This window comes from Mobula birostris, chromosome 27, assembly GCF_030028105.1.
Source record: "Mobula birostris isolate sMobBir1 chromosome 27, sMobBir1.hap1, whole genome shotgun sequence".
Classification (NCBI taxonomy): Eukaryota; Metazoa; Chordata; class Chondrichthyes; order Myliobatiformes; family Myliobatidae; genus Mobula; species Mobula birostris.
Genome location: NC_092396.1, coordinates 45,632,682 through 46,786,114, shown reverse-complemented (window position 1 = coordinate 46,786,114; position 1,153,433 = coordinate 45,632,682). Strand labels below are relative to the sequence as shown.

The 1,153,433-nt window shown below is 43.8% G+C and overlaps 4 protein-coding genes and 1 long non-coding RNA gene across 15 annotated transcripts; all 5 read left to right on the top strand.

Annotated features, from left to right (window-relative positions):
• Window positions 1-36,890: 36,890 nt before the first annotated feature.
• On the top strand, window positions 36,891-150,777 carry LOC140188751 (complement C1q subcomponent subunit A-like). 3 transcript variants are annotated; one of them, XM_072245360.1, is made up of 3 exons: window positions 36,891-36,901; window positions 125,937-126,106; window positions 147,856-150,777. In XM_072245360.1, exons 2-3 carry the CDS (start codon window positions 125,944-125,946, stop codon window positions 148,443-148,445), a joined length of 753 nt encoding a protein of 250 aa, XP_072101461.1. In that variant the 5' UTR covers window positions 36,891-36,901; window positions 125,937-125,943; the 3' UTR covers window positions 148,446-150,777. The 3 variants fall into 3 exon arrangements, with proteins under 3 accessions (XP_072101461.1, XP_072101462.1, XP_072101460.1); XM_072245361.1 differs by lacking the exon at window positions 36,891-36,901 and adding an exon at window positions 44,576-44,586; XM_072245359.1 differs by lacking the exon at window positions 36,891-36,901 and adding an exon at window positions 109,001-109,101 and having other exon boundaries at window positions 125,939-126,106.
• Window positions 150,778-156,144: 5,367 nt separating this feature from the next.
• LOC140188674 (uncharacterized) lies at window positions 156,145-165,674 on the top strand. The gene is made up of 3 exons (XR_011883349.1): window positions 156,145-156,382; window positions 159,983-160,214; window positions 160,700-165,674. It is a non-coding gene; the product is annotated as an uncharacterized lncRNA (long non-coding RNA).
• A 78,233-nt stretch (window positions 165,675-243,907) lies between these two features.
• LOC140188439 (complement C1q subcomponent subunit B-like) lies at window positions 243,908-256,400 on the top strand. 2 transcript variants are annotated; one of them, XM_072244701.1, is made up of 3 exons: window positions 243,908-244,017; window positions 252,231-252,425; window positions 253,095-256,400. In XM_072244701.1, exons 2-3 carry the CDS (start codon window positions 252,242-252,244, stop codon window positions 253,646-253,648), a joined length of 738 nt encoding a protein of 245 aa, XP_072100802.1. In that variant the 5' UTR covers window positions 243,908-244,017; window positions 252,231-252,241; the 3' UTR covers window positions 253,649-256,400. The 2 variants fall into 2 exon arrangements, with proteins under 2 accessions (XP_072100802.1, XP_072100800.1); XM_072244699.1 differs by lacking the exon at window positions 243,908-244,017 and adding an exon at window positions 244,460-244,520.
• A 26,046-nt stretch (window positions 256,401-282,446) lies between these two features.
• On the top strand, window positions 282,447-313,424 carry LOC140188624 (complement C1q subcomponent subunit C-like). Its single transcript, XM_072245060.1, has 3 exons — window positions 282,447-282,574; window positions 305,823-306,001; window positions 312,104-313,424. The coding sequence occupies exons 2-3, from the start codon at window positions 305,833-305,835 to the stop codon at window positions 312,655-312,657; spliced, it is 723 nt and encodes a 240-aa protein (XP_072101161.1). The 5' UTR covers window positions 282,447-282,574; window positions 305,823-305,832; the 3' UTR covers window positions 312,658-313,424.
• Window positions 313,425-661,038: 347,614 nt separating this feature from the next.
• Window positions 661,039-1,151,158, top strand: LOC140188781 (ephrin type-B receptor 2). Of its 8 annotated transcripts, XM_072245409.1 has the most exons (17): window positions 661,460-661,532; window positions 834,227-834,397; window positions 896,780-896,844; window positions 960,671-961,355; window positions 983,702-983,857; window positions 989,072-989,407; window positions 1,017,752-1,017,876; window positions 1,033,921-1,034,083; window positions 1,069,425-1,069,533; window positions 1,092,213-1,092,280; window positions 1,097,646-1,097,768; window positions 1,119,184-1,119,431; window positions 1,123,919-1,124,134; window positions 1,129,154-1,129,303; window positions 1,139,687-1,139,880; window positions 1,141,022-1,141,177; window positions 1,148,877-1,151,158. In XM_072245409.1, exons 3-17 carry the CDS (start codon window positions 896,788-896,790, stop codon window positions 1,148,983-1,148,985), a joined length of 2,895 nt encoding a protein of 964 aa, XP_072101510.1. In that variant the 5' UTR covers window positions 661,460-661,532; window positions 834,227-834,397; window positions 896,780-896,787; the 3' UTR covers window positions 1,148,986-1,151,158. The 8 variants fall into 8 exon arrangements, 5 of the variants coding, with proteins under 5 accessions (XP_072101512.1, XP_072101509.1, XP_072101510.1 ...); XM_072245411.1 differs by lacking the exons at window positions 661,460-661,532; window positions 834,227-834,397 and adding an exon at window positions 661,039-661,081; XM_072245408.1 differs by lacking the exon at window positions 834,227-834,397 and having other exon boundaries at window positions 661,442-661,532.
• Window positions 1,151,159-1,153,433: the final 2,275 nt, after the last annotated feature.

The window sequence follows — 1,153,433 nt, the reverse complement described above, 5'->3', positions numbered from 1 at the left end:
CTTCCTATCCTTCCAATACACCATGTATCCTTGGATGTTCAGCTCCCAGAGACATGCATCCGTTAGCCACGTCTCAGTGATGGCCACAATATCATATCAGAGGGTGGTTGTACATGGCACATATTCTGCCCGGAGGGTGGTAACCAGTGGTGTTTCACACAATCTGTTCTGGGACCCCTGTTCTTTGTGATGTTTACGAATGTCTTGGATGAGGAAGTGGAAGGGTGGGTTTGTAAATTTGCAGATGACACGAAGATTGTTAAAAGAGTCACAGAGTCATTGAGAAATACAACACAGAAACAGGCCCTTTGGCCCATCTAGTCCATGCCAAAAGGATTTAAACTGCCTACTACCATTGGCCTGCACCAGAACCTTAGCCCTCCATATCCCTACTGTCCATGTACCTATCCAAACTTTGCCTAACCTTGAAGTCGAGCTCCCATGCACTAATTGTGCTGACATCTCTGGTGACCCTCTGAGTGAAGAGGTTTCCCCTCATGTGCTCCTTAAACTTCTCACCTTTCACTCTTAACCCATGACCTCTGGTTGTAGTTCCACCAACCTCAGTGGAAAAATGCCTGCTTGCATTTATCCTATCTATACCCCTCATAATTTTGTATACCTCTATCAAATCTCCTCACAGTCTTTTACATACTAAAGAATACAGTCCTAACCTATTCAACCTTTCCTTGTAACTCAGGTCCTCTATACCTGGCAACATCCTTGTAAATTTTCACTGTACTCTTTTAACCTTATTTATAACTTTCCTGTACGTAGGTGACCCAAACTACACACAATGCTTCAAATTAGGCCTCACCATTGTCTTAGACAATTTCAACATAATATTCTATCTCCTGTACTCAGTACTTTGATTTAGGAAGGCTAATGTGCCAAAAACTTTCTTTATGACCCTGTCCACTTGTGATGCCACTTTCAACGAATTGTGGAGCTGTATTTTCAGATCCCTTTGTTCTACCACACTCCTCAGTACCCTACTGTTTAAGACCTACCGTGGTTGGTCTTACTGAAGTTCAACCCCTGGCATTTGTCTGCATTAAATTCCATCTGGCACCATCTGCCATTTTTGGCCCATTTTTCCAGCTGATCATGCAAGCCATGATCGCCGCCTTCACTGTCCACAACACCCCCAATTTTGGTGTCATCCACAAATTTACTGAACTAATTAACCACATTATCATCCAGATCATTGATATAGATGATAAACAGCAATAGACCCCGCACTGATCTCTGTGGCACTCCACTAGTCACAGGCCTCCAGTCAGAGAGGCAACCATCTAATACCACTCTCTGCTTTCTCCCACAAAGCCAATGTCTAATCCAGTTTACTACCTCACCTTGAATGCTCGGCGACTGAAACTTCTTGACCAACCTCCCATGTGAGACCATGTTAAGTGTCTTGCTAAAATCCTTTTAGACATCATTGACTGCCTTACCTTAATCCACTTTCCTGGTAACTTCCTCAAAATACTCAATAAGATTGTTTAGACACAACTTGCTATGCACAAACCCATGCTGACTATCCCTAATCAGTTCATGTCCATCCAAATACTTAGATATCTGGTTCTTTAGAATACATTCCCATAACTTTTTCCACAACTGATGTCAGACGCACTGGCCTATAATTTAGTAGTTTATGTTTAGAGCCTTTCTTAAACAGCAGAACAACATTGGCTATCCGCCAATCCTCTGGTACCTCTTCTGTTGCTAAGGATAATTTAAATATCTCTACAAGAGCCCCAGCAATTTTGCACTTGCCTCCCATAGGGTCTGAGGGAACACCTTGTCAGGCCCTGGGAATTAACCCAAACTGATATGCCTCAGGATAGTAAACACCTCCTCCTCTGTAAATTCTACAGGGTCCATGAAATTGATGCTGCTTTGCCTCACTTCTATAGACTCTGTGTCCAATTTTTGAGTAAATACAGATGCAAAAAAATTATTTAAAATCTTCCCCATCTGTTTTGGTTCCACACATGGATTACCATTCTGATCTTTCAGAGGACCAATTTTGTCCCTTAGAATTCTTTTGCTCTTAACATATCAGTAGAATCCCCTAGGATTCTCCATTACCTTAACCATATAACCATATAACTATTACAGCATAGAAACAGGCCATCTTGGCCCTTCTAGTCCGTGTCGAACTCTTACTCTCACCTGCACTCAGCCCATAACCCTCCATTCCTTTCCTGTCCATATAGCTATCCAATTTAACTTTAAATGACAATATCAAACCTGCCTCTACCACTTCTGCAGGAAGCTCGTTCCACACAGCTACCACTCTCTGAATAAAGAAGTTCCCCCTCATGTTACCCCTAATCTTTTGACCTTTAACTCTCAACTCATGTCCTCTTGTTTGAATCTCCCCTACTCTCAATTGAAAAAGCCTATCCACGTCAACTCTGTCTATCCCCCTCATAATCTTAAATACCTCTACCAAGTCCCCCCTCAACCTTCTACGCTCCAAAGAGTAAAGACCCAACTTGTTCAATGTTTCTCTGTAACTTAGGTGATGAATCCCAGATAACATTCTCGTAAATCTTCTCTGTACTCTCTTTATTTTGTTGACATCTTTCCTATAATTCGGTGACCAGAACTATACACAATACTCTAAATTTGGCCTTACCAATGCCTTGTACAATTTTAATATTAGATCCCAACTCCTGTACTCAATAATGAGGAAATCTGCAGATGCTGGAATTTCAAGCGCACACATAAAAGTTGCTGGTGAATGCAGCAGGCCAGGCAGCATCAATAGAAAGAGGTACAGTCGACGTTTCAGGCCGAGACCCTTTGTCAGGACTAACTGAAAGAAGAGCTAGTAAGAGATTTGAAAGTGGGAGGGGGAGGGATGGAGCCAAGAGCTGGACAGTTGATTGGCAAAAGGGATATGAGAGGATCATGGGACAGGAGGCCTAGGGAGAAAGAAAAGGGGGAGGGGGGGAAAAAGCCCAGAGGATGGGCAAGGGGTATAGTGAGAGGGACAGAGGGAGAAAAAGGAGAGAGAGAAAAAGAATGTGTGTATATAAATAAATAACGGATGGGGTACAAGGGGGAAGTGGGGCATTAGCGGAAGTTTGAGAAGTCAATATTCATGCCATCAGGTTGGAGGCTACCCAGACGGAATATAAGGTGTTGTTCCTCCAACCTGAGTGTGGCTTCATCTTGACAGTAGAGGAGCCCGTGGATAGACATATCAGAATGGGAATGGGACGTGTAATTAAAATGTGTGGCCGCTGGGAGATCCTGCTTTCTCTGGCAGACAGAGCGTAGGTGTTCAGCGAAATGATCTCCCAGTCTGCGTCAGGTCTCGCCAATATATAGAAGTCCACATCGGGAGCACCGGACGCAGTTTGTCACCCCAGCCGACTCACAGGTGAATTGTCGCCTCACCTGGAAGGACTGTCTGGGGCCCTGAATGGTGGTAAGGGATGCTCTGATTTATAAAGGCCAGCATACCAAAAGCTTTCTTCACCATCCTATCCACGTAAGATTTCACCTTCAGGGAACTATGCACTATTACTCCTAAATCCCTCTGTTCTACTGCATTCTTCAATGCCCTACCATTTACCATGTATGTCCTATTTTGATTAGTCCTACCAAAATGTAACGCCTCAGATTTATCAGGATTAAACTTCATCTGCTATCTTTCAGCCCACTCTTCTAACTGGCTAAATCTCTCTGCAAGTTTTGAAAACCTACTTCATTATCCACAACACTCATCAAAGTTGCTGGTGAACGCAGCATCTCTAGGAAGAGGTACAGTTGATGTTTCAGGCTGAGACCCTCCGTCAGGACTAACTTTGTTAAAAAGAATCTTAAGATTCTTTTTACATTCTTTATATTCCTCCAGCATCTCATTTACTCCATGCTGCCTATATTTATTGTAGGTATCTATCTTCTTCCGAACCAAGTTCCCAATATTCCTTGAAAACCATGGCTCTCTCAAACTTTTAACCTTTCCTTTCAATCTAACAGGAACATAAAGATTCTGTACCCTCAAAATTTCACTTTTAAATTACCTCTATTACATCTCTTCCCATAAAACAAATAATCCCACTACACTCCTTCTAAATCCTTTCGTATCCCCTTCAAGTTAGCCTTTCTCCAATCAAAAACCTCAACCCTGGGTCCAGACCTATCCTTCTCCATAATTATATTGAAACTAACAGCATTATGATCACTGGACCAGAAGTGCTCCCCAACACAAACCCCCATCACTTGACCAATCTCATTCCCTAACAGGAGATCCAACACTGCCCCGTCTCTAGTTGATACCTCTATGTATTGCTGCAAAAAACTACCCTGCACACATTTTACAAACTCCAAACCATCCAGCCCTTTTACAGTATGGGCTTCCCAGTCTATGTGTGCCCTTGTCTGCCAGAGCAACTTTATGCCTTCTTTTAGACCTCCTAATTTCCTGCTTGTGTTCTCTTGCATTTCTTATACTCCTTAAGCACTTCATTTGTTCCAACCTTCCTATACCTGTTATGCTGCTCCTTTTTTCTCTGAACCAGGGCTTGTACTCTCAAAATTTCACTTTCGATAGCCTCCCACTTACCAAATACACCTTCAGCAGATAACGGCCTGTCCCAATCCACACTTTCCAGATTCTTTCTGATACCTTCAAAATTGATCTTTCTCCAATTTAGAACCTCAACCCACACACCAATATTGTATATTTACTTTTAAACGTATGGCATTGTGGTCATTAGATGCAAAGTGTTCACCAACACAAGCTTTTGTCATCTGCCCTATCTCATACCCTAATAAGCAGATCCAATATCACACACTCTCTTATTGGGACTTCTACATACTGATTAAAGAACATTTCCTGAACACAGTAGACAAACTCTATCTCACTTAGCCCTCTTACAGTACTGGAACCCCAGTCTAATACGTGGAAAGTCTGTCACGTCAAGAACAATGGAACCCTGGAATATTTGAGCTGCCAGTTCTGCCTCGTCTGCAACTAAGTCTCACTAATGGCTACAACTTCATAATTTCCGGTGTTGATCCATGCCCTGAGCTCATCTGCCTTTCCTATGATGCCTTTTGAATGCAGCTCTGGACATTAGTCATACCTTTTTCTTCCTGACTTTGTCTGAGGTCTTAACAACATGTTTCCACAACCTCTCCACTAAGTGTTCTGGTACTCTTGTTCCATCCCTTTGCAACTGTGGTTTAAGTCCCACCATGTAGCATTAGCAAACCTTCCCACTCAGATATTTGTCCTCTTCTAGTTCAGGTGCAAACTGGATGAACTACAACAATTGTTCATCCCAGTTTGGCAAAAGAATAAATAAAGGAAGGTAGTGCACCCGTGGCTGACAAGGGAAATTAGGGATAGTATCAATTAAAAAGAAGAAGCATACAAATTAACCAGAAAAAGTGGCTCACCTGAGGACTGGGAGAAATTCAGAGTTCAGCAGAGGAGGACAAAGGGCTTAATTAGGAAGGGGAAAAAAGATTATGAGAGAAAACTGGCAGGGAACATAAAAACTGACTATAAAAGCTTTTATAGATATGTGAAAAGAAGAAGATTGGTTAAGACAACTGTAGGTCCCCTACAGACAGAAACAGGTGAATTGATTATGGGGAGCAAGGACATGGCAGACCAATTGAATAACTACTTTGGTTCTGTCTTCACTAAGGAGGACATAAATAATCTTCCGGAAATAGTAGGGGACAGAGGGTCCAGTGAGATGGAGGAACTGAGGGAAATACATGTTAGTAGGGAAGTGGTGTTAGGTAAATTGAAGGGATTAAAGGCAGATAAATCCCCAGGGCCAGATGGTCTGCATCCCAGAGTGCTTAAGGAAGCAGCCCAAGAAATAGTGGATGCATTCGTGATAATTTTTCAAAACTCTTTAGGTTCTGGACTAGTTCCTGAGGTTTGGAGGGTGGCTAATGTAACCCCACTTTTTAAAAAAGGAGGGAGAGAGAAACCGGGGAATTATAGACCGGTTAGCCTGACATCGGTGGTGGGGAAAATCCTAGAGTCAGTTATCAAAGATGTGATAACAGCACATTTGGAAAGCGGTAAAATCATCGGACAAAGTCAGCATGGATTTGTGAAAGGAAATTCATGTCTGACGAATCCCATAGAATTTTTTGAGGATGTAACTAGTAGAGTGGATAGGGGAGAACCAGTGGATGTGGTATATTTGGATTTTCAAAAGGCTTTTGACAAGGTCCCACACCGGAGATTAGTGCGCAAACTTAAAGCACACAGTATTGGGGGTAAGGCATTGATGTGGATAGAGAATTGGTTGGCAGACAGGAAGCAAAGAGTGGGAATAAACGGGACCTTTTCAGAATGGCAGGCAGTGACTAGTGGGGTACCGCAAGGCTCAGTGCTGGGACCCCAGTTGTTTACAGTATATATTAATGACTTAGATGAGGGAATTAAATGCAGCATCTCCAAGTTTGCGGATGACACGAAGCTGGGCAGCAGTGCTAACTGTAAGGAGGATGCTAAGAGGATGCAGGGTGACTTGGATAGGTTTGGTGAGTGGGCAAATTCATGGCAGATGCAATTTAATGTGGATAAATGTGAGGTTATCCACTTTGGTGGCAAAAACAGGAAAACAGATTATTATCTGAATGGTGGCCGATTAGGAAAAGGGAAGGTGCAATGAGACCTGGGTGTCATTAAGTCATTGAAAGTGGACGTGCAGGTACAGCAGACGGTGAAAAATGCGAATGGTATGCTGGCATTCATAGCAAGAGGATTCGAGTACAGGAGCAGGGAGGTACTACTGCAGATATACAAGGCCTTGGTGAGACCACACCTGGAGTATTGTGTGCAGTTTTGGTCCCCTAATCTGATGAAAGACATCTTTGGCATAGAGGGAGTACAAAGAAGGTTCACCAGATTGATTCCTGGGATGGCAAGAGTTTCATATGATGAAAGACTGGATCGACTAGGCTTATACTCATTGGAATTTAGAAGATTGATGGGGGATCTCATTGAAACATATAAAATACTAAAGGGATTGGACAGGCTAGATGCAGGAAGATTGTTCCCGATGTTGGGGAAGTCCAGAACGAGGGGGTCACAGTTTGAGGATAAAGGAGAAGCCTTTTAGGACCGAGATTAGGAAAAACTTCTTCACACAGAGAGTGGTTAATCTGTGGAACTCTCTGCCACAGGAAACAGTTGAGGCCAGTTCATTGGCTATATTTAAGAGGGAGTTAGATATGGCTCTTGTGGCTAAAGGGATCAGGGGTATGGGGGGGAAGGCTGGTACAGGGTTCTGAGTTGGATGATCAGCCATGATCGTACTGAATGGCGGTGCTGGCTCGAAGGGCCGAATGGCCTACTCCTGCACCTATTTTCTATGTTTCTATGTCTCTTCTGTATATTCTCACCTTCCTTGGAAGGGAACCCAATGATCCAAAAATCTTATGCCCTCCCTCCTACACCAACTCCTTAGCCATGTGTTAAGCTGAATAATCTTCCTATTTCTGGTCTCACTAGCATGTGGCATGGGTAGTAGTCCTGAGATCACAACCCTGGAGCTTCTGCCCTCTATCTTAGCATCTAACTCCCTGAACTTCCTTTGTAGAACCTCATCACTCATTCTACCCATGTCATTGGCACTTACATGGACCACTACCTCTGGCTGTCACCATCTCACTTAAGAATGCTGAAGACTTGATCTGAAATGTTCCGGGCCCTGGCACCCTGGAGGCAACGTACCAACGTACCTCTATACATCCCGCAAGAGGAGCTTTCCACTATTGTGCTTGGCATCTCTACTGTCCTAACTGAAGGGGAGAATAAAACCTCTACCTACAGCTTTTTTTGCCTTCTCTATCTGAAGCTTCTCCTTGTTGAAGCCTCGATGAGCTAAAGCCTCAAATTCTCCACTCTGATTCTGTCCACTCCAAAGATATTGTAGGTTACAAAGGGTTACTGACTAGACACAGAGCAGGTCAGAAAATTGGCAGATGGATTTCGATCCAGAAAAGACAGGTGATTCATAAGACCTTAAGATGTGGAAGCAGAATTAGGCCATTTAGCCCATTGAGCCTGCTCTGCCAATTCACCATGGTTGATTCATTTTCTCTCTCAACTCCAATCTCCCCATATCCCTTCATGGCCTGGCTAACCAAGAATCTATCAACCTTTGTGTTATATATACCCAATGACTTGGCCTCCACAGCTGCCTGTGGCAATGAATTCCACAGACTTGCCACTCTCTGGCTAACAAAACTCCTCCTCATATCTGTTCTCAAAGGGCGCCCCTCTATTCTGAGGCTGTGTACTCTCTTCTTAGAATCTCCTACCATAGGAAGCAGCTTCTTCACATACATTCTATCGAGGCCTTTCAACATTAGATAGGCTTTAATTAGCTCACCCCTCATTCTTCTGAATTCCAGTGAGTACAGGCCCATCATACGCTTTTCCTATGATAAGCCTTTCATTCCTGCAATCATTTTTGTGAACCTTCTTTGAACCCTCTCCAATGTCAGCACATCATTTCGTAGATAAGGGGCCCAAAACTGTTCTCAATACTCCAAGTGAGGCCTCACCAATGCTTTATAAAGCCTCAGCATTACATCCTTTTATATTCTAGTCCTCTTGAAATGAATGCTAACATTACATTACCTTCCTCACTGACTCAACCTGCAAATCAGGTGACTTATCGACCTCCAGACCTTTCAGTTTCCAAGATCCTTCTCCGTAGTAATGTCAACTTCACACTCTTTATAAAGAGTAAAAGAGAGGTGAGAGTAAATATCAGACTGCCAGAAAATGGCACTGGAGATATAGTAACAGGGGACAAGGAAATGGCAGTGGAACTGAATGAGTATTTTGCATTAGTCTTCACTGTGGACAGAATTTCCTGAGTACCAAGGGGCAGATATAAGTGCAGGGAGGCGGTGCTTGGGAAATTGAAAGGACAGAAGGTAGATAAATTGCCTGAAGCAATTGGTCTACACCCCAGGGTTCTGAAAGAGGTAGCTGAAGAGAATTTGGAAGCATTAATAATGATCTTTCAAGAATCAATAGATTCTGAAATGGTTCCAGAAAATTGTCACTTCATTCTTCAAGAAAGGAGAGAGGCAGATGAGAAGTAATTATAGGCCAACTAGCCTATCTTCAGTGTTTGGGAAGATGTAGGAGTCAATTGTTAAGGATGTGGTTTCAGATAACTTGGAGGGACATAACAAAGTAGGCCAAAATGAACATGGCTTCCTTAAGGGAAAATCTTGCCCGTCATATCTGTTGGAATTCTTTGAACTAGTTATAAACAGGATAGACAAAGAAGAATCGGTGGATATTGTGTTCTTGGATTTTCAGAAGGTCTTTGACAAATTGCCACACATGAGGCTGCTTAACAAGTTAAGAGCTCTTGGTATTACAGGAAAGATACTAGCATGGATAGAGCATTGCTTGATTGGCAAAAGGCAAAGAGTGGGAGTAAAGAGATCCTGAATTGGTTGCCAGTGACTAGTGGTGTTCCACAGTGGTCTGTGTTGGGACCACTTCTTCTTATGTTGTATGTCAACAATTTGGATGATGAAATTGATGGCTTTATAGCCAGTTAGCAGATAATACGAAGATAGGTGGCGGGGCAGATAGTGTTGAAGCAGAGAGTCTGCAGAAGGACTTAGACAGATTAGGAGAATGGGCAAAGAGGTGGCAGATGGAATACAGTGTTGGAAAATGTATGGTCATGTGCTTTGGTAGAGGGAATAAAAGCATACAGTATTTTGTAAGTGGGAAGAAAGTTCAAAAATCTGAGGTACAAAGAAATTTGAGAGTCCTCATGCAGGATTCCCTAAAGGTTAATTTGCAGGTTGAATCGGTGCTGAAGAAGGCAAATTAAATGTTGGCATTCATTTCAAGAACACTAGAATATAAAAGCAAGGATGTAATATTGAGGCTTTATATAATATTAGTGAGGCCTCACTTGGAGTACTGTGAGCAGTTTTGGGCCCCTTATTATCAAAAGGATGTGCTGACACTGGAAGGATTCAAAGGAGGTTCAAGAAAATTATTCCAGGATTGAATGGTTTGTCATATGACGAGCATATGATGGCTCTGGGGTATCAACTTGAATCCAGAAAAATGAGTGGTAAACTAATTGAAACCTATAGAATGGTGAAAGGCCTTGATAGAGTGGATGTGGAGAGGATGTTTCCTATGGTGGAAGAGTCCATTTCTCGCCACTTAAAGCTTCAAGGAAGATTTAAATCATCAAGGGCAAGTGCAGAAGGTGAGCAGATGTTCAGTAGCGTCTCACTGTGATGACTGGCCTCTCTCTCCCTCTCTCCCCTTGCTGCCAGAGGAAGGTATCTCTGTTTGACAGTCTCTCTCTCTCTCTCTTTCATCCACTGCTTCTGGAAGAAGGTCCCTGTGTTCAAATGGCCTCGGTCTCTCCCTCTCCCTCTCGCTCAATGCTGCCAGAGTCCTGGGTCTAGGGCAAGGTTTACTTCACATGGTTTGTGCTGTAGTTCACAATAAGATGTGTTTCTGGTTTCTGGGCATTCTTTTTTGTTACTATTTTGTGTGATTTTGACTGACTCTGTGGCCTGAAATTAATGAACGACACAGAGCTAGATTGAACTGAACTGAATATGCCTGGACTAGTTTGATAATTTGTGGTTTGGCATTTTATATTCTGTGGGTTTTTGTCCTTTTTTATCATTTGCGTGAATTGTTCCTTTTTTTTTTGTGCGTTGGGAGTTCGATTTTTTTTAACATATTCCAGGCTTTCGTTCTTTGTTTCATGGTTGCCTGTGGAAGACGAATCTCAGGGCTGTATACTGAATATGTACTTTGATAATAAAGGTACGTTGAATACTTGATCAGCCCTGATGAAATGTCTGCTCCTACATCTTATGGCCTTATCATTATCAAGTGGATAAACCTAAATTGGGGATTGCTTCTGGGGTCTGCTATATGTGACTGAGTGAAGGGCAGGACTGGCAGTGTAATGTTCCAGGGTATAGATGCTACAGCCATGATAGAAGTACAGTTAAACTAGGAAGGGGGTTATCTTTTTAATAAGGAGAACATAACAGTGATACGTAGAGATGATGTTTAGTTAGGACCTTTGAGTAGAAGTTAGAAAAGTGAAGAAGAAGAATATATTACAGACCCCCAAATAGTCAGTAGGAACTTGAGGAACAGGTACATAGAGAAATTCCTCATAATTGTAAGAATAAGAAGGTTGTACTAGTGGGAGATTTCTCCAGTGTTAACTAGGCCACCTGGAATGGATAGAATCTGTAGTGAGTCCAGGACTGGAGGTTTCGGAGCAATTTTGGAGCTGCTGTTAGGAACTGAATCAGAATCAGTTTATTATCAGTGACACATGCAGGGAAATTTGTTCCTTTGTAGCAGCAGTACAGTGCAAGACATAAAAAATAACTATAGGTTAAAATAAATAGTTAGATAAATAGATAGATGGAGAGACAGATGAATAAGTAGTGCCACAAGGAATAGTGAAGTAGTGGTTATGGTTCCATGGACTGTTTAGAAAATTAATGGAAGAGAGGGCAAAGCTGTTCCTAAAATGTTGAGTGTGAATCTTCAGTACTTCCTCCCCAATTCTACTATTGAAAAGGGGGCATGTTCTAGATGGTAAGCATTCCTAATGATAGATGCCAACTTTTGGAGGCACTATCTTTTGAAAATTTACTCAATGGTGGGGAGGATTGTGCCGTTGATTGAGCTGACTGAACCTACAATTCTCTTGTGATTATTGTAGCATCCATACCCGGCTGTGATGCAACCAAATTACTCTCCACTGTACGTCCATAGAAATTTTCAAGTCTTTTGGTGACATAGAAGCAGAATTAGGCCTTTTGACTAGGGTTGCCAACTGTCCCATATTAGCCGGGACATCCCATATATTGGGCTAAATTGGTTTATGCCATACGGGACCGCCCTTGTCCCGTATTTCCCCTGCTAAGGTAGAGCGTTCCTATGAAACTGTTTGTAAGCCGAAATGGTGTAAAGCGAAGAAGCAATTACCATTATTTTATATTGGAAAAATTTTTGAGCGTTCCCAGACCCAAAAAATAGCCTACCAAATCATACCAATAACACATAAAACCTAAAATAACACTAACATATAGTAAAAGCAGGAATGATATGATAAATACACAAACTATATAACGTAGAAATAATGTATGTACAGTGTATCAGAATCGGGAAGATTAAGCCAAAACCGATTTGTAGAAAAAAATCAGCACGTCACGTATGCGCACATCACGCATGCGCACACAGGTGCCCGCGCAAGGCTTCATGGTCATGGTAGACTTCCTCGGGGTAAACACAAGTGTCCCGTATTTGACTGCGACTTTTGTCCCTTATTTGGGAGTGAGAAAGTTGGCAACCCTACTTTTGACCTGTTGAGTCTTCTCCATCATTTCACGATGGCTGATCCGTTTCCTCTCATCCACATCTCTTGCCTTCTCCCCATAACTTTTCACACCCTGTCTTCAAGAACCTATCAACCTCCACCTTAAATGCACCCAGTGACCTGGCCTCCACAGCTGCCTTTGGCAATGAATTCATCAGATTCACCATCCTTCGGCTAAAGACACTCCTCCTTATCTCTGTTTGAAATGGATGTCCCTCTATTTTTAGATTATGAGAACACTCAGTCCTCTTTTATTGTCATTTAGAAATGCATACATGCATTAAGAAATGATACAATGTTTCTTCAGAGTGATATCACTGAAAACAGGACAAACCAAAGACTAACACTGACAAAACCACATAATTATAACATATAGTTACAGCAGTGTGCGTGACCAAGTGGTTAAGGCATCGGTCTAGTGATCTGAAGGTTGCTAGTTCGAGCCTCAGCTGAGGCAATGTGTTGTGTCCTTGAGCAAGGCACTTAACCACACATTGCTCTGCAACGACACTGGTGCCAAGCTGTATCGGCCCTAGTGCCCTTCCCTTGGACAACATCGGTGGCATGGAGAGGGGAGACTTGCAGCATGGGCAACTGCTGGTCTTCCATACAACCTTGCTCTGGTCTGCACCCTGGAAACCTTCCAAGGTGCAAATCCATGGTCTCATGAGACTAACGGATGCCTATAAAACAGCAGTGCAAAGCAATACCATAATTTGATGAAGAACAAACCATGGGCACAGTAAAAAAAAGTCTCAAAAGATCCCGAGTAGATTGACTCCCGAGTCCCTGATAGCAGGCAGCAAAAGGGAGAAAATCTCTGCCATAAACCTCCAGGCACCGTCAACTTGCCGATGCCTTGGAAGCAGCCGACCACAGCCAACACTGAGTCCATCCGTCGGAAAACTTCGTGCCTCCGACCAGCCCTCTGATACAGTCTCCCGAGCGCCCTCCTCTGCCGAGCGCCTTTGACCTAGCCCCAGCCGCTGAAACAAGCAAAGCTGAGGATTTCGGGGCCTTCTGCTCTGGAGATTTCGGTTACCACACAGTAGCAGCGGCAGTGAAGCAGGCATTTCAGAAGTTTTCCAGATGTCCCTCCGTACTCTCACGTCTGTCTCCATCAAATCAGAATTGTGCATGGTCCCCTACTTGACAGATAACAGATATTCAACACTGGAGAGGCCGTGTGCGCTGCCGTCGCGTATTTTGAGGCTGTGCCCTCTGGTTATAGACTCCCCCACCTTAAGAAACATCCTGTCCACATCCACTCTATCTAGGCCTTTCAACATTCGATATGTTTCAATGAGATCCCCTCATTCTTCTAAATTCCGGCAAGTACAGACCCACAGTTTTGAAGCACTGCTCAAATAACACTTGTATTCCAGGAATCATTCTCCTGAACCTTCTCTGAGCCCTCTGCAATGTCAGCACATCCTTTCTTAAATAAGGGCCCCAAATCTGCTCACGATACTCCAAGTGAGGCCTCAACAGTGTCTTATAGAGCCTCAAGAGTTAAAAAATACACGTGGACTAAGATGTTAACTGTCCTGTGCTATCACCAGTGGGATCATCAGTTGATCTGCCACCTGTCTTCAGGAGTTTTGGCCCGCTTATGATCAAGACTCCCTCAAGGTGTGGGCCAGCAGTGCTAAAGTTCCACCTCCAACTGGTGAGCTTAAAAACTTGGTATCTGCCTCTATCAGAGTTGTTGGTCACTTCCATCCAACAGATAGTCTACTCTTCAGGTGTCTACGCAACTACTGAAGGGTTTGCAAGATGTGTGTACACTGTCTGACTATCTGCCCCTCTGGACATACTTGGTCCACACCCATGCTGATCCTTTCTCTGCTGCCTCAGCTACAGCCCTGCTGGTTGACTTGATCTCTCTCCTAGTGAAGCCAAGGTCACGCAGCCACTTCTGGAAAGTGAACGCAATAAACCCACGGCAGCCTACTTCGAATGGATAGCATGAGACCTTCCACCCTCTGTCTCTGCACTTTGATCTTAATTCTGCATATTTGGTTAACTTGCACTCATGGGCTTCATCGATGTTGTCTTCCCAGGGGACTGTGAGTTCACCAATAACTGCTTCTCTACTGGTGTCAGACCATACGATTATATCTGGACGCAATGTTGTGAAAGCTATTTGCTCCGGGAAACTGCCTTTCCCGTCCAGGTCGGCCTTGACACACCAATCATTGGCTGAAGAAAGTATGCTTGATCGTGAGCCTGCGCTGTACACCCTTGACTTGGAGCCTTCTTTCACAAATGATATGTGATATTCTGTGCAGCCTGGGGCATGAGATAAGTTGTGCTGCAGTACTCTCTGCTCAACTGCTTCTGTTACAACTTTGAGAACGTTGTTATGTCTCCAAGTGTACATGCCGCTGGAAAGATTGACTCTGCATACACTCAAAATATGTTGAAGTGTTCCCTTTTCGCCACAAGCAGCACACCTGTCTGTCTTATCTTCATACCAGGTGCTGAGGTTGGCAGGTGTTGGGAGCAGATCGTACGCTGCTCTGCATAGAAGAGAAATGTGGAGCGGTTCCATCTGCCACAGAACATTCCAAGATAGATGTCGTCGTTCAACACATTCCCATCAGGTCCAAGCCCCCTGTTTGGCCAGGCCAGCTATTTTAGCTAACCTCTTCTTCTCTTCTACCTCTCGGATTTCTTGTGTTACAAGCTCATGGCGCTCCTTACCTGTAGAAGATGACTACCACTTGTGGGTTTTCATCCAAGTCCCTGGCAGCCTAGCTGGATAGCCCCAGCCATCTCCTTGTGCTTCAATCTAGACTCTGCTTCATCAACTGCTACACGGGCTGACCACTTCCTGCCTGATCTCACGTCCGACTGGGTGTTCTTGATGACAGGGTCTTTTGAGTCTCGAAGCATCAAGAATGTTCTTACCTTGGCTACCTTGACCTCTTCAACAAGGGATTGCACTGGGATAGTAAGCTTTGTCTGGCTACTGTGGAGGCTGGGAAGGCTGCTCGGTACTCCAAGCCACTTCTTCACGTACTTGTTGATCTTCTGTTCCATTGCCTCAACATGGGACATTGCCACTTCATAGACAGTTAGTGGCCACATTATCCGTGGCATCAGTCCATACTGCAAGCACCACAACTTCAATTTACCAGGCAAGCCACACTTGTCAACGGACCCCAGACCTCTGCTGATCTGTTCTCCTGTCTCTTGAACCCTCTTGTCTCTCAGCACCTCTGTGTACCATTGCCCGACACTCTTAACTGGTTGTTCCTGAATGGATGGAATCTCCTCTCCACAAAGGGTGAAATGAAAGTCAACCAGCTTTCCTCTCCTAAGAACAAGGCTCCTTGACTTCTTGGTCTTGAACTTCATCCTTCCCCAATCCATTAGCTCCTCGAGTCTAGATAGTACATTTTCTACTGCCTCCGCGCTGGGACCCAAAAGGGTCAGATCGTCCATGAACACTCGTATTGGTGGTAACTCCCCTCTGCCATCAAGTGTGACACCTGGTCCCACTGATTCTGCAGCCCTCACAATAACCTCCATGGCTAACACAAAAAGGATGGGTGAAATCGCACATCCCATTGGGATTCCAACATCCAAGCTCTGCCACCTAGTTGTAGATTGCTGAGTGGAAAACCTCATCTGGAAATCGTTGTAGTACTGCATAACAAAGTTCCTCACCTTAGCAGGAATCCACAGGAATTCCCTGCTTTTATATTCTAGTCCTCTTGAAAGGAATGCTAACATTCATTGTGGAGAAATTACTTTAGTCAGAGGGTGGTAAACCTGTGGAATTTGTTACTGCGAGCAGCTGTGGAGGCCAAGTCATTAGGTGTATTTAAGGCAGAGATAGATAGGTTCTTGATTAGCCAGGGCATCAAAGGGTATGGGGAGAAGGCAGGGGAGTGGGGACTGGAAGAATTGAAATCAGAATCAGAATCAGGTTTATTATCACCGGCAAGTGACGTGAAATTTGTTAACTTGGCAGCAGCAGTTCAATGCAATACATAATCTAGCAGAGAGAGAAAAAAAATAATAAATGAAATGAAACATAAAAATAAACAAGTAAATCGATTATGTATATTGAATAGATTTCTAAAAATGTGCAGAAACAGAAATACTATATATTAAAAAAGTGAGGTAGTGTCCAAAGTTTCAGTGTCCATTTAGGAATCGGATGGCAGAGAGGAAAAAGCTGTTCCTGAATCACTGAGTGTGTACCTTCAGGCTTCTGTATCTCCTACCTGATGGTAACAGTAAGAAAAGGGGCATGGGCTGAGTGTTAGAAGTCCTTAATAATGGATGCTACCTTTCTGAGACACCGCTCCTTAAAGATGTCCTGGGTGCTTTGTAGGCTAGTACCCAAGATGGAGCTGACTAGATTTACAACCTTCTGCAGCTTCTTTCGGTCCTGTGCAGTAGTCCCTCCAACCCAGACAGTGATGCAGCCTGTTAGAATGCTCTCTACAGTACAACTATAGAAGTTTTTGAGTGTATTTGTTGACATGCCAAATCTCTTCAAACTCTTAATTCAGTATAGCCACTGTCTTGCCTTCTTTATGACTACATCGATATGTTGGGATTAGGTTAGATCCTCAGAGATCTTGACACCAAGGAACTTGAAGCTGCTCACTCTCTCCACTTCTGATCCCTCAATGAGGATTGGTATGTGCTCCTTCGTCTTACCCTTCCTGAAGTCCACAATCAGCTCTTTCGTCTTACTGGAGTTGAGTGCCAGGTTGTTACTGCGGCACCATTCCACTAATTGGCATATCTCACTCCTGTACGCCCTCTTGTCACCCCCTGAGATTCTACCAGCAATGGTTGTATCATCAGCAAATTTGTAGATGGTATTTGAGCTATGCCTAGCCACACAGTCATGTGTATACAGAGAGTAGAGCAGTGGGCTAAGCGCACACCCCTGAGTGTTGATCGTCAGCGAGGAGGGTATGTTATCACCAATCCGCACAGACTGTGGTCTTCAAGTTAGGAAGTCGAGGATCCAATTGCAGAGGGAGGTACAGAGCCCCAGGTTCTGCAACTTCTCAATCAGGATTGTGGAAATAATGGTATTAAATGCTGAGCTATAGTCAATGAACAGCATCCTGACGTAAGTGCTTGTGTTGTCTAGGTGGTCTAAAACCGTTGAGATTACGTCTGCCATTGACCTATTTGGCGATAGGCAAATTGCAATGGGTCCAGATCCTTGCTGAGGCAGGAGTTCAGTCCAGTCATAACCAACCTCTCAAAGTATTTCATCACTGTTGCTGTGAGTGCTACACAGTCATTAAGGCAGCCCACATTATTCTTCTTTGGCACTGGTATAATTGTTGCCTTTTTGAAGCAAGTGAGAACTTCTGCCCGTAGCAGTGAGAGGTTGAAAATGTCCTTGAATACTCCTGCTAGTTAGTTGGCACAGGTTTTCAGAGCCTTACCAGGTACTCCATCGGGACCTTCTGCCTTGCGAGGGTTCACTCTCTTCAAAGACAGTCTAACATCGGCCTCTGAGACAGAGATCACAGGGTCATCAGGTGCAGCAGGGATCTTCACAGCTGTAGTTGTGTTCTCCCTTTCAAAACGACTAGCCCGTGATTGGCGGAACAGACTCGATGGGCTGAATGACCTACTTCTGCTCCTATATCTTGTGGTCTTATGGTCTTATTCTATTCACCTTCTCAGAACCAATTCAACCTGCAAATTAACCTGTAGTGATTCCTGCATTCCTTGTGCATTGAAGTAACTGCAGTTTATCTGTGTATTCTTGTTCCACACTTTACTGTGCCCCTGGCACCCACGATTACTAAACTTATTCAAGTTGGCTAATTGCATGACTTGCTTCTGCTCAGAGTTACATCCCATGCCAATCTACTTTAAAGCCCCCCACACCCCCACGTAACACTAGCATATTTTCCTGCAAGGATATTGGATCCTCTGGTTCAAGTGAATCTTGTACTTCTCTGCCCCAGAAGAGATTGCAATGATCTGAGAATCTGAATCCCACTCTATGCCACCACCCACACCAGCTCCTCAGCCACTCGTCCACTCGTCTATCTTTGTATTTCCGACCACCACGGCACCAGGAGTAATCTGGAGACTGCTGCCCTCAAGGTCTTGTTTCTTCATTTATTACCTCACTCCGAAGGTGCAAAACTGAGGGGCAACTTTTTCATGCAGAGGATGATGTAGGAAAGGAATATGAGTTGCCAGAGAGTCAGGTCGAGGCAGGTACATTAGAAACATTTGCTGGATCAGAGACCTGATTGTTGCTTATAGAGTGTTTTTCTGTGTGGTTTAGCCTTGCTTCCTTATATGTTTGTATAATCACCTACTTTTTGTAGACTTTTAGTAGCTTGTAGTACATGTAGTTCTATAGTCAGTCACAGTTACAGCCAGTCATGGGTATTCCCAGCTGCGGTTATGAACAGATGCAGTTACCCCCAGACAGAGGCTGCTGGGGCCTTATTCCTAAGCAATTTTCATGTAAGTTTCTATGTTATTTGGGAATGTTTCAGGTACCTTATACATTTGTATGTGGAATTAGCTGGGTCATAATATGACAGATTATATTGATGTGGTTTTGCAAGTGAGCCATTCTTTCATTTTGGAAAGCATAATCACATAACAAATAGAAGAGCTAGAAGTGGAAATGGAGGATTCAGGTCATGGATGATGTCAGCCTTTCAATCACACCATGCTGATCCCTTTACCTCAACACCGCTGCGCTAACACTACTAAACCACTTATTCTCTTAATATCAAACTATCCCACTCTACCTGTACCCGGTATACTGTGTGAATGAAAATCCACAATGCATTGGCTAAAGATTCCAATGATTAAGATATTGTTCGCGATGTTGGGGAAGTCTAGAATGAGTGGTCACAGTTTGAGGATAAAGGGGAAACCTTTTAGGACCGAGATTAGGAAAAACTTCTTCACACAGAGAGTGGTGAATCTGTGGAATTCCCTGCCACAGGAAACAGTTGAAGCCAGTTCATTGGCTATATTTAAGAGGGAGTTAGATATGGCCCTTGTGGCTAAAGGGATCGGGGGTATGTACAGGGTTCTGAGTTGGATGATCAGCCATGATCGTACTGAATGGCGGTGCAGGCTCGAAGGGCCGAATGGCGTACTCCTGCACCTATTTGCTATGTTTCTATAAATGTATTGGTGCCTTTGCATAAGGGGGAGGTAAAATTCATAATTTTAAAAAGTCTATTTGATCACTAAGGCAATAAAGTTGAAAGAAAGAAAAGAAAGGTTGGCATTTATTTAAAATTCAGAGGATGGTGAGAACTCAACTGAGAGATGTGTATAAAAGGAGGGAAGACGTTCTAGTTATATGTATTGCACATACAGTACTATGTCAAATCATTACCTGTTCAGAATTAAAATGCATCATATGGATATTTGTAGGGCTGCACTTGTCAAGAAATGGTGTAGTATGTATTGTTTCAATGCAGTTCCATAAGGTGCAAAGGAAACATCTAAATGCAAAGTTGAGATATTTGTGACAGACAGTTTAACACAGAGGGTTTGTTAGGATATCACTGCCATTGTAATGTATATAAGTGCATATTTGACTTTCAAAAAAACATTAGACTTTTGATATTATTTGAGTTTTTTTGGTGGTGGTGTTGGGGAGATTTAGTGGGTTTATTTTCCTGCCTCTGCTCCATACTCCGATTCAGTAGCTGACAGTAATGCACCTTAAGGCAGTAATGTCTGCTAACTGACATTAAACTTTACAAGAAGAAGAAGAAGGTGGCCCACACCAGCTGACAGAAACACCATAAAAATACAAATTTCAATAAGATCACCTCAAGTTCTTCCAAATGAAGAAAGTGAATGTAGGCCAATCAATTACCTTTCTGCGTATAGGGAACCCATGATCCAGAAAGTCAGCAAGACCAACTTTAGTTTTAGTGTAAACTTCTTCCAGAAGTTGAATCAGCAAAGAACTGCAGCTAATATTCCAGAGGTTAAAATAAACATACCAGGGATATTCATAATCATAATTGTTGGAGAAAATAAAATGAGAACATTTTTATGAAAAGGATTTATGAGCATTTCGAAAAACATTGCCTGATTAGGGCCAGTCAACAGGATTACTTGTGAAGCAGGTCATGTTGTATTAACTTGATTGAGATTTTCCAGGAGGGGGCAAAGGTGATTAATGAAGATATCGCAGTAGATGTTTTCTGCATGGATTTTAGTAAGGTATTCAACAAGTTCCCTCATGTAGCCCCATCCAGAATATTAAGATGTATAGAATCATGGTGACTTGGTCATTTGGATTCAGAATTAGCTTGCTCACAGACGAGACAGGGAGTAGTGATCAATGGGTCATATTCTGTCTGGCACTCTGTGACTACTGCAGGGATTTATACTCTAAAGCAGTGGCTGCACAAATTGATAAGGTGGTGAACAAGGCATGCCTGCCTCAATTAGTTATGGCATTGAATTCAAGAGTCAGGAGGTTGCATCTGGAGTATTTTGTTCAATTCTGGTCTTGCCATTATAGGAAGGGTGTGATAGGATCCCAATTCCCCCATTATCTGCCATTCCATCATGGCCGATCCTGTGTTTCACACAATCCCATACAACTCTGTTCTCGCCATATCCTTTGATGCCCTGCCCATTCAGGAAACTGTCAACTTCTAGTTTAAATATACCCACTTTTTTGGCCTCCACCACAGTCTGTGGCAGAGCTTTCCACAGATTCACTGCTCTTTGGCTAAAAAAAGTTACTCCTTACTTCTCTTCTAAAAGGTTACCCCTCAATTTTGAGGCTGTGCCCTCTAGTTCTGGATACTCTCAGCAGAGGAAACATCCTCTCCACATTCACCTTATCTAGTCCTTTCTACGTTTGGTATGTTTCAATGAGATCCCCACGCGTTCTTCTAAATTCCAGAAAGTACAGGCCCAAAGCTGCCAAATGCTCCTCATATGGTAACCCCTTCATTCCAGGAATCATCCTCGTGAACCTCCTCTGGACTTTCTCCAATGACAATACATCCTTTCTGAGATGTGGGGCCCAAAGCTGTTGACAATGCTCCAAGCGAAGCTCCAACAATACTCCAACCTCCAAGTGAAGTCTTATAAAGGCTCAGCATTTCCTCCTTGCTTTTATATTCTATACTTCTTGGAAATAAATGCCAGCATTGCATTTGCCTTTTTTACAACAGACTCAACCTGTAAATTAACCTTCTGGGAGTCTTGCACAAGGACTCCTAAGTCCCTCTGGACCTCTGATGTTGGAATTTTCTCCCCATTTAGATAATAGTCTGCATTGTTATTCATTTTACCAAAATGCATTATCATAGATTTCCCACCACTCTATTCTATCTGTCACATTTTTTTGCCCATTCTTCCAATTTGTCAAAGTACTGCTGCAATAACATTGCTTCCTCGGCACTACCTACCATTCCACCAATCTTTGTATCATCCACAAACTTTGCCACAAAGCCACCAAGGCGGGAGGAGAGATAACACGCCATGCACGCTCAACCCTCCCATGAAAATGATATCGTATCCGTTAAATAGGGGCCGTGGACAATTCTGATTTGATGGAGACAGATGTGAAAGCACAGAGGAACATCTGGAGAAATTTCTGAAACGCCGCTTCGCTGCTGCTGTTACTGCGCAATCGAGAATCTTCCAAGGGAAGGCCCCAAAATCCCTGGCTTTGCCTGCTGTTGGCGACCGAGATTGAGGTAGAATCGTTTGGATAGAATTGGTGCTTGGTACTCGGTGTCAAGAGCTGATCGAAGGCTCGAAGTTTTCGGACGACTCTGAGTCGGACTGTGGTCGGGCATGGAAGGGAGAGTTTTTCTTCCTTCTCCCGTCTGCGTGAGATGTGCGACATTTGAGAGACCTTGAACTTTTTACTGTGCCATGGACTGTTCTTCATCAAGTTATAGTATTGTTGCTCTGTTGCAACTATATGTTATAATTATGTGGTTTTGTTAGTTTTTTCAGTCTTGGTCTGTCCTTTGTTTTGTGATGTCACACCGGAGGAAATATTGTATCATTTCTTAATGCATGCATTACTAAATGACAATAAAAGAGGACTGCGTGTCCTCATAATCTAAATCATTGACAAACAATGTGGAAAGTAGCGGCCCCAATACTGACCCCTGAGGAACATCACTAGTCACTCTTGGCTCCATCCATCACCACTCTTTTTTTTGTAATTTAGTTTTTATTGAAGTCCGTCATCAAACAAAACTTTCCATAAGATGTATTTCAGATCCTGTACATATATATCATATAGTTATATTTGTCACAAATCTCCACATAATATTTATCTGACGTATACACTTATAGAAAGGAGAGGAAAGAAAGAACAATCAAAAGAAGAAAACTTATGTACAAAGTATGGAGTGATTTTTTTTTACAACATATTCATTGACTTGTGAGAATAAAATCAGGTCTATGAGGTGTTATGTAGTTGGTGGATAACTGTTTGTCAGGTTGGAGGCCGGTGACTAGTGGTGTGCCTCAGGGACCTGTACTGGGTCCACTGTTGTTTGTCATATACATTAATGATCTGGATGAAAGGGTGGTAAATTGGATTAGTAAGTATGCAGATGATACTAAGATAGGTGGCGATGTGGATAATGAAGTAGGTTTTCAAAGCTTGCAGAGAGATTTGGGCCAGTTAGAAAAGTGGGCTGAAAGATGGCAGATGCAGTTTAATGCTGATAAGTGTGAGGTGCTACATTTTGGTAGGACTAATCAAAATAGGGCATACATGGTAAATGGTAGGGCATTGAGGAATGCAGTAGAACAGAGGGGTCTAGGAATAATGGTGCATAGTTCCCTGAAGGTGGAATCTCATGTGGATAGGATGGTGAAGAAAGCTTTTGGTATGCTGGCCTTTATAAATCAGAGCATTGAGTATAGGAGTTGGGATGTAATGTTGAATTTGTACAAGGCATTGGTGAGGCCAAATTTGGAGTATTGTGTACAGTTCTGGTCACCAAATTATAGGAAAGATGTCAACAAAATAGAGACAGAGGAGAGGAGATTTACTAGAATGTTACCTGGGTTTCAGCACCTAAGTTACAGAGAAAGGTTGAACAAGTTAGGTCTTTATTCTTTGGAGCGTAGAATGTTGAGGGGGGACTTGATAGAGGTATTTAAAATTATGAGGGGCATAGATAGAGTTGGCATGGATAGGCTTTTTCCATTGAGAGTAGGAGAGATTCGAACAAGAGGACATGAGTTGACAGTTAAGGGGCAAAAGTTTAGGGGTAACACGAGAGGGAACTTCTTTACTTAGAGAGTGGTAGCTGTGTGGAACGAGCTTCCAGTAGAAGTGGTAGAGGCAGGTTTGATTTTGTCACTTAAAAAAATTGGATAGGTATATGGACAGGAAAGGAAGGGAGGGTTATGCGCTGAGTGCAGGTAGATAGGACTAGGCGAGAGTAAGCATTCAGCACGGACTAGAAGGGCTGAGATGGCCTGTTTCCGTGCTATAATTGTTGTATGGTTATATAAACCACTTTTCCCAGTATGCATCACATTGTTCCAACTTATGATTAACAGATGCTGTTATCTTCTCCATTTTGTAAATATCCATTGTAATTTCCATCCATACATTTAAAGTTGGGCTCTCCTGTGATAACCATTTCCCGGTAAGGGTCTTTTTACCAGCCACCAGCAGTATATTCTTTAAATATTTATCTCTTTTCAACCATTCCTGAGGTATATACCCAAAATATATGGTCTTACTTTCTAAGGGTATTTCACATTTAAAGATGTCTTGTAGGGCATTGTGTATCCCACTCCAACAGTCTTTGATAATGGGGCATTCCCAAAAAATATGATAATGGTTTGCATCTTGATTTCCACAATTTCTCCAGCAAACAGGGAGGTTACTATCATAAGGGATTTCTGAGAGGGTGTAATAAAATATTTTATCAAGTTTTTCCAACCAAACTCCCTCCATTTCTGTGAACTGGTACACTTCCATTGATACCTCCATATTATTGTCCATTCTTCCTTAGATATTATTATCCCTACTTCCTTCTCCCATTTTGTTTTAATGTATGAAGTCGAATGTGTTTTCAGACTTGACAAACCCTTATACCCGCTTGAAATTATTCTACTACCGTTCTCTGAATTATATGCTTTTCTAAATAGCTCTGTCAAGCACGTACTTGCCTTGGTTACATTTTTAACCGTCCTATTAACATACTGTCGCATCTGTAAATATCGATAAAAGTCTTGTTTTTCTAGTAAGTGTTTCTCTTTGAGCATTTCAAAACTGGACAGTGTTCCTTCTTTCATTATGTTGCAAGTAGTTGTATTCCTTTAGCTGTCCAGCCCTTAAATCTAGCATCCAGTTTGTTTGGCATAAAATCCGAGTCATATGCACACCATTTAAGAATTGCAATGTCTCTCTCTAGTTTATTCTTTTATAATAGTTCTCCATATTTTAAGAGTCCATTTCACCCATGGGTTATCAATAGTGTTTATGTAACTTTGTAGGTTGTTATCAGCCAAAATTGACTGTATGGGGATGGAAAGTATCCTCTCCTTAATGTTTTTCCTTTGAGTGTCATATGACGGATTGCACCAGCATATCACAGCTCTCAACTGTGCTGCAAAATAGTAATCTCTAAGAGAAGGTAGGCCCCATCCTCCCTTCTCCTTGGCTAATTGCAAAGTTTTGAGATGAACTCTAGGCCTTTTACCTTGCTGTATATATCTTGATAGCATCTTGTTCTACTCATTGAATTGATTTTGGTTAATCTCTATAGGTAGGGTCTGAAAAAGATGTAGTAGTCTGGGCAGTATATTCATTTTAATAGATTCAATCCTTGAACTGAGGCCAAGAAAAGAAATTAGGTTCCATCTTGTTATATCTTCCTTAATTTTTTTAATATATAGGCTGATAATTACATAATTGATAATTTTGCCAAATTTTTGGCATAATGATGCCCAAATATTTGACAGACTCTGTTTGCCATGCCCAAGGATATCTACTTTCAATTTCTCTTGGTGGGCTAGTTATATGAAAGTAGTTGGGTTTTATCTATGTTGATCTTGTATGCTGATAATTGGCCATATCGTTCAAAGGATTGCATCAATTTAGGTAAAGAGTATGTTGGTTGCCCCAGATAGATCAAAATGTCATCTGCGTAACAGCCCAATTTATGTTCTGTCCCTTTAATAGTAATTCCCCTGATATCTTCATTTTGTCTGATGTGTTGAGCTAATGGTTCCAGATACTATACAGTATAATGCAAAGAATAGTGGTAACCATGCACAACCCTGTCTCTTGCCCCTTTCTAGGGTAAAACTATTAGATAAATATCCATTGATTTTAATCCTAGCAGTAAGATTGTCATATAGTGCCTGTATAGTTTTAATAATTGTGTCATGTAGACGAAATCTATGTAAAACTCTGTAAAGAAAATTCCAATTAACTGAATCAAATACCTTTTCAGCGTCCGCGCTTATCACTATTGCTTAAATTTCATTTTTTTATATGATCCATAATGTCCTTCGTATATTGTCTTGTGTTTGGCGTTGTTGTATAAAACCTGTCTGATCATTATGTATCAGTGTGGGTAGAAACTCTTCTAATCGTTTCACCATGATGGAGGTAAATAATCTATAATCCTCATTAAGAGCAGATATTGGTCTAAATGACCCACATTCCATTTTATCCTTGCCTTCTCTCGGTATAGCTGAGATTATCGCCTCCTTCTAGCTGGGTGGCATTTGCGCCTTTCTTAGAGCCCAGTTCAGTGTGGGGAGAAAAACAGGAATTAACTCATTTCTAAATTCCTTATACCGCTCTACCGCATATCCATCTGATCCTGATGACTTGCTTAATTTAAGTCTACTATTTGCAGTTTTTAGTTCAGCTTCAGTTATGTCAGCAGTCATCGTTCTATTTTGTTCTTTGCTTAAAGTGGGTAACTCTAAAGAACTCAGGAAGGTGTCAATCTGGGCTATGCCTCCCTCTGGAGTTTTGGAATATAGAGTTTTGTAAAACATTTCAAAAGCTTTTTGAATTTCACTTAGCTTATTTTTTATCACTTTTGTTCTTGGATCCTTAATTCTATGAATTGTTTTTTCTGCTATCTTTATTTTCAGTTTCCATGCTAGTATTTTCATAGATTTAGATCCACTTTTTCAGAAACATTAAATTTTTTTCTAATTTCTTGTGTAGCCAAACATCAATCCCATTCCTGTTTTTTAAAATTTCCTCTAGTTTATCCTGTGTCAAACTCAATTTGTGTTTTTTTCTAGTTCCTTCAGCTTATTTTCTAATTCCTGTAATGTTTTATTCCTTATTTTTTTTCTTATATGAAGATATTGCTATAATTTTCCCTCTTAAGACAGCCTTCATAGTATCCCATAGAATGGGAGGTGAAGCCTCTCCATTATCATTGAATTCTAAGTAAAGACCAATATCTTTTTTAATTTGTTCCTTAAAATAGGAATCATTGAGTACAATTGAATTTAGTTTCCAAATAGTATTCTTTGGTTGTAGGTCAAAATCAACAGATAAGTATATAGGTGCATGGTCACTTACATCTATTGTCCCAATTCCACAGGTGTTTATTTTGTCTTTATCGTTTCCAAATGTTATGAAATAGTCTATTCTTGTATATACAGAATGGGGGGCAGAATAATGAGTGTAATCCCTTCTGTCGAGGAAAAGATCCCTCCATATATCAATTAGACCAACATCCTCAAAAAGAGTGTTAACTTTCTTATGTAAGGACTTTGTTTCATAAGTTTTTCTATTGGAAGAGTCTAACTTTGGTTGTAATTGTAAATTTAAGTCTCCACCACATATCAAGAGACCTTCTGTTTCCGTTACCATAATATGAGTAATTTTCTGGAAGAAACTAATATCACTTCCTGGAGGTGCATATATATTCAATAAAGTAACTTGATTTCTGTTTATATTCCCCCTTACCAGAATATATCTGCCCTCCTTATCTCCTATTTCAAATAAAAAATGCTGGTGAATGCAGCAGGCCAGGCAGCATCTATAGGAAGAGGTACAGTCGACGTTTCGGGCCGAGACTCCTCGTCAGGACTGACTGAAAGAAGAGATAGTAAGAAATTTGAAAGTGGGAGGGGGAGGGGGAGATCTGAAATGATAGGAGAAGAATGATAGGAGGGGGAGGGATGGAGCTAAGAGCTGGAAAGTTGATGGGCAAAAGGGATACAAGGCTGGAGAAGGGAGAGGATCATGGGACGGGAGGCCTAGGGAGAAAGAAAGGGGGAGGGGGGAAGCTCAGAGGATGGGCAAGGAGTTATAGTGAGAGGGACAGAGGGAGAAAAAAGAGAGGAAAAAAAAGAAAGGGAAAAGAAAAAAGTAATAATAATAAATAAATAAGGAATGGGGTACGAGGAGGAGGTGGGGCATTAGCGGAAGTTAGAGAAGTCAATGTTTATGCCATCAGGTTGGAGGCTACCCAGACGGAATATAGGTGTTGTTCCTCCAGCCTGAGTGTGGCTTCATCTTGACCGTAGAGGAGGCTGTGGATAGACATATTAGAATGGGAATGGGATGTGGAATTAAAATGTGTGGCCACTGGGAGATCCTGCTTTTTCTGGCGGACAGAGCGTAGGTGTTCAGTGAAACGGTCTCCAGCCTGCGTCGGGTCTTGCCAATATATAGAAGGCATCCCATCACCACTCTTTTCACTCTTCCCTTCTCTACCTGCCCTTGACCTTTCCGTACATGGGCTTATTGTTTCCCAGATCTTGCTCCAGCCCTTTGGCTCACCATTTTGTGCATGAAGAAGTTGCCACTAACGTCCATTTTAAACCTTTCACTTCTCACCTTGAACCTGTGTCCACTAGTTTTAGCTCTCCTTTGCTGGAAAAAAAAAGACTGTGTACCCCTTATAATTTTATACACTTCTACAAATTAACCCCTCAATACCTTGTATTCCAAGAATAATGTCCTTGTCTGCTGAACCTCTTCCTATAACTCAGGTCCACAGTCTTGACAGCATCCTTTTAAATATTCTCTTCATTAATCTTTTATATAAAACAGCAACCAAAACTGTACCTATTACTTAAGTGAGGACCCACCATTGTCTTGCACAACTGCATAATGATCAGATCTGCTTTATTTGAAGTTAACTAAGGAAGCAGTGATCCCATTGGAATATATAACATACTTAGGGTGCATTAAATGGTAAATGGTGAGATCATTCACTGGTGTAAGAATATTGAACCTTTGGAGATACAAGATAAAGAGTGAGTTGTATTCCTGAAAAGAGCAATGAATCTTGGGAATTTTCAGTCCCGCAGAGTTTTGGAGGTTAGATTATTGGAAGTATTTAGCAGAAGCTTTATATTTTTGGAAGAATCTGAAACTGAGAAAGACGGGAGAGTGGGGGAGTTGTGATATGTGGTAGATCAGGCATTATTAGGCTGAAGTGCAGGGTTGGATGTCATTCTTGTGTTTTCATTTGTATTCTTGTGTGCACTACATGCATGAATGTTCTGTACATCTGTGTACATTGTTAAACATATATTGTGTATTGTGATTCTCCATCTATTCTGGCAGGTCGCCAGCAATATTTTTGTGTTCAGTTTTAGATGTTCAAACTGTCTGATATTACTTTATACCAAAGCTGCCTTGCTTAAAACTGTTTGAGTAATTTAACAATTAACATGTATCGGAGGGGTTGAATTAATTTCAGGATCTCAATTTCTCTGAATTCTTTCTCTACTTCGAGAGCCTGAACTGGTTTTACTATATGTTGATCACAGGAGCTTCTGAGGGCAGAACATGGAAGTAATCAGTTGATTTCCCAAGTCAACCACTATTATTCTGCTTTCCACATCTTTGTTCCCATTATCTTCACTAATCACGAATCAGTATGGTGGCTTCACTGGGTGCCATACGGTGAATGTAAGAATGTGTTTTTCTCCCCATCTCCTGCTAATCCGTAGTTAACATTGATCAATCACTTTTATTCATTAACAGGATCATGTTACATGTTTAATATTTGGTTAGAGTTTATTAGGGGGTATATTATATCATCATCAACTTCTGGATTTGTCTGGACATTCCATAATGAAAAACACAAGAACTTGCAAGAAATGAGGTATTTAAGAAATCAGGTCAGTACCCAATATTTGCATTGCAGCTGTCATTTGTAAATTTTTTTCTTATTGCAATGAATTTCCAAGGTGCCTTCAACAGAATCTTCAACTCATCTCTGAATTTCTTCTGAATCACTGTATAAATGCATATATTTGTGCAGGAATTCAAATACATGAGCAGATAACCAGTTTCAGTAGCAATATATGCTGGGTTTGAGTTGCCTCTTTGGTAATAAACAGTACTCGACAGTCGAGTGGCTGAATAGCTCACAATAGATGTGAGCCACAGGAGAATAAAACTTCCAGATATGGCAAAGAGCAAAATGATGGACTTCCTTCGGTTCTGTAACTCTGGGTCTCTCTGATCCTTGACAGTGTCACCACGTAGACACCTGCGGGCTCTATTCGCTGTTAAAATACATTTGGCAGTCGGTGAATTGAAAACGATAATTAAAATAAATGGAAGCAATGGAACAGAGAGACTGAATCCAGCTATATACTGACCATGCAGGTAACGTTGTTAACCCCATTCCATATTGTTAATCATCCGCACAGCCTCATAACTGAATATCATAGGGAACCCCTTTAAAAAGGCAGCAAGAGAAGCCATAACAACAACGGTGATTGCATTTCTTCTGGTACAGTACCTACCTCTGAACTCATGAAAACAAATTGCAACAAATCGGTCAAAAGTGATCAAACTGTGAACCACACCGACATATACAAGGTAACATAATTGGTGAATAGAATGGACTTGCAAACAGCAGTATGGGATAGAAATGAATAAGGAAAGTGATAACTGATTGTCATATACACTGTTACACCGAAGAACATCACCTGCAGATCTGCTGATGCCATGGCCACCATGTAAACAGAGATGCATCTGGAAAGTCCACAGTTTCCTCTGAAGAAATCACAATTGTCAACAAATTCGCTGTAAGAAATTAGAGGATGAGACAACTATTGTGCCTAGCATATCGGACATAGAAGGCTAAGTAAGATGGGGAAGTGCTAATATCTGTATTTCCCATGTTTACCTCACTACTCGTGATCTGGGATATTCAGAGAATTGAAACAAAATGGAAACTATGGTGGAACTCAGTGGATCAGGTAGCATCTGTGGATGCAAAATATTTCCTGCTGTTGACAATTGGGGACAATTGATAATAACCGCCACTCAGTGGAATTGCTGGGATCTCTGGTTGCCACCAATTTCTATTCCATTTTCCATTCCCATACCGACATGTCATCCACGGGCTCCCCTACTGCCATGATGAAGGTTGAACGAGCAACACCTCTTATTCCGTCTGGGTTCTCTCCAACATGATGGGATGAAAAGATTTTTCTAACTTTTGGTAACCTTTCCTCTCTGCTCTCCCCCTTGTTTACTGGCATGCTGGTGCACCTCTTACCCCTTCTTTGACACTCCCCCACCCTCATGACCCACCTATTACCTCCCCTGAGTTCCCCACCTACTTCCTTTGATTCCACAGACTACTGTCCTCTCCTATCTGATCCCTTAATCTGCAACCCTTTACCTCTTCCACCTATCACCTGCCAGCTTCTTACATAGAATCATAGAGTGCTGCAGCTTAGAAACAGGCACCTTGGTTTAGCTAATATATGCCGATGGGCATTCTGTAGTGGCAGGTCTCAGCGCACCTGAACATCATTTATTTGATTCAAAGCACATTTATTATCAAGGAAAGTATAAGTTATACCCCTTGAAATTTCTTTGCTTACAGGCAACCACAGAGCAAGAAACTCAAATAACCCAATTAAAAAAAGACCAAAATCCATCGCTCAGAGGAAGAGATAGAAAAGAAAACACAGTGTACAAAAATAGAAGCAAGCCACCAGCATCCCGAACAAGACTGAGTCCCAGATCCGCTCCTGGAGCAGCGAGAATAGGCCCAAGCCAAGCCTTGGTCCCCAGTTTTCACGCCAGCAGGGCAGGAACACATAGCAGCCAGCTCAGTTCACAGCTTCAGGGCCGCGCCGAAAAGAATTAACATTCAAAGGACAGTGAGTGAAAATTTTCACTTCCATATCCAACACTTGGGCTTCCAGTCTCTCTGAGCCGGTGTTTAAATTGTTCAAGAACTGCGTAGTGCCACATTCTAGGACCCAAATCCAGGTGCCCCAATACGCCTGGGCCACCCTACCCAAAGCCATTCTCCATCTCACTAACTCAGCTCAGCACTTGGAACAGTCTAACCTAGCACCCAGGTTAGGTGAAAGAGCATCAAAACCCATCCACAACAACTCCTCTCAAAATTGCTTACTCAATATCACAAACTCCCAGTTCAAGCAGGAACATGAATATATTGCGCCTCGGAATGCCCCAGCACGCCAACTCATCCCCCGAACCAGTCTTGCCTCTGCCTGCCCCCTCACTGTATGCTGAATAGTTCACCATAGTTTGCTTCATGAAACATGTTGTAAGTAATGTTTTTAGTTGATTCTCTTGCCTTTTGATTTACCAGTAAGTTGTCGCACATCTTCAGTAGCAGCATCTTAAACCAGAGTTTATCAGAGTTGTTTTATAATTAAGCTGTCAGTGTTTTTTGATGCTCATTACATGAATATGGTTTCCTTAAGCTTCTCGTTCTTAAATTATCAGTTTTTAATCTTGATCCACATGGGTTTCCTGTGTTTTATATTCTGTTTAAGACTATTCTGGGGCAGCGCTCTAAGCTGAGTTCTGGATTCGGATTTGGTATACACTACTGTTCTATGTGCTCAAGTCCCAAATAAGTGAACTCTTACTTTGATTATTCCCGGTATGATTCTCCAATCTTCATCATTAATTTCTGCTATTGAGACATAAGTTTACTTTGCCTCTGGGTCCGCTCATCTGAAGCTCGTTATGGGTGAACTATTATTCTACCTGGTCCCTTTAACCTGCACCTGGACCGCCGTATCTCTCCCATCCACATACCTATCCACACTTCACTTAAGTGTTGAAAGGGGGAGGGTGAGCAGCCAGACGGTTTAGTACATATGAAGGAAAAGGGGGGAGGTCCTAAAGAGAGAATTTAGAGAGCTAGATAATTGCTGCATGGATTATTCCCTGTGCCATGTGCCAGTAAGGGCAAGAATAGGATGACCTATGACTACGTTCCTGTACATGGCTCTAACTCCATAATCAAGTTCGCAGACGACACCACGGTATTTGGCCTGATCAGAGGGGATGATGAGACGGCCTACAGGGACGAGGTCCAGCACCTGGCCGCGTGGTGTGCCGACAACAACCTGGCTCTTAACACCCAGAAGACCAAGGAGATAATTGTGGACTTCAGGCATGCTAGGAGCCACACTCATGTCCCCATCTACATCAACGGAGCTGTAGTGGAGCGTGTATCAAGCTTCAGATTTCCTTGGTGACCACATTTCCGAGGCTCTCACCTGGTCCCTGAACTCCTTCATCCTGGTCAAAAAGGCGCAACTGTGCCTTTATTTCCTGCAGAGCGTGAAGGAAGCTCACCTCTGTCCCAGGATACTGACAGACTTTTACCGCTGTACCATTGAGAGCATACTCACCAACTGCATCTCAGTGTGGTATTGCAATTGTCCTGTATTGGACCGCAAAGCACTCCAGCATGTGGTGAAAACTGCCCAGCGGATTATCAGCACCCAATTGCCCACCATTGAGAACATCTACAATAAACGTTGCCTGGGCAGGGCAAAAAGCATTATCAAGGATGCATCTCACCCTAACAATGGACTTTTTACTCTCCACCCATCTGGTAGGCGCTACAGGAGCCTCCGCTCCCACACCAGCAGGCACAGGAAGAGCTTCTTCCCTGAGGCTGTGACCCTGCTGAACCTCACATCACAGTGCTAAGCAGTATTGCACCCATATTGTACTGTCTCAGTACTTTTATATTTGTGTGCTGTAGCACTTACTTTTTATTCACAGTTAATTTGTAAATAACACTATTCTTTGCATTTCTGGTCAGATGCTAACTGCATTTCATTGGCTTTGTGTCTGTACTCGGCACAATGACAATAAAGTTGAATCTAATCTAATCTAGAGACTAGACACTGAAATACTACAGCACAGTTCAGGCCCTTTGGCCCTCAATGTTGTGCCAACCCATATATTCCTTAAAAAATATTAAACCCTCACTACCCCGTAACCCTCTATTTTTCTTTCATCCATGTGCTTGTCCAAGAGGCTCTTAAATGCCCCTAATGTTTTAGTCTCCGCCACCATCCCTGGCAAGTCATTCCAGGCACCAACTCTGTGTAAAAAGGCTCTGTGTAAAAAAAAAAAAAAAATTTACCCCTGATGTTTCCCTTAACTTTGTACATATGCCCTCTGGTGTTTGCTATTCGTGCCCTGGGAAACAGGCACTGACTATCCACCCTATCTATGCCTCTCATAATCTTGTAGACCTCTATCAAGTACCCTCTCATCCTTCTATGCTCCAAAGAGAAAAGTCCCAGCTCTGCTAACCTTGCCTCATCAGACTTGCTCTCCAATCCAGGCAACATCCTGGAAATCTCCTCTGCACCCTCTCCATAGCTTCCACATCCATCCTATAATTATGTGACCAGAACGGAACACAATACTCTTAAGTGTGGTCTCACCAGAGATTTGTGGAGTTGCAACATAACCTCTCTGCTGTTGAACTCAATCCTCCTATTAATGAAGCCCAGCATCCCATAGGCCTTCTTAACTATCCTATCAACCTGTGCAGTGACCTTGAGGGACATATGGATTTGAACCCCAAGGTCCCTCTGTTCATCCATACTCTTAAGTAATCGACCATTAACCCTGTACTCAGCCTTCTGGTTTGTCTTTCCAAAATGCATCACCTCACACTTATCTGGATTGAACTCCTTCTGCCATTTTTCTGCCCAACTCTGCATCCTGTCTATATCCTCTTGTAACCTTCGACAACCTACAGCTCCATCCACAACTCCTCCAATCTTCGTGTCATCCGCAGACTTACTCACCCATCCTTCCACCTCTTCATCCAAGTCACTTATAAAAATCATAAAAAGCAGGGATCCCAGGACAGATCCTTGCGGCACTCCACTAGTCACTGACCTCCAGGCAGAATACTTTCCTTCCACTACTACCCTTTGCTTTCTTCCTGTAAGTCAATTTTTTATCCAAACAGCCAAGGTTCCACTGGTCCCATGCCTCATGACTTTCTGGATGAGTCTATCGTGGGGTACCTTGTCAAATGCCTTGTTAAGATCCATGTCGACCACTTAATCTAAATCTAATCTAAAGACTACTCTAAATCTAATTTGGCAGATGAATGAGTAGCTGAGGAACTGGTGCATGGTGTAGGGTTTCAGATTTATGGATCATTGAGATCTCTTCTGGGGGAAGGTATGACCTGTACAAAAGGGATGAGCTAGACCCAAACCTGAAGGGGTCCAATATCCTTGTGGGCAGGTTTGCTAGAGCTTTTCGGATGGATTTAAACTAATTTTGCAAGGAATGGGAACCAGGGTGATAGGGCCGTGGTTAGGAATGTTGGTTTACAAACAGATGTAGTGTGTAGTGAGACTGTCAGAAAGGACAGGTAGATGATACGGCAAGATTGCAGTCAGTGGGATAGGTTTCAGTGTAAAAGGAGACTAAATTGAAAAGGCGAGAAATACAGGACTGACAATGTTATACTTGAATGTATGCAGTATACGAAATAAAGTCAATGATTTTAGATGCAGTTAGAGATTGTCAGGTACGATGAAGTGGGTATCAGGGAGTCAGAGCTGAAGTACAATTGTGGTTAGGTGCTTAATATCCAAGGATACACAATCTATCGAAGGAACAGGCAGGTAGGTAGAGGAGGAAGAGGGCTCTGCTGGTAAAAGGTAAAATCAAATCTTTAGAGAGAGGTGACATAGGATTGGAATAAATAAAATCCTTTTGGGTAGAGTTAAAAACTGCAAGGGTAAGAAGACCCTGATGAGAGTTATCTACAGACCTCCAAACAGTAGCCAGGGTGTGGTCTACAAATTACAGCGAGAGATAGAAAAAGCATGTCAAAATATCAATGTTACATTAATCATGGGGGATTTCAATATGCAGATAGATTGAGAAAATTAAGTTGATGCTGGATGCCAAGTGAGAATTTGTGGAATGCCTCTGAGGTGGCTCTTTGGAGCAGCTTGTGGTTGAGCCCATTAGGGGATCAGCAATTATGGATTGGGTATTGTGTAATGAACCAGATATGATTAGGGAGTTAATGATGACAGAATTCACCCTGCACTTTGAGAGTGAGAAGCTAAAGTCAGATGACTAGCAAGGATGATGGCAGATCTGCAACGGCTGCAGTTTTTGGGAGGAATTTGGAAAGCGCAAGATAGATATATCCCAAAGAAGATGAAGTATTCTAAAGGCAGAATGATGCAACTGTGGCTGACAAGGGAATTCAAAGCCACCATAACAGTTAAAGAGAGGGCACATGGAACAAAAATTAGTTGAAAGATAGGGAATTGAGAATATTTAAAAAACTAATAGAAGACAACTAAAGAAAAGCATGAAGAGGGAAAAGATGAAATACAAAGATAAGCTGGCCAATAATATCAAAAACGATACGAAAAGTTTTTTCAGATATATAAAAAGTAAAAGATAGGCAAGAGTTAGATATTGGACCACTGGAAAATGATGCTAGAGAGATAGTAATGGGAGACAAGGAAATGGCGGATGAATTGAATAAGTATTTTGTATCAGTATTCACTGTGGAAGACACTAGTACACTGGAAGTTAGAGAGTGTCAAGGGGCAGAAGTGAGTGCAGTTACTATTACTAGGGAGGTGGTGCTTGGGAAACTGAAAGGTCTGAAGTTGTCTGGACCTGATGGACTACACCTCAGGGTTGTAAAAGAGGTAGCTAAAGAGATTTTGGAGGCATTTGTAATGATCTTTCAAGAATCATTTGATTCTGTTATCGTTCTGGAGGACTGGAAAATTGCAAATGTTACTCCACTCCTCAATAAGGGAGGGAGACAGAAGAAAGGAAATTATAGGCTAGTAGCTTGATCTCAGTGTTTGGGAAGATGTTGAGTTTATTGTTAAGGATGTGCTTTCAGGGTTCTTGGATGCACATGACAAAATAGTCATGCATGGTTTCCAAAAGGAAAAATCTTACCTGACAATTCTGTTGGAATTCTTTGAAGATATAACAAGCAGGATAGATAAAGGAGAATTGGTGGATGTTGTGTATTTGGATTTTCAGAAGGCCTTTAACACGGTGCCACAGATGAGGCTGATGAACAAAATAAGAGCCCAGGGTATTACAGGGCAGATACTAGCATGGATAAAGCATTGGCTGATTGACAGGAGGAAAAGAGTGGGGATAAAAGGATCCTTTTCTCATTGACTGCCAGTGACTAGTGGTGTCCCAAAGGGGTCTGTGTTGGGACTGCTTCTTCTTATGTTGTATGTCAATGATTTGGATGATGAAATGATGGGCAAGTTTGTGGACGATACAAAGATAGATGGAGAGTCAGATGGTGTTGAGGAAACAGAGAGGCTGCAGAACGACTTAGATTAGGAGACTAGGCGTAAAGGTGTCAGATAGAGAATACTGTCGGGAAATGTATAGCCATACACTTTGGGATAGAGATGAATGAGGAGAAAGTTTAAAAATCTGAGGTGCAAAGGGATTTGAGAGCCCTCATGCAGGATTTGCCAAAGTTTAATTTGCAAGATGCATCGGTGGTGAAGAAGGCAAATGTAATATTAGCATTCATTTCAAGAAGACTAGAAGATAAAAGCAAGAATGTAATGCTGAGGCTATATAAGGCATTGGTGAGGCCTAACTCAGTGTACTGTGAGCAGTTCGGGGCCCTTACTTTTAGAAAGGATGTGCTGTTATTGGAGAGGGTTCAGAGAAGGTTCATGAGACTGATTCTGGAAATGAAAGGGTTCTGGATACGAGCAGTGACTGAACACTCTGGGTCTGTATTCAATGGAGTTTAGAAGAATGAGGAGAATCTCATTGAACCCTATTGAATGTTGAAAGGTCAAGATAGAGTGGATGTGAAGAAGATGTTTCCTTTGGTGGGGGAGTCTAGGGCCAGAGGAACAGCCTCAAAGTAGAGTATGTGCATTTACATCAGAGATGAGGAGGAATTTCTTAAGCCAAAAAGTAGCGTACCTGTGGAATTCTTTGCTACAGGCGGCTCTGGAGGCCAGGTCACTGGATGTATTTAAGGAGGAGATTGATAGGTTCTTAATTAGTCAGGGCATGAAAGGTTATGGGGAGAAAGTATTCGGAATAAGCTGGATGAACTCATGGTGCAATTAGAGATTGAGCAGTAGGACGATGTGGGCATCCCTGAGTCATGGCTGAAAGAAGGTCAAAGTTGGGAGCTGAACATGAAAAGATATACTTTCTATCGAAAGGGCAGATAAGAAGGCATACGTGATGGTGTGGCTCTGTTGGTAAGAGATGAAATTACATCTTTAGAAAGAGGTGACGTAGGGTCAGAGAATGTTGAATCTTTGTGGGTGGAGTTAAGAAATTGCAAGGGCAAAAAAAAAACTCTTATAGGTAACATATATAGGCCTCCAAATAGTAGCCAAGATGTGGGGTTGAGATTGCAAAGGGAGCTGGAAAGGGCAGGTATAAGTGTAATGTCACAATTGCAATGGAGATCTCAATATGCAAGGGGATTGGGAAAGTCAGAAGGCTGTTGAATTGCAAGGGCGGGAATTTGTAGAATGCCTACGAGATGCCTTTTTAGAACATCTTGTGCTTGAGCCTACTCGGGGAAGGGCTGCCTTAGATTGGGTGTTGTATAATAATTAGGGAGCTTAAGGTAAATGAAACCTTCAGAGGCAGTGATCATAAAATGATTAAATTCATACTGCACCTTGAGAGGGGGAAGCATAAATCACATGTACCAGTATTGCAATGGATTAAAGGAATTACAGAGGCATGAGAGAGGAGCTTGCTCAGGTGGATTGGAGGGATGATACTGACGGGGATGATGGCAGAGCAGAGGTGGCTGAAGTTTCTTGAAATAGTTCACAAGGTGCAGGATAGGTATGTCCCACAGAAGTTCACGAATGGCAACTGTGGCTGATAAGGGAAGTTAAGGACTGCATGAGCCAAGGAAAGGGCACTTCAGGTAGCAAAAGTGAGTGGGAAGTTTTTAAAATCCAACAAAAGGCAATGAAAAAAATCATCAGGGAAAAGGTAAAATATGAGGGCAAACTAGCTAATAATATAAAGTAGGATACTAAACGTCTTTTCAGTTATATAAAGAGTGAAAGGGAGGTGAGAGGTGATATTGGACCACTGGAAAATGATGCTGGTGAGGTAGTAACGGGGTCAAAGAAATGGTAGATGAACTAAATAAGTACTTTGCATCAGTCTTCACTGTGGAAGGCAGTAGAAGTGTGCTAGAGGCCATGAGTGTCATGGAGCAGGAGCGAGTGTCATTTCTATTACAAAGAAAAAGGTCTGAAAGTGGATAAGTCACCGGGACTAGATGGATTACATCCCAGAGTTCTGAAAGAGGTTGCTGAAGTGATAGCAGATGCATTCGTTATGATCTTTCAAGAATCACTTGATTCTGGCATGGCTCCGGAGGATTAGAAAATTGCATATGTCACTCCACTCCTTAAGGAGGGAAGAAGGCAAAAGAAAGGAAATTATAAGTCAGTTAGCCTAACCTCAGTGGTTGGGAAAGTGTTGGAGTCTATTATTAAGGATGAGGTTTCAGGGTACTCGGAGACTAATGATAAAATAAGTCAAAATCAGCATAGTTTCTTGCTTGAAAAATCTGTTAGAGTTCTTCAACAAAGTAACAAGCAGGGTGGACCAAGGAGAGGTAGTGGATGTCATTTACTTGCATTTTCAGGAGGCGTTTGATATGGTCCCACACATGAGGCTGCTTAACAAGATAAAATCCCATGGCGTTACAGGAAAGATACTGGCATGGATAGAGGAATAGCTGACAGGCAGGAGGCAGGAAGTGAGAATAATGGAGGCCTTTTCTGTTTGGCTGCCAGTGACTAGTGGTGTTCCTCAGGAGTCAGTATTGGGACCACTACTTTTCACATTGTTTGTCAATGATCTAGATAGTAGAATTGATGGCTTTGTGGCAAAGTTTGCAGTTGATATGAAGAAAGGTGGAGGGGAAGATAATGCTGAGGAAGCAATCCAATTGCAGAAGGAACTAAACTGTAAACTGAAATTGTACAAGGCATTGGTGAGGCCAAATTTGTGTATGGTGTACAGATATAATTTGGTCACCAAATTATAGGAAAGATGTCAACAAAACAGAGAGAGTACAGAGAAGGCTTACTAGAATGTTACCTGAGTTTCAGCACCTAAATTACAGAGAGAGGTTGAACAAGTTGAGACTTTATTCTTTGGAACGTAGAAGGTTGAGGGGGGACTTGACAGAGGTATTTAAAATTATGAGGGGGATAGATAGAGTTGACGTGGATAGGCTTTTTCTATTGAGAGTGGGGGAGATTCAAACAAGAGGACATGAGTTGAGAATTAAAGGGCAAAAGCTTAAGGCTTACATGAGGGGGAACTTCTTTACTCAGAGAGCGGTGGCTGTGTGGAACGAGCTTCCAGCAGAAGTAGTTGAGGCAGGTTCGACGTTGTCATTTAAAGTTAAACTGGACAGCTATATGGACAGGAAAGGAATGAAGGGTTATGGGCTGAGTGCAGGTCGGAGGGACTAGGTGAGAGTAAGAGTTCGCATGGACTAGAAGGGCCCAGATGGCCTGTTTCCGTGTTGTAATTGTTATATGGTTATATGGTTAAACAAATTGGAAGAATGGGCAAAAAAGTGACAGATGGAATACAGTGTTGGGATTTGTCTGATAATTCTTTTTTGTAAAAGGAACAGAAGTGCAGACTATTATCTAAATGGAGAGAAAATTCAAATATCAGAGGTGCAAAGGGACTTAGGAGCCATAGAAACATTGAAAATCTAGAGCACATTACAGGCCCTTTGGCCCACAATTATCTTTATCTATTCATTTGTAAATGCTGTCATGACCTCAACTGCTCAACTTTTCTACTCTACCCACCCACCCACTCCAATCTCATCCCATTCAACTCACATCACACCAATTCCAACCTACATTAAACCCACAGACCAAGGTGCTTCCATTGTAGTCTGATACTCTGCATTGTGGAGGAAGACAGCAGTTCTCAGACTGTGTAAGGTTCCTATCCCAGGGCTCAATCACATCAATGAACACCATGAATTCATAGAGATATAGAGTACTACAGCACAGAAACAGACATTGCCTCACCTAGTCCAAGCTGGCCTGGTCTTCTTCATAATCTCATCTTCCTGCATTCAGATAATAGCCCTCTCTACTCCTCTTATATATGCACCTATCCAAAATTCTCTCAAATTTTACAATTGAACCTGCATTTACCACTTTCACCGGAAGCTCGACCACACTGCACCACAATCTGGGTGAAGTTCCCCCTCAGGTTCCCTTAAGTATTTCATACTTCAGTCTAAACCTATGACCTGTAGTTATAGTTTCACCTGAGGTGTCTGTAAATAAATAAAGTTCTAACCTTTTCAATTTTTCCCTATAATTCTGGTCCCCAAGTCCAGACAACATCCTTGAAAATTTTATGTGAACTATTTCCAGTATATTGATATCTTTCCTGTAGCTAGGTACCATATTGCACACAATACTCCAAATTTGGCTCAAAAACATCTCATACAACTTGAATATAACATCTCATCTCCTCAACACAATGCCAACTTTATGTAGGTCAATGTACAAAATATACTCTTTATGAACCTATCTACTTGTGATGGCTCTTAGAAGAAATTATGGATCTATATTCCCAGGTCCCTTTGTTTTACAACACACTTTACCATTCTGCTTACCAGTCTTATATGGTTTTGTCCTCCCAAAGTGCAACACCTCACACTTGACTGCACTAAATTCCATCTGCCAATTTTTAGCCTATTTTCCCACCTGGCCAGATGAATTTGCAAGCTTTGAGAACCTTCTTTTCTGTCCAGTACACATCCAAACTTGGTGTCATCTCCAAATTTGCTGGTCCAGTTAACTACAGTATCACCAAATAATTAATATGGATTATAAGCAACAATGAATCCAGCACTGATGGTGTGGCACATCACCAGTTGCAGAACTCTAGTCAGAGAGATAACCATCCGTTACCACTTTCTTGCTACCTCCTCAAAAAATTCTGTTGTTAGTTAGACATGCAAAATGCCATGTTATCTATTTATAATCAGATTCAAATACCTATATCAGGTTTCTTAGAATACTTCATCATTTATGTAGGTCTGACATCCAGCTTGCCAGCCGATAGTTTCCCAACTTATTCTTAGAGCCTTTCTTGAACAACGGAACATTAGCTGTCCTTCAGTCACCTGGCACCTCAACCATGGCTAAGGATATCTCCTTCAGATCCCCTGCAATTTCTGCATGCTTCCTAACAAGGTCTGCAAGGAAACCTTGTCAGGCCTTGCAGATTTATCCAACCTAATCAACCTCAAGTCAGTGAGCACCAACTCTTCCGTGATCTAGGTATGCTCTTTTGCCTCAGTTCTGTAGACTGATACAATCTTCCCAATCTCTTTCAGCCCTATGGACAGATGTAGCAACATCATCAGTAAGACCAAAGAACTGATTGTGGACTGCAGAAAGGGTAAGATGAGGGAACACATACCAGTCCTCATAGAGTGATCAGAAGTGGAAAGAGTGAGCAATTTCAAGTTCCTGGATGTCAATATCTCTGAGGATCTATCCTGGACCCAACATAGCGATGCAGCTACAAAGAAGGCATGACAGCAGTTATATTTCATAGAAACATAGAAAACCTGCAGCACAATACACACCCTTTGGCCCACAATACTGTGCCAAACATGTCCTTATGTTAGAACTACCTAGGCTTACCCATAGCCCTCTATTTTTCTAAGCTCCATGTATCCATCTAGGAGTCTCTTAAAAGACCCTATTGTTTCCGCCTCCACCACCATTGCCAGCAGCCCATTCCACGCACTCACCACTCTCTGTGTAAAAAAACTTACCCCTGACATCTCCTGTGTACCTACTTCCAAGCACGTTAAAACTATGCCCTCTCATGCTAGCCATTTCAGCCCTGGGAAAAAAAGCCTCTGACTATCCACACGATCAATGCCTCTCATTATTTGTACACCTCTGTCAGGTCACCTGTCGTTCTCGGTCATTCCAAGGAGAAAAGGTCGAGTTCACTCAACTATTCTCATAAAGCATGCTCCCCAATCCAGACAACATCGTTGTAAATCTCCTCTGCTCATGATGAGGTTGAAGAGATTTGGTACGTCACCAAAAACACTCAAAAATTTGTAGATGTACCATCAGCATTCTAACTGGCTGCAACACCATCTGGTATGTGTGGGGGGGGGGGGGTGCTGGGGGCCGCTATCTCACAGGATTGAAGTAACCTGCAGAAAGTTGTAAACTTAGTCAGCTCTATAATGTGCACTACCCTCCATATTATCCAGGACATCTTCAAGGAGTGATGCCTCAGAAATGCAGCATCTATCATTAAGGACCCCCATCACCCAAGACATGCCTTGTTTTCATTGCTACCATCAGAAAGGAAGTTCATAAGCCTGAAGGTACACACTCAATGATTCAGAAACAGCTCTGCCATCTGAATGGACATTGAACCCATGAACACTATCTCACTACTTTGTTTAAATTTCTATTTTTTGCACTAGTTATTTAACTATTTTATATATATAATTCACAGCTTTTTTCTCATTATATGTTGCATTGTACTTCTGCCGCAAAATTTACAAATATCACGACAAATGTCGGTGATATTAAACAATTCTGATTCTGATGCTGATCTTCAAGAGGACCAGTTTTGTCCCTTGCTATCCTTTTGCTCTTGAAGTCTTAGGATTCTCTTTTACCTTGTCTGCCAGAGCAACCTCCTGTTCTCTTTTGGTCCCCCCCCCCCGGTATTCTTTCTTGTGTCCTCTTGCAATTGTTATACTCCTCATCTGATCCTAACTGCCTGTATATTATATTCCCCTTAATTTTCTTTAGCAGGACCTCAATTTCCTTAAATCTATTAGCTTTACCTTTTATTATAATAAGAAAATACACATTCTGTACTCACAATAATTAACTTCCAAAAGTCTCCCTGAAAACAATCTATGCCAGTCCACACCTGCAAGATCCATCTGATGCCATCAAATTTGACTTTTCTCCAATTTAGAATCTTAACCCATGAATGTGTCCTATCATATAACCATATAACAATTACAGCATGGAAACAGGCCATCTCGGCCCTTCTAGTCCGTGCTGAACTCTTACTCTCACCTAGTCCCACCGACCTGCACTCAGCCCATAACCCTCCATTCCTTTCCTGTCCATATATCTATCCAATTTAACTTTAAACGACATCATTGAACCTGCCTCAACCACTTCTGCTGGAAGCTCGTTCCACACAGCTACCACTCTCTGAGTAAAGAAGTTCCCCCTCATGTTAGCCCTAAACTTTTGCCCTTTAACTTTCAACTCATGTCCTCTTGTTTGAATCTCCCCCACTCTCAATGGAAAAAGCCTATCCACGTCAACTCTATCTATCCCCCTCATAATTTTAAATACCTCTATCAAGTCCCCCCTCAACCTTGTACGTTCCAAAGAATACAGACCCAACTTGTTCAACCTGTCTCTGTAACTTAGGTGATGAAACCCAGGTAACATTCTAGTAAATCGTCTCTGTACTCTCTCTAGTAGGCCACTATTTTCTATGTTGTTACAGATTGCATCATATCAGGTCTCCCCCCAGCCTTCAATGTCACAGTGCATCAGATCTGCATTTCCCATTTCTATCTCTTATCCACAAAGAATTGATCTTACCATACTAAAGTTAGGAAGTCAAGCCTTGACCCTGTCCCATCTCCCCTTGTCCATTCCCTTTACATCTATATCAAGGACACCCTGCATGCCCTCCACCTTTTGGACAACTTCTGATTGTCAATTTTCATGGCCCTCACTGAGAATAATCCAGTCCTTATGCAGCTCAGCTTCCCCATCTCCTCATCAGGAAGGGACTTACTGCAAAAGACATTCCAATCAGTTCTTCTTCTTACCCTGAACAACTTGTCTGCAAATTCAACCTAAATTTCTACAAATTGGAGGTACATCAGCAACTATGCCTGTCTTTTCCCTTGTTTGCTTCCAAACTGACACCCACCTGGCTCATTCTATCCGTCTTCCCTCACCTTCCCTCACCTTCCCTCACCTTCCCTCATCACGCCCCTTCTTCTCATTATATTGGCTGTTTTCCTTCCCCACTCTCAGTCCTGATGTAGTGTTTTGTCCAAAATGGCATTAATTCCTTTACTGCATAACGGCCGTTCAACTTGCTGGTTACGTCCAGAGTTTTTTTTCTCTATATTTGTGCAACTGCAACATCTTTAGTGCTCAATAAGTAATTTGAATTCTAAAAATAAATAAATAAAAACTCGGGGGAACCTTTTTACGCCGGAAACAATTAAAATAAGATTTTCTTGTTGTCAATGAACATGCCGACTCGCTATCTTCTTCATCCGATTAAATCGATCCATGTGGATATTTTGCAAAGAATTACCTCAGGACAATATTTTTCCTTACTTAACCGCAGTCTTCTTTCTGGTGATATAATGTGCACTACACTTCATCCTGAACCGTTCTTCTCTCTCTCCTGATCGGCAAATCTAGTGTCTACTGCCTCATTCCTGCAAGCATTCCACAAGTCTAGTAGTAGTAACAGATTCACGTACCTGGCACACAGAAGAATGCGAGCAGAGGGTAATAAATATCATTTCATTTATCTGTCGAATTGTAGCACGTGCCATTTCTAAAAGATCTGGAAAATTAGGCTGGCTCTATCTGCTCCGTGGAAAGTATTTCTCTTACACTTTAACGTGGTACCTTTATAGAGCAATTCACGGTCCGTTGAGAAAATCCGTTCTCATTGCAATCACTGATCTCGTAAGAGTAGCTTTTCAGCTACGAAGACAAAGGAATCCCCACTTATAAAGATTACTACACGAAATATGGTCCCAGAGGGAATGTTCCCGAGCCCGGGTCTAAATCGCTGGAGATGTTTACCTCATGCAGTTGCATTCTACACGATGAATATAATATTTATAACATGGTTGAACGATGAAAATTGCGCAATAGAAAATGAAAAATGAAACCTCGCTCTTTCTGCAGCTAAATCTGCTTTAATGTGAAGAGGAACAAGCCTACTCAGATGTTACTGCAAAGTGTTATGTTGGCTGTGATTGCCATCCCATTGCCGCAGAATAGTCCCGCTGACCCAACACTAAACAGAACCGCTGATTCCCCACACCCTTTCCCCGTCCTAACACCTGTCGTGGCGGTACATTGCTAACACTGATCATTATAACTCAAGTTTCGTTTGCTCCGTGGTTTGTCTTCACTGTTCAATCTGGTTAACATTGTTATTGACAACAAGAGGAGGAAACCGCAGCTCCATGAGGTAGTCTTCATCGGGGTATCAGAGGCGGAGAGGGTCAGCAATTATAAATTCCTCGGTATTATCATTTCAGAGGATCTACTCTGGGTCCAGCACGTAAGAACCACTTCTAAGAAAGCACGGCAGTGCCTCTATTTTCTTAGAAGTTTGCGAAGATTCGGCATGCCATCTAAAACTTTGACAAACTTATATAGATACACGGTGGACAGTATACTGATATGTTGCATCACGGCCTGGTGTGGAAACACCGATGCCTTTGAAAGGGGAAGCCGACAAAAAGTGGTGGATACTAGCCTAGTCCATAACGGGTAAGCCTTCCCTGCGATTGAGTACATCTACATGGAGTGTTGTTGTAAGAAAGCAGCATCCTCCATCAAGGATCCATCAAGGACCCATCATCAAGGTCAGGCTCTCTTCTAGCTGTTGCCATCAGGAAGGAGGTGCAGGAGCCTCAGGACCCACACCATCAGGATCCAAAAAGGTTATTACTCCTCAACCATTTGGCTGTTGAACCAGAGGGGATAACATCATTCAGTTTCACTCACTACACAACTTATGGACTCACTTTCAAAACTCTTCATCTCTTGATTTCTCTTTTGTAATTTTGCAGTTTGTTGTCTTTTGCTCATTGGTGTTTGTCCACCTTGTGCATGAGGGGACACACGCAACAGGATGGATAAGTACCAAGAAATATAGTACAATCTGCATTGTGTTTCTTTGTATTTACTGTGAATGCCTGCAAGAATATGAATCTCAGTGCTGTATATGGTGACGTATATGCACTTTGATAATAAATTTACTTCGAACTTTGGAAATAGGTGAACTTAATGCGTTTTGGTTATCTGCTGCAATCATTCCTGTTGTCATACCTTAACTATTTTGACCCAAATAAAGATGGACACTTTCACAAATAATTCTGAAATTATGTTACATTAAGTTCACTACGGTTGACTCTCTCAATATGATCACTGGGAATTCATAACTGAAGCATTGCAATTGGGGATTTAGTGTTACACACACCAGTTCTGAACACACTACCCTCCGTTCTCTATGCACCAATCCTAAACATTATCAAACCCGCAGACTGATTGCTAGGTTGCTATTGTAGTCTGGCAGACTGAACTTTCCCTTGCTGAGGCCAGGTAGCAACTTCCAGACACCTCTTACATAAGGCAGTTCCCACTAAGGAACATCTGACCACTGTCTCCCGTACCATTACCAGCCTCAACACTGCAGATTTCCCATCCACTGCCACACACTACAAGGTAATAAGGGGAATAGATAGAGTGGATAGCCAGTGCCTCTTCCCCAGGGCACCACTGCTCAATACAAGGGGACATGGCTTTAAGGTAAGGGGTGGGAAGTTCAAGGGGGATATCAGAGGAAGGTTTTTTACTCAGAGAGTGGTTGGTGCGTGGAATGCACTGCCTGAGTCAGTGGTGGAGGCAGATGCACTAGTGAAGTTTAAGAGACTACTGGACGGGTATATGGAGGAATTTAAGCTGGGGGCTTATATGGGAGGCAGGGTTTGAGGGTCGGCACAACATTGTGGGCTGAAGGGCCTGTATTGTGCTGTACTATTCTATGTTCTATGTTCAATCTCATAGTTCCCTTACTCTGCTCTGCTCATTTCTACCCCTTACCCAAGATCCACAAACCTGACTGTTCAGGTAGGCCCATTGTTTCTGCCTATCCTACTCCACTGAACCAATGCCTGCATACTTTGACTCCATTAGTTTAGTCCCTTCACATGCTCCCAATCTCTTTAACCATGATTTCCTTGCACTGATTGCCTCATTTTCACTATGGATGCCTCTTTACACTTTCATCTCCCATCAATAGGCCTTAAAGCTCTCTGCTTCTTTCTAGAAAATGGACCCAACCAGTTCCTCTCCACCACCATCTGGTGAAACTGGTCCCCTCACTCAACAGTTTCTCTTTAGCTCCTCCCACTTTCTCCAAACCCAGTATTGTCCCAAGCCATGCCTGCTTTTTGTCGCCCACATGTTCCAAGCCTACACGGGTAATACTCCCCAACTCACTCTGCGCTACATTGACAATTACATTGGTGCTACTTCCAGCACTAGGTTGAGCTTGTCAATTTCATCAACTGTGTCAACAGCTTCCACCCCACCCTCAAATTTACTTGATCCATTTCTGAACTTCTGAGATGTCCTTTATCTTTATACATCAGAGTTTCCCCTTCTCTACCACTGGGGCTGGCCTCAGCTTTATCTCCTTCATTTCCCAGATATCCATCCTCACCTATCTTCCCATTGCCATAATATGTAGAGCTCCCCTACGATCCCTACAGTATCCACGTCCAGCATGTCATTCTCTGCAGTAGTTTCAGCCATACGTTTGGTGGTGGATCCTACCAACAAACATATCTTTCTCCCCTCTCACCCTCACTTTCTGCTTTCTACAGGAATTGCACTCTCTATGACTCCCTTGTCCACTCATCCAACCCCACTGATCGTCCTCCTGGCTATCCCTGCAAGTTGGATGTGTGCTATGTTCATCCCTTCACCTTCTTTCTCACCACCACACAGGGTCCCAAACAGTCTTTCCAGCTGAAGGAACACCTTCACCTGCTCGTCTGTCAGGATAATCTACTGTACCCGATCCTCTTGCTGTGACTTCCTCTACATCAATGAAACCTGACATAGATTGGAAGGCTGCTTAGAGCAGCATCACAAAAGGTGGTATACCCCTCTAGCTCGTCACTCATTTCAATTTTACTTCTCATTCTGACATTTCCATGGCGTTTTCTACTGCCACATTATGGACACTGTTAGACTGGAGATGCTGGAAATCCAGAACAATGCTGGGGGATCTCAGCAGGTCAGACAGCATCCATGGAAATGAATAAACAGTTGACATTTTGAGCCGAGACCCTTCTTCAGGGCAACACTGGCTAGATGATAGGGAAAAGTGGGTGCTGTTGAAATGATTTTCTAAGACTGCAGCTCTATCAACAATGGTATGCTCCAAGGTCAGTATTGGGCCCATCATTATTTGTCATTTATATTAAAGATTTGATTAACGTGATTAAACCAGAAAGAGTGCAAAAATGATTTACAAGGAAGTTGCCAGGACATGAGGGACTGAGTTATAGGAAGAGGTTAGAAAGGGTAGCTGTTTGCTCCTTGGAGTGAAGGAGACTGCGAGGTGACCTCTTAGAGCTGTATAAAATCATAAGAAGCATAGATAGGGTAAGTAGTCTATTTCCCCTATGGTTGGGGAATCAAAGAGCCTGATTCTGCATCATGCTGATCTGAGTTTTAGGTTGAATGCTCTCATTCAAATTCTAGGCATCCATTAGTCTCGTGAGACCATGGATTTTCACCTTGGAACCCTCATTCAAATTATTTATATAAATTCCACACAAAAACAGAGAGTGGGAATAAAGGGATTCTATTCTGGTTGGCTGCCGGTTACCAGTGGTGTTCCACAGGGGTCCATGTTGGGGCTGCTCCGTTTTACGTTGTACATCAACGATTTGGATTATGGAATAGATGGCTTTGTGGCTAGGTTTGCTGATGATACAAAGATAGGTGGAGCGACCGGTAGTGCTGAGGAAACAGAGAGTCTGCAGAGAGACTTAGATAGATTGGAAGAATGGGCAAAGAAGTGGCAAATGAAATACAATGTTGTAAAATGTATGGCTATGCACTTTAGCAGAAGAAATAAACGGGCAGACTATTATTTAAATGGGGAGAGAATTCAAAGTTCTGAGATGCAACGGGACTTGGAAGTCCTTGTGCAGGTTAAGTCGGTGGTTGAGTCGGTAGTGAAGAAGGTGAATGCAATGTTGGCATTCATTTCTAGAGGAATAGAGTATAGGAGCAGGGATGTGATGTTGAGGCTCTATAAGGTGCTGGTGAGACCTCACTTGGAGTACTGTGGGCAGTTTTGGGCTCCTTATTTAAGAAAGGATGTGCTGACGTTGGAGAGGGTACAGAGAAGATTTATTAGAATGATTCTGGGAATGAGAGGTTTAACATATGAGGAACGTTTGTCCACTCTTGGACTGTATTCCTTGGAGTTTAGAAGAATGAGGGACCTCATAGAAACATTTTGAATGTTGAAAGGCATGGACAGAGTGGATGTGACAAAGTTGTTTCCCATGATGGGGGAGTCTATTACGAGAGGGCATGACTTAAGGATTGAAGGGCGCCCATTCAGAACAGAGATGTGAAGAAATTTTTTTAGCCAGAGGGTGGTGAATCTATGGAATTTGTTGCCACGGGCGGTGGAGGCCAAGTCATTGGGTGTATTTAAGGCAGAGATTGATAGGTATCTGAGTAGCCAGGGCATCAAAGGTTATGGTGAGAAGGCGGGGGAGTGGGATTCAATGGGAGAATGGATCAGCTCATGATAAAATGGCAGAGCAGACTCAATGGGCCGAATGGCCAACTTCTGCTCCTTTGTCTTATGGTTTTATGGCCTATGATCTAAAATGGCCTATCAGCAATCCCTGTGGTTTTCAGTCTGAAAAATAGCTTTCTATCATCATCCTCTGCTTCCTACATTATTGATCAGGGACAATATTGCACCTGCATTCAGAGGGGACAAAAAGGAAGGCTGATCTACTGAGCATATATATGCAGAACTTGCACTTAAGAAAGGTGCAGTCAGACAGATAGGAATATATTGTAGACCTCCGAACAACCACTGGGACCCTGAGGAACAGATGTGGCGGAAGATCAGGGAAAGGTGTAAAAACAACAGAGTTGTTGTTATGGGTGATTTTAGCTTAACCAGTATAGACTGGGGGTGTTCAGTATAAGAGATCGCAATGGGATAGAAATTGTTAGATGTATTGAAAGTAAACAGATGGACCATCCTGGTCCTTGTATAGGGAAATAAACCTGATTGGGTGACTGACCTTTCAATGGGGAGCATTTAGGAAACAGAGTTCACAATTACTTAAGGCAGCTATGAATAATGATCTTGTGGGGAAAGTAATAAATAAGTGAAGAGCAAATTGCAAGAGAATTTGGCAGGAACTCTGGAGAGTTTATTGTGAAAATTGTTCTGGGGAAGTTCCCATCTGACATGTCAAAGGTGTTTAAGGATCAACTGTAGGTCAATTATGCTCCATTAAAAAGAAAGGATAAGGATAAGGGACATGTGGATAATAAGAGAGGTTGTGAATGTAGTCAAGTAAGAAAAGAAAGTAGATTTAGGACAGTGAAATCAAGCAGAGTCTTTGAAGTTTATAAAGAAGCTAGAAAAATCAAGAAGATTAGAAGAGTCAGGGGGCATGGAAAATCCTAGAAAGCAGGATTAAAGAGGATACGACCGCATTAGACTGTGTATATAGATGCATCAAGAGCATGTGGATTACTAGGTAGAGGGTAGGATTAAAATGAGAATGGAGGGAAAATGTGTGTCGAGGCAGAGGATATAGGTGAGATCCTAAATGAGCACTTTGCATTAGTATTATCTAAGGAAAAGTACATAGATAATAGAGCAACACACATCAAAGTTGCTGGTGAACGCAGCAGGCCAGGCAGCATCTCTAGGAAGAGGTACAGTCGGCGTTTCAGGCCGAGACCCTTCGTCAGGACTAACTGAAGGAAGAGTAAGTAGGAGATTTGAAAGTTGGAGGGGGAGGGGGAGATCCAAAATGATAGGAGAAGACAGGAGGGGGAGGGATGGAGCCAAGAGCCGGACAGGTGATTGGCAAAAGGGATACGAGAGGATCATGGGACAGGAGGTCCGGGAAGAAAGACAAGGCGGTGGGGGGAACCCAGAGGATGGGCAAGGGGTATATTCAGAGGGACAGAGGGAGAAAAAGGAGAGTGAGAGAAAGAATGTGTGTATAAAAATAAATAACAGATGGGGTACGAGGGGGAGGTGGGGCATTAGCGGAAGTTAGAGAAGTCAATGTTCATGCCATCAGGTTGGAGGCTACCCAGACGGAATATAAGGTGTTGTTCCTCCAACCTGAGTGTAGCTTCATCTTTACAGTAGAGGAGGCTGTGGATAGACATGTCAGAATGGGAATGGGATGTGGAATTAAAATGTGTGGCCACTGGGAGATCCTGCTTTCTCTGGCAGACAGAGCGTAGGTGTTCAGCAAAGCGGTCTCCCAGTCTGCGTCGGGTCTCACCAATATATAAAAGACCACATCGGGAGCACCGGACGCAGTATATCACCCCAGCCGACTCACAGGTGAAGTGTCGCCTCACCTGGAAGGACTGTTTGGGGCCCTGAATGGTGGTAAGGGAGGAAGTGTAAGGGCATGTGTAGCACTTGTTCCGTTTACATGGATAAGTGCCAGGAGGGATATCAGTGGGGAGGGATTGGGGGGGACGAATGGACAAGGGAGTCGCGTAGAGAGCGATCCCTGCGGAAAGCAGAGAGAGCGGGGGAGGGAAAGATGTGCTTAGTGGTGGGATCCCGTTGGAGGTGGCGGAAGTTACGGAGAATAATATGTTGGACCCGGAGGCTGGTGGGGTGGTAGGTGAGGACCAGGGGAACCCTATTCCTAGTGGGGTGGCGGGAGGATGGAGTGAGAGCAGATGTACGTGAAATGGGGGAGATGCGTTTAAGAGCAGAGTTGATAGTGGAGGAATAATAGAGCAGTCTGTGTGCTGTATACAAATGTGAGATTAAGGTGCAATTGACTATTTGGATTCAGAATTGGTTTGCTTATTGAAGACAGAGGGTAGTGATCAATGGGACTTATTCTGGCTGGAGGTTTGTGACTACTGGTGTTCCGCAGGGATCCGTACTGAGATGTTTGAAAGTGGCTGCCCAAGTTGATGTGGAGGTAAGGAAATAATATGGCATGCATTAGTCGAGGCATTGTGTCCATGAGTTAGGAAATTTTATTGCAATTTTATAAAAACTGGCTCAGCCACATTAGGTCTATTTCATTTGGTTCTGTTTGCCACATTATATGAAAGATGTGGAGGTTTTGGAAACTTCCTGGATTTGAGGCTATGTGATATAGAAGAAGTTAGTAAAACTAGGGTTGGTTGTATTCTCTGAAGTGCTGAAGTGAAGGGAGATCTGATCAAGTGTTTTAAGAGTGGGAGAGGATAGATAGAGTCTAAAGCTATGTATCTTTTTCCCAGGGCTGAAATATCTAATACTAGAGAGCATGCATTTAAAGGTAGGAGCAGGATAGCTTAAAGGAGGTGTAAAGTACAGTGCAGTACCCAGTCAGGGGTGGTGGTGGAGGAGGGTAGAAGAGGTGCAGAAGAGGCAGGGAATGTGCAGAGAATGGAGGGATATGGGGGATGTGTGACAGTGATTAGTTTGGTCTGATTAGCTTAATTACTTTAGACTAACATTGTGGGCCAAAGGGTCTTTTCCTGTGCTGCTCTATTTTCTGTTATAAATGCTGGTAGAAGCTGTATGCTAGAATCCTTTCCAGTAACTTGCCCATCTCTGAGATGACGCTCCTGGCCTGTATATCCCTGAATTTCTGAAATAATGGAAGAAGATTAGGTAGCCTCTGGTATTCCAGTACTCCGCTTGGTCTGAAGATGTTCCTTAGTTTCCATGATTTTCTTCACAGTAACAATGATGACAAATATTCTTGACAACATCTCCACTTTCCATGAAATAATTCCATGCAAACTCAACATCAAACTCTGTACTCCGGGAGTCAATTCCTTCCTTGACAATTGGATCCTTAACTTCCTGACCAACAGACTGGCTAGTTATTTTTTTCAAGATGGCACCAATCCACGGACTCCATTGAGATCATGGCTCAGAGTTAGTTTTTAGTTCATATGGATGGTTTTGGGGACAAAGAGAGGAATTAGAGGTCAGGTTAGGATTTGGAGGAGATAGAGTTTTGGCCTCCACTCCACACTCCCTGTTTGAAGTCCAACTACATGGACAAGTGACAAAGGACACTCATAGGCCAGACCTCTGCTCCGCATTCAAAGGTCAGTGACGAGGATGGGTGATGAAGGACATCCACAGTCTAGGCCTCCACTCCGCACTCAATGTCCAGCAACCAGGAGTCTGTCTGAGCAGGAGGCAAGAGAAAGCACGGGGGCCAGTCAGTTGGTAGTGCTCAGATTTTGAGTTTGGAGCTCAGGGTCCTGACATTGGCTGGTCTAGTAGTTAAGCCTGGAGATTGAGGCTATAGGCTATGGAGTTGGATGACTCTCCATATGTATGTGGGTGAGTGGGAAGGAGGGAAGGGGGCTTGTTTTGCTATTGTTGTTTTCTTGCTTGTTGTGTTCTGCTTTGTTGTTTCACTGTGCTGCTTTGCCAAGCATTGTGGGCATGATATGTTGGTGCTGGAGTGTATACTGACAGTTGTGGTCTGTCCCAGATAAGAATGGCAGCCATCAATTATGGAAATCACAAGGCAGGAGCAACTGGTTAAGCTCATGGATTTAATAGAGGACAAAAAACTTTTTAAAAAAAGATGGAACAGTGTCAGAAACATACTGTCGTGGAAATTTGACTTTAGTCAGGTGAAAAGAATGCTTGACTCCAGAGTCTTGTTTCTGGACCTTTACTTGGTACCAAGGGGAGAGAGAGAGCTGGTCTCCACCTGCTCCCGAGTCTGCTCTCCTGTTACGAGAACATGTTCTTATACAGTTCAGCATAGTAACAGCAGACTTATAATATAAACAATCATTGTAGAGAAATGTTACCACACTAACAATATGTTAATATGGTAACAATAGAAAAATAGAGGGCTCTAGGTAACCCTAGTAATTTCTAGGTAGGGACGTGTTTGGCACAACTTAGTGGGCCGAAGGGCCTGTATTGTGCTGTAGGTTTTCTATGTTTCTGTATGTTACCATTCACTAAAAAGTTGGAGTGGAAGGAGCAGTTACAAATTAAAGCATCTTGCAGAGCTCAGCACGTTAGTTTCTTGTTTCTGTGGTTGTAGCAGATTAGACTCATACCTTATCTCACAAGAGTTAGCAATGTACTGTTATCAAGTTGTACACAAAGATATTTTCTTTGCAGTCTCCTTGAACCTTGTCACAAAGCTTATTAACCATTTTCTTCCACAAATCCCTCTTCGTTGATCAACGCTCATACTCTTCCCTATTCACATTCATATTCTCTCATTGAGTCTATATCTGGGATGGGGGCCTCATAACCCTCAGGAAAGGGGCACAATTTCAAACATTCCTCCTCCTCATAGCTATCACTACTATCCTCTTTATCCTCCCCTTCCCTAGAGGTTCCAGGCCTTCCAGATAGTCTTCATACATAGATGGGGGCTAGCGTCCGTCATTGGGCCCTGTCCTCTGGAGGATAGTAGGGTACAGGTATAGAGGAATCTCATGGCCAGTACACAAATTACCATGATTACAAGTATTATCCCATAATATACCAGTGTTCCCCACCAATTTCCAAGTGGCCACCATTCTCCCCCAGGTGGGTTATAGTTGTGGAACTGCCTGCCCACCTGTTTTATTTTAGTCACTGATTTCTTTATGTGGTCTGCAAGCTTAGTGATTGCGTGGCTCCTTTCACTCTACTCGGCAGCTGAACAGGTGCTATTCACTCAAGTCTATTGTCCCTCTCCTTTTCATATTGTCGTTTGCACCGAGTGGCATGTATCCAGTTGGGTTTTCCTTCTACCTTTACTGCAGTCCCAGTGACCAACAGAACTTGATTGGGTCCTTTCCACCTAGGAGAGAAAGGATCTTTTATCATAGCTCGAACATACACCTAGTCCCCTGGTTTGAAGGGGTGCACATTTCCTTTGGTCAGGGGAATTTGGGCATCCCTCACTTGACCATGTAGCTTTTCCACCTCCTGACGCAATGCTTGCACATATTTTAGGGTTTTTTTATCGTTCCAGGTCAAAGCTACTCCCTCCGGTGTCATGGGGGGCTTCAGCCCTGTTGTCATTGGCTTACTCATCAATATTTTGTGTGAGATGAGCTCCGTACTCCTATTCTTCTGGTTTCGCAAAGCATACATTACCAGAGCCAAGGCCTCTGGCCATTTAAGTACACTCTGCTGACACACTTTGCCTAGTGCATTTTTTATTTCTCCGTTTACTTTTTCCACTATTCCCAAGGATTGGGGTTGATAGGGGATGTGTAACTTCAACTGAAATCCCAGGGCGTCTTTCAGCCCTTGCACTAATCTATTGGTAAAATGAGCCCCTCTCACTATTAATGCACAATGGAATCCCAAATCTTGGTATGATTTCCTTCATTAGGGCATTCTTCTCTGTCCTAGCATCATCCTCTCATAGACACATAGAAAACCTCCAGCACAATACAGGCCCTTCGGCCCACAGAGCTGTGCCGAACATGTCCTTACCTTAGAAATTGTCTAGGGTTACCCATAGCCCTCTATTTTTCTGAGCTCCATGTACATGTCCTTAAAAGATCCTATTGTATCCATCACCGTCACTGGCAGCCCATTACACGCACTCACCGCTCTCTGCATAAAAAAACTTACTCCTGACATGTCCCCTGTATCCATAAAAAAGTTACCCCTGACATCTCCTCTGTATCCATAAAAAAGTTACCCCTGACATCTCCTCTGTACCTGGCCAGGTATACCTCCTCCACCCACAGAAAGAACATATCTATTGCCACCAATATATACTTGTAGCCTTTCTCTTCTGGCATCTATCTGCAAAGTCTATCTGCAAGTTTTCAAACAGCATTTTTGGCTGAAGCAAATGATCATACTTTGCCGGAGTCTTCCCTTTATTGTTCTGCTGACATATCAAGCATGTCTGTGCTACCCTTTCGATTGTGACAGTTACCCCAGGGGCATACCATTGCTGGCTAATCGCATGCTGCATCCCTCCTTTGCCATGAGAGCCTGGCCATGGGCCAAGCGAGTGGGGGGCAAAAACAAGCTGCGGGACAAACAACACGCCCAGCAGGGTGGCACCATAAGCCCGCTCGTGGGCTGCAAGCAGCTTTTGTCCATGTGCACTTTTCTTGCGGTGTGGCAAGAACGTGGACTTGCCGCAATCTGTCAATTGTGATGGCAACGAGGAGCTCTTCCTCCCCTGTCTCCACCCAGGCTGGGGGGGGGTGCAGTAATATTGGCTGCTGCTGGAGTGCACCACCTGCTTTGCTGTTGTGTCGAAATAATTCCCTTTGGAGACCTCGTCTCCTGCCGAGGTATGTGCCTCACATTTAATTATGACTAAAGCCTGCGGCGACTGGATGGCCTCTAACAAGTTAATAACCAGTTGAATGTTTAATAGGTTTTCCAGAGGAGGTAATGAATCCTCCGTTCTTCCAGAGCTGTCCAAAATCATGGGCTACTCCAAAGGCAGAGCGAGAATCAGTGTAAACTTTTGCAGTCTTGCCCGAGCCCAATATACATGCCGAGTGAGGCTGAAAAGTTCTGCTGCTAGTGCAGACATTCCATTTGGCAGGGCGTAAGCCTCTACAACTTATGGGGAAAAATGCTGGGTGGGGCAGAGTTGAGGAGCCGGGTCACTGCATGGGTTACCAACACAGTGCGAGGGTGATCAAGCACTATGAGGACAGATTTTTCAACGATCACTGCTGGGGCTACCACCACTCATAGGCAGGAGGTCATTCCCTTTACTACAGCACGTAAGGAGGTGGATTAATAGGCCACTGGTTGCTTGCCACCTCCGTATTTTTGGCAAAGCACTCCGGTAGCGAATCCTTGTTTCTCATTAACGTACAGGAGGAAAGGCTTCTCTTAGTCAGATAGGCCCAGGGCTGGCACCTCACCAAGGGCATCTGATCCTGCAGGGTGGCCGTCTGGAGTACAGCATCCATTTCCCTATAATCTGGTATCCACTCTCGACAATACCCAAGCATTCCCAGGAAGGAAAGGATTTCCTTCTTTGTCTTTGGTATTGGGATGTGCTGGACAGCCAACATACAGTCTTTTCCCAGTCCTCTCGTTCCCTTCGTCAGCTCATACCTGAGACACTGCACCGTGTCCTGGCAACATTGCAGTTTTTCTAGGGAAACCCGGTGCCCCCTGTCAGCCAGAAGCTGTATCACCCTAATTGTGTCAGCTAGGCAGCGAGGGCCTGTGTCTGAAGCTATCAGGATATAGTCAGCATATTGGATGAGTGTGGAATGATTGGACAAGGGGCACTTATCCAGGTCATGCTTTACAGCCTCAGCATACGCTGCTGGGCTTTCCGTGTATCCTTGCGGTGAATCGGATCCAAGTATACATAGAAACATAGAAAGCCCACAGCACAATACAGGCCCTTCAGCCCATAATGCTGCACCAAACATGTCCTTACCTTAGAAATTGCCCATTGCCCTCTATTTTACTAAGCTCCATGTACCTATCCAGGAGTCTCTTAAAAGACCCTATTGTATCTACCTCCACCACCGTTTCCAGCAGCCCATTCCACACACTAATCACTCTCTGTATAAAAAAACTTACTCCTGACATCCCCTCTATACCTGATCTTCACAGCCTGGAAGCTTCAGGAAAAGTGCCGGGAGCAACATCAGGACCTGCTTATGGCCTTTGTTGACCTTTCCAAAGCACTCAGCAGTGTGCAAAGAGAGCTCTATGGGATGTCCTCCTCAGGTTTGGCTGTCCCAATAAACTTGGTAACATCCTCCACCAGTTCCACAATGGGATGACTGCTCGGGTGACCATAGGAGGACAAGGGTCCGAGCCCTTCCTTGTACGCACGGGGTGAGGCAGGGGTGTGTGCTGGCACCAGTGCTCTTTAACATCTTCCTCTTGTATGTTACCAAGCTTCTCCACAATGAGATTGAAGACAGCAGCGGTGTGGCAGTGGACGTCAGATTAGATGGCAACCTCTTTGACATCAGGAGGCTCCACACAACCACCAAACTCTGTAGACAGTGGGTCCTGGCGCTGCAGTATGCAGATGACTGTGCTCTTGTGGCCCATACTCCGGAGGATCTTCAGACTGTCCTTGCTGTAGCGGTGAGAGCGTACAGCAGGATGGGGCTGACTGTCAATACCACCAAGACAGAAGTGGTTTGCCAATGGAGTGCCAGTATCCCACCCACTCTACCTGCCTTCACTGTTAGTGATGAAAAGCTGTCAGTCGCGCCACCTTTCAAATATCTGGGGAGCATTCTCTCTGACGATAGCGGCATTGACAATGACATCCACAGCTGCATTAAACAGGCATCAGCTGCCTTTGGGAGACTTCGGCATAGAGTCTTTCAGAATGGGAGCCTTCGTTCCTCCACAAAGGTCGCCATATACCAAGCGGTCTGTGTCACCACCCTCCTTTATAGCTGTGAAGCTTGGGTAACCTACAGCTGTCACATCAAGTCCTTGGAGCGCTTCCACATAAACTGTCTCCAGCGCATCCTGGAAGTTACCTGGTGTGAGCGGGTGCCTCACACTGAAATACTTGTAAAGACCAACTGCAGAAGTATTGAGGCCATGATCACCCAGCATCAGCTGCTGTGGCTGGGGCATGTGATAAGGATGCCCCCATGTCGGCTACCCCGCAGAGTGTTATACGGTACGGCCAGCTACATCATGGTCGACGCTCAGCTAGAGGGCTGAAGAAGCACTATAAGGATCAGATGAAGAATGCTTTAAGGAAGTGCAGGGTCAGACCCGAGGACCTGGAGGATGTTGCTGCTGACCGTACCACTTGACGACAGCTGTGTAGGGACGGGGTTCATGTTCTGGAGATGGAAAGAACAGCTAGAAGACAGCAGAAGAGAGCCAGGAGAAATGCAGCCATGGTTGCCACCACTACCACATACAGGTATACATGTCCCACCTGCAATAGAGCTTGTGGGTCCAGGATAGGACTGTATAGTCATCAAAGATCTCACCGTTAAAGGAGTGGTCATCATCATCGGATTTCGATGGACAACCGAAGAAGAACTTACTTCCTAGCACCTTCAAACTGTGCACTCTCGTGTTAACCATTTCAGTCCTGGGAAAAAGCCTCTGACTATCCACATGATCAATGCCTTTCATCATCTTAAACACCACTATCAGGTCACCTGTCAACTTCCTTCGCTCCAAGGAGAAAAGGCCAAGTTCACTCAACCTATTCTCATAAGGCATGCTCCCCAATCCAGGCAACATCCTTGTAAATCTCTGCACCATTTCTATGGTTTCCACAACCTTCCTATAGTGAAGTGACCAGAACTGAGCACAGTTCTCCAAGTAGGGTCTGACCAGGGTCCTATAAAGCTGTAACATTGCCTCTCGGCTCTTAAAGTCAATCCCATGATTGATGAAGACCAATGCACTGTATGCCTTCTTAACCACAGAGTCAACTTGCATAGCAGCTTTGAGTGTCCTATAGACTCAGACCCTAAGATCCCTCTGATCCTCCACACAGCCAAGAGTCTTACCATTAATACTATATTCTGCCACCATATTCGACCTACCAAAATGAACCACCTTACACTTATCTGGGTTGAACTCCATCTGCCACTTCTCAGCCAGATCATTGCCAGGGGCTCAGCAATCTCCTCCCTCGCTTCCCACAGTAGCCTGGGGTACATTTATCCGATCCCGGTGACTTATCCAACTTGATGCTTTCCAAAAGCTCCAGCACATCCTCTTAGTATCAATAAGCTCAAACTTTTCAGTCCGTTGTAAGTCATCCCTACAATTGCCAAGATCCTTTTCCGTAGTGAATACTGAAGCAAAGTATTCATTAAATGCCTCTGCTATCTCCTCCGGTTCCATACACGCTTTTCCACTGTCACACTTGATTGGTCCTATTCTCTCACGTTCATCCTCTTGCTCTTCACATACTTGTAGAATGCCTTGGGGTTTTCCTTAATCCTGTCCAAGGCCTTCTCATGGTCCCTTCTGGCTCTCCTAATTTAATTCTTAATCTCCTTCCTGCTAGCCTTATAATCTTCAAGATTTCTATTATTACCTAGTTTTTTGAACCTTTCATAGGTGAATGCGAATAGATACTGGCTGTCAGCATGTAGGGGTATAGAGAAAAACGCCGAACATAAGGCGAAGTTGCTGGTGGAGGCATGTATAGAACTGAGGATGATGTTGGTATCGGGGACCAGTGGGGCAATGGGGATAATGATCTTATTTATTGCTCTTAGGTCCTGCATGAATCACCATTTGTCCTTCCTTCCTGGTTTTGGAATTGGAAGGATTGGGGTGTTGCAGGAGCTTTGTGTCTTAACCAGCACCCCCTGTTGTAGGAGGGACTGTATTAAGGGCGCGATGCCTTCCTCTACCAGAGCTGTCAGGGCAGGAGGGATACCTTCTTGAGGCTCACCTGATGTTCTGGTGCCGTGGGCAACATGGTTTTTGTGTTGGGCCTACGGTCCGGCGTTAATGCCGGCAAGAGCTTTTGGATAAAGCAGGAGCCCTGGCTGGGGTGGGCACAGTTGCTGGAATAATGCCTTTAATATCATAGGTGTTACGGTAATCCTTCCCGTCTGCCTGTCAAAGAACTCGATGGTGAGCATAGCCACACCTGGGATTAGAACAGAGATTGTATGGGCCGGGCCGAAATTTGAGATAGACGGTGCTTTGGTTTAGCAGGGGGCCTTACGGTCACTGTGAGGTGGGGGTCCGCAGTTCCCCTGTGTGAGAGCCCCTCTGTTTTCCTTCGGTCTCGCTGTTGGTTGTTTAGTTCTACAGTTACTCCCAGCCCTTCAGGTCCGAAGAAAAGAAGGGGCCTGGTTCTCAAAGTCTCCATGCCTCCAGCATAAGGGGCTTGCCTGCTCATCATAGGTGGGACCTGTGCCCTGCTCGTAAAAGGCGGTGCAGTGAAGCACCTTGCTTTGCCGGCTGGTTTCGAGGAGGGTTTGCAAATACTGTCCTCGCAAGTCAGAGGAATCCCCCGGGGCTGTGTGTAGTTGTTGCACGAGCGGGGAATAAAGGTTGCAATCCAGTTGCCAGCAGTACAATACCGGAGTATCATGACAATCATCTACTCCTCTAGTGAGCTTTAACACCTGCGGGACCCAAATTTGCAGGAGATCCATGTAAATGCCATCAGGTCGACAGCGCAAGGTTGCACCAAGCTTACAGAGAGTCTGTCTGCCTAACAAGGGGAGGGGCTTGTCTTTAGAAATTATAAAGGTATCAGTAACATCCATGTTATCTATTGTTAGCGAGGTAGGGGTTGAAAAAGTTTAAGCCATTGGGACACTGGCTATCCCGATGGTGCTAATCAACTATCCATTAGCTTGCATGTCTGCAGAGGGGGGCCGCACAAGACAGAGTAGCACCGGTATCAATCAGACAAGCCACCTCACTGTCTCCATTTTTTACAATCGTTATGGGCTCTTCTCTCATACTTCTGAATAGTCTGATAGCTGCTGCCTGTACCACCGGTTCTCTGCGGCACCCCTATTGCTGAGGTAATGGCCATTGTTTGCACCCACGTTTGATTTTGCCAGTCAGATTCCATAATTTATATACTTGGGCTTGCTGTGGCCACACGCAGTTCAACAAAGTCTGGATGGCCAAGGGGCCATTCCCCTCTAAGGGTATCCCTGCACTTCCTTCCCACTTCTGCCTAAACCTTGCTATGAAACCTGGAATCAGTTCACCCTTCTTCTGCAAGCACAGTGTCACCTCCCCTATATCACTATGTTTCTGTGCCCACTCGTTATAGCATTTTTCCCTCCATTCTCCAACCAGTGTGTCATTGTCTCATTACTGGGCACTGTGTCATCCTGTCTCCAGTCTCCGCCTTTCCCTGGGGTATCACAAAAGTCTCCTTTAGCGAAGGCCAGGAGGACCCATAGGCACATTTTAATAGCATCTGCGCATTCCCTGGGGAGGGGCGAGTATATAGTACACATCTGGACCAACCAATTGTGGAAGACGTTTGGTTTCTTCAAGGGGTCAGGCACCTCCGTGACCATGGCGCGTACTTCGTTTGGGGTCCAGGGTGTTAAAACAGGGACGTCAACTATCATGATTTTTGGGGCATGAATTTTGGGGTTCAGCCCCTCCTTTTCTTCTTTTTCTCTTTATCCCCGTGTTTGCTGTCAAATCACGCGGCCTCCCACAACACCTGAGGTGCCGCTCACTTCGGTCTCATGTCCAGTAGCCTTTGCGCCTCCAGGAGCCGTCACGGCTGTGTCCTCATAGGGAGGGGGTTGATGCTGTGGCAGGGGGTCTGGCTGTCTCTGCCTCTGGCCTCGCCCATACGTGGTGGCCATCTGTGACCCCCTCTGGGGGAGCGCTTGCGGCTGACCTGGGATACCATCCCAAGGGCCATTGGGAAGCCGGGGGATTATTCTTATGCAGTCCTTTATCTTTCTTAGGGGGCTTAGGGGGCTGGTGTCTCTTGGTTACCTCTTTCCGTTTATTAAAACAGTGAATCATATAATCCCAATTCGGATCCCCATCTCCCATTTCCACAGTCTCTTTCAAATCCCTTATCTTATGCAAGTTAGATGTTCTGCCACAGGGCCAATCTCCTTGCGACCACCCGCATTGAAACATTACCCCGTATCAATCATTCCATTTCATGTACTACTGTATCGGCCGGCGATCCGGGTGGTACTAGGAGGTCCCCAATTAATTTTTGGTGCTCTCTTACCTTCTTGATGTTCTTCTCTGACTTCTTGCTTACTCTCAAGGTCCTTTTATTAGCAGGATCAGCATTACCTGTCATGATCCAGTCAATGAAGTCTGGACTCCGGTTCACAGTCCGGTCCCTGTTCCTTATTCCAGGTTTTCTGGTTTTCCCTTTCCCTGTTGGGTGCTCTAATTGAGGCAGCTGATTCACATTTTGGGCTGGCTACATAAATAGCTCAAACAACAGGAATTCTGCAGATGCTGGAAATTCAAGCAACACACATAATTCCACATCCCATTCCCATTCTGACATGTCTATCCACGGTCTCCTCTACTGTAAAGACGAAGCCACACTCAGGTTGGAGGAACAACACTTTATATTCCGTCTGGGTAGCCTCCAACCTGATGGCATGAACATCGACTTCTCTAACTTCCGCTAATGCCCCACCTCCCCCTCGTACCCCATCTGTTACTTATTTTTATACACACATCTTTCTCTCACTCTCCTTTTTCTCCTTCTGTCTTTCTGAATATACCCCTTGCCCATCCTCTGGGTTCCCCCCCCCCTGTCTTTCTTCCCGGACCTCCTGTCCCATGATCTTCTCGTATCCCTTTTGCCTATCACCTGTCCAGCCCTTGGCTCCATCCCTCCCCCTCCTGTCTTCTCCTATCATTTTGGATCTCCCCCTCCCCCTCCAACTTTCAAATGCCTTACTCACTCTTCCTTCAGGTAGTCCTGACGAAGGGTCTCAGCCTGAAACATCGACTGCACCTCTTCCTAGAGATGCTGCCTGGCCTGCTGCGTTCACCAGCAACTTTTATGTGTGTTACATAAATAGCTCCTTGGTTCAGCTTCAGTTGCTGGATTGTTCCCATCAAAACTCTCTGTCTGAATCCCTTCTCGGCCCCTTCCTCCTGAAGCCTTGCCCTGCAACCAGTGTCTGAAGCCTAGTCTTGCGTCGCCTGCAAGCCTTGCCTTGCATGAAGCCTTGCCTCGCCTGCAACCTTCGCCTGCACCACTGTCAAGTTCAACCGTTGGAGCAAGACTGGAGCCTTGCTGTGTCAGGATAAGAAACTGTCGTTGTTTGGAACTGTCTCTCTGTGTCGACACCTTTGCTAGGTAGGTCTGGCCGTTTGCTGCTACCTAGTGTTGAGAACTGTCTCTGTGTCCACGCCTTCACTAGGTAGGTCCGGCCATTTGCTGCTACCTTGTGTTGGGAACCGTCTCTGTGTCCACGCCTTCACTAGATAGGTCCAGCCATTTGCCGCTACCTTGTGTTGGTAACTGTCTCTCTCTGTTCTGAGTCTCACCCCTATGTCCTGCTCCCTAGGAGGGGTCCTGACTCTGTATAGAGCCCCGGCCCCAAGTCGTGTTCCCAAGGAGGGGTCCCGGCTCTGTGTTCCATGTCTCTGCGATCCTGTCCTCTCTTGACCAAGGTTCTGCGTTCCTGTCTCCCAAGACCAAGGCTCTGTCTTCTGTGTTCCTGTATCCGAAGACCAAGGCTCTGTGTTCCTGTCTCCCTTGACCAAGTCAAGGCTTTGTGTTCTCGTCCTGTTCATGTGTTTCGCCCAGCCCGGTGCTGGGGTTCCCTCGTCCTGTCCAGGAATCAATCATCCAGTCCGGTAGCCATGTCATGTCTTCGTCTAGTTCTGGAGTCCGAGCCAGAATCGAGACCCAGGTTCTGGGTCCTTGTCCAGTCTCTGGCTTGGAGTCTAAGCCCAGGCTCCTAGTTCTCAATTCCCTGTTCTGGTCCTGCTTTCCTAGCCAATGTCTTTGCCCTAGTCTGTTTTCTTGTCCCAGCTCCTAGTCTGCATCCAGTCACATCCCTAACTCTAGTCCTGTCCTGTTCCTAGTACATCAGTGTCTGTGTCTTGCATTTTGGTCCGCCACCAGCGCCCCCCATTATGACATTACCTGATCGACTGCTGCCGTTTCCCATCCTTCTTGCCTTTTTCTCTTCTTCCTGTCAACAGAGCAGTTTAATTCACACTTTCCCCAAACCCCACTTTCCCTTTGAGTGCTTACCAGTTCTCATGGTCCCTTCCCGAGCAGAAGGAGCTGAGTCACTGCGTTCTTTATGTTAACTTCCCATCTTGGCCCTCTTTTTTTCTCAGTTCCTCTGGAACTGAGTCTCTGGCTGGAAATAAGTACTCCCAAAGTTGTCTCTATGCTGGGCGGCCTCGGAACGCCTTACTCCCAGAGTTAGGTCCCTGGAGCTGTGATCTTTCCTGTCAATTCTCTTGCTTCTTACAAATGTACTCAATTGCCAGATTATGAATGTTTGGTTCCATTGCTCCCTGTTACCGTTGGAGCAGCCAGGACTACCCCCAGGCACAAGATTCGCAGCTTTCTTGTGCACGTTAGACTAGCTACCTCAATTGCTTTCCTTTTCTACTGGGGTTTTTCCCAAATGCACCCCACCCTCCACGTTCGTATCCAGTTACGCTGGGATCCTGTCAACTACACTAGATTGTTGTGGAAATTTGACTTTAGTCAGGTGAAAAGAATGCTCGACTCCAGAGTCTTGTTCAGGACCTTTATTTTAGTTGGTACCAAGGAAAAAGAGAGCTGGTCTCCACCAGCTCCCGACTGTTCTCCTGTTACAATACCATCATTTTATACAGCTCAGCATAGTAACAGCAGACTTACTATAACATGTCCAATCATTGTATGGAAATATTAACACACTAACAATATGTGACCGTTCAATAAAAAACTTGGAGTGAAAGGAGCAGTTACAAATTAAACTGTCCTGCAGAGCTCAGCACATTAGTTTCTGTTTCTGTGGTCGCAGCAGATTAGACTCATACCTTATCTCGCAAGAGTTAGCACGTACTGTTCTCTATTTGCACACAAGGGTCTCTGCTTTGTAGTCTCAACTGTCCCTCGTCACATAGCTTATTAAGCCTTTTCCTCCACACATACACAAGGGAGTGCACAGTAAAGCCAGAGAAGTCTTAAGTTAAGGGAAGTTTGTGGTCCCAGAAGGGGTGTGTGGATCAGAACCAAAAGATCAATTGGTATCATGACATCAAATAAGGAAGATGAAGCAGCAAAGGGAGACTTAAAGCGAGACTCACCTACTGCAGGGAGATGCAGAACTGCTGTGTATTCTGTTTTACCAAGACCTGGCTCTCCCCTGCCACCCTCGACTGTGCCATCCAACCGGAGGGATTTTCAATCCATCGGATGGACCGCACGGCATCTTCAGGCAAGACGAGGGGAGGTGTTGTCTGCCTACTGATCAACACTGTGTGGTGCTCGAACACAGTGGCACTGACAAGCTCCTGCAGCCCGGACCTGGAACACCTGTTGGTGAAGTGTCGTCCCTACTATCTGCCACGGGAATTCACCTCAGTCATACTGACAGCAGTCCACATTCCCCCCGCAGGCGGATGTGGAGTGTGCTCTGAACATACTGTATGCCAACATCAGTGAACTTGAGACCAGGTATCCGGAGGCTTTGATCATTACAGCCGGGGACTTTAACCAGGCCAACCTCAGAAAGTTATACCAACATGTCTCCTGCCCCACTAGAGGCCCGAATATACTTGACCACTGCTACTCAGCAATCAAGGATGCCTACCATTCTGTCCCACGACCTCACTTCGGAAATGGGGGAGATCTTAAATAGGTTTTTTGCGTCTGTATTTACTAAGGAAGCTGACATGAAATCTATGGAATTGAGGGAATCAAGTAGTGAGACCATGCAAACTGTACAGATTGAAAAGGAGGAGGTGCTTGCTGTCTTGAGGAAAATTAAAGTGGATAAATCCCAGGGACCTGACAGGGTGTTCCCTGGGACCTTGAAGGAGACTAGTGTTGAAATTGCGGGGGCCCTGGCAGAAATATTTAAAATGTCGCTGTCTACGGGTGAAGTGCCGGAGGATTGGAGAGTGGCTCATGTTGTTCCGTTGTTTAAAAAAGGATCGAAAAGTAATCCGGGAAATTATAGGCCGGTGAGTTTAACGTCAGTAGCAGGTAAGTTATTGGAGGGAGTACTAAGAGACAGAATCTACAAGCATTTGGATAGACGGGCTTATTAGGGAGAGGCAACATGGCTTTGTGCGTGGCAGGTCATGTTTGACCAATCTGTTGGAGTTTTTCGAGGAGGTTACCAGGAAAGTGGATGAAGGGAAGGCAGTGGATATTGTCTACATGGACTTCAGTAAGGCCTTTGACAAGGTCCCGCATGGGAGGTTAGTTAGGAAAATTCAGTCGCTAGGTATACATGGAGAGGTGGTAAATTGGATTAGACATTGGCTCGATGGAAGAAGCCAGAGAGTGGTGGTAGAAAATTGCTTCTCTGAGTGGAGGCCTGTGACTAGTGGTGTGCCACAGGGATCAGTGCTGGGTCCATTGTTATTTGTCATCTATATCAATGATCTGGATGATAATGTGGTAAATTGGATCAGCAAGTTTGCTGATGATACAAAGATTGGAGGTGTAGTAGACAGTGAGGAAGGTTTTCAGAGCCTGCAGAGGGACTTGGACCAGCTGGAAAAATGGGCTGAAAAATGGGAGATGGAGTTTAATACTGACAAGTGTGAGGTATTGCACGTTGGAAGGACAAACCAAGGTAGAACATACAGGGTTAATGGTAAGGCACTGAGGAGTGCAGTGGAACAGAGGGATCTGGGAATACAGATACAAAATTCCCTAAAAGTGGTGTCACAGGTAGATAGGGTCGTAAAGAGAGCTTTTGGTACATTGGCCTTTATTAATTAAAGTATTGAGTATAAGAGCTGGAATGTTATGATGAGGTTGTATAAGGCATTGGTGAGGCCGAATCTGGAGTATTGTGTTCAGTTTTGGTCACCAAATTACAGGAAGGAAATAAATAAGGTTGAAAGAGTGCAGGGAAGGTTTACAAGGATGTTGCCGGGACTTGAGAAACTCCGTTACAGAGAAAGCTTGAATAGGTTAGGACTTCATTCCCTGGAGCATAGAAGAATGAGGGGAGATTTGATAGAGGTATATAAAATTATGATGGGTATAGATAGAGTGAATGCAAGCAGGCTTTTTCCACTGAGGCAAGGGGAGAAAAAAACCAGAGGACATGAGTTAAGGGTGAGGGGGGAAAAGTTTAAAGGGAACATTAGTTGGGGCTTCTTCACACAGAGAGTGGTGGGAGTATGGAATGAGCTGCCAGACGAGGTGGTAAATGCGAGTTCTTTTTTAACATTTAAGAATAAATTGGACAGATACATGGATGGGAGGTGTATGGAGGGATATGGTCCGTGTGCAGGTCAGTGGCACTAGGCAGAAAATGGTTCGGCACAGCCAAGAAGGGCCAAAAGGCCTGCTTCTGTGCTGTAGTTTCTATGGTTTCTATGATTTCTAATCGGACCATCAGGCCATACTCCTCCTCCCGGCTTACAAACAGAAACTGGAGTTGGAGGTCACGGTGTCAAAAGTAGTGTCGTGTTGGGCGGAGGAAACGGATGGGGTCCTCCATGACTGCTTTGAATCGGTGGACTGGTTAGTATTCAAGGACTCGGCAGCTAACTTCAATGAGTATGCCTCAGTTGTCACGGACTTTATTTGGAAATGCACGGAGGACTGTGTGTCTCGCAAGACGATCCGGGTATTCCCTAACCGGAAACCTTGGATGAATTATGAAGTCAAGTCCCTTTTAAAGGCTAGAGCTGCGGCTTTTAGGTCCGGGGATACCAGTCGCTACACGGAATCTAGGCGTGAACTCCGGAAAGCCATTACGGGGGCCAAGAGGCAATATTGAGCCAAGTTGGAAGCCCAGGCTAACCAGAGGGATGCCAGTAGACTATGGCAGGGTCTAAATGAGATCACTGGGCGCAAAGAAAAGGCTGGAAATATCAATAACTGTGGCACTTCTCTTCCTGACAAACTTAACGTATTCTACGCAAGATTCAAACAGAAGAGGAGCGTCCCGCTCCCTCTGGATGAACTGGACCTGGTGGCATCGAGATTTATCGTCACTGAGGAGGACGTTAGAAGGGCCTTCCTGAAGATAAATCCAAGGAAGACGACGGGCCCAGATGGCGTCCGGGGATGGGTTCTCTGGGCCTGTGCAAGTGAGCTAGCTGGAGTGTTTGCTGACATCTTCAGCTGCTCCTTGCTTCAGTCTGAGATCCCCTCGTGTTTTAAGAAGGCAACGACAATCCCAGTGCCGAAGAAGAGCAAGGTGGCATGCCTGAATGAATATTGACCTGTGCCTCTGACATCAATTGCTATGAAATGCTTCGAGCGATTGGTTATGGCACACATCAACCACAGCCTACCGGTCAACCTCGATGCTTTGCAATTCGCCTACTGGAGCAACAGATCAATGGCAGATGCCATCTCTCTTGCCCTTCATTCCTCCTTAGAATACCTGGAGAATAAAGACGCATACATAAGGCTCCTTTTCATTGACTACAGCTCTGCCTTTAATACCATCATTCCAAATAAACTGATTCCTAAGCTCTGGAACCTGGGCCTTAGCACTCAGATCTGCAGCTGGATCTTCAACTTCTTCACAGACAGGACCCAGGCTGTAAAAATAAGGGACAAAGAGGATGCTAAGAGGATGCAGGGTGACTTGGATAGGTTAGGTGAGTGGGCAAATTCATGGCAGATGCAATTTAATGTGGATAAATGTGAAGTTCTTCACTTTGGTGGCAAAAACAGGAAAACAGATTATTATCTGAATGGTGGCCGATTAGGAAAAGGGGAGGTGCAATGAGACCTGAGTGTCATTATACACCAGTCATTGAAAGTGGGCATGCAGGGTCAGCAGGCGCTGAAAAAGGCGAATGGTATGCTGGCATTTATAGCAAGAGGATTCGAGTACAGGAGCAGGGAGGTACTACTGCAGTTGTATAAGGCCTTGGTGAGACTACACCTGGAGTATTGTGTGCAGTTTTGGTCCCCTAATCTGAGGAAAGACATCCTTGCCATAGAGGGAGTACAAAGAAGGTTCATCAGATTGATTCCTGGGATGGCAGGACTTTCATATGATGAAAGACTGGATGAACTAGGCTTATACTCGTTGGAATTTAGAAGATTGAGGGACGATCTGATTGAAACGTATAAGATCCTAAAGGGATTGGACAGGCTAGATGCAGGAAGATTGTTCCCGATGTTGGGGAAGTCCAGAACAAGGGGTCACAGTTTGAGGATAAAGGGGAAGCCTTTTAGGACCGAGATTAGGAAAAACTTCTTCACACAGAGAGTGGTGAATCTGTGAAATTCTCTGTCACAGGAAACAGTTGAGGCCAGTTCATTGGCTATATTTAAGAGGGAGTTAGATATGACTCTTGTGGCTAAAGGGATCGGGGGTATGGAGGGAAGGCTGGTACAGGGTTCTGAGTTGGATGATCAGCCATGATCATACTGAATGGCGGTGCAGGCTCGAAGGGCCGAATGGCCTACTCCTGCACCTATTTTCTATGTTTCTATGTAAGTTCTCCTCTACAATCACTTTGAGCACCGGTACCCCACAAGGCTGTGTACTCACCCCCCTGCTGTACTCACTGTACACCCATGATTGTGTAGCCAAGTTTCCATCAAACTCAATATATAAGTATATAATATATACACAACAATTGTAGGCTGTATCTCGGGTAAAGTACAGAGGGGAAATTAAGAACCTGGTGGCATGGTGCAAAGACAATAACCTATCCCTCAATGTCAGCAAGACAAAAGAATTGGTTGTTGACTTCAGAAGGAGTAGCGGACCGCACGACCCAATTTACATCGGTGGTGTGCAAGTGGAACAGATAAAAAGCTTTAAGTTCCTCGGGGTCAATATCACAAATGACGTGACTTGGTCCAACCGAGCAGCGTCCACTACCAAGAAGGCTCACCAGCACCTTTACTTCCTGAGAAAGCTAAAGAAATTTGGCCTGTCCCCTAAAACCCTCACTAATTTTTATAGATGCAATGTAGAAACATTTTCTTCTCGGGTGCATCACAACCTGGTATGGAAGTAGTCCTGTCCAAGACCGGAAGAAGCTGCAGAAGATCGTGAACATCACTGTGAGGGGATCCAGGAGTGCCCCTATTAACTGTTTGAAGAGAGACAGAGAGAGACATTTATCATTGATGGTTTGTTTGAAAAGAGAGAGAGAGAGACGAAGATTAACGGTTGGACTGTCACTTTAAGGCATTGGAAGTAACTTTGGATTTCTACTGAGTTGGGTTTGGAGAGAGCACCAAGCAGCTCGAAAGTTGCTATGGTGACCGAAGGCAGGTTGTTGATGTTACTTTCAAGGACTTGTTGCCTGCTCGTATGCCTTTACAGACAAAGGAAGGAGGGACTCTTTGAATGACAGGTGATGCTCAGCCTGGTGAGATAAATAGGAGGTCAGATGATACAGACCTCAGACACATGATCTGGACACTGAATGAGCATTGTTGTGCCCACAGAGAAAGTGGGTTTTGAAGGATCGATCAGGCGGATCGATCCAAATTGCTATCCCAGTAAAGGAGAAGGGGTTGAATGGTGGGGAGTTGTCTATATGTCCACCCTTGCCGGGGTGATAGCTCCACCACAGGAAAACCGGTCCCCCTGGTTAAGTCACAGTTGGTGACTTGTGAAGGATTTCGGAGGACGACGAGAAGATCGATGGCAACAGCTCACCTGAAGACTCAACTAACACTCTCTTTCTCTCTCTCTCTCTCTCTCTCTCTCTCTCTCTATATATATATATATATATATATATATATATCGCTATTCAACTACTCAACATAGTAAGACTGTATCTTTTTACCCCTAGACTTAAAGAAGCTTGGTTTTTCATATATCTATTTCCACATTTACTGATTTACTTACTTAAATATATAAAATCATTGCTAACCTGTGTGATTTATCTTCATTTATATTACTGTATTGCATAGTTACTAATAAATATTAGTAGTTTATAGCAATACTGGACTCCAAAGTGGTTTCTTTATCCTTGTCATGGGGATATCACGTGACATCACACAAACCAATCTTCCGTCCTTGGACTCACTTTACACCGCACGCTGTCGGAGCAGTGCTGCCAGGATAATCAAGGACACGACCTACCCAGCCAACACACTTCTAGTCCCTCTTCCCTCCGGGAGAAGGCTCAGGAGCTTGAAGACTCGTATGGCCAGATTTGGGAACAGCTTCTTTCCAACTGTGATAAGATCGCTGAACAGATCCTGACCCGGATCTGGGCCGTACCCTCCAAATATCCGGACCTGTATCTCGGTTTTTTTGCACTACCTTACTTTCCATTTTTATACTTTCTGTTTATGATTTATAATTTAAAATTTTAATATTTACTATCAATTTGTAATCCAGGGAGCGGGAAGCGCAGAATCAAATATTGCTATGATGATTGTACGTTTTAGTATCAATTGTTTGGCAACAATAAAGTATAAAGTATAGGCAACTGCAGGAAACATAAAGTTGTGGTGGTAGGGGATTTTAATTTTCCATATATTGATTGGGTCTCCCATACTGTTAGGGGTCTAGATGGTTTAGAGTTTGTAAAATGTGTTCAGGAAAGTTTTCTAAATCAATATAGAGGGACCAACCAGAGGGGATGCAATATTGGATCTCCTGTTTGGAAACGAGTTAGGACAAGTGACAGAAGTCTGTGTAGGGGAGCACTTTGGTTCCAGTGATCATAACACCATTAGTTTCAACTTGATCATGGACAAGGATAGATCTGGTCCTAGGGTTGAGGTTCTTAACTGGAAGAAGGCCAAATTTGAAGAAATGAGAAAGGATCTGAAAAGCGTGGATTGGGACAGGGTGTTCTCTGGCATGGATGTGATCGGTAGGTGGGAAGCCTTCAAAGCAGAAATTTTGAGAGTGCAGAATTTGTATGTTCCTGTCAGGATTAAAGGCAAGGTGAATAGGAATAAGGAACCTTGGTTCTCAAGGGATATTGCAACTCTGATAAAGAAGAAGAGGGAGTTGTATGACATGTATAGGACGCAGGGAGTAAATAAGGTGCTTGAGGAGTATAAGAAGTGCAAGAAAATACTTAAGAAAGAAATCAGGAGGGCTAAAAGAAGACATGAGGTTGCCTTGGCAGTCAAAGTGAAGGATAATCCAAAGAGCTTTTACAGGTATATTAAGAGCAAAAAGATTGTAAGGGATAAAATTGGTCCTCTTGAAGATCAGAGTGGTCGGCTATGTGCGGAACCAAAGGAAATGGGGGAGATCTTAAATAGGTTTTTTGCGTCTGTGTTTACTAAGGAAACTGGCATGAAGTCTATGGAATTAAGGGAAACAAGTAGTGAGATCACGGAAACTGTACAGATCGAAAAGGAGGAGGTCCTTGCTGTCTTGAGGAAAATTAAAGTGGATAAATCCCCGGGACCTGACAGGGTATTCCCTGGGACCTTGAAGGAGACTAGTGTTGAAATTGCAGGGGCCCTGGCTGAAATATTTAAAATGTCGCTGTCTACAGGTGAGGTGCTGGAGGATTGGAGAGTGGCTCATGTTGTTCCGTTGTTTAAAAAAGGATCGAAAAGTAATCCGGGAAATTATAGGCCGGTAAGTTTAACATCAGTAGTAGGTAAGTTATTGGAAGGAGTACTAAGAGACAGAATCTACAAGCATTTGAATAGACTGGAACTTATTAGGGAGAGTCAACATGGCCTTGTGCGTGGTAGGTCATGTTTGACCAATCTGTTGGAGTTTTTCGAGGAGGTTACCAGGAAAGTGGATGAAGGGAAGGCAGTGGATATTGTCTACATGGATTCAGTAAGGCCTTTGACAAGGTCCCGCATGGGAGGTTGGTTAGGAAAGTTCAGTCGCTAGGTATACATGGAGAGGTAGTAAATTGGATTAGACATTGGCTCAATGGAAGAAGCCAGAGAGTGGTGGTAGAGAATTGCTTCTCTGAGTGGAGGCCTGTGACTAGTGGTGTGCCACAGGGATCAGTGCTGGGTCCATTGTTATTTGTCATCTATATCAATGATCTGGATGATAATGTGGTAAATTGGATCAGCAAGTTTGCTGATGATACAAAGATTGAAGGTGTAGTAGACAGTGAGGAAGGTTTTCAGAGCCTGCAGAGGGACTTGGACCAGCTGGAAAAATGGGCTGAAAAATGGGAGATGGAGTTTAATACTGACAAGTGTGAGGTATTGCACGTTGGAAGGACAAACCAAGGTAGAACATACAGGGTTAATGGTAAGGCACTGAGGAGTGCAGTGGAACAGAGGGATCTGGGAATACAGATACAAAATTCCCTAAAAGTGGCGTCACAGGTAGATAGGGTCATAAAGAGAGCTTTTGGTACATTGGCCTTTATTAATTAAAGTATTGAGTATAAGAGCTGGAATGTTATGATGAGGTTGTATAAGGCATTGGTGAGGCCGAACCTGGAGTATTGTGTTCAGTTTTGGTCACCAAATTACAGGAAGGATATAAATAAAGTTGAAAGAGTGCAGAGAAGGTTTACAAGGATGTTGCTGGGACTTGAGAAACTCAGTTACAGAGAAAGGTTGAATAGGTTGGGACTTTATTCCCTGGAGCGTAGAAGAATGAGGGGAGATTTGATAGAGGTATATAAAATTATGTTGGGTATAGATAGAGTGAATGCAAGCAGGCTTTTTCCACTGAGGCAAGGGGAGAAAAAACCCAGAGGACATGGGTTTAGGGTGAGGGGGGAAAAGTTTAAAGGGAACATTAGTTGGGGCTTCTTCACACAGAGAGTGGTGGGAGTATGGAATGAGCTGCCAGACGAGGTGGTAAATGCGGGTTCTTTTTTAACATTTAAGAATAAATTGGACAGATACATGGATGGGAGGTGTATGGAGGGATATGGTCCGTGTGCAGGTCAGTGGGACTAGGCAGAAAATGGTTCGGCACAGCCAAGAAGGGCCAAAAGGCCTGTTTCTGTGCTGTAGTTTCTATGGTTTCTATAATGTAAAATTGACTTTGACTCAAAAGACCAATCGAGGAAAATTGAGCCTTGGGCAAGAAGTGATGGCTAACAATACCCCCACCCACCTCATTTTTAAGACCAAACATTACCCAACCCTTGGAAATTATAGAGAAAGCAAACCCATTGGTGTACAAGGTACTGACTACTCCAGATAAAAGCAGGTGGTTCCATATCAACCAGCAAAAATAGATAAGGGAAAAACAAGATTGTTGCATGCTTCCATTGGCATGTAACAATTGGTGAGCATGATAGTCCTTATTAAGGTGATTTGAGGATTAGACAGCTACTGCAAGAACATGGGGACAGATCTGATCAAGGGGGTGCTTCTGTTCCCTTGTCCTGAGAATTGGAAAGGAGTTCTGCCAAAGAACCAACAAAAAGGAGAAAGAAATGCACAGTTGCTTGCTTTTCCTAGCCCGCAACAAAGTTGGATAAAAAATAAATGGACAGCTTGAGTGCAAAGAAAATTAGGAATCGGGGGGCGGGGAGGACTTGGACTTAAACTAATATAAGAAAAGAACTCAGAAATAAAAACAAACTATACTTATGCTCTTTATATACAGAAATGATACAGGTTTAACTTTACATGATTGGAATAATGTTTTTTTGTTGTGATAGAATTAACCATGGTCAGATTTGAGCAACACACATCAAAGTTGCTGGTGAACGCAACAGGCCAGGCAGCATCTGTAGGAAGAGGTGCAGTCGACGTTTCAGGCCGAGACCCTTCGTCAGGACTAACTGAAGGAAGAGTGGGTAAGGGATTTGAAAATTGGAGGGGGAGGGGAAGATCCAAAATGATAGGAGAAGACGGGAGGGGGAGGGATGGAGCCAAGAGCTGGACAGGTGACAGGCAAAAGGGATATGAGAGGATCATGGGACAGGAGGTCCGGGAAGAAAGACAAGGCAGATGTACGTGAAATGGGGGAGATGCGTTTAAGAGCAGAGTTGATAGTGGAAGAAGGGAAGCCCCTTTTTTAAAAAAGGAAGACATCTCCCTCGTCCTAGAATGAAAAGCCTCATCCTGAGAGCAGATGCGGCGGAGACGGAGGAATTGCGAGAAGGGGATGGCGTTTTTGCAAGAGACAGGGTCAGAAGAGGAATAGTCCAGATAGCTGTGAGAGTCAAATGTGATAGCTGTGTGGGCATCTCCCCCATTTCACGTACATCTGCTCTCACTCCATCCTCCCGCCACCCCACTAGGAATAGGGTTCCCCTGGTCCTCACCTACCACCCCACCAGCCTCTGGGTCCAACATATTATTCTCCGTAACTTCCGCCACCTCCAACGGGATCCCACCACTAAGCACATCTTTCCCTCCCCCCCCTCTGCATTCCGCAGGGGTCGCTCCCTACGCAACTCCCTTGTCCATTCGTCCCCCCCATCCCTCCCCACTGATCTCCCTCCTGGCACTTATCCGTGTAAGCGGAACAAGTGCTACACATGCCCTTACACTTCCTCCCTTACCACCATTCAGGGCCCCAAACAGTCCTTCCAGGTGAGGCAACACTTCACCTGTGAGTCGACTGGGGTGATATACTGCGTCCAGTGCTCCCGATGTGGCCTTTTATATATTGGCGAGACCCAACGCAGACTGGGAGACCGCTTTGCTGAACATCTACGCTCTGTCCGCCAGAGAAAGCAGGATCTCCCAGTGGCCACACATTTTAATTCCACATCCCATTCCCATTCTGACATGTCCATCCACGGCCTCCTCTACTGTAAAGATGAAGCCACACTCAGGTTGGAGGAACAACACCTTATATTCCGTCTGGGTAGCCTCCAACCTGATGGCATGAACATCGACTTCTCTAACTTCCGCTAATGCCCCACCTCCCCCTCGTACCCCATCTGTTACTTATTTTTATGCACACATTCTTTCTCTCACTCTCCTTTTTCTCCCTCTGTCCCTCTGAATATACCTCTTGCCCATCCTCTGGGTTCCCCCCCCCCTGTCTTTCTTCCCGAACCTCCTGTCCCATGATCCTCTCGTATCCCCTTTTGCCTATCACCTGTCCAGCTCTTGGCTCTATCCCTCCCCCTCCTGTCTTCTCCTATCATTTTGGATCTCCCCCTCCCCCTCCAACTTTCAAATCCCTTACTCACTCTTCCTTCAGTTAGTCCTGACGAAGGGTCTTGGCCTGAAACGTCGACTGCACCTCTTCCTAGAGATGCTGCCTGGCCTGCTGCGTTCACCAGCAACTTTGATGTGTGGTGCTTGAATTTCCAGCATCTGCAGAATTCCTGTTGTTATGGTCAGATTTGATCCTGGTGAGTGCCAGCAGCAATGTCAATACTTGGGGAGAATACTCAGTGATCAAAAATAACGTTTTCAATGGATTCAGTATCTTGGGATAACAAAAGGTAAATAGAGGACTTAATTTTTTATTCTGCTGGGGCGGATGGGTTGATGTGCGCGGACAAAAACCTGGGTTTCTGGGAGAGAACAAGGTACAAGTCTGAATGCAATAAAATTCTATAAATGGCATTACCAATGATCATCAGTTTTATGCCCAGTGCTGAGAGGCCATCAGGTAGTGATTGCCATAGTTAGGATTATGGTTCTATGGAATCACAAATGCGAACATAAGACCATAGGAGCAGAACTAGGCCATATGGCACATTGAGTCTGCTCCAGCATTTCATCCTGGCTGATCCATTTTCCTCTCAGCCCCAATCTTCTGCGTTCTCCCCGTATCCCTTCATGCCCTGATCAATCACGAATCTAACAATTTCTGCCTTAAGTATATATAAAGACTTGGCCCCCATAGGGGCCTGTAGCAAATAATTCCACAGATTCACCATTCTCTGACTAAAGAAACTGCTCCTCATCTCCGTTCAAATAGGACACCCCTCTATTCTGAAGCTGTATCCTCTGGTCTTACATTCTCCCAAAAATAGGAAACATCCTCTCTACATCTGCTCTGTCAAGGCTTTTCACCATTCAATAGGTTTCAATGAGGTTACCCCTCATTATTCTGAATTCTAGAGAATACAGGCCCAGAACCATCAAATGCTCTTCATATATCAAGCTATTCAAACCTGGAATCATTTTCGTGAACCTTCTTTGGACTCACTCCATTCAGCACACCCTTTCTAAGATAAGGGGCCCAAACCTGCTCATAATACTCCAAATGAGGTAGCACCAGTGCCTTATTAAGTTTCAACATTACTTCCTTGCTTTTATATTCTCGTCTTCTTGAAGTGAATGCTAACATTGTATTTGCCTACCTCACCACGGATTCAACCTGCAAATTAACCTTTAGGGAATCCTGCACAAGGACTCCCAAGTCTCTTTGCACCTCAGTTTTTTGTATTTTTTCTCCATTTAGAAAATAGTCAAATCTTTCATTTCTTCTACCAAAGGCATGACCATTCACGTCCCGACTTTTCTTTACCCATTCTCTGAATCTGTCTAAGTCCTTCTGTAGCCTCAAAACTACCTGCCCATCTACCTGTCTCAGGAGCTTGAAGACTCATACGGCCAGATTTGGGAACAGCTTCTTTCCAACTGTGATAAGACTGCTGAACAGGTCCTGTCCCGGATCTGGGCCGTACCCTCCAAATATCCAGACCTGCCTCTCAGTTTTTTTGCACTACCTTACTTTCCATTTTCTATTTTCTATTTATGATTTATAATTTAGATTTTTAATATTTACTATTGATTTGTACTCCAGGGAGTGGGAAGCGCAGAATCAAATATCGCTGTGATGATTGTATGTTCTAGTACTTTATTGTTTGGCGACAATAAAGAATAAAGTATCTTCATACTGTCTCCAAACTTTGCAACAAAGCCATCAATTCCATCATCCAAACTATTGACATATAATGTAAAAAGAATCAGTTCCAACATAGACCCCTGTGGAACACCACTAGTCACCTGCAGCTGGCCAGAAAAGGCTCCCCTTGCCACCTGACAATCGGCCACTGCTTTATCCATGCTACAATCTTTCTTGTAAGACAGCTTGTTAAGCAGCGTCATGTGTGGCACCTTGGCAAAGGCCTTCTGAAAATCCACTTACACAATGTCAACCGATTCTTCTTTGTTACTTCAAAGAATTCCAGCAGATTTGTCAGGCAAGATTTTCTCTTGAGGAAGCCATGCTGACTACAGCCTATTTTATCATATGCCTCCAAGTACCCTAAGACCACATCCTTAATCCAACATTTTCCCAACCTCTGAGGTCAAACTAATTGGTCTATAGTTTCCTCTCTTCTGACTCTCTCCCTTCTTGAAGAGTGGGGTGACATTTGCAATTTTCCAGTCTTCCAGAACAATTCCAGAATCTAGTGATACTTGAAAGATCATTACTAATGCCTCCACAATCTCTTTAACCATCTTTTTCAGAACCCTGGGGTGTAGTCCATCTAGTCCAGGTGACTTAGCTACTTTCAGACCTTTCAGTTTCCCAAGAACCTTCTCTCTAGTTATGGTAACTTCACATACTTAATGCCCTCTGACAGCTGGAACTTCCACCAAGCTGCAACTAGCTTCCACAGTGAAGACTGATGCACCATGAGACACCATGGTAATGTAGCAGTTAGCACAATGCTATTGCACTTTGGGGTGTCAGAGTTCAGTGTTCAATTAAGACACTGTCTGTAAGAAGTTTGTACATCCTTGCTGTGGGCGCTGAGTTTCCCTCAGGTGCTTCGGGTTCCTCCCACGGTCCAAAGACATACCAGCTAGGAGGTTATTGTAAATTGTCCTGTGATTAGGTTAGTGTTAATTAGGTGAGTTGCTGGCTATTGTGTCTGGAATGGCCTGTTTCACGCTGTATTTCTAAATAAAAAAAACTGGATTGAAGCAGAGTCTCCCACAAGAGATATACAGATGGGGCGGTTACTCTAAGTATCTCCGAAAAGTTGCTCTGAATATTATTACTGTACACAGGACACAGTACAGGGAGGAAATAGAGTGAAGAGTGTCTGTAAGTGCCCAGGACCCTTCACGATTTTCAAATTAGCAAAAAATTTACCCCACACCTTTAAGTAGTTCAGACTCCTCCAGAGCCAAATTGAGAGCCGGTGTAATACAGAGGGGGCTGCGCTAGTGTTAGAGTACACAGGGAATCTATCACTTAGGAACCAGGATATCAGCACAGGCAGATAGTTTCTAATCTGAGATAATAGTGCTTGAATGGTGCAGCCCACCACAAAACATTGCTCTTGGGAGATAACTAAGCAGGAGTGAGTTTGAGCTAGTCAAAAATAGAAGGAAGGGAGGACTTATTGGAATTGTGGGAGCAGGGTCTGCATGAAAGGTAGCAGTGGTCAATAACCGGATGTAGCAAAATTGGAGATACAGTACCTCCAGCCGAAAATCTGGGGTATTACTGGAAATAGTTACAGTATCAGGATCAGATACTTTGGGCCCATGTCTCTGTCTGCTGAAACTTCTTTTTCTGCCTCATGTGTCACTGCACCTTAATGGAAGGAGCCGCCACTCAACCTGGTCTGGGGCAATATGTAGTGTGTCATTTAGTGAAGTTTTTAGGGTGTCATATGCTTGTCATAACCTTAGTTTTTGCTCGGAACCTCCTGAGATTGAGTAGCTCCCCATCAATGTGGAATCTGATGTCAATGCCTACGTTGTCATCTCCGAATGCATCAGTTAACATGGTCAGAAACGCCAGACTGAATAGCATTGGTGCCAGGACACAGTCCTGCTTGACCCTGTTTCAGACAGGTAGCAGCTCAGATGTCTCACCATTGTCCTGAACTCCAGCTTGCATGTCATCATAGAATTGCTCAACCATGGTGATGAATTACTTTGGGCATCAGTATTTCACCATGATCTTCCACAGACACTCTCTGCTAACAATTTTGAAGGCCTTAGATCAACACAGCAGGAGAACAGGTCAGTGTTTGTCTTCAAACATTTCTCTCTCAGCTGCCTTGCAGCAAATACCAAGTTGATAGTCCCACACTTTTTCAGGAAGAGCTCTCTGGTAGGAATCTTGGGTCAAGGTAAGGTAGTTGAAAAGAAGCCTGGCAAAGATCTTGCCTGTGATAGAGAGCAAGGATATTCCCTGGCTTCTTGCTGCCAATGAGTTGGGAGAACTGATGGAGCTTTTCTGTTAGTATGGCAGCTGGTACTATGTCTGATCCAGGCACTTTGCCACTAGAAAACTGTATTGCTTTTTGAGTCTCAGCTAAGGTAGGTGGAACATCCGGTGCTTTGTGGCTTTGTCATTTACAGTTGAAGGACGATTCAGAACACTTAAAGTACTCAGCACACCTACAAAGAGTTTTCTCTTTGTCCACGATCAGTGCGTTCTCATGCGCACTAAGGAGAGGGGAAGATCCTGATGATGTTGGGCCAGAAGACCATAATACGTAGGAGCAAAATTCGGCCATTCAGCCCATGGAGTCTGCTCCGCCATTCCATCATGGCTGATCGCTGATCCCAGATCCTACTCAACCCCATACACCTGCCTTCTTGCCATATCCTGTTGCCCTGACCAATTAGGAAATGATCAACTTTCACTTAAATATACCCACAGACTTGGCCTCCACTGCAGTCTGTGGTAGACCATTCCACAGATTCGCTACTTCTGGCTGAAAAAATTCCTCCTCTGTTTTAAAGATCGCCCCTCAATTTTGAGGCTGTGACCTCTAGTTCTGGATACCCCCACCATAGCCTCGCACACTGAGGTATTGTGCAGGGTTATTCCCCATGTCAGGAAAGGCGTTATCCCACAAGAGTAAGAAATCCTCCACAAATCTTTAGGCCTGAATGTGACGATTTAAAATTTACTATGCTGTGGATGTCTATATAGTACAGGTTTCCCCCGCCATCGGAAGATAGAGCGTTCCTATGAAGCGGTTCATAAGTTGGAATGTCGTAAAGCGAAGAAGCAGTTACCATTTATTTATTTATATGGGAAAAATCTGTGAGTGTTCGCAGACCCAAAAAAAACCTACAAAATCATGCCAAATAACACACAAGACCTAAAATAACAGTAACATATAGTAAAAGCAGGAATGATATGATAAATACACAGCCTATATAAAGTAGAAATACTTTTCTACAATCATTGCCGCACTGTCCACCGTAGCAAAAATCTCACGCAAGCGGTCTCGGCAGAAACACTCTCTCCAGTAACCTTTAAGTTATGAAGCTGCCAAATCATACCAAATAACACATAAAAATGCACAGCCTATATAAAGTAGAAATAATGTATATACAGTGTAGTATCACTTACCGGAATCGGGAAGACAGCGCCAAGCACACTGATGATGGTGTGTTAGGCTGAGTCGTCGGAGGTTGGGGTGGTGCAGTGGTCCCCAACCTCCGGGCAGTGAACCGATACCAATCCGCGGAGAATGTAGCAGTCCAGCGGTAGCCGGGATGCACCCAGCACATCTTTAAGAAAAAAGCCGAAATAAACAAGCTAATTACGTGCTGGCCCAGATCAGCGGCTATTGCCGACTGAGCCACCTCTGATCTGGGCCGACATTTACGTGTCGGGTGGCACCTAATTAATTAGCTTGTTTATTTCAACTTTTTTCTTAAAGATGTGTTGGGTGCATCCCAGCTACCGCTGCATTCTCCGTGGCAATGTATCGGTCCGTGGCCCGGGGATTGGGGTGGTGGGACACTAGGGTGTCATCTCATTGTCGTCTGTTTCTATCAGGGCAGGCAGGTCATCTTCTTCTATCTCTGCCTGCCTCGATGTCAAAGGTCAAGGTTTGTTGTCTGCTGTGGCTGATGTGGAAGGCTTGAAAAACGGCAGTATGCTTGACTGCTTAGCCTCGCACATTTTTCTATCATACAGTTTTTGGTAAGCACTCAAACCATCCTGCAAATATGCCCTAAACCTATGTAGTCTTTCAAAATTAAAGTCGTACTTTTCTGCAATCATTACAGCGAAAATCCAGGAACATTCAGTTCCTGGACGACTTCACTTTCGGTCTGTTCACTACTGCATTCAGTTTCGATTGTTATCCTTTCCTCTTCCAATTGCATCAGCTCTTCATCTATCAGTTCTTGGTCATGGGATGCGAAAACCTCTTCAACATCATCTTCGTCAGCTTCTCCAAGCCACACTCACTTTGTCCTTACTTCATTCACCATGATCAAAATGCTTAATTATGTCTAGTTTTACGCTAAGTGTAACACTCTTATGAGCTCTTTTAGGCTTTTCCGATACCTTAGAACTCACCTTGCTAACAGCTGCTCACAGGCATGTGTTTAAACAATGCCACCTAGAATGCAGTTCCGGGGGAGGAGCTTGGCTGCTCGGGGCGCGCGCTGCCTTTTATCCTGCGCTGCTTTATTCACGCGTTGCTTTTTTTCGTGACAGTGAAAACACCTTCTGTTAGTGAAAACAGGTAACTAATGTAGTCTTACGTAACTGCGAGGTTTCGTGAAGTGAACGTTCGAAAAGCAGGGGACACCTGTAGTTGTATTATATAGTACACTGTTGAGATGCATTCTACATTGAATTGCAGTTTATACCTAAGCAGGCAGGAGCCAGAATGATGTATTTTTACATATAGCCCATAATGAATTATTTAAACAAACAACAATGCTTAATCATAGAAACATAGAAACATAGAAAATAGGTGCAGGAGTAGGCCATTCGGCCCTTCGAACCTGCACCACCATTCAGTATGATCATGGCTGATCATCCAATTCATATATATATATATACAAGGTTACTCAAACATAACTTAAATATTAAATACACAACAATAATGTCACTCAACCTCACTCACCCCTACACTGAACTGCTCCTGCAGCCTATGGACTCACTTTCAAGGACTCATCATCTCATATTCTTGATATTTGAGGCCGTCTGTTGATCAGGGTTGACCAATGAAGCTGCATCCCAGCTGCCTACATGATATGCAGGCCATTACGCAAGTCATGGCAGTATGGTATGAAGAACAAGCTGTTGCCTATGTAGTATGCTACCCCTCTCTGCACAGGTGATGAATCTAAGGGAATAGCAGAGACCAACACAGTTTTGCACCAGCCATTTCACAGGAGTTGCCAGTCAGCATTGAATGCAACATAAGACTGCCTTAGGGACTCCAGCTCCAAATTTTTCCTCGGGGTTTACTCCTGAAGTCTTTCCCATGAGTAGGTATAGCCGCAAGGTAATGGAGGTTTAAGATCAGAGCTTTTCTTTTCCTGGATGAGTTGCCAACCATGGCTGACAAGCCCCATCTACCTGAAGCAGTAACTCGCCTTTGCCCCTTCTCCTGTCAATGCAAATAGTTCTTCTGGGTTTAGTAGCTAAGCCATGAATGAAGGCCAGGAGCAGGTCTTAGTTGTCAGAGGCTACTTGAGATGCTTGTCATTGGGAGCCTTTAATAGGTAGCAGGAGCTTATCCCTACTACCACTCTGGCTATAACAACCCTAAGGAACCACTCAATATTTATTACTGATTTATTTATTATTATTTTGTTTTTTTTTCTTTGTATTTGCACAGTTTGTTGAATCTTGGGGTTGTATGTGGCGACAAGTACATGTTTTGATAATAAATTTGCCTTCAACTTTGAACAAAGAGTTCCGAGGAGTAGAACAATGTTCCAGCTTGGATTCAGACCAGAAGGTTGCTTCACTACCTGATGAACTCAATGCCTTTGATGCACTCTTTGAAAGGGAGAATAACATCTTGTCTGGTGAATCCCTGTATTTATGAATGCTGCATTTGCAGGTTCCCTTCTGCTTCAAAAGGGCATCAATCATACCAGTGTCCAAGAAAAGTGAAAAGGAAATTATAGGCCATTTAGTCTGACCTCAGTGGCTGGGAAGATGTTAAGGATATGGTTTCTGAGTACTTGGGGACACATGCTAAAATAGTCTGTAGTTAACATGGCTGCCTCATGGGAAAATCTTGCCTAGAAAATCTGTTGGAATTCTTTGAAGAAATAACAAGCAGAATGGACAAAGGAGAATTGGTGGATGTTGTGTACTTGGGTTTTCAGAAAGCCTTTGATAAGGTACCACACATGAGGCTGTTAACAAGTTAAAAGGCCATTACAGGAAAGATGCTAGCATGGACAAAGCAGTAGCTGATTGGCAAGAGGCAAAGAGTGGGAATAAAGGGAGCCCTTTCTGGTTGGCCCTCGGTGACTAGTGGTGTTCCTAAGGGATCTGTGTTGAGACTGCTTTTTTTTGTCTTACAAGTCAACGATTTGGTTGATAAAATTGATAGCTTTGTTGCAAAGTTTGCAGATGATATGAAGATAGGTGGAGGGGCAGGTAGTTTTGAGGAAGTAGAGAGGCTACAGAAGGACCAAGACAGATTAGGAGAATGGGTAACAAAGTGGCACATGTCCTAGTTCTGCTCCTATATCTTATGGTCTTATAGTTAAGAGCAGCGTGAACTGCTTCAACAGTTATTGTTTGATGGGAGCCACACCTACTGTGATGAAATAATTTGAGAGGTTGTTCACAGCAAGAACTAAACCCTGCCTGAACAAGTTCAAAGTTTAAAGTAAGATTTATTATCAGAGTACATACATGTCACCACATACAACCCTGAGATTCTTTTTCTTTGGGCATACTTAGCAAATCTATAGAACAGTAACTGTAAATATGATCTGTAAACTGTAAACAAACTGTGCAAATGCAGATATAAATAAATAGCAATAAATAACAAGCATGAAATAACTAGATAAAAGAGTCCTCAAATGAGTGTAGTTATCCCCTTTTGTTTAACAGCCTGATGGCTGAGGGGTTGTAACAGTTCTTGAATCTGATGGTGTGAGTCCTGAGGCATCTGTACCTTCTACCTGATGGCAGCAATGAGAAAAGAGCATTGCCTGGGTGGTGAGGATATTTGATCGCAGCAGGCCAGGCAGCATCTCTAGGAAGAGGTGCAGTCGACGTTCAGGCCGAGACCCTTCGTCAGGACTAACTGAAGGAAGAGTGAGTAAGGCATTTGAAAGTTGGAGGGGGAGGGGGAGATCCAAAATGATAGGAGAAGACAGGAGGGGGAGGGATGGAGCCAAGAGCTGGACAGGTGATAGGCAAAAGGAATACGAGAGGATCATGGGACAGGAGGTTCGGGAAGAAAGACAAGGTGGGGGGGACCCAGGGGATGGACAAGGGGTATATTCAGAGGGACAGAGGGAGAAAAAGGAGAGTGAGAGAAAGAATGTGTGTATAAAAATAAGTAACAGATGGGGTACGAGGGGGAGGTGGGGCCTTAGCGGAAGTTAGAGAAGTCGATGTTCATGCCATCAGGTTGGAGGCTACCCAGACGGAATATAAGGTGTTGGTCCTCCAACCTGAGTGTGGCTTCATCTTTACAGTAGAGGAGGCCGTGGATAGACATGTCAGAATGGGAATGGGATGTGGAATTAAAATGTGTGGCCACTGGGAGATCCTGCTTTCTCTGGCGGACAGAGCGTAGGTGCTCAGCAAAGCGGTCTCCCAGTCTGAGTTGGGTCTTGCCAATATATAAAAGGCCACATCGGGAGCACCAGACGCAGTATATCACCCCAGCCGACTCACAGGTGAAGTGTTGCCTCACCTGGAAGGACTGTTTGGGGCCCTGAATGGTGGTAAGGGAGGAAGTGTAAGGGCATGTGTAGCACTTGTTCCGCTTACACGGATAAGTGCCAGGAGGGAGATCAGTGGGGAGGGATGGGGGGGACGAATGGACAAGGGAGTCGCGTAGGGAGCGATCCACAAACCTGCCTGTCCTGGCCGACCGATTGTCTCAGCTTGCTCCTGCCCCACCGAACTCGTTTCTGCATATCTCGACACTGTTTTATCCCCCCTTGTTCAATCCCTTCCTACCTATGTTCGTGACACTTCTCACGCTCTTAAACTTTTGGATGATTTTAAGTTCCCTGGCCCCCACCGCTTTATTTTCACCATGGATGTCCAGTCCCTCTATACTTCCATCCCCCATCAGGAAGGTCTCAAAGCTCTACGCTTCTTTTTGGATTTCAGACCTAATCAGTTCCCCTCTACCACCACTCTGCTCCGCCTAGCGGAATTCGTCCTTACTCTTAATAATTTCTCCTGTGGCTCCTCCCACTTCCTCCAAACTAAAGGTGTAGCTATGGGCACCCGTATGGGTCCTAGCTATGCTTGCCTTTTTGTTGGCTTTGTGGAACAATCTATGTTCCGTACCTATTCTGGTATCTGTCCCCCACTTTTCCTTCGCTACATCGACGACTGCATTGGCGCTGCTTCCTGCACGCATGCAGAGCTCGTTGACTTTATTAACTTTGCCTCCAACTTTCACCCTGCCGTCAAGTTTACCTGGTCCATTTCCGACACCTCCCTCTTCTTTCTAGATCTTTCTGTCTCTATCTCTGGAGACAGCTTATCCACTGATGTCTACTATAAGCCTACTGACTCTCACAGCTATCTGGACTATTCCTCTTCTCACCCTGTCTCTTGCAAAAACGCCACCCCCTTCTTGCAATTCCTCCGTCTCCGCCGCATCTGCTCTGAGGATGAGGCTTTTCATTCTAGGACGAGGGAGGTGTCTTCTTTTTTTAAAGAAAGGGGCTTTCCTTCCTCCACTATCAACTCTGCTCTTAAACGCATCTCCCCCATTTCACGTACATCTACTCTCACTCCATCCTCCCGCCACCCCACTAGGAATAGGATTCCCCTGGTCCTCACCTACCGCCCCACCAGCCTCCGGGTCCAACATATTATTCTCCGTAACTTCCGCCACCTCCAACGGGATCCCACCACTAAGCACATCTTTCCCTCCCCCAATCTCTCTGCTCTCCGCAGGGGTCGCTCCCTACGCGACTCCCTTGTCTATTCGTCCCCCCCAATCCCTCCCCACTGATATCCCTCCTGGCACTTATCCGTGTAAGCGGAACAAGTGCTACACATGCCCTTACACTTCCTCCCTTACCACCATTCAGGGCCCCAAACAGTCCTTCCAGGTGAGGCGACACTTCACCTGTGAGTCAGCTGGGGTGATATACTGCATTCAGTGCTCCCAATATGGCCTTTTATATATTGGTGAGACCCAACGCAGACTGGGAGACCGCTTTGCTGAACACCCACGCTCTGTCCGCCAGAGAAAGCAGGATCTCCCAGTGGCCACACATTTTAATTCTACATCCCATTCCCATTCTGACATGTCTATCCATGGCCTCCTCTACTGTAAAGATGAAGCCACACTCAGGTTGGAGGAACAACACCTTATATTCCGTCTGGGTAGCCTCCAACCTGATGGCATGAACATCGACTTCTCTAACTTCTGCTAATGCCCCATCTCCCCCTCGTACCCCATCTGTTACTTATTTTTATACACACATTCTTTCTCTCACTCTCCTTTTTCTCCCTGTGTCCCTCTGAATATACCCCTTGCCCATCCTTTGGTTCCCCCCCCTTGTCTTTCTTCCCGAACCTCCTGTCCCATGATCCTCTTGTATCCCTTTTGCCTATCACCTGTCCAGCTCTTGGCTCCATCCCTCCCCCTCCTGTCTTCTCCTATCATTTTGGATCTCCCCCTCCCCCAACAACTTTCAAATCCCTTACTCACTCTTCCTTCAGTTAGTCCTGACGACGTGTCTCGGCCTGAAACGTCGACTGCACCTCTTCCTAGAGATGCTGCCTGGCCTGCTGCGTTCACCAGCAACTTTGATGTGTGTTGCTTGAATTTCCAGTATCTGCAGAATTCCTGTTGTTTGAGGATCTTTGATGATGGGTGTTCCTTTTCTATGGCAACATTTCATGTAGATCCACTCGATGGTTGGAAGGGTTTTACCCATTATGCTGTGGGCTGAATTGACTTCCTTTTGTAGGATTTTCCACTCAAAGGCATTACTATTCCCTTACCAGACCGTACTGCAGCCAGACAGCACACCTTCCACCACACATCGATAGAAATTTACCAAGGTTTTTGATGACATGCCAAATCTTCACAGACTCCTGAGGAAGTAAATGCACTGCTGTGCTTTCTTTGCAATTATATTTATATAATGGGATTATATGATGGGAACAAGGATCTGGACATGCTGAAATTTGAGCACAGCCATGACAGATCTACGGCGGATGCAATTTCACTGGCTCTCTATTCTGTTTTGGAGCACCTAGGCAATGGTAAAACATACAAGGGGTGATTGATAACTTCGTGGCCTAAGGTAGAAGAAGTGAATTTTAGAAAACCTATCACATTCATTTTTCAACATAGTCCTCTCCTACATTTACACACTTAGTCCAGCGGTCTTGGAGCATACGGATCTTAGACCTCCAGAAAGTGCCCACAGCAGGGGTGATTGATGAGTTTGTGGTCTAAGGTAGAAGGAGATGAGTAATACAGTTCTCGTTTCATGCACATGCAGTTCATCTCAAGCGATTATGCAGAAAGTTTGAGGTTAATAACACCTCAGGGGTGATTCGTGGCCTAAAGTAGAAGGAGATGAGTTATTAACTTCAAACTTTGTGCATAATCACTCAAAGAGTTGAACTGCATGTGCATGTAACAAGAGCTGTATAACTCATCTCCTTCTGGAGGTCTAAGCTCCGTATGCTCCACAACCGCTGGACTAAGTGTGTAAATGTAGGAGGGGACTATGTTGAAAAATAAATGTGCTAGGTTTTCCAAAATTGACTCCTCCTACCTTAGGCCACGAACTTATCAATCACCCCTTGTATGTTCAGCAGCTGTTTATGGCTTGCAACTCAGCATTCAACACCATCACCCCCTCATTCCTAATCAATAAGCTTCAAAACTGAAGATCCCTCTGCAACTGGACACTCGATTTCTTTATTTGGAGACCAGTAACAGCATCTTCTTGTCACTAATATTAAACATAAGCGTACTTCAAGTATGTGTGCTTAGCCTACTCCCTCTGCACTTACAACCTGTGTGGCTGGGCACAGCTTAAATGCTGTCTATAAATTTACCGATGATGCTACTGTTGTTGGCAGAATTTCACATGGCAACGAGTCGGTGTACAGGAGTGAGGTAGATTAGTTAGTTGTGTGGTCTCATAGCGACAATTCAACATAACAAGACTAAAGAATTGATTGTGAACTTCAGGAAGGGAATCAGAATTTCAATTTAATATTGTTACCTGTACTGAGGTACAGTGGAAAAACTTGCCTTGCATACTGTTCACATCATTATAGAATGTATTGAGGCAGAACAAGATAAAATAACAATACAGGAGAAAGTGCAACAGCTACACAAAAAAACTTACTGCAGTAAACAATAAGGTGCAAGATTATAACGAGGTAGATTGTGAGTTCAAGAGTTTATCTGATCATACTAGGGAACCAGAAAGATGCACACCAGTCCTCATTGAGGGATCAGTGTTGGAAAGAATGAGCAGCTTAAAGACCCTGGGCATCAACATGTCGGAAGATCTATCCCAGGGGTGTCAAACTCATTTTAGGTCACGGGCCGGATTGGGCAAAATGCGACTTCATGCGGGCTGGATCAGTTGTGCACGAGTGTGTGCTTCCACAGCTTTCGTTGCCTTCATTTTTTCAACCTGCTCTCATGTGTCTCAGTCTCTGCTATAACTATGAAGAGTTTCACTTCACGAATTTAGTTTCTTATGACGAAGATTGCCTAGCAAGCGTTATTTTATGATTGGTATTAACTTACAGTCGTAGGCTACAAGAAAGTTGTGATGAGGGGGAGAAAAAACTATGCTACTTTGGCTAAGATTGTTTTGGGAGCCACACCCTTTCCATTAATAAACCACTTGAAATCATAGAACATAGAATAGTATAGCACAGTACAGGCCCTTCGGCCCACAATGTTGTGCCAACCCTTAAACCCTGCCTCCCATATACCCCCCCACCTTAAATTCCTCCATATACCTGTCTAGTGGTCTCTTAAACTTCACTAGAGTATCTGCCTCCACCACTGACTCAGGCAGTGCATTCCACGCACCAACCACTCTCTGAGTAAAAAACCTTCCTCTGATATCCCCCTTGAACTTCCCACCCCTTACAGATTTTCCCTTTAAGATGGCACTGGTGAAGCACAGTGTTTGCTTGCTGGTAGCTGGTGGTTGTGTCTCAGGGTCTGAGGAAGACTGAACATCGTGCAGTCATCTGTGGATACGCATGTGGCTTTGGAAGCTGAAGGCCAAAGCACTCATGCGGTTGCAGGTTGGGCATGGAATGGCGGTTGTTAGAACAGGTGCATACACAGCTTTGTGGCATTGGTCTCGTGCTGCTGCAAGGCGCTGATTTCAGTCATCCTCAAAGTCAGAAGCAGCTTTTCTGGTCAGGGCGCGCCACACAGCCGTTTTGGCTATGGACTCCTCAAGTTGTCGAGGCTGGAGTTCTGCCCATTTGATGTACAATTTCAGTTTGTCTTTGAATCATTTTTTGGGGTGGCCTTGATTGTGACTGTCATGCAGCTGCCTGGGGATTCTTGTTTCACCCATGCGGATTACGTGGCCAGTCCAGCATAGCTGGGCCTGGAGGATCCTTGCCTCAATGCTTGTGCTGTTGGCTCTGTCAAGGACTTCCTGGTTGGTGATTCGGTCCTGCCATCGAATCCTCATGATCAACCGCAGAGAGCGCATGTGAAACTGCTCCAGCTGTTTGATGTGCCTGCGATACAGTGTCCAGGTTTCATAGCCGGACAGGAGAGAGGTGAGGACCACAGCCTTGTACACCTTGAGCTTGGTTAAAAAATGAATGGCCTTGTGCTCCAGAACTTTGACACGGAGTTTCTGAGTGCCTGGCTGGCTTTCTGGATCCATGCTATGATCCCTTTGTCAAGGGATCGGTCACTGGAGATGGTGCTTCCAAGATACTTGAAGCTCTCCACATTTTTCAGGACAGTGCCGTGGATGGTGATGCATGGCTGAGGAGGGTGACTGTTTGGTGCAGGTTGTAGGAGAACTTCTGTCTTACTGAGGCTGATTGTCAGGCCAAACAGCTTTGAGGCTGTGGACAACTTGTCAACAATCGTCTGCAGGTGGTTCCCTTGGTGGGCCATGAGGGCACAGTCATCAGTAAACAGGGCTTCAGTGAAGAACCTCCTCAACGTTTTGGTCTTTGCAGCAAGGCGTCTCAGGTGAAACATCAATCCGTCTGGGCGATAGCTTATGTAAATACCCAGGTCTTGGTCCTTAACAGCATGCTTCAGCATTTGGGTGAAGAAGAGGTTGAAGAGCACTGGTGCGAGAACGCACCCTTGCTTCACGCCATTTGAGATGTTAAAAGTCTCAGATGGGGAACCATCTGAGAACACTTCTCCTGTCATGCCATCGTGGAACAGGCAGATGAGTGTAGTGAATTTCTGCGGGCAGCCAAGCTTTCTAAGGATGATCCACAGTTGCTTGGTAGCAAACAAGACTATAAATTACTGTATTAATCACCCTTTTTATTGGATATAATCATTGCAATCAATAGTATATATCTTCACTTTCAGCGTCGAGTTTTTGAACTGTTTGTATAACCTGGCATTTTTGTGATGTGAAAGGAAGTCTCAAAGATGCAGGATGGTTGTGGTGTGGCATATATTGGTCAAATCGAGGCAGTGGGGCCCAGGCCCAAGAGTGAGGATTGAGCTAATGTTTGGCCATTACTGCAGCACACTTGGAGGTGATTCAATGTGGCTGAACTGAGGTGAGCAGAAGCAAGGCAGACTTGAGGCACTGGGACCCAGACTTGGGCCCCAAGAGCAAGGAAATAACCAAGGTTTGATTGATTTAAGCACGGGTTGATTGAAAAAGTTAGGATCACATACAGGCCAAATCATGGTGGCAGAGCTAGGGCCCGAGTGTGTAGTGAAGCAGCAGTGTCCTGGTCCGAAAGCATGGAATGACCCGAGCTTTGGACAATTTAAGTGCTGGGTGGGCCAGATTGAAAAGGTCAAGGTGAAGGGGATGGAGAAAAGGAATGGGCTGGTTCAGTTCGCTGATTCATGAGGCTTGCTTGTCTCGGTGCTAAAGTGGGCTCCTGAATCAGCTTTATGGCTGTGGATTCACTTTTGTGAACTTCAGTTCTGAATGTTATTTGCTTACCTTTATCGTTTGGATTTTGTCTGCACATTAGAAGTTTGACAGTCTTTTTAAAGTTAATTCTATTGGGTTTCTTTGTTTTGTGGCTGCCTGTAAGGAGACAAATCTCAAGTTCGTACATAGTATTCGTACTTTGATAATAAATAGACTGAACTTTGAACACATGTCAGTGATAATAAACCTGATTCTGTTTCAAAGAACCCTTTAGCTCTCCTCATCCCAAAGATGCCATGATTGGACATCAAGAATGTCTGTAGATTCCTGCTTTTTCCCAATAGAAACTGACAACAGAATTCCAAAGGTCAACAAATCACAATACAAAAATACAGATAATACCCTGTGAAAGAGAACATTCCTCAGATTTTCTCACTGCACCTGTAGGGGGCAGAATAAGACAAGTCAAATCTCCATCTTAAAGCTATTTGCAGAAAATGGAAGTTACTGGTCTCTCTGAGAGTTTAAACACACAGTTGGTGATTTTGCTGTGAGCGTGATTGTGACTAAGGGAACAGTTTATGACCCTGGTATGGACATGTTTATTTGAGCCATAATTCCCAGGTCAAGGCTTGCATCCAAAACAGTGATAATTGAAACACTATCATGCCATACCTATGAAGTGTCACTACAGATATGTACAGGCAGGACCGGATTAGCATAATGCAACCAGCACAGACATGATACTAGAATGAGTTGCTGCTGGATTTGTGGCAGGTTATCTTGCTGTGAATACTCCAGCCTTATCCACTATATAGTTGTATGAGTTTTCTTCACTACTAAATAAGCATTCCAATAAGTTCTCAAAGGGACTTAGCCTCTGAACCCGGGTATAATCTTGAGCTCTGGTACTGTGTGGGACAACTGTGCATTAGTCTGCTTCTCTGCATCAGGAGATATATGTTACAGATGGGGAGTGGCAGACGTTCACCAGGTTGCCTCCTGAAGGCAAGACTGCCATAAGAGAAGAAACTGAACAGTCTACATTTAAAGTTGCTCGATATTTCTCTGAAACATAGAAACATAGAAAACCTACACACAATACAGGCCCTTCGGCCCACAATGCTGTGCCGAACATGTCCCTACCTTAGAACTACCTAGGCTTTACCCATAGCCCTCTATTTTCTAACCTCCATGTCGCCATCCAGGAGTCTCTTAAAAGACCCTATCGTTTCCACCTCCACCACTGCTGCTGGCAGCCCATTCCACTCACTCACCACTCTCAGCATAAAAGAAACTTACCGCTGACATCTCCTCTGCACTTACTTCCAAGCACCTTAAAACTGTGCCCTCTTGTGTTAGCCATTTCAGTCCTGGGGAAAAGCCTCTGACTATCCATATTAAATTCAGAAGAATGAGAAATTATTTCACTGAAATATACAAAACCCTTGTGGTGTTTTGTAGGAAAGGTATAAGGATGATATTTTTAGAATCAGAAGTCAAATTCAACCTCAAGCTTGTTGTATAAATATGAAGAAGATTAATGTTTTACTGTATCCTGATGAAGGGTCTCGGCCTGTGTACTCCTTTCCATAGATGCTGCCTGGCTTACTGAGTTCCTCCAGCATTTTGTGTGTGTTTCTTGAATTTCCAGCATCTGCAGATTTTCTCTTGTTTGTGATAACAGCACTAGTGCAAGACTGAGTGAGAGAAAAATGGAAAAAAATGGAGAGTAGTGTTAAAGTTTGTTTGAGGATCTAACAGCAGTGGGTAAGAAGCTGATTTTGAACCTTGAATTGTAGTTTTTTAGGCTCCTGAACCTTGAGGTATTGTGAACAGGGCATAGACCATAAGACCATTAGACATTAGAATTAGACCATTCAACCCATTTATCCCTCTCAATCACATTCTCCTGCCTCTCCCCATAACCTTTGATACCCTTTCTGAACAAGAACCTATCAACCTCTGCTTTAAATATACCCAATTACTTTGGCCTCTACAGCTGTCTGTGCCCCAGATTCACCACCCACTGGCTAAAGAAATTCCTCCTCATTTCTGTTCTAAAGGAGAATCCTTGTTTTCGGAGTCTGTGCCCTCTGGTCCTAGACTCAACTACTATAGGAAACATCATCTCCATGTCCACTTTATCTAGGTTTTTCAATGTGACCCCCTTTCATTCTTCTAAACTCCAGAGAGTACAAGTCCAGAGCCATCAAATGCTCCCCATGCGTTAACCCTTACATTCCCAGGAACATTCTTATGAACCTTCTCTGGATCCTCTCCAATGCCCGCACATTGTTTCTGGTATAAGGGGCCCAAGACTGCTCATAATACTCCATGCAGTCTGACCAATGCCTTATAAAGCGTCAGTCTTACATCCTTGCTTTTATATTGTTGTCCTCTGGAAGTAAATGCTAACATTACATTTCCATTCCTTTCCAAGAATACAACCTGTGAGTTAACCTTTAGGGAATCTTGCACGACAACTTCCACATCCCTTTGCACCTCTGCTTTCTGAATTTGCTCCTTGCTTAGAAAATAGACTATGTCTTTATTCCTTCTTCCAAAGTCCATGACCGTACACTTCCCTACACCATATTCTATCTGAATCTTCTTTCCTCATTCTTCTAATCTGTGTAAGTCCTTCTGCACACTCCCTACTTCCTCACCACTGCCTCACATCACGCTGGAGGAACTCAGCAGGTCGGGCAGCATCCGTGGAAACGATCAGTCAAAGTTTCGGGCTGGAACCCTTCGTCAGGTGTCCTGAGTTCCTTCAGCGTGTTGTGAGTGTTGCTTTGACCCCAGCATCTGCAGAGTATTTTGTGTTTACGATTCACCACTACCTGTCCCTCCACATATCTGTGTATTGTCCACAAACTTGGCCACAAAGCCATTAATTCTGTCATCTAATGTGATATATATATTTAAAATGCGGCACCTTGTCAAAGGCCTTTTGAAAATTCAAGTAAATGACACCCATGGACTCTCCTTTACTGCCTGTTACTTCCTCAAAAAAATCCAACAGATTTGTCGGTAAATATTTCCCGAAAGGAAGCCGTGCTGACTTAAGCCTATTTTAACATATACCTTTAAGTACCTTGAAACCTCATATTTAGTGGACTGAAACATCTTACCAACCATTGAAGTCAGGTTAACTGGCTAATAAATTCCTGTCTTCTGTTTTCTTAAAGGGCAGAGTGGATTTGAAATTTTCTAGTCCTGGCATGGTGGGTGGTGGTCATGTCATCTTCCTAACACATCATCTCTTGTAGGTGTCCTTAGTGAAGAGGAAAGCTGTCTTCATGGTGGAACCATCTAAGTCTACCACTCTTAGTCTCTTGCATTCCTGTGAATTTGAGTTGTCATATCAGTCTTGGTACAACCAGTGAGAATGGTTTGCACTTTTGAAATTTGTCAGAGTTTTCGATGCCATGCTGAATCTCCTACAACTTCTAAGGATGTGATAAGCCTTCTTCATTCAGTTTCTTCTTCAGGACGCACCCGTGCCCTGCCCCCGGGGTGGACCCGTGCGCTGCCCCCGGGGTGGACCCATGCCCTGCCCCCGGGATGGACCCGTGCCCTACCCCCGGGATGGACCTTCCAATATGCTGACACCCAGGAACCTGAACCTCCTCACTCTTTTTATTGCAACCCCTTAATAAAGATTGGTACCTGTTTGCCTGATTTCCTCTTTCTAAAATTCCAAATCAGTTTTACTAACATAGAGTGGGAGATTGTTGTGACACCACTCAACCAGCTGACCTATCTCACTCAAGTACACTACCTTGTCACCATCTATAATTCTGCCAACAATATTGGTGTCACCGGTAAATATGCTTCACCTCATAGTCATAGGTACAGAGGGTGAAGAGCAGGGACTGCACATGCAACCCTGAGGTGGGTCTGTGTTGATGGTCATTGAGGAGGAGATGAGGTTTCTGGTCCATACCAATTGTGGAAGTTGAGGATCCAATTATGGAATGAGGTGTGGAGGACCAGATACTGGAGTTTGTTAATGTAATTTGAGGCATGATAGTGTTCAACACTGAGCTATAATCAGTAAAACAGCCAGTCAGAGTTCAAAGTTCAAAGTAAATTTATTATCAAAGAATATATGTCACCGTGTACTTGCTTTCTTGTGGGCATACTCAATAAATCCAATAAAAACATTGAAGGACCGCACCCAACAGGATGGACAATTAACCAATGTGCAAAAGACATTGCGCAAAAACCAACTGTGCAAATACAAAAGGAAAAAATAAATAAGCAACAAATATCAAGAATATGAGATAAAGAGTCCTGAAAGTTAGTCATAGGTTGTGGGAACAGTTCAGAGATGGGGCACATGAAGTTGAGTGAAGTATGCCATTGGTTCAAGATCCTGATGGTTGAGGAGTGAAAACTGTTCCTAAGCTTAATGCTGTGAATCCTGGGGCTCCTGTACCTTCTTCCTGGTGGCAGCAGTAAGAAGATAGCAGAGCAAGGAGAAGAGATCTGGGTGGTAGGGGTCACTGATGATGGATGCTGATTTCCTGTGACTATGCTCTATGTATATGTGCTCATTAGTGGGGAGTGATTTACCCGTGATGGACTGGGCCATATCCACTATTTTTCATAGGATCTTTCATTCAAGGGCAGTTGTGTTTCCATACCAGGCTGTATGAACATAGAATAGTACAGCACAGTACAGGCCCAATGTTGTGCCGACCCTTAAAGCCTGCCTCCCATATAACCCCCCACCTTAAATTCCTCCATATACCTGTCTAGTATAGAACATTGAATAGAGTCTGTCATGAGCCTTGTGGCTTATGTCAGTTCTCGTGGCATGAAGCAACTGAGAGTACGAGACTACCCTCCCCCCCCCCCGGATAGGATGCCAGTTTATCATGAGGTTAACCCCCAGCATTTTTGCCAGTACCCATTCTCAGCTGGGTAGACTGGGGCATTGTGTGGTTAAGTCCCGTGCTCAAGGACACACACACTGCCTCGGCCGAGGCTCAAACCCACGACCTTCAGATCGCCAGTCCAACACCCTAACCACTTGGCCATGTGCCGTCAATCAATATACTCTTCACCACTCATCTATAGAAGTTTGTCAAAGTTGTAGATGTCATGCCAGATCTTCGCAAACATCTATGGAAGCAGAGGTACTGCCATACTTTCTTTATAATTGCACTTATGTGCTGGGCCCTAGTTCCTATCCCTCTCCACCTCTGATCCTGCAGTAAGGACTGGCTCATGGACCTCTGGCTTCCTCCTCCTGAAGTCAATAATTCGCTCCTAGGTTTTGCTGACATTGAGTGAGATGTTGTTGTTGTGGCACCACTCAGCTAAATTCTTAATCTCTTCCTATATGCCAATTTATCACCATCTTTGATTCCAGTTATCCAGGTGGTCCAGAGAAGAGTGGAGAGCCAGTGAGATAGGGATTAGATCCATAATTAGCTCAGGGATAGGAATCCAACCCGATGATATAGTTAGTGCCCTGGGTAGGGTGATGTAATAGAAAGACCAAGGAATACAAATGAATGGTTTGATGGAAGAGGGTCTACATGCAGTGAATGTGTACAACATACAAGCATTCATCAATCAGGGCAGTGAGTGTAGTAGTTGGGAACTTATGCGGCAGTTATATACTGTATGATATTAGTGAGACCTCACTTGGAATACTGCAATTAGCTTTGGTTACCCATTTATAAAAATGATGTTACTAAACCAGAGAGAGTACAGTAAAGATTTTAGAACCATAGAACATTACAGTACAGAAACAGGCCTTTTGGCCCTTCTTGGCTGTGCTGAACCATTTTTCTGCCTAGTCCCACTGACCTGCACCTGGACCATACGCCTCTCATCCATGTACCTGTCCAAGTTTTTCTTAACTGTTAAAAGTGAGCCCGCATTTACCACTTCATCTGGCAGCTCATTCCACACTCCCACCACTCTCTGTGTGAAGAAGCCCCCCACAATGTTCCCTTTAAACTTTTCCCCCTTCACCCTTAACCTATGTCCTCTGGTTTTTTTTGTCCCCTAGGCTCAGTGGAAAAAGACTACTTGCATTCACTCTATCCTTACCCATCATAATTTTATATACCTCTATCAAATCTCCCCTCATTCTTCTACGCTCCAGGGAATAAAGTCCTAACCTATTCAACCTTTCTCTGTAACTCAGTTTCTCAAGTCCTGGTAACATCCTTGTAAACCTTCCCTGCACTCTCCCAACCTTATTAATATCCTTCCTGTAATTTGGTGACCAAAACTGTACACAATACTCCAAATTCAGCCTCACCAATGCCTTATACAACCTCACCATAACATTCCAACTCTTATACTCAATACTTTGATTTATAAAGGCCAATGTACCAAAAGCTCTCTTTATGACCCTATCTACCCGTGGCGCCAGTTTTAGGAAATTTTGTATCCGTATTCCCAGCACCCTCTGTTCTACTGTACTCCTCAGTGCCCTACCATTTACCTTGTATGTTCTACCTTGGTTTGTCCTTCCAAAGTGCAATACCTCACACTTGTCTGTATTAAACTCCATCTGCCATTTTTCAGCCCATTTCTCCAGCTGGTCCAAATCCCTCTGCAAGCTTTGAAAACCTTCCTCACTGTCCACTACACCTCCAATCTTTGTATCATCAGCAAATTTGCTGATCCAATTTACCACATTATCATCCAGATCATTGATATAGATGACAAATAACAATAGACCCAGCACTGATCCCTGTGGCACACTACTAGTCACAGGCCTCCACTCAGAGAAGCAATCCTCCACTACCACTCTCTGGCTTCTTTCATTGAGCCAATGTCTAATCCAATTTACAACCTCTCCATGTATACCTAACAACTGAATCTTCCTAACTAACCTCCCATGCGGGACCTTGTCAAAGGCCTTACTGAAGTCCGTGTAGACAACATCCACTGCTTTCCCTTCATTCCACTTTCTTGGTAACCTCCTTGAAAAACTCTAATAGATTGGTTAAACATGACCTACCACACACAAAGCCTTGTTGACTCTCCCTAAGAAGTCCCTGTCTATCCAAATACTTGTAGATCCTATTTCTTAGTACTCCTTCCAATAATTAACCTACTACCAACATCAAACTTACCGGCCTATAATTTCCCAGATTACTTTTAGAGCCTTTTTTAAATAACGGAACAACATGAGCTATCCTCCAATCCTCTGACACCTCACCCGTAGATACCGACATCTTAGATATATCTGCCCCTGCAATTTCGGCAATTTCCCAATCAATATTTTCTACGATGTTGCCTAGACTTGGGGGCATGAGTTACTATGAGGGTTTATGTAGAATATAGGAGATTGGAATATATGAGATTGAGGGATTACCTGGTGTACGTACATAAACTCATGAAGGGTATAGACAGGTGGACAAAGGGTCTCGGACTGAAATGTCGATTGTACCTCTTCCAATAGATGCTGCCTGGCCTGCTGCGTTCCACCAGCATTTTGTGTGTGTTGCTTGGGTTTCAGCATCTACTGATTTCCTCGTGTTTGCGTGGAAAGACACAATGTTTTTTCCTTGGAAGAGGCGCTAAAAACAAGAGAGCATTGGTTTAAGATCAGAGGTAGGAGATACAAAAGGGATATCAGTGGCAGCTTCTTCTCACAACGGATGGTGTCCATTTGACCAGAAAGAATGATTGAGGCAGGCTCATTAGAAAAATTAAAAACCATCTAGATGCATAGTGACCTAAAGAAGAAGAAACTGAGGTGGTGTGGCCACGTAACAAGATTAAGTGGACTCTCAGAGACCATTCTTCAGAGAATGGTACAGGGGAAAAGAAAAAGGGAACATAGAGGAAGAAATGGGCAGACAATATTGCAGAGTGGACCGCAGAGAGCACTGCCACAAGCCAGGCACTCGCCCTCAACCATGAGAGGTTGAGCCAACTGGCACAGTGTCCCCACGACCCAGATGTTGGGGGATCTGTAACCATTGATGCGTATATGGATAGGAGAGCTTTCAAAGGTGCTAGTCCAAATGTGGGCAAATGGGTCCAGCTCACAGGGCAACACAATTGTCAGGAATGAGTTAGGCCAATGGCCCTGTATCCGTGCTATAGGACTCCATAAATCTACTGGTGAAGAGTTAATAGAATCATCATCAACATCATTATGTGCCATTTTGTATGACATGGGCGATCATGGTCTTGGCAAATTTTTCAAAAAGTTATTTGCCATTGCCTTTTTCTGGGCAGTGTCTTTACAAGACAGGTATAGAAACCATATAAAACTACAGCACAGAAACAGGCCTTTTGGCCCTCCTTGGCTGTGCCGAACCATTTTCTGCCTAGTCCCACTGACCTGCACACAGACCTCCCATCCATGTATCTGTCCAATTTATTTTTAAATGTTAAAAAAGAACCCGCATTTACCACCTCGTCTGGCAGCTCATTCCATACTCCCACCACTCTCTGTGTGAAGAATGTTCCCTTTAAACTTTTCCCCCCTCACCCTTAACCCATGTCCTCTGGTTTTTTTTCTCCCGTTGCCTCAGTGGAAAAAGCCTGCTTGCATTCACTCTATCTATACCCATCATAATTTTATATACCTCTATCAAATCTCCCCTCATTCTTCTACGCTCCAGGGAATAAAGTCCTAACCTATTCAACCTTTCTCTGTAACTGAGTTTCTAAAATCCCGGCAACATCCTTGTAAACCTTCTCTGCGCTCTTTCAACCTTATTTATATCCTTCCTGTAATGTGGTGACCAAAATTGAATACAATACTCCAGATTTGGCCTCACCAATGTCTTATACAACTTCATCATAACATTCCAGCTCTTATACTCAATACTTTGATAAATAAAGGCCAATGTACCAAAAGCTCTCTTTACGACCCTATCTACCTGTGACGCCACTTTTAGGGAATTTTGTATCTGTATTCCCAGATTTCTCTGTTCTACTGCACTCCTCAGTGCCTTACCATTAACCCTGTATGTTCTACCTTGGTTTGTCCTTCCAACGTGCAATACCTCACGCTTATCTGTATTAAACTCCATCTGCCATTTTTCAGCCCATTTTTCCAGCTGGTCCAAGTCCCTCTGCAGGCTCTGAAAACCTTCCTCACTGTCTACTACACCTCCAATCTTTGTATCATCAGCAAATTTGCTGATCCAATTTACCACATTATCATCCAGATCATTGATAGAGAGGACAAATAACAATGGACCCAGCACTGATCCCTGTGGCACACCACTAAGTCACAGGCCTCCTCTTGGAGAAGCAATTCTCTACTACCACTCTTTGGCTTCTTCCATTGAGCCAATGTTTAATCCAATTTACCACCTCTCCATGTATACCTAGCGACTGAATTTTCCTAACTAACCACCTATGCGGGACCTTGTCAAAGGCCTTACTGAAGTCCATGTAGACAATATCCACTGCCTTCCCTTCATCCACTTTCCTGGTAACCTCCTCGAAAAACTCCAATAGATTGGTCAAACATGACCTACCATGCACAAAGCCATGTTGACTCTCCCTAATAAGTCCCTGTCTATCCAAATGCTTGTAGATTCTGTCTCTTAGTACTCCCTCCAATAACTTACTTACTACCGACGTTAAACTTACTGGCCTATAATTTCCCGGATTACTTTTCGATCCTTTTTTAAACAACGGAACAACATGAGCCACTCTCCAATCCTCCGGCACTTCACCTGTAGACAGTGACATTTTAAATATTTCTGCCAGGGCCCCTGCAATTTCAACACTAGTCTCCTTCAAGGTCCGAGGGAACACCCTGTCAGGTCCCGGGGATTTATCCACTTTAATTTTCCTCAAGACAGCAAGGACCTCCTCCTTTTCGATCTGTACAGTTTCCATGATCTCACTACTTGTTTCCCTTAATTCCATAGACTTCATGCCAGTTTCCTTAGTAAATACAGACGCAAAAAAACTATTTAAGATCTCCCCCATCTCCTTTGGTTCCACATATAGCTGACCATTCTGATCTTCAAGAGGACCAATTTTATCCCTTACAATCCTTTTGCTCTTAATATACCTGTAAAAGCTCTTTGGATTATCCTTCACTTTGACTGCCAAGGCAACCTCATGTCTTCTTTTAGCCCTCCTGATTTCTTTCTTAAGTATTTTCTTGCACTTCTTATACTCCTCAAGCACCTTATTTACTCCCTGCTTCCTATACATGTCATACAACTCCCTCTCCTTCTTTATCAGAGTTGCAATATCCCTTGAGAACCTAGGTTCCTTATTTCTATTCACTTTGCCTTTAATCCTGACAGGAACATACAAATTCTGCACTCTCAAAATTTCTCCTTTGAAGGCTTCCCACCTACCGATCACATCCTTGCCAGAGAACAACCTATCCCAATCCATGCTTTTTAGATCCTTTCTCATTTCTTCAAATTTGGCCTTCTTCCAGTTAAGAACCTCAACCCTAGGACCAGATCTATCCTTGTCCATTATCAAGTTGAAACTAATGGTGTTATGATCACTGGAACCAAAGTGCTCCCCTACACAGACTTCTGTCACTTGTCCTAACTCATTTCCTAACAGGAGATCCAATATTGCATCCCCTCTAGTTGGTCCCTCTATATATTGATTTGGAAAACTTTCCTGAACACATTTTACAAACTTTAAACCATCTAGACTCCTAACAGTATGGAAGTCCCAATCAATATATGGAAGATTAAAATCCCCTACCACCACAACTTTACATTTCCTGCATTTGCCTGCTATCTCTCTGCAAATTTGCTCTTCCAATTCTCGTTGACTATTGGGTGGTCTGTAATACAATCCCACTAATGTGGCCATACCTTTCCTGTTTCTCAGCTCCACCCATAAGGACTCAGTAGACAATTTCCAGCTATTATCAATACTGTTCAGAGATTGTCTGCCTGGTGTCAGTGGTTGCATAACCAGGATTTGTGATGTGCACGAGCTGCTCATACGGCCATCCACCACCTGCTTCCATGGCTACCCATGACCTTGATCAGGGGCTAAGCAGGTACTGCACCTTGTCCAAGGGTGACCTGCAGGTTAGCAAAGAGAAGGAGTGACTTACACCTCCTTTGGCAGAGACATTGCCACTACTTAACAGAATAATATTTGAAGAAATAATAAATTAAGTGACAGTGCTGAATAACTCTATAACTCTAACACTCTCTTCAGTTTGTAACATCAACCTTTACCTTTTAGCTTCCTCTGTCTGCAGGAATGAAACCTGAAGGACATCACCTGTACTGTGATGTCTACAGCACTTGGAACCCAGGACCTAGTGGAGTAACTTCAGCAAATAAGTTTCCAGTTTTGTTCCTCAGCATTCAGTCCTTCTCCTGCCTCAGCACATCCAGTCGGTGGTGACCATTTAGCCATTGAGTTAGAAGGTAACTCAATCCAACTCCTTAAAGGGAATGTCAGGTAATGTTACATCCACTTTAGAAGCAAATGGTGACTGATGGGAGAAATATAAAGGTGGGGACCAGTCCTGGGTCAGGGAATGACAGTGATGGAGAATGACAAAGTGATCTGAGGACATTTACTAGTCACTCTGCTGTTGATGGGGACATTTTTCCAAATGGTAATCAAGGTTTTGTTGTTTTTTCCTGTTTCCACAATTTGCTTTTTTCTGCACATTGGGTGTTGGACAATCTTCTTTTCATAATGTTCTTTTGGGTTTCTTTGTTTTGTGGCTGCCTGCAAGCAGCCATCTCTCACGGTTGTAAATAGTATACATACTTTGATAATAAATGCACTTTGAAATTTGAACTTTGAGAGAAGTAATGGGTTCCTGGAGATGAGGTAAGTCAGTGAGAGACCTTATGGATTTGTTGAAAGCTGACAATGTTGAGGATAGAGTCATAGAATCATACTGATAAAGGACCCTTGCCCCACTGTATCCATGCATTGCTGTTTAACCATCTGTACTCATCCCATTATCTGTATTAGGGTAATGGAGTCCGGCAGTAGAGAAAGTGCTTGTTGGCCCATTCATCCATGCGTCCAGGGTGCTTTACTGAGCTAGTCCCATTTCCCTGTGTTTGATCCACTTCCATCTCAACTTTTTCTATCCAATGTTTGTGCAAATGTTAAGTTCACAAAAAGGAGGACAGAGCCATTTCACAAAATGGTAACCCCATTCCTTCAACCTCATGGCAAGAACAAAGGCAAGTGGTCTGTCTTGTTTCTGCTGTCCTTGATTTATTCAAATTCACTGATTTGTAGACTGTGGTTCTTTCTAGTCAAGAGCTTTTCCCCTGAGTTTTAGTAATACTAGAACTTGAGTTCGTAGGTTTAGAGAGAAATATTTAAGGAGAACTTGAGGAGGAAATTCTTTGCTCAGTGCATGGTATCAGTGTGTATCAAGTTGCCGGTGAAGTCAGATCAAGTCAAGCTTATTGCCATTTAACTATGTACATGTATATAATGCATTATAACGTATATAACCATATAATTTATATAGAAACGGCCCAACATTTCTCTAAACCGGGGTGTAAAGCACAGCGGTACACATAACACATGATAATTTATGAAGGTAATGATAATCACATATAAATGACAAACTGAAGTGCATTAATATTGAATATTGTAAGGTATGGAACAGCTTAACCAGTGTGGTGGATGCAGGTTCAATTGCCACATTTAAGAGAAGTTTGGATAGGTACATAGATTAGAGGGATATGGAAGACTGTGGTTTGGGTGCATGTAGATGAGACTAGGTAGGAAAACAGGTTGATACAAACTGTTTAGGTTGAAGGGCCTATTTCTGTGCTGTAGTGCTCTATTACTGTATCACTCTGACTCCACATCTACTTCTTCCTTTGCTGGCTTGCTTCATATGCCCACCACCCTTTATGTGAAAAACTTGCTCTTCAGGCCCTCTTCTTCGATCCCTCGTATCGTAAACCTTTGCCCTTTAGTTTCCAACTCTCCAACCTGGGATAAAAGATAGCGATCATTCAAGTGTGCGGGGATCTGTATAGTTGATATAAAGTCATGGAGTTACATAAAAGCGCATAACGGGCCCTTTAACCCAGGGGTCCCCAACCTTTTTTGCACTGCGGACGGGTTTCATATTGATAATGTTCTTGCAGACCGGCCGACCCCGGGGCGGGGGGGGGGGGGGGGTGGCGGGGGTAGGGTTGCCAACGGACAAGAGTAGAGCCAAGTATGTTGTTTACACAGAGAGACTACAATGACCATGAAGCCTTGCACGGGCACTAGTGCGCATGCATGCGTGCGTTACGCATGCGTGTACGTACTGATTTTTCTACAAAATGTTTTTTGGCAATTCTGTTTGGGGGGGCGGGGGGGTGTTAATCACAACCAGAATATAGGTTATAATTGGCTAATACGCTCAATTTCGTTTCTAAAAGGGTTTATCTAATGAATTTAATATTAATTACACAGCGCATATTTTCCTCGCATGAATATAGCGATAAGTCAGGGGCGGACAGGGGAGCTTGAAGTAAGTGTTGAACGAACTTCCAGTAGAAGTGGTAGAGGCAGGTTCGATATTATCATTAAAAGAAAAATTGGATAGGTATATGGACAGGAAAGGAATGGAGGGTTATGGGCTGAGTGCAGGTTGGTGGGACTAGGTGAGAGTAACGTTCGGCACAGACTAGAAGGGCAGAGATGGCCTGTTTCCGTGCTGTAATTGTTATATGGTTATATAAGTAAGTCAATAGCATCATAACATTTTAAGTAATGTTTGGATATTAAACACACAGCACATATTTTCCCCGTATGAACATATAAAATCATTGCAACACACCAATATCGCTGAATCAGTGGGAGCCCTGGGCTTGTTTCACTGCAACAAGACGGTCCTATCAAGGAGTGACTGGAGACAGCGATACTCGAAGGGGGTTCCTTATGTCCAGTCTATTCCGCAATTTAGTTTTCGTTGCATTCATTGCAGAGATATGTTGGAAATGGAAGCAACGTTTTCAGTGCCTTCGTGGCTATCTCAGGATATTTAGCCTTGACTTTGAGATCCAGAATTCCGGCTGAGATGTTATGTCAAACATACTTTTCAGCCCGCCGTCATTTGCAAGCTGGAAGAGTTGATCTCCTTCCCACGCTAACATGGATGACGCGCGGGTAATGACCTGGCATGCGTAATGGCTCAACAGTGGGCGTGACTAGGAATGGGGAAATGTGCAGCTGACTCCTATCGCCAAATCATATCGTTTCCTCGCGGCCCAGTAGCGCATGCTTTGCGGCCCGGTGGTTGAGGACCGCTGCTTTAACCCACCATATCGACACTGAACTTTTTGCCCATCTATGCCAACCTATTTACCCCCATTAAGTTCATATTTTCAGGAAACTTGTAGAAATGGCAGCTTCTGTAATAATTGAGCTGAGAATAGAATTTTTATTTGGAGATGATTCTGAACTTCAGTGACAGCTTGAGATGTGGCTTGGCACAAGAGGTCCACAAAAGATGCCATTTCATTAGCTCTGCACTCAGCCTTGAAACATCTCAACAGCAAAGATACATACTTCAGCATGGATTAGAAGGGCCGAGATCGCCTGTTTCTGTGCTGTAATTGTTATATGGTCATATGGTTACTTCAGTATGCTCTTTATTGACTACAGCTAGGCATTCAGTACTATCATTCCTTCAAAACTAATCAATAAGACCTTGGGCTCAATACCTCCTTGTGTAATTGGATCCTTGATATCCTCACTTACAGACTCCAATCAGCTTGGATTGGCATCAACATCTCCTCCACCATCTCCTTCAGGCTGTGAACTTAGCCCCTTACTCTACTCACTTTACAGTGGTGACTATGGCTAAGCACAGCTCCAATGCCATATTCAAGTTTGCTGTTGACACCACTGTTGTAGATCGAATCAAAGATAGTGATGAATCACCATGTAGGAGGGTGAATGAAGGTCTGGCTGAGTGGTGCCACAGCAGCAAACTCTTACTCAGTGTCAGCAAGACCAAGGAGCTGATTATTGATTTAAGGAGACGGACAATGGAAGATCTACGAATCAGTCCTTATTGGAAGGTCAGAGGTGGAGAGAGTCAGCAACTTTAAATTCCTCAGTGTTTTTTCAGAGGACCTGTCCTGGGCCCAGAATGTGTGCAAATATGAAGAAAGTACAGCAGTGCCTCTACTTCCATAAGAATTTGCAAAGATTCAGCATAACATCTAAAACTCTGACAAACTTCTAGAGATATGTGGTGGAGGGTATATTGACAGGCTGTATTACAGCCTGGTATGGAAACATCAATGCCCTTGAATGGAAAATCCTACAGAAAGCAGTGGATACAGCCCAGTACATCAGGGGTAAATTCCTCCCCACCAATGAGCACATCTACATGCTCCATCGCTGAACTGTTCTGGCAACCTACGGACTCACTTTCAAAGACTCTTCATCTCATGTTTTGAATGCTTATTGCTTATTTATTTGTTATTATTATTAGTTCTTCTTTCTTCTTTCTTTTTGTACTAGCACAGATTGTGTCTTTCGCACATTTCTTCCCTGTTGATACAGTCTAGTTTGGGTATTGGATTTATTGAGTATGCCTGCAAGAAATTGAATATCAGTGACATACATATACTTTGGTAATAAATTTTCTTTGAACTTTGAATTTATTGATTAGATTTCAATGACATTTAAGGAATCAGAATAAGGTACAGGCCTCAAATTATAGGAGAAATATTTAGTTCCAAATCTCACAAAATCAATAACTTAATTTACTTAACCAACCCTACTTGTGGGACGACTTGGCAACCAATGTTCATCAACAACTACTTGGCTCAGCTTTGCCTGCATGTCGATGGGAATTCTGGATCAAGTTGTCCAACAAATGAGTCACCTCCCCTCTCCCTCTCAGCAGCAGCTTGTCATGAGTGCTTCCACTTCTGTTTTCTTTACAGTAAGGACTTCTTCTTAAGGTAAGTTCTGATCTCTCCAAGAACAGTTCATTGGAAAATATATGCAGTTATATTGTAAGAAATGTGCAGATGTGTGAACAGAATCTCTGAGTTTAGACTGTTTTGCTTCATTTCTTGTAAGCTAGAAAGCACCCAAAGAATTTAAGAGAGTAGTGTAACAAGGGATCTAGCTTCAGCAGTCTGTTCAAACTTTGGTCCACTTCTGTAATCTCACTTTTTCAAGTTTCAAGATTCAAGGTTGTTTAATGTCATTCCAGTACACAAGTGTAAACAGACAAAATAATTCTTACTCCGGATCCAATGCAGCACAAAAAAAAAACACAATAAAGATAAAGAACACAATAACAATAAAAAATACAATAATGGTGGTCCTGGCATGAAAGCATCTCTTAATGATGAAATTGTATAATTCAGCATGCCATGAATCACTATTGAAAGTGGAATGAATATAACCTGATAATTTTAATGAAGTATTAATGATTAAGTATTTACAGATAATGTCAATTTTGAACTGGTTTTGAAACTGTTATCTAAAATTCTATGTAAAATGCACTGCCTGAGTCAGTGGTGGAGGCAGATACACTAGTGAAGTTTAAGAGACCACTGGACAGGTATATGGAGGAATTTAAGGTGGGGGTTATATGGGAAGCAGGGTTTAAGGGTCTGCACAACATTGTGGGCCAAAGGGCCTGTACTGTGCTGTACTATTCTATGTTCTATCCATGTTTTGCTTATGTAGCTTATAACTCCTTTTAAACTGTTCGAGTCAATGTAAAGGGATAGTTACAAATCTGATGTGAAATGCCAGTGGTGTGACTAGATATGTGAAAACTCTATGGGATGAAGTGACTCTTGGGCAGGGCTGCATGATGTTCAATCCACTGAAGTCAATAGAGACAGCCGCCCATCAACACTATTTGTTTTCCATTTCTGTTCGGAGTGGAATCACTTGAAACAACCACGATCAATGGTAGAACATCAGAACCAGATGCTGGAAAGGCCGTTCTGCACCTGTTCATACTAGGGACAGAGCTTTTATCTTAGTGTGATCTTCCTGAACTTGTCATACAGAGGGTGACTGGGAACAGACCCAAGTGCAAGACACAGACACTGAAGTACTAGGGACAGGACTAGGATACAGGATAAGGGCAAGGACATGGACACGTAAACCAGGAACCAGGAACAGGACTGCACAAGAGAGCTAGGAGCCTGGGTTTGGACTTCGAGCCAGAGACTGGACAAGGATCCAGTACCTGGGTCTTGCCTCTGGCTCGAACCCCAGAACTAGGCAAGGATGAGGCTTGGCTGGCAGGCAGAATGAGGCTGGAGTCTTCAGGCTTGAGGCTAGAGACTAGAGGCGAGGCTAGGCAGGAGGCTGGAGCCTTCAAGTTTGAGGCTAGAGACTTGAGGCGAGGCTAGGCAGGAGGCAGGAGGCTGGAGTCTTCAGGCTAGAGACTTGAGGCGAGGCAGGAGGCTGGAGTCTTCAGGCTTGAAGCTAGAGACGAGGCGAGGCTTGGCAGGAGGCTTGAGGTTGGAGACTTGAGGTGAGGCTTGGCAGGAGGCAGGAGGCTGGAGTCTTCAGGTTTGAGGCTAGAGACTTGAGGTGAGGCTTGGCAGGAGGCAGGAGGCTGGAGTCTTCAGGCTTGAGGCTAGAGGCTAGAGACGAGGCGAGGCTTGGCAGGAGGCAGGAGTCTTCAGGCTTGAGGCTAGAGGCTAGAGACTTGAGACAAGGCTTGGCAGGAGGCTAGAGACTTGAGGCGAGGCTTGGCAGGAGGCTAGAGACTTCAGGCTAGAGGCTAGAGACTTGAGACGAGGCTTGGCAGGAGGCAGGAGGCTGGAGTCTTCAGGCTTGAGGCTAGAGACGAGGTGAGGCTTGGCAGGAGGCTAGAGGCTGGAGACTTGAGGCGAGGCTTGGCAGGAGGCTGGAGTCTTCAGGTTTGAAGCTAGAGGCTAGAGACTTGAGACAAGGCTTGGCAGGAGGCTAGAGACTTGAGGCAAGGCTTGGCAGGAGGCTAGAGGCTGGAGATGAGGTGAGGCTTGGCAGGAGGCTGGAGTTTTCAGGCTTGAGGATAGAGGCTAGAGACTTGAGGTGAGGCTTGGCAGGAGGCTAGAGTCTTCAGGCTTGAGGCTAGAGGCTAGAGACTTGAGGCGAGGCTTGGCAGGAGGCTGGAGACTTGAGGCAAGGCTTGGCAGGAGGCTAGAGACTTGGGGCGAGGCTCCTCCTGGGCAGGGCACGGATCACCACCAGACAGAGGCAAGGGACAGGAAGGGACAGAACCAACCGCAGATAACGGCAAGATGGCCTGGCTTACCCAACAGAGGCAAGGGTTAGGAAGGGACAGAACTGACTGTAGGTAACGGCAATATGGCCTGGCTTACCCGACGAAGGTAGAGGACAGGAAGGGAGGTAGGTACAGGGTGGCTCCAGGACAAGACTGCAAGACAAGGCAAGGCTTCAGGCAATGCAAGGCAAGACAGAACTTCAGGCGAGGCGAGAGTTACCGGCAAGACAAGGCAGGGCTTCAGGTGAGGAAACAGAAGGCAAAGGAAGGGATACAAGAAGTAAGGACAAGAACAACCCAGCAGCCACGCCCTGGTCTCTGAAGGTATTTATGCAGCCAACCCCAACGAGCATCAGCTGACTCAATTAGAGCTCAACAAGAACAGAAACAGGGTAGACAGGAAAACCTGGAGCAAGGGTCGATGGACTAGACCATGAACCGGAATACGGACTTCACCGACCGGACCATGACGGAGCTACCCCAGATTCCTTCAGTCCCTTAATAACCAAAAATCTGTTGATCTCTTTCACTCTTGTTTTAAAACTTAGAGTCTGTTCCTCCAAAGCGTCCTATCCGTCTGTGCCTTGAATATGAACTGCAAAGGATCTTCAACACACTTTTGGATAGACAGTTCCAAAGATCCATCATCCTGTGAGAGAAGATGTTCTTTCCCATTGCAGTCAGTCAGCCCCATATTTTGAGATGTGATCTTCTGGTTTTGACAGGAAAAATATCACTCCTACATCCACTCTGTCAGGCCCTGTACACATTTTAGCATGATCTCTTCTCCCAGATGCTGTCTAACCTGTTGAGCTTTCTGGTATTTTCTATTTTTATTTCAGATTTCTAATATTTGCTGTTCTTCTTGTATTCCCATTGAAATGGTGTATGTTTCTATGATTTCTATGCCAATTAAAAAAATAGTGCAAATACGTAAGAGGTTCTGAAGATGCTGGAAATCTTGAACTGGAGAAGCAAATCAGGCATCATCAATGGAGGAAAATAAACAGTCCAAGGGTCTTAGCCTGAAATATCTGCTGTTTATTTCCCTTCAAAAGTTTCTGAGTTCCTCCAGCATTTTGCATGTGTTGCCCAAGAACTACAGATATAGAATCTGTACTTGAATTGGCAAAGTTTGGGAAGATATGCACTGAAAGTGGGCAAGTAGATTAGTATAGATGGACATGGTGAGCATGTTCATGGTGGGTCAGAGAATCTGTTTTTGTACTCTACAATTCAATGACTCAATGGCATACTGTACAGAGACATTTAGTATGGATGAGGAAACCTTGGAAAACATGGACAACTTCCCACACATCTGTAGCCATGTGCAGGAATAACAAGAGAACTTTTGTTCCATCATATAACAAAATAACAAACAGTTGGTATATTGTAAATGTTTTTCATCTTAGGCAGTTCATTGGGATCAAAGATAACATTTTTGTGAGCATTGAGTACCAATGAGACCAACACAGGGCCTGCTAAATCTAAGTCCTCTGCTGACGAACAGGATGAACCAGTTTGTGATGTAGGTCCCTGAATTCACAGTTTACACAGGGCTCCCGTGTACTCACAGCGCATGGCTACAAAATGCCAATAATGAAACAACAAATGCTCTTTCTCTGCTTGAGGTGGCTATAGCAATCGCTTGTACTTCCAGTGAATATGTTGTGGACATGGCATTTTGAGCACTTTGCCACTTCTTGAGATATTTGCTTGTAGCAGGTCTTTAGGATATTGAAGAAACCAGCCTCTCTGGTGGTCTCTATACTTCGTGCCACTGATCTTCTCAAAAGGCTGTGCTGGTGCTTTGAGAGTGATAATGAATTTCACCATTAATGTCTGATGTTGTCAAGATGCAGCTTTGGATATGTGGGAAGGGATTCATGATCCCCAGGGTCTCATCATCAATCTGATTGTCTTGGGGCAGTGTGCCATTAAGTCACTGAATTGTACAGCAGAGAAATGGACACACTGACCAACCAGTGAGCATGCCAATATTCTTGCTCATCTACACTAATCTCATTCGCTCATTTCAGGTCTGGATCCTCACACACATTGTTATTCAGATACCCATCTGAACGTGGTGAATCTGATTTCGCCACCTACTCTGGCCTTGTGTTTTGACATCAGCCATTCCCTGTGTATCAAAACTTTCCCCTCAAATCCCTTTAATTCTCCCTCCTCTCACCTTAAATCTATGCCTTCTTGTTTTTGATACTTCCACACAGGGAAATGATTTTGCCCATGTACCCTTCCCATTTGATACTTCCACACAGGGAAATGATTCTGCCCATGTACCCTTCCCATTTGATACTTCCACACAGGGAAATGATTCTGCCCATGTACCCTGTAATGTACTATTACAGCTACAGAAAGGGTGGGTAATGTAGCAGGATCCTCTTTTGAGTCAGTATGGGTGGAAGTCAGGAACAGGAAGGGAGCAGTTACCCTTTTGGGGGTATTCTATAGGCCCCCTGGTAGCAGCAGAGATACCGAGGAGCAGATTGGAAGGCAGATTTTGGAAAGGTGCAAAAATAACAGGGTTGTTATCATGGGTGACTTTAACTTCCCTAATATTGATTGGCACCTGATTAGTTCCAAGGGCTTAGATGGGGCAGAGTTTGTTAAGTGGGTCCAGGACAGATTCCTGTCACAGTATGTGGACAGGCCGGCTAGGGGGAATGCCATACTAGATCTAGTACTAGGTAATGACCCGGGTCAGATCACAGATCTCTCAGGGGTGAGCATCTGGGGGACAGTGACCACCACTCCCTGGCCTTTAACATGATCATGGAAAAGGATAGAGTCAGAGAGGACAGGAAAATTTTTAATTAGGGAAGGGCAAATTATGAGGCTATAAGGCTAGAACTTGAAGGTGTGAATTGGGGTCATGTTTTTGCAAGGAAATGTACTATGGACATGTGGTCGATGTTTAGAGATCTCTTGCAGGATGTTAGGGATAAATTTGTCCCAGTGAGGAAGATAAAGAATGGTAAGGTGAAGGAACCATGGGTGACAAGTGAGGTGGAAAATCTAGTCAGGTAGAAGAAGGCAGCATACATGAGGTTTAGGAAGCAGGGATCAGATGGGTCTATTGAGGAATATAGGGAAGCAAGAAAGGAGCTTAAGAAGGGGCTGAGAAAAGCAAGAAGGGGCCATGAGAAGGCCTTGTCGAGTAAGGTAAACAAAAACCCCAAGGCATTCTTCAATTATGTGAAGAAAAAAAGGATGACAGGAGTGAAGGTAGGACCTATTAGAAATAAAGGTGGGAAGATGTGCCTGGAGGCTGTGGAAGTGAGCGAGGTCCTCAATGAATACTTCTCTTCGGTATTCACAAAAGAGAGGGAACTTGATGATGGTGAGGACAATATGAGTGAGGTTGATGTTCTGGAGCATGTTGATATTAAGGGGGAGGAGGTGTTGGGGTTGTTAAAATACATTAGGACGGATAAGTCCCCGGGGCCTGACAGAATATTCCCCAGGCTGCTCCACTAGGCGAGGGAAGAGATTGCTGAGCCTCTGGCTGGGATCTTTATGTCCTCATTGTCCACGGGAATGGTACCGGAGGATTGGAAGGAGGTGATTGTTGTCCCCTTGTTCAAAAAAGGTAGTAGGGGTAGTCCAGGTAATTATAGACCAGTGAGCCTTACATCTGCGGTGAGAAAGTTGTTGGAAAACCTTCTTAGAGATGGGATCTCTGGGCATTTAGAGAATCATGTTCTGATCAGGGACAGTCAGCATGGCTTTGTGAAGGGCAGATCGTGTCTAACAAGCCTGATAGAGTTCTTTGAGGAGGTGACCAGGCATATAGATGAGGGTAGTGCAGTGGATGTGATCTATATGGATTTTAGTAAGGCATTTGACAAGGTTCCACACAGTAGGCTTATTCAGAAAGTCAGAAGGCATGGAATCCAGGGAAGTTTGGCCAGGTGGATTCAGAATTGGCTTGCCTGCAGAAGGCAGAGGGTCGTGGTGGAGGGAGTACATTCAGATTGGAGGATTGTGACTAGTGGTGTCCCACAAGGATCTGCTCTGGGACCTCTACTTTTTGTGATTTTTATTAACGACCTGGATGTCAGGGTAGAAGGGTGGGTTGGCAAGTTTGCAGACGACACAAAGGTTGGTGGTGTTGTAGATAGAGTAGAGGATTGTCAAAGATTGCAGAGAGATATTGATAGGATGCAGAAGTGGGCTGAGAAGTGGCAGATGGAGTTCGACCCGGAGAAGTGTGAGGTGGTACACTTTGGAAGGACAAACTCCAAGGCAGAGTACAAAGTAAATGGCAGGATACTTGGTAGTGTGGAGGAGCAGAGGGATCTAGGGATACATGCCCACAGATGCCTGAAAGTTGCCTCACAGGTGGATAGGGTAGTTAAGAAAGCTTATGGGGTGTTAGCTTTCATAAGTCGAGGGATAGAGTTTAAGAGTCGCAATGTAATAATGTAGCTCTATAATACTCTGGTTAGGCCACACTTGGAGTACTGTGTCCAGTTCTCGTCGCCTCACTATAGGAAGGATGTGGAAGCATTGGAAAGGGTACAGAGGAGATTTACCAGGATGCTGCCTGGTTTAGAGAGTATGCATTATGATCAGAGATTAAGGGAGCTAGGGCTTTACTCTTTGGAGAGAAGGAGGATAAGAGGAGACATGATAGAGGTGTACAAGATAATAAGAGGAATATATAGAGTGGATAGCCAACGCCTTTCCCCCGGGGCACCACTGCTCAATACAAGAGGACATGACTTTAAGGTAAGGGGTTGGAAGTTCAAGGGGGGTATCAGAGGAAGGTTTTTTACTCAGAGAGTGGTTGGTGTGTGGAATGCACTGCCTGAGTCAGTGGTGGAGGCAGATACACTCGTGAAGTTTAAGAGACTACTAGACAGGTATATGGAGGAATTTAAAGTCGGGGCTTATATGGGAGGCAGGGTTTGAGGGTCAGCACAACATTGTGGGCCGAAGGGCCTGTACTGTGCTGTACTATTCTATTCTATTCTATATAGGGAAATGATTTTGCCCATATACTCTTTCCAATTGATATTTCCACGTAGGGAAATGCTTCTGCCATGTACCCTTTCTGTTTGATACTGTCATGGTCCAGTCCATGAAGTCCGCATTCCTGTTCACGGTCTGGTCCATGGACTCAGGACTCCGGGTCTTCCAGCTGTCCCTCGTTTGATTGAGTTAAGCATAGGCACCTGATTCCCATCTTTGGACTTGGAATATAAGTGGCCTTGGGGTTGCGTGTGAGCTGCTGGTTTGTCTTGTCAGTCCCCTGCGAGCAACCTGCTGATGGAAGGCTGGTGAAGCCATTTGTGATCTCTAGGCCTGGTTGGAAGACCAGGACCACCGCTTCATGGAGCCTTGCTGTTGGTAGTCGGAGCTGTCTTTGCAGTATGTATTCGGCTGTTTCCTGGGCCAGCTGAGTGGCTGCCAGCCACTCCGAGCTAGGTAGGGATCAGGCTGTTTCCATAGCCTGCTGAGGTTGCTGGCCGAACTGAGACTCAGAGCTTCCCCAGAGCAGAGATGGAACTGTCTATTGTTCTTTGATGTTCATCTCTTCTTGTCCTCGCCTCCATGGGGTAAGCCAGGCTATTTTACTGTTGCCCTGCGGGGGGGGGAATCTGTCTTGTCTTCGCTTCTGTGGGGTAAGTCAGGCTGTTCTGCTGTTGCCCTGCGGAGGGTCCTGTCTTGTCTTGTCATGTCCTCGCCTCTGCTGGGTAAGTCCGGCCGTTCTGCCATTACCTGACGGAGGGACTTGTCCCACCTTGGTGTGGAAATGAAGTTGAGTCCCGGCTTGTCTCAGGATATGTCCCGGCTCTATGTCTATGCTCTGTCCTGTCTCATGTTAGTGTCGTGTTAAAGATGAGTCCCGGCTTGTCAGAGGATGAGTCCCGGCTTGTCAGAGGATAAGTCCCTGCACTATGTTGATGTTCGGTTCCCAGTCTGTCTTTGAGCTCCAAGAACCCAAGTCTCGAAGATCCCACAGCCAAGCTCCAAGAACCCAAGCCCTGATGACCCCGCAGCCAAGCTCCAAGACCTGCAGCCTCGAGGACCCCGCAGCCAAGCTCCAAGACCTGCAGCCTCGAGGACCCCGCAGCCAAGCTCCACGACCCGAAGCCTCGAGGACCCCGCAGCCAAGCTCCACGACCCGCAGCCTCGAGGACCCCGCAGCCAAGCTCCAAGACCCGCAGCCTCGAGGACCCCGCAGCCAAGCTCCACGACCCGAAGCCTCGAGGACCCCTCAGCCAAGCTCCACGACCCGCAGCCTCGAGGACCCCGCAGCCAAGCTCCACGACCCGCAGCCTCGAGGACCCCGCAGCCAAGCTCCACGACCCGCAGCCTCGAGGACCCCGCAGCCAAGCTCCACGACCCGCAGCCTCGAGGACCCCGCAGCCAAGCTCCACGACCCGCAGCCTCGAGGACCCCGCAGCCAAGCTCCACGACCCGCAGCCTCGAGGACCCCGCAGCCAAGCTCCACGACCCGCAGCCTCGAGGACCCCGCAGCCAAGCTCCACGACCCGCAGCCTCGAGGACCCCGCAGCCAAGCTCCACGACCCGCAGCCTCGAGGACCCCGCAGCCAAGCTCCACGACCCGCAGCCTCGAGGACCCCGCAGCCAAGCTCCACGACCCGCAGCCTCGAGGACCCCGCAGCCAAGCTCCACGACCCGCAGCCTCGAGGACCCCGCAGCCAAGCTCCACGACCCGCAGCCTCGAGGACCCCGCAGCCAAGCTCCACGACCCGCAGCCTCGAGGACCCCGCAGCCAAGCTCCACGACCCGCAGCCTCGAGGACCCCGCAGCCAAGCTCCACGACCCGCAGCCTCGAGGACCCCGCAGCCAAGCTCCACGACCCGCAGCCTCGAGGACCCCGCAGCCAAGCTCCACGACCCGCAGCCTCGAGGACCCCGCAGCCAAGCTCCACGACCCGCAGCCTCGAGGACCCCGCAGCCAAGCTCCACGACCCGCAGCCTCGAGGACCCCGCAGCCAAGCTCCACGACCCGCAGCCTCGAGGACCCCGCAGCCAAGCTCCACGACCCGCAGCCTCGAGGACCCCGCAGCCAAGCTCCACGACCCGCAGCCTCGAGGACCCCGCAGCCAAGCTCCACGACCCGCAGCCTCGAGGACCCCGCAGCCAAGCTCCACGACCCGCAGCCTCGAGGACCCCGCAGCCAAGCTCCACGACCCGCAGCCTCGAGGACCCCGCAGCCAAGCTCCACGACCCGCAGCCTCGAGGACCCCGCAGCCAAGCTCCACGACCCGCAGCCTCGAGGACCCCGCAGCCAAGCTCCACGACCCGCAGCCTCGAGGACCCCGCAGCCAAGCTCCACGACCCGCAGCCTCGAGGACCCCGCAGCCAAGCTCCACGACCCGCAGCCTCGAGGACCCCGCAGCCAAGCTCCACGACCCGCAGCCTCGAGGACCCCGCAGCCAAGCTCCACGACCCGCAGCCTCGAGGACCCCGCAGCCAAGCTCCACGACCCGCAGCCTCGAGGACCCCGCAGCCAAGCTCCACGACCCGCAGCCTCGAGGACCCCGCAGCCAAGCTCCACGACCCGCAGCCTCGAGGACCCCGCAGCCAAGCTCCACGACCCGCAGCCTCGAGGACCCCGCAGCCAAGCTCCACGACCCGCAGCCTCGAGGACCCCGCAGCCAAGCTCCACGACCCGCAGCCTCGAGGACCCCGCAGCCAAGCTCCACGACCCGCAGCCTCGAGGACCCCGCAGCCAAGCTCCACGACCCGCAGCCTCGAGGACCCCGCAGCCAAGCTCCACGACCCGCAGCCTCGAGGACCCCGCAGCCAAGCTCCACGACCCGCAGCCTCGAGGACCCCGCAGCCAAGCTCCACGACCCGCAGCCTCGAGGACCCCGCAGCCAAGCTCCACGACCCGCAGCCTCGAGGACCCCGCAGCCAAGCTCCACGACCCGCAGCCTCGAGGACCCCGCAGCCAAGCTCCACGACCCGCAGCCTCGAGGACCCCGCAGCCAAGCTCCACGACCCGCAGCCTCGAGGACCCCGCAGCCAAGCTCCACGACCCGCAGCCTCGAGGACCCCGCAGCCAAGCTCCACGACCCGCAGCCTCGAGGACCCCGCAGCCAAGCTCCACGACCCGCAGCCTCGAGGACCCCGCAGCCAAGCTCCACGACCCGCAGCCTCGAGGACCCCGCAGCCAAGCTCCACGACCCGCAGCCTCGAGGACCCCGCAGCCAAGCTCCACGACCCGAAGCCTCGAGGACCCCGCAGCCAAGCTCCACGACCCGAAGCCTCGAGGACCCCGCAGCCAAGCTCCACGACCCGAAGCCTCGAGGACCCCGCAGCCAAGCTCCACGACCCGAAGCCTCGAGGACCCCGCAGCCAAGCTCCACGACCCGAAGCCTCGAGGACCCCGCAGCCAAGCTCCACGACCCGAAGCCTCGAGGACCCCGCAGCCAAGCTCCACGACCCGCAGCCTCGAGGACCCCGCAGCCAAGCTCCACGACCCGAAGCCTCGAGCATCCCGCAGCCAAGCTCCAAGAACCCAAGCCTCGAGCATCCCGCAGCCAAGCTCCAAGACCACAAGCCTCGAGGATCCCGCAGCCAAGCTCCAAGACCACAAGCCTCGAGGATCTCGCAGCCAAGCTCCAAGACCCCAAGCCTCGAGGATCCCAAGCCAAGCTCAAGACCCAACACCCAAGACCCCAGCCTGCAGCCAAGCTCAAGACCTAAGACCCCAGCCTCAAGTCTCAAGAGCAAAGACCCCAGCCTGTCTCCAAGCTCAGGCTTCTAGACCTCAGCCACATCCTGTCCTGAAGCCATGTCATGTCCTTGCCTGGTTCTGGGGGCCGATCCCGAGGCAAGACCCAGGTTCTGGGTCCTTGTCCAGTCTCGGGCTCGGAGTCCAAGCTTTGTCTCCTAGTCCATGGTTCCTAGTCCTGGTCCTGCTTTTCCTAGCCCAAGTCTCTGTTCTTGTCCCTGCTCCTTGCCTGTATCCTGTCACATCCCTAACCCAGTCAAGTCCTGTTCCTTGTACTTTAGTGTCTGTGTCTTGCATTTGAATCCGTTCCCAGCACCCCATTGTGACAGATACTTCCACATGGGGATTGATTCTGCCCACATACCCTTTCCATTTGATATTTCCACATAGGGAAATGATTCTCCCATGTACCCTTTCCATTTGATACATCTATATAGGGAAATAATTCTGCCTATTTACACTTTCCATTTGAGACTTCCACACAGGGAAATGACTCTGCCCATGTACTCTTTCCATTTGAAACTTCCATATAGAGGAAATGATCCTCCTATGTACCCTTCCCATTTGATACTTCCACATGGGGAAATGATTCTGCCCATGTACCCTTTCCATTTGATACTTCCGCACAGGGAAATGACTCTGCCCGTGTTTCCTTTCCGTTTGATACTTTGACACAGGAAAATGATTCTGCCCATGTACCCTTTCCATTTGATACATCCACACAGGGAAATGACTCTGCCCAGGTACCCTTGCAGGTACAATTTGATATACCTCAGATCAGTCTGGTACCTCCTCGTCTCCAGGGCAAAACAAACCATACCTTTTTAAATATTCCCCATCACTAAAGGCCACCAATCCAACCAACATCCTGGTGAGTCTCCTCTACACTCACTCCAGCACAATTACATTTTTAAAAGTTTCCCAATTCTCTAACTTCTCACTACTGTTTGCTCTATTCTTTTGCTTCTAAGTCTCCTTGGTTTTATGTCGGTTTGGACCTCACTTGTTAGCCACAGTTGTGTTGTACTGCCTTAAAATACTTCTTTGGTATGATATATGTCTGGGATGTATGTATATCCTGCACTTTCCAAATGTGGAAAATTACTAGTCACTGGCAGCCAACCAGAAAAGATGCCCTTAATATTCCCACTCTGCCTATCTGCCTGTGCTTTTGATACAATGTGTATCCTTGGATGTTCATCCCCCTTATTTTGTATACTGCATGCATTCAAGTATAACGCCTTTATGCATGTATTCAGCTTTTTTGATTTTGTCTGGCTTTTACATTGCAACTCATACCATTGAATGTAATTTTGCCCTGTCATCAGCCTGGCCTTCCCTTGCTAGCAGTCTCACTACATATTGCATCTGTTTGCAAACCAACTACCCCACCCTTGGCATTATCACTTTGGTTCTTACCCTCTGCTAAATTATTTTTAACCTTCCCAAACAGCTCGAGCAAACCTGCCCACAAGGATAATAGTCTCCTTCAGGTTCAGGTGTATCCCATCCCTTTTGTACAGGTCATACTTTCCGCAGAAGAAATCCCAATGATCCATAAATCTGAAACACTGTTCCCTGCACCCGTTCCTCAGCCACACAGACATCTGCCAAATCATACCATTCTTACCCTCACTGGTGCATAGCACAGGCAGCAATTGGGAGGTTACTACCCTGGAGGTCCTGTTTTTCAGCTTTCTCCCTAGCTAGCTAAAATCTCTCTTCAGGACCTCCTCACCCTTCCTATCTATGTCATTGGTACCAATGTGCACAAGATTTCTGGCTGGTCACCCTTCCCCCTTTAGAACAGTGTGAACCTGATCCAAGTCGTCCCTGACCCTGGCACCTGGGAGGCAACGTTCCATCCAGTTGACTCTATTGCCCTCACATTGTCTCTCTGTTCCTCTGACTACAGAATCTCCTATCATCAGTCAGCCCTCTTCACCTCTGTTCTCTTCTAAGGTACAATGTCATATACAGTGCCAGAGACTTGGTCACAGCGGCTCTCTCCCTCTCAACAATTTCCAAAGTGGTATATTTATTATTGAGGAGAATGACCACAGGGGTACTTTGCACTGGCTGCTGTTACGTACCCCATAACTGGGTTGCCAAACCAGCAGAAATGGATCACTCAGTTGGAGTCTGGATTACTGGAACTAAGAAAGTTTTATTAAAGAAATAAGCAACACAGTACTCTAATAGTAAGGATATAAATGCAACAGGTTAGCACTGAATAAACACACATGTACACAGAACTAGGATAATAGGGTCAATCAGCTCTACCACAGTCTAGGGGTAAAATGTTCAATCACAAGTGACAGAGTTCAGTTTAGTTCAGTTCGCAGCAATCGTTGTTGTGCCGTTGAAGAGAGAGAGTGCGAATGCTGATATTCAAAATCTGATTCAACAGACCTTTGATATTTCTCGCAGTTAGCTTTCGGGCGAGCTCTTTGTAATGTCTTCTGAGGTCACCGACTGTGACCCCTCCGTTTTCAGATACGATCGTTCCTCTGCGGTGAACCTGGCACCCAGGCAAGGGTGGACACACACACCAGGTTCCCGCCGACCGAATCTTTCCACCCTGTGCGTCTATGGTTGGTCCCGTGATCAGCCCTCCAAAACTCCCACCGACTTGTGGGGGCGCACCGCTTCCAGGGTCTCGATACCTTGTGGTGTCGTGAGTGGTGTCTCGTGTGGTGTCTGTTGCCTTAGCGAACCTGTCCCTTTTTATCCCCCTGTTGGGGTATTGCCTGTCCATCACTTCAAACAGTTCAGGTTCAAAGTAAACCAGTCTTGACAATACCCAGACCGGTGTCTCCTTCTGTTAATCTCTCTCGTCTATTCATTAACATTTCCAAATGCTGCTCCATTGTCTTACTTATCTCTCTCCTGAAGACAGGTGGCAGATCAACTGTTGATCCCACTGGTGATAGCACAGGACAGTCAACATCTTAGTCTATGTGTACTTTCGTCACACTGCCCATTTCCTTTCCTTCTCCTAACTGTCACTCAGTTACCTGCCCCCTGCAATTTACCTCCCTGCAGCTCCTATCTATCACTTCCTCATTCTCCCTTATGAGCTGCATTACCTTTCACTTGTCAGGACTAAATTTCATCTGCATCATCTGCTAATGCTTTGCTCAAGTTTCCATTTGATCTACCTCCTGCTGTAGCATTAGACAACCTCCCTCACTATCCACAACACCACCAATTTTCACATCATCTACAAACTTACCGAACATATGTCCTCCATGCACATCACGAACAACAAAGCTCCCAGCACAAGTCCCTATGGTGCACCATTGATCACAGCATCCCAACAAGAAGGAAATATCCTTTCACCACCACCATCTTGTAGAGTGCAAGGCACATCCTTATGTGTACTTCATTACATCCTACATGTACATCCTTACATGTGCTCAGCCTCTGCAAGTGTCACCTAAACACTGTTGGTCAAACGTCCAAGGGTTATTGCAAACTAACAGTGAGATGGAAATTTGCTGAAGATATCTTGAACCCAAGATGAGTTATTTCCCATATTCTCTCCATAAACTATCTTGACATTTAACATTTTCCTAATTCTGTGACTGGTAAGAAAATTAAGGTTTACTATTGGGCAAATGAATATTGCTCATGAGCTGCTGCTACAGAATCAATTATAGCATCATGATTACAAACCCAAGACACTTGAAGGATCATAGTAGAGTATTTACAGCTTCGAACAGATCATAAAAATCTTCAGCTGTTCTTATCAGGTGTTCTTATGCCCTTAAAGCTTAGAACATGACTGTTTGAGTCAATGTGTTAATAAAGGATTATCACTGCTGCTTGGGATGTTCCTTGCCCTTGTCAACCTTGTCACAAGATGCTGACTCTGATGGATGTGCATCAGAATCCAGAGTGTAAACTGGTTTGAGTTAATGGTGCAATAGCCATTCAGGCAGAGAGGGATGGTTGCATTGGCAGAACTGGATGATGACCTTCTTCCAGGGATGGGCACATCTTCTTAAGGTATGTGGAAGATTGCAAATGTCACTCCACTCTTTAAGAGGGGAAGAAGGCAAAAGAAAGGAAATTATAGGCCAGTTAGCCCAAACTCAGTGATTGGGAAAGTGTTGGAGTCCATTATTAAGGATGAGGTTTTGGGATACTGAGCAACTAATGATAAAATAAGTCAAATTCAGCATGGTTTCTGTTAAGGGAAATCTTGCTTGACAAATCTTTTAGAATTCTTCAAGGAAGTAACAAGCAGGGTGGGCAAAGGAGAGGCAGTGGATGTCAATCACTTGGATTTTCAGAAGGCATTTGATAACGTGCCACATATGAGGCTGCTTAACAAGATAAAGTCCTATGGTGTTACGGGAAAGATACTGGCATGGATAGAGGGATGGCTGATAGGCAGGAGGCAGTGAGTGGGAACAAAGGGGGCCTTTTCTGGTTGGCTGCCAGAGACTAGTGGTGTTCCTTATGGGTCACTACTTTTCATATTATTTGTCAATAATTTGGATAATGGAATTGATGGCTTTGTGACAAAGTTTGCGGATGATATGAAGATAGATGGAGGGTTAGGTAGTGCTGAGGAAGCAACACGATTGCAGCAGGACTTAGACAAATTGGAAGAATGGGCAAAAAAATGGCAGACGGGATGCAGTGTTGGGAAATGTATGATAATGCATTTTGTTGAAAAGAATAATAGTGCGGACTATTTTTAAATGTTGAGAAGATTCAAGCATCAGAGGTGCAGAGGAAATTAGGAGTCCTCGTGTAAGACTCCCAGATGGTTAATTTACAGGTTGAGTCTGTGGTAAAGAAGGCAAATACAATGTTGGCATTTATTTCAAGGGAAATAGAATATAAAAACAAGGGTATAATGCTGGGGCTTTATAAGACATTAGTCAGGGCGCACTTGGAGTATTGTCAACAGATTTGGGCCCCATGTCTCAGAAAGGATGTGTTATCATTGGTGAGAGTCCAGAGGAGGTTCATGAGGATAATTCCAGAAATGAAGGGTTAACATATGAAGAGAGTTTGGGAACTTTGGACCTGTACTCACTGGAATTTAGAAGAATGCAGGGGGAAATCTCATTGAAACCTACCAAATGTTGAAAGGACTAGTTAAGGTGGATGTGTTTTCTGTGGTGGGGGTATCCAAAACTAGAGGAGTGAAGCCAGACAGTAGTGAATCTGTGGAATGCTCTGTCACATACTGAGGTGGAAGCCAAGCCCGTGGATATACTTCAGGCAGAAGCTGACAGTTTCCTGGGTCTGAGTGGGTCCGGGATCAGCCATGATGGAATGGTGGAGCAGACTCAATGGGCTGAATGGCTTAATTCTGCTCCTATGTCTTATGTGTGTGTGAAAGGGTGCTATTCTTTTCCATCAGCCCTCCACATCCTTAAACTGGCTGTTTCTCAGATGATCAAATCAGAAATTAAAAGATGACTGTCAAGTTCAGAAACTCACTTCCCATGCGTCCATTGTTCTTTTTGTGATCCACTCGAGTTTAATATTCTGTCTTATGCAATCAAAAATCCTGCTTCCTTTCAAAGGGATACTTGCTTTTGGGCTCAAGTTCTGTCCCCATTTTCTGAATTATACCACAACAGGACAGCTCCAACACTCCATACAATTCCAAGATTTGAAGATATAGACTGCTGTGCCTGAGCTGTTGATTCACTTCAGAAAGGGCAGCAGTTGCTTCAGTGCAATGCATGTTCATATGGAGATGTCAATATGTATGTTCCAAGCAGGTATGTTCATCTGCAGGACTATGAATGCTAACTTTTATGTGATGCCATGTGTTTTCCTGTTCTGTTCAGGCGCAATGGAGTGTGTTGGACTGATGCTGTTCCTGCTGCTGGCACAAGCTGCTGCTGCTGATACAATTGAGTGCCGTGCACCTAAAGGCCAGGATGGTAAACCTGGCAATCCAGGCCCACGTGGCAGAGATGGCAGACGTGGAGATACAGGTGACACAGGCGATCCAGGTAACACGCAGCTTCAGTTACAAAATACACACATCACACAGCAAGGATGGGCTGCAATAGCAATATGCTAACTGTTACCATTAGACCATAAGACATAGGAACACAATTAGGCCATTTGGTCCATTCTGTCTGTTCCACCATTCAATCATGGCTGATCCTTTTTTCTGCTCCTCAGCCCCACTCTTCGCCCTTCTCCCTGTAACCATTGCTGTGTCCAGTCAAGAACCTATCAAGCTCTGCCTTAAATACACCCAAAGATCTAGCCTCAACAACTGCCTGTAGTAATAAATTCCACAAATTCACCACCCTCTGGCTAAAGAAATTTCTCTACATCTCTAGTTTGAAATGGATGCCTCTCTATCCTGAGGCTGTACCCTCTTGTCCTAGACTCCCCCACAATGGGAAACATCCTTTCCACATCTACTCTGTTGGCCTTTCAACATTCGAAAGGTTTCAATGAGATTCCTCCTTATCCTTCTAAATTTTGGCGAGTACAGACCCAGAGCTCTCAAACATTCCTTGTGCGATAACCCCTTTGTTCCCGGAATCATCCTTGTGAAAATCCTCTCCAGTGCCTTTTCTTCGACGAGGAGCCTAAAATTGTTCACAATATTCAAGGTGAGGCCTCACCAGTGCCCATTCTCCTAATCTGTCTAAGTCCTTCTGCAGCCTTCCCTTTTCCTCAACACAACCTGTCCCTCCACCAATCTTTGTACCATCTGCAAACTTGGCAACAAATCCATTCTATCCCATCATCTAAATCATTGATCTACAGCATAAAAAGAAGTCCCAACACTGACCCCTGCGGAACACCACCTAGACACTGGCAGCCAACCAGAAAAGGATCACTTTATTCTCACTTGCTGACTCCTACCAATCAGCCATGCCAGTAACTTTCCTCAAATACCATGGGCTCTCAACTTAGTAAGTAGCCTCATGTGTGGCACCTTGTCAAAGGCCTTCTGGAAGTCCAAGTACATAACATCCACTTCATCCCCTTTATCTATTCTACTTGTAATCTCCTCAAAGAATTCCAACGGGTTTGTCAGGTAAGATTTTCCCTTAAGGAAACCATTGCAACTTTGTCTTACCTTGTCCTGTGTCACCAAGTACTCCATAACCTCATACTTAACAATTAACTCCAACATCTTCCCAACCATTGAGGTCAGGCTAACTGGTCTATAATCTCATTTCTGCTGCCTTCCTCCTTTCTTAAAGACATTTGCAGTTTTCCATTCCTCTGGCACCATGCCAAAGTCCAATGATTTTGAAAAATTATTATGATGCCTCCACAATCTCTACTGCTATCTCTTTCAGAATCCAAGGGTGCAGTTCATATGGTCTGGGTGACTTGTGTACCTTTGATCTTTCAGCTTTTTGAGCATCTTTTCCCTTGTAATTGCAACTGCACCCACTTCTCTTCCCTCATACTCTTCAGCATCTGGTACACTGCTTGTGTCATCAACAGTGAAGACTGATGCAAAATACCCATTTAGTTCATCTGTCATCTCCTTGGCTCCTGTTATTATTTCTCCGGTCTCATTTTCTAGCAGTTCCATATCCACTCTCATCTCTTTTGTTTGTTTTACATACTTGAAAAATCTTTAACTGTCCACTTTTGATATTGTTTGTGAGCTTGCTTTCATATTTCATCTTTTCCTAATGAGTCTTTTAGTTGCTGTCTGTAGGCTTTTTAAAGCTTCTGCTTCCCTTATCTTCCCACTAATTTTTGTCTTGTTGCATACCCTCTCTTTTACTTTTTCCTTAGCTTTGACTTTCCTTGTCAGCCACAGTTGCACTATTTTGCTATTTGAGTATTTGTATTTGGAATACATCCATCTCATTTTTCCCAGAAACTCACACTGTAATTTCCTTTACTCCACTGAAATACTGCTATATCAGACTTTACTTTCTCCCTGTCAAATTTCAAGTTGAACTCATTCATATTGTGATCACTGTCTCCCAAGATTCTTTTACCTTAAGCTTCCTAATCACCTCTGGTTGATTACATAACACCCACTCCGATATAGCTGATCCCCTAGTAGGCTCATGACAAACTGCTCTAAAAAGCCACCTTGTAGGCATTCAACAAACTCACTCTCTTGAAATCCAATACCAACCTGATTTTCCCAATCGACCTGCATGTTGAAATCTCCCATAAATATCATAACATTGCCTTTTGACGTGCCTTTTCTATTTCCTGTTGTAATAGCAGCTACAGCTACTGTATATAACTGTCATCAGGGTCCTTTTACTTTGCAGTTTTTTAACTCAACCCACGAAGTTTCAATATCTTCTGATTTTATGTCACATATTTCGAATGATTTGATGCCATTCTTTACCAGTGGAGCCACGCCACCCCCTCTGACTACCTTCCTATCCCTCTGATACAAAGCGTAACCTTAGACATTCAGCTCCCAACTACAACTATCCTTCAGCCACGATTCAGTGATGGCCACAACATCATACCGGACAATCTATAACAATGCAACAAGATCATCCACCTTATTTACTATACTCTGTGCACTGAGAAAAAAACATATTGAGTACTGTATTTGCTACCCTTTTTGATTCTGCATCCCTAATGCACTGATACTCACCCTGCTGGCTGGAATTTTATCCTGCCCTTCCTGACAGTCTGACTGCACACCATCTTTGCCTTTTTTTTACCATCCGTCCTATCCTGAGTCCCTTCACTCTAGTTCTCACCCCCTTGCCAAATTAGTTTAAACTCTCCCCAACAGCTCCAACAAACCTACCCACAAGAATGTTGGTCCCCCTTGGGTTCAGGTGCAACTTGTCACTTTTGTACAGGTCATACCTCCCCCATAAAAGATCCCAATGATCCAAGAACCTGAAGCTATGCCCCCTGAACCAGCTTCTCATCCACACATTTATCTGCCGAATCATCAAATATAGCTGATTCCCTAGTAGGCTCAACAACAAACTGCTCTAAAAAGCTATCTCTTAGGCATTCAACAAACTTACTCTCCTGAGATCCGTTACCAATCTGATTTTCCCAATCGACCTGCATGTTAAAATCTCACATGACTACCATAACATTGCCCTTTAGATTTGCCTTTTCTATTTCCTGTTGTAATCTGTGGTCCACCTCCCAGCCACTGCTGGGAGGCCTGTATATAACTGCCATCAAAGTCCTTTTACCCTTGCAGTTTCTTAACTCAACCCACAAGGTTTCAACATCTGATCCTATATCACATTTTTCTACCAACTTGATGCCATTCCGTACCAGTAGAGCCACACCACCCCCTCTGCCTACCTTCCTATCCCTCTGATATAATGTGTAACCTTGGACATTCAGCTCCCAACTACAACTATCCTTCAGCCATGATTCAGTGATGGCCACAACTTCATACCTGGTAATACTGCAACAAAATCGTGCACCTTATTTCTTATACTACGTGCATTTAGATACAACACCTTGAGTACCGTATTTGCTGTCCTTTCTGATTCTGCATCGGTAATGATTTGATACTCAGCCTGTTGGCTACAACTAAGTCCTATCATCTGCCTGTCCTTCCTGACAGTCTGACTGCACACTATCTTTACTTTTTTACCATCCATCCTATCCTGAGTCCCTTCACTCCAGTTCCCACCCTGCTGCCAAACCCTCCCCAATAGCTCTAACAAACTTGCCCATGAGAATATTGGTCCCCCTCAGGTTCAGGTACAACCTGTCACTTTTGAACAGGTCATACCTCCCCCATAAAAGATCCCAATGATCCAAGAACCTGATGCTATGCCCCCAGCACCAGGTTCTCAGCCACACATTTATCTGCCAAATCATCTTGTTTCTACCCTTACTGCCGCGTGGCACAGGCAGCAATCCAGAGATTGCTATCCAAGAGAGCCTGCTTCTCAGCTTTTTGCCTAGCTCTCTATATTCTCTTTTCAGGAGCTCTTTGCTTTTTGTTCCTATGTCATGGGTACCGATATGTACCAAGACACCTAGCTGCTCTCCCTCCCTCTCCAAAATGCTGTGGACATGATCTGAGACATCCCTGACCCTGGTAACTGCTATTTGGGTGTTCTGTTCATGTCCACAGTATCTCTTGTCTGTTCCCTGACTACTGAGTCCCTATTACTACCACTCCCCTCTTCTTCTTCTTTTCTTCTGCACCATGAACCCATGCTCAGTCCCCATGTCTCATCTACATCATATTTTGAATGTGGAACTCTGGGCATTGCTGTGCTTACCATAGTAACATCATTCATGTTTTTTTTTCAAAAGTCGATTTCAGAGCTCAGTTAGAAACCGTACAAACCATAGAAACTACAGCACAGAAACAGGCCTTTTGGCCCTTCTTGGCTTTGCCGAACCATTTTCTGCCTAGTCCCGCTGACCTGCACACGGACCATATCCCTCCATACACCTCCCATCCATGTATCTGTCCAATTTATTTTTAAATGTTAAAAAAGAACCCGCATTTACCACCTCGTCTGGCAGCTCATTCCATACTCCCACCACTCTCTGTGTGAAGAAGCTCCCCCTAATGTTCCCTTTAAACTTTTCCTCCCTCACCCTTAACCCATGTCCTCTGGTTTTTTTTTTCTCCCCTTGCCTCAGTGGAAAAAGCCTGCTTGCATTCACTCTATCTATACCCATCATAATTTTATATACCTCTATCAAATCTCCCCTCATTCTTCTACGCTCCAGGGAATAAAGTCCTAACCTATTCAACCTTTCTCTGTAACTGAGTTTCTCAAGTCCCGGCAACATCCTTGTAAACCTTCTCTGCACTCTTTCAACCTTATTTATATCCTTCCTGTAATTTGGTGACCAAAACTGAACACAATACTCCAGATTTGGCCTCATCCATGCCTTATACAACCTCATCATAACCTTCCAGCTCTTATACTCAATACTTTGATTAATAAAGGCCAATGTACCAAAAGCTCTCTTTATGACCCTATCTACCTGTGACGCCACTTTTAGGGAATTTTGTATCTGTATTCCCAGATCCCTCTGTTCCACTGCACTCCTCAGTGCCTTACCATTAACCCTGTATGTTCTACCTTAGTTTGTCCTTCCAACGTGCAATACCTCACACTTGTCAGTATTAAACTCCATCTGCCATTTTTCATCCCATTTTTCCAGCTGGTCCAAGTCCCTCTGCAGGCTCTGAAAAACCTTCCTCACTGTCTACTACACCTCCAATCTTTGTATCATCAGCAAATTTGCTGATCCAATTTACCACATTATCATCCAGATCATTGATATAGATAACAAATAACAATTGACCCAGCACTGATCCCTGTGGCACACCACTAGTCACAGGCCTCCACTCAGAGAAGCAATTCTCTACTACCACTCTTTGGCTTCTTCCATTGAGCCAATGTCTAATCCAATTTACCACCTCTCCATGTATACCTAGCGGCTGAATTTTCCTAACTAACCTCCCATGCGGGACCTTGTCAAAGGCCTTACTGAAGTCCATGTAGACAATATCCACTGCCGTCTCTTCATCCACTTTCCTGGTAACCACCTCGAAAAACTCCAAAAGATTAGTCAAACATGACCTACATGCACAAAGCCATGTTGACTCTCCCTAATAAGTCCCTGTCTATCCAAATGCTTGTAGATTCTGTCTCTTAGTACTCCCTCCAATAACTTACCTACTACCGACGTTAAACTTACTGGCCTATAATTTCCCAGATTACTTTTCGATCCTTTTTTAAACAACAGAACAACATGAGCCACTCTCCAATCCTCCAGCACCTCACCTGTAGACATCTTAAATATTTCTGCCAGGGCCCCTGCAATTTCAACACTAGTCTCCTTCAAGGTCCGAGGGAACACCCTGTCAGGTCCCGGGGATTTATCCACTTTAATTTTCCTCAAGACAGCAAGGACCTCCTCCTTTTCGATCTGTACAGTTTCCTTGATCTCACTACTTGTTTCCCTTAATTCCATAGACTTCATGCCAGTTTCCTTAGTAAATACAGACGCAAAAAACCTATTTAAGATCTCCCCCATTTCCTTTGGTTCCGCACATAGCCGACCACTCTGATCTTCAAGAGGACCAATTTTATCCCTTACAATCCTTTTGCTCTTAATATACCTGTAAAAGCTCTTTGGATTATCCTTCACTTTGACTGCCAAGGCAACCTCATGTCTTCTTTTAGCCCTCCTGATTTCTTTCTTAAGTATTTTCTTGCACTTCTTATACTCCTCAAGCACCTTAATTACTCCCTGCTTCCTATACATGCCATACAACTCCCTCTTCTTCTTTATCAGAGTTGCAATATCCCTTGAGAACCAAGGTTCCTTATTCCTATTAACTTTGCCTTTAATCCTGACAGGAACATACAAATTCTGCACTCTCAAAATTTCTCCTTTGAAGGCTTCCCACCTACCAATCACATCCTTGCCAGAGAACAACCTGTCCCAATCCATGCTTTTTAGATCCTTTCTCATTTCTTCAAATTTGGCCACCTTCCAGTTGAGAACCTCAACCCTAGGACCAGATCTATCCTCGTCCATGATCAAGTTGAAAGTAATGGTGTTATGATCACTGGAACCAAAGTGCTCCCCTACACAGACTTCTGTTACTTGTCCTAACTCGTTTCCAAACAGGAGATCCAATATTGCATCCCCTCTAGTTGGTCCCTATATATATTGACTTAGAAAACTAGACCCCTAACGGTATGGGAGTCCCAATCAATATATGGAAAATTAAAGTCCCCTACCACCACAACTTTGTTTCCTGCAGTTGCCTGCTATCTCTCTGCAGATTTGCTCTTCCAATTCTCGTTGACTATTGGGTGGTCTGTAATACAATCCCACTAATGTGGCAGTACCTTTCCTGTTTCTCAGCTCCACCCATAAGGACTCAGTAGACAAACCCTCTAATCTGTCCTGCCTGAGTACTGCTGTAATATTTTCCCTAACAAGCAATGCTACTCCCCTACCTTTCATTCCTCTGCCTGGATCACATCTGAAACATCGGAACCCTGGAATATTAAGCTGCCGGTCCTGCCCCTCCTGTAGCCAAGTTTCACTAATTGCTATAACGTCATAATTCCACGTGTCAATCCACGCCCTCAACTCATCCGCCTTCCCCGCAATACTCCTAGGATTGAAATATATACACCTCAGAAGATTTTTACCACCACTCACAACCTTTCTGTGAATCAGGAGGCAGAAGTGATGAATGCATTTTGGAGCAGATAACATTTAGATGTATACTTTATACTTTATTCTCGCCAAACAATTGATACTAGAACGTACAATGGCCCATCGCCTTCCTTGGATTTATCTTCAGGAAGGCCCTTCTAACGTCCTCCTCGGTGACGATGAATCTCGATGCCACCAGGTCCAGTTCATCCGGAGGGAGCGGGATGCTCCTATTCTGTTCGAATCTTGCGTAGAATACGTTAAGTTCGTCAGGAAGAGAAGCGCCACAGTTATTGATATTCCCAGCCTTTTCCTTGCACCCAGTAATCTCATTTAGACCCTGCCATAGTCTACTGGCATCCCTCTGGTTAGCCTGGGCTTCCAACTTGGCTCAATATTGCCTCCTGGCACCCTTAATGGCTTTCTGGAGTTCACGCCTGGATTCTGTGTAGCGACTGGTATCCCCGGACCTAAAAGCTGCAGCTCTAGCCTTGTAAGCAAATTCACAGAAGTGAGGACTGTTCAACCTTGGGGCAATGTGATGGATTTCCCAGCTGTTGATTACAAAAAGACAGGGCTGCAAAAGGCTCTTCTTGATTTTACCAAGAAATTGAGTGTTTCATAATGTCACATGCAAATATACACGGAAGCAGATGCAAAATATTACAGAATTTTCTTAAGTACGGAATACATCGAAGTACACAGGTTTTGAGGCATTTGAAGTTTTAGACTTAAGGTGGAGTGCAGCTTTCTTTTTTGTACAAGCCTGAAATTAGAGATACAACTATAATCACAGAACAGATGTTACTTGGCTCATCAAGGCAAATCGAATCACAGAAACGTACAGCATAGAAACAGGCCTTTTCAGTCACATTGCCCATGCTGATTGTGATGCCTGTCCACATTCATTTAATCTGCCCGCACTAGACACTCATCATTTTCTTCTGGGCATACTCAATAAACCCTCCATAGAATAATAACCATAATGGAATTAATGAAAGATCACACCAACGTGGGTGCTGAATCACTGTGTAAAAGACAACAAGCCATACAAATACGAAAAGGAAGAAGTATAACAAAAATATATACGCAATAAAGATCAAGAACGTGAGATAAAGAATCCTTGGAAGTGAGTCCAGAGATTGTGGGAACAGTTCAATATGGAGCAAATGAAGTTGAATGAAGTTATCCCCTTTGGTTCAAGAGCCTAATGGTTGAGAGGTAATAAGTGTTCCTGAACCTAGTGATGTGAGTTCTGAGGTTCCTGTATCTTCTTCCTGATGGCTGCAGTGAGAAGAGAGCATGTCCTGGTGGTGGCAGTCCTTGATAATGAATGATGCTTTCCTGAGACAATGCTTTGTGTTGATGTGCTCAATGGTGGGGAGGGCTTTACCCATAGTGGACTGTGCCACACCCACCACATTTTGTAGCATTTTTCATTCAATGGCATTGGTGTTTCCATACCAAGCTGTGATGCAACCAGACAATATATTCTCCACCATACATCTATAGAAGTTTGCCAAAGTTTTAGATGCAATGCCAAATCTATGCAAACTTCCAAGGATGCAGAGGCACTGCCATGCTTTCTTCATAATTGCACTTGTGTTGGGCCCAGGATAGGTTCTCTGAAATAACAATGAGAAATTTAAAGTTGTTGACCCTCTCCACCTCTGATCCTCTGATAAGGACAGGCACATGGACCTCTGGTTTCCTCCTCCTGATGTCAATAATCATCTCCTTGGTCTTGCTGACATTGAATCAGAAGTAGTTGTTATGGCACCACTCAGCCAGATTTTCAATCTCCCTCATATATGCTGTTTTGTAATGTTACGTACCCCGTAACTGGGTTGCCAAACCAGCAGAAATGGATCATTCAGTTGGAGTCTGGATTACTAGAACTAAGAAAGTTTTATTAAAGGAACAAGCAACACAGTACTCTAATCAAAAGGATAATAAATGCAACAGTTCAGCAATGATAAACACACATGTACACAGAATTAAGATAACAGGATCAATCAAGCTCTATCATTGTCTAGGGGTAAATGACCAGTTTCAAAGTGACACAAAGTCCAGTTCAATTTAGTTCAGTTCGCAGTAATCGTTGCCATGGCGATGGACAGTGTGGGGGAAGGAGAGAGAGCAAAACGAATGAATATTCAACACAGCTTCCACACAGACCTTCGCAGTCAGCTTTCGGGTGAGCCCTTTGTGATGTCATCTGAGGTCACCGACCGTGACCCCTCCGTTTCCAGATACGATCATTTCTCTGCGCTGAATCTGGCACCCAGGCAAGGGTGGACACACACCAGGTTCCCGCTGATCGTGCCTTTCCACCCTGAGCGTCTAAGGCTGATCCCGCGACCAGCCGTCCAAGAGCTTCCCACCGACTTGTGAGAGGCAGACCACTTCCAGGGTCTCGTTACCTCGGGTGTCGTGTGTCGAACCTGTCCCTTTTTATCCCCCTGCTGGGGTATCGCCTGTCCATCACAGTTCAAACAGTTCAGGGTTCAAAGGGGGAGCCGATCTTGACAATACCCAGACTGATGGCTCCTTCATTAACATCTCCAAATGCTGCTTCATTGTGTTCCTTATCTCTCCTTCTCCTGAGGCCAGGTGGCAGACCAACTGCTGATGCCACTGGTGCTAGCCCAGGCCAGCTAACATCCTAATTTATGTGTATTCTCGTCACAGTAACTACCTTTGATTTAACCTATGACAGTTGTATCATCAGCAAACTTGAAAATGGCATTGGAGCTGTGCTTTGCCACACAGTCGTAAGTGTAAAGTGAGTAGAGCAAGGAGCTTAGCACGTAGTCTTGTTGTACACCTATGCTGATGGAGATTATGGAGGAGATGCTGCCAATCTGAACTGGCTGGGGTGTTCAAGCGAGGAAATCGAGAATCCAATTGCAAAAGAAAGCATTGAAGCCAAGGTCTTGAAACTTACTGATAAGTTTTGAAGGAACGTTGGTACAGTATTGAATGCAGAACTGTAGTCACTAAAGAGCATCCTGATGTATACATCTTTGCTGTGCAGATGTTCCAGGGCTGAGTGAAGAGCCAGTGAGATGGTGTCAGCTGTGGACCTGTAGGCAATTAGTAGCAGATCCAAGTCACTTCTCAGGCAGGAGTTGATATGTTTCATTACTAGCCTCACAAAACACTTAATCATTGTGGATGTAAGTGCAACTGGAAGATAAACATTGAGGCAGATTATCATATTCTTCTTAGGCACCAGTATAAATGAAGCCTGTTTGAAACAGGTGAGTACCTCAGACTGCTGAACCAAGATAGTAAAGACGTCTGTGATTACTCTAGCAAGTTGATCAGCACAGGTCTTTAGCACTGGGCACACTATCTAGGCAAGATGCTTTTTGTCGATTCACCCACCTGAGGTTGCTTGCACACCAGTCTCAGAGACTGAAATCACAGGATCATTGGGAGCGGTGGGAGTATGACCATGTTATGATGGTCAAAGCGAGCATAGAATGCATTGAGCTGCTGTCACCTATGTCATTTCATTTATCTTTATAAGAGGTGTCAGTATTCAAGCTCTGCCACAATTGTTGAGCATCGTTCATTGATTTGTTTAGTTCGGATTTGCCTCTTTAACCATGAGTCAGCTTTGTGGAGTTCATATCTGGAAATTTTGTAACTTTCTTGGTCACCAGACTTGAATGCCTCTGATATGACTCTCAGCAGATTGTAGATCTTACAGTTCATATGGGGCTTCTGGTTGGGAAGAGTAAATGATTTTGTGAGGATACACTCACCTACAGCTGTTTTAATAAAGTTTATGGCAAACATGGTGTATTCACAGATGAGTCCTTGAACTTGACGCAGTCCACTGACTTGAAGCAATCCTGAAGCTGTTCCTCTGCCTCCTGTAACCACCTCTTTGTTGTCCTCATCTCTTTAGCCTTTGCCTATATGCAGGTAGAAAGTAGTCAGCCAAGTGATCAGATTTACCGAAATGTGGTCTTGAACAGTGGTCTGCTGCTACAGATTTTATACTGGTGATAATTAGGCAGAGTTTTCTTCAACCAAGCCTGGTGGAAGTTCCCAGTTATAATTTGAAATATGTTGGGATGGACTATTTCTCGTTTGCAGACAACATCATGCAGAATCTCAAGTACTTGATTATAGTCAGCTGCTGGTGGTACGTAAATTGTGGATTATGGAGAACTCCTTAGGTACAAAGAACAGTTGGCATTTTACCGTTATGCTTTGAAGGTCGGGGAACATGAGTTCCATAAAACTGCTGCATCAGAACACCACTGAAAGTTTATTATTAAACACACCTCCACTTTTTACCTCCTCCAATTCAGCAGTTTGGTCCATTCTGTGAATTGAGAAGCCTTGGGTCTGATTGCTGTATCTGATGTGCAAGGAGTTAGCCACATCTCGTTCAAACATAGAACACAACAGTTTCTCATTTCCCTTTCCTTACCATCAGACCCTCAGTTTTGTTCTCCAGCCACTGTACGTTCACTAACAAAATGCTGGGAAGAGGGTGGGAGGGTCACATCCTTCTGCATTTCAGTCTGGTTTGGAGTACTCCCCACTTCCTCACTTCTGCCCATGGTGATGGATGTACATCTGCTTAAAAGTGTGAGTAGTACTGGAGACAAGCAGTTTGGTGTAGCAGCCTATAGTTCCCAGACTCACACCTGCTACCCTTTCTGAACGAGAGGGCAACATTATCAGTCCTCCATGTCATGGTCCCGTCTGGCAATCCCCCACCTTACCATTTGCCTCAAGATTTGGACCTCGATCACCTCATTTAGATTCCAATCATTCCCATGTATCACTAACTACATGCACCTGCTCCCCATCAAACGGCAGGATAAAAACCCTGTGACCACAGCAAGAAGCCGCCAGTTCGTTGGTCGACTCCTGTGAGAGTAAACCTTGTTCCCTATTCCTGAGAACTGTTAGTTCTAAGCTTCACATCGTCTCCTGGATATCGGCTCCCCGCCCGCGGAGGTGCTACGCCTAAGGACTCTGCCTCAGCATCTGTGTCCTGCACTTGGGTTCGTCCCCAGCCACGTCCTTGCATCACTCCCGTCTTATGGTACATCACTCAAGGCTAATGAAAATACAAAAATATCAGTCATAGCCCCAGAAATTTCCTCCATTGGATATTGGGGATTTATTCAGTGCTTCATAATTAGATTTATAATGTGCTCCAATATTTCTAACACACCTTCCTTCCTGATACAGATGTGTACCAGAATATCGATGTACCCCTCCCTTAACGCACCATTCTTCACATTCTGGTGAATCCTAATATTAAGAAGCACTTTGAAAGATAAATGCATGGGTGCTACTTAAAGGGATATAGGCTGAATGCAAGAGATTGGGACTGGATGAGGAGTACCATGGCTGACATGGATTGGGCCAAATGGTATGAATCCACACTGTACTGCTCCCGGACTCCAATGTCTCGTTCAGTTTCAATGGCTCCACACACTCCTTTCTGGTCATTGAGGAGACCTGTTTCTCCCGAACTACCTTCCTGCTTCTGATACACAGTACTTTAAAAAACATTTTAGAACTCTCCTTATTCCTATTTGCCAAGATCATGACACAGATCCTTCTTACTCTCCTAATCTTGTTCTTATCTTTTCTCCTATTGTTACGTACCCCGTAACTGGGTTGCCAAACCAGCAGAAATGGAACGCTCGTTGGAGTCTGGATTACTAGGAACTAATAAAGTTTTATTACAGACATAAGTAAAACAGTACTCTAATCGTAAGGATATCTATATAACAGGTTAGCAATGATAATACACACACATACATAGAAATAGGGTAATAGGAATCAACCAAGCTCTATCGCAGTCTAGGGGTAAAATGATCAGTCTTAAGTGAAGCAGAGTTCAGTTTAGTGCAGTTCACAGTAATAGCTGTTGTTGTACCATTGGGGAGAGAGAGGGAGTTGCAATTTGGTTCAGGCAGACCTTTGATGTCTTCTAATCCCTGCTGTGGTCACCGACTGTGACTCCTCTGTTCCGGATACGATTGTTCTTCCACGGTGAACCCAACACCCAGGCAAGGGTGGACACACACCGCAGGTTCCCACCGATTGTAGCTTTACACCCTGTGAGCCTCTGGTCGGTTCCTGCGAACCAGACCTCCAAACCTCCACCACTTGTGGGGGTACATTGCTCTTTCCTGGGTCTTGTGGTCTCGTGGTTTGTCGCGTGCCTTAGCAAACCTGCTCTTTTTATCCCCCTGCTGGGGTATCCCCTGTCCATTAAACTTCAAACAGTTCAGGTTCAAAGCAACTGGTCTGTCAATATTCTGAATTGTGTTTCTTTTCCGTTAATCCCTCTCTTCTCTCTTATTAGCATTTTGAATGTTTCTCCATTGTCTTTCTTATCTCTCTCATTAGCATCAATCGTCCGATAGCTTTGCTTGGCGTCACACCCCCACCCTTAAAAGGATTTTTACCGGGGTAAAAATTATGGGCATGAATGCACATTATTAGATACACACTAATATACAGGTAGTCATCAGCTATTTGGCTAATACAGAGAATTTTAACTTGTCAACACCTTGACAGACAGTCAGCAATCACATTGTCCGTTCCTCTTATATGTTTTATTTTAATATCAAATTCTTGTAAGACCAGGCTCCAACTTAGCAACCGTTTGTTTTTATCCTTCATAGTGGCCAAAAACACAAATGGATTGTGATCAGTGTAATTTATCAGTGGTTTCCGTGCCCGACAAATATAAACCTCAAAATGTTGTAATGCTAATATGATTGCCAGTAATTCCTTCTCCACAGTGGAATAATATCTCTGATGGCCATTAAACTTCTTAGGAAAATAAGCCACTGGGTGGTCAATCTCCTCTTTGTCTGTCTGTAACAGCACCGCCCCGGCCATTTCGTCGCTAGCATCTATTGCTAGGGAGAAGGGTTTTGAAAAGTCAGACGCACTCAATACAGGGTGGTGACACAGAATCGCCTTCAGACTCTCGAAGGCTTGTTGACAAAGGTCGTCCCACACAAACTTCGCATTCTTCGACAAGAGCTTAGTAAAAGGGAGGGTAATATCCGCAAAGTTTTTGCAAAACTTCCGATAGTACCCCACCATCCCCAAGAACCTTCTCAGGGCTCTCTTGTCCGTTGGGATGGGAACTTCAGAGAGAGCCTGCATAGGTGCCAGCTGCCCCTGTCCTACCACAAATCCCAGATAAGTGACCTTCGTGTGGCCGAATTCACTTTTTGCGAGGTTCACTGTCAGGTTGGCTTCAGACAGCTGTTTAAACAGTTCCTCTACTGCCACAATGTGCTCCTCCCACATGTCACTCCAGACCACTAAATCGTCAATGTACGCTTCTGCATTCTTTAACCCTTTTATCACTGAATTAATCATCCTTTGGAAGGTCCCTGGGGCGTTTTACATGCCAAAAGGTAAGACATTATACTCATATAACCCGGATGGAGTGACAAATGCTGAGATTTCTCTAGCCCGGTCGGTTAAAGGAACGCACCAATACCCTTTTAGCAAATCGATCTTTGTGATGTACTTAGCTCTCCCCACTTTATCGATGCAATCGTCTACCCTTGGGATGGGGTAAGCATCAGTTTTTGTGATGGCGTTCACTTTTCTGTAATTTGTACAGAATCGTATGCTCCCATCGACTTTCGGGACAACCACACAGGGAGACGCCCATTCTGATTTGGATGGCCTAATAATATCTGTGGCTAGCATGTGTTCAATTTCTTTCTCCACTAGCTTGCCCTTTTCCAAGTTCATCCTCTAGGGGTGTTGTTTAATAGGCTGGTCTGAGGTGACAACAACATCATGTACCGTCCCTTTGCATTGCCTCAGGACATCCGGACACACATCGGCGTGCCGGTTAATTAGCTTTATTAGCGGCTCGCTCTGTTTGGGGGTTAAGTGAGAGACCTTATCAGCAAAGTTGGCCAAAACAATAGAGTTCTCCAATCTGGTCAGCACCATATTTATCTTTTCAAGATGGGTCTTCCCCTTATCATTTGGCACCCCAGCCTCATTAATTTTTGTGATAACACGAACTAGATCTGCTTTCTGATCGTGGTAAGCTTTTACCATATTGTGCATATAGTGTACTAATTGTGTTGGCTTACGCCTGTCCGGCGTTTTGATAACATAATTCAAAGAGTCTATCTTTTTAATCACCTTGTACGGACCATGGAATCTCGCCTGGAGCGGGTTGGTTACCACTGGAAACAGAACTAAGACCCGATCGCTCACTTGAAACACTTGTTCGTGGGCACATCTATCATACCACTGTTTCATTTTAGTTTGGGAGTGTCGTAGATTTTCTTTGACAAGGTCACAGATCCTTTTAAGCCTTTCACAAAATTTTAAAACATAGTCAATTACATTGACTTGTACTGCTGGACTGGACCATTGCTCTTTCAGTAAGGTCAGGGGTCCTCTGGGCCAATGACTATGACTCCTGAACCGTGTCCCTTACGGCAAATAGCAGAAGAGGCAAGGCATCATCCCAGTCCCTAGCGTTCTCTTGACAATAAATTTTAATCATGGTCTTTAATGTTGCGTGGAATCTTTCCAATGCCCCTTGGGACTCTAGGTGGTACACGGAGGCCAAAATCTTCTTTGCTCCCATCTCATCCAACATCCGTCAGAATGTGTGAGATGTGAAGACACTCCCCTGATCTGTCTGCATTTCCCTGGGCAACCCCACCGTAGTGAAAAATTTCACAAGTGCCTTTACCACTGCGGGAGATTTGACGCTGGCCAGGGGCACCACCTCCGGAAACCTGGTGGCGGTGCACATCATAGTCATCACATACTCTCGCCCACTCGCAGTTCTGGGCAGGGGACCCACAAAATCCACAATTATTCGGGAAAAAGGTTCCCCAAAAGTGGGTATCGGTCGAAGGGGCGCTTTAGGCAGGACCTGGTTCGGCTTACCTACCACCTGACAGGTGTGACACCGTCTACAATATTCAATAATATCCTTCCTCATGTTCGGGCAGTAAAACTCTTTCATAATTCTATTGACTGTTTTCCTCACTCCAAATTGTCCACGGGGGGTATCTTGTGGGCCAGGTTAAAAATCTCGTCTCTATAAATTTTCGGCACTACCACCTGGTGTACCACCCCCCCCCTCCTCATCTGCGGGCACGGTACTTGGTCTCCACTTCCTCATCAGTACTCCCTCCTTCACACAATAGCCCACTGCTTCCCTTTTTATTTCTGCTTAGGAGAGAGCTGTCTCCATCAAAACCACCAGCTCCTCGTCTCGTTCCTGTGCCTTTATAAATCCCTTCCTCGCTAATGAAAAGTCTACCTCAACTCCCCCACTTCCTTCCACTCCACTATCCTCCTTCTTCTCACTTTCTAACCCCTCCTGGTACAAGGCTGGTAAAAATGTCTCAGCTAAATCTACATTCGCTTTGGCAGCCTTTCTGGACATACTCCAAGTTACTGCGCAAACGGGATAAACCTGTGAGTCCATGGGCAGGTCCTCAGTCCTGGCAGGCTTGCTTGACAGCTTTACTGCTGGGTACACATCTCCGCCTGCAAGGTCATTACCGAGTAAGACCTCCACGTCTTCCATCGGTAATTCGGGCCGGAGACCAAGTCGCTTTCTAGGTGTATCTGGTGCAAAGGTACTGCTTCAGTCTCTTTCCCAATGCCTTTTATCACACTGACCTCCCCAGTCTCGGTCTCTGAACTAAAGTCTAACACCTTCCTTAAGGTCAATGACTGACAAGCCCCAGTGTCTCTCCAGATCCGTACTGGAACTGGGTTTGACCCCTCCGTCACCGACACCAGTCTGCCCGAAATAAATTTCTCGCGCCCTTCCTGAACTGTATCAGACCTCTTCTCCCCTAGCAGTTTGTTTGCCGGCTCAATACAGTCAGTCGGAGTCGTTGTTTTTCCTTTCCCCATCTCCTTCTTTGGGGCAAAACACCTGGGCGCAGTGTGACCAGCTTTCCCACAATTATAGCATACGACCCCAGGAGACTTCCTACCAAACTGCTTCCTGTCTTCCTTATCCTTCTCACTATTCCCCGACTTACTTTCTGGCTTTTCCAGAGGACTTTCTCCGCCCTCTCGACTACCCTTCTGGTAGCTTTTACTCGGGGTGAACATTGCTTTGTGTGTTAACGCGTACTCATCCGCTAACTTAGCAGTTGCGGCTAAGGTTTCTGCCTCTTTCTCATCTAGATAGGGCCTCATACCTTCAGGGACACAACCTTTAAATTGTTCAATCAGTATTAGCTGTAGCAGTCTGTCATAATCCCCATTGACCCCTTTTGAGGCACACCAATGCTCACAATACATCTGCATCTCACGGGCGAACTCTAAATACGTGCGGCCCCACTGCTTCCTCACATTCCGGAACCTTTGCCGGTATGCCTCCGGGACCAACTCATAAATCCTGAGTATAGCCTCTTTCACCACATCATACCTCTGGGCATCTTCTGCAGACAATGCCGAGTAAGCTTGCTGAGCCTTCCCCTTAAGTACGCTCTGAAGCAAAACAGCCCACTTATCCCTCGGCCAGTCCTGACTTGCAGCGACATTTTCAAAATGTAGAAAGTACCGATCAACATCGGCCTCCTCAAATGGGGGAACCAACCTAACCTCCTGGGTCGCCCTGAACCCTCCACCTTGGTTTGGCATTTAGCCCCTCTCTAGCGTCATCCTTAACTTCTCCAGTTCAAACTTCCTTTCCTTCTGCTTCTTACTCTCTTCCCGTTCTAACTGCTTGCCTCTCTCTTCTCGTTCCAACTGCTGTACTCTCTCTTCCCGTTCCAACTGCTGTACTCTCTCTTCCCGTTGTAACTGCTTTATTCGGAACTCATGCTCGAGTCTCAATTTTTCCATCTGCAGCTGCACTGCTTCTCCACCAGGTTTGCTCATAGACAACACCTCCAGCTCCCCTTGGGGAAACACACCTTTAGATACATAACGCTCAACGATAGCTCTATGTATCTCCGCTCTCCTCATTGTTGGCTTCCCCTTAAAAAGATTCAACCATTTGGCAACAGTCACCAATTCTGATTTCCTGGCATCCTCTAATGCCTCCAAGGCTGGCGCCTTTAGAAATTCCTCAATCTCCATTTCTGCTGTTTGCCCTTTCTTTCTTTCGGGAATTTTAACCCAATCAACTTACCCAGTCCCAAATTTGGCGTTCAAAATCCCGGACGAGATCCCCACTTATGTTACGTACCCCGTAACTGGGTTGCCAAACCAGCAGAAATGGAACGCTCGTTGGAGTCTGGATTACTAGGAACTAATAAAGTTTTATTACAGACATAAGTAAAACAGTACTCTAATTGTAAGGATATCTATATAACAGGTTAGCAATGATAATACACACATATACACAGAAATAGGGTAATAGGAATCAACCAAGCTCTATTGCAGTCTAGGGGTAAAATGATCAGTCTTAAGTGAAGCAGAGTTCAGTTCCGTTTAGTGCAGTTCACAGTAATCGCTGTTGCCGTACAGTTGGAGAGAGACAGAGAGAGAGATGCAATTTGGTTCAGGCAGACCTTTGATGTCTTCTAATCCCCGCTGTGGTCACCAACTGTGACCCCTCCATTCTGGATACGATTGTTCTTCCGCGGTGAACCCGGCACCCAGGCAAGGGCGACACACATCCCAGGTTCCCACCGATTGTACCTTTACACCCTGTGAGCCTCTGGTCGGTTCCTGCGAACCGGACCTCCAAACTCCCACCACTTAGAACCATAGAAACTACAGCACAGAACCAGGCCTTTTTGGCCCTTCTTGACTGTGCCGAACCATTTTCTGCCTAGTCCCATTGACTTGTGGGGGTACATTGCTCTTTCCAGGGTCTCGTGGTCTCGTGGTGTGTCACGTGCCTTAGCAAACCATAAGACCATAAGACAAAGGATCAGAAGTCGGCCATTTGGCCCATCGAGTCTGCTTCGCCATTTTATCATGAGCTGATCCATTCTCCCATTTAGTCCCACTCCCCCGCCTCCTCACCATAACCTTTGATGCCCTAGCTACTCAGATACCTATCAATCTCTGCCTTAAATACACCCAATGACTTGGCCTCCACTGCTGCCCATGGCAACAAATTCCATAGATTCACCACCCTCTGACTAAAAAAATTTCTTCGCATTTCTGTTCTGAATGGGCACCCTTCAATCCTTAAGTCATGCCCTCTCATACTAGACTCCCCCATCATGGGAAACAACTTTGCCACATCCACTCTGTCCATGCCTTTCAACATTCAAAATGTTTCTATGAGGTCTCCCCTCATTCTTCTAAACTCCAAGGAATACAGTCCAAGAGCAGACAAATGTTCCTCATGTGTTAACCCTCTCATTCCCAGAATCATTCTAGTGAATCTTCTCTGTACCCTCTCCAACGTCAGCACATCCTTTCTTAAATAAGGAGACCAAAACTGCCCACAGTACTCCAAGTGAGGTCTTACCAGCGCCTTATGGAGCCTCAGCATCACATCCCTGCTCCTATACTCTATTCCTCTAGAAATGAATGCCAACATTGCATTCACCTTCTTCACTACGGACTCAACCTGGAGGTTAACTTTAAGGGTATCCTGTACGAGGACTCCCAGGTCCCATTGCATCTCTGAACTTTGAATTCTTTCCCTATTTAAATAATAGTCTGTCCATTTATTTTTTCTGCCAAAGTGCATAACCATACACTTTCCAACATTGTACTTCATTTGCCACTTCTTTGCCCATTCTTCCAATCTATCCAAGTCTCTCTGTTTCCTCAGCACTACCGGCCCCTCCACCTATCTTCGTATCGTCAGCAAACTTAGCCACAAAGCCATCTATTCCATAATCCAAATCGTTGATGTACAATGTCAAAAGAAGCGGCCCCAACACAGACCCCTGTGGAACACCACTGGTAACCGGCAGCCAACCAGAATAGGATCCCTTTATTCCCACACTGTTTCCTGCCAATCATCCAACGCTCTATCCACGTAAGTAACTTTCCTGTAATTCCATGGGCTCTTATCTTGTTAAGTAGCCTCATGTGTGGCACCTTGTCAAAGGCCTTCTGAAAATCCGAATATACAACATCCACTGCATCTCCCTTGTCTAGCCTACTGGTAATTTCCTCAAAAAATTGTAATAGGTTTGTCAAGCAGGATTTTCCTTTAAGGAATCCATGCTGAGTTCTGCCTATCTTGTCATATGCCTCCAGGTACTCCTTGACAATCGACTCCAACAACTTCCCAACCACCGATGTCAAGCTAACAGGTCTATAATTTCCTTTTTGCTTCCTTGCCCCCTTCTTAAATAGCGGAGTGACATTTGCAATCTTCCAGTCCTGTGGAACCTGCTCTTTTTATCTCCGTGCTGGAGTATCCCCTGTCCATCAAACTTGAAACAGTTCAGGTTCAAAGCAACCAGTCTGTCAATATTCTGAATTGTGTTTCTTTTCCGTTGATCCCTCTCTTCTCTCTTATTAGCATTTTGAATGTTTCTCCATTGTCTTTCTTATCTCTCTCATTAGCATCAATCGTCCGATAGCTTTGCTTGGCGTCACATAGACCTATTCCTCCCGAACTACCTTCCTGCTTCTGATATACAGTACTTTAAAAAACATTTTAGAATTCTCCTTATTCCTATCTCCTATCATGACACAGGTCCTTCTTACTCTCCCATTTTCGTTCTTATCTTTTCTCCTATAAACTGTTTTGCAAATTGCTTGATCACAACTCTCTCTAAAGGGTATATACTTCCTTCTTCTCCCTGAAAAAAGGCTTAAACATTCTATATTAAGCAAGATTCCCTGATATTTCTGTCTTTACCTGTCACCCTTACAGAGGCAGGCTGACCTTGACCTTCGCATCTTTGAAATAGCTCCAACTTGCGAGAAGTTGTTTCCTCTCTAGTTGCGCTTGTGTACTTCATTGATAAGACTGCTTAAGTGACTTTTGAGACAGGAAGCTAAACCAAAGTATTTCACAAACTTTTGGACTAATTTAAAAAAAAATCAACTTAAAACATCTTTGTACTTCGTTTTGGCTGAGTGACATGTTGTAGGCATTTTCCTTAGTGGTTGATTTTATTAGTTTATAAGGCTCTGTGCCTTATCTCATGCTGATCCAGACTTCTCCCAAACCACTCTGAAGGGTGGTGGAGTTGTGGGAGAGGGGACTAGGTGTGGTTTTAAAGGCTGCCAAACATGCTCCACCTGCTGCAGGAATCTAATTCTACTCCTCAAAGCTGAGCACTTTACTGTGCTGTGAATACATAAGTATAAAGGAGCAGTAACTCCAGAGCTCGGTGGCCTTGGCCTCCAGTTCAGTTCCATTAAAACTTGCAAAACGTCTGCAGTTCTAACTGATATGAGTGGTCACAAAGGAAAATGCTTCCGATTGCACTTAGCTGGTGCTCAAGTACATCGTTCATGCTGCTGCCATTCTGATAGATAGAATCAGCATGGAGACAGCCCTCTGTTCCCATAGTAGTGATCAAGTGTTAATCCCAACACACTGTCTTCTATGCCAGCCTTCTATGTCAGGCTATTTCAATGTTTCTTCATCTAAATACTTTCTATGATAAATAGAGACATTTGTAAAACAATGTTGCTCATCTCTCACTCTTCTTTCCCTCAGGAATGGCCAGTCACATTCTTGGTGAACCAAGAAAGATGGGGCCACCAGGAGACCCAGGATTGCCAGGAGCTCATGGCCCCAGAGGATATGCTGGTCGAATGGGACCAAAGGGTGAACCAGGGCCACCTGGGCCAAGTGGGCAGAAAGGACAATCGGGGAGGGGTAGTGGTCTAGTGGGTGTAGACAGACCGGCTTTCTCTGTCATGAGAACCATTGCTGGTCACCCCCATCCGAAACACCGTGTGATTTTCAACAGAAATATCACTAATGAGGGAGGTTGTTTCCAAACTGATTCTGGGACATTCCTTACTTGTAAAGCAGGCTGGTATTTCTTCACATACAATGTAGTTACTGAAGGGAAGCTTTGCATAAACATTATGAAAAATAACAAAAAGGAAGCTGGATTCTGTGACCTCGCTGCAAAAAGCAATACTGAGGCCAGATATCAGATGAATTCTGGTGGGACTGTGCTGCGGCTGAATATAAATGATCAAGTGTGGCTCCAAACAGTACCAGATTTCAACAACATTTTTGGATCAAGTGATATCAACAGTGTTTTTTCTGGCTTCCTTCTCTTTCCAGATGAATAACTGACCACAGGTTCGGAAGACATGAACCTTTCATTTAGATAATCTGCTCACATATTTAACTGCTTCAAATCACCAGATACAAAATGAGCCATCAAGTCTAGACTTTTTCTCTTAATATTATTAGGTTATTTTGACAGGGAAAAAGTGAAGCACTAGTTAACTGAAGCCAATTATTTTTATCGAGTCAGACATGGGCATGTCTCAAAAAATGAATCACAAAAATAGATTTGCATTTCAGTGAGGGGTTCAAGTCCTGCTGAACAGCCCTAAGCCCATCAAACCCAATGAAGGAATACAGAAGTTAAATCAATCTTTCATTTGTTCCCACAGAAAGGAGGAGCATGCTTCCAAGAATTAGGATTTATCTACTCTACATGCTTCATTTCAGATGAATGAAACTGGTCATTTGCTCACCTACTTCTGTGAATCATCCAGTGCTCAAAGTCACTTATTTTATGCAAGTGACAAGAGGAAGCACATTGGAATATCTTGTGGACAAGCAGAGTATAATATGAACATCTCTGTGTGCAGTTGAACAGGCTCAGTGCTTTCTATTCAAAAGTTTTGGCAAAATGTATAACCACTTCTAGATTATTTTGGATAAGAATATTTCAAAACTGCATTGCCCCTCCAAAGATTTCAAAGCTACATTTAATGTCAGAGAAATGTATACAATATACATCCTGAAATGCTATTTCTTCGCAACCATCCACAAAAACAGAGGAGTGCCCCAAAGAATGAATGACAGTTAAATGTTAGAACCCCAAAGTAACCCCAGCTCCCTTTCCTCCCACGCATAAGGGGCAGCAAGCAACAATCCCCCCCCAGCAAAAAAAAAGCATCAGCACCCACCACCAAGCACTCAAGCGTGAACAAACCAACAGCAAAGACAGACTTGCAGTTAGCCTAAAGGCTACACTGTTCACTGGCATTCGACATACCACAGGCTCTCTCTTTCCCTAATAAGGGAAAAAGAGGTGTCTACTTAGATTTTCTCAATTATATTCAAAATTTTCAACACCCAAATACCTTCATGTAAACAAAGGAGATAGTACACTCTTACACTTCCCTCCAGTTATAGAAGTACTCTCCTCAACCCACCACCCCAACTCTTCCAGCTCTCATAGAGCACAGAAGCAGGCCTTTTGGTGCATCATGTTCATGCTAACATGGACTATTCTTCTGCACTAAACCATTTACCTGAATATGGTTCATACCTTTCCCTCTCACCCTCCTCTGCTCCAAGGAAAACAAACCTAGCCTCTCCCATCTCTTCCTAGAAATGAAGTGCTTCATCCTGACAAACGTTCTAGTGAATCACTTTTCATCCTCTCCTTAGAGTGTACGAACAATATTCCTCTGTGGCCTAACAATTGTTTTATAAAGTTGTACTATTCACTGTATATGTCTCACCTTTATTAGTCCTGACTCTTAATTTACAGCTATAAATGACCCAATCACAGCTTCTAGAGCATGACTGGGGTTAATATTTTGCTTTTGAAATAAAAATCGATGAGGATGAAAATGAAATGGCTTTATTCAGACTCAATACACCACATGTAATTAAAAGCAAGCAGCACCTTTGAATACATTCTATTGTCTGGAAATGTAAATGGCAAGGGTTCAAAATGTTTCACTGGTCGATATACTCCCCCAAATGCCAAAGTTCTATATTGAATTTTCAAATCAACTTGTACACGATAATAGGTAGTGCATGTTCAAATAAATACCAGATTCTTACAAGGAACTTCAGTTGGGAAATTTTATTAATCTATTGGCTCAAAATTTCAATTGCCACCTGCAGTGTTGGCATTCTGAGAATCCTGGCTATGAATTGATGACACCGAGGAAAGAGGACTGGGTCGAGACAACAGAGACTTATGGAGAAGAGGAGTTCGGTGGGTAATACCGTTCCGGCTGACCAGAAGTGCACTGAGAGCGGTAAGCATAAAGGAGTTGGGTGCTTACTGTTCTGGCCAACAACGGATGGTGCAATCCGGGGTATATTACGATCAAGGAACGTGTTTGCAGACTGGATATTGAACTTTTTACTGTTGGACTTCGGCCACATTCCACCGTGATACAACACTTGGTGGCATGGGAAGTCGTTCCTTCCTGTGGCCATCGAATGTGCAGCTCCTCCCGTGGAGGGTCAGACACCTTGAGCCAATAGACTGGTCCTGGACTTATTTTCCATCTGGCATAGTTTGCATTTTGTTGTTTGATTGTTGGGGTTTTTGTATTGCTATATTTACGCTCTATTCTTGGTTGGTGCAGCTGTAACGAAACCAAACGTCCCTCGGGATTAATAAAGTATATCTATCTATCTATCTATCAATGAATATGCAGTTCATTCAGGGAGAGTTATACAGCAAGGAAGCATGCCCTTCTGCCCAACACGTCCATGCTGACCTCAGTGTCCATCCAAGTTATCCAAGGTATAGCAAGCAATTAAGAAGGCAAACAGTACGTTGCCATCATTGCATGAAGATTCGAGTTAAAGAATTCAGATATCTTGTTATAAATATATAAGCCATTGGCAAGAGCTCAACTGAAATACTCAGTACTGGTCTTAGTTTTCCTACATAACAAAGAAGGCACTTGACAGAGGGAATGCAATGAAGGCTTGATTCTTGGAATGGAGGAGATCAAATATACATTAGGCTGGGCTTTAAATTCTTTGAGATTAGAAGCGCCTTATGGAACTATCAAAACTTCCGTCATCTCTTAATAGCAATACTATTTCTATTAGTTTAATAACAAATTCAGGATGGAAAATAGCTGAACCATTCAGGACAGAGGTGAAGAGAAATGTCTTCACTCAGAGGGTGGTAAATCTTTGAAATTCTCCATCCCAGAAGACCACAGAAGTTCAGATTCTGAGTATATTCAAGGCAAAGATGGGTAGATTTTTGGACATAAGGAAATCAAAGCTTATAGGATTGTGTTGTACAGAGGATGAAATGTGATCTTATTGAATGTTGAAGTAGGCCTGAGGAAGGGGACAGCCTGCTCCTGAGCTGCAAGATCGCTCATACCACGACAAGTAAAGGAAACCACCAGAGAACATGTTTTTAATGTTGGGCTGGGGTTTGTTTAAAGGTGACATCAGGGGCATTTTATACACAGAAAGTGGAGGATGCCTGGAATGGATTACCAGGGGTAGTAGTGGAACAGAGAAATTTGGTGGAATTTCACAGGCTTAGAGAGAGAACACATGAATATAAAGAGAATGAAGGAATATGGTTGATACAGAGGAGGAAGAACTTTCTCCCCATTTAGATTATAGTCGGCACTATTGTTCCTTTTACCAAAATTCATTATCGTACATGTCCCAACACTGTATTCCATCTGCCACTTTTTTGCCCATTCTTCCAGTTTGTCTAAGTCCTGTAGCAATAGCATTGCACCACTGGCTCCTCCACCTATCTTCGGATCATCCACAAACTTTGCCACAAAGCCACTATCTGAATGACCGGCAGTGGTCACAATACTGACCCTGGAGGAACACCACTAGGCATTGGTAGCCAACCAGAAAAGGCCCCCTTTATTCCCACTCGCTGCCTACAGCCTCTCAGCCATTCCTCTATCCATGCCAGTATATTTCCTGTAACACCATAGGACCTAATCTTGTTAGTAGCCTCATGTGAGGGACCTTATCAACTGCCTTCTGAAAATGAAAGTAAATTACATCCACTGCCTCTCCTTTGTCCACCCTGCTTGTTACTTCCTCGAATAATATTAACAGATTTGTCAGGCAACATTTCCCTTTACAGAAACCATGTTGACTTTGATTTATTTTATCATTAGTCTCCACGTATACTGAAACCTCATTCTTAATTATGGACTCCAACACTTTCCCAACTACTGAAGTTAGACTAACTGGCCTATAATTTCCTCTCATTTGTCTGCCTCCCTTTTTAAAGAGTGGAGTAACATTGGCAATTTTTTTAGTTCTCCAGACTATGCCAGAATCAAGTGATTCTTGAAAGATTAGGACCAATGCATCCATTATCTTAAAAAAGAGGATGTGCTGGAGCTTTTGGAAAGCATCAAGTTGGATAAGTTGCCGGGACCGGATGAGATGTACCCCAGGCTACTGTGGGAGGCGAGGGAGGAGATTGCTGAGCCTCTGGCGATGATCTTTGCATCATCAATGGGGATGGGAGAGGTTCTGGAGGGTTGTGGATGCTGTCCTCTTATTCAAGAAAGTGAATAGAGATAGCCCAGGAAATTATAGACCTGTGAGTCTTACTTCAGTGGTTGGTAAGTTGATGGAGAAGATCCTGAGAGGCAGGTTTATGAACATTTGGAGAGGTATAATATGATTAGGAATAGTTAGCATGGCTTTGTCAAGGGCAGGTCATGCCTTACGAGCCTGATTGAATTTTTTGAGGATGTGACTAAACACATTGATGAAGGAAGAGCAGTATATGTAGTGTATATGGATTTCAGCAAGGCATTTGATAAGGTACCCCATGCAAGGCTTATTGAGAAAGTAAGGAGGCATGGGATCCAAGAGGACATTGCTTTGTGGATCCTGAACTGGCTTTCCCACAGAAGGCAGAGTGGTTGTAGATGGGTCATATTCTGCATGGAGGTCAGTGACCAGTAGTGTGCCTTGGAGATCTGTTCTGGGACCCTTACTCTTCGTGATTTTTGTAAATGACCTGGGTGAGGAAGTGCAGGGATGGGTTAGTAAGCTTACTGATGACACAAAGGTTGGGGGTGTTGTGGATAGTGTAGAGGGCTATCAGAGGTTGCAGCGGGACATTGATAGGATGCAAAACTGGGCTGAGAAGTGGCAGATGGAGTTCAACCCAGATAAGTGTGAGGTGGCAACACACATCAAAGTTGCTGGTGAACGCAGCAGGCCAGGCAGCATCTCTAGGAAGAGGTACAGTCGACGTTTCGGGCCGAGACCCTTCGTCAGGACTAACAGCAACTTTGATGTGTGTTGTTTGAATTTCCAGCATCTGCAGAATTCCTCGTGTTTAAGTGTGAGGTGGTTCATTTTAGTAGGTCAAATATGATGGCAGAATATAGTATTAATGGTAAGACTCTTGGCAGTGTGGAAGATCAAAGGGATCTTGGAGTCCGAGTCCATAGGACGCTCAAAGCGGCTGCGCAGGTTGACTCTGTGGTTAAGAAGGCATACGGTGCATTGGCCTTCATCAATTGTGGAATTGAATTTAGGAGCTGAGAGGTAATGTTGCAGCTATGTAGGACCCTGGTCAGACCCCACTTGGAGTACTGTGCTCAGTTCTGGTCGCCTCTCTATAGGAAGGATGTGGAAACCATAGAAAGGGTGCAGAGGAGATTTACAAGGATGTTGCCTGGATTGGGGAGCATGCTTTATGAGAATAGGTGGAGTGAACTCGGCCTTTTCTCCTTGGAGCAACCTAATAGAGATAATAAGATGATGAGAGGCATTGATCTTGTGGACAGTCAGCGGCTTTTTCCCAGGGCTGAATGGCTGCCACAAGATGACAGGTTTAAGGTGCTTGGGAGTAGGTACAGAGGAGATGTCAAGGGTAAGTTTTTTTACACAGAGAGTGGTGAGTGTGTGGAATGGGCTGCCGGCGACGGTGGTGGAGGCGGATACAATACAGTCTTTTAAGAGACTTTTGGATAGGTACATGGAGCTTATAAAAACAGGGCTATGAGTAACTATAGTAATCTCTAAGGTAGGGACATGTTCGGCACAACTTTGTGGGCCAAAGGGCCTGTATTGTGCTGTAAGTTTTCTATGTTTTTATCTCTTCAGCAACCGGGCTCTGGGATGTCATCCATCTGGACAATCTATCCACCTTAAGACCTTTGAGTTTGCCTGACACTTTTACCTTTGTAATAGCAATGACTCTCACTCCTGCTCCCTGACACTAACATCTGGCATACAGCTAGTGTCTTTCACAGTAAAGACTGAAGCAAAGAACTTGTTAAGTTCATCTGCCATTTCTTTGTTCCCCATTACTACCTCACCAGCATCATTTTCCATTGGTCCAATATCAACTCTGACTTCTCTTTTATTCTTTAAATAACTGAAAAAACTTTTAGTATCCTGCTTTATATTATTGGCCAGTTTGCCCTCATATTTCATCTTTTCCCTTCTTATAGCTGCTTTATTTGTCTTTTGTTGAATTTTATAAGCTTCCCAATCATCCTTACAGTAAATCAGTGGAATGCTCTGCCACAGACTGCGGTGGAGGCCAAGTATGTGCACATATTTAAGGCGGAAGTTGATCGTTTCCTGATTGGTCAGGACATCAAAGGATATGGCGAGAAGGCAGGTGAATGGGGAGGAGTGGGATACGGGGTCAGCCATGATGGAATGGCGGAGCAGATTCGATGAACTGAATGGCCTAATTCTTCCCCTATATCTTATGGTCTTACAGTAAATCCAACTTCCCACTCACCTTTGCTACCTTATACGCCTTTTCCTTGGCTTCTAGGAAGTCCTTAACTTCCCTTGTCAGCCACACTTGCCTAGCCCTGCCATTTGAGAACTTTTTCTCCTGAGGGGCATATCCTGTGCCTTGTGAACTATACCCAGAAATTTTAGCTACCCCTGTCCTGCCGTCATGCCCGCCAATATCCTCCTCTGATCCACCTGGGCCAGCTCCTCTCTCATGCCTCTGTAATTCCCTTTATTCCATTGCAATACTGATATATGTTACTTAATCTTCTCCCTCTCAAATTGCAGTATAAATTCAATCATATTATGATCACTGCCTCCTAAGGGTTCCTTTACATTAAGCTGGCTAATAAAATCTAGGTTATTACATTGTTGATTCCGAAGGGAAAGAGATTCAAAGAGCACTCTTCAACAATACTTCTATAATTCATAGTTATAGGACTGACTGGAAGCAGGCTCTTTGGCCCAGTTCAGACAAGATGCCTACCCCATTTGTCAGTGTTTGGCACATACCCCTCTTCTAAGGTGTTCTACAAATACGTGACGAGCAGGAGGGTGACGAGAGTGGGGGTAGGACTGTTCAGGGATAAAAGAGGAAACAGAAATGCCAAAAGTCTGATTCCATGAATTGGAACATCTTTATAACTGGCATGGACAACAATGGTGAACACACTGACACAAATACCTCCTATGTCAGTTTTTGTGAAGATTCCTGTATTCCTCGCTAAAACAATCGCCAGCTTCAGCAATAATAAAGGTTGCTTCAGTATAGACCTTAGCTGTGTCTGGAGAAGATGGAGGCCTTCCAGAGTCAAGACAAAGAAAAGTTCAAAACATATAATCTGGAGTAAGTTTCCCCTGCCATCCGAAGGTAGAGCGTTCCTGTGAAATGGTTCGTAAGCCGGAATGTCGTAAAGTGAAGAAGCAATTACCATTTATTTATACGGGAAAAATTTGTGAGCGTTCACAGACTCAAAAAATAACCTACCAAATCATGCCAAATAACACATAAAACCTAAAATAACAGTAACATGTAGTAAAAGCAGGAATGATATGATAAATACACAGTCTATATAAAGTAGAAATACTTTTCTACAATCATTGCCTGCACTGTTCTCCGTAGCGAAAATCTCACGCAAGCACTCTCCACAGAAACACTCTCTCCAGTAACCTTTAAGCTATGAAGCTGCCAAATCATACCAAATAACACATAAAAATACACAGCCTATATAAAGTAGAAATAATGTAGTGTAGTAATAATGTGTATTATCGCTTACAGGAATTGGGAAGACAGCGCTAAGTACACTGATGATGGTGTGTTAGGCTGAGTCATCGGAGGTTAGGGTCGTGCAGTGGCCCCCACACTCCAGGCCGCTGACTGATACCGATCCGCGAAGAATGCAGCGGTGGCCGGAACGCACCAAGCACATCTTTAAGAAAAAAGCCGAAATAAACAAGCTAATTAATTAGATGCTGCCCGGCACGTAAATGTCGGCCCAGATCAGAGGCAATGCAATCAGAGGTTCGTTACTGCATTCGGTTTCGATTGTTATCCTTTCCTCTTCCAATTGCATCAGCTCTTCATCTATCAGTTCTTGGTCATGGGATGCCAAAATCTCTTCAACATCATCTTCGTCAACTTCCACAAGCCAAACTCACTTTGTTCTTACTTCATTCACCTCGATCGAAACGCTTAATTATGTCTAGTCTTACGCTAAGTGTAATACCCTTACGAGCTCTTTTAGGCTTTTCCGATACCTTAGAACTCATCTTGCTAATGGCTGCTGACAGGCACATATTTAAGCAATGCTGGCTAGAACACAGTTCCAGGGGAGGAGCTTGGCTGCTTGGGGCGCGCACTGCCTTTTATCATGCACTGATTTTTTTGCATGCTGCCTTTTTTTGTAACATTGAAAACGCCTTCTGTTAGCGAAAACAGGTAACTAATGTAGGTCTTTCGTAACAGCGAGGTGTTGTAAAGTGAACATTCGAAAAGCGCAGGACATCTGTATACAATATGAGTTGCCAGATGTTAATGGTCAGTCAATCTTGAAAACCAACTTTTCTGCAAGTGATTGTTCTTCAGTTGGGAAAGGCCTTTAGTTAGCTTACAACTACAAAAGAAGACATCCATCTTCCCTGATGACCCCTTCCTCCCAATCCAGTTACAGCATATTCGGCTCACAGATCACACTTCAGAGATCCCATCTAGTACCCATTCAGGAAAACCATCACCAATCCCCCAGCTTAATGTAAAGAAACCTTTAGGAGGCAGTGATCATAATATGATTGATTTCATACTGCAGTTTGAGAGGGAGAAGATTAAGTCACATGTAGCAGGCGGTGAAAAAGGCGAATGGTATGCTGGCATTTATAGCAAGAGGATTCGAGTACAGGAGCAGGGAGGTACTACTGCAGTTGTACAAGGCCTTGGTGAGATCACACCTGGAGTATTGTATGCAGTTTTGGTCCCCTAATCTGAGGAAAGACATCCTTGCCATAGAGGGAGCACAAAGAAGGTTCACCAGATTGATTCCTGGGATGGCAGGACTTTCATATGAGGAAAGACTGGATGAACTGGACTTGTACTCGTTGGAATTTAGAAGATTGAGGGGGGATCTGATTGAAACGTATAAAATCATAAAGGGATTGGACAGGCTAGATGCAGGAAGATTGTTCCCGATGTTGGGGAAGTCCAGAACGAGGGGTCACAGTTTGAGGATAAAGGGGAAGCCTTTTAGGACCGAGATTAGGAAAAACTTCTTCACACAGAGAGTGGTGAATCTGTGGAATTCTCTGCCACAGGAAACAGTTGAGGCCAGTTCATTGGCTATATTTAAGAGGGAGTTAGATATGGCCCTTGTGGCTACGGGGATCAGGGGGTATGGCGGGAAGGCTGGGGCGGGGTTCTGAGTTGGATGATCAGCCATGATCATAATAAATGGCGGTGCAGGCTCGAAGGGCTGAATGGCCTACTCCTGCACCTATTTTCTATGTTTCTATGTTTCTATGTTTCTTCCCCACAAAGAAGAACCCTGCACCCACCAGGGAAGATGAGGGTAGGATGATGCCCGCCACGAGAGATTCACTGATGTAACCCTCCATTGCTTCCCTCTCTGGCTGGGACAAGTTATACAGCCGACTGGTGGGCAGAGGAGCTCCGGGGAGAAGGTTGATAGCACAATCGTATGGTCGGTGTGGAGGCGGGGAAATGGCGCATTATTTACCTCAGCATTACATCTTTGTTTTTATATCCTAGTCACTCAAAATGAATGCTGACACTGCATTTGTCTTCCTCATCACAAACTTAACCTGTAAATTAACCTTTAGGGAATCCTGCATAAGACTCCCAAGTTGCTTTGTGCCTTAGATTTTTGAATTTTCTCCCCATTCAGAAATTAGTCTCTAATTTTATTCCTTCTACTAAAATGCATGAACTTACACTTCCCGACACTCCATTCCATCTGCCACTTTGCCCATTTTCTTCATCTGTCAAAGTTCTTCTGCAGCCTCCCTGCTTCCTGAACACTCCCTGCCTTTCCACCTATCTTTGTATCATCCTCAAACCTGGCACAAAGCCGTCATCCAGATCATTGACATACAAAGTATAAAGAAGTGGTCCCAACACCAACTCTTGCAGATCACCACTAGTTACCAGCAGCCAATTGGAAAAGGCTCCCCTTATTCCCACTCTTTGCCTCTCGCCAATCAGCCAATGCTCTATCCATGCTAGTATCTTTCTTGTAATACCATGGGCTCTTATCTTGTTAAGTAGTCTCATGTGCTTGTTATTTCCTCAAAGAATTCCAACAGATTTGTCAGAAAAGATTTTAGCTTGTGGAAACCATGCTGATTTGGCCTATTTTATCATGTACCTCCAAGTACTCTAAAATCTCAGCCTTAACAATTGACTACAACATCTTCCCAATCACAGAGATCAGGCTAACTGACCTATAATTTCCTTTCTTCTGCCTCCCTTCCTTCTAACCACTCAGGGCATCAAAGACATTTGGGGAGAAATTAAGAGAATGGGGATGAGAGCAGACATCCCACCCTTCAAAAACTCATTTCTGGGAGGTAGCACCCCCGGCCCCCGCAACCCCATATCCACCCCCCGTCGACCTCCAAGGGTGTATGTAATACTTTGTTTAGTGATTTTGTCTAATCTGTAAACCAAGTTGGGTATATGTAGCAAATGTGACATTAAAATACGTACTTATATTATCACGTTTATTCTGTTACACCTTTAAGCAAGTCTACAGGGAGTTTGGCCTCATCACTTAGGACATCAATAACGTAGCTCCTTAGCAGCTAGCCAGCTAGTTTAAATCAGGGGTCCCCAACCTTTTTTGCACCGCGGACCAGTTTAATATTAACAATATTCATGTGGACTGGCAGACTGGCCGACCGGGGCGGGGGGGTGGGGTGGGTGGGGTGGGTGTTAAGCGCGACCGGAATATAAGTGACTCAACTATAAGTCACTTGTAAGTGGCTAATATACTCAATTTTGTTTCTAAAGGGGTTTATCTAATGAATTTAATATTAAACACACAGCGCATATTTTCCTCGCATGAATGTAGTGATAAGTCAATTATAACAGTGGTCCCAAACATCCCGGCTGCGAAGAATGCAGCGGTACAGCAGTAGCCAGAATGCACTCAGCACATCTTTAAGAAAAAAGCCGAAATAAAAAAGCTGATTGATTAGATGCTGCCCAGCACATAAATGTCGGCTCAGATCAGAGACGACGCAATCGGCACCTAATCAATTAGCTTGTTTATTTCGGCTTTTTTCTTAAAGGTGTGCTGGGTGCGTCCCGGCCACCGCGGTATTCTTCGCGGCCCGGAGGTTAGGGACCACTGAATTATAAGTCACTTATAAGTCAATAGCATCATAACATTTTAAGCAATGTTTGGATATTAAACACACAATGCATGTTTTCATCATATGAACACATAAAATCATTGCAACACACCAATATCGCTGAATCAGTGGGAGCCCTGGGCTTGTTTCCCTGCAACAACAAGTTCCTATCGAGGGGTGATGGGAGACAGCGATTCTCGAAGGTGGTTCCTTATGTCCAGTCTATTCCACAATTTAGTTTTCGTTGCATTCATTGCAGAAAACTCCGCTTTGCAGAAATATGTTGGAAATGGAAGCAACGTTTTCAGTGCTTTCGTGGCTATCTCAGAATATTCAACCTTGACTTTGATCCAGAATGCCGGCAGAGATGTTATGTCAAACATACTTTTCAGCCCACCATCATTTGCAAGCTCGAGAAGTTGATCTTTTTCCCTCGCTGACATGGATGATTCACCGGGGACATTCACAAATGGGTCATAGACCCTCACAAGGTTTGTGAGGTCTCCCATGTAATACCTTGTTTCCGAGTTTCTTGCTATACTCCTGAGCATGCTTAGCTAAAGATGGTGCCTGAGGGTGACTTCTCCTAGCTCATCAGTGAAACAGTTAAGTTTTTCCTATTCTATTTTTTTTGGCGTGTGCCTGCGAGTCTGTGCGTGCGCGTCTGTGTGTGCGTGCTTGCATTCGTGATGATGCCTTTTTCATGGCTTTTTTTTTACAAGGCGCGGAACAAGAGAGACAGAGACTGTGTGGTGCGCCAATCCTCACATAGACATTATCACAGTATTTTCCCTTTATTTTATGAGGTCGAGTTGCAATCTTGACACTCAGCCCGGCACGAATGGAAAGCGTACTCGGGAACGGACCTGACTGGTTTCAAACCCAGAAACCTCCGCTCCCAGGTCCGGCGCCGATGTCATTGTGCCACCAGCCAGCCCAAGTTCTTCCTATTCTAATGTCTCTATTTTCTTTTCAGGGTGGCTGAGGTCCTATCGAGATCTTTGATCTACAGCAATGCTCAAAAACTGAGTTTCCACACAACGCCATGTTTCCGTTCTTGGAGTTCGTCAATCTGCTGTGTTTCAGTATGTCTGGGTTCAGCCTGAATTCGGGCAACTTTGTGGCCTGCGCGGCCCTGTGGACATGAATTCTCGCTGGTGTCACTTACTGAAGCGTAGCGGGAGGTGGAACATTGAAGGCAAGAGTGGTTATCAGAAGGTTCTGTACTCGGTAATTGATTTGCTGATTTTCGAGTCAAGAAACCCGGACAAAAAAAAGCAACACTTTGGACTGATTATAACATCAAAATGGCGACTGTGTCTCCCTTGTTGCTATGGAAGGAATGATATCTGTCTCTCTCTACTTAGTGAGAGAGAGAGCCTGTGGGATGTCAAAATGTTGGAGTGAACAGTTAGTTTTTGATGGACTGTAGACCATGGTCTCTCTTTGGGGGCTTTGCACCGTGAGTGGTGGGAATGCTGATGCTTTATGTTAGAATAACTGGGGGGAGAGCAGGAGGCTTTGAGGTTACATCTTTTTTCTGTCATTCATTCTTCAGGTTTTTTCTGTTTTGAGGATGTCTTCGGAGAGGAAGAATTTCAGGTTGTAAATGGTATACATTCTCTGATATTAAATGGAACTATTGAGTCCTAGTGCTGCCTCAAGTATCGGGTCTGCCTTGTTTGCTACAACTGATGAGCTCACATATCCTCTTATCAGTAGCACCCAAATTTTTATCTACAAAATCATGTAATGACCTTTTTTACTGACAAAATTCAGAAGTTTAGAAATGCTGTCAGTGTCTCTGCAGGTTAGAAGTCAGTTTCACTCACAGAACTAATTTAGTTAAGATGACGCAATTCAAACCTATTGACTGTAAAACTTTAGAAGCTGTGTTACACCTGAAATCCTCCTCCTATTCCCTTGACATTTTACCTACAGCCTTTTTAAAAAATGTTTTTAATTGTATGGCGCCAGTCATTCTGCAAATAGTCAAGACTTCTCTTCTATCAGGCTGCTCCCCAGAAGCCCTGAAAAATGCAGTTACTGAGCTTCTTTTTAAAAAAAGGACAACTTTGATGCTTCAGTATTTAATAACTATATCAAACTTGTCATGTTCAAGTAAAGGTTGTTTACCAGCAACTTAACAGCTTTTTGGCACTAAGTAACTGGATGTTTTCCAGTCTGGATTTTGACATCATAGCATTGAGACTGCTTAAATGACAACCGCTTGAACCATGATGATAAAATTCCAGTTTTGGTTTTACTGGATCTTAGTGCTGCTTTTGACACAGTTGACTGTGGCATATTACTGGACAGACTGGAAAACTGAGTGAGACTTTACAGTACAAAAATGGTTTAAATCTTATTTACAGGTCAGAGACTATTTTGTTTCAATTGGTAGCTGCATATCTGACCGAACAAAAATGACATCAAGGGTCCATTCTAGGGCCTCTTCTGTTCAAAATGTACATGTTATCTCTAGCTCAAATCTCGATTTGAGCAACAAACTATCTTGCCTTAATTACACTGACACTCAGGTTTATATTGTGACAGGAATACGCATAGATAAGATGTTAGCTGTCCTGTGGGATCAGCAGTTGGTCTGCCACCTGTCTTCAGGAGAGAGAGAGGTAAGGAAAACAATGGAGCAGCATTTGGAGATGTGTAATGAAGGGGAAGGAGAGCTGTCAAGAGCGGCTCCCCCTTTGAACCCTGAACTGTTTGAAGTGATGGACAGGTGATACCCCAGCAGGGGGATAAAAAGGGACAGGTTCGCTAAGGCAGGACACATGACACCCGAGGTAACGAGACCCTGGAAGCGGTGCGCCTCTCACAAGTCGGTGGGAAGTACCGGGCCATAAACGCACAGGGTGGAAAGGCACGATCGGCGGGATCCTGGTGTGTGTCTACCCTTGCTTGGGTGCCAGGTTCAGTGCAGAGAAACGGTCGTATCTGGAAACGGAGGGGTCACGGTCGGTGACCTCAGATGACATCAGAAAGGACTTGCCCGAAAGCTGACTGCGAAGGTCTGTGTGGAAGCTGTGTTGAATATTCATTCGTTTTGCTCTCTCTCCTTCCCCCCCACTGTCCATCGCCACGGCAACGATTACTGCGAACTGAACTAAATTGAACTGAACTTTGTGTCACTTTGAAACTGGTCATTTGCCCCTAGACAACGATAGAGCTCCTGTTATCTTAATTCTGTGTACATGTATGTTTATCATTGCTGAACTGTTGCATTCATTATCCTTTTGATTAGAGTACTGTGTTGCTTGTTTCTTTAATAAAACTTTCTTAGTTCTAGTAATCCAGACTCCACCTGAGTGATCCATTTCTGGTGGTTTGGCAACCCAGTTACGGGGTACGTAACATAAGTGGGGTTCTCGTCCGTGATTTTGAACGCTAAATTTGGGACGGAGTAAATTGATTGGGTCAAAATTCCCGAAAGAAAGAAAAGACAAACAGCAGAAATGGAGACTGAGGAATTTATAAAGGCGTCGACCTTGGAGGCATTAGAGGATGCCAGGAAATTGGAATTAGTAGACTGGGGAGGTAAAGGTCAAAGGTGTTGGGGAAGGGACAGAGTCAGTCCCTTTGCACCAGATACACTTACAAAGCAACCTGGTCTCTGGACTAGTCACGATCGGGGTGAGGTCCGAATTACCGATGAAAGGCGTGGAAGTCTTGCTCAGTAATGACATCGCTGGGGGAATCGTGTTCCCAGTCGTGAGGTTGACAGGTCAGCCTGCCAGCAGTGAGGCCCCGCCCACGGACTCACAGGTTCATCATGGGGCTGCGGTGGTAAATTTAGCTGAAACGTTTCTGCCAACCTTGTACGAGAAGGGGGTAGAAAATGAAAAGAAGGAGTGTAGTGAGACAAGAGGTAGTGAGGTAGCTGAGACAGACTTAACAGTAGCCAGGAAAGAATTTGTGCAGACGCAGGAGCGAGACGAGGGGCTGATGGTTTTGGCACAGACAGCTCTCTCTGACACAGACTTGACAAGGGAACTAGTAGGCTATTGTGTGGAGGAGGAAGTGCTAAGGAAGAAAGGGGAACCCAGTACAGTACCCGCAGATGAGGAATGGGGGGTGGTGCAAAAGAGTTATGGGGATGAGGTTTTTAACCTGGCCCACAAGGTACCCCCCGGTGGACATTTTGCGGTGCTGGAGGAAACAGTTGGTGGAATCATGAAAGAGGTTTACCGGCTGCCCAGGGGGAAGGATGTTATTGATTATGGCCAACGCGAACTGGGACGGTCACAGGCTTTTGATATGCTAACAAACCTAGTTGGGGTTAGCGCGGAAATCAATGAAGCTAGGGGCCCCCTGATAAGAGAAAAAAAAACATTTTGAAAAGATTAGTATGGTATCGATCAGATGGGAGAAGGCTATTGTTTTGGCCAGGTCTGCTGATAAGGTCTCTCCCTTAATCCCCGAACAAAGCGACTCTTTAGGAGAAGTAATTAAACGACTCGCACCCGTGTGTTTGATTGTCCCGAAGCGATGCAAAGAATTGGGACGTTGGGTGGTGTCTGTTGCAATAAGTCAGCCCAGCAACAAGCAACATTCATATAGAATGAGTAATTCAGTGACTAAAGGGCTGACGAACACAGAGGTGTGTATTGGCAATTTAATACAGCTGTCTGAAGCCAGCTTGATAGCGAACCTTGAAAAAAATGAGTTCGGCCACGCGAAGGTCACTTACCTGGGAATTGTGGTGACACAGGGGCAGCTGGCAGCGAAGCAAGCTACAGTGCAGGCTATCGCTGAGCTCCCAACCCCGACGAACAAGAGGGCCCTCAGAAGGCTCTTGGAGATGGTGGGGTACTGTAGGAAGTTTAGCAACAACTCTGCGGTCACTACCCCTCCCCCTCCTACTAAGCCCTTGCGAGAAAAAACTAAGTCGGAATGGGACGATCCTTGTTATTGTGGTCCGGGACAAAACCAAATGAGAGGTTACATTGATCGCAATTCATCAGTGTTTTTGGCCACTATGAAGTTTGCTAAGTTGGAGCCTGGTCTAAGGGATTATTAATAACACATATAAAAGGAACAGAAAATGTGATGGCTGACTGTCTGTCAGGTGTTGACAACTTCAAATTCGCTGTATTAGCCAAATAGCTGATAACGATGTATATTTGTGTGTGTATCAAATAATGTATTCATGTTTGTAATTTTTACCCCCCGGTAAAAATCCTTAAAGGGGGGAAGTGTGACAAGAATACACATAGATTAAGATGTTAACTGTCCTGTGGGATCAGCAGTTGGTCTGCCACCTGTCTTCAGGAGAGAGAGAGAGACAAGGAAAACAATGGAGCAGCATTTGGAGATGTGTAATGAAGGGGAAGGAGAGCTGTCAAGAGCGGCTCCCCCTTTGAACCCTGAACTGTTTGAAGTGATGGACAGGTGATACCCCAGCAGGGGGATAAAAAGGGACAGGTTCGCTAAGGCAGGACACACGACACCCGAGGTAACGAGACCCTGGAAGCGGTGCATCTCTCACAAGTTGGTGGGAAGTACCGGGCCATAAACGCACAGGGTGGAAAGGCACGATCGGCGGGAACCTGGTGTGTGTGTCCACCTTGCCTGGGTGCCAGGTTCAGCGCAGAGAAACGGTCGTATCTGGAAACGGAGGGGTCACGGTCGGTGACCTCAGATGACATCACAAAGGGCTCACCCGAAAGCTGACTGCGAAGGTCTGTGTGGAAGCTGTGTTGAATATTCATTCATTTTGCTCTCTCTCCTTCCCCCCCACTGTCCATCGCCACGGCAACGATTACTGCGAACTGAACTAAATTGAACTGAACTTTGTGTCACTTTGAAACTGGTCATTTACCCCTAGACAACGATAGAGCTTGATTGATCCTGTTATCTGAATTCTGTGTACATGTATGTTTATCATTGCTGAACTGTTGCATTCATTATCCTTTTGATTAGAGTACTGTGTTGCTTGTTTCTTTAATAAAACTTTCTTAGTTCTAGTAATCCAGACTCCAACTGAATGATCCATTTCTGCTGGTTTGGCAACCCAGTTACGGGGTACGTAACAATATAAATGTCATCAAGTGACTATGGTCCCATGCAATCACTAAATAATTGTATTGAACGGATTGGATGAGCCAAAATTTCCTTCAGTTAAACAGAGAAAACTGAACTTGTTTTTGGTGCCAAAAATAAATGATTAAAGTCAATGCTCCCTTGGAATACAAAAAGCACTGGTGGACCCTCAGTGCAAGCAGGTGTCAGGCAGAATTTGCATCTTCTTGCCTCATCCCCGTAGAAGGGAATCATTTGACTTGCATCTGAACTATAAATAAAGTGTGAATGGTTTGAATGAGGAAGAAATATTGTGTGAGGTAGCCACATGTCAATTTGTTTGAGTGTGTATGTGAGTGAGTGTTTTTGCCTTAAGTGTCTTTGAATGTGTAGAGCCTCTAGCAAGGTATATAGGCACTCCTGAATGTAATGTGAGGAATCCTGCAGAGGACAAAAGGAGCCCTTATCGGGAGAGGGCTTGAAGAATAATCCTTCCCTCTGAACAGTCTCTTAACCTCTCTTGCCCTGGCAGTACTCCATCCGCGTTGCACAGAGGGTGGGGGTGGGAACCCCATTTACCTGCTCCTCCAGGACTCCAGCTCGAAGCAAAACCAAAAACATTTCCTTACAATTCATGTGAGATCTCCAGTTCCCTGTCTGCTTACCCACTGCCATACTGCTATGCGCACCTTCCTCTACCAACTCCAAACCCCATAATGGCTGCATTTACGGAACATCTGACTGCTGGTCCCATTAAAGACAGCATTACTCTCTTCAAGTGGGGAACCATTGCCAAAACCAAATGCCCCATCATGACAAGTGTTAGTTCAGAATCCTCTGGCGAGCTATCACTATCGCTGGAAAAGCCCGTAATTAGAGCCCACTGGTGAAGGGTTTTTGTCCCTTCCTCGACTGTGCTCCACTCCACCCAGGGCTTTAAATCTTATGCAAGGGGAGAAGGGTACCTAACTGCTGCTGCCACCTGATTCCATACGGTTGCATTATCCTTGGGGAAAGTGCTCCACTCCACCCAGGGCTTTAAATCCCATGCAAGGGGAGAAGGGTACCTAACTGCTGCTGCCACCTGATTCCACACGGATGAATTATCCTTGGGGTGGGGAGAAGCAAGCAGAGTCCACAGGGCATAATTGATCATGTTTTGGGATGATAGGCCCCCTAAAAGACCATCTCTCTATTAGGTAGACTCACTGCAGAAACCCCCTCATCCCATATCCTCAACAATCATGCAACCACAGACTCTCCAGGCTTTTGCCTGTACCTATTCCTTAATCTCACCAATTGCTCAGCGGGGAATTCCCTGATTCCTGTTATCATGAAGGGGTCCATTGTAACACACTGATTATGAATAAGGACCTTAATCATTTACTCAGTAAAACATTCAACCAACCATCTAAGCCACCCTAAGTTATACAAACCACAAAACTAAACATTCAACAAACAGATACTTAGCTGAGAGTGCAGGTGGGCCCTTCTCCTCCAATGGATCTTCAGCGCTGATCTCGACTTCAGTGTAACGATGAGTGCCCAGAGACAAAGGAACACCCCTGAGGTATCTGAAACCAGATACTATGCTGGTGTCATGGCACACAAGGCAACCTATGAGCAAGAGCTACAGCATCCTTTGAACAGGCCCATTGATGACTGGCAGTGTAGAAGTGGTTTTCAATTGACAAGTAAATTAACCCTTCGCATTACAACTGCTCACACTCATTTTCGTCTCTGCCTGCAGCTAATTTGCAAATCCATCTGCAGTTTCCATTGAAATATTCATTTCAATTAGTCTTTTAAATGTAAGTTCTGCTTCAGTTAGGAGCCTTTCTTTTGAATGCTTTCAGCGGCTCCCTTGCACGTTTTCCATCTGTGCTGGGTTACGAGCTGGTGATCTCTTTGGAAACTCACCCGGCAGAAGGCAACGGCAAACCACTGCTGTAACTTGCCTCGTATGTGGTTCCCCACTACATCAGAGAGGTGTGGAGGGAAACTGTCCAGTAACTGGAGAAACTTCAGATGCGACGTACCTTTCCTTTTGCCTTGTAAGATTACACAAACTAAAAGATCTCTCAGTGGATCATTAATCCTGTTACCAAACTGACAATGCTCAGACAATTTCTTCAATTCAGCCATGTATGCTGAAATTGGCTCCCTTTCCTTTTGATTCTGCTTATGAAACCTGAAGCAATCTGCAACCAGCAATGGCGTCGGTTCTAAGTGTTCCTGCATTACTCTTACAATATCAGCAAAGCTCATATCTATCTGTTTGGTTGGAGCAGTCAAACTTTAAAGCAAACTGTATGCCTTTAAATCCAATGCACATGGCAAAAATGGTAACACACATAAAAAATGCTGGTGAACTCAGCTGTCTCTGTATGTGCTGGGCTGTTTTATTTAATTCAATTTGCCTGGCCTGCTGCATTCACCAGCATTTTTATGTGTGTTGCTTGAAATTCCAGCAGCTGCAGATTTCCTCGTGTTTGCGTGGCAAAAATGGTACTTGTTTCTCAACAGCTATTTCATTTGCTTCAGAATACTGCTCAATCTGTTCAGTATGTAAAATTCAGTTATCTGTTTTGTAATAAAACACATCAATCTTTCTGATGTAACCAGCCATTTTTGTTCTTTATTTTATTTTATTATTACCCAGTACTTGCTCTTTATGATCCTGTGAATTTTTTCCGTTTCTGACTTAAAAAAATAGTCAATCATGTCTTCCCTTCCAAAGAACATGATATGCTGTTTTTTTTTAAACGCAACTGTCTCTGTATGTGCTGGGCTGTTTTATTTTAATTCAACCATTCCTTGCTGCGTTTTTATATTTTGAATGTCTCACTGCACAATAGGTCGGTAGCCGTCTCCGGTTTGTTTTAAAAATTCCTTGCTGCCAATGTTATATTTTCTATCTTAAAAGAAGATGCAGGAGACAGGGAATGTGGGTCTAACCATGCTTACTTTAAGTGAGTCATGCGCATATCACATATGCAATATGTGATGACATATGCAATTCATATCTTTATACATAAAACCTGTAATGAGTTATTGAAATGAACAAGAATCAAGCAATATTTTTACAAGTTACTCAAATATTACTTAAATATGAAATACATAAGTTTCCTATTAAAATCCTGTTTAATATTTTCATATTTATTCCCATGTAAAATACCACTGCCAATCTAGAAGCACTCTGAAAATCACAGCCACATGGTTTTAAAGCAGTCGCCTTCCCTCAGGGTGGTGATGGCATTCATAAAATACCAGCAGGCTCCTTTGATGATAACGATGTTCTTTAATCACTCCTGTGAATTATTACATGACTCCAGGTGATTAAAGATGAACAACTTGAAAAGAACTTACAGATCCCCACAGGCATATCTCAGCTGATATCAAATTCGTATTTTTTTTTGCAATTCTGTTTTTAGCAAAGTTCTGAAGGGTTGGTCACTTGTGAAGCCATTGACATGTTATTTCAAGAATACCTTGCACTGACAGATTTGTATTTGCAATTTGCTTGAGTGGACAGAAATAAACCGATGTTCTGTGGTTGCCTCAGGCAAATGGACCACAAAGGGAATGGAATCTCAAAGCATAAGTCATTTTTTGTTAAATGTGAGCCACTCTTTTATATAATCTTTTAATCAAAGATGTTTCATCTCAAACACTGCAGCATATTCATTGAATTGGAGATAAATAGATTGAATGTGTGGGTGTAGTATGTCAAAGGGTAAGTGAGATATTACCCTCGGTGTGACACCACTCAAAGAGTGCAAATTTAGTATTTTAAGCAATGAAGTGTTTTTAATGAGTAGCCACTGTTGTAATATAGAAGTAGCCTGCTCATGCTGTTTCTATGCCTGATGCGAGAACCTACACACTGGATAGAAGCTTCCTTCACTGTGCTATCAGAACTTGGAACAGTCTTCCAGATGCTGTGGTTGGAAACATCTGCGATGATGGGGTCCAAACCTTCTAGAGTCGAGTGCACAAACACCTATAATCTCTGGGAGGGAAGTCACATGCTTCTTCATAAGCTATCATGAAGGGGACCAGGATGGCAATGCTTGGTTGTTGGTACATAGGGTTAATACCTGACTTCCAAGAGCACTTGTGAGTTATGTTCCGGCTGGACTTAGTCCTTAAACTGCTGGGGAACAGTGCGGAAAGTACAGGGGCTGTTTTCTCCCGGTAGGGATTAGTTTTCAGTTCCAAGTGCTCCTGCCACGTTTTGTCACCCTGCAACCTTATCCTTCAATCTCTTTGAATTATGGAGGACAGCATGTGTATAAATGTCTCTCTCCAGCAGACTTCATCATGATCATCATGACTCCAGGATTTCCACTATTTTTTAATGTTTCTTAATTGTACATAGGATTTTTTTGTGTTCTATCATTGGGCAGCAGTGAACCATCTGATTGGCCTATCAGAGTTCTCTTTGGGAACTAGTTGACTTGATCAGCATTTCTGATCTGTCTATTGTTCATGATTGCAATTAATAAAAAAAAAACAATACAGCAGGTTTATCAAACAGTGAAGTGATAAATTATCAATTAAATCTGTTCTATGGTACTTACTGAGGGACTGAGGCCAACGAGGTCTCTCACCTGAACCACAGCCTTCTGTATTCAGTGCTGACTTTTCTGTTTGTGATTACAGAGATGAGGGGCAGTGGTTCAGTAATGCTGATGAGCTGGTCACCACCAGGTTATATGATTACCTCAGTGCACCTTTTAAGTCCTTCTCAGAACTGCACATAATTCAAAGTAATATCCTACTGGGAAATGAAAATTTATGCAAAATGAGAGTAATACACTGCCACAGATTGGTTGACAAGCAGCAGTAGAGCAGGAGTAAGCAGGAATGATCAATGAGGTACTGCAGGGAATAGTGCTTGGATCCAAGCTATTCACAATATACATCACTGTTAATTAAGAAGATCATTACGGTGGTAATAAGGAAGGATATTCTAGAAGAGTCTTCAAATGAATGCATATACAGCTCAGTTTTAAAAACGTAATTCTGCAGGCCTCCATCCACAAGAGAAACAAGGACAGGTTTGTGGGCAAAACATTGAGAAACATTGAGATTAGTTCCAGGGGTATGGACAGGACAGAGTTTGTTAAGTGTGTCCAGGACGGATTCCTGTCACAGTATGTTGACAGGCCGACTAGGGGGAATGCCATACTAGATCTAACGTTAGGTAACGAACCGGGTCAGGTCACAGATCTCTCAGTGGGTGAGCATCTGGGGGACAGTGACCACCGCTCCCTGGCTTTTAGCATTATCATGGAAAAGGATAGAATCAGAGAGGACAGGAAAATTTTTAATTGGGGAAGGGCAAATTATGAGGCTATAAGGCTAGAACTTGCGGGTGTGAATTAGGATGATGTTTTTGCAGGGAAATATACTATGGACATGTGGTCGATGTTTAGAGATCTCTTGCAGGATGTTAGGGATAAATTTGTCCCGGTGAGGAAGATAGAGAATGGTAGGTTGAAGGAACCATGGGTGACAAGTGAGGTGGAAAATCTAGTCAGGTGGAAGAAGGTAGCATACATGAGGTTTAGGATGCAAGGATCAGATGGGTCTATTAAGGAATACAGGGTAGCAAGAAAGGAGCTTAAGAAGGGGCTGAGAAGAGCAAGAAGGGGGTATAAGAAGGCCTTGGTGAGTAGGATAAAGGAAAACTCCAAGGCATTCTTCAATTATGCGAAGAACAAAAGGATGACAGGAGTGAAGGTAGGACCGATTAGAGATAAAGGTGGGAAGATGTGCCTGGAGGCTATGGAAGTGAGCGAGGTCCACAATGAATACTTCTCTTCGGTATTCACCAATGAGAGGGAACGTGATGATGGTGAGGACAATATGAGTGAGGTTGATGTTTTGGAGCATGTTGATATTAAGGGAGAGAAGGTGTTGGAGTTATTAAAATACATTAGGACGGATAAGTCCCCGGGGCCTGATGGAATATTCCCCAGGCTGCTCCACGAGGCGAGGGAAGAGATTGCTGAGCCTTTGGCTATAATCTTTAAGTGTTCATTGTCTACAGGAATGGTACCGGAGGATTGGAGGAAGGCGAATGTTGTCCCCTTGTTCAAAAAAGGTAGTAGGGATAGTCCGGGTGATTATAGACCAGGGAGCCTTACGTCTGTGGTGGGAAAGCTGTTGGAAAAGATTCTTAGAGGTAGGATCTGTGGGCATTTAGAGAATCATGGTCTGATCAGGGACAGTCAGCATGGCTTTGTGAAGCGTAGATCGTGTCTAACAAGCCTGATAGGGTTCTTTGAGGAGGTGACCAGGCATATAGATGAGGGTATTGCAGTAGATGTGATCTATATGGATTTTAGTAAGGCATTTGACAAGGTTCCACACGGTAAGCTTATTCAGAAAGTCAGAAGGCATGGGATCCAGGAAAGTTTGGCCAGGTGGATTCAGAATTGGCTTGCCTGCAGAAGGCAGAGGGTCGTGGTGGAGGGAGTACATTCAGATTGGAGGGTTGTGACTAGTGGTGTCCCACAAGGATCTGTTCTGGGACCTCTACTTTTCGTGATTTTTATTAACGACCTGGATGTGGGGGTAGAAGGGTGGGTTGGCAAGTTTGCAGACGACACAAAGGTTGGTGGTGCTGTAGGTAGTGTAGAAGATTGTCAAAGATTGCAGAGAGACATTGATAGGTTGCAGAAGTGGGCTGAGAAGTGGAAGATGGAGTTCAACCTGGAGAAGTGTGAGGTGGTACACTTTGGAAGGACAAACTCCAAGGCAGAGTACAAAGTAAATGGCAGGATAGTTGGTAGTGTGGAGGAGCAGAGGGATCTGGGGGTATATGTCCACGGGTCCCTGAAAGTTGCCTCACAGGTAGATGGGGTAGTTAAGAAAGCTTATGGGATCTGTACTGGGTCCAATGTTGTTTGTAATATATATTAATGATCTGGATGATGGCGTGGTAAATTGGATTAGTAAATATGCAGATGATACTAAGATAGGTGGTGTTGTGGATGATGAGGTAGGTTTTCAAAACTTGCAGAGAGATTTAGGCCAGTTAGAAGAGTGGGCTGAAAAATGGCAGATGGAGTTTAATGCTGAAAAATGTGAGGTGCTACATTTTGGTAGAACTAATCAAAATAAGACATACATGGTAAATTGGTAGGGCATTAAAGAATGCTTTAGAACAGAGGGATCTAAGAATAATGGTGCATAGCTCCCTGAAGATGGAATTTCATGTGGATAGGGTGGTGAAGAAAGCTTCTGGTTTTATTAATCAGAGCATTGGGTACAGGAGTTGGGTTGTAATGTTGAATTTGTATAAGGCATTGGTAAGGCCAAATCTGGAGTATTGTGTACAGTTCTGGTCACCAAATCATAGGAAAGATGTCAATAAAATTGAGAGAGTACAGAGGAAGTTTACTAAAATGTTGCCTGGGTTTCATCTCCTAAGTTACAGAGAAAGGTTAAACAAGTTAGGTCTTTATTCTTTGGAGCATAGAAGGTTGAAGGGAGACTTGATAGAGGTGTTTAAAATTATGAGGGGGATTGATAGAGTTGACGTGATTAGACTTTTTCCATTGAGAGTGGGGAAGATTCAAACAAGAAGGCATGGGTTGAGAATTAGAGGACAAAGTTTAGGGGTAACATGAGGGGGAACTTCTTTACTCAGAGAGTGGTAGCTATGTGGAATGAGCTTCCAGCAGAAATGGTTGAGGCAGGTTCTAAGTTGTCATTTAATGTTAAATTGGATAGATATATGGACAGGAAAGGAATGGAGGGTTATGGGCTGAGTGCAAATCGGTGGGAATAGGATAGGGTAAAAATTCGGCACGGACTAGAAGGGCCGAGATGGCCTGTTTCCATGCTGTAATTGTTATATGGTTATATGGTTAGCTTTCATAAGTTGAGGGATAGAGTTTACGAGTCGCGAGGCAATGATGCAGCTCTATAAAACTCTGGTTAGGCCGCATTTGGAGTTCTGTTTCCAGTTCTGGTTGCCTCACTATAGGAAGGATGTGGAAGCATTGCAAAGGGTACAGAGGAGATTTACCAGGATGCTGCCTGGTTTAGAGAGTATGGATTTTGATCAGAGATTAAGGGAGCTAGGGTTTTACTCTTTGGAGAGAAGGAGGATGAGAGGAGACATGATAGAGATATACAAGATATTAAGAGGAATTATGGACAGCCAGCGCCTCTTCCCCAGGGCACCACTGCTCAATACTAGAGGAGATGGCTTTAAGGTAAGGGGTGGGAAGTTCAAGGGGGATATCAGAGGAAGGTTTTTTACTCAGAGAGTGGCTGGTGTGTAGAATACATTGCCTGAGTCAGTGGTGGAGGCAGATACACTAGTGAAATTTAAGAGACTACTAGAGAGGTATATGGAGGAATTTAAGGTGGGGGGTTATATGGGAGGAAAGGTTTGACGGTCAGTACAACAATGTAGGCTGTATTATTCTATGTTCTATAAATGTAGGAGCAGGAAGGCCACATGCATAGCAGATTTAAATTATCCCAATATCCTAAAATATCTCACATATAAAAGGCAAGACAGTAAACAAAGAAAGAGCAGGAGTCGCTGGGGACAAAATTGGTAACTTACTTCTGGATGCAGAGGGTGTCACAATGCGTACTGGCAAAGACACAGGTACGGAGGAATGGCAGATTCTGATGTAGAGATGGAAACATGAGGTTATACGTAGGAATACCAATGGAGTGACACTCCTGCAAGTTAAATCATTCACAACTGTGTTATTTCAGAGTCCAAATTAGAAAGCAGAAAACCTGTGCCAGTCACTATTAACTTGAGAAGATTAAACAGAAAGCATAAGGGCTTAACAACTCTTGTTAAAACAATAATTAATATATACAGGTGCTCCAGAAACTCAGAAGGCCAACGCTGTACATCAAGACGCAAAGGCCCACAGGGCTCATAACAGAGGTCTTAAATGAATACTTCTTACCTGTTTCCAGGGAAAAGGGACAGAGTAACTGGAGAATTTAAGTGGGAGAGGGTGAAGTTTTAGAAAGGAGATGATATTAGATATCTTGGTGGCTGTTGTAGGAAGAAAGGGATGATATTGCTGCTGAGGCCCTTATGAATTTTCAGTGTTTCACTGGCCGCAGATGAGGTGCCAAAAGAACCGAACATGGTGTCTTTAGTCAAGGAGGGCAGCTAGGATAAGTCAGGTCATTACAGGCCAGTCGGTCTAAAGTTAGTGGTAGGGAAGTTATGGGAAAGTGTTCTGTAGGGCCTCTTCAACAAATGCCAGCATGGCAGCACAAGAGGAGGAATCCCAGAGTGTTATTTGAATCCTTTGAAGAGTTGACAAAATGTCTTAATGACAGCAGTTCTGATGGTGGTGAAGAAGGTGTTTGGTGTGCTGGCCTTCATTATTCAGCAGATTGAGCTCGGAGTTGTAAGGTAGTGTTGCAGCTCTATAAAACTCTGGTTAGACCACAGTTGGAATATTGTATTCAGTTCTGATTGTCTCATTATGGGAAGGATATGGAAATGTTCGAGAGGGTGCAGAGCAAATTTACCAGGATGTAGCCTGGATTAGGGAACCTATATTGTGAAGAGAGGATGAGTGGGGTGTGACTTCCCCTTTGGAGTGAAGGAGGATAACAGCTGACTAGAAGTGTATAAGATGAAAAGAGGAACAGATACAGTGGGCAACCAGAACCTATTGCTAGGGTGGCAATTGTTCATACAAGAAGGCATAATGTTATGATGATTAGAGGAAAGTATGGGAGACATCAGACACAGTTTTTTACACAGAATCGTAGGTACATGGAAGGTGCTGCCAGAAGTGGTGGTAAAGGCAGATACATTAGGGACATTTAAGAGACTCTTAGAGTAGTACAGTACCTAATTGAAAGAAAATGGGATCTACATGGGAAGGAGGGGTTAGATTGATCTTGGCATAGTTTAAAAGGCCATTACAATAATGTGGACCAAAGGGCCTATCCTGTGCTGTGTTCTGTTCTATTTTCTATGTACAACTTGCTCCTGCCGCTAGGTTGTATGTTGTCTTCAGTAGCCTTGAATTTCCCAGTGGAGAGCAATGGATCAGATAAGCTTGCTGTCTCAATGATAGGACCAGCCCTTATATTTCAAAGGCCCGAGCCTTGTAACTTTACTGACATTTACCTTCAGCGTATATTTTAAGGCTCTTTGTTGCTTCTTCTGGTGCTGTTACAATGTCCCAAACAATAACACAGGGATTCTTTTACACTGCAGCAATGGTAGGAAATCTCATGAAGACTCTGCAGGGCATAAAGAATTAATTAGGTCAAACTGGAAGCAGATCTGGAAGATTAAGCAATCATTTCAACTTGCCAGGACTACTCTGAGTAGTAGAGCCCTTGTGAAATGTGGTGTAATGGTCTTTAACCATGTAAAGCATCATTCCTTGAGATAAATTACTGCCGGCTTTTGGATCCATATTGGCACAGAAAGTAACCTTTCATGTTAAATTGAAAATTATCTTTCTTCACTACCACAAGAGATAGTAAGTGATAAAGTAGATAAAATAACAAGGTTAATACTGTAACATAGGCAGAAATGTTGTTCTCTTTATAAATGGGTTTGCACTAGTCTGTCCTGGACAAGAAAACTATTCAGATTGCAATTAGGTGTTTATTTGTAATGATTACTATCTATAATCTACACACAATAATCATCATTAGTGTACATACTATGTACACTAATTACCATCAGTCCATCACAGGCAAACCCCTCCTCACCAATGAATACATTTACATGTACTGCCACAAGAAAGCAGCATACATCATTAAAGACCTCTAGCACCCAGGGCATGCTTTCTGCTAACTACTACCATGGGGCAGGAGGTACAGAATCCTTAGTTCCCATACCACCAGATTCAGAAACAGTTACCCTACAATCACCAGGTGTAGATACGTCATTCACCACTACTTTGATCTACAGACTCATTTTGAAAGGACTGTACAACTTTTGTTCTAGATATTGTTTTTATTAACACAGTTTATCTTTTGCACCTCAGTTATTTGTCAATTGTTGTCTGTTTATGTGTTATTTATCACAATATTCTGTTGTATGTTTATTTTTGCTGTAAATACCTGCAGAAAAATAAAACTCAGGGTAGTATATAATAATAAATACATTGAAAATAAATTTACTTTGGACTTCAAATTTTGAAAAGTTGTCATGTACCAGGAGTTGGCTTTTTCTGGAACTAAACAAAACCTTCACAAATGCATAAAATAACAGCAAAGGAAAGGAACACACTCAAAATGCCGGAGTGTTGCTTTGGATTTCCAGCATCTGCAGATTTGCACGTATTTGTGAGCAAAAGAAAGGAGGAGAATGGCCGTTCAATTTACCATGGCTTTCTGAAAACACAAACCATATCTTAGCTCAACTGTCAAGAGGTCCAAGCCAACTTAATTGAAAATCATTTTCAATTGGATTTGTCTAACATAAAATCAGCAGCTGACTTGACAAACAGACCCTGTTTTGTTCTGTTGCTTAATTAAACGTTGAGCAACCCTGGAAACCAAGGATCACATTTGTTGAGGACAATAATTTATAGACTTGCCAAATTTACAGAGCCAAATTCTTGACTGATCTACATCAGTCCCATTGCAACTGACCTTTTGGAAGACTGAGCTTCAGAAAAGTTTGCAGCATTTCCAAAATGGAGAGATGGAAAATGCAAGGGAAGACATGTAAAGTGGAATGGACAGCTGGTCTCCGCATTCATCCCACCTACTGGAACACTGAAATTAAATATGGATCTACATAATCTAGTGTTAAACATAGAAGACAGAACACAGCACAGGAACAGGCCCTACATCCCTTGATTTCTGTGCCAACTATAATGCCAAATTATAGTAAGCCCTCTGCTCACTGCAGATCCACTTAAACACTTTGATCATATCTGCTTCTATCACTACCCTTGGGAGTCCATTGCCAGGTACCCACCATTCTGTTTGAATTTTCCCTCACTCATCTTAAAAGTATGCCCTTTAGTATTTGACATTTTACCCTAGGGTAAAGATTCTGACTGTTTACACCTCTCATAATTTTATAAACAGGCTCTGACCATCTGGAGAAAGTGACACAAGTTTGTCCATCTTCTCCTCATACCTCTAATCCAGGTTGCAGTGTGGCAAACTCATTCTGAACCCTCTCCTCAGTCTCCGCATCCTCAGAGTGTGGAACAAGCTGCCAGTACAAGTGGTGCATGCAAGCTCAATTTCAACATTTAAGAGAAGTTTGGATAGGTACATGGGTGGTAGAGGTATGGAGGTCTATAGTCCAGGTCAATGTGCAGGTTGGTGGAAGTAGGCAGATTAATTGGTTCAGCATGGACTAGATGGGCCAAAGAGCCTGTTTCTTGCTTTACTTTTCTATGACTCTATCCTCTCTGTAATGGGGTGACCAGAACTGTACACAGTACTCCAATTGTGGTCTCATTAAATTTTTGTCTTCTGTACATTTGTATTCAATGTTCTGACCGATGAAGACACAATACCATATGTTTTCCTTATCAACCTATCTATTTCTGCTATCACTTTCAGTGAGCTATGGGCTTGAAGATCCCACTGTACATTGATGTTGTTACAGGTCCTGCAACACACAAAATTGTGGTGATTGCTGGGGACTTTAACCACACCAGCTTAAAGACTGTGTTCCCCAAATTCCAGCAATATATGGATTTCAAAACCAGGGGAGACAACACACTGGACTTGGTTCACACCACAGGCATACAAAGCAGTCTCCCGCCCCCATCTTCGCCACTCTGACCACATATCTGTCATGTTAACATCAGCATATAAACCACTGCTTAAACGTGTGAGAGCAAAGAGAGATAAGGGTCTGGCCAAAAGGAGCAGCCTCAGCACTACAAGACTGTTTTTTGCACACAGACTGGGACATATTCAAAACTGCAGCCTCCTATGATGACCATACAGACATTGAGGAGTATGCGGAAGCAGTAATCAGCTACAGAGCCAAATGCACAGAGGTTGTCACTGTGATGAAAACCTTCACCGCAGGTGGTTATAAAAAGCCATGGATGACAACAGAGGTGCGTTCACTACTGAAGGCCCGTGACACAGTCTACAGATTGGGGGACAGGCGTACACTTTGCTCAGTCAAGCTATTGTCCCCAGATGCTTCAAAACCTCCACAATCATCCCTGTAGCAAAGAAATCAATTGCAGCCTGATTACCGTCCCGTTGCCCTGACCCCCATAGTGATGAAATGTTTTGAACGGCTTGTCAAGCCTCATATCACAGCCAGCCTCCCCTCATCGCTGGATCCTCTACAGTTTGCTTATCGTCCAAATCGCTCTACGGAGGATGCAATATCCACCACACTGCACACAGTTCTCTCTCACTTGGACAACAAAGACACTTATGCCAGAATCCTGTACATTGATTTCAGTTCAGGGTTCAGTACCATCATCCCACAGAGACTAGTGGAGAAACTGTTGCTGCTTGGCCTTAGCACTGCCATGTGTCGCTGGATTCTGGATTTCTTGACAGAGAGACCACAGTCAGTCCGTGTTGGCAGGAACATCTCTGACTCCATCACACTGAACACTGGATCCCCACAAGGCTGTGTGCTTAGCCCATTGCTGTTTACACTGCTAACACATAACTGTGCAGCCAGATTCAAGGAGAACCTGATCATTAAATTTGCAGATGATACCACAGTGGTGGGGCTCGTCAGCAAAAATGATGAAACTATGTACAGGGAGGAGGTCAAACACCTAGAGAGCTGGTGCAGGGATGACAACTTGATGCTTAATGTCACCAAAATCAAGGAGATGATCGTTGATTTCATACGGTCTCAGCATGAGCACACACCCCTCAGCATCAGCGGCTCCACAGTGGAGAGAGTGGAAAACATCAAGTTCCTTGGGGTGCAGATCTCGGACAATCTCACCTGGTCCAGGAACACCACTGGGATTGTGAAACGGGCCCAGCAGAGATTGCACTTTCTGAGGAAGCTTAAACAAGCATCACTCCCCACTAACATCTTAACTACATTCTACAGAGGTGTGGTTGAGAGTGTGCTGACTTTTTGCATCACAACCTGGTACTCCAGCTGCAGTGCTGTCGACAAAAAAACCTTGCAGAAAGTGGTTAGGGGAGCAGAGAAGGTTATTGGGGTCTCCCTACCTTCTGTCCAAGATCTCTTTCAGAGTAGATGCCTCCAGAAGACACGATACATCATTAAAGACCCCTCACACCCTCTCCATGAACTGTTCGTTCTTCTGCCATCAGGCAAACGTTATGGGAGCATCAAAACTAAAACCACAAGGCTACTAAACAGCTTCCTCCCACAAGCAGTCAGACTGCTAAATAGCTGCTCCACCTGACTCTGCTTTGGACACTTCTAACTTGTACTGGACACTTATAACTGATTTTAACTGACATGTGGCTGTTGTGTTTTACTATTTATTGTTATGTTTATTATTTACTGTTGCGTTTGTTATGTTATGATTGCACTGCCTCTGAGAAACGTTGTCTCATTCTGCCCTGCAGAGCTGATGTACGGTTAGAATGACAATAAAGTTTTTTGAATCTTTGGATCTTTGAAAATGCTGGAGGAGCTCAGCAGGTCAGACAGCATCTACAGTTGACGTTTTGGGCCGAGACTCTTCATCAAGACTGGAAAGAAAGAGGAGAAGTCAGAGTAAGAAGGTGGGAAGAGGGGAGGAATTTGTACAAGGTGGCAGTTGATAGGTAAAACCCAGAGCTGAGAAGTTGATTGGTGAAAGAGATAAAGGGTTGGAGAAGAGGGAATCTGATAGGTCAGGGCAGAAAACAATGGAAGAAAGGGAAGGTGGAGGAGCATCAGAGGGAGGTGGTGGGCAGGTAAGAAGATAAAGTGAGCGAGGGAAACAGCAATGGGGAATCATGAAGGAGAGGAGTCGGGGGGCAATTACTAGAAGTTTGAGAAATGGATGTTCATGCAATGAGGTTGGAGGCTACCCAGACAGAATATACTGTAAGGAGTTGCTTCTCCAACTTGAGTCTGTTTGCATCGTGGCAGTACAGAAGTCCATGGACTGACATGTCGGAATAGGAGTGTGAAGTAGAATTGAAATGGGTGGCTATTGGGCGATTCTGCTTTTTCTGGTGGACATAGCATAGTTTATCAGAGAAGAGGTCTTGCAATCTACATGGTGTCTCACAGGAGGCCACATCAAGAGCACCGGATGCAGTAGATGACCCCAACAGACAGACCCGTGAAGTGTCGTCTCAGCTGGATAGACTGTTTGGGGCCCTAAATGGTAGTGAGGGAAGAGGTGTAGGGGCAAGTGTGGCACTTTGTCTGCTTGAAAGAGTAAGTACCAGGAGGGAAATCAGTGGGAAGGGACAAGTGGATTCTTGTAGGGAGCAATCCCTGCAGAAAACAGAAATTGCTGGGGGGGGGGTGGTGGAAGATGTGGTGGTGGTGGGATCTGTTGGAGAGATGGCAGAAGTTACAGAGAATTAGATCAGATCAGATTAGATTAGATTATGAGGAGACTCAGTCCTCGTTTATTGTCATTTAGTAAATAATGCATTAAAAAGTGATACAATGTTCCTCCGGTATGATATCACAGAAACACGAGACAGACCAAGACTAAAAATGACAAAAACCACATAATTATAACATATAGTTACAACAGTGTAAAGTAATACTGTAATTTGATAAAGAACAGACCATGGGCACAGTAAAAAAAAGCCTCAAAGTCCCGATAGCCCCATCATCTCACGCAGACGGTAAAAGGAAGAAAAACTCTCCCTGCCATGAACATCTAGCGCCACAAACTTGCTGATGCAGCACCATTGGAAGCACCCGACCACAGCTGACTCTGAGTCCGTCCGAGAACTTTGAGCCTCCGACCAGCCCTCCGACACTGAGCACCGAGCACCATCCTCTGCCGATCGCTTTGACCCCGGCCCTGGCTGCCAAGCAACAGGCAAAGCCAAGGACTCGAGGCTTTCTCCTCCAGAGATTCTGGAACGCACAGTTGCAGTGGCAGCGAAACAGGCATTTCAAAAGTTTCACTAGATGCTCCTCCGTGCTTCTCACGTCTGTCTCCATCAAATCAGGATTGTGCACGGCATCCTACATAACAAATAACAGATATTCATTCCGGAGTGGCCGCTGTGTGTTGCGTCACGCCGCCATTTTCTACAATTATGTGCAGGACATGAAGGCTAGTGGAGAGATAGATGAGGCCAAGAGGAATCTATCCCTGGTGTGGAGACGGGAGGATAGGATAATGGGAGATGTGCATGAAATGGAAGAAATATGGGTGAGGGCAGCATTGATGGTGGAGGAAGGGATGTTCCTTTTTTTGAAGAAGGAGGACACATCAGTTGTCCTGGAATGAAAAGTTTCATCCTGAGAGCAGATGCAGCGGAGATGGAGGAACTGAGTGAAGGGGGTGGCATTTTTATGTGACAGGGTGGGAAGAGGGTCCAGATGGCTCTAAGAGTCAGTGGGTTTATAAATGGTATTACTTAATAGACCGTCTCCAGAGATAGAGGCAGAGGGATTGAGAAAGAGGGATGCATTGTAAATGGACCAAGGAAATTTGAGGGCAGGGTGGAAGTTGGAATTGACTAAATTGATGAGCTCACCATGGGTGCAGGAAACAGCACCAATGCAATCGTTGATGTAGCATACGAAAAGTTGGGGAGCGATGCCAGTGTAGGCTTGGATCATGAACTGTTCCATGTAGGTGATGAAAAGGCATGCATAGCTGGGACCCATGCAAATGCCCAAGGTTTGAAGGAAGTGGAAGGAATGAAATGAGGAATTATTGAGGGTGAGGACAAGCTCTGCCAGACAAACAAGAATGGTGCTGGAGGGGAAATGGTTGGGTCTGTTGCCTCAGACACCTTCTCCTACTTACCCCTCAAACAGGACCCCACTATGGAGCACCAGGCTAATGTCTCCTACCATCACTGACCTTATCAACTCTGGTGATCTTCCATCCACTGCCACCAACCTTATAGTTTCCTTACCATGCACTTCTTGTTTCTACCTCCTGCCCAAGATCCACAAACCTGACTCTCCAGGTAGGCCCATTGTTGCTGCCTACTCCTGCCCCACTGAACTTGTGTCTGCATAGCAGAACTCTGTTTTATGCCTCCTGGTTCAGTCCTTTCCTACTTACATCCGTGATATTTCACACAACTTTTCAATGACTTATGTTCCCTGTCCCCAATCATCTCATTTTCATTATGGATGTCCAGTCTCTATACACTTCCTTCCCCCATCAGGAGGTCCTTAAAGCTCTCCGCATCTTTCTAGACAACAGACCCAACCAGTTCCCCTTCATCACCACTCTCCTCCATCTTGTGGAACTGGTCCTCACCTTCAATAATTTTTCCTTTGTCTCCTTCCTGAGAAGCAACTTTCAAACCGAATCACTTCACACTTTTTGCAACTGAACTTCATCTACCACTTTTCAGTCCAGCTGCAACATGTCAATGTCTCATTAACCTACAACAACCTTCAATGCTCTCCACAACACCACCAACTGTGGCGCCATCTGCAAACTTACTAACCCATCCTTCCACTTCCTCATCCAAGTAATTTATAAAAATTACAAAGAGTAGGGGCCCCAGAACAGATGGTTGCAGAACACCACTGGTCAGCAACTTCCAGACAGAATATGTTCTATTCACTACCACCCTCTGTCTTCTATGGGCTGGTCAATTCTGAATCCACACAGCCAAGCTTCCATGGATCCCATGCCTGCTGACTTTCTGAATTGTTAGTGAGACACAACTGGCCCTACACAAAGCCATGTTGACTGTCTTGAATTAGGCCATGCTTTTCCAAATGCTCATAAACCCATCCTGAACAATTTTCTCCAATTGCTTCCCGACCACTGACATGAGACTTAACAGTCTGTAGTTTCCATGATTATTCCCATTCCCTCTCTTGAACAACAGAATAAGACCTCCCACATATTCTTGGCAACCAAATATATGATCGACTGAATACCCTACATGAGTACTTCTCTGGCATTTTTATATTCCTTAATACCATATTCGCTGTTAGCTTACTAAACTTTGCATAGGCTTCTTTTTCCTTTTTGACCTCTCGAGACAACCAAGATTCTCTTATCTTGCCATCCTTGTTCTTCCTTCTACTGGGACATACATGTTCTATACTCTATGTAGCTGATCTTTACTCTCCACATGTCAGACGTGGACACCCAAAAACCTCTGTCCTAATGAACTCTCTCTAGTTCCTGCCTAATACTCACATAATTTGCCCTGCTCCAATTAAATACTTTCCCACAAGGTTCATACTTACCTTTATTCATAGCCATCTTAAAACATAAGCAGCTTGGATAGCTTTTCCATCAATACTTCCCCACTGAAAAGGTGATACACCTGCCAGGCTTATTTCCTGACACAAGATATAATCCCTTTGTTCATTGGGCTATCTACATTCTGGTTTAAGAAATCCTTTTGGATGCACCTAACAGATTCTCCTCCATCTAACCTCTTGGACTAAAGAGGACCAAGCCTACATTTTGAAGTTTTTTTAGATTATTTAGATTATGAGGACACTCAGTCTTCATTTACTGTCATTAGAAATGCATGCATTAAAAAATGATAGTGCTCCTCCAGAAAGATGTCACAGAAACACAGGACAAACCAAGACTAAAAACTGACAAAACCACATAATTATAGCATATAGTTACAACAGTGCAAAGCAATACCGTAATTTGATAAAGAGCATGCTAAAAAAACTCTCAAGTCCCGATAGCCCCATCATCTCACGCGTCTGCAGACTTGCCAATGCATTGGAAGCACCTGACTGCAGCCGACTCTGAGTCTGTCCAAAAACTTCAAGCCTCTGACCAGCCCTCCGACACCGAGCACCGAGCGCCATCTCTGCCCAGAGTTTCAACCCTGCCCCGGCTGCCGAGCAACAAGCAAAGCCGAGGACTCGGGGCATTCCCCTCCGGAGATTCTGGATCGCACAGTAGCAGCGGCAGCGAAACAGGCATTTCAGAAGTTTTACCAGATTTTCCTCCATGCTCTCACGTCTGTCTCCATCAAATCAGGATTGTGCACGGCACCCTACTTGACAGATAACAGATATCATTCACCGGAGAGGCCGCTGCAAGCTGTGTCGCGTGTGGGTTGAAGTTACCCACAACGAAAACCCTGATTTTCCTTTATATCTTTTCCTCAGTGTCCCAGTGGCCATTATGGGGTTTGTAGCTGAATACATTAGAATGATTGCACCTTTAAGTTTTTTGAGTTCTACCCACATCAACTCAGAAGATGAGTCCTATGTTACATCCGTTCTGAATGAAACTGTGATATTTTTCTTGATCAGCAATGCAGCTGCCCTCAGCCCAATAAATCAACCTCTTTCACCTCACTCTATTTTTCTAAAACATTGAAACTTTGGAACACTAAGCATCCTGTCCTGTCCCTCTCTTTGCTAATCTCTGTAATGGCCATAGCATCATAGTTCCATTTATTGATAAACATAGGAGATTCTGCACATGCTGGAAATCCAGATCAACACACACGAAATCATGAAATGCTGAAAGAACTCAGAAGGTCAATCAGCATCAATGGAGAGGAATAGCAGTCAACATTTTAGGTGGGGGGAGGGGTAGAAGTACAAGCTGGCAAGTATGAGATGAAACCAGGTGGATGGGTGGGGTGGGGTGATGAAGTGAGAAGCTGAGAGGTGATAAGTGGAAAAGATGAAGGGTTGTAGAAGAATGAACCCTGAGAGGAAAGGATAATGGACCATGGGAGAAAAAGAGGGATGTGATGGGCAGGTGAGGAGAAGAGAAGGGGTAAAAGGGGAGCCAGAATGGCAAATGAAAAAAAGAGGGAAGGGGAGGGGGAGTATATACCAGAACATAGAAATGAGTGGTCATGCCATCAGATTGGAGGCTACTCAGATGGAATATGAAACTCCTTCAACCTGAGGGTGGCCTAAAGGAGGCCATCAATCAAAATGTCAAAATGGGACAAAAGCATGAGAAAATCTGCAGATGCTGGAAATCTACTGAGCTGGAGACAGAGAGACAGACAGATCGAGAAAGGGGAAGGAGGTGTTGGAAATGGACTAAGTAGCATAGAAATAATTGGGGAGCAATATTGGTACTTGCTTTCTACTCTACATCAATGATTGCATTAGTGCTGATGCCTTCATCCATGCTGATCTCATCGACTTCATCACCTTTGCCTCCAACTTCCACCCTGCCCTCAAATTTACTTGGGCCATTTCCAACAACTCCCTTCCCTTTCTCGATCTTTCTGTTTCCATCTTTTCATATCAGAACTCATGAGATGTCTTCCTTCTTCAAAGGAAAGGAGTTCCTTTCCTCCACCATCAACACTGACCTCACCTGCAACTCCTCCATTTTGCACACATTAGCCCTCAGCCCATCCTCCCCCCGCTATACCTGTTCCTCTCCAATACCAGTTCCAGTTCCTCCCCAATAGCCTCCGCATCCAGGAAATAATTAACCGAAACTTCTGCAATCTCCGATGGGATCCTCCACCAAGCACACCTTTCCCTTCCCCACTCTCTGCTTTCCACGGGGATTGTTCCCTATGCAACTCCCTTGTCCACTCGTTTCTGCCTCCTGATCTCTCTCGTGGTGTCTATCCTTGCAAGTGCCACACCTGCCTGTACACCTCCCTCACTGCCACATGTCGGCCCCCAACAGTCTTTCCAGGTGAAGCATCACTTCACCTTAGGGTCTTCTGGGGTTATCTACTGCATTTGGTGCTCCCGTTGTGGCCTCCAGTATATCAGTGAAAGCTGATGTAGTTGGGGAAACAGCTTTGTTGAGCACATACCAGAAAAAACAGGATCTCCCAGTCAACACCCATTTCAATTCTACTTTCCATTCCCATTCTGACATGCCAGTCCATGCTTGTGATGAGGCGACACTCAGGTTGGAAGTGCAACACCTTATATTCTGTCTGGGTAGCCTCCAACTTGATCACATGAACATTGATTTCTCAAACTTCTAGTAGTTGTCCTCCTGACTCTTCTCCTTGTTGTTTCCCTCTCTCACCTTATCTTCCTACCTGCCCATCACCCCCTCTGGTGCTCCTCCCCCATCCCTTTCTCCCATTGATTTCTGTCCTCTCCTATCAGATTCCTCTTTCTTCAGCCCTTTATCTCTTTCACCAATCAACTTCCCAGCTCTTTACTTCACTTCCTCCCCATCTCCTGGTTTCACCTATCGCCTGCTACCTTGTACAACTTCCTCCCCTCCCCCCTCCTTCTTACTCTGACTTCCCTTCTTTCTTTCCAGTGCTGATGAAGGGTCTCGGCCTGAGATGTCGACTGTTTACTCTTTTCCATAGATGCAGTCTAGCCTGCTGAGTTCGTCCAGCATGACAGAATGGAAATAGGAATTAGAATCAAAATGGGTGGCTACCTGGAAATCCCTCGTCAGGTCTCCATCATGAAAATAAGGTAATCGAGACCACAGAACTTATATATGGTAAATGGTAGGGCATTGAAGAATGCTGTAGAACAGAGGGATCTAGGAATAATGGTGCATAGTTCCCTCAAGGTGGAATCTCATGTGGATAGGGTGGTGAAGAAAGCTTTTGGTATGCTGGAGACAGGCAACCTATTGATATATATTCTATTCCTGCACCCTTCTGTTTGAAAAGATTGTTTCAATTCCTTGCTGAAAAGTTTGTCATTATACTCTAATGACTCCAGTCTGGCAAATTTGAGACACTCACTCACTACAAGTCTGTCAACACAGACGCAGACTATGTTGCTTCTTCCACTTCCTTTCTTGCTGCCAGCTCACTGGACTGAATGTCTAAAGTTCTCTTGGCCCAGGCTCTAAGTTTGACTCTGTTTTTATTTTTGTGATGCTATTTCTGAACTCAACATTCATAGAGCTAAGCTTGCTTCCCCTGTTTGTACTCCAACCCAGCTGCTGATCACACAACTTCTCATTCCCTATGTTACCTGATTTCATTAAGGGTTCTGGAGAGATAAGAGACAGCAGATGCTGGAATCTGGAGCAACATATGAATAGCTTGAGGAGCATAGCAAGTCAAGTGGCATCGATGGAGGAAAGAAATCTTCAATGTTTCAGGTCAAAAGATTATCATCCTGATGCAGGATCTTGACCCAAAAAATAGCATCTATTTATCCACCCCAATCCTCACCCCTCCATGCCATTCCCTCCATATTTGACCCACTGAGGCCCTCTAGTGGGTTGTTTTTATATTCATTGCAAGCTTTTCTTACTTAAGCAAAACCGCACAACTACTCTGCTTTTGTGAATAAACCAGTCACAGAACACTACAGCACAGAAACAGGCCCCTCAGATCACCTAGTTCAAGCTGAACCATGAATCTGCCAGGTCCCATTGACGTGCACCTGGACCACTGCACTTCATACTCCTCCCACTCGTGTACCTATTTAAGTTTCTCTTAAATATTGAAATTGGGCCTGCATCCATCTCTTGCCCTGTCAGCTCATTCCACACTCTCACCACCTTCTAAGTGAAGAAGTTCTCTCTCATGTTCCCCATAAACAAATCACCTTTCACCCTTTACCCATGACCTCCAGTTATAGTTTCACCCAACTCCAATGGAAAAAGCCTGCTTGCATTTGCGTTACCTATACCTTTCATAATTTTGTATACCCCTATCAAATCCACTCTCAATCTCTATGTTCCAGGAAATAAAGTCTAAATCTATTTAACCTTTCTCTATAACTCAGGCCCTTAAGTCTGGCAACATCATTGTAAATTTTGTCTACACTTTTTCAACCTTATTTACATCTTTCCCGTAGGCAGATGACAAGAACTGACTACAATACTCCAAATTGGATCTCACCAATCCCTTATGCAATTCCAACTTAACATCCCAACTCCTGTACTCAATTCATTGACTTCTGAAGGCCAATATGTCAAAAGCTTTCTTTACAACCCTATCTACCTGTGACACCACTTTCAGGGAATCATTGATCTTTATTCCCTCTATTCTACCACACTCTTCAGTATCCTACTGCTTATTATGTAAGACTAACCCTGGTTGTTCCTTTCAAAGTGCAACACATTACACTTGTCTGTGTTAAATTCCATCTGCCATTTTTCAGCCTATTTTCCCAATTGGTCCAGATCCTGCTACAAGCTCTGATAGTCTTCCTCACTGTCCACTACATCCCTAATCTTGGAGTTATCTGCAATTTGCTGATCCAGTTTCCCAGCACCGATCCCTGCAGCACACTATGATTCATTGGCCTCCAGTCAGAGAGGCAACCATCTACTACCATTCTTTGGCAAAGCCAATGTCAAACCCAATTTGCAAACTCATTTTGAATGGTAAGCAACAGAACCTTGGTGACCAACCTCCACTGCCTTGTCTTCATCAGCTTTCCTGATTTTGACCTTCTCATTCAAACTGCACCTGATCTCCAAACTAATTTGTATCTCCAAAGTCTTTGAAAGATATTTTGGACCAGTGTGGATTCTTTGAATGCCTCCAGACGCCAATGCATTGTAAAGAATTGTCGAAGTCACTGCAGCAAACTTAAAGTGATGAAAGATTCATTGACACATCGGATCTGATAGGGATGATTTACCAAATTGTTTCAGGATGTGTAAGAACAAATATTTCCTGATTTGCTGAAATGAAGTTCTGAAATTTTCATGACTGCCAAGGAGCATCCAAAGGAAAGGGTCCTGAATATTTCCATTGTTGTGGATTCCAGAATGTAAGATGCTTTGGAAGGCAGAGCAGGGGTGTGTAAGACTGGACAGCATTACCAAATGTAGAAGTTGAGGTGGGAAATAATAGAAAGAGGAATGAATGAAGTAAGCAATAGAATGGTTAAGGTTAATGTTTAGGTGGCGGATAAATACCAACCTGGATTGGCTGCCTTAAGCAGTCATTCCCTGTGTTACAATAGCTGCCTCATTGGCCAAGTGGTTAAGGCATTCGTCTAGTGATCTGAAGGTCACTAGTTCGAGCCTTGGCTGAGGCAGCGTGTTGTATCCTTGAGCAAGGCACTTAACCACACATTGCTCTGTGACGGCACTGGTGCCAAGCTGTATAGGTCCTAACGCCCTTCCCTTGGACAACATCGGTGGCATGGAAAGGGAAGGCTTGCAGCATGGGCAACTGCTGGTCTTCCATACAATTTTGCCCAGGCCTGCGTCCTGGAAACCTTCCAAGGTGCAAATCCATGGTCTCACGAGACTAGTGGATGCATAAACTTAATCAAGATAAGAAAATTGTATGTCTTCTTTAGTTTATGTTGCCACTTTTAGGGAATTATAGACTTGGGGTCCAAGTCCCTCTGTGTATCAACACTTCTACTTTGACAACCATCCTCACTCCAGCAGTTTTCATGTCATCAGCAAACATGCTTACTAGTCCATCTACATTTTCATTTAAATGAGTTACTATACAAACAACAGAGTTTATAGTACTGATCCCAGCAGATCACCATTGGTCACAGACCTCCTTCATCACAACCCCATGTTTTCTGTGGCCAAATCAGTTTTATATCACACATATCAACACACCATGGGTCCCATGTGACCCTATCTTCTGGACAGACTACCATGGGGGACCTTGTTAACTGCTTTGTTAACAATGTTGCAAAAATAAACTATCCTACGCTCATCAATCATCTTGGATTCCAACCAAACACCAGATCCCAACTGTTCGATGTCGCTAACTCTGAGCCTCTGAGGAAGCCACTGCTACAACCTGCAACCTGGTCATCTCCGAGGCTGAGATACGCAGACGTTTCCAACGAGTGGACAGTCGCAAGGCTGCGGGACCATATGACATCCCAAGACAAGCACTCAGGATGTGCGCAGCACAACTGGCAGGTGTGTTTAGACATTTTTAATCTCTCCCTCTCCCAGTGCCCTCCTGCTTCAAATTATCCACCATTGTCCCAGTACCAAAAAAGACCAAGATAACTGGCGTTCTGTCGCACTCACCTCAAAAATAAGCAAATGCTTTGAGAGGCTAGTCAAGGAATACATCTGCAGCTTGCTACCACCCAGACTGGATCCCTTCCATTTCACCTACTGACACAACCAATTGACAAGATGACGCAAAAGCCACAGCTCTACATACTGTCCTTACACATCTGGAGAAGAAGGATTCTTATGTGAGAATGCTGTTCTTGGACTATAGTTCAGCATTCAACACCATAATTCCCTCCAGGCTCGACAGGAAGCTTAGAGACCTTGCCCTTGACCCTGCCTTGTGGATCCTGGACTTCCTAATCGCCAGCAGATGGTAAGAGTGGGCTACCTCATCTCCACCCCTCTGACTCTCAACACAGGAGCCCCTCAGAGCTGTGTACTAAGTCCCCTCCTTTACTCCCTGTATACCCATGACTGTGTTGCCACCCACAGCTCTAATCCGCTAATTAAATTTGCCAACAACACTACATTGATTGGCCTAATCTCAAACAATAATGAGGCCGCTTACAGGGAAGAGGTCATCTCTCTGACACAGCAGCGTCAAGAAAACAACCTCTCTCTCAATGTTGCAAAAACAAAGGAGCTGGTTGTGGATTACAGAAGGAATGGAGACGGGCTAACATCTATTGACATCAATGGATCTGGGGTTGAGAGAGTAAACAGCTTTAAGTTCCTCCACATCCACATCACTGAGAATCTCATGTGATCTGTACACACCAGCTGTGTGGTAAAAAAGGCACAACAGTGCCTCTTTCACCTCAGATGGTTGAGGACGTTTGGTATGGGCCCCCCAAATCCTAAGAACTTTCTACAGGGGGCACAATTGAGAGCATCCTGACTGGCTGCATCACTGCCTGGTATGGGAACTGTACTTCCCTTAATCACAGATTCTGCAGATTCTGGGGTGGACAGCCCAGAGCATCTGTAGTCGTGAACTTCCAATGATTCAGGACATTTACAAGGACAGGTGTGTAAAAAGGGCCCATAGTATCATTGGGGGATCCAAACCATCCCAACCACAATCTATTCCAGCTGCTACCATCCGGGAAACTGTACCGCAGCATAAAAGCCAGTACCGACAGGCTCTAGGATATCTTCTACCACCAAGCCATCAGACTGATTAATTCATGCTAATTTGAGTGTATTTCTATGTTACATTGACTGTTCTATTTACTATAAATTATTCTAAATTACTGTGATTGTACATTTAGACAGAGACGTAATGTAAATATTTTTACTCCTCATATATGTGAAGGATGTAAGAAATAAAGTCAATTCAATTCAATTCATTTCAATTCAACTGCAACCAAACTATGGGGAAGTCCAAATAAAGCAAGTCCTGTCCCTGCACCCACCATATTTTTGTCTGCTGGTCACACACCCTTCCAGCTTTCTCTGAAGAATGAGCAATGAGGATAATGTAGGACACTTCCAAACCAAAATGGGTGGCTTTCCCCCAAATTTAAAAAGAGTTAATTTAACATTTATTCAAATTTTGCAATGTGTTTTCATAAGCAATTAAGTTTCTTCTCAAAGCCTTCTGTGTATTCTGTTGTTGAAATCCACTTAGTCACTAATGCATTTTCTTTTGATTCAGTCCTCAGCTTATGGTTCCTAGTCAATCAATTCCTAATATTTCTTGTGGTAACATTGCTGTGGCAACATGAAATATTCCAAATGGATTCTTATGGATAAGGGCTGTCCTGGTTTGGCAAAGTTAATACAAAAGGATCAGCAAATGAAAAATATACTGCTGTCCTTGATCTTCCCAAACTTGTCACTAATGTGACCAGGCTAATCTAGTTCCAGATTTGTCTACTGTACAATAAATTTGTGTAATCCTATCTCATTCATATGATTCATCTCTTGTTTCATTTATAGGTCCTCAGTTTGATACTGTGATTTTTAAGTGAATCATAAAAACACACCACATGCTCCAGTTTCTCAAAATAAAATTTGAGTTGGCAAGGATAAAGATTCAAAGGTCTGGTCTGTGCTTTTGGGAAGTTGTTGGAATCGATTGATGATAGACATGAAAGAAAAGGAGGTGGAGTGGCATTGCTGGTTAGAGAGGAGATTAATGCAATAGAAAGGAAGGACATTAGCTGGGAGGATGTGGAATCGATATGGGTAGAGCTGCATAATACTAAGGGGCAGAAAACGCTGGTGGGAGTTGTGTACAGGCCACCTAACAGTAGTAGTGAGGTTGGGGATGGTATTAAACAGGAAATTAGAAATGTGTGCAATAAAGGAACAGCAGTTATAATGGGTGACTTCAATCTACATGTAGATTGGGTGAACCAAATTGGTAAGGGTGCTGAGGAAGAGGATTTCTTGGAATGTATGCGGGATGGTTTTTTGAACCAACAAGTTGAGGAACCAACTAGAGAGCAGGCTATTCTAGACTGGGTATTCAGTAATGAGGAAGGATTAATTAGCAATCTTGTCGTGAGAGGCCCCTTGGGTAAGAGTGACCATAATATGGTGGAATTCTTCATTAAGATGGAGAGTGACATAGTTAATTCAGAAACAAAGATTCTGAACTTAAAGAAGGGTAACTTTGAAGGTATGAAACGTGAATTAGCTAAGATAGACTGGCAAATGACACTTAAAGGGTTGACGGTGGATATGCAATGGCAAGCATTTAAAGATCACATGGATGAACTACAACAATTGTTCATCCCAGTTTGGCAAAAGAATAAATCAAGGAGGGTAGTGCACCCGTGGCTGACAAGGGAAATTAGGGATAGTATCAATTCCAAAGAAGAAGCATACAAATTAGCCAGAAAAAGTGGCTCACCTGAGGACTGGGAGAAATTCAGAGTTCAGCAGAGAAGGACAATGGGCTTAATTAGGAAGGGGAAAAAAGATTATGAGAGAAAACTGGCAGGGGACATAAAAACTGACTCTAAAAGCTTTTATAGATATGTGAAAAGAAAAAGATTGGTTAAGACAAATGTAGGTCCCCTACAGACAGAAACAGGTGAATTGATTATGGGGAGCAAGGACATGGCAGACCAATTGAATAATTACTTTGGTTCTGTCTTCACTAAGGAGGACATAAATAATCTTCTGGAAATAGTAGGGGACAGAGGGTCCAGTGAGATGGAAGAACTGAGGGAAATACATGTTAGTAGGGAAGTGGTGTTAGGTAAATTAAAGGGATTAAAGGCAGATAAATCCCCAGGGCCAGATGGTTTGCATCGCAGAGTGCTTAAGGAAGTAGCCCAAGAAATAGCGGATGCATTAGTGATAATTTTTCAAATCTCTTTAGATTCTGGACTAGTTCTTGAGGATTGGAGGGTGGCTAATGTAACCCCACTTTTTAAAAAAAGAGGGAGAGAGAAACCAGGGAATTATAGACTGGTTAGCCTAACATCGGTGGTGGGGAAACTGCTAGAGTCAGTTATCAAAGATGTGATAACAGCACATTTGGAAAGCGGTGAAATCATCGGACAAAGTCGGCATGGATTTGTGAAAGGAAAATCATGTCTGACGAACCTCATAGAATTTTTTGAGGATGTAACTAGTAGAGTGGATAGGGGAGAACCAGTGGATGTGGTATATTTGGATTTTCAAAAGGCTTTTGACAAGGTCCCACACAGGAGATTAGTGTGCAAACTTAAAGCACACGGTATTGGGGGTAAGGTATTGATGTGGATAGAGAATTGGTTGGCAGACAGGAAGCAAAGAGTGGGAATAAATGGGACCTTTTCAGAATGGCAGGCAGTGACTAGTGGGGTACCGCAAGGCTCAGTGCTGGGACCTCAGTTGTTTACAATATATATTAATGACTTGGATGAGGGAATTAAATGCAGCATCTCCAAGTTTGCGGATGACACGAAGCTGGGCGGCAGTGTTAGCTGTGAGGAGGATGCTAAGAGGATGCAGGGTGACTTGGATAGGTTAGGTGAGTGGGCAAATTCATGGCAGATGCAATTTAATGTGGATAAATGTGAGGTTATCCACTTTGGTGGCAAAATCAGGAAAACAGATTATTATCTGAATGGTGGCCGATTAGGAAAAGGGGAGGTGCAATGAGACCTAGGTGTCATTATACACCAGTCATTGAAAGTGGGCATGCAGGTACAGCAGGCGGTGAAAAAGGGGAATGGTATGCTGGCATTTATAGCGAGACGATTCGAGTACAGGAGCAGGGAGGTACTACTGCAGTTGTACAAGGCCTTGGTGAGACCACACCTGGAGTATTGTGTGCAATTTTGGCCCCCAAATCTGAGGAAAGACATCCTTGCCATAGAGGGAGTAAAAAGAAGGTTCACCAGATTGATTCCTAGGATGACAGGACTTTCATATGATGAAAGACTGGATGAACTGGGCTTATACTCATTGGAATTTAGAAGATTGAGGGGGGATCTGATTGAAACGTATAAAATCCTAAAGGGATTGGACAGGCTAGATGCAGGAAGATTGTTCCCGATGTTGGGGAAGTCCAGAACGAGGGGTCACAGTTTGAGGATAAAAGGGAAGCCTTTTAGGACCGAGATTAGGAAAAACTTCTTCACACAGAGAGTGGTGAATCTGTGGAATTCTCTGCCACAGGAAACAGTTGAGGCCAGTTCATTGGCTATATTTAAGAGGGAGTTAGATATGGCCCTTGTGGCTAAAGGGATCAGGGGGTATGGAGGGAAGGCTGGTACAGGGTTCTAAGTTGGATGATCAGCCATGATCATACTGAATGGTGGTGCAGGCTCGAAGGGCCGAATGGCCTACTCCTGCACCTATTTTCTATGTTTCTATGTTTCTATGATTGATAGGGATGAGATTACGGAGTACCTGGAGGCAAATGACAAGATAGGCCAAAGCCAGCATAGTTTCCTGAAAGAAAAATTCTGCCTGACTAACCTACTACAATTTTTTGAGGAAATTACAAGCAGGGTCGACAAAGGAAATGCAGTGGATGTGCTGTACTTGGATTTTCAGAAGGCCTTTGACAAGGTGCCACACATAAGGCTGCATAGCAAGATAAGAACCATGGAATTACATGGAAGTTACAAGCATGAGTGGAGCATTGGTTGATTGGCAGAAAGAAGAGAGTGGGAATAAAGGAATCCTATTCTGGCTGGCTGCCGGTTACCAGTGGAGTTCCACAGGGGTCGGTTTTGAGACTGGTGCTTCTTACGATGTATGTCAATGATTTGGACTATGGGATTAATGGATTTGTGGCTATTTTGCCGATCATACAAAGATAGGTGGAGGAGCGGGCAGTGTTGAGAAAACAGAGAGCCTGCAGGGAGACTTAGATAGTTTAGGGAAAAGGGCAAAGATGTGGCAAATGAAGTACCATGTTGGAAAGTGTATAGTCGTGCACTTTGGTGGAAGAAATAAATGGGCAGACTATTATTTAGTTGGGGAGAGAATTCAAAATGCAGAGATGCAAAGAGACTTGGGAGTCCTTGTGCAGAATACCCTAAAGGTTAATCTCCAGGTTGAGTTGGTGGTGAAGAAGGCAAATGCAATGTTGGCATTCATTTCTAGAGTTATAGAATATAAGAGCAGGGATATGATGTTCAGGCTCTATAAGGCACTTGTGAGACCACACTTGGAGTATTGTGTGCAGTTTCGGGCTCTTTATTTTAGAAAGAATATACTGACATTGGAGAGGGTTCAGAGAAGATTCATCAGAATTGTTCCAGGAATTAAAGGGTTACCATATGAGGAACATCTGGTAGCTCTTGGGCTGTATTCCCTGGAGTTCAGGAGAATGAGGGGAGTATTCATAGAAACATTCTGAATGTTAAAAGGCCTGAACAGATTAGCTATGGCAAAGTTATTTCACATGGTAGGGGAGTCTAGGACAAGAGGGCATGACTTCAGGATTGAAAGACGTCCATTTAAAAAAGGGATGTGGAGAAATTGCTTTAGTCAGAGGGTGGTAAATCTGTGGAATTTGTTGCCACGAGTGGCTGTGCAGGCCAAGTCATTGTGTGTATTTAAGGCAGAATAGATAGGTTCTTGATTAGCCAAGGCATCAAAGGGTATGGGGAGAAGGCAGGGGAGTTGGGATGACTGGAAGAATTGGATCAGCCATGATTGAATGGTGGGGCAGACTTGATGGCCCAAATGGCCTACTTCTGTTCCTATGTCTTATGGTCTTATGCCATCACCAAGGTCTTATGACTAGGAGAGCTATCTGTTTACTGTATACCTGTGCTGCACACTTCACATGCGTTTTGAACTATTTTTTAATATGGTAACTTTTTAATGAGCTGTGTGTGATATGTATATTGTGGGTGCACTATGGTCTGGAGGAATGTTGTTTCATTTGGTTATACAGTTAAAATGTACAGGCAGATGACAATAAACTTGAACTTGAGAAGTATTCATTTAGGATCTCATTCATATGCCCTGGTTCTAACACACATTGGACTCTGAGGGAATCTGTTGTTTATTAGCTATTAATATACTTATAAAAGATTTCATATTCTCCTTAATTCTACAAATATACGGTATGTTAATTAAAAGAGGTTGCATATTTACTAAAGCTTTAAATGACTTATTTCAGAAGATCTACACTATTTCCAAATAAGATAGGTATTGATGAAATCTCCCCACAGCATGAACTGAAAGGGGGAGATGTCAGAATCAGGTCTGTTGTCACTGAAATTTGTGAAGAAATTTGCTGTTGTTTTATGGCACCAGCACAGTACAAGGCATACAAATTATTATAAGATGCTTGTCTGGGGTATGGGAACCAGTGTAAAAGGTCAGAGACTGGGGCAGTTGAAGTACAGCATGTGAAGAGTTTGTGAGGAAGGATAGGGTCAGTGAGATGGGCTGAAGTATGTCTACTGTATTCTATCTGGAGTACCATGGATAAGGGGGATAAAAGTAGAGCATGAGTCAGTACATGGAACTATGATAAGCAGGACTTATCCACATTAAGACCTTTCAGTTTTCCCAGCACTTTTTCCTTTGTAATAGCAATGGCACTCACTCTTGCTCCCTGACACTCACGGACCTCTGGCACACAGTTAGTGTCTTCCACAGAGAAGACAGATGCAAGTACCCATTAAATTCATTTGCCATTTATTCCCCATAAATTCATTTATCCCCCATTATTACCTCACCAGCATTATTTTCCAGTGGTCCAACATCAACTTTGAATCAATATTTACTTTGAAAAATAAACTTTCACCTCCCTTTTACTCTTAATATACTGAAAAAATCTTCTGGTATCCTGCTTTATATTATTGGCTAGTCTGCCCTCATATTTTGCCTTTTCCCTTCTTATAGCTTTTTATTAGTTTCCTTTTGTTGCTTTTTAAAAGCTTCCCAATCATCCAACTTCTCACTCACTTTTGCTACCTTATAATGCCCTTTCCTTGGCTTTTATGCATTCCTTAACTTCTTTTGTCAGCTAAGGTTGCCTACCATTGGAGAATTTCTTCCTCTGTGAGACCTATCTACTCTGCACCTTGTGAATTATTCCCAGAAACTTTAACCATCTCTGCTCTGCCATCATCCCTGCCAGTATCCTCCACCAATCCACCTGGGTAAGCTCCTCTCTCATGCCTCCGTAATTCCTTTTATTCCATTGCAATACTGATACATGTGAGTTATGCTTCTCCCTCTCAAATTGCAGTATGAATTTAATCATATTATGATCACTGCCTCATTAGGTTTCCTTTATGTTAAGCTCCCTAATAAGATCTGGGTTATTACATAGAAACATAGAAAAACTACAGCATAATACTCTGCCAAACATGTACTTACTTTAGAAATTACCTAGGGTTACCCATAGCCCTCTATTTTTCTCAGCTCCATGTACCTATCCAGGAGTCTCTTAAAAGACTCTATCATATCCGCCTCCACCACCTTTGTCGGCTGCCCATTCCACGCACTCACCACCCTCTGCATAAAAAAACTTCCCCACAACATCTCCTCTGTACCTACTTCTAAGTACCTTAAGACTGTGCCCTCTCCTGCTAGCCATTTCAGTCCTGGGAAAAAGCCTCTGACTATCCACACGATCAATACCTCTCATCATCTTATACACTTCTATCAAGTCACCTCTCATCCTCTGTCACTCCAAAGAGAAAAGGCCAAGTTCACTCAACCTATTCTCGTTTTCCAAGTGGGGTCTGACCAGGGCCCTATATAGCTGTAACATTACCTCTCAACTCTTAAACTCAATCCCACCGTTGGTGAAGGCCCATGACCGTTATGCCTTCTTAACCACAAAATAATCTGCAGCTGCTGGGGTCAAAGCAACACTCACAACACGCTGGAGTAACTCAGCAGGTCGGGCAGCATCCGTGGAAAAGATTGGTCGATGTTTCGGGCCGGAACCCTTCGTCATGACCGTAGAGTCAACCTGCGCAGCAGCTTTGAGTGTCCTATGGACTCGGACCCCAAGATTGCTCTGATCCTCCACACTGCCCAGAGTCTTACCATTAATACTATATTCTGCCATCATATTTGACCTACCAGAATGAACCACCTCGCACTTAACTGGGTTGAACTCCATCTGCCACTTCTCAGCTCAGCTTTGTATCCTATCAATGTCCTGCTGTAACCACTGACAGCCCTCCACTCTATCCAAAACACCCTCAACCTTTGCGTCATAACATTACACAACGCCCAATCTAAGATAGCCTTTCCCCGAGTTGGCTCAAGTACAAGCTGCTCTAAAAAAAAGCCATTTCTTGGGCATTTAACAAATTTCCTCTCTTGCGATCCGACACCAACCTGATTTTCCCAATCTCCTTGAATATTGAAGTGCCCATTACAATTGTGCAATTACCCTTCTTACATGCCTTTTCCAGCTTCCTTTGCAATCTCAACCCCACCTCTTGGGTACTATTTGGAGGCCTATATGATTCCCATAATGATTTTTTTTCACCATTGAAATTTCTTAAATCCATCCACAAAGATTCAACACAATCTGACTCGATGTCACCTCTTTCTAAAGATATAATTCCGTCTCTTACCAACAGAGCCACACCACTGCTTATGCCTTCCTGCCTGTCATTTTGATACAAAGTATATCCTTTGATTTTAAACTCTCAAATGTGACCTTTTCTTTCATCCATGACTCAATAATGTCCACAATGTCAATACCGATCAATCCCTAATTGCACCACAAGTTTGTCCACCTTATTCCGAATGCTATCCTATCAATAAATACAGCACCTTCAGTCCTGCATTCTTCACCCTTTTGAATTTTGCCTCTGTGGTACACTTTATAACCCTTTGCTCTGTCTGCATTTGTACCCAATCATTGGCTTGTGCTTCCTTGCATTCATGTTACACCCATAACTTGCTTGTAAACTTGTTGTCGCATCCTCAGCTTTATCATCCTGTTTCCCATCCCTCCGCCATATTAGTTTAAACCACTCCCAACAGCTCTAGTAAATCTGCCCGCAAGGATATTGGTCCCTCTCAGATAGTATGGAATGTTGCTGGAGCTTGCAACAGGGCATTGACTGGGTGCAGAGCTGAACTGAGAAGTGGCAGGCGGAGTTCAACAGAGATAATTGTGAAGTGATGCATTTTGAAATGTTGAATTTGAAGTCAGAATACAGGATTAATGGCAGGATTCTTAGTAGTGTGAAAGAACAGAGGAATCTTGGGGACTATGTCCATAGATCCCTCAAAATTGCCAATCAAATAGGGTTGCTAAGGCATATGGTGTGCAGTCAGGGGACTGGGTTCAAGAGCTGTGAGGTAATGTTACAGTTCTCTAAAGATCTAGTTTGGGATATTGTGCTCAGTTCTGGTCATTTCATCATAGGAAGGATGTAGAAGCATTAGAGAGGATATGGAAGGGATTTACCAGGATATTTCATGGAATAGAGGGCACGTCTGGATTGAGTGAGCTCAGACTTTTCTCTTTGGAACAAAAGAGGATGAGAGGTGATGTAATAGAGGTGTAAAAGATGGTAACAGGCATAGGTAGAGTGAATAGTCAGAGATTTTTATCCCAGGGCAGAAATGGCTAATACCAGGGGACATAATTTCAAGGTGATTGGCGGAATGTTTATAGGGATATCAGAGGTAAGTACTTTACACAGAGAGCAGTAGGTACATGGAAAACCCTGCCAGGGGTAGCAGTAGAAGCAGATACATTAAGGAATTCTTAGATAGGCATGTGGATGATATAACAACAGAGAGTTATGTTGGAAGAAAAGGTTAGTTTGATCTTAGAGTAGGTTAAAAAGTCAATAAAATTGTCTCAGACCCTAATGGGAGATTTGTCATAGTGTCAGGGAAACTATATAATAAATTAATTGTATTTCCTAATGTGGATGACCCAGAATTTTTTGACTATTTCTTTTCATCCCTGCCAGATTTGAGTCTTTATTCTTTAGTGATGGGAGGAGATTTTAATTGTTGTCTAGACCCAGTATTAGATCATTCTTCTCTTAAATCAGCTACACCTAATAAATCAGCTTTATTTATTCAATCCTTTCTAACGAAATGTGATATTGTTGACGTCTAACTTTTTTTTTCACCCAGCAGAAAAGGAGTATTCATTCTTCTCTCATGTCCATCATGCCTATACCAGGATTGATTTTTTTATTGATAGTCAAATGATTCCATTAGTTTGATCCATTGAATATAAAGAAATAGCTGTATCTGACCATTCTCCTGCATTTCTATCTTTAAATCTTCCTGGTTTCACTCACATGAACAGATCCTGGCGTTTTAATTTAACTTTGTTATCTGATTAGGACTTTCTAAAATTTCTGGAGAATCAAATTACTCTTTTTTTTGAAGAAAATGCGTTGGAAGAGACTTGTAGTCTTATCATTTGGGATGCCTTCAAGGCATATATTAGAGGAAAAATTATCTGCTATACTGCATATATTAAGAAAGAAGCTAATAAAGAGAGAACTGATTTGGTTAATCAATTAAAACAAATAGACCAGAAATATGCTTTGGCACCAGACCCTGAACTATACAAAAGCCTACTTGAAATTAAAACTAATTATGATCTTCTTATAATGTATGCAATCGAAAGCCCACTTTTAAAAGATAGAAGCCAATTTTATATACATGGAGAAAAAACTGGTAAACTATTGGCTAAACAATTGAAGACCTTTATAGCTAAATGGCAAATTAAAGAAATTCACAAAACCAATGGTGATATGACAACTGACTATTTTGAAATTAATGACACTTTTAGAGAGTTTTATTCTAAACTGTATAGCTCTGATTTTGTTAAAGATAATACTGCAATGAACAATTTTTTAGATCAATTAAATAATCCTGGACTTTCGGTTGATAATCGAAAGCAGTTGGATCAACCTATTTCTCAGGAGGAAATCATTGAGGCTGTATGTTCATTGCATTCTGGGAAATCTCCAGGACCTGACGGTCTCTGGAGAATTTTATAAGGCTTTTTCTTCTTTGCTTATACCTTATTTATGTTCTACCTTTACTGATTCCTCCAACGTGGGTAGGTTGCCACAGTTTTTTTATGAAGCTTCCATTTCGCTTATTCTTAAAAAGAATAAGAATCCCACTGAATGCTCTTCATATAGACCAATCTCTTTACTCAATGTTGATGCTAAGATCCTATCTCAAGTTTTGGCCCGTAGACTCCAAAATATTATACTTTCTATAATATCTGATGATCAGACAGGATCTATTAAAAATCAATATTCCCATTTTAATATAGTCACGTAGTCCTCTTTTATAGTCATTTAGTAATGCATGCATTAAGAAATGATAGATTATTTCCTCCGGTGTGATATCACAAAACACAGGACAAACCAAGACTAAAAAAACTGAAAAAAACACATAATTATACATGTAGTTACAAACAGTGTAACAATACCATAACTTGATGAAGAAGTCTGTGAGCACAGTAAAGTTCAAAGTTTCTCAAATGTCCCACATCTCACGCAGACAGGAGAAGGAAGAAAAAACTCTCCCTGCCATGCCGACCACAATCCGACTCTGAGTCATCCGAAAACTTCGAGCTCAGATCAGCTCTCCGAGTACTGAGCGCCATCTCTGTCTGAACGATTCGACCTCCTTCTCGGTCGCCAAAAGCAGGCAAGGCCGGGGATTTTGAGGCCTACCCTCTGAAATATTCCCGACCACACAGTAACGACAGCAGCGGACGGGCGTTTCAGAAATTCCTCCAGATGTTCCTCTGTGCTTTCACATCCATTCTCCATCCAATGAGAATTGTCCACGGCCCCTATTTAACAGATACGATATCATTTTTCACCGGAGGGCTGCTTCTTCTCGCCTCCCGACTAATATATGGTGATTGTTAAATGTTATGCATTCTCCATCCAAGGAAATATCGGAATGTGTGATTTCTCTGGATGCGGAGAAGGCTTTTGACCGAGTTGAATGGAATTACCTATTTAAAACCTTAGAAAAATGTAATTTTGGGCCCAATTTTATTCATTGGATTAAATTACTTTACTTATCTCCCTCCTTAGTCTGTATTTACTAAAGAAATTGGCATGGAGTCAATGGAAATAAGGCAAACAAGTAGTGAGGTCATGGAACCTATAGAGATTGAGGAGGAGGAGGAGGAGGTGCTTGCTATCTTAAGGCAAATCAGAGTAGATAACTCCCCAGGACCTGACAGGGTATTCCCTCGGACCTTGAAGGAGACTAGTGTTGAAACTGCAGGGGCCCTGGCAGATATATTTAAAATGTCGGTATCTACGGGTGAGGTGCCGGAGGATTGAAGGATAGCTCATGTTGTTACATTATTTAAAAAGGGCTCTAAAAGTAATCCGGGAAATTAAGTTTGACGTTGCTGGTAGGTAAGTTATTGGAAGGAGTACTGAGAGATAGGATCTACAAGTATTTGGATAGACAGGGACTTATTAGGGAGAGTCAACATGGCTTTGTGCATGGTAGGTCATGTTTAACCAATCTATTAGAGCTTTTCAAGGAGGTTACCAGGAAAGTGGATGAAGGGAAGGCAGTGGATGTTGTCTACATGGACTTCAGTAAGGCCTTTGGCAAGGTCCCGCATGGGAGGTTAGTTAGGAAGATTCAGTCGCTAGGTATACATGGAGAGATAGTAAATTGGATTAGACATTGGCTTAATGGAAGAAGCCAGAGATTGGTAGTGGAGGATTGCTTCTCTGAGTGGAGGCCTGTGACTAGTGGTGTGCCACAGGGATCAGTGCTGGGTCCATTGTTATTTGTCATCTATATCAATGATCTGGATGATAATGTGGTAAATTGAATCAGCAAATTTGCTGATGATACAGAGATTGGAGGTGTAGTGGACAGTGAGGAAGGTTTTCAAAGCTTGCAGAGGGACTTGGACCAGCTGGAAAAATGGGCTGAAAAATGGCAGATGGAATTTAATACAGACAAGTGTGAGGTATTGCACGTTGGAAGGACAAACCAAGGCAGAACATACAGGGTTAATGGTAAGGCACTGAGGAGTGCAGTAGAATAGAGGGTACTGGGAATACGGATACAAAATTCCCTAAAAGTGGCGTCACAGGTAGATTGGGTCATAAAGAGAGCTTTTGGTACATTGGCCTTTATAAATCATGTATTGAGTATAAGAGTTGGAATGTTATGGTGAGGTTGTATAAGGCATTGGTGAAGCTGAATTTGGAGCACTGTGTGCAGTTTTGGTCACCAAATTACAGGAAGGATATTAATAAGGTTGAAAGAGTGCAGAGAAGGTTTACAAGGATGTTGCCAGGACTTGAGAAACTGAGTTACAGAGAAAGGTTAAATAGGTTAGGACTTTATTCCCTGGAGCGTAGAAGAATGAGGGGAAATTTGATGGAGGTATATAAAATTATGATGGGTATAGATAGAGTGAATGCAAGCAGGCTTTTTCCACTGAGGCAAGGGGAGAAAAAAACCAGAGGACATGGGTTAAGGGTGAAGAGAGAAAAGTTTAAAGGGAACATTGTGGGGGGCTTCTTCACCCAGAGAGTGGTGGGAGTGTGGAATGAGCTGCCAGATGAAGTGGTAAATGCAGGCTCACTTTTAACATTTAAGAGAAAGTTGGACAGGTTCATGGATGAGAGGTGTATGGAGGGATATGGTCCAGGTGCAGGTCAGTGGGACTAGGCAGAAAAATGGTTCAGCACAGCCAAGAAGGGCCAAAAGGCCTGTTTCTGTGCTGTAATGTTCTATGGTTCTATGGCAGAAGATTGTGGCCCAAAGGGCTTGTACTGTGTTAAATATTTTATGTTCTATAGTCTACTATATGTTGGCACCCAGGAACTTGAAGCCCTTCACCCATTCCACCACTGATCCCACACAGTGTGTTCACCTGACTTCCCTTTCTTGAAGTCCACAAACAATTCCTTGGTCTTGCTGATGTTGAATGCAGGGTTGTTGTTACAACACCACTCAACCAGCCAATCTGTACACCTCCTTGTCGCCATCCAAGATTCTGCCAGCAACTGGCAAATTTACAGATGATATTTAAGCTGTGTGCAACCACACAGTAATGAGAGTAGAAAAAGTAGTAAAGTGGGCTGTGCACTCATCCTAGAGGTGCGCCTGTGTTCATTGTTAGTGAGAAAGTGATGTTATTACCAATTTGAATGAATGAAATTTAGTTTGGTCAGTACAAACATAACAAAAAGCATCATTTTCAACAATAATTTCATAGGACAAAATTACAACCAAAACATAGATATTCTTTAAAAACAGACCAAAGGGTGTAGGCTGAAGCTACAGCTTATTATGCCTAAGCCCCTTACCTATACAACAACATATTTAGCATCAAACATCACATCAAAACAAAAATTTCATAATCTTTTAACACAAAATCCAATTCCAAGTATCATTTATTTACATTATTCCCATTCATTTTAAATCATGTATTTTATATTAGTTCATTAAATTATTTTTAAATAATTTTTTAAACTTGTTAAGTGTGGTGCATGTTTTTAAATTCTCACTACAACTGTTCCATAGATTCACCCCTCTGACTGAAATACAATGATTTTTCACATTTGTTCTTATCCTTTGTTTCTGAAATGTACATGTTCCTCTCAAATCATGTTGACTTCCTCTCATTTTAAACAACCTTTGGATACTTTGTGGAAGCTGTCCATTTTTTACTTTATACATAATTTGTATTATTTTAAAATCCACAAAATCTCTGAATTTTGAAGTGTTTAATTGAATAAATAGTGGATTGGTAGGCTCATAATAACTTGTCTTATTTACAATACGTATGACTTTCTTTTGGAGTAGAAAAATTGAGTTTGTATTTGCTTTGTATGTATTTCCCCACACCTCTACACAGTAAGTCATGTATGGGACTATAAGTGAACAGTATAATGTATACAAAGATTCCTGATTTAAGAAATCTTGCGCTTTGTACAGTATTGCAATAGATTTTGACATTTTTGCTTTGACATAATTTATATGTGGTTTCCAGCTTAATTTATTATCTATTACCACTCCTAAAAATTTTCAGATACCTTATCAATTTCAATATCATTTCTTCTAAGTTTACTGTGTGAGTTTGGAACACAGTTTCCAAATATTATGAATTTAGTTTTACTTAGATTCAGTGATAATTTGTTAGTATCAAACCATTTCTTTACAATTTTTAGTTCTTTCTCCATTGTATCCAAAAGTTGTTTCAGATGTTCCCCACTACAAAATATAGTTGTATCATCAGCAAATAATATACATTTCAATGTCTGAGAAACCATACATATATCATTTATATACAAAATGAACAGCAATAGACCAAGCACTGAACCTTGTGGAACCCCACAAGTTACCCTCAAAAGTTTTGAATTCAAGTTGTTTATATGTACATACTGTTACCTGTCTTCCAAATATTTACTTCACCAGTCATGTGCCACCCCTCTAGTACCATATCTTTCTAATTTGCACTGACTGTGGTTTGCCAAAGAGGGTGTCAAGGATCTACTGGCAGTGGGAGGTAGAGATGCTCAATTTTTGAAGCTTGCTAATAAGTACTGAGGGGATGATAGTGTTGAAATGGATAAACTGCAGCCCAACGAAGTGTATATATTTTTATACTTATACTTTATTGTCACCAAACAATTGATACTAGAACGTACAATCATCACAGTGATATTTGATTCTGCACTTCCCGCTCCCTGGATTACAAATATTAAATATTAAAAATAGTAAAAATTAGTAAATATTAAAAATTTAAATTGTAAATCATAAATAGAAAATAGGAAAATGGAAAGTAAGGTGGTGCAAAAAAACCGAGAGGCAGGTCTGGATATTTGGAGGGTACGGCCCAGATCCGGGTCAGGATCCGTTCAGCAGTCTTATCACAACTGGAAAGAAGCTGTTCCCAAATCTGGCCGTACGAGTCTTCAAGTTCCTGAGCCTTCTCCCGGAGGGAAGAGGGACGAAAAGTGTGTTGGCTGGGTGGGTTGTGTCCTTGATTATCCTGGCAGCACTGCTCCGACAGTGTGTGGTGTAAAGTGAGTCCAAGGATGGAAGATTGGTTTGTGTGATGTGCTGTGCTGTGTTCATGATCTTCTGCAGCTTCTTCCGGTCTTGGACAGAACAACTTCTATACCAGGTTGTGATGCACCCTAGAAGAATGCTTTCTACGGTGTATCTGTAAAAATTAGTGAGGGTTTTAGGAGACAGGCCAAATTTCTTTAGCTTTCTCAGGAAGTAAAGGCGCTGGTGGGCCTTCTTGGCAGTGAACTCTGCTTCGTTGGACCAAGTCAGGTCATTTGTGATATTGACCCCGAGGAACTTAAAGCTTTTGACCTGTTCTACTTGCGCACCACCAATGTAAATTGGGTTGTGCGGTCCGCTACACCTTCTGAAGTCAACAACCAATTCCTTCATCTTGCTGACGTTGAGGGATAGGTTATTGTCTTTGCACCATGCTACCAGGTTCTTAATTTCCTCTCTGTACTCAAACTCATCATTACCCAAGATACGGCCTACAATCGTTGTGTCATCAGCAAACTTATATATTGAGTTTGATGGAAACTTGGCTACACAATCATGGGTGTACAGTGAGTACAGCAGGGGGCTGAGTACACAGCCTTGTGGGGCACCTGTGCTCAGAGTGATTGTAGAGGAGAGCTTGTCCCCTATTTTTACAGCCTGGGTCCTGTCTGTGAGGAAGTTGAAGATCCAGCTGCAGATCTGAGTGCTAAGGCCCAGGTTCCGGAGCTTAGGAATCAGTTTATTTGGAATGATGGTATTAAAGGCAGAGCTGTAGTCAATGAAAAGGAGCCTTACGTATGCGTCTTTATTCTCCAGATGTTCTAAGGAGGAATGTAGGGTCAGAGAGATAGCATCTGCTGTTGACCTGTTGCTCCGGTAGGCGAATTGCAAAGCATCGAGGTTGACTGGTAGGCTGTGGTTGATGTGTGCCATAACCAATCTCTCAAAGCACTTCATAGCAATTGATGTCAGAGCCACAGGTCGATAGTCATTCAGGCATGCCACCTTGCTCTTCTACGGCACTGGGATTATTGTTGCCTTCTTAAAACACGAGGGGATCTTAGACTGAAGCAAGGAGCAGCTGAAGATGTCAGCAAACACTCCAGCTAGCTCGCTTGCATAGGCCCGGAGAACCCGTCCTGGGACGTCATCTGGGCCCGTTGCCTTCCTTGGATTTATCTTCAGGAAGGCCCTTCTAACGTCCTCCTCAGTGACGATGAATCTCGATGCCACCAGGTCCGGTTCATCCGGAGGGAGCAGGACACTCCTCTTCTGTTCGAATCTTGCGTAGAATACGTTAAGTTCGTCAGGAAGAGAAGCGCCACAGTTATTGATATTCCCAGCCTTTTCTTTGTGCCAAGTGATCTCATTTAGATCCTGCCATAGTCTACTGGCATCCCTCTGGTTAGCCTGGGCTTCCAACTTGGCTCGATATTGCCTCTTGGCACCTTTAATGGCTTCCCGGAGTTCATGCCTGGATTCTGTGTAGCGACTGGTATCCCCGGACCTAAAAGCCGCAGCTCTAGCCTTTAAAAGGGACTTGACCTCATAATTCATCCAAGGTTTCCGGTTAGGGAATACCCGGATCGTCTTGCGAGACACACAGTCCTCCGTGCATTTCCAAATAAAGTCCGTGACAGCTGAGGCATACTCATCGAGGTTAGCTGCCGGGTCCTTGAATACTAACCAGTCCACCAATTCAAATAAGTCACGGAGGACCTCATCCGTTTCCTCCGTCCAACGCGACACTACTTTTGACACCGTGACCTCCCGCTTCAGTTTCTGCCTATAAGCCGGGAGGAGGAGTATGGCCTGATGGTCCGATTTTCCCAAGTGAGGTCGTGGGATGGAATGGTAGGCGTCCTTGATTGCTGTATAGCAGTGGTCAAGTATATTCGGGCCTCTAGTTGTCCAGGGTGAGTGGAAAGCCAATGAGATTGCACCTGCTTTTGTCCTATTGTGATGGTAGGCAAATTGCAGCAGTTCCAGGTATTTGCTTAGGCAGGAGTAGTAAACAGGAAGAGTAGCATCAGGAAGGTAGTACAGGAGACTCCTGTGGTCATCTTCCTCCAAAGTAGATATATTGCTTTGAAGTCTGTTGGAGCAGATGGCTCATCGGGTGAAGGCAGCAGTAGCCAGGATCATGGCACCGTAGGTGGCTCTGCTGCGCATGAGGGCAAGAAAAAGAGTGGTGGAGCTGTTGTGGTAGGGGATTCCATGGTAAGGGGAATAGAGAGGAGCTTCTGTGGCCGGAAACGAGACTCCCATATGGTGTGTTGCCTCCCGGGTGCAGAGGTCAGAGATGTCTCGGAGAGGCTGCAGGGCATTCTGAAAGGGGAGGGTGAGCAGCCAGCTGTCGTGGTGCATGTAGGTACTAACGATATAGGAAGAAAGCAGGATGAGGTCCTACAAGCTGAATTTAGGGAGCAAGGAGATCAATTAAAGAGTAGGACCTCAAAGGTAATCATCTCAGGATTATTACCAGTGCCACGTGCTAGCCAGAGTTGGAATAGCAGGATAGCTAGAATGAGTATGTGGCTTGAGCGGTGGTGCAGGAGGGAGGGTTTCAGATTCTTGGGGCATTGGAACCGCTTCTGGGGGAGATGGGACCAGTACCGTCCGGACGGTCTACATCTGGGTAGGGCTGGGATCAATGTCCTAGGGAGAGTGTTTGCTAGTGCTTTAAACTAATATGGCAGGGGGATGGGAACCCACACAGAAAAGAAGAGGGCAGTGATGCAGAGACCAAACTATAGTTAGTGAAGGAAAAAGTAAGAGTGCATAAAAGTAAAAAGCAAAAATTGCATAGGTCACTAGATTCTAAAAGGACCATGAGTATAAGGGCACTTTATCTAAATGCCCGTAGTATTAGAAACAAGGTTAGTGAACTTGTGACACAAATCAGTACTAAGGCATACGATTTAGTGGCCATTACAGAAACCTGGTTGCAAGGTGGAGATGACTGGGAATTAAATATCCAAGGGTATCAGGTAATACGGAAAGATAGACAGGAAGGCACAGGAGGTGGAGTGGTGCTCTTGATTGGGGATGAGATCAGGGCGATTGTGAGAGACGATATAAGATCTACGGAGCAGAATATTGAGTCCACCTGGTTAGAGATTAAGCTATAGGCTACCTAATAAAAATATTGCAGTGCCAGATGCGATTAACAAAGAAATAACTGAGGCGAGTAAGAATGGAATAGCATTCCATGGGGGATTTTAACTTCCACATAGATTGCGTGAATCCGGTTGGTCAAAGAAGTCTGGTGGAGGACTTCATAGAATGCATCCGTGATGGGTTTCTTGAGCAGCATGTTAGTGAACCTACAGGGAAAATACTATCTTAGATCTAGTCCTGTGCAATGAGACAGGTAAGATTAATGATCTTGTAGTCAGGGATCCTCTTTGAAAGAGTGATCAGAGTGTGATTGGATTTCGCATTCAGATGGAGGATGAAATAGTTAGATCTAAAACTAGTGTATTATGCTTGAATAAGGGAGACTACAATGGGATGAGGGAGGAGTTGGCAAATGTGGATTGACAGAACAGGCTATTTGGTAGGACAGCTGAGGAACAGTGGAATATTTTCAAAGAAATTTTTCACAGTGCTCAACAAAAGTATATTCCAGTCAAAAGTAAGGACAGTAAGTGTGGGGAGAGCCAGTCTTGGATAACTAAGGAAATAAAAGATAGTATCAAATTAAAAGCTTGTGTACAAAGTCGCAAAGTGTAGTGGGAGACTGGAGGATTGGGAAAACTTTAAAAAGCAACAAAGAACAACTAAACAAGAAATAAGGAAAGAGAAGATAGAGTATGAAAGTAATTAGCACAAAATATAAAAACAGATAGCAGAAGTTTTTATAAATATATAAAGCGGAAGAGGGTGGCTAAAGTCAACATAGGACCTTGGAAGATGAAAAGGAGAAATTGATATTGGGTGATAAGAAAATGGCTGAGGCATTGAATGACTATTTTGTGTCGGTCTTCATGGTGGAGGACACGTCTAATATGCCAAAGAAGGATGTTATGGACGAAATGGGAGGTGAAGACCTTGATAAAATCACTGTCACTAAAGAGATAGTGATGAGTAAACTAGAGGGCCTGAAGGTAGTTAAGTTCCCTGGTCCTGATGGGATGCATCCTAGGGTGCTGAAGGAATTGGCGAAGGTTATAGTAGAAAAGTTGGTAATCATTTATCAAAACTCCCTAGCCTCTGGGCAGATTGGAAGACAGCAAATGTCACACCACTTTTTAAAAAAGGATGTAGGCAAAAGACGGGCAACTATAGGCCAGTTAGTTTAACATCTGTAGTCGGGAAAATGCTTGAAGCTGTCATTAAGGAAGAAATAGCGAAACATTTAGAAAGGAGTGGTTCCTTAGACAGACACAACATGGATTCAGAAAGGGCAGGTCCTGTTTGACAATCTTACTGGAGTTCTTTGAGGACATAATGAGTGCAGTGGATAGAGGGGAATGGGTGGATGTCGTATACTTGGATTTCCAGAAGGTGTTCAATAAGGTGCTGCACAAGAGACTTATAAATAAGATACAAATGCATTGAGTCGGAGGAAGTGTATTGGAATGGATAGAGGATTGCTTAATCAAAAGAAGGCAGACAGTTGGTATAAGTGGGTGTTTCTCCGGTTGGCAGTCAGTGGTGAGTGGGGTGCCGCAGCTGTTTACCATTTACATTGATGATTTGGAAGAGGGGACTGAGTGTAGCATAGCAAAATTCAACACTAAACTGAGTGGAAAAGCAAATTGGACAGAGGATGTGGAGACACTGCAGAGGAATATAGATAGGCTAAGTGAGTGGGCCAAGGTCTGGCAGATGGAATACAACATCAGTAAATGCAAGATCATCCAGTTTGGAAGGAATAATAGAAGAGCAGATTAGTCAAGTCAAGTCAAGTCAAGTCGCTTTTTATTGTCATTTCGACCATAAGCTGCTGGTACAGTACACAGTTAAAACGAAACAACGTTCCTCCAGGACCATGGTGCTACATGAAACAACACAAAACTACACTAGACTATGTAGAGACAACACAAGGTTACACTAGACTACGTAAGACAACACAAAAACTACACTAGACTACAGACCTACACAGGACTACATAAAGTGCACAAAACCGTGCAGGGCAGTACAATAAATAATAAACAACACAATAGGCACAGTAGAGGACAAATTACAATATAATAATAAGTGATGTAGATGTCAGTCTAGTCTCTGAGTATTAAGGAGTCTGATGGCTTGGGGAACAAACTGTTGCACAGTCTGGTCATAAGAGCCTGAATACTTCAGTACCTTTTGCCAGATGGCAGAGGGAGATGAGTTTGTATAAGGGGTGCGTGGGGTCCTTCACAATGCTGTTGGCTTTCCGGGTGCAGCGTGTAGTGTAAATGTCTGTAATGGCGGGAAGAGGGACCCCGATGATCTTCTCAGCTGACCTCACTATCCACTGCAGGGTCTTGTGATCTGAGATGGTGCAATTTCCAAACCAGGCAGTGATGCAGCTGCTCAGGATGCTCTCAATACTCTGTAGAATGTGGTTTGGATGGGCGTTGGGAGATGGACTTTTCTCAGCCTTCACAGAAAGTAGAGACGCTGCTGGGCTTTCTTGGCTATTGAACTCGTATTGAGGGACCAGGTGAGATTCTCCGCCAGGTGAACACCAAGAAATTTGGTGCTCTTAAGGATCTCAACGGAGGAGCTGTCAATGTTCAGGAGAGAGTGGTCGCTCCATGCTCTCCTGAAGTCATCAATCATCTCTTTTGTTTTGTTCACAATCAGAGACAGGTTGTTGGCTCTATACCAGTCTGGTAGCTGTTGCACCTCCTCTCTGCATGCTAACTCGTCGTTCTTGCTGATGAGACCCACCACGGTCGTGTCATCGGCGAACTTGATGATTTGATTCGAGCTGTATATTGCTGAACAGTCATGGGTCAGCAGAGTGAATAGCAGTAGACTGAGCACGTAGCCCTGGCTGCTCACGATCCGGACTGACTGAGGTCTTCCAGTCAGGAAGTCTAGGATCCAGTTGCAGAGGGAGGTGTTCAGGCCCAGCAGTTTCAGCTCTCCAATCAGGTGCTGAGGAATGATTGTATTGAATGCTGAACTGAAGTCTATAAACAACATTCAAACTTACGCGTCTTTTTTGCCCAGGTGGCTGAGGGCCAGGTGGAGGGTGATAGGCGATGGCGTCGTCTATTGAGCGGTTGGGACGATATTATTATTTAAATGGTGAAAGATTGCAGCGTGTTGTTGTGAAGAGGGACTTGGGAGTGCTTGTTCCTGAATCCAAAAAGTTGGCTTGCAGGTACAACAAGTTATTAAGAAGGCAGGTAGAATGTTCGCCTTCATTGCTAGAGCAATTGAATTCAAGAGCAGGGAGGTCATGCTGCAACTGGACAGGGTACTGGTGAGGCCGCACCTGGAGTACTGTGTGTAGTTCTGGTCTCCATACTTGAGGAAGGATATATTGGCTTTGGAGGCACTGCAGAGGAGGTTCACCAGGTTGATTCCAGAGATGAAGGGGTTAACCTGTGAGGAGAAATTGAGTCACCTGGGACTGTACTGTCTGGAATTCAGAAGAATGAATGGGGATCTTATAGAAACATACAAAATTTTGAAAGGGATAGATAAGATAGAAGTAGGAAAGTTGTTTCCATTGGTAGGTGAGACTAGGACTAGGGGACATTGCCTCAAGATTCAGGGGAGAAAATTTAGGACAGAGATGAGGAGAAACTGTTTTTCTCGGAGAGTGGTGAATCTGTGGAATTCTCTGCCCGGGGAAGTAGTTGAGGCTTCTTCACTAAATATATTTAAGATACAGTTAGATAGATCTTTACATAGTAGGGGAATTAAGGGTTATGGGGAAAAGGAGGGTAGATGGAGCTGAGTTTACGGACAGATCAGCCATGATCTTATTGAATGGTGGGGCAGCCTCGATGGTCTCAAATGGCGGGGATGGCCTACTCCTGCTCCTATTTCTTATGTTCTTATGTTCTTAATTATAGCTATCACCATCATCACAGTAGTTCTGGATACTGGTCATAACTTTAGCTAATACAGATTGTCATTTCACTCTTCAAGGAGGCAGAAGAAAGGAAATTATAGGCTAGTTAACCTAAGCTCAGTGGTTGGGAAGATGTTGGAGCTGTCTGTTAAGGATTTGGTTTCAGGGTACTTGGAAGCACATGATAAAATAGGCCATAGTCAGCATGGTTTTCCTTAAGGGAAAACCTTGCCTCACTAATCTGTTGGCATTCTTCAAAGAGATAACAAGCAGAGAGACAAAGGAGAATTGCTGGATGTTGTGTACTTGGATCTTCAGAAGGCCTTTGACAGGGTGTCACCCATGAGGCTGCTTAGCAAGGTAAGAGCACATGATATTACAGGAAACATACTAAAGTAACCCTCTCATCTTAGGCTTGTAATGTGTTAGCTATTACTGTGAATTCAACCTAACAGCAACATAACTTGACAATGCATGGCAATAACAATGAAAGAGGTGATTTCCATTAAACAAACACATCTAGGATAAATATGTTTTTGGCTATACACAAACATAAAAGCTTGAGTGTTCCTTCCAAAGGAAAACGAAGGAGTTGCTGTCTGAACATTGACACACCAAAGCAAATTTACCATTTGCCTGGAAACAATAATTCAAGCCACACCAGTATAAATTTAGATCGAAGTTGTATTGACAAAAAAATTTGAACTATAACAAACACAGTAATATCATATAATACAAAACAGAGAAAAGGACTATCATGTATTTCAATAAAAAATCTATATCGTGCACGTGGTTGTTGGAGCTCATTGTTGCATAGTCAATCCAATTTCCTTCACTTTGCTTTCTCACAACATGAAATGGTTTCACGCTGAAGAACTTGTCCTAGGAAACAAATATTCACACAACATCCAAGCAAAAGCGTCAAACTTTCTCCAATGTTGTCTGCTAACTACTTAACTAAAAATTATCTGCACATTCTCCATGAGGTCAATGTCAGTATGAGGTCTTTCCAACATGAGTATCTGTCCTTCCAAATGGGTTCTGTGAATGTTTCACTATGTTCTTCTCCAATGTTCATTGACCGCTTCCATTCTCCTCCGATTCCGTGCTCTTGCTAGAAAATCCCCCTTGTTCTCTTCCCATGCTCTCTCCAGAATGTTCCCAAGACAAATCCTTTTGGCTAATTCAACAAGCCTAACTTAAAAATCAACTGATTTTTTTATTTTAAATATCAAAAATGAAATACTTGATTGTATAATGTAATTAAAGGAACACCTATTGCATTTTGAGAAAATCTGCAGAAAATAAAATACCCACAGCATATTAATAAAATAAAGTACTAATCAAATATTAATAAAATGTCTTCACTAAGGAGGACATAAATAATCTTCCGGAAATAGTAGGGGATAGAGGGTCTAGTGAGCTGGAGGAACTGAGGGAAATACATGTTAGTAGGGAAGTGGTGTTAGGTAAATTGAAGGGCTTAAAGGCAGATAAAGCCCCAGGGCCAGATGGTCTGCATCCCAGAGCGCTTAAGGAAGTAGCCCAAGAAATAGTGGATGCAGTAGTCATAATTTTTCAAAACTCTTTAGATTCTGGATTAGTTCCTGAGGATTGGAGGGTGGCTAATGTAACCCCGCTTTTTAAAAACGGAGGGAGAGAGAAACCGGGGAATTATGGACCAGTAAGCCTGACAACTGTGGTGGGGAAAATGCTAGAGTCAGTTATCAAAGATGTGATAACAGCACATTTGGAAAGCGGTGAAATCATCGGACAAAGTCAGCATGGATTTGTGAAAGGAAAATCATGTCTGATGAACCTCATAGAATTTTCTGAGGATGTAACTAGTAGAGTGAATAGGGGAGAACCAGTGGATGTGGTATATTTGGATTTTCAAAAGGCTTTTGACAAGGTCCCACACAGGAGATTAGTGTGCAAACTTAAAGCACACAGTATTGGGGGTATAGTATTGATGCGGATAGAGAATTGGTTGGCAGACAGGAAGCAAGGAGTGGGAATAAATGGGACCTTTTCAGAATGGCAGGCAGTGACTAGTGGGGTACCGCAAGGCTCAGTGCTGGGACCCCAGTTGTTTACAGTATATATTAATGACTTAGACGAGGGAATTAAATGCAGCATCTCCAAGTTTGCGGATGACACGAAGCTGGGCGGCAATGTTGGCTGTGAGGAGGATGCTAAAAAGATGCAGGGTGACTTGGATAAGTTAGGTGAGTGGGCAAATTCATGGCAGATGTAACTTAATGTGGATAAATGCCAGGTTATCCACTTTGGTGGCAAGAACAGGAAAACAGATTATTATCTGAATGGTGGCCGATTAGGAAAAAGAGAGGTGCAACGAGACCTGGGTGTCATTATACACCAGTCATTGAAAGTGGGCATGCAGGTACAGCAGGTGGTGAAAAAGGCGAATGGTATGCTGGCATTCATAGCAAGAGGATTTGAGTACAGGAGCAGGGAGGTACTACTGCAGTTGCACAAGGCCTTGGTGAGACAACACCTGGATTATTGTGTGCAATTTTGGTCCCCTAATCTGGAGAAAGACATTCTTGCCATAGAGGGTGTACAAAGAAGGTTCACCAGATTGATTCCTGGTATGGCAGGGCTTTCATATGATGAAAGACTGGATCGACTAGGCTTGTACTCTCTGGGATTTAGAAGATTGAGGGGGGGATCTGACTGAAACGTATAAAATTCTAAAGGGATTGGACAGGCTAGATGCAGGAAGATTGTTCCCAATGTTGGGGAAGTTCAGAATGAGGGGTCACAGTTTGAGGATAAAGGGGAAGCCTTTTAGGACCGAGATTAGGAAAAACTTCTTCACACAGAGAGTGGTGAATCTGTGGAATTCTCTGCCACAGGAAACAGTTGAGGCCAGTTCATTGGCGATATTTAAGAGGGAGTTAAATATGGCCCTTGTGGCTAAAGGGATCAGGGGGTATGGAGAGAAGGCAGGTACAGGGTTCTGAGTTGGATGATCAGCCATGATCATACTGAATGGCGGTGCAGGCTCGAAGGGCCGAATGGCCTACTCCTGCACCTATTTTCTATATTTCTATATTTCTAAAGCATGGTCTTAAACCAGGGTATTACACTAGTAGGAATAGAACATTGGCTGATTGGCAGGAGGCAAAGAGTGGGAATAAAGGGAGCCTTCTCTGAATGCCCACTGGTACTAGTGGTGTTCCGCAGTGAACAATGTCAGGACTGTTTCTTTTAATGTTGTAGATCAATGATCTGGATGAAGGAATTGATAGCTTTGTGATCAAGTTTTCAGATGATATAAAAATAGGAGGGTGGGCAGGGAGCTGCAGAAGGATTTAGACAGATTAAGAGAATGAGTGTTGGGAAGTGTACGGTCATCCACTTTGTTAGAAGGAATAAAGTTGACTATTTTCTAAATGGGAAGAAAATTTAAAAATCTGAGGTGCAGACGGACTTGGGAGTTCTCGTGCAGGATTCCCTAGAGAATAATTTGCAGGTGCGTCAGTGGTGAGGAAGGCAATTGCATTGTCAGCATTCAATTTGAGAGGACCAGAATATAAAAGAAAGGATGTAATGCTGAGGCCTTATAATTGAATTGAATTGACTTTATTTCTTACATCCTTCACATATATTAGGAGTAAAAATCTTTACGTTACGTCTCCATCTAAATATGCAATCACAGTAATTTATAATAAATAGAACAGTCAATATAACATAGAAATACATTCAAATCAGCGTGAGTTAATCATTCTGATGGCCTGGTGGAAGAAGCTGTCCCGGAGCCTGTTGGTCCTGGCTTTTATTCTGCAGTACCATTTCCTGGATGGTAGCAGCTGGAATAGATTGTGGTTGGGATGACTCAGATGCCCAATGATCCTTCGGGCCCTTTTCTCACAAGTGTCTTTGTAAATAACCTGAATCGTGAGAAGTTCACAACTACAGATGCACTGGGCTGTCCGCACCAGTCTCTGCAGAATCCTACGATTAGAGGAGGTACAGTTCCCATACTAGGCAGTGATGCAGCCAGTCAGGATGCTCTCAATTGTGCCCCTGTAGAAAATTCTTAGGATCTGGGGGTCCATACCAAACTTCTTCAACCGTCTGAAGTGAAAGAGGCATTGTTGTTCCTTTTTCACTGCACAGCTGGTGTGTACAGACCACGCGAGATCCTCAGTGATGTGGATGCCGAGGAACTTAAAGCTGCTTACCCTCTCAACCTCAGATCCATTGACGTCAATAGTGGTTAGTCCGTCTCCATTCTTCCTGTAATTCACAACCAGCTCCTTTGTTTTTGCGACATTGAGAGAGAGGTTGTTTTCTTGACTCCACTGTGTCAGAGAGATTACTTCTTTCCTGTAGGCCGCCTCGTTATTGTATGAGATTAGGCCAACCAATGTAGTGTCATCTGCAAATTTAATTAGCAGATCGGAGCTGTGGGTGGCGACACAGTCATGAGTGTACAGGGAGTAAAGGAGGCACTGGTGTAGCATCAGATGGAGTATTGGGAGCAGCTTTGGGCCCTATGTAAGAAAGGATGTGCTGACATTGGAGAGGATTCAGAGGAGATTCTAAGAATGATTGCTGGAATGAAAGGCTTATGTTATGATGAGTAAATGACAGCTCTGGGCCTGTACTCACAAGAATTTTAAAGAATGAGGTAGGATCTCATTTGAATATATCAAATGTTGAAAAGCCTAGAAAGAGTGAATGTGGAGAGAATGCTTCCTATGGTGGGATGGTCTAAGACTAGAGGCAAAAGCCTCAGAATGGAGGGACATCTATTTTAACTGGAGGTGAGAAGGAATTTCTTTAGCCTGAGGGTGGTGAATCAATGGAATTCTTTGCCACAGGTGGCTGTGGAAGACAGGTTATTGGGTGTATTTAAGGCAGAGGTTGATAGATTCTTGATTAGTCAGGGTGTGAGAGGTTACAGAGAGAAGGCAGGAGAATGTGGTTGAGAGAAAAATGGATCTGCCGTGATGAAATGGTGGAGAAGAGTCAATGAGCCGAATAGCCTAATTTTGCTCCTGTCTTATGGTCCTTATCTGAATGTCTGAGCAATAGTCATTGAGGCAGCTCACCCTGCTCTTCTTGGACACTGGTATGCTTTATGCCTTTTGAGGCAGATGGGAACCTCTGACTGCAGTAATGAGAGGTTGAAGATGTCCTTAAACACGTCAGCCAGTTGGTTGGCACAAGTTTTCAGCATCTGGCCAGGCACATCTTCATCCTGATTTCTTGTGAAGGTTTATTGTTTTGAAGTATGTTCTGGCATAGGTCTTGGAGACAGAAGTGATAGAGTCACGAGATGCTGTGCGGAATCACACAGGTATAGTGTCATGCTCCATTTCAGAGTTGTGTACATCGGAGAGTGAAGAATTTATGCTGTTCAGTGTTACCTTCTAGGAAGGAATGACATACAAACCCTGCCACAGCATCTGGCTGTGTCTCTAACTTCACATTTTGTCTCTCACAATGGCCTTCCATAGGCCATAACTGTCACTATTACATGTCTGTGAGAGGTGCTTGAGTTTATGGACTAAGACAATTCTGCACCAGTCATTCCCACAGTGAGCAACTGTTGGTGATTTAACTGTCCCAATACACAACAGCACAAGACATAGGAGCAGAATTAGGCTATTCAGCCCATCGAGTCGTTTCTGCTATTCAATCATGGCTGATCCTGGATTTCATACACCTGCGTTATCGCGATATCCTTTGATGCCCTGACCAATCAGGAAACTATCACCTTCTGAATTAAATATACCCACAGAGGCTACATTCCCTTCTTGTACTGTGCATTAACAGTCTGTTCAGTGATAGTTTTTTTGTTTTCATTTCATATTGCACAACTCAGAACAATGTGACAATGTGAGAGCCAGATTTTGCAATTTGGGTCTGTTTACCAGGAGCATAGGTTTAGCACAAGGGATTGGATGAGGTCCCCTGTCATTCCTGGAGCATACTTGGATGAAGTCAGATTAAGTGCTCTCTGTATTAAAGATGAAGTGATCCATCACTTGGGGAAATTTGGACTGGGAACTCAGCATTATCACAGCAGTTCAACAGAAGTTTATCCAATAAATTAATCAGGCACTGTCCAAAGTCAGTCAAATGGGGCCATTATAGCAGGAACTATCAGAGGCAGAAGGTTTCTGCATGGTTACTTTGTCAGGAAATCCTGATTTCCCTTGGAGGCCTTTTCCAATGCAATCAGCTTTTATAATCTTTCAACTAAAACAAATGTCCCCACTATAATTACATAAAGCTGGAGAAACTATTTAACCTCAAATATAAGATTGCATGGAATATTGTTCCTGATAGCACAGGACAGTTAACATTTTAGTCCACGTGTATTCTGTAACTCTTTTGTTCTGGACACCAGTGACTACCAGGAATAGTCTGGTTGGCAAACTGGAATAGTCCGGTGACAGCATGGAGAGACAGCAGACAGCCAGGAAAGACTGGCACCAGGGGTGTCAGGATTGGCAGTCCGGGCACCAGCTCAGAAGAGCACCCACCTCTTGAAGCTTCTATTTCACACAGAGAAACATACCCTCGGGGTCCTCCGAGAGGGAGTGAGAATGATGGACCCAATCAGACGGATACAGTTAATTACAGGGAACGACTACGACCAAGAGCTAGGATAAGAGGCTCTGAGTGTCTAGTGTGTTGGTGTGGGAGAGCGTTTTTCAGCATTAAGGGTTTACGAGTCCACCAAGCAAAGTTGAGGTGCTATTCCATCCCAGCGGCTGAAGATGAGATTACTTCACCAAGCACAGATGATGTGGTCTTTTCAACCACTCATTCACAAGCCACAGTGATTCGCTCTGGAGAGAGTCATCATACTCCAGGTCAGATGAGAGATAACCCAGGTCAGGTTTCAGACCACAGTACCCAGGTAGATCCTTCGCATGATGGCGGTGGTGTGGGGGTAGAGAAGAAGAGGAAGGTCAAGTGGCAGCAATGGCAGATGAGAAGGCTTGGCGTGTGTTTGATGAGGATATCAGTATGATGTTGGAGAACACTCTCAGGGGAACATCAAAGAGAAAGTTGGAAGTGATGGGTGATATAATTTACGATGTTGGAAAGTATAGGTTTGGTTTGGTTGAGTTGAAGAAAGCAAAGCCTACGCAGCAACCAAGCAGGTGCCAGAAGGAGATTAGTAGGTTGAGGAGAGAGCTTAGATCATTGAGACAGAGGTGGAAGGTAACAAGTTAGGGTGACAAGCCAGGTCTTGCTGACCTCTGAGAGCATTTTCAAATAAAGTTAGCATCACTCCGTTGTGCAGAGTCACAACATAAAAAGAGAAAGAAGAGAGAGAAGGCAAGAAAGTTGTTCTTTGAGAACCCTCACGAATTCACAAAGAAACTGTTTGAACAAAGTAAGAGCGGGCAGCTTAACATCTCTCAACAAGAACTTGAGGATCACCTGGCAAGCACTTACTCTAACGAACAGCAGGAGGCTCCTTTGCTTGACATTTCAGGGCTTGTGAAGCCTACCGAGCCAGGAGTGAAGTTCGATTTGTCAGAACCCAAACTGGCAAAGTTGAATGGTTCGTCAGAAAGGCAAGGTCAGGCCAATGCCAGGACCTAATGGAGTGCCGTATAAGGTGTTCAAGAAGTGTGAACAGCTGAGGAAATACTTGAGATTGTTAAAGGTGGTGTGGAGACAAGGTGTTGTTCCTTTGTCGCGGAGTGAGGCTGAAGGAGTATATATCCCGAAGGAAGAGAATTCTCCTACATTGAATCAGTTCCGACCAATTTCACTGCTGAATGTAGAGGGGAAGATTATGTTTGGCATTCTGACAGAAAGAATATCTTCATTTTTGATAGGGAATGGATTAGTAAATACATCTGTGCAGAAGGCAGGAGTACCAGGCTTCCCAGGATGCCTTGAACATTCTAGTATGATATGGCATACGATCCAGGAGTCAAAAAGGTTGAGAAGAAATCTGACTGTAGTTTGGCTTGATTTGGCAAATGTGTACGGTTCTGTTCCCCATGTCCTGATTGAGTTTGCGATGGAATTCCTATGGATTCCTGCTAAGGTGAGGAACTTTGTTATGCAGTACTACAACAATTTCCGGATGAGCTTTTCCACTCAGCAGTCTACAACTAGGTGGCAGAGCTTGGATGTTGGGATCCCAATGGGATGTGCAATTTCACTCATCCTTTTTGTGTTAGCCATGGAGGTCATTGTGAGGGCTGCAGAATCAGTGGGACCAGGTGTCGCACTTGATGGCGGAGAGGAGTTACCACCAATACGAGCGTTCATGGATGATCTTACCCTTTTGGGTCCCAGCACGGAGGCAGTGGAAAATGTACTATCTAGACTCGAGGAGCTAATGGATTGGGGAAGAATGAATTTCAAGACCAAGAAGCAAAGCAGCCTTGTTCTCAGGAGAGGAAAGCTAGTTGACTTTCATTTCACCCTTTGTGGAGAGGAGATTCCATCCATTCAGGACCAACCAGTTAAGAGCCTTGGGCGATGGTACACAGAGGAGCTGAGAGACACCAAGAGGGTTCAAGAGACAGGAGAACAGATCAGCAGAGGTCTGATGTCTGTTGACAAGTGTGGCTTGCCTGGCAAGTTGAAGTTGTGGTGCTTGCAGTACGGACTGATGCCACGGATAATGTGGCTACTAACTGTCTATGAAGTGGCAATGTCCCATGCAGAGCAGCGTACGATCTGCTCCCAACACCTGCCAACCTCAGCACCTGGTATGAAGATAAGACAGACAGGTGTGCTGCTTGTGGCGAGAAGGGAACACTTCAACATATCTTGAGTGCATGCAGAGTCAATCTTTCCAGCGGCATGTACACCTGGAGACATGACAACGTTCTTAAAGTTGTAACAAGCGGTTGAGCAGAGAGTACTGCAGCACAACTTATCTCATGCCCCGTGCTGCACAGAACATTGCATATCATTTGCGAAAGAAGGCTCCAAGTCAAGGGTATACAGCGCAGGCTCACGATCAAGCATACTTTCTTCAGCCAATGATTGGTGTGTCAAGGCTGACCTGGATGGGAAAGGCAGTTTCCCGGAGCAAATAGCTTTCACCACATTGCGTCCAGGTATAGTCGTATGGTCTGACACTAGTAGAGAAGTGGTTATTGGTGAACTCACAGTCCCCTGGGAAGACAACATCGATGAAGCCCATGAGCGCAAGTTAACCAAGTATGCAGAATTAAGATCAGAGTGCAGAGACAGAGGATGGAAGGTCTCGTGCTATCCATTCGAAGTAGGCTGCCGTGGTTTATTGCATTCATTCTCCAGAAGTGGCTGCGTGACCTTGGCTTCACTAGAAGAGAGATCAAGTCAATCAGCAGGGCTGTAGCTGAGGCAGCAGAGAAAGGATCAGCATGGGTGTGGACCAAGTATGTCCAGAGGGGCCGATAGTCAGACAGTGTATACATCTTTTGTAAACCCTTCAGTAGTTGCATAGACACCTGAAGAGCAGACTGTCTGTTGGATGGAAGCACCCAACAACTCTGATGGAGGCAGATGCCAAGTTTTTAAACTCACCAGTGGGAGGTGGTGCTTTAGCACTGCTGGCCCACACCTTGAGGGAGTCTTGATCATAAGTGGGTCGAAACTTCTGAAGACAGGTGGCAGATCAACTGATGATCCCACTGGTGATAGCACAGGATAGTTAACATCTTAGTCCACGTGTATTCTGTAACTAAAAACATAGAAAACCTACAGCACAATACAGGCCCTTCGGTGCACAAAGTTGTGCCGAACATGTCCCTACCTTAGAAATTACTAGACTTCCCCATAGCCCTCTATTTTTCTAAGCTCCATGTACCTATCCAAAAGTCTCTTAAAAGACCTTATCGTATCCGCCTCCACCACCGTTGCTGGCAGCCCATTCCACACACTCACCACTTTAAGTAAAAAAAACTTACTCCTGACATCACCTCTGTACCTTATTCCCAGCATTTTAAACCTGTGTCCTCTTGTGGCAACCATTTCAGCCCTGGGAAAAAGCCTCTGACTATCCACACAATCAATGCCTCTCATCATCTTATACACCTCTATCAGGTCACCTCTCATTCTCCGTCATTCCAAGGAGAAAAGGCCGAATTTCTCAACCTGTTTTCATAAGGCATGCTCCCCAATCCAGGCAACATCCTTGTAAGTCTCCTCTGCACCCTTTCTATGGCTTCCACATCCTTCCTGTAGTGAGGCAACCAGAACTGAGCACAGTACTCCAAGTGGGGTCTGACCAGGGTCCTATATAGCTGCAATATTACCTCTCGGCTCCTAAATTCAATTAGATTAGATTATGAGGACTCGCAGCCCTCTTTTATTGTCATTTAGTAATGCATGCATTAAGAAATGATACGATATTCCTCTGGTGTGATATCACAGAAACACAGGACAGACCAAGACGGAAAAACTAACAAAAACCACATAATTATAACATATAGTTACAACAGTGCAACAATACCACAATTTGATGAAGAACAGGCCATGGTCACAGTAAAAAAAGTTCAAAGTCTCTCGTAAGTCCCATATCTCACGCAGACGGGAGAAGGAAGAAAACTCTCCCTGCCATGCCCGACCACAGTCCGACTCTGAGTCGTCCGAAAACTTCGAGCCTCAGATCAGCCTTCTGACACCGAGTACTGAGTACCACCTCTGCCGAATGCTTCGACCCCAGCCTCAGTCGCGAGCAGCAGGCAAAGCCGAGGATCTGGGGGCCTTCCCTCCGGAGATTCTTGATCGCACAGTAGCAGCGGCAGCGAACCGGGCATTTCAGAAGTTTTCTTCAGATGTTCCTCTGTGCTTCTCATGTCTGTCTCCATCAAATCAGAATTGTGCATGGCATCCTAATTACAAATATGATATCATTTCACTGGAGAGCTGCGCGCGCTGCGTCACGCTGCCATTCTCTCCTCCCGCCTAATTCCACGATTAATGAAGGCCAATATACCATATGCCTTCTTAACCACAGCGTCAACCTGCGTAGCTGCTTTGAGCATCCTCTGGACTTGGATCCCAAGATCCCTCTGACCCTCCACACTGCCAAGAGTCTTAGCATTAATACTATATTCTGCCATCAAATTTTGCCTACCAAAATCAACCACCTCACACTTATCGGGGTTGAACTCCATCTGCCATTTCTCAGCCCAGTTTTGCATCCTATCAATGTCCTGCTGTAACCTCTGAGAGCCCGCCACACTATTCACAACACCCCCAACCTTTCTTGTGGCTGATATTGTGAAGCAACAACTTGGCCTTTATATTCAGTTGACTGAACATTGCATTGGGCCTGACCACCATTTTCTAACAATATTACGACTGTTTTGTCTGTCCTATCTGATACTCCATTCACCTGATTCCCTCTGTGTCCCTAAACCCATCTCTGTGTCCTTGAACCCATCAGTCTAAGTTTTGGAAACACTCAGTGAATGATTAGCCAAAAGTTCTTTGAGGTAGAATCTAAAGAGCATTTTCTCATCTCAGTCTGAAATAAGACTTAGGAGCCAGCTGGCCCATCGAGCCTGCTCCACCATTCAATCATGGCTGACGGGCCCCAAACTGTTCACAATATTCAAGACGAGTCCTCACCAATGCCTTATAAAGCCTCACGTCCTTGCTGTTGTATACTAGAGCTCTTGAAATGAATGCTAACATGGCATTTGCCTTCTTCACTACCAACTCAACCTGCAAGTTGACCTTTAGGGTATTCTGCACAAGGACTCCCAAGTCCCTCTGCGTCTCAGATTCCTGGATTTTCTCTCTATTTAGAAAATAGTCCGCACATTTATTTCTACTACCAAAGTGCATGACCATGCATCTTTCAACGTTGTATTTCATTTACCACTTTCTTGCCCATTCTCCCAATCCGAGTCTTTCAGTATCCTACCCGATTCCTCAACACTACCTGCTCCTCCACCAATCTTCGTATCATCTGCAAACTTGGCAACAAAGCCATCTATTCCATCATCTAAATCATTTATATACAGCATAAAAAGAAATGGTCCCAACACCATCCCCTGCGAACACCACTAGTCACTGTCAGCCAACCACTTTTATACCTCCTACCAAACAGCCAATGCTCTAACCATGTTAGTAACTTTCCTGTTAATACCATGGGCTCTTAACTTGGTAAGCCACCTCACGTGAGGCACCTTGTCAAAGACCTTCTGAAAGTCCAAGTATACAACATCCACTGCATTCCCTTTATCTATCTTACTTGTAATCTCCTCAAAGAATTCCAACAGGTTCGTCAGGCATCATTTTCCTTGACGAAGACGATGCTGACTTTGTAATATCTTGTCCTGTGTCACCAAGTACTCCATCACTTCATCCTTAACAGTTGATTCTAACATCTGAGGTCAGGCTAACTGGTCTATAATTTCCTTCCTGCTGCCTTCCTCTTTTCTTAAAGAGTGGAGTAACATTTGCAATTTTCCAGTCCTACGGCATGATGCCGGAGTCCAATGATTTTTAATGCCACCATAATCTTTTAACGCTACCTCTTTCAGAACCCTAGGGTGCAGTTCCTCTGGTCCAGGTGACTTATAGGTGTTTCAGCTTTTTGAGCACCTTCTTCCTTGTAACAGTAACTGCACCAACTTGTCTTCCTTCACACACTACAACATCAGGCATACTGCTAGAGTTTTCCACAGGGAAGACTGATGCAAAATACTTGTTTAGTTCATCGGCCATCTTCTTGTCCCCCGTTATTATTTCTCCTGCCTCATGTCCTAGTGGTCCTATATCTACTCTCATTTGTCTTTTATTTTTAACATACTTGAAAAAAAACTTATATGATCTACTTTGCTGTCATTTGCTACCTTGGTTTCATATTTCATCTTTCCCTAGTGATTTTTTTAGTTGCTCTCTGTAGGTTTTCGAAAACTTCCCATTTCTCTATCTTCCTACTTATTTTCGCTTTGTTGTATGCACTTTCTTTTGCTTTTACAATAGCTTTGACTTCCCTTGTCAGCCACAGTTGTACTGTTTTACCATTTGAGTATTTCTTCATTTTTGGAATACATGTTCTGCACCTTCCTCATTTTTCTCAGAAACTCACGCCAGTAGCTCTTTCCAAATTACTTTGGCCAACCCTTCTCTCATACCACTGTAATATCCCTTACTCCACTGAAATACTGCTACATCAGACTTCACTTTCTCCCTATCTAATTTCAAGTTGAACTAAATCATTGTGATCACTGGTTCCTAAGGGTTCTTTTACCTTAAGCTCCCTAATCGCCTCTGGTTCATTACATAATACCCAATACATTATAGTTGATCCCCTGGTAAGCTCAATAACAAACTGCGCTGTAAAAATCTATCTCTTAGGCATTCAACAAACTCACTCTCTTGAGATCCATTACCAACTTGATTTTCCCAATTGACCTGCATGTTAAAATCTCCCATGACTGCCATAACATTGCCTTTTTGACTCACCTTTTCTATTTTCTGTTGCAAACTGTCGTCCACCTCCCAGCCACTGTTGGGAGGCCTATACATAACTGCCATCAACGTCTTTTTACCCTTGCAGTTTTTTTACTCAACCCACAAAGATTCAACATCTTCTGATTCTATGTCACATCTTTGACAGCAGATGAGGTAAGAACAGTGAGTGGTGCAGCTAGTGTACTGTAATTTCTGCTGAAGTGGCGATAGAAGTTAGCAAAGCCTAAGAAGCGTTTCAGTGTTGGGACCATTCGATCACCGCCTTGACCTTATGTTGGTCCATCTGAATGGAACTGCCTGAAATTACATACCCCAGGAAGGAGATAGTATTGCGATGAAAGTCACATTTCTCAGCCTTCACAAAGAGCTGGTTCTCCAGAAGGCGCTGGAGAACTCTAAGGATGTGACCTGTGTGTTCAGCAAGAGACATAGAAAAAAATCAACATGTCGTTGCGATACACAAAAACAGATTGGTTCAGCATGTCCCTGAGAACGTCATTTACCAGGGCTTGGAAGATGGCGGGGAAGTTGGTGAGACTGAATGGCATGACCAGATACTCATGATGGCCTGAGGTGGTGTTGAAGGCTGTCTTCCACTTGTCCCCTTCGTGGATGCAGACAAGATGGTAGGCGTTACGGAGATCAAGCTTGGTGAAAACTGAGGTTCCTTGCAGTAGTTCAAATGCTGAGGTCATGAGCAGAAGAGGGTAACAGTTCTTAACAGTGACTTCATTCAGTCCACGGTGTTACGTACCCCGTAACTGGGTTGCCAAACCAGCGGAAATGGACCACTTAGTTGGAGTCTAGATTACTGGAACTAAGGAAGTTTTTATTAAAGAAATAAGTAACACAGTATTCTAATAGTAAGGATATAAATGCAACAGGTTAGCAATGATAAAACACGCATGTACACAGAACTAGGATAATAGGAATCAATCAAGCTCTATCGCAGTCTAGGGGTAAATGATCAGTTTCAAGTGACGCAGAGTTCAGTTCAGCTGAATACAGTTCGTAGAAATCGCTGTTGTGCCGTTGGAGAGAGAGAGAGAGAGAGGGAGAGGGAGAGAGAGAGAGAGAGAGAGAGAGAGAGAGAGAGAGAGAGAGAGAGAGAGAGAGAGAGAGAGAGAGAGAGAGAGAGAGAGAGAGAGAGAGAGAGAGAGAGAGAGAGAGAGAGAGAGAGAGAGCGCGCGAGCGAATGACGATATTCAAATCGGATTCAAGCAGACCTTTGATATTCCTCGCAGTTAGCTTTCGGGCGAGCCCTTTGTAATGTCTTCTGAGGTCACCGACTGTGACCCCTCCATTCCGGATACAATCGTTCTTCTGCGGTGAACCCGGCACCCAGGCAGGGGTGGACACACACACCAGGTTCCCGCCGATCATACCTTTCCACCCTGTGCGTCTATGGTCGGTCCCGCGACCAGACCTCCAAAAACTCCCACTAACTTGTGGAGGGGCACACCGCACTTCCAGGGTCTCGTTACCTCGTGATCTCGTGGTGTCGTGGTGTGTCTTGCCTTAGCGAACTTGTTCCTTTTATCCCCCGCTGGGGTATCGCCTGTCTGTCAAACTTCACACGGTTCAGGTTCAAAGCAACCAGTCTGACAATACTCGGAACTGTGTCTCTTTTCGTTATTCTCTCTCATCTCCCATTAACATTAATGAATGTTTCCCCATTGTCTCTCTTATCCTTCTCATCGGCATCAATCTTCTGATAACTTGGTCTTTTGTCACAATGGTAATCAATGCATGGATGCAAGGAGCCGTCCTTCTTTTCAACAAAGAAAAACCCAGCAGCAGCAGGGGAGGAGGATGGCCGGATGATGCCTGCAGCCACAGACTCTTGAATGTACTTACCCATGGCTTCTGTTTCAGGTACAGACGGGGAATACAGGTCGCCCCTGGGGGGAGATGTGCCAGGTAAGAGGTCAATGGGGTAATCATATGGGCGATGAAGCTGTAGGGAAGTGGCCCGGGACTTGCTGAAAACAGCCTTGAGGTCCATGTATGACACTAAGGATGACACTAAGGACCAGAAATTCCTTGGGGGGGGATCTGCGCTTGGAGACAAGGGGATCTGAGCATGGAGTGACAAAATGGGCTCCAGCCTACAATCTTGCGACTGAGCCAGTCAGTGCAGGTGTTGTGTTTAACTAACCAGGGATGTCCCAGGACAATGGGAGCTTGAGGAGAATCAATAACATAAAGGGTTAACTGTTCATGATGGTTGCTGGATAAACTGAGACTCACTGGGGCCGTGACCAGGGTGATGTTAGCTAGTCTCTGACCGCCCAAGGCGTTGGCCACCACTGGTGATTGGAGAGCAGACATGGGTAATCCCCACTGGGCAGCCAGCCGGAATCGATAAAACACCCCTCCGCACCAGAATCAACCAAGATGGAGACTGCTGGTGGGTGGACGCTCCACTCCAGAGAAGCAGGTACGAGAGTGAGTGGTATCGAGGAGGGCCAGCCAGGGGTCACGCTCACCAGTACTCCTCGTCCTACTGGTGAGCGCTTGGCTTTTACTGGGCAGGTGGAGATTAAGTGGTCTGGTTGGCCACAGTACAGACAGGAGCGGGTGCTGATTCTCCTTTGTCTTTCAGTGGGCATCAGGCGGGTACAGTCAACATGCATAGCTTCGGGCTCTGGAACAGGAATTGTAGATGGGAGCAAATGTCAGGGCAATGTAGACTGATGAGGAGGTTGGAACTCACCGTATGCCCTCAGGGACCCTCTGAAACTCCTCCCTGCGGCACCGTTGAAGGCGAACATCAATATGGATGGCCAAATCCACCAGGGCTTCAAAGGTGGCAGGAAGGTCCTGGGTGACCAGCTCATCTTTGATGTCTTTGGAGAGGCTGATCAGGAAGGTGTCATACTGTGCCTCCGAGTTCCAGCCGCTGGAGGTGGCTAGGGACTGGATCTCTATGGCGTAACCTGCACCCTTGGTGCATGTGCAGCATTTCACGGGTAGCCTCTCTCCCATATTTGGAGCGATCAAACATGTTTCTTATCTCCTCAGAAAATAACTGAAAACTACTGCAGAAAGGGGAGCCTGCCTCCCAGACGGCTGTTTCCCATTCTCTTGCCCGACCGGACAGTTGGGTGATGACATCGGCTACCTTGACTCGATCAGTTGGAATGGTTGTTGGTTGTAATTCAGAAATGAGGGTGCACTGGGAAAGAAAAAAGCAGCAGGTACCAGGATCACCTGAGTACTTTTCTGGAGGAGGCAGACGGGGCTCTTGGACAGGAGGAGTGAGCGAGAATACGGAGGGCGGGGCAGAAGACGCAGTCGCAGAATGTTAATGGGTGCTCTGGGACAGCTGGAGTGACTGAGTCTGAGCCACAAGATCGGCTACATTGGCAGAAAGCGACTCCACTGCCCTGAACACGGAGTCCAGTTGGTTCTGGTGTCTCACCAGCATCACTCCCTGTTGTTCCAGGGCAGTTCTCAGATGACCGGGGTCTGCTGGATCCATTCTGGCCAGATTGTACTGTCAGGGCACTGAAGCAGGGATCCAATCGCAGACCCAGTTGTGCGCACAATGATATTGAGTAACAAATCCCGAGGTGCAAACAAAGTGGGCGTCAAAGTTCAGGCAGAGATCAAAACATCCAGAGTAAACCAAAATTGGGAAACAGGCAGAGTTGATATTCAAATGGACAGAGTACAGATACAAATGCTGGAAAAGCTCAGGAAAATTCACTGGCACAATCTGGCAACAAATAGGTGAAAACACAGGACTGAAATACACTGAGCAATAAACAGAGAGGCAGATGATAGGTGGAGCACAATGAGACACAGGTGGCAGCAATACAGGTAATAATGAGAAACAGATGAGAGACGGAGTACTCAGTAATACAGGGGCTGGAGTAGAGCAGGAGTGGGGACAGGACCACATGGCAATACAAAACCGCAGACTAACAGCTAGGGGGAAAACACGCAAAAAGACAAGAGTTCATCTGGAGGTACTGACACTCAGTCAGTTTGGATTGGCAACATAATCTCCCCCACATTCTCTATTAGCACAGGTGCATGACAAGGTTGTGTGCTTAGCTCCTGGTCTACTCACATAACACTCATGACTGTGTGGCCATGCAAATACAAAGTTCCAATGCTATATTAAAGTTTGCTGATGATACTACTGTCATAGCCCGAATTAATGGTGGTGATGAATCAGCATATAGGAGGGAGATTGAAACCACAGCAACAACCTGTTACTCAATGTCAACAAGACCAATTATTGATTTCAGGAGCAGGAAACCAAAGGTCCATGAATCCTTATTGGAGGATCAGAGGTGGAGAGGGTCAGCAACTTTAAATTGCTTGGTTTTATCATTTCGGAGGACATGTCCTCAGCTCAGCATGTAAGCACGGCAGCAGTTCTTCTTTTTCAGGAGTTTGTTATGTCTCAGCATGACAAACTTCTATAGATGTTTGGTAGATAGTATATTGACTGACTGCATCACAGCCTCATATGGAAACACCAATCCTTGAAAGGAAAATCCTACAGAAAGTAGTGGATATAGCCTTGTCCATCATGGGTATATCCCTCACCACAATTGAGCACATCTATAAGAAGCATTGTCGCAGGAAAGCAGCAGCCATCATCAGTGACCCCCAGCATCCAGGACACGGTCTCTCCTCACTGCCGCCACCAGGAATAACTGGTTCAGGAACAGTTATTACCTTTCAACCACCGGGATCTTGAACCGAAGGGGATGCCTTCACTTGCCCCATCATTGAAATGTACCCACAACCTATAGACTCACTTTCAAGGACTCTATCTCATGTTCACAATATTTATTGTTCACTTATTTATTATTATTATTTCTTTCTTTTTGTATTTGCAGTTTGTCTCTTTTGCACGCTGATTGAACACTCAAGTTGGCGCATGCTTTCATTAAGTCTCTTATGGTTATTATTCAATTATGGGTTTATTGAGTATGCTCACAAGAAAATGAATTTCAGGGTAGTATATGGTGATATATACTTTAATAATAAATTTACTTTGAAGTTAAATACAAACATACCATACACCTTCTTTACCACCTTATCAACATGTGTAAGTTTGTTTTCTTAAGATATACTGGGTTCAGTACAAACTGAAGAAGAATATTATAAAACTTTATCAGGCACTTTTACTGTAGCAAATAATCCCAAGGAGCATTATCAGATAAAGTGTCCTGAAGCACATAAAGGTGGGTATATCAGCGGGGCTTGACCAAGTGTATACTAGGACGTTGTGAGAAGATTGCTGGGGCTTTGGCAGAGATGATTTTATATCTTTATTAACATGAATGAGGTATTGGAAGACTGCATGTTGTGTTTTTACTTAAAAGTCTGCAAGGACAATTTACGGAGTTACAGGTTGGTGAGCCTAACATTAGCAGTGGTTAAGTTTCTGGAGTGCGTTCTAAGAGACAGGATCCAGCTGCACTGGAAAGGCAAGGACTGATGAGGTATAGCCAACATTGCTTTGAACATGGAAAATCATGTCTCATGGATTTGATTGTGTATTCGAACATGAGACAAAGAGGACTGATTAGGGCAGGGTGGTAGACATTGAGCACATAACCCTTATAAGGTACTTTAACAAGTTCCTGCGTAATAGGCTGATTCAGAAGGTTAGATCATATGGGATCTAGAGGATGCTAGCGAACAGGATACAAATTAGCTTGGTAGAAGAAGCCAGAGGTTGATAGTGGAGTGTTGATTTTCCAGATTGCTGTTGATATGGGCAAAATGCAGACAAATGGCCAAATGAAAGTAAGTAGGACCAGATCAGAAAGCCACCTTGGTTTTCATTATGTGCAGGTCTTATCATTGCACTATAGGATAGCTGGGATTAGGGAAGAGAGAGTGCAGAGAAGATTTACAAGGGTGTTGCCAGGACTGAAAAACTTGAGTTATAAGATACTGGAGATGTTGGGATTTTTTTTTGAAGTGAAGGAGGCTGAGAGGTGACATTATAGAAGTTTATTACAACTAGATAGCACGGATAGTCACAGTCTTTTTTCCCATGGTAGGTATGCCTAAAACGAGAGGGCATAGATTTAAGGTGATAGGGTTAAGATTTAAAGATATGAGGGGAAATTTTTTCACGGAGAGGGTAATGTTGGTACGTGGAACAAGGAGCCAGAGGAAGTGGAGGAGGTAGCTGATATTTCAGTCTGTCAAAGAGGTTTGTCATGTACAAAGTTAGAAAATGTTTCGAGCAGGGATTCCCAACCTGGGGTCCATTGAAGACCCCTCTGTTGAAGATAGAAGTCCATGGCATACAAAAGGTTGGGAACCCCTCATTTAAAGGGATCTGGGCCAAATGTAGACACATGGGAGTAACTTAGATGGACACCTTGATTGTCATGGATGAATTAGGATGAGGAGCCTATTTCCGTGCTGCATAAAATCTGTAAACTTATGACTCCGAAATGAGATCAGAATCAGTATTAACATCACTGGGAGATGTTGTGAAATTTGTTGTTATGTAGCAGCAGTATGTTACAATACATAAAAATAAAAGCTATAAGTTATAATGAATTTTATATATATATATTTAAATAAGTAGTGCAGTGAAAAGAGAGAGAAAATAAATAGTGTTCATGGGTTCACTGTCCATTCAGAAATCTGATGGTGGAGGGGAAGAAGGTATTTCTGAAATGCTGAGTGCATGTACTTAGGCTCCTGTATGTCCTCTCTGATGTAGCATCGAGACGAGGGCATGTCCTGGGTGATGGGGCTCCTTAATGATGGATGCCACCTTTTCTAGGTGTACTCAACACTAAGGAGGCTAGTGCTCATGATGGAGCTGGCTGAGTTTACAATGTTCTCCAGCTTTTTCCAATCCTGTGCAGTGGCCAGACAGTGATGAAGCCAGTTGGAATACTCCTCACAGTGCATCTGTAGTGACAAAAAGATGACCCACACAGATTATGGTCTCCTGATGAGAATCTCAAGGCTCCAGTTGCAGAGAGAGGTACAGAAGCCCAGGTTTTGGGGTTTGTTCATTAGAACAGAAGGTATGACTGTGTTAAACACTGAGCTATAATCAATAAACAGTAGTCTGATGTAATTATTACTATTGTCCAGGTGATCCAAGGCCAAGTGGAGAGCCAGTGAAATTGCATCCAATATAGACTTACTGTGGTGATAGGCAAATTGTAATGGTTCCAGGTTCCTGCTTAGGCAGGGTTTATTTTTAGTCATGACCAACCTCTCAAAGCACTTTTCATCACAGTAAATGTGAGTGTCACTGGGCAATAGTTGTTGGGGTGACTCACCTGCTTTTCAAGTGGTAAGATTGTCGCATTTTGAAGCAGGTGAGAACATTTGACTGCAGAATTGAAAATGTTCTTGAATACTCCCAGCAGTTGGTTGACACAGATTTTCAGAGTCCTACCAAGTACACTACCAAGGCTTGACATTTTGATAGCGCTTATCTTCTTGAAAGATGATCTGACATCGGCTTCCAAGACGGAGATCACAGAGTCACCAGAAACTGCAGGGCCTCGACAGGGATAGTTTCATTCTCACTTTAAAACCGTGCATAAGAGTTGTCGAGTTCATCTGGGACTGAAGATTCACAGCCACTCATGATGTTAGGTTTTGCTTTGTAGAAAATAGTGGCCTGCAAACACTGCCAGAGCTGATGTGCATCTAATTCTATCTCTAACAACAATCAGAATTGTTGTTTTGCTTTTAACGTAGCCTTTTGTAGGTCGTACCTGGACCTCTTGTATAATTCTGGATTACTGGGCTTCAATGCCACAGGTCTAACCTGCAGAAGACTACAAATGTCCTGGTACATCCGTGGCTTTTGGTAGATTATTTCCAGTATGTTTTCAAAGGCATACACTTATCCACACTTGTAAGTTATGCAAAAAAAACTAATAAAAAGTATTGAGGTAGTGCTCATTGGTTCAATGTCCTTTTGAGAGTTGGATGGCAGTGGGGAAAGAAGCTGAATGTTTGCCTTCAGGCTTCTGTACCTCATTCCTGATGGTAACAGTGTGAAGAGGGCGTGTCCTGGGTGGTGGGGACCCTAAATGATGGATGCCGTCTTCTAAGGCACTGCTTCTTAAAGATGTCTTGGTTACTACAGAGGTCAGTACCCATGATGGAGCTGACAAATTTTACAAGTTTCTGCAGCTTATTTTGACCTTGTGCAGTAGCCACTCCTTACCAATGGTGATACAGCCAGTCAGAGTGCTTTCCATAGTAGATTTGTAGAAGTTTTCAAGTGATTTTGCTGACAAACCAAATCTCCTCAAACTTCTAATGAAATATAGCCGCTGTCTTGCCTTCTTTATGCATAAATATGTGGCAACACACAAAAAATGCTGGTAGAATGCAGCAGGCCAGGCAGCATCTATAGGAAGAGGTACAGTCGATGTTTCGGGCTGAGACCCTTCGTCAGGATTAACTGAAAGAAGAGATAGTAAGAGATTTGAAAGTGGGAGGGGAAGGGGGAGATCTGAAATGATAGGAGAAGACAGGAGAGGAGGGGTGGATCTAAGAGCTGCAGAAGGGAGAGGATCATGGGATGGGAAGCCTGGGGAGAAAGAGAAGAAGGGAAGGGAGCCCAGAGGGTGGAGAGCAGGCAAGGAGTTATAGTGAGAGGGACAGAGAGAGAAACAAAAAGGGGGGGGAAATAAAAAATATATAAAAATATATTAAATAAATAAATAAGGGATGGGTGTGACGGGCAGGAGGAGCATTAATGGAAGTTAGAGAAGTCAATATTCATGCCATCAGGTTGGAAGCTACCCAGATGGAATATAAGGTATTGTTCCTCCAACCTGAGTGTGGTTTCATCTTGACAGTAGAGACGGCCGTGGATAGACATACCAGAATGGGAATAGGATGTGGAATTAAAATGTGTGGCCACTGGGAGATCTTGCTTTCTCTGGCATAGGTATTCAGCGACACGGTCTCCCAGTCTGCATCGGGTCTCGCCAATATACAGAAGGCCACATCGGGAGCACCGGATGCAGTCTATCACCCCAGCCGACTCACAGGTGAAGTTTCACCTCAACTGGAAGGACTGTCTGGGGCCCTGAATGGTGGTGAGGGAGGAAGTGTAAGGACATGTGTAGCAGTTGTTCCGCTTACAAGGATATGTGCCGGGAGGGGGATCGGTGGGAAGGGATGGGGGGGGACGAATAGACAAGGGAGTCGCGTAGGGAGCAATCCCTGCGGAAAGCCGGGGGGGGCGGGAGATGTGCTTGGTGGTGGGATCATGTTGGAGGTGGCGGAAGTTACGAGAATTATATGTTGGATCTAGAGGCTAGTGGGGTGGTAGGTGAGGACAAGGAGAACCCTATTCCTAGTGGGGTGGCGGGAGGATGGAGTGGGAGCAGATATGTGTGAATTAGTGGAGGTGTGTTTGAGAGCAGAGTTTATGGTGGAGGAAAGGAAGCCTCTTTCTTTAAAAAAGGAAGACATCTCCTTCGTCCTGGAATGAAAAGCCTCATCCTGAGAGCAGATGCGGCGGAGACGGACGAATTGCGAAAAGGGGATGGCATTTTTACAAGAGACATGGTGGGAAAGGGAATAGTCCAGGTAGCTGTGAGAGTCCGTAGGGTTATAGTAGGCATCAGTAGATAAGCTGTCTCCAGAGATAGAGACAGAAAGATCAAGAAAGGGGAGGGAGGTGTCAGAAATGGACCAGGTAAACTTGACCAGGTAAAATGGACCAGGTGACTTCATTAACTTTGCCTCCAACTTTCACCCTGCCCTCAAGTTTACCTGGTCCATTTCCGACAATGCCTTCCTGACATTCCTGATATTGGCCCAAGGTGGAATGTACACCAATACCAGGATGATGGTGGAACTCTCTCTCAGCAGATAAAAAGGGTAACACTTGATAGCTAAATGTTCCAGGTCGGGTGAGCAGTTCAGAGACAGAACCACCATGCTTGTGCACCACAATGAATTAATTATAAAGCATACTCCACCTCCTCTGCCTTTAAAAGACCATGCTGTCTTGTCTTTGTGGATTGACTTACAGTATCTTAACAGATACAGGGGCAGGTGAACAAAATTTGATTCAAGGTGGTAAAACTTTAGGTGCATCTTAAAGAAGGAAAGAAGGATTATGAGGTTTAGGAAGGGAATTCCTGAGTCCAAGGCTTGGATAATGAAGTGATCCATCTCAAAAATATAAAATCACCACAAATAGAGCATAGAGATTGTGAAAAGTTACCTGGCTGGGTGGTGCTTGAAGAATTCCTCCAAATATCAAAGTTGGACACACGCCACTCACACTTAAGTTGAAGTAGCTCCTCACATCTTTTCAGTTTTCTTAAATACTTTAGTTAAGTACCTCCTCCCTCATAAAATCTATTTCCACCTCACTTAAGTTGTGTTCCTGTAGCATGTTTGCCCTTCTCCCCTTCAGATTCATGTATTGCAATGCTCTCTCGAACAGCTGTAAGTGTAGAACTAGGTGACCATACGGTACAGTAGAGACCCTGCAGCCTGCCAGAACTGCAATCTCTGACAAGAAATTTCCTGTTCTAGGTTTCAGCTCATCCAATCAATGATCCCACATGTGAATATCCACTGATTCCCATTTATCACTACCTTTAATGTGCAGCGTCCTGTGCCTCAGAATTAAAATTCTTATGACTTTGTTGTTCCATCCCATGGGTTGTGATTTTCTCTCTCAAAGAACTGCACAATCCCAGCTCTCCCCAACTTCCCTGTTCTTGTGACCCACTCCTCTACCTATTTGTTCTCCCTGCATCTCCCTGCAGCTATTTTTCCATTACCTGGAACTTCCACAATCCTTTCCCTTTCCTTGCACTCTTTATTTCCCTTTAAAATTTGGTTAACTTTTGGTCACTCTTGTTATTCTAACTTGACATCTATATATGCATCCAACTCTTGACAATCTTGTTAACGTTGGAATATAATGTAAAGAAAATTGTTTTCAAAATCTAATTTACTACATGACGATACGTTTTATGCAGCATGTAGGAAATGGAACAAACTTTCTAAACATTTTCCCAGTGAGAGGAGATTATTTTGCCTCCTCTTTGGCCTTATTATATGAATAATTTGTTATTGCTTTTCTGGCCACAAGAGATTTGACCTTCCTCAATTTTATCAAACTGCCAACTCCAAATACTTAGTAAACATTTTGCTCCATATTTTGCTTCTAATAACCTTCAGCTGTTGGTGATTAACATTTTGTCCTGCAAATTGTTCTTAGTACTAAATATGTGTTCTTGATATCATCGAGAAACCCTGTAGGTCCTTCTAGTGCCACAGAGTTACACAACATTGGCTCAGATCCTTCAGCTCTCCTGGTCTGTGTCACCCATGCCTATCTATACTGATCCCACTTGCCTGACATCTGTAGTGGGGACGTTATGTCCTTATTTTGAAATGCTGCTAGCTCTTCCCATCTGTTGCTCTGGCAGCTGCAACTGAGCAAAACAAGCTCTCAATTGAATAAAAACATTTTAAACACACCCTACCACAGTTACACACTGGAGTCTGTCTTCACCAGACACATACATTGCAGTCTCTCCCACCGCAGTTACACACTGGAATCTGTCTTCACCATAGGCATACATTGCTGTTTCTCTGCACCACAGGCACACACTACAGTCTGTCCCCACAACACACACACACTCAGTCTGTCCCCACAACACACACACCCTACAGTCTGTCCCCACACACACACACAACAATCTGTCCCCACAACACACACACACACACACACTACAATCTGTCCCCACAACACACACACACACTAGTCTGTCCGACAACACACATACACTATAGTCTGTCCCCAAACACACACACTACAGTCTGTCCCCACAACACACACATTACACTCTGTCCCCACAACACACACACACTACAGTCTGTCCCCACAACACACACACTACAGTCTGTCCCACAACACACACACTACAGTCTATCTAACACACACTACAGTCTATCCCAACACACACACTGCAGTCTGTCCCCACAAAACACACACTACAGTCTGTCCCCACAACACACACATTACACTCTGTCCCCACAACACACACACTAGTCTGTCCGAGAACACACATACACTACAGTCTGTCCCCACAACACACACACTACAGTCTGTCCCACAACACACACACTACAGTCTATCTCACAACACACACTACAGTCTATCCCAACACACACACTGCAGTCTGTCCCCACAACACACACACTACAGTCTGTCCCCACATCACATGCACTACAGTCTGTCCCCACATCACACGCACTACAGTATGTCCCCACAACACACACACTATAGTCTGTCCCACAACACACACACTACAGTCTGTCCCATAAAACACACACACTACAGTCTGCCCTACAACACACACACACTCAGTCTGTCCTACAACACATACACTACAGTCTGTCCCACAACACACAAACACACACACACACTCAGTCTGTCCCACAACACACACTCAGCCTGCCCCACAACACACACACACTACAGTCTGTCCCACAACACACACACAGTCTGCTCCACAACACACACACACACACTCAGTCTGTCCCCACAACACACACACACCACAGTCTGTCCCCACATCACACACACTACAGTCTGTCCCACAACACACAGACACACACACACTCAGTTTGCCCCACAACACACACACTACAGTCTGTCCCACAACACACACCCAGTCTACCCCACAACACGCACAAACTACAGTCTGTCCCACAACACACACACACACTCAGTCCGCCCCACAACACACACACTACAGTCTTTCCCCACATCACACGCACTACAGTGTGTCCCCACTACACACACACACTACAGTTGATCCCACAACATACACACTACAGTCTGCCCCACTAAACACACAGACTACAGTCTGTTCAACACACACACACACACACACACACTCAGTCTGCCCCACAACACACACTACAGTCTGTCCCCACAACACAATCAGTCAGTCAATCTGTCACACAACACACTCACTCAGTCAGTCTGCCCCACAACACACGCACTACAGTCCGTCCCACAACACACACAGTACAGTCTATCCAACACACACACACACACACACTCAGTCTGCCCCATAACACACACACACTACAGTCTGCCCCACAACACACACACTACAGTCTGCTCCACAACACACACACAGTATAGTCTGTCGCCACAACACACACAGTCAGTCTGCCCCACAACACACACACTCAGTCAGTCTGTCCCCACAACACACACACACCACAGTCTGTCCCCACATCACACGCACTACAGTCTGTCCCACAACACACCGACACACTCAGTCCGCCCCACAACACACACACACTTAGTCTGCCTCACAACACACACACACTACAGTCTGTCCCACAACACACACACACTACAGTCTGCCCCACAACACACACACACTCAGTCTGTCCCACAACACACACTCTACAGTTTGTCCCACAACACACACACACACACACACTCAGTCTGCCCCATAACACACACACACTACAGTCTGCCCCACAACACACACACTACGGTCTGTCCCACAACACACACACTACAGTCTGTCCCACAACACATACACACTGAGTCTGCCCCACAACACACACACAGTGCAGTCTGTCCCCACAACACACAGTCAGTCTGCCCCACAACACACACACTCAGTCAGTCTGTCCCAAAACACACACACAGTACAGTCTGTCCCCACAACACACACAGTCAGTCTGCCCCACAACACACACACTCAGTCTGTCCCACAACACATACACACTGAGTCTGACCCACAACACACACAGTACAGTCTGTCCCCACAGCACACACACACACTACAGTCTGCCCCCCAACACACACACTACAGTCTGTCCCACAACACACACACTACAGTCTGTCCCCACAACACACACAGTCAGTCTGCCCCACAACACACTCACTCAGTCAGTCTGTCCCACAACACACACACTCGGTCAGTCTGTCCCCACAACACACACACAGTACAGTCCGTCCCCACAACACACACAGTCAGTCTGCCCCACAACACACACACACTATAGTCTGTCCCACAACGCACACACTACAGTCTGTCTCCACAACACACACAGTACAGTCTGTCCCCACAACACACACAGTCAGTCTGCCCCACAACACACACACTCAGTCAGTCTGTCCCCACAACACACACACACTACAGTTTGCCCCACAACACACACACTACAGTCTGTCCCACAACACACACACTACAGTCTGTCCCACAACACATACACACTGAGTCTGCCCCACAACACACACACAGTACAGTCCGTCCCCACAACACACACAGTCAGTCTGCCCCACAACACACACACACTACAGTCTGTCCCACAACACACACACTACAGTCTGTCTCCACAACACACACAGTACAGTCTGTCCCCACAACACACACAGTCAGTCTGCCCCACAACACACACACTCTGTCCCACAACACATACACACTGAGTCTGACCCACAACACACACAGTACAGTCTGTCCCCACAGCACACACACACTACAGTCTGCCCCACAACACACACACTACAGTCTGTCCCACAACACACACACTACAGTCTGTCCCCACAACACACACAGTCAGTCTGCCCCACAACACACTCACTCAGTCAGTCTGTCCCACAACACACACACTCGGTCAGTCTGTCCCCACAACACACACACAGTACAGTCCGTCCCCACAACACACACAGTCAGTCTGCCCCACAACACACACACACTACAGTCTGTCCCACAACACACACACTACAGTCTGTCTCCACAACACACACAGTCAGTCTGCCCCACAACACACTCAATCAGTCAGTCTGTCCCACAACACACTCACTACAGTCTGTCCCACAACACATACACACTGAGTCTGCCCCACAACACACACACACACACACACACACACAACAGTCTGTCCCCACAACACACTCAGTCAGTCAGTCTGTCCCAGAACACACACACACTACAATCTGTCCCACAACACACACATACAGAACATAGAAATGTACAGCACTGGACAGGATATTCAGCCCACCATGTTGCTGATATCTTGATGCCAGCTTATACAAAATGTCTTCCTCCTGTGCATAATCCTTAAACCTTCATTCCCTTCACACTTATGTGTCTATCTAAAAGTCCATCTATCTGCCTCTTCCACTACTATCCATCTGTACAAATTTTGATCCTTTTGCCACTTTTGAATTTGCCCCTACCCCCACTAACTGTAAAAGCATATCCTCTGGTGCTTGACATTTCAACCCTGGGGAAATGATTCTGACCTATGTGTCTCATAATTTTAAAAACCTCTATCAGGTCTCCCCTTAGCTGTTGATATCTTGAGCAAATAATCCAAGTTTGTTCAACCTTTCCTTACAGCTGATACCCTCTAATCCAGGCAGATTCCTGGTAAACCTTTTCTGCACCCTCTCCATAGTCTTCAAATCCTTCTTACAATTGGGCATTCAGAACTGCACACAATATTCCCAGTGCAATCTATATAGCTGCAGCAGGACTTCATTACTTTTACATTCAATACCCCTAACAATGAATGTGATATGATTTCATTACCACTTTATACACTTACTGTAACTACTTTCCGTGAACTATGACTTGTGTATATCAATATTAAGGGGACTACCTTCTCCTTTCATTTAACCTCCTTCACATTTGCCTCAATTAAACTCCATCTGCCACTTCTAACTAGAGATTATATCCACTGTCTTTGCATCATTAAGCTCGTTTTCCCCTTCTCAACAAGCTAATCAAGTTTGTACGGCAAGTTTGTAAAGCCATGTCGAAGGTTTGGAATGGCCACGCCTTTCCAAATGTGCATAAACCTTATCCCTAAGTATCCTCTCCAAAGGCTTCTCTACCACTGACATGAGGCCCACAGTCTCCTTATTAACTGGATTATCCTTTTTTCCCTTCTGAGGACATACTGGAATCTATCTCCACCACAGACATGTCCTGGAGTCTATTCCCACCAGTGGCACCAACTGGAGATTGGACATCTGTTGTCACTCTTTCCTGTCCTGTGTAAATTTCAGCAAGGTGCCTGATTCTCCTGAAATATTACTAGGTTCACAGAGAAGCTGCAGCGGGGGCTGAGAATTCACTAATTTTCACTAGTTCAGACCACGTTTTAATTAATCTCAAATACAATATTGTTTTCTCATATCTTTAACAGCAACCTCCAGCATTTTGTGTGTCTGAAAGTGCAATGAAAGTTCCATTCTCAAACCTTTTGTTTTGGATGAGGAAATGAAACTTGGCAGTTGAGTTGGTTGACCATCATCTCTGCCAGATTATTCATGCAAGCAACACAAACCTCCCCTTTCAGTACTGCGAGACTATTTTTGAAAATTTCATTTAGATAATCCATTGGACTCATTTTTTCCCTTAATCTTTCAGCCTTCAGACAACAGTCAAGGTAGGATTTAGCAAAACATTAATTGTTCATTCTAACATCAGATATATGTTTATATTTAAGATATTCAGTACAAAATGCTAGTCAATGAACTGATTATTTGGTGAGAGCTTTGAGTCAGATATTTTTATTGTGAGAGCTGTGTTCATTCAGAGTTTTGTTCAGAAGCCTGCTTAAAGAAATCTTTGGTATTTCGTCGGAAGAATGCGCCCTTAAATTCAATCAGAAATAGATGAAAAATAACCTCATTCGATCATGTAACATTTCAAATGCAAATATTTCTTCTTCAGAAGTAACTTCTCTGACATTTGGAATTATGTTTTTTCTTTTCAGGTAGTTTATCTTTTATCAATGCATATCCTATTGCTGTTATAACGTTGGGCAACAACGGGATGGAAATACTGTGCCTGGTTTACCTCCAGTGCCACTGATGTATTGGGTATATTGCTATGTCCGTGACATGAGTACAAAGAAGCAGTTTGACTCTGAAAGGTTTGAGTGCCCATGTGAGTTATTTGTATGTTCTAGCACTGCCAGTTGTAAGTAGTTGGGAATTAGAATCAATAGAGTTAAAGTCTTGAAATGTATTTTTGAGGGTATTGAGGGTATTAGGCAGGAAAAAGCTGGATTCAACTAGGTGACTCTTTTTAAAGGTGAAGGTACAGCTGGCAAGCGAAAGCACTTAAAAGGGTCATATCAACAGTCCAGTTCCTGTTAGGCTGAAGAGCAAACGTACCAAGTTCAGTGATCCCTGGCTGACACGAGATACCAAGGCTCTGGTCAGGAAAAATAAGGAAGCATACACCGGTGAAATTCCATTGTTCAAAAGGGGTAGCAAGTACAGGCCAAGAAACTATAGGTCAGTGATCCTGACTTCAGTTGTAGGGAAGATACTGAAGAGAATTCTGGTGAACAAGATCTACCATCAATTGGTCTGATCAGGAATAGTCAGTATGGTTATGTGTATGGGCCATGTCTGACGAATCGCTTACAGTTTTTCGAATAGCTAACTAAGGGGATAGCTGAAAATAGGGCAGTGAATGTTGTCTATATGGACTTTTGTAAGGCTTTTAATGAAGTCCCACATGGCAGCCTGACCTCAAAGATTAGGTTGCACAGGATTCAGGGGTTGCTAGCAAGTTGTATTCAGAATTGGCTCAATGATAGGAGGCAGAGGGTAATGGTTGACGGTAGATTCTCTGACAGGAGACCTGTGACTAGGGGTCAATATTGGGACCTCTATACTGTATAATCATTATATATATAATAGATTCTTGATATGAATGTACATAGCACAATTAGCAAGTTTGTTGATGATAATAAGTGAGAGATTCTTGTTGATAGTGAAGGTGGGTGCAATGAATTGCAGCAATCTTGATCAGTTAGGGAGATGGGCTGGAAATTGGCAAATGATTTCATCTTAGATTAGAGTGTGGTGATGCATTTCGGACATACAAACCAGTGTAGGACTTATACAGTGAATGGATGTGTTGTAGAACAGAGGGACCTGGCAATAATGCAAGTAGTCGTGCAAGTGATGAAAAAAGCATTTAGCATACTGGCCTTTATCAGTCAGGGCACTGAGTTTAGGGATAGGGACTTTAATATATGTTGCAATTATACAAGTCATTGGTAAGGTTGAACTTTAAATATTGTGTACGGTTTTGGTCACCCTGTTATGCAAAAGACATGTCAAGCTAGAGGATGCAAAAGAGATTTACAAGGATGCTGCCTGGATGAGAGGGCCTGAGTTATGGGGAGACATTGGCTTTGCTGACTTCAGTTGTAGGGAAGTTATGAAGGGAATTCTTGGAACATAGGAGAATGAATGACATCACAGTAGTTTAGGAAATCATCGGGGGTATAGATAAACTGGATGGTCATAGTGGAGTCCGCAACTAGAGGGTGGACATACAAGTTAAGAGGGGAGAGAGAGATTTAAAAGAAACCTGAGAGGTAACTTCTTTACACAGAGAGTAGTGAGTATCTGTAATGAGCTACCAAAGGGATTAATTGAGGTGGTTATAAATGCAACATTTAAGAGGCATTTAGATAAGTATATAAGTCCAATCCGAATGCACTCCCTCCACCGTGACCCTCTGCTTTATGCAGGCAAGTCAATTTTGAATCCACCTGGTTAAACTTCCCTGGATCCCATGCCTTCTGACTTTCTGAATAAGCCTACCGTGTGGAACCTTGCCAAATGCCTTACTAAAATCCATATAGATCACATCCACTGCACTACTCGCATCTATATGCCTGATCACCTCCTCAAAGAACTCTATCGGGTTTGTTAGACATGATCTGCCCTTCACAAAGCCTCTTCAATCTTGTTTTACACCCATTCGTTTAATGAAATCCTTGAACTGGAAAAAAGAAGTCATCAAATGGTGCTATTTTGAGCCTTCATTCCAACACGTCCCATCTGGCAGAATATAGACAAAGGACTGAAGCAACATGATCCACTCAGATGTCCTCTCCATCTCCTGATACTAGTCTGCTGGAAACAATGGATCTGACTTTAAATTGAACTATCTGAACTATCAGGAAGCTTGAGCAGAAGAGTTTACTTCAACTATCTTGACAGCAGTCTACATCCCACCCCATGTGGATGTGAATTCTGCACTCAATGAACTATCTTCTACCATCAATAGCCTTGACACATAGCTGGTGTCTTCTACCAGGCCAAATTCAAGAGTGTGCTACAAAAACACTATCATCATTTCTCCTATACCACCAGGTCCCCAAACATCACTGACCATGGCTACACAACAATTAAAGATGCCTACTGAGCTAACCCCATCCCACACTTTGGTAAATCAGACTACCAAGCTGTGCTCCTTCCCCTGTGTTCAAACAGAAGCTTAAATGGGAGGACTCAGTACAGAGAGTTGGACAGTGCCGGTCTGAGGAAATTGATGAGCTTCTTTGCAATTCCTTTCCTTCAGTAAACTGGTCCATGTTTAAAGACTCAAGAGCCAATCTAAATAAGTATGTCATCACCATCAAAAGCCCTAGCAGCAAGTGTGTTGAGGACTGTGCACCAAAGAAGACAATTTGGTTATTTCCAAACTAGAAAGGATAAACCAGGAAATACATGCCCTACAGAAGTCCAGGAATGCACCATGTAGATCAGGTAATCTTAACATTTACAAGAAATTGAGATACGACCTCCACAAAGCTATCAAAGATGCCGCGAGACTGTACCAGTCCAAAATCAAGTTCCAGACAAGCCATCAGTTGTGACATACTGTAATGGATTCTTAAATGATGTTGGGCAACATCGTTGACAACGGTGATGTCGGTCAGTGAGCCTAATGCATTCTATGCACATTTTGAACAGAAGGGGAATGGAATATCACCACCAACCTGAACCCACAATCATCATTGCAAACATCAGATTGCTGATCCAGAGAGTGAACCCACAAAAAGCCTCTGGCCTGGAGGCTGTCCCTGACCATGTCCTTGGATCTTATGTCAATCATCTGGCAGGTGTATTTTCAAGCATTAGGCATTTTTAACATCTCCCTTCTTCAATCAGAGATTCCTGCTTGCTTTAAGAAGACCACTATCATCCTGGTATCTAAAAAAAAACAAAGTAATTTGCTTTAATGACTATCACTCCATGGCTCTGACATCGGCCATCCTGTTTTATGAGGCTAATCATGGCACATATCAAGTCTAGCCTCCCAGACAACCTGGGTCTTAACACTGGCATCCAAGCAGAATGATCTTCTGCATTCACCTCAAAGATGCATGCTGGGCTACTCAAGAATATGTGGTGGATATCAGCCTTGCAGAGGCTACTCAGCTTTTATCAGGATTTACTAAAAATCTGGAACAGGGTTGCCTCTAGCCGGGAGATCGTTCTACTGATGCAGGGTGGTGTCTAGGCTCTAGGAGCAGCCTACCACTGCTGTGCCTCATCAGGTATTGGTGTGGCTCAGATATGAACAACCTTGCACTCAACATCAGCAAGACCAAGGAACTGATTGTGGATTTCAGGAAGGGAAAGTCGGGGGAACCCACACCAGTCCTCTTTGAGAGGTCAGTGGTGGGAAGGATGAACAGCTTCAAGTTCTTACACATCAACATTTCGGAAGATCTATTCTGGGCCTTACATTTTGATGTAATCATGAACAAGGCACATTAGCAGCTTGACTTTGTTAGAATTTTATTGAGATTTCATGTCACCAAGGACTCTTGTAAATTTCTAGAGTTGTATAGTGGAGTACATTCTGATTAGTTATATTACTGCTTGTTTGGAGGCTCCAATGCGCAGAATTGCCAGGCTGAAGAGGGTTATAGCTTCAGCATGCTCCGTCGTGGGAATCCTCCCCACCATTAAGGACATCTTTGATGTCCCAGGAGGGTACCCAAAATAAAAGAGTTGGTCAGGGACATCAAGAATTGGGATGGTGCAAATTCTCCTTAGGTATAAGCATCATCAATAGTCTGTCCTGATCCAACTTTGTAGATGCCATGGCCAAGAAAGTGTGTGTATTTCCTCATGAGCCACAGAAATGGGGCAGGTCATATTTAACCCTCACCAATTTTTATTGGTGCAGCATAGAAAGCATCTTGTAAAGGCTTGGTATGATAACTGCTCTGCCAAAGAAACTAAAGTTTTGGATGCAGCCCAACACATCACAGAAGCCATAAGACCATAAGACTGGGGTCGAGCAAAATTAGGACATCTGGCCCATCGATTCTGCTCCGCCATTCATTCATGGCTGATCCTTTTTTTATCTCCTCCTCAACTCCAGTTCCCAGCCTTCTCCCCATAACCTTTGATGCCATGTCCAATCAAGAACCTATCAATCTCTGCCTTAAATACACCCAACGACCCGGCCTCCACAGCTGCATGTGACAACAAATTCCACAAATTTACCACCCTTCGGCAGAAAAAATTTCTCCGCATCTCTGTTCTGAAAGGGTGCCCCTCTAACCTGAGGCTGTGCCCTCTTATCCTAGACTCCCCCACCATGGGAAACATCTTTTCCATATCTACTCTTTTAATATTCAAAAGGTTTCAATGAGATCCCCCCCCCCCCATCCTTCTGAATTCCAGTGAGTACAGACCTAGAGCCATCAAACGTTCCTCATATGATAACCCTTTTGTTCCTGGAATCATCCTTGTGAACCTCCTCTGGACCCTCTCCACAATGCCAGCACATCCTTTCTCAGATGAGGGCCCCAAAACTATTCTCAATACCCAAGCCTCACCAATGTCTTACAAAGCCTCAGCATCGCATCCTTGCTCTTGTATTCTAGACCTCTTGAAATGAATGCTAACATGGCAATTGCTTTCCTCGTCACTGACTCAACCTGCAAGTTACCCTTCAGGGTGTTCTGCACAAGTCCCTTTGCATCTATTTTCTCCCCATTTAGAAAGTAGTCCGTACATTTATTTCTACTACCAAAGTGTATGACCGTGTATTTTCCAACATTGTATTTCATTTGCCACTTTCTAGCCCATTCTCCTAATTTGTCTAAGTCCTTCTGCATCCTACCTGTTTCCTCAACATGACCTGCCCCTCCACCAATCTTCGGATCATCTGCAAACTTGGCAACAAAGCCATCTATTCCATCATCTAAATCATTTATATACAGAATAAAAAGTAGTCCCAACACCAACCCCTGCAGAACATCGCTAGTCACTGGCAGCTAACTAGAAAAGGATCCTTTTATTCCCACTCCCTGCCTCCTGCCAATGAGCCAATGCTCTAACCATGTTAGTAACTTTCCTGTAATACCATGGGTTTTTAACTTGGTAAGCAGCCTCGTGTCGCACCTTGTCAAAGGCCATCTGAAAGTCAAAATATACAACATCCACAGTACCCCCCTCTTATCTATCCTACTTGTAATCTCCTCAAAGGATTTTCCCTGAAGGAAACCATGTTGACTTTGTACCACCTTGTCCTGTGTCATCAAGTCATCACTTCATCCTTAACAATTGACTCTAACATCTTCCCAACAACTGAGGTCAGGCTAACTGATCCATAATTTCCTTTCTGCTGCCTTCCACCTTTCTTAAAAAGTGGAGTAACATTTGCAATTTTCCAGTCCTCTGACACCATGCCAGAGCCCAATGATTTTTGAAAGATCATTTCTAATGCCACCACAATCTCTAACGCTACCTCTTTCAGAACCCTAGGGTGCAGTTCATCTGGTCCGGGTGACTTACATACCTTTAGGTGTTTCAGCTTTTTGAGCACCTTCTCTCTCGTAACAGTAACTGCATCCACCATTGACTTTGTCCACCATAAAGCAGCCTTCCCTCCATAGACTTTGTCCACACTTCTCACTGCCTCAGTGAAGCAACAGACCAGACTCCAACCACCCCAGACACTCTCTTCTCTTTTCTGCCATCAGCCAGAAGATACGCCCATACCACAAAGCTCAAGGATAGCTTTTATCCCACTGCTATAAGGCTCTTAAACAGACCTCCTGTACAGTAGGATAGACTCTTGACCTCACAATCTACCTCACCAACACACACAAAATGCTGGAGGAACTCAGCAGGCCAGGCAGCATCTATGGAAAAGAGAGAACAGTCAACTTTTCGAGCCAAGACTCATAATCAGGACTGGAGAGTCAGAGTAAGAAGGTGGGGGAGGGGACGGGAGGAAGAAGTACAAGGAGGCAGGTGACAAGTGAAACCAGGATAGTGGGAGGAGATGAAGTAAAGAGCTGGGAAGGGTTGGAGAAGGGGGAACCTGATAGGAGAAGATAGGGGCCATGGAAGAAAGAGAAGGGGGAGGAGCATCGGGGGGTGATGGACAGGTAAGAAGGTAAGATAAGATAGGGAAATAGGAACGGTGAATGGTGAAGGAGGGGGTAGTTACTGGAAATTCAAGCAATTGATGTTCATGCCATCAGGTTGGAGGCTACCCAGATGGAATACGTGATCCTCCTCCAGCCTGAGTGTGGCCTCATTGCGACAGTACAGGAGGCAATGGATTGACATGTTGGATTGGGACAATGGATTGACATGTTGGAATGGGAATGGAAAGTAGAATTCAAATGGGTGTCTACCAGGAGATCCTGCTTTTTGAGCAGACAGAGTGGAGGTGCTCAGTGAAGTGGTCTAAGTGCCACACCTGCCCTTACACCTCCTCACTCACTACCATTTAGGGCCCCAAACAGTCCTTCCAACTGAGGCGACACTTCACCTGCAAGACTGTTGGGGTAATCTGGTGATCCCGTTTATTGGAGAGATCAAATTAGATTACTTGGCTCTGCTCCGTCCACCACAAAAATCAGGATCTCCCGGTGGCACCCATTTCAATTCTACTTCCCATTCCCACTCTGACATGTCAGTCCATGGCCTCCTCTACTGCTGTGATGTGGCCGCACTCAGGTTGGAGGAGGAACACCTTATATTCTGTCTGGGTAGTCTCCAACCTGATGGCTTAAACATCGATTTCTCAAATTTCCAATAATTGCCCCCTTTCACCATTTCTGTTTCCCTTGCTCACCTTATCTTCTTACCTGCCCATTAACCCCCTCTGGTTCTCCTCCCCCTTCTCCTTCTTCCATGGCTTCTGTCCTTTCCTATCAGATTCTCCCTTCTCCAATCCTTTACCTCTTTCACCAATAAATTTCCAACTTCTTTACTTCACCTCTACCCCTCTCCCACTTTCACCTATTACCTATCACCTTGTCCTTCTTCCTTCTCGCCCCATACCTTCTTACTCTGACTCCTCCCCTTGCTCTCCAGTCCTGATGAAGGATTCCAGATCGCACTATCAACTGTTCACTCTTTTCCATAGATGCTGCTTGGCCTGCTGAGTTCCTCCAGCATTTTGTGTCTGTGTTGTTTGGATTTCCAGCATCTGCAGATTTTCTCGTGTTTGCAATCTACCTCATTATAGGTTTGCATTTTATTGGCTGCCTACACTGCATTTTCTCTGTAACTGTAATGATTTATTATGTTATTGTTTTACCTCATACTCCCTCAGTGTTCTGATGTGACATAATGGACAGCATGAAGCAGAATTTTTCACTGTACCTTGGTGTACGTGAGAATGAAAAAACAGCCACTAATTACAAAATGCCATTTTCGAACATGTGACCAGAATTGCACCAATGCTGCAATTGCAGTATTGCAGTCTAACCAATGTTTCAATTGCAGTCTTATAACTTGCAAAGTTTCTTATAACTACAACATGACTTTCTGACTATTATATTCAATCCCGTTTTATTTTTTCCAGTGTGGTCCCACATGATAATGTCTCATCAAATACATTATCTGGAGTTCGTTCTCTTGTATGTCCTAATGGTGTCGGCAGCTCAAGACACTTGCCCAGCCTCTAGTAGAATTCATGGGATTCCTGGTCTGCCTGGAATTCCTGGACTTCCTGGAGAAGATGGCTTGGATGGGTTGCCAGGGCAGAAAGGGAATCCAGGTACTTTACTGATGTCCAGTTTTCTTGACATCCTTTAGTCAACATGGTGATAATCTAAAATAAACTGATTGGACTGTCCCATTGGGAACGTGTGGTATCAAATAATTGGCTGAACTCATTCCTGTTAAGATGTCAGAATTAGAATTAGAATCAGGTTTATTATTACAACAATGCTTGTGAAATTTGTTGCTTCTCCAGTCTAAACATGCAAACCAGAGAATGATTTCAGTTTCTCTGAACTAGGCAAGTATAAACTGCCAGACTCAATGAGTTGTACACTCTTCTGAAAGACTCATTGTTTGTTTCTTTATTTATTCCATTAATCTTTACTTTGCTTTGCACTGCAATTTGATGAAGGTGCCTGTTTCCCCTTCTGCAAATGCTGAGAATTTGCAGCTTTTGACCATTCATTCTTTTTCTGCCATTGACACCATTCCCTATCAGCCATTTGCTGGAATATTGGTGAAATGTAAGCTACATGTTGTTACTTTGACCCTACTCCTCTCTTGAAAAATCCCCAGGGTATGGGACCAGGGAATACACAAGAGAGTGAGATTTTCCCTCTGTATTATGGTGTTCAAGTCCACCCTACTGGCTCCACTTTCTGAACATTTCATGCCAAAAGAATGCAAGCAATTAATTTAGTCACTACACTTATGCCTTTGACAGGTCCTCCCGGATCAGTTGGCACGACCAGCAGTAAAGGAGAGAAGGGTGAACAAGGCATTGAAGGCCCTCCTGGCAAAGTCGGACCTGATGGTGAGAGAGGAGAAAAAGGAGAAAAGGGTGCAGCAGGAAAGAAGGGTCAGAAAGGAGATGTGGGAGACATGAGTGCTCAGAAATCGGCCTTTTCCATGGCAAGAAGCATTGATAAGGCACCACGAAAAGGGTACACGATAGTATTTGAAAAGCGGATCAGTAATGAACAAAACAATTACTCTCCCAGGTCAGGAAAATTCACGTGTCGTATCTCAGGCCTGTATTACTTCACGTACCACGCAACTTCAAAAGGATTCCTGTGTGTCAACTTAATGCATAACGGGGAAAAGGTGGTCACTTTTTGTGATCAGGTTCACAACACATTCCAGGTCAGCTCAGGGGGAGTCGTTCTTAAACTGAATACAAATGATCTTGTCTATCTCCAAGCAACATCCTCCAATTCAATGCGAGGACTGCAGGGAGCTGATAGTGTCTTCAGTGGATTCCTCATATTTCCCGATTAAGAAGCCAACTGCTAATCAATCAGAGCAGCCTCATGCAATACATCAGGGAAAATGGCCCTTCTGCACAACTAATCCATACTAAGCACGGTGCACACTGTCCCCCAAACTGATCCCATTTGCCCGTGTTTGGCCCATAGCCCTCTAAACCACTCATATCCATGTACTTATCCAAATATTTCATCATCCATGCTTCAATTCTCTGCATGAAGACATTTCCTCTCAAGTCCCTTTTAAATTTCTCACCTCTCAACTTAAACCTGTGCCCAATAGGTTTTAGTTCCCTTTCCCTGTGAAGAAGACTGTATGCACTTCATGCTTTAATATGCCTCATTAACATCAGCCTACATTCCAAGAAATAAACTCCTACAATGCCCCAGCACTCCCTGTAATTCAGGTGCCCGAGCACTGGCTGTATCCTTGTAAATCTCTCTGCACTCTCTCCAGTTTAATGATATCTTTTCCTATAAAAGGGTGATCAAAACTGTGCATAATACTTTGAGTGTGTTCTCACCAACATCTTGTGAGACTGCAAAATAACACCCCAACACATTTGTGTTCATTGCCCTTACTGATGAAGGCCTGTGTGCCAAACAACATTTTCACTACCTTGTCTCTTTATGATACCATTTTCAGTGAACTTGTCCTTCTAGGTCTCTATGTCCACAACACTCTCCAGTGCCCTACCATTCACCGTGAATGTCCTATCCCTGGTTTGAGTTCTCTAGGATTTGTATGTTCTCCCTGTGACCACATGGGTTTCCTCTGGGTGCTCTGGTCTCCTCCCACAGTCCAAAGATGTACTGGCTGGTAGGTTAATTGGTCATTGTAAATTTTCCCGTGATTAGGCTAGGGTTAAATCTGGGGTTACTGTGCGGCACAGCTTGTAGAGCTGGAAGGATGTATTCCATGCTGTATCTCAATAATTGACCCGACTAGTGGCGTAGTGGCGTCAGTGTCGGACTTCAGGATGAAAGGTCCCGAGTTCGAATCCAGCCGGCTCCCCTGCACGCTTTCCATCCGTGCTGGGTTACGAGCTGGTGACCTCTTTGGAAACTCACCCGGCAGAAGGCAATGGCAAATCACTGCTGTAATTTGCCTTGTATGCGGTTCCCCACTACATCAGAGAGGCGTGGAGGGAAATCGTCCACTAACCGGTGAAACTCCGGATGCAACATACCTTTCCTTTCCATCTCAATAATTAATTAATTAATAGGTGAATAAAAAATGTAACAAATCGCACTTATCTGAATTGAAAGCCATTTGCCAATCCTTGACTCAATTACCCAGCTGATCAAGACACTTTGCAAGTTTTCGTAACCATCGCAACATCACTTAATTTAGTATCATCTGCAAATCTATAAACCAAGCCTTGTGTCACATTCAAATCATTTCTACAAACTATAAACAGCGAAATTCCGAGCACCAATCCCTGTGACACACCACTAGATACAGGCTGAGAAAAAAACCTTCAATTATCACCCTCTGCTTCCAACCAACTAGCCAGTTATAAATCCAGTCCACCTTCTGGATCCCATGTGATCTAACCTTCTGGATGAGGCTGCCATGCATGGCCATGTCAAAGGCCTTGCTAAAGTTCATGTAAATAACATCCACTGCCCCACCTTCATCTATCCTCTTGGTTACCTTGTGATAAGGCTCTCAGATTTATCAGACATGCTTTCCCATGCATAAAGGCATGCTGACTATCCCTCATCAGACCATGCCTGTCCAAATATTGAAAGATCCTATCTCTCCAAATCCCATCCAGTAACTTACCCTTCAGTGATGTCAGACTCACCAGCCTGTAGTTCCCTGGATTGCCTTTTTCTGCCCTTCTTAAATAAAAAAGAAATTGAACCACCCTCCAATGTTCTGGAACTTCACTTGTAACTAAAGATGAAGCAAGTATCTCTGCAAGGGCCTTTGAGCTTCCTTCTCTCGCTTCTCACAAAATCCAAAAATTTATCCATATTTAAGTGCTTTAAAGGTGTGAATACCTCATCCTTGGTAATTCTTATGTGCTCCAAGACAACACCACTCATTTCCCTCATTTGTTCAGCTGCCCTCTTTTTCTCTATAGTAAAGACTGACACAAAACATTCTTTAAAAATCTCACTCCATCTCCTGTCTCTCCATGCTTATCTTCAAGAGGACATTTTCTTCCCCAAACTACCCTTTTACTCTTCGTATACGGTTCCTATAGAACCTCTGTGGAAGGAAGGTTGAAATTGTATTTAGGAAACAAGGATTTGGGATGACAGCAGTAAACAACTAACACCGATATCTGAAATATCCCTGCTTAATATTAATGAGGACATTTAATATACTTAGGAAGAAAAACTTATTGTCTTCATTGAAGTTTTCAGAGATACAGCTTTATTTGAAGGCCTCAAAAATGACATTGTAGCAATTCTTCTTTCTTTGATCACATAAGCTAATGCCAAATTACTTTAAAATTTATTGACCTTGGCGTATTTCTTGTCATTCAAACCTGAAGCTTGCGTATATGTGCCTAATGAAATGCAGTTATATAACACCATTTTAGAAACTCAATGTAATAAATAAATCTGAAAATTGAGCAAAAGTAATTATTTCCAGTATACAAGTTAGAAGCATTGACTTGGCAATCAGCTTTTTAATATCTATCAAGGTAACTAAGCAATTTAGAAAATTTGTTACAATAATCTGGAACTGCAATGTAATCAAGAGCTTCAGTATGTTTATTTTAAAAATTAAATACATGTAAACATTTTATTCTGTGTTAGATTGTACAGAGTGTTCAAACAAAGCACTACATACTGTACATCTGATGGTGGTGTGTTGTTACTGCTAATACCTCAAGTATCACACTAATATCTCACGTGACCAGACACAGGAGAAGTAGGCTTTGTCTTAATCTGTGAATGTGCACTCCATCAGGAACTAGAGAAGGATGAAAACATAAGCCAGAAGAGGATGGGGTAGTTATCAAAGAGCAACAACATTAGAGGGAAAAATTGGAATGAATTTTGTTTCTGCCTGCCTGAAATTTCATGTGACACTTCACAAAGGTAGAAGCAGAAAGATTGGCTCCTATGCCATGCTTCACAGACACCTCTATGGAGCAGGAGTCACTTGTCACTGGACAGTCACATTTATAGCAGACTGAATCATGGGAGTGGAATTTGCTGGTTAGGTTGTGACAAAAATGGGTTGAGACTATGTTCTACGGAAAGTGACTATAGTTTTGAGTTCCAAGATTAATTTTCAGAGGGACAACATTCCTTTCAATTCCACAAAACGTTCACTAAGACTTAGAACATAAAAGAGTACAGCACAGGAACAGGCCATTCAGCCCACAATGTTGTGCCGAACCAGCTAAAAAGCAAATTAAAAACACCCAAACACCTCCTACCTACTCCACGTCCATATCACCACCACCCCCCATCTTCCTCACATTCATGTGCCTATCTAAACATCCCTTGAAAGCCTCTAAACACGAGGAATTCTGCAGATGCTGGAAATTCAAGCAACACACATCAAAGTTGCTGGTGAGCGCAGCAGGCCAGGCAGCATCTCTGTTTGTACGTCGACTGTACCTCTTAAAAGCCTCTAATGTATTTGCCTCTACCACCATACCAGGCAGCGCATTCCAGGCATCCACCACTCTTGAGTAAAAAACTTACCCCACACATCCCCATTAAACCCCTCTCACCTTCAATGCATGCCCTCTGGTAGTAGACATTTCTACCCTGGGAAACAGATGCTCTGTCCACTTTATCAATGCCTTTTATAATCTTGTAAACCTCTATCAGCTCCCCCCTCAGCCTCCAGCACACCAGAGAAAACAATTCAAGTTTATTCAGCCTCTCATGATACCACATACCCTGACAGCATCCTGGTAAATGTCTTCTGCACCCTCTCCAAAGCCTCCACATCTTTCGTACAGTGGGGCAACCAGAACTGCATGTAATACCCCAGATATGGCCGAACCAGAGTTTGATAAAGTTGTAACATAACCCCCTGACCTTTGCACTCAATACCTCAACTAATAAAATCAATCATTCCATAAGCCTTCTTAACCACCTTATCGACCTGTGTAACCACTTTCAAGAAGCTACGAACTTGGATCCCAAGATCTCTCTGCTCAGCAACACTGTTAAGGATCTTGCCTTTAACAGTGTACTGTCTCCTTGCATTTGCCCTACCAAGGTGCAACACCTCACATTTATCTGGGTTAAGCTCCATCTATCATTTCTCAGCCCATATCTGCAACTGATTTATATCGCGATGTACTTTTTGCCAGTTATCTACACCACCCACAATTCCACCAGTCTTGGTATTATATGAGCACAGAAATGGCAAGTAGTGTTTAACCTAGTCAGATATGAATTGTCCACCTTGGAAGAGCAAATACAAAGGGACTTACTTACTTAGTTAAGCTCATCACTCCTACTGCAGCTCACCAGAGTCCTCTGTCCTGGACCAGTCTTTGAAGTTGTCCTCAGGTGCAGCCTGTTCCTTCCCTCCCAGGGATAAGGTTATAGAGTACAGAAACAGGCTCTTAGCCCATCCAGTCCATGCCATACCATTTAAACTGCCTACTCCCATCGACCTGCACTGGGACTGTAGCCTTCCATACCACTACCATCCATGTACCTACCTAAATTTTTCTTAAACGTTGAACTTGAGTTTGTATGCAAACAACATTCAAAAGGGCAAAGAATGCAGAGCTGAAGGTGCAGTGTGTAAGTATGTGTAACATTCAGAATAAGGTGGAAGAACTTGAGCCCCAATTGGCAATTGGTCAGTATAACGTTGTGCGCATCACTGAGTCGTGGCTGAAAGAAGGTCATATTTGCGAGCTTAACATCAAAGGGTGACAAATGTGATACATAAACACAAGAAAATCTACAGATGCTGGAAATCCAAACAACACACACATAAACAGTCGACATTTCAGGCTGAGACCTTTGATCAGGACTGACATGTTGTAGACAATTAGGCCTCACCATCTGTAACATAATGTCCCAGCTCCTATGCTCAATGATAAACATGTTTTTCACACTCTGTGAAGCTGCTTTCAATTAACTATGCACTTGTACTCCTTGGTCTCTCAGTTCCATTTCATTCCCTAATGCCTTAGCAATCATAATACATCAAAATGTACAGCTACACACATCAAAATTGCTGGTGAACGCAGCAGGCCAGGCAGCATCCCTAGGAAGAGCTGAAAGAGCTAGTAAGAGATTTGATAGTGGGAGGGGGAGGGGGAGTGTTTCAGTTAGTCCTGACGAAGGGTCTCGGCCCGAAATGTCGACTGTACCTCTTCCTAGAGATGCTGCCTGGCCTGCTGCGTTCACCAGCAACTTTGATGTGTGTTGCTTGAATTTCCTTGTGTTTGCTTTTATAAGTCCAGCTAGTTTGACTTTCCAGAATAGATCATTTCACACTTATCTCTATTGAAATTCATCTGCACTTCCCTAATTGATTAAGATGCCACCCCAATCTATGATAATCTTCTTCAGTATCAACAGTACCTGCTAAGTTTATGTCACTCGCAGACTTACTGACTAAGCATACCACCGGTCATCATTCCAAGAAACAGTGGAGGATGGAGGTGGCACAAACAGGTGAAAATGTGCAGATGCTGGAAATCCAAAGCAACACATACAAAATGCTGGAAGAACTCAGCAGGCCAGTCAGCATCTATGGAAAAGAGTAAACAGAGACCCTTTATCAGGACATCAGGATGGAGGTGGTTTGAGAAACAGAGCAGGGAAAGAGAATGTGTCACTGTGTGGATGTGACAAGAACAGGGTATTGGAATGACTTTCCTGTGCCAGTCACAGGCAGAATTCAGTGAGAAGCTCAGGAACCTCTAGTGTCTCCTATGATCATCACCCAATGTTAAGCAAAGTGTGGGCCTGTGCTCCTTGTTCCATCTGTGACGAAAGAGGGTTACAAAGAGTACACATAGATTAAGATGTTAACTATCCTGTGCTGGCACCAGTGGGATCAACAGTTGATCTGCCACCTGTCTTCAGAAGAAAGAGAGATAAGGAAGACAATGGAGCAGCATTTGGAAATGTTAATGAAGAGACGGGAGAGTTTAACGGAAGGAGACACGATCTGAGAGCTGTCAAGATCGGCTCCTTTTTGAACCCTGAACTGTTTGAAGTGTGATGGACAGGCGATACCCCAGCAGGGGGATAAAAAGGGACAGGTTCGCTAAGGCGACACACACGACACCACAAGGTAACGAGACCCTGGAAGTGGTGCGCCTCCCACAAGTCGGTGGGTGTTTTGGAGGGCTGGACGCGGGACCAAGCCATAGACGCACAGGGCGGAAAGGTACGATCGGCGGGAACCTGGTGTGTGTCCGCCCTTGCCTGGGCGCCAGGTTCACTGCAGAGGAACGATCATATCTGAAACGGAGGGGTCACAGTCGGTGACCTCAGAAGACATTACAAAGGGCTCGCCCGAAAGCTGACTGCGAAGAATATCGAAGGTCTGTGTGGAAGCCGTTTTGAATATTCATTCGCTTTCACTCTCTCTCTCCTTCCCCCCCCCCCCCCCCCCCGTCCACCGCCACGGCAGTGATTACTGTGAACTGAACTGAACTCAATTGAACTGAACTTTGCGTCACTTTGAAACTGGTCATTTACCCCTAGATGACGATAGAGCTTGATTGATCCTATTATCCTAGTTCTATGTACATGTGTGTTTATTCATTGCTAACCTGTTGCATTTATATCCTTACTATTAGAGTACTGTGTTGCTTATTTCTTTAATAAAACTTTCTTAGTTCCAGTAATCCAGACTCCAACTGAGTGGTCCATTTCTGCTGGTTTGGCAACCCAGTTACGGGGTACGTAACATAAGTGGGGTTCTCGTCCGCGATTTTGAACGCTAAATTTGGGATGGAGTAAATTGATTGGGTTAAAATTCCCGAAAGAAAGAAAAGACAAACAGCAGAAATGGAGGCTGAGGAATTTATAAAGGCGCCGACCTTGGAGGCATTAGAGGATGCCAGGAAAGCGGAATTGGTAGCTGTGGCCAAGTGGTTCAATCTTGTTAAGGGGAAGTCGACAATGAGGAGAGAGGAGATACACAGAGCTATCGTAGAGCACTATGTATCTAAAGGTGTGTTTCCCCAAGGGGAGCTGGAGGTGGTGTCTATTGAAAAACCTGCTGGAGACGCAGTACAGGTGCAGATTGAAAAACTGAGACTCGAGCACGAGTTCCGGGTACGGCAGCTAGAACATGAAGAGAAACAGTTAGAACGACGACAAGAGAGAGAGAGGCAGTTGGAGTGAGAAGGGAAGCAGTTAGAAAGGCAGGAGAAAGAGAAACAGTTAGAAAGGCAGGAGAGAGAGAGGGATAAACAGTTGGAGCGAGAAGAGAGGCAGAGGGAAAGGGAATTTGAGCTGGAGAAGTTAAAGATGATGGCAGCGCAGGGGCCCATGCCGAACCAAGGTGGAGGATTCAGGGCGACCCAGGAGGTTAGGCTGGTTCCCTCATTTGACGATACCGATGTGGATCGGTACTTTCTCCATTTCGAAAAAGTTGCTACAAGTCAAGACTGGCCGAGGGATAAGTGGGCTGTTTTGCTTCAGAGTGTACTTAAAGGAAAAGCCCAACAAGCTTACTCAGCTTTGTCCGCGGAAGATGCCCAGAGGTATGAGGTGGTGAAAGAGGCCATCCTCAGGATTTATGAGTTGGTCCCAGAGGCATACCGGCAGAGGTTCCGGAATGCGAGGAAGCACGTATTTAGAGTTTGCCTGTGAGATGCAGATATATTGTGAGCGTTGGTGCGTCTCGAAGGGGGTAGATGGGGATTATGACAGACTGCTACAGCTGATCCTGATTGAGCAGTTTAAAGGTTGTGTCCCTGAGGGTATGAGACCCTACCTAGGTGAGAAAGAGGCAGCCACGTTAGCCTCAACTGCTAAGTTAGTGAATGAGTATGCGTTGATGCATAGAATGAAGTTTGTCCCGAGTAAAGGCCACCAGAAGGGTAGTCAGGATGGCTGGGAGAGTCTGCCAGAAAAGTTAGAAAGTAAGCCGGGGACTAGTGAGAAGGATAAGGTAGACCGGGAGCAGTCTGGTAGGAAGTCTCCTGGGGTCGTCTGTTATAATTGTGGGAAAGTCGGACACTTTGCGTCCAGGTGCTTGGCCCCAAAGAAGGAGACGGGAAAAGGAAAAACGGCGATTTTGACTGGCTGTATCGAGCTGGTAAATGAACCGCTAGGAAAGGAAAGGTCTGCCAAAGTTCAGGAAGGGTGCGAGAGGTTTATCTCGGCTAGATTGGTGTCGGTGAAGGAGGGGTTAAACCCAGCTCCAGTGCGGATCTGGAGAGACACGGGAGCGTGTCAGTCATTGATATTGAAGAGTGTATTAGAGTTTAGTTCAGAGACCCAGACTGGGGAGGTCAGGGTCAAAGGTATTGGGGAAGGGACAGAGGCAGTCCCTTTGCACCAGATACACCTACAAAGCAACTTGGTCTCTGGACTAGTCATGATCGGGGTGAGGCCCGAATTACCAATGAAAGGCGTGGAAGTCTTACTCGGTAATGACCTCGCTGGGGAAATTGTGTTCTCGGCAGTGAGATTGACAGGTCAGCCTGCCAGCATTGAGGCCCCGCCCATGGACTCACAGGTTCATCAGGTTTGCTAGACACACTCGCTGTGTGTCTAGAGAGGCTGCTGAGATGTTTCTGCCAGCCTTGTACGAGGAGGGGGTAGAAAGTGAAAAGAAGGAACGTAATGAAACAGGAGGAAGTGGGGAAATTAAGGTAGATTTATCATTAGATAAGAAGGACTTTATACAGGCACAGGAGCGAGACGAGGAAACAGCTCTCTGTGAAACAGGATTAGGGAGGGAAACAGTCGGCGGAATCATGAAAGAGGTTTACAGGCTGCACAGGAGGAAGGATGTTATTGATTATTGCAGACACGAACTGAGACGGCCACAGGCTTTTGATATGCTAACAAACCTAGTCGGTGTTAGCGTGTAAATCAATGAAGCTAGGGTCCCCCTGATAAGAAAAAAAACCATTTTGAAAAGATGAGTATGGTATCGACCAGATGGGAGAAGGCTATTGTTTTGGCCAGCTCTGCTGATAAGGTCTCTCCCTTAATCCCTGAACAAAGCGACTCTTTTGGAGAAATAATTAAACGGCTCGCACATGTGTGTTTGATTGTCCCAAGGCGATGCAAAGAACTGGGACGTTGGGTGGTGTTTGTCATGCTAGGTCAGCCTAGTGAGCAACAGCCCTATAGAATGAGTAATTCAGTGACGAAAGGGCTAACGAACACAGAAGTGTATACTGGCGATGTAATACGGCTGTCTGAAGCCAGCTTGATAGTGAACCTTGAAAAAAATGAGTTCGGCCACATGAAGGTCACTTATCTGGGAATTGTGGTAACACAGGGGCAACTGGCAGCGATGCAAGCTAAGGTGCGGGCTATCTCTGACATCCTAACCCCGACAGACAAGAGGGCCCTCAGAAGGCTCTTGGAGATGGTGGGGTACTGTAGGAAGTTTTGCAATAACTTTGCGGGTACTACCCCTCCCCCTCCTACTAAGCCCTTGCGAGAGAAAACTAAGTCGGGATGGGACGACCCTTGTGATTGTGGTCCGGGATGAAACCCAGTGAGAGGTTACACTGATCACAATTCATCAGTGTTTTTGGCCACTATGAAGTTGCTAAGTTGGAGCCTGGTTTAGGGGATTATTAAAAATTACACATATAAAAGGAACGGAAAATGTGATTGCTGACTGTCTGTCAAGGTGTTGACAAGTTAAAATTCTCTGTATTAGCCAAATAGCTGAGGAAGATGTATATTTGTGTGTATCTAATAATGTATTCATGTTTGTAATTTTTACTCCGGTAAAAATCCTTAAAGGTGAGAGGTGTGACGAAAGAGAGTTACAAAGAGTACACATAGATTAAGATGTTAACTGTCCTGTGCTGGCACCAGTGGGATCAACAGTTGATCTGCCACCTGTCTTCAGAAGAAAGAGAGATAAGGAAGACAATGGAGCAGCATTTGGAAATGTTAATGAAGAGATGGGAAAGTTTAACAGAAGGAGACACGGTCTGAGATCTGTCAAGATCAGCTCCTTTTTGAACCCTGAACTGTGTGAAGTGTGATGGACAGGCGATACCCCAGCAGGGAGATAAAAAGGGACAAGTTCGCTAAGGCGACACACACGACACCACAAGGTAACGAGACCCTGGAAGCGGTGCGCCTCCCACAAGTCGGTGGGTGTTTTGGAGGGCTGGTCGCGGGACCAGGCCCTAGACGCACAGGCTGGAAAGGTACGATCGGCGGGAACCTGGTGTGTGTCCGCCCTTGCCTGGATGCCAGGTTCACTGCAGAGGAACGATCGTATCTGAAACGGAGGGGTCACAGTCGGTGACCTCAGAAGACATTATAAAGGGCTCGCCCGAAAGCTGACTGCGAAGAATATCGAAGGTCTGTGTGGAAGCCGTTTTGAATATTCATTTGCTTTCGCTCTCTCTCTCTCCTTCCCCCCCCCGCCCCACCATCCACCGCCACGGCAGTGATTACTGTGAACTGAACTGAACTCAATTGAACTGAACTTTGCGTCACTTTGAAACTGGTCATTTACCCCTAGACGACGATAGAGCTTGATTGATCCTATTATCCTAGTTCTGTGTACATGTGTGTTTATTCATTGCTAAACTGTTGCATTTATATCCTTACTATTAGAGTACTGTGTTGCTTATTTCTTTAATAAAACTTTCTTAGTTCCAGTAATCCAGACTCCAACTGAGTGGTCCATTTCTGCTGGTTTGGCAACCCAGTTACGGAGTACGTAACACATCCTATCTGCTGCATTTGGCTGTTACTTTGACAACTCACTGGTTTCCTAGCCCACCCCATCTCTGCCTTCCTGGGGAGTTCCAACATTGGGCTTTCTGTGAATCAGGCAGTCCACTGGCCCACAACTCTGCGTACACATCCTTGACCACCTTCATATGTGCAGTCAACATATGTGTGTATGTTGATAGTGTTTCTCTGCAGTCTGAGTTTGCAGCAGCACAGGTAATTGTTTGATACATCAAGGTACTGTTTTGGAGTTTACGTTCAAGGCACTTATGTTTTGAGTGCAGACATCAATGAACAAAATGTATCTGTGCCATTGTCTGAGATAGGCTCTAAAAATCACATCCTTAAGTCCCTCTCCAAATCAACATATCAGTACTTTAATGCTTCATTGTCAGAGCAAATGATCTGCTGCTCGATATCTCCAACACTTTGGGGGTGTCCGCTATCGACTGGATCAGATCAGTGCTTGGGCTGGAACCAAGGTGTCACTGACAAAGGCAAATGTCCCACAGCTAAATCACAGTTAGCTTACAGCTGGTCCACAGTTGGCTCTTAGCCAGTCATCAGCTGGTCCACAAATATCTCACAACTGGTCTACAGCTGGCCCATAGCTAGTGTACAGCTGTCCCACAACTAGTGAGAAGCTGGCCCATAACTAAATCGTCCACAGATAATACTTAGGTGGACCACAACTGTGCCATAGCTACTTCACAACTGGCCCACTGCAGGTTCACAGTTGGTCTACACCTTGTCCATGACAGGCAAGCACCTCCCAATCTCCTCCCAGCTAACAGGAGTCATCTGCCACTCATTTCCAACTCTTCACCTGCAGCTCTCATTCACAGTCTTCATTCACTCATCAAACTGGCCAGCTTCAAACAGTTGTTCCAAGCCTTCATTTACCTTGTTGCCTGTGGTTTTAGAATCTGTACTCTCTCATATGTGGCCCCTTGTGGCTTGGTATTTTTGTAGTCTATTATTAAAGTTATTGTTCATCGCTGAATTGTCTCTGCTGTTCTGCTTTTGGGTCTGTTACCTGTCTCGTGAGTATCTTGTGAGCATGATGTAATTGTCTTGTGTTATTGGCATGATGTAATGGTCGTGATAGTGGGATGATGTGATGTCACGTGATGGCATGTTCCAATCGGTATAAAAGGGAAACTGCAATTTGTTGCATGGTTGTTTTGTTGGGGAGTCACAGCTGGTGGTTACGTAATCGAGCAAAGAAAGCGAGAATGAAGAATTTGCCAGCTTCGTACGAACCCAAGAAGTCAACGGCGTTCTGTGTGCCTTGAATGTGACTGACATTTGGTATGGTCCATACGGGTATTGTGGCACACACTTTTGGTTAATGCCTGCATGGTCTTGGGTGTTGTGTGTTGACCACCTCCTGCGAAAGGTCAGTTACTGTGAGAAATTCTATTCTTCGTGATTTCTATGGACAAAGCATTTCTCGGCTGGGATCTGCGTTAGCAGTTTCGTCTTTTCTTCATCGCTGGTTCGGGAGGTCTCTCCTCTCATTTATTTCATAAATCATTTGGACTCTTTGAACTACCACCTTAAGATTGTGTTTGAGTAAGATCTGTTAAGAATTGTCTTTAAGTTCAACTGTTTGATAACTATAGACGCATAACACTGTTAACTTCCGTTTCCGTTAGTCATTTGTTTACTTTTCTATGTTTTTGAGTACAGTTTAATAAATTTCATTGTTAATTTATAGAAACCTGACTCAATTTCAATATCTATTGCTGCTGATTCGTAACAGGTCAAGCCTCCACTACTTCCCCTAACAGGATGGGTAAACCAGCAATTGACCCAGCAGAGTTGGCTTGCATAAAAAGTAAGCTGTCCATCGCCATAAGTACACAATCCGAAAGCAGCAGGAAACCTGCTCTCCATCTCATTACACGAACCAATTGCTAGTCAGCTTCCTTCCTTCGAGCCCTGGTTTCCAGTACCCAAACAATTCAATGGATCACCAACTCGATGCTGCAACATGCACTTCGAGCTCCAGCCATCTCCATCTTATAGTCATAGAAACACAGAAACATAGAAAACCTACAGCACAATACTGGCACTACGGCTCACAAAGCTGTGCCAAACATGTCTTTACCTTAGAACTACCTAGGCTTACCCATAGCCCTCTATTTTTCTAAGCTCCATGTACCTATCCAGATGTCTCTTAAAAGACCTTATCGTTTCCACCTCCACCACCACCGCTGGCAGCCCATTCCATGCACTCACCATTCTCTGCGTAAAAAACTTAACCCTGACATCTCCTCTGTACCTGCTTCCAAGCAACTTAAAACTGTACCCTTTCATGCCAGCCATTTCAGCCCTGGGAAAAAGCCTCTGACTATCCACACGATCAATGTTTCTCATTATCTTATACACCTCTATCAGGTCACCTCTCATCCTCCTTCGTTCCAAGGAGAAATGGCCGAGTTCACTCAACCTATTCTCATAAGGCATGCTCCCCAATGCAGGCAACATCCTTGTAAATCTTCTCTGCACTCTTTCTATGGTTTCCATATCCTTTCTGTAGTGAGGTGAACAGAATCGAGCACAGTATTCCAAGTGTGGTCTGACCAGGGTCCTATATAGCTGCAACATTACCTCTCGGCTCTTAAACTCAATCCCATGGTTGATGAAGGCCAATACAGTGTATGCCTTCTTAACCACAGAGTCAACCTGCGTAGCAGCTTTGAGTGTCCTATGGACTCGGACCCCAAGATCCCTCTGATCCTCCACACTGCCAAGATTCTTACCATTAATGCTATATTCTGCCATCATATTTGACCCACCAAAATGAACCACTTCACACTTATCTGGGTTGAACTCCATCTGCCATTTCTCAGTCCACTTTTGCATCCTATCAATGTCCCACTGTAACCTCTGACAGCCCTCCACACTATCCACAACACCCCCAACCTTTGTCATCAGCAAATTTACTAACCCATCCCTTCAGTTCCTCATCCATGTCATTTATAAAAATCACGAATAGTAGGGGTCCCAGAACAGATTCTTGAGGCACACCACTGCTCACCGACCTCCATGCAGAATATGACCCATCTACAACCACTCTTTGCCTTCTGTGGGCAAGCCAGCTCTGGATCCACAAAGCAATGTCCCCTTGGATCCCATGATTCCTTACTTGCTCAATGAGCCTTGCATGGGGTGCCTTGTCAAATACCATGCTGAAATCCATATACACTACATCTACTGCTCTACCTTCATCAATGTGATTAGTCACATCCACAAAAAATTCAACCAGGCTCGTAAGGCACGACCTGCCTTTGACAAAGCCATGCTGACTATTCCTAATCATATAATACTTCCCAAATGTTCATAAAACCTGCCTCTCAGGATCTCCTCCATCAAATTACCAACCACTGAAATAAGACTCACTGGTCTATCATTTCCTGGGCTATCTCTAATCCCTTTCTTGAACAAGGGAACAATATCTGCAACACTCCAATCCTCCAGAACCTCTCCCATCCTCATCAATGATGCAGAGATTGCCAGATGCTCAGTAATCTCCTCCCTCGCTTCCCACAGTAGCCTCAGGTACATCCTGTCCAGTCCCGGTGACTTTTCCAATTTGATGCTTTCCAAAAGCTCCAGCACATCCTCTTTCTTAATATCCGCATGCTCAAGCTTTTCAGTCTGCTGCAAGTCTTCCTTACAATTGTCAAGATCCTTTTCCATAGTGAATACTGAAGCAAAGTATTCATTAAGTACCTCTGCTATCTCCTCCGGTTCCATACACATTTTTCCACTGTCACACTTGGTTGGTCCTATTCTCTCATGTCTTATCCCCTTGCTCTTCATATACTTGTAGAATGCCTTGGGGTTTTCGTTAATCCTGTCTGCCAAGGCCTTCTCATGACCCCTTCTGGCTCATCTAATTTTTTTCTGAAACTCCTTCCTGCTAGCCTTATAATCTTCCAGATCCCTAGTTTTTTGATTCTTTCGTAAGCTCTTCTTTTCTTCTTGACTAGATGTACAACAGCCTTTGTACACCACAGTTCCTGTACCCTACCATCCTTTCCGTCTCATTGGAACGTACTTATGCAGAACCTCACGCAAATATCTCCTGAACATTTGCCACATTTCTTCCATATGTTTCCCTGAGAACATCTGTTTCCAATTTATCCTTCCAAGTTCCTACCTGAAAGCCTCATATTTCCCCTTACTCCAATTAAATGTTTCCCTAACTTGTCTGTTCCTACCCCTCTCCAACGCTATGGTAAAGGAGATAGAATTGTGATCACTATCTCCAAAATGCTCTCCCACTGACAGACCTGACACCTGACCAGGTTCATTTCTCAATCCAGATCAAGTACAGCCTCTACTTTTGTAGGCCTACCTACATATTGTGTCGAGAAACCTTCCTGAACACACCTAACAAACTCCACCCCATCTAAACCCCTCACTCTAGGGAGATGCCAATCAATATTCAGGAAATTAAAATCTCTCACCACAATATCCCTGTTTTATTACACCTTGGCAGAATCTGTCTCCCTATCTGCTGCTCGATGTCCCTGTTACGATTAGGTGTTCTATAAAAAACACCCAGTAGAGTTATTGACTCCTTCCTATTCCTAACTTCCACCCACAGAGACTCTAGACAACCACTCCATGACTTCCTTCTTTTCTGCAGCTGTGACACTATCCCTGATCAACCGTTCCATGTCCCCACCTCTTTTGCCTCTCTCCCTGTCCTTTCTGAAAGATCTAAAGCCTGGCACTTGAAGTAGCCATTCCTGCCTCTGCACCATCCAGGTCTCTGTAATGGCCACAACGTCATAGCTCCAAGTGCTGACCTACACTCTAAGCTCATCTGCTTTGAATCAAGCAAAGATCGCCTTCAACATTTCTCTCTTGACTGGGTGAACTCTACTGCTAACTGAGACAATACCACTTGCAATAAAGATGATGAATTCACTGCTGAGGTGCACTGTGTTTCAACCTATCTTGGAAATCAAAGGAGGCAGCAGATCGGATACTCTGCCTGCGTCAAGGCTCATATGCTCGCTGCTAGATTATGTCGTAGAATTCTGGACCCCTGCAGCGGAGTGTGGCTAGAATTCAGAAGCACTGCTGGCCCAGTTTGAAAGATGAGCTGTTTACCCAGGAGACGTCCACCGACCTCAAAAGCCTCATTACTCTGGCTCTGAATTGACAAGCATCTTATGGATTGACCTTCCAGATCAGCAGTCAAAACCCCAGTTCAGTCCCCAGATCAACAACAGAAGTCTCATCAACAGTACCTCCAGAACCTATGCAGTTAACACCTGCCCCCCCCCCCCCACTCAAGAGCATGAATGCTGGTAGAGAAACAACTTAGAATACTTAATTTCAGCGAAGCATCAAATGGTCACTGTGTCCGGGAAATGGCAGCACTGAGAAGAGGGGAGGGGTCTTCTACCTAGAAACACCTCTGACCCTTCATTCCAGCACCATTCACCAATTCAATCTCTCTGTCCTCCTCCACACCCACAGGACCGTTGATGGACTCCCCGTGGTGTCTGGGATGGTTAGAGCACACACACAGCCTGCACACATGAGCATTGGAGAGCACCACGGTTCCAGCCAATTCATCTTTATCGAGTCATCCAACACTCCTCTCATCTTGGGTTACCACTGGATTTCCACTCAAGACCCTCACTTTGCTTGTCTGGTTTATTTCTGAGTTGGGGACCATCCTGCCTGCAACTTGGGTTGACTTCACCCCATAAATCCATGGAGACAGAGAAAACCATCAACTGTACCAAACTCCCACAGGAATAGCTCAACTTATCCATAGCCTTCAGTGAAAGGGAGGCCAGCACACTGCTACATCATGGACAACATGACTGTGTTATCAATCTTCTCTTGGGCACCACCCCACCCCAATGCCGTTTTTTTCCCTGTTGCCTCCTGTGAGCCAAGCCATGAAGAAATACATCACTGATGCATTACAGCACAGCTGCATTCCACCACCCCTGTCCCCAGCTGGTGCAGGATTCTTTGTCAAAAACAAAGATGGGGGCCCCTCCCTGCACCGACCACATGGACTCAACAAAATCACCATTAAGAACCATTACTTTCTCTTCTTGATGGATAACACATTCAAAACACTCCAAGGGGTCCAGATCTTCACCAAACTGGATCTGCGGAGCATACACATCCACCAGCGCAATGAGTAGAAGACGTTAATAACACCTATTGGCCACTATGAATACACAGTGTTATTTATTGGACTTTTCAAAAGAGCAACCATTTTCCAGGCCTCTATTAATGAGACCCTCCACTACAAGCTACACAGGTATGTGTTTGAATACCTCGATGACCCCTAAGGCCATGTTTGTCATATCTAATCAGTCCTTCAGCATCTCCTCAAAATTCAAATGAACTGGGATTTCTCTAACTTGCAGTACCAGGCCTCAATCATTTCCTTCCTGGTTTATGTCCTTGTACCCCAGGTTTTAACCATGGCTCCAGAGAAAGCATGTGTCATCATTAACTGGCTCTGAACACGCTCTCTCAAATTGTTACAGCCGTTCTTGAGCTTCACCAACTTCCTGTTTCATCAGGAACTACAGTCAAATTACCACTCCCTTCTCCTCCCTCACCAAATCACCTACCTGGTCTCTGTCACAGATCACGCTTTTGAGGAGCTCAAATGACGCTTCACCATCGCTCCATTCTCCATATTCTGAAGCTCTCTGGACCTTTTGGTTTAGGTGACACATCAGATGTGGACACTGGGGCCATTCTCTCCCATCAAGGACTAGGTGAGAAGTCACACCCTTGTGCCTTCTTCTGCAGGTAGGAGATAATAAGCTACTTGCCATTAAGTGGGCTTGGAGCAACGGAGCCTCTCCCGATCTGGACTGACCACCAGAGCCTCATATCTATACAACAGACCTGCCAACACATCCTACAACAGGCTTGCTGGGCCCTCTTCTCTGAGCAGTTCAACCAGTCCAGCTCCAAGAGCACCAAGTTGGATGCACTGCCACGACAGTTTGATCAAGCTTAAATAGAGACTGATCCTCAGTCAATCATTCCATCCTTCCAAATCCTCGATCCAGTTGTCTGGGATCTTGAGAATTAGATCTTATAGGCCTTACAGCATAAGCCTGCTCTGGACAACACACCTGAAAACCATATGTACGTGCCAGTGACTGTGAGCTCTGAGGCACTCCAGTGATGCCCATTCTGGTGGTCCACCATGATAACAGATGTAAGTCAATTCACTGCAAATGTGCCCAGTCCATTTCCTCCAACCAGCGGCTCTCTGGGCTCCTGCAGCCCCAACTGAGCCCCAATGCCCATGGTTTCACGTTACATCACAGTTTTACACCTTCCCATGAGGCCACGGTGATCATTACAGTAGTGGACTGGTTCTTCGAGGTGGCCCACTTTATTACCTTCACCAAACTTCCATCAGCTGCTGAAATGGTGGACCTGATTCTCCAAAATGTAGTTCGTGTCTACAGTATTCCTCAGGATATGGTGTCAGACCGGGCCTCACAATTCCTCTCCTGCTTCAGATGAGCCCTTTTCTCCCTTCACTGAAGTTCCTTCAATGCTTTGCTACCTCTAACCCTTCCACAAGAATAAACATCTGCTCTAAGCCAAACTATTCCACAATCTACACACCTCCTCTACCTTAAAGTGTGTCAGGGCTCTGGTATGCTACTGTTAAGTACTTGGAAGCGGGCACAGATGACTAACCCAGGTGTCAACTATGCCTACTGCCACCAGGCCAATAGCTGGCAGCATTCAGTAAGATTACTCTGGCCTGGAGACTGTATCTGGCTGCCTATCCAAGACATACTGATTCCCACTAGCTCTAGCCCCGTTTCATTGATCCTTTCAAAATTAGCCATCACATCCATTCAGTCCCTTACTGTCACCGACTGCCAGCATCCCTGAGGATCACATTTACCTCCCATATGTCCTGCCTCAGGACCATTGTTCATGGACCACTCAACGTACTGGAGCCAGAAGGTGGTCCAGTGGACACGGTTCGCTGGATAACAGATTCCTGTTATCATGGATGGGGTGTGAAGTACTTGGTCGATTAGGAAGGTTACAATCCAGAGGAGAGGTCTTGAGTGCCATCCAATTTCATCACTCTTCAAGGGGTTCCACTGGACCTATCTGGATCATCCTGGGCTATTGGGAAGTCGCCATAATTTGTAGGATGTCTAAGGGATGGCTTTTTAGAACAGCTTATTGTTGAGCCCACTAGGGGATCGGCTGTGCTGAATTGGGTGTTGTGCAATTATCCAGAGGTGATGAGAGGGAAAAAATAAAATATATTGTGTCGGTATTTCAGTGGAATAAAGGAAATTACAAAGGCATGAGAGGTGAACTGGCCAAAGTTGACTGGAAAGGAACATTTGCAGGAAAGACAGCAGAGCAGCATTGGATGGAGTTTCTGTGAAAATGAGGGAAGTGCAAGACAGATATATTCCAAATAAGGAGAAATTTTCAAAGGGAAGAAAGACACTACCGTGGCTGACAAGTGAAGTCAAAGCCAAAGTAAAAGCAAAAGAGAGGGCATACAAGGAAGCCAGAAGTAGTGGGAAGATAGAGGATTGGGGAGCTTTTAAGAATTGCAGAAGGAAACTAATTACGTCATTCGGAAAGAAAAGATGAATTATGAGAGGAAGCTGGCGACCAATATCAATGAAGATACTAAAAGCTTTTTTAAGTATATAAGGAGTCCAGGGTAGATATAGGACCAATACTAAATGACGCTGGAAATATTGTAATGAAAGATGCAGGGATGGCAGAGGAACTGAATGCTTTTTTTGCATCAGACTTCACAGTGGAAGACTGTGTTCAAGAGCGTCAAGGAAGTGACGTTTCTACAGTGAAAATTATGACTGAGAAGGTGCTCAGGAAGCTTAATGGTCTGAGGTTGGATAAATTTCCTGGACCTGATGGAACGCACCCTCAAGTTCTGAAGGAAGTAGCTGGAGGGACTGCAGAGGCATTAACAATGATCTTTCAAGAATCAATAGATTCTGGCATTGTACCGGATGACTGGAAAATTGCAAATGTTACTCTGCTTTTTAAGAAGGGTGGGAGGCAGCAGAAAGAAAACTATAGACTTGTTAGCCTGACATCAGTGGTTGGGAAGTTGTTGGAATCGATTGTTAGGGATGAGATTACAGCGTAGCTGGAGGCACATGACAAGATAGGCCAAACCCAGCATGGTTTCCTGAAAGGAAGACCCTGCCTGACTAACCTACTGCAATTCCTTGAGGAAATTACAAGCAGGGTAGACAAAGGAGATGTAGTAGACGTGGTGTACTTGGATTTTCAGAATGCCTTTGACATGGTGCTGCACATGAGGCTGCTTAGCAAGATAAGAGCCCATGGAATTACAGGTAAGTTACTAGCGTGGGTGGAGCATTGGCTGGTTGGCAGAAAACAGAGAGTGAGAATAAAGGGATCCTATACTGGCTGGCTGCCAGTTACCAGTGGAATTCCACAGCGGTCGGTATTGGGACCGCTGCTTTTTATGATGTATGTCAATGATTTGGACTAAGGTATTAAAGTATTTGTGGCTAAATTTTCCAAGGATACAAAGATAGGTGGAGGAGCGGGTAGTCTTGATGAAACAGAGACTCAGATAGTTTAGGGGAATGGACAAAGAAGTGGCAAATGAAATACAATATTGGAAAGTGTATGGTCATGCATTGGTGGAAGAAATAAACAGACAGACTTTTATTTAGATGGGGAGAGAATTCAAAATGAAGAGATTCAAAGAGACTTGGGAGGCCATGTGCAAGATACCATAAAGGTTAACCTGCAAGCTGAGTCGGTTGCGAAGAAGCATTCAATGTTGGCATTCATTTCTTTCTTTTTCAATATTTTTATTGATTTCTTACATAAAAGAATATAGAATACAGTAAGATATATAATATATATCAACTACAATATATTGGAATCACAAATATAGTTTCATAACCCCATATCCATATACATTAAATTTAAACATAATATTGAAAAGATATAGCAACACACATCAAAGTTGCTGGTGAACGCAGCAGGCCAGGCAGCATCTCTAGGAAGAGGTACAGTCCACGTTTCAGGCCGAGATCCTTCGTCAGGACTAACTAAAGGAAGAGTAAGTAAGAGATTTGTTGTTTGCGATTGAAAAGATATACTTTGTTATACAAAAAAATCTAAACCCACTACCAGAAAAAAACAGCTGTTTGGTTAAAAAAGGAAAAATTCTTTATCTTATAATAAAACATATTGTTAGCTAACATCTGTGCTTAAAAGCAAATCAAAGATTTTGAAAATAATTCAAAAAAGGTACCCACAATGTCAAAGAGTTTTGTCTAGGTTCAGAAATTGAACAACAAATCTTCTCTAAATTTAAGCATGACATAACAACCTGTAACCAACGAGTATGAGTAGGCAGAGTGGCATCTTTCCACTTAAGCAACAATGCCCTCCTGGCTATAAGAGACATAAAGGCCAAAATATGCAAATCATGTGACTCCAAAATAATATAATTTCCTCCAACAATACCAAATAAGGCAGTCAAAGGATTAGGTTGAAAATTTACTTTAAAAAGCACCGAAAAAGTTTGGAACACTTCCTTCCAATATTTTTCAAGATTCAGACAAGCCCAAAACATATGAATTAGTGAAGATTCTCCATTGTTACATCTATCACAAAAGGGAGATATGTCCAAATAAAAACGAGAGAGCTTATCTTTAGTCACGTGGGCCCTATGAACCAATTTAAATTGTAGAAGGGAATGACGGGCACATAGCGATGAGGTATTAACCCAGTTAAAAATTTCATTCCAAGTATCCTCAGAAATTGGAATCTGTAACTCTTGATACCAGAGATTTTTAATTTTGTCTAAAGGAATTTCTCATTCCCAACAACGTACCATAAATATGAGATATAGATCCATTATGCAAGGTTTTCAAATTAAAAATTGAATCAAGTAAATTCCTATCTGGACTTTTAGAAAATGTATGTACTTGAGAAAGCAAAAAGTCTCCAATTTGTAAATATCGAAAGAAGTGGGTTTTGGATAGGTTATACTTCGCTGACAATTGTTCAAATGAAGAGAGGCTACCTCCAACAAACAAATCCTGAAAACATTTAATACTCAATCTATTCCACTCTTTAAAAACTATATCAGTCATAGAAGGTTTAAAAAAAAGTTGGAAAAAATGGGATTTGAAAGTGAAAAACTCAATAAACCGAAATATTTTATAAATTGCACCCAATTCCTCAAGGAGTATTTAACTACAAAGTTATCAGTTAAATTACTTAAAGATAAAGGAATTGAGGATCCCAGAACAGAAATGATAGAAAATTTATTAACAGAACTAGCTTCTAAAGAAACCCAGACTGGACAGTCCTCTCAATTAATATAACCAAAACGCAAGATTCTGTATATTGACGGGCCCAGTAATAAAACCTAAAATTGGGTAAAGCTAAACCTCCATTCTGTTTAGCTTTTTGAAGATGAACTTTATTTAATTGAGAAATTTTATTTTTCTATATATACGAAGATATAATAGAATCCAGAGAATCAAAAACGGATTTGGGAATAAAAACAGGTACGGCCTGAAATAAATATAAAAATTTAGGCAAATATATATTTTTAATAGAATTAATTCAGCCAATCAATGATAAAGAGAGGGGTGACCAACTTGATAGTGCCTCCTTAACATAATTCAGAAGTGTAAAAAAATTTTCTTAAAAAGGAATTTATAATTCCTAGTAATTGTTACGCCCAAATAAGTAAATTGATTTCTTACAATTTTAAAAGGAAGGTTAGTATTAACTAATACCAAAATATTCAAAGGAAAAAGTTCACTCTTATGAAAGTTAAGTTTATATCCTGAAAACTGACTAAAGCAGGGAAGTAAAGAAAGTACAGAAGGTAAAGAAGACTCCACATTAGAAAGGTCATCAGCATAAAGCGACACTTTGTGAGTAATACCCCTCCTTAAAACGCCAGTGATATCATTAGATTCCCAGAAAGCAATAGCTAAACGTTCTAAGACCAAATCATAAAGCAAAGGACTCAAAGGACAACCTTGTCTGGGTCCACGTAGAAGTTTAAATGGTTTAGAATTCTGAGAGTTAGCCAGAACCTGAGCGGAGGGAGACAGATAAAGTAATTTAATCCATCGAATAAAATCAGGCCGAAAGATAAATTTTTCTAAAGTTTTAAATAAATACTTCCAATCAACCCGATCAAAGGCTTTCTCAGCATCTAAGGATATCACACATCCTGATATCTCTTTATAAGGAGAATAAATAACATTCAATAAATGACAAATATTAAAGCGGGAGTATCGACTTTTGATAAATCCAGTCTGATCATCAGAAACAATAGATGGCAAAATATTTTCAATCCTACGAGCCAAAAGTTTAGATAAGATTTTAGTATCAACATTAAGTAACGAAATTGGTCTGTAAGGAGAACATTCAGTTGGATCCTTATTCTTTTTAAGAATAAAACAAAATGGAGGCTTCATAAAAAGATTGTGGTAACCTACATCATTTAAAAGAGTCCGAAAGGACTGAGTAGAAGTGAGGTATAAGCAAACAGGAAAAAGCCTTATAAAACTCTCCAGAAGATCCACCAGAACCCGGAGTCTTCCCCAAGTGCAAAGAGTGAACAACATCGGCAATTTCCTCATAAGAAATGGGTTGATCCAGCAATTTTTGATTATCATCAGAAAGTGTAGGAATGCTTAATCAATCTAAGAAATTATTCATTACAGTATTATCTTTAGAAGGATCAAAACTCTATAGTTTAGAATAGAATTCTCTAAAAGTATCATTTATTTCTAAATGATCAGTTGTTTTATTACCATTAGCTTTACAAATTTCTTTAATTTGGCATTTAACTATAAGGGTCTTTAATTGGTTAGCTCCATGAACATAAAACTGACTTTTATCTTTTAAAAGTTGAGTTTCAATTGGATAGGTTAAAAGCAGATGGTGTCTTGTTTTAATTTCAACACATTTTTATATAAAGCAGGATCTGAAGCCAAAGCATACTTTTGGTCTAGCTGTTTCAACTGATTGGCTAATTCAATTCTCTCCTTATTAGCTTTTTTCTTTACACTTGCGGTAAAAGAAATAATTTGTCCTCTAACATAATTTGCCTTAAAAGCATCCCATAAAATAAGACTAGAAGTCTCTCCTAGCGTATTCTCTTCAAAAAAAAGAGTAATTTGTCTCTCCAAAAATTTTTTGAAATCCTTATCAGATAACAGAGTTGGCTTAAAACACCAGAACCTGTTTATTCGGGAGACACCCGGAGGATTTAAAGATAAAAACACAGGAGCATGATCTGAAACAGCAATTTCTTTATATTCACAGGATCAAACTAATGGAATCAATTGGCTATCAACAAAAAAAAAATCAATCCTGGAACACGTATGATGAACATGAGAAAAGAATGAGTACTCTCTACCTGTTGGATACAAAAAGCACAAACATCAACAACATTTCATTAGAAAAGTTTGGATAAAGGGGACTGATCTACTACATGTCAATCTTTTAGAAGAACGATCTGAAACAGGATCTAAACAACAGTTGAAGTCTCCTCCTAACACTAAAGAATATAAACTTAAATCTGATAAAAGCGAAAAAAAAATGATCAAAAAAGCCTGCATCATCTATATTCGGGGTATACAAATTAGTAAAAACCATTAATTTATTATCGAATTACCCTAAGACTATAACAAAACGCCCATTGGTATCAGGTACTATATTATGTTAAACAAAAGAAACTGAATTGTGTATAAGAATCAAAACTCCTCTTGCTTTAGCCTCAAAGGAGGAATGGAAAGATAAACCCTTTCAAAGGCTGAAAAGATGTAAATTATCACATTTATGAACATGTGTTTCTTGTAAACAAAAATTGAGACAGTCAATTTCTTAATATAATTAAATATCTTATTACGTTTCACAGGATGGTTTAATCCTTTCACATTAAAACTGAGTAAATTAAAAATATGGCCCATTTTAAATATTGCTTAAAGGAGATATTTGAATAAAAACTGCTGGACTACATATTAAATCCAAACAATGAGCTTTAAGAAAAAGTAACCAAGCAACAAATGAAGCTAAGAGAACCAAACAGCTGAAAGAAAAATTAAAACCACCCACCCCCCCACCCAAAGAGAGAAAAATCCATCAAAGGGCAGTCGACAGCTAAATCTACCATCCCTCCCAAAATGATCTACTGGCTGAGCTCCAAAAAAAAAAAATTCAAGGCAAAACTGCATTCCAACAAGACACAACAGAAAAACAGAGCAAAATTGAACATATTAAAAAAACTCAAAAATTATAGTATTAAAATATTAGAAAGAAATATGAAAGTTCAAAACGTTAACTTAGAAAGTATTAACTCAAAGAAAACTTGCTAATATTAAATCCTTAATTTTCTAAACAAGAAAAGAGTAAAAAAAAATTAGATAGGAAGGTATACCAAAACTAAAAAAAAACAATTGTTTGAAAAGAAAGTAATGAACAGTTAGACCGCTGAATCTAAAGCAAGGATCCATCAAGCAGACGCAACATAAATTTGTGTAAAGAGTTATTGAACAGTTAAACATCTGAGATTGTTTCGGCACTCAAAAAATCCTGCACCTCTTTGGTCGAGCGAAACCATCTCTGAGAATCATTTTTCAAAATGATTCTAAGATGAGCAGGGTATCAAAGAGAGGGTTTAAAACCTTTATTATACAGCTCAGACACGACCTTTTTTAAACTTGAAGCATTCATTCAACACCTCGGGTGGAAAATCTTCCATAATTCTGAACTTCTGGTCTTCATATTCAATCATACTTCTCCGATGAGCTTCACGAATTAAACGTTCCTTTGTTTGAAAGTCGTGAAGACAAATTATCACTGAGCGGGGTCATCCTCCTAGAGGAGATCTTGGCACAGGCGATCTGTGAGCTTGGTCTATTTTAGGTGGAGATTTTAAAATATTCGGAAATAAATTAGCCAAAAGGTTTGCAAAAAATTCCGAAGGCTGGCTGCCTTCCAATGACTCTTTAAAACCCAGGATACATAGATTATTTCTTCTGTTTCTATTTTCTATAGTCGATAATCTTCTGTCTTAATATTTCATTAACCTTCAACTGTTTATCACAGATCTGTTCCAGGTCGTCAATCTTTACGTCAAACATTGTCAAAATATCTTTGTTCTTTTTTATGTTTATTGTGTTCACTTAAAGTTTTTTTGAATTTCCAATATTCCATCCATCCATTTAAATTCAGTGCTGAGTTGCTGTAACTCCTCCAAACGTTTGTTTTTATTTTGCTGAAGTGTCACCAAAATAGATTCCAAAGTTACCGGAGGGTCCTCTTCTCTTTTTAAAAATGCAAACAGGAATTCTGCAGATGCTGGAAATTTAAGCAACACACATCAAAGTTGCTGGTAAATGCGGCAGGCCAGGCAGCATCTCTAGGAAGAGGTACAGTCGACGTCTCGGCCTGAAACATCGACTGTACCTCTTCCCAGAGATGCTGCCTGGCCTGCTGCGTTCACCAGCAACTTTGATGTGTGTTCCTCTTCTTTTTTAGTAGTTTTAGCACAAATCATTATAAAGCAGTATTACGTTTAAAAGTAAGTTTTCAAAACAAGTTGGAAGCAGTAAATTAAAAAGTGTAGGAGCACCTATAAAAGTGCTGCTACTCCATCAACAGTCGGCATTCATTTCTAGAGGTATAGAATATAAGAGCCGGGATGTGATGTTGAGGCTATATAAGGCACTCGTGAGACCACACTTGGAGTATTGTGTGTAGTTTTGGGCTCCTTATTTTAGAAAGGATATAATGATTTTGGAGAGGGTTCAGAGAAGATTCACAAGAATGATTCCAGGTATGAGGACCGTCTGCAGCTCTTGGGCTGTATTCCATGGAGCTCAGGAGAATGAGGGAGGATCTCACAGAAACATTCCAAATGTTAAAAGGCCTGAACAGATTAGTAATGGCAAAGTTGTTTCCCGTGGTCGGGGATTCTAGGACAAGAGGGCACAACTTCAGGATTGAAGGAGGTCCTTTTAGAACTGAGATGTGGAGAAATTACTTTAGTCAAAGGGTGGTAAATCTGTGGAATTTATTGCCATGAGTGGTTGTGGAGCCAAGTCACTGGGTGAATTTAAGGCAGAGATAGATAGGTTCTTGATTAGCCAGGTGTCACACAGGTGAGAAACTGCTAGAAAATTCAGCAGTCTAATGAACAGGGAGACAATTAAAAGAGAGAGAGGACTCCGACTTTGTTTTGATAACACTTTTAATTGTGACCTTGAGAGAGAGTGAGTACGGCGCCAGCTGAGACACGAGCTGGGAAGTCACCATGGTAACAGCTCAGAGCAGTTGAGCTAACAGACAGTTGGAATTTCGGATGGATTATAAAAGGTGATCCTTTTGTCTGATAAGGCAGAGGAGATGCGATATGGGAGAACTGCGGAAGCTACTCGAGAAACCACTGGTGGAGTCTAAGACCATCGCGAGGGTAGAAGCCACGGACCGATTAATTTCCACCCATGATTAACAGTGCGGGTAAGAGCTTGCCAGTGGGGTTCTGCTGGTGGTGAACCCGTACCGTGGGTCAGTAGACTGTTCCTTAGAAGGGGCTCTATCCATCTGTGTCTGTGTGGGGGTCACACCAAGTGACTCTGAAGACTTCGGAAGCAAGAACAACTAAAGCTGCCAACTTGAACAGCAACTCAATTAACTCTCTCTCTCTCTCCATCAATTATATATATACACACAAACATATATATATATATACACATATATAATAGTTTAGTTTATAACCTGTATCATATTATCTGGTTTAATGATATTAATTCATAGTAATAATAAATATAGTCTTAATTTATAGTAAACCAGACTCCAGGTGTGTTCCATTTTTGCTGGTCCTTTTCAACCTGTCATGGGGTTTCATGACACAGGGCATCAAAGGGTATGGGGTGAAAGCAGGGGAGTGCAGATGACTGGATGAAGTGGATCAGCCCATGATTGAATAGTGGAGCAGACTCGATGGGTCGAATGGCCTATTTCTGCTCCTAAATCTTATAGTCTTATGGTCTTATAAGAGGGGGATTCTTGTCAGGCCTGTACAGGCAGGCACCTCCCAGCTGACGCCTCACCTGCCATTTGTTCCAACTCATCACCTGCAGCCTATTTAAACCCAGCTGTCATCCACATTTCGTCCATCGAACCAGCCAGCCTCAACCAGTTGCTCCTAGTCTTCAGTTACCTTCTGCCTGTAGTGTTTAGTATCTTTTGTCTCACATTTTGTTGGCCCTTGTGGCTTGTATTTTCAGTTTATTTTTAAAGTTATCGTTCATCACTGAATCGTCTCCACTGCTCTGCTTTTGGGTCAAGTCTCCTCTACATTTCCTGACAGTCCACTCCCAGATTACAGGTATTCTAACTCTGGTCTACAAGTGCCGCACAGCTGGTCCAGAATGGCCAGTACTAGAATTTAGGTAGCAGAAAATCACCAGAAATGCTTTGTTCATTACTCAGTTGAGGCCGCAATGTTGGTGGACTGTGATATCCATGAGATCTAAACTTTCAAAAAAAAATTACTTTTCAGCACTCCAACAAACTTTGTAAATACTTTGGTAACATCTGAAGCTGTTAATTAAAATCATAAGCTTCTGTTTTTTCTTAATTATATGTTTTGTTTGCATGTTTCATTTCAGTGTTATCCACAGAAAGCACAGTAAAGTGAAGAGGTTGGCTTAACACCATTGGCTTGAACTCCAAATGTTTTTTTTCATCTGAACATTAGACAATAAATATTTCACAAACAACTTCAGTGCCAGGAATAAAACAAGAAGTGAAAGTTGGCCCTCTTGTTCAGACAGATGATTCACTGTGAGCCATTGTACATTAAACTTCCAGCTTCGCCCCTCCCTCCCTTCCACTCTCTCTCACATCCGCCCTCTCCCCCTCTCTCCTTCACTGCCAGAAAAAAGGTCTGAACTGTGCAAAACCACTGGGCTACATTAAAGTCTGCTGCTTTGCATTTCTCTCTAATCTTTCAAGTGAAAATAAGGTAAGAATTCAAAGCTTTGCATAACATTGCAAAGAATATATCTATTCAAATATTCGTACTTTATTAACTAAATATATTGAAATGGTTCATGATATGACATTTGTAAAATCAACCCTTCAAAACTAATACCTATATGAAAGGTTTGCTTGAGATGTTGGTGTGAAACTTGATGTTAAATATGAGAAAAATGTCACAGAGATTATTGATTATTTAAATGTAGAGGTAACTGAACCACATTCAGCCATTGTTGTTACTCAATTTAGCATTAGAATGCGATGTTACCTTTAGGTGATGTATACTACAAATAGTCTGAGAACAGCTATGAGATATAATCAAGAATCTATCACTATCCACTTCAAATATACCCAAAGAGTTGGTATCCATAACCACCTGTGGCAATGAATTCCACAGATTCATCTCCATCTAGTCAAAGAATTCCATCTTTTCTAAAAGAGGAAATCCCTCTATTTTGAGGCCGTGCCCTGTAGTCCTATACTCGCCTATTATATGAAACATCCTCTTCACAGCTATTCTATCCAGGCCTCTCAATATTCAATAGGTTTCAATGTAATCCTTCCCATTCTTTTAAATTCCAGCAAATATACCTAGAACCATTGTATCATGTATCATTTTTTAATGCATGCATTTCTAATAAATGACAATAAACGAGGACTGAGTGTCCTCATAATCTAAAACAATCAAATGCTCCTCATAAGTTAACTCTTTCATTCCCAGAATCGTTTTCGTGAACATACTCTGTATATTCTCCAATGCCAGTACATATTTTGTCATAAAGGGGGCGTCGTTGAGAGGACCAAAATGCAAGACACAGAAAATGAAGTACAAGGAACAGGGCTAGGCTAGAGTTAGGGACGTGACTGGACGCAGACAAGGAGCTCTGACAGGAACACAAACTTGGGCTAGGACATTGGCTAGGCAAGCAGGACCAGGACAAGGAACTGGGGACTAAGTGCCTGAGCTTGGACTCCGAGCCAGAGACTGGACAAGGACCCAGAACCTGGGTCTTGACTTGGGCTTGGACCCTGGAACTAGGCGAGAACATGACGTGGCTACAGGACTAGACGTGGCTTGGGTTCTTCATGGCTTGGGTACTTCATGGCGAGGACATGACAAGGCTTGGGTTCTTCGAGGCGAGGACATGGCAAGGCTTGGGTTCGGACTCCGAGCCAGAGGCTGGACAAGGACCCAGAACCTGGGTCTTGACTCGGGCTTGGACTCTGGAACTAGGCGAAGACATGATGTGGTTTTGGAAGACAGGACTAGGCGAGGCTACAGGACAGAACAAGAGACTCCTGGGCAAGACGAGGGAACTCCAACATAGGACGAAACACATGGACAGGACGAGGACATGAAGCCTTGACTTGGTACTCGGGAACAGCCGAGCCTTGGACTTTGCGACGACAGGAATCTGGGAACCTTGGACTTGGGATGACAGGAACGCAGAACACAGAGCCTTGGTCTTAGGGAGGACAGGAACACAGAGTCTTGGTCTAGAGCACAGGAACACGGAGCCTTGGTCTAGAGCACAGGAACACAGGGACATGGAACACAGAGCCGGGACCCTCCCCCCCTTAGGAAGAGGACTTTGGGCCAGGACTCGTACACGGAACACAGGGCCAGAAACCCTCCTTGGACACAGGATTTAGGGCTGAGTACGACAAGACGGTTCCTGACGGTAGGTAGCGGTAAATGGCCAGACCTATCTAGCGAAGGCATGGATACAGAGACGATTCCCAAAACTAGGTAGCAGCAAACAGCTGTACCTACCTAGCGTAGGCGTGGACACAGAGACGGTTCCCAACACTAGGTAGCGGCAAACGGCCGGACCTACCTAGCATAGGCGTGGACACAGAGATGGTTCTGAACACTGGGTAGCGGCAAATGGCCAGACCTACCTAGCGAAGGTGTGGACACAGAGACCGTTCCCAACACTGGGTAGCAGCAAATCATCGGACCTACCTAGCGAAGGCGTGGACACAGAGATCATTCCCAACATTAGGTAGCAGCAAACCGCTGGACCTACCTAGCAAAGGCGTGGACACAGAGACGGTTCCCAACACTGGGTAGCGGCAAACGGCCGGACCTACCTAGCGAAGGTGCGGACACAGAGATGGTTCCAACTCAACGATAGACAGTTCCTTATCTTGACACAGCAAGGCTCCAGTCTCCTTCCAGTGGTAGAACTCAACCAGGTTGCAGGGTAAGGCTCCAGACACAGGCTGCAGGGCAAGGCTCCAGACAGAAGGTGAAGGGAAGGGAACAGTCCAACCGCAGGGTAACAGCAAAGACGGCCTCACTTACCCCACAGAAGCAAAGGCAGGACAAACCAGAACCACACTTGAACCTAGGGCCACTTATATTCCCAGCCCCAAGAGGAGCATTAGGTGCTTCACTGAAACAAGGGACAGCTGGAAGACCCAGAGTCCGGAGTCTACGGACCGGACCGTGAACCGGAATGTGGACTTCACGGACCGGACCATGACAATTTTCTTATATAAGGGGTCTAAAACAGCTTACAATTCTCCAAGCAGAGCCTTAAAATTTTCATCATTACACCCTTGCTTTTATATTCTAGTCCCCTCAAAACGACTGCTAACATTGCACTACACTTCCTTGCCACCTGCTCACCTGCAAGTTAGGATATCCTGCATGAGGACTCCCAAGTCCCTTTGCACCAGTGATTTCTGAATTTTCTCCCCTTTTGAAAAATAGTCTGTGCCTTTATTCTTACTACCTAAGTACATGACCATCTAAGTACATCCACTTCTCCGCACTATATTCCCTCAGCCAGTTCTCCAACCTTTCTGGGTCCTTCTGCAGACGCTCTAATTCCTCAACACTATCTGCCGCTCCACCGATACTGTGTCATCTATAAATTTTGCCACGATGCCATCAATTCCAGCATCAAATTCACTGATAATTAATGTGAAAAGAAGCAGTCCCAAAATTGACCCCTGTGGGACACTGTTAGTCACCAGGAGCCAGCCAGAAAGGACCCCTTTTATAATCAAGAGAAAATCTGCAGATGCTGGAAATCCAAGCAATACAGACAAAATGCTGGAGGAACTCAGCAGGCCAGGCAGCATCTACAGAAAAGAGTACAGTTGATGTTGCAGGCCAAGACCCTTCGGCAGGACTCCCCCTTTATTCCCACTCTTGCCAGTCAGTCAATCTTCTATCCATGCTAGTAATACTTTGAGTTCTTATGATTATTAGCCTCATGTGAGGAGCCTTATTAAAGACCTGCTGAAAATCCAAGTAAACATCCACTGAGACTCCTTTGTCTATCCTGCCTCTTATTTCCTCAAAGAATTGCAATGATTTCCCCTTAAGGAAACTTTATCATGTGCCTCCAAGAATCCTGAAATCTCATCCTTAATAGTAGACTCCAACACCTTTACAACAACTAAAGTCAGGCTGACTGGCCTATAATTTCCTTTCTTTTGCTTCCCTCTCTTCTTAAAGAGTGGAATGACATTTGCAATTTTCCAGTTCTCCTGAACCATTCCAGAATGTAATGATTCTTGAAAGATTACTACTAATGCTTCCCCAATCTCTTCAGCTACTTCTTTCAGAACTCTGGGGTGTAGTCCATCTGCACCAGATGACTTATCTACTTCAGACGTTTCAGCTTTCCAAGCACTTTCTCCTTAACAATAGCAACTACACTGTCTTCTACCCCCTGACATTCTTGAATTTCTGACATTTTGCTGATGTCTTTCAAAGTGAACACTGATGCAAAACACTTACTAATTTTTTCCACCACTTGTTTGTTCCCCATAATTATTACTCCAGCGTCATTTTTCATTTAACTGATATCCATTATCACCTCTCTTTTGCTCTTTATATACTGTATCTAAAAATCTGTTGGTATCCTCTTTTATATTATTGGCTATCTTCATGTTTCATTTTTTCCCTCCTTATTGCTTTTTTTAGTTGCGTTCCTTTAATTTCCTACTAAATTTTGCTATATACCTGTCTTTGATTTCCTTTGTCTGCCACATTTGCTTCATTGTCCCTTTAGAATACTACATCTTAAGGGTGGATCTATCCTGTGCCTTGCAAATTGCTCCCAGAAGCTCCAGCCATTGCTGTTTTGCCATCATCCCTGCTAGTGTCGGCTTCCAATTAACTTTGCAAGCTCCCGTCTCATCGCTCAGTAATTCCTTTTGCTTCACTGTAATACGGATACATCCAATTTTAGCTTCTCCCTCTCAAACTGGAAGATGAATTCCATTATATTATAACACTCCTCTCTGAGGTACTGCCATCTTGTTGCGGTGGACAGGCTTGTGTGATCCTGAGAACCTGAAAGCGAAGACATCTAGAGCTGAGCTCCTGGTAGGATCACCCATAGTGGTAAGTTCAAGGAGGAGGATCCAGTCAAAGCGCAGTCCAACCAAGACCTCAATGGTAGATCAGGCAAAAGATGGTGGTAAATTAGAGTCTCTGGAATCTCAGAACTATGAGGACCACCACAACAGCTGCGAAGATGGAGGAAGACTGCAACAGAAGAGGGCCCCCAATCATCTTGGTATCTCTGCCATTGGTTTCTGGCCCTTTCTCTGTCAAGGATCGTGTGGTGGCTGCTTGTGCATCAGTCTCCCCATGTTAAAAGACCCGACACACAGGCTTTTCTCCTGGTTTGGTAATCCAATCAACCAACTTGGACAAAGCCTTGTGGCGATCAGGAAGTGGAGCCAGGAGCAGAATAGTGAAGTCTGGAAGCTTCCAGCCACAAGCCGCTCTTACACAATGATAAGAGTGAAATAGTCATCAGCAATAGCAGCTCTGAAACAGCATCTTTTAAGGTTGAGACCAGGGTCAAACAGAGGCACATCGTTGCCCCAACTCTGTTTGCCAATTTCATTGCAACCATTCTTCACCTCACAGTCCAAGATCTCCCATAAGGAGTCCAGATTCTTGTCCAGGGCAGATGGGGGGGGGGGGCGCTCTTTAACCTTCACAAGTTCAAGGCAAAGAGCAAGGTGTCAACTACTTCCCTACTTCAATTGTGGAGCTCCAATATGCAGATGACAATGCCATCGAAGCTCACTCTGAGGAGGACCTGCAGTGTATAATGGATGCTTTTGTCGGAGCATACAAACTCCTGGGACTTGATCTAAACATCAAGAAAACCCAAGTCCCGCACCAACCTGTTCCAGATCAAGCAGCTAAACCTCCAACTATCCAAGTTAACAACATCCCTCTGGAGAACACTGATCATTTCCCATACCTTGGCAGCCTTCTTTCTTCAAGAGCCAACACTGACCTTGAAATAAATCACAGAACAGGCTGTGTGAGTGGGACTTTTGCCAGGCTGAGAAAGAGGGTTTCTGGAGATTGAGATATCAAGACCAACAATAAGTTTCTGGTCTACAGAGCTATAATCCTCCCCTCCTTGCTATGTGGAGTGGAGTCATAGACAACCTACAGCAGGCACATAAAATCCCTAGAAACTTACCATCAAAGATGCCTCCATAATTTTCTGAGAGTTAGCTGAAGAACAGGCATACTAACTTCAGCATCCCGGAGAAAACTAACATTAACTCCATAGCCACAATCGTGACTCAACACCAATTGTGATGGGTCAGTCACATCATCCGCACGCCTGAGCCCCATCTCCCTAAACAGCTCCTGTTCGCCAAGGATGCAAAGCACACTCCTGGCGGGTAGAAAATGTGGTTCAAGGATAATATCAATACCCACCTAGGAAGTGCCACATCAACATGAATGGATGAGAAAAATTAGCACAGGATAAGAAAAGCTGGAGAGAGACTGTCTATGAGGGGATGGCAAAGCTTAAAGAATACCTTCATAGAAACACAGAAAATCTACAGTACAATACAGGCCCTTCGGCCCACAAAGTTGTGCCGAACATGTCCCTACCTTAGAAGTTACTAGGCTTACCTAAAGCCCTCTATTTTTCTAAGCTCCATGTACCTATCCATGCCTCTAAGAATAAGCGGCTTCAACTTAAGGACAGAGTAGGAAGGCCCAATCAGTTACTTCAATGACCTACACTTGCCAACACTGCAATAGGATTGGTCCCTTCAGTCAGAAGAATCATACTCAACTCCGAGTGATCACTGACGATGATGGTTATTATACTGCCTCTAAAGAATTCCTTTACCTTAAGCTCCCTAATCAAATCTGGTTCATTACACAGCATTCTATCCAAATTGTCCTTTTCCCTAGTGGGCTCAATCACAAGCTGTTTGAAAAGGCCATCTCTTGGGCATTCTACAAATACCTTCTCTTGGAATTCAGCACTAGTCTGATTTTCCCAATCTACCTGCATATTAATGTTACTCACCACCATCAACAGATTTACTTAACCGAACCTTAACCTTTCCCTCAGCCCTTTTTACATATCTTTTCCATCTCCTGTTGTAATTGGTACCCCACATCTTCGCTACTGTTCAGAGTCCTCAGGATCGTTTTGCACTCGTTTCTTAACTCTAAACAAAAGGGTTCTACATCTTCCAATCCGATGTCACCTCTTTTCTAAGGATTTGATTTCTTTTCTCAAACAGAGCCACGCCACCCTCTCTGTCTATCTGCCTGTAGAGTCATAGAATACTATAGCACAGAAAGAGGCCCTTCAGCCCACCTGGTCTATGCTAGACCATTAATCTGCCTAGTCCCATCAACCTATATCTAGACCAAAGCCCTCTATACCCCTTCCATCTATGTACCTATGAAAATTTCTCTGAAATGTTGACGGTAAATTTGCGCTGGCAGCTTGTTCTATGCTCTCACCAATCCCTGAGTGAAGAGATCCCCCTCAAGTTTCACCTAAACATTCAACATTCCACCTTTCATCCTTTACTGATGACCTCTTGTTAAAGTCTCACTCAAGATCAGTGGAAAAAGCATTTACCCTACCTATACCCTCATAACTTTGAATACTTCTATCAAAACTTCCTTTATTCGTCTTAGTTTAAGGGGATAAAGCCCTAAGCTATTCAATTTTTCCTTACAACTCAGGTCCCTAAGTTCTGGCAACATCCTTGTAAATTTTCTCTGTTATCTTTCCTGTAGGTGGGTGACCAGATCTGCATACAATGTTCCAAATTAGGCCTCAGCAACATCTGATACAATTTCAACATAACATCTAACTCCTGTGCTCAATATGTTGATTTATGAAGGCCTGTGTTGCAAAAGGTTTCTACATAAAGAATCAGGGATCAATTTTCCCAGATTAGGGTGAAGGATTGGAGATACATCTTTGCCAAAGGAGATATAAATTGTTCCTTTCCTCCCCTAGCCTGCAGATCATCCTTGGACAAGGTGCAGAACCTGCTTAGCCCCCTGATCAGGGTCCTGAAGCGATGGGAGTGGGTGGCAGATTGTCATATGAGCAGCTGGAGTATATCACAAATCCTAGTTACATGACCACTGACACCAGGCAGGCAATCTCAGAAGAGTATTGCTAAAGGTTTGGGTCATCCATCTTGTCACATTTCCCAGTAGAAGGCAATGGCAAACTAATTTCGAGAAAAATTTGCATAGGACAATCATGCTCATAGAAAGATCATGATCACCTACATCATATGACACAGCACATCACAAGCGAAGGTATTTGTTGAATGCCTATGACACAGCATTTTAGAGCAGCTTGTGCTTGAGCCTACTAGGTGAAAGGCTATCTTAGACTGGCTGTGGTATTATAACCCAGATCCTATTAGGGAGCTTATTGTAAAGAAACACTTAGGAGACAGTGATCATAATATGATTGAATTTATTCTGCAATTTGAGAGGGAGAATCCACATGTATCAGTACTGCAATGTAATAAAGGGAATTACAGAGGCTTGAGAGAGCAGCTTGCCCAGGTGGATTAGAGGAGGATACTGGCAGGGATGATTGCCGAGCAGAGATGGCTTAAGTTCTGGGAACCCACAGAAGAAGTTGTTCTCAAGTGGCAGGGGTAGGCAACCATGACTGACAAGGGGACTTAAGGACTGCATAAAACCAGTCTGTAAGGAAAGGACATACTGGACATAGCAAAGGTGATTGGGAAGTTGGGAAGCTTTCAAAATCCAACAAAAAGCTATAAGAAGGGAAAAGATGAAATATGAGGGCAAACTTGCCAATAAGATAAAGCAGGATACTAAAAAGTTTTTTTTTCAGTTATATAGAGTAAAAGGGAGTAAGAGTTGATATTGACCACTGGAAAATGAAGCTGGTGAGGTAGCAATGGGGGACAAAGAAATGGCAGATGAACTTAATGGGTACTTTGCATGAGTCTTCAGCATGGAAAAGAGTAGCAGTGTGCCAGAGATCCGTGAGTGTCAGGGTGCAGGGTGAGTGCTATTGCAAAGAAAAAAGTGCAAGGCAAACTGAAAGGTCTTAAGGTAGATAAGTCACCTGAATGAGATGGACTACATCCCAGAATCCTGAGAGAATTTGCTGAAAAGATAATGGATGCATTGGTCATGATCTTTCAAGAATCACTTGATTCTGGCATATTCTGGAAGCCTGGAAGATTGCATTCTAAGAAGGGAGGAAGGCAAAACAAAGAAAATTATAGGCCTAACCTCAGTGGTTGGAAAGTTTTGGAGTCTATTATTAAGGATGAGGTTTCGAGATACTTGGAAACTAATAATAAAATAAGTCAGTCAGCATAGTTTCTGTAAAGGGTAATCTTGCCTGACAAATCTGTTGGAGTTCTTTGAAGGAATAACAAGCAAGGTGGACAAAGGAGAAGCAATGGTTGTCATTAACTTGGATTTTCAGAAAGCATTTGATAAGGTGCCACACATGAGGCTGCTAAACAAGACAAAATCCTATGGCGCTTCAGGAAAGATACTGGTATGGATAGAGGAATGGCTAACAGGCAGAAGGCAGCGAGTGGGAATAAAGGGTTGGCTGCCAATGACTAGAGATGTTCCTCAGGCATCAGAATTGGGACCACTACTTTTCACATTGTTTGTCAATGATTTGGATAATGGAATTCATAGCTTTATGGCAAAGTTTGCGGATGACATGAAGATAAGTAGAGGGGTAGGTAATGTTGAGGAAGCAATGTGATTGAAGCATGACTTAGACAAATTGGAAGAATGAGCAAAAAAGTGGCAGATGGAATACAGGGTTGGGAAATGTATACTAAAGCATTTTGGTGAAAGGAACAATAGTGCCGACTATTATCTAAATGGGGAGAAGGCTCAAACATCAGAGGTGTAGAGGGACTTAGGAGTCCTCATGTAAGACTCTCAGAAGGTTAATTTACAGGTTGAGTCTGTGGTAAAGAAGGCAAATGCAATGTTGGCATTTATTTCAAGGAAAATAGAATATAAGGCACTAGTCAGGCCACACTTAGAGTATTATCAGCAGCTTTGGGCCCCACATCTCAGAAAGGATGTGTTGTAGTTGGAATAAAGGAGGTTCACGAGGATAATTCCGGGAATGAAGGGACATATGAGGACTGTTTGGCAGTTTTGGATCTGTACTCACTAGAATTTAGAAAAATGCAGGGTAATCTCATTGAAGCCTACCGAATGTTGAAAGGACTAGATAGGGAGAATGTGGAGAGGATGTTTCCTATGGTGTGGGTATCCAGAACTAGAGGGCACAGCCTCAAAACTGAGGGATGACCCTTTATAACAGAGGTAAGGAGGAATTTTGTGAGCCAGAGAGTAGTGAATCTGTTGAATGGTCTGCCACAGACTGTGGTGGAGGTCGTTGTCTACGGGTATATTTAAGGTGGAAGTTGATAGCTTCCTTATCAGTCAGAGCATCAATGGATGGCGAGCAGGCAGGTGTATGGGGCTGAGTGGGATCTGGGATCAGCCATGATGGTATGGCGGAGTAGACTCGATGGGCTGAATGCCCTATTCTGTTCCTATGTCATATGGTCTTATAACAATTGAAAGATTCCCAGATATCTTGTTCTACAGTACCGCTCAGTGCCCTACCTTGGTTGGTCCTCCCAAAGTGCAACATAGAAACCATAGAAACTACAGCACAGAAGCAGGCCTTTTGGCCCTTCTTGGCTATGCCAAACCCTTTTCTGCCTAGTCCCACTGACCTGCACACGGACCATATCCCTCCATACACCTCCCATCCATGTATCTATCCAATTTATTCTTAAGTGTTAAAAAAGAACCCGTATTTACCACCTCGTCTGGCAGCTCATTCCATACTCTCACCACCCTCTGTGTGAAGAAGCCCCTCCTAATGTTCCCTTTAAACTTTCCCCCCCTCACCCTTAACCCATGTCCTCTGGTTTTTTTTCTCTCCTTGCCTCAGTGGAAAAAGCCTGCTTGCATTCACTCTATCTATACCCATCATAATTTTATATACCTGTATCAAATCTCCCCTCATTCTTCTACGCTCCAGGGAATGAAGTCCTAACCTATTCAACCTTTCTCTGTAACTCAGTTTCTCAAGTCCCAGCAACATCCTTGTAAACCTTCTCTGCACTCTTTCAACCTTATTTATATCCTTCCTGTAATTTGGTGACCAAAACTGAACACAATACTCCAGATTCGGCCTCACCAATGCCTTATACAACCTCATCATAACATTCCAGCTCTTATACTCAATACTTTTATTAATAAAGGCCAATGTACCAAAAGCTCTCCTTACGACCCTATCTACCTGCGACACCACTTTTAGGAAATTTTGTATCTGTATTCCCAGATCCCTCTGTTCCACTGCTCAGTGCCTTACCATTAACCCTGTATGTTCTACCTTGGTTTGTCCTTCCAACGTGCAATACCTCACACTTGTCTGTATTAAACTCCATCTGCCATTTTTCAGCCCATTTTTCCAGCTAGTCCAAGTCCCTCTGCAGGCTCTGAAAACCTTCCTCACTGCCTACTACACCTCCAATCTTTGTATCATCAGCAAATTTGCTGATCCAATTTACCACATTATCATCCAGATCATTGATATAGATGACAAATAACAATGGACCCTGTGGCACACCACTAGTCACAGGCCTCCACTCAGAGGAGCAATTCTCTACTACCACTCTCTGGCTTCTTCCATCGAGCCAATGTCTGATCCAAGTTACCACCTCTCCATGTATACCTAGCGACTGAATTTCCCTAACTAATCTCCCATGCGGGACCTTGTCACCTTCTCTGCATTAAATTCTATCTGTCATTTTTCAGACCATTTTCCATCTGGTCGGGATCCTGCTGCAAGCTTTGATAGTCTTCCTTGCTGACCACTAAACCTCCAATCTTGGCGTCATCGCAAACTTGCTGATGCAGTTTACTTGTCAATCTACTGCACTTTCAATGCAGTATGTATCCTTAGATGTTGCACTCCAACTGATCTTCATTCAGCCATGACTCAGTGATGCCCACAACAAATCTGGCAATCTCTAATTGCGCTAAAAGATCATTACCTTATTCTGTATACTGCATGCATTATAGTTGAATTCATTCAACTATAACAACTTCAGTCCTGTATGTACCACCCTTTTGCCCCCATGTTACCCTTCAACATCTCACTAACTGCAATTTTGTCTGATGATCTTTCAAGAATCACAAGATTCTGGAATGGTTCTGAAAGACTTGAAAATTGTAAATGTAACTCCAGTCTTTAAGAAGAGACAGAAGCAGAAGAAATGAAACTGTAAACTAGTTAGTCTGATCTCGGTGTTTGGGAAAATGTTGGAGTCAATTATTAAGGATGAGGAGACACATAATAAAATAGGCTGTAGTCAGCATGGTTTCCTCAAGTGAAAATCTTGCCTGACAAATCTGTTGGATTTCTTTGAAAAAATAACAAGCAGGATAGACAAAGGAGAACCAGTTAATGTTGCTTTTTTAGATTTTCAGAAGGCCTTTGACAAGGTGCCACACATGATGCTGTTTAACAAGCTATGAGTACATGGTATTACAGGAGAGAATCTAGCATGGTCAAGCAATGGTTGATTGGCAGGTGGCACAAAATAGGAATAAAAGGGAGCCTTTTCTGGTGGGCTACTGCTAACTAGTGGTGTTCCACAGAAGTCTGTTTTGGGGACATATCCACCTTAATTTGCCTCTAAATAGCAAACACCTCCTCCTCTGTAATCCAGATATCGTCCATGACCCCACTAGTTTTTGCATCTGTCCCTTTGTCCTTCTTCCAGGTAAATACAGATATAAAAATTCCATTTAAGATCTTCCCCATCTCTTTCAGCTTTATGCATAGATGACCACATTGATTTTCAAGTGGATCAATTTTGTCACTCTCTATCTTTTTGCTCTAAATATATTTGTAGAATCTGTTGGCATTCTCCTTCATCTGTCTGCCAGTACAATGTAAAGTCTTTATTTTATTCTCTTCTGATTTCCCTCTTAAGTGCTCTCTTGCATTTCTTATGCTCTTCTAACAACTTGATTCTTTTTTCTACCTATACCTGCTATGCAGGATGAACCAACTGGTTTACAAATAAATAATATGTAATATGAATGTAAGGAAGGGCAAGCCAATGATTGAGTTCAACTGCAGAGAGAGCCAAGAGTTAAGTTGTACCACACAGGCAAACTTCATAAGGGCAAAGAATTCAGGACTGAAGCTGCTGTATTTAAATGTGTGTAGCATTCAGAATAAGGTGGACGAACTCATGGCACAATTAGAGATTAGTTGGTATGACGTTGTGGGCGTCACAGAGTCGTGACTGAAAGAATGTCATAGTTGGGAGTTTAACAGCAAAGGACAGACAGGAAGGCATAGGCGATGGTGTAGTTCTGTTGGTAATAAGAGGCGGAATAACATGTTTAGAAAGAAGTAACATAGGTTCAGAGACTGTCGAATCTTTGTGGGTGGAGTTAAGAAACAGCACAGGTTAAAAAAAGCTTTATGGGAATCATATAAATAGCAGACAAGATATGGGGTTGAGGTTGCAAACAGAGTTGGAAAGGGCATGTAATAAGGGTAATGTCACAATTGTAATGGGGGATTTCAGTATGCAGGTGGATTGGGAAAATCAGGTTGCCGTCGGACTGCAAGAGGGGGAATATATTGAATGCCTACAAGATGGCTTTTTATAGCATGAGCCTACTAGGGGAAAGGCTTTCTTAGATTGGGTATTGTGTAATAATCCAGATTTGATCAGTCAGCTTAATGTAAAGGAATCCTTAGGAGGCAATGATCATAATATGATTAAATTCATACTGCAGTTTGAGAGGGAGAAGCATAAGTCACATGCATCAGTATAACAATGGAATAAATGGAATTACAGAGGCATGAGAGAGGAGCTTGCCTAAGTGGATTGGAGGAGGATACTGGTGGGGATGATGGCAGAACAAAGGCGGCTGAAGTTTCTGGGAATAGTTCACAAGGCGCAGGATACAGATGTCCCACAGAAGAAGTTGTTCTCATATGATAAGGCTAGGCAACCGTGGCTGACAAGGGATGTTAAGGACTGCATTAAAACCAAGGAAAGGGCAAATAATATAGCAAAAGTGAGTGGGTAGTTGGATGAAAAAGGCTAAAAGAAGGGAAAAGATGTAATATGAGAGCAAAATCGATGATGATATAAAGCAGGATATGAAAAGTTTTTCCGTTATATAAAGAATAAAAGGGAGGTAGGAGTTGACCTCACCAGGAAAATGATCCTGGTGAGGTAGTAATGGGGGGCAAAGAAATGGCAGATGGAAATAAATAATGCTCCAGTCTTTAACATGGAAATCACTAGCAGTGTGCCAGAGGTCCTAGTGTCAGGGAGCAGGAGTGAGTGCCCATGTCTGAGTGTGGTGTGGTGCACCAGGGCTGTCTGAGTGGGATGAGGTGCACCAGTGCTGTCTGAGTGTGATGTGATGCATCAGTGCTGTCTGAGTGTGATGTGGTGCACCAGTGCTCACTGAGTATAATGTGGTGCACCAGTGCTGTCTGAGTGTGATGTGGTGCACCAGTGCTGTCTGAGTGTGATGTGGTGCACCAGTGCTGTCTGAGTGGGATGTGGTGCACCAGTGCTGTCTGAGTGTGGTGTGGTGCACCAGTGCTGTCTGAGTGTGATGTGGTGCACCAGTGCTCACTGAGTATAATGTGGTGCACCAGTGCTCACTGAGTATAATGTGGTGCACCAGTGCTGTCTGAGTGTGATGTGGTGCACCAGTGCTGCCGGAGTGTGAGCACACAATACCCTGCAGATGCTGGGGTCAAAGCAACACTCAAAACACGCTGGAGGAACTCAGCAGATCGGGCAGCATCGGTGGAAACGATCAGTCAATGTTTCGGGCCGGAACCCTTCATCAGGACTGAAGAGGGAAGGGGCAGAGGCCCTATAAAGAAGGTGGGGGAGGGTGGGAAGGAGAAGACTCGTAGGTTCCAGGTGAAAAACCAGTAAGGGGAAAGATAAAGGGGTGGGGGAGGGGAAGCAGGGAGGGGATAGGCAGGAAAGATGAAGAAGGAATAGGGGAAAACACAATGGGTAGCAGAAAGAGGCGGAACCATGAGGGAGGTGATGGGCAGCTGGGGGGGGGGGGCAGAGTGAAATAGGGATAGGGGAAGGGAGGAGAATTCAATGTTCATACCAAGGGGCTGGAGACTACCTAGATGGTATATGAGGTGATGCTCCTCCAACCTGAGTTTCGCCTCATCATGGCAGTAGAGGAGGCCATGTATGGACATATCCGAATGGGAATGTGAAGCAGAATTAAAGTGGGTGGTAACCGGAAGATCCTGTCTGTTGCGGCGGATGGAGCGGAGGTGCTCGACGAAGCGGTCCCCCAATCTGCGTTGGGTTTCACTGACGTAGAGGCTGCAGTGGGAGCACCGGATGCAATAGATGACCCCAAAAGACTTACAAATGAAATGTTGCCTCACCTGGAAGGACTGTTTGGGGCCCTGAATGGTGGCAAGAGAGGAGGAGTAGGGACAGGTGTAGCACTTACGCTTACAGGGATGTGCCAGGTGGGAGATCCGTGGGGAGGGACGTGTGGACCAGGGAGTCGCCGAAAGCAGAGAGGGGTGGAGAGGGAAAGATGTGCTTAGTGGTGGGGTCCTGTTGAAGGTGGCAGAAGTTGCAGAGGATAATGCGCTGGATCCGGAGGCTGGTGGGGTGGTAGGTGAGGACAAGGGGAACTCTGTCCCTGTTGTGGTGGCGGGAGGATGGGGTGAGGGCCAAAGTGCAGGAAATGGAGGAGATACGGGTGAGGGCATCATTGATTACCGTAGAAGGGAAACCACGAGAGAGGAATGTCTGAGTAGGATGACGTGCACCACTGCTGACTGAGTGGGATGAGGTGCACCAGTGCTGTCTGAGTGTGATGTGGTGCACCAGTGCTGTCTGAGTGTAATGTGGTGCACCAGTGCTGTCTGAGTGGGATGAGGTGCACCAGTGCTGACTGAGTATAATGTGGTGCACCAGTGCTGTCTAAGTGTGATGTGGTGCACCAGTGCTCACTGAGTATAATGTGGTGCACCAGTGCTGTCTGAGTGTGATGTGGTGCACCAGTGCTGCCGGAGTGTGAGCACACAATACCCTGCAGATGCTGGGGTCAAAGCAACACTCAAAACACGCTGGAGGAACTCAGCAGATCGGGCAGCATCGGTGGAAACGATCAGTCAATGTTTCGGGCCGGAACCCTTCATCAGGACTGAAGAGGGAAGGGGCAGAGGCCCTATAAAGAAGGTGGGGGAGGGTGGGAAGGAGAAGACTCGTAGGTTCCAGGTGAAAAACCAGTAAGGGGAAAGATAAAGGGGTGGGGGAGGGGAAGCAGGGAGGGGATAGGCAGGAAAGATGAAGAAGGAATAGGGGAAAACACAATGGGTAGCAGAAAGAGGCGGAACCATGAGGGAGGTGATGGGCAGCTGGGGGGGGGGGGGCAGAGTGAAATAGGGATAGGGGAAGGGAGGAGAATTCAATGTTCATACCAGGGGGCTGGAGACTACCTAGATGGTATATGAGGTGATGCTCCTCCAACCTGAGTTTCGCCTCATCATGGCAGTAGAGGAGGCCATGTATGGACATATCCGAATGGGAATGTGAAGCAGAATTAAAGTGGGTGGTAACCGGAAGATCCTGTCTGTTGTGGCGGATGGAGCGGAGGTGCTCGACGAAGCGGTCCCCCAATCTGCGTTGGGTTTCACTGACGTAGAGGCTGCAGCGGGAGCACCGGATGCAATAGATGACCCCAAAAGACTTACAAATGAAATGTTGCCTCACCTGGAAGTACTGTTTGGGGCCCTGAATGGTGGCAAGAGAGGAGGAGTAGGGACAGGTGTAGCACTTACGCTTACAGGGATAAGTGCCAGGTGGGAGATCCGTGGGGAGGGACGTGTGGACCAGGGAGTTGCCGAAAGCAGAGAGGGGTGGAGAGGGAAAGATGTGCTTAGTGGTGGGGTCCTGTTGAAGGTGGCAGAAGTTGCAGGGGATAATGCGCTGGATCCGGAGGCTGGTGGGGTGGTAGGTGAGGACAAGGGGAACTCTGTCCCTGTTGTGGTGGCGGGAGGATGGGGTGAGGGCCAAAGTGCAGGAAATGGAGGAGATACGGGTGAGGGCATCATTGATTACCGTAGAAGGGAAACCACGAAAGAGGAGTGTCTGAGTAGGATGACGTGCACCACTGCTGACTGAGTGGGATGAGGTGCACCACTGCTGTCTGAGTGTGATGTGGTGCACCAGTGCTGTCTGAGTGTAATGTGGTGCACCAGTGCTGTCTGAGTGGGATGAGGTGCACCAGTGCTGTCTGAGTGGGATGTGGTGCACCAGTGCTGTCTGAGTGTAATGTGGTGCACCAGTGCTGTCTGAGTGGGATGAGGTGCACCAGTGCTGTCTGAGTGTGATGTGGTGCACCAGTGCTGTCTGAGTGTAATGTGGTGCACCAGTGCTGTCTGAGTGGGATGAGGTGCACCAGTGCTGTCTGAGTGGGATGTGGTGCACCAGTGCTGTCTGAGTGTAATGTGGTGCACCAGTGCTGTCTGAGTGGGATGAGGTGCACCAGTGCTGTCTGAGTGTGATGTGGTGCACCAGTGCTGTCTGAGTGTAATGTGGTGCACCAGTGCTGTCTGAGTGGGATGAGGTGCACCAGTGCTGACTGAGTGTGACGGGGTGCACCAGTGTTCTCTAAATGGGATGAGCGGAGATATGCTTGCCTCGTCTATATACTTCCTTCCAGAGAGGAATTTTGTGATTGGCCAGCAGATGGGACCTGGTACGTTACATTTGGAGAGTTTCTCTTGCAGACACTTAGCAATGTGGCATGGAAGGTTGAATTGAAATCAACAAAGAGAATCCTGGCATACAGTATGGAATCTCAAACCAGACCTATGACTCTCCATAACTGTTTTGAAACTATTAGAATTATGATCACAAAATCACAATGGAAATATGACCAATAGATCCAAAGTGATTAAGGAAATGTTTCTGAAACCACTTGGCAATATACATCCCATCCAGCCCTTTCACAGCATGAGAGTCCCAGTCAATATTTAGAAAGTTAAAAGCACCTATCACAACCTTATTTTTCTTGCAACGGTCTGCTATCTACCTTTGATATTCCTTAGTTTCAACCTCAGTTGATGAGTCCTCCAGTCTGTCTTGTCTGAGCATTGCTATGACATTTTTCTTGACAAGTAATGCCAATCCTTCACCTTTAATGCTTCCTCTCTATCATGCCTAACAGAACCCCAAGAGACAGAGCTGCCAGTCCTGCCTCTCCTGCAACCAATTCTCATCAATATTTATAATCACATAATTCCATGTGCTGATCCATGCCCTAAGCTCAACTTCCTTACCTACAATACTCCTTACAGTGAAACAGATACACACAAAACATTAGTCCCTCTATGCTCAACATTTTGGTTCCTGTAAGCTTAACATTTACCGTACCTTCTCCACAACCACGCCACTAGCTGCCCTGGTACTCTTGTTCCCATTCCCCAGCAAGTGTAGTTTAAACCACTGAAGCAGCACTATCAAGGACATCAATCTCCTTCAAACTCAGGTGCAAACCATTCCATTTGCACAGATCCCTGGATGAGAGCACAATGAAGCCTTTCAGAGAAGGGCAGGAGAAAAAGTTGGAGAAATCGGAGTTGATATCATCAGTTGGAGCCGACAGTAGATTTTGTCAATGGCACACTCCGCAGTGTAGCGGGGTGGAGGAAAAGACTACCTCAGGTGATTGAGTGACAATGAAGCCTTTCCTCCTGCACCATCTCCTTAGCCACGTGTATTGCACTATTTCTAACCTCACCATCACATTGCACCCATGTTATAGTCCTTACTGTGAGCTACCAGGGTACTGTCATAGCTGTATGGTACACAGAGTTGCATAGGGGCACTGAACACAGGCTAGTTCCATCGTTCTCTTCACTGCCTGCCCCTCACATTCTCCCCTGTCATCATCTCTCAACAATCTTTCCAGTCACAGTCTCATTGGCTACTTCTTCAAGTGTTATCCTGTTAATTTCCCCCAGAGATCTATCCAGAGTGATACATCTTGGAAATGCCCTTTGGCCCAACATGTCCATGTCAACTGAGCTGCTCCATCCGCCCAATTCTCCCTACCCTTATACTTTCCTAGAAGGCTTTTGAACATGCTCAACTCAACGACTATTTCTGGCAGCTCATTCTCAAATATGCATCATCCTTGAGTGAAGAAACTGCCTCAATGTCCCTTTTAAATCTCGTGCCTCTGATTTTAAACCCGTGCCCCCTAGTTTTTGGCACCCTCTCCCTGGAAAATAAGACTATGTCCTTTCATCCTATGCCCTGCATGAACTTATATACCTCTATCAGATCACCCCTAAATCTCCTACAAGCTGTTTGCTAATCACAACCCACATACCTAGCAGGCTAAGATCCCCTTGTAATTTATTATAGCTTTCTACACTACCTACAATACCACCAACTGTATTTTCGTATCATCTACATACTAACATGCCTTGTACATTCTCATCAAAAGCGTTTCTATCAATTATGAACCCCTGTGGCACACGGCTTAGACTCAGGCCTCCAGTCTGAGAAACACCCTTCAACCATCACCCACTGAGCCAATTATGAATCCAATCCATTTCTCCCCTGGATCCCATGCAATCTATGCTTCTGGATTAGCCTGCTGGGTAGGACCTTGTCAACAGCCTTGCTAAAGTCCATATAGACAACACCAATAACTCTACCCTCATCTACTCCCTTAGTTATCTCCAGAAGATTTTTTTCAGACATGACTTCCCTTACAATGTGGTGCAGATTGTCCTAAATCAGATCGTCTCTCCAAATTTGGTCGATCCTAACTCACAGAATCTGTTCCAGCAATTGAACCACCACTGATGTCAGATTCACTGGCCCGTAGTTTCCCAGCTTGTTTTTGCTACCCTTTTGAAAAAAATGATACTATTTTCCTGCGGTTCTTTCTGCTGATTTCCTTAAAACTGTGTTCTTTGGATTTAAACCGCTCTGGCAAGAAAGTTTACTTTGGCATGACCTTATCATTAAACATCTTTACTTTCCCCCCTCCCATTCTCTGTAGGGATCACTCTCTCTGTGATTCCCTTTTCCATTTTTCCCAAACTCACTCCTGGCAGTCCCTCCCACCTGCAAACAGAATGAGTACCACAACTACCCATTCACCTTCTCCCTCACCACCATTCAGGGCCCCAAACAGCCCTTCCAGGTGAGGCAACACTTCTTCTGCAAGTCTGTCTGGATCATCTTCTGCATCCAGTGCTCCCAGTGTGGCCTCCTCTACATTGGTGAGACCTGACATAGATTGGCTGACTGCTTTGTTGAGCACCTTCAGTCCATCTGCAACTTGCAGAATTTCATGGTGACTAACTATTATAATTCCAATCCCATTCTCATTCTGACATGTCAATGCATGGCTTTCTCTACTAACACAATGAGGTCACTCTCAGGATGGAGGGTCATTACTCATATTTCTATTCCGTCTGTGTAGCTCCCAATCTGACAACATAAACATCGATTTCTTTAACTTCTGCTAGTTTATTCCCCTCTCCCCACCTGCTTCTATTTCTTCCACGGTCCGCTCTCCATCTCCTATCAGACTCCTTCTGCAGATCTTTACCTTTCTCACCTACCACTTCCCAGCTTCTCACTTCATTCCCTCCCCCACCTCCATGCACCTACGTACCTAACCCCCCCCGACTAGTTTCACCAATCACCTTCTAGCCTCCCACTACCTCCTTATTCTAGCATCTTCCCCCTTCCTTTCCAGTCTTGACGAAGGGTCTCAACCCAAAATGTTCCTCTCCACATATGCTGCCTGACCTGATGTTTTAGTGTGTTATTCTGGATTTCCAGCATCTGCAGAATCTCTTGTGCTCTATTTACTCTGCTTACAATTTTATACATCTCAGTAATTAACCCCTTCAACCTCTTTTCCAAGGAAAACACACATTACCATTTTCTACTTCTTGCAATGTCCTCTCAACTCTGCTGACTCAGTCCCAATGTCGAGTTGAGGCCTCCATCGTTCAGGGCTGACAATGGATGTTGCGTCGCAATAGTCTAGATACACAAGGCAGGGCAGCATGACATGGAGAGCAAGCTTCCATCCCCCCATCTCCACACACCTGAGGAACTCAAAGGAATGGCAGGGAATGACAGATACAGTTTGGCATCAGAAGCTTCACAGGAGTTACCAGCCTGCCTTAGGGACTCCAGATTTGGACTTTTCTCTCTGGGTTTACTCCTGAAGCTTTCCCTGTGAGTGGGTATAGCTGCAAGGCAACAGGGGTTTGAGATCAGAGCTTTTCTTCTTCTAGATGAGCTGCCAGCCACAGCTGACTAGTCCCACCTGCCTGAAGCGACTGGTTTTAAGGTGCCAGTGACCCGCCTTTTCCCCTTCTCCTGTCAGTAGAAATGGTTCCACCAGACTTAGTAGCTAAGCCACACATAGAGGCCAGGAGCTCGACTTGGTTGTCAGAGGTAATTTGAGGTGCATGCCATTGTGAACATTTAATAGGTAGTGGGAGCTTGTCCCCTCCACCCCCCTGGCTATAACATCCTTAAGGAACCCAGTGTACACAGCTACAGAAGTAATAACCAAGATGCTCAGGAACTGTGGCGTCTGTTTTTTTGCCCCAAATTCTGTCCATACTTTGTGGAACTGCAAGGGTTCAGATGTCTTGGAGAATCTCTGTACTAAATTGGCATTAGTTATATGAGCCTTGAATTAGACAGTCAGAGGGAAACCAGATGAAGCCGAACACATAGCAAGAAACACTGCAGTCTGGCTGATTCATGAATTGTTCTCCATTTCTTCCTCTTCTTCTTCTGACTTTTAATGGCAGTTAGCAGTTGAACTTAAAGGTGGACTGGTGTGGAATGTAAAGAATTTGGAAATAAAACCCCTACTAGTTCTTTAACAAATGAAAACTACATTACCCCCAAAAGCCCTACATATTGTAAATAATTAAAGACAATATTGTGAATTAAATTAAAGCCACTTCCATAACTTAGTAAAGTTTTCAAATAAAAACTATCAACCCCCGAAGATAGTAGCAAAGCCTGCATTTGATTTCTTTCAACCTTATATGCTTCACACTGTAATAAAATGTGTTCAACTGTTTAACGATGACAAAACCTACACACCCCAGTGATGTTTTACAAAATATACGGAATAATTAAGCATAGTACGCCTTATTCTCAGTTGAGTCAAAATAATTCCTTCCCTTCTTGTTTTACCCTCTTCTCTCATCAACCCAACAGTTTGATGTTCTCTGTAAGTGTGTCTCCCCTTCTGCCCATTATCCCACTCGTCTTGCCATAATCCCCGAATCCCTAACCCCAGCCTTAGCTTCTGATTTGCTAAGTGGAAGGTCTATATCCACAGATGAACTTTTAACAGCCTTTTTGGCCGAACAATCAACCCGCTCATTCCCCTCAACATCTCTATGTGCAAAGACCAATAAGAAGAAGACATATAAACCCATACTTTGAATATGAAATAAAGTTTGAAGAGCTTCCAGCAGTAAATCTGACCTACGGCTAGCATGTCCTGTTTTAAGCCTAGTTAAAACTGAAAAAGAATCTGAACAGATTACAACTGCAAGGACAAATTTCCTCCACCCACTTTAAGCCCAAAGTGAAGGCAATCAGTTCTGCTGTATATACTGATAAACAGCGAGTAAGGTATTCCTTTATTGTTACCTGTAAGTCAGGCACAAAACAACAGGCACACCAACCTTCCCTGGAAAATTATCTTTTGATCCATCAGTAAAAATGGTTAACATATCACAATAATTTTCCTTAACATATTGATGAAACAACAGACTCTCAGGCATATCAGGGCCTTGGACTTCATTAAGTTATGCAACCTAAAATCAACTAAAGTCTTTGGAAAAAACCAAGGCAGGGTTACCAAGAAAACTACAGTGGGAGATGTTGTATAATCCAGCAAACCCATATTCCTAGCGTGATAAGAACTCAGTCACCCAAAACTAAAAACTCTTCTTGTGTTGTTCCCAACAATCTACCAACACACTTTCAACAGGGTGATTATTTTTCTGTCCCCTCAAATTAATCCAGTATGTTAACATCAACTTCAGCCTCCACAACTGTAACAGGAGACTATTGTACTGCACCACAACACAGTCTTACAGCCTGTGCTTGTATCACATCCAATCATTTTAAATTTGAAGATGAAACTGATCCAAAAGCAAAACAGCCATAATCAAGTACAGAACTATTAAATAAATATAAATGGTCAACAAAGATTTTCGTGTAGCACCCCAAGAATACCCACATAGACACCTGAGGATATTTAAAGCTCTTTATACTTAAGAGTTATTTTACTGATATGGTGATTCATTGTCAGCTTATTGTCCAGCCACATACTGAGAAATTTTACCACTGACACTTCTTCAAGAGTTTGATCATTTAATTTTAAATCAAGTGCAGGTCCATTGATCCTCTTTGTAAAACACATAATCTGTTGTAGCTACTGAAAGCTTAAAACTCCATCTATTCTTTAAAGACATGGAGAAGCTTTGTATCTCGAAAACTGTGACATAATTCATTTCTATGGCTCGAGTCTGGACTTTTTTATTGCATGGCTGTATCATATTAGCACATTTATGTGCTTGCTAACTTGTACGTGTTGTGTGTGCTTTTTGTGGTATATGATGGTTGATACTGTGTTTTGCACCTTGGCCCTGAAGTAACACTGTCTCGTTTGGCTATATTCATAGGTAATAATGTATAGTTAAATGACAATTAAACTTGAATTGAATTGATTTTCATGCTATGATTTTTGATAATTGTGCAGTAAGTTCTTTCACCTCTTGAGGTTTCTTGATCTCATCCAACTTTAGACAATACAACATGGAATCCAGCTGTATTACGCTGATGCTGCTGTTGGTACTGCTGGGATTGTTGGTATCTAGTTCAGAAACAAATTCAGGAATTCCTGGGATACCTGGGTCTCATGGAGTACCAGGAATGCCTGGCAGAGATGGCAGAGGTGGTCCAAAAGGAGCAAAAGGAGAACCAGGTAAAATGTGAAATAATGAAAACTCTCTGGGTTGGGTATGTCATTACAGAGAATTCATCCCATGAGTCCCTTCCAATGGTCGGAGTTGATCATTGATGTTGCGTCCCAGCTTATAGAATATGATACACCAGCCAGGGTACTATGACATGGAGAGCAAGCTGTTGTCCATTTAGCAGGCTCCCCACCTCCATGCAGTAGATGAACCAAAACAAACAGCAGAAACCATTACAGTTTGGCATCAGCAACATCAAGAGAGTTGTTGCTCAATGTAGGGACTCTAACTCCAGAATTTTCTTCAGGGTTTACTCCTGAAACCTTCCCTATGAGAGGGTATAACAGCAAAGCAGTGGAGGTTTGAGATTGGAGCATTCCTCCTCTTAAATGAGCTGTCAACCACAGTTGATGAGGTTTTAAGCAACTGGTTTTAAGACACTAGTAAACTGTCTCTGCCACTTCTCCCGTCAATAGAAATGGTTCTGCTGGGCTGCACGTGAGGGCCAGGAGCTGAACTTGGTTGTCAGAGGCTAATTGAGATGCAACCATTGGGAGCATTTAACAGGTAGTGGGAGTTTAACCCAACCACCACACTGCCCCACACCAGCTATAACAACCTTAAGGATCCACATAAAACACAGCAGGAGAGAGATGGAGCTCACATCATATGCTGTAAAATTACAAACACAGGTTTACATCTGTGTCTTTGTTCACGTACATGAAAATTCACCTTACTCTCCAGGACCACCAGTACCATCCTGATGTCAGTATTTACATTCTTCAGTGATGTAGAGAGGGGAAAAGGGAAAACTTCACAAACACCACCACACAGCACATACCCAATATCCCAGAACTCACACAATTCAAAATACATACAACCAACATCCTCACTCAGCACCCCAGACCTACACATCACGCCTTGCACCTCCCACCTCATAACTCACAACTAAAACCCCATACCTCAAATCTCACAGCTCACACCTCTTACCTGACACCACACAACTCACAAATAATACCTCACACTTCACACCTCATAACTCATACCTCACACCTCATAACTCACACCTAAAATCTCATACCTCAAAGCTCATAACTCATATCTAAAACCCCATACCTCAAACCTCACAGCTAATACCTCATACCTCACACCTGACATCCCACAACTCACACTTCACACCTCATAATTCAAATCTCATAACTCAAACCTCACACCTCATAACTCACACCTAAAATCTCATACCTCAAACTTCACACCTCATACCTCACACCTGACACCACACAACTCACACCTCACAGCCAAAACCCCAAACCTCAAACCTCATAACACACACCTCACACCTTACAATCCACAGCCTCAACTTCCACACCCACCCCACACACTGACATTTTCACAAACACACCGCACATTAACCAAACTACACGCACACCCCACACTGACCAATCTATACTCAAATCCCACGCTGACCAAAGCACAGACTGACCAATCCACACCCACACTCCATACTGTCCAAACCACAGCCATACCCCGCACTAACCAAACTAACCCACACCTCACACTGACTATCCCAACACCCACCCCACACTGACCAAACCGCACCCACACCCCACACTGACTATCCCAGCACCCTTACCACACACTGTCCAAACCACAGCCACACCCCACACTGTCCAATCCTACCCACACCCCACACTAACCAAACCAACCCACACCCCACACCGACTATCCCAACACCCACACCACACACTGTCCAATTCCCACCCACACCCCACACTAACCAAACCAACCCACACCCTACACTGACCATACCACAGCCACACCACACACTGTCCAATTCCTACCCACACCACACACTGTCCAATTCCCACCCACACCCCACACTAACCAAACCAACCCACACCCCACACCGACTATCCCAACACCCACACCACACACTGTCCAATTCCCACCCACACCCCACACTAACCAAACCAACCCACACCCTACACTGACCATACCACAGCCACACCACACACTGTCCAATTCCTACCCACACCACACACTGTCCAATTCCCACCCACACCCCACACTAACCAAACCAACCCACACCCCACACCGACTATCCCAACACCCACACCACACACTGTCCAATTCCCACCCACACCCCACACTAACCAAACCAACCCACACCCTACACTGACCATACCACAGCCACACCACACACTGTCCAATTCCTACCCACACCACACACTGTCCAATTCCCACCCACACCCCACACTAACCAAACCAACCCACACCCCACACCGACTATCCCAACACCCACACCACACACTGTCCAATTCCCACCCACACCCCACACTAACCAAACCAACCCACACCTTACACTGACCATACCACAGCCACACCACACACTGTCCAATTCCTACCCACACCCACCCTGACCAAACCAACCCACACCCCACACTGACTACCCAACACCCACATCCCATACTGACCAAACCACAGCCACACCACACACTGACCAAACTATACCCACACACTACACTGACCAATTCCCACCCACACCCCACACTGATCAATCCATACCTACACCCCACACTCACCAATTCACACCAAGACCCACAACCCAAACTGTCCAAACTACACCCCACACTGACCTAACCACACCCACAACCCACACTGTCCAAACCACACCCACACTCCACACTGACCAAATCACATCCACACCCCACTGACCAAACCATGCTCCACATCTCACTGTCGAATCCATACCCACACCCCACACTGACCGATCGACACCCACATCCCATACTGACCAAACCACAGCCATACCACACACTAACCAAACTATACCCACACACTACACTGACCAATCCACAACCACACCCCATACTGATCAATCCATACCTACACCCCACACTCACCAATTCACACCAAGACCCACAACCCAAACTGTCCAAACTACACCCCTCACTGACCTAACCACACCCACAACCCACACTGTCCAAACCACACCCACACCCCACACTGACCAAATCACATCCACACCCCACTGACCAAACCATGCTCCACATCCCACTGTCGAATCCATACCCACACCCCACACTGACCGATCGACACCCACATCCCATACTGACCAAACCACAGCCATACCACACACTAACCAAACTATACCCACACACTACACCGACCAATCCACAACCACACCCCATACTGATCAATCCATACCTACACCCCACACTCACCAATTCACACCAAGAGCCACAACCCAAACTGTCCAACCCACACCTCACACTGATCAAACCACAACCGCACCCCTCACTGACAAATTCACAAACACACCCCGCACTAACTAAACCACACGCACAACCCACACTGACCAATTCGTACACACACCCCACTGACCAAACCACAACCACACCCCACACTGACCAATGCACAGTACACACTCCACACTGTCCATCTCACACCCACACCCCACACTGACCAAACCAAACCCATACCCTTTGCCTACACTTCACACCCATTCTCAACACATCCCACATTCATACCGCTTCCCCTGCACTCCATGACCTACTGTATATACTCCCCACACTAAAATCATCACACTCCACACCCCAACATCACAATCTCCACTTTCTTCCCCATCCTCAATGCTGCACACCCCACTCCCTATACCTCACACATATATTCCATAGCACAAGCACACACACACACATATGTACATGTAATAAAAATCTGAATCTGATTCTGAATTTTAGAGACCTGAAACAGTCTGTTCAGTCCAGGCAACAAAGATGCAGAGATCAGAATTTCCTGGCTTTCTGAAGCTGCAATTATCAACTTACACATGTATTTTTATTAGATTTCCAACATCCCAGTCGTTCTGGAGTAGACAAATGTACCTGGAATATTAATATCAATTTATTTCAATGTCTGGAGTGGACAGTCCCAGATTAATCCGCATATAACTCCTGGTCCTGGTTTTTCTCATGCCAGTCACTCTTGCCACCACTACGTAAATTGAAACAATTCTTTAAAGTTACTGTTCAACTCTCAGGATTTTTTTTTCTCACAGATACTCTATTCAACAGTGCCACAGAGATCAGACCAGATTCCATACCCTCCATTCCTTGGGAATGCCGTCTGGCCTTCAATATTTCTAAAACAGGAACAAGATCTGATTGGACATGCTACAAACGTCCCCAATGCAGCGCAGCCACACTTACTGTCATTCAGCAATGGGCCCTGTTCTGCTGCTGTAGACTCCCTTCCTTTCTCACTATCTTTTTATCTTTTGCTGTTAGCACAGGGTGACCTGAGCTTCATTCCAACCAGGCTTTAAACAAGTCTGGTGTTAAAGCATTGCAGAAGCACCAGATGGGAAGACATTGAACTGTGTGGCCCCCAATTACTCAGGTCAATTTGATTTTAATAAAATATTAGCACCAAAGCATAACTGAACTAATTTGCATGCTTGAAAATTTCCTGCTGGGCAGATCCACAGAGCCATACTGCATGAAAACAGACTCTTCGTCTCATCAGCACCAAACATGATAATAATCCTAGAGGTGGACACTAATCCACAGTCTTTTAAATGGTCACTTAGATACTTCTTCAATGTTGTCAGTGACTGTTTCCACTCCTCTCTTTGGCAACATGTTCCAGGGTTAAACCATTCTCTGGGTGAAAACGAAACCCCTCTGACCCTCTCACAATCTCTTATCCCTGATCCTAAATCAATTCCCTTTTATTTCACCCACCTCTAAGTCCTCTCTTAACCTGCTCTACTGCAAGGAAAACAAACCTAGCCTCTCCAGCCCCCTCTTCATATAACTGAAACACTTCATGCCAGGCAACATCCTTTGCACCCTCACCAGCACTAATCTAGCTTCACTTTAGTGTGGTGATAATACTGCACACAGCTGAGGTCTGACCAAAGTTTCACAAATTTGGAGCAGAGTCTTGCTGCTCTTGTATTCAATGCCTGACAGTGATGATCCCATGTGCCTTATAAACCAAACTACCTGCCTGCGATGAAACCTTCAGTACTCCCTATGGCCTTACCGTTCACGAGGTATGTTGCAGTCTCTTCAGTATACCTCACGTTTATCATGGTGAAAAACTGTCTGCCATCTCTTAGCCCATCTCACCAACACATCACTGTCAAAGTGCTGCCCACCCTCCACAACATTAAGGCTCCCTTACATAGAAGCAACATGCTTGAGATCTGTTTTGTCATTGGTTAAGGATTACTCCTGCCTGTGTGGCTGGGAGTTCCTGTGAGTGAAAAATATTTGACTAGAGCCCTCCCTCAGTTTCCCTCTGCCCAACACCGTTCATGCCATTTCCATCACCTTTTGTCTGTCAAACACTCTTCCCCCTGACTCTTGCCACTAACTCCTCACCTAACTTTTCCACATCAACTGGTTGTTTGAACCTTATCACACAACCATTTGTCCTAATTCCTCCTAGTGACATACCTAAACTCAGGGGGGTAGTCAGGACTTTACCCATTTCCCGACATCCCAGAGCACTCTCACCTCAGATACTGATACATGACTTGTCTCATGTCCTTTGTAAAGGAGATGGTGCAATAAAAGTCTTTGATCCTGTTCTATAGGTCATTTAGGGTCATGTATGTTTTGGAATTACAAAGCAGAAGACTCTTAGAACATAGAACAATAGAGCACAGCACAAGAATAGGCCCTTTGGCGACCATGCTTATGCTGGCCGTGGTGTAAATTTAAACTGTACATGGTCCCTATCCCGCCACAATCCCGTCCATGAGCCTGTCTAAATGGCTCTTAAACATTGCTTCCACCACCACATCCGGTAGCACATTTCAAACACCCACCAATCTCCATGTAAAAAACTTGCAAAAGTATCTCTTTCGAACTTTACTCCTCCCACCTTAAAATGATGGCACTCTAACAGAATCCTCACTGCCTATCAAACATTCATCACAACTTTACAAGTGTTATTCAGTACCTGGGTGAGTCCTTGACCATCAGAAGAAAGGTTTATATTTATGTAATATCTCATTACATGGCAAAATAATCTCAGAACATATCACATAATCGAACTGGACTGCACTTCTCAAAAATAAACTTGATCTATTTTCTGGAAAGGGCTCCCAGGTTCGGTAAATGCTCGTGGTGAATATGGTGAGAAAGGTAACCAAGGAATGCCAGGCCCAATCGGGAAAAGAGGACGGAGAGGACCAGATGGTGACAGCGGAGATCCTGGTACAGTTGGAGAGAAAGGGGAGAAGGGAAGATCAGGAGATCATAAGAGCACATTGAAATCGGCCTTCTCCGCTAAAAGAGGTGGGCATGAATACCCACCTCGAGATTCTCCCATCAGGTTCACTAGAGTCATCTCCAATGACCAAGGCCACTATGATAGCAGCACAGGAGTGTTCACCTGTAACATAACGGGCCATTATTACTTTGTTTTCCATGCTAGTTCAGATAACGACTTGTGCATGATAATGAAGATGAATGGATTGAATAAAGCTGCCTTCTGCAGTCACGGGGAATTTGAACAGGTCAGTTCAGGAGGCATTGTCCTTCATTTGTTAACCAATGACAAGGTCTGGCTTGAAGCAACAGATTACAATGCCTTGGTAGGGAAAGAAAATCATGACAGTGTCTTCAGTGGGTTCCTTCTCTTTCCAGACTAAGAATTCAAAGACTGAAGTGAAATCTTTGACCAAATGCTCTGTTGAAAATTATAATGGGTTGTCTTTGCCACATAAAACAGCTGTCTATTAAAACTGACCTTCCTTCTCTCGTTTGTGCCTTGTCATTTGACGTGCCATCACTGAGTGTATCAGGTGAACTAACTGTGCTTTGGAACCATGTAAATTTCCTGCAAAAGTACAGATTAGTCCTGATTCAATATTTCATTGTTGGACACAGATACGTCACTGGGTGTAGTAGACATACGGGCATTTCTTCCTTACCCTCATTAAATTAGGTATAATTAATCACTAGTTTGACATAACCTGAAAACATTCAGCCACATTCAGCCTCAGCCCATATCCACTTAGGCATCTCTGTCCTTCTTATTGCCAGAGCACAAGCTGCTACAAGTCTACTCTTATTGCTGTGATTTTTTTCAGGCCCCATATTTTCCTGGAATCAAATTACATCTCTCAAAAATATTAATAATCTCCCTTTGTTATCCTCCAGTACTAAAACATTTATTTTTGAAAGATTATATCGTACACCATATAAAATCTTTTGTTATGTAAAATCTTGCTTATTTCAATATTTAAGTTTGAAGGATCAAAGTATGTCTGACAGTCTAGTTCTCACAAAAAGGTGTTATCTCTCTTACTGTAGTTTCAATGCTTAGTACCAAAATCTCTTTCTGTGTATGTAATGTGCAAGAAGGTATTACTAAACTATTGGAACAAATGTTCAATAAAAAAGTTCTTCAACTGAAGATTTTGTTCACTGCCTGATTTTTCTGGTTCCAGTTCACAACCACTTTTGAGATGCCAGGTTCAGTCCATTAGTTAACAATGAAGTGAGTCCATAAGATGAAAACCAGTTACCAGCAAGGACTACTCAGTCTCAAACTACAAACCAGCAATTATATGTGTATATGATTGAGTATCACACTCGACTTTATGGAGAAGTGAAATCATTAGTGTAATCATTCCCTAATGTGCATCATGTTCACCACAGATTATTCAGTAACAGCCTGATAGGGAAAAACATATGAATATTCAGTCAATCGGCAATTATCTCCAAAAGCAATGAAGACACATATCTTACATTGTCAAATATCAGAGATATGGACACAAGAAAATCTTAAGTTTCTGCACTCCCTATTCCAGCTGAAGCAGTGGAGGCCTATATCTTCAAAACCAGAGATACAATGGCATTGATAGAAAGTAAAGAAGGTAGCATTGGCATTGCAATGTTCTGCATGGGGAAGCCTTGACCTGAGTACCATTACGGGAAGCTGGGAGGGAGAGCTGGGTCTGTTGGTTGAGTCAAGTGAAGGAAAATATCCAGACTGCTGCAAGCTTTCATTAAAAATGCTGAAGTGCAGGAGAGAAGGGAATCTTGCAAAAGCACTGGAAGGTGATGAAGGTCATGGACACAGAAATTGAAGTAGAACAATTCAAAAAGCTCTCCCCCAATGTCTGTTCCACCTTTCAGTTCAACTCTTGTCACCTTTCACCCCACATAATGCTTTGCCCAGAAAAGGCTTTGAATATACTCAGTAACTGAGCAAACATAATCCCACAGTAAAAAATTCCTATTACCCTCTATACAAAGAAATCTCCCCCCACCTCAGCCATAAAAGACTGGCCTTTCCACTGAGCATCTGCCCCTGACCTGGTCTCTCCTGCCAGAGCAACAGTTTCTCAGTAACTTGCCTTTGAAGCTCTCCCAAAACCTCCATTGTCTCAGGAAAATCATTCTTTTCTAAATGATGCTTGAGCTTTCTTCTTCAACGTCAGACATATCTGGACCATCCCCAGAGTTACTCAAAACCAGTAGCAGGACCTGCTACCAAATTAATCACATCTCATAACACAAACTAGAATGAGGTTCCTCTTGGTAGGGTGGTCTGAAATACAGAGTCACATATTAGACAGAGTCACAAATTGATACAGCCAAAAACAGAGGGAAGGGGTGGAGGATGTTATTCTGACTGGAGGTCAAAGACCAGTAAGTTTGTTGGTGACATGAAAATTATGGAGCTATAGATAGTGCAGAAGTCTGTTAAAGGATGCAGCCTGATATAGATCAATTGGAAATTTGGGCAGATGGAACTTAATCTGGACAAGTGCACACTTTGGGAGGTCAAATGCACACTTTGGGAGGAAAATCAGCAAACACTACAGCAGCCCTGTGAATGTTCCTTCTCTGACAAGGGCAGGGACATTTTTTTTCCATCAGAAGGTAGCAGTTTAGCTGATTTCTGTTGCTGCCAAGAGATGCTCCCAAGACCTTTCCGTTTTTGAGTAATATACTACTGGTCAGATCTGTGTGTATACACATCAGTTACTCCGAGAACAGGAGGAGGTCAAAGTAATGTAAATGCAGGGCCCTTCATTAGTATAAAAGGGAGGAAGTCACCTCAGGCTAATGTATGTTTGGAGTATTGTGGGCACATCCACTCGCTACACTTGGAAAGATGTGGAGAAGGTGCAGAAGGGGTTCGCGGAGATGTTGTCCGGATTGGATTACATCACTTATAAGGGGAGTTTGAACAAACTTGGACATTCACCTCTGGGTGGTTGAAAGCTGAAGGGAGACGTGATGGGAATTCAGAAAATTATGAGAGGCATAGATTGGGTAGGCAGACTTTTCCCAGAATGGAAAATCATATACAAGAGAAGTCAAATACGAGAACTTTAAGGTGAGAGGGGAAAGATGAAAGGAAACATATGAGGCAAATTATTTTCCACAGAAGGTGGTGGGTGCTTGTGGGGGAGGTGGTGGAAACAGAACTGATAACAATATGTAAGGTATTTAGGCACACACATGAACAGGCTGGGGATGCAGAGAAACAGATGATGTGCAGGCAAATGAGATAAGATATACTGACATCATGGTCAGCAGAGACATAGAAAACATAGAAAATAGCTGCAGGAGTAGGCCATTCGGCTCTTTGGGCCTGCACCGCCATTCAGTATGATCATAGCTGATCATCCAACTCAGAACCCTGTACCAGCCTTCCCTCCATACCCCCCGATCCCTTTAGCCACAAGGGTCATATCTAACTCCCTCTTAAATATAGCCAATGAACTGGCCTCAACTGTTTCCTGTGGCAGAGAATTCCACAGATTCATCACTCCCTGTGTGAAGAAGTTTTTCCTAATCTCGGTTCTAAAAGGCTTCCCCTTTATCCTCAAACTGTGACCCCTCATTCCGGACTTCCCCAACATTGGGAACAATCTTCCTGCATCTAGCCTGTCCAATCCCTTTAGGATTTTATATGTTTCAATAAGATCCCCCCTCAATCTTCTAAATTCCAACGAGTATAAGCCTAGTCGATCCAGTCTTTCATCATATGAAAGTCCTGCCATCCCAGGAATCAATCTGGTGAACCTTCTTTGTACTCCCTCTATGGCAAGGATGTGTTTCCTCAGATTAGGGGACCAAAACGGCACACAATACTCCAGGTGTGGTCTCACCAAGGCCTTGTACAACTGCAGTAGTACCTCCCTGCTCCTGTACTTGAATCCTCTTGCTATGAATGCCAGCATACCATTTGCCTTTTTCACCGCCTGCTGTACCTGCATGCCCACTTTCAATGACTGGTGTATAATGACACCCAGGTCTTGTTGCACCTCCCCTTTTCCTAATTGGCCACCATTCAGATAATAATCTGGTTTCCTGTTTTTGCCACCAAAGTGGATAACCTCACATTTAGAAACATAGAAAACATAGAAAATAGGTGCAGGAGTAGGCTATTCGGCCCTTCGAGCCTGCACTGCCATTTATTATGATCATGGCTGATCATCCAACTCAGAACCCCGCCCCAGCCTTCCCTCCATACCCCCGATCCCCGTAGCCACAAGGGCCATATCTAACTCCCTCTTAAATATAGCCAATGAACTGGCCTCAACTGTTTCCTGTGGCAGAGAATTCCACAGATTCACCACTCTCTGTGTGAAGAAGTTTTTCCTAATCTCAGTCCTAAAAGGCTTCCCCTTTATCCTCAAACTGTGACCCCTCGTTCTGGACTTCCCCAACATCGGGAACAATCTTCCTGCATCTAGCCTGTCCAATCCCTTTAGGATTTTATACGTTTCAATCAGATCCCCGCTCAATCTTCTAAATTCCAACGAGTACAAGCCCAGTTCATCCAGTCTTTCTTTATATGAAAGTCCTGCCATCCCAGGAATCAATTTGGTGAACCTTCTTTGTACTCCCTCTATGGCAAGGATGTCTTTCCTCAGATTAGGGGACCAAAACTGCACACAATATTCCAGGTATCGTCTCACCAAGGCCTTGTACAACTGCAGTAGTACCTCCCTGCTCCTGTACTCGAATCCTCTCGCTATAAATGCCAGCATATCATTCGCCTTTTTCACCGCCTGCTGTACCTGCATGCCCACTTTCAATGACTGGTGTATAATGACACCCAGGTCTCGTTGCACCTCCCCTTTTCCTAATCGGCCACCATTCAGATAATAATCTGTTTTCCTATTTTTGCCACCAAAGTGGATAACTTCACATTTATCCACATTAAATTGCATCTGCCATGAATTTGCCCACTCACCCAACCTATCCAAGTCACTCTGCATCCTCTTAGCTTCCTCCTCACAGCTAACACTGCCACCCAACTTCGTGTCATCTGCAAACTTGGAGATGCTGCATTTAATTCCCTCATCTAAGTCATTAATATATATTGTAAACAACTGGGGTCCCAGCACTGAGCCTTGCGGTACCCCACTAGTCACCGCCTGCCATTCTGAAAAGGTCCCGTTTATTCCCACTCTTTGCTTCCTGTCTGCCAACCAATTCTCTATCCACATCAATACCTTACCCCCAATACCGTGTGCTTTAAGTTTGCACACTAATCTTCTGTGTGGGACCTTGTCAAAAGCCTTTTGAAAATCCAAATATACCACATCCACTGGTTCTCCCCTATCCACTCTACTAGTTACATCCTCAAAAAATTCTGTGAGATTCGTCAGACATGATTTTCCTTTCACAAATCCATGCTGACTTTGTCCGATGATTTCACCACTTTCCAAATGTGCTGTTATCACATCTTTGATAACTGACTCTACCATTTTCTCCACCACCGATGTCAGGCTAACCAGTCTATAATTCCCCGGTTTCTCTCTCTCCTTTTTTAAAAAGTGGGGTTACATTAGCCACCCTCCAGTCCTCAGGAACTAGTCCAGAATCTAAAGAGTTTTGAAAAATTATCACGAATGCATCCACTATTTCTTGGGCTACTTCCTTAAGCACTCTAGGATGCAGACCATCTGGCCCTGGGGATTTATCCACCTTTAATCCCTTCAATTTACCTAACACCACTTCCTTACTAACATGTATTTCCCTCAGTTCCTCCATCTCACTGGACCCTCTGTTCCCTACTATTTCCGGAAGATTAGTGAAGACAGAACCAAAGTAGTTATTCAATTGGTCTGCCATGTCTTTGCTCCCCATAATCAATTCACCTGTTTCTGTCTGTAGGGGACCTACATTTGCCTTTACCAGTCTTTTCTTTTCACATATCTATAAAAGCTTTTACAGTCAGTTTTTATGTTCCCTGCCAGTTTTCTCTCATAATCTTTTTTCCCCTTCCTAATTAAGCCCTTTGTCTTCCTCTGCTGGACTCTGAATTTCTCCCAGTCCTCAGGTGAGCCACTTTTTCTGGCTAATTTGTATGCTTCTTCTTCGGAATTGATACTACCCCTAATTTCCCTTGTCAGCCACGGGTGGACTACCTTCCTTGACTTATTCTTTTGCCAAACTGGGATGAACAATTATTGTAGTTCATTCATGCGATCTTTAAATGCTTGCCATTGCATATCCACCGTCAACCCTTTAAGTGTCATTGGCCAGTCTATCTCAGCTAATTCACGTCTCATACCTTCAAAGTTACCCTTCTTTAAGTTCAGGACCTTTGTTTCTGAATTAACTATGTCACTCTCCATCTTAATAAAGAATTCCACCATATTATGGTCACTCTTACCCAAGAGGCCTCTCACGACAAGATTGCTAATTAACCCTTCCTCATGCTCAATATCCAGTCCAGAATAGCCTGCTCTCTAGTTGCTTCCTCGACATGCTGGTTCAAAAAACCATCCCGCATACATTCCAAGAAATCCTCTTCCTCAGCACCCTTACCAATTTGGTTCACCCAATCTATATGTAGGATGAAGTCACCCATTATAACTGCTGTTCCTTTATTGCACACATTTCTAATTTCCTGTTTAATACCATCCCCAACCTCATTACTACTGTTAGGTGGCCTGTACACAACTCCCACCAGTGTTTTCTGCCCCTTAGTGTTATGCAGCTCTACCCATATCGATTCCACATCCTCCCAGCTAATGTCCTTCCTTTCTATTGCGTTAATCTCCTCTCTAACCAGCAATGCTAGCCCACCTCCTTTTCATTCATGTCTATCCCTCCTGAATATTGAATGTTCAGCTCCCATCCTTGGTCACCCTGGAGCCATGTCTCTGTGATCCCAACTATATCATATACATTAATAACAATCTGCACTTTTAATTCATCCACCTTGTTACGAATGCTCCTTGCATTGACACACAAAGCCTTCAGGCTCGCTTTTACAACATTCTTAGCCCTTATACAATTATGTTGAAAAGTGGCCCTTTTTGATTTTTGCCCTGGATTTGCTGGCCTGCCACTTTTACTTTTCACCTTACTACTTTTTGCTTCTACCCTCATTTTACACCCCTCTGTCTCTCTGCACTTGTTCCCATCCCCCTGTTGTGAACTAACCTCCTCTCTCCTAGTCTTTTTAATTTGATTTGACAAGATGAGTTGAAGGGCCTGTTCCTGTGCTGCATTATTCTATGCTCTGTGTAAAAAGAATTAGAATAAAAAATGTGGATGCTTGTTGCAGCAGTGATTCCAAACAAGAATATTGCATCTTTCCAACTTTTACTAGTACTGATCACTTTGCCTTTATTTCAGAGGTTGTTTAACAAACACAGTTGCAAGTCCATTATTTCTTTAAATAAAAAGAAATTCAGAAATTGAATACTGTGATAAAAGACCGAGTTCTAACTTTAATGGTGTACATTTTGTTTTCCAATGTGATGTGGCAGATCCAGAACAGAGTCCTTTGTTAGCAGGAGGGGTGGGGTGGTGTTGGTAAGCCGGAACTTGCAGACACAGCACCCTGGCCTCACCTTGTTCCTGGGAGTAACTGAGGTGTCCGCACACAGCCCTGATTGGGAATGTATTTCTCAACAGCTGCAAGGTCTCAGGAACATCTCTTGGCAGCAACAGAAATCAGCCAAAGCTCTGTTTATACTGCCAAATATGTCCCAGCCCTCATTAGAGGAGGAACAGCTGAAGTGATTGCTGACTGCAAATTGGTGTATTTAATCTTCAGCAGACATCAAGAAGAATTGGATCACAGTGAGAAAGACCGTAGTAGAGCAACTCTTCCCATTTTTAATTGTAAATATATGCACTTACTTGACATCCCTAAATTTATTGTCTGTTAACTCCCATATCCAGCCCTTTCAAGCTATTCACAATTTCATTGGTATTGTTTTGAAATTGCCTACATCTTGTTATGACTGACATGGAAGCATTGTGGCATTCAGAACAACACTGCCACGGGTTAATAAGGCTACCACTCACATGGATTAACTCTGAACTTCAAAAAGATTTGGCCTTCACTGGAGGAGTTCTGAGAACTGTCAGGAGCAGTCAGCACATCCATCTTCAAATGCAGTCAACCTGGCCATGACTGAGAGAGTGAGCTTGTTATGGCAATCAGGTTCTGGAGTGGCAGACAAGCCGTACACTCAGCTGGCAGCTGAGCTCCATTTATTCCTCTGCTCCTTTCTCATTGTCTCACAGGGTCAAAGGACCTCATCTGTGGCAAAGGATTTTTTTATGTCACTGTTACACAGACCATCTGTTTTCCCTGTTCATTTGCATGAGAGGCACAAGACAACTTGCTTGTATATTGATGGCCAAGTGAGGAAATAGTGACTCACCAGCAGAATTGAACCAATCATCGAGTCTGCAGTCATCTCTGAGCTTGGACAATTCCAGTTAAAGAAACAATTCTGCATATTCAGTGCACAGCCACAAATTCTGTCTTTAAACCATTCAAAGTATCTCTATTCAGCAGAGGCACAGAATAAAGGCTTTTCCCTGGGAGTGGATCTCTGAGTTGTTCCAAAAGGGCATTAGAAGGAATTTCTTTCGCCCTTCAGATGGTGGTGAGTCTGTGGAATTCACTGCTGCAGATGGCAGTGGGGGCCAATTCACTGAGTATAGTTAAAGTGGAGGTTCGTAGGTTCCTGATTAGTCAGGGTGTCAAAAGTTATGGGGAGAAGGCAGGAGAATGGGGTTGAGAGGGATAATAAATCAGCCATAATGAAATAGCAGAGCCGACTCGATGGGCTGACTGGTGTAATTCTGCTCCTAATTCTGTCTATTTAGTAATAGGGATCAGGTTAGACACACAGGCCCTGGAACCTGCTCCATCATTTGCTGACCTAATCCTTGCCCTTGATTCCACTTTACTGCCTCAGTTCCATAACCCTTTATTCCTCTCTAACTGAATACTCATGAGTTCAGCCTTGAATATAACAGAGGAGACAGAATTTCAAGTACACATAGCTCTGACTGTTTCCTCGTCCCAATGGAAATAGTTTTGGCATTAGAAGCTGGCAGGAGGAGAGGAATGTTGGATAAGGAAGGCGTGGGACTGGTGCATGGATAGAGACCTCTAGCCTAACAAATCCATGCTGACCACATTATTCACCTAGTCCCAATTTTTTGTGCATTTCAGCTCATATCCCTCCAGGTATATCCCCTCCATCTACCTTTCCAGGTGCTTCTTATATGATGTTTTGTACCTGACTCTTTATTTGGCAGCTGATTCTATATTCTCACCACCCTCTGAGTGAAAAAGTTGTCCCTTTCAAATCTTTTCAACCTAAATCTATGCACCCTCGATATGGTCTCCCCTACCCTGGGGAAAAATCTGTCACCATTCACCTTATCTGTGCCGAAGACCATAAGACCATAAGATATACAGAAGGAGCAAAATTAGGCCATTTGGCCCATTGATTCTGCTTCACCATTTTATCATGGTTGATCCAGTTTCCCTCTCAGGCCCAATATTCTGCCTTGTCCCTGTATCCCTTTATGCCCTGACTAATCAAGAATTTTGTGTGGGCACGTGGCCAAGTGGTTAAGGCATTGGACTCGCGACCTGAAGGTCGTGAGTTCGAGCCCCAGCCGAGGGAAAGTGTTGTGTCCTTGAGCAAGGCACTTAGTCACACATTGCTCTGCGACGACACTGGTGCCAAGCTGTATGGGTCCTAATGCCCTTCCCATGGACAGCATTGGTGTCGTGGAGAGGGGAGACTTGCAGAATGGGCAACTGCTGGTCTTCCATACAACCTTGCCCAGGCCTGCGCCCTGGAGAGTGAAGACTTTTCATCTCCAGGTGCAGATCCATGGTCTCATAAGACTAACGGATGCCTTTTACTTTAATCAAGAATTTTACAACCTTTGCCTTAAACATATGCGATGATTTGGCCTCACAGCCACCTGTGGCATCATATTCCAGAGATTCACCACTCTCTGGCTAAAGAAATTCCTCTTCATCTCAGTTGTAAAAAGGCATCCTGAGGCTGTGTCCTTTGGTCTTAGACTCTCCCACCATATGAAACATCCTCTCCACATCCACTCTATCGAGGCCTTTCAACATATGACAAGTCTTTCAATCCCAGAATCATTCTCGTGAACCGTTTTGAACCTTCTCCAATGTCAGCATATCCTTCCTTTGATAAGGGGCACAAAACTGCTTACGGTACTTATAAAGCCTCAATATTGCACCCTTGTTTTTATATTCTAGTCCCCTCATCACTGACTCAATCTGCAAATTAACCCTTAAGGAATCCTACATGAGGACTTCCTTAAACAAGCCTCCCATTCTCCTACATTCCAAGGAGTAAAGACCTACCCTGGCCAACCTCTCCCTTCTACACAGGTCCTCTCATCTTGACAACATCCTCATAAATCATTTCTGGACTCTTTCCAGTTTAATCACATCTTTATTATAACGGTGACCTAATCTGTACACAGTACTCTGGGTACCCTCACAAATGAGGTAAACAACTGCAACATGATATCCCAGCTTAATACACTAACTGATGAAGGTGAACATACATGGGTATCTTCTGAAGCCTGAAAGCAAATGGCTTGTGAATCCTGATTGCTCTGTAGAACTTCTGACAGAAGATCCAGAAATCAAGGAGATTGTTACGATTAACATCATGCAGATTGAAGAGGAGGTGGACGCAGTATAATCCATCACTTCTCACCTTGGACCTAGGTTGAGGAGGATTATATTTAAGAACCCGCTCTTAGTCAGAAGTAGAAGAACTTAATATCATTCTTGCTCAGTCTGACTTGAATGAAGAACAACTAGGATATTCTTTGGGGAGACAGATTGTTTCTCAGTGGAGGAGCTCAGAAAGGCTGAAATGGAGATTATTAGTTTTCGTCGAAGAAAGAGATCACCAGATAAATTCTCAAGTTTGCAAAGGGGAGAAAGTGTGAAAAGGAACAGTCATATTTTCAAGCTTAATCCAGTTCTTGAAGATGATGTCTTGAGAGTTGGTGGACAGCTTAGGAGGGCAGCCACGTCTGAAGAGTCTAAACATCCTGTTATACTGACAAAGCATCTTCATTTCTCAGATCTCATTCTGAGGTATGTACATCAGGAAGTGGGACATGATGGTCATAACCACGTTATCCAGGATATTGGATTCACAATACTAGTGCAGCTATAAGGAGAATCCTGTCTAAGTGTGTCGTTTGTCAACAGTTGAATGCAGCTAGCACACGGCTGACCTACTGTACCTCTGGACGGGGTGTTTCCAGATGGACTATTTGAGGTGAAGAGCAGAAGTAGTACAGTGAAGAGATAGGAGGTCATTTTTACTTGTCTAGCTATATGAGCTGATCACATTGAAATGTCGTTTTCTTTAGACTTTTTTTTTGTTAATGCAAGACGAGGACAAGTTTGTGACCTCTACTCTGATAATGCAACAAACTTTGTTGAAGCAGGGCGTGAGCTGAGGGAAGTAGAATCATTCACAGATCAATGGTGTCCTTCAGAAAGAAATCAAGTGGGTTTTTATATCCCTGGCTGGCTCACATCATAGAGGAACATGGGAAAACTTGATCAGGTCTATAAAAAAAGGTCGTCAATTCTATCATGAAAGTGCAGCAACCCTCTTGATGAAGGGTTTCCACACAATTCTTTGCAAAGTATCAAAGTATCAAAGGTTGTCCGATTATTATAGCATCATCTGATCCCAATGATTTGGAGGGGTTAACACCCAACCACCTGTTGCTTCTGAAGACCTCACCATCCTCACCACCAAGAGAGTTACAAAAGGAAGATGTTTATGTTCATCATAGGTGGAAGGAAGTCTAATACATGTCAAACTCGATTTGGAAACGGTGCATTGAGGAGTATTTACCACAAATACAGAAACATTAAAAATAGGTATAAAATACAATTTTCTTCCAAGAGATTTTGTGCTTATAGTTGATGACACAGCACCTCAAAACTTATGGATCGTGGGAAAAGTCATTCCAGATAGAAGAGGATTTATGTGGCAGGTACACATCAAGACCAGGACCTGCTGCCTGGACATGCCTGTAACCAAAATCTGTCTTCTACAGGAGGGAGAGCTTTGAGGTGCTTTAGAAGCTTCATGACTTTGACTTGATTTACTGACTTGACAGAGTGGTAGTAAAAAATTGCTCTGTACCGGGCTAAGTGCAGAATGGCCGAGATGACTGCTGCATGATTTACCTGGAAGAGGAAAGAAGAAAGATGAATGTTAAGATTTCATGTCTTCTAGTAGAATATAGTTGTGATTATTAAGGTGCACCAGTTGAGGGGCTTGGAAGTAGGAGCCTCTATCTATTTTCTGTCTGTCTGCATTGTATTGTGTTGCATGTTTACTATGTTAGTTAGTCACGTGGGTTGGGATGTAGGAGAAGTGAAGAGTTCAGTGAGGTATTCGTGCCTTGTCTTAGTTCAGTTTAGTCAGGGCAGAGCCAGGGTGTGGGCCAGGGGTGATTTTTTTTGTTGTTGACTGCTTAAATACTCTTAAATACATTTAATAATGATTCACTTGTGTTTAAAAACACTAAGACTATTTATTTCATTATCTTGTTAGTTTTAGTTCCATTAGTTTTTATCGTTTCAGGATTGTTTGTTTTGCTAGTTTCTTAATAAAGGATCGAACATACTTTCTTTGACCTTACAACTTCGTTATTGTGGATAGCCCATCATACAGTGTCAAACTCCCCCACCCACCCCGTGTTCAGTCTCTGAGCGGTTTTGGTTTGTTTTCAAGTAGCTGCTACAGCAATGTTAGCAGTCATTTCAAGAGAAGGAAAATATAAAACGAAGGATGTAATGCTGAGGCTCTATTAGGCATTGGTGAGGCTTCATTTGGAGTGTTATGAACAGTTTTGGGCCCCTTATTAATGGAAGAATTTGCTTACATTGCAAAGTATTCAGAGGAAATTCGAGAATGATTCTAGGTATGAAAGGCTTATCATATGAGGAGCCTTTACTTGTTGGAATTTAGAAGAATTCAACATTCTTGAATTTTGAATTCAAGAACTTATTGAAATCCAACAAATGTTGAAAGGCCCAGATAGAGTGGATGTCGAGAAGATGTTTCCTATAGTCAGGAAGACTAGGACCAAAGGGCACAGCCTCGGAATACAAGGACATCCATTTAGAACGGAGATGAGGAGGTATTTCTTTAGCTAGAGGGTAGTGAATCTGTGGAGTTCATTGCCACAGGCAGCTATGGAGGCCATGTTACTGGGTGTATTTAAGGTGGAAACTGAAAAGTTCCTGATTAGTCAGATGTGAAAGGATATGGGGAGAAGGCAGGAAAATGGAATTGAGGAGGAAATGGATCAGCGCTAATGGAGCAGATTCTATGGGCAGAATAGCCTAAGTCTGCTTCTATGTCTTATGGATCTATGGTCTCCCATTTAGCAAACACGTCTTTGCCTGACAAAGGAAGCTGAGGACTGCATAAAAGCCAAGGAAAGGGCATGTAAGGTAGCAAAAGTGAGAGGGAAGTTGGATGACTGGAACCTTTTAAGATCCAACAAAAGGCAACTACAAGGAGGGAAAAGATGATATATGAGAGCAACCTAGCCAAAAAATATAAAGGAGGATACTAAAAGCTTTTTTCTTATATAAAGAGTAAAAGGGAGGTGAGAGTTGATATTGGACTACTGGAAAATGATGCTGGTGAGGTGCTAATGGGGGACAAAGAAATGGCAGATGAACTTAATGGGTACTTTGCATCTGCCTTCACTGTGGAGGACACAAGCAATGTGCCAGAGGTCCATGAGTATCAGGGAGCAGGAGTGAATGCCATTGCTATTACAAAGGAAAAATTGTGAGGCAAACTGAAAGATCTTAAGGCGGACAAGTCACCCGGACTGGATGGACCACATCCCTGAGTCCTGAGAGAGGTTGCTGAAGAGATAACAGACGAATTGATCTTGACCTTTCAATAATCACTTGATTCTGGCATGGTTCCGGGGGACTAGAAGATTGCAATTGTTACTCCACTCTTCAGAAGAGAGGAAGGCAAAAGAAAGGGATTATAGGCCAGTTAGCCTAACCTCAGTGGTTGGGAAAGTGTTGGAGACGATTATTAAGGATGAGGTTTCGAGGTACTTGGAGACCAATGATAAAATAAGTCAAAGTCAGCATGGTTTCTGTAAGGGGAAATCTTGCCTGACAAATCTGTTAAAGTTCTTTGAGGAAGTAACAAGCAGGGTGGGCAAAGGAGATGCAGTGGTTGTCATTTACTTGGATTTTCAGAAGTTGTTTGATAAGGTGCCACACAGGAGGCTGCTGAATAAGATAAAATCTTATGGTGTTACAGGAAAGATACTGGCCTGTATAGAGGAATGGCTGATAGGCAGGAGGCAGCGAGTGGGAATAAAAGGGGCCTCTCCTGGTTGGCTGCCAGTGACTAGTGGTGTTCCTCAGGGGTCAGTATTCAGACAACTGCTTTTCACGTTGTTTGTCAATGATTTGGATAAACTAATTTGTTAATTAATATTGCAACTCCTCACTTTCTATTATTAGGGCAATATGAATAATAGACTTGATCTACCCACTCTCTTTTCAATTTTTTGTGTTTCATGTCTCCTAAATGTGTTTCTTGTAATAGAGCAATAAAGCAATTAAGTTTTTTCAACTGAACCAATACTTTTTGCTTTTAATGGGGTGATCGATTCCATTAATGTTATAACTAATTATGTTCAAAGTGGCCATGATACAATATATCACTTACTACATCATCACCCCCCTCCCACCCGCTTCAATCAAACCCGGTATTTTTATAGTATAATAATGGAAAAACTTGTGATGACCTGCCAATGCTTAGAGAACTATTTACAAAAGAATATAACTCACAAGACACAACAAAACCAAACAAGACTTCCAGAAACCCAGTTGTTCTTTCAAGATTCCTGATAAAACAAATTATTATAACTGCTTTTTCTCTTATCAAGACCAACCCCTGATAATAATTAGGCAGAGAGGAATGACACCTGCTGCTCTCCGGAGAACATGCACACAGTGCGGTCATAGCTACAAACCATGGAGAAAGCATATCCCCCTGGTTGTGTTATGGAAAATTTGCGGACAATACAAAGAAAAGTGGAGGGGTATGTGGTGCTGAGGAAGCAATGTGGTGCAGCAGAACTCAGACAAATTGGAAGAATGGGCAAAAAAGTGGCAGATGGAATACAGTGTTGGGAAATGTATGATAAATTATTTTGATAAAAGGAACAATAGTGTAGACTATTATCCAAATGGAGAGAAGCTTCAAATATCAGAGGTGCACAGGGACTCAGGAGTCCTCTGCAAGACTCCCAGAAGGTTAATTTACAGGTTGAGTCTGTGGTAAAGAAGGCAAATGCAATGTTGGCATTTATTTCAAGGGGAATCGATGTAAGGGGATAATGCTGAGCCTTTATAAGGCACTAGGCAGGCAGCACTTGAGCATTGTCTAACAGTTTTGTGCCCCATATCTCAGAAAGGATGTGTTGTCACTGGAGAGAGTCCAGAGGAGATTCACGAGGATGATTCCAGAAATGAGGGGGTTAACATCCGAGGAGCGTTTGGCAGCTTTAGGGCTGTCACTGGAACTTAGAAGAATATGGGGGATCTCATTGAAACCTACCAAATGTGAAAGTACTAGATAGGATGGATGTGAGGAGGATGCTTCCTCTGGTGGGAGTATCCAGAACTAGAGGGCACAACCTCAAAATTGAGGGTAACCTTTTAGAATCAGGAATTTTTTTTTTAGCTGGAGAGTAGTGAATCTGTGGAAAGCTCTGCCACAGTCTGTGGTGGAGGCCAAGTCCGTGTGTATACTTAAGGCCGAAGTTGATAGTTTCCTGATCAGTTATGGCATCAAAGTATATGGCCAGAAGGTGGGTATATGGGGTTGAGTAAGATCTGGGATCAGCCATGATGGAATGGCAGAGGAGACTTAATGGGCTGAATGGCCTAATTCTGTTCCTATGTCTTATGGTCTTATGATAAAAAGAAATGATAAAAAAAAGATCTGAAATAAACAGTAAGGAGCTGCATACCCTCCGTGAGAGGGAGAAATTGTTAATACTTCAGGTTGAAAACTTTTCAGCAGAACTGGGAAAAGTTGAAATCAGGCATACATATGCTGCCTGACTTGCTGAATTTACAGCTTTTACAGCTTTTAGTTTAGTTTAATTAAAAATTGACTCAGTACCAGAAAGCAAAGGCTGAAGGTTAATTTTAGTGACTGTGGGCTATGTGTCATGTGAACCATGGGGTCAATATAAAGACCCCCGCCCTTCATGCCATATAAAAATTTGGATTTAAAATGTTTGGCAATCAAAATATCTGCTGATGTTGGGAATCTGAAATAAAAAATACAGGGAATGCTGGAAGCTCTCAGCATGTCTGGCTGCATCTGCAGGAGGAGAAGAAAAGCTAACAGTTTTGGTCTGAAGCCCTATATCAGAATTAGGAAACAGGAAATCAGGTTAGTCTTCAGCAACAGAGGTGGGGAGGGATTAAGAAAGGGAATATCCTTGATAGGATGGAGACCAAATGGCTCAATGTGGCAATTAGTATCAGATTATATTGTGTTTTCATTATCTGCTGGTAAGAGTAAAACAAAACCAAGGTAACAGAGAGGTGGCAGACAGAAATGGTTGATTCTCAAACAAGCAGAAGGAAAGAGGGTTAGTATTATTAAAAATGGGAGATTTCCGGTGATGCCATGATTTAGTTTTGACCTGCCTCGCATTCCCTCCCAAGAAATTTGGGGTTTAATAGCTGTTAAGTTACTTTTGACCATCTATGAAAGATATTTTTTCTAAGTAAAGAGTAGAGGAACACGAGTATGGCATCTCGGACTTCAAAACACACTGGAAAACAAGAAATACAAAGAGAAAGCAAAGACAAAAGTTACAGCTAGCGCCAGAACAGGCTGAAGCTAGCAAAGACGACGAGGAGAAAGATATGGCCGTGATACTACGTGAGTTGAAAGAGAAGAGAAAAGAAAATCAAGAACCATTTTCAGACACCAAGGCACCCCTATCTAGACTGGAGAATTCGGTGACAGACCTGAAGAAATGACTGGACCTACTTGAGCAGAAATCTACCGACTCTGAGTCCAGAATTAGTGCTAACGAGGATGCACGTTTCCGGCATGAGAGAGCACTTAAATGCCTGTTGAAGCGAGAAGCCGCTCTTACCACGGCTTGCGATGATCTTCAGAACTGCTTATGAAGAAATGATCTAAGAATTTATCAGATACCTGAGGATAGTGGGAAAGGAAACATGGTGGGGTTTGTCAAACAGTTAATTAAAACGACGCTTCGGCTGCCAGAGGACTCACTGAGAGAGCCCACCGATCCCTGATCACAGAGCTGGCGCCTTTTGCACCACCGAGCTCCGTCGTTGTGCGCTTCTTGGATTATACAGTAAAAGAGGCAGTACTGCATCAAGCATGGGCTCAAAAACAAGTTACGTTTCAAGGCAGAGTCATCTATTTTGATCAGGATGACTCTCCTGAGGTCCAGAAAAGAAGAGCAAAAGTCCACACTGTGATCAAGCAGCTAAAGGAGTAAGTTGTCGCTTCCCAGCGCAGCTGAGAGTAAACTCGGGTGCTGGAGTGAAGACCTTTCCTTCCTTGATTGAAGCTTTACCCACACTGAACAACCTGGGCATCTCCGTGCCAGTGAGTGGGAGGGAGAAGCTGGAGCAGCGACTCATCAGCGAGGTATGGTAGGTGCAGTGGAGGGGGCATGAAGGAGACAGCACTGTGCCGTCGGAGGCAAACATGAGAGCTTTCCTGACATAAGAAGAGGACGATTATATTTTTTTCTTTCAAAGAAGGAGGTATATGAACGATGTCTTCTTTGGACTGATTATTTCTGGTTGTGAGTAATATATAACTGTCTTTGCCAACATGTACAGCTACTTACCAGCGTAACTGAAATATTTTAATATACAATGCAGTTTTGTGGGGAGGGGGGAGAGTGAGTTAAATTTTGTTAAGCAGACAGAAAAGGAAAAGGGATCACCAAGGGAGGGCAACAACTCAACCAGGGGGATATGCTTTCTCCGTGGTTTGTAGCTATGACAGCACTGTGTGCATGTTCTCCGGAGAGCAGCAGGTGTCATTCCTCTCTGCCTAATTATTATCAGGGGTTGGTCTTGATAAGAGAAAAAGCAGTTATAATAATTTGATTTATCAGGAATCTTGAAAGACCAACTGGGTTTCTGGAAGTCTTGTTTGGTTTTGTTGTGTCTTGTGAGATATATTCTTTTGTAAATAGTTCTCTAGGGATTGGCAGGATATCACAAGTTTTTTTAGTTATACTATAAAAATATCGGGTTTGGTTGAAGGTGGGAGGGGGTGGTGATGTAGTAAGTGATACATTGTATCATGGCCACTTTGAATATAATTAGTTATAATATTAATGGAATCAATCACCCCATTAAAAGGAAAAAAGTATTGGTTCAGTTGAAAAAACTTAATTGCTCTATAGCTCTATTACAAGAAACACATTTAGGAGACATGAAACACAAAAAATTAAAAAGAGAGTGGGTAGATCAAGTCAATTATTCATATTGCCCTAATAGTAGAAAGTGAGGAGTTGCAATATTAATTAACAAATCAGTTTATTTTGTGGTAGAAAAAGAGGTTAAAGACAAGCAGGGTAGATATGTGTTAGCTATGGGCTCGATGGGAGGTGAAGAGTTTACTATCACGAGCACCTATGCACCGAATGAAGATAACCCCACCTTTTTTTAAAGAAGTAGCTTTATTACTTGCCAGGGAAGCTAGAGGTACTGTTATAGTTGGAAGAGACTTTAATTGTATTCTTAATAGGAGTTTGGATAAATTATCTGGGAATGGGGAACCCCTGAGCAAGAAGCCTAAAGCAGTAAAAATTATGTTGGATGAGCTTGGGCTAGTTGATGGCTGGAGAGCATTGAATCCAGGTGCCAGGGATTTTAGTCCTATATCAAGAGCCCATGGCTCATATTCAAGAATTGACCTTATTTGCATCCCAAAGAAGAATCTACATCAGGTGAAGGAATGAACCCATTACATTGTCAGATCATGCTCCTGTTAGACTTGTACTGAAAGTAGGTTCTGAGTGGCACTTCAAATATTGGAGGCTCAAAGTTTCCACGTTGATGGACTCCTCTTCCTATAATCAAATAAAACAATGCATTGATGAATATTTTGTGACAAATTACATTGGGGAGGTTTCCCCCTCGATACTGTGGGAAGGTGCAAAAGTTGTGATTAGGGAATAATGTATTGATTTGGCTGTTCAAATGAAAAAATACCGAAACAAAAAATATAATCAGTTGCAAAGTGAAAAAAAAGATTAGAACAAAGGCACAAATTAACACTGAACAAGGATGATTGGAAAAACCTCCAAAAGTTTAGGGATGCCTTGAATGAGTTGCTCACATATAAAGCAGAAGAAGCACTTAGATACACAAATCAGAAGTATTATGAGATGGGGAATCGGACCAGCTGTCTGTTAGCATTTCAGTTGAGAAAGGCACAATCTAACAGAGTTGTATAAAAATTAGACGTCCTTTAACTTTCTCCAAGGTATTGAACCCAAACGATGTAGATCCACCACAAAATGAAGGCAAGCTGGATGAAATTTTCAGAGACATCTGTATAAACAAACTTTTAAAAAGTGAGATTGTTTCACTGGCACAACCAATCTCAGAGCTAGCAATAAAAGGTTATTAAAACATTAAAAAATAATAAATCTCCAGGTATGGATGGATTTCCGGGTGAGTTCTATAAGATATTTACAACAGAACTTACTCCACTTTTATGTAAAGTTTTTAATTATGCTCTGAATGAACATGAGCCGCTGGAGAGCTGGTCAGAGACAATCATATCAGTAATCCACAAGGATGGAGAGGACCCTGTAGCATGTAGTTCGTACAGACCGATCAGCCTGCTTGGTACTGATGTGAAGATCCTTTGCTCTATTTTAGCAAAGCAACTGCAGAAATATATAGGAAAATTGATTAATCCAGATCAAACTGGATTTATTCCAGGCCTCCAGGGAGCAAACACTGTTAGAAGAGCTTTAAATATCCAGTCTTTAGCACAGAAATTCATCCACCCTTCAAAGCTTTTTAGCTTAGATGCGGAGAAGGCATTTGATAGGGTGGATTGGATATACTTAGACTATACCTTAGAAAAAAAGGGTTTTAATGCAACATTTCCCAATTTCTTCAGATTCAAAAGGGGAACCAGACAGGGAAGGCCCCTATCCCCATTTGCCTTCAGCATTGAACCACTGGCTGAGTTAATAAGACAAATTGAACAAATTGAGGATATAACAGATAAAGGAAGTATAACCCATAAGATCGCAAACATGAGGAAATCTGCAGATGTTGGAATTTCAAGCAACACACATAAAAATTGCTGGTGAAAGCAGCAGGTCAGGCAGTATCTCTAGGAAGAGGTATAGTCAACGTTTTGGGCCGAGACCCTTCGTCAGGACTAACTGAAGGAAGAGCTAGTAAGAGATTTGAAAGTGGGAGGGGGAGGGGGAGATCCGAAATGATAGGATAAGACAGGAGGGGGAGGGATGAAGCCAAGAGCTGGACAGGTGATTGGCAAAAGGGATATGAGAGGATCATGGGACAGGAGGCCGAGGGAGAAAGAAAGGGGGGGGAAGAGCCCAGAGGATGGGCAAGGGGTATAGTGAGAGGGACAGAGGGAGAAAAAGGAGAGAGAGAAAAATAATGTGTGTATATAAATAAATAATGGATGGGGAATGAGGGGGAGGTGGGGCATTAGCGGAAGTTTGAGAAGTCAATGTTCATGCCATCAGGTTGGAGGCTACCCAGACGGAATATAAGGTGTTGTTCCTCCAACCTGAGTGTGGCTTCATCTTTACAGTACAGGAGGCCGTGAATAGACATATCAGAATGGGAATGGGACGTGGAATTAAAATGTGTGGCCACTGGAAGATCCTGCTTTCTCTGGCGGACAGAGCATAGGTGTTCAGCTTAACGATCTCCCAGTCTGCGTCGGGTCTTGCCAATATATAGAAGGCCACATCGGGAGCACCGGACGCAGTATATCACCCCAGCCGACTCTCAGGTGAATTGTCACCTCACCTGGAAGGACTGTCTGGGGCCCTGAATGTTGGTGAGGGAAGAAGTGTAAGGGCATGTGTAGCACTTGTTTCGCTTCCAAGAATAAGTGCCAGGAGGGAGATTGGTGGGGAGGGATTGGGGGGGGGGGGATGAATAGACAAGGGAGTCGCGTAGGGAACGATCCCTGCAGAAAGTGGGGGGGGGGGCAGGGAAAAATGTGCTTAGTGGTGGGATCCCGTTGGAGGTGACGGAAGTTACAGCGAATTATATGTTGGACAGATAAGATAGCCATAAGATAGCTTTATTTGCAGATGACATTCTTCTCTTTATAAAGAACCCTCTTTCATCAGTTCCCCCGCTTATGCAATGTTTGAGAAGCTATGGAGTGGTCTCTGGATACAAAGTTAACTAAGCGAGACCTGAAGCTATGATGATTACGGGGACCTGGCGAAGTCAGCTGGATGATAAAGTGACTTTTCGTAGGCCGAAACAGGGCTTTAGATATTTGCGAGTTAGTTTACCTCATAGTTCCTTCCAACTCTTTGCAGCCACTTATTAAGCAAGTGAGGAGAGATCTTGAACATTGGGTGATGCTTCCTTTATCACTGACAAGTAGAGTAGAAGTGATCAGGATGAATATTTTGCCCAGGTTTCTTTTTCTTTTCAGTGCTCTACCCATAATAGTTCCTATATCTACTTTTAAAATATTGGATAGACTCATCAGTAGGTTTATATGGCAGAAAAAGAGGCCCAGGGTGAGACTAAAAGTGTTATACTCAGATAAAAACAGGGAGGTTTAGCTTTACCTCATTTAAAGACCTATTATTAGGCTGCCCAATTAAGAGCAATTGTGTCATGGATCAGAGAAGATATGGATTCAAGATGGGTTCACAGGGAGCAAAATTCAATTGGTGAGTTATCTTTAGCAGCTCTTCCCTTTTTAAATCCAAGCGTGTGGAAGAATGTTCAGCCTCAGAATGAATGGGTTAACTATACATTGGAAGTATGGGATAGAATTAGGAAAAAGTTAAACCTTTCAAGGACTATATCAAGGGCAACCAGAATTGTATTTATTTCATATTTTATTCCAGCAAGACTGGATTCTGGTTTTAACAGGTAGGCGCAAAGAGGCCTGGTTCTTGTGGACAAAATCTTTGATAATGAGGCGCTCAAATCTTTCACCCAACTCCAAACTGAATTTGACCTTGTATCAAATTACTTTTATAGATTCCTCCAAATTAGACATTACCTTACATCACACAAAGAATGGAACAATCTTAAAATACAGCCAAATAACTTGGAAAAATTTTGGATAGAGATCATCATAAAAAACATGTGGATACAATGGATAAGATGTTAGATGTTAAACATAAGTGGGAATTGGAGGTAAATACCATAATAGAAGAAGAAAAGTGGGAGAGGTCTTGGGAGTCATGGCATAGATGCTTGAGTAGTCCCAATTGGAGGGAATTTGCTTGGGAAATAAGGATGAGGTACTTTAAAAACCCGTTAGTAATATCATTATACACAGGAAAAAACAGCAGACTTTGCTGGAGAGGCTGTGGCCTAGTGGGAGATTTTGCACATATATTCTGGGATTGTCCCAAGTTAAGGGAATTTTGGTACAAGGTTACTGGGGAAATAAGAAAGATTTTAGGTATAAGTATACCCTTTGAACCTAGTCATTTAATTTTAGGCTACCTCCCGCAATCTGCATTAGAGAAGAATAAACTACACATGTTAAGAGACCATAAGACAAAGGAGCAGAAGTCGGCTATTCGGCCCATCGAGTCTGCTCCGCCATTAATCATGAGCTGATCCATTCTCCTATTTAGTCCCAATCCCCCGCCTTCTCACCATAACCTTTGATACCTTGGCTACTCAGATACCTATCAATCTCTGCCTTAAATACACCCAATGACTTGGCCTCCACTGCTGCCCGTGGCAACAAATTCCATAGATTCACCACCCTCTGAATAAAAAAATTTCTTCGCATTTCTGTTCTGAATGGGTGCCCTTCAATCCTTAAGTCATGCCCTCTCATACTAGATTCCCCCATCATGGGAAACAACTTTGCCACATCCACTCTGTCCATGCCTTTCAACATTCGAAATGTTTCTATGAGGTCTCCCCTCATTCTTCTAAACTCCAAGGAATACAGTCCAAGAGCGGACAAACGTTCCTCGTATGTTAACCCTTTCATTCCCGGAATCATTCTACTGAATCTTCACTGTACCCTCTCCAACATCAGCACATCCTTTCTTAAATAAGGAGACCAAAATTGCCCACAGTACTCCAAGTGAGGTCTCACCAGCGCCTTATGGAGCCTCAACATCACATCCCTGCTCCTATACTCTATTCCTCTAGAGATGAATGCCAACATTGCATTCACCTTCTTCACTACTGACTCAACCTGGAGGTTAACTTTAAGGGTATCCTGTACGAGGACTCCCAAGTCCCATTGCATCTCAGAACTTTGAATTCTTTCCCCATTTAAATAGTAGTCTGCCCGTCTATTTCTTCTGCCAAAGTGCATAACCATACACTTTCCAACATTGTATTTCATTTGCCACTTTGCCCATTCTTCCAATCTATCTAAGTCTCTCTGCAGACTCTCCATTTCCTCAGCACTAGTGGCCCCTCCACCTATCTTCATATCGTCAGCAAACTTAGCCACAAAACCATCTATTCCATAATCCAAATCGTTGATGTACAAGGTAAAAAGCAGTGGCCCCAACACGGACACCTGTGGAACACCACTGGTAACCGGCAACCAACCAGAATAGGATCCCTTTATTCCCACTCTCTGTTTCCTGCCAATCAGCCAACGCCCTATCCACGTATGTAACTTTCCCGTAATTCCATGGGCTCTTATCTTGTAAAGTAGCCTCATGTGTGGCACCTTGTCAAAGGCCTTCTGAAAATCCAAATATACAACATCCACTGCATCTCCCTTGTCTAGCCTACTGGTAATTTCCTCAAAAAATTGTAATAGGTTTGTCAGGCAGGATTTTTCTTTAAGGAATCCATGCTTATCTTGTCATATGCCTCCAGGTACTCTGTAACCTCATCCTTGACAATCGACTCCAACAACTTCCCAACCACCGATGTTAAGCTAACAGGTCTATAATTTCCTTTTTGCTTCCTTGCCCCCTTCTTAAATAGCGGAGTGACATTTGCAATCTTCCAGTCTTCCGCAACCATGCCAGAATCTATCGACTTTTGAAAGATCATCGCTAATGTCTCCGCAATCTCCACAGCTACTTCCTTCAGAACACGAGGGTGCATTCCATCTGGTCCAGGAGATTTATCTACCTTTAGACTATTCAGCTTCCTGAGTACTTTCTCTGTCGTAATTGTGACTGCGCACACTTCTCTTCCCTGCCACCCTTGAGTGTCCGGTATACTGCTGATGTCTTCCTCAGTGAAGACTGATGCAAAACACTCGTTCACTTCCTCTGCCATCTCCTTATCTCCCATTACAATTTCTCCAGCATCATTTTCTATTGGTCCTATATCTACTCTCACCTGTCTTTTACTCTACATACTTGAAAAAGCTTTTAGTATCCTCTTTGATATTATTTGCTAGCTTCCTTTCATGGTTAATCTTTTGTCTCTTAATGACCTTCTTGGTTTCCTTTTGTAAGGTTTTAAAAACTTCCCAATCCTCTGTCATTCCACTAATCTTTGCTTCCTTGTATGCCCTCTCTTTTGCTTTAACTTTGGCTTTGACTTCTCTTGTCAACCATGGTTGCATCCTTTTTCCACCTGAAAATTTCTTCTTCTTTGGAATATACCTGTCTTGCACCTTCCTTATTTCTCGCATAAACTCCAGCCACTGCTGCTCTGCTGTCTTTCCTGCCAGTGTCCCTTTCCAGTCAACTTTGGTCAGTTCCTCTCTCATGCCACTGTAATTTCCTTTACTCCACTGAAATACCGACACATCAGATTTCGGCTTCTCTTTTTCTAATTTCACAGTGAACTCAATCATGTTATGATCACTGCCTCCTAAGGGTTCCTTCACCTCAATCTCTCTAATCACCTCTGGCTCATTACATAATACCCAATCCAGTACAGCCGATCCCTTAGTGGGCTCAACAACAAGCTGTTCTAAAAAGCCATCTCGCAGACATTCTACAAATTCTCTCTCTTGAGATCCAGTGCTGACCTGATTTTCCCAATCTACTCGCATGGTAAAATCCCCCACAATTATCATAACACTGCCCTTCTGACAAGCCTTTTCTATTTCCAGTTGTAATTTGTAGTCCACATCCCTGCAGCTGTTTGGAGGCCTATAAATAACTGCCATCAGGGTCCTTTTACCCCTGCTATTTCTTAGCTCAACCCATAAGGATTCTGCACCTTCCGATCCTATATCACCTCTTTCTAATGATTTAATATCATTTCTTACCAATAAAGCCACGCCTCCCCCTCTGCCTACCTTCCTATCCTTCCGATACACCTTGTATCCTTGGACGTTCAACTCCCAGAGACATGCATCCTTTAGCCAGGTCTCAGTGATGGCCACAATATCATACCTGCCAATCTGTAGTTGTACAGGATCATCCACTTTATTCCTTATGCTGCGTGCATTTAAATACAACACCTTAAGACCAGTATTTGATACTTTTCGCTTTGATTTCACTGCAACTTGATTGCATTGCAACTCATCCCAATGGCTACAAATTTGCCCCATCACCTGCCTGTCTTTCCTGACATCTTTACTGCTCACTATCTTAGATTTATTTCTGTTTTCCTCTTCCTCCGCTCTGTCATTCCGGTTCCCATCCCCCTGCCAAATTAGTTTAAACCCTCCCTAACAGCTCTATTAAACTTTCCCGCCAGGATATTGGTCCCCTTCGGGTTCAGGGGTAACCTGTCCTTTTTGAACAGGTCATACTTCCCTCAGAAGAGATCCCAATTATCCAAGAATCTGAAGCCCTGCCCCTTAAGAGCCTTGATTCTGATTGCTCATAAAATGATAACTGTCATCTGGCTTAAATCTCACACACCCACTTTGGAACAATGGATACAGAGACTGCATCTAACTCTTTATTTACTTCCCCTAACCTCTAATTCTCCCTCATCCTGATCCCTAACCTGACCCCTAAATACCGGCACTATCCTGAAAACCGTCCCTGCAGACCTAAAAAACACTAGGCCTGAGCCACTGCCTCAATGGATACCATAGTTTGGTGCCATCTACTGGAAATCTGATCACAGACATTCAATCTCCTTCCATTTAAAATGTATGCTGCGCTACTATTGTAGGTTTACACAAATGAAACTGCAAAACATTTTATTGAACTCCAAATCCTGAAAACAAAATGCTTTACATAATTACATCATCACGTCAGACTAGCCTCTTAAAGTGAAACCCCAACTCAGTGTTGGTGGTTATGAATTATGTACATTTCCTGTACTATTATTATTTGTAGTACAGTAACTGGCCTTACACTCATCTCCATTTTATTCCACCTGCCAACTCCTTTCTCATTCAATTTGCCTCCCTGTATCCCCTGAAGCCTCTCTGCACCCTCTTCACAGCTCACCTTGCCATTCAGATGTCTTTTTCAATGGCAGTCTTGGAAAATTACATTTGCAGTAAGGTCATGATAGACAAAATGCTAATTCATCCACAGCTACAGCACCATATTATAGGAAAGGAGAGGTTGCACTGCAGAATGTGCAGAGGAGGTTCATAAGAATGTTATCAAGTTAGGACAATTATAATCATTCAGACACCACAGCCAAGAAAACTCACCAACACCATTTTCTCAGGAGGTTACATAGATTTGGCATGTCCCGTCGACTCTTGCTAATTTTTATTGATGCATCCTATCCGGATCCTATCCTAGGATGACATTTGCTCTGACTGAATTTAATTGTCTTTATTACTTACATCCTTCATATACAAGAGGAGTAAAATTCTTTACATTATGTCTGTGTCTAAATGTACAATGTGCAATTAATAGTAATTCATTATATATAGTATGTACAACAGGACTGTCAATATAACATAGAAATACAATTGTATCAACATGAATTAATCAGTCTGATGCCTGGTGGAAGAAGCTGTCTCGCAGCCTGTTGGTCCTGGTTCTTATGCTGTGGTCGTCGTGGCTATCCCTCGAGGTCGAGGATGATGGTCTTCCTTCTATTGATCTACTTATGGGCTCTCAAGTGGCCTATGAATCCAACCTTGGCTTTGAAAGTTCTTCCACATTCAGGACAGGTAGTTCCAGATGGCAGATTGGGCTTTGGTTGTTGCTGCCTCTCTTTCCATTCTCTTCTCTTTTCTTCTAATTCTGCACATCTGCTGGCTTCGAAAGTTGCTGTTCCCTCTCGGATGATGGCTTGCCAGAGTTTCCTGTCCTTGGTAATGGTTTCCCAATTGTTAATGTTGATGTTACATTTCTTCATGTTGACTATTAAGACGTCTTTGAATCTCTTCTGTTGTCCACCTTTTTTACGTTTGCCTTCTTTAAGCTGGGAGTAGATTTGTTTCGGCAGACATTTTTTCCTTTCATCCAAACAACATGACCGCTCCACCTTAGTTGGTTCTTGATGGTGTAGGCTTCAATGCTTGTTGTTTTTGCTTCATTTAGCACGCTGACGTTGGTTCTTCTATCTTCCCAGCTGATATTTAAGATGTTTCGAAGACAGCGTTGATGGAACTTTTCAAGTGCCTTCAGATGTCGCCGGTATGTTGTCCAGGTTTCTGATGCTTTCAGGAGCGTTGGGATTACCACTGCTTCATACACTAACATTTTGGTGTCTGTTCGGATGTCACGATCATGAAAGACTCTTATTCGGAGACGTCCAAAAGCTGTTCCAGTGCATTTAAGATGATGTTGGATCTTGTTACTAAGGTCGACATTGGAAGAGAGGTGACTTTCAAGATATGGAAAGTGGTCCACGTTTTTCAGGGTTGTTTCACCAAGTTGAATTGATGGTTCTATCCGATTTGTCTCAATTGGTGACAGTTAATAGATGATCTGAGTCTTCTTGGAATTGATGGTAAGTCCAAGTTTCGTGTATGCACAGTTGAAGGCAGTCAGAATCTGTTGTAGGTGGTTTTCTGAGAGAGTTGCAACACTGTTGTCATCTGCGTATTGGAATTCGATGAGGGAACTCGTGGATGTCTTCGTTTTGGATTTGAGATGGGCAAGATTGAAAAGTCTGCCATCTGTTCTGTAGACAATTTCGATTCCTGGGGGTAGGTTGTCCTTGATAATGTGGATGATTGTCGCAATGAAGATAGTGAACAAATTTGGGGCAATCACGCATCCTGCTTTACTCCTGATCTAACTTGAAAAGGCTCACAGTTACTGTTGCTGATCATGACTGTGGCAAGCATGCCATCATGGAGGAGTCTCGGGATTCGAATGTACTTTTCAGGGCATCCATAGGTGGATATTACATCACATAGGAGTTCCCTTGATAATGAGTCAAAGGCTTTGGTGAGGTCGATGAATGCCATGTACAAAGGTTGAAGTTGTTCACGACATTTTTCTTGTTGTTATCGCATTATGAAGATCATGTCGATTGCTCCACATGATGGTCTAAAACTGGCTTGTGTCTCCGGAAGGGTCTTCTCAGCTAAAGGCTTGAGTCGGTTGTTCATGATGTGGGTGAGGATCTTTCCTGCTGTTGCTAACAGGGAAATTCCACGATAGTTTCCACCTTCGGATTGATCGCCTTTCCTTTTGTAGATGGTAACGATTGCTGAGTCTCTAAAGTCTGCTGGTACATTTTCATTTATCCAGATCTTGATGAGAAGTTGATGTAGTTGATAATGAAGCGGGTTACCTCCAATTTTGTAGAGCCTGTTGGTCCTAGTTCTTATGCTGTGGTACCATTTCCCAGATGGTAGCAGCTCGAAAAGTTTATGGTTGGGGTGACTTCGATCCCCAATGATCCTTCAAGCCCTTTTTACACACCTGTCTTTGTAAATGTCCTTAATAGTGGGAAGTTCACATCTATAGATGCACTGCTCTGTCTGCACCACATTCTGCACAGTCCTGCGATTGAGGGAAGTACAGTTCCCATACCAGGCAGTGATGCAGCCAGTCAGGATGCTCTCAGTTGTGCCCCTATAGAAAGTTCTTCGAATTTAGGGCCCACACCAAACTTCTTCAACTGTCTGAGGTGAAACAGGCACTGTTGTGCTTTTTTCACCACACAGCTGGTACGTACAGACCACGTGAGACCCTCGTTGAAGTGTATGCCAAGGAACTGAAAGCTGTTCACCCTCTCAACCCCAGATCCATTGATCTCAATAGGGGTTAGTCTGTCTCCATTCCTCCTGTAGTCCACAACCAGCTCCTTTGTTTTTGTGACTTTGAAGGAGAGGTTGCTTTCTTGACACCACTGTGTCAGGGTGATGACTGCCTCGTAATTATTTGAGATTAGCCAATCAATGTAGTATTGTCAGCAAATTTAATTAGTAGATTGGAGCTGTGGGTGGCGACACAGTCATGGGTACACAGAGGAGGGGGCTTAGGACACAGCCCTGAGGGGCACCTGTGTTGAGGATCAGAGGGGCAGAGGTGAGGGTAGGCTCTTGCCAGCAATCTGACAGGAGGTCCAGGATCCAGCTGCACAAGACAGGGTGAAGACCGAGGTTTCTGAGCTTCTTGTCGAGCCTGGAGGGAATTATGGTGTTGAATGCTGAACTATAGTCCAAGAACAGCATTCTCACATAAGTATCCCTCTTCTTCAGATGTGTAAGGACGGTGTATAGAGCAGTGGTTATTGTTTTTTCTGTCAATTGGTTGTGTCGGTAGGCAAATTGTGGGTGGGGGGGGGGGAAGATCCAGTGTGGGTGGCAACACTGACCAGCCTCTCAACGCATTTGCTTATTATTAAGGTGAGTGTGACAGGATGTAAGTTGTTCAGGCATGTTACCTTGGTCTTTTTAGGTACAGTTCGCAGCGACTGCCCACTCATTGCACACTTCAGCTTCAGAGCTAACTAAGGTGCAGGTCTCTTTGGTGGCTGTCCTCGGGGGCTCAGTATTGGTGACATTGAATCGAGCGTAAAAAAGACTTAGCTCATCTGGGAGCGAGGCAGCAATGTTGGCAGTACCACTGTGCTGAGCTTTGAAGTCTGTGATGGTGTGCAGACCTTGTCGTAAGCTGCGTGTGTTGTTGGTGGAGAGTTGTGTCTGGATCTTGTCCCTGTATTGTCGTTTCGCTGCCTTGATGATTTTGCGCAGATTGTAACAGCATTTCTTGAGTTCCTGTTGGTCACCGGCAACGTAAGCTCTGTGTCGTGCTGTAAATGCTGCTCGCACGGAACTGCTGATCCAGGGTTTCTAGTTTGGGCAGACCCTGACTGATTTTCGGAGGCCAATATCATCGAGGTACTCATGAAGTTCATGACCTCTTCTGTGAACTCAGAGACATCCTCATTGTGAAAGATGTTCCAGTTGACATCATCAAAGCAGTCCTATAGCATGGAGACTGGTCGGACCAACCACGATTTTATTCTGATTGTGAAGAACGGTGCAGTGCTGTGGACACAGTTCAATACATCACAGAAACCAGCCTCCATGAACACTGTCCACACTTCTCCTAATCTCAGTCAAAAAGCCAACGTAATCAAATACCCCACCAACACTAGACATTCTCTCTTTCCCCACTTCTATTGGGCGGAAGATATAAAAGCCTGAAAGCATGAACCACAAGGCTTAAAGGCAGATTCTACTGTGCTGTTATAAGACCCGTAAATAGTTCCCTAGTACAATATGTTGGACTCTTCACTTTACAATCTACCTCATTATGATATTTCACCTCATTGTTTACCTGCACTGCATTTCATCTGCAGCTGTTACACTTTAATCTGTGTTGTTACTGCTTTGCCTTGTTTTACCTCAATGAAATGATCAGATCTATATAAACAATATGCACAACAAGCTTTACACTGTATCTTAGTACTTGTGACAATAATAAACCAAATCAAATTATGCAGGACGTCTGTTTGCACTGGTATTTTTTCTTTTGGAACAGAGGAAACTAAAGAGATATTTACCAAGTGAGTTGTCTAAAATTCTACGAGTCTTTAACAGGATTAACAAAAAGAACTTACTTCTTTTATCAGCAGCAATAATGACCAGGAGAAGAATTACACAGTGGAAAGTTTAGATGAGAAATCTGAAAAAAATACACTTTACTCAGCAAGCAGGAGAGATCTGGAACTTACTGTCTGAGAGGATGATTGAGGAAGAAGCACTGAGCACCTTTAACTGCCTCCAGGAGTGTGATCTAAGACTAAAAAATGAGATCAAACTAAATTCACTGGGCACAATGTAGTGATAAAATCATACAGCACAGAAACAGGTAATTCACCCCAACTCACCCATCCTGAACGGGTTACCTTTCTGACCTAGTTCCATCTGCCTGAATTTGCCCACATTACTCTAAAATTTCCCTATGTTCTTGTCCAAATGTCCTTCAAACATTATAATTGTACCTGCAGTACCTCTGGCAGTTCACTCTACATGAACACACCAACCCTGTCATAGTCCGGTGCATGAAGCCCATGTTCCAGTTCACGGTCCGGTCCATGGTTCCTTGTTTCGGGCTTTCTAGTTTTCCCCAGTTTCTGTTGTGGGCACATGTTTCTCGTTTTGGGGTTGAGACATAAATACCTCTGCTAACCAGGGATTCCCTACTGGACTGTCTTGTTTCCCCCTTGCCTGACTCTCTGCCTGCTCACCCAGCCTGGATTGCTGAAGTGTTACTGCTGGAGCAAGACTGGAGCCTTGTTAGGTTAAGATAAGGAACTGTCTTTTGTTGTGTGGAATTGTCTCTCTGTGTCCACGCCTTTGCTAGGTAGGTCTGGCTGTTTGCTGCCACCTAGTGTTGGAATCTGTCTCTGTGTCCATGCCTTTGCTAGGTGGGTCTGGCTGTTTGCTGCCACCTTGTGTTGAAATCTGTCTCTTCATGTTCAGTGTTCTGTGTATGAGTCCCGGCCCTATGTTCTGTTCCCAAGGAGGGGTCCTGGCTCTGTGTTCTGTGCTCCTGCCTCTTCTAGTCCAAGGCTCTGTGCTTCTGAAGGCCCTTGTCCAGTCCATGCCTAGTCTAGTTCTATCTGAGTCCTGTCTGTGTGCCTTTACCTGTCCTTGTGTCTTGCCCCACCCAGGAGTTCCACACCCAAGCCATTTCCAGTCCTGTAGCCTTGTCTTGTCCTCGCCTAGTTCTGGAGTCCAAGCCTAAGTCAAGTCCCAGGTTCTGGGCCCTTGCCCAGTCTCTGGCTCGGAGTCCATACGCAAGCCTCAAGACCTCGACCCCAGCCTGTCTCCAAGCTCAAGCCTCAAGACCCTGACCCCAGCCTGTCTCCAAGCTCAAGCCTCAAGACCCTGACCCCAGCCTGTCTCCAAGCTCAAGCCTCAAGACCAAGACCCCAGCCTCAAGCCTCAAGACAAGACCCCAAGCCTGTCTCCAAGCTTCAAGACTCCAGTCTCTAGTCCTGCAGTCATGTCATGTCCATGCCTAGTTCTGGGGCCTGAGCCCAAGGCAAGACCCAAGTTCTGGGTCCTTGTCCAGTCTCTGGCTTGGGGTCCAAGCCCTAGTCTGCCTTCTTGTCCCTACTCCTTGTCTGTATCCTGTCACGTCCCTACTCCAGTCAACTCCTGTTCTTTGTACTTCAGTGTCTGTGTCTTGCATTTGGGCCTGTTCCCAGTGCCCCCATTGTGACAAACCCTCTCTGAGGAAAAAGTCTGTCCCTTAGAATTTGCTTTTAGTATTTCCTTTCTCACCACAAAGATATACTCTCCAGAACACTACAGCAGAGCAGAGGCCCTTCAGCCAATGATGTTGTACCAACCCTTTAGCCCACTCCAAGATCAATATATCCCTTTCTTTCACATAGCCCTCCATTTTTCTGTGCTTATCTTAGAAACATAGAAAACATACAGCACAATACAGGCTATACAAGGGTTAGCCATAGTCCTCCATTTTTCTAAGCTCCATGTACCTATCCAGGAGTCTCTTAAAAGACCCTATCGTATCCGCCTCCACCACTGTTTCCAGTGTTTCCATACGTAGAAACAAGTCCACAATATTTTTATCGGGTACCTTGGGTACCTCAGTGTGTCTATTTTAATGCAAGAAACATCGGGAACAAGGGCAATGAATTTAGTAGCCATTACAGAAACTTAGTTGTTACAAGGGCAGACATAGTGTTGGATTTTCTGGGATGTAAATGCTTCAAAAGGGACTAGGTAGGAGGTAAAAGAGGCAGTGAGTGACATTGCTAATCAGAGATAGTATCATAGCTACAGAAAGGGAGGATATCCTGGAGATAGTGTCCTCTAAGTCAGTGTGGGTGAAAATAGGAAACAGGAAGGGAGCAATTACTTGATTGAGAGTATTCTGTAGACCCTCCCAATTGCATCAGAGACAATAAAGAACAGATTGACAGGCAAATTTTGGAAAAGTGAAAAAAATATCAGAGTTGTTGCAATGGGTGATTTCAACTTCCCTAATATTGATTGGAAAATCTTTAGTGCAAAAGCTTTAGATGGGAATGAATTTGTTGGGTGTGTCCAGGAAAGATTCCTGACACAATATGCAGACAGGCCAAGTAGCACAGGGCCATACTGGATCTGGTAAAAGGCAATGAACTTGGTCAGGCATCAGATCTCTTCGTGGGTGCACATTTTAGAGGCAGTGACCACAGCTTCTGGATGTTTACTATGGTTTTGGAGTGGGATAGGAACAGACAGTAAGGGAGAGTAATTGGTGGAGTGTGAATTATAAGTCCCTGCAGCCAGACAGCACATATCCCAGTTACTGAGGGAAGCAAGGGAAGAGATTGCTACACTTTTGGTGGTGATCTTTGCATTCTCACTAGCCACAGGAATAGTGCCAGATGACTGGAAGGTGGCAAATGTTATTCCTTAGTCCAGGAAAGGATTAAAATTCAAAGTATTTTATACAACCTTGAGATACATCTCCTTACAGGCAGCCATGAAACAAAGAGCCCCAGCAGAACCCATTAAAAACAAAAGAAAACTGTCAAACACCCAAGGTGCACAGAAAAAAAACCAAGAAAGCAAATCATGCAAACAATAAAACAAGCACCAACAGCATTCAGGACTGAAGTTCACAATGCCAGGCATCACTGCAGCTGATTCAGAAGTTCACTGGATACAGGGACAGCCTCACTCCAACACAGAGTCAAGCAAACCCCACGGAGCAGTGAGCTGAACCACCCAATCTCTCACCTCTGACCCCAGCACCCTGACCATTTCTATCTGGCCCGGTGCTTAATTCGTCGATACCTGAGGTTGTTCCTCACCCGTGGGCTCAGGTTCTGTCGACTCACTACAGCCAGTACCCAATCTTTCTAGCTCAGCTATTAAATTGATCAAACCTCGGATCTTTCCTTGCCTCACTTCGGCTCCACCACATCGAATTGCCTCCAAGTTCACTCCAGCAACTCCAGCCCAGGCTTGCTGCAACTATCCTTCCCCAGCGAGACCAGTCACACCTCAAATCTGCCAGATTGTACAGGTGATAAAGCTTAACTGCAACAGGGGAGCCACAGGCTACTCCTTGCGGCCATTGTTTACCAGAAAATGTGTGAATAATGAAGGATTTAGTTGCTTTTTTATTTCATTGGCCACCAGAAAGTTGTCACTCAAGCCAGTAAGTCTCACTATCTTAAACAGGATAACCCTGGGAATTATAGATCAGTGAGTCTTACTTCAGAACGGTAGGTGTTATATTTGAATGTGTGCAATATTCGGAATAAGGGAGGCGATCTTGTAGCACAATTACAGATTGACATGTTTGACGTAGGCATCACTGAATCGTGGTTGAAAGAAAATTATAGATGTGAGTTGATAGATTGTATTGAAATGACAGACAGGTAGGCCGATGGGTGGCATGGCCCTGTTGGTAAAAGTTGAAAATCAAACATTAGAAAGAGGTGACATAAGATTGGAAGATGTAGAATCATTGTGGGTAGAGCTAAGTAACTTTGTAAAAAGACCCTGATGGGAGTTGTACACAGACCTCCCAAACAGTAGTAAGGATGTAGTCTACAAATTACAACAGGGGATAGAAAATGCATGTCAAAAGGGCAATGTGATGATAGTCATGGAGGATTTCAATACGCAGGTAGGTTGGGAAAATCAGGTTGGTGCTGGATACCAAAAGGGGAAATTTCTAGAATGCTTTTTTTTCAGTACATTTTGTGGTTGCATCCACTAGGGGGAATCAGCTATTCTGGATTGGGAATGTGTGTGTGTGTGTGTGTGTGTGTGTGTGTGTGTGTGCGCGCGCGCGCACCTTTGCAAACATAGTCAGTTCTTGCAGAAAATCAAAATCAGATCCTTCGAAGGAAACATAAACTTGAACATCCAACCATATTAAATCCACTTTACCATTAAACATTTTGTTCCCACGATGGTTCTTCAATCTTGGGTGGCTCACCATCTTGTTTCTTGGTTTGTTGAATGAAATAATTGATCATCCATGGAAGGTTGATTCACAAAACTCATCCAAAAAAATACCTGACTTGTATACAACAGGATTACAACCCGTAGGTTCTCATACACATTCTATTTTCTATTTCAAAATAGCTCAGCATCATAGTATCATTTCTAAATATTTCTCAGTTACAACACTTCTGAACATATTTCACACACAAATTATACACCAGGGATCCCCAACCCTTTTTGCACTGCGGACCGGTTTAATATTGACAACATTCTTGCGGACCAGCTGACTGGGGGGGGGGGGGGCGGGTAGGATTGCCAACTGACAATGGTAGCAGTCAAATGCGTTGTGTTTACCCAGAGAAAGACTACAATGGCCATGAAGCTTTGCGCGGGCACCAGTGCACATGCATGTACCTGCCGTTTTTTTTTCTGCAAATTGTTTTTGGTGATTCTGTCCGGGGGGGTGGGGAGTTAATCACGACCGGAATATAGGTGATAAATGTTTAATACACTCAATTTCATTTCTAAAAGGGTTTATCTAACGGATTTAATGTTAGATGTTGTTTAAGGCTAATGTTGACCCTCTCTTCAAGAAGGGAGGAAGAGAGAAAACAGGGAATTATAGACCAGTTAGCCTGACGTCGGTGGTGGGAAAGATGCTGGAGTCAATTATAAAAGATGAAATTATGACACACCTGGATAGCAGTAACAGGATTGGTCTGAGTCAGCATGGATTTACGAAGGGGAAATCGTGCTTGACTAATCTTCTGGAATTTTTTGAGGATGGAACTATGAAAGTGGACAAGGGAGAGCCAGTGGATGCAGTGTACCTGGACTTTCAGAAAGCCTTTGATAAAGTCCCACATAGGAGATTAGTGGGCAAAATTAGGGCACATGGCATTGGGGGCAGAGTACTGACATGGATTGAAAATTAGCTGGCTGACAGAAAACAAAGAGTAGCGATTAACGGGTCACTTTCGGAATGGCAGACGGTGACCAGTGGGGTACCGCAGGGTTCAGTGCTGGGACAGCAGCTGTTTACAATATATATTAATGATTTAGATGACAGAATTAAAAGTAACATTAGCAAATTTGCCGATGACACGAAGTTCGGTGGCAGTGTGAAATGTGAGGAGGATGTTATGAGAATGCAGGGTGACTTGGACAGGCTGGGTGAGTGGGCAGATGCAGTTTAATGTGGATAAATGTGAGGTTATCCACTTTGGTGGTAAAAACGGGAAGGCAGATTATTATCTAAATGGAGTCAAGTTAGGAAAAGGGGAAGCTCAACGAGATCTAGGTGTTCTTGTACATCAGTCACTGAAAGCAAGCATGCAAGTACAGAAGGCAGTGAAGAAAGCTAATGGCATGCTGGCCTTCATAACAAGGGGAATTGAGTATAAGAGCAAAGAGGTCCTTCTGCAGCTGTACAGGGCCCCGGTGAGACCACACCTGGAGTACTGTGTGCAGTTTTGGTCTCCAAATTTGAGGAAGGACATTCTTGCAATTGAGGGAGTGCAGCAAGGTTCACAAGTTCACAAGGTTAATTCCCGGGATGGCGGGACTGTCATATGTCGAAAGATTGGAGTGACTGGGCTTGTATACTCTGGAATTTAGAAGGCCGAGAGGGGATCTTATTGAAACATATAAGATTATTAAGGGATTGGACACGCTGGAGGCAGGAAGCATGTTCCCACTGATGGGTGAGTCCAGAACCAGAGGCCACAGTTTAAGAATAAGGGGTAGGCCATTTAGAACGGAGTTGAGGATGAACTTTTTCACCCAGAGAGGGGTGGATATATGGAATGCCCTGCCCCAGAAGGCTGTAGAGGCCAAGTCTCTGGATGCTTTCAAGAAAGAGGTGGATAGAGCTCTTAAAGATAGCGGAATCAAAGGTTATGGGGATAAGGCAGGAACTGGATACTGATTGTGGATGATCAGCCATGATCACAGTGAATGGTGGTGCTGGCTCGAAGGGCCGAATGGCCTACTCCGGCACCTATTGTCTATTTAATATTAAACACACAGAGCATATTTTCCTCGCATGAATATAGCGATAAGTCAATTATCAGGGGAGGACAAGGGAGCTTGAAGTAAGTGTTGAACGAACTTCCAGTAGAAGTGGTAGCGGCAGGTTCGATATTATCATTAAAAGAAAAATTGGATAGGTATATGGACAGGAAAGGAATGGAGGGTTATGGGCTGAGTGCAGGTCGGTGGGACTCCATGAGAGTAGCATTCGGCATGGACTAGAAGGGCAGAGATGGCCTGTTTCCGTGCTGTAATTGTTATATAAGTAAGTCAATAGCATCACAACATTTTAAGTAACGTTTGGATATTAAACACACAGCACATATTTTTCCCATGTGAACATATAAAATCTTTGCAACACACCAATATCACTGAATCAATGGGAGCCCTGGGCTTGTTTCCCTGCAACAAGATGGTCCCATCGAGCGGTGACGGGAGACAGCGATACTCGAAGGAGGTTCCTTATATCCAGTCTATTCCGCAATTTAGTTTTCGTTGCATTCATTGCAGAGATATGTTGGAAATGGAAGCCATGTTTTCAGTGCTTTCGTGGCTATCTCACGATATTTCGTCTTGACTTTGATCCAGAGTGCTGACAGAGATGTTATGTCAAACATACTTTTCAGCCCGCTGTCATTTGCCAGCTTGAAGAGTTGATCTTCTTCCTGCGCTGACATGGATGACGCGCGGGTAATGACCTCTCGTGCGTTCAAGCTCAACAGTGGGCGTGACAGGGAATGAGGAAAGGTGTAGCTGACTCATATCGCCAAATCATATCGTTTTCTTGCGGCCCGGTAGCACATGCTTTGCGGCCTGGTGGTTGGGGACCACTGTTATACACTATAAACAGTAAAAGTTTTAACTCACCAAATCCCTTGGTAGGATTTAACAGAGCTAATCCTGACTACAAGGTAGAGATCTTGGACACTCATCTCTGCCAATATTGTCTCACTGTAGCAGCTGCTTGTTATAGCTGTAGCTTCAATAATTTATTGATATCGTCTCTTCTCCAGGAGTTTTACCCTGAGGTTTTGAAGTAAGTAGGGTAGAGATACTATCTACTAATTCCACTTTTAGCAGGTTATATCTTTAACTTCTAATAGTTTGCTGCATTTCCCTTGCTTGGCTGTGCCTCTGTCAGTCATGCCTAGTCCTTGCCTAGTTTTTTCCCCCCAAGTTCCGTTTTTTTTAAAAATTCGATGAACCTCAGGTTCATCTCTCCACAGGTGGAGCTTTCTAACATTACATCTTTGGATTTAATTAATGTGGATTACACCTGCAATTCTCCAGATGTGGTCTAAGCAGAATTCTATAAAATTACAACATAACCTCTTGACTTTTGAAGTCAGTGCCTTGACTAATAAAAGCAAGCGTTCCATAAGCCTTTTTAACCACCTTGTCGACTGTGTTGCCACTTTCAAGGAACCATGAACTTGGACCCCAAGATCTCTGCTCATCAACACCTAAGGGATTTGCCCTTAACAGTATACTGTCTCCTTGCATTTGCCCTATCAAGGTGCAACATTTATCTGGGTTAAACTCCATCTGCCATTTCTCTACCCATTACTGTAACTGATCCATATCATGCTATATTCTTTGCCAGTCTTCTACACTATCCACAACTCAAACGATCTTGGTATCATTTGCAAACTTATTAACTCACCAATCTACATGGCTTTGTGGCCTCAATTGTGGATGATATGTAGGTGAGGGGCAGATAGTTTTGAGGAAGCACAGAGGCTATAAAGGAGTTAGCAAATTAGGAAAATGGGCAAAGAAGTGGCAGGTGGAATACAATGTCAGGAAATATATGGTCATGCAATTTTGTAGAAGGAATAACAGCACAGTCTATTTTCTAAATGGAGAGAAAATTCAAAAATCAGAGATGCAAAGGGATTTATACATCCTCATGCAAGACTCCCTAAAGGTTAATTACATGTTGAGTTAGTGGTGAGAAAGGCAAATGCAATGTTAGCATTCATTTCTAGAGGACTGGAAAGTAAAAGCAAGGATGTAATGTTGAAGCTCTCTTGCGGCCTCACTTGGAGTGTTGTGAACAGTTTTGGGCTCCATATCAAAGAAAGGATGTGCTGGCATTGGAGGTTTCAAAGGTGGTTCACAAAAATGATTTCAGGATTGAATGGCTTGTCATATGAAGAACGTTTGATGTCTTTGGGCCTGTATTCACTGGAATTCAGAAGAATGAGCGGTAACCTCATTGAAACTTATTGAATGGTGAAAGGTCTTGATAGAATAGATGTGAAGAAGATGCTTCCTATTGTGGTGGGGATGGGGGTGTCTAAGACCAGAGGACATAGCCTCAAGTCCTTTTATAAGGAATTTCTCTCGCCAGTGAGTGGTACATTTATGGAGTTTGTTGCCACGGGTGGCTGTGGAGGCCAAGTCATTGGGACAGTGGGTGCTCATGAGGATCAGAAGTGGAGAGAGTGAGCAGCTTCAAGTTCCTGGGTGTCATGATCTCTGAGGATCTATCCTGGTCCCAACTTATCGATGCAGTTATAAAGGTGGCAAGACAGCGGCTATGCTTCAATAGGAGTTTGAGGAGATTTGCCATGTCAACAAATACACTCAAAAACTTCTATAGTTCTACCGTGGAGAACATTCTGACAGGCTGCATCACTGTCTGGTATGGGGGGGGGGGGGGGGGGGGCTACTGCACAGGACCGAAAGAAGCTGCAGAGGGTTGTAAATCTAGTCAGCTCCATCTTGGGCACTCGCCTACAAAGTACCCAGGATGTCTTTAGGAAGCAGTGTCTCAGAAAGGCAGTGTCCATTATTAAGGACCCCCAGCACCCAGGGCATGCCCTTTTCTCACTGTTACCATCAGGTAGGAGATACAGAAGCCTGAAGGCACACACTCAGCGATTCAGGACCTGCTGCTTCCCCTCTGCCATCCGATTCCTAAATGGACATTGAAGCTTTGGACACTACCTCACTTTTTTTTTTAATATACACTATTTCTGTTTTTTAATCTATTCAATATACATAATTGATGTACATGTTTATTTATTATTATTATTCTTTATTATTATTATTTTTATCTCTCTGCCAGATTACGTATTGCATTGAACTGCTGCTAAGTTAACAAATTTCACGTCACATGCCGGTGATAATAAATCTGATTCTGATTCTGATATTTGCTTGATTCGTCAGGGTATGAAGGGATTCAGGAAGAAGGCAGAAGATTGGGGCTGAGAGGGAAAATGGATCAGCCATGATGAAATGGTGGAGCAGACTCGATGGGCTAAAAGGCCTAATTTTGCTCCTATAAATTATGGTCTTATGGTCTTCAGTGGTGGACAAATTATTGGAGAAGATAATTTCCTCAGAAGGGTACAAAAACGATACAAAGATAGGTGGAGGGGCCAGTAGTGCTGAGGAAACAGAGAGACTTGGATAGATTGGAAAAATGGGCAAAGAAGTGGCAAATGAAATACAATGTTGGAAAATGTATGGTTATGCACTTTGGCAGAAGAAATAAACGGGCCTATTATTATTTAAATGGGGAGAGAATTCAAAGTTCTGAGATGCAACGTGACTTGGGAGTTCTCATGCAGGATACCCTTAAGGGTAACCTCCAGGTTGAGTCAGTGGTGAAGAAGGCGATGCAATCTTGGCATTCATTTCTAGAGGAATAGAGTATAGGAGCAGGGATGTGATGTTGAGGCTCTATATGGTGCTGGTAAGACCTCACTTGGAGTACTGTGAGCAGTTTTGGGCTCCTTATTTAAAAAAGGATGTGCTGATGTTAGAGAGGGTACAGAGAAGATTCACTAGAATGATTCCGGAAATGAGAGGGTTAACATATGAGGAACGTTTGTCCGCTCTTGGACTGTATTCACTGGAGTTTAGAAGAATGAAGGGGGACCTCATAGAAACATTTCGAGTGTTGAAAGGCATGCACAGAGTAGATGTGGCAAAGTTGTTTCCCATGATGGGGGAGTCTAGTACGAGAGGGCATGACTTAAGGTTTGAAGGGCGCCCTTTCAGAACAGAGATACGAAGAAATTTTTTTAGCCAGAGGGTGGTAAATCTATGGAATTTGTTGCCACGGGCGGCAGTGGAGGCCAAGTCATTGGGTGTATTTAAGGCAGAGATTGATAGGTATCAGAGCAGCCAGGGCATCAAAGGTTATGTTGAGAAGGTGGGGGAGTGGGACTAAATGGGCTCATGATAAAATGGTGGAGCAGACTTGATGGGCCGAATGGCTGACTTCTGCTCCTTTCTCTTATGGTCTTAAGGTCTTATGGGTAGGGAAAGGAAGAGAAAGGCAGTAGTGATAGGGGACTCTATAGTTAGGGGGTCAGACAGGCAATTCTGTGGATGCAGGAAAGAAACTCGTATGGTAGTTTGCCTCCCAGGTGCCACGGTCCAGGATGTTTCAGATCACGTCCACAATATCCTGTAGTGGGAGGGAGAAAAGCCAGAGGTCGTGGTACATATTGGTACCAATGACATAAGTAGAAAAAGGGAAGAGGTCCTGAAAACAGGCTGCAGGGAGGTAGGAAGGAAGTTGAGAAGCAGGACCACGAAGGTGATAATCTCAGGATTACTGCCTGTGCCACGTGACAGTGAGTATAGGAATAGAGTGAGGTGGAGCATTGAGCGTGGCTGAGGGATTGGAGCAGGGGGCAGGGATTCAGGTTTCTGGATCATTGGGACCTCTTTGGGGCAGGTGTGACCTGTACAAAAAGGATGGGTTGCACTTGAATCCCAAGGGGACCAATATCCTGGCAGGGAGGTTTGCTAAGGCTACTGGGGAGAGTTTAAACTGGAATTGTTGGGGGGTGGGAACCAAACTGAAGAGACGAGGGAAGAGGTGGTTGGCTCACAAAGAGAGAAAGCTTGGAGACAGCATGCGCGACAGGATAGGCAGGTGACAGAGAAGGGACTCGCTCAGACCAGTGGTTTGAGGTGTGTCTATTTTAACGCAAGGAGTAACATGAACAAAGCAGGTGAGCTTAGAGCGTGGATCAGTACCTGGAGCTATCATGTGGTGGCCATTACAGAGACTTGGATGGCTCAGGGACAGGAATGGTTACTTCAAGTGCCAGGTTTAGATGCTTCAGAAAGGACAGGGAGAGAGGCAAAAGAGGTGGCGGCAGGGCACGGTTGATCAGAGATAGTGTCATGGCTGCAGAAAAGGTGGACGTCATGGAGGGATTGTCTACGGAGTCTCTGTGGGTGGAGGTTAGGAATAGGAAAGGGTCAATAACTTTACTGGGTGTTTTTTATAGGCCACCCAACAGTAACAGGGATACAGGAGCAGATAGGGGATCAGATCCTGGAAAGGTGTAATAATAACAGAGTTGTTGTGATGGGAGATTTTAATTTCCCAAATATTGATTGGCATCTCCCTAGAGCAAGGGGTTTAGACGGGGTGGAGTTTGTAGGTGAGTTCAGGAAGGTTTCTTGACGCAATATGCTGATAAGCCTACTAGAGGAGAGACTGTACTTGATTTGGTATTGGGAAATGAACCTGGTCAGGTGTCAGGTCTCTCAGTGGGAGAGCATTCTGGAGATAGTGATCATAATTCTATCTCCTTTACAATAACATTGAAGAGAGATAGGAACAGACAAGTTAGAAAAGCGTTTAATTGGAGTAAGGGGAAATATGAGGCTATCAGGCAGGAACGTGGAAGCTTAAATTGGGAACAGATGTTCTCAGGGAAAGATACAGAAGAAATGTGGCAAATGTTCAGGGGATATTTGTGTGGAGTTCTGCATAGGTACGTTCCAATGAGACAGGGAAGTTATGGTAGGGTACAGGAACCGTGGTGTACAAAGACTGTAATAAATCTAGTCAAGAAGAAAAGAAAAGCTTACAAAATTCTAGCAAATCTTCTCTGTACTCTCTCTATTTTGTTGACATCTTTCCTATAATTCGGTGACCAGAATTGTACACAATTTGGCCTTACCAATGCCTTGTACAATTTTAACATTGCATCCCAACTCCTATACTCAATGGTCTGATTTATAATGGCCAGCATACCAAAAACTTTCTTCACCACACTATCCACATGAAATTCCACCTTCAGGGAACTATGCACCATTATTCCTGGATCCCTCTGTTCTACAGCATTCTTCAATGGCCTACCATTTACCATGTATGTCCTATTTTAATTAGTCCTACCAATATGTAGCACCTCACACTTATCAGCATTAAACTCTATTTGCCATCTTTCAGCCCACTCTTCTAACCGGCCTAAATCTCTCTGCAAGCTTTGAAAGCCTACTTCATTATCCACAACGCCACCTATCTTAGTATCATCTGCATACTTACTAATCCAATTTACCACCCCCTCATCCAGATCATTAATGTATATGACAAACAACATTGGACCCTGTACAGATCCCTGAGGCACACCGCTAGTCACCGGCCTCCAAACTGACAGCTATCCACCACTGCTCTCTGGCATCTCCCATCCAGCCACTGTTGAACCCATTTTACGAATTCAATATTAATACCTAACGTTTGAATCTTCCTAACTAACCTTCTGTGTGGAACCTTGTCAAAGGCCTTACTGGAGTCCATATAGACAACATCCACTGCTTTACCCTCGTCAACTTTCCTAGTAACCTCTTAAAAAAAATTCAATAAGATTTGTCAAACATGACCTTCCACGCACAAATCCATGTTGACTGTTCCTAATCAGACCCTGTCTATCCAGGTAATTATATATACCATCCCTAAGAATACTTTCCACTAATTTACCCACCACTGACGTCAAACTTACAGGCCGATAATTGCTAGGTTTACTCTTAGAACCCTTTTTAAACAATGGAACAACATGAGCAACATGCCAATCCTCCAGCACCAACCCAGTTTCTAATGACATTTAAAATATTTCTGTCAGAGCACTAACTTCCCTCAAAGTCCTAGCGAAAATGCTGTCAGGACCCAGAGACTTATCCACTTTTATATTCCTTAAAAGCGCCAATACTTCCTCTTCTTTAATTGTCATAGTTTCCATAACTTCCCTACCTTACACAATTCAATATCCTTCTCCTTTGTGGGTACTGAAGAAAAGAAATTGTTCAAAATCTACCCCATCTCTTTTGGTTCCACACATAGCTGTCCATTCTGATTCTCTAAGGGACCAATTTTATCCCTCATTATCCTTTTGCTATTAATATAACTGTAAAACCCTTTGGATTTATTTTCACCTTACTTGCCAAAGCAACCTCGTATCTTCTTTTAACTTTTCTAATTTCTTTCTTAAGACTCTTTTTACATTCTTTATATTCCTCGAGCACCTCATTTACTCCATGCTGCCTATGCTTATTGTAGATATCTCTCTTTTTCCGAACCAAGTTTCCAATATCCCTTGAAAACCATGGCTCTCTCAAACTTTTAACCTTTCCTTTCAACCTAACAGGAAGATAAAGATTCTGTACCCTCAAAATTTCACCTTTAAATGACCTCCATTTCTCTACTACATCCTTCCCATAAAACAATTTGTCCCAATCCACTCCTTCTAAATCCTTTCGCATCTCCTTAAAGTTAGCCTTTCTCCAATCAAAAATCTCAACTCTAGGTTCAGACCTATCCTTCTCCATAATTATATTGAAACTAATGGTATTGTGATCACTGGACCCGAAGTGCTCCCCAACACATACCTCCGTCACCTGACCTATCTCATTCCCTAACAGGAGATCCAACACTGCCCCTTCTCTAGTTAGTACCTCTATGTATTGCTGCAAAAGACTATCCTGCACCCATTTTACAAACTCCAAACTATCCAGCCCTTTTACAGTATGGGCTTCCCACTCTTGGTGTGGAAAATTAAAATCTCCAACAATGACAACCTTGTGCTTACTAGAAATGTCTGCTATCTCCTACAAATTTGCTCCTCCAATTCTTGCTCCCCATTACGTGGTCTATAATACACCCCTATAAGTGTTACTACACTTTTCCCATTCCTCAATTTCACTCAAATAGCCTCCCTTGACGAGCCCTCTAATCTATACTGCCAGAGCACAGCTGTAATATTTTCTCTGACAAGCAATGCAACACCACCCCCTCTTGTCCCTCTGATTCTATCACACCTGAAGCAATGAAATCCAAAACTTAGTTGCCAATCACACCCCTCTTGCAACCATGTTTCACTAATAGCTACAACATCATACTTCCAGGTATCAATGCATGCTCTAAGCTCATCCACCTTTCTTACAATGCTCCTAGCATTAAAATAAATGCATTTAAGAAATTTTCCTCCTCTTACTCTCTGTTTATCACTAATGGTGCAAACAACTTTACTATCTCCTTTTTCTTCCTTCTCCCCTACATCTGTTCCTACACTCTGGTTCCCCTCCCCCCCCTTGTATCTAGTTTAAATCCATTGGAGCCTCTCTAGCAAACCTAACTGCAAGAATATTTGTCTCCCTCTAGTTCAGATGTAAACCATCCCGCCGGAACAGGTCCCACCTTCCCTGGAAACTGCCCAATTATCTATAAATCTGAAGCCCTCCCTCCTGCACCATGTCTTCTGCCACGTGTTGATCTGCTGTATCTCACTATTTCTAAACCCGCCTGCATGTGGCACTGGTAGCAATCCTGAGATTTCTATCCTGGATGTCCTGTCCTTTAACTTGGCGCCTAACTCACTAAACTCACCTTTCAAGACCTCCTCACTCTTCCTACCCACATCATTGGTCCCTACATAGACCACAACATCTGACTGCTCACCCTCCCTCTTGAGAATACTGAGAACTCCATCCAAAATATCGCGGACCTTGGCACCAGGGAGGCAACAGACCATCCATGATTCTCGATCTCTTCTACAGAACCTCTTATCTGTCCCCCTAACTATTGAATCCCCTGTCACTACTGCTCTCCTCTTTTCCCTCCATCCCTTCTGAGCTGAAGGTCCAATCTCGGTGCCACAGACGCCACTGCAACTTGTCCCTGACAGGTTGTCCCCATCAACAGTATCCAAAATGATATACTTATTATTGGTGGGAACGGCCACGGGGGTGCTCGGCTCATTCTGTCTATTCCCCTTCCCTCTCCTGACAGTCACCCAGCTACCTGTCTCCTGGCTCTTGGGGGTGACTATCTCTCTGTAACTCCTGTTTATTTCTACCTCTGCCTCCCGAATGATCCGAAGTTTATCCAGCTCCAGCTCCAGTTCCCTAACTCAGTTTGTCAGGAGCTGCAGCTGGATGCACCTTTCGCAGGTGTAGTCATCAAGTACAATTGTGCTTGCCCTGACTTCCCACATACTGCAAACGGAGCACTCAACTGCCCTAACTGCTGCTTCCATTATCTACACTTAAGGTAATTAAATTAATTAAAGGAACTTACCCGGCCTTACCTCACTTGGAGTGAAGCCTGGCCTCAGCCTCTGCTCGCCGAAGCCTCTCAAGCTAAAGTTTTCCTACTCTGTCTCCCACTACTCCGTCGCCCGCTCCATTAATCTGCTCACATTTCAACTCTCCCGCTGCCTCACGGTCTCTACTCTCTTTCTTGAATAAGGGAACAACATGGATGGAGACTTAAGCATTCTGCCAAATCAGAAAGGTCAGTTACAGCGCAAATCGAGGTGGCTAGGTCCAGGCCCCAGGGTGAAATGATTCAACTGAACCTGATGTTCGATCGATGATTTAAGTGCTGTGCTAAATCAGAAAGGTCAGGTACAGGCTGAATCAAGGCATGAAGTCCATGTCCCAGAGTGTATGGAGGCGATTAAACCTGATGGTTGATCGTCAATTTAGGTGCCAGTCCAAATTTAAATAGTCAAGTGTCAGGGCCCCGAGGCGATGGATGGGCTATTTAGATCGCTGCTCCATGAGGTTTACTCACCTCCACGCTGAGCTATGGGACTCCCATGCAGATTTCAGTTCAGAACACTCTTTGTTTGCGGGTTTATTTTGCTCTGCTCATTAGGTGTTCAAAGGTCTTCCTTTTATATATGGATTTTTTTTATGGGCATGATGTGTTTATTTTTCCTCATTAGGTGGCTGATGGTCTTTTTCTCACACATAGATTGTTTTGGGTTTCTTTGTTTCATGTCTGCTGGTTTAGAGATGGATCTCAAGGTTGTATAATGTATACATACTTTGATAATAAATGTACTTTGAACTTTACCTATTCAACCTAAAGAGAGATTCTGGCAGTTTTGACAGTTGGACTGTGCAATCAAGTCAATCAAGATTTGAATAGCTCAGACTCAGCAGAAAGCAGCTGATTGGGCAATTGAGGTCAGCTGACCAAGCAGTTTGAACAACTCAAACAAATAAATAGAGGGGAAGCTCAAGCGGAGCGGCCTGTGAAGGAGTGGAGCTTTGAGGCTTCGACGAGAAGAGACGGAGGACAAGCTTGCTCGCAGTTAGACTTTACAATGCCTCCTGAGATGGTAATGTACCTCTCATATGAGATGTGGCAGTCTTGGAGGAACTCTCCTCTCCCGCAGAGTCACATCTGCCAGAGTGCATGCGGCTGGGCGGTCTGGAAGACCGTGTAAGGAATCTGGAACAGCAGCTGGATGACCTTCAACTCATAAGGGAGAATGAGGCAGTCATAGATCAGAGCTACAGGGAGGTAGTCACACCTAGGCTGCCAGAAGCTGGTCGTTGGGTGACGGTCAGAGGGGGTAAAGCGAAGGTGAGCAGACAGGTAGTGCAGAACACCCCTGTAGCCATTCCCCTGAATAATAAGTTTACCATCCTGGATACTGTTGGCGGGGATGACCAACCAGGTGTGAGCCACGGTGGCAGGGCCTCCGGCACTGAGTCTGACCCTGTGGTGCGGAAGAGTGGGACGGAGAAGAGGAGAGCTCTCATCATTGGAGACTCTATAGTCAGGGGAGCAGACAGGAGATTTTGTGGATGTGAGAAGGACACCCGCATGGTTTGTTGCCTCCCGGGTGCCAGGGTCCGGGATGTCTCTGACCGGGTGCACGACATCCTGGTATGAGAGGGAAAGCAACCAGAAGTCGTGATACATGTTGGGACCAACGACATAGGCAGGAAGAGGGATGAGGTCCTGAAGTATGAGATTCGGGAACTAGGCAGAAGGCTGAAGAACAGGACCTCAAGGGTGGTGTTCTCAGGATTGCTGCCAGTGCTACGTGACAGTGATGGTAAGAATTGGAGGAGATGGCAGTTGAATGCGTGGCTGAGGAGCTGGTGCAGGGGGCAGGGTTTTAGATTTTTGGATCATTGGGATCTCTTCTGGGGAAGGTGGGACCTGTACAGATTGGATGGGTTGCACCTGAACTCGAGGGGGAGCAACATCCTTGCAGGTAGGTTTGCTAGCATGGTTTGGGAGGGTTTAAACTAATTTGCAAGGGGGATGGGACTCGGGGCAATAGAGCAATGAAAGACGTGCATGGAGTAAAGCCAGATCTAACAAATAGAGAGGCTTTGAGGAAAGAGAAGCAGAATAAAGGGTGTAAAGGTAGGAAGGTAGAAGGGCTAAAGTGCATGTACTTCAATGCAAGAAGCATCAGGAACAAAGGTGATGAACTGAGAGCCTGGATATATACATGAAATTTTGATGTAGGGGCCATTACAGAGACTTGGCTGGCACCAGGGCAGGAATGGATTCTCCATATTCCTGGATTTCAGTGCTTTAAAAGGGATAGAAGGGGGGAGAAGGGGTGGCATTACTGGTCAGGGATACTATTACAGCTACAGAAAGGGTGGGTAATGTAGCAGGATCCTCTTTTGAGTCAGTATGGGTGGAAGTCAGGAACAGGAAGGGAGCAGTTACTCTGTTGGGAGTATTCTATAGGCCCCCTGGTAGCAGCAGAGATACGGAGGAGCAGATTGCGAGGCAAATTTTGGAAAGGTGCAAAAATAATAGGGTTGTTATCATGGGTGACTTTAATTTCCCTAATATTGATTAGTTCCAAGGGTTTGGACAGGCAGAGTTTGTTAAGTGTGTCCAGGATGGATTCCTGTCACAGTATGTTGACAGGCCAACTAGGGGGAATGCCATACTAGATCTAGTAATAGTTAACGAACCGGGTCAGGTCACAGATCTCCCAGTGGGTGAGCATCTGGGGGACAGTGACCACCGCTCCCTGGCCTTTAGCATTATCATGAAAAAGGATAGAATCAGAGAGGACAGGAAAATCTTTAATTGGGGAAGGGCAAATTATGAGGCTCTAAGGCTAGAACTTGCAGGTGTGAATTGGGATGATGTTTTTGCAGGGAGATGTACTATGGACATGTGGTCGATGTTTAGCGATCAGTTGCAGGATGTTAGGGATAAATTTGTCCCAGTGAGGAAGATACAGAATGGTAGGGTGAAGGAACCAAATGAGGTGGAAAATCTAGTCAGGTGGAAGAAGGCAGCATACATGAGGTTTAGGAAGCAAGGATCAGATGGGTCTATTGAGGAATTTAGGGTAGCAAGAAAGGAGCTTAAGAAGGGGCTGAGAAGAGCAAGAAGGGGGCATGAGAAGGCCTTGGCGAGTAGGGTAAAGGAAAACCCCAAGGCATTCTTCAATTATGTGAAGAACAAAAGGATGACAGGAGTGAAGGTAGGACCGATTAGAGATAAAGATGGAAAGATGTGCCTGGAGGTTGTGGAAGTGAGCGAGGTCCTCCTATTCAGTACTCACCAATGAGAGGGAACTTGATGATGGTGAGGACAATATGAGTGAGGTTGATGTTCTGGAGCATGTTGACATTAAGGCAGGGGTTAATTAAGGTTGGAGTTGTTAAAATACATTAGGACAGATAAGTCCCCGGGGCCTGACGGAATATTCCCCAGGCTGCTCCACGAGGCGAGGGAAGAGATTGCTGAGCCTCTGGCTAGGATCTTTATGTCCTCGTTGTACGGGAATGGTAGCGGAGGATTGGAAAGAGGCGAATGTTGTCCCCTTGTTCAAAAAAGGTAGTAGGGATAGTCCGGGTAATTATAGACCAGTGAGCCTCATGTCTGTGGTGGGAAAGCTGCTGGAAAAGATTCTTAGAGATAGGATCTATGGGCATTGAGAGAATCATGGTCTGGTCAGGGACAGTCAGCATGGCTTTGTGAAGGGCAGATTGTGTCTAACAAGCCTGATAGTTATTTGTGGAGGTGAATAGGCATATAGATGAGGGTAGTGCAGTGGATGTGATCTACATGGATTTTAGTAAGGCATTTGACAAGGTTCCACATGGTAGGCTTATTCAGAAAGTCAGAAGGCATGGGATCCAGGGAAGTTTGGCCAAGTGGATTCAGAATTGGCTTGCCTGCAGAAGGCAGAGGGTCGTGGTGGAGGGGGTACATTCAGATTGGAGGATTGTGACTAGCGGTGTCCCACAAGGATCTGTTCTGGGACCTCTACTTTTCGTGATTTTTATTAACGACCTGGATGTGTAGGTAGAAGGATGGGTTGGCAAGTTTGCAGATGACACAAAGGTTGGTGGTATTGTAGATAGTGTAGAGGATTGTCGAAGATTGCAGAGAGACATTGATAGGTTGCAGAAGTGGGCTGAGAAGTGGCAGATGGAGTTCAACCTGAAGAAGTGTGAGGTGGTACACTTTGGAAGGACAAACTCCAAGGCAGAGTACAAAGTAAATGCCAGGATACTTGGTAGTGTGGAGGAGCAGAGGGATCTGGGGGTACATGTCCACAGATCCCTGAAAGTTGCCTCACAGGTAGATAGGGTAGTTAAGAAAGCTTATGGGGTGTTAGCTTTCATAAATTGAGGGATAGAGTTTAAGAGTCGCGAGGTAATGATGCAGCTCTATAAAACTCTGGTTCGGCCACACTTGGATCACTGTGTCCAGTTCTGGTAGCCTCACTATAGGAAGGAATTGGAAGCATTGGAAAGGGTACAGAGGAGATTTACCAGGATGCTGCCTGGTTTAGAGAGTATGGATTATGATCAGAGATTAAGGGAGTTAGGGCTTTACTCTTTGGAGAGAAGGAGGATGAGAGGAATGTACTGCCTGAGTCAGTGGTGGAGGCAGATACACTAGTGAAATTTAAGAGACTACTAGACAGGTATATGGAGGAATTTAAGGTGGGGGGTTATATGGGAGGCAGGGTTTGAGGGTCGGCACAGCAATGTGGGCCAAAGGGCCTGTACTGTGCTGTACTATTCTATGTTTTATGTAACCTATTCATAACTCAGGTTCTCAAGCCCTGGCAACATCCGTGTACCTTTTCTCTGCAATTTTTCAATATTATTTTCCAATAAAATATTTTTGAAATTATCTCGTAGGTAGGTGACTAGCACTGCACACAATATTCCAAAATTGGCCTCACTAAAGATTGATTTATACTTGTGCGTTAAATGTACGCTATAGGTATGACATAGCCGCGAACCCTACGCAGTATCTATGCTGAACCCTACGCCATAGCCTAACACGCACCTCTCCCAAAATGTAACTAGGTGTCACTGCATCACAGACCGCAACAGCTGTGATTGGTCGGCTTGGTAGCATCGCATTTCCTCCTACGCTGCAATAGCTTCCCATTGGACGAATGAAGGGCAGGGAGGGAACTCTGGCTGCATAAAGCTTTACAGACCTCCGAAATTATGGAGGACCCTGTGCTTGACGCCAGTTTGTAGCTAGCTGCTACAGCCTGTTGACTTCCACCTGAAGCTAAAACTCGATGGTGATTGCCAGTCTCTGAGTATACTGTGCGTACACTGATGCGAAATAAATGGTTGGAGACGATGAACCAAATTGTCAAATCTACCTGCCGACATCCGAAAATATTTGAAATGCATTTCCTCGTCCATGTCTTTCAGTGGGCTGACAAGCACAGAAAATTCACCCTCCTTCAGTTTCAGTCGCCATTGTTTGAAGTTTGAGTTTCTTCTTGTTGAGTTTCAACATGAAGAAACTCAATACAGTGGCATAGAAACCCCACCGCCAACCAGCGTTTTGGTGGTGAATTGCAGAGCGACGCAGACACACCAACGCACAAGTATAAATGCTCACAAAGGCGTAGCCCACTTGCGTAGGCTGCGGCGTAAGCTAGTACGCACAAGTATAAATCAGCCTTTCTGTCTGATACAACTTCAACTTGCACTCAATACTTTGATTTATGAAGGTCAAGGTGCCAGAAGCTCTCTTTATGGCACCATCGACCTGTGATGCCACTTTCAATGAATTGTCGATCTGTGTATCCTGATCCCTCTGTTCTACAACTCCCCTGCTCTGAGAATACTGATTTGATCTGTATAAACAATAAGCAAGAACAGTATTCACTGCATCCTGCTATATATGACAATAATAAACCAATACCAAACTGCTGAGCCGTTGTGTGTGTGTTCAGTAAGCTGAGGTACAAAATTCAAATTTTACTATTTGGGAAAATTAGCAACAGAAGAAGAAAACCAACTGTAGCAACACATACAAAATGTTGGAGGAACTCAGCAGGTCAAGCAGCATCTATGGAAATGAATACACAGCCGATGTTTCATGCTGAGATTCTTCATCAGGACTCACTGAGACTGCAGAAGCCGAAACTGGCCTCCCTCCAAAACAAATTTTGGAATTAGACTTTCTAAATGTTTGAGGAATCTTAACAACGGAAAAAGGATAGTTACATTCTCTGGGAAGTAGTTACTTAATGCAAGGTCTTAAATTTTAAAACATTATTTCAATAATCAGAGAGAAATGAAAATAATTTGATGCAAAAGATGGACGAAAACTGGAAGACACTACTACAAAAGTTGTGGAAACAGTAAGATTGAATAGCAAAAGCATGGAAATGCTGGAACTACTCAGCCTGTGTTTCAGGGAGGTAACCTTTCCGCAGAAATAGGAGATGTTAGAAATTAAGTGTGCATGTGCAGTATCCACACCAGAATGGTCTCTGGGCCCTCGGACAGAGGCTCACCTGGCTCCCTCCACCAGTAATCACCTTTGTTTGGTTCAGCTGATCCCCACGTTGAACAAGGTTACCTTTAACTCCACTGATTTTCTCCCAGTCAAATGTGGAACTTGCATGGGGCAAAGCTCTACCTTTCTTTGAGACATATAAAATGGTCATTGTTTTAGTCCAATTCAAACCTCGTTCTTCAGTTATTTTCTCCTACAATGATATACGGACTGATGTTGCTTCCTGTTCACGCATCCATCTCAAAACATTATTTTACTTTTGCTACAAATTTCCACTTGCTCTCCCTTTTACATGTTCCATCTCAAACTCCTCCCTTCCCTTCATGACCTTCTCAGTGGATTAGCTACCACCACCCATTACAAACTTACCATAGTTAATCCTACCTTGCTTACTGTAAAGAGTCCACTCCATTCCCCAGCTCTTCCTGCTACATTGTATCTGTTTGATGATCAAGCAATCCCCATAGTACTTCACAAACAAGAAAATCTGTAGATGCTGGAAATCAGAGTAATATAGGCAGTCCCCGGGTTACGAACGAGTTCCGTCTTTAAGTTGGATTTGTATGTAAGTCAGAACAGGTACATCCGGTATTACTTAGCATCAGTTAGTCAAACGTTTGTCTTAGTATATAGTATATATTTTGCCTTTCTATGCATATAAAACACTTAAGAAACTTATGTATTTCAATAATTAAACCACTGTGTTGCTTAGTAATAACTGTAGCTTTCATCGGGGCAGGGCCTTTCACATGGTCCATTATTCTCACTTTATCCTTTAAAATTGTTCCGATCGTTGACCGACTGTAGCCTAAAGCTTTTCCAATGACCGATGGTGTTTCACCTCTTTCCGATCGCTTTATTATTTCCACTTTATTTTCAATCGTGATCGTTTTCTGTCAATGGAACAGAAACACTGTCGATTCAGCAGCAGCCACAGGCGGCAGGTCCCGAGCTGCCCCGGGTCCTAAAGTCCACCCGCACTGAGACAGGTTAAATGGGACAAGTGGGGGGAGGTGCTGACTGGCAAAGTGGGGAGGGGGTCAGGGTGAATCTTGCTAAGAAAAATTTAAGCCAAACACAAAGTTACACACTCAACACAGTGTTAACGGCAACGTGATCCGACTTAAAATGGCGGACACAGACGAATTTTTAATATAATAGGCTTTATGGCAGGCCGTTCATAAGTACGGGTTGTTTGTAAGTCGGACGTTCGTAACTCGGGGACTGCCTGTACACACAAAATGATAAAGGAACTCAGCAGACCAGGCAGCATCTATGGACAAGAGTAAACAGTTGAGACCCTTCATCAGGACTAACACAAGATGGCAGTGAAGACATGTTCCCAGGAAGGATATATGGCTATGGTAGTGGGACTGGGTCAGCACATGGTTGAAGAATCAGAGCAGCAGAGATCACAGAGTAGGAGCAGTGAAAGACTGTTTCACTGAACTCCCATCGAAGCGAAGATTTGAACTTCTTCAGGGTAACATCCCTGGAAGAGACTGCACAGTGTTGTAGTCGAATCACAAACAAGAGAAAATCTGCACATGCTGGCATGACCAGAGTCCTAGACAAGGATGGTTTGGACCCAAATGCTGGGGTATCTGAAGAAAGAGCTGAGACATGGTATCAAACTTGATCTAAACACGAAACAAACACTAGACGATATCACATGTAGGCTTACAATTAAGCATCGAATCCCAGTTCAGGTGTTCCTCAAATACCCAATTCTTGGTGCTCAAAACATGATTATCAAATAGTGGGACTGTCCTGAATCCTTAAAAGGGCCGCAACAGCTATCCGTACTCCAGGAAGTATGAGCGTCTAAACCCCGGAAGCTAGCGCAGTTGGGGGTGTTTCGTCACAGGACCCACTCAAACAGTATGCAAGTCCAAAAGCCTTTTCAGTGTGAAGACCTGTTTCCCCTTGATAAACCTGGGAGGTAGCAAGGCTAAGGAGCTGGTGCAGACAGGTTTAAGTTAGAACGTGGAAGGTGGGATTGATCTTTAGGGTCTTGGAGAGCTTCAAGGCGTAAGCCTTGGGTAACAGAGGAACTGAAGGAAATTCGCATTAAGCAGAAAATGGTGTTGGGTAAACTGATGGAACTGAAGGCTGATGGTCTGCATCCCAGGGTATTTAAGGAGGTGGCTCTAGAAATCGAGGATGCATTAGTAATCATTTTCCAATGTTCTATAGATTCAGGATCAGTCCCTGCGGACTGCAGGGTAGGTAATATTATCCCACTGTTTAAGAAAGGAGGGAGAGAGAAAACAGGCAATTATAGACCAGTTAGTCTGACATCAGTGGTGGGGAAGATGCTGGAGTCAATTATAAAAGATGAAATAGTGGCATATTTGGATAGCAGTAGCAGGATAGGTCCAAGTCAGCATGAATTTACGAAGGGGAAGTCATAGAAACATAGAAAATAGGTGCAGGAGTAGGCCATTTGGCCCTTCGAGCCTGCACCGCCATTTATTATGATCATGGCTGATCATCCAACTCAGAACCCTGCCCCAGCCTTCCCTCCATACCCCCCGACCCCCGTAGCCACAAGGGCCATATCTAACTCCCTCTTAAATATAGCCAATGAACTGGCCTCAACTGTTTCCTGTGGCAGAGAATTCCACAGATTCACCACTCTCTGTGTGAAGAAGTTTTTCCTAATCTCGGTCCTAAAAGGCTTCCCCTCTATCCTCAAACTGTGGCCCCTCGTTCTGGACTTCCCCAACATCGGGAACAATCTTCCTGCATCTAGCCTGTCCAATCCCTTTAGAATCTTATACGTTTCAATCAGATCCCCCCTCAATCTTCTAAATTCCAACGAGTACAAGCCCAGTTCATCCAGTCTTTCTTCATATGAAAGTCCTGCCATCCCAGGAATCAATCTGGTGAACCTTCTTTGTACTCCCTCTATGGCAAGGATGTCTTTCCTCAGATTAGGGGACCAAAACTGCACACAATACTTCAGGTGTGGTCTCACCAAGGCCTTGTACAACTGCAGTAGTACCTCCCTGCTCCTGTACTCGAATCCTCTTGCTATAAATGCCAGCATACCATTCGCCTTTTTCACCGCCTGCTGTACCTGCATGCCCACTTTCAATGACTGGTGTATAATGACACCCAGGTCTCGTTGCACCTCCCCTTTTCCTAATTGGCCACCATTCAGATAATAATCTGTTTTCCTATTTTTGCCACCAAAGTGGATAACTTCACATTTATCCACATTAAATTGCATCTGCCATGAACTTGCCCACTCACCCAACCTATCCAAGTCACCCTGCATCCTCTTAGCATCCTCCTCACAGCTAACACTGCCACCCAGCTTCGTGTCATCCGCAAACTTGGAGATGCTGCATTTAATTCCCTCATCCAAGTCATTAATATATATTGTAAACAACTGGGGTCCCAGCACTGAGCCTTGCGGTACCCCACTAGTCACCGCCTGCCATTCTGAAAAGATCCCGTTTATTCCCACTCTTTGCTTCCTGTCTGCTAACCAACTCTCCACCCACACCAATACCTTACCCCCAATACCGTGTGCTTTAAGTTTGCACACTAATCTCCTGTGTGGGACCTTGTCAAAAGCCTTCTGAAAATCCAAATATACCACATCCACTGGTTCTTCCCTATCCACTCTACTAGTTACATCCTCAAAAAATTCTATGAGATTCGTCAGACATGATTTTCCTTTCACAAATCCATGCTGACTTTGTCCGATCATTTCACTGCTTTCCAAATGTGCTGTTATCACATCCTTGATAACTGACTCCAGCAGTTTCCCCACCACCGACGTTAGGCTAACCGGTCTATAATTCCCCGGTTTCTCTCTCCCTCCTTTTTTAAAAAGTGGAGTTACATTAGCCACCCTCCAATCCTCAGGAACTAGTCCAGAACCTACGAGTTTTGAAAAATTATCACTAATGCATCCACTATTTCTTGGGCTACTTCCTTAAGCACCCTGGGATGCAGACCATCTGGCCCTGGGGATCTATCTGCCTTCAATCCCTTCAATTTACCTAACACCACTTCCCTACTAACATGTATTTCGCTCAGTTCCTCCATCTCACTGGACCCTCTGTCCCCTACTATTTCTGGAAGATTATTTATGTCCTCCTTAGTGAAGACAGAACCAAAGTAATTATTCAATTGGTCTGCCATGTCCTTGCTCCCCATAATCAATTCACCTGTTTCTGTCTGCAGGGGACCTACATTTGTCTGTACCAGTCTTTTCCTTTTTACATATCTATAAAAGCTTTTACAGTCCGTTTTTATGTTTCCTGCCAGTTTTCTCTCATAATCTTTTTTCCCCTTCCTAATTAAGCCCTTTGTCCTCCTCTGCTGGACTCTGAATTTCTCCCAGTCCTCAGGTGAGCCACTTTCTCTGGCTAATTTGTATGCTTCTTCTTTGGAATTGATACTATCCCTAATTTCTCTTGTCAGCCACGGGTGCACTACCTTCCTTGATTCATTCTTTTGCCAAACTGGGATGAACAATTGTTGTAGTTCATCCATGCGATCTTTAAATGCTTGTCATTGCATATCCACCGTCAATCCTTTAAGTGTCATTTGCCAGTCTATCTTAGCTAATTCACGTCTCATACCTTCAAAGTTACCCCTCTTTAAGTTCAGAACCTTTGTTTCTGAATTAACTATGTCACTCTCCATCTTAATGAAGAATTCCACCATATTATGGTCACTCTTACCCAAGGGGCCGCTCACGACAAGATTGCTAATTAACCCTTCCTCATTGCTCAAAACCCAGTCCAGAATAGCCTGCTCTCTAGTTGGTTCCTTGACATGTTGGTTCAAAAAACCATCCCGCATACATTCCAAGAAATCCTCTTCCTCAGCACCTTTACCAATTTGGTTCACCCAATCTACATGTAGATTGAAGTCACCCATTATAACTGCTGTTCCTTTGTTGCACACATTTCTAATTTCCTGTTTAATACCATCTCCGACCTCACTACTACTGTTAGGTGGCCTGTACACAACTCCCACCAGCGTCTTCTGCCTCTTAGTGTTACGCAGCTGTACCCATATCCATGCTTGACTAATCTTCTGGAATTTTTTGAGGATGTAACTATGAAAATGGACATGGGAAAGCCAGTGGATGTAGTGTACCTGGACTTTCAGAAAGCCTTTGATAAGGTCCCACATAGGAGGTTAGTGGGCAAAATTAGAGCACATGGTGTTGGGAGTAGTGTACTGACATGGATAGAAAATTGTTTGGCAGACAGGAAACAAAGAGTAGGGATTAACGGGTCCTTTTCAGAATGGCAGGCAGTGACTGGTGGGGTACCACAAGGCTCCGTGCTGGGACCGCAGCTAATTACAATATACATTAATGATTTGGATGAAGGGATTAAAAGTAACGTTAGCAAATTTGCAGATGACACAAAGCTGGGTGACAGTGTGAAATGTGAGGAGGATGTTATGAGAATGCAGGGTGACTTGGACAGGCTGGGTGAGTGGGCAGTTGTATGGCAGATGCAGTTTAATGTGGATAAATGTGAGATTATCCACTTTGGTGGCAACAACAGGAAGGCAGATTACTATCTGAATGGTGTCAAGTTAGGAAAAGAGGAAGTACAACGAGATCTGGGTGTCCTTGTTCATCAGTTACTGAAAGTAAGCATACAGGTACAGCAGGCAGTGAAGAAAGCTAATGGCATGTTGGCCTTCATAACAAGGGGAGTTGAGTATAGGAGCAAAGAGGTCCTTCTGCAGTTGTACAAGGCCCTGGTGAGACCCCACCTGGAGTATTGTGTGCAGTTTTGGTCTCCAAATTTGAGGAAGGATATTCTTGCTATGGAGGGAGTACAGCGTAGGTTCACTGGGTTAATTCCAGGGATGGCGGGAATGTCATATGTTGGAAGATTGGAGCGACTGGGCTTGTATACACTGGAATTTAGAAGGATGAAACGAGATCTGACTAAAACATATAAGATTATTAAAGGATTGGACACACTAGAGGCAGGAAACATGTTCCCGATGTTGGGGGAGTCCAGAACCAGAGGCCACAGTTTAAGAATAAGGGGTAGACCATTCAGAACGGAGTTGAGAAAAAACTTTTTCACACAGAGGGTTGTGGTTCTGTGGAATGCTCTGCCTCAGAAGGCAGTGGAGGCCAATTCTCTGGATTCTTTCAAGAAAGAGCTAGATAGAGCTCTTAAAGATAGCAGAGTCAAGGGATATGGGGAGAAGGCAGGAACAGGGTACTGATTGTGGATGATCAGCCAAGATCACAGTGAATGGCGGTGCTGGCTTGAAGGGCTGAATGGCCTACTCCTGCACCTATTGTCTATTGTCTAAGCCACCAGGTTTACTTCCCTCAGGATTTCAAATGATCCAATGAACCTGGGCACCAACTTTCTAAATTCCACTCGGAGAGGCAAATCACGAGTGGACAGCCAGACCTGTTGTCCAGGCTCTAAAGCAGGTCCCTGCCTTCTCTTTCGGTTTGCCTTGGTCTCCGACCTCCCAATAAGAGTAATCTACCTTTGCTTGCAGCGATGGATATGATCTTCAGCTGCCAGAATCCCAACTTCGGCCTCTTGTTCCAGAAAGAGAGATGGAAGATAACTAAACTGGCACTCAAACAATGACATTTGTGCACCAAATGCTGCAAGGTGCTGTGGGCGACCTCCGCCCACATCAAATGGTCACACCACTTCATCCAGTCTTTCCATGGTCAGGCATCCAAATCCTGGTTGTTCCACTCCATCTGACTGTTGGACTGTGGGCGAAACCCAGAGGAAGGGCTTGCAGTTGCCCATTTGCAGAATGCCCTCCAGAAATGTGATGTGGTGGACCTTGGTCGGAAAAATATCCACCAGGAATCTGTGGATCCTGAAGACCTCGTCCAGGACAATCTCAGCTGTCTCCACTGCAGATGGAAGCATGTCCAAGCCAATGAACTTGCAGGCTTTTGACAACTGATCGACAACTACTCTGATGACTGACTTTGCCTTAGATGGTGGGAGACCCATGACAAAGTCCATAGAAATGTGGCCCAAGGTCTTTCCAGAACAAGTAGTAAATGGAGGAGCCCTTGAGGTCAGGGACAGGGTTCCTTATTCTGGGCACACACCTCGCATGTCTGTAGTACTGCTGAACCTCTTTTATCATTCCGGGCCACCACTACCTCCTCTTGATCAACTGGAGGGCCCTGGAAATCCCTGGCTGTGTTGTCATTCTCCAGGAATGTCCCATTCCCATTGGAGGACCTGTGACCAGACGGAACTTGGGACGAACAGCCTACACGGAGGACCTTTCCTGGGAACCTTCCTTCGTGCTCAGGCCTTGTGAACAATTACCTTGATTCCCCAACTAATTGGTACTACCACCTTGGCCTGAAGCAAAATGGTGGTAGGCTGCTCCTCTCATCCCGGTTCACTGATCTGACTTCTGGTTTTTCAACCCCAATCGGTAGGTCAGTTTGAATTCAAAATGGTTTAAGAACAAAGCCCAGCTGGCCTGCCTGGAATTCAACCTCTTGGCCACATGACCTCTTAAATACAAGCCAGGCTCTTGTGTTTAGTTCAAATGAGAAAAGGGTTCTTGGCCCCTTCACACCAGTGATGCCATTCCTCCAAGGCTAACAGCCACCAGAAGCTCCCAATGCCTGTTGCCACAGTTCCTCTCTGTCGGGAATAGCCACCTGGAGAAGATTGCACACAGTGCAGTTTACCACCTGAAGGTGGTCACTGGGACAAGACAGCACCTACTCTGATGTCTGAGGCGTTCACTTCCACAATGAAGGGGAGGTCTGGGTTAGGAAAAACCAAGATGGGAACTGTTGTGAACCGTTGCTTAAGCTCTGCAAAATCAGTCTCTGCTTCAATCGTCCAGACAAAAAGGCCTGTGGTTTTCTTAGTTAACGCCATCAGCAGAGCTGCCACTGAGCTGAAGTTCCTGATGAAATTCCAGTAGGAGTTAGCTATCCCCAGGAATCGTTGGACTTTTTTAATATGGATGGTGGTAGCCAGTCTCTAACTGCCTGGGTCTTGGTAGGCTCCATCTTGAGGTTGCCATTGAAGATGAAACCCAAAAATGAAACAGTCATCATGTGAAACTATGACTTCTTCAACTTGGCTAGAAGCCTCTTTAAAATGTCCCTGATGTGAACAATGTGCTCTTCCATGGACTTTGAGAAGATTAGGATATCATCCAGGATATCATACATTTTTTAATAATCTATTCAATATATGTAATTTATTTATTTATTTATTTATTATTATGTTTTATTTTATTTATTTTTTTCTCTCTCTTTGCTAGATTATGTATTGCATTGAACTGCTGCTGCTAAGTTAACAAATTTCATGTCAGATGCTGGTGATAATAAACCTGATTCTGATTCTGAACCCAAATGCTGGGGTATCTAAAGCAAGCTTCGAGACATGGTATCCAACTGGATTTGAACACAAAACAAATGCTAGACAATATCACGAGCAGGCTTACAGTTCAGCACTGAACCACAGTCCAGGTGGTCCTTAAATACTCAATTCTAAGCACTCAAAACATGATTACCAATTAGTGGGACAGTACTGAATCCTGAAAGGGGCCACATCAGCTATCTGCACTCCAGGGAGTTTCAGCATCTAAATCCTGGAGGGTGGCATGGTTGGGGGCGTCTCATAACAACTGGAAATCAAATTAATACACATAAAATGCTGGGGGAATTCAGTGGGCCAGGAAGCATCTATGGAAAAGAGTAAACAGTTGACATTTCAGGCCAAAAACCTTCATCAGGACCCCTGCAGTACTTGGTGAGTGAAATCCAGCCCAAATGTTGGACATTTTCGGGGTAGGTCTGGTATTGGTATTGTTAGCACCAGCAATACAGTAATTTTGATGGAATTTGTGGAGACAGTGCTGCTCCTGGAACCTCAGTTAATGAGCTGAAGGACACAAGAAGGCCAGGATATCTGGGGACAAACAAGGGAAAATCTGCAGATGCTGGAAATCCAAGCAACGCACATAAAATGCTAGAGGAACTCAGCAGGCCAGGCAGCATCTGTGGAAAAGAGTACAGTTGATGTTTCAGGCCGAGACCCTTCAACAGGTAGACCAGGAGCTGGGGGGGGGAGGGGGGCGCGCGCAAAGGTGAAGTCTTCAACTTGAATAGTCTTAGCTTAACACAGCCCAGTTGCCTGGCTTCAAACTGTGCCAAAGATGGTTGTTATCAATTAATTCTGCCTGACATGTAACTTTGTACATGTGGTACTGTTTAATTTGCTAAATAGCACAAATTATGTTAGAAACATTCATCAGTGATTCACAAATGAGAGCAAAAAGGCAGGTGTGTTCTGCAAACTGTGGTGAGCTGCCTAATTTCATGGCCCATCTTTCTCTAGTAACTGGCAGTCCCCACATTTCCTTCTGAGTTTGGCTGCCTGTCAGTAACATCATGCAACTTCTAACCCTTTATGGTTTCTCCGAAGGAATTTCTCAGAATCTGACATGCTATTCTCAACATCTTTGACCTCCACAGGCACAAGTGAATGTTCGCCTTAGTTCTCCCTGGTATAATCATAATAGCTGGGATTTATGGCACCATGGAATCTTTAAGACCAATGTTCTCTCTAACTTGTGATGACCAGTGTGCAATTTTTTTCCCAGTGACATGTGTGCACTGAATTTTATGTATAGAGGTATTCATTTTAACAGCTAGCAAGACACTGTCAATAAGAACTTTGATCTCCTTTGGATTTGATTGTTTTCATTCGTGCTCATCAGCACTCTCACAAAACATACGTAACTGGTCTGTTGCGGGTAATGAAGGATTTTCTCGCTGGAGCTTTTGCCGTGTCCATATGTGATTTGCTTGCTAAATGATGCTTTAAAAAGTCAAGTTTACAAACACCACCCCACTTCTTCCCACTTGCAAGTTCTCCAGCAACCTTTGCATCACAATATACGCATCTAACACCAGCTTTTGTATTGTACATAATTATTTCTCGTAGCTGCACATTCCTGATTTCATGAGCTCTTGGTATAGTAATTTCTACTGTTTCATTAAGCCATTCCGCTTTAACTCAAGTAGCAGTTCTTTTGCGCTTCAAGCGCTTTGCTTCTTTGGAATTTGACACAGTGAATCAATAATTTCTTCAATGAAAACAGTATAAGTAAGCCAATTATAAAATTGGCTGACAAATCATCACAAACTCACACATTGTCAACACTGTCTGCATCAGAAATCAGAAAAGGAAATGTGATTGTGTACAACTGTGAAATATATTTTACATGCCAACGAGATACAGGGTGACAACCTTTTGGGTGCAGTTTAAATTCCTTTGTGCGCTAGTAGCAAAAGATATGTGTGCGTGAGTCCGCTCCACCATCTCCCTCTTAACCCTATTCTCCTGCCTTCTCAAGTAATCTTTCAAACCCTGACTAATCAAGAAACAATCAACTTCCTCCTTAAATGCACCCAGCGGCCTGGCCTCAACAGCTGCCTCTAGCAATGAATTCCACAGATTCACCACCTTCAGGCTAAAAAAAAACCTCCTCACCTCTGTCCTAAGTGGATGTCCCTCTATTTTAAGGCTTTTGCCCTCTGGTCCTAGACTCTTCCACCAAAGGAAACATCCTCTTCACATCCACTCTACCTAGGCCATTCAACATTTATAAATTTCAATGAAATCCTCCTTCATTTTTCTAAATTACAGCAAGTACAGGTTCGCAGCTTATATGATAACCCTTTCATTCCTGGAATAATTCTCGTGTACCTCTGAACCCTTCACTGTAAGCACATCTTTTCTTAAATAATAGGCTTACGAGAGAACTTGCAAATCACTTTGCAACACGCATTTTTGAATTTTTGAAAATAGTCTCTGTATTTCATCTGCCACCTCATTCCCCATTCTCCTAATTTGTCTGAGTCCTTCTGCAGCCTCCCTGCTTCCTCAACACTATCTGCTCCTCCACCTATCTTAGTATGGTCCACAAACTTGGCCACAAACCAATAAAGTTCATCATCCAAATCACTGACATACAACGTAAAAAGAAGCAGACCCCTATAGAACACCATTAGTTATCAGCAGCCAATTAGAAAAGGATTCCTTTATTCCCACTCTTTGCCTCCTGCTAATCAGCCAAAGCTCTATCCATGCATTACCCTGGGCTCTTAACTTGCTAAGCAGCCTCATATATGGCTGCTTGTCAAAGGCCTTCTGAAAATCCAAGAACACAGCATCCATTGATTTCTGTTTGTTTATCCTGCTTGTTATTTCTTCAAATAATTCCAATAGTTTTATCAGGCAAGATTTTCCCATGCTGACTTAGGCCTATTTTGTCATGTGCCTCCAAGTACCCCGAAACCACAACGTCCAATTCCAACACTTTCCCAACCACTGAGGTCAGACCAATTGGCCTATAATTTCCCTCTTTCTGCCTACCTCCCATCTTGAAGAGCAGAATGACATTTGCAATTTTCCAATCCTCTGGAACTATGCCAGAAACTGTTGGTTCTCTAATGCCTCCACAACCTCGTCAGCTACCTCTTTTGGAACCATGGGGTGTAGTCAATAAGACTATGAGATATAGGAGCAGAATTAGGCCATTTGGCCCAGCGAGTCTGTTCTGACATTTCATCAAGGCTGATCCATTTCCCTTGCAGCCCCAATCTCCTGCCTTCCCCACATTTCCCTTCATGTGCCGACTATCAAAAATCTATCAACCACTGCCTTAAAGATACCCAATGACTTGGGCTTCATAGCTAACTGTGGCAACAAATTCCACAGATTAACTAATCTCTGGCGGAAGAATTTCCTCCTCATCTCCATTTTAAAGGGATGTCCAAATACAATGTTGGCATTTATTTCAAGGGGAATAGAATATAAAAGCAAGGAGATAATGTTGAGGCTTTATAAAACACTGGTCAGGCCATACTTGGGAGTATTGTTGCAACACACATCAAAGTTGCTGGTGAACGCAGCAGGCCAGGCAGCATCCCTAGGAAGAGGTACAGTCGACGTTTCAGGCCAAGACCCTTCGTCGGGACTAACTGAAGGAAGAGTTAGTAAGAGATTTGAAAGTTGGAGGGGGAGGGGGAGATCCAAAATGACAGGAGAAGACAGGAGGGGGAGGGATGGAGCCAAGAGCTGGACAGGTGATAGGCAAAAGGGATACAAGAGGATCATGGGACAGGAGGTCCGGGAAGAAAGACAAAGGGGGGGGGAACCCAGAGGATGGGCAAGGGGTATATTCAGAGGGACAGAGGGAGAAAAAGGAGAGTGAGAGAAAGAATGTGTGTATAAAAATAAATAACAGATGGGGTACGAGGGGGAGGTGGGGCATTAGCGGAAGTTAGAGAAGTCGATGTTCATGCCATCAGGTTGGAGGCTACCCAGACGGAATATAAGGTGTTATTCCTCCAACCTGAGTGTGGCTTCATCTTTACAGTAGAGGAGGCCGTGGATAGACATGTGAAAATGGGAATGGGATGTGGAATTAAAATGTGTGGCCACTGGGAGATCCTGCTTTCTCTGGCGGACAGAGCGTAGGTGTTCAGCAAAGCGGTCTCCCAGTCTGCCTCGGGTCTTGCCAATATATAAAAGGCCACATCAGGAGCACCGGACGCAGTATATCACCCCAGCCGACTCACAGGTGAAGTGTTGCCTCACCTGGAAGGACTGTTTGGGGCCCTAAATGGTGGTAAGGGAGGAAGTGTAAGGGCATGTGTTGCACTTGTTCTGCTTACACGGATAAGTGCCAGGAGGGAGATCAGTGGGGAGGGATGGGGGGACGAATGGACAAGGGAGTTGCGTAGGGAGCGATCCCTGCGGAAAGCAGAGAGAGGGGGGTGGGAAAGATGTGCTTAGTGGTGGGATTCTGTTGGAGATGGCGGAAGTTACGGAGAATAATATGTTGGACCCGGAGGCTGGTGGGGTGGTAGGTGAGGACCAGGGGAACCCTATTCCTAGTGGGATGGTGGGAGGATGGAGTGAGAGCAGATGTATGTGAAATGGGGGAGATGCGTTTAAGAGCAGAGTTGACAGTGGAGGAAGGGAAGCTCCTTTCTTTAAAAAAGGAGGACATCTCCCTCGTCCTAGAATGAAAAGCCTCATCCTGAGAGCAGATGCAGCGGAGACGGAGGAATTGCGAGAAGGGGATGGCCTCATTTTAATTCCACATCCCATTCCCATTCTCACATGCCTATCCACGGCCTCCTCTACTGTAAAGATGAAGCCACAGTCAGGTTGGAGGAACAACACCTTATATTTCATCAGGGTAGCCTCCAACCTGATGGCATGAATATCGACTTCTCTAACTTCCGCTAATGCCCCACCTCCCCCTCATACCCCATCTGTTATTTATTTTTATACACACATTCTTTCTCTCACTCTCCTTTTTCTCCCTCTGTCCCTCTGAATATACCCCTTGCCCATCCTCTGGGATCCCCCCCCCCTTGACTTTCTTCTCGGACCTCCTGTCCCATGATCCTCTCATATCCCTTTTGCCAATCACCTGTCCAGCTCTTGGCTCCATCCCTCCCCCTCCTGTCTTCTCCTATCATTTTGGATCTCCCCCTCCCCCTCCAACTTTCAAATCTCTTACTATCTCTTCCTTCAGTTAGTCTTGACGAAGGGTCTCGGCCTGAAACGTCAACTGTACCTCTTCCTAGAGATGCTGCCTGGCCTGCTGCGTTCACCAGCAACTTTGATCTGTGTTGCTTGAATTTCCAGCATCTGTAGAATTCCTGTTGTTTGGGAGTATTGTCTACAGTTTTGGGCCCCATATATTAGAAAGGATGTGTTGTTATTGGAGAGGCTCCAGAGAAGGTACACGAGGATGATTCTGGGAATGAAAGGGTTAACACACGAGCAGTGTTTGACAGCTTTGGGCCTGTACTCACTGGAATTTAGAAGAATGCGTGGGGATCTCATTGAAACCTACCGAATGTTGAAAGGACTAGATAGGGTGGATGTGGACAGGATGGTGTGGGTATCCAAACCTGGAAGGCACAGCCTCAAGATTGAGGGACGACCTTTTAGAGCAGAAGTAAGGAGGAATTTTTTTTTAGCCAGAGAGTAGTGAAGCTGTGGAACGCTCTGCCACAGACTGTGGTGGAGGCCAAGTCCATGTGTATATTAGAGGCAGAAGTTAATAGTTTCCTGATTGGACAGGGCATCAAAGGACATACTGAGAAAGCAGATGTATGGAGTTGAGTGGGATGGCAGAATAGGCTCAGGCTGAAAGGCGTAATTCAGTTCTATGCCTTATGGTTCCTCTAACATGAGGCTGAGTCCTCTGGTCTTAGACTCCCTCACCATAGGAAACATCCTCTCCACCTCCACTTGACTGAGGCTTTTCAACATTCGATAGGTTTCAATGACCTCACCCGTCATTCTTCCAAATTCCACTGAGTAGAAGCCCAGAGCTATCATTTGATAAGCCTTTCAATCCTGGACTCATTATTGTGCACCTCCTTTGAACTCTCTCCAGTTGCAGCATGTAAGTAGCCCAAAACCACTCACATTACAGGTGTTCTCCACTTTTCGAACGTTTGCTTTACGAAACCTCATTGTTACGAAGGACCTACATTAGTTCCCTGTTTTCGCTAACAGAAGGTGTTTTCACTGTTACAAAAAAAGGCAGCGTGCGAAAAAAGCAGCACGCGCCCCAAGCAGCCAAGCTCCTCCCCCGGATTTGGAACTGCATTCTAACCAGCATTGCTTAAACACGTGCCTGTGAGCATCCGTTTGCAAGATAAGTTCTAAGGTATGGAAAAAGCCTAAAATAGCTCGTAAGGGTGTTACACTTAGCATAAAACTAGACATAATTAAGCGTTTCGATCGTGGTGAACGAAGTAAGGATAAAGTGAGTTTGGCTTGTGGAAGTTGACGAAGATGATGTTGAAGAGGTTTTGGCATCCCATGACCAAGAACTGATAGGTGAAGAGCTGATGCAATTGGAAGAGAAAAGGATAACAATTGAAACTGAATGCAGTAGCGAACGGACTGAACGTGAAGCAAATGCATGAGATTTTCGCTGCAATAGCTTTAACTTTGAAAGGGTACGTTGGTTTAGGGCATATTTGCAAGATGGTTTGAGTGCTTACAAAGAACTGTATGATAGAAAAATGCGCGAGGCTAGCAGTCAAGCAAGCCTTCAGCAGACGATGAACCTCGACCTTTGACATCGAGGCAGGCAGTCATAGGAGAAGATTAGCTGCCTGCCATGATCGACGATTAGATGACACCCCAGTGTCCCACCACCCCAATCCCTGGGCCGCGGTTCGATACATTGCTGCAGAGAATGCAACAGTAGCCGGGAGGCACCCAGCACATCTTTAAGAAAAAAGCCAAAACAAACAAGCTAATTAATTAGGTGCCACCCGGCATGTAAATGTCAGCCCAGATCAGAGGCGATTGCCGATTGCGTCGCCTTTGATCTGGGCCGACATTTACGTGCCGGGCGGCACCTAATTAATTAGCTTGTTTATTTTGGCTTTTTTCTTAAGGATGTGCTAGGTGCGTCCCGGCTACCACTGTACCCCTGCATGCTTCACGTATCGGTCAGCGGCCCGGAGGGTGGGGGCCACTGCACCACCCCAACCTCCGACGAGTCAGCCTAACAAACCATCATCAGAGTGCTCTGTGCTGTCTTCCCAATTCCGGTAAGTGATACTACACTGTACATACATTATTTCTACTTTATATAGGCTGTGCATTTTTATGCGTTATTTGGTATGATTTGGCAGCTTCATAGCTTAAAGGTTACTGGAGAGTGCTTGCGCTGTGTTTTTGCTGAGAGTGCTTGCGTGAGATTTTCGCTACGGAGAACAGTGCAGCAATGATTGTAGAGAAGTATTTCTACTTTATATAGGCTGTGTATTTATCATATCATTCCCGCTTTTACTATATGTTACTGTTATTTTAGGTTTTCTGTGTTATTTGGCATGATTTGGTAGGTTACTTTTGGGTCTGCAAACACCCACAAATTTTTCCCATATAAATAAATGGTAATTGCTTCTTCACTTTATGACCTTCTGGCCTACGAACCATTTCATAGGAACACTCTGCCTTCGGATGGCGGGGGAAACCTGTATTTCAAGTGATGCCTCACCAGTGCTTTATAAAGCCTCAACATTACATTCTCCCTTTTATATTTTAGTCCTCTCGAAATGAAAGTTAATATCGCATTTGCCTTCCTCACCACTGACTCAACAAATAAACATTCATGGAATCCCGCACAAGGACTCCCAAGTCCCTTTGCACCTCAGATTTTGAATTTTCTCTCCATTTTGAAAATAGTCTACCCTTTTATTTTTTTCTACCAATGTGCATGACCATACATTTCCCAGCACTGTATTCCATCTGCCACTTCTTTGCCCACTCTCCTAATCTGTCTAAGTCCTTCTGCACCCTCTCTGCTTCCTCAACACTACCTGGCTCTCCATCGATCTTTGTATTGTCTGCAAACTTGGCCCTGCAGCAATCAATTCCATCATCCAAGTCATTGACATATAATATGAAAAGAAGCGATCCTAACACAGACCCCTGTGCAACACCACTAGCTACTGGCAGCCAATCTGAAAGTCTTCCTTTATCCCCACTCTTTGCCTCCGACCAGTCAGCCACTGCTTTATCCATGCTTGTATCTCTCCAGTAGTACCATGGGCTCTTATCTTGTTAAGCAGCTTCATATTTGTGGTATCTTTTCAAAGGCCTTCTGAAAAGCCATGTACACAACATCCGCTGATTCTCCTTTGTATATCATGCTTGTTCTTCCTTCAAAGAATTGTAACTATTTTTTCAGAATCGATTTTCCCTTAAGGAAACCATGCTGACTACAAACTATTTTATCATGTGCTTCTATGTGGCCAGAAACCACATCCTTAATAATCGACTCCAACATCTTCACAATCATTGAGGTCAGACTAACTGACCTATAATTTCCTTTCTTCTGCCTCTTTCCCTTCTTGAAACACAGGGTGACATTTGGAATTTTCCAGTCTTCCAGAACCATGCCAGATTCTTGAAAGACCTTTACTAATACCTCCACAATCTCTTCAGCCACTTCTTTCAGAACCCTGGAACGCACACCATATGGTCCAGGTCACTTAGCTACTTCAGACCCTCCAGTTTCCCAAGCACCATCTCCCTAGTAATAGTAACTTCATACACTTCTGCTTGCTGACACTCAAATTCCAGGCATATGACTAGTCTCTTCCACAGCGAAGACATGCAAAATACTTATTCAGTTTGTCCGCCATTTCCTTGTTTATTACTATTTTTTCAGCGCCACTTTCCAGCATTCCAACATCTACTCATACCTTCTTCTTCTTGGTATCAGTTTTGATATTATTGCCTAGCGTACCTTCATATTTTGCCCTTTTCTTCTTTATGGTTTTGTAGTTGCCTTCTTTTGGTTTAAAAAATTTCCCAATCCTCTAACCTCCTACAAATTTTTGCTCTATTATAAGCCATCTCTTTGGCATTTATGTTGGCTTTGAAATCCCTTGTCAGCCATGGCTGCATCACCCTGCCTTTAGAATACTTCCTCATCTTTGAGATGTATCTATCCTGCAACTTCTGAATTGCTCCCAGACACTCGAGCCATTGCTGCTCTGCTGTTATCCCTGCTAGTCTCTCCTCCATCAGCTTCTGGCAACACCTCTCTGATGCCACAGTAATTACTTTTCCTCCACTGTAATACTGATATATCTAACTTTATGTTCTCCCTCTCAAATTGCAGGTGAATTCTATCATATTATGATCAGTTTCCTAAATGTTCCTTTACCTTAAGCTCCCTTATCATATCCAGTTCATTGCACAACATCCAATCCAGAATTGCTGATGCCCTGGTGGGTTCAACCACAAGCTGCCCAAAAAAGCCATCTCAGAGGCATTCCATAAGTACCCTTTTCTTGGTATTCAGCATCAACTTGATTTTCCCTAACTATCTACATATTGAAATCTCCCATGATGCTAACATAATATTGCCCTTTTGACTGCTTTTGCTGTCTCCCACTGTAATTTGTAGACCACATCCTGGATACTGCTTGGAGGCTTGTAAATAACTCTCATCTGGGTCTTCTTACCCTTGCACTTTCTTAATCCTATCCATAAGGATTCTACATCTTCTGATCCCATGTCACCTCTTTCTAAAGATTTGATTTCATTTATTTACCAGAAATCCTCTTCTGCTACCTACCTGCCTGGCCATTCAATAGACTGTGTATCCTTGCATTTTAAGCTCCCAACTACAATCGTCTTTCATTCATAACTCCATGATATCCACAACATTATACCTGCCGATCTTGAAATGTGTACAAGATCATCTATGTTATTTGCTATATACTGTGTGCATTCAAATATAATATCTGCAGGTATTTATGATCCTTTTCAACTTTGTCCCCCTCTTACATTACAACCCATCCCACTGACTGCAAATCTGCCCTATCATTTGCCTGTTCTTCTTGACAGTCTCACTATTCATTACCTTTGTTTGTAAACCAACATCCCTATCCTCAGCCCTATCACTCCAGTTCCTATCCCCCTGCCAAATTACTTTAAACCTTCAGCAACAGCCCTAGCAATCCTGCCTGCAAGGACATTAGTCCCTGTGGGGTTCAGGAGTTATGGAGTATGGGAACAGACTGTTCAGGCCAGCTCAAACTTGCCGACTATGTTGCCCAGTGAGCAAGTTCCATCTGCCCACATTTGGTGCAGAACCTCTCTGAACCTCTCCTTTCCATGTACTTATCTAGATGGCTTTTAGATGTTCCTAAATGGTGCTTGCCTCAATCACTATTTGTGGCAGCTTATTCCAAACATGCACCACCCTTTACGTGAGGGAACTGCCCTGATGTCCCTTGGCACCCATCTCTCATGACCATCCACATCCATAGACCCCACAAATTTACTTTTTACCCCTTTACCTAATTTACCCACTTCACTTTGCACAAGTGACTGCAACGTACATTCTTTTCTTAAACATGACAGCCGGGAGGTTGGAGTTCAAGATGGGTTGATGGGGACTGGGGCTGTAAGACACATCAGTCCCCATAAGGATTGGAGGCCTGGACAAAATCTGAAGAAAGAAGTGAACTATCTGTTAAAGAAACACTCTTGCTTATGTCTAGTCTAGCACATAACTACAAGCTGTGATAGGGGAACCATACTTACCGGGTGGCCAGTTTTGTTTACTGTATTCCAAGGATGTAATCATCATTTCACCTCCAATGCGATGGAGAACTTTGGGTGGGGTTAAGCTTGCAGATAATGGACTCTCAAGTGGAACAGTAGAGGGCACCATAAATACAGCTACCAGCTTCCCAGCTGAGGCTGCACTGATCTGTCCATGAACATCTGACAAATGATAACTGTGGCATTCACGAAGCAATTCTCCAACAATCTAACTTATCAAACTAATACACTGTTCATTAAATTTTCATCCACACATAGGGAAATACTGCCACCTTTTACACTAATTGGCACTTGGGTTTAGTAAGGAATTTGATCAGATATTTTGAATAAGAAACAGGTTATACATTTAATACAAGCAGTGTGATAACCCCAATGTTATATGCATGAAAATGTGCTTTAAAAATTGACTATCTGCACAACTACTTTACAAAATCTTGCCTGGTCTGTCGGCTGATGTAGAAACAAGGAATTACCAGTGTTGCTCATCGTCAAGTGCTCTGACTTCAGAACATGACAGCTTTATTCTGAATTTTTTAACATTTTGGATCATGAAGACAGGCATTTTTCATTTAACAACACTTTTCAGATTTTAAATCCTATAGTGAAGCAATAACACGGATAATAGAAATGGATTAAAATTCACAGTCTAGCAGTTTCACTCTAACCACAATGAAGTTATTATCTTACTGATGTATTTATGAGAGTAAACTTCTTTCTTAAATTCCAAAAGTTTTGGGGAAACACAGTTGTTAAAGAAGTTCCAAAAATGGACAAAAGCTTATGAGTCTTTTTGATGTCAAAGTTTTCTGTTATCCCAGTGTTAATATACTAAGATGATAATTAACACTAAGGTAGTAATTGTGTATTTAATATTTCAGTTATATTGTTTAATTAAGCAATCTCGTTTCTTTAAATAATTCACTATGGGTCATGTGTAAAAGTATGTGAATGGCATACGTCATCACGCCACATCATATGTGCGAGTCTCGCTAAAGATAGATGAAATTTACATGAATTTCTCAGGCTCCCCTGTTTTTCTTTCAAATAGCTTTACACTTTGGAGTTACGAAACATAATAGTGGCGATGAGTAAGTTTTAAAAAATGAACCCAAGATGACTACCTACCCGTTGAAGTACAACAAGATGTTCGAGTTAAAAGAAAAACACAGCAAGTGTTTTCAGAAGAGAGTCAGGCAAGTTAAATAAAAAGGCAGAAAATGGACAAATTCAAAGTTTCATAAACAGTGAATACCGGGTGATGATAATCATAAATTTAAAAAGCATAAATGGCTGGCTACACTGAAAAGATAAATGCATTCAATTGCACAAGATATTGTTTACTGGGCGAAATGATCAGTATTTTGAAGCAAATGAAATAGCCAATGAAAAGCAAGTACCAGATTTGCTGTGTACATTGGGTGTAAGGACTATAGTTCGCTTACAAATTTAACTGTTCCAACCAAACCAGCCGAAATTAACTTTGGTAATATCATAAAAATAATGCAGGAACAACTAGAGTGGAAAATGTTGTCAATTTAAAACATGTTATGTTTCATAAGTGGAATCAAAAGGAAGGGAAGTCCATTTCAGTTTACTTGACTGAATTGAAAAAGTTGCCTGCAAATTGTCAGCTCAGTGTGGGCTTAATGATGCACTGAGAGATAGTTTAGTTTATGGAATATTACAAGAAAGCATTCAAAAACGGCTCATAACTGAAGCACATCTCAGAACCATAGAAGTTGCTATATCAATGGAAACAGCAGACAGAGATACAATTGAGTTGAGCTGCAGTCAGGAATGAAAGTGAGTGTGAACAAAATTCCAAAGTCTAAACAGTAACTGGCCTGGCGCTTGTGGCAGAAGCTCGCATACACCAGACCAATGCAAGTTTAAAGGTGAAATTTGCAGAAAACATAACAAGGTAGGACACATGCAACGAGCATGTCAGGCTGACAAAAATAACTAGTCTGCACAGGGAAGAGAAAAAGATAAAAAGTCAAGTTACAGTTTCAAACAGTGCACCAATCTGCATGCTGTTGATGAAAAATATGATAATGGTGAAAGTGACACAGGACTGAGTACCATTGAAATTTATAACGTGAAAACTGACAATAGACAAGTAATATAGCTTACAGCAGAAGTGTTTGGCAAATTAATTAAAACAGAATTGGACACTAGCTCGTCTGTTTCAGTTATTCCACAAAATGAGTTAGAATGGCATTTCAAAGATAGTAAACTAAAGCCTGCAGATATCCAACTATGAAGTTACACTGGAGAAAAGATAACTCCTGTGGGAATGACATTTGTAACAGTGAAATAGAACAACTAACAAGCCACATTGGGCTTGCATGTGGTAAAAACAGGAAGGGCAGCGTTGTGGGGTCGGGATTTGCTGAGACAAGTACAGATTGATTGGAGATCCATCCACTATTTGCATCCCACATCCCCTGCAACAGAGTCAACTGAAATCAAATTAAACATTGAATTGAACTGAATTGACTTTATTTCTTAAATCCTTCTCATACATGAGTAAAAATCTTTACATCACGTCTCCGTCTAAATGTGCAATGTGCAAATTGTAGTCATTTGTAATAAATAGTATGTACAGTAAGATATACAACAGAACAGTCATTATAGCTTAGAAGTACAATTGCGTCAGTGTGAATTAATCAGCGTGATGGTCTGGTGGAAGAAGCTGTCCCGGAGCCTGTTGGTTTTGGCTTTAATGCTGCAGTACCGATTCCCAGATGATAACAGCTGGAACAGTTTGCGGCTGGGGTGATTGGGATCCCTAATGCTCCTTCAGACCCTTTTTATGCACCTTTCACTGTAAATGTCCTGAATAATGGGAAGTTCACATCCAAGGATACATGGGGCTGTCGGCACCACTCTCTTCAGAGTCCTGTGATAGAGAGAAGTACAGTTCCCATACCAGGCAGCCAGTCAGGATGTGCCCCTGTAGAAAATCCTGAGGATTTGGGGACTGATACCAAACTTCTTCAAAGGTCTGAGGTGAAAGAGACTGTTGTGCTTTTTTTCACCACATAGCTGGTATGTACAGATGAAGTGAGGTCCTCGGTGATGTGTATACCAAGGAACCTCCTGTGGTCCAAAACAAGCTCCTTTGTTTTTGTGACATTGAGGGAGAAGTTGTTTCCTTGACACCACAGTGTCAGGGTGATGACTTCTCTGTAGGCTGCCTCGTTATTATTTGAGATTAGGCCAATCAATATAGTATCAACAGCAAATTTAATTAGCAGATTGGAGCTGTGGCTGGTTACACAGTCATGGGGATACAGAGAGTAAATGACGGGGCTTAGGACACGGCACTGGGGGCTCCTGTGTTGAGGGTCAGAGGGGCGGAGATGAGGGAGCCCACGCTTGCCACCTGCTGGCAATCTGACAGGAAGTCCAGGATCCAACTGCACAAGGCAGGGTGAAGGGCGAGACCTCTAAGTTTCTTGTCAAGCCTGGAGGGAATTATGCTGTTGAATGCTGAACTGTAGTCCAAGAACAGCATTCTCACATAAGCATCCCTCTTCTTCTGCTGTGTAAGGACAGTATGTGGAGCTGTGGCTATTGCATCACTTGTGTCAGTAAGCAAATTGTAGGAGGTCCAGTGTGGGTAGTAGCATGCTGCAGTTGTAATCCTTGACCAGCCTCTCAAAGCATTTGCTTATTATTGAGGTGAGTGCGACAGGATGCCAGTCGTTTAGACATGTTATCTTGGTCTTTTTAGGTACAGAGACAATGGCAGATGTTTTGAAACAGGAGGGCACTCTACACTGAGAGAGGGAGAGATTAAAAATGTCTATAAACACACCTGCCAGTTGTGCTGCGCAAATCCTGAGTACCCTAGGATGCCGTCCAGTCCCGCAGCCTTGCGACTGTCCACTCATTGGAAACATCTGCGTACTTCAGCCTCAGAGATGACCAAGGTGCAGGTCGCATCAGAGGTTCTTCTTGGGGGCTCAGTGTTGGAAATATCAAATTGAGCATAAAAAAGATTTAGCTGGTCTGGGAGAGAAGTTGCATTGCATTTAGCTTTAAAGTCTGCGATGGTGGGCATACCTTGCTATAAACTGCATGTGTTGTTGTCTGGATCTTGTCCCTGTATTGTTGTTTTGCTGCCTTGATGAATTTGCGTAGATCATAGCTGCATTTCTTGAGTTCCTGGTGGTTACCGGTGGTGAAAGCTCTGTCTCGCGCAGTGAGTGCAGCGCGCATGGAACTGTTGATCCAGTGTTTCTGGTTTGAATAGACCCTAACCAATTTTTGGGGGACAACGTCCTCGATGCACTTCCAGATGAAGCATGTGATCTCGTCTGTGAACATAGAGACATCCTCATCACGAAAGACATTTTAGTTGACATCATCAAAGCAGTCCTGTAGCATGGACACTGAATAGTTGGACCAACAGCGGACGGTTTTAACTATGGCCGCCTCTGGTTTCAGCTTCTATCTGTACGGGGGCAGAAGCAAGATGGAGGAGTGGTCAGACTTCCCAAGTGGCGGATGGAGGAGCGCTCTGTAAGCATTGTGGAAGGGAGAGTAGCAGTGACCGAGTATGCTATCTCCCCGTGTGCTCACCTGGATGTGTTGGGAAAACTTTTTAGAGACTTGATTAAAGTCTCTGGCAACAATGAAGGCAGCCTCTGGGTGTTCAGTCTCCAGGGTGCTGGTGGACTAGTACAGTTCCTTGTGAATTATGCCAGAATCAGCCTGCAGTGGAATATACACAGCTGTGATAATAACAGCCGTGAACTCCCTAGGCAGCCAGAAAGGTCTTCACACCAGATCCAGGGAACAAAAGGATTTGAGGGCATGCACATCTCAGGGGTTACACCAAGCATTATTGACCATGAGAGTCTCTTCCCAGAGAGGTTTGTAGACCTGTCTGCCTGGAACAGGAAGAACTCAGAGGGCTCGATGGAGGGCCCTGTATCTCCTCCAACAACCAACTCTCCACAAAGCACAAAACATTACAATCCTTTGTTTCTCGCTTATAGGAGATTTTGGCTCTCAGTTCACACAACTTGTTGTCTAGGGACTGAACGTTTGCCAGGAGTATGCTAGGGAGCAGTGGCCATCTCAACCTCACCAGGATGCCAGCCCTCCTCCCTCGCTTCCGAGGTAGTGACTGTGTAATAAATGAGCCTCCCATGGATCGTGTAAGCAGGGGTTCCCAGTGTAGAAAACGCAGCATGTTGTGGGTAAATGCTGTCTTCCCAAGTTCAGAAGGGTCAGTTGATCATATCTGATGTGACTATCAGCTACTTGAACAGAAATGTGAAGGAAATTGCAGAAATTAGCAGTACATTATAACGTTGGTATGGAGCTCGCAACACGGCTGCCGTACACAGCGCCACCTTGGAATGTATGTAAGAAAGGTACTGAATAATGCCACAGCAATGTTCAAGGTTGGCAATAGAAAACTCAAACATATCAAGGGTAAAACAGTGTTAAATTAAAATGCCACATCTAAATTTTACAAAACCCATATGATTCTTTATACAGGTCCATAATCCCTTATCCGAAATCCTTGGGGCCAGTTGCATTTTGGAATTCAGAATTTCTCAGACTTCAGACCCCACCCTCCCCCCGATACGAAAAAACACATATGTTCAAGTCCCTTATTTAACCTGTCTCAGTGTTGTGGACTTTAGGACCTGGCGGCACTTCTGTTCTTTTTCTCATTGTTACCCATAGGGGTAACTCAAATTAAACTCAAAGTCAACAGTGAATATAAAACATCAGCGAATGGCAAATGCAGGTAGACACTACTGATGTCTGGTGGCCTCTGCTAGTGCTGCCACGTCACACCTGAGTGACATCAGCTGTTGACAAAAAAAAACTTCGGTTTTCGGAGCTTTTTGGATTTTAGAATTTTAGATAAAGGAATATGCACCTGTACCATCTGTGATAAAGTAGCCAGTGAACTAGATTGCATGGAGGCTGAACGAATTCTTTCCAAGATTGAGTAGAGCCCACAGGCAATGCCAGTGGTCACAACAGCCATGGAGAATGGGTCTGTCAGGATCTGTGGTGATTTTAAAGTCACCACCAACCCAGTATTTAAAGTAGACCATCACCCTCTGCCCAGGATAGAGGACATCTTTGCAAACCTTTCAAGATGGAAACACTTCAGCAAAGTTGACTTAGCTGAGGTCTATCTACAAATGGAGATGGAAGAAGAGTCCAAAGTGTTTCTCACCATCAACACTCACAAAGTGCTTTAACACTATAATAGGTTTATTTTTGGAGCAGCATCTGCACCTGCTCTTTGCCAGAAAGCCATGGACCAGGTGCTGTAAGGCTGTCCAAGCAGTTAGTGTTACCTGAATGATAATATTTTTACCAGTAAGTCTGACAAGGAACATCTCCAAAATCTCAAGACGGTGTTATAAAGATTTGAAGAGAATGGGCTCACAGCACAATGCTACAAGTGTGAATTCTTTAAACCAAGCATCACTTACATTGACACTTAGGATTACACAAGTGTGTTGAGAAAATTCAAGCAGTGGTAGATGCTTCAAGATAAAAGAATGTGTCACATTTTTAGGATTTGTCAATTACTATAACAGGTTCCTGCCTACTGTGCTCCACCCCTTGAACTCATTATTGCAGATCTGGAAGAAATAGCAATGGACAAAGCAGTGTGAGGTAGCTTTGCACAAAGCAAAGGAAATGGTAACATCAGACACTGTACTCAAACATTATGATGCACATCGTCCAGTGAAGTTTTCCTGTGATGTCTCACCTTATGATATAGGTGCAGTCATGTCACATGTTATGAGTGATGGAACTGCATGCCCCATAGTCTTTGCATCACATTCCCTTACTGTTGCAGAGAAAAGTTATGCACAGATTGACAGAGAGGCCATGGATCTAGTAAAATGTTTCAACCAGTACTTTAATGGGAGAGAGTTTACCCTCATTATTGATCATCAACCACTAGTGTCCATTTTCAACCCACAGAATGGTGCTCCCCTAACAGCAGTAGCATAAATGCAGAGATGGGCTCTGTTTCTTGGAGGACACAAGTACAAAATCAAATTCAAAAGGACAACTAATCATAAAGATGCTGATGGATTATCCAGGTTACCCATGGAGAAGTGTTTTACTTGCAAAATTTACAGAAAAGGACACTCCTCTTGACATATTATCCCTAATGCAAATCAGAAGTCTTCCTTTCACAGCAGAGATAATCCAAAAGAAATCCACACTGTCTCGGGTCTAAATGATGATCCTCTGGGCTCCCCTCCCCCTTTCTTTCTCCCTAGGCCTCCCATCCCATGATCCTCTCCGTTCTCCAGCATCATATCCTTTTTGCCAATCAACCTTCCAGCTCTTAGCTCCATCCATCCCCCTCCTGTCTTCACCTATCATTTTGGATCTCCCCCTCCCCCTCCCACTTTCAAATCTTTTTCTATCTCTTCTTTCAGTTAGTCCTGACGAAAGGTCTCGGCCCGAAATGTCAACTGTACCTCTTCCTATAGATGCTGCCTGGTCTGCTGCATTCCACCAGCATTTTGTGGGCGTTGCTTGAATTTCTAGCATCTGCAGATTTCCTCGTTTTTGCAGAATAATTTTGTTTATCACCTTTCCTATACAAACATTAAGGATGTACCTCTGTAATTTTCACAGTCTCATAGGCCATCTTTCTTTGGAAACTTGGTTATGTGACTTTCCTTCCACTCTTGTGCTATCACTTCTTTATCCCAGATGCTGCAGAGACATCTGCAGAAAGCTTAGGGTCTGCCTTCAGCGCCTCTGGTGGTACGCTGTCTGGGACTTTACCTCTTGATTGCCTGTATGATTTCCCTCTTTGATAGTTTGGCATAGTTGACATCCAAGTCCGATGGTAATTACAGGAGATTCCAAAGGAGGTGGTCTGTTCAGAAGCTCATTGAAGTACTGCATCCAGTGCTAGACCATAAGATATAAGAGCAGAATTAAGCCATTTAGACCATTGAATCTGCTCCACCATTTCACCATGGCTGATCCATTATCCACTCAGCCCCATTTTCTTGTCTCCCCCCCCCACCCCCCCAGGTATCCTGTCATGACCTAACTAAACAACAATCTATCAAACTCTGCCTTAAATATACATAAGGACTTGGGCTCCACAAATGCCTGTGGCAATGAATTCCACAGATTCATCACTCTCTGGCCAAAGAAATTCCTCCTCATCTCTGTTCTAAAAGGATGCCCCTCTGTTCTGAGGTGGTGTACCCTGGTCCTAGACTCTCCAACATCCTCTCTGTGTCCTAGCAAGGCCTTTCACCATGCAATCAGTTTCAATCAGGTCACTCCTCATTCTCTGAATTCCAGTGAATACAGGCCCAGAGCCGTTAAATGCTCTTCAGATGACAAGCTGTTCAATCCTGGAATAATTTTCGTGAACCTTCTTTGAACCCTCTCCAGTTTCAGCACATCCTTTCTAAGGGGCCCAAAACTGCTTATAATACTCCAAGTGAGGCCTCACCAGTGCTTCATAAAGTTTCAACATTACATTCTTGCTTTTATATTCTAGTGCTCTTCAAATGAATGCTGATGTCACATTTACCTTCATCACCATAGACTAGATCTGCAAATTAACTTTTAGGGAATCCTGCACAAGTCCCTTTGTGCCTCAGATGTTTGTATTTTCCCTCCATTTAGAAAATAGTCAACCCTTTCATTTTTTCTACCAAAGTGTATGATTATCAACACTGTATTCCACCTGCTTCTCCTTTACCCATTCTCCTAATCTCCTAAGCAGCCTCTTGTGTGGCACCTGGTCAAAGGACTTCTGAAAATCCAAGCACACAGCATCAACAGACTCTCCTTTGTCTATCCTGCTTGTTATTCCTTCAAAGAATTCCAACAGATTTGTCAGGCAAGATTTTCCCTTGAGGAAACCATGCTTACTATGGCCTATTTTACCATGTGCCTCCATGTACCCTGAGACCTCATTGAACATCTTCCCAGACACTGAGATCAGACTAACTGGCTTATAATTTCCTTTTTTCTGCCTCTCTCTCTTCTTGAAGAGTGGTGTGACATTTGCAATTTTCCAGTTTTTTGGAACCATTCCAGAATCTAGCGATTCTTGGAAGATTACTACTAATGCCTCCACGATCTCTTCAGCCACCTCTTTCAGAATCCTGAGGTGTGCACCATCTGGTCTAGGTGGCTTATTGACCTTCACTCTTTCCAGTGTTCCAAGAATCTTCTGTCTAATAGTGGTAACTTCATACACTTCATCACTCCTGACACCGTACTGCTAGTGTCTTCCAGAGAGAAAACTGATGCAAAACACTTATTCACTTCATCTGTTATTTCCTTGCCTCTAATTACTACTTCTCCAGCATTGCTTTCCATCCGATATCCACGCTCACCTCTCTTTTACACTTTATGTATCTGAAGAACGTTGGAGCTGTTCATCTCCTTTAGTTAGGACGTCTTTATCCTTAACTTGTGTATTGATCTGGTTGAACTTGGCAGCCAGTTTCTTTGTATTATCATATAGTTCTTTCATTTTCCCATTTGCTGAAGCTCATTCTACCTGGAATGCAAGGGTGTTGATGTACTCCCTCCTGTCCCTCTTGGTGTTTCTCCCTACTTCCTTGTGCACTCTGTCATATTCCTTCTGTGCCTTCGCTTTCTCGTTTCTAGTTCTGCTTCTATTGCATTTTTCTTTGTGTCCTCCTCTTAGAAACATAGAAAATAGGTGCAGGAGTAGGCCATTCGGCCCTTCAAGCCCGCACCGCCATTCAGTACGATCATGGCTGATCATCCAACTCAGAACCCTGTACCTGCCTTCTCTCCATACCCCTTGATCCCTTTAGCCACAAGGCCCATATCTAACTCCCTCTTAAATATAACCAATGAACTAGCCTCAACTGTTTCCTGTGGCAGAGAATTCCACAGATTCACCACTTTCTGTGTGAAGAAGTTTTTCCTAATCTCGGTCGTAAAAGACTTCCCCTTTATCCTCAAACTGTGACCCCTCATTCTGGACTTCCCCAACATCGGGATCAATCTTCCTGCATCTAGACTGTCCAATTCCTTTAGGATTTTATACGTTTCAATAAGATCCCCCCTCAATCTTCTAAATTCCAACGAGTATAAGCCTAGCCGATCCAATCTTGGATCATATGAAAGTCCTGCCATCCCAGGAATCAATCTGGTGAACCTTCTTTGTACTCCCTCTATGGCAAGAATGTCTTTCCTCAGATTAGGGGACCAAAACTGCACACAGTACTCTTGTTGATTGCTTTCATTGTTCCTTGTGTAATCAACTCCTTATGCTCAAATATCCCTTTTCCCAGCATTTCCACACAAGTTTCATTGATTGCCTCTTTGAAAGCATTCCATTCAAGGTCCTTAAGTGCCTGGAACCTGTTGGAAAGTATGAGGAAATTGCTGAAATATTTGTTTGTCTTTCAGGAAGCTCATATTGTACTTCAGTTGCCGATTGTGTGGTGCACAGCTTCTTCTTAGCTTCATCTGTACTTTGGTGATCAGAAAATGGAAATACAGTCATAGAGAAGTACAGCACAGAAGAAGCCCTTCAGACCATCCAGTCAAAACAATTTAAACTACCTACTCTCATCCACCTGCACCGTTACCATTGTCTTGTATACCCCTACCATCCAAGTACCAATCTAAACTTCTCCTCAACATTGAAATCGAGCTCACATGCACCACTCGGGCTGACAGCTCAAGAAGAAAAATAAAAATGATATAAAGCTTTGGAATTTAGGATCAAAGGAAGCTCATGAGGGTTATAAAGAAACCAGAAAAGAACTCAATAAGGAAATTAGGAAAGCCAGGCGGGGCCGTGAAAAGTCCTTGGTGAGTAAGATTAAGGTGAGTCCCAAGACATTCTATGCATACATCAAGAACAAGAGGATAACTACGGAGAGGTTAGGGCCACTCAAGGATAAAGAGGTGAACATTTATTTGGATGCGGAGAATGAGAGTGAAGTCATTAATGAGTATTTTACTTCAGTATTTACCCAGGAAAAGGACATGGAGGACCAGGAGATCAGTGCCAAGTGCATGAATATGTTAGGGCATGTAGAGGTCAAAGAGAAGGAACGGTTGGGTCTCCTAATGAGTATTAAGGTGGTTAAGTCCACAGGGCCAGATGGTACTTACCCCAGGGAGGCAAGAGACGAGATTGCTGGGGCCTTGACTGTACTTTTGTGATCTCTCTAGCGTCATGAGGCCCCAGAAGACTGGTTAATGTTGTACCTCAATTTAAGAAGGTAACAAGGGAAAATTCTGGAAACTATAGACCGGTGAGTCTCATATCAATTGTAGGCAAATTTCTGGGGAAAATTCTTAAGGATAGGATATATGAGCATTTGGAAACGCACAGCCTAATTAGGGAAAGCCAGCATGGCTTTGTGCGGACCAGGTCATGGCTTACCAACTTGACTGGAATTTTTTAACAAGGTGATGGGTGACACTGATGAAGGTAGAGCAGTGGATTCTGTGGGGAGATCTGATAGAGGTTAATAAGATTATGAGAGACTTAGATAGAGCACACAGGAAGTATATTCTTCCCAGGTTAGAAATGTCATGAGAGCATGCATGGAAGGTGAGAGGGGTTAATTTCAATGGGGATGTGAGGAGTAAGTTTTTTACTCAGAGTAGTGAATATTTGGGATGTGCTATCTGGTGTGGTGGTAGAGGAAAATACGTTACAGGTTTTTAAAAAGAGGCTCATAAATATGAGGAACATGGAGGGATATGGACATTGTGTTGGTAGGAAAGATTATTTTTTTAAATTTACTTTTTAGCTAGCTCGGTACAACATTATGGAACAAAGGCCTATTCTTGTGCTTTACTGTTCTAGGATCTACATTGTATGTTTTCTGTGGTTTTGGTGTTCTTAGAGGCACATGATAAAATACGCCAAAGTCAGCATGGTTTTCTTCAAGGCAAAGTTTGCCTGACAACCCTATTGGAATTCTTTGAGGAAATAACAAGCAAGGTAGACAAAGGAGAACCAGTGAATGTTGTGTACTTGGATTTTCTGAAGGACTTTGGCAAGGTGCAGCACCAGAAGCTCCAATCCAGACATCAGAAGTTTGGACAGGAGGGGACTTCAATCAGGTCCATGGCTGAGAATAAAAGGCAGAAGCGGGTCGCGGAAGCATAATAGAGATTTGATCAGTGACCGATCGGTATTTGGGATTGATTAGTAAGAGCAAATTAAAGGGAGACGGGCAAGGGCAGCAGCCAGCGATGCAGTGGCCATCATCTGAGTGGACATAGTCAGTGGTGATCTCAAGGCTTTAGCTCTTCAAGGCTTCACTCACAGAAAGCAAAGGAAGGAGAAGCTCAAGTTTTTTTCTTCTCTTCAGGAGGCAGGATAGTGAAACGCTCCTCCTGCGGCATGTGGGAAGGCAGGGAGACCTCCAGTGTCCCTGATGACTACAACTGCAAGATGTGCATCCAGCTGCAGCACTTCTAATGATCCCTGTTAAGGAGTTGGAGCTGGAACTGGATAAACTCTGGATCATTTGGGAGACTGAAGGGTTGATACATAGGACATATAAAGAAGCAGTTACGCCCAAGGTGCAGATTGCAGGAAACTGGGTGACAGTCAGGAAAGGGAAACGGGTTAAGGAGCCAGTGCAGAGTATCCCTGTGGCCTTACCCCCCCCCCCGACAACTTTGGATACTGTCGGGGTGTGACCTAACAGAAGAAAGTCACAGTGGTCAGGTCTCTGGCACTGAGTCAGCCTCTAAGACTCAGAAGGTAGGGAGGAGAAGAAGCACATTGTGGTGATAGGGGATTCATTAGTTAGAGAAACAGACAGAAGGTTCTGTGGGCAGGAATGAGATTCCTGGATGATATGTTGCCTCCTGGATGCCAGGGTCCAGGATATTTCAGATTTGAGTCCTCAGCATTCTTAAGTGGGAGGGTGAACAACCAGAAGTCGTGGTTCATGTAGGTACCAATGACATGAGTAGGACAAGTAATGAGGTTCTGCATCAGAAGTTCAAGGAAAAAGGTGCCAAGTTAAAAGACAATATTTCAAGGGTTGTGATCTTAGGATTGCTACCTGTGCCACATGCAACTGAGGCCAGAACTTGGAAGAATATACAGTTTAACATGCGGCTAAGGAGCTGGTGAAGGAGGAAGAGCATAAGATATTTGGATCATTGGGCTCTCTTCCACGGAAGGTGGGACCTGTACAGAAGGTAGAGTTTGCATCTGAACTGGAAGGGAACTAATATCCCAAGGGGAAGCTTTATTAATGCTGCATGGTGGGGTTTAAACTAAAGTTGCAAGGGGATGGGAACCAGAGCGACAGAACAGTTAGTGCAGAGATTGTGAAGGCAGAGATATTGGTAAGATTTCAGAGAAAGTTAGAAACTTTGAGCATTGTGCAACTAGTGTCCTGAGCTGCCTATATTTAAATGCAAGAAGTATTGTAGGAAAGGCGGATAATAGTACTGAAGATAAGGTAGATGGTTTACAGAGGCAATGTGTAGTGAGGAAAGGCTGTTGACAGAGCAAAATTGCAGTCAACAGGATGTTGCAATGTAAAAGGCCAACAAAATCGAAAAGGGTGACTATAGAACTTGAAGGTGTTGTATCTGAATGCTCACAGTATACAGAATAAGGTAGATGAACTAGTAGTACAGTTACAAATTGGCAGGTATGATATTGTAGGCATCACTGAATCATGGCTGAAAGATTATAGCTGGAAGCTTAATGTCCAAGAATACACTCTGTATCAAAAGGATACGGAGAAAAGCGTTGCCCTTTTGTTAAAAAATGAAATCTAATATTAGAAAAAGGTGACACAGGGTCAGACGGTGTTGAATCTTTGTGGATAAAGCTCAGGAACTGCAAGGGTAAAAAGACCCAATAGGAGCTGTATACAGACTCCCAAACAATAGTAAGGATGTGGCCTACAAATTACACTGAAAGAAGGGGAATGCATGCCAAAAGGTCAATGTTACAATAGTCATGAGGGGCTTCAATATGATTTTCTGGGAAAATCAGATTGGCACGGGGATTACAGGAAGGGGAATTTAAAGAGTACCTATAAGATGGCTTTTTAGAGCAACTTGTGGTTGAGCCCACTAAAGGGTAAGCTATTCTGGATAGGGTGTTGTGTATTGAACCAGACTTGATTAGAGAGCTTAAGGTAAAAGAACTCTTAGAGGAAAGTGATCATATGATCGAATTCACCCTGAAATTTGAGGAGAAGCTAATGTCAGATGCATCGGTATTATAGTGGAGTAAAGGGAATTAGACAGCCTTGAGAGAGGAGTTGGCCCAATATGATTGGAAAAGAAAACTGGTAGAGATGATGGCAGAGCAGCAGTGGCTGGAATTTCTGGAAGCAATCTGGAAGGCAAAGGACATATACATCCCAAAGAGGAAGGGGCATTCTAAAGGAAAGATGACACAGCTGTGGCTAACAAGAGAAGTCAAAGCCAACATAAAAACCAAAGGAAGAGTAAAGATTAGTTGGAAGTTCAAGGTTTAGGAAGCTTTTAAAAACCACCAGAAGGCAACTAAAAAGTCATTAAAAAGCTAAAGATGGAATATGAAAGTAGCTAGCCAACAATATTAAAGAGGATACCAAAAGTTTCTTCAAGTACACAAAGTGTAAAAGAGAGGTGAGAGTGGATATTGGACCATTGGAAAACGATGCTGGAGAAGTAGTAATGAAGGACAATGAAACAGCAGATGAACTGAATAAGTATTTTGCATCAGTCTTCGCTGTGGAAGACACCAGTAGTCTGGTGGAAGTTCCAGGTGTCAGGAGGCATGAAGTATGTGAAATTATTATAACTACAGAGAAGGTTCTTGGGAAACTGAAAGGTCTAAAGATAGATAAGTCACCTGGACCAGATGATATACACCCCAGAGTTCTGAAAGAATTGGCTGAAGAGATGATGGGGGCATTAGTAATGATTTTTCAAGAACCACTAGATTCTGGAATGGTTCCAGAAAACTGGAAAAATGCAAATATCACACCACTCTTCAAGAAGGGAAAGAGGCAGAAGAAAGGAAACTATAGGCCAGTTAGTCTGACCTCAGTGGTTGAGAAGATGTTGGATGAGGTCTCAGGGTGGTTGGAGGCTCATGATAGGTTTCCTCAAGGGAAAATCTTGCCTGACAAATCTGTTGGAATTCTCTGAAGACATAACAAACAGGATAGACAAAGGAGAATTGTTGATGTTGTGTACTTGGATTTTCAGAAGACCTTTGACAAGTTGCCACACATGAGGCTGTTTAACAAGGTATTACAGGAAAGATTCTATAAGTGGCTATTTGCAGGAGACAAAGAGTTGGAATAAAGGGAGCCTTTTTGGAGTGGTTGCCAGTGACTAGTGATGTTCCACAGAGGTCTGTGTTGGGACCAACTCTTTCTACATCATACGTGATTAATATGGATATGAAATTGGTGACTTAGTTTCAAAATTTGCAGATGATATGAGGATATGTGGAGGGGTAGGTAGTTTTCAGGCAGTAAAAATGCGACAGAAGTACTTAGACAGAGTAGGAGAATGGGCAGAGATAAGGGAAATGGAATAGTGTTCAGGAAATATATGGTCATACACTTTGGTAGAAAAAATGAAAGGGTTAACTATTTTCTAAATGGAGATAATACAGAAAACTGAGGTGCAAAGGGACTTGGGAGTCCTTGTGCAGGATTCCCAAAAGGTTAATCTGCAGGTTGGATCTGTGGTGAGGAAAGCAAATGCGATGTTAGCATTATTCAAGGTGACTTGAATATAAACACAAGGATATAATGTTGAAAATTTATAATGCACTGGTGAGGTCTCAATTGGAGTATTGTGAGCAAGTTTGGGCCCCTTATCTTAGAAAGGATGTGCTGAAACTGGAGAGGGTTCAAAGGAGGTTTACGTAAATAATTCCAAGATTAAATGGTTTGTCATATGAAGAGCATTTGATGGCTCTGGGCCTCAATTCACTAGAATTCAGAAGAATGGGTGGGGGCGGGTGACCTCATTGAAACCTATCAAATAGTGAAAAACCTTGATGGAGTGGATGTGGAGAGGACATTTCCTATGGTGGGAGTGTCTAAGACTAGAGGACGCAGCTTCAGAATAGAGGGGAGTCCTTTTAGAACAGAGATGAGGAGGAATTTCTTTGGCCAGGGAGTGGTGAATCTGTGGAATTCTTTGCCACAGACAGTGGTGGAGGCCAAGTCTTTATGAATAATTAAGGTAGAGGTTGCTAGATTCTTGATTGGTCAGGGCATGAAGGGCTATGGGGAGAAGGCAGGAGATTGGAGCTGAGAGGGAAATTGGATCAGCCATGATGAAATGGCAGAGCAGATTTGATGGGCCAAATGGCTTATTCTGCTCCTATATCTTATGGTCTTAACAAGAGAAGAGTCCATGGTATTACTGAAAAGATACTAGCATGGATGGATGACTGGCTGATTGGTAGCAGGCAAAGTGTGTAAATAAAGGGAGCCTTTTCTGATTGGCTGCTGGTGACTAGTGATGTTCTGCAGGGGTTGGGGTAGGGACCGCTTTTTAAGTTATATCTCAATGATTTGGATGTCTGAATTGATGGTGTTTGTGGATTGTATGAAGATAGTGGGGTGGCAGGTGGTGTTGAGGAAGCAGAAGGCTGCAGTAAGACTTGAATAGATTAGAAGAATGTGCAAAGAAGTGGCAGATAGAATTTAATGTCGGCAGTTGGATGGTCACGCACTTTGTTAGAAGGAACAAAAACCTAGACTATTTTCTAAATGGGCAGAAAATTTTTTAAAAATCCAAAGTGCAAAGGTCTCGAGAGTCCTCATGCAGGGTTCTCTGAAGGTTAACTTACAGATTGAGTCAGTGGTGAGGAAGGCAAATGTAATGTCAGCATTCATTTTCTGAGGACTGGAATATAAAAGCTAGGATGTAATGCTGAGGCATTATAAAGCACTGGTGTGGCTTCACATGAATATTGTGAGCAGTTTTGGGTCTCTTGTCTGAGAAAGGATGTGCTGTCATTGGAGAAGGTTCAGAAGAAGTTCTGGCGAATGATTCTGGGAATGAAGGGGTTATCATATGAGAAATGCCTGATGGCTCTATACCTGTACTCATTGGAATTCAGAAGAATGAGGGATAAATTTTATTGAAACCTATCAAATATTGAAAGGCCTTAATAGGCCTTTGTGTAGAGGATGTTTCCTACAGTGGGGGAGTCTAGGATCAAAGGGCACAGTCTTAGAATAGAGGGATGTCCATTTAGAATTGAGTTGAAGAGCAAAGTTGTAAAGGGGGTCTCTGGCTGCTTTGTGTGAGCTGCAGGTGACCATGTGAAGGAACTGAAACTGTTGTATGAAATACTGTACCTGAGATCACAGAGGATGCCAAGAGCGGATAGGAACTTTAGTTATGTGGTCACTCCACAGGAGAGCCAGAGGGAACAGGCAGAGAGTGTAGAGGTCCGCTGTAGCTGTTCCCTTCAACAACAAGTATACCTCTTTGAGGACGAGGGGGATGAATGCTTCTGGGCACAGCATCAATATCTAGATTGGTGGCATGGACAGATACTTGACTGAGGAAAGACAGGACTAGCAACCCTGTGTTCCAGGATAGATACTACAGGGGTGACAGAGATGCAGGGAAGAGAGAGGAAGAGTTACCTTCCTGAACATAACAACAGTCATCAGAGAGCATATCTGTAGACAGTCATCCAGAGAGGCCATATGAGTATAAATTAGAAATAAGAAGGGATAGCTACACAATGGCATTGTATTACATGCCCCCAATCATCAGCAAGAATTTGAGGAGCAGATATGTAGAGAGGTTACAACTAGCTGTAAATATAATTGTATTACTGGAAGATTTATTTTTTTTATTGAGATACAGTGCAGAATGTGCCCTTCCAGCCTCGCCGCCAATTTAATCCTAGTCTATTCACGAGACAATTTACTATGACCAATTAACCTTCCAACATGTACATCTTTGGACCGTAGGAGGAAACCCATAGGGTCACAGGGAGAAGGTACAAACACCTTACAAGCAGTGGCAGGAATTTTAACTATTTTAAATTTTAACTATCCTAGTATTGACTGGGCCAGCCATCATGTAAAATAATAGTATTTTTGGAATGTGCCCAACAAAGCCTCCTCCTGGGGAATAAGGAAGGTCAAGTGGTCAAAATGTTTGTCAGTAAGCAATTTGGGTCCAACTTCTATTAGTTTTAAATAGTTATGGAGAAGGATATAACTGGTGCACAGTTAATGTCCTGAACTGCAGAAGAGAAAATTTTGGAGCCATTAGACAGGATTTTGCAGAGACTGATTGTGTGAGATTGTGTGAAAAGAAAGCAATGTCTATAAGAGGCAGGCCTTTAAAAGTGTGGTGTCAAGAGATCGGGGCCTGTATGTTCCCGTTGGGTTGAAGGGCAAAGCTAACAGGTTTCTGAAACCCTGGATAATGAGAGATACTGAAGCTCTGGTTAAGAAGATCAGGGAGGCATACATCGCTCTCATGCAATTAGCAAATAGTGAATCACTTGATGACAACAGGATTCATTGAGAGATTCATTAAGAGAGAAGCTAGGTAGGGGAAAAGAGGAAATAAGAAGGGTCGAGCAAGCAAGGCGAGGCAAAATTCCAAAGAATTCTGTAGGTACGAAGGGTGATTGATATGTTCATGGCCTATGGTAGAAGGAGTCAATTTTAGAAAATCTAGCACATTTGTTTTTCAACATAGTCCCCTCCTACATTTACACATTTAGTCCAGTGGTCATGGAGCATACGATCCCTTCTTTGTAGAAGTCAGCGTCTTGGACCTCCAGAAGTGGTTCACAGCAGGGGTGATTGATAAGTTCGTGGCCAACGTAGAAGGAGGTGAGTTATTAACTTCAAACTTTCTGCATAATCACTCAAAGAGTTGAACTGCATGTGCATGTAACGAGAGTTGTATTAGGCCACAAACTTATCAATCACCCCTGTTGTGGACCACCTGGAGGTCCAAGACGCCAACTTCTACAAAGAAGGGATCTGTATGCCTTCTACCTTAGGCCACGAACTTATCAATCACCCCTCGAATATTGAGAGTAAAAAGGTGGCTAGGGAGAGAATAAGTTCCCTTAAATATCAACATTGATATCTTAATGGGGAACCAAAGAGAATTTGTGAGATTGTAAGATAGAAATGGTAGAAGCTAAGGAAATGAGTGATGTTGTCTCAGCCACATACAAATTAGCAGAGAGGAAGTATTGGTGGATTAAGGTGAATAAATTCCCAGGACCTATCTGGGTGAATTCTTGGACCTCATGGGAAACCAGAGAAGAAACTGTGGAAACCCTTACACAGGTTTTTGCTGCATCTCTGGCTAGAGGTGAGGTTCTGCAAGATTAGAGAATGGCTGATGTGGCACCTTTCAGGGTAGCAAAAGCAAGCCAAGAAACGACAATCTGGGGAGTTTGACATTAGTGGACAGGTAAATTGCCTGCAGGGTTCTAAGGTACAGATTCTGCCAACACTTGGAGAGACAGGGTCTGATTTGGGAAGTCAGCATGGGAAGATGTGTCTGACAAAACTCCTGGAGATTGTTAAGAAATTAACCAAGAGGATAATTGAAGGTAGGGCAGTAGATGTTGTCTAGGTCTGTCATGGAAGATTAGATCACATAGGATCCAGGGTAAGATAGTAGATTGGATTCATAAACTACTGCAGATGCTGGAAGTTCGAACAACACACACAAAATGCTGGAGGAACTCAGCAAGCCTGGCAGCAACTACAGAAAAGAGTACAGTTGATGTTTCAGGTCAAGACCCTTCATCAGGACTGGAGAAAAAAAGATGAGGAGTCAGAGTAAGAAGGTGGGATGAGGGGAGGAAGAAACACAAGGTGATAAGTGAAACCAGGAGGGGGGAGCAGTGAAGTAAGGAGCTGGGAAGAGATTGGTGAAAGAGATACAGGGCTGGAAAAAGGGAGATCTGACAGGAGAGGGCAGAAGTCCATGGAAGAAAGAAAAGTGGAGGAGCTCTAGTGGGAGGTGATGGGCAGGTAAGCAGATAAGGTGAGAGGGGGAATTTTCTGAGGAAATTACAAGTAAGCTAGACAAGGGAGATGCAGTGGATGTTGTATATTTGAATTTTCAGAAGGCCTTTGACAAGGTGCCACACATGAGGCTGCTAAACAAGATAAGAACCCATAGAATTACGAAGAAAGTTACATACGTGGATAGAGCATTGGCTGATTGGCAGGAAACAGAGAGTGGGAATAAAGGGATCCCATTCTGGTTGGCTGCCGGTTACCAGTGGTGTTCCACAGGGGCCCGTGTTGGGGCCGCTTCTTTTTACGTTGTACATCAATGATTTGGATTACGGAATAGATGGCTTTGTGGCTAAGTTTGCTGATGATTACAAAGATAAGTGGAGGGGCCAGTAGTGCTGCGGAAACATAGAGTCTGCAGAGAGACCTGAATAGATTGGAAGACTGGGCAAAGAAGTGGCAAATGAAATACAATGTTGGAAAGTATATGGTTATGCACTTTCGTAGAATAAATAAATGGGCAGACTATTATTTAAATGGGGAGAGAATTCAAAGTTCTGAGATGCAACGGGACTTGGGAGTCCTCATACAGGATACCCTTTAGGTTAACCTCCAGCTTGAGTCAGTGGTGGAGGCGGCAAATGCAATGTTGGCACTCATTTCTAGAGGAATAGAGTATAGGAGCAGGGATGTGATGTTGAGGCTCTATAAGGTGCTGGTAAGACCTCACTTGGAGTACTGTGTGCAGTTTTGGGCTCCTTATTTAAGAAAAGATGCGCTGAAGTTGGAGAGGGTTCAGAGAAGATTCACTAGAATGATTCTGGGAATGAGAGGGTTAACATATGAGGAACATTTGACCGCTCTTAGACTGTACTCTTTGGAGTTTAGAAGAATGAAGGGGGGACCTCATAGAGACATTTCAAATGTTGAAATGCATGGACAGAGTGGCTGTGGCAAAATTGTTTCCCAAGGTGGGGGAGTCTAGTATGACAGAGCATGATTTAAGGATTGAAGAACAGAGATGTGAAGAAATTTTTTTAGTCAGAGGTTGGTGAATCTATGGAATTTGTTGCCACGGGCAGCAGTGGAGGCCAAGTCATTGGGTGTATTTAAGGCAGAGATTGATAGGTATCTGAGTAGCCAGAGCATCAAAGGTTATGGTGAGAAGGCGGGGGAGTGGGACTAAATGGGAGAATGGATCAGCTCATGATAAAATGGCAGAGCAGACTTGATGGGCCGAATGGTCGACTTCTGCTCCTTTGTCGTTGTCTTATGGAAAAGGGAATGGGGAATAGTAAAGGGGGAGTTCTGAACTGCTGCCAAAAAGCAACAAATTTCACAACAACGATAATATATCTGGTTCTGATCTGGGTTATCTATAACAGCCATATCAATGCACTGGATGAAGAATACTCAAGCTGTCTCTGCAAAAATAGTTCAAATCTACTGGAAGCTTGAGCAAACAAACACCAGTGGTTAATGTCTTCAGCCTGCAGGCCTCATCTGCAGTCACTCAGTTTCATTGGGAAAGCCTCATAGCTCAGCATCAGACTCCAGAAAACTGTGCTGAGCTTTGGAGTGGGAAGATAGTACCAGAGACCAGAGCAAAGGATTGAAGAGCATGATCAAAGCTTCTTTGAGTAATCCTTCACCCTTACTGTCTCCTGGGAATCTCTGGCCCATGACCACACAAAGCAGAGAAGGAATATTTGTCAATATTGTGGTCCAGCTCAAACAGAACATGGACACAGTTAATAAACATCTTCTGTCCACAGTGTCTGTGCTGACCATGATTCCAATTAAAATAAACAAGCCCTGATGAAAGATCTTGGCCCAAAACATTTACTCTTTATTCATCTCCCTAGATGCTGCCCAACCTGCTAAGTTCCTCCAGCATTTTGTGTGTGCTTCCTCTGGCTGCAACATCTGCAGAATCTCACGTGTTTATCTCTTCATTCCCTGTCTGTTCACATGCCTGTGGAAGCAACATTTAAACGACACTACCTGGTATGTTTACTCCACAGCCCCATAGCTGCATGCTGTGTGTAAAGTTCATGCCACACACATCTTCTTTAAAATTTCACCCACTAATATTAAATGCATGTCCTCTAGTACTTGATATGTCTGCCCTGGGAAAAACATTCTGTCTGTCTACCCCACCTATGCCTCGCATAATTTTATACACTTCTATCAAGTCTCCCCTCAGCTTCTGATACTCCAGTGCAAACAATCCAAGTTTCTTCAAACTCTCCTTATAGCTAATACTCTCTAGTCCAGGCAACTTCCCAGTGCTCCTCACCTGCACTCTCTTCAGTGCCTTCATAATCGTTCACATGAAAAGGGAGTGCACCACCTGGCAATCCCAGCTGTCCATTACGCGCCTCCTGCCTTATTTATGGAATCAGCTGCAGTTCCCACAGTGGCCTCGTCAGCAACCACTGAAGTTGCCTTGCTCTATCTCGAAGGACAACTCAAGATGGTGAAGAGAAAATGTAAATATTATCAGAGGAATAAGCTCACTGTAAAATTGGAAATGTCAGATATACATGGTATATCATTGACAGAAGACCAGGACAGGTTTGCAGGGCAGTACTATTACTCAGTACCTTGATTCTGCTCTGCTGAGTTTTCCTGCCTTTCTTTCAGACTTGTGAGATGTTTTGTTTGAACTGAATAAATGAGTTGCTGAATGAATAGCACTGTGAAAAGCCTCTGAACAAATTGTAGCAGATGGATGTCAGTCATTGTCAGTAATCTGATTCCAACCTTCAACTGGATTCTAACATTAACAGGACCTTTTCATCGACTAAACCCCTGCAACTCTGATAGTTATTCACTACACGTTACCCCATTCAGTACACCACATGTCGTATTATTAGTATCACTGTGTCCATGAAACAAACCTCTTTTGAGTTAAAATTTTCCATAATAACTAAATTCATTAAAGGTTAGAAAAACATGTACAATTTGTGTGTGGCAGGAGTACGAGTTAGATTATTTGCAATCTTTTCAGGAACTTTTAAAGTAATTATTGAAATTTAGGAAAAAGGCATTTCTCTGAATTGGCTGGTGTGATTCTTTCTGCAGATATTTTTAATCAGTTTTTCTTACCAGAGGTGACAGGGTGTCGGGAGGATTGATTAACTGTCAAAATCCACAATACATTTCCATTAACTGAATACCACTTTCTATTGAATAGATGCAGAATTCTCAACAAGTTAACAGGGAAAGCACCCAGTCTGCCTGTTTTCATGATGGAGAAGATCTCTATTTGACAAGACAAATAACAGTAAGAAGTATAATTGATATTTCGGTTTTGTGATGAATTGGAAATGAGGACCAATCGATACTTTTTCAGACACACTGCAATGGTATAACATCACCAAACAGGATGAAGTCATTACGATGATTTCCAGAATAGGAGAGCAATTTACTCTGAGATTATCATCAGTCACTTAACATGGGAATGTACTCATTTGTGCTCCTTTACCCATCTTTAAAGACCATCCCTTCCTTACCACTGCATCGATATGATTTCACCTCATCAGAGAAATTCCCTTTTGTTCCACCCTTGCCCTCCCCACCTCCCCTGCTATATAAACTAACTTGTTTTCTCTTTTTCTTTGTTCTAGTGATGGGTCTTCAACCTCAAATAATAATTCTGATTTTTCTCTCCACAGATTCAGCCTGACCTGCTGACTTTCTGTTTCCAACATTTACTGTTTTTAACCACACCTTAATTGCACAGCCCATTTCCAGGCCTTCACATGTAGTTTATCTACTAAGCCCGGCAGAACTGTTTCACTGACAAAAAGGGCAAAGGTGGGTTACTGGTGCCTTAAAACCAATTGCTTTGGGCAGATGGGGCTCGTCAGCTGTGGTTGGTAGCTCATTTTGGTGAAGTAAAACTCTGATCTCAAACCCCCGCTGCCTTGCAGCTGTACCCACTCATTAGAAAGGCTTCGGGAGTAAACCCCAAGAGAAAAATCGGGAGCTGGAGTCCCGAAGGCAGCCCTACATTGAGTTCAATGCTGACTGGCAACTCCTGCGACGCTGCTGGTACCGAACTGTATCATCCTCTGCTGTTTCTTTGGGTTCATCAGTCGCGTGGAGCAGGGGAGCTTGTTATGTGGGCAACAGCTTGGTCTCCATATCATACCGCCCAGACTTGCATATCTAGACAGCTAGGACACAATATCCATGGTCGACCCTGACCGACAGAGGCCTTCATTCACTCAAACGCAGAGCATCATGAAGAAAATTTTATTTTATATTTATTTATTTTTCTTTAGAAATACGGTGTAGAATACGTCCTCCCAGCCCTTCAAGCCGCACTACCCAACAACCACTGACAACCCCGATTTCACTCTAACCGAATCATGGGTCAATTTACAATGACCAATTAAAATCCGCAGTATGCCTTTGGACTGTGGGAGGAAACTACTCATGTATTCCACGGGGAGAACTACAGAGACTTCTTACAGAAGACATCGGGATTGAACTCTGAGTTCTGATGCCCGAGCTGTAAAGCCTTGCACTAACTACAATATTACCATGGCGCCCACAGAATTCACAGAATCACAGCCATGACAGGAATTAAAATGGAGACTTAGAAAAGGCAAAATGCTGGAGCAACAAAAGAGTACCCCTGTGGCTGTCCCCCTGAACAATAAGTACTCTTGTTTGAGTACTGTTGGGGGGGGGGAAACAGCCTACCTGGGGGAAACAACAGTGGCCGTGCCTCTGGCACAGATTTCAGCCCTGTGGCTCAGAAGGATAGGGAAAGGAAGAGGAAGGCAGTAGTGATAGGGGACTCTATAGTTAGGGGGTCAGACAGGCAATTATGTGGATGCAGGAAAGGTTGCGTCTACAGAATCGGAGCAAGAAGGCTGCGAGTGGATTTCTGGAGCGAAAGCATTTTACTACTTGGGGTAAAGGAGAGGCAAGACTGCGCAGGCACGTGACATCAGCCAGTAGAGTGGGAAAAGTTTAAAAAGGCAAGGAATCTTCAGCGGTTTTTGATTCAGAGCAAGAAGGCTGCAAAAGGAACGGCTAAGGATTTCCGGAGCGAAGGCATTTTACTACTTGGGGTAAAAGAGAGGCAAGTCTGTGCAGGCACGTGACATCAGCAGGTGGTAAAAATTTAAAAGAAAACCGCCAGATTCAGCAGGCAGCATTCAGAGCGTGCAGCGGAGTGAAAGGTAGCAGAGTGATAGGGCTTTGCCTCAACGGGCTTAGGCGGTAACGAAGCAAGGTAGGTTTACCTGTGTTAATTGTGGAAAGGAAGTGTGTGAGGTGGTTTTCTGTGCTTGGTGTCAGATGCGGGAGGTCCTGGAGTCTCCCAGCCTCCTAGACGGCCATATCTGCACCCGGTGTGTCACGCGGCAGCTCCTAAGGGACCACATTAGGGAACTGGAGATGCAGCTCGATGACCTTCGTCTGCTCAGGGAGAGTGATGAGGTGATAGAAAGGAGTTATAGGCAGATGGTCACACTGGGGCCACGGGAGACAGACAAGTGGGTAACAGTCAGACTAGGGAAGGGGAAGAGTCAAGTACTAGAGAGTACCCCTGTGGCGGTACCCCTTGTCAATAAGTACTGATGTTTGAGTACTGTTGGTTGGGGGGAACAGTCTACCTGGACAAGCAATCCAAGATATCCTGCAGTGGGAGGGAGAGAAGCCAATGACATAGCTAGGAAAAGGGAAGGGGGATGGGAACCAGTGTACAGAGACAGAGGGGTGTAAAATGAGGGTAGAAGCAAAATATAGTAAGGTGAAAAGTAAAAGTGGCAGGCCAGCAAATCCAGGGCAAAAATCAAAAAGGGCCACTTTTCAACATAATTGTATAAGGGCTAAGAGTATTGTAAAAGCGAGCCTGAAGGCTTTGTGTGTCAATGCAAGGAGCATTCGTAACAAGGTGGATGAATTAAAAGTGCAGATTGTTATTAATGAATATGATACAGTTGGAATCACAGAGACATGGCTCCAGGGTGACCAAGGATGGGAGCTCAACATTCAGGGATATTCAATATTCAGGAGGGATAGACATGAAAGAAAAGGAGGTGGGGTAGCATTGCTGGTTAGAGAGGTGATTAACGTAATAGAAAGGAAGGACATTAGCCGGATGTGGAATCGATATGGGTAGAGCTGCATAACACTAAGGGGCAGAAAACGCTGGTGGGAGTTGTGTACAGGCCACCTAACAGTAGTAGTGAGGTAGGGGATGGTATTAAACAGGAAATTAGAAATGTGTGCAATAAAGGAACAGCAGTTATAATGGGTGATTTCAATCTACATATAGATTGGCTGAACCACATTGGTAAGCGTGCTGAGGAAGAGGATTTCTTGAAATGTATGCGGGATGTTTTTTTGAACCAACATGTCGAGGAACCAACTAGAGAGCAGGCTATTCTAGACTGGGTATTGAGCAATGAGGAAGGGTTAATTAGCAATCTTGTCGTGAGAGGCCCCTTGGGTAAGAGTGACCATAGTATGGTGGAATTCTTCCTTAAGATGGAGAGTGACATAGTTAATTCAGAAACAAAGGTTCTGAACTTAAAGAGGGGTAACTGTGAAGGTATGAGACGTGAATTAGCTAAGATAGACTGGCAAATGATACTTAAAGGGTCGACGGTGGATATGCAATGGCAAACATTTAAAGATCACATGGATGAACTACAACAATTGTTCATCCCAGTTTGGCAAAAGAATAAATTAAGGAAGGTAGTGCACCCGTGGCTGATTAGGGAAATTAGGGATAGTATCAATTCCAAAGAAGAAGCATACAAATTAGCCAGAAAAAGTGGCTCACCTGAGGACTGGGAGAAATTCAGAGTCCAGCAGAGGAGGACAAAGGGCTTAATTAGGAAGGGGGTAAAAGATTATGAGAGAAAACTGGCAGGGAACATAAAAACTGACTGTAAAAGCTTTTACAGATATGTGAAAAGAAAAAGATTGGTTAAGACAAATGTAGGTCCCCTACAGACAGAAACAGGTGAATTGATTATGGGGAGCAAGGACATGGCAGACCAATTGAATAATTACTTTGGTTCTGTCTTCACTAAGGAGGACATAAATAATCTTCCAGAAATAGTAGGGGACAGCGGGTCCAGTGAGATGGAGGAACTGAGGGAAATACATGTTAGTAGGGAAGTAGTGTTAGGTAAATTGAAGGGATTAAAGGCAGATAAATCCCCAGGGCCAGACGGTTTGCATCCCAGAGTGCTTAAGGAAGAAGCCCAAGAAATAGTGGATGCATTCGTGATAATTTTTCAAAGCTCTTTAGATTCTGGACTAGTTCCTGAGGATTGGAGGGTGGCTAATGTAACCCCACTTTTTAAAAAAGGAGGGAGAGAGAAACCAGGGAATTATAGACCGGTTAGCCTGACATCGGTGGTGGGGAAAATGCTGGAGTCAGTTATCAAGGATGTGATAACAGCACATTTGGAAAGCGGTGAAATCATCGGACAAAGTCAGCATGGATTTGTGAAAGGAAAATCATGTCTGACGAATCCCATAGAATTTTTTGAGGATGTAACTAGTAAAGTGGATAGGGGAGAACCAGTGGATGTGGTATATTTGGATTTTCATAAGGCTTTTGACAAGGTTCCACACAGGAGATTAGTGTGCAAACTTAAAGCACAAGGTATTAGGGGTATGGTATTGATGTGGATAGAGAATTGGTTGGCAGACAGGAAGCAAAGAGTGGGAATAAACGGGACCTTTTCAGAATGGCAGGCAGTGACTAGTGGGGTACCACAAGGCTCAGTGCTGGGACTCCAGTTGTTTACAATATATATTAATGACTTAGATGAGGGAATTAAATGCAGCATTTCCAAGTTTGCGGATGACACGAAGCTGGGCGGCAGTGTTAGCTATGAGGAGGATGCTAGGAGGATGCAGAGTGACTTGGATAGGTTAGGTGAGTGGGCAAATTCATGGCAGATGCAATTTAATGTGGATAAATGTGAGGTTATCCACTTTGGTGGCAAAATCAGGAAAACAGATTATTATCTGAATGGTGGCCAATTAGGAAAAGGGGAGGTGCAACGAGACCAGTCATTGAAAGTGGGCATGCAGGTACAGTAGGCCGTGAAAAAGGCGAATGGTATGCTGGCATTTATAGCAAGAGGATTCGAGTACAGGAGCAGGGAGGTACTACTGCAGTTGTACAAGGCCTTGGTGAGACCACACCTGGAGTGTTGTGTGCTGTTTTGGTCCCCTAATCTGAGGAAAGGCATCCTTGCCATAGAGGGAGTACAAAGAAGGTTCACCAGATTGATTCCTGGGATGGCAGGACTTTCATATGATGAAAGACTGGATTGACTAGGCTTATACTCATTGGAATTTAAAAGATTGAGGGGGGGATCTTATTGAAACGTATAAAATCCTAAAGGGATTGGACAGGCTAGATGCAGGAAGATTGTTCCCGAGTGGGGAAGTCCAGAAGGAGGGGTCACAGTTTGAGGATAAAGGGGAAGGACCGAGATTAGGAAAAACTTCTTCACACAGAGAGTGGTGAATCTGTGGAATTCTCTGCCACAGGAAACAGTTGAGGCCAGTTCATTGGTGATATTTAAGAGGGAGTTAGATATGGCCCTTGTGGCTAAAGGGATCAGAGGGTATGGAGGGAAGGCTGGTACAGGGTTCTGAGTTGGATGATCAGCCATGATCATACTGAATGGTGGTGCAGGCTCGAAGGGCCGAATGGCCTACTCCTGCACCTATTTTCTGTGTCTATATCTATGTCTATGTCCTGGAAACAGACTACAAGGAGTTAGGAAGTAGGACCGCAAAGGTAGTAATCTCGGGATTACTGCTTGTGCCACGCGTCAGTGAGTATAGGAATAGAATGAGGTGGAGGATAACTGCGTGGTTGAGGGTTTGGAGCAGGGGGCAGGGATTCAGATTTCAGGATCATTGGGACCTCTTTTGGGGCAGATGCGACCTGTAGAAAAAGTACAGGTTGCACTTGAATCCCAGTGGGATCAATATCCTGGCGGGGAGGTTTGCTAAGGTTACTGGGGAGAGTTTAAATTAGAATTGTGGGGGTGGGAACCAAACTGAATAGACTGGGGAAGGGGCAGTTGGCTCACAAATAGAGAAAGCTTGGAGATAGTGTGTGAGGGAGGATAGGCAGGTGATAGAGAAGGGACGCGCTCAGACCGATGGTTTGAGATGTGTTTATTTTTACTCAAGGAGTATTGTGAACAAAGCGGATGAGCTTAAAATGTGGATCAGTACTTGGAGCTATGATGTGGTGGCCTTTACAGGGACTTGGATGGCTCAGGGACAGGAATGGTTACTTCAGATGACGGGTTTTAAATGTTTCAGAAAGGACAGGGAGGGAGGCAATAGAGGTGGGGGCGTGGCACTGTTGATCAGAGATAATGTCACAGCTGCAGAAAAGGCAGATGTCATGGAGTGAATGTCTACAGAGTCTCTGTGGGTGGAGGTTAGGAACAGGAAGGGGTCAATAACTTTACTGGGTATTTTTTATAGGCCACTCAGTAGTAACAGGGATATCGAGGAGCAGATCGGGAAACAGATCCTGGAAAGGCGTAATAATAACAGAGTGGTCATGAAGGGAGATTTTAATTTCCCGAATATTGATTGGCGTCTCCCTAGAGCAAGGTGGAGATTGTTAGGTGTGTTCAGGAAGGTTTCTTGACAATATGTAGATAAGCCTACAAGAGGAGAGACTGTACTTGATTTGGTATTGGGAAATGAACCTGGTCAGGCGTCAGATCTCTCAATGGGAGAGCATTTTGGAGATAGTGATCATAATTCTATCTCCTTTACAATAGCATTGGAGAGAGATAGGAACAGACAAGTTAGAAAAGCGTTTAATTGGAGTAAGGGGAATTATGACGCTATCGGGCAGGAAATTGTAAGCTTAAATTGGGGACAGATGTTCTTAGGGAAAAGTACAGAAGAACTGTGGCAAAAGTTCAGTGGATATTTGTGTGGAGATCTGCATAGGTACGTTCCAACGAGACAGGGAAGTTATGGTAGGGTAGAGGAACCGTGGTGTGCAAAGGCTGTCATAAATCTAGTCAAGAAGAAAAGCTTACAAAAGGTTCAGAGAGCTAGGTAATGTTAGAGATCTAGAAGATTATAAGGCTAACAGGAACGAGCTTAAAAAGGAAATTAGGAGAGCCAGAATGGGCCATGAGAAGGCCTTGGCAGGCAGGATTAAGGAAAACCCCAAGGCATTCTACAAGTATGTGAAGAGCAAGAGGATAAAATGTGAAAGAATAGGACCTATCAAGTGTGACAGTGGGAAAGTATGTATGGAGCTGGAGGAAATAGCAGAGGTACTTAATAAATACTTTACTTCAGTATTCACTATGGAAAAGGTTCTTGGTGATCGTAGTGATGACTTGCAGCGGACTGAAAAGTTTGAGCACATAGATATTAAGAAAGAGGATGTGCTGGAGCTTTTGGAAAGCATCAAGTTGGATAAGTCGCCAGGACCGGATGAGATGTACCCCGGGCTACTGTGGGAGGCGAGGGAGGAGATTACTGAGCCTCTGGCGATGATCTTTGCTTCATCAATGAGGACGGGACAGGTTCCAGAGGATTGGAAGGTTGCGGATGTCGTTCCCTTATTCAAGAAAGGGAGTAGAGATAGCCCAGGAAATTATAGACCAGTGAGTCTTTCTTCAGTGGTTGCTAAGTTGATGGAGACGATCCTGAAGGTCAGGATTTATGAACATTTGGAGAAGTATAATATGATTAGGAATAGTCAGCATGGCTTTGTGAAGGGCAGGTCGTGCCTTATGAGCCTGATTGAAGTATGTGACTAAACACATTGATGAAGGAAGAGCAGTTGATGTAGTGTATATGGATTTCAGCAAGGCATTTGATAAGGTACTCCATGCAAGGATTATTGAGAAAGTGTGGGGACATGGGATCCAAGGGAACATTGCTTTGTGGATCCAGAACTGGCTTGCCCGCAGAAGGCAAAGAATGGTTGTAGACGGGTCACATTCTGCATGGAGGTCGGTTGCCAGTGGTGTGCCTCAGCGATCTGTTCTGGGACCCTTACTCTTCGTGATTTTCATAAGCGGCCTGGATGAGGAAGTGGAGGGATGGGATAGTAAGTTTGCTGATGACACAAAGATTGGGGGTGTTGTGAATCATGTGGAGGGCTGTCAGTGTTTACAGCGGTACATTGATAGGATGCAAAACTGGGCTGAGAAGTGGCAGATGGAGTTCAACCTAGGTAAGTGTGAAGTGGTTCATTTTGGTAGGTCAAATATGATGGCAGAATATATTATTAATGCTAAGACTCTTGGCAGTGTGGAGGATCAGAGCGGTCTTGGGGTCCAAGTCCATAGGATGCTCAAAGCAGCTGCACAGGTTGACCCTGTGGTTAAGAAGGCATATGGTGCATTGGCCTTCATCAATCATGGAACTGAATTTCTGAGCTGAGAGGTAATGTTGCAGCTATCTAGGACCCTGGTCAGACCCCACTTGGAGTACTGTGCTCAGTTCTGGTCGCTTCACTACAGGAAGGACGTGGAAACCATAGAAATGGTGCTGAGGAGATTTACAAGGATGTTGCCTGCATTGGGGAGCATGCCTTATGAAAACAGGTTGAGTGAACTTGGCCTTTTTTCCTTGGAGCGACGGAGGATGAGAGGTGACCTGATAGTGGCATATAAGATGATGAGAGGCATTGATCATGTGGATAGTCAGAGGCTTTTTCCCAGGGCTGAAATGGCTGCCACAAGAGGGCACAGCTTTAAGGTGCTGGGGATTAGGTACAGAGGAGATGTCAGGGGTCAGTTTTTTCACACAGGAAGTGGTGAGTGCGTGGAATGGGCTGCCGGCAATGGGTGTTGGAGGCCGATACGATAGGGTCTTTTAAGAGTCTTTTGGATAGATACATGGAGCTTAGAAAAATAGAGGGCTATGGGTAAGCCTAGTAATTTTTAAGGTAGGGACATGTTCAGCACAACTTTGTGGGCTGAGGAGCCTGTATTGTGCTGTAGGTTTTCTACGTTTCTACGTTTAAACAACCTGCTGAAAGAACTCAACAGAATCTCAAGAAGAATGGAATTGTCAATGTTTTGGCTCGAAACCAAACATTAGGACAAGATTAAGACATTAAAATGGCATCTCCCCAGTTGGTATGCATTCTCTTTAATCAAAAAATAGGTTTGATTACTTAGCACTCAAATTGTTACCCTGGACCATATGCTGGTGAAAATAGAAACAGAATGGCAGAGATAATAATGTGGGTGAAGGCAATTCTGTGGGATGGCTTTAGATACAGAAAGATCTGTACAGTTAGGGCAGGTTGCACCTGAAATGGAAGGGGACAAATATTATTACAAGATTGTTTGCTTCTGGGGAGGGCTTAACATAATGAGGCATGGGAACCATGAAATCTTGGCATAAAATTGGCTTGCCCACAATAGGCAGGAGATACAGCATATTCCACCTAGGGGCCTTTGTCTCATGGTGTTCCACAGGGAACTGTTCTAGAACCCACTTTAAATCACTTTGTGGTTTTGCTAAATAAATTGGATGAGGAAATGGAAGGGGGAGTTAGTAAGTTTGCAGATGACATGGAGGCTGGTAGTGTTGTGGATAGTGTAGACGGTTGTTGTAGGATACAACGGGTCATAGGCAGAATTGCAGACCTGGGCTGAAAATAGGCAAAGGGAGTTCAATCTGTAAAATTGTGAAGTGATACAATTTGGAAGGTCAAACATGAAGGCAGAGTACAAGGTTAATGGCAGGATTCTCAGCAGTGTGGTGGAACAGAGGAATTTTAAGGTTCAAATTCATAGATATCTCAACCACAAGGTTATGTTGCAGCCCTATAAAAATAGTTAAACCAGACTGAGTATTGTGTTGAGTTCCAGATGCCTCATTATAGAAGCATTAGAAAAGGTGCAGAGGAGCTTTACCAGGATGTTGTCTGGGTTAGAGAACTTGTCTTATGTGGAAAGGTAAATAAAGTAAATATCGTAAGGTGCAGAACTGATTAACTGATTACTTCAACTGCAATGCAGCAGGGAGTTCAGAAGCCCAATGGCCTGAGGGAAAAATATTTCCTATTCTGACCATTTCTGTTTTTATGCATCATAGTCTCCTGCCTGATGGTAGAAAGTCAAAGAGGATGTTGGATGGATGGGTGGGAACCTTGAGAAAACTAAAGGACCTGTGTATGAAGTGCTCCTGATAAATGTCCCGTATGGATGGTGGATATACTCCTATGATCATCTCAGTCATTTGTAGAACAGAAACAGGTCCTTTGGGCCATCTTGTCAATGCCAAACCATTTAAACTGCCAACTCCCATCAACCTGCACCGGGACCATAGCCCTCCAAATGCCTCCCATCCACGTACCTATCCAAACTTCTCTTAAATATTGAAATTGAGCTTGCATGCACTACTTGTGCTGGCAACTTGTTCCACACTCTCACAACTCTCTGAGGGAAGAAGTTTCCCCTCATGTTCCCCTTAAAATTTTCACCTTTCACCCTTAACCCATGACTACTGGCTGTAGTGCCACCCAACCTCACTGCTTGCATTTACCCTCTCTATATTCCTCACAATTTTGTGTACTATCAAAGCTCCTCTCAAACATCTGTGTTCTAAGGAATAAAACCCTAACCTGTTCATTTTTTCCTTATAACTCGGGTCCTCCAGACTCAGCAACATCCTTACGAACATTCTCTGTACTCTTTCAAACATACTTACATATTTCCTGTAGGTGACTAAAACAGCACACAATACTCCATTTTAGACATCACCAATGTCTTATACAACTTCAATATAACATCCCATCTCCTGTACTAATACTTTAATTTATTAAGGCCAATGTGCCAAAAGCTTTCTTTATGACCCTATCCACCTGTGATGTCACTTTCTATGAATTATGGACCTGTATTGCCAGATCCATTTGTACTTCTCAGTGTCCCACTATTCACTGTGTAAGACCTACCCTGGTTGGTCACACTGGGTTCCATAGTGAGGGGAACAGACAGCAGGTTCTGTCAGCCTGATAGAGATACCCACATGGTGTGTTACCTCCCAGGTGCCAGGGTACGGGATGTCTCGGATCAGGTGCAGAGTATTCTGAAGGGTGAGGGTGAACAGCCAGAAGTCTTGGTACATGTTGATACCAATGACAGAGGTAGAAAAAAGGAGGAGATGCTGAAGAGAGAATTCAGAGAGTTAGGTAGGAAGCTGAAAGGCAGGACCTCCAGGGTGGTAATCTCAGGACTGCTGCCTGTGCCACGTGCTAGCGAGTGCAAGAATAGCATGATCAGACGTATTAACTCCACCCCATCGGGAGGGAGGAGAAGATGGCAGCCTGACGCACGAGTGCGCGCAGCTCTCCAGTGGAAATGATATCGTATCTGTTAAATAGGGGCTGTGGGCAATTCTGATTTGATGAAGACAGACCTGAGAAGCAGAGGAACATCTGGAGAAATTTCTGGAATGCCTGACTCACTGCTGTTGTTACTGTACGATCGAGAATCTCCAAAGGGTAGGCCCCAAAATCCCCGGCTTTGCCTGCTGCTGGCGACCGAGGCTGGGGTCGAAGTGTTCGGACAGAGATGGTACTCGGTACTCGGTGTCGGAGGGCTGAACAGAGCTCGAAATTTTCGGACGACTCAGAGTCGGACTGTGGTCGGGCATGGCAGGGAGAGTTTTCTTCCTTCTCCCGTCTGCGTGACATGTGGGACTTTTGAGAAACTTTTTTTTAACTGTGCCATGGACTGTTCTTCATCAAGTTATGGTATTGTTGCACTGTTGTAACTATATGTTATAATTATGTGGTTTTGTTAGTTTTTCAGTCTTGGTCCGTCCTGTGTTTTTGTGATATCACAACGGAGGAATATTGTATCATTTCTTAATGCATGCATTATTAAATGACAATAAAAGAGGATTGCATGTCCTCATAAATCAAATCTAATCTAATCTAATCTAATGTGTGGCTGAGAGACAGGTGTAGGGGGCAGGGATTCAGATTTCTGGATCACTGGGGCCTCTTCTGGGGGAGGTACGACCTGTACAAAAAGGACAGGTTACACCTGAACCCAAAGGGGTCCAATATCCTAGCGGGCACATTTAATCGAGCTGTTAGGGAGGGTTTAAACTAATTTGGCAGGAACTAATTTGGTTTGAACTGGACTGATAGGGCTGAGGAAGGAGCAAACAGAAATAGCGAGCAACAAAGATTATAGAAAAAACAGGCAGGAGATGAGGCTAAATCAAAGCCAGTGGCATGACTTACAGGGCAATAGAAGCATGGCGCAGTTAAAACAGAAAGCAACAAATACTGGACTAAAAGTGTTGTATTTGAATACTCACAGCATAGGGAATAAAATGGATGATCTTTAAATTCGGCTGCAGATTAGCAAATATGATGTTGTGGCCATCTCTGAAACTTGGCTAAAGGATGGCTGCCATTGGGAGTTTAATGTCCAAGGACATCAGAAAGATAGGTTAGTAGGCAGAGGGGGTGGTGTGGCTCTGTGTATAAGAAATAATATTAAATCATTAGAAAGAGATGACATAGTATTGGAAGGTGTAGAGTCTCTATGGGTTAAGAAATGGCAAGGGTAAAAGGACCCTAATGGCAGTTGTATACAGGCCTCCAAACAGCAGCCTGGATGTGGATTACAAATTTCAGAAGACAGAAAAGGCATATCAGAAATGCAATGTCATGAAATAGTTGGGGATTTTAACATGAAAGTGGATTGGGAAAACCATGTCAGTACTGGACCTCAAGAGAGAGAATTTGTTGAATGCCTAATCGATGACTTTTTAGAACAGCTTGTTGTTGAGTTCACTAGGGCACTGACTGTGCTGGATTGGGTGTTGTGTAATGATCCGGAGGTGATAAGAGAGCTTAAGGTTAAGGAACCCTTAGGGAAAGAGATCACAATATGAACAAGTTCACATTGAAATTTGAGAGGGAAAAAATAAAATCTATCGTGTCGGTGTTTCAGTGGAATAAAGGAAATTACAATGGCATGAGAGAGGAACTGGCCAAAGTTGACTGGAAAGGAACATTTGGAGGTAAGGCAGCAGAGCAGCAAAGGCTGGAGTTTCTGCAAAAAATGAGGGAAGTACAAGATAGATATATTCCAAATAAGAAGAAATTTTCAAAGCAAAGAAGGACACTACCATGGCTGACAAGTGAAGTCAGAGCCAAAGTAAAAGCAAAAGAGAGGGCATACAAGGAAGCCAGCACTAGTGGGAAGATAGAGGATTGAGCAGCTTTAAAAAACTTACAGAAGGAAACTAAGAAGGTCATTCGGAAGGAAAAGGTGAATTACGAGAGGAAGCTGGCGACTAATATCAAAGAAGATACTAAAAGCTCTTTTTAAGTATATAAAGGGTAAAAGAGAGTTGAGGATAGATATAGGACCAATACAAAATGATGCTGGAGATATTGTAATGAGATATGCAGAGATGGCACAGAAACTGAATGCCTATTTTGCATCAGTCTTCACAGTGGAAGACGTCTGCAGTATACTGGACATTCAAGAGTGTCGAGGAAGTGAAGAATGTGCAGTGAAAATTACAACTGAGAAGGTGCTTAGAAAGCTTAATGGTCTGAGGGTGGATACATCTCCTGGACCTGATGGAAAGCACCCTCGGGTTCTGAAGGAAGTAGCTGTTAAAATGTTAAAAGGCTTGAACAGATTAGATATGGCGAAGTTATTTCCCATGGTAGGGGATTCTAGGACAAGAGAGCACGATTTCAGGATTGAAGGACTTCCTTTTAGAACTGAGATGTGGAGAAATTACTTAAGTCAGAGGGTGGTAAATCTGTGGAATTTGTTGCCATGAGCAGCTGTGGAGGACAAGTCATTGAGTGTATTTAAGGCAGAGATAGATAGATTCTTGATTAGCCAGGGCATCAAAGGGTGTGGGGTGAAAGCGGGAGAGTGGGGATGACCGGAAGAATTGGATCAGCCCATGATTGAATGGTGGAGTAGACGCAATGGGCCAAATGGCCTACTTCTGTTTCTATATCTTATAGTCTTATGAAGCGTAGCACTTTGCACTTGTCCGCATTAAATTCCACCTGTCATTTTTCCAGCTGGCCCAGATCCCACTGTAAACTTTGATAACCTTCCTCACCTTCCACAACACCCTCAATCTTGGCATCATCTGCCAGTTTGTTGATCCAGTTAACCACATTATCATACAGATCATTGAAATATTCGGGAGGAGAAGATGGCGGCGCGACGCAGCTTGCAGCAGCCACTCCAGTGAATGATATCTGTTATCTGTTAAGTAGGGTGCTGTGCACAATCCTGATTTGATGGAGACAGACATGAGAGCACGGAGGAACATCTGGTGAAACTTCTGAAATGCCTGCTACACTGCTGCTGCTACTGTGTGATCCAGAATCTCCGGAGGGGAAGGCCCCGAGTCCTTGGCTTTGCTTGTTGCTCGGCAGCCTAGGCGGGGTCAAAGCGCTCGGCAGAGATGGTGCTCGGTGTTGGAGAGCTGGTCGGAGGCTCGAAGTTTTCGGACGGACTCAGAGTCGGCTGCAGTCGGGTGCTTCCAATGCATCAGCATGTTTGCGGCGCTTGGAGTTCATGGCAGGGAGAGTTTCTCCCTTCTGCCATCTGCGTGAGATGATGGGGCTATTGGGATTTGAGACCTTTTTTCTACCATGCCCATGGTCTGCTCTTTATCAAATTACGGTACTGCTTTGTTTGCACTGTTGTAACTATATGTTATAATTATGTGGTTTTTGTCAGTTTTAGTCTTGGTTTGTCCTGTGTTTCTGTGATATCTTTCTGGAGGAACATTGTATCATTTTTTAATGCATGCATTTCTAAATGACAGTAAACGAGGACTGAGTGTCCTCATAATCTAATCTAATACTGTAGTAATGAAAGGAGCCATAGACAGACTGGAAGCCAGTGTCTTTTTCCTAGGAGAACAATGTCTAATACTGAAGGAGGAGAGTTTAGAGAAGTCGTCAGAGGTGGGTGTTTTACACAGACAGTAGTAAGTGTCTGGAGTGCATCATCGGGTGTAGTGGTTGAGGCTGATGCATTAAAGGCATTTATGGGACTCTTAGATAGGCACATGGATGAAATTAAAATGGAGAACTTTTGGACTGTGACGAAAGGAAGGGTTAGATTGATTATTAAAAGTTTGGCACAGCATCGTGGACTGCAGCACGTGTACTGTGCTGTTGTGTTCTATGTTCTGTGATCTACTTAATTTGTCAGAGGTAGGATGCAGAACAGGTGGGAAGTTCAAGTCAATACTGAGGGTAATATATGTAAGTCCAGTAGATGGAGACAGAGTGGTACAGCACAGAAACAGGCCATTTGGTCCACCATATCTTTGCTGACCAACATGCTTATCTATTCAAATAGTTTTCAATCATATAAATTTGTATTAAATTTGGGAGATTTAGACAAGGTAGGACGTATACAGTGGATGATGGGGCCTTTGGGAGTGTAATGAAACAGATGAACCTAGGAGTACACGCAAAGTTCACTGAAAGCAAGTCACAGATGGGATAGTGAAGAAATCGTTTGATACGCTGGTCTTCATCAAACAGGGCACTGAGTATAGGAGTTGGGAAGTTATGCTGCTGTTATGTAAGATGTTGAAAAGGCTGCACTTGGAGTATTGTGCACAGTTTTGGTTACCCAGTTAGGAAAGATGTTATCAAACTAGAAAAAGTATAAAAAGGATTTGGTGGGATGTTGCCTGGACTTGGGGGCCTGAGGTAAAGGAGAGATTGTGTAAACTAGGAGTTTGTTCCGTGGAATGAAAGAGATTGAGGGGTGTGGGAGGTTCATAAGTTCATGGGGGGGATAAACAGGATAAAAATACATACTGTACATAGTATTTTTTTCAGGGATGGAGTGCTAAAAGCAAGAAGGCTTAAGTTTAAGATCAGAAGTGAGAAATTTAAAGGGGACATCAGTGAAAGCTTCTTCATGAAGAGGGTGGTGCATATTTGGAATGACCTGGCAGAAAACAGTGGTTGAGAGAGGCACATGGACAGCATTTAAAAGTCAACTACATGAATAGGAGAGTTTTAAAACACTATGGGCCAAATCTGGGCAGATGAAACTTGCTGACTGGGCGATATGGTCAGCATGGGTGACCTGGGCGAGAGCCTGTTTCCATGGTCTGTGACTCCATGACTCCCTGCTGTCATGCTAATCCCAGAGAGAACCAAGCTGAACATTACAGTCACATGTGAAAAGGTAAATGGAGTTAGTAGGGCCTGTAGATCACAGATCATGTTCAGAGCAGGGTATAGGGCCTGAGAATCGATTTTGAAGCAATCCTACAGGGGCGGAGGATGTATAATGTTACTGACAGGCAGCCAGACAGTTGTCAGTAGGAAGTGTGGCGACTGCCATTTACTGGAGAAAGATGGGCCATGAAATTAGGCAGCTCACCACAGTTTGCAGCATCTCAACTGCCTATTTGCTCTCATTTGTGAATCACAGATGAATGTTTCTAACATAATTTGTGCTATTTAGCAAATTAAATAGTACCACATGTACAAGATTACACATCAGGCAGAGTTAATTGGTAACAACTGTGTTCAGCACACGTTGATTTGAAGTCAGGCAATTGAACTATGTTGAGCAAAGAGTATTCACACCTAAGTTTTTACCCTTGGCTCACAGGTTGTGTTCTAGCAAGCCCCAGGTATCCCTGTCCTCCTGTGTTCTTCTGCTCACAAACTGAAGAACCAGGAGCACTGTCTCCTTGGAATCCATCAAAACTATGAGCAGTATTAATACCAGCTACTCGTCCTGCCCAAAATGCCCCAACACTTAGGCCAGATTTCACTTAGCAAGCTTGAATTTCCCACAAGCTTGAAGCGAGACTCCTGTAACAAACACTTCACTATGAACAGTAATGTCCACGAGGGCAAAGAATGTCCTTGAGTGCTCCCTAAAAAAGTGAACATGCTCACTGAACTGTGGGAACTGCTGTTCATAGAGCCATAGAAATACACAGCACAGAAACAGGCACTCAGTTCAATTTCGTCCATGCCGAACTTTAACTCTACCTAGTATTGGCCTGCACTTGGACCAGAGCCCTCAATAGCCATCCCAACCACGTACTTATCCAAACTTCTCTTAAATTTTGAAATGGACCCCACATCTGCTACTCCCACTGGCAGCTCATTCCACACTCTCACCACTACCTGAGTAAAGACATTCCTCCTCATGTTTCCCTTAAACAATTCACCTTTCACCCTTAACTCATGACCTCTAGTTCTAGCCTCACCCAACCTCAATGAAAAAAGCCTGCTTGCATTCACCCAACTGTACCTTCTATAATTATGAATACTATCAAATCTCCCCTCATTCACATATGCTCCAAAGAATAAAGTACTAACGTATTTATCCTTTCCGAATAACTCAGGTCCTTGAGCAATTAAAATAGATGATCAATGTGCCATTGTCTCCATGATGGAAGTATATGCAGGCTTTGACAAACAGTGGAAGTGGAAGCCCACCTCGTGAACTCCACTACCATCCTTCTCTGTAGCAGAGGAGAAGGATCCCACACTAGCCTCGTCAGTCACCTCAGGAAATTATAATCCTGGAGTGGAAGCCCACTATTCTTGACCCTTTCATAGAAGCAGTACTGAGAAGCAGATGCTTCCAGCCTAAATTGTTTCAAGGATCTTCAGTGACAGTCAAGATTTGGGCAAATGAACTGGCAATCAATAGGGCAGTGATAACTGTACCGAGTGAGAGCTTGTGGTTAAAAGATGAACATCTGAACATCACAGTGGTCCACAAAGGACAACACAATATTCAAGAAATAAAACGAGGTCAACAGCTTCCCCACAAACTTCAGGAGATGGCCTCAGACAGTGCTACCTGGACAGGAGGTCAGATGGTGAGACTCCATCCTGCCAATGTTTACACTTCACCTGGAGAAACTATTTTCAACTGAACCTTGTCTGTGCATGTGATTCACATAATAGTCCTCAATTCCTATACCTGTCTCATTCCAGGCTCCAGTGCCAGACTTCAGCAATGCAAAAAGTAGTGGATACAGCCCAGTCCATCATAGATAAAGCCCTCCCCACCATTGAGAACATCTGCATGGAGCAGTGTTGCAGGAAAGCAGCATCCATCATCAAGAACCTCACCATCCAGGCCATAAGGGCCTCTACCTCCTACAAGTACGTTCAGCTATAAGCAGTAATGGAGAATTACTTGCCTCATAACAGCTTACCTATTCCTTGTTCTCAATCACTGCTGTGCCTGCCGCACTCCTCCACCTTGTTACGCTGCTAGTACTGTAACAGCATAAGACATTGGAACAGAATTACGCCATTTCGCCCATTGAGTGTACTCCACCATTCAATCATGGCTGATTTATTTTCCCTTTCAAGCCCATTCTCTTGCGTTCTACCCATAACCTTTGACACTGTTACCAATCAAGAACCTATAAACCTCTACTTTAAAATATATCCATTATTGCCTGTGGCAATGAATTCAAAGGTTCAAATGTTCATTCCACAAATTTCCACCCTTTGGCTAAAAAATATTACACCTCATCTCTGTTCTAAAAATCCTCCACACATCCATACTATCTAGACCTTTCAATATTCAGCAGCTTTCAATGAAATCCCCCTCAGTTATTCACCTAAACCCCTGGGTCTAGGGTTCCAGTGACCAGTCCCAAAGACACCTGGACCAGACAGGAGACATAATACTCTTGCACCCAGAGAGGCTTGCCTGCAAGTTGGTGGTGCTTAATTTTCCAGAATTATGCAGAAACTGACTTGGATCCATAGTTATCAACCTGATAGAGCAGGGGTCGACAACCTTTTTGCCTCTGTGGGCCAGATCGCGTATTAACGAGCAGACAGTGGGTCAGAAAAATGCCATAAAAAACTTGAAATATGGGAATTATCCGTTTAAATACACCTAGTTATGTTTTGCCTCAAATTAATGAATAACGCATGCCAGAAAATTATTCGTGCTTAAGGTTGCCTACCCCTGTGTTAGAGACTGGGTAAAACATAATTCTCCTTCTGACCTCAGTAATCTTTTTGGCATCCGCAAGACTTGCATGGAATTGCAAGTGAAGACTGTATCATGTGGCATAGTAGTGGAGACCGTGGAGATGCTGACTCACAGTGCTTTGGACCCAGAATCAATCCTGACCTTGGGTGCTGTCTGTATGAAATTCACAGTTTCTGTCCTATCTATGGCACACATTATTTTATAAATCTCCTACATTCCAGTGAAAACAAACCTAGCCTCCCCTCCAGACAATACACCGAAGAGATCTTGCAGGTGCTGAAAATCTGGAGCAACACAAAATGCCACAAGTCAGACAGCATCTATGGAGGAAAATAAACAATTGATGAAGGGTCTTGGCCCAAAATGTTGTGTGTAGTTTTCCCTCCATGGATGCTGCTTGAACCACTGTGTTCTTCCAGAATGTTGTATGTCTTGATCCTGGTGAATCTCTTCTGTACTCTCTACCACATACTTCCTATGGTACGGATTCAGAAATATGCACAGTACTTTTGAGTATAAGTGTTGGACTCATATAACAGTTGCAACATAGCGTTCTAACTCTCATACCTGGTGCTTTGGCCTAAGAAGGCAAACATACCAAAGGCCTTTTTCACTACACTTTCCACCTGTGTCGTCATTTGCAAGGAGCTATGGACTTGCAACTCCAAGGTTACTCTGTACATCACCACTCCGAAGACCCCTACCATTTACTCTACATGTCCGACTAGAATTGGACTTCCCAATATGCACTGCCTCACACTAGTCTCGAGGAAAATTCTATCTGCCACCAATCTACCCAGTTTTCTCATTAATCTATGTCCAACTGCATAATAAAGGCAATCTCTTTGCTATCTACAATTTCAACAATTTTTGTGTTATCTGCAAACTTACTCATCAGATCACCTAATTCTCATCCAAAATATATACATACATAGTTGTTTGTTAGAGATATATGCTGTATAGCTAACACATAAAAGTCCCAGCACCGATCCCTTCAGTAAACCACTTGTTAGAATTTCACTCAGTAAAATACTACTGCTCCTACCTTCACCGTTGCAAGTTTTATCCCATTTGCCGATGTACCTTGGACCTCCTGTACATTACTTTTCTAAATCACCCTACCATGCAGAATCTTGTCAACGGCCTGATTAAAATCCAAAGTAAACACATCCAGCATTCTGCCTTCATTTTCTTTGCTTCCTACCAAATATACTCAGATTTGTGAGACTGATCTTCACTGCACAAAACTATGCCGATTCCTCCCGATCAATTCATGCCTTTCCAAGTGAACATATCCTGTCCCTCAGAATCATCTCAAATGTACGTATAACATACATTAGCATAGTACAGGAACCAGCCCTTCAGCTAGCAGATTTTCACAAATAAAAGGAAGCAAGGCATTTTATGTTTCACTGAAACCCCCAAAAAATTAGCTAAAACTCTTTACAAAATAACATCATCACATGTATAAAGCGTGTATGGCCAGATGACCAAGTCGATGTCAGTATTGTCTATTTGCATTCACTATCATCCCTGGAAGTGCATTCCAGGCACCCACCATTTTCCTTGTTAAAAAATCACCCCTAACATCTTTGAACCTAGCTCTTCTCACCTTAAAATATAAGCCTTATAGTATCAGACATCTCAACTCTGGCTCCCAGCTGTTCACTCTATCTATGCCTCTCATAATCTTACAAACCTCTATCAAGTCTCTCCTCATCCACCGCCACTCTAGAGTAAACAACCCTGGTTTGTTTATAGCACATGCCTTTTAATCCAGGCAGCTCCTTGGTAAAACTCTTCTGCACCCTCTCCAAACTTTCTAAATTCTTCTTATAATAGGATGACCACAATTGAATGCAGTCTAACCACAGATTTGAAAAGCTGCAATATACAGTACCTGTAACTTCCAGACTCTTAAACTCAATGCCTGCACTAATAAAGGTAAACATGCAATGCACCTTCTTCATCCCCTGTCGACCTGAGCAGCCACTTTCAACAACTTACTGAATAAGTCATCCTGGGCTACAAGTCTATAGCTCCCCTCCCTGGAAGTAGCCGCACAAGTTGTTCAGAATCCATGGAAAGGAGGTTGGTTTCTGTGATGTGAGCTGTATCCACAACCCTCTACAGTTTCTTGCAGACTCATGCAGTGCAGTTGACATACCAAACCATGATGCACCTGGATAAACAACAGGAATCCTGCAGATGCTGGAAATTCAAGCAACACACATCAAAGTTGCTGGTGAACGCAGCAGGCCAGGCAGCATCTCTAGGAAGAGGTGCAGTTGACGTTTCAGGCCGAGACGGGTCCTGACAAAGGGTCTCGGCCTGAAACGTCGACTGCACCTCTTCCTAGAGATGCTGCCTGGCCTGCTGCATTCACCAGCAACTTCTATGTGTGTTGCATCTGGATAAGATGCTTTCTGTGGTGAAAATATAAAAATTGGGTGAAGGGCAATTTTTTTTTTAGCATGTGGAAGTAGATGTCTGGAAAGTTTTCTTGGTCATAGTGCTCATGTGGCTCCTTTGTATTTGGATTAAGACAGGTTATTAATGATGCTCTTTTCCACAATTTGAACATTCTTGACCTCAGTACTGTTGCTGAAGACAGGACACTCCCATTCCTGAAGTCAATGACCAACTCTTTTGTTTTGCTAATATTGAGGAAAAGGCCATTGTTATAACACCATGTCACTAAACTCAGTAATCCCCTTCTTGTATTTCAATTCATCATTATTTCAGATTTGGCCCAGTATGGTGGTGGTATCTGCAAACACATAGATGAGGTTAGAGCAGAATCTCGCCATACACTCTTGCGTATATAAGAAATAGAGTAGGAGGTTCAAAATGTCACCTTGTGGTACACCTTGTGGTATTCTTGTGTTAAGAATAATCATAGCAGAGGTTTTCTTCTATCATTACTGATTTTGATCTATTCGAAAGTCAAGCATTCAGAAGTGTTGAGTCCCAAGTTAAGGTGTTTAGAGATGAGTTTGCTTGGAATAATGGAATTGAAGATAGAACTGTGGTCAATAAACAATAAACAATAATCTAACATAGGTACCTTTCCTGTTTATATGCTCCAGAGTGTAGGGATAGGACTATAAACTTATCCAGCTATCTTTGCAATGTTACAATCAAACCCACCTCTACCATGGCCTCTGGCAGCTCCCTCCACATACCCACCACCCTCTATTTGAGAAACTTGACTTTCAGTTCCCCATTAAATCTTTCCCTTCTCTCTTTAAACCACTGCCCTTTAGGTTTAGATAACCCTATCCTGGGAAAAGACTGCAGCACTACATCTTATTTATGCCCCTGATGATTTTTATAGACCTCTATAAGGTCACCTCTCAGCTTCCTTCACTCCAGGGACAGCATTTCCAGCTTAGTCCAAACTCTTGTACTCAATTACTCAGTGAAGGCAAGCATGTTATACACCTTTCTCATTACCCTGTCGACCTACGTCACAACTTTCAGGGAACTATGCAACTCAAGAAATCTTCTCCAGTATTTTTCCCATCAATAATGTGTGGCTCATTTGTTCATAGTTTCCTGGTTTGTCTTTGCATTCCTTCTTGAATAAGAACATGAGCCATCCACCAGTCGTCAGGTGTCTCACCAATGACTAAGGAAGAAACCAACATCTCTGCCAGCACCCCAGCAATCTCTTCCCTTTCCTCATACAATGTCCTAGGATAGACTTGGTCAGACCCCACAGACCTATCCACCTTTATGCACCTTAAGACCACCAAACCCTTTTATCTTAAAGTCAAAATGTTTTAGGATTCCAGTGTTCTCTTCCCTGACGTCACTAGCTTGCAGGACCCTCCACGATGAGAAGTATTTGCTTAAATCCCCATCCATTTCTCATTATTCCACACACAGACAACACACTGATCCTTAAAATGAGGAGAACATTTAAAGAGGACCAGAACGGTAAGTTTTGCACACATTTGGTAGATATTCTTGGATCAAGCTGAAAGACAAGGGCATAAGGGAAGTGACATTACCAGGAAGTGGAAGCGCACAAGCCAAAATTTCCCTGTACATGGGTGATGTTGCTGCCTTCTGCTCAGGTCCATTGTCAATTCACAGATTGAACTGCATCTATGACCAGTCTGAGTCGATATCCAGGGCCAGTGTCATCTGTAGGAAGAGTGAAGCCATGCTCTTTGGTAACTGGACTGACTGGTCCAATCTCCCATTCACATTGGGTGGTGGGATGTAGTTTGAAAAGGCTGGAGCCATATAAGAAGGAGAAGGCTAGAACAGACAGGTCTGGTCAAGCACAAAAATAAGTCTTTGGGAGCCGTATTCTCTGTCAATTACTGGGAAGAACTTGGTCATTAGTTGCAAAATACTTTCAGGGATGCTGCACTTGAAGGTGTAGCCTATTCCTTGCTCCTCTGCCTCGATAATCACCTGTCTTTCAGTTTATCTGGGGATCTAAGATGTAACAAGTCTGACAGGTCATGATGCACCAGTCACCTTAGTGTGTGGGCAAAGGTGAACCCAATGATGCCCTCACCTTCATGTGGCTGTATCAGTCAGTAATGTGAACCCAAGATACATGGACATCATTTGTCACTGTGTGCTGAGTTCTTAGGCCTGGCTCCATTTCCATGCAATGTCCCAGTCAGCTGGACTTTGTCACATTACCTGTGTATCATGGAAGATTTCTGTGAAGTAAACGCCTTTGGACCATAAGCCATAGGAGCAGAATTGGACCATAAGCCATAGGAGCAGAATTAGGCCATTCAGCCCATCAAGTCTGCTCTGCCATTCCATCATGGCTGATCCTGTATCCCACTCAATCCCATACACCTGCCTTCTCACCATATCCTTTGATGCCGATCAGGAAACGATCAACTTCCACCTTAAATATACTCACAGACTTGGTCTCCACTGCAGTTTGTGGCAGACCATTCCACAGATTCACTACTCTCTGGCTAAAAAAAATTCCTCCTTACCTCTGTTCTAAAAGGTTGTCCCTCAATTTTGAGTCTGTGTCCTCTAGTTCTCACCAACAAACACAAGACCTTGCTTGGCTGGTAGCGAGAGGACCCCTCCTAGTCACAGCTTTCCTCTATAGATGACACATCACCCCACAAAGCATGCTGCCCTCATAATTGCTGTGGAGGGGAAGAGATGATCACAGATCATGGAGCAGTGCAAGGGGTCCAGGACAAGGTTCATCCCCAACAGCTGCTTAGCAGAGGACTCTGTGATCTACGGGTTGTTTCCACAGACTCACACTGAGACAAACATCAGGTGCTGCTGAAGGTACCAGTGGAGGATGCTTTCAGGGTTGCTGATCTTCCAGCACAGTGAAATGCCTGTAAAGGAATGCAACTGACTGGTACAAGCCAGGCTCCAGGACTGCAAGCTGAGGGATGCACCGAAGTTCCAGCAGCCAACACTTAGGCACTGTGGGGAAGAACCATAGTCTACACATCTACTACCACACAGAGGAGCAAGGGTTGGATGGGGAAGCCCTTTAACAGTAAATAGGGGTATTCCCCTAGGGAGCCAAGTGAGAACAATGGTGCTGTGTTTACTTAGGTTTTTCTTTAAATGTTACACTAATAAATGTATCAACCACAAACTTGAAGTTTTTCTGCATAGTTTCTCCCTTTGGTGTTTTTTTTTACCATGAATAAATTGTATTTTTAAAATTAAACAAAAAAATGGCAGTTTAGATTAATGGAGACAATAAAATTTAGAGAAAAATTAAAACACTAAAATGTGTGCTGGCAAAACCTTTATAAAAGGACTATAAAATCTTGAATATAATTTTATTATAAATAGACATTTTTAATTGAAGAGATGCTTCAAATGCAGCCAGATCAAAATATCTATATGAAACAAAGGCCTGGCCTCTACACGTGTACACCAGCTATCAGCTGGAATCACAAAGCCGAGCAGATGCACCATTGTTTAACCTCACAAATTGGAATTTTATTTGTTTCATGAATGCTGAATTTCATCATTTGATCACTGATGTCATTATCCACCAACATTGTGTCATCTGGAGAGAAGTGAAGTCTGGTCTTTCACCCAACATTAGCCTCAGCGCTGACACAGCCGGTGGCAATGCAATCGCAAGACTACTCATTCGAATAATTATTCATAGTCTCAGCCTTGTGAAGGTAACAAGCTTAATTGGGATGTCAAAATTCAAGGCTTCAGCTCAGAATTAATAGGATATACAGTATGAGCTTAAAGTCAAATTGCTGCATACAGGAAGAATCACTTTAACAATTTAAATTTTAAATACATGTCAATCCTGAACTTGTGTGGGATGGGTGACAATTTTCAGGTAAGATCAGAGACTAGAGTTTTAGCTGAGTGGCTATGGACACTGCTGTTGCCTTTCCTGCCCTCTTCTGACGTCTGCTCCTGAACAAACATGGTGCAGGGCACGTTGCTGCAGACCAGAGCAATATGAAGCCACTACAGATACCACCTTGACAACTGAGACAGTGCAGAGCACTCTGGGCTCTCTCACTTACTCATAAGAGATTTGGCAGATGCTGCAAATCTTGAGCTACCCACACAAAATACTAGAGGAACTCAGCAGTTCAGGCAGCATCCATGGAAAGGAATAAGCAGTTGAAAATTTGGGAAAAGATCATCAGGATGAAACTGGAACAAAAAATGCTGCAGTTCAGATTAAAAGAAGGAATAACATTTAAAGAAGAAAATTAGAACTCTCAAACGTCATACTCTGGTATGAAGTCCAGATAAAGGGCCTTAGCCTGAAAAGTTGACTGCTTTATTTCTCTGCATGATCTGCCGAGTTCCTCTGACATTATGAGTAATGCGCCATCTCCCTCATTGTTATCAAAAACATTCTCAATGGTCTTCCTCCCTCCCTTGTGTCTTTCTCTCTCCTTTTCCTTTTCTCCCTCCTCAGTCACAGGATAAGCTGGTGCAGCCCAGCAGAAAAAGAGAGGTGGTAGATTATGGAGTCTGTGATAAATCACCATCAGATAGATAAAATGCATTCCACATTTAGAAAAGAATGGGGAACAAATGTAGGTCCTGAAAGTGAGTTTCTGGTTTTCTCTGCTGTAGTCATGGTGCCAGCAGACTGGAGAGTTTTGCTGATTTGAGATCAGTAGGTTGAGTAACTGAACTTCCATGGGTCCATTACTTCTGGTGATTAAATTGTTGGATAGCACTTTGAAGGACAATCAATCATAACCAACATGGACTTGTCAAGAGTCGGTCATAACTAATTGGTGTGAATTTTTTGAGGGTGCAACAAGTAGTGTCAGTGAATACAGAGGAGGTGGTGTAATACATTTATTTGACAGATTCACTTGGCAAGTTGAGCAAGAACACAGAATCCAGTGGAAAATTGGATTAAAAATCTGGTTTAAGGTGGAAGGGTGTGGGTAATGTCATTTTGGGTCAGAGAATAGAATGCAAGATCAGAGAGACGTGTTAAAACTATGTAAACCACTTGTCCTGATCCAGCTGAAGGGACTGCAGGAAAAGATTTACAAGGTCACTAGGAGCTAGCCAGTTTTAATGATTACAAAACTTCTGGAACAAAGCGAAGAGGAATATTTTCAGCGGCTCAGACGCGCAAAGTGTGAGTGTCGGTGTCAGAGCCCTTCAGAAGTCGGGAAAGTGAGTTTAAGAGAAGCAGTTTCAGAAAAAGGCCGGTCTTTTTGGGCTGCACAGGCATGGTAAGTGTTAGCATTGGAGGCCTATCAAAGTTTGTACGTTGAATATAAAAAGAGCAGACTCCGGAAAATCTGCTCTTTTTTCAGCAGCTCAGGCACAGGGAGTGAGGATAAAAGGTGCAAATTCGGACCAGGCCTGTCTTTTCGGATGCACAGAAATGGTAAGTGTCGCCGTCAGAGGTGTAAAATCAGCTCCAAATAAAAGAAAGGTGGACTCAAATAGAGAAGCCATTATTGGAGCGAGCCAGTGACAGAGTGGGAAGATTTTGGCTTAACAGGCTTTGGCGTGAACATGCAGAGCACAGTTGAGAACAGGTAAGCTTTTCTGGGTATACAGTAGTCAGGAGAATGCTTCTCCTGTCATATATGGGAATTCAGGACCCCTGATGACTACATCTGCGGGAAGTGCACCCAACTTCAGAGCCTGACTGACGGGGTCAAGGAATTTGAGCAGGAGTTGGATCTACTCAGGATCATTCGGGAAGCCGAAAATAATATAGATGAGACTTATGAAGAGGTGGTCACACCCAGAGTACAGCCTTCAGACAGTAGATGGGTTAGTAAGTAGTAGTAGTAAGGGGATTAAGAAGTTCTCTTGTGGCCATTCTGCTCAGCAACAACTCTCTAGATACTGCTATGGGTGTTGGGGGGGGGGGTGCGATGGGATGACCCCAACAGATCACAGCAGCAGCAGGTAGGCTGGTGGCACTGTGGCTCCACACAGTGAAGTCAGGCAGTGCAATAGTTAGGAGGACCGAAAGGAAATTCTGTGGCAGCAACCCACAACAAAATGGTGTGTTGGCTCCCGTGCTAGGATTCATGACGTATCGGAGCAGCTACAAGATATTCTTAGGGGGGGAGGAACAGCCAGAGGTCATGGTGCATATCGGTACCAATGACATAGGCAGTAAAGGGGAAGAGGTCCACACAGTGAGTATATAGAGTTAAAGAAGAGGCAGAAGAAAAGGACCTCCAAGGCAGTAATGTCCAGATTATTCCCTGTGCCACGGGCTAGTTCAGGTAGAAATGGGGGCAATAGTGCAGATGAATAAGTGGCTGAGGAGGTGGTGCAGGGCACATGGTTTCAAATTCTAAGATCTTTGGAACCTTTTCTGGGGAAGAAGTGACCTGAACTGAAGGGAAACCAATACCCTGGCCAGAAGGTTTGCTGATGCTACTCGGGAGAGTTTAAACTAGCTTTGTAGGGAGCCAGAAATCACAGCCCCGATCAGTAAGGGAAGGATTGAACCAGAAGGGAGAGTATTGAAAGGTAAAATCAAAATTACAGGTATGTTGAGTGGGATAGTTGAAGGGTATATATTTTAATGTTAGGAGTATTATGGATAAAGGCGATGAACTTAGAGCACAGATCAGTACATAGAATCACATTGGAAACCATTACTGAAACTTGGTTGAGAGAGAGGCAGGAATGTGTGATAAATGTACCAGGGCTTTGAAGGTAAAGGAGGGGGTGGAGTTGTACTATTTATCAGAGACAATGTCGTAGCTGCATTTGGGGTCAGGTGGGCGGGTGATCAGACACTGAGTCCATTAGGGTGGAACCCAGGAATAGGAAGGGTGCAATCATTCTGATGGGACTGTACAACAGAACCTACACTCCCCCCCCCACCACCACCCAAGTAGCTACCGGGACAGTGAGGAACAGATATGTACTGTAATCAGATTAAGGAGAAGTGAAAAAATAATAGGGTTATTGTCTTAGGAGATTTCAACTTCCCTAATATAAACTGGGAGCTTCTCAGTGCAAGGGGCTTAGATGGAGCAGAATTTGTTAAGTGCATCCAGGAAGGTTTCTTAAATCAATACGTGGATGGTTTAATGAGAGGAGGGGCCATACTAGACCTGGTGTTGAGTAATGAGGCTGGCCAGGTGATTGACCTTTCAGTGGATGAACAGTTGGGGAATAGAGACCACAACTACTTAACTTTCAGCATAGCTATAGACAAGAATAGGCATGGTCTTTGTGAGAGAGTTTTAAATTGGAGTCGGGTAAATTACGAGGGTATACAACAGGAACTAAAAAGTGTTACTTGGGAAGACCTTTTCCCTGACAAGTCCACATCAGACATATGGAGGGTGTTTAAAGATCAATTGCACAGAGTACAGGAAAGGCAGGTTCCTGTGAGAAGGAAGGACAGGAATAGAAAAACAACAGAACACTGCATATCCAGAGATACAATGAATTTAGTCAAGAAAAATGAAAAGTTATATAAAGCTTCAGAAGTTAGGATGAAACAAAGCACGAGAAGTATAAAGAAGCCAGAAAAGAACTGAAGAAGGGAATTAGGAAAGCCAGGTGGGGCCATGAAAAGTCCTTGGCAAGTAGGATTAAGGTATTCCAGGCATTCTATTGATACATCTAGCAAAAGGACAACTAGGGAGCAGGTAGGACCACTCAAGGATAAAGGAAGGAATATATGCTTGGATGCAGAGAATGTGACTGAGGTACTTAGTGAGTACTTTGCTTCACTATTTACCAAGGAAAAGGATATGGAGGACCAAGAGATCAGTGCTGACTGCATGATTATGTCAGGGCATCTAGAGGTCAAGGAGAAGGAAATGTTGGGCCTCCTAGTGAATATTAAGGTTGATAAGTCCCCAGGGCCTTATTCAAGGAGACAAGAGATGAGATTGCTGGGGCTTTGACAAAAATTTTATGTCCTTTCTAGGCATAGGCGAGGTCCTGAATGACTGGCGAATGCTAATGTTGTACCTCGTTTGGTCTTATGATCTCTATTTAAGAAACAAACAAGGGAAAATCCTAGGAACTATAGACCAGTGAGTCTCACATCAGTCATAGGAAGATTGATGGAGAAGGGATAGGGATAGGACACATGAGCATTTGGAAACCAATGGCCTAATTAGGGACAGCCAGCATGACACCTCATATACCGTCTAGGTAGTCTCCAGCCCCTTGGTATGAACATAGAACTCTCCAGCTTCCAGTAATTCCCTCCCCCTCCCTTCCCCTATCCCTATTTCACTCTGGCCCCTCCCCCAGCTGCCTATCACCTCCCTCATGGTTCCGCCTCCTTCTACTACCCATTGTGTTTTCCCTTATTCCTTCTTCACTTTTCCTGACTATCCCCTCCCCCACCCCTTTATCTTTCCCCTTACTGGTTTTTCACCTGGAACCTACCAGCCTTCTCCTTCCCACCCTCCCCCCACCTTCTTTATAGGGCCTCTGCCCCTTCCCTCTTCAGTCCTGACGAAGGGCTCCGGCCCGAAACGTTGACTGATGCTGCCCGACCTGCTGAGTTCCTCCAGCCTGTTGTGAGTGTTGCTTTGACCCCAGCATCCGCAGATTATTTTGTGTTTATGGCTTTGTGAGTAGCAGGTCGTGTCTCACCAATTTGATTTGCGTTTTTTGACAAGGTGACAAGAGAGATTGATGAGGGTAGGGCAGTAGATGTTGTCTAAATGCATTTAAGTAAGGCGGTTGACAAAGTAGATGGGTGAGTTAGTAAGTTTGCAGATGATGCCAAGTTTACTCGAGTTGTGGGTAGTGTAGAAGACTGGCAAAGAATACAGCACGATATAGATCAGTTGCTGATAGGGGCTGAGAAATGATAGATGGCGCTTAACTCAGGTAAATGTGAGGTGTTGCACCTTGGTAGGGCAAACTCAAGGAGACAGTACGTTATTAAGGGCTTAATCCTCAGTGATGCTGAGCAGAGAGATCTTGTGATCCAAGTTCATAGCTCCTTGAAAGTGGATACACAGGTCAATAAGATGGTTACGGAGGCTTAAGCAATGATTGTTTTCATTAGTTGAGGCATTGAGTTCAAAAGTCAGAAGGTTATCTTGCAACTTCATAAAATTGGTCTGGCCTCATCTGGAGTATTGCATACAGTTCTGTCTGCCGCACTATAGGAAGGATGTTGAGGTTTTGGAGAGGTTGCAGAAGAGGTTTACCAGGATGCTGCCTGGTATAGAGGGCATGTACTATCACAAAAGGCTGGATAGACTTGGGTTGTTTTCTCTGGACCACTGGAGGCTGAGGGGAGATCTGACAGAGATTTATAAAATTATGAGAGACGTAGGTAAAGTGGACACAGAGTATCTGTTTCCCAGGGTTGAAATGTTTAATACCAGAGGGTATGCATTGAAGTTGAGAGGAGGTAGGTTCAAAGGGTATGTAAGAGACAAGTTTTTTTTTCCACTCTGAGAGCAGTGGATGCCTGGAACGCGCTGCCTGGAATGGTGGTAAAAGCAAATACAACAGAGCAGCGTTTCCCAACCTTTTTTATGCCAACTTCATACTTGCCAATGCCCCTCTAAGGCACAATTTACCCTCTCATGCACCCATAGTGCAAAAAACATGTCTACTACAGTATATTCCAAGATGAGAAAAATGATTCTGCTTTAAATTTTTATTTGCCTTTAATCCTAGCTTATGCACTATATATACTTGAGCACTATACAGGTTTCCCCAGCTATCCGAAGGTAGAGCGTTCCTATGAAACAGTTCGTAAGCCGGAATGTCGTAAAGCGAATAAGCAATTACCATTTATTAATATGGGAAAAATTTTTGAGCATTCCCAGATCCAAAAAATAACCTACAAAATCATGCCAAATAACACATAAAACTTAAAATAACAGTAACATATAGTAAAAGCAGGAATATGATAAATACACAGCCTATATAAAGTATAAATACTTTTCTACAAGTTGCAGCACTGTCTAGCGCAGTGAAAATCTCACGGCAGCACTCTCGGCGGAAGCGCTCTCTCCAGTAACCTTTAAGCTATGAAGCTGCCAAATCGTACCAAGTAACACATAAAAATACACAGCCTATATAAAGTAAAAATAATGTACATTGTAGTTTCACTTACCGGAATCGGGAAGACAGAGTTTCCTCCAAACGCCATTTCTCTTCGAGACTGTTAGCCTATCAAGGGCATCTCCAATGTTGGCAATTGCCAATTTTATATTGTATTCTTTCCAGATCTCTCGCAAAGACGCTTCAGAGTTGCCCTCTCTGTCAATGGTACTTACAATAAAACGCATCACATTTTGCGTATAGTAAGCCTTAATTGTGGCTATTAGGCCTTGGTCGCACAGCTGCAGCAACTATGTCGTATTCGGATGTTACCGCCATACTCAGTAATGCCAGGTGGATGAGCAGCACAATTATCGACAATCACGAGACACCTATTATCAAGGTTATTTTCTCTACATATTTTTCAACAAAAGGACTAACGTATCCACTCATGTACTCAGAAAAAAGCACCTGGGTATTCCAACCACTTGGATGTGAATGGAACACAATGGGAAGTGTTTTCTTCTCAACGCCTTTAAGTGCCCTCAGATTTTCTGAATGGTACACTAGTAGAGGCTTAAGGACAGCATCACCAGTGGCGTTAATAATAGGCATTAGGGGAAACCTGTCCTTTGATGCCTTGTGTCCCTTAGCCTGCTTTTCTTCTATCAAAATAAATGTCTTGCTCGGCATTTCTTTCCAATAAATTGCAGTTTCATCATAGTTAAACACCTGCTTATACGAATAACCGCCTTCTGTAATTATTTTCTTCAGTTCTGCTGGGAATTTCGCAATAACTTCAGTATCAGATGAAGCACTCTCTCCAGTAAAGGTTAAACTATGAAGCTGTCCTCGCCTCAGAAACCGATCAAACCACCCACGACTACCTTTAAATTCCACTTTCGCAACACTTTCATCACCATCATCCAGTGCTTTCTATTTCAGCTTATTAAAAAGACTGACTGATTTCTCCTTAAGTATAAGAAAACTTAACGGAACACCACACTTTGTACACCCATCAATCCACTCAAGCAACAGACTTTCCATTTTATCCATTATTGGATGCCGACTAAGAGAGACCACTTTGTTATGAGCAGAACCAACAGTAACATCAGCAGCTTTCAAAATTCTTTCCTTCTGCGTATAAATAGTGCGAATGGAGGACGCAGGCAAGTTCAACGCGTGGACCATGTCCTTACTTCATTCACCACAATTTAAACGCTTGTTACGTACCCCGTAACCGGGTTGCCAAACCAGCAGAAATGGACCACTTCGTTGGAGTCTGGATTACTGGAACTAAGAAAGTTTTATTAAAGAAATAAGTAACACAGTACTCTAATCGTAAGGATATGAATGCAACAGATTAGCAATCTCTTACCTCTCTCATCAGCATCAATCTTCTGATAACTTGGTTTTTTGTCACACGCTTAATTGTGTCTAGTTTTACGCTGTGCAACACCCTTACGAGCTCTTTTAGGCTTTTCCGATACCTTAGAACTCATCTTGCTAACAAATGTACAAAATAAATCGAGATAAAGCATGTGCTTAAGCAATGGTGTCTAGAATGCAGTTCCAGGGGAGGAGCTTGGCTGTTCCGGCACGCACGGCGAACTGCTTTTTTTCCCATTCTGCCTTTTCTCCTAACAGTGAAAATACCTTCTGTTAGCGAAAACAGGTAACTAATGTAGGTCTTTCGTAACAGCGAGGTGTCGTAAAGTGAACGTTCAGAAAATGGGGCCCACCTGTACAGCATCTTTGATATCAATGTGATCCTTGAGCTTGAAGGTTATTATCAAGAATTGAAATATCTGGTTCAAGTTGTGACAGCAAAAGCCTTAAATTCCTACCCATATCAATGTCCAAGCAGTTTATGTTTTTTGTGAGTATGTGGCTCACTGCACTGAAGCCTCTTTCAACAAGGTAGGAGGATGGAAATGCAATGAAGACCAGTTTTGCTCTTCTCCAAAGACCACGAAATTTTGTGTGACAGTGTAGTCACATATCACAGAAGCCAACATTTTTGAAAAGCATTTTTACTTCTTTGTCATTCTGAATGTTGATAATTTCTTCCTGCAAGGTCTCTTCCTGTTCTTCAACCTTGCAAAGAAATGGATTAATTACTCTCTCCAGAATTTCCAGATAATTCAAATCCTTGAATTGATTCTGAAAATCCTTCTTCAGTGACTGCAGGTATAAGCAGTACTCTTGCAAATCATCATCTATGAAAGAGTGCCATACTTCCCATGCAGGAAAACTGTGACAGCATGCTTCTCCCAATGTTTTGCTTATATTCTTCCAATTTGCTGATAAAAGTGGACACTGCACTTTTTGCCTGATTAAGTTGAAATTTTCACTCTGCAGCTTCATAGTTAGAATGTTCATTTTGTCAGCTAGGTATGCTACAACTCCACGTAGAAATTCAATTGTTTCCCAAGCTCTTGTTGAATTTGAGCAAAAATGTAACCAGTGTGAAAAACATTTTAAGCAGCAACATTTTGACAGCCAACATACTTCAGTGTGAAGAAGCAAGCATTCAAACCGATCGTTATCTTGGCATAACTGGTGAAATATTCTGTTATTTAATGGACAGCTCTGATTTTGTTGGTAGCAAATTACAAGAGTCATGCTTGAAAAAAGTCATTGGCTCAGGTTTTTGGCTACAAGATGTTGACGATGAATTCCACAATGGATTACAAACAGATTTGGAATTTCTTTTTACACAAATGCCACTAAATCCAGCATGGTAACTTGTCATATATGGTGCTCCATCATTGCACAAAAAATCACGCTCCATAATCAGATTACTTTTATCCTCGATATACATTTTGAGTTAGCTGTAGATTAATTCTATGTAGATATGTTTTTAAACTTTTTACAAAAGAGAATCTCTTCATAAACCTATCACAAACAAGAGAAAATCCGCAGGTGCTAGAAATTCAAGCAACACGGTCAAAATGCTGGAGGAACTCAGCAGGCCAGGCAGTGTCTCTACAGCTCATTTTTTTTCCCCTCCAGTCCTGCTGAAGGGTTTCAACCCGAAATGACAACTCTACTCTTTTCCATAGATGCTGTCCGGCCTGCTGAGTTCCTCCAGCATTTTGTGTGTAAACTTTTCCATTTCTGATAAACCGAAAATATGTCATTAGCAATGCCTCATTGTCTCACACAGTTAATTCATTCAGGTGTATCCCAAATTCAGTTTTTGTCACTCTGTGCATAGTTGATATTCAATGTCTGCACTCATTTCGTCAATACTATGAGCTACAGAGTTATTACTCAGAGGAATTGATCTTAAAATACTGGTAACCATTTTGAGACTACTGGTGAGCACTTCTGAAACACCTTCAGACTCAGATTACACCATACATATTTAGCCATCATTAACAGGGCTAAATTAAAATAAAAGATTAATACAAACTGGGAATGCCTATTGGATGTTGATGATGGAAACAAGTTGACACTGATGGAACGATGGTAGTGGTACGCAACAGAACAGCTAGGCAAAGATGAAGGCGATCACAGAAGTGAAAATTACATTGGCAAGGATTCAGACTGGAATCTGAATGTTAGACGGGATAGAGCTGGTGTTCAGCAAGCTACCTTTACATGTTTCTAGTTAGCGCGATTGACTAATCATGTGGGGTTTCATAATCCACAAAGATAGTTCTTAACCGCATAGATAAAACCCAGGTCACTTTGAACACCTCAAGAGAAATCCTTAGTCAGCAGGTTCGCTCATTGGTTCTATATCACCCTTTGTTCGTTGTACAACCTGTTTTCTGTAGATCTGAAGAGAAGGTTGAGAGGGTGTACTTGACTTACCAACTGTTAAATTGCATGAACCCGTTCTGTGCCATGAGCTAAGGGGAAATGTTTGGCACCCTGTTGCTAATTTATGCATCCCCAATGATGTCTGTTTGGTTGGTAAAGTCAGATGAGATTGTCGAGTTTCAGGTGTGTTGTGACAAGTGCTCACTACCTGCAGATCGATGGTTCTTCCTGTGTTCCAGTGCATCATTTTTTTTTGGGAAGTGTCTGCTCTACTAACGGTTGGTCAGGTCTCATGCCTCAAATTAGGGTGCCACTCACCGGCCCCTCCTCATGAATCTTGAATGCCCCCTGATGACCTCTATTTCCCTGGAGGGGGGGGCAGTACTGCCCCCATTGGAAATCACTGCATTTGAGGCTTTTAAGAGATATTTGGAAAGGCACATGGATGTTATGAAGATGGACGGATATGGATATGGCATAGGTAGCAGAGATTAGTGTTTGGGGTTTTTTGATTTTATTTTTTAAACTGATTCAGCACAACACTGTGGGTCAAATAGCCTGTTCCAGTACTGTACTCTTTCATATTCTATGTTCTTGTAATATAATAGAGGTATATTAATTACAAAAGGTCGATTGAGAATGGAAAGAACTTGCTTCCCCAAATAAAGCCAACGAGTCATAGTGGGGCATCAAATGAATTAATTGTTGGAAAGAATAGTAGGGAAAGGAGGAAGTCATTTTCGCTCAGTGAAAGGTACTCACTGCCTGAAATAGAGTGGAGGCAGAAGGTTTCACCATATTTGAAAAAGCTTCCTGGCAAGCCTTTGAAGAGACACCACCTGCAGAACAATGACTTAGGTATTTTCATGGCCTTATTAACATGCATTGGTATTCTAGAATGGAGCCTGGCTGCGCCATATTCTCCCGTTAACATCCTCTCACAACATGTGGAAAACAAGACTCATCTAAATCCTATACTACCTCATTCAAGGCGTGTGTGGAGTACAATTCGTAAAGCTTGTAGAATGTCACATTTAAACCAGTTATACTCCTCGCTCTGGAATAACCCTGACATATGCATTGGAAAAAGAATGGTGTACTGGAAAGAATGGAAGATGAAAGGTGTAAATATAGTAGGTAATCTCTTTGAGAATGGGATTTTTATGTCATGTGTGGATTTGCAGAGGAAATATAACTTTGTAAAGGGAATTTTTGGAAGTATTTGCAAATAAGACATTGTGTTAGTAGCATATTCAAGAACGAAGACCCACAAAGTAACCCTTTAACTGAATACTTTACATTACCACAGGAAGTTTATAAAGCATCAGTGTTTTATAAAATGTTCAAGCATTCTGTGGGTGAATCGTGTAACAATCTCAAAGCAGTGTGGCAGAAGGATCTTGGAAGTGATATTGAAGATAATGAGTGGTCAAGTATTTTATCAAATGTGGGTAGACATATTAGAGAAGCGAGAGGGAAATTTATCCAATATAAGTAAGTACACAGATACTATTGGACACCAACTAGACGCTACAAAATGGGGATTGTTGATAATAATTTATGCTGGAAATGTAAAAATGAGGTGGGCACATTTTCACATGATTTGGGAGTGTTCCATGGTTCGTCCATTTTGGTGTAAAGTTCTTGATTTGTTGGGGAGTTGGTCGGGTTCCACACTGCCCTTGTGCCCAGGGCTTTGTCTCCTGGGTGAAAGGACAATGAGACTTAATGTAAACAATTTTAAAGGTGCATCATAGTTGCAAGAATTATATTGCAAGACTGGAAAAAACCCAGATGTCCCACTGTGAAGGAATGGAGAGGAAATGATTAAGATTTCATAATAAACCATAGAAACCATAGAAACTACAGCACAGAAACAGGCCTTTTGGCCCTTCTTGGCTGTGCTGAACCATTTTCTGCCTAGTCCCACTGACCTGCACACGGACCATATCCCTCCATACACCTCCCATCCATGTATCTGTCCAATTTATTCTTAAATGTTACAAAAGAACCCACATTTACCACCTCGTCTGGCAGCTCATTCCATACTCCCACCACTCCCTGTGTGAAGAAGCCCCCCATAATGTTCCCTTTAAACTTTTCCCTCCTCACCCTTAACCCATGTCCTCTGGTTTTTTTCTCCCCTTGCCTCAGTGGAAAAAGCCTGCTTGCATTCACTCTATCTATACCCATTATAATTTTATATACCTCTATCAAATCTACTCTCATTCTTCTACGCTCCAGGGAATAAAGTCCTCACTTATTCAACCTTTCTCTGTAACTGAGTTTCTCAAGTCCCGGCAACATCCTTGTAAACCTTCTCTGCACTCTTTCAACCTTATTTATATCCTTCCTGTAATTTGGTGACCAAAGCTGAACACAATACTCCAGATTCGGCCTCACCAATGCCTTATACAACCTCATCATAACATTCCAGCTCTTATACTCAATACTTCGATTAATAAAGGCCAATGTACCAAAAGCTCTCTTTACGACCCTATCTACCTGTGACGACGCTTTTAGGAAATTTTGTATCTGTATTCCCAGATCCCTCTGTTCCACTGCACTCCTCAGTGCCTTACCATTAACCCTGTATGTTCTACCTTGGTTTGTCCTTCCAACGTGCAATACCTCACACTTGTCAGTATTAAACTTCATCTGCCATTTTTCAGCCCATTTTTCCAGCTAGTCCAAGTCCCTCTGCAGGCTCTGAAAACCTTCCTCACTGTCTACTGCACCTCCAATCTTTGTATCATCAGCAAACTTGCTGATCCAATTTACCACATTATCATCCAGATTATTGATATAGATGACAAATAACAATGGACCCAGCACTGATCCCTGTGGCACACCACTAGTCACAGGCCTCCACTCAGAGAAGCAATTCTCTACCACCACTCTCTGGCTTCTTCCATCGAGCCAATGTCTAATCCAATTTACCACCACTCCATGTATACCTAGCGACTGAATTTTCCTAACTAACCTCCCATGCGGGACCTTGTCAAAGGCCTTACTGAAGTCCATGTAGACAATATCCACTGCCTTCCCTTCATCCACTTTCCTGGTAACCTCCTCGAAAAACCCCAACAGATTGGTCAAACGACCTACCACGCACAAAGCCATGTTGACTCTCCCTAATAAGCCTCTGTCTATCCAAATGCTTGTAGATTCTGTCTCTTAGTACTCCCTCCAATAACTTACCTACTACTGACGTTAAACTCACCGGCCTATAATTTCCCGGATTACTTTTTGATCCTTTTTTAAACAACGGAACAACATGAGCCACTCTCCAATCCTCCGGCACTTCACCCGTAGACAGCGACATTTTAAATATTTCTGCCAGGGCCCCCGCAATTTCAACACTAGTCTCCTTCAAGGTCCGAGGGAACACTCTGTCAGGTCCCGGGGATTTATCCACTTTAATTTTCCTCAAGACAGCAAGCATCTCCTCCTTTTTAATCTGTACACTTTCCATGGTCTCACTACTTGATTCCCTCAATTCCATAGATTTCATGCCAGCTTCCTTAGTAAATACAGATGCAAAAAACCTATTTAAGATCTCCCCCATTTCCTTTGGTTCCACACAAAGCCGACCACTCTGATCTTCAAAAGGACCAATTTTATCCCTTACAATCCTTTTGCTCTTAATATACTTGTAAAAGCTTATATGAACACATGCTGGGAAGAATTAATAGTGAGGGAAAAGTGCACGACCCGTGGGATCAATTTTGATTGTATGTTAATTTAAACTTATATTAGAAATTCTTTCTGTTTCTAAGTTTTACTTGTCTTCCTGTCATGAGATGGCTGTGTAAATATGCTGTACTCTATCTGCTCTGTGACATGCAATGCTGCTTTGTAAAATAAGAATAAATAATAATAAATATTTGAATTACAAAAAAAACATGCATTGGTAACTAGTGACTTGATTGTGTCCTAAAGTTATCTATTCCTCCCATTCTTTTCTACATTTCTATTGAGACAGCCCATTTCCATGAAATACGTGGCCCCCTTGTTCATCATCCCAAAACATACATGTCAGACATCAATTACATGGATCTTCATTTGCCAATTGCACAGATTAATTGTACTTTGTCACGGTTGACTTTCACGTTAACCATTTTTAATTTGATAATCAATGGTGGTGTTGCAGCTAGCACGGCACTAATACAGCTCAGTGTTGAGTTTGGAGTTCAATCTTAGTATTCTCTGTAAAGAGTCTCTCTATGTCCTCTCCAAGGAACATGTTCTGGGTTTTCTTCAGGTCCTCCAGTTTCCTCTCACAGTCCAAAGATAAACTGGGTAGGTTAAATGGCGTTTCTAAATTGTCTTGTGATTAAGTTAGGTTTAAAACAGAGTTATTGGGGGTTGCTGGGTGGTGCAGCTCAAAGGGCGGGAAGGGCCAATTCCACAGTGTATCTCTAAATTAAACAATTTACTACAGGTCATGTACTAGCACATTGAGCTGGAAATTTACTACAGGTCATGTACTAGCACATTGAGCTGGAAATGTCCCTTAACATTCAACCTGAAAATTCGAGGTATGCACCGACATACAAAGTATTTGATCTTGTACCATGGCAGCTATGAATTAATATCAGTCAAGCAGTCATATTTTTCTCAACACCACTAACCTTTAACTCTTCTGTTTTAAGAGGATTATTGTGATCAGCTTAGCAATGGGCATTGAATTAATTCAGAGTTAAAGTGGCTGCTTTCAGAACCAGGGAACTGAACCATGACGGTGGAAGAGTACTCTAGTTCTGATTTATTCAACTCTGGATATCAGTGAATATTTATGGGAGAAGTTCTAGCAGATGATTGTATAGGTGAGTCACATCCATCAGTGTTCAGTAATACAGCTTTTGGAATGGGGGGGTGAGTGAGGTGGGGGAGGTTTCAAAGAAAATTTGCTCACATACATTCACTGAAACTCTCCAATTTTCCATCTGCATCCCTTGTCTGTTTCAATATCTTTCTTTCCTTTCAAACTTTAAGGGCTCCCTGTGGTTCAGTTGGTGCACTCTCATCTTGCGATCAGCTGGGTGTTGGGTTTGAGGCCCACAGCACCAATGAAACCAGAAGCCAAAAGCAGCTGGAATGTGTGGAACAAGGACATGGATTGGTGGCAGCTTCACTGTGCCACGTACTGGTGCTACTTTGAGCTCAGTTGGCTGAGAAGTTTCCAAACAAGAGTCCCTGCCATTTGCTATAGCATTAACCCATAGAGATAATGATTTTTCATGACCAACAATTCCATTTTGTTGCACACTCAGGTGGTCATCTAGATGCTTCATTGAAAGCTGCCATACTGTAGCTGTTGTCATTCCAGAAAGTTACTGAACTCAGTTGCCTGCTTCATCATGTAGATTTAAAAGAACCTCTAGCACTACTTCGACTAAGAACGCAAGAGTTAACCAGTGTTCTGGCCAATGTTGGTCATTGCTGAAGTGGACAGTGTTTATTTAATGCTGTAGCTCTTTGAGGCTTCACCACAAAGAGGCTTGAGTGAGAGAAGGCAAAAAATCTGAAAATGCTAGAGGTAGGTTTTTGTTCTTTTCCCCCGGTTTATTTATTGTTTTCATTCTTTAGTTAGAACAATTAAGGATGGCAGGCAGGATAGTTGAATGCTCTTCTTGTGGAATGTGGAATGCAGTGTCCCTGATGACTTCACCAGCAGCTTCTAACATTCTGCATTATAAGTTGAATGAACTCCACACCATTCAGGAGGCTGAGGAGGTGATAGATATGACATATAGAGAGGTAGTTGCATCAAGCTGCAGGACACAGGAGACTAGGTGACAGTCAAACAGGGGAAAGGGGTTAAACAGTGAGTGCAGAGTATCCCTGTGGCCACCTTCCTCAGAAACAGGATACAGTTTGGTTCGGGGGGGGGGGCGGGAGGGGGGGTTGACCTAACAGAAAAGTCACAGTGGTCGGGTCTTTGGTACCGAGTCTGGCTCTGTGACTCAGACGGGAAGGGAGAAGAAGAGGTGAGCTGTGGTGATAGGGGACTCGTTTGTTATGGGAACAGAAAGGAGTTTCTGTGCACGATACTAAGATTCCGGAGTGTGTTGCCTCCCAGGTGTCAGGGTTCGGGACATATAGGATCAAGTCCTAGTATTCTGAAGTGGGAGGGTGAGCAGTCAGAAGTTGTGGTCTATATAGGTACCAATGACTTAGATGGGAAGAGTGATGAGATTCTGCAAAATGAATTCGGGGATTAAGACTTCCAGGGAAATTGGGTCCTGTACAGAACAGATGGTTTGCACCTGGACCGGGGACTGGGGTGAGGTGTGGATGGGGTAGGGACTAATATCATAGAGGGAAGGTTTGCTAGTGCTGCACCGGGAGGTGGGAATTAAACTAGAGTCGCAGGGGGATGGGAACTAGAGTGGCAAAACAAATAGAGGAGAGGTTGTGAAGACAGATGTTCTTAAAACCTCAAAGAAAGTCTTGATCAAAAGGTTGAGCATAATTCAACTGATGCTCTAAGTTGAGTATATTTCAATGCAAGTAGTATTGTAAGGAAGGCAAATGAGCTCAGGGCATGGATGAACACACGGAATTTTTAAATTATGGAATTATGTAGCTATTCGTGAGACTTGGTTGCAGGAGGGGCAGGACTGACAGCTCAATATTCTGGGTTCCATTGTTTTAGGCATGACAGATCAGGAGCGATTAAAGGGGGAGGGGTGGCATTACTAGTCACGGAAAATGTCACAGAAGTACTCAGTCAAGCCAAACTGGAGAAGTGGTCTAGTGAGGCTTTATGGGTGGAACTGAGAAAGTTATGGCCACAGTAATGGGTCTCTATTATAGACCACCCAATGGTCCATGGGATTGAGAACAAATTTGTAGAGACATTGCAGATTGTTGCAAGAAACAAAAGGTCGTTATAGTAGGTGATTTCAACTTTCCACATATTGACCAGGACTCCCATTTTGTAAAATGACTACATAGGATACAGTTTATCAAACGTGTTCGGGAAAGTTTCCTTAATCAGTACACAGAAGTATCAATGAGAGAGTCGGCAGTATTTGATCTACTATCAGGGGTGGAGACAGGGCAAGCGACAAGTCTAATGATCACAATCCCATTAGTTTCAAAGTAAATATGGAAAACATAGAACATAGAAATCTACAGCATTTTACAGGCCCTTCGGCCCACAATGTTGTGCTGACCGTGTAACCTACTGTAGAAACTGCCTAGGATTTCCCTTTTGCATAGCCCTCTATTTTTCTAAGCTCCATGTACCTATCTAAGAGTCTCTTAAAGGACCCTATTGTATCCACCTCTACCACCATCACCGGCGGTGCATTCCACACACCCACCACTCTGTGTGAAAAACTTACCTCTGACATGCCTCCTGAACCTACTTCCAAGCACTTTAAAGCTATGCCCCCTCATGTTAGCCATTTCAGCCCTGGGAAAAAAGCCTCTGGCTATCCATATGATCAATGCCTCTCATCTTCTTATAAGACACCATCAGGTCACATCTCATCCTCCATTTCTCCAAGGAGAAAAGGCCAAGTTCACTCAACCTATTAGCATAAGGCACGCTCTCCAATCCAGGCAGTATTCTTGTACATCTCCTCTGCACTCTCTCCATTGTAACCACATCCTTCCTGTAATGAGGTGACCAGAACAGAACACAGTACTCCAAGTGGGCTCTAACTAAGGTCTTATATAGCTGTAACATTAACTCACAGCTCTTGAACTCAATCCCACGGTTAATGAAGGCCAACAGACCATACGCCATCTTAACAACACTGTCAACCTCCACAGCAGCTTTGAGTATCCTATGGACACTGACCCCAAGATCACTCTGATCCTCCAAATTGCGAATACTCGTACCATTAATACTATACTGTCTTCAAATTTGATCTACCAAAATGAACCACTTCACACTTATCTGGGTTGAACTCCATCTGCCACTTCTCAGCCCAGTTCTGCAACGTATCGATGTCTCCCTGTAACCTTTGACAAACCTAAGCTCCAATGAAAACAAACCCAGCCGATCAAAAATCTCTTTACAACTGGAGCACCTGGCAGCAGCTTTGCGAAGCTCTCCTGCGTTCTCTTTGCGGCTGCAACACCCTTCCTTATACAATCTACACAGCTGATGTCCGAATTCAATGCCTTTGTTGGCCATGGTGGATTTAAAATATGGAAGAAAATGTCAAACTCAAATGGGTCAAGGACAGTGGAAGTAGACAGATCAATTGTCTGCTTCTGATATGTGCTTGGAGATGGAGGCTGCCATTTTGTGGAATTGTTTTACATTCTCCATTTTGTGAGATGAAGTCGCTTCACTCCCTGTGCTTTAAAGTAGCACAATGTTGCTTCAGGTTATCTGCAGGACTAGAGATAATTTTTTTTCTTTTTTTGGCGTGTACCTGCGAGTTTGTGTGTGCACGTCTGCGTGTCCATGTGTGCGTCCGTGATGATGGATTTTTCATGGCTTTTTTTTAACAAGGCGCAGACCGAGAGAGAGAGACTATGTGGCACGCCACTCCTCAGAAAGACATTTTTGCAGTATTTTCCCTTTGTTTTACGAGGTCAAGTTGCAGTCTCGATCACAGATGGAAAATGTACTCGAGGGTGGACCCGACTAGTTTCGAACAAGGGAACCTCCGCTCCCGGGTCCAGTGCCAATGTCATTGCGTCACCAACCAGCCCGAGATCATTTCCAAATAAGAAGTTAATTGTGAGGCATTTTTGAAATAATATAACATGCAGCTTTGTGAATGTTGGAGTCTGTGCCTGCCTAGAGTGATTCAAGCTGGTTACTGGAGAGAACAAAGGGCCATAAATTACCAATTGTCACTTGCTGGGAAGAGGGAAATAAATGGATGCTGGCTGGGAGCAGAGCTAATAAAGAGGTGTTAAATGTCAGACACATGACCTACAGCCAATGACACTAGAATGCAATATTTAAATTGGTAAGGAACAAATATAAAAGTGGACACTTCGAGCATGCTTATCAGCGATAACTCTCTAAAGAGACCCACCATCGGGAGGAAGAACCCCCAAGCCAGGGACTAGGAGAAGAACGGATCGATCATCTGGCGAATGGAGATGCCATTTCAGTGTTATAAATTGGCTACGTTGGTACAGGGGGAACAGCAGAATTCATGTTCTAAGTTGTTGCCCTGGGGTAAAGATACTTACATTGTTGTTTGTGCAGAGACAATACAGGTTTCCCCTGCCATCCGAAGGTACAGCGTTCCTATGAAACGGTTCATAAGCCGGAATGTTGTAAAGCGAAGAAGCAATTACCATTTATTTATATGGGGAAATTTTGTGAGCGTTCGCAGACCCAAATATAACCTACCAAATCATGCCAAATAACACATAAAACCTAAAATAACAGTAACATATAGTAAAAGCAGAAATGATATGATAAATACACAGCTTATATAAAGTAGAAATACTTTTCCGCAATCATTGCCTGAACTGTTCTCCGTAACAAAAATCTCATGCAAGCGCTGTCGGCAAAAAATGGTGCAAGTGCTCTCCAGTAGCTATGAAGCTGCCAAATCATACCAAATAACACGTAAAAATACACAGCCAATATAAAGCAGAAATAATGTATGTACAGTGTAGTATCACTTACCAGAATTGGGAAAGCGCTGAGCGCACTGATGATGGTGTGTTAGACTTGTTGGAGTTTGGGTGGTACAGTGGCCCCCACCCTCCAGGCCGCCGAGCGATACATTGCCGCGAAGCAGTACAGCGGTAGCCGGGACGCATCCAGCACATCTTTAAGAAAAAAGCCGAAATAAACATGTTAGTTAATTAGGTGCCACCGGGACGTAATTGTCGGCCCAGATCAGTGCCCATTGCCGATTGCGTCGCCTCTGATCTGGGCCGACAATTACGTGTTGGGCGGCACCTAATTAATTAGCATGTTTATTTTGACTTTTTTCTTAAAGATGTGCTGTGTGTCTCCCGGCTACTGCTGCATTCTCCGTGAATCGGTATCTGTCCGCGGCCTGGGTGTTGGGGTGGTGGGACACTGGGGTGTCATCTCTTCATCTGTTTCCATTAGAGCAGGCAGCTCATCTTCTCCTATGACTGCCCGCCTCGATGTCGAAGGTTGAAGTTTGTCGTCTGCTGTGGCTGATGTGGAAGGCTTGCTTGACTGCTGAGCCTCCCACATTTTTAGATCATACAGTTCTTTGTAAGCACTCAAACCATCCTGCAAATATCCCCTAAACCGACGTACCCTTTCAAAATTAAAGTTGTACTTTATCATTACTCATTCGGTTTCGAATGTTATCCTTCCTCTTCCAACTACATCAGCTCTTCATCTATCAGTTCTTGGTCATGGGATGCCAAAACCTCTTCAACATCATCTTCGTCAGCTTCCACAAGCCAAACTCACTTAGTCCTTACTTCGTTCACCACGATCAAAACGCTTAATTATGTATAGTTTTACGCTTAGTGTAACACCCTTACGAGCCCTTTCAGGCTTTTCCGATACCTTAGAACTCATGTTGCAAATGGCTGCTCACAGACACGTGTTTAAGCAACGCCGGCGAGAATGCCGTTCCGAATCTGGGGGAGAGCAGCTGCTTGGGGCGCGCGCTGCCTTTTATCGCGCACTGATTTTTTCGTAACAGTGAAAACACCTTCTGTTAGCGGAAACAGTGTACTAATGTAGGTCTTTCGTAACAGTGAAGTTTCATAAAGCGAACATTCAAAAAGCGGGGGGACACCTGTAAAATGCAAGCTTTGATTAATTATGAATTGCATAGTGAGTTTCCTAACCTCGTTCCTAGTTCCATTGATGAATGGTTAACACCCTGGCCTGTTAACCACAGTTTTGAGACCTATATACATCAGGTAGGGAATGAAAAAAAGAGATGGAAAAAATGGTGAATGGAAAAAGAGAGAAGGGGGAGCGGGTAGAAATAACCAGAGTTGGAGAAATCAATCTTCATGCTGTCAGTTTGGAGACTACCCAGACAGATTGTGAGGTGTTGCTCCTCCAACCTGACAGTGGCCTCACTATGTTGGAGTTGGAATGGGAATCGGAATTAAAATGGCTTGGCAAACGGGAAATCCTGCTCTTTGCAAATGGAGTGACAAAGCATTCCCCGATCTGCTTCGGGTCTTACCGATGCAGAGGAACCCTCACCAGGAGCACCAGATACAGGAGACAACCCCGACAGACGTGTAGGTCAAGTGTTGCCTCGCCTGGAAGGACTGTTTGGTGCAGTGAAATTTGCTGACGGTCGATGTGAATGAGCAGGTGTAGCACTTCTTCAGCTTACAGGGACAAGTGCCAGGAGGAAGATTAGTGGGACAAAATGGATGAACAAGTGCATCATGGGGGGGGGGGGGGGGAGAGAGAGACAGAGAGATCGATCCCTGCAGAAAGCAGAGAGAGGGTGAGAACTAGAGATGTGTTTGGTGGTATGATTGCATCAAAGATGGTGCATGTTATGCAGAATGGTGTGCTAGATGTGATGGCTCATGGGTGGCAAATAGAGACAAGAGGATATGTTGCGAAGAGGCATATGTTGTGTCCCTTTCCAGTCAACTTTGGCCAGTTCCTCTCTCATGCCACTATAATTTCCTTTACTCCACTGAAATACCCACATATCAGATTTCGGCTTCTCTTTTTCAAATTTCAGAGTGAACTCAATCATGTTATGATCACTGCTTCCTAAGGGTTCCTTCACCTCAATCTCTCTAATCACCTCCGGTTCATTACACAATACCCAATTCAGTACAGCTGATCCCTTAGTGGGCTCAACAACAAGCTGTTCTAAAAAGCCATCTCGCAGACACTCTACAAATTCTCTCTCTTGAGATCCAGTGCCGACTTGATTTTCCCAATCCACTCGCATGTTAAAATCTCCCACAATTGTCATAACACTGCCCTTCTGACAAGCCTTTTCTATTTCCTGTTGTAATTTGTAGTCAACATCACTGCAGCTGTTTTGAGGCCTATAAATAACTGCCATCAGGGTCCTTTTACCCCTTCAATTTCTTAGCTCAACCCATAAAGATTCTGCACCTCCTGATCCTATATCACCTCTTTCTAATGATTTAATATCATTTCTTACCAATAAAGCCATACCTCCCCCTCTGCCTACCTTCCTATCCTTCCGATACATCAGGTGTCCTTGAATGTTCAGCTTCCAGAGACATGCATCCTTTATCCACGTCTCAGTGATGGCCACAATATCATACCTGCTAATCTGTAGCTGTACGACAAGATCATCCACCTTATTCCTTATGCTGCGTGCATTTAAGTATAACACCTTAAGACCAGTATTAGGTACTTCTCGCTTTGATTTCACTGCAACTTTATTGCACTGCAACTCATCCCAATGGCTACAAATTTTCCCCATCACCTGCCTGCCTTTCCTGACATCTTTACTGCTCACTATCTGAGATTTATTTCTGTTTTCCCCTTCCTCCACTCTATCATTCCAGTTCCCATCCCTCTGCCAAATTAGTTTAAACCGTCCTTAACAGCTCTATTAAACCTTCCCGCCAGGATATTAGCCCCTTTCGGGTTCAGGTGTAACCTGTCCATTTTGAACAGGTCATATTTCCCCCAGAAGAGATCCCAATTATCCAAGAATCTGAAGCCCTGCCCCCTGCACCAGTCTCTCAGCCACGCATTCATCTGCCTGCTCCTTCTATTCACAGAAAACAGACCTGGCCTCTCCAGTCCCATCTCCGGTCAGGAAGAACAGACCTGGTCTCTCCAGTCCCGTCTCCGGTCAGGAAGAACAGACCTGGTCTCTCCAGTCCCGTCCCCGATAAGCGAGAACAGGCCTGGTCTCTCTAGTTCCGCCTCAGAACTGAAACAGTCAGTTATGATCACAATTCTGGTGAAACAGGTACAGGATGGGGGGGATGATGTAAGGCACAGAATGTGTAAGAGAAGAATAAAGGGACAGCAGATACAGACACTTGGAGGTGATGGAGTGGAAGGTACGGACCTGTCCCCTGATGCAGGGTCTCAGCCCGAGTTTTCAACTATCCATTTGCTACCAAAGATTTTGCTTGATATGTCTAGCAGTTTACATCTAACATCCTGGTGAATTGCCTCCGCACCCTGTCCGACGCTATCACATCAAACTTAGATTGTGATGACCATTCAGGTGATCGAGTCTGCTCTGCTATTCCATCCTGGCTGAATCTGGATCCCACTCAACCCCATACACCTGCCTTCTCACCATGTCCTTCGTTGTCCTGACCAATCAAGAAATGACCAACTTCCACCTTAAATATACCCACAGACTTGGCCTCCACTGCAGTCTGTGGCAAAGCATTCCACAGATTCACTATTCTCTGGCTAAAAAAAATCCTCCTTAGATCTATCTTAAAAGGTCCCCCCAAAATTTTGAGGCTGTACCCTCTAGTTCTGGACATCCTCACCATATGAAACAACCTCTCCACATCCACTCTATCTATTCCTTTCAACATTCAGTAGGTTTCAATGAGATCCCCCACATTCTTCTAAATTCCAGTGAGTACAGGCCCAAAGCTGCCAAATGCTCCTTATATGATGACTCCTTTATTCCCAGAAACATCCTCGTGAACCTCCTCTGGACTCTCCCTAATGACAACACATCCTTTCTGAGATACTGGGCCAAAAACTGTTGACAATACTCCATGTGCGGCCTGACTAGTGTCTTATAAAGCTTCAGCATTATCTCCGTGCTATTACATTACATTTGTCTTCTTTACCACAGATTCAACCTATAAATTAACTTTCTGGGAGTCTTGCACGACGATTCCCAAGTCCCTCTGCAGCTTTGATGTCTGAATCTTCTCCCCATTTAGATAATTCTTCTTAGATATTCCTTTTACCAAAACACATTATCATACATTTCCCGACACTGAATGCCATTTGCCACTTTTTTGCCCATTCTTCCAATTTGGCAAAAGCCACAGCTTACCGTCCTTACATATCTAGAAGGATGCTTATGTGAGAATGTTGTTCTTGGACTACAGTTCAGCATTCAACACCATAATTCCATCCAGACTCGACAAGAAGCTCAGAGACCTCGGCCTTGACCCTGTCTTGTGCAGCTGGATCCTGGACTTCCGGTCAGTTCACCAACAGGTGGTAAGAGTGAGCTCCCTCACCTGCACCCCTCTGACTCTTAACACAGGAGCCCCTCAGGGCTGAGTACTAAGTCCCCTTCCTTACTCCCTGTATACCAACGACTGCGTCGCCACCCACAGCTCTAATCTGTGAATTAAATTTGCAGATGACACTATATTGATTGGCCTAATCTCAAACAATAACAAGGTGGCCTACAGGGAATAAGTCATCTCTCTCACACAGTGGTGTCACAAAAACAAAGGAGCAGGCTGTGGATTACAGGAGGAATGGAGATGGGCTAACCCTTATTGACGTCAATGGATCTGGGGTTGAGAGGGTAAACAGCTTTAAGTTCCTCAGCATCCACATCACTGAGGACCTCACGTGGTCTGTACAAACCAGCTGCGTGGTGAAAAAGGCACATCAGCACCTCTTTCACCTCAGACGGTTGAGGAAGTTTGGTATGGGCCCCCAAGTGCTAAGAACTTTCTACAGGGGCACAATTGAGAGCATCCTGACTGGCTACATCACTGTCTGATATGGGAACTGTACCTCCCTTAATCGCAGGATTCTGCAGAGAGTGATGCGGATAGCCCAGCATATCTGTAGTTGTGAACTTCCCATGATTCAGGACATTTACAAAGGCAGGTGTGAAAAAAGGGGTCAAAGGTTTATTGGGGACCCGAGTCACCCCAACCACGGACTATTCCAGCTGCTACTATCCGGGAAATGGTACTGCAGCATAAAAGTCAGGATGAACAGGCTCCAGGACAGCTTCTTCCAAAAGGCCATCAGAATGATTAATTCACGCTCATTTGAGTGTATTTCTGTGTTACTTTGACTGTTCGATTTATTATAAATTACTATGATTGCACATTGCACATTTAGACAGAGACATAACGTAAAGGTTTTTACTCCTCATATACGTGAAGGATATAAGAAATAAAGTCAATTCAATTTATGCAAGTCCTCCTGCAATCACTTCGCTTCCTCAGCACTACCTACCCCTCCACCTATCTTCATATCATCTGCAAACTTTACCACAAAGCCACCAATTCCATTATCTAAATCATTGACAAACAATGTGATAAGTAATGGTCCTGATACTGACCCCTGAGGAACACCACCAGTCACTGGCAGCCAACCAGAAAAGGCTCCTTTTAATCCCATTCCCTGCCTCCTGGCTGTCAGCCATTCCTCTATCCATGCCAGTACCCTTCCTGTAATGCCATAGGATTTTATCTTGTTAAGCAGCCTTATGTGAGGCACCTTATCAAATGTCTTCTGAAAATCTAAGTAAATGACACCCATTGCCTCTCATTTGTCCACCCTGCTTGTTACATCCTTGAAGAACTCTAATAGATTTGTCAGGCAAGATTCCCCTTTATAGTAACCACGCTGTCTATCATTAGTCTCCAAGTACCTCGAAACTTTATTCTTAAAAATTGATTCCAACACTTTCCCAACCACTGTGATTAGGCTAACTAGCCTATAATTTCTTTTCTTTGGCCTTCCTCCCTTCCTAAAGAGTGAAGTGACATTTGCAATGCCTGCAGTATGTTGTTCCTCTCCCATACCCAGGAATTTGAACTGCCAGTCCTGTCCTTCCTCCAGCATTTTGTATGCTCTGCAAGAACTTAGCAGGTCAGGCAGCATCAATGGAGGGAAATAAACAGTTTATGTTTCAGGTGTTGGCTCGAAACATCAACTGTATTCCATCCATCGATGCTGCCTCATCTGCTGACCTCTAACATCTGCAGAATCTCTTGCAACTCTGCCCTTCTTTCAACCATATGTAATACCTGTGTAGTGCTGGTCTTACCTGTGACCGGCTGCAGCACTCTTTATGAGAAAATCAAATTACATAGGTGCCACTCTAGGTAACAGAATAGAAAATGCACACTTCTGGAAGTAAGTTTTGTTTATATAAAAATATTTACATAAGAACAATTCGAAATCTGAATGTTCTGTTTAGGTTCCAAATCTCAGATATCAAATTCATTTTTAGTTAAAATCAATGAAATTCATTAGAATAACCTTTAGTATTCAAATTTCGCTAAACAATTAGATCTAATGTTATTCCCCATTTAAAAGTTTACAGACTAACCTTTTCATTAATCCCTAGTCAGAAAACTAATTGAATTCCTTTTCTGAAGTATTACAGTTAACTTCAGTTCCAGTTCAAGTCAGTATGTCTACAAATTCAAATATATATATATATATTATCTTAACAAGATTATATATCACACACCTTTCATGACAATTTTCCAACATCACAACTTTTAAACAAAGTAAATCTCATTCAGTAACTTCCAAAGTTTTTGGAAAAATAATCAGTTCTTGCAGAAAATCAAATTCAGATCTTTCGACTGAAAATAAACTTACACATCCAACCATGTTAAATCCTCTACATCATCAAACTTTTCATTCCCACACTGTTTCTTCGATCTTGGGTGGCTCATCATCTTATTTCTTGGTTTGTTGAATGAAATAGTTGGTCATCCATTGAAAGTCGATTCACAAAACTTATACAAAACCTGACCTGTAAACAACAGGATTACAATCCTTAAGTTTTTATACATATTCTATTTCATATTTCAAAATAACTCAATATCACATTATCATTTCCAAGCATTTCTCCATTACATTATTGAACATATTTGAATTGAGTTTATTTCTTACATCCTTCACATACATGAGTAAAAATCTTTACATTACATCTCCATCTAAATGTCCAATCATAGCAATTTATAATAAATAGAACAGTCAACGTAACATAGAAATACACTCAAATCAGCGTGAGTTAATCAGTCTGAAGGCCTGGTGTCCCAGGACCTGTTGGTCCTGGCTTTTATGCTGCGGTACCGTTTCCCGGATGGTAGCAGCTGGAATAGATTGTGACTGGGGTGACTCGGGTTCCCAAAGATCCTTCAAGCCCATTTTTCACACCTGTCTTTGTAAATGTACTAAATCATGGGAAGATCACAAGGACAGATATGCTGGGCTGTTCTCACCACTCTCTGCAGAATCCTGCGATGAAGGGAGGTAAAGGAGGGGGCTTAGTACACAGGCCTGAGGGGCTCCTGTGTTGAGAGTCAGAGGGGTGGAGGTGAGGGAGCCCACTCTTATCAACTAACAGCAAACTGACAGGAAGTCCAGGATCCAGCTGAACAAGGCAAGGTGAAGGCCGAGGTCTCTGAGCTTCCTGTCGAGATTGGATGGAATTAGTTTTGATTGCTGAACTGTAGTCCAAGAACAGCTTTCTCACATAAGCATCCTTCTTCTCCAGATGTGTAAGGACGGTGTGTAGAGCTGTGGCTATTGCGTCATCTGTCGATCGGTAGGCGAATTGTAGGGGGTCCAGTGTTGGTGGTAGTAAGCTGCACATGTAGTCCTTGACCAACCTCTCAAAGCATTTGCTTATTATTGAGGTGAATGCGGCAGGTCGCCAGTTGTTCAGGCATGTTACCTTGGTCCTTTTTTTGGTACAGGGACAATGGTGGATAATTTGAAGCAGGAGGGCACTGGGAGAGGGAGAGATTAAAAATGTCTAAACACACCTGAGTACTCGCCCTGGGATGCCGTCCGGTCCCGCAGCCTTGCGACTGTTTGGAAACATCTGCGTATCTCAGCCCTGAGGCTGAGATGACTAAGTTGCAGGTTGTAGCGGTGGCTTTCCTCGGAGGCTCAGAGTTAGCGACATCGAACCGAGCGTAAAAGCGCTTGAGCTCATCTGGAAGAGGCCGCTATGTTGGCGACACCACCACGTTTGGCTTTGAAGTCTGCGATGGTTTGCAACACTCGCCGCAAGTCACATGTGCTATTCATTGTGAATCTTAACGCAATCTTGGCCCTGTATGGTTTCGCAGCCTTGATAGCTTTGCGCAGATCGTAGCACACACAAATTATACAGTCGGCACATAAAAAGTTTAAACTCACCAAATCCTCTGGTATAATTTAACAGACCTAATTCCCGGTTACACGGCAGAGATCTTGGACACTCGTCTTTGCCGATATTGTCTTTTTATAGCTGCTGCTTGTTATAGTAGAGTCAATCGATTTTTATAGCTATCGTCTTTCCTCTAGGGGATTCACCCTGAGGTTTTCACATAAATAGGGTAGAGATACTTACTAATAATTCCACTTTTAACAGTTTATATCTTTGGTTTCTAATAGTTTACTGCGTTTCTTTCACTTTCCCGCGACTACGTCAGCCATGGCTCGTTCTCGCGCCTTTTTAAACCAAGATCTCTTTTTTTAAAAAATTGGTAAATTTCGTTTTCATCCCTCCACAGCTGAAACGTCTTTGGATTTAATTAACCCGGGTTATACATGTCACTGCAATGAGAACTTTGAAGAATGTGAAAAGAGTGCAAGAGAATTAACTCAAAGGTTTATTAGCCTGGGATAGAGGCAGAAAATTAAAAATAACAGTTACGGTCTTTGAAACAAATTAAGGATCCAAGATTGGCTCAAAGATTCTCGAAGGAAAATGACTGGCTATTTTGCAGACAATTCACAAAAATACTGGAGGAACTCAGCAGGCCATGCAGCATCTCTGGAAAAGAGTAAACAGTCAGGCTGAAACCGCTCATCGGGACGGGAGGAAAAAAGCTCAGAGTGAAAAGGTGGGGGGCAGGGGGAGGAGAAGGAGAAATAGAAGGTAGTTGGTGATAAGTGCAGCGGGAGGGGTGAAATAAAGAGCTGGGATGTTGATTGGTGAAAGAGATAAAGAGGCCATGGTCTGACCTGTTGAAACGGGAATGGGAAGCAGAACTAAAGTGGTGGGCACTGGCAGACAGAATGTCGGTGCTCAGCAAAGCGGCCTCACAATTCACGTCAGAGCTCACCAATAGCCAGGAGGCCACACAGGGACACCCGAACACAGTAGATGATCCCAACAGGCTCACAGGTGAAGTGTTGCCTCACCTGGAAGAACCGTTTGCAGCCCTGAATGATAGTGAGGGAGGAGGTGTAGAAGCAGGTGTGGCACTTGTTCCATTTGCAAGGAAAAGTGCCTGGGGGGGAGGGGGGGAGGGGGGGAGATCAGTGGGGAGGGACGAATGGACAAGGGAGTCCTTGTTGGAGCAAACCCTGCGAAAAGCAAAAAGTGGTGGCGTGGGTGTGGGAAAGATGTGTTTGGTGGTGGGATCCCGTTGGAGGTGGTGGAAGTTACAGAGAATTATGTGCTGGACACGGATGTTAGAAGGGTGGTAGGTGAAGAGAAGAGGAACACTATCCCTGGTAGGGTAGATGGAGGATGGGGGGGAGGGAAGACGTGTACAAAATGGAAGAGATGCGGCAGTAAAGACCACTTCACCAAGCTCCTACCAGAAAAAGTGGGATCTTCCAGTGACACCTATTTTAATACCATGTCACCTGTCAGTCCATTGCCTCCTCTACTGCCATGATGAGGCCACACTCAGGTTGGAGGAGCAACACCTTATATTCCGTCTGCGTAGTCTCCAACCTGATGGCATGAACATTGATTTCTCGAAATCCCAGTAATGCCCTCCCCACCCTTCAGCATTCCCCATTCCCATTTCCATCTCTCACCTTATCTCTATACCTGCCCATCACTGCTCTTGTGCTCCTCCCCCTTCCCTTTCTTCCATGGCCTTCTGTCCATTTCTTCAACCCTTTATCTCTTTCACCAATTGACTTCCCAGATCTTTACTTCACCTCTCTCCCTCTCCTGGTTTTGCCTATCACCTACTACCTATATTTCTTCCTCCCTGCCTCTCACCTTCTTTCTCTGAATTCTCATCTTTTTCCTCCAGTTCTGATGAAGGGTTTCAGTCTGAAACGTCAACTGTTTACTCTTTTCAATAGATGCTGCCTTGGCCTGTTGAGTTCCTCTAGCATTTTGTGTGTGTTGCTTGGATTTCCAGCATCTGCAGATTTTCTCTTCTTTGTGATTGGACGATTTTGTAGAAATGTGTGGAGGCAGGAGAAAAGATGCCTGTGAGTGCAAGAGGGTAAAAGCCAGGGGACAAGTAAAATCCGTGTATGATCATATGGCAGCTCTGTCCAGTGGAGCTGGCACTGGACGTCAGCTGGCACAAGTTCCAGGACCCAGATCCAGAACAAATTGCGGCAGCAGGATGATCTCCAGAGCAGATGGCACATCAGGCTTTGAAGTGTCAGGGCAGCCAGGAATTGCCCAACTTGTGCTGCCTTCTGGCTCTTGGGCAATCACTGCAGTGAGTAATTGTTCCTTTTCTAATGGTGGACATGTCTAATCCTAAACATAAGACACAGGAACTGAATTAGGCCATTTAGCCATTTGATCATGGTTGATCCTTTTTTTTCCCTCCTCCTCAACCCCAGTTCCCAGCCTTCTCCCGTAGCCTTTGCTGCCATGTCCAATCAAGAACCTATCAATCTCTGCCTTAAATACACCCAATAGCATGGCCTCCACAGCTGCACATGGCAACAAATTCCACAAATTCACCACCCTCTGGAGAAAGAAATTTCTCTGCATCTCTGTTTTGAAAGGGCTGTGTCCTCTTCACCTACACTCTCTCACCATGGGAAACATCCTTTCAACATCTACTCTGTCTAGACCTTTCAACATTCGAAAGGTTTCAATGAAACCCCCCCTCATCCTTATGAATTCCAGCGAGTACAAACCCAGAGCCATCCAATGTTGTTTGTATGATAACACTTTCATTCCTGGAATCATCCTTGTGAACCTCCTCTGGACTCTCCAATGCCAGCACATCTTTTCTAAGATGAAGGACCCCAAACTGTTCACAATACTCAAGATGAGGCCTCACCGGTGCCTTATAAAGCCTCACATCATTGTTCTTGTATTCTAGACCACTTGAAATGAATGCTAACATGGCATTTGCCTTCTTCACTACCGACTCAACCTGCAAGTTAACCTTTAGGGTGTTCTGCACTATGACTCCCAAGCCCTTTGCATCTCAGATTTTTGGATTTCCTCCCCACTTAGAAAATAGTCTGCACATTTATTTCTTCTACCAAAGTGCATGAACATGCATTTTCCAACATTGTATTTTATTTTTTTTTAGATTATGAGGACACGCAGTCCTCTTTTATTGTCATTTAGTAATGTATGTATTAAGAAATGATACAATGTTCCTCCAGAATGATATCACATAAACACAAGACAAACCAAGACTGAAAAACTGACCAAAACCACATAATTATAACATATAGTTACAACAGTGCAAAGCAATACCGTAATTTGATAAAAAACAGACCATGGTCATGGTAAAAAAAAGTCTCAAAGTCTCTCAAAAGTCCCATCATCTCACGCAGACAGTAGAAGGAAGAGAAACTCTCCGTGCCATGAACCTCCAGTGCCGCAAACTTGCCGATGCAGCACCCTGGAAGCACTTGACCACAGCCGACTCTTGAGTCCGTCCAAAAACTTCGAGCCTCCAACCAACCCTCCAACACCGAGCACCATCTCTGACGAGCGCTTCGATCCCAGTCCCGGCAATAGGCAAAGCCAAGGATTTGGGACCTTCCCCTCCGGAGATTCTCGATCGCACAGTAGCAGCGGCAGCAAGGCAGGCATTTCGGAAGTTTCTCCAGATGTTCCTCCATGCTTTTCACGTTTGTCTCCATCATATTTGCCACTTTCTTGCCAATTCTCCTAATCTGTCTAAGTCCTCCTGCATCCTACCTGTTTCCTCAACACTACCTGCCTTCCACTAATCTTCGTATCATCTACGAACTTGGCAGTGAAGCCATCTATTCCATCATCTAAATCATTGATATACAGCATAAAAAGAAGTGGTCCCAAGACCACTAGTCACTGGCAGTCAACCAGAAAAGGATCCTTTTATTCCCAATCGCTGCTCCCTACCATCAGCCAATGCTCTAACCATGTTAGTATCTTTCCTGTATTACCATGGGCTCTTATGTAACTTGGTAAGCAGCCTCATGTGTGGTACCTTGTCAAAGGCCTTCTGAAAGTCCAACTATACAACATCCACTACATCCCCTTTATCTATCCTACTTGTAATCTCTTCAAGAATTCCAACAGGTTTGTCAGGCAAGACTCTCCCTTACGGAAGCCATGCTGACTTTGTCCTATCTTGTCGGGTGTCACAAAGTATTCCATCACCTTATCCTTAACAATTGACTCCAACATCTTCCCAACCACTGAGGTCAGGCTAATTGGTCTAAAAATTTCCTTTCTGCTGCCTCCCTCCTTGCTTAAAGAATGGAGTGATATTTGCAGTTTTCCAGTCCTCTAGCAGAGTCCAATGATTTTTTGAAAGATCATTTCTAATGCCACCAAAATTCTAATACTACCTCTTTCAAAACCCTAGACTGCAGTCCATCTGGTCCAGGAGACTTATGTACCTCAAGGTCTTTTAGCTTTTTGAGCACCTTCTCTATTGTAATAGTAACTGCACCCACTTCTCTTCCTTCACACACTACAACATCAGGTATACTGCTAGTGTCTTCCACAGTGAAGACTGATGCAAAATACTCATTTATTTATCAGCCATCACCTTGTCCCCTGTTATTATTTCTCCTGCCTCATCTTCTAACGGTCCTATGTCCACTCTCATTTCTCTTTGATTTTTAACATACTATCCACTTTGATATTATTTGCTAGCTTGCTTTCATATTGCATCTTTTCTCTTCTACAGAGTGACTAAATAAAATCATGTTTTAAAAAAACTTCCCAATCTATCTTCCCACTAATTTTTGCTTTGTTGTATGCCCTTTCTTTTTTTTTTTTGCGTGTGCCTGCTTGCGTGCAAGTCTGTGCATCTGCGTGTGCGTGTGTGCACTTCTGTGCGTGTGCATCTGCATGTCCATGCGTGCATCTGTGATGATGACATTTTCATGGTTTTTACAAGGCGCAGAGCGTAAGAGAGACTGTGTGGCGCACCACTCCTCACACAGACATTTTTGCAGTATTTTCCCTTTATTTTACGAGGTCAAGTTGCGATCTCGACACTCACCCGGCACGGATGGAAAGTGCACTCAGGAGTGGACTCGACTAGTTTCGAGTATGCCCTTTTACAATAGATTTGACTGCCCTTGTCAGCCATGGTTGTATTATGTTACCATTTGAGTATTTCTTCATTTTTGGAATAAACCTATCCTACACTTTCCTCATTTTTCCCAGAAACACACTCCATTGCTGCTCTGCTGACATCCCTGCAAGCAATTCCTTCCAATTTACTTTGGCCAACCCCTCTCTCATACTACTGTAATCTCCTTACTCCACTGAAATACTGCTACATCAGACTTTACTTTCTCCCTATCACATTTCAAATTGAACTCAATCATATTGTGATCACTGGTTCCAAAGGGTTCTTTTACCTTAAGCTCCCTAATCACCTCCAGTTCATTACATAACACCCAATCCAGTGTAGCTGATCCCCTAGTACAGGGGTCCCCAACCTTTTTTGCACTACGGACCGGTTTAATATTGACAATATTTTTGCGAACTGGCCAACCCGGGGGGAGGGGGGGTGCCGGGGTAGGGTTGCCAATGGACAAATGCGTTGTGTTTACCCTATGAAAGGCTACAATGACCGTGAAGCCTTGTGCGGGCACCAGTGCGCATGCGTAACCTATGTACACGAGCGCCTGCCGATTTTTTTCCCTGCAGATTGTTTTTGGCGATTCTGTTCAGTGGGGGGGGGGGTGTTAATCACGACCGGAATATAGGTGATAAGTGGCTAATTCACTCAGTTTCGTTTCTAAAAGAGTTTATCTAACGAATTTAATATCAAACACATGGACTGGAAGGGCAGAGATGGCCTGTTTCCGTGCTGTAGTTGTTATATAAGTCACTTATAAGTCAATAGCATCATAATATTTTAAGTAACATTTGGATATTAAACACACAGCGCATATTTTCCCCATATAAACATATAAAATCATTGCAACACACCAATATCGCTGAATCAGTGGGAGCCCTGGGCTTGTTTTCCTGCAGCCACATGGTCCTATCGAGGGGTGATGGGAGACAGCGATACTTGAAGGGGTTTCCTTATGTCCAGTCTATTCTGCAATTTAGTTTTCGTTGCATTCATTGCAGAAAACTCCACTTCGCAGAAATATGTTGGAAGCAATGTTTTCGGTGCTTTTGTGGCTATCTCAGGATATGTAGGCTTGACTTTGATCCGGAATGCCAGCAGAGATGTTACGTCAAACGTACTTTTCGGCCGCCATCATTTGCAAGCTCGAGGAGTTGATCTCCTTCCCGCGCTGATATGGTTGACGTGCGAGTAACGACCTCGCATGCGTAATGGCTCAACAGTGGCCGTTGCAAGGAATGAGGAAAGGTGCAGCTGACTCATATGGCCAAATCATATCGTTTCCTCATGGCCCGGTAGCGCATGCTTTGCGGCCCGGTAGTTGGGGACCGCTGCCCTAGTAGGCTCAATGACAAACTGCTCTAAAAAGCTATCTCTTAGGCTTTCAACAAACTCACTCTCTTGAGATCCATTACCAACCTGATTTTCCCAGTCGACCTGCATGTTAAAATCTCCCATGACTACCATAACATTGCTCTTTTGACTCGCCTTTCTATTTCCTGTTGTAATCTAATCTAATCTAATCTGTTGTCCAGCTCCCAGCCACTGTTGGAAGGCCTGTATATAAACACCATCAACACCCTTTTATCCTTGCAGTTTCTTAACTCAACCCACAAAGATTCAACATCTTCCAATCCTACGTCACATCTTTCTACTGATTTAATACCATTCTTTACCAGTAGAGCCACACCACCCCCTCTCTCTACCTTCCTACCCCTCTGATACAACGTGTAACCCTGGACATTCAGCTCCCAACTACAGCCATCCTTCAGCCATGATTCAGTGATGGCCATAACATCATACCTGACAATCTGTAACAGTGCAACAAGATCATCCACCTTATTTCTTATACTACGCGCATTTAGATACAACACTTTGAGTACCTTATTTACTGTCCTTCCTGACTCTGCATCCCTAATGATTTGAAACTCAGCCTATTGGCTGCAACTACGTCCCATCACCTGCCTGCCCTTCTTGACAATCTGACTGCACGCTATCTTTACTTTTTTTACCAACCATCCTATCCTGAGTCCCATCACTCCGGTTCCCACCCCCTGCCAAATTAGCTTAAACCCTCCCCAACAGCTCTAACAAACCTGCCCATGAGAATATTGGTCCCTCTCGGGTTCAGGTACAACCCGTCACTTTTGAACAGGTCATATCTCCCCCAGAAGAGATCCCAATGATCCAAGAACCTGAAGCCCAGCTCCCTGCACCAGCTTCTCAGCCACGCATTTATCTGCCATATCATGCTGTTTCTATCCTCACTGGTGTGTGGCACAGGCAGCAATCCAGAAATTACTACCCAGGAGGTCCTGCTTCCCAGTTTCCTACCTAGCTCTCTAAATTCTCTTTTCAGGACCTCATTGCTTTTCCTTCCTATGTCATTGGTACCAATATGTACCAAGACATCTGGCTGCTTCCACTCCCTCTCTGAGACATCCCTGACCCTGGCACCTGGGAGGCAACATACCATCCGGGTATCCCGTTCACATCCACAGAATCTCCTGTTTGTTCCCCTCACTATCAAGTCCCCTATGACTATCACTCCCTTCTTCTCTGTCTTTCCCTTCTGCACCATGGACCCATGCTCAGTACCTGTAACCTGGTCGCCGTGGCATTCTCCCGGGAGGTCATCTCCTACAAAAGTATCTAAAGTGGTATACTTGTTTTTGAGGGGAATGGCCACAGGGGTGCTCTGCTCTAACTGTCTATTTCCATTTCTCCTGACGGTCACCCAGCAACTCGCCTCCTGCAACCTTGGGGTGACTACTTCCCTGTAACTTTGATCAATTATATCCTCATTCTCCCGTACAAGCCAAAGGTCATCCAGTTGCTCCTCCAGATCCCTAACAAGGTCTTCAAGGAGCTGCAACCGGATGCACTTCACGCAGCTGTAGTTCCCCGGGAGACTCTGGGTCTCCCAGTTCTCCAACATCTGAGACGAAGAGCACACCACTGCTGTTTAAATGGTACAGTAAGAAAGGGGGAAAAAAACAAAAAGGAAACTTTAACAGATGCTTTACATAGAGCCAACGCTTCTTCCAAGCTGAAGACTTCTTTGAGCCAAAGCCTGTTGCTTCTACTTTTGCCACTGGCTTACTCCTATACAATGGCCACTCCAGTTATCCCTTCTGAACTTTTGTTTAGTTTGTAGGACTCTGTGGATGCTACTGATATTCCCCATCCGATGACCAAATGCCCTCAAAGCTCGCTTTTTAAATAATCGCCACCGACCTGCGAGAAACACCTCGTCATAGACTTCTGTTGACGCCACTGATAGGCCTCCGTCCTGCTCCGTTAACAAACCTACTTCCCTCTGTAGGGCTGAGGTGACAGCTGCAATGATACCATGGTGGATTTAAAACTCATTTACCTGGGAATGGCAGTCCCCAAGGTCAAGTTGGCACGTTTGAGAGCTTGCAGAACCCATTAGCGAAGAGTAACAACACTGTCTCATTGTTGAGCAGATAAACATGATGACTATCAGGGACAACAAATAGCACTAGCTCATGGTCTGGTCTGTGAACATTCTCTCATTACACCAAGCACTGGCATGTGCACATCTGCACACCAGCGCCAGTCTGATTATTATAAGCAGAGACATCCATTACTAGGTTACAGTAAGCATTAACCCTGGCTCCAAATGGTTACATGGAAGACTGCCAGCTGCTGTAGTTACTCTGACCTCGTCTGGTAACAAACTTCATGACAAATGCTGATGATATTAGACCTGATTCTGACCATTCACTGCATCCATCACCATCTGGTCCCTGTAATACAAATGTCCATCCTGCCTGCTGTTCCATCTGATTATGTGGAAGACTGGCAGCTCCCAAATCTGGTGACACTGAGCACTGGCCTTGCTCCTCTGGTTTAGTCAGCGTAGTGGCAGCTCAGTCGAGTTTCTGATATTAGCTCTGGTCACACCCAGTACAGCCAGCCAATTGTCAATATCTCCATTTGATTCCATTGTGAACTGATACCATTTCCCTCTGCCTATGTCAAGCACTGGTATACTAAAACAGTTAGTACTGACCAGAGCCTTCGACCTGAAGAATTAGTTCTGTTTCCACAGATGCAACCTGGCATGCATATAAGCATTTCTAGCATTTGCAGCTTTGATTTTCACTCAATGTGCTCCCCATGGTTGTGTGATGCTTTCACTTCTCCGTCCAGAATTACTCTCAGTTACAATAAAACAATAAATAGTTCAAAAGAGAAATAGTAATGTTCATGTCATGGCCCATTCAGAAATCTGAAGGCTAAGTGGAAGATCTGTCGATCCTGGAGAGATACCATGGACTGGACACATGTATCTCCAGTCAGTGCTTCCTGTCTGGTGACACTGAGGAAAGAGATCATTTGGTGTGGTTACTCCAGATACAGACCTCTGTTCCTTGGCATCACCCTGGGAGATGAATCTCTGCTTGTCTCATTACACTGGGTCCGGGCTTCTACTCTAGCAATGGAAAAAGGACAGAAACACTCAACAAGTCAAGTGACATTTATGGAGAAAAAAACAGACCACACTGATGACAATTGACTTACACCAACTTAATCCCGTTCTATACTGACCCCTGCTTCATCCATTTACACTGAAGGGGAGAGGTTCATCTGATACCTATTGTCTTTGACTGTCTGAAGTTCAAAGTAAATTTATTATATAGTAGTTGCTAATTATATCATTACTGCTGCCTCCACAATCTCTACTGCTACCTCTTTCAGAACCCTAGTGTGCAGTTCATCTGGTCCAGTGACTTTTGTACCCTTGGGTCTTTCAGCTTTTTGAGCACCTTCTCCCTTGTAATAGTAACTGCTCTCAGGCCCTTCAGCATCCACCACACTGCTAGTGTCTTCCGCAGTGAAGACTGATGCAAAATACTCACTTAGTTCATCTACCATCTCCTTGTCCCCCTTTATTACTTCTCTAGCCTCATTTTCTAGTGGTTGTATATCCACTCATCTGCTTTTACATTCTTGAAAAAGTTTTCACTATCCACTTGGATATTATTTGCTAGCTTGCTTTCATATTTCATCTTTTCCCTCCTAATGATCCTTCCATTTGCTCTCTGTAGGTTTTTAAAAACTTCTCAATCATCTATCTTCTTGCAAATTTTTGCTTTGTTCAATGCCTTTTCTTTTGCTTTTACATTAACTTTGACCTCCCTTGTCAGCCACAGTTGTACTGTTTTCCATTTGAGTATTTCTTCAATTTTGGAATAAACCTATCCTACACCTTCCTTATTTTTCCCAGAAACTCACATCATTGCTGCTCTGCTGTCATCCCTGCCAGCATTTTCTTCCAATCTACTTTGACCAACTCCTCTCTCATACCACTGTAATTTCCTTTACTCCAGTGAAATACTGTTACATCAGACTTTACTTTCTCCCCATCAAATTTCAAGTTGAACTCAATCATATTGTGATCACTACCTCCTAAGGGTTCCTTTACTTTAAGCTCCCTGATCACCTCTAGTCCATTACATAAAACACAATCCAATATAGATGATCCCCTAGTAGACTTGACAACAAACTGCTCTAAAAAGCCAGCTCGAGGAATTCTGCAGATGCTGGAAATTCTTGCAACACACATCAAAGTTGCTGGTGAACGCAGCAAGCCAGGCAGCATCTCTAGGAAGAGGTACAGTCAACGTTTCAGGCCGAAACCCTTCGTCCTGACGAAGGGTCCTGACCCGAACTGTCGACTGTACCTCTTCCTAGAGATGCTGCCTGGCCTGCTGCGTTCACCAGGAACTTTGATGCGTGTTGCTGAAAAGCCATCTTGTAGGCATTCAACAAATTCATTCTCTTCAGATCCATTACCAACCTGATTTTCCCAATCTACCTGCATGTTAAAATATCTCATGACTCTGATAAGATCACCTTTTTTGACTTAATTTTTCTATTTCCCATTGTAATCTGTGGTCCACATCCCAGCCACTGTTGGGAGGCCTGTACATAACTACCATCAGGCTCCTTTTACTCGTCAGTTTCTTGACTCAACCCACAAGGATTCAACATCTTTCAGTCTTACATCACATCTTTCTACTGATTCGATGCCATTCTTTACCAGCAGAGCCATGTCACCCCATCTGCCTACCTTTCTGTCCATCCAATACAACATGTAATCTTGGACATTCAGCTCCCAACTACAACAATCCTTCAACCATGATTCAGCAATGGCCACAACATCATACCCGACAATCTGTAACAGTGCAACAAGATCATCCACCTTATTTCTTATTCTCCCTGCATTGAGATATAACACTTTTTTCCTGACACTACAGAACTTCTGGCATACTGCTGGTGTCTTTCACAGATAAAACTGGCACAAAATACTTAAGTTCATGATAATTTCTTTGCCCCATATTACTATCTCTCCAGCATCATTTTCCAGTGGTCTGATAGCCATTGTGTCCTCTTTTACTCTTTTTATATCTGACCAAGTTTTTGGTATCGTCTTTCTTATTATTGGCTAGTTTACCTTCATATTTCATTTTTTCCCTCCAATTTGCTTTTGTTGTTAGTTGTTGGTTTTTAAAAGCTTCCCAATCCTCTAACTTCCCCCAATATTTGCTATGTGTTATGCCCTCTCCTTTGCTTCATCCTCCCTTTAGAATAATTCTTTGACTTTTGAATGTATCTATCCTGCACTTTCTGAATTGCCCTCAGAGACTCTAGCTATTGTTATTCTCTCATCATCCCTGCTAGTGTCTTCTTCCAACCAACTTTGGTTGGCTGCTCTCTCATAACTCTGAAATTCCCTTTACTCCATTGTAATACTGATACATCTGACCTTAGCTTCTCCCTTTCAAATTGCAGGATGAATTTGATCATATTATAATTGCTGCCTATTTAGGGTTCCTTTCCCTTAAACTCCTTAATCAAACCTAGTTCATTACACAACACCCAATCCAGAATTGCCTTTTCACTAGTGGACTCAAACACAAGTTGTTCTAAAAAGCCATCTCATAGGCATTCTACAAATTCCCTCTCTAGATCAAACACCAACCTGATTTTCCCAATCTAACGGCATATTGAAATCCCCCATGACTTTTGCAACATTGCCCTTTTTACATGTGTTCTCTATATCCCACAGCACACCCTGGCTACTGTTTGGAATATAACTTCTTCAGGTTTTTTTAAACCTTGCAGTTTCTTAACTCTACCCACAAGGATTCTGCATCTTTCAATCCTATGTCATCCCTTTCTAAGGATTTGATTTCTTTTTTGATACCAAAAGAGCGCCCTACCCTACTCTGCCTACTTGCCTAACCTTTTGATACAATATGCATTCTTGAATGTTAAGCTTCCACTTATGATCTTTCAGCCACAATGCCAATCTCTTACTATGCTACAAAATCATCTACCTCATCCCACTGATTTCAATTTTGCCTGGTCATCTGCCTGCACTTCCTCACTGTCTCACTATACTACACCACACTATTACTCCATCGTCAGCCCTATCATTTCATTTCGCCAAATTAGGTTAAATCCTCCTGAAACTGTTCTGGTAAACCTGCTGCAAGGATGTTGGTCCCCCTCAAGCTCAGGTGTGACGCACCCTTTTTATACAGGTCATACCTTCTTCAGAAAACATCCCAATGATCCAGAAATCTGAAATCCTGCCCTCTGCACCAATTCCTCAGTTACACATTCATCTGTCAAATCATCCTTTTCTTATCTTCACTGGTGCATGGCACAAGCAACAATTCAAATATTATTATATTCCAGCTTTCTACTAACTCCACTCTTCAGGACCTCAACCCTTTTCCAAGTTATGTCATTATGTACCCCGACTTCCAGCTGTTCTCCCTCTCCCGTTAGAATCCCTGACCCTGCACCTGGGAGGCAGCATACCATATGGGCATCTACTTAACATCCACAGAATCTCTGCTCCTCCAACTATGAAATCCCCGATCACTATTGCACTCCTCTCTTACTCCCTCCCTTTCCTTCTGAGCCATGAAGCAGGCTCCGTACCAGAGACACAGTCACTGTGGCTTCCCCCAATAGGTCACCATCCCTCCCCAAGCTGTGTACAGAACAGTCACAAGGGTACTCTGTGGAGTGGCAGATCAGAAGGGAGTTTTGATACAAGTGTAAGGGGGTTTCGATTTTTATGTTACTGCGAAGGCTAATTAAAATGGCGTTTTGTTATGTTAATCTGGGGAATGCGGCTTTGTTGTGCTTTAACGCTGAGAAAGTTTGCACTAGCAGCTTATTGTGGTTTAGAGGGTGATAAGAGGGTGCTATTAACCAATTGGGATAGTTGTTATGGTTTTGGTGTATTTGAAGATACTGTATGCAAGGGGTTTTGGGGAGACGGCGGGAGAGCGAGACAGAAGATGGACCAGGTGCTGTGAGTCCGCTAACGGGGTCGGACCCCGAGCGGGACGTTCGGCGAGGAGACGGAGACGGACTCGGACTCGTGTGGAGCGTCTGGTCGACCACCGTTGTTGGTCCCAGGCGGCCGGTCGAGGTGGTCCGAGGGGGTCGCAGGGTGAAGAAGAAGGTCCTTGAGCTCCAATGGTTTTTGTGCACGAAGAGATTGCACTTTGATAAGTGTGGTGCCTTTTATTTTCCTTTTATATTTTATTCTCTCTTAATTATATAGTTCCAGTAATATCTATAAACTGTAAATCATTTAATTGCATCTGGTGTATTGTCTGTTATTTGGGCGGGGGGGGGGTACCTCAAACAGCATCCACACAAACGAATTATCCAGTTTGGCGGGGCCGAGGCTGTTTCCCTAGACGACAGCGAGCCGAGCGACCCTGAGGGTGGCCAGGGGGGCTACACAAGTTTATAATATTACATCTGATATCAATAAAGTAGGCAGCTAATATCTTTCTCCCAGTATTGAAATATCTTGTACTGGAGGGTTTGTATTGAAGCTAATTCTTTTTTCACACCGAGTGAGGACCTAGAATGCACTGCTAGGATGGTGATATTTAAACAGAGGAGTGTTTAAGAGGTTCTTAGATATGAACATTAATGTGCAGAAAATAGTGGAAAAGAGGGATTCAATTAATTTGGTGTCATTAGTTTAATTTGTTTGGCATTCATTGTAGGCTACACAACCTGTCCTGTGCTGTACTGTTCTATGTCCTAGGGATAAGGAGGAAGGGAGTGGGGTATTCTAGTGTTGCTATTACATTAAGCTCATTTACTTCAAGTAAAGGCTTTCACAATGGAAATCCATGAAGTAAATAACTTTAATGTAATTTACTGTCAATTACTGAGAAAATCCAAGTCAGGCTTTCTGTATTGTTAACAGTAGTTCAATTGACAGTTCAATATATTTGGAATGAGGCAGGGAGAGACACCAGTCCTATAAAGAGACATTCGGTACAGAACTTCCCTGGGTTACAACATATTGTCTCCTGTACGCATCAAGGAGCTTCCTTTTCGGCAGCCTGCAATCAGTGCAAGAGGTTGTTTGTTGATGATGCAGCACAAGGTTTAAAAAGATCTCTGGTGCTTTCAGCTGCAATCACCACGGGGCCAATGAAAAGGAGGAAAGTGTAAGTGGAGTGGCCATTAGGTGAGTGGGGTAGTGTTAGAATGGTCACACTTGGGCTCTACAGGCTTGGGCAAACACAGGTGTGGGTTCTAATTCAATTTCTAGTAAGTGATTTTTTTCTGTTACTGCATAGTTAGTGCGTTGAGAATGGATACAAAGGTAGTGGTACATTCTTTGATGGAGATGTAGGAACTCTTGGAGATCTCCAGTGACCCTGATAACTACATCTGCACAAAGTGCACCATGCTGCAGTTCCTTAGAGACTATGTTAAGGAACTGAGCTGCAGCTGGATGATCTTTGGCTCATACGGAAAAATGAGGTGATAAATAGGGATGATTGCCTATTTAGCTCCTAAGTGCAGAAACAGGTACTTGGGAAAGTGGAAATGGAAAAGGCAGCCAGTGCAAAGAACCCCAGTGGCTGTTCCCCTCAATAATAAGTATACCACTTTGGATACTCTTGGGGGTTGGGGGGGGGGGGCGAGAAATGACCTGCTAGGGGTAAGCCACAGCAATGAGGCCTCCGGCACTGAGTCTGTCTCTGTGGCTCAGAAGGGAACGGGGGAGAAGAGGAACACAGTGGTAAGAGAGATTCCATAATTAGAGGAGCAGAAATCGAGCTCTGTGGACATGAAAGAAACACCCAGGTGCCAGGACCAGGGCTTCTAAATGGAGAGGGTGAACAACCAGATGTCATGGTGCCAATGACAAAGGTAGGAAAAGGGATGAGACCCTGAAGACTGGAGTTTGGTAGAAAGCTGAAAGACAGAACCTCAAGGGTTGTAATCTCTGGATTGCTGCCCGTGCCAAGCGGCAGTGAGAGCAAGAATAGGATGATTTTTGCAGATGAATGCATGGCTGAGGACCTAGTACAGGGGGCAAGGTTTCAGATTTCTGGACCATTGGGATGTCTTCTGGGGAAGGTATGACCAATACAAAAAGGTCAGGTTACACCTGAACTCTAAGGGGATCGATATCCTTATGGACAGGTCTGTTAGAGATTTCGTTAAAAGGCTAAAGGTAAATAAGGCACTACACCCCAGGGTTCTGAATGAGGAAGCTGAAAAGATTGGAGGCATTAGTAATAATCTTTCAGGAATCACTAGGTTTTGGAATGGTTCCTAAGAACTGAAAAATGCAAATATCACTCCACTCTTTGAGGAAGGGATACAGAAGAAAGAAAATTGTGGGCCAGTTACCTTAACTTCAGTGGTTAGTAATATGTTGGAGTCTATTATTAAGGTTAAATTTTCAGAGTACTTGGAGGCACATGATAAAATAGGTCGAAGTCAGCAAGGTTTTCTAAAAGGGAAATCTTGCCTGACAAATCTGCTGGAATTCTTTGAGGAAATAACAGGGAGGATAGACAAAGTAAAGTCAGTGAATGTTGTTCACTTGGATTTTCAGCAGGCCCTTGACAAAGTGCCTCACATGAGGCTGCTTAACAAGACAAGACCCCATAGTATTACAGGAAAAATAGAGTATTGGCTAATTTTCAGGAGGAAAAGAATGAATAAAGGGGAGCCTTTTCTGGTTGGCTGCTGGTGACTAGGGGTGCGCTTGGGACTACTTTTTTTCATGTTATGTTAATGATTTGGATGAAGGGATTGATGACTTTGTGGCTAAGTTTGTAGATGATACGAAGATAGGTAGAGGGGCAGGCAGTGTTGAGGAAGCAGGGTATCTGCAGAAGGATTGGGAGAGTGGGCAAAGCAGTGGCAGATGGAATATAGTGTAAGGAATTATGCACTTTAGCAGAAAGAATAAAGGCATGGACTATTGTCTAAATGGGGAGAAAATCAAAACTCAGAGGTGCAAATGGACTTGGAGACCTCATTCAGGATTCCCTGAAGGTTAACTTGAAAGTAGAGTCAGTGGTAAGCCAAGCAAATGTAGTTTTAGCATTCATTTCAACAGGACTAAAATATAAAAGTGTGGGCACGTGGCCAAATGTTTAAGGCATTGGACTAGCGACGTGAAGACTTTCCAGGTGCAGATCCATGGTCTCGCAAGACTAATGGATGCCTTAAAAAAATATAAATACAAAAGCAAAGTTGTAATCATAAGGCACCGGTCAGACCACACTAAGAGCATTGTAGGCAGTATTGTGCCCTTTATTGAAGAAATTATGTTCTGGCATTGGAGAAGGGCCAGAGGAGGTCCAAAAAAAATGATCCCGAGCATGAAAAAGTTAACCTACGAGGAGTATTTGATGGTTCTGGACCAGTACTCACGGGAGTTTAAAAGAATGTGGTGAGGCAGGTGGGGTAATCTCATTTTGTGTGTGTGTGTGTCTGTGTGTGTATATGTGCCCTTAACTCCTGGTGGAGTTGTCGGGGCACCATCATGACAAGCTTTTTTTTTGGTATGCTCATTGTACAGCGTGTCTTGGGCATCTGAAACCTGGCGGAGCCCATCCCGCTCCAGGTTTTTTTTTACGAGGTCAAGTTGGTAGCTCGACACTTAACCCAGGCATGGATGGAGAGCATGCAAGGGAGCCGGCCGGATTCGAACTCCGGACCTCTCGCCCTGAAGTCCAGCACTGATACCACTATGCCACCAGTATTCAATCTCATTGAAACCTATTGAATATTGAAAGGCCTAGATAGAGTGGATATGGAGAGGATGTTTCCTGCGTTAGGGAAGTCTAGGACCAGAAGGCAGAGCCTCAGAATTGAGGGACATCCATTTAGAACAGAGACTAGGAAACTTCTCTTTCAGCAGAGGGTGCTGAATCTGTGGGTTTATTGCCACAGATGGCTGTGGAAACCAAGTCATTCGATATTTTTAAAATGGAATTTAATAGGTTCTTGATTAATGGGCATGTCAAATGTTACAGGACAAAGGCACAAGAATGGGGTTGAGGGATAATAAATCAGCCATGATTTGAATGGTGGAGCAGACTCAATGGGCCAAATGGCACAGATCTGCTCCTATGATTTATGGTCTAATATTATTCAATTCAAAGGTCTGACATACGTACACACATTCATCCCTACGGATAGCGAGAGCTAGTCTCCCCTCTCCCGGCTCTTTTAGTAATTATTCTTTCTTATTCTGTCCTGTGTGCTTTTGATGCCATTCAATGCAAGACTACAGATTTGCAGTTACCCCAAGGTCATAGAGCAATACATGCTCTTTGGTCCAACGAGTCCATGCCAAGTAATTTATGTGTTTTTCCAGCAAGTCAACTTATGGTTGTCTATAAGAATGAAAGCCAGGCATTGCCTATACTGAAGTCCCCTAGTAGCACTGGAGGACTGGAGGACTGGAGTGCTTGGTGGAGGGTGTTCCTAGTTTTAGTGCATTGGAAGCGACTTGAGTTTAAGAATTTCTTGTTCCAGCTTCCAAACACTTCAAAATTCTTGTCAGCTAACACACTGCTGGTAAAGCACAAGGGAGAAAAATGTGATATGCAAACGGTGAATAAAAGGATCCCAGAAGTAAATGAATTAATTTTGGTCAAGCTTCTCAAGTGTCTGCTCTTAAATGGCAACAGGGGATATTTACATCCATTCTGAACAGACAGGCAGCTTCACTTTCAGCATTGCACATTGACGCTGGCACCTCTGATTCTGATTGCTGGACTCCAACTGACTAGGAAAATGTCAGCACAGATAATGTTTTCAGGTCCAAGAATGAAGCTTGAACCTACAACCTTCTGATTCAGCACTACCATGAAGCCAAACAGGCAGCTTGAAAGCTGCAGCAGATGGATCTCGCAAATGATTACAATATACCAAAGGTCTTTAGTACTCAAAATCAGAACACTCTGAGAAACAATAAGCTTTAGAATATGTATGCTGGTAATAGAATGAAAGGGATCATGCATCTCATTGTACAGTATTTCTGACCATTATTTGTGGACACGGGAGTAGCTAGCACTCCTGCACACTTCAAAATCCCTTCTGTAAACTGGATTAATCCTTTTGCGCCAAGAGGATGATAAACAGTCAGATATGTGGAAAGGAAATGTGTCAGGACTGGCTGTGAAGGAGGATGGATTAATTTTAACAAGTCACTAATGCCAGTTTAAAGCAGAGAGAGCTGTAACTGAGAACTCTTCCCCTTGCACTCCTGATGCCATTGTTTCCCCAATTACTTCCAAAACACAATCATTGAAAATGTGACTGATGTTTCTGCAATACTGGTGCTTTCGCTAAGATTACTTTCTAATCTGTCCTCTCAACAAATGGATTCTATTGAGATTGACTATACAATTAATTTTCCCCATTCTACATTAAGGATGAAGAAATTCCTCACTATGGCTTCAATTTCAATTAATTCCATTCAAAGAACACCTAAAGACAAACTTGCTTTGAAAAATCACTGGGACCCTTCCATTTTGAGATCTTTGTTCTAATTAAGGAAATATTTTTGGTGTAGAATATGCAGGCTGTTGTAAAAATGAGGAATTATTTTCAGTCCAGTGCTGACTGATGACAGCAAAGGAAGAAGTTGCCTCAGGCTTTGAACTCAGCAATAAAGCACACATGGCTTTCATCCCAGTTCCATCTGTAAATCTCCATAACTCACCGAGATTGATTATTGTAGAGCAGAATGCAGAAGTCACTGCAATCATTCACAGAAATCTCCAAGTTATAAATAAGTAGTCTTATCATTTCGATTAAAGACTTCTTGCTCAAAGGACTAAAATAACTTGTACCATATATAGATCCCTCATTACACTTCCCTAGCATGGTCCAAGCTGGTGCTCCAGTATATCACAGTTGTTACCCTCTGACACAAGAAAGAAGTTTTTCTTCATTATCTAACAATACTCTTGCCCTGGCCCATACATTTGAATTTAATCTGGCACATCAACAGACCTTGCTGAATAAATCATCAAGAGAATACACCATCTTTTACTTCAATAACTCAAGCTAGGTGAAGCTTATCTGACAATGACTTCTATCAGCTCTGTATCGTCATGTTGATATTTTCTGTTACCCCATTACCAGGTGATGTAGGTACATTTCAGCCCTTCGAGATCATCTGATCAGCAAAAAATAAAGATTGATGCTAAAGTGAATAATTTAATTTCATCACTGAACTTAATGAAAACTGGCTGATGAACAGGAAAAAAGACTGGGAATCTTGTAACATTCAATAACTTTTTAAAGCCTTTCCACCATATGAAAGGCAGGAAAATAATGTATTGGAGTATTCTTCATAACCTTGGATGGGTTTCATTCCAAGAGTGCTCAAGATGCTCAACCACTCTCACGAGCACCTCACGAGTGACACTACCCATCAACAAAAATATCTATCATCCCACTGGAATGTGTAATGTTGGATTTGAAGAAACAGAATTGGCAGTATTGTTTAGAATGAGGAGGACAGTCATAACCTGCAGACAACATTGACGAGCTGGGAAGATACAGAGCAACAACTGATGAAACAATATAACCATACAACAATCACAGCACGGAAACAGGCCATCTCGGCCCTTCTAGTCCATGCCGAACTTTTACTCTCACCTAGTCCCACCGACCTGCACTCAGCCCATAACCCTCCATTCCTTTCCTATCCATATATCTATCCTATTTAACTTTAAATGACAACATTAAATCTGCCTCAACCACTTCTGCTGGAAGCTCGTTCCACACAGCTACCACTGTCTGAGTAAAGAAGTTCCCCCTCATGTTACCCCTAAACTTTTGCCCTTTAACTCTCAACTCATGTCCTCTTGTTTGAATCTCCCCCACTCTCAATGGAAAAAGCCTATCCATGTCAACTCTATCTATCCCCCTCATAATTTTAAATCCCTCTATCAAGTCCCCCTTCAACCTTCTAAGCTCCAAAGAATGAAGACCTAACTTGTTTAACCTGTCTCTGTAACTTAGGAGATGAAACCCAGGGAACATTTTACTAAATCTCCCTTGTACTCTCTGAATTTTATTGACATCTTTCCTATAATTCGGTGACCAGAACTGTACACAATACTCCAAATTTGGCCTTACCAAAGCCTTATACAATTTCAATATTACATCCATAGAACCACAGAACCATAGAAACTACAGCACAGAAACAGGCCTTTTGGCCCTTCTTGGCTGTGCTGAACCATTTTCTGCCTAGTCCCACTGACCTGCACACGGACCATATCCCTCCATACACCTCCCATCCATGTATCTGTCCAATTTATCTTTAAATGTTAAAAAAAACCCGCATTTACCACCTCGTCTGGCAGCTCATTCCATACTCCCACCACTCTCTGCGTGAAGAAGCCCCCCTCTAATGTTCCCTTTAAACTTTTCCCCCCTCACCCTTAACCCATGTCCTCTGGTTTTTCTCTCCTCTTGCCTCAGTGGAAAAAGCCTGCTTGCATTCACTCTATCTATACCCATCATAATTTTATATACCTCTATCAAATCTCCCCTCATTCTTCTACACTCCAGGGAATAAAGTCCTAACCTATTCAACCTTTCTCTGTAACTGAGTTTCTCAAGTCCCGGCAACATCCTTGTAAACCTTCTCTGCACTCTTTCAACCTTATTTATATCCTTCCTGTAATTTGGTGACCAAAACTGAACACAATACTCCAAATTCGGCCTCACCAATGCCTTATACAACCTCATCATAACATTCCAGCTCTTATACTCAATGCTTTGATTAGTAAAGACCAATGTACCAAAAGCTCTCTTTGCAACTTTATCTACCTGTGACACCACTTCTAGGGAATTTTCTATCTGTATTCTCAGATCCCTCTGTTCTACTGCACTCCTCAGTGCCTTACCAGTAACCCTGCACGTTCTACCTTGGTTTGTCCTTCCAACGTGCAATACCTCACACCTGTCTGTATTAAACTCCATCTGCCATTTTTCAGCCCATTTTTCCAGCTCTGAAAACCTTCCTCACTGTCTACTACACCTCCAATCTTTGTATCATCAGCAAATTTGCTGATCCAATTTACCACATTGTCATCCAGATCATTGATATAGATGACAAATAACATTGGATCCAGCACTGATCCCTGTGGCACACCACTAGTCACAGGCCTCCACTCGGAGAAGCAATTCTCTACTACCACTCTTTGACTTCTTCCATTGAACCAATGTCTAATCCAATTTACCACCTCTCCATGTATACCTAGCAACTGAATTTTCCTAACTAACCTCCCATGCGGGACCTTGTCAAAGGCCTTACTAAAGTCCATGTAGACAATATCCACTGCCTTCCCTTCATCCACTTTCCTGGTAACCTTCTCGAAAAACTCCAATAGATTGGTCAAACATGACCTACCACGCACAAAGCCATGTTGACTCTCCCTAATAAGCCCCTGTCTATCCAAATGCTTGTAGATTCTGTCTCTCAGTACTCCCTCCAATTACTTACCTACTACCGACATTAAACTTACTGGCCTATAATTTCCCGGATTACTTTTCGATCCTTTTTTAAACAACGGAACAGCATGAGCCACTCTCCAATCCTCCGGCACCTCACCTGTAGACAGCAACATTTTAAATATTTCTGCCAGGGCCCCTGCAATTTCAACACTAGTCTCCTTCAATGTCCGAGGGAACACCCTGTCAGGTCCCGGGGATTTATCCACTTTAATTTTCCTCAAGACAGCAAGGGCCTCCTCCTTTTCGATCTGTACAGTTTCCATGATCTCACTACTTGTTTCCCTTAATTCCATAGACTTCATGCCAGTTTCCTTAGTAAATACAGGCGCAAAAAAACCTATTTAAGATCTCCCCCATATCCTTTGGTTCCGCACATAGCCGACCCCTCTGGTCTTCAAGAGGACCAATTTTATCCCTTACAATCCTTTTGCTCTTAATATACTTGTAAAAGCTCTTTGGATTATCCTTCACTTTGACTGCCAAGGCAACCTCATGTCTTCTTTAGCCCTCCTGATTTCTTCCTTAAGTATTTTCTTGCACTTCTTATACTCCTCAAGCACCTTATTTACTCCCTGCTTCCTATACATGTCATACAACTCCTTCTTCTTCTTTATCAGAGTTGCAATATCCCTTGAGAACCAAGGTTCCTTATTCCTATTCACTTTGCCTTTAATCCTGACAGGAACATACAAATTTTGCACTCTCAAAATTTCTGCTTTGAAGGCTTCCCACCTACCGATCACATCCTTGCCAGAGAACAACCTATTCCAATCCACGCCTTTTTAGATTCTTTCTCATTTCTTCAAATTTGGCCTTCTTCCAGTTAAGAACCTCAACCCTAGGACCAGATCTATCCTTGTCCATGATCAAGTTGAAACTAATGGTGTTATGATCACTGGAACCAAAGTGCTCCCCTACACAGACTTCCGTCACTTGTCCTAACTCGTTTCCTAACAGGAGATCCAATATTGCATTCCCTCTAGTTGGTCCCTCTATATATTGATTTAGAAAACTTTCCTGAACACATTTTACAAACTCTAAGCCATCTAGACCCCTAACAGTATGGGAGTCCCAATCAATATATGGAAAATTAAAATCCCCTACCACCACAACTTTATGTTTCCTGCAGTTGCCTGCTATCTCTCTGCAGATTTGCTCTTCCAATTCTCATTGACTATTGGGTGGTCTGTAATACAATCCCACTAATGTGGCCATACCTTTCCTGTTTCTCAGCTTCACCCATAAGGACTCAGTAGACAAGCCCTCTAATCTGTCCTGCCTGAGCACTGCTGTAATATTTTCCCTAACAAGCAATGCTACTCCCCCACCTTTCATTCCTCTGCCTCGATCACATCTGAAACATCGGAGCCCTGGAGTAATAAGCTGCCAGTCCTGCCCCTCCTGTAGCCAAGTTTCACTAGTTGCTATAACATCATAATTCCACATGTCAATCCACGCCCTCAACTCATCCACCTTCCCCGCAATACTCCTAGCATTGAAATATATACACCTCAGAAGATTTTTACCACCACTCACAACCTTTCTATTAGCGGATTTGCTTGAACTTTTAACATCATTTATTTTCACCCCAGCCACACTGTCAGCTCTTCCTAACTCTGGTTCCTATCCTCCTGCAAATCTAGTTTAAAACCTCCCCAATAGCACTAACAAACCTCCCTGAAAGGATATTGGTCCCCCTGTAGTTCAAGTGTAACCTGTCTCTCTTGTACAGGTCCCACCTGCCCCAGAAGAGGTCCAAATTATCCTGAAATCTGAAACCCTGCCCCCTACACCAGTTCCTCAGCCACTTGTTCATCCCAACTCCTATACTCAATGCTCTGATTTATAAAGGCCAGCATACCAAAAGCTTTCTTCACCACCCTATCCACATGAGATTCCACCTTCAGGGAACTATACACCATTATTCCTAGACCACTCTGTTCTACTGCATCCTTCAATGCCCTACCATTTACCATGTATGTCCTATTTTGATTAGTCCTACCAAAATGTAGCACCTCACATTTATCAGCATTAAACTCCATCTGCCATCTTTCAGCCTACTCTTCTAAGTGGTCTAAATCTCTCTGCAAGCTTTGAAAACCTGCTTCATTATCCACAACTCCACCTATCTTAGTATCATCTGCATACTTACTAATCCAATTTACAACCCCATCATGCAGATCATTAATATATATGGCAAACAACATTGGACCCAGTACAGATCCCTGAGGCACACCATTAGACACCGTCCTCCCATCTGACACACAGTTATCCACCACTACTCTTTGGCGTCTCCCATCCAGCCACTGCTGAATCCATTTTACTACTTCGATATTAATGCCTAATGATTGAACCTTCCTAACTAACCTTCCATGTGGAACCTTGTCAAAGGCCTTACTGAAGTCCATATAGACAACATCCACTGCTTTACCCTCGTCAACTTTCCTGGTAACCTCATCAAAAAAATTCAATAAGATTTGTCAAGCATGACCTTTCACGCTCAAATCCATGTTGACTGTTCCTAGTCAGACCCTGTCTATCCAGATATACCATTCCTAAGAATACTTTCCATTAATTTACCCACCACTGACGTCAAACTTACAGGCCAATAATTGCTAGGTTTACTCTTAGAACCCTTTTTAAACAATTGAACCACATGAGCAATACGCCAATCCTCGGGCACCATCCCCATTTCTAATGATATTTGAAATATTTCTGTCAGAGCCCCTGCTATTTCCACGCTAACTTCCCTCAAGGTCCTGGGAAATATCCTGTCCGGACCCGGAGACTTATCCACTTTTATATTCCTTAACAGCACCAGTACTTCCTCTTCTTTAATCATCATACTTTCCATAACTACCCTTCTTGTTTCCTTTACCTTACAGAATTTAATATCCTTCTCCTTTGTGAATACTGAAGAAAAGAAATTTTTCAAAATCTCCCCCATCTCTTTTGGTTCCGCACATAGCTGTCCACTCTGATTCTCTGAGGGACCAATTTTATCCTTCACTATCCTTTTGCTATTAATATAACTGTAGAAACCCTTTGGATTTATTTTCACCTTACTTGCCAAAGCAGCCTCATATCTTCTTTTAGCTTTTCTAATTTCTTTCTTAAGATTCTTTTTACGTTCTTCATATTCCTCAGACATCTCATTCACTCCAAGCTGCCTATACTTAATGTAGATCCCTCTCTTTTTATGAACCAAGTTTCCAATATCCCTTGAAAACCATGGCGCTCTCAAACTCTTAACCTTTCCTTTCAACCTAACAGGAACATAAAGATCCTGTACCCTCAAAATTTCACCTTCAAATGACCTCCATTTCTCTGTTACACCCTTCCCATAAAACAAGTTGTCCCAATCCACTCCTTCTAAATCCTTTCACATATCCTCAAAGTTAGCCTTTCCCCAATCAAAAATTTCAACCCTGGGTCCAGTCCTATCCTTCTCCATAATTATATTGAAACTAATGGTATTGTGATCAGTGGACCCAAAGTGCTCCCCAACACATACCTCCGTCACCTGCCATATCTCATTCCCTAACAGGAGATCCAACACTGCCCCTTCTCTTGTTGGTACCTCTAAGTATTGCTGCAAAAAACTATCTTGCACACATTTTACAAACTCCAAACCATCCAGCCCTTTTACAGTATGGGCTTCCCAGTCAATGTGTGGAAAATTAAAATCTCCCACAATCACAACCTTGTGCTTACTACAAATATCTGCTATCTCCTTACAAATTTGCTCCTCCAGGTCTCGCTCCCCATTAGGTGGTCTATAGTACACCCCTATAAGCGTCACTACACCTTTTGCATTCCTCAATTCCACCCAAATAGCCTCCCTAGACGAGTCTACTAATCTATCCTGCCAGATCACTGCTGTTATATTTTCTCAGACAAGCAATGCAACACCTCCCCCTCTTGCCCCTCCGATTCTGTCACACCTGAAGCAATGAAATCCTGGAATATTCAGTTGCCAGTCACACTCCTCCTGCAACCATGTTTCACTAATGGCTACTGTTACGTACCCCGTAACTGGGCTGCCAAACCAGCAGAAATGGATCACTCAGTTGGAGTCTGGATTACTAGAACTAAGAAAGTTTTATTAAAGAAACAAGCAACACTACTCTAATCAAAAGGATAATAAATGCAACAGTTCAGCAATGATAAACATACATGTACACAGAATTAAGATAACAGGATCAATCAAGCTCTATCGTTGTCTAGGGGCAAATGACCAGTTTCAAAGTGACGCAAAGTTCAGTTCAATTTAGTTCAGTTCAGTTCGCAGTAATCGCTGCCGTGGCGATGGACAATGGGGGGAAGGAGAGAGAGAGCAAAACGAATGAATATTCAAGGCTTCCACACAGACCTTCGCAGTCAGCTTTCGGGCGAGTCCTTTGTGGTGTCATCTGAGGTCACCGACCGTGACCCCTCCGTTTCCAGATACGATCATTTCCCTGCGCTGAACCTGGCACCCAGGCAAGGGTGGACACACACCAGGTTCCCGCCGATCGTGCCTTTCCACCCTGTGCGTCTATGGCCCGGTACTTCCCACCGACTTGTGAGAGACGCACCGCTTCCAGGGTCTTGTTACCTCGGGTGTCGTGTGTCTGTTGCCTTAGCGAACCTGTCCCTTTTTATCCCCCTGCTGGGGTATCGCCTGTCCATCACTTCAAACAGTTCGGGGTTCAAAGGGGGAGCCGATCTTGACAGCTCTCCTTCCCCTTCATTAACATCTCCAAATGCTGCTCCATTGTTTTCCTTATCTCTCTCTCTCCTGAAGACAAGTGGCAGACCAACTGTTGATCCCACTGGTGCTGGCACAGGACAGCTACATCTTAATCTGTGTGTATTCTTGTCACACTACATCATCATATTTCCAGGTATCAATCCATGCTCTAAGCTCGTCCACCTTTCTTACAATGCTCCTAGCATTTGCAGAAATTCTCTGATGACTCAGCAATAGTTGGGTATATAAAGGGAGGACAGAAGGATGAATATAGGGCCCTGGTGGAGGACTTTGTCAAATGGTGCAAGCTGAATCATCTGCAGCTCAACATCAGTAAGACAAAGGAGATGGCGATGCACTTTAGGAAGACTAAGTCTGTACTGATCCCTGTTACTGTTGATGGTGAGGAAGTGGATGTGGACCTACAAGTACCTGGCGGTGCAGCTAGACAATAGACGAGTGGAGCACCAACACAGAGGCTGTGTGGAAGAAGGCCCAGAGTTGCCTTTACTTCCTGAGGAGACTGGGATCCTTTGGAGTATGCAGTCCTCTCCTTCACGTTTACCAGTCTGTTGTCGCCAATACAGTCTTCTATGCGGTGGTGTGTTGGGGCAATGGCATGAACATTTGAGATGCCAACAGGCTCAATAAACTTGATTAGAAAGGCTGGCTCTGTTATAGGAGTCAAACTGGACACCTGGAGGCTGCGGTAGAACAAAGTACCCTACAGGACTGATGAAGGGTCTCGGCCCGAAACGTCGACTGTACCTCTTTCTAGAGATGCTGCCTGGCCTGCTGTGTTCACCAGCAACTTTTATGTGTGTCTTTTGTCCTGTAGCTGAGTTGGTATATGAGCTGCGGCTGTGAGTGCCAGGTGATCTTATTCCGGACTGGTCAGCCTCTCAACAGCTCCACCCTCCTTGGTAAGTTCAATTCTTTCACACCTGTTCCTACCTCCCATCATGGCATACAGCACTCCTGGGTTCCTACCGTTTGGTTTTGTATGCCATGATGCACACTAGCATCCCCTTAAGCTCCCTTACGATGTCCTGTTCCATGATTTGGATCAGAGTATTAAGACTTCTATCATAGTTAGAGGAGTTAACCAGAATGTATTTTGGTAGATCACCTTAAACAGGCCCACCAAGATTTGGAGGATTCCTCTACCGTACCTGTGGTGGCACGACATGACCATGAGCGTGTCAATCTGCCTCTGTTCAAGCCAGAGGCACCTGCTGTTCCTCCACCCATGGAACGTGGGACCAGTGCACTTCTCAGCTGTAGACCTTGGAAGAACTTTTGCTAATGATGCCAATGCAAAACTTTGGAGAAACTGCAGAATCTGTACCTATTCTTACTAGCCTGCTAGAGGTGGTGCATGTTCGGAGTATCTACATTCACATTGTTAGTTATCATCTGCTGCCATTGAACTTCTCCAAATAAATTACCGATATTTTGATAACTGCCAGTTCCCTGGGGTTCCCCAATCCTCAGGCTCACAAATGAACACTGATCTCTCAAGCAAGTTGTCAACAAGTAATCAGCATTCAATGGACTATTATGTAGCCCCGTGTCAACGCCTTCACGAAGCAAATGATGGGAGCAAAATTGCAGAGAAATAATTTAATACAGAGAAAAAGCACTAGATAATGTTGGCAGTAGAACTACCACAATTTATATATTTGATATGATGTCAGTCCACTGTACTTCTGATTCTGGAGAATTTCACTTTATTGGTTTACTTGGAAATTTGCACATTATATTTGCCTGTTACATTATATTTGCCTGACTGGAATGTCTGACAATGTGCTGATGTACTGAAGCATTGCCCTCACCCTTATCCTCAGTGCATTAACCCAGGTCAGTCACATTTTAGATCACTGAAGTGGAAAAGCATTTTTAGAGCTGACATTTGTCTAGTTGCTATTCTAGGTACACATCATGAAGAGCACATCACTATAAATGATCTGTGGCCTGAATTTGACCTTAAGATGGAAGAACATTATATTTCCATGAAGTAAAAACAAAGCTAACAAATATTGAACTTATGACATGTAAGTTATAATGGCAAAGTTCAGTGAAATATGCTTCAAGATCTCTAAAACATAATTATTCCAATTAAAAGCAAAGTGAAGCATCAACACTAATTGTAAAACATTTCTTGTGTCCAATAATCTAAAAATTAGTTTTTCATTAATAATAACTTATTAATTTATTTGGTTAATATAAAATGTGTTCAGGGTGATTTTGAAGATCAATTAAGTTGAAGAAGAATTCATTAGCATGCCAGCAGTAAATCCGCACTGCCAGCTGGTTTTGGGGGCTGTCAATTCCAGCCAACACTCAGTGGCATAGAAGCAGAAGTGTATTATTGTGATACAGGGTGCCCATCCCAGCAGGATTAGGGCTGTTGCTCAAAGCACTTGGATGACCTGAAGAAAGAACTTCAATGATCATACATGAGTTGTTAGAGTGAGTGAGTCCAATTTCAAATGCCATGTCCACCCAACCACACTATTTAATCAATTGACCACTGGATACGTTCAGTTAGTTTTCCTCACTCCCAAAGACTTAGAACCTTTTTCAGCCACAACTTACAACCTACAGTATACATGCAGCAGCTATTGTACCACAATGATTTCACTGAGGCATTCACTGATCAACTTCCCTTTTCTTGCAAGATGGAGCTCCTTTTTTCTTGAAAATGTTAATACCATGGAAGACAATTTTAAATCCCCATAGGGAAGATGATGCTTTATCAAGATCTGAACTGTGGCCAGCTGTGGGGCTGAAGTAATTATTGACGAGCATATCTGTACTTCTCTTACACTTAGTGTCTCGTAATCTTTAAATTTCTGACTGTAAAATTTGAGGATGCACACGGCATGCCAACAGGATTTTCAGCCCCAACTGGTCCTTACTGACTAATACGCTCCTTCCAGGGAAGCCCTATTTGCTGGTGTTTGGACCATATCCCTCTGAATCTTTCCTATCCATGTACTTGTCCAAATGTTGATTAAATATTGTTAATGTGTCTGCCTCAACTACTTCGTCAAGCAGGTTAATACCACCCTCTGTATGAAAAGAATGTTCATCATATTTCTCTTGCATACCCTTTAGTTCTTGATTCCCCAATGTTGGCAAAAAGGTTGAGTGCATTAGCCACTCGTGATTTTATACACCTCTATAAGACATGACAGCATTTACATTCTCCATTCCCTTCATTGCAAGCGAACTCCTGTTCGCACTTGTTGTATTGGCCTTCTCAGCCAGTAAAGAATGAGAAAAAAGTTGAAGATAGAGACACCCATGTTTCCCTCTCACATTCAGTTCAACACAGGCATTCCCATTTTGCCAAGATGTTGATCTGGTGATGCCTGTATGAAGCACACATTGAAAGTGCATTTGTGCATCAGTTTTATCTACCATATACAGTATACTATACCAGATATTTCAACGTGGCCAATCCTGCTGTGTCCATAATGTTACATACCTCAAGGATATCTTGTGATTTCCTTGTAAGAATGATGTAATGGTCTTTTGGAGGTCTCCTGATGTAATTTTCCCACTGATGTGAGGTCACGTGATGACCTGTTCACCACGGGTATATAAGGGAAGACCTCAGATGACGCAGTTAGTTTTTAGTTTTTAGTTTTTAGTTTTCCAGCTAGAATGTGCGTCTGTGTCTCCGTTTCTGTTGCGTATTTATTTTATGACGCAGTTTCATTTTTAAAACGGAGTGTTGCGTTCTGTTGCAAGGTACAATAGTGCCGGACTGGCAATTTTTGCTAGATTTGTTAATATACCTTTTTCCAGTAGTATTGGAGAGTGAAGACTTCATCGAAGTACAGGATATGAAGGATTAAGAGAAGTCGAGAATGTTCGGCAGTTCAATAAAGGATCAACTTTACTGAGTCTTCGTTGAAGAAGTAGCGACCTGCATCGAAGATAACTCCTGCCAAAAGAAGCGGTAGTTCGAGCGGGATTTGCTCTCTAGAAATTAAGGCCCATTGTTTTAAGCCGTTTATTTCCTTCATCGTGAATCCTTTGGACAGAACCAACAGGAAAGAAATCCTTCTCCAGAGAAGTCTCTCCCAATTGATTGTATAAATCTGTTGGACTTTCGAATTTACCATTTTAAGAACTGTGTTTGACTTTACTGCTTTAAGAACTGTTTTCACATTTACCGCTTTAAGAATCAGTACCGAGTGACAATTTGTTGAACAGCCGCATAGTGGTTAACTTCCGGTTAAGGTTTTCGTTTGTTTCTTATTGTTTATCCGTGTTTAATAAATGTTTGCTTGTTTTTATATAACCTGATGCGATTGATATGCATTTTTGCAAGTTACGTAACATAATTTGTGGGGGCTTGGCCAGGATTTTGTTCCAAAATTTTGAGTTTAAGTGCTGGTAATTGCCATTCTGATTTGGAAAAGGGAAACACCCGATTATTTTTAGTTTGATTGGTGTGTGAGTGGTATTTGGCAGCAATGAATGTTGATGACTTTATGGACACACCTGACCAGGTGTTTTTAGAGAATGCGAGAAAACCTGTTGTATTGGAGATTGCTAGGAAGTTGGATATTAAGGGAATTACGAAGAATACCATAAAGGCTTTAATTCAAAGAAAAATCGCTGAGTATTATATCAGTTTGAAAACGTTTGATGATGAGGTGTTAGGTAGGTTTCCAATGAGTAATCTGGAAATGCAGTTACATCTTGAACAGATAAAGTTTGAAAGATTTAAAGTGGAAATAGCCAAAAGAGAGGCTAATAAAAAAAAGGGAATTTGATGAAAGGGAGGCAAATAAATTAAGGGAATTTAAAGAAAGAGAGGAAAGTAAACTAAGGGAATTTAACGAAAGAGAAGCTGAAAATCAGAGGAAACTTGAGTTGGAGATAGAGAAATTAAGGATGGGAAATCAGTCTTCTGGTTCTAGGAAACAGTTTATTGTTAGCTGTGGGGTTATTTTGGCTCCGCCATTTAATGAAGCTGAAGTGGACAAATATTTCCAGCATTTCGAAACTGTTGCTCTGAGTTTAGGGTGGCCGAGAGAGCAATGGCCAGCGATGTTACAAGGTGTAACTAAAGGCAAGGCACAACAGGTTTATACAGCTTTAAATGCTGATCAAGCACTGGATTATGATATTGTTAAACAGTATGTATTAAAAGCATATGAGTTGGTTCCAGAAGCGTATACAGAAAGATTCAGAAATTTGAAGAGATCAATGAAAAGAACTTATGTGGAATTTGCCTATGAGAAATCTGTTTGTTTTGGGAGATGGGTTTCCTCTAAAAATGTGAATGGGGAGTATAATAAATTGAAAGAGTTGATTTTACTGGAGGAATTTAAAAGAAGCATTCCTGTTGAAGTGAGAACATATTTAAATGAAAGGGACACTACTACATTGCAGGAGACTGCTAAATTATCTGATGAGTATGCTCTAATTCATAAGAATAAATTTTCTCCAGGTAGAACTTTTAAAAGGAAAAATAGCACAGAGAGTCAAGGTAAACCAAAAATTAAATCTGAAGTTAGTGCGAAAAGTAAGGATGAAGGGAGACATGTGAAGGAAAGACATTTTGGTATTATTTGTAATTATTATAAGAAACCTGGACATGTAGTAGCTAACTGCTTTTGATTGAAAAAGAAAGAGAAAGAAGCCGTCCCAGATGCTTGTGTGTAGCATATTGAAACACCTGTAAATTCACAGGGTTTAGAAAATACTAATGAAGATGTGTCAGAGTCTGACCAAGTTAAGAAGGGATATGAGACTTTTATAACAGAAGGATTTGTATCCTTGAAAGAAGGGTCCAATTCAGTATCAATAAGAATACTTAGAGAGTGTGCTGAAGTTTAGTGATGAGTCTGACATTGATGAGATAAGTTATATAAGAGGAGTTGGGAGTGCCCTTATGCCAGTACATTTACATAGAGTAAATTTAAGGTCAGGATTAGTTTCAGGGGTTGTTAAAGAAGGACTACAATCCAAATTACCTGTGAATGATGTTTCTCTTTTGTTAGGGAATGACTTAGCAGGTGGACAAGTTTTTCCTGAAACACATTTGGCAATAAATCCTAATTCTGAGGAACCACAGAGGGATTCTAACACAGATTCTTCCTGTGTTGTAACAAGAGCTATGGCTAAAAAGATTGATGTACAAGATGACATTGTTACCCATGACTGTTCAATTCAAGATTCGAATTTTGAGGATGTATCAGAAACTTTCTTACCTACATTATTTGATCAGGATTTTAGTAATAAGTCTGACCAGGAAGATTTGTCTTTATCTCAGAAGGAGATGATAGCAGAGCAGGGTAGAGATCCTGAGATAGTTAAATTAAAAGAACAAGCTCTTCCAGATGGTGAAATTGAAAAAGTGCTAGTAGGATATTATTTTGAAAAGGGAGTATTAATGAGAAAGTGGAGATCACCTGCTAGTGAGGAATGGGAAGTTAATCATCAGGTAGTAGTTCCTAAAGTTTATCCAAGTCAGATTTTAACTATGGCTCATAGTATTCCTTTGGATGGTCATTTAGGTGTAAAGAAAACTATGAACAAGGTTTCTAAGTATTTTTATTGGCCCAGTTTAAGAAAAGATGTGGCAACATTTTGTAGAACATATCATACGTGTCAAATTGTGGGTAAACCTAATCAGGTTACTCCAGTGGCCCCACAGCAACCAATTCCAGTATTTGGTGAGCCGTTCTCAAAAGTCATTGTAGACTGTGTAGGTCCTTTGCCAAAGACTAAAACTGGACATCAATATTTGTTAACTATTATGTGCACAGTGTTTAGGTTTCCAGAGGCAGTACCTCTTAGAAATATAACAGCCAAAACTGTGACAAAGGCTCTTATAAAATTCTTTACTTATTTTGGGTTGCCTAAGGAAGTACAATCGGATTAAGGTAGTAATTTTATGTCTGGATTGTTTTAACAGACAGTTTATAAACTGGGAGAAAAACAGATTATTTCATCAGCCTATCATCCAGAATCACAAGGAGTCTTGGAGAGATGTCATTCTACATTAAAAACTATGATTAGGACATATTGTGTGGAAAATGAAAAGGACTGGGATGAAGGTATACATTTACTGCTTTTTGCAGTACGAGAGGCAGTACAGGAATCATTAGGTTTTAGTCCTTTTGAACTTGTGTTTGGACATAGAGTTTGAGGACCTTTGGCTTTGTTGAAGGAACAGTGGATTAATAAAGAGGTACACACTAATTTGCTAGATTATGTTTTAAAATTTAGAGAAAGATTATATAAAGGTTGTAGTTTGGTAAAGGAAAATGTAAAATTAGCTCAAGAGAAGATGAAGACTTGGTATGATAAGGAAGCTAGGATGAGATCATTTAAGCCTGGGGATAAGGTGTTGGTTCTTTTCCCGGTGCAAATGAACCCATTACAAGCTAAATTTCATGGTCCTTATGAGATTAAATCTAAGGTAAATGATGTGGATTACGTGATAAAAACCCCAGATCGAAGAAAGACAACACAGCTGTGTCATATAAATATGATAAAACCGTATTATGAGAGAGAAGCAGCTACTATGACTGTTGTGATCAATAATGGGTCTTATCTTGATAAAACCTTAATGGATGATTCATCTGAAACTCATTTTAAACCCAACATAATTTCAGCCAGGTTACCAAATTCAAAAATTCTAGAAAATATCGGTGAAAAATTAATTCATTTACAGCCAGAGCAGAGAGAGCAGATGAAACAGTTAATTTTTAAATACAGAGATTTATTTCCAGATGTCCCTAGAAGAACCACTGTAGCGACACATGATGCAGATGTTGGAGATGCAAAACCCATAAAACAACATCCGTATCGAATGAACAGGAAAAAATGTGAACTTGCTGAACAAGAAATTAAGTATGTGTTAGAGAATGGAGTTCACTGTATGTTATGGTGCCTAAGCCAGACAATAGTATTAGGTTTTGTACAGATTACAGGAAGGTGAATGCTGTGACAAAAACTGATACATATCCAATCCCTAAGGTAGATGATTGTGTGGATAAAGTTGGGCAAGCCAAATTCCTTACAAAGATTGATTTGTTGAAGGGTTATTGGTGTGTTCCATTGACAGATAGAGGTAGAAAGATATCTGCATTTGTAACCCCATCTGGGTTATATGAATATAATGTTCTTCCATTTGGGATGAAGAATGCACCAAGTACTTTTCAGAGGATGATTAATAGTGTGATTCTGGGATTAAAAGATACAGATGCCTATATTGATGATTTAGTTACAGGAAATAATACGTGGAAAGCACATATTACTGTGGTGGAGAAACTACTTGAGAGACTTTCAAAAGCTAACTTAACTATTAACTTAGCTAAAAGTGCATTTGGTCATGCCACTGTGACTGTTAAGGAAAAGGGTTAAGGAAATCAAACTCCAATTTAGTACCACAGTTTAATGTTACAGGAGTACAATATTTTGATCACTCATATTAAGGGTAAAGATAATGTGATCGCTGATTGTCTATCTAGATGTTAAATGTACAATGAAAATTTTTTTTATTTTTATGGAGTTGTATTTTAACATTTGTAACACTCCTACTGTATATTAGTTTGTAAAGCACTAAAAGATAAGACTGTATATATTGTGTATGTTGTAAATTTTATACCCTGGTATTTTTTTTGTGTAAATTGTTAATTGTTAAAATTTTGTTCTTTAAGAGATCAAAATTTTCTTTTTGGAGGGAAGTGTTACATACCTCAAGGAGTTCTTGTGATTTCCTTGTAAGAATGATGTAATGGACTTTTGGAGGTCACCTGATGTAATTTACCCACTAATGTGAGGTCACGTGAGGACATGTTCACCATGGGTATATAAGGGAAGACCTCAGATGACGCAGTTAGTTTTAGTTTTTAGTTTTCCAGCTAGAATGTGCGTCTGTGTCTCCGTTTCTGTTGCGTATTTATTTTATGACGCAGTTTCATTTTTAAAACGGAGCGTTACGTTCTGTTGCAAGGTACGATAGTGCTGGACTGGCAATTTTTGCTAGATTTGTTAATGTACCTTTTTCCAGTAGTATTGGAGAGTGAAGACTTCATCGAAGTACAGGATATGAAGGATTCAGAGAAGTAGGGAATGTTCGGCAGTTTAATAAAGGATCGACCTTATTGAGTCTTTGTTGAAGAAGTAGCGACCTGCATCGAAGATAACTCCTGCCGAAAGAACAAGGTAGTTCATGCGGGATTTGCTCTCTAGAAATTAAGGTCCATTGTTTTAAGCCGTTTATTTCCTTCATCGTGAATCCTTTGGACAGAACCAACAGGAAAGAAATCCTTCTCCAGAGAAGTCTCTCCCAATTGAATGTATAAATCTGTTGGACTTTCAAATTTACCATTTTAAGAACTGTGTTTGACTTTACCGCTTTAAGAACTGTTTTCACATTTACCGCTTTAAGAATCAGTACCGAGTGACGATTTGTTGAACAGCCGCATAGTGGTTAACTTCCGGTTAAGGTTTTCGTTTGTTTCTTATTGTTTATCTGTGTTTAATAAATGTTTGGTTGTTTTTATATAACCTGACTTGATTAATATTCATTGTTGCCGGTTATGTAACAATAAATTTAATAAAGGTTTCTATTTATTAAACTGAAATTTTTCAAGTATTTATTAAATTTGACTTGAAATATATCATAAAACTTACCCACCAACATCGCCAGGTTGATTGACTTCAGGTTGCCAGGACTGTGATTCTCCATTTTGCAAAGGAGATAATTGATGAACTCTAGAGTCGAATGAAGATAGGAAGGTTGGGGATGGATTCTATCTAATTTCCCTCTGCAGCCCAAGATGAACCTTAACCAGTGGACATGACCAGTCTCTGTTCAATGCTGCTTTTCTGCAGATACGTCCCCATTGTCTGTGTTTTTCATCTGTTACATTTTTAGAAGATTCATTTGTTGCAAGATTCCTGACAGCACAACCCTACTGAAGACAAATGCAAAGCAGTCATTGTGCACCTCAGTGCAGAGTCATCTGATTATTCATTCTCATGGTCCCTCCTTGCCTCACCCATTTCAATTCTCAGTTCTCCCTACCTCTACCTTGTACAGCTTGCTTCTTTGCTGGACATAATACTTACCAAACCCCTGCTTTCCAATTCACTTTAATTTGGATACGTTTACTCATCTAAGAAGCACTGTTTAATTAGTCATGTTCTTGGATGAAACTGAACCATTGCCTCTTCAGAAATCTATTTGTCATTTTCTTCTTTATTCACAACCTGGGAACTGTTGCTGTATTTTTTTTCTATTTCCAAAGTTACTCTAAGAATGATGACTTTGTGGTCACTCTAGGCAAAACTCTTCTTAATGAGATAAGTCCATGGAAATCTCAGCAGAGCAAACATGATAGTGATGGAGAGGGTATCCTCTGGAATAGAGTATTTCAATTATGAGCAGAAACTGGAGTGTTTGGGTCTTATCTCCCTGAGGTAGAGAGGAAACATCATTGAGATATTTAGGCAGGCTGCAGAAACCTTTCCCCATAGCAGAGCAGGATAAAACAAGCACAGAGATGTGGTGTAAGGGGTAAAGAGATGCAAAGAGGATCTGAAAAGGACCTTTATCACTCTAAGAGTGGGGAGTACCTGGAACACACTGCTGAGAGAGAGCAGGGAGGAAGCAGAGCTGCTGACAGCATTTAAGGGCTGTTTGAGCAGGCAAAGTACGAAGTTCAAAAGTTCAAAGTAAAATTTATTATCAGAGTACATACATGTCACCACAGAAAACCCTGAGAGTCATATCATTGCAGACATACTAGGCAAATCTATAGAACTGTAACTGTAAACTGTAAACATCAGGAACTGTTAACTGTTACAAACTGTGCAAATGCAATAAATAACGAGCATGAAATAACAATATAACAGAGTCCTTACATGAGGGTAGCCATCCCCTTTTGTTCAAGAGCCTGATGGCTGTAGTGTGGTAACTGTTCTTGAACCTGGTGGTGTGAGCCCTGAGGCACCTGTACCTTCTACCTGAGGGCATCAGAAAGAAAAGAGCATGGCCTGGGTGCTGAGGATCTTTGATAGTTAATGCTGCTTTTCCACGGCAACATTTCATGTAGATGTGCTCAATGGTTGGGAGGGTTTTACCTGTGATCTACTGGGCCAAATCAACTACCTTTTGTAGGATTTTCCACTCAAAGATATTAGTACTCCCATACCAGGCCATAATGCAGCCAGTCAGCATACTTTCCACCACACCTCTATAGAAGTTTGCCAAAGATATTTTCAAATAATTTTTTTTTGCTCAGCATAACAAAACTTCCAATTTACAGATACATTTACATTTACATTTCTTCCCCTCACAGATATCAGCTATCAGAACACTTCCATCAAAATATAGACATCACCCCAACATCCTATACAAAAGCCCTTATTAGTATAGCAGACATGTTTACATCTACAAAGTACATACTGCAGAAAAGGTTGACATGTTTTATGAAAACTATTTGTTTTTGAGTGTACCATACATGTCAAAAAGTCCAAAGGAATGTATTCCATGATTAATTTACGCCAACCAAGAAGTCCAGGGGCCTTATCGGATATCCAACAAAGTAAAATGTTCTTCCTCGCACAAAAAGTCAGGCTGTTAAAAAGCTTTTTCTGATGTGCATTAATAATACGACTGCTGGGTAAGCCTAAGAGAAAAGACACTGGGTCCAGCTCAAGCTCCATCTTCAGAATCTTTTCATTTCACCCAAAATCTCACTCCAGTATGCCTGAAGCTTGGGACAAGTCCAAAAACAGTGGGTGAAAGTTCCAGTATTTACTTTACTCTTAGAACACATTGAAGAAACTCCCGCCTTAAATTTCGAGAGACGATCTGGAGTCAGATGGGCTCTATGCAGAATTTTGAGTTGCAGTGCTTTAGTTCTATTACAAACTGAAATTTTCTTTGCATTATCACAGCTGTCTTCCCATGTTTCAGCTGTAATTTCTAGTCCCAGTTCTTCCTCCCAGACCTTTCCCAGCTGCTCAGCCTCTCCACAAGAACATTCCCTCAGGATGCTGTAAAAAGTCCGAATGGAGACTTCACCCTTAGAACAAAACATCGTTTTTTCTGTGTCAGAATTATAGAAATCAGTTAACAATGATGTTTTTTTTCTGTATATAATCTCTTATCTGAAAGAAACCAAAAAGATCCTTATTGGGTATGTTAAATTTCTTTCCTATTTGACTGAAAGATATCATCGTTCCTTCATCAAACAAATCTCCTAGATGGAAAATACCCTTAGAAATCCAAAGTTTAAATCCAGAATCCATTATGCCAGGCTGAAAATCTGGACTGCCGGTTATTGGAGTGAAGGGTGATATTTTCGCTGCATTGCCCTCAATTTGTCACACCGTCATCCAAGCCCTAACTGTATTAATTATTAATTGGATTCCGACAATATTCCTTAACTAGTTTCATCTTATTGAGGAAAAGGAAATTAATAAGAGGGCATTTTGCTTGTGAAGCTTCAATATCTAGCCAAATTGAGGAGGAGTTCCTGCAAACCCAGTCAACCACATAAGATAAAAAAGAACTTGATTGATATTTTTTGATGTCTGGAAAATCCAGATCCCCTAGACTACTGGGAAGCTGTAACTTAGACATTTTAATACAGGGTCTTTTTTTTGTTCCAGAGGAAAGAAACAAACCAGCCATTTATTTTTTTAAGAATTTGTTGGGTAAAAATGACTGCAATCATTCGTATTGGGTAAAGCAGACAAGGAAGAATGTCCATTTTGAGCAAGGATATTCGGCCAAGCCAAGAAATGGGAAAAATGCTCCATCGCTCAAGATCCTGTTTGATTTTGTCAAATAACTGTGTAAAGTTAGCTTTGAACAATTGATCAAACATAGGTGTGATAAATATGCCTAAGTAAACAAAAGCTGTCTACGACCATTTAAAGGGGAAAACACCCTGAGTGTCAAGTACCTGCAGCAGATTCCCCAGAGGCATAGCCTCTGATTTAGTAAAGTTCCTTTTATAACCTGAAAAGGTGATAAATGATTTGATGCATTGTATAAGGTAGGTTTGATAAATGTGGTGGGGTCCTGAATTACACCTATGAACTGTGCTTTTGAAAAGAGAGCAAGAGAGTTATTGAACACCGACATCTTGTTTTTAAGAGAGAGAGAGAGAGACGAAGACAGCTTTGGATGATGTTATGGGTTTTCTGCAGCATGTTTACATTTCTACAAGGACACTGCCTGCTTGGAAATTCTTACAGACAGAGAAGGGAGATGCTGTTTGAGAGACAGTTGGTATTCAACACGGGGAGATAAATAGAAGGTCAGATGATAGCCCTGGAGATACATGGTTTTGGACACTGAATGACCTTTGTTGTGCCCACAGAGAAAGTGGGTTTTGGAGGATCGATCAGGCGGATCAATCAGTGGCTCTCACAGTGTGAAAAGGGAGTGACCAGTGGGGAGTTGTTTGTGTGTTCAACCCTCGCCTGGGAAGATAATTCTACCAAAGAAGAACAGTCCCCTTTATTTTGGTTGCAGTCGGTGAATTCTAAAGGATTTCCGAGGACAGCAGGAAGATCGACAATGTCATCTCAGCTGAAGACTTAAATCTCTCCATTCCTCTCTCTCTCTCCATCACTACTCAACTCAATACCATGAACTGAACTGACCTTTACTCATCATCGTAAGACTATCCATTTACCCCTAGACTTGAAGAAGCTTGATTTTCATATATTTCCACACATATATATATATATATATATATATATATATCTATGTATATTCATTGATAACCTGTTTGATTTATCTACATTTATATTACTGTATTGCGTAGGTACTAATAAATACCATTAGTTAATAACAATACTGGAGTCCAAAGTGTTTTCCATTTCTGCTGGCTCGTTAACTCGTCCCGGTTCCCTATCAAAATTTGTCTGCATCCGTGATATGAACAAATTGTGTGGGAGGCTTGTTTGAATTGATTGGGGAAAATCCCTGTTGATTTGGTTGTGTGGAAAAACAACAGAAATGGATGTTGGGAAGTTTCCGGCATTGCCAAACCCTGTGGTTTTGAAGAGAGCTAAAAAGGATGAGTTGCGGACAATTGTTGAGGAATTGGAACTTAAGTCGGTAAAGAAGGATTAGAAATTCAAAAAAAAATAGTTGAATATTATATTTTGACGAAGCAATTTACTGAGGATGTGTTGAAAATGTTCGTGGAAGGTAAACCTAATGAAGCTGAGCTTCAGCTTCAGTTGGAAAAATTAAGAATGGAGCATGAATTGAAATTAAAACAGCTTGAGAGAGAGGCTAGAGAGGCAACAAAATGGAGAGAAGAGGCAGAATGTCAGAGACAGTTTGAGAGGGAGATGTGGCAGCTGAGAGGTTTCGTGTCAGACCCTGATGATTTTTAGAGCTCAGAAGAGCTTGTTTTGTTTGATGAATTTAAAATTTATGTCCCCTATGATGTAAGGGCACACCTAGATGAAGAGGATGCCGCCACCCTGCGGGGGTCTGCTAAGAAAGCAGACGAAGTTGTTTTAACCCACGAGGTTGAGTGATAAGAGTTACCCAGAGAGTAGCTGGGAGGTTCAGGGTGACCTTGAATTTGAAAATGGGACAAGTGATGAAAGCTCAGAAGAGGCAGCTGTCCCGATTGCCTGTATTCAGGTTGTTGAAGTACCTGTGGATTCACAGGGTACTAAACCTTGTGTTGAAACTCAGTCAAGGTCTGAGGTGTCTGACCTGGTTGGAAAGGAATGCAGTTCTTTTGTGTTAGATGATTTTGGTTCAGTGAATAAGGGGTTAACCTTAGTACCAGTGGAAATTGAGAATTCTCAGTCCCTTGTATTAGACAGTGTTCTAAAAGATAGTGATGAGATAAGAATTGGGTGGGGTAAGTGTAAGGAAAATAATGGGAAAAGTGTTGTTCCTGGACTTTTGAATAAAGTACTGGGGAAGTTTGGATTGGTTGCGCAACCTTTGACCCTGCTTGCAGGACAAAAGCCTGCTGAGGAAGTATGCCCCCCTCTGTTGAATTTTGCTTTGACATTTGGAGGTAAACACCTTCAAGGTTATTCACAATGATGTTGTGGAGAAGAAGGAGGATTGTTATGGTTTTGGGGAGATGTCACTGGTGGAAGTTGTTATGGAGATAAGTCGAAATAAAGGTCATAGAAATCAGATAAATAGATTGTTTGGCTTCTTCCACAATGTACACTTGGTTTTTATAAGCCTGGTGATGGTGCTAAGTTTAGTAAACAATGTAGGGAGGTTGACACCTCTCCAAGGTAAGGTTGATTTAACAATTCAACTAATGATCCAAGCTGTTGCTAATGAACCACACAGAAAGACTGATGTTTATTCGACATGCGCAGTTACTCGAAGCAAGTTTAGAAAGTCGGCTGATGCCCATGATAGCAAAACCAGAGGTTTAAATTATGATGATGTGTCACAGACTTCTTTGCCTTCCATGTTACAAAAGGACTTGGAGAGTAAGATGTATGAGAGAGGTTTGTCCTTATCGAGGAAGGAATTTATAGAGATTCTGAAATGGTGGCATTAAAGGAGACAGCTCTCACAGAAGAGGAGGTTCAGAGAGAGTCAGTAGGATATTATCTTAAAGAAAGGGTGTTAATGAAGAAGTGGAGACCAGCCACTGTGCCTGCAAGTGAGGATTGGGCTTATAAGATGCCTTTAGGTGAACATTTGGAGTGAGAAAGACAGTGAACAGGATTATGAAGGAACTTTACTGGCCTAGTTTAAGAAAGGATGTTGTGAATTTTTGTAGGACTTGCCATACCTGCCAGGTTGAGGGGAAACTTAATCAGGATATTCAAGTAACACCACTCACCTGCTTTCGGTGAACCTTATTCTAGGGTCATAGTGGATTGTGCAGGCCCATTGCTAAAGACTGTAGATGGTCATCAGTATCTGTTAACAATGATGTGTGCTGTGTCTAGGTACCCTAAAGCCGTGCCTCTTGGAAACATCAAGGTCAAGACTGTGGTAAAAGCATTCAGTAAGTTTTTCGCACTGATAGGTCTGCTCAAAGAAATTCAATTTGATCAGGGTAGTAACTTTACTATGAGAACATTCCAGAGGATAGTTGGAGAACTGGGAGCTAAGCACATTGTGTCATCTGCATATCACACAGAGTCCAAGGGAGTCTTGGAACCGTTCAAGTCCTCTCTTAAGACCATGATTAAAAGATATTGTGTGGAAAAATGGGGAAAACTGGGATGAAGGGTTCCCCTACTGTTATTTGCTGTTGGAGATACGATTCAAAAATCATTGGAGGGTAGTCTGTTTGAACCTGTGTTCGGTCACAAGCCAAAAAGACCCTACTCAGAGAACTGTGGTCTGATGTGGAAGTATGGGTCAATGTGCAGAAAAGATTTAACAATGTTTGTGACCTTGCAAAGGAAAGTTTGCAGAATGTTCAAATTAAAATAAAACACTTGTTTTATAGGATAGCACTTGTGTTTACTGTTAGGAAAACAAATGGAGTTGTGGTAGCGGAGACTGAGAATGAGATGAAAAATCATTTTAACCTGCTGAATCTAGTATCAACAAGGTTTAAGAATTCCATTGTTTTGAAAAAATATTACTGATAACTCCATCAGTTGGAACCTACACCACAAAGACAATTGAAGGAATTAATTAGCAAGCATAAAGATTTATTCCCTGACATTCTAAGATGGTGTACAGCTGAAGGGCATGACATCATTGTAAATTCAGCCCAGTCCATCAGAGAGCATCCTACAGAATGAATTTAGAGGAAAGTAAAATGGTTGAACAAGAAACTGGAAACAAGAAGGAACAAGGAAAGAGAGTATTGCCTGTATTGATAGAGTAGGAAAGGCTAAGTACCCACAAAAATTGACTTGTTAAAAGGATATTGGGGTGTTCCTTTAACAGAGGGGGATAAAGAGATATCAGCATTTGTGACACCATCTAGACAGTATGAATATAATGTTTTACCCTTCGGGATGAAAAATGCTCCAGGGACATTTCAAAGAATGATCAATTCTGTGATTAGAGGTTTAGAAAACACAGGGGCTTACATTGATGATTTAGTGGTCTGGAATGACACGTGGGAAGAGCATATTGCGACTGTAGAAAAACTGTTTAAAGGGCTGTCCAAGGCCAATCTTACTGTGAACCTTAATACAAATGAGTTTGGTCATGCCGCAGTTATATATCTGGGCTATGTAATAGACCAGGGCCAACTGGCTCCTGTACAGGTCAAGGTTCAAGCTATTGGTGAGGTTCCTGTTCTAACAGGCAAGAAAGTGTTAAGAAGGTTTTTAGGAATGGTTGGGTATTACCGAAAGTTTTGTAAGAACTTTGCAGATATCGCTCTCCCCCTAACAAAGCTCCTAGGGAAAAGTGAAAAATTTATATGGAGTGATTTTTGCCAGGAGGCATTTGAATGCCTGAAAACTATCCTGTGTTATCATCCTGTGTTCAAAGCATCTGATTTTTCCAAGCCATTTTCTATAGCAACAGATGCTAGTGACAAAGCTACTGGGGTAATACTGTTACAGAAGGGAGTGGATGACATTGAACCACCCAATATCCTATTACTCAAAGAAATTTAATGTGCACCAGAAAAATTATTCCACTGTTGATAAGGAATTGCTAGCACTTATTCTGGCTTTACAACATTTTGAAGTCTATGTTTGTCCTGCCCAGACACCACTTGTAGTTTACAAGGATCACAATCCGTTGGTGTTTCTAACTAAGATGAAGGATAAGAATAGATGGTTATTAAATTGGAGTCTGATATTGCAAGAATATGACTTAAAAATCAAACGAGAAAGGTACTGACAATATTACAGCTGATTGTTTATCCAGATGTTAAGTTAGAAATTGTACACGTTTTTGCTCTGTCATCTGATGATCATACATGTATTGTTTCAAACTCTGAAATTTCCAGTTAAACAAAATTTTGCCTCAGTCAAAATTTTTTTTGAAGGAAGGGGGTGTGACAGGGTCCTGAATTACCCCTATGAGCTGTGCTTTTGTAAAAAGAGAGGGAGAGAGCTACTTAGCACTGACATCTTGTTTTGAGAGAGAGAGAGAGAGAGGGAGAGCGACGAAGACAGCTTTGGATGATGTTGTGGATTTCCTGCAGCATGTTTACATTTTTACAAGGACACTGCCTTATTGGAAATTCTTACAGACCGAGAAGGGAGGAGCTGTTTGAGAGACAGTTGGTATTCAGCATGGGGAGATAAAAAGAAGGTCAGATGATAGACCTGGAGTCACATAGTTTATTAGATTATGAGGACATGCAGTCCTCTTTTATTGTCATTTAGTAATGCATGCATTCAGAAATGATACAATATTCCTCCAGTGTGATATCACAGAAATACAGGACAGACCAAGACTGAAAAACTGACAAAAACCACATAATTATAACATATAGTTACATCAGTGCAAGCAATACCATAACTTGATGAAGAACAGGCCATGGACACAGTAAAAAAAAGTTCAAAGTCCCACATCTTACACAGACGAGAGAAGGAAGAAAACTATCCCTGCCATGCCCAACCACAGTCCAACTCTGAGTCGTCCGAAAACTTCGAGCCTCCGACCAGCCCTCCGACACCGAGCACCGAGAACCATCTCTGCCGAGTGCTTTGACCCCAGCCCCGGCTGCCAGCAGCAGGCAAAGCCGAGAATTTTGGGGCCTTCCCTCTGGAGATTCTCGATCGCACAGTAGCAGCGGCAGCAAACCAGGCATTTCAGAAGTTTCTCCAGGTGTTCCTCCGTGCTTCTCACGGCTGTCTCCATCAAATCAGAACTGTGCATGGTATCCTATTTAATAAATGTGATATCATTTCACCGGAGAGCTGCACGGACACTGAGCTTTGTTGTGCCCACAGAAAAAGTGGACTTTGGAGGATCGATCTGAGGCTTTCGCAGTGTGAGAAAGGAGTGACCGGTGGGGAGTTGTTTGTGTGTCTAACCCTTGCCTGGGTTGATAATTCCACCACAGAAGAATGGTCCCCTTTGTTTTGGTCACAGTCGGTGACTTCTAAAGCATTTCGGAGGACAACGGGAAGTTCGACGGTGTCAGCTCACCTGAAGACTCAAATCTCTCCCTCTCTCTCTCTCTCCATCACTACTCAACTCAATACCATGAACTGAACTGAATTTTACTCATCATTGTGAGACTATCCATTTACCTCTCGACTTGAAGATGCTTGATTTTCATGTATTTCCACACATATATATATATATATATATATATATATATATATATATATATTCATTGATAATCTGTTTGACTTATCAGCATTTATGTTACGGTATTGCATAGTTACTAATAAATACCATTAGTTAATAGCAATACTGGACTCCAAAGTGTTTTCCATTTCTGCTGGTTCTTTAACCTGTCACGAGGTACGTGACATAAGAAAATTAGAACATCATCCGCATACAATGTAATTTATGTGACTTTAGTCCTATGTCTGGAGCAGATATTTTGGGATCTCGCCAAATAGCCTCAGCCAATGGCTCGATCACTAGTGTGAAAAGTAGTGGTGATAAAGGGCAGCCCTGCCAGCTGCCCCTCGGAATACTAAAATCATCTGACCTAATACCATTACTGAGAATCGCAGCTGAAGAGTCATTATAAAGAACCTTCACCCACTTAATAAAATTATTGCCCAAACCAAATTGTTCTAAAGTGAAAAAAGATAGCCATTCGACATGATCAAAGTCCTTTTCTGCATCTAAGGAAACCACAAAGCCATCCACTGCCTGTTGCTGACATGCCTGAATCACATTAAGTAAGTAATCTTCTGTTATTTTTAGATGATCTACGACCTTTTACAAAACCCATTTATGATAAAAGGTAACTCAGTTTCTAATCGCAACACTAAGTTTTTAGTTAAGATTTTAAAGTCAACATTTAACAATGAAATAGGCCTGTAGGAGGCATAATCTTCAGGGCTCTTTCTTTTCTTAAGAATTAGGGAGATATTAGCTTCTCTCAATGATGGTGGGAGGAGACCACAATTAAATGCATGATTGAACATGTTTAGCATAGGCACTGATAATAACCCTGTGAACTCTTTATAGAATTCACGATTGAGTCCATCAGGACCAGGGGCCTTCCCACATTGGAGCTGTCTCACAGCTTCCTGTATCTCATGTATAGATAATGGAGCATTGAGGAGGGACTCTTGTTCAGAAGAAATGCCTAGGAGATCTAAATTCCTGAAAAAGGACTCCACCCGCGATTGTCCATCATTACATTGCTCAGATTGATACAATTTAGAATAAAAATTCTTAAATACAACATTAATCATTATAGAATTACTAGTGAGGGCTCCTGTCCCATCCCTAATTGAAGCAATAGTCTGAGAGGCATTCTTCTTTCTAGCTAAATAAGCTAAATACCTACCTGGTTTTTCACCATGTTCAAACGATCATTGTTTAGCAAATGTCAATTTTCTTTTAGCTGTCTGTGTAAGTAAAGAGTTTAGTGTACAGCGTAGGGCTGTGATATTCTGTAACTTGGCTGCAGAAGGCTTATTAATATAACCGTTTTCAGCTGCTGCAAGCCTTGCTTCCACTAGGCGCTGCTGTTCCGCAGCTTGTCACTTCTTACTAGCAGAATAGGAGATAATTAATCTCCTTGCGTAGGCCTTAGTGGTTTCCCAGAGCATTGATGGACTACTAGCTGATTTGGAATGAATAGATAGGAAAGTTTGAAATTCAGAAGGAAAGTAGTCTATAAATTTATTATCTTCTAGAATAAAAGGATTCAGCCTCCAATGTCTAGATCGTGCTGAATTATCTTTGGGCTTAATATTTAAATATACTGCTGCATGGTCAGAAGTAGCAATATTTCCAATTGTGCAGGATACAACTGAATCTAGGAGCGTTTTGGGTGTTAGAAAAAAGTCTATTCTGGTATAACACGTGTGGATTAGAAAAAAATGTGAAGTTTTTGTCTGAGGGATGTGACAACCTCCAGACATCCACAAGTCCTAGATCTCCACATAAGCCCATGACTTGTTTGGATTGTGAGGTGACCGCTAGGCACCCTGTCCATCAATGGGTCTATGAGACAATTAAAATCCTCACCTACAATAATGTTTTGTATTGAAAAGCTTGTAAGTTTGGAAAAGGCATCTATTAGGAATTTGAGAGGATGAGCTGGAGGGCAGTAAACATTGAGAATACCATATTCCTCTCCATATATTGAAGCCTTAACAATCACAAATCTCCCACACTTATCCTTAATGCAGTCTGATAACTTAAAAGGTAGGTTCTTCCAGGGTAAAATGGCCACCCCCTTACTCCTGGTATTAAAAGATGAAAAGTAGACTTGATCAAAGCCACTCTGTTGCAGTTTTAGATGATCTTTATCATTTAAGTGTGTCTACTGCAATAAGGCTCTGTCCACCCTTTCCTTTTTCAGGTTTAATCGGGTTTTCTTTCTCTTGATTGGTGATTGACTCCCCTTAATATTCCAAGTGCACAATTTTAATATATTGCTGGTCATAACCCTTTATAACAATCATGTGACTCCGGAGGAGAAGAAACCCGACTTAAGATCAGCTGAGCAGCAATAAGTGAATAAAAAAAACACACAAAAAAAGCCAAAGTGCCAACAGTGCTGAACAAGAGGACTTACCCCACACTTAAAGGAGATATTTGAACCTTTTGCACCCCATATTCTGTCCCACTGCCAATATGGCATTTAACATAGTCAAAAATGAAAACAGGGCATAATTTATCAATCCACCTATTTGTTACCATCATGTTTAAGCTCCTTCAGGCTGGAGCAACACTGCTAATTTAAACAAATGAACGTTACCCATCCTATAAGATACCTTGCCGTCGAGTAATGAAAAGGTAAAATAAAGCGACCATCGAGCATGTTATCGCCCATAACCAGGGCTACACAATATATACATTCTTTAGCCCAACGTGTCTACAAAAGTTTTAGCTTTGCCAGAAGAATCAAATATCTTGGTGGTCCCGTTGTAGGTGATTTTCAGCGCTGCTGGGTACAGCATAAAGTACTGGATTCCGGATTCCCTCAGCCGCTTCTTTACCTGGTCGAATTCCTTGCGCTTCCAAATAACGGCTGCCGAAAAATCTTGGAAAAACATAAGCCTGGATCCCTTATATATTAAAGCCTGGGCATCAGTCCTGCGGCTCCTCGAAACCTCCACCACTCTTTGCTTATCACCGAAATTATGGAACCGCATGAGGACAGGTTGAGGGCATTGGTCTAGGCCCGGTTTTGGAGCCAGCGTACGATGAGCTCTTTTCATTTTAATGCATCCAGCCTTGGTTTCCAAATCAAGGAAATTAGGCAGCCAGCTCAAAAAACTTCGCTGGCTGGCTGCCTTCTGTACCTTCAGGTAGACCGATAATTCGTATGTTCTTCCTCCTACCTCTGTTCTCAAGATCGTCGATATGGTCAGGTAGGCTTTGAACTTGCTTTTCTAGCACCCGGATGTGGCTTTGGGATTGATCAGCTACAGTCTCTACTGCAGAGACTCGGGCCTCGGCTTCGGTTTGCCAAGGATTTTGATGACATGCTGAACCTCCGCAGACTCCTGAGGATGTAGAGGTGTTGTCGTGCTTCCTTCGCAATTATATTTATATGATGGGTCCAGGACAGATCCTCTGAGATAGTGTCACCCAGGAATTTAAAATTACTGACCCTCTCCACCTCTGATCCTCTGATGGTTACTGGCTCATTCCATCTCCTGAAGTCTACAATCAGTTCCTTGGTCTTATTGACGTTGTGTGAGAGGTTGTTGTTATTACACCATTCAGCCAAGTTTTCAATCTCTGTCCTGGCTGCTGATTCATCACCCCCTTTGATTCAGCCCACAACAGTCGTGTCATCAGCAAACTTGTATGGTGTTAGAGCTGTAATTAGTCACACAGTCAGCAGGGGGCCAAGTACACATCCCTGCAGTGCTCGTCTGTTGATGGAGATTGTGTACAAGTGAAGAAATTCAGGATCCAATCGCACAAAAAGGTATTGAGGCCCAGTTTACTGATTAATTGTGTTTACTGATTAGTTTTGAGGTGATAATGGTGTTAAATACTGAGCTGTGATTGATAAAGAGCATCTTTGCTGTCCAGATGTTCCAAGGTTGCGTGAAGAGTGAACAAGATAGCATCAAGATAGAATATACGATGTTGTTCCTCCAACCTGAATGTGGCCTCATCTCGTCAGTAGAGGAGGCTATGGACCGATATGTTGGAATGAAAATGGGAAGTAGAATTAAACTGGGTGATCACTGGGAGATCCCGCTTTTTCTGGTGGATGGAGCATAGGTGTTCGATGAAGCGGTCCCCAATCTACGTCAGGTCTTACCAACATACAGGAGGCCACACTGGGAGCACTGGATACAGTAGATGATCCCAACTGACTCACAGGTGAAGTATCGACTCACCTGGAACAACTGTTTGGGACCCTAAATTGTAGTGAGAGAGGAGGTGTAGGGGCAGGTGTAGCACTTGTTCTGCTTGTAAGGATAAGTGCCAGGAGGGAGATCAGTGGGGAGGGATCAATGAACAAGGGAGTCCTAAGGAGGGAACCCTGCAGAAAGCAGAAAGTAGGGTGGGGGAGAGAAGGAAAGATGTGCTTGGTGGTGGGATCCCATTCGGGATGGCGTAAGTTATGGAGAATTATGTGCTGGATGCGGAGGCTGGTGGGGTGCTAGGTTAGGCCTAGAGGAACCCTATCCCTGATGGGGTGGTGGGAGGATGAGATGAGGGCAGACGTGCACAAAATAAAAGAAATGTGGCTGAGGGCAGCATTGCAGGTGGAGAAGGGAAGGCCTTTCCTTGAAGAAGGAGGACATCTCCTTAATACTGGAGTGAAAAGGCTCATCCTGAGAGCAGATGTGGCCGAGACAGAGGAATTGAAAGAAGGGTGTGGCATTTTACAAGTACCAGGGTGGGAAGAGGTGTAGAGCAGGTATTTATGAGAATCAGTTGGTCTATAAAATATATCAGTAGGTAAACTGTCTCCAGTGATGGAAACAGAGAGATCGAGAAAGTGAAAGGAGGTGTTGTAAACTGCCCAGGTAAATATAAGGGCAGGGTAGTTGTTAGAGGCAAAGTTGATGAAGTCAACGAGCTCCACTGCATTGGTGCAGGAAGCAGCACCAATGCAGTTGTTTCATAGCATAGGAAAAGATAAAGAGTATCGGCTTGGAACATCGACTGTTCCAAGTGGCCATCTACTGATATCTTTTATAAACCCACTGATTCTCACACCTATCTGGACGTTCCCTCCTTCCACCGTGTTACTTGTAAAAAAGCCATCCCCCTCTCTCAATTCCTTCATCTCCATTGCATCAGCTCTCAGGATGAGGACTTTCATTCCAGAACTAAGGAAATATCCTCCTTCTACAAGGACAGGTGTTTCCCTTCCTCCATCAGCAATGCCGCCCTCGGCCACGTCTCTTCCATTTCATGCATGTCTGCTCTTACCCCATCCTCCTGCCACCCTACCAGGGCTAGGGATCCTCTTGTCCTCCCCTACAACTCCACCTTCCCCCCTCATCCAGCACATAATTCTCTATAACTTACACCATCTCCAACAGGATCCCACCACCAAGCACATCATTCCTTCCCCCCACTTTCTGCTTTTCTTAAGGATCGCTCCCTATGCAACTCCCTTGTCTATTTGTCCCTCCCCACTGATCTTCCTCCCGGCACTTTTCCTTGCAGCCAGAACAAGTGCTACATCTGCCCCTACACTTCCTCCCTCACTACAATTTAGGGTCCCAAACAGTTGTTCCAGGTGAGGTGATACTTCACCTGTGAGTCAGTTGGGGTCATCTAGTGTATTTGGTGCTTCTGGTGGGGCCTTCTGTATATTGACAAGATGCAACATAGATTCAGGGACCGATTTGCTGAGCACCTATTCTCCATCTGCCAGAAAAGAAGGATCTACCAGCAGCCACCCATTTTAATGTTACTTCCCATTCTCATTCTGACATGTCAGTCCATGGTCTCCTCTACTGCCACAATGAGGCCACACTCAGGTTGGAGGAGCAACACCTTGCTCCAACGTCTGCGAAGCCTCCGATCTGATGGCTTGAACATTGATTTCTTGAACTTCTAGTAACCATTCCCCATTTCCCTCTCTCACCTTATCTCCTTACCTGCCCATTACCTCCCTCTGGTTCTCCTCCCCCCTTTTCTTTCTTCTTTGGCCTCTGTCCCCCATTTTTCAGCCCTGTATCTCTTTCAGCAATTAACTTCCCAGCTCTTTATTTCACCCCTTATCCTCTCCCTGTTTCACCTATCACCTATTACCTTGCATTTCTTATTCATCTCCCCCCACCTTCTTACTCTGATTTTTCGTCTTTTTTTCCCAGTTCTGATGAAGGGTCTCGGCCTGAGACGTCGACTGTTTATTCTTTTCCATAGATGCTGACTGGCCTGCTGAGTTCCTCCTACATTTTGTGTGTGTTGCTTGGGTTTCCAGCATCTGCAGATTTTCTCTTGTTTGAGAAAAAAGTAACATCCATGTTCTATGGAACTCTTGCCCTCAAGAGTATCTGGGGTTAGGAGAATCCTAGAGTCATATGGCATGGATGATGGATCAAAGAGATAATTATTGATTTCAGGATGAGGAAACTGGAGGCCCATGAACCAGTTCTCATCAGAGGATCAGAGATGGAGAGAGTCATCAACTTTAAATTCCTCACTCTTATCATTTTAGAGGATCTGTCCTGGGTCCAGCATGTAGCTGTCATTACAAAGAAGGCAAGACAGCACTTCTACTTTTTTAGAAGTTTACGAAGATTCAGCATGTCATTTAAAACTTTGACAAACTACTATTGATGCATATTGGGGAGTATACTGACTGGTTACAACAAGGGCTGCAATGGAACACCAAACAGCCTTGAACAGAAAAGCTACAAAAAGTAGTAAATACAGCCAGTCCATCAGAATCATAATCAGATTTATTATCGTATGTGTCGTAAAATTTGTTAACTTAGCAGCAGCAGTTCAATGCAATACTTAAAATAGAAGAAGACGAAGAAGAAGAAAAAAAATCAATCAATCAATCAATGGAGGGTTATGGGCTGAGTGCAGGTTGGTGGGACTAGGTGAGAATAAGAGTTCGGCATGGACTAGAAGGGACGAGATGGCCTGTTTCTGTGCTGTAATTGTTATATGGTTATATGGTTATCAAATACAGTATACGAATATTGAATAGATTTTAAATCATGCAAAAACAGAAATAATATATATTTAAAAAGTAAGGTAGTGTTCATAGGTTCAATGTCCATTTAGGAATCAGATGGCAGAGGAGAAGAAGTTGTTCCTGAATCACTAAACATGTGCCTTCAAGCTTCTGTACCTCCTACCTGATGATAACAATGAGAAAAGGGCAAGCCCTGGGTGCTGGAGGTCCTGAATAACGGACGCTGCCTTTCTGAGACACCGCTCCTTGAAGATATCCTGGCTACTTTGTAGGCTAGTGCCCAAGATAGAGCTGACTAGATTTACAACCCTCTGCAGTTTCTTTCGGTCTTGTGCAGTAGCCCCCCCATCCCCCCATACTAGATTGTCAGAAAGCCCTCCCTACCATTGAGCACGTCCAGAAGGAGTGCAGTTGGAGGAAAGCAACATCCATCATCAGGGACCCCCATCACCTAGGCCATGCTCTCTTCTTGCTGCTGCCGTCAGGAAGAAGGTACCGAAGGCTTAGGACCCACACCAGGTTCAAGAACAGTTATTTCCCCTCAACCATCAGGCATTGGAACAAGAGGAGATAACCTCACTGAAATTCATGCACCCTAACACTGAACTGAATTTGAACCACTTTCAAACATTTCTTTTTTGAGCTATATTCCTAAACTGTGAATTCAATGCCTAAAACTATAAGACTCAGTTGACTCTTTGAAATACCAGATTAAAACCTATTTATTTAAGTTTGTTTTTAACTTACATCTTTTTGTATTTTATGTTCATGCTTATTTTTATATTTATTTATTTTATTTTCACATTTGCTCTTTATCCCATTGCAAACCACTTTGAACTACTTAGTCTGTATGAAAAGTGTTCTATCGATAGAGTTATTATTATTGTTGTTTTATTTTATTTTTTTCTCAGTTCAAGTTGGTAAAACCTGAGGTACAGGCATAGCCAGGTATGCTTACTTCTGAATTGCTAGGAACTTTTGGACTATTCTAGTGGTGTTTGGTATTGTGGATTTCTGGGATTTATATAAATATTGCTGGGTAGGCCTAATTGTCTAATGCTATTGTGTAGTGACTTTGTGATAATACCAGTTTGTAGACATTACTATTGGGACAATGTTCACCCTGTTCATATTCCATAGTCTTTCAGTTTCCTCTTTTAGTTCAGCATATTTCTGGTGTTTTTCACTTATTGATTTCTGTATGTTATGTGTGTTTGAACTATTAAGTAAGCTATTCTTACTTGTTTATCTTATAATATTACATCCAGAATGTTATTAAGGATTGTGCTATCTATAATAATGGAACAGACATAATATAATTTGTGGGACTCTGACTCTAAAACTGGATCAGGCATGTATTTATAGTAAGGTATGGTGTCTTTTATGAGTTTGTATTTTAAAGCAAGATTTTTGATTATTTTTGTGTTAATCACCTGGCCCTGTATTGCCAAGGAACCCCTCTATTTCTGGGAAGAGGTCTCCAACTCTGAACCAGGTGTTCAACTCTTCCTTGTCAGCATCTAGTCTACTCAGATCATGGGGATGTCTTCATGGAGGGTCATCTCTTCAACTGGTTTGCTTTTTCTTCCGTTGTGCATTTTTATGTCTGTTATTCCTCTTCCTCCTTCTGTTCTAGGTAGTGTTAATCTAAGTGCATAGAAATACATTATGTTTTCTAAAATTTGTCATTTCAATTCTTACTTTTTCTTTGTAAATTTTCCAGATTGGTTTTGAACCAAGATACCATGCTTAAAGAATATGTTAATATGGATATAGCGAAAGTATTTATTGCATTTGTTATATTTTTATTATTGAGCTTTGTTTCACAGATAATTAATGATAATAATAATTATTATTATTATCCCACAACCTATCGACTAATTTTCAAGCACTCTATAACTGATGTTCTTGATATTTATTGCTTATTGATTTATTATTGTTACATTTTCTTTTTGTATTTGCACAATTTGTTGTTTTTTTACACCTCTTTTGTCTGTCTTTGTTGTGTGCAGTTTTTCATTGATTCTATTGTGTTTCTTTGTATTGGCTGTGAATGCCCACAATGAAGTGGATCTCAAGGTGGTATATGGTGACATATATGAACTTTGACAATCAATTTAAGATTTGGACTTTGAACTTTTGCACTTTGGAAGCAGGCCCTTCAGCCCAACTGGTCCATGTTGAGCTATTCCCATCTGCTGAATTTAATCTAAATTGAAAGAATGAAATTCACAGATTTCTGTTGTGTAACCCTTAGGCACGCCCAGCTCGTGTTTGTCTAGGGGAAACAGCCTTCGGCTCCGCCATACTGGGAAATCACGTCTGTGTGGATGCTGTGTAATGTACCCCCAGTTACAAACCCACAATGCAAAATATCAAACAGTACATCATATGCAATTAAATGATTGAACTTTATGAATCTCGATCTGAATATAGGGTTAGTAATGAAAATAAAAAAGGGCCCAATTCAAGTCAAAAGTTCACGTTGGAGCTCACTCAGTCGTCATTCTTCTATCATCGGTCTCCTCCGAGTGTCGCTGACATTTGTACCCTCAAATCCCAGTCCACTTCGTCCAGTGGTCTACCAGCTCTCTCCACACGCGTCTTCCCTCTTCATCTCTCCTCGACAGAAGACCGCGACAAAACATCTTTCCAGATTCAGCAACAATCTCTTATTGGCTAACATGCATCTTGTTATCTCCAGCCATAACCCAAACATTGCTGCTACAGAGAAACCGTTACCTCATCAGTGAACATTACAAAGAAGCCATTACATTAGTAGTGAAGCCTTGCAGTGCGTTACAGTTGTATAACGCTATTGAGGGATATGTAGAAAAGTACATAAGTGGTTCAAAATTGAAATCATTCAACAACAAAGTGAAGAGCTCATGAAGTGTTGTTCCTTGATGGATCTTGAAGATGTGGAAGCAGCACTACATTTGTAAGGAAATGTCTCAGAGATATCTGAATATAGAGGGTGTGCAGCTTACACAATAACAGGAGTCCCAATCTTTTTTATGCAGTGAACTCCTACGACTAACCAAGGAGTCCTTTGCTTCAATAAGAAGAATGAAATGCACAGGAAGAGAAATAACTACGATGAAAAGTACCACAAAATACGTGGGCTTGAGGAATTTCCTGAGCCTGCAAGATACTTCACTGCACCTATCAAGCACTTCAAGCTGCAGAGAGAAATGGATAAGTGAGAATCACTGGTGACATCAGAAACAAGAGAGAAGGGCAGAAGGTTGATTTAAATACATCATGTACTTTAACAAATTCCCTTTATCATTTTGCTCCAGATCAATGTTCATCCCTGTTTCAAACAAGTTAATGCTTAGAATTTTTGCAGTTACAATAAGTATTGGAATCATAATCTCTGTAATCTGTCAAGTAGGGTGCCGTGCACAATCCTGATTTGATGGAGACAGACGTGAGAGAACGGAGGAACATCTTGAGAACCTTCTAAAATGCCTTTTTCGCTGCTGCTGTTGCTGTGTGGTCAGGAATCTCCGGAGGGGAGGCCCCGAATCCTCGGCTTTGCTTGTTGCTCAGTGGCCGGGACAGGGTTGAGGCGCTTGGCAGAGATAGTGCTCAGTGCTCGGTGTTGAAGGGCTGGGTGGAGGCTCGAGGTTTTCGGAAGGACGCAGGGTCAGCTGTGTTCAGGTGCTTCCAATGCATTGACAGTTGTCGGTGCCTGGAGGTTTATGGCAGAGAGAGTTTCTCCCTTCTGCCGCCTGCTATCGGGGACTATCAGGAGTAGATTGGAACTTTGAGACTTTTTTTTTACTGTTCTGGTGGTCTGGTCTTTATCAAATTATGGCATTGTTTTGCGACTGCTGTAACTATATGTTATAATTATGTGGTCTTGTCAGTGTTAGTCTTTGGTTTGTCTTTTTTTGTGATATCATTCTGGAGGAACGTTGCAACATTTCTTAAGGCATGCATGCATTTCTAAATGACAATAAATGAGGACTGAGTGTCCTCATAATCTAATTTTATCTAATGTTACCAGGTACAATAGTTGAGGTATAAGAAAGTAGAGACAGGAATCAGATGAATGATTTGCTTCAGGTACAGAGAATCAGCTTAAATGGATTTCATATTCTTTCATAATCATGGATAACTGTAGTCTTCTTAATTGTTTCTCATGATATTTATCTTTTCCATCTATTGTGTTTGAAGTGAATCCAATTTGTTTTCAATACTGTTACTTGTACCCACACATTACTGCTGTCACTGATCTGGTGGAGGCTGAGAATTAACTCACAGCCCAGGGAGATGCAAAGTCACCAATAGCATTCCTTCAGAATGGCAGCTGTGAAGCAGCACCACTCTAACACTAACCCACTCATTGACACTCTCGGAGCTGAGGTAATTATAGCAGCAATAACGTTTCAGAGGAAATCCTTTTTAATAAAAAGTAGATGGTTCCTTATACATAACGTAATGTATTATCCTTCTTCAAATAAAGGTATAAACCTTATTAGAGACCAAGTTCCAAATTATTGTTTGTTTAATAAAATCAGTCTGAGCTTGATCATTCCTAAAGTGTGTAGTTGCATCAGCACATTGTCTTGTGGTTGCACTGAAATCAGCAGAATGGATTTCAGTATCAAGAGCTCAATGTGCTAATGCTAGATTTCAGCATACTAGTTACTGAGCACTGGAGATATCTCTAGCTGGGATTCACCATACCAGATTTGCTCTAGAACTATTCCAGTCTTCTCTACTCTGCTTAGTCATTGTTCATTTAATACTGAACATTCAGGGAAAAACAGGATAGGGTGACAGTGTAGGGGAATGGTGCTTAGGTCAAGGATCAATCATGATCTTGATGAGTGATGAGGCGGGTTTGATGGGTCAAAAACAGAATGCCTATTTCCAATTTTTTGTTATTCATAAAGCCAAATGTGATAACATCTTCATTTCCAAGTAAACATATATTTCCATTTACCTATGATTATTAATGAACCCCAGAAACAGCACCAGGACAGTAGAACAGAAAAGCATGAACAGGAACATTAGAATAAAAATTTTTTAGAAAATAGACCTGATCGTGCTGACACCAGAACTACAACAATAGGTTTTAGACAAAGATGTACCCATCATGCCTATGCTGACCAGAATGCCCATCTATACCAATGACACCTGCCTTCCGTATATTGCTATATCCCAAAATTGTAATGTTAGGAGGCTTTGCCTGTGAAGAGATAAAAACAAGGTTAACTGATTAAAAAAAGAAAATTTGAAAAAAAAACACTATGTGAGGGTGGGGCGGGCTGGACACAGGACAGACAAGGAGAGAAACACAGCATCAAAACGCAGAAATGCAGTCCTCAACTTCCTAACCGGAAGACCACAGTCTGTGCGGATTGGTGATAACATATCCTCTTCACTGACGATCAACACTGGCGCATCTCAAGAGTGTGTACCTAGCCCACTGCTCCACTCTCTCCATACACATGACTGTGTGGCTTGGCATAGCTCAAATGCCATCTACAAATTTGCTGATGATACAACCATTGTTGGTAGAATCTCAGGTGGTGACGAGAGGGCGCACAGGGATATGCCAACTAGTGGAGTGGTGCCACAGCAACAACCTGGCATTCAACGTCAGTAAGACAAAAGAGCTGATTGTGGACTTCAGGAAGGATAAGACAAAGGAACACATACCCATCATCATAGAGGGATCAGAAGTACAGAGAGTGAGCAGTTTCAAGTTCCTGGGTGTCAAAATCTCTGAGGATCTAACCTGATCCCAACATATTGATAAGTTATAACCATAAGACCATAAGACAAAGGAGCAGAAGTAGGCCATTCAGCCCATCGAGACTGCTTCGCCATTTTATCATGAGCTGATCCATTTTATCCTATTTAGTCCCACTGCCCCGTCTTCTCACCATAACCTTTGATGCTCTGGCTACTCAGATACCTATCAATCTCTGCCTTAAATACACCCAATGACTTGGCCTCCACTGCTGCCCGTGGCAACAAATTCCATAGATTCACCACCCTCTGACTAAAAAAATTTTTTCGCATTTCTGTTCTGAAAGGGCACCCTTCAATCCTGAAGTCATGCCCTCTCATACTAGACTCCCTCATCATGGGAAACAACTTTGCCACATCCACTCTGTCCATGCCTTTTAACATTCGAAATGTTTCTATGAGGTCTCTCCTCATTCTTCTAAACTCCAAGGAATACAGTCCAAGAGCGGACAAACGCTCCTCATATGTTAACCCTCTCATTCCCGGAATCATTCTAGTGAATCTTCTCTGTATCCTCTCCAACGTCAGCACATCCTTTCTTAAATAAGGAGACCAAAACTGCCCACAGTACTCCAAGTGAGGTCTCACCAGCGCCTTATAGAGCCTCAACATCACATCCCTGCTCCTATACTCTATTCCTCTAGAAATGAATGCCAACATTGCATTCGCCTTCTTCACTACCAACTCAACCTGGAGGTTAACTTTAAGGGAATCCTGTACGAGGACTCCCAAGTCCAGTTGCACCTCAGAACTTTGAATTCTTTCCCCATTTAAATAATAGTCTGCCCGTTTATTTTTTCTGCCAAAGTGCATAACCATACACTTTCCAACATTGTACTTCATTTGCCACTTCTCTGCCCATTCTTCCAATCTATCCAAGTCTCTCTGCAGACTCTCCGTTTCCTCGGCACTACCGGCCCCTCCATCTATCTTCGTATCGTCAACAAACTTAGCCACAAAGCCATCTATTCCATAATCCAAATCGTTGATGTACAATATAAAAAGAAGTGGCCCCAACACTAATCCCTGTGGAACACCACTGGTAACCAGCAGCCAAACAGAATAGGATCCCTTTATTCCCACTCTCTGTTTCCTGCCAATCAGCCAATGCTCTATCCACATATGTAACTTTCCCGTAATTCCATGGGCTCTTATCTTGTTAAGCAGCCTCATGTGTGTCACCTTGTCAAAGGCCTTCTGAAAATCCAAATATACAACATCCACTGCATCTCCCTTGTCTAGCCTACTGGTAATTTCCTCAAAAAATTGTAATAGGTTTGTCAGGCAGGATTTTCCTTTAAGGAATCCTTTAAAGAAGGCAAGACAATGGCTATACTTGATTAGGAGTTTGAAGAGATTTGGCATGTCAACAAATACACTCAAAGACTTCTATAGTTGTACTGTGGAGAGCATTCTGACAGGCTGCATCACTGTCTGTATGGAGGGGCTACTGCACAGGACCGAAAGAAGATGCAGAAGGTTGTAAACCTAGTCAGCTCCATCTTGGGCACTCGCCTACAAAGTACCCAGGACATCTTTAGGGAGCAATGTCTCAGAAAGGCAGTGTCCATTATTAAGGATGTCCAACACCCAGGGCATGCCCTTTTCTCACTGTTACCATCAGGTAGGAGGTACAGAAGCCTGAAAACACACACTCAGCGATTCAGGAACAGCTTCTTATCTGAATCTGCCATCCGATTCCAAAATGGACATTGAAGTTTTGAACACTACCTCACTTTTTTTTTAACGTACAGTATTTCTGTTTTTGCACATTTTTAAAAATCTATTCAATACATGTTTTTGACTTACTTGTTTATTTATTATTATGTTTTATTTTATTTTTTTTCTCTCTCTCTCTCTGCTAGATTATGCATCGTATTGAACTGCTGCTGCTAAGTTAACAAATTTCACGGCACATGCCAGGGATAATAAACCTGATTCTGATTCTGATTCGATTAGAAGCTTAAGACATGAACTGTTAAGAGTGGAATCGGTAGTGAGTATCTTTACCCTACTAACTTGAAAACCCCAGGGTGAAACCCTTGGAGGAGAGACAATAGCGATAAAAGATTTATTCAAGCTACAGTGTAAGAGATTTCTTCTTTTATGTTACTACGTAGGCTAATCAAAATGGCTTCTTTGTTATGTTAACTGCTGAGAAAGTCCTTCCGCTAGCAGTTTGTTTGGATTATGTTATTGATAAGAGGATGAACGAACCAATTGGGATAGATGTTATTCTTTCTGTGTGTCTGTAAGTTATTGTGATGCGCAGGATTTTGGGGAGAAGGCGCGAGAGAGAGAGACGATGGACAAGGTGCTGTGAGTCGGCGAATGGGGTTGGACCCCAAGCAGGAGTCCGAGGTCCAGGGTGTTCGGTGAGGAGAGGAGACGGAGACAGACTCGTGTGGAGCGTCTGGTCGACCACCGTGTTGGTCCCAGGTGGCAGTTCAAGCTGGTCCGGGGGGAGACGCAAGGTGAAGAAGAAGGGTCCCGAGCTCTAACTGTTTGTGCACGAAGAGATTGAACTTTGATAGGTGTGATGCCTTTTATTTTCCTTTTATATTTTATCTCTATTAATTATATAGTTCCAGTAATATCTATAAACTGTAATTCATTTAATCGTATCTGGTATATTGTCTGTTATTTGGGCGGGGTGGGGTACATCACACAGCATCCACACAAACTTGATTACCCAGTTTGGCAGGGCCGAGGGCTGTTTCCCTAGATGACAGTGAGCTGAGTGACCCTGAGGCTTACCGGGGGGGGGGCTACATTTGGAAGCTCGTCCGGGATTGGATTCAGTGGTGTGCAGTGTGGTTGCCCTGTTTAGATCTGTAATGTGTGTCTCTGTGGGCTATTTGCTGGTTCTTGCTGCATGCGTATTGGGTGAGGTCTTTGTACGGGTTCAGACTAGCATTGACCAGTTGGAGGTGGGACTCAGGGCTGTCCATACTGTTGGGAGAGAGAAGAAAGGTCTGATTCGGAGGTAGTGTCTGCGAGTAAATGTTCCAGCTCTGGCAGGTTCCACCTGGCATTTGGGATTGTGTCTACCCCAAGAGGGGCGGAGGCGTGCGAGACATGGACAGAGCGGATCTCTCAGTTGTTAGATGAGTGGCAGTGCTCGGTTGAGGGAGAGTGACAGGGATTGGTTGAAAGTTTGAGTAGGCGGTCAGGTGATGTTGTTAGAACTGTCAAGTTCAATTACACCGTAGTGAAAGCTGCCAGTTATTTGGAAGAGGGGGAAAAGTTTTCGGTGTGTATTCTCTGGCTAGGAGGGCGGCTAAATTGGTGCAGTACCAAGGGGATCAGCCCCTCCCTCAGTTGTTCAGTTGATCAGAGAGGGATCGGGAAGCTTAGTGGAGGCCCAGTGGGGGAACGGCTTGGGGTCTCTGGGGAAGCACATTCCCAGCAATGTACCAAGGAACTTCCGAAAGGAGAAGTCCCTATTCCTGAAGGCTTAGAGGGACCACGCCCCAGGGTGTCGTTATGGATAGATGGAGGTGGTGCTAAAGCCATTCTCAACACCGGGGCACAAGTCAAGTTGTTGTACAGTTCGTTTTACAACCAGTGTCTGAAGCATTTAACCTTGACAACCACAAGGGCACCGGAGATTTGGGGTACCAGTGCCAGTAATTATCCAGAAGACGATGATTGGTTAGTGACCCTGGAGTTCATGGGAGCATTGTCTGGGCACCCAGCATGTCGAGTTGCTTCTGAAGATGTGTGTGGCAGCCTTGAGCCGGTACCGAATTTAAATGTGACCCATCTGTGGTATGGACTGCGGGAAGTAGCTGAGGGTGAGACCCTCTTAGTAGATGCTCCTTACTACCACGAGGGAGGACAGTTGACCACTGAAGACACCTCAGTGAGAGAGAGGACGCGGTGACTAGACCCTGGCCCTGTGGAAGATGAAGGCACCGTGTGTGTGGATTATGCGACGTGGTTTAATGTGCTGGATCTGAGGAGTGGATGTTGCCAGATCCTGAGGAGTGCGGCTGATGAGAAGATGGTCGTTATTAGTTCCCTAGGATTCTTCCGATCCGAAACGATGCCAAAGGGCATATCCGGAGCCCCTGCAACCTTCCCACAGGGCATGAGGAAGACCATGGTGGAAGTGAAGGTGTGTGGAGTTTTGGCGTATGTGGATGACCGCCTAGAGCTTGGATTCGCCTGGGGGGACTATGTGGCGAGGCGAGTGGCTGAGCCCAGGCAACAGAAGCGAAGTGTAAAATATAGAGGAGTTTTTGGCTGGAGGAGTTTGGTGGAATGACCCGACATACCAGTTGAACTTCCTGGTGTTGAAACAGATGGTGGTGGACCAGGGGATGGAAACCCAGGCCATCAATCGAAATGAGACACAAGGGAGAGAGGGGATTTGCACTGCTGAACTGAGAGCTCAGAAATGCAGGCCAGAGACTGAGTGCCGCACTTGTGGGACAACCATTGCAGACTTGGAATTCACACTTGTCAACGTCGAGAAGGAGCAACGGAATACCGAGCCGACACTGCGGTCATGTACTGATGAATTAATCCAGCGAGACAAAACAATGACCCACCTTCGAAGGGATCAGCAGAAACTCAAGACATCGATCCAGAAAAGATTGGAAGACTTACAAGTTGAGGAAGATCAAGGAAGCGGTCTGACTAAGGCCGACAGAAAACCGAGAGCCCAGAGAGGGGGGTTTGACTACACTTCCGAAGAGGTGAAGCAATGGAGGACAGATCTCGGAAAAGGGAGGTGGACGCTTGAGAGGAACCTGAAGATGACCATCGACGGTTTAAATGAAGTGGAAAAACTGAAAGTTGACCTGGAAGAATTCATCAGGAAGGAAAAACTGGAGGCTGAACATCCTTTAACTGCTGCTTTTCAGGTCAAGGTGAAAGAAGCTGGTGGGGTAACTGAGTCCTAGATTGAGATGTCCAAGAAGAGTGAGTCAGAACTGCTGAGGCTGTGGCGAGAGTTGAAGGAGTCCCCGAAGAAGCTGACGTCTAAACTGCAGTAGGCTGAAGGGGTAGCCCTGGCTAAATGCTTCAGTTTGGAGAAACCCAAACAGCAGCTACTGATCGAGGGAATGAGGAAGAATACGGATTCGAAGTATGATGTGCTGTACTTGTGGTACATGCTGCCTTTCGCTAACTTCCCTGTGCTTGAGGAAGAAACCTTTGGCACTTCTCCCGCTGAGTCAGGTGTAGTGGGGAGGGCTAGCATTGGGCAGTCTGGGTTACAGCAGGACCAGGAAGGAAATGAAGTGGGGCCCCGGACATGGGACGGGGGACTCCAAGTTGTAGTGGTGGCATGAATGAGAGAAGAGTTGGCAAGCAGACCTGAGGTATCCCTAGTAGTGTCCGAGCCTTTAGGGTTTAGGTGAGGGGGTATGGAGGTCTTGGAGGATTAGGAAGCTCCCAGATAGGCTGAGATCATGGACGGGCAGAAGGTCCACTGTTTGGGGAGCAATGTCACTGTGTGTGTCTGGATGGGTTTTTGTGTCTGCAGGACTGGTTGGTGAGTTATTTAGAAGTCATGAGGACATGACTTTATTTGGTCGGGGGAGAGTGTAAGGGGTTTCTTCTTTTATGTTACTGTGCAGGCTAATTAAAATGGCTTCTTCCCGCTAGCAGTTTGTTTGGATTATGTTATTGATAAGAGGATGAACGAACCAATTCGGATAGATATTATTCTTTCTGTGTGTCTGTAAGTTATTGTGATGCGTGGGTTTTTGGGGAGAAGGCGCGAGAGAGAGAGACGATGGACAAGGTGCTGTGAGTCGGCGAATGGGGTCAGACCCCAAGCAGGAGTCTGAGGTCCAGGGTGTTCGGTGAGGAGAGGAGACGGAGATGGACTCCTGTGGAGTGTCTGGTCGACCGTCGCTGTTGGTCCCAGGTGGCAGGTTGAGGTGGTCCGAGGGGATCGCATGGTGAAGAAGGAGGGTCCCGAGCTCCAACTGTTTGTGCACGAAGTGATTAAATTTTGATAAGTGTGATGCCTTTTATCTTCTTTTTATATTTTATCTCTATTAATTATATAGTTTCAGTAATATCTATAAACTGTAAATCATGTAATCGTATCTGGTGTATTGTCTGTTATTTGGGCGGGGTGGGGTACATCACACAGCATCCATACAAACTTATTACCCAGTTTGGCAGGGCCGAGGGCTGTTTCCCTAGATGACAGCGAGCTGAGTGACCCTGAGGCTTACCGGGGGGCTACACGCAGCGACTATAATGAGACAATATCTGCAGAGACCAGTGTTCAAAATCCCTACTGTGTAGTCGGTAATTAGCTCTGCAAAATCATACCAAGGCACTTAGTCAAGTTTTGTACAAGTTTGTGAGTTGACTTACTGAGGATGATCAACTATTTTATCCAACGAACCAAGAAACACGATGGTGAGCCACCCAAGATGAAAAACCAGCGCAGGAACAAAATATGTCATGACGCAGAGGATTTAATACAGTAGGATGTATAAGTTTATTTTCATTCAAAAATCCAAATTTGATTATCTTCAAGAACTGATTATTTTTGCAAAAACTTTGATAAGTTACTGATTGAGATTTACTTTGTTTAATAGTTGTGATGTTGGGGAATTGTCATTAAAAGAAGTTAAACTGTGTATATATAATTTTTGTATTTGAATTTTAACTTGTAGATATACTGCCTGGAACTGAAACGGATGTTAACTATAAGACTTGAGAATAGGAATTACATTTGGTTTTCTAACTAACAGTAAGTGAAAAGGTCTGTAAACTTTTAAATAGGGAATAACACTAGATCTAATTAGCTAGAGAAATTGGAGTAACAAAGGTTATTCTAATGAATATCAGTGATACTAATTAAAAAGGAGTTTGTTGTGGTTTGATATCTAAGATTTGGAACCTAAACAGAATGTTTAAATTTTGAATTGTTCTTGCTCATGTAATTATTTTGTAAATACTGTTTTTCCTTATAAACAAAACCTTACTTCCAGAAGTGTGTGGTATCTATTCACTGCCTCCTTCTAGCCTCTTCTGATGGCCTTTTAGCAACTAGTGTAATTTGATCTTCTCTAAAGAGTGCGATGACTAGTCACACACATTAAGACAGGTGTTATACCTGCCTTATAAATGTTGTTCTTTCCCACCAGAGCTTCGGATGAAATGACTACTCCTTTAATCATGTGGATATTTTAAAGTTGATTTGAAGTGTCAATGTAACATGGACACCTCAGCTCATCATCACATCTGTGATGATGAAGGCAGCAGCGGTGCAACACCAGCCCTGATCTGTATTGATTATTTCCTGGCTTCAGAGGAGGGGTTGGAAGACTTCTGCCTTCTGTCGGGATAGATTCTGCCTTCCTGCCTTTGTCAGGAATAAACCAGGCAGGAATTAATCTTGAGCATTTCAGCAGAAAAGTAGCACCAACACTTGAGAAATTACTCTTGTCAGTTTCTGAGGTGAAGCTTTACAACATGACATGGTAAATAGAGGGGAAGGAAAAGATACTGATTTTCAGTTACTTTGAACATATCCATCAGCAATCTGCAGAGCACATGAGAAGGTCAAACCAATGTCATGTCATGTCACAACCCAATTAATTCGATATATTAAGTGGAATTTGCAGTTGTTCAAGTCAGAGCAGTCATTTTATTCAAATAATGTCGCAAGGCTTCCAATCTTTCCATCAAGCTCAGACTGACTTCATTAAACAAACTGAAAAACAAATTGGAATGCAGTTTAGATTCAATTTTCCAAACTGCCCCGGATCCACGGTTTTGCATTTTAGAGTCGCTTCCCATGTGGGCCTTTGTCAAAGGCCTTAACAGCTATTAGAAAAAATAATCAGGTGGAAATACGTTGCGAAACTAAGGATTTTGAATTAAGTCGGAGGGGTGGTTGGGGCTGGAATGTTCAGGAAATTCAGCCACTGTCTGTAAGGAGTTTGTACATTCTCGCCATGACTGTGTGGATTTCCTCCAGGTGATCTGGTTTCCTCCCACATTCTGAATTTAGTATAATTAGTCACATGGCTGTAATTGGGCAGTGGGTTGGAAGGGCTGAAAGGGTCTGTATCTCTAAAAATACAAAAATTGCTGGTGAAGGGTCTGCTGTCTCCTAAAAAACTAGTACTTTTGTGAGGTGGGAAAATATTGTGGGACAGAGCAGCATCAGTTGTGATGAAACTAAGCAGGACAAGGGAACCAGGATCCAAACGACGGTGTCAGCAGAGGTGAAGGGAAATTTCTTCACCCAGGGGAAATTATTATTTTCATATCTCTGCCTGAGAGAACTGTGCAGACTCAGTCACTAAATATTCAAGGCAAAGTTCAGTTGACTAAGGGAATCATGGGATAGTGGAGCTCATGAGCTGGGGATAAAAGAGAATCAGGTTTAATATAACCACAGAAAATGCTGGTGAACGCAGCAGGCCAGGCAACATCTAGAGGAAGGGGTACAGTCGACGTTCTGGGCTGAGACCCTTCGTCAGTCCTGACCCACAAGCTCTATTGCAGGTGGAACGTGTATATGTGGTAGTGGTGGCAACCCTGGCTGCATTTCTCCTGGCTCTCTTCTGCTGTCTTCTGGTTGTTCTTTTCATCTCCAGAACATGAATCCCGTCCCTACACAGCTGTCACCAAGTGGTACGGTCAGCAGCAACATCCTCCAGGTCCTCGAGTCTGATCTTGCACTTCCTTAAAGCATTCTTCATCTGATCCTTATAGTGCTTCTTCGGCCCTCCAGCTGAGCATCGACCATGATGTAGCTGGCTGTATAACACTTTGCGGGGTAGCCGACAGGAGGGCATCCTTATCGCGTGCCCCAGCCACCCAACCACCAAACTCTGTAGAGAGTGGGTCCTGGAGCTGCAGTACGCAGACGACTGTGCTCTTGTGGCCCATACTCTGGAGGATCATCAGACTGTCCTTGCTGTAGCGATGAGAGCGTACAGCAGGATGGGGCTGACTGTCAATGCCACCAAGACAGAGGTAGTTTGCCAATGAAGTACCAGTATCCCACCCACTCTACCTGCCTTCACTGTTGGTGATGAAAGGCTGTCAGGAGTGCCACCTTTCAAATATCTGGGGAGCATTCTCTCTGAGGATAGCAGCATTGACGACGACATCCAGAGCCGTATTAAACAGGATTCAACTGCCTTTGGGGGACTTCGGCGTAGAGTCTTTCAGAATGGGAGCCTTCGTCCCTCCACAAAGGTCGCCATATAGCAAGTGATCTGTGTCACCACCCTCCTTTATAGCTGTGAAGCTTGGGTAATCTACAGCCGTCACATCAAGTCCTTGGAGTGCTTTCACATAAACTGCCTCCAGCGCATCCTGGGAATTACCTGGCGTAAGCGGGTGCCTCACACTGAAATACCTATCTATACTTACCCGTTTACAACACCTGGTCTAAGGAGGAGAATTTATTATGAATCTGCACTCATTGTGGTTCCCAATAAGAATGTGGAGGATTCAGTTGCAGAGAGAGGTACAGAAGCCCAGGTTTAGTAGCTTGATGATTAGTGCTGAGGGGATGGTTGATAAACAACAGCCTTATGAATGACTTACAGGTATCTAGATGCTCCAAAGCAGTGTGGAGAGCCCGTGATATTGCATCTACTGTAGACAGATCACTTCAACAGAGGTTCTGAGCTCTTTGTACTTTTGAATACTGTACAGGTGTCCACCGCTTTTCGAACGTTCATTTTACGAAACCTCACTGATACCGAAGATCTACATTAGTACTCTGTTTTCGCTTTCAGGAGGTGTTTTCACTGTTAAGAAAAAAAAGCAGCGCATGCCCCGAGCAGCCGCTCTCCCCCAGACTCGGAACGGCATTGCTTTAACACTTGCCTGTAAGCAGCCATTTGCAAGATGAGTTCTAAGGTATCAGAAAAGCCTAAAAGAGCTCGTAAGGGTATTACGCCTAGAGTAGAACTAGACATAATTAAGCGTTTCGATCATGGTGAACAAAGTAAGGACAAAGTGAGTTTGGCTCCTGGAAGCTGACGAACATGATGTTGAAGAGGTTTTGGCATCCCGTGACCAAGATCTGATAGATGAAGAGCTGATGCAATTCGAAGAAGAAAGGAGAACAATCAAAACCGAATTCATTAGTGAAATGAACGTGAAGCAACTGCGTGAGATTTTCACTGCAATGATAAAGTACGACTTTAATTTTGAAAGGGTACGTAGCTTTAGGGGATATTTGCAAGATTGTTTGAGTCCTTACAAAGAACTGTGTGATAGAAAAATGCGCGAGGCTCAGCAGTCAAGCAAGCCTTCCACATCAGCCACAGCAGATGACGAACCTCGACCTTCGACATCGAGGCGGACAGAGATAGAAGATGACCTGCCTGCCCTTATGGAAACAGACGACGATGAGATGACACCCCAGTGTCCCACCACCCCAATCCCCAGGCCACGGACGGGAGACACACAGCACATCTTTAAGAAAAAAGCCGTAATAAACATGCTAATTAATTACGTGTCGGGTGACACCTAATTAATTAGCATGTTTGTTTCGGCTTTTTTCTTAAAGGTGTGTTGTGTGCCTCCCGGCTACCACTGCACCCCTGCATGCTTCGCGGATCGGTATCGGTTGGTGGCCCAGAGGGTGGGGGCCACTGCACCACCCAACCTGCGACGACTTAGGCTAACACACCACCATCGGTGTGCTCGACGCTGTCCTGATTCCGGTAAGTGATACTACATTGTACATACATTATTTCTACTTTATATAGGCTGTGTATTTTTACGTGTTATTTGGTATGGTTTGACAGCTTCATATCTTAAAGGTTACTGGAGGGAGTGTTTTTGCCAACAGCGCTTGTGTGAGATTTTCTGCCGACGGCGCTTGCGTGAGATTTTCACTACGGAGAACAGTTCAGGCAATGATTGTGGAAAGGTATTTCTACTTTATATAGGCTGTGTATTTATCATATCATTCCTGCTTTTACTATATGTTACTGTTATTTTAGATTTTATGTGTTATTTGGCATGATTTGGTAGGTTATTTTTGGGTCTGTGAACACTCACAAAATTTTCCCATATAAATAACTGGTAATTGCTTCTTCGTTTTATGACATTACGGCTTACGAACCGTTTCATAGGAACGCTCTACCTTCGGATGGCAGGGGAAACCTGTATAATATCATATACCTTAAACAAGAACACTGAGGCTATGAAGCATTATATTTATTGAGACCAGTCTGTATTAAATAATAATGTATTGCTGCTATATGGTTAGCTGTCTGTTAAGGATAGTGCTTCTTGTATAAATTCATATATGCTTCAAGTTGATATGCAAAATTAGAACATAATCAAAATTATGCAAATTTAGTGAACACCCAAAGCAGTATGATTTTTGTTCTAGAAGTTCCTCACTTTCAGTATTCCCACAATCCTTTTAGGTTTGGTTTTGCAATTCTCTCAGTCCAATTGAATCAGAATCAGATTTATTACCACTGATGTATGTCATGATATTTGTTGTTTTATGGCATTAGTACAATGCATTAAAAAAATCTTTAACTTACAAAAAAACTGTTAAGTGCTGCAAAAGAGGAATTGATACAGCAACACTGCAAACATTTTCAATTTTCTTCCTACACATCCCAGGTATTATTTTGAAGATCCACACTTGTGTTACTGTTCAAGCTGTTGCAGTACACTTAGAATACTGGTTTGGTGTTAACAAAGCAAAATGTTGCCCATTCAGAGGCAAGTTCAGGGAAGCTGTGGTTTTTCTCCTGTACGATATCTCAACCAGCCACCCTCATCCCATTGCATCTGCAAACTGGAGGTGGACTGTTTTTGCATCAGGCCAGAAGGCCTCACAGAAACTGCTTGCACTAAAGTTTGTGTGGCACAGTCATAGAAAAGACATCCATGATTGGACTGCAGCCTGTGTGGAGTGTCAACATATAAAGGCTAACCATCATGCCCATGCACCATTGGCACCTTTTCAGGTCCCTGACCGATAGTTTGACTGTATCAATGTAGACCTTGTTGGTCCTCTTCCTCCTTCCTACGGTTTCATGCACCTTCTTACCACAGTAGACCATACCACCAGATGGTCAGAGGTCACCCCTCTTGGATCAGCCATAAACGTGGTTCAGGTGTTCATTAACACCTGGGTTGCTCAGTTTTACACCTCCATCTGATATTTCCTCTGACCACAGTGTCCAATTCATATCAGACCTCTGGGCTGCTATGGCATGGAATCATGGTGTTAAACTACAGCACAACACGACATAGCACCTGCAGTGCAATGGCCCATGAGAACAGTTTCACCACTGCTTTGAGGGCTTCCATGATGGTTGAGCGTTGGTGTGATTGTCTCCTGTGGGTTCTGCTAGGGCTCAGAACAGCTCCAAAAGAGACCTGCAATCATCTGCAGATGAATTGGTATACAGGTAACCAGGTGATTTTATTCCTGGTTGACCTCTCGCCAACAATCTGTCCTCCTTGGTAAATTCAATTCCTTTGCACCTTTCCTCCCTCCCATCATGGCATGCAGCACTCTTGGGTTCCTGTTGAACTACATTCCTCTTTGTTTTTGTCCACCATCATGCACACCAACATCCCCTCTGATCAGGTGCACCACCCCTGACCAGTATACTGTCCCAAGGATTGAAGATGCACTGGCCTCTCTGAGTGGCGTGAAGTGGTTCAGTGTGCTGGATTTGAGGAGTGGATATTACTAGATCCCCAAGAGCAAGGTTGACAAAGAAAAATGGCATTTATATGTCCCCTGGGATTCTCCAGTTCGAAAGCATGCCCCAGAGCATATTGGGAGCCCCTGCAACCTTCCAGCAAGTCATGGAGAAGATGGTGGGGGATATGAACTTGCTTGAGGTATTGGGGTAGGTGGATGACCTCATAGTGTTTTGATCCACCTTGGAAGAATGTGAAGCGAGGCTGTTGAAGGTGCTGGGCTGCTTGAAAGCTGAAGGGTTAAAACTTTCTCTGGACAAGTGCCAGTTCTGCAAGACGCCTGTTAGCTATGTTGGGCACAAAGTCTCAGGGGATGGGGTAGTTACAGATCCAGCTAAGGTAGAGGCGGTGACCACTTGGCGAAGACCCCAGACTCTGAACACTCTGTGCTCATTCTTCTGGTTCTGTGGCTACTATCAGAGGCTCGTGAAGGGCTGTGCGAAAGTGAGTCACCCGTTGAATCAGCTTCTGTGCGGTTACCCTCCCTCGGGGAAGAAAGTGCAGGAGGGAGGAGAGTGTCTTAGCCCGTCGGAGCCCTTTGGACTGAGGTGGGATGCAAAATGTGAGGATGCCTTTCAGTCATTGAAGGAGCTGCTGACCCAGGTGCTGACGCTGGCTTTTGTGGACCCCTGCTTGCCATATGTACTGCATGCAGATGCCAGCTGAGAGGGCTTAGGGAGTATCCTGTATCGGGATCAAGGCACCGGGTTGAGACCCATTGCATCTGTCAGCCAGAGACTGTCGCCCTCCAAGAAAAACTATCCCATGCAAAAGTTGGAATTTCTGGCCTTGAAATGGGCGGTGGTGGATAAGCTGAGTGACTACCTCTACAGGGCCAAGTTTGAGGTGAGGACGGATAACAACCCCCTAACTTATATTCTGACCTTGGCGAAACTGGATGCCACAGGCCATCGGTGGTTGACGGCGTTGTCTGTCTATGATTTCAGCCTGAGGTACCGGCCGGGAAGCAGGAACATTGATGCTGATGCTTTGTCCCGACTGGACAGAGACGAGGAGTGGGAGATCCGATGCATATGGCAGAAGACGCTGCCTACGCGGGCAGCTCCCTTCTCCACTTGCAAGGTGCGGGCACCTGGATCTGGTGTGTATGGATTTCCTGTCACTAGAACCCGATGCCAGCAACACAGCAAATGTCTATGTCATCAGGGACCGCTACACCAGATATGCTCAGGCTTTTTCTACCAACAACCAGAGTGCGTCCACAGTGGCCAAAGTGTTATGGGAGAAGTATTTTATTTATTATGTCCTTCCCAGGTGGATAAGTAGTGATCAGGGACGGGATTTCGAGAGCAGTCTCATCCATAAGTTACTGGGCATGCTTGGCGTCGGGACATCAGCAGGATGATCCCCAGCCTGAGAGGTTTAATGGGACCTTGCTAGTCATGCACTGGACTTTGGAAATCAGCAAGAAGAGCAGGTGGAGTCGACATATTAGACATCTGGTTTACAGTTACAGCTGTACCCAAAATGAAGCTACTGGGTACTCGCCATACTATCTGATGCTTGGATACAAGGCAAGGTTGCCCATTGACCTTTGTTTTGGGACTAATCACCGAAGACTTATCTGAAGTATGTGTCTGGCATGAGAAGAGAGCTGAAAAGGGTTTATGAATTAGCTGGGGTCACAGCTGCCAAGCAGAATCGTGGAAATAAGAGGAGGTATGATCAAGAGGTTAGGTTCTCCCAACTCCTGCCGGGAAACCAAGTCCTTATAAGGAACTTGAGGCTACCTGGGAAGCATAAGTTGGCTGACCGCTGGGCGGCTATGCCCTATGTGATGGAGAGTCAGGTGTCAAACCTACCAGTTTTCCGCGTGAAACCAGAGAAGGGGAATGGGACTGTCAAGATTCTCCATCGGAACCACTTGCTGCCCCTGGGCCAAGAGGTACAGTTAGACCCAAAGCCCGACATTGTGCTTACACCTAGTGAAGGACTCAGCAGAAATGCAGACTGCAGGGCCCACAACAGGAGAGGTTAAGCCAACCTTCTCCTGAGAGGGAACTGATTTGGAGGATAAGGACCTGGAGGTGTGGTATATGTTGCCTTTTGCTAACTCCCCATTGATTGAGGAAGAGACTCCAAGCCCTTCTCCCACTGAGTCAGGTGAAATTGGGGGGGGGGGGGGGGGCTGTCAGTGGACAGCCTGGGTTGTAGCAGAGCCCTGCAAGGGATGAAGCGGGGCTTTCCAGGGAACAGAGGGGTCCGAGTTGCCGATGGGCATGAGTGAGAGGCTGGGGGAAGGCCTCACCAGCTAGACCAGAAGTATCCCCAGTAGTGTCGGAGCATGAAGAGGTAGATGATGGGGTATAGAGATCTCACAGAATCAGGAGACCACCGGATAGGGTGGCCTATGCAGCACCAGGGGAACAGAGTGTAACCCCTAATGTTTGGGGAGCTATGTCACTGCTTTTCACATCTGGGTTGGACTGTGTTTTGCAGGAAGGGTTGGGACCACAGCTGTTTACAATATATATTAATGACGTAGATCAGGGAATTAAAAGTAACATTAGGAAATTTGCCTATGACACAAAGCTGGGTAGCAGTGTGAAATGTGAGAAGGATGTTATGAGAATGCAGAGTGACTTGGACCGGCTGGGTGAGTGGGCAGATGCATGGCAGATGCAGTTTAATGTGGATAAATGTGAGGTTATCCACTTTGGTGGTAAGAACAGGAAGGCAGATTATTATCTAAATTGAGTCAAGTTAGGAAAAGGGGAAGCACAACAAGATCCAGGTGTTGTTGTACATCAGTCACTGAAAGCAAGCATGCAAGTACAGCAGGCAGTGAAGAAAGCTAATGGCATGCTGGCCTTCATAACAAGGGGAATTGAGTACAAGAGCAAAGAGGTCCTTCTGCCGCTGTACAGGGCCCTGGTGAGACCACACCTGGAGTACTGTGTGCAGTTTTGGTCTCCAAATTTGAGGAAAGACATGCTTGCTATTGAGGGAGTGCAGCGTAGGTTCACAAGGTTAATTCCTGGGATGGCGAGACTGTCATATGTTGAATGATTGGAGCGACTGGGCTTGTATACTCTGGAATTTAGAAGGCTGAGAGGGGAACTTATTGAAACGTACAAGATTATTAAGGGATTGGACATGCTGGAGGCAGGAAGCATGTTCCTGCTAATGGGTAAGTCCAGAACCAGAGGCCACAGTTTAAGAATAAGGGGTAGGCCATTTAGAACGGATTTGAGGAAAACTTTTTCACCCAGAGAATGGTGGATATATGGAATGCTCTGCCCCAGAAGGCTGTGGAGGCCAAGTCTCTGGATGCTTTCAAGAAAGAGGTGGATAGAGCTCTTAAAGATAGTGGAATCAAAGGTTATGGGGATAAGGCAGGAACTGGATACAGATTGTGGATGATCAGCCATGATCACAGTGAATGGTGGTGCTGGCTCAAAGGGCCGAATGGCCTACTCCTGCACCTATTGTCTATTGTCTAAGTGATCTCAACGTCATGAGGACATGACTAAATTTGGTTGGGGGAGAGTGTAAGTTTGTCCGAGCCGGAGGATGTCTTCCCCTAGAGTAAGCTGCTAGCCAAACCTGAGGGTTACGTACAGAACAAAGAACAGAGAAAAAAGTGGCCAGCCAACATGTTCAGCCCTTCTTATACCACAGATAAAAAAATTCCATTCAAACTTGTTGATAAGAGCTAATGAATCCAGTAGCTCCTATTCAAATAATGCAATACTTAGAAGCTTCCAGAATGATACAAAGAACTGTAACCACAAGGAAACACATTGAACAATGGCTTATTCGAGGGGTGATTGATAAGTTTGTGGCCTAAGGTAGAAGGAGTCAATTTTAGAAAACCTAGCACATTTATTTTTCAACATAGTCCCCTCCTACATTTACACACTTAGTCCAGTGGTCGTGGAGTATACAGATCCCTTCTTTGTAGAAGTCAGCGTCTTGGACCTCCAGAAGTGGTCCACAGCAGGGGTGGTTGATAAGTTGGTGGCCAAAGGTAGAAGGAGATGAGTTATTAACTTCAAATTAGCTGCTTAATCACTCAAAGAGTTGAACTGCATGTGCATGTAACAAGAGCTGTAAACCAAACAGTTGAATGCATGTAGGTAATTATATGAAATCCAAACACGTAAATAATTGCTAAACTGCAATAATAATATCAGCTATACAGTTCAACATGTGTGAGTTATATACTATGTTGTGCGCTTTGATCTGAAGGTGTTGTTTCATTTAACAGTATACATATATATGGTTGAATGACAATGGAGTGGAACTTGAATTTATCTATCTACTTTGAAATAGCTTTCAGCACAAACACCAAACATGAATTCTTTTTATTACCTCCTTACTTACAGCAGAACTGCTTACAGTTGGAGTTAGTTCACTACTGTTGTGTTTTACTGTTGTTTCTCTGTAGTGAACATCTAATAAGGCTGTATCCATAAGATTGTGTATCTTTCTTCAGTTTTGAAGAACCTTATGGACAATATTATCTCCACAACACAGTTCATCCCTGGAATCATCACCTCTTAAGACCTGGAAGTAACAGTACTAAGTGATCAGTGGATTTCGACAGTCTGTTTCTATGTTGTGTCTCTCTCACGAGAGCTCAAGGGTTGTGGCTGAGCTGCACCTACATTTAACAAAATAATGAACTCTGGTGAGTTCTTGCACTTTCTGGAACCAATCTTTCTCCTCTCTCTGCAAACTCAACTGACACAGCCAAAAGATCATTATTGACTCTATTTTCTGAGAATGCTGAAGAGAGCTGCACTTTGCACATCCATACTCACATCATTCTACAGATGCACAGTAGAGAGCATCCTGACAAGCTGAGTTACTGCTTGGCATGGAAACTGCACTGTGGCAGACAGGAAGGCTCTTCAACTGGTAGTCAAAACTGCTGAATGCATCAACAGCACCAGCCTACATACAATCTTAGCCTGATATGGAAACATCAATGCTCTTGTACAGAAAAGCCTACAAAAGGTAGTGAATACAGTCAGTCTATTATGAGAAAAACCCACCCCGCCTTTGAACAGAGTGATGTCGCAGGAATGCCGTATCCATCATCAGAATCTCCACTCCCCAGGACATGCTTCTGCAATCAAGAAGAAAGTCCAGAAGCCTTAGGATAAACATCACGAGATTCAGGAACAGCCATTAGGTTCTTGAACCAAAGGAGATAACCACTCAAGTTCACTTGCTCCATCATTAAAATGTTCCCACATCCTATAGACTCCCTTTTACGAACTCTTTTCTGTTCTCAATATTTATTATTTATATATTTATTTATTAATTTCTCTTTCATTTGCACCATTTGTTGTTGGCTTCTTTTTTGGCTAATTGGTTGTGTAATGGTTACTTGGAAACAAACCAAAACCTCTGAGAGACTAAACCAGGGCAATCGTCACTGTTTGATGTGTTTCCAAGCGATGAATTTCCAAATTGAAAAAGGTACCTTTGATCCTTTATTGCAAAACTGGCAAAGATAAATGACCTTGTAGCAATAAAAAAACTAATGAAATTGAATTCATGATATAATGAGTTATTAACTTTAAACTTTCTGGATAATCACTCAAAGAGTTCAACTGCATGTGCATGTAAAGAGAGCTGTATAGCTCATCTCCTTCTACATTAGGCCATGAACTTATCAATCACCGCTACTGTGGACACTTTCTGAAGGTCCAAGATCCATATGCTCCATGACCACTGGACTAAGTGTGCAAATGTAGGAGGGGACTATGTTGAAAAATAAATGTGCTAGGTTTTCTAAAGGCCACAAACCTATCAATCACCCCTTGTATTTTGTAATATATAGTAATTGTGTGTCTTTGCTCCGTAATGCTGCCACAAAACAACACACTTCATGTCATATAAGACGATGGTAACAAGCCTGATTCTGATTCTGGTCTGACCTCTGGATCCAAGTTTTAACTACGAGGGCTTTATGATCCCCACTCTCTTCCAGTCTTGTTGTCTGTTACTGAGCTGTCGCTCTACATGGTCACCAGCTCTGGAGACAAAGTGGATACATCCCAAGACCTGATGAGATGCTATAGGAGGCAACGGTGGAAACTGCTGGGGTCTTTAAATCCTCACTTGCTGCAGGTGAAACATCAGAGGACCACAGGAGAGCACTTGAAGGCAGTTGCCAACGGAAAATGAAAGGCATCGGAGATAAACCAGGTAGTTATAGTATGGTGAGGCTAATCTCTGGGAGGGAAGGAGTTGGAAAAATTTCAAGGTTCAGATTAATCAGTAGTTGGAAAGGAATTGGAATTGGAATTACCTCATCATTGGCACATGTACTGATTACCATAATAAATGCATTAAAAATACAATATGGACAGAAAATAGATACAGTGAAAAGCTTGTCTTGCCTACAGATGAATTTATTAAACAATGCATTGGATAAACAAGATAAAAACAATAACACTGCAGATAAAAGTGAAACAGCTACAGAGAAAGTGCAATGAAGGGAAACAATGAAGCGCGAAATCGTATTGAAGTAGATTGTGAGGTCAAGAGTGCATCTTGTTGTACAAGATGCCCATTCAAGAGTCTATAACAGCAGGGTAGAAGCTGCTTTTGGAAATTGGTGGTATGTGCTTTCAGGCTTTTGAATCTTTTGCCCAATTGTAGAGTGGATAACGGAGAAAGTAGTCACTGTGGTTTGGTTAGGGGAATTCTTTCAAATTGATGGGGAAGTGTGATTGATGTAATCTGCATGGAAACAGTATTTGACTACATTGGCCCAGAAGCTTGGAGCCCTTGAGATCAAATGAAAATTGGCTAAGTGGATCCAATGTTGGCCAGGTAACAGGAAGCAGAGGGTAATGGTAGAGGCTGAAGAAGGCAAATGGCATACTGGCATTTATAGACATAATTATTGACCAGCACAGAAAAATAAGTCAGGGAAGATAGTCTCAGAAGAAAATTAAAGTTGGTATTGGTTCCAAAGAAGAGGCACAAAAAACTCAAACAAGAGAAGATCTGCAGATGCTGGAAATCTGAGCAAGACACACAAAATGCTGGAGGAATTCAACAGGCTAGGCATCATCTCAGAAGAGAGTACTGTCAAAGTTTCAGGCCAAAATGTCAATTGTACTATTTTCTTAGATGCTGCCTGGTCTGCTGTGTTCCTCCGGCATTTTCTGTGTGTGGCTCATAAAACTACCAAAATGGTAACGGTCAGGGGACTAGATAGTGTTTAGAATTGAGAAAAAGAGAGCAAACCATATCTGCTGGAGAGGAATGGAGTTTGTCACAACGTTTTGGGGGAGGGGAGACACCAGACTACATTGGGAATGGGGATGAGGGCTGACACAGACCTGCCCCAGGAGGAGGGCAATGAGACAGGGTTTGAGATACAGGTAATAAGGGAGGGAGGAAGGTGAGAAGAATGTTCTAGTGCCAATGGGAACACATGAGGAAAAGACCACATTGGTGATGGGGTGCTTTCTCACACAGTCCTTCTGCACTATGTCACCTGTAATACTGCCAATACGGAACTGCTGGTGTCCTGCCTATAAAACACAGCAATCTCTGGACCTCATGCTGGGAATGCCACCCTCCACCCTCCCCACCGCTCCCCCTGCCACACACGCAGTCCTGTTACTCAGCCACCATCACTGGTTAACAGGCCTGATGCCTGCCCCATAAGATCATAAGACATAGGAATAGAATGAGGCAATTCAGCTCATCGAGGCAGCTCTTCCATTCCATCATGGTTGATTTATTATCAGTCTCAACCCCATTCTACTCCCTTCTCCCTTAATCAAGAACAAATCAACCTCTGCTTTAGATATACCGAATGACTTGGTCTCCAAAGCTACCTGTGCAAATAAATTTTAAAGATTCACCAGCCTCTGGCTAAAGCAGGAGGTTCCCAAACGTTTTTTTATGCCATTAAACAAGGGGACCATGGATCCTGGGTTGGAAAGTCACAGGCTAAAGAAATTCCTCCTTACCTCTCTTCCAAAGGAACACCCTTATAAACTGAGCACGTGCTATCTTGTCGTGGACTCCCTTGTCCATTTCCACTCCATCTAGGTCTTTGAATATTTGATAGGTTTCAATGAGATCTTCCCCCCCCCCACCACCACCACTTTGTTTTAAACTCCAGTGAGTACAAGCCCAGAGTCATCAAACATTCCTCATACATTACAAGAGAAAATCTGCAGATGCTAGAAATCCGAGCAACACACATAAAATGCTGGAGGAACTCAGCAGGCCAGGCAGCATCTATGGAAAAAAGTACGGTCGACGTCTCGAGCTGAAACCCTTCAACAGGACTGGGAAAGAAAAATTGAGGAGTAGATTTAAAAATTGGGGGAGGGTAGAGAGAAACACCAAGTGATCGGTGAAACCTGGAGGGGGAAGCAAAGAGCTGGGAAGTTGATTGGTGAAAGAGACAGAAGCCAAATGGAAGAAAGAAGTAAGGGGGGAGGAGCACAAGAGGGAGACGATGGGCAGACAAGGAGATAAGTTGAGAGAGGGAAAAGGGCATGTGAGATGGAGAGGGGTGCGGGGGGGGGGTGGGACAGCATAACCAGAAGTTTGAGAAATTGATGCTCATGCCATCAGGTTGGAGGCTACCCAAACGGAATATAAGGTGTTGTTCCTCCAACCTAAGAGTGGCCTCATCACAACAGTGAAGGAGGTCATAGATGGACATATCAGAATGGGAATGCGAAGTGGAATTAAAATGGGTGCCCACTGAGTGATCCTGCTTTTCCTGGTGGATGGAGCAGAGGTGCTTGGTGAAGTGGTCTCTCAATCTACATCAGATCTCACCGATATACAGGAGGCCACACTTGGAGCACCGAACGCATTAAATGACCCCAACAGACTCACAGGTGAAGTGTTGCCTCACCTAGAAGGACTGTTTAGGGCCCTGAATGGGAATGAGGGAGGAGGTGTAGCACTTGTTGTGCCTGCAAGGATAAGTGCCAAGAGAGAGATCAGTGGGGGGGACGAATGGACAAGGGAGTCGCGTAGGGAGCGATCCCTACGGAAAGCAGAAAGTGGGGGGTAGGGAAAGATGTGCTTGATGGTGGGATCCCATTGGAGCTGGTGGATGTTTTAGAGAATTATGTGCTGGATGCAGAGGCTGGTGGTGCGGTAGGTGAGGACAAGAGGAACCCTATCCCTGGTAGGCTTGCGGGAGGATGGGGTAAATGCAAACGTATGTGAAATGGAAGAAATTCGGTTGAGGGCAGCATAGATGGTGGAGGAAGGGAAGCCCCTTTCTTTGAAAAAGGAGGACATCTGCTTCATTCTAGAATGAAAAGCCTCATCCTGAGAGCAGATGCAGTGGAGATGAAGGAATTGAGAAAACGGAATGGTGTTTTTACAAGACGCAGGGTGGGATGAGGTATAGTCCAGGTAGCTGTGAGAGTCCATGGGTTTGTAATAGACATTGGTGGATAAGCTGTCCCTGGAGATAGAGACAGAGAGTTCGAGGGAGGGAAGTGTCGGAAATGGACCAGTGAATTTGAGGGCAGGGTGGACTTTGCAGGCGAAGTGGATGAGGTCGACAATTTCAGCACGGGTGCAGGAAGCAGCACAAATGGAGTCGTCGATGTAGCGCAGGAAAAGTGAAGGATTGTCACCAGTGTAGGCTTGGAACATAGACTGTTCCACATAGCTGACAAACAGGCAGGCAAAGCTGGGACACATGTGAGTGCTCATGGCTACCCTTTTTGTTTGTAGGAAATGGGAGGAGTCAACGGAGAAATTGTTGAGAGTGAGGAAAAGTTCCGCTAGGCGAAGGAAAGTGGTGGTGGAGGGGAACTGGTTAGGTCTGGTGTCCAGGAAAAAAACCAGGAGAGCTTTGAGGCCTTCTTGGTGGGGGATGGAGGTGTATATGGACTGGACATCCATAGTAAAAATAAGATGATAGGGGCCAGGGAACTTGAGATCCTTGAAAAGGTCAAGAGTGTGTGAGGTGTCACGGATGTAAGTAGGAAAGGACTGAACCAGGGGGATAAAACAGTTGAGGTATGCAGATATGAGTTCTGTGGGGCAGAAACACACTGAAACAATGGGTCTACCTGGACAAGAAGGTTTCTGGTTCTTGGGTAGGAGGTAGAAATTGAAGGTGCGGGGTGCGGGAACTATGAGGTTGGGAAATCCCCAGAATCAATAATGTTGGTGTGGTGTGGGAGACAATGGCCTGGTGTCCCAATGGTCCTGCTCAAGGGGTAAATAAAAAAAGGTGTCAGAGTTGGTGCTGGGCCTCAGCAAGGTTGAGGTCAGTCCGTCAGACCACTACAGTAACCCCTTTGATGGTGAGGTTAGGATTAGAGCAGAGGAAATCGAGAGCAGAACATTCAGAGGGGTGAGGTTGGAATAAGAGAGAGGTGTGTTAAAGTCTAGATGATTAACGTCCCGTCAGCAGTTAGACCATAAGACCATAAGATATAGAAGCAGAATTAGGCCATCTGGCCCATCGAGTCTGCTCCACCATTCATCATGGAGATCCTTTTTTTCCATCTCCTCCTCAACCCCAGTTCCCGGCCTTCTCCCTGTAACCTTTGATGCCATGTCCAATCAAGAACATATTAATCTCTGCCTTAAATACACCCAATGACCTGGCCTCCACAGCTGCATGTGGCAACAAATTCCACAAATTCACCACCTAAAGAAATTTAGGCTAAAGAAATTTCTCAGCATCTCTGTTTTAAAAAGGCACCCCTCTATCCTGAGGCAGTGCCCTCTTGCCCTAGAATCTCCCCAGAATCTCCCACCATGGGAAACATCCTTTCCTCATCTATGCTATCTAGACCTTTCAACATTTGAAAGATTTCAATAAGATACCCTGTCATCTTTCTGAATTCCAGCGAGTACAGACCCAGAGTCATCAAACGTTCTTTGCATGATAACCCTTTCATTCCTGGAATCATCCTTATGAACCTCCTCTGGACGCTCTCCAATGCCAGCACATCTTTTCTAAGATGATGGGCCCAAAACTATTCAAAAAAAATATTCAAGGCGAGGCCCACCAATACCTTTTAAAGCTTCAGAATCACCTGTTCGCCCTTATATTCTAGACCACTTGAAATGAATGCTAAAATAGCATTTGCCTTCATCACCACTGACTCAACCTGCAAGTTAACCTTTAGGGTGTTCTGCACAACGACTCCCAGGTCCCCCTGCATCTCGGATTCCTGTATTTTCTCCCTGTTTAAAAAATAGTCCGCACATTTATTTCTACTACCAAATGTATGACCATGCCTTTTCGGACATTACATTTTATTTGTCACTTTCTTGCCCATTCTCCTAATCTGTCTAAGTCCTTCTGCACCTTACCTGATTCCTCAACATTCCCTGCCCCTCCACCAATCTTCGTATCATTTGCAGACTTGGCAACAAAGCCAACAGGTTCGCCAGGCAGAATTTTCCCTGAAGGAAACCATGCTGACTTTGTACTATCTTGTCCTGTGTAACCAAGTACCCCATCACCTTTAATATTTTTATTTTTCCTTTCAGGGTTCTTTTGAAGACCCTGACCTGGAGTTACATGCAGGCTCTGCTTCTTTGTGGGAATGGAACCCGTTCTCGGGGTTCCATGACTAGCCACTATTCGACATGCCAAGGGTTTGGCCTGAGAATCTGGATCGTATTTGGAAACCTAAGATCTCGGGGCTCTGGAGATGGGTGGATTGAGTGTCGGAGTCACGGCAGGAGACTCATGTGTCATCGGGGAGGCCGGAAGATCTTTTGCTGTGGGCCCGAAGACCCAAGGTCTTTGCAATCTTCGGACACAGAGCTCGAAAAAAGTGATGAAACAGAATTTTAAGATAATAAACTAGCGGGTTGTTGTTATGTCTCCCACTCTCTGTGTAAGTGGGGACACCTCCCTCTCCCTTGCCAGGGAGAGAGAGAGAACCTGTGGGTTGAAATATGAAATATGAAGTTTTTGGGGTAACTTTGGTCTAGGGCTTTGCTATTGCTTATCTCACGCTTGGGCTCAGTGATAGTACCGATGCACGTTTATTTGTGCCGGTGGGGGGGAGGGGGGAGGGGAAAATGTTGCTCGCTGCTGCTTACGCATGGGAGGGGGGAGCTGGGGGGGACTTTGGGGTTCTCACATTTAACTATCGTTCATTCTTTGTGGCACTTCTCTGTTTTCGTGGATGTTTGAGAAGAAAAAACATTTTAGGATGTATATTGTATATATTTCTCTGACATTGAACTTGACCTTTGAACCTTTGAACCTTTGAACCTCATCCTTAACAAATAACTCCAACATCTTCTCAAACACTAAGGTCAGGCTAACTGGTCTATAATTTCCTTTCCGCTGCCTTCCTCCTTTCTTAAAGAGTGGAGTAACATTTGCAATTTTCCAGTCTTCTGGCACCATGCCAGAGTCCAATGATTTTTGAAAGATCATTTCTAATGCCACCACAATCTCTAATGCTACCTCTTTCAGAGCCCTAGGGTGCAGTCCCTCTGGGTTGGGTGACTTATGTACTTTTAGGTCTTTCAGCTTTTTGAGCGCCTTCTCCCTTGTAACAGTAACTACCCCCACTTCTCTTCCTTCACACACCACAACATCAGGCTTACTGTGAGCGTCTTCCACAGCGAAGACTGATGCAAAATACTCATTTAGTTCATCAGCCATCTCCTTGTCCCCCGTTACTAATTCTCCTGCCTCATTTTCTAGCAGTCCTATATCCACTTCCATTTCTCTTTCACTTTTAACATATTTGAAAAAATTTTTACTGTCCACTTTGATATTATTTGCTAGCTTGCTTTCATATTTCATCTTTTCCCTTCCAATGATTTTTTTAGTTGCTCTCTGTAGGTTTTTAAAAACATCCCAATCCTCTATCTTCCCACTAAATTTTGCTTTGATATATGCCCTTTCTTTTGCTTTTACAACAGTTTTGACTTCCCTTGTTGTACTATTTTGCCATTTGAGTATTTCTTCTTTTTTGGAATACACACGTCTTGCATTTTTCCCAGAAACTCATACCATCGCTGCTCTGCTGACAGCTCCTTCCAATTTACTTTGGCCAACTCCTCTTTCATATCACTTTAATTTCCCTTACTCCACTGAAATATTGCTACATCAGACTTTACTTTCTCCCTAACAAATTTCAAATTGAACACAAAGGGGTTCTTTTACCTTAAGCTCCCTAATCACCTCCGGTTCATTACATAACACCCAATCCAGTATAGCTGATCCCCTAGTAGGCTCATCGACAAACTGCACTGAAAAGCTGTCTCTTGAGATCCATTACCAACCTGATTTTCCCAATCGACCTATATGTTAAAATCTCCCATGACTACCATAACATTGCCTTTTTGTCTCAACCTTTCTGTTTCCTGTTGTAATCTGTGGTCCACCTCCCAGTCACTGTTGGAAGGCCTGTATATAACTGCCATGAATATCCTTTTACCCTTGCAGTTGCTTAACAGAGGGAGAAAAAGGAGAGAGAGAGAGAGAGAAAGAATGTGTATATATAAATAAATAACAGATGGGGTACGAGGGGGAGGTGGGGCATTAGCGGAAGTTAGAGAAGTCAATGTTCATGCCATCAGATTGGAGGCAACCCAGAAGGAATATAAGGTGTTGTTCCTCTAACCTGAGTGTGGCTTCATCTTTACAGTAGAGGAGGCCGTGGATAGACATGTCAGAATGGGAATGGGATGTGGAATTAAAATGTGTGGCCTCCAACCTGATGGCATGAACATTGACTTCTTTAACTTCCGCTATTGCCCACCTCCCTCTCGTACCCCATCCGTTATTTATTTATATACACACATTCTTTCTCTCTCTCTCCTTTTTCTCCCTCTGTCCCTCTGACTATACCCCTTGCCCATCCTCTGGGTCTTTTCCCCCTTCCCCTTTTCCTTCTCCCTGGGCCTCCTGTCCCATGATCCTCTCATATCCCTTTTGCCAATCAACTGTCCAGCTCTTGGCTCCATTCCTGCCCCTCCTGTCTTCTCCTATCATTTTGGATCTCCCTCTCCCCCTCCCGCTTTCAAATCTCTTACTAGCTCTTCCTTCAGTTAGTCCTGACGAAGGGTCTCGGCCCGAAACATCGACTGTACCTCTTCCTATAGATGCTACCTGGCCTGCTGCATTCGCCAGCAACTTTGATGTGTGTTGCTTGAATTTCCAGCATCTGCAGAATTCCTCGTGCTTGGAGACAGAGGCGATGGAAGAAGAGCTCAGCATTGTGGCCGGTATGGAACTCACTGAGGTGTAGACGCAGGGGGACAAAGGTGGGGCCCTTACTCAGGAAAGAGCGTTCTGCCTCAGAGAGAGGAAGGTCAGAGGGGATGGTGAAGACCCAGCATGATTGAGGGCTGGGATCGAAGGAAGGAAGTGGGTTGGTAGTGTCTGAGAGGAAGGAGGGTTTGGGGTGTTCAGGGATGGTGGGGTGAGAGGAAGCTGGAGTCTCCAAGGACCCAAGAGCTGGCGGTGGGACTGGAGAGAGACGGGATTGCGGAGTGCTGGGGGGGGAAGGAGAGATGAGGGTTCCAGTGGCAGCGCATGAAGATCCGGCCTGGAGGTCAAGGCGGCAGTCAGAGTTGGAGGTTGCGCAATCGGCACTTTAGAAGTGTTCAAGGTCGTTGAAACCTGCACTGATTGAGCTAGAGTTCGGGTTTTGAATCTGCTCTGGATTGTTTGAGGTGTTGAGGTCAGCAGCAAGGTTTGCGGTCTGGTAGCCTCCAACCTGATGGCATGAACATCGATTTCTCAAACATCGGGTAATAACCTCCCCCACTTCACCATTTCCCATCCCCTTTTCCCCTTCTCACCTTATCTCCTTGTCAGCCCATCGCCTCCCTCTGGTGCTCCTCCCCCCTTTCACTTTCTTCCATGGTCTTCTGTCTCTTTCACCAATCAACTTCCCAGTTCTTTACTTCACCCCTCCCCATCCAGGTTTCACCTATCACCTGGTGTTTTTCTCTCTCCCTTCCCCCACCTCCTCCGATTTTCCTCTCCAGTCCTGAAACGGCTTGGCCTGAAGCGTAGACTGCACTTTTTTTGATACTGTGCATTTTGTGTTTGTTCCTCATACATTAACCTTTTCATGCTCGTGATCATTCTTTTGAACTTCCTCTGGAGTCTCTCCAATACCAGCACATCCTTTCTTCAATTAGGGGCCTAAAACTGCCTACAATATTCCAAGTGTGGTCTGACCAAAGTCTTATAAAGCATTAGCGTTACATCCTTGCTTTTATATTCTGGTCCTCTCAAAATGAATACTAGCATTGCATTTGTCTTTCTTACCACCAACTCAACTTGCAAGTTCATCATCATAGCCTGTCACAGCAGCCAGCCACTCTAGTGTTGTTTGGTTGATGTTGAGCAGGTCAGTGTCAGCTAAATCTGGTGAGAGTGGGCAGTTGTGCAGAACGTGATCAATGTTCTGCACCCTTTCGCCACACTCACAGGATTCGCTGGTCTTTAAACCCTACTTCACCATATTGTCTTCTGTCCTACAAACTCCCGCTCTCGCTCTGTTGAGAGTGCACCACTTCCGTCTGTCAAGCAGTGCCCCGTCTGGCATTATTTCTGTGGGGTCTTGCTTGGTGGGGTATTGTTTGGTGGGGTTCTGGCTTCTGTTTGTTGCCAGAGGTCAATCCTGTATGTTTGGGGGGATGTTCCGTGCGGTTGTTCCTCCACTGAAGCAAAGCTTTTCCTCGATTTTAGGCGGTTGGAAACTGGCATATAATGATGTCATGGGTGCCGTGGTTCCGAGTTCTGTTTACCTTTTTCAATTTTTGTTGTAGTGTGTCTTCGGATCTCTGGGGAAGCAATGCCTGCAAGTCTGTAAATGATTTTAGTGGGTGTGGGGCGCAGTGTGTCCATGATTATTTGGCAAGCTTCGCTAAGCAATGGGTCTATTTTCTTCGCATGGACTGATCTGCCCCACACAGGTGCACAGTATTCTGCAGGTGCATAGCAGAGTGCTAGGGCAGTAGATCTAAGTGTGTGAGCATTAGCTCCCCATTTCGTGCCTGCTAATTTTTTCAAGAGAGATTTGCGAGAGCCAACTTTCCCTCGGAGTTTTTGGATGTGGGTGGCAAATGAGAGCGTCCTATCCAGTGTCACTCCCAGGTAAATTGGAGTCAGATGGTGTTCAAGCTCCTTCCCACACCAGAAGATCTTGAGTTTCCCAGCTGCTTCTCGATTCTTCAGGTGGAATGCACACACTTCAGCTTTTGATGGATTTGGGTTTAGAGACCATTTTTCATAATACTGCTTCATTGCTTCCAGGACTGCTGCAAGTTGTACTTCAACTTCTTGGAAGGAGTTAGCATGTGTTGCTATGCATAGGTCATCTGCATAGATACACCTGCATGTGTTAAGAAAGGTTGGTTGGTCGTTTGTGTAGACGTTAAATAGTAGAGGTGCCAGGACTGATCCCTGTGGTAGTCCGTTCTTTTGTGAACGATATCTACTCTTAATTCCATTCATTTCTACCTAAAATCTATGATTTTCTAGGATGCTTCTTATTACTTCAACTGTGGTTTCGTTCTTTAACATTTTAGATAATTTCAGTAGAAGGCCTCTGTGATTCACAATGTCGTATGCTGTTTAAGTCAACAAATACTGCCCCTGTAATTTGTTGCATTTCAAAGCCATCTTCAACATTGTATCATTTCTTAATGCATGCATTACTAAATGACAATAAAAGAGGACTGCATGTCTTCATAATCTAATATACTGGGTTAAGTTCAGGACTTGACTGCAGCAAGAGCGGCCTGGCCTGAACCCGGCTTGGTCTGGTGTTAGAAGATCTTCAACTAAGGGGAATATTCTTTTCAGTATGAGTCTCTCCTAAAGTTTATAGAGGGTGCAGAGCAAGGAAATTGGTCTGTAGTTTTTAGGAATGTTGGGGTTAACCTATAGGGAATCCTGCAGTAAGACTCCCAAATCCCTCAGTAGCTCTGAGTTTTGAATTTTCTCCCCACTTAGAAAATAGTCTATACCTTTATTCATTTTACCAAAGTGCAGGACCATACACTTTCCTACATAATATTCCATTTGCCCATTCTCTGAATCTGTCCAAGTCCTTCTGCAGACTCCCTGCTTTCTCAACGCTACCTGCCCCTCCACATATCTTTATATCATCTGCAAACATGGCCACAAAGCCCTCAATTCGGTCAACCAAATCATTGACATATAGTATGAAAAGAAGTCCTCATCTTCTCAGACTCTACTTCCTCTGTTTGTGTCTTCTGTTGACCGTGAAGTGGATGAATCCATCATTGCAGGTCTGTGCATAAACTTCGCACAACCGGTTCAGGTAGCACAGCCATCTGGAACAGACCTACATGGTTTGCTCCATATTTGGGAAGCTCTTGAAAGGGAAATGGATTCTCTCAGATGCTGAAATCTGAAGTGAAGCATAATCTGTTGAAAACAGTCAGTTGTAAAATGGGAAACAGAATTAACAATTTTGGTTGAAACCACTGCCATCTTTTTTTTTGCTTTTCCTGATTGAGATTTGCCCTAAACAACTCAGCCCTATTACCCATTCCTGGTAATGGTTACTCCTCCATAGTGAGGTTGATGCTGACACTTTCTTCAGAACAGCAGCCTTTTTCGCTCACCTCCTTGCTAGTCACTTATTCAGGCCTCTATCGTCTAGCCCAAGGAGACCAACTCCCAGTTTTCACACCTGCATTGGTCCTGACCTATGAGTATGTCCTGAAGTTAAACATATTCCTCCCTACCCCATTGCCTCTGTTAAAGCCATGTGCAGATACTGGCCACAGCTTCTAATTTCATCAGCCTTTGTTTCCTTACTACTAGCTTATAACAAGACAGGCCAGATCCCATTACCTCCATCTGCTGTTGAGAAATGGAGATAAAACTCATTCACATTCTCTCCCATCCACTCTATGGCTGAAACTGCTAAAAGAAACGGATGGCAAGATCAGGACAGAACATTAACTTATAACAGACTCACACTTATAATTAGGCCTATTTTGTAGAGCCATGATCCACTTCATTTTAACAGCGATCACAAACTGTCCAGGCACCACAAAGATCTGGGAATGTGCATGTTTAGTTCTCCATTTTACCCTCACCCTCACCTCTTTTCTGTGGTACCCTACAACAAGCCCATGCAATACTAAGAGATGTTGCAGCTTTCCAGGCTCATCTTTGAATTCAATAACTTCAGATAATGTGCTTTTTTCCCTCTTTAAAATGGGCTATATCTGTTGCATCATCCCTCTGTACAATTGGCATAATTCTCCATTAGTGCAGACTGACCTGTGAGCATGTCACACGCCTGCTATCAGCAACACATCACAAAATATACATCACTCTCAAAATGCCTCTCATTAACCCACTTAACCTGGCCTCACCCTGTCACAGATAGTTCCTTTACCACATCCTCTGGCATCCTTCCCACTGCATTCCCTGTAATTTAAAACCATCTTGTGCCTCATTTTCTCAATTCTGACAAACTCTCCAATTTGAAATATTCACCCTATTTCTCATTTCCCAGTTTCAGCATTTTCTGTTTTGGTAACACGCTTACCCTCTCCTCTTGCATTCTCTTTAATTGTTACCATTTAATTTATTTAATCTCCTGGCATTCTTCCTTCCAAAATTTCAGTTCCTGATTTACTTCACTACTGTTTCTTTTTGTATGAGTTCAGACCAGTTGTTTCCCGGCTTCTCAGGGTGGTAGAGTTTGACTGACTGAGCAGGAGGGGATCTGATCTTTTGTTAACCTTCTTGTGTTTCATAACCAATTAACCGTGGTTTAGTATGAAAAATGCCATAAATTGAAAATAAATAACCAATATTTTGCTGTATCAGAGAGACAACAGAAGTTACATTTTGCATTTTTAAGATGAAGATTGTGCAATTAAGGAGTTAAAAATCCACAGCAGAATGTCATTTTCTGTGACATTGGTATGTACAATAGTTAAATCTTGGCCTAAATGTCAGTTCTGATTAAACATGATTGAATCATCTGTGCCATATGTGACCTACAATTTCCCACTCTACAAACTGTCAAAGGGTCACTGATCTCTTCAGGTGACAACTGCCATGGCAACGGCCTCTGAGTGCTCAACTGCTCCGTTCTGGCCTGTACCTCACTGCAGGCTCATCTTCAGAGAAGCCTCGGCTGTCAGCCTCATTCCATTCTGCTCTGTGCCCCGTTGCCAATAATTCCCCGTTAGGACATCGTGTCAGAATGATGACAGGGAGAATGGAATATTACTGCTGAAAAAAGATGTGTTATCAAGAGGAAATAATGAAATAAGGATTGAACATTTGTGTCCCAGTGATTAGCATTCAGTCCTATTTAACCTCCCAAGTGTGGCTTTACACGCAACTTTGAACAACCATTGAACTACATCATAAATAAGGAGATAGATTTAATAAAAATCAGGGTGTTAATGCAAGGATTTTCTGTATGAACTCAGTGGCTACGAGCAGATCATTTCGATGCCAGACTGGCAAGGTTAACTGTGTGAGCAGAGTGAAAGCCTCGTTTATTTCTTCCCTGTGAATAATGCTTTATATTCAGGAGCTGGGACGAACCCTTAAATACAAAATAAAGAAGGGAAGTGGTTGGGGGTGCTGAAGCTTTAAGGAGGAGAGACGTTATATAAAGCATGAACTGTACAATATTTAAAACAACAGCTGTAGTGTTCAATGTTATCGGTTTATATGTTTGGATTCTACTAACCTCTGTGATAAATCCTCACTTGTCCTGGACTGCAGGAAGAGAAATAAATTCCCAGGGCAGACAGATCTAAGAGAACAAGAGTCTGCTGTGCCTCTAACAGAGATTATTGCACCTTAGTTGGCCACAGGTTGTCCCAGAAAATTGGAGGATAATTAATGGTCCTTTATTTACAAGGGCAGTGCGGACAAGCCAGGTCATTGAGCTTCATGCCAGTGGCAGGGAATTTCCTGGAGAAAATTGTAAGAGGCAGGATTCATGATCACTTGGAAAAGGAGGGATTGATCAGATGTGTACGAGAGGGATAAGTACTGAGACCTTTGGTGTGTGTGGTATACATTAATGTGAATATTGGAGGTGTAATTAATAAGTTTGCGTTGTTGATGTTATTGATAGCTAGGAAGGTTGTCTTAAGGCTAAAACAGGATGTAGATCAGATGGAAAGTTTGGCAGAGCATTGGCAATTGGAATATAACATGACGAATAGGAGTTGATGCAGTAGGACGTATTGGCATGTCAACAAGGGGCCTAGGGGTTCATATACATAGTTCCCTGAAAATGACAACACAGTTAAAGTACGAAGAAAATTTTATTGTTAAACTACATATATGTCACCATATACAACACTGAGATTTATTTTCTTGCATGCAGATACAATAAATCTAATAACCATAACGGAACAAATGAGAAACTGGGCAGACAACTAGTGTGCAAGAAAACAAACTGTGCAAATACAGATAAACAGAATAAATATCGAGAACATGAGATGAAGATTCCTTGAAAGTGAGTCCATAGGTGGTGGGAACAGTTCAGTGATGGGGCAAAGTTGAGTGAAGCTGGTGGTGTGAGTCCTACGGCTCCTGTACCTTCTTCCTGATGGCAGCAACAAGAAGAATGCATGGCCTGGGTGGTGGGGGTCCCTGATGATAGATGCTGCTTTCCTGTAACAACGCCCCATGTAGATGTGCTCGATGTTGGGAGGGCTTTACCCACGATGGACTGGGACATATCCGCTACTTTTTCTGGGATTTTCTGGTCAATGGTATTGGTGTTTCCATACCAGGCTGTGATGCAGCCAGTCAGCATACTGTCCACCACAATTTTGACACATATGTCAAAATTTTTGATGTCATGTCAAGTCTTCACAATCTCTGAAGGAAGCAGAAGTGCTGCCATTCTCTCTTCATAATTGCACTTACATGCTGGGCCCAGGACAGGTCCTCTGAAATTTAATATTGCTGACCCACTTCACCTCTGTTCCTCCAGGGAGCACTGGCTCATGGACCTCTGGTTTCCTCCTCCTGAAGTCAATAATCAGCCCCTTTGTCTTACTGACATTTAGTAAGAGGTTGTTATTATGGCACCAGTCAGCCAAATTTTTAATCTCCATTTATAGTCATCCCACCTACCCCACCCTGCCCACTTGGATGTTTAGCTCTCGACTGTGATCTTTCAGGCACAATTTTGTGATGCCCACAATATCCTGATTGCCAATATTTAGTTGTGCTATCAGCTCATCTACCTTGTTTTGTACACTGCTTACATTCAAATATCACACCTTCAGACCTGTATTCCCAGTCCTCTTCTCAAATTTTTCTCCATGTTGCCTGAAGTTAAGTTATTATCCTTTTCTGAACTTCCTGGTCTTTTTTTTAATTTTGGAGACTTCAGTAACCACTTCGTTTTTATTTTACCCATGGTTTTTCAATCTGTTGAACCCCATCCAGCACACCTCCACCCCCATACTATGTACTTTAAAACCCTATCGACTGCCTTTGTTATGCAATTCACAAGCACCCTGGTTCAATGGAGCCCAGTAGAGGTAGAATCTCATTGGCTTTCCACTTAGCTTTGGAACACCTAAATAAATGCAAAACATAACATGTGCTGCACCTCAATTACAATTCAGCATTCAATGCAACCAACCCCTCAGTATATATCGTCAAGCTTCAAAACCTGGGCACAGGTGTCTCCCTCCTGCTGCAAATGGATCCTCACCTTCCACATCAGGAGACCACATTCATTGTAGATCAGTAATAACAGCTTCTCATCTCCGACAATCAACACAAGTGCAACTTAACAATGTGTGCTTAGCCCAGTGCTCTCTCTCCACTCAGGACTATGTACTGTGTGGTTAAGCATAGATCAAATGCCTTGACATCATTGTTGCTGGTGAAATCTCTCATTGCAATGAGGATGTGTTCTGGAGCAAGATAGATCTTTTGCTTGAGTGGAGTCTCAACAACAGTCTCACACTCAAATGTCAGGAAGACCAGTGTGGGCTTCAGGAACAGGAAATTGGTAGCATACAAACTGGTTCTCAACAAGGGTTCTGGAGTTCAAAGGGTGACCAACTTCAAGTCTCCTAGGTGTCAACATCTTTGGGGATCTATCCTGAGCTTAATACATTGATGCAAGTATAAAGAAGGCTCACCAGTGGCTACTTAATTTGAGGAGATTTGGTATGTCATCAAAGACTAATACTAATTCCCATGGATGTATAAATGCATGGTGGAGAGCATTCTGACTTGTTGCCTCACGGCCTGGTGTGGACGGTCCAATGAACAGGATCATGAGAGGCTGCAGAGGGTCATAAACGGCTAGCTCTGTCATGGGACAAAACTCATCATTTTATACGTCTTCAGAAGGAGTGCCATGGGAAGGTGGCATCTATCACTAAAGACCCTCACCATCTTGGATATGTCCTGTTCTTCTTATCTATAGGGAAGGAGATACAGGAACCTGAAGACCTACATTCAATGATCCAGCAACAACTTCTTCTCCACCACCATCATCATATTTTTCTCTGAACTTATTCTTACTTACTTTATATTCCTGTACCTGACATAATCCTTGTTTACCCTAACTAAAGCCACAATATTCCTCATCAGCCAGCGTTCCAACCTTGCCTTTCACTCCAACAGTCCCTGCATGCTCCTGATCTCACTTTTAAAACCCTCATACTTGTCAGATTCCCCATTACCTGAAAACAACCTTTTCCAATCAACCGACAGGAATTCTGCAGATGCTGGAAATTAAAGCAACACACATAAAAGTTGCTGGTGAACGCAGCAGGCCAGGCAGCATCTCTAGGAAGACGTGCAGTCGATGTTTCAGGCTGAGACCCTTCGTCAGGACTCAATCAACCTTTGTGTGAACCTGTCTAGTGTCATTTGACAGGAATGAGGCGGTAAATTGGATTTGAAATTTGCTTCACGAGAGAAGCCAGAGAATGGTTGTAGCTGGTTGCCTTTCTGACTGGAGGCCTCTGATTGATGGTGTGCTGCTAATCTCCCTTTCTAATGTGTCACAACTTTAGGCAGCCTCCCTTGGGCTGGGTGCATTTACTGCAGATCCGGACACTGCCATGTTCTGTGTCACTCATACTGCTGATGCTCTCTATTGTTACAGCCACAGAACACCTAGCTGCTCCCTTTGTCACAGTTAAATAAAGTTCTATTTTTATTATCATTTAGTTTATTTAATATTTTAGTTTTAAAGTCAGAAAGAGAAAACTCTCCAATGTTCAGCACCAGTGCATTTCAACCTTCTTAAGACAGGATAGCTGAATGCATAGTCGCGGAGGAAAGGTGGGTGCTTGGACCATTGGAATGTCTTCTCGGGTAGTGATGACCGGTACAAGAAGGATGGGTTACACTTCAACGGGAGGGAGACCTGACGGAAAGATTTGATACACTAGAGAGAATTTAAACTAGTCTGGCAGGGGAGGGGACTCAAACGAATAGTGTGGCAGATGGGCAAATTAAAACAGATATATTGTTGAAGTAGAGGGATAGACAGAGGCAAGACAAGGAGTGGGGAAAGTTTGACAGACTAAATTGCATTTATTTTAATGCAGGATACCTGGCAGGTTAGGCAAACAAGTTCAGGACCTGGATTAGTTTATGTATTACATCACTGAAACATGGTTGAGGGAAGAGCAGGACTGGTGACACAACGTTCTGGGGTGCAAACATGATAGAGGGAGAGAGAATGGGGAGCTGTGTTTGTGATGAGAGAGAACATTACAATGGCATTGAGAGAGAATAGCTTCTCGGCTAATCCTTAGTCTTGATATATCAGCCAGTGATGCTACATAGGTGGCAATTAGAAGTTTGAAGAAAATAATAACCTATATATTGAATTATAGGTTCTTCCATTTCCCCCAGTGGTGAGAACTAGAGAAACAAATATCTTGGGTGATCACAGATAGAAGAACAAATAGGGTTGTATTAGTTGAAATCAGATACTTGTCTCATATTCCAAACACAAGAAAACCTGCAGATGCTGAAAATCCAAAGCACACACACAAAATGCTAGAGGAACTCAGCAGGTCAGGCAGCATCTATAGAAAAGAGTAAACAGTCAACGTTTTGGTCCGAGACTCTTCATCAGGACCCTTTTACTCCTTTACAGTTGATGTTTACTCTTTTGCATAGATGCTGCCCGAGTTCCTCCAGCACTTTGCCTGTGTCACTTCACTCACGTTGACATGGACTGCCACAGTGCAAAGGGCTTAGATGGGGCAGAGTATTTTAAATGTGTTCTGGAAAGGTGTTCCATACAGTATGCAGCTGACCCTACAGGAGGCAAGATAACTCCCTACCTCGTGTTGGGAAATGACTGGTGAAGGATGGGGTAACTTTGGGAGGGCAGAGTTATCGAGCACAGTAACAAGCTCTCAGCCCAACTGGTCCATGCTGACCAAAACGGTAATTTAAGTTGGTCCTATTTGCTGTGTTTGACCCATATCATTATCCATGTACCGTACCTGTACCAAGTACCTTGTATATGCTGTTAATGTATCTGCCACATTTCGGGTGTTCTGCACAAGGACTCCCAAGATCCTTTGCATCTCAGATTTTGGATTTCCTCCCCATTTAAAAAATTGTCTGCATATTTATTTCTACTTCCAAGCTGTAAGACCATGCATTTGCCACTTTCTTGCCCATTCTCCTAATCTGTCTAAGTCCTTCTGCAGCCTACCTGTTTCCTCAGCTCTACCTGCTCCTCCACTAATCTTCATATCAGCTGCAAACTTGACAACAAAGCCATCTATTCCATCATCTAAATCATTGATATAAAGCATAAGAAGACCAACCCCTGCGGAACAGGGGTCACTGGCAGCCAACCAGACAAGGATCCTCTTATTCCCACTCTCTGCCTACTACCAATCAGCCAATGCTCTAACCATGCCAGGAACTTTCATGTAATATCATGGGCTCTTAATTTGGTAAGCAGCTTCACTTGTGGCACCTTGTCAAAGGCCTTCTGGAAGTCCAAATATACAACATCCCTTTGCCATCCTACTTGTAATCTCAATTCCAACAGGTTTGCCAGGCAAGATTTTCTCTTAAGGAAACCCTGCCAACTTTCTCCTGTCTTGTCCTGTGTCTCCAAATACTCCATAACCTTATCCTTAACAATTGATTCCAACATCTTCCCAACCACTGAGACCAGGCTAACTGGCATAATTTCATTTCTGCTGCCTTCCTCCTTTCTTAAAGAGTGGAGTGACATTTACAATTTTCAAGTCCTCTGGCACCATGCCAGAGTCTAATGATTTTTGGAAGATCATTACTAATACCTTCATAAATGGACGTTTGGCTCCCTTCTGCCAATGTCTCCACTCCTCCAGGGCTATTTGACCGCCAACAGTACTCTATTCCCTGTATCATCATTCTCTGCAGGAGAGAGCCACCAGAAGATGTATGGAGTTTCTGGTCAGACAGAGGCCATTGAAAGAGAAGAGCCCCAACCCTAGTGTTTGAGGCATCTACTTCAATGATGACTGGCTGTTCTAGGTAATGGAGAACAAGAATGGGAGCTGTTGTGAAGTAACACATCAGTTCCTGGAATGTTACCTCAGTTTCTGAGGTCCAGCAAAATTGGCCAGAGGCTCACTTAGTCAGAGCAAGACAGGGTGCTGCGATGGAACTGAAGTTGCAGATGAACCTCCAGTAAAAATGAGCAAACTCCAGAAACCGTTGGAGCTGTTTGATCATCATGGGCTGTGGCCAATCCCTGACAGCCTGCGTCTTGCCACAATTCATTAGCAGATTCCTCTTAGAGAGAGTAGACCGAGGAAGGAGTCTGTGGAAACTTGGAACTCACTCATCTCCAATTTGACAAATTGGTGTTTCTAAAATAAGCATTAAAGTTCCTGTCAAACATGTTGGATATGTTCAAGAGTCTTGGAGAAGATGAATACATCAGCTAGGTACACAAAGACAAAGTGATTTAGCATCTTTCAGAGAACATAGTTGATAAGAGCTGGAAGACCGCTAGGGCACTGACTAGACTGAACAACATCCCGAGAAATCGATAGTGGCCACTGGAGGTGATATAAGTGGTCTTCCATTCATCACCCTTCCAAATGTGAACCAGGTTGCATGCATTTTGAAGGTCCGGTTTAGTAAAGTTGTTTACCCTTTACAGCCGCTGAAAAACCATGGTCATTATTGGCAAGGGGTGCAGATCCTTCACTGTAATCTTATTTAGGCCTTAATAATTTATACATGGCCAGAGTCCACCATCCTTTTTCAACAAGCAGCAGCTTGCACCAGCAGGGGATATGGAGTGATGGATGAAAACAGATGCCAGAATATCATGGATGTACTACACTTTCTGTAGCTGACATGGAGTAGAGTCATCCCCAGGACAGATAGGTTCCAAGGAGTAATTCAATTGCACTGTCATAGATTCAATGAGGTGGGTGAGTTGTGGCCCTCTTAGTAAAACCCCAAGCAGATCTGCATATTCAGGAGGAACTTGGGATAACAGACTAGAATGGCCGAACGCAGACCAGGAGAGGCAGGAAGCAGGGGAAGTGGGTACACATGCAGACCGACAGGAAGAAGACCACCTGTATCGGGGAACAATTTGTTGGTTATGGAGGGCTAAACAGGGGTGTCCTAAGGGGAACCCAGGAAAATGTATAAACTGTACAGCCGCTGTATTCTGCTCTATCTATAGAGGGGAACAGTGAGGTTGCAGATCCACTCAGGGCCCAGAGGTCTTCTGTCTTGAGCCATGGCCATGACCGCTTGGATGAGATGGCCAGGGAAGCTCTGAGATGTCTTGCTAACTTAAGGTAAATGAAATTAACTGCTGCATCAGAATAAATAAAGCCTCCGAGGACATGTTGCTGTTCTCCCCAGTCCTGAACTTCTGGTATACTGTTAGTGTCTTCCGCAGTGAAGACCGATTGAAAGTACTTATTCAGTTCATCTGCATTTGCTTGTTCCCCATTACTACCTCTCCAGTGTCATTTTCCAGTGGTCCAATATTTGCTCTTGTCTCACTTTTACTCTTTATACATCTGAAAAAAAATGTTTGGGATCTTCTTCGCTACTGTTAGCAAGCTTACCCTCATACTTCATTCCCCACCAGCCCCCCCCCCCCCATGGCTTTTTTGGCTGCCTCTGTTGGTTCTTAAAAGTTTCCAAATCCACTAACTTCCCACTAATTTTTTGTTCTATTATAGGCCCCCTCTTTTGATTTTATGTTGGATTTGACTTCCCTTGTCAGCCATGGTTGTGTCATACTGCCTTTAGAATACTTCTCTCATTTATTCTGTCCCTCCAAATTGCTCCCAGAAACTCCAACTATTGCAGGTCTACCATCATCCCTGCTTATGTTCCCTTCCATTCAACTTTGGCCAGCTCCTCTCTCATGCCTCTGTAATTCCGTTTACTTCACTCTCATACTGTTACATCCAACTTTAACCTTTCCCTTTTAAGTTGCAGATTGAATTATATTATAATATGATCACTGCCTCCTGAGGGTTCCTTTATCTTAAGCGCGCTAATAAAATCTGGTTCATTATATAATACATAAGATAGATAGCTGATTTCTGAGTGGGCTCAACCACAAGCTGCTCCAAAAACCCATCTCATTGGCATTTGATAAATTCTCTCCTGGGATTCAGCATCAACCCGATCTTCTACCATTAACCTGCATATTAAAATCCCACATGACTTTTGTAACATTGTCCTTTTGACATGACTTTTCTCATCTCCTTTTCCGGGCTACTGTTCGAAGGCCTGTTCATAACTTCCATCAGGGTCTTTTTACCCTTGCCCACAAGAATTATACACTTTACAATCCTATGCACCTCTTTCTAAGAATTATTTTCATTTTTTCTACCAACAAAGCCACTTCACTTCCTCTGCCTATCTGCCCATCTTTTCGATACAGGAGTAGCAGCAGGTTTTTGCACATGAAATCACAGATGATATCAGTGAGCATCTGCAGGGTGGTCACAGTTTGCTGAGCACTCACAGTGACTTCCTGGCTGGCCAGCACTGACTGGAGGTACTCATACTCTGCTGGTTCTATGGTGTGGCTCAGTATTACTGTCACAGAGGTGGTTGCCCCGTCAGACTGGGCTGCACTGGCATTGTCACGGCAAAGGTCAGTATCGTTAACCCATCAACTACTACGAGAGAAATAGACCAAGTGAACCCAAATGCAGAGGAGGTCAGAGATGATGATAAAATTGAATGAAGAATCTTTACTTAGTTTGTAGAGAAACCGGAGTAAGACTCAAGAAACACTACACACAGATTAGGTCAACTCAAAACTGAGCAGAGATAAACCAAACAAAGCACAGCTTCACTGATAACTGAAACAAGATAGATTAAAATAATCAACTAATAATCAGGGGAAGGGGAGCATCAGAGCCTGGATGACTCTGGTACGCTCTGCCGATCCGACCAAGCATAACATTCCTATAACCAAAGTTTCTAATCCAACAAACATTGTTAAGAACCTGATGGACTGTTTATTGTCGCCGGCAGATTTTAACCACGCAAACCTTAAGTCAGTGCACCCCACATTCCATCAGAACATGGACTTTGCAATGAGGGGGGAGAACGCGTTGGACCTTGTTTACACAAACATTCCTGACATGTACCGGGTGGAGCCCCACCCCCACCTCGGTTACTCAGACCACATCTCTGTTATGCTAATCTCAGCATACAGACCGCTCGTCAGGCGCTCCAGACCAATTCTGAAGCAGGTGAAAACCTGGCCAGCAGGAGCCATCTCTGCTCTTCAAGACTGCTTTGAGCACACTGACTGGCACATGTTCAGGGAGGGTGCAACCAATGGCAACTCTACCAACTTAGAGGAGTACTTGGCATCAGTGACTAGCTACATCAGCAAGGGCATCGATGATGTCACTGTAGCCAAGACCATCACTACACGTGCAAACCAGAAGCCATGGATGACCGCGGAGGTGTGTGCGCTGCTGAGGACCCGTGACTCCACCTTCACAGCAGGCAACAAGGCAGCCCTAACAACAGCGAAGGTCAAACTGTCCCGGGCCATCAGAGAGGCAAAGCATGCACATGCCCAGCGTATCCACAGCCACTGCCAGGACAGCGCCGACACGTGGCGCATGTGGAAGGCATTCAGGACATCACCAATTACAAGATAACACCACCTGCCTGCGCTGGTGATGCCTCCCTCCCAGATGCGTTGAACAACTTCTACGCTCGTTTTGAGGAGGAAAATGACACGGCGGTGAGAAGACCACCCCTTCTCCAAAAGACCAGGTGCTGTGTCTTACCATGGCCGACGTGAGGAAAACTCTATGCAGGGTCAACCCATGGAAGGCTGCTGGACCAGACAATATTCCTGGCAGAGTGCTTAGAAGATGTGCAGACCAGCTAGCAGAGATTCTCACTGATATCGTCAACATCTCCCTGAGCAGCGCCGTTGTGCCTACATGCTTCAAAGCCACCACCATCATCCCCGTGCCAAAGAAGTCTTCAGTGTCCTGCCTCAACGACACTCACACCCATCATCATGAAGTGTTTCGAGAGGCTTGTCATGAGGCACATCAAGACCCTGTTGCCCCCCCCTCACTGGACCCCCTGCACTTCGTGTACAGTCCCAACAGTTCAACAGACGATGCCATTGTCATCACCCTCCACCTGGCCCTAACCCACCTGGACAAAAAAGACATGTACGTTCGAATGCTGTTCATAGACTTCAGTTCAGCATTGAACACAATCATTCCTCAGAAACTGATTGGAAAGCTGAGCCTATTGGGCCTGAACACCTCCCTCTGCAACCGGATCCTAGACTTCCTGACTGGGAGACCTCAGTCAGTCCAGATTGGAAGCAGCATCTCCAACACCATCACACTGAGCACGGGGGCTCCCCAGGGCTGTGTGCTCAGTCCACTGCTGTTCACTCCGCTGACCCACGACTGCGCTGCAACACACAGCTCGAACCACATCATCAAGTTTGCCGATGACACGACGATGGGTCTCATCAGCAAGAACGATGAGTCAGCATACAGAGAGGAGGTGCAGCGGCTTACGGACTGGTGCAGAGCCAACAACCTGTCTCTGAATGTGAACAAAACAAAAGAGATGGTTGTTGACTTCAGGAGCACACAGAGTGACCACTTTCTGCTGAACATCGACGACTCCTTCGTAGAGATCGTCAAGAGCACCAGATTTCTTGATGTTCACCTGGCGGAGAATGTCACCTGGTCCCGTAACCCCAGCTCCAATGCAAAGAAAGCCCAGCAGCGTCCTTACTTTCTGTGAAAGCTGGGAAAAGTCCATCTCCCACCCCCCATCCTCAACACATTCTACAGAGGTTGTATTGAGAGCATCCTGAGCAACTGCATCACTGCCTGTTTCCGAAATTGCACCATCTCGGATTGCAAGACCCTGTAGCGGATAGTGAGGTCAGCTGAGAAGATCATCGGAGTCTCTCTTCCTGCCATTACAGACATTTACACCACATGCTGCACCGTAAAGCAAACAGCATTGTGAAGGACCCCATGCACCCCTCATACAAACTCTTCTCCCTCCTGCCAACTGGAAAAAGGCACCGAAGCATTCGGGCTCTCACAACTAGACTATGTAACAGTTTCTTCCCCCAAGCCATCAGACTCCTCAATACCCAGAGCCTGGATTGACACCAACTTACTGTCCTCTACCATGCCTATTGTCTTGTTTATTATTTATTGTAATGCCTGCACTGTTTGTGCACTTTATGCAGTTCCGGGTAGGTTTGTAGTCTAGTGTAGTTTTGTGTTGTTTTACGTAGTTCAGTATAGTTTTTGTATTGTTTCATGTAGCACCATGGTCCTGGAAAATGTTGTCTCGTTTTTTTTGTGTACTGTACCAGCAGTTATGGTCGAAATGACAATCAAAAGTGACTTGACTTGACTTGACTTGAAGAAGCTCCTCTGCATCTTCTTCACATCAATCACATCCCTCTTGTAGTGTGGTGACAAGAACTGCTCACCATATTCTAAGGGTGGTTTGTAAAATTCAAAAAAATTTTCTAACTCTTTCTAACCAGTGGTGTGCCTCAGGGATCTGTTCTGGGACCGCTACTCTTCGTGATTTATATAGATGACCTGGATGCGAAAGTGGAGGAACACACATTAAAGTTGCTGGTGAACGCAGCAACTTCTGCTGCGTTCAGCAGCAACTTTGATGTGTGTTGCTTGAATTTCCAGTATCTGCAGAATTCCTCGTGTTTGTGAGGAAGTGGAGGGATGGGTTAGTAAATTTGCAGATGACACAAAGGTTGGGGGTGTTGTGGACAGTGTGCCAGAGTTTACAGCAGGATACTGATAGGATGCAAAACTGGGCTGAGAAGTGGCAGACGGAGTTCAATCCAGATAAGTGTGAGGTGGTTCATTTTGGTAGTCAAATATAATGGCAGAATATAGCATTAATGGAAAGACTCTTGGCAGTGTGGGGGATCAGAGGGATCTTGAGGGTCCAAGTCCATGGGACACTCAGAGCTGCTGCACACGTTGACTCTATGGTTAAGAAGGCATACGGTGCATTGGCCTTCATCAATTGTGGGATTGAGTTTAAGAGCCAAGAGGTAATGTTGCAGCTATATAGGACCCTGGTCAGACCCCACTTGGAGTACTGTGCTCAATTCTGGTCGTCTCACTACAGGAAGGATGTGGAAACCATAGAAAGGGTACAGAGGAGATTTAAAAGGATGTTGCCTGGATTGGGGAGCATGCCTTATGAGAATAGGTTGAGTGAACACAGCCTTTTCTCCTTGGAGCGACAGAGGATGAGAAATGACCTGATAGAGGAGTACAAGATGATGAGAGGCATTGATCATGTGGATAGTCAGAGTCATTTTCCCAGGGCTGAAATGGCTAGCTCGAGAGGGCATAGTTTTAAGGTGCTTGGAAGTAGGTACAGAGGAGTATCAGGGGTTAGTTCTTTTAAGCAGGGAGTGGTGAGTGCGTGGAATGGGCTGCCAGCGATGGTGGTGGAGGTGGAAACAATAGGGTCTTTTAAAAGACTCCTGGATAGGTACATGGAGCATAGGAAAATAGAGGGCTATGGGTAACCCTAGGTAATTTCTCAGTTAAGGACACGTTCGGCACAGCTTTGTGGGCCGAAGGACCTGTATTGTGCTGTAGGTTTTCTATTTTACTATATTTCTTATCATAGAATCAGAGTCATTCCTTGTCCATGCCGACCATGATGCCTTTCTACACTAATCTCATTTGTCTACATTAGGCCCATATTCCCTTTGCTGTCCAAATGTCTTTTAAATGTTGTAATTATACTTGTCTCCACTGCCTCTTCTGGCATCTCATTTCAAATATTCACCACCTTCCATGTGAAAAGCTCAATATTTAGTTCACCTTTAAATTTATCCTCTCACTAATTTGTCTCTAAAATTTTTGACTCTCTTGCTCCTGGAAAAAGATTCTAAATATCTGTCCTATCTATGCCCCTCATCATTATATTTTATGCACCAAAATACTGGACTGAAAGTGTTATATTTGAATGTACACAGCCTAAGAAATAAAATGGACAATCTTGAAATTCAGCTACAGATTAACAAGTATGATGTTATGGCCATCTCTGAAACTTGACTAAAAGATGGCTGCCATTGGGAGTTGAACGACCAAGGATATACGGTGTATCGGAAACACAGGAACGTTTGTCCGCTCTTGGACTGTATTCCTTGGAGTTTAGAAGAATGAGGGGAGACCTTATAGAAACATTTCGAATGTTAAAAGGCATGGACAGAGTGGATGTGGCAAAGTTGTTTCCCATGATGGGGGAGTCTAGTACGAGAGGGCATGACTTCAGGATTGAAGGGCGCCCTTTCAGAACAGAAATGCGAAAAAATTTTTTTAGTCAGAGGGTGCAGAGGGTGGTGAATCTATGGAATTTGTTGCCACGGGCAGCAGTGGAGGCCAAGTCACTGGGTGTCTTTAAGGCAGAGATTGATAGGTATCTGAGTAGCCAGGGCATCAAAGGTTATGGTGAGAAAACGGGGCAGTGGGACTAAATAGGATAAAATGGATCAGCTCATGATAAAATGGCGGAGCAGACTCGATGGGCCGAATGGCCTACTTCTGCTCCTTTGTCTTATGGTCTTATGGTCTTATGGAAAGATAGGTTAGTAGGCAGAGGCGGTGGTGTGGCTGTGGTTCTGTGTATAACAAATCATACTAAATCATTCAAAAGAGATGACATAGGATTAGAAGGTGTCAGATAGGCAATGTCATGATAATCGTTGGGGATTTTAACATGAAAGTGGATTGGGAAAACCAGGTCAGTACTGGACCTCCAGAGAGAGAATTTGGGGAATGGTTAAGGGATGGCTTTTTAGAACAGCTTGTTGTTGAGCCCACTAGGAGATCGGTTGTGCTAGATTGGGTGTTGAGCAATGGTCTAGAGGTGATAAGTCAGCTTAAGGTTAAGGAACCCTTAAGGAACAGTGATCACAATATGATCAAGTTCACATTGAAATTTGAGAGGGAAAAAATAAAATCCAATGTGTCCGTATTTCCGTGGAATAAAGGAAATTACAAGGGCATGAGAGGGGGACTGGCTGAAGTTGACTGGAGTTCCATGGGGGTTGGCGTTGGGACCATTACTTTTTACGATGTATGTCAATAATTTGGACTATGGTATTAATGGATTTGTGGCTAAATTTGCTGATGATACAAGGATAGGTGGAGAAGTGGGTGGTGTTGAGGAAACAGAAAACCTAAAGAGAGACTTATATAGTTTAGGGGAATGGGCAAAGAAGTGGCAAATGAAATACAATGTTGGAAAGTGTATGGTCATGCACTTTGGTGGAAGAAATAAATGGGCAGACTATTATTTAGATGGAGAGAGAATTCAAAATGCAGAGATGCAAAGAAACTTGGGAATTCTTGTGCAAGATACCCTAAAGATTAACTTCCAGGTTGAGTTGGTAGTGAAGAAGGCGAATGCAATGTTGGAATTATTTCTAGAGGTATAGAATATAAGGGCAAGGATGTGATGTTGAGGCTCTATAAGGCACTCATGTGACCACACTTGGAGTATTGTGTTCGGTTTTGGGCTCCTTATTTTAGAAAGGATATACTGACAATGGAGAGGGTTCAGAGAAGATTCACGAGAATAATTCCAGTAACGAAAGGGTTACCATATGAGGAACATCTGACAGCTCTTGGGCTGTATTCCCTGGAGTTCAGGAAAATGAGGGGGGATCTCATAGAAACGTTCGAATGTTAAAAGGCCTAAATAGATTTGGTATGGCAAAGTTATTTCCCATGGTAGGGGATTCTAGGACAAGGGGGCACGACTTCGGGATTGAAGGACATCCTTTTAGAACTGAGATGCAGAGAAATTACTTTAGTCAGAGGGTGGTAAATCTGTGAAATTTGTTGCCATGATCAGCTGTGGAGGACAAGTCATTGAGTGTATTTAAGGCAGAGATAGATAGGTTCTTGATTAGCCAGGGCATGAAATGGTATGGGATGAAAGCAGGGGAGTGGAAGAATTGGATCAGCCCTTGATTGAATGGCAGAGCAGACTCGATGGGCTGAATGGTCTACTTCTGCTCCTATATCTTATGGTCTTATGATGGCAAACAGCGACATGTTTCGCTACTTTCAAGGAGCGAGGGACTTGCACCACTTGGTGGCCTATAATTTACTCTGTACATCCTATCCTTACTTAATTTCCTAAAATCCATCACCTCAAATCTGCTTGCATTAAATTCCATCTGCCAATGCTCTGCTGAATTATCCATCTGATCTATCTCCTACTGTGGTCTTAGGCAATCTTCCCCACGGTCCACAACACCACTAATTCTGTTACCTGCAGGCTAATAGTCATAGCATGAATTGAATGGCCTGTCCAGTGCTGTACTGCTCTATTTTCTATGTTAAAACCTTCTTCATTTACATCCATGTCCTGGTAATATGTTACAAAGAGCAAAGTTACCATCACTGATCTATGTGGTACAACATTAATCACATGATCCCAGGCAGGAAACCATTCTTCCAGCACCACCTTCTGTGTTCTTTCCCCAAGCCAATTTTTGGATCCAATTAGCCAGTTTACTCTGGATCCTTTTTAATTCAACTTTTTGAACCAACCTACCATGTGGGACCTTGTCAATTGCCTTACTTAAATCTATATATAGGCCTGCTCAGACAATCTTCTTTACTAGTTCCTCAAAAAATCCAATCACATCAGCATGACTGTATACTCCCTCTTAGCCATGTTCAGTAACCCTGATCAGTTTCTTCCTTTCAAAAATATAGATAGATCCCAAAGAATTTTCTCCAATTATTTTGTTACCACTGATAAAACTCACTGACTTGCAGTTACCGAGATCACCCTTGCTGCCTTTTTTTAAATAAAGGAAAAACTTTAGCTATCCTCCAGTCTTCTGGTGGCTAACCTGTGGTTAACAACATTGTAAACCTCTTTGTCAGTGCACTATCAATCTCTTCTCTTAATTCTCATGCCATTGCAGAATAGATTTTATCTTGTCCTGAGAGTTTATCCAAGCTTATGTATTCCATAGCAAAAAGATAGGACCTCAAAGATAGTAATCACTGAATTGCTTCCAGTTCCATGTGCTAGTCAGGGCAAGAAGAGGACTGAGCAGATGAATATGTGATTGAGGAAATGATACAGGAGACAGGGTTTCAGCCTCTTCGATCACTCGACTCTCTTCTGAGGAAGGATGACACGTACAAGGGGGATAGACTGCACGCTAACTGGAGTGGAACCAATATCCCGGACTTATGCCACTTGGGAGGGGTCAAACTAATTTGGCACAAAGATAAGAACAAGATCACCAGGTCAGAAAGTGGACAGATTGAGTGGAAGGTAGAAGTCATCACCAGTTAGAACAGGCAGGAGCAAGGTAATAGGCACAATGAGACAGACAGATTTAAGTAAATACTGTATATTTGCATTCTATGACTATTATGGGCTAGTGAGATGAACATAGCGGATGGATCAGTACATGGAACTATGATATATAGAGATAAATAGAGGGGTAGCTCAAGCGGAGTGGCCTGTGGAAAGCGGCCAGTGAAGGAGTGGAGTTTTGAGGCTTTGACTTGAGAGACTTCGACGAGAAGAGGCGGAGGACCAGCTTGATCGCAGTTAGACTTTACAATGCCTCCAGAGACAGTGGTGTGCCTCTCATGTGAGATGTGGCAGTCTTGGGGGAATGCCCCTCTCCCGCAGAGTCACATCTGCCAGAAGTGCATGCGGCTGGGCGGTCTGGAAGACAGTGTAAGGAATCTGGAGCAGCAGCTGGATGACCTTTGACTCATAAGGGAGAATGAGGCAGTCATAGATCAGAGCTACAGGGAGGTAGTCACACCTAGACTGCCGGAAGCAGGTCATTGGGTGACAGTCAGGGGGAAAGTGAAGGTGAGTAGACAGGTAGTGCAGAGCACCCCTGTAGCCATTCCCCTGAATAATAAGTTTACCGTCCTAGATACTGTTGGCAGGGACGACCGACCAGGTGTGAGCCACGGTGGCAGAGCCTCAGGCACTGAGTCTGACTCTGTGCTGCAGAAAGGTGGGACTGAGAAGAGGAGAGCTGTTGTCATTGGGGACTCTACACTATCTACAACACGACCAACCTTTGTGTCGTGTGCAAACTTGGCAACCCAAGTCAGGCTGTTCTGCCGTTGCCCTGAGGGGGTTCTTATCTTGTCTTGTCTTGCCCTTGCCTAAGTGGGGTAAGTCAGGCCGTTTTGCCGTTGCCCTGCGGGGGAATCTGTCTTGTCTTGTCCTCGCCTCTGCTGGGTAAGTCCGGCCGTTCTGCCATTACCTGACGGAGGAACCTGTCCCACCTTGGTGTAGAGATGAAGTTGAGTCCTGGCTTGTCTTAGGATAAGTCCCGGCTCTGTGTCTATGCTCTGTCCTGTCTCATGTTAGTGTCATGTTAAAGATGAGTCCCGGCTTGTTGAAGGATAAGTCCCAGCTCTATGTTGATGTTCGGTTCCCAGTCTGTCTCCGAGCTCTAAAAACCCAAGCCTCAAGGATCCCGCAGCCAAGCTCCCAGAACCCAAGCCTCGACGATCCCGCAGCCAAGCTCCAAGAACCCAAGCCTCGAGGATCCCAAGCCAAGCTCCAAGAACCCAAGCCTCGAGGATCCCACAGCCAAGCTCAAGACCCAAGACCCCAGCTTCAAGCCAAGCTCAGGGCCCAGGACCCCAGCCTCAAGCCAAGCTCAGGGCCCAGGACCCCAGCCTCAAGCCAAGCACAGGGCCCAGGACCCCAGCCTCAAGCCAAGCTCAGGGCCCAGGACCCCAGCCTCAAGCTAAGCACAGGGCCCAGGACCCCAGCCTCAAAACAAGCTCAGGGCCCAGGACCCCAGCCTCAAGGCAAGCTCAGGGGCCAGGACCCCAGCCTCAAGCCAAACTCAGGCCTCTAGACCCCAGCCATGTCCTGTCCTGAAGCCATGTCATGTCCTTGTCTGGTCCTGGTGTCCGAGCCCAAGGCAAGACCCAAGTTCTGGGTCCTTGTCCAGTCTCAGGCTCCGAGTCAAAGCCTTGTCTCCTAGTCCATAGTTTCTAGTCCTGGTCCCGCTTTCCCTAGCTCAAGTCTGCGTTCTTGTACCTGTTCCTGGTCTGAATCCTGTCACATCCCTACTCTAGTCAAGTCCTGATCCTTGTACTTCAGTGTCTGTGTCTCGTATTTGGGTCCGTTCCCAGCACCTCATTGTGACACCAGTGTCATTTTCTATTGATCCTATATCTACCCTCGACTCTCTTTTACCCTTTATAGACTTAAAAAAGCTTTTAGTATCTTTGTTGGTATTAGTCACCAGCTTCCTTTCATAATTCATCTTCTCCTTCCTAATGACCTTCTTAGTTACCTTCTGCAAGTTTCTAAAAGCTTGCCAATTCTCTATCTTCCCACTACTTCTGGCTTCCTTGTATGCCCTCTCTTTTGCTTTTACTTTGGCTCTGACTTCACTTGTCAGCCACAGTAGTGTCCTTCTTCCCTTTGAAAATTTCTTCTTATTTGAAATATATCTGTCTTGCACTTCCCTCCTTTCCACAGAAACTCCAGCCATTGCTACTCTGCTGTCCTTTCTGCAAATGTCCCTTTCCAGTCAACCTTGGCCAGTTCCCCTCTCATGCCATTGTAATTTCCTTTATTCCACGGAAATACTGACACATTGTATTTTTTCCCTCTCAAATTTTAATGTGATCTCGATCATATTGTGATCACTGTTCCCTCAGGGTTCCTAAACCTTAAGTTCTTTTATCACCTCTGGATCATTGCACAACACCCAATCCAGCACAGCCGGTCTCTCTTGAGGTCCAGTTTTTGCAATCCACTTTCATGTTTAAATCCCCAGCGATTATCATGACACTGCCTTTCTGACATGCCTTTTCTGCTGTAATTTGTAATCCACATCCCGGATGCTGTTTGGAGGCCTGTATACAACTGCCATTAGAGTCCTTTTACCCTTGCCATTTGCTAAATCAACCCAAAGACACTCTACACCTTCCAATCCCCTGTCATCTCTTCTTAATGATTTAATATTACTACTTATACACAAAGCCACACCACCTCCTCTGCCTACTAACCTATCTTTCTGATACACCATATATCCTTGGATGTTCAGCTCCCAATGGCAGCCAAGTTTCAGAGGTGGCCATAACGTCATACTTGCCAATCTGTAGCTGAATTTCAAGATCGTCCATTTTACTTCTTATGCTATGTGCATTCAAATACAACACCCTCAGCCCAGTATTTGTTGCTTTCTGTTTTAACTGCACCACACCTCTACTGCCCTGTAACTCATGCCATTGGCTGTGATTAAGCCTCATCTCCTGCCTATCTTTTCTATCATCTCTGTTGCACGCTATCTTTTATTTTTTCGTTGCCTTCTTAAAACACCAGGGGATCTTAGACTGAAGCAAGGAGCAGTTGAAGATGTCAGCAAACACTCCAGCTAGCTCGCTTGCACAGACCCAGAGAATCCCTCCTGGGATGCCATCTGGGCCGTCGCCTTCCTTGGATTTATCTTCAGGAAAGGCCTTTCTAACGTCCTCCTCAGTGACAATGAATTTTGATGCCACCAGGTCTGGTTCATTCGGAGGGAGCCTGGGTCCTGTCTGTGAGGAATTTGAAGATCCAGCTGCAGATCTGAGTGCTAAGGCCCAGGTTCCGGAGCTTAGGAATCAGTTTGTTTGGAATGATGGTATTAAAGGCAGAGATGCCAGGATAATCAAGGACACGACCCACCCAGCCAACACATTTTTCATCCCTCTTCCTTCTGGGAGAAGGCTCAGGAGCTTGAAGACTCATATAGCCAGATTTGGGAACAGCTTCTTTCCAACTGTGATAAGACTGCTGAACAGATCCTGACCCAGATCTGGGCCGTACCCTCCAAATATTCGGACTTGCCTCTCAGTTTTTTTGCACTACCTTACTTTCCATTTTTCTATTTTCTATTTATGATTTATAATTTAAATTTTTATATTTACTAATTTTTACTATTTTTAATATTTAATATTTGTAATCCAGGGAGCAGGAAGGGTAGAATCAAATATCGCTGTGATGATTGTACGTTCTAGTATCAACTGTTGGTGACAATAAAGTATAAAGTATAAAGTATTTCTGTTTCCCCTTTCTCAACTAACCCTATTAATCCGGTTCCCGTCCCCCTGCTGAATTAGATTAATCCTGCCTAACAGCTCTATTAAATGTGCCTGCTAGGATACTGGACCCCTTTGGGTTCAGGTGTAACCCATCCTTTTTGTACAGGTCGTACCTCCCCTAAAAGATGCCCCAATGATTCAGGAATCTGAAGCTCTGCCCTCTACACCAGTCTCTCAGCCACACATTAATACGCCTAATCCTGAGATTGCTACCCTAGAGGTCCTGCTTTTCAGCTTCCTACCTAACTCCCTGCATTCTCTCTTCAGGATCTCCTCCCTTTTTCTACCCATGTCGTTAGTACCAAGGCTGTTCACCCGCTCCTTTCAGAATACTCTGCACCCGATCCGAGACATCCCGTACCCTGGCACCTGGGAGGCAAAACACCATGTGGTTATCTCTATCAGGCTGACAGAACTTCCTGTCTGTTCTCCTCACTATGGAATCCCCTGTGACTACTGCATTCCTCATTTTCCTCTTTCCCTCTGCACCACGGAACCAGGCTCGGTGCCAGAGACCAGATCGCCATGGTCGTTCTCTGTCAGGTCACACCTCCCTCAACTGCATCCAAAATGAGATACTGATTACTGAGGGGGGATGGCCACAGGAGTGCTCTCTACTATCTGAGCTCTTCCCTTTGCTTCCCTGACCGTCACCCACTTATCTAACTCCTGCAGCCTCAGGGTGACTAACTCCCTGTAGCTCCTCCCTGTCTCCTGCTCACTCTCCCTAATAAGCAGCATGTCATCGAACCTAACACGGTCTCTCAGGAGCTGCAGCTTGGTGCACTTCACGCAGATGTGGCGATCTGGGAGACAGGAAGATTCCAGGATTCCCACATCTGACAATCAGAACAAAATATTAACCCCACCAACATGCTCACTATTCTGCAAAAAAATGCAAAGAAACCCCAAAACGAAGTCCACTTACCCTCTTACCTCACTGAAGCCCACTTTTGCCAAAGCCTGTCACTTCTATTCTCGCCACTGGCCTACTCTCAAGAATGGCTACTCCGTTTATCCCTTCTGTATTTTTATTTAGTTTGTCGAGCTCAATTGCCGCCGCTGATGGGCCCCGCACAACGGACTAACGCCCACGAAGCTCTCGTTTTAAATAACTGCCTCTGACCTGTGAGAAGTACTCCTTCGTGGAGCTCAGTTGCCACCACTGATAGGCCCCGCATAATTTTACATGGCATATATGTGAGAGTAATTGACAGTATTAATATGTTCAGGTGTGCAATGGTTCTGCATGAATTTAACTTTCTACAGTTTCACAAGTTAGATCTCATTAAAAACCCTGAAGAAAGCTTCCTTGTTAGGTGATTTTTGAGAAAGTGTTTAACTCGCTGCATAGCTATGTACATACACACTGCAAGGGCAGTATAGTGAAAAGATATTACTTACCTGCCCGCAGACCAGAGGCGAGTCTGATTGCCATAGATGATAACGTCAGCTTCCAACCCGAGTGACATCAATTGCCGAGACCTTGAATTCAGATCAGAAAGTGACATATTGATCGTGTCTTTGCAATGCTTGAGCGAAACCATAATTACCATAGCTGCAGCATAAACTTGCACCAGAGAACCAAAGCAGCAAGAACCAAAAAGAAACAGTGGTCCAGATTTACAAGGACAGACTGTCCACACCAACATATTTTACACATAGCAACACACTCAAAATGCTGGAGGAACTCAGCAGGCCAGGCAGCATCCATGGGAAAAGGTACAGTCGTAGTTTCAGGCCAAAGAGCTCCTTCAACATTTTGTGTGTGTTGCTCGGATTTCCAGCACCTGCAGATTTTCTCTGGTTTGTGATATTTTTCACATAGTCCAGGTATTGACAGTCAAGGCCTACTGCAGCAAAGACCCTTCTGCAGTTCTATCACAGCAAAGGCCACAGTCAAGAGTTGCTACTGATGCCAGTCCCATCTGCCCAGAAATGGGCAGACTGAACGTCGGTCCATCCCAAGCACACATTTGGCAAACAAGACTCCACAATGCTCTCATTCAGGAGCTGTAAGTGCATTAGATTTGCCTTGGTACCTGGCTTGACAAAATCTAATGACAGCACAACTGAAAGTGTTTGACAGTCAGCCTGACAGTTATCTGTGCTGGAAGTCAAGCTTTCGCAATGCTGTGGAAGGACCAAGTCTCAAACCTAGTGAAGAGCCGGAAGTGGCTTGGTGGAGGGTCATTGCAACAGGCAGGAAATGTTAGAACAGTTCACATTAATAGTCCAGCTGTGGGTTTACAAATGCTGTGGCAATCAAAGAATCTCTCTTCATCAGACCTGATAAGGGGATGTTGGTGTGCGATATGGTGGGTGAAAACAAATGAGGCAGAATGTAAGTTAACAGGAACCCAAGAATGCTGAATGCCATGGTGGAATTTGGGACTGAAACACAGAGACACATATAAGTGTATTTCTATGCTGATGGTCTTAAATAATAGCAGTCAGTGTGCTAAAAGCAGTGCAAGACATGTTGGTGCAGTCTAATCTCAGACAGCATAAGATCGCATCCAACAGTGCTGAGGTAATGCAACATTTCCTGTCTGAAGATCTGGCCAGAGATCTACAGAATCTCAGTCTTGGACAGGACCCCCTCTTATGCAGCATCATCTGGGTATTGGATGAGACTACGTTACTGACACCCTTACTTTCCAGGTCGCTGATACCAGAAGACGTTATGCATCATAGAATACTCTTGACAATCAACAGCCTATCTGACCCTCTTGGAGTTGCTGCTTCAGTCAGTATCCGGAGACACCTCATGTTAAGAGAACTGACCTCAGACACTTGTGGACAGGATGACCCCTCCTCTTAAAAGACGTTCTTCCCTTCAGGATCTTAAAGATTTCATACGCAGCAATTCTATTATCTACAGCTCAAAAGAAAGAGGTTAGCTTCTTCTGTGATATGTCTTTGAAAGCTATTGTTGCCGTTGCATACCCGAAGGTCACAGATCATGCTAGATTTAGTGAAGTTGGATTCATCCTGGGCAAGGCAAAGCTTGCTCCCAAACTAGGTTTCATGAAACCAAGGCTTGAAGTTGGTGCTACTGTTTTAGCAATTGAGATGGCAGAGACGATAATGGAAGAGCTGGATGTAGAGCTATGTGATATCAAGTTTGATACTGACTGCAAATTTGTACTCAGTAATATATTTAATGAAATAAAATTTTATGTTTATGTACAGAAAAAAAGTCAATCAATGGAACTATGTTCCTACTGATCTCAACTCGACTGATCTTGCCACAAGAGGGCTCCAAGTGAATCAGCTCACCCTCTCCTCATGGTTACCTGGCCCAGCATTTCTTGCTGATCCCCAAGAAGAACATAGTCAGCTGGAAACTTTTGACTCAGATGACCCTGAGGCAGATGTAAATATACAACTGGCAGTGCACAATTTGTGCATTCCTCAAGCTGCAAGTCCCTTACCAAATCAATTACTCAGCTTTCAAATATTGCTCATTTCTTTACAAGAGTAGTCAGAAACAGCCTTTGTGGTGGTTGGCACGCTGTAAACAACCCCTCAGTGCAGAGCGACTAAATCAGCCAAAGGTTAGACTCCTTCTCACTGTTCAAAGAAAGGATTGTGCAGAGGAAGTACAGTGCATCTCAAAACAGAAATCTCTCCCAAAACAAAGTTCGCTTGGTAAATCCTGTCCTTTCTTGACATTGAGGGGCCACTGCAAGTTAGAAAATTAAGAGGCAAGCACGACTCACTTTCAGAGGCTGTCATTCTGAATAAGCATCGTGTAACCGCTCTGCTCTTCAAACATTACCATGCGCAAATACGGCATCAAGGCCTGTATTTTTGAAGTGAGAACAGTTGATATTGCGCAGTAAGATTGTTTTCAAAACCAGTCTCAGAGACGATCCTTCTTTTACCACAGGCTTAATGAAGTGATCATTTGACTTTCAGTAGTTAAGTCTGACATCCTGTGGATGCCAGGCGGGAAGCATTCTGGCCTCTAGAGGCATAGATCATTTTGTATGAACATCACTTCTTGTACGTAATCTGTTTTTTTTATACTATTTCTAACATGGATTAATTTTGATTCAATTTGAAGTACACGGTGGAAAGACATTTATTTCCATCCTCTCTTTATTTGCCCTTGAAACAGCAATATGCGTGAGTCCTAAGTTCTTGGTAACATTGGTAAACATTTAGTAGTATATTTTTAAAGATGTATTGTGCTTATCATTTATCATTACTAAGATATCATGCACTATGAGTTTACTCTTGTTTATATGGTACCATTATGGAGTTTTGCACACAATTAACACCAATTAAGAGAATAATTGACAGTATTAGTATATTAAGGCACATGACGATTCTGTATTGAAATTAATATGTATTTTTCTTAATTTTCTACAGTTTCACAAATGAAATCTCATTAAAATCCCTGTAGAAAATCTTTGTCCTGAGAGATTTTTGAGAAGTTGTCTAACTTGCTGCAAAGCTGTGTAGAGATGCATTGTGAGGGCAGTAAAATTCACATAGATAAATGATGTTGAAACTTTTCCTCAGTTCCCACCATATGACTGTACCTTCTGGTTGTTGGTACCAGACCTGTACCCACTGAAGGATGGAAGGTGGCATGGTGCCACAGTCAGTCATTGGAGCAGTGGCAGCTCACAGGTCCAGTGACCCAGGTTCAGTCCTGACCCTGACCCTGACCCCAGGTGCTGCAGGTACAGAGCCTGCATGCTCTCCCTGTGACTGTGAGTTTCTCAAAGTATTCCTTTCTTCCCATATCCTAAAGATGTGTGGGTAGCTAGATTAATTGACCAGTGTGTACACAAGAGATGGAATTAGGAGGGAGAAGATTAGGCAGCATCACTGACACAGCGCAACCTGTCCCGAAGAGATTAACACATTCTATGCATGCTTTGAACAGAAGGGAATGGGGGTGTCATAGAAACAGAGAAACAGAGAAAACCTACAGCACAATACAGGCCCTTCGGTCCACAATGCTCTGCCAAACATGTACTTACGTTAGAAATGACCTAGGGTTACTCATAGCCCTCTATTTTTCTAAGCTCCATGTACCTTTCCAGGAGTCTCTTAAAAGACCCTATTGTATCTGCCTCCACCACCGTTGCCAACAGCCCATTCCACGCACTCACCACTCTCTGCGTAAAAAACGTACCTCTGACATCCCTCTGTACCCGCTTCCAAGCACCTTAAAACTATGCCCTCTCATACTACCCATTTCAGCCCCGGAAAAGCCTCTAACTATCCACACAATCAATGCCTCTCATCATCTTATATACCTTTATCAGGTCACCTCTCATCATCTGACGCTCAATGGAGAAAAGGCTGAGTTTACTCAACCTATTCTCTTGAGGTATGGTCCCCAATCCAGGCAACAACCTTGTAAAATTCCTCTGCACCCTGTCTATAGTTTCCACATCTTTCTGTCATGAGATGATTAGAACTGAGCACAGTACTCCAAGCGGGGTCTGACCACGGTTCTATATAGCTGTAACGTTACCTCTCAGCTCTTAAAATCAATCCCACTATTGATGAAGGCCAATGCTCTGTATGTCTTCTGTACCACAGAGTCAACCTGCACAGCTGCTTTGAGTGTCCTATGGACTCAGCCCCCAAGAGCCCTCTGATCCTCCACACTGCCAAGAGTCTTACATTTAATACTATATTCTGCCATCATATTTGACAAACCAAAATGAACCTCCTCACACTTACCTCGGTTGAACTCCATCTGCCACCTCTCTGCCCAGTTTTGCATCCTATCAATGACCTGCTGTAACCTCTGACAGCCCTCCACACTATCCACAACACCGCCAACCTTTGCATCATCAGCAAATTTACTAACCCATCCCTCCACTTCCTCATCCAGGTCATTTATAAAAATCACGAAGAGTAAGGGTCCCAGAACAGATCCCTGAGGCACATCACTGGTCACAGACCTCCATGCAGAATATGACCCATCTACAACCACCCTTTACCTTCTGTGAGCAAGCCAATTCTGGATCCACAAAGCAATGTCCCCTTGGATCCCATGCCTCCTTACTTTCTCAATAAGCCTTGCATAGGGGTATCTTATCAAATGCCTCGCTGAAATCCATGTACACTATATCTATTGCTCTACCCTCATCAATGTGTTTAGTCACATCCTCAAAAAATTCAATCAGGCTCGTAAGGCACGACCTGCCTTTGACAAAGCCATGCTGATTATTCCTTATCATATTACGCCTCTCTAAATGTTCATAAATCCTGCCTCTCAGGATCTTCTCCATCAGCTTGCCAACCACTGGTCTATAATTTCCTGGGCTATCTTTGCTTCCCTTCTTGAATAAGGGAACAACATCTGCAACCCGCCAATCCTCTAGAATTTCTCCCATCCCCATTGATGATGCAAAGATCATCGCCAGAGGCTCAGCAATCTCCTCCCTCACCTCCCATCATAGCCTGGGATACATCTCATCCAGTCCCAGAGACTTATCCAACTTGATGCTTTCCTAAAGCTCCAGCACATCCTCTTTCTTAATGTCTATATGTTCAAGCTTTTCAATCTGCTGTAAGTCATCACTACAATTGCCAAGATCCTTTTCCATAGTTAATACTGAAGCAAAGTATCATTAAATATCTCTGCTATTTCCTTCACTATTTCATACACATTTTTCACTGTCACACGTGATTGGTCCTATTCTCTCATGTCTTATCCTCTTGCTCTTCACATTCTTGTAGAATGCCTTGGGGTTTTCCTTAATTCTGCTCACCAAGGCCTTCTCATGGCCCCTTCTGGCTCTCCTAATTTCATTCTTAAGCTCCTTCCTGCTAGCATTATAATCATCTAGATCTCTATCATCGCCTAGTTTTTTGAAGCGTTTGTAAGCTTTTCTTTTCTTCTTGACTAGATTTTTAACGGCCTTTATAAACCATGGTTCCTGTTCCCTACCATCTTTTCCCTGTACCATTGGAATGTACCTACGCAAATATCCCCTGAACATTTGCCACATTTCTGCTGTATGTTTCCCTGAGAACGTCTGTTCCCAGTTTATGCCTCTATGTTCCTGCCTGCCAGATGGTCTGCATCCTAGAGTGCTTAAGGAAGTAGCCCAAGAAATAGTGGATGCATTAGCGATAATTTTTCAAAACTCGTTAGATTCTGGACTAGTTCCTGAGGATTGGAGGGTGGCTAATGTAACCCCACTTTTTAAAAAAGGAGGGAGAGAGAAACTGGGGAATTATAGACCGGTTAGTCTAACGTCGGTGGTGGGGAAACTGCTAGAGTCAGTTATCAAAGATGTGATAACAGCACATTTGGAAAGTGGTGAAATCATAGGACAAAGTCAGCATGGATTTGTGAAAGGAAAATCATGTCTGACGAACCTCACAGAATTTTTTGAGGATGTAACTAGTAGAGTGGATAGGGGAGAACCAGTAGATGTGGTATATTTGGATTTTCAAAAGGCTTTTGACAAGGTCCCACACAGGAGATTAGTGTGCAAACTTAAAGCACACGGTATTGGGGGTAAGGTATTGATGTGGATGGAGAATTGGTTAGCAGACAGGAAGCAAAGAGTGGGAATAAACGGGACCTTTTCAGAATGGCAGGCGGTGACTAGTGGGGTACCGCAAAGCTCAGTGCTGGGACCCCAGTTGTTTACAATATATATTAATGACTTGGATGAGGGAATTAAATGCAGCATCTCCAAGTTTGCGGATGACACGAAGCTGGGTGGCAGTGTTAGCTGTGAGGAGGATGCTAAGAGAATGCAGAGTGACTTGGATAGGTTGGGTGAGTGGGCAAATTCATGGCAGATGCAATTTAATGTGGATAAGTGTGAAGTTACCCACTTTGGTGGCAAAAATAGGAAAACAGATTATTATCTGAATGGTGGCCGATTAGGAAAAGGGGAGGTGCAACGAGACCTGGGTGTCATTATACACCAGTCATTGAAAGTGGGCATGCAGGTACAGCAGGCGGTGAAAAAGGCAAATGGTATGCTGGCATTTATAGGGAGCGGATTGGAGTACAGGAGCAGGGAGGTACTACTGCAGTTGTACAAGGCCTTGGTGAGACCACACCTGGAGTATTGTGTGCAGTTTTGGTCCCCTAATCTGAGGAAAGACATCCTTGCCATAGAGGGAGTACAAAGAAGGTTCACCAGATTGATTCCTGGGATGGCAGGACTTTCATATGAAGAAAGACTGGATGAACTGGGCTTGTACTTGTTGGAATTTAGAAGATTGAGGGGGGGTCTGATTGAAACGTATAAGATCCTAAAGGGATTAGACAGGCTAGATGCAGGAAGATTGTTCCCGATGTTGGGGAAGTCCAGAACGAGGGGCCACAGTTTGAGGATAGAGGGACCTTTTAGGACCGAGATTAGGAAAAACTTCTTCACACAGAGAGTGGTGAATCTGTGGAATTCTCTGCCACAGGAAACAGTTGAGACCAGTTCATTGGCTCTATTTAAGAGGGAGTTAGATATGACCCTTGTGGCTACGGGGATCAGGGGGTATGGAGGGAAGGCTGGGGCGGGGTTCTGAGTTGGATGATCAGCCATGATCATAATAAATGGCGGTGCAGGCTCGAAGGGCCGAATGGCCTACTCCTGCACCTATTTTCTATGTTTCTATGTTTCTATAACTTCATATTTCCCCTTACTCCAATTAAACACTTCCCGAACTTAGCTGTTCATATCCCTCTCCAATGCTATGGTAAAGAAGATAGAATTGTGATCACTATTTCCAAAATGCTCTCCAACTGAGAGATCTGACACCTGACCAGGTTCATTTCCTAATACCAGCTCAAATATGGCCTCTCCTCTTGTAGGTTTATCTACATATTGTGTCAGGAAACCTTTCTGAAGACACTTAACAAACTCCACCCCATCTAAACCCCTTGCTCTCAGACGATGCCAATCAATATTTGGGAAATTAAATTCTACCACAACAACTCTGTTATTACACCTTTCCAGAATCTGTCTCCCTATCTGCTCCTCGATATCCCTGTTACTATTGGGTGGTCTATAAAAAACACCTAGCAGAGTTATTGACACCTTCCTGTTCCTAACTTCCACCCACAGAGACTCAGTAGACAATCCCTCCATGGTTTCCTTCTTTTCTGCAGCCGTGACACTATCTCTGATCAGCAGTGCCATGCCCCCACTTCTTTTGTCTTCCTCCCTGTCCTTTCTGAAACATCTTAATCCTGGCACTCTAAATAACCACTCCTGCCCCTGAGCCATCCAAGTCTCTGTAATGGCCACAACATTATAGTTCCAAGTACTGATCCACGCTCTAAGCTCATCTGCTTTGTTCATGATGCTTCTTGCATTAAAATAGACACATCTCAAACCATCAGTCTGAGCACATCCCTTGTCTATCACCTGCCTATCCTCCCTTTCGTACTGTCTCCAACCTTTCTCTATTTGTTAGCCAATAGCGCCTTTCTCCATCTCTTCAGTTTGGTTCCCACTCCCCAGCAATCCTTGTTTAAACTCTCCTCAATAGCATTAGCAATCCTCCCCATCAGGATATCGGTCCCCATTGGATTCAAGGGCATCCCATCCCTTTTGTACAGGTCACACCTTCCCCAAAAGAGATCCCAATGATCCAGAAATCTGAATCTCTGCTCCCTGCTCCAATCCCTCAGCTATGCATTTATCTGCCACCTCTCTCTATTCCTATACTTACTGTCACGTGGCACAGGCAGTAATCCCAAGATTACTACCTTTGAGGTCCTGCTTCTCAACTTCCTTCCTAACAACTTGTAGTCTGTTATCAGGACCTCCTCCCTTTTCCTACCTATGTCGTTGGTACCAATATGTACCATGACCTCTGACTGTTCACCTTCCCACTGCAGGATATTGTGGACGTGATCAGAAACATTCTGGACCCTGGCACCTGGGAGGCAAACTACCATCCATGTTTCTTTCCTGTGTCCACAGAATCGTCTGTCTGACCCCCTAACTATAGAGTCTCCTATTACTGCTGCATTCTTCATTTCCCTAACCTTCTGAGCCACAGGGCCAGACTCTGTTGCTTCCCCCAGGTAGGCCGTCCTCGCCAACAGTACTTAAACAGGAGTACTTATTGTTAAGGGGGACAACCACAGGGGTACCCTCTGGTATCTGACTCTTGCCCTCCCTCGTCTGACTGTTACCCACTTATCTGTCTCTTGAGGCCCTGGTGTGACTATTTGCCTATAGCCCCTCTCTATCACCTCCTTACTTTCCCTGCCCAGATAAAGGTCATCAAGCTGCAGCTCCAGTTCCCTATTGCAGTCCCTAAGGAGCTGCAGTTCGATGCATCTGGCGCAGATGTGGCCTTCCGGTAGGCTGGGAGTCTCCCGGACATCCCACATCTGACACCCAGTACAGAACACCGGCCTCACAGACATACTTCCTGTTTCTATCCTTCACAAATAACTTACCCATTATTGCCAAAGCCGTCTTTCTCTGTCTACCTCTACTCTGTCACCCGTACTATGAAGCTGCCTTCTTTTTAAATTCTTCCCACCAGTCTGATTCACTGACATTCCTTGGTCGAACTGCCAAAGAAAAATGATCGCCTTTTATACTCTTCCCACCAGCCTAACTCACTGACGTCCACATGCCTGTGCAGTCGTTCCTTGATCAAACCACCTGCTCTAACAGTCTCCACACTCCTGAATCCTGAGTCACCTTTGAGGATTCAAGATCAGTTTTCCAGAGCAAACATTTTTAACCTCTCCCTGTTTCAGGCTGTGGTTCCCTCCTGCTTTAAGAAGACACCCTTATCATTCTGGTACCCTAGCAAAACAATATAATGTGTTATAATGTGTACTGCCCAGTGGCTCTAACATCTACCATCATGATAAACACAAGAGATCCTGCTGATACTGGAAATTTCCACAACATACACACAATGCTGGAGGAATTCAGCAAGTAGGCAGAATCTATGGAGTCAATGTCTTGGGCTGAGAGCTTTCATCAGGGCTGGAAAGGAAGATGATCTATCATCATGAAGTTCTTTGAGAGGCTAGACATGGCACACTTTCTAGACCAAGTTGACATACTGCAATTTGCCTGCTGCTGAAACATGTCTATGGCAGATACCATCTCCCTGACCTACACTCATCTCTGGAGCATCCGGACAGTAAAGACACCAACATCAGACTGTTATTTATTGAATCAGGTTTAATATTGCTGGCATACAGTATGTTGTGAAATTTGTAGCAGTACAAAATAATAAACATCTTGATTAGTCAGGGTGTCAAAGGTTACCCAGAGAAAGCAGGAGAGTGAGGTGGAGAGGGATAATAAATCACCCATGGTGGAATGGCAAAGCAGACTCAATTGGTTGAATAGCCTAATTCTGCTCCCATGTCTCACGGTCTTATGTTCTTATATACACGTAACCCTTAGGTTCAGCTGGTGGCTTAATCTAGGGGAAGGCAGCCTCCGGCCCGGCCAAACCTAAGTAATCTTGTTCGGGGTGGATGCTGTGTGACATTTTCCCCTGTTACAAATCAGTACCACGAAATAACAAACTGTACACAATATGCAATTAAATGATTGAGCTTTATTTGACTATAGGATTAGTAAAGAAACCAAATAGAAAAGGGGCCCATTTTAAAGAAACAGTCTAATATGTATGTTAGAGCTCATGGTTTTCCCATCTGTTAGTTCTCCGTCGATTTCCCCCAGGCGTCATCGACTCCCGGTGCCGTTCCAAGTCCATTCAGTCCTGCAGTCTACGACTTCCCTGTTCCAGCATCTTCTCTCTCCATCTTCTGCCAAAGCAAAGATCGCAAAACCTTCTCTCAGGTACACAAGAAAGAAAAACATTTCTCCTCATTGGCCAATGGACATTTCAAAGCCCCTGTTATCTCTAGTCATAACCGAAACACTGCACCACAGAGAAACCATTACATCAGCAGGGAAACCTTTCCCAGATTGTTGCATACAAAAACTATAAATTACAATGGTGCCTTTGGTGGATCTGGCTGAGTTTGCAACTTGCTGCAGCTTATTTCAATCCCGTGTAGTGCCCCTGCCACCCCCATACCAGACGGTGATACAATGCTCTCCATGGTATAACAGGCTTCGGCGAGAACAGGATTGGCCAAGCACAGGCAGAGGTTCTAAACAAGTTCCTAGTGAGTTATGTTCTCTTTCTTTGTGTATGTGTACGTAGCTACTGTGCTGAAAATGTGTCCTTTATGGGGGATGTGAGAACTCTGGGAGACATCCAGTTTCCCTGATAACTACATCTGCACGGTGCATCGAGCTGTGGCATGATAGAGACCATGGTAAGGAAATGGAGCTGCAGCTCAGTGACCATCGGCTCATACAAGAGAATGAAGAGGTGATTAAGAGCTACAGGGAAGCAGTAACCCCTAAACTGCAGGAGGCAGACACCTGTATGACGTCAGGACAGGGAATAGACAGCCAGTGCAGAATACCCCTGTGGCCATTCCCTTCAATAATAAGTACACCAAATTGGATATTTTTTTTGGGGGGGGAGGGAAAACGATTTACCAGGGAGAAACTGCAGCGATCAGGTCTCTGGTCCTGAATCTGGCTCTGTGGCTCAGAATGGAATGGGGGAAGAAGATGAGTGCAGTAATAATAGGGGATTCCATAATTAGAGGAGCAGACAGGAGATTCTGTGGATGTGAATAAGAAACGCAGATGGTATTTCGCCTCCCAGGTGCCAGAGTCAGAGATGTTTCGGGTTGGGTACACAGCTCTCTAAGGGAGGGAGAGTGAGTAACCAGAGGCCATGGTACATATTGGTACTAATAACATAGGTAGGAAAAGGGAGAATATAGGGAGTTAGGCAAAAAGCTGAAAAGCAGGAGCTCCAGGGTAGTAATCTCAGGATTGCTGCCTGTACCATACTCCAGTGAGGGTAACAAAAGGGTGATTTGGCAGATGAATATGTGGCTGAGGAACTGGTACAGGGTTTCAGATTTTAGGATCATGGAGATCTCTTCCAGGGTATGTTTTCTTACAAAAAGGACAGGTTACACATGAACCTGAGGGGCAGATCAATATTCTCATAGGTAGGTTTGCTAGAGCTGTTGGGGAAGGTTTAACTAATGTGACAGGAGGATGGGAACCAGAATGATAGGGCTGTGGGTGGGGCGGTTAGTATACAACTAGATGCTGTGTTTAGTGAGACCGTAAGGAATGACAGGCAGATGATAAGGCAAAATTGTGCTCAGTGGGATGAGTTGAAGTGTAATATGGGGGCAAAATCAAAAAGGGTGATGAATACAGGACTGAAGGTGATATATTTGCTTGCATGAAGTCTATGGGATAAGGTAGATGATCATCCACAAACTTGGCCACAAAGCCATCAAATTCTGTCACCAGATCATTGAGATATAATGTGAAGAGAAGCACACCCAAAACTGACCCCTGTGGAACACCACTAGCCGCCAGCAACCTACCACAAATGGTCCCCTTTATTCCTACTTCTTTCCTCCTGTCTGTCAGCCAATTTTCTGTTCATGTTAGTATCTTTCCTGCAAGACTAAAGGGTTTTATCTTGCTTAGTAGCCTCGTGTGTGGCACCTTGTCAAATGCTTTCTGAAAATCCAAGTAAACAGCGTCCACTGACTTTTCTTTGTCTATCTTATCTTTTATTTCCTCAAAGTATTTCAAGGAAACCATGCTGACTTTGGCCTATTCTATCAGGTGCCTCCACTTGAAAATTCATCTTTACTAATGGACTCCAATAGCTTGCCAACCACTGAAATCAGCCTAACTAGATTATAATTTCCTGTATTTAGTCTCATTCCATTCTCAAAATAGTTGCGATTTTCCAGTCCTCTGGATTATTCCAGAATCTAGTAATTCTTTAAGGATCACTGTAATGCTGTACAATCTCTTCAGCGACCTCTTTCAGAACCCTGGGGATTGGTACAGGAGAGATATTTACCTTCAGACCTTTCAGCTTCCCATATTAGCAACTGCACTCAATTCTAACCCTTAACAGTCTCCAATTTCTGGCCTACTGTTGGTGCCTTCCACCCTGAGGACATACAAAGTATTTTTTGCGTTTATCCGCCATTTCTTTAGACCCCATTACTACCTCTCCAGAATCATTTTACAACGGTAAGATATCCACTCTTTTCTCTCTTTTACTCTATTTACAGTATCTGAAAAAACTCTCAGTATCCTCTTCTAAACTATTGGCTATCTTACATCATTTCTCTCTTTATTGCTTTTTGATTGCCTTCAGCTAGTTTTTGAAAGATTCCCAATCCTCTGGCTTCCCACTAATTTTTGTGAAATTGTATGCCCTCTCTTTTGCTTGAATGCGGTTGTTGAGTTCCCTTATCAAAGAAACACAAGGATTCCACGTTTTCTGATCCTTTGCCACTTCTAACCATTCAATTTCATTTTTTTTAACCAACTAAGCCACATTCCCCTCTCTGAGGCACATCCTGAGTGAGGGGTGACCCGCATCACCCAGGACATGTTCTCTTCTCATTGCTGCCTGAAGGCATGTACTGAATGATTCAGGAACAGCTTCTTCCCCTCTGCCATCAGATTTCTGAATGGACATTGAACCCGCAAAAATAACAAATTTCACGACATAGCCCGCTGATATTAAACCTGATTCTCATTCTGTCCACCTGTCTGTCCTTTCAATATAATGTGTAACTTTGGATATTAAGCTCTAAGTCATGACTCAGTGAAGCTCACAATGTCAAAACTGCCAGTTTCGAACTGTGCTACAAGATCATCTACATCAGTGATTCTCAACCGTTTTTTGGCCACGACCCCCTTAGGAGCTCTCCTCAGGTTCCAGGGCCCTCCTTTCAAACAGGGATACAACACGAACAGATGAACATTCCAACATACTGGACAAAACTTTAAAAAAGACTGTATGAAATTAAACATCTATCAGGCCTAATGCGATCCTTGAGATTGGTGCTTTTCTGCAAGGTTCATAATACCGGGCTCCAAATTGGACAGTAACAGTCGGAGGTCACCTCTTGTTGTGATATCAGTTCTGTTCCTGGATTTTGTCAAGGAAACTACCCTGCAGAATCCACTCTCAACCAAATATATTGAGGAAAAAGTAATAAAAAGATCTTTGGGCTTTTTTCCTACAGTGTTATAAATTTATTCGGAAGATCACTCTTGATCCAAAGATCTTTTTGAAACTGAACTGACGACGTGTAGTTATATCACTCTGAAGATCAATCAAACTCTCTTGAATTTCTGCTTCAACTCTGCAGGGTTGTACTTCAAATGGATTCAAAATGCAATCCGAGATACCGAGATTTAACAGGTCATTAAATCTTTCTTGCATATCCTTGTGTATCTGCTTGAGACGTTTCACACAAACGGTAAGGTCATCGTCCTTCAGTGCTTTTGCGATCGCCTTCAGGTTTGGAAATTGAAAAATTCCCGACGTCCCAGATTGTGACAATAGACTCTGAGTTTCTTAAGGAAAGAAACAATGGCTTCCTTACAATCTACAAGGTTACCGTTTTTGCCCTGTAAGGTCTTGTTTAACAAATTAAGTTTCTGAAAGATATCTGCCAGATAAAATATGTCTGCCTTAGCATCAATGAGTCTTTCTCCATGCTCTTTATCAGACATGAAGGAAACTGTGGTGTCGCAGAGTGTAACAAAATGTTGAAGACAGTTTCCCTTGGAAAGCCACCTCACCTCAGTGTGCAGCAGCAGCGTTTGGAAGTCTTCATCATTTTCTTCACACAGCTGCCAGAACAGATGACCCTGAAGCAAGACACGGTGATCTTCGGAGAAGGAAGTATGACGATAATGGATGCGAGAACACTTGATTGAATACGTTGACCCGGTGCAGTCTGATTCACAACTGACTCTGAAGTGAGGCTGTGTGGGAGGAGCTTAAACAATGAATTTACCAGGTGCGCCGAATTCAAACGGTGTGTTGGAAAGATATTATAAATAGGAGGGAAACTATTGACTCCAATGAAGGTTGCTGCTTGGATATTTCATCAGCTCAGTTACCAGGGCCCCCATAAATCCTTGGAGCTCCCCTTCTCACAGTTTTCAGACGGTGGCCCCCTTCAAACATGCCAGGGCCCCCAAGGGGGTCATATGGCCCCCCGTTGAGAATAGCTGATCTACATTATTCTGTATACTCTATGCATTCAAATATAGCACCTTCAGTCCTGTATGCATCACCAGCTTCATTTTTGTCTTCATGTTACTAGAAGTTAAATTATTATCTTGTTCTAATTTTTTTTTCTTTATTCTGGAGACCAACATAACTCTCCTTCTCTTTTCCAAGCTGTGAACTCATGCCATTGCTATTTAAATCATAAAAGCAGATGCCTCCTCTGCTGTGGTTGCATGGGAAGGTACAGTGAGAAAGGGGGTAAAAGAGGGGAATAGGAGTGAAAGGCGGTGGACGAAGTATGTGAGACAAGTAGACCAACAGAAAGGAAATACAGCACCTTCAGCCCATCATGTCCACCTACACTTTTCCCGCTTGCCTGATTAAGAACTGTCTCATTGGGATATACCAGCTAGATATCTGGGGTTTAATGGTATCGGTCATCAGCTAGTTAAAACTTACCTTAGATTAATTACAAAGTTCAGATGGAACAAGATTTCAATATTCGCTTCATTGGCACATTTAAAATTTGCAACTTGTATTACTTTGAACCGAATTAATAATTTGGTGAATGCGAAAATTGCTAAATAATTGAATGTCTCCTTCAACTTCTAGTTTGGAATGCTTGCTGCTTGCCTCCTCTCGCTGAACGTTACTCACAGAGTAAGTGAAACCTTTCCCATTCGGAATGATCTGTGACCTTAAACTTCTCGTTGAGGTTTGTAACGGGTTTACCAAGACTTTACAGTGGCACAGATTACTGATGCCTGGCTACCTTTCAGCTGCAAAGGCAGTCAGAATCTCCGACTGTTTGAAGCTGCTAAAATGGAATTTAGTACAATCAACATTGAATTCACAGGGGGTTCAGAACTCCCAGCAGCTGAGGCATTTACAAAGACTGATCAAATAGTCGTCAAATCCTCTTAGTGCACTGAACTAAATATATTATCCCGGCACCATCTGCTGGCTGAGATCTTTCACCAGAAGAGAATGTACAGCAGCATCCAGTGCATCCCAGAATGAAACGTTTGTTCATTAAATAAAAGGCATTGATAAAATGCCTTTATTTATTTTGGGCAAACCAGTAAATAAATTATATTTCTCTGAAGGTAATAAAATGACATTAATGCTGGGATACGTGGTCGACCCTGACCAAGGAGGGCCTCAAGATTCATTCATTAAAACAGGACATCCCTTTTTGAAGAAATAAGTTGAAGTTTTTCTCCCATGACATGCAGTGTAAATTTCAGAGGCAGGAGATTGATGTCTGTGACTCCGGGGCCTTTTGTCCCTCGACTGGGATGTTCTGATAATGATTGGAAGCAGCATGCTGGACCAGGCCTCTGTGTTTGCTAGCCTGCCACTCAAACAAGGGAAATGTCTGTGTCTTCTCCTACATATCCATCTGTGAGCACAAGCAAGCAAGAGACCAACTCTCATGCTTCAAAAACTTCCAGTGATTCTGGCAGTGCTAATGCTGCTCAGCCAGAATTATCCAGACCCAAGGCCTGAAAACTCTCTCAACAGCCACACAGACAACCGATTGTGCCATTTCTTACATGTTCTTTCATGGGATGCTCGTGCACACTGTACACTTCCTTGTCTCTTCTCTCTTGTCTGGATATGTCATGGCAGTTTGTTTTACAATCCATTAATGAGGGAGGTCCCTCATGCACGTCTCTTTATGCAGGAGGCCTCCCCCTTTATTTTTGGCACTTGGGAAGTACTGTCTAACAGACTTGTCTGTTTATAGACTCCCCAGCTGCCTGTCACTTCTACACTCGGGAGGAGATAGTATACCATGTATATATGGAGTGTGAGAGGTTGCAGCCGCTATTTGAGTATCTGAAAGGGCTGCTGCTTAAGTTCTGTCTGCACTTTAACCCAATGCTTGTGGCTTTCAGTCACCCAGTTCAGAGGATGGGGTTGTACCTGCAAAGACCCTCCCCCACCCAGTCCAGTGAGAGGTGGTCAGTTGGCTGCTGGGCATGCCCAAAGTAACCATTCAGCCATTCATGGGTCCAGGCAGTGGGCAATCCAGGGATCTACCCAAGCCAACTGACTGCCATTTGCAGGACCGCTGGGGCTTGAGTACAATCTGGGTGGAGATGGCCATAATATAAACTAAAACTATGTGGAATACCATTGTATTTGAATAATGTGATGTAAGTCATCACTGAATAAAACTCCTTTGGATAAGGAAAACAAATGCAATTAAAACAGATTCTCTCATCTGTGCACAAAGATCATTTCATCTGCTGCTATATTCCCATGAACGGTTGGAATTCCACCTTGTGCCCAGTTACAGATTCTTAAAGATAGAGAACATAGAACATAGAATAGTACAGCACAGTACAGGCCCTTCCGCCCACAATGTTGCTCCGACCCTTAAACTCTGCCTCCTATATAACCCCCCACCTTAAATTCCTCCATATACCTGTCTAGTAGTCTCTTAAATTTCACTAGGGTATCTGCCTCCACCACTGACTCAGGCAGTGCATTCCATGCACCAACCACTCTGAGTAAAAAACCTTCCTCCAATATCCCCCTTGAACTTCCCACCCCTTACCTTAAAGTCATGTCCTCTAGTATTGTGTCATGGTCCAGTCCGTGAAGTCCGTATTCTGGTTTACAGTCCAGTCCATCGGCCCTTGCTCCAGGTTTTCCTGTCTACCCTGCTTCTGTTCTTGTTGAGCTCTAACTGAGGCAGCCGATGCTCGTTGGGGCTGGCTGCATAAATACCTTCAGAGACCAGGGCGTCGCTGCTGGATGGTTCTTGTCCTTACTCCTTGTATCCCTTCCCCTGCCTTCTGTTTCCTCGCCTGAAGCCTTGCCTTGTCTTGCCGGTAACTCTTGCCTCGCCTGAAGTTCTTGTTTCGCCTTGCATTGCCTGAAGTCTTGCCTTGTCTTGCTGGTAACTCTTACCTCGTCTCACCTGCAGTCTTGTCCTGGAGCCACCCCGTACCTAGCTACCTTCCTGTCCCTTGCCTCCATCAGGTAAGCCAGGCCGTCTTGCCGTTACCTGCAGTTGGTTCTGTCCCTTCCTGTCCCATGCCTCTGTCGGGTGGTGATCCGTGCCCTGCCCAGGAGGAGCCTGCCTAGCTTCAAGCCTGAAGACTCCAGCCTCCTGCCTAACCTCAAGCCTGAAGACTCCAGCCTCCTGCCTCCTGCCAAGCCTCGCCTCAAATCTCTATCCTCTGGCCTCAAGCCTGAAGACTCCAGCCTCCTGCCTCCTGCCAAGCCTCGCCTCAAGTCTCTAGCCTCTAGCCTCAAGCCTGAAGACTCCAGCCTTGTACTGCCTGCCTGCCAAGACTCGTCCTTGCCTAGTTCTGGGGTCCGAGCCAGAGGCAAGACCCAGGTACTGGATCCTTGTCCAGTCTTTGGCTCGGAGTCCAAGCCTGGACTCCTAGCTCTCTTGTCCAGTCCTGTTCCGGTTTCCCGGTTTTCATGTCCACATCCTTGCCCTCAACCTGTATCCTAGTCCTGTCCCTAGTACTTCAGTGTCTGTGTCTTGCACTTGGGTCCGTTCCCAGCCACCGCCTTATGACAGAACAATCCAGCCAACCATGGACCCAGCAACACAGACACTGTCGTTTTCCTCTTGCCACCCGGGGTTCCTTTCTGTTAAATAACCTCCCACCCGCCTGGGTCGTCCATAGTCTCGATACCCTGTTTGGCTGCCAGGAGGCTCCCATGGGGAAGGGGGGGGTGCGGGTACTGTCATGGTCCGGTCCGTGAAGTCCGTATTCCAGTTCACGGTCCAGTCCATCAACCCTTCCTCCAGGTTTTCCTGCCTATCCTGTTTCTGTTCTTGTTGAGCTCTAATTGAGGCAGCTGATGCTCGTTGGGGCTGGCTGCATAAATACCTTCAGAGACCAGGGCGTAGCTGCTGGATGGTTCTTGTCCTTACTCCTTGTATCCCTTCCTCTGCCTTCTGTTTCCTCGCCTGAAGTCTTGCCTTGACTTGCTGGTAACTCTCACCTCACCTGAAGTTCTTGTTTCGCCTTGCATTGCCTGAAGCCTTATCTTGTCTTGCTGGTAACTCTCGCCTCATCTCACCTGCAGTCTTGTCCTGGAGCCACCCCGGACCTAGCTCCCCTCCTGTCCCTTGCCTCCATCGGGTAAGCCAGGCTGTCTTGCCGCTACCTGCAGTTGGTTCTGTCCCTTCCTGTCCCATGCCTCCGTCAGGTGGGGATCTGCGCCCTAGCCAGGAGTACTGCACCCTGCCCAGGAGGAACCTGCCTAGCCTCAAGCCTGAAGACTCCAGCCTCCTGCCTCCTGCCAAGCTTCGCCTCTAGCCTCAAGCCTGAAGACTACAGCCTCCTGCCAAGCCTCGCCTCTGACTTCAAGCCTGAAGACTCCAGCCTCATACTGCCTGCCTGCCAAGTCTCGTCCTTGCCTAGTTCTGGGGTCCGAGCCAGAGGCAAGACCCAGGTACTGGGTCCTTGTCCAGTCTCTGTCTCGGAGCCCAGGCCCAGGCTTCTAGCTCTCTTGTCCAGTCCTGTTCTGGGTTCCCAGTTTTCGTGGCCATGTCCTTGCCCTCACATTGTATCTTAGTCCTGTCCCTAGTACTTCAGTGTCTGTGTCTTGCATTTGGGTCCGTTCCCAGCCACCGCCTTATGATATATTGAGCAGTAGTGCTCTGGGGAAGAGGTCCTGGCTGTCCACTCTACCTATTCCTCTTAATATCTTGTATACCTCTATTACACCTCCTCTCATCCTCTTTCTCTCCAAAGAGTAAAGACCTAGCTTCTTTAATCTCTGATCATAATGCATACTCTCTAAACCAGGCAGCATCCTGGTAAGTCTCCTCTGTACCTTTTCCAATGCTTCCACATCCTTCCTATAGTGAGGCGACCAGAACTGGACACAGTATTCCAAGTGCGGCCTAACCAGTGTCTTATAGAGCTGCATCATTACTGCGCAACCCTTAAACTCTATCCCTCGACTGATGAAGGCTAACACCCCATAAGCTTTCTTAGCTACCCTATCTACCTGTGAGGCAACTTTCAGGGATCTGCAGACATATACCCCCAGATCCCTCTGCTCCTCCGCACTACCAAGTATCTTATGTACTCTGCCTTGGAGTTTGTTCTTCCAAAGTGTACCACCTCACACTTCTCTGGGTTGAACTCCATCTGCCGCTTCTCAGTCCACTTCTGCAGCCTATCAATGTCTCTCTGCAATCTTCAACAATCCTCTACACTATCTACAACACCACCAACCTTTGTGTCATCTGCAAACTTGCCAACCCACCCTTCTACCCCCACATCCAGGTCGTTAATAAAAATCACGACAAGTAGAGGTCCCAGAACCAATCCTTGTGGGACACCACTAGTCACAACCCTCCAATCTGAATGTACTCCCTCCATCATGACCCTTTGCTTTCTGCAGGCAAGCCAATTCTGAATCCACCTGGCCAAACTTCCCTGGATCCCATGCCTTCTGACTTTCTGAATAAGTCTACCATGTGAAACCTTGTCAAGTGTCTTACTAAAATCCATGTAGATCACACCCACTGCACTACCCTCATCTATATGCCTGGTCACCTCCTCAAAGAAATCTATCAGGCTTGTTAGACAGGATCTGCCCTTCACAAAGCCATGCTGACTGTTCCTGACCAGACTATGATTCTCTAAATGCCCAGAAATCCTATCTCTAAGAATCTTTTCCAACAGCTTTCCCACCACAGACAGAAGGCTCACTGGTCTATAATTACCCAGACTATCCATGCTACCTTTTTTGAACAAGGGGACAACATTCGCCTCCCTCCAATCCTCCGGTACCATTCCCGTGGACAACGAGGACAGAGGCTCAGCAATCTCTTCCCTCGCCTCATGGAGCAGCCTCAGGAATATTCCGTCAGGCCCCGGGGACTTATCCATTCTAATGTATTTTAACAACTCCAACACCTCCTCTCCCTTAATATCAACATGCTCCAGAACATTAACCTCACTCATATTGTCCACACCATCATCAAGTTCCCTTGCATTGGTGAATACCGAAGAGAAGTATTCATTGAGGACCTAGCTCACTTCCACAGCCTCCAGGCACATCTTCCCACTTTTATCTCTAATCGGTCCTACCTTCACTCCTGTCATCCTTTTGTTCTTCACATAATTGAAGAATGCCTTGGGGTTTTCCTTTACCCTACTCGCCAAGGCCTTCTCATGCCTCTTCTTGCTCTTCTCAGCCCCCTCTTAAGCTCCTTTCTTGCAACTCTATATTCCTAAATAGACCCATCTTATCCTTGCTTCCTAAACCTCATGTATGCTGCCTTCTTCCACCTGACTAGATTTTCCACCTCACTTGTCACCCATGGTTCCTTCACCATACCATTCTTTATCTTCCTCACCAGGACAAATTTATCCCTAGCATCCTGCAAGAGATCTCTAAACATCGACCACATGTGCATAGTACATTTCCCTGCAAAAACATCATCCCAGTTCACACCCGCACATTCTAGCCTTAGAGCGAAAGTCTGTAGAAATATCTGAGAGTGCAGTAACTGATTCTGCTTCAGGAATCTTCAGTGCAGCAGCACTGTGCTTGCAATGGGATACAACTAACCAAGAGAATGAATGAATTGTGCTCACATCGCTACATGTTAAAGTAATTCATCATAATTAATTAACCAATTTAATTCACTTACTTCCTTGTTATAAAAAGAAAGAAGCACACAGGATGAAATGAATGAAGAGGGGCGATTGGAGCAAAGCTCTGAGCTTGCTATTGGGAGTTTCTTGGAACTGCAGTGATAAAGAAGATGAGTGCAGTGAACAGGAGGTGGAATTGGGTGATAGGAGTTGTATGGAGGAAGGCAAATGCCAGATGTCTGGGAAATGGGAAAATAAGCAGCTGATTGAAGATTGTAGTGCCTTATTGTCCAGTGGTGAAGGCAGTAGACAGGATTTAAATAAAAGGAAGGAAGGAAGAGTTCATGATTTTGTTGAGTTCTGAATGTGGACTTGTTTCTGTTATCAATCCAATTAGACTAACTAAGGATTTGAAAAAAAAATAGGAGATTGTTTAGGCACAAGAACTTTGAGATGGGGTACTCTTAGTATTCTGTACAGGTAGTGTGCAATCTTAAAATGCTTTGAGGTTAAAAGCTGTGGGAGAAAGGAAAGTAACAGCAAGAAATTACATTGAATGACAGCAGGTTTGGGCAGTTATTTCTGGAGTGCCTCTAGATCTAGACTTCTCAAAGTTTTTAATGCCATGGACCCCTACCATTAACTGAGAGATCCAGGTTGGGAAAGACCTGCTCTAGATTGTAAAATGTGTGCAAGATAGTTCTTTGCAGCAATACATAGAGGTACCAACTAGAGAAGGGGCCGTGTTGGATCTGCTGTTAGGGAATGAGATAGGGCAGGTGTCGGAGGTACGTGTTGGGGAGCACTTCGGGACCAGTGATCACCATACCATTAGTTTCAATACAATTACGGAGAAGGATAGGACTGGACCCAGAGTTGAGATTTTTGATTGGAGAAAGGCTAACTTTGAGGAGGTGCGGAAGGATTTAGAGGGAGGGGATTGGGACAATTTGTTTTATGGGAAGGATGTAATAGAGAAATGGAGGTCATTTAAAGGTGAAATTTTGAGGGTACAGGATCTTTATGTTCCTGTTAGGTTGAAAGGAAAGGTTAAAAGTTTGAGAGAGCCATGGTTTTCAAGGGATATTGGAAACTTGGTTTGGAAAAAGAGAGGGATCTACAATAAAGAGCATTGAGTATAGGAGTTGGGATGTAATGTTGAAATTGTATAAGGCATCAGTAAGGCCAAATTTTGAGTATTGTGTACAGTTCTGGTCACCAAATTATAGGAAAGATGTCAATAAAATTGAGAGAGTACAGAGAAGATTTACTAAAATGTTGCCTGGGTTTCATCTCCTAAGTTACAGAGAAAGGTTGAACAAGTTAGGTCTTTATTCTTTGGAGCGTAGAAGGTTGAGGGGGGACTTGATAGAGGTATTTAAAATTATGAGGGGGATAGAGTTGACGTGGATAGGCTTTTTCCATTGAGGGTGGGGAAAATTCAAACAAAAGGACATGAGTTGAGAGTTAAAGGGCAAAAGTTTAGGGGTAACATGAGGGGGAACTTCTTTACTCAGAGTGGTAGCTGTGTGGAATGAGCTTCCAACAGAATTGGTTGAGGCACGTTCGATGTTGTCAGTTAAAGTTAAGTTGGATAGATATATGGACAGGAAAAAAATGGAGGGTTATGGGCTGAGTGCAGGTCGGTGGGACTAGGTGAGAGTAAGAGTTCAGTGCGAACTAGAAGGGCCGAGATGGCCCTGTTTCCATGCTGTAATTGTTATATGGTTATATAGATGTATTCATGGACCAAGTTAAAAGTAAATTAGTCAGGGGAAATGTTGTGACTGCTAAACACTTAAAAGGGTTTTGTAATGGAGTTAGAACAGATAGTTTATTGGTATTAATTAAATCTGATGGACAAAAGTTGCTGGACAGGGTTAATTTAGTCAAATGCTTTGAATCTATGTCTCAGATATTTTCAATGCCAGAAGTTTGGTCATGTAGCAGCTGCATGTAAGGGTGAAAAGCAGTGTGGTTGTTAAGACCACAGATATAGGAGCAGCATTAGGTCATGTGGCCCATCGAGTCTGCTCCAAAATTTCATTATGGCAGATCCATTTCCCTTTCAGTCCCAATCTCCTTCCTTCTCCCTGTAACCCTTCATGCCCTGATTAATTAAGAACTTAGCAAACTCTGCCTTAAATACACCCAATGATTTGTCCTCTACAGCCACCTGTGGTAGCAAATTCCACAGACTCACCACTCTCTGGCTAAAGAATTCACTCCTCATCTCCATTCTAAATGGGCATCCCTCTACTGAGGCTGTGCCCTTTGGTCCTAGGCTCCCCCACCAAACATCCTCTCCACATCTACTCTATCGAGGCCTTTCAACATTCGATAGATTTCAATGAGATTCCCCCACCCCCAACCCTTATTCTTCTGAATTCCGGTGATTACAGACTAAGAGCCATCAATTAGTCCTCATCTGGTAACCATTTCCATAAGACCATAAGACAAAGGAGCAGAAGTCAGCCGTTCGGCCCATCAAGTCTGCTCCGCCATTTCATCGTGAGCTGATCCATTCTCCCATTTAGTCCCACTCGCCCGCCTTCTCACCATAACCTTTGATGCTCTGGCTACTCAGATACCTATCAATCTCTGCCTTAAATACACCCAATGACTTGGCCTCCACTGCTGCCTGTGGCAACAAATTCCATAGATTCACCACCCTCTGACTAAAAAAATTTCTTCACATCTGTTCTGAATGGGTGCCCTTCAATCCTTAAGTCATGCCCTCTCGTACTAGACTCCCTCATCATGGAAAACAACTTTGCCATATCCACTCTGTCCATGCCTCTCAACATTCAAAATGTTTCTATGAGGTCCCCCTCATTCTTCTAAACTCCAAGGAATACAGTCCAAGAGCGGACAAACATTCCTCATATATTAACCCTCTCATTCCTGGAATCATTCTAGTGAATCTTCTCTGAACCCTTTCCAACGTCAGCACATCCTTTCTTAAATAAGGAGCCCAAATCTGCCCACAATACTCCAAGTGAGGTCTTACCAGTGCCTTATAGAGCCTCAACATCACATCCCTGCTCCTATACTTTATTCCTCTAGAAATCAATGCCAACATTGCATTTGTCTTCTTCACCACTGACTCAACCTGGAGGTTAACCTTAAGGGTATCCTGTACAAGGACTCCCAAGTCCCGTTGCACCTCAGAACTTTGAATTTTCTCCCCATTTAAATAATAGTCTGCCCGTTTATTTCTTCTGTCAAAGTGCATAACCGTACACTTTCCAACATTGCATTTCATTTGCCACTTCTTTGCCCATTCTTCCAATCTATCCAAGTCTCTCCGCAGACTCTGTTTCCTCAGCACTACCGGCCCCTCCACCTATCTTTGTATCATCAGCAAACTTAGCCACAAAGCCATCTATTCCATAATCCAAATCGTTGATGTAGAACGTAAACAGAAGCGGCCCCAACACGGACCCCTATGGAACACCACTGGTAACTGACAGCCAATGTCATATGGGTGGTGGCTGGGAACGGAGCCGAGTGCAAGACACAGACACTGAAGTACTAGGGACAGGACTAAGATACAGGGCAACAGCAAGGGTATGGACAGGAAAACCAGGAACCTAGAACAGGACTGAATAAGAGAGCTAGGAGCCCGGGCTTGGACTCCGAGCCAGAGACTGGACAAGGACCCAATACCTGGATGTTGCCTCTGACTCGGACCCCAGAACTAGGCAAGGACGAGGCTTGGCAGGCAGGCAGGATGAGGCTGGAGTCTTCAGGCTAGAAGCTAGAGGCGAGAGACTTGGCTTGGCTTGGCAAGAGGCTCAAGGCTAGAGACTTGGCTTGGCAAGAGGCTAGAGGCTAGAAGCTGGAGACTTGGCTTGGCTTGGCTTGGCAAGAGGCCAGAGGCTAGAGACTTGGCTTGGCAAGAGGCTAGAGGCTAGAGGCTAGAGTCTACAGGCTCGAGGCTAGGCAAGAGACGAGGTGAGGCTTGGCAGGAGGCTGGAGACTTGAGACTTGAGGCGAGGTGAGGCTGGAGGCTAGAGGCTAGAGGCTGGAGGCTGGAGACTTGAAGCGAGGGGAGGCTGGAGACTGGAGACTGGAGATGAGGCGAGGTTGGAGGCTGGAGGCTGGAGACTTGAGGCGAGGTTGGAGGCTGGAGGCTGGAGACTTGAGGCGAGGCTGAAGGCTGGAGGCTGGAGACTTGAGGCGAGGCTGAAGGCTGGAGACTTGAGGCGAGGCTGGAGGCTGGAGGCTGGAGACTTGAGGCGAGGCTGGAGGCTGGAGGCTGGAGACTTGAGGCGAGGCTGGAGGCTGGAGGCTGGAGACTTGAGGCGAGGCTGGAGGCTGGAGGCTGGAGACTTGAGGCGAGGCTGGGGGCTGGAGACTCGAGGCGAGGCTGGGGGCTGGAGACTCGAGGCGAGGCTGGGGGCTGGAGACTCGAGACGAGGCTGGGGGCTGGAGACTCGAGGCGAGGCTGGGGGCTGGAGACTCGAGGCGAGGCTGGGGGCTGGAGACTCGAGGCGAGGCTGGGGGCTGGAGACTGGAGACGAAGCGAGGGGAGGCTGGAGACTGGAGACTGGAGATGAGGCGAGGTTGGAGGCTGGAGGCTGGAGACTTGAGGCGAGGCTGGAGGCTGGAGGCTGGAGACTTGAAGCGAGGGGAGACTGGAGACTGGAGACGAGGTGAGGTTGGAGGCTGGAGGCTGGAGACTTGAGGCGAGGCTGGAGGCTGGAGGCTGGAGACTTGAGGCGAGGTTGGAGGCTGGAGGCTGGAGGCTTGAGGCGAGGCTGGAGGCTGGGGGCTGGAGACTTGAGGCGAGGCTGGGGGCTGGGGGCTGGAGGCTTGAGGCGAGGCTCGAGGCTGGGGGCTGGAGGCTTGAGGAGAGGCTCGAGGCTGGAGGCTGGAGGCTGGAGACGAGGCGAGGCTGGAGGCTGGAGGCTGGAGACTTGAGGCGAGGCTGGAGGCTGGAGGCTGGAGACTTGAGGTGAGGCTGGAGGCTGGAGGCTGGAGACGAGGCGAGGCTGGAGGCTGGAGGCTGGAGACTTGAGGCGAGGCTGGGGGCTGGAGACTCGAGGCGAGGCTGGGGGCTGGAGACTCGAGGCGAGGCTGGGGGCTGGAGACTCGAGGTGAGGCTGGGGGCTGGAGACTCGAGGCGAAGCTGGGGGCTGGAGACTGGAGACTTGAAGCGAGGGGAGGCTGGAGACTGGAGACTGGAGATGAGGCGAGGTTGGAGGCTGGAGGCTGGAGACTTGAGGCGAGGCTGGAGGCTGGAGGCTGGAGACTTGAAGCGAGGGAAGACTGGAGACTGGAGATGAGGTGAGGTTGGAGGCTGGAGGCTGGAGACTTGAGGCGAGGCTGGAGGCTGGAGGCTGGAGACTTGAGGCGAGGCTGGAGGCTGGAGGCTGGAGGCTTGAGGCGAGGCTGGAGGCTGGGGGCTGGAGACTTGAGGCGAGGCTGGGGGCTGGGGGCTGGAGGCTTGAGGCGAGGCTCGAGGCTGGGGGCTGGAGGCTTGAGGCGAGGCTCGAGGCTGGAGGCTGGAGGCTGGAGGCTTGAGGCGAGGCTCGAGGCTGGGGGCTGGGGCTTGAGGCGAGGATCGAGGCTGGGGGCTGGAGGCTTGAGGCGAGGATCGAGGCTGGGGGCTGGAGGCTTGAGGCGAGGCTCGAGGCTGGGGGCTGGAGGCTTGAGGTGAGGATTGAGGCTCGAGGCTGGGGGCTGGAGGCTTGAGTCGAGGCTCGAGGCTGGGGGCTGGAGGCTTGAGTCGAGGCTCGAGGCTGGGGGCTGGAGGCTTGAGGCGAGGATTGAGGCTGGGGGCTGGGGCTTGAGGCGAGGATCGAGGCTGGGGGCTGGAGGCTTGAGGCGAGGATTGAGGCTGGGGGCTGGGGCTTGAGGCGAGGATCGAGGCTGGGGGCTGGAGGCTTGAGGCGAGGCTCGAGGCTGGGGGCTGGAGGCTGGAGGCTTGCGGCGAGGCTCGAGGCTGGGGACTGTAGGCTTGAGGCGAGGCTCGAGGCTGGGGGCTGGAGGCTTGAGTCGAGGCTCGAGGCTGGGGGCTGGAGGCTTGAGGCGAGGATCGAGGCTGGGGGCTGGAGGCTTAAGGCGAGGATTGAGGCTGGGGGCTGGAGGCTGGAGGCTTGAGGCGAGGCTCGAGGCTGGGGGCTGGAGGCTTGAGGCGAGGCTCGAGGCTGGGGCTGGAGGCTTGAGTCGAGGCTCGAGGCTGGGGGCTGGAGGCTTGAGGCGAGGATCGAGGCTGGGGGCTGGAGGCTTGAGGCGAGGATCGAGGCTGGGGGCTGGAGGCTTGAGGCGAGGATCGAGGCTGGGGGCTGGACGCTTGAGGCGAGGATCGAGGCTGGGGGCTGGACGCTTGAGGCGATGCTCGAGGCTGGGGGCTGGAGGCTTGAGGCGATGCTCGAGGCTGGGGGCTGGAGGCTTGAGGCGAGGATCGAGGCTGGGGGCTGGAGGCTTGAGGTGAGGATCGAGGCTGGGGGCTGGAGGCTGGGGGCTGGAGGCTTGAGGCGAGGATCGAGGCTGGGGGCTGGAGGCTTGAGGCGAGGCTCGAGGCTGGGGGCTGGAGGCTTGAGGCGAGGATCGAGGCTGGGGGCTGGAGGCTTGAGGCGATGCTCGAGGCTGGGGGCTGGAGGCTTGAGGCGAGGCTCGAGGCTGGGGGCTGGAGACTTGAGGCGAGGCTCGAGGCTGGGGGCTGGAGGCTTGAGGCGAGGCTCGAGGCTTGAGGCCGGAGACTTGAGGCGAGGTGAGACTGGAGGCTTGAGGCCGGAGACTTGAGGCGAGGTGAGGCTGGAGACTGGAGACTGGAGGTGAGGCGAGGCTGGAGACTGGTGACTTGAGGCGAGGCTTGGCAGGTTCCTCCTGGGCAGGGCGTGGATCACCACCCGACAGAAGCAAGGGACAGGAAGGGACAGAACCAACCCCAGGTAATGGCACGACGGTCTGGCTTACCTGGGCGGAGGCAAGGAACAGGAAAGGAGCTAGGTAAGGGGTGGCTCCAGGACAAGACAGCAAGACAAGGCAAGGCTACTGGCAAAGCAAGGCAAGACGAGAACTTCAGGTGACGCAAGAGTTACTGGCAAGACAAGGCAGGGCTTCAGGCAATTAAACAGAAGGCAGAGGAAGGGATACAAGGAGTAAGGACAAGAATAATCCAGCAACCATGCCCTGGACTCTGGAGGTAATTTATGCAGCCAGCCCCAACTAGCATCAGCTGCCTCAATTAGCTCAACAAGGACTGAAACAGGGTAGATAGGAAAACCTGGAGCAAGTGTTGATGGACCGAACCGTGAACCGGAATACGGACATCACGGACCGGACTATGACAGCCAACCAGAATAGGATCCCTTAATTCCTACTCTCTGTTTCCTGCCAATCAGCCAATGCCCTATCCACGTATATAACTTTCCCGTAATTCCATGGGCTCTTATCTTGTTAAGCAGCCTCATGTGTGGCACCTTGTCAAAGGCCTAAAAATCCAAATATACAACATCCACTACATCTCCCTTGTCTAGCCTACTAGTAATTTCCTGAAAAAATTGCAATAGGTTTGTCAGGCAGGATTTTCCTTTAAGGAATCCATGCTGAGTTCTGCCTATCTTGTCATATGCCTCCAGGTACTCCGTAACCTCATCCTTGACAATCGACTCTAACAATTTCCCAACCACCGATGTCAAGCTAACAGGTCTATAATTTCCTTTTTGGTTCCTTGCCCACTTCTTAAATAGCGGAGTGGTATTTGCAATCTTCCAGTCCTCCGGAACCATGCCAGAATCTATCAACTTTTGAAAGATCATCGCTAATAACACGAGGGTGTATTCCATCTAGTCTGGGAGATTTATCTACCCTTAGACGATTCAGCTTCCTGAGTACTTTCTCTGTCGTAATTGTGACTGTGCACACTTCTCTTCCCTGACACCCTTGAGTGTCCGGTATACTGCTGACGTCTTCCTCAGTGAAGACTGATGCAAAATACTCATTCAGTTCCTCTGCCATCTCCTTATCTCCCATTACAATTTCTCCAGCATCATTTTCTATCGGTCCTATATCTACTCTCACCTGTCTTTTACTCTTTATATACTTGAAAAAGCTTTTAGTATCCTCTTTGATATTATTTGCTAGCTTCCTCTCATGTGAGATGTGGCAGTCTTGGGGGAACACCCTCTCCCACAGAGTCACATCTACCAGAAGTGCACGCGGTTGGGCGAAATGGAAGACCATGTAAGGAATCTGGAGCAGTAAGGGAGAATGAGGCAGTCATAGATGAGAGCTACAAGGAGATAGTCACACCTAGGCTGCCAGTAGCAGGCCATTGGGTGACAGTCAGAGGGGGGAAGCGAAGGTGAGTAGACAGGCAGTGCAGAGCACCCCTGTAGCATTCCCCTGAATAATAAGTTTACCATCCTGGATACTGTTGGCGGGGACGACTGACCAGGTGTGAGCCATGGTGGCAGGTCCTCTGGCATTGAGTGGTGCAGAAGGGTGGGACGCTGGTGCAGAAGGGTGGGATGGAGAAGAGGAGAGCTGTCATCATTGGAGACTGTATAGTCCGGGAGCAAACAGGAGATTTTGTGGACGTGAGAAGGACACCCGCATGGTTTGTTGCCTCCCGGGTGTCAGGGTCCGGGATGTCTCTGACCGGGTGCACGACATCCTGGTATGTGAGGGAAAGCAAACAGAAGTCGTGATACATGTTGGCACCAACGACATAGGCAGGAAGAGGGATGAGGTACTGAGGTGTGAGTTTTGGGAACTAGGCAGAAGGCTCAAGAACAGGACCTCAAGGGTGGCATTCTCAGGATTGCTGCCAGTGCTATGTGACAGCGATGGTAAGAATTGGAGGAGATGGCAGTTGAATGCGTGGCTGAGGAGTTGGTGCAGGGGCAGGGTTTTAGATTATTGAATCGTTGGGATCTCTTCTGGGGAAGGTGGGACCTGTACAGATTGGATGGGTTGCACCTGAACTCAAGGGGGAGCAATATCCTTGCAGGTAGGTTTGCTAGCATGGTTCGGGAGGGTTTAAACTAATTTGCAAGGGGGATGGGACCTGGAGCAATAGAGCAGTGAAAAAAGTGCATGGAGTAAAGCCAGATCTAACATACAGAGAGGCTATGAGGAAAGAGAAGCAGAATAAATCGTGTTAAGGGAGAAGGGCTAAAGTGTGTGTACCTCAGTGAGCCTCTGGCTAGGATCTTTATGTCCTCGTTGTCCATGAGAATGGTACCGGAGGATTGGAGGGAGGCGAATGTTGTCCCCTCGTTCAAAAAAGGTAGTAGGGATAGTCCGGGTAATTGTAGACCAGTGAGCCTTGTGACTGTGGTGGGAAAGCTGTTGAAAAGATTCTTAGAGATAGGATCTATGGCATTTAGAGAATCATGGTCTGATCAGGGACAGTCAGCATGGCTTTGTGAAGGGCAGATCGTGTCTAACAAGCCTGATAGAGTTCTTTGAGGAGGTAACCAGGCATAATAATGAGGGTAGTACAGTGGATGTGATCTATATAGATTTTAGTAAGGCATTTGACAAGGTTCCACATGGTAGGCTTATTCAGAAAGTCAGAAGACATGGGATCCAGGGAAGTTTGGCCAGGTGGATTCAGAATTGGCTTGCCTGCAGAAAGCAAAGGGTCATGGTGGATGGAGTACATTCAGATTGGAGGGTTGTGACTTGTGGTGTCCCACAAGGATCTGTTCTGGGACCTCTACTTTTCGTGATCTTTATTAACAACCTGGATGTTGGGGTAGAAGGGTGGGTTGGCAAGTCTGCAGAGCTGTAGTTAAGAAAGTTTATGCGGTGTTAGCTTTCATCAGTCGAGGGATAGAGTTTAAGAGTTGCGCGGTAATGATACAACTCTATAAAACTCTGGTTAGGCCACACTTGGAGTACTGTGTTCAGTTCTGGTCGCCTCACTACAGGAAGGATGTGGAAACATTGGAAAGGGTACAGAGGAGTTTTACCAGGATGCTAACAACAGGAATTCTGCAGATGCTGGAAATTCAAGCAACACACATCAAAGTTGCTGGTGAACGCAGCAGGCCAAGCAGCATCTGTAGGAAGAGGTGCAGTCGACGTTTCAGGCCGAGACCCTTCGTCAGGACTAACTGAAGGAAGAGTGAGTAAGGGATTTGAAAGTTGGAGGGGGAGGGGGAGATCCAAAATGATAGGAGGAGACAGGAGGGGGAGGGATAGAGCCAAGAGCTGGACAGGTGATAGGCAAAAGGGGATACGAGAGGATCATGGGACAGGAGGTCCGGGAAGAAAGACGGGGGGGGGGGGGACCCAGAGGATGGGCAAGAGGTATATTCAGAGGGACAGAGGGAGAAAAAGGAGAGTGAGAGAAAGAATGTGTGCATAAAAATAAGTAACAAATGGGGTACGAGGGGGAGGTGGGGCCTTAGCGGAAGTTAGAGAAGTCGATGTTCATGCCATCAGGTTGGAGGCTACCCAGACGGACTAAGAGGTGTTGTTCCTCCAACCTGAGTGTGGCTTCATCTTTACAGTAGAGGAGGCCGTGGATAGGCATGTCAGAATGGGAATGGGATGTGGAATTAAAATGTGTGGCCACTGGGAGATTCTGCTTTCTCTGGCGGACAGAGCGTAGGTGTTCAGCAAAGCGGTCTCTCAGTCTGCGTCGGGTCTCGCCAATATATAAAAGGCCACATCGGGAGCACCGGATGCAGTATATCACCCCAGTCGACTCATAGGTGAAGTGTTCCTCCCTTCTTAAAGAGTGGAGTGACATTTGCAATCTTCCAGTTCTCTGGGACCATGCCAGAATCAAGTGATTCTTGAAAGATCATGGCCAATGCATCCGTTATCTCTTCAGCAACCTCTCTCAGGACTCTGAGATGTAGTCCATTGGCTTAAGTGGCTTGTCCACCTTAAGACCTTTGAGTTTGCCAGCACTTTTTCCTATGTAATAGCAGTGGCACTCACTCCTGCTCCCTGACTCTCATGAACCTCTGATACACTGCTAGTGTCTTTCACCGTGAAGACTGATGCAAAGTACCCATTAAGTTCATCTGCCATTTCTTTGACCCCCATTACTACCTCACCAGCATCATTTTCCAGTGGTCCAATATCAATTCTCACCTCCCTTTTACTCTTTATATAATTGAAAAAACTTTTAGTATCCTGCTTTATATTATTGGCTAGTTTGCCCTCGTATTTCATCTTTTCCCTTCTTATAGCTTTTTTGGTTGCCTTTTGTTGGATTTTAAAAGCTTCCCAATCATCCAAATTCTCACTCACTTTTGCTGCCTTATTTGCCCTTTCCTTGGCTTTTATGTAGTCCTTACCTTCCCTTGTCAGCCACGGTTGCCTAGCCCTGCCATTTAAGACCACCTTCTTATGTGGGACGTATCTATCCTGCGCCTTGTGAACTATTCCTAGAAACTTCTACCATCCCTGCTCTGCCATCATCCCTGCCAGTACCCTCCTGCAGTCTGCTTGGGCAAGCTCCTCTCTGTAATTCCATTTATTCCATTGTGATACTGATACATGTGAGTTATGCCTCTCCCTCTCATACTGCAGTATGATTTCAATCATATTATGATCTCTGACTCCTAAGGGTTCCTTTACATTAAGCTCCCTAATAAAATCTGGGTTATTACACAACATCCAATCTAAGAAAGCCTTTCCCTGAATAGGCTTAAGCATCTTTATTACTGTTTGTGGGTCTGTATATAACTCTCACCAGGGTCCTTCTACCCTTGCAGATTCCACAAGGATTGTACACCTTCACCCCTTTGTAAGGATTTGTTTTTCTTTTTACCATTACAGCCACGCCATCCCCTTGCCTACCTGCCTGTCCTTTTGACACAATATGTATCTTTGGATGTTAAGCTCCCAACTTCCCTCAGCCACAACTCAGTGATGCCATTAATATCATACCTATCTCCATCTGTGCACAAGTTCATCTACCTTAGTCCATATACTGTGTGCATTCAAATTTAACACCTCCAGTCCTGTATCCATCATCCTTTTCAATTTTGCTCCTCTTTTATATTACAACTCATCCCACTGATTACAATTTCACCCTATCATCAGCCTGCCCTTGCTAACAGTCTCACTACATATTGTCTATGTAAACCAACTGCATCATCCGACCACTCCAGTTCCCATCTCCCTGCCAAATTAGTTTAAACCCTCCCAACAGCTCTAGCAAACCTGCCTTCTAGGATATTGGTCCTCCTCATTTCAGGTGTAACCTGCCCCTTTTGTACAGGTCATACCGTCCCCAGAAGAGATCCCAATGATCCAGAAATATGAATCCCCTGCCCCCTGCACCAGTTCCTCAGCCATGCATTTATCTGCCAAATACACCCATTCTCACCTTCCCTGGCACGTGACACAGGCAGCAATCCAGAAATTATTACCCTGGTGGTCCTGCTTCTCAGCTTTCTCCCTAACTCCCTATGTTCATTCTTCACCACCTCCTCATCTCTCCTATCTATGTCATTGGTGCCAGTACATCTGGCTACTCAGCTTCTCCCTTTAGAACATCATGGACCCAATCTGAGACACCCCTGACCCTGGCACCAGACATTCGGGTGTCTCTATCTCATCCACAGAATCTTGTCTCTATTTCTCTAACTATGGAATCTCCTTTCAGTACTGCAGTTCTCTTCATCTCTCTGTTCTTCTGAGCCGCAGTACCAGACTCAGTGCAAGAGAGCTGGTCACTGTGGCTCTGCCCTGGCTGGTCATCCCCCTCTACACTATCCAAAAAGTTACACTTACTAATAAGTGAAATGACTACGGGGGTTCTCTGTACTGGCTGCCCATTTCCCTCCCTTCTGCTGAGAGTCAACCACTTACCTGCCTCCTGCACCCTAGGGGTGACTACTTCTTTGTAGCTCCTGTCTATCACTTCCTCAGTCTCCCAAATGAACCAAATGTTATCGAGTTGCAGTTCCAGTTCCAGTCCCTTAACACGTTCTCTGAGGAGTTGCAGCTTGGTACACCTGATATAGATGTGGTTATCAGCAGGCTGTAGGTCTCCCAGAATTCCCACATCTTACACGAAGAACAAATCATAGCCCTTGTAGTCATTCTTCAACTATGCCCCAACAGATGAGGAACTAAGAATAAAGAAGAAGAATTTTACCTGATACTTACCTCACCCAAGTCTGATCTTGCCTACGCCTGCTGGGCCAAAATTAAAACATCCCCACTCTAACACTGGCTCACTCCAACGATGGCCACTCCACTTGCCCTGCCTTATTCTTATTTGCCCTTGCTATTGAATCCTGTTCACTTATTGGCAGAAGTTCAAACTCCCAGTGTGGTGGAAAACATGATTATAACATTTGTGGAGGAGGTGTTAGGCTAAATTGTAGCAACTGTGGCGGAGAACATCGCTCTGCTTATGCAGGGTGTCCCGCCACTGCCTGTAAGGAGTTTATATGTTCTCCCTGTGACGACATGGGTTTCCTTTGGGTGCTCCAGTTTCCTCCCACAGTCCAAAGACGTACCATTTTGTAGGTTAATTGGCCATTGTAAATTGTCTTGTGATTAGACTCAGATTAAATCAGGGGATCGCTGGGTGGCGCTGCTCGAAGGGCCTGAAGAGCCTATTCTGCACTGTGTCTCAGTAAATATAAGAAAGCTGTGGAAGTGCAGTGTGTTTGGGTGAAAGTTGGCATATCATATACAGAGGCTCTGCAGAAAGTACAGAAGACAATGTCAATGGACCTATTCAACTCAGAATGCAGACGGCTTAAAGACAGTGTGCATTATGCATTATTGAATAACAAAAGATTCGTTGATTGTGATAAACTAAAGTTTGTCACTTTCATGGCAGATGTGTAAATTGTACAGCGCAAACTAAAAGTAAGAAAGAAAAAATAAAAGCTGCAACAAAACATGTAGAGATAAAAGTCTTAACTCCAGAAATTACTATCAATGCCTTACAAGGAGGAGGAAATAATGTTCAGACTTCAAAGGAGGGTTGTTAATGGGTTTTCTAATCTTACCATGGAATGCTGGAAGCCTCTCAGCCAGTAGTCAGAAGTTTAAGATGTTTATTGAAGATTTACCAAATAAGCCTGATGTTACTATATATGTTTACAGGAAATCTGTTTGAAATCTTGCCGAAGTTTTAATATACAAGGTTATGTTGATATAAGACGCTATCGGAAGATGGTAATGGAGGAAGACCTTTGTTAAAAGTGGGATAGCGCATAGGGTTTTGGAGATTGTTTATGTTAATTGTGGTTGATATCTGTGAAAAGAATAGTAAAGTACAGATAACATTTTAAAATTAATCTTATAGGGACTAAGTAGACAGTGCAGGCTTTCCCTGTGGCCATTCCCCTCATCAGCAAGTATACCTCTCTGGATACTGCCGGAGTACAGCAGCAGCAGCCAGGCTAGTGGCACTGTGGCCAGCTCTGAAGCTTGACAGGGAAGGGTAAAGTCAGGCAGTGTGACTTTGAGTCATAGGGGACTCAATAGACCAATGAGATTCTGTGGCCACAAAAGAGACAACAGGATAGTGTGGTGGATCCTGGGTGCTAGAGTCCAGATGTATCCGAGAGGTTTCAGGATATTTTCGAGGGAGACAGAGAACAGCCAAAGATCATGGTGCATATTGGCATTAATGACATAGGCAGAAATGGGGAAGAGGTCCTATGCAGTGAGTATAGAGTTAGAAAGAGGCTGAAGAAAAGGACCTTCAAGGTAGTAATTTCCAGATTACTCCCTGTGCCAAGGGCTAGTTCAGGCAGGAATAGGATGATAGCATGGATGAGTCAGTGGCTTTAGAGATGGTGCAGGTGACAGTGCTTCAAGTTCTTTGATAATTGGAACTTTTTCTGGGGAAGGGGTGACCTGTACAAGAGGGGAAACTGCATCCTGGCCGGGAGGTTACTAATGCTACTCAGGAGAGTTTAAACTAGTTTTGCGGAGGCTGGGAACCAAAGCCTCAGGTCAGTAAGGCAAGAATCAGACCAAAAGATCATGGAAGTATTGAAAGGCAAAATCAAAATTACAGGCATGATGTTAGTTTGAAGTGTGTGTATTTAATGCTAGGAGTAGTCTGGATAAAGGCTATGAACTTAAACCATGGTTCAGAACATGGAACTACGATGTTGTGGCAACTTAGTTGAGAGATGGGCAGGAATGGGTGCTTAATGTACCAGGTTTTTGAAGTTTTAATAAAGATGGAGAAAGGTAAAATGGGTCATGGGGTGTGGAGGTGGAGTTGCACTACTAATCAGGGACAATATCATAGCTACACTCACAGGAGACATAATGGAGGGTTCAGACACTGAGTCCATTTGGGTAGAACTCAGGAATAGAATGGTGCAATCCCACTGATGGGATTGTACTACAAACCCTGTCCAAGAGCCACCAGGATATCAAGGAACAGATATGTAAACAGATTAAGGAAATATGTAAATGTGATAGGGTTGTTATCATGGAGGATTTCAACTTTCCTCATATAAACTGGGATCTTCTTCATGCAAGGGATTTAGATGGGGCAGAATTTGTTCAGTGTATGCACAGGGTTTATTAAATTAATATGTAGATAGTCCAACAAGAGGAGGGGCTGTTGAGTAATGAGCCTGACCAAGAGACTGACCTTTCAGCGGGTGAGCAATCAGGAAACAGTGACCACAAATCCTTAACTTTCAGAATAGCTATAGATTAGGACAGGTATGGTCCTTGTGGGAGAGTTTTAAATTAGCGTAGGAGTTTGTGCTGTTTGTGATGTATATAAATAACTTGGATGAAATGTAGATGGGTGAGTTAGTAAGTTTGTGGATAATACCAAGATTGGTGAAGTTGTGGATAGTGTAGAAGACTGGCAAAGAATACAGCATGATATAAATCAGTTGCAGATATAGGCAGAGAAATGCCGGATATAGTTTAACCCAGATAAATATGAGGTGTTGAACTTTGGTAGAGCAAATGCAAGGGTGAGATGCTTAACAATGTCGCTCAGCAAAGAGATCTTGTGGTCCAAGTTCACAGGTACATGGAAGTGTCCATCGGAATGTGTGCCCTTACTCATTGAGGCATTGAGTTCAAAAGTCAAGAGATTATGTTGCAACTTTATAAAACTCTGATTAGGCCTCATCTGGGGTATTACATACAGTTCTGGTCACCCCACTATGGGAAGGATGTTGCGGTTTTGGAGAGAGTGCAGAAGACGTTTACCAGGATGCTGCCTGGTTTAGAGGGCATGTGCTATCATGAGAGGTTGGACAAACTTGGGTTGTTTCCTTTGGAGTGGAGGAGGGTGAGGGGGGATTCTGATAGAGGTTTATAAGATTGAGAGGCATAGATAGACTGGACAGGGAATATCTGTTTTCTAGGGTAGAAATGTCTAACACCAGAGGGCAAGCATTGAAAGTGAGAAGACTTAGGTTCAAAGGGGAAATGAGAGGTAAGTTTTTTACTCAGAGAATAGTGGGCGTCTGGAATACGCTGCCTGGAATGGTGGTAGAGGCAAATACATTAAAGATTTTTAAGAGACGTTTAGATAGGCACATGAATATGAGAAGGATGGAGGGATATGGACATCGTGTATCTGTGAGGAATTAGTTTTTTGGAGCTTGTTTTGATTTAATTTTAGCTGATTCAGCACAACATTGTGGGCTGAACATCCTGTTCCTATGTTGTACTGTTCTGTGTTCTATGTCTTAACCCTTGTGAATGGTTAACAACAAGTGTGGATGGAAATGGCACCTGCTGTATATATGTTGTGAGGATTTTAATGCTTATAGTACTATGTGGGGTCTAAGGCATCTGTTAGTCTTGCGAGACCATGGATCTGCATTTGGAAAGTCTTCACTCTCCAGGGCGCAGGCCCGGGCAAGGTTGTAGGGACGACCAGCAGTTGCCCCATGCTGCAAGTCTCCCCTCTCCATGACACCAATGTTGTCCAAGGGAAGGGCATTAGGACCCATACAGCTTGGCACCAGTGTCATCGCAGAGCAATGCGTGATTAAGTGCCTTGCTCAAGGACGCAACACGTTCCCTCGGCTGGGGCTTGAACTTACAACCTTCAGGTCGTTAGTCCAATGCCTTAACCACTTGGCCACGAGCCCACACACGTGGGGTAGTAGTGACACAAATGTGAATGGGGTGCTGTTGGAGAACCTTCTGGAAGAAAAGTGTGTGGTGTGCTTGAATAATAGTTGGAGTCTAAAGACAATTCTATATTTATGCTCTATTCTTGGTTGGTGCGGCTGTAACAAAACCCAATTTCCCTCGGGATCAATAAAGTATATCTATCTATGGATGTATCTATCTATCTATCTATAAGTCTATTCCACACACAGTTTCAGTTGTAGATCTTACACTGGTATCTGAGGTCTGAGAGTATAGCAGGTGTCTGTAACTGGGAATTGATCATTTCCCCATTATCTGAATAATGGGAATAGTTGTGTAACAGAGGAAAGATTCCCATAACCCCAGATGAAATTTTGAAAAGGCAAATTGGGATGTATTTGATGATTTATGTGATAATAAATTTCCTGATCTATTTTTTGGAGGCTATTGAGTTGAGTAAGAATTCCCTGTACTCTGTACATAACTCAGGGATCAATTCCCAGATTGTTGGGAGCTGTAGACGGATGAATGTAAAAGGACTGTGTAGGAACAGAATGAAGTTTTTAGGAAAGCTCGGCAGTGATACTCCTATTCATCTTTCATACAATAATAAAGAACTCAAACTACAGTTAGACCGTAGTGAGAAGGGCACAGAAAATGTAATGGGGAATGTACTGTGATAGCACTGGGATAGAGGTCCAGGTAAGGGAAGTTTGGAGTTTGATACAAAAAATGGGGGGAGTTAGAAAACTTGATGCATTACCTGTTTTGTACGATGGGGAGAAAGTTACCATTGCTAACTCCAAAAAAAGCAGAATTATTAGCAAAAACATAGTTCGGCCAATTTATGTAAAGAAGAAAGGTCATATAGAGACACAGTTTTGGAAAGCAGTCCTCAGGTTGTCAAGAAAAAAGTATGTTCCAGTTCCTTCTTGGATGTCAAATTTCCTGAAATTAAAAGGGCTGGTCAGACATCACCTGAGAAAGGTTATATTTGTTATAATATGTTCACATGGTTATTGAATACAAAACTTATGTTGGTTTTGATATTGTTTAACACAATATGGGTTGAAGGATGTCCTCCTGCTTCCTGGAAATCAGCAGTTTTTATCCCTTTATTGAAACCTGTTAGGGATCAATCCGATCCTCCCAGTTATAGACCTATTTTACCAACTTCACATGTATGTAAGATAATGGAATGAATGGTGATAGCAAGGCTTCCTTATTTTGTAGAAAGTAATGGAAGATTAGCTGTATACCAACCTTGATTTCAGAAAGGGAGAATGTCCATGGACTCAGTGTTCAGTTTGGAATCTGATATTCACAAGGCTCAAGTGGTAGCAGTTTGCTTTGATGTAGAGAAAGCTTATGAAACATTATGGACAAAAGGGTTACTACTTAAACTGGAAAAGATGGGAATAGATGGTAGAATGTCAACTGGATTCAAGATTTTTTATGTGATAGAAAGATTCAAGTTAGGGTGGGAGCAGCATTCCCTAAGGAGTATGACATAGAGAATGGGAATCCATCAGGGATTGTGTGTAGCCCACTCCTTTTTATTATCATGATTAATGATATTTTATTAAATGTTTGCTCAGACTTTTGCAAATCATTATATGCTGATGATGGTGCAGTGTGAGAGAGAGGCAGGAGTATAAATTATATAGTTAGGAAAATGCAGATAGCTATTAATGAAGTAGAGAAATGGGGATGTCGGGGATAGGTTAGAATTTCTGTTGCAAAAACACAAGTTTTTTGCTTTTCTAAGATAAACATTACACCCACAATTGATCTCAAGTTATATATTAAATCTCTTAATCAGAGTCAGTGGTAAAGTTTCTAGGTATGTGGGTGGACACAAGGCTAACATGGAAGGTGCATGTGATTGAAATTCTAGAGAAATGTTATAAAAAGCCCTTAATGTGCAAATGTGCTTGGTTGGGTGTGATTGGGGAGTGAGAAGGAGATAAATTAAACAAATGTATATTGCTTTAATCAGGTCTGCCTTTGATTATGGATGTTTTGCTTATGGATCAGCCTCACCAGTGGTCTTAAAACCCCTAGATAAAGTATTAAATCATCCCTAATTTTGGCATTCCTGGTAGAAGTGGATGAAGTATCATTATATCTACATAGGTTACAGTTAGCAATAGTTTATTGGGTCATAATTTGGTTATCCAATATTGTCAACATTAGTAAAGTGTCAGGCATACTGCATTTGGTTTTGGGTGGATAGGAAATGAATGGGCTCAGAATCTTGTGTTGTTTAATGTGGATTATTGTCCCCATGCACCCCTTTCTGTCACTCGTCCATGGTTTTCCCCTTTGTCTCTGGCTGACTTGGGCCTTCAGGAAAATAATCAAGATGAAGCATGATTGTTTATCAGTGGCACAGGAAATTCAGCGATATATGCAAGGCAGATACTATGGATTTCTACATATCTACAGAGATGGTTCAAAAGATCCAATGTAAGGTTGCAAAGTGCTTCTGTCTATGTTCCAAGGTTTCAGGTGATTATGAAGAAAAGATTATCAAAGTATCAATATTCATATCTGAAATGGTTGCTATCATTTCAGCCTTGGAATGAGTCAAAGTACGCCCTGATTATGTACTTCTGTGCTCTGATTTGTTCTTGCTCTTAACATCTATTAAAACAGGTACTTCAAATTGTAGGCCAGACATTTCTCCTTGAGATTGGACAGCATTTGCTGAGGCCTGTGTTCCTACCCATGTTGTGGATAAAGGAAATGGGGCAGCAGACATTCTTGCCAAGCAATCACTTAAAATTAAGGATGTAAATGTGGTGACGCCTTTACATAAGAAGGAGATGAAAGCCATAATTAAAAATTCCATTCAATGAGTATGGCAACGAATTTGGGATAAGGAAAAGAAAAGATGGCATTTATTTACAATTCAGAGGATGGTGGGAGAAGGATATAAAAGAAAAGAAGTTATACTTATACATTTCGTATTGCACATACTAGGTTGAATAATTCCCTGATCAGAATTAATAAGCATGATACAGGCATCTGCAGGGAGTGCACTTATCAAGAAGTAGTACAGCATATATTGTTTCAATGCAGTTCCTATGAGGTGCATAGGAAACACCGAATTACTAAATTGAGATAGTTGATACAGACACAGTTGAACACGTAAAGTTTGTTAGGATATCACTGCCCCCGTAACGTACAGTACATAAGTGTGTAACTGACATTCTGAAAAGTATTAGACTCTTTGATATTATCTGAGTTTTTGAGGGGTGGAATTTTGTGGGTATACTTCCTGTCATTTTGCTCCATACCCCAAATCAGTAGGTGGTGGTAATGCACTTTATGCTGGTCTGCCAATCAACGTTAAATTTTACAAGAAGAGGAAGAAGAAGGATGAACTGAATATGCTACAGTCTGAGAGGATCAGAGTATCGTAATAATTGAAGGGTTTTAAATGCATACATAGTCTGCACAAACTGAAAAATGAAGTATCACTGTTTAGATGGTGATTTTGTGGAGTCTGTAAGAGATTGTTTCCAGAGATGACTATGCTGAGGATCCTATGGGGGAACAGGCTGATTTGTAATGAGAAAGGGTCAATTGATATGGAGATAGTGCTGTGTTCGGTTCTGGTTGCCACATTAAAGGCACGATGTGGAGACTTCGGTGAAGGTCTAAAAGAGGTTGTTGTCTGGATTCGAGAGCATGTGCTATAAGGAGAGGTTGGACAAATCTGGAGTGATGGAGGATGACGAGAGAATTGATAGAAATTTATAACATTGGGAGATATAGATAGATAGTCGGTATCTTTTCCTCAGGTTCGAATGTCTAAGGCATGAATTTAAGGCAAAGGGGGATAAGCTCAAAGAAGTTGTATACGGCAAGTTCTTTTTCATACAGAGAGCGATGGGGGCTTGAAACATGTTTCCACGGTAGCTGTAGAGCCAGACACAATTGTGGTTAAGGGGCTCTTAAATAGATACATGAATGTGCAGAGAATGGAGGGACATGGATCATGTGCAGGGAGAAGGGGTTAGTGTCATTAGTCTAGCACAGCATTGTGGACCAAAGGGTCTGTTTCTACACTGTACTGTCCTATGTTGTATGATAATCTGTTAGTTACAAGACGTTGAGAAAATAGTGAACACAACATGATAGAGTTTCATGTTATAGTGATTTACTTCAATGTAAAAGTATTTTTTAAAATTTTATGCAGCAAACTAGAAAGGTACAGAGGTATGAGGAGAATTTTTTTTTATCAATAAATAGGCTTTGGTTAACCTTGATGAAAACAGTACAAACTTTGAAGTAAAAAAGCAAACCTATCCCAAATTAAAGGTGGCCTAGCCATAGCTGTCAAGAGATATGAAGAAATAGTAAATGCTGGGATAGATAAAAAGCTAATGATCAGCATTCCAGAGTCAGATAGGTGAAAGCAGAAATAGCAGAAAAAGCAAACAAATACTTCGTGTCTACCTTGATAGAAGAAGACACAGAAATCTTCCTAGAAATAATGCGGAACAATGAAATTGGCATCAGTCAGTGTTGGGGTGGTGGGACATGGGGGTGTCATCTCATCGTCGATCAGGGCAGGCAGCTCATCTTCTCCTAACTGCCTGCCTCGATGTCGAAGGTCAAGGTTTGTCGTCTGCTGTGGCTGATGTGGAAGGCTTGCTTGACTGTTGAACCTCGCTCATTTTTCTATCATACAGTTCTTTGTAAGCACTCAAACCATCCTGCAAATATCCCCTAACCCGACGTACTCTTTCAAAATTAAAGTCGTACTTTATCATTGCAGCGAAAGTCTCATGCAGTTGCTTCACTCTCTGCATTCGGTTGCATTCGGTTTCAATTGTTATCCTTTCCTCTTCCAATTGCATCAGCCCTTCATCTATCAGTTCTTGGTCATGGGATGCCAAAACCTCTTCAACATCATCTTCGTCAACTTCCACAAGCCAAACTCACTTTGTCCTTGCTTCGTTCACCACGATCGAAACGTTTATTTATGTCTTGTTTTACGCTAAGTGTAACACCCTTACTCTCTCAGGCTTTTCCAACACCTTAGAAATCATCTTGCTAATGGCTGCTCAATGCAACGTGTTTAAACAATGCCGCTCTGAATCCGGGGCAGTCTTTTATCGCGCGCTGATTTTTTATCGCGCACTGTCTTTCTTCGTAACAGTGATAACACCTTCTGAAAGTGAAAACAGGGTACTAATGTAGGTCTTTCGTAACAGTGAGATTTCGTAAAGCGAACTTTCAAAAGCAGAGGACACCTGTATTTTATTTTTCATTAACTTCTGCTTATTATATATGTGAGGTCACTTCTCAGAGCTGGCTGTGGTGTGCAAAGACCCGCCCATCACCTGTATTTCATTACAGACGAGGCACATTTCTCTGCTGGTGATTCTATAACTCTATGTATTGGGAAGGTAAACCTATAAAAAATTAACCAGAGAAAGTGGATCACCTGAGGACTGGGAGAAATTCAGAGTTCAGCAGAGGAGGACAAAGGGCTTAATTAGGAAGGGAAAAAAAGATTATGAGAGAAAACTGGCAGGAAACATAAAAACGGAATGTAAAAGCTTTTATAGATATGTAAAAAGGAAAAGACTGGTAAAGACAAATATAGGTCCCCTGCAGACAGAAACAGGTGAATTGATTATGGGGAGCAAGGACATGGCAGACCAATTGAATAATTACTTTGGTTCTGTCTTCACTAAGGAGGACATAAATAATCTTCCAGAAATAGTAGGGGACAGAGGGTCCAGTGAGATGGAGGAACTGAGCGAAATACATGTTAGTAGGGAAGTGGTGTAAGGTAAATTGAAGGGATTGAAGGCAGATAAATCCCCAGGGCCAGATGGTCTGCATCCCAGGGTGCTTAAGGAAGTAGCCCAAGAAATAGTGGATGCATTAGTGATAATTTTTCAAAACTCGTTAGATTCTGGACTAGTTCCTGAGGATTGGAGGGTGGCTAATGTAACTCCACTTTTTACAAAAGGAGGGAGAGAGAAACCGGGGAATTATAGACCGGTTAGCCTAACGTCGATGGTGGGGAAACTGCTGGAGTCAGTTATCAAGGATGTGATAACAGCACATTTGGAAAGCGGTGAAATGATCGGACAAAGTCAGCATGGATTTGTGAAAGGAAAATCATGTCTGACGAATCTCATAGAATTTTTTGAGGATGTAACTAGTAGAGTGGATAGGGGAGAACCAGTAGATGTGGTATATTTGGATTTTCAGAAGGCTTTTGACAAGGTCCCACACAGGAGATTAGTGTGCACATGGTATTGGGGGTAAGGTATTGGTGTGGGTGGAGAGTTGGTTAGCAGACAGGAAGCAAAGAGTGGGAATAAACGGGACCTTTTCAGAATGGCAGGCGGTGACTAGTGGGGTACTGCAAGGCTCAGTGCTGGGACCCCAGTTGTTTACAATATATATTAATGACTTGGATGAGGGAATTAAATGCAGCATCTCCAAGTTTGCAGATGACACGAAGCTGGGTGGCAGTGTTAGCTGTGAGGAGGATGCTAAGAGGATGCAGGGTGACTTGGATAGGTTGGGTGAGTGGGCAAATTCATGGCAGATGCAATTTAATGTGGATAAATGTGAAGTTATCCACTTTGGTGGCAAAAATAGGAAAACAGATTATTATCTGAATGGTGGCCGATTAGGAAAAGGGGAGGTGCAACGAGACCTGGGTGTCATTATACACCAGTCATTGAAAGTGGGCATGCAGGTACAGCAGGCGGTGAAAAAGGCGAATGGTATGCTGGCATTTATTGCGAGAGGATTCGAGTACAGGAGCAGGGAGGTACTACTGCAGTTGTACAAGGCCTTGGTGAGACCACACCTGAAGTATTGTGTGCAGTTTTGGTCCCCTAATCGAGGAAAGACATCCTTGCCATAGAGGGAGTACAAAGAAGGTTCATCAGATTGATTCCTGGGATGGCAGGACTTTCATATGAAGAAAGACTGGATGAACTGGGCTTGTACTCGTTGGAATTTAGAAGATTGAGGGGGAATCTGATTGAAACGTATAAGATCCTAAAGGGATTGGACAGGCTAGATGCAGGAAGATTGTTCCCGATGTTGGGGAAGTCCAGAACGAGGGGTCACAGTTTGAGGATAAAGGGGAAGCCTTTTAGGACCGAGATTAGGAAAAACTTCTTCACACAGACAGTGGTGAATCTGTGGAATTCTCTGCCACAGGAAACAGTTGAGGCCAGTTCATTGGCTATATTTAAGAGGGAGTTAGATATGGCCCTTGTGGCTATGGGGGTCAGGGGGTATGGAGGGAAGGCTGGGGCTGGGTTCTGAGTTGGATGATCAGCCATGATCATAATAAATGGCAGTGCAGGCTCAAAGGGCCGAATGGCCTACTCCTGCACCTATTTTCTATGTTTCTATGTTTCTATGTTTCTATATAAACTGAGGACTGATTAATGGAGAGGCAGAGAATGAACATTAGGAATAAATAAAGACAAAGTAAGATTGAGATGTTGAAATCAAAGCACAAAACACTGGAAGCATCTGTGGGGTAAAAGGACTAAATCAACATTTTAGGTTAAGACATTGTATTAGTCCTGACTCACAATGCCCCATCCACTGATATGCTAACAACCATTTGCTGAAGCTTTGATGAAAGCATGTTTCTTTCATTGCTAAGGTTTCATTCTTGGCTTTTATCATTGATTGAAGTGCTGGTGTGAGACCTAATTATTTTAGTGAGCACACTTTCAAAGAAAATAGTAACCAATCTAAAGAAAGGGAAACCATAACTCTGAAGGGAGTCCTGGTTCATCGTTACTTTGCTGATCTAACTATTTGGAGTTTTAAGCGTTGTTTTGTTCAAACTAACTTTAAAGTGATCACATCAAAAAAATCACACAGCTCTGAGTATTGTGAACCATTCCTGAAGGCAGAAATATTTCAAGAACAGAAAATTTTGGACACACTACAAGTGAAGTAGCACAAGCAAGAGAAACAATTGGTGTTTCAGGTGCAGGGGCGGGACCATTCATCAGAGATGTACCAAAGGGGAAAATGAGCCACTTCTCAGCTGGAGAGATGGAAGGATGGGGAGACTGAAGGGAATATTTCTGATCAGTTATCAACATATTAAGCATCTTTGTCTGTGTAATGTGTTGCTAATAGCAAGGCTGTGGGACATACCCAACAGGCCAGATATCTGATTAGAATAATAAGAACTGGATCAATGTGATCAGAGTTTCAGTTCTGACAGAGACTGGAAAAGAATGAAGCCCCTAAAGCTGAGTACCTGAAGCATAGAGTCCCACGGGCTACAATGTGCCAGAGCAGTAGAGGAGGTGCTGTTTCTCAGGCTTGTGTTGGAGCTCTTTGTATGGCATAGGAGGCCACTGACAAATAGCTAAGAATGGGAATGGAATGGTGACAGGCAATAGGAAGTTCAAAGCCACTCCTGCTGTGCTTCAGAAAGTGATCAACCAATATGTAACAAGAGAGAATCTGGAAACAAACCAATTTGTGTTTCTTTTCCCCAGAGTAAAGGAGTGCAGGTAGATCTCTGGTAACACCACAAAGTGCTGGAGGAACTCAGCAGTCCAGGCAGCATCCATGGAAAAGAGTCGACGTTCCAGGCTGAGGTCCTTCAGCAAGACTGGAAAGGGAAAGGAGAGGTCAGAGTAAGAAGGTGGGGGGAGGGAAGGAAAGAAGTACAAGCTGGAAGGAGATAGGTGAAACTGGGAGGGGGAGGGGTGATAAAGAGCTGGAAAGTTGATTGGTGAAAGAGATGAAGGGGTGCAGAAAGTGGAATCTGATAAGAGAGGACAGAAGACCACGAAAGAAAGGGAAAGGGGAGGAGAATCTGAGGGAGGTGATGGACAGGTAAGGAGATAAAGTAAGAGAGGGAAACGGGAATGGGAATGGAAAGAAGTGAAGATGGGGGCAATTACTAGAAGTTTGAGAAATCGTTGTTCATGCCATCAGGTTGAGGGTTACCCATATGGAATATAAGGTGTTGCTCCTTCAGCCTGAGAGTGGCCTCATCATGGTAGTAGAGGAAGCCATGGACTGACGTGTTGGAATGGGAATAGGAATAGGGAGAAGAATTGAAATTGGTGGCCACTAGGAGGTCCTGCATTTTCTGGTGGATGGAGTGAAGGTGCTTGGTGAAGCAGTCTGCCAACCTACATCAGGTCTCGCTGATATGCAGGAGCCACCAGGAGCACCAGATATGGTAAGTGACCCCTACAGACTCGCAGGTGAAGAGCTGCCTCACCTGGAAGGACTGTATGGTTCCTTGAATGGTAGTGAAGGAGGAGGTGTAGGGGCACTTGTTCCGCTTGCAAGGATAAGGACCCTGAGGGAGATCAGTGGGGAGTGATGAGTGGACAAGAGAGCTGAGTAGGGATTGGGAGGTGGGGAAGGAAGATGTGATTGGTGGTGGGATCTTGTTGGAGATGGTGGAAGTTATGGAGAATTATGTGCTGGACATGGAGACTGATAGGGTGGTGGGTGAGGACAAGAGGAACCCTATCCCGTGTGGCAGCAGGAGGATGGGGTGAGGGCTGATGTGCATGAAATGGCAGAGATGCAGTTGAGGAAGGTGGAGGAAGGGAAGACCCATTCTTTGAAAAAGGAGGACATCTCTGTAGTTCTGGAATGAAGAGCCTGATCCTGAGAGCAAATGTGGCCGATACAGAGGAACTGAGAGAAGGGGATGGCATTTTCACAAGTGACAGGGTGGGAAGAGGCATAGTCTAAATAGCTGTGAGAGTCAGTAGTTCATGAAAGATATCACTAGATAGAATGTCTGCAGAGATGGAGACAGAGAGATCGAGAAAGGGGCAAGAGTTGTTGGAAATGGACCAAGTAAATTTGAGGACAGGGTGGAACTTGGAGGCAAAGTTGAAGAAGTCGACGAAGTCAGCATGGGTGCAGGAAGCAGCACCAATACAGTCATCAATGTGGCATAGGAAGGGCTGGGGAATGATGCCAGTGTAGGCTTGGAACATGGACTGTTCCACGTAGCTGACGAAAAGGAAGGTATAGCTGGGACCCATGTGAATGCCCATGGCTACACCTTTGATTTGAAGGAAGTGGGAGGAGTCAAAGGAGAAATTATTGAAGGTGAGGACCAGTTCTGCCAGATGGAGGAGAGTGCTGGTGGAGGGGAAATAGTTGAGTCTGTTATCCATAAGAAGTGGAGAGCTTTCATCTCCTTCTGATGGAGCATTGAGGTGTATAGGGACTGGATATCCATAGTCAAAATGAGACAAGCAGGGTCAGGGGGCATAAAGGTCATTGAAACCGGAGGTGCGAGGTAAGGGGTTGGTGGCAGTGGATGGGAGATGCCCAGAGTTGATGAGGTCCATGATGGCCTGATGCTCCTTAGTGGGATTCTGTTCAAAGGGTAAGTAAGAAGGTATGTCTGAAAGATAAACACAAAATACTCTGCAGCTGCTGGGGTCAAAGCAACACTCACAACACGCTGGAGGAACTCAGCAGGTCGGGCAGCATCTGTGGAAATGATCAGTCAACGTTTTGGGCCGGAAACATTCCTTCCTGATGAAGGGTTCTGGCCCAAATCGTTGACTGATCATTTCCACGGATGCTGCCCAACCTGCTGAGTTCCTCCAGCATTTTGTGAGTGTCTGAGAGATGCCACCTGGCCTCAGCAAGGTAGAGATCAGTCCACTGGACTACTAAAGCACTCCTCTTATCTACAGGTTTGATGCTGAGGTTGGGATTACTGGGGAGAGTGTGGAGAGCAACTCATTCAGAGAGAGTGAGGCTAGAATTGGAGAGAGAAATGTTAAAGTCGAGACGGTTGATGGCAGAAGTTCTGGAGAATTATGTGCTGGACACGGAGGCTAGTGGGGTGGTAGGTGAGGACAAGAGGATACCTGTCTCTGGTGTGGTGGTGCGAGAATGGGGTGAGGGCAGATATGAGTGAAGTGGAAGAGAACACTGCTCCACCTGGACCTGTATGGTGCGAAGGGAAGAGGTGAAAGGATGAGAACCATAGGGTGAGAGTGGCAGGTGCAATGGAAGAGTGAGCTAGGGATTCACAAACAGAAATCTTCAGTCCACCTTGTCCATTACACCTTTTGACCCATCGACACTAATCCCATCTGCCCACATCAGGACCATATATCTATGTTATTCCATGTGAGGTGGAAGATGAGGCTAGGAGGAACTCTTTCCTTACTCTGTCCAGGAGAATAGAGGGTGAGAGCAGAAGTTTGGGGAAGAAATGAAATGCAATCTTGGCTCTATCCATCATGTTAGAGGGGGAGCTATGATTACGCAGAAAGAAGACATTCTCAGAGGTAGCTAGGTGAAATATCTCCACAGCGGAGCCAAAGTAAATGAGACATAGGGTCTGGGAAAATGAAATGGAATCCTAACAGGAAACAGCATAAGGAAAAAGGGAAATCAGGATAGCTGTGGGAGTCTGTGGGCTCATAATGGATGTTTGGGGCACTTACCCTTTGAGTTACAGATAGGGGTGTCCAGAAGTGGAAGAAAGAATTGGTGATAGGCAGTGAGATAACCAGAGATGGACATTATGAAGAAGCCAGGTTGAAACTGGCAGCAGAAGTGATAAAGTTCTGCCCAAATGCAAACAGCAGTACCAAAGCTGTCACTGATGTACCAAAGAACAAAATGGGCTAGATACAAATTACTCCACAAAAGGACAAGCATTGCTTGTGCCCTTAGTTATACCTTTGATCTGAAGTAATGAAGGGAGCTGAAGGAGATATTCAATGTTAGAACAAGTCAGCAAGCTATTGGTGGTGGGAAAACTAGCTGAGCTTCTGGTCAGGAAGAGGTAGAGTGTTGTCAGACTCTGTAATGGTGAGGCAGAAAACTGAAGAAACATGGTGAAGAAGTACCTGTTGGGACAGGAGAACTGAAAACTGTTGAATTGATAGTGTCTTGTCCCACCTGGCAAATCATGCCTCATACGCCAGGACATTGTTTAATGAATTCAGCTCAGCATTTAATACAGCCATCCCTCAGAAATCGATGGATAAACTGCCCTTCTTGGGTCTCAACACTTTTCTTTGCAACTTGATCTTGGACTTCTTGACAGTCAGTCCATGTTCACAGCAAAATCTCAAGCTCCATCACACTGAACACAAGTGTCCCCCGAGGCTGTGTGCTCAGCCCACTGCTGTTCACTCTGTTGATGTGTGACTGCACTGTTGGATCCAGTTCAAATCTAGTTCACTGATGACACAACAGTGGTTGGCCTCATCAACAATGATGAGATGGCGTACAGCGAGGAAGTAGTACATTGCGAGCATAACAACTTGAGTCTCAAAGTGGATAAGACCAAAGAGATGATTGTGGATTTTAGGAAATTGCAAGCTGACCACTGCTGGCTGCACGTAAACAGCACCTCCATAGGGAGAGTTAGAAACACCAAGTTTCTGAGAGTGCACATAACAGATGATCCTAACACTACTTCTTAATCAAGAATGTACAGCAGTAGATCCAATTTGTGTGGAGATTACAGCAAGCAAAGTTTCCACCCCCCAGCCCATGCCCCCATTCTAACTAATTTTTACAGGAGCAGCATTGAGGAATGTCCTGACTGACATTGTCTGGTACAGGAACTGCAAGGCATCTGACCACAAGTCCCTTCAAAGGATTTTGAGAACAGCTGAGGGAATCATTCGGGTCTCTCTTCCACCGATCAGAAATATTTATTAGGAGTGCAGTGCACACAAGACCTCCCATCTGTCCAACAATCACTTTGACTCCTTGCACTCAGGCAGGAGATACAGTAGCATTAGGTCAAGGATTTAGGCTGGGAAACAGCTTCTTCCTCTTCCTGAGATTATTGAACTCCCTGTCACCACCAGGTCTCCTCACATATGATATGCTAGCAGCGTTATACTGTTCACTTTTTAACTTGTATTATAAATGCACCTTATTATTTGCTAATTTATTTGTGGTAATATCACTTTGTTGTGCAACTTGGTCCGGAGGAATGTTGTTTCATTTAACACCATGTGGCTGAGTGACCATAAACTTGAACTTGAACTTACATCTGAAATGTCAGCGACTGGACCAGAAGATAAAGGATGGAGTTAAGTTAGGGAGTAATAAGTACAGTGGGGCAAGCGATGAAGAGATGTTAAGCAGTTTGGGGCTTTTTTCAATGTAATATTGGAGAATGAGGTGTGATCACATAGAAGAGTATAAAATTATAAAGGGCATAGATAGGATGAATGTTCATAATCATTTTCCCAGGGCCGAGGAATCAAGAACTAGACAGCATAGGTTTACGGTGAGAGGGGGAGAGATATAATAGGAGCCCGAGGGGCAATTTTTCCTCCCAGAGAGTGCTCATAACATGTAATGAGCTGCCCTGGGAAGTGGGAGAGGCAGGTACAGAATATTAGCAGCACTTAAGGGGTACTTGGATAGGCACATGGATAGAAAAGTTTAGCAGGAAGGGATGGAGATGATGAAAAGCGACTTGCAGCAGTTTGAATCTTTGAGCAGTGCTCAATCAGCATTCAGGATTGATTGACAAAATCATATTAAAGTAAGGGAGGGGCTAGTGAAGTGGCTGTCCTTGGAGGGGCTAGAGATAGAGTGGAGATTTTTAAGGAATTAGCTCTTCGAGGCCAACAAGGAAATGCTTGAGTGGAAGAAGGCAATAAAAATTGTAGGTAGAGTTTTTTTTCATACCACAGTTTATTGTTTTTCCTTCTCTATAGTGGATCAGTTAGGAATAGCAGAGATGCCAGGCAGGATCGTGGAATACTCCTCCTGTGGGATGTGGGAAGGTAGGGAGACCCCCTGTGACCCTGACCACTACAACTGCGAGAAGTGCATCCAGCTGCAGCTTCTAACAAACCACGTTAAGCCGTTGGAGCAGGAACTGGATGAACTCCGGATTATTCGAGAGGCTGAGGGGGGGTGATAGAAAGGACATATAAAGAGGTAGTTATACCCGAGGTGCAGGACACAGGAAACTGGGCGACATTCAGGGAGTGGAAAGGGGTTAAACAACCAGTACAGACTCTCCCTGCATTCACCTCCCTCAACAACAGGTATATTACCTTAGATACTGTTGGGGGGGGGGGGCGGTGACCAGACAGGGAAAGTCACAGTAGTCAGGCCTCTGGCACTGAGTCTGGCTCTGTGACTCAGAAGGGAAGGGTCTGTGATTTCTCCAATTGAGTCCTCAGCATTCTTAAGTGGTAGGGTGAACAGCCAGAGGTTGTGGTCCATGTAGAAGTGGGTTCAGGGAGTTAGATGCTAAGTTAAAGGGCAGGACCTCCAAGGTTATGATCTCAGGATTACTATCCATGCCACATGCTAGTGAGACCAGAAATAGGAAGAATGTACATTTTAACATGTGGCTAAGGAGTTGATGTTGGAGAGAGGGCATCAGATGTTTGGATCATCGGGCTCCTTTCCAGGGAAGGTGAGACCTATACAAAAGAGAAGGTTTGAACCTGAAATGGAGGGGGGCTAAAATCCTAGTGGAACGTCAGCTAGTTCTGCACGCTGGATGTATAAACTAGAGCTGCAGGGGGATGGGAACTTGAGTGCCAGAAGAGTCAGTGGAAAAGTTGTAAAGACAGGTCTTGTTAAGACCTCAAACAAAATCAGCAATTAAATAGTTGAGCATGGTGCAACTAATATTCTGAGCTGTGAATATATCAGTGCAAGAAGTATCATAGGAAAGGCAGATGAGCTTAGGACATTGATCAACACATGGAATTATGATACTGCAGCTATTAGTGAGACGTGGTTGCAAGAGGGGCAGGACTGGCAGCTCAATATTTCGGGCTTCCATTGTCTTAGACGTGACAGAGCAGGAGTGATGGGAGGAGGGAAGGTGTTACTAGTCAGGAAAATTTCATGGCAGTCCTCAGTCAGGATAGATTGGAGAACTCGTCAAGTGAGGCTTTTTGGATGGAGCTGAGTACTAAGAAAGGTATGGTCACGTTAATGGGACTGTATTACAGACCATCCAACAGTCTGAGTGATTTAGAGGAACAAATTTGTGGAGCGTTTGCAGATTGTTGCAAGAAACATAAGTTTGTGATAGTAGGTAATTTTAAATTTCCACATATTGATTGGGTCACCCATACTGTCAAAGGACTAGATGGGAGTGTGTTCAGGAAACTTTTCTTAATCAGTATGTAGATGTCCCGAGTGAGTGTTGGATACTGGATCTGCTATTAGGGAATGAGACAGGGTAGGTGACAGAAGTTTGTGTAGGGGAACAGTTTGCATCTAGTGATCTCAATGCCATTAGTTTTAAAGCAAATATGCAAAGAATAGGTCTGATCCACAGCTTGAGATTCTAAATTGGAGAAAGGCCAGTTTGGATGGTATCAGAAATGATCTGGCAAGTGTGGATTGGGTCAGGCTGTTTTCTGGCCAACGTGTACTTGGTAAATGGGAAGCCTTCAAAAGTGACATTTTGAGAGTACAAAGCTTGCATGTTTCTGTCCTGTTAAGAGGTGAAGATGACAGGTGTATGGAACCTTGCATTTTTTAGATTATGAGAACACTCAGTACTCTTTTATTGTCATTTAGAAATGCATACATGCATTAAGAAATGATACAATGTTTCTCCGGAGTGATATCACAAAAAAACCGGACAGATCAAAGACTAACGCTGACAAAACCACATAATTATAACATACAGTTACAACAGTGCAAAACAATACCATAATTTGATGAAGAACAGATCATAGGCACAGTACAAAAAAGTCTCAAAGTCCCAAGTCGATCGACAGCAGAAAGACAGCAGAATCAACAGAGTAGGAAGCTCAAAAAGGGATCGTACAGTATGGCCAAGTGAAGTAGGAATTGATATGGGAGGTGAGGGGAGTAATGAATTTAAAGTATTATATATGAATGCCAGAGTATAAAGGGATCAATAAAGTATATCTATCTATCTATCTATCTATCTATCTATCTATCTATCTACCTAAAGTGGATGAGCTTGAGGCACAGTTGGAAATTGGTAAGTATGATGTTGTGGGAATAACAGAGACATGGCTTCAAGTGGACAGGGCCTGGGAAATGAATATTCAAGGGTATACATTCTATCGAAAGGACAGACTGATGGGCAGAGGGGGTGGGGTGGCTCTGTTGGTGAGGAATGATATTCAGTCCCTTGCGAGGGGGGGCATAGAATCAGGAGACATAGAGTCAGTATGGATAGAACTAAGAAATTCTAAGGGTAGAAAGACCCTAATGGGAGTTATCTACAGGCCCCCAAACAGTAGTCGGGATGTAGGGTGTAAGTTGAATCAAGAGTTAAGATTGGCATGTCGCAAAGGTAATGCTACAGTTGTTATGGGGGACTTCAACATGCAGGTAGACTGGAGGAATCAGGTTGGTACTGGACCCCAAGGAAGGGAGTTTGTGGAGTCCCTCCGAGATGGATTCTTAGAACAGCTTGTACTGGAGCCTACCAGAGAGAATGCAATTCTAGATTTAGTGTTGTGCAATGAACTGGATTCGATCAAGGACCTCGATGTAAAGGAGCCATTAGGAGGTAGTGACCATAATATGATAAGTTTTAATCTACAATTTGAGAAGGAAAAGGGAAACTCGGAAGTGTCAGTATTACAGTTGAACAAAGGGAACTATGGTGCTATGAGGGAGGAGCTGGCCAAAGTTCAATGGAACAATACCCTAGCAGGGATGACAGTGGAAAAGCAATGGCAAGCGTTTCTGGGAATAATGCGGAAGCTGCAGGATCAGTTCATTCCAAAGAGGAAGAAAGATCCTAAGGGGAGTAAGGGGAGGCCGTGGCTGACAAGGGACAGTATAAAAATAAAAAAGAAGAAGTACAACATAGCAAAGATGAGTGGGAAGCCGGAGGATTGGGAAACTTTTAAGGAGCAACAGAAGGTAACTAAAAAGGCAATACGCGGAGAAAAAATGAGGTACAAAGGTAAACTAGCCAAGAATATAAAGGAGGATAGTAAAAGCTTCTTTAGGTATGTGAAAAGGAAAAAATAGTTAAGAACAAAATTGAAGACAGAAGCCGGTGAATTTATTATGGAGAACAAGGAAATGGCAGACGACTTGAACAGGTACTTTGGATCTGTCTTCGCTAGGGAAGACACAAACAATCTCCCAGATGTAATATTAGCCAAAGGACCTAGAGTAATGGATGAACTGAAGGAAATTTATATTAGGCAGGAAATGGTGTTAGATAGGCTGTTGGGTCTGAAGGCTGATAAGTCCCCGGGACCTGATGGTTTGCGTCCCAGGGTACTTAAGGAGGTGGCTTTAGAAATCGTGGATGCATTGGTAATCATTTTCCAATGTTCTATAGATTCAGGATCAGTTCCTGTGGATTGGAGGGTGACTAATGTTGTCCCTCTCTTCAAGAAGGGAGGAAGAGAGAAAACAGGGAATTATAGACCGGTTAGCCTGACGTCGGTGGTGGGAAAGATGCTGGAGTCAATTATAAAAGATGAAATTATGACACATCTGGATAGCAGTAACAGGATCGGTCCGAGTCAGCATGGATTTACGAAGGGGAAATCGTGCTTGACTAATCTTCTGGAATTTTTTGAGGATGTAACTATGAAAATGGACAAGGGAGAGCCAGTGGACGTAGTGTACCGGGACTTTCAGAAAGCCTTTGATAAAGTCCCACATACAAGATTAGTGGGCAAAAATAGGGCACATGGTATTAGGGGCAGAGTACTGACAGGGATTGAAAATTGGCTGGCTGACAGAAAACAAAGAGTAGTGATTACCGGATCCCTTTCGGAATGGCAGGCGGTGACCAGTGGGGTACCGCAGGGTTCAGTGCTGGGACCGCAGCTGTTTACAATATATATTAATGATTTAGATGAGGGAATTATATGAATGTGTGGCTAAGTACAGCTCCAACACCGTATACAAGTTTCCTGTACAAGGAAACCAGGTATGATTTGTGGAGGGCTATTTCAAGGGCGAAGAGACAATTTCGAACGAGGTTGGAGGTGACATCAGATGCACAGCAACTCTGGCAGGGTCTGCAAGACACTACTTCCTACAAAGCGAAACCCAATAGCATGAATGGCGGCATGCTTCACTACCAGATGAACTCAACATCTTCTATGCACGCTTTGAAAGGAAGAACATAACTACAGCTGTGAAGATCCCTGCTGCACCTGATGACCCTGTGATCTCTGTCTCAGAGGCCAATGTTGGACTGTCTTTAAAGAGAGTGAACCCTCGCAAGGTAGAAGGTCCCGATGGAGTACCTGATAAGGCTCCAAAAACCTGTGCCAACCACCTAGCGGGAATATTCAAGGACATTTTCAACCTCTCACTGCTACGGGTGGAAGTTCCCACTGCTTCAAAATGGCAACAATTATACCAGTGCTTAAGAAGAATAATGTGAGCTGCCTTAATGACTATTGCCCAGTGGCACTCACATCGACAGTGATAAAATGCTATGAGAGGTTGGTTATGACTAGATTGAACTCCTTCCTCAGCAAGGACTTGGACCCATTTCAATGTGCCTATCGCCACAATGGGTCAAAGGCAGATTCAATCTCAATGGTTCTCAATACGGCTTTAGACCACCTAGACAATATAAACACCAATGTCAGGATGCTGTTCATCGACTATAGCTCAGAATTTAATACCATCATTCCCACAATCCTGACTGAGAAGTTGCAGAACCTGGGCCTCTGTACCTCCCTCTGCAATTGGACCTACGACTTCCTAACCAGAAGACTACAATCTGTACGGAGTGGCGATAATATATCCTCTTCGCTGATGATCAACACTGGTGCACCTCAGGTGTGTGCTTAGCCCACTGCTCTACTTTCTATATACGCATGACTGTGTGGCTAGGCATAGCTGAAATACCATCTATAAATTTGCTGTTGATACAAGCATTGTTGATAGAATCTCAGATCGTCACGAGAGGGCATACAGGAGCAATATATGCCAACTAGTGGAATGGTGCTGCAGCAACAACCTGGCACTCAACGTCAGCAAGACGAAAGAGCTGATTGTGGACTTCAGGAAGGGTAAGGCGAAAGAACACATACCAATCCTCATAGAGGGATCAGAAGTGGGGAGAGTGAGCAGCTTCAGGTTCCTGGGTGGCAAGATCTCTGAGGATCTAACCTGGTCCCAGCATATCAATGTAGTTATAAAGAAGGCAAGACAGGGGCTATACTTCATTAGGAGTTTAAAGAGATCTGGCATGTCAACAAATATACTCAAAAACTTCTATAGTTGTACTGTGGAGAACATTCTGACTGGCTGCATCACTGTCTGGTATGGGGGAGGGGCGTGGGGGGAGCTACTGCACAGGACCGAAAGAAGCTGCAGAGGTTTGTAAATCTAGTCAGTTCCGTCTTGGCTACTAGCCTACAAAGTACCCACGATATCTTCAGAGAGCAGTGTCTCAGAAAGGCAGCGTCCATTATTAAGGACCTCCAGCACCCAGGGGATGCCCTTTTCTCACTGTTACCATCAGGTAGGAGGTACAGAAGCCTGAAGGCACACACTCAGCAATTCAGGAACAACTTCTTCCCCTCTGCCATTTGATTCCTAAATGGACATTGAACCCTTGGACACTACCTCACTTTTTTTTAATATATAGTATTTCTGTTTTTGCACTTTTTAAAATCTATTCAATATACATATACTGTAATTGATTTACTTCCATATTTATTATTATTATTTTATCTTATTTACTTTTCTCTTCTATATTATGTATTGCATTGACCTGCTGCTGCTACGTTAATAAATTTCACGTCACGTGCCGGTGATAATAAACCTGATTCTGATTCTGATGACACCACTGTTGTGGGCTGTATCAAATGCAGTGATGAATCAGCATACAGGATGGAGACTGAAAATTTGGCTGAGTTGTGCAATAGCAACAATATTTCACTGAATGTCTGTAAGATCAATGAACTGATTGTAGACGTCAGAAGAGGGAAACCAGAGGTCCATGAGCCAGTAATCATCGGAGGATCAGAGGTGGAGAGGGTCGGTAACTTTGAATTCCTGGGTGACACTATCGCAGAGGACTTGTCCTGAACCCTGCATATAAATATATTTGCCAAGAAAGCATGACAGTGCCTCTACTTCCTCAGGAGTCTGTGGAAATTTGGCATGTTATAAAAACCTAGGCAAACTTCTAGGATGTGTGGTGGAAAGTGTGCTGACTGGCTGCATCCCGACCTGGTATGGGAACACCTTTGAGCATAAAATCCTACAAAAAGTAGTGGATTTGGCCCAGTACATCAGGGGTAAAACACTACCAACCATTGAGCACATCTACATGAAACATTGTTGTAGAAAAGCAGCATCCATCTTCAAGGACCCTCATCAGCCAGGCTGTGTTCTTTGCTTACTGGTGCCACCAGATAGAATGTACAGGTGCCTCAGGATTCGTACCACCACCCCTCAAACGTCAGGCTCTTGAACAAAAGGGGATAACTACAGTCACTTAAGGGCTCTTTTACCTTGTTATTTCATGCTCTTTATTTATTGCTATTTATTTATATCTGCAGTTGCATAGAGTGTTGTCTATTGATCCTGTTTACAGTTACTGTTCTATAGATTTACCAAGTATGCCTGCGGAAAAAGAATCTCAGGGTTGTATGTGGTGACATGTATGTACTCTGATAATAAATTTTACTTTGAACTTTGAAAAGGTTAGGACTTTATTCCTAGGAACGTAAAAGACTAGGAGGAGATTTGATTGAGGTATATAAAATAATGAGGCGTTTAAATGAGTAAATGCAAACAGACTTCTTCCAGTGAGGTTGGGTGGAATGACAACTGGAGGTCATGGGTGAAGAGAGAAAGGTAAAATGTTTAGGAGAAACATGAAGGGAAACGTATTCAGTCAGAGGGTCGTGAGAGTGTGGAATGAGCTGCCAGTGCAAGTAGTGCACGTGAGCTCGATTTTAACATTTAAGGTTAGTTTATATAGGTCCATTAATGGTCGGGTATGTAAGACTATGGTTCAGGTGGGAGTAGGCAGTTTAAATGGCTCAGCATTGACTAGATGGACCAACTGGCCTGTTTCTGTGCTGTACTTTTCTGTGACTCCATATGGGGAAAGTGCAATGGACATGGAAGGGTAAATAGGGAGAACTTGGGAGAGGAAGATAAAGAAGGAGACGAGGGATTTAGGGAAGGAAATTCCTGCAGAGATAGGGAGATGCAGAAAGGTGAGCAGAGGGATGTGAGGAGAAAAGGTGACAGGGAGAAGGAAAGAGATGGTGGGAAGGACATGACAAGAGACAGAAGTGGTGGAGAATCTAGAGAAGTGACGGGGAAGGTGAAGTGGAGAAGAAACATTTAACAACAAGGGGAGTAATTGTCTACTGAGATAGTGTGATTGGAAGTCAGTAACAGGAAGGGAGCAATCACACTGTTAGAGTTTTCTGTAGAACACCCCATCAGCAACAGGAACACTGAGGAACAGATTGGAAAGCATATTTTGGAAGGTGCAAAAATAACACATTTATTATTGTGAAGGGGCCATAAGGAGCATAAGACAATGGAATGAGGCTACTCAGCCCATTATGTTTGCTCTGAAATTTCATCATGGCTGATCTATTTCCCTCTCAACACCATTCTTTTTTCCATAACCTTTCTCACCCTGACTAAGCAAGAGCTTATCAACCTTTGCCTTAAATACACCCAGTAACCTGGTCTCCACAGCTAGCTGTGGCAAAGATTCACTGCCCTCTTGCTAAAGAAATTTCTCCTCTTTGTTCTAAATAGATGTCCCTCTATTCTGAGGCCGTGCTCTCTGGTCCTAGACTCCTCCATCATAGGAAACATCCTCTCCACTTACACTTTATCTCGGCCTTTCAACATTTGATATGTTTCAATGAGATCCTCCCTCATTTTTCTAAATTACAGTGAATCCTGGAATTATTCTTATGAAGCTCCTCTGAACCCTCTCCAATGTTAACACATCCTTTCTTAAATACGGGGCACAAATGTACTCACCAGTGCATTGTAAAGCCTCAGCATTATACACTTGCTCTTATGGTCTAGCCCTCTCAAAATGAATGTGAACATTGCATTTGCCTTCCTGACCACTGACTCAAACTGCAAATTAACCTTAAGGAAATCTTGCACAAGGAATCCCAAGTCCCTTTGCTCTTTGGATTTTTTTTGATTTTCTCCTCATTTACAAATAGTCTATGCTTTTATTCCTTCTACAGAAGTACGTTACCATACGCTGCCACAACTGTGTTCCATCTGCCACCTCTTTGCCCATTCTCCTAATGTCCAAGACCTTCAGTGGCCTTCCTGCTTCCTCAACACTAACTGACCCTCCGCCTATCTTCATGTCATCTGCAAACGTGGCCACAAAGCCAACAATTCTGTCATTCTAATTATTGACATAGAAAGTACAAAGACGGTATCCCAACCTCCACCCCTGCAGAAGAGCACTAGTCACCGGCAGCCAATAACAAAATGCTCCCTTTATTTCCACTCTTTGCCCCCTGCCAAAGGCTTTCTAAAAATTCAAGTACACAACATGCATCGGTTATCCTTTGTCAATACTGCTTGTTATTTTCTCAAAGAATTCTAACAGGTTTATCAGACAAGCTTTATCCTGAAGGAAACCATGATGATTTTGGCCTATATTATCATTTGCCTTCAAGTACCCTGAAACCACATCCTTAGCAATCAATTCCAACATTTGCCCAACCACTGAGGTCAGGTTAATTGGCTTATAATTTTCTTCCTTCTGCTTTCTACCCTCTTCCTTCTGTCTTCTGGAAGAATGGAATGACTCTTGCAATTTTCCAGTCCTCTAGACACATTCAATAATCTAGTGATTCTTGAAGGATCATTAATAATCTCTTCAGCTACCTCTTTCAGAACCCTGGGGTGCAGTCCATCTACTTCAGGTGAATTAGCTACCTTCAAACCCTTCAGTTTTCCAAGCATCTCCTCCCAAGAAATAGAAACTGCACTCACTTCAGCCCCTTGACGCTCTCAAACTTCCAGCTTACTGCTAGTGTGTTCCACAGTGAAGACTGGTCATCTGCCATTTCCTTGTCCTCCATTACTGCCTCTGCAGCAACATTTTCTAATGGTCCAACATGTCCTCTTGCCTCTAATTTACTCTTGTTATATTTGTAAAAACTTCTGGTATTGATTTGGTATTTGATTATTTGCTAGCTTACCTTCATATTTCATCTTTTCCCCCTTATTGTTGTGGTCCAGTCCGTGAAGTCCGCGTTCTGCTTCACGGTCCAGTCCGTAGACTCTGGACTCCGGGTCTTCCGGCTGTCCCTTGTATCAGTTAGGCTTAATCATGGGCACCTGATGCTCATCTTGGGGCTGGGAAGAAAGTGGCCCTGGGTTCGAGTGTGGTGGCTGGTTTGTCTTGTCAGTATCCCGTCTTTGCCTCTGTGGGGTAAGTCTTTGCCATTACCCTGGGGCTAGACTGTTCCCTTCCCTTCCCCTTCCTTCTGGAGCCTTGCCCTGCAACCTGTGTCTGGAGTAGTGGTTACCAATCTTTTTAAGCCCAAGACTCCCTACCTTGACTTTAGTGAAAGGCAAAACAGCTCAGATTGTACTGCCAATTTGAGGCCTTTTATTTGGGCTAATTGTATTTGAATTACACAAAATACTTCTGTCAAACTTTCAAATTAATTCAAACAAGCAAACACTGTAACTAGCATATCTTTCTTTAAAAATATTACAATACTTCACACCTTTAATTCTGTTTCATTATTTAATTTTATTTCAACAGGAAAAATAAATGAATAAAAATTGACTGTTGCACTCAGTGTGATGACTGGGGCTGAATACTTATTGCTAGTTCCCTGAAATTTGGCTCATAACTACAGACAACCAGTCTGAGACAGTCTGTGAGGTGTCTGTCAGTAAGACAGCTCCTGTACTTAGATTTAATAATTTTTCATCTGTGAAAATGCAATTTCATATAGATAAGTTGACCTGAAGTAGGCACTGACTTTTAGTGCTATGAAACCAACGCGCACACCACGCATTGCTGGGGCCCCATTAGTAGTAATTGCTACCAGTTTATGAATGGGGTTGCCATTTTCACGGACATATTTTTTAAACTCATTGTAAATATCCTCACCTCTCGTTCTCTCCTTTAATTGCAAAAGAGTGAGGAAGTCCTCCTTTGTTGTAAAATCCTGTAAAGGCATTCTGACAAATACAACAAGCTGAGCTGTTTGCATTACATCCAGGGATTCATTGAATTGTAGTGAAAAATATCCACGTCCTCTGACAGTGACTCTAACCTCCTTGTCACTGATGCAGGGCCAAGCGGTATATTATGTATTGCGTTTGTGATGTCGCTTTTGCTTTTAAAGTCATTAAAAACTGTCTCTGCGTAATGGCCATTGCTTCCTTGAATAAATTGCCATCTGTAAAAGGCTTCTTGTGTTTAGCCAAAAGGTGACTTACATGAAATGATGCTTCAATAGCAGCCTTATTTTGAGCAGCATGTTTTGTGAAAAACGATTGCCTGGCCTTCAACCCTGATTTCAGCTCCTCAAATTTCCTGGCACGAATTGTGCTCTTTGGGGGGGGTAGGTGTCTTTAAATTTCTGGTGGTTGGTGTTGTGGTGCCGCTCCAGATTCCCTCTTTTAGTCAGTGCTTGTGTTTGGTGGCACAGCATACATACACACTTGTCTTTCACCAAGGTAAATGGAAATTCCTCTTCCCATTCTGGATGGAATTTGTACGTTTTCGCCTTCGTTCGTGGAGCCTCCGCCATGCTATCAGGATATCACGAGCGAGTGCTGTATATTGATGTTTGTGACAGTCTGTACTCTTATCCAGTGGTCCCCAACCTCCGGGCCGCGAGGAATGCAGCAGTACAGTGGTGGCTGGAATGTACCCAGCACATCTTTAAGAAAAAAAGCCGAAATAAACAAGCTAATTAATTAGGTGCTGCCCAGCACATAAATGTCGGCCCAGATCAGAGGCGACGCAATCAGCAGTTATCCTAATGAGTATTACTTATTTTTATAATGCTCACATTACAACAGTACTTGTGTATTTATTTTTGATTTTCTTCGGGATCTACTGGGAAAGTCTCAAAGATCGACCAGTCAATCACGATCGACCAGTCAATCACGATCGACGGGTTGGCAAATCCTTGTCTGGAGCCTTGCCCTGCAACCTTGTCAATTTCTACCACCGGAGTGAGACCGGAGCCTTGCTTTGTCAAGATAAGGAGCTGTCTATCGTTGAGTTGGAACTGTCTCTGTGTCCACGCCTTCGCTAGGTAGGTCCGGCTGTTTGCCGCTACCTAATGTTGGGAACCATCTCTGTGTCAGTGCCTTCGCTAGGTAGGTCTGGCCGTTTGCTGCTACCTAGTGTTGGGAACCGTTTCTGTGTCCACGCCTGTGCTAGGTAGGTCCAGCCATTTGCCACTACCTAGTGTTGGAACTGTCATGTCATGTTTAGCATTCTGTGTAGAACCCGGCCCCAAGTCCTGTTCCCAAGGAGGGGTCCCGGCTTTGTGTTCCATGTCCCTGTGTTCCTGTCTCTCAAGTCCTAGGCGCCGTGTTCCCGTGCTCTAGACCAAGGCTCCTTGTCCCTGTCCTCCCCAAGACCAAGACTTTGTTTTCTGCATTCCTGTCATCCCAAGTCCAAGGTTCCGAGGTTCCTGTCGTCCCAAGTCCAAGGCTCGGCTGTTTCTGAGTACCAAGTCAAGGCTTTGTGTTCTCGTCCTCTCCATGTGCTTCGTCCTGTGCTGGAGTTCCCTTGTCCTGTACTGGAGTTCCCTTGTCTTGCCCAGGAGTCTCTTGTTCTGTCCTGTAGTCTTGCCTAGTCCTGTCTCCCAAGACCACGTCATGTCTTCGCCTAGTTCTGGATTCCAAGCCCGAGTCAAAACCCAGGTTCTGGGTCCTTGTCCAGTCTCTGACTCGGAGTCCGAACCCAAGCCATGTCCAGTCCTGTAGCCACGTCATGTCCTCGCCTAGTTCTGGGGTCTGAGCCCGAGTCAAGACCCAGGTTCTGGGTCCTTGTCCAGTCTCTGGCTCGGAGTCCAAGCCCATGCTCCTAGTTCCCAGTTCCTAGTCCTGGTCCCGCTTGCCTAGCCAATGTCCTAGCCCAAGTCTGTGTTCTTAGTCCTAGTCCTAGCTCCCAGTCTGCATCCAGTCACACCCCTAACTCTAGTCTCTAGTCCTGTCCTGTTCCTAGTACTTCACTGTCTGTGTCTTGCATATGGGTCCTCCTCCCAGCGCCCCCTCTATGACACGTATTGCTTTTTTAATTGCCATCTGTCGATTTTTTAAATTTCCCAATCCTCTAACCTCCCTTTAATTTTTTCTCTATTATATGCTTTCTCTTCTCCTTTTACGTTGGCTTTGACTTCACTTGTCAGCCACAGTTGTGTCATCCTGCTTTTAGAATACTCCATCTTTGGGATGTATCTATCCTGAGCCTTCTGAATTGCTTCCAGTAACAGCAACCATTGCTGCTCTGTAGTCAGCCCTGCTAGTGCCCCCTCTAATCAGTATTAGCCAGCTCTTCTCTCACATATCCACTGTAATACTGATACATCTGCCTCCCAAACTTCAGGGTGAATTCTATCATATTACAATCACTGCCTGTCAAGGGCTCCTTTACCCTAATCAAATCTGGTTCATTTCACAACACCCAAACCAGAATAACTGATCCCTTTGACATCAACCACAAGGTGCTCCAAAAACCTATCTAGTAGGCATTCTACAAACTCTGCCTGGAGAGTGGTGACCATTGGTGTTCTGCAAAGATCTTTCTGGAAACTCCATCTCTTTGTGATTTTTATAAATGACTTGGTTGAAGAAGTGGAAGGGTAGGTTAGTAAGTTTGCACATGACAGAAAGGTTGGTGGAGGTGTGGATGATATGAAGGGTTGCAATGGGACATTGACAGGACGCAGTACTAGGTTGAAAAGTTCCATATGTGATTTATTTTGTAAGGTTGAATTTAAAAGCAGAATACGGGATTAATGGCATGATTTTTGGAAGTGTGGAGGGATAGGGAGACCTTGGGGTCCACTTCCAATGATCCCTTAAAGAAACCTTGCAAGTTGATAGGGTTGTTAGAAGGTGTATGGTGTCTCGACCTTCATTAGTCAGGAGATTCGGTTAAAGAGCCACAAAGTGAGCTCTTTTCTTTGGAGTGAAGGAGGGTGAAAAGTGACTTCATAGAGGTATTTAAGATAATAAGTGTGATGATGTGAGAGCATCCTTCAAGAGGGGGATCTCCTGGAAAGCATTCAGCCCAGATGGGGTACCTGGCCAAGTACTAAAGACCTGTGCTGATGTATTCACCAATATCTTTAACCTCTCACTTTGGTAGTCTGAGATACTCACCTGCTTCAACAAGGCTTCGATCATACTGGTGCCTTAGAAGAATGCGGTAACCTGCCTGAATGACTATAGAACATAGAAATCTGCAGCACATTACAGGGCCTTTGGCCTACAATGTTGTGCTGACCATGTAACCTACTCTAGAAGCTGCCTAGAATTTCCCTACTGCATAGCCCTCTATTTTTCTAAGTTCCATGTACCTACCTAAGAGTCTTTAAAAGGACCCTATTGTATCCTCCTCCACCACCATCGCTGACAGTGGATTCCACGCATCCATCATTCTCTGTGTATACAAACTTACCTCTGACATCTCCCCTGTACCTACTTCCATGCACCTTAAAACCATGCCCCCTCATGTTAGCCATTTCAGTCCTGGGAAAAAGCCTCTGGCTAACCACATGATCAATGCCTCTCTTCATCTTATACACCTCTATCAGGTCACCTCTCATCCTCCGTCACTCCAAGGACAAAAGGCAAAGGTCACTCAACCTATTCTCGTAAGGCATGCTCCCCAATCCAGGCAACATCCTTGTAAATCTCCTCTGCACTCTCTCTATAGTATCCACATCCTTCCTGTAGTAAGGTGACCAGAATTGAACACAGTGCTCCAGTGGGGTCTAACTAAGGTCTTATATAACTGTAATATTACCTCAATTGTAACATTGAACTCAATCCCACGGTTGATGAAGGCCATCACACCATGCACCTTCTTAACAGCACTATCAACCTGCGCAGCAGCTTTGAGTGTCCTATGGACACAGACTCCAAGATCTCGCTGATTCTCCACACTGCCAAGAGTGTTGCCATTAATATTATACTCTGTCTTCAAATTTGACCTGCAAAATGAACCACTTCACACTTATCTGGGTTATCTGGGTTAAACTCCATCTGCCACTTCTCAGCCCGTTGTAACCTCTGCCAACTGTCCAGACTATCCACAACACCCCCAATTCTGTCATCAGCAAACTTACTAACCCACCCTTCTACTTCCTCATCCAGGTCATTTATAAAAATCAAGAAGATGAGGGGTCCCAGAACAGATCCCTGTGGAATACCACTGGTTACCATCCTCCATCCTTAATGTTGAAAGGCATGGACAGAGCGGATATGGCAAAGTTGTTCCCCATGATGGGGGAGTCTAGTACGAGAGGGCATGACTTAAGGATTGAAGGGCGCCCATGCAGAACAGAAATGCGAAGAAATTTTTTTAGTCAGAGGGTGGTGAATCTATGGAATTTGTTGCCACGGGCAGCAGTGGAGGCCAAGTCATTGGGTGTATTTAAGGCAGAGATTGATAGGTATCTGAGTAGCCAGAGCATCAAAGGTTAGGGAGCTAGGGCTTTACTCTTTGGAGAGAAGGAGGATGAGAGGAGACATGATAGAGGTGTACAAGATAATAAGAGGAATAGGTAGAGTGGATAGTCAGCGCCTCTTCCCCAGGGCACCACTGCTCAATACAAGAGGACATGGCTCTCAGGTAAGGGGTGGGAAGTTCAAGGGGGATATTAGAGGAAGGTTTTTTACTCAGAGAGTAGTTGGTGCGTGGAATGCACTGCCTGAGTCAGTGGTGGAGGCAGATACACTAGTGAAGCTTAAGAGACTACTAAACAGGTATATGGAGGAATTTAAGGTGGGGGCTTATATGGGAGGCAAGGTTTGAGGGTCGGCACAACATTGTGGGCCGAAGGGCCTGTACTGTGCTGTACTTTTCTATGATCTATGTTCTATGTTATGGTGAGAAGGCGGGGGAGTGGGACTATATGGGAGAATGGATCAGCTCATGATAAAATGGTGGAGCAGACTCGATGGGCTGAATGGCTGACTTCTGCTCCTTTGTCTTATGGTCTTATGGTCCATGCTGAATACTAACCATCTACAACCACCCTTTGCCTTCTGTGGGCAAGCCAATTCTGGATCCACAAAACAAGTTCTCCTTGGACCCCATGCCTCATTACCATCAGGACTATCTATCAGCATTATCTTTATCAACTACAGCTTTGCATGGGGGGGCAGGTGAGGTCTCGGCCTGATGTCCCGCTCACCCAGGGAAAGTGTACGTGCAATACATCGCCTCTCCTTTCCCACTGTAGTGATCGCCGTGTGGTTACTGTCTGGCCTGCTAGGCAGGAGGCCACTGCAAATGGCCTCTCCTACATTACTGCCTCCGTAGCAACACTTTCTCGTCGGTGCTCCCCGTTTCCACCGAGCTTGCTACGTCATGGCGTGACCGAGTGTCCGGCAGTATAACTGGATGGGTAGGCTGGGCTCGTTAGCCTTGGTTGGCAGCCAGCCGAAGAGAAGGACAACTCTGAATCCAAACCCGGGCAGGTGGGGCTCGTTAGCCTTGTCAGGCCATCCATCTCGGAGAAGGGCACTCCAACATAACTCCTACGACCTGAGGACCTCGCTGTCACCGTCCCAGCTTGCTAGCCTATAGCAGATGAACCCCAGGTGTAAAGGGTGGGGCCAGTACCGCGCACACTGCACTCCACCTAAGATACCACTGTGCAGACTGAAGGACACACCCACGTCTACGACCATCCTCCCCGACCTTGTAGCCTGCCTGTCCAGTATTGGCCTCGTCAACCACCAGCGAGCCTGCAGCAGACGTGGGCAGCCCCCTTCCTAAATCTTCGTTCACAAAGCCAAGCCATCATGATGACAGCTTTGCATTCAACACCATCATTCCTCCTTGGGCAATTGGATCCTTTACTTCTCCCTTACAGATCCAAGTCAGTTCAGATTGACAAAGACATCTTCTCCACAATCTCCATCGCATAGGTGCACCACAAGGCTTAGCCCTCTGCTCTACTCGCTTTATACTTATGACTGTGAAGCTAAGCACAGCTCCAATGTCATATTTAAGTTTGCTGATGACATCACTGTCATTGGCTGAATCAAAGGTGGTGATGAATCAATATGTAGGAGGGAGAATGAAAATCAGGCTGAGGGGTGCCTCTCAACCTCTCACTCAATGTCAGCAAGCCAAAGGAGCTGACATTTGACCTTAGGAGGAGGAAACTGGAGATGCAGAGCCAGTCCTCATTGAGGTATCAGAGGTTGAGTGGGTCAGCAACTTTAAATTCCCGGTGTTATCATTTCAGAAGATCTGACCTGGGTGCAATTACGAGTGTAAAGGGGTTTCAACTTTTATGTTACTGTGGAGGCTAATTAAAATGGCGTCTTTGTTATGTTAATCCGGGGAATGCGGCTTTGTTGTATTAAATGCTGAGTAAGTTTGCGCTAGCAGTTTGTTTTGGTTTAGAGTGTGATAAGAAGTATTTATTAACCAATTGGGATAGTTGTTACGTTTTTGGTTTATTTGAAGATACTGTATGCGCGGGGTTTTGGGGGCAGAAGGCAAGAGAGCGAGACAGAGGATGGACGAGGTGCTGTGATGTCCGCTAACGGGATCAGACCCCGAGAGGGGTGTTCGGCGAGGAGACTGAGACGGACTCGTGTGGAGCGTCTAGTCGACCATCGTTGTTGGTCCCAGGCGGCCGGTCGAGGTGGTCCGAGGGGTCGCAGGGTGAAGAAGAAGGTCCTTGAGCTCCAACTGTTTTGTGCACGAAGAGATTGAACTTTGATAAGTGTGGCGCCTTTTATTTTCCTTTTATATTTTATTCTCTCTTAATTATATAGTTCCAGTAATATCTATAAACTGTAAATCATTTAATTGCATCTGGTGTATTGTCTGTTATTTGGGCGGGGTGGGGTACATCACACAGCATCCATACAAACTATTACCCAGTTTGGCGGGGCCGAGGCTGTTTCACTAGACGACAGCGAGCCGAGCGACCCTGAGGGTGGCCAGGGGGGCGCTACACGAAGAAAGCATGGCAGCACCTCGACCTCCTTAGAAGTTTGTGAAGATTCGGCATGACGTCTAAAACTAACAAACTTCTATACACAAAGTACAAGTCTGACTGTCCCGGTAGACCCATAGTTTCTGCCTGCTCCTGTCCCACCGAACTTGTATCTGTCTACCTGGACTCCATTTTGTCACCCATAGTTCAGTCCCTCCCCATCTACGTCCGGGATACATCCCATGCCCTCCACCTCTTCAATAACTTCCAGTTCCCCAGTCCCGACTGCTTCATTTTCACTATGGATGTCCAATCTTTATACACCTCCATTCCCCATCAAGAAGGCCTCAAAGCCCTCCGCTACTTTTTGAACAATAGACCTCACCAGTTCTCCACCATCACTACCCTCCTCCGGTTGGCGGAACTGGTACTCACACTTAATAACTTCTCTTGGCTCTTCCCACTTTCTTCAGACCAAGGGTGTAGCTATGGGCACTCGCATGAGCCCCAGCTATGCCTGCCTCTTCGTTGGTTATGTGGAACAGTCTGTGCTCCAAACCTATTCTGGGACTGCTCCCCAACTTTTCATTCGCTACATTGATGACTACATTGGTGCTGATTCCTGCACCCATGCTGAGCTCGTCAATTTCATCGACTGTACTTCAAACTTCCACCCAGCCCTCAAATTCACTTGGTCTATCTCGGACACTTCTCTCCCCTTTCTTGATCTTTCGGTCTCCATCTCTGGAGACAGAGACTGTCCACTGACATCTTCTACAAGCCCACTGACTCTCATAACTACCTCAACTATACCTCTTCCCACCCTGCCACATGCAAAAATACCATTCCCTATTCCCAGTTCCTCCGTCTCCGTCGCATCTGCTCCCAGGATGAGGCTTTCCATTCCAGGACATCTCAAATGTCCTCTTTCTTTAAGGATTGTGGTTTCCCCTTCTGCTGTCATCAATGATGCCCTCACCCGCATCTCCTTCATTTTCCGCACTTTGACCCTCACCCCATCCTCCCGCCACCACAACAGGGACAGAGTTCCCCTTGTCCTCACCTACCACCCCACCAGCCTCCGGATCCAGCACATTATCCTCCACAACTTCCGCCACCTTCAACAGTACCCCACCACTAAGCACATCTTTCCTCCTCCACCCCTCTCCGCTTTCCGCAGGGATCGGACCCTCTACGACTCCCTGATCCACACGTCCCTCCCCACGGATCTACCACCTGGCACTTATCCCTGTAAGCGTAAGTGCTACACCTGTCCCTACACCTCCTCTCTTGCTACCATTCAAGGCTCCAAACAGTCTTTCCAGGTGAAGGAACACTTCACTTGTGAGTCCGTTGGGGTCATCTATTGCAGAGGTCCCCAACCTTTTTTGCACTGCGGACCGGTTTCATATTGATAATATTCTTGCAGACCGGCCGACCGGGGTGGGGAGGGAAGGGTGGTTGCCAAAGGACAAGAGTAGCAGTCAAATATGTTGCGTTTATCCCGAGAAAAACTACAATGACCATGAAGCCTTGCACGGGCACCAGTGACTTGCACGTGCCGATTTTTTTTACAAATCGTTTTTGGCGATTCTGTTTGCGCGGGGTAGGGTAGTTAATCACGACTGGAATATCAGTGACAAGTGGCTAATACAGTCAATTTTGTTTCTAAAAGGGTTTATCTAACAAATTTAATATTAAACACACAGCGCATATTTTCCTCGCATGAATATAGAGATAAGTCAATTATCAGGGTAGGACAGGGCAGCTTGAAGTAAGTGTCGAGCGAACTTCCAGTAGAAGTGGTAGAGGCAGGTTCGATATTATCACTTCCAAGTTAAATTGGATAGCTATATGGATAGGAAAGGAATGGAGGGTTATGGGCTGAGTGCAGGTCGGTGGGACGAGGTGAGAGTAGCGTTCAGCACGGACTAGAAGGGTAGAGATGGCCTGTTTCCTTGCTGTAATTGTTGTATGGTTATATAAGTAAGTCAATAGCATGATAACATTTTAAGTAACGTTTGGATATTAAGCATACAGCACATATTTTCCCCGTATAAACATATAAAATCATTGCAACGCACCAATATCGCTGAATCAGTGGGAGTCCTGGGCTTGTCTTCCTGCAACGAGACGGTGCCATCAAGGGGTGATGGGAGACAGCGATACTCGAAGGGGTTCCTTATGTCCAGTCTATTCCGCAATTTAGTTTTTGTTGCATTCATCGCAGAGATATGTGGAAATGGAAGCAACGTTTTCAGTGTTTCCTGGCTATCTCAGGATATTCACCCTTGACTTTGATCCAGAATGCCAGCGGAGATGTTATGTCAAACATACTTTTCAGCCCACCGTCATCTACAAGCTCGAGGAGTTGATCTCCTTCCCGCGCTGACATGGATGACGCCCGCATAATGACCTCGCGTGCATTCAAGCTCAACAGTGGGCGTGACAAGGAATGAGGAAAAGTGCAGCTGACTCCTATCGCCAAATCATATTGTTTCCTCGCAGCCCGGTAGCGCTTGCCTTGCGGCCCGGTACCGGTCCACGGCCCGGTGGTTGGGGACCGCTGACCTATTGCATCCGGTGCTCCCGGTGCGGCCTCCTCTACATTGGTGAAACCCGACACAGATTGGGGAACCGCTTTGTCGAGCACCTCTGCTCCATCCGCCACAACAGACAGGATCACCCGGTTGCCACCCACTTCAACTCTGCCTCACATTCCCATTCGGATATGTCCATATATGGCCTCTTCTACTGCCATGATGAGGCTAAACTCAGGTTGGAGGAGCAACACCTCATATACCGTCTAGGTAGTCTCCAACCCCATGGTATGAACATAGAATTCTCCAACTTCCGGTAATTCCCTCCCCCTCCCTACCCCTATCCCTATTTCACTCTGCCCCCTCCCCCAGCTGCCTACTATTTCCCTCATGGTTCTGCCTCCTTCTACTACCCATTGCATTTTCTCCTATTCCTTCTTCACCGTTCCTGCCTATCCCCTCCCTGCTTCCCCTCCCCCACCCCTTTATCTTTCCCCTTACTGGTTTTTCACCTGGAACCTACCGGCCTTCTCCTTCCCACCCTCCACCCACCTTCTTTATAGGGTCCCTGCTGCCTCCCTCTTCAGTCCTGATGAAGGGTTCCGGCCCGAAACGTCGACTGATCTTTTCCAGGGATGCTGCCCGACCTGCTGAGTTCCTCCAGTGTGTTGTGAGACCAAATTCTCTAGATGTGTAGTGGAGAGTATATTGACTGGTTAAATCACCATCTAATATGAAAACACCAGTGCCCCGAATGGAAAATCAGAATCGGAATCAGATTTAATATCACCAGCCTGGGATATCTCGTGAAATTTGTTGTCTTTGCGGCTGCAATACAATGCTAGGCGTGATAATAGGGAAAACTGTGAATTACAGTAAATATATATATATAATCATACTAAATTAAATAACTAGTGTAAAAATAAAACTAAGGAAGATGTATTGATCAACACACATAAAAAAATTGCTGGTGAACGCAGCAGGCTAGGCAGCATCTCTAGGAAGAGATACAGTCGATGTTTCAGGCCGAGACCCTTCATCAGGACGAACTGAAAGAAGAGATAGTAAGAGATTTGAAAGTGGGAGGGGGAGGGGGAGATCCGAAATGATAGGAGAAGACAGGAGGGGGAGGGATGGAGCTAAGAGCTGGAAAGTTGATTGGCAAAAGGGATATGAGAGGATCATGGGACGGACGGGAGACCTAGGGAGAAAAAAAGGTGGGGGGGGGAAGCCCAGAGGATGGGCAAGGAGTATAGTGAGAGGTACACAGGGAGAAAAAGGAGAGAGAGAAAAGATATATATATAATTATACTTTATACTTCATCCTTTATTGTCACCAAACAATTGATACTAGAACGTACAATCATCACAGCGATATTTGATTCTCCGCTTCCCGCTCCTTGGATTACAAATCGATAGTAAATATTAAAAATTTAAATTATAAATCATAAATAGAAAATAGAAAAATGGAAAGTAAGGTAGTGCAAAAAAACCGAGAAGCAGGTCCGGATATTTGGAGGGTACGGCCCAGATCCAGGTCAGAATCCGTTCAGCAGTCGTATCACAGTTGGAAGGAAGCTGTTCCCAAATCTGGCCGTACAAGTTTTCAAGCTCCTGAGCCTTCTCCCGGAGGGAAGAGGGTCGAAAAGTGTGTTGGCTGGGTGGGTCGTGTCCTTCATTATCCTGGCAGCACTGCTCCGACAGCGTGCAGTGTAAAGTGAGTCCAAGATTGGTTTGTGTGATGTGCTGCGCTGTGTTCACAATCTTTTGCAGCTTCTTTTGGTCTTGGACAGGACAACTTCCATACCAGGTGGTGGTGCACCCTAGAAGAATGCTTTCTATGGTGCATCTATAAAAATTAGTGAGGGTTTTAAGGGACAGGCCAAATTTCTTTAGTTTTCTCAGGAAGTAAAGGTGCTGGTGGGCCTTCTTGGCAGTGGACTCTGCTTGGTTGGACCAAGTCAGGTCATTTGTGATATTGTCCCTGAGGAACTTAAAGCTTTTGACCTGTTCCACTCACTCACCACCGATGTAAATTGGGTCGTGCGGTCCGCTACTCTTTCTGAAGTCAACAACCAATTCCTTCGTCTTGCTGGCATTAAGGGGTAGGTTATTGTCTTCGCACCTTAATTTCCTCTCTGTAGTCAAACTCATCATTACCCAAGGTACGGCCTACAATTGTTGTGTCATCAGCAAACTTATATATTGAGTTTGATGGAAACTTGGCTACACAATCATGGGTGTACAGTGAGTACAGCAGGGGGCTGAGTACACAGCCTTGTGGGGCACCTGTGCTCAGAGTGATTGTAGAGGAGAGCTTGTCCCCTATTTTTACAGCCTGGGTCCTGTCTGTGAGGAAGTTGAAGATCCAGCTGCAGATCTGAGTGCTAAGGCCCAGGTTCCGGAGCTTAGGAATCAGTTTATTTGGAATGATGGTATTAAAGGCAGAGCTGTAGTCAATGAAAAGGAGCCTTACGTATGCGTCTTTATTCTCCAGATGTTCTAAGGAGGAATGTAGGGTCAGAGAGATAGCATCTGCTGTTGACCTGTTGCTCCGGTAGGCGAATTGCAAAGCATCAAGGTTGACTGGTAGGCTGTGGTTGATGTGTGCCATAACCAATCTCTCAAAGCACTTCATAGCAATTGATGTCAGAGCCACAGGTCGATAGTCATTCAGGCATGCCACCTTGCTCTTCTACGGCACTGGGATTATTGTTGCCTTCTTAAAACACGAGGGGATCTTAGACTGAAGCAAGGGGCAGTTGAAGATGTCAGCGAACACTCCAGCTAGTTCGCTTGCACAGGCCCGGAGAACCCGTCCTGGGATGCCATCTGGGCCATTCGCCTTCCTTGGATTTATCTTCAGGAAGGCCCTTCTGACGTCCTCCTCGGTGACAATGAATCTCGATGCCACCAGGTCCGGTTCATCCGGAGGGAGTGGGATGCTTCTCTTCTGTTCGAATCTTGCATAGAATACATTAAGTTTGTCAGGAAGAGAAGCGCCATAGTTATTGATATTCCCAGCCTTTTCTTTGCGCCCAGTGATCTCATTTAGACCCTGCCAGAGTCTACTGGCATCCCTCTGGTTAGCCTGGGCTTCCAACCTGGCTTAATATTGCCTCTTGGCGCCCTTAATGGCTTCCCGGAGTTCATGCCTGAATTCTGTGTAGCGACTGGTATCCCCGGACCTAAAAGCCGCAGCTCTAGCCTTTAAAAGGGACTTGACCTCATAATTTATCCAAGGTTTCTGGTTAGGGAATACCCGGATCATCTTGCGCGACACACAGTCCTCTGTACATTTCCAAATAAAGTCCATGACAGCTGAGGCATACTCATCGAGGTTAGCTTCCAAGTCCTTGAATACTAACCAGTCCACCGATTCAAAGCAGTCACAGAGGACCTCATCCGTTTCCTCCGTACAACGAGACATTACTTTTGACACCGTGACCTCCCGCTTCAGTTTCTGTTTGTAAGCCAGGAGGAGGAGTACAGCCTGATGGTCCAATTTTCTGAAGTGAGGTCGTGGGACAAAACGGTAGGCATCCTTGACTGCTGTGTAGCAGTGGTCAAGTATATTCAGGCCTCTAGTGGGGCAGGAGACATGTTGGTATAACTTTGGCAGCGCCTTTCTGAGGTTGGCCTGGTTAAAGTCCCCGGCTGTAATGAGCAAAGCCTCCGGATACCTGGTCTCAAGTTCACTGATGTTGGCATACAGTATGTTCAGAGCACACTCCTCGTCCGCCTGCGGGGGGAATGTGGACTGCTGTCAGTATGACTGAGGTGAATTCCCGTGGCAGATAGTAGGGACGACACTTCACCGACAGGTGTTCCAGGTCCGGGCTGCAGGAGCTTGTCAGTGCCACTGTGTCCGAGCACCACGCAGTGTTGATCAGTAGGCAGACACCACCCCCCTCGTCTTGCCTGAAGACACTGTGCGGTCCATCCGATGGATCAAAAATCCCTCCGGTCGGATGGCACAGTCGGAGGTGGCAGGGGAGAGCCAGGTCTCGGTGAAACAGAATACACAGCAGTTCTGCATCTATCTGCAGTACGCGAGTCTCCCTTTAAGATCATCCATGGAGAATTATATGTTGGACCCGGACGAAGGAGATGTCCTCCTTTTTAAAAGAAAGGGGCTTCCCTTCCTCCACCATCATCTCTGCTCTCAAACACATCTCTCCCGTTTCACGCACATCTGCTCTCACCCCATATTCCCGCCACCCCACTAGGAACAGGATTCCCCTTGTCCTCACCTACCACCCCACCGGCCTCCGGGTCCAACATATAATTCTCCGTAACTTCTGCCACCTCCAACGGGATCCCACCACTAAGCACATCTTCCTTTCCCTCCCTCCCCCCCCCCCTTTCTGCAGGGATCGTTCCCTAGGTGACTCTCTTGTCCATTCGTTCCCCCCCCCTCATCCCTTCCCACCGATCTCCCTCCTGGCTCTTCTCCTTATAAGCGGAACAAGTGCTACACATGCCCTTACACTTCCTCCCTTACCACTATTCAGGGCCCCAGACAGTCTTTCCAGGTGAGGCGACACTTCACCTGTGAGTCGGCTGGGGTGATATATTGCGTCCAGTGCTCCCGATGTAGCCTTCTATATATTGGCGAGACCTGGCGCAGACTGAGAGATCGTTTCGCTGAACACCTACGCTCTGTCTGCCAGAGAAAGCAGGATCTCCCAATGGCCACACATTTTATTTCCACATCCCATTCCCATTCTGATATGTCTATCCACGGCCTCCTCTCCTGTCAAGATGAAGCCACACTCAGTTTGGAAGAACAACACCTTATATTCTGTCTGGGTAGCCTCCAACCTGATGGCATGAGCATTGACTTCTCAAACCTCCATTAATCCCCTTCGTACCCCATTCATTATTTATTTATCCTTTATTATTTATTTATTTATTTATTTTCTCTCTCTCCTTTTTCTCCCTCTGTCCCTCTCACTATAACTCCTTGCCCATCCTCTGGGCTTCCCCCCTCCCCCTTTCTTTCTCCTTCGGCCTCCTGTCCGTCCCATGATCCTCTCATATCCCTTTTGTTAATCAACTTTCCAGCTCTTGGCTCCATCCCTTCCCCCTCCTGTCTTCTCCTATCATTTCTGATCTCTCCCTCCCCCTCCCACTTTCTAATCTCTTACTATCTCTTCTTTCAGTTAGTCCTGAGGAAGGGTTCCTCTTCCTATAGATGCTGCCTGGCCTGCTGCATTCACCAGCAATTTTTTTATGTGTGTTGCTTGAAGTTCCAGCATCTGCAGATTTCCTTGTGTTTGTGTTTTTAAAGATGTAGTGAGGTAGTGTTCACGGGTTCAATGTCCATTTAGGAATCTGATGGCAGAGGGGAAGAAGCTGTACCTGAATCAATGAGTGTCCATCTTCAGGCTCCTGTGTCCCCTCCCTGATGGTAGCAACAAGAGAAGAGCATGGCCCGGGTGATGGGTGTTCTTAACGATGAAAGCTGCCTTTTTGAGGTTTCGCTCCTTGAAGATGTCCTGGATACTACGGAGGCTATTTGCCATGATGGATCTGACTGAGTTTACAAGTCTCTGCAGCTTATTTCAATCCTGAGTAGTGCTAGGTGGTGATGCAGCCAATTAGAACACTCTTCATGGTACATCTGTAGAAATTGGCGAGTGTCTTTGGTGACATACCAAATCTTCACAAACTAACGAAATATATTCACTGTCATTGCACATATTCTTTGTAGCTGCATCGATATGTTGGGCCAAGGATAGATCGTCTGAGATATTGACACCTAGCAAATTGAAATTGTTCACTCTTTCCATTTCTGATCACTCTGAGGAGTGGTGTGTTTTTTCTCATCTGACACTTTCTGAAGTCCACAATTACTCCTTTGATCTTACTGACATTGCTGCAACACCATTCGACTAGCTGATATATCTCACTCGTATGTCATTACCATCAGAAATTCTGCCAACAATAATTGCATCCAGCAAATATTATAGATGGCATTTGAACTGTGCCTTGCCACACAGTCATGAGTGTAGAGAGAGTGCTGGGCTAAGTACACATCTCTGAGGTGCACCACTATTGATTGTCAGTGAGGTGGGGATTTTATTTCTGATCCGCACAGATGGTGGTCTTCCGGATAAGGAGGTCCAGGTTTTGGAACTCTTTGATCATAACTGTAGGAATGATTGTGTTAAACATTGAGTTGTAGTCAATAAATAGCATCCTGACATAGGTATTTGTATTGCCCAGGTGATCCAAGGCTGTGTGAAATGCTAATGAGATCACATCCATCATGTTGTGGCAACAGACAAAATAGGCAATTACAGTGGATCCAGGTCTTTGCTGAGACAGGAGTTAATTCTAGACTGCCCTCTGTCTGTCTGCCCTCTACCCTGGACCCCCATCAATTTGCCTATCGCACCTACAGGTCAACAAAGGACGCCGTCTCCACGGCACTTCACTCTGCCCTGACCCACCTGGACAGCCCCAACTCTTATGTCTGAATGCTGTTCATTGACATTAGTTTGGCATTCAACACTGTGATCCCCTCCAAGCTGATCACCAAACTTCGCCAGCTTGGTATCAGCGTATCCCTCTGCAATTGGACCTTCGATTATTGGACTAACAGAACCCAATCAGTTAAGTTAGACAACCACTCCTCCTCCACTCTCACCCTGAACACTGGCGTGTCTCAAGGCTGTGTGCTGAGCCCTCTTCTGTACTCCCTTTTCACCTATGACTGCGTTCCTGTACATGGTTCTAACTCCATAATCAAGTTCGCAGATGACACCACGGTGGTTGGTCTGATCAGAGGGGATGACGAGACAGCCTACAGGGATGAGGTCCAGCACTTGACCGTGTGGTGTGCCGACAACAACTTGGCCCTTAACACCCAGAAGACCAAGGAAGTCATTGTGGACTTCAGGCATGCTAGGAGTCACACTCACGTCCCCATCTACATCAAAGAAACTGTAGTGGAGCGTGTGTCAAGCTTCAAATTCCTTGGTGTCCACATTTCCGAGGATCTCACCTGGTCCCTGAACTCCTCCATCCTGATCAAGAAGGCGCAATAATGCCTTTATTTCCTGCGGAGCATGAAGAAAGCTCACAGCTATCCCAGGATACTGACAGACTTTTACCGCTGTACCATTGAGAGCATACTCACCAAATGCATCTCAGTGTGGTATGGCAATTGTCCCGTATCGGACCGCAAAGCACTCCAGCGTGTGGTGAAAACTGCCCAGCAGATTATCGGCACCCAATTGCCCACCATTGAGAACATCTACCATAAACGCTGCCTGGGCAGGGGGAAAAGCATTATCAAGGATGCATCTCACCCTAACCATGGACTTTTTACTCTCCTCCCATCCGGTAGGCGCTACAGGAGCCTTCGCTCCTGCACCAGCAGGCACAGGAAGAGCTTTTTCCCTGAGGCTGTGACCCTGCTGAACCTCACATCACAGCTCTAAGCAGTATTGCATCCGTATTCTACTGTCTCAGTACTTTTATATTTGTGTGCTGTAGCACTTTTTTTACTCACGGTTATTTTGTAAATAACACTATTCTTTGCATTTCTGGTCAGATGCTAAATGCATTTCATTGGTTTTATATCTGTACTCGGCACAATGACAATAAAGTTGAATCTAATCTAATCTAATCTAATAACCAACCTCTCAAAGCACTTCATCACCATTGATGTGAGTGCTACTGGACAACAGTCGTTAAGGCATCTTACCTTGCTCTTCATGGGAACTTTTGTTGCCTTTTGAAGCAGGTGCGAACTTCCGACTGTAACAATGAGAGGTTGAAAATATCTTTGAACACACCTGCAAGTTGGTTGGCACAGGTTTTCAGAGCCTTACCAGGTCCTCTATTGGGGACCACTTGATAGACAGTCTGACGTCAGCCTCCGAGACAGAGATCACATGGTCATTGGTTGCTGCAGGGATCCTCACAACTGTAGTTTTATTTTCCCTTTCAAAGTGTGCATAAAAGGCTTGGGTATGAAGCATCTCTGCCATTTATGATGTTGGGTTTTGCTTTTTAGGAAGTAATGGCCTACAGTCCCTGACAGACACGAGGAAATCTGCAGCTACTGGAATTTCAAGCAACACACATAAAAGTTGCTGGTGAACGCAGCAGGCCAGGCAGCATCTCTAGGAAGAGATACAAGCGTCAACTGTATCTCTTCCTAGAGATGCTGCCTGGCCTGCTGCGTTCACCAGCAACTTTGATGTGTGTTGCTTGAAATTCCAGCATCTGCAGATTTCCTCGTGTTTGCATTTTTAAATTCACTACTGCGAAGCCTCTTCCGATGATGCCTACACTGAAGAAGTTTAAATCTTCTCTTCGACATGAGTTCAGTGAAACCATCTCTCACTGCTCCCCATCTGTAATTTCTTCGGCTCTTCAACATTTCGACCACATTTCGACTCAGACTCGCTATCCTCTCATATCCCTTTTGCCAATCAACTAGCCAGCTCTTGGCTCCATCCCTCCCCCTCCTATCTCCTCCTATCATTTCAGATCTCCCCCTCCCCCTCCCACTTTCAAATCTCTTACTAGCTCTTCTTTCAGTTAGTCCTGACGAAGGGTCTCAGCCCCAAAACATTGACTGTACCTCTTCCTAAAGATGCTGCCAATCCCTGACAGAGTTGACATGCATCCAATTCCACCTCCAACTACATTCAAAATTGTTTCTTTGCTCTTGGGATAGATCTCCATAAGTGATGACTGGTTTTCTTGTATAGTCCTGAGTATCCAGATTTGAATGCCACAGATCTAGCCTTTAGCAGACTATGAACGTCCTGGTTCATCCACAGCTTTTGATTTGGGTATGTACAGTAAATTCTTATAGGCACACACTCATCCACACAGACTTTAATGAAGGCAGTGACGGCTGTCGTGTATCCATAATGTGGCATATATGGATTTCAGAAAGCTACCTTGGAGATTAATAAAGAAAATTACATTGGATGCTATTGATGTTACACTGCAAGTAGGATGTTTAAGAGTAAAAACTTGTGAAGAGAAGTCACACCTGGGTTAGGATTCTGTGGCTACGCAGTGGAATGCAGCAAGGATCCTTTTCATTGATGAAAAATATCCTTAGAAGCTTTATCAGACTGTTGTGTAATTTTTAAATGTCTGTCATTCTTCTTCCTGCTTCTGCCCCAAGTGTGTTCGAGTGTACATCGTGTTTTCTAAAATTTGTTATTTCAGTTCTTATTTTTCCTTGTAAATTTTCCAGATCAGTTTGGGACCAATGTATTATGCTAAAAGAATATGTTAATATGGGTATAGTGAAAGAGCTAATTGCCTTTCTTATATTTTTACCATTGAGCTCTGCCTGGCAGATATTTGTAAGCTTTGAAGTAAATTCTGTGAAAATTTTTAACTTTAATGCACTATGATCTATTTTCTTTGCTTGATATCTCAGATACTTACATGTTTAATTTTCATCCATCGGTTGTGTTATATCCTGCTTTTCTGTTTTGTAATCTATTGGCTCTATCGCAGCTTTCTTTATGTTTAATGTTTTGTACTTCTTTAGTCCAAAGTTCATGTTTATATCTTTAGAAAATAGTTTTACTATTTGAATTAATTGCTTTAGCTTTACTGATGAAGGAGCAGATAATTTTAAATCATAAACAAGAGAAAATCTGCAGATGCTGGAAATCCAAGCAACACACAGACAACTCTGAAGGAACTCAGCAGGCCACGCAGCATCTATGGAAAAGTATTCAGTTGACGTTTTGGGCCAAGACCCTTCATCAGGACTAACTGAAGGAAGAGTTAGTAAGAGATTTGAAAGTGGGAGGGGGAGGGGGAGATCCAAAATGATAGGATAAGACAGGAGGGGGAGGGATGGAGCCAAGAGCTGGATAGTTGATTGGCAAAAGGGATATGAGAGGATCATGGGACAGGAGGCCCAGGGAGAAGGAAAAGGGGGAGTGGGGGAAAAACCCAGAGGATGGCCAAGGGGTACAGTCAGAGGGACAGAGGGAGAAAAAGGAGAGAGAGAGAAAGAATGTGTGTATATAAATAAATAATGGATGGCGTACGAGGGGGAGGTGGGGCATATTTATTTATATACACACATTTCCTCTCTCTCTCTCCTTTTTCTCCCTCTGTCCCTCTCACTATACCCCTTGCCCATCCTCTGGGTTCCCCCCCCCCATTTCTTTCTCCCTGGGCCTCCTGTCTCATGATTCTCTCATATCCCTTTTGCCAATCAACTGTCCAGCTCTTGTCTCCATCTCTCCCCCTCCTGTCTTCTCCTATCATTTTGGATCTCTCCCTCCCCCTCCCACTTTCAAATCTCTTACTAGCTCTTCCTTCAGTTAGTCCTGACGAAGGATCTCGGCTCGAAACGTTGACTGTACCTCACCTCTTCCTAGAGATGCTGCCTGGCCTGCTGTGTTCACCAGCAACTTTGATGTGTGTTGCTACAATTTGTTTGGTTGCTTCTGATTGATACTCTGTTCTCTTCCAATTCAGTAAATTAGAGAGTGGACTTAAAGCTAGACAGCACCATAGTGGGCTTAGAGAATCACCCTGGAAAATGCCTCACTTGATTTTGATAATAGTAGTTGTTCTTTTTTGGTTTTTAATAGATAAGCTGAATTTAGTATGGTATTGCTTCATCAGATGATGTAAGAATTTTACAAGTATTGGGAGTAGTTTATATATACTTAGAAGTTCTTAATGAACAGTGCCTATAAAAGATATTTGCCCCCCCCTTGGTTGTTTTTATATTTTATTGTTTTAAAGGCTAGAGCTGTGGCTTTTAGGTCCGGGGATACCAGTCGCTACACAGAATCCAGGCGTGAACTCCGGAAAACCATTAAGGGCACCAAAAGGCAATATCAAGCCAAGTTAGAAGCCCAGGCTAACCGGTAGACTATGGCAGGGTCTAAATGAGATCACTGGGCGCAAAGAAAAGGCTGGGAATATCAGTAACTATGGCTGTTCTCTTCCTGACAAACTTAATGTATTCTACACAAGATTCAAACAGAAGAGGAGCGTCCCGCTCCCTCTGGATGAACCGGACCTGGTGGCATCGAGATTCATTGTCACCAAGGAGGACGTTAGAAGGGCCTTCCTGAAGATAAATCCAAGGAAGGTGACAGGCTCAGATGGCATCCCAGGACGGATTCTCCGGGCCTGCGCAAGCGAGCTAGCTGGAGTGTTCGCTGACATCTTCAACTGCCCCTTGCTTCAGTCTAAGATCTCCTCATGTTTTAAGAAGGCAACGATAATCCCAGTGCCGAAGAAGAGTAAAGTGGCATGCCTGAATGACTATCGACCTGTGGCTCTGACATCAATTGCTATGGAGTGCTTCGAGAGATTGGTTATGGCACACAGCCTACCGGTCAACCTTGAAGCTTTGCAGTTCGCCTACCGGAGCAACAGGTCAACGGCAGATGCCATCTCTCTGGCCCTACATTCCTCCTTAGAACACCTGGAGAATAAGGACACATACGTAAGGCTCCTTTTCATTGACTACAGCTCTGTCTTTAATACCTCATTCCAAATAAACTGATTCCTAAGCTCCGGAACCTGGGCCTTAGCACTCAGATCTGCAGCTGGATCTTCAACTTCCTCACAGACAGGACCCAGGCTGTAAAAATAGGGGACAAGCTCTCCTCTACAATCACTCTGGGCATCGGTGCCCCACAAGGCTGTGTACTCAGCCCCCTGCTGTACTCACTGTACACCCATGATTGTGTAGCCAAGTTTCCATCAAACTCAATATATAAGTTTGCTGATGTCACAACAACTGTAGTCCGTATCTCGGGTAATGATGAGTTTGAGTACAGAGAGGAAATTAAGAACCTGGTGGGATGGTGTGAAGACAATAACCTATCCGTCAACGTCAGCAAGACGAAGGAATTGGTTTTTGACTTCAGAAGGAGTAGCGGATCGCACAACCCATTTTACATTGGTGGTGCGCAAGTGGAAAGAAGCTGCAGAAGATCGTGAACACGACACAGCACATCACACAAACCAATCTTCCGTCCGTGGACTCACTTTACACCGCACACTCTCAGAGCAGTGCTGCCAGGATAATCAGGGACATGACTCACCCAGCCAACACACTGTTCGTCCCTCTTCCCTCCGGGAGAAGGATCAGGAGCTTCAAGACCCGTACAGCCAGATTTGGGAACAGCTTCTTTCCAACTGTGATAAGACTGCTAAACGGATCCGGATCTTCCAAATATCTGGACCTGCCTGTCAGTTTTTTTGCACTACCTTACTTCCCATTTTTCTATTTTCTATTTATGATTTATAATTTAAATGTTTAATATTTACTAATTTTAACTATTTTTAATATATTTAAATATTTAATATTTGTAATCCAGGGAGTGGGAAGTGCAGAATCAAATATCGCTGTGATGATTGTACGTTCTAGTACCAATTGTTTGGCGACAATAAAGTATAAAGTATAAAGTACAACATTGAATCACAGTTGATTTAATTTGGCATTTTTGACAGTGATCAACAGAAAAAGACACTTTTGCGTCAAAGTGAAAACAGATCTCTTCAAAGTGATCTAAATGAATTACAAATATTTTGTGATTTCTATTTATAATTAATTTAGATCACTTTGTAGAGATCTGTTTGATTGAAGAAGTCTTCACCCCCTTCAAGTCAGTATTTAGTAGATACACCTTTGGGAGTAATTACAGCCTCAAGTCTGTGTGGATAGGTCTATCAGCTTTGCACATCTGGACACTTCAAGTTTTCCCTATTCTTCTTTACAAAACTGCTCAAGCTCTGTCAGATTGCATGGGGATCGTGAGTGAACAGCCCTTTTCAAGTCCAGCCACAAGTTCTCAATTGGATTGAGGTGTGGGCATTAACTTTGTTTTTAATCCATTCCTGTGTAGTTTTGGCTTTATGCTTGGGGTCATTGTCTTGCTGGAAAACAAATCTTCTCCCAAGTCGCAGACTGCATCAGGTTTTCTTCTAGGATTTCCCTGTATTTTGCTACACTCATTTTACCCTCTACCTTCACAAACCTTCTAGGGCCTCCTGTAGTGAAGTATCCCCACAGCATGATGCAGCCACCACCATGCTTCATGTAGGGATGGTGTGTTTTTGATGATGTGCGGTGTTAAGCTTATGCCAAACATAGTGTTTAGTCTAATGGTCAAAAAGCTTAATTTTGGTTTTATCAGAACATAGGACCTTCTTCCAGCTGACTTCAGAGTCTCCCACATGCCTTCTGTCAAGCTCTAGCCAAGATTTCATGTGAATTTTTCTTCAACAGTAGATTTCTCTTTACCTCTCTCCCATAAAGCTGTGACTGGTGAAGCATCTGGGCAACAGTTGTTGTATCTGCAGTCTCTCCCAACACAGCCACTGAAGCTTGTAACTCCTCCAGAGTTATCATAGGCCTCTTGGTGGTCTTCCTCACTAGTCCCCTTCTTACATGGTCATTTAGAAGAAAGCCTGCTCTAAGCAGATTTACAGCTGTACCACTTTCTCTCCATTCCTTGATGATTGACTTAACTGTACTCCAGGTGACTTGGAACTTTTCTTGTATTCAAGTCCTGACTTGTACTTTCCATTAACCTTTTCATGGAGTTTCTTGGAGTGTTCTTTTGTCTTTTTGGTGTAGTTTTGCCAGATTACTGACTCATCAGCAGTTGGACCTTCTAGATAACAGGTGTATTCTTACCACAATCAATTGAAACACTCTGACTGAACACAGGTCTGCAAAAACAGATTTCCATTTAACTAATTATGTGACTTCTAAAACCAGTGATGATTTGTTGTGTCATATTAAAGGGGGGTGAATACTTATACTTATGTGTTTTATACCTGTAGTTAATTTAGATCACTTTGTGGTGATCTCTTTTCACTTTGGCATGAAAGAATCTTTTTCTGTTGAACAGTGTCAAAAAAGCCAAATTTGTGATCCGTTGTGATTCAAAGCAATAAAACACGAAAATTTCTAAAGGGGAGGGGTGAATACTTTTAAAAGGCATTGTATATTCTTCTTCTTCCGAGCAGTAGTGATAATTTGTAAACTGGAGTTCTCTGTGCTACTTACAATCTCACTCTTACTCCATGGTCTCCTCTGCACCAAAGACAGATTGGATGACCATTTTGCAGTGCATCTCCATTCAGAGATCAAAGGTGACCCTGGGCTCCCAGTTGCCTGCCACTCTAATCCTTCATCCCCTCTCCCACTCTGTCCTGTCTGACTTTTACATTGCTTCAGAAATGTCCAACAAAAAATCAAGAAACAACACTTCATCTTCTATCTGAGTACACTGCAGCATCTTGTTCTCAATATCAAAAGGTGACAATTTCAGCTAGCTAGCTTTTCCACTTTGTGCTGAACTTAAATGGATCTGATGGACGGTCATTCATAAGTAACATTAATTTGTTTTCTCTCCCCACAGATGCTTTCTGGCCTGTTGGGTATTTCCATCTTTTCTCTGTTCCAGATGTCCAGTATCCAATTTATTTTGTTGCTGCTACAGGGCCTTCCCTCCTTTGAAGCAATGATGTTTTCCGTGGAGTGAGGAATGGTTGGGTGATGGATGTAGTGCTGAAGGATGGTGGGATTTGGATAGCTGGGACTGTTCTTTGAAAATGGTGGGAACGAGCAGAAACTTCACTCCCTTAGCAATGGGACTTGACGAGCAGATTAGAGTTCATCTGAGAATGAGGAATCAGTCATTCAGAAACTGTTTCACCAAAGGATGCTGAATGTTTGGAATTCTCCACCCGTGATGACACATATTTGATGAATATATTCAAAACAGAGATTGCTAAGTTAATGGAAATTCATTGAATTGAAGGAAATGGGAATAAGGCAGGTCAGGAAAATGGAACTGAGGTAAAAATAATTATAGTACTGATTGGCAGATCAGGCACAAGAGATGGTCTGCTCTTGTTCTGACTTCTGATATCCAACTGAGAGTGGAGAAGGTCTAGAGACAGGGAGGTGCTGAGCCTCAGATCAGATTAAATGGGAAGACAGAGGTGAGTAAGAGATATGGAGAGGAAAGGATGAAGGGAAAGAAAGTGGGTGAGTGTGAGATGGAAGGTTCAAGGTGATGGAGGAGAGTGCTGGTGAGCTGAAGAGTTGGAGAGGAAAATGGGAAGTTTTGAGTACTCCAGCTGGCGATTGAGAGGAAAGGACTGCATAAAGCATAGATTGGAGTGGAGATGACAATCAGTGCACTGAATTCCCTGGTATACCAAGAATTTTGATGTCTCCATTAGTGCTCTGATGCTGTGTAACAGGACAGAAGGAGGGAGCAGACTGCATCGGTCAACTATCTGAACTCCTCCAATACTGCTCAGTCCATTTATGTGAGTCGCACCAGACTGCAGTGGAAGACGGCTGTTGAAACTGCCGACAGGATACAGCGATGGTGCAGTCTATAACCTCTTAGTACTTTGATAGAATTGCTTCTGTTAATATCTGGAATTAGAATCTGGATTTGGACATCCCCATATTTGGAATTGTTCAGCCTCTGCCAACGCCTCTCAAAGCCAGGGGTACGATATCCATCACATCTGGAATCGCGCGGAGCTTCTGGCTAGCGCAGCCCAGAGCCAGGGGTTTGGACATCAAACACATCTGGGTGATTGACAGACGCGGGAAGTACCACTGCGGTCAAATTTGGGGGGTGGAGAGATTTTACTTTGCGCGGCGATCTCCATCGTTTCCTTGCGGTATGCCAGGGCGGACGCTGTCCCGGACTGGAAAATAGAACAGACACTCCCCACTGCCAGACCCGCCGCGCCGTGCGCTGAGGGAGCGTGAGAGGGGTGGTGCTGGGTGTGCAGCGTCCCTGGGCGAGGTGGCGGACCCCGCTCCCGCCCCCGCTTCAGTCGGCGCTCCGCAGCGAAGCGGAGGGTCGCTGTCAGTGGCGCCTATCTCTCCCTCCCACAATGGGCATCCTGTGGATCTTCTGCCTGCTGTTCGCCGCCGCCGCCGCCCTGGAAGGTACTGCGCTGCTCCGTCTGTGTGTGCGTGTGGATGGGCAAAGTTTGTGTTGGCGGGCGTTCGGAGCGAAGGGGTAGCGCGGCCGGAAAGCGGGCTCCGACTGAAGGGCTGTGGGTCTTGGGAAGCCAAGCAGGGCACCGAGACACTGGGTTTAGCAAGCTGCTCTGTGCTGCTTGAAACGCCTTAGGAGAGAGTGTATGCATCAAAAGTTGAGTCCGTGCGCTGTCTTATTGTGTGCAATGTGATGTGATGGAGTGTCTGCTGGCGGGCTGCTGCTTTCGGAATATTTCTGGACCCAACTCAGAGTCCGGGTCGTGAGTTCGCCTGCTCGGGAACCTCATTCTGCCCTCGGCGTGGTTCGGCGGTGCATCGCTGTGCCGTCGTCTGATGGGAATTATCCTGGTGCGGTCGTGCTCGTGTTCCGGGCGATTGGTTGGAGGTTTGGGGGGTGGTGTTTGCTGCCCTGGGAGCCTGCGAGTTGTTTCCGACGGCGGTGCAGTGCGACCGGAGCCTTTGCTCAGACCTTCTCCTCAGTCGGGGCTCCGCTGTGCCCCGCTCCAAGGCGGTGGTGGGCAGGCGCTGTCCAGGTGTGTGTGAGAAAGAAAGAGAGAAACATCGACTGAAGCTCTTCACGAGGCCGGCATCTCTCCAGATAATTCAGTACTTTGGTCCATCGGATGCAGCTGTTGCTTTTTCGGTGCATTATTTAGGGAATTGTGACTCCGATGGCCCGTTGACTCCTTTTGAATTCACCATATTGACCCTTAAAATGTATTAGTGGTCTTCCTTAGCCCACGGGGCAGCAGGTTCCACGTTCTCGGTGGTGTTGGGAGGTGGGGGGAGGAAGGGGGAAGGGGGAAGGGGGGGAATTCCCGTCGTCTGCTGCTGACCATCCTGTGTTGGTTGTTTTCAACAAATGTGAACCCTACTGGCCAGAGATTTATACTTGTAATCTTTGAATCTCGATCGCAGAATGTGTATTTTTGATAGCGTAGCCTTTGTGCTTTGTGCTGGATGAAATGTTCATAAAATCATGTCTTTAATTCGTTAAGCTTCCATGTCTGGATGATGCATGCTGTAACCTGGAAACAATGAAGGGGTTGGTTGTCATCAAAGCATGTGAATGTGTCATTTAAAATTCAACTTGCGAATTTGTGTAGTATATTGTGAAAACTTTCATTAATTTGAGGAACATCCAGCTGCAGCATTTGTTCTGGTACAGTCACCCTGTCAGGCATGCCAGGAAGTAAGAGGCCATAAATTCATCTTTAGTTTTCAGTTTGTAATCTCCCAAATGATATTGTTTTTGCCTTTTGCATCTTTTCAATGTAGTAGTTGTAAGAGAAGGAGTGGTACAAGATTACTTCGAGGTTTTTAAAAAAACGGTTTGTGCAGTGAATGAGATAGTGCCTTTCCAGTTAACCTTTCTATTTGTATGATGGTTGTACAGGTGATTATTTGAGTTTGGTTCAGGTTAACAACACAATTGTCTGTCAGTCTGGCACTACAGCTCAATGTGTGAACCTGGATCAAGTCTGCTGCATGTGCAGGGTGCTGATACATTTCTGTGACAGCCATGGCTGCAATTCCTCCAATTTCAATATAAAAGCAAGAATTTGGATCATACAGGTTAATTCAGTGATTTAGCAACAGCTTCTTCCTCTCTGCCATCCGATTCCTAAATGGACATTGAACCCATGAACACAACCTCACTTTTTTAACATATTATTTCTGTTTTTGCACAATTTTAATCTATTCAATATACATATACTGTAATTGATTTACTTATTTATATTTATTTATTTTTCTTCTATATTGCATTGAACTGCTGCTAAGTTAACAAATATCAGGACACACTCCAGTGATAATAAACCTGATTCTGATTCTGAATGGTCATTTGTAGATATTCAAAGGAAATAAGTTGAATTGAATGTTTATGCTTGAACAAGGAGCGAAGTGTTATTGCAGCTGACATGTGTGATGTTCTATGGATGCTGTCTGGCCTGCTGTGTTCCACCAGCATTTTGTGTGTGTTGCTTGAATTTCCAGCATCTGCAGAGTCCCTCGTGTAAGTGTGATGTTCCACTGGATTGCAGTTTGGAGCAGTAAGGCTTTATGGTGGTGCGGGTACTTGTGAAGGTTAGTGCTCTTGGAGTTCTTCTAGACGTTCCCGGTCAGAATTTGCTCCCACCATTACCTTTTGTTAAGATACCGCTCAAGCTCCGCATCAAACCTAGAGTGGATTCTTTGCTTTATGCTACAGGCTGCCTTTGCATTTGTGCCTGACTTAATTATACCAAGGATTAGAGGTAGATAATACCAGGGATAATGTGGTTTACATTGAGCTGACACAAACCCAAAAAGTAATGATAACTTGAATGTAGAAAATATGTAAGAAATTGAATTTTTTAAGGCAACTGACAAAACAAACTGACAGATAAATGAAGCATCAAAATGAATTTGGATCCATTGAATATTGTGATTTTGAGAAACAGAAACAATGGAGGGAGCGATGCTTCTGTGTTCATAAACATGAGCAGTGAATAGGCTTGGATCTGCATCTCAGCAAATGATCAGAACTGTTCTTCACCTACAAATCTGAGGCAAAAAATTGCATCTTTGTTTTTTGGTGTTGAAAGGAAATTTCCTGCTTGCTGATTTCTTTATTTTCTTCCTCATCACATTGTAGACTGTATATGCCATCACAGGAGGGGTTCAGGGAGAATGCTAATGTTAAGCTGCCAAGCTATCATTTCCCTTTGTTCAACATTACTCGATAAATTTTGATGTGAGGTACAGACATGAGCCTGTTGCAGTAAATAACTTGGCTGCAAATTTGTAGCTTGTAGTTTTAATGAATTGCTGAAAATAAAATTAATTCATTTGCTTCTCAAATTGGTGTTTATACTTTCGGGCCAGTGATTCTCGGTACATTGTCACAACTCACTGCCCTGTAACGGGAAAGCCAATAGCTGGGAGTTGCTGCATATCCTCCTTGCACTCCATGGGGTTTCTTTTGTATACCTCTAGCAAGAGCAAACAACATCCATAACACAAGCTGCATACAATACACCCTCACGATTTTGAGAGTTCACTTAAAATCACATGCGTTGCATGCTTCTATTTATTGTAAATGAAGTGAAGGATTTGAGCAGGAATGCATTCCAAGTTGATAGTTTTGAAAGGTGTAGACGTTGTAAATAGAAAACAAAATATGGATACTGTGTAATTTATGAATAGGATAGACTTGTAAGGTTGAGTGCGAACCTTGGATATCACACACCTGCATTTGTGAGATGGAGTAGAGGCCAGATGATAATGTGTATCACTACAAGGTGGTGGTGAGAAGGATTGTGTGGTGGTGAATTAAACACTGAGGAAGCAAATAGTTATGGATCAGAGATAGCTGAGGTGCACAAGAGTTCGGAGGTAGTGCATCCTACAAGCCTGCTGGTGATGCATTGCTGTCAGGATGCATTTGAGCTGTGCAGTAATAAACCCTGCTGCAACATTCCAGATAAGTAGTTTAGTGACAAAAGCCATGGGGATGGAATGTGCAGCTTTTGAACATTACAATTCAAAACTGCTTACGTTCCTTTGCTGTATGTGATGTATGTAATATTGATCTTTTCAATATGCTCAAAATAACAACAGAAATACCTTGAAATAGAGTGAAATAGTCTTTCTGGGCACCACCTACTGCCAGTCTAAATTATTATATGAAAATAAGTCTGAAATCAGAGCATGACCTGGGGTGATGAGGTGTGTTTGGTACTAACTTTATCAATCCAGTGTTGGCTTATTTGAAACATTTTTACTTTGCCTCCAAGGTTGTCAAGGATCACCTGCTGGGGAAATAGTGTTGTGGCTGCTGGCATGAGTTAGTCCAGGGCAGGTCACAAAGTTACCATTGATTCAATACTAATTGATATTTGTGTTCTAATTTCAGGCAAATTAGGTTTCTGTTGGAAATGAGCCATATTAAGCAATATTTTGTGAATCATGATAGTGTGATTGTACTTGCCCAAAACAATACTGTAGTTTGAAGTAACTGTGCAAATCTACCTTGTAGATATAAGGTGAGTGGGAGTCAAATATGTCATAATAGATAAACTGTAAGACTACCACGCTTTGATGCATTGATTTCTGTTGCAATGTGCACTTACGAATTCAGCACAACATTAGAATTGGGGCAATTACAGAAATTAATACAGCTGTATCATCATTTGAGCAGAATATGCTTGAGAGGAAGTAGCAACGTTCTTGCATTATTGAACTAGTAATTCAGAGGAGGGGGCTAATCATCTGTAGAAAATGAACAACATAAAATCTGGAGGAGCTAGCATCTATGGAGGTAAACAGATAGTTCTGTGTATCCATAGAAGTGAGTTCTGACCCTATCATGGAAGTTACAGAAATTAGTTAATTAAATAAATCTGGGGGAGGGAGAAGAGGGAAGTTTATACATGTAATAGTAACCAACAAACTACTAAAAATCCCAATCTTGCTCACTGATTTTTTTTTTAAAGAATAAACTGTACCATTTTGCCTGGTTTGGTCTGTGTGCACTGCCAGAATTCTGGTAAAGTTTTAACACAAGGCAGCACATCTGATACTGAGCTAACCTATCTTACAACTGATAGACCTGATTAACTGTCCACCACAGTTAGTTATGAATGGTGGTGGACAGTTTGATGACTAACCTGAGTGAGGCTTCCAGAATGTTCTCATTGTCAGTGATCTGGCACATCTAGAAGTATTGAATAGATGACCCATCTCAGCTTCCTCATGAGTTCCCCTCTGTCACAGAAGCCAGTCTCTGAAGGCTGTTCAAATGATGCCATGTAGGTGGTTTAGAAACCATTCATTTAGCTGGGGTTATATTACAGTAATAGTCATTTTGGAGAGGTGCATGCCTCCCCTCCTCTGACTCTTCTTCTCTCATCTTTTTTTGTCCTGACTCTTTGATCCTGGAGTCGTGCGGCCCTGGCCTCATCCGATTCTTGTTCTTTCTCTCTCCTTGCTGCTTTCCGACAACGTTTGGTGTCATCTCTTGACCATAATGTCCCCCTTTCCTTTCCATGCGGCATAATTAAGCTGACCTTATGCTGGATAGAAGATACGAAGCAGTAACACCAAAGGATACTGATTATTCTTGATGATGTGGTTGGCGCTCTCCTAAATGGACGTGATATAGTCACCGCTGTCCTTTGACTGCAGCAAAGGGTTTTATGGGTGTCTCAAAGTACGTCATTACAGTAAGATTTAATTATCTCTTATTGATGGATGGCAGTTAGATCTGTCCCAATCCTGCACATGCTGATGGTGATTAGCAGAATGTGACCCCTCGAAATAAAGCTGCCCTGCCCTTTTGCTCCAGGTGTCGCTGCTGGGGCTGGCTGTGCACATGCGTCGGGCTGTCGCGTCCTGATTTCCATGATGGCGGATTGACTCTCAGGTTAAAAGGGACCCTGTTGATTTTGGCGAATGAGTAATTTTATACGAATATATAACCCTGAACTTTGCCTGCATTCTGTAAGTTAGCGCATTTTAATTTGATTTAGCCAAAAACAGTGCCGTTGTAATGCACCGTTTACGCTAATTAGAGGTCACAAATGGACAGACAGACAGAGCATGACAGTTTTAGTAGTATATAGATGGTGACTCCGGTAGTAGTTTGAGTCTATAATACAGATTTGTATTAACTAACCAAGATCTGTTCTAATATTTAACTTATCAACCTTCTAGTTCAAACTTTGCAGTCTCAGCTGGCAGCATTTCTGACATATGGAAACTTAGTTGCAGATAGTTCTTGTGCCCTTGTGCTTGTACCTAGGATCGTCGATTTCTGTGTCTGGCACTAGTCAGGTCCCAAAGCTACCTGACTGAAGGTTTCAAACTTTATTTAAAAAGGGCAGCAGGATAAACCAAGAGGCTGTAAGATAGTGAGTCTAATAAGTTATTTTAATATTGAAATAAATTTTGGCAGTCTGCATCAGCGTGAGAGGTCATTCGTTGGTGACACAGCACGTAGTCTAAAAGGAGCTCTGATGCTTTCAGCTTGTTTCGGCAGGCTGCAGTCAGCATGGGGCTGATAAAAAGAAGGGAGATGTATGAGGGGTGATTGATAAGTTCGTGGCCTAAGGTAGAAGGAGTCAATTTTAGAAAACCTAGCACATTTATTTTTCCTACATTTACACACTTAGTCCAGCGGTCGTGGAGCATACGGATCCCTTCTTTGTAGAAATCGGCGTCCTGGACCTCCAGAAGTGCTCCACAGCAGGGGTGATTGATAGGTTCATGGCCTAAGGTAGAAGGAGATGATAACTTCAAACTTTCTGCATTTTCACTCAAAGAGTTGAACTGCACGTGCATGTAACAAGAGCTGTATAACTCATCTCCTTCTACCAAAGGCCACAAACTTATCAATCACCCTTGCAATAGACTACCTGGAGGTCCAAGGCGCTTTCGTTACATGCACGTACAGTTCAACTCTTTGAGTGATAACGCAGAAAGTTTGAGGTTAATATCTCATTTCTTTCTACCTTTGGCCACGAACTTATCAATCACCCCTGCTGTGGACCACTTCTACAAAGAAGGGATTTGTATGTTCCACGAATGAATGTGCTAGGTTTTCTAAAATTGACTCCTTCTACCTTAGGCCACAAACTTATCAATCACCTCACGTAAGTGGTGTGTTGGAGTACGCCAGGGTTAGAGTGGATAGGATTTGTCTTGACATGATAAGGCAAGAACAGGATTGGGCTAACACCAATGGACATTCTAAATAAGTAAAAAAAAGCTTCTAGTAAGTTTTTTTTTTCTCTTTGTTAGTACATAGTTAATGTGCTGAGAATGGGTCCAGACGTAGTGGTACATTCTTCGTGTGAACCTCCAGTCTCCGTGATAATGACTTCTGTATGAAGTGCGCGTTGCTGCAGCTCCTTAGACCATGTTAAGAAACTGGAGCTGCAGCTGGATGACCTTCAGCTTGTACAGGAGAATGAGGAGGTGATAGATAGGAGCTACGGGGAGGTAGTCACTCCTAAGTTGCAAGAGGCAAGTACCTGGGTGACTGTCAGGAGAGGGAAAGGGCAGAGTATCCCTGTGACCATTCCCTTAATAATAAGTATACCACTTTGAATACTGTTGGGGGTGGGGGGGGGCAACCAGATACAGTATCTGGTTCTGTGGTTCAGAAGGGAATGGGGGAGAAAAGGAGAGATTGGAGATTCCTTAATTAGAGGATCAGAAAGCAAATACTGTGGATGTGAGAGAGACTCGGATGGTCAATTGCCTCCCAGGTGCCAGGATCAGGGATGCCTTGGTTTTGTGTCCATAGCATTCTAAAGGGAGAGGGTAAACAACTGGAAGTCGTGGTACATACTGGTACCAACAACATAGGTAAGAAAAGGGAGGAAGTCCTGAACAGAGAATATTGGGAGTTAGGCAGAGAGTTGAAAAGCAGGGCCTCCAGGACAGTAATCTCTGGAATGCTGAACAGGATCATTTGGCAGGTGAATTCATACTGGGAAAATGGTGCAGGAGGCAAGAGTTCTGATTTCTGGATCATTGGGATCTCTCCTGTGGAAGAATGTCTTTGGTTGTCCATTGAAATCCAATGATGACGTCCATTCCTTTAATGGTGAGATCTTTGTTGACTATACAGTCCTATCCTGGGCCCACAAGCTCTATTGCAGGTGGAACGTGTATATGTGGTAGTGGTGGCAACCATGGCTGCATTTCTCCTGGCTCTCTTCTGCTGTCTTCTGGTTGTTCTTTCCATCTCCAGAACATGAACCCCGTCCCTACACAGCTGTCACCAAGTGGTACGGTCAGCAGCAACATCCTCCAGGTCCTCGAGTCTGATCTTGCACTTCCTTAAAGCATTCTTCATCTGATCCTTATAGTGCTTCTTCGGCCCTCCAGCTGAGCGTCGACCATGATGAATTGAAGCTGGTCGCGTAACACTCTGCGGGGTAGCCGACATGGGGGCATCATTATCAGTGCCCCAGCCACTGCAGCTGACGCTGGGTGATCATGGCCTCAATACTTCTGCAGTTGGTCTTTACAAGGCAGCCTCCTGCAGTCAAGATGTGGGACTGGTTGTCCTGGGATCACCCTTGCCACCGGGATTTACCTTATCATGGTGAAGATAGTGCTATTGGGGATGGCACACCCCCTGTGGCTCTTTAAAATCTTCCTTGCACAGGTCTCCACCTCTGACCACGGTGAACAATACCTGGACCTGTGGAAGATACGGCCTGTACAAAAACGATGGGTTACATCTGAACCTGATGGGTACCAATATTCTTCTGAACAGGTTTGCTACAGCTGCGGGGGATGATTTAAACTCATTTAGCAGGGGGATATGAAGTGGAGTGATAGGGCTGAAGTTGGGGTAGTTGGTGTATAACTAGGTGTATTGTGTAAGGTGACTGAGAAAGGACAGGTAGATAATAGGGTAAAATTGCAGTCAGTATGATCAGTTAAAGTGTAATGACGACCTAAGTCAAAAAGGTTGATGAATACAGGACTAAAGATGTTATATTTGAATGCATGCAGTATATGGAATAAGATAAATGATCTTGTATCACAGTTAGAGATGGGATATTGTGATCAGATGTCATGTTGTGAGCATATCTGAGTCATGGCGGAACGAAGATCACCGTTGAATCTTAACCTTTAAGAATGCATATTGTATCAAAAGGACAGGCATGGAGGCAGAGTGGGTGGGGTGGCTCTTTTGGTAAAAAAAATTAAATCAAATCCTTTGAAAGAGGTTGCAAAGGATTAGAAGACGTAGACTCCTTGTGGGTAGAGTTAAGAAACAGCAAGGCTTTAAAAAAAAAAGACCCTGATGGCAGTTATATGCAGGCCCCTGACAGTAGTCAGTATGTTGGCTACATATTACAAAGGGTGGTAAGTAGAAGGCATGTAAAATGGTCAATTTTGCAGTAATCATTGGGGGTTTTAATATGCAGGTGATTGGGAAAATTAGGTTGGTGCTGGATCCCAAGAGAGGGAACTTGTAGAATGCCTGCAACAAGGCTTTTTAGAACAGCTTGTGGTTGAGTATGTCAAGGGAATAGCAATTCTGGATTAGGTGTTATGTAATGAACCAGATTTGATTAGGGAGCTTAAGGTAAAGGAACCATAAGGAGACAGTTATCATAATATGATAGAATCCACCCTGCGGTTTGAGAAGGGGAAGCAAAAGTTAGATGTATCAGCATTATAGTGGAATAAAGGGAAGTACAGAGGCATGAGAGAGGAGCTGGCCAAAGTTGATTGAAAGGGGAAACTAGCAGGGGTGACGGAAGAACAGCAATGAAGGCACAAGATAGATGAAGATTCTAAAGGGAGGGTGAAGCAACCGTGCCTGACACGGGAAGCCAAAGTCAGCATAAAAGCAAAAGAGAGGACATATACAAATGCAAAAATTAGTGAGAGGTAGAGGATTGGGTAGTATTTAAAAACTAACGGAATCCAACTAAAGCAATAAAGAGAGAAAAGATGAAATTTGAAGGCAAGTTAGCCAATAATATAAAAGAGGATGCAAAAGTTTTTTCAGGTAAATAAAATGTAAAAGAGAGATCAAAGTGGGCATTGAACTGTTGAAAAATGACGCTGGAGAGGTAGTAGTGGGGAACAAAGGAATAGCAGAAGAAATTAAGTATTTTGCGTTAGTCTTCACTGTGGAAGACTAACAGAGTGCCAGAAATATGAGAGTGTTGGGGCAGAAGTGAGTGTCATTGCTATTACTAAGGAAAAGGTGCTTGGGAAGCTGAAAGGTCTGAAAGAAGGGAGATGTTACCTGGATCAGGCAGCTGCACCCCAGGGTCCTGGAAGAGGTTGTGAAGGCATTAGTAATGATCTTTCAAGAATCACAGGATTCTGGAATGGTTCAGGAGGACTTGAAAACTGCAAATGTCAGTCCACTCTTTAAGAAGGGTGAGAGACAGAAGAAAGGAAATTATACACCAGTTAGCCTGACTTCAGTGGTTGGAAAGGTGATGAAGTCTATTATTAAGGATGAGTTTTTGAGGTAATTGGAGGCACATGGTAAAATAGGCCAAGGTCAGCATGGTTTTCTAAAGGGGAAATCATCCTTGACTAATCTGTTGGAATCCTTTGAGGATAGACAAATGAGAGACAGTGAATATTGTTTATTTAGAACTCAGTAGGCCTTTGACAAGGTGCCATACATGATAAGAGCCGATGGTATTAGACCACAAGACGTTACAGAATTAGGCCTTTCGGCCCATTGAGACTGTTCCTCCATTTCATCATGGCAGATCCATTTTGTTCTCAACCCTATTTTCTGGCCTTTTCCCCATAACCTTGGATGCCTTGACTAATGAGGAACCCTATCAACCCACCTTAAATATACCCAATGACCCAGGCTACATAGCTCCCTGTGGCAAGAATTCCACAAGATCACCACCCTTTGGCTAACAAAGTTTTTCCTCATTTCCGTTCTAAATCAATGTCCCTCTATTCTGAGGCTGTGTCCTCTGACCCAAGACTCCCACGCTGCAGGAAACACCATCTCCACATCCACACTATATAGGCATTTAAGCATTTGATAGGTTTCAATGAGATACTCAAATTCAAATGAGTACAGGCCCAGAGCTATCAATCACTTCTCATATGATAGCCACTTCTTTCCTGGAATTATTTGCATGAACCTCCTCTGAATGCTCTCCAGTGTCAGCATACCCATTCTTAGATAAGGAGCTCAAAACGACTCACAATACTCCAAGTGAGGCCTCACCAGTTCCTTAACAATACTCCAAGTGAGGCCTCGCCAGTTCCTTATAAAGCTTCAGTATCACATCCTTGCTGTTATATTCTGGTCCTCTTGAAATGAATGCTAAGATTACATTTGCCTACCTCACCACCGACTCAACCTGCAAGATGACAATTAGGGAATCCTGCACAAGGACTCCAAAGTCCATCTGCACCTCAGATTTTTGAATTTTCTCCCCATTTAGAAAATAGCCTTTATTCTTCTATGAAAGTGCATGGCTGTACACTTCCCGATGCTGTATTCCATCTGCCACTTCTTTGCTCAAATTCCTAATCTGTTCAAGTCCTCCTGCAGCCTCCCTGGTTCCTCAATGCTATCTGCCTCTCCACCTATCTTTGTATCATCGGCAAACTTGTCCACAAGGCCATCAGTACCAAATCGTGTAAAACATGTAAAAGGAAGCTGTCCCAACACAGATCACTGTGGAACGTCACTGGTCACTGGCAGCCAATCAGAAAAGGCTCCCTTTATTCCCACTCTTTGCCTCCTGCCAATCAGCCAATGCCTTACACTAGTATCTGTCCTGTAATATCATGGGCTCTTATCTTGCTAAGCAGCCTCATGTGTGGCACGTTGCTAAAGGCCTTCTGAAAATCCAAGTGTACAACATCCACAAATTCTCCTTTAGATTCTTGATTAGTCAGGAAATGAAAGGATACAAGGAGAAGGCAGGAGGTTGGGACTGAGAAAAATTGGATCAGCCATGATGAAATGGCAGAGCAGGCGTGATGGGCCAAATGGCCTAATTTTGGTCCTGTATCTTATGGTCTTATGGTAACTCCTGCTTGTTATTTTTTTAAGTAATTCGAACAGATTTTTCAATTAAGATTTTCCCTTAAGAAACTCTTGCTGACCTTGGCCTATATTATCACGTGCCTCCAAGTACTCTGAAACCTCATCTTTAAGAGTCGAATTCAACATCTTCCGAACCACTGAGGTTAGGCTAAGTGGTCTGTAATTTCCTTTTCTTTTGCGATTTTCTTTTCTTGAAGAGTGGAGTGACATTTGCAATTTCCCAGTCCTTCAGAACCATGCTAGAATCTGTTGATTCTTGAAAGGTCATTACTATTGCCTTCACAGTCTCTTTAGCCACCTCTTTCTGAACCCTGGGTGAAGTCTGTTAGGTTAATATTACTTATCTGCTTTCAGACCTTTCAGCTCCACAAGCACCTTCTTCCTAGTAGTAGGAGCTGAACTCAGTTTGTCTCCTGACACTCTGAAACTTCCAGCATACTGCTAGTGTCTTCCCAGTGAAGACTGATGCAAAATACTTACTCAGTTTGTCCACCACTTCCTTGTCCCTCATGATTACCTCTCCAGCATTGTTTTCCAGAAGTCCAATATCCTTTCTCACCTCTATTTCACACTTTATGTATCTAAAGAAAAAATTGGTATTAATTCTCTTTTCCCTCATGGATAATTTTGGTTGCCTTCCGATGGGTTTTAAAAGCTTTCATATCCTCAAACTTCTCACTAATTTTTGCTCTATTATATGTTCTCTCTATTGCTTTGATGTTGGCTTTGACTTTCCTTGTCAGACACAGTTGTGTTATACGGTCTTCTTCCTTGGGATGTATCTATGCTCTGCCTTCTGAATTCCTCCCAGAGACTCCAGCCATTTGTTGCTCTGCTGTCATCCCTGGTAGAGCCCCCTTCCAGTCAACTTTGGCCAGCTCTTCTCTAACACCTCAATAAATCCCGTTACTCCACAGTAATGCTGATACATTTGACTTTAGCTTGCCCCTCTCAAATTGCAGGGTGAATTCTATCATTCCTCACTGCCCCCTGAGGAATTCTTTACCTTAAACTCTCTATTCAGTATACAACACCCAATCAGGATGGCTGGTCCCCTAGTGGGCTCAACTGTAAGCTGCTCTAAAAAGGCATCTCTTAGGCATTCTTCAAATTCTGTGCCTTTGGATCCAGCACCAACTTGATTTTCCCAATCTACCTGCATATTGAAATCCCCCATGACTATCATAATGTTCCCTTTTTGACAAGCCTTTTCTATCTTCTGTTGTAATTTGTAACCCATATCCTGGCTACTGTTCAGAGGCCTGTCTATAACTCCCATCAGGTTCTTTTGACCCTTGCAGTTTCTTAACTCTACCAACAAGGATTCTATTTCTTCTGATCCTATGTTACCTCTTTCAAAAAAATTTGATTTTATATTTTACCAACAGTCACCTCACCCCCTTGACTACCTTCCTGACTTTCGATGCAGTGTGTATCCTTGAATGTTAAGCTCCTAAATATAATCTTTTTGAGCCACAATCTAGTGATGCACAGAACCTCATCCCTGGCAATCTCTAATTGCCACAAGATTATCTCCCTTATTCCATATACTGTGTGCATTCAAATATGACACTTCAATCCTGTATTCATCACCCTTTTTGATCTTGTCCCATTGAAACACTGCAATTCATCCCACTGACTAGAGTTTTTCCCTGATATCTGCCTGCCCTTTCTGACAGTCTCACTGCACACTGCCTCTGGTGTTTACCAACTGCCCCATCTTCGGCCCCATCATTCTGGTTCCCACCCCTGCCAAATTACTTTAAACTCCATCCCTAGCAGTTCTAGCAAACCTATCCACATGATATTGGTGCCCCTCAGGTTTGGGTGTGAACTGTCCCTTTTGTACAGGTTATTTCTTCCTTGGAAGAGATCTCAATGATCCAGAAATCTGAAGCACTGCCCTCTGCATGAGTTCCTCAGCCATGCATTCATCTGCCAAATCATCCTGTTCTTACTCAAAGTGGTGCATAGTACAGGCATCAATCTATCGTGGAGGTCCTGTTCTAAAGCTTTCTAGCTAGCTCCCCAAATTTTCTCTTCAGGACCTCTTCCCTTTTTCTATCTACGCCATTGGTGCCAAAATGGACCAAGGCTTCTGACTGTTCATCCTCTCCCCTTTAGAATGCCTTCAGTATTTTAGGAAAGGTGCTAGCGTGCGTGGAAGGTTGGCTGATTGGCAGGATGCAAAGTGTGAGAATAAAGGGTGGCTTTTCTGGTTGGCTACCACTGACCTAGCAGCATGCTGAATGGGCCGGTGTTGCTTCTTCTCATGTTATATGACCGTGATTTGGATGAAGGAATTGTTGGCTTTGTGGCCAAGGTAGGTGAAGGGGTAGGTAGTGCTGAGGTAGTGGGTGTCTACAGAAGAACTTGGACAGACTGGGTGAATGGGCAAAGAAGTGGCAAGTGGAATGTGGTGTCGGGAAGTGCTTGGTCAAGCACTTTAACAGAAGGAATAAATGTGTGGGCTATTTTCTAAGTGGGGAGAAAATTCAAAAATCTGAGGTACAAAGGGACTTGGGATTCCTTGTGCAGGATTCCCTAAGATTTAACTTGCAGGTTGAATCAGTAGTGAGGAAAGCAAAGGCAATGTTAGCATTCATTTGGGAAGGACTAGTATACAGAAGCAAGGGTATGCTGCTGCTTTATGAGGCATTAATCAGGCTATATTTGGAGTATTGTGAGCAGTTTTGGGCCTCTTGTCTAAGAAAATATGTGCTAACATTGGAGAGGGTATAGAGAAAGTTGGCGAGAATGAAAGGGTTAATGTATGAGGAATGTTTGATGGCTTTGGGCCTGTACCTTCTGGAGTTTAGAAGAATGAGTGGGGATCTCATTGAAATCTATTGAATATTGAAATGTCTAGAAACAGTAGATGTGGAGAAGATGTTTCCTATGGTGGGGGAGTCTAGGACCAAAGGGCACAGCCTCAGAATTGAGGGAAATCCATTTAGAACACAGATAAGGAATTTCATTAGCCAGATGATGGTGAATCTGGAATCTGTAGAGGCCAAGCCATTGGCTATATTTAAGGCAGAGTTTGATAGGTTCTTGATTAATCAGAGCTTCACAGGTTACAGGGAGATAGCAGAAGAATGGGACTGAGAGGAATAATAAATCAGCCGGAATGAAATGGTGGAACAGAGTCGATGGGCTGAATGACCTAATTCTGCTCCCATGTTTCATAATCTTATGGTTTTATTAAGCAGTTTTCATAAATACATTCACCAAAATTCTCATAATTTACCTTGCACATCTTTTGGGATTAAAGCAATGATGATTAGTCACACGGCAGCCTGCTGCTTTAAGATTAAATTTTCATTTTTGGCATCAAGTTAGAAGACAGATCTGGCAGCCTCATACAGATTACATTGCAAGCTTAAATTTTAGAACAGCATTCACCAATCTTTATTGTATAATCCAGAGAATTTGAACCACTTGTCCATCAGGTTGACAGTAGCCATTTAACAGACCCAGCTGAGGCATGACAAATATCTGTTACCCGAACAGTTGCAGTTTAGACTTTGGTGTTCAGTTCTGGCGGTGTCTGTAAGGAGTCTGTATGTCCTCCCCGTGGAATGCTTAGGTTTTTCCTGAGTGCTCTGGTTTCCTCCGACAGTCCAGTGTCATACTGTGTAGGTTAATTAGTCATTGTAAGTTGTCCCTGGTAAGGTTGGGGTTAATTAGGTTTGTCGGTGGGGGAGAGGAGGTTGCTGTGTCAGCCTGGTTTGAAGGGCCAGAAGATCCTACTCTCTGCTGTTTTGTTAAATAAATAAATAATCCGTGGATGGGAAATAATGAGAACGAATTTCACGGGACAGGACTGATCTACCTTGGAAAGGCTGGAATTAATTAAGGGTAGTTGGTATTAATTTGTTGGTGGGAGATTTTGCTTGGATATATTAAATAAAGTTTTTGAAGAGACAACTAAACATATTGATATAGATAGCAGAGCAAGTGTTGTTTTCATGGACTTCACTGAAGCTTTTGATGTATCATACCTGAAAGACTAGTCTAAAAGGGGTTCCATGGAAAATTGGATCCAAAACAGGACTGGTAATAGGAGACAGAGGAAGATGTTGGAGCATTGTTTTTCATGATTGGGCAGCATTGTACACAGGAACCAGTGCTGGAATACTTGCTGATTGCTATGCATAACTTTGTTGTGTATATAAGAGGTTCTATTCGTAAGGCCAGTGATGTTGTGGGGATGGAACTGGATTCTCTCACGGTGGTGTCTGAAAAGAGGATGCTGTCTAAGTTGCATGCCATCTTGGTCAATGTCTCCCATCCACTACATAATGTACTGGTTGGGCACAGGAGTACATTCAGCCAGAGGCTCATTCCACTGAGATGCACCACTGAGCATCATAGGAAGTCATTCCTGCCTGTGGCCATCAAACTTTACAACTCCTCCCTTGGAGGGTCAGACACCCTGAGTCAATAGGCTGGTCCTGGACTTATTTCATAATTTACTGGCATAATTTACATACTACTATTTAAATATTTATTGTTCCATTACTATTTATTATTTATGGAGCAAATGTAATGAAAACCAATGTCCACCGAGATTAATAGAGTATGACTATTAGTGAGGTTGTGGAAAACAGAAATTGATAGCTTAGGATAGATCTTGAGGAGATAGTTTTGGTAGAATGATATTATTCAGCTGGTAACTTAGGCAAGGCAAAGGTAGATGGAATTTAATGTGGATAACTGTGTGATGTTACGTTTTAAGAGGCTTGATAAGGTTAGGGCATGTTCCGAGGGACCCAGGGAGTATTGAGGAAAAAAGTGATCTTGGTGTATCTCAAGAGAGAGAACTTGTAGAATGTCTGCGTGATGGCTTATTAGAACAGCTTGTTGTTGAGCCCACTAGGAGATCGGCTGTACTGGATTGGGTATTGTGTAATGAACCGGAGGTGATTAGAGAGATTGAGGTGAAAGAACCCTTAGCAGGCAGTGATCATAACATGATTGAGTTCACTGTGAAATTTGAAAAAAAAAGCCGAAATCTGATGTGTAGGTATTTCAGTGGAGTAAAGGAAATTACAGTGGCAGGAGAGAGGAACTGGCCAAAGTTGACTGGAAAGGGACACTGGTGGGAAAGACGGCAGAGCAGCAGTGGCTGGAGTTTATGCGAGAAGTGAGGAAGGTGCAAGACAGGTATATTCCAAAAAGGAAGAATTTTCGAATGGAAAAAGGATGCAACTGTGGCTGACAAGAGATGTCAAAGCCAAAGTTAAAGCAAAGGAGAGGGCACACAAGGAAGCAAAAATTAGTGGGAAGACAGAGAATTGGGAAGTTTTTAAAAGCTTACAAAAGGAAACTAAGAAGGTCATTAAGAGGGAAAAGATTAACCATGAAAGGAAGCTAGCAAATAATATCAAAGAGGTTACTAAAAGTTTCTTCAAGTACATAAAGAATAAAAGACAGGTGAGAATAGATATAGGACCGATAGAAAACGATGTTGGAGAAATTGTAATGGGAGATAAGGAGATGGTGGAGGAACTGAGCGAGTATTTTGCATCAGTCTTCACTGAGGAAGGCATCAGCAGTATACCGGGCACTCAAGGTGGCAGGGAAGAGAAGTGTGCGCAGTCACAATAACGACAGAGAAAATACTCAGGAAGCTGAATAGTCTAAAGGTAGATAAATCTCCCGGACCAGATGGAATGCACCCTCGTGTGTCCAGACCGATTCGTTATTCAGTCGGAGAAAACACTCAGAGGCCACGTTTTCGCTTGATCAATTCTTTATTTAATTTGATCCAAGGAGAGGTAACCAGCATACGCATCTGCAGCGTCTGGCAATCAACTCTGCCTAGCATGAGTACAAGGTTACGTTTATAGCCAGAGAAAAAGGTTTCAGTTAGCACCAGCTTCCCCTGTCCACGCTTATGACGGTTTTGTGGTTAGCAATTTCATCATGGTCACAATAGCTTCACGTGCAGAGGTACAGGTCAGTAAGCACTTCTATTCTAAGAGATGAGCATGCAGTTGCAACATCCTAACCGTGCCCGGTTCTGTTGTCTAGTTCTCGCCCCTGCTATATTTTCCAGGTCACATACACCATTTAACCCTTCCTATCCCGTACTCTAACCCCCTTTTCACTTACACACGTGTTCTGAAAGAAATAGCTATGGAGATTGCGGAGGCATTAGCGATGATCTTTCAAAATGGAAATAGCAAGCAACTGCAGGAAACATAAAGTTGTGGTGGTAGGGGATTTTAATTTTCCATATATTGATTGGGACTCCCATACTGTTAGGGGTCTAGATGGTTTAGAGTTTGTAAAATGTGTTCAGGAAAGTTTTCTAAATGAAGAAAAAGAGGGACCAACTAGAGGGGATGCAATATTGGATCTCCTGTTAGGAAAAGAGTTAGGACAAGTGACAGAAGTCTTTGTAGGGGAGCACTTTGGTTCCAGTGATCATAACACCATTAGTTTCAACTTGATCATGGACAAGGATAGATCTGGTCCTAGGGTTGAGGTTCTTAACTGGAATAAGGCCAAATTTGAAGAAATGAGAAAGGATCTAAAAAGCATGGATTGGGACAGGTTGTTCTCTGGCAAGGATGTGATCGGTAGGTGGGAAGCCTTCAAAGCAGAAATTTTGAGAGTGCAGAATTTGGAAGTTCCTGTCAGGATTAAAGGCAAAGTGAATAGGAATAAAGAACCTTGGTTCTCAAGGGATATTGCAACTCTGATAAAGAAGAAGAGGGAGTTGTATGACATGTATAAACATAGAAACATAGAAAATAGGTGCAGAAGTAGGCCATTCGGCTCTTCGAGCCTGCACCGCCATTCAGTATGATCATGGCTGATCATCCAACTCAGAACCCTGCACCAGCCTTCCCTCCATACCCCCTGATCCCTTTAGCCACAAGGGCCATATCTAACTCCCTCTTAAATATAGCCAATGAACTGGCCTCAACTGTTTCCTGTGGCAGAGAATTCCACAGATTCACCACTCTCTGTGTGAAGAAGTTTTTCCTAATTTCGGTCCTAAAAGGCTTCCCCTTTATCCTCAAACTGTGACCCCTCGTTCTGGACTTCCCCAACATCGGGAACAATCTTCCTGCATCTAGCCTGTCCAATCCCTTTAGGATTTTATACGTTTCAATCAGATCCCCCCTCAATCTTCTAAATTCCAACGAGTATAAGCCTAGTCGATCCAGTCTTTCATCATATGAAAGTCCTGCCATCCCAGGAATCAACCTGGTGAACCTTCTTTGTTCTCCCTCTATGGCAAGAATGTCTTTCCTCAGATTAGGGGACCAAAACTGCACACAATAATCCAGGTGTGGTCTCACCAAGGCCTTGTACAACTGCAGTAGTACCTCCCTGCTCCTGTACTCGAATCCTCTTGCTATAAATGCCAGCATACAGTTCGCCTTTTTCACCGCCTGCTGTACCTGCATGCCCACTTTCAATGACTGGTGTATAATGACACTCAGGTCTCGTTGCACCTCCCCTTTTCCTAATCGGCCACCATCCAGATAATAATCTGTTTTCCTGTTTTTGCCACCAAAGTGGATAACTTCACATTTATCCACATTAAATTGCATCTGCCATGAATTTGCCCACTCACCTAACCTATCCAAGTCACCGTGCATCCTCTTAGCATCCTCCTCACAGCTAACACTGCCGCCCAGCTTCGTGTCATCCGCAAACTTGGAGATGCTGCATTTAATTCCCTCATCCAAGTCCTTAATATATATTGTAAGCAACTGGGGTCCCAGCACTGAGCCTTGCGGTACCCCACTAGTCACTGCCTACCATTCTGAAAAGGTCCCGTTTATTCCCACTCTTTGCTTCCTGTCTGCCAACCAATTCTCTATCCACATCAATACCTTACCCCCAATACCATGTGCTTTAAGTTTGCACACTCTCCTGTGTGGGACCTTGTCAAAAGCCTTTTGAAAATCCAAATATGCCACATCCACTGGTTCTCCCCTATCCACTCTACTAGTTACATCCTCAAAAAATTCTATGAGATTCATCAGACATGATTTTCCTTTCACAAATCCATGCTGACTTTGTCCGATGATTTCACCGCTTTCCAAATGTGCTGTTATCACATCTTTGATAACTGACTCTAACAGTTTCCCCACCACTGATGTTAGGCTAACTGGTCTATAATTCCCTGGTTTCTCTCTCCCTCCTTTTTTAAAAAGTGGGGTTACATTAGCCACCCTCCAATCCTCAGGAACTAGTCCAGAATCTAAAGAGTTTTGAAAAATTATCACTAATGCATCCACTATTTCTTGGGCTACTTCCTTAAGCACTCTGGGATGCAGACCATCTGGCCCTGGGGATTTATCTGCCTTTAATCCCTTCAATTTACCTAACACCACTTCCCTACTAACATGTATTTCTCTCAGTTCCTCCATCTCACTGGACCCTCTGTCCCCTACTATTTCCGGAAGATTATTTATGTCCTCCTTAGTGAAGACAGAACCAAAGTAATTATTCAATTGGTCTGCCATGTCCTTTCTCCCCATAATCAATTCACCTGTTTCTGTCTGTAGGGGACCTACATTTGTCTTAACCAATCTTTTTCTTTTCACATATCTATAAAAGCTTTTACAGTCAGTCTAGGAAGCAGGGAGTAGATAAGGTGCTTGAGGAGTATAAGAAGTGCAAGAAAATACTTAAGAAAGAAATCAGGAGGGCTAAAAGAAGACATGAGGTTGCCTTGGCAGTCAAAATGAAGGATAATCCAAAGAGCTTTTACAGGTATATTAAGAGCAAAAGGATTGTAAGGGAAAAAATTGGTCCTCTTGAAGATCAGAGTGGTCGCCTATGTGCGGAACCAAAGGAAATGGGGGAGATCTTAAATAGGTTTTTTGCGTCTGTATTTACTAAGGAAACTGGCATGAAGTCTATGGAATTAGGGGAAACAAGTAGTGAGGTCATGGAAACTGTACAGATCGTAAAGGAGGTGGTCCTTGCTGTCTTGAGGAAAATTAAAGTGGATAAATCCCCGGGACCTGACAGGGTGTTCCCTCGGACCTCGAAGGAGACTAGTGTTGAAATTGCAGGGGCCCTGGCAGAAATATTTAAAATGTCGCTGTCTACAGGTGAGGTGCCGGAGGATTGGAGAGTGGCTCATGTTGTTCCGTTGTTTAAAAAAGGATCGAAAAGTAATCCGGGAAATTATAGGCCGGTAAATTTAACGTCGGTAGTAGGTAAGTTATTGGAGGGAGTACTAAGAGACAGAATCTACAAGCATTTGGATAGACAGGGACTTATTAGGGAGAGTCAACATGGCTTTGTGCGTGGCAGGTCATGTTTGCCCAATCTATTGGAGTTTTTCGAGGAGTTTACCAGGAAAGTGGATGAAGGGAAGGCAGTGGATATTGTCTACATGGACTTCAGTAATGCCTTTGACAAGGTCCCGCATGGGAGGTTAGTTAGGAAAATTCAGTTGCTAGGTATACATGGAGAGGTGGTAAATTGGATTAGACATTGGCTCAATGGAAGAAGCCAAAGAGTGGTAGTAGAGAATTGCTTCTCTGAGTGGAGGCCTGTGACTAGTGGTGTGCCACAGGGATCAGTTCTGGGTCCATTGTTATTTGTCATCTATATCAATGATCTGGATGATGATGTGGTAAATTGGATCAGCAAATTTGCTGATGATACAAAGATTGGAGGTGTAGTAGATAGTGAGGAACGTTTTCAGAGCCTGCAGAGGGACTTGGACCATCTGGAAAAATGGGCTGAAAAATGGCAGATGGAGTTTAATGCAGACAAGTGTGAGGTATTGCACATTGGAAGGACAAACCAAGGTAGAACATACAGGGTTAATGGTTAGGCACTGAGGAGTGCAGTGGAACAGAGGGATCTGGGAATACAGATACAAAATTCCCTAAAAGTGGTGTCACAGGTAGATAGGGTCGTAAAGAGAGCTTTTGGTACATTGGCCTTTATTAATCGAAGTATTGAGTATAAGAGCTGGAATGTTATGATGAGGTTGTATAAGGCATTGGTGAGGCCGAATCTGGAGTATTGTGTTCAGTTTTGGTCACTAAATTACAGGAAGGATATAAATAAGGTTGAAAGAGTGCAGAGAAGGTTTACAAGGTTGTTGCCAGGACTTGAGAAACTCAGTTACAGAGAAAGGTTGAATAGGTTCGGACTTCATTCCCTGGAGCGTAGAAGAATGAGGGGAGATTTGATAGAGGTTTATAAAATTATGATGGGTATAGATAGAGTGAATGCAAGCAGGCTTTTTCCACTGGGGCAAGGGGAGAAAAAAACCAGAGGACATGGGTTAAGGGTGAGGGGGGAAAAGTTTAAAGGGAACATTGGGGAGGGCTTCTTCACACAGAGAGTGGTGGGAGTATGGAATGAGCTGCCAGACGAGATGGTAAATGCGAGTTTTTTTTTAACACTTAAGAATAAATTGGACAGGTACATGGATGGGAGGTGTATGGAGGGATATGGTCCGTGTGCAGGTCAGTGGGACTAGGCAGAAAATGGTTTGGCACAGCCAAGAAGGGCCAAAAGGCCTGTTTCTGTGCTGTAGTTTCTATGGTTCTAAAAGTCGATAGATTCTGGCATGGTTCTGGAGGACTGGAAGATTGCAAGTGTCACTCCGCTATTGAAGAAGGGGGCAAGGAAGCAAAAAGGAAATTATAGACCTGTTAGCTTGACATCGGTGGTTGGGAAGTTGTTGAGTCGATTGTCAAGGGTGAGGTTACAGAGTACCTGGAGGCATATGACAAGATACGCAGAACTCAGCATTGTTTCCTAAAAGTAAAATCCTGCCTGACAAACCTATTACAATTTTTTGAGGAAATTACAAGTAGGCTAGACAAGGGAGATGTAGTAGATGTTGAATATTTGGATTTTCAAAAGGCCTTTGACAAGGTGCCACACATGAGGCTGCTTAACAAGTTAAGAGCCCATGGAATTACAGAAAAGTTACATACGTGGACAGAGCATTGGCTGATTGGCAGGAAACAGAGAGTGGGAATAAAGGGATCCTATTCTGGTTGGCTGCCGGTTACCAGTGGTGTTCCACAGGGGTCCGTGTTGGGGCCGCTTCTTTTTACATTGTACATCAACGATTTGGATTATGGAATAGATGGCTTTGTGGCTAAATTTGCTGACGATACGAAGATAGGTGGAGGGGCCGGTAGTGCTGAGGAAATGGAGAGCTGCAGAGAGACTTGGATAGATTGGATGAATGGGCAAAGAAGTGGCAAATGAAATACAATGCTGGATAGTGTATAGTTATGCACTTTGGCAGAAAAAATAAATGGGCAGACTATTATTTAAATGGGGAAAGAATTCAAAGTTCTGAGATACAACAGGACTTGCGAGACCTCGTACAGGATAACCTTAAGGTTAACCTCCAGGTTGAGTCGGTGGTGAAGAAGGCGAATGCAATGTTGGTATTCAGTTCTAGAGGAATAGAGTATAGGAGCAGGGATGTGATGTTGAGGCTCTATAAGGCGCTGGTGAGACCTCACTTGGAGTACTGTGGGCAGTTTTGGTCTCCTTATTTAAGAAAGGATGTGCTGAAGTTGGAGAGGGTACAGAGAAGATTCACTAGAATGATTCCGGGAATGAGAGGGTTAACATATGAGGGATGTTTGTCCGCTCTTGGACTGCATTCCTTGGAGTTTTGAAGAATGAGGGGAGACCTCATAGAAACATTTTGAATGTTGAAAGGCATGGACAGAGTGGATGTGGCAAAGTTGTTTCCCATGATTGGGGAGTCTAGTACGAGAGGGCATGATTTAAGGATTGAAGCGCGCTCATTCAGAACAGAAATGCGAAGAAATTTTTTTAAGTCGGGGGTGGTGAATTTATGGAATTTTTTGTCATGGGCAGCAGTGGAGGCCAAGTCATTGGGTGTATTTAAGGCAGAGATTGATAGGTATCTGAGTAGCCAGGACATCAAAGGTTATGGTGAGAAGGCGGGGGAGTGAGAGTAAATGGGAGAATGGATCAGCTCATGATAAAATGGCAGAGCAGACTCGATGGGCCGAATGGCCAACTTCTGCTCCTTTGTCTTATGGTCTTATGGTGTAAATTCAAAATATGTAAGGTAGATACTGTAGTTAAGAAGGTAGGGGGTGCTGACCTTTATTAACCAGGATGGGGCAGAGTGTAATAGTGGAGATATCCTCGTCCAACTTTATAAAAGTATAGTTAGCTTCCAACTGGGATATTGTGTGAATTTCTGGTTGTCACACTCTAGGAAGGATACGATTGCACCGGAGCTGGTGCAGGGAGATTCACTTTGATGTTGCTTGCGTGTATATCAGTTATGAAAAATGGCTGCAGCAAAAGAGACTGAGGGTGATCTGATGGAGATGTACAATATACCGAGAGACATTGATTTTTAGAAACTTTTCATTCAGTGATAGTAGCAGTTGACTAAGTATAGGTAAGTGGGTTTACTGTGCCTGGGTCGTACTCAATAGTAGGCATGGATGTGATGGGCTGAAGTGTTTGTTTCTGTGATGTGTAACTCCACATCAAGATATCAAGAAATACTGAGAGCAGTGGTTGCTGTAAAGGTTATGGGACCAGACAACATCCCAGATGTAGTACTGAATAATATGTTGCTGATACAGCAAATACTTAGTATGCATCTTCCTCTACATTGATTGGACCTTGAATAAAATGCATTCTTCTGCAGTGATTCCATGCTACTCTTAATTCCCCAAACAATATGTCACATCAACAGTACTGCAACACTCTCAACCCCGCAGGTTCCAGTGGGAGCAGGACACATGGCTGTGGTTCTTCCCTACCAAGTTTTTCTAGAGTCAGACAACATGGAAACTGGCAATTCAGCCTATTTTCCCCAGTGGATCCATCCTTATTAATAACATCTTCTAGCATCTGCCCTCTAACCTCCTATGCCTAAGTGATTCAAGTGTTTGCCTCTTAAATGCTTTCTGTAACTCTGATTCCACCTCTCCCTTCAGGCAGTGTGTTTCAGGTACTCTCCATGCTCTCGACAGTAAAGATTCTTCTCAGATCCCCACTAAATCTATATCCTCCTGTTTTTTTTTCTAGCTCTGGCAACGAGAAGAGTTTCTTGTAGTCTACTCTACCTACATCTCATGATTTTATATAGCTTAATAATGTCTCCTCTTATTGAGGTGACCAGTATTGCTTGCAATACTTCAGCTCAGGTCTGACCAATGTTTAATTGAAGCACACCTTTCCTGCTATTATATTCAGTGTCTTGACTAATGAAGGTAAGTATTCCATGTCCACATTAGCTAATTGCAGTCAACTTCAAGGATCTTTGAAGGACCCTTTGTTGCCCGGTATTCTGTAGAGCCCTGCCTTTCATGGTGATATGCCAGCCTCATTTGTGCTTCCAAAATGCATCACGTCATTCATCAGGATTCATCTCTACATCTCATTTTGCAGCCCATTTCACCAATATATGGATATCACCTTGTAGCTTAAGACCGCCTTCCACATGATTAATAATGCCACTAATCTTCCAGTCATTTGCAAACTCAATGATCATGCGCCCTATATCTGCATCCAAATAACAAGGGTCCCAGCACTGATCCCTGTGGAACACAACTTGTCACAGGCATCCAATCACAAAAAAACCTCTACCATCCTAATGAAGGGTGTCAGCCGGAAATGTTGACTGGTTATTCACATCCATCGATGCTGTCTGCTCTGTTGAGCTACTCCAGCATTTTGTGTGTGTCCCCCTACCATCACCCTATGATTCCTGTTGTTAATTTTGGATCCAATTTGCCAACTTGTACTAGATTCCATGCACCCGGACCAGTCTCCCGTGTGAGATCTTGTAAAGACCTTACTTAAGTCTATGGACGGTAAATCACATCGACTGCACTGCCCCCATCAATGTACATTTTTGCCTCAAAAGATTCAATCAGATTGGATCTGCCCTTTCCTGTTTGATCAGTCCCTCTCTTTCCAATTGATCATTTATCCTGTCCCTTAGACTTTTTCTAATATCTTTGCCAAAGCTAATGTTATGCTCGTAGATCTGTATTATCGGGCTTTTCCCTATTAGCAGGCTATACTCTTTCTTCAAAAAATGCTGCCTGGCCTGCTGTGTTCACCAGCATTTTTTGTGTGTATTTCTTGAATTTCCAGCATCTGCAGATTTCCTTGTGTTTGCTCTTTCTTCAAAATGGGGACCACATTTGAGAAAAAAAGACCTAGCTCCCTCAGCTTGTCCTCGTAAGGCATGCCTCCTAATCCTGGCGGCATCCTGGTCAATTTGCTCTGCACCCTCTCAAAAACTTCCTATAATGAACTGAGCAGTACTGAACACAAAGTGAGATCTGACCAGACCTGAGGCTCTTAAACTCAGTCTCTGTGTTAAGGCAATCCCAGTAAACATTGGGGAAATTGAAGTCCCCCATTCATAAACAATATTTTTATCACATCTGTCTGTACTATTTATAATTTAAAAGGGACCTGAGCTGCACCTTCATGCAGAGGGTGGTGTTTGGGTTGAGTTCTCTCATCTTAATAATCAACTTGCAAACGTTTCATCAACATACACGGAAACATCTTCAGTGCTCTGTTAATTCATGGCATGTCCTCTGAATGCATGGCCTTTATATATTAATCAATCAGCTGATTGGTTATCATTATGGAAATTAATTTGTAATATAGGGAGGAAGTCTTGTGGTTTGGTTGCATGGCGAACTCTGTGTTGTGGTCTGGAATTTTGCTGGCTTTGGCTTATAAATAGGATCGAGGTCCACATGTCTGTTTACAGAATTGTTTGTGGAAAACTATACTTTTAGGAATTCTCTTGCATGTTTGTCTGTGCCATGACTTTCACTAATGTCCAGAGGGTGTTGTGTGTATGGAATCAGCTGCCAGAGGGAGTGGTTGAGGCAGGTACAATAACAATAGGAATGTGGATAGGAAAGCTTTCGAGGATATGGCCAAATGTGAGGAAACTGTAACTAGCTTACATGGGGACCCTGGCCAGATGGGCGAGTTAGGCCAAAGGGTCTGTTTCCGTGCTGTATAACTCAGATTCTACCTGTTCCCCTATCTCCTGTTGATTGTTATGTTGTCTCTAAAACATCACCAACAAATAGAGAGCAAAATAGGTCGTGTTCATGGGTTGGTTGATTGTCCATTCAGAAATCTGATGGCAGAGGGAAAGAAGCTGTTCTTAAAACATTGAGTGGATGTCTTCGGGATCCTGAATATCAGGGGTTCCCAACCATTTTTATGCCATGGAGCTTTACAATTAACTGAGGGGTCTGTGGACCTCAGGTTGGGAACCCTTGCTGTACATCCTTCCTGGCAGAAAAAGATAGAGGGCATGTCCTGGGTGATGGGGGTCCTTAATGCTGTCTTTTTGAGGCATTGCCTTTTGAAGATGTCTTCCATGCTGGGGAGGCTGGTGTCCATGATGGAGCTGGCTAAGTTTACAACCCCTTGTAGCTTTTTTTCTGATCCTGTACAGTGGGCCTTCATACCAGATGGCCTTGCAGGTACACCGTTGGGGCCTGAAGCCTGCAAGTGTTCATCCTCTAGAAAAATGTTCTGACTTCAGCCTCTGAACCAGAGATCACTTCCTAACACATCTTTGCTCGGATGTTGGTTCCATATTGGTTTCAGTGCAAATTGTCCTCCATGTACAGACCACACTTTCTCAGAAACAGTCTCAATGATCCAGGAAACTGAAGCCAATCCCTCTGCACCCAGCCCTTCAGCCACACAATCATCAACCTATCCTGTACTCCCAGGATCATGGGACCAGAAGCAATCCATCGAGAACCTGCTCTTTAAATGGCTACCTAGATCCGTAAGCACGTATTGCAGGACCTCATCCCTACCACTACCTCTGCTATGATACCAAAATGGAACATAGTCGCTCTTTGTTCAATCTCCCTTTGGAATTCCTGCAGTTGATCCTGGTCATTCTTGACCCTAGCACCAGGGAGAAAATGACCATTCTGGAATCTCATTCCTGATCACTGTAAGCATCATCTGTATAATATTCACCAACACTGTCACTCTTGCAGCCTTAGTAACTCCCGCTGTGGTGCTACAGATTGGCTTATTGCTGCTTTTTTCTCCTGGGAGGCCATCTGCACCAGCAGCTTTCAACACAGTACATCTGTTTGAGAAGGAAACAGCCACAAATAACTTTTAAACAACTTCCTCTCTTTCTGTGCCATGACCAACTTGCTGGATTAACTATCAACCACATTTTCTGTATTTCAGATACCTCCTGGTGAGTCCCACTGTACTCTTACTGTTCTGTGGTATGCCCAAAGCTCCAGTTGGACACATTTGTTGGAAGTGTAGTCACCAGACACACTGGAACTGTCACTGATCTTCTACAGTTTGCAGGAGGAGCTTTCCAATATCCCAGTCCCTTGTATTGAGAAAGAGAGAGAAGCGAAACCCTGTCTGATTACTCTTGGTCCAAATTAATTTTAATCATTGTGATTGTGTTTGTCTCTACCACTTCTTCAGACAGCTTGTTCCACATACCCACACACTGTGTGGAAATGCTACTTATGTCCCTTTTAAGTTTTTTCCTTCTTACCTAAAATAAGTGCTGTTTAGTATTAGAATCCTCTACCATGGGTTAAAAGACTGTGGCCATCCATCTTATCATCTGTGGTTTTATAAATATCAGTAGGTAAATCTTCAGGCACCTATGCACCAGGAAAAGCTGTCCCAGCCTTTCCTAAAACCTCAAAATCACCAGTCCCGGTACCGTCCTTGAAAATCATTTTTACACCCTTTCTAGCGTAATGACATCCTTCCAATAGCCGGGTAACCAGAGCTGCATCCAATGACTTGTACGGTTGCAACATGATACAACATGAGGTTCCAGCTCCCGCACTCAGTGCCCTGACAGTGATGTCACCATACTGTCCACCTGTTTTGCCACTTTCAGGGAACTATGTATCAATACCCCTGGTTCCTCCATTTCCAGTGGAAGTTCTGTCCTGGTTTAAGTTGCCAAAATGTAGCATCTTGCATTTCAGAGGATCTTCTTCCAGAGAGTGGTGAGCCTCTGGAATTCTCTATTTTGGAGTGTTACAACGTTAGCAGACTAACAGAGATATTATTGACGCGGCGAGGGATTGTTCGGTGTGGAGAGCCATGATCGCCCAAGCGTGTAACCCTCAAGGCACATGAAGAAGAAGAAGACAATGTTAGTTAGATTATTGTTATATAAGAAGGACATTATGCACCGGAGAGGTACAGAGGACGCTTTTGCCTTCATGGATGGAGTGTTTAAGTTATGAGGGGAGACTGGAGAGGCTGTTCTTTTTTGGGGTGGAGAAAATTGAAGTGAGGATTTGTGGTCTACGAAATTAGAAACATAGAAAGCCTATAGCACAATACAGGCCCTTCGACCCACAAAGCTGTGCCGAACATGTCCCTACCTTAGAACTGCCAAGGCTTTACCCATAGCCCTCTATTTTTATAATATCCATGTAGCCATCCAGGAGTCTTTTAAAAGACCCTATCGTTTCCGCCTCCACCACCACCGCTGGCAGCCCATTCCACACATTCACCATCCTCTGCGTAAAACAAAACTTAACCCTGACATCTCCTCTGTGCCTACTTCCAAGCACCTTAAAACTATGCCCTCTCGTGCTAGCCATTTTAGCCCTGGGGAAAAGCCTCTGACTATCCACACGATCAATGTCTCTCATTATCTTGTACACCTCTATCAGGTCACCTCTCATCCTCCATTGCTCTAAGGAGAAAAGGCCGAGTTTACTCAACCTATTCTCATAAGGCATGCTCCCCAATCCAGGCAACATCCTTGTAAATTTCCTCTGCATGATGTGATATAGGATAAGTAGTGAAAACTATTTCCCTTTAGCAGAAATTTATGGAAGGTAAGAGCTTTGGTGGGGCTTTAGAACATAGAACATAGAATAGTACAGCACAGTACAGGCCTTTTGGTCCACAATGTTGTGCTGACCCTCAAACCCTGCCTCCCATATAACCCCCGACCTTAAATTCCTCCATATACCTGTCCAGTAGTCTCTTAAACTTCAAGAGTGTATCTGCCTCCACCCAGAGACAAGTTAAATTCTTCATTGCTCTCTCTCAGTGGGAGGTGGGTTTTGAGACCCTCAACATTGATTGGGTGGTTATTAGGTTCTGAAACATTTTGGGAATCGAAAGGTAGGGGATAAGTGCTGTAACATAGACTGCATAGATAAGTGTTTGATGCGCAGTGCAGCCCTAATGAGCCAAGGAGTTTGAAAGACTCTTGCTGTATACGGTCCCCCTGCTGTCTGTTTCTGCCCTTTGCTCTCTGGGAAGCTCTGCAGAACTGCCTTTCTGGCCATTGATCCTTGTAATTGATACTGTTTAAATATCATAAGCAAACTTACTAACTATGCTTTGTATATTCTCATCCAAATTGATATTGATGGGTAAGCAATAATGGGTTCACCACTGACCAAAGGCACTCCACAAGTCAAGGGCTAGCTGTCTGAGAAATAACCTTCCACCATCACTCTCTGCATCCTACCTCCAGGCCAGTTTTGAATCCATCTAACCAGCTCTCACTGGATTCCATGTGATGTGGCCTTCCAGAGCAGCCTGCCATTTGGAATCTTATCAAAGACCTTACTAAAGGCCATGTGGATCACATCTACTGTTCTGCCCCCATTGACCATCTTGGTTACTTCATCAGAAAATGTAACTTATTTTGTAAGACATAAATTCTCACATCCCCTTGCTGACTACCCCTAATAAACTAGTCTCACTGTCCCTAATTTGGGATGATGATACACATCATTGACAAACACCACCATTACCTCCCGAGTACCAGCCAGAAGAAAAGGATGTTTGAGATCTAGCATTGAGTGCTGCAGCCAAACTCTCCATTGTACCACATGCAGAGGTGTGAAAACACAGTGACTAAGTTAGAGTACTGGAGAAATGCCAAAAATGCAGCCTCCACAAAATCCTCCAAATTCATTGGCAGTACAGACATCAGCATCCTTTACCAAAACTGAGGATTGGATGGGACACGCTATTGACAAGTCCAACATCAGCTTACAGACACGAGCCCTCTACTCTGTTCAATCACAGCAAGTGGTTATCAGCGAGCGTGGGAATTACTTGCTTGCAACAGTGTCTTCAAAACCTTCTTGAACAAATGTCAGTCCCTCACAGAGTCTGTTGTTCAAGGCCATTCAAACAGCAATGCATTAGGGAAGGCATCAAGTACTCCGGAGGCCAAGCACAAACAGAAGGAGCATGTAATAATCTGAACCACCCACCCATCTGTTCCACTCATGGCAGAGCCTCCAGATCCCACGTACCATGCATTAGTTACTTCAAAACCCACACAACAGCCCGAGGCTCTTGTTCTACTCACAGGCAGAAACCACGTACCGGCTTCTGCAGCCCAGTATTCAGCAAAATCAAATGAAACCATTTCTTGTCAGTGATAAAATATTTGAAAAGAAACTTAATTTTATTGCTTGGATCAGACAATATAGAAAAGCATAGGGAAACCATTCCGTGAGATGGAAGACAGATATATTTAAGGTGACAAGCAAAAGAAGGAATAACGTCCCCAGACAATGACAAGTCAGGATATGAAACAAGATGCCAGAAAGATGTGAGAAAATTGATTGGTGTCTCTCTGAAAGTATTTAAAGGGGGGAAAAGATAAATAAGAGAAGAATTATTTAAATTTAATTATTTAAGAATTATTCTCTGATTGTGAGGAGTAATTGAAAAGAATGAGGAAATAAGCCCCCATGGATTTGCTAAATATCCTCTGAAGATTTGATAACTTCTTTGACAGATTGAGTTCAATAGCTCCAGGTATGCCCTTAAATAATTATTCCCTCATTTGTCAATGCAATGAATTTTTATCATTGTCACTCTGACACAACAAGAATCTATTAGTACTATAACATGTTGTCATTTACACTTAGTTACTCTGAAGGCAGGAATTACAATTTTTCCATTGATCCTCATGTTTTCATTCCTTACACCCTCAGTGTCCATGCCTCGAGCTTCTGATGACCTTCACCTCAACACTTGATGTTGGACATGCCATACATCAAAACTGGTTCTGCCAAAGTATCCAGGCACAAACCCACCTCACCACTGGAAATGCTTGAGATAACTCATTTCTTCCACACATACCAGAGCTGTCAGTGGAAATCCCGGGTAGATGTTTAGAAGCTCTCTTGTTACAACAGTCACTGCCCAGCAGCATTTTGATGTAATGTTACAATTGTATAAAACATTGGTTAGACTGTACTTGGGAGTATTTAATTTAATTCTTGCCGTCACACTACAGGGAAGATGTGATTGAGGCAGAGGGAGCCCAAAAAATATCCACAATGGTAAAGACAAGGGATTCTGCAGATGCTGGAAATCAAGGGAAGCACACAAAATGCTGGACGAACTCAGCAGGTCAGGCAACATCTATGGAGAGGAATTAATAGTCGACATTTCAAGGTGAAATCCTTCACCAAGGATCAAGGATGCTCCTGGACTGGAGGACTTGAGTAATGAATGGGGTTTACGGCTGAATGTTACCATTGTGTCTCAGTCTCTATCTGAGGGCTTGGGCAGCTTCCTTTGCTTTGGAACTACCAATGGAACAAAAATTATGCAATTATTACTTGTCAGATGCAGTAATATCTTTTAGGAAGTAAACTCTCTTCCTTCCCTAGTCTGATCTGTATCACCAAGCCATATAAAAACTGACACTCACAACACGCTGGAGGAACTCAGCAGATCGGGCAGCATCCGTTGAAACGACGAGTCAACGTTTCGGGCTGGAACCCTTCGTCAGGACTGTAGAGGGAAGGGGCAGAGGCCCTATAAAGAAGGTGGGGGGAGGGTGGGAAGGAAAAGGCTGGTAGGTTCCAGGTGAAAAACCAGTAAGGGGAAAGATAAAGAGGTGGGGGAGGGGAGGCAGGGAGGTGATAGGCAGGAAAGGTGAAGAAGGAATAGCAGAAAACACAATGGGTAGCAGAAGGAGGCAGAACCATGAGGGAGGTGATCAGCAGCTGGGAGAGGGGGCAGAGTGAAATAGGGATAGGGGAAGGGAGGGGGGAGGGAATTACCGGAAGTTGGAGAATTCTGTGTTCATACCAAGGGGCTGGAGACTACCTAGACGGTATATGAGGTGTTGCTCCTCCAACCTGACTTTAGCCTCATCATGGCAGTAGAGGAGGCCAGGTATGGACATATCCGAATGGGAATGGGAAGCAGAGTTGAAGTGGGTGGCTACTGGGAGATCCTGTCTGTTGTGGCGGACGGAGCAGAGGTGCTCGATGAAGCGGTCCCCCAATCTGCGTTGGGGTTCACCGATGTAGAAGAGGCCACACCATGAGCACCGGATGCAATAGATGACCCCAACAGACTCACAAATGAAGTGTTGCCTCACCTAGAAGGACTGTTTGGGGCTCTGAATGGTAGCAAGAGAGGAGGTGTAGGGACAGGTGTAGCACTTACACTTACAGGGATAAGTTCCAGGTGGGAGATCCGTCCAGGTGGGAGATCCGTGGGGGAGGGACGTGTGGATCAGGGAGTCGCGGAGGGACTGATCCCTGCGGAAAGCGGAGAGGGGTGGAGAGGGAAAGATGTGCTTAGTGGTGGGATCCTGTTGAAGGTGGCGGAAGTCGCGGAGGATAACGTGCTGGATCTGGAGGCTGCTGGGGTGATAGGTGAGGACAAGGGGAACTCTGACCCTGTTGTGGTGGCGGGAGGATGGGGTGAGGGTCAAAGTGCGGAAAATGAAGGAGATGCGGGTGAGGGCATCATTGATGACAGCAGAAGGGGAAACCACGATCCTTAAAGAAAGAGGACATTTGAGATGTCCTGGAATGGAAAGCCTCATCCTGGGAGCAGATGCGGCAGAGACGGAGGAACTGGCACTTTTGCATGTGGCGGGGTGGGAAGAGGTGTAGTCGAGGTAGTTATGAGAGACATTGGGCTTGTAGAAGCTGTCAGTGGACAGTCTGTCTCCAGAGATGGAGACAGAGAGATCGAGAAAGGGGAGAGAACTGTCCAAGATAGACCAAGTGAATTTGAGGGCTGGGTGGAAGTTTGAAGTAAAGTCGATGAAATTGACAAGCTCAGCATGGATGCAGGAAGCAGCACCAATGTAGTCGTCAATGTACCAAAGGAAAAGTTGGGGAGCAGTACCAGAATAGGTTTGGAGCACAGGCTGTTCTACATTATGTGGTTTTGTCAGTTTTTTCAGTCTTGGTCTGTCCTGTGTTTAGTGATATCACACCGGAGGAAATATTGTATCATTTCTTAATGTATGCATTACTAAATGACAATAAAAGAGGACTGCGTGTCTTCATAATCTAACCAGCGAAGAGGCAGGCATAGCTGGGGGCCATGCGAGTTGCCATAGCTACACCCTTAGACTGAAGAAAGTGGGAAGAGCAAAAAGAGAAGTTATTAAGTGTGAGTACCAGTTCTGCCAACCGGAGGAGGGTAGGATTGGACATTCATAGTAAAAATGAAGTGGTTGAGACCAGGGAACTGGAAGTTATTGAAGAGGGCATGGGATGTATCCTGGATGTAGGTGGGGAGGGACTGAACTATGGGTGACAAAATGGAGTCCAGGTAGGCAGATACAAGTTTGGTGGGACAGGAGCAGGCAGAAACTCTGGGTCTACTGGGACAGTCAGACTTGTGGATTTTGGGGAGGAGGTAAAACTGAGTGGTACGGGGTGTGGGAATTATGAGTTTAGCAGCTGAGGATGGAAGGTCTCCGGAGTTGATAAGGGCAGTGACGGTACGGGAGACAATGGTTTGATGTTTTTGGTGGGGTCCTGTTCCAGGGGTAAGTAAGAGGAGGTGTCAGAGAGCTGCTGTTTGGCCTCACTGAGGTAGAGGTCCATCCGCCAGACTACTACGGCATCACCTTTGTCAGCGGGTTTGATGGTGAGGTTGGAATTAGTGCAGAGAGAGTGGAGGGCAGTGCGTTCAGAGGGAGTGAGGTTGGAACAGGAGAGAGGAATGGTGAAGTTGAGATGGTGGATATCTCGGCGACAGTTGGAGATGAAAAGATCGAGTGCAGGTAGAAGGCCCGGGCGGGGTGTCCAGGAGGAGGAGGAAGATTGAAGACAGGAGAAGGGGTCATCAGTAGGGGAAGGGGAATCCTTGCCAAAGAAGTAGGCTCGGAGACGTAGGCGATGGAAGAAGACTTCAGCGTCATGGCGGGCACAGAACTCACTGAGGTGTGGATGGGGGAGGACAAAAGTCAGGCCCTTGCTAAGGACAGAATGTTCTGCCTTAGAGAGGGAAAGGTCAGAGGGGATGGTGAAGACACGGCAAGGCTTGGGGCTGGGGTCAGAGGAGGGTAAAGTGTGGGAGGTCTCGGGGGGGTGGTTGGTATATTCAGGGAGAGCGGGGTTAAGGGAGGATGAACTACGCCACATGCAAAATTGCCATTCCCTATTCCCAGTTACTCCGTCTCCACCACATCTGCTTCCAGGATGAGGCTTTCCATTCCAGAACATCTCAAAATGTCCTCTTTCTTTAAGGATCTTGGTTTCCCTTCTGCCGTCATCAATGATGCCCTCACCTGCATCTCCTCCATTTCCCGCATTTCGGCCCTCACCCTCCCGTCACCACAACAGGGACAGAGTTCCCCTTGTCCTCACCTACCACCCCACCAGCCTCCGGATCCAGCACATTATCCTCCGCGACTTCCGCCATCTTCAACAGGACCCCACCACTAAGCACATCATTCCCCTCCACCCCTCTCCGCCTTCCACAGGGATCCTTCCCTCCGCGACTCCCTGATCCACACATCCCTCCCCACGGATCTCCCACCTGGCACTTATCCCTGTAAGCGTAACTGCTACACCTCCTCTCTTGCCACCATTCAGGGCCCCAAACAGTCCTTCCATGTGAGGCAACACTTCACTTGTGAGTCTGTTGGGGTCACCTATTGCATTTGGTGCTCACGGTGCGGCCTCCTCTACATCGGTGAAACCCGACGTAGATTGGGGGACCACTTCGTCAAGCACCTCCGCTCCGCCTGCTACAACAAACAGGTTCTCCCAGTAGCCACCCACTTCAACTCTACTTCCCATTCCCATTCGGATATGTCCATACATGGCCTCCTCTACTGCCACGATGAGGCTAAACTCAGGTTGGAGGAGCAACACTTCATATACCGTCTAGGTAGTCTCCAGCCCCTTGGTATGAACATAGAATTCTCCAACTTCCGGCAATTCCCTCCCCCTCCCTTCCCCTATCCTTATTTCACTCTGCCCCCTCCCCCAGCTGCCTATCACCTCCCTCATGGTTCCGCCTCCTTCTACTACCCAGTGTGTTTTCCCCTATTCCTTCTTCACCTTTCCTGCCTATCATCTCCCTGCTTCCCCTCCCCCACCCCTTTATCTTTCCCCTTACTGGTTTTTCACCTGGAACCTACCAGCCTTCTCCTTCCCTCCCTCCCCCGCCTTCTTTATAGGGCCTCTGCCCCTTCCCTCTGACCAAGGGTTCCAGCCCGAAACGTTGACTGATCATTTCCACGGATGCTGCCTGACCTGCTGAGTTCCTCCAGCGTGTTGTGAGTGTTGCTTTGACCCCAGCATCTGCAGTGTATTTTGTGTCATAGAAAAACTGATACTCTTAAAAAGATATAGCTGTACAACAAAGAAACAGACCCTTTGGCTGACCATCTATGCAACCATTGTGCCTATCCATGCCTGTGTTAATTCTATATCTCTATATGCCCTATTCATTCAAGTACCTATGCAGGTGCCTCTTCAATACTCTTTCTGGCTCCACCAGCTCCTCTGGCAGCTCATTCCAAGTACCAACTATGTTTATGTGAACATTTTACCCCTCAGATCCACTTTAAACCTACACTCTTTAGTTTGAGATATCCCTACCATGGGAAGCAGACTGACTCTCCACCCTATGCCTCAATGGAATAAACCTCTTATCATCTAACCCCTCAGCCTCTTTCACTCAAGACCCAGCCTATCCAGTCTTTCCTTACAACTTGAGCCCTCCAGTCCCAGCAACATTGCTTCTGCATGCAAACTATTTAGTCACATCCGTCCTTCCTAAAACAACCAGAACTGCACATTGTACATCAGGTATGGTCTAGTCGACATTCTGTTCAACTATAACATTCCAACTCTTATTCTCAATGCCTCAGCCAATGGAAGCAAGCATACCATTCACATTTCTCACTGCCGTGTCTACCTAGAGTATCGGAATCAGTTTTATTATCACCAGCATATGTGGTAAAATTAGTTAACTTAACAGCAGCAGTACATGATAATATAGAAAGAAAATGAGTAAATCCATTGCAGTGAGTTGCTATGTATGTATGTATATATGTGTGTGTGTGTGTATGTGTACGTATGTGTGTGTATATATATTCAAATATAGTGCAAAAACTGAAATAATATATATTTAAAAAAGCGAAGTGGTGTTCATGGGCTCAATATCCATTTAGGAATCATATGGCAGAGGGGAAGAAGCTATCCCTGAATCACTGAGTGTGGCTTCTGTACCTCCTTCCTGACGGTAACAATGAGAAGAGGGCATGCCTTGGCTGATGGGGGTCTTTAATAATGGATGTTGTCTTTCTGTGGCACCACTCCTTGAAGATATCTTGGGTAGTACTAGAGGCTAGTACCCAAGATGGAGCTGACTAATTTTATAACTTTCTGTAGCTTCTTTAGTCCTGTGCAGTGGCACCCCACCCACCATACCAGACAATGATGCGTCCTGTCAGAATGCTCTCCACAGTACATTTATAGAAGTTTTTGAGCGTTTTAGTTGACAAACGAAATCTTTTCAAACTCCTAATGAAATATAGCTGCAGCCTTGCCTTCTTTATAGCTGCATCGATATGTTGGGACCAAGTTAGATCCTCAGAGATCTTGAGACCCACAAACTTGAAATTGCTCACTCTCTCCACTTCCGATCCCTCTATGAGGATTGGTTCATGTTCCCTCATCTTACCCTTCCTGAAGTCCACAATCAGCTCTTTCATTTTACTGACATTGAGTAACACCACTCAACTAGCTGGTATACCTTGCTCCTGTATGCACTCTCATCTCCATCTGAGATTCTACCAAGAGTGTTTGTATCATCAGCAAACTTATAGATGGCTTTTGAGCTATACTGAGCGAAATCGTCGTGGGTATAGAGTATTGTATTTTTCAGGGAGCTGTATGTTTATACCAGGGGTATTCTGTGTACAGTTCGGGTGTTACGCTTCACCAGGCTGACACGTCACTTTCAGCTGGGATAGCCAAGGACTCATTATTAGAGGCAGAGGAAGGTTCCAGGATAGTTCAGGTTATAGCTTATGGATGGCCAAATAGGAGCAGTTGGTGGAGATGGTTGAGAGCTTCAAATTCCTAGGTGTAAGCATCCCCAATAACTTGTTCTGGCCCAACCACATAGATACATAGATGTGAGGGGTAAGTTTTTTTTTTACTTAGAGAATCGTGGATGCATACAATGCACTATATGGTGACGGAGGCATATACATTAGAGGCTTTTAAGAGATGTTTAGTTACGCACATGGTTGTAAGGAAGATGGGGGGTGGTGGTGATATGGACGTGGTGTAGGTAGGAGGGATCAGTGTTTGGGTGTTTTGATTTGCTTTTTAGTTGGTTCAGCAAAACATTGTGGGCCGAATGGCCTGTTCCTGTGCTGTACTCTTCTATGTTCTATAGATACCATGGTGAAGAAACTGCACCCCAGCACTTCTACTTCCTGAGGATTCCAAGGAAATTTTGCATGTTCCTGGTGACCCTCACCAATCTCTATAGATGCATTATAGAAAACGCCCTGACTGGATGCATCACAGCTTGTTTTGGCAACTGCTCTGCCCTACACTGGAAACTGCAGAGTTGTGGACATAGTTCAGCACATCATAGAAACCAACCTCCCATCCACTGACACCATCTACACTTTTTGCTACCTCAGTGAAGCAGCCAACATAATTGTAGGCCCTTCCACCCCAGACATTCTCTTTCTCCCTCCCCCCCCCCCATCTCCTTTCGGGCAGAGGATGTAAAGGCCTGAAAGCACATACCACCAGGCTCGAGGACTATCCTGTTGTTACAAGACTATTGAACAAAGCTTTTGTACAATAAAGATGAACTCTTAACCGCATTATGGCCCCTGCACCTTACTGTCGATCTGCACTGCATTTTCCCTGTAACTGTGACAACTTATTCTTCATTTATTTGTTGTTTTTCCCTTGATTTTCCCTCAATGCATAAATGTAATGACATGATCTGTCTGAATGGCCTGTAATGCTATTTTCACTCTGTCTTTTCTGTGCATGTGTCAATACTAAACTAATGACCAATTTCACAAGATCAGGAAGAATGTGATATCACTGGAGAGGGTGCAAAGGAGATTCGCCAGACTGCTGTTTCAGATGTTGTAGTTCAACTATGTGGACGGACTAGGTCTGTTTTCCCTAAATAACTCTGTGGGGTATAGACAGACTCACGGAAACCTTTCCTATTATTGGGGTGAGATGGGGAGGGACAAATGAAACTAAAAGGATCACCGTCAAATTTAGGATAAGGGGTAAAAGATTGAGGAGACCTCAGGGGAAACTTTTCATTTTGAGTACAGGCATTTAAATTATCTAGGCATTGAAGGCTACTGGCCAAGTGATGGAAGATATGATTAAGATAGATGGGAGTCCACTGGTCAGCATGAATGTGGTGGGCTGAATGGCCTGTTTTCATGTTGTATGAATCCAAGCTTGCACGAGGTCACTTTGTTAGTATAATTGTACTTGATATGGAATCGGCTCATCTCCTGTGACAGCTGGACAGCACATCATCACACAGCAACAAGCAAAGACATCCATCGTAGATACCTCTCAAGTCAGTTCCTTTTCTGCCTACAGGCTAAAACAGGCAGAGTAGCTCTCAAGACAGTGATGCAGTCATTTTCAAGTCCCACACCCAGAGTGCACTCTATCTCCTTTGCCACAGTCAGTGTTTCTTCCGAGTGGGTTTGCTAGCCAAGGTCACCCTGAATAATAATTAGTTGAAGGTTCCTATTCCTGTCGGTGACCTGATGCCAAGAGGTCTCATGCATCCATTGTCAATGCTGAAGTTGCCCAAGATCACTTCATGGTGCAGCAGAACATACTTACATGGATCTTTTCAGACACTGCCCTTCCAAAGCAAAAAGACCTGACAAAAAATTGTAATAGAGTCTAATACATAGTCATAATCATACTTCATTGATCCCGGGGGAAATTGGTTTTTGTTACAGTTGCACCATAAATAATAAATAGTAATAGAACCATAAATAGTTAAATAGTAATATGTAAATTATGCCAGTAAATTATGAAATAAGTCCAGGACCACCCTATTGGCTCAGGGTGTCTGACCCTCCAAGGGAGGAGTTGTAAAGTTTGATGGCCACAGGCAGGAATCACTTCCTATGACGCTCAGTGTTGCATCTCGGTGGAATGAGTCTCTGGCTGAATGTACTCCTGTGCCTAACCAGTACATTATGTAGTGGATTAGAGACATTGTCCAAGATGGCATGCAACTTGGACAGCATCCTCTTTTCAGACACCACCGTGAGAGAGTCCAGTTCCATCCCCACAACATCACTGGCCTTACGAATGAGTTTGTTGATTCTGTTGGTGTCTGCTGCCCTCAGCCTGCTGCCCCAGCACACAACAGCAAACATGATAGCACTTGCCACCACAGACTCATAGAACATCCTCAGCATCATCCGGCAGATGTTAAAGGACCTCAGTCTCCTCAGGAAATAGAGATGGCTCTGTCCCTTCTTGTAGACAGCCTCAGTGTTCTTTGCCCAGTCCAGTTTATTGTCAATTCATATCCCCAGGTATTTGTAATCATCTACCATGTCCACACTGACCCCCTGGATGGAAACAAGGGTGACCGGTACCTTAGCTCTCCTCAGGTCTACCACCAGCTCCTTAGTCTTTTTCACATTAAGCTGCAGATAATTCTGCACACACTATGTGACAAAGTTTCCTACCGTAGCCCTGTACTCAGCCTCATCTCCCTTGCTGATGCATCCAACTATGGCAGAGTCATCTGAAAACTTCTGAAGATGACAAGACTCTGTGCAGTAGTTGAAGTCCAATGTGTAAATGGTGAAGAGAAAGGGAGACAAGACAGTTCCCTGTGGAGCCCCAGTGCTGCTGATCACTCTGTCGGACACACAATGTTGCAAGCACACGTACTGTGGTCTGCCAGTCAGGTAATCAAGAGTCCATGATACCAGGGAAGCATCCGCCTGCTTTGCTGTCAGCTTCTCCCCCAGCAGAGCAGGGCAGATGGTGTTGAATGCACTGGAGAAGTCAAAAAACATGACCCTCACAGTGCTCGCTGGCTTGTCCAGGTGGGCATAGACATGGTTCAGCAGGTAGATGATGGCATCCTCAACTCCTAGTCGGGGCTGGTAGGCGAACGGAGGGGATCTAAGTGTGGCCTGACCATAGGCCGGAGCAGCTCCAGAACAAGTCTCTCCAGGGTCTTCATGATGTGGGAGGTCAATGCCACCGGTCTGTAGTCATTGAGGCCGCTGGGGCGCGGCGTCTTCGGCACAGGGACGAGGCAGGACGTCTTCCACAGTATAGGAACCCTCCGGAGCCTCAGGCTCAGGTTGAATACATGGCGAAGTACTCCACATAGCTGAGGGGCACAGGCTTTGAGCACCCTGGTACTGACACCATCCGGTCCTGCAGCCTTGCTTGGGTTGAGACATTTCAACTGTCTTCTCACCTGTTCAGCTGTGAAGCCCACCGTGGTGGTTTCGTGTGGGGAAGGGGTATAGTCATGAGAGCAGGGTGGGGGAGTGTGAGGAGGGGTAGGAGGGGAGAGTGGAATATGTGTTGGTTGGGGGCCGACAATAGATGGCTCATGTGGGGGATGGGCAGGGGCCACAATGTCAAATCTGTTAAAGAACAGGTTAAGTTCATTGGCCCTGTCTACACTGCCTTCAGCCCCTCTGTTGCTAGTTTGCCGGAACCCAGTGATGGTCCTCATCCCCCTCCAGACCTCTCTCATCATGTTCTGCTGAAGTTTCCACTCAAGCTTTAGCCTCCCTGATCCTGGCTTTCACCTCCCTCTGTATTGCCCTCAGCTCCTCCCTATTTCCATCTCTAAACGCCCTCTTTTTAGCGTTCAGGATGTCAATGTCCTTTGTCACCCATGGCTTGTTATTTGAATAACGAAGGACAGTTCTTGTCGGAACATTGCAGTCCACACAGAAGTTGATGTAATCAGTTATGCATTCTGTGAGCCCATCAATATCCTCTCCATGTGGCTCACAGAGTGCCTGCCAGTCTGTCACCTCAAAACAACCCTGGAGCGCCTCATAAGCCTCCTCTGACCATTTTCTCACTGTCCTCGAGGTTGCTGGTTTACTCTTCACCAGGGGCACTTAGCAGGGTTTAGGTGCATCAGGTCGTGATCTGACCTGCCCAGTGGGGGGAGGGGAGAGGAGCTGTATGCATCCTTAACGTTAGCGTACATCAAATCCAGAGTCCTCTCCCCTCTGGTTGTACAGCTCACATACTGAGTGAAGTTGGGCAGTGTTCTAGCCGTGGAAACATGGTTGAAGTCACCCGAGATGGTAATGAGGGCACTTGGGTGCTGGGTTTGTAATCTGGCTATGACAGTATAAGTGATGTTACACGCCGACGTCGAGTTGGCAGAGGGAGGGATGTACACAACAACCACAATTGCATGCGAGATTTCCCTTGGCAAATAATAAGGCCGGAGTCCAACAGCAAAAAGTTCAATATCCGGGCTACAAACACGTTCCTTGATCGTAATATGCCCAGGATTGCACCATCTGTTGTTTACCAGAACCACCAGCCCCCCTCCTTTACACTTACCGCTCTCAGTGCAATTCTGGTCAGCTCGAACGGTCTGGAAGCCCTCTATGGAAACGCTTTGATTGGTTCTGTCCTCGTTCAGCCACGTTCTAGTAAAGCACATGACACTGCTCTCCCGAAATGTTCTCTGACTCCTGACAAGTGCCGTCAGTTCGTCAATTTTAGAGCATGTTAGAGAAGGTGCAGCTTCAACATGTTACCGTGAGAAAAAAAATACAACAAATAACTAAGTTAAAAAGTTTAAAAGTAAGAAACTACGGAGCAACTGTAACAGGCTGCATGCACGACCGGCACATGCACACTTCAGATTGAAAGATTCTTTAACAAAAGCTGTTTCAACTTGACCAGCCCTTCTAGCCAGACATGTCCCTGATGCTTATAAGGGGGCCTTTGCAGGGTGAACTGGATTGCATGCAACTTTTTCATTTTGGTGCCTAGGTAAATGCCAGATTTGACGAATCTCGGAGTTGTATACTGCATACGTATTTTGATAACAAATAAACCTTTGAATAATTTGGACTGAATGGGCTGCTTTCTGCACTATTCCAAAGGATAGTTAAGTCACTGATGCTACAACTGTTGTAGTTATTTTTCAGATCTAGGCCTCCCTGGTTGCTCTTCAAATTAGAAGAGAGCTGCTGTATTGAACCAAGCAGTCCTGGTAGAGGTGGCCACACAGTGCAGGGAACTCTATGGCTTAGATCCAAGAACAATGGAGGACTACAGAAGCATTTCCAAATCAAGATGGTATGCAACTAGAACTACCTGCAAGTTAAAATATTCCCATATGCCTGCTGCCCTTATCTTCCTAGAGTCTTGGGTTGGGGAAGTGCTATCACAGAAGCTGAGGCAATTAACTGTAGTGTATGGAGCTGAAGCAGATGTTTAGGACAAGCAACACACATCAAAGTTGCTGGTGAATACAGCAGGCCAGGCAGCATCTCTAGGAAGAGGTACAGTCGACGTTTCAGGCCGAGACCCTTCATCAGGACTAACTGAAGGAAGAGTTAGTAAGAGATTTAAAAGTTGGAGGGGGAGGGGGAGATCCAAAATGACAGGAGAAGACAGGAGGGGGAGGGATGGAGCCAAGAGCTGGACAGGTGATAGGCAAAAGGGATACGAGAGGATCATGGGACAGGAGGTCCGGAAAGAAAGACGGGGGAGGAAACCCAGAGGATGGGCAAGGGGTATATTCAGAGGGACAGAGGGAGAAAAAGGAGAGTGAAAGAAAGAATGTGTGTATAAAAATAAATAACAGATGGGGTACGAGGGGGAGGTGGGGCATTACTGGAAGTTAGAGAAGTCGATGTTCATGCCATCAGGTTGGAGGCTACCCAGACAGAATATAAGGTGTTGTTCCTCCAACCTGAGTGTGGCTTCATCTTTACAGTAGAGGAGGCCGTGGATAGACATGTCAGAATGGGAATGGGATGTGGAATTAAAATGTATGGCCACTGGGAGATCCTGCTTTCTCTGGCGGACAGAGCGTAGGTGTTCAGCAAAGCGGTCTCCCAGTCTGCGTCGGGTCTTGCCAATATATAAAAGGCCACATCGGGAGCACTGGATGCAGTATATCACCCTGGCCGACTCACAGGTGAAGTGTCGCCTCACCTGGAAGGACTGTTTGGGGCCCTGAATGGTGGTAAGGGAGGAAGTGTAAGGGCATGTGTAGCACTTGTTCCGCTTACACGGATAAGTGCCAGGACAGTGGACAGGGTGCCAAGCCAGTGGTTACTGTGTCCCAGATGATGGAATGTTTCATAAACTATTCATTGATGCTGCATTTCTCTGAGCCAGTGAAGAGTATTTCACAAAATTCCTAACGTGTCCCTTGCAGATTGTGGGAAGGATTTGGAGTGTCTCAAGGATAGTCATTTAGCACTGGTTAGTTAGCCTCTGACGGACCCCTGTAACCTTGTCCTGTTGACTTCTTGCTCATTAATGATCACTAGGATGCTGTGAGGAATTTGATGGTGATACCATTGAATATCAGCTGCAGAAGGCTAGACTTGCTGTTCTTGAAGATGGTCACTGCCAGGCACTTATTTGCCACATCTTATTTGCCACTTATCAGATCATGCCTGAATGTTATCTGGGCCTTGTTGCATCCAGTCATGGGCTGCATTACCTGCTGAGAAGTTGTGCATTGTGTGATGTTCCAGATCGCAGAAGGAAGCGTGTTGGTGAGCAGCTGATGGTTGGGACTCAGACATTGCCCTGAGGAATGTCCTGGGTCTGGTGATTGGCCTCCAACAACTACAACAGTCTAACTTTGTGCCGAGTAATGCTCCAAACACAAGGGAACCTTGCTCGAAGAAGAAATCATGGTCCTCGACTGCGACCAAGGAAGTCCACAGTTTGTGACAACTATTCATACCACTGGACCTGGACCTCTGAGGTCCAGAGAGTGGAAATGCCCAAGTGCAACAACTTTTCCACTTTAAAATCTCTCCTGCATAGGTTTCCTGTCATTGTTGAACACAACGGACAGCCAACATCAATGATAGTGAAGAGGAATGTCCAGAATTACACTAGGATCTTGATCAACTGGGCAAGGGAGCTGAGGTGAGCTGGAACTCAGTTGGGTTTTTGAGCAGGAGAGTAGAATGAAGCTCAGACAGAAGAGGACCCTTGGTTACTGGAGTGCAGGATATGTGAGAGAAAACAACAAAGGATCTTCTGACTGCATGAAGTTGTTTCCTTTGAATGATGCTGAGCACTGTAGTATCTAAAATAACTTGATTTCCAAAATACAATGATTCCATTCTGAGCTAGAACAGCAAAGGGCCCATTACACCCATGAGTAGAACAGTTTGACTGAGCTATACCAGCAGGTCCTGCTGGAGTTCCAGTCGTAGAGAGCTATATGTGTTCAGGAATAAAATTGGGAATTAGGACAACATGGGGCACATTATTGTCCTGAATAGAATGGTTCTGATATAAAGGAAAAGGGCGAAACACCTTATGTCATGAATAGAGTAGTTCCATTGCAAGTGAAAAGTATGAACCTCAGGAGCCTAATGTGTGCCTGATCCTCAGCTGTTCAGAAAGAATCATAGATTCTGCTCGCACTTCTCTATGTCCCAGTGAACATTGATTCCATCATGGACTAAAACTCTGTCATTCAGCTCATCTCCTCCACACCGACCAGTGGACATCCATCTATAATAATTCCATCTTCTAGCACCGGGCCTTCTCTGCCTGGTTGATTGAAGTGCTGTCTGGACACTTTTAAAATGGTGTCAGCAACTGTGCTTCCACACTCTCAGGCAGTGTGTTCCAGTTACTTACCACCCTGAAGATGGTTCCCCTTAAATCTCCCGTGAACCCCTAGCCTTTTTTGTTCTTGAATGTTATTACCTCCACAGCCTTGTGAAGAATAGAAATCCAAAAATTCACAACCCACTCCAGAAATTCCTTCTTTCCCTTCCATCGTAAGCAGGTAACCTTTCAGTGTCTCTCTAGTCAAGTCACCACTGGATCTCAGGTTTCAGTCTGTTTACCTGCATTCGGCTGAATTTTGATCCAATCTGCTCAACAATTCAAAGTTCAAAGTTAATTTTTTTATCAAAGTACATATATATCATCGTATACACCCCTGTGTCATTTTCTTGCGGACATACTCAATGAAACCAATAAACGTAATAGAATCAATGGAAGACCACACCAAGAACCAGTCCAAAGACAACAAACAAAGGGAAAGAAAAAGATATAATAATAACAAATATATAATAAGCAATAAATATTGAGAACATCAGATGATGTGTCCTTGTAAGCGAGCCCATAGGTTATAAGACCATAAGGTATAGGAGCAGAATTAGGCTATTTGGCCCATTGAGTATGCTCTGCTATTTCATCATGGCTGGCTGATCCATTTTCCCTCTTAGCCCCAACCTCCTACCACCTTCCCATAGCTTTTCATGCCCTGACTAACAATCAACCTGTGCCTTAAATGTACCCAATGACTTGGCCTGCACAGTCATCTCTGGCAACAAATTTCACAGATTCGCCACTCTCTGGCTAAAGAAATTCCTCCTCATCTCTGTCCTAAAAGGTCGTCCCACTATTCTGAGGCTGTGTCCTCTGGTCTTAGACTTTCCTACTAAAGGAAACATCCACTCTGTTGAGCCCTTTCAAAATTTGATTGGTTCAATGAGGATACCTTTCATTCTTCTGGATTCTGGTGAGTAGAGGCCCAGAGCCATCAAACGCTCCCTGCATGCCAAGCCTTTCAATCATGAAACTCCTTTGAACCCTGTACAATATCATCATTTCTTAGATAAGGGGCCCAAAACTGCTCAGAATACTTCAAGTGAGGCCTCACTAGTGCTCAACAATACATCCTTGCATTTCTAGTTCTCTCAAATTGAACTCTAACATCATATTTGCCTTCCTCACCACTGACTCAACCTGTAAATTAACCTTTAGGAAATTCTGCACCAGGACTCCCAAGTCTCTTTGCACCTCAGAATTTTTAATTTTCTCTCCATTTAGAACATAGTACCCTGCATACACTTCTATTTCTTCTACCAAAGTGCATGACTATACACTTCCTAATACTGAATTCCATCTGCCGTTTTGCTCATTCTCTTAATCTGTCTAAGTCCTTCTGTAGCCTCTGTACTTCCTCAAAAGTATCTGCCCCTCCACCTATCCTTGTATCTTCTGCACACTTGTCCACAAAGTTATGGGAACAGTTCACTGATGAGGCAAGTAAAGTTGAGTGTATTTATCCACATTGGTTCAAGAGACTGGTGGTTGAGGATTACTAGCTGTTACTGAATCTGGTAATGTGAGTCCTGAGGCTCCTGTACCACCTTCCAGATGGCAGCAGTGAAAAGAGAGCATGACCTGGGCGGTGAGGGTCTGTGAAGGTGGATGCTGCCTTCCTGTGATAGCAATCTGTGTAGATGTACTCAGTGGTAGGGAACGCTTTACCTGTGATACACTACTTTTTATAGGATTTTCTGTTCAAGGGCGTTAGTGTTTCTATACCAGGCTCTGATGCAACCAGTCAGTATACTGTCCACCACACATTTATTGAAGTTTGTCAAAGTTTTAGATGTCATGCTGAATCGTCAGCAACGCCCAAGGAGGTAGTGGTTCTGCCTTGCTTTCTTCGTAATTGCATTAACATGCTGGCCCAGGACAGCTCTTCTGAAATAAAGTTGGAATAGTGGTACATTGTCAAGTGGCACAAGCTAACTGCATCTCTTACGTTTTCACTGGATCACTTTGTGATCAAGTGCACAATGTAGAACTATCTACTAATGATCAAATAAAAACAGTTCCTTACCAAGCCAGGAAATACCTCCAGATTGTGATATTGATTTATTGTTTCTTGTTACTGAACTGCCTTCAGGACAAGTAGAGGGTTTTGTGCACATGACAATGAACTTGACCTAAAGCCAAAGCACTACTCTATTTTCAGCTGAAATCAGATGACATGGTGTGTTGTTTCTGAGCACTGCATGATCTAACTGGTAAAACATCGTAGACATTTGTGTTTGCTGTGTATGGCACTTGTAGACCAGTGCTCTATGTTTGGTCCATGTCTTGAAGGTCCATGAGAGGTCTGTGTGGGCCCCACCAGTAACAGGGGGCAGGTGTGTCTGCTGCTCTGGGTGTTGCTAGCAACCTGGCTGTTATGTAGTGGCAACACACACAAAATGCTGGTGAAATGCAGCAGGCCAGGCAGCATCAATAGGAAGAGGTACAGTGGACTGTACCTCTTCCTATAGATGCTGCCTGGCCTGCTGCGTTCACCAGCATCTTGTGTGTATTGCTTGAATTTCCAGCATCTGCAGATTTCCTAGTATTATGTAGTGGCATGTCTCTCCCTCATGTTCTGCTCCCCAACTACAGAAATAACCTTTACCGCACTCCCAAAAGAATTGTAACCCTTGACCGTGCTCACAACTGTCCACTTGTGTACTCAACCATTGATTCCACCCCTCCAAGACCTAAGTAGCTCAGTGGATTGCATCCACTCCCACTGCACTCCATCCAGTCTACCCCACCACATCCTCCCCCAGTTCAGATAATGTCGTTAAATCATTTAAGATTCAGAGGAAACATGCCATAGATTTATTCAGTACAGATTTGGGCCCTTTGCTTACCATCAGATACCCATCTATGCCAATCCCATATTATAGCATTTGGCCGTATGTCATGATGGTAAAATGTGCCTGCAAATACTTGTTGAGCTTCTCTGCCTCTTCCTTCTCAGGCAAGTTTGTTCTCCAGTCTAATAATCCTCTGGGTAAAAAAAACTTACTCAAATCCCGTCTAAACCTCTTACTCATTTCCCTAAAGGTGTGCCTATGGAGAAAAGCTTCTTGCTCTTTATTGTGTCTCTAACGCTCATAACTTTGTGTACTTCATTCAGGTTCCTTCCCCATACACTGTTCCAAGGAAAGTCATACCCAGTTCTCTAGCGTAACACAGTGGCACAGCTAATAGCATTGCTGCCTCATCGCTCTTATGACTGGGGTTCAGTTCTGATCTCTAATGCTGTCTTTGTGGAGTTTGCATGTTCTCCTGTGACTGTAGAATGTGACTGCCAGGTGGTCTGGCTGCTGGGTAATCGATCATCAAGTTTCCCCTCGTGCAAGTGAGTGGTAAAATCTGGTGGGAGATTGAAGGCAGTGTGGGAGAATGTAAACAATTAGCATTAGTGTAAATGGGTCAGAGGGCTGGAGGGTCTGTGTGTCTGGGAGGTCTCCTGTAAGGAGGAAGATTCCCAATAAGATGGTACTAGTGAAGCACAGCGACAACTTGCAGGTAGCAAACAAAACAAAAATATTACTGTATTACATCACACTTTTTCTCAGAAACAATCACTGCAATCAATAGCCTGCAACTTTCCTTTTGGAATTGAGCCGTTGAACTGCCATTTTTGTGTTGTGAACTGAAGTCTCGAAGGTGCAGGACATTTGCAGTGTGGCATGTATGGGCTGAATCGAGGCAGCTTGCACAAATGTTTGGCCATTGCTGGAGCGGACTTGGAGGTGATTTGATGTGGCAGAACCAAGGCGAAGGGAGGCGAGCCGAGGCAAAGGCAGTGGGGCTCAGACCCGAGAGCGAGGAGAGAGCTGAGATTTGACTGATTTAAGCGGTGGGTCAAATAGGAAAGGTCGCGTATGGGCTGAAGTGAAGCAGCGGGACCTGGTCCTGAGAGCCTATCAAAGTGGCAGGGCCCAGGTCTAGGAGCAAGGATTGACTTGAGGTTTGGGCAACTTAAGTGTCAAGCCAGATTGAAAAGGTCAGGGTGTTGGGGCCAGTTCAGGTTGCTGCTCCACGAGGTTTCCTCATCTCTGCTCAACTGAGGCTAATGAGCTCCTGAATTGGCTGCAGTGTTGATCGGCTTTATGGAAGTGTTTGGAATGTTTGCCTTCATTGGTTGAGTTATTGAGTATATAAAAACAGGAAGTCATGTTGGAGCTGTTTAAAAACTTTGGTTAGGCCACAGTTGGAGAATTGTGGGCAGATCTGGTCATCCTATTTCAAGTAGGATAAGGAAGCTTTGGAGAGAGTGCACATAACATTTACCAGGATGCTTGCAGCCTGGATTCAAGGGCATGTGCTGTAAGGAAAGGTTGGCAAACTTGGGTTGTTTCCTCTGAAGTGTTGGAGGTTCAGGGGTGACCTGAAAGAAGTTTATAAACTTGAGAGATGTAGATTGATAGACAGTAAGAATCTTTCCCCTGGAATCAAAATGTCTAAAACTTAACAGCATATTAAGGCAGGTGGAGGAGAGTTTAAAGGAGATGGGTAGAGTCATTTTCTTTTATATATTGATTGGTACATTCCTGAAATGCATGGCCAAGTGTAGTGGAGGGAGCAGATACGGTAGTGAAGTTTAAGAGGCTTTTAGATGGGTTTGAGAATATGGAAGGATATGGATCATTTATAGACAGAAGAAATTAATTTGGCATCATGTTCAGCATAGACATTGATGCTTTCTTCTTTACCCTGTCTACCTACGTTGCTACTTTTAGGGAATTATGGACATGAGTTTTCTTTGTTGGCCAACACTCTACTCTGCAAGTCCTACACATTTTTGACTAGCACTTGTCATAATTATGTTCAATCTGTCAATACTGAGTGCCTGATTCATATCCTTGAGCAACTTTCCTTACTATCTACACCACCACCAGCTAGAAACTTGCCATTTGTAATCCCTACATTCAAATCCAAGACCCAGAAACAACCAGGGTCCCAGCAGTGACCACTGCAGTACACTACTATTTACACACTTCCAATCAGAAAGGTATCCCTCAGCACTGCCCTCTGCATCCTTTCACTAAGCCAGTTTGGATCCAATTAGGCAGCAGTGGAGGAAGGAAGAGGTAGGTGCTGATTTATGGAAGGTGGTGGCTGGTGGGTGTCTCCCTTGTCCCTCTGGGAGTAGAGAGCAAGAAAGGTGAGATCGAAGTGTGAGAAATTGTATAGACAAGCAAATTGCAATCAACCAAAGTTGTGTGGAATCCTTGACTGTTGAAAGAAGGTCATAAAGCAAGTGAACCAGTTTAAGGGTGAAGGGAGGTTAGTGAGTGTGACTGTGACAAGAGTAGCCCTGCATCACTGGTTTGACTTCTCTCCCCTACCCCCTTACAGGAGGCACAGGTCCCTGTATTGTCACAGTTGAAGAAGCTGAGAAATTGAATGCCAAGTCAAGTCAAATTTATTTATAAAGCACATTTAAAAACAACCCATGTTGACTGAAGTACTGTATAAACCATAACAGGTAGCTAAAATCACAAATACAAGAAACACAGATATAAACAACAAGGCACACAGCTTACAGGCACAAAATAAACAACACATGAGCCTAGGCACAAGTCAAAAATCAGCCCCATCAGGAAGATTCAAATGCTAGTGAATAAAGGTAAGTTTTAAGCCTGGACTTAAAAGAGTCAATGGAGGGGGCAGATCTGATAGGGAGGGGAATGCTGTTTCACAGTCTAGGGGCTACAACAGCAAAGGCGCGGTCACCCCTGAACTTAAATTTAGATCGTGGGACAGCCAGGAGCCCCAAGTCAGCTGACCTGAGGGACCTGGAAGTCGAGTAAGGGGTTAGAAGGTCTGTGATATAAGGGGGAGCCAGCCCATTTAGGGCTTTAGAAACAAACAGGAGAACCTTAAAATCAATTTTGAACCCGACTGGTAGCCAGTGGAGAGAGGCCAGGATAGGAGTAATATGGTCCCTCTTCTGGGTACCTGTCAGGAGCCTGGCTGCAGCGTTCTGGACCAGTTGCAGACGGGACAGGGACGACTGACTAATCCCAGTATACAGGGAGTTGGAGTAGTCCAAGCGGGAGGATATAAGGGCATGGATGACTTTCTCGAGATCTTTGAAGAGAGAAACGACTTGATTTTGGCAATAGTACGAAACTAGAAAAAATTGGCCTTTACTACTGCATTAACTTGCTTGTCAAACTTAAAGGTGGAATCAAATATCACACCAAGGTTTTTGACATGGGGTTTGACAAGGGTGGACAAGTTACCAAGACTGTTGGCAATCACTTTGATGGAGTCAGGGGGGCCAAATAGGACAACTTCTGACTTGTCGTCATTCAGCTGTAGGAAGTTTTGTGCCGTCCAACACTTTATGTCCTCAAGACAGTTCATGAAACTGACTAGGCATGACTGGTCATTTGGTTTCAAGGGGAGATAAAGCTGTGTGTCGTCAGCATAACAATGGAAGGAAATGCTGTGTTTCTGAATGATTTGGCCGAGGGAAAGCATGTATATAGAGAAAAGAATGGGACCTAGGATGGAACCTTGTGGGACCCCGCAGGAAAAACTAGCTGGAGAAGAGGAAAATTTGCTTATGTTGATGGAGAAGCTTCTATTTTTGAGGGAGGATGTGAACCAGTTCAAGGCAGTGCCATCAACACCAACCCTGTACTGGAGACGGTCTATTAAAATGCCATGATCCACAGTATCGAATGCTGCGCTGAGGTCAAGAAGAATTAGGATGGCAGAGTCACCTGAGTCGGTAGAGAGGAGGAGATCATTGTACACTTTCAGCAGGGCCGACTCTGTGCTATGATAAGCCTTAAAGCCTGACTGAAATCTTTCCAAGATGTTGTTTTGGTGTAGGTAGGGCAGCAATTGACTAAGAATAACCTTTTTGAGAACCTTAGACAGGAATGGAAGTTTAGAAATAGGTCTGTAGTTACTAGGTAAGGCAGGGTCTAAATTGGGTTTTTTTCAGGAGGGGCTGGACCACGGCGTGCTTGAAGCAGGTTGGAACGGTACCAGTGACCAGGGAGCTGTAAATAATAGAGAACGTGCTGGGACCAGCTATGTCAAAGACATCCTTCAGGAGGGCAGTGGAGACAATGTCAAGAGGGCAGGTTCATGGTAGAAACAATCTTTGTAAGGGAGGGTAGCGTGATGGGTTGGAAACAGTCCAGTGTAGGTGAACAGACCAGTGAGACAGTTAGGTCACGGGTAAGGGGGAAATGTTCATTCTAATGTTTTCAACTTTGCTAATGAAGAATTTAAAAAATTTTTTGCATTTAGCAGGGGACACATCTAAACTAATACTGGGAGTGGGACAAATGACAGAATTTATGGTACTGAATAAGACCTTGAGATTATGAGAGTTGTTAGAAAATGGAGTTCGGCAGGAAGCTGAATGGGAGGAAAGATAACAGGTGTACCTGTGAAGTTGGTGAGTGGTTAATTGTTAATAGTCTATCCCTCAAAATGCTGAAATAGAGAATGGGACATGTGCCATGTGGAGGATAGAAATCGCAGCAAAGTTGTGGAAATTTTCCTATTCCCATTTATAGCAGGAAATAGCATCAGGAGGGGACTGTTTAAAAAAATACTGCGTCTCACACGAAAAGCAGGCAAAGCTGGGACTTGTGCAGGATTCCATGGCAATCTCTTTTGTTGAAGGAATTAAATGTTGGACCAGGTAATGTGTGGAATTTTACTTTAGATACAAAACAATATCATTGTGGGTGAAACTTGCTTCATCAAAATCAGAAGCAGGTTTATTATCACTGGTATGTGTTGTGAAATTTGTTAACTTAGCAGCAGCAGTTCAATGAAGAAAAAAAGTAAAAATAAATAAATCAGTAAATCAATTACAGTATATGTATATTGAATAGATTAAAATTTGGGCAAATACAGAAATAATATATATCAAAAAAGTAAGTTTCCAGAATCGCTGAGTGTGTGCCTTCAGGCTTCTATACCTCCTGCCTGTTGGTAACTGTGAGAAAAGGGTGCTGGAGGTTCTTAATAATGGACGCTGCCTTTCTGAGACACTGATCCTTGAAGTTGTCCTGGGTACTTTGTAAGCTGGTACCCAAGATGGAGTAGCTTCTTTCGGTCCTGTGCAGTCGCTCCCACATACCAGACAGTGATGCAGCCTGTCAGAATGCTCCCTGTGGTAAATCTATAGAAGTTTTTGAGAGTTTTTGTTAACATTCCAAATCTCTTCGAACTCCTAATGAGGTATAGTCGCTGTCTTGCCTCCTTTATAACTGCATTGATATGTTGGGACCGGGTTAGGTCCGCAAAGATCTTGACACCCAGGAACTTGGAACTGCTCAATCTCTCCACTTCTGATCCCCCTATGAGGATTGGTATGTGTTCCTTCGTCTTACCCTTCCTGAAGTCTACACTCAACTCTTTTGTCGTATTGACCTTGAGTGCCAGGTTGTCGCTGTTACACCACTCCACTATTTGGTATATCTCGGTCCTATACGCTCTCTCATCTCTATCTGAGATTCTACCAACAATGGTATCATCATCAAATTTATAGATGGTATTTGAGCTATGCCTAGCCACACAGTATGGGTATATAGTGAGCAGAGCAGTGGAGCAAGCACACACTCCTGAGGTGCACCAGTGTTGACTGTCAGTGAGGAGGAGGCATTATCACCAATCCGCACAGATTGTGAATTTCCAGTTAGGAAGTTGAGGATCCAATGACAGAAAGAGGTACAGAGGCCCAGGTTCTGTAACTTAGCAATCAGGATTGTGGGAATGATGGTTTTATATGCTGAGTTATATTCGATGAACAGCATCCTGACACAGGTGTTTGTATTGTCCATGTGGTCTAAGGCCGTGTGAAAAGCCATTGAGGTTGCATCTGCTGTTGACCTGTTGTGGCGATAGGCAAATTACAGTGGGTCCAGGTCCTTGCTGAGGCAGGAGTTCAGTCTCGTCATAACCAATCTCTCAAAGCACTTCATCACTGTAGACATGGGTGCTACTGGGCAATAATCATTAAGGCATTAAGTTATTAGTCATTAAGTGTTAATTTAAATCTTTTGGTGACAATTTCTGTTATCAAAAGGCATAAAAGAGATGGAGGAAAAAGTGGATTAATGATCACAAATTAGCCACAATTTAAGTTGGAATAGCTTCCAGTGGCTGAATAGCTGAATTGTTTCCTGTTATTTACCTTTTAGTTGTGGACATGCACCAGTTTTTCATTGACAATTACTTTGTATAGCTTGTCAGGACCTAAATGAGCAGTGAGCAGACAAAATGTTGGACAGTCCACTTATCCTCACTGTCCACGAAACTCAGCTGTTGCAGCACAGCCCTGTTTCACAAGTTAGCACTGGACCACCAAACTGGTAGGCATCTTGCATCAGTGGTAGAGAATTTAGTAGAAAACTGCGGCAGATGAGATTAATCTGCACTTGGAAGGGCAGGAATTAATCAAAGTTATGACATGGGATATTCTGTCTGATCAGTTTGAAAGAATTTTCTGAAGAGGTGCCTTCATGGTGGAGGGCTTGTCTAACATGCAAAAGTGAGACGTTATGGATGCGATGAGAGGTGAGGATACTGATACAATGGCTGTCACTAAAGTGGTAGTGATGAGCAAACTCATGGGCCGAAAGGTTGGTTCTGATGGAATTCATCCCATGATACTGAAAGAATTGCCAGCTGTTACAACCATATAACAATTACAGCACGGAAACAGGCCACCTTGGCCCTTCTAGTCCATGCCGATCTCTTACTCTCACCTAGTCCCACTGAACTGCACTCAGCCCATAACCCTCCATTCCTTTCCTGTCCATAGAGCTATCCAATTTTACTTTAAACAACAACATCGAACCTGCCTCAACCACTTCTGCTGGAAGCTCATTCCACATAGCTACCACTCTCTGAGTAAAGAAGTTCCCCCTCATGTTACCCCTAAACTTTTGCCCTTTAACTCTCAACTCATGTCCTCTTGTTTGAATCTCCCCCACTCTCAATGGAAAAAGCCTATCCACGTCAACTCTATCTATTCCCTGCATAATTTTAAATACCTCTATCAAGTCCCCCCTCAACCTTGTATGCTCCAAAGAATAAATACCTAACTTGTTCAACCTTTCTCTGTAACTTAGGAGATGAAATCCAGGCAACATTTTAGTAAACCTCCTCTGTACTCTCTCAATTTCATTGACAACTTTCCTATAATTCGGTGACCAGAACTGTACACAATACTTCAAATTTGGCCTCACCAATGCCTTATACAATTTCAACATTACATCCCAACTCATATACTCAATGCTCTGATTAATAAAGGCCAGCATACCAAAAGCTTTCTTCACCACCCTATCCACATGAGATTCCACCTTCAGGGAACTATGCACCATTATTCCTAGATCCCTCTGTTCCACTGCATTCTTCAATGCCCTACCATTTACCCTGTATGTCCTATTTTGATTAGTCCTACCAAAATGTAGCAACTCACATTTTTCAACATTAAACTCCATCTGCCATCTTTCAGCCTACTCTTCTAACTGGCCTAAATCTCTCTGCAAGCTTTGAAAACCTACTTCATTATCCACAACACCACCTATCTTAGTATCATCTGCATACTTACTAATCCAATTTACCACCCCATCATCCAGATCATTAATGTATATGACAAACAACACTGGACCCAGTACAGATCCCTGAGACACACCACTAGTCACCAGCCTCCAATCTGACAAACAGTTACCCACCACTACTCTCTGGCATCTCCCATCCAGCCACTGTTGAATCCATTTTACTACTTCAATATTAATAGCTAACGATTGAACCTCCCTAACTAACATTCTGTGTGGAACCTTGTCAAAGGCCCTACTGAAGTCCATCTAGACAACATCCACCGCTTTACCCTCGTCAACTTTCCTAGTAACCTCATCAAAAAATTCAATAAGATTTGTCAAACATGATCTTCCACGCACAAATCCATGTTGACTGTTCCTAATCAGACCCTGTCTATCCAGATAATTATATGTGTAAGGGGGTTTCGACTTTTATGTTACTGTGGAAGCTAATTAAAATGGCGTCTTTGTTATGTTAATCTGGGGAATGCTGCTTTGTTGTGTTAAACGAAAGTTTGCACTAGCAGCTTGTTTTTGCTTTAGAGTGTGATAAGAGGGTGCTATTAACCAATTGGGATAGTTGTTATGGTTTTGGTGTATTTGAAGATACTGTATGCGCAGGGTTTTGGGGCAGAAGGCAGGAGAGCGAGACAGAGGATGGACCAGGTGCTGTGAGTCCGCTAACGGGGTCGGACCCGAGCGGGACGTTCGGCGAGGAGACGGAGACGGACTCGTGTGGAGCGTCTGGTCGACCACCGTTGTTGGTCCCAGGCGGCCGGTCGAGGTGGTCCGAGGGGTCACAGGGTGAAGAAGAAGGTCCTTGAGCTCCAACGGTTTTTGTGCACGCAGAGATTGAACTTTGATAAGTGTGGCGCCTTTTACTTTCCTTTTATATTTTATTCTCTTTTAATTATATAGTTCCAGTAATATCTATAAACTGTATATCATTTAATTGCATCTGGTGTATTGTCTGTTATTTGGGTGGGGTGGGGTACCTCATACAGTATCCACACAAACGAATTACCCAGTTTGCCAGGGCTGAGGCTGTTTCGCTAGATGACAGCGAGCCGAGCGACCCTGAGGGTGGCCGGGGGTGGGGGGGGTGCTACATATATACCATCTCTAAGAATACTTTCCATCAATTTACCCACCACTGACATCAAACTCACAGGCCGATAATTGCTACGTTTACTCTTAGAGCCCTTTTAAAACAATGGAACCACATGAGCAATACGCCAATCCTCCGGCACCATCCCCGTTTCTAATGACATTTGAAATATTTTTGTCAGAGCCCCTGCTATTTCCACACTAACTTCCCTCAAGGTCCTAGGGAATATCTCGTCCGGACCTAGAGACTTATCCACTTTTATATTCCTTAAAAGCACCAGTACTTCCTCTTCTTTAATCGTCATACTTTCCATAACTACCTTTCTTGTTTCCTTTACCTGACACAATTCAATATCCTTCTCCTTAGTGAATACCGAAGAAAAGAAATTGTTCAAAATCTCCCCCATCTCTTTTGGCTCCGCACATAGCCGTCCACTCTGTTATAGTGAATGGGTTTGGGATAATTCTGAACTCTGACAGGTCCTGGCAGATTGGATGACAATGAATGTCACACCACTGTTTAAAAAAGGATCTAGGGGAAAATGTGAGTAACAGTAGGCTTGTAGTTGGGATAGGGCCTGGCAGATGGAATACAACAATGATAAATGAGATCATGCACTTTGGAAGGGAAAATAGAAGATCAGGCTATTATATACTATATATGGTGAAAATTGCTGCCTGCTGTTATGTAGAGGGACTTGGGAGTGCTTGTGTATGAATCACAAAGATTTGTTTAAAGGTGCAACAAGTTATTAAGAAGGCATATGGGAAGTTGGCCTTCGTTGCTAGAGGGATGAATTGAGTGTGGCCGGAGGGGGTGTAGGGGGGTGAAATTTTGCTGCTTATATGTACAGGGTATTGGTGAAGATGCACCTGGAGTTCTGTGTATAGTTCTGGTCTCCTTAAGGATCACTTGCTTTGGAGGCAGTGCAGAGGAAGTTTCCAGGTTAGTTCTAAAGATGACGGGGTTAATGAGAGAGTTAGAGTTGTCTGGGATTATACTTGCTGATATTCAGAAGAATGAGACGGGATCTTATGGAAACATAAAATTATAAAAGGGTGGAGGCACAAATGTTATTTCCACTGGTAAATGTGATGTTGTCCTTGTGTCTGAGTCTACTAAGCAAGTGATGCTGCTGGAGCTGACAGTCCCATGGAAGACAGCTTGGAAGAGGCCTTTGAAAGGAAGCTCTCCAGTACGCATGACTGGTCAGCAACTGTCAGCAGGCTGGATGGAGAGTGAGGTGTCTCCCAGTGGAGGTTGGTTGTAGGGGATTTGCAGCCCATTCCTTAGCCAGAGCCTTCAGCAATTTGGGCATCGAGGGAGAGAGGAAGAGGAGAGCCATCCGCAGTACCACCGATGCGGCAGAGAGGGCCTCAAGATGGGTGTGGCTCAAAAGAGGGGAGCCATGGAGTCAGAAGTAGCTAGCCATCTGGACACAAGCTGAGGTCTGATCAGCCCCGGCTGGGTCACCTGGAGGAGGGTGTATGATGTTGAAAGACCCGAAACACCCGATGATTCCAGGAACATCACTGAAGATGTGTCCAGAAGCATCAATAGATGTATGTATACAGCAGACTAGAACTAAGGGGTATAGCCTCAAGATTTGGGGAGAAGCTACTTTCCTCAAAGAGTAATGAATCTGTGGAAATCTGTGCCCAGGGAAGCAGTGGAGACTACTTCATTAAATACTGTGGATTCCAGTTTTTTTGGGACTCATTATAACCAGTACATTTTTGGCCCAGTTAAGCAGCTGTCCGAATTAACTGAAGTTTCATGGAAATCATTAAAAACATAATAAAGACAAACTATCATTTTACTGAGTAACAAATTATGCATTTATATGAAATACAAAGCAAATTATAACACTATTACTACTACTGTACAATGAAACTGTAGTCATCGATACCTAGTGCTGATACTAGACTGCATCATACAATGTGTTTGACGATTACATCCTCCAAATCTTCATTTTCATTGTGGCATTCAGGATGGTTGTTGATTCATTCAAATTCTTCAGTAATGAAATTGTTTCATTTTCACTCCCAGCCGTTTCTGGCATCGCCAGGTTTGAATGCTTGAAACTGTAAAACAATTACGTATTGTTTTGTTGCTTATTTCTTGCCAACTAGCTAGGTGGAACTGGGTCCATGGCCAGACCAACCGTGATCTTACTGAATGGTGGAACAGTCTCGACAGGCCAGATAGCTGACCCCTGCTCCAATTTCTTGTGTTCTTATGTGACAAAATGACTCGCAGGCGTCAGTCCTCCAACTTCACCCCACAACTCGCCGATGTGAGTTTGATATTTGGGCATTAACTTCCAGACTCATAGATCTCTGGCCCTCATAAATCCTATGGGCTTCTACTTGCAGCCTTTGACTTTCAGGCTCCTACCTCTGATGATGTGTTCTGGACTTCAGTCATTAGCTTTGCTCGCTCAACTTCACCACATTTGACCTTTGGACCTTGAATTGTGGACTTCCACAAATTTCTACTTATGGACTTGCACGGACTTCTGACCCTGGTGACCTGGGAGCTTCCTCACCCTCATGACTCCTGCCCGTACCCAGGACGCAGAGCCCAAATGGACCTTTGACCTGGGACTGGTCATCTTAGCGCTTGCTGACACAGTTTCCATTTGACTGTGGAGTGCTTTGACCTTGACTTGAACTCTTGTCCAGACTATTCATTGACAACCCTGACCTCTAACTCACTCTAATTCTCTAAATCCTAACCTGATCCCTAACTCTCCACACTCTCCCCAAAACCATCTCTACGAAGCTAAAAAAGAAATGACTGAGCCACGACCTAGACAGACTTTGCAGGTTGGCACCATTTTGACTGAAAGATGTAATAGTAGAAAAACTAAGTGGGTCAGCCATTGTCTGTGAAGAGAAAGGCAGTGGAGGTCGCAGTGAACAGAAGGAATTTCCTTGACAGTGAAGATGAGTAGCAGCTATGAAGCGGTTAATGAAGTTTATTTCTAAAATATTGGTTAGGTTTCGATAGTTTTGCATGGATTACTCAGCTCCAGATCAACTGAAAGCTTTGATTGAAACATGGACCATGAACTCTAGCAAAGAGGTGAGAGTGTCAGCCATTGAGTTACGGAGAGGGGAGACTGCATTTTGATTGCTGAGGGATTGCTCTGCTATGGTTAAGGTGGCATCTGGTTGATGAGATCATTAAACCACATATTTCACCTTGAATGTGATCCTGGAACTGTTGGAGCCTGTGATTTGTTTTAGGAGATCATTTGAGTGTTCCAGCACGCAAGAGGGTTCTGGGAGGCAGAGGCAGCGTGAGCGAACCTCGTAGTGAGAAGGCTCCGAGCTGATGTTTGACTCCATTTCGGTGATGAAAGCTTCCATTGATCGCTGATTAAAGCGATGAGGGAGATTGAAACTTTGAGGCAAATGCAGAAGGTGAGCGCCCGCTGCCTGCTTTTTGATCACTGGTGGGATCGCTCTGCTACAGGGAGGGGAGGCTGCCTTTTGATCGCTAAGGGAATCACTGGAGTTTCACAAAGATGATTCTGGGATTGAAAGTGTATGAGGAATGTCTGTTAGCTGTGGGTATGTACTCACTGGAATTTAGAAGGATGAGGGGGGATGTCATTGAAACCTTTCAAATGTTGAAAGGCCTAGACAGGGTAGATGTGAAAAGGGTGTTTCCCCTGGTGGGGAAGTCTAGGACAAGGGAACACAATCTCAGGATAGGGGGGTGTCCATTTAAAATAGAGATGCAGAGGAATTTCTTTAGCCAGAGGGTGGTGAATTTGTGGAATTTGTTACCACAGGCAGCTGTGGAGTCAAGGTCATTGGGTGTATTTATGGCAGAGCATGATAGGTTCTTGATTGGTCATGGCATCAAAGGTTATGGGGAGAAAGCTGGGGAGTGGGATTGAGGAGGGGGAAAAAAGGATCAGTCATAATTAAATGTCAGAGCAGACTCAATGTCCAAATGGCATTCTACTCCTATGTCTTATGGTCTTACATTCTATGTTTTTCACTTGATCTTTCTCATTTTTTGTGTGCTGGGGAGGGGGGTCAATGTGACTGTTCCATTTTTGTTTGTTTTTTTTGTGCAGGGAGGAGAGATTTTGGGGTTGATGTGCCTGTTTTGTTCATTTTTTTGTGCGGGAGGAAGAATTTGGGGGTTAATGATTGTGCTGCCCTTCTTTTCTTTCTGGTTTCTGGCTATCTAGAGAAGAAAAATTTCAGAGTTGTATACTTTGATAGTAAATGTCCCTTTGAATCCCTGCCATCAGGGCTGTATCTGACTGAGTGCTGCACCGAGCAGTAAGATTGAAACCAATACGAACAAAACAAATATACTCCAGTATTTTGAGTAACACCTTCTGCACAGGAAGATGTTCTTTGTTGTTGTTGGCCCTGACATCCTTGCCCCAGGACATTTCTGTGAAGGTTCACTAGGGCCATATTCTCAACCATAACAATCCTCAGCTGCTCATCCAAGACCTTCATCTAACAAGTTCATAAGTTGGGCTGTTTAATTCCATCGAGAACTCGTCAGCAATTGAAGCACCCCATGCTCTGTGTGCAGGAAGACCTAGACAGCATGCTGACATTGGCATCCTGGTAAGTGGCAAGTAATGCTCTGATACAAGAGTTCTCCATTAATGGAGAAACAAAACAGAACCTTTGAGATTCAATGGTGTTGCATCACTGAATCCCCACTCTCAACATTCTAGTATCGTCATTGATGTTGGTTGCAGAGCATGCAGAGGCTGGTGATCCTGGGATCCTGGGGTGAGTTACTCCCATCCTTGCACCATTTGCAAGGTAGAAGTCAAGTTGGAATAATTTCCACAACTGTGTGAGTGCAGCTTGGATAAACCTTATGAAGATCAACACCATACAGGACATAGCAGTTCTTTTACATTGACACCCTAAGCATTCATTCGTCCTGTGTCTCTTGGCAAAGTGCCCAGTCTGTTCACAGTAACTTGCAAGTGGACTGGATCTACTCCAGATAAGGACAAGGGCAGCATGTGCACAGGGGTCCCCCTCCAGGTTGCACATCAAATCTGGCAGCATATCCAAATCCACAGATAGGATCTGTGCTCAGTGCTGAACCCAGGTCCCAGGGTATGAGCAGCATTACTAACCATTTGTCATAATGCTGCTCATCAGTTTGGAATAAAGGTGACAGAAAGATTTTAACATTTTAGAAAAGGCAAAATGGAGAATGATAGAGATCTGTAATTCATTGTGAAAAATTAAAGCTTTTTTTTTACAAAAATGAGCAAAACAAATCAAATGTCTGTAGCTATTAATGTCAATGTTGAAGTGGTACGTCACAAATCATTGGCGTGACTGTGCTCAAACTCCTGTTAACCATTATGGTAATAAACTCAAGCAATGTATTGTGGCTATCGAAAAGCTATTCCAGAAAGCAACAAAAAGGCTGGAAGGATTGGATTATGAAGAATGGGTGTATTTTCACTGGTCAAACATGATACCTTTAGGATTCTAAAGCGCTTTAGACAACAATTACCATAACAGGTTTCATAATTTTCTAGTTGAATGAGAGTGTTCTGTGAAGTTGAAGAAAGAAAAGTAATGCGTGGAAATATTGTGGTGATTTTAAATGATCTGCTTTTTGGTAATACTTGTTTTGTGCCCACCGTGTCTGACCATCTTGTGAAGGCGGAGATGAGAGAATAAGCATTGTATTCAACATTCCACCTGATCCAGTGTGTTCCCACGCGGAGATGGATTAATGATCCCATTATTTCTGTGAATGAAAAGAAATCTCTGGAGCAAGCTATCTAGGGTGGAACAGATAGTATTAATTAATTGAAATGCAAATTAGCTAAAAGTTCTTTCAGCAAATGTTGGCTTGGAATTTGCTAGGGAATTGATGTGAGCTGTATACACAGCATTATTGGTATACCTGGCTGTGAGCAAACTTGAGGAAAATAGCTTGACGTTATGTGAAGACAGGAGGTAGCCACCCAACATTACAGAGATCTGATGACTGTGTATGTGCTATAATAGCGACTCGCCCTGAAATTCTATGTTAAACTTATTGATTGTTTGGTTTTTACAAGTGAAAATCGATTTTTCTTTCTCCCTGGAGTGAAATACAAGAACCATTTGATGGGTTATATTGTGTAAATCCATATTTGGACTGGTGCTTCTGGGTGTGGATCACCCTTGGGGCTACCTTAGTGTCAGAGCCACGTATAACAATGCCATTCCTCATGCTGTTGCTTCCCTTGTTCAGGGCAGGACAGTGAGAACCACCTTGTCATGGCCACTGGACACCTAGTAACCACCTTACTCACTGCAAAGAGTACCAGTAATATAGTGCTGGACAGGGACACCTTCCCTTTTCCCCCACGTTGCCCTTTGAGTCTCAAATCATGATGCCACAGGTCCTGATGCCTCAGGCACTGCAGTCTTGGCTATGATGCAGAAATTAATTCTACCGCCCTCCCCCCATGCTTTAAGGAGATTTAAGGTTATAGGTCTCCCTTATTCAGCGAACCAAGGTGAGCAAAATGGAAGATATAGTAGAGCTGCTACCTCACAGCACCGGAAATTTGGGTTAAGTTCCAACCCTGGTGTCTCTGAGTGGAGTTTGCACATTCTCCCTGTGACTCTGGGTTTCCTTTGGTGCTCCAGTTTCCTCCCACATCGTAAGGTGGGCTAATTGGCTGCTCTAATTTTCTCCTAATATTGTGTAGAGTTGGGGGCGGGGTGTGAGGGAATGTAAGGAGAATTTTAAGAATAATGGGATTAATATATTAGTGTGTATGTGTAGTTGATGGTCAGCAGAGGTTTAGGGGGTCAAAGGGACTTTTTCCCAATCTGTACCAGTCTTTCCCAGTTTGTATAGCTTGTACATTATGAGCAACTGTCCCATAAGACATAGGAGCAGAATTAGGCCATTTGGCCCATTGAGTCTGCTCCGCCTCACATGGGATGGATTTGCTGACTGCTGCAAAATTGCAGGCTTCTTCTGGGTGGGAACTTAGATTATCGACAATTTACAGGATCTGAACGCTGATGCAGCCTGGGGAGGAGCTTTGTATCCCCAGATGAACCAATTAGTTTGCTCTTTGAATGAGTTGCAATGCCTGAGACCTCTGAACAGAGCCTAGAGGGAAGTGCTTGCACTTACTTTGCCAAATCTGCTGTATTCATAAAAATTCCAGCCTATTGTCCAGTGTGTGAATTATTTTAACAGACAAAGAAGACAAAGGATACTTTAGATCTCTGACCCTGAGCATCCCAGTCATGTCTGGAGCTGTTGTAGACTAATTGAATAATTTCTGCATTATGTGATGACCAGGATGGGCAGGTGTTATAATCTAGTCAATAACATTTGTGGAGTGCTTACTTAGATTTTCACGCCAGGAGTTCTGTTGATCATCATTCGGATGAATTCAGGGCATGTTTGTCATAGTTATTTCGTGTTTGATTCTGAAGTTGTTTAAAAACTGCCTCTGTGGGATCAAGCCGAACTGAAATCGTGTTATGCAGTACAAAACAGGGAATGAAGGTTTTAATTCTATCTGGTGCAATACAACAAAAATTCCCTTATCTGTTCAGAATTAACATCTTTCCTTTCAATATTGTCAATATTGAAATTAATTGGAGGACATCAGTTTTGAGAGATGTACTCAGTGAACTTTGGACCTGCAATGGAGTATGCAGGATTTCAATTAATTGAAAGGTAAATGTGTGACCTTTTTACCCTTTGAGAGAGAGATGAACATGAACTAATGTCTGCTTTGGAGAAAATGTGCACAATAAGCAAGTTAGTTGAGTTTAAATTTCATTAGTGACTATTCAGACAAGTTCATGCAAGATGTGTAGTTCAGCAAACCATTGCAGTCAACAATAGAAAGTATTAAGTACTGACAGGTATTATTTTAATACTTCTTGCATCCTTCTCAGTGTAAGCAGATTTAGTTGTTGCAAATAGATTCTTCCATTTTTTTATGACATGGTGATATTAGGTATTCAAGAAACAAAATGAACTTAATGAGCGGGTCATAAACACAAGAGATTCTGCAGATGCTAGAAATCCAGAATAACACACACAAAATGCTGGAGGAACTCGGCAGGTCAGGCAACATCTATGGAAAGGAACAAAAAGTCGACGTTTCAGACTGCAATGAAAGGTCTCGGACCGGAATATTGACGCTTTATTTCTCTCCATAGATGCTTCCTGACCTGCTTGAGTTCCTCCTGAATTTCGTTTGTGTTACGAATGAGAAGGTCTACAAGATGGGGCAGTGATTATTGTTTTGAGGGTCTTTACCATTAGATGAAGGTTCTGAGAGGCATGGTGAAGAGGCATTGAAACAAAAATAAGTAGATAATGGGCAGGTTGAGCCAGTGGTAAGGAAGGCAAATGTAATGTTGGCATTCATTTTGAGAGGACTACAATATAAAAGCCATAGTGTAAAGCTGAGACTTTATAAGACATTGGTCAGACCACACTTGGAATACTGTGAGCAGTTTTGGACCCCTTATCTAAGAAAAGATGTGCTGGCATTGGAGAGGGTCTAGAGGGTGTTCAAAAGAATGATCCTGGGAAAGAAAGAGTATGAAGGGTTTCTGATGGCTCTGGGCCTGTACTCCCTAGAGTTTAGAAGAATGAGGGGGGAATCTCATTGAAACCTATAGAATAATGAAAAATCTACATAAAGTAGAGAGAATGTTTCCTATAATAGGAGAGTCTGGGATCAGAGGGCACAGCCACAAAATAGAAGGATGTCTGTTTAGAACAGAGATGAGGGGGAATTTGTTGAGCCAGAAGGTGATGAATCTGTGAAATTCATTGCCGCAGATGGCTATGAAGGCCAAGTCATTGGGTATATTTAAAGTGAAGATTAATAGGTTCTTAATTAGTAAGGGTGTCAAAAGTTACAGGGAGAAGTAGGGTGAGTGGGGCTGAGAGGGATAATAATAAATCGGCCGTGAAGGGATGGCGAAGCGGATTCAATAGGCGGATGTCCTAATTCTGCTCCTATGACAAATGATCTCATGGAGAAGCTTGTGGGGGTGGATGGGCTGCTGAAATGGGGGATAGAGTTGGAGTGATTTTGGTGAGAGGGAGAACTACCACTATATTTTTGTTGGAATAGACCATCTGGAAGAAAGGTTGAAGATTTTTTGATGGGTGTAATGTTTTCCATGGAATTCTGTTGTGTTATACTCAGAAGAACAAGAAAACAGGAGATTGAGTAAACAACTTGGCCTTTTAAGCCTACTCATGGTTAAATATGGACAAATCTAATCTGCTGTGGCTCTAACCCCACTTCTTTACCTGTTCCCCATAGCCAGTAATTTACTGGTCTTTCAAATATACAATGTTTAAAAGACTTCTGGACAGCTATTGAGGAAAGGCAGTGGGATACAGGCTAAATGCGAGCAAGTCAATTAGCTTGGATGGTTGTTGGGGTTGGTAGTGATGGGATTGGACAGAATGGCATATTCTGTTCTTGGATTCAATGATTTCTCTTTCTCCTCCTTGATTATATCTAATGACCAGACCTCTGCTATCAGGGAGGCAAGGAACCGCAGACATTCCCTACCTTGTGAGAAAAGTGTTTATGCATACATGTTGTGTCGAAGTGCTGGTGTTGGAATACCTGGGCCCAGACCTAAGAAAACATCAGGTGTGTAGATATGCACAGCCAGTAACAACTTCATTTACATGTTGACAATGCTTTGTAGGAATGTTATGATTTGGAACTGGTTTATCATTGTCCCCAACTTTACTTCATTTTATCAGTCCACTATAGAAAACATATTGTCTATACATACTTGGTATGGCAACTGCTCTGTATGTGACAGCAAGAAACTGGAGAGAGCTGTTGATACAGCTTAGCACATCATGGGATGTGATGATCTTTATGTTGGATGTGAGAACTTTGGGAGACATTGTATGGGAGAATGAGGAGGTAATAGATATCACCTACAGGGAGGTAGTCACCCCTAAGTTGCAGGAGGCAGTAAGCTGGGAGCCTGTCAGGAGAGGGAAAGGGAATAGACAGAGTACTGCTGTGGCTGTTCCCCTCAGTAACAGTGCACCACTTTGGACACTGTTCAAGGATACAATGTACCAGGGCAAAGCCACAGCAACCAGGTCCCAGACACTGAGTGTGGCCCTGCAAGATCTTGCTCAGAATGGAAGGTGGGTTTGAGGAGAAGAGGACTCCATTCTTGAGAGGGAACTTAATAGAAGAACTTTCAGGAGATTCTGCGTATGTGAAAGAGACACTCAGGTGGTATGTTGCCTCCCAGGTACCAGGATCAGGGATGTCTCAGATCAGGTTCACAGCATTCGAAAGGGGAAGGGTGAGCAGCCAGAAGTCATCATACATATTAGTACCAATGACATAGAAAGGAAAGGGAAGACTGAGAGGAAGGATAAGCGGCTCATGGGGCAAAATTACAGTCAGTGTGATAGGTTGAAATGTATTTTTAAACTAGGTAGTAGGGGCGTGGGTCTAGAAAATTGAGGATAAAGTAAAAGGAAAGGAGAGTGCTGGAGAGATTACAAAAATTTCTAGAACAAATAAAAAAAACATATTTTCCTCAGGGGTAAGCATTTAACATCTGGTAATATGTGGGCAAAATTGAAAAGGGTGATGAATTCAAGACTGAAGGTGTTATATTTGAATGTACACAGTAAATGGAATTAGTGTATGATCTTGCAGTGCATTTAGAAATTGGCAGGTGTGATGTTATGAGCATCATTGAATCGTGGCTGAAAGAAGATCACAGTTGAGAGCTTAACATCCAAGGATACATATTTTATCGAAAGGGTAGGCAGATGGGCAGAGGGGAGACTCTTTTGGTAAAAATTGAAATCAAATTATTAGAAGGAGGTGACTTAGGATCAGAAGATGTAGATAATAAATTGCAAGGGTAAAAAGACCCTTATGGGAGTTATATACAGGCCTCTGAGCAGTAGCCAGGATGTGGGCTACAAATTACAACAAGGGGTAGAAAAGACATGTAACAAGGGCAATATTATGGTAGTCATGGGGGATTTCAATATGCAGGTGGGTTGGAGAAAATCAGGTTGCTGCTAGATTCCAAGAGAAGGAATTTGTAGAATGCCCATGAGGTGGCTTTTTGGAGCAGCTTGTGGTTGAGCTCACTCGGGAAGAGGTAAATCTGAAATGGGTGTTGTGTACGGAACCAAATTTGATTAGTGGAGCTTAAGTTAAAGGAAGTAGAAGGGGACAGTCGCAGGGATGACAGCTGACAGAAATGGCTGGACATTCTGCAAGCAACTCGGAAGACACATCCCAAGGAAGAAGTATTATTCTAAAGGAAGGATGAGACAACCGTGTCTGACAAGTTACGGCAGAGAAAACACCAAAGCAAAAGAAAGTGCATAAATATAGCAAAAGATGAAATATGAAGGTAAGCAAGCCAATAATATAAGAGAATACCAAAATTTTTTCAGATATAAAGTGTAAAAGAGAGGGAAAAATGGATATTGGACTGCTGGAAAATGATGCTGTGGAGGTAGCAAAGGGGAAACAAGAAATGCAAGATGAACTTAATAAATATTGTGCATCAGTGTTTGCTGTGTCAGAAACTCGAGTGCACAGGGGGTAGAAGTGAATGTAGGTGCCATCACTAAGAAGAAAGTGCTTGGGAAGCTGAAAGTTTTGAAGGTAGATAAGTCATCTTGGAACAGATGAACTTCCCGCTGGGGTTCTAAAAGAGGTAGCTAAAGAGATTGTGGAGACATTAAGAATGATCTTCCATGAATCACTAGCTTCTGGAATGGTTCTATAGAGGACTGGAAAATTGCAAATGTCACTCAAATCAAGTCAAGTCACTTTTTATTGTCATTTCAACTATAACTGCTGGTACAAAACATAGTAAAAATGAGACAACGTTTTCCAGGACCGTGGTGCTACATGAAACGATACAAAAACTACACTGAACTACGTAAGAAAAAAAACAAAAAGTACACTAGACTACAGTCCTATCCAGGTCTGCATAAAGTGCACAAAACAGTGCAGGCACTACAATAAATAATAATAAATAATAAACAAGACAATAGGTACAGTAGAGTAGGTTGGTGTCAAGCCAGGCTCTGGGTATTGAGGAGTCTGATGGCTTGGGGGAAGAAACTGTTACATAGTCTGGTTGTGGAAGCCCAAATGCTTCGGTGCCTTTTGCCAGATGGCAGGAGGGAGAAGAGTTTGTATGAGGGGTGCGTGGTGTCCTTCATAATGCTGTTTGCTTTACGGATGCAGCGTGTGGTGTCTGTAATCGTGGGAAGAGAGACCCCAATGATCTTCTCAGCTGACTTCACTATCCGCTGCAGGGGCTTGCGATCCGAGATGGTGCAATTTCCGAACCAGGTAGTGGTGCAGCTGCTCAGGATACTCTCAATACAACCTCTGTAGAATGTGTTGAGGATGGGGGGTGGGAGATGGACTTTTCCCAGCCTTTGCAGAAAGTAGAGACGCTGCTGGGCTTTCTTTGCTATGGAGCTGGTGTTGAAGGATCAGGTGAGATTCTCCACCAGGTGAACACCAAGAAATTTGGTGCTCTTAACGATCTCTATGGAGAAGTCGTCGATGTTCAGCAGAGAGTGGTCGCTCAATGTCCTCCTGAAGTCAACAACCATCTCTTTTGTTTTGTTCACTATCAGGGACAAGTTGTTGGCTCTGCACCAGTCCGTAAGCCACTGCACCTCCTCTGTGTATGCTGACTCATCATTCTTGCTGATGAGACCCATCGTCGTGTCATTGGCAAACTTGATGATGTGGTTCGAGCTGTGTGTTGCAGCGCAGTCGTGGGTCAGCGGAGTGAACAGCAGTGGACTGAGCACACAGCCCTGGGGGTGCCCCGTGCTCAGTGTGATGGTGTTGGAGATGCTGCTTCCAATCCGGACTGACTGAGGTCTCCCAGTCAGGAAGTCTAGGATCCATTTGCAGAGGGAGGTGTTCAGGCCCAGTAGGCTCAGCTTTCCAATCAGTTTCTGAGGAATGATTGTGTTGAATGCTGAACTGAAGTCTATGAACAGCATTCGAATGTACGTGTCTTTTTTGTCCAGGTGGGTTAGGGCCAGATGGAGGGTGATGGCAATGGCATCGTCTGTTGAACAGTTGGGACGGTACGTGAACTACAGGGGGTCCAGTGAGGGGGGGCAGCAGGGTTTTGATGTGCCTCATGACAAGCCTCTCGAAACACTTTATGATGATGGATGTGAGTGCAACGGGACGGTAGTCGTTGAGGGAGGACACTGAAGACTTCTTCGGCACGGGGACGATGGTGGCGGCCTTGAAGCACGTAGGAATGACGGTGCTGCTCAGGGAGATGTTGAAGATGTCAGTGAGAATATGTGCTAGCTGGTCTGCACATCCTCTAAGCACTCTGTCAGGAATATTGTCTGGTCCAGCAGCCTTCCGTGGGTTGACCCTGCGCAGGGTTCTCCTCGCTATGGGGTATATTATGAAGCTTGACTTCAGTGGTTGGGAAGATGTTGGGAGTCCATTGTAAAGGATGAGGTTTCAGGGCACATGATAAAATAGGCCAAGGTCAACATGGTTTCCTTATGGGAAATCTTGCCTGACAAATTTGTTAGAATTTGCTGAGGAATTAACAGACGGGATTGACAAAGGAGATTTAGTGGATATTGCTTACTTGGATTTTCAGAAGGCCTTTGACAAGATGCTGCACATGAGGCTGCTTAACAGAATAATAGCCCATTGTATTGCAGGAAATATACTAGCGTGAATTGGAGATAGGCTGTCTGGCAGGAGGCTAACAATGGGAATAAAAGGAGCTTTTCAGGTTGGCTGCTGGTGACTAGTTGTGCTCTGCAGGGGGCAATGTTGGCACTGCTTCTTTTTGTGTTATATGTCAATGATTTGAATGATGGAATTAATGGCTTTGTGAACAAGTTTGTGGATGATACAAAGATAGGCAGAAGGTTTGAGGAAACAGGGGATGGTAAACAAGGTACCTGCAGGGTTTAGATCATCTAGAGAGAACTAGAATGCAAAAGAAAGGATGTAATGCTGAGGCCTTTTAAGGTATTGGTCAGACTGCATTTGGAATTATGAACAGTTTTGGGCCCCATATCGAAGAAAGGATTTGCTGACATTGAAAAAGTGTCAAGTGGAGGTTCCTGAGAATGATCCCAGGAAAGACAGGGTTAACACGTGCAAGGAGTGTTTGATGGCTTTGGGCCTGTATTCACTGGAATTTAGAAGAAAGAAGGGGGATCTCATTGAAATACATTGAATATTCAAAGACCTAGACAGAGTAGATGTGGAGAGGATATTTCCTTAAGTGGGGGTAGTCTGGGAGAGAGGCTCGGAGCAGAAGGCGTTCTTAACCTGGCGTTAAGAAGGCGTTCTTAAATTTCATGTGGTCTGTGAACTTGGATGGAAAAAATTTTACATCTATATTTTCACTAACCTTTAAGCGAAATATAGCATTTTCTAGAGTGATGAATGTCGGCAACAAACCACAGCAGTATTAGCAGTACCTGTGACTTTGCCGCCAATAGACATTCACAGACATTTTCATATTCCATTACAGTTGTGACAAGTATCTCAAAATATTGTTTACTACTTCAAAATTATGGGTGTTATTTGATCTGCCACTAGATCAAATGTGAGCTGATCCTTGCCTCGTAAAGTGTACTACTGTAGCTTTAATTTAAGTTGCAACAACATATCTTTGCAGATCAGGATCTTCAACACTTGTAACCATTAAAACAAAAAATCAAAATTGATTGGATGTGTAACATGACATGCGTGTTGCTTTGTCAAAGACCACCCCACAGTTTAATGTTCTTATTCAAGCTACGTTTGTAAGTTACAACAGCCTTCATTCTGATGACTTTAAAAAATAAAATTTAATTTTAACTTGCCTGTATTTTAAATGTGTAGTCTTGTTATTTAATGTGTTAATAAAGAAGCATGTGTATTACTATGTTAGAGTATTTTTAGTATTTTGGTAACTGTACTTTAATATAATAGGTTTATTTTGTAATCCTACGTATTTTATTTTATATATGTAAATAAGTTATTCTGAGAAGGGCATCACCATACTGCCAAAAGGTCCATGGCATAAAGTAGATTAAGAACCCCTGCTTTAGAATATAGATGAGGAGCAGTTTCTTTAGCCAGAGTTTTGTTAATCTGGAGCATTCACTGCCATAGACAGCTGTGGAGACCAAGTCATTGGGTATAGTTAAGGTGGAAGTTGATAGGTTCTTGATTAGTCAGGGCATCAAAGGTCATGGGGAGAAGGCAGGAGAATGAGGCTGATACCGATAACAAAGTAGCCAAGATCAGATGGCAGAACAGACTCGATGGGCTGAATGGCTTAAGTCTTGTGGTCTGGATTTCTGCTTTGTGTTACCATGCAACATTCTGCAGTCCAGTCACTAAAATGAATTCCAAGTATGATCTCTGAAAGTTCATTGTGAGTGCAAAAGGGGTATTTTCAGATTAAACTGAAATCATAGATGAACATTAGACAGCTGTGGCAGAGCTTGCACCATATTACATCCTGCAAGGCCGGGTTAGGCAGCATTAGTGACAATGATCCGTCATTCTCAATGCCTTTTATTCCTGCTTTGATAGGGAGAGCTCAGATGCATCAACAATAACTCCAACGTCTCTGGATGACCCTGTAATCTCAGTCTCTGAGGTCAACATCTGGGCATATTGTACTGAAAGGGTGAATACATGAAAGGCACTTGGTCTAAATGTGTAGCTGGCTGAGGGCTAAAAGTCTGCTTGACTTGCTGGTTGGAGTATTTATGGACGTATTTAACCTCCATCTCTGCTAACTAAGGTTCCCACTGCTTCAAAAAGTCATCTGTTTGACCTAAGCACAGGAAAAGAGTGGTGATCTTTCTCAATGACTACCGTTCAATAGCATATGGAATGCCTGTAATTTGATTAGAACATGAATCAATTGCAATCTCAGAGGTGACATGGATCCACTCCAGTCTGCCAACTTCCACAACAAATCAACAGCAAATAGAGTCATACAGAACTACAACACAGAAACAGACCCTCTGGGCCACCTAGTCTATTCTCAACTACTCTATTCTAACTAGTGTACTAGTTTGCCTAGTCCCAGCAGCCTGCACCTGGACCATATCCCTCCATACCCCTCCCATCCTCGTACTAATCCAAACTTCTCTTAAATGTTGAAATCAAAACCACATTCATCACTTCTGCTGGCTGCTCATTCCATACTCCTACCACCCACTGGGTGAAGAAGTTCCCCCTCATGTTTCCCTTAAATGTTTCACTTTTTATCCTTAATCCACGAGCTCTAGTTCTAGTCTCATCCAACCTCAATGGAAAAAAAAACTGCTTGCACTTACCCTATCTATAACCCTCATGCCTCTATCAAATCTGTGCCCCCCTCCCCCCCATACACACATTCTCCTAGAGTCCTGGAAATGATGTCCTAACCTATTCAACTTCAGTTGCTCAAGGTCAGGTAACATGTAAATTTTCTCCGTACTCCTTCAATCCTATTGATATCCTTCCTGTAGGTAGGTGACTAGAACTGCACACAAACTCCAAATTAGATCTTATACAGTTTCAACATTGCATCCCAAATCCTGTACTCAATACTTTGATTTCTGAAGGCAAATATGCCAAAAGGTCTCTCTATAACCCTGAGGTATAGACCTGTATTTATAAGGATGCTGGGGGCGGGGGGAAAGTCATTGAAACCTACCAGATGTTGAAAGTACAAGATAGAGTGGATGTGGAAAGGATGTTTCCCATGGTGGGGGTATCCAGACCTAGACAGCACAGCCTCAAAACTGAGGGGCAACCTTTTAGAGCAGAAGTAAGGAGGAATATCTTTAGCCAGCGAATAGTGAACCTGCGGAATGCTCTGCCACAGACTGTGGTGGAGGCCAAGTCCATGTGTATATTTAAGGTGGAAGTAGATAGTTTCCTGATATGGTGAGAAGGCAGATGTATGGGGTTGAGTGGGACCCAGGATCAGCCGTGCTCCCACGTCTTATGGTGGCTGAAAAAAGGCCGTAGTTGGTAGCTTAACATCAAAGGATATACTTTGTATTGAAAGGACAGGCAGGAAGGCATACGAAGTGGTGTGGCTCTGTTAGTAAAAGTTGGTAAGACTTCTTCAGAAAGAGGTGACATAAGGTCAGGGAATGTTGAATCTTTGTGGATAGAGTTAAGAAACTGCAAGGGTGAGAAAAAACCTTTATGGGAATCGTATATAGGCCTCCAAATATTAGCTGAGATGTGGAATTGAGATTGCAAATGGAGCTGGAAAAGCCATATAATAAGGGTAATGTCACAATTGTAATGGGGGGACTTCAATATGTAAGGGGATTGGGAAAATCATGTTGGCATCCAATCGTTACAGAAAAATTTGTTGAATGCCTACAAGATGACTTTTTAAGAGCAGCTTGTGCTTGAGCTTACTCCTGGAAAGACAATATTAGAAAGGGTTTGTGTAATAATCTGGATTTTATTAAGGAGCGTAACATAAAGGAACCCTTTGGAGGCAGGGATCATAATATGATTGAATTCATACTGCAATTTGAGAGGGAGAAGCATACAGTATCTCGCATGTGTCAGCATCACAAATGAATAAAGGGGATTACAGAGGCATGAGAGAGGAGCTTGCCCAGATAGATTGGAGAAAGATACTGGCGGGGATGGTGGCAGAGCAGAGATGACTGAAGTTTCTGAGAATAGTTCACAAGGTGCAGGATAGATATGTCCCACAGAAGAAGTTGTTCTTAAATGGCAGGAGTAGGCAACCGTGGCTGACAAGGGAAGTTAAGGACATCATAAAAGCTAAGGAAACGGCATATAAGGTAGCAAAAATGAATGAGAAGTTGGATGATTGGGAAGATTTTAAAGTCCAACAAAAGACAACTAAAAAAGTTATAAGAAGGGAAACGATGAAATATGAGGGCAAACTAGCCAATAATATGAAGCAGGATACTAAATGTTTTTTTTTTCAGTTATATAAAGAGTAAAAGGGAGGTGAGAGTTGATATTGGACCACTGGAAAATGATGCTGGTGAGGTAGTAATGGGGGACAAAGAAATGGCAGATAATGGACACTTTGCATCAGTCTTCACTGTGGAAGACTCTAGCAGTGTGCCAGAGGTCCGTGAGTGTCAGGGAGCAGTGAGTGCCAGGGAGCAGTGAGTGCCATTGCTATTAAAAAGTCCTAGGCAAACTGAAAGGTCTCAAGGTGGCCAAGTCACCTGGACTAGATGAACTACATCCCAGAGTCCTGAGAGAGATTGCTGAAGATCCTTCAAGAATCACTTGATTCTGGCATGGTCCTGGAGGATTGGAAAATTGCAAATGTAACTTCACAAACACAAGAAAATCTGCAGATGCTAGAAATTCAAGTAACACACCCAAAATGCTGGTGGAACGCAGCAGGCCAGGCAGCATCTATAGGCAGGTTGACGTTTCGGGCCGAGACTCTTCGGCAGGACTAACTGAAAGAAAAGATAGTAAGAGATTTGAAAGGGGGAGGGGGAGATCCGAAATGATAGGAGAAGACAGGAGGGGGAGAGACGAAGGTACGAGCTGGAAAGTTGATTGGCAAAAAGGATACAGAGCTGGAGAAAGGGGAGGATCATGGAATGGGAGGCCTAGGGAGAAAGAAAGGGGGAGGGGAGCCCAGAGGAAGGTGGAGAGCAGGCAAGGAGTGATTGTGAGAGGGATAGAGAGAGAAAAAAGAGAGGGGGGGGGAGATAAATAAATAAATAAGCGATGGGGTAAGAAAGGGAGGAGGGGCATTAATGGAAGTTAGAGAGATCAATGTTCAAGCAATCAGGTTGGAGGCTACCCAGACGGAATATCAGACTTATATTCCATCTGGCTAACCTCCAACCTGGTGGCATGAACATTGATTTCTCTAATTTCCGTTAATGCCCCTCCTCCCCTTCTTATTCCTTCCTTCTTTTCACCCCTTTTTTTCTCTCTCTTTTTTCTCTCTCTGTCCCTCTCACAATCACTCCTTGCCTGCTCTCCATCTTCCTCTGGGCTCCCCTCCCCCTTTCTTTCTCCCTAGGCCTTCTGTCCCATGATCCTCCTCCTTCTCCAGCTCTGTATCCTTTTTGCCAATCAACTTTCCAGCTCTTAGCCTCATCCCTCCCCCTCCTGTCTTCTCCTATTATTTTGGATCTCCCCCTCCCCCTCCCCCTCCCCCTTTCAGATCTCTAACTATCTCTTATTTCAGTTAGTCCTGACGAAGGGTCTCGGTCCGAAATGTCGACTGTACTTCTTCCTATAGGTGCTGCCTGGCCTGCTGCATTCCACCAGCATTTTGTGTGTGTTGCAAACGTAGCTTCACTCTTTAAGAAAGGATGAAGGCAAAAGAAAAGAAATTATAGGCCAGTTAGCGTCATTTCAGTGGTTGGGAAAGTGTTGGAGTCTATTATTGAGGATGAGGTTTCAAAGTAGTTGAAGACTAATGATAAAATAAGTCAAATTTTCTGTAAAGGGAAATCTTGCCTGACAAATCTGTTTCTTCGTGGAAGTGACAAGCAGAGTGGACAAAGGACAGGGAGTGAATGTCATTTACTTGGATTTTCAGAAGGCATTTGATAAGGTGCCACACATGAGGCTACTACAGGAAAGATACTGGCATGGATAGCGGAATGGCTGACAGGCAGGAGGCAGTGAGTGGGAATAAATGGGGCCTGTTCTGGTTGGCTGCCAGTGATTGCAGAAGGACTTGGGCAAATTGGATGAATGGGCAAAAAAGTGGCAGATGAAATTCTGTGTTGGGAAATGTATGATAATGCATTTTGGTAAGAGGAACAATAGTGTGTAGGATTAAGGAGAACCCCAAGGCAATCTATGCGTACATGAAGAACAGAAGGATGACGAGAATGAAGGTGGCGCCACTAAAGGATAAAGAAGGCAACATGTCCCTGGAGGCAGAGGAGGTTGGGGAGGTCATAAATGAATACTTTGCTTCAGTATTCACAAGTGAAAAGGACCTTGATCTGGGTGAGGTTGAAACAGAACAGGGCTGTGTGCTGGACAATGTGGAGATTAAGGAAGAAGAAGTGTTGGATCTTTTGAAAAACATTGATAAGTCCCCAGGGCCGGACGTGATATACCCCAGGTTGCAGTGGGAAGTGACAGAAGAGATCACTGGAGCAGTAGCTATGATCTTCGAATCCTCCTTGGCCGCAGGGGAGGTGTCGGAGGATTGAAGAATGGCAAATGTAGTTCCCTTGTTTAAAAAAGGTAATAGGGAGAATCCTGGGAACTATAGACCAGTGAGTATTACGTCGGTGGTCTGCAAACTATTGGAAAGGATTCTTAAGGATAGGATCTACGATCATTTGGAGAAGTACAGTCTATTCAAGGATAGTCAACATGGCTTTGTGAAGGGAAGGTCATGCCTCACGAGCCTAATTGAGTTTTTTGAAGAGGAAAGAATTGAGGGTAGGGCGGTAGATGTGGTCTACATGGATTTTAACAAGGCATTTGACAAAGTCCCCCACGAGAGACTCATCCCGAAAGTCATGAGGCATGGGATCAGTGAAACCATGGCTGTTTGAATAAAAAATCAGCTTACAGGAAGAAAGCAGAGGGTAGTAGTGGAAGGAAAGTATTCTGCCTGGAGGTCGGTGACTAGTGGAGTGCCGCAAGGATCTGTCCTGGGACCCCTGCTCTTTGTGATTTTTATAAATGACCTGGATAAAGAGGCGGAAGGATGGGTGAGTAAGTTTGTGGATGACACGAAGATTGGAGGAGTTGTGGATGGAGCTGTAGGTTGTCGAAGGTTTCAAGAGGATATAGACAGGATACAGAGTGGGGCAGAAAAGTGGTGGATGGAGTTCAATCTGGATAAGTGTGAGGTGATGCATTTTGGAAGGACAAACCAGAAGGCTGAGTACAGGGTTAATGGTCGGTTACTTAAGAGTGTGGATGAATAGAGGGACCTTGGGGTTCAAATCCATACATCCCTCAAGGTCGCTGCACAGGTTGATAGGATAGTTAAGAAGGCCTGTGGGATGCTAGGCTTCATTAATAGGGGGATTGAGTTCAAGAGTAGAGAGGTCATGTTGCAACTCTACAAATTTCTGGTGAGACCACACTTAAGAGTATTGTGTTCAGTTCTGGTCACCTCATTATAGGAAGGATATGGTGTCATGGTCCGGATCGGGGTCCCTTTAAATTTAGCTTGTTTATGTTACGATCCGGACCATTGATTCCCTGTTTTCCAGTGTCCCCTGACTTTGCTGATTAGAGACAATTAACACTCGGCTGAACCAGTAGTTTATAGTCTCCCGCTTTCAGCCATTCGGTGCGGGAGCGTCTGCAAAGTCACGGCGTGCCAATGTCATCTGGCCGGAGCAAGCCTTGTCCCCGCCCGAAGCAAGTGTCGGTAATTCGCCTTTCCTCACCGGAGCTACCCTGTCCAGTTACCTCGCCGAAGCAAGCCTGCAAAGTTTCCTCATCAAGGTGGGTCCGTCAATTAACCTGCCAGAGAGAATCAAGAGCCGCTGTCTACTGTTCCCGGGCCGAGTCGCGAGCCCGGCACTACCCAGAGGTTCCAAGCACCACATCCTGGCTCCAGCGGCATCCAAGTACCACATCCACGTCCTGGCTCCGGCAGCGTTCAAGTACCATGTCAAGTCCTGGCCCTGGTGGCATTCAAGTACCATGTCAAGTCGTGGCCCTGGCGGCTTCCTAGTTCTGAGTCAAGTCCTGGCCCTGGCGGTCTGTGATTCCTGTTCTACCCCCTTGTCTGAATCCCTTCTCTGCCCCTCTGGCCTCTAGCCCTCGTCTGCAGCCCCCACCTGCACTTCGGTCTAGTTCCATCGCCGGAGCTAGATAGGTACCATCTGGTGTTCATTCGTGTTGGTCTTGTCTTGTCTTGTCTTGTCTTGTCCTCACCTCTGTGGGGTAAGTCAGGCCGTCTTGCTATTGCTCCGTGGGGAATCATGTCTTGTCTTGTCTGGTCCTCGCCTCCGTGGGGGTAAGTCTGGCCGTCTTGCTGTTGCCCCGCGGAGGGTCATGAGTCCCGGCCTGTACCCAAGGAGGGGTCCCGGCTCTCTGTTCTGTGTGCGAGTCCTGGCCCTGTGTCCTGTACCCAAGGAGGGGTCGCAGCTCTCTGTTCTGTGTATGTGTCCATGGTTCCATGTACCTGCTGTCCCGAGACCGAGGCTCTGTTTTCCATGTTCCTAGCCCATGTCATGTGCATGCCTGGTTCTGGGGTCCGAGCCCAAGGCAAGACCCAGGTACTGGGTCCTTGCCCAGTCTCGGACTCGGAGTCCATACCCTAGCCTCTTCATGTCTTCTCTAGTTCTGGGAGCCAATTCCAAGTCCTAGCCATGACCCTTGGTCCCAGCCTAGTCGTAGTCCTCAGTCCTTGTCCAGTTCACTATTCCTGCTCCTACCTAGCTCTCCAGGTATCGAAAAATAAACTAAATTCAAGTAACCTCACAAGATGTGTCTTGCATTTGGGTCCACTCTTGCTCCCAATGCCCCCACCAGTGTGACATGTGGAAGCTATGGAGAGGGTGCAGAGGAGATTTACCAGGATGTTGCCTGGATTGGAAAACAAGTCTTATGAGGCAAGGTTAGCAGAGCTGGGACTTTTCTCTTTGGAGTGTAGAAGGATGAGAGGGGACTTGATAGAGGTCTACAAGATTATAAGAGGCATAGATAGGGTAGGTAGCTAGTACCTGTTTCCCAGGGCACAAATAGCAAACACCAGAGGGCATACAATATATGCCAGTTGTTTACAATATATATTAATGACTTGGATGAGGGAATTAAATGCAGCATCTCCAAGTTTGCGGATGACACGAAGCTGGGCGGCAGTGTTAGCTGTGAGGAGGATGCTAAGAGGATGCACGGTGACTTGGATAGGTTAGGTGAGTGGGCAAATTCATGGCAGATGCAATTTAATGTGGATAAATGTGAGGTTATCCACTTTGGTGGCAAAAACAGGAAAACAGATTATTATCTGAATGGTGGCCGATCAGGAAAAGGGGAGGTGCAACGAGACCTGAGTGTCATTATACACCAGTCATTGAAAGTGGGCATGCAGGTATAGCAGGCAGTGAAAAAGGCGAATGGTATGCTGGCATTTATAGCAAGAGGATTCGAGTACAGGAGCGGGGAGGTACTACTGCAGTTGTACAAGGCCTTGGTGAAACCACACCTGGAGTATTGTGTGCAGTTTTGGTCCCCTAATCTGAGGAAAGACATCCTTGCCATAGAGGGAGTACAAAGAAGGTTCACCAGATTGATTCCTGGGATGGCAGGACTTTCATACGATGAAAGACTGGATGAACTAGGCTTATACTCGTTGGAATTTAGAAGATTGAGGGGGGATCTGATTGAAACGTATAAAATCCTAAAGGGATTGGACAGGCTAGATGCAGGAAGATTGTTCCCGATGTTGGGGAAGTCCAGAACGAGGGGTCACAGTTTGAGGATAAAGGGGAAGCCTTTTAGGACCGAGATTAGGAAAAACTTCTTCACACAGAGAGTGGTGAATCTGTGGAATTCTCTGCCACAGGGAACAGTTGAGGCCAGTTCATTGGCTATATTTAAGAGGGAGTTAGATATAGCCCTTGTGGCTAAAGGGATCAAGGGGTATGGAGGGAAGGCTGGTGCAGGGTTCTGAGTTGGATGATCAGCCATGGTCATGCTGAGTGGCGGTGCAGGCTTGAAGGGCCGAATGGCCTACTCCTGCACCTATTTTCTATGTTTCTATGTTTCTATATGTACAAAGTTAAGGTTGGGAAGTTTTGGGGAGACATCAGGGGTAACTTTTTTACACAGAGGGTTGTGGGTGTCTGGAATGACTTACCAGGGATAGTGGTGGAGGCTAAGACAGGGGTATTTAAGAGCCTCTTGGGCAGGTACATGGATGAAAGAAAAATAGAGGGTTACAGGGTAGTATGGGTTTAGTAATTTTTTTTTGAATATATGGGTCGGCACAACATTGAGGTCCGAAGGGCCTGTACTGTGCTGTAGTATTCTAGTGTCTAGTTCGGACTATTATCTAAATGGAGGAAGGTTCAAACATCAGAGGTGCAGAGGGATTTAGGAGTCCCTGTGCAAGACAGCCAGAAGGTAAATTTACAGGTTGAGTCTGTGGTAAAGAAGGCAAATGCAATTTTGGCATTTATTTCAAGGGAATAGAATATAAAAGCAAGGGGATAATGCTGATCCTTTATAAGACACTCGTCAGGCTGCACTTGGAGCATCGCCAACAGTTTTGGGCCCCATATCTCAGAAAGGATGTGTTGTCATTGGAGAGAGTTTAGAGGAAGTTCACAAGGATGATTCTGGGAATGAAGGGGTTAACATGTAAGGAGTGTTTGGCAGTTTTGTGCCTGTACTCACTGCAATTTAGAAGAATACAGGGGGATCTCATTGAAACCTTCCTAATGTTGAAAGGACTAGATAGTGTTGATGTGAAGAGGATGTTTCCTCTGGTGGGGGCTGGAATCCAGAACTAGAGGGCACAGCCTCAAATTGAGTGGCAATCTTTTAGAGCAGAGGTAAGGAGGAATTATTTTAGTGAGAAAGTAATGAATCTGTGGAATACTCTGCCACAGACTGCTGTGGAGGCCAAGTCCGTGGGTATTCTGTGCCCATCCACTACATAATATACTGGTTGGGCACAGGAGTACATTTAGCCAGAAACTCATTCCACTGAGATGCAACACAGAGCATCATAGGAGGTCATTCCTGCCTGTGGCCATCAAACTTTACAACTCCTCCCTTGGAGGGTCAGACACCCTGAGCCAATAAGCTGGTCCTGGACTTATTTCCTGGCATAATTTACATAATATTATTTAATTTTTTATGGTTTTATATTGCTATATTTATACTCTATTCTTGGTTGGTGCAACTGTAACGAAACCCTATTTCCCTTGGGATCAATAAAGTATGACTATGACTATGACTATGACTACTATATTTAAGGCACAAGTTGATAGTTCCTTGATTAGTCAGGGAGTCTAAGGATATGGTGAGAAGGCAGGTGTATGGGGTTGAGTGGGATCGGGGATCAGCGATGATGGAATGGCAGAGCAGACTTGATGGATTGAATGGGTTAATTCTGCTCCAATGTCTAATGGTCTAAAGAAGGTTCACGAAAATGATTCCAGGATTGAATGGCTTTTCATATGATAAGCGTTTGCTGGTTCTGAGCCTGTATTCACAGGAATTCGGATGAATGAGGGGTGACCTCATTGAAACTTATCGAAAGGAGAAAGGCTTTGATAGAGTGGATGTAGAGAGAATGTTTCCTATGGTGGGAGAGTTCTAAGACTAGAGGACACAGCCTCAGAATAGAGGAGCGGCCTTTTAGAATGGAGGTGAAGAGGAATTTCTTTAGCCAGAGAGCGGTGAATCTCTGGAATTCTTTGCCACAGGCCAAGTGTTTATATATATTTAAGGGAGAGATTGATAGAATCTTCATTGATCAAGGCATGAAGGGATCTGGGGAGAAGATGGGAGACTGGGCTTAGAGGAAAATTGGATCAGCCATTATGAAATGGCAGAGCAGACCCGATGGACCAAATGGCCTAATTCTGCTCCTATATCGTATGATCTTATGGATGCCTTTGTTCTACTGCACTCATCCTAATGTGCAACACCTCTCACTTGTCTGCATTAAATTCCATCTGCCATTTTCCAGCTGGTCCAGGTCCCGTTGTAAGTTTTATAACCTTCCTCGTGTCCACTATGCCCCTTTCTTGGTGTCGTCCGCAAATTTGCTGTTCTGGTTTACTACATTATCATCCCAATTACTGACATAGTTGACAATCAACAATGGACCCAGCACTGATCCCTGTGGCACTCCACTGGTCACAGGCTAGCAGTTAGAGGCTGTTGTGTATTTAATACTTGAGTAATCTTGTATATATATATTGTTTGAAATAATTAATTATGGGTTATATATAATATGTCATAGAAACATAGAAACATAGAAAATAGGTGCGGGAGTAAGCCCTTCGAGCCTGCACCGCCATTTATTATGATCATGGCTGATCATCCAACTCAGAACTCTGTACCAGCCTTCCCTCCATACCTCTTGATTCCTTTAGCCACAACGGCCATATCTAACTCCCTCTTAAATATAGCCAATGAACTAGCCTCAACTGTTTCCTGTGGCAGAGAATTCCACAGATTCACCACTCTCTGTGTGAAGAAGTTTTTCCTAATCTCGATCCTAAAAGGCTTCCCCTTTATCCTCAAACTGTGACCCCTCGTTCTGGACTTCCCCAACATCGGGAACAATCTTCCTGCATCTAGCCTGTCCAATCCCTTTAGGATTTTATACGTTTCAATCAGATCCCCCCTCAATCTTCTAAATTCCAACGAGTATAAGCCTAGTTCATCCAGTCTTTCATCGTATGAAAGTCCTGCCATCCCAGGAATCAATTTGGTGAACCTTCTTTGTACTCCCTCTATGGCAAGGATGTCTTTCCTCAGATTAGGGGACCAAAACTGCACACAATACTCCAGGTGTGGTCTCACCAAGGCCTTGTACAACTGCAGTAGTACCTCCCCGCTCCTGTACTCGAATCCTCTTGCTATAAATGCCAGCATACCATTCGCCTTTTTCACCGCCTGCTGTACCTGCATGCCCACTTTCGATGACTGGTGTATAATGACACTCAGGTCTCGTTGCACCTCCCCTTTTCCTGATCGGCCACCATTCAGATAATAATCTGTTTTCCTGTTTTTACCACCAAAGTGGATAACTTCACATTTATCCACATTAAATTGCATCTGCCATGAATTTGCCCACTCACCTAACCTATCCAAGTCACCGTGCATTCTCTTAGCATCCTCCTCACAGCTAACACTGCCGCCCAGCTTCGTGTCATCTGCAAACTTGGAGATGCTACATTTAATTCCCTCTTCCAAGTCATTAATATATATTGTAAACAAATGGGGTCCCAGCACTGAGCCTTGCGGTACCCCACTAGTCACCACCTGACGTTCTGAAAAGGTCCCGTTTATTCCCACTCTTTGCTTCCTGTCTGCCAACCAATTCTCTATCCACATCAATACCTTACCCCCAATACCGTGTGCCTTAAGTTTGCACACTAATCTCCTGTGTGGGACCTTGTCAAAAGCCTTTTGAAAATCCAAATATACCACATCCACTGGTTCTCCCCTATCCACTCTACCAGTTACATCCTCAAAAAATTCTATGAGATTCGTCAGACATGATTTTCCTTTCACAAATCTATGGTGACTGTGTCCGATGATATCACCGCTCTCCAAATGTGCTGTTATCACATCTTTGATAACTTTCCCCACCACCGATGTTAAGCTAACCGGTCTATAGTTCCCTGGTTTCTCTCTCCCTCCTTTTTTAAAAAGTGGGGTTACATTAGCCACCCTCCAATCCTCAGGAACTAGTCCAGAATCTAAAGAGTTTTGAAAAATTATCACTAATGCATCCACTATTTCTTGGGCTACTTCCTTAAGCACTCTGGGACGCAGACCATCTGGCCCTGGGGATTTATCCGCCTTTAATCCCTTCAATTTACCTAACACCACTTCCTTACTAACATGTATTTCCCTCAGTTCCTCCATCTCACTGGACCCTCTGTCCCCTACTATTTCCGGAAGATTATTTATGTCCTGCTTAGTGAAGACAGAACCAAAGTAATTATTCAATTGGTCTGCCATGTCCTTGCTCCCCATAATCAACTCACCTGTTTCTGTCTGTAGGGGACCTACATTTGCCTTAACCAATCTTTTTCTTTTCACATATCTGTAAAAGCTTTTACAGTCAGTTTTTATATTCCCTGCCAGTTTTCTCTCATAATCAGGCTACCACGTGATATGTGCGTGCTTCACTTAAAGTAAACTCACATTCCGGATTCCCGTGTCTTCCTTTGAATTAGTTTAATGTTTTGCAAATACAAAACATAACATTGACAAAGAGTAATTTTAAAAATGAGTCCAAGGTGGCTTTCAACCCGTTCAAGTTTTTTTAAAAAAGTGCAGCGAGCTGTGCTGAAGTAGGGTAGCACGTGCAACGACATGGAGTTAACAAATGTTGAGAGGCCAGCACGGTGGCATTGTGGTAACACAGCGCTTTACAGTTCCAGTGAGCCGGGTGCAATTCCCGACGCTGTAAGAAGTTTGTACGTTCTCCCTGTGACCCCGTGTGTTTCCTCCGGGTGCTCTGTTTTCCTTCCACAGTCCAAAGATGTACCAGTTTATAGGTAAATTGGACATTGTACATTATCCTGTGATTAGGCTAGCCTTAAGTCGAGGGTTATTGGGCAGCATGGCCTGAGAGGCTGGAAGGGCCTATTCTGTGCTGTATGTCAATAAAAATAAATTGAATGAAAGGGTCGTAAACTGAAGAATTCTGCTCCTATGTCTTATTGTTCATAAAGAGTGAGTGCCAGGTGATAATAATCATTAAAGATGTCAGAAATGGTTGGCTACATCAGAAAGATTGATGAGTTTGATTGTGCAGCAGGTAATTGGCTTGTGTACTGAACAGTATTTTGAAACAAATGAAATAGCCAGTGAGAAGTGAGTGCCAATTTTGCTAAGTACATTGGGATTAAAGGCATGTAGCTTGCTTAAAAATTGACTGCTCCAACCAAGCCATCAGAAGTGAGCTTTGCTGCTGTTGTAAAAGTAATGGAGGAACACTTAGAACCAAAGCCATTGTTGATTGCAGAATGTTTCAGGTTTCATAAGTGGAATCAATAAGAATGGGAGCCTATTTCAGCGTACATGGCTGAATTGAAGAGATTGTCTGAGCATTGTCACTTTAATGATAGGCTTAATGATACACTGAGACATTGTTTAGTTTGTGGAATCTGAAAGGAAACCATTCAAAAAAAGCTACTAACTGAAGCACAACTTACAGTAATTTCAACTGCTCTTTTAAATGTATCAATGGAAACAGCATATAGAGATGTAATTGAGTTTCAGTCAGCAATGAATGTTAGCATGAATAGAATTGCAGCACCTAAACGGAAACTGGCCTGGCTGAACAGATTGTGCTACAGTTGTGGCATGGGCTCACATACACCAAACAAATGCAGATTTAAAGGTGAAACTTGCACAAAATACTAGGAAGTAGATCACGTACAGAAAGCATGTCAGGCAGACAAAAATAAATGATCTGCATAGAGAAGAGAAAATGATAGAAGTTCAGTTGTAGTTTCAAAAAGAGCACGCTGTTGATGAAAAACCTGATAACGATGAGAGTGAGAGGACTGAAGCCATGAGATTTGCAGTGTGAATATTAAGAATAGGCAAGCAATATGGTTTAGGCTAGAATGAGCAGAAAATTAATTAAAATGGAATTGGACACTGGTTCAGAGTTTCAGTCATCCCAGAAAATGAGTTTGAACAGCATTTCAAAGTTGCCAAAATGAAGCCTGCAGATAAACACTAAGAACTTATATTAGAGAAAAGGTAACTCCTGTGAGGATGACATCTGTAATAGTGAAATACAACAATTAACGAGCCACGTTGAGCTTGTATATGGTAAAAACAGAAGGAGCTGGATTGTGAGGCATGATTGGCTGAGACAACTACAACTTGATTGGAGATCCATCCCCAATTCGCATGCCATGTCCCTTTCAATGAAGCCATATAGAAGCGAATTAAGTAAGATGTTAGGCTGCAGAGAAGATACTGTGGGGTAAAGGAATGGCTGACAGGCAGGAGGCAGTGAGTGGGAATAAAGGGGGCCTTTTCTGGTTGGCTGCCCGAGACGAGTGGTGTTCCTCAGGGGTCAGGATTGGGACCGTTACTTTTCACATTGTTTGTCAGTGATTTAGATAATGGAATTGATGGCTTTGTGGCAGTGTTTTACAGATAATACGAAGGCAGGTGGAGGGGTAGATAGTGCTGAGAAAGCAATGCGATAGCAGCAGGACTTAGACAAATTGGAAGAATGGGCAAAAATGTGGCAGATGGAATACAGTGTTGAGAAATGTATGATATTCCATTTTGGTAAAAGGAACAATAGTGCGGACTATTATCTAAATGGGGAGAAGGTTCAAACATCAGAGGTTTCGAGGGACTTGAGAGTCCTTATGCAAGACTCCCAAAAAGTTAATTTGCAGGTTGAGTCTGTGGTAAAGAAGGCAAATGCAATGTTGACATTTATTTCAAGGGGAATAGAATATAAAATCAAGGAAAACATACTGAGCCTTTATAAGACACTGGTCAGGCCACACTTGGAGTATTGGCAACAGTTTTGGGCCCCATATCTCAGAAAGGATTTATTGTCATTGGAGAGAGTCCAGAAGAGGTTCACGCAGATGATTCTGAATGAAGGGATTAACATATGAGGAGGTGATTGTTTGGCAGCTTTGGGCCTCTTCTCTGGAATTTACAAGAATTTGTGGGGATCTCATTGAAATCCACTGAATGTTGAAAGGACTAGATAGGGTGGATTTGGAGAGGATATTTCCTATGGTGGGGGTATCCAGAAGTAGAGGGCACAGCCTCAAAATTGAGAGGCAAACTTTAAGAACAGAGGTAAGGAGGAATTTTTTAAGCCAGTGAGTACTGAATCTGTGGCATGCTCTGCGCAGACTGCAGTGGAGGCCAAGTCCGTGGGTATATTTAAAGCAGAATTTGATCGTTTCCTGATCAGTTCGGGTATCAGAGGATATGGCGAGAAGGCAGGTGTATGGGGTTGAGTGGGATCTGGGATCAGCCATGATGGAATGTCGGAGCAGACTCAATGGGTTGAATGGCCAAATTCTGCTCCTATGTCCTATGGTTTTAATGTCTCCAGAATCTCTTCAGCCACCTCTTTCAGAATCCTGGGCTGACACCATCTGGTCCAGGTGACTTATCTACCTTCATACCTTTCAGTTTCCCAAGAACCTTTTCTCTAGTAATGGCAACTTCTCGCACTTCATGATCCCTGACACCCGGAACTTCCACCATACTGCTAGGGGCTTCCATAGTGTATACTGATGCAAAATACTTACTCAGTTTGTCCTCCAGCATCATTTTCCAGTGGTCCGATATCCACTTTCGCCTCTCTTTTGCACTTTATGTATCTGAAGAAACTTTTCATATTCTCTTCAGTGTGATTGACTAATTTATTTTTGTATTCCATCTTTACCTTCTTAATGAATATTTTAGTGCCTTCCTTTAGTTTTTAAAAGCTTCCTAATCCTCTAACTTCCCACAATTATTTGCTCTATTATATGTTGGCTTTGACTTCCCTTGTTAGCCCAACCTGTCAAACTTCTGATATCCCAATTGGCTGCTTTTCAAAGCTCTATACTCTCTGCCCAGGATAGACAATATCTTTGCAATCTTTCTGGAGGAAAACACTTCAGCAAAATGAACTTAGATGAGACCTCCACACTCCATAAACACTCACAAAGGGGTTTATTGATATAATAGGCTTATTTCTGGAGTGGCATCTGCACCTGCACGCTGGTAGAAAGGTATGGACCAGGTGCTACATGGCCACTCAGGCACTCAGTCATACCTAGATGACATCATTGTTACTGGTAAGGATGGCAAAGAATATCTCCAAAACCTCAAGGCAGTGTTCAAAAGATTCGAAGATAATGGGCTCAGAGCATGACACGACAAGTGCGAATTCTTTAAACCAAGCATCACTTACTGTGGTCACACGATTGACACACAAGGATTACACAAGTGTAACAGGCTCCAGCCAACACTCATTGAACTCATTACTGCAGATCAGGAAGAAATGGCAATGGGCAAAGCAGTGTGAGGTGGCTTTCGGAAAGGTAAAGGAAATGGTGACATCAGACACTGTACTGACACATTATGATCCATGTCATCCAGTGAAGCTTGCCTGTGATGCCTTGCCTTATGGTATATCAGCAGACATGTCACATGTTATTATAAATGGAAGTAAATACCCCATAGCCTTTGCATCACCTTCCCTTACCGCTGCACAGATTGACAGAAAGGCTTTGAGTTTTGTTTGGGTGTAAAACGTTTCATCCAGGACTTATATGGGAGAGAGTTTACCCTCGTTACTGATCATCAGCCACTAGTGCCCATTTTCAATCCATAGCAGTAGCACAAATTCAGAGATGGGCTCTGTTTCTTTGGAAGACATTATTACAAGATTGAATTCAAGAGGATGGCTGATCATGGAAATGCTGATAGATTGTCCTGTTTATCCTTGGATAAGGAAGTACCGGAAAAATCTGCTAATGGAGACACTCCTCTCGATGCATCTCCCTAATGAAAATCAAAAGCCTTCCTATTATGGCAGAGATGATGCAAAGGGAAACTAGGAAAGACTCCACACTGTCTCTGGTCTACATGGCTGCACAAAATAGCTGGAATGTGCAACAGGAATCACACTTCCCTCATTTTACCAGCACTGGGATGAATTTGTCATTGACAGGAGCTGAACTGTTGGAGGAGCTACATGCCAGTCATCTAGGTGTGGTTAAAATGGAAGTATTGGTTTGAAGCTTTGTCTGGTGGCCTGGGATAGATCAGCAGATCGAATAGCTTGCCATGCATTGTATGGGATGTCAACATGTCCAGAAGGTGCCAAGAGCAGTGCCTGTCCAATCCTGGGAATGGCCTGCATTGCCCTGGCAGATGACGCGATTCATGTCATTTTGCTGGACACAAATTTCCTTGTAGTAATGGATGCAGCTGCAAAGTGGCTACAAGTGGACAGGAAAGGAATGGAGGATTATGGGCTGAGTTCTGGTTGGTGGGACTCGGTGAGAGTGAGTTCGGCACGGACTAGAAGGGTCGAGATGACCTGTTTCTGTGCTGTAATTGTTATATGATTATATGGTTATAAGTGTTCCTAATAGCCTCACACACTGTTGATCTATTGAGAAGCCTCTCTGCAGAGACTGGTGTTGTGAAATACTTAGTCAGTGACAGTAGACCACAGTTTGTAGCGGAACAGTTTCGGTCATTCCTAAAAATGAATGGAATAAGGCATATTATATTTGCACATACCACCCAGCTTCAAATGGCTGGGCAGAATGGTTTGTCCAGACTCCAGAGTAAAGAACACACTGTGAACAATGTTATCAGACTAAATCAGAAGCTCACCAGTTTCTTCCTTGCATGTTGTAATGCAATACATTCCACGGCAAACAACTCTCCGTGTGTGTTGTGCCTGGGTCATCCCTCGCATTCATGCTTAGATCTCTTCAAATGCCCAGTCACAGAAGAAGGTACAGGACAAGCAGCTGAGACAAATTGAGTGCTCCTCAAACAAGGAGGTAGAATGTTTCACTCCTTGACAAACAGCCTTGGTGAGGGACTATTGAGATAATTAAAAGTGGGTACTCGGAAAGATTAAGGACAAAACTGGACTAATCTCCTACACAGTGGAGATTGAGTCTGATATCATCTGGAGACAACACATCAATCAGCTGAGGAGAGCAGAGTCAATTGACTGAGAAGAAAGTAGGCCACCAATATCAGAGCCACTTCCTGCAATCTCAGAGTCAAAACTTCTACAGCCACCATGGAGGAGGCCCAGAACCTGAGATTGTTTCACAGTCACAAGTTTCACCAGCCAAGTGACTTATTTATTCCCTTTGTCAGGAAAGACGTGTCCTACATGAGTAAGAAATCCTTTACAGTGATTAAACCTCTAAGGGTGAATGGGATAACTTAAAATTTACAATGCTCTGGATGTCTGTATATAGTAGCTGTATTATGTAGTATACTGTGAGCTTCTGCATTGAGTTGGAGGTTATAGCAAAGCAGAGGGAAGTGTTGTGTATTTAATATCGTGCATTTGTATTTTAGATTGCTTAAATAATTACCTGTAGGTTTGTGTGTAAAAATGGGTTAAATGCACATTTTATCATGCTAACACATGATACATGCGTGCCTCACTCAAAGTAAACATAAAGTTAGACTTGCATTTCAGACTCCCATGCTTTCTTTTGAATTAGTTTAATGTTCTGAAGTTACAAAACCTAACAAGGAGCATGTACACTGCCTCCCTCCTGGTCAATGTCTGACACATCAGCCTATAATTTCCTGGCTTAGTCTTACAGCCTTTCTTAAACCAGTGGTCCCCAACCACCAGACCGCAGACCGGAACCAGGCCGCGAGGAAGCGATATGAGTCAGCTGCACCTTTCCTCATTCCCTGTCACGCACTGTTGAACTTGAACGTAGGGTTGCCAACTGTCCTGTATTTGCCAGGACATCCTGTATGTGGGGCTAAATTGGTTTGTCCCATACCGGAGCGCCTTTATCCCGTATTTCTCCCGCTAAGGTAGAGCGTTCCTGTGAAATCTTTCGTGCCTAAATGGCGTAAAGCGAAGAAGCAATTACCATTAATTTTTATGGGAAAAGTTTTTGAGTGTTCTCAGACTCAAAAAATAACCTACCAAATCATACCAAATAACACATAAAACCTAATATAACACTAACATATAGTAAAAGCAGGAATGATATGATAAATACACAGCCTATATAAAGTAGAAATAATGTATGTACAGTGTAGTCGGGAAGATTAAGCCAAAATCGATTTGTGGAAAAAAATTCGGTACGTATGTCACATAGGCGCATGACATGCATGCGCACACAGGTGCCCGCGCAAGGCTTCATGGTTATGATAGTCTTTCTCTGGGTAAACCCAAGTGTCCCGTATTTGACTGCTACTTTTGTCCCTTATTTGGGAGTGAGAAAGTTGGCAACCTTAGCTGTAAAAGACACGTTGAGGTGAGTTTAACCCTACTTGAACAACCATCACCCACAACCCCCCCCCCCCACCCCCCGGTTGGCCGGTCCGCAAGAATATTGTCAAAATTAAACCGGTCTGCAGTGCAAAAAAGGGTTGGGGACCCCTGTCTTAAACAACAGAACAACATTAGCTATCCTCTAATTCTCTGACACCTCACCCACATCTAAGAATATTTTAAATACATCTGCCAAGACTCTGCAATCTCTACACTAGCCTCTCATAAGATCTGAGGGGACACCATGTTTTGCCATCTGTTCTAGAGCTTGTGTCCATCTCTGGAGTAAACACAGATGGAAAAAAATCCATTTAAGATATTTTCCCCATCTATGTCGGCTCCATGCATAGATGACCATGCTGATCTTTAAGAAGACCAAATTTGCTATGCTACTATCCTTTTGCTCTTAATATATCTGAAGAAGCCCTTGGGATCCACTTTGTCTGCTAGAGCAACCATGAGCCTTCTTTAAGCCCTCCTTATTTCCCACTTACACATTCCCATGCATTTCTTATACACCTCAAGTATCTCATTTGTTCCTTGCTGCCTACACCTGCTATACACCACCTTTTTCTCAACCAGGGTCTCAATATCCTTCAAAATCAGAAGTTCCTTAAACCTGTAATTCTTACCTTTTATTTTGACAGGAACATACAAACCCTGCTCTCTCAAAATTTCACTTTTGAAGGCTTCCACCATTGCCAGAAAACAACCTGTCCCAATCCACATCTGCTAGATCCTTTCTGATACCATCACAATTGGCCTTTCTCCAATTTAGAATCTCAACCTGAAGATCAGACCTATTCTTTTCCATAATTACTAGCATTACATTCACCAGAACGAAAGTGTTTTCCTACACACAGTTCTGTCACCTGCTCTATCTCATTTCCTCATAGGAGATCCTCTAGTTGTGACCTCGATATATTGACTAAGGAAACTTTCCTGAACATGTTTGACAAACTCTCTCCCTTCGAGCCCTTTTATATTATGGGAGTCCTAGTATAGAAAGTTAAAATCACCTAGTATCATAACCTTATGTTTTTTGCAGCTTTCTGCGATCTCTCTACAAATTTGCCTCTCTGAATCCTGCTGACTACTGGGTGGTCAACAATATAATACCATTAACATGATCATCCCTTTCTTATTCCTTAGCTCCAGTCTGTCCTGTCTGAGGACTGCTGTGATATTTCCCCTGACTAGTAATGCCTCCCCTTGTCCTTTATTCCCTGCTGTTCCATTATGTTTAAAACATTGGAATCCCGAAACATTGAGCTGCCAGTCTGCCCCTCTTGCAACCAAGTCTCACTAATAGCTGCAGTGTCATTATTCCACATTTTTGTCCATGTTGTAATCTGATCTGCCTTACCTAAAATACTCCTTGCATTGAAATAGACATAACTCAGAATATTACACCAACTATGCTCTACCTTTTAATTCTTATTTTTGTACATAAGCTTAACAAAATCTCTCCCCACAACTAACCCCCTATCAAAGAAATTGCCTTGGCTCTTCACTCAGATCTGGAGCATCTGTTCAACTGGCACCATTCATTTACTACAAATCAGCATTCGACATCATCATCCAATCCGAATTTATGATCAAGATTCAAGATTTGGACCTCCCTCTGCTACTTGATCCTTCACTTAATCAGCAACCTACGTGAGTGGGGACTGATAACATCTCATTGACCATCTAAACAGATTCAGCACAAGGCCGTGTGCTTAGCCCATGCTCTATCTGCTATACACATTTGACTGTGTGGATAAGCACATCTCCAATACCATCTTCAAATATGGTATTAACACCACTGGTTTTGGCTGATTCACGAGTGGGATGAGAATGGGAGTGAGATAGGATACCTGGTTGAATGGAAGAGTAGCAATAAGCTTTTTGCTCATTATCACCAAAACTACAGAGCTATTGACTTCAGGCAGGAGAAGGAGGGCATTCATGTGCCAGTCTACGTTGGGGGATCAGCGATGGAGGATCTCGGCCACTTTAAATTCTTGGGTGTTAGCATATTCGATGACCCATTCTGGGCCCAACATATAACTGCAATCATAAGGAAGTCATGCTAGTGTCCTTACTTAGAAGGTTGAAGAGGAATAGGTTGTCAACAAGTGCACGAATACCTTGTGCAGATGCACTCTTGAAAGTAAATCATGTTTTCATCATGGTCTGGTATGGCAAGCTGAATTCACAGGAATGTGAGAAGGTGCAAAAAGTAATCAATTTACCCGAATAGACCATGGGATCATCCCATCCCTCTATTGGCAGGATCTACAGGATGTGCAGCCTCAAAAACTCAACATCCATCAGAAATCCCAACCATCCAGGCTATAGATAGACACTTATTCTAAAGGACATTTCAGTGTCACAGTAGCATTACAAGTGCACAGATAGAAATATTAGAGGAGAAGTAGACAGAATAAAAAAATAAGTTACCACAACCAGTCTAACAGGAAGGGGCCATCACTTCACTGGCTATAGGATTACTCATCAGAGAGCCTAATGGCTGAGGGTAAGAATCACCCTCACATAGCGCTCTTTGGAGCAGCGCAGTTGTCTTGGTCTAATACTAAAAATGCTCCTCTGTTCAGCCAAGGTGGCATGCAGAGGGTGAGAAACGTTGTCCAGAATTGCCAGGATTTGCTGTAGGGTGTTTTGTTTTACCACAGCCTCCAGTGTGACCAGTTTGACTCGTATAACAGAGCTAGCCTTTCTAATCAGTTTACTGGGCCCGTTGACATCACCTGTGTTGATGTCATTGCCCCAGCATACCATCACATAGAAGATTGTACTGGTGACAACAGATTGATAGAACATGTGAAGGAGAAGCCTGCATACTCGAAAGGACGCCCATCTCCTCGGGAAGTAGAGGTGAATCTGGCCCTTCATGTACACTGCATCTGTGTTGGTCCGTCATTCGGCTGCACCCTCAGTTACTTGTAGGTCCTCACCACATCCACATCCTCACCATCAATAGTAACCAAAAGACATAGGAGTAGAATTAGGCCATTCAGCCCATTGAGTCTGCTCCACCATTCCATCATGGCTGATCCCAGATCCCACTCAACCCCATACACCTGCCTTCTCGCCATATCCTCTGATGCCCTGACCAATCAGGAAATGATCAGCTTCAACCCTGAATAGTCTCACCACATTATACACCCAACTATTGCTGAATCATCAGAGAATTTCTGCAGATGACATGACTCCGCGTTGTACCTAAAGTCCGAGATATACAGGGTAAACAGGAAGGGAGCCAACAGAGTCTGTATGGGGCCCCAGTGCTGTTAAAGCCAGTCTGACACACAGTTCTAAAGCCACACATACTGTGGTCTGCTAGTCAGGTAGTCCATTATTCAGGATACAATGAAAGTGCCAATCTACATTGAACGGAGCTTTTCACCAGCAATGAGGGCAATAGGATATTGAAGGCACTTGAGAAATCAAAAAATATTATCCTCACAGTGCTGCCCTGTGTACCCAAATGGGAGTAGGCTCTGTTCAGCAGGTAGATGACGGCATCATTGACTCCAGTGTACTCCTGGTAGGCAACCTGCAGGGGAGTTGCTAAGTCAGCTTCTCGCAGTGAACATTGGGAAGGAGGTACAGAAGCCTGAGGTACAATGCCACCGAGTTCAGGAACAGCTGTTTCCCTTTATCAATTCAGTTCTTGAACTAACTGGCACAACCCTAATCACCATTTGATAATGGCTGGTTCTTCGCTTGCTCAGAGTCCCCAGGGGTGACGGCACAATCGTTGGTGACTGTAAAGGCCAGTTCTGGATCTGCAGACTCTGGAGCAGTAGTAACACAAGAAGAGCTGACATGCAGGTGCTTGGGTAGTAGGATCCTTCCTGCATCTCTTCTTCTCTTCAGCAGTCACTCTTCTGGATTCCTCAAAATTCTTGGCTGCGCCGTGGATCAGCATTCGCCAGCGGTCGCTGTTACAAGCCAGCTGCTGCCACTCGTTGACCTCGAAATTTGACTCAGAGAGCTGCTGCTGCTCAAGTTGGTCTTTGTATCTCTTGTGCGGGGCACCACAATCTCTCTTGCCCTGAGAAAGTTCTCCGTAGACTACTGCTTTTGGTAACCTGAAGTTGTCCATGTGCGACACATGGCCTGGCCAGCGGAGATCCCTGAGTGGCAAAATGGCTTCAATGCTTGGAAGTTGGGCCTTGTTCAGGACCTCGTTGTTGGAGACATGATACTGCCAGCTGATACCCATGATGGAGTGGAGGCAGTGATAATGGAAGTGAAGTGCTTGAGGAACTTGCAGTACAAGACCCAGGCTTCGGAGCTGTATAGCAGTGTTGTGACGATGGCAGCCCTGTACACCTGGATTTTTAAGAACAGACACAGCTAGTCGTTCTTCCACACTCGTTTCTGGAGGCGCCCAAAGTCACTGCAAGCTCTGGCGAGTCAATTGTTAATGTCCCTTAATACCATAGCATTGTTGGAGATGACACTGCCCAGCCATGTGAACTGCTGAACCGTGGTGAGAGGGTGGTTGTCAATGGTGATCCGAGGTGGGTTGTAAACACCACAAGGGGGCTTCTGAGGATCAATGTTCTCTTCAGACTGACCATTAATCTGAAAGCCCTTGCAGCCGTGGTAAACTGCATGACTGCAGCCTGTAGCTACAGTCTACTGTGTGCGTGAGAAGAGCACAGTCGTCCCATATAATTGCTCGAGAATGACTCTTGCATGGTTTTCGTTTCGGGTGAGAAGGCATTGGAGATTGAAGATATTTATGTCAGTGTGGAACTGAATGTGGAACTCTGTGGTGGTCTCTTTTGCTTCCAGTGGCATCATGCTGAAAAAGATGGCTAAGAGCGTTGGTGCCAAAACACAGCTTGCTTCCCGCTGGAACTGAAGGGGAATAGGTCAGACAGGTCACTGTTGTGTTTAACCTGACCACTATGACCTACATGGAGCTGCTGCAGGATGATGAGGGATTTTGGGGGACAGCTGAGCTTCGACAGAATCTTCCATAGACCATTGCGGCTGACTGTATCAAAGGCCTTTGAGTCAGCATTTAATCCTTGTTAAATGTTCTTTGATACTTCCCATTATTTTTATCTTGTCAACTGCACTTAGGCTCTCACTTCTCCCTCAGTTAACTGCAGTAAAAAACGTCTACACTGTGGCTGAAGAGCAAGGCACTTTACCATGAGGCACTATGATGCTGTGTCCCTTTCATGAGCGAAGTATACCTTTATCCAGTCCTGATATATATCTATTTATAAAGATAATGGATCCCATTCCCCTCGCCTTCCCCTTGTCCCAAACTCTTCCCCCTATCCACTCCCTTTGCTACATGTCAAGGCCTGACATATAGTTGGTCCCACCAGGTGCCCAGATCCAGACAACACTACCCCAGACTTCCTGCAGAACTGAGTGTCTGAATGTAATTTCTCTGCTGTATTCTGCCCCGTATGTTCCTCAAGAACCCTGATGTCTGATAATCAGAACTTCTTTTTCTATTTGGTAGGAACATGATGGATTGAAAATTCACTACTTCCTTCTTAGACCATAAGACATAGGAGTAGAATTAGGCCATTCAGTCTGCTCTGCCATTTCATCATGGCTTAGAAAAATAGAGGTCTATGGGTAACACTAGGTAATTTCTAAGGTAAGGACAGCTTTGTGGGCCGAAGGGCCTGTATTGTGCTGTCGGTTTTCTATGTTTCTATGATCCATTTCCCTTTCAGACCCATTCTCTGTCAGCTTTCTGTAACCTTTAGCATCCTGACTTATCAGGAATATATCAACCTCCACCTTAAATATACCCTATGACCTGGCCTACACAGATGCATGTGGTAATGAATTCCATAGGGTCACCACCCTCTGACTAAAGAAATTTCTGTTTTATATGGATGTCCCTTAATTCTGAGGTTGTGTTCTCGGGTCTCAGACTCTCCAACTATAGGAAATGTCCTCACAAAACCCACTCTATCTAGACCCTTCAATGAGATCCCCCCTCATTCTTCTAAATTCCCCACTGTAGTACAGGCCCACAGCCAAATGATAAATCTTTAATTTGCTGAATCGTATTCTTGAAATGCCCTTGAACCCTCTCCAGTGTCAGTACGTCCTTTCAGAGATAAGGGGCTCAAAACTGCTTACAATACTGTAAGTGAGGCCTCACCAGTGCTTTATGAAGTCTTAAAATTACATCTTTGTTTTTATATTCTAGTCCTTTCTAAATGAATGCTAACGTTGAACTTGCTTTCCTTACCATCCTTTCCACCAACTCAACCTGAAAGTTTTCCAGTCCTCCAGAATCTACTGATTCTATCTACAGTCTCTTCAGCCACCTGTTTTCAAACCCTGGTTGTAATCCATCGGGTCCATGTGACTTATCTACCTTCAGAACTCTCAGTTTCCCTAACAACTTCTCCCTAGTAATACCAACTGCGCTTACTTTTGTCCTGACACTCGAACTTCAGACAAACTGCAAAATACTTACAGTATTGTTTGTTCGCTATTTCCATGTCACCTATTACAAAGTTAAAAGTACATTTGTTATCAAAGTATGTAACATTATACAACCTTGAGATTCTTCTCCTAACAGGCAGTCACAAAACAAAGAAACCCAAAAAAACCCATATATTAAAAAAAGAATATTGAACACCCAGTGTGCAGAGAAAAGGTACACAGCATGCACACAGTAACCATTAGCAAATAGCATTTTGAACTGAAGTCTGCAAAGAGTTCAGCGCCGGGCCACGTGGTGGAGCAACAATCTGAAGTGGCTTGGCCCCTGCCTTGGGCACCGACATCCTGACTTTTTCAATCTGGCCGGATGCCTAAATCGACATCCAGGCATTGGGTTAATTCGCTTCAATAAGGTGGTTCTTGAGCCAGGACCCCACTGCCTCAATTCAGCCTGTACCTGTCCCTTACGATTGCGACCTGTGATTAAATCTCCACTCCAATCTACTCTGGTGCCTGCACCCTCGTTGTCTTGATCTGGCCTGTGACTGACCTCTCAGATATGGCGCTTAAAACGATTGAACCTCAGGCCTTTCTCAATCTTGGTGACGGCTTTGCCTCGCCTCAGTTCTGCCATATTGAATTGCCTTCAATTCCAAAGGGAAGTCACAAACTATTACTTGCAAAGATTATTTGTCAGAAAAAGTGTGATTAACAAAGTATTTAGTTGTTTTCCTTGCTTCAGCGTGGTGGCTAATGTCACTGAAGTTCACCAGCGCCATTTTGAACCGGTATTATTTTCCAGTTGCCTGATATCTACTCTTTTACTCGTTATATATCTGAAGAAACTTTTGGTATCCTCTTTGATATTATTGACTAGCTTACCTTCATATTTCATCTTTTTGCTCCTTATGACTTTTCTCAGTTGCCTTCTGTTGTTTTTTAAACGCTTCCCAATCCCACTGAGGTAGTAAATTGGATTAGACATTGGCCTTGTGGGACAAGCCAGAGAGTGGCAGCATATGGTTGCCTTTCTGACTGGAGACCCATTGCTAGTGGAGTACGTAGAGATCGGTGCTAGGTCCGTTGTTGTTTGTCATTTATATCAACAATCTGGATGATAATATGTTAAGTGGAACAGCAAATTTGTGGATAATACCAAGATTGGTGGTATAGTGGAGAGCAAGGAAGACTATCATGTGGAATCTGGACCAGCTGGAAAAATAGCAGATGGAATTTAACGCAGGCCAAAGTGACGTGTTGCACTTTGGTAAGACCTACCAGAGTAGTTCTTACACAGTGAACAGTTATACAGGTCCATAATTCATTGAAAATGGTGTCACAGGTAGACAGGGTCATAAAGAAACTTTTGGCATATTGGCTTTCGTAAATCAATATATTGAGTACAGGAGATGGGATGTTATGTTGAAGTTGTATAAGACGTTAGTGAGGCCTAATTTGGAGTATTGTGTGCAGGTTTGGTCACCTACCTACAGGAAAGATGTAAATATCGTTGAAAGAGTATAGAGAAAATTAACAAGGATGTTGTTGGGTCTGGAGGACCTGAGTTATAAGGAAAGATTGAATAGGGCTGTATTCCTTGGAGTGTAGAAGATTGAGAGGACATTTGATAGAGGTATACAAAGTTAGAAGAGGTCTAGACAGGATAAATGAAAGCAGGCTTTTTCCACTGAAGTTGGGTGGAACTATTACCAGAGGTCATGGGCTAAGGCTGAAAGGTGAAAAGTTTAAGGGGAATATGAGGATAAACCTCTTCACTGAGAGGGGCTTGAGAGTGTGGAACAAACTGTCAGCATAAGTTATGCATGCAAGCTTGATTTCCACATTTAAAAGAAGCTTGGATAGGCACATGGATGGTAGGGGTATGGAGGGCTATGGTCCCAGTGCAGGTCAATAGAAGTAGACAGTTTAAATGTTTCAGCACAGACTCAATGGAGCTGAAGGGCCTGTTTCTGTGCTGTACTATATTTGCCACAAATTTCTGTAAACTTGATGACGATACAAGTATTTTATCATCATTAGCCATGATTGAATGGTGGAGCAGACTCGATGGGCCAGATGGCCTAATTCTGCTCCTATGTCTTATGGTCTTAATATTGGCAGAATTTCAAATGGTAACAAGAAGGCATCCAGCAACAACCATGAACTCAACGTCAGTAAGACCAGAGAACCGATTGTAGTCTTACGAAAAGTGAATATGAGGAAACACATACCTGTCCTCATCAAGGAATCAGAAATGGAAAGAGTGAGCATTTACAAGTTCCTGGGTGTCAGTATCTCTGGGGATTTAATCTGAACCCCAACATGTTACAGCTACAAAGAAGGCATGACAGCAGCTTTATTTTATTAGGAGTTTGATGAGATTTTGTACGTTACTACCAGCACTCTCAAATTTCTACAGATATACTGTGCAGAGCATTGTAACTGGCTGCATCACCATCTGGTATGGGGAGTGGGGGCTACTGCACAGGATCAAAATAATCTGTGGAGATTCATAAATTTAGTCAACTCCATCATGGGCACTAGCCTCTGTAGTATCCAGGGCACCTTCAAGGAGTGATGCCTCAAAAAGGCTGCATCCATCATTAAGGACCCCCATCACCCAGGTGAAGTCCTGTTCTCACTGTTACCATCGAGGAGGTACAGAAACCTGAAGGCACACACACAGCGATTCAGGAAACACATCAAAGTTGCTGGTGAACGCAGCAGGCCAGGCAGCATCTGTAGGAAGAGGTGCAGTCGACATTTCAGGCCGAGACCCTTTGTCAGGAAGAGTCCTGACGAAGGGTCTCGGCCTGAAACGTCGACTGCACCTCTTCCTACAGATGCTGCCTGGCCTGCTGCGTTCACCAGCAACTTTGATGTGTGTTGCTTGAATTTCCAGCATCTGCAGAATTCCTGTTGTCAGCGATTCAGAAATAGCTTCTTCTTCTCTACCATCAGTTTTCTAAATGGACATTGAACCCTTGAACACTACCTCAGTATTTTTATTTCTATTTTTGCACTACTTATTTAATTTAAGTATTTTATGTATATAATATATTAAATAGATAAGTAAATAATATACAGTACTTACTATAATGCAGTTTTTTCTCTATTCTTATGTATTGCATTGTACTGCTGCTGCAAAGACAACAGATTTCACAACATATGCCAGTGATATTAAACCTGATTCTGATATTGATTCTGACCCTTTGACTCTAACTTGCCTCTAATTTTTGCTCTATTATATGCCCTCTCTTTTGCTTTTATGTTGGCTTTGACTTCCTTTGTCACCTACAGTTGCGTAATCCTGCTTTTACAATACTACTTCTTCTTTGGGATGCACAGTATCTATCCTGCACCTTCCGAATTACTCCCTGAAACTCCAGCCATTGCTGCTTTGCTGTCAATCATCAAAGACCTCCACCCTCCAGGCTATGCTCTCTTCTCATCACTATGTTGGGCCAAGAGGGGCTGAAGGCTGAGATCCCACACCACCAGATTCAGGAATAGTTGCTCTGCAATGATCAGGCTCCTGAACCAGTGTGGATTACTTTACTCACCACAACTTTGAACTCTTTTGACAACCTATAGACTCAATTTCAAGCAACACACACAACATGCTGGAGGCAACGTCTATGGAAAAGAGTATATAGTCGACATTTCAGGCTGAGATCCTTCATCAGGACTAGAGAAAGAAATAAGAAGTCAGAGTGAAAAGTGGGGGGGGGGAGGAAGAAATCTGAGGTAGTAGGTGAAAGGTGAAACCGGAAGATAGGGTGGGGTGAAATAAAGAGCTGGGAAGTTGTTTGGTGAAAGAGGTAATGGGCAAGAGAAGGGGAAATCTGATAGGAGAGGATGAAAGGCTGTGGAAGAAAAAAGAGGAGCACCAGGAGGAGGTGATGGGCAGGTAAGGAGATGAGGTGAAGAAACCATAGAAACCATAAAAAAAACTACAGCACAGAAACAGGCCTTTTGGCCCTTCTCGGCTGTGCTGAACTATTTTCTGCCTAGTCCCACTGACCTGCACACGGACCATATCCCTCCATACACCTCCCATCCATGTATCTGTCCAATTTATTCCTAAATGTTAAAAAAGAACCCGCATTTACCACCTCGTCTGGCAGCTCATTCCACACTCCCACCACTCTCTGTGTGAAGAAGCCCCCACTAATGTTCCCTTTAAACTTTTCCCCCTTCACCCTTAACCCATGTCCTCTAGTTTTTTTCTCCCCTTGCCTCAGTGGAAAAAGCCTGCTTGCAGTCACTCTTATCTATACCCATCATAATTTTATATACCTCTATCAAATCTCCCCTCATTCTTCTACACTCCAGGGAATAAAGTCCTAACCTATTCAACCTTTCTCTGTAACTCAGTTTCTCAAGTCCCAGCAACATCCTTGTAAACCTTCTCTGCACTCTTTCAACCTTATTTATATCCTTCCTGTAATTTGGTGACCAAAACTAAACATAATACTCCAGATCTGGCCTCACCAATGCCTTATACAACCTCATCATAACATTCCAGCTCTTATACTCAATACTTTGATTAATAAAGGCCAATGTACCAAAAGCTCTCTTTACGACCCTATCTACCTGTGACGCCACTTTTAGGGAATTTTGTATCTGTATTCCCAAATCCCTCTGTTCTACTGCACTCCTCAGTGCCTTACCATTTACCCTGTCACTTTCAAGGACTCTTTACAGCTCACGTACTCAGTATTATTTGCTATTTGCACAATTTTTTTTTCTTTTTCACATTGGTTGTTTATCAGTCTTTGTGTATAGTTTTCATAAATTCTATTGTATTGATTTATTTTTCCTGTCAGTGCCTGCAAGAAAATGAATCTCAAGGTGGTATATGGTTTAATATATAGTATGGACAGTTTGCTTTGAACTTTGTACTTTGAATTCTATTAATGACAGGAACCGGCACAATGCACATGCCCCACAAACATGGCTAAAAGATGTAGCAGGAGAGCTTGGAGCATGGTGTGTGTGTGTGTGTGTGTGTGTGTGTGTGTGTACATATGTATGTATGTATGTGATGTGTATGGGGGTTTGTGCTTCTGTTGTTACACAATGAAGTCAGTTCCAGTGTATGCAGTACAGTAAAACTCTAATTTGTTGTCAAACTGTTCATGAGTCTATCATTAAGCCAGGCAGCATCTCTAGAAAGAGGCGCAGTCGATGTTTCAGGCCGAGACCCTTCATCAGGACATTCATTCACATGTAGTTTTCTAAGTCTGCCAACTGATACAATTTAATTTTGTATCCCTGTTATTTCTGAACAGCCATTTTTAAAATTTATCTCCAGTTTACTCTGGCAGTGCTATTTCTAAAAATGAAACTCCTGTTGATAAAACGTAGTATTGGAGTCTTAATTGCAGTCTCACTTGGTTTGTTGTGTCTGAAAGTTGCCACTGGAGAGATGCACAATAGTAGCAGAGGCTGTTGGCAGATTCACAATCACTGCTGTTTCAGTTTTGAAAGAGGAATGAAATCTTCAAAACCAAAAACATCTATGTTTCCTCAAGGGTTTTCCTAACTTCAGTAAACTTCATGCTGCCAGACGTTGGAACTGCTTCCCTGCTAGTCCTGACGAAGGGTCTCGGCCTGAAACGTCGACTGCGCCTCTTCCTAGAGATGCTGCCTGGTCTGCTGTGTTCACCAGCAACTTTGATGTGTGTTGCTTGAATTTCCAGCATCTGCAGAATTCCTGTTGTTTATGAGTCTATTATTGTTTGGCAGAGGGTTTATCATGTGATGCTTGAAACTCCCAACCTCCATGTTCTGTGTCCACTTCTGGAGACTGGGGTTGTGGTTGTGGTGTTCTCTCCTACTCACAGAGATCCTGGTTCTTTTCCTCCCTTCCCACACTAGTTCCTGCACATGTTTTATACTTACTGGACTGTTTTCTGTACTCCCTTCAAAATTACGGGTTTAAAAGAACATAACTGTGTAACATCTGTATCAACAAAAAGTGAATGAGGAAGTGTGAAGTATTACTGGGATAACCTGGAACTTCTAGTCCAGCAGGAAGTCCGGAGTGTACCAGCAGAGCAGAATTTTACTGGAATGTCAATTAGCCACACTTATTGAATTATTCTGGGGATGTGACTGTGATAGAAAACTGGTACTTATTGTCCATCCGGAATTAGATTAGATTATGAGGACACGCAGTCCTCTTTTATTGTCATTTAGTAATGCATGCATTAAGAAATGATACACTATTCCTCTGGTGTGATATCACAAAACACAGGACAGACCAAGACTGAAAAAACTAACAAAACTGCATTAATTATAATGTGTAGTTACAACAGTGCAACAATACCATAACTTGATGAAGAACAGTCCATGGCACAGTAAAAGAGTTCAAAGTTTCTCGAAAGACCCACATCTCACACAGACAGGAGAAGGAAGAAAACTCTCCCTGCCATGTCCGACCACAGTCCACCTCTGAGTCGTCCGAAAACTTCGAGCCTCTGATCAGCCCTCTGACACCGAGTACCGAGCACCATCTCTATCCGAACAATTCGACCTCAGTCTCGGTCGCCAGCAGCAGGCAAAGCCCGGGATTTTGAGGCCTTCCCTCCAGAAGATTCTCAATCGCGCAGTAACGGCAGCGAACCGGCCACTGTGTCCAACTCCTGTCATCCTTCTGAAGAAGCTGTTGGGAAGAGAATTACAAGATTTAGGTCCAATGTGTGATGTGGTGGGGAAACTGCTGCCTTGTCTTTCTTGTGAGACAGCAGTCAGAGTAGAGTTTATTGTCATGTCTGCACAGGTCCATAAAAACCTTACATCACAGCCGCTTAGAAAGTGGATAGTAATTGATAATACTGTTTGGTCAATAGGTAAAAAGTCTTGGTCTGTTGGCAGGTGAAATACAGATAACCAGGTTCTAGGATGCTGTACAAGGGCAGAGAATTTGAAGCAATTTACAAGTACGTTTTCAACTGTGACTCAAATGCATTTACATGTATTTCTCTAAGTCTGCCAACTGATACAATTTAATTTTGTATCCCTGTTACTTCTGAACAGCCATTTTTAAAGTTTATCTCCAGTTTACTCTGGCAGTGCTATTTCTAAAAATGACACTCCTGTTGATAAAACGTAGTATTGGAGTTTTAATTGCAGTCTCACTTGGTTTGTTGTGTCTGAAAGTTGCCACTGGAGAGATGCACAATAGTAGCAGAGGCTGTTGGCAGATTCACAATCACTGCTGTTTCAGTTTTGAAAGAGGAATGAAATCTTCAAAACCAAAAACATCTATGTTTCCTCAAGGGTTTTCCTAACTTCAGTAAACTTCATGCTGCCAGACATTGGAACTGCTTCCCTGCCAGCCACAGTAACTTTTGGATTTACATTGAAGCCAAATCTATAGCGTGAGACCTGATGCTGTCCTTCGAAGATGAAATAGTTTATACGAAATGAGTGACTCCGGTTTCCACACAACCATCTGCAATAGGCCAACCTTAACTCAGTTTTCAGTGCTTTATGAGCGTTAAATCAGATGTAGATTGAACAAATCTGCATCACTAGCACATGCCACATGCTAGTGAGGCCAGAAAGCTGAAGATCATATGGATATGCATGTGGCTAAGGAGAGAAGGGAGGGTTTCAAATTTTTGTATCATTGGGCTCTCTTCCAGGGAGCACGGGACCTGTACAGAAGGATAGTTTGGACCTGATCTGGAGGGGGACTAATAAACTTGTGGGAAAGTTTGCAAGTGCTATATGGGGGTGGGGGTAGGGGTGATGGTTAAACTAGAGCAGTAGGGTGATGGGAACCAGAGTGCCAGAAAAGATAGCTGAATAGTTGTTAAGCCTACATACATACAAAGTCAGGAATCTAGAAGTTGAGCATGGTGGGACATATTCTGAGCTGAGAAAGGAGTATTGTAGGAAAGGTGATGAGCTTAAGGCATGGATCGGCATGTGAAGTTATGACATTGTAGACATTAGTGAGACTTGGTTGTGGGAGAGCAGGACTGGTGGCTCAATATAGGAACATAGAAAATAGGTGCAGGAGTAGGCCATTCGGCCCTTCGAGCCTGCACCGCCATTTATTATGATCATGGCTGCTCATCCAACTCAGAACCCCGCCCCAGCCTTCCCTCCATACCCCCTGACCTCCGTAGCCACAAGGGCCATATCTAACTCCCTCTTAAATATAGCCAATGAACTGGCCTCAACTGTTTCCTGTGGCAGAGAATTCCACAGATGCACCACTCTCTGTGTGAAGAAGTTTTTCCTAATCTCGGTCCTAAAAGGCTTCCCCTCTATCCTCAAACTGTGACCCCTCGTTCTGGACTTCCCCAACATCGGGAACAATCTTCCTGCATCTAGCCTGTCCAATCCTTTTAGGATCTTATACGTTTCAATCAGATCTCCCCTCAATCTCCTAAATTCCAACGAGTACAAGCCCAGTTCATCCAGTCTTTCTTCATATGAAAGTCCTGCCATCCCAGGAATCAATCTGGTGAACCTTCTTTGTACTCCCTCTATGGCAAGGATGTCTTTCCTCAGATTAGGGGACCAAAACTGCACACAATACTCCAGGTGTGGTCTCACCAAGGCCTTGTACAACTGCAGTAGTACCTCCCTGCTCCTGTACTCGAATCCTCTCGCTATAAATGCCAGCATACCATTCGCCTTTTTCACCGCCTGCTGTACCTGCATGCCCACTTTCAATGACTGGTGTATAATGACACCCAGGTCTCGTTGCACCTCCCCTTTTCCTAATCGGCCACCATTCAGATAATAATCTGTTTTCCTATTTTTGCCACCAAAGTGGATAACTTCACATTTATCCACATTAAATTGCATCTGCCATGAATTTGCCCACTCACCCAACCTATCCAAGTCACCCTGCATCCTCTTAGCATCCTCTTCACAGCTAACACTGCCACCCAGCTTCGTGTCATCCGCAAACTTGGAGATGCTGCATTTAATTCCCTCATCCAAGTCATTAATATATATTGTAAACAACTGGGGTCCCAGCACTGAGCCTTGCGGTACCCCACTAGTAACCGCCTGCCGTTCTGAAAAGGTCCCGTTTATTCCCACTCTTTGCTTCCTGTCTGCTAACCAACTCTCCACCCACACCAATACCTTACCCCAATATTCCAGGGTTCCATTGTTTTAGACATGATAGTGTGGGAAGGATTAAAGGGCAAGTGGTGACTTTAATAGTCAGGGAAAATGTCACAGCAGTGGTCTGTCACGACAGACTGGAGAGCTCATCTGTGTACAGCTGAAGAATAAGAAAGGTATGACCACGTTAATGGGGTTATAGATCACCAAATAGTCTGTGGGATTTATAGAAGCAAATTTGTAGAGAGATCATAGACTGTTTCAAGAAACATAATGTTGTTGTAGTAGGTGATATTAACTTTCCACACACTGACCGGGACTCCCGTACTGTAAAAGATCCGGATGGGAAAGAGTTCATCAAATGTGTTCAGGAAAGTTTCCTTAAACAGTAGATAGTTTAAACTGATTAAGTTTCCTTAACACGTGTAGGTGATAGTAAACCTGATTCTGATTCTGAGAAGCCCCAACTAGAGAGTGTGGCAATATTACAAACTGTAGATCCCCTATTATGAAATAAGAAGGGCGGGTGACAGAAGTTTGTGCAGGGGAGCACTTTGGGTCGAGTGATCAAATACCATTAGTTTTAAGGTAATTATGGTAAAGGACAGGTTTTGTCCTTGTGTTGAGATTTTAAATTAGAGGAAGGTTAATTCTGATGGTATCAGAAAGGATCTGCAAAGTGTGGAATGGGGTAGATTGCTTTTTGGCAAAGGTATACTTGGTTAGTGGGAGGCTTCCAAAAGTGAAATTTTGAGACTACAGAGTTTGTATGTTTCTGTCTGAATAAAGGGCAAAGATAACGTGTTTAGGGAACCTTGTTTTTTGAGAAATATTGAGGCCCTGGTTATGAAAAAAGGAGGTGCATAGCAGATATGAACAAATGGGATGCTTATGGAGTATGAGAAACACAAGAGAACACTTATGAAGGAAATCAGCAGGCCTAAAAGAAGACATGTGGTTGCTCTGGCAGACAAGGTGAAGCAGAATCCTAAGGGCTTCTACAAATATCTTAAGCGTAAAAAGTTTGCAAGGGACAAATTTGGTCCTCTGAACTAGTGGCCCCCAGCCTCTGGGAGGCGCCTAATTAATTAGCTTGTTTATTTTGGCTTTTTCCTTAAAGATGTGCTGGGTGCGTTCCAACTACCGCTGCACTACTGCATTCTTTGCGGCAATGTATCGGTGGCCCAGAGGGTGGGGACCAGTGCTCTGGAAGATCAGAATGGTAATCTATGCGTGGAGCCAAAAGAGGAGGGAGAATTTTTTTTTGCACCTGTATTTACTCAGGAGATGGATAGAGTCTATAAAAGTGAAGCAAGGCAGCAGTGAAGTCATGGGCCTTCTACAAATTACGGAGTAGAGAAAGTGTCTGCTGTCTTGAGGCAAATCAGGGTGGATAAATCCACAGGGCCTGCCAAGATTTTTCATTAGACCCTGTGGGAGGCTAGTGTATAAATTACAGGTGCCTTAGTAGCGATATTTAAAATCTCCTTAGCCACAGGTGAGGTGCTGGAGAATTGGAGGATAGCTAATGTTGTTCCGCTGTTTAAGAAAGGCTGTAGTAATAAGCCAAAATTATAGATCAGCGAGCCTGACATCAGTAGTGAAAAAGTTATTGGAAAATATTCCAAGGGATCAGATATATAATTATTTGGATAGACAAGGACTGATTAGGAATAGTCAACATGGCTTTGTTCGTGCTAAGTCGTGTCGAACCAATCTAACCGAGTATTTTGAGGAAGTTATCAGGAAATTTGATGAATGCAAGGAAGTGGATGTTTTCTACATGGACTTTAGCAAGGCCTTTGATACGGTCCCGCATTGGAGGTTGGTCATTAAGGTTCAGTTGTAGGCATTCAAGATGAGGTAGAAAATTGACTTCGTAAGAGAAACCAGAGAGTGGTAGTAGATAGCAGGTAGTAGATGGTTGCTTCTTTGACTGGAAACCCGTGACTAGTGGTGTACTACAGGGACTGATGCTGGATCCATTGTTGTTTGTCATCTATGTCAATGATCTGGGATGATAATGTGGTTATCTGAATCAGCAGATTTGCAGATGACACCAAGATTGGGGGTGTAGTGGATAGTGAGGAAGACTATCATGATTTGCAGTGGAATTGGACCAGCTGAGAAAGTGGGTTGTAAAATGGCAGATGGAATTTAATGCAGACAAGTGTGAGGTGTTGCACTTCAGTAGGATCAACTGTGAACAGTAGGGCACTGAGTAGTGTGGTGGATCTGGGAATATAGGTCCATAATTCATTAAAAGTAGCATCACAGGTAGATAGGGTCATATAGGCACATTGGCCTTCATAAATCAAGCTATTGAGTGTAGCAATAGGGATGTTATGTTAAAATTGTGTAAGATGTTGGTGAGGCCTAATTGGGAGTATTCTGAGCATTTTGGTCATCTACCTACAGGAAAGATTTAAATACATTTGAAAGAGTGCAGAGAAAAATTACAAGGATGTCGCCAGGTTTGGAGGATCTGAAGACATGAGGCTGAAGACATAGGAAAATATTGACTAGTTTAGAACTTTTTTTCCTAGAACTGAGAAGATTGAGGGGAGATTAGATATGGCCCTTGTGGCTAGAGGGAGTTAGATATGGCCCTTGTGGCTAAAGGGATCAGGGGGTATGGGGGGAAGGCTGGTACAGGGTTCTGAGTTGGATGATCAGCGATGATCATACTGAATGGCGGTGCAGGCTCGAAGGGCCGAATGGCCTACTCCTGCACCTATCTTCTATGTTTCTATGTTTCTATTTGATAGAGGTATACAAAATTGTGGGAGGTATATATAGGGAAATGCAAGTGGGCTTTCTCCATTGAGGTTGAGTATGACTATAATTAGAGGTCATGGGTTAAGAGTGAAAGGTGAAATATTTATGGAGAACTTGAGGGGTAATGACTTCACTGAGAGGATGGTGAAAGCATGGAATGAGCAGCCAGTGCAAGAGGTGGATGTGGGTTCAATTTTAACATCTAAGATGAATTTGGATAGGTACGTAGATGGGAGTGGTACGGAATGCTAGGTCGGGTGCAGGTCGAAAGGACTAGGCATGTTACTGGTTCAGAATAGACTAATTGGGCCAAAGGACCTATTTCTGTGCTGTAATGTTCTGTGACTCTATGACTCTAAATCTGAAACTTGTTTCCAGTTTCGCTGAATGAGACTGCAAGTTAGGCAATGAGATCACTGATTGTTACAGTTTTCCAACTTCACCCTTGCTCGCCTCTCCTACCTGGCACTACCTGCCTGCCATCTTACCACATTCCTCTGGCAACCAATTGCCTCAAAATTTTTTCTTTCCACTTTTCTTCCCCTCTCAATTCCAGCCATCTTGCCTCTCCACTCCCAGTCCTAAAGCCGAATTTTAATTCAAAACATTAATCCCTTTTCCTTCCACCCATGTTGTTCAATCCACTGGCTTTCTTTTGTGCATTTCTGTTGAATGAGGAGAGTTCTCTATACTTCACGATCTTTCATCTGATCTGTGATTAAGAAATTGATAAAGCGTGAGTTGTGACTTACAGCCAGTACAACATCCTGCTCTCCATTGGGAGAAACCTTTCTTGAAAGCAGCAGATCCAGGAGGATTGATGTACTCAAAATCAGTGTGATTGTCCATTACATTTCCACCATCCTGCTTCATTTAGACTTGTTCAGCAAGATTTTGAAAACCGGCAGAACGTGTGTGTGAAGTTCTCCTGTTTATCATCCATTTAAAGGATCGTTTTTCTCTAGGATGAGATGTATGAAGGTGCCAGAGGAGAAACATTGGGTACTCCTGTGCATCAAAGCACAGTGGCCAAGCTTAGGGAAAATAGTCTTTATTCATGGAAGAGGTCTAGCCAAGAAGATTGGCTACAACTTTTAAAAAAGAAAATGGATGGAGATGTAATTGGGCAACACACAAATGCTGGAGGAAGTCAGGCTGTATTTATGGAGAGGAATAAAGTCTTCTATCTAGCATTGATTATTTTTTTTCAAATGTTCCCATAAAATTAAATGTTTCAAATTGTCCAATAACAACATGCCCAAAATATGGTCTTCATTTCACTTTGAAGGAGTGTGAACAGCTTTTCCATTCTTTTTTTTCCTGCTCCATCCTTTAGTTGGCAAAAATGCTTTACAGACTTTACTAGGGGACAACTAACTTAATCACTTATGCCACTCTGTCAATCTCTCTAACAAAAAAATAGTGCTCATCATTTTTGAGTTAGGTGCCAGTCTCTTTGGAGCCCAGGGAACCATTGAGAGTCAAATTCCCAGTGGAAGTAAGGATAATGTGGGAAACAATGATGCACTGATTTTGTCTGAATGCATTGTTGTGCAGTGCTATGCACTTGATAATTGGTAATTAATGTACTGAGATACAGTGAAAAGCTTTGTTTGCAAGCCATCCAGACAGATCATTAGAAACATAAATACAATAAGGTAGAGCAAAGGGAGAAACAATAACAGAATGCAGAATACCATGTCATAGTTACAGAGAAAGTGTAGGGAGATAAATAAGGTGCAAGTGCAGTAGATGAAGAGATCAAGCAATTCAATAAACAGTGTCACCCTAATGTTTCAGTGAGTAGATATGCCAGCTGTGGTAGTGTAGAGCAGTGCACGCATCTTCACGGGTTTCATCCTTGGTCTGTAGTCTTTGATGTGAAACATTGATTCTCTTTTCAAAGAAGCAGCCTGATCTGATGAGCATTTTATATTTTATTTAACATTTCCAGCTAATGTATTTTTTTTTTGCTTTTTCTTGGCAATAACTTTGCTGGTAGGAAAGGAGAACTTGCAAAAGATGAGAGTGGATATAATTGTGGCTTCCAGTGCTCGGAACTGGATTTAGTGGACACCTGCTGGTGAAATACCTTTGTTAAGGAACGTTTTCCCAGTGGATAAACATAATAAAATAATGGTTGGCAATTGATAGTAACAGACCGAAGGATAAACTGCTCATTAACAGACTTGCACACAAGTGGCTCTGGTAACAGCAACTGAGCGGAATTAATTGGAGCTAAGCAAAAATGCAGATGATTAAAATTACATCAGCAAGATTGAGCAGATATCAGAGCTTTCACCAGTGGGCTGTACTCACTCTAGAATTCAAAGCAGTGCATGAATAGACAAAGATCATGGACTCAAACTTTGGAGAATATGTTAACAAATACCAACAAGGAGTCTTTGAGGGAAACCATTGGTCATGAAAATAATTTGTATGATTCATTGTGCTATTCACATTTATGGTCAGACACGAGAGGACAGAGCTGAATCAGATTGACTATAGGAGAGGATAAAGTCATATAGCATTCACAGTTTGTGTTTAAATAATTTAAACATAAATCAGCAATCACACATTCCACTGGAGTTGTGTTTGATTTTTCCCAAGTTCAGGAATTAATCATGGAAAATCTGATCCCTGACATACAAAGGAAACAAGGACCTAGTTTCAAGAATGAACATGTGAAGGAATACAGCTGGGGACAGTAGGTGTTACACTCCAGCACACTTCAACAGTGTTGGAAGACTCATTTCAAGTGTACAGTAAATGGATTGGTTTTACTGAAGCACCCAGAGTGATTTTTGGAGGATCAAGTTAGAAGGATGCTGAAGAAAGTCAGGTTGTATGCTGCGATATGTACATCATTCATGATGGGTGAAGTGCCAGAAGACTGGAGGGTGGGTAACTTGGTGCCTTTTTTAAAGGAAGGGCTAAAAACAAAGCCTAGGAACTAAAGAACAGTAAGCCTAACATCTGTGGTAGATAAGTTAGAATGAGGGGTGATCTTGTAGAAGGGTGTGAAATCATGACGGGCATAGATAGTGTAGAGCACACAGTACTTTTCCTAGGGCAGGGAAATAAAGAACAGGAAACTATAGGTTTGAGGAGAGAGGGAGATATTTAAAAGGAACCTGATGGGCTATGATTTTGCCCAGAGTGGAGTGAATTTTTATTTGCACAGTTCATCTTCTTTCACACATTGGTTGTCTGTTAGTCTTTGTTTATGTATAGTTTTTATAAAATACTATTATATTTTTTTTCTTTAAGGGCCTGCAAGAAAATGAATCTCGAGATAGTGTATTTTAACATATAGATATAACATACTTGATAATAAATTTAATATGAACTTTGAACTTATGAGGTTTTGAGAGATATGTGCTAAATGTGAGTGAATAGGATGAACTTAGGTGGGATTTTTGGTTGGAATGGGCCAGTTGGGTTGAAGAACTCATTTCCATGCTGCATAACTCAATGACTGCAGGTGCTTCCTCACATTCTGCACCTTTTGCAGTCATAAAAAGTTAAAGCTTAAATGAAAAATTGGGTGTAAGAGAAGGACAGTACAGGTGTACTGATCAATGATCACACAGCCACCACATGGACAAACTCCAAGGCAGAGTACAAAGTAAATGGCAGGATACTTGATAGTGTGGAGGAGCAGAGGGATCTGGGGGTACATGTCCACAGATCCCTGAAAATTGCCTCACAGGTGGATAGGGTATTTAAGAAAGCTGATGGGGAGTTAGCTTTCATAAGTTGAGGGGTAGAGTTTAAGAGTTGCGATGTAATGATGCAGCTCTATAAAACTCTGGTTCGGCCACACTTGGAGTACTGTGTCTAGTTCTGGTCGCCTCACTATAGGAAGGATGTGGAAGCATTGGAAAGGGTACAGAGGAGATTTACCAGCATGCTGCCTGGTTTAGAGAATATGAATTATGATCAGAGATTAAGGGAGCTACGGCTTTACTCTTTGGAAAGAAGGAGGATGAGAGGGGACATGATAGAGGTGTACAAGATAATAAGAGGAATAGATAGAATGGATAGCCAGCGCCTCTTCCCCAGGGCACCACTGCTCAATACAAGAGGACATGGCTTTAAGGTAAGGGGTGGGAAGTTCAAGGGGGATATCTGGGGAAGGTTTCTTACTCAGAGAGTGGTTGGTGCGTGGAATGCACTGCCTGAGTCAGTGGTGGAGGCAGATACACTAGTGAAGTTTAAGAGACTACTAGACAGGTATATGGAGGAATTTAAGTTGGGGGCTTATATGGGAGGCAGGGTTTGAGGGTCGGCACAACATTGTGGGCCAAAGGGCCTGTACTGTGCTGTACTATTCTATGTTCTTCAAGTTTCAATCATAAATTATTTTAAGTCAATATTTTCTATCTGTTTTTTACCCCATTTGTCTTTGGACCCAAGCCAGCCATTTTTTTCCCACCCAATTTCATTACAGAATGCAGAGGCATAAACCAACATGTTTTTTCCTTTTCTTGACAAAATTCTCTGAATTTCAGAAGGAGAGATTGGAAAACTTCCTCCAGGTCAAATCTGTCACCATTTACCTGGAACAGCTGTTTCAACCTCAAACCTTAAATATCAGGATTACCATATACAGTGGCATGCAAAGGTTTGGGCACCCCTGGACAAAATTTCTATTACTGTGAATAGTTCAGTGAGTAGAAGATGACCTGATCTCCAAAAGTCATAAAGTTAAACATGAAACATTCTTTTCAACATTTTAAGCAAGATTAGTGTATTTTTTTTTGTTCTGTACAATTTTAGAGTGAGAAAAAGGAAAGCAGCACCATGCAAAAGTTTGGGCACCCCAAGAAATTTGAGATCTCAGGTAACTTTTACCAGGGTCTCAGACCTTTTTTTTTAATATATAATTTTTATTGAGTTTTCAAAGTGAATACATGAGAAAATAATATCTACCCTCCTCCCTCCCCTTAACCCTCCCCCCCGATATATACTCCTACCTAAAGAGAAAAAAAAAGAAAAAAAAAGAACCGCCTGAATATTGGAAGGTTTGCACATGCTCCATGGGATTAAAAATAAAATTAATATATATTTGTTACTTTCCCCAAGGAACCAAGATCTTTATCATCGGAGCTGTAAATAAGGGCTCCAAATATTCAAAAATGTTTCATATTTATCTCTTAAAATCTAAAACATTACTTAGCTTCTCAACTCTCATAGTTCCCTGGGGAATCTCTTTGAACTTCACCATGTTGCTATGTGTTTCCCTCCCAATCATCCAGGCAAAAAGATAGATAAGATACAAAAAAAGAAAAAACAAAATACCCCCCCCCCACTAATGTTGTGAATGAAAAGATACACAACACTACCCCCCTCCATTTTGTGGGTCGTGGCTATTGCCACGCTTGCACACATGAATAACGTAGCAATTGGTCAGTATTTCTTCCAGCTCCCCCGTAACAAAAAATTGTATATATATAAAAAAAATTAATGTCATTATTCCCAGCTAGTATTCCTCAAATTTTAACCTTTCTTCCCCTCCCTCATATAATTAATAATATATTTATATATTCATGCACCTAAAAATCCAACAGGCTTAATCCTTGATCCAATCTTCATCTTCAATCCATCTCGCTCCCCTGGGTTTGTTCTTGTATCTGGTGAATATTCAAAGAATCTCGCACAAACTCCTCCGCTTTCTGGTAATCGTCAAAAAATCTTTTTTCTCCACCAGCCAAAAAAATCTTCAAGGTTGCAGGATAACGCAATATAAATTGATAACTGTGATCCCATAGGGCTTTTTTCACTGGATTAAATTTCTTCCTTCTCTTCAAAAGTTCATAACTTATGTCAGGGTAGAAAAAATTTTCTTCCCTTCTATCATCAGTGGCCCCTTTCTCTTCTTGGCAGCTTGGGCAGCCACCTGTAGAATCCTTTCTTTGCCTTGAAATCTTATAAATTTTATTAAAATTAATCATGGATATTGGTCATCTTGTGGTTTTGGTCTTAGAGCTCTATGTACCCACTCAATTTCAATTGATCGGTCTTCCTCTTTCATTTGCAAGGTTTTCGGGATCCATCTTTGAAAAAATTCTATTGGATTATCTCCCTCTATACCTTCTTTAAGACCAACAATTTTAATATTATTACGTCTACTAAAATTTTCCAACACGTCTACTTTCTCCAAAGGTCGATTTCTTTCCGTGTTCCAGGCAAGTACATCACTTTCTGTTTTTTCCACTCTATTGTTAATATGCTCCATTGTTCTTTCCATCTTCTGTAGTTTCTTATCCATTTTATCCTGTCTTTTCATAGCTTTATCATAGCACATCTTCACGTCTCTAAGCTCTGTTCTTAATTTTCTTAGTTCAACCGTTAATTGCAATAAAGCATCTCTTATGTCTCCGTCGTCTCCTTTACTTCCAGTCCCTTCCAGTTCTTCCTCCTTTTCTTCATCTGTATTCTCTGCGGTATCCAATTCTGACTCTGAGTCACTTTGAGTTGCAGTGGCCGTCGGTTCTTGTAGTTTAAGTTGTGTCGATTTGCGCATGCGCATTTCCGGCATCTTCTTCCGAGAGATCGCTACCGCCGCCATTGCTCCCTGTTCTTCTACGCCAGAGATAAAATGCGTCTCCTCCGAAGGTTCTCCTGAATCCGAGGCTCCATCGCTGCAGTAGGCCCTTTTTTCTTCCCATATCACGGTGACTTCACAACAATAGACTTCTTCTGTTGCGGTTTACGAGGCATATCGTAAAAGTATTTATTAACTTTACTTTGTTTAAACGGTACTTTGCTGATTTTTTTATGGGAGAGCTGGATTTACACGTCTCAATCCCACGTCATCACGTAACGACCCTGGTCTCAGACCTTAATTAGCTTGTTATGGCTAAGCCTTGTTCACAACCATCATTAGGAAAGACCAGGTGATGCAAATTTCAAAGCTTTATAAATACCCTCACCCCTCAAACCTTGTCCCAACAATCAGCAGCCATGGGCTCCTCTAAGCAGCTGCCTAGTACTCTGAAAATTAAAATAAATGATGCCCACAAAGCAGGAGAAGGCTATAAGAAGATAGCAAAACATTTTCAGGTACCCATTTCCTCATTTCGTAATGTAATTAAGAAATGGCAGTTAACAGGAACGGTGGCAGTCAAGTTGAGGTCTGGAAGACCAAGAAAACTTTCTGAGAGAACTGCTCATAGGATTGCTAGAAAGGAAAATCAAAACCCCCATTTGACTGCAAAAGACCTTCAGGAAGATTTAGCAGACTCTGGAGTGGTGGTGCACTGTTCTACTGTGCAACAACACCTACACAAATATGACCTTCATGGAAGAGTCGTCAGAAGAAAACCTTTCCTCCGTCCTCACCACAAAATTCATATAACCATATAACAATTACAGCATGGAAACAGGCCACCTCGGCCCTTCTAGTCCGTGTCGAATTCAGTGTTAGAAGTTTGCAAAGGAACATCTAAACAAGTCTGATGCATTTTGGAAGCAAGTCCTGTGGACTGATGAAGTTAAAATAGAACTTTTTGGCCGCAATGAACAAAGGTATGTTTGGAGAAAAAAGGCTGCAGAATTTCATGAGAAGGAACACCTCTCTACGGGGGTGGATCAATTATGCTTTGGGCTTGTGTTGCAGCCAGTGGCACAGGGAACATTTACTGGTAGAGGGAAGAATGAATTCAATTAAATACCAGCAAATTCTGGAAGCAAACATCGCACCGTCTGTAAAAAAGCCGAAGATGAAAAGAGGATGGCTTCTACAACAGGATAATGATCCTAAGCACACCTCAGGATGCACAATGGACTACCTCAAGTGGCGCAAGCTGAAGGTTTTGCCATGGCCGTCTGTCCCCTGACCTAAACATCATCGAAAATCTGTGGATAGACCTCAAAAGAGCAGTGCGTGCAAGACGGCCCAAGAATCTCATAGAACTAGAAGCCTTTTGCAAGGAAGAATGGGGGAAAATCCCCCAAACAAGAATTGAAAGACTCTTAGCTGGCTACAGAAAGCATTTACAAACTGTGATACTTGCCCAAGTGGGTGTTACTAAGTACTGACCGTGCAGGGTGTCCAAACTTTTGCTTCGAGCCCTTTTCCTTTTTAGTTATTTTGAAACTGTAAAAGATAGAAATAAAAAAGTTCTCTTGCTTAAAATGTTAAAGAAATGTGTCATCTTTAACTTTATGCCTTTTGGAAATCAGGTCATATTTTACTTGCTTAGCTATTCACAGTAACAGAAATTTTGACTGGGGTACCGAAACTTTTGCATGCCACTGTACATCGATTGTCAAGTCTCCAAAACTGGGACCATCATGTCCATCAATTTTTAGGTATCAGTGGTGATAACATTCTTGTTTCTCCCCCACCAGTTGCAACTAGTTGATGTGGTACCATCTACTTTCATTTGGAGAAATCAGTGCCTTGTATACTGATGGGTTTGCTTTGTCTGTAATTTCATGGGGCGCTGCAAACCTTGGATTTAAAAATGTAGTGGGTTAGTGTATTCTAATCATCACTTTCTCATGGTCGTAATTCTATGGGACTGACTTTTGAATTAAAATAGGCTTTACTCTTTCGCCTTGCCTTTCATATTTAATGGGCTGCCACATAATTGCCTCTTTCACTATTTCTACCAATTATTGTACCTGCTTTTCTGACACAATCCCATCTAATTTGGGTTCTGACAAGTTTAATCCTAACAATTCCTCCAATCCTCTCATGTCCCTTCTGATATTGAATTTATAATGGGGTGTAACCTGTTGATGATGCCACTGTATTCCTTATTATCATCAGTTCATAAGGCAAAACTACCTGCCCTGTTGTTCCATGTTATTGCACGATTTTGGGCATCATTTTTGAACGTTTGGTTCATCATTTCCACAATTCCACTAGACAGTGATCCATAGAGTATATGCAGTCTCTGCTTGACTCCTAAAAGTGCCATGACATCTTGCATTATCTGAGCTGTATACTGTGTGCCTTAATCTATACTCCAAGGTAATCCCCAGCAAGTAAAATTCCTTTCCAGTAAGATTTTTGCAGTGGCTTTGGCCATGTTTGTCTTAGTTGGGAAAGTTTCTACCCACTTGGTGAAAGCATCTCCCATGACCAAAATATGTTTGTACCCTCCAGGGGTGGTAGCAAAGCTCCAACTGAATCTAACTGCATATTAATCCAAGAGCAGCCCCCCCCCCCACCCACTCACACTGGTCTGGTAATTTGGAGGGCTCCTTTCTTTACATTCCCCTTCAATTCTGTATCTTCCTCCTGCTCCTCAGTTAAATCCATAACCTTAACCTATTTCTCCTTCTGCCTTCGCATCTCCCCAATCTGCAGCTGCTGTTCCTGTCCTTTTAAAACACCTTGCTTGGCAAACTCATCAGCTTTCTTATCCTCCTTGGGATAATTTAGACTGGGCTTTCACCTTTATGACCCCGTATTCCCTTTGCTTCTTCAAATATATACCACAACAGAGCAGCAGAACAGGTGCTGAAGCAAATCCTCTTACTTCCCAAAGAGGTAAATGTTCTATGAGGCTATTACAAACATACATACTATCGGAGTGTATGATTGATCTGGGCAGAAAATATTTTTGGCAGCTAACCACATATGCTGCAGCTGCTACTTCTACCTGTGAACCCATGATGTTGAGTAAATTCTCCTGGCCATCTTCATCCTCAACATATATGCCACTCCCAGTTCTCCTCACCCATCTGTACTGATGAGCAGCCATCTACAAAAATTTTAAAATAGGGTTTTTCCTTTGTGTTTTCCCTTTGTTTGTGTCTTTGTTCTCTAATTGCTTTCTAATCTCCTTCCATCCCCTTTATTATTTTGATACAAATGGTCTCTTGGGATCATTTGCTATCATATGCTGATACCCATGTGGTTCTCCAGCACAATGCAGATTATCTGCAAGGAAGGTAGAAACTTTAAAACCCTTTACAGCTACATCTCAACCCTGCAGTATAAAGGCTGACTGACCAAGACATTTTAATTTGAATATCCAGCAGTAGCTAGATAAATGTTGAAATGCCTTTGGGACCAGTCTATTATTTAAAATGAACTTTCATTTGCACTTTACGTAACAAAACACTAGTTGCTTCAAAAATACTTTTCCAAGGAAGCTCAAACTCAATATGTCAAATGTCTTGAACAACATCTTTTATATTCTGCAAAAGGAAGCAATTTTATGAGTGAAAGCAGCTTTTAGGATTACTCCCTAAATCTTCCGATCTTCCCAAAAAGTTAAATTCAAACTCCAAATTAAACTGTTCACCATTACCAATTTCCCTGCATGTCCATTTGCCTCACAAATACGGGTACCTCATATCCGAAATAGAGATGCACAAATTTCAACCTAGATTACAGATGGCCTTTGTGGAATCTGTGTTCCCCTAAAATCTATTTTGTGGAAAACAAAGAAACACAAACAAGACAAAACACAAAATTCCACGCTTATACTGTTCTTTTTTCAGAACCTTCCTTAAATAACCACAAAACTTAGAACAGACAGTTAATTTCCTCCATGAAAAACTTGCACACATTTTTCAAAGAACCAAAGAAGAAAGGAAAAGAAAAATCTGCCTTCAGATATATTAACATATTGGTGCAACCTCTTAAGGCACAGTCTCTGAAAAGTATTTGCTCTCTGTCTCTCTGTTATATACAAACACATTCTCTTTCAACTATGGCCACATTTCACACTCCTGAAACATGCAAATCATAAGACCATAAGACATAGGATGAATGGCCTAATTCTGCTCCTATCGAGTCTGCTCCGCCATTCCACTGTGGCTAATCCCGGATCCCATTCAACCCCATACAGCTGCCTTATCGCCATATCCTTTGATGCCCTGACAGATGAGGAAACGATCAACTTCTGCCTTAAATGTATACATGGACTTGGTCTCCACCACAGTCTGTGTCAGGGCATTCCACAGAGTTACTACTCTCTGACTAAAAAAAAAATCCTCCTTACCTCTGTTTTAAAGGGTCACTCTTCAATTTTGTGGCTGTGCCCTCTAGTTCTGGATACCCCCACCATAGGAAACATCCTCTCTACATCCACCCTTTCTAGTCTTTCCAACATTCAGTAGGTTTCAATGAGATTCCCCCATATTCTTCTAAGTTCCAGGGAGTAGAGCTCCAAAGCTACCAAATGCTCCTCATATGTTAACCCCTTCATTCCCGGAATCATCCTCGTGAACCTCCTCTGGATTCTCTCCAATGACAACATGTCCTTTCTGAGATTTGGGGCCCAAAACTGTTGACAATACTCTAATGTGGCCTGACTAGTGTCTCATAAGAGCTCAGCATTACCTTCTTGCTTTTATATTCTATTCCCTTTGAGGTAAATGCCAACATTGTATTTGCCTTTACCACAGATTCAACCTGTAAATTAACCTTCTGGGAGATGTAGAACAGGATTCCTAAGTCCCTCTGCACCTCTGATGTTTAAGCCTTCTCCCCATTTAGATAGTAGTCTGCACTATTGTTCCTTTTACCAAAATGCATTATCATACATTTCCCAACACTGTATTCCATCTGCCACTTCTTTGCCCATTCTTCCAATTTGTCTAAGTCCTGCTGCAATCGCATTGCTTCCTCAGCACAACCTACCCCTCCACCGACCTTCGTATCATCTACAAACTTTGCCACAAAACCATCAATTCCATTGACAAAACAATGTAAAAAAGCAGCAGTCCCAATACTGATTCAAGGCACACCTCTAGTCAACCAGAAAAGGCTCCTTTCATTCCCAAGATGCTGGCGCAACTCAGCAGGCCAAGCAGCATCTATGGAAAAGAGTATTGTCAATGTTTCGGGCTGAAACTGAGGAAAAAAAAAGATGAGGAGTAGATTTAAAAGGTGGTGGGGGGGGGAAGAGGAGGGGAGAGAGAAACTCCAGGTGATCGGTGAAACCTGAAGGGGGAGTGATGAAGTAAAGAGTGTGGAAGTTGATAGGTGAAAAAGACAGAGGCCATGGAAGAAAGAAAATGGGGATGGAGCACCAGAGAGAGTCAATGAGTGGGCAAGGACCTAAGTTGAGCGAGGGAAAAGGGGATGGGAAATGGTGAAGGAGAAGGGGCTGGGGGCATTAGTGGAAGTTTGAGAAATCGATGTTCATGCCATCATGTTGGAGGCTACCCAAATGGAATATAAGGTGTTATTCCTCCAGTCTAAGTGTGGCCTCATTACAACAGTGGAAGAGGCCATGGAGAGACATATTGGAATGGGAATGGAATGGAATTAAAATGGGTGGCCACTGGCAGATGCCGCTTTTTCTGGTGGACGGAGCATAGGTGTTCGGTGATGCGGTCTCCTAATCTACATAAGGTCTCACCCATTATAGAGGACGCCACACCGGGAGCACTAGACACAGTATATAATCCCAACAGACTCACAGGTAAAGTGTTGTCTCATCTGGAGGGACTGTTTAGGGCCCTGAATGGTAGTGAAGTAGGCAGTGTAGCACTTGTTATACTTGCAAGGATAATTGCCAGGAGGGAGATCAGTGAGGAGGGAAGAATGGAGAAGGGAGTTGTGTAGAGAGCTATCCCTGCGGAAAGCAGGAAGTGGGGGTGGGGGAGGGAAAAATTGTGCTTGGTGGTGGGATCCCGTTGGAGATGGCAGAAGTTTCAGCGAATTATGTGCTGGAAGCAGAGGCTGCTGGGGTAGTGGGTGAGCACAAGTGGAACTCTATCCCTGGTAGGGTGGTGGGAGGATGGGCTAAGAGCAGATGTGCGTGAAATGGAACAGATTTGTTTGAGGGCAGCATTGATGGTGGAGGAAGGGAAGCCCCTTTTTTTGAAGGAGGACATCTCCTTCATTCTAGAATGAAAAGCCTCATCCTGAGAACAGAGAGTGGAGACGGAGGAATTGAGAGAACGGTATGGCGTTATTACAAGTAACAGAGTGGGAAGAGGTATAGTCCAGCCAGCTGTGAGAGTCTGTGGGTTTATAATAAACATAAGCTGTCTCCAGAGATAGACAGTGAGATAGAGAAGGGGAAGGGAGGTGTCGGAAATGGACCAGGTAAATTTGAGGGCAGGGTGGAAGTAGACGAGTTCAGCACGGGTGCAGGAAGCAACACCAATGCAGTTGTTGATGTAGCGTAAGAAATGTGCGTGACAGTCACCTGTGTAGGCTTCAAACATAGTCTGTTCCACATAGCCGACAAACAGGCAGGCACAGCTGGGATCCCTGTGAGTACCCGTGGCTACACCTTTTGTTTGAAGGAAATAGGAGGAGCCAAAGGAGAAGTTATTTATAGTGAGGAGAAGTTCCGCTAGGCAGAGGAGAGTGGTGGCGGAGGGGAGCTGGTTAGGTCTGGTGTCCGTAAAGAAACGGAGAGCTTTTAGATTTTCCTGGTGGGGGATGGAGGTGTACAGGGAATGGACGTCTGTAGTAAAAATAAGACGGTGGGGCTAGGGAACCTGAAATCATTCAAAAGATCCAGAGCATGTGAATTGTCATCGATGTAGGTAGAAAGGGATTGAACTAGGGGGAGATAAAACAAGCTGAAACAATGGGTCTACCTGGATAAGCGGGTTGTGGATCTTGGGTCAGTGGTAGAAACGGGAGGTGCCATTGTTTCAACTTACAAGTGCTACACCCACCCCTACATCTCCTCCCTCACTACCATTCAGAGCCCTAAACAGCCCTTCCAGGTGAGGCGACACTTCACCTGTGAGTCTGTTGGTGTTAAGGAATGGAGGGTTATGGGCTGAGTGCAGGTCGGTGGGACTGGGTGAGAGTAAGAGTTCGGCACTTAGTAGAAGGGCCGAGATGGCCTTTTTCCATGCTATAATTGTTATATGGTTATGTGGTTATATACCGTGTCTGGTACACCCAGTGTGGCCTCTTGGATATCGATGAGACCCGACATAGATTGGGAGACCGCTCCTCCAAGCACCTGCGCTCCATCCACCAGAAAAAGCGGGATCTCCCAAAGACCACCCATTTTAATTCTAATTCCGATTCCCATTCTGATATGTCCATCCATGGCCTCCTCCACTGTCGTGATGGGGACACTTAGGTTGGAGGAACAATACCTTGTATTCCTTTTGGGTAGCCTTTAACCTGATGGCATGAACATCGATTTCTTGAACTTCCCATAATGCCCCACTCCCCCTCTACTTCACCATTTCTCATCCCCGTATCCCTCTCTCATCTTATCTCCTTGCCCGCTCATCGACTCCCTCCGGTGTTTCTCCCCTCTTTCCTTCCTTCCATGGCCTTCTGGCTTTTTCACCTATCAACTTCCCAGCTCTTTACTTCATTTCTCCTCCTTCATGTTTCATCTGTCACCTTGTGTTTCTCTCTCCCATCCCCTCACCTTTTAAATCTACTCCTCAGCTTTTATTCTCCAGTCCTGCTGAAGGGTTTTGGCCCAAAACGCCAAAATACTCTTCCATAGATGCTGCCTGGCCTGTTGAGTTCCTCCAGCATTTTGTGTGTGTTGTTTGGATATCCAGCATCTACAGATTTTCTCTTGTTTGCTCTTTTATTCCCACTCGCTGTCTTCTGCCTGTCAGCCATTCCACTATCCATTCCAGTACCTTTCCTGTCACACCATAGGATTTTATCTTGTTGAGCAGCCTCATGTGTGGCACCTTATCAAATGCCTTCTGAAAATCCAAGTAAATGACAGCCACTGCCTTTCCTTTGTCCATACCGCTTGTTACATCCCCGAAGAACTCTAACAGATTTGTGAGGCTATATTTTCCTTCACAGAAACTATGCTGACTTTGACTTATTTTATCATTAGTCTTCAAGTACCCCAAAACCTCATCCCTAATAATAGACTCCAACACTTTCCCAGCCACTGAGGTTAGGCTAACTGGCCTATAATTTCCATTCTTTTGCCTTCATCCCTTCTTAAAGATTGCAATTACATTTGCAGTCTTCCAGTCCTCCAGGACCATAAGCGATTATTGAAATGTCATGACCAATGCATCCGTTATCTCTTCAGCAACCTCCCTCAAGACTCTGGGATGTAATCCATCTGGATGTAGTCCATCTTGTCCATCTTATCCACCTTAAGACCTTTGAGTTTGCCTAGCACTTTTTCATTTGCAATAGCGATGGCACTCACTCTTGCTCCCTGACACTCATGGACCTCTGGCTAGTGTTTTCCACAGTGAAGACTGATGCAAAGTACCCATTAAATTCATCTGCCATTTCTTTGTCTCCCATTACTACCTCACCGGTCACATTTTCCAGTGGTCCAATATCAACTCTCACCTCCCTTTCACTCTTTATATAACTGAAAAATTTTAGGTATACTTCTTTATAATATTGGCTAGTTTGCCCTCATATTTCATCTTTTTCCTTCTTATAGCTTTTTCAGTTGCCTTTTGTTGGATTTTAATAGCTTCCCAATCATCCAACTTCCCACTCACTTTTGCTACCTTCTTTGCCATTTCCTCGGTTTTTTTGCAGTCCTTAACTTTCCTTGTCAGCCACGGTTGCTCACCCCTCCTATTTGAGATCTTCTTCCTCGGTGGGACATATCTTTCCCGCATCTTGTGAGCTATTCCCAGAAATGTCAGCCATCTCTGCTCTGGCATCAACTCTGCCAATATCCTCCTGCAATCCTGGGAAGCTGCTCTCTCATGTCTCTGTAATTCCCTTTATTCCATTGCAATACTGATACATCCGAGTTATGCTTCTCCTTCGTAAACTGCAGTATGAATTCAATCATATTATGCTCACTGTCTCTTAGGAGTTCCTTTACGTTAAGCTCCCTAATAAGATCTGGTTTATTACAAAACACTCCATCTAAAATAGCCTTTCCCTAGTAGGCTTGAGCACAAGCTGCCCTAAAAAGTCATCTCATAGGCACTCAACAAATTCCCTGTCTTGCGAGCCGACACAAACTTGATTTTCCCAATCCATTTGCATATTGAAGTCCCCCAATACAATGGTGACATTACCCTTATTACATGCCTTTTCCAGCTCCCTTTGCAATCTGAACCCCACATCTTGGCTACTATTTGAAGGCTTTTATCTGATTCCCTTATGTTTTTTTTACCCTTTTAATTTCTTAACTTCACCCACAAAGATTCGACATTCTCTGTCCCTATGTCTGTCCTCTTTCCAAAGATGTAATTTTATCTCTTACAAACAGAGCCACACCACTGATTATGCCTTACTGTCAGCCCTTTCGATACAAAGTATATCCTTTGATGTGGAGCCCTCAATTATGGCCTTCTTTCAGCCATGACTCCATGATACCCACAATGTCATACTGACCAATATCTAATTGCGCCATAAGTTCATCCAGCTTTTTCCAAATGCTACGCACATTTAAATACAGCACCTTCAGTCCTTCGATACATTCATGTATCCCATCATGTACTCGTAAACCTGCTGACTCATCCTTAGGTCTATCTTCCTGGTTCCCATCCCCATGCCATATTAGCTTAAACCACTCCTAACCTTCTAGTAAATCTAGAAATCCACAAGAATATTGGTCTACCTCGGATTCAAGTGCTACCCGTTCTTTTTGTACGGGTCCCACCTGCCCCAGCAGAGGTCCCAGTTATCCAGAAATCTAAATCCCTGTTCCCTGCTTCAATTCTTAAGCCACACATTTATCTAGCACTTCATTCTATTCCTATCCTCACTGTCATGTGGCACAGGCAGTAATCCCAAAATTACGACCCTTTAGGTTCTGCTTGTCGGCTTCCATCCTAACTCCCTGTATTCTTTTTTCAGGACCTCCTCCGTTTTTCTTCTTCTGTTGTTGGTACCAATATCTACCACAGCTACTGGCTGTTAACCTTCCCTTTTCAGGGTATTATGGATGCATCCAGAAACATCTCAGATTCTGGCACCTGGGAAGCAAACTACCATCTGTGTTTCCTTTTAGTGCCCACAGGATTGCCTATCTGTTCCCCTGACCATAGAGTTTACACTTTAAACCATTTTAGACAATCTCTTGTTTCCAAGGGTTAAACCCTTGCCAAAATATTCAGTTACAATCCGACACAACTGAGGAAATGTATTACTCTAAGTCTTTAGAAACATAGAAACATAGAAAACCTACAGCACAATACAGGCCCTTCGGCCCACAAAGTTGTGCTGAACATGTCCCTACCTTAGAAATTACTAGGCTTACCTAAAACACTCTATTTTTCTAAGCCCCATGTACCTATCCAAAAGTCTCTTAAAAAACCCTATCATATTTCCCTACACCACCGTTGCCTGCAGCCCATTCCACGCACTCACCACTCTCTGAGTGAAAAAACTTACCCCTGACATCTCCACTGTACCTACTCCCCAGCACCTTAAACCTGTGTCCTCTTGTGGTAACCATTTCAGCCCTGAGAAAAAGCCTCTGACTATCCACACGATCAATGCCTCTCATCATCTTATACACCTCCATCAGGTCACCTCTCATCCTCCGTTGATCCAGGGAGAAAGGGCCGTGTTCATTCAACCTATTCTCATAAGGCATGCTCCCCAATTCAGGCAACATTCTTGTAAGTCTCCTCTGCACCCTTTCTATGGCTTCCACATCCTTCCTGTAGTGAGGTGACCAGAACTGAGCACAGTACTCCAAGTTGGGTCTGACTAGGGTCCTATATAGCTTTAAAACAAAGAAATGTTGGAAGATATTCATCATGCACAATTAAACGACATTCAATATGTTTAAAGCATGAAATCAACTCAATAACCAACATTCCAACATATTATGACTCTTCTGTAACTCCAATCTCTGATTTGTGTTATGATGTAAATAACACGAACTGTCTGCTGTACATTTCTGAGCCTAATGACCCATAAGCTGTCTCCGGGGTATTTCTAAGGTTAAAATCTAGTTCCTGCACTTCCTTCTCCCATGCTCTAACCATTTGCGTAAGTACCTGTGCCTCAGAATGTGTAGGGTCACTGGGTTCAAACAGCTCCAGCAGTTTTTTTAGATTCAGCAGTGCTTTGAGATGCTGATGTTCTCAACCATCTATTGGGTTCTGGCTCTAAGTTATTGTGATGTAATGCTGATCCATGCATCCATTGGAACACCATTCACAGATGGAACGCAGATGCAGATCCTTTCCTCTGGTAACATTTACATATTCATCTGAAATGCTGCAGGAACCCAGCAGGCCAGGCAGTATCTATGGAAAAAGAGTATAGTTGACATTTTGTGTGTGTTGCTTTGATTTCCAGCATCTGCAGAATTTCTCTTGTACGTAATTCATCTATTGGATCCACACTGTTATTACCTATAATTGTCAGTATCACATTCTTTAAATCCTCATTTGTTCCCCCAGCATATCGTTAATGTTTCTGGCAAAGCGGAGTGTATGTTCGGATGCAAGCACATTATAATCTATCTTCTTTGCTTGGCATCATCTAGTCCATCTATTGCTTTCTGGTAACTAGTTGCTTGGAACAGTTCCCTAGGATCGTCCCCAGGCATATATGTCCTGATATCCTTAGCAATACCATTCAGCTGCCATACCCCAAAAGGTGTAGTGTATGTTATATTCTGGTTTTGAGTTCCTGCCCCGGATCCTCCCTCTCTGATAGTAACAAGGGGAGCCAATTGTGCCATTGGTAGCACAGGCTCTTTGTGATTGAACATTGACAGGAGGTCTTTGGATGGAAACTCCTATCACGGCCATATTTGGTCACTTTATCTGCTAAATCATGCCAATCCATATCTCCATATTCATCCTCTTTATTTCTTTCAGATCCAAAAGCACATATTATTCCTCACTGTGCAGCAAGTTGGTCCAGCAGATTTTGTATCTGCTTTAAACACTTTGCATGATCACTAGTGTTACTCTTCCTTTCCTGTGCTGATTTCTGAATCACATTCATAGTTGTCTTTAAATCGCTGCACTGATCCCTTGATTCTTCCACCTGGCTCTTAGCTATAGTGGCTTCTTCTTTCTGCATACTCCTTCAAAACAATCCAATTCCTCCGGACTTGCAGAATCCCTACTTCCCTAAATTCTCCATCCTGGGTCTGTACCAACAAACTACCCAGTCCCCAGATCTCTGTTTCTCACCCACGTGGTCCGACTTGAGTCTCCTGCTGACAAAATGGAGATTTAAACTTGAGCCCACCCAGAGGTGCTAATTCTGTTACAGAAATCACCCCTTGTATATTGATCAGGGAAACAGAGAGAGAATCTGTAATTACCAACAAGTACCTTTATTGTCTCAACGGAAGAACACGTGATCTTACACAAGTGTGCACACCTATTAAGTTTTCTTAACCTTGCATGAACAATTAAAGAAAAGGAAAGATACAAAAGGAGTTTCTGCTGCTAACCGCATGCTCCTTGTAGACCCATTTTTAATCTCCATGTCTGTGGGATTCTCTTCATCTGTGATGGTTGTTCTCCTACCAAACATGTTACATATTTGGAACTCCTGACTTTTATAGTGTTCCTCATCTGTTGAACTCAAGGTCACCTGACCAACCTGGGTCACCTTCTTACTGGCTGTACTCCAGGGCTGAACAACCAACATTGTTCTATGGTTCTGCCCCCCAGCCTTGTGTATTTGTTCTTTTCAACTTCAGTTGGTCCAAACCTGTCAAACTAGGCAACCCAGACACTGAGTCTATCGAGATTACGGTTTGCATCTTTGGTAGTTCTCACACTTTACATAATAAATAGCTACTCCTCTGAGAATCGCCTCAGGTTTAGCAGGTCATTACCCTGCGTCCACATTCAATTGCTCTGGTTAGAATATCACAGGGCAAGAATCAGTTCAGAGTTCACAAAACTAGGGAAACAAAGACCAATTTTGTTTGCTTCCCCTGTCCTTGATTCATCTGAATCCACTAGTTTATCGACTGTAGTTCCTTCTGGCCAACAAGGAGCACCTCCTTGCTCTCTGCCGTCAGACTTCCAAATGTTCCATGAACACCTCGCTGTTCTTCTTTTACAAGACTTATTTACTTTTATTTGAACTTAATGTAATTTGTTATGCCTGCACTGTACAGTTGCTACACACAAATTTCATTTTTTACTATATGTCAGTGCGATTAAACCTTTTTCTGATTCCTATCCTGTTCCTTAGAATCTTCTCCAACAACTGCACCACCAGTGATGAAAGACTAATTAATTTGTAGCAGGAGAAATTCATAAAGGCGCACAAATTGCTTTCCATTATTAGCTAAGTATGGAGGTTTTCTTTGAAGGGCCTTGTTCCTCAGAATTGAGAATGTCTTGTAACTACACTGATTTGTGACTTTTTAGGAGACGAAAGCAATATGGGAATTGGTAAGTATGTCCAAGGGGACAGGTAGATGGACAATTTCTGAGGTGTGTGCATTTTCTGACTTCTGTGTGCTTCACATTAGAGATTCTACGTTCTCAAGAGCCATCCAAGTGCTCACTCTTTGCATTAAATGGTCATAGACTGGGAATCACCAAATAGGCAGTTTTCCATACAGACTTCCAACACAATTCGGAATCTTTCCCTCCATCCATCTGGAAATCACTGCCAATGATACAGCTCAGAATGTTTAAGGAGGCTGGCCTGACTTGCCCAACAACTGACTGAGCATAACCAGGCTCTGTGACAGGACTAGAGAGGATGCTGGCATTGGCTGGGTTGTGTTGCCAATGGATTTGGAAGATTTTGTAGAGACAGAATAAATGTCTTAGCTGCAGTACCTTGAGATGTCTGTTGTAGGTGAGCTAGATCACAGAAGTATTTGGGAAGGCACAGATCACTGCTGGCTGGTGTAGAGTGAGGTTTAATGAGATCAGAAATCTTGACCTTCAGACTTCATTTTCCTCAGCTGACTAAGGCTTGACTAAGTCAACAATTGACTAAGGAGCAGGGGGCAGAGATTCAGATTTCTGGATAATTGGAACCTCTTCTGGGGCAGGTGGGACCTGTGCAAAAGGGACAGGTTGAGGGGTCCAATATTCTTGTGGACAGATTTACTAGAGCTGTTGGGAGTGGTTAAACTAATGTGGCAGGGGGACGGGAAACAGGATGATAGAGCTGAGGATGAGCCAGCAGGATTACAAGTAGATGATGGGTGTAACATGAATGTAAGGAAGGACAAGCCAATGATTGGGTTCAAATGCAGACAGAGCAAAAAGTTAAATTGTACCACAGTTCAAAAGGGTGAAGAATTCAGGAGTGAAGGTGCAGTATTTAAATGCACATAGCATTTAGAATAAGGTGGACAAGCTCATGGTGCAATTAGAGATTGGTTGATATGACATTGTGGGCATCAATGGTTGAAAGAAGGCCATAGTTGGGAGCTTAGCATCAAAGGATATACTTTGTATTGAAAGAACAGGCAGGAAGGAATACACGGCATTTTGGGTCTGTTGGTAAGAGGTGGAATGACATATTTCGAAAGAGGTGACGTAGAGTCGAGTTAAGAAATTGCAAGGGCAAAAAAAGAACATTATGGGGATCATATCCTTATATATCCTCCAGATAGTAGCCAAGATGTGGGGTTGAAATTGCAAAGTGAGCTGGAGAAGGCATGAAGTAAGACTAATGACACAATTGTAATGGGGGACTTCAATATGCAAGGAGATTGGGAAAAACAGGTTGGTGTTGGATCATAAGAGGGAATTTATTGATTGCCTATGACGGGGTGCCCAACCTTTTTTGCATCGCGGACCAGTTTAATATTGACAATATTCTTGCGGTACGGCCGATGGCGGGGGGGGGGGGGGTGCAGGTGTGTTAATCACGACTGGAATATAGCTGATAAGTCAACTATAATTCACTTAAAAGTGGCGAATGCACTCAATTTTGTTTCTAAAAGGGTTTATCTAACAAATTTAATATTAAAGACAGCGCATATTTTCCTCGCATGAATATAGTGATAAGTCAATTATAAGTCACTTATAAGTCTATAGCATCATAACATTTTAAGTAATGTTTGATGTTAAACACACAGCGCATATTTTCCTCATATGAACATAAAATCATTGCAACACACCAATATCACTGAATCAGTGGGAGCCCTGGGCTTGTTGCCCTTCAACAAGACAGTTCCATCAAGGGGTGACTGGAGACAGCGATACTCAAAGGGGGTTCCTTATGTCCAGTCTATTCTGTAATTTAGTTTTCGTTGCATTCATTGCAGAAAATCCCGCTTCGCAGAGATATGATGTTGGAAATGGAAGCAACGTTTTCAGTGCTTTCGTGGCTGTCTCAGGATATTCAGCCTTGACTTTGATCCAGAATGCCGGCAGAGATGTTATGTCAAAAATACTTTTCAGCCCACCGTCATTTGCAAGCTTGAAGAGTTGATCTTCTTCCCGCGCTGACATGGATGACGCGTGCGTAATGACATGGTGTGCATAACATTTTGGACTGTTTTCCTTGGAGTTTAGAAGAATGGGGGGAGACCTCATAGAAACATTTCGAATGTTAAAAGGCATGGACAGAGTGGATATGACAAAGTTGTTTCCCATGATGGGGGAGTCTAGTACGAGAGGGCATGACTTAAGGATTGAATGGCGCTCATTCGGAACAGAAATGCGAAGAAATTTTTTTAGTCAGAGGGTGGTGAATCTATGGAATTTGTTGCCACGGGCAGCAGTGGAGGCCAAGTCATTGGGTGTATTTAAGGCAGAGATTGATAGGTATCTGAGTAGCCAGGGCATCAAAGGTTATGGTGAGAAGGCGGGGGAGTGGGACTAAATAGGATAAAATGGATCAGCTCATGATAAAATGGTGGAGCAGACTTGATGGGCCGAATGGCCTACTTCTGCTCCTTTGTCTTATGGTCTAATAATGACCTCACGTGTGTTCAAGTTCAACAGTGGGCGTGACAGGGAATGAGGAAAGGTGCAGCTGATTCATATCGTTTCATATCACCAAATCATACTGTTTCCTCGTGGCCTGGTAGCACATGCTTTGCAGCCCGGTACCGGTCTTCGGCCCGGTGGTTGGGGACCACTGGCCTATGAGATGGCAGGAACCGGGCAAGGTATGATTTCAGAGCTGGGGATCAGAAGTGCAGTGAGAATCTATAGCTGGTGTGCAGCCCATGTCAGGGATGATGTCGGTACACATAGAGTGAGAGAGGTGTTGGTGTGTCGAAGAGGGTGAGAAAGAGTCTGTATCACCAGGTGTACATATTACTTCCTCAGCACAGCGGGGTCTCTAGCTGTCTTAGACACCCTACCTCTACATCAAGATCTTGCTTGGGGAAGCCATGTGTCTACCTGGAGTACATTAGCCACATTAAAGGAAACCTACTCCACAATGGAATTAAAACAGAGAGGTGCTCCCTGCTCAGAGTGAATGTTGGACTGAATGGCCTGCTTCTTTGCTGTATAGATCTATGATTCTACAATATCCACATGGACATTGACAGTCCTAAATCCTGGTCTTCTGGTAATGCTCAGAACCTCAGGTTCTTTGACATCGACATGGCAACATTGAGTGAAACACAATGGATAGAATACAGCCAGACTGAAGGACCCACTTTCTTGGAGAGAGCTTTTCTACCAAGACTGATTTGGCTGTGGATAACAAGGAGGTGAAAAGGTCATATCCCAATTAAAAGAAAACAAGGTCTTGTTTTTATTACTTCTGATGTTCTAGGACATGTTGGTGAACAGGTTCAGTCATGAATCCAGAATCTCATTATCAATCCATGAGAAGGACACCATCAGTGTAACTACCTTCATGAAAGGAGATGAGACCTTGTTGACAACAGAATTGTTACCCTGAGCCTTACACTCAACATCTCTAAGACAAAGGCCCTCCACCAACCAGCCTTTTACAACAATAGTGTTTCATACAGAGACTCTGGAAAAAGTGGACAACTGCTGATTTCTTGACAGCAACTTCATGAAGGTAAACATGGATAATGAAACTCACATCACTCTTACAGCACCAGCAAAACCTTAAGACCATAAGCAGAAGAGCAGTATTAGGCCATTCAGCCCGTCAAGACTGCCTCACCATTCTATCTTGGCTGATCCTGGATCCCACTCAACCCTATACACATGCCTTCTCGCCATATCCTTTGATGCTCTGACTGATCAGGAAAAGATCAACTTCTGCCTTAAATATACGCACAGACTTAGCCTCCACCACAGTCTGCAGTAGAGCATTACAAAGAACTACTACTCTCTGGCTGAAGAAATTCTTCCTTGTCTCTGTTTTAAAGGGTGGTCCCTCAATTTTGAGGCTGTGCTCTCTAGTTCTGGATACCCCCACCAGAGGAAACATCCTCTCCACATCTACTCTATCTAGTCCTTTCAGCATTCAGTAGATTTCAGTGAGATTACCCAGCATTCTTCTAAATTCCAGTGAGTATAGTCCCAAAGCTGCCAAACGCTCCTCATATGTTAATCCCTTCATTCCCAGAATCATCCTTGTGAACCTCCTCTGGACTCTCTCCAATGACAACACATCCCTTCTGAGATATGGGGCTCAAAACTGTTGACCATACTCTGAAGTGCAGCCTGATCAGTTTTTTTATAAAGACTCAGCATTATCTTCTTGCTGTTATATTCTCTTCCCCCTAAAATAAATACCAACATCGCACCTGCCTTCTTTACCATAGACCTAACCTGTAAATTAACCTTCTGGGAGTCTTGCACAAGGACTTCTAAGTCCCTCTGCACTTCTGATGTTTGAACCTTCTCCCTTTTAGATAATAGTCCACACTACTGTTCATTATCATACATTTCCCAATACTGTATTCTATCTGCCACTTTTTTGCCAAATCTTCCAATTTGTCTAAGTCCTGCTGCAATTGCATTGTTTCCTCAATTGCATCGCTCGATGTTGGGAGGGATTTCCCTGTGATGGGCTGTATCTGCTACTTTTTGTAGGATTTTCAGTTCAAGAGCATTGTTGTTTCCATACCAGGCTGTGATGCAGCCAGTCAATTTACTGTCCACCACACATTTATAGAAGTTTGTTTAAGTTTTAGGAGTTATGCCGAATCTTTGCAAACACTAAGGAAGCGGAGATGCTGCTGTGCTTTATTCATAATTACACTTGTGTGCCGGACCTAGCACAGGTACTGTGGAATGATAACAGCAAGGAATTGAAAGTTGCTGATCCTCTACACCTCTAATTGCCTGATGAGAACTGACTCATGGATCTCTGTCTCCTTCTCCTCAAGTCAATATCAGCTCCTTGTTCTTGCTGACATTGAGTAAGAGATTGTTTTTGTGACTCAGCCAGATTTTCAATCTCCCTACAAGATCAGAATTCGTAACAGAATCAGAATCAGGTTTAATATCACCAGCATATGTCATAAAACTTGTTTTACTTAGCGGCAGCAGTACAATGCAGTATATGGTAATAGAGAGAAAACAAATAAATAAGTAAATCAATTACAGTAAAAAAAATATATGTGTGCGCGCGCGTGTGTGTGTGTGTGTGTGTGTGTGTGTGTGTGTGTGTGTGTGTGTGTGTGTATGTGTGTGTGTATTTTTTTAGGCATCCTTTAGTCTTGTAAGACCATGGATTTGCGCGTGGAAGATTTCCAGGGTGCAGGTCTGGGCAAGGTTGAATGGAAGACCGGCAGTTGCCCATGCTGCAAGTCTCCCCTCTCCACGCCACCGATGTTGTCCAAGGGAAAGGCATTAGGACCCATACAGCTTGGCACCGGTGTCGTAATAGACTAAAAGTGGTGAAATAAAACAAATAATATAAAAAAGTGAGGTAGTGTTCATGGGTTCAATGTCCATTTAGGATTTGGATTGCAGAGGGGAAGAAGCTGTTCCTGAATTGCTGAGTGTGTGGCTTCAGGCTTCTGTACCTCCTATCTGATGGTAACAATGAGAAGAGGCATGTCCTGGGTGATGGGGGTCCCAACTGCACCCTGAAGATATCTTCGTTTCCAAGAGCTGACTAATCTTACAACTTTATGTAGCTTCTTTCAATGCTCTGCAGTAGCCCCCTCATATCGGACAGTGATGCAGCCTTTCATGCTCTCCATGGTACAGCTGTAGAAATATTTGAGTGTTTTAGGTGACAAACCAAATTTCCTCAAACTCCAAATGAAATATAGTTGCTGTGTTGCTGCATCGATATGTTGGGACCGGGTTAGATTCTCAGAGATCTTGACACCCAGGAACTTGAAATTGCTCACTCTCTCCATTTCTGATCCCTCTATGAGGATTATTTCGTGTTCCCTTGTCTTACCCCTCCTGAAGTCCACAATCAGTTCTTTCGTCTTACTGACGTTGTGTGGAAGGTTGTTATTACGGCACCACTTAATTAGCTGGTATATCCCACTCCTGTACACCCTGTCATCTCCTTTAGAAATTCTACTAACAGTATTATTGTCTGCAAATTTATAGATGGTATTTGAGCTATGCCTAACCACACAGTCATATGTATATAGAGAGTAGAGCAGTGGCTAAGCACAAACTCCAGAGGTGCACCAGTGTTGATCGTAACTGAGGAGGAAATATTATTACCAATCCGCACAGATTGTGGTCTTCTGGTTAAGAAGTCGATGATCCAATTACAGAGGGAGGGACAGAGGCCCAGGTTCTGTAGTTTATCGATCAGGACTATGAGTACAATGGTCTGAAATGCTGAGCTATAGTCAACAAACAGCATCCTGACATAGGATTTGTATTGTTCAGATGATCTAAGGAACTTCTGACCATAGCAGTGAAGGTTGAAAATATCTCTGAATACTCTTGCCGCTCCATTAGGGTCTTCCACCTTGCGCGGGTTCACCATCCTTAAAGCCAGCCTGATATTGGTCTCCGAAACAGAGATCACTATGTTCTCTATTTCAAAGCGGGCATAGAAGGCATGTGTGGTAGTGAAACATCGCTGCCATTCATGATATTGGGTTTCACTTTGTAGGAAGTAATATCCTGCAAACCCTGCCAGAGTTGTTGTGGATCCAATCTCACCACCAGCCTCGTTCAGAATTGTTTCTTCACTCTTGAAATAGCTCTTTGCAAGTCTTTCTTGCAGAGACCTGGGCCACCAGACTGAAATGCCACAGATCTAGCTCTCAACAGATGACAAACCTCTTGTGTCATCTGCGGTTTTTGGTGTGGGAATATACAGCAAGTTTTTGTAGGTACACACTCATCCACACAGGTTTTAATGGAGTCAGTAACAACTGCGGCATATTCATTCAGATACAGTCCAGTCCTGTAAGTACTCTTGTGCTTCCCTTGTTGATATCTTCTTGGTCCTCAATACTGGTGTTGCAGTCTTCAGTCTCTGCTTATACTCAGGGAGTAGAAGTACAGCCAGGTGATCAGACTTTCCGAAGTGTGGGCGTGGAATAGCCTGGTAAGCGTTCTTGTTGGTGATGTAGCAGTGGTCCAGTGTGTTTTATCTTCAAGTGATTTGTTAATGATAATTATTGAGTGACTTTTTCAAGCTATCATCATTAAAATTCCCCAAAATGATGGTGAAGGCATCAGGGTGTGCTCTTTCATGTATGTTGATCAGGCTCAGATCATCTAGAGCCTGTTTGACATTGGCCTGAGGTGTAATCTACACTGTTCGTTGAAATCTCTTTCAGTACGTAAAATGGCCGACACTTCATTGCAAGATATTCCAGGTCTGGTGAGCAGAATTGGGTCATCACTGACACTATGTGCTGATTTGTCACCACCTTTTATGGTCCTATGACTGTGGTGCCATCAGCAAACTTGAATATGGCATTGGAGATATGCTTAGCCACATGGTCATAAGATAGATTGAATAGGTTCCTCTAGCACGTAGGAGAATGAAGGGAGATCTTATATATAACCATATAACAATTACAGCAGGGAAACAGGCCATCTTGGCCCTTCTAGTCCATGCCGAACTCTTCCTCTCACCTAGTCCCACCGACCTGCACTCAGCCCATAACCCTCCATTCCTTTCCTGTCCATATATCTATGCAATGTAACTTTAAACAACAACATTGAACCTGCCTCAACCACTTCTGCTGGAAGCTCATTCCACACAGCTACCACTCTCTGAGTAAAGAAGTTCCCCCTCATGTTACCCCAAAATTTTGCCCTTTAACTCTCAACTCATGTCCTCTTGTTTGAATCTCCCCCATTCTCAATGGGTAGTACATGACCGCAGTGTCAGCTCGGAATTCCGTTGCTCCTTCTCCACGTTGACGAGCGTGAACTCCAAGTCTGCAATGGTCGTCCCACAAGTGCGGCACTCAGTCTCCGGCCGGCATTTCTGAGCACTCAGTTCAGCAGTGCAAATCCCCTCTCTCCCTTGTGTCTCATTCAGATTGATGACCTGGGTTTCCATCCCAACATCCACTACCGACTGTTCCAACAGCAGGAAGTTCAACTGGTATGTCGGGTCATTTTTCTCACATTGCACCAAACTCCTCCACATGTGACACTTCGCTTCTGTCGCCCGGGCTCAGCCACTCGCCTCGCTTCATAGTCCCCCCAGGCAAATCCAAGCTCTAGGCGGTCATCCACATACACCAAAACTCCACACACCTTCACTTCCCCCATGGTCTTCCTCATGCCCCACGGGAAGGATGCAGGGGCTCTGGATATGCCCTGGGCATCTTTTTGGATCGGAAGAATCCTAGGGAACTAATAATGGCCATCTTCGGCTCGGCAGCCGCACTCCTCGGGATCTGGCAACATTCACTCCTCAGATCCAGCACATTAAACCACGTCGCATAATCCACACACATGCTGCCTACGTCTTCCACTGCGCTAGGGTCCAGTTGCCACGACCTCTCTCTCACTGAAGTGTCTTCAGCGGTCAACTCCCCTCCCTCGTGGTAGTTCGGAGCGTCTACTAAGAGGGTCTCACCCTTAGTTACTTTCACCAGGCCGTACCACCGCTGGGTCTCGATTAAATTTGGTACCGGCTCAAGGCTGCCACACACGTCCTCAGAAGCAACTCGACACACTGGGTGCCCAGACAATGCCCCCATGAACTCCAGGGTCATTAACCAATCATTGTCTTCTGGATAATTACTGGCACTGGTACCCCAAATCTCCGGTGCCCTTGTGGTTGTCAAGGGTAAATGCTTCAGACACTGGTTGTAAAACAAACTGTACAACAACTTGACCTGCGTCCTGTGGTCAAGGATGGCTTTATCATCGCTTCCCTCTATCTGTAACAACGCCCTGGGGTGTGGTCCCTCTAAGCCTTCAGGAATAGGGTCTTTTCCTTTCGGAAGTTCATTGGTACATTGCTGGGAACGTGCTTCCCCAGAGACCCCAAGCCGTTCCCCCACTGGGCCTCCACTAAGTTTCCCGACACCTCTCTGATCAGCTGAACAACTGAAGGAGGGGCTGATCCCCTGAAATGATCCCCCTGGCACTGCAAGCAATTTAGCCACCCTCCTAGCCAGAGAAGACACACTGAAAACTTTCCCCGCTCTTTCAAATAACTGACAGCTGTCACTACGGTGTAAGTGAACCTGACAGCTCTAACACTGTCACCAGCCCGCCTACTCAAACTTTCAACCAATCCCTGTCGCTCTCCCTCAACCGAGCACTGCCACTCATCTAACAACTGAGAGATCCGCTCCGCCCACGTCTCGCACGCCTCCGCCCCTCTTGGGGTAGACACAATCCCAAACGCCAGGCGAAGCCTGCCAGAGCTGGAACATTTACTCGCAGACACTACCTCTGAATCAGACCACTCTTTCCTCTCTCTTCCAACAGCATGGACAGCCCTGAGTTCCACCTCCAACTGGTCAATGCTAGTCTGAACTCGAACAAAGACCGCACCCACCACACATACAGCAATAACCAGCAAATAAACCACAGAGACACACATTACTGATTTAAACAGGGCAACCACACAGCATACCAGTAGATCCAATCCCGGACAAAAGCCCCCACAATGTAGCCCCCCGGCCAGCCTCAGGGTCGCTGGGTTCGCTGTCGTCTAGGGAAACAGCCCTCGGCCCGCCAAACTGGGTAATTAGTTTGTGTGGATGCTGTGTGATGTACCCCACCCCGCCCAAATAACAAACAATATACCAGATACGGTTAAATGATTTACTGTTTATAGATATTACTGGATCTATATAATTAATAGAGAATAAAATATAAAAGAAAAATAAAAGGCGCCACACTTATCGAAGTTCAATCTCTTCGTGCACAAACAGTTGGAACTCAGGAACCTTCTTCTTCACCCTGCGACTCCTCGGACCACCTCGACCAGCCACCTGGGACCAACAACAGTGGTCGACCAGACCCTCCACATGAGTCCGTCTGCGTCTCTATCTCCTTTCCTCGCCGAACGCCCCACTCAGAGTCCGACCCTGTTAGTGGACTCCCAGCACGTGGTCCAAACTCTGTTTCTCTCTCCCGCCTTCTGCCCCAAAACCCCGCGCATACAATATCTTCAGACCCACCAAAAGCATAACAACTATTGCAATTGGTTCATTCGTCCTCTTATCAATAGATAATCCAAAACAGACTGCTAGCGGGAAGGACTTTCTCATCAGTTAACATAACAAAGAAGCCCTTTCAATTATAACATAACAAAGAAACCATTTTAATTAGACTATGCAGTGACATAAAAAAAGAAACCCCTTACCCTAGCAAAATGTAGCACCTCTCATTTTTCAGCATTAAACTCCTTCTGCCATTTTTCAGCCCACTCTTCTAACTGGCCTAAATCTCTCTGCAAGCTTTGAAAACTTACTTCATTATCCACAACACCACCTATTTTAGTATCATCTGCATACTTACTAATCCAATTTACCACCCCATCATTCAGATCATTAACATATATGACAAACAACATTGGACCCAGTACAGATCCCTGAGGCACACCACTACATACGCTCCTCCAATCTGACACACAGTTATCCACCACTACTCTCTGGCGTCTCCCATCCAGCCACTGCTGAATCCATTTTACTACTTCGATATTAATGCCTAACAATTGAACCTTCCTAACTAACCTTCCGTGTGGAACCTTGTCAAAGCCCTTACTGAAGTCCATATAGACAAAATCCACCGCTTTACCCTCGTCAACTTTCTTAGTAACCTCATCAGAAAATTCAATAAGATTTGTCAAACATGACCTTCCACGCACAAATCCATGTTGACTGTTCCTAATCAGACCCTGTCTATCCAGATAATTATATATACCATCCCTAAGAATACCTTCCACCAAGGTACCCACCACTGACGTCAAGCACAGAGGCCGATAATTGTTAGGTTTACTCTTAGAACCCTTTTTAAACAATGGAACCACATGAGCAATACGCCAATCCTCCGGCACCATCCCCATTTCAAATGACATTTGAAATATTTCTGCCAAAACCCCTGCTATTTCCACACTAACTTCCCTCAAGGTCCTAGGGAATATCTTGTCCGGACCCGGAGACTTTTCACTTTTATATTTCTTAAAAGCGCCAGTAATTCCTCTTCTTTAACCATCATACTTTCCATAACTACCCTCCTTGTTTCCTTTACTTTACACAATTTTATAGAGGTATTTACTCAATCTTATAGAGGTATTCAAAATTATGAATGCCTGCAGACTTCTCCCCCTCATTTTGGGTGAGACTATAACTAGAGGGCATAGGTTGAGGGTGAAAGGAGAAATATTTTAGGAATCTGAGAGCTATTTTCTTCATTTAGAGGATGGTGAAAGTGTGAAATGAGCTGCCAGTGGAAGTGGTAGAAACAAGTTGAACTGTGCCACTTAAACAAAGTTTATGGGTGAGTACATGGATGAGAGACGTATGGAGGGCTATGGTCTGAGTGCAGGTAAATGGGATTAGGCAGGAGACCAGGCTGGCATAGAATAGGTGGGCTGAAGAGCTTGTTTCTGTGCTGTTGTGTTCTATGACTCTACTGATCCACACATCTTACAGAGGTGGGAGGAAATTGGAGCACCCCGGAGAAGCCTGCAGATCATGAAGTGATCGTCCACACGGACAGCACCAGAGTTGAACCTGGGTGCGCTATCTGTCTTTGCAGAAGAGTCAAAGTCTAGGCTGCAGATTTAAAATACTCAGGGGAAAGATGAAGGAATTTTTAATATGCTAAACTGGAGGGAGCGTAAAGGCTGATTTATACTTGTGCATCAAATGTATGCTGTAGGTACGGCGTAGCCGTGAACTCGACACTGTATCTACACTGAACCCTACGCCATAGCCTAATGTGCACCTCTCCCAAAATGTAACTACATGTCACGGCGTCACAGACCGCAACATCTGTGATTGGTCCGCTTGGTAGCATCGCATTTCCTCCTACGCTGCAATAGCTTCCCATTGGGCGAATGAAGGGCAGGGAGGGAACTCTGGCTGCATAAAGCTTTACAGGCCTCCGAAATTATGGAGGACCCTGTGCTTGATGTCAGTTTGTAGCTAGCTGCTACAGCCTGTTGACTTCCACCTGAAGCTAAAACTCGAATGGTGATTGCCAGTCTCTGAGTATACCGTACGTACACTGATGCGAAATAAATGGTTGGAGACAATGAACCAAATCGGCAAATCTACCTGCCGACATCCGAAAATATTTGAAATGTATTTTCTCGTCCATGTCTCTCAGTGGCCGGACAAGCACAGAAAATTCACACTCCTTTAGTTTCAGTCGCCATTGTTTGAAGTTTGAGTTTCTTCATGTTGAATTACGCACAAGTATAAATCAGCCTTTAGGGAGGGGATGTCTCGATGGGCTAAAACCAAGGTGACCATGGGGATAAGATGTAAACAAAGTTATCTGGTAGGAGAGTGAATGGGAACAGTTAGAGAGTGAGAACAGGGACAGAAGAATATGGAAGTTGTGGAATGCAGAGTGGGAAGACACAACTGGCAGATGAGGCTGGGCATGTCCTCCCACCCCAGAGAAGAACAGTTCCTACATTCTTTTGTCTATAATCTCACTCTCTGACTGCTACAGTCTCACATATTGTTGGAGATATTTTCTTCTTTCCTTTCCCACCTTACTTATTGATTTTACTTTTTATTTAGTGATGTAGCCTGGAATAGGCCTCTCCAGCAATCACCTGACAACTCCGATTTAACCCTGGCCTAATCACGGGACAATTTCAATCAGCAGTTAACCTATCCAGTATGTCTTTGGAAACCCGAGCAGCCAGGGAAAAACCCACACATTCCATGGGGATGATGAACAGAGTCTTTACAGATGGTGTTGGAATTGAGCTCCAAACTCTGATGCTCTGAGCTCTAATATCGTCCCTCTAAGCAACCAGAGAAACCGTACGGAAGCAGGCCTCTTGGTTCTTGAACTTCACACCAACCAGCAGCTCCCATGATCACTCATACTTGGGATGTGAGAAGGAACTAGAGCACTCTGAGGAAACCCTCTGAGGTCACAGGGAGAACTGGCAACTTCACGGGCATCATTAAGTCCCTAGTGCTGTGACGCAATGGCTTCAGCTATAGCACTGATGGAAGGTCTTAGATCTGAAATTGTGGCTGATCTATCTCCACAAATGCTGCCTGACCTGTTGAGTGTTTCTAGCATTTTTTTGTTTTATCCCAAACTGTCATTCTTGGACAGTTTTATTTATGTTGGCTTAAGTTTAGTTTTCACATCCTGGATCTGTGCTTCCTTCTGAAGTGGGGGAGTAGACAGAGTTCCAGCTGTAGCTGACTTGATCTGCCTAGAGGACTATGAGGAGAGAAGCTGACCATCACACCTTCAGCCTAAGGCCTGAGTGATCTCCATCAACTTTGTACTCACTTTGTTTTACTCTTCTTCACTAATCTAACATGTTTATTGATATGCAACCTAACTTACAGACTAATACCTCGACTAATGCTCAATGCCTTGACTAATATGCCTTCAGAATCAGGATTACAATCAGAATCAGGTTTAATATCACTGGCATATATTGTGAGTTGTTTTGTGGGAGCAGTACATTGAAATATATAATAATAAAAAACTAACTTACAATAAGAATTACATATTATATGTGTGTGTATATATATGTATGTATAAATAAATGATAATAAAAAATATACAGAAACATAGAAAACCTACAACACAATACAGGCCCTCCGGCCCACAAAGCTGTGCCGACATGTCCCTACCTTAGAAATTACCTAGAGTTACCCATAGTCCTCTATTTTCCTAAGCTCTATGTACCTATCTAAAAGTTTCTTAAAATACCCTATCGTATCTGCCTCCACCACCATCGCCGGCAGCCCATTCCACACACTCATCACTCTGCGTAAAAAACTTACCCCTGACATCTCCTCTGTACCTGTATGGATGTATATGTATGTCTATATGTATGTCTCTATGTATGTATGTATGTGTGTGTGTGTGTGTGTGTGTGTGTGTGTGTGTGTGTGTGTATATATAGATAGATAGATAGATAGATACACTTTATTAATCCCGAGGGAAATTTGGTGTAAGTAATGTAATGCAAAAAGAAAGTATAAAACGAAGTTACACACACAAAATGCTGTAGGAACTCAGCAGGACCAGCAGCATCTATAGCAAAAAGTACAGGACGAGACACTTTGTATTGAATATAAAGTTCATGGGTTCAATGTCCATTCAGAAACCTGATGGAGGGGAAGAAGCTATTCCTGAATCGTTCAGTGTGTGTCTTCAGGCTCCTGTAACTCTCCCTTGATAGTAGCAATGAGAAAGGGGTACGTCCTGGATGATGTGGGTCCTTAATGATGGAGGCCTTCTTTTTGAGGCATTGCCTTTTGAATGTGATGCTGGGAATGCCTCTGCCCATGAAATAGCTGGCTGAGTTTATAACTTCCTGCCGTTTTTTTTCCGTTCCTGTGCCCTGGCTCCTCTTTTCAGAGGTGATGCAACCAGTTACAATGTTCTTCATGGTACTTCTGTATAATTCTGCAAGTCTTTGATGAGAAACCAAGTCTCCTCAAACTCTGAATGAAATATAATCATTGTCATGCCTTGTTTGTAATTGCATCAGTATGTTGGGCCCAGGGTAGATTTTCAGAGATGTTGACATCCAGGAACCTGAAACTGCTCATTTTTTCCTCTTCTGATCCCTTGATGAAGACAGTGTGTTTTCATTGTCTTACCCTTTCTGAAGTCCACAATCAATTCTTTGGACTTACTCACGTTGAGAGCAAGGTTGTTGTTGCAACACCACTCAATCAGCTGATCCTGTATGCCACCTCATCACCATCTGAAATTCTGCCAACAATAGTTGGTGAAATCAGCATACTTATAGAGGGCATTTCAGCTGTGCCTAGCCACACAGTCATTCTTTACTACCCTATCAAATTGTGCAGCTATGGATTTGGACATCAAGATCCCTCTGGGCATCAACTGGGTTAAGGGTAATGCTATTAACTGTGTAGGTCTATGGCAGATTCCATTTCCCTGACTGTGCATTTATTTCTGGAGTATTTAGCCAATAAAGGCACCTACATTAGACTATTGTTCATTGATTACATCTCCACCTTCAATGCTGTAATTCCAAGCAAGCTGATCTTCAGATTCCTAGACCTGGGTCTAACACCTTTCTTTGCAACTGGATCCTTGACTTCCTGACCAATAGACCACAATCAGTGAAAATTGGCAGCAAAACCCCTGCCACAATTATCCTCAATACTGGTGCCTCAACCACAAGGATGTTAAGAATCCTGCCTTTAACCTTGTATTTTGCCTTTCAAATTCACCTACCAAAGTGAATTGTTTCACATTTATCTTCTGGGTTGATCTCCATCTGCCACCTCTCACCTCTGCTCTGTATCATGTCAATGTCCATTTAAACCCTCGACATTCTTCTACTCTATCCAAAGACACCAACAACCTTTGTGAAATATGCTTACTTTCTAACTCACCCTTCCACTTTCTCATTCAAGACATTTATAAAAATCACAAAAGAGCAAGGGTCCCCGTGTAGATCTATATGGAACACCACTGGTCTCTGGCCTTCAGACAGAATATGCTCCATCCACTGCCACCTGCTCTATACTGGGGAAACTGAAGTCACCCTCAACATCTCTGCTTATCTGTTCCACAATGTCATGGTGGCTTTTGGGATTCTGTTAGTATAATTCCATCAGAGTGAAGGTACCTTGCTTATTTTTGAGTTTTGTCTACACGGACTTAATGGATAAGTCCTCACTTCCCTTTGGTGTTTGGACGTGGGGGTGATGTCGCCCTGTTGTTCCCCTGACTTAGAACACCTAATGATCATATAGACCATTCTAATTGCCTTGGGAAGTCTCATTTGTGATCCTGACCACAGTTTATATACCACCAGCTGTCGATTGTAACCAAGCACTCATGAAACTGCACTATGTTATCTGCAGGCAAAAAAAAACAGCCCATCCTGAAACATTTCAAATTATAGTCATTGACTTCAGTCAGGCCTGTTTGAAGAAAACCATACCTAATATTCACCAGCATGTAGCCTGTTGCGCCAGAGATCCCAGCACACTATACCACTGGTACACTGTGATAGGAATGCCAATAGTTCCTTTTGGAGACCGCATTTTGGCAAGTTGGATCATTTGGCTGTACTCCTACTTCCTGCATACAGACAGAGCCTAAAATGCAAGGCTCCAGAGATCAACACAACCAAGAGGTGGCCTTGAGAAACTGAGGAACAGTTACAGGATTGCCTGGAGTCAGTGGACTGGGACCTATTTAAAAACTCATCTGAGAGCCTGAATGACTACACCAGGGTAGATACAGACTTTATTTAAACAGCTGTGGATGAGTGTGTCCTACAAACTTATTCAGGGTCTTCCCCAATCGAAAGCCCTGGATAAACCATGAAATTCAGAATTTGCTGAGGGCCAGGAAGGAGGCATTCAAGTCTGGAGATCAAGAATGCTACAAGGGGTGCAGGTATGATCTTTGGAAAGCCATCTCAGGGGCGGTGCAGATACTGGACTAGACTGGAATCAATGAGGGATGCTTGACAGCTGTGGCAGGGTTTGAATGTCATAACCAGCTACAGAGCTAAATCTAGCGACATCGAGGAACAGCAGAGCTTCGCTTCCAGATGAGTTCAATGCTCTCTGTGCTCACTTTGACCACCAGAACCATCACGCGGCCCTACATCTCCCAATGGTCTTTTGGCCTCAGTATCTGGAGAAGGTGTGCGGGCTGCCTTCAAGAGAGCGAATCCAAGGAAAGCATCCAGTCCAGGTGGAGTATCTGCTGTGTACTGAAGACCTGTGCTGACCCACTGGCTGGTGTGTTCATGAGTATCTTCATCCTCTAGCTCTGGCAGTGTGTGGTACCCAGGCTTCAATTATACTGGTGCCTAAGAAGAATGTGATAAGTTGTCTAAATGACTATTGCCCAGTAGCACTTATATGCACAGAGCTGAAGTGTTTTGAGAGGATGGTGTTGAAACATATCAGCTCCTGTCTGAGTACGACTTGGATCCGCTCCAATTTGCCTATAGAAGCAACAGGTCTACAGCAGATGCCATCTCTTTGGCTTTTCACCAAACTCTAGAACTTCTGGACAGCAAAGATGCAAACATCAGGATGCTCTTTACAGATTATTGCTCTGCATTTAGCACCATCATCCCCTCAAAACTAGTCAGTAAACTCCAATACCAGGGCCTCAATATCCCCTTGAACAATTGGATCTTGGTTTTCCTCACTTGACGATACCAGTCAATTTGGATTGGCAAAGACATCTCCTCCACAATCTCTATCAGTACAGCTACACCACGGGAGTGTGTGGCTAAGTACAGCTCCGACACCATATACAAGTTTGCCAGTGACTCCATTATTGTGGGTCATGTCAAGGGTGGTGATGAATAAGCATACAGGAAGAAGACTGAAAATCTGGCTGAGTGGTGTCATAGCAACAACCTCTCATTCAATGTCAGCAAGACCAAGGAGCTGATTGTAGACTTGAGGAGAGGGAAACTAGGGGTCCATGAGCCAGTAATCATTGAAGGATCAGAGGTAAAGAGGGTCAGTAACTTTTAATTCCTGGGTATCACTATCTCAGAGTAACTGACCTGGGCGCATCATATAAATGTAATTGCAAAGAAAGCATGAGGCGCCTCTACTTCCTCAGGAGTCTGTGGAGATTTGGCATGTCATCAAAAATCTTGACAAACTTCTACAGATGTTTAGTGGAAAGTATATTGATCGGCTGCATTGTGGCCTGGTACAGGGACACCAATGCCTTTCAGCAGAAAATCCTACAAAAGGTAGTGGATTTAGCTCAGTACCTCATAGGTAAAGCCCTCTCAACCATTAAGCATATCTACATGAAACATTGTTGTAAAAAATCAGCATCCATTATCAAAGATCCTCACCATCCAGGCCATGTTTTTTTGCTGCTGCCGTCAGGTAGAAAGTACAGGAGCCTCAGGACTGAATAAAAGAGGATAACTGCACTCATTTTACCAATTACCTCACTTTAAGGACGCTTTCTTATTTCATGTTCTCATTTGCACAGTTGCTACACTCTTGCTGTTTTGATGCTGTTTACAGTTATAGTTCTATAGATTTGCTGAGTATGCACAAAGGAAAATGAATTTCAGGGTTGTACGTGGTGACATGTATGTACTCTGATAATAACTTTTACTTTGAACTTTTGAACTTTAATTATGTCCCATTTGAGTAGGACTGTGATATTGTCTTTCGTTAATAGAGCGACCCCTCCCACCCTACCATCCTTTACCTTCTCTTTTCTGAAACCTTGAATTCCGAGAAGATTAAGATCCAGTCCTGTTCCTTTTCTCTCAGATCCCTCAGGAGCCTTCTGTTCAGCGAAGCCAGTCTCAGCCCCTCCATTCTGTATCTATAACTGCAGTCCCTCATTCAGGAACTATTCATGTAAATACTCTACTGGACTCTTTAAGTTCTTCATATCTTTACGGGAAGATAGCAACCATACTCCATCAAATCTCCATCTGCGGCGGGACCAGTATTTTTAAAAGTTCAGCAGGACCTTGTTGCTTTTGTACCTTGTGCCTGTCCTGATATAACTCAAGATTGTGTAGGTCTTTTTAACTTTTTTTAACCTGCCTTGTTATTTTCAATGACTTTGCTCCCGTGATTGGTTTTGGTTTATCATTATCACATGTACTAAAGTACGGTGTTGTCCAGCCAGGTTGTGGCACACATAATAACAGTAACCCATGAGTGAAGAGTTTGTTTTTAGCAGTACGTGTTGTATTTTTGTATGCAAAGCTTATTCAATGATTACAATATTACAAAAAAAAATATACAATACTCTACCACTTTATATTACTTCCTTCCCTCTCCCTACCTTCTTCCTCTGACTCCTCATCTTTCTTTTCAGTCCTGATGAAGGGTCTCTGCCTGAAATGTTGACTGTTTATTCCTTTCCATAGATGCTGCCTGGCCTACTGAGTTCCTCCAGCATTTTGTGTGTGTTCCTTGCATGTATGCAATTCTGAAGTCTACGTAAAATATGTTATTTACAATTTCAAATTAAAATGTGGTTAGCACTATCTACAGTACACTTGAGACCCTGTGGGGCTCACTGTTTCTGGAAATCCTCCACTGTACCTATGGATACCACATGTTCCTTCTCCAGGGACACCCGTTCATGAACAAACTCTGAAAGAGGGACAGGCAGTTCACCCAGGCAGAACCCTTGACTGCCCTAGTGTCTGTTGTATCATCCTTTTGGGAAAAGTGAATCTGGTTGGAGCTGGATAGTTTATGAGAAACATTTTGCACTTGTGGGGCAATTGGAGTAGAAAATGACAAGGCAAGGAACTGGCATGTTATAAATCAGTCACAGTGAATGATGGCGCAACACTGAGTGGGTGATTTATGGCTTAGTATTATGTACTCTTTCAAGGTTGAAGACAGCATTTTGCAACTGGTCCTTAGAGCCACAAAATGTCTGTAGTATCTTTTTATTAAGAGCGCTTTATAACTAAAGTGACAAGTGATGTAAGGCTGGTCGGTAGCTCTGGGCTCTGCTGTCATCTCAGCAACTGCTTAAGTGTAAAAGTAGCTGGCCGACTATTAATATGTTGATTGATCATGTCAAATATGGTGTCAAGTTATGACCTGTCCCCTGGTGCCAAGTCTATTAGCATGGCTCAGATGGAAATACTAACTGCTGTTGCTAATGTCAGATACAAGCTGTGATGTTGTCAATCATGGCTGTCGGTTTCTGTTGGTTTTTCACAGAAAATTACCCAATACAAAAGGAAAACATTCTGAATTTTATCTATTATAAATAAAAAGATCATTGTGTTTTTTATAGATGATCTGCTTTTTCTAGTTATTTACCAACGTGATCAATAATTCTGTAATCTAAAGAAGACCAGAAGGAGATAGTACCGACAAACAACATGACCAAGGTGACATCCTCCAGATGGTTTACAAAACTACTTCTTTCGCTTCGTTTATGTCTCCTTTATCTTTCCAATGTGGCTCTGCTACTGTTGGAGCCTGTGATCTACACTTTAGTGGTGCAGACTGATTGAGCGGTCCAGCGCTTTGCTGTCTCTGAGGGTGTTTGGTGAGGTTTCAAGCGATGCATGCGGCCTTGAGGGAGGGAATCCTGATCAAAGTTTCAAAGGTTCATTTATTTATTATCAAAGTACAGGCAGTCTCTGGGTTATGAACGAGTTCCGTTCCTGAGTCTGTCTTTTAGTCCGATTTGTACGTAAGTCGGAACAGGTACATCCGGTATTATTTACCGTCAGTTAGTCAAACGTTTGTCTTAGTGTATAGTATATATTTTACCTTTCTATGCATATAAAACACTTAAGAAGCGTATGTATTTCAATAATTAAACCACTGCGTTTCACATGCTCCATGATTCTCACTTTATCCTTTATCCTTTAAAATTGTTCAGATCGTTGACGGACTGTAGCCTAAAGCTTTTCCAATGACCGATGGCGTTTCACCTCTTTCCGATCGCTTTATTATTTCCACTTTATTTTCAATTGTGATCGTTTTCTGTCAACGGAACAGAAACACTGCGGATTCAGCAGCAGCCGCGGGCAGCATGTCCTGTGTTTCCCCAGATCCGAAAGTCCACCCGCACTGAGACAGATTAAATGGGACAAGGGGGGGGGGGTGCTGACTGGAAAAGCGGGGAGGGGTCAGGGTGAATCTTGCTAAGAAATATTTAAGCCAAATACAAAGTTACACACTCAACACAGTGTTAACGGCAACGGCTTAAAATGGTGGACGGCGTCGTGATCTCCTTCCTCCGTTCATAAGTATGAGTTGTTTGTAAGTTGGACGTTTGTAACTCAGGGACTGCCTGTATACAAATCTGAAATTCTCCTTCTCCAGATAGCCACGAAACTAAGAAAGAAAAGAATGGCAACACAATCATTAAATCCCAAATTCCCCCTCCCCCGCACAAAAAAACGAGAAAGATCTGGTGAGAAATGCAGAATATGAAAAACTATAAGACTGAGGAAGTCTCCATAGTCCAGGTCCATACCCATATCCAAATGCAGAAAACTCCGGGCACAGCGGCAGGCCACACAGTCTTCCCTGTCCGATAGCAGAGCGATCCCACCAGTGGTCAAAGGGCAGGCGGCCGGCCGGCGCTCACCTTTCTCATTCGCCTTGATGTTTTAATCTCCCTTGTCATTTTAATTGGCAGGCATTGGAAACTTTAATCAGATTAGCTGTCAGACATTAGCTCGTGCCCCATCCCACGGCCTCCACACATGAAGCTCACGCTCGCTGCCTTTGCCTCCCAGAATGTTCTCGGAGACCACAAAGTGATGGATCACCCAAGCAATCTTCAAACTGCAAATCACAGGCTCCATTTGACACCCCTCTCGTTGATTAAAGTGCCAAGGAAGATTGAAATTATTGAGGCAAGTGTGGGGGGTGAGTGTTGAATTTCATCTACCAGTCTCTCATTTGCTGCTGCCGAAGGATTGTTAGGAGCGCTCTCTCCCTCTTGCTCGCTGCTCCCGGAGGAAGGTCCTCGCATTCGAATGGTTTCTCTCTTCCTCTTGCTCCCTGCTCCTGGAGGAAGGTCCCCGCATTTGAATGGTTTCTCTCTCCCTTGAGACGGTTGGAGGATGGTGCCAGAGTTTGGGTCTGGGCAAGGTTTAATTGACGCAATTTGTAGAGTAGACTCTGTAGTTCACGTTATGATGTGTTTCTGGTTTCTGGGCACTCCTTTTCTTGTTTATATTTTGGGTGATTTTGAGTCAGAGCACCCAGCAGATAACAAACACTAATTTGAACTGTAAATGCCTGGACTCTTTTGACTTTGTGTTTAATATTCTGTTATTCACTCGGTTTTTTGTTGGCGTTTGTGCAACTTGTTTTTCTGTGGCGGGGGGTTGATGCTTTTGTCTGAATGGGTTCCATGGTTTTTCTTTGTTTTGTGCCTATCAATGGGGAAGACTAATTAGATTAGATTAGATAGATTAGATTCAACTTTATTGTCATTGTGCCGAGTACAGATACAAAGCCAATGAAATGTAGGTGAGATCCTCGGAAGTGTGGACACCAAGGAATTTGAAGCTTGATACATACTCCACTACAGCTCCATTGATGTAGATGGGGACGTGAGTGTGGCTCCCAGCATGCCTGAAGTCCCTAATGATCTCCTTGGTCTTCTAAGTGTTAAGGGCCAGGTTGTTGTCGGCATACCACGCGGCCAGGTGCTGGACCTTGTCCCTGTAGGCTGTCTCATCATCCCCTCTGATCAGGCCAACCACCGTGGTGTCGTCTGCGAACTTGATAATGGAGTTAGAACCATGTACAGGAACGCAGTCAAGGTGTTGTATACTGCATACATACTTTGATAATAAATGTACTTTGAATCTTTAATCCAGATACGTTTGGGAACAAAGAGGTCAGTGAGACACCTGAACTGCATTCCATCTAACTATCCTTACTTTGTACACTATGTATCCCACCTTGTAATCTTAGAACCATAGAACCATAGAACATTACAGCACAGAAACAGGCCTTTTGGCCCTTCTTGGCTGTGCCAAACCATTTTTCTACCTAGTCTCACTGACTGCACCTGGACCATATCCCTCCATACACCTCTCATCCATGTACCTGTCCAAGTTTTCATAAATGTTAAAAGTGAGCCCGTATTTACCACTTCATCTGGCAGCTCATTCCACACTCCCACCACTCTGTGTGAAGAAGGCCCCCCTAATGTTCCCTTTAAACTTTTCCCCCTTCACCCTTATAGACAATAGACAATAGACAATAAGTGCAGGAGTAGGCCATTCGGCCCTTTGAGCCAGCACCTCCATTCACTATGATCATGGCTGATCATCCACAGTCAGTATCCAGTTCCTGCCTTATTCCCATAACCTTTGATTCCGCTATCTTTAAGAGCTCTATCCATCTCTTTCTTGAAAGCATTCAAAGACTTGGCATCCACAGCCTCCTGGGGCAGAGCATTCCATATATCTACCACTCTCTGGGTGAAAAAGTTTTTCCTCAACTCCGTTCAAAATGGCCTACCCCTTATTCTTAAACTGTGGCCTCTGGTTCTGGACTCACCCATCAGCGGGAACATGCTTCCTGCCTGCAGCGTGTCCAATCTCTTAATAATCTTACATGTTTCAATAAGATCCCCTCTCAACCTTCTAAATTCCAGAGTATACAAGCCCAGTCGCTCCAATCTTTCGACATATGACAGTCCCGCCATCCCGGGAATTAACCTTGTGAACCTACGCTGCACTCCCTCAATTGCAAGAATGTCCTTCCTCAAATTTGGAGACCAAAATTGCACACAGTACTCCAGGTGTGGTCTCACCAGGGCCCTGTACAGCTGCAGAAGGACCTCTTTGCTCTTATACTCAATTCCCCTTGTTATGAAGGCCAGCATGCCATTAGCTTTCTTCACTGCCTGCTGTGCTTGCATGCTTGCTTTCAGTGACTGATGTACAAGAACACCTAGATCTCGTTGTACTTCCCCTTTTCCTAACTTGACTCCATTTAGATAATAATCTGCCTTCCTGTTCTTACCACCAAAGTGGATAACCTCACATTTATCCACATGAAATTGCATCTGCCATGCATCTGCCCACTCACCCAGCCTATCCAAGTCACCCTGCATTATCATAACATCCTCCGCACATTTTACATTGCCACCCAACTCTGTCCCATGCTTAACCCATGTCCTCTGTTTTTTTTCTCCCCTAGCCTCAGTGGAAAAAGCCTGCTTGCAGTCACTCTTATCTATACCCATCATAATTTTATATACCTCTATCAAATCTCCCCTCATTCTTCTACACTCCAGGGAATAAAGTCCTAACCTATTCAACCTTTCTTTGTAACTGAGTTTCTGAGGTCCTGGCAACATCCTTGTAAACCTTCTCTGCACTCTTTCAACCTTATTTATATCCTTCCTGTAATTTGGTGAGCAAAACTGCACACAATACTCCAAATTCGGCCTCACCAATGCCTTATACAACCTTACCATAACATACCAACTCTTATACTCAATACTTTGATTTATAAAGGCCAATGTACCAAAAGCTCTCTTTATGACCCGATCTACCTGTGACGGCACTTTTAGAGAATTTTGTATTTGTATTCCCAGATCCCTCTGTTCTACTGTACTCCTCGGTGCCCTACCATTTACCTTGTATGTTCTACCTTGGTATGTCCTTCCAAAATGCAATACCTCACACTTGTCTGTATTAAACTCCATCTGCCATTTTTCAGCCCATTTTTCCAGCTGGTCCAAATCCCTCTGCAAGCTTTGAAAACCGTCCTCACTGTCCACTACACCTCTAATCTTTGTATCATCAGCAAATTTGCTGATCCAATTTACCACATTATCATCCAGATCATTGCTATAGATGACAAATAACAATATTCCCAGCACTGATCCCTGTGGCACACCACCAGTCACAGGCCTCCACTCGGAGAAGCAATTCTCTACTACCACTCTCTGGCTTCTTCCATTGAGCCAATGTCTAATCCAATTTACTACCTCTCCATGTATACCTAGCGACTGAATCTTCCTAACTAACCTCCCATGCGGGACCTTGTCAAAGACCTTACTGAAGTCCATGTGGACAACATTCACTGCCTTCCCTTCATCCACTTTCCTAGTAAACTCCTAGAAAAACTCTAATATGTTTGTTAAACACGACCTACCACACACAAAGCCATGTTGACTCTCCCTAATAAGTCCCTGTCTATCCAAATACTTGTAGATCCTATCTCTTAGTACTCCTTCCAATAATTTACCTACTACCGACGTCAAATTTACCGGCCTGTAATTTCCCGGAATACTTTTAGAGCCTCTTTTAAACAGCGGAACAACATGAGCTATCCTCTAGTCCTCCAGCACCTCACCCGTAGATACCGACATTTTAAATATATCTTCTAGGGCCCCTGCAATTTCAACACTCGTCTCCTTCAAGATCCGCGGGAATACCCTGTCAGGTCCTGGGACTTACCTACTCTGATTTGCCTCAAGATAGCAGGCACCTCCTCCTCTTCAATCTGTGTAGGTTCCAAGACCTCACTACTTTTTTGCCTTATTTCCATAGACTCCATGCCAGTTTCCTTAGTAAATACAGACGCAAAAAACACATTTAAGATCCCCCCCATTTCTTTTGGTTTCATACATAGCCGACCACTCTGATCTTCAAGAGGACCAATTTTATCCCTTACTATCCTTTTGCTCTTAATATACCTGTAGAAGCTCTTTGGATTATCCTTCACCTTGACTGCCAGAGCAACCTCATGTCTTCTTTTAGCCCTCCTGATTTCTTTCTTAAGTTTTTTTTGCACTTTTTATACCTCTCAAGCACCTTATTTGCTCCCTGTTTCCTATACATGTCATACATCTCTCTCTCCTTCTTTATCAGAGTTCCAAAATCCCTTGAGAACCAAAGTTCCTGATACTTATTCATTTTGCCTTTAATCCTGACAGGAACATACAAACTCAACACTCTCAAAATTTCTTCTTTGTAGGCCCCCCACTTACCAATCACATCCTTGCCAGAGAATAACCTGTCCCAATCCACGAATTTTAGATCCTTTCTCATTTCTTCAAATTTGGCTTTTTCCAGTTTAGAACCTCAACCCGAGGACCAGATCTAACTTTATCCATGATCAAGTTGAAACTAATGGTGTTATGATCACTGGAACCAAAGTGTTCCCCTACACACACTTCCGTCACCTGTCCTAACTCGTTTCCTAATAGGAGATCTAATATTGCATCCTCTATGTATTGATTCAGAAAACTTTCCTGAACACATTTTACAAACCCTAACCCGTCTAGACCTTTAACAGTATAGGAGTCCCAATCAATATGTGGAAAATTAAAATCCCCTGCTATCATAACTTTCTGTTTCCTGCAGTTGTCTGCTATCTGTCTGCAGATTTGCTCCTCCAATTCTCGCTGACTATTGGGTGGTCTATAATACAACCCCATTAATGTGGTCACACCTTTCCTGTTTCTCAGCGCCACCCATATGGCATCGGTAGACAAGCTCTCTAATCTGTCCTGCCTGAGCACTGCTGTAACATTTTCCCTGACTAGCAATGCCACCCCTCCACCCTTCATTCCTCTGCCTCTATCACGTCTGAAACATCGGAACCCTGGAACATTAAGCTGCCAGTCCTGCCCCTCCTGTAGCCAAGTTTCACTAATGGCTATAATGACGTAATTCCATGTGTCAATGCACGCCCTCAGCTCGTCAGCCTTCCCCACAATACTCCTTGCATTGAAATAGACACACCTCAGAAGATTATTACCACCGCACACAACCTTTCTATTTGCAGCTTTGCTTGAACTTTTAACATCATTTATTTTCACTCCCACTGCACTATCTGCTCTGGCACTATAGTTCCAACCCCCCTGCAAATCTAGTTTAAACCCTCCCCAAAAGCACTAACAAACCTCCCTGCAAGGATATTGGTCCCCATGTAGTTCAGGTGTAACTCGTCTCTCTTGTACAGGTCCCACCTGCCCCAGAAGAGGTCCCAATGAGCCTGAAATCTGAAACCCTGCCCCCTACACCAGTTCCTCAGCCACGTATTCATCTGCCAGAGCATCCTATTCTTACTCTCACTGGCACGTGGCACAGGTAGCAATCCTGAGATTACCACCCTCGAGGTCCTGCTTTTCAACTTCCTACTAAGCTCTCTATACTCACTCTTCAGGACCTCCTCACTCTTTCTTCCTACGTCATTGGTACCGATGTGCACCATGACATCTGGCTGATCACCCTCCCACTTCAGAATGTTGTGCATGTGATCAGAGACATCCCTGACCCTGGCACCCAGGAGGCAACAAACCATCTGGGAGTCTCTGTCACAACCACAGAACCTCCTGTCTATACCTCTAACTATCGAGTCCCCTATCACTACCGCTCTCCTCTTCTTCCACCCTCCCTTCTGCACTGCAGAGCCAGACTCAGTGCCAGAGATCTGGCTGCCACAGCTTGTCCCAGGTAAGTCATCCCCCCCCCCCCCCCACCAACAGTATCCAATGCGGTATACTTGTTGTTGAGGGGAATGGCCACAGGGGAACCCTGCTCTGCCTGCCCTTTCCCCTTCCCTTGCCGGACGGTAACCCAATTACCTGTGTGCTGCTCCTTTGGCGTAACTACCTCCCTGAAGCTACTACCTATAATCTCCTCATTCTCCTGAATGATCCGGAGGTCATCCAGCTCCTGCTCCAGTTCCCTAACGAAGTTTGTTAGGAGTTTACATCCTATTTTAGAGTATTACCATCACAGTCTCCAAAATCAGAATCAGGTTTATTATCACCAGCATGTGTTGTGAAATGTGTTACCTTAGTTAATGCAATGCATGATAATATAGAAAGAATGAATAAACAATTAAATAAATAAATTACATGAGTAATTACTTGTATATTGAATAGATTAAAAATAGTGCAAAAACAGAAATTAAAAATTAAGTGAGATTGTGTTCATGGGTTCAATGTCCATTTAGGAATCATATGGCAGAGGGGAAGAAGCTGTTCCAGCCATCAATATTTCTGGGTTTATTTATCACTGCTCAGAAACTTAATTCCAATCCCCATTCCCATTCTATCATGACTCTCCTGCCACGATGAGGCCACACTCAGGTTGATGGAGCAACGCCTCATATTCCATCTGTGTAGCCTCCAATATGATAGCATGAACATTGATTTCTCCAACTTCTGGTAACTCTGGCCTCTCTATTTCCTTGTCTCTTTATCTCACCACCTATCATCCTTCCTCCTCTCCTCCTTCCCCCTTCTCCAGCCCTGTATCTCTTTCACCAATCAACTTCCCAGCTTTTTACTTCACCCCTCCCCCACCTCTTGGTTTCACCTCTCACTTTGTGTTTCTTCCTCCCTTTCCCCCATCTTCTGACTCTGCCTCCTCCTCTTTTATTCTCCTGTCCTGATGAAGGGTCTCCTCCCAAAACATCGACTGTACTCTTTTCCATAGATGCTGCCTGGCCTTGTGAGTTCCTCCAGCATTTTGAGCATGTTGCTTGGATTTCCAGCATCTACAGATTTTCTCTTGTTTGTCAATAACTGCTCACCCATTTGCTCATCAGGTACTTCCTATTCCCACTGTGGAAGAGTCTTGACCTCCTCAGTTGCCTCAGGACCAGAGAAATAGAGAGAAATAACCTTGATACTGAGAGACAGTATAGGAGGCAGCAGAGACTATGTTATTTATTTAGAGATACAGCATGGAACAGTCCCTTCCAGCTCACCGATTTAGCTCTAGCCTAATCACAGGACAATTTGCAATGATCAATTAACCTATTAACCCAGGGTTGGCCAGCCTTTTACATTCCATGCATCAATTTTTTCACGCACGAGTTCAGATGCGCCATACAACTTTTGTATCCCCATTCAATTCTTGTAAAAATATGTTAATATAGACATATTTAGTATTTTTAAATGATATATTGATTTAATATAAAAACAAGATAAACATTACTTACCTTAAGGAGACTTTTAACAAATATATTTTGTCTTCTTTTGATTTCTTCCTTTTTCTTAATCACAGACTGTAACCCAGACCCAAGCACTAGCTTCAGTTTTCCTTCTACGTCTGATGTTGTGTTTTATAGAGTCTATTAAGATCATGTCTTCTATTATGTGAGAAAGTGTTTTCACAAACAATGCACAACAGTTTTCCTGATGGACCCGATATAAATAAGAACTCATTTTCCCACCGTTCATTGAATTCACGCTTACCATAACTTTCTGCTTTTCTTTCGCTCATTTTTCTTTTGCACTCTGATGGGTAACTGAATGTAAAAACAAGGCTTAATTTTCAAAAAAGTACAAAACTGCAAATGTTCACAAATGACGAACAAAGCACAAGTCTGTAGCGCACGAGTGTCAATTGTAAATTGACTGGCAAAAACCTGCGACGCACCGCTGGTGCAAATGCCTGGTGCCTCAGGATCAAACGTGCATTGAACAGTCATGAAGCGACTGCAGAACGAAAGTACTTCTTTCCTAGTTTGACTCATTGAACATTTATTAAAAATTGAAAACAGATTAATGTGAAAGAAGATAACATTCTCCAAAGGATGTGCACGGAATAATAAAATTGCTAAAAATAATTGCCAAGTTTTAGATTATTCTCAGTAAAACCCATTTCTAGCTTTAAGCTACTTGAATTCCTGTTATAGATTTTTTTTCTACAAGTCGGTTTTTGGTTAATACTTTTTGCATGAGTAGGCTTACTTTTTTATTATTATCATCACCGGGGTGCAATGCGCCACTTCTAATCATTGGGGTGCATGCGCCACAGGCTGGCCATCCCTGTACTAACCGATACATCTTTCAAGATGGGAGGAAACCAGGGCTCCTGGAGGAAACACATGTACACATGGGAAGAATATACATACTTCCATACAGAGGACATTGGAACTCAACTCCAAACTCCGACACCCTGAGTTGTAATAGCATCATGCTATCTGCTAAGCCACAGTGGCACCCACTTCATTAAGTGCAATGAATATCTATGACCCTGTATTGGTTTAACATTAAAGACAATGAGCAGATGCCCCACCTTAACCTTGGTTCATATTGGTTATAAAAACACGATTTTAAGTGAGAGCAGGTAACGTTTCCCGTCCCTGCTAAATATTACTTGCTCCTAGTCATCAAATGGAGTCTTTCCATTTGGCTGCATTATTCTGCAAGTTAATATTGAAAATAATCCAGCCAGTATTTCACAGGGCAGCAATGGCTAATAGCAGAATACATCTATTTAAGGTGAGTGTTGGAAAGTTTAGAGGAGATATCAGAAGTACTTTTTTTATTCAGAGAGTGGTGAATATCTGGAACTACCAAGGATTGTAGTAAAGGCTGATACAATAGGGAATTTAAAAGGCTCTTGGATAGGCATATTTATGTAAGAATAGTTGAAGGTTTTGAGTTGTGCAAGAGGGTAGGGTTAAATTCGTCGTGGAGTAGGTTAAAAAGTCAGAACAGCATCTTGGGCTTAATTGTCTGTAAAGTTCTGTGTTCTATACCTTTGGTCACTTCATTATTCTTGACATGATATTTTCCAGTGTCCTATCACAGAGGGCAGAGAAGACCACTGCTTGCATTCTAGCATGTTTTTGATTCTGGTCAAAAATGACCTTTGGATCTTAGTGTGGATAATTGGATCCAAGTTAGCTGGGTAATGAGAAGTAAAGGGTAATGGAAATGTATTATGGCTGGAGAGGTGTTTCCAATGTGTCCCATGGAAAACACTGCCACAACCCTTGCTTTTTGTTCTATATATTACTGATTTGGATTATCATAGGTGGCATGTGAAAATTCAGGTAGAAGTTAGTTATCTGGTTCAGGATGATAAGGAAAGCTTCAGGCCACAGAAAGCTAGAAACAGTCTGATTGGCTGCACAGAAATGTGGTGAATGGAATGTAACTCAGAAGTGTAAGGTGAGGGATGGTGATGTGAAGTAAGTTGAAGAATACTGATGGACATGTCGGATGAGGTACCTAGGCCTGTGCTCACAGGAAGAGTGACATGTTGATGTGCTAACCCATGCAAGAATTATCCTGTGTGGTTAAAAAGCCACTCAGGATATTTCCCTTTATTAGCCAAGGCATTAATTCTAGGGACAGTGAGGTTATGCTAGAATTGTTTACAACAATATTTAAACTGCAGCTTGGAGAACTGTGTACATGTCTGGGCCACCACATTACGGAAAAGATGTGATTGTATGAAGACAGATTTACAGTGATGCAGTGATGTGAAGCATTAACTGTTCCTCTTGCCAGAGATGTGGACTGACCTGCTCAGAATTTCCAATATTTTCTGTTTGTATTTTAAATTTGTGAGGATATTGCTAGGACTAGAAAGTTATGGCTTCATTAAAGATTTTATCATAGATCATTGGGCTGTCTTCCAGGACAGGGGTAACCTGTGAAATAGGGATGGGTGGCATCTCACAAAGAGAAAGGGTTTAAACTGGAGTTGCATGACAATAGGAAACAGAAGAGCAAGACAGCAAATGGAGGGGTTAAGTAGAAGGAGTGATCACCACCAATAGCCTGTACTTTTCCAACCATGTAAATGCCATTGCAAAGAAAGCTCACCAGCACCTCCTTTTCGTTAAAAGCCTAAATAAATTTGGCATGTTTGCCAATTTTTACTGACATACCATAGAAAGCATCCTATTGGAATGCATCATGGTATGGCAACTGCTCTGCCCATGATCACAAGAAACACTAGAGAGTTGTGGACACACCTCAACACATAATGGAAACCAGCCTCCCCTCCATAGACTCTGTCTACACTTATCACTGGCTTGGCAAAGCACTCAGCAAAGACCCCACCCACCCTGGACATTCTCTCTTCTTCGCCTTCCATTGGGCACAGGATACAAATTCCAGAAAGCATGTTCCACCAGATTCAAGGACAGCTTTTATCCTACTATTATAAGACTATTGAATAGTTCCCTCGCATGATTAGAAAGACTATTAATCTCACAATCTACCTCATTGTGACCTTGCACCTTATTGTCTGTCTATACTGTAATTTCTCGGTAACACTTGTTCTGTATTCTAATACTGTTTTCCCTTGTATTACCTCAATGTACTGTTGTAATGAATTGATCTGATCCAAGACAAGTTTTTCACTGGTACATGTGACAATAATAGATCAATATAGCAATGTAGAGGTTAGGATGAGTAAGACAGTATGGAAGAACAAACAGGGCCAAATTAATGAACACAGTAGGACTATGAGTTGAAATATGTTTATCGAAATGCGAGGAATGTTAGAGAAACATAGAAACATAGAAAATAGGTGCAGGAGTAGGCCATTCGGCCCTTCGAGCCTGCACCGCCATTCAGTATGATCATGGCTGATCATCCAACTCAGAAACCTGTACGTTTAGCCCTTCAGATCAGATCCCTTTAGCCACAAGGGCCATATCTAACTCCCTCTTAAATATAGCCAATGAACTGGCCTCAACTGTTTCCTGTGGCAGAGAATTCCACAGATTCACCACTCTCTGTGTGAAGAAGTTTTTCCTAATCTCAGTCCTAAAAGGCTTCCCTTTATCCTCAAACTGTGTCCCCTCGTTCTGGACTTCCCCAACATTGGGAACAATCTTCCTGCATCTAGCCTGTCCAATCCCTTTAGGATTTTATACGTTTCAATAAGATCTCCCCTCAATCTTCTAAATTCCAACGAGTATAAGCCTAGTCGATCCAGGTCTCATCATATGAAAGTCCTGCCATCCCGGGAATCAATCTGGTGAACCTTCTTTGTACTCTCTCTATGGCAAGGATGTCTTTCCTCAGATTAGGGGACCAAAACTGCACACAATACTCCAGGTGTGGTCTCACCAAGGCCTTGTACAACTGCAGTAGTACCTCCCTGCTCCTGTACTCGAATCCTCTTGCTATAATTGCCAGCATACCATTCGCCTTTTTCACCGCCTGCTGTACCTGCATGCCCACTTTCAATGCCTGGTGTATAATGACGCCCAGGTGTCGTTGCACCTCCCCTTTTCCTAATTAGCCACCATTCAGATAATAATCTGTTTTCCTGTTTTTGCCACCAAAGTGGATAACCTCACATTTATCCACATTAAATTCCATCTGCCATGAATTTGCCCACTCACCTAACCTATCCAAGTCACCGTGCATCCTCTTAGCATCCTCCTCACAGCTAACACTGCCACCCAGCTTTGTGTCATCCGCAAATTTGGAGATGCTGCATTTAATTCCCTCATCCAAGTCATTAATATATATTGTAAACAACTGGGGTCCTAGCACTGAGCCTTGCGGCACCTCACTAGTCACTGCCTGCCATTCTGAAAAGATCCCGTTTATTTCCACTCTTTGCTTCCTGTCTGCCAACCAATTCTCTATCCACATCAATACCTTACCCCCAATACCGTGTTGTTTTAAGTTTGCACACTAATCTCCTGTGTGGGACCTTGTCAAAAGCCTTTTGAAAATCGAAGTATACCACATCCACTGGTTCTCCCCTATCCACTCTACTAGTTACATCCTCGAAAAATTCTATGAGATTCGTCAGACATGATTTTCCCTTCACAAATCCATGCTGACTTTGTCCGATGATTTCACTGCTTTCCAAATGTGCTGTTATCACATCTTTGATAACTGACTCTAGCATTTTCCCCACCACCAATGTCAGGCTAACCAGTCTATAATTCCCCAGTTTCTCTCTCCCTCCTTTTTTAAAAAGTGGGGTTATATTAGCCACCCTCCAATCCTCAGGAACTAGTCCAGAATCTAAAGAGTTTTGAAAAACTATCACTAATGCATCCCCTATTTCTTGGGCTACTTCCTTAAGCACTCTGGGATGCAGACCATCTGGCCCTGGGAATTTATCTGCCTTTAATGCATTCAATTTACCAAACACCACTTCCCTACTAACATGTATTTCCCTCAGTTCCTCCATCTCACTGGACCCTCTGTCCCCTACTATTTCTGGAAGATTATTTATGTCCTCCTTAGTGAAGACAGAACCAAAGTAGTTATTCAATTGGTCTGCCATGTCCTTGCTCCCCATAATCAATTCACCTGTTTCTGTCTGTAGGGGACCTACATTTGTCTTAACCAATCTTTTTTCTTTTCACATATCTATAAAAGCTTTTACAGTCAGTTTTTATGTTCCCTGCCAGTTTTCTCTCATAATCTTTTTTCCCCTTTCTAATTAAGCCCTTTGTCCTCCTCTGCTGGACTCTGAATTTCTCCCAGTCCTCAGGTGAGCCACTTTTACTGGCTAATTTGTATGCTTCTTCTTTGGAGTTGATACTATCCCTAATTTCCCTTATCAGCCATGGGTGCACTACCTTCCTTGATTTATTCTTTTGCCAAACTGGGATGAACAGTTGTTGTAGTTCATCCATGCGATCTTTAAATGCTTGCCATTGCATATCCACCGTCAACCCTTTAAGTGTCATTTGCCAGTCTATCTTAGCTAATTCACGTCTCATACCTTCAAAGTTACCCCTCTTTAAGTTCAGAACCTTTGTTTCTGAATTAACTATGTTACTCTCCATCTTAATAAAGAATTCCACCATATTATGGTCACTCTTACCCAAGGGGCCTCTCACGACAAGATTGCTAATCAACCTTTCCTCATTACTCAATACCCAGTCCAGAATAGCCTGCTCTCTAGTTGGTTCCTCAACATGTTGGTTCAAAAAACCATCCCGCATACATTCCAAGAAATCCTCTTCCTCAGCACCCTTACCAATTTGGTTCACCCAATCTACATGTAGATTGAAGTCACCCATTATAACTGCTGTTCCTTTATTGCACACAGTTCTAATTTTCTGTTTAATACCATCCCCTACCTCACTACTACTGTTAGGTGGCCTGTACACAGCTCCCACCAGCGTTTTCTGCCCCTTAGTGTTATGCAGCTCTACCCATATCGATTCCACATCTTCCCGACTAATATCTTTCCTTTCTATTGCGTTAATTTCCTCTGTAACCAGCAATGCTACCCCACCTCCTTTTCTTTCATGTCTATCCCTCCTGAATATTGAATATCCCTGAATGTTGAGCTCCCATCCCTGGTCACCCTGGAGCCATGTCTCTGTGATCTCAACTATATCATATTCATTAATAACAATCTGCACTTTTAATTCATCCACCTTGTTACGAATGTTCCTTGCATTGACTCACAAAGCCTTCAGGCTCGCTTTTACAACACTCTTAGCCTTTATACAATTATGTTGAAAAGTGGCCCTTTTTGATTTTTGCCCTGGATTTGCTGGCCTGCCACTTTTACTTTTCACCTTACTACTTTTTTCTTCTACCCTCATTTTACACCCCTCTGTCTCTCTGCACCTGTTCCCATCCCCCTGTTGTGAACTAACCTCCTCTCTCCTAGTCTCTTTAATTTGATTCCCACCCCCGAACCATTCTAGTTTAAAGTCACCTCAGTATCCCTGGCAAATCTCCCCACCAGGATATTGGTCCCCCTAGGATTCAAGTGTAACCCGTCCTTTTTGAACAGGTCACACCTGCGCCAAAAGAGGTCCCAATGATCCAAAAACTTGAATCCCTGCCCCCTACTCCAATCCTTCAGCCACGCATTTATCCGCCACCTCATTGCATTCCTACTCTCACTGTCGCGTGGCACAGGCAGTAATCCCGAGGTTACTACCTTTGTGGTCCTTTTTCTCAACTCCCTTCCTAACTCCCTATATTCTCCTTTCAGGACCTCTTCCCTTTTCCTACCTATGTCATTGGAACCTATATGTACCACGACCTCTGGCTCCTCACCCTCCCACTTCAGGATATCTTGGACGCGATCAGAAATATCCCGGACCCTGGCACCAGGGAGGCAAACTACCATCCAGGTCTCTGGAATCGCCTATCTGACCCCCTTACTATCGAGTCCCCTATTACAACTGCCCTCCTCTTCCTTTCCCTACCCTTCTGAGCTACAGGGCCGGACTCTGTGCCGGAGGCACGGCCACTGTCGCTTTCCCCAGGTAAGCTGTCCCCCCCAACAGTACTGAAACAGGAGTACCTATTGTCAAGGGGCACAGCCACCGGGGTAATCTCTATTACCTGACTCTTCCCCTTCCCCCTCCTAACCGTGACCCACTTGTCTGCCTCCCGTGGCCCCGGTGTGACCACCTGCCTGTAACTCCTCTCTATCAACTCCTCACTCTCCCTGACCAGACGAAGGTCATCGAGCTGCAGCTCCAGTTCCCTAACGCGGTCCCTTAGAAGCTGCATCTCGGTGCACCTGGCGCAGCTGAGGACGTCCGGGAGGCTTGGAGACTCCAGGACCTCCCACATCCGGCACCGAGAACAACAAACTGCCCTCACACTCATACTGCCCCTCTCCTCAAATAACAAAAAAATGAATACCAAACCTTCCTCGCCTCGCCCGTTTCTGCCTAAGCCCGTTGAGCCGAAGCCGTTAAGCCTTCACTCTGCTTCCGGCTCACTCCGCAGCCCGCAAACTACGCTGCTCGCTGTATGAGGCTCTGTTCCTTTTAAATCTTCCGTGCTTCACTGCCCGACGTCACACGCCTGCGCAGTCCCGCCTCTCTGAACGCCGATGGAAAAAAACCTGAAAAATTCAAAAATGGCTTCCTCCGCACTCCCGATCCGATTCTCAGACTTCCTTCTTCGAATATGGGTAAGGCAGATGAACATTGATCCAGATTAGTGCATGGAACTATGGTGCAATAGTGATTACAGAGACTTAGTTATGGGAGGGATAGGATCCTGGGTTTTGATATTTTAGATGAGAAAGTAGGGATGTAAAAGAAGTGGAGCTGCACTGTTCATCAGAGAGAATGTCACAACTGCTGTCCGAGAGGACATCCTGGTAGGTACATCCAGTGAGGCAATATGAGAGAGCTCAGACATAAGCAGTACGCAGTCACTCTGATAGGCTCACAATAGCCAGCAGGAGATAGAGGCACAGATAGATAGATCGATAGATAGACATACTTTATTGATCCCTAGGGAAAATGGGTTTTGCCACAGCCGCACCAAGCAAGAATAGAGTACAAACATAGCAACCTAAAACCACAAATAACCAAATAACAATATGTAAATTATGCCAGATGGAAATAAGTCCAGGACCAGCCTGTTGGCTCAGGGTGTCTGACCCTCCAAGGGAGGAGTTGTAAAGTTTGATGGCCACAGGCAAGAATGACTTCCTATGACACTCTGTGTTGCATCTCGGTGGAGCCGGAGTCCAACAGCAACCAGTTCAATATCCGGGCTACAAACTCGCTCCTTGATCATAATATGACCAGGATTGCACCATCTGTTATTAACCAGAACAGCAAGCCCCCCTCCTTTGTGCTTACCGCTGTCAGTGCAACTCCGGTCAGCCCGACCGGTCTGGAAGCCCTCTATTGAAACGTTTTGGTCGGGTATGTCCTCGTGCAGCCATGTTTCAGTAAAACACATAATATTGCTCTCCGGAAATGTTCTCTGACTCCTGCTAGCGCCGTCAACTCAGTGTATATATAGATATATAGATAGCTATGGAAAGATGTAAAAGCAACACAGTTGTTGTACTAACTTCCCCAATATTGACTGGGATTCCTCAGTGCAAGAGGCTTAGGCTGGGTAGAGTTTCATCAATACATGTCATAGTCATAGAAAAGCACAGTGCAAGACAGGCCATTTGGTCCATCTAGTCCATGCAGACCCATTTAAACTGCCTACTCTCTTCGACCTGCCCTGGAACCATAGCCCTCCATACCTTTACCATCCATGTATCTATCCAAACACTCCTTGAAAGTTGAAATCAAGCTTGTATGCACCACTTGTGCTGGTAGCTCGTTCCAAACTCTCACAACCCTCTGAGTGAAGAAGTTTCCCCTTATGTTCCCCTTAAACTTGTAGCCATTCACTCTTAACAATGACCTCTCGTTGTTCCACCAGGAGGGGTTATTGAAACAGTACATGGATAGGCTAGAAGAGGGATTATCATGGATCTCGTTTGGGAAATGAGTACGGCCAGGAGACTGATACTTCAGCAGAAGTGTATTTTGAGAATATTGATCAGAGCTCCTTAAGTATTAAAATACAGTCTGATAAGAGTAAGCCTAGAATTTGTGGGAAAGTGCTAAATTGGGGAAGGCAAGTACAATGATATTAAACAGGAGCTGGAGGAGTTAATCGGTAGTAGCTATTATCATGCAAGTTCACTTATGACATGTGGGAGATGTTTAAAGACAAGCTCAGGCCTGACAGGTTCCAGCAAGGAGGAAGGACAAGGATGGCAATTCAACACAATATTGAATGATGAGCGTGGCTGGAAACACAGTCAAAACGAAAATGTGTAAGGTCTCGGAAACTAAAACCACAGAGAGTCATGTATAAAGGGAAGGAGGTCCTGTGTAAATGGCAGGAGGAGCAGACTGAAGGAGATTCTGTGTGCAGGGTGGGAGCAGATGGAGGTCCTGTGTAAAGGGTGGAAGGAGCAGATGGAGATCCTGTGTAAAGGGTGGGAGCAGATGGAGGTTCTATGTAATGGGTGGAAGGAGTAGATGGAGATCCTGTGTAAAGGGTGGAAGCAGATGCTGGTCCTGTGTAAAGGGTGGAAGGAGCAGATGGAGGTCCTGTGTAAAGGGTGGAAGGAGCAGATGGAGATTCTGTGTAAAGAGTGGGAGCAGATGGAGGTTCTGTGTAAAGGGTGGGAGCAGATGGAGGTTCTGTGTAAAGGGTGGAAGGAGTAGATGGAGATTCTGTGTAAAGGGTGGAAGGAGCAGATGGAGTTTCTGTGTAAAGGGTGGGAGCAGATGGAGGTTCTGTGTAAAGGGTGGGAGCAGATGGAGGTCCTGTGTAAAGGGTGGAAGGAGTTGTAAAGGGTGGAAGGAGTTGTAAAGGGTGGAAGGAGTAGATGGAGATCCTGTGTAATGGGTGGAAGGAGCAGATGGAGGTCCTGTGTAAAGGGTGGAAGGAGCAGATGGAGATCCTGTGTAAAGGGTGGGAGCAGATGGAGGTTCTATGTAATGGGTGGAAGGAGTAGATGGAGATCCTGTGTAAAGGGTGGAAGCAGATGCTGGTCCTGTGTAAAGGGTGGAAGGAGCAGATGGAGGTCCTGTGTAAAGGGTGGAAGGAGCAGATGGAGATTCTGTGTAAAGAGTGGGAGCAGATGGAGGTTCTGTGTAAAGGGTGGGAGCAGATGGAGGTTCTGTGTAAAGGGTGGAAGGAGTAGATGGAGATTCTGTGTAAAGGGTGGAAGGAGCAGATGGAGTTTCTGTGTAAAGGGTGGGAGCAGATGGAGGTTCTGTGTAAAGGGTGGGAGCAGATGGAGGTCCTGTGTAAAGGGTGGAAGGAGTTGTAAAGGGTGGAAGGAGTTGTAAAGGGTGGAAGGAGTAGATGGAGATCCTGTGTAATGGGTGGAAGGAGCAGATGGAGGTCCTGTGTAAAGGGTGGAAGGAGCAGATGGAGGTTCTGCGTAAAGGGTGGGAGCAGATGGAGGTTCTGTGTAAAGGGTGGGAGCAGATGGAGGTCCTGTGTAAAGGGTGGAAGGAGCAGATGCTGGTCCTGTGTAAAGGGTGGAAGGAGCAGATGGAGGTTCTGTGTAAAGGGTGGGAGCAGATGGAGGTTCTGTGTAAAGGGTGGGAGCAGATGGAGGTTCTGTGTAAAGGGTGGGAGCAGATGCTGGTCCTGTGTAAAGGGTGGAAGGAGCAGATGCTGGTCCTGTGTAAAGGGTGGAAGGAGCAGATGGAAGATCTGTGTAAAGGGTGGGAGCAGATGGAGGTTCTGTGTAATGGGTGGAAGAAGCAGATGGAGGTTCTGTGTAAAGGGTGGAAGGAGTAGATGGAGATCCTGTGTAAAGGGTGGGAGCAGATGGAGGTTCTGTGTAAAGGGTGGGAGCAGATGGAGGTCCTGTGTAATGGGTGGAAGGAGTAGATGGAGATCCTGTGTAAAGGGTGGGAGCAGATGCTGGTCCTGTGTAAAGGGTGGAAGGAGCAGATGGAGGTTCTGTGTAAAGGGTGGGAGCAGATGGAAGTCCTGTGTAAAGGGTGGAAGCAGATGGAGGTTCTGTGTAAAGGGTGGAAGGAGCAGATGGAGGTTCTGTGTAAAGGGTGGAAGCAGATGGAGGTCCTGTGTAATGGGTGGAAGGAGCAGATGGAGTTTCAGTGTAAAGGGTGGAAGGAGCAGATGGAGGTTTTGTGTAAAGGGTGGAAGGAGCAGATGGAAGATCTGTGTAAAGGGTGGGAGCAGATGGAGGATCTCTGTAAAGGGTGGAAGGAGCAGATGGAGTTTCAGTGTAAAGGGTGGAAGGAGTAGATGGAGGTTCTGTGTAAAGGGTGGGAGCAGATGGAGGTCCTGTGTAAAGGGTGGGAGCAGATGGAGGTTCTGTGTAAAGGGTGGGAGCAGATGCTGGTCCTGTGTAAAGGGTGGAAGGAGCAGATGGAAGATCTGTGTAAAGGGTGGGAGCAGATGGAGGTTCTCTGTAAAGGGTGGAAGGAGCAGATGGAGTTTCAGTGTAAAGGGTGGAAGGAGTAGATGGAGGTCCTGTGTAAAGGGTGGAAGGAGCAGATGCTGGTCCTGTGTAAAGGGTGGGAGCAGATGGAGGTTCTGTGTAAAGGGTGGGAGCAGATGGAGGTCCTGTGTAAAGGGTGGGAGCAGATGGAGATTCTGTGTAAAGGGTGGGAGCAGATGGAGGTCCTGTGTAAAGGGTGGAAGGAGCAGATGCTGGTCCTGTGTAAAGGGTGGAAGGAGCAGTTGGAGGTTCTGTGTAAAGAGTGGGAGCAGATGGAGATTCTGTGTAAAGAGTGGGAGCAGATGGAGGTCCTGTGTAAAAGGTGGAAGGAGCAGATGGAGGTTCTGTGTAAAGGGTGGGAGCAGATGGAGTTTCAGTGTAAAGGGTGGGAGCAGATGGAGGTCCTGTGTAAAGGGTGGGAGCAGATGGAGGTTCTGTGTAAAGGGTGGGAGCAGATGGAGGTCCTGTGTAAAGGGTGGAAGGAGCAGATGGAAGATCTGTGTAAAGGGTGGGAGCAGATGGAGGTCTTGTGTAAAGGGTGGGAGCAGACGGAGGTCCTGTGTAAAGGGTGGGAGCAGATGGAGGTTCTGTGTAAAGGGTGGGAGCAGATGGAGGTCCTGTGTAAAGGGTGGGAGCAGATGGAGGTTTTGGGTAAAGGGTGGAAGGAGCAGATGGAGGTTCTGTGTAAAGGGTGGAAGGAGTAGATGGAGGTTCTGTGTAAAGGGTGGGAGCAGATGGAGGTCCTGTGTAAAGGGTGGGAGCAGATGGAGGTTCTGTGTAAAGGGTGGGAGCAGATGCTGGTCCTGTGTAAAGGGTGGAAGGAGCAGATGGAAGATCTGTGTAAAAGGTGGGAGGAGATGGAGGTTCTGTGTAAAGGGTGGAAGGAGCTGACTCACCAACTACCTACTCATCCATCCTTCAGGCATCTCCTGTTCCCGCTGTGGGAGAATATTGAGCTCAAAACAGAGAGAACTACAATTATCATCCTTTATAACGAGAAACTGCCCAAGGGACAGGAGAACTTTGATTACTGTAGTATTCTACGTTCTACAATGGTGGATTGTTTTCTTGGGAGTGGCAAAAAATAATTGATGTGCATAAAATTATTCAGAGTCCAGAGAGAGCAACCTGGAAGAATCTGTTTCCCTTAGTAGACAATCAGAAATGCGGGGACGAAGCATTAAAGTGAAAGGTAGAAAGCCAAGAGGGAAGATGAGTTCTGCTTTGTTCCATGCAGAGTGTTTCTGTATACAGTATTTGAATACAGCAAATTTGGGTGCAATATGCAGCATCCAAAGTTAGCAGCTCTGAAAATGAATTGTTCAAAGGGCCACTTACACTCAACCTGCAGATCGATATAGAGCACTCTGCACATTTTCACAATGCACGCAGACCATTCACAAATCACTGCTACTGTGCAGGAATTTGAAATACTGTAATCACTCAACACGTCAGGCAGCACCTCTGGATAATGTATCAGGTTGAAATGCTCTTAACAAAACTGGAAATAAGACCTATTTTATTTAGCAGAGAAGATGGAGATAGTGGTATGCGAACGGTGTATAAATGGTACTGTCAGATAGTAAAGGCTGCCTTGTGAAGGCTAATATCTTAAAGAGGTGTAAAGAAAGAAACATTAAAAATTGTCCAAGCAGGAACTGTGAAATCAAAATGTGAATGAGAAGAATGCTACAAAAAAGGTTTGTCAGCATCAGTGTTGAGAAGACAGAGTCAATGCTCGTGTCAATTCCTATATCATACAGGTCATTGATGTGAAATCCCAACAGTAAACCTTCCCACCAATGCCACCCGATCCCCCGTACACTCGTACTCGGACATCAGAGCCAGTCGGTTCTACGCCCATTGGGGAGGTGAGTTATCTGAGTGTTGAGGGACACCCCTTCAGACTGATTGGCGGTACCCTGCATGGTGCTCAACCAGTATTGTTTCATTTCTGCATCTAGTTTCCTGGTCTGATCTTCACCATGGGCATCCAGACACCTCAACCCCACAATGAGATGCCTTGACAGCTCTTCAGCTCCTCCTGGAGCAGAGGCACAACCAGTCGCCCTGCACCTTGGCTGAACTCTTCCTAGCCTCCTCCTTGAAAACCATCTATTTCCTTCAAATCAAAGGTAAATCTGTGGAAACCCAGACTGATTCAGACTCAAGGTCTTGTTTGTGTTTAGAAGGAAATGCATCATCTGCAAGTAGAAGGGATTAGTCTTTTTGGCAGCGACATGGTCAGCCGAAAGGCCTGGTGCTTGCTGTAGGTTAGCAGTCGTACCTCTCATGCTTTCATATAGCCACGTACACTCAGTAAAATGTATCACAAGAAAACCCCAGCAGCAACCTTCGTGGCACACCACTGTCAACTAGGTATATGTCATGAAATTTGCTGTTTTGTGGCAGCAGTACAATGCAATACATAATAAAAACTATAAATTACATTAAGTATATATAAAAAAATTGAAATTAATAAGTAGTGCAAACAGATAGAAGGAGAAAAAGAAAAAAAATTTGAGATAGCATTTATGAGTTCAATGCCCATTCAGAAATCTGATGGTAGAGTGGAATAAGCTGTTCCTGAAACATTGGGTGTGGGTCTTCAGGCTCCTGTGCTTCCCCCTGGATGGTAGCAATGAGAAGAGAGCATGTCCCGGGCTATGGGGGTACTTAATGATGACTGCCGTCTTTTTGAGGCACTACCTTTTGAAAGTGCCCTGGATGCCGAAGAGACTAGTACCCATGGTGGAGCTGGCTGAGTTTGCAACTTCCTGTAGGTTTTTCTGATCTGTTGCAGTGGCCCTCCATACCTCACGCTCACGCAACCAGACAGAATGCTGTCCACTGTACATCTTTAGAAATTTGCCAGTGTCTTTAGTGACATATCAATTCTCCTCAGGCTCCTAATGAAATAGCTGCTGTCATGCCTTCTTTTGTAAATGCATCAATATATTGGTTCCAGAATAGATCCTCAGAGACATTTACACCCAGGAACTTGAAAATGATCACCTTTTCCACTTCTGATCCCTCAATGAGGACTGGTGTGTGCTTCCTTGACTTCCTCTTCTTGAAGTCCACAATCAGTTCCTTGATCTTACTGATGTTGAATGCAAGTTTTTTATCTGCAACAACACTTAACCAGCTGATCTGTCTCTCTCCTGTATGCCTCGTCGTCATCATCTGAAATTCAGCCAATAATAGTTTTGTTTTTGGCAAGTTTATGGATAGCATTTGAGCTGTGCTAGCCACACAATCATAGGTCCTCAAACTTGCAGACATTCTCTCACAATATACATTCACTTTTTTACATGATATAGGTCATGTTCTATATTACTGATCTGGATGGTAGAATTGAGGGCTTTGTGGCCAAGTGTACAAATACTACGAAGATAGGCAGTGTTGAGGAAGCAGGGCGTTTGTACAGTGTTGAAGGACGTGGACAGATTAGGAGAATGGGCAGAGAAGTGGCAGATGGAATACTGTGTGGGGAAGTGGGTGCTCATGCACTTTGGCAGAAGGCATAGACTAATTTATTTCCTCTATTAAATACCGCTAACAAAATGGGGCTTCGTAGGGCAGCTGTGTTGCGAACTCCATACCAACTTTATAATGTACTGCTAATTTCTGCGATTTCCTTCGCATTTCTTGTTCAAGAAACTGATAGTCACATCAGATATGATAGATTGACTCTTTTGAACATTGGGAAGGTGGCATTTATCCACAGCCTTTTCTACACTGAGGACCCCTACTTACACGATCTATGGAAGGTTTATTTATTACACCACCGCTACCTCGGAAGTGGCGCCAGAGGCGAGGGAGAAGGGCCGGCGTGTTGGTGAGGTTGAGACGGTGTGCTAATTGGCCGCTGCTCCGCAGCATACTCCTGCCTAACGTTCAGTCTCTGGATAACAAGCTGTGCGAACTGAGAGCCAGAACCTCCTATCAGCGGGAAACGAAGGAATGTAACGTTTTGTGCTTTGTGGAGACCTGGCTGATGGAGGAGGTACTGGATAATGCCATACTGGGTTCTCCCTGTTCTGAGTGGACAGGTCAAAAAACTTCTCTGGGAAGAGTAACGGAAGAAGGGGTATGCTTCATGGTCAACAATGCTTGTTGTGACCCCCAGAATGTGCATGCACTCAAATCCTTTTGTTCCCTAGATCTGGAGTACCTTGTGCTGTGTAGACCTTACTGACTGCTAGGGGAGTTCATGGCTGTTATTATCACAGCTGTGTATATTCTGCTGCAGGCTGATGCTGACCTGGCTCTCAAGGATCTGTACGAGTCCATCAGCACCTTGGAGACTGTATACGCGGAGGCTGCCTTCATTGTCACCAGAGACTTTAATAGAGAGTCACTGTCTAAAGTCTCTCTGAAGTTTTGTCATCACATCCAAGTGAGCACACGGGGAGATAGCAAACTCGACCACTGCTACTCTCCCTTCCACAACACTTACAAAACACTCCTCTGTCTGCCGTTTGGAAAGTCGGATCACCCCTCCATTTTGCTTCTGCTGATGTACAGGCAGAAGCTGAAACAAGGGGCGGCCACGGTTAAAACCGTGCACTGTTGGTCTGAACAATCAGTCTCCATGCTACAGGACTGCTTTGATGACATTATCTGGAATGTCTTTCGTGACGAGGATGTCTTCGTGTTCAGGGATGGGGTCACAAGCTTCTTCTGGAAGTGCATCGAGGATGTTGTCCCCCAAAAATTGGTCAAGGTGTATCCAAACCAGAAACACTGGATCAACAGTTCCGTGCGAGTAGCACTTACTGTGAGAGACAGAGCTGACGTTGTCTGTGAACAACAGGAACTCAAGAACTGCAGCTACGATCTACGCAAAGTCATCAAGGCAGCGAAATGACAATACAGGGACAAGTTCCAGACACAACTCTCCATCAACAACACGTAGCTTATGGCAAGGTCTGCACACCACTGCAGACTTCAAAGCTAAACGCAGTGGAGTTTCTAACATCGCTGCCTCTCTCCCAGATGAGCTAAATCTTTTTCATGCTCGGCTCAGTGTTGCCAACACTGAGCATCTGAGGAGGGCCACCAAAATGACCTGCACCTTGGTTATCTCTGAGACTGAAGTATGCAGATGTTTCCAATGAGTGGACAGTCGCAAGTCTGCGGGATCTGACGGCATCCAAGGGTGGGTACTCAGGATGTGCACGGCACAATTGGCAGGTGTTTTTACAGGCATCTTTAATCTCTCCCTCTCCCAGTGTAGAGAGCCCTCCTGCTTCAAAACATCCACCATTGTCCCTGTACCAAAAAAGACCAAGGTAACATGTCCGAACAATTGGTGTCCTGTTGCAGTCACCTCAATAATAAGCAAATGCTTTGAGAGGCTAGTCAAGGACTACACCTGCAGCATGCTACCACCCTCACTGGATCCCCTTACATTTCAAGTACTGACACAACTGATTGACAGATGACACAATAGCCACAGCTCTACACACTGTCCTAGCGAAGAAGGATACTTATGTGAGAATGCTGTTCTTGGACTGCAGTTCAGCATTCAACACCATAATTCTCTCCAGGCTTGACAAGAAGCTCACAAACATCAGCCTTCACCCTGCCTCGTGCAACTGGATCCTGGACTTCCTGTCAGATCGCCAGCAGGTGGTGAGAGTGGGTTCCCTCATCTCCACCCCTCTGACCCTCAACACAGGTGCCCCTCAGGGCTGTGTTCTAAGCCCCCTCCTTTTCTCATTGTACACCCATGACTGTGTCGCTACCCACAGCTCCAATCTGCTAATTAAATTTGCTGACGATACTGCATTGATTGGCCTAATCTCAAATAATAATGAGGCAGCCTACAGAGAAGAAGTCATCACCCTGACACAGTGGTATCAAGAAAACAACCTCTCCCTCAATGCTGCAGAAACAAAGGAACTGTTTGTGGGCTACAGGAGGAATGGAGACAGACTGACCCCTATTGACATCAATGGATCTAGGGTTGAGAGGGTGAACAGCTTTAAGTTCCTCAGTATACATATCACTGAGGATCTCACGTAGTTTGTACAATACCGGCTGTGTGGTGAAAAAGGCACAACAGCGTCTCTTGCATCTCAGACGGTTGAAGAAGTTTGGCATGAGTCCCCAAATCCTAAGGACTTTCTACAGGGGCACAATTGAGAGCATCCTGATTGGCTGCGTTATTGCCTGGTGTGGGAACTTACTTCCCTCAGTCGCAGGACTCTGCAGAGAGTGGTGCGGACAGCCCAGTGCATCTGTGGATGTGAACTTCCCACTATTCAGGACATTTTACAGTGACAGGTGCATAAGAAGGGCCTTGGAGGATCATAGGGGACCCAAGTCACCCCATCCACAAACTGTTGCAGCTGCTACCATCAGGGAAACGGTACTGCAGCCTAAAAGCCAGGACCAACAGGCTCCGGGACAGCTTCTTCCACCAGGCCATCAGACTGATTAATTCACGCTGATACAATTGTATTTCTATGCTATATTGACTCTCCTATTGTACATACTATTTTTTACAAATTACTATAAATTGCACATTGCACATTTAGACAGAGATCTGATGTAAAGATTTAGTCCGTGAGCCAGGACCCCAAATTTGGGCCACTGGTACCATCTGGGGGGAATAATTCTTATTGTGATTTTTGGCAAAGTATACACCCCTAGTGCTAGAAAATATGTGATAGCATTGCAGCAGTGGTAGCTTTCTGCCTCCATCAAGCCTCATGTCTTCACCAATCTTGCATGGGACAATATCGATAAACTTGAGGAGACTGTCACTGGAAAGGGTACATCACATAGAGTCAGTGGCATAGTGGTACAGGCCAATGTCTATGGACCACATCTGCCAAGAGCCGAGCTTCCACACATGAGAAACTGAAGCAGAGGTCAGTCACCATTGACGACCAAGAACCGGAAGTATAAGTAGCAGGTGCACATGTGGGCCACAGCCTCTCCCAACCGGGGAACACTGTCCAGGAATTCATGGAATCTGCCGTTCTTGTCTGCAAGAAGAACCTGATGTGGACACTTACAAGGCAAACAGATCCAGAGAATCAGACAATCCCAAGCTGGACTGATTTTAATATCAGCACCAGGGACGAAGAATCAATCTTACAAGATTTTGTTGGGTATCTGCCAACCATCAATTCACCAGCCACAGAGTTGACAACAGTATTTGAAATCCTGAACCAATCAAGCTAATCAGGAGGAACTTCATCCAGAAACAACTGTGGTAGTCTTGGATCAAGCACTCTCTGCAAAAGCCACTGAAATTGCCTGGAAGCACAAAGAGCGCTTCTCCAACATTCTTCTCAGATCGGGACATTCCATACCATAGGTAATGCCTTAGCCATCCTAGGAAAGCGATTTCGGGATGCTGGGCTAAAGGACGTATGCATAGAGGCTGGAATTGTCGCAGAGGGGTCCATCAATGGAGTCCTTGATGGTAAACTCTACAATTGTGCTGTCAGGGTCCACAAGTACATCTATGAAGCACTGATGAGACTCGCATGGGCAGAGTTCACACTGTGGGTTGAGGACAGGAGAAGATTCTGTATGCAACTGTGAATGACAAATGTTACAAAATCACATCTTAAGACAGTGAGGTGTCAGCTCTTCAGTGTCAACAAGAAGAAGCAGATGGCCACCTACTTCTCCATGCTGCCCATGCCAGAATAGAGGGATACCAATCTGTAATGATCTGCTCAGAAGACACAAATGTCTTTTGCATTTTGTGACAAGATTGAGGCCCCGTTGTTCCAGAAGTGTGGCACTAGAACCCATACAAGGCTTGTAGACATCAGGAAGCTTGCTGCCACTGTTGGCATAGAGATTTGTAGAGCTGTTATCGGGTTGCATGCATATACAGGAAGTGACACAGTAAGCGCTTTTGTAGGCAAAGGGAAGACAAGTGCCCTAAAACTTCTGACCAGCAACAGGGAAACTCAGGACACATTCTTAGAGTTGGGTCAGGAATGGGACTTCTCCCCAGAACTGATGCATAAACTGGAGGCATTTACATGTCTCCTGTATGCCCCAAAGCATCAACCATCAAGGTCAATGAGCTCAGGTATCACCTTTTCTGTGCCGAAAAAGGCAAAATCGAAAGTCATCAACTCCCACCATGGAAGGACTGCTTAACAAAACATGCACAGTGAGCCAACTACCAGGCTGGTATATAGAGAAGATGTTTGGAGAAGGACCCACAAGTGCCAAGCCCTGTTGGCAGAGGATGGAAGATGGAGAGAGAAGAGGAAGCTGAACAATTGGTGGTGCACTGGATGGAAGGCCAGTCAGCACCCGATGCTGTCCTGGATCTACTGGCCTGTAACTGTCCAAAAAAATGTTCATTCCCAAGATGTATGTGTGTTGCAAATGGCCTCAGGTGTGCTAACATGTGTAGACTGCCAGACTGTGAGAACCAGGCATCCACCTCAGAGAGTGTGGAAAGTTCAGATGAAGATGTGGAAGACGTGGAAAAATTGGAAAATTATTATCATTATTAATAGGTTATGAAAGTATGGAAAACAAAGTATGGAAAGCAGTCTTTGATTAAATATATTCATTTTACAACCAAAGGGGGCCTAGGTTATGGCCGTGTGGAACCCCACGTTTGAATTATTGTACTCTAATTCCATATGCTATGACAAAAGCTTAAGATTGTTTGATTTGATACAACAATATGAAAATATCATGACATTGATAAAACTCCAGAAATCTCTCCAAATGAGGTTTTTTACCTTTTGAGGGGTGGGGTAACATTTTTTGCTGCACTGATGTTAATATGGAATATATACAAAAAGTGATTACTTATTTGAAGTAATAAAGCTACCACCGGTGCAATGCTATCACATATTTTCTAATTCTAGAGATGTATACCTTGCCAAAAATCACTATGAACATTATTCCCCTCAGATGGTATCGACCAACCCTACTGGCTCACGGACTAATTTTACTCCTCATGTACGTGAAGGATGTAAGAAATAAAGTCAATTCGATTCAATAATCAGAAAGGGGAGCAAATTTAGAAAGAGATTTGGGAATCCTAGTGCAGGATTCCATGAAGTTTAACTTGCAAGTTGAGTTAGTTGTATGGAATGCCTCTACTTTCTGAAGAGGCTAAAGAGAGCTGGACTATGAACATCACTACTCACAACCTTCTACAATTGCGCAGTAGAGAGCGTCGTAACATGCTGCATCACTGCAGGGTACGGAAACTGCTTTGTGGTGGACAACAAGGCTCGACAACAGGTAGTCAAAACTGCCTAATTCATCACTGGCATCAGCCTACCCACCATCAAGGACAAGTATAAAGAAAGGTGCTGGAAAAAGGCTACCAATATGATGAAAGATCTCACACTCCACTCCCATCAGAGTGGAGGTTATGTAGCATCCACGCCAGGACCACCAGACTCAAAAACTGTGACTTTCCTTGAGCGGCAAAGCTGATCAATACTTTCTTCCACTGATCCACCCCTCCACACCCTTAACCACCACTACTTTATAATTTCCTGTCAGTCACCTTATATTAGATTAGATTAGATTATGAGGACACGCAGTCCTCTTTTATTGTCATTTAGTAATGCATGCATTAAGAAATGATACAATGTTCCTCCAGTTTGATATCACAGAAACACAAGACAAACCAAGACTAAAAAACTGACAAAAACCACATAATTACAGCATATAGTTACAACAGTGCAAAGCAATACCGTAATTTGATAAAGAACAGACCATGGGCACAGTAAAAAAAAGTCTCAAAGTTTCTCGAAAGTCCCAACATCTCACGCAGACGGTAGAAGGGAGAAACTTTCCCTGCCATGAACCTACAGCGCCGCAAACTTGCCGATACATACAGCACCTTGGAAGCACCCGACCACAGCCAACTCTTGAGTCCATCTGAAAATTTCGAGCCTCCGACCAGCCCTCCGAGCACTGAGCACCATCTCTGCTGAGCACTTCGACCCCACCCCCAGCAACAGGCAGTAGGCAAAGCCGAGGATTTGGGGCCTTCCCCTCTGGAGATTCTCGATTGCACAGTAGCAGTGGCAGCGAAGCAGGCATTTCAGAAGTTTCTCCAGATGTTCCTCCATGCTTCTCACATCTGCCTCTGTCAAATCAGGATTGTGCACGGTACCTACTTAACAAATACTAATATCATTTCGGAGCGGCTGCGCGCGCTGCGTCGTGCCGCCATCTTCTCCTCCCCTCACAGACACAAGAGTGTCTTATATACAGACACTCCTGTACCTAGTGTCACTGTGCATACAATAAATCTATGTATAAAAAATCTTATGTATTTATATTTATTGTGATTTTCATTATTGTGTTCTTTATCTTATCATGGTTTTGTGCTGCATCAGATATGGGGTAACAATTATGTATTGGAAATAACATTAAACCATCCTAAATCTATAACAAAATGCATGCATTTCAAGAAGACTGGTATATAAAATCAATGATGTAATGCTGAGGCTTATTAAGGCATTGGTTAGACCACGTTTTGAGTATTGTGAACAGTTCTGGTAAGAGTGCATATGCTGGCATTACAGTGTGTCCAGAGGAGATTCATGAGAAAGGGTAGATATATGAGGAGTATTTGGTACTTACTGAGGTTTAGAAGAATGGGGGGGGAGGGTGGAATCTCATTGAAAGTCCTAGATAGAATGGATTGGAGCAGATTTTTCCATTAGTGGAAGAGTCTAGGACCAGAGGGCACAGGCTCAAATTTGAAGAATGTCCCTTTAGAACAGAGATGAGGAGTAATTTCTTTAGACAGAAGGTGGTGAATCCGGAATTTCTTGCCACAGATGGCTGCAGAGACCAAGTCATTGTGGATATTTAAAACAGAATTTGATAGGTTCTTGATTAGTAAGGGCGTCAAAGGTTATGGGGAAGAGGTAAAAAGAAGGATAATAAATAAGCCAGTAATAAATAAATAAGTAAGCTTGAATGTTATCACTTCTTACAAAGTAAAATCAAGCGACATAGTCAGCAACAGGGCTTTGCTTCTGGAGGAACTCACTGCCTTCTTTGCTCACTTTGACCATTGAAACATGGAAGAACCTTCACAAACTCCCACAGCCCCCAATGATCCTGTGATTTCAGTCTCTGAGGTGAAGTGTGAGCAACCTTCAGGAGGGTGAACCCACGGAAGCATCTGACCCAGATGGGGTAGCTGGCCAACTGCTAAAGTTCTCTGGTCTAGGCTCATCCATTAGAAGAAACATATTCTTCACATCCACTCTACCTAACCCTTGCAATATTTGATAGGTTTCAATGACATCCCTCCTGATCTTCTAAACTCCAGAGCCATGAAACTGTCCTCGTATCTTAACCCTTTAATTCCCAGAATCATTCTGCTGAACCTCCTCTGTAAACCTCTTCATTGCCAGCACTGCTTTTCTTGGATAAGAGGCCAAAAGCTGCTCATAATACTCTGCAGATGTTCTGACCAATGCCTCATCATTATATCCTTGCTCTTATAGACTAGTCCTCATGAAATGAAAGCTAACATTTATTTGCCTTCTTTACCAACAACTCAACCTGCAAGTTAATCTATGGGGAAAACTGCACAAGGGCTCCAAAGTCCATTTGCACCCCTGAATTTTGAATTTTCTCCCTGTTTAGAAAATAGCCTGTGCCTTTATTCTTTATACTAAAGTGCATGACCATACACTTCCCTAAACTATACTCTATCTGCCACTTCTTTGCATTCTCTCAATATGTCTGCAGGCACCCTGTTTCCTCTACACCTGCCCCTCCTCTTATATTTGCATCACCTGCAAACTTGGCTACAAAGCCATCATTTCCATTCTCCAAATCATTGACATATAATGTGAAAAGAAAAATACCAACCTTTGCGGGAGATCACTGATCACCAGCAGTCAACCAGAATAGCCTCCCATTATTCCCATTCTTTGCCTCCTGCCAATCACTCACTGCTTTATCCATGCTAGAAGCTTTCCTGTAAATACCATGGGCTCATAGCTTATTAAAGCAGTCTCACATGAGCACCTTGTCAAAAGCCTTCTGAAAATACATATAAACAATATCCGCAAATACGAGAAAATCTGCAGATGCTGGAAATTCAAGCAGCAGACACAAAAATTGCTGGTGAACACAGCAGGCCAGGCAGCATCTATAGGAAGAGGTCCTGACGAAGGGTCTCGGCCCGAAACGTCGACTGTACATCTTCCTATAGATGCTGCCTGGCCTGCTGCGTTCACCAGCATTTTTTGTGTGTTGGTTGTATAAACAATATTCACTGACTCTCCTTGGTCTATCCTGCCTGTGATTTCCTTAATGAATTCAAACAGATTTGTCAGGCAAGATTTCCCCTCAAGGAAGCCGTGCTGACGTTGGCCTCTTTTATTATGTGCCTCAAAATATCCTGAAAGTTCATCCTTCGTAATAGACTCCTGCAGCTTCCCATCAACTGAAGTTAGATTAACTGGCATATAATTTTCTTTCTTCTGCTTCCCTCCAATCTTGAAGACTGGAATGACTTCTACAATTTTCAGTCCTCTGAAACCATTCCAGGATCTAGTGATCTTTGAAAGATCATTACTAATGCCTCCACAATCACTTTAGCCACCTCCTTGAGAACCCTGGGGTGCAATCCATCTGGTTTATCTACCTTCAGAGCTTCCCAATCACCTTCTCCCTAGTAATAGCAACAACACTCACTTTTGCCCACTGACACTCTCGAACTTCTGGTGTGTAACTGGGTCTTCTACAGCGGAGACTGACGGGGAAGCATGGTAGTGTAGTGGTTGGCATAATGGTTTACAGTACCAGTGACCCACCACTGCCAGTAAGGAGTTTGTTTATTCTCCCCATAGGTTTCTTCTGGGTGCTCTGGTTTGGTAGATTAATTGGTGATTGTAAATCTTCCTGTGATTAGGGTAGGACTAAATAAGCTCATTGCTGACTGGCATGGCATGAAGGGCCAGAAGGGCCTATATATGTCAATACATAAATAAATAAATCCTCACGCTCTGTGATTCAGGAACTGCTGCTTTCCTTCTGCCATGAGATTTTCTGAATGGACATTGAACCCGTGAGTACTACCTCACTAAGAAGAGAAAATCTACAGATGCTTCTTACAATAGTTCTTCATCCTTGGGATATATCTATCCTGTACCTTCCGAATTGCTCCCAGAAACTCTAGCCATTACTGTTCTGCCTTCATCCCTGATAGTGTCTCCTTCAAAGGACCACAGTGGCTTAGCAGTTAGCAGTTAAGTAAAGATAGATTGCTGGGTGTACAGCTGTTTGGGCTGAAAGGCCCAGTTCTACGTGCAACTCGAAAGAAATAAAAATAATTTTGCCTATCTTCTCTCTCATGTCTCTTTAATTCCCTTTATTCCATTGTAATACTGATACAGCTGACTTAACTCTCTTAAATTGCAGGTGAATTCTATTGTATTATGATCATTGCCTCTGAAAGGTTCATTTATCTTAAGCTTGCTAATCAAATTTGGTTCGTTACACAACATCCATTCTAGAAATGCCTTTCCCCTGGTGGCTCTACCATAAGCTGATCGAAAAGGCATTCTACACATTTCCTCTCTTGGGATGCACAGTCCTTGTGCGTAGATTTTCACTGACTCTGTTGTATTTTGTTCTACTCTGAATTCCTGCAAGAAAATTAATCTTAGGGTGGTATATGGTGACATATACGTACTTTAATTATACATTTATTTTGAATGTTGAATATATTACCAACAACTCTCATTCAGCTCATCACCCTCCCTGTTCAGAGGAGTCCATCTGATTGGCAAGCTCCGGCTCTGTGGCAAGGTTTGCATACAATTGGTTCCTATAAGGCAAAAGCCAACAGTATAAACGGCAACAATGCTTCGTTCCTTGATGAGTTCAATGCCTTTTAAGTGCACTTTCAAAGAGAAACTTGCACTACTCCTGTGTGAACCTCCACAGCATCTGGTGAGCTTGTGATGTCTGTTCCAGAAGCCCAATTTGGAACATCCTGAAAGAAGGTGAACCCTTAAAAGGCAATGGTTCCAGATGGTATAGCCTACAGGATGGTATAGCCTACAGGATACTGAAATCCTATGTTGACCAACTGGCTGAAATGATCAAGGACATTGTCATCCTCTCACTGCTGCAGTTTAAGGTTCCACCTGCTTCAAAAGGCCATCAGTCATTCCATTGCCCAAGAAGGGCACAATGATGAATATCATCCCAGTGGCACTCACATCGACTGTGATTAGGTGTTTTGATAGGTTGGTCATGACTAGAATTATCGCTGCAAATGGCCAAAGTGCCACACTTGCCAATTCACCACCTCCCTCACCTGCATTTAGAGCCCCAAACAGTTCATTGAGATGAGGCACCACTTCACCTTCAGACTGTTGGAGTCATCACCGGTGCCCATGATGCAGCCTTCTCTATGTCGTTGAGACCCATCGTAAATTGGGGGACCGCTTTGTCAGGCATCTCTGCTCTATCCACCAAAAGCGGAGCTTTTGCTGGCCAAGCATTTTAATTCACCATTCCCATTGCCCCCTGTAGTGGCACAATGAGGCCACTCTCAGGGTGGAGGAGCAACACCTCATATTTCGTCTGGGTAGCCTGCAAGCTGATAGCATAAACATCGATTTCTCCTTCTGGTAGTTTATTTTCCCCCTCTGCTCTCTTCTTCTATTCCCCACTCTGGCCTCTTACCACTTCCTACCTGCCTATCACCTCTTCCTGGTGCTCTCCTTATCCTTCTCCTCCTCCTATGGTCCACTCTCCTCTCCTATCAGATTCCTTCTTCTCCAACTCTTGAGCTTTCCTGCCCACCTATCTTCACATCGCCTTCTAGCTATCCCCCCACTCTTTTATTCTGGTGTCTTCTTCGTCCTTTCCAGTCCTGAAGAAGTGTCTTGGCCCGAGAAGTTGACTGTTTATTCATTTCCATAGTTGCTGCCTGACCTGCTGAGTTCCTCCTGCAATTTGTGTGTGTTACTTTGCATTTTCACCATCTGCAAAATGTATTGTGTTTAGAATTAACTCCCGCCCACGCAAGGACCTGGAGCTACTGAAGTTTGCCTACTGCCACAATAAGTCTACAGCAGAAGTAACTTGGCTGGCTCTCTACTTGCCTTTGGACCACATGGTAAACCACAATTTGTAAGGCAGTCTGCTGTTCATTAATTTCAGGTCAGCATTCAGCATCATCATCCCTTCAGTAACAATCAACAATCTTCAATACCTGGACATCTTGTCCTCCCTCTGCAACTGGATCCTTTTCTTCCACATCAGAGACCCAGTTGGTGAGGATTGGTAAAAACATTTCCTCCTCACTGAAAGTCAAGACAAGCACACCTTAAGGATCACACATCAAAGTTGCTGGTGAATGCAGCAGGCCAGGCAGCATCTACAGTCGACGTTTCAGGCCGAGACCCTTCGTCAGGACACACCTTAAGGATGTGTGCTTAGCCCATTGCTCTAGTCTCTCTACCCTCATGACTGTGTTGCTGGGCACAGCTCAAATATTCATTTGCCAATGAAATAACTGTTGTTGGCTGAATCTCAGATGGCGACTTGAGGGCATACAGAAATGGTTGGTTGAGTGTAGTCACAACAATAACATTGTGCTCAAAGGCAGTAAGACCAAGGAATTGATAGTGGACCAGGAAGGAGAAGTTGAAAGAACACACGTTGAGAGATCAGCAGTGGAAAGGGTGAGCAGCTTCAGGTTGCTGGGTTTCAACATCTCTGAAGGTCCATCCTGAGCTCAACATCTTGATTGAATCACAAAGGTACACCAGCAGTTCGACCATAAGACCATAAGACAAAGGAGCAGAAGTAGGCCATTCAGCCCATCGAGTCTGCTCCGCCATTTTATCATGAGCTGATCCACTTTATCCTATTTAGTCCCACTGCCCCGCTTTCTCACCATAACCTTTGATGCCCTGGCTACTGAGATACCTATCAATCTCTGCCTTAAATACACCCAATGACTTGGCCTCCACTGCTGCCCGTGGCAACAAATTCCATAGATTCACCACCCTCTGACTAAAAAAATTTTTTCACATTTCTGTTCTGAAAGGGCACCCTTCAATCCTGAAGTCATGCCCTCTCGTACTAGACTTCCCCCATCATGGGAAACAACTTTGCCACATCCACTCTGTCCATGCCTTTTAACATTCGAAATGTTTCTATGAGGTCTCCCCTCATTCTTCTAAACTCCAAGGAATACAGTCCAAGAGCGGACAAACGTTCCTCTTATGTTAACCCTCTCATTCCCGGAATCATTCTAGTGAATCTTCTCTGTACCCTCTCCAACATCAGCACATCCTTTCTTAAATAAGGAGACCAAAACTGCCCACAGTACTCCAAGTGAGGTCTCACCAGCGCCTTGTAGAGCCTCAACATCACATCCCTCCTCCTATACTCTATTCCTCTAGAAATGAATGCCAACATTGCATTCGCCTTCTTCACTACTGACTCAACCTGGAGGTTAACTTTAAGGGAATCCTGTACGAGGACTCCCAAGTCCAGTTGCATCTCAGAACTTTGAATTCCTTCCCCACTTAAATAATAGTCTGCCCGTTTATTTTTTCTGTCAAAGTGCATAACCATACACTTTCCAACATTGTACTTCATTTGCCACTTCTCTGCCCATTCTTCCAATCTATCCAAGTCTCTCTGCAGACTCTCCGTTTCCTCAGCACTACCAGCCCCTCCACCTATCTTTGTATCGTCAGCAAACTTAGCCACAAAGCCATCTATTCCATAATCCAAATCGTTGATGTACAATGTAAAAAGAAGTGGCCCCAACACTGATCCCTGTGGAACACCACTGGTAACCGGCAGCCAACCAGAATAGATCCCTTTATTCCCACTCTCTGTTTCCTGCCAATCAGCCAACGCTCTATCCACGTATGTAACTTTCCCATAATTCCATGGGTTCTTATCTTGTTAAGTAGCCTCATGTGTGGCACCTTGTCAAAGACCTTCTGAAAATCCAAATATACAACATCCACTGCATCTCCCTTGTCTAGCCTACTTGTAATTTCCTCAAAAAATTGTAATAGGTTTGTCAGGCAGTTGTACGTCGTTAGGACTTTGAGAAAAGACTGTAACAAATTTCTATGTCAATGTCAATGGTGCTCCTTTAAAATGCAGTTAAGATGGGAAGGGATATTCTTGCCTGCATCAGTCTCCTCAGGAAATAGAGGAGCTGCTGTGCCTTCTTTTTGAGGAGGTGATATTGAGGGAACAGGTGAGGTCATCCATGACCTCGGTGAACTTAACCCTCTCTACAGAGGAGCCATGTATGAGCAGAGGGGAAATATGGAGTCACTTGAGGGCAAATGTTACAAAATATCATGGAATGCCTCATCCATGATAAAGCAAATCACCCTAAAAAGCATCTGGTTTAATTTACACTGTGATGTAAACAACCCAGAAATAGTCATTACGATGTGCCACCCTGCAATGTAGTTGATTTTCAATCATATAATGTTGACTTAAACAGCAGTACTGATCATAATTATAGACCCTGGGGAGCACCTTGATTCTACCAGCAAATATTTTTCCTGCTATTCACTTCATTTATCATTCCAAATTTCCAAATTCCTCCTCGCTTTCTAAACGAAGCTGGAAATGCCCATGGAAAGAGAAACAATGTTAATGTTTTGAACTTGAAATGTTAACTCTATCTTTATCTCTGCAGAATCTGAACTCACAGTCTCATCTCCTCAAACTAGTCCCATTATTCTGATACTAATTCCCTTCTAATTCTTTTTGGGTTAACTATCCTAGTCTCGGGTTGCGGAATTCACCATCTCCCAGATGAGATGTATTACTCCTGCCCAATCTTTTTCTCCCATTAATCTAGTTGCATTTGGTTAAAATGTGATCACTATTGCCAACATGTTCTTCCACTATCCCTTCCATTTACCCAACTTCATTAAAAAATTATATCCAGAATTACACACCCCTCCCTTGAAAATGACAACTGCAGAAAATGAAAAACTAAAATAAAAAAAGAGAAAATGGTAAAACCACTCAAAAGTTCAGGCAGGAGGTGTGCAAAGACAACCATTAACATTTCGGGGATAAGACTTGATGAAAATTTCGAAGGGTCGAGTAAGGGCTGAATCGAGGTGGAGAGGCACCAGCCTGAGAGCCTATCAAAGTGGTAGTGCCCGAGTCCAAGAGCAAGGAATGACCCGAGGATTGGATAATTTAAGTGTCGGGCCAGATTGAAAAGGTCAGAGTGTTAGGCCAGAGGTGAGTGCCGGGTTGGTTCAGCTAGCTGCTCAGCAAGGTTTTCTTGTCTCTGTGCTGAACGGAGGCTATAGCCTGCTCCTGAATCAGCTGCAGTGATGCTTGGGCTGTGGACTCACTTTCATAAACTTCAGTTCAGAATACTATTTGCTTACTTTTATTATTTGAATGATTTGTTTTTCTTCTTCACATATTGGGTATTTCACGGTCTTTTTCAATGGGTTCTACTGGGCTTCTTTGTTTTGTGGCTGCCTGCAGAGAGACAAATCTCACGGTTGTATGAAGAATACGTACTTTGATAATAAATATACTTTGAATTTTGATCTTTAAAAGAGATATACCAGGTTAGCATCCATGTGTTTGGTTAGTTTACTGATGTGTATAATGACGTCTCTTGTAAACTGGTGAAACTAGATGATCACTTTGCAGAGTACCTAGTGTGCAGTCCATGGGAGCGACCTCGAGTTGCCTGTTGCCCACCCCTTTAATTCACCACTCACTGACCTCCTTAACTGTCAAAACAAAATCTGATGAAACTTGGGGAATAGCATTCATCTTCCATCTGAGCACATAACAACCTCCAGGACTCAATATTTTATTCGCCATAATTTAGATAATCCATTCCTCTGTCTGTCATCATCTTGGCTCAGTTTTGCTTTTATGATCGGTAGAGCCTGACCTGCTGGGAGGTCCCACAGTGCTGCTATTAGCAGTATATTACACAGACAAAGCAGCATCATTAATCCTAACTGCTACTCTCACTGTTATATTAACTTTGATTTCTCCCTATCAGATATATTCTGTTCTACCTATCCCTTTCCTGCATTCTTCTTTTCCTGGTTTTCCATTTTCCCAGTTCTCATGAAGGAGTTCAGACCAGGAGCATTAACTCTGTTTCTGTTTCCATTGATACTGCCTGATCAGTTGAGTTTTCCAAAATTTGCTGTCTTTATTGTCCTCTCTCTGATTGGTTTTGCTATGAACTGATTTGAAGGCATTTAAAGTGTCCTCTATACTCTTGCACGAGGAATTCTGCAGATGCTGGAAATTCAAGCAACAAACATCAAATTTGCTGGTGAACGTAGCAGGCCAGGCAGCATCTCTAGGAAGATGTGGCCCGAAACGTCCACTGTACCTCTTCTTAGAGATGCTGCCTGACCTGCTGCGTTCACCAGCAAATTTGATGTGTGTTGCTCTATATTTTTCCCATTATTTCTGTCCCATATTCTGTGTCATGAAAAATTCAAAAAGGTTTTGCTTTCAAATTTGATCTTCTTCCTCCCTTTGATATACAATTCATATGGAATTTATCCTACCTTGCCTGCAAATCACCCTTATTTCAGTGGCAGTGTGTATTTAAACAACTTTGTCTCAATGTACCTCAGATTTTAAGGCATGCACATCGGAAATCATCATAACCATCCATGCTAAGGGCAGTCACATTACTGCATACTTGGCTCAGTAGCTACAGTCCTTTAAAAGCCTGAACTCACTCTAATAACACAACGCAGATTATTCCAGGTGGATGTGTAACTCTTTAACATTGCTTAAATAACTAACCTTTCACAAAATAAATTCATATGATATGTTTTGGTACAAACTATAGATGACATGAGACAGACGTATGCAAGCAGATTTGTGTATGTACAAGCCCCTGCAGTAATCACACTCCGGTAATTACATTGCTACAAAGGAACAGGTAGAGTGACATTTAATTACAGCCTTAAGTCAACATTCATCAGCTCCTGAATTAAGCACAATTGCAGGCCTCTGCAGATCACTGACACTTCTCCCTTCCCTTTGAGTGTGAGGAAGCGAAGCCAATTCTGCAAGAACATCTTGTGCTCACGATAATATCACCACTGTCAATGTACAAACCAGAGAGCAGTACTGGCAATTACTGCTCAGTACTCAGTGACAGAAACTCAGTTTTAGACATTGTTTTAAACAGTTTAATTAGGGAATAGCATATTAATGAATTTAACTTAAACTGCAGCGTATTACACTAAATGAACTAGCACCTGAGTACGTTACCAAATTCAGCCCTCTTCTGGATTTCTGCAAAAAAAACCTGAAAAGGCTCATTTTGCAGAATGGGGATCGGGTCTATTGTCTCTGACATATGTGAAGAAATGTATTGTTTAGTGACGGTAATACAGTGTAAGCAATAAAAATCACTGTAAGATACAAAAATGAATGAATAAGCAGTGCAGAGAGCCCGTGTTCATGCACTGTTCAGAAATCTGATGGCAGAGGGGAGAAAGCTATTCCTGAAACACTGCCTGAAAGTTGACTTTCAGGGTCTTGTACCTCCTTGTCAGAGGTAGTAATGAGAAGAGGGCATGACCCAAATAGTGCGGGCCCTTCAAGATGGACGCAGCACTATTTGGAGATATCCTCATTGGTGGGGTGGTCTGAAGGTGAATGTCTTCATTCACAGTGTGTGAGAGTGTGGAACAATCTACCAGCAGAAGTAGAGAGTGTGGGTTTAATTTCAACATTTAAGGGAAATTTAGATAAGTACATAGGTAAGAGGGGTATAGTCCATGGGACTAGGTAGAAGTACAGTTCAGCACAGACTGTATGGGCCAAAGGGGCTTCCTCTGTGCTGTAGCGCTCCAAGACTGTATGGTTGTTCCTGTGATGGAGTTGACTGCCTCTACAACCCTCTGCAGCTGCTTTTGATCCTGCGCATTGGGGCCTCCATACCAGGTGGTGATCCAACCAATCACAATCCTCTCCATCATACGTCTGTAGAGTCTTGCTGACATATCAAATCTCCTCAGAATCATGGATTCTAGTGTGTCTTCCCCAGAATTGCTGGACCCAAGATTGATCCTCTGAAATAACTGTAATGCCCTGGTTCACATTTTTACTGTTATGCTGTAGGTATTTCATTTAGCAGCTCTGAGAGAGTAGTCTGTTCTGCTTTCAGCCTGTTTGGGTTATTGCTGAAGACAAGGAATGATGCGGAATGTGTGCCATCCAATTAGGATGGTGGAACTGGGGGAGTTTTTTTGGTGAGGGCCACTAAGGTTGGTCTTGGGACTTTTGTTCAGTGGGAGAGGGAGAGAGAAGACACTGGAGAGAGCAGGTCGTAGGATTCGACCCAGTGCGGGACCATGATCAAGCCAGGGGCAATGATCAATTGAGAATCGGTGAATATGGTGAAACGATGATACTAAGATAGGTGGAGTTGTGGATAATGAAGTAGGTTTTCAAAGCTTGCAGAGAGACTTAGGCCAGTTAGAAGAGTGGGAAAGATGGCAGATGGAGTTTAATGCTGATAAATGTGAGCTGCTACATAGGACATTCATGGCAAATGGTAGGGCATTAAAGAATGCAGCAGAACAGAGCGATCTAGGAATAATGGTGCATAGTTCCCTGAAGGTGGAATCCTGACAAGTTGCATCTCCATCTGGTATGGGAGCAGCTGAGTATCGGACCGGAAGTCCCTACAAAGGACTGTGAGAACAGCCGAGAGGATCAGAGGGGTCCCCCTACTCTCCATCAGGGACATTTATCTGGAGTGCTGTGTACGCAGGGCCTTAGTATTACCAAGGATCCCACCCGTCCATCCAGCATTCTCTTTGACTTTCTATCATCAGGCAGAGATTCCAATGCATAAAAACAAGAGCGTTCTGGATGGGAAACATCCTTTCACCATAGGCCGTTAGTCTTCTGAACTCTCTGCTGAATCGCATGCAGGAAGTGTCACCAGATAATTTGTACTGTACTCTACAATATTTAATTTGTGCACTTTACTTTGTTTATCTATGCATAATTCATTTGTAGATTTAATCCTTATTTTCCTAAGTTATTGTGTGTGTGTGTGACCATGAATGTTGCATCCTAGCAGTCTAGCTATGCAAGCCTGTGCAGCACGATACGGAGAGCAAGCTGTTGCCCATATAACAAGCTCCCCCTCTCCATGCATCTGATGAATCCAAAGGAACAGCAGAGACCAATAAAATTTGATACCAATAGCATCCCAGGAGTTGCCAGTCAGCGTTGAACTCAACGGGAGACTGCCTTAGGGACTCCAGCTCCGGATTTTTACCTCGGTGTTTACGTCTAAAGCCTTCCCCACGTGTGGGTACAGCCGCAAGGCAGTGGCGGCTTGAGATCAGAGTTTTCCTTCTCTTAGATGAGCTGCCAACCATAGCTGATGAGCCATATCTGCCCAAAGCAACTTGCTTTAAGGCACCAATAACCTGTCTTTGCCTCTTCTGTCAGTAGAAGTGGTTCCACCCAATTAGTAGCTGAGCCACATGTCGAGTTCAGGAGCTGTAGTTGGTTGTCAGAGGCTATCTGAGGCGCACACCATTCGGAGCATTTAATACGTAGTAGGAGCTTGTCCCCATTACCACCAACGGCTGTAACAACCTTAAGGAACTTATGTGTATTACTGTGCTTTACACATGGTTAGGAAAAACGTCGTCTCATTTGTCGTATCATATACATGTATATAGATAAATCACAATAAACCTCACTATTATATTTTTGATTGCCATTGGTAACTTTACAAGTAGGTTTGTCTAAAAGCACTTTCCATGCAGCTGTGAAATGTAAAGGGACACTTATGTATTCACCCTGCTGTTTGCAGCACAGCATTTCGGGGTAATAGCACTGTCTCTGAATCTCTGGCACCCAGTATCACTCTGGAGCAATGGGGCCGTCTCTGTCTCCATGGCACCTGTATCAGTCTGGGACAACGGGACTGTCTATGACTTTCTGGCACCTAGTATCACTCTGGGGTAATGGGACTGTCTCGGTCTCCCTGGCACCCTGTATCACTCTGGGGTAATGGAACTGTGTTTGTCTCCCTGGCACCCTGTATCACTCCGGGGTCATGAAACTGTCCCTGTCTCCCTTGCACCCTGTATCACTCTGGGACAATGGGTCAGTCTCTGTCTCCCTGGCACCTGTATCAGTCTGGGAGAACGGGACTGTCTCTGACTTTTTGGCATCCTGTATCACTCTGGGGAAACAGGAATGTCTCTGTCTCCCTGCCACCTTGTTCCACTCTGGGGCAATGGGGCTGTCTCTGTCTCCCTGGCACCTGTATCACTCTGGGGTAATTGGACTGTCTCTGTCTCCCTGGCACCCTGTATTCACTCTGGGGTAATGGAACTGTCTCGGTCTCCCTGGCACCCTGTATCACTCTGGGGTAATGGGGCTGTCCCTGTCTCCTTGGCACCTATAATCACTCTGCAGTAATGGCACTGTGTTTGTCTCCCTGGCACCCTGTATCACTCTGGGGTAATAGGACTGCCACTGTCTCCCTGGCACCCTGTATCACTCTGGGGTAATGGAACTGTCTCTGTCTCCCTGGTACCCTGCATCACTCTGAGTCAATGGGACTGTCTCTGTCTCCCTGGCACCCTGTATCACTCTGAGTCAATGGGACTGTCTCTGTCTCCCTGGCACCCTGTATCACTCTGGGGTAATGGAACTGTCTCTGTCTCCCTGGCACCCTGTATCACTCTGGGGTAATAGGACTGTCTCTGTCTCCCTGGCACCTATAATCACTTTAGGGTAATGGAACTGCCTCTGTCTCCCTGGCACCCTGTATCACTCTGGGTCAATGGGGCTGTCTCTATCTCTCTGGCACCTATATCACTCTGGGACAATGAGACTGTCTCTGAACTTTCTGGCACCGTGTATCACTCTGGGGTAACAGGACTGTCTCTGTCTCTCTGGCACCTTGTATCACTCTGCAGTAATGGAACTGTGTTTGTCTCCCTGGCACCTTGTATCACTCTGGGACAATGGGGCTGTCTCTGTCTCCCTGGCACCCTGTATCACTCTGGGGTAATAGGACTGTGTCTGTCTCCCTGGCACCCTGTATCACTCTGGGGCAATGGGGCTGTCTCTGTCTGCTTGGCACCTATATCACTCTGGGGTAATGAAACTGTCTCTGTCTCCCTGGCACCTTGTATCACAATGGGGCAATGGGACTGTCTCTGTCTCCCTGGCACCCTCTATCACTCTTTGTTCATGGAACCGTCTCTGTCTCCCTGGCACCTGTATCACTCTGGGGTAATGGAACTGTCTCTGTCTCCCTGGCACCCTGTATCACTCTGGGGTAATGGGACTGCCTCTGTCTCCATGGCACCCTCCATCACTCTGGGCTAATGGAACTGTTTCTGTCTCCCTGGCACCCTGTATCACTCTGGGGTAATGGAACTGTGTCTGTCTCCCTGGCACCCTGTATCACTCTGGGGTAATGGAACTGTCTCTGTCACCCTGGCACCCTGTATCACTCTGGGGCAATGAGGCTGTCTCTGTCTCCTTGGCACCTATTTCACTCTGGGGTAATGGGACTGTCTCTGTCTCCCTGGCACCCTCTATCACTCTGGGGTAATGGAACTGTCTCGGTCTCCCTGGCACCCTGTATCACTCTGGGGTAATGGAACTGTCTCTGTCTCCCTGGCACCTATATCACTCTGGGTAATGGAACTGTGTTTGTCTCCCTGGCATCCTGTATCTCTCTGGGGTATTGGAACTGTCTCTGTCTCCCTGGCACCTTGTATATCAATCTGGGGCATGGGGCTGTCTCTGTCTCCTTGGCACCTATATCACTCCGGGGTAATGGAACTGTGTTTGTCTCCCTGGCATCCTGTATCACTCTGGGGTCATGGAACTGTCTCTGTCTCCCTGGCACCCTGTATGACTCTGGGTCAATGGGACTGTCTCTATCTCCCTGGCACCCTGTATCACTCTGGGGTCATGGAACTGTCTCTGTCTCCCTGGCAACTTGCATCAATCTGAGTCAATTGGACTGTCTCTGTCTCCCTGGCACCCTGTATCACTCTGGGGCAATGGAACTGTCTCTGTCTCCCTGGCACCTTGTATCACTCTGGGTCAATGGGGCTGTCTCTGTCTCCCCGGCACCTGTATCACTCTGGGATAACGGGACTGTCTCTGACTTTCTGGCACCCTGTATCACTCTGGGGTAATGGAACTGTCTCTGTCTCCCTGGCACCTGTATCACTCTGGGGTAATGAAACTGTGTTTGTCTCCCTGGCACCCTGTATCACTCTGGGGTAATGAAACTGTGTCTGTCTCCCTGGCACCCTGTATCACTCTGGGGTAATGGAACTGTCTCAGTCTCCCTGGCACCCTGTATCACTCTGGGGTAATAGGACTGTCTCTGTCTCCCTGGCATCCTGTATCACTCTGGGGCAATGGGGCTGTCTCTGTCTCCCTGGCACCTGTATCACTCTGGGACAACGGGACTGTCTCTGAACTTTCTGGCACCTGTATCACTCTGGGGTAATGGAACTGTCTCGGTCTCCCTGGCACCCTGTATCACTCTGGGGTAATGGGACTGTCTCTGTCTCCCTGGCACCCTGTATCACTCTGGGGCAATGGAACTGTGTTTGTCTCCCTGGGACCCTGTATCACTCTGGGGTAATGGAACTGTCTCTGTCTCCCTGGCACCCTGTATCACTCTGGGTTAATGGGGCTATCTCTGTCTCCCTGGCACCTGTATCACTCTGGGATAACGGGACTGTCTCTGAACTTTCTGGCACCCTGTATCACTCTGGGGCAATGGGGCTGTCTCTGTCTCCCTGGCACCTGTATCACTCTGGGGTAATGGGACTGTCTCTGTCTCCCTGGCACCCTGTATCACTCTGGGTAATGGGGCTGTCTCTGTCTCCCTGGCACCTGTATCACTCTGGGACAACGGGACTGTCTCTGAACTTTCTGGCACCTTGTATCACTCTGGGGTAACAGGACTGTCTCTGTCTCCCTGGCACCCTGTATTCACTCTGGGGCAATGGGGCTGTCTCTGTCTCCCTGGCACCTGTATCACTCTGGGGTAATGGAACTGTCTCAGTCTCCCTGGCACCCTGTATCACTCTGGGGCAATGGGGCTGTCTCTGTCTCCCTGGCACCTTGTATCACTCTGTGGTAATGGAACTGTGTTTGTCTCCCTGGGACCCTGTATCACTCTGGGGTCATGGAACTGTCTCTGTCTCCCTGGCACCCTGTGTCACTCTGGGTCAATGGGACTGTCTCTGTCTCCCTAGCAGCCTGTATCACTCTGGGGTAATGGAACTGTCTCTGTCTCCCTGGCACCCTGCATCATTCTGAGTCAATGGGACTGTCTCTGTCTCCCTGGCACCCTGTATCACTCTGGGTAATGGAACTGTCTCTGTCTCCCTGGCACCCTGTATCACTCTGGGTTAATGGGGCTATCTCTGTCTCCCTGGCACCTGTATCACTCTGGGATAACGGGACTGTCTCTGAACTTTCTGGCACCCTGTATCACTCTGGGGTAACAGGACTGTTTCTGTCTCCCTGGCACCTTGTATCACTCTGGGGCAATGGGGCTGTCTCTGTCTCCCTGGCACCTGTATCACTCTGGGGTAATGGAACTGTCTCTGTCTCCCTGGCACCTGTATCACTCTGGGGTAATGGGACTGTCTCTGTCTCCCTGGTTCCTGTATCACTTGGGGGAAGTACAACTGTGCTGCCTGATTTATGTGTGAGTCTGGCGACCCAGTCTGAGGAAGAACATCTGTTTGAGGGACTTGTAACAAAGATCCTCTAGGTTGATGGAGAGTTTTTCAAATGGGATGTTTCAACATACATGTGACAAATAAAGTTAATATATATAAAGAAATCTTTCTAACCTCTTTTCACCTCTGCATTCTGAGTCCTGATGCAGGGTTTCAAGCTGAAACCCAACAGTTCCTTTTCTCCCACCAGTGCTGCTTGGCTCACTCAGTTCTTCCAGAAGATTGTTTTAGGTCTTGAGGGAGGGTCTCAGTCTGAAGTGTTGACTCTTTGTTCGTTTCTGTAGCTGCTGCCTGACCTGCTGAGTTCTTCTAGCATTTTGTGTCTGTGGCTTTGGATTTCCTGCATTGTTTTGTGTTTGAGATTATCAAGATGCCAGATTCGCCCCCAACACTTTTGACACCTACTCCATGATCAATCCAATGCTTTCCTCCCATATAACCCCCATTAGTCTTTCAACCATGTGTCAATTTGAGTCTCTTAAATCTCCCTACTCCAGCAGTGCGCTCCATGTACCCACCATCCCTGTGTAAAAAAAAACTGCTTCTGACATCCCCCTATGCCACCAATCATTATTTTCTGTCTTTATTTTAGAGTTTAGCTATTTCTTATTCTAAAACCTGTTCACTGACTTCTGTAAATTGTAGTATGAATTGTTGCTCAGCCGTGTATTGTGGAATATCTCAGTCAGATATGTGGTTGCTGTATATTGTGGAATTAATCACTGCTGACAATTATTGCTGTTTGCAGTCACGAATTCATATCGTAGAATGGACCACATCAGCTAATTATTATTATGCATGGCCTCATGTGACGGGCTGTCCTGTAGGCCTTTAAACCAGGTAACCCCTACCTACTTCCTACTTGTCCATTGATAGGACCCCAACTGTGCTACATCTATCCCCTTGTCCTAGAAGATAAGCATCTCTTTCCCATACCTCCCCTGGGACAAGGGAGGAGGGAGGGACAGTTATTTCTCATGCTGCCTTTGCTAACTAAGTTTTCAGCCTGATGGGCCAGGATATTGAACCATGGGGTACCTGCAAACAGACATGTGGTAACTTGCACAGTGATTCAGCCTGCCAACTGTTTCAGCTGCTTTTGGACCTCTCTACAAATTGATTTCATAGGACCTTAACTAGCTCTGAATTATGGCGTTGATAGTAATCAGTTGATCCAATAATTGGAGAGAAACGTTTCCTTGTTGGAACATGAGTGCCACTGCTTGAGGTCTGATGAATGAAGCAGCTTGCAGATGAAAAGTGGCACATGTTTCATCGCTGATGTTTTTGGAGCCACAGGTTGCAATCTTTGGTAACAAGAGGAATGGTGTGTACATGTGTCACTGTTTTCTAATGGCCAGGAGAACCAGAATCTCTCCCTATCGGGGCACGAGGAGACCAAAGCACCGTGGCCCAGTGGGAAACCTTCTGCACACAGTCCATGTGGCTGGAAAAGTTATTAAACAGGTGGATCAACTTAAACAGCAATCTGTTAAAAAGGTACAAGTGCTGAGTGAATGAAAAACTGCAACTTCTCCTTCCCTTTTCTGAGGAAGGACCATTGACCTGAAATGTTTAATGTGTCTCTTTCCACAGATATTACCTCACCCACTGAATATTTTAAACTCATTTTTATTACAAGTATCTGAGTACCATGTGGGAGTAAAGTAATGGAGATGAATTCAGAATCACGTTTATTATCACCGGCATCTGATGTGAAATTTGAAATTTGTAATTTGTTAACTTAGCAGCAGCAGTTCAATGCAATACATAATATAGAAGAAAGAAAATAATAATAAACAAATCTTTTTCAGTATACTTTATACAGTATATGTATATTGAATAGATTGAAAATCATAGAAAAAACAAATACTATATATTAAAAGGTAGTGTGCAAGGGTTCAATGTCCATTTAGTAATCAGGTGACAGAGGGGAAGAAGCTGTTCCTGAATCACTGTGTGCTCACCTTCAGGCTTCTGTACCTCCTACCTGATGGTAACAGTGAGAAAAGGGCATGCCCTGGGTGCTGGAGGTTGTTAATAATGGAAACTGCCTTTCTGAGACACCGCTCCTTGAAGATGTCCTGGGTACTTTGTAGGCTAGTATCCAAGATGGAGCTGACTAAATTTATAATCCACTGCAGCTTCTTTTGGTCCTGTGCAGAAGTCCCCCCCATACCAGACAGTGATGCAGCTTGTTAGAATGCTCTCCGCAGTACATCTGTAGAAGTTTTTTGAGTGTATTTGTTGACATACTAAATTGCTTCAAATTCCTAATAAAGTATAGCTGCTGTCTTGCTTTCTTTATAACGACATCAGTATGTTGGGACCAGGTTAGATCCTGAGAGATCTTGACACCCAGGAACTTGAAACTGTTCACTCTCTCCATTTCTGATCTTTCTATGAGGATTGGTACGTGTTCCTTTGTCCTACCCTTCCAGAAGTCCACAATCAACTCTTTCATCTCACTGACATTGAGTGCCAGGTGTTTGCTGTGTTACCACTCCACTAGTTGGCATCTCTCTCTCTCCTGTACGCCCTCTCGTCACCACCTGAGATTCTACCAACAATGGTTGTATCATCAGCAAATCTATAGATGGTATTTGAGCTATGCCTAGCCCACAGTCATGGGTATAGAGAGAGTAGACCAGTGGGCCAAGCACACACCCGAGCTGCACCAGCGTTGATCATCACCGATCCGCACAGGTTGTGGTCTTCTGGTTAGGAAGTCAAGGATTCAATTGCAGCGAGGTACAGAGGTCCAGGTTTTGCAACTTTTCAATCAGGATTGTGGGAATGATGGTACTAAATGCTGAGCTATAGTCAATGAACATCATCCTGGCACAGGTGTTTGCGTTGTCCAGATGGTCTAAGGCCGCATGGAGAGCCATTGAGATTGCATCTGCCGTTGACCTATTGTGGTGATAGGCAAGTTGCAATGGGTCCAGGTCCTTGCTGAGGCAGGAGTTCAGTCTAGTCATGACCAACCTCTCAAAGCATTTCATCACTGTAGATGTGAGTGCTACCGGGCAATAATCATTAACATGAGCTGCCTTATTCTTCTTAGACCTTTTTGAAACAAGTGGGAACTTCATCTGTAGCAGTGAGAGGTTGAAAATGCCCTTGAATACTCCTACCAGTTGGTTGGCACAGGTTTTCAGAGCTTTACCAGGTACCCCATTGGGACCTTCCACATGGCGAGGGCTCACAATTATGCTGCTGAGGAATCATTATTGGAGCCAAAATAGATTGAGCCATTTTTAATTGGCATTATTGATCAACCTGTGAATTCATTAGCCACAGAATAAGGAGAGGCATGAGATACATACATGCCAGGTGTATCAGATAAAGTGGTTTGAAACTAAAAACTAAGCACTCTTACATACTTATTAGGATGTCACTTATACTCATAACACTTGGAATTGACAAGAACATTCCAAGACAGTGTGGCAAGGAATGAATTCACAATGTGTGGTTGATGATATTGGTTTCGGAGTGTATAAAGGGGAACCTGCAAACTCCAGAGTACTTTTTAATGCAGAACACAAGGGCTGTAGGAGGAGGAAAGAGAACACCCTCATACTGAGATCGAAGTCAGTCCTTGAGTGCAGGAAGGAACCCAACTATAACCTCCTCAGGTAGCAGCATAAGAGGAGAACAAATATATTTGTTTGATATGCAATGACCAAAGAAAAAAAAAGTGGCTGGAGTTGCTTAGCACTTCAGTGCAAGGGTGCTTATTAGTGCAATATTTCCATTTAATATCAGAGAATGTATATAATATACAACCTAAAGTTCTTGTTCTTCCCAGATGTCCACAAAAACAAAGTGTCCCAAGGAATGACTGACAGTAAAAAACACAAGAACCCCAAAGCTCCTCCACTTCCTCCTCCCATGCACAAGCAACAGCAAAGCAACAGCCCTCCCCTTCCCCAACTTCAGCAGAAAAAAGGCATCAGCCCCCTCTACCCATCAAGCATGCAATAGCAAAGCCCCCAATAAAGACCATGACCTGCAGTACAACAAAAAAATAATAATTCACTTGACAATTTGACACAGGCTTTCTCTCTCCCTAGAAAAGAGATGTCACCCTTTCATAGTAACAGGGGAGACCAATAAAGTCAAACAACTCACAAATTTACGGTGTTAAAATCTGCCACGTCATTTTTCTTCCCCCCCCCCCCCTCCCCCCGAGCTCTCGGAGATGAGAATCGGCAACAAGCTCTCCCCCACCAATGAGAGAAAGAGAGAGATAATGCGATCTGAGTACAGAGCCCCTGACAGTTGATCCGCTATTCCTGATGCTGGATTTACTCCTGCAGTGTTTCAGTCGGTGGCACCAGCATAGAATCGACTTGTCCCCAGGGCCGCAAATTGTCAGAATCCCAAAAGTGCGCTTGTCTCCTAGGCCGCATCCTCGGGATATCGAAAAGTGGTTGGTCAATGAGACCTGGAAGCAGGTCCCATTACCGCAAAGGACTGAAATTTGAGTGTAGCTCTAGATCAGGGTCTTCAACAGAATCCCAACTACCTTGAAAAGGAAAAAAGGAGACATCAAAGGTAGAATTTAAGTTGTTCCCGCAGATGATTCGAAGAAGTCACTGTCAAGTGCCTTCGTAACTCCGCCCCAACTATTAGGCACATCAAAAATCAAACTTACAAAAATTAGTGAAAATAGTGAAAAGAAATCTGCCAATAGTTGCAAACAGATATCTACCAGAAAACACAATAATAGTTGGCCAGCGCGAATTCTTGGCAGACCTAATTTCTCTCCTACTGAGTGCATCAGCTTGGTTTAGGACCCATTAGGAGAATATACAGTAGGGAAGACATTGAAGTGCGTACTGCCAGGGCAACGACAGCAGAATTACAAGGGTGTTTGTGTAGTGCATTTACCAGGTTCTCCTTGTCCCAGCACTGGTCCAGTGCCTACTCCTGAGGCACCAACCTGGACAAGGAACTGTTTGGGCTCTGTAGAACTGGTGAAGAATATATGTGAGCTTTAAGGGCTTGAGAAATATTTTGACACTCATTTGTCCATGTCACTGAGTTGTTAACATGCTTACCAGTAAGATTAGTCAGAGGTGCAGCTAGTGTGGTGAATTGGGGGAATGAACCTGTGATACCACCTACCAGACCCAGGAAGGATTTCACTTCCTTCTTAGTGTGAGGTTGAGTACTGTTGTGGATTGCTTCCACTTCGTTCACCTGTGCTCCAACCTCTCCATGTCCCTGCTGGTAGTGAGGGCATTTGGTTTCCCTTGCTGCCTGCTCACAATTTTGTAGATTGAGAGTGACTCCAGCAGCATGAATATTCCCTAAAATGCTGCACAGATGGTCCAGATGCTCTGGCTGTAGACAACCACGACATCTAGATAGGCTGCACTGCAGTCCTCACTGCCTTGGCATTCAGATCTCAGGGTACTATCCTTCATGGGGTCAGTTATAATAGGACCGCTCTACTCACTGTTTAAAAGCTCAATGACTCCTAGCTCCAGCATGGTCTGAATCTCATCCTCCAGAGCGCTTTGTAACAGTGTTGACAGGTCTGAACCCTGGTCAGGTCTGATCCTGATGGAGTGTTTTAGGATTCTTGTCGGTCCTAGTCTCTGTGGGAACAGCTGCGAAGAATCAGCAAACACCCTCTGCAGCTTCACTGGTTGATGACCATCGAGATGGGAGAGGTCAACATTACCAGCCCCTTCCAAGCCTCCATGACCCCTTCTGAGTCATCATCAATGAGTACTTCATCTGTATAAATATCAGAGGCAGGAGAGCTGGCATAATTCTCACACCACCATTGCCAGCATGTCTTTCTAGGCCTTTTGGTTCCTCCCTCGCAAAGACTAGCATCCCAGTCTGCTCCTATATCTTACAGTCTTATGGAATGATGGCTGTGATAGTGCCCCCTTGAGGGGATTGAGGTACTGCAGGGTAAGTCGGGCTGCCATGAGTCCACCTGGCTTATGCTCTCCGACCTATGTTCTGGTGTCTGGAGGAAGAACCTATAGCAGCTGCTGTAGAACAACGACCTCACCAATCTCCTCCTTGGACTTCTGCTCTGGTTGAATTGATCGGCAGTAGTGACCCCTCAGGCAATGATACAACTCCATGGGTGGTAGAGTACTGGAGCAGAACTATTGGTTCTTGCCGAGATAGCAATCTTGGCCAGCAGCACCTTCTTCAGGTCAGGATAGTTGTGGGACCACTTTATCTATTGCAGTGCAGGCCTTGAGAGGTTAACCCATCAGTAGTGGCACTAGCTAGCACTCTTCCTTTGGCCAATTCCATATCTGGGCCATCCTCTCCATCCTGAGGAGATAGTCCACGATATCGTCACTCTGTTGATAAGACGGCATCGTGTTACCCTTCCGCGATCTTTGGAGTTCCTTTCTAAAAGTATCACCTCTCCTCTGCTGGGCAGACAGAAAGTCTCTGAAGAGAGTTTGCAGGGTAGTTTGGAGGTGGTGCCACTTGAAGGCCCTTCAGATTCTGGCCTGAGTTTGGCCCTGGGCTGCAGTTCTTCCTCCTCTGAGGTCTCCGCTATTTCCCCGGGCAGCTGCTTCGCTTTTAGTCTTGGGGGTTTCCTGACTTGTGACCACAATCCCACCCCTCTGAGTTAGACACACCCCTTTGTGACTGGCCATCCCACTGTTGCCACCACATGTTAGATACATGGGTCATGTTGAATCTTTGTGGGTGGAGTTCAGTAATTGCAAGGGTAAAAAAAACATTATGGGAATCATACCCAGGCCTTCAAATAGTAGCCAAGATGTGGGGTTAAGATTATAAAGGGAGCTGGAAAGGTCATGTAATAAAGGTAATGAAACAATTGTAATGGGGGACTTCAATATGCAATGGGATTGGGAAAATCAAGTTGGTATCAGATTGCAAGAGAGGGAAGTTGTTGAATGCCTACAAGATGCCTTTTTAGAGCAGCTTGTGTTTAAGCCTACTCGGGGAAAGGCCACCTTAAATTGGATGTTGTGTAATGACCTAGATTTTATTAGTGAGCTTAATGTAAAAGAACCTTTAGGAGGCAGTGATCATAATAAGATTGAATTCATACTGCAAATTGAGAGGGAGAAGCACAAGTCACATGTATCAGTATCGCAGTGGAATAAAGGGAATTACAGAGGCACGAGAGAAGAGCTTGCCCAGGTGGATTGGAGGAGGATACTGGCAGGGTTGACAGCAGAGCAGAGTTGGCAGGAGTTTCTGCAAATAGTTCACAAGGTACAGGATGGATATGTTCCAGAGAGGAAGAAGTTCTCAAATGGCAGAGACAGGCAACCATGACTGACAAAGGAAGTTAAGGAATGCATGAAGGCCAAGGAAATAGCATAGAAGGTAGCAAAAATGAGTGGGCAGTTGGACGATTAGGAAGCTTTTATAATCCAAACAAAAGGCAACTAAAAAGCTAAAAAAAAGGGAAAAGATTAAATATGAGGGCAAACTAGCTGAAAATATAAAGCAGGATACCAAAAGATATTTTTTCTCCCCCAGTTATATAAAGAGTAAAACTGAGGTGAGAATTTATATTGGACCACTGGAAAGTGATGCTGATGAGGTAGTAATGGGGGATGAAGAAATGGCAGATGAACTTAATGGGTGCTTTACAGGTCTGCAAGTGTCAGGGAGCAGGCATGAGTGCCATTGCTATTACAAAGGAAAAAGTGCTAGGCAAACTCAAAGGTCTTAAGGTGGATACATCACCTGGGCCAGGTGGACTAGACCACAGTCCTGAGAGGTTGCTGAAGAGATAATGGATGCATTGGTCATGATCTTTCAAGAATTCAGAAAAGGAAGATTGCAAATGTCACTCCACTCTTCAGAAGGGAGGAAGGCAAAAGAAAGGAGAGAAAGGCCAGTTAGCCTAACCTCAGTGGTTGGGACAATGTTGGAGACTATTATTAAGGACAAGGTTTTGGGGTACTTTGAGACTAATGATAAAATAAGTCAAAGTTGGCATGGTTTCTGTAAAGGGAAATATTGCCTGACAAATCTTCGAGGAAGTAAGAAGCACAGTGGACAGAGGAGGGGCAGTGGATGACATTTACTTGGATTTTCAGAAGGCGTTTGATAAGGTGCCACAGAGAAGGATGCCTAACAGGATAAAATCCCATGGCATTACAGGAAAGATACTGGCATGGATAGAGGAATGGCTGACAGGCAGGAGGCACTAGTCAGGCCGCTCTTGGAGTATTGTCAACAGTTTTGTGCCCCATATCACAGAAAGGATGTGTTGTCATTGGAGAAAGTCCAGAAGAGGTTCACAAGGATGATTCCAGGAATGAAGGAGTTAACATATGAGTACAACTTTGGACCTGTACTCACTGGAATTTAGAAGAATGCTGGGAGATCTCATTGAAACCTACCGAATGATGAAAGGACTAGATAGCATGGATGTGGAGAGATGTTTCCTGTGGTGAGGGTATCCAGAACTAGGGGGCACAGGCTCAAAATTGAGGCGGCCATCTTTTAGAACAGACGTAAGGAGGAATTTTTTTTGACCAGAGAGTTGTGGATCTGTGGAATGCTCTGTCACAGACTGTGGTGGAGGCCAAGTCCATAGGTATATTTAGGGTGGAAGTTGATCTTTTCCCGGTCGGTCAGGGCATCAAAGGACATGGTAAGAAGACAGGTGTATGGGGTGGAGTGGGATCCGGGATCAGTAATGATGGAATGGTGGAGCAGACTCGATGGGCTGAATGGCCTAATTCTGCTCCTATGTCTTATGATTATGACTGAAGAAAAAAAATGGCTGGAGTCACTGAGCATTTTAGTGCAAGGGTGTTCATTAAGTGCATCAAAATTTAGCGAAAATACTGACAAAAACCAGCAACATTTACAAAATGTGTGTTTTCCGGTAGATAGTAACAGTTCCGTACTTATACTTCGCCACTGTGAACTTCTGGCAGCCATAATCTTTCAGTCCTACTGAGAGTGATCCGCCCTGTTTATAGGCACTAGGATATACAATCTGTAATTACCCACAAAATTAACTTAAGACTACACATGAATTGGAATACGATGCACCTCACAATGTGGTTACAACCATATTAAAAAATAAACAGAAGTATCGACCTTAAATACAGTATTCAAACAAGATATACACATTGACATGTCCCCATTCCTAAAGAAATAAAATGTGTGGTGGGAAAGGCACTGTAAAACCAACCTGAGCACATCAGGTTCATTTTATTATCAAAGTATGTACTCAGAATGCAACTCTGAGATTTGCCTTCACCAATAGCCATGAAATACAGAAAAATGATGGAGTTGTTGAAAAGACATCAGAAAACCCCCCCACTGTGCATGAAAAAGGAAAAGGAACTAAATGCGCAAAGCCCAAACCCTCCCTCGCACAAAAACTAACAGTTACTCACCCAGATAGGCAGCGAGACATCAAACCCCTAATCCCTCCCATGCAAAAAAAAATCAGTGACAATAACGTCAAACCCCCAACTCCTCTCTTGCATTCAATGATCTGAGATGGAAAATCACCAACAAGAACATCAGTCCCCAGATCCCCAACCCCTCCCTTGTCCAAAAAAAGGGACATATCGCCCACCCGCCATTTGGCAACAAGAAAGAAAACACAAAAATTGGAGCACAATTTACACTACAGTCCACACCAATAATTACATACGACTCAGAATCTCGACATTATCTTTCGTCAACATCGAGCAGAATGACAGCTCAAACTCAGGCCTTCTGTGGGGAATGCCTACCAACTGTGGCCTCTAACCCACAGGCCTTCTGTGGGGAACGCCTACCAACTGTGGCCTCTTACCCTCTGGCCTTCTGTGGGGAACGCCTACCAACTGTGGCCTCTAACCCTCAGGCCTTCTGTGGGGAACGCCTACCAACTGTGGCCTCTTACCCTTTGGCCTTCTGGGGGGAACGCCTACCAACTGTGGCCTCTTACCCTCTGGCCTTCTGTGGGGAACGCCTACCAACTGTGGCCTCTTACCCTCTGGCCTTCTGTGGTGAACGCCTACCAACTGTGGCCTCTTACCCTCTGGCCTTCTGTGGGGAACGCCTACCAACTGTGGCCTCTTACCCTCTGGCCTTCTGTGGGGAACGCCTACCAACTGTGGCCTCTTACCCACTGGCCTTCTGTGGGGAACGCCTACCAACTGTGGCCTCTTACCCTCTGGCCTTCTGTGGGGAACGCCTACCAGCTGTGGCCTCTTACCCTCTGGTCTTCTGTGGGGAACGCCTACCAACTGTGGCCTCTTACCCGCTGGCCTTCTGTGGGGAATGCCTACCAACTGTGGCCTCTTACCCTCAGGCCTTCTGTGTGGAACGCCTACCAACTGTGGCCTCTAACCCTCTGGCCTTCTGTGGGGAACACCTACCAACTGTGGCCTCTTACCCTCTGGCCCGACGCGACCTCCCATGGAGAGTGACTGCCTGCCTGCCCAGCCTCTTCTGCATTCTCCCTGATGTTTCAATCTTCCTTGACGCTTCTATTGGTGAGAAATGGAGTCACAGTGTCTGATCTCCTGCTCGATGATTCTCATGGTTCTCTCCTGGAAATTTCTTGGGGACAGCAGAGGGCTAGATCACTTGCTTCAACTCCAAACTGTAAGTCACACGCTCCAAGAGTTTTCAAAACACAATTAAGATAAAAAGAATAAGTAAAAGACATAGAAATAGTGAAATAATTGACTATCTGGAAGATGTCACCCAAGAAATCATTGTTGACAGGCGCCATCTTGACTGGAAATATCAGCTTGGTTTAGGACCCATTATGAGAATACACGAGGGAAGACATTGAAGTGCGTCCATTCAGCACAACAGCAGCAGAATGGCAAAGGTGTGTCTGTGTCTGTGCATAGTGGGTTTACCAAATGCTCACTCACATTCTAGTCAGATTCTAGTAGATCTAGTCAGCATTTTCTGAGATGGTAATGATATGAGGCATGGGGGATGAGTATCTTGTAATCCCCAGACATCTCAGGTGGAAGAGAATGTTTGAGAACATAAGGGCAACACATGGAAGGAGGGTAATCAACATCAAGCTTTTACAAGAATTGCTATCATGTGTAATTGTCTAGTTCTAAATCAGAATGGCATTCAAGGCATCTGTGACAGCCATAAGGTTGTGGGAAGACAGAGGTAGGAGGTGCGATTACTTTAACAGCCTGCATGGAGCTTGTCTCTGAGAAAGGAACTGATAGCCAAAAATGCCAACGTGTAACTTGCTGTTGTGATACAAGGTCATCTAAACTCAAACCCTGTCAGGACGCTGGAGCAGGGATCCAATCACAGACCCAGTACTGTGCACACAGTAATATTGGTTGAATAACAAATTCTGAGGTGCAAACGAAGTTGGCGTCAAAGTTCAGGGAAAGATTAAAACATCCAGAAAAATCCAAAAACCAGAATCAGGAAACAGGCAGAGTCGATATTCAGACAGACAGTGTACAGATACAAATGCTGGAAAGGCTCAGGAAAATTCATTGGCACAATCTGGCAACAAACAGGTGAAAACACAGGACTGACATACACTGATCAATAAACAGAGAGGCAGATGATAGGTGGAGCACAATGAGACACAGGTGGCAGCAATACAGGTAATAATGAGAAACAGGTGAGAGACGGAGTACTCAGTAATACAGGGGCTGGAGTAGGGCAGGAGCGGGGACAGTCTATGGCAATACAGAACTGCAGACTGACAGCTGGGGAGGAAACACACAAAAAGACAGTTCAACTTGAGGTACTGACAATACCCCCCCCACTTTATGGACACCTCCTGGCGTCACGGCAGGTAGAGCTGGGTGCTGCTGATGGAAGTCCCTGATGAGAGAGGGGGCCAGGATGTTATGGGTGGGGACCCAGCACCTCTCCTCAGGACCGTAGCCCTCCCAGTCCATAAGGCACTGGAGGCCACAGCCCTGGCAACAAACGTCCAGCAGTTGACTCACCCATCCATGAGCTGTGGCTAGGGGGGAGAGACAGGACACAGGGGGTGGCTCATGAAAAGCTTGGTGCAGGATACATGGAAGGTGGGATGAATGCGGCGGAGAGTGGAGGGAAGCTTGAGACGGACGGCAGCAGGGTTGATGGCTTTAGCAATGGGAAAGGGGCTGATGAAGCGAGGGATGAGCTTGCAGAATCCACCTTGAGGGGCAGGTCTTGGATTGAAAGCCATACACACTGTCCCTGGCGGTAACGTGGGGCTTTGGAGTAATGACGGTCAGCTTGATGCTTGTTCCTAGCAGAGGCACAGAGAAGGGCAGAGCAAGTGTGCCTCCACACCCGCTGACAACGGTGGATGAATGCCTCAGCAGATGGAACACCAACCTCCTCCTCCTGGGCAGGAAACTGGAGGTTGGTAGCCAAGGCAACACTCGAAAGGGGACGGACCAGTGGATGAGGATAGGTGAGAGTTTATGGCGTACTCGGCCCAGGGTAGCTGCTGACTCCACACAGAGGGGTTCTGGGAGACCAGACACTGAAATACAGTCTCTAGCTGTTGGTTGGCCTGCTCAGTCTGGCCATTGGTCTGTGGGTGGAATCCTGAAGACAGATTCGGAGGCACCCAGAAGATTACAGAATGCCCTCCAGAAGTTGAATGTGAATTGAGGGCCCCTGTCTGACAACATCTACAGGTAAACCATGCAATTTAAAAACATGCAGTACTAGTAATTTGGTTGTTTCTTTAGCTGAGGGGAGTTTAGGTAAAGGAATGAGGTGTACAGACATGGAGAAACGATCAACTACTGTGAGAATGGTGGTATTACCATCTGATGGGGGAAGACCGGTGACAAAATCCAGGACAATGTCAGACCAGGGTCTCTTGGGGATAGACAGGGGTTGTAACAGACCAGCAGGTGACCGGTTAGAGTTCTTGCCTTGAGCACAGACTGACCAGACTAAGACAAAGTTGCGGATGTCAGCTCCCATGGAGGGCCACCAGAACTGCAGACTGATGAAGGCCTGAGTACACTTGGTTCCAGGGTGACAGGATAACAGGGAAGAATGACCCCACTGCAATACCTGTGAGCAGACAGAGCTGGGAACATAAACACGGTCAGTGGGGCAATGACTAGGGGCTGCCTCGCTCTGTTGAGCAGCTTGCACAATGGATTCAATGTCCCATTGCGCTGCACCAACGACACAGTGAGCAGGGAGGATGACGTCGGGCACCTCAGGGGTCTCAGAGGAAGAAAATCTCCGGGAGAGGGCATCAGGTTTTCCATTCTTGGAACCGGGGCGGAAGGACAAAGTAAAATTGAATCTTGAGAAAAACAGGGGTCAACGAGCTTGACGGGAGTTGAGACGTTTGGCTGTACGGATATATTCCAGATTCTTGTGATCAGTTCAGACTAAGACTGGCACCTTTGCTCCCTCTAGCCACTCCTCCAGAACTAGCTTCACAGCCAGCAGTTCCCGGTTTGCGACATTGTAATTCCACTCTGTGAGAGAGGCTGTGAGAGCAGGCACAGGGGCGTGCCTTCTTATCCTCGGCCAGGTGCTGAGAGAGAACAGCTCTTACGCCAGTGTCAGACGCATCCACCTCCACGATGAACTGCAGGTTGGTGTCAATCAGGATGGGGGCAGAGGTGAAATGTTCCTTCAGGTCAGAGAATGCTTTTTCAGCAGCAGGGGACCAGGAGAATCTGACAGCTGAAGAGGTAAGAGCAGTGAATGGTGCAGCCAGTGTACTGTAATTTCTGATGAAGCGGCGATAGAAGTTAGCAAAGCCCAAGAAGTGTTGCAACTCCTGACGGGTCGAGGGTTGGGGCCATTTGACCACTGCCTTGACCTTCTGTTGGTCCATCTGAATGGAACTGCCTGAAATTACATACCCCAGGAAGGAGATGTTATTGCGATGAAAATCACATTTCTCAGCCTTCACAAAGAGCTAGTTCCCCAGAAGGAACTGGAGAACTTTGAGGACGTGACCTGTGTGTTCAGCAAGGGACAGAGAAAAAAGAAATCAAAATGTCATTGTGATACACAAAAACAAATTGGTTCAGCATGTCCCTGAGAACGTCATTTACCAGAGCTTGGAAGGTGGCGGGGGCACTGGTGAGACCGAATGGCATGACTGGATACTCGTAATGGCCTGAGGTGGTGTTGAAGGCAGTCTTCCACTCGTCCCCTTCGCGGATGTGGACAAGATGATAGATGTTACGGAGATCAAGCTTGGTGAAAACTGAGGCTCCTTGTATAGTTCAAATGCTGAGGTCATGAGCAGAAGAGGGTAACGGTTCTTAACAGTGACTTCATTCAGTCCCCGGTAATTAATGCATGGAAAAAACCGGCACCAGCAGGGGAGGAAGATGGCTGGACGATGCCTGCAGCCAGAGACTCTTGAGTGTACTTATTCATGGCTTCTGTTTCAGGTACGGACAGGGAATACAGGCGGCCCCTTGGGGGAGATGTGCCAGGCAAGAGGTCAATAGCACAATCATATGGACGATGAGATGGTAGGGAAGCGGCCCGAGACTTGTTGAACACAGCCTTGAGGTCCATGTATTCAGGAGGGATGGCACGAAGGTCCGGAAATTCTTTGGAGGGATCTGGGCTTGGAGACAAGGGGATCTGAGCATGGCGGAGGCAGCAGGAGTGACAGAATAGGCTCCAGTCTGCAATCTCGCAACTGAGCCAGTCAATGTGGGAGTTGTGTTTAACTAACCAGGGATGTCCCAGGACAATGGGAGCTTGAGGAGAGTCAAAAACATAAAGGGTTAACTGTTCATGATGGTTGCCGGATAAGCTGAGACTCACTGTGCCCGTGGCATGGGTGATGTTAGCCAGTCTCTGACCGTTCAAGGCATTGGCCATTAATGGTGATTGGAGAGCAGACGTGGGCAATCCCCACTGGGCAGCCAAGCCAGAATTGATAAAACACCCCTCCGCACCAGAATCAACCAAGATGGGGACTGCTCGCGGTTGGATGCTCCACTCCAGAGAAGCAGGTAAGAAAGTGAGTGGTGTCGAGGAGGGCCGGTCAGGTGTCATGCTCACCAGTACTCCTCGTCCTACTGGTGAGTACTTGGCTTTTACTGGGCAGGTGGAGATGAAATGGCTTGTCTGTATTGTGGCCAAACAGGAGTGAGTACTGATTCTCCTTTGTCTTTCAGTCAGCGTCAAGCTGGTACGGTTAACATACATAGCCTCTGGTTCTGGAACGAAAATTGTAGATGGGGGCAAACGGCAGGGCAATGTAGACTAACGAACTTGAAACTCACCCAGTGCCCCCAGGGACCCTCTGCCGCGCTGCTGAAGGCGAACATCAATGCGGATGGCCAAGTCCACCAGGGCTTTAAAGGCGGCAGGAAGGTCCTGGGTGACCAGCTCATCTTTGATGTCTTCGGTGAGGCCATTCAGGAAGGTGTATTGTGCCTCCGAGTTCCAGCTACTGGAGGTGGCTAGGGTCTTGAACTCTATGGTGTAATCTGACTCCGGTCTGTGCCCCTGGTGCATGTACAGTATTTCACAGGCAGCCTCGCTCCCATGTTTGGAGCAAACACTTTTCTCATCTCCCCAGAAAATACTTGAAAACTACTGCAGAAAGGGGAGCCTGCCTCCCAGACGGCTGTTCCCCATTCTTTCACCCGACCATTGAGTTGGGTGATGACATAGTCTACCTTGGCTTTATCAGTCAGAATGTTGTTGGTTGTAATTCAAAAATGAGGGTGCAGTGTGAAAGAAAAGAGCAGCGGATACCAGGCTCACCTGAGTACTTTTCTGGAGGAGGCAGACGGGGCTCTTGGACGGGAGGAGTGAGCGAGAATACAGAGGGCGAGGCAGAAGATGAAGTCGCAGAATGTTAATGGGCACTCTGGGACAGTTGGAGTGACTGAGTCTGGGCAAAAAGATCAGCTACATTGGCAGAAAGCGACTCTACTGCCCTGAACATGGAGTCCAGTTGGTTCTGGTGTCTCACCAGCATCACTCCCTGTTGTTCCAGGGCAGCTCTCAGACAGCCAGGGTCTGCTGGATCCATTCTGGCTAGATTATACTGTCAGGACACTGGAGCGGGGGTCCAATCACAGACCCGGTACTGTGCACACACTGATATTAATTGAGTAACAAATCCCAAGGTTCAAACAAAGTCAGCATCAAAGTTCAGGCAGAAATCGCAACATCCAGAGAAATCCAAAAGCCAGAATCAGGAAACAGGCAGAGTCAATATTCAGAGAGACAGAGTACAGTTATAAATGCTGGAAAGGATCAGGAAAATTCACTGGCACAATCTAGCAACAAACAGCTAAAGACACAGGACTGAAATACACTGTGCAATAAACAGAGAGGCAGATGATAGGTGGAGCACAATGAGACACAGGTGGCAGCAATACAGGTAATAATGAGAAACATATGAGAGACGGAGTACTCAGTAATACAGGGGCTGGAGTAGAACAGGAGCACATAGCAATACAAAACCACAGCCGGGGGAAACACACAAAAAGACTAGAGTTCAACTGGAGGTACTGACAAATCCCACCAAGAATACCAGTTCTAATGACATCCTGGTTTTGATTTCAACAGAAAAAGTGTTGAATCAGTTTATTTTTGCAGATTTTGTATTGTAAAACAAACTACTTAATCCAGTTCCAGCGGTGTATTGTAGAAGGCGTCACTTGTGGGTTTGTTACCACTCTGTAGGGCAGAATGAGCCACTGGAAGTATTACGACAGAATGTTCCATTGCAGTTCATTTCACATTCGATGTAACAGTTGCCACTCTGGTTTGTGACTTTGATGAAGTTGAATGCTATTTAGCTATTGCTAGGCATTGAATAATGAGACCACTAAATTTATGGCTGTGTAATATGGAATGAGTCATTACAGTTTAGATACTAATTAAGATTATGTCACTAGATTTTAGGTGGAACTGAAATATGCCACAGCAATTAACTAACTTGTGTATGTTGTAGAATGTTCCACTGTAGATTATGTACTGCAGTGTATTGAGGGATAAACTACTGATGTTTAATTTACTACTGTAGTATAAAATGAACTTCTGTAGTTCAGTTGCAGCATTTCATTGTGGAATGAGCCATTACATTTTCAATTATGTTCAGTAATTAAGCTACAGAGGCTAATTCTACAATCTATGGCAGTAATTAAGATATTACAGATATCTGCTGTAGAACAGGCCACTGTTGTTAGCTCGTTCCATATGTTGTAAAAGCCAATATATTGCAATTACATATATTTATTTCTAAACTTGCTGCTATAATTTGCTTACTCCTACATAGTCCAGTGTATTTCATTGTAGTGTGGTTAGGGCCATGGTTCAGTTCTATAAATTGTCTGCTATTCAGCTCGTGGTACACATTGTAATATGAGTTACTGTAAGTTAGCTACACCTACACTCAGGAGCCATTTTATTGGGTTAAACCCAGTGTGGTCTTCTGCTGTTCTAGTCCATCCACTTTAAGGTTTGATGTGCTGTGTGGTCAGAGATGCTTTTCTGCATACCACTGTTGAAACACATGGCTATTTGAGTTACTGTCACCTTCTTGTCAACTGAACCAGCCTGGTCATTCTCCTCTAGCCTCTCTCATTATCAAGGCATTATCAATGGCCGCTCTCTGGATTTTTAACATTTTTCACTCCACTCTCTCTCAGTTGTAGACTGCTATGCTTGGAAATCCCAGGAGATTAGCAGTTTCTGAGATACTCAAACCACTCCATCTGGCACTAACAATCATTCCACAAAGTCATTTAGATCACATTTCTTTCCCATCCTGATGTTTGGGCTGAACCTCTTGACCATGTCTGCCTGCTTTTATGCATTGAGTTGCTGCCACATGATTTTAGGCACTTAGATTAATGAACAGGTATACAGGTGTATGTAACAAAGTGGCCACTGGGTGTATATAGCTATAGAAGTCTACAATATATATATTCTAGAATGATCTAATATAGTGCAATCCCTGCAAAAACATGGGCAATTAAAGCAGGAGCCCAAGTGCCTCTTTGACCTGTTCAGTTATTCATGACATCAGCAGCATATCCATATTCACTGATTCCTTCAAAGTCCAGGAATCTAATCCTCTCTGCTTTGAATGAACACAATGATTGAATGCTCGGACGGAGAATGCCAAAGGTTTACTACACTCTGAGGGAAGAAATGTCTCAGAACTAAATGGCTGACTGCTTATTTTAAGACTTTGCCCTGGGGGTAGACTTGTCAAACTAGGAAAGAATTTTCTCTGCATTTATCTCTTGAAGAATTTTGAATCAGAATCAGGTTTAGTATCACTGACATATGTCAAGAAATTTGTTGTTTTGTGGCAGAGTACAGTGCAAAACATGAGTTACTTAAGTTACAATTAATAATAAATAAATAAATTAATTAATTAGTGCAAAAGAGGAATAGTGGTAGTGTTCATGGTTTCATGGATCATTCAGATATATGGATGATAGAGGGGAAGAATCTGTTCCTAAAGCATTGAATGTGGGTCTTCAGGCTCCTGTACTTGGTGGTAATGAGAAGAGGATATATATGCTGGAAGGTGAGGGTCCTTAATGAGATACTGAATTTTGAAGATGTCCTCAATGGTAGGAAGGCTTGTGTTGGATTTTACTGAGTTCATAATTTTCTGCACCCTCTTGTGATCCTGCACATTCACTTCTCCAACAGCCCCTCAGGCCATGCATTCCAGATTCCTGCCACTTTGTGACTGAAAGATTGCCCTCCTTAAACCTGGTACTGTAGCCCCATCCTAAGGCTATGTCATTTACTTACATACACCTCTGTCACAAGAAAATGTTTCCTACTGCCTGCTCTACCTACAGTACGTTTTTATGGTTTCTTTTATAACTGTCATGTTCTCCCATAGTCTTCTTTGCTCCAAGGAAAGAAAACCCAATTTGTCCAGGAAATATTCTGGTGAACCTTCCTGTGTCCATCATGTCTTTTCTGTAGCACGTTTATCTCCACTCTGGCCAAACCTATGTTTCATAAAGTTGCAACACAACTTCGTTGAACTTTCTGTTCTGTGACACAAGAGGTTCTGCATATGCTGGAATCTTGAGCAACACACACACAAAGTGTTGGTGGAACTCAGGAAGTCAGGTTTTTGGATCATTCAAAAATTTTGGATCTCTTCTGGAGAGGTATGACCTGTTCAAAAGTGACATGTTGCACCTGAACCAATATTCTCATGGGCAGGTGTGTTAGAGCTGTTGGGGGGGGCGGGGGGGGGGGCTTTAAATTAATTTGACAGGGGGTAAGAACCAGAGTGAAGGGACTGAGGATAAGATGGATGGTAAAAAAGCTAAGCGTTGTATCTCAATGCAGGAATATAAGAAATTAGGTGGATGATGTTGTTGCACTATTGCAGATTGTCAGGTATGATGTTGTGGCTATACTGGATTGGGTATTATGTAATGAACTGGAGATGATTAGGGAGCTTAAGGTAAAAGAACCCTTAGGAGACAGTGATCACAATATGATTCAGTTCAACTTAAAACTTGCTAAGGAAAAAGTAAAGTCTGATATAGCAGTATTTCAGCAGAGTAAAGGAAATACAGGGGTATGAGGGAGGAGTTGGCCAAAGTAAGTTGGAAGGAGTTGCTGGCAGGGATGACAGCAGAACAGCAATGGTGTGAGATTCTGGGAAAGATGAGGAAGGTGCAGGATAGATGTATTCCAAAAATGAAGTAGTCAAATGGCAAAATAATACAATTGTGGTTGACAAGGGAAGTCAAAGCTAATGTAAAAGCAAAAGAGAGGGCATTCAACAAAGCAAAAATCAGTGGGAGGACAGTGGATTGGGAAGCTGTTAAAACCCTACAGAGAGCAACTCAAAGTATCATTAGGAGGGAAAAGATGAAATATGAAGGCAAGCTGGCAAACAATTTCAACGTGGATAGTAAGGGGGCTTTTTCAAATATGTAAAAAATAAAAGAGAGATGAGGTGGTTATAGAACTGCTAGAAAATGAGGCCAGTGAAATAATCATGGGGGCAAGGAGATGGCAGGTCAACTAAATAAGTATTTTGCACCAGTCTTTACTGTGGAAGACACTAGCAGTGTGCCAGATGTTGAAGGGTGCAAGGGAAGAGAAGTGTTAGTGCAGTTAGTATTACAAGGGAGAAAGTGCTCAAAAAGCTGAAAGACCACGGGTACACAGGTCACCCAGACCAGAAGAACTGCACCCTAAGATTCTGAGAGAGGTAGCATTAGAGATTGTAGAGGCATTAACAAAGATCTTTCAAAAATCATTGGACTCTGACATAGTGCCAGAGGACTGGAAAATTGCAAATGTCACTCCACTCTTTAAGAAAGATGCAAGGCAGCAGAAAGAAAATTATAGACCAGTTACCCTGATCTCAGTGGTTGGGAAGATGTTGGAGTCAATTGTTAAGGATGAGGTTATGGAATACTTGGTGACACAGGACAAGATAGAACAAAGTCAACATGGTTTCCTTAAGGGAAAATCTTGCCTGACAAACCTGTTGGAATTCTTTGAGCAGATTACACCTGAGTAGATAAAGGGAATGTAGTGGATGTTGTATATTTGGACTTTCAGAAGGCCATTGACAAGGTGCCACACATGAGGCTGCTTACCAAGTTAAGAGCCAATAGTATTACAGGAAACTTATTGGCATGGCTAGAGCATTGGCTGATTGGTAGGAGGCAGCAAGTGGGAATAAAAGGATCATTTTCTGTTTGAATGCTAGTGACTAATGACATTCTGGTGGGATTGGTGACGGGACTGCTTTTTATTCTGTATATCAGTGATTTAGATGATGGAATAGATGGCTTTGTTGCCAAGTTTGCAGATGATATGAAGATTGGTGGAGGGGCAGGTCGTGTTAAGGAAACACATAGGCTGCAGAAGGACTTAGAGTAGGAGAATAGGCAAGAGAGTGGAAAATGAAATACAATGTTGGAAAATGCATGGTCATGCACTCTGGTAGTAGAAATAAATGTGCAGACTATTTTCTAAATGGAGAGAAAATCCAAAAATCTGAGATGCAAAGGGATTTGGGAGTCCTTGTGCAGAACACCCTAAAAGTTAACTTGCAGGTAGAGTCGGTGGTGAGAAAGTCAAGTGCAAAATTAGCATTCATTTCAAGAAGTTTTTAATACAAGAGCAGGGATGTGATGCTAAAGCTGTATCACTAGTGAGGCCTCACCTTGATTATTATGAACAGATTTAGACCATAACACCATAAGACATAGGAGCAAAATCTGGCCCATCAAGACTGCTCTGGTATTCAATCATGGCTGATTCTTTTTTTCTATCTTCAATCCCACTTCAATCCCAGTTCCCAGCCTTCTCCCCCGTAACCTTTGATGCCATGTCCAATCAAGAACCTATTCATTTCATTTTTAAATTTTTATTAATTATTGAAAATCAACAGTAAAAAAAATACATTAAAGTAATCAAGTCACCATATCAATATGAACAATAAGAGTTAAACTATCAGCCAAACTAAACAATATATCAATAAGAAGAAAAAAACAAAATGTTAGAGCTATTTTTGTTGGGAAAAAAAGAAAAGGGAAAAAGAACCCTTACTAACTAAAACAAAAAAAAACCCTACTAACAAAAACAACTGAAAAAAAACCCATTTGGAGCAGAGACCCAGAGCTATAAGCCATACAAGCTTCTATAAAAGAACAAGAATCAGAAGAACAAGAACAAGAATTAAGAATCAGAAGAACAAGAACAAGAATTAATTAACTCAAATCAAATGATAGTAGCAGGCAATAGAATCCCACCTTTTCTCAAAGTCAAATTGAGGATCAAAAATTCGACTTCTGATTTTCTCCAAACTAAGACATATCACCTGGGAAAACCATTGTATCAAAGTGGGAGCAGAAGCATCTTTCCATTTTAATAAAATCGCCCTTCTGGCCAATAATGTGACAAATGCAATTACATGTTGGTCTGATACAGAAATACCATGAATATATTGAGGGATTATACCGAACAAAACTGTCAATTTATTAAGTTGTAAATTAATTTTAAAGCTTTAGAAAGAGAACCTTAAATACACCCAATGACCTGGCCTCCACAGCTGCATGTGGCAACAAATTCCATAAATTCACCTTCAATGCTCTAGCCATGCCAGTAACTTTCCTGTAATACCATGGGCTCTTAACTTGGTAAGCGGCCTCATGTGTGGCACCTTGTCAAAGGCCTTCTGAAAATCTGAGTATTATTATGATAATGAGGACACGCGGTCCCCTTTTATTGTCATTTAGTAATGCATGCATTAAGAAATGATAAAAATGTTTTTCCAGAATGATATCATAAAAACACATGACAAACCGACTTAAAAACTAACAAAAACCACATAATTATAACATATAGTTACAACAGTGCAAAGCAATACTGTAACTTGATAAGAACAGGCCATGGCACAGTAAAAATCTCAGAGTCTCTTGAAAGTCTCATCATCTCACGCAGATGATAAATCCCCAGTGCCGCCAACTTGCCGATGCAGCATCCCGGAAGCATCCGACCGCAGTCCGACTCCGAGTCTGTCCGAAAAAATCCGACCACCTATTCGACACTGAGCGCCAAGCACCACCTCTGCCGAGCGTTTCGACCCCGGCCCCGGCAACAGGCGATGTGCAAAGCCGAGGATTTGGGGCCTTCGTCTCCAGAGATTCTCGATCGCACAATAGCAGTGGCAGCGAAGCAGGCATTTCAGAAGTTACTCCAGATGTTCCTCTGCGCTTTCACGGCTGTTCCCATCAAATCCGGATTGATGCACGGCACCCCTAGTTACACATATCGATATTCATTCGGAACGGCCACGTGCGCTGCGTCTCGCCGCCATCTTTCTCCTCCCTCCCTTCATCCACTGCATCCCCTTTATCTATCCTACTTGTAATCTCCTCGAAGAATTCCAACAGGTTTGTCACGCAGGATTTTCCCTGAAGGAAACTGTGCTGACTTTGTACTATCTTGTCCTGTGTCACCAAGTACTCCATCACCTCATCCTTAACAATTGACTCTAACATCTTCCCAACCACTGAGGTCAAGTTAACTGGTCTATAGTTTCCTTTCTGCTGCCTTCCTCCTTTTCTAAAAAGTGGAGTAACATTTGCAATTTTCCAGTCTTCTGGCACCATGGTAGGGAGTCCAATGATTTTTGAAAGATCATTTCAAATGCCACCACATGTCATAAGGTGGTGGCTGGGAACGGACCCAAGTGCTAGACACAGACACTGAAGTACTAGGGACAGGACTAGGATACAGAGTGAGGGCTAGGACATGGACACGAAAACCCGGAACAGGACTGGACAAGAGAGCTAGGAGCCCGGGCTTGGATTCCGAGCCAGAGACTGGACAAGGACCCAGAACCTGGGTCTTGCCTCTAGCTCGAACCCCAGAACTAGGCAAGGACGTGACTTGGCTGGCAGGCAGGATGAGGCTGGAGACCAGAAACTTGAGACTAGAGGCTTGAGGCTTAAGGCGAAGCTCGGCTAGAGACTTGAGGTGAGGCTTGAGACCAGAGACCAGAGGCTTGGGGTCTTGAAGCTTGGCTTGGGGCGAGGTTCGGCTAGAGACTTGAGGCAAGGCTGGAGACCGGAGACTTGAGGCAAGGCTTGAGACTAGAGGCTTGAAGCTTAGGGTCTCGAAGCTTAACTTGAGGCTCGGCTAGAGACTTGGGGTCTTGAAGCACCTCCTGGGTAGGGCGCGGATTACCGGGGCAGGGCGTGGAACTCCACCCAACGGAGGCAAGGGACAGGAAGGGACAGAACCAACCATAGGTAACAGCAAGACGGCCTGGCTTCCCCGACAGAGGCAAGGGACAGGAAGAGACAGAACCAACCACAGGGTAATGGCAATATGGCCTGGCTTACCCGACAGAGGAAAGGGACAGGAAGGGAGTTAGGTACAGGGTGGCTCCAGGACAAGACTTTGTGAGAGACAGGGCGAGAGTTACCAGCAAGACAAGACAAGGCTTCAGGCAATGCAAGGTGAAACAAGAACTTCAGGTGAGGCGAGAGTTACCGGCAAGACAAGGCAAGGCTTCAGGCAATGCAAGGCAAGGCGAGGCAAGGCGAGAGATACCGGCAAGACAAGGCAAGAACTTCAGGCGAGGCAAGAGTTACCGGCAAGGCAAGGCAAGGCAAGGCAAGGCTTCAGGCAAGAAAACAGAAGGCAGGGGAAGGGATACAAAGAGTAAGAACAAGAACAATCCAACTGCCATGCCCTGGTTTCTGGAGATATTTATGCAGCCAGCCCCAACGAGAATCAGCTGCCTCAATTAGTGCTCAACAGGAACAGAAGCAGGGTAGACAGGAAAACCTGAAACAAGGGTCGATGGACCGGACTGTGAACTGGAATGTGGACTTCACGGACCGGACCAAGACACCACAATCTCTAACGCTACCTCTTTCAGAACCCTAGGGTGCAGTTCCTCTTGTCCAGGTGACTTATCTACCTTTATGTCTTTCAGCTTTTTGAGCATTTTCTCTCTTGTAACAATAACTGCACCCACTTCTCTTCCTTCACACAGTACAACATCAAGCATATTGCTAGTATCTTCCACAGTGAAGATTGACGCAAAATACTCGTTTAGTTCATCAGCCATCTCCTTGGCCCCTGTTATTATTTCTTCTGACTCATTTTCTAGTGGTTCCATATACACTCTCATTTCTCTTTTATTTTTAACATTCTTGAAAAAACTTCTACTATGCACTTTGATATTATTTGCTAGCTTGCTTTCATATTTCATCTTTTCCCTTCTACTGATTTTTTTAGTTGTCTCCGTAGGTTTTTAAAAACTTCCCAATCCTCTACCTTCCCACCTATTTTTGCTTTGTTGTATGGCCTTTCTTTTATTTTTACAATAGCTTTGACTTTCCTTATCAGCCACGGTTGTACTATTTTACCATTTGAATATTTCTTCTTTTTTTGGAATACACATGTCCTGCACCTTCCTCATTTTTTCCCAGAAACACACGGCATTGCTGCTCTTCTGACCTCCCTGCCAGTAGCTCCTTCCAATTTACTTTGGCCAAATCCTCTCTCATGCCACTGTAACTTCCCTTATTCCACTGAAATGCTTCTCCATCAGACTTTACTTTCTCCCTATCAAATTTCAAATTGAACATAATCATATTGTGATCACTGGTTCCTTAGGGTTCTTTTACATTAAGCTCCCTAATTGCCTCCAGCTCATTACATAACACCCAATCCAGTATAGCTAATTCCCTATTTGGGCTGAACGACAAACTGCTCTAAAAAGCTATCTCTTTGGCATTCAACAAATTCACTCTCTTGAGATCCATTTGGGCTCCTCATCCGAGAAAAGATGTGCTGGCATTGGAGAGGGTTCAGAGGAGGTTCACGAGGATGATTTCAGGAATGAAAGTGTTATCACACAAGGAACATTTGATAGCTCTGAATCTGTACTTGTTGGAATTTCGAAAGATGAGGGGGATGTCATTGAAACCTTTTGAGTGTTGAAAGACCTGGACAGAGTAGATGTGGAAAGGATGTTTCCCATGTTGGGGGAGTCTAGGACAAGTGGACACAGCCTCAGGATAGGGGGGCGTCCATTTAAAACAGAAATGTTGTCTCTAGTCTCCAGCCTCGACTCAAGTCTCTGGTCTCCAGCTTCATCCTGCCTGCCAGCCAAGTCACGTCCTTGTCTAGTTCTGGGGTCCGAGCTAGAGGCAAGACCCAGGTTCTGGGTCCTTGTGCAGTCTCTGACTCGGAGTCCAAGCCCGGGCTCCTAGCTCTCTTGTTTAGTCCTGTTCCGGGTTCCCGGTTTTCGTGTCCATGTCCTAGCCCTCACCCTGTATCCTAGTCCTGTCCCTAGTACTTCAGTGTCTGTGTCTAGCACTTGGGTCCGTTCCCAGCCACCACCTTATGACATGTGGTGGCATTTGAAATGATCCTTCAAAAATCGTTCAAAAATACATGGATGGGAGGTGTATGGAGGGATATGGTCCGTGTGCAGGTCAGTGGGACTAGGCAGAAAATGGTTCGGCACAGCCAAGAAGGGCCAAAAGGCTGTTTCTGTGCTGTAGTTTCTATGGTTTCTATGTTTCTTTAACCAGAGGGAGGTGAATTTGTGGAATTTATTACCACAGGCAGCTGTGGAGGCCAGGTCATTGGGTGTACTTAAGGCAGAGCTTTATAGGTTCTTGATAGGATATGACATCAAAGGTTATGGGGAAGAGGCTAGAGATTAGGGCTGAGGAGGGGAGAAAAGGATCAGCCATGATTGAACTGTTAAGGAGACTCAATGGGCCAAATGGTCTAATGCTGCTCCTATGCCTTATGGTCGAAATAAAAGTAACGAGGTCGTGTTCATGGGTTCAATGTCCATTTAGAAATCAGATGGCAGAGAGGAAGAAGCTGTTCCTGAATCATTGAGTGTGTGCCTTCAGGTTTCTGTATCTCGTTGGTAACAATGAGAAGAGGGCATGTCCTTGGAAGTGGGTGTCCTTGATGATGGAAGCCACTTTTCTGAGGCATCGCTCACTGAGGATGCCTTGGATACTAGGGAGGCTAGTAAGCTTGATGGAACTGTCTAATTTTATAACTGTATGCAGCTTACTTTGATTCTGTGCAGTAGTCCCTCCCCCCACACCAGAGGTACCTGATCACGATGCCTTCTGCGGTACATCTGCAGAAGTTTTCAAGTGTTTTCAGTGACAAGGCAAATCTCCTCAAGTTGTCTTGCCTTCTTTTGGAATGATGGTGTTAAACGCTGAGCTATAGTCAGTAAACAGCATCCTGACACAGTTTTTTGTTTTGTCCAAGTGATCATGGCTGTGTGGTGAGCTGCTGTAGACCTATTGTGACAATAGGCAAATTGCAGTGGGTCCAGTTCCTTTAAATTCCGAGGTGTTGTCATTTCAGAGGACCTTTCCTGGGCCCAGCACATAAGTGGCAATTCTTAAACAAATGTGCATTGCCTGTTTGTGAAGCCTTGGCATGACATCTAAAACTTTGATATACTTCTATAGATGTGTAGTGGAGATTATATTGACTGGTTGCATCACACCCTGGTGTGGAAACACCAATGCCCTTGAATGAAAATCCTTCTAAAAGTAGTGGATAAGGTGTCCATCATGGATAAAGCTCTCCTGTTAGAAACATGGGGTATCGACCAAAGAAATAATGGTTGGAATCGCTTAGCACCTTAGTGCAAGGGTGTTTATTAGGTGCGTCAAAAATCAAGCTTACAAAAATTGGTGAAAATACAACATAGACATCTACAGCACATTACAGACCTTTCAGCCCACAATGTTGTGTTGACCATGTAACCTACTGTAGAAACTGCCTTGAATTTCCCCCCCACTTAGCCCTCTATTTTTCTAAGAAAATAGTGAAAAGAAAAATGCTTACATTTACAAAATGTTATCTACATCTTTCCGCAGGGATTGCTCCTTCCACCATTCCCTTGTCCATTTGTTCCTACCCACTGATCTCCCTCCACACACTTAATCCTGCAAGTGCTACACCTGCCCATACACCTCCTCCCTCATCTCCATTCAGGGCTTCAAACAGTCCTCCCAGGTGAGGAAACACTTCACCTGCAAATGTGCTGGGGTCGTCTATTGTGTCTGGTGCTCCCGATGCAGCCTTCTCTACTTTGTCGAGCACCTCGGGACTTCCTGATGGCCTAACATTTTAATCCTGATTCCCATCTCTCTCATACTGAGGGTGAAGAATTCCTTTTTTATTGGCATACCATCTTTAATTACAAAAAAGTTAACAAGACTGAACAGAATTAGAATATGAAGCACTCCACAATGAAGTATTTACCTTAAATACAATATACAGGCAACATGCAGGTGAACTGGGAAAATCAGGTTGGTACTGGACTCCAGGATAAGGAGTTTGTAGAGTGCCTACGGGATGCATTTTTGGAGCAGCTTGTACGAGAGCCGACCAGGGTAAGGCTATTCTGGATTTAGTGTTGTGCAATGAACAGGATTTGATAAGTGATCTTGAAGTAAAGGAGCCATTAGGAGGTAGTGATCATAATATGATAAGTTTTTATCTGCAAGTTGAGTGGGATAAGGGCAGATCAGAAGTGTCAGTATTGCAGTTGAATAAAGGAGACTATGAAGCCATGAGGGAGGAGCTGGCCAAAGTTGACTGGTCGGATATCCTAGCAGAAAAGACAGTGGAACAGCAATGGCAGGTGTTCTTGGGAATAATACACAAGGTGCAAAATCAGTTCATCCCCCGGAGAAGGAAGGATTCAAAGGGGGGAAAGTGGCCAAAGTGGTTGACAAAGGAAGTCAGAGATAGTATAGCATTAAAAAAGAAATATAACAGAGCTAAGGTGAGTGGAAAGACGGATGATTGGGAAATTTTTAAGGAGCAACAGAACTTAACTAAAAAGGCAATATGGGGAGAAAAAATGAAGTATGAATGCAAGCTAGCTAGGAATATCAAGGAGGATAGCAAAAGTTTTTTTTAGGTATGTGAAGAGAAGGAAGATAGTTAAGAACAATGTTGGGCCCTTGAAGAATGGATTGGGAGAAATTGTTATGGGAAACAGAGAAATGGCAGACGAATTTAATAAGTACTTTGGATCTGTCTTCACTAGGGAAGATGCAAGCAATCTCCCAGATGTATGGATGGGCCAAGGACATAGGGTAACAGAGGAACTGAAACAGATTGACATTAAGAAGGAAACGGTGATGAGTAGACTGATGGGACTGAAGGCTAACAAATCCCCAGGTCCAGATGGTCTGCATCCTAGGGTACTAAAGGAGGTGGCTCTGGAAATTGCAGATGCATTGGTGATCATTTTCCAATGTTCCTTAGATTCAGGGTCAGTTCCTGAGGATTGGCGAATGGCTAATGTTATCCCACTTTTTAAGAAAGGAGGGAGGGAGAAAACAGAAAACTATCGCCCTGTTAGCCTAACATCAGTAGTGCGGGGGGAAGATGCTAGAGTCCATTATTAAAGATGAAATAGCGGCATATCTTGATAGCAATGATAGGATTGGGCCGAGCCAGCATGGATTTACAAAGGGCAAATCGTGCTTGACTAATCTATTGGAGTTTTTTGAGGATGTAACCAGGAAGATAGATGTGGGAGATCCAGTGGATGTGGTGTACCTTGACTTTCAGAAGGCATTCGATAAGGTACCACATAGGAGATTGGTGGGTAAAATCAGAGCTCATGGCATTGGGGGGAGGATATTGACATGGATAGAAAACTGGTTGGCAGATAGAAAACGAAGGGTAGCAGTGAATGGGTGTTTCTCGGAATGGCAGGTGGTGACTAGTGGGGTGCCACAGGGCTCGATATTGGGACCACAGCTGTTTGCGATTTACGTCAATGATTTAGAGGAAGGCATTGTGAATAACATCAGCAAGTTTGCTGATGATACTAAGCTGGGTGGCAGTGTGACATGTGATGAGGATGTTAGGAGAATTCAAGGTGACTTGGATAGGCTGGGTGAGTGGGCAGAAACTTGGCAGATGGCGTTTAATGTGAATAAGTGTGAGGTTATTCACTTTGGGAGCAAGAACAGGAAGGCAGATTATTATCTGAACGGTGTGGAGTTAGGTAAGGGAGAAATACAAAGAGATCTAGGAGTACTTGTTCATCAGTCTCTGAAGGTGAATGAGCAAGTGCAGCAGGCAGTGAAGAAGGCTAATGGAATGTTGGCCTTTATTACAAACGGAATTGAGTACAAGAGCAAGGAAATCCTTTTGCATTTGTACAGGGCCCTGGTGAGACCACACCTGGAGTATTGTGTGCAGTTTTGGTCTCCAGGGTTAAGGAAGGACATCCTGGCTGTGGAGGAAGTGCAGCGTAGGTTCACTGGTTAATTCCTGGGATGTCCGGACTGTCTTACGCAGAGAAGTTAGACAGACTGGGCTTGTACACGCTGGAATTAAGGAGATTGAGGGGTATCTGATTGAGACATATAAGATTATTAAGGGATTGGACAAGATAGAGGCAGGAAATACGTTCCAGATGCTGGGAGAGTCCGGTACCAGGGATGGTTTAAGAATAAGGGGTAGGTCATTTAGGACAGAGTTGAGGAGGAACTTCTTCTCCCAGAGAGTTGTGGAGGTGTGGAACGCGCTGCCTCAGAAGGCAGTGGAGGCCAATTCTCTGGATGCTTTCAAGAAGGAGCTAGATAGGTATCTTATGGATAGGGGAATCAAGGGTTATGGGGACAAGGCAGGAACCGGGTATTGATAGTAGATGATCAGCCATGATCTCAGAATAGCGATGCAGGCTCGAAGGGCCGAATGGTGTACTTCTGCACCTATTGTCTATTGTCTATTGTCAAACAACATATACACATCCTCATTTCTGAAGGAATGGAATATTACACCGTCTGTGGCAGGGAAGGGACCATAAAGCCAGCCTGAGTGCAGCAGCTTAGTTTAGGACCCAGCAGCTGTCACGTGATGTCTGTGTCTGCATGAAACAACAAAACGCTCGACGCAATTGCACACTTACAGTTCAGTGCAAATAAAGGATGAAATTAACTATGCTCTGGGATCTGACTCAGTATGTATGTGGCATGCAAGGGAAAATCTGTGAGTTAATTATGAGAATATACTGGGGAGAAGACATTGAAGTGTGTATGCTCATCACAATGACAGCAGAATGACAAGGCAATGTTTTTGTGAGTGTGTGTTGTGTGTGGTTGTGAGTGAGTGTGTGTGTATTTTGAGTGTGAGAGTGTATTGTGAGTGTGTGTGTGTTGTGAGTGTGAGTGTGAGAGTGTATATTATGAGTGTGTGTGAGTGTGTGTTGTGTGTGTGTGTTGTGAGAGTGAGTGTGAGAGTGTGTGTATTGCGAGTGTGTGTTGTGAGTGTATGTGTGTTGTGTGTGTGTATTGTGAGAGTAAGTGTGTGTGTATTGTGAGTGTGTTTACTGAGTGCTCTCCATCACATTACCACCCTTCTTTCCTGCGACGACGAAGCTCAGCAAATGAGGAGCTCTATCACATGAGCAGGGAGTAGGCCCCTCAGCCCACCTGGCCCAGGCCCAAGCCTAACTGTTATACTGCCTAGTTCCAGCGACCTCACCTGGACCATAGTTCTGCATATCTTCCCATCCATGTACTTATCCAAATTTCTCTTAAATATTGTAATCAAACCCACATCCACTACTTCCACTGGCAACTCATTCTGTAGATATGGGGATGCAACTGGAAAATGGTGTGAGGGAGAAAACTAGCTGATTTCATTGAATGGTGGAGCTGGCTCATGGGGACACATGTTCTACCCTGTTATGATTTCTGATATTTCTGTTTTGAGATTGTGACCCATGATTTTAAACACAGCTTCCTATTGTAAAACACCCACAGACTTGTAAGCCTCCCATCCAAACCAGCAAAGCACCTTGGGATTCCATGGGTTCCATTTTATCACATTACATTTTACAAAGGTTACAGATATTTTCCATGCAACCCTATTTATGGTGACACTGCATCACCCGGGCTGCTATTTCAGTTTATTGTAACCTGAGCGAATATAACATCTTAAGCAAAATGAGGATGATTTTGGGATTGGATCTGGGGCAGACTGACCACAAACCCTGCCCTGACTGGCCGTGCCGATCTGTTTCCAGAAATGACACCTTTCGACTTTGGTTCACCTCCCCAGTCCCCGATGCTGGAAGCAAAGTGTGGGAATAAACAGGACCTTTTCAGAATGGCAGGCAGTGACTAGTGGGGTACTGCAAGGCTCAGTGCTGGGACCCCAGTTGTTTACAATATATATTAATGACTTAGCGAGGGAATTAAATGCAGCATCTCCAAGTTTGCGGATGGCACGAAGCTGGGCGGCAGTGTTAGCTGTGAGGAGGATGCAGGGTGACTTGGATAGGTTAGGTGAGTGGACAAATTCATGGCAGATGCAATTAATGTGGATAAATGTGAAGTTATCCACTTTGGTGGCAAAAACAGGAAAACAGATTATTATATGAATCACACATCAAAGTTGCTGGTTGTGTGCGTTATTATATGAATGGTGGCTGATAAGGAAAAGGGGAGGTGCAACGAGACCTGGGTGTCATTATACACCAGTCATTGAAAGTGGGCATGCAGGTACAGCAGGCGGTGAAAAAGGCGAATGGTATGCTGACATTTATAGCAAGAGGATTCGAGTACAGGAGCAGGGAGGTACTACTGCAGTTGTACAAGGCCTTGGTGAGACCACACCTGGAGTATTGTGTGCAGTTTTGGTCCCCTAATCTGAGGGAAGACATCCTTGCCATAGAGGGAGTACAAAGCAGGTTCACCAGATTGATTCCTGGGATGGCAGGACTTTCATATGATGAAAGACTGGATCGACTAGGCTTATACTCGTTGGAATTTAGAAGATTGAGGGGGGATCTTGTTGAGACATATAAAACCCTAAAGGGATTGGACAGGCTAGATGCAGGAAGATTGTTCCCGATGTTGGGGAAGTCCAGAACGAGGGGTCACAGTTTGAGGATAAAGGGGAAGCCTTTTAGGACCGAGATTAGGAAAATCTTCTTCACACAGAGAGTGGTGAATCTGTGGAATTCTCTGCCACAGGAAACAGTTGAGGCCAGTTCGTTGGCTATATTTAAGACGGAGTTAGACATGGCCGTTGTGGCTAAAGGGATCGGGGGTATGGGGGCAAGGCTGGTACAGGGTTCTGAGTTGGATGATCAGCCGTGATCATACCGAATGGCGGTGCAGGCTCGAAGGGCTGAATGGCCTACTCCTGCATCTATTTTCTATGTTTCTATGTTTCTATGTTCTAGAGAACTGCCTTAGTCCTCATGGAGATAGTGACTGGTCACAGATCCCTCTGTTTTAGTTTCTGTTCATAGTATATACAGGAATGAATGACCAAAGTTATGCCTATGAAACAAGCAGTCATAATAATATCTACAAATCCCACACAACTGCCCCGATGTTACTCTGTCCATTGTCAGTAGAATGGACTAGGATTGTTCATGTTTTGTTGTAAAAGTACCACCTTTGCTGGATGCATTGGGTTGATGAGATAGATTCTGGTTTCTGCCAGAGCACTGATGATAACTGGTTTTCCTCTGCTCACTCATTCATTGTCTTCAGTTGGATCATTTGGATCAATAGGAAACAGTCACATGGTAAATAAGAACATTATTCAAGATTGTTTGTCATTTCCAGTACACAAGTGTAAGGAGAGCAAAATAATTGTTACTTTGAAATGAATCTCCAAGTAACAACTGCCCTATCTCTTGTACAGTGCTAGCAGGAGGGAAGTAAGATGTAAGCGCTGTTCAGGCTTGATCACTTCTATTAACACTCAGCACCAAATCTCTAACCCAATCCCAGTGACAAAATCTTCAGCATCAATTACTGCACTGCATTACTATGTATTGTAGCACACGATTATACCAGTACTAACTAATCCATCAAAGCTGCCCTGCCTCCTTATACCCTTTACTTACCACCTTTTTGTCCCTGCAACATTAAAGGAGAGGTCTAAAACAAAGTACAACTCGGGCTAGTAAAGGGAAACTACACTTGGAAATAACTCTTCAATACTCTCAAGCATCTAGACCACCCATGTAATATGACGGAATTCACTCTTAGTGAGGACTACCAGAGCTTGCTGTGGAACAGGAGCAGGCACTACATCCCTATGTAACTAGAGCAAACAGTGGTTGGCCTCCAGTCTGCTCTTCCTCATGTTAATTTTTGACTCAGTACTATGCCTGCCCTGATTACACAGGAATGAAGTGACAGTGGCAGTATTAATTTGTTTTTAAAACACATTTCCAAGTAAAACAGCTCACATTCACTTAAGTAACAACAAGGTAGAGTGGAATTGGTTTATTATTGTCACAAGTAATGAGATACAATGAAAAACTTTTCTTGCAGACAGTTCATTCTGATCGGATCACTTCGCAGTGCATTGAGGTAGAACAAGGTAAAACAATAACAATGCAGAATCAAGTGTAACAACTACAGAGTAAGTGCAGTGCAGGTAAACAATCAGAGGCAAGATCATAATGAGGTAGATTGTGAGGGCTAGAATCCAACTAAGGAATTATTTAATGATCTTATTACAGAAGGGTAGAAGCTGTCCTTGAGCCTGGTGGTTGGTGCTTTCAGGCTTTTGTATCTTCTTCTCGATGGGAAGAAGAGAAGAGGGAATGTCTGGAGTAGATGGGCACTTTGATTCTGCTGATTGCTTTACTTAGGCAGGAGGAGTAAGCAGAGCCCATGGGGGTGGGGGTGGTCGTCGCTGTTTCCATGATGTGCTGAGCTGTGAGCACAACACTGCGGTTTCTCCTAGTCATGTGTAGTGCAGTTGCTGTTACGTATCAAAATAAAATTTATTCTGAAGTTGGACCCAGAGTGTACCATTAGAAGTCATTTATATGTGTAGCTGGGGAAGGTAAGGAATGCTCGGATTAAATAAACAGCCCATGTACTTGCCTGGACTTTGTGCTTGTAGCATTCGTGGTTGTTTATCATTGTCACTGACAGCAATTTTTTGATTATTGTTAATGCATAACTTAACATAGAAATCCCAATACTGGTGCGAATGATCACCCTCAAGCTGAAATAAAAGAGAAAATGCTGGAAGTTCTCGGCAAGTCAGGCAGCATCTGTGGAAAAGGAAGGTGCATTGTTTCAATTGATTGTCACTAATGAAAACCAGTAAAACTGGGAATTAGGGGCAGATAGGAGATGGGGTGTTGGTGATAGGGACACCACTGTGATAGGAGTGACATCCACAGCATCCATTCTCCTTCTCTGTGGTTTAATTTCTTTGCATATTTTCTCAGTTCTGTAAGTTCTGGTGACTTGTAACATTAACTGTCTCCATCTCTGCAGAAGCTGACTGACATTGGGAGTACTTACAGAATTTTTTGTTTTTATTTCAGCTTTGTAGCATATGATGTAGAAAGATGTCACTTTAGTTCACCAAGTGTATTAATGAAGTGTGGTTTCTTCATTAATTTCCTATCTAATCCAATCTCCCAACATTATCTTCGTCGTCTCCTCCTCCCTAAATTCTACCCCTGAACCTCCCACTCAGAGCAATTTTCAGTTGCCATTTAACCTTCTTACCTGCAGAACTTTGAGGGTTGGAGAAAACAGAAGCATCTGGAGCAGGATTTCCCAACCTTTTTTATGCTATGGACCCCGACCATTAACCTAGGGGTCGGGGGATCCTAGGCTGGGAACCCCTGATTCTGGAGAAATGTAATGTACTTTCTGGGAGAATGTGCAAAGGACACCCTGACAGCGCTCAAAGTCAGAATTGAACCAAGGCAGTAAGGCAGATGTGCCACTCTGCCTTCCAATCTGCTTTCAGGTTATGTTCAGTTCTCTGTACCATTTGAGCAATGCCCATACCGAATGACCTCTGCTCCGGTTGGTCTATTACTTTGCTCGTCCTTAGCAGGATGTCTTTACCTTCTAGATTTCGAGAAGATGTTAAACAAGACTTGCTCTGGACCGTGCTGGCGGTGACTGTGTCACCTGGGTTCTCTCTACCTCTCCATCTGATGCTGCCTTGTCCCTCGCCTTTGATCTCTCCTTCCTCATCCTTCTCAGCAGCTGAAATCATTCCCTATACTGTTAAAAGATTATGGACTTGAAATATTTACTCTATTTTTTCTTTCTACATTTCCAGCATATTGTTTTTATTTAAGATTTGCAGCTTTGCTTTTATCGCTTTTTGCAGGTACTTTGTAATTCTCTTAGTTTAACATTATGAAATATAATGAATTGAAAATCTTAATTTTTTGAATATATGTTTGTCCCAGTTTTTAGTTGGCAGGCTAACAAAATGTTAATGGAATTGGGTATAATGTACTGACGTGCCCCGAGGATTGGTTATGGGACAGAAAGAAAACAACGAGAAGCAGACCCACCTCAGGATGGCAGACTGTGTGTAATTAGTGAAGTATTTCAGGTAGCAGCACTTGGAACACAGCTGCTCCAGTGAGTCAGCTAAAGGGAACAGCGGTCCTATTCTGATGTTTGTTAAAACTCGGTAGGTTTGTGAGCCGATGAAGGGTGCAAAGGCACCTGATGTAAATATGGACAAACTGAAGAGGACCCGGACTCAGCAGAGGGAACAATGTGAAGTCGCCCACTCTGGCGAACGTTACAGAAAAGCCGACTGTTTGTTCAATGGCACTGTTGATGCTCAGGCACACACAATTCACTTAGGCTGACATGAGCATGCAGTAGTGACCAGGATGTTGTGTTTGCCTTTGTAACAAAGAGGTTTGACATCAGTCAGGGAGTTTCATCATAGTTGTATAGGGTCTTAGCTAGCCTGTACCTGCAGTGTTGTAGGCGATTACCCGAGCATATATGAGTGCAGTGTGACTCACTGAGCTGTTCCAGGGAAGGCCGAGTTGCCATACGAGCAGAGACTGAGTCAATTGATTCAGGAGGAGGAAACCAGAGATCCATGAGCTAGTTCTCATTGGTGCCTCAGTGCTATCTATTCAGAGGATTACTGGGGATTTCAGAGGATTATCTTTAACTGAGCCATGCACGTAAGTGCAATTATGAAGAAAACACAGCAGTGCCTCTACTTCCTTGGGAGTTTGTGAAGATTTGGCACGACATCTGAAAATTTGACAAACTTCAATAGATGTAAAAGTGCAAAGTATATTGACTGGCTACATCATAGCCTGATATGGAAACACCGATGCCCTTGAATGGACGATCCTGCAAAAAGTAGTGGATATGGCCCAGTCCATCATGGGTTAACCCCCCCCCCCCACAACCATTGAGCCCATTTACATGGAGCATTGGCACAGGTAAGCAGCAGCCATTATCAGGGACCCCAACCACCCAGTGTCATCTTCCGGTTGCCATCAGGAAGAAGGTACAGGACCCTGAGAACCCACACCACCAGGTATAGGAAAAGTTGTTACCCCTCAACCATCAAGCTCTTAAACCAAAGGGGATAATTTCATTTGCCCCATCACTGAAACGTTCCCATACCCAATGGACTAACTTTCAAGGACTCTTCATCTCGTGTTCTTGGTATTTATTGCTTACTTATTTTTTATTATTATTTTTTCTCTTTGTATTTGCACAGTTCGTTCTCTTTTGCACACTGGTTGAACAACAGACAAATGGTGCTTCACTGATTCTATTAGGGTTTTGTTATACTATTATGGATTTATTGAGTATGCCCATGAGAAAATGAATCTCAGGGTTATATATGGTGAGATATATTTACTTTGATAATTTACCTTGAACTTTTGAACTTTGATTGGGGCAGAATTCTCTGAATAAGATAACATCTGATAAAAACTTTTTTAAAAATTGAAAGGCTCCATAAGCTAGTTTCAGGAACAGTGTTTCCTTGGCTGGGGAGTCACAGACTCGGGGCACAGTTTGAGATTAAGAAAGGATCAAGATGAGGAGTTTGGTAAAACTTTGGAACTCTCTATTGCAGAGAGCTGTGCACATTTAGTCACTGGGTTTATTTCATACAGAGATGCTTGGATTTTTGGACATTAAGGGAATTTCAAGTGACGATTAATATTTTAAAGATGATGTATACCACCACTAGATTCTACAAAGTGTATGCTTAGCATTCACACATGACAGTACTCTTGCTGGAACCCTGAACTGATACCCTTCTGCAGATGATGTTAGACAAGGGGAAGTATATTCTTCAGAGAATGCATTGCGTGTGGTCATCAGCCAGAGCCACCTCTTCAGTACTGACCACCACATTCACATTGCTGCCTCACTTTATGATTTTGGAATATAATATGAACTATGGCTATTAATCTATTTCCCAGTGACATTGGCTTAATGAATTTCCTCTTTTGTACAGAAACTTTGATGGATTCTACAACAGCAACAGCGGAGCTAGGGTGGACAGCCCATCCTTCCACTGGCGTGAGTACCTTCTCTGCACAAACAATTTGTTTGCCATTGGAGCACAGGAGTATGCAATAACAAGGGACAGTAAGGTATGTTGTACATTGAACCAATGGATTGAGAAGAGAGAGGCAATATAATACTTAGCAGTGAGTAGCTCCAGGCCTTGTTTGCAAGGGGCCAACATAATGTTCAGTTTCTCAGACACTTGCTACTACCCTGAACATTCAAACTCTCACAGTTATGGCCATAGTTGAGTTAGAGGTGAATGGAGGGACAAGGAGGGTTAGGGACATGGGAGAAGTGAGGCTGAAGTGGGCTGAGGAGATAAGATTAAGCATTAGGGCTATAGTTTGTAACGTTCATCCCAGCCGTGACCACCCCCATCCTAGTGTGGATGTGAACGGGACACTTGGATGGAATGTTGCCTCCCAGGTACGTCAGGGACATCAGGGATCGTGTCCACAGCTGCTTAGCGAGGGAGGGAGAGTAGTCAAATGTCATGGTTCATATGACATAAGAAGGAAGAGCAAAGAGAATTGAGAGAGCTAGGCAGAAAGCTGAGAAACAGGACCTCCGGGATTGTAAGTTCTGGAATTCTACCTGTGCCACGTCCTAGTGAGGGTAGAAACAGGATGATATGGCAGATAAATGTGTGGCTGAGAAGCTGGTGCAGGGGGCAAGGCTTCAGGTTCTTGGATCAGGGCTCCACCACCAATTTACAACAACAGATCCAGGGGAAGATGAGCAACACAGATAAATTACAAAATCTTACTATTGTATCATTTAATGTTAGAGGTTTAAACTCTCCCTACAAGCGTTCAAAGGTTTTACATTTCTTATGTAGAAAGACATCAGATATTGCGCTGTTACAGGAAACACATCTTAAACCTAATGACATTCCCAGGGCTCAAAACCATTTTTATAAACCCGTTGTGGCATCAGCTGATGGTACTCTTACGAAAGGAGTCATGATAGTAATGAGATGTAATATTAATGTATCAATTGAAAGGACGGGCGCCGACAATAAAGAACGTCTAACTTTTTGCTGCACATCCATTCAGGGTAAAAAAAGTTGCATTCATTAGCCTATATTCCCCAACTATATTCAAGGTTGAATTTTTTCCCTCAATTACCTCACAATTACTGAAGTTAAGTGACTACCAACTATATGTTGGTTCGGACATGAATGCTTTGGTAAATATTAACCTCAATAAATCTTCCTCAACTATATCAAGCTCTCAAGAATCTGCTTCCAAAGCACTTAACCTTTTTCTAACGGATTTAAATTTAACGGATGTATAGAGGGTGCATAATCCATCTGCTAAAGACTATACCTTCTTCTGCACAAGACATAAAACTTTCTCTCGGATAGATTACATTCTTATATCCTCCGGTCTGCTGCCTTTAGTACACTCAATAGAATTTTTGCCCAGACATCTATCTGATCACAACCCAGTCATATCTACTTTTAATTATGGCAAAATTAAAAATAAGGCTACTAGGTGGAGGTTTAACTCCACCCTTCTAAAAAACGATGAATTTCTATCACAACTGAGAACAAAACTGACATAAATTTAAATAAAAATAGTGTCTCGGATGTGACAGTGATTTGGGCCTCCATCAAGAGTTTCTTACGAAATAACGCTATATGGTTCAGTTCTTACCTACATAAAAGCCGGCTTCAAAAGATTTCCACCTTAGAAGATGAATGTAAAGTTTTGGACAATGATCTCAAAAGGAGATACACCATAACAAAAGAAAACGAGCTCAAAACAAAACAAGCAGAATTAAATGATTTATTAAGAAGCAGGGCAGAATATATGATCCATATAACCAAACATAAGTATTACGCAGAAGGCAGCAGACGGAGCCATCTTTTAGCTCTAACGCTCAAACAACAGGAAACTAAAAGGTCTATACCAGTGATTAGACGTGCTAAACGTGGAATAGTATCTTCAACAGAGGAAATAAACGAGACATTCAAGAATTACTTTAAAGAATTGTATACAAGTGGCTCAGTTCCTTCTGAGAATGACTTCACGGTTTTTTTTAGTGGATTAGACCTCCCTACGTTGTCGTTAGAGGACACCAAAACACTAGACTCTCCTATTACACTGCATGAGCTACTCAAAGCAGTTAAAGCTACAAATAAGGGCCATACGCCAGGCATAGATGGCATACCTGTGGAACTTTACCTAGCACTTTGGGATATTCTTGGACCAGTATGGTTAGAAACATTAAATTATGCTTTTGGAAATGGTGCTTTCCATAGAGATCTAAACACAGCCCTGATCACAGTTATACCTAAGCCCGGTAAGGACCCCTTGGAGTGTGCCAATTACCGTACAATCTCCTTGATAAGTGCCGACCTCAAGATATTTTCCAAAGCCTTAGCCAGTAGACTTGAGACAGTAGTTGGGAAAATAATTAGCCCAGATCAAACGGGCTTTATCAAGGGGCGTCTCGCATCTGATAATATTCGCCGGCTCTTACACGTACTGAGTCTAACTCATAAAATCCCACCTGCCTGTGGCCTGTTATTTCTAGATACTGAAAAAGCGTTCGATCGCCTTGAGTGACCATATCTTTGGGGAGTTCTAAAAGAATTTAAGTTCGGCGATAAATTTATCAATATGATTCAAACACCGTATGCTAATCCTTCAGCCCGGGTATGTGTAGGAGAAGGTTTCTCAGAGTTATTTGACATAGGACAGGGCACATGACAAGGGGACCCTTTGTCTCCTTTAATTTTTAATATATCTATTGAACTGCTTGCACACTTAATTAGAAACTGTCCTCAGATCTCCCCTATTACAATAGGTACAACATCGCATTCAATATCACTTTACGCGGACGACACATTAGTTTATATGACGAATGTTCAACAAACTCTCCCCGATGTTTTAAAAAACACTGGAGCAATTTGGATTTCTTTCAGGATACAAAGTTAATTTGTTAATATCAGCACTGATGCTGATTAATACGGATAAAAGTAAGGTGTCTCTTCCTCCCCAGATTAAAGTTACAAATGAAGTCCTCTACTTGGGTATTAAAGTTAATACTTCCCTATCAGCTGTGGCTAAAACAAATTACTCTTTAATTCTGAAAAAAATAGAAAAAGATATTAATAGACGGAGACACCTACCAGCATCAGTCCCGGCCTGTATATCGGTCATTAAAATGAACATCTTACCCTGCATTAATTTTATCAGCTCAATGATCCCACTTGCACCTCCAGCAGGATATTGGCAAAAACTGGACTCCTTACTACGATGCTATGTTTGGAATGATAAAAGACCGAATATAAAATGGTCAGCTCTACAATTCAAAAAGTCGAATGGGGGATTGGCATGTCCAAATTTTAAATTGTATCACTGGGCATTTGTATTAAAAAGTCTTAGCTATTGGATGGAGGAGGATAAAGTTTCATCCTGGAAAAATATAGAACAAGAGCTAATAGCACCAATAAAGTTGAAGGACTTTCTCCTTATAGGTATGTCTACCAAAAAATGTGATTTGTATTACGGTCCAATTTTAACCCATACACTACAAGTGTTTATAGCAGCAGAAAAATTCCTAAAATTTAAAAGCGTATGGTGTAAATCATCTCCATTATGGGACAATAATCGTTTTCTATCTGGGAGGAAACGGTTCATTAACAGAACTTGGGAGGATAAAGGTATTACTACTCTTCAAGATATTAATGGGGCAAGTACTATCCTTAGCTTTCAAGAACTGATATCTCGATATAATATTGATAAACATTCTCTTTTCTTCTACTTTCGAGTAAGATCAGCTTGTAAAGCCTACAGCGTTCCCTGGGGGTAAGATTTAAAGGACCATCCCATTTTAAGTTGGATACAGAGTGCTCCAGGACAGACAGTGTCATATATCTATGATAAATTAAATTCCCAGAATTATATGCCCACATCGGGAATGAAAGTTTGGGATAGGGACATAGGATTAGTGCGCATGCACCGGTCGTGCATGCAGCCTGGTACAGCCGTTCCGATCTATTCTTACTTTCTTCTTCTTACTTTTTAATTTACGTTATTTTTTGTATTTTTTTCTCTCATGGTAACACGTCGAAGCTGCACCCTCTCTAACATGCTGGTAGAAAGAGTTTTATCTGGGTTTTCTTTAGTGCTGGAAATGGTTACATCCCGACACACGGGACAGAAGCAAGGTCGCATTGTGTATTTCACCAACCAGCAAAGACCAGCCAGCTTAGCGAACAGAGCAGTGGACACCCCTGCTGAAATCTGGAGGAAAACACCCAGAGAGGGATCACAAAGCCGAGGAAAGATGACCGGGTCGAGACAACGGAGACCTTTGGAGAAGAGGAGTTCCGTGGGTAATACTGTTCCGGCTGACCGGAAGTGCACTGAGAGCGGTAAGCGTAAAGGAGTTCGGTGCTTACTGTTCTGGCTAACAACGGATGGTGCAATCCAGGGTATATTACAATCGAGGAACGTGTTTGCAGACTGGATATTGAACTTTTTACTGTTGGACTTCAGCCACATTCCACCGTGATACAACACTTGGCATGGGAGGTCTTTCCTGCCTGTGGCTATCAAATGTGCAGCTCCTCCCGTGGAGGGTCAGACACCCTGAGCCAATAGACCGGTCCTGGACTTATTTTCCATCTGGCATAGTTTGCATTTTGGTGTGTGATTGTTGGGGTTTTTTGTATTGCTATATTTATGCTCTATTCTCGGGATTAATAAAGTATATCTATCTTTCTATCTATCTATCTATCTGAATTGGGACAAGACTTAGACTGGGATGCGATTTGGGATAGTGCTGCTGGTGCTTCGAAAAACCCAAATCATTGGTATATACACTTGAAATTTTGTCATAGGGCATATTTAACACTGAGAATTAAGCATCATATGGGACTGGTTCCTGACCTTTATTGCTCATTTTGCCCCCATGGAGCCATTGGCTCTTTTATACATGATGTATGGGAATATCCAGGGGTTTTTGGTTTGTGGGGGAAGGTTATCAGTACTCTTACAGAACTAACAGGGGTACAATTACCAATGGACCCCGCTGTACATCTTCTAAATGATGACTCCCACCCTTCCTTTACGGAAAAAACACGCAAAATCTGGCTGGCAGGCCTGACTGCAGCTAAGAAGATTGTAGTCCAGCGTTGGAAACCTCCCGATGATATTTCAAATACTCACTGGCTTCGGAGCTTTTTGGGCATTTCTTACCTGGAACTTTCATCAGCAAGAGTAAATGATGCACGACCAAACACAATCATAATATGGACAAATTTGATATCTAACTTAAAAGATCTTTTGTTAAAATAGAAATGCTATGTCTGTGTATGTACTACTATTCAGTTGATTGGTGGAGGGGAGAGGGGTGGAGGGGGATGGTGATGGTTAGGGGGTCGCTGGGTTAAACAGTCAAAATATAATTGGCAACTGGTTGTATTGAATGTAATTTGTTGGTATTGCAATAAATAATTAATAATAATAAAAAAACAATATGATTGAGTTCAACTTGAAATTTGATAGGGAGAGTGCGAAGTCTGACATAGTGGTAGTTCAGTGGAGTAAAGGAAATTACAGGGGTGTGAGGGAGGAGGTGGTGAAAGTAAACTTGAAGGAGCTGCTGGCAGGGATGACAGCAATGGCATGTGTTTCTGCGAAAAAATGAGGAAGGTGCAGGATGGATGTATTCCAAAAACAAATAAATATTCAAATGGCAAAACAGTACAACTGTGGCTGACAAGGGAAGTCAAAACTAATGTAAAAATAAAAGAGAGGGCATACAGCAAAGCAAAAATTTGCAGGAAGATAGAGGATTGGGAAGCTTCAAAAAAACCTACAACGAGCAACTAAAAGAATCATTAGAAGGGAAAAGATGAAATATTAAAGCAAGCTAGCAAGCAATATCAAAGTGGATTGTAAAACCTTTCTCAAGTATGTAAAAAATAAAAGAGAGATGAGAGTGGACATAGGACCACTAGAAAATAACGCCAGAGAAATAGTAATAGGGGACAGGGAGATGGCAGGTGAACTAAATGAGTATTTTGCATCAGTCTTCACTGTGAAAGACACTAACAGTGTGCCAGATATTGTAGTGTGTGCAAAGGAAGAGAAGTGAGTGCAGTTACTATTACGAGGTAGAAGGTACTCAAAAAACTGAAAGATCTAAGGGTATATAAGTCTCCGGGACCAGATGAACTGCACCCTAGGGTACTGAAAGAGGCAGCGGTACACATTGTGGAGGCATTAGTAATAACCTTTCAAAAATCATTGGACTCCGGCGTAGTGCCAGAGGACTGGAAAATTGTAAATGTCACTCCACTCTTTAAGAAAGGAGGAAGGCAGTAGAAAGGAAACTATAGACCAGTTAGCCTGACCTCAGTGCTTGGGATGATGCTGCAGTCAATTGGAAAAGATGAGGTTATGGAGTACTTGATGACACAGGACAGGATAGGACAAAGTCAGCATGGTTTCTTTAAGGGAAAATCGTGCCTGACAAATCTGTTGGAATTCTTTGAGGAGATTACAAGTAGGATAGATAAAGGAGTTGCAGTGGCTGTTGTATATTTGGACTTTCAGAAGGCCATTGACAAGGTGCCACACATGAGGCAGTTTACCAAGTTAAGAACCAATAGTATTAGAGGAAAATTACTGGCATGGTTTAAGCATTGGCTGATTCGTAAACACAAAATACTCTGCAGATGCTGGTGTCAAAGCAACACTCACAACACGCTGGAGGAACTCAGCAGGTCGAGCAGCATCCATGGAAACAATCAGTCAAAGTTTCAGGCCAGAACCCTTTGTCATGATCGGAGAGGGATGGGACAGAGGCCCTATAAAGAAGGTGAGGGGAGGGTGGGAAGGAGAAGGCTGGTAGTTTCCAGGTGAAAAACCAGTAAGGGGAAAGATAAAGGGGTGGGGGAGGGGAAGCAGGGAGGTGATAGGCAGGAAAGGTGAAGAAGGATAGGGAAAAACACACTGGGTAGTAGAAGGAGGCGGAACCATGAGGGAGAAGATGAGGGACCGCTTCGTCGAGCACCTCCGCTCCATCCGCCACAACAGACAGGATTTCCCGGTTGCCACCCGCTTCAACTCTGCTTCCCATTCCCATTCGGATATGTCTATACATGGCCTCCTCTATTGCCATGATGAGGCTAAACTCAGGTTGGAGGAGCAACACCTCATAGGAAGTCTCCAGCCCCTTGGTATGAACATAGAATTCTCCAACTTCCGGTAATTCCCTCCCCCTGCCTTACCCTATCCCTATTTCACTCTGCCCCCTCCCCCAGCTGCCTATCACCTCCCTGCAGGTAGGCTGCAGAAGGACTTAGACAGATTAGGAGAGTGAGCAAGAAAGTGGCAAATGAAATACAACGTTGGAATATGCATGGTCATGCACTTTGGTAGTAGAAATAAATGTACAGACTATTTTCTAAATGGGGAGAAAATCCAAAAATCTCAGATGCAAAGGGACTTGGGAGTCGATGTGAGGAAGGTAAATGCGATATTAGCATTCATTTCAAGAAGTCTAGAATACAAGAGCAGGGCTGTGATGCTGAGGCTTTATAAGGTCCTGACATGGCTGCACCTTGAATATTATGAACAGTTTTGGACTCATCTAAGAAAAGATGTGCTGGCATTGACGAGGGTCCAGACGCGGTTCACAAGGATGATCTGGAATGAAGGGGTTATCATGAAAGGAACATTAGGTGGCTGTGAGTCTATACTCACTGGAATTTAGAAGGATGAAGGGTGATCTAGGCCTTCTGAATGTTGAAAGGCTTAGACAGAATAGATGTTTATAAAGATGTTGCCTGGACTGAGGAGCATGCTTTATGAGAATAGGTTGAGTGAACTCGGCCTTTTCTCCTTGGAGCGACAGAGGATGAGAGGTGACCTGATAGAGGTGTATAAGATAATGAGAGGCATTGATCGTGTGGATAGTCAGAGGCTTTTCCCAGGGCTGAAATGGCTAACACGAGAGGGCATAGTTTTAAGGTGCTTGGAAGTAGGTACAGAGGAGATACCAGGGGTAATTTTTTACGGAGAGAGTAGTGAGTGCGTGGAATGGGCTGCCAGCAGTGGTGGTGGAGGCAGAAATGATAGGGTGTTTTAAGAGACTCCTGGATGGCTACATGGAGCTTAGAAAAATAGAGGTCTATGTGTAAAACCCAGGTAGTTTTAAGGTAGGGACGTGTTCAGCACAGCTTTGTGGGCTAAAGAGCCTGTATTGTGCTGTATGTTTTCTATGTTTCTATGTGGAAATGGTATTTCCCATGGTGGGAGAGTTTAGGACAGGAGGGCACAGCCTCAAAATAGAGAGGCATCCATTTAAACAGAGATGCCGAGAAATTTCTTTAGCTGGAGGGTGATGAACTGGTGGAATTTGTTATCGCAGGCAGCTGTGGAGGCCAGATCGTTGGGTGTATTTAACGCAAAACTTGATCAGTTCTTGATTGGCACAGCATCAATGTTACAGGGAAAAGGCCGATGAATGAGGTTGAGAAAGGGAAAGAAGGATCAGCCATGATTGAATGGTGAAGCAGACTCGATGGGCCAAATGGCCTAATTCTGCTCTTATGTCTTATTGTCTTACGGTCATATGGCATCACTGACATACTTACTGCAGTAATATCAAGGTAGATAACATTACCAGGTCCTTTCTTTCGGAAATGAATTGCTGCCTTTCCATTTGTTTGGAATGAAATTATAACAACATTGCTCTTCAGATAGATAGAAAGAGCTCTCCATACTCCAGTGCCAGTGAGGAGGCCTGAACGTATTCTTCTCTCTGACCAGTTGATAAAACACAGTCAGATTCAATCAGGCACTCCAGAAAAGATGTTCAATGTAAGGAGAATCCACCACATTCTGGCATGTGTCAGATTATCCTGTGTGTCCGAAGCTGGGTAGCATTCTCCTTTCCATCAGAGTAACTCAATGATTTTAAAACAAATGAGGAAAATTAATCTTCAGCCTCAAGTATATCACACAGTCATTTGCTCAGAATTATGATCAGATTATATTTCAGTGTTTGAAATAAAGTCCACATCAGAAGCCTCAGAGGCAGTGAATGAGAGAAAACATTTTAGTGCATTCCTCACATTAAATATTTATAGTTTTATGTAAAAATTCCATGAATTTTGTTCTACTGTAGAATCTAGTTTATTGTAGAATCTAGTACATCGGGACCAGTATGTTTTGGTCCAAAGAAACGGCTGCTCTAATGAACCGAAGTTTCATGGAAATTGTTAAAAGTGGTATAAAAAAGATAAAACTACCATTTAACTGAGTATCAAATTATGCAGATAAATGAAATATAGAAGAAATCAGAACTTTACCAATAGTACAATAGTAGACAGTGCCTGTTTTTAATTTTGTTTAACTTCAATGACAATCAAAATGGTGCAAATGATACATAGTTCCTGATAGTTACCGAGTGAGGAATTTATCTAGTGTACACTACTGTGTTCTTATGATTGACTGTAAATGAACAAAACCAGCATAGATACTAGTGTACATAATGGACTGCCTACAATGGTTTCAAAGATTGCATCTTCCAAATCTTCATCTTTATTGTAACATTCAAGATGATTGTTGATACCTTCAAATTCTTCTAGTTCCTAAATTGTTGAAGTAGTGAAATCGTTTCATTTTTGCGTACGGCTGTTTCAATGAGCCTGAATGGTTGAACGGCAGTGAGCAAAACAATTCTGAATTGTCTTACTGCTTATTTCTCACCAACCACTGATGACAAAAATTACTGCTCTTTCAACACAAACATGTGCAACTGATGTATTTAAAAACTATTCGCTCTAAGCATGGTGTTGTGTGCAATGGCCATGCAAGTGCACACAACTGACACTGGATAGAAACTGGTTGACAACAATCTGCTATCCCAAAGAAGTGGCTGCCCCGATTAACCGATGGCCCAATTAACCAGAATCCACTGTATTATTATATAATATTAGATGTTTTTATATCATGAACCTTATTTGTTGGCAGTATGTGGAAATGACAGATAATGAAATTCTACAGGACAGCCATCAAGTCCAGGGGCCTTACCAGATTGCATTGAAAAAATAGCTTTATGAATTTCGGTTTCAGTAATTTGGGCATCAAGAGTCTTTTGATCCTCAACAGAAATTTTAGGAAAAAACAATCTTTCGTAAGAAAGCATTCATTTCAAAAGAATCTACTGGATATTGAGATTTATGAAGTTCAGTATTAAAATCTTGAAAAATCTTATTAATTTCTTCATATTCCGTGGCCGGGGTACCATCTTTCCTACGAATTTTCAAAATTTGCCTTTTGGCTCTAGCCATTTTTAATTGAGATGCGAGTAGTTTGTTACTTTTATCTCCAAACATATAAAATTGGCTCTTTAACTTAAGCAAATAGCCTTCATTGCAATGAGTTAGTAATAGGTTATATTGTGATTGAAGTTCCACCCTCAGTTTGAATAAATCAATATTAGGGGAAATTGCATAAATATTATCTAAGTCTTTAATTTGTTTTGAAATCTTATCTAATTCTGCTTTAGTCTGTTTTCTAAGCTTAGCTGAATAAGAAATGATCTGACCATGTAAAAATGCTTTAAATGTATCCCATATAATTAACTTGGACATACTGCCTATGTCATTAAAAAGAAAAAAAATTCTTTTATCTGGGTTTCAATGAAACTGACAAAGTCAGAGTTTTGCAATAATGTCTGAGACATGCACCATGGTGGGAGGGCAAGAATGACATCATCAAATTCAAAAGATAAACTCAGAGGCGCAGGATCAGATATAGCAATAGCGTCATATTCAAAATTTTTAACACTAGGCAAGAAGCAGGGACCGATTATAATATAATTAGTCCTCGAGTATTTTTTATAAACATGTGAAAAGGAAAAATATTCTCTGTTATCGGGGTGCAGATACCTCCATAATTCGATCAATCCAAAATCGATCAAAAAGGAGTTAATAAGTGGAGTGGAGCGATTTGGAAGTTGCTGATTGGTTGAGCTCTTGTCAATCATAGGATTTAAACAATAGTTAAAATTCCCGCCCATTATCAACATATATTCATTTAAATCAGGCAGTAAAGCAAATACCTTTTTAAAAAAAAGAAGGATCATGTAAGTTAGGACCGTACAGATTGACCAAAACAACTTTTCTGTTACAGATCACTCCTTTAACAATTAAAAATCTACTATTAGAATCTGACTCAATATCCTTTTGAATAAATATACAGGATTTAATAAAGATGGACACACCTTTAGTTTTACTCTGAGAAGTAGAGTGGAACTGCAAAAAATGTATTTTGATCTCCAACCCTGATATGTGTCTCTTGAGCAAAAAATATATCAGGTTGGAATCGGTTAATAATTTTAAAAGTCTTTTTTCATTTGATAGGATGACTCCAACCACGTACATTCCAACTTATTACATTAATCCATTTAAGTACCATACTATAATTTTATTCTACTTTATACATGCGCAGAGCACATACCAATATGGGATGATCAAAAATGGTGGCGATGAAGAATAGAACCATATAGAAAACACACATGCTCCAGAACCACCCAATGGGAAAAGACTCTTGACTCTAACCCCACCCACCTGCCCGAAAGCCTGAAAAAAAAAGCCAAACAAGCTATGATAGAATACGAAGCCAGGGGCTGCTCTGTCCCTAGTGAAAGAAAAATTTAAGGATTTTCTTTTCCTCCCCCTAGTTAGTAAAAAAAAACTGAGTGACCTTGTAAGAAAGACAATAAAGTCTCAACAAAAGAAAGTATTTACATTCCAGCATCTATTAAACAAGAAAGAACCAAAATAATGTTATCTCTTAAAAAGAAAAATCAGCACCATTTTTAAGTTTAACATTAAATCTCCAAACATTAAATCAGTTATAAGACGCTATAATAAAGCAGAAAAAAAGTTAATAGCATATTTAACCCAGATGAAATTTCAAAAGTACTAATTAATAATACCATAAGTAATTGAACCTTCCCAGATATACAGTATATATAAAAAGAAGCCCCATTAGTGGGAAAAAAAAACAATTAGTTAATTAAGAAAGAAACAAAAAAAAACAAACCAGATATTAGGTTAAAGAAACAAATCCCTTTATCTTCTTTTCTCAGTCGAATGTCCAAGTAACCATTTAAACAGTCATACTTGAACCATAAATCTTCTTTCCAAAATATGAAATAATATGCAATAATGAACAAATCTCCTTATCTTCTTTTATTAGTCCCTCAATGGAATATCCAAGTAACCTTCATAAATCTTCTTTCCAAAATGTGAATAATATACATGTAACCAAACAACCTTTCAGTTAGTTCATCCGGTAGCAGCAGCAGCTATAGTTTGAATGAAGTCCACTGTGGCTTTTGGATCAAAAAATGTACGAGGAGGAGAGTTAGGAGGAAAAACTTTAATTCTTGTCAGGTAACGCAAAGATGGAAACAGTTTCTTATCATCTGCCTGTTTCATTACCAGAACAAATCTTGATCTTTGTTCTATTACCTCCTTCGGATAATCTTCATAAAAACGGAGCTCAGGTTCCTTGAATCTAAAAACTCTGTTTTCTTGCCTGTCGCATTATTTGATCTTTAATTTTAAAATGATGAAAACAAACCAAAAATTGCTTTCTCTGTATATGTTGGAAATGTTTAAGGATTCTTCTGTGAAAGGTGACTTACCCTCTACTTTCTATGAGGCTTCTATTTCTTTCATTCTTAAAAAGGATAAAGATCCTACTGACTGTGCCTCATATAGACCTATTTCATTATTGAATGTCGATGCTAAGATTCTGTCAAAAATAATGACCAATCGGTTGGAGAATATTTTGGGTAAAATTATTTTTAAAGATCAAACAGGCTTTATAAAGGGTTGTTATTCTTTTTCAAATGTTCAGAGACTATTTAACATTATATATTTGTCCTCTTTTAAAACTCCACAATGCATCGTCTCTTTGGATGCTGAAAAAGTGTTTGATCAAGTCGAACGGAAATATTTATTTAATAATTGGATTAGAATGATATATAAAGCTCCTGTTGCTGCTGTTGTCACTAACAACTGTAGGTCTCCTTTTTTTCAGCTTTCACGGGGGACAAGACAAGGTTGTCCATTAAGTCCTTTGTTATTTAGTTTAATATTCGAACTCCTTGCTATTGCTCTTCATGAAGCTAAAAATATTCATGGGATCTTTGTGAATGTGACCATTCATAAGATTTCACTTTACGCTGACGATTTATTGGTTTATATATCTAATCCCGAAGAATCTATTCTTGCCTTGCTAAAATTATTCAATGAATTTGGGGATTTTTTAGGATATAAAATAAATTTTAATAAAAGTGAATTGATTCCTTTAAATGAATCTGTCTCTATATATGATAATACTCCTTTCAAAGTCACGGATTCTTTTAGATATTTAGGTGTTATAATCACAAAAAATAAGGATCTTTATAAAGCCAATTTTGTTTCCTTGGTAGACTCTATGAAGTATTTATTTAGTAGATGGAGTCCACTTACATTTTCACTTGTCGGTCATATCCATATAGTTAAAATGATGATTTTACCAAAATTTTTAAATTTATTTCAGAATATCCCTGTTTTTTTGACTGAGAAGTTTTTTGGTTGGATTAATTCTATTATTTTATCTTTTATTTTGAATAGTAAAAAAACAAGCATTAGTAAATGTCACTTACAAAAGTTGAAAAAGGATGGAGGTCTTGCTTTGAATGTATTTGAATGCTAAGAATGTATTGCTGGGCTGTTAATGTGCGATACATGTTCTTTTGGTTATATTGGGTTGATAAGAATGATCGGCCAATTTGGGGAGATCTGGAATTGAAAGCTGTGAAACAGTTTTATTTAACTCGTTATTGGGAGTTGCTTTACCTATACAATTAGTTAAAGCTACTAATTTAAACCTAAACCCTATGATTAAGCATTCTTTACAAATTTGGCTCCAGTTGCGCAATTTTTTTAATTTTTAAAAATTTAAACTTTGTAGTTTAATTTATCGAATTTACTTTAATTCTTTTTTTGGATTTATTTAAAAAAGATAGATTGATGTCTTTTGAACAACTAGTTGATAAATATTCTCTTTCATACTCACACTTTTTACAATATCTTCAAGTTAGACATTTCTTTCAAAAATATTTAAGTAATTTTCTATATATATTAGAGGCTGACCTGTTAGATACTATTATGAGTATGAACCCTTCGACGAAGAGTTCTATCGGAAGAATTTATAATTTATTATTACAATGGGATGAGCGTCCTTTATTTCAGATTAAATAAGATTGGGAAAAGGAACTCAATTTGACTTTTATGAAGGAGGATTGGATGCGGATTCTGAAGCTGGTTAACTCTTCTTTGATCTGTGCTAGTTAATCACTGATCCAATTTAAAATTGTACATCGTTACCATTTGACGAAGGAGAGACTGTCTAAAATATTTCCTAATGTTGATAGTTATTGTGATAGATGTAAAACTGAGACAGCTACACTGACACACATGTTTTGGTCTTGTTCTTTTCTGGAACAGTTCTGGAAGTCAGTTTTTTCAACAATTTCTAAAGCACTTAAAATTAATCTACAACCTAACAAATTAACTGTGCTTTTTGGAATAATTGCTCAAAATATCCACGGTATCTCTGTGTCTGACCAACATGTTATTACATTTGTTACATTGATAGCTAGGAGGGCCATTTTGCTGAAGTGGAAGGATACATCAGCTCCCACTTTGTCACAATGGTTCTCTCAAGTGATGCTATGTCTCAGTTTGGAGAAATTAGAAGTTGAACCTTTGAAACCTTATTTGATTTTCAGAAAAGATGGGGTTCAATTGCTCATTATTATCATTTAAGTTAATTGATAGATTTCCTCCACGATCTAATTGTAAATTTTTGGTATGTATTTTTTCTTGCTGGCGGTTTGACGTTTATCTTTAGAAGTTTTTTGTATGACACATGGCTCTGGGTTGTACACTTAATGGGGGTTTTCCCCCATTTTTTCTGCTTAGTAGGGTTTTTTAATTATCACCAAAATTTTTCAATCCTTAAAATAATGTTTTTATTTCCTTGAGACATTGTAAATGTTGTTTACTTCGATGTACTCATGTTATTTTTGAATAATATAATAATATTAAAAAGATTTGAAAGAGATCTGAAAGATAATAAATTTTTTAATGTATTCAGTTGGCCATTCTGCTCATGCCTATTAGTATAGTCGTCTGCATCCGAACAAAGATTTCCACCACTTGTGTGGTAAACTAGTAAACATTATTAACTTGACATGTAGCTGTTCAATTAGCGTAGCTGAATTAAAATGCACCATATTAACAACATGGAAGGAATTTTAATTTATGCACATGGCTGGAAACAAGCAATGTTGGGATAGGGACCATCAAATTTCTGTTCGTTTTTAAATTTGCCTGATTTCAATAAAAGACAAAATGGTGCAACCATTTGTAACACTTTGAAAAAGGCTGACAAGAGAAGTCAAGGCCAAAGTTAAAGCAAAGGAGAGGGCACGCAAGGAAGCAACAACTAGTGGGAAGACAGAGGATTGGGAAGTTTTTAAAAGCTTACAAAAAAAAACTCAGAAGGTCATTAAGAGGGAAAAGGTGAACTATGAAAGGAAGCTAGCAAATAATATCAAAGAGGATACTAAAAGCTTTTTCAAGTATATAAAGAGTAAAAGACAGGTGAGAGTAGATATAGGACTGATAGAAAATGATGCTGGAGAAATTGTAATGGGAGATAAGGAGATGGCGGAGTCTTCCCTGAGGAAGACATCAGCAGGATACCGGACACTCAAGGGTGTCAGGGAAGAGAAGTGCGCGCAGTCACAATTACAACAGAGGAAGTACTCAGGAAGCCGAATAGTCTAAGGGTAGATAAATCTCCCGGACCAGATGGAATGCACCCTCGTGTTCTGAAGGAAGTAGCTGTGGAGATTGCGGAGGCATTAGCAATGATCTTTCGAAAGTCAGTAGATTCTGGCTTGGTTCTGGAGTACTGGAAGATTGCAAATGTCACTCCACTATTTAAGAAGGGGGCAAGAAACCAAAAAGGAAATTATAGACCTGTTAGCTTGACATCGGTGGTTGGGAAGTTGTTGGAGTTGATTGTCAAAGATGAGGTTACGGATTACCTGGAGGAATATGACAAGATAGGGAGAACTCAGCACGGTTTCCTTAAAGGAAAATCCTGCCTGACAAACCTATTACAATTTTTTGAGGAAATTACAAGTCGGCCTGACAAAGGAGATGCAGTGGATGTTGTATATTTGGATTTTCAGAAGGCCTTTGACAAGGTGCCACACATGAGGCTGCTTAACAAGATAAGAGCCCATGGAATTACGGGGAAGTTACATACGTGGATAGAGCATTGGCTGATTGGCAGGAAACAGAGTGGAAATAAATGGATCCTATTCTGGTTGGCTGCCGGTTACCAGTGGTATTCCACAGGGTCTGTGTTGGGGTTGCTTCTTTTTACGTTGTACATCAATGATTTGGATTATGGAATAGATGGCTTTGTGGCTAAGCTTGCTGATGATACAAAGATAGGTGGAGGGGCCGGTAGTGCTGAGGAAACAGAGAGTCTGCAGAGAGACTTGGATAGATTGGGAGAATGGGCAAAGAAGTGGCAAATGAAATACAAAGTTGAAAAGTGTGTGGTTATGCACTTTGGCAGAAGAAATAAACGGGCAGACTATTATTTAAATAGGGAGAGAATTCAAAGTTCCGAGATGTAACGGGACTTGGGAGTCCTCATGCAGAATGCCCTTAAGGTTAACCTCCAGGCTGAGTCGGTGGTGAAGAAGGCGAATGCAATGTTGGCATTCATTTCTAGAGGAATAGAGTATAGGAGCAGGGATGTGATGTTGAGACCCTATAAGGCAGTGGTAAGACCTCACTTGGAGTACTGTGGGCGGTTTTGGGCTCCTTATTTAAGAAAGGATGTGCTGACATTGGAGAGGGTTCAGAGCAGATTCACTAAAATGATTCCGGGAATGAGAGGGTTAATATATGAGGAACGTTTGTCCGCTCTTGGACTGTATTCCTTGGAGTTTAGAAGAATGGTGGGGGGGGGGGATGAACCTCCTAGAAACATTCCGAATATTGAAAGGCATGGACAGAGTGGATGCGCAAAATTGTTTCTCATGGTGGTGGAGTCTAGTATGAGAGGCGTGTTGACTTAAGGATTGAAGGGCGCCCATTCAGAACAGAGGTGCAAAGAAATTTTTTTAGCCAGAGGGTGATGAATCTGTGGAGTTTGTTGCCACAAGCGGCAGTGGAGGCCAAGTCAATGGGTGTATTTAAGGCAGAGATTGATAGGTATCTGAGTAACCAGGGCATCAAAGGTTATGGTGAGAAGGCAGGGGAGTGGGACTAAATAGAAGAATGGATCAGTTCATGATAAAATGGTGGAGCAGACACGATGGGCCAAATGGCCAACTTCTGCTCCTTTGTCTTATGGTTTTATGGTCTTATGGTCATTTGACTTGTGTTCTTCTGGCTAGAGGGTATGCTTAAAATACTGAATGAGATACCAAAGATTTTGGAGAAACAAATTCTGGAGAGTGATTATTTCCAAATTATTCATAACTTTGAGGAGGCCGATTTGTTTTTATATTTTGACTTCGCAGGAAAGCAAAGATCTTGTTGAAGAATTGCAAACACGCAACAGACTGATTTTTAAACTGTGAAAGAGCACACCATGTTCCAGTAGGAATGTGGTTGGAATAGAAAGGGTGGTGAAGAATCAATCCCAACAATAGATGGCCAACGTTGTGGAGATGAACAGCAGGGGATGATGTGGGTCAGTTGTGTTTTCTACAGTGATCAGTTTGTTCAGTTTTTCTGTTCTGGGCACTATCCATAGATATGCATTCATTCCCCAATCTGATAATTGTAATTAGCAGTTTAATAGACCTATTTTTATTGGAACTGTGCAAAGGAATGAGGAGGAGTAATTGGCTGATTCTTTTAATTAAATATGAGAAATAGGGAATGTTGGAAGCACACGGCAAATCAATCAGCATCTGAGAAGAGATTGGTCATGTGTTTAATAGGCAAGTCTGTAACGGGAACCTTGGCTTCCCTCTTCTTTGGGATTCATTCAACTGCTCTGCACATCCATGAGCTTCTGCTTCTTATTTTAACATATGCTTTAATGAATAAATTAACTCTTCCCAGTCAGAGAGCAATAAATCCATCTCCATCCACACTGTTGCTAAAATCTTGCTTTAAACATCTTGCCTATCCATGGGCAATGATATGTCCTAGTTCATTAATTTATGAATCCTGAGCCTTCGGGAGAACAGAAATGCTGACAGCCAGTCCCTCCTTATGAGTCAAATACTGTCCGTGGGAGACTCCTTCGATTCTCCACTTAAAGTTCCTTCCCAATTACAGAGCTTAGCTGAATATTTTACATACAGATAATGCTAATCTGCTGTGACATGTATGGCTCTGTTAAAGGCAACACAGATTAAAATAGTAAAGCATGATTTCCCCAGCAACCTGAATTCAATTATAACCGTTGATGCTGTGCACCGAAAAGTACAAACTGCCTTACCATAAATAATTCATATATCTGGTGACTATTAATCCCATTTTAGTTGTTTGCTGCTGTTCAGGGTTTGACATTGAATCATTGATCATATTTCGTACACCAACTCTATTAGGAGAGGTAGGGGAAATGCAGCTATAAGGAGAGTGGTCATAGAGGAGATTTGGTCTAATTGTAAGAAGAAACGTGCTGAGCTGGATGGAACTGACTGCTTAATGTTCCAGTATATTGAAGTTTCAGATGTGACAGAATGGGGTGCAAAAGAGGATGAAAAATAAAACTACTGATTAGGAAGTGCATCACAATGGTACTGAGAGAGGACGTTCTGGAGGAATCACTCAATGTGGCCATATGGATCGAACATAAGTGATGGACGATCTTTGCTGGGGTCTCCTGATAGTCAATGGGAATTAGAGAAACATTATACAGTATAAGCAAATTGCAATAAAGTATGTAAGGGTTATAATAGTGGGGATTAATGCAAGGGGCCTCAGAAGGAGCAGAATTTTTTTAACTGTGTTCAAGAGAGTTTGTTGACACCTTTCAGAGATGGAGCTATACTCCAACTAACTTAGGGAATGAAATTGTGTAGATGGTGGAACTGTTGGTGGGGAACACTTAATAACTGTGGCCCCAGGTCTGGTGTCAAGAAGTTGTGGCAAAGATCAGTTCAGTCTTCAAGTTGAGGTATTAAATTGGGGGAAAATGATTCAATAGTGTAAGAACTTGACAAGAGTAGATTTCGAACAGATACTTGCAATTTAAATTACATCTGACAAGACTCCTCTTTTAAAAAGAGTTGGTATGAGTTCAGGGATGGCATATGATAGAGTGGTTGAATACTTAAGGTAGCAAGGCTGGGGAAGCTTGGTTCACAAAGATTATTGAAGCTTTGATCAGGAAAATAGAATGAAGCAGATGGGACCAAGTGAGTGTGCTGGTGGGTATCGAGGTATAGCAGAGCACATAAAGGAAGAAATGAGGATGATAAAGGACAATGAAATATGCTTGGTAAGTAAAATAAAGGAGGATCCTAAGACATCATATAGGTACATTAGAAGCAGGAGGATAACCAGGCAAAGAGTAGATCCCCTGAGGAAACCAAAGACCTGTCGGTGAGGTCATAAATTAAGTAAAACACAAATGACTTTGAACGGAACATCCGACAAAAAGTATGGATACAGCCCAGTCCATCACAGCTAAAGCCTTCCCCACTATTGAACATATCTACACAAAGCATTGTCACAGGAAACCAGCATCCGTCATGAGGGATCCCCCACCATCCGGGACGTGCTCCTTCTCACCTCTGCCATCGAGAAGAAGGTACGGGAGCAGGTATTACCTCTCACCCAACAGACTCTTGAGCCAACTTCACTTGCCCCATCATTGAAATGTTCCCACAGCCTATGGACTCCCTTTCAAGGCCTTTTCATCTCATGTTCTTGATATTTATTGCTTATTTATTTATTATTACTTCTTTATTTTTGTATTTGCACAGTTGGTCTTTTGGATACAGGCTGAATGCCCAAGTTGGTGCAGTCTCTCATTTAATCTATTATGGTTATTATTCTATCATGGATTTATCGAGTATGCCCGGAAGAAACGAATCTCAGGAATGTATATAGTGATATATATGTAATTTGATAATAAATTTACTTTGAACTTTGAACTCACAAAGGAGAAGGACATGGAGAATAGCCACTCCACTTCACTCTTGTCAATCCACTCTTCAAGGAGAGAGGAAGAAGAAAGGAAGTTATAGGCCAGTTAAGTCTATAACTGGCCTATAATTTAGGCTCAGTGGTTGGGAAGATGTTGGAATCGATTGTTAAGGATGAGGTTTCTGTGTACTTGGAGGAAAATGATAAAATAGGTCAAATTCAGCATTGTTTCCTTAAGGGAAAATCTTGCCCAACAAATCTGTTGGAATTCTTTGAGGAAATAACAAGCAGGATAGACAAAGGAGAATCAGTGGATGTTGTGTACTTGGATTTTCAGAAGGCCTTTGACAAGGTGTTCTACATGAGGCTGCTTAACAAGATAAGAGCCCATGGTATTACAGGAGAGATAATAGCATGAGTAAACAAGTGGCTGATTGTCGGAAAGAAAAGAGTGGGAATAAAAGGAACCTTTTCTGTTTGACTGCCGATGACTAGCCAAGTTCTACAGGGGTCGCTGTTGGGATCGCTTCTTTTTATGTTCTATGTCATTGCTTTGCATGATGGCACCAATGGCTTTGTGACCAAGTTTGCGGAAGATATGAAGAAAGGTGAAGAAAGGTAGTGTCGGAGCAGGGAGGCTACAGAAGAACATGAAGGGATTAGGACAATGTGCAAAGTAGTGGCAGATGGGATACAGTGCTGGGAAGTGCATATTCATGCACTTTGGTAGAAGGAACAGAAGAATAGACTATAGACTATTTTCTAAAAGGGGAGAAAAATTATAAAATCCAAGGGGCAAAGAGACATGGGAGTCCTCGTGCAGGATTCCTTAAAGGTTAATTTTCAGGTTGAATTGGTGGTGAGGAAGGCAAATGCAATGGTAAAATTCATTTCAAGGTTTTATAATGCTGAGGCTTTAGCAGGCATTTGTGAGCCTTCACTTGGATTATTCTGAGCAGTTTTGGGCCCCTTATCAGATAAGATCATAAGATCATAAGATATCGCAGGAGAATTAGGCCCTTTGGCCCATTGAGACAGCTCTGCCATTTCGTTACAGCTGATCTATTTTCCCTCTCAGCCCCAATCTCTTGCCTTCTTCCCATATCCCCTCAAGCCCTAACTAACCAAGAACCTATCAACCTCTGCCTTAAGTATACCTAGTGACTTAGCCCCCACAGCTGCCTGTAGCAATGGATTCCACAGATTTATCACTCTCTGACAAAAGGAATTCCTCCCCAATCTGAAGCTGCATTCTCTAGTCCTACCAAAGCCATCAAACGTACCTCATATGATAAACCTTTGTATCCAGGAATCATTTTCGTGAACTTCCTTTGAACCCACTCGAATGTCAACACGTCCTTTCTTAGATAAGGGACCAAAAACTGCTCACAATTCTCCCAAGTGAGGCCTCACCAGTGCTTTACAAAGGCTCAACATTACATCCTTGCTTTTACATTCTAGTCCTCTCGAAATGAATGCTGAAATCTCATTTGCCTTTCTCATCACCGAGGGAATCCTTTTATGAGATAGAACATAGACTAGTACAGCACAGTGGAGGCCCTTCGGCCCACAATGTTGTGCTGACCCTTAAACCCTGCCTCCCATATAACCCACCACCTTAAATTCCTCCATATACCTGTCTAGTAGTCTCTTAAACTTCACAAGTGTATCTGCCTCCACCACTGACTCAGGCAGTGCATTCCACACGCTAACCACTCTCTGAGTAAAAAACTTTCCTCTAATATCCCCCTTGAACTTTCCACCCCTTACCTTAAAGCCATGTCCTCTTGTATTGAGCAGTGGTGCCCTGGGGAAGAGGCTCTGGCTGTCCACTCTATCTATTCCTCTTAATATCTTGAATACCTTTATCATGTCTCCTCTCATCCTCCTTCTTTCCAGAGAGAAAAGCCCTAGCTCCCTTAATCTCTGATCATAATGCATACTCTCTAAACCAGGCAGCATCCTGGTAAATCTCCTCCGCACCCTTTCCAATGCTTCCATGTCCTTCCTATAGAGAGGCGACCAGAACTGGACACAGTACTCCAAGTGTGGCCTAACCAGAGTTTTATAGAGCTGCATCATTACCCCGCGACTCTTAAACTCTATCCCTCAACTTATGAAAGCTAACACCCCATAAACTTTCTTAACTACCCTATCTACCTGCGAAGCAACTTTCAGGGATCTGTGGACATGTACCCCCAGATCCCTCTCCTCCTCCACACTACCAAGTATTCTGCCATTTACTTTGTACTCTGCCTTGGAGTTTATCCTTCCAAAGTGTACCACCTCACACTTCTCTGGGTTGAACTCCATCTGCCACTTCTCATCCCACTTCTGCATCCTATCAATGTGTCTCTGCAATCTTCGACAATCCTCTACACTATCCACAACACTACCAACCTTTGTGTCATCTGCAAACTTGCCAACACACCCTTCTACCCCAACATCCAGGTCGTTAATAAAAATCATGAAAAGTAGAGGTCCCAGAACCAATCCTTGTGGGACACCACTAGTCACAATCCTCCAATTGAACGTACTCCCTCCACCACGACCCTCTGCCTTCTGCAGACAAGCCAATTCTGAATCCACCTGGCCAAACTTCCCTGGATCCCATGCCTTCTGACTTTCTGAATAAGCCTACCGTGTAGAACCTTGTCAAATGCCTTACTAAAATCCATGTAGATCACATCCACTGCATTACACTCATCTATATACCTAGTCACCTCCTCAAAGAACTCTATCTGGCTTGTTAGACATGATCTACCCTTCACAAAGCCATGCTGACTGTCCCTGATCAGACCATGATTCTATAAATACCTATAGATCCTATCTCTAAGAATCTTTTCCAACAGCTTTCCCACCACAGACGTAAGGCTCACTGGTCTATAATTACCTGGACTATCCCTACTACCTTTTGGACAAGGGGACAACATTATAGTCATAGTCATAGTCATACTTTATTGATCCCGAGGGAAATTGGTTTTCATTACAGTTGCACCTTAAATAATTAAATAGTGATAAAACCATAAATAATTAAATAGTAATAGGTAAATTATGCCAGAAAATAAGTCCAGGACCAGCCTATTGGCTCAGGGTGTCTGACCCTCCAAGGGAGGAGTTGTAAAGTTTGATGGCCACAGGCAGGAATGACTTCCTATGACGCTCTGTGTTGCATCTCAATGGAATGAGTCTCTGGCTGAATGTACTCCTGTGCCCAACCAGTACATTATGTGGTGGATGGGAGACATTGTCCAAGGTGGCATGCAACTTGGACAGCATCCTCTTTTCAGACACCACCGTCAGAGAGTCCAGTTCCATCCCCACAACATCACTGGCCTTACGAATGCGTTTGTTGATTCTGTTGGTGTCTGCTACCCTCAGCCTGCTGCCCCAGCACACAACAGCAAACATGATCGCACTGGCCACCACAGACTCATAGAACATTCTCAGCATCATCCGGCAGATGTTAAAGGACCTCAGTCTCCTCAGGAAATAGAGACGGCTCTGACCCTTCTTGTAGACAGCCTCAGTGTTCTTTGACCAGTCCAGTTTACTGTCAATTCGTATCCCCAGGTATTTATAATCCTCCACCATGTCCACACTGACCCCCTGGATGGAAACAGGGGTCATCGGTACCTTAGCTCTCCTCAGGTCTACCACCAGCTCCTTAGTCTTTTTCACATTAAGCTGCAGGTAATTCTGCTCACACCATGTGACAAAGTTTCCTACCGTAGCCCTGTACTCAGCCTCATCTCCCTTGCTGATGCATCCAACTATGGCAGAGTCATCAGAAAACTTCTGAAGATGACAAGACTCTGTGCAATAGTTGAAGTCCGATGTGTAAATGGTGAAGAGAAAGGGAGACAAGACAGTCCCCTGTGGAGCTCCAGTGCTGTGCTGCTGATTACTCTGTCGGACACACAGTGTTGCAAGCACACGTACTGTGGTCTGCCAGTCAGGTAATCGAGAATCCATGATACCAGGGAAGCATCCACCTGCATCGCTGTCAGCTTCTCCCCCAGCAGAGCAGTGCGGATGGTGTTGAACGCACTGAAGAAGTCAAAAAACATGACCCTCACAGTGCTCGCTGGCTTGTCCAGGTGGGCGTAGACACGGTTCAGCAGGTAGACGATGGCATCCTCAACTCCTAGTCGGGGCTGGTAGATGAACTGGAGGGGATCTAAGTGTGGCCTGAGCATAGGCCGGAGCAGCTCCAGAACAAGTCTCTCCAGGGTCTTCATGATGTGGGAGGTCAATGCCACTGGTCTGTAGTCATTGAGGCCGCTGGGGCGCGGCGTCTTTGGTACAGCGACGAGGCAGGATGTCTTCCACAGCACAGGAACCCTCCGGAGCCTCAGGCTCAGGTTGAAGACATGGCGAAGTACTCCACATAGCTGAGGGGCACAGGCTTTGAGCACCCTGGTACTGACACCATCCGGGCCTGCAGCCTTGCTTGGGATGAGACGTGAAGCTATGAAGCCCACGGTGGTGGTTTCGTGTGGGGAAGGGGTATAGTCATGAGAGCAGGGTGGGGGACTGTGAGGAGGCGTAGGGGGGGGAGACATTCACCTCCCTCTAATTCTCCGGTACCATTCCTGTGGACAACGAGGACATATAGATCCTAGCCAGGGGCTCAGCAATCTCTTCCCTCGCCTCGTGGAGCAGCCTGGGGAATATTCTATCAAGCCTTGGGGACTTATCCATCCTAATGTATTTTAACAACTCCAACACCTCCTATCCCTTAATATCAACAGGCTCCAGAACATCAACCTCACTCATATTGTCCTCACCGTCGTCAAGTTCTCTCTCATTGGTGAATACCGAAGAGAAGAATTCATTGAGGACCTCGCTCACTTCCACAGCCTCCAGGCACGTCTTCTCACCTTTATCTCTAACCAGTCCTATCTTCACTCCTGTCATCCTTTTTTTCTTCACATAATTGAAGACTGCCTTGGGGTTTTCCTTTATGCTACTCGCCAAGGCCTGCTCATGCCCCCTTCTTGCTCTTCTCAGCCCCTTCCTAAGCTCCTTTCTTGCTTCCCTGTATTCCTCAATAGACCTATCTGATCCTTGCTTCCTAAACCTCATGTATGCTGCCTTCTTCCACCTGACTAGATTTTCCACCTCACTTGTCACCCATGATTCCTTCACCCTACCACTCTTTATCTTCCTCACCGGGACAAATTTATCCCTAACATCCTACAAGAGATCCCTAAACATCGACCACATGTCCATAGTACATTTCCCTGCTAAACATCATCCCAATTCACACCCGCAAGTTCTAGCCTTATAGCCTCATAATTTGCCCTTCCCCAGTTAAAAATTTTCCTGTCCTCTCTGATTCTATCCTTTTCCATGATAATTATAAAGGCCAGGGAGTGGTGGTCACTGTCCCCCAGATACTCACACACTGAGAGATCCTGCATGAGAACTCCCAAGTCCCTTTGCCCCTCAGATTTTTGAATTCTCTCTCTATTTCGAAAAAAGTCTGTACTTTTATTACTTTTTCCAATGTGCATGACGATACATTTCCCAACACTATGTTCCACCTCCCACTTCTTTACCCATTCTCCTAATTTGTCTGAGTCCTTCTCTAGTCTCTCTGCTTCCTCAAACTAACTGCCCCTCCACTCATCTTGGTATCAGAATCAGAATCAGGTTTATTATCACTAGCATGTGACGTGAAATTTGTTAACTTAGCAGCAGCAGTTCAATGCAATACATAATATAGAAGAAAAAAGCATAATAATAAATAAGTAAATCAATTACAGTATACATATTTTGAATAGATTAAAAATCATGCAAAAAACAGAAATAATATACATTAAAAAATCGATGTAGTGTTCAAGGGTGGTGAGAGCAGTGAGTGTGTTTGAACACCTGTCTGAACATGATAAATACCGGTCGCTGAAGACTCACTTTTTACAGACTTTTGGACAAATGGAGTCTGAGCACGACAAACAGATGCTCTCCTTGCCCGGTCTAGGCGATGCTAGGCCTTCGGAGCCAATAGAGCACATGCTGTCTCCTGGGAAATCACCAGCCTTGTTTTATTGTTAAAGAACTCTTCATGCAGCAAATGCCTGAACAAGTTTGCATAGCCCTTGCTAATGCACCTGTGGTGGACCATAGGGTGCTTGCTAAAGTGGCTGATAGTCTACACTTAGTCGGGCAGCGATGCTTTCTCTACCGAAATAAGCCCGATCAGCAAGGCCCCCATCATAAGGATGCCTGCGGCTGTGAAACAGATGAGGCCCAGCCTGTGCTTTTACACCTTGCTCGCTTTGATACGAACACTAGGCAGTGCCTACCATCTTGCAGCTTTGACAGAGCCAACGCATCGGGATATCGGAGGTCTGTGAACAGTGTTACGTACCCCGTAACTGGGTTGCCAAACCAGCAGAAATGGATCACTCAGTTGGAGTCTGGATTACTAGAACTAAGAAAGTTTTATTAAAGAAACAAGCAACACAGTAATCGAAAGGATAATAAATGCAACAGTTCAGCAATGATAAACACACATGTGCACAGAATTAAGATAACAGCATCAATCAAGCTCTATCGTTGTCTAGGGGTAAATGACCAATTTCAAAGTGACACAAAAGTTCAGTCCAATTTAGTTCAGTTCGCAGTAATCGTTGCCATGGCGATGGACAACGTTGGGGGAGGGAGAGAGAGAACGTGAACGATTGATCATTCAGAACGGCTTCCACTCACAGACCGGCCATATTGCTCACAAGCAGCTTTCGGGCGGGTCCTTGGTGATGTCACCTGAGGTCACCGACTGTGACCCCTCCTCCATATGCGGTCGATCCTCTGCAGTGAACCCGGCACCCAAGCGAGGGTGGACACACACCGGGTTCCCGCTGATCGTACCTTTCCACCCTGTGTGTTTAAGGTCCGGTACTTCCCACCGACTCGTGAGAGGCGCACTGCTTCCAGGGTCTCGTTACCTCGGGTGTCGTGTGCGCTGCCTTAGCGAACCTGTCCCTTTTTATCCCCCTGCTGGGGTATCGCCTGTCCATCACTTCAAACAGTTCAGGCTTCAAAGGGGGAGCCGCTCCAGACAGCGCGCGCGCGCGCTCTCTCTCTCTCTCTCTCTCTCTCTCTCTCTCTCTCTCTCTCTCTCGTCCCTTCATTACACATCTTCAGATCGCCTGCCCATCACTTCAAACAGTTCAGGGTTCAAAGGGGGAGCCGATCTTGGCAATACCCAGACTGATGGCTCCTTCATTAACATCTCCACACGCTGCTTCATTGTTCCTTATCTCTCCTTCCCCCTGAGGACAGGTGGCAGACCAACTGCTGATGCCACTGATGCTAACCCAGGCCAGCAAACATCTTAATTTTATGTGTATTCTCGTCACACTTCCCCCCTTTAAGGATTTTTACCGGGAGGTAAAAATTACAAACATGAATACATTATTTGATACACACACAAATATACATCTTTATCAACTATTTGGCTAACACAGCGAGTTTGAGGTTGTCAACACCTTGACAGACAGTCATCACATTTTCTGTCCCTTTTATATGTGTTATTAATAATCCCTTAGACCAGGCTCCAACTCAGCAACCTTCATAGTGGCCAAAAATACTGATGAATTTCGATCAATGTAACCTCTCATTTGGTTTTGTCCCGGACCACAATAACAAGGGTCGTCCCATTCCGACTTAGTTTTCTCTCGCAAGGGCTTAGTAGGAGGGGGAGGGGTAGTGACCGCAGAGTTATTGCAAAACTTCCTACAGTACCCCACCATCTCCAAGAACCTTCTGAGGGCCCTCTTGTCTGTCGGGGTTGGGAGGTCAGCGATAGCCTGCGCTGTAGCTTGCATCGCTGCCAGCTGCCCCTGTGTCACCACAATTCCCAGGTAAGTGACCCTCATGTGGCCGAATTCATTTTTTTCAAGGTTCACTATCAAGCTGGCTTCAGACAGCCGTATTAAATTGCCAATACACACTTCTGTGTTCATCAGCCCTTTAGTCACTGAATTACTCATTAGATATGGATGTTGCTTGCTAGGCTGGCCTATTGTAATAGACATCACCCAACGTCCCAGTTCTTTGCATCGCCTCGGGACAATCAAACACACGGGTGCGAGTCGTTTAATTACTTCTGCTAAAGATTCGTTTTGTTCGGGGATTAAGGGAGAGACGTTATCAGTAGACCTGGCCAAAACAATAGCCTTCTCCCATCTGATCGATCCCATACCAATCTTTTCAAAATGGTTTTTTTTTCTTATCAGGGGCCCCTAGCTTCATTGATTTCCACGCTAACACCGACTAGGTTTGTTAGCATATCAAAAGCCGGTGACCGTCTCAGTTCGCGTCGGTCATGATCAATAACATCCTTCCCCCTGGGCAGCCGGTAAATCTCTTTCATGATTCCACCAACTGTTTCCTCCAGCACCGCAAAATGTCCACCGGGGGGTACCTCGTGGGCCATGTTAAAAACCTCATCCCCATAACTCTTTTGCACCACCCCCCATTCCTCATCTGCGGGCACGGTACTTGGTCTCCCTTTCTTCCTTAGCACTTCCTCCTCCGCACAATAGCCTACTAGTTCCCTTGTCAAGGCTGTGTCAGAGAGAGCTGTCTCTGCCGAAACCATCAGCCCCTCGTCTCGCTCCCGAGTCTGCACAAATTCTTTCCTGGCTACTGCTACGTCTGTCCCAGCTCCCTCACTACCTCTTGTCTCACTATACTCCTTCTTTTCACTTTCTACCCCCTTCCCGTACAAGGTTGGCAGAAACGTCTCAGCTAAATTTACCACCGCAGCCCCATGATGAACCTGTGAGTCCATGGGCGGGGCCTCACTGCTGGCAGGCTGACCTGTCAATCTCACGACTGGGAACACGATTCCCCCAGCGATGTCATTACCGAGCAAGACTTCCACGCCTTTCATCGGTAATTCGGACCTCACCCCGATCGTGACTAGTCCAGAGACCAGGTTGCTTTGTAAGTGTATCTGGTGCAAAGGGACTGACTCTGTCCCTTCCCCAACACCTTTGACCTCTACCTCCCCAGTCTGGGTCTCTGAGCTAAACTCTAATACACTCTTCAGTATTAGTGACTGACACGCTCCCGTGTCTCTCCAGATCCGCACTGGAACTGGTTTTAACCCCTCCTTAACTGACACCAATCCGGCCGAGATAAACCTCTCGCGCCTTTCCTGAACTTTTTCAGACCTGTCCTTCCCTAGCGGTTCGCTTAACAGCTCGATACAGCCATTCAAAATCGCTGTTTTTCCTTTTCCCGTCTCCTTCTTTGGGGCAAAGCACCTGGACGCAAAGTGTCCGACTTTCCCGCAATTATAACAGATGATCCCAGGAGACTTCCTACCAGACTGCTCCCGGTCTACCTTATCCTTTTCACTAGTCCCCGGCTTACTTTCTGACTTTTCCGGCGGACTCTTTCCGCCGTCCTGACTACCCTTCTGGTAGCCTTTACTCGGGGCAACCTTCATTTTATGCGTCAACGCATATTCATCCGCTAACTTAGCAGTTGCGGCTAACATGGCTGCCTCTTTCTCATCGAGGTAGGGTCTCATACCCTCAGGGACACAACCTTTAAACTGCTCAATCAGGATCAGCTGTAGCAGTCTGTCATAATCCCCCTCTACCCTCTTCGAGGCGCACCAACGCTCACAATATGTCTGCATCTCACGGGCAATCTCCAGATACGTGCGGTCCCACTGCTTCCTCGCATTCTGGAACCTCTGCCAGTATGCCTCCGGGACCAACTCATAAATCCTGAGGATGGCCTCTTTCACCACCTCATACCTCTGGGCATCTTCCGCGGACAAAGCAGAGTAAGCTTCTTGGGCTTTCCCTTTCAGTACGCTCTGAAGTAAGACAACTCACTTATCCCTTGGCCAGTCCTGACTTATAGCCACTTTTTCGAAGTGGAGAAAGTACCGATCCATGTCGGTATCGTCAAATGGGGGAACCAGCCTAACCTCCTGGGTCGCCCGGAACCCTCCACCTTGGTTCAGCACGAGCCCCTGCTCTGCCCTTAACCTTAACTTCTTCAATTCGAATTCCCTTTCCCTCTGTTTCTCCTCTCTCTCCAACTGTCTGTCCCTCTCTTTCTCTTCTCTCTCCAACTGTCTCTCTCTCTCTTGTCTTTCTACCTCTCTCTCCTTCTCTTCTCGCTCCAACTGTCGTACCTGGAACTCGTGCTCGAGTCTCAGTTTTTCAAGCTGTACCTGTACCGCGTCTCCAGCAGGTTTTTCAATAGATACCACCCCCAGCTTGCCTTGGGGAAACACACCTTTAGATACATAGTGCTCTACAATAGCTCTGTGTATCTCCTCTCCCCTCATTGTCGACTTCACCTTAGCAAGATTCAACCGTTTGGCCACAGCTACCAATTCCGATTTCCTGGCATCCTCTAATGCCTCCAAGGTCGGTGCCTTTATAAATTCCTCAGCCTCCTTTTCTGCTGTTTGTCTTTTTTTTCTTTTGGGAATTTTAACCCAACCAATTTACTCCGTCCCAAATTTAGCATTCAAAATCGCGGACGAGAACCCCACTTATGTTACGTACCCCGTAATTGGGTTGCCAAACCAGCAGAACTGGATCACTCAGTTGGAGTCTGGATTACTAGAACTAAGAAAGTTTTATTAAAGAAACAAGCAACACAGTAATTGAAAGGATAATAAATGCAACAGTTCAGCAATGATAAACACATATGTGCACAGAATTAAGATAACAGCATCAATCAAGCTCTATCATTGTCAAGGGGTAAATGACCAAATTTCAAAGTGACACAAAAGTTCAGTCCAATTTAGTTCAGTTCGCAGTAATCATTGCCATGGCATTGGACAACGTGGGGGGTGAGAGAGAGAGAACGGGAACCACTGATCATTCAGAAACGGCTTCCACACACAGACCGGCGATATTGCTCACAAGCAGCTTTCGGGCAGGTCCGTGGTGATGTCACCTGAGGTCACCGACTGTGACCCCTCCTCCATATGCGGTTGATCCTCTGCAGTGAACCCGGCACCCAAGCGAGGGTGGACACACACCGGGTTCCCGCTGATCGTACCTTTCCACCCTGTGCATTTAAGGTCCGGTACTTCCCACCGACTCGTGAGAGGTGCACCGCTTCCAGGGTCTCGTTACCTTGAGTGTCGTGTGTGCTGCCTTAGCGAACCTGTCCCTTTTTATCCCCCTGCTGGGGTATCGCCTGTCCATCACTTCAAACAGTTCAGGGTTCAAAGGGGGAGCCGATCTTGGCAATACCCAGACTGATGGCTCCTTCATTAACATATCCACATGCTGCTTCATTGTTCCTTATCTCTCCTTCCCCCTGAGGACAGGTGGCAGACCAACTGCTGATGCCACTGATGCTGACCCAGGCCAGCAAACATCTTAATTTTATGTGTATTCTCGTCACAACAGCTGCTAGGGTCATCTACCGTTCATTACGGACACCTTTCAGGGCAACACTTTCTGTATGACACGGGTACTCAAGTGAGTGTTCTGCCAACATCGCTTGTTGATGAAAAGACAGAGTGAAAAAACCTTGCTGGAGGCTGCCAATGGCAACAAGATCCAGACTTACAGGACACGATGCTCTGCTTCGGTGGGTGAGGTTACACAAGGGACTTCGTCCTGGTTAAAGTACCTAGACTCAGTGCCGGTTTCTTGTGTGCCCAAGACCTGTTAGTTGATCTTACGAATTGCTGGCTTGTGGAGATCAAGGACATCGGGCTGTTATCCTACTCCCCCAAATAAGTTCTCCACAATGACTCTGTCAAGCACATGCGCCCCTGCATGTGAGCTTACTTCACTGCTGGGTGAATTCCCAGAACTCACCAACCCACATTCTCCGCTGCAGTCTCAAAACAAGGGGTCAAGCACCACATTCCACAAGCAATGAAGCTTGGACCAATCTCCACACGTTTCTCTGTCAAATTTCCACTCTGCATCTGGATTGTCTGCATGATGTCTGCGGAGGAAAGCTGGACTGGTGAACCATGTAGTCTGTGTCAGACGTGATGCAGGAACTCATCTGGATGCATGGTTAGCAGGATTATCCTCTGTGTGAACGTAAGACCACTGCTCCGGCTACGTGGTCTGATGGATTTGCTGTACCCAATTGTGAACATAGATGCTTGGTCTCATTATAGATGTACCCAAGCACTACTTTGCCATCACAGGTGCATCTAGATTTAGGTCCAGTTCATCTTGAGTGAGTTCTGCCATCTCAGCAGCATAAACAGCTGAGCATAACTCAAGGCAGGGAATGGTTGGCTCAGATTGGTGGGGGGCAGTTGACTAGCCTTGACGTTCCCAAAACAAATCCCATATCAACCTATCCACCTTCCTGAATGGCTCTTTAATATGCCACAGCAGCAATTGCCTTCATAGATGCGACAGAAAATGCACACAGCTCTGCCTTGGAGATAGAGTTGCTGTGTAGCTTCGAGGAACGTGCAACTGTTTTAAATCTTGCACGGACTCTCTCCAGGCTTCTCACTTGTGGATTTTCTCCTCTGAGAGGGGTGTGTCCCAGTCACATATGTCTGCGGTGAGTTGCCTAGGGAGAGCTCTGTCTTGGTCAGTAACAGGATCCAGGGGATCAAACACACTTTTCTCTTTGGACAACACTTCGTGTCAAGTGAATGGCTTATTGTATGGTAATTGTCCCGTATCGGACCGCAAGGCACTCCAGCGTGTGGTGAAAACTGCCTAGCGGATTATCGACACCCAATTGCCCACCATTGAGAATGTCTACCATAAACACTGCCTGGGCAGGGCGAAAAGCATTATCAGGGATGCAGCTCACCCTAACCATGGTCTTTTTACTCTCCTTCCATCCGGTAGGCGCTACAGGAGCCTCCGCTCCCACAGCAGCGGGCACAGGAAGAAGCTGTGACACTGCTGAACCTCTCATCACAGCGCTAAGCAGTATTGCATCCGTCTTGTACTGTCTCAGTACTTTTATATTTGTGTGCTGTAGCACTTTTTTTATTTGTAGTTATTTTGTAAATAACAGTATTCTTTGCATTTCTGGTCAGATGCTAATTGCATTTCATTGGCTTTGTATCTGTACTCGGCACAATGACAATAAAATTGAATCTAATCTAATCTAGTCTAATCCAATCTAATCTAATCTATCGCTACCTGATAACGCAGAGATGAAGGTGTTGGTCACTATCTCCCACATGAGTTCCAAACTGCGTTGCACAGTTGTGGCTTCTCAGCTGAGGTCCAGGTCCTAAACAACTGCTGTTGGCTTTCTTTTCAGCGCTCAGATACGGAGGTGAGATGGGTAAGGGCCTGTTACCGATTGTTGTGTAAGTGTTGTCGGGGAACTCTAAAGGGAAGAGGAGCAACACAACTATTTGCCTCATCCCTGTAAACCAGGGGTCCCCAACCTTTTTTGCACGCAGACCCGTTTATTATTGACAATATTCTTGCGGACTGGCCGACCGGGGTGGGGGAGGTGGGGTAGGGTTGCCAATGGACAATAGTAGCAGTCAAATACGTTGTGTTTACCCCGAGAAAGACTACCATGACCATGAAGTCTTACGCGGGCACCATTAAGCATGCGTGTACGTGCCGATTTTTTTCTACAAATTGTTTTTGGCAATTCTGTTCGGGGAGTGGGTGTTAATCACGACTGGAATATAGGTGATGAGTGGCTAATACACTCAATTTCGCTTCTAAAAGGGTTTATCTAATGAATTTAATATTAAACACACAGCGCATATTTTCCTCGCATGAATATAGTGATAAGTCAATTATAACTCACTTATAAGCCAATAGCATCATAACGTTTTAAGTAATGTTTAGATATTAAACACACAGCACATATTTTCCCCGTATGAACATATAAAATCATTGCAACGCACCAATATCGCTGAATCAGTGGGAGCCCTGGGCTTGTTTCCCTGCAACAAGACGGTGCCATCGAGGAGTGATAGAAGACAGCGACACTCAAAAGGAGTTCCTTATGTCCAGTCTATTCTGCAATTTAGTTTTCATTGCATTCTTTGCAGAGATATGTTGGAAATGGAAGCAACGATTTCTGTGCTTTCGTGGCTATCTCAGGATATTTAGCCTTGACTTTGATCCAGAATGCCAGCAGAGATGCTATGTCAAACATACTTTTCAGCCCGCCATAATTTGCAAGCTCAAGGAGTTGATCTTCTTCCCGTGTTGACATGGATGACGCGCGGGTAATGACCTCACGTGTGTTCAAGCTCAACAGTGGGCGTAACAGGGAATGAGGAAAGGTGCAGCTGACTCATATCGCCAAATCATATTTCCTCGTGGCCTGGTAGCACATGCTTTACGGCCCAGTACCGGTCTGCGGCCCGGTGGTTGGGGACCGCTGCTGTAAACTTCCTAGTCCATTGTTTTCAGGAAGATTGTGTTTTTGATGGATGGAGCATGGTTGTTGTCAGGCTTTGTCTGGTTGATCACAGTTTATCCAAGTCTCCTCTGTGACCCTTCTAAGCTTGGAGGGACAGTTGTGTCACTCTCTGCTGTGACTGACTTCCTCCTTCAGCAACATGAAGCTGTTGCAAGGGGTGAGGATAGAAGGACAGCCATTCCCCAGTACACCAGCCTTGATCCCCACACTTGGCTTATGTGCGTTCCCCAAGCACTCATCGCCCACCAGTCCTGATCCATTCTCTGTGCAAAAGGGGCATTGCGTGGTCCATTGACCCGCTGCACCCTCACAATGTCTTGCTCAAGCAAAATGAGGAACTCTGCATTGGGGTGGTGTGCTGCCATAACTTCTCAGAAGTGGATGGTGAAGAGCTGCACCTGGCGTTGCTATTTCAGAGCGATTATTGATTATCCTGTTACACGCAATTCGTGATGCAAGATAAAGATGGACATTACCATCGAGTGATTCAACCTGAAGCCCTTCTGCCTTCCTCCTAGATGCGTCAATTGTACCAGCGCAGGTTCTCAGTGAGTGTGAAGAGGGGAGACTTAACATCAAGCAGTTCAAAGAAGTCTGACCTGGCCAGTAAGTGATTACTTTGGCCGTCGAGTATGATGTCACACTGGCCTTGAGGGTACACTCTAACAAGACAGATCTTTGAGCAAGACCAAGCTACCTGCTCTGGACCATGAACCTCAGTACATTGGGAGTTATCAGGCTTGTTATGAATGGGACAGTTGTTCCCAGGCTCTTCGCTCTATTTTACAGGGGAGTCTATATGCAAATGCTTGGACAGATATGTAGCACTTTGTGTTGCAATTTTTGAAGGGAGATCTGTCTGATTTCCCAGGTGCACCGCTGCTACTTGGAACGGTTAACCTGGGGTCATTTCTTTTGTGTGCCTCATGGCAGATGAACCTGAAGAAATAATGCAGGAAAATGGCCACCATTTTCTTCCTTGAGCCTTGAGTCAGCCGAGATCCACTTTTATGGTCCGTGGGGATTTTCTCCACTATGGGGCCAACAGCATGGGCAGTGTCCAGGCAGGTCAAACCCAGCAAGTACTCCTCTTCCTTAGCATACTGTAGTTCTATAAGAAGGCCTCTCAATTCCCTTAACTTGACATGGTCCTTGGCAGAGATTCTAGGAAAATCATCTAACTTATTAAATGGAGACTCCTTAATTTCTGGTGCAGTGTAACACTCCTGAAGTCATTCCCAGGCCTTCTCTAGATGGCAACATCCTCTTGACGTGCTCACTGGATTCTTTGCCGAGCCACTTTGCCAGTAGATCCAACACTAATGTCACTGTGAGGCCAAGCTTTCTAGTGGCATTGTTGAATAATTACTGCAAGGTTCTGTTGCTCTCAGTTTTGACGTCAGGCTGGTAAAGGTTTACCCTCACTAAGTCATGTCGAGCCAGAGATCATGCAAAGTGTTTTGTTCTAAGTGCCAGGCTAGTGGAAACTCCCTCACTCTGGGAAACATACGACCGAACTGTAGCGTTCAGTGGTGTGCTGCGGGGGTGACGAGCTGTCTTAGCATCTGCCTATTGCTCATTCTCTATGTATTAGAATCTCTGGGAAGCGGAATGAAGGTATTGATAAATGTATTACCAGCATCAGGCAGCTTAGCGGTTCTGTCTGGTTTGTCGGACTTTGGGAAGCGTAATGGAGGTATTGACAAACGTATTGGCAGCAACATGTGGCTTACCGGTACTGTTGAGTGCTGGTGTGAGCCACTTTCTGAAGGAGATTGCCATGTAATAAAGCTGCCATCGGGAAACGTTAGTGAGGGAAGTGGCAGCAAAAGCTTGGCTTTGCTTTTATGTAGTCATCAGTACACCCCACAGTGTCCTTTACTGACACTGTTGTGCTGGCCCTTTCCAATGTCACCACTGTCTCCAGTCCTTCAGCTGTCTCTAAGACCTCGGACTGTGCAATGGCTGCATCTGCCTCTTGGTGAAATGTAAGCTCACTTAGTTTGGCCTCGAATTTTGCCTTTTCCATCTTGAGGTTTGCCTCCTCTTCAGCAAATGAAGCACGAGCCTTTACCACATCTGCCCTGGTGCGGGCTCCTGCTGCTGCACCAGCAGATGGAGCTGATATACGAGAACTCTTAATGCTGGGTACAGAAGCATTATCATCTTGTTTCTTATCCATGATGCAGTTTTTATATGTAAGGAAGTTTTACCTGTGTAACATGCTGTAATGTTCCACTGCTAAGGTAATGGTTCCTCTGGAGATAACGGGGCATTTTAGCCAATGAGCGGGGTGTTGTTCTTTCTTGTGTGTCTGGGAGAGGGATTTCGCGATCTTTTCCTGGGGAGAGATGAGGGGAGAGTTGGTAGACCGCCGGACAGCATGGGCTTAGAGCGAGGGTCTGTAGGTCAGCAACGATCGTAGGAGGTCGATGGTGGACGAGCGGCCGTATCAGTGAGCTCCAACGTTGCGCGATAGACTGTTTCTCTTTTTTTGGTTTTCTTTACTAATCATATAGTCAAATTAAGAATTATAAAACTCAATCGCTTAATCGCATATTGTGTACTGTCTGTTATTTCATGGTACTGATTTGTAACAGGAGACGCATCGTGCAGCATCCAACCAAACAAGATTTCTTAAGTTTGGCCTGGCTGGGGGGCTATCATCCTCTATATTAAGCCGCTAGCCGAAGCTACATTCAGGATTGATTCCGTTGGATTGCCTTTCCTTTTGATACAGTGGACGTGAAGCTCCCAGCTACAGTATTCTGTCAATCATGATTCAGTAGTGCCCACAACGTCATACATGCCAATCTGTAACCGTTACAAGTTCATCTATCTTCTTCCATATACTGTGTGTATTCAAATATAACACCTTCAGTCCTGTATCACCCATTTTGATTTTGTCTGCCTTTACATTGCAACACATCCTGTTGACTGCAATTTCACCCTATCATCAGTCTCTCCTTGCTAACAGGCTCACTCTACACCGCCTCTGTTTGTAAACCAACTACTCCATCCTCAGCACTATCACTCCAATTCACAACCCCTTGTCAAATTAGTTAAAACCCTCCTAAACAGCTCTAGTAAACCTGTCTGCAAGGATATTGGTCCCCTTGTGTTCAGGTATAACCCACACAAAATGCTGGAGGAACTCAGCAGGCCAGGCAACATCTGTGGAAAAGTGTATAGTCAAGGTTTCGGAACCAGTCCCTTCATCCATTGAAACACATGTAACAATTGCTGGTGAACACAGCAGGCCAGGCAGCATCTATAGGAAGAGGTACAGTCGACGTTTCGGGCTGAGACACTTCGTCAGGACTAACTGAAAGAAGAGATAGTAAGAGGAAGAGCTCTTACTATCTCTTCTTTCAGTTAGCCCTGATAAAGGGTCTCGGCCCAAAATGTCAACTGTACCTCTTCCTATGGATGCTGACTGGCCTGCTGCGTTCACCAGCAATTTTTATGTGTGTTGCTTGTAATTCCAGCATCTGCAGATTTCCTGGTGTTTGCCCTTCATCCATTGTCCTTTTGTTTAGTTGCCTGTTGGTTTTTACAAGCTTTCCAATCCTCTAACTCTAATTTTTGCTCTATTATACACCCTCTATTTGGCTTTTATGTTGGATTTAACTTTCCTTGTTAGCCATGGATGTGTCATTTGGTCTTTAGAATGCTTTCTCCTCTTTGGGATGGATATATCCTGTGCCTTCCGAATTGCTTCCAGAAATTCCAGCCACTGCTGCTCTGCCATCACCCCTGCCAGTGTTCTTTTCCAGTCATTTCTGGCTGACTCCTCTCTCAGGCCTCTGTACTCCATTGATGTATGTAATGTAATGTGATGTGATGACATATGCAATAACCCGTATAACCCATTATTAATTACTTAAGCAACCAAGAATGCTGAATCAAACAATATACAGGTATATACAAGATTACTCAAATATTATTGAAATATTAAATACACAATATTCCTCGCTGCTTAGCTCAATCTAGATTGCATCTGATCTGCATTCATGGTATTCTGTATAATACAATTACGATACAGATGTCCACAGCATAGTAAATTTTAAATTGTCCCATTCAGGTCTAAAGATTTAATCACTGTGGAGGATTTTTTGCTCTTGTGGGATAATGTCTTTCCTGACAAGGGGTTGACTCTAATTGTCAGGTGAGACTTGTGGTTGTGAAGACAATCTCAGGTTCGGGGGAGGTTGTAGGAGTTGACTCTGAGACTGCAGGACATGCTTGTGACCGCTCTGGACACATATCCTCTCCTTTTCTCTCTCTGAATCTATTTTGATCCCTTTCTTTTTCTTTCTCATGTTCCTTCTGTCTTTCACACCTTTCTCTTTCTTGTTCACATTTTTTCTCTCCATCTTTTCCCTCCTTTTCCTTCTAGTTTGTGCACCTTGATCTTGGGAAGGTATATATAGTTCACTGGAGTATTCTCTTATTAATCCTTCTATTGGTTCCTTTATGATCTAATCTCTGCTCTTGGTTTGCTCACCCACAACATCATCTGATGAATCTTCTGTTTTCATATCTCCATTGACTCTTTTTGGCCTTCAATTCATTTTAGCTTTGGTCTTTTACAAGCAGCTTTTTGTCTTCCACTTGAAGTTCATGCACACAGAGTAGATTCTGGTTCTTTATACTCACAAAAACTGAATGCTTGCAACTGTCATGAAGCTCCATGAACTCTCTTCCAGCTTAAAACCAATCTGCATTTTGCAAGTAGCTGCCTGATTAATCTATCAGAAGCTTTCTCAGATATGTTGCTGACAATTAATGTTGTAGTCAGACCACTGCTTTCTTCACAGTCATGCTTCTGAGTAGTATGGTCCTTCTTTCATCCAATTTGCTTTCCGACCAGAGGCACAGAGGTTGGCACCAACACCTGTTTGTCCTCCGTCGGGGAGTGGTTCGTGGTGCTCAGCATGGAAACAGTTGTGGCATTATACAGTACCTTTCTTAATCTGCTTTCAGATAACTTTATTGTAGGGGATATGGCAAACAAATAATGGATGGAATTCCAGTCAAGTCGAAGTTGTTTCAGCCAATTACACCCCCAAAATGCTGGTTTTCCTGTTTTTACCACATACAAGCTCAATGTGGCTTGTTGGTTTTTGTATTTCTCACAAGAGTTAACTTTTTTCCAGTATAAGTTCTCAGTGAATATTTGCAGGTTTCAGTCTGGTATCTTTGAAATGCTGTTCAAAACTCATTTTGTGAATGACCAAAACAGCTGAAGCAGTATCTAATTCCATTTTAATTAATTTGCTGTTCACTTCTAGTATAAGCCATATTGCTTGTCAATTGTTAATTTTCACCCTGTAAATCTCACAGCCACAAAGTCCTGTGTCACTCTCATTATTATCAGATTTTTCATCAGCAGCATGTAGATCAATGTTCTCTTTGAAACTGCAACCCGACTTTTTATCTTGTTTTCTTCTCTGTGTAGTCTGTTTATATTTGTCTGCCCAACGTGCTCTTTGTATGTACCCTACTTTTCATTTTCTGTACGTTTTGCCTTTAAATCTGCATTTGTTTGGTGTATGTGAGCCCCTGGCACAATGGTAACACAATTCGTTCAGTTAGGCTCGTTTCTGTTTAGACATTGCAATTTGATTCACATTGACTTTCATTCCTGACTGCAACTCAATTGTGTCTCTGTCTGTGGTTTTCATTAAAACAGTGATTTCAACTGCTCTTTTAAATATAAATTGTGCTTAAGTAAGGAGCCATTTTTGAATGCTTTCTTGTAAGATTCCACAAGCTAAACGATTACTCAGTGCATATTTTATTAACATTTTCTTGCAATGTTTCGCTGCTTTTGAATGTGTCAGGAGCTGTCTTGGTTCGTTTTAAAAATACCTCATCACCAATGTTATGTTTTGTAACTTTGAAACATTAAATTCATTCAAAGGAAGACACAGGAGCCTGAAACGCCGGTCTAACTTCGAATTTGCTTTAAGCGAGGTGCACATGCCATGTGGCAATGTGATGATGTAGACAATTAACGTAATTTTTATATATAACCCATAATTAATTATGTAAATGAACAAGAATGCTTAATCAAACATATATACATTACTTATTTATTGAAATGTCAAATACACAGCACAAACGAGGATAGATATTCACAGTGAACGTGAAAGTACGCTTTCTTTTAGTGTCAGCTGCACACCTATTAACCATGTTTTGAACATTTTCATCCAACTCATTGATAAAGATGAAAATAGCAATGAATCTAGCACTGTGTCCTGGGATGCACCACTCGTCATGGGTCTCCAGTCTGAGAAACAACCTTATCATTTTTGAAGTCCATAGCCACCACATCCATCACCATCCTTTATTGACCTCCTTGATTATTTCCTCAAAACACTCAAGCAAATTCATGGAACATGATCTCCCATGTACAAAGCCATGCTGATTGTTCCTAATCAATCTGCCTTCCCAAATGCTTGTATATCTTATCCCTCATAATCTCCTCTTTTAACTTATATACAACTGGTTTATGCTTACTGGTCTGTAGTTTCCAGTGCTGTTCTTTGCAGCCCGTCCTAAATAAAGGCAGAATGTTAGCTACTTGCTAGTCTTCTGGCACTTCACCCATTGCTAATGATAATACATGTATCTCAGCAAGGGCTCCTGCAATTTCTTCTCTAGCTTCCAGCTGTGTTTTTGGATATACCGTTTATTTTATCAGAGCACACTGTTTACGTTTGATCAGGTCTCCCAGCAGCCTCCAATGTTCTGGAGACAATAGTCCTAGTTTGTTCAGCCTTTGCTTATAGCTCATGCCTTCTAATCCACTCAGCATCCTTGTAACCCACTTCTAAACCTTTTCCAAAGCCAGCACATGCTTCCTTTAGTGTGGTGACCGGAACTTCAGACAACAATCCAATACAACCTACTCACATTTTTAAACAATTAAAAAAAGCTTCCTGACTCTTATTCAATGCCCCAGTGAAGGCAAGTATGCCATATGCTTTCACAAACAAGAGAAAATCTGCAGATGCTGGAAATCCAAACAACACACACAAAGTGCTGGAGGAACTCAGCTGGCCTGCTGAAGAATCTTGGCCCAAAACGACCATTGTACTCTTTTCCATAGAAGCTGCCTGGCCTGCTGAGTTCCTCCAGCATGTTGTGTGTTGCCATATGCTTTTCTTTCACTTCTTGTAATCTTTCTGCTTGACACTTTCAGGGAGCTATAGACTTGAATCCCAACACTTATCTCTACATTAATGCTGATGAAAGGGTCCTGACATTGACAGAACACTTACATTTGACCTCCCAGAGTGCAGCATCTCATATTTGACCATATTTACTTCATCTGCCATTCTCCACCCATACTTGTAACTGATCTGTATCCTACCGTATGATTTGACAACTTTCTTCACTTGCAAACTTACTAACCCACTCATGTACATTCTTGTTAAAGTCATTTTTATAACAAATACCAGAGATCCCAGCACTGATCCCTGCTGAACACTAGCCAGAATAAAACTCTTCTTCGACTACATTCTGTCTTCTATGGACAAGCCAGTTCTGAATCTCAACTATCAAAACGCCATGGATCTCACGCAGCTTAATCTCCTGATCAACCTACCATGAGGGATCTCATCAAACATATTGTTAAAGTTCATCTACTGCCCTTTATCAATCACCTTAGTCATCTCCCTGAACAATCAGCTAATTTAGTAAGACATGACCTGTCCAGCACATAGCTGGACTGTCCTTAATTAGTCCATGTGCTTCTAAATGAGAGTAAATTCTTTCACTAAGAATCTTCAAGAGACCCAACACCTTCTTCTTCTTATCTCAAAATGCCCAAGCATGTTAGAATACTCCACATTGCTCTCACTGTTCTTCTTGTCATTCTTTGTAGTGAATTCTGCTACAAGGTACTCACTTAGTACTTCACTGACATCCTCTGTACTACCCTGTCCCTGGCTTCCCTCTTGTTTTTAAAGTATGATCTCACTCTTAGACAAACAGCAGAATAAGCAAGGTAGAGAAGGATACAGAGCTAATAGGATAGTGAAAATGGGCAAGCAGTTTGCTGGAAGGCCAAAGAGGTTCCTGCTGTGCTGTGTAACACTGCGACTCTCTGAATAACAGGTTTGAGGAGCGGAATGGCCTTGTTCCTGTCCCTTGCTCCCGTGGTAACAGTGATGCCTCTCTGACAAGTCAACATTTGATGTAGAGCAACAGGGTCCATTCTGTGAACCCACTCAAGAACTGGCAGTAAATTGAATCCAGCAAGGATGGTGCTGAGGTCAAGACTGGCTCTATTGACAGGCGATGGGGTCTGAGGGTTGGGACAAAGATTAAGGTTGGGAAATGGAACTAGTGACAGGGAATGGAGCCTGTGGGCTGGGATAGAGACAGGTTGGGACATATAACGAGGCACTGTCCACCTAACTTCCTTCCACGCAGTTTGCTGCTTGCTTCTAAATGTGGGATGTGTACACATTGCAGGATCTGACAGCATAAGTAACATCACTCCCCTCCTCCGATTGTCCAGTGGATCTTTTATAAAGAAGGAGTCTAGTCTCATTTTGAAGCTATAGTATTTTGTCCTTTTCTGTGCTGTTTCTGTGTTGTTAAGTATACTCAGTTATCAGAATACAGTGATTTGGGAAACTGGAAAATAAGATTAGTTTGGTCCAAGGGAAATCCATGCCGGAGAAACCAAAAAACTGTAGACAGAGAGGGGCATCATTGGGCTTCGTTCTGTGCTGTATGTTTCACTGGGGTGAAATTTAATCCAAATATGGGTGCTGAGAGTGATGTGAACAATTTCAGTTGCTGTCCCTGCCTCTTTACAGTTGGACTGTAAACAAGAGGCAGAAGATAAACTATGATGATAAATTAGCTTGGGGTGAAAAAAACATTGTTAAGAGAATTCTTACGTTATCAAAAATGCCTCAGATGCAAGCATTTTGTAGAATACTGATCAGACTCGCAGAGCATTTACAGCCACTCAGACCACTGGATTTCCTGCCCTTCACAAGGTAGAATACTGTAATGTCCAGTCCTTACACACATTGTATTGTACGATAACCCTCACATAATCACACTTAAATGTAATGCTGACTACCTGGGGGCACCATTCACATAAAATGAGCTTGAATTCCAATTCCATGAATGCCCACATCTGTATATTAAATATGTTGATTCTACTGCACTGTTGAGATATATCCTTTATACACACATTATGCACACGTATGCTTCATACACTCAGGCAAACATTACAGTTTGAACCTTAAGCCCATGCTTATGGACAGCTGTCTTCGTACCTCACTTGAGAGAGCACATCTCATGTAAACCCGTGAAACAGAATGTCTTCATTTGGAGAAGATTCTCCATACGCAGTCAGGTTACAGGATGTTCATCACTCCATCACTAACACTCATATTACAACACCTTGACAAACTTTTCACTCTATCTTACTACATGTGACAATAATAAACCAATTCCAATACCAATAAAGAATGTCCCACACACACACTGATGTTACAGAATGTTCCTCACCGGCTTTCATATTACAAAATGTGCCCCACAAATAATGGTCCTGCAGTATGTCCCTTGTTACTGTGCAGTAGACCATGGGCATTACTCCATGACAGATCTTCAACACCCTTTTCCTGAATTCACCATAGGCTGTTCTGGCACATCAAAGGTGGGAGTGAATTTCATTACTGATGCCGGCCTATGTTGACAATGGTTCAGGAGATATGGGAAATGCTTCCTGTTTTCTGGCTGTGAACCTTTATGATGTGATTCACAGAGGGTGGAGAGTTTATGAAATGGGCTGCAAGAGGAAGGGGTGGAGTGGGTAGAATAAAATGATTAGAAGACTTTTGGACAGGTATATAGATAGCAATGGTTTAGAAGGATGTGGGCAAACTGCAGTAAACTAGGATTAGCTCGGATAAGCATTGTGGCCAGCCTGAACAAGTTGGGCTAAAGGTCTGAATAACTCTGTCATGATGCCTCTATGACGTTGATCTCGCAGAGTTAAAGAGTATTTTCACCTGTGTTTCAGGAAACAATTCAAAGATGTCTTGAAGCTTGGCCTTTGAGTGTAAGAACAAGCAAGCCTCCTCTGCATGCCTCAGCTTCATCGCTGGGGTTCTGCAGTTTGGTCATTCTAAGTTAAACAGTTTCCCGTTGATCCTGAAAATTACCTCCACTGCTGAAGAAAGTTTGTTGAGGGAAGTGCTAAGGCAGTGAGGCAGCCTTGTTCGACACTACTCTTTAGAAACTGGCTCTGCTGTCAACCATGTAAGAACATGGATTGCCTGGTGATGCGAAGCAAAAGTAAAATGGTGATGATTTTTAAAATGCAAACAACAGGAATTCTGCAGATGCTGGAAATTCAAGCAACACACATCAAAGTTGCTGGTGAACGCAGCAGGCCAGGCAGCATCTCTAGGAAGAGGTACAGTCGACGTTACAGGGTCTCGGCCTGAAACATCGACTGTACCTCTTCCTAGAGATCTGCCTGGCCTGCTGTGTTCACCAGCAACTTTGATGTGTGTTGGTGATGATTCTTACTTCTTTTATGTTTTAAGCTAGAGGAAATGGACAAGGTACTAAATGTGTTGACCAAAGAGAAGGACATGGAGGTTAGCAAGATCAAGGAGGGAAGTGCTGATGTTTAGGGGTGTATTGATAAGAAGAAAGTGATGGGTCCTGTGAAGAGCACTAGGGTAGATAAGAGCCTGGGCCTTGTGGGATCGATCCCAAATGGTTGAGAACGACAGAACTCACACCACTCACACCTCTCTTTACATCAGTTGCACAGCAGTCAAAACTGCGAACAACTTCAAGCTCCTGAGAGTGCACATCTCATACAAACACTCACAGTCCCAGAACAAATTCTACACAAACAAGAAAGCACACCAATGTCTCTACTTTCTGAGGAGGCTAAAGAGAGTTAAACTATGCTCATCCGTACTCACGATATTCTAGAGATGTACAGTAGAAAGCATCCTAACATACTGCCGAAACTGCACTGTGGCAGAGAGGAAGGATCTGCAACGGGTAGTCAAAACTGCCCAACACATCACCAGCACCAGCCTACCCACCATTAAAGACATATATACAGAAAAGTGCCGGAAAAAGGTCAGCAATATAACGAAGAATCCTACACACTCTGCTCATGGACTGTTTGCCTCACTCCTATCAAGGTGGAGGCTGCGTAGAATCCATGCCAGGTCTACCAGACTCAAAAAACAGTTACTTTCCCCAAGTAGTAAGGCTGATCAACACCGCCATCCACTAATCCACGCCACCAACCCCCAGCATCACTAGTTTATCATTTCCAGTCAGTCACCTTCTGTACAGACACATCTGTACCTAGTGTCACTTTATCCACCTGCATGTAAACATTCTATGTATTTAAGCTTTCTTATGCACTTGCATTTATTGTATTTTTTATTTATTGTGTTCTTTATTTGATTGTGTTTTTTGTGCTGCATCGGAGTGACAAGTACTTCATTCTCCTTTACATTTGCATACTGGAAATTACATTAAACAATCTTGAGTCTTGATAAGCAGAGATTGTTGGGGCCTTGTCAGAGTTATTTGCGTCCTCGTTAGCCACTGACAAGGTCTCAGAAGACTGGAGAGTCACCATTGTTGTTTTTCTATTAATTGAGGCCAGGAGAAATAACCAGGAAATTATAGAACTGTCAAAAGAAATCAGTGGGGTGCAGAGCAGCTGGAAATGTGGGCAAGGAAATGATAGATGGGGTTTAATCCGGTCAAGTGTGAGATGTTGCACTTTGGGAGTCAAATATAAGAAGGAAGTATACAGTAAATAGCATGTACAGAGAGATCTTGGGGCACAAGTCCATAGCTCCCCAAATGGGGCAACACAAATAGTTCGGGTGATTAAAAAGGCTGATGGAATCAGTTGAGGTGTTGAGTATAAGAGTCAGGAAGTCATGTTGCAGTAGCATGAGGCCACATTTAGACGATCGTGTGCATAATTCTTTGCTGCATTACATGAAGGATCTGGATGCTTAAGACATGGTGCAGGAAGGGTTGGCTGGGATATTGTCTGGATTAGTGAGTAGTAGCTAGAAGGAGAGGTTGGGCAAACTTGGATTTTTTTTTTCTGTAGACATAAGAAATTTCAGATCTGGAGCCTAGAGAGGAAACAAACTGCTGGAGGAACTCTGTGTGTCAGACAGCTTTTGAGGATGGAAACGGACTGTTGTCATTTCAGTCAAGACTGCTCACCTGAATTGTTGTCTCTAGAGCATCAGAGAATATAAAAAGACCCCATAAGAAGAAGCTAGGCTTAAGCAGAGTGGCCATAGTGTGAGTGAGCCAGGGATAGAGTGGAAGGACTGAGGCTTTGACTCAAAGGGACTTGTAGTTTCTTTCTCTGGATGTCTATTAGTGTCTACTTAGTGTGATGAGAATGGGTCCAGGGTGTGTTCTTCATGTCAGATGTGAGAATTCTGGGAGACCTCTGAGATACATCCAGGTGCAGCTCATGTTAGGGAACTATGCCTCATAGGGGAGTAGGAGGAGGAGGAGATAGATAGAGGTAGTCACCCATTTGTTGCAGGAGGCAGATAGTGGTTGAAATCAGGAAAGGGAAAAGTTATAGGCAGACAGTACAGAGTATCCCTATGGCTGTTCCCTTCAATAACAAGAATACCACATAGGATACTGGATTCTGCTGGTGGGGACAACCTACTGGGAAAAGCCATGATGACCAGATCTCTGGCACACGGGGTGACTATGTTGCTCAGAAGGGAAGAAGAGAGAAGAGAAGTGCAGTGGTGATAGGGGATTCAATAGTTAGAACATAAAACACAGAACATAGACGACAGGACATTACAGACCCTTCAGCCCACAATGTTGTGCCGAGCATGTAACCTGCTCTAGAAATTGCCTAGAATTTCCCTACCGTATAGACCTCTATTATTCTAAGCTCCATGTACCTATCTAAGAGTCTCTTAAAAGACCCTGTTGTATCCTCCTCTACCACCATCTCTGGCAGTACATTCCACACACCCACCACTCTCTGTGTGAAAAACTTACCTCTGACATCCCCCCCGTACCTACTTACAAGCACATTAAGACTATGCTCCTCCCATTAACCTTTTCAGCCCTGGGAAAAAGCCTCTGACAATCAATGCCTCTCATCATCTTATACACCTCTATCAGGTCACGTCTCATCCTCTGTTGCTCCAAGGAGAAAAGGCCAAGTTCACTCAACCTATTCTCATAAGGCACACTCTCCAATCCAGGCAACATCCTTGTAAATCTCTCTCTATAGTATCCACATCCTTCCTGTAGTGAGGTGACTAGACTGAACACAGTTACTCCAAGTGGGGTCTAACTGAGGTCCTATATAGCTGTAACATTACTTCATGGATCTTGAACACAATTCCATGGTTAATGAAGGCAAACACACCATACGCCTTCTTAACTACAGAGTCAACCTGCGCAGCAGCTTTGAGTGTCCTATGGACTCGGACCCCAAGATCCCTTTGATCCTCCACACTGCCAAGAGTCTTACCGTTAATTCTATATCCTGTCATCATATTTGACCTACCAGAATGAACCACCTTACACTTATCTGGGTTGAACTCGATCTGCCACTTCTCAGCCCAGTTTTGCATCCTATCAATGTCCCACTGTAACCTCTTTCAGCCCTCCACACTATCCACAACACCCCCAACATTTGTGTCATCAGCAAAGTTACCAACCCATCCCTCCACTTCCTCATCCAGGTCACTTATAAAAATCATGAAGAGTAAGGGTCCCAGAATAGATCCCTGAGGCACACCACTGGTCACTGATCTCCATGCAGAATATGACCCAGAACATCCTGTCTCTTAATGTCTATATGCTCAAGTGTTTACGTCCCCGCTGTAAGTCATCCCCACAATTGCCAAGGTCCTTTTCCCTGGTGAATACTGAAGCAAAGTTTCATTAAGTATCTTTGCTACCTCCTCCGACTCCATGCACACGTCTCCACTATTTCACCTGACTGGTCCTATTCTCACATGGCTCATCTTCTTGCTCTTCACATACTTGTAGAATGCCTTGAGGTTTTCCTTAATCCTGCTCGCCAAGGCCTTCTCATAGTCCCTTCTAGCTCTCCTAATTTCATACCTAAGCATCTTCCTGGCAACCTTGTAATTTTCCAGAACAGTACCTAGTTTCTTGTACATCTTTTGTACACCGTGGTTCTTTTACCCTACCATCTTCCCCTGCTTCAATGGAACATGCATATTTGCCACTTTTCTCCCGTGCATTTCCCTGAGAATATGTGCTCCCAAGTTCCTGCATTTTTCACCCTATCTCAATTAAATATTTTCCCACATTGTCCTCTCCTATCACTCTGCATTGCCGTGGTAAAGGAGGTAAAGTTGTGATCACTACCTCCAAGATGCTCTCCCACCGAGAGATCTGACACCTGACCAGGTTCATTTCTCAGTACCAAATCAAATACAGCATCTGCTGTAGTTGGCTTATCGACATATTGCGCCTGGAAACCTTCCTAAGCACACTTAACAAACTCCACCCCATCCAAACCCCTTGCTGTAAGGAGATGCCAGTCAATATTAGGAATGTTAAAATCACGCATCACAGCAACACTATTATTATTGCACCATTAGGGATGCAGACAGGAAATGCTGTGGATCTGAAAGAGACACCCAGATGGTATGTTGTCTCTCAAGTACCAGGGTCAGGAACATCTTGGACAGGGTCCGCAACATTCTAAAGGGAGAGGGTAAGCAACCAGAAGTTTTGATTGGAGAATCAAGAACAAGAGGGAAGGATTTAATAGGAACCTGGGAGGGCAACATTTTTACGCACTGGGTGATCAATACGAGTGTCCCCTGCTTTTCAAACGTTCGCTTTACGAAACCTCGCTGTTATGAAAGACCTACATTAGTACCCTGTTTTCACTTTCAGAAGGTGCTTTCACTGTTATGAAAAAAAATCAGCGCGCGATAAAAAGATCAGCACGCGATAAAAGGCAGCACGCACCCCGAGCAGCTGCTCTCCCCCGGATTCGGAATGGCATTGCTTTAACACGTGCCTGTGAGCAGCCGTTTGCAAGATGAGTTCTGAGATATTGGAAAAGCCTGAAAGAGCTCGTAAGGGTGTTACACTTAGCACAAAACTAGACATAATTAAGCGTTTCGATCGTGGTGAACAAAATAAGGACAATGTGAGTTTGGCTTGTGGAAGCTGACAAAGATGATATCGAAGAGGTTTTGGCATCCCATGACCAAGAACTGATAGATGAAGAGCTGATGCAATTCGAAGAGGAAAGGATAACAATCGAAACCGAATTCAGTAGCGAAATGAACGTGAAGCAACTTTTTCGCTGCAATGATAAAGTACGACTTTAATTTTGAAAGGGTACGTAGGTTTAGGGGATATTTGCAAGATGGTTTGAGTGCTTACAAAGAACTGTATGGTAGAAAAATGCGCGAGGCTCAGCAGTCAAGCAAGCCTTCAACATCAGCCACAGCAGGCGACAAACCTCGACCTTCGACATCGAGGCGGGCAGTCATAGGAGAAGATGAGCCGCCTGCTCTAATGGAAATAGACAACGATGAGATGACACCCCAGTGTCCCACCACCCCAACACCCAGGCCCTGGACAGATACCGATTCACGGGGAATGCAGCAGTAGCCGGGACGCACCCAGCACATCTTTAAGAAAAAAGCCAAAATAAACAAGCTAATTAATTAGGTGCTGCCCGACACGTAAATGTCGGCCCAGATCAGAGGCGACGCAATCGGCAATCAGCACTGATCTGGGCCGACAGTTATGTGTCGGGTGGCACTTAATTAATTAGAATGTTTATTTCAGCTTTTTTCTTAAAGATGTGCTGTGTGCCTTCCGGCTACTGCTGCATGCTTCGCGGCAATGTATTGGTCGGCGGCCTGGAGGGTGGGGGCCACTGCACCACCCCAACCTGCAACAACTCAGTCTAACACACCATCATCAGTGTGCTCAGCACTGTCTTCCCAATTCCAGTAAGTGATACTACACTGTGCATACATCATTTCTACTTTATACAGGCTGTGTATTTTTACGTGTTATTTGGTATGATTTGGCAGCTTCATAGCTTAAAGGTTACTGGAGAGAGTGTTTTTGCCGAGAGCGCTTGCGTGAGATTTTCGCTTTGGAGAACAGTGCCAGCAATGATTGTGGAAAAGTATTTCTACTTTATATAGGCTGTGTATTTATCATATTATTCCTGCTTTTACTATATGTTACTGTTATTTTAGGTTTTATGTGTTATTTGGCATGATTTGGTAGGTTATTTTTGGGTCTGCGAACGCTCACAAAATTTTCCTATATGAATAAGTGGTAATTGCTTCTTCGCTTTACGACATTTCGGCTTACGAACCGTTTCATAGGAACGTTCTACCTTCGGATGGCGGGGGAAACCTAAATATGGAAAGAGCATCTGGGAATCTTCGTTAGCATGGACCACTTGGTCTGACGAGCCTGTTTCTCTGCTGTTTGACTCTAGCCCCATGACGTAGAAAAGTCGGTTACCTGTTCAAGCTCATTTTCCAATACCAGGTACAGTATGACTGCTCCTCTCACTGGACTATCCACATACTGTTCTGAGTAACTCTCATGGATACTTATAAAATGTTCTGGTATATTTAATCCATTTGCAGTAAGGTTCTAGCCTATATTGGGGAAGTTAATGTCACATGTTACATCTACGTTGTGATTGTACTCTTCCCTAATCTATCTGCATGTCCCAGTGGCAATTATAATCCCATCAAGATCACTCCTTTCTTAATTTTGGGTTCTATCTATATAGACTCAGTGGACGAGCCCTTCATTATGCCCGCTCTGAGTGCAGCTGTGATATTGTTCCTGATTACTATTGCAACACCTCCCCACACCAGCCTTTATCCCCCTTTCTATATGTTCTGAAGCATCAAACTGCCAGACCTCTCTCACTGTTAACCAAGTCACGCTAAGGGGCTCTCTCTCTGTTAGGGTGATAAATCCCCAGGGTCCGATAGGATCTATCCCAGGATGCTAAGCAAAGAAAGAGAGGAGATTATTGAGGTTTTGATGGAGATTGTTGCATCCTCTTTGGCCTTAGGTGATGCACTAGACTACTAGTGGTGGCATCCGTTTGTCTCGCGAGACCATGGATCTGCGCCTGGAAAGTCTTGCTTCAGTCTGTGTCAGAGCAGCGTCTGTTGTAGCTGTAGAGGCCCACACGGGAGTGACAGTCTCGGCTGCAGTGACCGCACTTGAAGCCACTGTCCTCCAGTGTTGTCTTGGTGCTGTTTTTCCGACGAGTGTGCTTTTCTTTAGCAGCAAGCCTCAGCTTCTCTTCTGCTCTTTTTAGACCTCTGTGTAGTTCCAGCCTCCAGTGAGAGTGATCGCTTGCGATGTCCTCCCACGTCTAGACATTCATTTTCAGTGACTTCAAGTCTCTCTTGCAAACGTCTTTGAAATGAAGATGGAGCCGCCCTTGTGCTCTCTTGCCGGAGGCCAGTTCCCCATACAGCAGGTCTTTCGGGATCCTCCCGTCTGACATGCGGTGTATGTGGCCCAGCCAGCGGAGACGGCGTTGTTGGAGCAGGGTGAAGAGGCTGGGTATCTGGGCGCAGGCCAGGACCTCATTGTTGGTGACTCGGTCAGTCCACATGATGTCCAGGATGCGTCTCAGGCTGCGATGGTGGAAGGCATTGAGACGCCGCTCTTGTCTGTAGTAGAGGCTCCAGGTCTCGCTGCCGTAAAGAAGTGTGCTGAGGACACAGGCCCTGTAGACTGCAACCTTGGTGTGCGTTGTCAGCTTTCTGTTCTCCCAAACTCTCTTTGTCAGCCTGGTGAATGTTGAGGCTGCTCGTCTGATCCGTCTGTTGATCTCGGGGTCTAGGGAGAGGCTGTCCGTGATGGTGGAGCCAAGGTATGTAAACTCGTGAACTACCTCCAGCTTGTAGTTGTTGATGGTAATGGCGGGGGGGTGCTCAACGCCTTGGCCCAACACGTTGGTTTTCTTCAGGCTGACGGTCAAGCTGAAGTCCTGACAGGCTCTTAAGAAGCTGTCCATGAGGCGTTGCAGTTGCTCTTCAGAGTGTGTTGCCAGTGCCGCGTCGTCTGCAAACAACATGTCCCTGATGAGTACTTCGCGAACCTTGGTTTTTGCCCTCAGCCAGAGCAGACTGAACAGCCTCCCATCTGATCTGGTGTGGAGGTAGACACCATCAGTTGATGTTCCAAAGGCGTGCTTTAGCATGACTGCAAAGAAGATGCCAAACAGGGTGGGGGCAAGCACACAGCCCTGCTTCACACGACTGTGGATGCTGAAGGCCTCCGAAGAAGAGCCGTTGAACTGAACGATGCCCTTTATGTCTGTGTGGAATGACTGAACTATCCTGAGGAGCCTCGGGGGACAACCAATCCTGGCGAGGATTTTCAACAGGCTGTCTCTGCTCACAAGGTCGAAGGCCTTCGTGACGTCAATGAAAGTAACGTAGAGTGGTTGTGTTTGCTCTCTACATTTCTCTTGTAGCTGTCGAAGGGAGAAGATCATGTTGATTGTGGAGTGTTCTGACCTGAAACCGCATTGGGACTCGGGATATACCCTTTCGGCTATTTTCTGCAGTCTGTTCAGGACCACGCTGGTGAAGACCTTCCCAAAGATGCTCAGCAAGGAGATTCCCCTGTAGCTGTTTCAGTTGCTTCTGTCCCCCTTGTTCTTATATATGGTGACAATGTTGCAGTCTTTCATGTCTTGTGGCACTGCTCCCTCTATCCAGCACTGGCACAGTAATTCATGCAGGTGGTTTAGCAGGACGCCCTTTACGCACTTGATGGCCTCTGGTGGAATGCCATCCAGTCCTGGTACCTTCCCAGTGGGCAGGCTGTCGATGGCTTTACTCAGCTCTTCGGCAGTCGGCAATGCATCAAGTTCCTCCATGACAGGCAGGCATTCCACAGCGTCTAGTGCGCTGTCCGAGATGCTGTTTTCTCTGGAGAAGAGTTCAGAGTAATCCTCCCCCCATCTCTCCACCTGCTTGCCTTTGTCATTGGTGGTCTCGCCTGCTATGGTTTTCAATGGTGCTGTCTTGCTCTGGGTTGGCCCGATGGCTTTCTTGATCCCCTCGTACACTCCACGAATGTTGCCTGTGTCAAACGATGATTGAATGCTTTCGCATAGTTGTAGCCAGTAGTCATTTGCACAGCGTCTGGCTGTTTCCTGGGCCTTGCTTCTTGCTGTCCTTAGTGCTTGCAGTGTTGCCTGGGTGGGGTGGCGTTTGCGCTCTAGTAGTGCAACACACTTCACCTCGATGACAGCGGTGAGCTTGAGCTCGCTTCAAACCAGTCCTGTGTCTTGCCCCATTTCTTCCCGAAGGCCTTGGGTGCAGTGCTGTGGATAGTGTCCCTGAGAGAGTCCCATCTCTGCTGAGCACCTCCTTCTGGTGGGTCTACAAGGAGAGCATCCTCCAGTGACTTGATGAACTCTGCAGCTCTGTCTGGGTGTTGTGTCTTACTGGCATCGATGCGCTGCTTGCCTGGAGGCTTGGCGCAGTACATCTTCTTTGGCCGAAGTCTGATCTTGCAGCAAACCAGAGAGTGATCCATGTCGCAGTCAGCTCTCTGAAAGGAGCGAGTCATGAGCACGTTTCTCAGGTGACGGCGTCTTGTGATTATCAGGTCTAGCTGGTGCCAGTGTTTGGAACGGGGATGTCACCAAGACACTTTGTGCTGAGCTTTAGTCTGGAAGTAGGTGTTGGTGACACACAATTCGTGGAGCATGCAAAGCTCCAGCAGTCGTTGCCCGTTGTCCTTCATGCTGCCAATCCCATACCGCCCCAGGCAGCTTGGCCAGGAGTCGTGGTCGGCGCCCACTCTGGCGTTGAAGTCGCCAAGTAGCAGCAACTGTTCCTGGCTTGGGATCTCCGGTATCATCATTGAGAGCTGGTCGTAGAACTTGTCCTTTGTGTCTTGTGTGGAGTAGAGGGTTGGGGCATAGACGCTGACAAGGTTGACAGACCCGTCGGATGTGTGGAGTCGAAGTGAGAATATCCACTCTGTCCCTTTCTCGCTAGGCTCTACCATCTTCAGCAACGAGTTCTTCACGGCAAAGCCGACACCATGCTCTCTGGTCTCGTCTGAGCCCTTCCCCTGCCAGAAGAAGGTATAGTCTCTTTCACGTAGGGTTTCCGATTCTGCCAGACGTGTCTCTTGGAGCATTGCAATGTCCACTTGGAGTCTTGACAGTTCATTGTTAGTCACTGCTGTCTTGCGTGTGTCGCTGAACTCCCAAAGGTCATCTGATATACCGGTTGTCATGGTCCCTATATTCCAGCATCCTAGTCTATGTGCTGGCTTCTTTCTTTTGTCCTCTAGTTGTGCTTGGTGCAGTGTTTACATCTGCAATTCGGGCTACTTGTACCCCTAAGCCCCGTGCACCCAGTGGAGCGGGCAGACCGTGGCGGGACAGCACCTAACTGGCTGGGGGCTGCCCTGCTTGAGGCTGGCAGTAGCTGTCCCGTGAGACGCGACGGTCTCTCCCTCCGTCGAAAGCAACTCCTGGCGCCTTGCTCTACGCCAGTCGAGCACAGGCTTATAACCGGCAGGCCGCTGCTTTCCGTGTTGTACCGTTGCGGTGAGGCGATGCTGGAGTGTCCTCTCCAGGGCACAGGCCTGGGCAAGGTTGTATTGAAGACTGGCAATTGCCCATGCTGCAAGTCTCCCCTCTTCACGACACTGATGTTGTCCAAGGGAAGGACAAGGGCCGATGCAGCTTGGCACCAGTGTCGTTGCAGGAGTTGCCAGAACGAGGTTGAAGGCAACATCGGACTGCGTTAGAGACTCCAGCTCCGGATTTGTCCTCAGAGCTTACTCCCAAAGCCTTTCCCATCAGTGGGTATGGCCGCAAGGCAGTGGAGGTTTGAAATCAGAGTTTCCCTCTCTTAGATGGACTGCCTTCCCAGGCTGACGAGCTCCACCTACCCGAAGTACTGGTTTTAAGGCGCCAGGACCCACCGTCGCCCCTTCTCCTGTCAGTAGAAGCAGTTCCGCCAGGCATAGAGGCTAAGCCACACCAGAAGGCCAGGAGTTCGACTTAGTTGTCAGAGGCTATTTTGAGGCGCATGCCGTGAGGAGCACTTTTAGGTAGTGGGAGCTTGTCCCCACTACCACTCCTCGGCTCGACAACCTTGGAACCATAGACTACTAGAGAATATCTAACAAAGTATAAAACAGTACATCGCAAGAACAGCCTTTTTGGCTCATGATTTGAATTGAATTGAATTGACTTTATTTCTTACATCCTTCACATACATGAGGAGTAAAATCTTTACGTTATGTCTCCAACTAAATGTACAATGTGCAATTTATAGTAATTTATAATAAATAGTACAGGTTTCCCCCGCCATCCGAAGGTAGAGCGTTCCTATGAAATGGTTCGTAAGCCAAAATGTCATAAAGCGAAGAAGCAATTACCACTTATTTATATGGGAAAAATTTGTGAGCGTTCGCAGGCCCAAAAATAACCTACCAAATCATGCCAAATAACACATAAAACCTAAAATAACAGTAACATATAGTAAAAGCAGGAATGATATGATAAATACACAGCCTATATAAAGCAGAAATACTTTTCCACAATCATTGTCGCACTGTCCACCGTAGTGAAAATCTCACGCAAGCGCTGTCGGCAAAAACACAGCACAAGCACTGCTGGCAGAAAATCGCACACAAGCGCCATCGGCAGAAACACTCTCTCCAGTAACCTTTAAGCTATGAAGCTGCCAAATCATACCAAATAACTCAGAGAAATACACAGCCTATATAAAGTAGAAATAACGTATGTACAGTGTAGTATCACTTACTGGAATTGGGAAGACAGCGCAGAGCACACTGATGATAGTGTGTTAGGCTGAGTCGTCGGAGGTTGGGGTGGTGTAGTGGGCCCCACCCTCCGGGCAGCAAACCGATACCAATCCGTGAACCCTGCAGTGGTGCAGCGGTGGCCGGGACGCACCCAGCACATCTTTAAGAAAAAAGCTGAAGTAAGCATGCTAATTAATTAGGTGCCGCCCGGCACGTAAATGTCGGCCCAGATCAGAGGCGATTGCAAATCGGTATCTGTCCATGGCCCGTTTGCTACTGCATTCAGTTTCGATTGTTGTCCTTTCCTCTTCCAATTGCATCAGCTCTTCATCTATCAGTTCTTGGTCATGGGATTCCAAAACCTCTTCAACATCATCTTCGTCAGCTTCCACAAGCCAAACTCGCTTTGTCCTTACTTCGTTCACCACGATCAAAACACTTAATAAAGTCTAGTTTTACGCTAAGTGTAACACTCTTACGAGCTCTTTTAGGCTTTCCCGATACCTTAGAACTCATCTGCAAATGGCTGCTCACAGGCACGTGTTTAAGCAACGCCAGCTAGAATGCCGTTCCGAATCCGGGGGAGAGCGGTTGCTCGGGGGCATATGCTTTTTTTTTGCGTGCTGCTTTTTTTTCACGCGCTGCTTTTTTTTTGCACACTGCTTTTCCCACGCGCTGCCTTTTTCCGTAACAGTGAAAACACCTTCTGTTAGCGAAAACAGGGAACTAATGTAGGTCTTTCGCAACAGTGAGGTTTCGTAAAGCGAACATTTGAAAAGCGGGGGACAACTGTATGTACAACAAGACAGTCACCATAGCATAGAAATACAATTGTATCAGCGTGAATTAATCAGTCTGATGGCCTGGTGGAAGAAGTTGTCCTGGAGCCTGTTGGTCCTGGCCTTCATGCTGTGGTACCATTTCCTGAATGGTAGCAGCTCGAACAGTTTGTGGTTGGGGTGACTCGGGTCCCCAGTGATCCTCCAGGCCCTTCTTACGCAATTGTCTCTGTAAATATCCTGAATAGTGAGGAATTCACATCTACAGATGTGCTGGGCTGTCCACACCACTCTCTGCAGAGTCCTGCAATTGTGGGAGGTACAATTCCCATACCAGGCAGTGAAGCAGCCAGTCAGAATGCTCTCAATTGTGCCTATGTAGAAAGTTCTTAGGATTTGGGGGCCCATACCAAACTGTAGGTGGTGACAGAGTCATGGGTATACAGAGAGTAAAGGAGGGGCTTAGTAAACAGCCCTGAGGGGCACCTGAGTTGAGGGTCAGAGGGGCCAATGTAAGGGAGACCACTCTTACCACCTGCCAGTGATCTAATAGGAAGTCCAGGATCAGGCTGCACAAGGCAGAATGAAGACCAAAGTCTCTGAGCTTCTTGTCAAGCCTGGAGGGAATTATGGTGTAAAATACTGAACTATAGTCCAAGAACAGCATTCTCACGTAAGCATCCTTCTTCTCCAGATCTGTAAGGAAGGTGTGTAGAGCTGTGGCTATTGCGTCATCTGTTGATCGGTTGTGTCGGTAGGCAAATTGTAGGGGATCCAGTGTGGGTGGTAGCAAGCTGCAGATGCAGTCTTTGACCAGCCTCTCAAAGCATTTGCTTATTATTGAGGTGAGTGCAACAGGACGCCAGTTGTTCAGACCTGTTGCCTTGGTCTTTTTTTGGTACAGGGACAATGGTGGATGTTTTGAAGCGGGGGGCACTCTACACTGCAAGAGGAAGAGATTAAAAATGCCTGTAAGCACACCTGCCAATTGTGCCGTGCACATCCTGAATACCCGCCCTTGGATGCTGTCAGATCCCACAGCCTTGCGACTGTCCACTCATTGGAAACACCTACGTACTTCATCAGGCCAAGGTTCAGATAACCAAGGTGCAGGTCACATCGGTGGCTGTCGTCAGGGCTCAGTGTTGGCGACATTGAACCAAACGTAAAAAAAGATTTAGCTCATCAGGGAGACATCCAGCAGTGTTGGAAGCACCACTGCGTTTAGCTTTGATGTCTGCAATGGTGTGCAGACCTTGCCATAAGCTACATGTGTTATTGGTGGAGAGTTGTGTCTGCATCTTGTCCCTGTATTGTTGTTTCGCTGCCTTGATGACTGCGCAGATTGTAGTTGCATTTCTTGAGTTCCTGTTGGTCACCAGCAATGTAAGCTCTGTGTCGTGCTGTAAGTGCTGCTCACATGGAACTGTTGATCCAGGGTTTCTGGTTTGGGCAGACCCTGACCAATTTTTGGGGGGAGCCACGTCCTTGATGCACTTCCGGATGAAACTCATGACCTCTTCGTGAACTCAGAGACATCCTCATCATGAGAGACATTCCAGTTGACGTCATCAAAGCAGTCCTGTAGCGTGGAAATGGATTGGTCGGACCAACAGTGGACAGTTTTAACTGTGACCGCCTCTTGTTTCAGCTTCTGCCTGTAGATCGGCAGAAGCAAGATGGGGGAGTGATCCGACTTACCAAGCGGTGGACGGAGCAGCGCTCTGTAAGCATTGTGGAAGGGAGAGTAGCAGCGATCAAGTACGCTCCTCGTGTGCACACTTGGATGTTTTGACAAAACTTCGGAGCGACCTTTCAGCTCTATTAAAATCACCAGTGATGATGAATCAGCCTCTGGGTGTGCAGTCTCCAGAATGTTGATGGTCTCCTACAGTTCCGTGAGAGCCAGGTCAGTAGTGGTCTGAGGTGGAATATATACGGCTGTGATAACAGCCGTGAACTCCCTGGGCAGCCAGAAGGGTCTACACAGCAGCATAAGGTACTCCAGATCCAGGGAACAAAAGGATTTGAGGGCATACACATTCTGGGGGTCACACCCAGCATTGTTGATCATGAAGCATACCCCTCCTCCTTTACTCTTCCCAGAGAGGTTTGTTGACCTGTCCGTCCAGAACAGGAAGAACTCTGAGGGCTCGGTGGCATGGTCCTGTATCTCCTCCATCAGCCAGGTCTGCACAAGGCACAAAGCATTACATTTCTTTGTTTCCCGCTGCTAGGAGATTATGCCCCTCAGTTCACACAGCTTATTGTCCAGACACTGAACGTTAGCCAGGAGTACGCTGGGGAGCAGTGGCCGATTAGCACACTGGCCCTTCTCCCTCGCCTCCAGCACCGCTTCCAAGGTAGCAGTGGTGTAACAAATGAGCCTCCCATGGACCGTGTAAACAGAGGTTCCCAGTGTCGAAAAGGCGGCACGTTGTGTGTAAATGCCATCTTGCCGATGTTCGGATCTGATGTGATTATCAGCTTCTTGAACAAGAAATGTGAAGGAAATTGCAGAAATTAGCAGTACACTGTAAAGTTGGTACGGAGCTTGCAACGTGGCCAGTGTACAAGACACCATCTTGTCTGTTGGTGATTGCCAAATTAAACTAACCTCATCAGCCTGCACATGGTCTCTATAGCTCTATCTTTGTCCGTTCATTTGTCTGTCTGAATGCCTGACAGTAATTTTTCAATCACTTGCCACGAACTGTATAAAAAAACTTCACCCATACCTCAACTGTAAACTTTGCCCCATCACGTTAAATTCATATCCTGATAAAAGATTCTGACTGTATAGTCTATCAACTCCTCTTGTAATTTTATAAACTTCTGTCAAACTGCTGTCATGCTCTGATGTTCCAGTGAGAGCAAGTCAAGTTTGTCCAACCACTGCTGGTAGCACGTGCCCTCTAATCGAGGCAACATTCTGGTCAATCACTTATGCACCCTTTCCAGTGCTTCCACACTCTTCCTGTAATGTGACAACCAGAACTGCATGCGATACAGATGAATTTTCCATTAACACAGCGAGGTCCTTTCCCTTGGCTCCATCTCTTGGTAGCTTAATCCTTCAGTCCATGCTATCAATGATTTGTGCCATTGGCTAGTTTGTAACTGTGGCTTTCCATCTCATTTAGGTTATTTAAGGATGTCATGAAGATATTTTCAGAGGCCATTCGGCCCTCCAAGTCCATACAGGTTCTCAGCAAAGTGCTGCAGACATTCCCATTACTTCAATCATTTTGTTAATTATTTTCATTGGATTGCTGTGAGGTGAATTGCTGGTTACCAATCCAAGGAATCTCTAATCAGTTAAAGTTTTCATAATATTCAGACACAGAAGAGATTCTGAAGATTCTGGAAATCTTGAGCAACACATGCAAAATACAGTTTGTTGGTCATGAACTTCTTGACTGCAGACGTTCAGGTGAATGGTCTCTAATTCTTTGCTTTCTCCCTTACACCTTTCTTAAACAGCAGAACCAGCCCAACAATAACCTCAAGGTTGAAATCTTCATGTCTTTTCCAATCTGAAGGAATTGTTTCCACATGCAGAAAATACTGAAAATTTTGTGTTTGAGCATCTGTAAAACTGCCATCTACTTCCATGAAAATCTGTATTAAAAACTATCCACATCTGGGGCTTGATCATCGCTTGTTTTCATTTCTTTCTTCAATATGGAAACTGGTTTTATGTTATTTTTGATGCTATTTTACAGCAATTGATTTACTTATTTTTTCAATATTTTCATGCATTGCATTGTACCGCTTTGCTAAGTTGACAAATTTCATGATGTATGCCGGTGATATTAAACCTGATTCTGATTCTGATGTGTACCAAAGGAAATAACAGTTTCCTAACTGGTTAACATCTTCTTCCATGTACTGTTAGTGTAAAAAATTCACTGTCGAGACTGTATTCCTATTTTTGACATTTCTTCCTTCACTTCAACAAATCCCCTAAACTATTTCCGTGTCCTGGGAATTTGCTTGGACGCTACTCTGATCTCCTGTTGTTTTGCCCTTTTGCAAGTTTACACATTTTCTGTTGCATTGTATTGAAGTCAGACGATGAAATCTCAAAACTTTATAGATCTCCCTTTGGAAAGCTGTGCTGAGCTTCACCATGTTGTGGTCATTAGAGTGTTAACTAAATCCAGTTAATATGTATCTATTATTAAAGAGTATAATGATGTAGCAGTTCGCTGCAAAAAAAAGCTTGAATGCACTTCAAAAAATGCAGTCATTTCAGTGTGCTCACTAATCTACTTGAAATGTAAATGTCCCTCCATACTACTGTCACTTGGCTTTGTCTGATCCCTGCATTTTTTTGCATTATATCACTTCACAGTTGTGGCAGGGGGCTGTGCCAGAGTCCCAAATCCTTTTCTATTTCTTAATTCAACCCATGAAGTCCTCACTGTCTGATTGCTTTCCAATGTTGTCTGTCATCATTGAAATGATTTTCTTTGACTATTCCTTCACACTCAGTTTTTATCTATATTTGCTCACATAATCTCCAGGAATGTCATGCTGCCCCATCCCAGGAATAGCTTCCACATCCAACTGCCTGAGATTAATCTGCTTCTATGATTCATTCAACATTTATATTCCTGTCTGTAGCTTGGCTTTGGATATTTAAGAATGCTTGTGTTTCCATGATTTCCTTTGTTTTATTTGTCTGAAGAATTGAGTTGAATTAGTGAGTAGTCTGCATTTTTCATTCTGAACTTTCTTTAAGGTGCTTACAGTTTTCAACAATACATTCAGGATAGGAAGCCTGGATGCAGGCAGACAGATTTAGAGAAAAAAAATCTAAAAACCAAGAAAACTGCTGATCCTGAAAATCTGAAACTTCAGAAAGTACTGGGAAAATTCTGCAGGTTAAGTAGTGTCTGCAATAGAAGAACAATTAATCCTTCAAATCTTTCATCACAAGTGGAACAATAAGAAAATAAGGGTGTTAGAGGGGGACACATGATGAGAACAGGAGGAGTGGCTGTGATCAGGTGACATAGATGCTACTGTGGCTGTTGCAAATTTGTCTAGACTGCTGATTTGTACTGAAGAGCTGCAGATAGAGAGTGAAGCATGAGGACAGAAGAGAAGTGAGCAGTGCTGGAGGAGATGCTAAATGCTGGATAAATGCTGGATATACAGATGCTGGAACCTGGAACAAAAACAGATCAAGCAGCATTTGTGGAGGCAAAAGAAAAAGTGAATGTTTTGAGTTGAAACCCTGCAACAGAACTGAGAGAGTACAGGGATCAACTACCTGCCTTTCTCCCACCCGCATACAAATTCTGGTCATCCTAATGCAGGGTTTTGATCTGAAACATCAACTACTTGCTTTAACCTCTAAAGACACTACTTGACCACCTGAGTTCCTCCGGTGTTCTGATTTTATTAAAGACAATGCTGGATATGCCCTGCAGGTAGGGCAGCACCTAGGGAGAAAGATATTGTGAGTTAATGAAACAGGCTGATAACCCGGCATCAGAACTGATCCGCTCTGACACAAATTGTAAAGGCAGTTTATCTGTAATTGCTGAATTCGATACTCAGTCTGAAGTGCTGAGTGGCAGTATAGTGAATGCGCCTTAAGTTGGCCTCTGCCAGAACTGGGTAAAATGTAACTGAAACAGTGATCAGAGTGAGAGTGGGATGGGAAGCAAGTGCATTCACTAGCGCTGCTGCCCCTGGCCCCAGTGTGATCCTGGCCTCTAGTACACAGAACACATTATGTCTGTGGCACTGTGGGGTTGTTGCAGGTGCTCAGGTTTGTTCACATCTTCCAGAAGATGCATCCAGGGGTACATTAATGTATTACTTTCAAGGACCAGTTTCCATGACAGATCGTATCTCCTGTACATTAGACAAATGAAAACCAGACAGTCTAAGAGGGAGACCCATAGAAATTTCTAGCATTTTCTATTTCTGTTTGAGGAGAAATATTCCTGGTTTTTTTTTTTTGCTCATTGTCATTCCCAGTTTCCTTTCTGTTCAGTGGCATAGTTGACAGTGATATTGGTTCCCAGGCCCAATCATCATCTCCAGCACTGTCTGTGTGGAGTTTGCACGTTTTCCCTGAGACTGCCTGGGCTTCCTTTAGGTCTCTCTCATATCCCAGAGACAGACAGGTTGGCAGGATAATTGGCTGCTGTAAATTGACCCAGTGGGTGGTAGAGTCTGGGGGGGAGGGGAATAGGAATGTGGGGAGAGTGAAATGGGATTGGTGTACGTGGGTGGTTGTTGGTCAGCATGGACTAGACGGCCCAAAGTGCCTGCTTCCTTGCTGTACGACTCTAAATAACTTGAAATCCTAGAGGTTCCAGTGGGTGTGCTGACCACGCCTGGCTGCTCACAGTATTCAACTCTAGAGCTGCCAAAGCAGGTAACAAACCCAGGAGAAAGGCACTTGGTTATTGCCTAATTTGTGTTTGGTTTAGGATATATGTTTGGATTGCCCTCATTTTCACCACCATCAGCAATATCTGTGATTCTTGTTGTTTGCCGGATCACCATTTTACCTTTTCTGTTCTAGTGGGAAGAAGTTAGTGGATACGATGAGACCATGAACACAATCAGAACATACCAGGTCTGCAACGTATTTGAAGCCAGTCAGAACAACTGGCTCCGCACCAATTACGTCAAACGTAGAGGGGCCCAACGCATTCACGTGGAGATGAAGTTTTCTGTCCGTGACTGCAGTAGCATTCCTAATGTGCCCGGCTCTTGTAAAGAGACTTTTAATCTCTACTACTATGAATCTGACACAGATTCAGCAACCAAGACAACTCCACAATGGATGGAAAATCCGTGGATGAAAGTTGACACAATTGCAGCAGATGAAAGCTTTTCCCAGGTGGATTTAGGAGGGAGAGTGATGAAGATTAACACAGAAATCCGAAGTTTTGGCCCAGTGTCGAAGAATGGTTTTTATTTGGCATTTCAGGATTATGGGGGATGCATGTCACTGATTGCGGTCAAAGTCTTCTACCGAAAGTGCCCATGGGTCATCCAGAACGGAGCGATCTTCCAGCAGACTCTGTCTGGAGCAGAGAGCACATCTCTGGTAGTGGCTCGGGGGACCTGCGTCCCCAATGCTGAGGAAGTGGACGTGCCCATCAAACTGTACTGCAATGGAGACGGCGAGTGGATGGTCCCCATAGGCCGCTGCATGTGTAAGGCTGGCTATGAGTCGGTGGAGAACGGTACTGCCTGTCAAGGTAAGAGCATGTCTGTTCACTTGCTGTGATTGGGCAGTGGGGAGTGGGGAGCTGAGCCAGTGCAAGGGATGGGGTTACTTTCATTTTTTTACATTCTTCCCTGCGTTTGAAGGTTTGCAATTTATTACATTTCCCATCAGGAAATAGAAATTCAAAATTTGGAAACAAATTCAAATATAACAAAGAGTATTTTAATACAATAGTACAGAACAGATCAGAACAGCCCAGATTCACAGTACCTGTCAGTGTTATCATTCATGGAAATGGAACTGTGCAGAATCTGGTGCTGAGCTCTATTAGCATCATTCAAAGTTCAATTATTCAGGATTCCCAGCTATGCAGAGCAATGAACTGCAGGTAAATAACAAATGTATCAGATGGTGCTGGGTGTGTCTTCTGTGTGATTGTAACAGACCATTCTCTGAAGTCTCCACCACCTTCCATATGGTCACACCACCATACACATCTTCCTCTCTCCTCTTTCAGAATTCTGTTTCATTCCCTCCTTGAGTCCATTCCCCCACTCCCCTTTGCATGGCACTTTCCATGCCCTCTTATCTCTCCCCTTCCCACAATCCAAGTGAACAAACATTCCTCATCCCAATAACCATAGTATGGTGACCAGCACTGGAAATTCAGTATTCCAGGGTCATATCCAAAGGAATCATCAACTGGGGAGAAGGTGGTGGAGAGTGACAGTGATGCTGCGGATAATGGTATGGAGTTGGTTTATTATTCCCCTCTGAAGGGTATGAAGAGACAAGTGGGAGCAGTCTGTTGTACCCAAGATGTTCCTCACAACAAGTTCACATACAAGTAGGAAAACACCACTGGAACTTGTCACCTCCCTGCTCCTGACACTATTCCCACTCAGCCCTCCTTCTCCATCTGCCTGTTATCTCTCCTTACTGGCATCCACCTATCGTTCGCCAGCAACCGCTTAACCCCTTCCCCTTGCTATCTCCCTTCTACTTCCCATCCAGATTTTATTCCTAATGCCACAACCGCCTGGTTGGGAACTTGACAGCGTTCCACTCCCCTCAGTAAATTCAATTCCTTTGTACCTATTCCAACCTCCCCTCATGGCGTACAGCACTCTTGGGTTCCTGTTGACCTACATTCTGCCTCGTTTTTTCCATCCACCATGGTGCACACCAGTACCCCCTAGTCCCCCTTACGATGGCCCATTCCTCATTTTGGAATGGGGAGAAAAGACTTTTATCACAGATAGGAGGGGTAAACTGAACTATTTTGGTAGATTGCGCCGGCCCACCAGGATTTGGAATATTTTGCTGCCATATCCCAGGCCTCACAATATACCATGAGCGTGACAACTCACTTCTGAATGACCCAGAGGCACCTGCTGTTCCTCCACCCATGGAACATAGGACCCAAGTCAGGTGGCTAGTCCGAGCTACAGACAGGCTCACAATGCCAGTTTTGCTGAATGCTGGAGATGCCTGTGTATGGTAATGTAATTGGGAGAAATGTAGATAATTTACAATCGCTGCCATTGAGTTGGGGTTTTGATTTAAGAGGTTGGTCTGACATGATGACTTTATTACGGAAAAGGTTGTTTAGTGTACTTTTTTTGTGTCGGTTTTGGAGTTCAATCAAATGTGTTCTGGGTTTTGTTAAACATATTTATTTGTGGAAACCTACATGTTCACAGTGCAAACCAAGCTAGTTCCAATTTCCTGCATTCAGACTATGCCTCTCCAGGCCCCACCCCTTAATATTTCCATCCAAGTGCTTCTTAAATGATACTATTGTATCACTTAAATGATATTACTGTCACAATTTGAAGTAGTGAATGAGAGAGAGATATTGTTGCAAGATGGGAGCAATTTGTATTTGAGAAGGAGGTGACAGTGGAGCTGTTATTGTTGGAGTGGGCCAGTGTTAAAGTGGGAGGGTTTGGCAAGAACAGGCGTGGTCAGGCACAGGCAGAGATTCTAATTAAGATTCTGTTAAGTTTTTTTTCACTTTCTTTGTCTGTAAGTACAAGTTCTAGGAGAGCTCCTGTCTCCTTGATAACTACAGCTACACAAAGTGCATCGAGCTGCAGCTTCTTAGAGACTGTCTTAAGGAATTGGACCTGCAGCTCGATGACCTTCAACTCATACAGGAAAATGAGGAGGCGATAGGTAGGAGGCAGGTAGGTGACTGTAGGAGAGGGAAAGCGAATAGGCAGCTAGTGCATAATACCCCTATGGCCAATCCCCTTAATAATAAGTATACCACTTTGGATACGATTGGGAGGAAATAATCTACCGAGGATAAGCTGCAGTGACCAGGTCTCTGGGGAAGAGGATAGAAGAAGAGTGAAGTAGTAACAGGGGATCTCATAGTTAGAGGAGTAGACAGGAAATGAAAAAGAAGTCCAGATTGTATCTTCCCTCTGAGGTGCCAGGGACAGAGATGTGTCAGATCAGGTCCATAGCATTTTACAGGGGAAGGGTGAGCAGCCAGAAGTCATGGTACATATTGGTACCAATGACATTGGTAGGAAAAGGGAAGTGGTCTTGAAGAGGGAATCTCGTGAGTTTGGTAGAAAGCTGAAAAGCAGGACATCCAAGGTAGTAATCTCTGGATTGCTGCCTGTGTATGTTCCAGTGAGGGTACACATAGGATGCTTTGGCATATGAATGAATTGGTGCAAGGGCCAGTGGTTGAGTTTTCTAACTCATTGGGATCACTTTTGGGGAAGGTTTGGCCTGTACAGAGTACAGGTTGCACCTGAACCCAAACAGGAAGAATATCCTTGTGGGCAAGTTTGCCAGAGCTATTGGAGAGGGTATAAACTAATTTGACAGGGTGATGGGAACTGGAGTGATAGGGCTGAAGATGGGGTAGTTGGTATACAAGAAGATGCAGTGTGTAGTGAGACTGTAAGGAAGGGCAAGCAGATGATAGGGCAAAACTGCAGTCAGTGGAATGAAGTAAACAAGGAGGCAAAGTCAAAAAGGGTGATGAATACAAGACTGAAGGTATTATATTTGAATGCAGTCAGTATACGAAATAAGGTGGATGATCTTGTAGTGCAGCTAGAGATTGGCAGATACGATGTTGTGGGCATCACGGAATCATGGCTGAAAGAAGATTATAGTTGGGAGCTGAACGTTCATGGATACGCATTGCCAGATTGGTGCAGGATCCCAAGAGAGGGAGTTTGTAGAATGTGGATAGCTTTTTAGAGCAGCTTGTGGTTGAGCCCACTTGGGGAAAGGCAGTTCTGAATTGGATGTTGTTAATTAACCAGATTTAATTAAGGAGCTGATGGTAAAGAAACCATTATGAGGCAGTGATTATAATATAATAGAATTCATTCTGCAGTTTGAATGGGAGAAGATAAAGTCAGATGTATCAGTATTACACTGGAGTAAAGAGAATTACAGAGGCATGACAGAGTGCAGGTCGGTGGGATGAGGTGAGAGTAAGAGTTTGGCACGGACTAGAAGGGTCGAGATGGCCTGTTTCCGTGCTGTAATTGTTATATGGTTATATGGTTATATGACAGAGGAGCTGGCCAAAGTTGATTGGAAGGTGTCACTATCTGGGGGCAATTCAGAAGACACAGGATAGATACATGCCAAAGATGAAGAACTATTCTGAAGGGAAGATGAGGCATCCATGGCTGACAAAGGAAGTCAAAGACAGCATTAAAGGAGAAGGAAAAGAGAGAATGAACCTAATAAGTATTTTGCATCAGTCTTCACCGTGGAAGAGACCAGCAGTATGCCAGAAATTTGAGAGATTCAGTGGGCACAAGTAGAATTAGTTGCTATTACTAAGGTGAAGGTGCTTGAGAAGCTAAAAAGTCTGAAGTTAGATAGTCACCTGGACCAGATGCCTTTGACAAGGTGCCACACCCGAAGTTGCTAAACAAGATAAGAGCCCATGGTATTACCAGCATGGGTAGAAGATTGGCTAACTGGCAGGAAGCAAAGAGTCAAAGTAACGGGAGTTCATTCTGTTTGGCTACCAGTGCCTATTGGTGTTCCACAGGAGTTATTCTTGGGACTGTTTCTTTTCACATTATATGTTTATGATTTGGATGATGGAATTGATGACTTTGTGGCCAAGTTTGCAGATGTTATGAAGATAGGTGAAAGGGACAGGTAGTGTTAAGGAAACACAGGAGGCAGGGAGCCTGTTGAAGAATTCGGACAGATTGGGAGAATGGTCAAAGAAATGGCAGATGGAATACAGTGTAGGGAAGTGTATGACCATAAGACCATAAGATATAGGAGCCATTCAGCCTATTGAGTCTGCTCTGCCACTCCATCATGGCTGATCCTGGACCCCAGTCAACCCCATACACCTGCCTTCTTGCCATATCCTTTGATGCCCTGACTGATCAGGAAACTATCAACTTCCGCCTTAAATATACGCATGGACTTGGCCTCCACCACAGTCTTTGGCAGTCCATTCCACAGATTTACTACTCTCTGTGCCCTCTAGTTCTGGATACCCCCACCATAAGAAACACCCTCTCCATATCCACCCTCTCTAGTCCTTTGAACATTCGGTAGGTTTTAATGAGATCCCGCCCCCCCCCCCCCAACCCACATTCTTCTAAATTCCAGTGAGTACAGGCCCAAAGCTGCCAAGCGCACATCATATATTAACCCCTTCATTCTCGGAATCCTCCTCGTAAACCTCCTCTGGGCTCTCTTCAATGATAACTCATCCTTTCTGAGATATGGAGCCCAAAGTTGTTGACAGTACTCCAAGTGCTGCCTGACCAATGTCTTATAAAGGTTTGGCAATATCTCCTTGCTTTTATATTCTATGCCCCTTGAAATAAATGTCAACATTGCACTTACCTTCTTTACTACAGATTCAACTGTAAATTAACCTAAGTCCCTCTGCACCTCTGATGTTTGACCCTTCTCCCCGTTTAGATGATAGTCTGCACTATTGTTCCTTTCACCAAAATGCATTATAATACATTTCCCAACACTGTATTCCATCTGCCACTTTTTTGCCCATTCTTCCGATTTTTCTAAGTCCTGTTGCAATCGCATTGCTTCCTCAGCACTACCTACCCCTCCACCTATCTTCCTATCATCCATGAACTTTGCCATAAAGCCATCAATTCCATTGTCTAAATCATAGTCAAACAACGTGAAAAGTATCAGTTCCAATACTGACCCCTGAGGAACATCGCTAGTCACTGGCAGTCAACCAGAAAAGGCCCCTTTATTCCCACTCGCTGCCTCTTGCTTGTTGGCCATTTCAATATCCATGCCAGTGTCTTTCCTGTAATGCTATATCTTGTTAAGTAGCTACCTTATCAAATGCTTTCTGAAAATCCAAGTAAATTACAACTACTGCCTCTCCTTTGTCTACCCTGCTTGTTACTTCTTTGAGGAACTTGTAACAGATTTGTCAGGCAAGATTTACCTTTACAGAAACCATGCTGACTTTGACTTATTTTATTATTAGTCTCCAAGTACCTCGAAACCTCATTCTTAATAACAGACTCCAACACTAACCCAACAACTGAGGTTAGGCTAATTGCCTTCCTCCCTTCTTAAAGAGTGGAGTGACATTTGGAATTTTCCAGTCCTCTGGGAGCATGCCAGAATCAAGTGATTCTTGAAAGATCATGACCAATGCATTTATTATCTCTTCAGCAACCTCTCTCAGTACTCTGGGATGTAGTCCATCTGCTCCAGGTAACTTATCCACTTTAAGACTGTTTTCCTTTGTAATAGCAATGCCATCTACTCCCTGACACTCACGGACCTCTGGCACACTACTAGTGTCTTCCACAGTGAAGATAGATGCAAAATACCCATTAAGTTCATCTGCCATTTCTTTATCCCCCATTACTACCTCACAAGCATCATTTTCCAATGGTCCAATATCAACTCTCACCTCCCTTTTGCTCTTTATATAACTAAAAAACTTTATGTATCCTGCTTTATTGGCTAATCTGTCTTCATATTTCATCTTTTCCCTTTGTATAGCTTTATTAGTTGCCTTTTGTTGGAATTTAACAGCTTCCAAATCATCCAGCTTGCCACTCACTTTTGCTACCTTATAAGCCCTTTCCTTGGCTTTTATGCAGTCTTTAACTTCCCTTGACAACCACAGTTGCCCCCCAGTGCCATTTGAGAACTTATTTCTCAGTGGGACATACTTATCCTGCACCTTGTGAACTATTCCCAGAAACTTCAGCCATCTCTACTCTGCCAACATCCCTGCCAGTATCTTCCAATCCACCTGGGCAACCTCCTCTCTCATGCCTCTGTAATTTCCTTTATTCCATTGCAATACTGATACATGTGACTTATGCTTCTCCCTCTCAAATTGCAGTATGAATTCAAACATATTGTGTTGAGAGTGAAGGGGCAAAAGTTTAGGGGTGACACGAGGGGGAACTACTTTACTCAGAGAGTGGTAGCTATGTGGAACGAGCTTCCAGTAGAAGTGATAGAGGCAGGTTCGATTTTAGGTATATGGACAGGAAAGGAATGGAGGGTTATGGGCTGAGTACAGGTAGTTGGGACTAGGTGAGAGTAAGCATTCGGCACGGACTAGAAGGGCCAAGATGGTCTGTTTCCGTGCTGTAATTGCTATATGGTTATACTATGATCACTGCCTCATAAGTTCCTTTATGTTAAGCTCCCTAATAAGATCTGGATTATTATACAACACCCAATCTAAGATTGCTTTTCCCTGTGTTGGCTCAAATACAAGCTGCTCTAAAAAGCCACCTTGTAGGCATTCAACAAGATTGCAATCTGACACCAATCTGATGTGCCCAAACCCCTTGCATATTGAAATCCCCCATTACAATTATTTCATTACCCTTATTACATGCCTTTTCCAGCTCCGTTTGCAACCTCAATCCTACATCTTGGCTACTATTTGGAGGCCTATATATGATTCCCATAATGGTTTTCCACCCTTGCAGTTTCTCAACTCCACCCACAAAGATTCACATTTCTCTGACCCTATGTCACCTCTTCCTAAAGATGTAATTCTTTCTCTTACCAACAGAGTCACACCACTGCTTGTGCCTTCCCTCCGTCCTTTTGATATGAAGTATATCCTCTGATGTTAAGCTCCCAACTATGGCCTTCTTTCAGCTATGACTCAGTGATGCTTACAATGCCATGCCGAGTTATTGTGCCACGAGTTTGTCCACCTTATTCCAAATGCTACATGCATTTTAATACAGTACCTTCAGTCCTGCATTCTTTGCCCTTTTCAATTTTGTCTCTGTGGTACAATTTAACTCTTTATTCTGTCGGCATTTGTACCCAGTTATTGGCTTGTCCTTCCTTACATTCATGCTACACCCACAATCTACTTGTAAACTTGTTGGCTCATCCTGGTTCCCATTCCCCTTCCATATTAGCTTAAGTCAGTCTCAACAGCTCTATGGTCATGCACTTTATTAGAAAAAATTAAGGCATAGACTATTTTATAATCTGAGATGTAGAGGGACTCGGCAGTGTAGGATTCCCAAAAGGTTAACATGCATTTAGAGTCTGTGTTAAGGAAGGCAAATTCAATTTTAACTTTCATTTTGAAAGGACTAGAGTATAAGAGCAAGGCTTTAATTCTGAGTATTTATAAGTTATTGGTCAAACCACACTTGGAGTATTGTGAGCATTTTCGGGCACCTTCTCTTAGAAGAGATGCAATGATATTGGAGGAGGTCCAGAGGTCATTCATGAAAATGATTCTGGGGATGATAGAGTTAACTTGTGAAGAATGTTTGATAGCTCTGGGCCTGTACTTGCTGGAGTTTAGAAGAATGAGGGAGGACTTCATTGAAACCCATCAAGGATTGAAAGGCTTAAATAGAGTAGATGTGGGAAGGATGTTTCTTATTGTGGTTGAGGTAGGATGAGAGGGCACAGCTTCAGAATGGAAGGATGTCCATTTAGAACAAAGATCAGGAATTTCTTCAGCCAAGAGGCAGTGAATCTGTGGAATTCATCGCCACAGTTGGCCGTGGAGGCCAAATCATTGGGCATATTTAAGGCAGCGGTTGATAGGTCATTGATTAATCATGGCATCGAAAGTTACAGGGAGATGGCATGAGAATGGGATTGAGACGGATAATAAATCAGCCAGAGCAGATTCCATGTCTGACTGGCCTAATGCTGCCCCTATGTCTTATGGCCTTATGGTACAGTACATGCCTCAACCACTTCCTTTGGCAATTCATTCCATATACCCACCAGCCTTTGCCTCTCTGGTCATTTTAAATCTTTTCCCTCTCACCTCAAATCTCCCCTTCCCTTGGGATAAAATCATCATGGTCCACCTTATTTGTGCCTCTCATTATTTTGAACATTTCTATCAGGCCTTTCATCATTCTCCTACGATCCAAGGAATAAAGCTTAGCCTTTTCCAAGCTCTCCCTATAACTCAGGCCTTCTAGCCTTGATAACATTCTCATAAATCTTTTCTGTTCTCTTTCTAGTTTAACCACATTTTCCTATAACAATGTAACCAAACTGTTGACAGTATTCCACGCACAACTTCAACATTGACTTAAATGTCTCTTAAACATAGTGATTATATCTGGTTCCAACATCCCTGGCAATGAGTTTCAGATTAAACTGCTCTTCCTGCAATAAAATAAAACTCACTCTGTGACCTCAGCCCTTTTGTTTTGATCTCCCTACCATGAGAATAAACACTTTGACTATCTTCATATCTATGCCTCTTATTATAAACCTCTAGCAGGTCACCCCTCGGCCACCTTTGTCCCGGGAAATCAATCCCAGCCTATCCAATGTCTCCACCTAACCAATGTTCTCCAATCCAGTCAACATGCTGGCAATTCTGTATTCTGTAGGACAACCATATCCTTCTTCATCAATCAGAAATGCTTCAAGTGCAGTCTTTCGAGTGTTTTGTGACATGCCAGCTCTTGTATTCTGTACTGCTACCATGCTTAGGGAGGGAATAGGACAAGAATCAGGAAACATATATGCTTTTTATATTAATATCTGGTGTTGCAAAGGTTCTGGAGTCAAATTTCCAGAAAGGGATAGCTGGTCATTTAGAAAAGCTTAATGTAATCAAACCTTTTTTGGAAAGTAAGTATTGGGAGATGTACTGTATCTTAACAAGGAATGAATATTGATTATTATATCAAAGATAAGGAGGGAATAAACAGATCTTTTTTGTGTTAGAAAGATATGACTAGATCTCAGCCATTCACTATTTATATCAATGACCTGGATGAATGAAGAGTGCAGGGTATCCAAGTCTGCCAATGACACAAAAATAGGTGTACAGCTCATTCCCACAAGGATATTGATAAATTGAATGAGTGGGGGGAAAGCTTAGCAAATGGAGTTTAATGTGGGAAAATTATGAGTTTGTAAATTGGTAAATTGGTTCGTCATTGTGACATGTACCAAGGTACAGTGAAAAATATAGCTCGCATATCGTCCTTACAGATCAATTCATTACACAATGCATTGAAATAGTACAAGGTAAAACAACAGAGTACAGAATAAGGTGTTAAAGTTACAGCGAAAAGCAGTTCAGCCAGACAATTAGGTGCAAGGCCATAATGAGGTAGATGGTGAGGTCAATAGACTGCCTTATCATGTTACTACCTTAGAGAGTGGGATGGAAGCAGTCCTTGGGCCTGGTGGAATATGTTTTTGGACTTGTACAATGGGGTGGGGGGTGGAGAAGAGAGAATGTTTGGGGTGGGTGATGTCTTTGATTATGTTGGCTGGTTTACTTGAGGCAGTAAGAATTATAGACAGAGTCCATAGGCGGAGGCTCATTTCCACGATGTTCTGAGCTGTGTTTTCAACTCTCCGCAATTTCTTGTGATGATGGGCAGAGCAGTTGCCATACCAAAACATGGTGTGTCTGGATTCGACTGGATGCATTGATAAAATTGCTGAGAGCCAAAGGGGACATGCAATATTTCTTCAGTCTCCCAAATAGTATATGTACTGATGGTGGTGTCTATCTAGTTGGACTACAGGATATTGGTGATACTGACTTCTGAACCTTCTCAACTTCAGCACCATTGATATAAACAGGAATGTGTGCATCACCTCTCCCCTGAAGTCAATGACTAGCTCTTTTGTTTTGCTGACACTGAGGGGAATGTTATCATGACAGGATACACTAGGCTCTCTATCTCCTTCCTATAGTCTGATTCATCATTACTTCAGATGCAGTCCACTATGCTAGTATCATCTACAAACTTGTGGGTGGAGTTAGAGCAGAATCTGGCTAGCCAGTCATGAGTGTCAGGGAGTAGAAGGCTGAGAATGTAGCCTTGTAGGGCACTGGTGTTTAGGATAATCATTGCAGAGGTGCAGTTGCCTAACCTTACTGATTGTGATCTGTTCGTCAGGAAGTGAAGCATCCAGTTGCAGAGAAAGGTTTTGACCCAGTGGTCCGGAGTTGAACATAGAACATACAATAATACAGCTCCATAGAGGCCCTTTGGCCCACAATGTTGTGCCGACCCTTAAACCCTGCCTCCCAAATAACCCCCCACCTTAAGTTCCTCAATATACCTGTCTATAGTCTCTTAAATGCCTCCACCACTGACTCAGGCAATGCATTCTACGCATCAACCACTCTCTGAGTGAAAAATCTTCCTCTAATATCCCCCTTGAACTTCCCACCCCTTACCTTAAAGCCATATCCTTGTGTTCTGAGCAGTGGTGCCCTGGGGAAGAGGTGTTGGCTGTCCACTCTATCTATTCCTCTTAATATCTTGTATACCTCTATCATGTCTCCTCTCATCCTCCTTCTCTCCAAAGTGTAAAGCCTTAGCTCCCTTAATCTCTGATCATAATGCATACTCTCTAAACCAGGCAACATCCTGGTAAATCTCCTCTGTACCCTTTCCAATGCTCCCATATCCTTCCTATAGTGAGGCGACCAGGACTGGACACAGTACTCCAAGTGTGGCCTAACCAGAGTTTTATAGAGCTGCATCATTACCTCGCATCTCTCAAACTCTATCCCTCGACTTATGAAAGCTAACACCCTATAAGCTTTCTTAACTACCCTACCTAACTGTGAGGCAACTTTCAGGGATCTGTGGACATGTACCCCAGATCCCTCTGCTCATCCACACTACTAAGTATCCTGCCATTTACTTTCTACTCTGCCTTGGAGTTTGTCCTTCCAAAGTGTACCACCTCACACTTCTCCAAGTTGAACTCCATCTGCAACTTCTCAGCCCAAACTTCTGCATCCTATCAATGTCTCTCTGCAATCTTCGACAATCCTCTACACTATCTACAACACCACCAACCTTTGTGTCATCTGCAAACTTGCCAACCCACCCTTCTACCCCAACATCCAGGTCATTAATAAAAATTACGAAAAGTAGAGGTCCCAGAACCAATCCTTGTGGGACATCACTAGTCACAACCCTCCAATCTGAAAGTACTCCCTCCACCATGACCCTCTGCTTTCTGCAGGCAAGCCAATTCTGAATCCACCTGGCCAAACTTCCCTGGATCCCATGCCTTCTGACTTTCTGAATAAGCCTACCCTGTGGAACCTTGTCAAATGCCTTACTAAAATCCATGTAGATCACATCCACTACACTACCCTCATCTATATGCCTGATGCCTGTTCACCTCCTCAAAGAACTCTAGCAGGCTTGTTAGACATGATCAGCCCTTCACAAAGCCACGCTGACTGTCCCTGATCAGACCATGATTCTCTCAATGCCTATAGATCCTATCTCTAAGAATCTTTTCCATCAGCTTTCCCACCACAGACGTAAGGCTCACTGGTCTATAATTACCTGGACTATCCCTACTACCTTTTTTGAACAAGGGGACAACATTTGCTCCCTCCAATCCTCCAGTACCATTCCCATGGACAACGAGGACATAAAGATCCTAGCCAGAGGCTCAGCAATCTCTTCTCTCGCCTCGTGGAGCAGCCTGGGGAATATTCCGCCAGGCCCCGGGGACTTATCTGTCCTAATGTATTTTAACAACTCCAACACCTCCTCTCCCTTAATATCAACATGCTCCAGAACATCAACCTCACTCATATTGTCCTCACCATCATCAAGTTCCCTCTCATTGGTGAATACCGAAGAGAAGTATTCATTGAGGGCCTCGCTCATTTCCACAGCCTCCAGGCACATCCTCCCACCTTTATCTCTGATCGGTCCTACCTTCACTCCTGTCATCTTTTTGTTCTTCACATAATTGAAGAATGCCTTGGGGTTTTCCTTTACCCGACTCACCAAGGCCTTCTCATGCCCCCTTCTTGCTCTTCTCAGCCCCTTCTTAAGCTCCTTTCTTGCTACCCTATACCCTATATTCCTCAATAGACCAATCGGATCCTTGCTTCCTAAACTTCATGTATGCTGCCTTCTTCCACCTCACTAGATTCTCCACTTCACTTGTCACCCATGGTTCCTTCACTCTACCATCCTTTATCTTCCTTACTGGGACAAATTTATTCCTAACATCCTGCAAGAGATCTCTAAACATTGACCACATGTCGATAGTACATTTCCCTGCAAAAACATCAACCCAATTTACACTTGCAGGTTCTGGCCTTATAGCCTCATAATTTGCCTTTCCCCAATTAAAAATTTTCCTGTCCTCTCTGAGTCTGTCCTTTTCCATAATAATGCTAAAGGCCAGGGAGCGGTGGTCACTGTCCCCCAGATGATCACCCACTGAGAGATCTGTGACCTGACCCGGTTCATTACCTAGTACTAGATCTAGTATGGCATTCCCCCTAGTCGGCCTGTCCACATACTGTGACAGGAATCTGTCCTGGACACACTTAACAAACTCTGCCCCATCTAAACCCTTGGAACTAATCAGGTGCCATTCAATATTAGGGAAGTTAAAGTCACCCATGATAACAACCCTGTTATTTTTGCACCTTTCCAAACTCTGCCTCCTAATCTGCTCCTCTGTATCTCTGCTGCTACCAGGGGGCCTATAGAATACCCCCAACTGCTCCCTTCCTGTTCCTGACTTCCACCCATACTGACTCAGAAGAGGATCCTGCTACACTACCCACCCTTTCTGTAGCTGTAATAGTATCCCTGACCAGTAATGCCACCCCTCCTCCCCTCCCACCCATCCCTTTGAAAGCACTGAAATCCTTACTACCTTTACACCCTTTATTCTGCTTCTCGTTCCTCAAAGAAACTGTAAAAGAATTCAAGAATCCAACTGTCTTCAGCTAGACACTCTGAGTGGACTATCTACTACGTGGACACAGCAGACAGCAGCCAGGCTAATTCACTCCATGTGTTATCAGGATCTGGCTAAGCAAGAAATTCAGAATTTTCTGAATTTGTGATTCAGAAGGAGAAGAGGGGAAAATATTGGAACTCAAAAGGCTTCAGATTTTTGGAACATTGGACTCTTCCAGGGAAGGTAGAACCTGTACTGAGGGGATGGTTGCACCTGAACAGCAGAGGGGCTAATATTCTTGTGGGAAAGTTTTCTGGTGCTGCTCTAGGAAGTTTAAACTATAGTTTCAGGGAGATGGAAACCAGAGAGCAATGCAATAAGTATTATGGGTGAGGCAGACGAGCTCGGAGCTTGGATCAGCCTATACAGAAATAAACTGTGGGGAAAAAAAATCTACCTAGAGCTTTTTGTTTTCTCTGACTGAAGCCTCAAAATCCCAACTCTAACACTGTCCACTCCAGTGATGGCCGCTCCACTTGCCCCTAACTAATTTTAATTTGCTCTTGCCAATCAATCCCGATCACTGACTTGCCACTGCTCAAAACAGCAGACCGCCATGATTAGCTGCCTTACGTACTCAATAGGCGAACCTGAGAAACATCTTCTCACACTTGGTTTCAGGAGCAGGAGGACTGGCACCTCAATATTCCAGGATTTTGATATTTCAGACATGATCGAATGGAATGGACTAAAAGGGGAAGGATGGCATTCCTAGTCAGGGAAAATGTTACAGAACAGACTGGAGGCTGTATGGGTGGAACTGAGGAATAAGAAAAGGATGACCAGGTGAGCAGAGTTTAGCAAAGCAAATCGCAGAGAGATAGCAGACAGTTGCAAGAAAAATAAGATAGTGACTGGAACTCTCATGCTGTAAAACTGCTGGAAGGAAAAGTGTTTGTCAAATGTGTTCAGAAAAGTTTCCTGAATCAATATACGTATAGATGTCCCAACTAGATTACATGCGATACTGGATCTCCTATTGCATGTATGGAATGAGATGGGATGTTTTCTGGCAAAGGCATGCTTGGTGAGTGAGATGCCTTCAAAAGTGATATTTTGACAGTATAGAGTTTGCAAGGCTAACAGGTTTAGGGAACCTAGGATTTCAAGGAATACTGAGGCTCTGGTTAAGAAAAAGAAGGAGAAGCATAGCAGGTATAGGCAGAAAAGAACAAATGTGGTACCTGAGGAGTATAAGCAATGGAAGAAAATACTTAAGAGAGAAATAAGGAGGACTAAAAGAATGCATGAGGTTGCTCTAGCAGACAAGCTGAAGGAGAATCCCAGCGGCTTCTACAGATATATTACAAGCAAAAAGATAGCAAGGGACAAAATTGGTCATCTTGAAGACCATCTATGCATGGACCCAAAAGAGGTGAGCGAGATCTTAAATGGAATTTAAGAGGGAAGAGATTGCTGAGCCTCTGACTAGGATCTTAATGTCCTCGTTGTCCACGGGAATGGTACCAGAGGATTGGAGGGAGGCGAATGTTGTCCCCTTGTTCAAAAAAGGTAGTAGGGATAGTCCAGGTAATTATAGACCAGTGAGCCTTATGTCTGTGGTGGGAAAGCTGTTGGAAAAGATTCTTAGAGATAGGATCTATGGGCATTTAGAGAATCATGGTCTGATCAGGGACAGTCAGCATGGCTTTGTGAAGGGCAGATCGTGTCTAACAAGCCTGATAGAGTTCTTTGAGGAGGTGACCAGGCATGAGGCATATAGATGAGGGTAGTGCAGTGGATGTGATCTACGTGGATTTTACTAAGGCATTTGACAAGGTTCCACATGGTAGGCTTATTCAGTAAGTCAGAAGGCATGGGATCCAAGGAAGTTTGGCCAGGTGGATTCAGAATTGGCTTGCCTGCAGAATGCAGAGGGTCGTGGTGGAGGGAGTACATTCAGATTGGAGGGTTGTGACTAGTGGTGTCCCACAAGGATCTGTTCTGGGACGTCTACTTTTCGTCATTTTTATTGACGACCTGGATATGGGGGCAGAAGGGTGGGTTGGCAAGTTTGCAGACGACACAAAGGTTGGTGGTGTTGTAGATAGTGTAGAGGATTGTCGATGATTGCAGAGACACATTGATAGGATGCAGAAGTGGGCTGAGAAGTGGCAGATGGAGTTCAACCCGGAGAAGTGTGAGGTGGTACACTTTGGAAGGACAAACTGCAAGGCAGAGTACAAAGTAAATGGCAGGATACTTGGTAGTGTGGATGAGCAGAGGGATCTCAGGGTACGTGTCCACAGATCCCTGTAAGTTGCCTCACAGGTGGATAGGGTAATTAAGAAAGCTTATGGGGTGTTAGCTTTCATAAGTCGAGGGACAGAGTTTAAGAGTCGCGATGTAATGATGCAGCTCTCTAAAACTCTGGTTAGGCCACACTTGGAGTATTGTGTCCAGTTCTGGTCGCCTCGCTATAGAAAGGATGTGGAAGCATTGGAAAGGGTACAGAGGAGATTTGCCAGGATGCCGCCTGGTTTAGAAAGTATGCATTATGATCAGAGATTAAGGGGGCTGGGGCTTTACTCTTTGGAGAGAAGGAGGATGAGAGGTGACATGATAGAGGTGTACAAGATATTAAGAGGAATAGATAGAGTGGATAGCCAGCGCCTCTTTCCCAGGGCACCACTGCTCAATACAAGAGGACATGGCTTTAAGGTAAGGGGTGGGAAGTTCAAGGGGGATATTAGAGGAAGGTTTTTCACTCAGAGAGTGGTTGGTGCGTGGAATGCACTGCCTGAGTCAATGGTGGAGGCAGATACACCAGTGAAATTTAAGAGACTAGTGGACAGGTATATGGAGGAATTTAAAGTTGGGGGTAATATGGGAGGCAGGGTTTGAGGGTCGGCACAACATTGTGGGCCGAAGGACCTGTACTGTGCTGTATAATTCTATGTTCTATGTTCTATAACTATAAAATGCCTTGTTTGCTATTGGCTTTCTAAATATTACATATTACATATGCTTCCTTTATCTTCTTGATTAATTTCACCACCTTTCATAATCCAAAAATCTCTTACCTTGCCACCCTTGTCCTTACTTCTTAATGAAACAAGCCCGTAAAGATGTCACCTGATACAGGTCACATCTATCCTAGAAGAGGTTCCAATGATCCTTTAATTTAGATCTTGCACCCTGCACCAATTCCTCAGACATGCATTCAACTATTCTACCTTTCTGTTCTTGTCCACTGGGAGTAATCGGGAGATGAAAATCTTTGTGATTCTACTTTCATCCTTTTCTAATTCCCTCTAATCACCAAACAAGGACCTGCTCCCCTTTTATCCATGTTGATGGTACCAATGTGCACCACAACCTCTGGCTGCTCGCCTCCTGCTTGAAAATGTCCTGTAGCCTCTCTGAGCCATCCTCAATGCTGGCACCAGAGAGGCAATACATCATCCTAATATCTCTTTCACAGCCACCGAATACCCTGCCTGTCCCTAGTTATCGTCTTATATCGTGATTGCTCTTCCTGACTTCACCCTTTCCCACTGAGCCTGAGAGCCAGTATCAGTGCTACTGACATGACTCTGCTGCTGCCCCAACATAGTTCATCCCCTTCAGCAGCACCCGAAGGGATATACTTATTATTGAGGGGAACAGCCACAGGGGAATCCTTCAGTCTGTCTGCCCCCTCTGCCTCTCCTGGTGGAGACCTATGTAACTACCTGATACCTATATCTTAGACGTGACCACCTCACTAAAGTTCTTATCTGTGACGCTCTCACTTTCTTAGATAATCCCAAGTATGTCCAACAGCAGCTTCAGTTCCTTCACATGGTCAGTCAAGAGTTGCAGCTGAACACACTTCCTTCAGGTGAGGTCACCTCGGACATCCTGCAGGAGGAGTATGCCACTGTCCTGACTGCCATCCCAAATACTCCAGTAATAACTCTGAGGGAAACCTTACCAACACATACCTGCTTATCCTCCTCTCACTGAAGCCTTCTGAACCAAAACCTCAGCATTTATCCTCACACTCTTCACCTGCAACTCAAACATAGCCACCCCTCTAAAAGCTTGCCTCGCTTTTACTTGCTGATGGTCTGCCTCTGGACTCACTAAGCAGAGTAGAGACAGGAAGTGAGTAAAATGATACCACTGAATGGTTCAGAGATGAGGGAATGCCGCTGTTTAGAAAATCTGGACACAAAGATTAAAGGAATAGGAGAGTAAGCTGTCCAGTTCTTTTAGTATGCTCTGCCATTCATCAAGATTGTAGCTGATTATCTGCCTCAGTGCCTTCTCCAGCACTATCCCCGTGTCCCTTGACTAACTTAATGTCCAGAAATAAGGCAAAAGAGCAGAATTAGGCATGTTGGCCCATCAAGCCTACAATGCCATTCCATCACAGCTGATTTATTATCCTTCTCAGTGTCATTCTCCTGTCTTCTCCCAAAGCCTTTGACACCCTTACTAATCAGGAACCTATCAACCCCCACTATTAAGCCTATCTAATGACTTGGCCTCCATTGGTAAGGGTGCTGAGGAAGGGGGTTTCTTGGAATGTATGGGGGATGGTTTTTTGAACCAACATGTCGAGGAACCAACTAGAGAGCAGGCTATTCTAGACTGGGTATTGAGCAATGAGGAAGGGTTAATTAGCAATCTTCTCGTGAGAGGCCCCTTGGGTAAGAGTGACCATAATATGGTGGAATTCTTCATTAAGATGGAGAGTGACATACTTAATTCAGAAACAAAGGTTCTGAACTTAAAGAAGGGTAACTTTGAAGGTATGAGACGTGAATTAGCTAAGATAGACTGGCAAATGACACTTAAAGGGTTGACGGTGGATATGCAATGGCAAGCATTTAAAGATCGCATGGATGAACTGCAACAATTGTTCATCCCAGTTTGGCAAAAGAATAAATCAAGGAAGGTAGTGCACCCGTGGCTGACAAGGGAAATTAGGGATAGTATCAATTCCAAAGAAGAAGCATACAAATTAGCCAGAAAAAGTGGCTCACCTGAGGACTGGGACAAATTCAGAGTTCAGCAGAGGAGGACAAAGAGCTTAATTCGGAAGGGGAAAAAAGATTATGAGAGAAAACTGGCAGGGAACGTAAAAACTGACTGTAAAAGCTTTTACAGATATGTGAAAAGAAAAAATTGGTTAAGACAAATGTAGGTCCCCTACAGACAGAAACAAGTGAACTGATTATGGGGAGCAAGGACATGGCAGACCAATTGAATAATTACTTTGGTTCTGTCTTCACTAAGGAGGACATAAATAATCTTCCAGAAATAGTAGGGAACAGAGGGTCCAGTGAGATGGAGGAACTGAGGGAAATACATGTTAGTAGAGAAGTGGTGTTAGGTAAATTGAAGGGATTAAAGGCAGATAAGTCCCCAGGGCCAGATGGTCTGCATCCCAGAGTGCTTAAGGAAGTAGCCCAAGAAATAGTGGATGCATTAGTGATAATTTTTCAAAACTCTTTAGATTCTGGACTAGTTCCTGAGGATTGGAGGGTGGCTAATGTAACCCCACTTTTTAAAAAAGGAGGGAGAGAGAAACGAGGGAATTATAGACTGGTTAGCCTAACATCAGAGGTGGGGAAACTGCTAGAGTCAGTTATCAAAGATGTGATAACAGCACATTTGGAAAGCGGTGAAATCAACGGACAAAGTCAGCATGGATTTGTGAAAGGAAAATCATGTCTGACGAATCTCATAGAATTTTTTGAGGATGTAACTAGTAGAGTGGATAGGGGAGAACCAGTGGATGTGGTATACTTGGATTTTCAAAAGGCTTTTGACAAGGTCCCACACAGCAGATTAGTGTGCAAACTTAAAGCACACGGTATTGGGGGTAAGGTATTGATGTGGATAGAGAATTGGTTGGCAGACAGGAAGCAAAGAGTGGGAATAAACAGGACCTTTTCAGAATGGCAGGCAGTGACTAGTGGGGTACTGCAAGACTCAGTGCTGGGACCCCAGTTGTTTACAATATATATTAATGACTTGGATGAGGGAATTAAATGCAGCATCTCCAAGTTTGCGGATGACACGAAGCTGGGCAGCAGTGTTAGCTGTGAGGAGGATGCTAAGAGGATGCAGGGTGACTTGGATAGGTTAGGTGAGTGGGCAAATTCATGGCAGATGCAATTTAATGTGGATAAATGTGAAGTTATCCACTTTGGTGGCAAAAACAGGAAAACAGATTATTATCTGAATGGTGGCCAATTAGGAAAAGAGGAGGTGCAACGAGACCTGAATGTCATTGTACACCAGTCATTGAAAGTGGGCATGCAGGTACAGCAGGCGGTGAAAAAGGCGAATGGTATGCTGGCATTTATAGCAAGAGGATTCGAGTACAGGAGCAGGGAGGTACTACTGCAGTTGTACAAGGCCTTGGTGAGACCACACCTGGAGTATTGTGTGCAGTTTTGGTCCCCTAATCTGAGGAAAGACATCCGTGCCATAGAGGGAGTACAAGGAAGGTTCACCGGATTGATTCCTGGGATGGCAGGACTTTCATATGATGAAAGACTGGATGAACTAGGCTTATACTCATTGGAATTTAGAAAATTGAGGGGGGATCTGATTGAAACGTATAAAATCCTAAAGGGATTGGACAGGCTAGATGCAGGAAGATTGTTCCCGATGTTGGGGAAGTCCAGAATGAGGGGTCACAGTTTGAGGATAAAGGGGAAGCCTTTTAGGACTGAGATTAGGAAAAACTTCTTCACACAGAGAGTGGTGAATCTGTGGAATTCTCTGCCACAGGAAACAGTTGAGGCCAGTTCATTGGCTATATTTAAGAAGGAGTTAGATATGGCCCTTGTGGCTAAAGGGATCAGGGGGTATGGAGGGAAGGCTGGTGCAGGGTTCTGAGTTGGATGATCAGCCATGATCATACTGAATGGCGGTGCAGGCTTGAAGGGCCGAATGGCCTTCTCCTGCACCTATTTTCTATGTTTCTATGTTTCTACAACAATCTGTGGCAATTAATTCTCTCCACCTGTGCTTTAATCAGATGGGGAAACTCTCATTGTTCTCTTTCAAGCAGAGAATGTGGAGAGGAGATAAGATAGTGATGCTTAAAATACTGAGCGGTCTAGACAGAAAAAGAAAAGGGGAATTTGTTGGAAATATTGAGAACTATTGGTAAATAGCATGATGTGAAGATAGACGGGCTTACAGAAAGTGTGAGGTGCATTTTCAGTTTTATGTCACTGGCAATATTATAATAAACTAAGTTGTATAAATATGTGAAACAGCAGCAATAAAAGATGAAAGTGGCCAGTGCAGGGGGAGAGTGTGCTGCAGATTGGGAGTTGTGGAGGGGAGCAGAGCACTTGGGCAGCTTGGGGCAAGATGATGTTACCCAGCCTGACAGTTCTGGGTCTTTCGCCTGATAGCAGGAGGTCAAAGAGATTGGGGAAGGTTAGATTCCCTCTCCCGTCACTGTACGTAAGCAGCACTCTCCAGTAGTTACTTGTGTCTCTTAAGAGGTTGGCTTTGGAGCTGAAGCTGCACAATTGTACATCGGATCAACACCCAAACTGGCAGATTGGGCTTTATAGACACAAGAGAAGCTGGAACTCCTGAGCAGCACTACTTCCCGCCACTGCCCGTAAGGAGTTTGTACGTTCTCCCCATGGCTGCGTGGGTTTCCTCTGGGTGCTCTGGTTTCTTTGCGCATTTGAAAAATGTATGGCTTAATAGGGTAATTAGTCACATGGGTGTAATTGCGTGGTGCAGACTAGCTGGGCTGAAAGGGCCAGTAACCGTGCTGCAAGTGTCGAAAAAACACACACACACACAAAATGCTGGAGGAACTCAGCAGGTCAGGCAGCATCTATGGAGGGAAATGAGACTGGGGGAGCCCAGTGATGCTGGTAGGGGCACTTCCAATAGAAGATCCTGATCCCTGAGAGACAGTGTTAGCCTCTATGTAGCCCTCTTCTAGTGTCAGTAAAACATGAAAGAGATTTCTGGTGAATGCTTGTGATTCGTATTCATACATTAGCAGAGTTCACATTTTTGGGGAATGACAATAGATCAGGACGAATTGAAGTAAGAGACACAATCTCCACTGTTGTGGAGGGTTATCTTAACTTTGATTTAGGGTCTCAAGATTGTGTTGGAATGAACAGATTTCGGCTTCTTTGTGAGCAAATCAGACTATCCCTCAATTTATTGAAGTTTGGGTAATGGAGAGGGTTACAATGGACAAAAATTGTGGGATTAGCATTTAAATCAAAATAATCAAGATGCAGGGAGCATGGATTAATTTGAAGGTGCACATACAAGGGTACTGTGCAAAGTCAGGGTATTCCCATCAGTGAGAATTTATCCGCTCGCTGTTATATCGGAATATGTGAGTAATGATCACAGCACCTGGGACTGCTTGGGAACATGTGAATCTGACAACCTGAGAGAATTTATTCAGACATCAACAGTGCCTGATCCTTATAATCGTGACTTTTTTTGTTTTGTTCCTTAATATAAAACATCTGGATACAGGAAGTCAGATGTTAAAATACGTCATAAATCTTTGCAGCAATTCAATTTTAATATCCTCTCTAAACTGACTTGACAAAGCACCCTGGAATGTCCAGTTTTGCTGGGCCCAATCTTCCAGAGTTTGTAAGCAGCCAAGTAGTGGCATGTCAGTGGGTTGTACTTCAGGGACAGGCACCAGAATGTGGAGGTTTCAAACATTTAATGGAATGGCATACAGATGGTCTAGAAGATAAAGAATTGGAATCATGTTTACTATCCTGTGCCCATGATGACGCTGGCTGAGCCTATAATATGTCTCCGTACCTCCTTTCCCCTTTATTACCCACTTTCTACTTTTCTCCTTTTCTGTTTTAGTCCTTCCCTCCTCCCCCTTTGCCCTCACTCCTTTTCATCTTCCTCCCCCTTCCCCCCACAGTACTCCCTTTGTCCATCCACTTTTAGCCTTCCTTTATCTCTCTCTTCCTTTCCCTTTCCTCTTTCCCTCCATTCTCTCTTGTTTCTCCACTCTCCCTCCATTCTCCTACCTTTGCATTTTCATTGCTATTCCTCATTCTTTCTTCCCTCCACTGTTCCTCCATTCCAATTTATTTCCTCTGCTTTGTCTTTCCCTTTAATCCCACTTCCCACACTTCCTGTTCCTTTCTAACATTTTCCCCTGTTTTTCAGCCTGTCCATTGGGATCATTTAAGCCTCTGCAAGGAGACAATCTCTGTCTGAACTGTCCAATCAACAGCCGGACCACCAGTGAAGGGGCCACAAATTGCATCTGCCGGAATGGGTACTATCGTTCAGACTCCGATCCACACGATATGCCCTGTACCAGTAAGTTCACTGTAACAATCTCCTATTGTGTAAACGAGGAGTAGACCCAGGTAAACTCAAGAGAAACAAACATTGTAGACAAACAGTTTCAGATATGGTGGGGGGGGTGGGGGGGGGGCGTAATACTGGGGTAGAGCTGATACAGTCCTGTCAGTCTGGAAGATTTGGACTGAACTCAGAGACACACAGAGACTAGCTTTGATTAACACACAGCCCACGAGCTGTATTAAAACAAGACTTTTAATTAACTGTTCAGGCAAACCTACCCAAGCTCACTCTATAGACAAATGTGGTTAGTATCCAAATACCTCTGGCATCAGCAGTCAAAGATACCTGTGGCCACCAATAAAGCCCAGCTGTAGTTACCAGATTAATGAAAGTAGTGATCTACAGGCCATGCAGAGATAACAAACAGCTTCTATCTTTATAGACATTCATAGGTCAATTTTTCCCGGAAGTTGGAATGTACACTGAATCACTTAATAGGGTAACCATACCCCCACAATATTGCAATGTGGGAAACTGTCAAGTATGAATGGAAGTGATTTCCAAATCAACAGAAGTGATATCCTGTGATGAAACTAACAGCCTATGTTCCTATGGGACGTTGTTGTCTGATTACTGAGAGGAGGGTACATGGAAAGAGATTTATTTTTACCAAAATTGGTTCCTCTTTGAGTTTAACAGTATTTATGAAAACACGTTGTTATTACAGTCTGTGATATCATAACTCAGGAATAGGATAGGAATGGAGAGGGAAAGGAGAGTAACTACAGTGGATAGGGAAGGAATGAGGAATAGAGATTAAAAGGGCCAACGTGGTGTAAAGGAGGGACAATAGAGAGGGATATGAGAGAGAATCCTCTGGGTGGAGTGATGCAACCATAGTTATTGTTCATTTGTTATTCAAGATCAAAAGAGCCAGTGATTATTTATTTATCTTATTTATTGACATACAACGTGGAATTGGCCCTTCAAGCCACGTTGCCAAGCAATTGCCCAATTTAATCCTCGCCTAAGCATAGGACAATTTACAGTGACCAATGAACCTACCTACCAGAACACGAGGAATTCGGCAGATGCTGGAAATTCAAGCAACACACATAAAAGTTGCTGGTGAACGCAGCAGGCCAGGCAGCATCTCTAGGAAGAGGTACAGTCAACGTTTCGGGCCGAGACCCTTCGTCAGGACTAACTGAAAGAAGAGCTAGTAAGAGATTTGAAAGTGGGAGGGGGAGGGGGAGATCCAAAATGATAGGAGAAGACAGGAGGGGGAGGGATGGAACCAAGAGCTGGACAGGTGATTGGCAAAAGGGATATGAGGGGATCGTGGGACAGGAGGCCCAGGGAGAAAGAAAAGGGGGAGGGGGGGGAAGAATCTCAGAGGATGGACAAGGGGTATAGTCAGAGGGACAGAGGGGGAAAAAGGAGACAGAGAGAAAGAATGTGTGTATATAAATAAATAATGGATGGGGTACAAGGGGGAGGTGGGGCCTAGCGGAAGTTAGAGAAGTCGATGTTCATGCCATCAGGTTGGAGGCTACCTAGATGGAATATAAGGTGTTGTTCCTCCAACCTGAGTGTGGCTTCATCTTTACAGTAGAGGAGGCCGTGCATAGACTTTGATGTGTGTTGCTACCAACCAGAACGTCTTTTGGAGCGTGGGAGGAAACTGGAGCACCCGGAGGAAACCGGAGCACCTGGAGGAAACTGGAGCACCCGGAGGAAACTGGAGTGTGGGAGGAAACTGGAGCACCCGGAGGAAACTGGAGCACCCGAAGGAAACTGGAGCGTGGGAGGAAACCAGAGCACCCAGAAGAAACCAGATCACCTGGAGGAAACCAGAGCACCTGGGGGAAACCGGATCACCCGGAGGAAACTGGAGCATCCGGAGGAAACCAAAGCACCCAGAGGAAACTGGAGCACCTGGAGGAAACCGGAGCACCCGGAGGACACTGGAGCGTGGGAGGAAACTCGAGCACCCGGAGGAAACTGGAGCACCCGGAGGAAACCCGCACGGTCACAGGGAGCATGTGCAAGCTCCTTACAGACAGTGGCAGGAATTGAACCTGGGTCGCTTATATTGAAAAGTGTTGTGCTAACCTGCCATCGAGCTGTCAGAAACACCTGTATTCAGTGGTGAAATATATCTGCATTCAAACCTGGAACACATTTAGTGCCATCCACGGATCAATATACAAAATAAAAGCTGAAGTATTGCCCCTGGCCCCTTGAGTCTGCTGTCCAGTGATCCCTCTCCCCACCAATTTCCCCCTCCATCACTTATATGCCTCCCTTCCTCCCCAGGCGCTTACCCTGTAACTGCACTAACTGTTACACCTACCCCCACACTTGCTCCCTCCCCCCTTCACAGTCCTTCCAGCCGAGGCACTCCTTCACATAAGAATCAATTGGTGTTATTCCTTGTCAGCCAGGTCCCAGCCAAACCAAACTTAGAGGAACAACACCTCATACCTGCATATTCTCCAACCTAGCAGCTTGAACATCAAACTTTCAAACTTCCGGTAACTGCTCCCCTCTGTGCTTTATCTGTTTTTCTGTTCTTTATCATTTCCTGATCCAGCTGGGCCCCATCACCCTATCTCTTTCCCCTCCACCCTCTTCATAGAAAACCATAGAAAAACTACAGCACAGGAGCAGGCCTTTTGGCCCTTCTTGGCTGTGCCGAACCATTTTCTGCCTAGTCCCACTGACCTGCACACGGACCATATCCCTCTATACACCTCCCATCCATGTATCTGTCTAATTTATCTTTAAACGTTAAAAAAGAACCCGCATTTACCACCTCGTCTACCACCATCCACACAGTCCTGCCACTGTCTCACCTCCCCATCTGTATTCCATGCTCAACCAACTTCTATCAAATTCCAGCATCTGTAGCCATTTGTCACTTCCACTTATCACTTACCACTTTCTAACATCATACCTGTCACTACTTTCACCTGAATCCACCTATCACCTGCCAGCTCTTGCTCCACCCCTTTCCCTCTCTTCTTTATATTGGTTATCACCCTCTTTCTTTCAGTCCAGGTGAAGGGTCTGACCCAAAACATCAAAGTTCAAGGTAAATTTTTTATAAAACTACTTATATGTCACAATATACCATCTTGCAGGCATAGTCAAGCACCTTTTCACTATATCTTATGGCAAACAACAATTAACTCAGAGTAGATAAATCATAAGCAAATTTATTTTACTTACAGCAAGGGAAGACTAGCAGTTTGCAAGAGCTGGTGATAGCTTTGTAAAAACAGACAGCATCATCAGTCCTTTATTCACAAGTGTTGGCTACTTACGCCAATTCAAGGACAGGGTATATTCTATTCATCTGCTTATCAGTATACTTGGCATTCTAACAGTAACAGATCCACTTGTCTTTCTGCAGTTTGTCATATACTCAAGGTCCATCGGTATAATGTTTGCATGAACACAATTAGCCTGGCATTCTGGTACAATACAGGTTCCATTTTGTTACTACCTGTACAAGTAAAGTACATTTCCACAGCATTCACAGTAGAACTGAGAAACACAATATAATCAACGAAAAGCAACACACAAGCTAAGACAGATGAACACCCAATGTGCAAAAAGAAGAAAAACTGGGCAAATAATAAATAAATAATGAGAACATGAGTTTTAGAGTCCTTAAGGTGAGTTCATGGGTTTTGGAATCAATTTAGAGTTGAAGTGAGTGAGGTTATCACACTGGCTGGATGGTTAAAGGGTTGAACTGTTCCTGAACCTGATGATGTGGGACCTAAGGCTTCTATACCACTTTCTTGATGGCAAAAGCAAGAAGAGAGCATGGGCTGGATGGTGGGGGTTTTGAAGATGGATGTTGTTTTCCTGTGGCAGCACTCAGGTAGATATGCTCAATGGTTGAGAGGGCTTTTCCTGTGATGGGCTGGGCTTTTCAGTTTTTGGACATTGATGCAACAGTCAGAATCCTCTGCGCTGTGCATCTATAGAAGTCTGTCAAAGCTTTAGAAGACATGCCACAAAGATGTAAGTATAAAGTGAGGAGAGCAAGGGGCTAAGCCCCCAGCCCTGTGGGGTACTTGTGCTGAAGGTTATTGTGGAGGAGACGTTGTTGCCAATCCATTCTGACTGGGGTCTACAAGTGAAGAAATCGAGGATCCAGTTGCAGGAGGGAGTATTGAGGCCCAGGTCTAGGTACTTGGTGATTAGATCTGGGGATGATAGTGTTGAGCTGTAGTCAACAAATGCATCTTCTCTGTCCAGATGTTCCAGAGCTGAGTGTGAGCCAGTGGTGGTATCTGCTGTTGACCCATTGTGACGATAGGCAAATTGAAACATCAACTATCCATTTCCCTCCATAGGTGCTGCCTTTCATGGTGAGTTTCTCCAGCATTTTGTGTGTTGCTCCAGATTCCAGCATCTGCACCCTCTTGTGTCTACATCATAAAAGATAATATTTTAAAAGAGATGCTGTATGATTGAGCTGGTGTGTGGGTGCACAGAGCATACGAGAAAGCACACTCTATTCTTTATCAGTAGAATGCAAAACCTTCAGAAGACACTGATCTGGCCTCAGCTGCAATATCCAGCACTAATATTGTGGTCAACTTGTGAACAGCAGAATTCAAAGGTATCGGAGAGGATCGAGAGGAAATTTATAAGAATGGTTCCTGGAATGAGGGACTGCAGGTACATGGATACATTAGAGAGAATGGGATTGTTCTTTACCAAAGAGCAAGCTGAGGGGAGATCAGCTGGAGTATAAAATGATGAGTGGTCTGGAGTGTGAGTAAGGGAAACTGGTCTCTGATGAAGGTTCAGGTGCAAGTGGTCACTGGTATAAATTAAAATGGAGAAGAATGAAGTTTTATATGAGGAACATGGGCAGTATGTAGCTGAAATCTGGAATGCCCTGTGGTGGATGCAGTTTCCCTATGGCCTTCAGGAGAGATGCAGTGAAATGTATGACGAGGAACAACTTGCAGGAGATGGGGGAGGAAGCTGGTATCCTGCACAGACAAAGTGAGTCAAATGTCCGCCTTTTTCGCTCAACCATTCTCTTAACATAGAATATACACCGAATGCAATCTTGAAGAGGAATTTAGTTATGTTATAGAAATAGTAGAAAAATATGCTAAGTACTATTGCTTTTCAGTCATGTTTTTATAATTTGTGTTATGTGAGTCGAATAATTTTATCTTTATCTTTTCCAAGCAACGCCATCTGAACCGCAGACTGTTATTTCCAGTGTAAATGAAACATCCCTGAACCTGGAATGGACATCTCCACGCGAGACAGGAGGCAGGGAAGATGTAGTTTACAACGTGATCTGCAAGACCTGCAAATCTGGACACGGACGCTGTACTCGATGTGGGGATCATGTGCAGTTTGTTCCACGTCAGCTGGGTTTGGCTGAGCCGCATGTTTACATCAGCGATCTGTTGGCGCACACACAGTACACCTTTGAGATCCAAGCTGTGAATGGAGTCTCCGATCAAAGTCCTTACTCACCCAGCTTTGCATCCATCAATATTACCACTAATCAAGCTGGTAAGGGAGTTGTTATTTTCCATTCATTCATAAGCAGATGTTGTGTAATTCCTACCTCTGTGATTAGAATAATTTGAAAGAATAACACTGACCTTCATCTAGAACAGCAGCTTCCTAAATTTCATGTTTTGTTTCTTTAGTTTTTGCCTGTTACATTTTATACAATACTATTCCCTTGTTGCATTCTTGCCAGAATGATCAGCACAATGATTTTGTGTGGACTCTGACTATGACACTGGAGTTCAGCAGTCTAGTTGCATCTGATGCAGAGAAATCTCTTCACTGATTTCATTGAAATGGAAAGCTGTGAGAATTGAAGGGTATTTTTAGATTTTGTTTTTATTGCTAAAACTTATTGGATTTTTAAAAAATGTTACATTTTTAAATATTCTAGTTTTTATTTATTATTTTTACTGGCCTGATCAGGTAGTCTTTCCATAAATGCATTGAATAATTCTGCATGTATTATCCAAGTTGAGAGCCAGCTTTGCCAGGTCTCTCTGATAATTTGGGATTTTACAGGCAGGATTTGCTCAGCAGAGCTTCTCCCCACACATGTCCTTGTGGTTGAGGAACTCACTGGCTTTGTCCAACAGGACTTATACTTTATACTTTATTGTCGCCAAACAATTGATACTAGAACGTACAGTCATCACAGGGATATTTGATTCTGCTTCCTGCTCCCTGGAGTACAAATCAACAGTAAATATTAAAAATTTAAATTATAAATCATAAATAGAAAATAGAAAATGGAAAGTAAGGTAGTGCAAAAAAACCGAGAGGCAGGTCCGGATATTTGGAGGGTACGGCCCAGATCCAGGTCAGGATCTGTTCAGCAGCCTTATCACAGTTGGAAGGAAGCTGTTCCCAAATCTGGCCATACGAGTCTTAAAGCTCCTGAGCCTTCTCCCGGAGGGAAGAGGGATGAAAAGTGTGTTGGCTGAGTGGGTCGTGTCCTTGATTATCCTGGCAGCACTGCTCCAACAGCGTGCGGTGTAAAGTGAGTCCAAGGATGGAAGATTGGTTTGTGTGATGTGCTGCACCATGTTCACAATCTTCTGCAGCTTCTTCCAGTCTTGGACAGGACAACTTCCATACCAGGTTGTGATGCACCCTAGAAGAATGCTTTCTACGGTGCATCTATAAATATTAGTGAGGGTTTTAGGGGACAGGCCAAATTTCTTTAGTTTTCTCAGGAAGTAAAGGCGCTGGTGGGCCTTCTTGGCAGTGGACTCTGCTTGGTTGGACCAAGTCAGGTCATTTGTGATATTGACCCCGAGGAACTTAAAGCTTTTGACCTGTTCCACTTGCGCACTACCGACGTAAGTTGGGTCATGCAGTCCGCTACTCCTCCTGAAGTCAACAACCAATTCCTTCGTCTTGCTGACGTTGAGGGATAGGTTATTGTCTTCGCACCATGCCATCAGGTTCTTAATTTCCTCGCTGTACTCAAACTCATCATTACCCGAGATACGGCCTACAATTGCTGTGTCATCAGCAAACTTATATATTGAGTTTGATAGAAACTTAGCTACACAATCATGGGTGTACAGTGAGTACAGCAGGGGGCTGAGCACACAGCCTTGTGGGGCACCGGTGCTCAGAGTGATTGTAGCGGAGAACTTGTCCCCTACTTTTACAGCTTGGGTACTGTCTGTGAGGAAGTTGAAGATCCAGCTGCAGATCTGAGTGCTAAGGCCCAGGTTCCGGAGCTTAGGAGTCAGTTTATTTGGCATGATGGTATTAAAGGCAGAGCTGTAGTCAATGAAAAGGAGCCTTATGTATGCGTCTTTATTCTCCAGGTGTTCTAAGGAGGAATGTAGGGCCAGAGAGATGGCATCTGTCGTTGACCTGTTGCTCCGGTAGGCGAATTGCAAAGTATTGAGGTTGACCGGTCGGCTGTGGTTGATATATGGCATAACCAATCGCTCGAAGCACTTCATAGCAATTGATGTCAGAGCCACAGGCCACGTAATGAGAATAAGGCAAGGAGAATGAAGTAGTGACCTGATCGAGCTGTTGGAGTCTTGCATTGAATGTAGGCCTAACCACAAACTGCACACTGCTGAGTTGGAACTCAATGTACTGAGGAAGTTTTAGGTCATCACTGGCAGTATGGTCAGTAGTCAGGAAAGGCTGCAGCATGGGGAATCTGTCGGATTAAATTGCATATATTTCAGTGCAAGGTTTCTGTCAGGTAGGACGGATGCACTCAGGCATGGATAGCTACATTAAACTTCTCACCTTTTACCCCTAACCCAGGACCTCAAGTCGTAGTCCTACCCACCCAAAGCCTGCTTGCATTTTCCCTATCTCTACCCCTCACAATTTTTATATACCTCTATCAAATCTCCTCTAAATCTTCTACATTCTAAAGAATACAGTACTAACCTATTCAATTTTTCCTGATAACTCACGTCCTCCAGAACCAGCAATATCCTGGTAAATTTTCTCTGTACTCTTTCAACCATATTTACATCTTTCCTGTAGGTAGGTGACCAGAACTTCACACAATATTCCAAATTGGGCCTCACCAATGTTTTATACAATTTCAACATAACATCCCATCTTCTGTACTCAGTACTTTGATATGTGAAGGCCAATGTGCCAAAAGCTTTCTTTATGTCCCTACCTACCCGTGATGCTACTTTCAACAAATTATGGAGCTATATTACCAGATTCCTTTGTTTTACCACACTCTCAGTGCCCTACTGTTCACTGTGTTGGTCTTACTGAAGTGCAAAACCTCGCACTTGTGTGCACTATATTCCATCTGCTATTTTTCAGCCCAAACTTGGCGTCATCCACAAATTTGCTGATTCAGTTAAGTACATTGTAATCCAGATCATTGATATACGTGACAACAAATGACCCAGTACCGATGCCTGCAGCACACCACTAGTCACAGGCCTTTTGTCAGAGAGGCAACCCTCTACTACCACTCTCTGGCTACTCCCACAAAGCCAATGTCTAATCAAATTTACTACCTCATCTTGAATGCCGAGTGACTGAACCCTTTTGCCCATCCTCCCATGCGGGACCTTGTCAAATGTCTTACTAAAGTCTGTGTAGACAACACCCACGGAGTTGCCTTCATTCACTTTCCTGGTAACTTCCTCAAAAATCTCAAAACATGACCTACCACACATGAAGCTATGCTGACTATCCTTAATCAGTCCCTGTTTCTCCAAATGCTTATATATCTGGTCCCTTAGAATAACTCCCAATAACTTTCCCACAACTGATGTCAGACTCACTGGCCTATCCTGGTTTATCTTCAGCACCTTTTTTAAACAGCAGAACAACATTGACTATCCTCCAATTCTCTGGTAACTCTCCTGTCACAAAGGATATTTTAAATATCTCATCCAGAGCCCTGGCATTTTCTGCACTTGCAGAAGCAACACTAGTCAGGCCCTGGGGATTTACCTATCCTGATTTGCTTGGGGTAGCAAACCCTTCATCCTCTGTAATCTGACCAAGGTCCATGAAGTTGATGCCATTTTGCCTCACTTCTATAGACTCTGTACCTATCTCCCGAGTAAATACAGACATGAAGAATTCATTTAAGATCTCCCCCATCTGTTTTCAGTTTTGAAGGCCTCCCACTTTCCAAGTATACCTTTGCCAGAAAACAGCCTGTCCCCATCCACACTTGCCGGATCATTTCTGATGCTATCAAAGTTGGCCTTTCTCCAATTTAGAATCTCAACCTGCGGACCAGACCTATCTCCTTGCATATTTACTTCGAAACTAATGGCATTGTTGTCACTGGATGCAAAGTGTTCCCCTACACAAACTTCTGTCACCCACTCTGTCTCATTCCCTAATAGAAGATCCAGTATCGCACACTCTCCCATTGGGAATTCTATGTACTGATAAAGGGAACTTTCCTAAACACATTTGACAAACGCTATCCCATCTAGTCCTTTTACAGTATGCAATTTTCAGTCAATACGTGGAAAGTTAAAATTTCCTACTATGATAACCTTATATTTCTTGCAACAGTCTGCGATCTCTTTACAAATTTGTTCCTCTAAATCCCTCAGACTGTCGGGTGGTCTGCAATATAGCCTCACTAAAGTGGTCATGCCTTTCTTATTTCTCAGTTTCACCCATAGCACCTCACTTGTCACGCTCTCCAGTCTGTCCTGACAGAGCACTGCTGTGCCATTTTCCCCTGACCAGTAACACCACTCCTTCTCCTTCAGAATCATAGAATTATAGAAATCTACAGCACATTACAGGCCCTTCGGCCCACAATGTGGTGCCGACCATGTAACCTACTCTAGAAACTGCCTATAGTTACCCTACCACAGAGCCCTCTATTTTTCTAAGCTCCATGTACATACCTAAGAGTCCATTAAAAGACCCTATTGTATCCGCCTCGACCACTGTCGCTGACAGTGCATTCCACACACCCACCACTCTCTGTGTGGAAAACTTCTCTCTGACATTCCCCACCCCCCACACACATACCTACTTCCAAGCACCTTAAAACTATGTCCCCTCATGTTAGTCCTTTCAGCCCTGGGAAAAAGCCTTTGGCTATCCACATGATCAATGCCTCTCGTCATTTTATACACATCTATCAAGTCACCTCTCATTTTCCATCGCTCCAAGGAGAAAATGCCAAGTTCACTCAACCTATTCTCGCAAGGCACACTCTCCAATCCTGGTAACATCCTTGTAAATCTCCTCTGCGCTCTCTCTATAGTATCCACATCCTTCCTGTAGTCAGGTAATCAGAACTGAACACAGTTACTCCAAGTGGGGTCTAACTAAGGTTTTATATAGCTTCAACATTACTTCACAGCTCCTGAATTCAATTCCATGTTGACGAAGGCCATCATACAATATACACCATCACCCTCTTAACAACACTGTCAACCTGTGCAGCAGCTTTAAGTGTCCCACAGACAGAGACCCCAAGATCTCACTGATTATCCACACCAAGAGTCTTACCATTAATATTATAAACGTAAACAACAGGAATTCTGCAGATGCTGGAAATTCAAGCAAGACACATCAAAGTTGTTGGTGAACGCAGCAGGCCAGGCAGCATCTCTAGGAAGAGGTGCAGTCGACGTTTCAGGCAACTTTGATGTGTGTTCCATTAATATTATATTCTGTTTTCAAATTTGACCTACTGAAATGAACCACTTCACATTTATCTGGGTTAAACTCCATCTGCCATTTCTCAGCCCAGTTCTGCATCCTATCGATGTCTCGCTGTAACCTCTGCCAACCCTCCTGACTATCCACAACACCCCCAACTTTAGTGTCATCAGCAAACTTACTAACCCACCCTTCTACTCATCTGGGTAATTTATAAAAATCACAATGAAGAGGAGTCCCTGAACAGATGCCTGTGGATCCTTATATTATCCCTCCCACTCTGTCACATCTAAAACAACGGAAATCTAGGATATTGAACTGTCAGTCCCACCTCTCCTGCAACTAAGTCTCACTAATGGCTCCAACTTCATAATTCCGGATGTTGATCCATGCCTTGAGCTCATCTGCCTTTCCTAGATGGGACAGAGTTTGTCAAATGTGTTCAGGAAAGTCAAATGGGATCCAGGGAAGCTGGTTACTTGAACATAGAATTAGCTCAATGATAGAAAGCAGAAGGTGAAGGTCGGAGGTTGTTTCTTGGATTTGAGGCCAGGGAATAGTGGTAACAATGCCATTACTTCAAAGTAAATATGGCTAACCGGAATTAGAGAAGTATCTTCATGAAATGAGTAAGGAATAGTAAATGCAGTTTAGTTCAGATAAATTCGCAATGAATAATATGGCCAAGGAAATGTTGTAGAACAGTGAGCCCTGGGAGTGCATACACATGGTTCCCTGAAAGTGGTATCACAGGTAGACAGTGTGGTGAGTAAGGTTTTTTGCATGCTGACCTTCACCAGAGCATGGGATGTCATGGTCAGTTTACAGGGTCACAAGACTATAAGACATGGGAGCACAATTAGGCCATTTGGCCCATTTAGGTTTCTCCACCATTTCATCATGGCTGAACCATTTCTCTCTCAACCGCATTCTCCTGCCTTCTCCCTGTTACCTTTCACACCATGACTAATCAAGAACCTATCAACCTCCACCTTAGGAACACACACAAAATGCTGGAGGAGCCCAGCAGGCCTGTCAGCATCTATGGAAAAGAATAAACAGTCGACATTTCAGGCCAAGACCTTCATCAGGACTCACCACCATCTTAAGCACACCCATTGACATGTGTATAGAGATATACATCCAGAGCTGCCTGTGGCAATGAGTTCTACAGATTCACCACCTTCTGGCTAAAGAAATTCCTTCTCCTCTCCATTCTAAAAAGATGTCCCTCAATTCTGAGGCACTACCATCTCATCCTAGACTCCCCCTCCATAGGAAACATCCTCTCCACACTCACCACATTCGCTGTAACTAGGCCTTTCAACATTCGATAGGTTTCAATGAGATTCTCCCTCATTTTTCTAAACTCCAAAGGGTGAAGGGCCAGAGCCATCAATTGCTCTTCATACGATAAGCGTCTGAGTTCTGAATCATACTCATGAACCTCCTCTGAATACTCTCCAATGTTAGCACATTCTTTCTTAAATAAGGGGGCTCTAAACTGCTCACAATGTTCCAAGTAAGGACTCACCAGAGACTAATAAACCTTTGATTTTATATTCCAGTCCTCTTGAAATAAATGCCAACATTTCATTTGCCTTCCTCACTACTGACTCAACCTGCAAAGTAACATTTAGTGAATTCTGCATGAGGACTCCCAAGTCCCTTTGCGCTTCAGATTTTTGAATTTTCTCCCCATTTAGAAAATAGTCAACACCTTTATTTTTTCTACAAAAGTGCACAACAGCACACTTCCCAACACAGTATTCCATTTGCCATTTCTTTGCCCAATTGTCCTAATATGTCCAAGTCCATCTGCAGCCATTCTACTTCCATACCACTACCTGTCACTCCACTTATCTTCATAGTGTCCACAAATTTGGCCACAAAGCCAACAATTCTGTCATTGAAGTCATTGACGTACAACTTAAAAAGTAGTGGTCCCTACACCAACCCGTGCAGAACACGACTAGTAGCAGCAGACAATCAGAAAAGTCTCCCTTTAATCCCACTATTTGCCTCCTGCCAATCAGCCAATGCTCTAACCACGCTAGTATCTTTCCTGTAAAACCATGGGCTCTTACCATGTTAAGCAGACTCATGTACAACAGGAGGAATTCTGCAGGTGCTGGAAATTCAAGCAACACACATCAGATTTGCTGGGGAACGCAGCAGGCCAGGTAGCATCTCTAGGAAGAGGTACAGTCGACGTTTCAGGTCGAGACCCTTCGTCAGAACTAATTGAAGGAAGAGCTAGTAAGAGATTTGAAAGTGGGAGGGGGAAGGGGAGATCCAAAATGATAGGAGAAGACAGGAGGGGGAGGGATGGAGCCAAGAGCTGGACAGGTGATTGGCAAAAGGAATATGAGAGGATCATGGGACAGGAGGCCCAGGAAGAAGGAAAAGGGGGAGGGGGGGAAAAACCCAGAGGATGGGAAAGGGGTATAGTGAGAGGGACAGAGGGAGAAAAAGGAGAGAGAGAGAAAGAATGTATGTATATAAATAAATAACGGATGGGGTACGAGGGGGAGGTGGGGCATTAGCAGAAGTTAGAGAAGTCAATGTTCATGCCATCAGGTTGGAGGCTACCCAGACAGAATATAAGGTGTTGTTCCTCCAACCTGAGTGTGGCTTCATCTTGACAGTAGAGGAGGCCGTGGATAGACATATCAGAATGGGAATGGGATGTGTAATTAAAATGTGTGGCCGCTGGGAGATCCTGCTTTCTCTGGCGGACAGAGTGTAGGTGTTCAGCAAAACGATCTCCCAGTCGGCGTCAGGTCTCGCCAATATATAGAAGGCCACATCGGGAGCACCGGACGCAGTATATCACCCCAGCCGACTCACAGGTGAAGTGTCGCCTCACCTGGAAGGACTGTCTGGGGCCCTGAATAGTGGTAAGGGAGGAAGTGTAAGGGCATGTGTAGCACTTGTTCTGCTTACAAGGATAAGTGCCAGGAGGGAGAATGGGGGGGACGAACGGACAAGGGAGTTATGTAGGGAGCGATCCCTGTGGAAAGCGGGGGGGGGAGGGAAAGATGTGCTTAGTGATGGGATCCCATTGGAGGTGGCGGAAGTTACGAAGAATAATATGTTGGACCCGGAGGCTGGTGGGGTGGTAGGTGAGGACCAGGGGAACCCTATTCCTAGCGGAGTGATGGGAGGATGGAGTGAGAGCAGATGTGTGTGCATGTACAACACCTTGTCAAAGGCCTTCTGAAAACTCAAGTACATGTAACGCTCAGGTCTATCAGCTTGTGTTTATCTAGGGGAAACCCCATCCGTCTGCCCAACCGTGTCTCACGGTTGCGTCGTTGCTGTGTAATGCCAGCTGGTACAAACTGACACATCAAATATCAGACAGCACACAATGTACATTTTACAGATTACACTTTATAAATCTTACTGGAACTGTGTAATTAATAGAGATACAACATTAAAGGGAAAGTAAAAGGCACCAAACTTATCAGAGTTCAACTACTTCATGTACAACCGTTGGAGCTCAATTAATGAGGTCCTCATTCCACCAGGCTAATCTCCTCCGACCCCTTCGAACCGCCGCTCGGGACCAACCATGGTGGTCATCCAACACGTCCTTCCTCTTCGGGTCTCCGCCCAAAAAACCCTGCCAAACCACACGGTTCCCAGCCATATGAGACAGAATATCACCCACAAAAAGAATAACATGGGCACTCATTGGTCGTTTTTCCTCTTATCAATAATATAACCCAAACAAGCAGGGAGAGAGAGAACTCCTTACATCGCAGAATTTATTACAGAAAAGCCATTTTTATTCTAACATAACAAAGAAGCCATTTTATGAGCCTTTGCAGTAACATAAAAGAAGAAACCCCTTACACTCTCCCCCCCACCAAATGAAGTTATGTCCTCATGACATTAAAGGAGTTCACCAAATCTTCCTTGCAAAACACAAAACCCAACCCAGGTGCATAAAGCACTGACATAACTTCCCAGGGCGGTAGGGATCACCCCCGTTTCTCCCGGCACTACACAGGTCAACCTCTCCAGCGGGGGGTGGGGGTGGCGGTTCCTACTTCCCTGAGACCTCCGTACCTCCTCTGGCGACCCTTCCGGCTCAGACACCTCTGGAGACACCCCAGGTCTACCTGTCGAACCCTTGCCCGCTCCCTCACTGGGACCCCTCGTCAACTTGGTGCCCTCTGTCTCGGGTTCTGGTTCCACCCTCTCTCCCTCCAAGGCCGGCTGTATCCCAGGCTGGCCCCCCAACACCCTCCCTCCTCTCACCTAACTCACTAGGGGAAGGGTCAGGAACCTCTTCTTCCGGAACCGGGGAATTAATGAATGGAAGCGGGTACCACACATCCGAATCATCATTTTCCAAATCAGTATCCCTTTCTGGGGCTGGGCCCAACCCCGTCTCTTTCGCGGTGGGCTCTTCCCTCGCCCCGCACCTCTGCAGAATCCTCGTACCAGGCGTAAACTCCCATTCGGGCTCTTAGTCTACCTGCACCTCTTGACCCAGGGGCAATAGGTGGTTCCGATGGAGTACCTTGACAGGCCCCTTCCCATCCTCTGGTCTCACCCGGTAAACAGGTAGGTTCGGCATCGGGCTCTCTACCACATAGGGGGTGGCTGCCCAGGGATCCGCCAACTTGTGCTTACTAGGTAGTCCTAAATTCCGTATGAGGACCCGGTCTCTCAGCATAAGTTGGGTGAACTTCACTTTCTGATCATACCTCCTCTTATTCCTCTGATTCTGCTTGGTGGCCGCCGCCTCAGCCAACTCGTACACCCTTTTCAACTCTCTCCTCATATTGGACACATACTTCAGATAGGGCTTCGAAGGTAGTTCGCCTGCTTCAGTGCCAAAACAAAGATTAATGGGCAACCTCGCTTCCCGTCCGAACATCAGATAATAAGGCAAGTACCCCGCGGCATCATTGCGGGTACAATTGTAACAGTGAACCAATTGCCCGATGTGCTGATTCCACTTACTCTTCTGACCGATCTCCAGAGTCCCAAGCATGTCCAACAGGGTCCGGTTATACCTCTCGGGCTGAGGATCACCCTGCAGGTGATAGGGGGTGGTCCTGGATTTCTCGACTCCAAGCATATCCAGTAATTCATGGATAAGCCTGCTCTCAAAATCCCGTCCCTGATCACTATGTATCCATTTGGGGAGGCCATAATGAACAAAATACCTCTCCCATAACACCTTCGCCACTGTAGTTGCTTTCTGGTCCTTAGTGGGAAATGCCTGAGCATACCTAGTGTAGTGATCCGTGATGACTAAAACATTCGTGGTGTTGCTGGTGTCTGGCTCAATCGACAGAAAATCCATACACACCAGGTCCATGGGTCCCACACTCTGCAAGTGGGACAAAGGGGCAGCCTGCGCAGGCAGGGTCTTCCTCCTGATGCAACGACTGCAATTCTTACAGTATTCTTCAGCCTCCCCCCTCATCCGGGGCTAGTAAAGTTGGTCCTTTGGTAATCCATAGGTCTTTTCCACCCCCAAGTGCCCGGAATCATCATGTAGTGACTTGAGCACAGTCTTCCGATACTTCTCAGGCATGACCAGCTGGTAACGCCGGGGGCAACGTGACCTGGTACAAGATTTGGTTCTTTAGCTTCATCTGAGGCGACTCCTTCAGTAATAAGGGCACTGAGGTGTGTTTCGTCTTCTCAGCCTGAGCGATATCCCCCTTTTTAGCCATGTACCAGATAGTGCCAATGCTCGGGTCATCACACTGAGCGCCCCCACTTCCTCGGGGCTCAACTCCGGCAGCTGCCTGTTCCTCAGAGCAGTCAAATTACAGTAAACAGTGGGCAGTGTGTCATCAACCCCCAATTGATCCACTGCCCAATCTGGCCCCATTAGGTCTCTGGCTTTAGCGTTGCTCGCAAAGTGACACCTGGCCTTCACTCCTGGGGCAGGGACGCTCTCCCACTCCTCGTCCGTGCCCGATCCCTCATGCGCCTGATGAGATAAAGCATCTGCATCGATGTTCCGGCTCCTTCGCTGATAGTTCAGGCTGAACTCATAGGCAGACAAGGCCACCAACCGCCGATGCCCTGTAGCATCCAGTTTCGCCAGGGTCAGAATATAAGTGAGCGGATTGTTGTCTGTCCTCACCATAAACTTGGCCCTGTATAGATAGTCACTCAGCTTGTCCACCACTGCCTATTTCAGCGCCAGAAACTCCAACTTGTGAGTGGGATAGTTTCTCTCAGAAGGCGACAAACTTCGGCTGGCAAACGCCACCAGCCTTAATCCATTGCCCTGTTCCTGGTACAGGACAGCCCCCAGACCCTCATGACTGGCATCAGTATGTAGCACATACAGCTTCCGGGGTCGGCAAAGCTAGCACCGGGGCCTGTGTCAGCGCCCTTTTCAGCGATTGGAACGCCTCCTTGCATTGAACATCCCACCTTGGTCCAAAGGGCTCCGACGGGTTCAGATATCCTCCTGCCTCCTGCCCTCGGTTCCCCTTCCTTTTCTTCCCCACGGGGGGATAACCACACAAAAGCTGGTTCAGTGGGTGACTCATTTTAGCGTATCCTTTCACGAATCGCCGATAATACCCACACGACCCCAAAAACGAGCACAGGGCGCTCACAGCCTGGGGTCTCGGCCAGGTGGTCACCGTGTCTATCTTAACCGTATCAGTAGCCACTCCCTCTCGCGAGATTATGTGTCCGACATAGCCGATAGACGTCTTGCAGAACTGGCATTTGTCCAGGGAAAGTTTCAACCCTTCCTCCCTCAGCCGGCTTAATACCGCCAGCAGCCGCTCCTCATGCTCCTCCAAAGTAGATCCAAACACTATCAGGTTATCCAGATACACCAACACCTCGAGCAAGTTCATATCCCCCACTGTCCTCTCCATGACCCCCTGGAAGGTGGCTGGGGCCCCCGATATGCCTTGGGGCATTCGTTCAAACTGAAAGAATCCCAGGGGACAGATGAAGGCTGTCTTCTCTTTATCGGCCCCACTCATCAGAATCTGGTAATACCCACTCCGCAAATCCAATACACTAAACCATTGGGCACCACTCAAACAGGCCAATGCGTCTTCAACCCCCGGGACCATATACTGGTCAGGGACAGTGTGCCGGTTCAGGGTCCTATAGTCCATGCACATACGTACCTTCCCATTTTTCTTCCGAGCCACTACTATGGGGGACACATAGGGGCTCCGGGACTCCGCGATAATCCCTGCATTCTTCAACTGGTGCAAGTGCTGCCGCACATCTTCCACGTCAGACGGGGCCAGCCGCCGCAACCTTTCTCTAAACGGGGTGTCATTTGTCACCCTGATAGTGTGACAAATGCTCTTGGAACAACTCACATCAAACTCGCCCTGAGAAAAGACATCCCCTAGCTTCAACATCTTCTCCACTAGCCTTCCCTTACACTCCGGCGGCACAGTAGAGTCCTCAAAATTAAAGGCCTACTCATTCAGCTGCCCCCTTTTCTCCAATAATTTTCCTCCAGTGGGCCTCACGGGGGGCGCTAGACATCACCGTCGCTGGGAACAAGTGCGCGAGGGGCATCCCGCGCTTAAATGATCTCCCTCTCCATTGTGTTCCTCACAATCACCCCTATCCAGTATGCCTGTACAACTCAGGGCCTCTGCAGTTCAGGTCTCACCAGCACCCCAGCTGGGAACCGGGACTCCCCTTCAAGGTCTTCCGGGTCGTCTACTAACAGGGCATCGCCTGCCAGTACTCCAGGGGATCTGGGGGTCCCCAACACTAGCACCAGCTCCCCTGGCCGTATCACTTTAGGCCTCGCCTGAGTACACCACACCGTTCCTCGTTTGAACTCAGGATCCAGCCTCCTGTGACCACCCACTTCTTCGAACGTCGCTCGAAACACTGGGTGTAATGAGAGGGTCTCCAGAAAGTTCTCCCCCCGCCTTCTCCTTACAGGCTCCCAGGAGCCGTCGCACCAGAGGGGAGTTAGTCCCCACCAGAAGGGCAGTGCCACCTGTTTCCACCGGATCCAGACAAGTCAACACCAACGTCTCAAGGGCTTCAGACACTTCCACATCACCCTCCGAGAATTCCAGTCTCACTGACAGGTACCCATCGTACGGGTAATCACCATTACTTACACCCCAAATCTCCAGGGCATTAAACGGGGTTACGGGCAAATGCTTTTGATATTTGTTGTAGAATGACCGGTACAGTAAGGTGACCTGCGACCCGGTATCAAGGATGCTCCTTGCAAAGATTCCCTCTATCCGTAGGGACACACTGGAGCAGGGTCCCACTAATCCATCCGGAATAAGGGCTTGGGCTTGCGGGGGTCCCATGGCAGATTTCTGGGAACATGTTCCTCCAGAGATCTCTGTCCGTTCCCTCACTGAGTCTCTCCTATGTTTCCCAACATCTCTCCCTTCTTAGTCGCCAGGGGGCTTGCCCTCCATGGGGTGTCTTTACTCTCACAATCCCTCTGGAAGTGTCCCTCTTCTCCACAGCTGTAGCACACCTCCTGCCGCTCACATTCCCACTGGAAATGCCCCTCTTTCCCACAGTTATAGCACACGCTATCTGCCACTCCCACCCCTGAAGGGGGTGCTCTCCCTGTCAAACCACTCATGCGATGGGTCCCTACCCACCTGGGCCCACTTGGGTCGCTCATTTCTCAACCCTACCACCACCTCCTGTACCGCTGAGGATCGTTCCCGGTGGCCAGAGTCCATTCTCCGGCCCAACGCGCTTTCATCCTCCCGCACCTCTCTATTCAGCTGACCGAATGATGGAGGGGGGCTCCTTTTATAGGACTGCTGGAGACTCCAAGCCACCTTGTCCTCCCCCAGGGAACCCCTAGATATCTGATTCATCCTCAACTTCACCACCTCATCCGCCTTCACTAGCCCTCAGCACCACAACCCATTAAGCATTATCTCCAGCTGAAAAGTGTATTCTGAGAGCTTTTTCCCTCTTCCCTGCCACATGTTTTGAAACTCCGCTAAAAACTCTCAGGAACCTCCCGTCAATCCAAAAGCACCCTCCAAAGCTTCCAGATACTCCACCGGGGAAGCCGAGGGCTGTTCAGCTTTCAGCCCCCAGACGACACCAGCCACCACTCCCCGCAAACTTTCCACCAATCTCTGTCTCTTCTCATCTGAGCCTGGCCACTCCGCTAACAACAGGGATGTGTTTTTGATCCATGTTTCATAATCATTCTCCCCTCCTGGGGTGTGCATGGCTCCTGAGAAAATTCTCAGCTTCGGAGGTCGGGTGGGGGTGGGGGGCCTCGTTCCTTCTCACCAGGGAGGTAATGGCGGCTGCCAACTCGGAGGTCTCACCTCTAACTGGAGGTCGGAGCCTGACCAATCCTTCCCACTCTGAGCCCTCTTCCCTCATTACCCCGAGAACTTGGTCCCTTGCAAATTCCTTCAACCCTCCACCACTAGCTACTGGCACCTCCCCTGACTTCTCCTCAAGCTCCTCCTCCAGTGTCTCCTCTTATTCATCCTCCGAGAGGGAGTGGAAGTCCCATGGCCCCACCTCCTCCAGACGCTAACCGTTGCTGGCAGTTCCAACATCATGACATCAGCACTCGTATGAACCAACACCCAGCTGGATTCCACTTCCTTACCGCACCTTCTAGCTATCAGTTCTACCTTGCCAATAGCTTTAATCAGACTCAACCCTCGCACTAGTACTTCTTCCGAAGTGTGGAAATTCACCCACTTAACAGGCTCACATGATTAACCGGTACATCCTTGAACTCACAGCAGCTTACAATCTTATCTCGATCCATCTCCGCGCTACTTAACATTTATACAGCTTACACAGAATCCAATCCCAGACGAGCCCCCACAAATGTAATGCTCAGGTCTATCGGCTCATCCGCCCGCCCAACCGTGTCTCACGTTTGTGTAGTTGCTGTGTAGTGCCACCTGATGCAAACTCACACATCAAATATCAGACAGCACACAATGTACGATTTTCAGATTACACTTTATAAATCTTACTAGAACTATGTAATTAATAGAGGTACAGTATAAAAGGGAAAGTAAAAGGCGCCAAACTTATCAGAGTTCAACTACTTTGTTTACAACCGTTGGAGCTCAATTAAGGGGGTCCTCTTTCCACCAGGCTAATCTCCTCCGACCCCCTCGACTCACCGCTCGGGACCAACCACGTTGGTCGACCACAGCGCGTCCAGCGCGTCCTTTTTCTTTGGGTCTCCTCCTGAAAAGCCCCCCAAACCACACGGTTCCCAGCCATATGAGACAGAATATCACCAACAAAAAGAATAACATGGACACTCATTGGTTCGTTCACTCTCTTATCAATAATATAACCCAAACAAGCAGAGAGAGAGAGAGAACTCCTTACATCACAGTTATTATTACAGAAAAGCCATTTTTATTCTAACGTAACAAAGAAGCCATTTTATGAGCCTTCACAGTAACATAAAAGAAGAAACCCCTTACATACACAATATCCACCAATTCTGCTTGTTCTATCCTGCTTCAGCAATTGCAAGCTGTCCAGGCCCTGAGGCAGCAAAGCAGCCCTAAACCATGATGCTCCTTCCACCATGCTACACTGTTGTTATGAGGTTATGGTGTTGGTGTAATTAATGAAGAAAATCATGTAATTACAAAGGATTCACAAACTTTTTCTTGCAACTGTGTCTATCCTGTGTTTTCCGAATAGCTTCCAGAAACTCCAGTTGTGGCTGCTCTGCCATCATCCCTGCTAGTGTCCGCTTTCAATTAACTTTGGCAGCTCCTCTCTCTTGCCTCTGAAATTCTCTTTACTCCACTATAGTACTGATACATCTGACTTCAGCTTCTCCCTCTCAAACTTCAGGGTGAATTCTGTTATTAGTATCACACACAAAATGCTGGAGGCCAGGTAGCATCTATGGAAAAGAGTACAGTTGATGTTTGAGGCTGAGACCCTTCAGAAGGACAGTTGTTTTGATTATTAGTATGATCACTGGCTTCTAGGAGCCCTTTATCTTCAGCTCCCTTGTCAAATCTGGTTCATTACACAACACACAATCCCAAATAACTGATCCCCAAGTGAGCTCAACCTCAAGCTGCTCTAAAAAGCCATCTTGTAGGCATTCTACAAATTCTCAGTCCTGGGATCCTGTACAAACCTGATTTTCCCAATTTACCTACATATTGAAATTCCCCAAGACTATCGTAACATTCCCCCTTTGACAGGCATTTACAATGTGTACTCAGATGAAGAAAGACCATTTAGGGTAGAATTGAAAGCCTCAAGTCCTTGCACCAGGTAATCAGTGCAAAGCAACACTCACAACACGCTGGAGGAACTCAGCAGGTCGGGCAGCATCTGTGGAAACGATCAGTCAACATTTCGGGCTGGAACCCTTCATCAGGACTGAAGGGGGAAGGGGCAGAGGCCCTATAAAGAAGGTGGGGGGAGGGTGGGAAGAACACAACACCTCACCAGTTATCTTTCCAGCAGTCACATCAGACATTTCTTGCCCCTTTTGTGCCTGGGGTTTCCACACTGGCCTTATCAGACACCTGAGAATCAGAGTGGAAGTAAATCATTCCTGATCCTGAATGAACTGTCTGAAAAGAAGTGTGAGTAAGCACTCATCCTGCAACCAATAATATCCCAGAGTTCAGGCTGTCCCAGCCTGAACTCTCTGCCTTTAGTAATACTTTTGTTCTTTAATCTAGAGTACAGAAACAAGCCCTTCCAGCCCAATAAGACCCACGCTGCCGTGTTACACCCATGTGACCACTTAACCTACTAACTCATACATCTTTGGAATGTAGGAGGAAATCAATGCAACCAGGCGGACCTCATAAGGTCATGGGGAGAACATACAAACTCCTTACAGACTGGGTCACTGGTGCTGTAACAGTGCTATGTTAAGTCTACACTATATATAATAACTAAGATTCGAAGGACCTGGGCTGTGTGGGTGCATAGGCAGACGAAACAGAGTCCACAGTGATCTTATTCATCAACTGAGTGCATGTAAGGGGCTGAACAGTTGACTCCTGCTTCTGTTACTTTGAGTCAAGGCTTGCTTCTACTTCACAATGTACACCTGTATGAAGACGCTGGAACAATGGTACTTCAGAAGAAATTTACAACCATCTTTTCATTATTATTCCTGATGGGTTCCTAACAGATTGGTGTACAGATTGTTAATGATTCGATCAGCATGAGATCTTTAGTACTCTTTAGAACTTTAGTAAATTATTTAGATAGTAACAGAACTTTAATCTAGTTTACTTTAAGCATGCAGTCATTGGTTGTGGTATCAACAGTTTATTGTTTAGTTAATTTGTTATAAGGAGAAAAGAGTTCTATATGGTCAGTACGAGGGGTTGGGCACCAAATTAGAAATAATGTAGATTGTTATCTGAACTGTATGAAAATTGACAGATAAATAAGATTAGAGAAAGAAATAGAAGTGGATTCCATAAACCATAGAAACATTATATCTGGATGCATCATGCCTTGGTATGGCAACTACAATAAACTGCAAAGAGTTGTGGAGACAGCTCAGCACATCACGGAAACCAGTCTCCCGTCCAAAGACTCTGCCTATACTTCTCAGTGCCTTGGTAAAGCAGCCAGCGTTATCAAGTACCCCATTCACTCCATTCTCTCTTCTCCTCTCTTCCATCGGACAGAAGACTCAAAAGACTGAAAGCACATACCACTAAGCTCTAGAACGGTTGCTATAAGACTCTTGAATGGTTTCCTCTTGCGAGACAGACACTGTACTTTGGTACATGTGACAATAATAAACCAATTCTAATTCCAATTTCAGTTCATGGGGCTCAGGCCAGCTTGCATTTAGTAGCAGATGTACCATTGTGATGGTCTGCAGCTGGATCACTCTAGCAAGCTTCCTGACTAAGTAAAGAGGATTTTAAATCAATTATAATAAAAATCTTAAATCCCATGAGCCGACCATTTGGAAATCCCAAGGAATTGGCATCTGGCCCACATTCGTCATCCACCCATCAGCACTCCGATTGCCAATCTCACTGTCCAGTACTCCCAGCTGCCAGCATTAGGCCCATATTCATTGGTCAAATGTCTTTTAAATGTTGTAATTAAATTTGTCTCAACCACCTCTGTGTGAAAAACATCCTTCTGATCCCCTTTAAGTTTTTTCCCTCTTATTTTAAACCTGTTCCCTTTGGTTCTAGACTCCCCTACCTGGGGAAATAAATTTAACTATCTACCTTATATATACTCTTCATAATTTCATAAACCTCCATAAGACCCCCCTTCAGCCCCCTTCATTCCAGTGAGAACAAACTTGTCTTATCCAATCTCTTGGGATGGAATGGCCCTCCATTCCAAGCAACATCTTGGCAAATCTCTTCTGCACTCTCTATGTTGCTACCACATGCTTCCTATCTTGGGGTGTCCAAAATGGTATATAATGCTACAAGAGCATTTAACCAATACTTTATATAGCCGCAACACAAAGTCCAAAGCCCTGTACTCATTGGTATGCCAGTACTTGATCTTGCAATTTGCGAGACTTCACACTTGTCCAGATTAAGTCAGCGCTACTCCATTGAACTCCCTAGAGCATCTATGTCCCTCTGTATCTTCTGACAACTTCACTATCTATGGCTCACCAATTTTTGTCTTGTCTGTAAATATACTAATCACACCACCTACATTTTCATCCAAGTTATCGGTATACATATTACCCAGGGGACTGTCTCCCTTTTTTGTCTTGTCTCCCTTTCTCTTCACCATTTACACCTCGGACTTCAACTACTGCACAGAGTCTTGTCATCTTCAGAAGTTTTCTGATGACTCTGCCATAGCCGGATGCATCAGCAAGGGAGATGAGGCTGAGTACAGGGCTACAGTAGGAAACTTTGTCACATGGTGTGAGCAGAATTATCTGCAGCTTAATGTGAAAAAGACTAAGGAGCTGATGGTAGACCTGAGGAGAGCTAAGGTACCGGTCACCACTGTTTCCATCCAGGGGGTCAGTGTGGACATGGTGGAGGATTACAAATACCTGGCGATACGAATTGACAATAAACTGGTCTGGTCAAAGAACACTGAGGTTGTCTACAAGAAGGGTCAGAGCCGTCTCTATTTCGTGAGGAGACTGAGGTCCTTTAACATCTGTCGGACGATGCTGAGGATGTTCTATGAGTCTGTGGTGGCCAGTGCTATCATGTTTGCTGTTGTGTGCTGGGGCAGCAGGCTGATGGTAGCAGACGCCAACAGAATCAACAAACTCATTCGTAAGGCCAGTGATGTTATGGGGATGGAACTGGACTCTCTGACGGTGGTGTCTGAAAAGAGGATGCTGTCCAAGTTGCATGCCATCTTGGACAATGTCTCCCATCCACTATATAATATATTGATTGGGCACAGGAGTACATTCACCAGAGACTCATTCCACAGAGATGCAACACAAGAGCATCATAGGAAGTCATTCCTGCCTGTGGCCATCAAACTTTACAACTCCTCCCTTGGAGGGTCAGACACCCTGAGCCAATAGGCTGGACCTGGACTTATTTCCTGGCATAATCTGCATATTACTATTTAACTATTTATGGTTTTATTATTACTATTTAATTATTTATGGTGCAACTGTAATGAAAACCAATTTCCCCCAGGATCAATAAAGTATGACTATGACTATGACTAAACAGCAAAGGCCCAGCACCGACCCCTGTGTACATCACTGCTTACAGACTTCTAGTAGGAAAAATATCCATCCACCACTACTTTTTGCCCATGCCAATGTGGGATCCAGTTTGATTTGCTTTTATCAGAGAGTTGGGGGATGTGGTGATGAGAGATTACCACGGTGTTTGGACAACACTCACAACACGCTGGAGGAACTGAGCAGGTCGGGCAGCATCCGTGGAAAAGATAGGTCGACGTTTCGGGCCGGAACCCTCTGCAGATTATTTTGTGTTTGTGACTACTGTGTTTGGAATTGGAGTAACATATGACCCATGTCTGCTCCTAGCTTATCTGGTCGCAAGCATGCAGTCTGTTTTGATGGAATCGTTACCTGAGCATTCCCCTGTAGAGGTACCCTGCCTCAACAAGCCGTCTGGCTGAGTTCATTGCCTGTGAGGAGCGATCGGTGGGTCTGCTGATGTTCTAGTGATGCCTTTGCCAAGCTGCTGCATAGCTGAGATTATTGTTCAGGTTCCTTGTATCCACTGCTTTATCTTCCACTGAGCTGAGTTACTCACTGGCAGAGTCCCATATACTTTATAGTTTATTGTCGCCAAACAATTGATACTAGAACGTACAATCATCAGAGCGATATTTGATCCTGCGCTTCCTGCTCCCTGGATTACAAATATTAAATATTAAAAATAGTAAAAATTAGTAAATATAAAAATTTAAATTATAAATCATGAATAGAAAATAGAAAAATGGAAAGTAAGGTAGTGCAAAAAAAACCGAGAGGCAGGTCCGGATATTTGGAGGGTACGGCCCAGATCCGGGTCAGGATCCGTTCAGCAGTCTTATCACAGTTGGAAAGAAGCTGTTCTCAAATCTAGCCGTACGAGTCTTCAAGCTCCTGAGCCTTCTCCCAGAGGGAAGAGGGACGAAAAGTGTGTTGGCGGGGTGGGTCGTGTCCTTGATTATCCTGGCAGCACTGCTCCGATGGCGTGCGGTGTAAAGTGAGTCCAAGGATGGAAGATTGGTTTGTGTGATGGGCTGCGCCATGTTCATGATCTTCTGCAGCTTCTTTTGGTCTTGGACACGACAACTTCCATACCAGGTTGTGATGCACCCTGGAAGAATGCTTTCTACGGTGCATCTATAAAAATTAGTGAGGGTTTTAGGGGACAGGCCAAATTTCTTTAGTTTTCTCAGGAAGTAAAGGCGCTTCTTGGCAGTGGACTCTGCTTGGTTGGACCAAGTCAGGTCATTTGTGATATTGACCCTGAGAAACTTAAAGCTTTTGACCTGTTCCACTTGCGCACCACCGATGTAAATTGGGTCCTGTGGTCCGCTACTCCTTCTGAAGTCAACAACCAATTCCTTCGTCTTGCTGACGTTGAGGGATAGGTTATTGTCTTCGCACCATGCCATCAGGTTCTTAATTTCCTCTCTGTACTCAAACTCATCGTTACCCGAGATACGGCCTTCAATTGCTGTGTCATCAGCAAACTTATATATTGAGTTTGATGTAAACTTGGCTACACAATCATGGGTGTACAGTGAGTACAGCAGGGGGCTGAATACACAGCCTTGTGGGGAACCGGTGCTCAGAGTGATTGTAGAGGAGAGCTTGTCCCCTATTTTTACTGTGAGGAAGTTGAGATCCAGCTGCAGATCTGAGTGCTAAGGTCCAGGTTCCGGAGCTTAGGAATCAGTTTATTTGGAATGATGGTTTTAAAGGCAGAGCTGTAGTCAATAAAAAGGAGCTTTACGTATGCGTCTTTATTCTCCAGGTGTTCTAAGGAGGAATGTAGGGCCAGAGAGATGGCACCTGTTGCTCCAGTAGGCGAATTGCAAAGCGTCGAGGTTGACCGGTAGGCTGTGGTTGATGTGTGCCATAACCAATCACTCGAAGCACTTCATAGCAATTGATGTCAGAGCCACAGGTCGATAGTCACTCAGGCATGCCACTTTACTCTTCTTTGGCACTGGGATTATCGTTGCCTTCTTAAAACACGAGGGGATCTTAGACTAAAGCAAGGAGCAGCTGAAGATGTCAGCAAACACTCCAGCTAGCTCACTTGCACAGGCCCGGAGAACCCGTCCTGGGACGCCATCTGGGCCCGTCGCCTTCCTTGGAATTATCTTCAGGAAGGCCCTTCTAATGTCCTCCTCAGTGACAATGAATCTCGATGCCACCAGGTCCGGTTCATCCGGAGGGAGCAGGACGCTCCTCTTCTGTTCGAATCTTGCGTAGAATACGTTAAGTTCATCAGGAAGAGAAGCGCCACAGTTATTGATATTTCCAGCCTTTTCTTTGCGCCCAGTGATCTCATTTAGACCCTGCCACAGTCTACTGGCATCCCTCTGGTTAGCCTGGGCTTCCAACTTGGCTCAATATTCACTCTTGGCGCCCTTAATGGCTTTCCGGAGTTCACACCTGGATTCCGTGTAGCGACTGGTATCCCCGGACCTAAAAGCCGCAGCTCTAGCCTTCAAAAGGAACTTGACCTCATAATTCATTCAAGGTTTCTGGTTAGGGAATACCCGGATCGTCTTGCGAGACACGAAGTCCTCCGTGCATTTCCAAATAAAGTCCGTGACAAATGAGGCGTACTCATCAAGGTTAGCTGCCGAGTCCTTGAATACTAACCAGTCCACCGATTCAAAACAGTCACGGAGGACCTCATCCATTTCCTCCGTCCAACACGACACTACTTTTGACACCGTGACCTCCCGCTTCAGTTTCTGTTTGTAAGCCAGGAGGAGGAGTACGGCCTGATGGTCCGATTTTCCGAAGTGAGGTCGTGGGACGGAACGGTAGGCATCCTTAACTGCTGTGTAGCAGTGGTCAAGTATATTCAGGCCTCTAGCGGGGTAGGAGACATATTGGTATAACTTTGGCAGCGCCTTTCTGAGGTTAGCCTGGTTAAAGTCCCCAGCTGTAATGATCAAAGCCTCCGGATACCTGGTCTCAAATTCACTGCTGTTGGCAAACAGTATGTTCAGAACACACTCCACGTCCGCCTGGAGGGGAATGTAGACCGCTGTCAGTATGACCGAGGTGAATTCTTGTGGCAGATAGTAGGGACGACACTTCACCGACAGGTGTTCCAGGTCCGGGCTGCAGGAGCTTGTCAGTGCCACTGTGTCCAAGCTCCACCCAGTGTTGATCAGTAGGCAGACACCACCTCCCCTCGTCTTGCCTGAAGACGCCATGCAGTCCATCCGATGGATCGAAAATTCCTCTGGTCGGATGGCACAGTCGGGGGTGGCAGGGGAGAGCCAGGTCTCAGTGAAACAGAATATCAAAGGAAAGGAGCGGGTCCAGAGGAGGTTCATGAGGATAATCCCAAGAATGAAAGGCTTAGCATATGAAAAGCTATTGGTGTCTCTGAGCCTGTACTCCATGACTGTCTTCCAGATGCTGAAAGGTCTGCATAGGGTAGGTACAGAGAGGATGTTTACATTAATAGGAGAGCCTAGGATTCACTTCAGCCTCAAAAGAAAATGACATCCCTTTAAAACAGATATGAAGAGGAATTTCTTCAGCTAGAAGATAGTGAATCTGTGGAATTCATTGCCACAGAGGGCTGCGGAGGCTAAGTCACTGAGCCTCTTTAAGGTAGAGGTTGCACATTGCACATTGGATATTTGTTTGTTTTTTATTGATTCAATTGTGTGTCTTTGTTTTATGGGTGCCTGCAAGAAGATGACTTTCAAGGCTGTAGATGGTATAACAAATTTACATTAAACTTTGAACTTTGATAGGTTTTTTTGTTGGTAACGGAGTTAATGGTTATGAGGAAAAGGCTGGAGAGTGGGGTTGAAAAACCATCAGCCATTATTGAATGATGGAGTGGACCCAGCCCGAGTGCCCCTTTTATTCCACCTATATCTTAGAGTCCATTGCTCATTATTCAAATTGATCTTTCTTAAAGTACAATGATGATGCTGATGACCATACAACAACTTCAAAGTTAGCAGGAAACATATTGGAGGCAGAGAGAACCGTGGAGAGAAATTTAAAAAGAAACAAGGTTAGGCAGTGAGGGAAAGGAAGGCAAATAAGATTTATTGCTGAGAAATACAGTGACATATTTGAAAAGAGGAGGATGAGAAGAGGCAGCAAACATTAGAGGGCACAGTTTCAGTGAGATATCAGATTATGTACAGTGGTATGCAAAAGTTTGGGCAACCCGGTCAAAATTTCTTTTACTGTGAATAGCTTAGCGAGTAAAAGATGAACTGATTTCCAAAAGGCATAAAGTTAAAGATGATACATTTCTTTAATATTCTAAGTGAGAGAATTTTTTTTATTTCTATCTTCTACAGTTTCAAAATAACAAAAAAGGAAAGGGGCCCAAAGCAAAAGTTTGGGTACCCTGCATGGCAGTAATTAATAACATCCCCTTTGGCAAGTATCACAGCTTGTAAACACTTTTTGTAGCCAGCTAGGAGTCTTTCAATTCTTATTTGGGGAATTTTCGCCCATTCTTCCTTGCAAAAGGCTTCTAGTTCTGTGAGATTCTTGGGCCGACTTGCATGCACTGCTCTTTTGAGGTCTATCCACAGATTTTCGATGATTTTGCGGCCAAAAAGTTCTATTCAAAACGTTCAAAGGAACATCTAAACAAGCCTGATGCAGTTTGGAAACCAGTCCTGTGGACTGCCGAAGTTAAAGTAGAACTTTCTGGCCGCAATGAGCAAAGATATGTTTGGAGAAAAAAGGGTGCAGAATTTCATGAAAAGAACCCCTCTCCAACTGTTAACCACGGGGGTGGATCCATCATGCTTTGGGCTTGTGTTGCAGCCAGTGGCATGGCGAACATTTACTGGTAGAGGGAAGAATGAATTCAATTAAATACCAGCAAATTCTGGAAGCAAACATCACACCATCTGTATAAAAGCTGAAAATGAAAAGAGGATTGCTTCTACAACAGGATAATGAACCTAAACACACCTCAAAATCCACAATGGACTAACTCAAGAGGCGCAAGCTGAAGGTTTTGCCATGGCGCTCTGTCTCCTGACCTAAACATCATTGAGAATCTGTGAATAGACTTCAAAAGAGCAGTGCATGAAAGATGGCTCAAGAATCTCACAGAACTAGAAGCCTTTTGCAAGGAAGAATGGGCGAAAATCCCCCAAACAAGAATTGAAAGACTCTTAGCTCGCTACAGAAAGCGTTTTCAAGCTGTGATACTTGCCAAAGGCAGTGTTACTAAGTACTGCCATGCAGTGTATCCAAACTTTTGCTTTGGGCCCTTTTCCTTTTTTGTTATTTTGAAACTGTAAAAGATAGAAATAAAAAAGTTTTCTTACTTAAAATATTAAAGAAATATGTCATCTTTAACTTTATGCCTTTTGGAAATCAGTTCATCTTTTACTCGCTTAGCTATTCACAGTAACAGAAATTTTGACCGGGGTGCCCAAACTTTTGAATGCCACTGTACATGTGCTTTGTCATTGAAGGAGACAGAGCAGGTGAGAAAGTGGTTTAAAGAAAGCAGCCAGGAACATGGGCTTCATAAATAGAGGCAGGTAGTACAAGTACAAGGAAGATGGGATAAATCTTTATAAAATACTCTCTGCCACACTGGAGTATTGTGTCAGAGCTGGGCACCACTGTTTAGGTAGGATTGCAGGTGGTGACCTTCAAGAAAGTGTGCAACTGCTTCTTGAATGATTTTACTCAGCATGCACTTGCTAAAGGAATATAAAATGAACAAAATTTAAACAATCTGCAAGGAAATGTCTTTTTTCACAAACATGATTAACCCCAGGATGCTCTTTAAGCTCTCCTGGCTGCCTGTGGAATGTCAGGAGGGCAGGAGCTTCTATTGTTGCTGATAAACTCTTATCTAACAAAGTGACCTTTCTGTGAAAGTTAACAGCAGGAGAATAGTTGGGTTAGGTTGCAAATCAACCGGGTATGGAAGAACAGTCACATGGCAGATTTTTTTTACAGAATCAGAGTTAGAGCTAATTGCATGCGATTGAAGAATGCATTTAGACTGAAGAATTGAAAGCTTAGTAAAATTGTTAGGAGAGTGCAGGGTACATATAGAACATACATAGAACATACATAGAAAATAGGTGCAGGAGTAGGGCATTCGGCCCTTCGAGCCTGCACCACCATTTGACCCTTCGAGCCTGCACCGCCATTTATTATGATCATGGCTGATCATCCAACTCAGAACCCCGTCCCAGTCTTCCCTCCATACCCCCTGACCCCCGTAGCCACAAGGGCCATATCTAACTCCCTCTTAAATATAGCCAATGAACTGGCCTCAACTGTTTCCTGTGGCAGAGAATTCCACAGATTCACCACTCTCTGTGTGAAGAAGTTTTTCCTAATCTCGGTCCTAAAAGGCTTCCCCTCTATCCTCAAACTGTGGCCCCTCGTTCTGGACTTCCCCAACATTGGGAACAATCTTCCTGCATCTAGCCTGTCCAATCCCTTTAGGATCTTATACGTTTCAATCAGATCCCCCCTCAATCTTCTAAATTCCAACGAGTACAAGCCCAGTTCATCCAGTCTTTCTTCATATGAAAGTCCTGCCATCCCAGGAATCAATCTGGTGAACCTTCTTTGTACTCCCTCTATGGCAAAGATGTCTTTCCTCAGATTAGGGGACCAAAACTGCACACAATACTCCAGGTGTGGTCTCACCAAGGCCTTGTACAACTGCAGTAGTACCTCCCTGCTCCTGTACTCGAATCCTCTCGCTATAAATGCCAGCATACCATTCGCCTTTTTCACCGCCTGCTGTACCTGCATGCCCACTTTCAATGACTGGTGTATAATGACACCCAGGTCTCGTTGCACCTCCCCTTTTCCTAATCGGCCACCATTCAGATAATAATCTGTTTTCCTATTTTTGCCACCAAAGTGGATAACTTCACATTTATCCACATTATATCTGTGATCTGTAATATTTGTCAGGATAATCCTATATATAATTGAAGTTTATTGATTAAGGATATTTTTTAATGTTTGGCTTCATTCAGGTAGTAATGTTATTTAGTTTAAATAAACATTTATAAAGTGGTTCTGATTTTTGAACCTTAGCTCACTTTACCCTAGTAAGACACAGGTATTACATATCAGGGAGGACTACCTAAGTATATTGAAATACTTCAAGGGATAATGGGCACATGTATAGACTAGAGAGGTTACAAGGGAGTAGGTGGTGAGTGTTTAGAGCAAGCGACCCAGGGAGCTGTGAAGGTAGATTCAATTGTGGATTTCAAAAGGGAGCCGAGTGGTTTTCTGAAAAGAAAGAATTGGCAATGTTCAGCACAGGGGAGAGAGGGGTGTAGGAGTAAGCAGTTGGGTCCTTCCTACATTAACCTAAGGCAGAGTGAAAACCCAAAATGCTCTTCTTTCTTGCTGGAATAATTCTGTGACTGAAACGTCACCCACTCCAAATGTGTTGGATAATCTGAATCCTTCTGATCAATAGACTTATTCTTTGGCAACTTATTTAGATCTATATCCATTTGTGCCTGTTTTTAATATGTAAAACATGCAGAGAACTGATTTAACTTGAAGTAGATTGTCCGAGGGATAATCTATGTGCACATTTCAGCTACTAAATGTTTCCTTCCTGACTGATGTAAATTGTGACATGTTTGAACTTTGCTGAGCAGCCATAAGAATAATCAGGGGACATGTGACAGGACCATTAATGAGATGTTAATTAAAGGGATTACTCTTCTGATATTAATCTCATGCATACAGTATCTACTAACATTACTTTTCAATTTCAACATTGCTTGAAGCTGACTAGATCCTTTTTGTACTATTCATATCAGTGTTGGCATCTCTGTCTTACTGATCACCACAGTGGTGAGGGACCATTCAGAACTCAGATCCAATCAGGACAGATGATCTCTTCTCTATATTCTCTCACCTTCACTGAAGCCATTATACATGGAGATACTTACTGAAAGGTTTGAGTTGTCCTTACCAAGAGAAAATGTAGCGGACAGGAGCTTCGCATGCAGCTCCTGTCAGAAAGCAGCTGGTAGAGATTAAGTGCAGGTTTCTTGGGAAAAACAACAGGAGCACTGGTTCTTATATAACTAGCATGCTGGAAGGTATCAGCAGGTCAGAGAAATAAGGAGAGAAATAAACAATTGAAATTTTGGGGCAAGAGTCTTCCTCCTGATGAAGTTCTGATGAAGGATCTCAGCCCAAAATGTGTTTTATTTCCCTCCACAGATGCTGCCTGACCTACTGAGTTCCTTCAGTATTTTGAGTGTGGTGTTCAAGATTTACAACATCTGGAGAATCTCTTATGTCACTGGTTATCATATATCTTTGTCCAATTTCACAACTGTTTTTAGGGAATCCACTTGTTCATCCAAAGTACGTGTATGTCAAAAAAAAAAATAGAAACTATTTCCTTGCCATTTAATTCCTAGATCCACAGCCTGAACAAGGGTGTAAATAATGGAATGCTGCTTTAACTGGAATGCATCATCATTGTCACTGTGTGCAAATGTGCTTATGAGTGTAAGGATGTTCCATGAGTGCTGGTATCGTTTATTCTCCAGTGGGATTGATCGATTGTTCATTTTTCTTTGCAGCACCATCTCCAATTTCATTTATACAGCAAGTGAGCCGAACAGTGGATAGCATTACGCTATCCTGGGCTGATCCTGACCAGCCCAATGGAGTCATCCTGGACTATGAGCTCCAATATTATGAGAAGGTATGTAATCTCGGAGTTACAGAGGAATTTGAAGTAAACAATCTTCAATCTTGAAAGAGGGAGGGAAATCAGGGAGGTGAAAAAATAAAAAGTGGTTTACAGTGGAGGGTGAACTGTTTGGTATTGAGGGCTTCATGTTATGGAGTCAGTGGATAAGGCCCTGAAGCGATTTGGCAGAGACACAGCAGAGAACGGGAGCATAAGTTTCCACAACTGGTCCATCGATGCAGTGATAGTTATCAGTGCTATCTGCCTACCAAAGAGTGCCACCTCTAAATAAGTATACATGAGCTGGTAACGATAAAAACATGTCCTGGTACAGCTCCTTTAGTTCACGTACGGACCGTGACTGCTCTGTTGTTTGACTGTGAATGAAGAGTGAAGGCTACACCTGTAGGCCGTGGCCCATGCTGCTTGTGGACACCATGGGACCTGTGAAAAATGATGGGCAGTTAATGACTATGTTAGGGTGAATGGTAATAGAGTGTGAGGGTCAGTTCCCAAAGGGCTGGACATGCGTGGGAATTGGACTCAAAGCCTTCACATGATAGCTCTGCACAAAACGCATACATGTGGTTTTCATTAATCTACTTTCTGGGCTATTGGTTTTAATACAGAGCAACTTATGGTTGAATGTTGTAAATTACCATTTATAGAGAATTTACAGCATGGGGCAGACCAGTCTGTAACCTCACCTTCACTCCACACAATCTTCTCATATTCTTCTCCCTCAGATTCCAGCTTCATGTCCTTCAGTTCCATTCTTCTTCCTGTGTTTTACAATATTTCACAAAATTACATTTATGAAATTCCCTGAACTGTTAGAATTCCACATTCTCACCACAGTCTGGGTAAAGATGTTTCTCTGATACTGTTAATAGTAACCATTGCTTCCTAGTGCTTCATCCCACAAATGGAAGTACCATTTTATGACAGTATACATCAAGAGTTTTTTTGTGGTGTATGTTAGAGCTCTCATCAACTAGAATTAATGTATCTGAATGAGAATTGGTTATGGGAAAATGATATCAAAGCTTTTAAAAATATTGTTTTAGGATGTTCTGTACTTAATATTCATTCAGACATATCACTGAACATCTCAGTCTTTGCTGTTTGGCCATTCAAAGTTTTCCCTTCCTCCCACCTTCCCTCTTATCAGACATCCCATTCCCCCATCTCAATGGTGCAGGAATAAAGAAAACATGCACCTAACCATGACAACTGTAGGTCAGTGAGTTCTATCTTGTGTCACTGTGAAACTGCTGTAAAATGCATTCATCAAAGAGGGGGTGGTGAGACACGGGAATGAAGATGTCAGTGTAAAGAGAGAGAGAGAGGAATAGGAATCAGGGCAGGGGTGACAAGCCCATAGAACATGTGCCAAAGATGGCAGACACCAGTTTTGTTGGCACGTGAAAAACAGTGCTGTCCCTCGATTCTTTAAACCCCAACCTAATAAAAAGATACATAATGATTACCTTACTGCCAAATGAAAGAGCAAATAATTTTCACAAACAAGCGAAAATCTGCAGATAGTGGAAAAACAAGCAACACACACAAAATGCTGGAGGAACTTGGGCCAAGACCCTTCTGAAGGGTCTTGGCCCGAAACATCGACCATACTCTTTCCTATAGATGCTGCCTGGCCTGCTGAGTTCCTCCAGCATTTTGTGTGTGTAGCAAATAATTTTCAGAGGAGATGTCTCATGCCTGCTTGGCATCAGCTATTCATTTGCAAGAACACGTGATGCTGGATGATACGTTAAGAAATCTTCACAGACCTGGTGTGCAGATCAGTATTTGGATAGTAAATAGTTACAATAACAAGACTGTTTAGAAGTTGTGTTCATTTCAATTGATTTTAAAAATGAATTTTAATAATTTTCACAGGATTTCAAAAATGCTTCATTTATTTCAACCTGTCTGTTATACTTTTCAACAATGAATGCACATAAATAAGCTTTTCCTCAAAAATCCATACTTATTGTTACAAATGTATTAATCAGTGATAATCTCTGCTCAGAATTACCATGACACATGAGAACATTTTTTAGAAAATTACCATCAATTTAGGGACAAAAGATTTGCCACCTCTGATTAGGGAAAGCTGCTGGAACGATAGAGTGAGACTTTGATCTGTTCTGCTTGTGTTGCTCAACACCTCCCTCTAGTGGTTGGATAATGACACATAAATAAAGTAGACATAGACATAGAATAGTACAGCACATTACAGGCCCTTCGGCCCACAATGTTGTGCCGACCCTCAAACCCTGCCTCCCATATAACCCCCCCACCTTAAATTCCTCCATATACCTGTCTAGTAGTCTCTTAAACTTCACTAGTGTATCTGCCTCCACCACTGACTCAGGCAGTGCATTCCACACACCAACCACTCTCTGAGTAAAAAACCTTCCTCTAATATCCCCCTTGAACTTCCCACCCCTTACCTTAAAGCCATGTCCTCTTGTATTGAGCAGTGATGCCCTGGGGAGGAGGAGCTGGCTATCCACTCTATCTATTCCTCTTAATATCTTCTACACCTCTATCATGTCTCCTCTCATCCTCCTTCTCTCCAAAGAGTAAAGCCCTAGCTCCCTTAATCTCTGATCATAATGCATACTCTCTAAACCAGGCAGCATCCTGGTAAATCTCCTCTGTACCCTTTCCAATGCTTCCACATCCTTCCTATAGTGAGGCGACCAGAACTGGGCACAGTACTGCAAGTGTGGCCTAACCAGAGTTTTATAGAGCTGCATCATTACATCGCGACTCCTAAATTCTATCCCTCGACTTATGAAAGCTAACACCCCATAAACTTTCTTAACTACCCTCTCTACCTGTGAGACAACTTTCAACAACATGTACCCCCAGATCCTTCTGCTCCTCCACACTACCAAGTATCCTGCCATTTACTTTGTACTCTGCCTTGGAGTTTGTCCTTCCAAAGTGTACCACTTCACACTTCTCCGGGTTGAACTCCATCTGCCACTTCTTAGCCCACTTCTGCATCCTATCAATGTGTCTCTGCAATCTTCGACAATCCTCTACACTATCTACAACACCACCAAACTTTGTGTCATCTGCAAACTTGCCAACCCACCCTTCTACCCCCACATCCAGATCGTTAATAAAAATCACGAAAAGTAGAGGTCCCAGAACAGATCCATGTGGGACACCACTAGTCACAAGCCTCCAATCTGAATGTACTCCCTCCACCACGACCCTCTGCCTTCTGCAGGCAAGCCAATTCTGAATCCACCTGGCCAAACTTCCCTGGATCCCATACCTTCTGACCTTCTGAATAAGCCTACCATGTGGAACCTTGTCAAATGCCTTACTAAGATCCATATAAATCACATCCACTGCACTACCCTCATCTATACGCCTGGTCACCTCCTCAAAGAACTCCATCAGGCTTGTTAGACACGATCTGCCCTTCACAAAGCCATGCTGACTGTCTCTGATCAGATCATGATTCTCTAAATGCCCATAGATCCTATCTCTAAGAATCTTTTCCAACAGCATTCCCACCACAGACGTAAGGCTTACTGGTCTATAATTACCCGGACCATCCCTACTACCTTTTTTGAACAAGGGGACAACATTCGCCTCCCTCCAATCCTCTGGTACCATTCCCGTGGACAATGAGGACATAAAGATCCTAGCCAGATGCTCAGCAATCTCTTCCTTCGCCTCATGGAACAGCCTGGGGAATATTTCGTCAGGCCCTGGGGACTTATCCGTCCTAATGTATTTTAACAACTCTAACACCTCCTCTCCCTTAATATCAACATGCTCCAGAACATCAACTTCACTCATATTGTCCTCATCATCATCAAGTTCCCTCTCGTTGGTGAATACCGAAGAGAAGTGTTCATTGAGGACCTCGCTCACTTCCACAGCCTCCAGGCGCATCTTCCCACCTTTATCTCTAATTGGTCCTACCTTCACTCCTGTCATCCTTTCGTTCTTCACATAATTGAAGAATGCCTTGGGGGTTTCCTTTACCCTACTCACCAAAGCCTTGTCATGCCCCCTTCTTGCTCTTCTCAGCCCCTTCTGAAGCTCCTTTCTTACTTCCCTATATTCCTCAAAAGACCTATCTGATCCTTGCTTCTTAAACCTCATGTATGCTGCCTTCTTCCACCTGACTAGATTTTCCACCTCACTTGTCACCCATGGTTCCTTCACCGTACCATTCTTTATCTTCCTAACTGGGACAAATTTATCCCTAACCTTCTGCAAGTGATCTCTAAACATCGACCACATGTCGATAGTACATTTCCCTGCAAAAACATCATCCCAATTCACACCCGTAAGTTCTAGCCTTATAGCCTCATAATTTGCCCTTCCCCAATTAAAAAACTTCCTGTCCTCTCTGATTCTGTCCTTTTCCATGATAATGCTAAAGGCCAGGGAGTGTTAGTCACTGTCCCCCAGATGCTCACCCACTGAGAGATCTGTGACCTGACCCGGTTCATTACCTAGTACTAGATCTAGTATGGCATTCCCCCTAGTCGGCCTGTCCACGTACTGTGACAGGAATCTGTCCTGGACACACTTAACAAACTCTACCCCATCTAAACCCTTGGAACTAATCAGGTGCCATTCAATATTAGGGAAGTTAAAGTCACCCATGATAACAACCCTGTTATTTTTGCACCTTTCCAAACTCTGCCTCCTAATCTGCTCCTCTGTATCTCTGCTGCTACCAGGGGGCCTATAGAATACCCCCAACTGCTCCCTTCCTGTTCCTGACTTCCACCCATACTGACTCAACAGAGGATCCTGCTACATTACCCACCCTGTCTGTAGCTGTAATAGTATCCCTGACCAGTAATGCCACCCCTCCTCCCCTTCCCCCTCGCATCCCTTTTAAAACACTGAAATCCAGTAATATTGAGAATCCATTCCTGCCCTGGTGCCAGCCAAGTCTCTGTAATGGCCACTACATCATAATTCCATGTATGTATCCAAGCTCTCAGTTCATCACCTTTGATGAGAAAGTGACTGCATTTTGAGAAACAAAGCTGTGATTGTTGTTTCTGGAGTTGTGCAGATCCTGAATTGGGGATGTTACAGTAACCCGTGACAAGGATGTAGACACTAACCAGAGTGATTACAGAAGTGTTGCCTGCAATCTAGGGGATATTCTTTGGACTCTGGAGCTGTGGGATGACTTCATGAGGACTGAATTAATTCACTGATGAGTTTCCATTCATTCTGTTCTGGCACAGTGCAAGTCAACATGACCACAGCCAGTACTTTATTTTCTTTCAGTAGTTCAGTGAGCTGGAGTTGAATATGTAAAACTTCGCTGTAACTGACATCATAGGAAGAAAGAAATAATCCATTTTGTTCTAGATATCTGTTCTATGATATACCATAAACACTTTGCTACTTCCAGTGAAATCAGGAGATAAGACATTAAAGGATTAGTCAGACAAGTTAAACCCTCAAAATTAATAGTTAAATGAGTGCCTCACCCCTACTCCTCCAACAGTGCAGTTTTAACTACTGACATCTGCATGCGGATGAAACAGCTGCAGACCCATGGCCACTTTGAGAAGAATTGCTGAACACAGGTTAGAACCCACACAAGCTCACTCAGTGAGGGGAAGCTGCATTGTAAAATGAGCATTTAATTTAGTCCAGGAAATGGAGACATGATCAAACAACCACAGCAGCTGTCCCAATGAAGGCTCTGGGTGTTATTGAATTGGGGGTCGAGCTTGGGGCATTTTGGGAGAATGGAAAGATTATTGAAGAGGAGTTGTTATCATTGCGCCAACAGCAACACCAAGCCAATTAGTGCAGACACAGAGTGAGAAGGCATAATGTAGTTTCAAGACTTAACAGTCAACAGTTTGCCTAAAAGCAAAGGAGCACCACAGCGGTGTGAAGCTAATTGGGAAGAACACTGACAGGAATTTACTCATGAATATTGTGATGAAGGTAGTGATCTAGCTAGATTGTGTACACCGTTCATAATGTTAGAAGTCTATTGAATCTGTCTATAAATCCGTACTTACAGAAGTAGAGAGACTGTCAATGATAATTGCATGATACGCGATATTCAGTCAGGAATCTATTACATCAGTCAGATGGTAGAGTGAAGCTCATGGAACGACCCACTTTCTTCCCTGCCCACACTGGGGAAGAATCAAGATAGCAGGGAGTGTGAAATGATGAAAAGCTTCCTCTTCTGTTTACTTAAGTCAATTTGAAAGGCCTCTCTCAAAAACAGGTGTAGATTGAGGAGAGACTCAGAGTAAAAGAAGTTATTTGTATCAGCTGAACTTCTCCGAGGGGGTTAGTGATGATTTTTGTAAAATTCATAGCAGCATCTCAGTTAATCAAAGTGCGGTCTGTACTGTACAGTATAAAGAATTGGCTGGAGCAGAGACACTGTGACAGTGGGAAACAATATTATCGAACCATTTGTTCCTGCAGTGAAGACAGATGGCACCATTAGGATCTCTGGAGATAATAAGATAACAATCAGCAGAGAACTAAAGGTTGTCAGGTACCTCTTAATTCTGATGACTTGTTTGCTCAACCAGGTGGAAGGCAGCTTCTCACCAGCTTTAATATATCAGATATCTGCAAATCAGGTTCGACTGAATCTCAAAGAACTATTCTAGCACAACAGACTCTGTTTAGGACAGTATCAGATCATCAGTGTTCCAGGGGACAGTGAGTAGTCTGATCTACAGTATTCTGGTATCTGATTAACAGTGTAGGAACATGAGGAGAATTTACTGATGTACTTCTCAAGTTCCAGAAGCAGGAATTTGGTTGAAGAATGCACAAGTTGTATCTTTGCTGCCCCCAAAATAGTCTACATTGTTTATAAGGTAGATAAAGGACTCCATCCAACTAAAGAATAACTCATAGCATTGTTGCCTGCATTCACTCCAGCCAGTTGAAAAGAACTGAGGCCCAACTCAAATTCCTTCACTGCTACAGATGTTACCTGTTCTCTTTCAGCAATGTTAGGAACAGTAGTCAAAAGAGGAAAATGCTTGGGAAGAGATCAAACATTTGCTGAATTCATAGGCTCCTGAAAACAAAGATTTTGCTTCACAAATACTTTTGGGTGTATCTTATGGACTTTGGGCTGCTGAATATGAAAACCACCAGGAAATTTCCCTATCATGCATCTTTTTTTAAATCACCTATATTTGTTATTTCAATTCACAATTCAAGTCAATTAAAATGTTGCCCACAATGTAAGTTGAGAAGTTTTCTATCTTATCCAGGCATGCTTAGGTAGGGTAGATGCTGCATGGTAGAACAGGTTTTAGAAAGGCTATAAAAGCATCTCTCTCTCTCTCTCTCTCTCTCTCTCTCTGTCTCACACACACACACACACACACACACACACACACACACACACACACACACACACACTTCTTCGGTTGTCCATCGAAATCCGATGAGGACGTCCACTCCTTTAACGGTGAGATCTTTGATGACTATACAGTCCTATCCTGGACCCACAAGCTCTATTGCAGGTGGGACATGTATATGTGGTAGTGGTGGCAACCATGGCTGCATTTTTCCTGGTTCTCTTCTGCTGTCTTCTGGTTGTTCTTTCCATCTCCAGAACATGAACCCCATCCCTACACAGCTGTCACCAAGTGGTACGGTCAGCAGCAACCTCCTCCAGGTCCTCGGGTCTGATCCTGCACTTCCTTAAAACATTCTTCATCTGATCCTAATAGCATTTCTTCAGCCCTCCTGCTGAGCGTCGACCATAATGTAACTGGTCGTATAACACTCTGCAGGGTAGCCGACATGGGGGCATCCTTATCACGTGCCCCAGCCACTGCAGCTGACGCTGGGTGATCATGGCCTCAATACTCCTGCAGTTGGTCTTTACAAGTATTTCAGTGTGAGGCACCCGCTCACGCCAGGTAATTCCCAGGATGTGCTCGAGGCAGCTTATGTGGAAGCGCTCCAAGGGCTTGATGTGACAGCTGTAGGTTACCCAAGCTTCACAGCTATAAAGGAGGGTGGTGACATAGACCACTTGGTATACGGTGACCTTTGTGGAGGGACAAAGGACAAAGGCTCCTTACAAAGGTGGCCATATACCAAGCGGTCTGCGTCACCACCTTCCTTTCAATCTTCGTCCCTCCACACACACACACGCGCCATTCTCAGCATTGTGTTTACATATAGCGTCTGTGATCATGTGGTGTGAATGCTCTATGCTCATAGCCTATTGTGTGGACTCTGTAATAAAGTAATTGTATTTTCAGGAGTATTTGTGTTAGCAAAATGTCTTGCCAATGTTGCAACAGCTTAAATCTCAAAGGTGGAGCACAACTTCTCTTATTAAAGAAAGCCTATGAGCTCTGCTTTGAGTGTAAAATTGATGACCAAGACAAATCCTGGGCTCCTCATACTTGTTGCGCAACAAACACTGTCGAACGTAGAGCTGGCTCAGAGGTACTCAGAAGTCAATGCCATTTGCTGTCCTGATGATGTAGCGAGAGTAGAAGGATCATGCGGCAGACTGCTACTTTTGTCTGACCAGTGTGTCCGGTTTCTCTGGTAACAAAAGAAATCCATGGAATACCCCAATCTCCCTTCAGCCTTGGGACCTGCGCCACATGGTGATAGTGTTCTAGTACCAAAGTCACCAGAGCCATGGAGTTTACAGGAGGTAGACAAAAACTCCGTGATGCACGAGTCAGGAGTGCTAAGAGCAACACTGATGCTGATACAGTACTGAACCCTTTATGTTGAGTGAGCCTCATCTGATAACTCAATCTAAGTTAAATGACCTGGTCAGAGACTTGAGTTTGTCAAAGGCAAAAGCAGAATTACTGGGTTCAGGAACGCAAGGATGGAATCTACTGTCACCAGGCACAAAACTTTCCACGAAGGAGTTTGATATTTGAGACAGATGTTTCCCAGAATAACTGATACCAAGATAAAGGAAGGCACTTTTCTTGGTCCACAAATCAAACAGGTTATTCAAGGAACTTCTAATGGGACCAGTAAAAAACACATGGAAGGGAACAGAAGGCAATTTTTAAAAAGCTGTAAGAAGAGAAAAGGGGTACTTGAAAGCACATGATAAAATAGGCCAAAGTCAGCATGGTTTCCTTAAGAGGAGATCTTGCATGACAAATCTGTTGGAATTCTTTAAGGAAGTTCAGGCACAGAATAGACAAAGGAAAGTCAGTGGATGTTTTTACTTGGATTTTCAGAAGGTCTTTGACAGGGATCTGCACACAAGGCTGCTTAACAAGATAAGAGCCCATGGTATTACAGAAAAGATACTGGCATGGATAGGAGATTGACTGACTGGCAGGAGGGAAAGAGTGGAAATAAAGGAGTCCTTTTATGGTTGGCTGCTGAGAACTAGTGGAGTTCCGCAGGGGAAGGTGTTGGGACTGCTTCTTTTCATGGTATCTGTCAATAAATTGAATGACAGAATTGATGACTGTAGACGATATGAACTTGGGTGAAGGGGCAGGCTGTGTCGAGGAAATGGAGAATCTGCAGTGGGAGTTGGACAGATTGGGAAATGGGCAAAAGAGTGGCAGCTGGAATATAGTGTAGTGAAGTATATGGTCATGCGCATTGGTAGAAGGAGTAAAGGCATAGACTATTTTCTAAGCAGGGAAAAAAAATCAAAATACAGAGGTGCAAAGGGACTTGGGAGTTATCATGTTGGATTCACTAAAGATTAACCTGCAGATAACTACCTTTGAAGTCTTGCTTTGTAATTTAGCTCTTAATTGTAAATCTTGCAGGATTTCACTCTCTTTTCATACCTGTGCTGTTGGTACCAACTTGTACCGTGATCACTGGCTGTCCCCACTCCTGTCCAGAATGCCCACCCAGCCACTGAGGTTTCCTTGACCATGGCACCAGAGGGGCAAAATACATGATTAGATTCTCATTCACAGCCAGAGAAATGTCCCTTATATTTCATTACTACAGCTCTCTCTCCATCTTTTTTTCTTCCCTCCTTTATAGCAGACCTAGCTGTTGCAATTCTACTCACTTGAATTTAGAGGAAAGGGAGACACTCTTATTGAAATACATGAGATACTTGGGGACTGGACCTTGTAAATACTGAGAAGATGTTTCATTTCAGAGGTAGACAGCCTGGTCTTGGATTAAGGTAATTACTGAGATGTTTCACTTCAGAGGTAGACAGCATGGTCTCAGATTAAAGGGACATTGGAAGGAGATGAGGAAGAATTTCCATTTGGATTATAGCGAATTATTGGAACTTCTTGTTCCAAAGAACTGGGGAGCAGAAACCTTTTGATTCTAAGACAAACCTAGGCACATTTTATAAACAGCAAATGATCAAAAGTTAGAGGGAAAGACAGGAAAATCAACTTGGTGAATATTAGATCAGCAATGATCCTCTCGAATGATGGGGAAGGATCAAGGGACTGGTTTCACGATGTGCAGTATTGGATCCCGAGTGTGAGGAAAAGACAGGCTCTGTTGTAGAGACAGTGACAAGGGTTTATTCATAATAATTCCAAAAGAACATCAGTGGCTCGGCCGAGCAACATCGTTAGAAGTAACATTCTCAAAACTAGGACCCCATGATTAGCGCTAATCAGGCATCCGCTTAAATAATACAAGTAACATGGAATCCCTTTTTATCCCAAAATAAACTTAACAAGCTTAAGCAGAAGGCAGCAGAGACCATATTACAAAGAGTGAGTCATTCAAGAAAAACACAAGGAACTCTAAATGATCAGTGACTCTCATTAAACAATAATTAAGCAATTCAGCTGCTTTAAAACCCTCGGATCCCAACACTCTCTGGCATCCTGCACAGGCCCAAAGAGGTCATTAAAGTATCCCCATCCTTATAGGCAACACCTGACAGCCCAGGGAGACCTGCAAACTTGAGATCCAGGGAAGAGTTGAGAGACCTGGGGACCGCAATAGGCAGAGTGACCTGAGGGATCCTCGAGATGGGAAGAACATTGAAAAAACCTTGGAAGAACTGAAATGTCATGGGAAACATTGTGAGCACCATGGGAAACCTTGAGAGCCTTGGGAACCTTGAGAACTGAACTGAAGAGATGGAGGAAGAGGCTCTTTCTCACAAACAGAGAAAGCTTGTAGGCAGCCTGAGAGGGAGGAGAGGCAAATGATAGAGAAGGGACGTGCTCAGACCGATGGTTTGAGATGTGTCTATTTTAATGCAAGGAGTATTATGAACAAAGTGGATGAGCTTAAAGCGTGGATCAGTACTTGGAGCAATGATGTTGTGGCCATTACAAAGACTTTGATGGATCAGGGGCGGGAATGGTTATTTCGAGTGCCAGGCTTTAGATGTTTCAGTAAGGACAGGGAGGGAGGCAAAAGAGGTGGGGGCGTGGCACTATTCATCAGAGATAGTGTCACAGCTGCAGAAGAGGGGAAAGTCATGGGAGGATTGTCTATGGAGTCTCTGGGTGACAGTTAGGAAGAGGAAGAGGTCAATAACTCTACTGGGTGTTTTTTATAAACCACCCAATAGTAACAGGGACATCGAGGAGCAGATAGAGAGACAGATTCTGCAAAGGTGTAATAATAACAGGGTTGTTGTGGTGGGAGATTTTAATTTCCCATATATTGATTGGCATCTCCCTAGAGCAAGGAGTTTAGATTGGGTGGAGTTTGTTAGGTGTGTTCAGGAAGGTTTCTTGACACAATATGTAGATAAGCCTACAAGAGGAGAGGCTGTACTTGATCTGGTATTGGGAAATGAACCTGGTCAGGTGTCAGGTCTCTCAGTGGGAGAGCATTTTGGAGATAGTGATCACAATTCTATCTCCTTTACTGTAGCATTGGTTAGGGATAGGAACAGACAAGTTAGGAAAGCGTTTAATTGGAGTAAGGGGAAATATGAAACATCTGTTCCCAATTTATACTTCCAAGTTCTTAGGGAAATGTATGGAAGAAATGTGGCAAATGTTCATGGGATAGTTGCGTGGAGTTCTGCATAGGTACATTCCAATGAGACTGGGAAACGATGGTAGGGTACAGGAACCGTGGTGTACAAAGGCTGTTGTAAATCTAGTCAAGAAGAAAAAAAAGCTTACGAAAGGTTCAAAAAACTAGGTAATGATAGAGATCGAGAAGATTATAAGGCTAGCAGGAAGGGGCTTAAGAATGAAATTAGGAGAGCCAGAAGGGACCATGAGAAAGCTTTGGCGGACAGGATTAAGGAAAACCCCAAGGCATTCTACAAGTATATGAAGTACAAAAGGATAAGACGTGAGAGAGCAGGGCCAATCAAGTGTGACAGTGGAAAAAGTGTGTATGGAACTGGAGGAGATAACAGAGGTACTTAATGAGTACTTTGCTTCAGTATTCAGTACGGAAAAGGATCTTGGCGATTGTAGGGATGACTTACAGCGGACTGAAAAGCTTGAGCACGTAGATATTAAGAAAGAGGATGTGCTGGAGTTTTTGGAGAGCATCAAATTGGATAAGTCACCGAGACAGGACGAGATGTACCCCAGGCTGCTGTGGGAGCAAGGGAGGATATTGCTGAGGCTCTGGCGATGATCTTTGCATCATCAAGGGGAATGGGAAAGGTTCCGGAGGATTGGAGGATTGCAGATATTGTTCCCTTATTCAAGAAAGGGAGTAGAGATAGCCCAGGAAATTATAGACCAATGAGTCTTACTTCAGTGGTTGGTAGGTTGATGGAAAAGATCCTGAGAGGCAGGATTTATGAACATTTGGAGAGGCATGATATGATGAGGGATAGTCAGCATGGCTTTGTCAAAGGCAGGTCGTACCTTACAAGCCTGATTGAATTTTTTTGAGGATGTGACAAAACACATTGATGAAGATAGAGCAATAGATGTAGTGTATATGGATTTCAGCAAGGCATTTGATAAGGTACCCCATGTAAAGCTTATTGAGAACGTAAGGAGGCATGAGATCCAAGGAGACATTGCTTTGTGGATCCAGAACTGGCTTACCCACAGAGGGCAAAGAGTGGTTGTAGCCAGGTCACATTCTGCATGGAGGTTGGTGACCAGTGGTGTGCCTCAGGGATCTGTTCTGGGACCCTTACTCCTCGTGATTTTTATAAATGTCCTGGATGAAGAAGTGGAGGGGTGGGTTAGTAAGTTTGCTGATGACACAAAGGTTGGAGGTGTTATGGATAGAGTGGAGGGCTGTCAGAGGTTACAATGGGACATTAATAGGATGCAAAACTGGGCTGAGAAATGGTAGATGGAGTTCAACCCAGGTAAGTTTGAGGTGGTTCATTTTGGTAGGTCAAATATGATGGCAGTATATAGTATTAATGGTAAGAGGCTTGACAGCGTGGAGGATCAGAGGGAGCTTGGGTTCCGAGACCACAGGACACCCAAAGCTGCTGCGCAGGTTGACTCTGTGGTTAAGAAGGCATACAGTGCATTGGCCTTCATCAATCGTAGAATTGAATTTAGGAGCCGAAAGGTAATGTTGCATCTATATAGGACCCTGGTCAGACTCCCTGGGAGTACTGTGCTCAGTTCTGGTTGGCTCACTACAGGAAGGACATGAAAACCATAGAAAGGGTGCAGAGGAGATGTACAAGGATGTTGCCTGGGTTGGGGAGCATGCCTTATGAGAATAGGTTGAGTGAACTCGGCCTTTTCTCCTTGCAGCAACAGAGGATGAAAGGTGACCTGATAGAGGTGTATAAGATGATGTGAGGCATTGACCATGTGGATAGTCAGAGGCTTTTTCCCAAGGCTGAAGTGGCTAGCACGAGAGGGCACAGTTTTAAGGTGCTTGGGAGTAGGTACAGAGGAGATTTCAGGGGTAGATTTTTTACACAGAGAGTGGGGAGTGTGTGGAATAGGCTGCCGGCGACAGTGGTGGAGGCGGAAACGATAGAGTCTTTTAGGAGACTCCTGGATAGGTACATGGAGCTTAGAAAAGTAGAGGGCTATGGGTAGCCCTAGGTAATTTCTAAGGTAAGGAAGTGTTCGGCATAGCTTTGTGGGCCGAGGGGCCTGTATTGTGCTGTAGGTTTTCTATGTTTCTAACCTGAGATACTTAGTCTGGGACACTTAGACCAGGAAATAGCCTTGAGACCTGGAAACTTGCATCCTTGAAAACATAAAACTCAAAACCTAGAGAAGGATTCTGGAAAGATATTACTCACAATTAGGATACAGAAGGCTGTACTCACAATTTTACAGATTGAGACAGGTTTTCTTATCAGTGAGCTACCTGGCTCTGTTTGATCTGTATCTGAAAGTTCAATTTTCACAGTCTGTACCATGACTTTCATCAAGAGGTTCAATATAAGGTAGCTTACTCAGAGCCAAATGCTCTCTGGTGCCCCACAGAGGACCAAAGAGCTCATTACAACTGAATAGTCTGCTCTTCGTCCTATTTCTTATGACCCTGAGGGAGACAAACTGGCAGAGCCTTGGAGACAGAGTGGAGGAAAGGGCCAGACTGGGAGATGGCATTGACTCGATAGGACAATGGCTTCCATGCCATAATATCTTTATGACATTATAGACATTTTGTCTCTACATTGCAGCACTTTTTCAACCTCACTAATTCACCACTTAATTTATACTACTGTCCTCACATGACAGGAGGATGGGATTTGAATAATCTTAAATATATACACTGGAAGAAGAGGCTTTAAATTAAGGAAGGCAGAGAATACTGTTGCCCTCAACTGGATTAAAGTATAAAATTATAAGCACCTTATGAAAGGACTTGGAGGAACTAGGGAGAGTGTGGAGGACATTTATGAGAATGCTTCCTTGGCTGAGGACAGTTTTTAGGATGTTTTGGAGGGCTGTGACTGCTTTCTTTGGAAAAGTGAAGTTTGAGGGAAGATGTGATAAAAAGTGTATAAAATGATGACGGATCTGGACAGAGTGAACTGTGGAAGCTCTCAGAGTGAGACATCACAGAAACAGACCCTTTGGCCCATTGATTATAGCTGACTATGTTGTCCATCTAGCTAATCCCAATTTCCTCTGTTTGGTCCATATCCCTCTAAGCTCCTCTTCTCCATGTATCTATGAAAGTCCTTTTTAAATGGTGCAATTATACCTGCCTCAACTACTCCCTCTGACAGGCCATTCCATATACTCACCACCCTTTGTATGAAAAAGTTGCCCCTCAGGTCCTTTTTAAACCTTTCCTCTCTCACCCTAAACCGATAGTCCGTAATTTTGGACTGTTAACATCCAATTTATAATGTTATCATAATTTTAAACTCTTTTATAATGTCACTCCTCATTCTCCCACATTCCAAGGAATAGAGACCTAACCCAGGAAACCCCTTCTTGTTACTCATTCTGTAAACCTGGAAGCATCCTCGTAAATCTTTTCTTTACTCCTTCCAGTTTGGCCATATCTTTCCCATAACAGGGTGAACGCCGTACTCCAAGTGCAGATTCACCAACGATTTACACAACTGTAACATAATGACCCAGGTCCTACACTCAGTGAGGGCCAAGTGCCAAACACTTTTTTCACCACCCTGTCTAGCAGAAATGCCACTTTCAATGAACTATGCACTTCTACTCCCAGGTCCCTCTGTTCCACTATTCTTCCTAGTCTTGTTGGAGTCTAAGAACAGAGGTCATTTAAAGTTAAATTGGATAGATATATGGACAGGAAAGGAATGGAGGGTTATGGGCTGAGTGTAGGTCGGTGGGACTAGGTGAGAGAAAGAGTTTGGCACAGACTAGAAGGGCCGAGATGGCCTGTTTCCGTGCTGTAATTGTTATATGGTTATATGGTCATGGGTGTAAATTAAACAGAATTAAGAGTAAACTACTTCTGTGCAGTGGTTGAAAGACATTGTCTGCAGATGTGCTGGACACAGGTTCCACTGTGGCCTCCAGGCAATTACATAAATAAACACTGAAGAAAGATTTTACACAGAAAGGGCTGGGGAACTAATGAGTTACTCGTGAAGAAAGCCAGTATGGACAGAATGGGCTGAATAATCTTCCATGCTGTAAACATTCTGTGATCCCATGAATTAATACAGACCAAGCTGAGAGAGGTTTCTTCGTTGTGTAGGATCAAACCAAGTACAACTTCTCAACTGTGAAGAGCCAAACGAACACAATCACCATCCGCAATCTTCGTGTTGGTACCATCTACGTCTTCCAAGTACGAGCACGGACTGTGGCAGGCTTTGGGCAATTCAGTGGGAAGATGTATTTTCAGACAATGACAGAAGGTAAGCAGGCACCTTCTTGCCTTAGATGGAAGAACTGTTGATGTGGCTGTATGTGGACATACTTCCTGATTGATTTCAAACATTAGAAAAGCAATAACCTCCACATTAAAAAAGTTTCAAAGTCAAAAACAGAAACGCTGAAAATACTCAACAGGTCAGGACACCATGTGTGAGAAAATAAACAAAATTAACACTTCAAATTGAAGATTCCAAATAGCTGTGCAGCATACCTGTGTCTGTATGCCTGAGTGACAGTAATTCACTGTAACCTACATTTACATTTTCGAAAGAATGTGTTCAATTTGATGTTTAGTCGTTGCACCCCAGCAGCAGTAGTTCATCTGATCCTTGTCTGGATAGCTACCAATAAAAGCTATGATTGGAAAACAAAACCAAGCAGCTAGTAACGTCATAGCCATAGTCATAGTCATAGTCATACTTTATTGATCCCGGGGGAAACTGGTTTTCGTTGTGGCATTATTAGCTTGTTACTGATCTCCTGCTATTAGGTGTATTTCATCGGGGACATCAACTGAAATTACCTTGCGCCTCATCAGATATATACATCATATGCAGAGTGGTAGTTTCTTTGCTAAGAAAGAGAGATGCCACTGGTCAGTCTGAACCGTTTCTCATCTCCCTGCAGATTCACTGAGTATTTCCAGCACTTCTTTTTATTTCCGAAATCTGAATCAAGATTAAGAGGGTGTAATTAGAGACAGAACACTAATGCAGCTACAAATTAAGAAATTATACAAAATTGAAGAAAAATTACAGCCTTGCAGATCCATGAGAATTGGAAACTTTCATCATCCAAATATAGAGGGAGTGTAATCCTTGCAAAAGGAGGGAGTGTTCACTCATGTACCTTCCAGATCAGTCAAATTTTAGTTAAACAGGACTGAATATTGCTGAATTTAGAAACAGATAAAGAGTTAGGAAATGTAGAAATGAACTCATGGAGAATTGTGTTATCAGACCAAATGTGCTAAGAAAATCTCCTTTTGATCAGCATCCACCACTGACATTTGACAGATGTATCATCATTTAATTACTTGAAACTGGCGCAGAGAGCAGCCAGGTCAGGGAATACTCCTGGTAAACAATACTAAATTTACCAAGGAGGCTCTGGGTCCCCAGTGCTGACTGAACTAACCAGCAAAACTGAAAGACACAACTTCCAAGGTGGACTTCTGTGGCTAATGAGAGAAACAGCAAAAGAGAGTAAAATATTTAACCACTTCCTCCCTGATCCATCAGCCACAGATAACTGTACGTGATATTTTCAGTAGGTGTAACTACAGCAGAGTCCTCATGGGGATGGTTCCAGCTAAATACTGATGAAGGATTCATGAAAAATTAGATGGATTCAGAATAACTAACAGCTCAAGACAGGGAAGCACAGTGTTTGGGACTATATGTAGTAGAAGAACTGTGGTGCAATAAAATTCTCATCCAATCAAAGACCAAACACAGCTCAATGAATCACAGAAATGTAAGCATATTTAGTGCATCATACCCTTTTTAAGATATATTTTTTACCATATGAGATTTCTGCCTTATTCACCCTTTCAGTTCCAGTTAGTTATCGCTCAGTGAGAGATATTTTTCCACACTCCACTAATCCTTTAATTTAAAACAACGGTCTACAATCACTAATCTCTGCCAGGGTAAATAAATCCTGCCTGCTTAACCGAATATGGTCTGCAATAATTGTATACACTTCAACTGAATTTCCCCTCCGTTTCTTTTGTTCTAAAGCAATCACCCCAGAGTGATTGTCTCTTCATAACTGTACACCTGGTTACAATCCCTTTAATCCTCTCTCCACTCGCTCCAGTGCTATAGCACCTTTCCTGTAACGCAGTGAACAGTAATGTGCACAGTACTCCAGCTTTAGTCTCCAGGATGTTAAATAACTTTCCAGCTGCAGATCAGATGATGTTCAATACAATTCTAGCTGTGGTCTTGATGGTATTCTATACAGTTTTAATATGACATCCTTACTTTTGCATTTGGTGCCTCAGCTAATAAAGACAAACATCTAAAATTCCTACTTAATCACCTTATCTCCTAGCCCTGCTCCATTCTGAGATCCGTGAAGATGCTCTCCAACATCATTCTGGTCTCCTGTTGTATCCCATCATTTATTGTATGTTTTCTGCCATACTTGCCTTTCCTAAACATACCATCTCTGATTTATAGTCATAAAAGGGAACGATACAGAAATAGGCCCTTTGACCCAACAAGTCAACGTCGACCCATTTCTCCGGAGTGGATTCTGACGTGAATGGGTCCACGTCGACCCATTTTTCTGGAGTGGAGTCTGGAGTAAATGGGTCCACATCGATCTATTTCTCCAGAGTGAATTCCATTTGGTACTTGTTTGCATACTTAACTAATCAATAGATCTGACTCTGCACCCGAGAAATCTCTCCCCCCCCATTATCAACCACACTGCCAGTTGTGGAGTCATTGGCAAGCTTCTTTGTTGTGGCCTGTACATTTATACCAAATCATTTAATCAAAATCAAGAAACCTAGTACTGGATCCCACTGCACACAGCCCTGTAGTCACTAACATTCCTGTCTTTCACCCTGCTAAGTTTTAATACAGCTTTTCCTTTGGTATTCCAGATCAATCAGCCAAATTTGACTTACCAAGTATGCTGTTCTTTTGATATTCTATGATACTGCCCAAAAAAAATCAACAAAGATAGTAAAACTCAACCTTTCCTTAACAAATGTACACTGCTTTCCTGACTTACGCTGTCACTGAGAATGTCTTCCATTACCTTAACCACTTCCACTTTCCCTGATCTGTACTGTCATCTTCCCTCCATTGGCACCACATCAGCAATCTTCTGGTCCTCCCTCATCCTATCTATTGTTAAACATTATTACTGCTTCTTTTGTTTCTTTGTTCAGGGGCCAGAGATACATTCTGTTCCGGTCTGGCAATACGCCCACGTTGCAGGAATGTTAGAAGTAATTTGTCATTTTTAATGTTCGACATTCTTTCCATTTATTGACAATACCTATAACAGCCGTCTCTTTAAACCAATCTGCAAGGTATTATTTCAGAACTTTGCACATTCCAGTTGCTACGTGCTCTAATAGAACACACACTTTCTCTTTTCTTCCATTTATTCATGAAGTATCTTAAAATTTTCATTGATTTTACTTGCCAATACTTTCATTTGCACCTTCTTTGACTTCCTAATTTCCTCCTTTTACTCCAGTGAATTCCACCCACTACTGAGCTCTAAAGTAACTGTCATAATCTTCTAATGTTTACCTTATCCTACTCTGTATATTTGTTAATACTCAAGGGGGTCTAGAATTTAATCGGAAACATTTTTGTTCAAAACATTCATTACCTTCTCCTGGAATGTTTCCACTTATTTTCACATTGCTGTCCTTCCTTGCAAGATCAGAATCGGAATCAGAAATCAGAATCAGGTTTATTATCACCGGCATGTGACATGAAATTAGTTAACATAGCAGCAGCAGTTCAATGCAATCCATAATATAGAAGAAAAAAAAACAAAATAAATTAATAAATCTGGATAATTATAGACCAGTGAGCCTTACGTCTGTGGTGGAAAAGATTCTTAGAGATAGGATCTATGGACATTTAGAGAATCATGGTCTGATCAGGGACAGTCAGCATGGCTTTGTGAAGGGCAGATCGTGTCTAACAAGCCTGATGGAGTTCTTTGAGGAGGTGACCAGGCATATAGATGAGGGTAGTGCAGTGGATGTAATCTACATGGATTTTAGTAAGGCATTTGACAAGGTTCCACCTGGTAGGCTTATTCAGAAAGTCAGAAGGCATGGGATCCAGGGAAGTTTGGCCAGGTGGATTCAGAATTGGCTTGCCTGCAGAAGGCAGAGGGTCGTGGTGGAGGGAGTACATTCGGATTGGAGGCTTGTGACTAGTGGTGTCCCACATAGATCGGTTCTGGGACCTCTACTTTTCATGATTTTATTAACGACCTGGATGTGGAGGTAGAAGGGTGGGTTAGCAAGTTTGCAGATGACACAAAGGTTGGTGGTGTTGTATATAGCGTAGAGGATTGTCAAAGATTGCAGGGAGACATTGTTAGGATGCAGAAGTGGGCTGAGAAGTGGCAGATGGAGTTCAACCAGGAGAACTGTGAGGTGGTACACTTTGGAAGAACAAACTCCAAAGCAGAGTAGAAAGTAAATGGCAGGATACTTGGTAGTGTGGAGGAGCAGAGGGATCTGGGGGTACATGTCCACAGAACCCTGAAAGTTGCCTCACAGGTGGATAGGGTAGTTAAGAAAGCTTATGGGGTGTTAGCTTTCATAAGTCAAGGGATAAAGTTTAAGAGTCGCAAGGTAATGATTCAGCTCTATAAAACTCTGGTTAGGCCACACTTGGAGTACTGTGTCCAATTCTGGTCGCCTCATGATAGGAAGGATGTGGAAGCATTGGAAAGGGTACAGAGGAGATTTACCAGGATGCTGCCTGGTTTAGAGAGTATGGATTATGATCAGAGATTAAGGGAGTTAGGGCTTTACTGTTTGGAGAGAAGGAGGATGAGAGGAGACATGATAGAGGTGTACAAGATAATAAGAGGAATAGATAGAGTGGATAGCCAGCGCCTCTTCCCCAGGGCACCACTGCTCAATACAAGAGGACATGGCTTTAAGGTAAGGGGTGGAAAGTTCAAGGGGGATATTAGAGGAAGATTTTTTACTCAGAGAGTGGTTGGTGCATGGAATACACTGCCTGAGTCAGTGGTGGAGGCAGATACACTAGTGAAGTTTAAGAGACTACTAGACAGGTATATGGAGGAATTTAAGGTGGGGGGTTATATGGGAGGCAGGGTTTGAGGGTCGGCACAACAATGTGGGTCGAAGGGCCTGTACTGTGCTGTACTATTCGATGTTCTATGTTCTTTAATAAAATAAATAAATGCATCAATTACAGTATAGATATATTGAATAGATTAAAAATCATGCAAAAAGTGGAAATACTGTATATTACTGTGTATTCCTGAGGTGAATCTCCATGACCAACACGCTAACGTTTGAATGGAAAATGGAGACAGATTATATCAGCCTCATCCAACTGACCAGGAAGACGCAACCGAAGATTTAATAGAAATTCTGAAATTATGATTCCATCCTTGAGAGCTTTGCACAGTAATCAGTATTCACACAATCATGAATTGTGAATCTGTATGCAAAACTTCAAAAGTACAAGTTATATTGTTGAAAACTACATTAATATAGCTTGAAGAAATTTTACAGTTTCCTTCTACTGGCTCTTTCCCTGGCTCAGAGATACAGGTATGCCTCAAGATGTCTTCAACAGACTGGTCCAGTGTACAAGGCACCAGTTTAACAAGCTGGCAGTTCAGCTTGTCTGAGAGTCAGTGCTTGCAGGAATCAAAATCGGAATCAGAATCAGGTTTATTATCACCGGCATGTGACGTGAAATTTAATTGCAGCAGTTTAATGCAATTCATAATATAGAAGGGAGAAAATAAAATAATAATAAATAAGTAAATCAATTACAGTATACATATATTGAATAGATTAAAAACATGCAAAAAACAGAAATACTGTATATTTTAAAAAGTGAGGTAGTGTCCAAAGGTTCAATATCCATTTAGGAATCAGATGGCAGAGGGGAAGAAGCTGTTCCTGAATCGCTGAGTGTGTGCCTTCAGGCTTCTGTACCTCGTACCTGATGGTAGCAGTGAGAAAAGGACATGCCCTGGGTTCTGGAAGTCCTTAATAATGGACACTGCCTTTCTGAGACACCGCTCCTTGAAGATGTTCTGGGTACTTTGTAGGCTAGTACCCAAGATGGAACCAACTAAATCAAACCTCAGCTCAGGGAAATTGACCTTGCCCTAATCGATGACTTGAATTCTGGTTCTTGATTTCCCAACCCTGGGAAAATGTGTGTCCACGTCCACTCATAATTTTATACACCTCTATTCTCATCCCTCATTCTGCTATGTTCCTATGAATAAAGGGGAGGGGAGGGAGGGAACATTGATTCAGACCATGAGAGGCCTGCGTCGGGCATTTTCATGCCTTACAAGGCGCAGATTGGAAGTGTGTGTGGAGTGCCACTCCTCGCACAGACTAGAGCAATGTGTGATTAAGTGCCTTGCTCAAGGGCATAAACACGCTGCCACAGCTGAGGCTGGAACTAGCGACTTTGAGATAACTAGACGAACGCCTTAACCACTTGGCCATGTGCCCAACCCGAACTGAATCGAATTGGCTGTTTAACTTTTAGAGTCATAGAGTCATATAAATCTACAGCACAGAAACAGACCCTTTGGCCCATCTAGTCCATGCCAAGCCACCTAAACTGCCTATTCCCATCAATCTACACTGGGATCATCGCCCACCATACCCTTATCATGTACCTATCCAAACTTCTCTTAAACGTTGATATCAATCAGCACACATCACTGTGCTAGCAGCTTTTCCACGCTCTGAGTGAAGAAATTTCCCCTCATTTTCGTCCTTTAGATTAGATTAGATTAGATTCAACTTTATTGTCACTGTGCCGAGTACAGATACAAAGTCAATGAAATGCATCTGACCAGAAATGCAAAGAATGGTGTTATTTACAAGATAACTGTGAATAAAAAGGAAATGCTACAGCACTCAGATATAAAAGTACTGAGAGAGTACAATATGGGTGCAATACTGCTTAGCGCTGTGATGTCAGGTTCAGCAGGGTCACAGCCTCAGGGAAGAAGCTGTTCCTGTGCCTGCTGGTGCAGGAGTGGAGGCTCCTGTAGTGCCTACCAGATGGGAGGAGAGTAAAAAGTCCATGGTTAGGGTGAGACGCATCCTTGCTAATGCTTTTCGTCCTGCCCAGGCAGCGTTTATGGTAGATGTTCTCAATGGTGGGCAATTGTGTACCGATAATCCGCTGGGGAGTTTTCACCACACGCTGGAGTGCTTTGCAGTCCGATACGGGACAATTGCTATACCACACTGAGATGCAGTTGGTGAGTATGCTCTCAATAGTACAGCGGTAAAAGTCCGTCAGTATCCTGGGACAGAGGTGAGCTTTCTTCATGCTCCGCAGGAAATAAAGGCGCTGTTGCACCTTTTTGATCAGGATGGAGGGGTTCAGGGACCAGGTGAGATCCTCGGAAATGTGGACACCAAGGAATTTGAAGCTTGATACATGCTCCACTACAGCTCCGTTGATGTAGATGGGGACATGAGTGTGGCTCCTAGCATGCCTGAAGTCCACAACGATCTCCTTAGTCTTCTGGATGTTAAGGGCCAGGTTGTTGTCAGCACACCAAACGGCCAGGTGCTGGACCTCGTCCCTGTAGGCCGTCTCGTCATCTCCTCTGATCAGGCCAACCACAGTGGTGACCTCTGCAAACTTGATTATGGAGTTAGAACCATGTACAGGAACGCAGTCATAGGTGAAAAGGGAGTACAGAAGAGGGCTCAGAACACAGCCTTGAGGTTCAGGGTGAGAGTGGAGGAGGAGAGGTTGTCTAACTTAACTGATTGGGGTCTGTTAGTCAGAAAGTCCAAGGTCCAATTGCAGAGGGATGAGCTGATACCAAGCTGGTGAAGTTTGGCGATCAGCTTGGAGGGGATCACAGTGTTGAATGCCGAACTAAACTCAATGAACAGCATTCTGACGTAAGAGTTGGGGCTGTCCAGGTGGGTCAGGGCAGAGTGAAGTGCCGTGGAAATGGCGTCCTTTGTTGACCTGTTGGTGCGATAGGCAAATTGATGGGGGTCCAGTGTAGTGGGCGGACAGGATTTCTGCCCACTACCCTGGACCCTTTACCTTTAACCCATGACCTCTAGTTGTAGTCCCACCCAACCTCAGTGGGAAAAAGTCTGGTTGCATTTATGCTTCCTATACCCCTCTGTTACAACATGTGGGTTTTGACCAAAGGAAAATATAGGTGGCTGGAGTCACTTAGCACTTCTGTACAAGTGTGTTTATTAGATGCGTCAAAATCAAACTTACGACAATTAGTGAAAGTAGTGAAAAGAAAACTGCCCATATTTACAAAAAGGTATTTACCAGAAAACACGATAAATTGCTCTATGCTATTTTCTCGAGTATGAACACCTGGCACTCGATCTCTCTCTCGTACTGAGAGCAATCTGTCCTGTTTCTTAGGCACCAGGACATACCATCTTTAACTACCTACAAAGTTAATATAGGACTACATATGAATTAGAATATGATGTATCCCACAATATATTTACAATCATATTACAAAATAAACAGAGGTATCTACCTTAAATACAGTATACAAACAACAGATACATATTACTCATTACTAAAGAAATGGAATATTCCACTGTCTATGGCAGCAAAGCCAACCTATTATAAGAATATGCCAGCAGAAAGACAATAAAGCGTGTACACTCAGTGCAACGACAGCAGAATGACAAGGCAGTGTGTGTGTGTGTGTGTGTGTGCGCGCGTGTGCATACAGACTGCATTATCAAGCATTCACTATCACACCATCATAATTTAGTATACCTCTATCAAATTTCCCCTCAATCTTTCAAGTTCCAAGGAATAACGTCCTAACCTAATGAATCATTCCTTATAACTCAGGCCCTCCAGCCCCAGCAACATCCTTGTAAATTTTCTCTGTACTCTTTCAAATTTATTTACATCTTTCCTGCAGGTAGGTGACTAAAGCTGCACACAATATCCAAATTAGGCCTCACCAACGTCTTACACGACTTCAACATAACATCCCATCTCCTTACTCAATACATTGATTTATGAAGGATAATGTGCCAAAAGATTTCTTTACAATCCTATCTACATGTAACACCACTTTCAATGAACTATGGACCTGTATTCCCAGATCCCTTTGTTCTCCAGCGCTCCTCAATCCCGTATCATCCACTGTGTAAGACCTACCCTGGTTGGTCCTACCGAAATGCAATCCCCTCACACTTGTCTGCATTAAATCCATCAGCCCATTTTTACAACTGGTCCAGATCCCACTGTAATCTCTGATAGTCTTCTTCACTGTCCACTACATCCCCATTCTTGGCGTCATCTGCAAATTTGCTGATCCAGATTATCATCCAGATCAGTGATGACTTGCAGCAGACTGAAAAGCTTGAGCATGTGGATATTAAGAAAGAGGATGTGCTGGAGCTTTTGGAAAGCATCAAGTTGGATAAGTTGCCAGGACTGGATGAGATGAACCTCAGGGTACTGTAGGAGGTGAGGGAGGAGAGTGCTGAGTCTCTGGCGATGATCTTGCATCATCATTGGGGACGGGAGAGGTTCCGGAGGATTGGAGGGTTGCGGATGTTGTTCCCTTCTTCAAGAAAGGGCGTAGAGATAGCCCAGGAATTTATAGACCAGTGAGTCTTACTTCAGTGGTTGGCAAGCTGATGAAGAAGATCTTGAGAGGCAAGATTTATGAACATTTGGAGAGGTATAATATGATTAGGAATACTCAGCATGGCTTTGTTAAAGGCAGGCCGTGCCTTACGAGCCTGATTGAATTTTTTGAGGATGTGACTAAACACATTGATGATGGTAGAGCTGTAGATGGAGTGTATATGGATTTCAGCAAAGCATTTGATAAGGTACCCCATGCCAAGCTTATTGAGAAAGTAAGGAGGCATTGAATCCAAGGGGACATTGCTTTGTGGATCCAGAACTGGCTTGCCCACAGAAGGCAAAGAGTGGTTGTAGACGGGTCACATTCTGCATGGAGGTCGGTGACCAGTGGTGTGCCTCAGGGACCCCTACTCTTTGTGATTTTTATAAGTGACCTGGATAAGGAAGTGGAGGGATGGGTTAGTAAGTTTGCTGATGACACAAAGGTTGGGGATGTTGTGGGTAGTGTGGAGGGTTGTCAGAGGTTATAGCAGGACATTGATAGGATGCAAAACTGGGCTGACAAGTGGCAGATGGAGTTCAACCCAGATAAGTGTGAAGTGGTTCATTTTGGTAGGTCAAATATGATGGCAGAATATAGTGTTAATAGTAAGACTTTTGGCACTGTGGAGGATCAGAAGGATCTTGGGGTCTGAGTCCATAGGACGCTCAAAGCAGCTGCGCAGGTTGACTCTGTAGTTAAGAAGGCATACGGTGCATTGGCCTTCATCAATCGTGGAATTCAATTTAGGAACTGAGAAGTAACGTGCAGCTATATAGGACCCTGGTCAGACCCCACTTGGAGTACTGTGCTCAGTTCTGGTTGCCTCGCTACAGGAAGGATGTGGAAACGGTAGAAAGGGTACAGAGGAGATTTATAAGGATATTGCCTGGATTGGGGAGCATGCCTTATGAAAACAGGTTGAGTGCACTCGGCCTTTTCTCCTTGGAGCGACAAAGGATAAGAGGTGACCTGATAGAGGTGTGTAAGATGATGAGAGGCATTGATTGTGTGGATAGTCAGAGGCATATTCCCAGTGCTGAAATGGCTGCCAGAAGAGGGCACAGGTTTAAGGTGCTGGGGAGTAGGTACAGAGGAGATGTCAGGGGTGATAAGTTTTTTTATGCAGAAAGTGGTGAGTGCGTGGAATGGGCTGCCGGCAACAGTGGTGGAGACGGATACGATAGGGTCTTTTAAGAGACTTTTGGATAGGTACATGGAGCTTAGAAAAATAGAGGGTTATGGGTAACCCTGGTAATTTCTAAGGTAGGGACATGTTCGGCGCAAATTTGTGGGCGGAAGGTCCTGCATTGTGCTGTAGGTTTTCTATGTTTTTGTGTTTTTTCCTGACTGAGAACTGCCGTGACATTTTTCCTGACTTGTAATGGCACCCCTTCTCCTTTAATCCCTCTTGCTCTGTTACGTCAAAAACAATAGAACCCCAAAATATTGAGCTGCCAGTCCTGGTCCTCCTGCAATCGTCTCACTAATGGCTACAGTATCATAATTTCATGTGTTGATCCATGCTCAGAGCTTATCTGCCCTTCCTACGATACCTCTTGCATTGAATTATACACAGGTAATGACATTACTTACATTACGACCATGCTCAGTCTTCACAAAATCTGTCTCCACAATCTCTCTCCTTTTCAATCTCTATTCTGGTACACTGGTTCCAATCCACTTGCAACTGTAGTTCCCCACCCCACACCCTCATTCAGCACTAGCAAACCTTTCCACTAGGATATTAGTCCCCTTCTAGTTCAGGTTCAAACCATCTTCTGTACAGGTCACACCTACCCAGGAAGAGAAGCCAACGATCCAAAAAGCTTATGCTCTACCTCCTGCAACAATACTTAGCTAAGCATTTCACTGTGTAAGCTTCCTATTTTTGGCCTCACTAACACATGCATGGGCAGCATTCCTGAGATCACCCACTGAAGGTCTTGCCCTTTAACCTAACACCCAACTTCCTGAATTCACTTTACAGAACCTCAGCATGCTTCCAACCTTTGTCATCGGTACCTAAAACCATAAGGCCATAGGACATAAGGAGCAGAATTAGGCCATTCAGCCCTTTGAGTCTGCTCTACCATTCCATCATGGCAACCCCCCCTTACACCTGCCATAACCTTTGATGCCCTGACCAATCAGGAAACTGCCCGCTTTCTATATACCCATAGACTTGGCCTACACCACAGTCTGTGACAGAGCATCAGAGCATTCCACAGATTCACTACTTTTCTGGCTAAAAAAATTACTCCTTACCTCTGTTCTATAAGGTTGCCCCTCTGATTCTGGATACCCCTACCAGAGGAATTTCCTCTCCACATCCACCTTATCTGGCCCTTTCAACATCTGGTAGATTTCAATGAGATCCCCCCATATTAGAAACATAGAAACATACAAAACCTACAGCACAATACAGGCCCTTCAGCCCACAAAGCTGTGCCGAACATTCTGCTAAGTTCCAGTGAGTACAAAATGCTTCAAAATGCTCCTCATATATTAACTCCTTCATTCCCAGAATCATCCTCATTAACCTCCTCTGGACTCTCTTCAATGCCAACACATCTCTTCTGAGATATAGTGCCCAGAACTGCTGACAATACTCCGTGCGGCCTGTCTAGTGTCTTATAAAGCCTCAGCATTATCTCCTACGCTTTTATATTCTATTCCCCTTGAAATAAATGCCAACATTGCATTTGATAGGTGGCAACCTCTTTGACATCAGGAGGCTTCAGACTGTAACATGTAGAGAACAATCGATTATGGATCCTTTGGTCTCTCTATTCAACAACATTCCTTAGTTCCCTGCTATTTGCTGTATATGACTTGCTCCCATTTGACTTCTCACTCTGCATCACCTAACACTTTCTGGAATTAAATTCCATCTGTCAGTGCTTTGCCCCAGATTTCCAACTCATCTATACTTGGAGAAGCTAAAATCAGATTGATAAGTGTTTTTGTGGGGTAAAGGGAGGTACAGAGGCATGAGAGAGGAGTTGGGCAGATTTGACTGGAAAAGAATACCAGCAGGGCTGACAGCAGAGCAGTCTAGCCACGGCTGGTATTTCTGGTAGTGATTTGAAAGGCGCAGAATATATATACCCCAAAGAGGAAGACGTGTTCTAAAGGAAAGATGGCAAACCATGGCTGACAAGAGAAATCAAAGCCAAGGTATTTTGCATCAGTCTTCACTGTGGAAGACACTAGTAGTCTGGTGGAAGTTCCAGATGTCGGGGGCATGAAGTGTGTGAAGTTACCATAACTAGAGGGAAGGTTCTTGGGAAACTGAATGGTCTGAAGGTAGGTAAATCATCTGGACCAAATGGTGCATACCCCAGAGTTCTGAAAGAAGTGGCTGAAGAGGTCATAGAGGCATTAGTAATGATCTTTAAAGAATCACTAGATTCTGCTATGGTTCCAGAAGACTGGAAAATTGCAAGTGTCACTCCACTCTTCAAGAAGGGAGAGAGCCAAGAGAAAGGAAACTATAAGCCAGTTAGTCTGACCTCAGTGGTTGGAAAAACTGTTGGAGTCGATTATTAAGGATGGGATCTCAGGGTACTTGGAGGCACATGATCAAATAGGCTATAATCAGCATGGTTTCCTCAAGGAAAAATCTTACTGGACAAAACTGTTGGAATTCTTTGAAGAAATATCAAACAGGATAGACAAAGGAGAATCAGTTGATGTTGTGTATTTGGATTTTGAGAGGGCCTTTGACAAGGTGCCACACTTGCAAGCCCATGGTATTGCAAAAAAGATTCTAACATGGATAAAGCAGTGGCTGATTGGCAGGAGGCAAAGAGTGGGAGTAGAGGGAGCCTTTTCTCGTTGGCTGCTGGTGACTAGTGTTATTCCACAGGGGTCTGTGTTGGGACCGATTCTTTTTACGTTATACGCCAGTGGTTTGTATGATGGAATGATGGCTTTATTGCAAAGTTTGCAGATGATATGAAGTTAGGTAGAGGAGCAGGTAATTTTGAGGAAGTAGAGAAGCTACAGAAGGACTTGGATTAAGAGAATGGGCAAAGAAATGGCTGATGGAATAAGAGTTGGGAAGTGTATGGTTATGCACTTTGGTAGAAGAAATGAAAGGGTAACTATGTTCTAAATGGGGAGAAAATGCAGAAAAACTGAGGTGCAAAGCGACTTCGGCATCCTCGTGCAGGATTCCTTAAAGGTTTATTTGCAAGTTGAGTCTGTGCTGAGGAAGACAAATGCAATGTTAGCATTCATCACAAGAGGACTAGAATGTAAAAGCAAAACTGTAATGTTGAGACTTTATAAAGCACTAGTGAGGCATCACTTGAAGTATTGTGAGCAGTTTTGTGCCTTTTGTCTTAGAAAGGATGTGCTGAAACTGAAGAGGGTTCAAAGAAGTTTCACAAACATGATTCTAGGATTGAATGGCTTGTCATTTGAAGAGCTTTTGATGGCCCTAGCCTATATTCACTGGAATTCAGAAGAATGAGGGGTGACCTCATTGAAACCTATCAAATGGTGAAAGGTCTTGATAAGAGTGGAAGCGGAGGTGTCCTTTTAGAATGGAAATGAGGAGGAATTTCTTTAGCCAGAGGATGGTGAATCTGTGAAATTCTTTGCCATGGGCAGCTGTGGAGGAAAAGTCTTTATGTATATTTAAGACACAGTTTGATAGATTCTTGATTGGTCAGGGCATGTGGAAAAGGCAGAAGACTGGGGCTGAGAGGAAAATTGGATCAGCAATGATGAAATTACAGAGCAGACTCAATGGGCCAAATGGCCCAATTCTACTCCTATTTCTTATGGTCTTATCCTGCTATAACTTTAGACACCCTTCCTCACCATCCACAGCACCTCCAATCTTTGCCACCTGCAAACTTATTAAATTACCTCTTATGTTCACATCCAAATTGTTAATATATATAAAACAAACAACAACAGTTCAACATCAGTAAGACACAAAGTACTGGAGGAACTCAGCAAGTCAGGCAGCATCTATGGAGGGGAATAAAAAGTTGGTATTCTAGGCTGAGATCTTTCATCAGGACTAGAAAGTAAGAGGGTACAAGCCAGAATGAGAAGAAGGAATAGAACCTGACAGGTGTAGGTGAGAGGATGAAGTGGTGAGAGGTGTAGGTGAGACTAGGTGAAGGATGCATGTGGGTGAGGGAAGTAGGAGGAAGTAAGAATTTGGGAGGTGATATCTGGAAGAGGTAAAAGGCTGAAGAAGAAAGAATCTGATAAAGTACAGTGGACCATGGAAGAAAGGGAAGGAAGAAGGGAATGAGAGGGAGGTGATGGGCAAGTGAGGAGAAGAGAAGGTGTGAGTGAGGAACCAGAATGGGGATTGGGGAAAGAGAGAAGAGGGAGGGGGGTGAAATTATTGGAAGTTAGAGAAATTGATATGCCATCAGGTTGGAGGCTACACAGATGGAATATGAAATGTTGCTCCTGTTGGGACCTGAGTGTAGTGGCAGTAGAAGAGGCCATGGACTATGGACCATGAAATGGGTGCCACTAGGAAATCCTTGCGTTTATGGCAAACAAAGCAAAAGTGCTCAACAAATCAATTCCCAAATCTACATCAGGTCTCACCAATGTGGAGCAGGCCACAACCAGGAGCTCTAGATAAAGTAGATGAACATGACATACTCTCAGGCGAGGTGTTACCTCACCTGTAAGGATTGCTTGTGGCCCTGAATGGTGCTGAAGCAGGAGGTGAACATAGAACATAGAACATAGAATAGTACAGCACAGTACAGGCCTTTTGGCCCACAATGTTGTGCCGACCCTCAAACCCTGCCTCCCATATAAGCCCCCACCTTAGATTCCTCCATATACCTGTCTAGTGAAGGGGCAGGTGCAGCACTTGTCCCGTTTTCAGAGATATATGCCAGGAGGGAAATGAGTGAAGAGGATCAACTGGACAATAGTCTCATAGAGAATGGTCTCTTTGGAAAGCAAACGGTGGCGGGAGGGAAAGATGTGCTCAGTAGAGGATCACATTGTAGATCGTGGAAGTTACGGAGAATGATGGAGGCTCGTGGGATGGTAAGTATGGAGAAGGGGAACCTTGTCCTTTTTATGACAGTGGTAGGATGTGGCGAGGGCTGATATGTGGGAAATGGAGCAGATGCAGCTGAGGGCAGCATGAAGTTGGTGTGAGGGTAACCCCATTCTTTGAAAAAGGAGGGCATTTCAGATGTTGTAAAATGGAAAGCCTCTTACAGAGAACAGATGTGTGCTCAGGCTTCAAAATCGGTCTTTGTGGTATACCGCAAGTAACAGGCTTCCAATCAAAAATCTACTGCTTCCCCCTTTGCCTCCAATCATACAGGTAATGTTTGATTCAATTAGCCGGTTTACCTGGGTTTCTACTGTGCCTTAATGTTTTGAACCAATCTACGATGTGAAACCTTGTCAAATGCCCTACCAACGTCCATGCAGACAACATCTATTGCCCTGCCTTCCTTGGTTTCCTCCTCAAAAGTTCAGTCAGCTTAGTGAGAAAGCATTTAGACCATAAGACCATAAGACATAGGAGCAGAATTAGACCATTCAGCCCCACAAATATTCTCTGCCATTCCACCATGGCTCATTTATTACCCTTGTAAACCCATTCTCTTTCCTTCTTCCCTTAACCTTTGATACCCTGATTGATCAAAAACTTATCAATGTCAGTTTTAAGTATACTCAATGACTTGGCGTCCACAGCTGTCTGTGGCAACGAATTCCACAGATTCACTGCTGTCTGGATAAAGACATTCCTCCTCATCTCTGTTCTAAAGGGAGGCCCCTCTATTCTGAGGTTGTGTCCTCTGGTTTTAAACTGTCCAAGCGCACTCGATCAAAGTCTTTCAATATTCAATCACCTTCCATCACCTTCATCCTTCCAAACTCCAGTGAGTACAGGCCCAGAGCCATCAAACGCTCCTTGTGCATTAACCTTTTCATTCCTGCAAGCATTCATGTGAACTTCCTCTTGATCCTCTCTAATGCCAGCACATCTTTTCTTAGATAAGGGGCCCAAAACTGCACACTATACTCCAAGTGCAGTCTGTACAAAGTCTTAGAAAGCCTCAGGATTACATCCTTGCTTTTATATTCCTGTAACCTCAAACTGAGTGCTAACATTGCATTTGCCTTCCTTACCACCGGCTCAACCTGCAGGCTAAACTTTATGAGTCCTGCACGAGTCCCTTTGCACTTATCATTTCTGAATTTGCTCCCTGTTTATGAAAATAGTCTATTCCTTTATTCTTTCTTCTGTCTACTAAAGTGCATGACCATACAGTATATTGCATTTGCCACTCCTTTACACATTCTTCCAATATCAGTCCTTCTGCAACTCCCTGCTTCCTCAACACTACCTGTTCTGTTGTATGTTTAATATTTCAGTAATCTTGTACATATATCTGATTTTTGTTTGTTTAAATAATTCATTACGGCTTATATGTATAAATACATGGATTGCATATGTTATCACACTACCATGTGATATGTGAGTGCCTTGCTTAAAGTAAACTTGAAGTTAGACTTACATTTTGGACTCCCATGTCTTCCTTTGAATTAGTTTAATGTTTTGAAGTTACAAAACATAACAGTGGCAATGAGGTATTCTTTTAAAATGAACGTGAGATGGCTACTGACCTGTTAAAGCGCAGCAAGATGTTTGAGCTAAAAAAAGCAGTGAGAAACAGTGAGTAAAAATGCAGCCCACCATATGCAGAGATGGTCAAGTTAAAAAAAGATGCACAGTGCAGGTTCTTTGGAAGGGAAAACACAACTGAGTTTTAACAAAAAAAGTCAGAAAACAGAGGAATTCACAGATTTGTAAACAGTGAGAACTGGGTGATAATAATCATTTTAAAAAAGAGCAGAAATGGATGGTTACATTAAAAAAATTCCATAAGAGATAACTTGCTCATGAATACTGAGCTAATTGAACAGTATTTTAAAGCAAATGAAATAGCTAATAAGAAACAGCTACCAACTTTGCTGAGTGCATTGGGTTTAAAGCCATATAGTTTACTTCAAAGTTTAACTGCTCCAACCAAACCATCTGATATGAGCTTTGCTGATATTGTGAAAGTGATTAGGAACATTTCAAACCGAAGCCATTGTTGATTGCAGAACACATTAGGATTCATAAGCAGCTGAATTGAAGAGATTATCTGACCATTGTCAGTTCAATGATGCACTGAGAGATCATTTAGTTTGTGGAATCTTACAAGAGAACATTCAAAAATGGCTGTTAGCAGAAGCACAACTTACAGCTATTTCAACTGCTCTTTTACCTGTATCAATGGAAAAAGCAGAAAAGATGCAGTTGAGTTGCAATCATGAGTGAAAGTGAGTGCGAACAAAATTGGCAACATCTAAGCAGAAACTGGCCTGGCTGAACAAATTATGTTACTGTTGTTGCAGGGGATCACATACACCAGATCAATGCAAGTTTAAAAATGAAACTTGCAGAAAATGCAGCAAAGTAGCACACATAGAAAGAATATGTCAAGAAGACAAAAAGAAATGGACTGCACAGAGAAGAGAAAAAGATAAAAAGTCAAGTTGCAGTTTCAAAAAGAGCGCTAATCTGCATGCTATTAATGAAAAATCTGATAATGATGAGAGTGACATGGTACTGAAGAGCCTTGATTAACAGTGTGAAAAGTAACAACAGACAAGCAATATGGCTTACACGAGAAGTGGAATTGGACACTGGTTCAGCTGTTTCAGTCTTTACACAAAATGAGATTGAATGGCATTTCAAAGATACTAAATTGAAGCCTGCAGATACCCAACTAAGGACTTATACCAGAGAAAAGTAATTACTATGAGTATCACATTTGTGACCGTGAAATACAACAACCAACAAGCCACATTGAGCTTGTATATGGTAAAAACAGGAGGACTAGTATTGTGGGGACATGATTGGCTGAGACAGGTTGGACAACTTGATTGGAGATTCATCTACTATTTGCATGCTACATCCCCTCAAGTGCGGCAACTTGTCAAAGGCCTTCTGAAAATCCAAGTAAACAACATCCACTGTCTCTGCTTTCTCTATCTTGGTTGTTATTTCCTCAAAACCCAACAGATTTGTCAGGCAAGATTTCGCCTTAAAGAAACCACATTGACTTTGACCTATTTTATCATGTGCCTCCAAAACTTTATTCTTAATAATGGACACCAACATTTTCCCAAACACTGAAGTTAGGCTATGCTAGTTGTTGGTGTAGTGGCATCCACACTGGACTTAGATGCGAGTCGTCCCAGGTTCAAATCCATTCGCCTGCTTAAGCACTGTCCATCCGCGCTGGTTTGATCGTTGAGCTAGCAGCTCAGCTTCATAAAAGACAGAGAAATGCTAAAGAAGCAGCAAGGTTGTCACCTGAGGCTAACTCCCTCCCTTCTTAAAGAGTGAAGTGACATTTGCAATTTTTAAGTTCTCCAGAACCATTCCAAAGTGCAGTGATTCCTGAAAGATCACTACTAACGTTTCCACAATCTCTTCAGCCACCTCCTTCAGAACCTTGGGTATAGTCCATCCAGTCCAGGTGACTTATCTACCTTCAGACCTTTCAGATTCAAAAGTATCTTCTCCTTAGTACTAGCAATTACTCTCACATTTGCCCATTGACACTCTCAAATTTCTGGCAGACTGCTAGTGTCTTCCATTGTGAAAATTGATGCAAAATACTTTGTATTTTCATTCGCCATTTCTTTGTGCCCTATTACTACCCTTCCAGTGTCATTCTCTAGCACTCTGATATCCACTCTCACCTCTCTTTAACTCTTCATACTGTATTTCATCTTTTCTTTTCATATTGCTTTTTTAGTTGTCTTCTGTTGGTTTTTAAAAGCTTCCCAATCCTCCAACTTCCCACTACTTTGTGCTATATAATATGCCCTCTCTGTTACTTTTATACTGCCTTTGACTTCCCTTGTCAAACGTGGTTGCATCATCCTCCCTTTAGAATGTACCTTCCAAATTGCTCCCAAAAACTCCAGCCATTGCTATTCTACCATCTAATATCCCCTTACAGTGAACTTTTACCAGCTCTTCGCTGAATGGACATTGAACCCATGAACACTACTGTACCACTTTTTTATTTTTATTTTTACACTTCTTATTTAATTTAACTATTTAATATATACATTTACTGTAATTCACATTTTTCTCTATTATTATGTATTGCACTGTACTGCTGCCTCAAAGACACAAATTTCACAACATGTCATGGATGGTAAACCAGATTATGATTCTCATGCTTCTGTAATTCCCTTTGCTCCATTGCGATATTGACACACATCTGACCTTTTCTCCCTCTCAGACTGCAGGATGAATTCTATCATATTATGATCACTGTATCCGAAGAGTTCCTTTTCCTTGAACTTCCTTATCAAATCTAGTTCATTACACAGCACCCAATCCAGAATTGCCTTTCCCATGGTGGGTTCAGCCACAAGCTGCTCTAAAAAGCTATCTCATCAGTATTCTACATATTCTGTCTCTTGGGATCTAGCACAAACCTAATTTTCCTAATATACCTGCATATTGAAATACCCCGTCACTATTTCAAAATTGCCCTTTTTATATGCCTTTTCTGTATATAACTTCCTTCAGGGTCTTTTTACCCTTGCAATTTCTTAACTCTTCCCGCAAAGAATTTTATATTTTCTGATCCTATGTTACTTTCTTCTAAGAAATTAATTTCACTTTTTACCAACAGAGCCACCCCAACGCCCTCTGTCCTTTTGATACAATATGTATCCTTGGATACATAGCTCCCAACTATCATCTTCTGGCAACTATGACTCAGTGATTCCAACAACGTCATACCTGCCAATCTCTACACCACAAGATCATCTTCCTTATCCCGTGAACTGTATGTATTCTAATAACACCTTCAGTCCTGTATTCATCACCCATTTTGCCCCCCATCTGAGATTTGAACTCATCGGACTGACTGCAGTTTTGCCCCATCATCTGCCTGTCCTTCCTCACAGTCTTGCTACACCCTGCATCTTCTTGTATACTAACTGCTCCATCCTCAGCCCTATCACTCCTATCCCCCTGCCAAAGTAGTTTAGGTCCTCAACACTAAAAACTGGCCTGTAAGGATACTGGTCCCTCTCAGGTTCATGTGTTACCCGTCCTTTTTGTACAGGTCATTCCTTCCCCAGAAGAGATATATAACAAACATTAGAAGGCCCAGTATTGATCCCTATGGTACAGCACTGGCAACAGACTTCCAGGCGCAAAATTACCCTCCACCATTGCCATATCTCCGATTACCTAGCTGCTTTTGGATCCTGCTTGCACTGGATGCCATGGGCTGTAACCTTTTAGACCAGTCTCCCATCAGGAACCTTGTCAATGGCCTTGCTGAAGTCTATGAAGACAATGCTAACTTTACAGCTGAATATTAATTGTACATCTATACTTTTTCTTCCTCTTTGAAAAATTAAATCTACTTGGTCAGACAGCATCTCTCTCCCCGCTAACAAAGCCAATCTTATCTTTAAACCCTTCTTTTTTAATAGTAAATTAATCTTTTTCTTAAGATTTTACTCCCCAGTAATTTTCCTATAATTCATGTCAGACTCAGTCTGTAATTACCTGGCTGATCCCTGCTGCTGTTGGCAACCACATTTGCAGTCCTCTAATCACATGCAATTTACAAATTCCTATCAAGTCCACCCTTGCCTACCAGAGCAGCCTAGAATAACTTTTATCATTCCCTAGGGATTTATCCACATTTAAGCTTCTCAAGGCATCTAAAATACCTCCTTTTTAAATGATAACATATTCTAGAATTTCACATGAAGATCTCTGAATTGTCCAAATACAATATACCTTACCCAAGGAAAAAGTGTTAAAGATATTAATTTAAAGCCTCACGGTCCTCTGATGCTAATGCGCCCTAAATTTCTAAACCAGTGGTCTCCAACATCCGGGCCGCGACCGGTACATTGCCGCGAAGAATGCAGCGGTGGCCGGAACGCACCCAGCACATCTTTAAGAAAAAAGCCGAAATAAACAAGCTAATTAATTAGGTGCTGCCTGACATGTAGCTGTCAGCCCAGATCAGAGGCAACACAATCGGCAATCTTAAAGATGTGCTGGGTGCATTCCGGCCACCGCTGCACCCCTGTATTCTTTGCGGTAATGTATCGGTCCGCAGCCCGGAGGTTGGGGTCCACTGTTCTAAACCATCCTTTTTCCCTTCCATAACTACCCTGAAACTCACAGCATATGGTTACTACCTTCAAAACGCTCTCCCTCTGACATTTCAACCTCTTTACCAACTGCTTTCCGTTTGAGTTGGTCCAGTCCTGAACCTTCTCCAGTGAGACGGCTACATCTCTGGGGAATGCAGTTTACAAATTCCACCCTGTCAATGTCTTTCACTGTTGGTGATCCCAATTAATAATGGGGACATTACAGTCCCCTACTACTCTAACTCTACTGCTCTGACTACTCTCTACGATGTGTTTCTGCTAACTGTTAGGAGGCCTAACAAAATGATTGTCTCCTTTTTGTTCTTCAGATCTAGCCATATGGCATCACTTGAAGAGCCTTCTTGGACAACCTCCATCATAGAGGAAAGATGGGCTTCTTAATCAATACTGCAATGCCAAATCCCCAATGTTCCCTTGCATACTGAACTCCTAGAAATATCAACCATATTCCCATGTGATGATCAAAACTCTCAATTCATCTGCCTTACTGCAACTTCCTTTCAGATACAATTTAACCTTCCAATCCACCAATGTGCCTGCTCTGTCTATTGGACTAATGTAGCTCTCCTACATCGCGTTACATTCTTCGTCACCCCCCCCACCACCTTTAATGTTGTGTCCTGCCAGATTAGTTTACAACCCTCCCCAACAACACCAGTAAACTTTGCTGCAAGGCTCTTAATGATATTCTGGTTCAGGTGCAACCAGTGTGGCTTCTGCAGCCCCCATCTTTCCCAGAAACAGTCCAGGTAATCTATACAACTAAAATCTTTCTCTTACACATCCCTTTAGTCACACATGTAAATACCCTGTTCTCTTGTCCCTATTCTCACCAGCACGTATTATCTGAAGTAAGATAGAGATTGCAACCTTCGGGATTCTGCTTCTTAATCTGCAATTTAGCTCCCTAAATTCATGTTTCAGGACCTCTTCCCATTTTTAAACTATGGAAACAAAGTTTTCAACCCATTGAGTGCACTGACCATCAAGTACCCATTTACACTGATCCTATTTTACTCTCTCCACGTTGCCAACAGCCTTCCCCAAAATTCTGCCACTCACTTGCATATTATCCTCCCGATCCACAGGTCTTTGACAGCACCTGGAGGAAATCCAAGTAGTTACAGGAAGAATGTGCAAACTCCACATAGGCAGCACCAAAGGTCAGATTTGATCACAGGTCCTTGGAGCCTTAAAGAGGCTCTACTTTATTTATTTGTTAAGATACAATGTGGAACAGACCCTTTCGGTCCTTCAAGCCACACCACCGAGCAACCCCTGATTTAACCCTAGCCTAATCACGGGGCAATTTACATTGACCAATTAACCAACCAGTTCGTCTTTGGACTGTGGAAGGAAGCCGGAGCACCCGGAGGTAACTCACGTGCTCACATTCAATGTACAGATTCCTTTCGGACAGTGGCGGCACTTGAACCCGGTTCGCTGGTACTGTAAAGCATTGTGCTATTGTGGCGCTGTGCCGTTTCATGAACACCTTTCAGGAAGTCTTTATCCTTCTGTTATAGAATTGAAGTTTCCTAATATTACCATTCTACAATTATTGCATTTTTCTCTGCACTTATTTAGTCTTCCTCTCACCATTTGATATTCTTTTAAATATCCTCCATTGTGGAGTAGTGCTGTTTATCATTACCAACACAATCCAGTGGAGCCTTTGACCTCCCCAAGACATCTTCCCTCTCCAACACTTCCTTGCTCAGTACTGAAAATCTTCTTTTGGCTGTTTTGCATTGTGTGCAAAGATTGTCCATCCAGAAATACTAAACATCTAGTCATGTTCATTTTTGAACTATGTTATTGGCACAATTTATTTCCCACAATACTTCTTTTATGAGTGTATCTCCAAGGCTACTGGTTTTTGCAGGAACACTAATGACCAGTATCCCTGGCTGCTATAGTAGGCAAGGATGGAGATTGCTGGGACAGTCTCACAAAGACTATGCCATCTTCATTAGTCATTGATGAGGACAGAAAATACGGTTCCTTGATTCAAATAGCAGGGTAAGCCAGGTAATTACAGGCTGATGAGCCTTATGTCAGTGGAAGGGAGGTATTAAAAAAAATTCTCAGAGATAGGATCAATCTACACTTAGAAAAGCTGGTGTGTGGGACAGCGACTGACCCAGGAGTGTGGGCAGTTACTTACGCAGTGTGTGGGGGCAATGAAAATCTAGTGTGGAATATGAAGTGGCTGACTAGGTGTAAAAAGCCAGAATGTGGCTCCGTCTCTTGTAGGACCACATGATCCGTAAGTACATCTGGGGCATAACTGGAACTGCAGCTCAATGTCTTTCAACTCATGCAGGAGAATGAGGAGGTGATAGACAAGGAGCTACGGGGAGGTAGATTGCAGGAGACAGGTAACTGTGTGACTGTCAGGAGAAGGAGGGTAAATGCACAGCCAGTGCAGAGTACACCTGTGGACATTCCCCTCAATAATATGTATACAACTTTAGACACTATTGAGGGGACAACCTACCCGGGGCGAGCCACAGTCATCAGGTCTCTGACACCGAGACTGGTGCCCTGGCTCAGAAGAGCAGAGAGGTGAAGAGGACTGCAGTGTTGATAAGAGATTCCTTAGTCAGAGGGACAGAGATGAGATTCTAAGGGCACGATAGAGACACCTGGATGGTATGTTGCCTCCCAGGTGTCAGGGTCTGGGATATCTCAGGTCATGTCCAGGGCATTCTGAAAGGCGAGGGAGAACAGCCAGAAGTCTTGATACGTATTGGCACCAATGATCTCAAGGGCTCTAAGACAAGGTGAGAAGGTCCTGAAAAGAGATTTTAGGGAGCTACACAGAAAGTTAATAAACAGGACCTCCAGGGTAGTAATCTCTGGATTGTTGCCTGTGCCATGTGCCATTGAGCGTAAGTATAGGGTGATTTGGCACGTGAATGTGTGTTTGAGGAACTGGTGCTGGGGTGAGGAGTTCAGATGGATCATTGGGATCTCTTCTGAGGAAAGTCCAATCTGTACAAAAGGCAAACACGAGGAAATTTGCAGATGCTGGAATTTCAAGCAACACACATAAAAATTGATGGTGAACACAGCAGGCCAGGCAGCATCTATAGGAAGAGGTACAGTCGACGTTTTGGGCTGTATTTTTTTTCTCTCTCTCCTTTTTCTCCCTCTGTCCCTCTCACTATACTCCTTGCCCATCCTCTGGGCTTCCCCCCTCCCCCTTTCTTTCCCCTTCGGTCTGTCCCATGATCCTCTCATATCCCTTTTGCCAATCAGCTTTCCAGCTCTTGGCTCCATCCCTCCCCATCCTGTCTTCTCCTATCATTTTGGATCTCCCTCTCCCCCTCCCACATTCAAATCTCTTACTATCTCTTCTTTCAGTTAGTCCTGACAAAGGGTCTTGGCCCGAAACGTCGACTGTACCTCTTCCTGTACAAAAGGAAGGGGATACACCTGAACCCAAGGGAATCCAACATCCTTATGAGCAGGTTGGCTAGAGTTGCTCAGGATGGTTTGAACTACTTTGGCAGGTGGATGGGAACTGGAGTGATGGTGCTGAAGATGAGGTAGTTGGTTTACAAACAAAGGCAATGAGGAGAGGCTGATGACAGGGCAAAACTGCAGTCAACAGGATGAGGTGCAAAGTAAGAGGAAGACAAAATCGAAAAGAGTGAATACCGGACTGAATGTGTCATATTTTAATGCGCGCAGTATATGAAATAAGGTAGATGAACTTGCAGCACAGTTACAGAATGGCATGTATGACGTTGTGGGCATCACTGCATCATGGCTGAAAGAAGATTATAGCTGGGAGCTTAATGCCCAAGAATACACATTGTATCGAATAGACAGGCAGGAAGGCAGAGAGGATGGTGTGGCTTTGTTGGTAAGAAATGAAATCAAATCATCAGAAAGAGGTGACATAAGGTTAGAAGGTGTTGAATCGTTGTGGATAGATCTAAGGAACTGCAAGGGTAAAAAGACCCTGATGGGAGTTGTAAACAGATCCCAAAACAGTAGTAAGCATGTGGTCTAAAAATTACAACTGGAGATAGAAAATGCATGTCAAAAGGGCATTGTTACGATAGTCATGGGGGATTTCAATATGCAGTAGATTGGGAAGATCAAGTTTGTGCTGGATTCCAAGTGGATTCCAAGTTCTAGCTGGATTCCTCTAGAATGCCTACTGAAATTGATTAGAGAGCTTAGGGTAAATGAACCCTTAGAGGAAAGTGATCATAATATGATTGAATTCACCCTGCACTTTGAGAAGGGGAAACTATAGATGGATGTATCAGTATTACAGTGAAGTAAAGGGAATTACACAGGCATGAGAGAGGAGTTGGCCAGAATTGATTGCAAAACAACACTGGTAAAGATGATGGCAGAGCAGCAGTGGCTGGAGTTTCTGGAGGCAATTTGGAAGACACAGGATATATACATCCCAAAGAAGAAGAAGTATTCCAAAGGCAAGATGACACAACCATGGTTAATAAGGGAAGTCAAAGTCAAAGAGAGGGTATATTATAGAGCAAAAATTAGTCGGAAGGTAGAGAATTGGGAATCTTTTAAAAACCAACAGAAGGTAATTAAGAGTCATCAAGAAGAAAAAGATGGAATATGAAAGTAAGCTAGCCAGTAATATTGAAGAGCATACCAAAAATATCTTTAGATACATAAAGTGTAAAAGAGAGGCTAGAGTGGATATCAGACCGCTGCAAAAGGATGGTGGAGAGGTAGTAGTAGGGACAAGAAAATGGTGGACAAACTGAATAAGTATTTTGCATCAGTCTTTACTTTGGAAGACACTGGCAGAATGGTGGAAGTTCCAGGTGTCAGGGACCATGAATTGTGTGAACTTACCATTACCAGGGTAAAGATTCTTGGGAAACTGAAAGGTCTGAAGGTAGATATGTCACCTGGACCAGATGGTGTCAGCCCAGGGTTCTGAAAGAGGTGGTGAAGAGATTGTGGAGGCACTAGTAATGACCTGAATCAGAATCAGGTTTACTTATCACCTGCGTATGTGGTGAAATTTGTTAACTTAGCAGTGGCAGTACAATGCAAGACATGATAATATAGAAAGAAAAGAAAATTAAATCAATTACATTAAGTGTATATATCTATATTAAATAGTTAGATTAACAATAGTGCAAAACAGAAATAATATGTATTTTAAAAAGTTAGGTAGTGTTCAAGGGTGCAATGTCCATTTAGGAATCGTATGGCCAAGGGGAAGAAGCTGTTCTTGAATTGTTTAGAGTGTGCCTTCAGGCTTCTGTTCCTGATGATAACTGAGAAGTGGGCATGTCCTGAGTGATGGGGGTCCTTAATAATGGACACCACCTTTCTGAGGCACCGTTCCTTGAAGGTGTCTCGGATACTACGGAGGCTAGTACCCAAGATGGAGCTGAATAATTTTACAACACTCTGCAGCTTCTTTCAGTCCTTTGCAGTAACCACCCCCCCACCCCACCCCCATACCGGACAGTGATGCAACATGTCAGAATGCTCTCCACGGTACATGTTTTCAAGTGTTTTCCAGAATCACTAGATTCTGCAATGGTTCTGGAACCTGGGAAAATGCAAATATTAATCCTCTGTTCAAGAAGGGACCAGTTAGTCTGACATCAGTGGTTGAGAAGATGTTGGAGTCGATTGTTAAGGATGAGATCTCAGGGTACTCGAAGGCACATGATAAAATAGCCCATAGTCAGCATGGTTTCGTCAAGGGAAACCTTGCCTGACAAATCTGTTGGAATTCTTTGAAGAACTAACAAGCAGGATCGACAAAGGAGAATTGGTTGATGTTGTGTACTTGGATTTTCAGAAAGCCTTTGACAAGCTGCCACACTTGAGGCTACCTAACAAGCTATGGGTCTATGGTATTACAGGAAAGATTCTAACATGGATAAAGCGGTAGCTGATTGGTAGGAGGCAAAGAGTGGGAATAAATGAGGCCTTTTCTGATTGGCTGCTGGTAACTAGTGGTGTTCTACAGGGGTCTGTGTTGCGACCAATTCTCGTTACATTATATGTCAATGATTTGGATGATGAAATTGATAGCTTTGTTGCAGTTTGCAGACTACACAAAGAGAAGTAGAGGGGCAGGTAGTTTTGAGGAAACAGGCTACAAATGTACTAATGGGAAAAGAAATGGCAGATAGAATATAGTGTCAGGAAGTGTATGTTCATGCACTTTGGTAGAAGAAATGAAAGGGTTGACTATTTTCTAAATGGAGAAAACATACAAAAATCAGAAGTGCAGATTTGGGAGTCCTTCTGCAGGTGGAGTTCCTGAAGGTTGATTTGCAGGTTGAGTCTGTGGTGAGGAAGGCAAATGTGATGTTAGCATTCATTTTGAGAGGATTAGGTGTAATGTTGAGACTTTATAAAGCACTGGTGAGGCCTTACTTGGGCCTTTTAACTTAGAAAGGATGTGCTGAAATTGGAGTGGGTTCAACAAAGATTCATGAAGATGATTCTAGGATTGAATGATGTCATATGAAGAGTGTTTGATGGCTCTGGGCCTGTATTCACTAGAATTCAGAAGAATGAGGGGTGACCTAATTGAAATCTAACGAATGGTGAAAGATCTTGATAGAGTGGATGTAGAGAGGATGTTTCTTATGGTGGGTGTATCTAAGACCAGAGGACACAACCTCAGAATAGAAGGGCTTCCTTTTAGAATGGAGGTGAGGAATTTCTTTATCCAGACAGTGGTGAATCTATGGAATTCGTTGCCACAGGCAGTTGTGGAGGCCAAGTCTTTATGTGTATTTGAGTTAGAGGTCCTTAGATTTTTAAATGGTCAGGGCATGAAGAGATATGGGGGCAAGGCAGAAGATTGGGACTGAGAGGAAAAATGGATCAGCCTTGATGAAATTGCAGAGCAGACACAATGGGCCAAATGGCCTAATTCTGCTCCTATATCTTATGGTCTTATAATACACTTCTTTTTGCATTTACCCTGTTGGTATCAATATCAATGAGTGTGTGAGAACCATTTGACTTTCAAATTAAATAACGTGTAAGTACAGAACAGCAATGAGTAAATAACTTAGGCTGTGACTACCTTTGATGATATCCTCCAAAGCTGTGACTGTGTTGTGTCTGTCTGTTTTGTGTCCTCCCACTCCAAGCCCAACTCCACTTCCAGCTGCATCTCCATGTATGGTGAATTGTGGATCAGATTGGTGTGGTTTGGGTGTGTCAATGCGTAGGGAAGGTCTTCAGTCTTGGGGTGGGGTGGGGCTGAGGAGAAATGGAATCAGAACCTCAGGGGTGAAGTATTAATTAGGGCAGATGATCAGGGGTCTTTTGAAACATTGGTCTGGGGATGCAGTTGTGTGGAGGAGTGCCTGTGGATGTGCATAGAAAGCGCAAGGGGCTGTAAGCAAAGCTCTAAGTATAGATGTTAAAAGGACACAACCCCACGCCTGTGCACTGGATCAGGGTTATCATTGCGGAAATGAACAGAGCTGGGCCTTATTCGCCTTGTGTGCAATTGGACCAGGCAATTCACAAGATACACTGATGCAAATGGACTGAACAACTGAATATCAGAACATCATTTGTTTGATGTTGTGTGACATCACTGTGCACATTTGGATAGCTCCATACAAATATTTCACACATGCCAACATCTTGCCTTTCCTAAATGATAGATACCTTTGTCTTGACGGTACAGGAACAGTTGTGGTGGTTATGGTGTACATGGGAAACCAGAGAGAGAGAGAGAGTCAGAGCAAGTAACTGTTGGCCTTACCCACTTATCAGTCACCTGTGGGAAGCTGTGGGCTGCAGACAGGGAGGTGTCCATGCAGTCAGATACTGGAACTGCCGATAGGGATCAGAGAGAGAGTGAAGGCCAGTGAGGACATCAGCTGCAGTCTGTCATGTGGCAGAGCCGGGGCTGTTGGCCCTCCTGCGTCTCCTGGTTCTCATGTTCTGTTCTTGATTGTCTCCAGCAGAGCCCCTGGAAGGACCGTTGAGAGACGGGTGGACACGAGGTTCAGCAAGCAGCAAGTCTTCTTCCAGGAGGCTGCAGATGTCTGCCGGCACCTGATGTGAATCCTGTGCCACGCCAGTCACTGCTGCTCTGATATGTCAAAGAAAATCAGCCTCTACCTGTCCTCCCGGTGTCACGGGCAGTGACTTTAAGCTGTGCTCTGCTATTCCTGTCTCTGCTGCCCCCCCCACCTTGTGTTGCTTCAGCTGCCCCCTTTGCCACAGCCTGCCCGCTCTGCTACTGCCCTACTGCCCGCACTGCGTCTGGCCCTCTGCTGCTGCTGTCCCTGCAGGCCCCCTCTCTGCTGCTTCCTTCACTGCTGTCTGGCTACAGGTCATTGCCCAAGAGCCTGGTGCTGTTGTGCCTATTTTGTTCATTGGACAAGGTCCGTTCAAAGGCAGCCAACATGCCACCTGTCCAGCTGTGACTGAGGAAAGCTCCAAAGGGTGGAAAACATCCTATTAGCAAAACATGTGAATAACCTTTCCCTACTTGTAGGTAAGAAGTCAGTTGTGAGTACTGTATTGAGCAGATCTTAAAATATTCATGAATTTGAATCAGCCGTGTCAATTGCTCTTCTGTTTTCACCTCACTCCTAAGAAACCCAAGGATTCAAATGAAATTGGAAAGGAGCTGAAATTCCATCTAAATGTGTACCTGGAGCCAGAGAATGTGGGTGAAGTACTAAGCAAGTACTTCACATCAATATTCACCAAGGAGAAGGGCAGAAGAATAGTGAGATCAGTGCACCAAGGAGGATGCTAATGATCAAGAGCATGGTGAAATCAAGAACGAGGCAGTGTTGGGTCAGTGGAAGACTATTAAGATGCTTCAATCTCCAAGGTCTGACTAGATCTATCCAAGGTAATTGAGAGAGATAGAAAAGGAGATCAAAACAACTTTGACAGAAATCTTTGTATCTACTTTAGACATAGGCAAGGTCCAAGAGATCTGGAGAATAGCCAACAGTATTCACAAACAAGAGAAAATCTGCAGATGCTGGAAATGCAAGCAACACACACAAAATACTGGAGGAACTCAGCAGGCCAGGCAGCATCTATGGAAAAGAGTACAGTCAATGTTTTGGGCCAAAACCTTTCAGCAGGACTGGAGAAAAAAAGCTGAGGGGTAGATTTAAAAGGTGGGGGGGGGGGGGTGGGTAGAGTGAAACACAAGGTAATAGGTGAAATCTGAAGGGGGAGGGATGAAGTAAAGAGCTTGCAAGTTGATAGGTGAGAGATGGAAGGCCATGGAAGAAAGAAAAGGGGGGAAGAGCGCCAGAGGGAGTTGATGGGCGGGCAAGGAGGTAAGGTGAGAGAGGGAAAGGGGAATGGGAAATGGTGAAGGAGAGGGGGCGTGGGAGGCATTACCAGAAGTTCGAGAAATTGATGTTCATGCCATCAGGTTGGAGGCTACCCAAATGGAACATAAGGTGTTGTTCTTCCAACCTAAGTGTGGCCTCATCGTGACAGTGAAAGAGGCCATGGATGGACATATCAGAATGGGAATGGAAAGTGACACTTATCCTTGCAAGCAGAACAAATGCTACACCTGCCCCTACACCTCCTCCCTCACTACCATTCAGCGCACTAACAGTCCTTCCAGGTGAGGCGACACTCCACCTGTGAGTCTGTTGGGGTCATTTCCAGCGTGGCCTCCTGTATATCAGTGAGATCTTATGTAAATTAGGAGATCGCTTCGTCGGGCACCTACTCTCCGTTCGGCAGAAAAAGCGTGTTCTCCCAGCGGCCACACATTTTAATTCAGCCAGATTTGGAGTATTGTGGCTGGAGGTGTTGACTATGAGAGTCAGGATTTCATGTTGCAGCTGTATAAAACTTTAGTTCGGCCAGATTTGGAGTATTGTGTGCAATTTTGGTTGTTCTATTATCGGGAGGATGTGGAGGCTTTGGAGAAGGTGCACAAGAAGTTGACTGGAATGTTGCCTGGATTAGAAGGTAGAACTGTAAGGAGAAATAGGACAAACTTGAATTTTCTCTGAAGCAGCGAAGACTAAGGGGAGACCTGATAGAGGCTTTAAAAATTATGAGAGGTATAGAGAGGGTAGATAGTCTTTTTCCCAGGATAGAAATGTCAAATATTAGAGGACATGATATGTAAGGTGAGAGGCAGGAAATTTAAATGAGATGTGTGAGATAAGTTTATTTTACACAAAGAGCAGCCGATGCCTGGAATGTGCTGCCAGTGATAGAAGCAGGTATAATCATGGCTTTTAAGAAGAATTTAGACAGGCAAATGAATGGGCAGGGAATGGAGGGATATGAATCGTGCAGGCAGTTGGGACTATTTTAATTTGATGTTATGGTCAGCAAAGAGACATTGAGTAAAAGGGCCTGTTCCTGTGTGGTACTGTTTTATGTTTTATGTATTTTTCAGTTGAGTTCTGCAAGCAGCTAGCACACTTAAAGTTAGGCAAGTAGAGTTCACTTCCCAAGATATCCTTATCTGTTCTAACCCCTCTCAACTTCAGCCAAGCCAACCAGCTTACTTCAGTCTCCAAGATGCTTCACCTGCAGTTATTTAGTAATTTGTATGTCCGGTTTCCAACAATGACATTATTTTGCAGCAAGTTCCATCTTCTGTGAGAAACTCGTTCCTCTTGTCCCCGCTAATCCTTCTACAAGAACATTAATTTATGCCCCCTGGACTTTGACCCCTCTGGAAATGGAAATTAATCCTTCCTATTGACCTTGCCATTTTAGAGACCTGAACTATCCTCTAAGATCTCTGTTTCAATGGAAACACTACCTGATCCAGTTTTTCTATCACATATATTCTCTGCACCCACTACAGTGTAATCGCATCTTTTCTGTGCTGTGTGACCAGAACTGTATGGAATGCTCAACGTGAATCTAATTTGTGTTTACTGTTCCAGCATAAGCATCATGTTCTTCTACGTAATGGCCAGGCTAATAAACAAAACAATCCTTATGTCAGTGTAACCACCTTGTTGACTTGTTCTGCTACCTTCGAGAAACTTATGCTGGAAGTTTGGTGGAAAGTTGTTTTGGTGATGGGTAGAGTATTGCTTTTGTATTTGGGAGCCTGTGATAGGGATCTCACTGTTGTTAAGCACATAAACAATGTCAATGCTATGTAGCAAGTACAATTAGTATGTCTGCAGATGACACCAAAATTTGTGATGTAGATGTGAGAAGGATATGCTACAAAAAGATATTGATCAGCTGATACAGAGGACAAAGCAAAGACAGATGGAGTTTCACCCTGATAAATGTGAAATGATGCATTTTGGAGGTCATCTAACAGTAGAACAAACACAGTGAATGGTAGGGCCTTAGGGAGTATCGAGAAACAGGGAAACCTTTGTATACAAATCCAAAGATCCATGAAACTGGCAACACAGTTAGGAAGGAGAGTAAAGATGGTGTTTGGAATGCTGGCTTTCATTAACAGGGGATATAGAATTGAAGAATGGAGTTTATGGTAAAGATTTATAAACACTGGTGAAGCCATAATTGGAATGTTTAGTGTAGCCTTGGTTGTCATGATATGGAAAGGACATGATTGCTTTGAGAGAGTATTGAAAAAATTCGCCTGGATATTGGAATGCTTCCCTTTTGAGGGGAGACTGGATAGGCTGGGTTTGTTTTCCTTGGAGGAGAGAAGACTGAAAGGGACTTGATAGAGTTAAACAATGTCACAAGGGGCAAGGATAAAGGTAGACAGTAGTAAACTTTTCCCTTTACAGTAGACACTCATGCAGGTCAAATGTCTGCTATGCTCTGTGCCTTAGTACAGTGACCCTGCCTTCACAGATCTTTGGATAGGGAATTCCCAAGATTCATGATGTGTCAGAAGATATTCCTTTTTAAATGTGTGAGAGCTTATTTTGTAACTATACTTCTTAGTTCTTAATACCCTCAGGAGGGAAAGCAATCTCAGCATTCATCTATCAGATCAATATATCTTAAAGATCACCTCTTGGTATCTAAACTCCTGTGGGTGCAAGCTAATCTGTTTAGTCCCCCAGCATTCCAGGTGTCAGTAGAGTGAGCCTTCCCCACTGTACCGCCAATGCATCCTTCTTCCTACTCTGTACCCCAGCAGTGTTCATAGCTTGTAAAGTGAGTTTTAAAATTTCCTATGTTTATGCTCCAATCTCTTTCAACATTCCATCATTTTTCTGTAAAACTTGCTGTAACTGCAGTGCTAGCCTTTTGATTGTCATGTACTTGGACTCTCAGAGCCCTTTGTAGACTGACTCTGTTCAAAGTAAAATGTATTATCAGAGTATGTACATGTCACCACATACAACCCTGAGATTCCTTTTCCTGTGGGCATACTTGGCAAATATGTAGAACAGTAACTGTAAACTGGTTCAATGAACAATAAACTGTGCAAATGCAAACATAAATAAATAGCAATAAATAACAAGAGCATAAAATAACAAGATAGAGTCCTTAAAGTTGTGGGAACACCAGAAATAGAATGAGTGTAGTTAACCCCTTGTGTTCAAGAGCGTGATGGTTGAGGGGCTGTAACTGTTCTTGAGCCTGGTGCTGCAAGTCCTGAGGCACCTGATGACAGCAGCGAGAAAACAGCACGGCCTGGGTAGTGAGGATCTTTGATGGATGCTGCTTTTCTACAGCAATGCTTCGTGTAGATGTGCTCAGTGGTTGGGAGGGCTTTACCTGTGAAGGGAATGACAGAGCAAAATGATTACCCTTTCAGAGTGTATGGCCTTGCACTTTTCCACAAGATCCCGCATCAACAGAATGGTCTTCTTGTCCATTCACTTACTCTATCTGTATCCACTTCTGAGTCAAATTACATTTGCCATTTCTCCACTCAACCAGATATTTCTATTTTCCTATAGTCTAACATTCATGATGAACCAGTATTACTCACAATGTTTGTGTCACTTGCAACATCTTTCCCATACAACCTCCATCTATATCCAAATGATAAATTTATGCTTCAGGAAGTTAGACACCAAAAATTAAAAACCCCATTGAACCTGTTGGATCCTGATACTTTTACATCAAAAAGTTCTTCAGAAGTCTAGAATGAGGCATAAAATTGTTGCTTACAATTATTTTATTAAATGTTAGAAGAACAAAGAACAAGCAAAGAGTGAGAGATGAGAGAACAAAGGAAAGACAAAGGAAAAAGTAGTCATGGCCATCTCATATCTCAGACTAGAGATAACACAAATTCCAGTGATAACAACCTATAACATAGCCAGATTCAAATGGTTTGACAACAGCTACTGAAAGCTAGTAAGTTTCTTGAAAAATACAGAAGCTACTGAACTGTAATTACTAAGACAATTACATGTACATAGGTGATTATATATAAACTCAAGCAAGCATAGGATACTTAAACTACAAGAAAAATAACAATTTCACAGCCCAATCTAACAACTCTCATCATTAACAGACCCACAGTCACTCAAAGATCTTGCTTTTCCTTTCTGTCACTGCCATTGGACTCCAGTAATTCAGCTGAATGACAGATATTTTGCCATCTGTCACACAGTGAGCACTGGCAGTCACAAACCTCACCTGACAGCAAGTGGAACCGACTGCCAGCTCCAGCCGGCAGATTCAGCCCTGTGCTAAAATGTGGTTAGATCATGTATTAAAAATTCTTCAGGAAATTGCATTAAATCTGGCTGTTTGTACGAACAACCCATTTAATGTGTTTGTTTTTGTTTGCAGCGGAATACCAGAGCAGCCTTCAGGAGAAACTTCCTCTTATCATTGGATCAGCAGCTGCTGGCCTGGTCTTCATAATCGCTGTTTTAATCATTTTCATCGTTTGCAACAGGTAACTCAAAGGATCTATCTACTCTGTAATGCATAACACTTTATAAAATTTAGAACTCTGGCTAATACAATGTGCTTTCCTTTGAAAACTAATAACAATATTCATGTTTTTCAATGGCTTTTAGCCATTGAATTTAGTTTGATGCAGGAACTGCTCAGATTTCTTCCTTGACTTTCTACATGCTCTGATTAATGAAAACTTGTTGCATTGATAGAGACTTTGTTGCTCTGTGGGATTGCTTCATGGTCGATACTTAGTCTCCCACTTAACTGCTCTGTAGAATCAAAAATGTTTTTAGCACAGACAGAGACGAGTCAGCCCACCATGCCAATGTTGCCCAACAATTAACTTTAGATCAATCTTACTTCCTTGTTTTAGTCTGTTGCACTGTGGCTTTAAGATCATTAAGTGCTCCTCCAGGTATGTTTAAACATGATGTAGGTTTTCCTGTCACCACCCTTGCAGACAGTGGGCTCTATGTTCCCACCATTGCTTGAAAGAAGGAATATTTTCTTTGTTCCTTTGAAATCTTTCTCTCTATTAAATAGATGCCTCCAGTTACGAATCTGTGCTAAGAGCAAATTTGGTTCTTGCTGCTTCCTGTGACTTGCCAAGTGAGTTTGTGGGCACTGCAGGAAATTGTCTGATAGCAGCTTATTAGAGCTTTACTGTGGAACTAGTCTCTTCCCAGATTCTTTTATTCCACAATCTCAGCATTGGCAATCCTTCCTCATGGAAACAGTCTCCTCCCTTCAAAACAATCTGTTGAGTCACCTCTGCACCCTCAGTACTCCATATGTTGCTTACCTAGAAAACTACAGCACAGGAACAGGCTATTCGGCCCACAATGTTGAGCCAAACCAGCTAAAAAGCAAATCAAAAACACCCAAATGCTAATATGTCCTACCTACACCATCTCCATGTTCCTCCTCCTTCCTTACATGCATGTGCCTATCCAAACATCTAATGCATTTGCTGCTACTACCATACCAGTCATCCACCACTGAGTAAAAAACTTACCCTCAAATCCCTCTTGAACATACCGCCTCTCACTTTCAATGCATGCCCTCTGGTATTACACATTTCTCCCCTGGGAAATAGATACTCTGTCCACTATCTATGCCTCTCAATCTTAAACCTCTATCAGATCTCCCCTCAGCCTCTGAGGCTCCAGAGAAAACAACCCAAGTTTATCCAGCCTCTTGTGATAGCACATTCTCTCTAAGCCAGGCAGCATCTGGTGAACCTCTTCTGCACCCTCTCCAAAGCCTCAACATCCTTCCTATGGTGGGCTGACCAGAACTGTACACAATAATCCAGATATGGGCTAACCAGAGCTTTATAAAGTTGCAGCATTACCTCCCAACTTGACTTTTGAATTCAATGCCTTGACTAACAAAAGCAAGCATTCCATAATAAGCCTTCTTATTCACCTTATCGGCCTGTGTAGCCATTTTCAAGGAGCTATGAACTTGGATGCCATGTCCTCTCTGCTCAGCAGCACTGTTTAAGGTCCTTGCCCTTAACAGTGTACTGTCTCCTTGTATTTACCTTCCCAAAGTGCAGCCCCCCATTTATCTGCATTAAACTCCATCTGCCATTACTCTGCCCAGATCTGCAACCAATCTATATTGTGCAGTGTTCTTTGCCAGTCTTCTACACTATCCACAACTCCACCAATCTTGGTATCATCCACAAATTTATTAATCCACCCATCTACATTTTCAATCAGGTCATTTAGATACATCACCAACAGCAGAGGTCCCAGTGCAGATCCCTGCGGAGCTCCACTAATTACAGACCTCCACCTCAAATAAGTCCCTTCATGTCAGGGCGCCGGAGCAGGGATCCAATCACAGACCCAGTGATATTAATTGAGTAACAAATCTCAAGGTGCAAACAAAGTCAATGTCAAAGTTCAGGCAGAGATCAAAACATCCAGAAAAATCCAAAAACCAGAATCAGGAAACAGGCAGAATTGATATTCAGACAGACAGTGTACAGAGACAAATGCTGGAAAGGCTCAGGAAAATTCACTGGCACAATCTAGCAACAAACAGGTGAAAACACAGGACTAAAATACACTGAGCAATAAACAGAGAGGCAGATGATAGGTGGAGCACAATGAGACACAGGTGGCAGCAATACAGGTAATAATAAGAAGCAGATGAGAGACGGAGTACTCAGTAATACAGGGGCTGGAGTCGAGCAGGAGCACATGGCAATACAAAACCACAGACGGACAGCCAGGGGGAAAAAACACAAAAAGACAGAGTTCAACTGGAGGTACAGACAGTACACCCCCCTCCAACAGACACCTCCTGGCATCACAGCAGGTAGAGCTGGGTGCTGGTGAAGATAGTCCCTGATGAGGGAGGGGACCAGGATGTTACAGGCCGGGACCCAACACCTCTCCTCAGAACCGAAGCCCTCCCAGTCCACGAGGTACTGAAGGCCATGGCCCCAGCGACGAACATCCAGCAGTTGACGCACCGTGAAAGCCTCTGACCCATCAATAAGCTGTGGAGGAGGGGGGGGACAGGACACAGGGGGTGGCTCATGAAAGGCTTGATACGGGACTCATCGAAGGTGGGATGAATATGGCGGAGAGTGGAGGGGAGCTTGAGACAGACGGCAGCAGGGCTGATGAATTTAACGATGGGAAAGGGGCTGATGAAGCGAGGAGCAAGCTTGCAGGAATCCACCTTGATGGGCAAGTCTCGGGTTGAAAGCCACACATGCTGTCCCTGGTGGTAACGTGGGGTCTTGGAGCAATGGCGGTCAGCTTGATCCTAGCAGAAGGGCAGAGCGAGTGCACCTCCATGTCCACTGACAATGGCAGATGAATCCCTCGGCAGATGGAATGCCAACCTCCTCCTGGGCAGGAAACGGTGGAGACTGGTAGCCAAGGCAACACTCGAAAAGAGAACAGACCGGTGGATGAGAGTTTATGGTATACTCGGCCCAGGGTAGCTGCGGAGGGGTTCTGGGAGACCAGACACTGCAATACAGCCTCTAGCTGTTGGTTGGCCCGCTCGGTCTAGCCATTGGTCTGTGGGTGGAATCCTGAAGACAGATTCAGAGGCACCCAGAAGATTACAGAATGCCCATCAGAAGCTGGATGTGAATTGAGAGCCCCTGTCTGACACAACATCTACAGGTAAACCATGTAATTTAAAAAACATGCAGTACTAGTAATTTGGCTGTTTCTTTGACCAAGGGGAGTTTAGGTAAAGGAATGAAGTGTACAGACTTAAAGAATTGATCAACTACTGTGAGAATGGTGGTATTACCATCAGCTGGGGGAAGACCGGTGACAAAATCCAGGACAATGTGGGACCAGGGTCTCTTGGGGATAGACAGGGGTTGTAGCAGACCAGCAGGTGACCGGTTAGAGTTCTTGCCTTGAGCACAGACTGAGCAGGCTGAGACAGAGTTGCGGATGTCAGCTCCCATGGAGAGCCACCAGAACTGTGGACTAATGAAGGCCTGAGTATGCTTGGTTCCAGGGTGATAGGATAACGGAAGAATAACCCCACTGCAATACCTGTGAGCAGACAGAGCTGGGAACATAAACACGGTCAGTGGGGCAATGACTAAGGGCTGCCTTGCTCTGTTGGGCAGCTTGCACAATGGATTCAATGTCCCATTGCACTACACCCACGAGACATTGAGCAAGGAGAATGACACTGGGGACCCCAGGGGTCTCAGAAGAAGGAAATCTTTGGGGGAGGGCATTACATTTTCCATTCTTGGAACTGGGGCAGAAGGAAAGAGTAAAGTTGAATCTTGAGAAAAACAGGGATCAACGAGCTTGACGGGAGTTGAGATGCTCGGCCATATGGATATATTCCAGATTCTTGTGATCAGTCCAGGCTAAGAATGGCACCTTTGCCTCCACTCCTCCAGAGCTCCCGGTTTATCCGGCAACCCTCTCCCGGTTTCCGACATAGTCATTCCACTCCGTGGGAGTGAGGTGGTGAGAGAAGGTGGTGCAGGGGTGTACCTTCTCATCCTTGGCTGAGTGCTGAGAGAGAACAGCTCCTACACCAATGTCAGACGCATTCACCTCCACAATGAACTGCCGGTCAGTATCTGGTTGAATCAGGATGGGGGCAGAGGTGAAACGTTGCTTCAGATCAGAGAATGCGTTTTCAGCAGCAGGGGGACCAGGAGAATCTGACAGCCGATGAGGTAAGAGCAGTGAGTGGTGCAGCCAGTGTACTGTAATTTCTGATGAAGCGGCGATAGAAGTTAGCAAAGCTCAAGAAGCGTTGCAACTCCTGACGAGTCAAGGGTTGGGGCCATACGACCACCACCTTGACCTCCTATTGGCCCATCTGAATGGAACCACCTGAAATTACATACCCCAGGAAGGAGACGGTATTGTGACAAAACTCACATTTCTCAGCCTTCACAAAGAGCTGGTTCTCGAGAAGGCACTGGAGAACTCTGTGGACGTGACCTGTGTTTTCAGCAAGGGACTTAGAGGGGAAAAAAAAATCAAAATGTTGTCAAGATACACAAAAACAAATTGGTTTAGAATGACCCTGAGAACATCATTTACCAAGGCTTGGAAGACAGCAGAGGCATTGGTGAGACCGAATGGCATGACCAGATACTCGTAATGGCCTGGGGTGGTGTTGAAGGCCGTCTTCCACTTGTCCCCTTCGCGGATGCGGACAAAATGATAGATATTACGGAGATCAAGCTTGGTGAAAACTGAGGCTCCTTGTATAGTTCAAATGCCGAGGTCATGAGTGGAAGAGGGCATCAGTTGTTAACAGTGACTTCATTCAGTCCCCGGTAATCAATGCATGGAAAAAACCAGCACCAGCAGGGGAGGAAGATGGCTGGATGATGCCTGCAGCCAGAGACTCTTGAATGTACTTATTCATGGCTTCTGTTTCAGGTATGGACAGGGAATACAGGCGACCCCTTGGGGGAGATATGCCAGGCAAGAGGTCAATAGCACAATCAAATGGACGATGAGGTGGCAGGGAAATTGCCCGGGACTTGCTGAACACAGCCTTGAGGTCCATGTATTCAGGAGGGATGACACCAAGGTCAGGAAATTCCTTGGAGGGATCTAGGCTTGGAGACAAGGGGATCTGAGCATGGTGGAGGCAATGGGAGTGACAGAATGGGCTCCAGACTACAATCTTATGACTGAGCGAGTCAATGTGGGGGTTGTGTTTAACTAACCAGGGATGGCCCAGGACGATGGGAGCTTGAGGAGAGTCAATAACATAAAGGGTTAACTGTTCATGATGGTTGCCGGATAAACTGAGACTCACTGGGGCCGTGACATGGGTGATGTTAGCCAGTCTCTGACTGTTCAAGGCATTGGCTATTAATGGTGACTAGAAAGTAGACGTGGGTAATCCCCACTGGGCAGCCAGCCGGAATCGATAAAACACCCCTCCGCACCAGAATCGACCAAGATGGAGACTGCTCGGTGTTGGACGCTCCACTCCAGAGAAGCAGGTATGAAAGCGAGTGGTGTCAAGGAGGGCCGGACAGGGGTCACGCTCACTAGTACTCCTCATCCTACTGGTGAGCGCTTGGCTTTTACTGGGCAGGTGGAGATTAAGTGGTCTGGTTGGCCACAGTACAGACAGGAACGGGTGCTGATTTTCCTTTGTCTTTCAGTGGGCATCAGGCGGGTACAATCAACCTTCATAGCTTCGGGCTTTGGAACAGGAATTGTAGATGGGGGCAAACGTCAGGGCAATGTAGACTGATGAGGAGGTTGGAACTCGCACTATGCCCCCAGGGACCCTCTGAAACCCCTCCCTGCGGCACTGCTGAAGGCGAACATCAATATGGATGGCCAAATCCACCAGGGCTTCAAAGGTGGCAGGAAGGTCCTGGGTGACCAGCTCAACTTTGATGTCTTTAGAGAGGCTGCTCAGGAAGCTGTCGTACTGTGCCTCTGAGTTCCAGCCGCTGGAGGTGGCTAGGGTCTGGAACTCTATGGCGTAATCTGCACCCCTGGTTCATGTGCAGCATTTCACGGGCAGCCTCTCTCCCATGTTTGGAGCGATCAAACACTTCTCTCATCTCCTCAGAAAATAACTGAAAACTACTGCAGAAAGTAGTCCTGTTCCCCATTCTCTCACCTGACCAGACAGTTGGGTGATGACGTCGGCTACCCTCGCTCGATCAGTCAGAAATGTTGTTGGTTGTAATTCAAAAATGAGGGTGCATTGGGAAAGAAAAGAGCAGCAGGTACGGTGCTCACCTGAATACTTTTCCGAAGGAGGCAGACGGGGCTCTTGGACAGGAGGAGTGAGCAAGACCACAGAGGGCGGGGCAGAAGACACAGTCGCAGAATACTAATGGGTCCTCTGGGACAGCTGGAGTGACTGAGTCTGGGCCACAAGATCGGCTACATTGGCAGAAAGCGACTCCACTGCCCTGAACACGGAGTCCAGCTGGTTCTGGTGTCTCCCCAGCATCACTCCCTGTTGTTCCAGGGCAGCTCTCAGACAGCCAGGGTCTGCTGGATCCATTCTGGCCAGATTGTACTGTTAGGACACTGGAGCAGGGATCTAATCGCAGACCCAGTACTGTGCACACAGTGATGTTAATTGAATAACAAGTGCCAATGTGCAAACAAAGTCAGCATCAAAGTTCAGGCAGAGATCACAACATCCAGAGAAATCCAAAAACCAGAATCAGGAAACAGGCAGAGTTGACAGACAGACATGCTGGAAAGGCTCAGGAAAATTCACTGGCACAATCTAGCAACAAATAGGTGAAAACACAGGACTGAAATACACTGAGCAATAAACAGAGAGGCAGATGATAGGTGGAGCACAATGAGACACAGGTGGCAGCAATACAGGTAATAATGAGAAACAGATGAGAGACGGAGTACTCAGTAATACAGGGGCTGGAGTAGAGCAGGAGCACATAGCAATACAAAACCACAGACTGACAGCTGGGGGGAAACACACAAAAAGACAGAGTTCAACTGGAGATACTGACACTTCAACTACTACCCTCAACCAATTCTGAATCTAAACAGCAATTCGCTGCAGATCCCATGCACCTTAATCTTATGGATTAGTGTTCCATGAGGGACTTTGTCAAACTTCTTACTAAAATCGATGTAGACAAAATTCATTTCCCTACCCTCATCAATCGCTTTTGCCACCTTGTCAAATAACTCAATAAAGTTGGTAAGGCATGACCTGCCATGGACTAAACCACGCTTGCCTTCCCTAATTAGGCCAAGGGTTTCCAAATGCACATATATCCTACTTCTAATAATTTTCTCCAGCAATTGCCCTACAACAGTTGTGAGACTCACTGGTCTATAGTTCCCAGGATTTTCCCTTGTTCCCTTCTTAAATAGAGGTACAAAATCAGCCACTCAATAGTCCTCTGGGATCTCACCTAGAGAGGACACAAAGTTACTGATCAAGGGCCCAACACTTCCTTTCTTTGACCTCTAAACACCCTAAAGTAATTATGCACTCAGCATTTATCTCCTGGTCTTCCATGTCCTTTTCAGTATTCCTTGGTAAATACTGAAGCAAGCTACTCATTAGGTACCTCACTCACATTCTTTGCATCCGAGCTACTATTCCCCCTTTTTCCTAGAGTGGTCCCACTCTCTCCCTAGTTCTCCTCTTACTCTCGATGTATAAATAGAATACCTTAGGTTTCACCTTAATTCTACCTGACTTTTCATGACCCCTCCTGGCTTTGGTAATTCCCTTCTTTCATTATTTTCTGGCTTCTTTATAATCTCATGTGCTTCAGTTGACCCTGACTTTCAAAGCTTTACATACTTTTTGTTTTTAGCTAAATTCATCACCTCTCTGGACATTCAAGGTTCTGTTTTCTTTCCATACATGTCCTTCCTTCTCACAGTACCTTTCCTGTACTCTGTGCAATTGATCTTTAAACGCCCTCCACATGTCTGCTGTGGACTTGCCAGAGAAAATATCTACCCAATTAATGCCCTCGTAATTTGCCCTACTCCAAATTAAAACTCTCCCACAAAGATCATCCCTATGTATAGCTAGCCTGAAAATTACAGAGATGTGTTCAACCACTGAAAGTTCATTCTCCTGGCCATGGCTCATTACCCAACACCAGGTTCAGTATGGCCCCTCCTGTTGTTGGATCATCCACATATTGATTTAAGAAACTTTCCTGGATACACTGAACAAATTCATCCCCATCTAAACCCTTTACACCAAGAGGGTCCCAGTTTATATAAGGTAAGTTGAAATCCCCCATGACAACAGCCCTATCATTTGTTTACACAGTTCCTTAATCTGATTTCATATCTGTTGCTCAATGTCCTGGTGATTATTTGGTGGTCTGTAGTACAATCTCATCCGTGTGATTGCACCCTTCCTATTCCTGAGTTCCATCCAAATGGACATTGTGTTTGACCTCCCCATTATGTCTCCTCTGAGTGCAACTGTGATATTGTCCCTGATTAGTAGTGTAATGTCACCCCCTCCTTTACCTCCCCTTCTATCTTTTCTAAAACTTCAAAAAACTGGTACATTAATCACCCATTCCTTCCCCTCTCTCAAACAAGTTTCAGTAATGGCCAGAACATCATAGTTCCGTGTATTGACCCATGCTCTGAGTTATTCACCCTTACCATAATGCTCCTAGCATTAAAATATACAAACTTCAAACAACGGGATTCATCACACCTGTTTTTTTTTCAATATTGCCTTTCAATCCCTCCCCTAACATCTGCCTTTCAGTCCGATCCTTCCCTCCGGGTCTCAGCCGCCTGCAAAACTAGTTTAAACTCACCGAAGCAGCATGAGCAAACCTCTCGGCCAAGGTTGTAATCTGTTCTATTTCCCCCATTCATACCTGCACTCGCCCATGGCACAGATTACAATGGAGGTCCTTCACTTCAACCCTTTTCCTAACTCTTTATACTCACTGTACAGGGCCTCTCCTCCTTTTGTGCCTATGTCATCAGTGCCAATATGCACCACAGCCTCTGGCTGATCCCCCTCCCCTTGAGAATATCCTGCAGCTGCTCCAATATGTCATGAACCCTATCATCCGTGAGGTAACACACCCTCCTGGTGTCTCTTTTGCGGCCACAGAATCTTCTTTCTGTCCCCCTATCGAGTACTACACTGCCTGACTTTACATTCCCCTGTCAAGCCTCAAAGCCAACCACATGGGCACCAGCCTTGCAGCTGCTGTCATGCTTTGATGGGTCATCCCCCCAGTAGTCCAAAGGCATATACCTGTTGCTGTGGGGAATGGACACAGGAAACCATTCCTGGCAGTCACCCAACATTAGGAGTTTGAAGAGATTTGGTATGTCAACAAAAACACTCTTAAACTTCTATAGAGGTACCGTGGAGAGCATTCTGCATCACTGCCTGGTATGGGGGGGAGGGGACCAAAAGAAGCTGCAGAGGATTGTAAATCTAGTCAGCTCCATCTTGGCAACTAGCCTACAAAGTACCCAGGACATCTTCAAGGAGCGGTGTCTCAGAAAGGCAGCGTCCATTATTAAGGACCTCCAGCACCCAGGGCATGCCCTTTTCTCACTGTTACCATCAGGTAGGAGGTACAGAAGCCTGAAGGCACACGTTCAGTGATTCAGGAACAGCTTCTTCTCCTTTGCCAAGAGATTCCTAAATGGACATTGAACCTGTGAACACTACCTCACTTTTTCAATATATATCTCTGTTTTTGCATGATTTTTAATCTCCAATATACATATACTGTAATTGATTTACTTATTTATTTATTTCTTCTATATTATGTATTGCATTGAACTGCTGTTGCATGAACTACACAAATTTCATGATACATGCCAGTGATAATAAACCTGATTCTGATTCCGCCTACTATCCAATGCCTGTACTCTGGGTGTGACCACTTCTTCAAAAGTCTTGTCCATAATATCTTTGCCTCCTGTATAATCCTGTGTGCGTCCAACTGCCGTCAGTCAGTTAGGTGCTGAAGTTGGATGCACTTCCTACAGATGTCACGATCAGGGAAAGCATCAAGTATCCTGAATTCCCAGATCTGACAGGTGGAGCATTCCATCCCAAAAAAGAGAAAAGCAAACATTGCTCATATGATAACATCTTGGTCTAGGAAGCATTCTTGTGAACCTCCTCTGGACCCTCTCCAATTCCAGCACATCTTTTCTAAAATGAGGAGCCCAAAACTGTTCACAATACTCAAGGTGAGACCTTACCAGTGCCTTACAAAGCCTCAGCATCATATCCCTGCTCTTGTATTCCAGACCTCTTGAAATGAATACTAACATTGCATTTGCCTTCCTCACCACCAACTCTACCTACAAGTTAACCTACAGTGTGTTCTGCACAAGGACTCCCAAGTCCCGTTGCATCTCAAATTTTAGGATTTCCTCCCTATTTAGAAAATAGTCTGCACATTTATTTCTACTACCATACATTTTCCAACATTGTATTTCATTTGCCACTCTCTTGCCCATTCTCCTAATCTGTCTAAGTCCTTCAACAGCCCACCTGTTTCCTCAACACTACCTGCCCCTCCACCAATCTTCGTATCATCTGCAAACTTGGCAACAAAGCCATCTATTCCATAATCTAAATCATTGATTCTTTAAAAGAAGCGGTCCCAACATCGACCCCTGTGGAACACCACTAGTCACTGGCAGCCAACCAGAAAAAGATCCTTTTATTTCCACTCACTGCCTCCTACCAGCCAATGCTCTAACCATGCCAGTAACTTTCCTGTCATTCCATGGTCTGTTAACTTGGTAAGCAGCCTCGTGTGGCAGCTTGTCAAAGGCCTTGTGCCAGGATTCCATGATATCTTGGATCAAGTTCTCAGTATTATCAGGAAGGAGGGTGAGCAGCCAGATGTCGTGGTCCATGTAGGGACCAATGACGTGGATAGGGAGGAGGAGGAGGTCCTGCAAAGAGAGTTTGGGGAGTTAGCTGCAAAATTAAAGGACAGGACCTCCAGGATTGCAATCGCAGGATTGCTACCCGTGCCACGTGCTAGTGAGGCTAGAAATAGGAAGATAATGCAGCTAAATACATGGCTAAGGAGATGGTGCAGGAGGGAGGGCTTCATGTTTCTGGACAATTGGGCTTTGTTCCAGGGAAGGTGGGACCTGTTCCAACGGGACGATTTGCACCTGAGCTGGAGGGGACTAACATCCTTGGGGGTAGATTTGCTAGTGCTGCTCCGGAGGGTTTAAACTAGATTTGCAGGGGGAGAGGAACCAGAGGTTTAGAGCAGATAGTGAGGTGGAGGAGGATAAAGGCCATGTGAGGATTGCATGTATAGACAGAAATCAAAGGTTTGTACATGATAGAAATGTTCTCAGTTGCATCTATTTCAATGCAAGGAGTATTGTAGGTAAGGCAGATGAGTTTAGGGCGTGGATTGGCACGTGGGATTACGACATTATTGCTATTAGTGAGACTTGGTTGCAGGAGGGGCAGGACTGGCAGCTTAATGTTCTGGGGTTCCATTGTTTCAGACGTGACAGAGGGGGATGAATGAAAGGAGGAGGAGTGGCATAACTAGTCAGGGAAAATATCACAGCTGTGCGTAGACAGGACAGCCCGGAGGGCCTGTCTACAGAGGCCATATGGGTGGAGCTGGAAAATGGGAAAGATGTGATCATACTAATAGGGTTGTATTATAGACCGCCCAATAGTCAGAGAGAATTGGAGGAGCAAATCTGTAGAGAGATAGCAGACCGATATAAGAAACAGAAAGTTGTAATAGTAGGGGATTTTAACTTTCCACATATTGACTGGAACTACCATACTATGAAAGGGCCAGATGGCTTGGAGTTTGTCAAATGTGTTCAGGAAAGTTTTCTAAATCAATATATTGTGGTACCTACGAGAGAGGATGCAATACTCGATCTCCTATTAGGGAACCAGACAGGTCAGGTGACAGAAGTATGTGTAGGCGAACATTTTGGGTCCAGTGACCATAATGTCATTAGTTTCAAGTTAATTATGGATAAGGATAGTCTGGTCCTCAAGTTGAGGTTCTAAATTGGAGAAGGGCCAATTTTGCGGAAATGAGTAAGAATCTAGGAAGAGTGGATTAGGATAATTTGTTTTCTGGCAAGGATGTGTTCAGTAAGTGGAAGGCCTTCAAAGGCGAAATTTTGAGAGTGCAGAGTTTGCATGTTCCTGCCAGGATTAAAGGCAAAGTTAACAGGCATAGGGAACCTTGGTTTTCAAGGGATATTGGCGATCGGGTTAAGAAAAAGGGAGAGATGTATAGCAGGTATAGGCAACAAGGAACAAATGAGGTACTTGAAGAGTATAGAAAATGTAAGAAAATACTAAAGAAGGATATCAGGAAGGCAAAAAGAAGACATGAAGTTGCTTTGGCAAATAACATGAAGGTAAACCCAAAGGCTTTCTACAAGTATATTACGAGAAAAAGGATAGTAAGGGACAAAATTGGTCCCCTAGAAGATCAGAGTGGTCATCTACGTGTGGAGCCTCACGAGATGGGGAAGATCTTAAACAGTTTTTTGCATCAGTATCTACTCAGGAAACTGGCATATGGAAGGAAGGGAAACAAGCAGTAGTGTCATGGAACATATAGAGGTTAAAGAGGAGGAGGTGCTTGCTGCCTTACAGCGAATAAGGGTAGATAAATCCCTCGGGCCTGATATGATATTTCCTTGGACCTTGAGAGAGGCTGGTGTAGAAATTGCAGGGGCCCTGGCAGAAATATTTAAAATGTCCTTTGCCACGGGTATGGTGCCGGAGGATTGGAGGGTAGCTCATGTTGTTCCGTTATTTGAAAAAGGCTCCAAAAGTAATTACAGGCCGGTGAGCCTGACATCAGTAGTAGGTAGATTATTGGAAGGTGTTCTGAGAGATCGGATATGCAAGTATTTGGGTAGCCAAGGGCTGCTTAAGGATAGTCAGCATAGCTTTGTGCGTGGTAGATCGTGTTTAACGAATCTTGTAGAGTTTTTCGAGAAGGTTACCAAGAAAGTAGATGAAGGAAAGGCTGTGGATGTTGTCTACATGGACCTTTGACAAGGTCCCACATGGGAGGTTAGTTCAGAAGGTCGGACACTAGGTATCCGTGGAGACATTGTAAACTGGATTCGAAATTGGCTGTGTGGGAGAAGACAGAGAGTAGTAGTGGATGATTGCTTCTCAGACAGGAGGCCTGTGACTAGTGGTGTGCCTCATGGTTCTGTGCTGGGACCATTGTTGTTTGGTGTCTATATCAATGATCTAGATGGTAATGAGGTAAATTGGATCAGCAAGGTTGCGGATGACACTAAGATTGGAGGCATTGTAGACAGCAAGGAAGGCTTTCAAAGCTTGCAGAGGGATCTGGACCAACTGGAAAAATGGGCCAGAAAATGGCAGATGGAATTTAATGCAGACAAGTGTGAGGTGTTGCATTTTGGAAAGACAAATCAAGGTAGGACATACACAGTAAATGGTGGGGCACTGAAGAGTGCAGAGGAACAAAGGGATCTGGGAGTTCAGATACATAATTCCCTGAAAATGGTGTCACAGGTAGACAGGGTTGTAAAGAAGGCTTTTGGCATCCTGGCATCCATGAATCAAAGTATTGCGTGTTGGAGTTGGGATGTTATGGTGAGGTTGTATAAGACATTCATGAGGCTAAATTTGGAGTATTGTGTGCAGTTCTGGTCACCTAACTATAGGAAGGATATCAGTAAGATTGAAAAAGTGCAGAAAAGATTTACTAGGATGTTTGCCGGGTCTTCAGGAGTTGAGTTACGGGGAAAGATTGAACAGGTTAGGACTTTATTCCTTGGAGCGTAGAAGAATGAGGGGGGATTTGATAGAGGTTTACAAAATTATGAGGGGTATAGACAGAGTAAATATGAGTAGGCTCTTTCCACTTAGATTAGGAGAGATAAATACGAGAGGACATGGCTTTAGGGTGAAAGGGGAAAGGTTTAGGGAGAACTTCTTCACTCAGAGAGTGGTGGGAGTGTGGAACGAGCTGCCATCTGACGTGGTAAATGCGGGCTTACTCTTAAGTTTTAAGAATAAATTGGAAAAGTACATGGATGGGAGAGGTCTGGAGGGTTATGGATTGGGTGCAGGTCAATGGGACTAGTGGAATAAAGTTTCGGCACAGACAAGAAGGGCCAAATGGCCTGTTTTCTGTTATGTAGTGTTCTATGGCAAGTCCAAATATACAACATCCACTGCATCCCCTTTATCTATCTGATGTGTAATCTCCTCAAAGAATACCAATAATTTTCCTTTAACGAAACCATGCTGACTTTGTTCTATCTTGTCCTGCGTCATCAGGTACTCCATAATCTCATCCTTAATATCTCCAACATCTTCCCAACGATTGAGGTCAGGCTAACTGGTCTATAATTTCCTTTCTGCTGCCTCCCTCCTGTCTTAAAGAGTGGAGTGACATTTGCAATTTTCCAGTCCTCTGGCACCATGTCAGAGTCCAATGATTTTTGAAAGATCATTACTAATGCCTCCACAATCTCTACTACTACCTCTTTCAGAACCCCAGGGTGCAGTTCATCCGGTCCGGGTGACTTACATACCCTTAGATCGTTCAGCTTTTTGAGTACCTTTGCCCTTGTGATAGTAGCACTTCTCTTCCCTCACACCCTTCAATGTCTTGTAGACTGCGAGTGTCTTCCACTGTGAAGACTGATGCAAAACCAAACTCATGGTTAGCAGAATGAAATTTCAGTGCCAGCGACCCAGTTTCAAAAGACCACCATCTGCAAGGACTTTATATGTGCTTGCCGTGAGTTGGTTTCCTCTGGGTGCTCTGGTTTCCTCCTGCATTCCAAAGACATACAGGTTAGTAGGTTAATTGGTCACATGGGTCAGAAGGGCCTATTACCATGCTGTAGCCCTTAATAAAAAAAAAAGACCAGTTAACTACTCTATTCAGAATCTACCTATTTAATAGTTACCCTGCATTTCTATATTTTGGGCTTAAGTGGATGATGTATGCTTTTTTTCACATGGTATTCTGTCTGCCACGGCTTTGCCTTCAGGTGATGATATCCCCCTGAAGCCTCTCTCATTATTGTCACAGTCTATTCTGCTACTCACCTCCATATCAGCATCAAATATAGACATAATATACTCCCGAAGCCTCTCTCATTATCGTCACAGTCTAATCTGCTACTCACCTCCATATCAGCATATTACACTTCAAATATGGACATATTTCACTTGAGCCTGCATCTAAATATTGATACCGGTGTGACAGGACTGATCCCTGTGGCATTAGATTATCTGAAAATGACCTGTATATTCCTGCCAGCTGTTTGCTGTAACTGAACGTGGAACATAAAACAGTGCAGACTATGATGTCTGTGTCAGAGTAATCAAACTAGTAACAACTACTGGCTTCTGCCTGTGCACTGTCCCTATCCTTCCATTCTCTGTACATTGTACCTATCTCAGAGCCTCCTAAGTGCCTGCATCGTATTTGCCATTACCCTTAACCCTGTAGTGCATTACAGGCACTCACCACTCTGTGTGACAACTTGCCACACATATCCACTTTGAATTTACTCCTCTCAACTTAAATGCAAGCCTATTATTAGTCATTTTGATGCTGGGAGAAAAGATTCTGTCATAACCTTATACATCAATATCAGGTTTCCCCTCAGTCTCAGTTGCTGCAGATAAAACATCCCAACTTTGCCCAAACTGACCTTTGTAGTACATACAGGCAGCATTCTTGAAAACCTCTTCTGCACCCTCTCTTTGCAGAGAACTTCCAGGAAGGTGGCAGCGTGTTTGATCACAGCAGCTTCTCTGGGGTCGACCAAAGGTCTTACTGTCCTTTTTAACGTATTTTTTATGATCCTAAGACCCTGCTGGACATTAAGAACTTAGAGTACTCAGGTCTACCCCATCAGCGAGTTGCTTGTTGGCAGAGGAACTGAAGGAGCTGGACTTGGTGCAGGTTGTGCTGCTGCCCACATCATAGAGTCGTCGGTTTGCAAAGGAGGTGTGAATTCTAAAGCAAGTGATTGTCTTAGTTGCTTTTCTTGTGATCGCAAGACCCCCATTGGATTTTGTTAATGTGGAATGTTGCAAGTCCAATTCACTGATTCATTAGCGTTGGCAGCAGAGGACGATGAGGGAGCTGCTTGGCCTCGGTTGTAGCAAGGACTAGGCCTCATGCCGCGGTGTTGCCTCTTTACAGCCACCCAGGAGAGAGGTGTCGGAATCAGTACACTCCACCAGAGGCAGTGTAGCTGGAGCTGGTGCTGCCCCTGGTGTTTACTTAGCAGAAAACAAGTCATATTGTGTTCGACTGCAGATTGCTGCAACGTTCATGGACTTAGGGCCTTGGATAGTATATTTTTTCTGTGGCTGTATTTTACTGATATCTTATATGTGCATACTAGCTTATGTGGGCTATTTGTGCTTTGTGCTGTGTGTGACTGCTGGTACTGTGGTTTGCACCTTGTCCTTGGAGTAGTGCTGTTTCATTTGACTGTATTCCTATGTGGTTGACTGACAATTAAACTTGAACATTTTGAACTGCAAAGCCTTGTCAACTCCCTATAATGGAGCATCCAGAATTAAATGCAATACTCCAGATGCTGCTTAATCAGTTTTATAAAATTTGCTGTACATGATGTGGTACCCTATTTATTAGGGAACCAGGCCGGGAGCCTTCATTCAGCTGTGACTGATTCCCCAGCTTTACAGTCCTGTCACTGTAATTCTTCATCCAAATCCCAGTCTGATCTCTCCCTTTCCAGCCTCCTACACAGTCATGAAGCTCAAAGTAAATTCATGGCGCAACATTTCTTCTTCTGACTTCTTTCAACAATAATTCAGTAGCTTCAGATAATCAGCATACATAGAAAGTTCATTTCAGTTTTCAGTTTTAACTTCTAGTAATTTAGATAATTATTCTCATTTCTCTATATACACCTCCTGTGAATAGGTATCTTCTTTGTTTACTTAACAAAGAAACAGTGCACACGCTGAAATCCAATACAAAAGCAAAAGTAATTAATAAGCTCTGAGCTGTTGAACCTTAATACCTCCCTGTACAACCGGATCCCCGTTGGTATGGATTGGAAAGAACATCTCCTCCACAAACATCATCACCTAAAACTTCTGTAGAGCTTAATACACATTGTATTGAAAGGACAGTCAGGAAGGCTCTGTTGTTAAAATATGAAATTGAATCATTAGAAAGAGGTGACATAGGATTGGAAGATGTTAAATCATTGTGGTAGAGCTAAGGAACTGTAAGGGCAAAAATACCCTGATGAGAGTTGTATACAGACCCCCAAACAGTAGTAAGGATGTGGCCTATAAACTACAAAGGGAAATAGAAAATGCATGACAAAAGGGCAATGTTACAATAGTCACAGGGGACTTCAATATGCAGATTGATTAGGAAAATCAGTTTGGTGCTGGGTTACATGAGGGAGAATTTCAAGAGTACCTATGAGATAGCTTTTTAGAGCAGCTTGTGGTTGAGTCCACTAGGGGATAGCTATTCTGGATTGGGTGTTGTGCAATGAACCAGAATTGATTAGAGAGCTTAAAGTAAAAGGTAAGTCACTGAAAGAGGTGGCTGTAGACAGGCTACAGAAAGACTTTGCCAAATTATGAGAAAGTGCAAAGAAATGACAGAATACAGTATTCGGAAGTGTATGGTCATGCACTTTGGTAGAAGAAATGAAACGGTTAACTATTTTTGAAATGGACAGAAAATACAAAAAACTGAGGTGCAGAGGAACTTGCAAGTCCTTGTGCAGGAATCCCTAAAGGTTTATATAGGTTAATATGCGGGTTGAGTCTGTGGTGAGAAAGACAGATGTAGTGTTGGCATTCATTTCAAGAGGATGAGAATATAAAAGCAAGGATGTAATGCTGAGACTTTATAAAGCACTGGTGAGGCATCATTTCGAGTATTGTGAGCAATTTTGTGCCTCTTATCTTAGAAAAGATGTTCTGAAACTGGACAGGGTTCAGAGGATATTCACAAAAATGATTCCAGGATGAATGGCTTGTCATGTGAAGAGCGTTTGATGGCTCTGGGCCTGTATTCACTGGAACTCAGAAGAATGAGAGGTGGCCTCATTGAAACCTATCGAATGATGAAAGGCCTTAATAGAATGGGTGTGAAGAGGATGTTTCTTATGGTGAGAATATCTAACACCAGAAGGCACAGCCTCAGAATAGAGGGGCTTCCTTTTAGAATGGAGATGAGGAGGAATTTCTTTAGGCGGAGAGTGGTGAATCTGTGAAATTCATTACCACAGGAAGCTGTGGAGGCCAAGTCTTTATGTATGTTTAAAGCAGAGGTTAATAAATTCTTGACTGGCCAGGGCATGAAGGGATATGGGGAGAAGGCAGGAAATTGGGGCTGAGAGGGAAATTGGATCAGCCATGATGAAATGTCAGAACAGATTTGATGGGCCAAATGGCTTAATTCTGCTCTTACATCTTATGGTCTTATGGTGTTATGCATAGTTGAGTATATCCTTACTGATAGCATTGCAACCTGGTATGGAAATCTACAGAAAGTGATGGATACAACCCAGGACATGACAGGCAAAGCCCTCCCTCATCACTGAGCACATTTGCAAGGAGCACTGCCACAAGAAAGCAGAATCCATCATCAAAGAGCCCTGCCATTCAGACAATGCTGTCTCCATCAGGCAGGAGATTCGGGAGTCTTGGGTTTTTCACAACCAGTTTCAGGAACATTATTATTCTACAACCATCAGGCTCCTGAACCGGTGTGCATAACTTCACCCACCACAACTCTGAACTGATTCCACAATCAACAGACTTACTTTCAAGGACTCTACAACCCATGTTCTCAGCATTACTTACTTCTTTTATTTGCACAATTTGTCTTCTTTTGCAGATTGGTTGCTTGTTAGTCTTTGTTTGTGTATAGTTTTCATGCAAATTGTATTTCCTTATTTTCTTGTAAATGCCTGCAAGAAAATGAACTCAGGGTAGCATATGGTGACATGTATATACTTTGCTAATACATTTGCTTTAACATTGACTTTTTGCTGAACAAAAACTAGAACCACTTGAGGAAAACAGCTAATCCTTCAGGTGCATGAAGGCAGGTCTCTTTGTCTTTAACAAACTCTTGCACAGGTTTATTTAAAGTTATAGCACAAGAGATCCAAGGTGAGCAGGCTAATTTGGCAAGGTGACACAAAGCAGAGTGTAGGGGAAGTCGATGATCACGGGTATACTACAGTAATCAGTGTGGACCCTTTACACTTTGTGATGTTTTTTAACAACTTGGGTATGAATAAAGAAGATCTGCTTAGTCAGTTAGTTGACGACTCAAATGTTATTACAGTTGTCGATAGAAAGGATGCCCACAGCTACAGAGACCATAAAACCATAAGACATAGGAGCAGAATTAGGCCATTCAACCCATTGAGTCTGCTCCACCATTCCATCATGGCTGATCCTGGATCCCACTCAACCCCATACACCTGCCTTCTCACCATATCCTTTGATGCCCTGACCAATCAGGAAACGATCAACTTCCGCCTTAAATATGTGCACGGACTTGGCCTCCACTGCAGTCTGTAGCGGAGCATTCCACAAAGTTACTACTCTCTGGCTAAAAAAATAAATAAATCCCCTTTACCTCTTGCAAAAGGGTCACCCCTCAATTTTGAGGCTGCGCCCTCTGGCTCTGGATACCCTCACCGGAGAGAACATCATCTCCACATCCACCTTATCTAGTCCTTTCAATATTCGGCAGGTTTCAATGAGATCCCCATGCATTCTTCTAAATTCCAGTGACTACAGGCCCAAAGCTGCCAAATGCTTCTGATATGTTAACCCCTTCATTCATGAACCTCCTCTGGACTCGCTCCAATAACAACACATCCTTTCTGAGATATGGGGCCCAAAACTGCTCACAATACTCTGTGCGGCCTGACTAGTGTCTTTTAAAGCCTCAGCTTTATCTCCTTACTTTTATATTCTATTCCCCTGGAAAAAAGATGCCAACATTGCATTTGCCTTCTTTACCACAGACTCAACCCGTAAATTAACCTTCAAGGAGTCTTGCATGAGGACTCCTAAGTCCCTCTGCACCTCTGATGTTTGAACCTTCTCCCCCTCTTAGATAATAGACCACATTATTATTCCTTTTACTAAAATGCATTATCATACATTTCCTGACACTGTATTCCATTTGCCACTTTTTTGCCCATTCTTCCAATTTGTCTAAGTCCTGCTGCAGTCACATTGCTTCCTCAGCACTACCTAGCCCTTCATATCATCCGAAAACCATCAATTCCATTATCTGAATCATTGACAAACAAAGCAAAAAGCAGCAGTCCCAATACTGACCCCTGAGGAACACCACTAGTCACTGGCAACCAACCAGAAAAGGCTCTTTTTGGCTGCGATATACGATGGGCGTGGTTGAGCAATGGAGGATCGTTAGGAAATACTGAATTAAACGTATCCTTTAAAAGTTGAGCAAAGAATATTAAAGGATCTCCATCCTCAACATCCTCATGTCAAGCAGCCTCATGTGTGGCACCTTATCTAATGCCTTCTGAAAATCCAAGTAAATGACATTCGCTCCCTCTCCGTTGTCCAGCCTGCCTGTTACTTCCTCAAAGAACAGATCTGTCAGGGAAGATTTCCTTTTACAGAAACCATTCTGACTTTGACTTATTTTCTCACTAGTTTGCAGGTATCTCAAAACCTCATCCTTAATAATAGACCAACACTTTCCCAACCATTGAGATTAGGCTAATGGGCTGTAATTTCCTTTCTTTAGCCTTCCTCCCTTCTTAAAGAGTGGAGTAACATTTGCAATCTTCCATTCCCCTGGGACCATGCCAGAATCAAGTGATTCTTGAAAGATCTTGAACAATGCATCTGTTATCTCTTCTGCAACCTCTCTCAGAACCCGTAAGACCTTTCAGTTTGCCTAGTACTTTTTCCTTTGTAATAGCAATGGCACTCACTCCTGCTCCCTAACACTCATAGACCTCTGGCACACTGCTAGTGTCTTCCACCCAGAAGACAGAGGCAAAGTACCCAACAAGTTCATCTGCCATTTCTTTGGCCTCACCAGCATCATTTTCCAGTGGTCCAACATCAACTATCACCTCACTCTTTATATGTATGAAAAAAAAGACTTTTCGTATCCTGCTTTATATTATTGGCTAGTCGGCCCTTATATTTCATCTTTTCCCTTATAGCTTTTTTAGTTGCCTTTTATTGGATTTTAAAAACTTCCCAATCATCCAACTTCCAACTCACTTTTGCTGCCTTATATTTCCTTTTCTTGGTTCTTATGCAGAACTTTCCTTCCCTTGTCAGCCATGGTTGCCTACTCCTGCCATATGAGAACTTCTTCCTCTGTGGGACATATCTATCCTGCGCTTTGTGAACTATTCCCAGAATCTTCAGCCGTCTCTGTTCTGACTTCATCCCTGCCAATATCCTCCTCTAATCCACCTGGGCAAGCTCCTCTCTCATGCCTCCGTAATTCCCTTTATTCCATTGTGATACTGATACATGTGACTTATGCATCTCCCTGTCAAATTCCAGTATGAATTCAATCACATTATGATCACTACCTCCTCAGGCTTCCTTTACATTAAGCTCCCTAATAAGATCCAGGTTATTACATAGCACCCAATCTAAGATGGCCTTTCCCCAAGTAGCCTTGAGCACAAGCTGCTCCAAAAAGCCATCTTGTAGGCATTCAACAGACTCCCTCTCTTGCAATCTGACACCAACCTGATTTTCCCAATCCCCTTGCAAATTGAAGTACCCCATTACAGTTGTGACGTTACCCTTATTACATGCCTTTTCAAACTTCCTTTGCTATCTCAACCCCACTTCTTGGCTACTATTTTGAGGCCTATGTATGATTCCCATAATGTTTTTTTCACCCTTGTAATTTCTTAACTCCACCCACAAAGATTCAACATTCTCTGACCCTATCTCACCTCTTTCTAAAGAAGTAATTCTGTCTCTTACCAACAGAGCCACACCACCGCCTGTGCCTTCCTGCCTGTGCCTTTGATACAAAGTATATCCTTTGACGTTAGTTTCCCCCTGATCCCAGGGGGAAAACCAATTTCCCCCTGGGATCAATAAAGTATGACTATGACTATGACTAAGCTCCCAACTATGGCCTTCTTTCAGCCACAACTCCATGATGCCCACAATGTCATACAGACTAATCTCTAATTGCACCACGAGTTCGTCCACCTTATTCCGAATATTATGTGCATTTAAATACAGCACCTTTAGTCCTGCATTCTTCACCCTGACAGACATACGCAAGCGTAGATCAGTTGGAAAGTTGGGTGGAACATTGCAGATGAAATTTAATCCCGACAAGCATAAGATGATAAATGATGGGAGATCAAATAAGGTTAAAAGTAAATGGTAGGACATTAAAAATGTTGATTATCAGGAAGCCCAATGGGTCCAAGGCCATACTTCCCGGAAAGAAACAATGCAGGTGGTAATAACAGTACATATGGCATGCTTGCCTATAGATAGGCGAGCCACAGAATTTAAAAATTAAGATGTTATGTCAGAACTTTTCAATCCACCTTAGATATTTTGTGCAGTTCTAACAAATTACAGATATGGTAAACACTACAATACGAATACTAATGTGGTTTTCATTTGGTTCACATTTTCCAGGAGGCAAGGATTTGAACGGGCAGACTTGGAATATACGGACAAATTGCAACATTATACAAGTGGTCATGGTTAGTGCAGATACCATCTTTTTATTTATTTATTCACCATGAACTAAAATTGGCAGAAAATTGGTGAGTAAATTGTTACACTTAGATCCTAGTATATTTCCAGATTTGATGCTACAGCTAAGGATAGGCGATGCTTTAAAAAAAAAATCAGTAAAACTACTGATGTATTAATGATTGTAACTTGCCTTAAAGGCGAAAGCAATGTGTATTACTGTTGCCCACACTGTAATAACTTCAAGTATGGAAATTTGCCTCCGAATCGTCGTAGCTGTTTTAAGCACCATGTCAGTTTCTGCCATTTCTGACTCATTTATTGTACATATATACTAATGTTATGCATCTGATTATAATGACCTTACACTAAGCTTACATTACACCATGGATGTTCATTATTAGCAATGGTAGCTCATATGGTAACATTTTTAACAATGAGAGACAAATGTTCCATGAAATATAAAGCTGATTCATGTTTACAACACAGCACTGGCACAGCAGGATGGTACAGTGATGCAGCTGCAAGAGCCACTGCCTTACAGCCTGAAATCTGGGTTCAAAGCAGACTTAACAAGAACGTGGGAAAAAAATTTTAAAAAACTTAAAATTAATGTAGGATCAGTGTATGTGGGTGGCTGATGGCCAATTCAAGTTTTATGGGCTGAAGGGCCTCTTTATGACTCTGACATAGTTAGCAAGAAAGGGCATTAAAAAGATCTAAAGCAATCTTTCTGTAACCTAGAGCTGAATGTACTGTCATCACATTGAAATGTGAATTTATGCTTGAGGGAGTGCAGGAGGTGTTACACAATACATTTCTCAGACAATGAAAAACTCCGAAGAGTAAGAGGGCAGTACTGTGAGTGAGGTGTGTTCATCCATTTAATCACAGAATCAAGGTTGTGGGCCCGGTTTGGGTTTACTGTCAGGCGTCACCTGGATAGCACTGGGTACTGAATAGAAAAGCTAGGCTGATACAAACTCAGAGGCAAGGACCATAGGTCTTTTCATCTGGGGGATGAAAGCTGTATTTGAGCCTGGTGGTTATGCTTTCAGGTTTTTGTACTTTCTGCCCAGTGTATGAGGGGGGGAGGGAGAATGTCTGAGAGGGGTGGAGTCTTTGATTATGCTGCCTGCTTTTCAGGGGTATTGAGAATAGATAGAATTCGTAGAGGGGAGTTGTTTTTTTCTGATGTGCTGAGCTGTGTCCACAGCTCTCTTCGGTTTCCTGTGATCACACGCAGAGCTGTTCCCATACCATGCCATATGAATCCAGAGTGAGTGCTTTCTGAGCTTAGACATGTCCTGCGATAGGGAAGCAATTGGAAGCCCTGCAAGTGGTTGCATTCTCATAGGGGCTGGTGAATAGTGAGGACAACTCTGGCAGATGAGATTCATTCCTCCATGCCAGGCCCCACGTATCCCAATGGGGGGGCATTGGGAGCAAGAGTGGACCCAAATGCAAGACACATCTTGTGAGGTTAATTAAATTTAGTTTATTGTTCGATATCAGGAGAGATAGGCAGGAGCAGGAGTAGCGAACTGGACAAGGACTCAGGACTACGACTAGGCTGGGAGTAAGGGTCTGGGCTAGGACTCGGAATTGGATCCCAGAACTAGAGGAGACATGAAGAGGCTAGGGTATGGACTCCGAGCCAGAGACTGGGCAAGGACCCAGTACCTGGGTCTTGCCTCGGGCTCGGACCCCAGAACCAGGCAAGGACATGACATGGGCTAGGGAGAGGAGGAACATGGGAACACAGAACCCCGGTCTCGGGAGAGCAGGTACATGGAATGATGGACACTTACACAGAACACAATGCCGGGACCCCTCCTTGGGTACAGGACATAGGGCCGGAACTCACACACAGAACAGAGCCGGGACCCCTCCTTGGGTACAGGACATAGGGCCGGGACTCATATTCAACAGGACACTAACATGAGACTGGACAGTACAAAACAATGACAAACAGATCCTATCTAGCTTCGGCGATAGAATTAGACAGAGGTGCAGACGAGGGCTACAGATGAGGCGAGGCAAGGCTTCAGGAGGGGGGGCAGAGAAGGGATTCAGACAGGGGGGTAGGACAGGAATCACAGACCGCCAGGGCCAGGGTTTGACTCGGTACTTGGATGCCGCCAAGTAGTGGCGAGCTCTCAACTCAGCTCGGGAACAGTAGACAGCAGTTCTTGATTCCCTCCGGCAGGTTAACTGACCTCGGTGAGGAAACTTTGCAGGCTCGCTTTGGCGAGGTAACTTGACAGGGTTGCTCCGGTGAGGAGAGGCGAATTACCGGTACTCGCTTCGGCAGAGACTAGGCTTGCTCCGGCCAGATGACATCGGCACACCGTGCCTTTGGTGACTTTGCAGATGCTCTCACGCTGAATAGCTGAAAGCCGGAGACTATAAACTACCGGTTCAACCGAGAGTAAATTGCCTCCAAACACCAAGGCCGAGGGTCACAGGAAAACAGGGAATCAACGGTCCGGATCGTAACATAAACAAAGTAAATCCAGACCATGACACCACGGGGTTCTGCTGAACACACCCTGAACAATCTGACTACAAAGAAAAGCCGCAGCAGCAAGGTGTCAATGCTGTTACCAGGGGAATAACAGGCACATTCCAGAGTTTAGTTGTCGTGGTATGGTTCGGGAAGCTGTGACGTGTGCAGTGCCGGATCTGCAGGCCACTGTTTACCTCCTGCCGCCAGAGTCCAGTGGCAATGCAGGAACTGAATTCCTGCTGCATCTTAGGATGTCAGGGTCGCTCCTGCAAGCACGGACTCTCAGACACCATCATCACCAGTGCATACAATCCTGAAATGCCAGATTGTTAAGCTGGTGCCTCACACACTGGACCAGTCTGTTGAAGACATCCCGTGGTACACCCATATATCCGAGCCAGCACTAGAGCCAGAATACAGAAATTGTAAAATTTCTTCAAGCCATATTATTGTGGTTTTCAACAATATAACTTGTACTTTCGAAGTTGTGCATACAGATTCACAATTCATGATTGTGTGAGTACTGATTACTGTGCAAAGCTCTCAAAGATGGAATCATAGTTTCAGAATTTCAATTAAATCTTTGGTTGCGTCTTCCTGGTCAGTTGGATGAGGCTGATGTAACCTGTCTCCATTTTCCATTCAAACGTTAGCGTGTTGGCCATGGAGATTCACCTCAGGAAGTTCTTAGATTCCAGATAGAACATAGAATAGTACAGCACAGTACAGGCCCTTCGGCCCACAATGTTGTGCCAACTCTCAAACCCTGCCTCCCATATAAGCCCCCACCTTAGATTCCTCCATATACCTGTCTAGTAGTCTCTTAAACTTCACTGGTCTATCTTCCTCCACCACTGACTCAGGCAGTGCATTCCACGCACCAACCACTCTCTGAGTAAAAAACCTTCCTCTAATATCCCCCTTGAACTTCCCACCCCTTACCTTAAGGCCATGTCCTCTTATATTGGGCAGTGGTGCCCTGGGGAAGAGGCGCTGGCTATCCACTCTATCTATTCCTCTTATTATCTTGTACACCTCTATCATGTCTCCTCTCATCCTCCTTCTCTCCAAAGAGTAAAGCCCTAGCTCCCTTAATCTCTGATCATAATGCATACTTTCTAAACCAGGCAGCATCCTGGTAAATCTCCTCTGTACCCTTTCCAATGCTTCCACATCCTTCCTATAGTGAGGTGACCGGAACTGGACGCAATACTCCAAGTGTGGCCTAACCAGAGTTTTATAGAGCTGCATCATTACATCACGATTCTTAAACTCTATCCCTCAACTTATGAAAGCTAACACCCCATAAGCTTTCTTAACTACCCTATCCACCTGTGAGGCAACTTTCAGGGATCTGTGGACATGTACCCCGAGATCCCTGTGCTCCTCCACACTACCAAGTATCCTGCCATTTACTTTGTACTCTGCCTTGGAGTTTGTCCTTCCAAAGTGTACCACCTCACACTTCTCGGGGTTGAACTGCATCTGCCACTTCTCAGCCCACTTCTGCATCCTATCAATGTCTCTCTGCAATCCTTGACAATCCTCTACACTATCTACAACACCACCAACCTTTGTGTCGTCTGCAAACTTGCCAACCCACCCTTCTACCCCCACATCCAGGTCGTTAATAAAAATCACAAAAAGTAGACGTCCCAGAACCGATCCTTATGGGACACCACTAGTCACAATTCTCCAATCTGAATGTATTCCCTCCACCACGACCCTCTGCCTTCTGCAGGCAAGCCAATTCTGAATCCACCTGGCCAAACTTCCCTGGATCCCATGCCTTCTAACTTTCTGAATAAGCCTACCGTGTGGAACCTTGTCAAATGCCTTACTAAAATCCATATAGGTCACATCCACTGCACTACCCTCATCTATATGCCTGGTCACCTTGTTAGACATGATCTGCCCTTCACAAAGCGATGCTGACTGTCCCTGATCAGACCATGATTCTCTAAATGCCTATAGATCCTATCTCTAAGAATCTTTTCCAACAGCTTTCCCACCACAGACGTAAGGCTCACTGGTCTATAATTACCCGGACTGTCCCTATTACCTTTTTTGACAAGGGGACAACATTCGCCTCCCTCCAATCCTCCGGTACCATTCCCGTGGACAGCGAGGACATAAAGATCCTAGCCAGTGGCTCAGCAATCTCTTCTCTCGCCTCGTGGAGCAGCCTGGGGAATATTCCATCAGGCCCCGGGGACTTATCTGTCCTAATGTTTTTTAACAACTCCAACACCTCCTCTCCCTTAATATCAGCATGCTCCAGAACATCAACCTCACTCATATTGTCCTCACCATCATCAAGTTCCCTCTCATTGGTGAATACCAAAGAGAAGTATTCATTGAGGACCTCGCTCACTTCCACAGCCTCCAGGCACATCTTCCCACCTTTATTTCTAATCGGTCCTACCTTCACTCCTGTCATCCTTTTTTTCTTCACATAATTGAAGAATGCCTTGGAGTTTTCCTTTACCCTACTCACCAAGGCCTTCTCATGCCCCCTTCTTGCTCTTCTCAGCCCCTTCTTAAGCTCCTTTCTTGCTTCCCTATATTCCTCAATAGACCCAGCTGATCCTTGCTTCCTAAACCTCATGTATGCTGCCTTCTTCCTCCTGACTAGATTTTCCACCTCACTTGTCACCCATGGTTCCTTCACCCTACCATTCTTGATGTGTGTGAACTCACAAAACATCATGAAAGAATATTTTGGGTTCTTTTTTTTTCACTTTACTGATGAACTCTAGGTGAATAGTACTACCTGAATACTTCCACAGTCGAGTTCTTAGTAACTACAATATCCCAGTGATACCTTGATGGAATATCTTCACAGTTCCATTTTCTCTTCACAGTGACGCCTGGTATGAAGATTTACATTGACCCTTTCACATACGAAGATCCCAATGAGGCTGTAAAGGAATTTGCAAAAGATATTGACATATCGAGTGTGAAGATCGAACAAGTCATTGGTGCAGGTATGCATATGTTCTGTGGGCGTATTTTCTTTTGAAGCAGTAGGATAATGCTTCCTCAGTTTTATCAGGTTAGAATAACTTGCTGGTACACTAAACATAGCAAGTGCTGCACTCAGTGATTTTGAGCCTGCTGAAGAGTGAGAAGCAAAACTGAAGTTTCAGGTCAATGGTTTTTATAAGAGCTGAGATCTGGTAACTTTTCAGTCAAAGAGGAGTTTTCAGGATTAATAGAAAATTGGTAACAGAACATAAGGCCGCAGCAATCAAATGATTTGGCAGACTGACAACACAAAAGGATGGTAACTAAGAATGGATAGCTCAGCAGGTTAAAAGGGACCCACCAGCGATGTAACACAGACCCATCATTTAATAAAAAGGAAAGAGACAGGACATGGGTCGATCTACCTGCTCTAGGATTTGTTGGGTCAATTGATAACAGCGTTTATGCAAGAAAACAAAACAAACTGCAGATGCTGAAAATTGGAAATAAAGATAGAAATACCGGAAGCACACTGTAGGTTAAGCAGCATCGGAGGAGAAAGACACAAAATTAATATCAAAAATTCTAAGAAGGAGCAAAGATGCAAGAATTGCAAAGAAGCTGGAGAAATAATAGATAGGGCAAATAGAATGACGGGTAGAGTGAGTCCAGTATGGAAAGGGTGTGGAGAATGAGACCAGGGTGGAAAAGGTGTGGAGAGTGGGTCCGGGGTGGAAAGGGTGTGGAGAGTGAGTCTGGGGTGGAAAGGGTGTGGAGAGTGTGTCCAGGGTGGAAAGGGTGTGGAGAGTGAGTCCGGGGTGGAATAGGTGTGGAGCCTGAGACCAGTGTGGAAAGGGTGTGGAGAGTGAGTCTGGGGTGGAAAGGGTGTGGAGAGTGAGTCCAGTGTGGAAAGGGTGTGGAGAGTGAGTCTGGGGTGGAAAGGGTGTGGAGAGTGAGACCAGTGTGGAAAGGGTGTGGAGAGTGAGTCCGGGGTGGAAAGGGTGTGGAGAGTGAGTCCGGGGTGGAATGGGTGTGGAGAGTGAGACCAGTGTGGAAAGGGTGTGGAGAGTGAGTCCGGGGTGGAAAGGGTGTGGAGAGTGAGTCCAGTGTGGAAAGGGTGTGGAGAGTGAGTCCGGGGTGGAAAGGGTGTGGAGAGTGAGTCCAGTGTGGAAAGGGTGTGGAGAGTGAGTCTGGGGTGGAAAGGGTGTGGAGAGTGAGTCCGGGGTGGAAAGGGTGTGGAGAGTGGGTCCGGGGCGGAAAGGGTGTGGAGAGTGAGACCAGTGTGGAAAGGGTGTGGAGAGTGAGTCCAGTGTGGAAAGGGTGTGGAGAGTGAGTCCGGGGTGGAAAGGGTGTGGACAGTGAGTCCAGTGTGGAAAGGGTGTGGAGAGTGAGTCTGGGGTGGAAAGGGTGTGGAGAGTGAGTCCGGGGTGGAAAGGGTGTGGAGAGTGGGTCCGGGGTGGAAAGGGTGTGGAGAGTGAGACCAGTGTAGAAAGGGTGTGGAGAGTGAGTCCAGTGTGGAAAGGGTGTGGAGAGTGAGTCCAGTGTGGAAAGGGTGTGGAGAGTGAGTCCGGGGCGGAAAGGGTGTGGAGAGTGAGTCCAGGGTAACAGTATAAGTTTTGGAAGAAGCCATCTCATTGATTACTTTTGAATAGAAAAACAAAATCATGACACAGGATGGAAGAATCAAGTAAATGGTGCGTTAGGCAGGATCCACCCATCGCACACCACCTTCTTTTGACTGGGCTAAACTCTAAATCAAGAACATCAGAATAATCAATATTTCTGACTTCTGTGTTGAAGCACCTTCAATAACTCCCAAAAGACTGAGGTTTGGTAAAATACTGAAAGGCTTTTATTCGCTGTACAATACGACCTCCACGGTGAGTGTCTTCCCCCGGACTGAGGGGGAGGGGCAAGGCAAACACCTTTATACAGGACTCTGTGGGAGGGGCCACAGGGGCAGTCAACAGAGGGACGTGTCCAGACAGTTAACCCAGTTACAACATATATATGGTTTACCATATGTGTCTCACAACTCCCATAGTTGCAGGTTCTGGTAATGTTCATTTTGTTTACATTTGTCATTTATTTATTTGCTACCTACTCATTCTTTTTGCAATTCTGTTTCAAAACTCAAAGTCAAATTACATTTATTTTCAAAGTATGTATACATTATACAAGTTTGAGATTCGTTTTCTAACAGGCAGCCATGAAACAAACAACCAAAAAAAACATGTTTATATACATGTATAAAAAGAGGACTATCTCAATCCTGACGAAGGGTCTCGGTCCAAAACATCGGCTGTACCTCTTCCTAGAGATGCTGCCTGGCCTGCTGCATTCACCAGCAACTTTTATGTGTGTTGCCTAGAAACGACATCATGCCCATAAAAAAGAATCCATAAAAAAATAAAAGAATGAGAGAAATCAAAAGAGAAAACTGTCGAGCACTCAGTGTGCAATGGAAAAAAAATCATGCAAACTGTAATTGCAAGCAACTAGTGTTTCTGAGCTGAAGTCCACAAAGAGAGCCCTAGACCCATTATTCAGTGCAGCATGTAGCAGCAATCTGAAATAAACCTCATGTAGCAGCAATCTGAAATGGCCCATACCTCACCTGGGCCTCGACACATTGTACTTTTCAATCTGGTCCCGTGCTTAAATCTCCATCCAAACAATGGGTTCTGCTGCTTAGATATGCTCTGGACCCTGGGCCCACAGCTTCAATTTGTCCTGTGCCCGACCTTTCACGTTTTTCAATGCTCTCAGTGATGGGCCTGCTGCCTCACCTTGCCTTGGGAATGCCACATTGAATTGCCCCAAGTCCAAAGGGAAGTTACAGGCTATTAATTATGATAATCATTTGCCAGGAAAAGTGTGAATAACAAAGTATTTACAGTAGCTGTTTTCCATGTTTCGTTGGCTGGGGTTCACCAGCGCCATCTTAAACAGGAAGGACTGAGACACGACGATTCCTATCTTCTGCACTCTGATGCACATTCTCATAGTGCTTTGACAATTGGTCCATGATAGCCACGAGCCACTCATTTACAGTAAGGCTGCTCTCGTTCCAATTTATTCTCCCACATTCCCATTCTCATCTCAGATTCTGACATTAATTTATGTGCCGGGGTAATTTGCAGTGGTCAATTAGACTAAAAGCCTGCATGTTTTGGGGGCTGTAGGGAGAAATCTAAGCTCTTGGGGAAATAGGAAGAACATGCAAACTCCACACAGACAGCACCAGAGAGCAGGATCAAACTTCTGCCACTGCATTTGTGAGGGAGTGCCTCCACCATCTGTACCTCTGACCTATCCTGTTCATCTTCCACTCATTGTATTTTCTGCAGCTCCTCAGTCTCCTTAATCCAGGGATTCCCAAACTTTTTTAGGCCATGGATCAATACCATTAAGTGAGGGGTCTGTTGGAAACCCCTGCCTTAGAAGACAACATACCCCGCTCCCCTTTGAGTAATCAACCACAAAACTTTACTGTCTCCTGATCTTTTTCCTCCCTCACTGTGCAGTCAAGTCACCCGTGTTGTTAATGCATTGAGATGTTCTGCATTCTCCAGGAGAAACAAGTCCCTCATTGTAGCCAGTAAAGAACACGCGATATTTCAAGTCTACTCAATCTTCCCTTGTAAGGCAATTCCAGCTTCCCTGGAACTGAGCCAGTTAATCTTCATGAATGCGCTACTAGAGTAAGAGACCAGACCTTAACCAGTGCTGCAGGTGCGGTTTCAGCAAGGCCTTACATACACTCAGTAGCCTCTTTATTAGGTACACTTCTATGCCTCTTCATTAATGCAAATATATAATCAGCCAATCAGGTGGCAGCACTCAATGTATAAGTTATGCAGATATGGTCTAGAGATTCAGTTGTTGATCAGACCAAACATCAGAATGGGGAAGGAATGTGATCTAAGTGACTTTGACCATGGGATTATTGTTCTTGCCAAACGGAGTGGTTTGAGTGTCTTTCACACACAATAATCTCTAGAGTTTACATAGTATGGTGGGAAAAATTAAAAAAAATCCACTGAGTGGCAGTTCTGAGGGTGAAAATGCTTTGGTAGTGAGAGAGGTTGGAGGAAAAGGGCCAGATCGATTCAAGCGGACAGGAAGACGACAGTAACTCAGATAACAGTCAAGAGAAAATCTGCAGATTCTGGAAATACAAACAAGGCACACAAAATGCTGGAGGAATTGGAGGGCCGAGACCCAAACATGAACTGTTTCCTCTTTTCCATAAATGTTGCCTGCCCTGCTGAGTCCCTGCAGCATTTTGTGTGTGTTACTCAAATAACAGCGGCGTGCATTTTGTGCGTGTTACTCAAATAACAGCAGTGTGCATTGTGTGTGTGTTACTCAAATGACAGCAGTGTGCATTTTGTGTGTGTTACTCAAATAACAGCGGTGTACATTTTGTATGTTACTCAAATAACAGTGGTGTACATTTTGTATGTTACTCAAATAACAGTGGTGTACATTTTGTATGTTACTCAAATAACAGTGGTGTACATTTTGTGTGTGTTACTCAAATAACAGCGGTGTGTATTGTGTGTGTTACTCAAATAACAGCGGTGTGCATTTTGTATGTTACTGAAATAACAGTGGTATACATTTTGTATGTTACTCAAATAACAGTGGTGTACATTTTGTGTGTGTTACTCAAATAACAGCGGTGTGCATTGTGTGTGTTACTCAAATAACAGCGGCATGCATTTTGTGTGTGTGTTACTCAAATAACAGCAGCATGCATTTTGTGTGTTACTCAAATAACAGCGGCATGCATTTTGTGTGTGTGTTACTCAAATAACAGCAGCGTGCATTTTGTGTGTTACTCAAATAACAGCGGCGTGCATTTTGTGTGTGTTACTGAAATAACAGCGGCGTGCATTTTGTGTGTGTTACTCAAATGACAGCGGTGTGCATTTTGTATGTTACTGAAATAACAGCGGTGTGCATTGTGTGTGTTACTCAAATAACAGCGGCGTGCATTTTGTGTGTGTTACTGAAATAACAGCGGTGTGCATTTTGTGTGTGTTACTCAAATAACAGCGGTGGCATTTTGTGTGTTACTCAAATAACAGCAGTGTGCATTTTGTGTGTCTTACTCAAATAACAGCGGTGTGCATTGTGTGTGTTACTCAAATGACAGCGATGTGCATTTTGTACGTTACTCAAATAACAGCGGTGTGCATTTTGTGTGTGTTACTAAAATAACAGCGGCGTGCATTTTGTGTGTGTTACTGAAATAACAGCGGTGTGCATTTTGTGTGTGTTACTCAAATAATAGCAGCGTGCATTTTGTATGTTACTCAAATAACAGCAGCGTGCATTTTGTGTGTTACTCAAATAAAAGTGGCGTGCATTTTGTGTGTGTTACTCAAATAACAGTGCCATGCATTTTGTGTGTGTTACTGAAATAACAGTGGCGTGCATTTTGTGTGTTACTGAAATAACAGCGGTGTGCATTTTGTGTGTGTTACTCAAATAACAGTGGCGTGCATTTTGTGTGTGTTACTCAAATAACAGTGGTGTGCATTTTGTGTGTGTTACTGAAATAACAGCAGTGTGCATTTTGTGTATGTTACTCAAATAACAGCGGTGTGCATTTTGTGTGTGTTACTGAAATAACAGCGGCGTGAATTTTGTGTGTGTTACTCAAATAACAGCGGCGTGCATTGTGTGTGTGTTACTCAAATAATAGCGGTGTGCATTTTGTATGTTACTCAAATAACAGCGGTGTGCATTTTGTATGTTACTGAAATAACAGCAGTGTGCATTTTGTATGTTACTGAAATAACAGCGGTGTGTATTGTGTGTGTTACTCAAATAACAGCAGTGTGCATTTTGTGTGTGTGTTACTCAAATGACAGTGGTGTGCATTTTGTGTGTGTACTGAAATAACAGCAGTGTGCATTGTGTGTGTGTTACTCAAGTAACAGCTATGTGCATTGTGTGTGTTACTCAAATGACAACGGTGTGCATTTTGTATGTTACTCAAATAACAGCGGTGTGCATTTTGTGTGTGTACTGAAATAACAGCAGTGTGCATTGTGTGTGTTACTGAAATAACAGCGGTGTGCATTGTGTGTGTTACTCAAATGACAACGGTGTGCATTTTGTATGTTACTCAAATAACAGCGGTGTGCATTTTGTGTGTGTTACTGAAATGACAGCGGTGTGCATTTTGTGCGTGTTACTGAAATAACAGCGGTGTGCATTTTGTGCGTGTTACTGAAATAACAGCGGTGTGCATTTTGTGTGTGTTACTGAAATAACAGCAGTGTGCAGAAGAGCATCGCTGAATGCACAACATGTCAAACCTTGAAATGGATGGGCTGGTGGCAGAAGACCATGAGCATACACTCAGTAACCACTTCATTAAGTACAGGAGCTGCCTAATAAATTGGCCACTGAGTGTAATTGCCTGCTTCGTTATATGTTGGCCTTCAGAGGACTGTGCAGACCCAAAACATTAACAGATGCTGCCTGGCTTGCTGAGATTTACTAGCATTGCCTGGTTTTGTTTCAACTTTCCAGCATCCAAAGTCTCTTTGATTTTAATTGTTAGAGTTGAAATTTTAATGCTCAGAGGATAAGAAACCAAGGTAGTAAACTGTGGGACAGAGATAACCATGCAAGCTTGTGACCCGGTGGCCATTCCTTAAAATGTAATATAAAAATGGATGGTAGCAGCTTAACATGAAGCTCGTCAGACAAGGACAATGAGTTGAAATACAAGGAAGCTCGTTAACTAGTATTGAAAGCCATGAAGAGTGGTGTTGTTCTGGAAAGATCATGTAGTGTAACCAAGAAACACAAAAGTATCAATCACATTGATTGGGATTTACTGTAGCCCTCTAATAATCAGAAATATATATGATGATGATTATGAGGACACGCAGTCTCCTTTTATTGTTATTTAGTAATGCACGCATTAAGAAATGATAAAAATGTTTTTCCAGAATGATATCACGAAAACACATGACAAACAGACTTAAAAACTAACAAAAACCACTTAATTATAACATAGTTACAACAGTGCAAAGCAATACCGTAAATTGGTAAGATCAGACCATGGCACGGTAAAAATCTCAAAGTCTCTCGAAAGTAGAAATCATCTCAAGCAGACGGTAAACCTCCAGCGCCGCCAACTTGGCCGTGCGGCATCCCGGAAGCATCCGACCACAGTCTGATTCAGAGTCCGTCTGAAAACTCCGAGCCTCCGACCACCTATTCGACACCTAGCACAGAGCACCACCTCCGCCAAGCATTTCGACCCCAGCCCCAGGAACAGGCAATATGCAAAGCCGAGGATTTGGGGCCTACGTCTCCGGAGATTCTCGATCGCACAGTAGCAGCGGCAGCGAAGCAGGCATTTCAGAAGTTACTCCAGATGTTCCTCTGCACTTCTTCCGGCTGTCCCCATCAAATCCGGATTGTGAATATGGAAGAATAAAAGAATTTATTAAATTTATCAGTAAATTTCAGATAAGTGTGATTCAATCAAAACAGCAGTAGTGGAGGATTTCCTGGCAGTAACAGAGTAAGGGTAGAGAGTAAGAGGAAACTTTGAGTGATATGCAGCAAATACTATAAGAGACAGTTCTGAGCAACACACAGATGTTGCAGGAACTCTGCAGGACAGGTAGCATCTATGGAGGGAAATAAGCAAATGATGCTTCAGGTCTCTGGGAGGTGATAGGTAGAGGAGGTTAAAGGGCTGAAGAAAGAGAAATCTGATAAGAAAGGACAGTGGGGCATTGTGGTAGGAGATGCAGTCAACAGGTACCTGGGATTCTTGCTGGGCCCAAACTGGGAGGCTTGGAATCAGAGTTGGAAGCCACATGGCACAAGACAGCCCTTTACTTTTACCTCTCACCTTCTCACATTATCCTCCCTCCTCTATCCACCCACCTTCCCATCACCTGGTCTCACCCACCACCTGCCAGGTTGTACTCCTCCCTCTCCCCACAGGTCTAAGCTAAACAGGGAACTGGACTAGCTAGCCTAACATTTGTAGAAATCTCCGGAGACGAAGGCCCCAAATCCTCGGCTTTGGTGCCTGGTCCATTCCAGCTTCCAGCAGAGTAATCCCTTCATTCAGTCTTTCTCTCCAATGTTTCTCTCTACCACTACAACTCATTTGTTCTTATGCACTCATGAACTCCCCTTTGGGTCATTATCACTTGTCTACACAAAAGGTTATTTGCAATAAGCAATTAACTTACCTGTGCAACACACACAAAATGCGAGAGGAACTTAGCAGGCCAGTCAGCATCGATGGCAAAAAACACTGTCGACCTTTCAGGCCAAGACTCTTCGGCAGGACTGGAGAAACACCAGGTGATAGGTGAAACCTGGAGGAGGAGGGATGAAGCAAAGAGCTAGGAAGCTGATTGGTGAAAGAGACAAAAAGCCAAGGAAGAAAGAAAAGGGGGAGGGGGAGCACCAGAGGGAGGCGATGGACAGGCAAGGAGATAACATGAGAGAGAGAAAAGGGGATGGGAAATAGTGAGGGGGGGAGGAGGCATCACTGGAGGTTAGAGAAATCAATGTTCATGCCATCAGGTTGGAGGCTACCCAAATGGAATATCATATGTTGTTCCTCCAACCTAAGGGTGGCCCTATCACGACAGTGAAGGAGGCCATGGATGGGCATACTGGAATGGGAAGTGAAATTAAAATGGGTGGCCACTGGGAGATCCCTTACCTGAACCCTCCCTGGAGCCATGAGACAGCAGCACTAACTGCTACACCACCAGACTGATTAACATTGGACAAAGCTGTTAAATATTTTTAGGTAGGAATAAACAGAATAGATAAGAACAAACTATCTATTAGGAGGCAGACCAGTGGGTCACGGTTAGGAGGGGGAAGGGGAAGAGTCAGGTAATAGAGAGTACCCCGGTGGCTGTGCCCCTTGACAATAGGTACTCCTGTTTGAGTACTGTTGGGGGGGACAGCTTACCCGGGGGAAGCGACAGTGGCCGTGCCTCCGGCACAGAGTCCGGCCCTGTAGCTCAGAAGGGTAGGGAAAGGAAGAGGAGGGCAGTTGTAATAGGGGACTCGATAGTAAGGGGGTCAGATAGGCGATTCTGTGGACGCAGTCCAGAGACCCGGATGGTAGTTTGCCTCCCTGGTGCCAGGGTCCGGGATGTTTCTGATCGTGTCCAAGATATCCTGAAGTGGGAGGGTGAGGAGCCAGAGGTCGTGGTACATATAGGTACCAATGACATAGGTAGGAAAAGGGAAGAGGTCCTGAAAGGAGAATATAGGGAGCTAGGAAGGGAGTTGAGAAAAAGGACCGCAAAGGTAGTAATCTCGGGATTACTGCCTGTGCCACGCGACAGTGAGAGTAGGAATGCGATGAGGTGGAGGATAAATGCGTGGCTGAGGGATTGGAGCAGGGGTCAGGGATTCAAGTTTTTGGATCATTGGGACCTCTTTTGGCGCAGGCGTGACCTGTACAAAAAGGACGGGTTGCACTTGAATCCCAGGGGGACCAATATCCTGGCAGGGAGATTAGCGGGGGCTACTGAGGTGACTTTAAACTAGAATGGTTGGGGGGTGGGAATCAAATTAAAGAGGCTAGGCTTGAGGAGGTTAGTTCACAACAGGGGGATGGGAACCAGTGCAGAGAGACAGAGGGGTGTAAAGTGAGGGTAGAAGCAAAAAGTACTATGGAGAAAAGTAAAAGTGGCAGGCCGACAAATCCAGGGCAAGCATTAAAAAGGGCCACTTTTCAGCATAATTGTATAAGGGCTAAGAGAGTTGTAAAAGAACGCCTGAAGGCTTTGTGTGTCAATGCAAGGAGCATTCGTAATAAGGTGGATGAATTGAAAGTGCAGATTGTTATTAATGATTATGATATAGTTGGGATCACAGAGACATGGCTCCAGGGTGACCAGGGATGGGAGCTCAACGTTCAGGGATATTGAATATTCAGGAGGGATAGACATGAAGGAAGGGGAGATGGGGTGGCGTTGCTGGTTAAAGAAGAGATTAACATAATAGAAAGGAAGGACATAAGCCGGGAAGATGTGGAATCGATATGGGTAGAGCTGCGTAACACTAAGGGGCAGAAGACGCTGGTGGGAGTTGTGTACAGGCCACCTAACAGTGGTAGTGAGGTTGGAGATGGTATTAAACAGGAAATTAGAAATGTGTGCAATAAAGGAACAGCAGTTATAATGGGTGACTTCAATCTACATGTAGATTGGGTGAACCAAATTGGTAAAGGTGCTGAGGAAGAGGATTTCTTGGAATGTATGCGGGATGGTTTTTTGAACCAACATGTCAAGGAACCAACTAGAGAGCAGGCTATTCTGGACTGGGTTTTGAGCAATGAGGAAGGGATAATTAGCAATCTTGTCGTGAGAAGCCCCTTGGGTAAGAGTGACCATAATATGGTGGAATTCTTCATTAAGATGGAGAGTGACATAGTTAATTCAGAAACAAAGGTTCTGAACTTAAAGAGGGGTAACTTTGAAGGTATGAGACGTGAATTAGCTAAGATAGACTGGCAAATGACACTTAAAGGATTGACGGTGGATATGCAATGGCAAACATTTAAAGATCGCATGGATGAACTACAATTGTTCATCCCAGTTTGGCAAAAGAATAAAACAAGGAAGGTAGTGCAACCGTGGCTGACAAGGGAAATTAGGGATAGTATCAATTCCAAAGAAGAAGCATACAAATTAGCCAGAAAAAGTGGCTCACCTGAGGACTGGGAGAAATTCAGAGTTCAGCAGAGAAGGACAAAGGGCTTAATTAGGAAGGGGAAAAAAGATTATGAGAGAAAACTGGCAGGGACCATAAAAACTGACTGTAAAATCTTTTATAGATATGTGAAAAGAAAAAGATTGGTTAAGACAAATGTAGGTCCCATACAGACAGAAACAGGTGAATTGATTATGGGGTGCAAGGACATGGCAGACCAATTGAATAATTACTTTAGTTCTGTCTTTACTAAGGAGGACATAAATAATCTTCCGGAAATAGTAGGGGACAGAGGGTCCAGTGAGATGGAGGAACTGAAGAAAATACATGTTAGTAGGGAAGTGGTGTTAGGTAAATTGAAGGGATTAAAGGCAGATAAATCCCCAGGGCCAGATGGTCTGCATCCCAGAGCGCTTAAGGAAGTAGCCCAAGAAATAGTGGATGCATTAGTGATAATTTTTCAAAACTCTTTAGATTCTGGACTAGTTCCTGAGGATTGGAGGGTGGCTAATGTAACCCCACTTTTTAAAAAAGGAGGGAGAAAGAAACGAGGGAATTATAGACCGGTTAGCCTAACATCGGTGATGGGCAAACTGCTAGAGTCAGTTATCAAAGATGTGATAACAGCACATTTGGAAAGCGGTGAAATCATCGGACAAAGTCAGCATGGATTTGTGAAAGGAAAATCATGTCTGACGAATCTCATAGAATTTTTTGAGGATGTATCTAGTAGAGTGCATAGGGGAGAACCAGTGGATGTGGTATATTTGGATTTTCAAAAAGCTTTTGACAAGGTCCCACACAGGAGATTAGTGTGCAAACTTAAAGCACATGGTATTGGGGGTAAGGTATTGATGTGGATAGAGAATTGGTTGGCAGACAGGAAGCAAAGAGTGGGAATAAATGGGACCTTTTCAGAATGGCAGGCAGTGACTAGTGGGGTACCTCAAGGCTCAGTGCTGGGATCCCAGTTGTTTACAATATATATTAATGACTTGGATGAGGGAATTAAATGCAGCATCTCCAAGTTTGCGGATGACACGAAGCTGGGCGGCAGTGTTAGCTGTGAGGAGGATGCTAAGAGGATGCAGGGTGACTTGGATAGGTTAGGTGAGTGGGCAATTTCATGGCAGATGCAATTTAATGTGTATAAATGTGAAGTTATCCACTTTGGTGGCAAAAACAGGAAAACAGATTATTATCTCAATGGTGGCTGATTAGGAAAATGGGAGGTGCAACGAGACCTGGGTGTCATTATACACCAGTCATTGAAAGTGGGCATGCAGGTACAGCAGGCGGTGAAAAGGCGAATGGTATGCTGGCATTTATAGCGAGAGGATTGGAGTACAGGAGCAGGGAGGTACTACTGCAGTTGTACAAGGCCTTGGTGAGACCACAACTGGAGTATTGTGTGCAATTTTGGTCCCCTAATCTGAGGAAAGACATCCTTGCCATAGAGGGAGTATAAAGAAGGTTCACCAGATTGATTCCTGGGATGGCAGGACTTTCATATGATGAAATACTGGATGAACTAGGCTTAAACTCGTTGGAATTTAGAAGATTGAGGGGGGATCTGATTGAAACGTATAAAATCCTGAAGGGATTGGACAGGCTAGATGCAGGAAGATTGTTCCCGATGTTGGGGAAGTCCAGAATGAGGGGTCACAGTTTGAGGATAAAGGGGAAGCCTTTTAGGACCAAGATTAGGAAAAACTTCTTCACACAGAGAGTGGTGAATCTGTGAAATTATCTGCCACAGGAAACAGTTGAGGCCAGTTCATTGGCTATATTTAAGAGGGAGTTAGATATGGCCCTTGTGGCTAAAGGGATCAGGGGGTATGGAGGGAAGGCTGGTGCAGGGTTCTGAGTTGGATGATCAGCCATGATCATACTGAATGTCGGTGCAGGCTCGAAGGGCCGAATGGCCTACTCCTGCACCTATTTTCTATGTTTCTATATTTCTATCTCATTCAGTATATTCAGACTTACAGAAGTTCCTTGATAGACACAGAAGAGTGTATGGGAGTAATATACTGGCATTGATTGAGGTTGAATTCCATGCAGAATACAGAGAGAAAGATCTGGCCCTATTGGTGGAAAATGAGATCAATGTACATGAGTAAATGGTTAGCATGAATATAATATGCCAAAGGGCCTTTCACTGTGCTGCAGCACTCCAAGATCCATGTAGGATCATCCACTTTGGTATCAGAAAGAAAGATTATCTTTTAAAAGGTGATAATTTGAAAAGCGTTGGTCATCAGGGGAACCTGGTTGTTCTTATATTCCATTACTGAACACTTACGTACAAATTCAGCAAGCAATTAGGACAGTAGGTTTCTCTTGGAAGGAGATTTCCGTATAAGAAGAGCGTCATATTGCTGTGTTACATAGAGATTATATCTGGAACAATGAACACCTTACCCAGGGGTGATGACTTCTTGAACTCCTTACCTGAGGGTGATACCTCTTTGTACTTGATCCCCAATGGAGACGAATCCTTGAACCCCTTACCCAAGGGTGAAGAATCATTGAACTCCTTACCCAGTGGAGATGAATCCTTGAACTCCAAACCCAGTGGTGCCTCATTCAGGGAGTACGTTCAAAATGGAGATCAATAGATATAAGTTGTAGTCTAAGAAATTATTCACTCTTAAACTTGTTGGATAATGCAACAGACACAAAGGACCAAAGACTGCCACTCTTTGAAGACTTGCCTCAGGCAGTTTGGTTTTACTAACTTGGAGAAGATCATTTTTTAACCAGTGGGAACAATATCAATTGCAAGTTGTATGTGATCCGGACAACAAATATATTAGTGTCACAAGTGTGAATGCAAATGCTGAATAATGAAGGATCTCAGCCCAAAACATGAACTGTCCATTTCTGTCCCACAGATGCTACCTGACCTGCTGAGTTCCTCCAGCATTTTGTGTGTGTCGAATGGATTGGTGTTCCTCTATTGTCATTGGGTCAGAATCCCGGTAGTCCCAGTGGTACAGTTGAAGCTCTTTTTCGGAAGGACTCACTGTCATCTTCTTAAAGGAGGCTTAGGGAAGGCAAATAGTGAAAACAGTCACATCCAGCACTAGATTACCCCCTGTCATCTCGTTATTTCTTTGGGGACACTGACTCTGCTCCATTCAATAGCTTCAGATGAATGTGATTAGATTTCCTCCCTTCACCTTTGCTGGGACTCTCTGGTTGCAATAGGGAATGATATACGTACCAGTGGAGCCCACAGAGCGACAGAGTAACAAAGCCATAAGACATAGTAGCAGATTTAGGCCACTCGGCTCATCGTGTCACTCTCCTGCCTTCTTCCCGTAACGTTTGACTCCCTGACAAATCAAGAACCTACCAACCTCTGCTTTAAACATACTCAGTGATTTGCCCATCACAGCCATCCATTGCCATGAATTTCACAGATTCACCACCATCTGGCTAATGAAATTCCTTATCATCTCTGTTCTAAATGGACACCCCTCTGGTCCTAGACTCACACATTAAAGGAAACATCCTCTCTACATCCATTCTATCTCAGCCTTTCGATATTTGATAGATCAATGAGATTCCCCCTCAGAGATGAGATTCCTGCTTTTTCTGAAATAGTCTATCCCTTTATTTCTTCTACCAAAGTGCATAACCGTAAACTTCCCTGCACTATTGTCCACCTGTACTTCATTGCCCATTCTCCCACTCAGTCCCAAGTCCTTCTACAGGCACCCTGCTTCCTCACCAGCCCTCCACCTGTTTTTGTATCATCTGCGAATTTAGCTACAAACCCATCAATTGAGTCAACCAAATCATTGACATAGAACGTGAAAAGAAGCAGTCCTAAAACCGGTCCCTGCAGAACACCACTGGTAACCGACAGCCAACCAGAATAGGCCCTCTTGTGACATCTTTGAAAATCTGAGTAAACAACATCCACTAACTCTCCTTTGTCTATTGTGCCTGCTAATTCGTCAAAGACCATAAGACAAAGGAGCAGAGGTCGGCCATTCAGCCCATCAACTCCGCGCCGCCATTTTATCATGAGCTGATCCATTCTCCCATTTAGTTCCATTCCCCTGCTTTCTCACCATAACCTTTGATGCCCTGGCTACTCAGATACCTATCAATCTCTGCCTTAAATACACCCAATGACTTGGCCTCCACTGCCGCCCATGGCAACAAATTCCACAGATTCACCACCCTCTGGCTAAAAAAATTTCTTTGCATCTGTTCTGAATGGGCGCCCTTCAATTCTTAAGTCATGCCCTCTCGTACTAGACTCCCCTACCATGGGAAACAACTTTGCCACACCACTCTGTCCATGCCTTTCAACATTCGAAATGTTTCTATGAGGTCTCCCCTCATTCTTCTAAACTCCAAGGAATACAGTCCAAGAGCGGACAAACGTTCCTCATATGTTAACCCTCTCATTCCCGGAATCATTCGAGTGAATCTTCTCTGAAACCTCTCTAATGTCAACACATCCTTTCTTAAATAAGGAGACCAAAACTGCCCACAGTACTCCAAGTGAGGTCTCACCAGCGCCTTATAGAGCCTCAACATCACATCCCTGCTCCTATACTCTATTCCTCTAGAAATGAAAGCCAACATTGCATTCGCCTTCTTCACCACCGACTCAACCTGGAGGATATCCTGCATGAGGACTCCTAAGTCCCATTGCATCTCAGAACTTTGAATTCTCTCTCCAATTAAATAATAGTCTGCCCGTTTATTTGTTCTACTAAAGTGCATAACCATACACTTTCCAACATTGTATTTCATTTGCCACTTCTTTGCCCATTCTCCCAATCTATCCAAGTCTCTCTGCAGACTGTTTCCTCAGCACTACCTGCCCCTCCACCTATCTTTGTATCATCAGCAAACTTAGCCACAAAGCCATCTATTCCATAATCTGAATTGTTGATGTACAATGAAGAAAGAAGCTGCCTCAACACGGACCCCTGTGGAACACCACTGCTAACCAGCAGCCAACCAGAATGGGATCCCTTTATTCCCACTCTGTTTCCTGCCAACCAGCCAACGCTCTATCCACTTATGTAACTTTCCCAGTAATTTCATGGGCTCTTATCTTGTTTAGCAGCCTCATGTGCGGCACCTTGTCAAAGGCCTTCTGAAAATCCAAATACACAACATCTACTACATCTCCCTTGTCTAGCCTACTTGTAATTGCCTCAAAAAATTGCAAAAGGTTTGTCAGGCAGGATTTTCCTTTAAGGAAACCATGCTGAGTTTTGCCTATCTTGTCATACGCCTCCAGGTACTCTGTAACCTCATCCTTGACAATCAACTCCAACAACTTCCCAACCACCGATGTCAAGCTAACAGGTCTATAATTTCCTTTTTGCTTTCTTGCCCCCTTCTTAAATAGCGGAGTGACACTTGCAATCTTCCAGTACTCCAGAACCATGCCAGAATCTATCAACTTTTGAAAGATCATTGCTAATGCCTCCGCAATCTCCACAGCTATTTCCTTCAGTACACAAGGGTGCATTCCATCTGGTCCGGGCAATTTATCTACCCTTAGACTATTCAGCTTCCTGAGTACTTTCTCTTGTCGTAATTGTGACTGAGCACACTTCTCTTCCCTACCACCCTTGAGTGTCTGGTATACTGCTGATGTCTTCCTCAGTGAAGACTGATGCAAAATACTCGTTCATTTCCTCCGCCATCTCCTTATCTCCCATTACAATTTCTCCAGCATCATTTTCTATTGGTCCTATATCTACTCTCACCTGTCTTTTACTCTTTATATACTTGAAAAAGCTTTTAGAATCCTCTTTGATATTATTTGCTAGCTTCCTTTCATAGTTCATCTTTCCCTCTTAATGACCTTTCTAATTTCCTTTTGTAAGCTTTTAAGAACTTCCCAATCCTGTCTTCCCACTGATTTTTGCTTCCTTGTATGTCCTCCCCTTTGCTTTAACTTTGGCTTTGACTTCCCTTGTCAGCCACAGTTGCATCCTTTTTCCATTCGAAAATTTCTTTTTTGGAATATATCTGTCTTGCACCTTCCTCACTTCTCACATAAACTCTAGCCACTGCTGCTCTGCCGTCCTTCCCGCTAGTGTCCCTTTCCAGTCAAATTTGGCCAGTTCCTCTCTCATGCCACTGTAATTTCCTTTATTCCGCTGAAATACCGACACATCAGATTTCGGCTTCTGTTTTTCAAATTTCACAGTGAACTCAATCATGTTATGATCACTGCCTCCTAAGGGTTCCTTCACCCCAATCTCTCCAGTCACCTCCGGTTCATTATACAATACCCAATCCAGTACAGCCGATCCCCTAGTGGGCTCAACAACAAGCTGTTCTAAAAAGCCATCTCGCAGACATTCTACAAATTCTCTCTTGAGATCCAGTGCCGACCTGATTTTCCCAATCCACTCGCATGTTAAAATCCCCCACATTTATCATAACACTTCCCTTCTGACAAGCTTTTTCTATTTCCTGTTGTAATTTGTAGTCCACATCCCTGCAGCTGTTTGGAGGCCTGTATATAACTGCCATCAAGATCCATTTACCCCTGCAATTTCTTAGCTCAACCTATAAAGATTCTGCACCTTCCGATCCGATGTCACCTCTTTCTAATCATTTCTTACCTTTAAAGCCACGCCACTCCCTCTGCCTACCTGCCTATCCTTCCAATACACCGTGTCTCCTTGGATGTCCAGCTCCCAGAGACATGCATCCTTTAGCCATGTCTCAGTGATGGCCACAATATCATACCTACCAATCTGTAGCTGTACGACAAGATCATCCACCTTATTCGTTATGCTGCGTGCATTTAAGTATAACACCTTAAGACCAGTATTTGGTACTTTTCACTTTGATTTAACTGCAACTTTATTGCACTGCAACTCATCCCAATGGCTACAAACTTGCCCCATCACCTGCCTGTCCTTCCTGACATCATTACTGCTCACTATCTTAGATTTATTTCTGTTTTCCCCCCTCCTCCGCTCTATCATTCCGGTTCCCATCCCCCTGCCAAATTAGTTTAAACCCTCCCTAACAGCTCTATTAAACCTTCCCACCAGGATATTGGTTCCCTTTGGGTTCAGGTGTAACCCGACCTTTTGGAACAGGTCATACTTCCCCTGAAGAGATCCCGATGATCCAAGAATCTGAAGCCCTGCCCCCTGCACCAGTCTCTCAGCCATGCATTCATATGCCTGATCCTACTATTCCTGACCTTGCTAGCACGTGGCACAGGTAGCAATCCCGAGATTACTACCCTGGAGGTCCTGCTTCTCAGCTTCCTTCCTAGCTCCCGGTAATCTCTCTTCAGGACCTCCTCCCTTTTGTTATCTATGTCATTGGTACCAACATGTATCAAGACAGCTTGCTGCTTGCCCTCTTCCTTCAGAATATTCTGGACTCAATCCGGGACATCCTGTACCCTGGTACCTGGGAGGCAACACACCATGTGGGTATCTCTATCAGGCTCACAGAATCTCCTGTCCGTTCCCTTGACTATGGAATCCTCTATGACTACCGCATTCCTCTTCTCCCTCCTTCTCTCCTGCACAACAGCGCCAGGCTCAGTGCCAGAGACCAGGTCACCATGGCCGTTCCCTGTCAGATCATCCCCCTCAACAGCATCCAAAGTGATATACTTGTTGCTGAGGGGGGAAACCACAGGGGTGCTCTCCACTATCAGGGCATTTTCCTTCCCTCTCCTGACAGTCATCCAGTTCTCTGACCCCTGTAGTCTAGGGATGACGACCTCCCTGTAGCTCCTGACTATCACCTCTTCACTTTCCCTGATAAGCAGTAGGTCATCAAATTGCAGCTCCAGATCCCTAACATGGTCTCTGAGGAGCTGCATCTCGGTGCACCTGGCGCAGATGTGGCCATCAGGGAGGCTGGAGGTCTCCCAGGATTCCTACAAAGCACTAACCCTGCAGACATGCTACCTAATTCTACAGGAATGAAGCAAGGAAAAATAAGTCTACTCACCCACTTACCTTGCCAAACACACAAACTTTTTAAACCGTTAGCTCATACCGTTAGCTATGTGAGCCCTGCTGTTCCTCTATCTGTCCAGGCCGATTCACCAAGCGGGAAAAAAAAAGTTGGTGCCTTGCTCTCACTTCTTCCCGTTACTGCCCAAGCCCATTGAGCCAAAACCCTACACTCTGCTGCCACTCACTCCACTGCCTGCTCCGACTGCTGCCCGCTGTATAGGGTGGTCTCCTTTTTAAACACTCCGCACTGTCCTGAGATTGTCCTGCACAGTCTCGTCCTTCTTGTACTCGAAGTTTTTTTTAAAAAACTGCCTTCCTTCAGAATTTAGCTCTCACGCCGTCCTTCTTGCCCCGCTCCAAAGAAGATTTCCAACAGGTAAGATTTCCCTGAAGGAAACCTTGCCTACTTTATCACGTGCCTCCAAGTACTCCAAAACCTCATACTTAATAATCAGTCCAACCTCTTCCCAACCGCTGAAGGCAGGCTGAATGAGTTACAGGAGATGTGAATGGGAGAGGGATAAGTGGAGGACCTGAATGAAATCTGAATCCAGCAGAAGAGAGAGCAGCAGATTTAGAGTGTTGGAAATGTGGCTGCAAAACTGGAATGGCTGATTATGCAAAATTGCTGAGTTCAGTGCAGAACTTGGTGTTGAGGTAGAGGCTGAAGTGCTGCTCCCAGCAATGACAGAGGTCAGAATGGAAAATTAAATTGAGAAGTAACTGAAGTCTTGGCTCACCCCTGCACACGTTAGCTTTCTCGGGATAATGGCATTCACATTATGAGCACCAAATGGAGTAAGCCCCAAAAGCAGATGTTAATTTTCCTGCAGCTGCTCGTGAAAGAGCTGTGAGATATGTATGTGTATTGCAGAAGATGAGAGAATGAATTAGAATGCCTCAGAGGAAATGCCCATTTCACGATTGAAAGAGGTGGGGAGGATGTGACTGGAGATTGTGTCAAGCTGGAGATGTTGGGAACTACAGTGAAAATTCTGTTGAAACTGGAGGCCTGTGGGTACGAGCACGTGGAATCCGATCCTTGTAAACAGCAGGACAAAACTGAGAGCAGAATCACATAGATCACAGAATGGTTGCTGCACAAAGTCATGCTCCCACTCCCTGGATTGTCTCCATCGCACTGCAATTTTTCTTTCTTCCGATGTTTGAAGTTTGCTGTATTCAATATATTTATTGATTATCAAAGTACATATATGTCACCTTATACAACCCTATATTTTCTTGTGGACATTCACAGTAAATATAAATAAGCAAAACAAATAATAATATAAACAACAAATATCAAGAACATGAGATGAAGAGCCCTTGAAAGTGAGTCCATTGGTTGTGGGAACAGTTTAGTGTTGGGGTGAAGTTGATTGAAGTTATCCCCTTTGGTTCAAGAGCCTGATAGTTGAGGGGGGGGGGGTCATACAGTAACTGTTCGTGAACCTGGTGATAAGAGTCCTCAGGTTTCTGTACCACCTTCCTGGTGGTAGCAGCGAGAAGAGAGCATAGCCTGGGTGGTGGGGTTCTTTGGTGATAGATTCTGCTTTCCTGTGACAACGCTCCATGTAGGTGTGCTCACTGGTGGGGAGGGCTTCATCCATGATGGACTGGGCTGTTCCACTGACTTTTGTAGGATTTTTTGTTCTAGGACATTTGTGTTTCCATACCAGGCCGTGATGCAACTAGTCAATATACTCTCCACCATTCATCTATACAAGTTTGTCAAAGTTTTTGATGACATGCTGAATCTTTGCAAACTTCCAAGAAAGTAGAGGCACTGTGCTTTCTTTGTAATGGCACTTACATGCTGGACCCAGGATAGATCCTCTGAAATGGTAAAACTGAGGAATTTCAAGTTGCTGTCCCTCTCCACCTCTGGAATATCACAATGAAGACTAGCTCATGGACCTCCGGTTTCCTCCTCCTGAAGCCAATAATCAGTTCCTTGATCTTGTTGGCATTGATTGAGAGGTTGTTGTGGTACATCTCAGCCAGATTTTCAGTCTTTCTCCTATATGCTGATAGGTCAGCAGCTTGGATTTGGCCAACGACAGTGGTATTGTCAGCAAACTTGAATATGGCATTAGAGCTGTGCTTAGCCTCACAGTTATAAGTATAAAGTGGGTAGAGCATGAAGCCAAGCACACAGTCTTCTAGTGCACCTGTATATATAGATATACTGCTTTTTATTGAATGTTGCAGTTGAATCTGCTTCCACTACACCCCAAACAACTTACCTCTTGTCATTTTGGTCTTTTAGAATTACCTTGTAAATTAATTCCTGGCCCCTCCATGAAGAGAAACTGTTCTTGCTAACTGTATTAGACAGTGTTCATAATTTTAAATATTATCTCATGTTGAAGGAGGAAAGGAATATGGTGTTAGTACAGGAAGTGATAGTGTGGTGAGAAGGATCAGCCATGATCTTATTGATTGAGTGAGAGTAGCCTGTTGCAGTTTCAATTTCTTATATGTTTATGAAAAGGAAGTGAACTGGTTACATACAATGAAGGCACACAGAGGGAATTATTCTAACATGGAATCAAGATCGATAATGTAAATTATTTTAAAACTTTCTATACAGGCAATTTCTGATTAATTCTGGGAAGATGATAATTCCATGTTTACAACCTTTGTGCCCCATCATGGGAAATTGACCCAAACAATACCCGTGAGACAATTATTCCTTTGGCTTTCCCACCAGGTGAATTTGGAGAGGTGTGCAGTGGGCATCTCAAGCTACCTGGAAAGAGGGAAATATTTGTGGCTATCAAGACATTGAAATCTGGTTACACAGAGAAGCAGAGACGGGATTTCCTGAGTGAAGCAAGCATCATGGGACAATTTGATCATCCGAACGTCATACATCTGGAAGGAGTGGTCACCAAAAGCAGCCCAGTAATGATCATCACAGAGTTCATGGAGAATGGTTCACTGGATTCCTTCCTCAGGGTAAGACGATCAGCTACTGTGTGTTCTTTCAGGAGATATCAGACAGTTTTCTATTGAAACAGAAATTGAAAACCCTTCCAATTCGATCTGTTTCCATCAGCAAATAGACAAAGACATCTAGCACTTCCTTACTAGAGTGTATTACAGAGGATCTTCACTCAGAAAAGAATACCAGGACAACTCAATGCAGGAATACCATGTCTGTGCTAAATGATGTCAGTCTGATTACTCCCATTTGCCTGCACTTGGTCTATACCACACAATACATTGCCTGTATACCTGCCTGCCTAGATATCTCTTACACATCACTATCTATCTGCTATCTGCACCCTCCCTGATACCACATTCTAGGCACCTACATTGAGGAAAAAAAAAGCTTACCCTGCAGATCTCTTGAACTTTTTCCCTCTCACCTTGAAGTTATCTCCTCCAGTATTTCACACTTCCTTCCTGGGAAAAACTCCCTCTATCCTATGTATGCCTCTTATTATTTTATATAGTTCTGTCAAGTATCCCTCAGCATCTGATGCGCCAGAGAAAACAGCCCAAGTTTGTTCAAATGATCCTTTTAGCCAATATGTTCTAACTCATGCAGCATGCTGCAAACCATTTCTAAATCCTCTCCAAAGGCTCCACATCCTACCCGTAATGGTGTGATGAGAACTGCAGATAATACTCCACATATACTGCACAGGCTGAGGGGAGCAGACACCAACAGAATCAAACTCATAAGGCTAGTGATGTTGTGGGGATGGAACTGGACTCTCTCACGGTGGTGTCTGAAAAGAGAATGCTGTTTAAGTTGCATGCCATCTTGGTCAATGTCTCCCATCCACTACATAATGTACTGGGTGGGCACAGGAGTACATTCAGCCAGAGACTCATTCCACTGAGATGCAGCACAGAGCGTCATAGGAAGTCATTCCTGCCTGTGGCCATCAAACTTTACAACTCCTCCCTTGGAGGGTCAGACACCCTGAGCCAATAGGCTGGGCCTGGACTTATTTCCTGGCATAATTTACATATTACTATTTAACTATTTATGGTTCTATTACTATTTATTATTCATGGTGCAACTGTAAGGAAAACCAATTTCCCCCGGGATCAATAAAGTATGACTATGACTATGACTGTGACATATGACCCAACTAAAGTTTTATACAGCTGCAGCACATCTTCCCAACTTCTGCACTCAATGCTCCAATCAATAAAGGCAAGCCTACCAGGGAAAAGGCTATCTTAGTTTGAGTATTGTCTGTCTTAGATTTTATTAGTCAGCTTAACATAAACGAACCCTTAGGAAGCAGTGATCGTTATATAATTAAATTCATTTTGCAATTTAAGAAGGAGAAGCCCAAATCACATGTATAGAATATAGAGGCATGAGAGAAGAGCTTGCCAAGTGGATTCTTCAGGGATACTGGAGGGGATGACAACACAACAAAGGAGCCTGAAGTTTCTGGGAATAATTCACAAGGGCAGGATAGATATGTCCCACAGAAGAACAAGTTCTCAAGTGGCAGGGCTAGGCAACCATGGCTGACAAGGGAAGTCAAAGAAAAGGCATGTAAGGTAGCAAAAGTGGATGAAGTTGGGTGATTGGAAAGTTTTTAAAATCCAACAAAAGTCAACTAAAAAAGCCCCAAGAAGAGAAAATATGAAATACGAGGGCAAACTAGCCAATAATATAAAGCAGGATAGTTATATAGGCAGGGTTTAAATGGACAGGGTAATGAGTGAAAATTATAAACAGGTGGGTGCAAATGAGGAGACAAGCAGGTAATTGGAGGAAGTCCAAAAAGGAAAGGGGCTGGGCCAGAACCTACATGGCCAGGTGAAAGAAAACAGAAATTAAAGACTGTCATGATCCAGAGCTACCAGCAAAGGCCCTTCAACCCAGTGTTCAGGCCGGATCCTTAGCAGTTCTCTCTGGTGCAGGTATCCAGAACTAGAGGGCAGAGCCTTAAAATTGAGGAGTGACCTTTTAGAACAAAAGTGAGGAGGTTTCTTTTTTAACCAAAGAGTGGTGAATCTGTGGAATGCTCTTCCACAGACTGTGGTGGAGGCCAAGTCTGTGGGTATATTTAAAGCGAAAGTTGATAGATCCCTGATTAGTCGGGGCATCAACGGATGGTGAGAGGTAAATGGGTTTGAGTAGGATCTGCGTTCAGCCATGATGAAATGGTAGAGCCGACTTGATGGGCTGAATGGCCTAATTCTGCTCCTAAGTCTTATGGTCTTAACCATGTCATACACCTTCTTTCCCATTCATTCGACTTATGACCACGTTCAGGGAGCTATGGTCTTGCACACCAAGATTCCACTATACATTAATGCACTTCAGAGTCCTGGCCACAATTCTATCCGAAACATTAAAACACAATGCTAACAACGTGGATTCTACTATTGATTCTAGTAAAACACCACTGATTACCGCCAGGGTGGCACAATGCTCTACAGTACCAGCACACCAGGTTCAATTCCTGCGGCTCTCTCTTAGGAGTTTATACATTCTTCCTGTGATCATGCTGGTTTCCTCCAAGTGCTCTGGTTTCCTCCCGGAATTCAAAAAAAACATACTGGTTGGTGGGTTAATTGGGCATTGTAAATTGTCCGGTGATGAGGCTCGGATTAAATCGGGGAATTTCTGGGCAGTGCAGCTGGAAGCACCGGAAGGGTCTATTCTGCGCTGTATCTCAATATATATAAAATATAAATTACAAACTTCTAGTCAGGGTAACAGCCCTCCACCACTACCCTGTGGCTTCTAAGACTAAGCCAAATGTGTATCCAATTTGCCAACTCACTGTGAATCCCATGTTACTACTTAAACATCTGGACCAGCCTAATCTGATTCCATGGTACTCCGTGAGAAACAACTGTCAGGTCACCAAGCATGCAGAAAGATTTAACGTTATAAGACCATAAGACAAAGGAGCAGAAGTCGGCCATTTGTCCCATCGAGTCTGCACCGCCATTTTATCATGAGCTGATCCATTCTCCCATTTAGTTCCACTCCTCTGCCCTTTCACCATAACCTTTGATGCCCTAGCTACTCAGATACCTATTAATCTCTGCCTTAAATACACCCAATGACTTAGCCTCCACTGCTGACCGTGGCAACAAATTCCATAGATTCACCACCCTCTGACTAAAAAAATTTCTTCGCATTTCTGTTCTGAATGGGCGCCTTTCAATCCTTAAGTCATGCCCTCTCGTACTAGACTCCCCCATCATGGGAAACAATTTTGCCACATCCTCTCTATCCATGCCTTTCAACACTCAAAATGTTTCTATGAGGTCTCCCCTCATTCTTCTAAACTCCAAGGAATACAGTCCAAGAGCGGACAAACGTTCCTCATATGTTAACCCTCTCATTCCCGGAATCATTCTAGTGAATCTTCTCTGTATCCTCTCCAACGTCAGCACATCCTTTCTTAAATAAGGAGACCAAAACTGCCCACAGTACTCCAAGTGAGGTCTCACCAGCATCTTATAGAGCCTCAACATCACATCCCTGCTCCTATACTCTATTCCTCTAGAAATGAATGCCAACATTGCATTCGCCTTCTTCACCACCGACTCAACCTGGAGGTTAACCTTAAGGGTATCCTGTACGAGGACTCCCAAGTCCCATTGCATCTCAGAACTTTGAATTCTCTTCCCATTTAAATAATAGTCTGCCTGTTTATTTCTTCTGCCAAAGTGCATAACCATACACTTTCCGACATTGTATTTCATTTGCCACTTCCTTGCCCATTCTTCCAATCTATCCAAGTCTCTCTGCAGCTCTCCATTTCCTCAGCACTACCGGCCCCTCCACCTACCTTCGTATCGTCAGCAAACTTAGCCACAAAGCCATCTATTCCATAATCCAAATCGTTGATGTACAATGTCAAAAGAAGCGGCCCCAACAGGGACCCCTGTTGAACACCACTGGTAACCGGCAGCCAACCAGAATAGGATCCCTTTATTCCCACTCTCTGTTTCCTGCCAATCAGCTAACACTCTATCCACGTATGTAACTTTCCCATAATTCCATGGGTTCTTATCTTGTTAAGTAGCCTCATGTGTGGCACCTTGTCAAAGGCCTTCTGAAAATCCAAATATACAACATCCACTACATCTCCCTTGTCTAGCCTACTGGTAATTTCCTCAAAAAATTGTAATAATTGTCAGGCAGGATTTTCCTTTAAGGAACCCATGCTGAATTCTGCCTATCTTATCATATGCCTCCAGGTACTCTGTAACCTCATCCTTGACAATCGACTCCAACAACTTCCCAACCACCGATGTCAAGCTAACAGGTCTATAATTTCCTTTTTGCTTTCCTTGCCCCCTTCTTAAATAGCGGAGTGACATTTGCAATCTTCCAGTCCTCCGGAACCATGCCAGAATCTATCGACTTTTGAAAGATCATCGCTAATGCCTCCGCAATCTCCACAGCTATGTAGTTATGGTAATACCTTTTCATTTTTATTTTTCAGCAAAATGATGGGCAGTTCACAGTTATACAGCTGGTTGGAATGCTGCGAGGAATCGCTGCTGGGATGAAATATCTGGCAGAAATGAGCTACGTGCACAGAGACCTGGCAGCCCGCAATATACTCGTTAACAGCAACCTTGTGTGCAAGGTTTCTGACTTTGGATTGTCCAGGTTCCTAGAGGAAGACACATCAGACCCAACATATACAAGTGCTTTGGTAAATCACACCATTAAAAATTATCAATGAGTTTGGGTAATATTGCATGTTCTTCACAAAAGTTCTTGCCCCTACCCCCCAACAAACCCTGTCTTCTCCACTTGGTCTTGTGCCAATATTTTTGCTATTTATCAATTTATCTTGTGCCTTATTCTTTACATTGATGCCACCATCCATGCTCCTTGTTAGAATGAAGGAAGTGGTTCAGGATTCTGATATCAGTAGCAAATAATATTCATTTGGAGTTTTCAAACAATTTTTCTTTTAACAATAAAACAGCTGCAAAGCCATGAAGCAGTAGCACAACTGAAAGTATAAACGTTTTGTGGCAACTCCATCCTGTTTCTTGTTACCATACTGAAGCCATTTGTCTTCTGTACAGCATAACTTGGTCATCTGTTTCTTCTCCCAGAAATGTTTCCTCATTATATTTTTAAATGGCTTTCCCTTTCTTCTTAGACTGTAGCTCTTGATCCTGGGCTCCCCAGCCACTGGGCAGCCCTCCTATGTCTAAACTTTTTTTATCTTGTTCGAACTTTTTCCTATGTCTAAATTGTTTGGTCCTGTTCGAACTTTTTCCTATGTTGTAACTGTCTGGTTACTGTCCACAATTCAAATAAAAACCATACTGGTTGGTGGGTTAATTGGTCATTGTAAATTGTCCTGTGATTAGGCTAGGATTAATTTGGGGGATTTAGTAGGTTTCTGTGAGATTTCCTCTAACTCTTCTAAACTCTGAATAAAATCATCCTAACTGAATCAGTCTTCAGGGATCAGTCTGGGAAGGCTTGCTGAACTCCTTCTATCACAAAAAAGTCTTTCTGTAATTAAAATCAAAACTGCACATGATACTCAAGCTCCAGTCTCACCAAGGTCCTATACAATTGTAGCAAGACATCCCTGCTCTTGTCCCCAAATCCTCTCACTAACAAGGCCACTGTACAATTTGCCTCCATATCTGCCTTCTGCATCTACATGCTGCAGTGCAGCAGCTGGTCCATGAGGGCAACTAAGTCTTGTTGTGCCTCCCCCTTTCTCCAATTTATCACCATTCTAATAATGATCTACCTCAGGGGTCCCCAACCTTTTTTGCACTGCGGACCGGTTTAATATTGACAATATTCTTGCGGACTGGCCGACGGGGGTGTGGGGGTGGGGGTAGGGTAGGGTTGCTAACGAACAAGAGTAGCAGTCAAATGCATTGTTTACCCAAAAGGCTACAATGACCATGAAGCCTTGCGCGGGCACCAATGCACATGCGCATCGTGACCTACCGATTCCTCACCCCCCCCCCCCCGCCTCCAAGCAAATCTTTTTTGGCGATTCTGTTCGTGGAGGTGGGTGTTAATCACTACCGGAATATAGGTGATAAGTGGGTAACACACTCAATTTTGTTTCTAAAAGGGTTTATCTAATGAATTTAATATTAAACACAGCGCATATTTTCCTCGCATGGATATAATGATAAGTCAATTATCAGGGGAGCTTGAAGTGTTGAACGAACTTCCAGTAGAAGTGGCAGAAGCAGGTTCGATATGATCATTTAAAAAAAAATTGGATAGGTATCTGGACAGGAAGGGAATGGAGGGTTATGGGCTGAGTGCAGGTCGGCGGGACTAGGTAAGAGTAGCGTTCGGCATGGACTAGAAGGGCCGAGATGGCCTGTTTCCGTGCTGTAATTGTTATATGGTTATATACGTCACTTATAAGTCAATAGCATCATAACATTTTAAGTAATATTTGGATATTAAACGCACAGCACATATTTTCCCCGTATGAACATATAAAATCATTGCAACACACCAATATAGCTGAATCAGTGGGAGCCCTGGGCTTGTTTCCCTGCAACAACACCATCCTATCGAGGGGTGATGGGAGACAGCGATACTCGAAGGGGGTTCCTGATGTCTAGTCTATTCCACAGTTTAGTTTTCATTGCATTCATTGCAGAAAACTCCGCTTCGCAGAAAAATGTTGGAAATGAAAGCAACGTTTTCATTGCTTTCGTGGCTATCTCAGGATATTTAGCCTTGACTTTGATCCAAAATGCCGACAGAGATGTTATGTCAAACATACTTTTCAGCCCGTCGTCATTTGCAAGCTCGAGGAGTTCATCGCCTTCCCGCCTTGACACGGATGACGCGCGGGTAATGACCTCGCATGCGTAATGGCTGATCAGTGGCCATGACAGGGAATGAGGAAATGTGCAGCTGACCAAATCATATCGCTTCCTCGCAGCCCGGTAGTGCATGGTCTGGGGCCCGGTACTGGTCTGCGGGCTGGTGGTTGGGGACCGCTGATCTACCTTCTTCCTATTGCCACCAAAAATAAGTAACTTCACACCTATTCAACCTAGGCTGCAACTGCAATGTATCTGCCCACTCCCCCAAGCCATTCAAATCAAACTGGAGCTTATTTCCACCCTCCTCAGGTTCATCCTCTTACCCAGTTTAGTGCTGTCCATAAATTTTCAGATGTTATATTTAACTCCCTCAACCAAACCATTAGTGTGTCTTGTGAATTTATGGGCTCCCAGGTACAGTGCAAGTCACTTGGAAAACATCTAAAGACTCCAGTCATCCAGTTCTTTATCCATCCAGTTCTCTATTCAACACCAATTTCATTGCTTTAATTATGCATGCATCCTAAAGCTTTTCTAAGATTATCCACATCCACTGGTTCTCCCTTTTCAAATGAAGTCTTAGCCCAAAATATTGACTGTTCATTTCCCTCCAGAGATGCTGACTGACCTGCTGAGTTCCTCCAGCATATTGTGTGTTCTCCAGATTTCCAGCATCTGCAGTCTCTCTTCTGTCTTGTGCTTTCAAATTCATCTTGACTTTGTCAATTCCAATCACCCTTATCCTAGTGGTGTATTACCCCAACATTTGTAGTGGCCTGTAATGTTCTCCTCAGCACTAATATCAGGCTACTCGGCCATTACATTCCGCTTTCTTTCTATCTCCTTTTTTTAAATAGTCACCACCTTCTAATCTGTAGGAACTGTTCCAGACTTCAAAGAATGTTGAGAAATCACCTACAATGTATCCAATATTTCTGAGGCCATTTCTTTTCATTCTCTGAGATTCAGCCTATGAAGGCTCTGAGGATTTGTCAGTCTTTAATTCCTTCAGATTCCCTAACACCATTCTCCCGTTAATACTCTTGTCATTCAGCTCCCCTCATTGGACCATCCACAATATTTCTGGGAAGTTACTCGTATCTTCATCTGTGAAGGCATATCCCAAGTGGTGTTTGAAATAAAAACAGAAAATCCTGGGAAAGCTCAGCAGATCTAACAGCATTTGTGGAAGGAGTTTGTTGTTGTCTATCAACTGTCAGGACTTTAAGTAATGTTCCCAGTCTCTCAAGGCTAACTCATGCCTCACACCTTCACAATATCCTTTCTTTAGGTTCAGGACCCTAATCTCAGAATCACCCTCTCATTTTCCATCTTCATGAAGAAATCTATCATATAACCATATAACGATTACATCATGGAAACAGGCCATCTCGGCCCTTCTAGTCTGTGTCGAACTCTTACTCTCACCTAGTCCCACCGACCTGCACTCAGCCCATAACCCTCCATTCCTTTCCTGTCCATATATCTATCCAATTTAACTTTAAATGACAACATCGAACCTGCCTCAACCACTTCTGCTGGAAGCTCGTTCCACACAGCTACCACTCTCTGAGTAAAGAAGTTCCCCTCATGTTACCCCTAAACTTTTGCCCTTTAACTCTCAACTGATGTCCTCTTGTTTGAATCTCCCCCGCTCTCAATGGTAAGAGCCTATCCACGTCAACTCTCTCAATCCCCCTTATGATTTTAAACACCTCTATCAAGTCCCCCCTCAACCTTTTACGCTCCAAAGAATAAAGACCTAATCTGTTCAACCTTTCTCTGTAACTTAGGAGATGAAATCCAGGCAACATTTTAGTAAATCTCCTCCGTACTCTCTCAATTTTATTGACATCTTTCCTATAATTTGGTGACCAGAACTGTACACAATACTCCAGATTTGGCCTCACCAATGCCTTGTACAATTTCAGCAATACATCCCATCAGTGTTATGGCTGCTCTGCTTCACATGACCCCATGCACCAGGTTTATTATTAATCCTTTCTTGGTACACCATGCCCAGTCTAAAACAGCTTTCTCTCCAGGTGGTTCCTCAACATATTGTTCCAAACTACACTGCAGAAATTCACCTGCTACATTGTTCCTGGTAATTTGTTTTGCCCAATCTACGTGTAGATTGGAGTTATCCATAATCAGAGTTATATTCGTATTGGCAAAGTTTCCAATTCCTTGTTCATTGCTGTCCCCCGTACCACTGCTGCTGTCTGAATATCTGGGTGCAACCCCTCCTGATATCTTCTGCCCTTTGGTATTCCTTAGCTCCAACAGTACCGATTCACTTCATAAATTTCCTGAGTCATATAGCACAGAAGCAGGTTTTACAACAAACTTATTTACGCTTCTATTCTTGCACATTGTGTTGATTATGTCTTACCTGAGCTACTCTCCTTCATGTTACATTTGCCTGTCCTTTCCGCGTACCGAGTCTCTTTTGGTGTACAATTTCCATCCCGTATCACCCTGTAGCTGTGTCTCTGTAATCACCACCATATTCAATTCATTCGCATTTATTTGTACAGTTAATTCATTCTTTACAGTAAGTACCTTGTGTATTGAGACTCAGTGCCTTTGTACTTGTCCCTTTAACATTCTTCATCATTTTGTACTGTGGTCCTTCTTGCCTTCTGCCCCGGTCTCTTCTTTCTCCACCTTGCCTATCAGTTTCCTGTCTTGTTTCCATCCTTGGTTCTTCCTGCTCATCTGCCCTGCTCAGGTGCTCCTTTATCCATCCAGTAAGTAGTCTAGATGTCTCCAACCTAGATGATCCTTTGTTCTGAAGTTAAACCTATGTTGCCATGCCAGTTGTAATGTAATCTTAACAAAAATGAACTCTATTAGCTCCAGTGTTGTATAGTGCTTTTTTTTTTTGCTTTCAGGGAGGGAAAATTCCAATCCGCTGGACAGCTCCAGAGGCCATTCAGTACAGGAAGTTCACATCAGCCAGTGATGTTTGGAGTTATGGCATAGTCATGTGGGAAGTGATGTCCTATGGGGAGCGACCTTACTGGGACATGACCAATCAAGATGTATGTTAATTTCTCTATTGTTTTATCTTGAGACTTTTGAAGAGATTGTAAATTGTGACTCTGTAAGGTCCGTTGTCTGTACGTAGTAATTCCTGAACTATGTATTCTCTCACTACAAAGTGAAAGAGCATGCACTTATTCGTACAGGGTATGAGGAAAAACCCAGTAACAACAACCAGTCAGTTCAGTGTTAATGTAGGGAAAGTTTAACAAATACTAGTTGGAGGCAGAATTGGCAGTCCACTGTGGTGGACAGAAAGGTAATAAATAGTCAGGATAAATGGGTCATTTTCAGGACACCAGAGGTGTCAATTATTTCACATCAATGTTAATAATTGTTAAAGAGAATGAGTGTGCTGAAGCCCTACTTAACGAAAATCTGCAAGGGAATTTGTATGAGTGAATGGATAAAAATGTCAGAGTATGATGACCGGAATGCACGGTTATCCTGCAGGTTCAGCATTCCACGATGCAGATTTTACTTTATGAGATGGAATCAGCCCTTCCGGTCCTACAAGTCGCAACCCTGAACAACTTCTGATTTAACCCTTACCTAATCACAGGACAATTTACAATACAATTAATCGTATGTCTTTGAACTGTGGGAGGAAACCGGAGCTCTAAGAGAAAACCCACATACTCCACGGAAAGAACGTACAAGCTCCTTACAGATTCAACACTGAACTCTGATGCCCTGAGCTACAATAGCTATAACTATGTTATTGTGGCACCCAGATCTGACACAGATACAGTAAGCGAGAGGGGGTGTCGTCTCCTCAATAGGAGAAATGTATACTTAGCCATATGTAGAGATGACTTTCCATGGGGATTGACCAGTGAGGCCATATGGTGGAACTTAGAAACAGAAAGATGAAGGCAATCTCGTTGGCTGTATTATAGACCCTCCCCCAATAGTCAGCAGGAGCAGGTGGTTAGAAAGATTGGTCACCGTTGTAAGAATCAGAATCAGGTTTATTATCACTGGCATGTGACGTGAAGGTGGAATCTCATGTGGATAGGGTGGTGAAGAAAGCTTTTGGTATGCTTGCCTTTATTAATCAGAGCATTGAGTATAGGAGTTGGGATGTAATGTTGAAATTGTATAAGGCATTGGTAAGGCCAGATTTGGAGTATTGTGTACAGTTCTAGACACCGAATTATAGGAAAGATGTCAATGAAATTGAGAGAGTCCAGAGGAGATTTACTAAAATGTTGCCTGGATTTCGTCTCCTAAGTTACAGAGAAAGATTGAACAAGTTAGGTCTTTATTCTTTGGAGCGTAGAAGGTTGAGAGGGGACTTGATAGAGGTGTTTAAAATTATGAGGGTGATTGATAGAGTTGATGTGGATAGGCTTTTCCATTGAGAATGGGGGAGATTCAAACGAGGACATGAGTTGAGAGTTAAAGGGCAAAAGTTTAGGGGTAACATGAGGGGGACCTTCTTTACTCAGAGAGTGGTAACTGGGTGGAACGAGCTTCCAGTAGACGTGGTTGAGGCAGGTTCGATATTGTCGTTTAAAGTTAAATTGGATAGATATATGGACAGGAAGGGAATGGAGGGTTATGGACCAAGTGCAGGTCGGTGGGACTAGGTGAGAGTAGGAGTTCGGCACGGACTAGAAGGGCCGAGGTGGCCTGTTTCCAGGCTGTAATTGTTATATGGTTATATGGTTATAAGAATGGGCAAAGAAACAGCAGTTAGATTATAGTGTAGGGAAGTGTATGATCATGCACTTTGTTCGAAGGAATAAAGGTATAGAATATCTTTTTTCTTTTTCCAATATTTTTATTAATTAATTTACATATAAGAATACAGAGTACAGGAAAAAATATGTATATATCAATAAATTATACTAAATCGCATATAAAGACTCCTTACCCTATATTCATACAAGTTAATTAATTGGTAACATTGAAATGTAGTCATTTTATGATATAAAAAAAATCTAACCCACTACCAACACCGAAGCTGATTAGTAAAGAAAAAAAGGAAAAAAAATTATTAGTCATCATCTGTACTTTAACAGCAAATCAAAGCTTTTGAAACTAATTCAGAAAAGCTCCGCACAATGTTTGAAAGTCCTGACTAGATTCAGAGATTGAACATCGAATCTTCTCTTAAATTTAAACATGACATCACATCACGTAACCATTGGGCGTGAATAGGAGGGGCCACAACCTTCCATTTAAGCAAAAGCATCCTTCTGGCCATAAGAGACAAAAAGCCAAGTCAGATTTTGCAAGTCAGATGACTCCAAAATAATATCCTTTCCTCCAACAATACCAAATAAAGCAGTCAAAGGATTAGGCTTACAGTTTAAAAAGTATCGAGAAAGTTTGAAATACTTCTTTCCAAAATTTTCCAAGAATCAGACATGTCCAAAACATATGAATGAGTGAAGCTTCTCCATTATTACATTTATCACAATACGGAGATATATCCAAATAAAAACGAGACAACTTATCCTTGGTCATGTGGGCCCTACGGACCACTTTAAATTGTAGGAGAGAGTGGTGAGCACATAACGATGAAGTGTTAACCAATTTAAAAATTTGATTCCAAGTTTCCTCAAAAATTGAAGTCTGTAAATCTTGTTCTCAAAGATTTTTAATTTTATCTACAGGAACACTTCTCATTCCCAGCAGCATATTGTAAATATTAGATATAGATCCATTATAAAAAGGTTTCAAATTAAAGATTACATCTAGTAGATTCTTATCAGGTCTTTTAGGAAATGTACTTACTTGAGACTGTAAAAAATCTCTTATTTGTAGGTATCGAAAAAAATGAGTTTTGGGTAAACTATATTTAGTTGACAGTTGTTCAAACAAAAAAGACTTACCTCTACAAACAAGTCCTAAAAGCATTTAATACCTAATCTATCCCATTCTTTAAATGCCACATCAATCATAGAGGTTTTAAAAAATTAGAAAAAATGGGACTCGAAAGAGAAAATCCCAATAAGCCAAAGTATTTTTGGAATTGTGTCCAAATTCTCACAGTGTGTTTAACTACCAGATCATCAGTTAACTTACTCAGAGACAAAGGGAGTAAGGATCCAAGAAGAGAAATAATAGAGAATTTATTAACAGAGTTAGCTTCTAAAAAAAAACCACATCAGGCAATCCTCATGATTTATGTAATATAACCAGAATTTAAGATTTCTTCGATTAACTGCACAATAATAAAATCTAAAGTTTGGTAATCCTCCATTCTTTTTATCTTTCTGAAGATGAATTTTGTTTAATCTAGAACGCTTATTCTTCCAGATATAAGAAGATATAATAGAGTCAACGGAATCAAAAAAAGGATTTAGGAATAAAAACCAGCAATGCCTGAAAAAGATATATAAATTTAGGTAATATATTCATTTTGATAGAGTTGATTCGACCAATCAGCGATAACGAAAAAGGCGACCAATTTGATAGTATCCTTTTTATGTGATTCAATAGGGTAAGAAAATTTTCTTTAAATAGACACATAGTTTTTAGTGATTGTTACATCTAAGTAGGTAAATTTTTTTTTACGTTTCTAAAGGAAGGTTAGAATTTGTTGGTATCAAATTGTTCAGAGGAAAAAGTTCACTTTTATATAGGTTTAATTTATAACCTGAGAACTAGCTAAAACAGGAGAGTAAAGAAAGCACATGAGGTAATGAAATCTCAAAATTAGAAATAAATAGCGGCAGATCATCAGCGTACAGCGAGACTTTATGAATAGTGTCTCTCCTTAAAATACTAGTGATATCATTAGATTCTCGAAATGCAATGGCTAAGGGTTCTAAGGCCAGATCAAAAAGCAAAGGGCTCAACGGACAGCCTTGTCTAGTACTACGTTGAAGCTTAAATGGTTTGGAATTATGAGAATTAGTGATAACCCTAGCAGAAGGAGCTAAATAAAGTAATTTAATCCATTAAATGAAAATGGGTCCAAAATTGAATTTTTCTGAAGTTTTAAACAAATAATTCCATTCAACCCTGTCGAAAGCTTTCTCAGCATCTAAGGATACCACACATTCCGATATCATATTAGAAGAAGAATAAGTAACATTTAATAACTGATGAATATTAAAGTGAGAATATCGATTTTTGATAATTCCAGTTTGGTTATCAGAAAAGACAGATGGTAAAATATTTTCAATCCTATGGGCCAAAACTTTAGATAGGATCTTAGTATCAACATTAAGTAAAGAAATTGGTCTATAAGAAGAGCATTCAGTTGGATCCTTATTCTTTTTAAGGATAAGAGAAATGGAAGCCTCATAAAAAGATTGAGGGGGTCTGCCCGACTTGAATGAATGTGAAAAAACTGAACATAAATGAGGTATAAGCAGTGAGGAAAAGATCTTGTAAAACTCTCCAGAAAATCCATCTGGACCTGGAGCTTTCCTCAAATATAATGAGCGCACAGCCTCAACAATTTCCTCAAAAGAAATAGGTTGTTCCAACAACTTTCTGTGGTCTGCAGAAATTGTAGGAATGTTTAGTTGATCTAAAAAAATGTTCATTACAGTGTTATCCTTAGAAGATTCAGAACTATAAAGTTTAGAGTAAAATTCTCTAAAAGTATCATTTATTTCTATATAATCATTTGTCCTATCACCATTAGCTTTGCATATTTCTTTAATCTGTTGTTTAGCTATAAAGGTTTTAATTTGATCAGCCAATAATTTACCTGTTTTATCTCCATGAATATAAAATTGACTTTTATCTTTTAGAAGTTGGGTTTCAACTGGATAAGTTAAAAGGAGATCATATTTAGTTTTAGTTTCAACACGTCTTTTATATAAGGCAGGTCCTGGAGCCAAGGGATACTCTTGGTCTAACTGTGTCAGCTGATTAGCTAACTCACTCCTCTCTTTATTAGCTTTTCTCTTAATACTTGCAGTATAAGAAATAGTTCGTCCTCTTATATACACCTTAAAGGCATCCCATCTGAGAAGACTAGAAGTCTCCTCTAACGTATTCTCTTCAAAAAAAAAGTAATTTGTCTCTCCATAAACTTAAATATCTTTATCAGATAACAAATTTAGATTAAATCTATTTGTTTGAAGAAGACGGGAAATTTAAAGATAGAAACACAGGAATGTGATCTGAAACAGCAATCTCTTTATATTCACAGGATCGAACTAATGGAATCATTTGGCTATCAATAAAAAAAATCCATCCTGGAATATGTATGATGGACATGAGAGAAAAACAAATATTCCTTGTGTACTGGATGAAAAAAAAATGCCAAGCATCAATAATACCACATTTCATTAAAAAAGCTTTAATAAACACAGCTGATTTATTTGGTATCATTGGTTTAGAAGATGAACGATCTAAAACTGGATCTGAGCAACAATTAAAGTCTCCACCCATCAACAATGTGTACAGACTTAGATCTGGCAAAAATGAAAAAAAAAACACTCTAAGAAACCTGGGTCATCTACATTTGGAGCATATACTTTGGCAAATACCATTAATTTCTTATTTAGTTTCCCTGATACTATAACAAAACGCCCATTAGTAGCAGAAATTACTTTATGTTGAACAAAGGGAAATATATTATCTACAAGGATCAAAACTCCTCTAGCTTTGGCCTGAAACAAGGAATGGAAATGAGATTCCCTGCATTGATTAAAAGAGCGTGAATTGTCACAATTTCGTATATGGGTTTCTTGAAGAAAACAATTGGTACCTTAAGTTTTTTAATATAGGCAAAAATCTTATTTCTTTTCACAGGGTGGTTTCGCCCTTTCATGTTAAAACTAAGTAAATTAATACTTTGATCCACTTTAAAACTATTTATAAGAAAGTTTAAAGTATCAATCAGAAAAATATAAATTAAACCCAAATAATAAACCTTGAGCTAAGCAACAGAATTGACTAGATTCCCAAATCAGCTTCAAGAAAAAAGAACTTCCCATCCCCCTCCCTCCTCCCAAAGAGAGAAACTTGGTCAAAGAACAACCGCTATCTACTTCCCCTAAACACATTCCCTTAGAAAGCCTGTTGGAACCGCTCCAGAGAATTCAAGGTTATTTACTGTTTCAACCAAGACTAAATAATATACAGTGGAAAACAAGCTTAGACAGGTTTATCAAACAGAAATAGCAATTATTCATACTGAAAAATATTAAACAGTCATTTTTTTAATATGTAGTATTTCTGAATTGCAAGATTTTTAATCTAATTAATATATGTACACAGTCATTTTTTAAGTCCAAAAATTCTTGCACCTGCTTCTTCATATAAAACCATTTAAATGATCCATTTTCCAGCGTAATTCTCAATCGAGTCTGAGAACGAAGAGGGGGTTTAAAATTTTGGCTATATAGCTCCGCCATAACTTTTTTAAACTTAACACATTCTGCCATAACGTCTGATGAAAAATCTTCAACAATACGAATCTTTTGATCTTGATAGTCAATCATACCTTTTCCATGAACAGCACAAATCAGACGGTCCTTTATTTGAAATTCGTGGAAACATATAATGAATGATCTTGGTTTTGATTTTGAAGTTGATCCGTAGATAGGCGACCTGTGTGTAGATCAATCAAAGGCAGAGACTTTATGATATCAGGGAATAAGTCCATCAAAAGGTTTGCAAAGAATTCTTTAGGATTATCTCCTTCCGTTTGTTGTTTAAGTCCCAAGATTTGTAAGTTGTTCCTCCTACTTCTGTTTTCCAAATCAATAATCTTCTGTCTCATTATTTTGTTGGACTTGGATTGTTTTTCATACAGCTTTTCAATATCATCCATTTTGTCATCCAGTAAAGTAATAACATCTTCATGTTTCTTTATCTTCTTATCATGCTCGGTTAAAATTCCTTGAATGTCTTCCGGTTTCGTACCTATTTGTTTACTTTCAGCGCAGATTTATTTTCTGAACTGGTGAAACTCCTCAGTAAGCTTTTGAATTGTGCCCGTAATAGTTTCCAAAGCTGCTTTGGTAGTCGTAGTAAAATAATACCCCGTCTAACAGTACAGTCGTATTTCAAAAGGTTGGAGAGAAAACGAGCAGCAGGAAAGACCTGTTACTCCATCAGCGGCCAGCAGGCAAATCCCCATATTTTCTAAATGCGGAGAAAATTCAGAGGTGCTAAGAGACTTGGGAATCCTCTTGCAGGATTCCCTAACTGTTAACTTGCAGGCTGAGTCATTGGTGAGGAAGGCAAATGCAATGTCAGCATTCATTTTAAGAGGACTAGAGTATAAAAGCAAGAATGTAATGTTAAGGTATTGGCCAGACCTGACAAGAAGAAATGGTATGCTGGAATTGAAGAGACCCAGATGAAGTGTACAAGAATGGTCTTGGGAAATAAAGTGTTAATGTATGAGGAGTGTTTGATAGCTCTTGACCTGCACTTGCTGGAGTTTTGTAGAATGAGGATGATCTCATTGAAATCTATCAAATATTGTGGGGCCTGGATAGGGTGGATGCGGAGAGGACATTTCCTATGGTGGGAGAGCCTGAGACCAGAGTGTACAGCCTAAGAATAGAAGGATGTCATAGAGTCATAGAAAAGTACAGCACAGAAACAGGCCCTTTGATCCATCTAGTCTGTGCTGAACCATTTAAAACTGCCTAGTCCCATCAACCTGCACCTGGACCATAGCCCACCATACCCCTCCCATCTATGTACCTATCCAAACTTCTCTTTAATGTTGAAATTGAGCTTGCAAGTATCCCTTGTGCTGACAACTTGTTCCACATTCTCACTACCATCTGAGTAAAGGTTTACCTTCAGTTTCCCCTAAAACATTTCACTTTTCATCCTCAACCCATGACTTCTTGTTGTAGTCCCACCCAACTTCAGTGGAAAAAGCTTATTTGCATTTACCCTGTCTATGTCTCTCATAATTTTGTATACCTCTGTCAAATCTCCTTTAGGTAAGGATGAATTTCTTTAGCCAAAGTGTACTATATCTGTGGAGTTTATTGGCACAGGTGGCTGTGGAGGCCAAGTGAAGCCTAGATTGCTACGATGTTGATTAGTAAGGGGGTCAAAGGTTACTGAGATAAGGCAGGAGAATAGGGTTGAAGGGCATAATAAATCAGCCATGATGGAATGGCAGCAGTCTCGATGGGCCAAATAGCCTAATTCTGCTCCTATGTCATGTGGTCTTATGGTTTAAGAAAGAAAGGAAAAAGAAACCAGGGATCTTCAGGCTAGTCAGCTGGACATCAGTGGTGGGGATGTCATTGGAGGAATATTGAAGGACAGGATATACCTGAATTTAGAAAGACAAAATTTGATCAGGAGGAGTCTGCATGGTATTATACTTGAAATAATCCTTTAGAGCTTTTTGAAGAGGTAGATGAGGCAATGGGTGTTTTATTCATCTAGCGATACAGCATGGAATAGGCCTTCTAGCCCTTCAAAACACGTCGCCCCAGCAACTCCCGGCAACCCAGATTTGTCTATTTGTCTTCTAGCAAAGTAGAATGAACATCAGTGACTAGTGGCATGCCAAAGGGGTAGGTGTTGGGACCCTTGTTGTTTGTTATTGATGTAGGTGATTTGGGTATGAAAGGGCAGCATTCAATCAGTAACTCTGCAGTGAACAATCTTGGTCACTCTGTGGATGAAAGGTGTAAAACTGGAAAGGTGCTGAAAAGATTTACAAGGATGTTGCTATGTCTAGAGGGCTTGAACTATAGGGAGAGGTTGACCACTCCAGGTCTTTATTCCTCAGAGTTGAGGAGAATGAGGGACAAACTAATAGAAATGGTTAAATTTATGGACCTCAGGGTCAGTAGGACCAAAACCAGGGTCAAAGATTTCACATGAGACAGAAAGATACTTTTTCATGCAGAGTATGATGAATACAGTGAACAAGCTGCCGAAGCAAGTGGTTGTGACAGGTACAATTGTATAATTAAGATAGGTACATGGAGGGCCAGAGCTTGGAGGAATATGGCCCCAGTGCAGGAAATTGGGACCAACTGGGTGGGCACTGGTGTCAGCATGAACCTTTTGGGCTGAAGGGCCCATATCCCTGTTGTATTGCTACATTACTATGACTCTGTTACCCACACTGTGTAGTACAAAGTTGAAAATTGTTTAAAAAAGAGAAACTTAGAGATGCTGCTGCATAGACTCACAGGAAGTCCACTTGTCATCAGGAAGGCAAAGGCCACACTGGCACTGTTATAACTGGGATGTAGTATAAAAGTTGCTACACCTACAACTACACAGGGCATGAGTAAGTGCGTAGCTGTTTATCTCCTTAAGTAAGGAGAGACATACTTGAATGCTGTGAGAGACATCCCTGGGGATTTACCTATCCGAACGTTTTTTAAAAAATTCTAGCATATCCTCTTCCTTATCAACAACATATCCAAGCATTACAGCCTGTTTTACGCTGTCCTCACAATCATCAAAATCCCTCTCAGTGAAACAAAGTATTCATTAGGGACTTCACCTCCCTTCTCCAACTCCAGGCACATGTTTCCTTGACTATCCCTGATCAGGTTAACCTCAGTCTGACCATACTCCTTTTCTTCAGATATGTATAGAATACCTTGGGGTTTTCCTTAATCCTACTTGCCAAGACATTTTGATGTCCCCTTCTAACTCTCCTAAATAAATCCTTCAGCTCCTTCCAGGCTACCCTGTTACTCTCTAGAGCTCTGTCTGATCCTTGCTTCCTAAACCCCTTTCTTCTTTCTTCCTCTTGTCTAGATGTTCCACATCACTAGTCAACCATGGTTCCTTCACCCTACCATCCTTGCCCTCTGTCAAAGTGACAAACTTATCCGGAATGCCTAGCAAATGCTCCTTAAGTAACCTCCATATTTCTGTTGTGCATTTCCCTGAGTACATCTGTTCCCAATTGATGCTCCCCAGATCCTGTCTAATTGCACTATACTTCCCACTCCCTCATGATAGTGGCTTTTATTGACAGGGTGATGGTGAGAAGATACCTCCCTTTGTGGAGGACCCAGAACATGGAGTTGCTGATTCAGGATGGAGATAAGAAGAATTTCTTCCTCCAGTTGCAAATATTGGGATATTTTTTTCACCCAGAGATCTGTGGGAGCAGGATTATGGAGTGTATTCAAGGATGGAATATACTTTTGAACTATAGATGAGCTAAATTCTGAGGAGCCTGGATGGAAAAATGAAATGGTGGCCGGGATCAGATCGGCATAATCTTCTGGGACAATAGAACAGACCAAAGGGATTGGCTGCTCCCCGTTCCAGTTCAAATGGCCAAATCCCTGTGTTCTCAGACTCTCATGCTTATTACAGCTGAGCTATAATAATGTCTATGGTGAATATTACTTTAGTGCTTTCCAAACCATCACAACGTTGTAATGTTCAGTTAGTCTGAATTCCAAGAGTCATCTCCTCAATCACCTTATCTTTATGCTTTATATTAAAAGGTGATCAATGCTATTGAACAAGATTATCGACTCCCTCCGCCCATGGACTGTCCAACAGCACTTCATCAATTAATGCTTGACTGCTGGCAAAAGGATCGGAACAACAGGCCAAAGTTTGGGCAGATTGTGAATACCTTGGATAAGATGATCAGGAATCCAAACAGCTTAAAGGCTTTGACACCATTGTCTTCAGGGTTGGAACATGTTTCCTTATTTTCCCTAACTGTCTGTAGTTTGGTTTCTATCCTTCCCTATCATTCTGGGCTGCAGGGACCACATGTGCATGAATTTTCTTGGAGATTTGCATGTATGTCTGGTCGGTTTAACATTCAGATAGATTGTTAATAGCATCATACAACATAGAAACAGGCCCTTTGGCCAGCTGACCTATGCCAATCAAGATATCCATCTGAGCTAGTTCCATTTGCCTGTGCTTAGTCCATATCTTGCTAAACCCCTCAAAATATAAATGAAAATGTCAGAAACAAACAGGAAAAGCTTCCAAATGTACAAATAGGGAACACAATCCTCAGTGATACTCCTCAGCCCTTCATATCTACCCTGACAATACTCATACCATGCACCCTTAATATATAATATATACCTTTTTTGGATCTTTTGAGTATCTTAGTGACCGAGCCTCCATAGTTTATTTCAGTACGGAACTGCAACGGGTTCACTCTGCCCAAGATGAAAATATTTTTTAATCATCTTAGTCTTGATTGGTTGAATCTCTCCCTAAGAGATTGTGATTCCTGGATCTGGACAGGCTGGCCAAAGTGAACATCATCCTTGCATCCACCTTGTCAAGCCCTTTAAGGGTGTTGTCATTTTCAATGAGGTTATATTTGGTGTTTCTCAGCTGCATAGGCCCAGTCTGTATAACCTCTCAACACAGTCCCACAATCTGAATTTACCATCAGGTGAATATATGTTGCATTCCCTTTATTCCAGGTTCTGTACATCCTTCCTTAGTAGAGACATCAAGCGTGGTCTCACCAGCATGCTGCATAATTGCAATAAGAAGGCCCGTCTCATCCTCAAATCCGCTTGGGGTAAAGGCCACCAGACAACTGGTCATTCAATCTGCTTGCTGAAATTTGTTATTTTTCAGTGACTAATGTACAAGGACAGCCAGATCTCTCAGAACACCAACATCTGTCCGTCTCTCACCATTTAAAAAGTCTTCATATTTTTGTATTTTTTCTACCCTGTGAATTTAACCTGAGTATCTGTTTGAAGGAGTAATTCTGAACATGTGAATCCTTGGTCTCATTCTGATTTCCTATGCTATACTTGTGGGCAGTCGGTCAATTTTCTGAATTCTTTTTACAGGGTAACATTACCATTGCTGGACCGTACAGTTCCTGATTTTTCCAGCTTCTCCACAGTAGGTGACTGGTTGGAAGCCATTAAGATGGGACAATATAAAGATAACTTTTTGAATGAAGGCTTCACGACATTCGAATTTGTCTCTCAAATGACTGCGGAGTAAGTTTGCAATTTTGTCTTACTTGATTTGTAGAGACTTGCCTGGAGTTGTTGCACAGAAGCGAACATTCCAGACTGTAACACCATCTGGGTAAAAAGAAACTTCCTCAAACCCTCTTGTATCCTCTTACTCCTCACCTTAAATATATGCCCTCTGGTCTTGGACATCTGTGCCATGGGGAAGGTACTCCGTTTAAGCTTATCAGAGACACAGAACCTGAGCTCTGGATTCAAACAATTTGTTGCAGGGACTTAATGGGTTGAGCAGCATCCATGGGGGGAGCAAATCGTTGAAGTTTTGGGTTGAAATGGGATAGAATGGAGAGGGAATGTGACTAGTGTGAAGGGGGGAGTAGTGAAATGGGATAGAATGGAGAGGGAAGGTGACTAGTGTGAAGGGGGGAGTAGTGATCTTTCATGGGCCCCGAGTGGGTGAAGAATGACTGGCAGATGAAGCCAGGTGGTGGAGGGTTGAGTTGGGGGACAAAGACAGATGGATGATGTGGAAGCCAGCAAATAAAGAAAAAACATCGCAAATAGACCCAGGTAGGGGGTTGGTGGTGAAGGTGGAGACATCTGCCAGAGGGCTAAGGGGGTGAGGGGGGTAACACAATTCCTATTGGTGCTGGAATCTGATGAGTGAACCATTAGGGAAGAGGTGAAATTTGTGGGTAGAAGGTGGCTAGAACCAAGAAGGGAACAAAAATGAGTGCTGGAAGGAGACAAAAATGGGAGGACCAGAGATTGGTTGTAAGGAATGGGACCACGGCTGAGGGAAAACACAGAGGGTAATGGTTACCTGAAAGTGTAAAAGTTAATGTTCATATCATTGAATTGTAGGCTACCCAGGTGGAATATGAAGTGTTGTTCCTTTTGTTTGCATTGGACTGTCTATCAGAATTTGCTATACCTCAACCAGCTATCTCCTCAGCTTCATCTGCTCCTAAGGAAACAAATCTAGCCTATTCTATGCCTCCTCTGAACAGAAGTATCCTTTTCCAGGCAACAGCCTGGTCAATTTCTTGTGCATCCTCTGCAGCTTAATCACATCCCTCCTGCTCTTCATTTTCTGTTCTGATCCACATCGATCTAGCTGTCCAGCCATCAGCTCAGCCACTCCCTGATCTCATCCATAAAGGAACACAGTGAACTCCTCTACAGTAATAAGTGTCATGGTCCGGTCCGTGAAGTCCACATTCCGGTTCACAGTCCGGTCCATCGATCCTTATCCCAGGTTTTCCAGTTTTAGCTGTCCAGCCATCATCCCAGCCACTCCCTGATCTCCTCCATAAAGGAACAGTGTGAACTCCTCTGCAGTATTAAATAGTTTTGGTTGAAAATTATTGAAGGATCTATTTGTAAATACAGTAAATTCTGGTTAATTGAGACACATTAGGAGCAGGACATTTTGGCCCAATTAAGCAGTTGCCCAATTAGCCAAAATTTCATGAAAATACAGTAGATTCTGTTAATTGTGCACATTGGGACCAGTACATTTTTTTCCCAATTGAGCAGCTGCACCAATTAGCTGATGTTTCATGGAATTAGTTAAAAACATACGGAACAGACAAACTACTGTTTAACTTAGATAAACCAACAATTGAAAAAAAATCTATACAGATACCTGGTCAAATGACAAACTACCTTCAATGCATTCAACAATTGCGAACTCCAAACCTTCACTTTCAATGTAACATTCAAGATGATAGTCGATTCTTTCAAATTCTTCTTAATTCCTATTTTGTTGAAGTAGTGAAATCATTTCTTTTTCACTCCCGGCCATTTCTGGCATCTCCAAGCTTGAATGCTTTGAACCACAGTCTCATCAGCTATCAGGGACGAAATTCACTGCTTGTTGAACACAAACACATGTAACTGATGCTATTTAAAAGCTGTTCGCTCTAAGCATGTTGGAGTGTTTAACGGACACACAACTGATGCTAGTTAGAAAATGTTCGGCAGCAGTCTCCAATCCCAATTAAGTGATATAGTGTCCCAAATAAACAAAGACAATCCCAGCTATTTTCCTGATTAGTTTTTATTCTTTAAGAGTTGTCCCAAGTAATCTGCTGCCCCAATTAACTGCTGGCCCAATTAAGCGGAATCCATAGAATTTGATAATGATGATGTATGTACTATAGGGTTGTGTGTGATAATGTAATGTTTCTGATAATAACCTTTGAAGATTTAGTCCACTACTTTAAACCCTGAAAGTGTCACTACACTTCTTCAACTTGACATCAGTTATCCACAGTAATTTGATAACAATGATGTATGTACTATAGGGTTGTGTGTGATAATGTAATGTTTCTGATAATAACCTTTGAAGATTTAGTCCACTACTTTAAACCCTGAAAGTGTCACTACACTTCTTCAGCTTGACATCAGCTATTCACAGAGATGACTAACAGGTGTATGGGGCAAGCTCAGGTCAGCATTGACATATTAAGCAGAAGGGCTTGTCTCTGTGCTGTACGAGTCTATGATATCGCGGCCATCCTCACAAGAAATCACTGATTGTTATGCGAGGGGGATGAAGCCCAACAGACTGGCAATGTGTTTATCTTCGTGACTTTGTAAACTCTGAATGGAAAGGTATCATGTGATTTAGGGGGTTGTTTTCATGTGACTCTAGTTTTGACAGCTACTTGCCCCAGAAGTCGCTAATAGATATACAAAAAGACATCTTCTTAAAAGTTTTCTTTGTAACATCTGTTTCTTTGGGAAACATATCTTCACTTTTCATGTTTCTTATCTAAAAGCAGTGCAGCTTGAAACCATGCAGCTACATCATCTGAGCATCTTCCCCACTCACAACAATGAGTGACTACTAGTGAGCATGGTGCCAATGTCAATACAGCACGGAGACAGGCCCTTCATCCTAATTTGTACAGGGTGTATCTTGAGCTGTCCATTTGCCTGTTTCACCCATGTCTCTCTAAACCTTTCCTCTCCATCTACCCATCTAAGTCTTTCTTAGATATTGTAATTGTAACATCTGTGTGGCAGCGGTTTCATCGTGAGTGACAAGTCACTGCACTCTTTGAGAAAATCAAATTACTATGTGCTAGTTGGCTATCAAAAGATTCGAGGTATCGGAAGGAGGCAGTGAATAGAAACCAGACACTTCTGGAGTTAAGTTTTGTTTATAAGAGAAAAAATAATATATACAAAATACTTACATGAGCAAGAACAATTCAAAATTACAAAATTCTGTTTAGGTTCCAAATCTTAGATATCAACAAAAGCCAAATTCCTGTTCAGTTAAAATCAGTGATATTCATGAGAATAACCTTTGATACTCCAATTTCTTTAATTAGGTTTAGTGTTATTCCCTATTTAAAAATTTACAGACTAAACTTCCCTTTTTACTTATCCCTAGTTAGTTAGAAAACCAAATTTAATTCCTATTCTCCAGTATTATAGTAAACTTCAGTTTCAGTTCCAGGCAGAATATCTACAAGTTTAAATTCAAAAATTGTATATATACAGTTTATCGTTATCTCCTTTCATGACAATTCTCCAACATCACAACTCATAAACAAAGTAAATCTCATTCAGTAACTTATCAAAGTCTTTTCCAAAAATAATCAGTTCTTGTAGAAGATCAAGTTCGGTTTCTTTGTATGAAAATAAACTTCTACGTCCAACCATATTAAATCCTCTGCATCATTACACATTTTGTTTGTGTGCTGGTTTGTCAAATCTTGGGTAGTTCGCCATCTTCTTTCTTGGTTCATTGGAATTAAATAGTTTATCATCCACAGCAAGTCAATCCACAAACTTGTACAAAAAACTTGATCAAATCTCAAAATATGATGTCACAGAACTAATACCGGACTACACAGTAGGGATCTTGGACACTCGTCTCTGCTGATATTGTCTCATTATAGCTGCTTCATGTTATAGCGGTAGCTTCAATAAGTCTTTTATCGCGATTGTCTCTCCTCCAGGGGTTTCACCCTAAAGTTTTCAAGTTAGTAGGGTAAAGATACTCACTATTCATTCCACTCTTAACAGTTCATGTCTTCAGTTTCTAATCATTGCTGTGTTTCTTTCTTGATCCTCGCCTGTGTCAGCCATTCTCACATAGCTATTCTCACATAGCTTTTTTTTCAAATTCTCTTTTCTTAAATCGGTAAACCTTGTTTTCATCCCTCCACCTTTAAGGTTAATTAACCTGGATTACATAATTGTACGCCGCCTCCAAAAATTCTTCTGGCAACACATTCCATGTACCATCATCCCCTGTATGATAAACTTGCCCCCTCGGGACCCCTTTAAATCTTTTCCTTCTCACCTCAAATCTATCCCTCTATCAAGGTGAAGGGCCTTGACAAAGTAGAGGTGGAGAGGATGGTGGGAGAGTCTAAGACCAAAGGACACAGGCTCAGAAGAGAGGGGCGTCCTTTTGGAATGGAGATGACGAGGAATTTCTTCAGCTGGAGAGTGGTGGATCTGTGGAATTTTCTGCCACAGGCAGGTGTGGAGGCCAAGTTTTAATATTTATTTAAGGCAGAGGTTGGTTGGTCTTGACTGGTCAGAGCATTGGAGTGACCAAGAGTATTCTTCAAGTCGGTGGACTGGGCCTTGTCCAAGGACTCATCTGTGGATCTGAATGAGTACATATACACCATGGTTGTCACAGACTTTATTAAAACAGTTGTAGACAAGCGTGTCCACAAAATCATTCAGAGCCTTCGCCAACCAGAAGCCCTGGATGAACCATGAGATTTGCAAACTGCTGAGGGCATTCAAGTCTAGTGAGTAAGAGGGTTACAAGAGGTCTAGGTACGATCTCTGGAAAGCCATCTAAAACGCAAAGTGGCAATTCCAGACTAAACTTCAATCAGTGAAGGATGCTTGACAGCTGTGGCAGGGGTTGAATCCTATCACCTCTTTTAAAGTTAAATCAAGCAACATAGTCAAAAACAGGGCTTTGCTTCCAGATGAGCTTAAAGTTGTTTATGCTCGTTTTGACCATCAAAATATGGAAGGTCCATCTTAAACCCCCACAACCCTCGATGCTGCTGTGATTTCAGTCTCTGAGGCCGACGTGCCAGCATTCTTCAGGAGGCTGAACGCACTAAAAGCATATGGCCCAGACGGTGAACCTGGCCAAGTACTAAAGATCTGTGCTGATCAACTGGCTGGAGTGTTCACTGAGATCTTTAATCCCTCACCTCGGCGGTCTGAGGTACCCACCTGCTTCAAGCAGGCTTCAGTTATACTGGTGCCTAAGAAGAACAATGTAACCTCACTCAGTGATTATCATTCAGTAGAAATTTCATCCACAGTGATAGAGTGTTTTGAGAAGTTAGTGCTGAAACATATCAACTTCAGCCTGAGAAGTGACTTGCACAACATAGATGCATACATTAGGATGCTCTTTATCAAGTACAGCTCAACATTCAATAACATCATCCCCTCAAAACTATCAGTAAACTTCACATCCTTGGCCTCAACACCACCTTGTGCAATTGGAACCTTGATTTCCTCACTTGCAGACTCTAGTCAGTTTGGATTAGCAAAAACATCTCACCAATCTCCATCAGCACAGGTGCACCACAAGGCTGTGTGCTCAGTCCCCTGCTCTACTCAGTTTACACTTATGACCATATGGCTAAGCACAGCTCTGGTGCCATATTCAGGTTTGCTGATGACACCACTGTCACAGGCTGAATCAAAACTGGTGACAAATCAGCATGTAGGAGAGAGATTGAAAATCTGGCTGAGTGGTGCTCAGTCAGCAAGACTTCAGTAGGAGGAAATTAGAGGTCCATGAGCTAGTCTTCATTACGGAATCAGAGGTGGAGAGGGTTAGCAACTTTAAATTCCTCAGTGTTATAATTTCAGAGGACCTGTCCCAACACCGAAGTGCACTTACAAAGAAAGCTTGGCAGTGTCTGTATTTAGGAGCTTGCAAAGATTCTGCATGTCATCTAAAACTCTGACAAACTGCTATAGATGACTGGCTGCATTACAGCCTGGCATGGAAACACCAATCCCCTTGAACAGATAATCCTACAAAACGTGGTGGATATGGCCCAGTCCATCACAGTAAAATCCCTCTTCACCATTGAGCACATCTACACGAAATGTGGTTGCAGGAAAGCAGCATCCATCATTAGGGGAACCCCACCACCCAGGTCATGCTCTCTTCACGCTTTTGTTATTGGGAAGAAGGTACAGGAGCCTCAGGACTCACACCAACAGGTTCAGGAACAGCTATTGCCCATCAACCATCGAGCTCTTGAACCAAAGGGTTCGTTCAACTTCACTTGCCCCATCATTGAAATGTTCCCACAATCTATGAACTCACTTTCAAGGACTCTTCACCGCATGATCTTGATATTTATTGCTTATGTACTTATTGTTTTTTTAATTGCACAGTTTGTTATCTTTGCACACTGGCTGACCGCCCAAGTTTGTGCAGTCTTCCGTTGATTCTGTAGTGCTGATTATTCGATGATGGATTTATAGCTGAGGCTATGAAGACTGCCCCGGCTGCTGTGCTCTGTGCCTGCTAATATGATGAACTGATAAACGAGGCTTTATGATTCCGGGCTGCTCCTGGGTTCGAATCTGAGGACTCAATTTTGGTTCAGAATGTTATTGTTCGGTTCAATTGTTTGCACGATTTGTATTTTTTTCTTTTTCTGCTGCATCGAGTGTTGGTCTTTTTATCTGTTGTACTTTGATAACAAATTTACTTTGAACTTTGAAGGTCTACTGCCTCACATTCATTAATTTTTGTCATAAGCTCCTGAAAAAACTTTATTTCTGACTTACAGTCCCTGCCTTTCCAAGTAATCATAAATGCTATTGCAGAGAACTTTTTATCAATAATTTCCCTTTTAATGGCATAACACCCACTAACTTTTTTGTTTCTTGGCCTATTCCTGTTGCCTTTTTTGAATATTGGAATAAGATCAGCCACCCTCCAGTCTCCCCGTACCTCACCTGTGGCTAAAGTTGATGCAAGCTTCACTCTCAGAGCCCCGGCAATCTCCTTCCTTGCTTCCCATGACTCCCTGGGAATGGTTTTGTTAGGCACTGGGATTTGTCCACTTCAGCATACATCGGTACCTCTAATATTTCCCTTTACTAATGCACACATGCTCCAAACTATCAGCAAACATCCTCCCTAACTGTCCATCTTCTCCATCCTTCTCCTTGGGTACACTGATGTGAAGTATTCATGAAAGACATGATACATATTTCCCGGCTTCACACAAATGCCTTTTTTTTTTTTGGTCTTTGAGGGGACTCAGCTACTCTTTTGATTCCAAAATTTTATGAAATGTTTTGGAATTCTGTTGATCAGAGCCATGTCACATTCCCTTTTTACCCAGCTAATTCTCCTATATATTTTATAAACCCCAAAGGACTCACTGTATAAATATTACCTCTACCTATGCAGGTCATTCTAAGCAGTAAAAAGAACTATGGCAATAGTGCCATGAATTCTTTGAAATAGTATGAATTGAATTTTATGATTGTCTCAAACCTGCCTTAAATTCTATAAATGATAGAGATTCAGTTATTTCCATTAAAAATATAATTTTTGTAATAACCCACTATTGTCGGAAAATACTTTGTATTAAGCAGTTTACAGTGAATAACAACAATTCAGTGAATGCAAGCGATGGAAAACAATATTTCTCATTCTTAACAATGTCTTTTCCTTTGTCACTAGGGATATGCTTCGAGTTGGTGTTAATCTGGCAGGACATCAGAAGAAAATTCTGAACAGTATTCAGATGATGCAAACACAAATGAATCAAATTCAGTCAATGGAAGTCTGACAACGGGTATGGTTTGTATAAAGACTTTGAATATTGCAGTTCGGAGTAATCTTAAGTCTGGAGGCCTTTTGAGACTGACCTATTGCAACCCAAACCTTCACAGTCTAAGGTGCTTCCAAGAACTTCATTGAAGGCTGGAAAAGCTCTGTGAAATGATATTAACATTTACATTTAATCCACAAAACCCCTTTAAAAGGGTTCAAGCAACTGTAATGTAAAACTAACAACATCTCCAAGGGACCATGCAATTAACCCAGAATCTGTAATTGCCACAAACTCTTTGATAATTCAGAAATGGCTAAGGTGCCAATGTGTTTATATTATTTTTCCTGAAGAAAACATAAAAGAGCAAAACAATGTGTACAATGAACTCAACGAAGTATGCAGCTCCGAATATATCACAGCAATTTGTGGGCAAGAATAAAACTTAAAGAATTAGAGGAACAACAAGTTTTGAGGCTGGATCCTTTAATGTAAATGCAAGAAAAAAAATGAAGAACAGACAAACCTGCAGTAGTTGCATTGGCAGCCGTCGTACCTTTGGTCAGATGGGACCCCTGACGAGAAGCTCTTCCTTTGATTCTTTAAGTAGAACATTTAAAGTTGGCAGCTTTCCCTACATTCAACACATCAATGTTGTAGTACACTTTTGTCCAATGATTCTTATTATTAGTGCATCTATCCTTCAGAGGAGGCAGTACTTGCTAAATTTAGAAAAATGTACCATATTGATTTTGTTTCTGGTCTCACAAAGAGAATTTTTTGAGATTTTCCAAAATCTTTATAATGTACAACAAATATTTATTGATAGGGAAAATAAAAGCACAGATCTGCCATAGAAGTAACTCTACAGATAAAGGTCAACACTCGTATTTTTAACTTGATAGATGGTTGAAAACTCCACTGCAGTTTGTATAGTACCAGGTGGATTAGAACACAACCCCAAATGCAATTAAAATCAATGACTGTCAGTTTGTTACTAATCCGTTGACTGAAAAATTTTATTGATACCTCATCATAGCAAAGTTCCAAAATTGTTGCTTGGTAAATGCAAATCTTATCGTAAAATATGCCAACAATGTACAATATGTGTCATTTTATGAAAAAAAATCACTGCATAGCAAGGAAAGAGGAGTCTGTGTTGTAAAGTTTGAGAGTACTTCAAATTTTTCTTTAACATGTACAAAGTTCTGACAGACTGGATACAGGAACGATTCTCTCATTAGGGAGAACTGGAAGAAGAAATCCCTGTCTCAGAATACAGGGATGATGTTTAGTACTGAGACATGGACATTTTTCTTCACTCAAAGTGTAGTGAACCTGTGGAATTCTTCACTACAGAGAGCAGTGGAAACCAAGGCACTAAGTATTTTTCTGAAGAAGGTAAGTAGATTACTGTACACAAAACACACTCAAGCGCAGAGAGAATGCAGAGGCGGGGTATTGAGACTGAGGATCAGCCATGATCATATTGAAAAACAGAATGGCTCAAAGGGCTGAATGGTCTCGTACAATTGTTCAAGTTTCTGTAGCTGCCTGACATGTTGGATGGATTCTGATTCATTGTGTGTTATGCCCAGAGCTGGACACAACCTGAGCCCATATGTGAAGGATTACAAAGAAACGGGAGAACGGACTGAAGTGATTGAAGAGTGCTAAGTGACTGAGGTGCACATTTAAGACACCTTTGGACCACAGTTTTGGATTGGAGCAAGATGCTTTTTTCTTTGTCAGAAACATGAATTGGAAAGAATTCTCTAAATTACTCATGTTAGCCTGTGCATTTAATATGTCTTATCAGATGCTACTAATTCACCACATGGCTACATCATGCAGACTTCAATAACATCCAAAGACGACTTGTAACCTGTGTGTCTGCAAAGTTTATACAGTACAAAGATCTCTCCCAAACTACAGAGCTTTGTGCATGAAGTAATAAAACACAAAATGAAAGATGTACAATATACATGGACATAAAAGTGGAGTGTTGAGTGGATTTTACTTGTTGGCAGAGACTGTCAAAGAGTAACATAAATTGGGACCTGGAGAACATGTGAGAGAGAGAGTGAGGGACAGAGAGGCAGAGGTAGCAAATATCAGAATAAGTCATTTCTAAACCATTTCCTTTTGTGTCTTATTTCATAGACAAATAAACATTTAAAAGACACTTGAATAGGTACATGGATCAGAAAGGCTCAAATGCTCTGCCACAGACTTGGCCTCCTCTGCAGTCTGTGGCTATGTTGAAGAAAGAAGTTGATAGTTTCCTGATTGGTCAGGGCATCAAAGGATATGGTGAGAAGGCTGGTGTATGGATCAGCCACGATGGAATGGCGGAGCAGACTCGATGGGCTAATTCTGCTCCTATATCTTGTGGTCTTAAGGACATGGGAAAAGTGGGGTCAGTTTGGATGAGAATCGCTGTCAGCATAGACCAATTAGGCTAAGGGCCTGTTTCTGTGCTGTATGACTCTAAAGAGAGACTGTGTTTCAGTAACTCAGACAGAAAGTCAATGAGGGGAAAATGGAAGAGTCCAGGGAAAAAGAGAGACCAAGACACATGCAAAGAAAGAGAGACAGAGGAAGGGGCAGAAAAGCCCATCATGAACGAATAAAGGATACCAGAGCAGAATTAAGCCATTCAGCCCATCTCTGCCATTCAATCATGACTGCTATTTTTTCTCTCACCTTCTACCCATAACCCTTAACCCCCTTTATTAATCAAGAACCTTGATTACAATCTCTGCCTTAAATGACCTGTTCTCAACCGTCCTCCTATTGGCTGAAGAAATTCCGCCTCTTCTCAGTCTTAAAGGGATATCCTTTTACAATGAGGCTGTGCCCTCAGATCCTAGATTTTCCTAACGTTCACTCTATTGAGACCTTTAAGTATCCAGTACTTTTCAATGAGATTCCCCTTTAATCTTCTGTACTGTATAAGAATACAGGTTCGGAGGCATCAAATATTCCACATGCATCAAGCCTGGGGCCATTCTTTTGAACATACACTCAAAATGCTGCAGGAACGCAGCACTTCAGGCAGCATCTATAGAGAGGAATAAACAGTTGACATTTCGGTTGGATAAATATCACCATTATTCTTCGTACCAAAGTGTATAACCCCACTTTTCACAATGCCGTGTACCATCTGCCACTTTTTCAACCTGCCCTAGTCCTTCTGCAGACTCCTTGTCTCAGCAACACTGCCTGCTCCTCCACCTATCTTGCTATCATCTACAAACCTAGCTGCAATGACTTGGTCTTACTTTGAACTTCAAACTACAATACCATTGGTTCCTTCATCCAGATCATTAACGTATAAAGTAAAGAACTGCAGTCCCAACTCTGACCCCTTGGGAACTCCACTAGAGGAAGCGAGCAAACTGAGAGAAAAACTAATTAACAAAGTGAAAGGGACAGACAGCTACATTGAGAGGTAGAACGTGGGAGTGGAGATGGAGGAAATGAAGCAAGAGGGAAGGATGTGGAGGGGTGATAAGGGCAATAGATGGGGATAGAGAGTTAGGCAGAAAGAGAAAGGGAATTTAGAAAAAGAGGCAAGGATTGTGCCAGAGTCAAAGAGCACAGAAACAGGTCCATTATTTCACTACATCAATGTCTTGTTACGCATCACACTCCGGCCTGACTTCTTCAATGCCTTGCCTTTTCAACTGCTCTTAAAGATATTGACTGTATCAGATACACCACTTTCTCTAATATCATGTAATAAATATCAACCACTCTGTGTAAATAAAACTCACTCCTCAGTTCTGTATTAGAACTCTTTCCCCTCACCTTAAAGCTATGCCTGTTTGTTTCTGACACACCTACCAATAGCATAGTGGTTAGTATGATGCTATGATAGTTCAGATGTCTTCTGTAAGCAGTTTGTGCCTGCTCCCCATGGAATCTGTGAGCTTCCTCCGCTTTCCTCCCACAATCCAAAGACGTACCAGTTAGTAGGATAAATGGTTATTGTGAATTGTCTGTGATTAGGCTCGGGTTAACTCGGGGATGTTGGGCGGTGCAGCTCGAAGGGTTGGAGTGGCCTGTTCTGCACTGTATACATTAAAATAAAATATATCCATTACTTCTCCAAATCCTCCACTTCAGAGTAAACAAGCCCAGCTTATGCAATCTGTCTTGGTCTTCCACCTGTAGGACTTTGCGAATAAAACATGCAGGAGTGTTTAATATGCTTAACTAAAGCCATAGCCCTTTACTCCCATTGCCAACAAACCAAAATCAGTCACCTTATACTAATGTCATTACGTCAGACACCGTCTCTTACTGTGAACAGAACAACCCAATACCAGTGTTTGTGAATTATGTAGAACTGTTTCTATTATGAACAATATGTGTCATCCATCACCTATTGTATTGCCGTACACAGGCGCCCCCAGAATTCACCAAAACCAGCATTGTGAGTCTGTCTAGAGTTGGAACAA

Coding starts and splice junctions, on each gene's coding strand:
- LOC140188751 (XM_072245360.1), top strand. CDS start 125,944: ATGGAGTGTGTTGGACTGATGCTGTTCCTGCTGCTGGCACAAGCTGCT. Junction 126,107..147,855: donor AGGTGACACAGGCGATCCAG/GTAACACGCAGC, acceptor TCTTTCCCTCAG/GAATGGCCAGTCACATTCTT.
- LOC140188439 (XM_072244699.1), top strand. CDS start 244,475: ATGAGTACAAAGAAGCAGTTTGACTCTGAAAGGTTTGAGTGCCCAT. Junction 244,521..252,230: donor TGAAAGGTTTGAGTGCCCAT/GTGAGTTATTTG, acceptor TATTTTTTCCAG/TGTGGTCCCACATGATAATG. Junction 252,426..253,094: donor AGGGCAGAAAGGGAATCCAG/GTACTTTACTGA, acceptor TGCCTTTGACAG/GTCCTCCCGGATCAGTTGGC.
- LOC140188624 (XM_072245060.1), top strand. CDS start 305,833: ATGGAATCCAGCTGTATTACGCTGATGCTGCTGTTGGTACTGCTGGGA. Junction 306,002..312,103: donor AGGAGCAAAAGGAGAACCAG/GTAAAATGTGAA, acceptor TTTTCTGGAAAG/GGCTCCCAGGTTCGGTAAAT.
- LOC140188781 (XM_072245408.1), top strand. CDS start 661,478: ATGGGCATCCTGTGGATCTTCTGCCTGCTGTTCGCCGCCGCCGCCGCC. Junction 1,069,534..1,092,212: donor ATTTTCATCGTTTGCAACAG/GTAACTCAAAGG, acceptor CACATTTTCCAG/GAGGCAAGGATTTGAACGGG. Junction 1,124,135..1,129,153: donor CAACATATACAAGTGCTTTG/GTAAATCACACC, acceptor TTTTGCTTTCAG/GGAGGGAAAATTCCAATCCG.